General features: G+C 45.1%; 1 protein-coding gene across 1 annotated transcript; it reads right to left on the bottom strand.

Annotated features, from left to right (window-relative positions):
* Nucleotides 1–333,340: 333,340 nt before the first annotated feature.
* On the bottom strand, nucleotides 333,341–928,438 carry ACVR1C (activin A receptor type 1C). Its single transcript, XM_085646221.1, has 8 exons — nucleotides 928,144–928,438; nucleotides 640,779–641,018; nucleotides 618,670–618,900; nucleotides 579,127–579,294; nucleotides 489,898–490,054; nucleotides 374,988–375,112; nucleotides 365,390–365,520; nucleotides 333,341–333,636 (listed from the first exon to the last, which is right to left on the bottom strand). The coding sequence occupies exons 1-8, from the start codon at nucleotides 928,436–928,438 to the stop codon at nucleotides 333,511–333,513; spliced, it is 1,473 nt and encodes a 490-aa protein (XP_085502347.1). The 3' UTR covers nucleotides 333,341–333,510.
* Nucleotides 928,439–1,082,050: the final 153,612 nt, after the last annotated feature.

Genomic DNA, 1,082,050 nt, shown 5'->3' with positions numbered 1-1,082,050 from the left:
AAGAACTACATTCAAATGCAAAGGTGAATCATTAGTGCACATTTCATGAATCCATTGTCGTTTCCAATGTGGATACTTATCAATAGTGTGAGGATGGTTTATTCAATCACCTAAACAATAAACATTCATTTAATACAGTCAAGGCACACAATATATGTGAATTCTCTAGTTCTACAGTGAATGCACTTTAATAGTGATGTCAAGTGCAACACTATACATTAACATCGTTAGGACACTCGGAGAAAAAACATTTATGCTGTGTATTTGTGACATGTAATGGTGTATCCAGAATTACGCTTTTCCAATCCCCCCTCTGTTGGCGAATTTTGCCACTGCTTCTAGATAATTGTAAGGATTCCTGTCACAGCTCACCTCTCTTGACCATCACAATATACCAGCATGCCCCATATCATTCCTGCCAACACTCCTGAATGAACAAATGTCTTTTAACCTGACTTTTGACCATGTTAGATGCTATTTATAATAGCCAGCTGCAGCTGGTGTTCCATGGTTTGTTTAAAAAGGCTTAATAGCTTTTGCCAATGTTTTACCATGCATATGCAAGGTCAGGTTTCAGGCACCACAGAAACATCCGGAAAATCCACAAGAATAAGCATCCAGCAATAGGCATAGATTACCTCAAAGTGAACCTTCCCGAAGAAACCCCTCATCAAATTAATCCCTTGCACCTGTTCCTTGCTTTAAGCAATTAGAATGCGACCTTTGTGAACATTCTAAAAGACCTTCTAGAAGACAGCCTCATCAAATTATTAATCTGCACCTGTTCCTTGCTATAAGCAATTAGAATGCAACCTTTGTGAACATTTAAAGCACCTTCTAGAAGGCAGCCTCATTAAGTTAATTATCTGCACCTGTTCCTTGTTACAAACAATTAGAATGTGACCTTTATGAACGTTCTAAAACAGTCTTATTTAAAGACAGTGAACCCTCCTCTCTTTCGCTTAGCCTCTTCACCTGCCACTTACCTGCTTCCCGGCTTCCAGGACTCTGTCTTGCCAGCTCCCTTGATCCTCCCGATTAGACCTCACCCCAAAGAATGTCTCGCATTAGTCTTGCACCTGGATAGAAAAAAGAACAAGAAGAAAAGGAGAGGCGCATTAACATACTTGATTATACTATGCTCTGAGCTCAGCCACAACATCGTGCTGCAAATAAAGGTAACCACCATTTTAGTTCAACTAGTACATACTGTTGGCTGGGATCTGCCAGAGAGGACGTGGGTGAAGCTAACCCCGCCCAAATTTGCAGGTGGGTTTAATGCTGAAATAATACTCACTACAGTTTCAAAGATTTTGATAAAGGAGCCTCTACGGACAATCTAAATAAAAAGAAATCAACAAAACTAAAGGTTGGTTGAGATTTGAAAAGCTTTCGTGAGGTGATGCCTTAAGAGAAGAGCTAACACTAGACTAAAGCAATATTATTTGTTTGTTTATAGGTACCATATCTGCCGGTACCATTCATCAGACTGGCGTAAATGCATGCTGCAGTGTTGCTGTTGAGTAGATGAGCCACAACATCTTTGACTCTCTATACTCTCTCCATACCAACCCCCTTCCCCCTGGGATTTGCCACCGGAGCAGTGTCTCCTCTTGTAAACTGAGGGCAAGTCATGGGAGGATTTGGGAACTAGTGTTTCCACCTCATTGGAACCATCTGGGATCCAGGTAGGTGGCTTATGAAAATAATAATCTTGTGTCAGATGGACAAATCACAATCTAATTATTTTCATCGTCTTTCTGCTGGACTCCTCCAGTAACTTCATGTCATCATAGTATTTGCTCTGACTATTTTCTAATTCTATTTCTACTCTTTTATCTTCATTCCCCTTTTCACTTTTGCACATTTGTATCTCTCATAGATTACAAACAGAAATAATCCACAAATAGCAATAATCAGTAGGGGTTTCAAGAGGCTTCCACCAATTCCACTCCCTAAGTTTCCAAACAATCTATCTATGGCACAAAATCCAGTTAAGGCACGCAGTATATATGAATTCCCTAATCCTACAGTGAATGCACTTTAACAGTGATATCAAGTACAAAACTTTACATTAATATCATTAGGGTACATAGAGAACAATGTGCTAAGAGCACATTTATGTTGCGTATTTGTGACGTGTTGTGTTGGAACTAAAATGAGGCTGTTCCACTACCACTGCAGCAGAACAGACATAACATCAGGGTTACCATATGTTTAACAAAACTCTAACAAGACTAAATAGCAGGGCAGCTTGCTGTAACAGTACTGGACAGTACCACAAATGTTTAGCAGGGCTACTACACTATTATTGGGCAGCATGAACACTTCTCGGCAGAGCTTCTGAAGTAACAAAGGCTGGTGCCAATACTTCTCAACATGCCTCCAATTTTGGTGATATGCAATGCCAACTCGTATTAGCAGGGCTGGTATAATGGTAATGGACACTGCCAACACTTCTCGGCTACTGTAGTAGTACTGGGTAGTGCTAGGATTTCTCATTAGGGGCAGTCTGCTCTCAGTGAGCACCAGCACCTATCAGCAGAGATGTTATAATAGTAGCCCTGCTAGAGTCAAGGAGAATGTGGTGCCTGAAAAAGGAGCTATAACATGATCACATTACTCTAGTGACAGAAATACTGCACCTACATGTCCAGCCTATGGTCCAGTAGCTGACCTGCTCAGTATCATCAGTGCCAATGGCCCATTGCTCAAAACACATGTCCGATCAGACTGGTAATCTGACATTATCTGTTATACACCTAATGACAAGCTGCTATTATGAGGCTACCAGCATCTAGCCAAAACAGTTTAGCAGAAGTCACCAAACAGTATGCTGTTCTTTAATGGTTTACAGGGAAAGACTCCTTCAGGCAACACATCGCTATCAAAAGGTGGTGCCCATCAATGCCAATACAGCCTGGACATACTCCATTTTATCAGGATTTCAGGAACTAGAGAGTTTTGTACACAAACAGATGTGTGAGAAAAATGGGCAGTCTAAGCCCTAGTACACTCAGCAGACTCAACATATTTGATGCTATGCAACACAGACTGTTTTCTATGAGTATGTGGTATCCTACCACACCATCAACTGGCACAGCTTCTTTGTCACTGCTGTGTAATGCTTACCCCACTCTCCACCCCCCTACTGTTCTTATGTGACTTTCTAAAATGTATCCTAATCCTTCAGTTCAGTGCAGAGATGAGTCATTGGGTGGCTAACATATGTGCATACAGAGTGGCTAACATATGGGCATACAGACAAAAAACATAATGCAGATTTAGACATTCTCACATTTTTTCATGGTTTCAACCAACAGTGAATGGTGCAATACTCTCAGCATGTTACATTTTCTAAGGGGTGATAGCTTACTACTCTCCTTCATTTCTTTAGGTTTAAATCTTTTTTATTTGCATTTCGTAACAAAGGCCAACAATAAGCTGCACATGTGTTTACCAGCGCTAATCGAGTCATGTAATGGTACAATGCTGTTCAAGGGGGAAACCAATCGTATGATCACTGCTGATGGCCAAAAAAGGAAACTTACCCTACCCTCTCGACCCACCCCACACCCTGACCCCTGTCCACGAATCCAAAAAAACAACCCATTAAGATAGGCTTACTGCCCCGCAGTCCGTGTGGTTCCCTGAGATTCCCCTTCAGGCGGCGATGATAAACGCAATAAGCGTAGATTTCTCGGGCAAGTGAGCTCCCTAAACTCAGAGCCAAGGAGGTTGAGAAATGGCTGCCAGAGATCCATGAAGGTGGAGCCCTTCCCAGCCAGTGTAAGGGTCCTCAGGACCAGCCAGAGACATTGTAGCCAGCCAGTGAATGTGGGAGTGCGTGTAATCCACCAGTGAAGCAGAATGTTTTGTGTGGCTGAGCCCAACACAACCGCGATCTGGCAACCGCGTTGGGAACAAAGAGGATATGTGAGGGGGTTGGGGACGCCCAAGAGGATGTAGCTCAGGAAGCGTGGGAGCTGAGTATAGAAGTGTTTATCTATTTCGTCAATGACCTGCGTCCGGTAGTCATGCAGCTGCTCACAGTCCCATAGGAGATGCACCAGTGTGCCCTGTTGTCCACAACCCCGCCAGCAGTCAGCACTTTGTCGGGGTACCATCGAGTGGAGGCGAACAAGGGTGTAGTAACAGTATGTGGTTACCTTGGTCAGAGTCTCCGTCAGCCCCATACTTCGAGCTGAGTGTCGTGTTCTGTAGTAGATCCCCTCCCATTCTTTGTGGCTGAGAGCCCGACCCAGATCCCGCTCCCAGCACATGCGCCCTGTGTTATAAGTGTGTGAATGGCCAGCAAGCAGCGTCCTGTACAGATCTGAAATACGCTTTTTGTTGGATGAGCGCGTTAGCAGCCACCTCTCGAATGACGTAAGTAAGCGCTGTGCGTGTGGTTTTACAAGAGGATGGAGAGCCCAGTGTCGGAGCTGAAGATAGTGGAATCGCTCCGAATCCGGAATCCCATAGAGCAATCGGACCTGAGAAAATGAGAGAATCCCATCAAGATCAAACAAATGACCCAGCGACTGGCAACTAGTAGGGCGCCAGCTTACAAAGGAGGTCTTCCCCATCCCCAGTTGGAATTCAGGGTTGTTAAAGAGCGGTGTGAGGGGAGACGGGAAAGAAGTCAGGTTGTATTTCCAACAGGTCTGGTCCCAGGCCTCAAGGATTGTCCTGGTTATATGGGATGCATAGAGGTTGGCGGGTCTGTGAGCCTTGCGAAGGAAGTGGATCTTCTGTAGAGTCGTGGCTTCTACCGCCTGGTCTGGAAATAATCCATGTTTCTCGGGGGGCAGTCTCGCAATAGCACCCTTCATTCGGGGTCTGCGGCCTTGCCAAATTCATTGTGACAGTTCCGATTGAACCTGCTTAATCCACCCAACCAGGAGATCGGGAAGTACTTTCACCGCCGCAGCTCCACTTGGATCTGTGTCAGCAGTTTAGCGTAATTGATGGTGGCTATCTCTGGCAGCGTGGGCGCCAGCTGGATGCTAAGATAGGGGACCGGTCCATCTGCCCATTGGAGAGGATGAGCGGCGCCTAGGTGCGCCAGGGTAGAGGGTGGCATACAAAGGTTGAGAGCGACTGATTTTTCAACATTGACTTTGAAGCCCGACACCTGCATGAAATGATCCAGTTCTGCCATAAAAACTCCCAAGGCTCGAGAGGGATCAGAAAGAGACACCAGGACGTCATCAGCATAGAGGCTAATGGTGTGGACGTCACCCCCAAATTTAATCCTGGTGATGCAAGAGTTGTGCCGCCCCCTTTGGGCAAAGGGCTCCATATACAGCGCAAAAATCAAGGGAGAGAGAGGACATCCTTGACGGGTTCCCCTGGAGATAGGTAAGCGGGACGAAGTATGTCCATTAACTCGGACCGAGGCCATAGGGTGTTGGTAGCAGTTGAGAATTAAAGTACGGAATCTCTCCTCAACCCCACGTGGATCAGCACTTGTTCCAAAAATGGCCAGTGGACCCTGTCGAACGCCTTCTCTGCATCTATGGTAAAGAGCATGAATTCCCCGGGAATATGAGAGGCCTTCTCAATAAAGTGAAGTACAAGTTTAGTGTTATCACTCGTCAGGTGGTGAGGAATAAACCCTGCCTGGTCTTGGGAGCGAGATGGGGTGGTAGGCCCTACAGCTGGTCTTGTCCTTCCTGGCCTTCAGGATAACCACGATGGCCACTTCCAGCATGTCCTCCGGTATTGCACCCGTGTTTGCGACGGAATTAAAGAGGCGCGTCAAAAGGGGTGTTATTGTCGGGGAGAAGGTTTTGTAGAAAGCGGCTGTGTAGCCGTCTAGTCCGGGCGATTTATACAGCTTGAGGCACGAAATCGCCGCTATGACCTCTTCCATGCAAATCTCCCTCTCCAGGTGGTCTGCCTGAGCTTGCGTGAGTGAGGGAAGGTGTGCCGCAGCGATATATGTCTCACCACACGAGCAATCTAATTCTTGCGTCATGCACAGTTGAGCATAGAAGTCACGGAAGACATTTGCGATGCCCACATCGGTCATTGCTGCTCGCCCCATACCATCATGTATCTCTCGGCCTCCGTGATGCTGCCGGACCTCACGCAATTTATTAGCGAGTAAACAGCTGCAACGGTCGCCCCCATGTAAAAAGCCTGACGCAGCCGGAGACCAGCGTATTCCGCCCGGTCATTATCTATTGCCGCAAGTTGGGCCCGTACTGCGTGCAGCTGCCTCCAGATTCTAGGCACCCCGGTGCGTTGGTGCATCTGTTCCAGCTCCTTAGCTCTCTATGTAAGTTCGTCCCTTTTGCACTTGCGGTCGGCAATATCTGCTGTCGCAATAGCAATAATCTCTCCCCTTAAGACTGTCTTAATTGCCGCCCAGTGTGCAGAAAGTGGGGTGTCATTGTTGTCGTTGTGGGACAGAAAGTTGTCTATTGCACGTTGTACCTGTTGGACCACATCTGTGTGGTGTAAGAGGGTGTCGTGCAAGCGCCAATGATTAATTGGTCACTGTAGCGGAGGGAGCGTGAGAGTGACCATCACAGGTGCGTGATCAGAGAGAGAGGCAGTTAAGATCTCCGACCCCACCAGCAGGGCTTGGAGCGTCTCCGTGCCCAAAAAATATCTAGGCGGGCATAGGTCTTGTGGACACTCGAATAAAATGAATTTTTGCGGTCATTAGGGTGGGTAATGTGCCAAATATCCACCATCCCCAGGTCTGTCAAGCGATCTATTCCCCTCTGGGAGAGTGCCCCTGTCTGCCCCAAGTGCTGTGCCGATCTGTGCCGCGAGTTGTCAAACACCAGGTTTAAGTCCCCGCCAAGCAAAATTCTATGCTCAACCGTCACCGTGGCTTCAGTCAGAGCTTCATGCAAGAACCGTTCTTGCCCCTCATTAGGGGCGAAGATAGATCCTATCGTGAACGTCAATCCCCCAACGTCGAACTGGTATGTGAGAAGTCTCCTTCTGATTTCGGCCTCCCTCTGAAGAACCTTTCCCTGAAAAGAGGGGGAGACCAGAATGGCCACCCCTGCCATTTTGGTGGCAATAGAGGAGAAAAGTTGGGTGGGGAAGAGACAGGATTTAAGGCAATGACAGTCCCGAGACAACAGGTGTGTCTCCTGGAGGAGGCAGATGTCCGCCCCTGAGTGTTCTAGATAAGATAGGATTGCCCTCCATTTAATGGGGTTGTTCAATCCCCACACATTCAAAGTAAGAATAGGAGTGTAGGGGGTGTCATCTAATAGGTGAGAGTCCGGAGTACCTCTGAGTCCCACGACCTATCAGACAGGGATTATTAGTGGGCAAAGGCAGCCTACCGCTGCCAAATTTAAAGAACAGTGGACGAGGGGCCCCATAGAAAAAAAGAAAAGAGAAAAACAACCCCAACAAGAATCAAAACTGCAACTTTGTGTGTGAAACAGGAAAGTCCGTCATCCCAGGATGACCAGAAAAGGTTCGGTAAGGGGTCCATGGAGTGGTCAAGATTACCCCCTTCCCGCCTCCCACCACAAAATAATAAAGAACAGGCAGCCGCCTCTACTGTCATGAAGAATGGGTTTTCACCAGTTCCTCGGGGAGTGACTCCAAGGTTGCCTTCTGGCTCATCACAATTTCGGCAGGGTCCGGCTGCTTAAGACATCTATGGCATCGCTGTCTCTGCCAGCCCGGTGGAGAGGCGCTGGCCACCGGACTCGGGCCCTGGTTGCTTCCCTCCTCCTCCGGCAGCTCAATGTCAAGCAGTTTTCAAGCCTCCGCCAAAGATCGAAGCTGGTATTATTCCCTGTCCAAGATGAAAATCAAAAGGAAAGGGTGGCCCCATGAGTAAAAAATGTCCCGTTGGCGGAGATGAGCCGTGATGGGATGGAGGAGCCTACGTTTCTGCAGGGTGATCGCCGCAAGATCTTGGTAAAGGGTGGGAAGCTGATCCTGATAAACTATCGGTTGCATGGCCCTGGCCTTACGGAGAAACTCCTCCTTGGTGTGAAACTCCTGGACGCAGGCCAGGATGTCTGCTGGCACCGCCCTGTCCACTCTAGGAGGTCCCACCCAATTTTAATTTCGGAGGTGGGTGGGTTCCCCAGTAAGTGGTTAAAGAGCCCCTGCACATAAGCAATGATGTCCCACGTCTCCGAGTTCGTGACCACCCCCCGAATCCTTATGTTGTGCCTCCCAGAGCGATTTTTGAGATCTTCCAAGTGCACTTGGAGGTCGACCTGCTGCTCGTGTATGCGAATGACCTCTTGCTGAAGCGAGGAGAGTTCTGTGTCCCTATCATCACCTTTGTCCTCTAATGACGCAACCCGTTGCCCGATGCTGTCGACGTCCCTGCGGATGTCCTTGATCTTGGAGGTGAGATCGTGCTTTACAGTCTGTAGGTCCTCCCGGAGTGACGAAAGAGTGACTCAAGATAGGCCAGGGTCACCGGTTCATCCTGGGTGTCTCAAGGCCCTCTAAGCAGGTGGCCACCACCGGCTCCAAACTGGTCAACTGGAGCTGGGTGGCAGCGTGTCGAGTGGGGCCCACCTCTAGGGGGTGCCAGTCGTGGCAGCGAATTCCACCCCGCCAGGTGTAGGCGCGTCACAGTTGCTGGGCATGTGCCGTCACACACAGTCTGGGCGTCGAGTAGCCTGCAGTGGCAGGAGGTCACCCGCCCCAAAGCCTCGGATGATAGCCCCGGACCAGGTAAGCAGTCCTGTCATGCCACTCGGGTGCCGCTGGTTGATAGGCCTCGTTGAGCCTGCCAGGTCGTCCTCCTCCGCTCTCAGGTCGGCCCCCATCAGCTCCGGTCATGAATCTCTGGGGGGGAGGGGCACACAGCACTCCCACCGCGGCCCCCGTCCGAGCGATCTTCTTGCTCTGACCGCCGTTGGAGGAGGCAGCGTGCAAGAGAAAGTCTCCTCCGTGGCGCGGCCACAACGTGGAGGCAGGCCGCGCTACTGCTGTGTGGGCCCTGGGACCCGGCCTAGTCGGCTGGGTGCTTGCTGTGGCGTTGGCCAGATACCACTCCCCCAGCATCTGGCTGTGGCTCCCAGGCGAGCAGTCACCAGGTGCTATCCGTCGCAGGAGGAGGCGGCGTAATGGAGCGAGATCCCTACTCAGCGTGGCCCCATCATGACCATCAGACCATCAGACCACACCGGCGACGTGGAGACACCGGGACTCAGCGCGATCAGCTGGTTGGTGGCTCCGGCGCTGGCTAAACTTCACCCTTCAGGCGTCTCGGCTGCAAGGTTGCTGAAGGCAGCCTATACCCCCGGGAATGGTGCTGCGGGAGGCTGCAGGCTCTTGCTAGAAGTCAGTGGTCAGCGGAGTGACAGCGAGGTACATCTCACCTCACCGCCATCTTGACCACGCCCCTCCTTCATTTCTTTAAACAAGTTACAACATCTATACAACCACTGTAAGCAAAGGCACAAGAAATGCTATTTGGAAAATTCAAAATTATTAGCTCAGAAGTTTTGTGCTACACACTATAAGGAATTAGAATGACACTGTTTGCTTCCTCATTCACATGCACATTCAGATAGCTAAAGAACATATTCCTTTAGCAAATGTACAAGTGTGACACAAGGGCACATGAATTCAAACTGAATCCCATTGCTTCCTTAATTCAGCCCTAAAAGCATTAGTGCTATACATATGACAGAGCCATTGTCTTAATAAAAGCTGACATATACCATTATTATTATGCAATCTGTTCATGTGAGTGAACAAAAACTTGCTTTTGCCAAAAAAGTTAGCAAAACCTCTTTCTGTCCCTGCCCTGCCATTTCGTCTTTCAAATGTCGAAATGTCAAAGCAAACGTTGCGCTGAGCCCTGCTTCTAAATGTAGAACTTCGACCTTTAACCTATTCGCAGCTGTTCCATCTTGAGTGCAAGGTTTTCATGGGGGTGTCCCAATTCAAAGTGACCCTGGAAACGGAAAGAGCAACAGCAAAACCCACTTCATTCCTGTCTACCAGCAATTCAGAGGTAAGCTTAATAACTTCTGCCAGTTTTTTTTGTACATATTTATATTTGTAAGCATGTGCCGAGTGCTTGCTTAGCAGTATAGATGTCAGCTATTTATTCTATGCTTACATATGTGCATTTACTGTAGCCTGAGGCAGTTTAAGAGCTGCTCTGATTGGAATAACCTCATTTAAACAGTGAATTTTACTCAATTTCGACTTTGATGTTTGGGGCACTTAAAAATGAATATCCTACAATGTTTTTGTATAATAGTCATCCCCAGAATGTCCCCTACATATCCCAGAGATGTGGCATCAGAAATGTATAATGTATACCCTTATAAAAATGAGTTTTGTACGCCTGGGTAAAGTGACATTTCACATATAAGTGACCCCCTATTGCTGTATAGCATGGCTTAAATTCAATGTGGATGCCAGGAGGTCACAGCATCATTATTAGGCATTATAAATATTACAAAACGAATTTAATGCACCTATTTTTCTTAATAAATCCAATCATTTTGATGAGTCCACATATGAAAAGCGAGCTGCATCCCTTGCCTATCATATTTAAACGCATTCATTCATAGCCCTAAGAACAGAAACTTAACTTGAAAGTCTGCGCCACTTTTAAAAGACAGTCATTATTATTTAACATCAAAAACCACTCTTATCCTTATTTAAAAAGGCATTAAGAAAATAAATCCCTACTGTCAATCTGTCCTCTGTTTATCAAACAATCATGAAACTATATTTCTAACTTTTAAAACAGCAGTCTGAAATGCAGGATTTTACACCGTGTTTGACTTCAGCTGTTTTCTGTGGCCGGAGTCAGAAATACCCACGTGCTGACACAGCTGCTTGACACGTAAAGGCGTCGAATTCACACGCCTTTCAAGTCAGCCTTTCCAGCCAGCACAAATCTGTCGTTCTGTAATGTATTCAGGCCTGCAACAACCAACTCACTCAGATAATGTGAATGCCTGTTAATACCTAATACAGAAGGATAAATGCTGTGACATTTTGTATCTTAATTTATCTATTGCAAAACACACAATTTCGTTTTTTGAAGCTTTTTTATTCCTATTAAATGTGGATTCTAATTTTATCTTTAACATTGTGGCAATTTGCACACATGTATAGTGTCTTACTCTGTCAATTTAATGATAGCGTGCAGCTATTTAGCATATATTATATAATTCATTGCTGGATTCTTTTAAAATGTATTTCATTTTAATGATATTCGGCATAACAGAATGATGACAAAAAAAACATTGAGCTCATTCCAGACATTTTCAAAACGGTGTCATATACTCAGAACACATAATACAGGGCACTTAAGGCTAGCCATTCTTGCACCAAGAGCGCAATCGCTACTTACAAGTACCACTAATGACAAACCACAGACATTTAAACACACATTTAACCCACATATCAACACTTAGGACAGAAACAAAAGACAGCCCACAGACTGTACTTAAACCAAACCATTTGTAAATACTAGTTGTAAGTCATATTCACTAGATTTGGCTGGCAGAACAACAAGAAAAAAACGCTCTGCATATCACCACTTATGAATGTTACTAAGTGCACAGACCAGGATCCTTTCTATGTACATATGTAGTTCCTCGGGGTACTAGTCACCAAAGATGAAATACTTTTTTATACCTAAACCTAGTTAAATATCCCCTCTAGGGGAGCCGGCTAATTATATACAAGTTTAAAAATGGTACATCCAAGAAAGCAACACATTCATAAACTCACCTGGGGGAAAACAAAAAGACCATCACGCATGTGCTTACAATTAACTGCTTTGTTCTTCAGCTCTAATGATTTCACATAAATGTTCTTTCGCTGTTCTTTTTCAATCAAGGCTTGCTCTTGCTTCATTCGTTCACGCACTTCTTTCTCCCACATTCGTACACAATCAAACATCTCTTGCGTAGTCTTTCGCTTAAACATACATTGTTCTACATACTCAATCTTTCGTAAATCAAAGGACCCATACATAGGCCAACGCAACTCAGGATCCTTACGAGTGAATTTATTCCATAATGCGCTGTACATTATAGAAGAAAGACCATACTTAATATACATATCCCTATTAGGCGTCCCCTCCGGGGGGCCGGTTGTGCTTTATCTAGTCTCAAATTGGTACCACTACAAAAGCAACACCTCCTATGAAGTGTGCTAAAAACAGGCATGCCAAAAATAGTGCAGAATATGCAGTATTATAATCAAAGTAGCACTTAATGTAATGTAATGTAATGTAAAAAATTCTTGTAAAGCGCAGCTTACACCGGACGGTTTCTTGGCGCTGTTCACTTATTTGGGGAAGATGGCATAAAGGGAAGGTGATGAGTGCTTATGTGTAGATGCTGCGGAATCGGTGAGTTTTGAGGAGAGACCTAAAGTGAGGGTAGGAGAGAGAAAGTCTGAATTCCAACAGGAGTGAGTTCCAGAATGAGGGAGCCAGGAAAGAAAATCTGAGACCTCCGTGTTTTTTGCCGCTAAACCTAGGCGTCTGGAGGAGCGCATGGTGAGAGGATCGGAGGTGCCTGGAGGGGACGTAAGGATGCAGAAGAGAGGAGATGAAGGAAGGGCCAATGCCGGCCAGAGATTTGTGGGTCAAACAGCCTAGTTTGAACTTGCAGCGCTCCGATACAGGGAGTCAGTGAAGGGCTTTAAGCAGGGGGCGGACGTGGTGGTGTTTGGGTTGATGGTAGATCAGGCGGGCTGCCTGGTTCTGTACCAGCTGTAGTCTTTTGATTTGATATTGTGGAATGCCTGCATACAGGGCGTTGGCATAGTCAATCCGGGAGATGACTAATGCCAGCAGTGCCAAAGTGAGGGCTTCGGTGGTCAAGAAATGAGCTATTTTCCGGATCTTCCTTAGCTGGAAAAAACAGGAGGACACCGTGGCACTGACCTGATGCTTCATTGAGAGATCATGGGAGATGTAAACTCCCAAGCTTTTCACCTTGTCCGCGGGGCAGGGAGGGGGGCCAAGGGAAAGGGGCCAGAAGGTGGAGTTCCAGGGGTTGGATGGGCCTCCGACAAGAACAAGCTCAGTCTTGTCGGGGTTAAGTTTAAGATGGTGAGCACCCATCCAATTACTGATGTGGCAAAGGGTAGACTGAAAGTCTTGGGCCGCTTCGTCCGAGGAATCGAGGTTGAAGACAAGCTGAATGTCATCTGCATAGTTAAATGCAGTGGCATTCCTTCCCCGGAGGGAGCGGATCAGGGGGGTGAGGTACAAGTTGAATAGGAGTGGTGACAAGGACGAACCCTGCGGGACGCCGCAGGTGAGCTTCATCCTGTCAGCCGAGAACTGGGAGAGTCGGACAGATTGGTGGCGGTTCGTCAGGAAGGAGCAGACCCAGCTAAGGGCCGTCCCACTGATGCCCGCCTCCTTGACACGGTCGACTAAGATGGTGTGGTCGACCGTGTCAAAGGCCGCCGACAGATCCAGGAGGATCAGGGCTTGACTAATATTGGAGTCGGCACCTCTACGGAGTTCCTCCATGACAGAGAGGATGACCGCCTCCGTAGAATGGGCAGGTCTAAACCCTGCTTGCTGGGAGTCTAGGAAGTTGGAATCTTCAATAAAAGAACTGAGGACGCTGGTTACATGTGTTTCAAGTACCTTACTCAGGTAAGGGAGAAGGGAGATGGGACGGAAGTTACCCATAACCGCGGGGTCAGCGTTGTTTTTTTTTAGAATGGGAACCACCTCAGAGTTCTTAAACTGGCTGGGGACCTCACCGAGCAGGAGGGAATTGTTCAGGAGGGCCAGCGGAGGGGCAGGGCAAGCCGAAAAGGCAGCACGGAGAATCACAGGAGGGCAACAATCCGTGGGGGAGCCAGATGAGACTTTATTAAGCAAAGAGAGAAAATCTCCTTCTAGTATGGGGGGAAGCTGGGTCAGGGAGTGGAGGTTAAAAAAGGGAGTAACCTCTGTGAGGGACGTCACAGGGGATCCAGAGGAAATACTGTTTTTGATTTTGCTGATTTTATCTGTGAAGAATTGGTTAAGGGAATCACATAGTGCCTGAGATGGGAGGGGCTTGATGGTCACCCTGTCCGGGTGTGAGAGCTCCTCCACAATGGCAAAGATTTCTTTAGATTTTTGCGCGGAATTAAGAAATTTCGTAGAGAAGTAAGCAGTTTTGGCGACTGAGATTGCCTGTTTGTATTCTCCAGATAGTTTTAAGAATTGTAATTTTTCTGAGGGGTCATAGTTTCTACGCCAGCAACGCTCGGCTTGGCGGAGTCCCAGTTTTAAAGATTTAAGGCTATCTGAAAACCATCAGTGTGCTTCATGGGGATGCTTAGTTCTAATTAACTTAAGGGGGGCGACCTTGTCGCTAGCGGACTCTAGCCATTTGACAAGTGCAGCTTCCTGGGAGTCTATGGAACCGGGGCTGGGCAGAATCGAAGAAGTTAAAGAGGTGAGAAATAGATCGAGGTCTGCTTTGTTCCAGTTACGGGCCAGGAGGCTAGGGCCTCGGTTACGGGGGGGGCGGTGGAGGGACCAGGAGAAGAAAGGAGATTAAGAAGTGGTCCGACCAGTGGCAAGGTGAGATCGCAAGGGACTTGATTTCAAGATTGTAGGTCCAAACCTGGTCTAGGATGTGGCCCTTGGAATGAGTGGCCGTATGGATGTGTTGAAGGCCATTGAGCCCACTTAATAGGTCGGTAAAAGCCAAGGAGTGGGAGCTTTCGTGTTCGTCTGACGGCCAGTAGTTAAAGTCTCCCAAGACCAGGAGTTTGGAGTTATTGATTGCGAGCTGGGAAAGTAGGTCGCCAAAGAGCGAGGGGAAGTTGGGCATGGGTTGGGGAGGACGGTATACCAGGACACAGGTGAGGGGGGACACCGAGGATTCGAATCTGATTGCCAGGAAATCAACCTGGGGAATGGTGAGTAGGGAGAGGGAAGTGAACCTGAGGGAGAGTTTGATAATGGCGGCAACGCCACCACCAGGTTTCCCAGCTGGCCGGTTGGCTTGGAGAATATAATATCCAGGTGGAATGGCTGCCAAAATGTCAGGGAGGGAATCCTCAAGGTACTTAAGGTACCTTTAGTACGATGTGCCGTTCAAATGAATTCAAATAGAGAAACTTCTCCTCATTACCTAACTATATAGATTGCAATCCATATATAAATCTCATAACAAACCAAGTTGGCCAACACCAATTCCAAAATCCAAAAGCCACAGTAAGTGTTACTAAACTACCTTACCAATCCCAGGCATCAAAACCAACAGCAAGCGCCACAGAAGGACACTTACCAATCACTTGGTGTCCAGGTTCCAACTGCCAAGTTCTAAAATCGACCAAATGGTCACTGCACGGCGAATCAACAGAAGAGATCTCAGTCGAGGACCGGCACCACCTGGATGGTCAGATCAGAAAGAAAGGAAAAACGCCGTGGTTGCCAAGACTCGGGTCTCATCGGGCAGCGATTGCGTCCAAAGCGAGATTCCAATCCTTCGTCGCGACCAATCCTTTGGGCATCCGAGTCACCGATGAGCCCCAGTAGTTGGGCGCCAATTTGTTGATGGTGACCTCAGCTAGGCCTACCAGTGCAAGGGGTTCGCCCTTCTCTGCACAGAGTCCTCAGACCAATAGGAAGAAGTTGGCACATAAACTGGAATAGAAAATACAAAGTTTAATAAACCTCATGAGGTGGAACTACATTCACACAGCACCCTTCGGTGTTGAGTGAAGTAGCACACTGAACAGAAGAAGCATGGTCCTTTTATACCCACACAGGGGCTGAAAAAGGCGGAACAAGTACACATGAGAAGAGTTATGCACATAGATGGTCATACAGAAACTGCACAGTCAACAAGTAGGAGGAGTAATAAGTTGCTGACATCAGTTAGAACAGCCTGACAGTTCTATACTAGGAACAGGTGAATTCTACTAGCTAGGCCCATTTGAGCATGTGCAAGACTCTGGGAGAGGGAAACAGCAAATGGCCAGCACATAGCTAACTAAAATGGCTGCCAAGTACAAAATGGCTTTCAGCTCATGCAAAGAGATTAATGCAATCTTCAACAGTGTCAACTAACACTGTCCAACACAAGCAGATCCCACATGTGTAACTGTGTCCTGAGTCCTGAATGGCAGTGACCCCAAGTCCATGGCAGCCACCACAGCAGCAAACTCTCTATGATCAGTTAGACATATTTCCATATGCAGTGGCCCAAAACTTCATGGCAGCGACCACACCACCACACTCCCTTCGATTAGTGAGGAGTATTTTCATATTGAAGGTAGGCGACAAGTGGTGCCACTGAACCTGCACTACACAGGCCGGTACGCCACCAATGTATGCACGTGGCTGTGGGCCCTTGCTCACTGCTACCTCTGGCCTACACTACGATCAGCAGGCCTCACAATTCAGATAGAGTCGTGATTCTACATGACGCAGTCCTATAGCCAAGACACATTGCTCCCAGTTTGGCCCGTCCACACCAAGCATCATCCCAGGCTCATACACTCTCAATACCTCTGGTGCCACTAACCCTCTTTAACAGAAGCCGATCCCACATGTGTAACTGTGTCCTGAGTCCTGAATGGCAGTGACCCCAAGTCCGAGGCAGCAACCACACAACATACTCCCTTCGATTTGTGAGGCACATTTCGATATGCAAGGCTGGCGACACGTAGTCCCACTAACCCTCTTTAACACAAGCCGATCCCACATGTGTAACTGTGTCCTGAGTCCTGAATGTCAGTCACCCCAAGTCCATGGCAGCGACCACAGCACCAGACTCCCTCTGATCAGTGAGGCATATTTCCATACGCAAGGCCAACAGCACATGGTGCCACTAACCCTCTTTAACACAAACTGATCCCACATGTGTAACTGTGTCCTGAATCCTGAATGGCAGTCACCTCAACTTCGTGGCAGCGACCACAGCACCAGACTCCCTTCAGTCTTATTTGTTGTTCTTTTCTTTAAATATATTTTTTTATATGTAAATCTATACATGTCTAAGACTCTTCTTTGTCCAACTGCACAGGGACACTTCCGGGCCCAAGAAGGTTGTTGGGGGTATGACGGTAATGTGGAAAGAAGGTGCGTTACCTGCTGATGTGGGGAGAGGCAGCATCAAAGGGGTATCTATCACAGAAAGAACTCCGATATGTTTTCACAAATACCTCGGACAAATGCCTGCTGACGGACTGAATCACAAAATGATTTTTCAATACTTATGTAGTGTGAGTTATGAACAGTTCGCACCCAGGCTCGCAGAGGGACCGCTGCTGGCCCGTCCACTCCTCTCACAGACGCAGTACTACAAGCCATCAGCGTCATTGTAGCTATCCCTGCCCTGTTCTGTCATACGCCACGCCACTCAGATTACGTTCTGACGATGGTCCCACATAGCTACCTGTCACAGGCGTACTCGCTGTTGGTGTGCAGGTCAGTGGTCAAGTTCTCCACATCTCCCACCCACTCCCTAAGGGCAGGTTTGCACACACACCACACCCGTCCGGCACATGCGTCACCAGCCAAGTGACCACGCAAATATAATAGATCGACACCGTCACATCCTTTATTGCCGGTGCTGACTAGATGCCGGACGCTCCACGTGTCTCAGCCATAAAGAGTCTTTTTAAAACTTGCACAGAAGGTTACTCGCACCCTAATCTGTATAGCCCTCACGGGTCTACCAACCCCCTTGGCGTGGACTTCAGATGCACAGGGTTAGTCCCACCGAAGCTCATAGGGCCATCAGGGGCCTAGCACCACATGGCACAAACTTAACTTCCACAGGCTTAGCGGCCCCAAAAGCTGATGTGGTCTCATCCATTGATGACTCAGGACTCAGCGACATCTGTGCGATCCGCCAAACACCTGATGTGGTCTCCGCCATTCATTACTCAGGACTCAGAGACATATCTGGGATGAGTTTTGATGGGCATGTGGAGTGCCCACTGCTGCACACTCCGGTGGCACCAGGTAATTATTTGCTCATGGATGCGCAGGGGCGGCAGTGTCTCTCTCTCTCTCCCTCTCTCTTCCTTCTTTTCCCTCTATCTCTCTAACTCTCTCTCTTCCTTCTCCCTTTCTCACTCCCTTTCTTTCCTTCCCTTTCCACCTTTTTTTTTTCTTTCTCTTTTTCTCTATGTCTCTCTCCTTTGATATGCGCATTATACAAGTCCTTATTTTGTGCTTTATTTTCCAGGCTCTGTTGTCCACATCCATGGTCCCCACAGCAGTGTTCCACCTTGATAAATTGTGTTTATTACTTTATCGTTGATATATGTTAATAAAAAAATTAAGTGAAAAAAAAAAAATTAAGTTTCTGGTTGGTTTCTTAACTGCTGTGTAACTCTTTCTTGTTCTTATTACTGTTATTTGATGAAGTCCACCATGGTCTTAAATTTTGGAGGACTTATCGCGGGAATATTGGTGATGTCTGCAGTTTCCACCAACTTCTGAATAGTGTGTTTGATTTATCTCAACTTTACTTCCATTAAAGTGCTGATAATGAAATGCAGACCAGCCGTTCCCGTGCAAAAAGACACGAGGTGCACCTTTGCGATTCATTCTAAGTACTAAAATCCTGTATTGAATTGCACTGACGCAGTGGCTGCACTCACAGTGTACACACAAAATCATTTACAAAACCTCATTGTATTTATATTGATTGGGAATCAGGCGTCAGGTGCGGGATCTTGACAAGATACACTGCCCAGTTCGTACATTGTCCTGCACATGCACAAAATCACATCACAACTTTCACACCAACTGCAATGCCAAACATATTCCAGCGATAAGCCACGTTAGCACCAGGGATTTTACTCCTGCTTTCTGTGTTAAGCAGGACGACTACCTGCACTATGAAAGAGAACACAGCCAAGAGCCAAACCAGAACACCCACAGGTGCCATAGAATAAATGAGAATGATACAGGGATACCCATGAGGGCCACAAGACTCTTCGGAACAACTCTGGGACCGCCAACGCCCCCTAAACCCGCATCTGAGAAAGTGTGTCCCTCTAGTCATTGTGTTAGCATGATAGGCACCAGCCCTGCAACATCACAGTGTGCTATCACCTCAGCGTTGGCAGTGAGCCTGGACATGTAGCTACGCACTCATCCTCCTGCATGCACAAGCATTGGCAGTAAGCCTGAACATATAGCTACGCACTCATCCTCCTGCATGCACAACCGGCGTGTGCTGTTCCAGAGTACACAGGTCAGCGCACGGGAACGGGGTGTCTCTGACATCTCCGTGTACAGGAAGTGTGGTAAGTGTGTCTCTGTGTTCTGGTGTAGCCTGCCACAAGGGCCGCAGCAGTCGATGTTGTAAAGTGGCATGCACCACCTCCAAACGGCACTGTGATGGTGTAGTTGGAATGCAGCAGCACATGCACAAATAGGCATTACAATGGTGTGCCGTACGAGTGCACGGGATACAACAGCGCACCGTACAAAAGTGTGGGAGCTTGTGGGAGGGAGGAGCAGCTGTTTGCAATGTAACAGACAGTGAACTCGCCCATGTGCCACGTGCTGGGCATCTCATCCACGATGACCACGGTCGCAGACATCCCACAACACCAACGACCCGCCTTTGTACATATCCTCTTTGAATGCAGCATGGTTTTCACTTCTATGCTCGTTCACTGGTGTGATGTTGGCGAGTTGTGTGACTTGTGCTCCTTGTTGGTATGTTTCATTTTGGCCATCGATTGGCTATACTTGTGATATACTTAATTGTGCATGTCTGCCATTCCGCCCATCTCCCCCCGTCCCCCCACTCCCTGCTTCTTCCTCTTCCTGGTGCTGTTCTGTGTATAATTTTGTTGCTCCACACATAAATACATGTAAAGAACGAATTAGAATAGTTCCTTGATTCTTTTAGGTTTCAAAACTTCTCTCTCTTGGTTTCTTTTTAATTTTCCATATAGACAGTTTTTTTTATATTCAACAACACATATAATTCACAAGTGCAACGCATTCTATCAACACACTTTCTAGAACATTCTACAACACGTGCAGGTTAAAAGTTCATCAATCTTTTCAAACTTAACCATATTTCTTTGCAACATTTTCTTCAACATTTAGCGGCACATGCAGGTTAAAAGTTCACAATTGTTTTAAGTTCGAACTGTGCCTTCCAAATGCAAGCAGCAGGTGTGGTTGAGTTGACAACTTTTATCCTATGATATCTACTCCACGTTGAAAATGCTTTTCACAAAGATGCTTTTCCACAAAACGAATGTGCACCCTACTTTTAAAAAAGAATGCTTTTCGTCTCCCAATCACGTATCGTTTTGTATGGCAATAAAAAGTAGTTCCCCATCTTTAAATATATCTCTTATTCTACCAAGGAACTGCATGAGCTACAGACATCGTTCCATACCTTCCAGCCATACCTTCAAAATGCTAGTGTGGATCGTAGGACATAGCTATATTTTCTGGTGCAAGAGGTATGAAGAACAGAGATGTATTGACTTAGACCTAGGTTTACAAAATGGGGACATTAAATGGTTTGCACAGAGAGGATTGAAGTGGCACCAATTGTTGCCTTTGGTTAAAACCTGTTTGCATCTCCAACACCCTGACCTCATGATTGTGCACTGTGGCTGAAATGACCTAGCCACATTTCCTGGGGTAGGTTTGAAAATGCTTATGAAGGACACCTTTGGACAATTGATGTTACTTTTCCCTCAAACTGTCTTTGTATATTCCAATATATGCCAAAGACAGAAGTGGAAATGGTCAAAACAATTTTGTCCTCAGATTAAAAAATCTAGGAAGAAACTCAACAAACCTGTGTCTGCGTACCTCAGAGACCACAAAATGGGGTCCATCTACAACAACAACATACGTTTTGAAATGGCTGATATCTACAGAAGTGATGGAGTACACTTCACAGATCACAGAAATCGAGTTTTCCTGAATATCTTGAAGCTGTGCATTCGCACTTATATGTAGCTCCAACTAATCAACACAAAGGCTCCTTTTAGAACAACCCTATAACTGACAACTTAGGCCCGCTATTTTAGGGCCAGGTAACGGCAACTCTTGGACCCTCGCCAAAATTTATTCTCACACAGCTGTGACGCAGCGGCCAGACCATCAGACTTTGCAGCACAGAGCTCTCGCTTTGATCACCACCTCTACTCCCCCATAGGGATGAGGAGTTTGCGCTTTACAAATACCGTATTGATTTACCTTCGCACTCCCTGTACAACACCACCAAAGCACCATATACAAGTTGGACAAGTGTGGCACAGCGCCCAGAGCACATGACTTCACAGCAAAGCAAACACAGGCTCACAGTTTCATACCCGAGTCCAGCAGCAGCTCAATTTAGCAGCATGACACTCTCGGCAACACCTCACTTAATTTCCGTACCCAGCACTTTCAGACCAGTAGGGGTCAGTAGTTCACCGGCTTTACCCTGAGTCCATCAGCAGCTCAGCTAACGTCCCCAGAGCCATCAGACCCGTAGGGGTGAGTAGTTTGCACTTTACAAATACCGAATTGATTTACGCACAAATTTACCTTTGCACTCCCTGTATAACTCCCCCTAAGCACCATACACAAGTTACAATGTTCGAAACAAAAGTTCCTCCAAGTAGGTATAACTACATACTGACACTACTTGGACAGATGTGGCACAGCGGCCAGAGCACATGACTTCACAGCATATGACACACTGTTTGGACTCACGCTTTCATACCCGAGTCTGGCAGCAGCTCAGCAGCTCAGCCTAACACCATGAGAGTGTACACAATACCTCACATATTGTCCGTACCACAGGACTTTCAGAGAAGTACGGGTCAGTAGTTCATCCTAGTAGGTATAAACACATGCTGACACTACTTCCACAGGTATAGTGCAGCGGCCACGGCACATGACTTCACAGCATAAGAAACACAATTTGGGCTCACGCTTTAATCCCCGACTCTCGCACCAGCTCACCTTAGCAGCATCAGACTCTAGGCAATACCTCACTTAATTTCCGTAACCCAGCCCTTTTACACCGCTAGGGGTGAATACTTTGCTTCACACCCCATCTATAGCACACGCTAAACACCCCACAGAGGTTACAGTGCTCCTACCCTCCTCCTTCCCACTTTTTTTTCCCTTTTTTCCCTTTACTCACTTCGACGGAATCACAAAATGGTGGCCAACACTTCCTAGTTGCAACCACTTGCAGCGCTCACAACCAATAAGCAGTAAGCTCGTGCTTGTAACGCCTCAGCCAATCAGATGGCAGAATTCCCAAATATTGATATCTGTAAATTTCGATATTTCTCAAAAACTACTGAATGAATTTACACCAAATTAACAAAAGTGTGCTTTCTAGACCAAGACCCTTCTCCCTGCTAAACTTGGGGTAATTCCGTTCACCCGTTCACCCGTTCGACCTGTAGCCTTGTCTAAAGTTTCCTATGGAAATTACCATGGAGAAAACGCGTTTTGGGACCCCCTTTTTTCTCGCCCCCCCTTGGCGAAGCACCCCAAAATTTCATGAAGATTCATCGAACGACGCCAAAGTTATGAGCAAAACAAAAAATGCTCTTCCTTTTTTTTTTTTCTTTTTTTTTTTTTCCTTTTTTTAAATTTTTTCTTTTTTACTGGTGTCGTAAATAGGTTTATGCACATACATGGTCATAACAGTCCAGAAAAAAAAAATCATGAGCAAAGCACAAAATAAATTAAACCATAATACAGCCAAATAATTCAAAAACAAATATTGATATAAGCCTGACAGTAAGATTACATAATACATAATCAGAAAATAGAAACCTGCAGGGACTATGCGTTTGAACTTCTCCAACTAACGAGTGATTCCTGCCCATTTCCCTTACTTTTTTGCTTTTAAGTTCATATAAGCAGGACTCAATATTATGTATCCCAAGCAACCTTGCCAACCACAATTGAAAGGTGGGGGGGGAAGGATCTTTCCATCCTGCAGAAATAAGAATACGCAGCACAGCGACCGATACAAAGACCAAGGCCTCCGCAGTGCTGCACAGATCAACTTTCCTATCTACACCTACTAGCACCTGCGTAGGAGAGAGAACAATTCTACATTTTAACAGCCCCGCCAAAAAATTTGAGATTTCCCTAAGTATCGTGGATAACTTGTCGCAGTGATAAAACATATGTATTAGATCTGCTGGGCCTATCTGGCACCTAGGGCAATTATCATTCTCCACCACTCCCCACGCATACAACTTCGCCGGAGTAAAATACAAATTGAACAATGTTTTATAATGCTGAGCCCGTAAGTTAGATGAGCGGAATAGTTTCTTATTTAATATAAGAGCTAGATCAAGATCCACATCCGGATCATCTAATTTAATTGTTAATGCATGTTCTGTTTTCTCCAGATCATCCTGAATACCCGCCATAAGGTGATTATAAATGTATTTAATTTTATTTCCCCCGTTCCCTAGGTAATCCAGCAGGGGGAAACAAGTTGGTGCCATGATTCTTGGTCTAATTGCCCTCACCGATTGAGCTAGCTGACAATACAAGAGCCAGTGCGTAGGCGGATCCCGAATTTAAGCTGAATTGCTTCAAACCCAATAACCGCCTCTCCCTCCAGAACATCCCCTATAGTCCTAATTCCTTGTTCTTTCCAAAATACGCAATTCATATCCAAGCCCAGACATGAAAACAGGTTAGAGTTCCATAAAAACAGATATGCATTAAACTTGGGGATCTCCAACAACTTTTGAATTGCTTTCCACGTCCCCCAAACCCCGCCCAAAATCTTAAACCTAGCCTTCTTATAATATCTGCGATCCACCTCCCTCAAAAGTAACCCTATGGCCTCCTTCCCCAGTAAAAGCTCAAAAATAGTTGGGGGGTCCCGACTGTCTCCCTGGGCCGCTGTTAATCTTGCATCTTGTTGAAACAGTATTGACATTTGAGCCAGAAGGGATGAGAAATGGTATAATCGTAGGTTTGGGAGGGCCATACCCCCTCTTTCATACGGGAGTGACATAAGCATCATAGAACGCCTGGTTTTCCCATAATGCCAAATGAACCTGTTGAAGATTACGTCCAGATTTTTTAAAAGTTTTTCCTCCAACAAGAGGGGGATGGCACGAAACAAATAAAGAACCTTAGGAAAAATTAACATTTTAAGGACGTTTACCCTTCCAACCAAAGAAAGATGTAGAACGTCGAGTCTTTTTAGCTCTGCTTCAATCGAGCCAATAAGGGGGCCGTAATTTTCAGTATTGATCTTGTCCACTGCTGCATTAATCCTTACCCCTAAATAGACAGCTGAATCGACATATCTATTGTCTGGCTTGGCAATATTCTTAGTGCAGATGATCTGAGTCTTCCCCTCGTTTAACAAAGACCCAGATCTACTGCCGAAATGTTTTGCCAACTCTACAAGTGCGGACATCGCCTGCTGTGGATGGGTCGTGAGAATCGCCAAATCATCAGCGTAGGCCAGCAATTTATTACTGTGACCGTTAACAATCACTGGGCTGATTCTTGGACACTCCATAATTCTATGGATCAGGGGATCTATATATAGCGAGAAGAGTATCGGGGAACAAGGGCAGCCCTGACGCGTTCCTCTCTTAATCATAATCTTCTCGGAGCTCTCTCCCATTACCGACACCCTGGCAACCGGATCTTTATACATGGCTCTGAGGGCTTTGATGACTTTTGGACCGAATCCCCTTCCTGCAAGGATACCCCAGAGATATTCCCAGGATACACGGTCAAACGCTTTCTCTGCGTCAAGGAGGATCATGGCCATCTCGCCCCCCCTAGCAGCATGAGCATCGAACAAAGCAATAGCTCTACGAATGTGGTCCGTAGTGCCCCGCCAGGGCACAAACCCATGCTGCCAAGGGGAGACGAGGCCGCCAATGACCCTCCCCAACCGTTTGGCCTAAATTTTTGAATAGAGTTTTGTGTCCGCGTTAATAAGAGATATAGGCCTGTAAGAGCCTGGGTTCTCCTTAGGTTTACCCTTTTTATGAAAAATAATAATTTTTGTCTCTTTCCATGAATCTGGAATATCGCCTGTACACAAAATACCAATAAAAAGATCCAGCATAATAGGGACAATCGCAAGTTCGATACTTTTATAAACTTCTAGGGGAATTCCGTCAGGGCCCGCAGCCTTCCCTGCAGCAAGTTCACGCAGGGCATCCTTGATCTCGCTTTCCACGAAGTCTCTATGTAGCTCTTCTCTAAGTGGTCCATCAAGAACCTGACCACCATTATCATACTCCCACATTAGAAGGTCTTGCTGATCAATATGATGATTCTCGTAATCGTACAATTTTTGATAACATTTTTTAAAAACTTTTAGGATATCTTATGACTCTGAATAATTCTTACCATCCTCTTGTATAGTTGTAATAATGTTCCTTGTTCGATCTTGTCTAATGCGTAATGCGAGAACCCTACCTGCTTGCTCCCCCGTCTCATATCGCTTAGCCCTTGTGGCCTGATAATCACCTACCGCCTTCTGTGCAACTAATTTCTGTATATTAGCTTTGATAATCGCCAAGCTTTTTAAACTCGCCCACCCGTCCATTCCACTGCCAATATCCCTAATATGGAGCTCCTCTGCAGTCACTAGATCAACCATGAGGCAATCGATCTCTAACTTGTCAATCTTCCTTAAATTCGCTGAGCAACTAATAGATTCCCCCCTGAAAGCGGCCTTGAAAGCTTCCCAGACACCATTCCTTGAAGTACTATAGCGATTGGCATCAAAGAACTCCCCTGTCCATTTTTTTATGTATTGTATGAATCTATGATCCGATAGTAACCTTCTTTCAAAGGTCCAATTAGTACGACTTCTCCCAACAATGTCCAAACTGCAGGATAGGATCAGAGGATTATGGTCGGATAATGTTCTTGAGATCTTCTTAATACAGACCTTATTCAATTCTGACATTGAAATAAAAAAGTAGTCTAATCTAGAATACTTTTGGAATGGATTCAAAAAATATGTATAACCCGGGTTCTGTGGTTCCTTATTACCCCATACATCCTCTAACCCGTGAGACTTAATAAGAGAGGAGAGAGCCCAAAACACTCTTGGTTTCCGTCCGGAATATTTCTGTGCACTATGCCAGTCAGTGGAAATATTTAAATCGCCACATACTATCATTGGGGTTGGCCAATCCGCTAACTCTTCCTCAAGGAAGTCAAATATATCTGATTCATCACTGTTTGAGCCATATATCGAACAAATTGTATATCCAAAATTCATTTCTGCGATAGCCCACCTACCCGATCTATCGCATTTAACCCTCTTCGCCCCCCCCAATGAGGTTCTGCCCAAGATTGCCACCCCCCTTATAGTGGAAGTCTGTGTTGTACAAGCTATCAAATCGAATCCTTTTATACAAAGTAAATTACGACTGGCCCATGGCAGATGGGTCTCCTGTAGACAGATTATATCTAATCTATTGTACGTTGCAAAATAAGACAATTTTTGGTGCTTTTTCCAATCGTTCAGCCCACTAACATTAACAGTGCAGATATTAATATTCAGCATTCTCTGAGTTCCAAACCTTTTTTACCAAATGTAACCCAGCTGAGATTATCGTATTTTGTACCAGAAACCAAGACAAAAACCCTGCAGACAAGAAAAAAACCTTCTCCATATCAACATCTTCCAGACAACCTATCTCCCTACAACACCAGATTGTCTCTTTTTTTTGTTTTTCCCCCAACTCCCAACGCTCCCACCCCACTCCCCCCACCCTCCCCCAACTCCCCAACCCCCCCACACCCCCCCTGCATCCCCAAAATCGAGGCGCTCAGAACTAGTCTGAGCATGTGATGTGAGCCCGGTCGCAAGTGAGGAATAGATAAAACAAAACAGCCTAACAAACCAACCTAAAAAATCCTATGGAGCCTATAAGCCGGAAAGAAGAGACATGGAAAAAATGCTAGAGCATTTAAAGCAACACCAAACGTGTATGAGAGTCAGACTGTTTCTCTTGTCGTAAACATCAATTAAACCAAAGAGTCAAGAAACTCCTTTGCCTTTATCTCAGAGGAAAAATAAATGATCTTCCCATCATTAATAACCTTTAACTGTGCTGGGTTTATCAAATAAACTTGCAGTTTCTTTTCCTGAAAAGGTTTAATGAGCTGACGAAGTCTCCATCTCCTTTCTACCGTGACATGGCAGAAATCTGGGCGAACAAAGAAAGACAGCCCCTCACTAGACCTCCTCGCATCTGGCCTCGCCTTCTCCGCAATTAACTGCCTTAATACGAAGTTGCCCAAAAATATCAAAATAGCCCTAGGCTTGTCCCCCTCTCTTGCATTTCTCCGCATTTTAAAGGGGGTACGATGTGCCCTTTGAATTTCGCAGAGCCAGTTCCAACTAGATAGCTCGGGAAAAGCTTGGCTGAACAGTTTGATGACAAACGCTCTAGTATCAGAACCTTCAGCCCCCTCGGGAATCCCCAGAACCCTAAGATTATTCCGCCTCAGTCTGTTCTCCATGTCCTCGAGCTTCCATTGAATGTCTGACAACTGTGAGCTGTGGGCATCTACTTTAGTTACTGCTTCGGAAGCCTGGGCCTCTGTTGACACGACCCTCTCCTCCAGGTTCGAGACTCTGTCGCCCAATGACGTGCATGCCTTAGAGAGCTTCCTCACGGCCCCTTGCATTTTCCTCAGGGCAGCTTGGGACTTCCTGCTATCTTGGCGAGTCTCCTCTCGATGGGCAATAATTTCTTGATGTATTGCTTCCAATAATGATGCTTGTGATGCCTCTGAGCTGGGGCTACCCTGCAGTGGCATGGCCGATGAGTGGTCCCATCTAAGCTCCTGATTAACCTGGCTCTTAGTGCTCTTAGCCACGGGCCTTACCGCTGTGATGGGAAGCTCCTGTTCCAGATCGCTTCCTGTACCCTGCGTGCTGCCCTCCGGTAGGGAGCTATGCTCATCCTCGTCCTCATCTGACCATTCTGCATCCTCAGAGACCGAAAAGAAGCATTCGCTCGGGACCTTTTCCGCTGGCCCCCGCCACCCATCTTCTGGGACGGCCTCGCTAAGAACAGTCACGAGGTTTTCACAACCCCCCTGATTGTCGGTTACCAGGGCCACATTCCCTCCAGTTTGCTTATCGCTGAATCCAGGGGGGCACACATTGCTGTTATGCTGGCTTATTTTTGAGGTGGCTCCTTCCTTATTATTATTATCCGCGGCCCCCCCCCCTCCGATGTTCTTCCTGTAACAAGGCCAGCGACAGAGTCAGTCAGAGGGGCTGGGGCTATGATGGAGGTACCCCCTTGCGTGATCCCGCCTTTGACTTGAGGTGTGGCAGAGGCTTGTTGCTCACTTGCCCTGTCCGTGCTCTCTTCAATGATGACAGGCCCCGGGGTCCCCCCAGAGACCTCCAACAATAGGCTCCCCTTTACCCCTTTCTCCTTGCCAGATTTTTCAAACATGTCTGCAATCATAGCGGAAGCCTGGCGAGTCTTACCAGCCATCTGCTGTTTCCTAGCGGAGGGTGAATGGGTTCTTGCGGGATGAGCTGATTCCTCCTGTGCCACCGTGCCTCCTTCCGCCCCTCCTTTCTTTTTGGATGCTGCCGGCTTCGAGTTTACAAGTTTTGGGGCCATAACAACTGTACGGTCTCTTCTTCTGGTCATAGGGGGGCGCCGGCATAGACACAGACAGCCTGAATCCAGAGCCTGAATCCGGCTTCTCTCCCCGTCTCGTCGGCCCGTGAGCGTCGGCCTCGCACGGAGTTCCGCTCCGCTCTGCAGCCTCCGCCCACAGACCACAGCTGAACGCCAGCGACGGGAAGCCCGAGCAGAAAAAAATGCTCTTCCTATGGAAACTTGGTCCTAACTATAACTACCTACTGGCGACCGCTTCCCATTTAGCACTCTCCACCACCTGTAATTTTTCATTATGTCTCACCCAAAATAAAACATCCTTCACTGAGGCTGAGTGAGCAGTCATGGTGGATGAAATCATTAGAGTAGAGCCACAACATTTTGGTTACCAAGTCCAGCTTAGGAAAATAGAAGTGTGGGACAGGATAGTCAACAAAGTGAATAATGTTGGTACCACCCTGCGCATACAGAACAACATTAGAAGGAGGTGGACTGACCTCAGGTTAAGGTTGGGTACCCAGTACAACAACCACTACCTGGAGGCTCAGAGGACTGGTGGTGGCCCTCCCAGCACCCCATTACATTTATTTTGCTTGGAGGAAAAGGTCTTGGCCATCCTGCATTCTGAGGGCTTGACAGGAATAGATGGGAAGTGGACTCTGGTAAGTTACACTTCAATAACTAGCACAATATCACAATGTCCTGTTTGCTCTAAACTCTGCTTTTACTATTGTGTCCTTCATCTACTTTCCAAACATGTAGAACTCAAAGTATCTAAGATGTTGGTTTGTTTGTGTCAATGTGTATTGCACTTGAAGGGCACAGCTATCCAAATACATGACATGACATGTTGCAATGCTGTCTGTAAGTTGATATCTATAAAAATATAATTCCAGGACCCATGATATATGTTAAAATATAAATGTATGGTCCATCTCAAATGCATGTTTCCAACAGGTATTGTACACTAACCCTTTGTCAAGTGTTGATAAAGTGACATTGAAGTGACCACAACTACCATGAGGCTCTATGACTGCAGTTCCGACCAAGATCCTAGACTCCTTTGTTCCATCTCACATGTCTGCCATGTCACTACTGATCTTCACTCGTCATGCAGTTTACCATTTGTCAAGTGTTGGTAAAGTGAGATTGCAGTGACTTCAATTACCATGTGACTGCAACTTTAACCAAGATGCTATCCGCCTTTTGCCCCTTCTCACTTGCCTGCATGTCACTACTGATCTACATTCATCATGGATTGTGCAATGCATAGACAATGCTCTACTCAGATACGTCTGAATACTTTGCTATATGGGGTCCTGGTCTTTTCAACTGAAACAATTTATGGCATGAGTGACACTCTAACAGCTGTGTACCCCAATATATTTAAGCCATGATGGAAACTCAGCTGATTAGCAGGGCAAGGTGACCCTCGACTCTGCACTCCTCACACGATGAACAATGCTAAATATACAACCAAGCTGTGTGTTTGCCTGTATGATACACAACTAGGGCTTGGAATGGACAAATACTCGTTACGACCACACTGTGCTTGTTGAATTGTTTTGCGGATGTCATGTTTATCCCTAAAGCCAAAATCCATATATCTCACATATAATGAGGTGATGAAATCTACTACATGTATTGAATGTCTTCAAATATCTAGTAATCAACTTCAACTACATGCACATAGATGATAATAACAATCTCTACCTATTGTGTCTCGTTCTAGGTCCCTATTTACTATGATACAAACAACATGGATGTGTGCACCACACTTACACCAATAACAATGTTCTCTATTTCTCAACAGGTCCTACAGCCATAGCACCTGCACAGAGATTGGAAATCAAACAGACTTCCTCTCCACCCCAGGATGAAGCCCTCAGTGATGACAATGCTCCTGGAAATGTGGACGTAGATGATGGTCCTGTCTGATCTGGTCAGCCTGGGCAGACTACAACAGTGGGGCTCACTGTGCCCACAACAACACCTCCCATCACAGCTGCAACAACAAAGCCAACCACTGCACCCCCAAACAGTCAGTACCATCCTGTGCCCCCCAGTCCTGGACTCTGAGGCATCGATCACCACCCCAGTCACTGAGGAATCAGGACCCAGTGGGAGGGTGCAGTCTGTGCCAAGGGCACAGGTATGTGGGGGCAGGGTTCATTGAATGGTAACTGTGGCCCTGCAGTGTAAGCCCACTGGGGCCACAGATGCTCAGGCTGCCATCATTTACATCCTGGGAGTCTACCAGGACTCCCAAAGTGTGATGGGCCAGGTATTGATCAAACTCCAGGAAATAAAGCAGCTACAGAGGGACACACACCAGGAGGTTGCCAACATACACACCAAGGTGGCTGTCATCAACACCAAGATGGTCTCCTTGGTTGGGGTGCTGCAGGACATCAAGTCCACCCCCTGCAGGGATTTCTACCTGCATCTATCCCTTCCTGTGGTCAAAGTCCTTCCAGGCTGTTAATATCTGCCGCAGCCACAGGAAGGAATGCCCTGTCAGAGGAGGACACGCCTGCATGTGCCCTTGTCTGAGCAGCTGTGGATCCCCATCTGTCAGAATGAGGGGATATCCATGCAAGATTTCAGGAGGTGGGGATGGCACCCACCATCACCAGTAAGAAACCTTTCCCCTAATGTCCTCCTGTGTGTGCTACACATTCACTTTGTGGACTATTCCTGCCCACTTTTCCACTGATGGAAGTAAAATGTTGGACCTTGGACTCCGGACAATCTGGAATCTACTACGATGTTTTTATCCACCATGACTAAAGACTTCACTTTTGGTTTTCACTATGTCATGTTTAGTTAATATCTTGATCCTTGTTCACTTCATTAAAAAACACACATCACCAAATCATTGTCTCTTGTTGTAATTCTCACATATAATAATGTGAATGTACTAGCATATGAATTTTGCAATGTCAAAATCTAGGTAGTTCCGGAAGCATGGGGATGTTGTATGTAAACAATGTTCAACTCAGGATCACTATCAGATCACAACAACAAATACATACAAGAGTATGGGCTGATAACATCTTTATTCCACTGTTTTAATCATTGGTTGACATTAAGTCAGAAACATAGCAAATAAGACCTGACTCGGGTATTCTGTGTCAGTGATAACATAATCACTTGCAGACTTTCACAACATGGAAGTAGGGTGTACATCTGACAATATCCTAAACAATAGGCAACAATAAATTAGGTCTATATCATCAGCTTGAGCCATATTGCCTACCTCACAAAATAAATCTTACATCAAATAAACAAATAAACAGACACATGACATTACAATTGTTTCTGACAATAGGTTCATTCCAATCCAGTGATGCTTGCATTTGGTGGAATGTCACAAACAAATGTCAGTGATCTGCCACAAGCATGTGTTGGCCTACAATGAGGAGACACATGAACAGCTACATACAGTGTATACACAATGAGGAATTAGCCAATGTGAAGGCAGAATAGCACAAATTGGGTCCAACACAACATTGTGTTGGATCACATGACAGCACACATATTGCATTAGGACTAACACACCACAAGGAGCAAGTCCAATGGAAGCTGGGTAACTTCCATCCTATCGCTGTGCAAGCTGTCTTGATACCGGCTTTGCACACCCAAACTCGGTGACAGACATTCCAAGATCAATCTATGTCCACTTACTACATCTGAACAGCATCATGTACCTGCTAATTTCAAAAGTCTGAAAAGTCTGAAATGTTCAAATGAAGATGCCACGGTGAAGGAATCTAAAACAGATCAAGACAGAGAGGGATTAGCTACTAAACCAAAAAAATGACACAAATCACATTGTCAGCTCCTAGAGAACACAGTCCAAGAACAATTTGCTGCTGAACAAATCTACACAAAACAGACACCATTACTAGATTTTGCTCAACTCATATATTACTAGTATGTAGCATTACCATCCTCCTCACAACATCACTAAAAGAGCTGCAATAATAGTTAAAGTCATTATGTCTCACATCATACTTACACGCAGGAGAAGTAGATTCGAATGAGATCCTAACACAAGTCCATTCCTTCCTCTTCACCACCATAATCATCATCATGTGGCATTTCAGGTTCCTCACCCGGTGGCTCTCTATGGCCTGCAGCCTCTGTGATGTAAGGGATGTTCCGTCGCAGGGCGATGTTGTGGAGCATGCAGCAGGCCATGGTGATCTTACACACCTTCCCGGGTGAGTAGAGGAGGGATCCCCCAGTCTATTCCAGATATCTGAATCTGGGTTTCAGGAGCCCAAAGGCCCGCTCCACTGGCCGCCGTGTTTTTGCTTGGGCCTCATTGAAGTGAAATTCCCCTGGTGTTGTACGACCATGGATGTTTGGAATACGCTGTCTCCTAGATGGAAGAAGTACAATGAGTTACCCACTTTCAGATTTTACTACCTTACGTTACCCACACAAAGTTAAGACAGATCACACTTACCTACAAGCCGGGCCCTCTTCGGTAGTAGTTGTGACATCAGCTGGGGTATGGTGCTGTTCCACAGTATGAAGAAATCATGTGCAGATCCTGGAAACCGGGCACAGACATTTGGTATGTGCAAATCTGGTAAGCTGACAACTTGCACGCAGATAGAATGTAAGTGCTTTCTGTTACAGTACATTTGTTCCCTGGCTTGCAGTGGTACTAATGTAATATGGGTGCCATTAATGGACACAATCGCATGTGGGATATGACCAAAAGCATAGAAATCTGCCTTCAAAGTGGCTAAATCCTGACATCTGGGGACCTGGATGTTGCTGTCTATTGGTCTAAACAGCGTTGATAGCACCTCTAGGATACCCCACTGAACATAGGTTGTGACATTCCACCTGAAATAGTGACAGTGAATTTAAAGGAACTTGTGGCCAAAAAAAGCAATACAGACATGATTTTCACAAGTGGTGGGATTGATGTACGATAAGTGATGTGAGTTAGGAGGTCAGGTTTCAACTGATGACATAAGTCCATTATTGTTTGACATTTCAGTATGACATGTCTCTGTTCCATGGTTTGAAGGTCTGGAAATGGGTGGTATACTAGCATCTCCTCGCTCTACCAGGGTAACTATGTGAGGAGTAACACAAAAATGTAAATTGGTCACAGCGTGCAGAGTAACATATGTGAAGAGTAAGGCAAAAGTCATGTGTCGGAACATTAATGCTTAATGAAGCATTACACATTTCACATCATCATTGCCGAATGTTGAACATCTACCAATCATCCCCAAGGTGGCCTTCACAGGTCTGTAACATACCTGTGCACATCATCAAATCATAAATAGTAAATTGACACTATAGTGATGGTATCATTACATTTCATGTGAAATACCGGCAGCCGCGGTGAACAGTGCACCGCATACATTTTGCCTATGTGCACAGTAATGCACAACACAGATGATGTTTTGTACTGGGCATGGCATGGAATGGATTTTTTTAAAAGTAAACATATTTGCCCTCATTTGTAGTGGTGGTTCCCCCTTAACTGTCACCCATACTATTCTCCCAAACGCTAACATGACGGGTGCCTGACCTCGCTAATAGGACATTTCAAACTTCTGCCGCCGGCGGCAGTCGGCCTCGCCAGTGGGCGGTCACATGCACTGCAGAAACAGCCATAGGCTAACGTTGGTCATAGTGACGGTCGAGGTCCAATGGCTGTGTGAACCGGCGCTGAAGACCGTGTATATGGCATATATGTATGCCACAATTTGAAAAAATACTCACTTGCTTCCTGACACTGCTGCTATCAACACCTTCTCCCAGATATCTGCCACATCTGGGAGCAGTTAGGTCATACTATGCTGGTGACAGGGCCCTTCCCTTCACTCCAGAGGCGCTTGATACCATGGTAGATGAGGTACTTCCCCAGTATGGTCAGCTCTATGGCTCACCAGAGGAACATGTAAGTTTCTGAAATCCATATTTAACTCAATTTAACTGCTTTCTTCCTATCTGCATAGGCGACAATTTGCATCTGAGTGTCAAGTAGTAAGTATAATGCATATATTTTGTCTACATAGGACACACTTGTAATGAATTATGGGGCCCCATACTTTGTGGGGAGAAGACCACCATTGTAATATGTGATAAGGGTGATTTCTACTTGTGTTAGATGCATATATCTATGCAGGGCTCAAGTTCATAGTAGCTACAATGATTTCTCATGGTATATGTGCATAGTTATGTATAGGCTTTACACCATGGACCATATCTGTAAACTGTTATACACATTTGAGAATGATATTAGCCATGTGTACCATCCCACAGATCACACAGCCCACATCAGGCTTTGTAAAACAGTTGTCTGGGAGGAGCTATACCTCCCTGACCCCTTCAGAGTGCCACACAACCCTATGCTCACATATGAGATGGGCAGAATATTCACTTTTATATATTAAATTGGTAGAAATGTGAGGTTCATGTGGGGCCAGTAGACACAGCCTGCAGAGAGCAAGGTCTGACAAAGAGTTGTGTGCAGTCTGGACCATGGCCCAGCCTGGGCCGGAGTTGCTGTGGCAGGAGAAGTGATGCACAGAAAAATGTACCTGTAGATCTTTTGATCCATGGATGTTGCCAGGAAGAGTTGTCTATCTCAATAGTAACCCTGATATCTGTAACATGGATAATATAAGGATTGGTGACTGAGGTGATCCCATGACCTGATAATTCTTCACATTGATCCACAGTGTCAATGTGTGTCTGTCATTAATGACAGTCCCCTTACTCGCACAGGTCTATTGACACTTTCCCAATAGTGTTGCTTCCACTGTACAGGACAATAGCACATCTGAGACATGAACAGTGTAGATAGTGGGTTAATTTTGAATAGATTTAGAAATGTGAATCGTGTGCTTGGTTACAATATTTCCTATCACACAGCACATACATTGGGATGTTGATTGTCATCTCAGTTACAGTGCCACATATCGCTAAAGGTGTGTCCTGAGATAGCAGTACATACCACACACACCTATTTTGACTTACTAGGATATTCCAATAAGTAGTTCACATGTGCACACGTCCCCCAGAGAAGTAGCGTTCAATGTAACACTTACCAGCCCTTACAATGTGATCTTAGTCTTGGGATGTTGTGTATACTATATTACTCTCCTCTATGGAATATATGCATAAATCCAATGGTCCTGGCAGTAAAGGTGCCTGGAAAGTCATGCACAGGCAGTTTACCCTTTAGAAGGTCCAAAAGGTGTGCTGTGTGCCATGCTACCTCACATCACATTCCATATAGGATGACCCTGGCTAGGTGATGTTAGTGCGCTACATCAGTTAATGTAGGTCATGACCAGCGTTAAGGTTAGTCATCAGATGACCACAAAAGAGTGTATCCATGCCTTAGTTGTGCTTAGCCATGTGACATGGGCACATGTATTATTTTGACTCTCGAAGAATGCTTTTGCTAGATGTCAGCAAAATATGTATCAAGCTTACAGTTATCCCCAAACTTCCAGTTACAATCTGTTTCTACATCTGTTGCATCCATACAGGCCAATGCAGAAAGAGGTGGGAGGACCTGCAGAACTGGACCCAGATCATGGAGGTCCATCTGGGGAAGCCCTCCCAATGTGGAAGGGGCGCGCACCCGTCCCTGACTCCCCTGATGGCCCGCATACAGGCGGTAGCTTACCTAGAGCTTGGTGGGCATTTGAGGGCCCAACAGTAGCTACATGAGGGTGAGTCTTGGTCAGAGTCGTGAATGTTATTTTGCCAACTTTGAGTGTTACAGACAGGCATTTCACCAACTACATTGGTGGTTGCCAGTGTGCCACACACAAGATGAGTTTTGTTAGTGTAAATGTGGTAGTAGGTTCATGCTGCTGTACTATGCCTTTTGATTCTGACCTGGAACACAGCAGAGTACTATCCACATTCAATTTTCTCTTTTTGAACAGACACCAGGCTGGGTGAAATGAGTAATCATCTCATGTTGTCAGTTGTTCTAGGGGACAAGTGTACAACACAGGCAACTTGTCTTACTATGCGAAAAGTGATGTTTCTTCACTATTGTCTCTAATGTAATGGTGGCCCTATGAAATGTTGAGTGCACAGCACATGTAGTGACTGTACAACAGTTCCCATTGGTAAGTACTGGTTATACAGTGAAATGAGAGTGCATCATGAGATTGGTGTGATATGTGCCCTTCATCAATGTTTTCTGTGGATTTGTGATGTTCAGGTGTGGAAAAGCATTTATAATAACCCATGTTACATATCATTTCTGATACATCCAGGGAAGGCAAAGGAGAAGGGGCCAACGTTGTTGGGGACACAGCTGGTCACAGCAGTTCTGTACGTGAGATGTCGGAAACTGAGGGACCCATTGACCAGGAGGGTGTGAGGAGGGACGCGGAGGACAGCAATATAAGCCCTTCATCTTCATAGTCGTCCTCTGGTGGACACTCCTGAGAGGTGGCAGGCCACACAGGATCATTACCACCTTCATCCTTGTCCACCACCTCCAGTTCCATCGCCACCTTCCCTGTTGTCCCCCAACAAGTTGGCCGTTCCCGCTTCCCTAAGATGGGAGCAATCTCCTCCACTCCAGGCACCTTAGCACTGCCCCTGTTAGCCCCACTGCATTGAGCGAGGAGGCTATTGACCCCCTGAGGGCCATCTCTGTTGGTCAGAATGCAGTTCTGAATGCCATCCAGGGGCACGGCAACCAACTGACCCAGATGATGGCCTACCTGGAAGGCATTCACACTGCAATGCCTGGCCTACAGAGATCTTTTCAGGCTCTGGCCTCCTCACTCACAGTAGCCCTCAACCCATCCCAACGTTCCACCCCACCTCTTGCCCCGTCCCCATCCAAATTCCCTATTCCCATTCCTATCCCAAGCACACACACACCTAAACAAGCACACAGGTCAACCGACCCAACCACCGTGCACAAACACAAAACATTCCACACAAAAAAATGCACTCAGCAGACAATCACCCCCTCACCTTCCCACTACCCCCAGCATACCCACAGATAACACAGCAACACACACAGAGCCCTCCACAGACACAACCATACCTCAGACAACACAGCAACACACACAGATACCTCCACAGCATCCAGCACATCCACAGCACACACAGGCACAAAACACAAATGCTTACAGTCAACTGCACAACAGACACCAACACAACACACAGTTCAGACAGCTGACACAGCTCACACTTCCATTCCCTCTTACTCGCAACCCAGACTCCATCCTGAACATCATGCCTGTTTTCCCCGTGATTATGTCTTTTTTGCCCTAGCCCTTACCCCAGTGAAACTTGTCTCCCACCCTCCCAAAGTCTCAAAAAGATCTCCCACACCCAAACCCATCCCCTCCACTTCCCACTCCAACCCTGAGAAACAGCAGCCCCAACCCTGAACCCAGCCTAAAATCAATAAAGACCAAAGAAAAACCTGCCAAGGGCAAAGCCATCTCAAAAAGATCTCCCACACCCAAACCCATCCTCTCCACTTCCCACTCCAACCCTGAGAAACAGCAGCCCCAACCCTGAACCCAGCCCAAAATCAATAAAGACCAAAGAAAAACCTGCAACGGGCAAAGCCAACCCTTTCACTTCCAACCCCACCCCTGAGAAACAACATCCCAACACCCCTGAACCCAGACCAAAACCCCACAAACCCAGGGCCCCTCCCAAGTACAACTCCAACCCTCCTTAATCCTCAGCCCCCCCACAAGTACCGCCTTTGAGGTGCCTGATGTGCTCAATGGATGTCCCTTTGTAAGGAGGTTCCCTGGCAGCCATTGGCCTTTGCTTCCCTTGATGGGTTGCTCAATTAGTAATAAAACCTTTCATCCTTTGGAAGGCATTGGTCCTGCCATTACTATTCTAACTATTTTATGTTTTTGTAGTGTTAGTGATGTGTGACTACAGTTGTGTTTGTTTGAACCATAATTGCTGATCCATTTGAAGTGATTAGTTTGATGTGACCTTGGGCCCAGTGCTCGAGTTTAACAGGACAAGGAGTAATGCTGGATTGATGTATAAGTGGGATGAACCCCGATTGGTGCAGACAGTGGATTATATGTTATATGAAATGGTAATTATTTTGGCTTGTCCTGGCCACTGTCCACATAATTTTGTTTGCAGTTGTCCCTATGATGTATATATAGGATATGTGTGCTAGGCATGTTGAAGTTAGATATGTGTTTATCCCCACATAAAGGGAGTTAACTTGTCATACACTTGTGGAGTTATGCATGGACATGTGTCCATTTTCCGGTATGTACCTTATAGCTACTTTATCTAGATGTGTGACATATGCTGTTATTGCTGTTTGCTTTCATGAATTGCACTTATACATTTCCAACACATGCATAGCACTTGGTTATGCTATTGGTTGTCCCTGATATACTTCAATTCCCAGGTCCAGTGCACATTGAGGGTGTCAGGCATGAGCAAAATGTACTGTACCCCAGGGCCCCAGCCTTTCAGGGTTCCCCCTGAAAGAGCAATAGCTATCCTGCAGAGACTGTTTTCATTGTGCCATCAAAATGCGTCGGACACTGATTCTATGTAATCCCATTGACTGTCCTTGCCTTTTCAAGTTGGTGATGTGTAAGAGTCCAATACAGAGCTGCAGCAGAGAATGTGGGATTCACTTTAATTACACATCCATACAGATGTTTCTTTTACCTCAAAACAGGACCTGGGATGTGTGCAATGTGAGTGTGTCACATTCACTAGAGCATCTTGGTTTGAGGTGTGGTCACATGGCCTCATGGTAGTTGTAGTGGTTTCTATGTGGACTTAACAAGACTGGACAAATGATAAGGTGCCTGAACAGTGACTATCAGTAGTGCCATGGCAGACAAGTGAGAAAGTGCAAAAAGAGTCTGGCATTTGGTTAGAGTTCCTGTCACAGAGCCTCATGGTAGCTGTGGTGATTTTATGTAGACTTACTAAGACTTGATAAAATGTAACCTGCATGATACGTGGACATCAGTTGTGCCATGGCAGACAAGTGAGAAGGGGCAAAAGAAGTGTGTCACAGACATTAATAGATGTAATATTGTTGAGAAAGTGCTGTTGTGGAACACAAATGAATGCACACAATACTATCACTGAATAGGATTTGTATACACATGTTCATTTGAGTATAGTGTGCCTGCACAGTATGAGTGTTTTGGCCATGGAGAGCAAACAACAGATGTATTTTGGATATTCATAAGAAGCAATTCCAGACAGGGTCCCTGTAAATGTGTAAATTACTTAGGGACACTAACTCCCTTGCCTGGTCCATGGCCGGGTATTGTTTTGCTGAGGAGTCTATGAAAACTAGTAGTTGAATGACTTTCCACAGATTTTATCTGTGACGGAGTTGGTTTTGGACATGATCGAGCAAGCACAGCAGCTGCAAGATATGTGAGATGGGTTATACGGCAGCAGAAGATGTGTAGAGGTGAGATTCACCCATATATCCCTCCCTTTTCACTGACCAGATGTGGTAGTTGGACTGCCACAGTCACGCCGGCTGCTTAGCAACTCATAATTGGGCGAGCTGTTTCACTAGCAGTACGAGCCTCTCACAGCCTCATTGGCCTATTCACAGTCCGAGTTGGCCGGCAGTGACAGCGGGACCGTGACGGTGTTTCTTTCATATAACCCAGCTGGCTAACTATATTGAATCCAATGGGCTCCTCCACGAATCCCAACATGGTTTCAGGTCGGGCCACAGCACAGAGTCGGCCCTCATTGAAATGGCTGACTCGGTGAGGTGGACGCTTGACCAAGGGTCGAGGGCGGTGTTAGTGCTGCTGGATCTCTCAGCGGCATTCGACACCGTCTCTCACAGGACATTGCTGGGGAGGCTGGAGGACCTTGGCCTGGGCGGTGTCGTTTTGAAATGGTTTTCATCTTACCTCTCAGACCGCTCTCAGCAGGTATACACCCCTCCCTTCACATCCCCCTCTAGACCACTCAAATGGGGAGTACCACAGGGCTCCTCCTTGAGCCCGCTCCTCTTCAATGTCTATTTCACCCCCTTGGCCAAACTGATCGCACAGACTGGGATTAAATCCACCTCCTATGCTGATGATATTCAGCTACTTTTTACCTTCAACACCCCTTCCGCCTCTGTGTTTGACCCACTGAAATCATGCCTTCGAGACATCTCCAATTGGATGGATGCTAATTCCCTCCGACTCAATGCAGGTAAAACGGAGATTTTGTTTTTCAAATCTCCTTCTCCCCTGGACTCCAGCCTATGGTGGCCTGTCGATCTGAGCCAAGCCCCCATCCCTAAAGACTCGGTCAGAAACCTAGGAGTACGTTGGGACAGCCACCTCAGCTTCAACACCCAGGTCCAAACAGTAGCAGCTTCCTGCTTCGCAAAAATCAGGACCATTAAACGGCTCATTAATTATTTACCAATGGACTGCCGTAAGACAGTGATCCAGGCACTGATTACATCTCATCTCGATTACGCTAATGCCCTCTATCTTGGCATTACAGCAGGTCTCTGCCATAAACTTCAGACGGTTCAAAACGCCGCTGCACGGCTGGTGGAGAAAGTTCCTGCTAGACATCATATGTCCCCACTCCTTTGTAAACTACACTGGCTCCCCATAGCCAAAAGATGTGTTTTTAAAGCTATGACACTGGCCTTTCGAGCGTCCAAGGGCAATGGGTCGGTCCATCTGAAAAACACCTTGCGGCCGTATGTCAACCCCAGGACATTACGCTCCAATTCCTTATCCTTTCTGGTTTCCCCTCGATTTAAACGAGCTCGAGCAGGTGGAAAATCCTTTGAGGTTCTCGCCACTCAGTATTGGAACAAGCTTCCGCTTGCCTTACGCACCTACCAAACCGAATCAGTATTTCGCAAATCCCTGAAGACACATCTTTTCTCTTCTTAACCCTGGCTTGCTATTTCCTCTGCTCTCTGTTTCTTGAGTTGCTAGCGCCGGGACGCCCCGTCGGGGCAGCTGTGCGCTTTATAAAATACACAAATAAATAAATAAGTAAAAATAATAAATAACCTCGTAATATGGTGGTCAGACCTCCAAGGTCAAAGGCGGTCCGACCGCAACCGTGGGCATGGCGGTTCCCGGGCTGCCAAACTTGTAATCAGGCCCCAAGTGCAGATTGTTGGAGGTGTCTCCATTTGTTTTAATTGAAATAATAGTAACAGCCTTGTATGGCTGTGTGGAGATATATTTTTAAAATGGTTTGAATCATCACTTCCTCAAAATCTATGATAATTATTTGGTGTAGTAGTTCTTTGTAAGAGGTCATAGTAAGTGCTGCTTTATTTTTATGGTAGTAGGGCATAAATAAAAGGGATATATGTAATCTGGTATTCACCATGTATGGTATATATCTGAGTGAATGGTTTGGGACACATTTTGAAGGTACCATCCATCACCCATGTTTGATATTGGCTATGTTTTGGTAAATTATTTGTTGTAAAGAATATTAAGATTGTGTTCTCAATATTTAGGTTGTAATGTAAAAGGAAAGGTTCTTCATTGTTAAATGTTCAGGTATTTGTATGTCTTGGTATCTTTTAGAGGCAGGAGGAGAATCACTGGTGGCTTTTTTAGTTAGCGCAATTAAACATTTTAAAGTGGGTATAGGCATGTGATGTGTTAGGGGACGTTAGGCAGTATATCTTTAAGGATTTTGGTTGTGGGTCGCTTGGAGGTAATGTTTGCCTCTCTTATATCATACAACATCTCTCTTACTTCTATTTCTGTCACATTTGGGGGGTGAATGTACTCTCTTACATAAATTAGATCATCTTTTGTAGCTGCACTCCCATAGCATGGATTAGAACAATATTTGGTACATTTCCAATTGATATTTTCTGTTGCTGCACTTGGCTGTATATGATTTAGTAACTGCTTTCCTTTGTTTTTAGTTATGTACTTTGCCACCTCTGTCATTCTATCTGCAAGTAGTGTATCAGTATAAATATATACATTATTCCAACATTTGTACATTTCTTATATGCATGTAAAAGTATGCAGCTACTTCTGTTTTGCATAATTACATGTATGTTCTGTTTCACACGGTTTTGCAGCTTTTCTGTTTGGGTGTTGTAGTGTGGAGCAGGTGGTATATTTTCTGTTTTATGAAAATAAATGTCACTTTCATTTTAAATGTTAATTTGTTGGTAATTTGTGAGGGTGGGCGACAAATTCCGTTCCGCTCGCGGAACTTGCGAAATTTCGGCATTTTTGCGTTCCGCGCAGAATGTGAAAATGTCGAAACATCCGCGATCCGCGGCGGAACGGAATTCGGGGGGCATGAGGGTAGAGGTATTGTACAGGATTCATTCTGGCACGATGTTCCTGTCACAAAATTTAAACCTCAACAGGAAGCACTTACAAATATAAATAAAGCAGGTGCCCGAGTTGAAGCTCAAATTCAGGAACGCATTAATCAGCCAAAAAAATTTGTGAGCTAGGTCGAGGCTGGGCAGATGTGCTTTTCTCCCCATATCTACCGTCAAAAAGTACCTGTGATCCTTGATGGAGCTCTGTGCATCCATTACTTTCTCAAGCACAATCCCCGTTTAGTTCCTGTGACCAGGAGCTTCTTTCTCCTCATCTGCTGCTCTGATCGGTCTCTGACCCTTTATAAACAAGAGGCATGTGAACTCGCATAGAAGCCCCGCTCCACACACCCTACCGGTAAGCAACGTCTTCCCTCCCTTTCCCCACTATGATGGACAGCTCACTCAAGGGACCCCGGCACCTTTCAGCACGGTGGCAAAGTTACAGACACACATGTTCACGGGTGACAACTCTTCTGGCCCTTTACACAGCTGTGGTGTAGGAAAGCACTATACATTTACCCAACGAGGTAGCACACACATGGTCACGGGAGACAACTCTTCTGGCCCTTTACGCAGCTGTAGTGTAGGAAAAGCACTATACATTTACCCAACCAGGTAGCACACACATGGTCACGGGAGACAACTCTTCTGGCCCTTTACGCAGCTGTAGTGTAGGAAAAGCACTATACATTTACCCAACGAGGTAGCACTTACTGATTAGCCAGTAGAAAGTACTCCAGTTGAGTAGAGGTATTGCACAAAACGGTGGCATATTCATGGATCAATATGCAGGGCAGGATTCATTCTGGCACGATGCTCCTGTCACAAAAACTAAACCTCAACAGGAAACACTTACAGATATAAATAAAGCAGGTGCCCGAGTTGAAGCTCAAATTCAGTAATGCATTAATCAACCCAAAATCTCCGCGAGCACGCCAAATTTCGCGTGTTCGCTGAGATTTTTTGCCGTTTCGTGAAATTTTGCGAAAGGCAACTTCGCAAATTCCACTCACCCCTAGTAATTTGTAGAGGTTGAGCTCATTAGGTTTATTTTTACTAGTTATTTGGGTGAGTTTATAGTTTTTTAATAATTTATGTTAATTTACTTTCTTATATCCTTTTGCTGCTGTGTGCTAATTGTTTTTTCTGTCAGTTTACTTCTTTTTCAAGTCATAGTTTTGACTTTTAGAAAGTCTCTGTGAAGGGATAGAAGTGGCAGAGTGTCTAATTAATTATTTGTTATTTTAAATTATTTAAGTTTTTTAACAAGTACGTTTTAGTTTAAATATAAGTGTTTTTACTCGGTTAGGTAGTTGTGCAGATGTATATATTTTTTCTTTAATGGTTTGGTGAGAGAGTTCACCAGAGTTTCCTCATCTTGCAGCGTTTTCCATTTTTGAAGTATTTAGTTTTTAGGTTGAGCCTATACAGCGATTCCGCTTTTAGGCGATCTGTTGTTTGTGTTTTGTGGGGTCTGACTCCTCCCATGCTTTGGATATGCTTTTTTATGTACCATTAAAAAATCACAGCCTCCAAATGGCTAATGGTTGGTGCATGTCCCACCTTTTTTTTTAAGTTGACATCCCTGGAGTATTGCCTCGTGAACGAGCAGCAACACGCACACAATCAATGCCTTTCAATTTCCAGCCAGATGCATGTCTTCAGCATTGCTCTCATGTAGCGTTCACTTTACATTGCCCCTGGGGCACAAGCAGGGACCAACTGGAGTGCTCCTGTGTCACAAATCACTCTACGGCCTCCCCCGGGTCACACGCAGGCATCCACTGCAGCACGCCTTTCTTGATGGGAAAACCTATGTGCTGAAGGGTTTCCGAGAGACATGCGTCTTTTCCAAGGACTTGCACTGCACGGATAGTGCGTGCTGAGTCCTCCAAGTCGCCTCTTGACTTCACCACCCCATTGGGGAAAAGGTATTTTTTGTTTTAGTTCTCTGTGCTTTCACATTGAGCTGCATGTCTTGTTTTATAAGAGGTGGACAGCGAGCTGGAGGTGTATCTACTGATTTAATATTCTTCCGTTGGTGTCTAAACCCTGGGACCTGGCTCTCCGCATATTATCCCATCCCTACCACTAAACCCAACTCTCCCCGCTGCCTCCCGATGATTTCTCCTCATCTTCTATTTAACAATTTTTCCTCACCCTCAATCCAACATTCCTCCATTACACCCATCTGTACTGCTCAAGGTGAGTCAAAGCAGTCACAGATATGGAGCATGGCCTCATGTTGACATCACCAGAAGCAGGTAAAATGCACTTCAGAAGAAAGTAAAACAAAGCAGTGCCTCTGCTGTGAGATGTAAGTCTCAGCTACAATACCTTGCCCCCTCCAGCTGGCACTGGTCAATACTTGGTCTGGGTTTGGTTGGTGTAAGTAATGGCATTCTTATGAGGTGTGTTAAGGGAACATTGTGTGATCACATGATTTTTCTGAAGCTATCTGTGCCATTAAAGTGGTGCATTTCTCATATGCAAACAGAGCAAGCCTCAAAGCTCTATCTATCCCCATGGTATATCCTTATTTTCCAATTTGTTTATATTTTCAGATTGAATGCCATTAGCAACTACACAATCTTTCCCTGGTCTGCTGAGAATTTCTGTTATTAATTAATTAAATGTAAAAGCATTCTTAGGCATCCACTGATGCATTGCCAGTAGGCATTGGTTGAAGCTGCAGCTTATACATTTGTGGTTTTGTTAGTTTTAAGATGAACTTATCCAGGAATGGGTAGGTATTCATTAAAGAGGAAAAAAGTGATTCTTTTTTTAAGCCTTGGGGGCATCCACCCCAGAAGAGAATGGCAATGAGTGGAATTGTGTAAATGTATTGATGTGGGCTAGGTCAGGGAGGTAGGATTTTTTCCATTTGAAAACAGTCCTCTACATTTGTATTTCAGTTAGATTTTGTAGCAGCAGTTGGTAGTCTACCGTGCCAAATGCAGACAATAGGACAAGGCTTTCTGGTGCCGTGACCCCGATTCAAGCCAATGATATTCTTGAGGTCGTCCCAGATGGCGATAAACTCAGATTCCATGTTTCCTCCTGCTCTGAATCCTATCCATCAGAAAACGTTTGTTTTGCGAAGTGAAGTCACAGATCTCATTGAGAAGGCATCCTTATCTTTATTCCCTTATGAATGGTCCATAGGATATTGATCTGCATTTGCTAAGCCCAGCTGTTCAGTTTCTGCTCCTTTACTATGAGGGTTTAATTTAAGTTGTTTTCAGGTTGTTATAAAACTCTCCAGCGGATAGGGATGAGTTGATGATTGCTGTGACTGATATGACAGCAGAGGTTTCTTTAAGAAGGCTTTTATATGTTGTTAGAGGGCGATGATCTGCAGGTGATACTGATATGTCTAACGATTTGATTAGTCCATTTGTTTCTTTTTTGTTCAAAGTTTAAAAGAGCACAGTGTAGTTGGAGTTGACAAGATTTAGCAACGTCTTCAGTTGGGTCTATTATTTCCTGCTTTCAAGTAGAGGTGACATCTAGTTGTATGAAACTCCTGATTCATACAATCGATTCCTTTCTCTACCCTTGCTCTGTCATAGGCGACAGCTTTCTGAGTCACGGTCTGTCCCGCCTTGGCTCTCGCCAGCTTCTCCCCCCTCATCCGCCTCTGCTTGGCCTCTTTCTGCCAGGCGTTTAAGGCATCAAACATAGATTGCCTACTGCGCCTGGAGAATAGTTGCTCCTGCAGGAAGGCGACTTTCTTTTCGTCAAATGAACCAGTCTTCGGCCACTGCAACTCTTCATTACCTTTAGTATACTTATGCCACAGGGTGTTGAACAATATGGGGGCAATTCCGTGCTTCACATACATGAAATGGCTAGGGTTGCCCTCCGGTGGGGCAGGCTGACTCTCGGCCAACCGAGAGTCGCTGGTCCGACAACAACAACCAAAACAATTCAATTTGCTGAAACACGACATGTTGGTTAGTAGACAGACACAAATAACATATAACAGACTCTATGCCACAGATAACATGTATGTCGACATTACTCTGCAGTTTCAACCTATCCAAATTTGATGCATCCAAACCAACGAATGGAGCCCGTCGACTCCCGTTCGTGGAGAATTATTCAAAAAGGATCAACAAAATCACAACAGGCCGTCGTTCAACAGACTGGCAGGAGATGATCAGACAGGGGTAACCACGGACTGACTACGGGCCATCCCATGACCTCCCTGGTTCACCACTGAGACTATTCTGATGTAGACCTAGCCGTACCTCAGATATGTCTCATGGCTACCCAGTTATAGCCGCAGGTTCTTCCGAGTGCAATCCGGCCGTGCATCACTCACAAGTAACAACTAGGCATCTGATCGGTATCTCAAAAACGTCACATAAGATCCACGGAGTCTCTTCGGTCAGTCCCACCGAACCACCCTGCAAGACCTCCGTAATTCTCCTAGGGTACTCACGACCCCTCAAATCAAATACAGTTAACTGTTCCAGATGCACCGCTCAACAGCGCGTGCTTCAAACAAATGCACCGCTCAACAGCGCATGTTTCAAACAAACAAATTACTCACCGGGTGCACCCAGGTACGCCTAATGTTCGTTCTCCGCTGCCAACTTCTTACCACCAATACGGTCAGCTCCTGGGTCAAGCCCGTAGGACCCCGGTGAAGGGTCACTAGCAGCAGAGGGCACCTCGATCGGAAGCGCGGAGCGGACGTAGACTCCCCTCCGCCCACCCGGCCAAGACGCCCCCGATCCTCTCACCCGTTTACGGGGAGGGAGAAGACCCTAGCACGGGGTCCCTTCGTGGTCACCAACTGAAGTAATCTAATAGTAATCCCAAGGGCCACACTTACCAGTGGCCCGCAATCTCAAGTCAATAATAAGCAGTTGGCAACGTAGAAGGTTCAAGCGTTTATTGGCCACAACGGAACTCTACATAGAGGAGCCTCGTCGAACCTCACCCATCAGGTGCGCCGAAGAAGACTGCTGGCTCCTTGACAGAACAACACTTATATACATTACAGGTTCAGCATACAAAGCATTGCAAGTGGAAACGTACCAGTTAGTCCTAGAGCTCCTAAATGAGCTCATACCATCTGCCCATATAAGGTTACTATCTTGTTCAAGAAGGTCGGCCGGGTGACTCCCTTTCGTCTCGGGCACAGAGGAATTTAGCTTAGTACTCCCTACTGCAGATGTGACCTTGGGCCTCGGCCGTAAATACAATTCACCCTGTCTTTAGGCTGGTACGAGCTAAATCATACAGATGGTGTTCACAGAGAGCCACGTGACCTAGGCATAGTTAGTCATGATCCAATATGGCTGAACTGTGGCTTTTCGGCCCTTTCTATCCTGCAGGATACTATAAAGAATAAGCCATTTTATGAAGCAGTACTAGTGTACATAGAGGGAGACACAACCCTAGATACGTTATGCTAACTTTATATACTGGACCGAATCCCACAATTCTTTTGCTCACCTTGCCACCCCAGCTTAGACCTGGCCATATGCAAATCAGTCTTGACCCTGTGCCTCATGGGAACAGTCCATCCCGAACTGCCAAGCCAGGTCCTCCCTGGACCAGAAACAAGCATCCTAGGAACGGTTTCGGGGTTTCACCCGTCTACAGGCAGGATAGCTTGATTCCAGTGGCAAAGTGAACCCGGGACCTACGTCTAGGCATACCCGGCGCACTTAGGGCGAGAAAGCAAAAAACACACAATTGATGGACGGAATGCAGAAAAAATCAAAACATTCACCCCCAGTCAAGAGATCTGGGTTAAATCCATCATTCTTTTGCTCACCATGCCACCCCAGTTTAGACCTGGCCATATGAAAATCAGTCTTGACCCTGTGCCTCATGGAAACAGTCCGTCCCGAACTGCCAAGCCAGGTCCTCCCTGGACCGGAAACAAGCATCCTAGGACTGATTTCGGGGTTTCACCCCTCTTCAGCAGGGATAGCTTGATTCCAGTGGCACAGTGAGCCCGGGACCTACGTCTAGGCATACCCGGCACACTATGGGCGAGAAAGCAAAAGACACACAAATGATGGACGGAATGCAGAGCAAATCAAAACATTCACCCCCAGTCAAGAGATCTGGGTTAAACCCATCATTCTTTTGCTTAACATGCCACCCTAGTTTAGACCTGGCCATATGCAAATCAGTCTTGACCCTGTGCCTCATGGGAACAGTCCATCCCGAACTGCCAAGCCAGGTCCTCCCTGGACCGGAAACAAGCATCCTAGGACCGGTTTCGGGGTTTCACCCCTCTTCAGCCAGGATAGCTTGATTCCAGTGGCACAGTGAGCCCGGGACCTACGTCTAGGCATACCCGGCGCACTTAGGGCGAGAAAGCAAAAGACACACAATTGATGGACGGAATGCAGAACAAATCAAAACATTCACCCCCAGTCAAGAGATCTGGGTTAAATCCATCATTCTTTTGCTCACCATGCCTGGCCTGGCAGTTTGGGCTGGACTGTTCCCATTGTGCACAGTGTCAAGACTGATTTGCATATGGCTGGGTCCAAGCTGGAATGGCATGGTGAGCAAAAAAACGATGGATTTAGGCCCAGATCTCTGTACTAGGGTGAATGTATGACATTGTTCTGCATTCTGTCCATCAATAGTTCTTTTTGCATTTGTCACCCCGAGTGGGACGGGTATGCTCAGACGTGAGTCCCGTGCTCTCCATGCCACTGGAATCAAGCTATCCTGGCTGAAGAGGGGTGAAACCCCGAAACCGGTCCTAGGATGCTTGTCTCCAGTCCAGGGAGGACCTGGCCTGGCAGTTCGGACTGGACTGTTCCCATTGGGCACAGGGTCAAGACTGATTTGCATATGGTTGGGTCCAAGCTGGAATGGCATGGTGAGCAAAAAAACGATGGATTTAGGCCCAGATCTCTGTACTGGGGTGAATGTATGACATTGTTCCGCATTCTGTCCATCAATAGCCTGAACTGCCAGGCCAGGTCCTCCCTGGACTGGAAACAAGCATCCTAGGACCAGTTTCGGGGTTTCACCCCTCTTCAGCCAGGATAGCTTGATTCCAGTGGCATGGAGAGCACGGGACTCACATCTGAGCATACCCGTCCCACTCGGGGTGACAAATGCAAAAAGAACTATTGATGGACAGAATGCGGAACAATGTCATATGGGAACAGTCCAGCCCAAACTGCCAGGCCAGGCATGGTGAGCAAAAGAATGATGGATTTCACCCAGATCTCTTGACTGGGGGTGAATGATTTGATTTGTTCTGCATTCCGTCCATCAATTGTGTGTCGTTTGCTTTGTCGCCCTAAGTGCGCCGGGTATGCCTATACATAGGTCCCGGGCTCACTGTGCCACTGGAATCAAGCTATCCTGGCTGAAGAGGGGTGAACCCCCAAAACCAGTCCTAGGATGCTTGTTTCCGGTCCAGGGAGGACCTAGCTTGGCAGTTTGGGATGGACTGTTCCCATGAGCCACAGGGTCAAGACTGACTTGCATATGGCCAGGTCTAAACTGGGGTGGCATGGTGAGCAAAAGAATGATGGATTTAACCCATATCTCTTGACTGGGGGTGAATGTTTTGATTTGCTCTGCATTCCGTCCATCATTTGTGTGTCTTTTGCTTTCTCGCCCTTAGTGCGCCGGGTATGCCTAGACGTAGGTCCCGGGCTCACTGTGCCACTGGAATCAAGCTTTCCTGGCTGAAGAAGGGTGAAACCCCAAAACCGGTCCTAGGATGCTTGTTTCCGGTCCAGGGAGGACCTGGCTTGGCAGTTCGGGATGGACTGTTCCCATGAGGCACAGGGTCAAGACTGATTTGCATTGGCCAGGTCTAAACTGGGGTGGCATGGTGAGCAAAAGAATGATGGGTTTAACCCAGATCTCTTGACTGGGGGTGAATGTTTTGATTTGCTCTGCATTCCGTCCATCATTTGTGTGTCTTTTGCTTTCTCGCCCATAGTGCGCCGGGTATGCCTAGACGTAGGTCCCGGGCTCACTGTGCCACTGGAATCAAGCTATCCTGGCTGAAGAGGGGTGAAACCCCGAAATCGGTCCTAGGATGCTTGTTTCCGGTCCAGGGAGGACCTGGCTTGGCAGTTCGGGATGGACTGTTTCCATGAGGCACAGGGTCAAGACTGATTTTCATATGGCCAGGTCTAAACTGGGGTGGCATGGTGAGCAAAAGAATGATGGATTTAACCCAGATCTCTTGACTGGGGGTGAATGTTTTGATTTGTTCTGCATTCCGTCCATCAATTGTGTGTTTTTTGCTTTCTCGCCCTAAGTGCGCCGGTATGCCTAGACGTAGGTCCCGGGTTCACTTTGCCACTGGAATCAAGCTATCCTGCCTGGAGACGGGTGAAACCCCGAAACCGTTCCTAGCATGCTTGTTTCTGGTCCAGGGAGGACCTGGCTTGGCAGTTCGGGATGGACTGTTCCCATGAGGCACAGGGTCAAGACTGATTTGCATATGGCCAGGTCTAAGCTGGGGTGGCAAGGTGAGCAAAAGAATTGTGGGATTCGGGCCAGTATATAAAGTTAGCATAACGTATCTATGCTTGTGTCTCCCTCTATGTACACTAGTACTGCTTCATAAAATGGCTTATTCTTTATAGTATCCTGCAGGATAGAAAGGGCCGAAAAGCCACAGTTCAGCCATATTGGATCATGACTAACTATGCCTAGGTCACGTGGCTCTCTGTGAACACCATCTGTATGATTTAGCTCGTACCAGCCTAAAGACAGGGTGAATTGTATTTACGGCCGAGGCCCAAGGTCACATCTGCAGTAGGGAGTACTAAGCTAAATTCCTCTGTGCCCGAGACGAAAGGGAGTCACCCGGCCGACCTTCTTGAACAAGATAGTAACCTTATATGGGCAGATGGTATGAGCTCATTTAGGAGCTCTAGGACTAACTGGTACGTTTCCACTTGCAATGCTTTGTATGCTGAACCTGTAATGTATATAAGTGTTGTTCTGTCAAGGAGCCAGCAGTCTTCTTCGGCGCACCTGATGGGTGAGGTTCGACGAGGCTCCTCTATGTAGAGTTCCGTTGTGGCCAATAAACGCTTGAACCTTCTACGTTGCCAACTGCTTATTATTGACTTGAGATTGCGGGCCACTGGTAAGTGTGGCCCTTGGGATTACTATTAGATTACTTCAGTTGGCGACCACGAAGGGACCCCGTGCTAGGGTCTTCTCCCTCCCCGTAAACGGGTGAGAGGATCGGGGGCGTCTTGGCCGGGTGGGCGGAGGGCAGTCTACGTCCGCTCCGCGCTTCCGATCGAGGTCACCTCTGCTGCTAGTGACCCTTCACCGGGGTCCTACGGGCTTGACCCAGGAGCTGACCGTATTGGTGGTAAGAAGTTGGCAGCGGAGAACGAACATTAGGCGTACCTGGGTGCACCCGGTGAGTAATTTGTTTGTTTGAAACATGCGCTGTTGAGCAGTGCATTTGTTTGAAGCACGCGCTGTTGAGCGGTGCATCTGGAACAGTTAACTGTATTTGATTTGAGGGGTCGTGAGTACCCTAGGAGAATTATGGAGGTCTTGCAGGGTGGTCTGGTAGGGACTGACCGAAGAGACTCCGCGGATCTTTTGTGACGTTTTTGAGATACCGATCAGATGCCTAGTTGTTACTTGTGAGTGATGCACGGCCGGATTGCACTCGGAAGAACCTGCGGCTATAACTGGGTAGCCATGAGACATATCTGAGGTACGGCTAGGTCTACATCAGAATAGTCTCAGTGGTGAACCAGGGAGGTCATGGGATGGTCCGTAGTCCAGTCCGTTGTTACCCCTGTCTGATCATCTCCTGCCAGTCTGTTGAACGACGGCCTGTTGTGATTTTGTTGATCCTTTTTGAATAATTCTCCACGAACGGGAGTCGACGGGCTCCATTCGTTTGTTTGGATGCATCAAATTTGGATAGGTTGAAACTGCAGAGAGTAATGTCGACATACATGTTATCTGTGGCATAGAGTCTGTTATATGTTATTTGTGTCTGTCTACTAACCAACATGTCGTGTTTCAGCAAATTGAATTGTTTTGGTTGTTGTTGTCGGACCAGCGACTCTCGGTTGGCCGAGAGTCAGCCTGCCCCACCGGAGGGCAGCCCTAGCCATTTCATGTATGTGAAGCACGGAATTGCCCCCATATTGTTCAACACCCTTTGGCATAAGTATACTAAAGGTAATGAAGAGTTGCAGTGGCCGAAGACTGGTTCATTTGACGAAAAGAAAGTCGCCTTCCTGCAGGAGCAACTATTCTCCAGGCGCAGTAGGCAATCTATGTTTGATGCCTTAAACGCCTGGCAGAAAGAGGCCAAGCAGAGGCGGATGAGGGGGGAGAAGCTGGCGAGAGCCAAGGCGGGACAGACCGTGACTCCGAAAGCTGTCGCCTATGACAGAGCAAGGGTAGAGAAAGGAATCGATTGTATGAATCGGGAGTTTAGATTGAAAGTTGATAAAAGTTATGTGGCCCGACCCAATGCAGAGGATGAAATAGAAGACCTGCTGGACATGCAAACACCGCCCCGTATGTCCCGCAACGGTTGTACCCGGAGGTAACAGCTGGCGACTGTAGCGGCTGGAGCGAAGACCGTTGACCCCATGCCAGCGCCAGTTGCCTCTACAGCAACTTCAGTCGCATCGGCGCCTCAGCCCCCCTCCCTTGCACCTGTCATTGATAATTCTCAGCTGTCCTCCTCTGTCTCGGAAATTATGGCCTTATTGCCCCATTTGCGGTCGGCCTCGACAGCTGAAGCTCCACAGCTGTCACCGGGGACCATGTATTCCCCGTCCGCCCTGACCTCCTCCTCCGCAAGTTCAACTCCTTTCACAGCTGTTTCAACTCCAGTACATCCGACCGGTTCATTAGATGGCAGGAAGTTGTTCACTCGATCAGCCTTAGGAGCCGAGGAGAAGGAGGTCATTGCAGTCCAGGCATCCCAGTGGATGCAGCAACCTATTTATACCCTGACTGACATCTGGAACACCATGAGAGATTATGAACCAGTAATGCAGCAGCATGCGCTGGCCCATATGGCCCAACGCCTTATTTCATTATGGGAACAAGCCTATAAAGGGGAAAAAGCCCCGACCATACTATATGATATCCACACTCAGGCCCATAGATCTCAGCTAAGTCCGGAAGCGGTGTACAGGAATGTGAACACTCTGGTCAGTTATAGATTGCGCCTGCAAGCGGCTAGCCCTGCAGGGGTACAGCAGTTCCCAATGCGTGAGGTGCACCCTATTTATCACCCCGAAGTAACCGAGATAATAGACGCACAAGGGGCAGTTACCAGACCAAGAGTAGACGCCCGTTTCCAGGAACAATGGGTATATACCCCTGGAAACGTAGTGAGGTACTTTCATTGAAAACCCAGTTGCCTGACCCCAGAAAGAATCCTACCGCATACTATAAAGAACTTACAGAAGCCGCCTCCTCGGCGGTGATGACACTGGCTGACATCGAGCTATTCTTTGCCCTACTGGTGCCGGTGGACATATGGCGGCAGGTGCATGACCAGGATCATGTGGCCGAGTTTGGGGGAACATGGGAACAACTAAGAGACTGGGATAGGTATCGCAAGCCAGGAGATAAACCTAGAACTGAGATATTGACTTTGCCGGAGAAAATAATAACCTATTTGCATTCCCTAATCCCTCCTAGGAAGGTGGATTGGGACAAATTGACTGCGTGCAAGCAGAATAAGGACGAGAATGTGTCTGACTTCTTCACGAGGTTCGAAGGAGTTTTTATCGATTTTAGCGGGCAAGATCTGTCTAAGGAGGGTGGCATACGCCTGTTTGTTAATAGGTTTGTAACAAATCTGTTGCCCGAGATATCAGCCTGACTTCAGGCCGCGGAGAGTACCTGGACTACATCAACCCCCTCGACTATTCTAAGTATGGCTCAATACTATGAGCATCGGGAGAACGAGAGTAAGGAAAAGACGGAAAAGAGATCGAAGGACTTGAAAACTAGGGTCTTGTTACAGCAAGTTGAGAGGAGACGCGGTAGGGGTCGGGGAGCGCAGAACTTCGCCCCGCGAGGGGCGGGGCCCGGACAGGGTGTAGGACGAACGGATTTAGGAATAAATCAGTGTGCATTCTGTAAGCAGGAAGGTCACTGGCGAGCTCAGTGTCCGTTGTTGCAGGCACAGACCGGCGCTCCGAGGGGTCAAGGGAGAGGCCGTGCCAGTGGTCGTCGAGGTGGATATACGAGATGGGAAGGAGTTGGGCAAGGTGAGGATAGCCAGAATTGTTTCGACCATGTTCAAGGAAAGCAGTATTATAATGAAGGATGTGTAAGTCACGACTCGGCAGGCTATTCTGAGGCATAGGGGAGCCGAGGACAGAGTGGGGGACGCATGTCAATTCCGATCGATCAAAACGGACCTTATGTACATGCTCGTCTAATGGATGCATCGAGTAAGTTTTTAGTTGACACGGGGGCTATGAATAGTTCTGTTTCACACGCCCTTGTCCCTGGGGCTGCTTTGTCTGGCCAGAATAACGTGTCTGTAGGTTTCTCCGGAACTCCAGTGGTAAGCCCCATCTCCCAACCTTTCTCTTAACTTGGGGCCGATTTCAATTGACTCACCTTTCCTTCTGACTTCACAATGTGGTGAGAATCTTTTGGGAATGGATTTACTGAAGAGGCTGTATGCCCGCATCTATTGCTCTCCAGATGGTGTTTACCTGACTATTAGGAAACCTTTCCCTCTCTCCGCACAATGTTTCTCTAAAACTGACCCTCTCCCCCCTGAACTTGCAAAGATTCCACAGAGTCTCTGGGCTACTGGAGATACTGATGTTGGGTTGTTGAGCATACCACCCATTTCGATCACTCTGAAACAAAATGCTCGATTACCCAGAGTCCCGCAGTATAAGATTGCCCCCGCAGGGGAGCGGGCGTTACTGTCCATTGTTCACGACTTGATCCGCACGGGGGTGGTGGAAGAGACGGCTTCTAACACGTGCAACAGCCCTATTCTTCCTATTCTTAAACGGGCCCCGATATATCAGAGTCCTGAATATGCTGATACTTATCGTTTTGTGATTGACCTGCGTGAAATCAATAAGATTGTCGTACCCCAATACCCCGTAGTGCCTGACATCACTACCATCTTGACAATGATTCCCCCGACGGCTAGATTTTTCTCTGTCATTGATTTGAAAAACGCCTTTTTCAGTATTCCTATACATCAAGATAGCCATTATCTTTTCGGCTTCTCCTTAGGAGGTCGCAGCTTCAGATTTTGCCGCGCTCCCCAGGGCTATACAGAAAGTCCTAGTATTTACAGCCAAGCGCTTAAAACGTTGTTGGACACATTGACCTTGCCGCCCGGTAACGTTTTAGTGCAGTATGTAGACGATCTTCTTGTGGCCTCTGATATTGAGCATGGTTGCCGAATGGCGACGACTGCGTTGTTACAGTACTTGGCGGACCATGGTAATAAGGTTTTGTTGTCCAAATTTCAATATTGTCGACCGGAGGTGACCTATCTCGGTCATCTCCTGTCGAAGGAGGGACGACGGCTAACTCCTGATCGTATTCTAACCATATCTAACATGCCTGTTCCTTGCACGCAACGTGATGTCTGCGCTTTGCTTGGCATAACTTCTTACTGTCGCCAATGGTTCCCTAACTATTCCTTACTGACTAAACCTTTCCTGCATCTAACGACTAAAGATGTGCATGAACCTTTACCCTGGACAGCTGAATGTCAGAATGCTTTTGTTTCCCTGAAATCTGCTCTTTGCTCTGCCCCTGTGCTTGGCACCCCTGATTACCGGAAGCCTTGTGTGCTCTACGTGCATGAGGTGGACGGTTGCTCGCTTTTAGTGTTAACACAAGGATTTGGAGGTAAGCAAAGACCTTGTGCATACTTTTCGGCGGTATTGGATAATGTCGCCAGGGCACTTCCCAGTTGTCTGAGAGCCACGGCTGCGGTTGCTGTGGCGATCTGACAATCGGAAGGGCTCGTCCTGAATACGGACCTTACAGTGATGGTGCCCCATGCTGTGGACGTATTATTGAACAGGACACAGACTCAGCACTTAACTAGTGCGCGTCTTACGGGGTACGAATTGACCCTGTTTGCACCACATATCACTATCAAAAGATGTGTCACCTTGAACCCTGCTACATTACTACCCCTCCCTCCGGAGGATCACAGCCAAGATACACATGATTGCATATTTCGGACGGAAGAAGAAACGAAGGGGCGGATAGATTTGACAGATATTCCCTTATCTGACCCTCAAGGGGAATTGTATGTCGATGGCTCATGTTTTCGGTTACCCAATGGCACTACGACCGCTGCTTATGCGATCACCACGTTGCAAACAATAGTTTGAGACGGCCAAGGTACCTTATCGATCAGCCCAGGCTGCTGAGTTAGTCGCACTACTGAGGGCTTGTGAGTTGGGTGAAGGGTTGAGGATAAATGTCTACACTGATAGCCAGTATGCTTTCGGCGTAGCACATAGCTTTGGAAGATTGTGGGCAGAGAGAGGTTTCCTTACATCCCATGGTCAGAAGATACAGAATGGTCAGTTGGTTTTGAGGTTGTTAGCCGCCCTGACCCTGCCCCAAGCCATAGCTGTTGTTAAATGCAGCGCTCATAAAGCAGTAGTTGATGATGTAGGTAGGGGTAACTCCTTTGCGGACAGAATCGCTAAAGAGACTGCCCAATCCAATACCACTTCTATGTTCGTGATGAGTTCACATAAAGGGATGATAGAAGCAGAGGCATTCAGTAACACTATAGACAGCGTAAGAGAATTGCAATTAGAAGCAACCCCTGAAGAACTAAAATACTGGCAAGAGCAGATAGGAAAACTGGATGACAATGGATGCTGGATTGATTTATCAGAAAGATGTAGGTGGCTGCTGCCGAATGCATTTGTGAATGCGGTCGTGTCCATGGCACACGGTCCTGCACATGTGGGGATTCAAGGTATTTGCGCAATACTAGATCCTGTGTGGTATAATACCATCATCCACAGGACTGCGAAGCAACTAGTTCAGAATTGTATGATTTGTTTACAGCATAACCCAGGGGGTAGCATCCCCGTTTTGACTGGTAGCTTTGCGCCACCCACTCTACCTTTTGAGGTACTACAAATGGACTTCATTCAGTTTGAACGGGTTAACAATCTTAAATATGTTTTGGTGGTGGTTTGTACATTTAGCAAGTGGGTGGAGGCGTACCCTACCAAGGAAAACACTGCCCTAGCCACCGCGAAGGCCCTAGTCAAAGAGTTCTTTCCTCGCTATGGGGTGCCCCGGGTGATTTGGAGTGACAATGGGAAACATTTCAATGCTGACCTTGTTGAACACGTTTGCAAGGGTCTGGCAATACAGCAGAAGTTTCATGCGGCTCGCCACCCCCAATCAGCAGGATTGGTGGAAAAATATAATGGGATCTTGAAATTGAAATTGGCTAAGCTGCAGGACACCACAGGTCTAAAATGGCCTGATCTCTTACCTTTGGCTTTACTATCTGTAAGAACCACTCCCCACTCCCGCAGTGGAATATCGCCATATGAAGTGATATTTGGTAGGCCCACTAATGTATGGGGTGTGCCGCGACCAAAATCCCTTAGAGACATCGAGTACCCTATGTTGGTAGACTACCTTTATGCACTAACTAAAGATCTTCGTTCCATTCACCAACAGATAGCAGCAGTGCTGCAGCCTCTGCCGGAGGGTCCCGGACACGGCGTGGAGCCTGGACAGTGGGTCCTGGTTCGGAACTACCAACGGAAATCGAGTCTAGACCCACGCTGGACCAAGCCTTTCCAGGTGCTTCTGGCCACGAGGACGGCTGTGAAGGTTGAAGGGAAGCGGCATTGGATCCATGTGTCTCATCTGAAAAAGGTCCCGCTTCCCTTGCCGGATGACCAACGGGACCAAAGTGAGGTGTTGAGACACGAAAGCGACAAATCGACCGAAGAGTCACCTTCCCCGGAAGCCCAAGGAGAAACGGATGGGCGAGCGGAGGGTGTCGTAAGTTCGGCGACATCTGTAAAAGGTAACCAGGCATCTGGGGTTGCAACAGGTGACAGGGAAAGTCACACACTCAATCCTTTACCTGACCCCACTGTGCCTGTTCTTTTCATTAATCCTGAAACACCGGGTCATGTTCGCTATAACCTGCTGCCCCGGCCGAAAGCAAAGATCCCAGGCTCAGGCTAGAGAATGAAAGTGAGAGATCTGAGTAGCCTCTGGGAATAAGTAAAAACACTGGACTGAACCCATTGAGAGCCTGGAACTTTTTGATATTGCTCTGTTCAGAAAGAAGATAGAGACATTGGTTGATTGGTGGGGGCCCAGGTGGAGTTTTCCTTTCTACGAGAGTTGCGCCAAGTATAACTCCAACGCAAGAAGTTTTTGTGTTCATTTTCCTTTTTTGTGATTACATGGAACAATAGGAGTCTGCCTGTGAGGCTCTATAACGGACACAGGAAAGAAGCACCCTCCGGCAGGTTGGACTGCTTATAGATATTTTTATTGTCATAATAATTATTTCATTAATGTTATGCTTAGGAATGTTCATTTAGCTAGAGTTCCGCTATCCTGTGCATACCCTGGTAGCTACCACCCCCGTCCCCGAGGAGCACCATTTTCAGACTTTTGCCCCGCATAAAGAAAGACACCGCCAGACCTATGTAAATAATGCTTTCATTGAAATGTTGCATCAAACCCACAGTTCAGCGAATACCACAAACTGCTGGGTATGTGTGCTCCTCCCCTCAGTAATGCACAAACATGATCTGTTCATTTCAATGCCGTTGTCATATTTAGGCAGTTGTGAAGCATGGTTTAGATTATTGTCAATGATTTATGAACATTATGCAGTTGATGGGCACCGATTTTCAGAAAAGGATTATGAGTTGATTCTGGCCTATATAGAAAGACATCAGGGATTCACTCCAAATGCCGAGGGTACGGACGGTACCCTGGATCCTACAGCTTGTATGAATGTGTATACGGAACATGAGAATGACACCTGGTTAAGGGACGAAGTATCGGATTTTGTGTCCTTCAACTTTACCGAGTATTTTAGATATTTCCAGGAGCGAAATGTGTCAAATGAAAGAATCATCCCGGTCCCCGTGTTGAATAGCTCGTCCTCCTTTTGCATACATGGTACTGGCCATTTATTGGTTGGTTATAGTAAATGTAACTATACCTATAGATTACAAACCTTTAGCAGCCCACCTATACTCACTCTCCCGAATGTATATTTTGTGTGTGGAGAAAATGCTTACACTTGGCTTCCCAGAGGATGGTCAGGTAAATGCTACTTATCCTTCTTATACCCTCCTGTTTATATAGCGCCTTCTGATTATCACAGATACCACTCGCTGAATCGACGAAGTTTAGACTCAGTAAAAACTAATGGAGATGCCACTGACCAGACTGATACCCCTGTCCAACATTTTGTCGATATAATAAAGGGAGTTCTGCCTATGTGGGGACCCATTTTGACCAGTAAAGAAATTAGAAGACTGTCCAGGGTAGTAGAGGGAGTAGTAAATACCACTGCTGGGATACTGACCAATATCACAGTCGAGCTTCAAGCGACCAGACTCGTGATGCTTCAGAACCGTCTTGTTTTAGACGTCATCCTAGATGATCGCGGAGGAGCATGGAGAGTGATTGGCAGCTCCTGCTGTGTATATATACCTGACTCCGCCCCCTCAGTCCATCTGGCCATACAGAAGTTACATCGATTGGCATCCGAGATTCATACGGAGACCGGAACCTGGTCTATTTAAGACTGGTTCTGGGATCTCCTTACCACATGGGGTTGGAAAATCTTCATGGTCCTTCTAGGAATAGGAGGTTTCCTTTTCACTTGTTGTGTCTGCATTCAATGTGGCCCGGCTTGTTGCTCCTATTGTGCCACCCAAGTTCGCCTTGCCTTACCTACTCCTAAAGCAAACCCTGGTAAGGTAAATGCTCAATTAGTTCAGAAAGAGATACACAACATAATGCAAATAGACGAGGGAATTTTCGAAGAATAGTTCCATGGATAGCTACATTATGCTAAAAAGCGCCATTCTGTGGGATTCGGGCCAGTATATAAAGTTAGCATAACGTATCTAGGGTTGTGTCTCCCTCTATGTACACTAGAACTGCTTCATAAAATGGCTTATTCTTTATAGTATCCTGCATGATAGAAAGGGCCGAAAAGCCACAGTTCAGCCATATTGGATCATGACTAACTATGCCTAGGTCACGTGGCTCTCTGTGAACACCATCTGTATGATTTAGCTCGTACCAGCCTAAAGACAGGGTGAATTGTATTTACGGCCGAGGCCCAAGGTCACATCTGCAGTAGGGAGTACTAAGCTAAATTCCTCTGTGCCCGAGACGAAAGGGAGTCACCCGGCCGACCTTCTTGAACAAGATAATAACCTTATATGGACAGATGGTATGAGCTCATTTAGGAGCTCTAGGACTAACTGGTACTTTTCCACTTGCAATGCTTTGTATGCTGAACCTGTAATGTATATAAGTGTTGTTCTGTCAAGGAGCCAGCAGTCTTCTTCGGCGCACCTGATGGGTGAGGTACGACGAGGCTCCTCTATGTAGAGTTCCGTTGTGGCCAATAAACGCTTGAACCTTCTACGTTGCCAACTGCTTATTATTGACTTGAGATTGCGGGCCACTGGTAAGTGTGGCCCTTGGGATTACTATTAGATTACTTCAGAATGATGGATTTAACCCAGATCTCTTGACTGGGGGTGAATGTTTTGATTTGTTCTGCATTCCGTCCATCAATTGTGTGTCTTTTGCTTTCTCGCCCTAAGTGCGCCGGGTATGCCTAGACGTAGGTCCCGGGCTCACTGTGCCACTGGAATCAAGCTATCCTGGCAGAAGAGGGGTGAAATCCCGAAACCGGTCCTAGGATGCTTGTTTCCGGTCCAGGGAGGACCTGGCTTGGCAGTTCGGGATGGACTGTTCCCATGAGGCACAGGGTCAAGACTGATTTGCATATGGCCAGGTCTAAACTGGGTGGCATGGTGAGCAAAAGAATGATGTTTTTAACCCAGACCTCTTGACTGGGGGTGAATATTTTGATTTGGTCTGCATTCCGTCCATCAATTGTGTGCCTTTTGCTTTCTGGCCCTAAGTGCGCCGGGTATGCCTAGACGTAGGTCCCGGGCTCACTGTGCGACTGGAATCAAGCTATCCTGGCTGAAGAGGGGTGAAACCCCGAAACCGGTCCTAGAATGCTTGTTTCCGGTCCAGGGAGAACCTGGCTTGGCAGTTCGGGATGGACTGTTCCCATGAGCCACAGGGTCAAGACTGATTTGCATATGGCCAGGTCTAAACTGGGGTAGCATGGTGAGCAAAAGAATGATGGATTTAACCCAGATCTCTTGACTGGGGGTGAATGTTTCGATTTGTTCTGCATTCCGTCCATCAATTGTGTGTCTTTTGCTTTCTCGCCCTAAGTGCGCCGGGTATGCCTATACGTAGGTCCCGGGCTCACTGTGCCACTGGAATCAAGCTATCCTGGCTGAAGAGGGGTGAACCCCGAAACCGGTCCTGGGATGCTTGTTTCCGGTCCAGGGAGGACCTGGCTTGGCAGTTCGGGATGGACTGTTCCCATGAGGCACAGGGTCAAGACTGATTTGCATATGGCCAGGTCTAAAGTGGGGTGGCATGGTGAGCAAAAGAATGATGGATTTAACGCAGATCTCTTGACTGGGGGGTGAATGTTTTGATTTGTACTGCATTCTGTCCATCAATTGTGTGTCTTTTGCTTCAAGTAGAGGTGGGCTGCTTATTTGATGAAGTGGTCTACCAAAGCACGAAAGAAGTTCTGAACATGTTCTGTGCTACGCTAAGTGGATGCTGGAGTATGGATTAGAGAAAGTATTCTGATCATCATTTTGTAGTGCTTATGATGGCGCCACTGCACCAATTTCTTAATGGGTCTGCCATGGTTTGGAGCTTAAACAGAGCAATGAGGGTTGCTTGAAGAAGGTTTACGGGGAGAGTCTTTCTGGGGTCTAGCAATATACATATTATAGGCCCTATTGGTGGCAAGTGTGCCTTGGGAAGTTTAAGGTTAAAGTTGATTTTTCCTGGTAGTATTTGTTTTCTGTGATTGAGGTTAGTTCTTTTCAGAGGAGGTGGCATTGGGAATGCAGTCTGATTAGTCTGCTTGGTGATTCCTGTTGCCTTCCCCTCCTCCTAGGACTCCTATATGTGATCACTCTCGTTGGTATAGCAGTAGTGTTGTAATTGCTGATTTATTTTGCCTGTTTCGTCCTTATGAGTATGGTGTTGGCTATGTATTAGATTCAAGCCCCTTTATTAAACTGCCGTCGGTGGATCACTGTTGTGCTACTTCTGACATTAATTTGATTGATACAGCAGCTCTTTATTTTTGTGCGTGATTTGAATTTAAGTATAGACTGTTTATGGTCAAAGGTCACTTGGTATCTTTAGTGATCTGTTGGGTCATCAGGGGCACTCTGACACAACGTACCCCTGTTAAGTGATTAAACAACTTTGTGCAGTGCCAAGAAACTACTTTTAACTGCATTATGATGCCACAACATGAAAAGGAAACAAACCACAAAAGGAATCATATCAGTGCTGCCCAAGAGCAGTATACAACACTGCTCCAGATTTATTCAATTTCTAACGCATAGAACTTGAAAAGAATTTGAGCATCTGCATCAGTAAATAAACATGATTCACTGAACTGTGTTTACTATTTGTTCAGACATTTGTTTATCAACTTGAAAAACAAATGCTTTTTTGGGTAAAAGCGCCCCACAACTCGCTTTCACTTTAATGGCGGCCATGCACCTTTCTTTAGATGGAGCTCATCTAAAGAAAGAGGCGCGATCAACACTAAAGTGAAAGCACGGCATGGGGTGCTTTTACAAACAAACATTTGCAATGCAATAGGTCTCGCATTTGCGAGAGTTTAAACTATTTGTATTGTAAATGAAAATGCCTTTTATTTACCTGTTTTGAAAACCAACACATAAATAAAAGGCATTGTCATTTACAATGCCAATAGCTTAGACTCTCGCAAATGCTCTCGCAAATGCAAGACCTATTGCACTGTAAATACTTGTTTAAATCAGTGTGCCTTTTATATTGGTTATTTATTAAATTTTTTGTCTGATTTAATTGGTTAAAGTTGTTATTTTGAATTCTTCTTTATCAGTTATGTTCTTCCATGGTAAATGCTACTTTGGGTTTTAATTTCAATGTAAGATATATACTTTGATAGTTTAGAATATATATATCTATATATCTATATCTATCTATATATCTATATAGTCTTGAGCGAAGCGCAAATATCATTGCTCAGTAACGGACTGACATTTTGCCCCGATAAAGACATCAACACACCAAATTTACGCATCGACCTCTACATATTCTGTCGGAAAGATAAACTCAAAAAATACTTTGAAGAAAAATCACTCGTAACTAGACATCGAAGAAACTCGAGCCAGGACATATCATCCTTGAGCTTAAATGACATCCCCACCCTGAGAGCTGCAGTATCCTTACAAACTGGGTCAGAAACCACTATGGAACAAGATCAATCCTCTCAAGATACTGATCAAGAATGTTGAAACAAATAAAGGTGGCAACAGTGGCTTAAAAACAAAATCAACCTTTTGCCCACAACTCCCACCGGGCAATAAGATTGACTTATTCCATGAGATTATGGCGGAGGAAATCAATAAAATGTCAATCAACAACTCTGGCAATACCAACCAAAAGTAAAACACAAACAGAACGAAAAAGAAATCATGGAATCTAACATTAGAGGAACACAAAGCATTAAAAGAACTAAGAGAAGACCACAGCATAATAAAAAAGCCTCAGATAAAGGTGGAAACATCGTCATCCAAAATCGTGAGAGCTACATCAAAGAAGCCAATAGACAACTAGGCAATAAAGATCATTACGAAAAAATGAAAACAAATCCAATTATGACCTGGATGGAGGAATACCATCAGAAATTACTGGTATGGAAAGATAAGAATCTTATTCATCTGGAAGAATTCTTATATTTAAAAACTGACCATCCAATTACTGCAACAATTTACTTTCTCCCGGAAGTGCATAAATCAACTCAAAATCCACTGGGAAGACCGATAGTGAGCTCCATCGGTTCTCTGTTAGAATCAACATATCGATTTATTGACATCTTCCTCATGAGCTATGTTACATCACTTCCGTCCTATCTAAGGAATACGATGGACTTCTTGAACAAAATCTAGAAAATTTCATGGAAAGATAACTATATCATGGCTTCAATTGATGTCTCATCACTTTACACCTCCATCCTTCACTCTGATGGAATAGCAGCAGTGAGACACTTTCTACAAACAAGGTGCATAAGCCATCTCGAGCACTCGGATATGTTAATAGAAATGCTCACATATTGTTTAACACACAATGTTTTTTTATTTAAAGGTGACCTTTTACTCCAAAAACAGGGAACTGCTATGGGGGACATCTTTTGTGCCAACTTACGCTAACTTACTGATGGCTTATGGGAGACAGAAGTACTGAGGAATGAAGAATCTGGTCGAGATTCATAGACGACCTTTTCATTATTTGAGAAGGCAATCGTAATGACCTCCAGAACTTCCTAAACTCTCTCAGTACTAACAAGTATAATCTAACCTTCACATTCACAGTAAGCTCAATGAACATCATTTTTTGGTACGTAGAAGTCTTCATTCAAGGTCAAAGTATATGCACAAAAATGCACAGGAAACCCACCGCCTGCAACAGCATCTTGCATACAAACAGTGGGCACCCACAAAATCTCAAATGGAGCATTCCTTAGGGGGAAATGCTGTGAGCAAAAGGAACTGCTCTGAAACATCTGACCTGAACTTACAATTAAAAGAAATGAGTGATCACTTTTTACAACGAGGATATCCCCTGGATGTAATAACCACTGGTAGAAATAGAGTCACCTCGGCAACAAGAGCAGATCTATTACAAACAAATAAAGAGAATCCATAGGGATGCAGAAAAAAAACCGAGAGCACGACCTGACTAATCATTGACTTTAACAATCAAAGCAATGAACTGAAAGGTATCATTCGGAGGCACTGGAGCATTTTAATGTTAGATGAAACTGTCCAAGGGGTAGTGTCTCCCCAACCCAATATCACGTATAGAAAAACAGCATCTTTGGGAGACATACTCACATAGTTGAGTCCAAAAAAGACTTTACATCATCTTGGCTCAACACTCCGGGATTCTGGAAATGCTCCAAGTGCATAGCTTGTGATCACGGTCAAAATATGACCACATACCAGCTCCAAAATGGTCAAACTGAGAAAATTGTGGATCACATCACATGTGAATTCTACAACACCTATGAGCCATAAAAAACAAAGATTTCACGTATCCAATGGCCAAACACTTCAACGAATTCCATTCTAGTGATTGTAAACAACTGAAATACTCAGGGCTCAAGATCGTAAAACAAAAAGAAAGAGGAGGCAACAGGACTCTCGATCAGGGCGTGCTCTAGGGCGGTGCAATCGGTGCGACGGCACCGGGCGTTGACTTGGGGTGGGGGCGTCCTTTTTGAAAATGTGTATTAACATTTTAGAAGCACCTGCGGCCTCGTTCCTGGCCACCAGCAACTTCCAGACATCAATTAAAATTTCAAGAGAAGTCCCGTGATTAATCGGCTTCCTGCAAAAGAGACATGAGGTTTCTCTAGTGGAAATGTTGACTAAAAGACATAGGTTTCAGGGACGTTATAGTTAGTTGAACATTTGACTAATATAAAACCAGAGAAATTCGCCTGTTATAGTTAGTTGAGCTAACTATAACTCGCACGCCCGCAATGCACTGCTGATGATGTCACATATTACATTACTCATGACATGGTCAGTGACATCACTGATGACATCACTGATGATATCTCAAATGACATCACTCATGACATCACTCATGACATCATCCAGTGAATGTGTGTTTCTATCAAATGTAAATATGTTTTATATATACATGCCAAGGTGTATTGGAGAATGAATGCATTTACAAGTGCCTAAAGGAACTATTTTGTATGTATGTGACTGACTGTATAAGTGAGTGATTGAACGTGTCTTACTGAATGCATGGGTTACTGACTAAACTTTGTAAAAGTCTGAATTCGTCTCTCCATTGGTGTGTAATCAATTGCATGGGTTGCTGAATACCTACATGAGTGTCTATATAGGTTATTGATTTGTTGTCTGAGTATCTGTATGGGTCCCTGAGTATCTGTGTGGGTGGGTGTGTCTATGAGCATGTGCATAGATGTCTGAGTGGGTGATTCAGTGGTTGCATGGATTAAAAAGTGCATCTGGAAAGGGCTGTATGGGTGAGTTAGTGTGTCTATGTGTGTGTTGGTGAGTGAATAAATGTCTCAGTGGTATATCTGTGACTAACTACATATGTTTTAAGCCACTATATGTGAGTGTTGGAGTATATAAATGAGTATACGTGAGACTAAGTTATTTCAAGAGTGGGTGTACAAATAAGTGTCTGCTTCTATCAGTGATTGTATAAGACAGTAAATATGTGTTAGTATCTGTATAAATAAATGATGTGGTATGTCTAAAAATAACGAAATTGATATGTATAACTGTATACATGATTAAATGGGTATGTGATTCATTCTTTGTATTACTGACTAGGTGTGTGAGTAACTATGGATGAGTGGCAGCGTGCGACTGCATGTATAGATGTAGGAGTGCATATTATAGTCCTCTATTGATGAGTAACTATATCTATAAGTGACTGGATGTGTGTGTAGACCTAGGCAATAGTGAGTGCTATGTAGTATATGGCATTCTTCTGTGTATGGTTTCAAAAATAGTAGCCAGCATTTTAGAATGGGTGTATCAAAGTATTAGAGCATCAGTATGTGCATCAGATTGTCACGTGGGTGATGTCATCAGTGATGTCATTTGAGATGTCATCAGTGATGTCATCAGTGATGTCACTGACCATGTCATGAGTGATGTAATATGTGACATCATCAGCAGTGCATTGCGGGCGCGCGAGTTATAGTTAGCTTAACTAACTATAATAGGCGAATTTCTCTGGTTTTATATGAGTCAAATGTTCAACTAACTATAATGTCCCTGAAACCTATGTTTTTTTAGTGAATTTCAAAGGTTTTTTAAATGCTTATTCCTAACTATAATGTTTGTAAAACCTATGGTTTTTTCAGTGAATTTCAAAGGTTTTTAAAAATTAATTCATATTTTAATATTTATAAAACCTATATTTTTTTCTATTATATTTTTAAATATTTTGGAACTCTATTATACTTCTTGTTTTTAACTTTAAAAATCATGTAATGTTTTATATCTTCCCCAAAAAATATGTATATTTTTTTTTGGGGAGAAAATTGCACTCCCATACCGGTAGCGTACCAAGCGCCATCACCACATGAATGCTGTCCGCCATATTGCTAAATTCGTAAATGATGCGCATTTCGTATCCGACGAGTTCGTGGCACCGCGTCCCGCATAACATCATATACGCATGAAGTCACCCCAGGTATTACTTTGGTAGCCACATGTTATGTCATGTACGTATGGGGTCACGCCTGCTGCGTGTTGCATATTCGACGAGTACACGCTGCCAGGCCCTGTGTTATGTCACAGATGTATAGTATCGCAATGGGTATGCCATCCCCTTTTTTTGTCTCAAAAGTATATCTAAATAACTTTAAACAGTATATGAGAGCACGCGAAAATCTAAATTATTTTAAACATTTATATATTTCTAACTGTAATAAACTTGGTGCACGATTGCCATGTGACCTTAAAAAAAGCATTTGATTGGTTCATAACATTTCCCATTGTAACAGTTGTACGACCCCACCCATTTTACTTATTCTCTCTACAGTGTTGGATGAGAGACACCTCTTCTGCTTAGAAAGCTGTATACACATATCTTATACTGCACACAACATGCAACGATCATCTTGATCAATATCCATGCTCTGTACATTAGCCTTCCACGTGTGATTGCCATGCATCTCAAACGTTCCATCAAAAAACAAATATGTGTTACACGATGCCCCTGGTGTGTGTGTCTGCACATTATTGTGCTGCCTTTGGGCCTGGGTATTGCTGCCTCTAAGGAGCATCATCAGCCACGGGCAGACTGCACAGCCTAGATCACATGCCATCTCATTAACGATAGTTTCCGCCCTCCCGACACATGCAATACTAATCTAAATTGCACACTCTGCGAGGCCAAAACTACATAAGAAACACACATAAGTACACTTCCTGGTCAGGCAGGAACTGAACAACGCCCAAGTCCCCAGAATAATTATTCACACCCCTACGCTGGCCTGGCATACGCAAGCCCAGCCCACTTTGCGTACGTATAAATAGGATAACCATGACACCATACGTCCCTCTTCTTCCACACTACCTCAAATGATTTGCCGAATCCACCTCGCATATCACAATGCACAATAAAAAAAAGAAATGGATCCATGAGGTGTACTGCATCCTGGCAATAAACACGGGCTCTAAATTGTGAGCCCTACTGCCCGTCGTCTATGATACGGACCCATGAGGTGTACACTCTCCTGCAATCAACACTCCATCTGAATTGTGAGCACTGCTGCCCGTGGTGTTTGTTCACACAACAATGACAGCAGGTAAGCAGAGCGGCCTGGGTGCACAGGGCCTCTAATTGAGCACACTACGGTGAGTGGGGTGGGGTGCTTCAGCCTAGCTGCGCAGGTCCGAACAAACGATATTGCCATGTGTTATGATGTAAACTTTGACCTCATTCAGTCACGTCTCTGTCTCATTTTAAAGACCTGCTGGACTGTACTGTAGGCCTGAGCCAGCGGGCAGCGCTGCCCTACAGACACCTCTTCAGCGCGGTGCTGCGGGAGGGATGGGATCCATCAGCCAGACTGTGCACGTGTGAATAAGCGATATTGCCATGTGTTATGATGTGATCTTTGACCTCATTCAGTCACATCTCTGTCTCATTTTAAAGACCTGCTATACCAAAAGGTAGGCCTGAACCTACGGGCACCGCTGCCCTACAGACACCTGTTGAGGGCGGTTCTGCGGGAGGGGCGGGGTGCATCACCCTGAGTGTGCACGTGCGAAAAAGCGATGTTGCCGTGCGTAATGATGTGATCTCTGACCTCATTCAGTCACATCGGTCTAATTTTAAGGACCTGCTGGACCGTACTATAGACCTGAGCCAGCGGGCAGCGCTGTCCTACAGACACGTGGCGTTGGTTTTTAGGACACTGTAGTGAGCTCCTTACTAAGTGTACATGCACACAGGCTCCCGCCATTACATGCGCACATGATGCTTCTAGCATGCGCTCTGTTCCTTTGTATGTGAACGTTGGCATAACATATTATTATTTAACCTTGTGTATTCTCGTGCACTCCAACTCCTCTTTGAACCACGATTACCACTAACAGTTGGTAGATCGTACTTCAAAAACGAAGGATGCACTCAACTCCTATTTTCTATCAAGCTTGAAGTAAACCTTCATTTACCTACAAACGTTTCCACCATTAAATTATTTCTCCCTTTTCAGACATTCCGTTGATTGCCACAAGAAGGGCGGAGCGGGAGCTGACCCCGCAATGAGGCCCTGGCATTCTGACACCTTCCATTCTGGTATCAAGACACCGTCCCCGACCGGAGACCTGGTCTATCGGACAAACATACCCCGGACTAGGAGCTTGCACCAACACGTCGTGGGACACATCAGTGGTGGCAGGTGAGCAGTGAAGCTTCGGTGTGCAAGACCTACAATTGAGCACAGTGCGGGGGAAGGGGTTGGGGTGCAGCACCCTGGGTGCACAGGTGCATGCATGCGATTTTCCCGTACTAATAATGTAGGACTATATTATCAAACAACGGCGATAACATTATCACCACTTTAGCGACAGGAAACTGCCGCTAAAGCGACGATAAGGGGTTGATAATATGCCCTTGTAAATTCCCATAGAAGCCCAGGTTCACACCAGATCCTGGGCTTCTAAGGGAATTCACAAGGGCATATTATCAACCCCTTATCGCCACTTTAGCCGTAGTTTCCTGCCACAAAAGCGGCGATAATGTTATCGCCCTTCCTTCGTAATATGGCCCATAATCTCTGGCCTCATGTATTTAATTTTAAGGGCTTGCTGACCCACACTCTTTCTCGCAGACCCCAGCGTCCTAGATAAACAGGTGACGGAGGGTAAACACTAAGGGCTGGGTGCAATATGCCAACGCTCTGTCTCCTCCTCCCTCTCTTTTTTTGACTCTCCCTCCCCATCTCCCTTCCACCAACTCCCCCTCCCTTCCATTCTCACTATGGTCCTTTCATTCGGACTACCTTTCTTTACCTCTTCCACATAGAACACATACTTATGTTTCATTTTTGTCTTGCAGGTTTCCTATGCTGCTTCCACTGGAGTCCAACCCACGTTTTTTTTATTATAATGTTCTATTAAAGTTACATTTCTATTTATTTCTGTTTTAATAGAGGTTACTTATTTGTTCAAATAAATAACTGAGTGTATAGGTCTTATTTTTCTGACGACACTTGTCTATTGTTTATTGTGAAAATCATCTGTTTATAGGAGATTTTAAGGACAACATTATTTAATATTAGAGTGCACCTACCAAACATAATCTAACTGACTATTAGACAAATGAAGCCTGGGTAATTGTACAACTGCAAGAGTTCTATAAGTGTATCACTTTATAACACCATAAGTACTGCCCGTGTGATTACAGAACAAATAAAGCACTGCCTAGGACCTCCGAGGCTTCAGGGACTGCCGAGGCCCACCCTGCATATTTAAATAAAGACCCGGAGTGTGGCGATCCCCGGACTTCAGTTGGCCTCGAACCCCCTGAACAATTAGTAAACAATACCCGGGAAGGTGGCGCTCCCCTAGGCTGCAAAACGTCTCTGTGCCCTTCCGCGCCTAATTTACATGTGACATTAAGATCCCCAGTCCTACAGAGACCGCACAATATATTAATTGGATTGGCCACGTAACATTACCCACCCACCAGGGGCCTCATTTAAAAGAACGGGTGAGACCCCGCTTTTATTTTTTTTGTTCTTTTCTATCCATTTTTACCATCCGCATGCCCTCTACTACAGCGATACGAGGTTTTCCTCCTCTCGCTTCAAGTAGTCGAACAAGTATTTGCCATCACAGGGTGAAAGCCATGCACCACCCTCTAATAGCAAACACAAATGTCCAGCAAATGCACACCACAGGACATTGTATGAGCTGCACCTGAGAGATCGCCCTCCCTACTACCATGATGCATTTGTTAGTATAAACGCATACTAACACTACTTACACACGTGTAGTACAGCGACCAGAAAGTTCTGAAGAAGCAGAGGAAGCGCAAAATCTAAAAATATAAATCCTACCAGAAGTCGGATGACATAGTTCAATGAGCCAACGACCCTGGCATGAGTAGAGACAGCTACACAAACAAAGCGGGTCTTCAGCACAACGCAAGCAATTTTGAAATATTGCTGAATGGTGCCTTCTTTTTGCCTTCTCCCACTCGTCGCCAAATTTATGTAGTGAAGAGGCAGACAGCAGTGAATCCACTAAGTAGATTTATTACAAGAAAACAAGACACCTGAAACAACCACCAACAGGAGCAGACAGCAAAGCAACCGTTTAATCCAGCACCGTGAACAAACTCCGCAAGGTTCCCCTCGTGGCAGCCCTACATTCTAACATCACATACTGAGGGCCATATTATCAAGGAACGGCGTTAAAATTATCGCCGTTTTAGCGGCAGTTTCCTGATAATATGCCCCTTAGATTCTAGTAGAATTACATACTAACATTCTACTATGGCTTACAATGGAATACTACACAGAGCACATGACTTTACAGCAATGAGCTCATAGTTTCAACCATGTGTCTTGTCACCGGTAGGGGTAAGACTTTCGCTTCTGTTGGACCCGGCCTCGTGGCGTGGTCCTTAACCCCCCTGGACTGTGGCCGTTCCCCGCCCCGGCCTTCACGGGCCACCCGTCTGAACTGCTCCAAGGCCCTTCACCTGGAACTGCACGTGGTCGCATGCTCCTCATGGCTCCGCCATCTTGTTGGCATCTACGTCACCCCGTACACCAGCCGGCGCGACCCCGCTCAACCCGGCCTCGACCCCAGCGAAGCCCCGACCTCGAGGCACCACGGACTGGCCAGGGGGTGCCGCAGGAACCATTCATCGCCCCCGGCGGAGGACGGTATCGTTGGGACCCCCCACTGTCCTCCCCTCTCGAGGTGTGATCGCCCTGCAAACTCCCATGGGCCTGGCGCCTCTCCTGCTGGGCGTCTGGCCACCTCCACCCGGCCACTCCGCCCCCTCGGGCGCAAGGGTCCGGACATCAAAGGGCTCCAGACCTATATCTGGGGCGACCCCACCACAGCTCGGCAGTTGTATCCCGGAGTCGAGAGCCCTGCTGATCGAATCGCGGCTGACCCTACGGAGAAGAACTCTTGTCGGAACCATCACGAGCCCTGCTGACTGCGTCGCGGCTCCCTCTTGTGAACCTTTCCTGAACCACCTGGAACATCGGAGCCCTGCAGACGCCGTCGCGGCCCCACCTCGCTGAGACCTTCCTCGGAGCCCTGCTGACGACGTCGCGGCTCGAGCTGAGCAGAAACCATCTTGAGAGCCCTGCTGATTGAATCGCGGCTCTCCACGAACTGTACGCCAGAGCCCTGCTGACGCCGTCGCTGCTCGACCCCTCCGAGATCGGAGGTCCTCCAGCTCGAGGATAAGAACTGGGCCCCAGGTACCCTCGTACCACATTCCTGCCAAAGACTGTCCCGCTACCCCTACCCTTCCAAAGAGACATTGAGACTTTTGGTGGATCCCTCGATCCCTTCGTGTAAATATTGAACTCGTAACCTTTTATTGATGATAAAGAATTGCTTGTCTTGAGACAACCTCCTTGAGTCCGGTGTGGTGGTGTTACTGTGCTAGTACGTGATAGGAGAAGGATCTCTCAGGAGACTTCTCGGCAGCGCTCGGCTACTTCGTGCAGTGCGAGGGCCCCCCTTGGTGGTCTCACCGACTCCTCGGGGTCCGCCTTCCAACATTTGGTGGCCAGCGACGGGATCCGAGCCGAACGCAGTACGTACCAGCCAGTACCCACTAGCTACCCATCCAAACGAATAGCATCATGAGCAGCCAGGAAAACAACGCGACAATGGAGTTCCAGCCCGAACGGCTGGAAGAATATACGCACAAAGAATTAAAACAGTTCTGCAGAGACAAAGGCATTGCAACCACCAGCCTCGGTACCAAGGAAGAGATGCAGAAAGCTCTGAGGACATGGCTGGAGGCCAGGGCAGGCCCCTCCCAGGAAGAAGGGCCCTTGCCCCTGACGGAGACCACAGCAACCGCACTGACCCCGGCAACCGGAGGACGAAAGAGCCTAGAAACCGGCCTCTCCGAAGAAGAAATACGAGAGCGGGAAAAGGTCCGGAGCCACGAGCTAGAGCTCGCCCGACTGCGACTGGACGGCGAACTCCAGCTGGCAGAAAAGAAACTGGCCCTCGAGCAGCTACGCCTTCAAGAAGAGATAGAAGAGAAGAGACGACACCGGGAGTTGGAGGAAAAGAAGCTCACCCTTGAGCACGAGCGCAGCCTCAAGGAGCTCGAGATCAAGGCCAAGAACGGAGGGACCAACACCCCCAGTACGAGAGACACTCTACCGCCTGCCGAGGCCAAAGTACATATCCCGAAGGAGGTCGTCAAGGAGTATTACAAAAATGACGATATCCAACAATGGTTCAAGGCCTATGAGGTGGCCATGACCTCCCATCGAGTGCCCCGAAAAGACTGGGGCGCAGGCCTGTGGGGGCGATTCCTGAGTGAAGGGCGGGACACGCTGCTCCAGCTACCGGAGGAAGTGATGACCTCCTACGATCACATGAAGGAGGCCCTGCTCACCCGCTACGGGCTAACAGCGGAGATGTACCGCCAGCGGTTCCGAGACTGCAAGAAAATCCCGGGTACCACATGGGTGGACTATGTGGACTTTTTTAGTCGGGCCCTAGAAGGGTGGATCAAAGGCAGCAAAGTAACCACCTACGGGCAGCTGGTCGACCTCATCGTGTGGGAACATCTTTCCAACAATTGCTTCGTGGAGCTGAGACAGCACCTCCTCGACAGCAAAATGACCGACCCGCGGAAACTGGCCGTCGAGGCCGATCGATGGGTCAACTCCCGGGTCCCCCGGAGCTCAATGGGGGAGTACCAGAGGAACCCCAACGGACCCCCACGCCAGCGCGGTGGGGGGGGAGGGCCGAACAGGAACCGAGACGCTCCCGCTGGGGCCCCCAGGAGCCCCCCTCGAGGGCCAACGCAGCCACATCTCTCCCCGAGCCTAGCGCGAAGGGTGGGCCCGGCCCGACCCGGACCACGGCCACCAGTGACCTGCTATGGCTGCCAACAAACCGGACACTTTGCCAGCGACCCGGCCTGCCCTCTGAACCGAAGAAACGGGGCCGGCGGGCCCCCGCCCCGGCAGCTGACAGCCGCCGCCTTGGGGGGAGGAGAAGAGGAAGAAGAGGCCCTCGACCGAGAAAACACTGAGTGGGAGCCGGCAGCCATGTCCCTGGTCTGCCTGGGTAGCCGGGAGATGGTACCCTGCACCCCCATCCCAACCAACACCCAGAAGTACCGGCAGCAGGTCACGGTCAACGGACAACGGGCCGAAGCCCTTCGCGACACCGGCGCCAGTATCACCGCTGTCCGCTGCCACCTGGTGACCCCTGAACAGATTCTACCGAATGTGCTGTGCCCTGTCCGGACGGCCGACAACAGTGAAAGCCTATGCCAGATGGCCCTGGTCCCCTTCGAGTGGGGAGGGGTGACGGGCCTGCTGAAGGTGACAGTGCGCGACGACGCCCCGGTCGACTGCCTCCTGGGGAACAACTTGGAGAGTTCCCCCTGGGCTCAAGTAGAACGACGAGAGCACCTCCGAATGTTGGGACTGGCTGATTGGGCCTGCGCCATCACCCGGTCCATGACCGCCCAGGCCCCCCGCTCATCCACGACCTCCGGGACCGCCCGACCCGAGGGGCTCACACCCCCTCCCGCCAGCAGCGAGGAGGAGGCGGACACCGACCCTGGGTCCAGCGAATCCTCCCCCGAAGAGATGACTTCTCCGAGCGCCCTACCAGAGCTGACGCAATGGCAACACGAAGGGGGCCCCACCCGAGAGCAGTTCCAGCAAGAGCAACAGTCCTGTCCCTCTCTCGAAGGGGTCCGGCAGCAGGCGACCGCGCAAGCCAACGGTGACCAGACCGGCACCCACTGGATCTACTGGGCCGAGGGCCTGTTGTACAGTGAACAGAAAGTAGCAGAACTCGGGGCCAGCCGCGTGTTGGTAGTCCCCCTCCGCTTCCGGGAGTTTCTTCTCAACCTGGCCCATGATGTGCCCCTCGCCGGACACTTGGGGCAAGACAAAACGTACAGTCGTCTGGTGACCCACTTCTACTGGCCCCGGATGCGGAGAGATGTGGACAACCACTGCCGGTCCTGCCAGACCTGCCAAGCCAGCGGAAAGACGGGGGGTCGGGTCAAGGCCCCCCTCCAGCCCTTTCCCGCCGTCAGCACCCCGTTTGAACGGGTCGGAATCGACATTGTGGGACCCCTGGACCCCCAAACCGCCCTGGGCCACCGCTTCATCCTGGTCCTCGTGGACCACGCCACCAGGTACCCGGAGGCGGTCCCGCTCAGAACCATAACGGCCCCTGTGGTAGGCCGGGCCTTGATGGGGATCTTCTCCCGAGTGGGATTCCCCAGCGAAGTGGTGAGCGACCGCGGCACGAACTTTATCTCCAGGTACATGCGGTCCCTGTGGCAACAGTGCGGGGTCACATACAAGTTCACGACCCCATATCACCCTCAGGGGAACGGACTGGTTGAGCGATTCAACCGAACATTGCAAGGGATGATCCAGGGCCTGGAAGAACCACTCAGGCGGAAATGGGATGTCCTGCTGCCCTGCCTCCTGTTCGCCTATCGGGAGGTCCCGCAGAAGTCCCTGGGGTTCAGCCCGTTTGAGCTATTGTATGGACACCCGGTCCGCGGACCGCTCAGTCTGGTCAAGGAGGGCTGGGAGATGAAGCCCCGAGGCGCCCCTCCTGACGTCTACCGATACCTCCTGACCCTCCGAAACCAGACCCGCAAGTTCCGAGCCCTCGCCGAAGCCAACCTCGAGGCCAGCCAGGAGGACATGAAGCGGTGGTACGATCGCAACACTTCTACTGTAGAATTCGAGCCAGGTCAGAAAGTATGGGTCATGGCCCCGGTCGAACCCGGCGCCCTCCAGGACAAGTGGACCGGGCCCTTCAAGGTGGTGGAGAAGAAAAGTCCCGTCACCTACTTGGTCGATCTGGAGTCCCCCCGGAACCCCCTCCGGGTCCTACATGCTAACAGGCTAAAACCCCACTTCGCCCGGACCGAACTGAGCCTGCTGCTGGCGACCGACGAGGGGGGCGAGGACGACTCCGAGCCCCTGCCCGACCTCTTGCAAGCCGACATTCACGATGGATCGATCGAAGGGGTCCAACTCGCCTCGTCCCTGACCCCGGAACAGCGCAACGACTGCCAGCGATTACTGCGGGACTACGCAGCCCTCTTCTCTCTCACCCCGGGGATGACCCACTGGTGCGTCCACGACGTCGACACCGGGGAGAACCCCCCCATACGACACAGAGCCTACCGGGTGCCTGACCGAGTGCGGGCCTGCATCCAGGCCGAAGTAGCGAAGATGCTGGCCCTGGGGGTCATCGAGCCTTCCGACAGCCCGTGGGCCAGCCCTGTCGTCCTGGTGCCCAAGGCCGCAGCTCCCGGCCACCCCCCGGAGTTGCGATTCTGCGTGGACTACCGAGCCCTGAATGTAGTAACCAAGACGGACGCACACCCGATACCCCGGGCCGACGAACTCATCGACCGCCTAGGGGCCGCTCGCTACCTGAGCACGCTGGACCTCACCGCCGGGTACTGGCAAATCCAGCTCACCCCCGGCGCCCAAGAAAGATCCGCCTTTTCGACTCCGGATGGGCATTACCACTTTCGGGTGATGCCTTCGGAATGAAGAACGCCCCGGCCACCTTCCAGCGACTGGTGAACAAAGTTTTGGCCGGGCTTGAGGCCTTCAGCGCGGCCTACTTAGATGACATTGCCGTGTACAGCAACCACTGGGCCGAGCACCTCCTCCACCTAAAGGCCGTCCTGGCCGCCCTCCAGCGGGCCGGGCTCACAATCAAGGCCAGCAAATGCCAAATCGGCCACGGATCCGTGACCTACCTGGGCCATCAAGTGGGGAGCGGGCAGGTGGCCCCCCTCCAAGCAAAGATAGATGCCATCCAGACCTGGGAACCCCCCACTACCCAGACCGCTGTCCGGGCCTTCCTGGGCCTCACCGGATACTACCGACGGTTTATCCGGGACTATGGGAGCATTGTCGGCCCCCTCACAGAGTTAACGTCCAAAAAGCAGCCCAAGAAGGTACACTGGACACCCCGCTGCCAAACAGCCTTCGACACCCTCAAAACGGCCATGTGTACTGCTCCGGTGCTGCAGGCCCCGGACTACCAGAAGGAGTTCGTGGTACAGACGGACGCCTCCGAGTATGGGATCGGGGCCGTTCTCTCCCAAACTGACGAAAAGGGGCTCGACCGACCAGTGGCCTTCATCAGCCGGCGACTACTGCCCCGGGAGCAACGCTGGAGCACTATTGAGCGCGAGGCCTTCGCTGTGGTGTGGGCCCTCAAGAAGCTCCGGCCCTACCTCTTTGGCGCCCACTTCCGGGTCCAGACCGACCACCGGCCCTTGCAATGGTTAATGCGAATGCGGGGCGAGAACCCCAAACTGCTGCGATGGTCCATCTCGCTACAAGGGATGGACTTTGACGTCGAACACCGGCCCGGCAATGACCACGCCAACGCCGACGGCCTGTCCCGCTTCTTCCGCCTTGACGAGGAGAATCCCCAAGGAGATGGGTGACTCTCCATGCCTTCGGCTGGGGGGGACGCCTGTTGGACCCGGCCTCGTGGCGTGGTCCTTAACCCCCCTGGACTGTGGCCGTTCCCCGCCCCGGCCTTCACGGGCCACCCGTCTGAACTGCTCCAAGGCCCTTCACCTGGAACTGCACGTGGTCGCATGCTCCTCATGGCTCCGCCATCTTGTTGGCATCTACGTCACCCCGTACACCAGCCGGCGCGACCCCGCTCAACCCGGCCTCGACCCCAGCGAAGCCCCGACCTCGAGGCACCACGGACTGGCCAGGGGGTGCCGCAGGAACCATTCATCGCCCCCGGCGGAGGACGGTATCGTTGGGACCCCCCACTGTCCTCCCCTCTCGAGGTGTGATCGCCCTGCAAACTCCCATGGGCCTGGCGCCTCTCCTGCTGGGCGTCTGGCCACCTCCACCCGGCCACTCCGCCCCCTCGGGCGCAAGGGTCCGGACATCAAAGGGCTCCAGACCTATATCTGGGGCGACCCCACCACAGCTCGGCAGTTGTATCCCGGAGTCGAGAGCCCTGCTGATCGAATCGCGGCTGACCCTACGGAGAAGAACTCTTGTCGGAACCATCACGAGCCCTGCTGACTGCGTCGCGGCTCCCTCTTGTGAACCTTTCCTGAACCACCTGGAACATCGGAGCCCTGCAGACGCCGTCGCGGCCCCACCTCGCTGAGACCTTCCTCGGAGCCCTGCTGACGACGTCGCGGCTCGAGCTGAGCAGAAACCATCTTGAGAGCCCTGCTGATTGAATCGCGGCTCTCCACGAACTGTACGCCAGAGCCCTGCTGACGCCGTCGCGGCTCGACCCCTCCGAGATCGGAGGTCCTCCAGCTCGAGGATAAGAACTGGGCCCCAGGTACCCTCGTACCACATTCCTGCCAAAGACTGTCCCGCTACCCCTACCCTTCCAAAGAGACATTGAGACTTTTGGTGGATCCCTCGATCCCTTCGTGTAAATATTGAACTCGTAACCTTTTATTGATGATAAAGAATTGCTTGTCTTGAGACAACCTCCTTGAGTCCGGTGTGGTGGTGTTACTGTGCTAGTACGTGATAGGAGAAGGATCTCTCAGGAGACTTCTCGGCAGCGCTCGGCTACTTCGTGCAGTGCGAGGGCCCCCCTTGGTGGTCTCACCGACTCCTCGGGGTCCGCCTTCCAACAGCTTCCCACTCCCTATATTGTATAAACGTAAACTAACACTTCTTCCACATCTATGCTACAGCGCCCAGAGCACATCACTTTACAGCAATGAGCTCACAATTTAGGCTCACGGTTTAATCTCCGAGTCTTCACACTGGTAGGGATGAGTAGTTCGCTTCCCACTCCCTATATACTATAAACGCATACTAACACTAATTACACACTTAAACTACAGCGGCTAGTATCCTACACCGCACAGAGCCCATCACTTTACAGCAATCAGCTTGGTTTCATCCCCAAGTCTTCACACCGGTGTAACTACTTTGCTTCCTGCTTCCGGTATACTATCAACATACAGTAGCATCAGTAGTTCACTTCCCACTCCCTATATGGTGTAAACGCCTACTAACACTACTTGCACACGTATGCTACAAACACCAGACCACATCACTTTACAGCAATGACCTCACGGTTTAGACTTTCGGTTTCATACCTGAGTCTAGCACCATATCATATCACCACCATGCCACTCTGAGCAACACCGCACTTTCAGACCGTTAACAGTGATAACTACCTACTGTCGACCACCAGTAGGTAATCCAGAACAAATTACAATAGTTCCTTGATTCTTTTAGCTTTTAAAAATTCTCTCTATTACTGTCTTTCTACTTTTCCATATAAATAGTTTTTTTTAATATTAAAGTACACATCGAAGTCAGAAATGCAACGTATTCTATCAACACACTTTCTATAACATTCTACAACACGTGGAGGTTAAAAGTTCATCAATTTTTTTTTGCAACATGTTCTCGAACATTGAACGGCACGTGCAGGTTAAAAGTTCACGATTGTTTTAAGTTAGAACAGTGCCTTCCAAATGCAAGTACCAGGTGTGGTTGAGTTGAGCAAATTTTATCCTATAATATGTACTATAATATGTACGTGCAAACTGCTTTTTCTTAACCAATCACTGCTTTTCATCTCCCAATCAGGTACCGTTTTGTATGCGAAAATAAACTAGTTCTCCATCTTTAAACATATCTCTTATTCGACGAAGGAACTGCATGAGCTACAGACATCTTTCCATACCTTCCAGCCATACCTTCAAAATGCTAGTGTGGATCGTAGGACATAGCTATGTTTTCTGGTGCATGAGGTATGCAGAACAGAGACGTATTGACTTAGAACTAGGTTTACAAAATGTGGACATTAAATGGTTTGGACAGAGAGGATTGAAGTGGCACCAATTGTTGCCTTTGGTTAAAACCTGTTTGCATCTCCAACACCCTGACCTCATGATTGTGGACTGTGGTGGAAACGACCTAGGCACATTGACTGGGGTAGATTTGGAAATGCTTATGAAACCTTTGGACAATTGATGTTACTTTTGCCTCAAACTGTCTTTGTATATTCCAATATATGCCAAAGACAGAAGTGGAAATGGTCCAAACAATTTTGTCCTCAGATTGAAAAATCTCGGAAAAAAGTCAACAAAGCTGGCTCTGCATACCTCAGAGACCACAAAATGGGGTCCGTATACAACAACAACATACATTTTGATATGGCGGATATATACTAGGCCTGGGCGAAGCACTACGCTACGCTTGCGTAGTTTGCGAAGTTCGCGCTACTTCGCGCTACGCGAACTGCACGTAGCACAGTGCGAACACGCGTAGCGTAGTGTTGCGTAGTGCTGCGGTCATTTTTTGCTTGCTCGCGGTCCTCAACGTCAAGTTGGCGACCGCGAGCAAGCAAAATGACATCCTGGCGAGACTTTTTCCTTGTTCGCGATCGCGAGCATGGAAAATAAACCTCCCGGCGAGATCCCAACGCGAGAAGGTCAGGTTTCTCATTGCGAGGGGTCGCGTATGCTCGCGACCGCTCGCGATGAGAAACTACCAGTTCGCGTTGAGAAAGCTGCAGCTCGAGTAAAAATCTACTCGAGCAGCAGAAAACTACAGCTCGCACTGTGCAAGATGCCATTTTCAATGATTGCACAGTGCCGGTTGCTTGTCCGCACTGTGCAATCATTGAAAACAACATCTTGCACAGTGCGAACATGTTACTTCGCAGTTCGCGAAGTGCTACGCGTAGCTCGCGTAGTGCGAACTTCACTTTGCGTAGCTTCGCGAAGTGCTACTTCGCGAACTACGCCCACCCTTAATATATACAGAAGTGATGGAGTACACTTCACAGATCAGGGAAACTGAGTTTTCCTGAATAACTTGAAGCTGTGCATCCGCACTTATATGTAGGTGCAACTAATGAACACAAGGGCTCTTTTTAGAGCCACCCTATAATTTACAACTTAGGCCCGCTATTTTAGGGCCAGATAACGCCAACTCCCGCACCCTCGCCAAAATGTATTCTCCACACAGCTGTGGCGCAGCGGCCAGACCATCTCAATTTGAAGCACAGACCTCTCGCTTTGATCCCCAGCTCTACTCACCCATAGGGGTGAGTAGTTTGTGCTCTACAAATACCATATTGATTTACCTTCGCACTCCCTATACAACACCACCTAAGCACCATACGCAAGCTACAATGTTCTAAACAAAAGTTCATCCAAGTACCTATAACTACATGCTGACACTACTTGCACAGATGTGGCACAGCGGCCAGAGCACATGACTTCACAGCATATGACACACAGTTTGGGCTCATGCTTTAATCCCCGACTCCGGCAGCAGCTCAGCTTAGCAACATGAGACTCTAGACAATACCTCACATATATTCCGTACCCCAGGACTTTCATACCAGTATGGGTCAGTAGTTCGTCCTAGTAGTTATAAACACATCCGGACACCACTTCCACAACTGTAGTGCAGCGGCCACGGCACATGACGTCACAGCATACGACACACAATTTGGGCTCACGCTTCAATACCCGAGTTCCGGACCAGCTCACCTTACCCGCATCAGACTCTACCCAATACCTCACTTAATTTCCATAGCCCACCACTTACACACCGGTAGGGGTAAATACTTCACTTCGCACCCCCTCTATAGCACACCCTAAACACCCCACAGAGGTTACAGTGCTCCTACACTCCTATTTCCCACTTTCCCCCCTTTTTTCCCCCTTTTTTCACATTACTCACTTCAACTGAATCACAAAATGGCGGCCGAAACTTCCTAGTTGCAACCGCTCGCACTGCTCGCAGCCAATCAGCAACAAGCTTGTGCTCGTAACACCTCAGCCAATCAGATGGCAGAATTCCCAAATATCGATTACTGTAAATTTCAATATTTCACAAAAACTACTGAACGAATTTACACCAAATAAACAAAAGCATGCTTTCTAGACCAAGACCCTTCGCCCTGCGAAATTTGGGGTAATTCCGTTCACCCGTTCGACCTGTAGCCTTGTCTAAAGTTTCCTATGGAAATTAACATAGAGAAAACACGTTTTGGGACCCCCCTTTTTTCTTGGCCCCCCTTTGACAAATCACTCCCAACCTTTCAACTTAGGAGCTGATCTATTTGAGATGTCATCAGTGATGTCATCAGTGATGTCACTGACCATGTCATGAATGATGCAATATGTGACATCATCAGCAGTGCATTGCGGGCGCGTGAGTTATAGTTAGCAGAACTAACTATAACGGAGGAATTTCTATGGTTTTGTACGAGTGAAATGGGCAGCTAACTATAACACCCCTGAAACCTATGTTTTTTTCTGTGAATTTCTAAGGTTTTTTTAATGCTAATCTCTAACTATAATGTCTCTGAAACCTATGTTTTTTTTCAGTGAATTTCAAAGGTTTTTTAATGCTAACTTTTAAGTGTGATAGTAGTTAAATCTATTTTTTGTACTGATTTTCTACAGTTTTTTAACTGTTTATTTATAAATATTTTATTCATTAAATAACATTATATATTTTTCTGAAAATTGCAAAAAAACATTTTTTAATTAAAACTGAAATATTGATTAATTTTCTTGTTTTCATTTTTTATTTCAATATATTTATATCATTTTCTTTAAAAAGAAAATCCAATTTTTTTCGCAGTCGCGCACTCAAAGTGTACACATCACGGTGGGTGCGAGCATTCTAGCCACCATTTTAGAAAAGTCATGAAGGATCCGTGTATGGTGTGCGATGGCTGCGTGTTTTTCAGTTACATCATATACATTTAGGGGCCGATTCACAGAACTAACTTAAGACAAAATCCTAAACTTACTACTTTTGGTATTCACAGAAGTTAGGATTTTGTCTGAAGTTTGTCTTAAGACAAACTTAGGACAGACTTAAGACAAACTTAAGACAAACTTAAGACAAACTTAAGACAGACTTAAGACAGACTTAAGACAGACTTAAGACAATCTTAGGACAAACTTAAGACAAAATCCTAACTTAAGTCTGTCTTAAGTCTGTCTTAAGTCTGTCTTAAGTCAGTCTTAAGTTTGTATTAAGTCTGTCTTAAGTCAGTCTTAAGTCTGCCTTAAGTCTGTCTTAAGTTTGTCTTAAGACAAACTTAAGACAAAATCCTAACTTCTGTGAATACCAAAAGTAGTAAGTTTAGGATTTTGTCTTAAGTTAGTTCTGTGAATCGGGCCCTTAATATCACGTGATATGCGCGATTGGTATGCGACCAGTCTGCGACTCCTGCTCCTGCGCATTCGCGACACATGCGCATTACGTTACGAGATGTTTGCACACTTGCGGGTCCCGCGTGACATCATATATGTGCTGGGGCGCGCTGGGTGCACGACTCCCGCAAAAACAATTTATGTTCCAAAATGATATGTATGAGTCTTTAATATACATATTAAGGCAAGAGATTATGTAAGATATTCATCAAAATAATATATTTGTACTTATAAGAAACTTATACTATTTTTAAATATATTTTCGCGAAGTCGGGTGCGTGCGTCGTGAGTGCAGAAAACCAGGTCAGCAGAGCTGCTGTAGAGCCAGAGAACCAGGTCAGCAGAGCTGCTCTAGAGCCTAAGAACTAGGTCAGCAGAGCTGCTCTAGAGTCAGAGAACCAGGTCAGCAGAGCTGCTGTAGAGCCAGAGAAACCAGGTCAGCAGAGCTACTCTAGAGCCAGAGAACCAAATCAGCAGAGCTGCTTTAGAGCCATAGAACCAGGTCTGCAGAGCTGCTTTAGAGCCAGAGAACCAGGTCAGTAGAGCTGGTCTAGAGTCTAAGAACCAGGTCAGCAGAGCTGCTCTAGAGCCAGAGAACCAGGTCAGCAGAGCTGCTGCAGAGCCAGAGAAACCAGGTCAGTAGAGCTGCTTTAGAGGGAGAGAACCAGGTCAGCAGAGCTTCTATAGAGTCAGTGAACCATGTCAGCAGAACTGCTTCAGAGCCATAGAACTGGGTCAACGGAGCTGCTTTAGAGCCAGAAAACCAGGTCTGCAGAGCTGTTGTAGAGCCAGAGAACTAGATCAGCAGAGCTGCTCTGTAGCATAAGAACTAGGTCAGCAGAGCTGCTCTAGAGCCAGAGAACCAGGTCAGCAGACCTGCTGTAGAGCCAGAGAAACCAGGTCAGCAGAGCTGCTTTAGAGGGAGAAACCAGGTCAGCAGAGCTGCTTTAGAGCCAGAGAACCAGGTCAGCAGAGCTGCTCTAGCTGACACTAACTGACTGACACTGACTGACTGACACTGACTGATTGACACTGACTGACACTGATTGACACTGACTGACACTGACTGACTGACACTGATTGACTGACACTGACTGACTGACACTGATTGACTGACGCTGACTGACACTGATAGAGTGACACTGACTGACACTGACTGACATTGACTGACATTGACTGACACTGACTGACTACTCTCTACTACTCTACTACTGACTCTCTACTACTCTACTACTCTCTCTCTACTACTCACTCTCTACTACTCACTCTCTACTACTCTCTACTACTCACTCTCCACTACTCTACTACTCTCTACTACTCACTCTCTACTACTCACTCTCAACTACTCACTCTCTACTACTCTACTACTCACTCTCTACTACTCACTCACTACTACTCTCTACTACTCACTCTCTACTACTCACTCTCTACTACTCACGCTCTACTACTCTCTACTACTCACTCTCTACTACTCTCTACTATTCACTCTCTACTACTCACTCTCTACTACTCACTCTACTACTTTCTACTACTCTCTACCACTCACTCTCTGCTACTCTACTACTCACTCTCTACTACGATCTACTACTCACTCACTACTACTCTCTACTACTAACTCTCTACTACACTCTCTACTACTCTCTCTCTACTACTCACTCTCTACTATTCACTCTCTACTACTCACTCTACTACTCTCTGCTGCTCTCCAGCACTCACTCTCTACTACTCTACTACTCTCTCTCTACTACTCACTCTCTACTACTCGCTCTCTACTACTCTCTACTACTCTCTACTACTCACTCTCTACTACTCACTCTACTACTCTCTACTACTCACTCTCTACTACTCTCTCTCTACTACTCACTCTCTACTATTCACTCACTACTACTCACTCTCTACTACTCGCTCTCTACTACTCACTCTCCACTACTCACTCTCTACTACTCGCTCTCTACTACTCTCTACTACTCACTCTCTGCTACTCACTCTCTACTACTCTCTCTCTACTACTCTACTACTCTCTACTACTCGCTCTACTACTCACTCTCTACTATTCTCTACTACTCACTTTACTACTCTCTCCTACTCTCTACCACTCACTCTCTACTGCTCTACTACTCACTCTCTACTACTCTCTCTCTACTACTCACTCTCTACTACTCACTCTACTACTCTATACTACTCACTCTGTACTTCTCTCTACTACTCACTCTCTACTACTCACTCTCTACTACTCACTCTCTACTACTCTCTACTGCTCACTCTCCACTACTGATTCTCTACTACTCGCTCTCAACTCCTCTCTACTACTCACTCTACTACTCACTCTCTACTACTCTACTACTCTCTCTACTTCTCACTCTCTTCTACTCTCTCTACTACTCACTCTCAACTACTCACTCTCTACTACACACTCTCTACTACTTGCTCTCTACTACTCGCTCTCTACTACTCTCTAGTACTCACTCTAATACTCGCTCTCTACTACTCTCTACTACTCACTCTCTACTACTCCACTACTCTCTACTACTCACTCTCTACTACTCACGCTCTACTACTCTACTACTCTCTACTACTCTCTCTCTACTACTCACTCTCTACTACTCACTCTCTACTACTCTCTCTACCACTCTCTACTACTCACTCTCTACTACTCTCTCTCTACTACTCTCTACTACTCACTCTGCTACTCACTCTCTACTACTTTCTACTACTCACTCTCTAATACTCACTCTCTTCTAGTCTCTACTACTCACTCTCTACTACTCTCTACTACTTTCTACTACTCACTCTACTACTCACTCTCTACTACTCTCAACTACTCACTCTCTAATACTCACTCTCTACTACTCACTCTCTACTACTCGCTCTCTACTACTCACTCTCCACTACTCACTCTCTACTACTCGCTCTCTACTACTCTCTACTACTCTCTACTACTCACTCTCTGCTACTCACTCTCTACTACTCACTCTCTACTACTCTACTACTCTCTACTACTCGCTCTACTACTCACTCTCTACTATTCTCTACTACTCACTCTACTACTCTCTCCTACTCTCTACCACTCACTCTCTACTACTCTACTACTCACTCTCTACTACTCTCTCTCTACTACTCACTCTGTACTACTCACTCTACTACTCTATACTACTCACTCTGTACTACTCTCTACTACTCACTCTATACTACTCACTCTCTACTACTCCCTCTCTACTACTCTCAACTGCTCACTCTCCACTACTGATTCTCTACTACTCGCTCTCAACTACTCTCTACTACTCACTCTACTACTCACTCTCTACTACTCTACTACTCTCTCTACTTCTCACTCTCTACTACTCTCTCTACTACTCACTCTCTACTACTCACTCTCTACTACACACTCTCTACTACTTGCTCTCTGCTACTCGCTCTCTACTACTCTCTAGTACTCACTCTAATACTCACTCTCTACTACTGTCTACTACTCACTCTCTACTACTCCACTACTCTCTACTACTCACTCTCTACTACTCACGCTCTACTACTCTACTACTCTCTACTACTCGCTCTCTACTACTCACTCTCTACTACTCACTCTCTACTACTCTCTCTACCACTCTCTACTACTCACTCTCTACTACTCTCTCTCTACTACTCTCTACTACTCACTCTCTACTACTCACTCTCTACTACTCTCTACTACTCACTCTCTACTACTCTCTACTACTTTCTACTACTCACTCTACTACTCACTCTCTACTACTCTCAACTACTCACTCTCTAATACTCACTCTCTACTACTCACTCTCTATTACTCACTCTACTACTCTCTACTACTGACTCTCTGATACTTTCTCTACTACTCTCTTCTACTCACTCTCTACTCTCTATTACTCGCTCTCTACTCTCTACCTCTCTACCTCTCTCTCTACTACTCTCTACCTCTCTACCTCTACCTCTCTACCTCTACACCTCTACCTATACACCTCTACCTCTCTACCTCTCTGTACATGCACACATATGCACATATATATATGCATATATATGCATATGCATTTATATATATGTATGTGTATATATATATATACATATATAAACATATAAATATAATCTGCATATCTATATAAATATAAATTCATGCAAACATATACATATACATATATGCATACATATGCATGGTATCGGTATGTATATGAAAGTTTGAAAAACTCTAATACAAGCAAAGCTAAAAAGCCACCTAATTACAAACAGAATTGCTTTAACTTAAACGAGGGCGAGACCTATTGCATTTTCAATGCTTGTTTACTTTGATTCCATCAAGAAGGCATTCAGATGTGTTACACAATTTCCATAAATTCTGAATGGTAGCACTCTAGTTGCTCATTAGATCACTGTAGTAAAGCTACTGCTCACCAGGGAAGTCTGCTGCTGGTATTGAAAGTGCATGTTTCAGTCTGCATGGCAGAATTTGTCAATGAAATAGAAGAGGATTTGAGAAGTCACTCAAAATGTGCCCTAATTTTTCTTTTTGGCTCACTAATCATAATTTCTATGGCAAAAGGAACCTCCTCATTGTGTTCCTTTTAAATTAAACTGCTCACTCTCTACTACTCACTCGCTACTACTTTCTACTACTCACTCTCTACTACTCACTTTCTACTACTCTCTAGTACTCTACTACTCTCTACTACTACTCTCTACTACTCACTCTCTGCTACTCACTCTCTACTACTCTCTACTACTCTCTACCACTCCCTCTCTACTACTCACTCTACTACTCTCTACTACTCACTCTCTACTACTCACTCTCTACTACTCTACTACTCTCTACTACTCTCTACTACTCACTCTCTACTACTCACTCTCAACTACTCACTCTACTACTCTCTCTACTACTCACTCTCTACTACTGTCCACTACTCACTCTACTACTCTCTACCACTCACTCTCTACTACTCTCTCTCTCTACTACTCACTCTCTACTACTCACTCTCTACTACTCTCTCTGCTACTCACTCTCTACTACTCTCTACTACTCACTCTCTACTACTCTACTACTTTCTACTACTCTCTCTACTACTCACTCTCTACTACCCCCTACTACTCTCTCTCTACTACACACTCTCTACTACTTGCTCTCTACTACTCACTCTACTACTCACTCTACTACTCACTCTCTACTACTCCCTACTACTCACCGTAATACTCACTCTCTACTACTCTCTACTACTCGCTCTCTACTACTCCACTACTCTCTACTAATCACTCTCTACTACTCACTCTGTACTACTCTCTACTACTCACTCTCTACTACTCTCTCTCTACTACTCACTCTCTACTACTCACTCTCTACTACTCACTGTCTACTACTCTCTCTCTACTACTCTATACTACTCACTCTCTACTACTCTCTATTACTCACTCTCAACTACTCACTCTACTACTCTCTCTACTACTCACTCTCTACTACTGTCCACTACTCACTCTACTACTGTCTACCACTCACTCTCTACTACTCTCTCTCTCTACTACTCACTCTCTACTACTCTACTACTCACTCTCTACTACTCTCTACTACTCTCTCTCTACTACTCCCTCTCTACTACTCACTCTACTACTCTCTACTACTCACTCTCTACTACTCACTCTCTACTACTCTACTACTCTCTACTACTCTCTACTACTCACTCTCTACTACTAACTCTCAACTACTCACTCTACTACTCTCTCTACTACTCACTCTCTACTACTGTCCACTACTCACTCTACTACTCTCTACCACTCACTCTCTACTACTCTCTCTCTCTCTACTACTCACTCTCTACTACTCACTCTACTACTCTCTACTACTCTCTCTGCTACTCACTCTCTACTACTCTCTACTACTCACTCTCTACTACTCTACTACTCTCTACTACTCTCTCTACTACTCACTCTCTACTACCCCCTACTACTCTCTCTCTACTACACACTCTCTACTACTTGCTCTCTACTACTCACTCTACTACTCACTTTACTACTCACTCTCTACTACTCCCTACTACTCACTCTAATACTCACTCTCTACTACTTTCTACTACTCTCTACCACTCACTCTCTACTACTCTACTACTCACTCTCTACTACGATCTACTACTCACTCACTACTACTCTCTACTACTCACTCTCTACTACACTCTCTACTACTCTCTCTCTACTACTCACTCTCTACTATTCACTCTCTACTACTCACTCTACTACTCTCTGCTGCTCTCCAGCACTCACTCTCTACTACTCTACTACTCTCTCTCTACTACTCACTCTCTACTACTCGCTCTCTACTACTCTCTACTACTCTCTACTACTCACTCTCTACTACTCACTCTACTACTCTCTACTACTCACTCTCTACTACTCTCTCTCTACTACTCACTCTCTACTATTCACTCACTACTACTCACTCTCTACTACTCGCTCTCTACTACTCACTCTCCACTACTCACTCTCTACTACTCGCTCTCTACTACTCTCTACTACTCACTCTCTGCTACTCACTCTCTACTACTCTCTCTCTACTACTCTACTACTCTCTACTACTCGCTCTACTACTCACTCTCTACTATTCTCTACTACTCACTTTACTACTCTCTCCTACTCTCTACCACTCACTCTCTACTGCTCTACTACTCACTCTCTACTACTCTCTCTCTACTACTCACTCTCTACTACTCACTCTACTACTCTATACTACTCACTCTGTACTTCTCTCTACTACTCACTCTCTACTACTCACTCTCTACTACTCACTCTCTACTACTCTCTACTGCTCACTCTCCACTACTGATTCTCTACTACTCGCTCTCAACTCCTCTCTACTACTCACTCTACTACTCACTCTCTACTACTCTACTACTCTCTCTACTTCTCACTCTCTTCTACTCTCTCTACTACTCACTCTCAACTACTCACTCTCTACTACACACTCTCTACTACTTGCTCTCTACTACTCGCTCTCTACTACTCTCTAGTACTCACTCTAATACTCGCTCTCTACTACTCTCTACTACTCACTCTCTACTACTCCACTACTCTCTACTACTCACTCTCTACTACTCACGCTCTACTACTCTACTACTCTCTACTACTCTCTCTCTACTACTCACTCTCTACTACTCACTCTCTACTACTCTCTCTACCACTCTCTACTACTCACTCTCTACTACTCTCTCTCTACTACTCTCTACTACTCACTCTGCTACTCACTCTCTACTACTCTCTACTACTCACTCTCTAATACTCACTCTCTTCTAGTCTCTACTACTCACTCTCTACTACTCTCTACTACTTTCTACTACTCACTCTACTACTCACTCTCTACTACTCTCAACTACTCACTCTCTAATACTCACTCTCTACTACTCACTCTCTACTACTCGCTCTCTACTACTCACTCTCCACTACTCACTCTCTACTACTCGCTCTCTACTACTCTCTACTACTCTCTACTACTCACTCTCTGCTACTCACTCTCTACTACTCACTCTCTACTACTCTACTACTCTCTACTACTCGCTCTACTACTCACTCTCTACTATTCTCTACTACTCACTCTACTACTCTCTCCTACTCTCTACCACTCACTCTCTACTACTCTACTACTCACTCTCTACTACTCTCTCTCTACTACTCACTCTGTACTACTCACTCTACTACTCTATACTACTCACTCTGTACTACTCTCTACTACTCACTCTATACTACTCACTCTCTACTACTCACTCTCTACTACTCTCAACTGCTCACTCTCCACTACTGATTCTCTACTACTCGCTCTCAACTACTCTCTACTACTCACTCTACTACTCACTCTCTACTACTCTACTACTCTCTCTACTTCTCACTCTCTACTACTCTCTCTACTACTCACTCTCTACTACTCACTCTCTACTACACACTCTCTACTACTTGCTCTCTGCTACTCGCTCTCTACTACTCTCTTGTACTCACTCTAATACTCACTCTCTACTACTGTCTACTTCTCACTCTCTACTACTCTACTACTCTCTACTACTCACTCTCTACTACTCACGCTCTACTACTCTACTACTCTCTACTACTCTCTCTCTACTACTCACTCTCTACTACTCACTCTCTACTACTCTCTCTACCACTCTCTACTACTCACTCTCTACTACTCTCTCTCTACTACTCTCTACTACTCACTCTCTACTACTCACTCTCTACTACTCTCTACTACTCACTCTCTACTACTCTCTACTACTTTCTACTACTCACTCTACTACTCACTCTCTACTACTCTCAACTACTCACTCTCTAATACTCACTCTCTACTACTCACTCTCTATTACTCACTCTACTACTCTCTACTACTGACTCTCTGATACTTTCTCTACTACTCTCTTCTACTCACTCTCTACTCTCTATTACTCGCTCTCTACTCTCTACCTCTCTACCTCTCTCTCTACTACTCTCTACCTCTCTACCTCTACCTCTCTACCTCTACACCTCTACCTATACACCTCTACCTCTCTACCTCTCTGTACATGCACACATATGCACATATATATATGCATATATATGCATATGCATTTATATATATGTATGTGTATATATATATATACATATATAAACATATAAATATAATCTGCATATCTATATAAATAAAAATTCATGCAAACATATACATATACATATATGCATACATATGCATGGTATCGGTATGTATATGAAAGTTTGAAAAACTCTAATACAAGCAAAGCTAAAAAGCCACCTAATTACAAACAGAATTGCTTTAACTTAAACGAGGGCGAGACCTATTGCATTTTCAATGCTTGTTTACTTTGATTCCATCAAGAAGGCATTCAGATGTGTTACACAATTTCCATAAATTCTGAATGGTAGCACTCTAGTTGCTCATTAGATCACTGTAGTAAAGCTACTGCTCACCAGGGAAGTCTGCTGCTGGTATTGAAAGTGCATGTTTCAGTCTGCATGGCAGAATTTGTCAATGAAATAGAAGAGGATTTGAGAAGTCACTCAAAATGTGCCCTAATTTTTCTTTTTGGCTCACTAATCATAATATTTCTATGGCAAAAGGAACCTCCTCATTGTGTTCCTTTTAAATTAAACTGCTCACTCTCTACTACTCACTCACTACTACTTTCTACTACTCACTCTCTACTACTCACTTTCTACTACTCTCTAGTACTCTACTACTCTCTACTACTACTCTCTACTACTCACTCTCTGCTACTCACTCTCTACTACTCTCTACTACTCTCTACCACTCCCTCTCTACTACTCACTCTACTACTCTCTACTACTCACTCTCTACTACTCACTCTCTACTACTCTACTACTCTCTACTACTCTCTACTACTCACTCTCTACTACTCACTCTCAACTACTCACTCTACTACTCTCTCTACTACTCACTCTCTACTACTGTCCACTACTCACTCTACTACTCTCTCTACCACTCACTCTCTACTACTCTCTCTCTCTACTACTCACTCTCTACTACTCACTCTCTACTACTCTCTCTGCTACTCACTCTCTACTACTCTCTACTACTCACTCTCTACTACTCTACTACTTTCTACTACTCTCTCTACTACTCACTCTCTACTACCCCCTACTACTCTCTCTCTACTACACACTCTCTACTACTTGCTCTCTACTACTCACTCTACTACTCACTCTACTACTCACTCTCTACTACTCCCTACTACTCACCGTAATACTCACTCTCTACTACTCTCTACTACTCGCTCTCTACTACTCCACTACTCTCTACTAATCACTCTCTACTACTCACTCTGTACTACTCTCTACTACTCACTCTCTACTACTCTCTCTCTACTACTCACTCTCTACTACTCACTCTCTACTACTCACTGTCTACTACTCTCTCTCTACTACTCTATACTACTCTATACTACTCACTCTCTACTACTCTCTATTACTCACTCTCAACTACTCACTCTACTACTCTCTCTACTACTCACTCTCTACTACTGTCCACTACTCACTCTACTACTGTCTACCACTCACTCTCTACTACTCTCTCTCTCTACTACTCACTCTCTACTACTCTACTACTCACTCTCTACTACTCTCTACTACTCTCTCTCTACTACTCCCTCTCTACTACTCACTCTACTACTCTCTACTACTCACTCTCTACTACTCACTCTCTACTACTCTACTACTCTCTACTACTCTCTACTACTCACTCTCTACTACTAACTCTCAACTACTCACTCTACTACTCTCTCTACTACTCACTCTCTACTACTGTCCACTACTCACTCTACTACTCTCTACCACTCACTCTCTACTACTCTCTCTCTCTCTCTACTACTCACTCTCTACTACTCACTCTACTACTCTCTACTACTCTCTCTGCTACTCACTCTCTACTACTCTCTACTACTCACTCTCTACTACTCTACTACTCTCTACTACTCTCTCTACTACTCACTCTCTACTACCCCCTACTACTCTCTCTCTACTACACACTCTCTACTACTTGCTCTCTACTACTCACTCTACTACTCACTTTACTACTCACTCTCTACTACTCCCCACTCTAATACTCACTCTCTACTACTCTCTACTACTCTCTACTACTCGCTCTCTACTTCTCCACTACTCTCTACTAATCACTCTCTACTACTCACTCTGTACTACTCTCTACTACTCACTCTCTACTACTCACTCTCTACTACTCACTCTCTACTACTCACTCTCTACTACTCTCTCTCTACTACTCTCTACTACTCTATACTACTCACTCTCTACTACTCTCTATTACTCACTCTCTACTACTCACTCTCAACTACTCACTCTACTACTCTCTCTACTACTCACTCTCTACTACTGTCCACTACTCACACTACTACTCTGTACCACTCACTCTCTACTACTCTCTCTCTCTTCTACTCACTCTCTACTACTCACTCTACTACTCTCTACTACTCTCTCTGCTACTCACTCTCTACTACTCTCTACTACTCACTCTCTACTACTCTACTACTCTCTACTACTCTCTCTACTACTCACTCTCTACTACCCCTACTACTCTCTCTCTACTACACACTCTCTACTACTTGCTCTCTACTACTCACTCTACTACTCACTCTACTACTCACTCTCTACTACTCCCTACTACTCACTCTAATACTCACTCTCTACTACTCTCTACTACTCGCTCTCTTCTACTCCACTACTCTCTACTACTCACTCTACTACTCATTCTCTACTACACATTCTCTACTACTCTCTCTCTGCTACTCAGTCTCCACTACTCACTCTCTACTACTCTCTACTACTCACTCTCTACTACTCACTCTCTACTACTCACTCTCTACTACTCTCTACTACTCCCTCTACTACTCACTCTCTACTACTCTCTACTACTCTCTACTTCTCACTCTCTACTACTCTCTACTACTCACTCTCTACTACTCACTCTACTACTCTCTCCTACTTTCTCTCTACTCTCTATTACTCATCCTCTACTCTCTACCTCTCTACCTTTCTCTACCTCTCGCTCTACTACTCTCTAACTCTCTACCTCTACCTCTCTACCTCTACGTCTCTACCTCTACACCTCTACCTCTCTACCTCTCTCTACCTCTCTCTACACGCACACATATGCACATATGTGCATATGCATTTATATATATGTATGTATATATATATATATATATATACATACATATATAAACATATATATAATCTGCATATCTATATAAATACAAATATAAATGCATGCATACATATACATATATGCATGTTATGTACATGAAATTTAAAAAAACACTAATAAAAGCAAAGCTAAAAAGCCACCTAATTACAAACAAAATTGCCTTAACTTAAGCGAGGGCGAGACCTATTGCATTTTCAATGCTTGTTTACTTTGGTTCCATCAAGAAGGCATTCAGATGTGACACATTTGCCATAAATTCTGAATGGTAGCACTCTAGTTCCTCATTAGATCACTGTAGCAAAGCTACTGCTCACCAGGGAAGTCTGCTGCTGGTATTCAAAGTGCATGTTTCAGTCTGCATGTCAGAATTTTTTAATGAAATAGAAGAGGATTTGAGAAGTCAAAATGTGCCCTAAGTTTTCTTTCTGCAGCACTAATCATAATTTCTATGGCAAAATGAACCCCCTCATTTTGTTCCTTTGCAAATTAAATGTTTTAAATGTTACCACTTTATTCCAATCAAGATGGCTTCAGGTGTGCCATACCTTTGTCATAAGTAAGACTGTTAGCGCTCTAGTTGTTCTTTAAAACACTCTGGGATTTCTGTAATTGGGCTATACTTGGGCTACATCTCGGTGATATTTGTGCTACATTTGGGCTCTTTTGTCTCTGGTGGCCATCTTGGGAGACTTGTTATGAAGTTTCCTAATTTCCTCATTTACTGCAGTCTCCTCAGTAGGCATACTGTCAGTTTTTTACTTTGATTCAATGAAGAAGGCATTCAGATGTGTCACACATTTGCCATAAATTCAGAATGTTAGCACTCTAGTTGCTCATTAGATCACTGTAGTAAAGCTACTGCTCACCAGGGAAGTCTGCTGCTGGTATTGAAAGTGCATGTTTCAGTCTGCATGTCAGAATTCTTTAATGAAATAGAAGAGGATTTGAGAAGTCACTCAAAATGTGCGCTCATTTTTCTTTCTGCAGCACTAATCATACATTCTATGGCAAAATGAACCCTCTTATTTTGTTCCTTTTTAAATTAAATGTTTTAAATGTTACCACTTTATTCCAATCAAGATGGCTTCAGGTGTGCCATACCTTTGTCATAAGTAAGACTGTTAGCGCTCTAGCTGTTCTTTGGAACACTCTGGGAAGCTGCAGTAGAACACAAAGGAATCAACTGACAGTCTCTGCCCTTGTTGGATGTACATGTTTTACTGAGAATGTCAGACTTCATTCTCACATGACTGAGAAAGATAATGTGAATTTACAGAAAATATGCTCTCAGTTTAGCTTATAGATCACCTTCCAAACCTCTGTGGGAAAAGCATGTGAAAATAGTTTTCTCTCAAAGATGATTCATGATATCCCAGCAGAAGGCTTTTTCACATGGTAAAATCACATTAGAACATACCACAATTCCTAAAAGGAGTATGGTATCATCAACAAATGATTTATAATGTAACTAAAGTCTTAAAACCTTCTATTAACTGCAATGCTTTTTAATGAGGTGCTATCATGTATATTGGTCCCAAGATGGCTGCCAACACTACTTGGATGAGGTGCTGACAGCCAATCAGATCTCACAATGAGATGTGTGGTTAGGCTCCGCCCAGATATGTATATGATTTTACTTTTGATTTTCTCAGGAACTACTGAACGGATTTACACCATATATGCAAAAGGCACATGCCTGACCTGAGGACTACCTCTTTGCCAAATTTCAAGTAATTCTGTTCAGCCGTTCGGGCTGTACATTCGACTAAAGGTCCTATGGGAAAATGCATGGGGAAAACGCGTTTTGGGACCCCCCTTTTTTCTCAGCCCCCGCTTGACGAATCACCCCGAGACTTTCAGGGTAGGAGCTGAGCGGAGCGCCCCATTAGTTTTGAAAATTTCACGAACATAAGTCAACCGGCGCCAAAGTTATTCAAAATAGAATTTTCAGATTTCCTATGGGAACTCGGTCCTAACTATAACTATCTACTGGCGACCGCCAGTAGATAATATATATATATATATATATTATTGTAGTCGATATTGTGTAAATCGATATGTTTGACATATTATATGCTTATTTAAAGATAATTTTTGATTTTGATATTTCTGTTTTTGATATAGGTCAAAGTCTATGGGCCCGATTCACAAAGGTAAACTGAGACAAAAGTCTAACTTTACAACTTTCGGTATTCACAAAGGTCATTTAAGAGTAATAACGTTTTTTGCCTCAGTTTTGGTCTCAGTTAAACTTAAGACCAAACCTTAAGTTCAACTGAGACAAAAGTGTAACTTGACGACTTTCGGTATTCAGAAAGGGCATTTACGAGTAGTAAAGTTAGACTTTTGTCTCAGTTTTGGTCTCAGTTAAACTTAAGACCAAAACTTAAGTATAACTGAGACAAAAGTCTAACTTTACTACCGTAAATGCCCTTTGTGAATACCAAAAGTCGTAAAGTTAGACTTTTGTCTCAGTTTACCTTTGTGAATCGGGCCCATTATTTATAACAATGATATTTGTGTTCTTGATATTTGAGGTTTTACTAGTTGAGTATAGCAGCTCAATATTTTTGTTATCCATATTTAATTTCATATCTTTTTATGTTTCAATATTGTATGCATCCCAAGCAAATAGGTCTCTACAATATCTCACTAAAAATAGTCTGTCACATTCTTGGCATGCTTTATAAAATGCAAAACAAATAAGTTGTGAATATTCACAGAAATGCATGAGAAAATGGTACAAATGTGTATGAAAACAAATAAGACAAAAATAGTGCAAAATATTTTACAGACAATTCAGGAAAATCTCCAGAAAGAGCAGCATATCAGGGTTTAAATCATCTGGTCGAAATAAATGTCAATACCCATCACTTGCTAGGTTGTCCAGTTTAGATTGTGATCCTACAGATCAAACCAAAAAATCAAACCTGTTAAATCACCATTTGGGTAGCATGCCTGAAGGAGGCGTAGCATGTGTTGTCAGTACTATCTAGCTATACATCAAACCCTGAATAGAAGATTAAAGCTGTTTATGGATACAATTAAACAATTGTCTTTTTCTCTTTTACCATGCGTATATAGATGAGTTTTACATATTAAATTATTAAAAAGGTGTAGTCAATAATGTGTGGGGCAAGGGCTTTACCCACGGAATTTGAATGCTGCCTAACACCAACTAATAAATGCAGCTGTTCTTTGTCATCAATTTGTCTACACTTGAACTACTGGCAATAAGGTGACTAGTAAGGGTTCCAAGAGTCCCTTGTTCACTAACCAGCCCAACATCTGAGGCGGGTAGATCTGGATGCAGTAACCCAGGCTTGCAGGTGGTGGTAACTCTGATTTGATCATCAATTGGCAGGCGAGAAAAGGTAAAATTGTGAGATTGGCAGGGTAGGAAAATCACTGATTTACAGACACAATTGTGGTTCCCCTACTCTAGTCATGGAAAGTGCTGGATTTCTGATGGTGAAACAATATTGTTTTTTCAGGTAAAACTGTGGTATAGGTGTGCAGGGACACAGCAACAATGGGCTTTTCTTTGGCTTACTGTTGCTCGATTATGGATCAATAATCTATGCCTCAAAAGTAACACAAGCCAAATAGGTAGGTAAGCATTTGAGCGTTTCAGGCAAAATTTTATTTTGGATACCATTTTGTTGCGATTCACGTTTACTAATCCTGGAATCAAAATGAGAAGCAAATTCACATATGTTCAGAAGGGATGTCGGCCTGCGGCACAAGATGTCAAAGATTCAGCGAATAATGTAATTGAATAAGCAGGACAAACAGTGGAGATGACTTATCCTACATCACATTTCAAATAACTGGTCCCTCTGCAGCAATGATGTGCTGAGCAAAGACGAGTCGTTATAGTCTTGGGCACAAGCAAAGTGGAGAGTAGGGTCACACCACACCACTGAGTGACAACCAAACGGTCTATTGCCTTTAATGGGATGTGAAGGGGAGAACAGCACCTTGGTGCTGGGTTTTTACTGCTGCCTTCTGTCCTCTACCCTATTCCAACCAATGCTGCCTCTCTAGGGACATTTGTCCTCTTTCAGTTTATGGAAGTAGCGCATCCAATAGGAGGCAAAGAAACAGATGAGAATGGTATGTTTACCTATTTCTTTTGATATGGAATGTATTATTTGAATATATGGCCAACATAGCCCAAGTGAAAATTTTCAACGCCTTGCCTACTTTTCAGAGCAGCTGGAAATTATTTATCAGATGAGAGTGCATGGTTCCAGGGTACAGACTTGTGTCACTGTAAAAATTGTATTTATCTTGGCCACAGTGTTAGGTGACACCAATTGCTGATCTGTACCGTTGAAATCTCTCAGCTGCATTTATACAACCCCATCATAGAGCTAAAATGTCTGCTTACCTAGTGATTGTACTCTCTTCCAATTATAAATAACCTTACTGGGTACTGTAGTCTCAAAGTGTCTCATTCCTCTTCATATGATATAATTCTGAACTCAAATTGGCAGCAATATATAAAATGGCTTCAATACTTACACACAGAAACTCCCATTCAACAGAAACATACAGTTGTTTGCCACATAAATTTGCAGACCAGAGTGGTCTATACTCCGAATAGACCACTCTGGTCCGCAAATTTACATCTGGCTTCTGTCCCAACTATCTAGAAAATTGGAAGAGGTGGTCGCTTCTTCAGCTTAATGTAGCAAAGCTTTAAGGCACCTTACCACCAGCTATTTGTATGATAGAAAACGAGCTACGCTTCCAAAAAGCAATCAAAACCTGGCTCTTTATATAGCTTAGTCCTTGAGGAGCTCGGTCTGCTAGGTTGGGATGCTGCCTCTTACTTATGATTGGGATGCCTTCTTGTCGCCATGATCTTCTGGACCCTACTAAATGCACATCAATTGATTACAACCAATGCCAGAAAGTGGTGCATTAGCTTTCTGTGAGCACTTTAACATTGGCTCTAATGGCTTGCATACGTTAGGATTTGCTTTATGACTCTTCAGTACAAATTTCATGTGAGACTGTGCCTCATTAAAATTAAGTATGCATCACTGCGGTTTGGCGAGTAATAGCCAAAAACAGGTGTATTTTTTTCCTCTTCTCAGCTTGTTCTCCACCTTTTAGTCTCCTGTCATCTCTCCCACTGGCTTTCTGTGCTTTCTGGGGGAAGAGGATGCCCGTTTATTTAAGTTTGAAGGTCTGTTTTTGGGTAGACTCCAAAGTTGGTTTCCATAATATGTGTTGGGGCTGGTAGTCTTCAAGGGATATCTGCTGCCATGAGTATCACATTTGATAAATCCATTTAGGTGGTTGCCAGTGGGATCAGTGGAATGACTCCTTAGGGTGGCAGCAGCCAGTGACAATTTTGAAATGCTTTCACAGTTGCATACCCTTTTTCAAAGACTAGGTGCTATTCTGCTTGCATATATTTTTAAAATAAGGTTGTGATTGAAGGTTATATGTCAAATATGCATATCATATGATGGTTCGCTGGCTTTCCAATAGGCTCAGGTGCGGTTTGTGCCTGCTCACATCTCCATTATAATCCCTCCCCATGCCCACGATTTTTTGGGAACGTTTCAAACTGGTGCTGATGTGATCCCATTATACTTGGAGTGGTCTGACATCAGAGGTCTTTTTAAGAGAGTTTGTTCTCCTGAGAACCCCAGGTTACACAGCTTTCTTGAAGTTGGTTACATAATCCTTTTCAAATGATGACTCTACCATCTTGAGATCTCTTATTGGTGCCGCAAACCCTCATCACCACCATTTGGATTGTGATATGATCACTGAGTTTCCACGCACATGTATGTTGTATGGGGCATCATCCTTAAGCCTACTTGGGGTCCTATAGTCATAGGTGACCAATCTCTTTCATGAGGTGTGCTCTGTTAAGTGGCATATGTGTATATTTTAACCTAGTCCATCCCAGATGTTAGACAAAGCCAAAAGGGCTGTTTGAATGTGGTGAAGATTTTTTATGAAATGTTTGCACTAGCATGAAATTAACACATAGATATGTTGATTCTATTGGTAGAGACAAATCATGTGTAGTCACGTTTAGATTGACTTTAGATAATGTAGGCCTGAATTTCAAAATGTCCTAATGTTATTTTCCGTTTTGTTTTGTGACACGTGAACACTACATATGTAGACAAGTTGAACTTCTGACTGTTACACGTGATGGTCTTTTTTCCTTTTTTCCCATGTGAAGAAAATTTTATTTTCTTGGTGGTATTTGAAGAATGTTTTTGATTTAATGGATAGTGCAATCAAGATATGCCTGCAGTGTCCAGGCTAGTTCATGTATCTTATGTAACTACAGATAGTGTCAGTTTAAAGGATGGGGGTGTGGTTTGGACGCCGGCAGGAATGGTTCCTCATCTGTGAGCTCAGTGACAGCGGGGGATGTTTTAATCCTTCTCCTACAGAAGGAGCTCCTTAAACGTTGCGGAAAGGAACTGAAAAGAAGGATGAAGGCGGCTGCATCTGTTTTTCCTTGTTGAGACATTCTTTGTGGTAAGAGGGAAGCCGCAGTTTACAATTCTTCGGGCCGATACAAGTTCCTCAGGGCTCGCGTCTGTCATTTTGTTTTTGTGTTTTTCCTCAAAATACAGAACTGCAGGTACTCTTTATCATGTGGTACCAATGTTTTGTTGCTTTCCGAGATACTTTAGTGGCTGGTTGCATTTCTTGCACCAAAGAATATCAATTTTATACCTCCTCAGTGGTCTTGAGGTGAATACTATCAGTTAGGCTGTGTTATATTACACCCTGTCAGGCTCTCTTTTTACTTTGGCTGCTCGCTGGTTCTGTACTATCTTTGAATGGGGATAACAAAACCTGCTCATCGATCTGTCAACAATTCCTCTCCATCTATGGTTGACTTTAATCCTTATTGCGTTCTCCAAGTTAACATGGTGGATTCAGAGCAAGATGTAATAACAGGTGTACCGGAATAAAGTATACCACTTCCTACCTCCAATATTGCGCCCAAACTATCTGGCACATAGGAACTTTCATCTGGGAAAAGAGTCAAAAAACACCCATCTTCTCCAACTACATCTCCTCCTCCAATTTCTATGGAACTACTTCTTGAGGAAATTCGGGCACTTAAGCCAGACATCAAGGGAGACTAATATTCGCCTTCAACAGATGGATGCTAAATGGTCGCACATGGAGAGTAGGGTTGTTCATTAAGAGAATAAAGTGGAGTCTTTTCATTCTGTCACCAGTCAGGTTCCCTCTATGCAGTCTCGGATTTCACATCTTCAAAATCAGATTGAAAACCTTGAAAATCGTAACAGGCTCAATAATTTACGCATTTATGGCTTAGTAGAGGGACTTGAATGCTCCAATCATCTCTCCTTTTTTCAATCCTTTCTTCCAAAACTTCTTGACCTTCCTGAGACTCCTCCACTGAATATCCACAGGGCCCATCGCTTAGGTCATGTTCCACAGTCTGCGCCTTCATCAAGTAAACCAAGAGGAAATATTTTGTACTTTTTAGAATACACAGATCCGTTGAAAGTCTTACAGGCAGTCAGGGTCAAAGGTAGAATCTTCTGGCACGGCTCAACTCTTTTCTTTTCCCAGGACTATGCTAAGGCGACATGGGATAGAAGAAATACGTTTTTGGATATGAGGCCAGCATTACAGAATATCAATGCCAGATTTGGTCTTATACATCCCTGCCTTTTTAAGGTTACTCAAAAAAACAAGACCAATTCCAATGAGGATCCTTGTCTTTTTGTAGATTGGAGTATATGGAAATCACTAGACCTACTGTTTAAATATTTTAATAATTCTTGTCAGTATTTAATATTGTCCTGGTTATGTGTTTCCTAATATTTGTATGATTTATTTCTTTTATCAGGTATTATCTTTTTCATAAGTCATACATGTGATTCCTCGTACGTCTGATGGTATACCTTCTTCCTCCTGTACCCATTCCAAGAGCTCCAGTTGAAGTACCATTTCCCTTGAACCTTGAATTTTGTGTGTTCTTTCTGGTATGTCATTTTTTGTATCTTCTATATGGTTTTCGTCTTTTTCTTTCTTTTTTGCTGCTTTCCTACTCTCTCTCCTTTTTCTATTTCCATTCTTTGGAAGGTTTTTATCAGGATCTTATCATTCTTTATTGATTCTTTTCACTCTCCTTCTGTTTTTCAACTCTTATATCTCTATTTCTCTATCTTCTGATCTCCCTTCCTCTATTTCTTTCTTTCTGGCTTCAATGTGTACCTAAGTTGCAATATATTTTGATGAGTTATTACATTTTCAGGGTTATATTTTATTATATTCATATTGTCTTCACAGAATACTAGTTATCATTACCTGTTTTAATATTTCTGAATTTATTATTGCAATATAGATGGCATTAAGACTTATTTCATGGAATGTTAAAGGTTTAGGCTCTCCTATAAAACATCAAAGGGTTTTGTCTCATATTTCCAATTTAAAGGGTGATATTGTTTTATTGCAAGAAATACATATTTCAGACAAAGGAGCATCTAAACGTAAAAGACAATGTGTTGGTCATGTTGTTGCTTCTCCAGGCTCAGGAAAACGTAATGTGGTATCTATTTTATGTCATAAGTGCCTCATTATACATTTACTTGCCCAAGATGTTGATTGTGAAGGCAGATGGATCTCAGTCTCCTTACTTGTTGATAAAATTCCTCTAACTATAGTTAATCTTTATGCACCTACTAACCCAGATAGTTATTTTTGGCCAGGAGTACTGTCTAAATTGATGACCTATAATGACGATTCTTTTATTGTTGGCGGTGACTGAAACATGGTTTTTGATCCCATTGTAGACAGGTGTTCCAAAACTAGATTTATACCTTCACAAATACATTCCCAGTTTACATCAACATTATCCCAATGTCCTCTTGTTGGTGCATGGAGATTGTGCAGCCCAACACTTACTTCAAGAATACACTTTCTTTTCCTCTGTTCATTTTTCCCAGTCTCCAATCGATTATATTTTTATCTTTAAAGCTCTTGCTCAAGATGTTATATACTCTGATATAGGTTCCATATTGATTTCCAATCACGCACCAGTCACCTTGGATTTAGAGCTCCTTCCACTTATTCAGGGAACTAGATAGTGGAGATTTAATAATTCTCTTCTGTTAGATCTACAGTTTACACGCACCTTTGAACAATTTGCTAACACATTTTTTTATGAAAATGAATCTCCTGATCTTTCTCCTCAGACTGTTTGGGATGCTTCCAAGGCCACCTATAGAGATGTTTTTATCAACTTTGATTCCCAGAAATGGAAATCGGCTTACAATAAATTAAAAGTTCTTAACTCACATATCAAACATCTATAACACTTTTTTTATAATTCACACTCAAAACACTTCTGTAAGGATTTAGTGACTACTAAATTAGAATTTAATACGCTCTCTACAGAAAATGCCAACACTTATCTACTCAAAGCTAGTGCAAAATATTATGGGGGTCAAAATAAAGTGGGTAAACGTCTTGCCAATTATCTTAAAATCCAAAAAGAACATGCGAAAATTGATTGTATTTTAACCTTCACTAATCGGAATTGACATAAAAATGAGGATATACTTTTGGAATTTACAAAGTTTTATCAGACCTTTTATTCTGCAGAAGCTCAATCAGACCCCCAAGATCCTTTTCATTATTTGTCATCCATCCCCTTGCCTTCACATCCTGACATTGATTTTTCTATATTGGAAAAAGATATTCAGATACACAATATCTCTAATGCTATTCATTCCATTAAATGTGGCAAAGCTCCGGGACCTGATGGTTTCACCACTGACTTTTATTCACATTTTTCTTCTCTTCTCTTGCCCAAATTACACCAACTTTTTCTTTATTTCATATCCTCTCAAGTATCAGGTGGTTCTTTTCAAGAGACGTCGATATGTCTCCTTCCCAAAGACAATAAGGATCATAGATTGTGTAAGAATTATCACCCAATTTCTTTATTTAACTTAGATTTTAAAATGTTGGCAAAAATAGTAGCTCTTGGTTTGGATAATTTACTACCCCAGTTAATTGGGAGGGAACAATGTGGGTTTATTAAGGGTAGGCATCTTTTGGATAATATTCATTTATTTTTTAATGTTATTAGTAAATCCAAATCTTATACTTCTTCTTTGGCACCTGTTTCTTTAGACCCGGAAAAAGCGTTTGACAGTGTTAATCGGTCTTTTATTTTCCCTGTGCTTTCCTTGTTTGGTTTTGGTCCAATATGGCGGGCGCATCCTAATACCAACAGTGGGACCACCGCACCTATGGCGGGCGGTCCCTTTAGACGTTGCGGTGGTGGGCGGACTTTGTCTGCCCGCCATCGCAATAGACCCCTTTGTTTTTTATTGGTAACCGGCTTTTGATCACTCCTGTTAAATTATATAAAATAGATTCTGCTGTCCCCTTCAATTGCTGGTCTTGTTCTCAACCCTCAGCAAATCTGAAACACAAGTTATTTGAATGTCCTTTTATTTTTTAATTTTGGCTCGGAAAAATACTATTTTCAATACACATGTCCCATTTAATTTTATTAATGTTTTTCTAGGTAGTACTTCCTGCCATTGGTCATCTCAGTCCATTAATTTTTATATAGTAGATTTACTTCTGGCGGTTGCTTTTCAACAAATTACAACATCTTGGAAGGATACATCTCAAGTATCATTTTAAGCATGGTGGTTTGGAGTCTGTTACAATCACAGGTTTGATAGAGCATATGTTTATCCAGTTACACTTGCAATTAAAAGAGATACCTTATGGCTACCCATAACTACTTTTTTAAGTATGTTGGCCCTTGAATCACAAGTACACAATCCTCGAACTGAAGAAGTGCCTAAGCCTCCATGTATTGTTCTTTACTAATAATCTATTTGTTTTTTTGCCCTTAGATCTTTTTATATAATGTTCTGATATGGTTATATAATTATTAAACTTTTTCCTGATGTTGTTATGTATTTCACACCTGTGATTATGTGCTCAATGAATATTTTGTTTCTTTTTTATATTATAATTGTATATTTATTTCAATAAAATTCTATTTCCAAACTTTAAAAAAAGTTTGAAGAATGTAGAGGAAGCTTGTATTGTTAGAAATCTTAAGAACCTATTGAGTATGTTATTGAATCATTTATCTTTAACCTGATTAAACAGTCATATGAGAACTGCCTGTAGGTGTGTAAAATGATAGATCTTGTGTATCTTTAATTCAGATGGGAATAGCAGAGCAGAATAGAGCAGAGCAGAGTAGTAGATTTTAGAATACTTTCTCAGAGAGAGTACTGACTTTTCTTTGTTCTTCCCTTTTGAGGTGACCCCATGCTGGCTAATCCTCTGATTTATAGGATGTTCATTACATTTAAACTGCATTTTTTTGCTGCATGCGCATTTAGATGATTAATTGATACTAATCCGATTTTGGCCTTCTGTAAACCATTAAACTTAATAAACGTTCATAGTTTGATAACAAAGACTGTCTGTCCTCTTTGTGAAGCCCTGATGTGCTTCACATTTTATTGAAGGTATTGTATTATTGAACAGGCTCAGGGGAAGTACCAAAATTCTTAGGGGATTAGCACCACTCCTGATCCATATGATAGTGCTTTATGGTCTTCGAATTTGTCATCCGCAAAAGCACTAAGAATTGTTAGTTCCTATTTAACTTCTGGTGCTGATCCCAGCTTTAGCTGTTGCCCATGTTTTAAAGCTTTTTATGTGGATCGGAGGATGGGTCTTCCTTCTTGCATTTCAAGTTCTTCAAACTACAATCGGGAGGGGGGGGGGGGAGCGATAGAGTTTTAATTGGTATAGCTCTCTTTGACCACTGTCTTCTTATGTTTGTGGCTTATGGAGGAGCTAGGTCAGTGGTGAGCTCGACTTTTCGCTTCTGCAGCTGTACCCATTGCCTGGTTGTGACTACACATATACTCTCAGGGGTTTTGAGCCCAGTTGACCAGTCGCTTTCATCTTGGGAAGAGAGGTGACAGCCAGCTCTTTGTTTGAACGTGTCATGAGGCATTGTAGGCCTTCCCTCGCCTGGTTGTGTCTCTCTACATGATATCGATGGGGAATCCTGAAGCCGCACCAAAGGCATTGAGGATACAGCTGTGGATTATCCCTTGATCATCAGCTTGGAGGGAACACACTGCTGTGTCTTGGAGGCAGTGCCCTGTGTTTAACCTACAGCACCTTCCCTTTCTCTGTATTTGTTTTTTACCCTGAAAGGAGAAAGTGGATGAGCACAAACAACAAGTGGGATTTGCCCTTGCTGACGTATGATACCCACCTTTCATCATGTCATCAAGTCTCCATCCTCTTACTTACATTTCATCCTTCCTCTTACGAGGAGAGGTGATGAAGCAGAGCAATGAAACAGAAAGAAGGGGCTAAGGGTCATTTGGCAGCCTTTGCAGGCTGAGGCAAGGGATGTTACAGAAGCTGTAGAGGTACATAGGTACTTTAAAAGGATACAAGAGGGTGGGGCAGAAAAGGGTTGGCCAAAGAGGAAATACCATGTGTAGGCAGCATCAGTTTTCATGATTAAGGCAAATTACACAAAAATTTGACTTGTCATTGGCACCAAATACTGTCTCTGCTCTTAACGAGATGGATATGCTACATCAAAGTGTCACTGGAGGTGTGAACATTCAAGGATTTATAAGATCTGTAAGCCGATATTTTATAAATTGCATGAGTTTAGAATTAGAGGAGCATTGACCGGAAGATGAGAATCCTCTGAGTGTTTTCCTTTTGAAATTCAGTACATTCCCAAATCTAGTTACACAATCGAAAAAGTCAATTCCAAAAATAAGAACTTCTCCATCGGAAGAAAATAAAACATATTTATGAAAGAGGAAACATCAACTTGGGACTAAACAACCGCCCTTCATGTTTTTCAATTGTGAAGAGCATGACAAGCAACAGGGGGGATTCTAGCGTGCTTTTGATGCTAAAGGTGTTTGTCCATCAATTTAAGTCTAGAGTACTAGATTCCATGAAATAGACAATTTCTTTCAATTTCATGCACTGCGTGCATTCATGTTTGTATTCTGAACAGGACGTCACATCAATTTGTGTATTATCACGTTTAATTTATTTACAAAACTGCCTACATGTCGTGCACACTCCTTGCATATTTTTGCAAACCATTTATTTGGTTAGTCTTTGTTTATAAATTTCAGCATGGCCCTTCAAAACAATCATAAAATATTGAAAGTGCAAAACATTCTGCGGTTTCAGTCAGTCAGTCAAAATTACTTTATTCGGTTATTATTAAAAACCATAAAAATATGTTAAAAATACTCATCAACATTACAAGATTAAAAAGAATTATTACATTAAATCATTTATAAATATAAAATAGTCGCAGTTCCTAATATGCATATATCATTATAAAATGATGCCGTTTATTTTCTACAGAAGAATTGAAGCATGACACCTCAGTAAAATGAAATGAACAGAATTTATAATGCGCACAAAAGCCCACGGGCGTCTAGGCCCTGCAGTGTTCCAAAGCTGCATAGTGAACAGATAGATTATTTCAGATTATACTGCGTCTATTTTATAAAGTACACAGACAGGTTTTAATACTTTTCTAAAAGGGAGATGCAGTATGTTGTAGTCGACAGCATATGGAGGCCCCAATGCTCAAACGAAGACTCTTTAAAGTCACCTACCTTAATCTAAGCTCCATTGAAATGTTTGAAGGTCTTTTCAACAAAAAACATTTCAGAGAGAACTTCCCTAAACCAGGTGTTTTACAACCTGCCTGTGGCTGATAATCCTGGAAACCCGAGGTTCACCCCAGAGATCATGTAAAATTTATATTCCATGTCTCCCATAAAATAAACCTAATATTGATGATGGCTAGCTTCAAATGCTAACTGAAAGAGTTGGAAAAGAGACCTGTAAAATGAAATGCTAGATTATTACTTTGTAATAACATTTGGGAGCACTCAATCAACCATTCCGCCTGATAAATCTTGCCTTTCACATATAAATTCCCCCATAATCATTCATCTTCATATCCCTTTGCCTGCTCGCGCCACTTATCCATCAACCCCTTTCATTATGCAATCTTCTGCCTGGCTGAGCCGGCTTCTCCCTGGGAGTCCCATGGCAGCTCAGCATCATAAGTTGTTCAGATTGACTTTGATCATCTTTAACTTTCCAGTTTTTATGTGTGATCTTATGCACATTCTTTCCGTTGAGCCGACTGCTCTCTAATATGTTTCAATGTACTGTAAGCGTGGACCTGATTGGCAATTTGGACACTCAAAGTGATGATAAATCACATTGTGACAAGGAAATGCATAATACAGCTTCACAGAAAAAGACATTTTTATAATAAAAACGATTTTCCAAATAACTTCACAATAATTCATCATGATGCTGTTAAGTATAAGACACAGCACTGCATGGGAATGGTGTCCAGTGTGGAAATACTTGTAACTCTGTCTTAAGGGAATAGCAGACAGCGAAAAAACACTTAACGATTACACGGTGGTTTTGGATTGACTGCCTTAGTTTCACCTTTTTGTCTGTTTAAACCTTGACAATAATATTATTTCCATGTTTACGTAAGTCACTTGATTCAAGCTCTAAATAAAAATGTGTTTTAACTCGTCTCAGCGACACAGGCATTCTATGTATGATATTAACTTAAACATCAGTTCAATGTTTGAACGCCGGTATTTTTCTGAAAACCTGGCTCTATTATCTAACTAAATGCACAAGGGGAGGAGAAAAGGAGGAGTCCTTTTTGCATTGAATAGAAAATGTGATTGAAATGCTGAAGTCAGCACTTAGGAACCCGTAGGTGGCGCATTGCAACTCCTGTTGTCATATCTGTTGAGGATGAAACGGGACAGTCCACATGTACTATGGTGTCCCGGCTGCTTCCTCACTGTTACTTCCACAACCCATGATATACTCTGCTTCTACATAGTAGGCGCACAACGTGACATTCACTCTTCCCATTTGCCCAAGGACTCTCAGAAACAGAGCGTGTTGTTCATGGCGTAGCCTTTTATTCACGAACAGGTAATTCACCAGTGACCAACACGAGAGTAACATTATCTCTTTGGATATAGAATTATCAAAGCATCCACTTTAGTGGTATTAACTTGACGAAGGCTGCCGGGCAATTAGGCACAACATTACACTTGAACTTGAGCTTGGCCGTTACACTTGAACTTGAGCTTGGCCGTACACTTTAGTGGCCTTGGCCTGTCAAAGGCAGTAAAGAAGATATGCACCAGATTACATTTGAACTCTTGAACTTGGCCATACACTTGAACTTCGCCATCTCGGCCCACCAAGCCCCCACTCCGCTGTGCACATTGTGCCAGGAGGCCCCAACGCGCTACAGCGAACAGTTGCACTTCTTGTAAACCAGGGCCCCTCATGGCACACTGGCATGCCCACCGGGGTACCTGCACTCAGGCAGCCTCCCCAGGGTTCACCTCAGTCCATAGGTTGTGGGTTAGGGCAGAAGAGTCAGGGACCACCAGCAGGCCAATCCCCCCTTCCGCCTACCCTCTGCACATGTGGCTCCTACCCCTTTCTGGGGGCCATCCAGTTGTTTTACCGCCATTGTTGTGCTTGCTTGTTAGCTGTCACCGTTCCGCCCTCGCTCTCTTGCCGGGTGGGTGGGTGGTCGACGATGTGCCCCTGCAGCTTGCCGGAGGTTCGAAGGGACAAAGAGGCTGAGGATCGCAGGGCGCAGATTCAAATAAGCCTTCCAGCGCGCCCTGACGACGTCACTTCGTTCAGCCCCCTTTTCCTGCCCTGGGGGAAGGTCCAGTCCCGTGGCGCTACTAAGGGTGCCCCGCCTCTAGGCGCGGGGGGCGCCGGTCATAGTAGGCGCACAACGTGACATTCACTCTTCCCATTTGCCCAAGGACTCTCAGAAACAGAGCGTGTTGTTCATGGCGTAGCCTTTTATTCACGAACAGGTAATTCACCAGTGACCAACACGAGAGTAACATTATCTCTTTGGATATAGAATTATCAAAGCATCCACTTTAGTCGTATTAACTTGACGAAGGCTGCCGGGCAATTAGGCACAACATTACACTTGAACTTGAGCTTGGCCGTTACACTTGAACTTGAGCTTGGCCGTACACTTTAGTGGCCTTGGCCTGTCAAAGGCAGTAAAGTAGATATGCACCAGATTACATTTGAACTCTTGAACTTGGCCATACACTTGAACTTGGCCATCTCAGCCCACCAAGCCCCCACTCCGCTGTGCACATTGTGCCAGGAGGCCCCAACGCGCTACAGCGAACAGTTGCACTTCTTGTAAACCAGGGCCCCTCATGGCACACTGGCATGCCCACCGGGGTACCTGCACTCAGGACGCCTCCCCAGGGTTCACCTCAGTCCATAGGTTGTGGGTTAGGGCAGAAGAGTCAGGGACCACCAGCAGGCCAATCCCCCCTTCCGCCTACCCTCTGCACATGTGGCTCCTACCCCTTTCTGGGGGCCATCCAGTTGTTTTACCGCCACAGGGCGAGACGCTCCCTGGCGCGCTCGCCCTCCCCCCGCGCTAACTGTGCCCCCAAATGGCCCCTAGCATTGTTTGTATGAGCCACTGCCCGTCTACCGAAATTCTGACCTCCATCCTGATTCCACCTCTCTCTTTTGTTATCTGGGCCGTCCTGTGATACATTACCTGCCCCCTTTCAGTGACCCTCGAGTTGTGAATAGCCTAGTTTACACCCTCTCCTGTTTCCCCAGAATTAATCCATGACCCCCTGCGAGGAACCTGTCACCAGCTGTATTTCCACCACCGTTATCCTAAAGGGAACTACTATCCCAGGCCCTCCATCAAATTTCCGCCCGTACGGGTGGCTAGATGCTAGCGCAATCCAATTAGACTCCCCTTGTCTCCTGGGACAGCGGAGGAAGTGTTGGACCCGCTGCCTTCCTCTTACTGATCGCCCGTATCACTGTCCTCCCAAGCTTGTCCTTGACCTTAACCAGAGCCCCCTTAACTTAGACTGCCTGCGTTATCCTACCGATCCATATAGAAACTTCCCTTCAGACCATTGGTCATTGAGCGGTGGCGTAATAACGCCCCCTCTTACAGCCTTGTGATAATTTACCAGGCCCAATAATGCGTTCTATAAAGTATCTTGGCAACTAACCTCAGTAGCAGGCACATTGTCCAGAAACCTCACTTAATGCCCACCGAGCTGGGAAGGCCCAACACTATCTCCCGTTTTTACATTATGACATCCACCTCCCTCCCCAAGGAAACTAATCCCTTAGGGCCTCAAATAGCAAATCTGCCCACCGGGATGCCTGCAACCTTAGTGCAACCCTAAGTGTACTCTCCCGAGCCTCTCCGGTATGCTTCTTCGATATGCCCAAGAAGTCCAGGACCTCCAGGGGTCCGAAATCTGTCACCAGCCAGGTGACGTCCGGGACCACCAGCAGGTCAGTCCCGTTTGTCGCCAGCCAGCCAAAGAAGAACTACTGCCCCATACCGTTACCTGCTGACACCAGTCATAATTAACTTACCAACCAGGCACCTCCTTGTGCCTAGAAATCACTCAGCTATGCTACATATTTTGTGTCCATCAACAGACCTTCTTGAGCCGGACTTGCACTGGGCTGGACTCCTACACTGCCACCCTCTGAGCTATTGCTCCACCCACTGACCAAGGCTGCTCCCTTTGTGAGAAGTGTTGCTTTGCCCCTTACTGTTTAGGACCTGTGATTATAGGCCACCACAGGGGTATGAAAGGCTGGTTTTGCTTCGCCCCTTACTGTTAAGCCCTGTGGTTGCAGGCTGCAACAGGGGTATAAATGGCTGGGTTACCATGATAATGCAGCAACTGCCGGGTAATTACCCTGTGCCCGAGGTGAAATTTGTAAATTGTATTCCATAACCACCTTTACCAGGGAGCCTCCGGTTACCGTATCCTCTACTATGTGCCCCACCCCCTCATGGCCAACACTATGTGAAGATGGAGTTGCCTTTGGTCGAGGGAAGCAGCGTCTGGATGATTAAATTTATTGCCTGGTAACTAGCCAGACCCGGTAGCCCCCGCAACAATACTCACGGTTCAGCCCCTACACTGACTATTGGTTATTATGTCCCTCGCAAAAGGCCCCCTACGTGAACAGAATAAATACTGTTCCATATCGGCCCAAACTGGTGATTGTACACATGGGTTTTGTAAGGGGTCCTCCTGCAGCAAAGCTTTTTTTTTTTTTTCACTGTCTCCCCACACTTATTGGCATCACCGCGAAAACATTACAAGAAAGTACGTCCATGCCAGAATAGGCTCCCCGGCACTAGTGGCTCAAGGGTAATTGTGAGCAGACAAAAATGTCATCTGTTTCCTGACTTCATAGCAGCAGCATGAGCACCCGATGAGACGTTCTCCTTCAGGCTAAGGCCAAGGCCGATTCCCCCTATACTATCACTCCAGCCATGTGATTCTGTTGGCAAGACAGAGTTTATGTCCCTTATGCTGAAATAACCATAAAGTTTCACAGCTAACTGGAAGAAGGTATTTGGCTGTGTACCCTGGGGAGATTAACTGGTCTTTTGGCTACCCCTTACCCTTTTCCCTAGGAAGGGGAGGGCTGGGGTTTGTCCCCCTGCCACCGAAGTGACGCTACTAGCGTCCTGCGCAAACCTTGCCACTGCAGCAATAGATATGGTTTTGCGATGTTCTGTGATAGGGTATTAAAGCAGGGGTTCTGACCATCTGCTTGCTGCTATAGTGCTCAATATGCTGACAATTTAAGCAAGCGAGGGCAGCAGCCACTATCTTGTCTACTTTCCGTCATAAAGATTCCCAGTCATGTAGCTGGTAAGTGCAATTGCGAACCAAGCAAAACCGCTCCCTTAGTGACGCACACCTAACGGGGAGGCTCTTTTGCCACCAACCATTGTCTACCTCCGCACCCTAAGTAGCTGTAATCATAACATAAATAAGCCCACAGATGGCAAGTGCAACACAGTGCTAAGTATTTTTTAGTTGCTTAACATAGATAACCTTACACGACTCAGACGGTCACCAATCTGTAGACAAATGACATAAAACAGCGCTTTGGAAAGCAGAAGAAAAAGGGGGTGTGGACTGACACTAATCTGAAGGCCCATGACATATAATAGCGCCATAGGGAGCAGTCGCGAAGGGTGTAGATCACCACATTATTTCCCCATAGTCGCCTACATAATTGTGCCCACTCTAACCTGCCCATTGCTTACCAGCGAAATAGTTGTTTGTGATGGGAGGAAAACCTTGTCACCCCTTTGTAAGTCAATGAATCATACCAAACGGTCAATTTGTGGATGGGAACCCCTGAATATATCAGCAGGGAAATGTTGTGCCTCAAAGCTGTAACCACGTTCAAACCCCCAATCCCAAATAGCGCAGGGTTACTACCAGGATGCCGCAGCCTCTCAAATTTGACGTATGGCATGACTCTTATGTGCACTTCCACTCCCCAAAAGTAGGGTGCATCTTGGCGTTAAATCCCAGATTGAATGGTGTTTAATTTGTCTACCTCCCCCAAGATGCAAAGCTAAGTGTGTCACGCCGGGAACGGCGCATGGGACCTTAAACAATGCAAATTTACAGCATCCGTGGCTGGCCAGGGATGCAGGTGCAGCTAAAATTAACAAGTAACTCCCCATGTAAATTGAAATGTAAAGAATAACAACCTGACCCCTTAACTTCCTAATGATCGATGAAGCAGGTAATTTGACGCTGTAAGAGTGTGCTGAAGCCTACGTTGCAGAAATGGGATGAACTTCAAAGTGCAGCGCATGCCAACTGAGTGCGCATGATTGACCAGTGTTATTACGAATGGCACATTTAGAGTACCCAATCATCTAAGACGGGTGTAGCGTGCCAAATAACCGCTCGGAATAGTTGTAGGGCTCTCCCAATTCAATTACAGGTGAAACAGTTAATTCATGGACTTCGAGTGCGCAAAATGATAGTACCTGCGGCACTTCTACCAATTCAACCCCATAACCTGGATGTACAGCAAGTATAGGAAGCAGACGACATGATGCCCAGCAACGACTTCTGATACCCTGAGATACAACTACGATCATTATACATATTGCTATACTTGTTATGCTAATTATTCTGATATAAGCAAGTCACTGTAAATTCAACCACCGTTACAAAAGTTACAGTTCACCCGGAATATCATTACAGCCAATACAGGAAGCAGACAGCATGATGCGCAAGGACTTCTAATATCATGTGATAACACTACATCTACGACATATGTTGTAATACAAAAGCTTCGCCAGCCAGAATACAGATTGCAGGGGAAAAGAACAAATAACCGGTCTATGATGACTATGATTCTTGTATGAATCGCACTGGCAGATTTTAATGGTTCTTTAACATGCGGCGCATTGGGAGACCAAAATTCCCGATCCGAAATACTAAATATATCAAGATCCGGGCTAATAACCTTGAGCTGAAATGCATTAGATCCCTACCCGCCGTCCCAGCTCCAAAATAGCGAGAGCCGCCTTTCACCGCAAGCCGCCTCCCTCCGTACCTTTGAGCTAACGTCTGGCTGTTTTAGGCGAACCGCGCCGGAAGTGGGAGGACCCTAGATGTGGAGACAATAATGAGGGGGCTGGTGGACAGCGAGAAAAGACTGCGCCCCACATGCTATGACACGAGGTAAATCACCCTCGTGTACAACAAAAGACTGTTCCAAAGGTGTTTTTTACCTCGCCTCATCCGGTTTTAGTGAAAAATCCTGCCGCGAGCCGCTCCCAATGCCTGGCGGGGATATGCGAGGGAGTGATCAGTAGGTAAAATAATACGGCAAGCACCGTATGAAGAGATGTAAAGAGGTATAGCCGCCGTTTCAACAACAATTGCACCACCAACTGAGGTTTCGAACGGCCAAAATGTTCCAACCCACTGCACGAAACCCCTCGCAAATAATAAACATCACATTGCCTTAACAGCTAAGCAGTAACTCATTACATGTATAATTATTCCGCACCATCTAAGCTGAATCATCTAGAGATGCTAATAAATACATAGATACATGAACAATAATGCGTTATGCGAAAGAATGAAACACGATGAACCACAGAAAAGCTCTTGTAAATGTCTCTAGTCATAACCAAACGGGAACGTTCGTCCTCCGCAGAATAGCAATACGAAACCTCCAGAGCTTTGCAAATTTAAGACTATGGGATAAAACAGGATACAGCTACGAAAAAGCTGCACAGGAGATAACCCCTCATTGTTTTCTTTGTGGATTTGTAGAGTTTGAAGCTGAATACCCAACATAGATCACAAATAACAATGCAAATGAAATTCTTGAGAGACACATCTCAAAAATCATGAATTCCCTCTCACGTATGGTTCCTCACACAACGCGCTCTTTTATATGGAATTACACGCGAAACAACGGCGCTTCCCCCGCATGTAACACTCCATAATGTGCACACCGAAATATTATTCAAAACTTTTAGCGCGAATACCCTCAATAATAAACCACATTTGTAGAGCACGAACAATTACTACAACTAGGGAGGTGGATGTCCCCTCGCATATCGCAGCAAGACGCCTCCACTATGAACAGTATGATCCCTATCACAACGTGGCCTTCATAGGAAATACCCGCGAAACACTCAAAATGAAATTAGTTAATTAAAATATCCGATCGCAACAGACCCCATGTAGCTACGCCTAGGCCCCCTCAAACCTCCTGTGCCACACGCAACACTCCGCCGACTCGACTCCCTCGACGTCGACGATGTGCCCCTGCAGCTTGCCGGAGGTTCGAAGGGACAAAGAGGCTGAGGATCGCAGGGTGCAGATTCAAATAAGCCTTCCAGCGCGCCCTGACGACGTCACTTCGTTCAGCCCCCTTTTCCTGCCCTGGGGGAAGGTCCAGTCCCGTGGCGCTACTAAGGGCGCCCCGCCTCTAGGCGCGGGGGGCGCCGGTCATTGTTGGCTGCTAAATTCTAAGGGGCAGATTTATGTTCCCTGGCGCATCCCTGCAAATCAGCATGGATGCGCCAGGGAAGATGCGTCACGCAAGTTTGCCCTTGCGCCACCGCAGATGCGCCGCATTTACAATGCGGCGCATCGTGGCGCAAGGACAAGCAGATACGTGACGCATCTCCCGGCGTAAGGTTGCCGCAGTGCTGAAGTTGCACTGTTCCAACCTACCCTATCCCTAACATGGTGCGTCAAGCCTTACGCCTGCTTCAAGCAGGCGCAGGGTTTTGACGCATCAGCGTTGGGAAAGTGACTCAGTGAAATCTTATAGATTTCACTGAGTCACTTTTCAGGGGCGTTCCTGCGACGGAACGCCCCCCCTGAGTAGCAACGCCCACATGAAACCTGACGCAGGTTTCATGTGGCGCAGGGCTTTACACCGTGACGCATCTCCATAGATGCGTCACGATGTAAATGGGGCGCAACATGGCGCAGGGTTTACGCCGCCGCTGCGTCACAAAAGTGACGCAACGGCGGCGTAAAAGGGGCGCAAATCCCTCATAAATCTGCCCCTAAATTTTATCCTTTGATACTGCTGTTTCCTTATTGTTGGTTGCTAAATTCTAAATGTTATCCTTTAATACTGCTATATGTTGAAAAATGTTATATTCGGACCGCCTTGTCATTCTGTATTTTTACATGGTGCTATTGTATTATATGTATTAATTGGTATGTATCCTTTTAAGTGGACCTCATTGGAGTTCCAAAGCTTTAATAAACTGAAATGAATTGAATTGACAGTCCACTCGAATCAGGTTTGTTCGGTGTGTGTTGGATGCTACCGCACATTATTCACAAGATAAACTAAAGCGCTAAACGTGGATGAAAACCCTGCTCCTTTTTCATCTCAGAAAGGGGGAAGCGTGTTTTCCAGAAGTAGTAAAACTGCACCCGCGGTGAGGGGGGTGGGGTGATTTTATCACAGGGGGACGTGGAATCCTCTGGTATTGGTAATTTCCCAGAGCTCTTTTACCTCCCGCAATTCTCGCAGATTTCATGAACCACGAGGTGTGTTACCTTTATGCCTTTGCGGAAGCATTTGTTCTGTTTTTGCTAATCTATGCCATCCTAGAACAAATACGTCCCTAAAGGATGCGTTTGGCTGCAATGTTTCTGCAAGAGACGAGTGACCTCAGAAATATGTGGCCACCCCAATGATCAGTAACGTGACCCCATTGTGGCCTTGCCAGTGCCAGTATTTACACAATGTTTTCTTTAATGTCATTTACTTACTGTCTTTATTTATGTGGTGTTTTAAACAGAAGTGCCAACATATAATTTGAAAAACCCTACAGTAATAAGTGTTGGTAATGTGGCTTGTGGTAGTAAGTTCAGGAACAGCCAAAGAGAGCGAGTGTGCTTGAAGAAAACAATGAAAAATGGTCAGAGTGAGTTAAATACATATTAGAGAAGGGAGGGCATTCCATAGAATAGCTGACAGGAGAAAAAAATAATTCAATATTTATGAGAACAAGGGAACCATACTAAGACACAGTACCGGTACAGTCAATAACATCCAGACTGATAAACAGAAATTAGCTTAGAAAAGTAGGCGCTGCAAGCATATGAAGACATTTATAGACACATTCACGGAAAGCACAATTAAAAATGGAGAGCTATAAGAATCAGATCCTAATAGACAGGTATGCTTTAATATGAGGAAAATATGAGAGAAATTATGAGGAAAAACAAATGAATCGAAAAATTGGTATTGGCAGGAAACTGTCATAGACAAGAAAATCTACATTACAAAATTAGAGCAAAGCTCACATGCCATGCAGTATATTTGCTAATGAGGGGGGAAAGAGTGAAAAGTTGGGACTCCACAGGTCATCTACACATATAACTCATTACAACAGCTACCAATCACATTCCGGCTGACCATGTAAGAAATTGGCTCACACACCCAAAAACATTTTATGTTCACAATCTTGGTGAATTATTTGAGGAGAAGCGAAAGAGTTTATAGGCTAAGGGTCAGCATCTTTGGCATGTACAGGGAGGCAGTTATTGCCAGATACTCCTTTAAGCTTTGACATGTTTACAGACTGGAAGCAGGAGCTTGATTCGTCTATAGCCCACTCCCAGATCCTGGAATCTGGGTTTTCTGGTCTAGAAGGTCGTCATCTTGGATGGAATGCAGGATGTCATCAAGCCCATTGGAGCTTTCTACCTTCGGACCGTCAAAGTTTTTCTGGAGCTCGGATCCCACACAATGACAGTAGCCGAAGAGGGCTCCATGATGTCCTGCAGAAGAAAAATCACTGCTGCAGAGAAGAACATAGCAAGAGCTACTTCAAAATCAGACCAACCAGGGATGCACCTTTGGTGAACTGACTGGCAGGTAGGCCCTGGTCTCCCGTTGATTCTCAGAGTTCTTATTGATGAAAAATGTATCTAAGTGCAAGGTTTTGGATTCTGGTAGGAGGAGGCCACTCCAGCACAACACCAAGGGGGCAGGACATGGGGCACCTCTTGGGGTTTAGGCTCTCTCCAGCACAGGCCAGAAGCACGATTCAAGGCCTCTGGAGCTTGTTATGTCCCTGTAGCTCACACAGAAGGCCAGCCAACTATTGCTTGATCACTCTGCTGCCCTTCATTTCAAGGAGCAGGTGAGTCCTCATTTTTTCAGACAGCAGAACACCAATGCAGGCCTTTCAACAGCAGGGCAGTCCTTCTTCAAAATCTTCCATAGGACCTGAAGTATACTGAAGAAGGGTTCTGAGGATCCAATATTTATACTTGGTGACAGCCTTTGTGAGTGAGGGGACATCCTGTCCTCTCCATCATCCCTCTGGTTCTAGAAAGGTCCCCCATTCCCCTGGCAAGGATCCAAACTGTCTGGGGTGACAAAGGGCTGGTGTTAGGTTCCTTTGTGTGTGCTTTAGGCAAGTCATTTGAAGTGTAATTGGGCCAGTTTACAGCTCCACCAAAGCCATTATGCCAGGATGGCCCATCCTGCCCACATGCAGTCCGCTTCGTGTCACTATTTGGGAGAAATACACAAACCACAACAAAAGAGCCATTCACAGTCATGTGACCCACGATACCCTCAGAAGGCACAAATAGTTATAGCAAGAAAGTGCCATCTTTCTTAAATGTAAAAACACCAGTTGATGGACAGAATGCAGAACAATGTCATACATTCACCCCAGTACAGAGATCTGGGACTAAATTCATCGTTTTTTTGCTTACCATGCCATTCCAGTTTGAACCCAGCCATGTGCAAATCAGTCTTGACCCTGTGCCTCATGGGAACAGTCCAGCCCGAACTGCCAAGCCAGGTACTCCCTGGACTGGATCCAAGCATCCTAGGACCAGTTTCGGGGTTTCACCCCTCTTCAGCCAGGATAGCTTGATTCCAGTGGCATGGAGAGCACGGGACTCACGTCTGAGCATACCCGTCCCACTCGGGATGACAAATGCAATAACAACAGTTGATGGCCAGAATGCAGAACAATGTCATACATTCACCTCAGTACAGAGATCTGGGCCTAAATCCATCGTTTTTTTGCTCACCATGCCATTCCAGTTTGAACCCAGGCATATGCAAATCAGTCTTGACCCTGGTCCTCATGGGAACAGTCCAGCCTGAACTGCCAAGCCAGGTCCCCCCTGGACTGGAACCAAGCATCCTTTCTTAAATGTGGCATTTTCAGAATTGCGACAAAAAATCCGACTTTGGGGGTGTCCGGGACGATTCTGTGTTGGAGGCGGGATGCGGCGAACGTGACCCACGCACGTTGCCGTAGCGTCCCCTGGTCCGCTGATGCTCTGCCCACGGAGAGAACCGCTGCTTGATGGCCGCTGCTGTCTCCGCAACTGAACGTGTTTTGAAGGCAGAAAACCCATCGTCTGCTCTTCGTTTCCACCCGCCTGCCTGCTTGCCTATTCACCCGCTGATTTGTCCTGCTGCGGTGTTTCGGCAGTTTTCGGCTGCCATCAAAGCTGTTCCTGCGCACATCTCTACTTCCGTGAAGGTACTGATGGCGGAAAACTGTCGGAAACGGGCAGCTGTGGGACGCTGAACCCTTTTTGGATTTGATTGGGACCTGCCTGGATCTGCGTGGATGCCTTGTGCTGCGGAGTGCCGATAGGGTGCATGTTGCTGAGGTAAAGATCATTATTACAAATGGTATTACGTCCCCCCGCCCCTGCAGGAACAAATGAAATGGGTTTTTTTGGACTCTGAGCAGGGGGACAGAGGAGAGGATAGTATATTATTACACACACCGTTTGAGGGGGGTATTTATACTCCTCACTTGCATCGTCAATACACGCGAAGCAAAACTTTATGAAGTTCTAGAAGCGCTGTAGGTCTGCAAACCCTCATAATATAACGCACACAAAGGCTTCTAAAGGTTTTCCAAGGGCTGTCTCCTTCAGCTTTTCAGCTTTTCAACAGTGCCCTACGTTTTGTGCTCTCTGCTTTGGAGGGAGGAGGTCTAAGGAAGACTAAAGAAGACTAAAGAAGTGGGGGGGAAGATGTCGGTAGCAGCGGCAAAATTGCGTAATAAACAGCCTAAAGCTGAGACAGGAAAGGACTTTTTAAAATCTGGTCAATCACCACCACCAACACCAGTCTTAGCGTCCAAAAGTACAAGGAGAGGGAAAAGAAATGCCCAGCAAAGAATGGACTTAAAAGCTAAAGTGTTGGCATTAGCTGAGAAAAATAAACAGCTTGGTCAGAATGATTTTGACAAGACTCTGGAGGAAGAGGATGAGGAAGAAGAGACTCTATCTGAACTTTCAGCTGATTTAAGTATGTTGGCTGAGGGGGAAGCAGGAGGAGGGGAGGGAGATGGAGAGGGAGTAGGGGGTGTACTCAGCAGAGAGAACGACAGCTTGGCAAATGCTAAACAGTATCCTTTATTCGGCAAGCCCCTTGTGACACGGGGAAAACCTACTAGTACACCGAAGCAGAGCCAGGAGGAGCAACAGGCGGAAGGTGAAAAATGCCTACAGAACGCGCATGGACAGAAAATACTATCCACCCCTGCCCAGGCTCATGCCCATGTCCATGTCCATGCCCAAGCCCCCAACCCACAGCCCATACTGAAATCGCACCCAGGGCCAGAGCCTGACCCTGTAGAAGCAAGTACAGCTATACATGGGAAATCATCTATGACTAGTCAGCCATCGATCAAGGTAGCTCAAACACTTCTATAGACATTGCAAAAGACATCGCAGAAGGAAGTCGGGAAAGGGATACTGTCAGACGAGCTGGATGCTACGTCTGAATTAGAACTAGAGTCAGAGTCAGAGTCAGGAAAGGAAAAAGAAAAGGAGACACTCCTCACCTCAAGAGTCAACGAAACCCTGGGTAAGAAAAGATCTGAGCAAGACACCTCAATACAAGAATGCTTACAACGATTTTGCAGGAATTACGAGACTTGAGGACCTCGCAAGCATTTGAAATATCACAGCTGCATAATAGGTTAACAAAGATGGAGGAAAGCCTAGGCAATTTGCCAAGATGGGTTACTGAGGTGGAGGTTTGTGTCTCAGCCTTGCAAGATAATATTACCACCATGCAAAAAGATCTCCAGGTGATGAATAAGAAAAAGAGCCAGATGGAATCGAAGTTGCAAGATTTAGAGAATTATAACAGGAGATCCAATCTGCGCCTTGTGGGAATATCGGAGGGTTTGGAAAACACGGAAATGGTGAAATGGACTGAATCTCTGCTGAAAAAAGTAATACCTGAATTACAAGGAGATCTCACAATTACAAGAGCCCATAGGGTAACTGCACACAAACCCGCGAATCCTAAATACCCACGGACGATCCTAATAAACTTTTCTGATTACAGAATCAAAGAGCAAATCTTAAATGTGGCAATATCAAGGAGATCATTTACCACCGATGAAATCAAAAACTTTAAAATATTTTCTGACATGTCAGCAGCCTCTGCACATAAAAACAAGGATTGTGTCAAAATTATTTATTTTTTTAAAGCTAAAGGAGCACAGGCAATGATTGTGCAGCAATCTAAATTAAAAGTTATAGCTAAAGGATTTTTTTTTATTTTCACAGAGATACTGGAAGCTCAAAATCTTTTGGATGCTCACCCTGTTGTCTAAGGAAAAGAGACTTGGTGGTTATAAGGCTTTAAGACTGAGCTGTAAAGTAAAAAAAAACAAAAAAACAGGGGCGGATGTAAGGTAAATCAGGGGACGCAACAGGATGCAACAAGATGGCATCCAATAGAAAGGGGGAGGAAGAGGAAGGGACAGTGGGACAAGTTGGGGTCCTTCTTCTTTCAGGGAGGGTAGGGTGGGGGGATGGTGGGGGTGAAGCAGTTAGAAAAAGAGAGTTCGTAGACAGAAATATTTTTCTTCTTTTGAATAAGTTAAGGAAAAGGATACATAATGTTACTAAGGAAAGATACTGTCTTATATAATTGTCATATTGCACATATTGCATACATTGCACATCAAATATTGCACTTTAATATTTAAATTTTCATCTAGCATAATTGATACAATTTGTACTGTAGTATATTGCTTTGATAGCTTTGATTGGTCTAATAGACATCTGATTTGCACTTTAATAGCTTTTTGCACAATTGATACAAACTACTGTACTGTAATATGCTGTTCTAAATGCGTGATTTGCACTCTATTGTACGATTTGCACAATTGTCATATTAGGTATGGCAGACTTGCGAGGTTTGCACAACTTAATGGCTTGTAGTTTAGTGTATAACCTAGTCCGCTATTGTTCTATTGGGAGAAGATATTTAACAACTTAAGCATTTGTTTATTTATGCATTTTTGCACATTTGCACAAGTTGCACTTTAGGAACGCATTTTGCATACTGCATATAAAGCACAAATTGCACTTTAGACGAGATTGCTTGGATGGATAAAACAGGTTATATTTTTTCGTTTTCAATTGCATCATGAATAGGAACAAACTCTCAATTTTGTCTCTGAATGTTAATGGTTTAAACAATAGGCGTAAAACTAGTGCAATAGAAAGCTGGCTAAAAGGTTACAATCCGGATGTGATCTTTTTACAGGAGACATATTTCCTCACCTTAAAAGATGCTAGTAAAATGTTTAAAAACTGGGCGGGAAAATAAATTACACAAGCGTGATACTTGCTACAATTTACGCACCAGTCATGGATGACCCGCTCCCCATTTTGCAGTTAAAACAAGCAATATCAGGTATACCTGGTCAGGTTATATGGGGAGGGGACTTTAACTTCCTGCAAAATCCAGTGGTTGATTCTACAAAAAAAGATCGAAGGCAAAATAAACCACAAGTATGCACTGCACTGCTGAGTTGTAGGGCAGATTTAGATATTTTAGATAATTGGCGGCTAAACAACCCGACCAAACGTGAGTATTCTTGCTATGCGGCGAAATATGATTCGTCATCAAGGCTAGATTTTTTTCTAACCTCCCACAATTTAGAAGTTGGTAAATATGAACAAATAGTGAATGCCTTTTCAGATCATGCCCTCATTAAGATGGAAACCCTTCTGGGGAAGAAAGATGAACAAGCATCAAGAAGGTGGTACTTTAATAAACTTAATTTAGCAGATAAGCAATGGTGTGCAGATTTAGGGAAAGAGATTGGTTCCTTTTTTTTAATAAATAAGGAGTCTGTCCCAATTAATACTATATGGGACGCTTTTAAGGCTACACCGAGAGGCATAATCACCTCAAAAGAGATACCAAAACAAAAATCTAAGAAGGAGGAGAGAATGGTAATAGAAAATAGTTTAGCCCATGCAAATCAAGAATATTTTAGAAATAGGACTCCGAATAATAGACAAGAAGTACTGAACACAAAAACAAGAATGAGGGAATTTTATTATGATCTAGGGGATAGGGCAAGTAGATTATATCTTCAGACAAGCTATGAAGATAGCGAGTACACAGGAAGATTGCTAGCTTGGCAAGCAAAGGAAAAGCAAGTCCGAAACAGAGTTGAATGCATTCAGGACAAAGTAACTAAAACTTGTGTAAAAACTACGCCACTGATAGGTGAGTTTTTTTTTAAACATTATAAAGATATCTATCAGACATCTCATCAATTGCCAATCCCAACTCTGGAAAATAATTTTAAAGAGCTGCTGCTAGCCGAATTCACGAAGGAAGAATTAGATGCGGTTATCAGCTCTTTGCCCAACTGTAAAGCTACCGGAGAGGATGGCATTCCCGCAGAATTTTTAAAAACATTCTCTACTGTACTCTGCAGCAAATTTTTAAGACTCGCAAATCATATATTACGAGGGGGTGACCCACCCGCATCCTTCCGTACGGCAAAAGTGTTCAGTATTTTAAAAAAAGGTAAAGACAGTGAATATGTGAATTCTTATAGGCCAATAAGCCTTTTAAATACTGACTACAAGATGTTTACTAAACTCCTGGCCAACAGGTTAAATAAGATGGTGGGACCTCTTATTGGGACAGATCAGTGTGGTTTCGTAACAGGGAGACAGCTTTATACTAATACAAATTTTTTATTAGAGGCACTTGACTTTTTTAATATCAATAAAGTTGAGGCACAGATTTGGTTTTTAGACGCCGAAAAAGCATTTGATCTTGTTTCCTGGAACTGTCTTTTTACAATATTAGAAAACTTCGGCTTTTCAAATAAGTTTATCTTTTTATTGAAACAACTTTATATAAATTCACAGGCCCAAATCTTAATCAACTCTGTTAATATATGGACATGCCAAATAAACAGAGGAACCAGACAAGGTTGTCCCATCTCCCCGATCTTATTTGCTCTATTTATAGAACCATTAGCAATTGCAATTAGGGAAAAAAGAGCTCACATGGCTCCGGTCCAAGGAATGACGAACATAAAATTATATGCTGATGACATTGCTCTCTTCCTGAACCCAAAGATAGATAGTCAGACAGAAATTATGAGAATCTTTGCAGATTTTGAAAAAATAGGAGGTTATAAAATCAATAAATCAAAAACAGAAATTATATTGTGCAACTGCGGAGTGAATTCCCTTTTATTCGAATTTAGACAGAGATACAACACCCGTCCGAAAAGGTATTTAAGGATTCATGTAACTGATAGAGTAGAGGATCTTTTTTCCCTAAATTATATTCCTTTGTCGAAAAAGGTATACTCTCAGTTAAAACAATGGAATCAGCTGCTATTATCAATAATAGGACGAGTTGCGTTAATTATAATGTCTATTCTTCCGCTTTTTAATTTTCTTTTTAGTGCAGCTCCTTGTGCAATACAGACCTCTTTTTTAAAGAACTAGACAGTATGTTTTCCTCTTTTCTATGGACAAATAAAGTACCAAGATTAGCACTTAGCACTTTAAACTATCCTATCGCCGATGGAGGATTATCTCTTCCAAATATTAGAAATTATTATTATGCGACATTTGCACATCATCGCTTTAGATTTTTCTTTTTAGATCCCCAAGAGGTAGATAACTTCTTCATGAAAAGGATCCTAAGGGCGTGTAATATAATGGACCCCACAAGAGTGACTAAGTACCCTAAAAAAGTACGATATAAGACGCTACAATGGCTATTTAAACAAAAAACTCAGCTTTTAGCACACTACGATAGTCCCAGAATCAATATCTCAACTAGGCTTTCAAATATATATACGGGGGAAATAGGGTTATATTTAGAGGGGCAAACTTTAAACGAAGTGCAATTTTACGCGAAATGGTTGCTATATAGAACACCCTTTTTCCTTCATAAAATATACCCGCAAATTGAAGACAAATGTTTTCGTTGTGCAGAGAAAGGAATCTGGACGCATATCATATGGGAGTGCCCAAAAATCCAGAGTTTTTGGGAGGAGATCGAGAAATATCTTAAATTTATAATTGATCCCCTCATCTTACTTGATAAATCCACGGCAGTTTTTCGGATGCTCTCCTGTTACCTTTGTACATGAGGAAGGTTTGTTGATTGCAGCTTTAATAGCTTGATCTCTAATCTTGCAATTATGGAGAACAGAGAAGGTACCTACCTTTAATACATGGAGGGCAAAACTGTCTAGAATACAAGAATTGGAAAAGAGATATGCAATAAGATCAGGAGCAGTAAGAAAGTATGAGAAATATTTGAGTGTGTTTGAAATACAGGATAACATCTTGTAGAGGGTATAAAAGGAGAGAACATATATATAGGTATCTGCTTTGGATATAGCACTTTGCACCTTAGGCTAAGTTTTTATTTTATTTTATATTTGGTACAAGAAGATAGGGCACATATTTAGGTATGTATCCTGATTTAGCACTCTGCACTTTAATATTTAGGATCCTTTTCCGTATTATAGGAATATTGTGATTGCGCTATCAAGTATCTTGAAATGTATATTTATAATACTGTAATACTTTGCACTGTAGACTTAAATTAATTTATCTTTTTCTATTAATATCTTGAAATATGTATTTATATATGCTATTATTGTATGTCTTCAAGTCTATGAACTCTCAATAATTTTTTGTTCTAAAATCCGACTTTGGGGCCTATTAGGATGACGGGCGGATCACCCCCGCCGGGCTGGCGGTCACCACCACCGGCCCGGCAGGGGCCATCCGCCTGCCATCCTGCCATGAGAGACTGTCCACCACATTAGGATGGCTTGGGGGTCACGGCGGATGGGAAGACCGTCCGCCGCTTTTCCACCGGTCGACTTGTCTGCAAGACACAGCCATCCATATTGTGTTTCCAGCGGAGACTTGCCTTTCCGTGGCGGCGTTCCTGCCATGGAAAGGCATGCGGTTACTGCTTAAGGGGGCCCGTTGCGGGCCCCCAGAGTGGTGGGGTGGTGGGGGTACACATGGGTACACATGGGTACACATTGGCATGGGCAAGGAAGGTGGCAGGCACCACTTGTGCCTGTCACCTTGTGCATGCCAATGCACGATGTGCATCCACAGCATTTTGGCGGGCGGTGATATGAGCACCACCCGCCACAATGTTGTGGATTGGGGATGCCACTGCCACGATGGCGGTGGCATCCTAATGGCCACAGCGGGACCGCCGCACCTCTGGCGTACAGTTCCGTTCACCGTTACGGTGGCGGGCAGACAAAAATAGGCCCCTTTATGTTTAAAGAGGATTTTAAATTACAATTCATTTGAGTGTAAACATCATCTCTCTAACTGCTCCCAATCCAAACTTAGCACTTATTAAATTTAATAAGATAACCCAGTGTTGGTCAATGGGAGAAATAGGCCTTACCACAGTGTAAAACGACTTTAGGAGTTTTTTACTGGCAGGGCATGTAAGTACACATGTCCTACTTTTTAAATACTATGCACCCTTCCCCAGGAGCTTTTACGGCCTACCTTACGGGTGATTTATAAGTATGTTTAAGCCTTTCAAAAGATTTATTTGCCACGTGGAAAAGGCATTTTAAAACAGCACTACTGGCTTCCGTGGCAGGCCTGAGATAAGATTTAAAGTGTTACTTTGATGGGTGGCACACTGGGTGCTACAGGCCAACTAACAGCATTTCATTTACGGCCTTGGGTACATGTAGTACCATATGGTAAGAGTTTACATTAAATATGCCAATCAGGTGTAGATTAATTATACCATGTTTTAAGAGGGAAGCACTTTATCACTGGTTAGCCGTGGAAAAGTCCTAAAGCCAAAGAAAAGAAATTCAGCAAAAATAGAAAGGGGAAGGAAAAACGTTTGGGAGGATTACCCTGTACTTGTCAAAATACTGGCTATATCCCATTTGCTGGCTACTGGGTGTTTCAAGATCAATACTGGAAACTCTATTGGCATCTGACAGTCAAGTCAGTCTTGATACTTGGGTCAGGGATTGAGATGCATCACAAACCAGTGCGCCATTACCATTTTTTTCACAATACCACAGTGACTTTTGGAAAGGCAGTGGGTAGCAAGGTAATTCCAAGACATTGCTCATGGTTGTCAGGTTTTAGATGCCATTAATTAACCCTACTTGGCACTCTAGCACCCGAACACAGGGAACATAATTTTTTAAACAGACATCTCCATGTGAAAAAAAGAAGAAGATAAAATTCTAATGGGCCCAATTGCTCCTGTTCTCGGTGTCTTGCAATCTAGAAGTGAATTGTAATAAACACCTTAGGTGCCGATTCCGATCTGGGTCGGAAAGCACTCCGACCGAGCCGGATCCGTGGTGTTTTCCGACCGAGCCGGAGTCCTGCAGTTGGACCGAGCGAGTACGATGCGGCCGTATGCTGCCGGACTCGGTTCGGTCGGACTCCCATAGGAGTCAATGGGAGCCGGTCGTATGACGCGTACATGGGCTCCCATTGACTGAATGGGTACGTCTTGCGCAAAGGTGTCCCCTACAGTGGGTATGCGTTGGTGCCATCCGCACCATACATGCCTAAGTTGGGGGGACCCTTGGGTCTCCCCCTGTGTCCGAGTCGTATGGATGCGGGTGACAGGGGGTCCGACGCGGACCCCCAAAGGCAACCACCCGGACATTTTGCGAGCCGGACACTACTGCTCGCACAGGCTGTCCGACGCGTGCATCGTACTGGCTCGGTCGTAATCCGCATCCATTGCACGCCATGGTTAGCTTACGACCGAGACGTATGGAGCGGTTCGGACCCAGAAACGACAGAATTTCACGTAGCTCGCATCGTACTTGCTCGCTTGTACAGCTGTACAAGGCAGGTGGAAAACACGCGTACAGCTCATAGTTTTTCCGGCCGGATCGTGTTCGGTGCCCTTCTGACCCGGATCGGAATCGGCCCCTTAGTGTTTCAGTTACGACATGCAGTGAGCTGGCTCCCAAAGGGACATGACTCTGTGAAAGCCATGATGATGAGCACCTATGGCCACTGCGCCACTGGGTCCACCAACTCCTTGCCTTCTGTCCCAGTCAGGCTCTGTGGCTCCTCCTGGTCCGTGGAGCTGTCCCCTGCTGTGGCCGTGGGTGTATCTGGATAGAATTAGGAAACAAAGAACAACATCAGTCACCTGCACTGACCGCACACACCACAGTGAGTACAGCACATCACAGGGCAAGCCCTGGCATCATCAGCTGAACAATGCTCAAAGTGCTCACACTGTTTAGAATAAGCCAATTGTTGGTCTCAGCATATCCCTTCCTGGACTTGCACCCATATGTCTGTTGCATGTTGAATGCTAGACATGCACCACCTACACATTTGTTGGACATGCAAGTGGACATGTAGGAGTATGTCACTATACACACATCACATCTCTTGCCACTGACCCAGTACAGGTGTCAGGATGAAGGGATGGCCAGAGTCTCATTTCACATGCTTGTGATGCATACCAGCAACACACACTATGATGTTCTCATGTCCTGATAGTCAATGGCACAATGGGGTGCATGGAGCACATTTGACCCCAATGCAGGATCACTCATAGCAAGTTAAATGCCATGGCACTGGCATGCTTGGAAAGTCAGTCATCACTGTCTCCTGTCACAGGGGCAGGGCATCCAGACGACAACAGTATGCACTGTGTCACAATCATAATTCATGGGTAAAGCAAACTCTGCAGCTGACAATTGCACTTGTCCATCCCCTGCAAACAACATATCCCGGACCCAGATTACCCCACATCATATAAAACTGACATATGAGTCTCTTTGAACACAAATCCCTGTACATGAGCACATCACAGTCTGCTGTACATGAAACACAGCTGCCTGAAGTTCACAGTTGCATACACCATTGTGCACTGTCAAGTGATCACACACCTATATGTCACACAGGTCTTGTCTCTTATGGTCACATCTCAGATGTCCTGCTGACCCTCAAACTCATGAACACACCAGTTGTCCTGAAAAGGAAGCCACACTACAATGACACAAAGGCAGACACCTGAAGGCACATGTCACTAAGCACAACCTGTAAATTGATACACAGGAGTGGGAGTACAGAGTGTTTCTAAATGCCCTTGAGTAGGCATGACTGCCCAGGTCTAAGTGAAACAGTGTATAGCCCTGGACAGTAGTAGTGGCTAAGCAAGTGTGACACACTTGATATACATACTCCTGAGGCCCACAATTTGGAGTCCCCTGCGGCATGGGTGTGTTTGAAATACCCCAGGCACATGTGGCGAGTCAGACCAGCAATTGGAACACATAATAAGGGCACACACAGATCACATGTCAGATCTCAAGCATTGTGTAAACAATTGACCCACCCATGAAACCCACAACAGAGTCACGGTAATAGATGCTGTCCGGAACCTGAAGCATAGCTGACTGCAGGGACACAGTGCCCTAGTGACACAAGCCACAGACTGTAGGGTCCACACCTGTGGATCAGATGAGGAGGGTGCATCACAGAATTGAGGAACATGAGTCCTGGACTACAAGACGTACGTAATGTGGAAGTGTGACCAGGCCAAAAGACTGCAAATAGCATGTCAGACATAGTACACAGATTAGGAATGGACTTACCCCCTCCTTGCTGCTGTCTGGCCTTCAGCTGCCCATCCAGGTCCGGGAAGACCACCGCCAGAATCCTGAGCATGTGGGGGGTCAGGGTCCGTTGTCCGCCCCTCCTGGGCGGAGACAACAGCTTCAGCTGGACCCTTGCGATCCTCCGGGTCCAGCCCCGAAGGTCCTGCCACCTCTTCTGGCAGTTGCAGATCTGGCGCTTATAGACCCCCACTGATCGAACTGCCCGGGAGATGGTCAGCCAGATCTCCTGCTTCTGGTGGGCATCAACCTGTGAGGATGACAAAGTTAAAAGTCCATTAACACACATGCCCCATATTTGTGCTGCACACAGTTGGATATACATGTCGTCATCACAAATGAAAATGAGTTACACAGGTAGTGCACCCATGGAAATGGACAAATGCCCTGCATGTCTAACATGTTAACATTACCTGGGAAATTGAAGCTTGCACAAATGCACATTTGCTGCAGAACACCTGTTCATTACATGTACCTATACACTTTGGGGGATGACAGTACTCAGTGAGTATGCTTGCCACTAGTGTACACACTGCTAGTACTGCTAGTCAGACAACATGCACAATTAGGAAGGCAGTGGACTGTACACTCGCCTGCTCCCCTGGTTTCCCATACAGCTTGCTGTACTGTGGAAGGAGCCCGTCCAACAGGGCCTGGTTCTCCTCCTCAGTGAAGGCTGGGGCCCTCTCCAGAGTACCTGCCATAGCAGTAGCCAGAGGATGCAGAGACAGCAGCAGTGGTATCAGAGATGTGGTCCAGTAGCATGTAGTGCAGTCAAGTGAGCTCCCTGGGTGCCAGCCAGCCTTATATCTGTGCTGCAGAGGCAGAATGTGTGCCATGTGTCCCAAGTGATAGGTCCAACACGGTTGCATTCTATGAATCTGGCCAATCCATGGAATTGTACGACTCGTACACATCTTCCGCATCGTTCAAATCTTCACCTTCATAAAACCCTAGAAATTGCAACATTGTTGTAGGCATCCAACTGAATTTCCAGCGCACAACTCGTACAAGTTTTGAATCCGCATCTGTCTCCATGACAGTCCAGAGCCAATGGGTGCGCATGGCTCGGTCAACTGACTATACAACGCGTTGTTTAAAAATACACACGCACCCGTCTCCATACGATTCAATGGCCAAGGCGTACGCACGGCTCGGTCCATGCCTGTGCCGTGCGTATGCATGATAGTCACCCACATCGGTTCTCATTGCAATCAATGGCTAAGCGTACGCACGACTCAGTCCATGCCTGCACGACGCGTATGCATGATAGTCACCCGCATCAGTCCTCATCGCAGTCAATGGCTAAGCAGACGCACGGCTCGGTCCTGAACTGTGCAATGCGTACGCATGATAGTCATCTGCATCGGTCCTCATTGAAGTCAATGTCTAAGCGTATGCACGGCTCGGTCCTGAACTGTGCAATGCGTACGCATAATAGTCACCCGCATCGGTCCTCATTGAAGCCAATGTCTAAGCGTACGCACGACTCGGTCCTGAACTGTGCAATGCGTACGCATAATAGTCACCCGCATCGGTCCTCATTGAAGCCAATGTCTAAGCGTACGCACGACTCGGTCCTGAACTGTGCAATACGTATGCATGATAGTCACCCACATCGATCCCTATTGAAGTCAATGTCTAAGCATACGCACGGCTTGGTCCTGAACTGTGCAATGCGTCTCTGTAGAAGTCACCGCGTCGGTTGACATTGGTGTGACTTTTTGACGGCTTCCACACACAATGACTTGCCAGGGACTCAGGTGCATGCCTACCACACTACAGCATGTGCCACACTGTGTCCCATGGCATGTAAGGCTGCATTCCCTATGTGTTTGGGGGGGCAACCTTTCGTTTGTTGTGTGGCACTTTTGTGCAGCCACTCCCAGGCTGTGCACGTGTTCATGGGGACAGAATCATTTGTGTGTTGTGCACATTACCACTGTGATGTGCAACTGTACAGTTATGGGCATGAGTCATGGACATAGATTCAGGTTGGATATGTTTAGGACATGTTACATACACCCTGAGTCCTGGGGGTGATGGTATGTACATCACAGTGAGACCTATAGCCCCAATTCTGATGTACACCCACAGTCCGTGTGCATGTTGTGTCTCAGATGTAGCTGATCAAATGTGCCCAATGGGAGACAGTCTCCACATCTATGTGGTTTGTGCATCAACATTGATGTTGTGTGTGTGTCTACGAGATGTACATGTAGGGCCTGCAGAGACAACAGTGGCCACTACCTGTGGGACTCACGGTTGTCTTGTGGCGTGTACATGATTCGCCATGTCATGCCAGTGTCCATGTGGCAATACAGGACCCTGGGCATCTGCATGTCAAAGATCTGTGATGCCTGGGAGACATCAGGCCTCACTTGTCACTGTGGTGTGTATTTGTAACGTGACAGCAGTACATAGGTACTGTGACACAGCCCAATGATTGGCCATTGCACTACATTGGACTTATGTAGTCATGTGGACTTGAGATGTGAGGTGATGGGCATGTAGGTGACATATGTGTCCATACCCAACAGCACACACCTCAGTACATTGTGTATTGTCATGATGTATCGTGTGATATTTTGCTTGGTCATAGCCACATGGGTGGATGAATCGACAATCTTCCTTTGTTCATCTCTGTACTGCAGGGCACCAGCTGTCCATAGACCGTTCCCAGACCTTGAAACCATGAAGGAACGCGACTGCATCTGATGGTACTGCTTCACTTCACCAGGCCACTGATTGAGCAGTCGGCGGAGCAGTTGGCGCCACATCTGCTACCTGGCCGGACATACCCTACAGCACTGACCCCAGAGGTGAAGGTGATGGCAGCCCTGCACTTCTTTGCTACTGGTACCTTCCAGTACACTGTGGCTACTGCTGGTGGTATGTCGCAAACTATGTTCAGTCGTGTGCTACTCGATGTCTTGGAGGGGATGTTGGATTTCCTTGACCTGTACATCAGGTTTCCTAGCCCAGGTCAACTCACTGAAATAAAGGATGCTTTTTATACACTTGGGAGGATGCCGAATGTCATCGGATTTATTGAAGGTACACATGTGGCCCTGGTACCACCACAGGCACATGAGCAGGCATACTGGAACAGGAAACATTTCCACTCCATCAATGCTCTGGTGGTATGTCTTGCAGACATGTGTATCACACATGTGGGTGCACATTTCCCCGGTTCTGCGCACAATGCCTACATCATGAGAAGTAGTCACATTGCAACGCTGATGTCACAGGTGCCTGGCTTGTCGGTGTGTACTGACTGTTTACCATTGTGTGTGTTTGTCAATGTCATATTCCACCCTCTTTCAAAACTCAGCTAATTGTTCAATTGTTTGTATGTAGATGACTCCGGATACCCCAACATGCCGTGGTTGCTGACACCCCTCAGGATCCCTGAGACACCAGCCGAGATGCGCTACAATGAGGCACATGGTCGGAGCAGGAGGGTGATTGAGCGGACATTTGGTGTCCTGAAAAGCCGCTTCCACTGCCTTGACAAGACCGGAGGGGCCCTCCACTATGACCCTGCAAAGGTGTGCAAAATTATCCTTGTATGCTGCATGCTACACAACATGGCAGTGCGGAAGAAGTTGCCTCACATCCAGGATGATGATGACCTACCTCCGCCACCCGTGGAGGATCCAGGCCTGGGACACGATGCCAGTGAAGATGATGATGAGGGTGACGTCTGCACACAGCTCATAAACAACTTCTTCACCTGAATGTTAGTTTACAGGGTTATTATGTCAATGTATTGACTTAGCCTGAAATGTGTTGGGGCTGCTCTGTTGCTGTTTGAGTGTGTCTGTGTGCCACTTGACTGGATGCGTGCAGTGATGTGTCCTTTCAGGTGGTCTGTACTCCACAATAGTGTCGAACTGCTAACTTGTTTCTGTGTAGGTTTATTTTGACATGTTTTGTGCGTGTGCATTGCATTTCTCTCCTGTTCTGCTGTGCTTTTGACTGTGTCTTGTGTCTGTCCTTCCCAGGGTACTTTGTCTGTTGTTTGGTCAACACTGACCCCCAACACCCAGAATCCAACACCAGTGTGGAAGTTGTCAATTCAATCAATCAATCAATCAATCAATCAATCACGGCATTTGTAAAGCGCACTACTCACCCGGGAGGGTCTCAAGGCGCTGGGGGAGGCGGGTAAGTTACTGCTCGAACAGCCAGGTCTTGAGCTGCTTCCTGAAGGAGAGATGGTCTTGGGTTCGCCGAAGGTGGGTGGGGAGGGAGTTCCAAGTCTTGGCTGCCAGGTAGGAGAAGGATCTTCCTCCGGCGGTGGCTCTGCGGATGCGTGGTACGGTGACGAGGGCGTGGCTGGTCGATCGTAGCTGGCGGGTGGGCGTGTAGAAGGTCATGCGGTCATTAAGGTACTTGGGGCCCAGGTCGTGGAGAGCCTTGTGTGCGTGGGTGAGGAGTCTGAACGTGATTCTCTTGCTGACGGGGAGCCAGTGCAGGTCTCTCAGGTGTCCGGTGATGTGGCTGTGTCAGGGGATGTCCAGGATGAGTCGTCCGGAGGCGTTCTGGATGCGTTGGAGTCTTTTTTGAAGTTTGGCTGTGGTTCCGGCGTAGAGGGTGTTCCCGTAGTCCAGTCGGCTGGTGACGAGTGCCTGGGTAACGGTCTTCCTGGTTTCAGTGGGGATCCATCTGAAGATCTTGCGGAGCATACGCAGGGTGTTGAAGCATGAAGATGAGACGGCGTTGACTTGTCTGGTCATCGACAGGGAGGAGTCCAGGATAAAGCCCAGGTTGCGTGCGTGGTCCGTTGGCTTGGGAGCGGTGCCCAGGGACGGGGGCCACCAGGAGTCGTCCCAGGCGGAGGGTGATGATCCCAGGATGAGGACTTCCGTCTTGTCTGAGTTCAGTTTAAGGCGGCTGTTCTTCATCCAGTCGGCGACGTCTTTCAACACTTCGTGTAGGCTGGTTCTGGCGGTGGTGGGGTCGTTGGTGAGGGAGAGGATCAGCTGGGTGTCGTCGGCGTAGGAGATGATGTTGAGGTTGTGTTGGCGTCAAGTGATGTGCCACACACCCCTGAACTTCAATTCTCCGATACTTTGTGATTGTGTGTCCACTGTAACGTACAATTACCTTGCAACTATTGTGGAATAAACATGTTGATGATGTGTAATGAACCTGCGCTATGCTTTGTTAGGTGCGTTGTCTGTCTTCCCACATCTGACTGACATTTGCTTACCTCACCTGTGATCTTGTTACCACTGACTGCGGATTGGTGTGGTGTCTGTGCATTACAATGTATTTCAGGTCAACATCATTGTGTGGGATGAGTTACATGGACATGGTGAGTATGTGTTGTGGTGCCATAGTGGTGTGTCTCCCTCACATGTGTCACATCACCATGACTCACATAACGGTGGTCACATTGTTGTAGTATTTGGCAGGCACTGTGTTGTTTAGCAGATCAACATCTCCATGACACATGACAAGTTGGAATCACAACAGAGGGAAGTATAGTATACTGGTGAGTTTATTTACAATCATGTGTGAGGATAGTGCACAGGATGGTGGGTGCTGTACATTGGGTTTTGAATCCAAAGTTCACAGTAAAGTTGGAAGTGTTGGTAGCTGAAATGTCCAGAGTAAAGTCCACAGTCATCTGCTACATTGGACCAACATGAATCCTCCATGGCATGTAGGTGAGTAGATACGACAAGGTGAACGGGTTGCGCACAAAGAAAATTGTCCAGAACAGGTTTAGAGGCCCTGGAGGATGTGCATGGACATCTGCGTCTCACTTGTCCTTCTTCGGACGACCCCTCTTCTTCTTCGGGGGGAGATACTCAGGTGCAGGCGTCTGCGGTGCAGAGGACTCTCTGCCAGAGTCATCCTCCCTCCCTGTGGCACTGGCAGATGGTGCGGCAACAGATGTTGTGGCCACACAGGGAGGTGTGGAATGTTGATGCTTATCTGGCAGAGGCATTGGAGTATGTCCCGATGCACCGCAGTAAGTGCATCCCACTTTGCCTCCATGCGGGCATGATGGGCAGCCTGCTCCTGTTGAATGTCCTTGAGGATCCCCACTACCTGGCCGAATCCTCCTGTGCTATCCTGGTACGCATCTATGATGCGTGCCAGTTGGGGGTCATCATGCAGTCCAGACCCCTCTGCAAGGCACGCTCTCTGCCTACCACCCCTCCCAGCACCCCTATCCACACGGGCAGGACCTGCGGCGGCATGCACAGGTGACACTGGGCCCTCTTGGGTGTTGTTGCTGGTGGTGTTGTCCGTAGCTTCCTAGGGGTCCTGTGTCCCTGTGCTGTTGGTGTTCTGTGGCCTTGGTCTGTCCGTGTTGGCGGTGGTGCCCTGTCTGTTGCCAGATGCTGGAGGCGTGAGTACAGGGGGTGCAGATGTTGGTACTGCTGGTGCTGCATGATGACTCACACCGGAGGTGCCCAGGTTGTTCGTCGTCATTGGAAGAGGACAGAGACGGATCATCACCAGAGAGCTGAGGGTCCACCAGAGTCTGGGACAGGGACTCTTTTTCATTTGGTGCTGTGTCCCCAGCACCACCTGTGTTTGGTAGAGACACACAATGTAAGTTATGTTTCTACAGGCATCAATGGTTCGCATACATGACATTTTCTACTGTACGTCAGGAAGTGTGCCTGTACACTGCATTGTCCAAGATTGTCACGGACAAAGATTGATATTGTTGTGGCACATTGCCCAGCCAAAATGAACCATTTCAATGTGCATCTCAAAGTGTGTGCATGCCTAGCTCATGTATAGATTTGTCTGTACATGGCCATTACTACTCAAGGGCCATCACGTTGCTGACACAGGTGTGTCATCCCTGTAAACATTTGAGCTTTAACAAGGACATTCGTGTAACTCCACTGAGGAGATGTTGTAAGATTGGGGCATGTTTGGTAGCATATTTTGCTAGTGTTTGTGTGTCACATTGGTATATTGGTACAACATGGTCACAGTCCGGTATGCCTGTGATCTCTTTGGAGAAAGTGTTTTTTACAGTGTTCCTAGTTCCCATATCATTTCATACAAGTGATGATGTCACCATCGTTAATGAGTCTGATGGTGAGTTTTGCACGTGCATATGTGATTTGACTTGTCAATGTTCTCCATGGTGACATTGATTGGGCAAGGTAGCACTCTGGCTTTTCAATGCTCATGACAGTGAGAGCCGGTGGTGTGTGTGTTGCAGTTTGGCTGCTGTGAGTAGCAAGTCTCCTCCAATGCAGTCCAGGTTAGACCTTGTGTCTACAGTGTCTATGTCAGTGAGTGGTGTGTTGTGTGAAGAATGCATATATTGCAGCATGATGTAGGAGTGGAATGCAGCTCACAACAGCACCGAGTGTGAATGAGACCATCCTATGGTGTTGGCTATATTGGTGTGTCCATTCCATTCACTGTCAGATGTCCCCTGTCAATGATGTATATGTGAGTTCCTGTGTGTTTTGTGCAATATACTATATATGGCTCTCCACACTTGTCATCTGCAAGACACACCTCCCCAGACAGGCCAGGGGGCACCCCTGGACACTGTATCCCCAGACAGTGAGTTTGAACATATGGTTGCAATGGCTGTGTGTGCAACCGTGTTTGGTTTGGCCAGTGCATATGTGTGATTTTCAGCCACATCATTTCTCAGGCCCACGTGTCAGACATCTTGCCCGGGCATCATCTTTGTGAGTGACTGGTACCACGTGTGCAATGTGTTTTAGCATAGAAGGTGTGTCTATGGCCAGCATCGGTATTATTTGTTTTCAAGTCAGGACCTCCTTCTCCCCCAGGCCAGTTATCCCATCATGAAGCGTGCCACCATTGCAGTGGGTGCAGGTTATCTTTCAGGATGTCAGTCAGTGCAGTCCTGGTGTTTGTTGTTGCCCAGTTCCCAGAATGGCCTTGTGCTCCCCACAACAGAGCCCAGTGTCAGACATCTTGTCAGTCCATTCCCACTACCTGTGAGGTGAGCATGGTTCAGTGTGAGCTTGCTGTGCCATGTGGGTGGGTGGGGAATGTCTGTGACTGCAACTCCCATCATGCTCTTGGCTACACCCCCTTCCCAGCATGCCAATACTTCCTTCCTTTTGACACTGCTTCCCTGTGTGGGAGTGTGACAGCAATGGCTAGATGGCTGATTGTGCAGACCTGGTGTTTGTTGGTGCCCAGTTCCCAGCATGGCCTTGTGCTCCCCACAACAGAACCCAGTGTCAGACATCTTGTCAGTCCATTCCCACTCCCTGTGAAGTGAGCATGGTTCAGTGTGAGCTTGCTGGGCCATGTGGGTGGGTGGGAAATGTCTGTGACTGCAACTCCCATCATGCTCTTGGCTACACCCCTCTTCCCAGCATGCCCAAGCTTCCTTCCTTTTGACTCTGCTTCCCTGTGACAGCAATGGCAAGATGGCTGACTGTGAAGTTCTGGTGTTTGTTTGGCTACAAGTCCAAAGAGATCCCCTGTGCTTCACACAGCAGCACCCAGTGCGGTGTATCTTTAGGTGATATTTCACTACAGTGTAAGTCAATGCATTCTACCCGATGAGTTGTGTGGAGTTTGTGTTGAAGGGTGTGTGTGTCTCCACATGCTGGTAAGTATGGTCAGAGCTGTCAGTCCTCCTTCCCACCCGGCCAGACATCCCACCATAAAACGTGCTTCCATTGGAGGGCGTACAAGTTGTCTATCAGAATGTCAGGCAGCGGTGTCCTGCCTCTTATTTGCCTGCAACCCCTACCAGGGCCTTGTGATCGCCACAGCAGGACCCAGTGTCAGCCATCTTGTCAGTCATTTTCCACTCCCTGTGATGTGGGCATGGTTCAGAGAGGTCTTGATGGGCCAATTTTGAGGGGGGCATTATCTGTGACTACAAACCCCATCATGCTTTTGGATACACTCACTTCACCTGTATAACCACTATTCCTTCCTGTCAGTCAGCTGCACTGTGAGGTAGTGTGTTTGCGGTGGCAAACTGTCTGACAGTGTTTATTTGGCTTTGTGCCACTGCCTTGCTCTATTTGTTGGTAGGTTTGTACATGTCATGACAAAGTTACAAGTCATTATGAGATGACAGGTATTGTGTTTGTCTGACTAGCATACACATATTGGGATGATTATCTATGGGTTACTGTGGCTTTGCTAATGGTGCATGGTTTCACTGTCCCCTTGCCACACACTATTGAGTATGTTGTTTGTGTACTCACCAGGCTCTGGTATGTCTGCTAGACCATGGACGCTCTCTGGTGGTAGGATGTCCCACACCTTCTCCTCCCAGGACCTGAAGTATACTGGTTTGGCAGGAGGGCCACCACCAGTGCGCTGACTCAAGGCGTGATCTTTCTCAATGAGCTTCTTGACCCTCCTGTGAACATCATACCACCTGTTCTGGATATCATCCTTTGTGCCCAACGTTGGTACTTGTGCGTTCACCTTGTCCACAATCCTCGCCCACATCTTTGTTTTCTGTGACATGGGGGTCTTTGGACCAATGTACCAACCAAATGTGGCTCTACTCTGATGATCTCGTTTACCAGCACTTCTAACTCACTATCTGTGAACTTTGGATTCTTCTTTTGGGCATGGTGATGGGTGGTGGTGGTGAGTGATATGTGTGTGAGGGTGCAAGTGAGGGTAGGTGAGTGTCGGTTTTGCTAGCTGTATGTGTAGGTGCTTTTGGTGCGGTGCTAATGGTGTGAAAGTTGTGGGATGGGTGAGTTGTGAGTGTGTCTGTGGTTGCTCTGTGATGGTGTTTTCTGCTGGCTGTTGTATTCAATTTGCTAAGGATCATGGTAGTGATTGGTGTCCTTTATATAGGTGCAATTGTGGGTGTGTCTTTGTTCCAAGTTTTTTTTAAAAATATTTATTGACTTTGTCATTGCTTGTTTGGTCCTAATTTTGTATTTTTTCCTTTGGGTTTTCTAGGCATGAAGGAGACATTCTTCTGACCGAGACGGACGCTGATGTTGGCTCGTGCGGGCTTCCGCGGCTCTTTCACGCTGACTTTCTTCTTGGTTTCATACACGTCGGTCACGGAGAACTCTATTGCTTCAGGTCCCTGTTTTCTGTGCTTGTCGGTGATGCGGCTTGGGCTCCGTGCAAGTCGGTCTGGTTCGGATCGGACATCGCGGGTACGTGTCGGTCGGGTTCATTCCTGGTGCGTGTCGGTCGATGCGAATTGCGTCTGTTTTCTGGGCGAATCACTGTTTTCCCTACAGCTCGGTCGTATGGCTTGTATTCCATACATGTCGATTGTAATTCACACGCGTTGCATCGTACTGCACGGGTCGTACGGTGCCGGTCCATGTCGGTTGGTCTCCGTTCCGGATCCGTGTCGGTTGGTACGTTTTGCGGCCGGAATCGGACTCGGCCCCTAAATGCTCTATATCCTCCTTTGTCCACTTATGTTAATTCTTAACATTTTTTGTCTGTTTTTATCTCCTCCTGTTCTCAACCAAATGTAAAAGTTTCTTCTAAACCCCTGTTAGAAGGGAGGCCAAATTGTGTCTCTGAGCTTAAGCAGTGTCCATAGTCTTGATGGATTTAAAGAACCTTTTATTGTTTTCAGCAAACTTATCATTGGGGTCAATGCGATGACTTAGATGCTCAAGTATGAGAAGTTCTGAAAAAACCAATCATCATTAAAAAAATAATATTGAAAATGTTCCATTCCATACAGAAGGCTCATCAAAATCCTACAAGTGACACCATGGGGATCATTAGGATAAGTCTGCCCGCCACTCTGAAGGAAAACGGGACATCCCGCCATATATGCAGCGGTCCCGTGGGTGAGATTAGGATGCGCCCGCCACACTGGTGGGCGGATCCCACAATTTTTACATTGTGGCAGGCAGTGCTGCAAGCAGCACCTGACGCAAGGTAAAAAATGCATGTCGTGCATTTGCATGCACAAAGTGGCAGGCACCGCGCGGTGCCTGCCGCATTGTGCATGCAAATACTTGGGGGTACCATAGGTACCCCCCATGTGCACCCCCAACACCCTGGGGGCCCGCTATGGGCCCCCAACAGCAAAGACCGCGAACCTTTCCATGGCGGCAACGCCGCCATGGAAAGGCTCGTTTCCACACCTTTCATAATATGGATGGCGGTGTCTAACAGACACCGCCACCATGTTATGCTCGTTTTCCGCCCGGTCAACAAGTCGACTGCTGGAAAAGCGGCGGACGGTCTTTCCATCCGCCACGGACCCCCCAGCCATCATAATATGGCAGGGGGGTCTTTGATGTGTGCATGGTGGGCGGATCGCCCCGCTGGCCCGGCGGTGACTACCGCCGGCCCGGCAGTGGCAGTCCGCCCGCCATCCTAATGGGCCCCATAAGTCAAAGGAATATGGTGGCAACACCCTCTGCAGCTGATGCAGGCAACTGCGTACATATATAGCAATCCTTGGCATCTATTTTATCAATATACTCATAACATAATTTAAAATAAGCATTTGCAGAATAATCGCCTAAATATATCTATGTGCAATTCTGACTCATTAACGGATACAAGCAATTACCTCAAGGTGGTGAGAGTTGGGGGTTACTTGTCAATTAATGGCCTGATTGCAGGTTTGGCAGTGTGAGAACAGGCCGCCTCACCACCACCACCACCACCCCGAACTCAAGTCCATGCTGTGCAGGGACTGGGGGTGCATGCAGACAGCGGGGTATGGCATGTTTCTCCCTGCATGCATCCCCTTGCCCAGTTGCAACATTTCCTTACTGCCACAGTTTTCATTACAGGCTCACCACCATTAAAACTGTGGGGAAACTCATAATATGCTTAGTGGTGCCACAGTGGCATCATCACCATATTTCTGGGCCAGACCGCCACGCCACAGCCAAGGGATCATGGTTCCCCTGCGGATTGGGCGGTTGAACCACCATACACAGGCCAGCTGGGATGAAGCATCCTAATCTGGTGGACGGTGCCTGCTAGGCACCGCCACCATTAAAGTTATGATTTCCAGGTCCGAAAGACAATCGTAATGGTTGCCTGTGTCAGACCCATGGCGGACTGGCTTTCCATCCGCCAGCACTACGCCCGCCATCCTTATCTGGCGGGTGGAGAAAGGCCACAAGATTGCGGTGAATCCCCCACCAGCACGCTGCTGGTGGCAGATTCACCACAATCGTAATGACCCCCATAGTGATTTTTCATCCTAGAGTGTCCTCTCTTTTATATATAGTATAGTTATTCTAACTTTAGGACTCCTAAACTGAGAAAAATCCTAACTTTAAGACTTTCGGTATTCACAGAAGGCATTTAGGAGTTCTAAAGTTAGGACTACTAACTTTACTACTCATAAACTGAGAAAAATCCTAACTTTAAGACTTTCGGTATTCACAGAAGGCATTTAGGAGTCCTAAAGTTAGGACTACTAACTTCCGTGAATACCGAAATGAGTAAGTGCCTTCTGTGAATACCAAAATGAGTAAATGCCTTCTGTGAATATCAAAATGGTAGTAAGTTTAGGATTTTGTCTTAAGTTAGTTCTGTGAATCGGGCCCTATGGGCCTGATTACGATGTCAGTCAGAGTTGCCTCTGACCGACATCACCCTGTATGCAGGACCAACCGACCATAGGTCGGTGGGCCCCACTCTGCAATTACGCACATGGTATGGTCACAAGCTCCAATTTCTCCATGGAAGCTCATGCTTCGCACGGAAATGGGCCACAGCACAAGCTCCCATAGAGAATTAGGGGCCGATTCCGATCCTGGAAAAATGTCCCCCGTCCGAATTGAATCCGGATTTTTTTTCGTACGAATCATACAAGTAGCGTACAAACTGCCAAGTACGATTCGCATGTGAAAAACTCCATACGAATCACATCGGGAAAATTTCTCCACACGTCCTCGGGTCAGAAATTGTGTCCGACACATCCCCGGACGATTTACCGTACGAATCGGAAAAATGAAGTCCGACCGCGCAAGTGCGATCACTCCCGTCCTTTCGATTTCACAACTGTATGGAAAAAACACCGTACGGACCGAACTCCCATTGCAACCATGGAGACACGTGCCCGCATACGCGTCGAACACCCCACCACAGACCCCGCATGTACGTGCAAAACGCCCCCCGGCCGCGGATGTACGCACCGAACCCCCACCAGTGTATGCATGGAGCGTACCCCCACCCATGTATGCATGGAGCGTACTAACTCCCCACCCGTGTATGTACGGACCGTACCCACACCCCACCCGTGTACGTACGGCCCGTACCCACGTTCTTAAGGCCTGGGTACGGGCCGTACCAGCATTGTTGGGGTGATGTAGGGGTACGCGTGGTACGACCCGTACCCACGCTCTGAAGGGCTGGGTACGGTGCGTACCCCTACAGCACCTCATTGGGGGTCTGCACCGTACCCAGGCCTTCAGAGCATTGGTACGGGTCGTACCACGCCCACCCCTACGTCACCCCATCATTGGCGGTACGACCCGTACCCACGCTCTGAGGGGCTGGGTACGGTGCGTACCCCTACGGCACCCCATTGGGGGTCTGCACCGTACCCAGGCCTTCAGAGCGTGGGTACGGGTCGTACCACGCGTACCCCTACATCACCCCAACAATGCTGGTACGACCCGTACCCAAGCCTTTAGTACGTGGGTACGGGTCGTACCGCCATTGTTGGGGTGGCGTAGTGGTGGGCGTGGTACGGCCCATACCCACGCTCTTAAGGCGTGGGTACGGTACGTACCAGTATTGTTGTGTTGCCGGTTCACATCAACATCCACTTCCGTTGTGGCGGACGCTTGCGTTGCTGGACATGCCCCCACCCCTCGAGGTGACCAGGTCCTGCCGGTCAGGTATGTCCAGGGCATGTGTAATTTGTGACTTGGGTGGGGGTTATGTGTCCTGCCCCTGCCCCCCCCTTTGCCCCTGGGTGTTATTCTGACCTTCTGCGGCGTCTGCGTCGGTGCCTGTAGAGCAGGTGGACTGCTATGAGGGCTGGGATGACACGTAGGTTCGGGTCTATGGCTGTCCGTCGCGTACAGGTGCTCCTTGTGCGCGTTGTCCTGATTTCCCGGCAGTTTTTGGCACCCGGAAAATATAATCCGTGCGGGGTGACGTCGGTGCGGATCGTACTTCCTGGTTCGTGAACCGCAGCCTGAATGCGTCCCGACGTCACGTCGGAGCATTCCCGGATCACATTCGTATGTATATTTTCGTCGGTTGTTTCCATACGAATCATACTTGCATTTTTGTAATGTTTTTTCACCGGGTACGAGTCGGACGGAGAAAATGCTCCGTCCGACGGTTCGTACCCGGTTTCTCCAGGATCCGAATCGGCACCTATGTCTTTTTGTTAAACTCTGCACTTCATGGCAGACAACTGAAGGTGCCTGCCACGTTGTGGAGGGATTAACAGGGGGCATCTATGGTGTCATCTTGGCTCCCAACCTGGGGCTGCTGAGCTCTATGTCACTTTCTGACAGGCTTTCATGTCGGAATTTGTTTCTGCTTCTATCTAATGTTCTGCACTTGTGCCCCCCTTCTCATGCCCAACATTGTGTATGTTTCTCTTACTGCACTCCTGTCTGCATACATTTCTGTTTCTGTGCTTCTTCCGGTCTTACTGCTTCTCTCTGCCTTTGACTTACCCTTCCTGTTTTCTTTCTGCCTTCTCGCATTCTGGATCCCTCAGGAGCCCCTCTTTCTATTCCCATGTGTTTCTCTTATAGTCATTCCTCCTATTTTCTCTTCCTGTATACAGTGTGATTCTCTGGTTGTAATTTCTGTCTGATTCTGTTTCAAATTATTTCCCCATATCATGTTATCTGTTGTCCATCTCACCCATTTCACTCCTGTAGCTATAATGATCTGTTTCTGTTACTTCCTATTTTACTTTTATCTCCTCTCTTCTTTTTAGAATCCATAGCAGTCTTTCTGTCTGTTTCTATTCTCTAAATATGGGCTGACATAATTTACGAACAACTCATTTCCTAGACTCAGTAAGCACGATTTGAAGAAATATATCAACAATTATAAACAAGTTTATTAATGTTTCCATAATCATTTTCCTTTACTCAAGTTAAGATTCTTCAAAAAATATTTTTTTAATTCTTCAGAAAATCTTTGCTAATACAGAGACCACTCCTGTATTTCAAGAAAACAATATTTTCATTCACAAATAACAATGTGTTATTCACACATTTGTTATTTGTGAACCATGGTGCAAGGGTGCCTGCATTCTAAGGAGGATAGTTTTTGTGAAGGAAGCGTAACCTCAAAAACAATCCCATGAGGCATTTTCCTCGATCTATGTGTATTGTGGTATGCCGGTAAGCTTGCATGGCTTCATAAATCACATTTTGGGCTTGAGTCGCAAATGCATCATGTTGCATGGTGCAAGAACGATGCAGCCCCACTCATAAATAAGCCCCTAGATCTACTTCACTCACCATGGTTCACTCACACAACATCGATGTTATAAATATTGATGTAAAATGTATTGAGTAAAAAATGTAGATAACAAAAATATCGACCCCTATATTAAACAGGTACGTACAAAAATAGCGACTAAAAATATGGATGTAACATTTTTTTTATAATATCGACTTTTATAAAAATATAAATTAAAATAAAATATTTAAAATATTAAATGTATTATATATTTTAATAAAATATACCAAATATACTTGATAAAAAAGATAAACACACAAACATAATTATTTATACATATATATTTACTTTAAAACAATGAATAAACGATTATGTTGAATGTATGTTAAATGTTTGAAATTATATAAATATATATATATATCAATGATTTAAAATATAAAAACATCTATAATAAATAAAAACATCAACATTAAACTATTAAAAAATATTTTAACTTACATTTCAGAATACAGTCAGTGCAACAGAGGGGAAAGTGGAGGGGTAAAAAATACTATTCCAACTCCAGTAAGTGCAACAGTAAGGAAGGTGTTGGATAGCAGAGGGGAAAATGTACTATTCCCACTCCAGTGAGTGCAACAGTAGGGAAAGTGTTGGATAGCGGAGGGGTAACCAATTCTATTCCCGCACAAGGGAGTGCTACAATAAGAAAAGTGTAGGACAGCGGAGGAGTAAAAAATACTATTCCAACTCCAGTAAGTGCAACAGTAAGGAAAGTGTTGGTTAGCAGAGGGGAACATGTACTATTCCCACTCCAGTAAGTGTAACAGTAAGGAAAGTGTTGGTTAGCAGAGGGGAACATGAACTATTCCCACTCCAGTGAGTGCAACAGTGGGAAAAGTGTTGGATAGCGGAGGGGTAAAAATTACTATTCCCACTCCGGTGAGTGCAACTGTAGGGAAAGGGTTGGATAGCGGAGAGGCAAATATTACTAATCACACTCCAACAGTTAAAAAAAAGAAAAAGAAATTAAAAATTAAAAACAATTATAATTTTTTTTTTTTTTTTTAATTAAAAATCAAATATATTAATTATATAAAAGAAAACTTATTATAATATTAATTAATATAACATATACCTACAAATATTATATCAAATAAAATAATAAATAGGTTAAAAAAATCTTTTAAACTAGAAAATATTTACAAACAAAAACATTACTTAATACATAAATGTATTTATTTTATTTCCTACCCTATAACACCACACCAACAACACACTTCAGCATTTACCTCCATAATTAACATAAATAATGATCAATTACAAAATATTATTAATAAAAAAATGAATAAACATTAATTAACTACACACACTTGAACACTCTAATGTACACAATACACACCTAAATTAAACCATAAAATAATAAAACACAATTAACACTTATTTTTAAATGAAAATCTAATACTATTAATAACTGATTATAAAGGAAAAAAATGTATACCCACCCTTTACCCCTTTAAAAGTAAAAACAACACACACAAAATAAACTATTACCAAAAATAAATATAAAATAATTACCATTAATTAACAACCATATACTAATTTATTAAACACAAATTAATTCCCATCCATTAACCCTATAAACACCACAACACACACCTGACACAATTGCCATAATGCATTTTTAATTAATTTAATTATCAATTAACAAATAATTATTAATAAATAAATAAATAAACTACTTAACACCCATTACCCCTATAAACATCAAAACTCACACCTAAAATTAATTACACAATTACATAATTAATTACCAATTAATTACTTAAAATTAATTAGCAACCAATTATTAATTTGTCAATTAAAAATAAATTACTTCCCACCCTTTACACCTATAAACCCCAAAATATACACCTAAAATTAATTACACAATTACCATAATTAATCACAAACTAAATAATAATTATTTATTAACTACAAATTATTAATTAATTCATAATAAATTACTTTACACATTTAACACTAAACATCTCAAGTAAACAAATAATAATAAATACAAAATAATCAATTAATTTAATATAATTAAATTACTTCCACCCTATTCCCCTATAAACCCACAACCTGCTGTGGAACTAAAAATGAAAAATTAAAAAAATAATAATAAAAAATGTAACACATATATTAAAAATACAAACAATTCTTATATAAAAAACAGACATCATATACATTTAAAACATATACAAAAATACATAACATTAATTATAAAATCAACATTTTTAAGAACTATGAGGTCCATTACGATGGTGGACGGACTTTGTCTGCCTACCACTGCAATCGCAAACAGGACCGCCCGCAAGAGGTGCAGCGGTCCCGCCATAGCGGTCACATCCCGCATTATTAACGTTACAATGGGCAGTGCTGTAAGCAGCACCCGCCACAATGTCAATAATGCATGTTTTGCATTGGCATGCGCAACGGTGCCTGCCACCTTGCCCATGCCAATATTGGGGGGTAACATTGGTACCCCTCAAGTGCAGCCCTCACCCCCTGGGGGCCCGCAATAGGCCCCAAAAGCGAAATCCGAATGCCTTTCCATGGCGGAGTCTCCGCCATGGAAAGGCATTGTAAATGCCACATACTAATATGGATGATGGTGCCTGCAAGGCACCGCCACCATATTAAGGGCCTTTTCGGGATTTCCACCGGCGGAAAAGCGGCGGACGGTATTTCCATCCGCCGCGGTGCCCCTCGCCATTCTAATATGGCGGAGGGTGATACGGAGCAATCTGGCGGGTGGATCGCCAACGCCGGGCCGGCCGCCCACCACCCTAATGGGGGCCTATATTTTTGCAAACGTTATTAAACACTTCAATATTTTTAAAATCGATATTACTTACCTGAAGTTGATACTCTTGACCACAATATTTTTGCTGTTGATATTTCTGAACCACAATATTTCAGACTCGATATTTGTGCAACTCGATATTTTAAACTCAATATTCTGTCTGCACACCACTCACCATGTCTGATAGAAAACATTAAGGCAGTAATCATGATGTCGGGCGAAATCACTTCCGCCTGACACCGACTTGGTCATAGGACCAACCGACACCCAGTCATTAGGATGCGACCGCACACTGTTCAGTCTCATACCTATATTTCACTATGGGAGCATGCATTATGGCTGTAAACCGGCCGTAATGCATGCTCCCATAGTGAAATGGGAGGTGCAGTTCATCCCCGCTCCCGGTGGCAGGCACCTCATGGTGGGTGCCTGCCACAAGGTTCAGAGATCAGCAGGGGGGCACCATTGATGCCCCCTCGGCCTCCAAGAAGAGGCCTTGAACCAAAGGTGGCCCTGCTGGGGACCCCCTAAAATGCATTCTGGCATGGTTTCCATGTCAGACGGAAAGGTATGAACACCATGTCGGAAAGCGTGATCGTAATCTCAAGGGTGTAAAGAGCCATCCTTGAGATTACAGGCCTCATTCCAACTGGCAAACGGGCTCTCTGAGCCTGTCGGAAGCCCGCCGGAATGACCGGTTGGATTCCTTTCCGACCGCCTCCATCAAAATGATGCGGTCGGAAAGGAATCCAAACGGCCCGTGACAATGAGACCCTAAAGACTCCGACCGTAGGTCGGAGCCTTTACGAGCTGCATGGTAATCAGCCCCTTAGAATCTATTGAGAGTCTATGAAGTATTTCTCTGTACACGCAACCATATACAGCTACCAAATTGATGGTGTAACAATTCTGGTAATAAACAAAAGACCCATTATTTGACTTAGTGATACACAATGAAAAAAAATATTATCAGGCTATTTCAAAGCACACTCTACTACTGTGCTTACATAATGCTATGCCTCCACCAACATGTTTTCTCCTCTGTCCAAAGATATCAAACTTTGGGTGTTGTTTAGATGGGCTGCTGGTTCAACAGAGGGTGGAGACTATCTATCTATCTATCTATCTATCTATCTATCTATCTATCTATCTATCTATCTATCTATCTATCTATCTATCTATCTATCTATCTATCTATCTATCTATCTATCTATCTATCTATCTATCTATCTATCTATCTATCTATCTATCTATCTATCTATCTATCTATCTATCTATCTATCTATATTAAGACTATGGCGATCCATGGGAACGCTGTAGTTGTGGTGGCGGTCAGACCACGGCTACACTGCGCGACCGCCCACAGTATTATACGTGTGGCCATCGGACCGCCACTGAATCGCTGCTACCACCGTGGGTCAAGGATCCTGCAGCGGTCTGCAGTGGTTCAAGCCCAAAATATGCTGACGGTGCTGCAGCGGCACCGCCAAGCATATTTTGAGTTGCCTCTCTGCTGCCCTTTTCATGGCGGTCGCACCACCAAAAAAAGGGTGGTGGTGAGGCAACAAAGTGAGCCCTACAGGACCCCTTCTTGCCCCTATGCATGGGGGTGCATTAATGTGCCCCCCTGTAATTTTGCACCCCCATTTCTTGCATGGAACGAATGCACGACATGGTGTATTCCTTCCCATTGAGGAGCGTGCATTGGCGGTCCCATGGTGGTGCTGTTTATGGCTCACAATGAGCTTTGAAACAGCACCACCACGGGACCGCAACGCTGCCCGCCCATCCACCAGACCACTAAGTTACTTGTAATTATGTGGATGGGTGGAGGTGACTTGTGACTGTCCAGTAGCGACTGTACACCCACCCCAGCCCCGTACTTGGATGCACCGTACCCCAACACCGTACCCCAGCATCGCGTATGTACGAGTCGTACAACACCATTGCACATGTGAACACTGAACAACAACATAGCCATGGACGCACCTTACCTACGCGAAAAAGACTCGTACTGAACCAGGACACTGTAAAACAGCACAAGGACCGTCAATTCGACTCGTACAACACCACAAAACATGTCTACAGGACAAAAAACTACGAAAAGACTGACCTGGCACATCCAAACAGTCAAACAGAGGCCCAAAATCACAACCACCTCTTATAACACACCCACCAAAAGTCCAAACACAGCCACACCAACACCCACAAATGGACCAATAAAAAGGGCTCACAAACACAAACCATGAGCCTTTGCAACAGACTCACTGCTGACAGACATCACACACAAACAACTGCACCCATACACCTTAACTCACACACCTTCACACAACCTCCTTCACACAGACCCCTTCTACACATACACACACACCTACACCTACACTCCCACACACCCACAACCATCCACACCCACACCCCACACCATGCCCACAGACAAGAATCCAAAGTTCACAACGGCGGAGCTGGACATCCTTGTCAACGAAATCATCAGAGTCGAGTCACAGCTGTTTGGAACATTGGTCAGACAGACCAGCATATCCCAAAAAACTAGCCTGTGGCAGAGGATCGTCGATCGGGTGAATGCTGTTGCGCCCATCAGAAGGACCAGGAATGAATGTCAAGCCAGGTGGTACGATCTGCGCGGGGCAGTCAAGCGCAAAATGAACGAGGAATACGCCCGGAGTAACATCACAGGAGGTGGGCTGCCCCGCAGTCCGGTACATTACCATCCCTGGGAGGAGAAGGTGATGGCCCTGCTTCCGCCGGTGGGAGTACACGGAGTCGAAGGAGTCTGAGAGCCTGGTGAGTACACAAATAACCCACGTAACATGGGGGGAATGGCATCCACACCCCAACTACAACAAATGCCCTCACCTACCCCCAAGCCCTCACCTGACACAACCACACTCTAAACAACGCTCAGGCCACTAACATGAGTATGCCCCATTTACAAAGCAAGGCCATGCCATGTCTCAGCCTACACAAACCACAAACCCAAGACAGGATGTCCGGGATGCTGGGAGGGTGGGGATCACTAAACATATTGTACAACTCAGAAACAGACACCAATGCCCTCAGCCCATATGGCCCAGGTACATACCCATGCACCATGCGCAATGCACAGAGACTGCCAAAGTACTGACAAGGTAGCTGACACTTGGCCCTGCTGTAGGCAGCACAAGGTCCTCCTGTGACAACTGCAAAATCTAACACAAACACAACCAGCTCAGATAACTAGGACAGGAGCTCACACTCACTGACATGGCAGCATGCGCCATGGGGGACAGATACATCACCTAGGAGACCAACCGCAAAATCACACTACACCCACCAGCAGGCACCGTCAATCAATCAACAATCGATCTGGGTACTTGTAAGGCGCGCAACTTACCTGTGAGGGTCTCAAGGCGCTGAGGGGGGGGGGGGGTTACAATACTGCTCGAAGAGACAGGTCTTGAGGAGACATCAGAAGGCAAGTAGGTCTTGGGTCAGTCGTAGGTGGGTTGGGAGGGTGTTCAAGCTCCTTGCGGCAAGGTCGGAGAAGGATCTGCTGCAGGCGGGCGTACGTTGGATGCGGGGGACAGCTGCGAGGGCGAGGATGCCGGAGCAGAGCTTGCGGGTGGGGGTGTAGAAGCTGAGTCTGATGTGCAGGTAGGCATGTCCATGGGTGTGGAGTGCCTTGTGTGCGTGGCTGAGGAGCGTACAGGTGATCCTCTTGTTGATGTGGACCCAGTGCAGGTCTCTCATAAGGGGGTTGATGTGGCTGTGGCGGGGGGCGTTGACGATCACTTGTGCCGAGGCGTTGCAGAAGCATAGTATCCGCCGTTGGTGTGTGGATGGGAGTCCTGCGTAGAGTGCAGTGGCGTAGTCCAATCAGCTGCTGACGAGGGCCTGTGTCACTGTTCTACTTGTTTAAGTCGGGATCCACCAGTAGATCCGGCGGAGCGTGCGTAGGGTGTCGTAGCAAAAGGAGGAGACGCCGTTGACCTGCTTGGACATGGAGAGGGAGGATGCGAGGATCAATCCTAGGTTGCGTGCGTGTTTGGTGGGTGTCAGTGATGTCCCCAGAGCAATTGGCCACCAGGAGTCATCCCAGGCTGAGTGTGTGGTTCCCAGGATGAGGACCTCCGTCTTGTCCAAGTTCAGTGTCAGATGGCTACTCCGCATCCAGTCGTCTATGGCCCTCAGACCCTCGTGGATGTGTGTCTTGGCAGTGTGAGGGTGCTTGGTGAGGGAGAGGATGCGCTGGGTGTCGTCGGCGTAGGAGATGTCTTAGAGGTTGTGGTGGCAGGCCACTTGTGTCAGGGGGGCCATGTGGATGTTGAACAGTGTCGGGCTGAGTGATGATCACTCACCCCTCACACAAGCACACACCCCCGGGGCAGCCAAGGGAGTCACACACTCTCACAATTGACATGTGACACAACAAGATCAAGCCTCATCCAAAAAAGCATCCAAGGCCAAATGCGACATGTCAAAGACCATGGATAACCTTTCAATCTGTCCCCTGCAACATACTCATCCACAAGTGAATATTGATGTGAATGCTAGGCACATACAACTACCTGGAGGAACTGTGGCAACCTGAACATGAATGAAACATGGATGTCGCATGATAATGCATTAACATTGTCTCCCTCTTACACACAAGGCAACGTCATGGATCTCCCCCAAACACTGGGGGAGAACAATCACAGGCCCAGGCTCGGCAGAAAGATGATCCCACCGGCAGCGACGACTCTCAGCACTCTGTGGATGACCCCAACCAACCTGGACCCTCTGGTGTCCCAGCCCCTACAGCACCTGCGTCAGGTACATCTGTGCCAACCACCACCCCCATTCTTGCCACATCCCAGGAGACACCCAGGAGCCCTGCCCGCACAGAACAACTGAGCCAGTCTGACCTGGAGGGACAAGGTTCTCCGGCCACCCAGGAGGAGGCAGACAACCCTGCAAATGCCATCCCTCAGGGTTCCGGTAGACCTGATGTGCCCACAACGGCAGGCCAGGCTCGTGTGGGCAGGGGTGGTGGGAGTGGAGGAAGGCGGAGGCGCGAACCTGACCAGCCAGCTGAGGGAACCGGTATGTCACACATACGCAACATCTTGGAGACATACTGGCGTGACACCAGGGGCATCAGCCAGGTAGTGGGGACCCTCAACGAGATTAAGAACCAGCAGGCCGAGCAACACACCAGTCAACAACAACACCAAGGACGGATGGAGGCAAGATTGGCTGAGCTCCTGGCGGTGCAAACGGACATAAGCCGTTCACTCCGTCGGATCGCCGACAACATGGGCAACCCTCCCTGTGCCACCAGGCGAAGAACAGCACCAACCCCAGGGAGGGAGGAGGAGGAGGATTCATCCGATGGAGCGTCCCAAGCATCGTCAAGGCCTGCATCGGAGGATCCCCCGAGGAAGGTGGGTCGTCCACGGAAAAGACCGTGAGAGGCAGCGGACCATCCACATCTCCCACGTCACCTGGCCTGGCACCTGGCCCTCTGGCGCAACAGCAGCACCTCATCCAATGACATTCTCTGCCACATGGACTTGCTGGTCACAGTCTGACCAATGATGACCAACACTGTGGTCTGGACTCTGATGACTCCGACTTGCAAGGATGCCATCTCCCCCTGTGAACTTTGGATTCCATGCACACTGTATAGCACCTATTTGTCCACACTAAACACGCCCCCCACCGAGAATAAATCTCTTTTTCTACAATTACATGTTGCATTCATTTTGCATGAGTACACAACCTACGTGTGGGGAAATGTCAAAGTAGGCATGAGTGTTGAACTAACTCCAGCCATCCATACCCTGGAATCTGAGTCTGGGACAGGACACACATGGGTCACAATGTATCATACTATATAGACATGGAGCACAATACTCACCCGTGATGGCCTCAAGCTGCTGAGGGGGGGCATGCATTACTGTGCGGACAGACCAATTGGGAAGAGTATCCTGAAGGCATAGAGGTCATGGCTCATGTGGATGTTGCCGGGGAGGGAGTAGCAGGTATGTCTTGCCAGGTGGGAGAACTATGTCCAGCATGCTGGAGTACGGTGGATGTGAAGAATGGTGGCCAGGGCAAGGTTGGATGCACGGAGTTGGCACAACGGGGTCTCGGATGACAGACGGCCAAGGTTGGTGTGGGGTCTGGGGTTGTGGCCTGCCTCCTGAGTGTGTGTGAGGAGTCTGAAGGTCATCCTGCAGCACACAGTGATACATTGCAGCTATCTCTGGTGGACGATGAGGTGGCTGGGGCGCATGATGTTGAAGCTGAGGTGTGCACATGCAGCCTGGATGTGGACTGGTTTCCTGGGTGTTAGGATGTACTTGCTCCATAGAGGGCAGGGCAGTAGTTGACACGGCTGGTGTTGTGCTCCTGGGGCATGGTCTGTCTTTTCCTGGAGTGCATCTATCTGTGGATCATGTGCATCATGCAGAGGGTGTTGCACCCTGAGGTACAGATGCTGGTGATTAGCATGGTAAATGTGAGTGACAATTCCATGATGCACACCATCTTGTGTGTGTGGCCACTGGTTGCATGTGCAGGGCTCTTGCGGGTGGGACACAAGCAGTTGAGCCACCTGTAAGGGGACAATCCTCAGATGATTACCTCAGTCCTGTTCAAGTTCAGCCTCAGGTGGCTGATGTTCAGCCATCCATCAATGGATCTCATGCCTACTTTGATGTTGGAACTGTCAATGGCTGCGTCTTTGGTGTGGGTGAGGAGCACCTGGCTGTCAATGGCATACGAGCTGATGAAGAGGTGCTGTGTGCATGTGATGCCGGTGAGGGGGACCTGGACACATTGAGGATTGACATGCTGAGAGATGATACCTGGGCCATGTGCCAGATTATGCCACTATACTACATGCTGAAGCCATGAGTCCCACTCCCATGGCCTTGATGGTGTACGGAGCTGGTGGGGAGTAGGAGGGACATTACCTGGTTGCTGTGACAGGGCCTGGAAGGCGGGGCAGCGCTGTGTAGGCATTTGGAGTTGCACAATCATCATGCAACGGTGTTGTGTGTGCGTCTAGGGTATGGCTGAGAGCAGGCGGTTGCTCCTTGGATGGACAATGCTTGGAGGGTGGCTGCAACAACAGACTGTAGTGTGATGTGGGTCATGTAAGGACATGAGGTTCGTGCAATGTGCACGTTGCATGTGCTTAAGGTCCAGCCTTTGGCACCGCGTGGGCGCAACAGTGGCACAGACAAGCTGATGCCAGACAAATGAATGGGTGGAGGGAGGAAGGGAGGATCATCTTTGAGGTGTGTGTGTTGCCGAATCTGTAAACTCTCAGTGCCCTCGCTGTAGGGGTTACAGCAGCAGGCAGCATTACATGGAAGCTATGCCACTAGTTGCACACAAAGACAAGGACAAACAGAGTATACCCACCAACAAGACATGCTTGTTTGTTGTGCAGCCCCAGAATCATTTCTGGCACCCTGCTACGCCTCATGATGTAGGCATCGTGTGCTGACCCTGGAAAACGTACACAGACATGGGAAATCAGCATGTTAGCAAGACACACCACAAGGGCATTTATAGAGTGGTAATGTTTACGGTTGCGATAGGCCACCTCCTGTGCCTGTGGTGGTACCAAAGCCACATGTTTCCCATCAATAGACTCTATGACATGGGGCATCCCTCCCAGGGCATAGAACTCACCCTTGACACCTGTCAACTGCTCACAAGTTGGAAAATGGATGAATTCATCCAGGTGCTCCAACATGGCTTCTAAAAAATCATGCAGGACACAGCTGAACATGGTCTGTGACATGCCACCCACATCAGCTATGGTGAATTGAAACGTACCGGTGGCAAAAAAATGTAGGGCTGTCATCACCTTCATCTTGGGGGTCAGCGCAGTAGGATACCTGTGTCGCGGTTGGAGGTGTTGTTCAAGCTTTGGGGTCAAGTCCTCAATCAACTATTGCGAGAAGCGGTAACGTCTTATGCAGTCATGTTCCCTCATGGCAGCCAAGTCTGGCATTGGTCGGGGGAGAGGCGGTGCCCTGCAGATAATTGGAAGGTAGAACGAAGAGTGAGTACCTAACAACATCAATGTCAATGAACTGAGCACATGCTCAACTGCTACTACACATCAGCTAAATACAGAGTCAGGTCTGTGCTACACATCCAGGACACGTATGGCAGCCAGGTGATACTCCTACGACAAGCCACCTACACCCGTTGATAGTCACATTCTATATGACATGGCCCGGAACTAGCTGTGAGCCAGTGTAAGTGAACAGCCAGAGACATCACAGGAGTGACATACATCCACAAATCTGCATTGGAAGGATGTCATCTCATACAGACTGCTGGTGGCAAGCTAGACGCACAGGTCAGATGTCATTGGAAATGTACAGATCATACACATAGCGATGAAGGGGTACACGTGAAAAACAAAAACACAGACATGGATACGGCGCAGATATGTCCTCATGTCATAAAATCATCTTTGAAGCATCCAGACACACATAACGTGTGAATCCACATGTGGCATGGTGTGCGTATATGAGTGCCATGCCCATCTACACACAGACACATGTTGGATGCAGCAACAGCAGATGCAGTTGACGGAACAACAGCAGCAAGCTCATGGGAACACATGACACACACAGGACATGTTCACATCGGGGCACGCTGTTACTTAGATGTCAGGTGTTAGTGGCATCAGGGAACATTTGCGGGTGTTGGTGACTGTGCCATACCAGTGATGCAGTGCTTGACTACATGCACACATGTGCATTGTGGGAAGGGGAAGTGTGCCACATACTGCCCCACCACACATGACATGTGTACACAGGTCATCACACATCTATTGTGCTAGCACATGAGGAGACATGTGCCACATCACTGCCTGACACACCTAGGCCCTGCACATGTAGGACTGAAATGACTATGACTTGATGTACAGCCGTGCACGAGTCTGACACCTCCATTCCATTCGTGTGCGCCTCCTATCACCTGTGTAAGCTGTGAAGCGCACCGTACACATGCTCAGAGGGCGTGTGAACGGTCCGTATCATCACACTGTTGCTCCCGCCGGAGTACGGGTGTGTGTACAGACCGTACACACGTACGTGCATGACCAGTGTGTACACGTACGTGTATGACCAGTGTGCACACCTACGTGTACACACTGGTCGTACACCTACATGTACACACTGGTAGTCCACGTACGTGTACACACTGGTAGTCCACGTACGTGTACGCCCTGGTAGTCCACGTACGTGTACGCACTGGTTGTACATATACGTGTATGCCCTGGTAGTCCACGTACATGTATGCCTTGGTAGTCCACGTACATGTACGCCCTGGTAGTCCACATACATGTACACACTGGTAGTCCACGTACGTGTACGCCCTGGTAGTCCATGTACGTGTACGCACTGGTAGTCCACATACGTGTACGCCCTTGTAGTCCACGTACGTGTACACACTGGTAATCCACGTACGTGTACGCCCTGGTAGTCCACCTACATGTACGCACTGGTCATACACGTATGCCCTGGTAGTCCACATACGTGTACGCCCTGGTAGTCCACGTACGTGTACACACTGGTAGTCCTCGTACGCGTACGCCCTGGTAGTCCACGTACGTGTACGACCAGTGTGTACACGTACGTGGACTACCAGGGCATACACGTACGTGGACTAACAGTGTGTACACGTACGTGGACTACCAGTGTGTACACATATGTGGACTACCAGGGCGTACATGTACGTGGACTACCAGTGTGTACACGTACGTGGACTACCAGTGTGTACACGTACGTGGACTACCAGGGCGTACATGTACGTGGACTAACAGTGTGTACACATACGTGGACTAACAGTGTGTACACGTACGTGGACTACCAGAGTGTACATGCACGTGGACTACCAGGGCGTACACATACGTGGACTACCAGGGCGTACACGTACGTGGAATAACAGTGTGTACACGTACGTGGACTACCAGTGTGTACACGTACGTGGACTACCAGTGTGTACACATACGTGGACTACCAGTGTGAACACGTACGTGGACTACCAGGGCATACACGTACGTGGACTACCAGTGTGTACACGTACGTGGACTACCAGTGTGAACACGTACGTGGACTACCAGGGCGTACACGTATGTGGACTACCAGCGTGTACACGTACGTGTACGACCAGTGTGTACACCTATGTGTACACAATGGTCGTACACGTACGTGTATGCCCTGGTAGTCCACGTACGTGTACACACTGGTCGTACACATAGGTGTACACACTGGTCGTACACGTACGTGGCTAACGCAATGTGCAACTGGTGTGGTAGGAGTACGTGTGAAACGCACCGCACCTGTGTGTGGATAGCTAAATTACATAGGGACACATGAGGGACAAGTATTGGGGCCTAAATGCATGCTGGTTATTATTATTTATTATTATTATTATTATTATGTGTTCTTATATGGTGCTCAACTTACCCTTGGGCATCTTGGCGCTTGCATTGGGAACCCGTCCTGGTTTTTCCCTGTGAGATAACCTGTACTGGGCATCCCCAAGGTGAAAGCCAGGCATCCCGCCGCGGGGGGGCCGTTGTGGAGATTAAGCAAGCTTGTTGCCCAGAGCTGCATAGTGTGAACTCGTGCTTAGAGTGGGCACCGAAGCGAGAATTATCGAGTCCGTGGACAATTGGGCTCCGCTGGTTGTCATGGATACCGATTTTCAAGTTCAAATTTTCAATCATGTGGCCTGGAATAGGCAGTTGGCAACTAAATACAATGTTGCAAAGTGGTTGTTGACTTCACATCATGCTCAAATTTTGAACCATGCAAAGGCCCTCACTGGGGTATGTTTAAAGGGATTGGAGGAAACGTAGGATGCAAATGAGACTGACCAATCACTCTGTTCTCCTGTAAATGAAACAGCTCAGCAAGGCAGATATAAGTCAGCCAGAACCCATGAGAGGGCACTTGCCTGCACTACCTTACACTCGACACCACTGCTGCTGCTTGTGATTCCTCTGGCACCATGTCAGGGACTGTGGAGAGGGCCCAGCCTTTCAGCCATGAGGAGAATGAGGCATTGCTTGATGTAATCCTCCCACAGTACCCCAGCCTGTATGGGAGACCAGGGGAGCAGGTGAGTGCTGACTCCACTAGCTTTGACTGTGCCCCTTTTTTGTGACTGTCACTTCTGGCATTGTGTCCAGGTGTGACAGACATGCAATGTTGTTTAGCGTGGGTCCCAGGGGGGGGAATGGCTTATGTCTCCCATGCAGAGCATGATGTAGTTCCTGTGTGCACTCATCACTTGCATTGTGCTTACTGTGACATTCACTGCATAGTGCATGGCACATTCAGCCTGCCCAATCCTTATGCTGATTTTTGTCCTATTGTCCAGAGGTGATTCCCTGGCCCCCCCGGTGTGACAGGTGACTGTACCCACAGATGTGTGTGAGTTGAGTGGAGCTGTGGTGAGAGTGTCCAAATGATGTTTACGCCCCCTGGACATTGATGTGTGTGAATGTTCCTTGTCATGTGGGTGAGTGTCTATGTGGGGTGTTGCACCCCAGCTGCATGGAGGAGGCAACAGCTCCACCCATATGAGGGGTTTAAGTAAGCCCTGCAGAGTGTCTGACTTGCTGAGCTAGCACCACACCTGTGACACCCCACAGGCAAGTGGCACATGTGCAGAGTGAGGTTTGTATCCGCTGTTGCCAATGGCAGGTGATTGATCTGTGCCTGTGTGTGTCTGTGTACTCTGCTGAGGTTGCGTCAGTGGCCTGGGGCATGTGACTGCTTGGAGGTGCTGTCCGTCAGCCTGGTGTTGCATGTGATGCACAGCGTGTGCCATGATCATGGAGTGTGTTGCACCCCTCATGCCACCTGTGTACTTTTAATGCCATGTACTGCTTTGGGGCTTCCACATAGGCTAATGTCCCTATGAGAAAGGTGCAATTGGTTGCCAGCATAATATGCCCTGTTCTAAATATCAAAGATGTTCAAATGTGTGTCTCTGTGACATGGAGCAGGTGTAGTGATGTTGTCTCACTTTGTCATCCTCACAGGTAACCGCCTACACCAAGGGGGAGATATGGAATCAGGCCGTCAGGGCCGTGAGATCTGTGGAGGTTCGCAGCCGGCGCCTCGCCCAGGTGAGGAAACGCTGGCAGGACATCCGGTGCTGGACCCGGAGGATCGCCCGGTGGCAGCTCAAAGACTCACCTCTACACAAGCACAGTGGGGGCCGACGACTTACCCAACAGATGAAGCGTGTCCTGGCGGTGGTCTTCCCTGAGTTGGATAGGTGGTTACAGGAGATGCAGCAGCAGGAAGGGGGTAGGTACATGTGTGTTTGTTGTGTGTCACCAGCTTTTGGAAGTGCTCAGTTGCCTGGATACACAGCTAGGGTTAATTTGTGCAGTGCATATCATGTTCCCCAAAGTCTAACGGGGATGTTCCTCCTCCCTTCCCCTAATGACATGTGTTCCCTGGTCTGTGTGTAATCACTATTGCACATGGTCATCTAGGCTGCCAGTTAATCCAAGTGCACATTGCTTTCTGCATCATGTGGGGGGGGGGGTCTGAGACATGTGTTGTTACCTTGCCTGTGCCCTGTCCTGTACATTCATTTGAGTGTCCATGTTAGTTGGCACTGATGCTGAGTCTCAACATAGGAGTGTGAGTTTTCTGATGAACAGACTTGCAGCATGCATTAACAATGTTGTGGCCTCAGACATGATGTGCATGAGTGGGAGATATGCATAGGGACGGTAGCTCAGATTACAGTCAGATAATTCCAGGACAATGGAGCTGTGTTCCCACTACAGTCCCCTAAGACACTCTTGCCTCTGAATCATGTGTGTCATCCAACACTGTGCCCATTCTCTGTGTGTGCAGCATAGTTTGGCCTCTGTGGCATAGTTCCCTGCCCTCATTTGTATTTCTCTGAAGTGTGCTACATGTGCCCATTGTACATGCTGACCCCATTTAGCTTGTGCATCCTCACACTGGTTTGGACATGTGTGCCACTCCACATGACAGGCAGTGGGTCAGATGTATTGCCAACTGTGTCATCATGGTACGGATGGCCATGTGACAGGTGGCATGATTCAAGTTTTCAGTCAATAAGTATTGTACCTTGGCACTCACTACACTTGTCAACATGTCTCAATTTTTCCTGCTTATTTTTGCTAGTTGGTTGTGAAGGACAATAATGTGCCTGCATGACAGATGTCTCCCAGGGAAGTGCAAAACAAAGTACTTTTACACTTTCCGTGGACACGCAGGCACATTTCACTGGAAGGCACAGTTTGATTACCACTTGTCTTCTGAATATACCTATCCATGTTCACACAGTGTGTTTGCATGTGTTTAAGTCCTTGGTTGTTGCTGATACGAACTTACGAGTGTCGAGTCATCCAGACCACCGTGGTGCCATGTATATGTACTTACTGATACCCCATTTCTTATTTACAGTGGCTTTTCTTAATTCGGCTGCCAGCTCATACAATGACTGTTTAAAAGTATTTTTGTGTGCACATCATTGTGTGACTTCTGTCATGCAGGCAGATGTGTCTTCTGTTCACAAAGTGGCACATTCACACATTCTCAACATGTACATTGTGTAAAGTGTTGTGAGTCCCAAGGGATTGCAATGTTTTTGGCTATGGTTTCCTAAGTACTCACAGGTCTCAGAGTGTGGGGACACCTTCAGTATTGCGGTGTGTTATTTGGCCTTGGGTGCACCAATACTGTTTCGTTCACAGTGAACAAGAGGTGGCATGGATTCATATTCTTGCTGTGCTCAACTGTCCCCAGACACTAGCTTCTCAGTATAATTCGATATCAAGTTATTTGCTGTTGTGTCATGATCTCCATTGTTTCCAAGTGTCATGGTGGGTCAACCAACTGGGGAGTGCAGGGTTACATATGTGCGGACTATTCTAGATGTTACTCATGATGCATTTCCTGATATGCACTGTGACATTGTAATTGGGACTCATGTGTCTGTTGTATACAGGTGACTGATTATTTTCTGCCTCTTCACCTTGCCCACAGCATCATCGGAGGACACCGAGGGAGACACCTGCACGGACATGGAGGAGGGATCCAGCAACGCTGCCACCACTGCTGTGGAGTCTGCGGGAGCAAGTGGCACGGAGGGCGAGGGGAGTCAGGTGGAGGACCTGGCTAGTGACAACACTGACTACGACACAGACGGGTCCGATGCTGAACTCCTCCAGGGGGCGGAGGCTGCTACGACACCTGGCAGCAGCACTACATCTGTCACCGCCCCCTCCATTCCCATCACCGCCCTCCCAGTTGCTCCGGTCCCTTCTGTCCGTGCTAGGCATCACTGTGTCTCCTTCGTGCCAGGCACCGCACCCCCTGCCCCTGTCCCCCCTGCTGCCCTCACTGCAGAGTCTGTGGACATTCTGCGTCAGTTGCAGGTTGGACAGACATCGCTGCTGAATGTCCTCCATGGCCAGACCCGAATGATGACACAGATGGCTTCGTACATGGAGGGCATGTCATCAGCGATGTCTGACCAACAGATGTTTCTGAGGTCCATGGACTCTTCACTGATGGCAGCAGTGAGTCTCCTGCAGCGCTTCGTCCCACCCTACCCCTGCATCATCCACACTTCCCACTCCCATACCTGTCCCAAGCACACACAGACATTCACAAGCACGCACCCCACCAGACAGAGCCAGCACACCACCACATAAGGGCAAGCGCACTCCTCCTGGCACGCACACTCAGGGGGAAGAGGGCACACCCACTGGGTCTGGGGCACACAGGCATACATGCAGCCACAGTCCAAGGCCGCATGGCGCACTAACCAGTCCCTCCAAAGGCACTCCCCTCAGCTCCCCTACCACACATCCCGAGAAAGAGGCCTACTTGGCTGTGTTGGGCCTCAGCCCCTCTGTCTCTCCAACCCGCAAACGGGAACGGCACTCCACGTGTAGGTGAGTTGAGCCCCTCCCTGTCCTCCCCCTTCCCCAGTAGCGCTGCACCCCATCACTCCGACCCCCCCTCCTTTGAGGCTGTGTTGTCTTCGGGTGAAGGGGATGCGCTTGACGACCTGGCAGCAGTGTGCAGCGCTGAGCTGACCTCCACCTTTGGCGCTGCCCCACCCCCTTTGGTGGAGGCGTCCGTCCCTGCACCCACCACACCTACCCTTCCACCTCCTGTCCCTGTGGTGCCTGGTCCTTCCCCACATGATGCCCCCCCGCAGTCGAGGAACCTGAGGGTTCTAATGTGCAGGCAAGCTAGGGGAGACGCGTGGCCATGTGTCCCCCCCCCAAGGACTTCAGATCTAGACTGGCCATGTGCCTTTGTTAATAGTGTAGTTAACTACTTTTTCATTTAATGCTGAATAAAGCATTTTGTTTTCCGTTTGAACACATTTGCATTTCAGGTATTGATGTGGGTGCTGATGGTCCCGGAGTTGGGGTGGTGGTAATGTGTTATGTGTCAGGAGAAAGTTGTCGTCTGATGCTAATGGGGTGGACCATGGTATCTGCCTGCCATCACAATGTCTCTGTGTTGGACTTGGCCCTTCTGGCAGGTTCACCCCCGAGACTTTTTGCTTTTTATTGGTGACTTGGTGTAGTGCTTTTTGGTTTCTGCGCACTTTACCGCTGTGTCCCAGGGTAAAGTGCGTGCGTGTTGTGAGGTTGGCCTGCCCTCCCATAGGAATGCATGGGGGAATGTATGTGTCCTGGTAATTCCTGATGCGTGGGGTGTGCAGGCCCGAGTTTGGTATGTGCGGACTCGTGTGATTGAATGCTGCGCGATGATGTGTGCGGCGTGCGTGCATGTACCTAGTGTGGAAGTGCCACTTCTAGAAGTGGGCACTTCAGTGTGCAGTATGAAATGTGTGGCTTGTCTGGCGATTGGCTGGTGGAGGTCATGTGACGGACTAGGGAAATCCCCAGAGTCATGAGGAGTCACCCAGTGGTGAATGGGAGTTTAGCATACTGATGGCTGGGGAGGAGTACACCTGGGTCCTGAATAGGACAGGGCTTTCCCCACACAATGCTGGCTCCGGCCCCTGTGGTGCGTCTGATGACCCTGGCCTGCCAGTGAATAGGGAGAGGGGCTGAGCAAAACAAAGTGCTCAGGAACCTGTTGGAACTGGTTCGCCCCTTCCCTGCACCTTCAGACAAAGACTTTTTACTGTATAAAAAGGGGCGGTGTCCCCTTACAATTTGTTCTCTTGCAGGATCCACTTGAGGGGGGGCCTGCTGCTGCTGGGCGCCAGGAGAGACCGCCACTGGGGACTGCCTCCCTGCTGGAGGGCCCTGTGAGCTGGCTCTGGGCCCAGTCTTTGCCCCCCTGCTCTTTGGAGACTTTTTGGCTGGACTTGCTATCCCTAAGCGCCTGGGAGCGCTTGTATTTGCTTTATAGCGCCAGGAGCGCTTTGTTGGGACCCCAGCGTCAAGGAGCGTGATACTCGGCGCTCCACTACAGCCTCCAGCGCCTGGAAGCGCTGGACTTGCCCTCGGCGCCAGGAGCGCTTTGTTTGTGACAACGGGTGCCCACCCCGTGTGCTGCTGGTGACGGGAGCCTACCCCGTGTTTGGGTGCTTGTCGGCGGGTGCCCACCCCGCTTATTGGATTGTTCCGCAGCCCGGAGTCCCGGCCGCGTCATCCCCCTGCCGCGCTGTAATTGGTTCAGCGGGAGGGGGTGTGACCCACATGTTCCCGGCCCCAGAGACGTCGCGCTGAGGAAGGGAGCAGGCGGGAGCCCACCCCGCGCTCCGGCGACCAGGAAGTGCGGCCAAGAGGAGCGGAGTCCCCCGAGGACAGCCCGGTGAGTGGGGAAGGGCTTGGGGACTCCGCACGAGTATTGTGGGTGACGGTCCCAGACCGGCTGACTCCTCGAGCGGCCCCCGCCTATGGGGTCGCTCCAACATTGGGGGCATTATTTCTCGAGCCTGTGAGGCTCTAGGAGGCTGTCGTTGCAGTGTTTACGAGCCCCGTGAGGCTCCACCAGAGGGGGGCATTTCCGTAGTGTTCCGAGCCCCGAGAGGCTCCAGCGAGGGCCCGCATTGGTGGGTTCTCGAGCCTGTGAGGTTCCAACGTGCCCCTCATTGTTCAAATCCGAGCGCGAGTGCGCTCCAGTGGGAGAAGGTTTGTGTAGAGCCCCGAGGCTCCCACAAATGCCATATTTGTTTTCCCAGGCACAGTGGTGCCCACGCTCATTTCTACAGCTGCTCAGCACGTAGTGGGCAGCTGCAACGTTTAGGTTGGGATCTCTACGCTCTTGGCTTGCGCAGCTGGCGCAGCCTTATCTGGACAGGGCGTCCTAGCCTGGACAAGGCCAGTTGGCCTAGGGACTGCCACAGGTGGTGGCGTATGTGAGTTCTTGCGCTGTTGTTCCAACCTGCACCTCTGAATGTGTTTTCATGCGTCATGTGCCATTGCTTTACACCTCTGAATGTGTTTTCATGCATCATGTGGTTTCCTTCCCTACACCTCTGAATGTGATGCATCATGTGTAACGTTCTATTACCCCTACAGGTATTGTGATACGTAGGCGGTTGTTTGCTTTCTCCTAGTACAGGTGGTGCTAGTGAGGTTCTAGTTCCCTGCGTGACATTCTCCTAAGGTGGTTAGGGTTGCGTAGGTGGTACTTTCTTGTTACCAGTAGTTACTGGTTGTGTGCCATACATGTTATTTTTGTGCTACAGTAATTTTATATTTGTGTGCTAAGTTCTAAATGTGCTAATTCGTGACAGTGGTCCATGTGGCCCTGTCCCCTGTACATATAATCCCTTGTAAATTCTGCCCGTGCCTGTTGGCACATTGTAAAGTGTGTGTTTTCATCTAATGTGTTTTGTATAATACATAGGTTATTTTTATAGAATATCTTGTGTGGAGTTTCCTTTGTGGTGGGCCTTGGGTGTTGTTGCTGGGTGCGCGCGCAAACGCTTTACACATCGCCTCAGGGATAAGCCTGACCGCTCGTGCCAAGCTACCAAGGGGGTGAGCAGGGGTTATCTTTGGCGTGTAACTTCCTTGCCCTGACTAGAGTGGTGGTTTCTGCCTGGCTTTGGCGCACGCCTCAGCCAACCAGAAATCCCATTTCTAACACTCTGCAAAGTATATTTGGTCGTGTGTGCTATTTGTGTTTGGAGACATTGTCCCAAGGACTGTTCCTTCGTCTGTGGCACCTGACATCTACCCTGCAGGGAGTTGCACTTTTGTAGTGCTGACCTGTGTCTACATTTCCTTTGTTGGTGATGGATCCCTTCAACTATGGCCATGCCTGCTCAGCATTTTCTCCGGCTGCATCCTCTGTGCCATCCTTGCTAGTCACTATACTTGTGTATTGAGTATGTTGTCATGCCTTAATGGCGACAATCAGCATTTTCCACACTAGCACACATTTGGTACTTGTTCTGCAGGGTATTTGAGCACCTGACTGACAATTGTGGGCATTGTATCTGTGGGAAGTCCACCCTATTCGTTCCATGAGAGGCAACATCTTGGTGGCTGTCCCGGCACCTGTACATTCCTATCAGTCCTGGGATGTGCGTGACAGTGTGTGTTCCCTTTGGCTCTCTTAGTTTAGTGGGCATTGACATGAGTATACAGTCTTGTGGCATGATCTCTGTGTGTGTATTGTGCTGCATCCGCCAGGGGTGGGTATGCATGTGTCATTTGTCCTCACGCCCACATGTGTTGTGTCATGCAGTGGGGGAAGGACATCCATCCTCATGGGAGTGGGACACTGCTGTCAGTGATGTGTTGTTATGAAACTATCAACATAGTCGAACATTAGGGATGCATACATACACCCATGGAGTTGTGCTCATCTGATCATGATGTACACACCCCCATGTCTCTGTCCACTGCTGGGAGTCCTCTGCACCCACCCCTTACATGTCTCTGTCTACTGCTGGGAGTCATATACACCCACCCCTCACATGTCTCTGGCCACTGCTGGGAGTCCTCTGCACCCACCCCTCACATGTCTCTGTCCACTGCTGGGAGTGATAGGCACCCACCCCTCACATGTCTCTGTCCACTGCTGGGAGTGATAGGCACCCACCCCTCACATGTCTGTCCACTGCTGGGAGTGATAGGCACCCACCCCTCACTTGTCTGTCCACTGCTGGGAGTGATCTGCACCCACCCCTCACATGTCTCTGGCCACTGCTGGGAGTCCTCTGCACCCACCCCCATGTCTCTGGCCACTGCTGGGAGTGATAGGCACCCACCCCTCACATGTCTGTCCACTGCTGGGAGTGATAGGCACCCACCCCTCACTTGTCTGTCCACTGCTGGGAGTGATCTGCACCCACCCCTCACATGTCTCTGGCCACTGCTGGGAGTCCTCTGCACCCACCCCCATGTCTCTGGCCACTGCTGGGAGTCCTCTGCACCCACCCCTCACATGTCTCTGTCCACTGCTGGGAGTCATATACACCCACCCCTCACATGTCTCTGGCCACTGCTGGGAGTCCTCTGCACCCACCCCTCACATGTCTCTGTCCACTGCTGGGAGTCATATACACCCACCCCTCACATGTCTCTGTCCACTGCTGTCAGTCCTCTGCACCCACCCCTCACATGGCTTTGTCCACTGCTGGGAGTGATAGGCACCCACCCCTCACATGTCTCTGTCCACTGCTGGGAGTCCGCTGCACCCACCCCCATGTCTCTGTCCACTGCTGGGAGTCCTCTGCACCCACCCTTTACATGTCTCTGTCCACTGCTGGGAGTCTTCTGCACCCACCCCTCACATGTCTCTGTCCACTGCTGTCCTCTGCACCCACCCCTCACATGTCTCTGTCCACTACTGGGAGTGATAGGCACCCACCCCTCATATGTCTGTCCACTGCTGGGAGTCCTCTGCACCCACCCCTCACATGTCTCTGTCCACTGCTGGGAGTGATATGCACCCACCCCTCACATGTCTATGTCCACTGCTGGGAGTGATATGCACCCGCCCCTCACATGTCTATGTCCACTGCTGGGACTCCTCGGCAGACACACACCCACCCACCCGCACCCTTGGTGCTGTACACTGCTGTCCTGGCCATGTACACACCCCAATATACTGGTTATATGCTGCACCAGGCCCTAAGCCAACATTCGTGGCGTGTGTACGCCTTGTATCACTAATGTACTGGTGCCCTAGAGGTACGGGTGATGCGGTCCGTACCCCCGCTCTGAGGGTGTGGGTACGGCCCGTGCCACCATTGGAGTGGTGATGTAGGGGTACGCGTGGTACGGGCCGTACCCACGCTCTGAGTGCGTGGGTATGGCCCGTACCACCATTGTAGTGGTGATGTAGGGGTACACGTGGTACGAGCAGTACCCACGCTCTGAGGGCGTGGGTATGGCCCGTACCACCATTGGAGTGGTGATGTAGGGGTACGCTCAGTACGGGCCGTACACACGCTCTGAGGGTGTGGGTACGGCCCGTACCACCATTGTAGTGGTGATGTAGGGGTACGCGTGGTACGGGCCGTACACACGCTCTGAGGGCGTGGGTACGGCGCGTACCCCTACATCACCACTCTAATGGTGGTACGGGCCGTACCCACGCCCTCAGAGCGTGGGTACGGCCCGTACCATGCGTACCCCTACATCACCACTCCAATGGTGGTACGAGCCGTACCCACGCCCTCAGAGCATGGGTACGGGCCGTACCACGCGTACCCCTACATCACCACTCCAATGGTGGTACGGGCCGTACCCACGCCCTCAGAGCGTGGGTACGGTGCGTACCATGCGTACCCCTACATCACCACTCCAATGGTGGTACGGGCCGTACCCACGCTCTGAGGGCGTGGGTACGGCATGTACCACGCGTACCCCTACATCACCACTCCAATGGTGGTACGGGCCGTGTCCACGCCCTCAGAGCGTGGGTACGGCCTGTACCACCATTGTAGTGGTGATGTAGGGGTACACGTGGTACGGGCCGTACCCACGCTCTGAGGGCGTGGTTACGGCCCGTACCACCATTGGAGTGGTGACAGGTACGCGTACGTGGGGATTGGTGGACATGCCCCCCGAAGTGACCAGACCCTGGAGGTAATGTATATGGTATTTTACAAATTTGGTGGAGGGTATGTTTCCTGCCCCTCGCCCCCCCTTTGCCCCTGGGTGTTGTGCTGACCTTCTGCGGCGTGCGCGGCGGTTTTGGTGCACCAGGTCGTAGGCTAGGAGGGCCGGGATGACACGTAGGATGGGGTCCATGGCTGTCCATTGCGTCCTGCAGCTCCTTCTTCGCTTCGTCCTCAATTTCCCGGGAGTTTTTGGCTGCCGTAAAAAATTATCTGTGCGGAGTGACGTAGGCACGAATCGTACTTGCTGGTCCGTAGAACGCTGCCTGACTCCGTCCGGACGTCACGTACGCGATGTCCCGGATCGGAATTGTTGGTATTTTTTCGTCGCACGTAGTTTTTTACGAATCGTACAGAAATGGTATTTCTGTATGAATCATACTTGCTGGTTTGTAAGGTGCATTTCCCGGGTACGAGTCGTACGGAGAAAACGCTCCCTACGACCATTCGTACCCGGGTTTTACCGGATCGGAATCGGCACCTATGTTGCAACTTTCTATTGATTCAACAATATATTTGGAGTGTATGTTCTCTAAATCTTCCCACTCAACGCTCAAGCTCAGTGTGTGGAAATTCCAGCCTTCATGAAGCCATGGAGAAATCTGAAGGTAGAGAGATGCTGGCATCTCATCTTCTGCACATGTTTTCTTTGGCTCATCCTGTGATTTGTGGAGTTAGACATTTGGTTATGCAAGTCTGGGACTTAGAGTAGAAAGGAGATACAAAGGGACAGCTCTGCACAAGAAACAAGAAAATCAAAGCTCAGAAAGAACAGGCCATCAAGAGGAAATGTGGCATTCAGACTAATTAACACCCAGGATGGACGTGCAGTACATATACATAACAACATTAACAATAAAGGGAATGTGGGTAAAGCACTAAGAAGGTCCATACACTAAGATTGAAGCATAGTAAGTTCCTCACCCACAATTGCTGTTACAAATACTGCCTTTAAATACCCACATACAGGATACATATGCAAAGTTTGGGTCTGTGAGGCTGATACCTATGGTGATGTTATAAAAGACAATACTCACAGTGGACAAGAAACACCATCTAGGTTGACAGCTGTGCCCATGAATTCTGGAAATAAACTAGGAGAACTCAAGGGTCTACAACTGAAATACACAGTCATGATAGAAAAGAAGACAGCAAGGAGAAGTGCTTAACAAGAACAAAAGGGATAACAAGGCACACTTAGCAGAAAGCAAGAAACAAGCCACAAAAAGGAACTGGACGCTAAGACAACAGGAATGTAGCAAATTAGAAAATGGGTTAAGGTAAATAGAAAGAAAGGCAGGGAATGGGAAAAAGGTAACTACAGAAAGAGCGAAGGTGCAAGGATCAATGATGCACTAAAACATTAATGGCTCAGGAAGCAAGGTAGCACTGCAGACAGTGATAGATCAACGAAAAAGGAAACAGCTACAGCTCAGGTATAAGGAATCTTTAAGAATCTAGGAGAGCAAAAGCTCAGGAAACAAGGGGCAGCAAAACAGGAATGCAGCTACAATGACCAATGCAGGACTGAAGGGAACTGGGGCTTAAAAGAGCTCACTATGGTCACATGCATGCGGTGTGAGCAGGCCCTGCTAGCCACAGGTGTGCTGAATTCCTCCTCTCACCCTTGGCCTGTGCAGATAGAGATGAAGCACTGCAAAGGTAATTTGAGGAATTGGAATTTTTAGGATAAGCAGACTGGCTTCCACTAAAACTGGCATGCATCAGGAATGAACTGGAATTTCCGAATAAAGTCCAAAAAGATGGATGGCAGTATATGCATACAGTGGGAGTTGCTGAACTTATTAGAACACTGGAAAGTGGCACAGGTAGGATCTCTGGTGGTGGGCAAGAGATCGCAGGGACCAAATTGTGACAATGCATGGCTCCTTATAATCTTTTATGGATAATGAAGTGATTTTTCATCCAGATATGAATGACCTTCCTAAGGATCCCACACCATTCAAACAAGGACAAAAACTAGTCTTGCCAGTTTTCCTTCCCTGGGGTAGAATTGTCACATCTGTTCGATATTGGGAGAGTTCTTCTGGTTTATTTGGATAGGTCTCATTCTTCCAGGTGATCGTACGACGTTTTTCATATTTTTTGTGCTGTAGATCAGGGTTAATGGTGTCATTCTTGTAGGACAGGGGAAGTGGTGTGATATATATGTTGGACAATAGCCTTGGCCTATTCTATTTTTGACATTCCCCTTTCAGATGGCTACAATCGATGCCCACCAAGAGGTTGGCAGCTTCGCAAATTTATCTAAAAATATTTTCAATAAAGTCACTGAATGATTCATAGATCACAGCATGTGTTTTTTTTATTAATCTGGAGTTCAGTATTGCTTACATATTTCTCACATCTAATGGCTGGGACAAGGATGGCGATCAGAGAGGTAATGGCCCAATTATTTGCTGGTAATCTTCATTACTCTTAGTCCTAATCCCCTTTGTATTAATTATTATTTTGTCTTCCAGACTTTGTCTGGCTTAGGTATGAAAGGAGGATGCTAGGCATTTTTATCCAGTTCATATGGACAAGACTTACATTCATATAGTTTTAACTTAAAATATTTGCGTACTGAGGTGGATATTATAATGACTGCAAGGAGGATGATCAGTACTAAGTGTTAAGAAGATTTCTGGAAATGAATTAGGACATTTTGTATAATACCTATTTTGGCTCTTGCCTCTATGCGATTGATGAATGAATTACCGAGTATACTGCCCTGTAATATTTCCCCTTTCACATACATCTTGTGATGTTTGGCCTTGAGTAATCAAAGTGACTCAGTTATACAAATCCATCCCCTTAATATATTTGTTTCCATTTTCTGATATCTGAGAAAACTATATTGAAAGAGAGAGTGTGTGTGTGTGTGTATGTTTATGTGAAATTTCCAGCAATCAGCATCAATTAAACTTGTTTTTGGCCTTCAAAACCACCTCATTGCCAGTTCATATCGGCTGCATCAAATGGAGAGGGAAGGAATGTGCCATATTTGCAAACATATGTAGCATATCTAGCAAAATATGGAACATTCCTGCCCTCTCTCCGTGCTGGCGCACTTGTGGCTGCCAAGTGCCAAAGCAGGCACCCTGGTGCCATGGTGCACGGGTGCCTGATTTACACCCAGCATTGTTTTCGTGCTGAAAGGGGTACCTTCTTGAACAAAAACAATTCTTAGAGATATTTGCTTGTTTGTGTGTGCTGTATAATTCAGAACATTAAAAAAGAGGAAAAAATGAGGAGAAAGAAGGATGATTCTCCACGTTGCTTCTCTAGCAGGAAGTCATACAGTTTAGTTGCATTCCCAGGCATACTTGTCTTAGTAAATTTGGAAATTCGCCAAAATACATGGTAGATGCACGGGAACACCCATTCTCCATCCATGTAATGCCTTCCCAGCGCAGAGTAATGCAAGGCAGTGACTTGCACTGCCTTACGTTACTCCAGATTTACCAAGCCACGCAGGCCCATGCAAGGTGGGCATGCATAGCTTGGTAAATCTAATTTAAGGATTGCATCGTCCTTGTGTCACCCTGTGTGATTCAAGAGCAACACAATCGTTTGATAAATCTTGGCCCAAATCTTTAGTCATGCTTCCAAAGGCTAATTTATAAATGGAAATTTGTTCCACAGATTATATAACTCTGCTATTGCATTGCTATCCTTGGTAGGATGTGAAAAAGTGAAGAGTAATTGAAGCCATGCAGAATTATGTCATGGATAGATACACCAAACTTTAACCTTCTATATAACATTACAGTCTAATAACACTGGTGCAGTAACTTGAACTGTTATTTAACATCGTAGTCCATGCAGTGCTATTCACACATGGATATCATATAAACTAGGCAAACATAAGGAGATGATGGACGGAGCGCTGAAACTTTTCAGACACTCACCCCCAGTCACAGATCTGGGTTGCATTCATCATAGTTCTTTAGCTCAGGGGTGCGTGGCTTGGCGCGCGGCGACATGGCAGCACTGTAGTGCGGCTCCGCTGGTCACCACAATGATCCGCTGATTTATCCTTTCTGCTGGAGCCCCCCTGCGAGCTTGACGCGGCGAAACCACCTTCAAGTACCCAGGGACCGCCCCGGCTGAGATAGCGGCAGAGCGCAGCTGTCCTGTGGCCGCGACTCGGGCCGATCCCCGGAGCCTGCGTGCAAGCAAAATGGCGGCGGACTGTGGAGGAGAACGGCTCTAGAGGTGCGGCGGCAGCCGCGGGACATTGGCCGCGTTGTTACATTTACATTCTGCTGCCGCTGGGAGGCCCCCGTTGGGGTAACCGGGACTGTGTCGCCCCGTTGCTGAGCCGTTGCCAGGTGCGGAGGCTGGCGGCTGCTGCGGGCTCTTCTGCCAGGCGCGGGCAGTACGCGAGCACCTGGCTCGCGGGGACGCACTGGGCTGCGCAGTGTAGATCGACTGCCGGAGCCCGGCGGGGGACTGCCCGGGGGAATCAGTTGGTGGCGCTATTGAAGTAAGTGACCAGAGAGGGCATATCGGTGGTGCGATCCCTCCCCACAGCTATTTTTGTGAACGCTGGTGCTCGGGGGCTACATTACGTGCCTGGGACCTCGTGGGCAGCCTGGAGCCGGTCTCACTGTGTCTTTTGCTCATCAGTTGATCCCCGAATCTCTCTCCAACATGAAGTGCAGGACATTGATGGCGGCGTACTCTCCGTAGGTGGCTGGATGCTCCTCCAGAGACGGAGATACTGTGATTGGTTCGGCTGGTGCCATCTGAAGCTTCTGGAGGTGCGGCACTGGTCTTCCCGGTGGAGGTGTGGCTGATTACAGCGCGACTGGGGGAGCATTGGCCTCGAGACCATTGGGTGTGCACGCATGACTGTGGATTTAGTGGAGATAAGCGGACTCTGCTTGGCGACTGCCCGTCCTCAACCGCGACTTCTGGGTGCGCTACGGTGCTTCAGGCCCTGGCGGACTGGCTGTCGATCGCTCTGGGCCGGCAGGCTGTGCCCAGTGGGTGGACTACGTGCGCTGCCTCTCTGATCTGTAAATCTGTGGGCACTTCGTGAGTTTGCTGCTCTTGCGGACTGCCAGGCTGCGCAACACGACACAATACGACTGGTAAGGACTGACAACGCTTGCTACTTTAAAACAAAAACATGGGGAAACCTAACAAGCATCAACCTCGTCTAAACTTTGAATCGCGCAAGTCTAATAAGGTGGCACAGGGTGCACCATCGGATGCGGAGATGGACGCGACCGAGCAGATCCCTACAGCGCTGGAGAAGACTTTGGAGGCGATTCAGACTAGCTTGCAATCAATAGACAGCAAGATCAAGGCACTTAATGGCCGCATGGACAGTTTATCAGCTAAATTGGATAAGCAGGTTGCGCGGTTGGGGGCGGCAGAGCAAAGGATCTCGGATGCAGAAGATGGATTACAGCACGTGGCTGCCAAAACAACAGACATTGAAAAAATATTGGCGCTAATCAAAGATAAGAATGAGGATATCGAAGCATGCTCGAGGCGCAAAAGCATACGCATCCTAGGTTTGCCGGAATCAACAAATGTGGGCCGGCTAGATGAATACATTGAAACTCTCCTGCAGAAAGTATGTGGGCCGGAAACCCTCTCCAACATGCTGGTGGTTGAGCGAGCGCATAGATCTTTGGTGGCGCTCCCGCCTCCGGGTGCTCCGCCACGACCCATTGTAGCGCGGCTCCTCAACTATCGGGACAGGGATGCGGTGCTACGTGTGGCACGCCAGAAGGGGAAGCTACACTATCAAGGGAATGAACTCTCGTTCTATCCGGACTTTACAGCTTCGGTCCAGGCTGCGAGAAAAGAGTTCCAAGGAGTAAAGAAAATGCTGATGCAGGAACAAGTACCGTACGCAATGCTGTACCCTGCGCGTTTGCGAATTGGTGAGGATAGCGCGGCGAAGATTTTTCTAATCCGAAACTAGCCATGGACTAAGTACGGACTCTACGGCGCCAGAAACAGGCACCGGGACACACTTGTGATGTAGAGTAGTACTTATGTATTAAGTGTTCTGTTTGGTTTCTATCCTTCCCTGCTCTCCTGGCTTACGGACCTGTGGAGGTATGGACGATGGCATGTTTACTCAATGTTAACTGAAACACTCTAATTGCTCACTTTCTATCGCATGATAAGGATAATGTCGATGGGGGTGTTGGTAGCTGCGAGGTCTGTCTGCAGTGTGTGATTACAGGCGTGGGAGTGGCTTCCGGTGGGGTTGCATAGGAGGCCGCTGCGCTGGCACTCACTGTGGTACATTATGCGATGATGTGCGGGTGGGTGCTCCTCTGGTCCAATGTGCTGTGGCTGAGTGCAGATCGAGCGGGATCCCTGGGTATTCAGACAGTGTTAAGGTCAATATGTTCGTTGGAGGTTGCGGGAGGGTGTGCCAGTGGCGGTATACTAGTTGGCGGCCCTCTTCCACCAAAAGGGGAGAGAGAAGTGCGCCACTACGACTCCCCCCCACGGGAATACCCCAATTTGATTTGGAGATGCGAAGTTTTCTGCTTGTTGGGGCAGTTATAGTAGGGATTGTCTTTGGCGTATTGGGGTTGCCAAAGTGGGTGGGGGGAGGGGGAGGGCAGTGGCCTCTTGTTGGGGTTGTTATGTTGTTACACATGAATGAAACGGACACAGATCAGTCCAGGTTGCTGGGATGCATCTCAATGCCGGTGATCAGGTGCAGATGTGTACGGGGCAGCAGTGACAATGGGTGAGAGATACAACTGTGTAACATGGAATATTCGCGGACTAAACACTCCGAAAAAAGTTAGACAAGTATTAGCGCATCTAGACAGGCATAAAATTCATATTGCTCTGTTGCAGGAAACGCATTTGTCCACGCAGAGAGAGACCAATGTGGCACGCAAGTGGGCAGGGTACCGATTAGCGTCTTCATTTTCTACATACGCCAGGGGGGTACTCATATTGATAAAGAAGGGCATACCATTCTTCCCAATACGGTCACAGACTGACAGTGACGGGCGATGGGCCCTAGTGCAGGGCAAGTTGGGAAATACACTGATTACACTTATTAATGTATATGGTCCGGTGGTGGACGAGCCGCAACCTTATGTAAAACTGCTGGGAGTGCTCCGAACGTGGCCGGATACAGCGACACTATGTGGGGGTGATTTCAATATGCACCTCGACCCGCTCCTTGATAAGTCCAATCCACAAGGGGCGCGTCCAGTAAGAGTTGCGCAGTTGTGCGTAATGCTATGGTGGAAATGGGCTTCGTAGATATATGGAGGCTGCGGAACGCTGCTGAGAGAGTGGGTACACATGTGGCGCCGTCGCATCAAAGTTGGTCCAGATTAGACTATTGGTTACTGAACGAAGGTGCTAACGGTTGGGTTCTAAATGTGTACAACTTACCATGCACGCTTTCAGATCATAATCCAATACTGCTAGAAATCCACATACCAACTAACACGCACTTTCCATTTACCTGGAGATTCAGGGCTGAGGCATTACTAGATCCGATATATGACGACACCATACGACAGGCAATCACACAATATTTCGCACAGAATGTGGGGTCAGTAGATAGTCCCGCAATCTTGTGGGAGGCATTCAAGGTCACAATTCGGGGGGTCTGTATGAGCACCACTTTAGGGATTCTGAGGGACCTTAGAAGTCAGGTGTCGAAGATTGAGGCGCAGTTGAGTGAACTTGAGGCGCAATATACCGCAGACCCAGCGACCACCCCACTTGACAAGATTCATGCTTTGTTAAAAGAGTATGATGACATGGCGAGCACCGAGATATGCTACAAGTCGAAGCAACAGGTAGCCAGAGCTTATGGCGAGGCTGGGCGCCCAGGCAGGAGGCTTGCTGAGACCATCCGATTCCGAGCTAACTATCATCAAATTCATAAGATAGTAGATGGGAACGGGGTGGAACACTATCAACCCCAGGATATAGTGGAACAGTTCAGAACTTTTTATGGCGAACTATATGCCTCTAAGGGCACATGTGATGACGCGGCTCTGTCCGAATATTAGGGGTGGGCGGAATTTGCGAAATTCACTTTCGCAAATTATCGCGAAAATGTTAAAAATCTCCGCAAACACGCAGAAATATCGCGAAGATGCGGAAGTTTTTTTCCCGCCCGTTCGCGGTATTTTCTGCGTGGTTGCGGCTCACCAACTTACCCATGCGGTTGCTCGCGGGCGCGGCCATCTTGTTTTCACTTGTCTCGCGGTGCATGATCGCGAGAAGAAAGACGTGATCGTGCGACGCATGACGTTACTGCGAGCGCGAACTGTCGCGAGACAGCGCAAATGGCTACCAACAATCCAACATCTCGTGGAGAACGCGACCGGATCGGGAAAACTTGTCGGCGAATGCGGGGATTCAGGAAAGGCGATCGCGTGCACGCGAGAATGTATATATTTTACAGCGCGAGCAAGAAACAAATTATCGCTAAGCTACGGAATGCGGAAATTTTGACTTTTTCGCGCTTTCCGCGGAACGCGAAAATGCCAAATTATCGCAATTTCTGTGAACGGAACGGAATTTTGGCCCAGGCCTACCGAATATCGGGAGGGAGTCACGTGTGTGTGGCTTGCAGATGGACACCGTGAATACCTCGGACGGCCTATAGAGGAGTCGGATATAAAGTAGGCCATTAAATCCTTACCTAATAACAAGCCCCTGGCCCAGATGGGCTCACTTCGGAATTTTATAAACACTATATGGACATCGTCGTCCCATATCTCTTAGAGGTGTATGCGGAAGCGCACGAGTCCGGAATACTGCCACCCTCACTCCGACAGGCGCTTATTGTCACACTTTAAAAAAAAGATAAGGACCCGACTACGTGCGAATCGAATCGAGCCTTGTCATTAATAAACCTAGATGCTAACATTCTAGCGAAAATATTGGCTATTAGACTACAACCGTTGCTCCCGGTCATGGTGCTTCCGGATCAGGCTGGTTTTGTTCCGGGGCGCTCCACCTCCAATAACCTACACTCGATATTCGCCATGTATCACATTTTGAACCCTGATCTCCAGGCTGCTGCGGTCATGCTTGATGCCGCTAAGGCCTTCGATTCCATTGAATGGGGGTATATGTTTAATATACTGAGGAGAGTGGGTCTTCCAAATGTTTTCTTACGCTGGCTGCAAATCCTCTATACAGACACTTCGGCACGAGTGAGAGTTGGTGGCCTCACTTCAGACCCTCTCCGTATAGACCGGGGCACCAGACAGGGATGCCCATTGTCACCTCTCCTGTTTGCTCTTGTGCTCGAACCGCTTGCCTGTATATTACGTCAGCGTCACAGACAGACAGCGCTTAACTTTAATCAACGGCCGGTCGGGATATCTATGTACGTTGACGATAGGGTCCACTTTATACGGGAGACGCAGACCCACCTATCGCAGGTGCTGCGAGAGTACATTAAGTTTGGTCTGTTTTCTGGCCTCATGATCAATTGGGAAAAATCAGTGATCATTCCATTAACATTATGTACGCGTCCCCCCGTTAGAATATCCTTTGATCTGGACGACTGAACCAGTCAAATATTTAGGTATTTGGGTGCATCGAGACCCTGAGGGGGTTCTCAAGGAGAATTACGGCAGAGCGCTGCATCATTTGGAAGAGCTGGTTGAGAGGTGGGTGCATCTCCCCTTGTCTCTGGCAGATAGGGTCGCGGTGCTCAAAATGGTAGTCCTGCCTCGTTTTTTGTACTTGTTCTGTAATATTCCACTTCCCTTAATCAGACATTTTTTTGCTACGGTCAGGACACATCTTTTAAAATTAGTGTGGGGAGGGAAACAGGTGAGAATCAGCTGGGCCACGTTGACGCTCCCGTACGCCGGGGGGGTTCGGTGCACCCGATCTATATATTTATTATTTATGTGCCCAGGCTCAATACGCTTATTATTGGTATCGATCACATGACTTTACCCCTGACTTAGCGGTGGAGGATGGGGATGCACATCCCATACCACTGTCATGTAAAAAGGGGTACACCTAAGCAAGAAATTCTATAGATGCGACGGTGGGAGCATGGCAGGCGATCGTCCGGATGGCAGGAAAGCTCCCTATATATGCGCCGGCATTGCCGCTCGCAGGGCATGTGGCATTGTCTGGTATGCAGGAGACTGGTCTTATCAGGGCGTTGAAAGAAGTAGGAATAACGCATATGCGCGACGTATATTCAGAGGGCAAGTGCGTGCTAGATACTGAAGTGTGATTCATCAGCAATCCCACGCCGCTATTCATATACACTACACACCGCCTGAGGCGTGCCCTAAAAAGTCACTATCCGGAGTTCCCGTCCGAACCGCCGACTCTTCTCTCTCAGCAACTGCTGCTAGTAGCTCCCTCAAAGAAGAAATGAATCACAAAACTGTATAAATCGATACAGGAGGAGGCACTGAGGGGGGTGGATAGTAGCCTAGAGCGTTGGAACACCACTTTAGAAACCCCTCTAACAGTGAAAGACTGGGAACAAATATGCACCCTTACAGGGACACTCTCATCCAACGGCAATTTGCGAATTATACATCATACATCACCAGGTATACTATACTCCTCTTAAATTGTACAAAATGGGACTCCGAGACTCAGCGCAGTGTCGGAGATGTGGGCACAGCGACACAGACTTCTGCCATCTTACGTGGGATTGCATAGCGGTGTATACATATTGGAAAGAGATACTCAGTCATATACATAAGATGACGGGCACTGTGATACAGTGCACGCCGATGGCATGCTTTCTTTGCCACATACCACAGTTAAAGGGGGTGCTGGGCAGATTTGTACGTGTTGCTCTTTTGTTAGCCAAAAGGCGAGTTGCTATGACATGGGAAGGTCGCCTCAGTCCTCGGATACCAGACTGGATTAAAGATTTAATATATTGTAGGGAAACTCTTGCAATCTATACAGAGGAGCTGCCTGCTGCATCTAGGCCTAAGGATATTTGGGAGCCGCTTCGGCAATATTTGCCAGCTACTGTCACTACTGATGATACCGAATCTTAAAATGCTTATTGTTGGTTGCTCTGTACATGGTGCCTGTTACATCTGGTTGCACGACAATGCTTAGACTGTAGATGGAAGATCAGATGTGTACTGTCAAACATTTGCATTGGGTCTGCATCTATCACCTGGGATTGTTCCATTCTCTTTGGAATTATGCGTCCTGCGTGGCGCAAATGTGTGCTGTTTTCATTGACTTCTTTTGAAATTTAATAAAAATATATTTTTTTAAAATAGTTCTTTAGCTCACGTTGCCACCCCAGTTCTGACCCAGCCACATGCAAATCAGTCTTGACCCTGTTCCTTATGGTAACAGTCCAGCCCGAATTGCCAAGCCAGGTTTTCCCTGGAAAGGAAACAAGCATCCTGGGACCGGTTTTGGGGTAACACCCGTCATCAGCCAGGTTAGCTTGAATCCAGTGCTCTTTCTAAATATGCATCACAATACATGGCAGTGACTTACATTGACTTGAGTTACTCCAGATTTGCCAAGACAGGCCTTGCATAGCTTGGTATATCTCCTTCTAGGCTTTGGGTCACCCTGCATCCCCTTGCGTGATGCAATGGTGATGCAACTCCTTAATAATCTAGCCTAGATGTCTTAAAGCTCCATTGGTGTATGCACTTAGCTTGCCTATTACGATGTTAAAAAGTACTCAATATCCACCAAGGGAGTCAAAATAAAAGTTATGTCAGGTAAGACTCACATGTAGACCCCGGAGAGCATTGATCTAGTGGCCTATTGTTAATGGTAATTAGCACTCTTGTTCCATGTATTTTTTTCATCGCAGCGATGTGGCTGTCTCTTTCCTGTCAAACTGTTCACATCGTCAGAATACTTTGATGGTTCTTAAATGTTTGGGGTTGGTTTAGTTGGTTTAGGTGAGAGACAATTTCTAACTAGATCTCGGCTTCCATATACTTTATGTGTTTTATTTTAGTTACAAAAAGTAACCCTCAGACATGGCGATGTACTGATAGTAAATATGGCCTTTCAAAAACGTGCTTACTTGTGCATTGAAATGTAACCATCAAGTGTGTGCATGGGGGGGGTGTGGCCTGCAGCCAACCACGATGGCCGCGGATTAGAGAAGCTCCGAGAGCGGTGTAGGTTCCCCTAAACATCCGACGCTCCATCTGCATAATTATCCTGCCCCAAAGACTGCTAATACGAACGGAGGGCGAGAGGCATCGATGGATCCAGCCCTGAGTCCGTGACATGACTTGCGACACAGAGGAGACCGCGCGGGAGGAAGCGGCCTTGCTGAGCGCCTGAAGCCGGGGATTATATTTTACCAGCGACCCGAGGAACGGAGGTGAGGCCCGGCGGGGGACGAGAGCTGCGTTCCCAGAAAGGGACGAAGAGAGGCAGCAGCGGCGGAAAGCGCCTGCCTACGCCCAGTACCAGCGTCACAGAGATCCACACCTGAAGGGATCGCGGCAGCGGTGGTAGCGGAGCTTACATCGGGGGCGGTCTGCAGCGGCATCGGCGCTCGGTGTGCCCCGGAGCAAGGACACGAGGGGGCGGCCAAGTCGCGCAGTGCCGTGTAACGTGCTGCGAGGAACAGACGCGTGAATAGCATGCCTTGATGGTGAGAGGGACGTGAGAGGCCTGGTCCCCCTGCGGCCCTTCCTGGCTGCAGAGAACTGCCAAAGGCGAGCAAATTTAGGCCACGGAGCACCCTTCATAGAAATAGGGCCGGGAGGGCCTTAGATGTGCTGGGAACCCTGTAGCGATCTGGGATGCGCTACTACCGGCTTACAGTAACTTGGTGAAAGCTCCAGGAGAGCGGAGCCAGCAGACACTAGCATACACCGGCCCAGGGAGCAGAGTGGTCAGGGGACCCCACGCGCGTTGCAACGCCCAGGATCCCCGGCACAGTGGTGCTGGGACCCCGATAGGGCAAGAACTTCTTTTCACTGCATGCAGTGACCAACGGTGGCTTCGGACCCCACAAACCAGTTATTGCCAGAAAGACGGGGAAAACCGACAGGCCGCGCTTGGCAGCAGCTCCAGCGGCAGGTGGCGGGGATTACCGGTCAAAACTGAGTCCTCCAGAAGAAGATGGGGGGCAGGGGCCAACATGCGACTTCTCAGGCAAAACTCGACAAATACGCATTTGCGAAAGACTCTAATGGCCCGCCAGAGCGTAAAGGGATGTTGGACAGGGCCCCAGACTCGGAGGGAGCGACCAAAGTAACGTTAGAAGATATCATGTCAGCTCTTACCAACGCGCAATCTACGCTGGGTTCGATCTCCACGGGCGTTTCCTTCCTGCGAGCGGATTTTCAAAAGATGACCGCCAGGGTGACAGAAGTAGAGCAGGTGGCAAAGTCCCTCTCTAAAGACACCGCCTCAATGCTCCACAAGGTTGGTCGGTTTGAGGCTGAGAATAGACTCATGGCGGCAAAGTTGGACGATCAGGAGGGGCGCTCCCAGCGGAACAACGTTAGAATTACGGGAATCCCCGAAAGCGAGGGGAGCCCAGCCATGGACCTCTATGTAGAAGATCTCATACATTCCAAACTCCAACCTCGGGGGCTCTCCAATCTTTTTTCCGTGGAAAGGGCGCACAGAGTACCGGGGGGTAAGCCCAAGCCGGGGGCTCCCCCCAGACCAATATTGGCCCGCATTTTTAACTTCCGAGACAGGGATGTTATCTTACAAGCAACAAGGGTGGCGCCGCCATTGCGCATCCAGAACTCAACGATCTCCTTCTTTCCGGACTATACGGCGGCGGTTGGCAAACGTCGCAGAAGCTTCCTAGAGGTAAAAAAGTAACTTCGCCGCAAGGAACTTCCATACTCGATGCTGTTTCCGGCGAAACTGAGGGTGGTGGCGGATGGAAAGACGTGGTTCTTTGAAACGCCAGAGGAGGCCCACGACTGGCTTGAGGGATGGCAACGGGCGGAGGGTACTGGACGGTCAAGGAGATGACAACGACAAGATAGAGAAGAAGTGGACCCCAGGGAATCCAGACAGGAGCGAGAGGAGTCGTATCCCAAAAGTACAGACGCTGGGGAGTGATATGCCTGGAAGTTGTAGGGAGCCTCGAGACGTGGAAGTGAGCTGAGCCCACCTCGAGGTGTAAAATGTTTGAGCGATGGGGTTTCGGACATTGTGACCCTCCCTTTCAGGTGATGCTATCAACAGATAAGGGCAGCAGGATCTATCAGGGTGATGTACAGCTTCAATGGTTGCAAGACTGTCTTTGAGGTTGGGGAGATCTGCGACGGCTCTCAGACTTCTTCCCCCTACACGCAAGTACTGTTTATGGGATTGAAGCCCTCTGCTATGTTGGGGTGGCGGGTAGTTGGGGATCCGTCTGGCAGGGGAGCAGGGAGGGGGGTGGTTGAGGGGGGTTGTTTTTTATTTGTGGTTTTTTCGTTTTTTGTTGTTCATCAGTCACCTTGAGGTAAAAATGGGAGTACACTCACGCAAGACACGTGTGTCTACTAGAAATGTGAAGGAAATGTTAGGTACACCACGGGACTGGACCATGACACATGTTTGCTCACACACACATCGCAAGCAATACCATGACAACTGCACATTTGCAACTGGATGATCGCCATGCACCGGGCGCCCCATTGGCAGTAATATCGTGGAATGTGAACGGCCTGGGCAATAAAATTAAGAGGGGGTTGGTGTAACAACACCTTAAGAGACACACTCCGTCGGTGGCTCTCCTACAGGAGACCCATCTAATAGGCACGGCCATCAAGGCGCTAGATAGATGGGGTTTTAAAATGATAGCGCACTCGGAGTTCACTTCCGGTTCCAGGGGAGTTCAATCAATCAATCAATCAATCAAGCATTTGTATAGCGCGCTACTCACCCGGAGGGTCTCAAGGTGCTTGGGGGAGGGGGGTCCGTTACTGCTCGAACAGCCAGGTCTTGAGTTGCTTCCTGAAGGAGAGGTGGTCTTGGGTCAGGCGGAGGTGGATGGGGAGGGAGTTCCACGTCTTGGCAGCCAGGTAGGAGAAGGATCTTCCTCCTGTTGTGGCTCTTCGGATGCGGGCGACGGCGGCGAGGGCGTGGCTGGTTGATCGAAGCTGGCGGGTGGGAGTGTAGAAGGCCAAGCGGTCGTTTAGGTATCTTGGGCCTTGGTTGTGGAGAGCTTTGTGTGCGTGGGTGAGGAGTCGGAACGTGATTCTCTTGCTGACGGGGAGCCACTGCAGGTTTCTCAGGTGTACGGAGATGTGGCTGTGTCGGGGAATTTCCAGGATGAGGCGTGCTGAGGCATTCTGGATGCGCTGGAGTCGTTTCTGGAGTTTGGCTGTGGTTCCGGCATAGAGGGAGTTGCCGTAGTCCAGTCGGCTGGTGACGAGGGCCTGGGTGACCGTCTTCCTGGTTTCGGTGGGGATCCACCGGAAGATCTTACGTAGCATGCGTAGGATGTTGAAGCATGATGCGGAGACGGCGTTGACTTGTCTGGTCATGGAGAGGGAGGAGTCCAGGATGAAGCCCAGGTTGCGTGCATGGTCTGTTGGTTTGGGTGCGCTGCCAAGGGCAGGGAGCCACCAGGAGTCGTCCCAGGCAGAGGGTGATGATCCCAGGATGAGGACTTCCGTCTTATCTGAGTTCTGTTTCAGGCGGCTGTTCGTCATCCACTCGGCTACGTCTTTCATCCCTTCGTGTAGGTTGGTTCTGGCGGTGGCGGGGTCGTTGGTGAGGGAGAGGATCAGCTGGGTGTTGTCGGCGTAGGAGATGATGTTGAGGTTGTGTTGGCGTGCGATGGCTGCGAGGGGGCTCATGTAGATGTTGAAGAGGGTGGGGCTGAGTGATGATCCTTGTGGTACGCCGCAGATGACTTCGGTGGCCTCGGATCTGAACGGGGGTAGGCGGACTCTCTGTGTTCTTCCGGCGAGGAAGGAGATGATCCATTCCAGTGCCTTCTCCTGGATACCGATGTTGTTGAGGCGCTGCACTAGGGTGCGGTGGCAGACCGTGTCGAACGCCGCGGAGAGGTCCAGGAGGATGAGGGCCGTTGTTTCCCCGTTGTCGAGCAAAGCTCGGATGTCGTCGGTGGCTGCAATGAGGGCGGTCTCGGTGCTGTGGTTGGCCCGGAATCCGGACTGCGAGTGGTTCGAGGGATCCGTTCGTCTCGAGGAAGGCGGCCAGTTGTCTGTTGATGGTTTTCTCGATGACTTTGGCCGGAAAAGGAAGGAGCGAGATGGGGCGGTAGTTTTTGAGGTCGGTGGGGTCCGCTGATGGTTTCTTCAGTAGGGCGCTGAGTTCGGCGTGCTTCCAGCTCTCTGGGAAGGTGGCGGTGTCGAGAGGAGGCGTTGATGAAGTCCCGCAGGTGGGGTGCGATGACGGAGTCGGCCTTGTTGAAGATGTGGTGAGGGCAGGGGTCGGTTGAAGATCCTGAGTGGATGGAGTTCATCGTGCGGATGGTGTCTTCGGTGTTGACCGGGGTCCAGGCGCGGAGGGTGGTTGTGGGGGGCATTGTTCCAGTTGTAGGGTGCGTTGGCTGTGTGCTGAAACTGTTGTGTATGTCTGCGATCTTGCTGTGGAAGAACAAGGCGAGCGAGTTGCAGAGGTCTTGCGAGGGCGTGATGTCATTGTTTCCGGCGCTGGGGTTCGAGAGCTCTTTGACGATGTTGAAGAGTTCCTTGCTGTTGCGGGTGTTGTTGTCCAGTCGTTCCTTGAATGCGGATTTCTTGGTGGCATGGATCAGCTGGTGATGTCTTCGAGTGGCGAGCTTGAGGGTGGTCATGTTGTCTGTAGTTGGGTCTCTGCGCCAGGCTTTCTCGAGGGCCCGGCAGTTCTTCTTGGAGCTCTTGAGTTCGTCGGTAAACCAAGATGCTTTCTTGGTGCTGGGTCTGGCGGGGGGGTCTTCAGTGGAGCGAGGTCGTCTGCGCAGTTGCTGATCCATTTCGTGAGGTTGTTGGCGGCTTGGTTGGGGTTCGCTGATCTGGTGGGGGGGTTCTGGCTCAGGGATGTGGTGAGCTGGTTGGCAGTATTCTTGTTCCAGCTTCTGCGGGGGACCAGTTGCGGGTGGTGGTGAGTCGTGGTCCTTCTGAAGCTGAAGTGAACGCAGCTGTGGTCTGTCCAGTGGAGTCCGGTGGCGTGGCTGAAGGTGATGTCCTTGCTGGAGGAGAAGACGGGGTCGAGCGTGTGGCCGGCGTAGTGGGTGGGGGTGGTCACCAGTTGCTTGAGTCCGAGGTTGGCGAGGTTGTCCAGCAGGGTGGTGGTGTTGCGGTCGTTGTTGTTCTCCAGGTGGAAATTGAGGTCCCCGAGGAGGATGTAGTCAGCGGAGGGGAGGGTGTGCGGGCTGATGAAGTCGGCGATGTCTTCGCTGAATTGTGTGCGAGGTCCCGGGGGTCTGTAGATGAGGGTGCCTCTGAGGGTGGTCTTGGGGTCGGTGTGGATCTGGAAGTGCAGGTGTTCGGCGGCTGTGAGGGTGTCTTCGGAGTTGGTCGTGATGCAGATGGTGTTCTTGTGGACGATGGCGATGCCTCCTCCATTCTGGTTGGCGCGGTCCCTCCGGGTGATCTTGTATCCGTCCGGGATGGCGATGTCGGGTGCTGAGGAGGCGTTCATCCAGGTTTCCGTGAGGAAGGCGACGTCTGGGCATGTGGCGTCGAGCAGGTTCCAGAGTTCCACTGCGTGCCTGTGGACGGAGCGGGTGTTGAGCAGGATGCACTTCAGGTGCTTCAGGTGGTTGCTGTTGGTGCTTGGCTTTGCGGGTGCGGTATGGGTCCGGATGCAGGAGAACTTGCAGGATTGGCAGGTGAAGGGTCCGTGGGTGCGTCTTGGGGTGGCTCTGCAGCAGCCGGGGCTCCGGCCGGTGTTGAGTGCGATGAGAGTGGCGGCGTTGTAGGTCTTGCGGGTGGGCTGGCATCTGCGGGGGCCAGGGGGTCTGGTGCTGGGCACGGGCCAGGCGCGGACGGGCGCAGACGGGCTTGCCTTAGGCGCGCCTTCGGCGCGCCAATGGCGCGGCCGCTGCGCGGCCTCCATATGAGTGGGAGAGGGAGGGAGGAGCAGCTGGGAGGTGGGAGCGGGGCGGCCAATAGGGTGCGAGGGGGGCGGAGCTACAGGACGCGGCGGCCAATAGGGTGCGAGGGGGCAGAGCTACGGGACGCAGCGGCGGGAAACAGGCGGCAAGGGGGAGACGCAGGGAATGACAGAAGAAAAAAGGGACACAATCTGGGGAGTTGGGATCCTCCTCCGTAAGAGTTGTCCCTTGGTGGTGACCGGGAAGTGGGCAGACGACCAAGGACGTTTCCCTGTGATCTCCGGGCAGTGGGAAGGGTGCAGCTTCAATTTCGTCATGGTATACATCCCCCCAGCGTTGCACTCGCTTGCTTTTCCGGCCCTGGGGAGTTTCCTGCTGGGCTTACCCCCTGGAGACTTGATACTAGGGGGCGACTTCAACACCACATTAGACGATGAGTGGGATAGACATCCCCCGAGAGGACAGGGTGCAGTTTCATCGCCCTTACGAGACTTTATAGACGCAATGGGGCTACTTGAAAGTTGGCGCATGCGACACCCCACAGAACGTCAGTACACACATCACTCTGGCACGCACAACAGTCTCTCATGTATAGATTACTTCCTCACTTCCCCTACATGTACTGATAAAATACAGGAGACCAAACACCTTCCCAGGGGTATATCTGATCACTCGCCAATGTTATTAACTTACTCCTCATTCTTCTTGGGTAGGAGACGTACTTTCCCTATACATCCCGGATACCTGAAGGTCCCTGGCGTGCGAAAGGCCCTACATAAAACTTCGGAACATTACTTTCAAGAAAATATACAGTCTGTCTCTTCACCCATTGTCCTCTGGGAGGCCTATAAAACAGTGCTGCATGGACAGGCCATTGCAGTAATTACAGCCCACAAACGTGACACAGCACGCCAGGTATTGGAGCTAGAGGAAGCAGTGGTCAAGGCAGAAAGAGAGCATACCAGGGACCCCACCGACATAAACACCCACAAACTTGGCCTCGCTAAACAAGCCTATAGAGACCATCTATGGGAGGTTGCCCGGACACGCCTTATGAAAACACAGCATACGATATACGAGATGGGGGACAAAGCGGGCAAATTGCTAGCGTGGTTAGACAAAAAAGAGAGAGCCAACCGCTGGGTGGCACGGCTGAGTTTGGCCACAGGGTAGGTCGTGACAAACCCTGACGACATAGTGATGGCCTTTGCAAATCACTATGCAAAAGTGTACACTTTTGTTGCAAGGACTACCGTCGAGGACAACTTAGCATTCCTAAATGACATACAACTTCCACGACTGACTTCGGAAGACGCGCTGGCATTGGAGGCGGACCTCACAGTAGAGGAGGTTGCCTTGGCGGTTAAAAGCCTTCAGTCGGGGAAAGCATTGGGGCCGAATGGGATTCCAGTGGAGTTGTTCAAGCGGGAGACGGATACGGTGGTTCTGCACTTACTGAAAATGTATGAATCCAGTCTGAAAGAGGGCAAACTTCCCCGGGACCAAAGGGTCGCGACATTGGTAGCAATACTAAAACCCGGGAAACCCCCTCAAGAGTGTACCTCCTACTGACCTATTTCGCTCCTCAATGTGGAAGCCAAAATATTGGCAAAGGTACTAGCGACCCGTACACAGCCTCATTTGCAGGCACTCATTCATCCAGACCAATCAGGCTTTATGCCAGGGCGAAACACGGCAATGAACATCAGACGATTGCACGGCATACTGGCCAGTGGGCCGTACATCCACGAGGAAGCAGTCCCTTTTTTTTTTTTTGTAAAACTTTTTTATTATTTTCATTTTTACAATCATCATCTTAACATCCATATATGTTGCATACAGTGCATAGTTATTAATTGCTCTCTGCCCCTTATGTGCTCAGTTGTTACTCTTCTCAAACATAAGCGTACACTTTATTATCCAGGCAGCTATTTACGGTGCCCCGTAGTCTCCCAACAGTTATTACCTGCTAATAGCTGCATCCCTGAACCCCCCCAACAACAGAACTACTACCCCTTCCCACCCCTAGCCCTACCCCCCTCCAGTGTGCTCCTCCATAGCGCACCTTTCCCAATGTGATCTGTCCTATAGGTGTCTGCCTACAATGTGCCTTCGCTGCAGTGCAGCCTCCCTCCCTATGTTATCTGGCACTTTCTCTTCCTACTGCGCTTCTAGTCCCCGCGTTCCCTTCGGTGCTCCCCGTGATCCTCGGTCCAGTGATGGGTCAGGTTCATCGTCTAGGTCCCTGTCAGCCCTGCGCAGTGCTTCAACTAGCGCCTCCCATGCACGCGCCACTTCCAACATCGTCTCTTTCTGCTACCTATGCTCCAGCCGTAGCTTAATCACACTTTCACTCGCAGCCCACTTAAGGAATTCGTGTTTCCATCTCTGCACTCTAGGGCCCTGGCTATGCTTCCAATGGCTGGTTATCTCCCTTTTAGCTAATATCATTCCCAAGTCTATAAATTTGCTGGTCACTTTATTGCGTTTGGTATGCGGAAACCAATGTAACAAACTCACCCCCATGTCCTTGTTAAGTGTTTGCTCCGTTGCCAACTCCAGTGCCGTAATTACGTCTCCCCAATATAGAGTCATATTCAGGCAGGACCATAGCATATGGCGAAAGTCCGCCTCCTCCGTCCCACATCTAGGGCAGTCAGCATTTTCTACTCTAAAGAACTGTTTAATATGCTTCGGGGTCATATATGCCCTATGTAGCACATAAAATTGTATTAGCTGAAACCTAGCATTCCTCGTGCTTTTCCATGCTCTTTCCACTAGCTTGGGCCAAGTAGTGTCCGGAATGTCCCTCCCCAAGTCCTGCTCCCACTTCTCCTTTAGTCTATCCATCGGCTGCCTTCCTTCCTGTTCCATTCTCCTATTAAGGCACGTGACAGCCTTGAACGTGCCGGCCGCCATAGCTACATATTGGCAAATTAACGACGTCTTTGATTCTTATAGCCCCATCTTCCCCCTGTGCTGGTTCGCCGCTACCAGTGCCGCGTGCAATAAGTAGTGTCCCCGTGGCAGATCATATCTATCTCGTAAACTCGAGAACGGCACTAAGGCACCGTCGTCATAGAGGTCGCCCACCATAAATATTCCTTTCTCCTCCCAATCCCCCAATGCGGACCAGTCTCCCCCATGGGGTAATGCTGTACATACACGCCCCTATCGGAAGTTCAGGTCCGTAGGGGCACTCCACTCTAAGTTTTTTGTGACTCCTGATCCAGCAACGTTGCAATGTTCTCTCCTCATTCGTGATAGTATCTCCAACGAGGATGCAGTCATTATCTCGCTGGATGCAAGTATGGCTTTTGACCGAGTGGAGTGGCCCTTTCTCTTTGCAGTGCTTGCGCGTTTGGGTTTCGGGCCCAGATTTTGTGCATGGGTACGGTTGCTATATACAGGACCTCTGGCGCAGGTGGCGACTGTCTGGGGACTTTGCGCTGGGGTGGGGGACTAGACAAGGGTGCCCTCTCTCCCCACTGCTATTCGCCCTGGTGCTGGAACTGCTGGCGGCATGGATAAGACAGGATCCAGTGATAACAGGACTGAAGTGGACGGAGGGCTGGGACGACCATATCTCGCTATACGCGGACGATATCTTGGTATACCTGACATGACCGGAGCGGTCCATAGGTAGCCTACTTGACGTTTGTGAGACCTACGGCAGAGTCTCCGGTTACTCGATCAACTGGGCGAAATCAGTGCTCTATGTCTTACATGGGCCCACACCACAGTTGCCCAGAGGAGTGACGATATCAGTGGCGGAGGATGGTTTCTAATATCTTGGTATTAACATCACGCCTTATCCGGTACAATTCATTGAACGCAACCTACTTCTGCCCCTGAGGAGACTACGGAGTGATGTCAAGCATTGGCACTCCCTTCCACTGACGCTACTGGGGAGAGCAGCTTTGTTTAAAATGATGGCTCTCCCTCGGTTCCTCTACGCACTGCAAAACACGCCCATATCGGTCCCAGACTCCTACTTCCAGTCAGTCGAGGCAGAGGTGGGCTGTCTGCTGTTTGAGGGTAAACCTGACCGCATAGCTCTCTGTAAGCTTGTGCGGAGTTGGTATGATGGTGGAATCGCCCTGCCCAACATACGTCTATACTACTGGGCCTCCCAGCTCATTATAATTAATCAGTGGCTACACGCACCGCAGGACAACCCGGCTTTACGGATGGATAGGCACATGGTGGGATCGAAGGGAGTCCTCCGCGCCTTGTACGATAAATCCTGGAAAAATAAGCTAACAGGCCCCACAGCACACACCGTACAGATATGGTACATGGCGCAGCGTAGGCTGGGTTGGGAGGGGGTGATCACTTAGCAGACGCCGTTGTGAGTCTCCCCCAAGATAGGCATGTCACACCTAAGTAAAGGTTTTGCGGGGTGGGACCTCATTGGCATCTCCAGGGTCGGAGACCTCTGGAAGCGGGGTTGGGTGATCCCGTTTGAGCAGTTGCAGACAGAGTATCAGATGGAACGGACGGAGCAGTTCAGATTTCTGCAAATACAACATGCACTAAGGAAGGCCATATCTAAGGGGACCGTCCTACCCGAATACTCCCCACTTGAGGATCGATTGCTCATGGACCACCTAGCCAAGAAAGCTATATCGCTGACATATCGTAAACTGGTGAACCATCAAAAAGATCCCACAGGTATCCTTAAAAGAAACTGGAAGGCTGAGGTGGGGGAAATGGACGAACAAGAATGGCAGGAGGCGCTGGCGTCCCCGCGGGAGGTGGCGATCCCATCTAAAATAAAACTGGTGCAACTTGAAATACTACACCGGGTATACTACACTAGATCCACACTTCATAAAATAGGGAGGGCGGATACTCCGCTCTGCTTACGTGGGTGCGGCCTCCAGGGCACCTTCTATCATACCATATGGGACTGCCCTGACATCACTGTATACTGGAGGGAGCTTATGGCAACGGTCTCCCGGGTTACCGGTCACGATGTCCCCCCTGAGCCACGGATGTGTTTGCTGAATGTGTGGGACGCTACCGATCTTAACCACGCCGACCAAACCTGGGTAGCCATGGGACTGGCGTTAGCGAAGAGAAATATTGCACAACACTGGGGGGCGCAGTCAACCCCCTCCCACGCGTGGTGGTGTCGAGACCTGGACGGTGCCATGATTGCGGAAAGGGCGGTCTGTATTAACAGGGGTTGCCCCCGGAAATGGCAGCGGGTTTGGGGAAAATGGAATACGTTCAGGGGTAATATATGTGAACCCCCTCTGCCAGACTCGGAGTCGGAAATGAGTGAATAGAACACTGGCATCGTTACGCTATAAAGGACAGTGGCACCAGGGAATGGGAGAGGCTCTACGATGTAAAAGGAGGTGTGTGGAAATATAAGACCTAATTGTAAACTGGTACTATCAAGGGTGTTGTAATTTGAACTATGTGGTTACAGACTGTGTCTACGGGAGTGAAGCTTGTATTGACAAGAGGTGTACAATTAATGTTAATAGAAATTGTTTAAAAAACATTTTTTTTAAAAGTGTGTGCATGGGAGTGAAGTGTTATTGCCCTTAGGAATTTGAAATTGGGTTGTGGTGGCACATAGGACCTCATTACCACTCACTTCCTAATACCAGTTTCGGTGGAAATTGGAGTGTTCATCCAAATTTGTATTACGTGGCATTCAGTAATATTGCAGGTATTAGTACCACATGCTAATTTACTGGAGTAAATCTTCCAGATCAATCCTAGAGGAATTAGTCAAAAAAGCTTGTAACAATGGGAACCACGCAGAAACTATCACTTTATGCATGTTATTCCTTTTTACATATGGGGTATATAGGGGACTACTTATAATAACATAGACATTTTGCAACCTGGATTTAGCAATATCTTCAGTATGAGTGCAATATTACTGCAATGCGAGTACTCCGGTTTCTGTAAAGGACACCTAACAGTGACCCTCCTCATTGATTTATTAATAGAGAGATGTCTGGGGATGTAGTGGCATTGTTAAAAGTTGCACATTCGATAACCATGCTTTTCTATCTTTTTGACTTATTTTCCTCCATGCAAATTTTGGGCGTGTGCTCTTTTCCTGGTGACATTTGCAAAGGGAAAAATAATTAAGGAGTGCAGTAAATTCATTATCGATTCATGTGCCAAAACCCCGTTTGTACCATCAGGATTACTGCACTACTTTCACTGCAGCGGATCACTTTAGAAGTGGGGGAAGTCAGATCTGGTGTCTTGTGTTTTCTTTGATGCTTGTTTGTAGCTGAATAGTTTTCTGTCTTGCAAGTAGTTTGCATCCTTTAATTTAGGGCTGAGAGTTTTGTCAGATCATTTCCCCAAAATCCTTTAATCCCATTATTGTTTATAAGGACCTGATTATGATTGGGCTTGGACCTGGCATCCTTGGCGTGGTTTCCCCTGACTTTTTTGCCCATTGACCTCCTCTTTTGCTGACTATATTTTTGCTGGCCTTAGTTTTCTGGGCACTTTCCCACTGCTGACCAATGCTAAAGTGCATGTGCTCTTTCCCTAAAACATGGCAACATTGGCATATCCGCAAGTGGTATATTTAATTTACTTATAAATCCCTAGTAAAGTGCACTACATGTGACCAGGGCCTGTAAATTAAATGCTACTAGTGGCTCTGCAGCACTGATTGTGCCACCCACTCAAGTAGCTCGTTAAACATGTCTCAGGATTGCCATTGAAGAGTCTGTGTGTGCAGTTATAAACTGCCTTCTTGACCTGGCAAGTTAACCCTCTTACTAAGCCCAAACCTTCCTTTTAATTATATATAAGTCACCCCTAAGGTAGGCCCTGGATAGCCCCAAGAGCAGGTCCAGTGTATTTAAAATGTTGGACATTTACTTTTAAGTGTTACATGACCAGGTAGTGAAACACTCTTAAATTCTTTTTTTTCACTACTGCAAGGCCTATCACTACTATAGGTAAAGATTGGGATTACCTTATAACATTTTATAAGTGTCATTTCCAACTGGGAAAAAATTTATATTTTCAGTTTGGTGTCTCCGAACTCACAATTGAAAATCACAACTTAAGGTAAAGGGGCACATTAGGACGGTGGTCGGAAAACCACCCCGACCGCCATGGTAGCAGAAAACAACCGCCCGCCGGTACCACGGCAAAACCGGCGGTACAATTAGGATCAACCGCCCAAAAAAAATGACCGCGGCGGAACGAGGCAAAGAAAAAGCCGCCCGTAGTGGGTGGAGAAGGGCAAAATCTGCCCGTGACGGTCAGATTTGCAGCGGAAAATCACCAACCCGCCGCCACGACAACGAAGACACCACATTAAATATTAGGATATCCCCGATGTTACCGTGGTACGTTCCGCTGTTTCCAACCACCGCGGTCGCCAACAGTGATGAATGGGAGAGCCGGCGGAAGAGCTGTAGCATAGCCACCATGATAAATATGGCAGTCGACAGAAAAAACTCACAACAAGGCCACAACGTGCACACAGCAACCTAGCTCTGCACCCAAAAACACAGAACACACCCCAATGACACAACCACATGGCAACTACAAAAATACAAATCCCAGGACAACCCACACAACACACCTGACAGCACAAAGGAGAGGCAAATCAACACACCATCACTACTCACACCACACACAGCACCACTACCACTTCCACACCTGCACCTCTAACCCCTTTGCACATCACACACCATACACATCACCACCACCCCCACCACTCACACCCCTGCACCTATAACCCCTTTGCGCATCACACACCATGGCAACACAGAAAATGCCCAAATTCACAGAGAGTCAGTTGACAGTCATGGTAGATGAGATAATCAGAGTTGAACCACTAGTGTTTTTTTTTCTTGTCCAACAGACACCACTAGCCACAAGAGTACAAATGTTGGCAAGGATAGTCGATAAGGTCAATGCAGTAGGGACCACCTCAAGAACAAAAAAGGAAATCATGAAACGGTGGCATGACTTGAAGAGGGTTGTGAAAGAGAAGAGGAGCAAGAACCGAGAGCTGGCTCAGAGGACTGGCGGTGGCCCTCCCATTGCACCCAAAACATTCACTGCATGGGAGGAGAAGGGGCTTGCCATACTGCATCCAGAGAATCTCACAGGAATAGCCGGGGGAGTGCAGGCTGGTAAGTACAAACAAATGTAGACCATCACACAGCTATGTACTGTCCAGCTAAACTACAAAACTACATCTCAGAGGCCCAACTATAGCCATATGCACAACAATATCCAACACATGTTCCACAGAAGTGACATTCACTCCATCTGAATCACCCCAAACGTAGACAACATTTACAGGATTGTATATGTCCAGGCAAACAGCACTACAACTCCAACATTACCCCCTGTCACACCCCTGCGCAGGATGTAGCATTCCCCCCATCCAGGAGCAGTTGGAAGCCATTGTAAGGTTCACCCTCACCCAACAGATAGGTAGCCATCTTCCCAGGGAGGGCTGTTTCGGGGTGGGAGGCCTGCACTACGACTCATACCAGGTACCCTGACCCACCCCTGAGAAGGAAGGAGCACTCCCCCCACCCAGAAGCATTTGCCAGCCATTAAATGGTTCACACTCACTTAACAGGTAGGTACACCTCATCCCTGGGAAGGCTGTTTGGGCGTGGGAGGCATGCACAACAACTCCCACCAGGTACCCTGTCACACCCCTGAGCAGGATGGACCCCTGAATCATGTGGCAGAGATTACATTGCTCACATCAAACTAACAGGTAGGTAGCCATCTTAACAGGGAGGGGTGTTTGGGGGTGGGAAGACTGCACTACAGCTCCCACCAGCCCCCCTGTCCCACACCTGAGCAAGATGGAGCACTCCCCACCCAGAAGCAGTTGGAAGCCATTGTATCACTACAAACAAACTAACAGGTAGGTAGCCATCTTCACAGGGAGGGCTGTTTGATGTTGTGAGGCCTGCACTACAACTCACCCCAGGCACCCTGACCCACCACTGAGAAGAATGGAGCACTCCCCCCCCACCCAGACGTATTTGCCTGATATTGAATGATTCACACTCACCTAACAGGTAGGTACACCTCATCCCTGGGAAGGCTGTTTGGGGGTGGGAGGCATGCACAACAACTCCCACCAGGCACCCTGTCACACCCCTGAGCAGGATGGACCTCCTCCAGAAGCATGTGGCAGAGATTGCATTGCACACATCAAACTAACAAGTAGGTAGCCATCTTAACAGGGAGGGGTGTTTGGCGGTGGGAAGCCTGCACTACATATCCCACCAGGCCCCCTGTCCCACACCTGAGCAGGATGGAGCACTTCCCCACCCAGAAACAGTTGGAAGCCATTGTATCACTACAAACAAACTAGCAGGTAGATAGCCACCCTCGCAGGGAGGGCTGTTTGGAAATGGGAGGCCTGCACTACAACTCATACCAGGCACCCTTGTTCCCCAGCTCATCATAGTCCACTTCAAACTAATAGGTAGGTAGACATATCATGCTTCCTTGTCCCACTCCTGAGCAGGATGGAAGCCTACACCACACACACACACAGATGTGTCACAAATCCAACAAATGAGAAAACATAACAGGTAAGTAGCCAGTACATGCACAAAGCCATTCCTCTAAAAAAGCATGGTGCCATATGACAACACCAGCCCTCTCATTGCACAAATATACACACAAATACCATTGCCACTCACAGTGTGCAGACAGCAAAGCAAATTAAACTGTCACAGCAACCAAAGTGTGACACAACAATTAACATGCTGAAGAAAGTCTGTGCACAATCATGCACAGCACTGAATTCCATGTGTAAGTGCCATGTGGCCAGAGCAGCAAAGACCACATGAAAACAAATAAAGCATGGTTGTTGGTCCAAAATCAGATTTGCACATGACATGACAAAGGTACGCATGAGATAACAATGTCCAGTTCATGCTCAGATGTTACGTCAGCCAGGGCGGAGTTATCAACAAAGATGCGTCACAGAAAATATTGGTTGTGCTAGGCCCTAGATGGCAACATGTCCCTGTAATCACAAAACATGCATGTGGCGCATGGCAAGTTTTGACACCTCACACCACGGACAAGAAATGCATGTACCTCAACATCATCTCAGGAGGCACAGTAGTGCACATACAAACAATGTGATGATTAGTCAACTGTGTGGTACAGCTAACACAAAGCTTGTGGGGTGCACTACAATGACTAAGGGTGGGCGACAATTTCCATTCCGCTCGCGGAAATTGCGAAATGTCAAAATTTTCTCGTTCCGCTCGGAACGCGAAAATGTCAAAACTTCCGCGATCTGCAAGGGAACGGAAATTGTCGCCTGACTCGCCCACCCTTAGTTCAAACATGTGCCACCTCACAATGATCTCTCTGTTCTTTGAAAGAGTCACGAGGGACAAATCTCAAAAAGGAAGCGTTGTGGGAATGCGTTGCACGCGATTACCACCTTACAAGTTTTTGCCTGTACGGACCGGACCGGTGCCATCGTCCCTTCCCTCCGTCACGTGATGAGGAGTGGAGCTACGGTACTGAAGTTACATCACATATATCACAAAACTCTGTTTTATTTCAGTGTTTTATATAGTGATAAATTCGCCGATTTGTTATCGCTCCTTAAAACTATTTGTTTTGAATCTGTACCAACCTTAATTTAATGAGTTAATTAGGGTTACATAGACCGACTTCCGTTTCTAGTTTGTATCTCAGGAGACAGAGGCCTGGGCGAAAGAATGGCAAATGGGACACTCTGTTGGAACTCTTCTAATGCCATTTCTAAAAGGGAGCCTAGCTCCAAGAGGTAACTTTTTAAATTAAAGGTAAAAAAAACAAAAATAAACGGGCACTAATGAGGAAAGAGACAAACAGGCGAGCAGGCAGCAGGATAGATGGCACACAGACAATCAAGCAGACAGCGAGAAAGGCAGACAGGACAGCCAGACAAAAAGAGATAGACCGGCATCAGAGAGACAGGCACCAACCAGGTAGCCACTAGTCAGATAGTAAACAGATGCACACACAGTCACAAAGGCAGATGGGTAAAGAATACATACACAAGCATATACTAATGCACACACGTGTGTATACATTGTTCTACACTGCTAACACAAACTGGTAAGTCAAAAGAAAATGATTCATAGCTAATCCTTTAAAGTGACAATAACAACTAATATATGAATAATTATTACTCATCTTTGAAAATGTACACTGACTTTATTTTGCACGCTGTTGTGTTCTGCTCAAGTGCACCATTGCTGCACGGTTGCAGGAGCAGCATTCCACAAACAGGATTATAGTTAGATTATAAAATGCCTTCAATGCTGTCTTAAGCGCCATCTCCCCCCGTTGTCCGGGATAGACCGGGGGCTGCTGCGGAATGTCCTGTAAAAACATATTTGCATAAATAGATCTGAAAGGCCACCTCGAAGATGACATTACTCCAGGGCTGGTCTGTCATCGCCCAGCAGCCTGAGATGTTGGTCCCCAAGAGCTCACACTGAAGCTCTGGCTAGTTCTCCCAGAATTGGACCGAATGCCTGCACACAAAGTAAAACAATTTATTACCATTAATGTTGGCGCAGGAAGATGCCAAGCTGAAAGAAAACAGAGCTTGTATGCACTGGCAATCTGGTATATTGAAGTATGGCCATTATTTTTTATTCTCAGCATTTTGAGCCAAAGACGTGTCTGAGTAATTGATTCTCATAATGAGCTATCTGTCTTACAGATATAAATAAAGCAGGTGCCCGAGTTGAAGGTCAAATTCAGTAACACACAAAAATCTCCGCGATCACGCGAAATTTCGCGTGATCGCTGAGATTTTTTGACGTTTCGCGATATTTTGCGAAAGGCACTTTCGCAAATTCCGCCCACCCTTAACAATGACTATTTACCATCTGTCCCACAGATGACCAAGAACTGAATGCAGAGGACAACACCAGCAACCTGCAGAGCCAATCTACCCACCTGGAACATGGACTCTCGGATGTTGACTCCCGGGATTCAGAGGAACAGGAGCTCCGAGCCGGCCCATCTGGTGTGCCAGGGCGCAACCGGTACCAGGACCCCATTGCCCCCCACATCTGCAGCAACACCAACAGCTACTCAGACCCCTGCTGTTACAGCCTGTGCGTCCTCCACCACCACCACCACCAGTGGTGCCTACAACACGTCCCATCATAGAGGATGACCAACCCACACACCAACTGACAAGGGCAGGGAGAGGATGCGGGTGCCCACAGTGGTGAGGCAAAAGGTCGGTGGCTGCAGGGCAGGTGGGAGGGGCAGGGTCACTCAAGGACAACCAGAGCCTAGGACCAAAGCCTTGGACAACATGTCCTTGGGGCATATGAACGGGTCAAGGGATGAACGGGCCAGTCAGGAGAAGATTCCCACAAGCTCCTCCTGCTGCTGAGGTCCATGGACACCCGCATGGGACAAATTGTGGACCTCTTGGGCCAGCTAGTGGCGGTACTGAGGGACAGGCCTGCGCCACAAACAATACCTCCACCTCCCCACAGAGAGGGGTGAGTCCTCAGACCCCACTGGCCCTACAGCACAGGCCCCCCCTGCCAAGTGACGAAGGGGCCGTCCCAAGAAATCCCTGGGATTATCCCATGGCCAAGCACCTGCAAACATCAGACACAGAGCCAGCCATGATGGCAACCCTCTTTACTACTGCATTGACTTTTTGGACTGTCCTTCCCCACACTGCCTTGTAAATGGCATCTGTCTGTTGGACTGGGTCACCACATCAATGTGGTGACTACTCGATTCTCTCATTTACCATAACTGTCAACTCACTGCTTCACTAATCACCCCTATGTAAATGTCCCCCCCTCACATGTTACCATTGAAAATAAATATTCCTTACACACATGTGGTTGTTTCTGCTCCGTCTTTATTCCAGGATATGCACACGTCACCATGCGCACAACGTACTAGAAGTATGGAATGTATGTAGGCAAGGAGAGGCTGAAGGGACCTAGGAAAACACAACAGAACAACATTCACTAGTCTGGGTGTGGCATCACAGACATCACACAACACTTGTCATCAGGGTGCTCCAATCTGTACACATTACAATGAGCAACAGTACCGACGAACATCCTGTATCTGTGCCAAACTACCCTGTCCCAGAAACATTGGCAGCCAGTACTGAGCCGACAACAGGCTGCAGTCACAAAGCTCACATACACCTTCAAAACAACAGCAACATCATCAGACAATGGGTCCGTAGTACATTGCCACTCACCTTCAAGTTGATGAGTTGTTGACGAGGTCAACACCTTCCTCCTCTCCACTGTCCTCGTCACTGGACACGAGTTGGTTTGCAGACGGGGGCCTTTGCTGCTTATCAGCATCCAGGAGCAGGGGGATCTTCTTGTGAATGGCTAGGTTGTGGAGCATGCAGCATGCCACTACAATCTGACACACCTTCCCGGGCGAGTACATCAGTGCACCTCCAGTCTTGTCCATGCAGCAAAACCGTGACTTCAGGAGACCGAAAGTACGCTCCACCACACGACGTGTCCTCCCACGGGCATCATTGTAGTGGATTTCGGCTGGTTTCCTGGGATTCTGCAGTGGGCTCAGCAACCAAGGATGGTTGGGATATGCAGAGTCACCTGGGTGTGAGGAACACAGAGAAACCTTGTAATGACACTGTGTCGGAGGACTGCATGTCACACACACAGCACGCTATTTGACTCTGCATACTCCCCCCCCAATCCATGCACGCTCCGGAAGCAGATTAGCCATCAGCTGTGGTACAATGCTGTTATGCATGATGTATGAGTCATGGGCTGAGCCGGGAAATTTGGCACACACATGCGAGATGATCATATCCGCCTGGCACACCACTTGCACGTTGATGGAATGGAAATGTTTCCGATTCCTGTAGATGTGCTCACGTGCCTGTAGTGGAACTAGCCCAACATGCGTGCAATCAATGGCCCCAACAACATGGGGGATGTGTCCAAGGGAATAGAAATCTCCCTTCACAGCCACCAATTCAGGCCCCCTGGGGAAATGGATCTATCTGTCCTCGTAGATCATCATAGCAGACAGGACATCATGCAGCACCATGCTGAACATAGGTTGCAACATGCTAGTTGTGCTGGCCACCGTGTTCTGGAATGATCCAGTGGCAAAAAAATGCAGGGCTGCCATCACCTTAGACGTTGGGGTGAAAGCTGTTGGATATGTTCTGCGAGGCTGCAGGTGGGGCTCCAACATAGGACAAAGGTTCTGTAGGGTGGCTCTATCCAGACGGAATTTCCGGATGATCTCCTCATTCTCCATGTCTGCCAGCACTGTGAAGGGACGATGCAGATTTGGTCTCCTCCTAGTTGAGATGAAAGTGAACACATGTCAAAACAATACACTGTGAGATGTGCACAACCTCTTACGTTTTGATTGACACAATGCCAACAATGACTGTCATCACAATTGAGTTACAGATCAGCTTACATGCAGGGACACCTTCAGCTACACTACTCGTACACTTGTCCCCTTTCACACAGCAAGTACCTCCGAAACAACAACTGAGTATGAGAATGCACATAGGGATATGGCCACATCTAGCATGGTCATGCATGAGAGTATTTCCTCCATCATATGTGTAAAAATTTAACACTACTGTCTCATACCTAGCTGCTGTACCTGCCACACCTTTAGGCGTAAGTTGAACATGGCACACATCAACAACACAATTACCACAGGCTGAGGGTAAACAAAACGTGTGTGCATGATCCCATTAAAGTAGACATTCAAATATGTATATTATTCATTGAGACATACATCACTGGGATTGTCACAGCACTATCACACATTAACATGTGTACACATTGGAGAGTCCATAACAACACTGTTTGGTGTGCATGCCCATCAATATCACAAGTCACATGTGAGGGAGTACATGCCAATGTACTAAATCACATACACAACCATGCCATGTGTAGTCAGCAGTGGTTTAAATTTGACATTGGCATTGTGTGCACAATGATGTGCCATTGTTCAAGTGGCCACTGTGCACTGTTGAAACCTACCCATTGGCCATTGACACAGCATGATGTGTCCATAGGTGCTGTCAAAGTGCTCCGCCACCCAAACCCATATCATTGTATGGCACCCAAATCGCGGTAGCCACCGCCTGGCACCAACGATGTGTCACCGCCAATGCCCAAGACACAATCGTGGTAGTGATAGATATATATGAGTTGCCAAATTGTGGTTGGCATGCTCTGCCACCCAAATTACGGTCATAGGCACCAATTTATGGCATCCAAATCGTGGTAGCTACCGCCTGGCACCAGCGGTGGGTCACCGCCAATGCCCAAGACACAATCGCGGTAGTGATAGGCATATACACATGGTGAGATGGTGGTTGGCATGCTCCGCCATTCAAATCACGGTCCTAGGCACCAATGTATGGCACCCAAATCGTGGTAGCTACCGCCTGGCACCAGCGGAGGGTCACCACCATGGAGCATTCCCTTACAGCCAATGGGAACCGCAATCGCGATAGCGTAATGTATTTTTAAACATCGCGGTAGGCGTGCTACAAAACGGCAGAGCCGGTCATTGGATGCAATTGAAAGTTGCACCACTGCGGTAGCCCCCGCCTGGCCCCTGCGGTGTTTCACCGCCATGGACCATGCCCTTACAGCCCATGGGAACTGCAACCGCGGTAGCCTAAAGCATTTTTGAACATCACGGTAGGCGTACTCCCGGAGCCGTTCATTGGATGAATTTGAAAAAGGCAGACCTGGAACACGAATTGCAGCAGCTTAGAACCACTAAAACAACCCCAGGGGGCTATATATGTGTGGGAGAGAGTCTCACATTTCTACACCACCCACAGTCTGCTGCCTGGGACCCTTCATCTGTTGCTACCTCCAGGGACTGCTGCCTGAGACCCCTCACCTGCTGTTGCCTCCAGGGACTGCTGCCTGAATCCCCTAACCACCCACTGCTGCTGCTGCTGCCTCAATGGACAGCTGCCTGAGACCCCTCACCTGCTGCTCCCTCCAGGGACTGCTGTCTGAGACCCCTCACCACCCACTGCCACTGCTACTGTCACATGGCCACAGTGATGGCAAAGACTGAGAAAATCCAGGCCATTCCCTTCACCAGCGAAGAGCTGGAGGTCCTGGTCTATGAGGTGCTCACACAGTATCTAAGGCTATATAGTGACCCAAATGTTGTGGTAAGTCTTCAACACTGGGAGTGAGTGCAGGGGGGGCACACATGTAGTTGATCTGATGCAGTATGTGCCTGAGAGTGTGGGGTTGTGTCATGCACTGCCTAACATGCTGTCTCCAGGGGTAAGGGGTGTGTAGCCTATATCACACGTTTCCCTGCCTGCACATCAAGATTGGAGGGACATGTATTGTCTTGTCAGCCATACAGTGACGCAGCAAGTTGGTAATGCAGTAGTCAGGACAGTGATTGCTTATGTGAATGGCTGTGTGGGTCCCTGTTGTCCATCTCAGTGTGAGCCCACCTGGCCTGCACAGTCACTGCCCAAAATGACAAGGACACATCACTGAATGTACAGTGTTACATGTGTCTTTTTTCATAACTCTCCATCAATGAGCCATCTCAGCCCTGTAGATTGCACACGACAGGTCTTGTGAGAAGGGTGTGTGTCTTTGTGAGATCATGTCCCTGTGACCTCAATGACACAGTGAGCCATTCACAGGGCAAGGACATTGAGGCCTGTGCAGTGTTGGACACAGCGAGTCTACCCCCAAACATATGTTGATATGTAATGTATGTCTTGCTCTACCTCAAAAATGGACAGTAGATGTGGGTAGACTACACATGGCTTTCTGTGCTGGCATCCTGCATGTGTATGAGATGGGCCGGCACTGTGTCCACCCTCACACCTGCATGCATTTACGTGCAGTTCTCCCATGATGATGTACCATGTGAGATGCATTCTTGTCTCTGTTAGACATATCTGTGGATTTTGGATGAGTCAGTATCATGCTACTGTCCTGAGAGATTTTGGTACATACCACTGTGTTACTGATGTTTTCCCCCTCTTGTCTCCCATGCCTGCAGCTCAAAGTGCACCAGCATAAGGCCATGTGGAGGGCCATTGCAAGCAAGGTGCGGGCTCTGGGTGTCTCAAACTGACAGTGCACCCACTGCTACAAGAGATGGGATGACATCTTCCGGCTGAGCAAGAACATGGCGGAGATGACACTGGGGCTGCTCCCTCGGACTGGCAGATTGGAATGGCGCAGCATGACATCACTAATGGCCCGCATTTTGGCCGTGACACAGCCTGAGTTGGATGCACGATTGAAAGAGCATCAGCAGCAAACTAGGGGTGAGTATCCTGGGAAGGGTGACTTTGGCTGTGAGTGGCTGCATGTGTACACAATGTGGGCCTGCGCTGGGCTATGTGATGTTGGTAGTGTGATGCAGTGGCTTGTGAGTGTCCTCTGTGCTGGGTGCAGCTATCATGCATTTGCCCTACGTGTATTTCCTAATGTAATATGAGTACTGGGCATTTACATTGCATTCTGAGTCATGGTCTTCAGGTATCGTCTGCATTGGGGTAGTCTGGGAAATCACATGGAAGGGAACGGCAGTGTGCCCAATCTGAGTGTGCTTTCATCAATGCATGCATTGCCTGACCTCAGATTTGTGAGGCTTAGACATCTGACGCCAATGTGCAACAGTAGTTGTGCCCCAAAGTACAACATGGTTGATGGCATGAGCTCATGGCCATTGTGGAATGTCATGTTGGAGTCTGTATCTGTTATGTCCCCTTCTGCTCCATCCACATCTGACAGTGGCAACATGTTGTAGGGTTCATCCTTGCCCCCATCAGGGCCCTATGTCTGCTCTGACCTATTTATATGTGTGGTTGAATGGAGAGACGGCCAGGGTATTGTGTTGTGTGGTCATCACATGGCTCACTTATGCCTGGTTTTCTTGTTTACTTTTTTTTTTTTTTTTATTGGACAACTCCAAAGAAACCACAAACAATAGGGTCATCAATAGCAGAAGATACAAATTAAAAAAAAGGAAAATTCAAAAGCCGATGATACATTAATACCTGTAAAATCAAAATGAAAACATAAAAGTTCATATATAGTCCAAATAAACAGTAACAGCATTTGTAAAATAAGAAACATATTACCAAGGGTTTATGCATTAGTTTGAAACAGCTGCAGTGCTCCATGCAGTGACAGGGAACCAAATCTTATCACCTCTTCTTTTAGACTTAGGACCCCTAGTTGCATATATTGCAAGCTCATAGTTATATACAGATAGAAATCTGGAAAGCCACATTTGAAAACTAGGGGCATCACAGTGTTTCCATAATGCAGCAAGAATAATTCTATATATCGCAGTTCCAATAAAAAGAATAGCTTCCGCAGTAGGGTTCAACTTTAACGTACCATCGTATCCAAGCAAGCAGACAGTAAGTGACTCGGGCAATTTACGCCCAAAGATCTCCTCCCAGAATTCCCAAATCATTTTTTTTAATAGTGTCAACTTTTCACAATAGTAAAACATATGAGTTAGTGTTAGACGGACCGGGAGGGTCGGCCGAGGACAAGGGGAGAGGTCTCCGGGGAGAGCCGTCTCCAGCGATCGTACAGACAAGTAACTCCCCCCCCACAGATGTACACCACACAAGGATAGGCTTTAACGCTCTTTATAAGCAGTTTCTTAAGGTACGATGGAATGGTACAAGGAGGTCTGGACTCCGGGGTCCCCTCGATTTTAGTCTCTGGGTTTGGGAAAGGGGGTAGCGGGACAGTCTGGTTACCAATCTGGTAGATGCAATGATGGATAGCTCGCAATCCTCGAGCTTGGTGTTCTAGCTTGGACGGTCCGCGGCAGCGCCACCAGGTCCCGGTGAAGATGGTCGTTACACGGTCCGCGGCAGCGCCAGCAGGTCCCGATGAAGATGGTCGTTACACGGTCCGCGGCAGCGCCAGCAGGTCCCGATGAAGATGGTCGTTACACGGTCCGCGGCAGCGCCAGCAGGTCCCGATGAAGATGGTCGTTACAGCGGACCGCGGCAGCGCCAGCAGGTCCCGACGAGGATGGAGGATGTAGAAGGCCGCGGCAGCGCCAGCAGGCAGGACGATAGTTCACAAGGCAGGGCTACGGCAGTGCCGGTAGTCCGTCAAGGATGAGTTCTTCTCGGTGTCTCTCGACTCCAGGATACAACTGCCTCCCTGCTCTGGAGCTGCCCTAGTTATAGGTCTGGCGCCCTTTGATGTCCAGACCCTCGCACTTGGAGGTCGGGAGGTCCGGGATGAGGGAGTCCAGACACCCAGCAGGGGGTGGAGCCAGCGCCCGGGGGAGCTGGAGGGCGATCGGCACCTGGCGGGGGAGAGCCATCGACACTCCTTTCTCCCATCGACCTGCCAAGTGGTCCGTTCACCTCCTGGGTGGATGGTGGTGCCGGGATGGCGGGGCCTGGCCAGGCCCAGGGTTAGGGTCGAGCTGAGGCCACGCGGCCTCGTGGTGCAGTGTCCAAGATGGCGGCTGGTCCGGACGGGGGAGCCGGGAGTGGGTCGGCCCCATGATACACAGATGTCCGGGGGCAGGAGTTCCGTCTGGAGACGGGTTGCGGGCTGGTCCTGTGGGTCACACCTGGGGGGCCGGGGCTTGGGCCGTGTCATGCGGGGAGGGAGCAAGCCCTTCATGTGGCCTGTCCAACATGCGTCCCCCCCAGCTGAAGGCGGGGAGAGTCACCCATCCTCTTGGGGACTTTCTTCGTCGAGGTGGAAAAAGCGTGACAGGCCATCTGCGTTGGCGTGGTCTTGGCCCGGCCGATGTTCCACAGTGAAGTCCATCCCCTGCAGGGAGATGGACCAGCGCAATAGTTTGGGGTTCTCCCCCCGCATCTGCATTAGCCACTGCAGGGGTCGAAGATCTGTCTGCACCCGGAAGTGGGTGCCGAAGAGATAGGGCCGGAGCTTTTTGAGGGCCCACACCACTGCGAAGGCCTCCCTCTCGATTGTGCTCCAGCGTTGTTCTCGGGCCAGGAGGCGTCTGCTAATGAAGGCCACCGGGTGGTCCAGCCCCTCGGGGTTCAGCTGGGAGAGGACCGCCCCGATGCCATGGTCGGAGGCATCCGTTTGCACAATGAATTCCCGACTGTAATCGGGGGCCCGGAGCACAGGGGCAGTGCACATGGCGGCTTTCAGCTTCTCGAAGGCCGCTTGACAGTCGGGGGTCCAGTTAACCTTCTTCGGTTGGTTTTTGGAGGTGAGTCCCGTGAGGGGCCCCACAATGCTGCCATAGTCCTTCACGAACCGCCGGTAGTAGCCGGTGAGCCCCAAGAAGGCTCGGACCTCGGTCTGCGTGACTGGGGGCTGCCAGGACTGGATGGCAGCAATTTTGAGTTGCAGAGGGGCCACCAGACCGCTCCCCACCTGGTGTCCGAGGTAGGTCACGGATCCCTGACCAATTTGGCACTTGCCGGCCTTGATTGTGAGACCGGCCCGCTGGAGGGCCTGCAGGACCTCTCGGAGGTGGTGGAGGTGGTCGGACCAGTGGCGGCTGTACACAGCGATATCGTACAGGTAGGCGGCGCTGAACTCTTCGAGCCCCGCCAATACCTGGTCCACTAGTCGCTGAAAAGTAGCTGGGGCATTCTTCATGCCGAAGGGCATGACCTTGAAGTGGTAGTGGCCATCGGGGGTAGAGAAGGCGGAACGTTCTTGGGCCCGGGGTGTGAGGCCGATCTGCCAGTAGCCCGCTGTCAGGTCGAAGATGCTGAGGTAGCGGGCAGCCCCCATGCGGTCGATCAATTCATCCGCTCGGGGGATGGGATGGGCGTCGGTCCTGGTGACAGCATTCAAGCCCCGATAGTCGACGCAGAATCGGAGTTCAGGAGTGGTGCCGGGGGCAGCAGCTTTGGGGACTAGCATGACCGGGCTGGCCCAGGGGCTATCCGAGGGCTCGATGACCCCGAGCGTGAGCATCTTGGATACCTCTTCCTGGATGCAGGCCCGCACCCGATCTGGTACGCGGTAGGCCCGGTGTCTGACAGGGGGACTGTCCCCAGTGTCCACGTCGTGCAAGCACCAGGGGGTGACCCCTGGGGTAAGGGAAAACAAGGTAGAAAACTGCAGCAGGAGGTCCCGGCAGCCTTGGCGCTGTTCTGGGGTGAGGGCGTCGGAGAGCCGGACCCCGTCCACGGAACCATCCTTCTCCTGAGTCGTCAGGAGATCCGGGAGAGGCTCGGAGTCTTCTTCTGCTCCACTGTCTGTAGCCATCAGGAGGCTGAGCTCTGAGCGCACAAAGTGGGGCTTGAGTCTGTTGGCGTGGAGGACCCGGAGGGGGTTCCGGGGAGACTCCATATCGATGAGATAGGTGACGGGACTTTTGCGTTCGACCACTTTGAAGGGCCCTGTCCACTTGTCCTGCAAGGCACATGGTTCGGTGGGGCACATCACCCACACTTGCTGGCCTGGTTCAAATTTGATGGAGGAGGCATTGCGGTCGTACCATTTTTTCATGTCCTCCTGACTGGCCTCAAGGTTTGCTTTGGCCATCTCCCTGAACCGCCGGGTCTGGTTGCGTAGTGTCAGGAGGTACTTGAAGACGTCTGGAGGGGTCTTTAGGGGGGCCATCTCCCAACCTTCTTTGACTAGACTGAGGGGCCCTCGCACAGGGTGCCCGTACAAGAGTTCGAACGGGCTAAAGCCGAGGGACTTCTGGGGAACTTCCCGATAGGCGAAGAGGAGGCACGGAAGTAGCACATCCCACTGGCGACGGAGGGGCTCTTCCAACCCCCCAATCATTCCCTTGAGCGTGCGGTTGAACCGCTCGACTAGTCCGTTTCCTTGGGGGTGATAGGGGGTCGTGAATCGGTAGGTGACCCCGCACTGTTGCCAGAGGGACTTCATATATTTCGAGATAAAGTTCGTGCCTCTGTCGCTGACGACTTCGCGGGGGAAGCCCACCCGGGAGAAGATCCCCATTAAGGCCCGGCCGACCACCAGGGCTGTTACCGTTCGCAGGGGCACAGCCTCGGGGTAGCGGGTGGCGTGGTCCACCAGTACCAGGATGAACCGATGTCCTTGTGCTGTACGGGGGTCCAGGGGCCCCACAATGTCTATTCCCACCCTCTCGAACGGGGTGGTGACAACTGGGAAGGGTTGCAGAGGCGCTTTGAGTTTGCGGCCGCTCTTCCCGCTGGCCTGGCACGTGGGGCAGGACCGGCAGTGGTTGAGGACGTCGTTTCTCATCTTCGGCCAAAAAAAGTGTGTCACCAGGCGACTGTAGGTTTTGTCCTGGCCCAGGTGTCCCGCCAGAGGGACATCGTGGGCCAAATTTAGCAGGAAGTCTCTGAAACGGAGGGGCACGACCAACACTCGGCTGGCCCCTAACTCCGCGATTCTCTGTTCACTGTATAGTAGGTCGTTGTCCCAATAGATCCAATGGGCTCCGGTGGTGTCCCCTGCGCTTTGGGCGAGGGCTTGCTGGCGGAGTCCCTCGAGGGAGGGACAGGTCTTTTGCTCTTGACGGAACTTTTCCTGGGTGGGCCCCCCTTCTTGACGCCACTGAGCTAGGTCGGGAAGGTCCTGGGGCTGGCCGACCCCTTCGGGGGTTTGCTCTGGGGGGTCGGTATAGTCGGTGTCCTCTACTGGAGCGATCGGGGGAGGAGGTGCTGGCCACTCTGGTTCTTCTGGTCGGGGGATGGTACGGGCGGCCATGGACCGGGTGGTTACGCACGCCCAGTCCGGGAGGCCCAACATCCCCAAGTGCTCTCTCCTTTCGACGGCGGCCCACGGGGAACTCTCAAGATCATTCCCCAGGAGACAGTCCACGGGGGCATCATCTCGGACCGTCACCTTCAACATGCCGGAGACTCCTCCCCATTCGAAGGGGACGCAGGCCATCCGACATAGACTTTCGGAATTGTCGGCCGAACGGACGGGGCAGAGAATGTTCGGCAGGATCTGCTCTGGTTTTACCAGGTGACAGCGGACGGCCGTCACACTGGCCCCTGTGTCACGTAGTGCTTCGGCCCGGCGCCCATTAATGTTCACCCACTGGCTATATTTTCTGGTGTTGGTGGGTAGGGGAGCCCGCGGGACCATGTCTCTTCCCCCTAGGCACGCTAGAACCATGGCGGCCGGTTCCCACTCTTGTTGTGCCTGCTCATATTCTTCTTGTTCCTCGGAGATTTGTTCTCCCCCCAGGGCGGCGGCAGTTACCTGGCGGGGTTTTGGCGTTTGGTTCTGCGGGCAGTTCGGGTCATTCGCGTAGTGGCCGACTCGCTGGCATCGGTGACACGTGACGTTGGCTCGGAACCCCGGGCGCATCGGGGGGTTGCCCCGGCTGGCCGGGGGCGGGGTGCTGGCGGCGGGAGCGGCCGAGACGGTGTCTCTCCCTCGCCCCTGGCCTCCTCCTCCTCCTCCTCCTCGGGGACGGTGCTGACCTTGGTGGTTCCGGTTCTGCTCGTGTGGCCCTCTCCGGCCCACTCGGGTGCTTTCCCACCGGTCAGCTTCGGCAGCGAAATGCCGGGGGTCAGTCAATTTACTGTTGAGGAGGTGCTGCCTGAGCTCGACGAAGCAGTTGTTAGAGAGGTGCTCCCACACCATGAGATTAAAAAGTTGCTCGTAGGTCGTTACGTGGCTTCCCTTGATCCAACCCTCGAAGGCTCGGCTGAAATAGTTGACATATTCCACCCACGTTGTACCCGGGATCCGGGTGCAGTCCCGAAACCTCTGGCGGTACATTTCGGGTATGAGCCCATATCGGGTGAGGAGGGCAGCCTTCATGTGGTCATAGGATGACATCTGATGGTCTGGGAGCTGCAGTAGGGCATCGCGGCCTTCGTGGACGAACCTCCCCCATAGGCCGGCTCCCCAGTCACTTCGATCGATCCGGTGGGAGGTCATGGCGATCTCGTAGGCCTTGAACCACTGTTGTATGTCGTCCTCCCGGACATACTCTCGAACGACATTCTTGGGGATGTGGACTTTCTTTTCTGTTGCTCCCGGGGTGCGCGGTCGCTCGGGCACCTCCGGTTCCTTGTTCTGCTTCCGTAGGTCTATTTCTGCCAGTTTGCGCTCGTGTTCGTACGCTAGTCTTTTTTCTTCGAGCTCTCTCTGCCTCTGTTTTTCTTCCCGTTCTTCTCGGAGCCGCAGATGTTCCAGGTTCAGTTTTTGCTCGGCTAATTTTAGTTCACCGTCCATTTTGAGTCGTGCCATTTCTAACTCATGTAGTCTGTTTTTTTCTCTTTCTTGGATCTCTTCCTGTGAAAGGCCCGTTCCTCGCTCCTCGGGAGCCGTGGCGATCCTCTCTGACGCTGCACTGTTTCGGTCTGGGGATCTGGTGACCCCGGTTTCTGCCCATGACTCAATGGCGTGCTTGAAATCGTCTTTGGTACTCAGGCCGGTGGTAGCAATGCCTAGTTCCATGCAGAATTGTTTTAATTCACGATGGCTGTACTCTTCCAATTTATCCATCTGGAATTTCTCGGTAGATCCGCTCTCTTTGGTTGACATTGTGGTTTTGTCGTGGGGTGAGCTACTCTCTGTACGATTACGCGTTGATTCGGATCCCGCCGCTGGCCACCAATGTTAGACGGACCGGGAGGGTCGGCCGAGGACAAGGGGAGAGGTCTCCGGGAAGAGCCGTCTCCAGCGATCGTACAGACAAGTAACTTCCCCCCCACAGATGTACACCACACAAGGATAGGCTTTAACGCTCTTTATAAGCAGTTTCTTAAGGTACGATGGAATGGTACAAGGAGGTCTGGACTCCGGGGTCCCCTCGATTTTAGTCTCTGGGTTTGGGAAAGGGGGTAGCGGGACAGTCTGGTTACCAATCTGGTAGATGCAATGATGGATAGCTCACAATCCTCGAGCTTGGTGTTCTAGCTTGGACGGTCCGCGGCAGCGCCAGCAGGTCCCGGTGAAGATGGTCGTTACACGGTCCGCGGCAGCGCCAGCAGGTCCCGATGAAGATGGTCGTTACACGGTCCGCGGCAGCGCCAGCAGGTCCCGATGAAGATGGTCGTTACACGGTCCGCGGCAGCGCCAGCAGGTCCCGATGAAGATGGTCGTTACAGCGGACCGCGGCAGCGCCAGCAGGTCCCGACGAGGATGGAGGATGTAGAAGGCCGCGGCAGCGCCAGCAGGCAGGACGATAGTTCACAAGGCAGGGCTACGGCAGCGCCGGTAGTCCGTCAAGGATGAGTTCTTCTCGGTGTCTCTCGACTCCAGGATACAACTGCCTCCCTGCTCTGGAGCTGCCCTAGTTATAGGTCTGGCGCCCTTTGATGTCCGGACCCTCGCACTTGGAGGTCGGGAGGTCCGGGATGAGGGAGTCCAGACACCCAGCAGGGGGTGGTGCCAGCGCCCGGGGGAGCTGGAGGGCGATCGGCACCTGGCGGGGGAGAGCCATCGACACTCCTTTCTCCCATCGACCTGCCAAGTGGTCCGTTCACCTCCTGGGTGGATGGTGGTGCCGGGATGGCGGGGCCTGGCCAGGCCCAGGGTTAGGGTCGAGCTGAGGCCACGCGGCCTCGTGGTGCAGTGTCCAAGATGGCGGCTGGTCCAGACGGGGGAGCCGGGAGTGGGTCGGCCCCATGATACACAGATGTCCGGGGGCAGGAGTTCCGTCTGGAGACGGGTTGCGGGCTGGTCCTGTGGGTCACACCTGGGGGGCCGGGGCTTGGGCCGTGTCATGCGGGGAGGGAGCAAGCCCTTCATGTGGCCTGTCCAACAGTTAGTGTAGCGGGTCCACAATTGCACCTTGGACATTGATCGTTGCTTCTTCTACCCCATAAAAATAGCTTGGCTGGAGTGAAATAGAGGTTGTAAATAGTTTTGTACAGTTGAGATTTTAAATTAGTGGAAAGTAATAGTTGTGATGACATGGCAAGAACCTTATCAATGTCTATATCTGAATTATCGAGCCTATTTACCCATAATAGTTCTGTCTCTATTATATCATCTGGAGAGTTCTCGTGGAGGAACGTGTAAATTGTACCAATTCTAGAAGAAGGCCTAATGGTAGCTTCGATAAGAGAGCTTCTAATCCAGCTTATGTTAGGCAACTGAGAGTTTATGCTTGATCTAATTTGAAGAAATTTTAAATAATCCGTCGCAGGTATATTAAATTGACTTTGGAGAGTAGTAAAATTAGCCTTCATATCTATACCCAGAAAATCATAAAGGGAAATAATTCCCTGTCTCTCCCACCTGGCAGAGATAGCATCGTTCATGCTTTGCGGTAAGTGTAACGGCTTAGCCTAGGAATATTCATAAATTTTGTGATTCTTCGCCAAACTTTCCATGCCCCAGTGACAGTTTTGAACTTAACTTTCTTAAAATAACTGGGCTCAAGTTGTCTTAACAATAGTCCTCTAGTATTGTGTCCAAGGGCTAGTTCGTATATGGACGGAATATCAGGCTCTTCCCTGTTATCTACTGGGTTAACCATTGGGGCGAGTTGTTTCAGGAAGGAAGCTGTGGGATTGCCAGCCCCCCTCTATCAAGTGGAAGAGACAGATACTTAAGCGATCTTCTAATCTTGCCGTTTTGCCAAACAAATTTGGAGAACTTTGAATCCAAAATTTGAATAAATTTGTTTTCGACTAGCAAAGGGATAGCACAAAATAAATACAATATTTTAGGAAAAACAGTCATTTTGATAAAGTTCCCTCTCCCTATAATAGATAGCTGCAAGCTATTTACTCTTGTTAGATCTTGACTAATTGAATCAATCAGGGGTTCATAATTAGTTTTAATAATATTTTGTACTGTAGTGGATATATGGACCCCTAGATATGTTGCCAGTTCGGTCCGTCTCACATCCACAAACTGTGTATTTTCTGTACATAATATTATGGTTTTATTTTTATTCAGGGAGTATCCTGAATAGGCACCAAACTGCTGTGTAATTGCCTCTATCGCAGTTATGGCTGTCTCGGGGTCAGGTGTAACAACAGCAACGTCATCTGCGTACGCAAGAACTTTGGTTTCATACAGTCCTGTCACCACTGGTGTAATCCTACTATATTCTAAGCTTTTTTTTTTTTTTGTAATTCTCTTTATTAAACCAATTCGACAGTCATACCACAATGTTTAGCAACAGGTGAGAGCAAGGTACAAATGGCCACGTAATACACATTGCAAGACATTTTATCAGCAAATTTCCCTAGCGATCAGGGGGATGCCTGAGCCTCATCTACCATATGCCTGCTCGGTGGGGGACATAAATCACCTCTATAGTGGTTCCAGGCTCCCCATATTTTCTAAGATTTTAAGTATCAGAGGATTAATGTAAAGGGCAAATAATATCGGGGAGCACGGGCATCCCAGCCTTGTTCCTCTTCAGATTTTAATGGTATTAGATTCACACCCCATAACCTGGAGCTTAGCCCTTGGATCGATATACATAGCCTTAATTGATTTGATAAACCTATGCCCAAAGTTATATCGCTCTAGAATAGCCCACATAAATTCCCATGACACTCTGTCAAATGCCTTTTCGGCATCTAGGAGAATCATTGACATCTGGCCACCCGTTGTTGCAGTGATGTCAAATAGTGTTATTACTCTGCGAATGTGATCAGTAGTGCCCTTTCCTGGGATAAAACCGTGTTGCCATGACGTGACCAGATGTGCAATGACCCCCCTAAGCCGATTGGCAAGTATTTTTGAGTATAGTTTCGAGTCTGAGTTTATCAGTGAGATTGGGCGGTAAGAAGATGGAGAATCTGTAGGTTTACCTTTCTTGGCAAAGATGATAATGTTGGTATCCTGCCAAGATGCAGGCATGTTTCCATTCCACTGAATTCCAAGAAATAGATCTAATAGAAGTGGTAATATTATTTTACCTAGGACTCGGTATATCTCTAGCGGCAGTTTGTCGGGGCCCACTGCTTTCCCCGAAGCTAGTTCTGCGAGGGCGAGTTCAATCTCAGTTAACGATATTTCTTTCTCCAAATTATTCTTAATCACATTATCTAACCTACTATCTGAGCAAGTTACAAAGTTAGTCAAAAATGTGTTTATTTCATCGTTATTATAGGGAGTGTCGTTCTGATAGAGGCTCTGGTAGTAGTGTTGGAAAATATCAGCTATATCTTTTGTTTGCGTATAATCTTGACCGTTTGATTTAATTAAGGAGATTGTATTTTGAGATGCCCTTTGTCTTGTTCGTAAAGCCAATTTTCTACCAACTTTTTCTCCATTCTCATAGAGGTTTCTTTGCTGTGTTCTGAAAGTTTCCGCAGACTTCTTTGTTATTTCTTTATTTAGGTCGTTTTTTAAGATCACAATCTGCCGAAGCAGATCTGAGCCATCTGTTTTTTGTGCTAGCGATAAGGTATGCGCGGTTTCTAAACTAGCTAATTCACCCAATTTCTTAGTGAACTCAGTGGTCTGCTGTTTCTTGATCCTAGCTACATAGCTAAGGGTTTCCCCTCTGAGCGCAGCCTTAAAACAATCCCAAACTGTATTTCTAGGGGCGCTATAGCGGTTGATGTCAAAATAGCCCTGAGCCCAATTCCTGATAAAATTAACATACTCACTATTAGCCAATAATTTCCTATCAAACGTCCAGACTGAGGGTTTCCTAGCAGTACTTGTTAAATTAATGGTGAGAACTAGGGCGTTGTGATCAGAGATTAATTTAGGATATTTTGCGATCGTTGCTGAATTGGAGATACTTCTGGTGGAAAATATATAGTCGATTCTGCTGTATTTATTGTGTGGATTTGAAAAAAATGTAAACCCCGGGTCCCCTTGGTGTTTGAGGGACCAGATATCAGCTAAATTATGGCTCATAAGAAGTGAGTTAACAGCTTTAAATACCCTAGGTTTTCGACCATAATACCTATGCCTGCCTTGAGTATCATAAACTAAATCTAGTGTAATATTGAAGTCGCCGGCCAAGATTAGTGGGCCAGGCCATCCTGCCAGCTCCACTTCTAAGCTTTCGAACATAGATGGATCATTTAGGTTTGGCCCATATACAGCACAAATGGTTAGCCCTACGGCAAGTTCCACGATTACCCATCTACCATACTGATCCATTGCTTGGCGTATGGGCATTCCTAAGTACCTCTTGCCTAAAATCGCCACCCCAGAGTATTTGTTGTTTGAGTTGTGGTAGCCAAGACGTTATAACCCTGTATTTTTAGTAGGCTTCGCATTGCCCATGGTAGATGTGTTTCTTATAAACATACAATATGCAGGGAATTTCGCTTTACTATCTCAGACAGCCACCCTCGCTTACCTCTGTCATGTAGTCCTGCAATATTCCAGCTACAAATGCTTATCCTCCCCATAAAACTAAGTATTTTGATCCTTTACTGATACTGATACTTAAATCTAAATTTGCCCTATAATACCAAGATGTTTTATGATTTGTCATGATAGTTAGAATTATTTTATATGGAGTTGTCTGCATTTTATTAATTTTGCTCCCTTTCCCGCCCACCCCCCACCTTCTTGACCCCCCCCCCTGCTCCCAACATAAGGCAGCAAGACTCCATAAGAGTCTATTCGTGATGAAGGTGCATAACGCTGTCAGGTCCCCAAACGGTTAGCCGAGTGAGAGAATACAGAACCGTCATTCTTTTTTTTCCCTTTTTTTTCTTTTTATAGTCCCCTCTTCCCAATTTTTTTTTCCTCCCTTAGTGGTTGTATTTTTAACTGTCATACAAAGTTCCTACAAAGAGCCTACAGGATGTTGGCCCACACATTGCACTATTGCGCTATTCTTGAACAATGTTTCACGGACCACCGACCCCCCCACAATATGTTAGCATACTTTAGGTTACTTAGATTGCTCAAACAGACTCAGCCGTGCCCTGCCTCTATACAATTATTTTAAACTGTCCAGATATTCTTGCGCTGCTATCTCCGAGACAAAAAATTTCACCTGTCCCCCATAAATGACTTTCAGCCGCGCTGGGTTATTGAGGTACACTATTGCCTTCTTGTCTTGAAAGGGTTTTATAAGCTGGCGCAGCCTCCATCTTCTTTCAATGGTTGTGTGGCAAAAATCGGGACGTGAGAAGTATGTAATATCCTTGGAGGTGCGTTTAGCATCAGGCCTTGCCTTCTCAAACACTGCCTGTCTGAGCAAAAAATTGCCAAAGTAGACTAGAACAGCCCTCGGGTATGCTCCAGGTTTATCGGGTTTTTTTGAGTAAGAGGCATGCGGTGTGCTCGTTGGACTTCGATGTCCCAGTTCCAATTTGAGAGCTCCGGCAGAGAATCTCAGAGGATGTTAACCATAAATGAGCAGATGTCCTCCCCCTCCGATTTCTCGGGTATTCCTAATATGCGCAAGTTGTTTCTGCACTGACGATTTTCAAAGTCCTCCAATTTCCATCTGATGTCCCCTATCTGTAGCTCATTTGACTCCACCCGCTCTTGGATTGCGACAGCTTCGGTTTCATTAGCCAAGGTTCTGGACTCTATTTCGGTCAATCGATCGCCAAAAGAGCTACACGTTTTGACCAGCTTCCTCACCACACCTTGCACCTTGCGAAGTGCTGCTTGTGCCCTTCACCCATCCTGTGAAGTCTCTTCGCGGTGTGAGGCTACCGCCTGTAAAACAGTATCTATAGACGCAACCGCCGGGTTGTTTAGGGCAAGTGAATTTGTTGGATTTATTGGAGTTAGCTGCTCGGTATGCGTGTGATCCCAGTGTAGAGCCGTTCCATGTGATTTATTACCCCGCTTGTTGAGGACCTTTTGCTTTAGTTTGCCAGTAATTGGCTCTGCCCCCGCATCTGTTGCGCTATCGGATTCATCGGACAAATATGAAGCCGATGTATCGCCCCTCGCTGCCCCCAATTCTGCTTCATCAGAAAAAGAGTCACTAGCTTCTTTCTCGGGATCATTGCGGATTACACTGCCAGCGCCAAAGTGATCCAGAGCTGGTATAGCTCCCTTATTTTTGGGCATCTCCTGGACCTTACTTTCAGCCAAATTTGGGTTGGTGTTCATAATGGCTCTCAGTCCTGGCTGGTTTTGCGCTCTTGAGCTGAGACAATCCTGCTGCTGTGCTTGTTTACTGAGCGACCCGCACTTTATGCTTGTATCTATCTCGGCAGTCTTACTTAACACAGGGTCATCCTCCACTGTAAAAGATGATTCGTTATCAAGGGAGATCACTGTATCAGAGTGAATGTCAGGTATTATGCTCACCTCGGGGTTTGGATGTGGCTGTACCTGCTGCTGCTGAGATGGAAATGGGTTGCCTGAGTCACTTTTCCCAAGCTGAAGTCCTTCCGTAGCAGTAGTTTTGTCGCCCACTCTCGTCGTTAGGGAGGATGGGCCACTTGAGAGATCTGGAGCGGGGGCGCTCTTGCCTTCGGAATGCGAGACCTGTCGCTGCTTCTCCTGGCCTGGAAGCATACAGGAACCCTTCCGCATCAGATCCACCACTGAGGGTCCGACGACCTCCCTTCGCGTGTTTTTCTTCCGGGTCGTGGCTCCCGGCTTGGAGGAATCGACCATGGCCTCCGCCTCAGCTCTCAGAGTCTGTGCGTCAGCTTTCGCCTGTGCTGTTGCTTTGTCTGACCCCCGGTGCTCCAGTGCTTCCCGCTGGGCCTGCCTCGCTGCCCTTGCATGGGCGGCTGCCGACGAGGTAGTAGATGGAGCGGCAACTTTAGGAGCCATTTCTGCCGTAAGCGCAGCTTGCATCCCCACGTCCCGATATTGTTTCGTCTCGACTTGACAAGCACGAGCACAGCAGTCAGGTCTGTTTATGGAGGTAAGTGAATTGATAAGAATTCGATTTATGACTGACCAACCAATGCAAGAATAGCAAGTCCAGACTGCGTATCTCATTGAGGGGGTGAGATCCATATGCGGTAACTAATACCCGTTACTCCGGTATTATCATTATAATTATTAGGCAATCCATTAACTATTTTCTTTCCCATCCGCTAATCATCGTGAAGAGAATATCGCTTCAAGCAAGGCTATAGTGCGAGTATACGGTTGCTGATCCTCAGCTTTCATTCATGGTTAGGCTGGCGGGGTTCTCTCGGCATTGCTGGTCAGGAACCTGATGCGTGAGCACTGCGATCCACGTCAGATCGCCATCTTGCCTCGGATGGTTTTCTTGTTTACACGCACTGTTTGAGTTAAAAATTGAGGTTGCACAATGTTATTGCACAGGGTGGTGTGCAACATGTCGATTTCTTTATCTTCAGTAATGCTTTGCTTACATATGTTTGTTCTGTTGCTGCCACTGAACTGACCCTACATCTCTCTCTCTCATGCAGCATCTCCCGTGGGTATGGAGGGACAGGGGATGGACACCAGTGGTGAGGCATCAAGCACAACAGCTGCACAGGAGCACACTGACACAGATGTGACCAGCGCCTCAGAGGGGAAAGGAGTCTGATAGAGGAATCACAGCCAGAGACGCAAAGCTCAACGTCATCTGATGCCAGCGGTGACACATCCATGTTGGCGGGCAGAGGGAACGGGGACTCTGCCTCCTCTTCCACCACACAGCATACAGTGCCCACCCTCCCACCTACATCTACTTGTGCTGCCCGTGTTCGCACCAGTAAGAAGGGAATAGTGTCCTTCACCCCAGGCACCGCTGCCCCTGCCCCTGTCCCCCCTGCTGCCATCAGTGCTGAGTCTGTGGACCTTTTGCACCAGCTGTGTGTGGGCCAGACAGCTCTCCTCAATGCCTTCAAAGACCACGATAAAACGTTGGCACAGGTGGTTGCTTTCATGGAGGGCATACATTCAGACGTGGGTGGGCTACACCGGACTGTCCAGTCTTTGGCCTCCGCATTGATGGCAACCCTTCAACTGGCACAATCTCAGAGTCCAGCTCCAGTCCCTTTGTCCACCCCCCTGTCAGTGGCCGCATCTGACGATAGTGACCATGCACCACAGATATCAAGGGCAAGATACAGCACACACAGCACATAGCAGCAGCAGCCCAAGCTGTCCAGGGTGCAGACACCATCCCCACAGAAAACTAAAGCCACCCCAGAACGCAAAGACAAAAGCCCGTCAGGAGACACCAAGGGCCACAAAGCCAAGAATCAGCCCTCAGGTTCACATGCCTCAGAGGCATCCCAGCCAAGGACTCTTCTGTCCCAAAAGCGTCTCGCAAAGGCAAGCAGACAGTTTATGTGCCCACTGAGAAGGTTGTGCCTGCTAAGAGTGCACATAAGAAGAGCTCCAAGGCAGATTCACCCACAACCTCGACTCCCATCCAAAGCCCAGTGAAGCAGGGAAAGGAGGGCACTGTAGGGGGTACACCTGGTAAACAGGGGATGGAGGGGCAAAGGCAAGGGCAGGCCAAGCGTACCGCTGGATCCAGCACGTCCCCAGGGGGAGGGCCACCATCTGCACCTGATGCAGCTTTGGTGGTGAGTGTGCCTGTTGTGTCTACTCCACTTCCCATTAATCCCAAGACAGGGAAGCCATTTAGAGTCCCCAAGAAGTGGAAAGGCACCCCTCCACAATCTCCCACACACAGTGTCTCACGTCAGCATGACTCCACCTCCATGTGCCACTGCACCACCTGGTCCAAGCAGCCCTCTGGCTTCCCAAGCCACTGATGCCTCTTCCTTTGCTGGGCCTCTCTCTCCCCGGTCAAGTGTTCCAACTGTCCTCGACACACAGCCAGTTCCCAGTCCGACTGCTAACCAATTCTGAGTGGTAGTCCCCCTCACACACCTGTCTCTCCCACAGCGGTGCCTATACTCCCATTGTTTCCCCCTGACTGTGTTGCTGACCATGGCAGGCTACAGTCGCACACCTTCCTATTGCAGCTTCTCATGGACATACTCTGCACTTTGTGCTGGCCACTACCCTTGCTCTTGTCTAATATTGGTGCCTATCTGTGCAATATGTGACTAAAGACAGTTGCTCCTGTTGGCTGTTTTGTCAGTGTCTTGACTGAATAAAGTTTTGGCTGTGTATATATGGTTTACTGTGCCACATGCTCTGTATGCCACTTCAACATTGCCAATGGCTTGTATCACTTTTTCTAGTTTTTACAGGGGTGACAGGGACTTCAGTTCTTCCTGACTCTGATACTTGTGGGTGCAATGAGGGTGGTTTTAGATGAAATACCATTCTCATACCAAAGACAGCTCCTGAGGCGGAAGCCGGGAGCTTTGAGCGTTGTTGAGAGATTTTGTATTGCTGCCAAAATTGTTAGTGTGCCAAATTGTTTTATCTGTGAATTTTAACTGTGTGTAGCCTTACCTTGCGCACTCCCCTGAAAGCGAACTTGCCGTTCTCACAGCACTGCTGATTGGACGTTGCTGCGGGTGTAACCATCCCCGTGCCGCCAATCACGCAGACAGTGAGGCAACGCCCACCGCCACGAGGACACGCCCCCTCTAGTGGCATTTAAAATCGCGCCAGAATCCAAGCTCGCTAGATACCAAAGACAGCTCCTGAGGCGGAAGCCGGGAGCTTTGAGCGTTGTTGAGAGATTTTGTATTGCTGCCAAAATTGTTAGTGTGCCAAATTGTTTTATCTGTGAATTTTAACTGTGTGTAGCCTTACCTTGCGCACTCCCCTGAAAGCGAACTTGCCGTTCTCACAGCACTGCTGATTGGACGTTGCTGCGAGTGTAACCATCCCCGTGCCGCCAATCACGCAGACAGTGAGGCAACGCCCACCGCCACGAGGACACGCCCCCTCCCTCCCCTTATAAAACATGTGCCTGGGCCGGACGCGCAGCGGACGTGCGCAGTGGGCGCGCCGCTGGCGCGCCGAAGGCACGCCAAAGGCAAGCCCGTCTGCGCCCGTCCGCGACCGACCGGGACTAGGGGCTACCCCCCCTGCCGGTCCGGATTCAGCAGCGTCCATACCCACTCGCTACTCTCGTAGCGATTTGCTAGCCTTGCACGACAGTAGCAAGGGCATAAAATCACACCTATGCACTAAAATGGGGCCAGGACTTTCGTATGGACCATTTTCTTGCCACGCCTGTCGTTGGTCCAGCATGGGTCCAACTTCATCTAGAAACCACGCTAATCATGACGAAAACCATACGATTCTGAATTGTTTGTATTTTAACGCTAGATCTCTACCCAAGCATGCCCTGGATATCTGGGATCTACTTACAGCAAAAGCCCCGGACCTAGTTTTCATTACCGAGACCTGGTTATCCGAAGCTAATGTCCCAGATTTAGCAAATGCCCTCCCCCCCAATTATAAAATCATCTCACAAGACAGACTTGGGAAAAGAGGTGGGGGAGTTGCTGTGATATTCAGGGAACAACTAACTTGCCTAGCGGAACCCATAACTGCCCACATTGAACATCAGATCTTGCCCTTTAAAGTACTTCACGAGGGTTTTACTATCTTAGCTGGTGCCGTTATTTACAACCCTCCCGGACAACAAGCTACTCTCGGTGCCAAACTACTGAATCAATTATCGCCACTTTGTTTGACACACAAAAATTATTTAATAATTGGCGACTTCAACATCCATTACGAAAATACTGACTCCCCGATTGTCTCCCAGTTTGAATACGACATGGGTATTCTCAATCTTAAACAGTGGGTAGTGGGCCCCACTCACACAGCTGGCCATACGCTAGATTTACTTCTCACTAACTTTGAATCCACCAGCATAAGAGAGATTAAACCTCTGCCCTGGACAGATCATTTCCTCATCACCTTTTCACTGGGCCTTCTCGCTAAACCTCTGAAACCTAAGGCTGTTTCTTACATTTCCAAACGAGCCTGGAAGTTGATTAATGAATCCAGCTTTGAGAAACACTTCCAAGTGGCCAATGTCAAAACATCGGAAAATTCATCTGTTTGCGATGATGCTGCCCTACTGGAGGTCGAAATATTACAAACCTTAAATAAATTAGCCCCAATACGGGAATCCAGAAAAAAACCTTCAACAGAGAAATGGTATACCCCCTATTTAAAAAACCTCAAAAAGGAATGCCAAAAAACGGAACATTTATGGAGACAATCTAAAGATAATGAAACAAGACTAACCTACGTTCACAAACGAAAACAGTATATTCTTGCAATTAAAAACACAAAAAAGGATTACTTTACCAAGCGCATCCAAGAAAATAACAACTCAGCGAAAGAGTTGTTCAGGATAGTGAAGGAGCTTAGTAAACCACCTAGCACTTCACAAACCCTCGCTCCTTCGGCTGAGGTTTGTGAGCATATCAATATTTTCTTTTCTGAAAAAATTAAGAAAATATACTCTTCCTTTACCCCTCAAGATACCCATAACAATTCAGATAACTTATCCAAAATCATGATGTCTTCAGAAACATCTATAGTCTTACCAGACTCAGGAAACACACCTCGGCTAACCAGCTTTGCACCATTCTCAGAAGCTGAGGTTCTAGCTGTCCTAAACACGGTTAAATCTGGCTTCCCAAGCCACTGATGCCTCTTCCATTGCTGGGCCTCTCTCTCCCCGGTCAAGTGTTCCAACTGTCCTCGACACACAGCCAGTTCCCAGTCCGACTGCTAACCAATTCTGAGTGGTAGTCCCCCTCACACACCTGTCTCTCCCACAGCGGTGCCTATACTCCCATTGTTTCCCCCTGACTGTGTTGCTGACCATGGCAGGCTACAGTCGCACACCTTCCTATTGCAGCTTCTCATGGACATACTCTGCACTTTGTGCTGGCCACTGGCCTTGCTCTTGTCTAATATTGGTGCCTATCTGTGCAATATGTGACTAAAGACAGTTGCTCCTGTTGGCTGTTTTGTCAGTGTCTTGACTGAATAAAGTTTTGGCTGTGTATATATGGTTTACTGTGCCACATGCTCTGTATGCCACTTCAACATTGCCAATGGCTTGTATCACTTTTTCTAGTTTTTACAGGGGTGACAGGGACTTCAGTTCTTCCTGACTCTGATACTTGTGGGTGCAATGAGGGTGGTTTTAGATGAAATACCATTCTCATACCAAAGACAGCTCCTGAGGCGGAAGCCGGGAGCTTTGAGCGTTGTTGAGAGATTTTGTATTGCTGCCAAAATTGTTAGTGTGCCAAATTGTTTTATCTGTGAATTTTAACTGTGTGTAGCCTTACCTTGCGCACTCCCCTGAAAGCGAACTTGCCGTTCTCACAGCACTGCTGATTGGACGTTGCTGCGGGTGTAACCATCCCCGTGCCGCCAATCACGCAGACAGTGAGGCAACGCCCACCGCCACGAGGACACGCCCCCTCTAGTGGCATTTAAAATCGCGCCAGAATCCGAGCTCGCTAGATACCAAAGACAGCTCCTGAGGCGGAAGCCGGGAGCTTTGAGCGTTGTTGAGAGATTTTGTATAGCTGCCAAAATTGTTAGTGTGCCAAATTGTTTTATCTGTGAATTTTAACTGTGTGTAGCCTTACCTTGCGCACTCCCCTGAAAGCGAACTTGCCGTTCTCACAGTACTGCTGATTGGACGTTGCTGCGGGTGTAACCATCCCCGTGCCGCCAATCACGCAGACAGTGAGGCAACGCCCACCGCCACGAGGACACGCCCCCTCTAGTGGCATTTAAAATCGCGCCAGAATCCAAGCTCGCTAGATACCAAAGACAGCTCCTGAGGCGGAAGCCGGGAGCTTTGAGCGTTGTTGAGAGATTTTGTATTGCTGCCAAAATTGTTAGTGTGCCAAATTGTTTTATCTGTGAATTTTAACTGTGTGTAGCCTTACCTTGCGCACTCCCCTGAAAGCGAACTTGCCGTTCTCACAGCACTGCTGATTGGACGTTGCTGCGGGTGTAACCATCCCCGTGCCGCCAATCACGCAGACAGTGAGGCAACGCCCACCGCCACGAGGACACGCCCCCTCCCTCCCCTTATAAAACATGTGCCTGGGCCGGACGCGCAGCGGACATGCGCAGCGGGCGCGCCGCTGGCGCGCCGAAGGCACGCCAAAGGCAATCCCGTCTGCGCCCGTCCGCGACCGACCGGGACTAGGGGCTACCCCCCCTGCCGGTCCGGATTCAGCAGCGTCCATACCCACTCGCTACTCTCGTAGCGATTTGCTAGCCTTGCACGACAGTAGCAAGGGCATAAAATCACACCTATGCACTAAAATGGGGCCAGGACTTTCGTATGGACCATTTTCTTGCCGCGCCTGTCGTTGGTCCAGCATGGGTCCAACTTCATCTAGAAACCACACTAATCATGACGAAAACCATACGATTCTGAATTGTTTGTATTTTAACGCTAGATCTCTACCCAAGCATGCCCTGGATATCTGGGATCTACTTACAGCAAAAGCCCCGGACCTAGTTTTCATTACCGAGACCTGGTTATCCGAAGCTAATGTCCCAGATTTAGCAAATGCCCTCCCCCCCAATTATAAAATCATCTCACAAGACAGACTTGGGAAAAGAGGTGGGGGAGTTGCTGTGATATTCAGGGAACAACTAACTTGCCTAGCGGAACCCATAACTGCCCACATTGAACATCAGATCTTGCCCTTTAAAGTACTTCACGAGGGTTTTACTATCTTAGCTGGTGCCGTTATTTACAACCCTCCCGGACAACAAGCTACTCTCGGTGCCAAACTACTGAATCAATTATCGCCACTTTGTTTGACACACAAAAATTATTTAATAATTGGCGACTTCAACATCCATTACGAAAATACTGACTCCCCGATTGTCTCCCAGTTTGAATACGACATGGGTATTCTCAATCTTAAACAGTGGGTAGTGGGCCCCACTCACACAGCTGGCCATACGCTAGATTTACTTTTCACTAACTTTGAATCCACCAGCATAAGAGAGATTAAACCTCTGCCCTGGACAGATCATTTCCTCATCACCTTTTCACTGGGCCTTCTCCCTAAACCTCTGAAACCTAAGGCTGTTTCTTACATTTCCAAACGAGCCTGGAAGTTGATTAATGAATCCAGCTTTGAGAAACACTTCCAAGTGGCCAATGTCAAAACATCGGAAAATTCATCTGTTTGCGATGATGCTGCCCTACTGGAGGTCGAAATATTACAAACCTTAAATAAATTAGCCCCAATACGGGAATCCAGAAAAAAACCTTCAACAGAGAAATGGTATACCCCCTATTTAAAAAACCTCAAAAAGGAATGCCAAAAAACGGAACATTTATGGAGACAATCTAAAGATAATGAAACAAGACTAACCTACGTTCACAAACGAAAACAGTATATTCTTGCAATTAAAAACACAAAAAAGGATTACTTTACCAAGCGCATCCAAGAAAATAACAACTCAGCGAAAGAGTTGTTCAGGATAGTGAAGGAGCTTAGTAAACCACCTAGCACTTCACAAACCCTCGCTCCTTCGGCTGAGGTTTGTGAGCGTATCAATATTTTCTTTTCTGAAAAAATTAAGAAAATATACTCTTCCTTTACCCCTCAAGATACCCATAACAATTCAGATAACTTATCCAAAATCATGATGTCTTCAGAAACATCTATAGTCTTACCAGACTCAGGAAACACACCTCGGCTAACCAGCTTTGCACCATTCTCAGAAGCTGAGGTTCTAGCTGTCCTAAACACGGTTAAATCAGGTTCACCCTCAGATCATTGTCCTCACTTTGTGTTCGCAGAAATCGCGTCTACACTTTGTCCTGTGATCACTCGACTCTTTAATAAATCACTTACCACTGCCACTTTTCCCGCTGCCTGGAAGCACGCCTCCGTGACCCCACTATTGAAAAAAGCTGGGTCCGATATTTTCAATCCTGAAAACTACAGACCAATTTCCCAGCTCCCCTACCTCTCCAAGGCTTTGGAGAAATTGGTAAATAAACAACTGACTAAATACCTGGAAGACAATTCCCTTTTAGATATCTCCCAGACCGGCTTTAGAGCCAATAACAGTACCGAGACAACGCTGCTGGCAGTATCAGACAGTATCAGATCCTCCACCGATCAAGGTGGAGCAGTAGCACTGATACTGCTGGATCTGTCAGCGGCGTTTGACACGGTATCACACAAATGTCTGCTGAACATACTCGGGGAAAAAGGAGTTCAATCCACAGCGTTGAAATGGATACATTCTTTCCTGAGCAACCGCACCCAGGCAGTATACATGGGCCAATTCCACTCAAGGCCCAATCCCATCGACTGCGGGGTTCCTCAGGGCGCCTCACTAAGCCCCACCCTTTCCAATGTCTATATATCATCTCTTGCAGACATTGGAAGGAAGTGGGGTATTGGAATCTGCTCTTATGCGGATGACACGCAGTTGATGGTGACGATGGATGAGAGACCAGAAACCTGCAAAAGCAATCTACACGACTGTCTCTCTGAAATGGCACGATGGATGCACGATCACTGTTTAAAGCTGAATGCAGGCAAAACAGAGATTCTTTTGTTCGGAGGCGCTAAACGTATGTGGGATGATACCTGGTGGCCACCCTCACTGGGAGTGGCCCCCATTCCTAAACAACATGCCAGGAACCTAGGTATTATCATGGACGACACACTATCCATGAAAGACCACGTTCGATCCCTTTTTGGCAAGGGCTTTGCCATACTTAAACTCCTTGCTAGGATATTTCCCTGGATACCCCTAGATTGCAGACGTTCAGTGACACAGGCCCTATTGGTTAGTCGTCTGGACTATGGCAATGCGCTATTCGTAGGGATGAACGAATTTCTATTCTCCCGTCTACAGGTTCTGCAAAATCTGGCGGCTAAACTCATCTGCAATAAAGGCTATCGCGACTCTGCATCGGAATGCCTAACCAAACTTCATTGGCTTCCGATGCGTCAGCGGGCTGCTTTTAAACTGCTTAACCATGCCTATCGGACCTTACACAAGATCGGCCCCTCAATTCTCCATGGAAGAATTGAATTCTACGTACCCAACAGGAACCTACGCTCCTGTCAATTGGCCCTGGCGAAAACGAAACGTATCTACAAGGCCAGAACAGGAGGTCGTTCCTTTTCATATTTAGCGGCAAAAAGCTGGAATGAATTACCTTCTGACCTAAGACATACCACGAACTACCTCCAGTTTCGAAGAAAATTAAAAACCTATCTCTTCCCCAACCCTCAATGATCTCAGCACACGCCAGCGGTAGTTTCTTTGGTATATAGCGCCGTGATATCCCATGGGATGAGTGTTGCGCTCTATAAAAACCATAAATAAATAAAAAATAAATAAATTATCATTCTTTGTTCCTGTTAGCTATATTGTGCACATGTCAGGTTTGGGGGCACTGCCAGCACATAGTGGGATTCTATCCATAGGATTGCAGGCAAGCTGGCCAGGGTCATCATGTATGTGTGTTCTTACTTTATGTGTGCCCAGCTGTGTAGGTGTATAGCCATCTTGTGACGGTCAGTCATCCTAGTCACTTGGCTTGCTTTCAATGTGTGCACTTGGGTAGTCAAGAAGTGTTCAGTGTGAAGGGGGTGAATATGTATGGAGTGTTGATGTGTGTGTGCCCCTGCAATGTCAACTACACAGTTGTCACCCATGAGTGGAGTGCCTGTTTGTGTGATTGTTCAGCCCTGTGCTTGTGTGCCCATGTGTGTGTTGTATGTTGTGCACTGTGCGGTGTGTTGGTGTGTCCTTGCAGTTCTGGTTGACTCCTACTTGTTGTTTTTGGCAATTGTGAGTATGCAGAATATGTCACTGGCAAGTCAGTGTTGTGTTTTGTTGATCATCCATGTGTCTTGAAGCTGTTTGTGGTCACTGTGCATACCTGATCAACCACACTGACATTGTGGGTGTGATCTTCTCATGCATTGCTGTCACATGGGGCTTTATTGCCTCCAGTATGGCATGTGATGTGTGGTGTCATACCATCCCCTATCTGTGCTTCAGATGCCTACCCATTGTGAGTCTGCACTCCATCTATTTGTGTATGGTACACTGCTGCCATGTTTACTACTGACATACACAACACTTTACTTTCATGTCAGCTGTCCCCTTGTGTTGCCTGTGTGTGCGCCTCCCCATCACTTCATTTGTAACACTGTGCTTTGTGGTGTTGATCTTGGTACAGGAGCAACGTGCCACTCAGGAAATTTTCCCAATTGGTTATATGTGATATTCTTTTACTGTTCAGCAGTCATGGTTGCTCATATGCAGTTCAACTGTTTGTGCTGCACAGTCCTCTGGTCAGGTTGTTTCCACTTTGGTGTCCCAGACTTGTGCATCTGTGGGTGTTGGGTTAGGTGTATTTGCTAAGGTACTGCTTGACTTCCAAACTGTGATGTTGTCAGTGTGCTGTTTTGATTGTTGTTATGGGTGCTCATGGTGTGTCACTCAAATCTGTGTGGGACTGGTATGTTCTGTGTGCACACACTGCTTGTCGTGCATGCAGTGCTGTGAGTGTATGTTGCCTTGTCCTTGACTGGTGTGCATCCCCTGATTTGTTTGCTATGTGATTTATTGGCATGTGCATCTGTTGTGTGTTTGATGTGGCTGTGTGCAGTGTTTGGGCTGTGTTGTCTTTGCAAATGACAGATGCTCTGTGTGTGGTGTTCTATTTGCATGTCAGTGTGTGTGTTTTGTTGGTGTGGTGTGTTTCATTCAGATGTGTGTTTACAGTGTGGTGTGCCTTACTTGTGTGTTTGTCACATGAACTTAGGTCTATTCTAGTTCTTGTGCTTGTGTTAAATGCATCCTTGGTATTTTCTCCTCTCATATTTGAGCTGTCTCTTGTCATTCTTGTGCATGTGCAGGCATGTGGTTCAATGTGACATCATGTTGACTTGATGGGTGGGTGGTATGTCTGTCTGTGTGTCATTGTAGGCCCATTTCAACCAGTTTGTGTCCATAATTGTTTTGTGATGGTGCACTTCTTGTCTGTGTTGTGGTATGTTGTCTGTGCGTTGTTCCTGACCGATGGGGTTGTGCACTCCTGTTCTCTCTGTGCTCCCATTGCCTTTCCACAGTTTGGCTGCACAAGTCATGTCTGGTCTTGTTGTGCTTCTGTGTGTGTTTTGTTGAGGTATGTGTTAGTCTGAAGTTTTTGTGCAGACATTGGTTCTGGCATCCCTGTGTGTGTGTGTGATGTGTGTGGATACCCCCAGGGAGTGTGATTGTTTGTCTGTGTATTGACTGGACATTATTGACACCCTTCTGTGTGTCTGAAACTGGTGTTGTGTGCTGCAGGTGTGAAAGGGGTATGTGTGAAGATTCCTACTTGTGTTTGACAGTCATGGAGTGTGTCAGTGGTCCCTGTGTGTAGTGCTGCTGACATACTGTTAAACGATTGCAGGAATCTGTTAGCATGAGCTGAAAGCCATTTTGTACTTGGCAGCCATTTTAGTTAGCTATGTGCTGGCCATTTGCTGTTTCCCTCTCCCAGAGTCTTGCACATGCTCAGAAGGGCCTAGCTAGTAGAATGCACCTGCTCCTAGTATAGAACTGTCAGGCTGTTCTAACTGATGTCAGCAACTTATTACTCCTCCTACTTGTTGACTGTGCATTTTCTGTATGACCATCAATGTGTGTAACTCTTCTAATGTGTACTTGTACCACCTTCTTTTGAGCCCCTGTGTAGGTATATAAGGCCCCTGTTCTCTGTACTCCTTAGAGTGCCTCCTACAGTGATTTGAGATTACTGTGTGACGCAATTCTCCCTCTTCTGAGATTAAATAAAAAGATGTCTTTTATATTACAACCTCTGTGCCAATCTCTTCTTTGTTGGTTTAAAAGGACCAGGTGTATCAGTGAAGCCCCTGAGAAGGTTTTGATTTCTTCAATACTACTGTCAAGTAGCTGGATACATATGTGTGGCTGTTCACAGTTTGACTTCAGGGCCTCCCTTTCATCCCTGTGCCTTGCTGTCTCCCTGAGTTGTTGCACTGAGGAGACTGTGGTTTGACTTCACTCACAGTGCCAGCCATGTGTGATGTGATGGGTTGAGGGTGTTGTTATATGTTCCTTGTCTTGCATGTGATGTACACATGCTTGGTGGTTATCTCCTTGGCCTTCCATTTGTGTGCACCTCACTTTAGCTTTGCTATATGTTGTACTCCATTGCTGCTGGCATGTGGTCTGTGTATGTGACTGTGTGTCAGTGTGGGGTATGTCTGTGTGACTTGGCAGGCTGTGTGTCCAGTGGAGTGATTGTTCATTATCTGTGTGTGTTCATTTTGTGCTTGGAATCAGTTTTCTTGACATGTGTGTGTTGTTGTTGTGGTGTGTGGGTTGCCCTGGGCCTGTGCTTCTGTGCTGTGTGTTCATCTGCAGCCACTCCCGCTGTGGCTGTCTCCCTAGTTGTTTGGTGTGTGGTGCAGGGTGTGGGTTCCCTGGCTTGTTGCTGTGCATGGAGGAGCACAGGAGGGGCACATGGCATGTCCCTTCATATTGGTGGGGCCTGGTGTGTGGAGGGTGGAGGTGTGGCCATGTGGTCTTTGTGCACTGCCCATGCCTGGCCCTGCCTTCTGCATTGTGCGCATGTTTTACTGCGTCTCCACCGCTGCGGTGACGTGACCGGTACATTACTTCATGAACGCGATAGATGGAGCACGCCTCCGTGAACCCACTATTGAAAAAAGCTGGGTCCGATATTTTCAATCCTGAAAACTACAGACCAATTTCCCAGCTCCCCTACCTCTCCAAGGCTTTGGAGAAATTGGTAAATAAACAACTGACTAAATACCTGGAAGACAATTCCCTTTTAGATATCTCCCAGACCGGCTTTAGAGCCAATAACAGTACCGAGACAACGCTGCTGGCAGTATCAGACAGTATCAGATCCTCCACCGATCAAGGTGGAGCAGTAGCACTGATACTGCTGGATCTGTCAGCGGCGTTTGACACGGTATCACACAAATGTCTGCTGAACATACTCGGGGAAAAAGGAGTTCAATCCACAGCGTTGAAATGGATACATTCTTTCCTGAGCAACCGCACCCAGGCAGTACACATGGGCCAATTCCACTCAAGGCCCAATCCAATCGACTGCGGGGTTCCTCAGGGCGCCTCACTAAGCCCCACCCTTTCCAATGTCTATATATCATCTCTTGCGGACATTGGAAGGAAGTGGGGTATTGGAATCTGCTCTTATGCGGATGACACGCAGTTGATGGTGACGATGGATGAGAGACCAGAAACCTGCAAAAGCAATCTACACGACTGTCTCTCTGAAATGGCACGATGGATGCACGATCACTGTTTAAAGCTGAATGCAGGCAAAACAGAGATTCTTTTGTTCGGAGGCGCTAAACGTATGTGGGATGATACCTGGTGGCCACCCTCACTGGGAGTGGCCCCCATTCCTAAACAACATGCCAGGAACCTAGGTATTATCATGGACGACACACTATCCATGAAAGACCACGTTCGATCCCTTTTTGGCAAGGGCTTTGCCATACTTAAACTCCTTGCTAGGATATTTCCCTGGATACCCCTAGATTGCAGACGTTCAGTGACACAGGCCCTATTGGTTAGTCGTCTGGACTATGGCAATGCGCTATTCGTAGGGATGAACGAATTTCTATTCTCCCGTCTACAGGTTCTGCAAAATCTGGCGGCTAAACTCATCTGCAATAAAGGCTCTAGACTGCCACACACAATCAGAGCTTAGGTGAGACCTGATAGTCCTTAATGGGCCATTAACTGGATTGATGGGGGGGACGAGCTGAGCACAGCCCCACTTGTACCTGAATAGCCTGTGCTCTGTCTCCACAAAATAAGCCTAATGACTTTGTATTGTCACTTCAATCAGCTTGGAGGCAGGCCAGGGGATGAAGGGGATACCCTGCACTTCAAAACCATTGTCTAGAAGCTTCTCTCACCTTCCAGAACCAGGGCACCAAAGTATAAATAATGGACCTCAGACACCACCACTTCAGTACACTTCTCGACCTGTGGATACTCTGCCAGGAAGAAGGATTGCTGTGCTGCTAAAAGGACTGCCACTCTGCTGGACTGCTATTTTGATGAACTCCTGCTTTGCTGTGCTGACCTCTGCCTACTGCCCTCTTGTCTGGGAGTGTGGAGGACTGGACCTGCATCTCTACAACTCAGAACCTGAGTGGCTCAAAGGGAAAGCTGACTGCCTAATGTTTTCTGAAGTCTCAGGGACACAAAAGACTTCCAACCAAACTGCTCCTGCACCTGGGCTCTGCCATCTGTGAGTCTGCACTGCCAAAAGGTATCAACCCAGTTCTGGATCCTTGCAAGTGGACCTAAGGTGCTCTAACTTCTGCTGTCCTTATAGGAACTGCTGCAAAGCCTTGCAAAGAAAAGCCGGGCAGACTGCACACCAGGATTTAAGGTACTATGTTCAGCGAGTGGGGTCCCTGTGGCCAGCCGGTCCATCACAGTTAGCCTGACTTGTGACTTTGTCTCAGTCCAGGGCGACCAGATAACCTCAGTTGGTGCTTAGCGCTTGTATACACTATTTTTTCACCTACATCTATAAAATTGCATACCTCAGGATCTACTTACTGGATTTTTGTAGTTTTGGTGTTGTCTTATTTATTAAACTATTTTTCTAATCTGGTGTAGATTATTTTTGTGCAGTGTTTTCATTAATTTACTGTGCCTGCTCTGTGCCAAGCTACCAGAGGGTGAGCACGGATTAATTAAAAGTGTGTTTCTGTCTTACCCTGACTGGGATTGTGGTTCCTGCTTGGACAGGGTGAATACCTCTGCCAACCAGAAACTCAATTTCTAACAAGTGGGTTGCAGTTTTCTGACCCCTGTGCAAGCACCTGTTTGCCCTAGAATATAATTTCAAGGTGTGTGGAGATATTACTGATAATGTGCACACCCTTCATTAAATTTCAGCTAGTCAATCCTGCCAGAATTTTACAGGGGGACAACGAGTAAGGTATTTACAGTGATATGCATAATTTAGTTTGGAAAGCACCAAAATCAGCATGCTATTCGCCAAAACCCCAAAATAGGAGTAATTTGTCGCACCCTATCATTTAGGGACCGCAGGAGTCAGATTTGATCAGGTGTAATAAATATCACGTACCCCTCCAGGGCACGTGTAATCAGGGGCTAAGTATCTCCACACACTTAATGAATCGTTTCACTAATTTCATGAAAATTGTACAATTCGGCTCACAATACATGCAATAGGTGGTTATGAAAAGTTACATTTTAAGCCTCAGAAGTGACTCCCTCTTCTGTGCCTCCAACAGTCACAAAAGGAAACATAAATGCTTCCAGACACAGATTGCAAAGGATGCCATCTAATGCTGCACGAGTGTTGCAAAATATTTCCAGGCATCACTGCGTGCTCATTTAAGAGAAATGTAAATACTTGCGGTGAGAAAGTAGGGCGAATGATTTGTTTTAGTAACAGCATCAGCCACTACAGCAGAAACCCCCACACTTGTTATTTCCACGGTGCAACTGAAGGAAGTGGTAAGCACAAGCATTTCTGCCACATTTCTAACTCGAATCCGCCCTCAAGGTCACAGCAAAGTGACTTCTTTTTCAGGCTTTCTTATAACAACAAATACAGAAGTTGCAGTTGATATTTTATAACATGCTGTCTGCTTCACAAAACAGGGGCACTTGGGTTCATAAACTTAAACCTGAATTGGACTGATTCCAAAGTGTGCAGGGATGAGTGGGTGCTTGTTTGTGCACCTTTTAAAACTGCTATTGTCCAATGATAGCAATTTGAGAGGGATTTAATTCCTGCAAGCAAGCTGGTTTATGTTAATACGAGAGAGGGGGCAGACAGCGGCCATCTAGAGCAAGCAATTCCTCCTCATTTAAAGAAGGTGTCATTTGCAGCATGCTGCAGCCAACCTTGCTACAAGTTTGAAAACTCTTTGGTACTTTAAAAGGGGTTCTCATGTATTTCAACAAAGTAACTGATTGTTCTGTAGACTGAGTGGCTTATTGAAATCATCCCTGCTGTGGCCGAGTGTTTCCATTTCAAACAACAATCTAAACGCGTTACTGAGACCATTTGGGTGTCTTGGAATAATTTACTATTTTTGCGCTGCTTCCTTAGGTCCTATTTTTGAATGTGTAATATTTTTAAGTGTCGGTTTAACTGGAAGAATTCAATCATTATTAACAGATATGCATTCATACAAGGACTGGAGCAGGGAGGGTGGGTTTTGGGTCAGCCCCTTCAGACACTGGCTCACACTTACCTATAAAGTGCTACTCATTGGGTGGGCTGTCCTTCAAGCTTATAGCCTTTTGTTAAAGATTACATTCAAATTGTCCTTTCTCCTTATGTTTCCCTCTCCTGCTGCCCCTCCAGTCTTGAGGACTGATATACTGTGCCTATTCCCACTGGCGCAAGAGCAGGGGCACTCAAAGTATGCCCCAGGGCCGCATGCGGCCCGCCTGACCTATTCATGCGGTCCCCTGATTAACAGCAGCACTGGGATGCTTTTACCCGACTCAGAACAAACATTAAAAAGATGTGAATTAACTACACAATCCTTTATTTAAAGGTTGAATGAAGTTAAGGAAAGGATGTAACTAGGTTGTCCTGCACTACTTAACTGTAGCGACACCTTCGTTTTCAAAGCCATCTTGCAGCAAAAGTGCAAAAATATGAGGTCTCTTCAAAATTCATAAAGTGTTATCTCATTAACATGCAGAATCATTTCACCTCAGCACATCTAGTTTTATCAGTTTATTGTTTTAAAGTGATAGTTTTCAAATATGAATTTAGAAACATTCATGCTTACCCCCACACTGACCCCAATTCTAATAGTGGATTAAGAAGCCCGTCAGTTGTTATGCACGCTCCTAGAGTGTTTTAGGTTTCTATAATACATGAACAACATAATAATTTATTAAATCAAACACAGGACAAGGTTTGTACAGTAAACATCTTGAATTCATGTATTTCGAGGTCCTCCTATATGTGATAATGAGGAAAGAGGAGGAAAAGTGAAATACATCAATTACCTAGTCTCAGACAATTTGGATAAAGTAGGGAAGCTGGGATCACAGTTTACTGGTTTCACATTCTGCAATTCAGCCACTAGATCTATATGCTTTACTTCCCCTATACCCAACTTGCCACCCACTCCCCCACCGGACTACCGCCCTTCTGGCATCAATGCAGCCCTCGGTCACATCACAGACCAAACTTTGAGGCCCATGGAAAATTATTTGTGAGTATCCATGAGCTTATCAGTGCAACTGGCCCAGGCCGCCATCACTGCCCTGCCTGCAGAGCCCACACAATTTTAACACCACCGGCTCAAGCTACTGCTCCTCCAGAAGCCCCTGCTGTTTCTGTGCCAGCTATCAGTTCCGGCACACTTTTAGCCTCACTGTAAGAGGCCATGGCATACCTGGTTGCACAGCACTATAATGCTATATATGTAAATAGCACTCTGCACAGAGTAGTGCACAGAGTAGTGTGTAATACCTATTCTATTTTTGAGCAGCATCCAAACTATGCTTAAATCACTTTTAGCCCCCATGCCGTACACAGAGGCACTGCTGCAGATCAGTGTCACATTTGTGTTCCTTGTTCCTCTTATATGTGCTAATGTTCTTCACACCCCTCTAGTCTCCACAACAATGTCTGCATCAAATGTTTTCAATGTATCTTCTACGCCATAGAGAAGTGAATTTCAAACAGTAGGCTTACAATCCTTCACTGTCCCGCAAAGCCACTTTTGACAACCACATGGTTAAACTTATGCTAAACATGTTTGTACTAGCTCCCATTACAATTAAGGTTCAGGTTTTCACCCTCTCAGCATCATTGCTTCTGACATATGCTCTGCATATGCACTTGGACCCTCCCTTTCCCACATCGCTTAGTGCCCAACCACTGTTATTTCATACTTGTATTTTTGGATTTAGTGAGACCAGTTGACTTTGCCAGTGCTTTTTATTTTAACTTTTGACTCCATGATCCATTCATACAAATTAGGAGGTATTTTGTAGTTTTAACCAAACAGTGATTCATTTTTTTTCTCATCTTTATTGTTGTTTGGCTGTGATGCTACACTGTGCCATCTGCACTGTAGAATCATAAACGTTTTGGGGGATTTCCTTGCTTTTCTGGCAAACACTCTGAGAAGGTCTGGGAGCTGGTGATGAGAGTTCCTTTAACTAGCATATTAAATAGAGTAATGGGCAAAGCAAGTGTCATATTGAGAAACTAAGTTTACAGAAGGCAAAGTTATCAAAGTACAAGGCCTTTGGCCTGAATGGGTCACCAGCGGAATTCTATAAAGAGTATGTGCAGATATTATTACCAAGACTCATCGCCATGTACAAAGAGTCATACCAGAAAGGCAGTCTAACCCATCACTGAAAGAAGCTAAGATAATTGCATTACTAACACCTGCTATTCCCCTGAAAAATGTGACTTATACTCTAACATGAGATCCTTGCCAAACTTAAAGCATATCAGATTATGTTGCTGTTTCCCATAGCCCTGGCCCCTTGATATAACTTTGTAAAAAGATTGTTTTCCAGAGATTTTCATTTTTGATTTGTGTTTTTGTATCATTAGAGAAATGTTTAGCTTAGGTAGACATTGCTAATCCAGGCCAAATTTTTATGGACAATATTTAAAAAAATGCCCGATGTGTTGCAGTGATGATCTAATTAATATTTGAGGAACCATGAGACCTATATACTTCGTGTTGGTGTCAAAACATAGGTTTTGGGGTTCAAGTAGCCTTATAGAGACAGAAAAAGACTCATCAGAGCAACCCTTCTGCCATTTCCCAAATTGGAGGCTCGATAATGATGTGTTTTAGCCATCATATTGGTAATTTATTTTAATATTGTTTTTGCTTAATGTTTTCTGTTGGTTCAAATTCGTAAACATGAGCACAGCAGGTGGTAACAGAGGGTCTTTACCTCCAGATATTGTTGCTAACTACAAATTCTGAGGACTCCTCCAACATAGAAAAATATGTCATATGCCAAACTAATCCAAAAGAAAAACTAAAATCAATTGCAGCTGGACAGAAGAGAGTTGAAGATTCTGCAGAAATACAGCTAGATGTGGTTCACAAAAGATTGGAACTGATAGGGGAAGAGGATAAAATATTTTATCATTGTAACAACAAGTGCTACAAGTCATATGCAGCCTGGAAATAAACTGTCGAAAATAGCAGAAACCAGTAAATCACAACAAGAATCCGAGTCTTCTGTTAAAAGTGGTGACAAGCAATCTAGTGCCCATCCACTTAGAAGATTAATTGCTATCCCTCGTCCATCCCCAACAACTGACTAGAGAGAAGTGGATCTTCAATCTGTTCTCTTTGGTTTAGCCAGACCAAGGCCCAAAGGGATTGACGAAAGAACAAAGTGCAGGGTATGTGAGTCTCAAAGGGCAAGCATGTTTTATCTGCAGGTAGTTTCTTCTAAGATTAAGTTTTCAGCCAAGTAGCTGAACAGCAAGGTGAATGTATTTGCAGCCGGTTTGTATGCCCACCCGAGGTGCATGCATGAATACATTCGAAAATATGAATGTACAATGATCTCCCAGCAGCAATCTAACTGTCAGCCTTCAGTAACGTTTGCACTCTATGAAAAACCAAATTACGTTTTAAAGCCACGCTTGAGTGCAGAACACCGATTCACACTCAGTGAGATCAGAGAAATAAGGGTCAACATTGATGAAACTGTATTGATCCATAATAATGAAATTAAGATTTTACCGATGACAGGATTCGTTTTTGTCAAACTAACAAAAAAAATGAGCCACTTACGCTGTTCTCAGCTAATTTGACTCCTAACTTTCTTGCTGCCAAAATAAGATCACATGATTCAGTAAAATCAGCAGGAACTATTTTAAGAGACGTCCTGAAAGATTTAGATTTTTATCACAAATCTTGTTATGCCCCAGAGATTCACAAATTATTGAAGTCAACAAGAATGCCTGATGTTGTCTTAACCTTTTATTCAACATTGTTTAATATCAGCAAAGCAAAACGGTTACAAACTAAAGTTCTTGAGTTCGGAACAGAAATCGACAACATTGATGATGGCTTTGAGGATATAAGTGAAGAAGTGGAAGACAATAACATGAACAGAAAAGCTTACGCTGTGCAAATGTACTATCTTTTCCAAATCACATTTTATGAATTACATCACAGCAAAAAGAAAACTCAGCTACACATGATGACTGCCTACTCAATCTATGACACGTGCAAATGTACAGAGCTAATCACTTCAATTAATAGGATTGGTGTATCAACAAGTTATAATGACATAGTACGGAGCAGAAACGTGTTAGAAGCTCATACCGAGAAATCTTGTGAATTCGACAGCACACCACTTCCATGTCACTTTACCTTGTAAGGATTTACAATTGCTGATCTTAATAATTTTGATTATGAAGGCAGCTCTTATTTGTCTGGAACATCCAGCATACATGATACTGCCATGGTGCTTTTTCAAAATTGTACCAATGAAGTAGCTGATGAAAAACAAGCTGTGTCAGCTGTAGGCATAAACAAATGAAGCTGCAAACTTATAACCCATCTGCCTTGCCAACGTGTGCAAAATCACTACAAGCCATCAACACGTCCAAGTCTACCAGTAAGTTTCAAAGTAGCTAAGGACATGGACCTTCTACCTGATACTGTGTTCCGCAAAGCTGATTTAACTGAATTGATCATATCCCTCATTCAGTGCTGACTGAAGGATAAATAAAGGCCAGTTCCTCCATGGGGTGGAATTCATGCTCTTATCTTGCAAATCATCGTCCCACTGAAGAAGGTTGGGTTTTTGCCAGTAATATCATCTCCTGTCACAAACTGTGCAACAGTATACACATGTATGAGAGTAGGATCTGCACTTATGTTGCCCCCACTTTTTCTCTGATGTATACATTGGTTTCTGGCTATAGTCTGGCTGGGTCCCTGCTAATCAGGGCCCCAGTCTCTCTGTTCTATCTAAACAACTTTGAGTGCATACTAGATGCACTAGTGATTGGATACTGTGGTACCTTATGGGCCCCTAGTATATGGTACCCTAGGTACCAAGGGCATAGGTACTTCACGGGCCTACCAGGGGCTGAAGCATGTATTATTCCACCCCTGGGAAGCAGACTAAATCTGACACCACAGGCCTGCTACTGCAGCCTGGGTGAGGTAGTGTTAGCACTCCTCACAGAGGTATAGGTTCCTATATCTCACCATACACACACATATAAACCTATCACCCACCCCTATGGCAGGCCCTATAAATCCTGAGGGCAGGGTGCTTGGTTTACAATGTGAGGGGGAGCCTCTGCATGAGCAGGACCCCTCTGCAGCTGGCAGGGTCTATTCCTTGTGGCTGTTTGTGGATGTGGTTAAATCATATACTCTTAAGTGCATTATAACCTCCTGGTTAATGCTAACTTTGGAATGACTGCATCAAAACATGTCGTGTTTGGTGTCAAACAACTTGGAATCATACCCCCACACCAGTAACTCATGTGAGAGTATGAACCCACCCTTCTAGAGGGGATGACATGTACCTACTGTGGTAACACGCTAGAAATCTGAAAGTGCCCTGGCATCACAAAATGGATGCCACCAGCACAGACACTTGGCTGCCCTCCTGCTGCTGACTGAAACTCACAGTGGAGGAGGCCCAACAATAGGCATCCTGTCACAGGGAGGTGTCACTACCTTCCAGACAGGATTTAGTGTATTGGGGCTGAGTGGGTGCACTTCTAGAGTGCTTTGAAGTCCTGCACTGGGGGAGCAGTAGGCTCCTCTGTGCATATGCCAGCTCAAACCGGTTCAGGGGCTACCTGTCCCTGCTCTGGCATGAAACTGGACAAAGGGAAGTGGGTGTAACCACCCCCTACCCTGACCCTCCTAGAGGAGTGGTCATAGAGCTAGTCCCTCCCCTATCTTCAGTATAAGATAGCCAACCTTGCCATTGCAAAGTAGATAACCCTGGACGATGCTCCACAAAGAAGAATCCTGGCCCTTCGACATTCCACTACCTTTGGAAGACAGAAGAATCTCCCTTGGAGTCAAGGAGTGACTCCCCTGCTTGGCAGGCACCAAAAACTTGAATCAATGGTCGCAAACTTTCCCGCTCCCACCGGAGTCCAAAGTCCCTGCAGCCCCAGAAGTAGATTTCCTGACTTCTCGATGACCATTGTGAGGCGCCAGCAGAGCTGAGGTGAGTGGACCCCACGAGTGACGAGGAACAGCAATACCCGGGTACCTTGCACTATTGTCAAGTGCAACCCCTTCACGATGTGCAACGAACTTGTGCTTTGGACCACTTGTGGCCCTAGCCTCCAGCAGGTTTTGCAGCGAAAATCAGAGGCCTACCCCATCCCGAGTGACCATGGTTTCCTGTGAAGCATTTCCTCAAAAGGCATCTTTGTAATCCATTGCCTGTTGGCTTGCAGGTCCCCCAAAGACTTTCTTATCACCTAAAAGGGCTCTCCTGGTTGCTCCAGGCCTGCCCTCACTCACCCTTGCTGGGTGAGTCCCTCAGACCTTGCTGGTCTGCACCATCGACTTTCTTCATTCTACACAAGACTTGCAGCTGCCAAGGCTTGTTGGCTCCAATCCGGTTGCCAATACCGCCATCAGCTGCAGACCTTGTGGGACACTCCGAATCCAGCTGCTGGTCATCGTCGATCTCTCCTGGACCTCGTGAGCGAAGAGTCAAAACACCCTTGATCACCTGAAATCACCCGACATCCGTGGGCATCCATCTTCCTGGCAAGTGACTGTGAACACTGTCCATTTAATGTTCAGTTCTTCAGCATCCCGAATCCACCCTGGATTCCACCGGACACTTCTTCAGTCGCTGCAAGCAGCAAGTCTTCTTTGGTCTCCATAGAAAACAGCGGCCCGACACCAAAAGACACCTATGCACCCGGCTTCCCTGTGTGAGGTAACTCGTGCACTCCAGTGCCCTAGTGTGTGTTGGCCCTCGAATTACTTACCTTGTAAGTGGCTTGCTTGTAGACTTCCTCGAAGTACCCTAAAACTTTAAAAATCAAACCGCGACTTGCTCCATTATAATCAATAGGGAACCCGTGGCTGTGTTCACACACTGCATGCGTCTCCCGTGGGTCTGTTACTTACCTGCTTTCACTGCAGTAGTGAAGCCCCAGCGATTCTACAGGCCCTAGGCCTTGTCATTTTGCAAGTCGACTTTCCTAACCCATTTTTTTTGTATGTGGTCTGGTATGCCCCTAGGGCCCCAGCCATATTTGTGCTTAACTTATTAGGAAACGTTGATACTTGAATGTGTTCCTGGCTTCTAATCTCATAAATAGATTAGTAGAGTGTGTCTAGAAATAAATACATATATATTTGATATATATACCTGTGTGGTGTCCTTTCATTTGGCAATTCAAGAGATTATAAGGTAAAACAAGCTGCTTTACATTCCTCAGAGACTTAGCCTAAAGGCTGCTCTCCACAGCTACCACTAGGATAGCTTTCTTTAAAAGGTTGTCTTAAACCTATCTACCATAAGAGTCGAATTGGACTGGTGCAAGGTGGCCACTATAACTAGTGACCAGCATATGCCAGGCCAACTTCTCACAACACAGCTCTAAAAAAATTCCAAAACGTGCATGCTCAACATGAAGACCAGCCGATCCTGCCAATTTTTTGTGAAAAACATGTTTTCCGTATTGAAGCTGACAATTTCATGAGCAATCCAGCAGAATTTGATGATCTTTATCCAATGATGGGCGTTTTCCACATGACAAAAGTTGTATTGCAGTGTGCAGGAAGTTATATCAGTGGATGTGGCATTGAAGATGCACTTATTGAGGCAGAAATTGTTGGAAGTAAAACTGTCCAGTCAGTATTGAGCGGAACTCATATGTTTGTTCGTTATAAGGTATGCTCATCATATCTGAGACTATGGAAACATTACGTTGAAATGCTTTCTGGAACAAGAATGATCAACTAGGTTTTATAACTCTTATCTCAGAAGTGAAGAAGGCACAGGGTGCACTTCATTCAAAAGACCTACGGGCCGATTCACAGAACTAACTTAAGACAAAATCCTAAACTTACAACTTTTGGTATTCACAGAAGTTAGGATTTTGTCTTAAGTTTGTCTTAAGACAAACTTAAGACGAACTTAAGACAGACTTAAGACAGACTTAAGACAGACTTAAGACAAACTTAAGACAGACTTAAGACAGACTTAAGACAAACTTAAGACAAACTTAAGACAAAATCCTAACTTAAGTCTGTCTTAAGTCTGTCTTAAGTCTGTCTTAAGTTTGTCTTAAGTCTGTCTCAAGTCTGTCTTAAGTTTGTCCTAAGACAAACTTAAGACAAAATCCTAACTTCTGTGAATACCAAAAGTAGTAAGTTTAGGATTTTTTCTTAAGTTAGTTCTGTGAATCGGGCCCCTAATACAAAGCCAGGCATTGTTCAATACAAAATCAGAAAACCCGAAAACCAAGTTCGTAGAGTTTGTTAGAGTGTGAAGAAAAATCAGAACTTTGCAAGTAGTAAGGAAATGTTTTATACGTGATAACTCTTGTAAATAACTTGGTACGTGCTGATTAGAAAGGTGATTGGGAGCTGCACGTGAAGACTGTGGCGTCACTGATTGCTGTGTTTAGTGAATTTGATTGCATAAACTACCTGCGATGTGTGTCCTGGTATTTGGAAAGAGGGAAGAAGCTAGAGGTGGAAAAACCATACTGCTAAAGAAAATGTATCTAAAGACATTTTGTGGTGGAAGACAGAGAGGCAAAGTTCAATGCTGTAGCTCCAGATATGAAACTGGAACAGATCAATCAATCAATCAGGGAGTTTTAAGTGAGGTACTCACCCGCAAGGTTCTCAAGGCACTGGGGTGGGTAGAGCAGCTCTGGTCAGTTGAAGTCTTGAGGGTCTTCCTGAAGATGTGCAAGAAATATGAGCGTCTGATGTCGGTCGGCAGCTCATTCCAGGCTTTGGCCACGATGTAGGAGAAGGTTCTTCCACCTGTTCTTGCTCTTTAGCTGCGTGGGGGTTCGGCGAGGGCGAGGTCGGTGCATCAGAGGTTCCTCTTGGGTACGTGGAAGGAGATTCTGTTATTGAGGTACTGAGGTCTGATGTTGTGGAGGCATTTGTAGGCGTGGTTGAGTACCTTGAAGATTACTCATTTCTCAATGGGAAGCCAGTGGATGTCTCGTAGGTGTTGGGTGATGTGTTTGTGTTGAGGGATGCCGAGGACGAGCCTGGATGCGGGGTTCTCTATGGTCTGGAGTTTGCGGAGCAGAGACTTGTTGATTCTGGTGTGGAGGGTGTTTCCATAGTCCTGTCTGCTGGTTATGAGTGCATGGGTGACGGTCTTCCTTGATTCGGAGGGATCCATTAGAAAGACTTGCGGAGGGTGTTGTAAAAGGTGGAGGTGACCGCATTGACCTGTCGGGTCATGGAGAGGGAGGAGTCAAGTATGATGCTGAGGTATCGGGTGTGGTCCATGGGGGTGGGAGGGCTGCCAAGGGTCGTGGGCCACCAGGTGTTGTCCATGCAGAGCGGGAGGGTCCGAACACGAGGACCTCAGACTTCTCTGAGTTTAGCTTCAGGCAGCTGCTGCTCATCCAGGATGCAACATCTTTCATTCCTTCCTGGAAGTTGAGTCTGGTGGTGATGGGGTCCTTGGTGAGTGAGAGGATGAGCTGGGTGTTGTCGGCGTAGGATACCATGCTCAGTCTGTGCTGCCTGACGATGGCGGTGAAGGGGGGCATGTAGATGTTGAAGAGCGCAGAGATGAGTGATGATCCTTGGGGTACTCTGCAGTTGATCTCTGTGGTTTTGGGAAAGAAGGGTTGAAGTCTGATTCTTTGGGTTCTGCCGGTGAGGCAGGAGCGGAGCCAGTCAAAGGCGGTTCCCTGTATGCCTGAGTGGTGGAGTCTAACGGTAGGAGACGGTGTCGAATGCTGCTGAGAGGTCGAGTAGGATCAGGGCCACGGTGTATCCATGGTCGAGGAGGGTGCAGATATCATCTGTGGCGGCGAGTAGAGCTGTCTCGGTGCTGTGGTTGCTACAGAATCCTGATTGGGTGGGGTCGAGTATGGAGTTTCCATCGATGAATTTTGTTAGTTGAACATTGACGGTCTTCTCTGTGATTTTGACAGCGAAGGGGAGGAGGGAGATGGGCTGGTAGTCCTTGAGGGTCCATGGGATCTGCTGACGGCTTCTTGAGTAGGGGTCTGATCTCTGCGTGTTTCCAGTTGTCAGGAAATATGCCGGTTTCGAAGGTGGCGTTGATGGTGTGTCGCAGTTCTGGAGTGATGGTGACGGCAGCTCTGTGCAAGATGTGCGGGGGGCAAGGGTCCATGAGGGCTCATCAGTGGGAGCCTTTAATGGTTGATGCAGTGTCTTCGGTGGTGACTGGGTTCCAGTAGGAGATGGTGTGCTGGCTGATGTTGTTGGAGGACGGAGTGGCTACAGAGTCAGGTGTCTGGTCATTGAAGTTGTCGTAGATGCCCTTGATTTTCGGTTAATTACTCCAGGGTCATCTGCTTTACTTCCATGGATCGAGCATAGGGTGAAAGAGGCCTTAGATGATAGCCTACATTCTGCTAAAATCCATCTCCCATGAGGATCAGTTTTTGTTTGCATGGTCTGAAGCAGACAATTGTGCTGGGTCAAAATGGCTGCCCCTCTAACACGCGCACCCTGTGATGTCCCTCCAATCAGGGTATGTTCCATAGTATTTAGGAGTTTTGTCTGTGATCCTTCGATGTGTGTTTCCTGGAGGCAGACTAAGTCAGCCCCCAACAGGCGTAAGCCCTGTAAGACCTTCTGCCTCTTTCGTACATCGTTTAGACCACAGACATTCAAAGAAACAATTGCATTACATTCGCCACATTAGCTCTATACCGATTTCATCAATAAAGTAGCATCCGTAAAAAGCATAAGACAAGAGAATACCCAAAAAGGAGCCCCCGGCAACAAAAAAACATAAATCTAGAAATACAGCAATAACAAATTCTTGCACTTTCTGGATCGACAAGACAGAGATACGTTCTCCCAATAGCACCTAAACAAGAATCGTGATGGACCCAACAAAGCCCTACTCACCCTTTCCCCCTCCTACCACCCTCCCCCACAGCCCCCCTCGCCCCCACCCCCCCACGCAATAGAGCAATCAGGAAAAACCTGAATGATGGATGCCTGCCGCGTAATCTATCAAAGCTTTGAACCCTTTTAGGCCAAAAAAGAAGAAGCAGCAGGAGAAAGGAGAGAGAGAGAGAAAAAAAAAGAAGAAAAAGAAAACCCCCGAAACTCAACCATAACTAGAACCTGCTAATGACAGGACCTACTCTCCTTCCTCCTCTGAGCCCTCTTAAAAGCCCCCATTTAGACATTTCCTATAGAAAAAAAGGGATGAGAGGAGTCTGATACTGTCACACATTATACCATAAAAAAATTAGCACTGTCCTTTCCTAGCCTTGATTTCGTGGAGGTATTTGTTGAGGTATTCTTGGGCCTTTATATCTGACATAAAGGTCCAGGAAGAGCCATTCAGATTCATTTTCAGTTTGGCTGGGTTCATAAGAAATACTTGAGCGCCCAAATGCTAAAAAGGGGTAAATAGCTGGCAAAGGCGCCATCTATGTTCAACCGTAGCATGACAGAAATCAGGCTTAGCAAAGAAACCTTTCTGTAATTTCGGTCAAGCATGTTCGTAGACCAATTGTCTGAGTAAAAAGTTGCCAAAAAAACACCAAAAAAGCTCTGGGTATCTCTCCAATATCAAAGTGTTGTTACTTCAGGGTGAATGGGAAGCGGTGAACCCTCTGTATCTCATGTTCCCAGTTCCAATCTGAATAATCGGGGAAAGCACCTTTCAGAAGCTTCACAATGTGTCGGTGAGGATCTTCTCCTTCTACTCCTTTGGGAATCTCCAGCAGACTGAGGTTGTTTTGACGCTGCCTGTTCTCCTGGCCTTCCATTTTCCACATAACATCAGTCATGCAAGCGCCTTGGGTGGAGCTCAGTTCTTTCAGGGAGGTAATTTCAGCTTCCAAGCATTCGACGCAACTTTCCATCATAGTGACCCGCTCTACAATATCTGAACAGGTCTTATTCAGCTTTCTGAGTCCCTCTTGCAATTTTTCTGGCCACCCCTGTAGCTTGCCTGTTGTCCATCTGCACTTCCTCTTGGAATTGTTTGAAAGACAATAAGATAGCCATCAAGGAGGGTTGTTCGGTTGTAGCTCTAGTGCTTTCTGAGCCGGGGATCTTCCCGGAATCTTCGCCTTAGGGAAAGGTAAGTTGCGAGCCAGAATAGTCCCCTTTCAGCTGGCTATGTTTTTTATGTTGCCTCCCCTTTCGCTACTGGAAGTAGTTTTCTGGCATTGTAAGGTGCCAGTTTCCTTAACAAAATTACCACAATTGGAGTCTGATTGATCCTCATTACTTGAGGTGAGTGAGCTCCCCCCTGCTGTGGAGTCTGAACCATCTGAGACTGAGAAGAAGTGCTCCACTGCCAACTCTGGGGACAAAACAGTCTGAGACAGCTGTTCTCCAATGGCCCCTCCTTTCTCAAAATAGAACTGCAAACTTTCTGCTCATTCAGATCTAGGGGTGTCCCTACCTGGGCGTTAGAGTCCACTGCAGTAATAGCTGGAGAAGAAGTCGTGGAATTCAAGCCACCCTCCAAAGAGCTCATAATGCCAACGGGAGAGACCCCTTGCCTACAAGGCCCATTTGTTAGGGCCAGCTTCTGACAGCCAGTAGAATGGGGGTCAGACTGCTCCTCCAAGCCAGATAGCCCTGTGTTCTCAATAGCCAATTCAGGGGGCTCGGCGACTACCCCAGCTCTATCAGGGCTTGTAGTTCTCCTCCCTTTGGGACCCAAGGAGCTGGAAGCGTGAAACAGATTTGCAATAGAGGGCTGGGAGCCCGCACCCTCTCTTATCGCTCCCCCCTAGCAGCTTTCCTTATGGCTTTCTCGCTGCCCCCGGAGTTCTGTTTACTTTTCAAAGCGGAGTCTGGGTCTGAGGCCGTCAAACCAGTGCAGGCACCTCCAGTATTAGCAGGGGCAAACTTTGTTTAAGTCCCCCTCGCACCGCAGGCCGCCGTACTCTGCCTGATCACAGCCTGTCTCTTTCTGCGTGGCCAAAATAGTACGTGGGAGCCGCAAAACAAATCAGGAACAGAGCGGCATTAGACCAGAGGTAAAAGCAACCCTATGCACCAAAGTGAAAAATGCTTGTAGTGGCACCGGCACCAGTCCAGTGGAAAAAACAATGGTTGCTTTTTCCATGAAGGAGCAGGAGTTTGTGGAGCAGCATCCAAGATCCAGGAGGCATAGCCAACGGCCGAAAACTGCTTGCGGCTCAGGAGGCGGTGAAGGGGAGTTTTACTCAGGCTCCATCTTGCTACTCTGGCGCCATCTTGCAAGGCCCTTGATTTTCAAATGGAATTAGTGTTTAAGCTTGTTGCAGTGGTCCTGGGAGGGGTGATGTCCATGGATTCGCTGGTGGGTTTGGTGAATTCCTGGATGATGCTGAAGAGTTCCTTGGAGTTGCTAGAGTTGGCGAGAATTTTGTCCTGGATGAAGGTCCTTTTGGTGGATATGATACGCTAGTGGTATTCCGCCATTGCATTCTTGTAGGAGGTGAGATCTTCTGAGGTGTTGTTGTTTCTCCAGTTCATCTCGAGACATCTGCTGGTGCGTCTGGATTCTCGTAGGTCAGCAGTAAACTAGGCGGCCTTCTTGGGGCACTGTTTGCGGGGGTTGCGCAGGGGCGCAAGCTCGTCAGTGCAGTTGGTGATCCATGTGTTGAGTTCTTTGGCTGTGAGGTTGGCGTTGGTTGAGGTGTTGGGGACATCACGGTTGAGGGTGGACTTAAGATGCTCCTCAGTGACTTTGCTCCAGTTTCTTCATGGAGGGCAGGGTGCAGGTTTGGGCTGCGTGGGTTTGTCGACGAGGAAGTGTATGCAGTGGTGGTCTGTCGATGGTAGTTGCATGCTGTGGCTGAAGCGGATGTTGTTCCCACTTGAGAAAACAGGGTTGAGGGTGTATCCTGCTTTGTGGTTAGGGGTGGTGAAGAGTTGTTTCAGTCTGATGTTGGCAAGGTTGTCTAGGAGGGTGGTGGATTTGGGGTCACTGGGGTTGTCGAGGTGGAAGTTCAGGTCTCCGATGAGCATGTAGTCCAAGGAGGCGATGCTGTGGGGTGCGATGAGGTCGGCGATGGTCATGGCGAACATAGCGCGAGGTCCTGGGGGTCTGTATGTGAGGGTGCCGTGCAGCATGGTTCTAGGGGTGGTCTGGATGTGAAGGTGTTCTGTGGTGGAGGAGGGGTCGTTCGTGGTGGAGGTGGAGAGCCGGAGGGAGCTCTTGTGTGCGAAGGCGAGTCCTCCTCCTGGGCGGTTGGGGTGGTCAAGAGATTTTGTATCCATCAGGGATGGCAGTGCCAGGGGCGTAGGAGGCATTGGTCCAGGTTTCTGTGAAGAAGGCGATGTCTGGCGAAGCGGTGTCTTGGGGGATCCCAGATTTCTACGGCGTGTTTGTGCAGGGAGCTCATGTTGAGGAGGATGCACTTCAGGGCTTCAGTGGTGTTGGCCTCCAATGAGGGGGCGGTGACTGTGGGGGTGCGGAGGGTGGTGAACAGACGATCCAGAGATCACAGAAAAACTCCAAGGAAAATGTTGATCAGACACGTAAAAGTGAATAAGTTGCTCAAAGGCAGCTAGTTTACCATGAAGTCCCTTCTATTTGCAGTGTTTTCAGAGAGAGGACCACTGTGAAATTCTTCCTCACCATGAACTTGTGGGAAAGAGAGGGGAACATTTTAATAAACATGTAGGCAGCCTTCTTCATGTCATGTAGCAGCAAGGAAACCCCTTTAAAATGACTGAGCCTGTGCGACTACAAAACTTTGTGAACAAACAATATATGGATAAAGATATAAAGTCAACTAGATGTCCTGGAACATGGATCAAAACTAAATGCAGGACTGAAGCAGGAGAGATTTGCATTGAAAGGGAAAAACTTGTCTGGTGTAGTTACTAAAGCTAAACTTCAATGCTTTAATTGCCATAGTAAGTGATTCGTCCAACCAGCCACTACAAAACAGGTTCCAGAAAAACAACTTTCACAAGCACATAGAGAGATGGATGTAGGAAAAGAAAGGGGTGAGTTTTTCAAGGGCATTCTGTTGCATAAGCCTTCAACAAACGCATTATTTGATAGAGATGCTCCAACCAAACCAGTGAAGCCCAAACTCGTAGAGGAGCTTGAAAAAATCATTTCACCTGAAGTTCAATTAAAACAAGTTTCCTCATTGAAATCAGGCCAAAAGATTTCAGCCACGCAAAAGTCCAAAGGGGCAGTTCAGACTGTTCTACAGATATCAAAGTAAGTGTGCACCTTGCAAGAACTGCACATTGTCTTTGACAGTTATCTTGAACTATCTTTCAAAGATTGTGAGAGAATCAGATGAATGTCTACGAGTAGAACAACTGACCTTGCCTGCATCAAAAATGTGCACCTATACCTGTGCAACTTGATAAATTCTGGTCATCAACCTTGAGCAAGATGAACTTGGAGATGTTAACTCGCCAAAACATTGCTGATGCTTCAATGAACACTGAATTTCCAATTATTGCAAGTGGAATGATTGTCAATGAGGAGTTGGTGCGTGCAGAGATATATTCCAAAGATACAGGTCATATTGTTCAAGAACTTAACAGCAAATTGGAGGAAGCTGGCCTTCATGTTGTGTCACATGTTTAGTTGGCTGTTTGAAATGGTTCCAATTGAGTCACTGTACTGTCAAATGACACAATGTTATTATTGTGTTTCTTTGTTGCAATATTCATAAGCCAAGGATTGTCAGAGTTATGGATAATTTATAGAATAGGCGAGAAAAGACACTTTGTCCTGCTTCATATTCTATACAAGAAACTTGACCCAAGATGCCCAATGTTCTTATCAAGGCACATATTCTTATAGGTGCTGACACTATGAGTAAAATTGGAATAAATTGGAGCTTTAACTGCTGAACCTGTTAAGTTTCTAAAAGGATTTTCTGAGACAAAAGAAGAATACGACTTTCAAGACATAGAAAATTACCTTGTCCGTTTGTGGAAAATGAGTTCTGACTCTCGCACATTTGACAATCTTCGGTACAGTGAGTTCAATAGATCAGTCTCGCTAAGTGGCCTTCCACCAACATCATATTCTGTGCATGGTCACATTAAAAGAGCGTTTTACTTGATCAGAAGTAGGGTAAATGTTTTTTATCAAGCATTTTTAGAGAAGGATCCATGTGAATTTGGTTGACAAGATATTGATGGGGTGCTAAAACCTACAAATTCTCTAAAGCCTCTACACACAGAATCTACTCGCATATGTATTTGCAAAACCTGTGCTACAAAAAGATGTCCCTTCCAATATGCTTTTCTCAAATATTCAACATTCTACAAATGTACCGCAAGCAATTGCCAAAACAAATAAATAAAGTAAACAATGAAAATGGGTACAAAACAGGAGTCATAAACATTATTTATTTTCATATTCAGATCATAAACCTTGTTTGGTGTATACATCAAAGGATTATAAACCACCATTATTTGTTTCATTTCTATATATGTCTCTTCTTCCTCTATTATAGCTGCCATTTTGGAAAATGGCGGAAGTGTTGCTTGTAGAAGTTATTTTCTGTCTTTATAAAAATACTCAACCCTAAAACCTATGTTTTGACACCAAAATATAGTAGATAGGTCTCATGGTTCCTGAAATATTAGATCATCACTTCAACACATCTGCCATTTCTAAAAATGATGTCCAGAAAAATTCGACCCAGATCAGCAATGTCTGCCCAAGCTAATCTACTTCTCTAATGATCAAAAAAGGACAAATCAAAAATGAAACTCTCCGAACAACACTTTTTTACGGTGGTATATCAGGGGTCTGGGATCACCAGCCTAGCGAGACCGAATCAAGTAGGTTTTATACCTGGAAATCCACATTGCATTTACTCCAGACTTTATTTGCACTGCTCCATAAACTCAACCCTGAACTGTACTTAAATGCCTCAAAAGAATTATTTTCCCTCGAGTGTACCTACCTGTTTAGATTGCTGGAATGGATGGCATTCAGCGGCGTTTTTCTGCTCTGGATTAAATTACTCTACACTGCACCCTAAGCGGGGTAACATCCGCACCACTGTCCATACCCACAGGGCGTGACAGGGCTGCCCCCATCATCCATAGTATTTAACATAGCGATGGACCCATTAGAGACCAGACTCAGGTAACATGATGTTAGAAATGGGATTTCTGGTTGGCTAGGGCTTGCGCCAAAGCCAGGCAGAAACCACCACTCTAGTCAGGGCTGGGGAGTTACACGCCAAAGATAACCCCTGCTCACCCCCTTGGTAGCTTGGCACGAGCAGTCAGGCTTATCCCGGAGGCAATGTGTAAAGCGTTTGTGCGCGCACCCAGCAACAACACCCAAGGCCCACCACAAAAGAAACTCCACACAAGGTTGTATATAAAAATATGCTTTATGCTCTTATGGGTATATCTATATATTTTCTTTAGGTTGACGTACTATTTTTATTTTCTACATGGTGTTACACTTCCCACCCCTTCTTGGTCTTTTACTTCAGGCTACCTGACAGATTGCTTTATGTATTTTGTGTGTGATTCATTAGATTTTTTTATATTTTGTTTTCCTTGTTCCCACAGAATGTTTAAACAAGTATTAATTCGTTCTCCATAAGCCCTTGTTAAATATACCTCCCGTGAGACGAAATTATGGAACAAGTTGGGAATAAAATTGATACCCATTTAAACCATTAACCGCTTGAGTGCCCCGCCCTTTCCCCGCCCTGTGCCGGCCCTTTCATTAGCGGGCGGGGTTCATGACGAGATAGTCTCGTCATGGGCACAGCGCAACCGCGGCCCATGACGAGAGCATCTCGTCATGGGCACTCAAGAGGTTAAAGAACCCTTATCCCTGACGAAGGAACTGTGGGTCTCTTGATCCTACTCCGAAACGCGCGTCGGCGCTTTTGTCTACTGTTTGCTGTCTTTTGTGCTACATTTCTATTTTATTGTATATATCTATGAAATGTATTAGTGTATGTCTTTATATGCTAATCTATGTCACATAGGGTTCATGTATTGAATGTCTGTTTTTTTCAATTTGAATTTTGTCTTTGTTGTTTCCGTATTGTTCTGTTTCGGTCTCATGTTCAATTTAGATTCGAATGTTACTAATTTTATACATAACTATTTGTACTTGAAAATGTATGTTGTCTAAGATAAAATCACTAATATAAAAAAAGTAGATATATTTTGATAATAAAACTGTGAAGTACAAATCTTTTTCTGTGGTACATGGTGGTTGTTGTACATTTATTGTGGAGATATTCCCCATATTATAATTAAGGTTTGAGAAGAGGTCTATGTTCAATTGTTTTTTATATATAAAAATAGCCTTTGTATTATACCAAAACACATTAGATAATATTCACACAATTTACACTGTGCCAACTGGCACTGGGCAGAATTTTACAAGGGATATGTACAAGACAGGGCCACCTGGACCACTGTCAGGAATCAGCACTTTTAGAACTAGCACTTAGAATATCACTTAGAACATAGAATGTAAATCACTGTAGCACACAACCAGTAACTACTGGTAAATGTTAAGTACCACCTACGCAACCCTATTCACCATAGGAGAATATTGCGCAGGGAACCAGGACCTCACTAGCACCACTTGTACTAGGAGAAAAACAACCACCTAAGTATCACAATACCTGTAGGGGTATAAGCACATTACACATGATGCATCACAACATATTCAGAGGTGTAAACACAAGGCACATGACGCATAAAAACACTTGCAGAGGTGCAGGAAAACACAATTGCGCCAAACTCACATAAGTCACCAGGTACCCTAGGGGAGGGCACAACACAGGGAAACTGTCCCCAGGCCAACTTGGCCTCTTAGGGGCTCAAACGCCCTTTGTCCAGCAGAGTCAGGGCAAGGCTGCGCAAGCCAAAGCGTCAAGGCCACAACCTAAACGTTGCAGCTGCCCACTAAGTGCTGGGCAGCTGGAGAAATGCTTGGGCACCACTGTGCCTTCTCAAAACAATATACAGTACTGGGGCCACCGAGGCTCTAAGAGAAGAATGCCCCCAAAACGGCGTGGGAGCCTACTAGGCTCTTGAACACAGATATGTCCCAGTCACGTTGGAGCGCACTAGCGCTCTGAACCAACCAATGCTGGGGACGTTGGAGCCCTCTAAGCTCTTTAAACAATGGGGGCCCATCGTTGGAGCCTCACAGGCTCTTTAAACAATGGGGGCCCGTCGTTGGAGCGGCCCGCTGCCTTCCGGGGCAGCTCTAAGCACAAACAGAACTGCCCCCGTATGTTGGAGCCTTCTCGGGGCTCTTTAACAATTATGCCTCGTTGGAGCACACTCGCGCTCTGCAATCAACAAGCCTGCTTGTTGCCCCCTACAGGTAAGAGCCCCCACTCACCGGACTGACGCGGGGCCTCCTCGCGGCGGGGGACGCCTCCTCCGGTGGGTGCGCGGGACTCTTCTTCGTTGCCTGGCTTCACCCGGTCCCTCTTAGCGGGACCGGGACTTCGTCCGGGATACAGCGGGGCTGCCGGACTGCTTCCTGCCACTCTCTTCGTTGCAGGAACGCGGGGTAGGCTCCCGTCCGCTTCCTGTGCTGGGCCACGCTTCTCTCCCTTCCGCAGCTGCCTGACTTCTGGTTACGGACCGGGTCGCAGCGGTGATTTACCATCTCGGGAAGGCAGCGATACGGGGTAGGCTCCCGTTTAAAAAGCACATAATCGCGGGGTGGGCACCCGCTGGGTTCACGGCCACGGTAGTACCATAAGCGGGGTGGGCACCCGCCAACGAGCACCATAATGCGGGGTGGGCACCCGCTTTACCCGGCAAAAGCGGGGGAATCGCTAAGTCGGGGTTTCCTTGCAAAATGTCGTAGCGCCGCGCTGCTGGTCCCAACTGCAGGCGCTTCTCAGCAGTAAAGGTGCAGCGCTTCCCAGGCGCTGGTAGGCAAGGTTCAGGAAAAGTTCTTCTAGGAGGCAGGGGGGCAAGGGCTGGGCCCAGGGGCCAGCTCACAGGGCCCTCCAGGCAGGGAGGCAGTCCCCAGTGGCGGTCTCTCCTGGCGCCCAGCCGTAGCAGCAGGCCCCCCAGTTAGGATCAGCAGAGAACATTTTACATGGGGTCACAGCCCCTTTTTATACACAGGTTTACCTTTGTTTCAAGGTGCAGGGGAGGGGCGAACCAGTTACAACTGGTTCCTGAGCACTTTGTTTTGCTCAGCCCCTCTCCCTATTCAGAGAGCAGGCCAGGGTCATCAGTCGCACCACAGGGGGCGGAGCCAGCATTGTGTGGGGAAAGCCCAGCTTTATTCAGGTCCTAGGTGTACTCCTCTCACCCATCTGGCTGCTGATCTCCCCATTCACCACTGGGTGACTCCTCCTGAGACTGGGGATTCCCTAGCCCATCACATGACCTCAGCCAGCCAATCACGCGCCAGGCAATCACTGCACATTTATGCCAGCGTCTAGAAGTGGCACAACCCCACTAGCTACATAGACACCGCACACATCATCGCGCAGCATTTCATCACACGAGTCCGCACATACCAAACTCGGCCCTGCACTCCCCACGCATCAGGAACTAACATGGTCACTCAGATCCCCCATGCATTCCTATGGGAGGGCAGGCCAACCTCACTACACGCACGCACTTTACCCTGGGACACAGCGGTAAAGTGCGCAGAAACTAAAAATCACTACCACCAGGTCACCAGTAAAAGCAAAAAGTTTAGGGGTGAACCTGCCAGAAGGGCCAAGTCCAACACAACCCCCTTCCAGCCAAAACGCAGGGTAGACCAATCACCACCGTGATGGTTTTCCCTGCTTGGGGCGACAAAACACGGACGCAGGCCCGCAACGGCAGGGACACTCTCCGGTTTTACGCCACTCTGAATTCACGTGGTTCCCTCTGAAAAAACTCGGCGGACTAACTGGGCTACCCCACTGGTACTCCTCAGCTGTCTGCGGCCAGGACCAGGCCCTAGGCCACCCAGATACCACTGGTCCTTGCCTAACCCAAGAGTGGGGGGTAGTAACCCCTGGCACATAGCAACCATTCTCCACTCTACCCCTCATCAGGGCAGTTCTAAACTGCCACTGATCCTCCAGCCTAGGGTCTGTACCCTCAAGCTGACCAAAAGTCACGGGCGAGGCTCTCCTCCCCCTCCCTCTTCTTCTGGGGTTCCGCCCTCTCTTCCTCCGAGAGGCACCCTCATAACGCAATTCACCCACCAGCTCAGGACCTCTTCCTGAGAACTGGTCTCCCAACCTAGGGTTTAACACCTCAGGTTGCACCGGGGTCAGAGGCGAGGACTCCCTCCCTCTTCACCCCCTTCCAGAGTCCTGCTCCCTACCAACTGGGGCGGTACCTCTGGAAGACGAACCGGTCAGGACACTGGTTACAGTCCTCCTACCCTTCAGGTCAGGCTGATCCTGAACCTGGCCTCCCAACCTCTGGTCTAGAACCTATGGTGGAATAATTGCCTGGCACTCCAGGCCTTCTGGGGATTCACACGCCATCCCCCTGAGGCTGACACATGACCCATGTGTCGTGTGACTGTCTGTCTGGCGCAGATCTCCCGTCCCCTGTCCACCTGACAGTGCGTGAAGATCCCCCAGAAGTGGCGCCACCCAGGTCCCCCCAAGAAGATCTAGCCCAACTGGCTAGTCCCTGGTCCACTGGTGCATCCACTGGGAAACTCATCCCCCAATCACTCCTCACGCTGGACTCCTGTACCCTCCCTACCGGAGCTGTACTGCCAGACTCTAGAACCACAGGAGCTCTGTTTACAGGCGCTCCAGGTCCTCTACTCACTAGGAGATCTTCCTCAAATGGACTAACAGGACAGCCTAGGTCCCCAACCTGGTGTTCCCTCAAGAAACCATCCAAGTTCTGAGGCAGGGATTCGTGCGTCTGGGGACCCTCGGTCACCCTCTCACTCCTGCTCCACTGAGCCAGGCCGTGAGCCCCTACACCCTCCTCGCTATCCTGGGACCTAGCTGGGCTACACTGAGCCTCTTCCACCACGCTGGGCTGGAAGATACCTGAACCACTACTTTTGGAGTCACTCCCTAATGACTCTAGAGAACCTCTAGTACTTTCCCAGCGCTCTGCTTCATCCGCAAGCTCAAATGGCCCAGACAATCCATACCCCAACAGGTGTTGGCACAACCCCGGCACACAGCAACTGAGCAGGTGTTCTTTGAGAACCAGATCACACAGTTTATCAAAATCAGATTCTGCGGGAACTCTTATCCAATCAAACAGTGCATCCTCACATTCATCCACAAACTCCTCCCAAGACTGGTGAGACAGGTTCCTACTGCCCCTGAATTTCAACCTCAACTCCTCCTCCTGGGAAACAGGTACCAGACTGGGGGAACTGGGATTGGGATTTCCTACACTGAAATCTATATAGCTGCCACCACTGGACTCAACCCTCCCTGGGGAGCCCAGAAAACTAATACTGCGCGCAGGGGATAGTCTACACTCCAGAGCTGATTTCTCCCTGGTGAAGGCCCTCTCAGCCTCCTCTATCCTCTCCTGCGCTAAGACCCTCTCGGTCTCAAACTTTTTCTCCTCCACATTCAGCTGCGCTATCGCCTTGGCATGCTCTAACCTGAGCTTCTCCATGGCCAGCTGATGCTCCCTTTCTTCCCTCCTATCTACCCACTCCTCTGGGGGCAGGGAAAGGGATGGGATGCTGCTCCTGACACTGGACCCAGCAAGGGACTCCCTATCTATGGGGTCTTCACTATCTACTGGCGTCCCTGTCAGGTCACTTTCTTGCTCCTCTTCTGAATCTTCAGGGCTCCCCACAGACCCACCACCCTCCTGGTGTGAGGCCCGGGCCCTTATCCTACTGCGCTCAAGACCCCATTGACCCTTTTGCCATAGGATCAGGCTGCTTCTAAGTTCGGACTGAGTGTCTGACTCATCCACCCCTATGTCTCTCTCTTCACAGAACCTTACCAACTCCAACATACTGTACCCAAACAGATCACAGAAATCAAAAGCAGGCTCCATTTTGGCGGACGTTCTTGAGAAAAGATTACACAGGGAACCTAGGGGTCTGAGCTTAACACAGGAGTACACAATTCACAAAGGATTCAGCAAGCTCTCTATCCCAGAGAACTCACACTCACTTGTCTAGTGCCACACACCATTCATCCACACACAACCCCCCCCTCGGACTGGTAAGGCAGTTTCTACCACCCCTGATTCCTCAACCTGACTACACGTGACACAGGTACCAAACTCTGGGCGCAGGGCGGGGTACAAATGTACTGGACACAATTACACATTGATACCTTCAGGAGAAGAAATATTGGACTTCAAAAACAATAATCCCCAAAATGTGATTATCTAAAATGCAGAGTTTGGTAGTGCAGCCAGTTGCTGCTGCGGTACAGTGCAAACGCAAGTCCTATCCCACCGCTGATCACCAATGTTAGAAATGGGATATCTGGTTGGCTAGGGCTTGCGCCAAAGCCAGGCAGAAACCACCACTCTAGTCAGGGCTGGGGAGTTACAAGCCAAAGATAACCCCTGCTCACCCCCTTGGTAGCTTTGCACGAGCAGTCAGGCTTATCCCGGAGGCAATGTGTAAAGCGTTTGCGCGCGCACCCAGCAACAACACCCAAGGCCCACCACAAAAGAAACTCCACACAAGGTTATATATAAAAATAGCCTTTGTATTATACCAAAACACATTAGATAATATTCACACAATTTACACTGTGCCAACTGGCACTGGGCAGAATTCTACAAGGGATATGTACAAGACAGGGCCACCTGGACCACTGTCAGGAATCAGCACTTTTAGAACTGGCACTTAGAATATCACTTAGAACATAGAATGTAAATCACTGTAGCACACAACCAGTAACTACTGGTAAATGTTAAGTACCACCTACGCAACCCTAACCACCTTAGGAGAATATTGCGCAGGGAACCAGGACCTCACTAGCACCACTTGTACTAGGAGAAAAACAACCACCTAAGTATCACAATACCTGTAGGGGTATAAGCACATTACACATGATGCATCACAACACATTCAGAGGTGTAAACACAAGGCACATAACACATAAAAACACATTCAGAGGTGCAGGAAAACACAATTGCGCCAAACTCACATAAGTCACCAGGTACCCTAGGGGAGGGCACAACACAGAGAAACTGTCCCCAGGCCAAATTGGCCTCTCAGGGGCTCAAACGCCCTTTGTCCAGCAGAGTCAGGGCAAGGCTGCGCAAGCTGCGCAAGCCAAAGCGTAAAGGCCACAACCTAAACGTTGCAGCTGCCCACTAAGTGCTGGGCAGCTGGAGAAATGCTGGGGCACCACTGTGCCTTCTCAAAACAATATACAGTACTGGAGCCACCGAGGCTCTAAGAGAAGAATGCCCCCAAAACGGCGTGGGAGCCTACTAGGCTCTCAAACACAGATATGTCCCAGTCACGTTGGAGCGCACTAGAGCTCTGAACCAACCAATGCGGGGGACGTTGGAGCCCTCTAGGCTCTTTAAACAATGGGGGCCCGTCGTTGGAGCCTCACAGGCTCTTTAAACAATGGGGGCCCGCTGCATTCCGGGGCCGCTCTAAGCACAAACAGAACTGCCCCCGTATGTTGGAGCCTTCTCGGGGCTCTTTAACAATTATGCCTCGTTGGAGCGCACTCGCGCTCTGCAAATCAACAAGGCTGCTTCGTGCCCCTTACAGGTAAGAGCCCCCACTCACCGGACTGACGCGGGGCCTCCTCGCGGCGGGGGACGCCTCCTCTGGTGGGTGCGCGGGACTCTTCTTCGTTGCCTGGCTTCACCCAGTCCCTCTTAGCGGGACCGGGACTTCGTCCGGGATCCGGCAGGGCTGCTGGACTGCTTCCTGCCACTCTCTTCGTTGTAGGAGCGCGGGGTAGGCTTCCGTCCGCTTCCTGTGCTGGGCCACGCCCCTGTCTCTTCCGCAGCTGCATGACTTGCAGTTACGGACCGGGTCGCAGCGGTGATTTACCTTCTCGGGAAGGCAGCGATATGGGGTAGGCTCCCGTTTAAAAAGCACATAATCACGGGGTGGGCACCCGCTGGGTTCACGGCCATGGTAGTACCATAAGCGGGGTGGGCACCCGCCAACGAGCACCACAATGCGGGGTGGGCACCCGCTTTACCCGGCAAAAGCGGGGGAATCCCTACGTCGGGGTTCCCTTGCAAATTGTCATAGCGCCGCGCTGCTGGTCCCAACTGCAGGCGCTTCTCAGCAGTAGAGGTGCAGCGCTTCCCAGACGCTGGTAGGCAAGGTTCAGGAAAAGTTCTTCTAGGAGGCAGGGGGGCAAGGGCTGGGCCCAGGGGCCAGCTCACAGGGCCCTCCAGGCAGGGAGGCAGTCCCCAGTGGCGGTCTCTCCTGGCACCCAGCCGTAGCAGCAGGCCCCCCAGTTAGGATCAGCAGAGAACATTTTACATGGGGTCACAGCCCCTTTTTATACACAGGTTTACCTTTGTTTCAAGGTGCAGGGGAGGGGCGAACCAGTTACAACTGGTTCCTGAGCACTTTGTTTTGCTCAGCCCCTCTCCCTATTCAGAGAGCAGGCCAGGGTCATCAGTCACACCACAGGGGGCGGAGCCAGCATTGTGTGGGGAAAGCCCAGCCCTATTCAGGTCCTAGGTGTACTCCTCTCACCCATCTGGCTGCTGATCTCCACATTCACCACTGGGTGACTCCTCCTGAGACTGGGGATTCTCTAGCCCATCACATGACCTCAGCCAGCCAATCACGCGCCAGGCAGTCACTGCATATTTATGCCAGCGTCTAGAAGTGGCACTTCCCCACTAGCTACATAGACACCACACACATCATCGCGCAGCATTTCATCACACGAGTCCGCACATACCAAACTCGGCCCTGCACTCCCCACGCATCAGGAACTAACATGGTCACTCAGATCCCCCATGCATTCCTATGGGAGGGCAGGCCAGCCTCACTACACGCACGCACTTTACCCTGGGACACAGCGGTAAAGTGCGCAGAAACCAAAAATCACTACCACCAGGTCACCAGTAAAAGCAAAAAGTTTAGGGGTGAACCTGCCAGAAGGGCCAAGTCCAACACATGACGGAGAGAGAGGACTGCATTTCCGACTAGGAGGCCCATAGTCTCTCTATATGTGGACAATGCTACTTTATATGTCAGGCAGCCTGACACCAATGTAGCAGCACTAATAAGAGAATTCCGAAAGTTTTCTACCTTGTCAGTCATCACCATAAGCTGGGCTAAGTCATTGATTATCCCACTGACCACAGCCACAGGTAGTTGTGACACAGAATATACATTACAACCAGAAGGAAACACAATAAAGTGTCTAGGAATTAGTGTGAGTAGAAATGTCAATGATGCAGTACTCGAGTTCTATGGGGTGGCTCTGGTGAAAACAGAACACCAAATAGAGTAATGGATCAAACTACATTTGGTATTGGCCGGGTGCTTAGCACTGGCAAAAATGGCAAATATTTTGTTACTCCCTCATTATCTGTATCTGTTCAATTGCATATGCATGCCACTCGCTAAAGCATTCTTCATGAGGCTACAGGCAGGGTTGACATGCCTAGCATGGCAAGAACCCTCCCTAGAGTTAGGTGGGATACACTGACACTTCCCTACAAACAGGGCGTGATGGCAGTGTCAAGTTCAAACTGTTTTATCTTAGCACACAGTGCATACACTTCTGGCTCTACCCAGCACCATATCAACCTCATGTGGTAGTGTAAATGGACAACACTAGGCCTGAACATCCCAATCAATCAATGAGGGGAATTATAAGCGTGCTACTCACCCATGAGGGTCTCAGGGTGCTGGGGGGGGGGTAAGCAGCTCTGTTCAGTAGAAGAGCCAGGTCTTGAGCATGTTCCTGAAGATGTGCAGGGAGGGGGCATGCCTCATGTAGATCGGGAGCTCGTTCCAGGTCTTGGCCGTGATGTAGGAGAAGGTTCTTCCACCTGCTCTGGCTCTGAGGAGGCACGGGGTTTCGGCGAGGTTGGGGGATTAGAGGTTTCTCTTGGGTACGTGGAAGAAGATTCTCTTTGAGGTATTGAGGTTCAGTGTTGTGGAGGCTTTTGTAGGCATGGGTGAGTATCTTGAAAGTTACTTTCCGTAGGTGTTAGGTGGTGTGTTTGTGTCGAGGAAAGCCAAGGACAAGTCTGGCTGCGGTGTTCTGTATGGTCTGGAGCTTGCAGAGCAGAGATTTGTTGATCCATGTGTAGAGGACGTTTCCTTGATTTGGGGGATCCACTTAAAGGTCTTTCGGAGGATTCGGAGGGTGTTGAAGCAGCTGGAGGCAACGGCGTTGACCTGTCGTGTCGTGGAGAGGGAGGAGTTGACTATGATGCCAAGGTTTTTGGTGTGGTTCGTGGGGGTGGGAGGGCTGCCGAGGGCGGTGGGCCACCAGGTGTTGTCCCATGCCGAGGGGGAGGGTCTGAGGAGGAGGACTTCGGTCTCCTCTGAGTTGAGCCTCAGGCAGTTTCTGCTCATCCAGGATGCAATATCCTTCATTCCTTCATGGAAGTTGAGTCAGGTGGTGATTGGGTCCTTGGTGAGGGAGAGGATTAGCTGGGTGTCATCGGCGTAGGATACTATGCTGATTCCGTGCTGTTTGATGATGGCGGCGAGGGAGGCCATGTAGCAGTTGAAGAGCATGGGGCTGAGCGATGATCCTTAGGGCAGTCTGCAGTTGATTTCCGTGGGTTCGGAGAGGAAAGGTGGCAGTTTGATTCTTTTGGTTCTGCCGGTGAGGAATGAGAGGATCTAGTCAAAAGGGTTTCCTTGTATGCCAGCGTGGTGGAGTCTGGCTGTGAGTGTGCGGTGGGAGACGGTGTCGAATGCTGCAGAGAGGTCGAGTAGTATCAGGGCAGTGGTGTGTCCTTGATCAAGGAGGGTGCAGCTGTCGTCTTTGGCCATGAGTAGAGCGGTCTTGGTGCTGTAGTTGCTGCGGAATCCGGATTGGGAGGGGTGGAGGATAGAGTTTTCTTCAATGAATTTGGTTAGTTGTGCATTGACGGTCTTCTTGGTGATTTTGGCCGCGAAGGGGAGGAGGGAGATGGGTCAGTAGTTTTTGAGGTCAGTGGGGTCTGCTGAGGGCTTCTTGAGCAGGGGTCTGACTTCTGCGCGTTTTCAGTCATCAGGAAAGATGTTGGTCTCGAAGGTGGCATTGATGGTACTCGTAATTCGGGAGAGATGGTTGTAGCGGCTCTGTGGAAAATGTGCAGGGGTCCGTGGGGGCTCCTGAGTGGATTCCGTTTATGGTCGAAGTGGTGTCTTCGGTGGTGACTGGGGTCCAGGAGGAGATTGTGGGCTAGATGGCGTTGCTGGCGAAGGAAGTGGTTTCGGAGTTGGTTGTCTGGTCGTTGAAGTTGTCATAGAGTCCCTTGATTTTTAGTGCGAAGTAGGACCCGAACTTGTTGCGGAGGTCCTGGGAAGGGGTGATGTCCGTGGTTTCGCTGGGGGGCTTGCTGAATTCCTGGGTGACACTGAAGAGTTGCTTGGAGTTGCAGGTGTTGGCGAGTATCTTGCTTTGAATGAAGGTCCTTTTTGTGGATCTGATGTGTTGGTGGTATTCTCTCATGGCGTTTTTGTAGGTGGTGCGATTGACTGACGTTTTGCTGTTTCTCCAGTTCTTCTCGAGATGTCTGCAGGTGCGTCTGGATTCTTGGAGATCGGCGGTGAACCAGGTGGCTTTCCTGGGGGCTGTTGCACGGGTTTGCGTAGGGGTGCAAGCTTGTCTGCACATTTGGAGATCCATCTGTGGAGTGCTTTGGCTGCGAGGTTGGTGTTGGTCGAGGTGGTAGGGGCATCACGGTTGAGGGTGGAGTTTAGTTGTTCATCAGTGACTTTGCTCCAGTTCCTTTGTGGGAGGCACGATGCAGGTTTGGGCGACGTGGGTTCATCGACGTGGAAGTGTACGCAGTATTGGTCTGTCCATGCGGGTTGCGTCTTGTGGCTGAAGTAGAAGTTGTTACCTCCTGCGAAGATTGGGTTGAGGGTGTGTCCTGCCTTGTGGGTGGGCGTAGTGACGAGTTGTTTCAGTCTGATGTTGGCGAGGATGTCCAGAAGGATGGTGGAGTTGGGGTCACTGGGGTTGTCGAGGTCAGGTCGCGGACAGGCACAGGCGGGCTTGCCTTTGGCATGCCTTCAGCACACCAGTGGCTCAGCAGCTGCCATTAAGTAGGGGGGAGGGAAGCGCAGCTGGGAGGCGGGAACCGGCGGGGGGAGGGGCTGCAGCAGCGGCGAAAGGGCACAGAGAGCAACGGGGACAGAAAGGCAGAAAAACAGCAAAGTTAAACACAGGCATAGGTATAATAACAAGACAGGCACAATAACAAGACAGTGAAGAGGCTAGAAGGAAGACAGAAAAATCGGGCACAGAATGTCAGAAAAACGGCACAAACACAGGGACAGACAACAGTGGCCAGCAGAAGAGCAAGGCTCTACCACTGGACCACCAGGGTTGAGGCGCAGGCAGGAGCCTGCGGGTGGAGGAGGGGCTCAAACACCTACCTGCACAGGGGCATCGGCAGCAGCACAGCCACGTAGCTGCTGGGGGAGAGAGCAGGTCTCCCACCAGGAGGTCAGGGGTCTAACACACTATTATGCCCTATAGCACGCACCCAACAGCTGTAATAGACACCACACGATGCAAGGCATGGCCTGGTACTAACTCAAACACTGTGCAAAACTAGAAACACTATGCACACAATCCTACCACTAGCCTTTAACACTAGCGTACCACCAACATGCAATCAAGGAGCATGTATGCAGTAAATGTATCTAAGATGTATGGGAGATCTATACCAGGCAGGGTCCTTTATATAGCCAAATGTGGCAACCAAGCATAGTGAGCATATACAGCTAGACATTTTCCACTTATACAGAATTCGGTAATCATGCTGTAAAATAAATGCCCATTTCCCAGGCCCTACGCAAGAGTTTCATATGCTACATGGCATTGTAGCAATACCATCCCCAAGACCCCTGTGTACCACTTATATTTTAATTGAGATGAAAGGTCCAATATACCTTACCAAGGCTAGTCAAAAGTGGGTTGTTGAACTACAACCATCCCTCACAGATGTAGCGGCAGGGCTGCTGTGCTCACACAGGTGAGCTATCTCCTAACTACAGACTCAGATTGATGCATTTCAAATACTGATACAGAATATATCATACCCCACAAGTTAGGTTGCAAACAAGATGATTGATGCACAAGGTGGCAACCTGAAATACTGGGCTCCTGCATCTGGTCTGCACTGTTATCACATGTATAATATTGAACAAAGCTGGGCGAGACACTCGTTGATAGCCAGGGCTGGCCTTGGGAATGGGCATGCTGGGCCCAGGCATGCCAATATTCTGATGGGGCACAGCAGGGAGCTGCCTGACTCAATGTTATGCTAACAGCAGATAATCCATCCCAATTGGTCTCAATTGGGTCCCATTAAAGACTTTGTAATCAGCCCTTAATGTTCACTTGAGGACTCAGAGTCAATGCAGCTTCCACTGAGCCCCAAAGACCCTGTCAAATGTTCTAAAGTTGTTGATAAGCCAGACAGCAGTATTTTGCAAACTTCTGCAACACTTGAATAGAGGCAGTATGGAGGCCACAATAGCAAGTCTTGGCAAAGTGAACCCTAGAGACAATAATGACATTATCCAGAGCTGCTCTGAGATGTTCAAGAATCAAGAGCAGCATTTACTTTAGGATCCTCATTTGAAGATTACAAAGGAAATAATTGAGTTAATCTGAGGGGAGAGGTTATTGCCCTTGTCGATTCAGAAATCAAGGCATTTAACTTGTTAAAACGGGGTCACAACATCACCTATACAGGTTGGCCAAATGGCAGAGGACCAAGTAAAATTATCCAACTTGGGGAACAGGAGATAATATTTTGTGAAAGATTTAAGTGGAAAAAGTGCCAGGAACAAGTAAAGCACGATGATAGTCAAGCGTTGCAGTAGACCAGGACCCAGGTGCAATTTGCCGCTGGACCATGATGTAGCCTGCATCGGATATGAATTGGTCCCAGTGGAAGTTCTACTGGTCCAGAGGAAAAGTTTTCTAAAGTTTACAAACATTTTCTGGTGCCCAACCAACCACAGAAGTACACTTCTAAGGCACTCAGGAGACGCACTTAGAGACTCACCGCGTGTCAGGCAGAGGGATCAGCCAACTGACCATATGAGTCCACTTATTTGTCTTGGGTACAAGCGGCAGTAGGGGAAGCCCTTCTTGTTTCCTCACATGTCTCAACCAGCAGTTGCAGTCCTTCTTCTGTTCTTCCACAGGTCCAGAAAGCATTCAAAGGATGGTACCTTGAAGTGTCACATTTTATGGTTGGCACCAGCTAGCTAGTGGGGTAACTCCCTACCTACTGGGAAAAAAGTTCCTAAGGCAATCCTACCCGCTTATTCTGTACTGCAAACAGGCCCAAAATGCTGTATGCCAGGACATTTTCAAGATGGCAAAAGTCTTTGGCCATACTAAACATGTCTCTGAAGACTTGAGGGGTCTAGGGGAGTGGAATATGGAATTACAAGTGTCTACCCACAACTAATGCTAAAATCCAGTTTGAAGCAGACCCTGTACCCATAAAAATACAGGAGACAGAAGTATAGTAGGACAAAAGCAGGGTCCTTCAGCAACCAGACCGGAAACACAAGAATTGTCCTGGCATCCGGTTTGCTCCTCCTCAAGTACAGCAAAGTGTCCATGTGGATCAAACATATCTGTCAGACATTATTTTACTTTGTGACGCCAACAGGAAACCATAGGAAATATCCTGCCCATTATGAATGACCTGTTAAACACAGTGACCTATTATGTAACTCTTGCTAGGAATTTCACACCTTATTCAGCCAAGTACAGACTGGGAGAAACTTGAGAGTTAATGAATGGGGTGACATTCTAACATTTAAAAGGGGTTTGGGGTTAACTGTTAAAAAGGGTTAATTTAAGAGGTCTCACTGCAGGTTTTGCACTGCAGCAGTCAGGCCACAATGGTAGTCCCGAAGCCATGTTTTCCTTGTGACACTAGTGAATAGCGCAATAAGTTTTGAATTCCACAGATGACATTTGCATTTCATGCCATAGGTGCATTTCTGACCCATATAATATGGCTTTGTAGAAATGTAAATACACCAAACTGGGATTAGCCCATTTCTATGTGTTTTAAGTGTTAGATCACAAATACTAGGTGGGCAATGTAAAGCATTGCCCCAGAGTGGAGAGTCTAAACGTTAGCAATACAATTCAGAAGAAATGGAAGTCCCCATGCAAATACAGATCTTTTCTCACACTAGTGATACTGGCGATTAGTATGCCTGTTGAAAGAGTTATAGTTTCTGGGACACCACGGATGTTGGTTGTACTGTAATACAAAACATTTACTTGATATGTATTAAAATAAACTGTGTTGTTGATAATTATTTATTTATTTACAAATAAAGTTGAGTCAAGAAACCATTAGGGAACATTTTGCTTTGGAAAGGTGGAGTGTGGGACATAGCACAAGAGGCCAGTTCTAAATGCTAGGCTTTGCCAGAACAGGCACAAGATCTCAAAAAGTAAATGCTATTAATATTCTGTGCAGAGTTCTCAGAATTTAAGTCAGTCATTGAAATGTATGCATACAATCAATAAGATGTTTGGACTTATTCTAAAATGTTCGCAACCTCTCTGTTTGTATGTGGGATTACTGCTTGTAGAACATTAGCATCATAAAGCTATGCCGTAAATTATGAAGTTTCTACAGTGGATTGTAAAGCGGACTCCATGTGGATCAATATCTAACTGTGAGATTCATATCCAAAAGTTGTGACAAGCCTCATTACAGTCACAACCCGCATATTTCTACACTTGCATGTACACAAATCTAGAATTACAATTTCCTAATTGTGAATCTTCCTGAATTCCAATTAGGAAATCACAATTCCTGATGTAAGACAACATGCATCTTTCAAATAGCGATTCCTTGTGAGTCAGAAATCGACCTACCTCATGAATATTAATGAGATAGTTTGCAGTTTGTGATCTATTTGGAATGAGACAATGTCTGTGATTGTTTTTGTAATAAGGCAAGCTGTTTTAAAAAATGCAGTCTGTTTTCCATAAAGGAAAATTGGATGCGCTTAAAAAAAGAAAATTGAACTTCAAACTTTCATTTTTTAAGAGTAGTCAGTGTCTGTGGAGACTTTAATGAGGCCTCCATACTATCAATTTTATTTCTATAAGTGCATCTATATATTTATCAAGTTTCCAAACTCTTGAAATGGCTGCAAACTCTGCAACTCAATACAGACCTTAGTGGGTTTAAAAAATGTCTTCCTTGTAGTTCGGGAGGTTCTTTTTGGTTTTATTGGTGTGGGAGCAGGGCGGCATCATGGCGGCCACACTCCCACACTGCCAAAGACATAATGAGGCCCTAAGTCTTTTGTGCCAGAAGTATAGGAAATTGAATTCTAGAGGATAATCTAGTAAATGTATCAGTATGGAAATAGGAAAACCTCACTATTGTCCATTGGTAGCGATCCATTTTGGAGTTCTAACTGCAGCAAGCTATCATGATGTCTATAATTGAGCGGGTAGGCCATTACCAGATGTAATGGAGATCTTGGTATAGGTAGCATGTATGGAACTTTGTAGGCTCTTACAATGAATTCCATGTCCCATCTACATGGGAAACCTTCAACCTACTCCAAGTTCTTCTTACAGTACAAAAATGAAGTGGCAACCAGATCATGGGATCTCCCACAGGGCAAGATTAGTAGCTTAGCTGCATTTGCAATCTGTGCCAACCTGCCTCGTCTTCCTACTAGGATTTTAAGTGTACTTCACTGTTGATGACCTTATGTACCCTCCACCTGCAGACTTTCCAGCGATCTCTGTCTCCTCTCACACTGTCCTACAAAGCTACCAAATCTGAGGGCATCTCCTCTGCTTTAGCACTTTCGGCTGAACCACCAGTTTTACTCATCAAGGTTCATAGTCACACTATGAACCTTAGTCCACAACATCTGGTTGGGGGGTGCACCACTCTCTCACTCTGGCTATTATGGTGTTTATCCTTTAGATCACTTGATTTTCTGCAAACTCCTCAATTTAAGAGTCAATTCCCCCCTTTTCTGTTGCTGTTTCCATGTCAGGGGCAACCACTTCCACTCAGTATGACCAGTGGAAGGAATGGGTTAGTTCTCTGACCAGTGGTCAAGACAGCTGCTCCGTGGGCGACTGGTTGTTCCACACCACAGGAATTCATGTCCTCTGTTTCAAGTGGTCCACTAGACCTCATCACCAGTCCAAACATACTGGTATGTCCTGACTCCGCTGGGCCCAGGGAATATATATGCTAATGATTCTGCTTGTCTTCCAGTGATGCCAGAAAGAGCGTGAAATGTTGGATGTGGCTTGTGGAATCTGGATAGGGCAGGATATTAACAAAGTAACCTGTGTGTGGTATTCAAATGTGGAATCCAGAAAGCAGGAGGTGGGACACTCACAGTATTATGTTTGGTGAGAAGTTTGAATATGTATCTTTAGAAAAATAAGATCTGTTGAAGCATTACAAGTTGGTGTACGAGGCACTAAATCATAAATAAACTTAGGAACATTCAAAATACAACTCTGGTGTGTGAGTCATTTTGCAACAGTGATGATGAGCATGATTAGATAATACAAAGAAGCACCTAAACACTTGCTCATCAGTGGTAGTTTCCTACTGTTGGATGGCTAATTTTGAAGGGAGAACAATCAAGAAAGTAACTGATGTCCCTGGTGTTCCAGTGCTGCAAAAGGAAGAAGTATTGTGTGCAAGGAAGCAGCGAGTGCATAGATGTTGTCAAGTAGTGGTTACTCAAAAGATACGAACATTTGAGTGCTGGGAACCTCAGAATCCAACAGGAAATAAATTACTGTGAACAAATGTTGGTGTATTGTAGCTATTTTTGATGATACGAAAAACATTTGGTGAGGAATGATTTGAGATGTACGAGGTCGCACTGGGTGCCTTCTTTGGGAGATGGATTGCACATATGTTGCTCATGAACCCGAACACAGATCACAGGTATGCTTGTTGAGTGACAGATGATTAAAAGTAACCATAAGTAAGGAACATATTTATTGGTGGACAGATTTTAAAAAGAAGGATGTTTGTAAGTAATAACAAAGACAAAAAGAAGATGTACAGGCAAAGAAACTGTTTCATGGGCATTTGAGCTTGGAAGATTGTGAAAAAAACAAGAAACATGCATCATTGCATTTCGAAGGCATACAATTGAATTCTAGTGATAGTGTATTGCTGGGTTCAGATTTGTCTATATTGTAGTGTGTTAAGTGTAGATTAGCAAGAGAGCACAGTGCAAAATGTGACCCCTCCACCATGTTTTCTCACTTCACCAAAGATGGGAAAAATTGATGAAAGTCCTTTCCCAGTATGAGAGAGTATGTGGCAACAATTTAAGTTCTGTCAGTAAATTGTCATTGCTGATGCACTCTTTGGGATGTGAAGGACATTAAGTCTATGAACAGCTATGTAATTTGACAAATGAAGAAACTATCGGGTTAAAGAAGTAAGAAATAAGTGTGAAGATAGACGGACATTATTTGCCTATGATAAGCATAGTGCACAAATAGGGACTATGGAAGGATGGGGAAACAGTTTAACAATATGCAAGATAATTAAAACAACTTATGGCAGCATGTCAATTTGAAGCCATAGTCAAGGAAAGGATCAGGTCATTCTGAGGTGTAACAATAAAACGGTCAAATATAAGCAATGGATGAAAGATGATCCCTCAATCAAGTCATATTTCTAGCTACAAAACTGTAGCACAGAGGGTGTGCATAGAAGAGATAAAAGGAAACAATGGACAGAGAGATGCGGAACAGGAGACCGGTTCCTGACTGCGTATGCTGGGTGAAAATCCACAAAAAGGTACAAGTAAGTAAAGAAAAGATACTGCAAAAACATCAAGGAAGTGTGGCAGTTTAGGCAATGAGGCCAATAGTAAAGATTACCCTGCAATGTAAGTTACATTTAAAAATTGTCAGGGGTAAGGCCATTATTCAAAGTGTTATAGAGTATGAAAGCATGTTAAAAAGATGAATGAGGTACATTAAATAAGTTGTGAAAGTGAGGAGATGTTATAGGTGTTAGATGAAAAAGAAAAAGGTTCAGTGAAGCTTATCTATAGAAGAGAGACATACATTGTGTGATACAGGAGTTAAACTAACATTTATTTAGAAAGTATATGATCAAAAGATTAAGACAAAGTGAAACTGTTTAAATATCAAGCAAGACCCAGGGGTTATGGGGAAGAGCTGATTACAGTCCTGAGATACTTTAATGTATGCATGAAATGCAAATGTAGACATGTGACTGGCAAGCCCTGAAGGGGTGGGAGATCTATTATAAGGTGTTTCCTTGAGAGAGATATAAGAGAATTATTAGACCAAACCTCATATCCGCCAGTAGATATGAGAGAAGTGAGACTAGTGTATGAGGTGATTGGAGATAGATAGGACCATTTAAAAATGAATTCCCTGAGGTGTTTGTGAATCATTTATGGTTTCTAGAGGGATATGTGCATAGGATAAAAGTAATGAGAAGATGTACCTGTTAAAGAGAGCACACATATTCACAACACTAGATTTAGAATTAGTCTCATCAGGACAGGCTGGATGAAGAATATACGATTTGAACACATTTGTGGAACCAAATGAGATGTAAAGATTTGCCGGGTGCCTTTTGGGCTAATATAGGTGGCATGTGTACTTCAGAGGACAATACAATAATATATGGGGCTGATGAAAAAGACCATGGTACCAGGGTAAGGCAAGTGGTGAGTAAACAGAAAGAGAAATGTTTGATGGTAAAATTAGGCAAAGATAAATTCAGCAAAAGTGAAATAGATTGTTTGAGACACAAGTTAAAAAAGAAAATAGTGCTACAGTGTGTCAGACATCATCTCCCCAAAGTAAAGAAAATTTGAAGCATTTTTGGGAGATATCAGAATTTTGCAATAAATTTGTAACCAATTTTGAGAATAAAACACATAATATTCAGGCTCTATGGAAGAGAAATGTAAATGATGAGGATGAATGTCAATTGAGATGATAAAAATTCGTTTGGAGAGACACCAAGGGGTCCATTAGGATGTCGAGCGGTGGCACCGTGGTGCTGGCGGTGCAGAAAAAAGCTATTTTCCACCCGTGAGTAGCGGCCCACATGTACGCCATATTAGTATGGCCAAACATAGGCCATTTCCCGACTGCCATGGTGCGGCGCGCACCGCCATCAAAGTGTGCCCGCCACCGCGGCGGTGGGAGCCAATGGAGACTCTCCACCGTGCTGAATAACGTCCGCCCTGCTCCACAAATTAGGATGACTCAAACAAGTAGACGCACTGCAGCGGAGACACCGCCCAACCAGAGACGGCAGAAGCTCGAAACCAGAGTCCTGGTCTCGACCGCCATGGACCCAGCTCTACACGTCTTTCTGGAGCTGTACCTGCTACATCACCATGAACGCATGGGCCACCGTGGACGTTGCCGCAGGTACGCAACAACACAAACACAACACACAACACATGGGCTGACACAGGGTCCAAATCCACATCAGACACCCTAGGGGGGACAGGGACACATCCACAAGGGCACCCACACATCACCCACCTGCCACAAAGTCACCCCTCTGCATCCTGGACACACAGCTACTGCCACCATACAGCAATGTCCCGGTCACGTCATGAGGCGGCGAACACAAGGAAATACATGCGCATAATGCAGAAGGCAGGGCCAATGCCAGGCATGGGCAGGGCACAAAGACCACAGGGTCACACCCCCTCCCACCACACACTAGCACACCCTAGGAAGGCAAATGCCATGTGCCCCTCCTGTGCACCCCATGCACAACAACGAGCCAGGTCAATACACACTCTGCACCACACAACAAACAATCATGGAGACAGACACTGCAGGAGTGGCTGCACAGGAACACACAACACACAGCACTGTAGCACAGGGCCAGGGAAACACACACACCACCACACCACCACAACACCACACTCAGGGAAGTAAAAATGAGGAAAAGCAACAAATGAACACATACAAGGAATTAACATCCAAATGGACACACAGCTTGCACAGTCACACATACATACCACAGACTGACACACACACACATACACACCCCACATGCCAACAGCAATGGAGCACAACAAATAGGGAAACCAAAGGGGGCTGCACACAAATGGAAGGCCATGGAGACACACAACAAGCATGTGTACATCACATCAACACACGGAACAGAGAACTACACCCTCACACCATCAAAGCACACATGGTTGGCACAGTGAGTGAACTCAAACCACAGACAGCTTGGTGCAAGAACACAGGGAGACAACAAGGCAAACCACGTATAGGCACAAGGATGAAAGGAAGGCCCTGAAGTCAAACTGTGAACAGCCACACATCCATACAACTACTTCACAGGAGTACACCAGCAGCATTACACACAGGGCCAATCTACACACCTCAGGACTGACAAACACCAGTAAGAATCTACACACATATCCCCCTCACACCAGCAGCACACAACACCAGTGCCAAACACACTGAAGGCTGGCAATACTTGACAGTCAATACACACACAAACAACCACACACCCTGGGGTCAGCCACAAACATCACACACACACACAGGGATGCCACCACACATGTGGAAACAAATACAACAGACAAACACATAACCCAACAGAAACACACACAGAGCCACAACAACAACCACAGACATGCCCTGTGCAGCTAAACTGGGGAAAGGCAATGGGAGCACAGGCACAACAGGAGTGCACAACCTCATCACTCAGGAACAATGCACAGACAACATACCACAACACACACAAGAAGTGCACCATCACAGAACAACACAGCCACAGCAACCAAACAACAGATGCACAGGCAGAACAGTCACATAGCAAACACAGCAGGACATCAGGGGATGCACACCAGGCAATCACAAGGCAACATACACACACAACACTGCATGGACAACAAGCTGTGTGTGCACACCAAGCATACCAGCCACACACAGACATCAGTGACAGAACAGCAACCCACATAACCATACAGCACAGCACAAAGACAACAGCACACTCAGGAAGTGAAGCAAAAACACAAACAACACACATACATCCAACACAACACCCAATAGATGCGCAAGCCTGGGACACAAAGGTGGAAACAACTTGACCAGAGGACTGGGCAGCCCACACTGTTGAACTGCATAGGAGCAACCATGACTGACAAACAGCACCAGAACATCACACATGACCCATTGGGGAAATGCCTTGAGTGACACATTGACCCTGGCCAAAGAACTGCACCACAAAGCACAGTGTCACAAATGAAGTCATAGGGAGGCACACACACATATAAACCAAGGGGACAGCTGACACCAAAGTGAAGTGTACTGCATGTCAGTAGGGGACATGGCAGGAGTGTACCATACACAAAGAGAGGGAGTGCAGACCCACAATGGGTAGGCAGCTGAAGCACAGATAGGTGATGGAATGACAACACACACAACATGCCACACTGGAGGCAAGAAGGCACCATGGGACAGCAATGCATGAGAAAACACAACCACAATGACAGTGTGGAGCAGCAGCTCTGCACAGTCTCCACAAACAGCCACCAGACACATGGATGTGCAACAAAACACAACACTGACTTGCCAGTAACACTCTCTGCATACTCACAAGTGACAAAAACAACACGTAAGAGTCAGACAGAACTGCAAAGACACACTAGCACACTGCACAGTGCACAACATACAACTCACACATGGGCATGCAACCACATCCACAGGGATGAACAATCAAAACAACAGGCACACAACTCCTGGGTGACACATGTGTGTAGTTGACAGTGCAGCGGCATGTACACATCAACACTCCCCACAAATTCACCCCCTTCACACTGCACACTACCTGGCCATTCAAGAGCACAAATGGAAAGTAAGCCATGGGACTAGGATGACTGGCCATCACAAGATGACCACACACATACACCACTGGGCCCACATAAAGGAAGAACACATATACATGATGGCCCTGGCCAGCCTGCCTGCAATACTGTGTGCAGAAACCCACTCTGTGCTGGCAGTGCCCCCCAACCTGACATGTATACAGTATAGCCAACATGAACTAATTAAGTAAATGACTACTGCTAACCATTGTAAATTGACACCATTGCCCACACAAGTATCTGGGCCAAGAAGAACTGAAGACCCTGTCACCCCTGAAAAAAGAGAGTGAGTGAGCCCAAAAATCGACTATGTTTAAGTGTCACACAGACCATGTGGCACAGTAAACCATTTACACACAGCAAAATAACTTTATTCAGTAAGGACACTGACAAAATAGACAACAGGAGCAATTCACATATTGCACAGATAGGTACCATGAGAAGAGAACAGCAAGGCACAAGATGCAGAGCATGTCCATGAGAAGCTGCACAGGCACACAGCAGTGACTGACAAGGCCAGTGGGCAGGACAAAGTGCAGACTGAGTCCATGAGAAGCTGCACAGGCAAGGGCAAAACAGCAAGGCCAGTGGCCAGTGCAGGGTGCAGAGTATGTCCATGAGAAGCTGCACAGGGAATAGTTGAACACAGCAAAAAGCAACAAGGCCAGTGGCCAGTTCAGGGTTCAGAGTATGTCCATGAGAAGCTGCACAGGGAATAGCTCAACACAGCAAAGAGCAACAAGGACAGTGGCCAGTTCAGGGTGCAGAGTATGTCCACGAGAAGCTGCACAGGGAATAGTTCAACATAGCAAAGAGCAACAAGGCCAGTGGCCAAAACGAAGTGCAGAGTATGTCCATGAGAGGCTGTACAAGGAATAGTTCAACACAGCAAAGAGCAACAAGACCAGTGGCCAGTTCAGGGTGCAGAGTATGTCCATGAGAAGCTGCACATGGAATGGTTCAACACAGCAAAGAGCAACAAGGCCAGTGGCCATTTCAGGGTGCAGAGTATGTCCATGAAAAGCTGCACAGGGAATAGTTCAACACAGCAAAGAGCAACAAGGCCAGCGGCCAAAACGAAGTGCAGAGTATGTCTATGAGAAGCTGCACAGGGAATGTGTGCGACTGTACCTTTCCATGGTCAGCAACACAGTCAGGGGGCAACAATGTGCAGTACAGGCCCACCTATGTGAGAGACAGGTGTGTGAGGATGACTACCACTCAGACTTGGCTGTCAGGCAGACTGGGAGCTGGCTGTGTCTCGGGGACTGTCAGGGCACTTGACCGGGGAAAGAACGGAACAGCTGAGGTAGAGCTATCAGTGGCTTGGCAAGCTGGAGGGCTGCTTGGACCAGGTTGTGTAGTGGCACGTGGAGGTGGAGTCATGCAGACGGGAGACACGGTGTGGCTGGGAGATTGTGGAGGGGTGCCCTTCCACTTCTTGGGGATCCTAAATGGCTTGACTGACTGTGGATCAATGGGAAGAGGTGTGGGAACAACAGGCACACTCACCACCGCAGCTGCTGCAGATGCAGGCGCTGGCAGCCCCTCTGGTGATGTGCTGGACCCAGTGGAATGCTTTGCCTGGCTTTGCCTCTGCCCCCCCTTCCTCTGTTTACTAGGTGTAACCCCTACAGTGCCCTCCGGCCCCTGCTTCACTGGGCTTGGAATGGGAATCGAGTTGGTTGGTGATTCTGCCTTGGAGCCCTTCCTTGGTGTACCCTTGGCATGCACCACCTCCTTGGTGGGCACAGACACTGTATGCTTCTCTTTGCGCAATGCTTTAGGGGCAGGAGAGTCCTTGGATGGGGATGTCACTGAGACATGTGTGCCTGAGGTCTGCTGCTTTGTTTTTTATCCACTGGTGTCACCTGACGGGCTTTTCTCTCTGCGCTCTGGGGTGGCTTTGGTCTTCTGTGGGGATGGTGTCTGTGCCGGGGACCGCTTGGGTTGCTGCTGCTGTGTGCTTCGTGTGCTGTATCGTGACCTTGACATATGTAGACCATGGTCACTATCGTCCGACGTGCCCACTGCCAAGGGGATGGACAAAGGGACCGGAGCTGGACTGTGAGTATGTGCCTGTTGCAGGGCTGACGTCACTGTTGATGACTAAGCCTGGACTGTTTGGTGCAGCCCACCCACATCTGAATGTATGCCCTCCATGAAAGCAACCACCTGGGCCAATTTCTTGTCGTGGTCAATGAAGGCATCGAGGAGAGCTGTCTGGCCTACACACAGCTGGCGCAAAAGGTCCACAGACTCTGCACTGATGGCAGCAGGGGGGACAGGGGCAGCGGTGCCAGGGGTGAAGGACACTCTTCCTCTCTTACTGAGGCAGACACAGGCAGCACCAGAGGAAGCGGCTGGGAGGGTGGGCACTGGCCTCTGTGTGGTGGAAGTCGATGCAGGGTCCCCGTTTCCTGTGCCCTCCAACATGGATGCATCCCCGCTAGCATCAGATGATGTGGTGCTTTGCGTCTCAGGCTGGGATTCCTCCAGCAGACTCCTGTCCCCCTCTGAGGCGCTGGTGACATCTGTGTCAGTGGGCTCCTGGGCAGCTGTTGTGCTAGTTTCACCCCCACTGGTGTCCGTCTCCTGTCCCTCCGTGACCACAGGTGATGCTGCATGAGAGAGAGAGATGTAGGGTCAGGTCAGTGACAGCAACAGAACAAACATATTCAAGCAATGCATCACAAAAGAAGACCAAATCTACATGTTGCACACCACCCTGTGCAATCACATCATGCCAACTCTCTATATTGACTCAAGCAGTGCGTGGAAACTGGAAACTCAGGCATGAGTGAGCCATGTGATGACCACACAGCACAACACCCTGCTTGTGGCTCTGTTCAAACAGACACACAACTAGCTCTGAGCAAACCTAGGGACATGATGGGGGCACAGTACTTGTTGCCAATAATAGATCTGGATGGAACAGGAGGGAACAACACAGACCCAGACTACAACATGACAGTCCACAATGGACATTAGCCCATGCCACCCACCATGTCGTACCTTGGGGACAATAGAATGGTGCGCATTGCTGTCAGATGTGTAGGCCTCCCCAATCTGGGTGTAATGGACGCATTGATGTACGCACAGTCAGATCGGGCACACTGCCGTTCCCTCCCATGGGATTCCCAAGACTATCCCAATGCAGAAGAAACCTGAAGAGCACAACTCAGAATGTAATGTGAAGGCACATCATCCAAATCACCTTTGTAAGTACAGGTAGGGCAAATGCATGCCATCGGCACCCAGGCCAGCAGCCACTTACATGCCACAACATCACACTACCAACATCACATAGGACAGTGCTGGCACAGGCTCTGTACACATGCAGCCACTCCCAGCCAAAGTCAGACTCCCCAAATGCTCACCCCTGGCTTGTTGCTGATACTCCGTCAAATGTGCATGCAGCTCAGGCTGTATCACCGCCAAGATGCGCCCCATTAGTGGTGTCATGCTGCACCGTGCCAAACGCCCAGTGCGGGGAAGCAGCCCCAAGGTCATCTACGCCACATTCTTTGCCAGCCGGCTGATGTCGTCCCATCTCTTGTGGCAGTAGGTGCATCATTGGTTTGAGACCCCCAGAGCTCGCACCTTCACTGCATTGGCCCTCCACACGGCCTTACGCTGGTGTACCTTGAGCTGCAGGCATGGGAGACAAGAGGGGGAAATGATCAGTGACACAGTGTCATGTACCAACAGCAGCAAGATACAAAATCATCACATATCCAACGATAGGTCAATCAGAGACTATAGTACAGCTCACATGGGACACCTGCATGGGAAAAGCTGATGTTAAAGCATGCAGGTGTGAGGGGGAACACAGTCCCTGCACATCTCACGCACATGCAGGATACCAGCACTGAAACACCTATGTAGCCTGCCCACATCTCCAGTCCATTGTTGGCTTGAGCAATACATACATCACATGTCAACCTGTGTTTGGGGGTGGACTCACTGTGTCCAAGACTGCACAGCCATCAATGTCCCTGTCCTGTGAATAGATGAATGTGTCATGGTGGTCACATTGAGGGACATGATCTCACAAATACAAAATGCCATTCACAAGGGCAGTTTTGTGCAAAATACAGTGCTGAGATGGCCCATAGCTGGAGTGTAATGTGAAAAGACTGATGTCATACTCTGTAAGTTAAATGAGGTGTCCTTGTCTTTGTAGGTGGGGACTGTGCAGGCCAGCTGGGCTCACACTGAGAAGGACTACAGGGGCACACACAGCCATCCAGCCAAGCAATCACTGTCCTGACTACAGCATGAACAACCTTCTGTGTCACTGTATGGCTGACAACACAACACAGGTCACTCATACATACATGTGCAGGGAGGGAAATCTGTGGCATTGGGTACACACACTCTCCTACTGGAGACAGCATGTCAGTCAGTGCATGACACTACCCCACACTCCCAGGCACATACTGCATCAGTCCAACTACATGTGTGGCCCCCCTGCCCTATCCCACCACTGTCGAAGACTTACCACGACATTTGGGGAACGATATAGCCTTGGGTACTGTGTGAGCACCTCGTCCACTAGGACCTCCAGCTCCTCGCTCGTGAAGGGACTGGAATGGATCTTCTCTGTCCTTGCCATCACTGTGGCCATGAGACAACAGCAGCAGAATTGGGTGGTGTGGGGTCTCAAGCAGCAGTCCCTGGAGGCAGCAGCAGGTGAGGGGTCTCTGGCAGCAGTCCCTGGAGGCAGCAGCAGGTGAGGGGTCTCTGGCAGCAGTCCCTGGAGGCAGCAGCAGGTGAGGGGTCTCAGGCAGCAGTCCCTGGAGGCAGCAGCAGGTGAGGGGTCTCATGCAGCAGGCTCTGGGAGCGGTTGCAATGTGAGGCTCACTCCCACACATATATAGCCCCCTAGGGTCGTTTCAAAGGTGCCAAGCTGCAACAATTGGTGGTCCAGGTCTGCCTCTTTCAAATGCATCCAATAACCGCCTCCGCGGTGGCGGAGCACGCCTACCGCGATCTTCAAAATTGCATCATGTCAACGCACTCATGGCTCCCATTGGCTGTTCCGTACCTTTTACGACTTGTTTCTGCCGGACAGTTGGAGTTTTGAAGTATTGATGTAAATGAATAGTATTGTGACGACTAAAGGATACATTATTCTAATTTTTTCCATCTGAGGAGACTCAGGCATGATGCACGGATGATGAGCAACCCGACTCATTGAGAGCCCCAAAAGCCAAGAAAAAGATTAAATTGTGGGTTCCCCCCCAAAAAAAGCTGAATTGAGCGGTGACGAGGAACAGTTAAAATTAATTTTGGGATAAAGGAAAGCTGCATTTATAGCCAATTTTAAAAAAAAAGGACGGTCCATCTATTTACATCATAGACAGTAACTACTTTGACAGCAAGTATTCCCTGGGTATTGCTACTTTGATTGGTTATTTAGCGGGTCCTGATGAAGGTGGCTATTATCTTCTTCCTGTGCCACCGAAACGCGTCGACCACTGACCACTGATATTTAGATCCTGCTCATCGCAGTTGTCTTTCTGGTCAAAGGAGATTATTGTCATACTTATGTCTCCAACTTACCAGTTTTTTTGTGTTTATGAATGTAGTATGAATGTTGATTGAATCAGTATGAATGCATGAGAGAGTGTGTGAATTGTTTGCTTGTATTTATATTTACCTAGGGATCACATCATGTTAATATGTGAAATGTTATAGTTGAATGTGTAGAGTATATTTATTGTATGTGTATGAAATAGAAATTATAAATTGATAATTAATTTAGATATTTAAAGAAAAGTGTTTATACTTTCAAAAAAAGGAATAAATAAAAATATAAAGAATAATGTTGTATTTGTAGTACATTATAATTTCATATGACCCTTTTTTTAATTCAATTGAATCAAACAAAAAAGAAATATAGGTCACAAGGGAGTCTCTATAGTGTGGTTGTCTTTCCCATTGGCTGTAAGAGCATGCTACATGGCGGTGACACAATGCTGGGGCCCGGGGTGCGCTACCGCGATGGTGCATCTTTCAAATGCAGCCACTGACCGCCTCCGCAGTGGCGGAGCACGCCTACCGCGATCTACAAAATTGCATCATGTCACTGCAATCATGGCTCCCATTGGCTGTAAGGGCCTGCTCCATGGCGGTGACACAACGCAGGGGCCCAGGGTGCGCTACCACAATGGTGCATCTATCAAATGCAGCCAATGTCCGCCTCCACGGTGGCGGAGCACGCCTACCGTGATCTTCAGAATTGCATCATGCCACCACTATCGAGCTTCGTATAGACCCCAGAGGCAAACTCCATGGCGGTGACACACCGCAGGGGCCCAGTGTGCGCTACCGCAATTTTAGCGGCGGAGCATGCCAACCGCCATTTCCACATGTCTCCATGCCTATGACTACTGCACTTGAGTGAATGGGGGTGATGGTGACACACCACTGGGGCCAGGCAGTAGCTTCCGTGATTTGGGTGCTATACAATCGCAATGCCCATCTGTCAAACATCAACAGTACACAGTGCCAAGATGGTCAATGGAACATCATCGTGCACACAAGGCCAATGTTCCATTTACTCCACTGATGGCTACACATGCCATGTTTGTGTATATGTTTTGTAGATTGGCCTGTACCCATTCACATGTCACTTATGGATTTGATGTTGGTGTAAGCAGGACAGTGTTTTTCTGGACTCTACAATGTGTACACATGTCAATGTGTTGAGGTGCAGTGACAATCACAGTGATGCTCGTTTCAATGAATAATGAACTATGTTGCATTGCCTCTCATGTCTGCTCATGCACACATTCGTCATTCCAGCGCCGACTGTGGTCATTGTGTGGTGGATGTGTGCCAGGTTGTAATGACGCATTGAGGTGTGACAGGTACAGCAGCTAGGTATGAGACAGTGGGTTAGATTAGTTACACATAGGCTGGATGCTATACTCCCAGGCGTGCCCATTTGAAATATGGCCGTATCCCTATGTGCATTCGCATTGACCAAGGTGGTGTTTGAGGTACTTGTCTTGTGTAAGTTGACAGGTGTGGCCTTTGTGTACATGAAGGTGTCCCTATATGTGAGCTGGTCTGTTAGTCAAGATTGATGTCAGTCATTGTTGTCATTGTGTCATCCAGAACATGATGTGCACATCTCATGATGTATTGCATAAACATGTGTTCACTACCATCTCCAACAGGAGGAGGCCAAATTTGATTAGTCACTTGACGGTGCTGGAGGACATGGAGGATGTTGCGATCATATGGAAATGCCACCTGGACATCCATTTCCCCAGGGGTGCTGAATTGCCAGCTGTGAAGGGATACTTCTATCCCTTTGGACACATCCCCAATGTTGTTGGTGTCATTGATTGCACCCATGTCGGGCTTGTGCCACCACAGGCAAGTGAGCACATTTACAGCAATCGCAAGCATTACCACTCCATCAATGTGCAGGTGGTGTTCCTGGCAGATATGACCATCTCGCACGTGTGTGCCAAATTCCCAGGCTCGGCCCATGATTCCTACATCCTGCGGAACAGCATTGTGCCCCAGCTAATGGCTAATCTGCTTCCCGAGCGTGCATGGATTGTGGGTGAGTATGCCTAGTCGTGTGGCGTGCTGGGTGTGTGACCTGCTGCCCTCAACCTAAGGAATAAAGATGGAGCAGACACGACAACATGTGTGTAAGGATATTTAATTTGCAATGGTGAGATGCGAGGCGGTGTACAATTCCATTGGGGGTGGGGTGGAGCAGTGAGTTGACAGTTGTGGCAGATGAGATAATCGAGTAGTCACCACATTGATGTGGTGAACCAGTCCAACAGACAGATGCCATTCACAAGGCAGTGTGAGGAAGGACAGTCCAAAAAGTCAATGCAGTGGTGGAGAGGATTGCCATCATGGCTGACTCCGTGACTGGCGTCTGGCAGGTGCATTGCCTCCAGATACTCCAGGGTCATCTTGGGACAGCTCCTTCTTCGTTTGGCAGGGGGGGCCCTGCTGCAGTGCCAGTGGGGTCTGAGGACTCACCCCTCTCTGTGGGTGCAGGGGAGGATGGTGAACTGTCATCATGCAGCCCACCAGAGGGAGGTGGAGGTGTTGTCTGTGGCACATGCCTGTCCCTCAGTACCGCCACTTGCTGGCCCAAGAGGTCCACGATTTATCCCATGCGGGTGTCGATGGACCTCATCAGCAGGATGAGCTCATGAAATAGTTTGTCCGACCAGCCCGTTCGTCCCTGGGCCTGTTCGTATGCGCCCAGGACTCTGGCGATGTGCTCCAGGGATTGAGTCCCAGCCTCCTGGTGTCTGTGGGTGACCCTGCCCCTCCCACCTGCCCTGCTGCCACAGACCTGTTGCCTCACCACTGTGGGCACCCTCATACTCTCCCTGCCCTCCTCCGTCGGTGGTGTGTGCTGGTCATCCTCCAGGACAGGGAGGGTGTTGCAGGCAGCACTGGTGGTGGTGGTGGTGGCGGTGGCCGCACAGGCCGTGACAGCAGGGGTCTGCTGTGAAGTTGTTGTTGGCGCAGATGTCGTGGGGGGACGATGGGATCCTGGGACCTGTTGCTCCCTGGCACACCAGATGGACTGGCTTCGAGCGCATCGTCCATGGAATCCTGGGAGTCAACATCCGAGAGTCCATGTACCGGGGGAGGGAGACTGGCTCTGCAGGTTGCTGGTGTTGTCCTCTGCAGTGAGTTCTTGGTCACCTGTGGGTCAGATGGTAAATGGTCATTGTAGTGCACCCGGCAAGCTTTGTGTTAGCTGTGTGTCATTCACTTTTTGTACACTGCACAATTGACAGTTCATCACATTGTTTACTATGTGCACTACTGTGCCTCCTGACATGATGCAGTGGTACAGGCATTAGTTGTTCATGGTGTGAGGTGTCAAGGCATACCATGCGACCCGTGCACAATTAAGGATTACAGGGACTTGTTGCCATCTAGGGCCTGGCACAACATGTGTTTAATTGAGAACTCATTGTTTATTTGTCTGACATGGCAGACGTCACATCTGGCCATGGACTGGCCATTGTCATCTCAGATATACCTTTGTCCTGTCATATGCATATCTTGATTTGTACTACCACACATGCTTTTATATTTATCGAAAAGGTCCTTGTTGCACTTGCCCCATGGCGATGCACATGTAACTAGGTGCTGTGCATGATTGTGCCCTGACTTTCTTCTGCTGTGACAGTTTCCTTAGCTTACCTGTGTGCACACTGTGCTTGGCAATGGGGTAGGTATGCCTCTTTGTGCAATGAGAGGGCTGGTGCTGTCATATGGCACCATTTAATTTGTGACAAATGGATGGGTGCACGTACTGGCTACTTACCTGTAATGTGCCCACATTTGGGTTTGTTATGTCACACGTGCGTGGTGGCAGCTTACATCCTGCCCAGTGGGGTCACGGTCCAGAATCATCTGTCTACCTACCTGTAAGTTTGTTTGGTGTACTGCAATGGCTTCTAACTGCTTCTGGGTGGGGGAATGCTCCATCCTGCTCGGGTGTGGGACACAGGGCATGTTGGGAGTAGTAGTGCAGGCCTCCCACACCCAGACAACCTCACTGTGAAGATGGCTACCTACCTTTAAGTTTGATGAGGGCTGTGTAATGGCTTCCAACTGCTTCGGGGGAGGGCTCCATCCTGCTGAGGGGGGGCATGGTGCATGGTGTGAGTAGTGGTACAGACCTCCCACCCACAAACACCCTCACTGTGAAGATGGCTACCTGCCTGTACGTTTGTGTGGTGTACTGCATTGGTTTCCAACTGCTTCTGGGTGGGGGAGTGCTCCATCCTGCTCAGGTGTGGGTAATGTAATGGCTGACACATGCTTCTGGTGGGGGAGGGATCCATCTTCCTAGGCTGTAGGACAGGGGGGATGGTGAGAGTAGTGGTGCAGGCCCCCCACACCCAGACACCCTCCCAGGGAAGATGGCTACCTACCTGTGAGTTTGATGTGGGTTGTGTAATGACTGACACATGCTTATGGGTGGGGTGGGGAGAGGGATCCATATTGCTAGGCTGTGAGACAGGGGGCATGATGGGAGTAGTGGTGCAGGCCTCCAACACCCAGACACCCTCCCATGGAAGATGGCTTCCTACCTGTGAGTTTGATGTGGGTTGTGTAATGGCTGACACATGCTTCTGGGTGGGGTGGGGGGAGGGATCCATATTGCTAGGCTGTGGGACAGGGGGCATGGTGGGAATAGTGGTGCAGGACACCCACCCCCAGACACCCTCCCAGGGAAGATGGCTACCTACCTGTGAGTTTGACGTGGGTTGTGTGATGGCTGACACATGCTTCTGGGTGGGGTGGGGGAGGGATCCATCTTGCTGATGCTGTGGGACAGGGGGCCTGGTGGGAGTTGTAGTGCTGTCTGCCTGTACACATGCCCCATGGTAATGTTGGTAGCTATGTTTGGGGTGAATGGGAGTGGGTGAATGTTGGCACTGTTAGCCATGTTTTTGTGAGTGTGTGGTGCAGATGGATGGAATTTGTCCTAGGTGGTGTAGCTTTGTAGTTGTGCAAGACAGTACATAGCAGAGTGGCGGTAGTCATTTGTTTGTACTTACCAGCCTCCACTCCCCCGGATACTCCTGTGAGACTCTCTGGATGCAATATGGCAAGCACCTTCTCCTCCCATGGTGTGAATGGTTTTTGTGGAATATGAGGGCCACCGCCAGTCCTCTGAGCCAGCTCACGGTTCTTGCTCCTCCTCTCCTTGACCACCCTCTTCAGATCATGCCACCGCTTCATGATCTCCTTTTTTGATCTTGGGGTGGTCCCTACTGCATTGACCCCTTGGACTATCCTTGCCCACATTTGTGTCCTTGTGCCTAATGGTGTCTGTTGGACCAGGGTACCAAAAAGCTGTGGTTCCACTCTGATTATCTCATCTACCATGACTGTCAACTCACTCTCTGTGAATTAGGGCATTTTCTGTGCGGCCATGGTGTGTGGTGTGCAAAGTGGTTGTGGGTGCAGGAGTGTGAGTGGTGGTTGTGGTTGTGATGTGGTTGGTGTGTCTTGTATAGGGGGTTACTTGTGCAGGTGTGGAGGTGGTGGTGGTGCTGTGTGTGGTGTGGCTATTGATGTTGTGTCCTTTGCCTCTCCTGTCAGCTGGGGTATGTGTTACTTCTCTCATGGAGTATTGCAAAGGATTGTGGTCAGGGAAGGGGCTGGTTTTATATTCAGCTATGTGGGGGTGTCCAATTGGGGTGTTGCTGTCAGGTGTGTTGTCCTGAGATTTGAATGTTTCTTTTTGCCATGTGGTTGTGTCATTGGGGTCTGTTTTGTGTATTTGGGGGGGCATGGCTAGTTTTATGTGTGCACTTTTAGGCCTTCTTGTGGGTTATTTGCTTCGTCCGCCATATTTTTTATGCATTGTCCGCCGCAGTGGCTGTGCTTCAGCTCTTCCGCTGGCTCTCCCATTCATCCCACTGTGCAACCGCAGCGGTCTGAGACAGCGGTACGTACCGCGGGACCGTCGGGGATATCCTAATTTCCAGTGCGGTGTCTCCGCTATACTTGCAGCAGGTTGGGGGTTTTTTTGTGCCACAAATCCGACTGCCTCTGATGGATTTTGGCCACTACGGGCAGTTTTTCTTGGCCTCGTTCCGCTGCGGTTGGTGTTTTTTGGCGGTTGATCCTAATTTGGCAGCCGGTATTCCCACGGTGCCGGCGGGCGGTTTTTTTCCGCTTCCATGGCGGTCGGGGTGCTTTTCTGCCCACCATCCTAATAGACCCCCAAGTTTGGAAAGCTTTGATGTGGGGAACAGAACATAATTTTTATAGATTAATGCAGGGTAAAGACAACAATAAAAGGACAATCATGTTTGTTTCAAAGGCCCTGAGAAGGGAAAAAAACAGATAGTCAGTGATAGGAAATGTTTAAGAAACAAGTGCCCCATTTAGAGGGTCTAGTCCCCCAAAATCTCGTTCAACCCCAATTTTGAGTCCGGCAGACTGCAAAAAATGTCCCTCTGCCTGGCCTGAGGGAGTACAAGTTGGCAGAGGTAAGCCATCTGACCATCCACCCAATTTAGAATGGATAGTCAGATGACTTGTTTTTTAATGTCTGTCACTCCCAGGAACATCCTTGCAGTGAGGGAGAGTATAATTGACAAAATAACCTCCAACCCATGGGAGAAAATTCCATGGTGTTGGGGCCATTGGTTTTCAATTTCCCAAAACAAATTTTCCCTTTGGTAATTTTTATTTTAAAAGTACAAACTTTTAAATGTTTGGGTGCCAATTACGATCCGGTAAAAAAATTCCCCGTGCCACTCGTATCCGGTCTTTTTACCGTACGAATCGTACAAGTGCCGTACGAACTGGCAATCACGATTCGCATGGTAAAAAGTCCATACGAACCGCATCGGGAATGATTTCCCACACGTCCTCGGGTCGGAAAATGTGTCCGACACGTCCTCGGACGATTTACCGTACAAATGTGAAAGGTGAAGTCCGACCGAGGAATCACGATCCATCCCGTGCGTCCGATGTTACAACCGTATGGAAAAAACACCGTCCGCACCGAACTCCCATAGCAACCATGGAGACATGTGCCCGCATACGTGCCCAACACTCCCCCCGCCCCCGTACGTCCGAGACATACCCCCGTGTATGTACACCCCCACCCGTGTATGTACACCCCTGTACGTTCGAGTCGTACCCCCACCCCTGTACGTGTCGTACCACCGTCAATGTACACCCCAGTACGTTCCAGTCGTACCCCCACCCCTGTACGTGTCGTACCACTGTCAATGTACATCCCTGTACGTTCGAGTCGTACCCCCACCCCTGTACGTGTCCGACCCCCATGTATGTACACCCCAGTACGTTCGAGTCATACACCCACCCCTGTACGTGTCCGACCCCCATGTATGTACACCCCTCTACGTTCGAGCCGTATCCCCACCCCTGTACGTGTCCGACCCCCATGTATGTACACCCCAGTACATTCGAGTCGTACCCCCACCCCTGTACGTGTCGTACCACCGTCTATGTACACCCCAGTACGTTCGAGCCGTACCCCCACCCCTGTACGTGTCGTACCACCGTCAATGTACACCCCAGTACGTTCGAGTCGTACCCCCACCCCTGTACGTGTCGTACCACCGTCAATGTACACCCCAGTAAGTTCCAGTCGTACCCCCACCCCTGTACGTGTCGTACCACCGTCAATGTACACCCCTGTACGTTCGAGTCGTACCCCCACCCCTGTACGTGTCCGACACCCATGTATGTACACCCCAGTACATTCGAGTCGTACCCCCATCCCTGTACGTGTCGTACCACCGTCTATGTACACCCCAGTATGTTCGAGTCGTACCCCCACCCCTGTACGTGTCGTACCACCGTCAATGTACACCCCAGTACGTTCCAGTCGTACCCCCACCCCTGTACGTGTCGTACCACCGTCTATGTACACCCCAGTACGTTCGAGTCGTACCCCCACCCCTGTACGTGTCGTATCACCGTCAATGTACACCCCAGTACGTTTGAGTCGTACCCCCACCCCTGTATGTGTCGTACCACTGTCAATGTACACCCCAGTACGTTCCAGTCGTACCCCCACCCCTGTACGTGTCGTACCACCGTCAATGTACACCCCTGTACGTTCGAGTCGTACCCCCACCCCTGTACGTGTCCGACCCCCATGTATGTACACCCCAGTACATTCGAGTCGTACCCCCACCCCTGTACGTGTCGTACCACCGTCTATGTACACCCCAGTACGTTCGAGTCGTACCCCCACCCCTGTACGTGTCGTACCACCGTCAATGTACACCCCAGTACGTTCCAGTCGTACCCCCACCCCTGTACGTGTCGTACCACCGTCTTTGTACACCCCAGTACGTTCGAGTCGTACCCCCACCCCTGTACGTGTCGTACCACCGTCAATGTACACCCCAGTACGTTCGAGTCGTACCCCCACCCCTGTACGTGTCGTACCACCATCAATGTACACCCCAGTATGTTCCAGTCGTACCCCCACCCCTGTACGTGTTGTACCACCGTCAATGTACACCCCTGTACGTTCGAGTCGTACCCCCACCCCTGTACGTGTCTGACCCCCATGTATGTACACCCCAGTACATTTGAGTTGTACCCCCACCCCTGTACGTGTCGTACCACCGTCTATGTACACCCCAGTACGTTCGAGTCATACCCCCACCCCTGTACGTGTCATACCACCGTCAATGTACACCCCAGTACGTTCCAGTCGTACCCCCACCCCTGTACGTGTCGAGCCACCGTCAATGTACACTCCAGTACGTTCCAGTCGTACCCCCACCCCTGTACGTGTCCGACCCCCATGTATGTACACCCCAGTACGTTCGAGTCATACCCCCACCCCTGTACGTGTCGTACCACCGTCAATGTGCACCCCAGTACGTTCCAGTTGTACCCCCATCCCTGTACGTGTCGTACCACCGTCAATGTACACCCCAGTACGTTCGAGTCGTACCCCCACCCCTGTACATGTCGTACCACCGTCAATGTACACCCCAGTACGTTCCAGTTGTACCCCCACCCCTGTACGTGTCGTACCACCGTCAATGTACACCCCTGTACGTTCGAGTCGTACCCCCACCCCTGTACGTGTCCGACCCCTATGTATGTACACCCCAGTACATTCGAGTCGTACCCCCACCCCTGTACGTGTCGTACCACCGTCTATGTACACCCCAGTACGTTCGAGTCGTACCCCCACCCCTGTACGTGTCGTACCACCGTCAATGTACACCCCAGTACGTTCCAGTCGTACCCCCACCCCTGTACGTGTCGTACCACCGTCAATGTACACCCCAGTACGTTCCAGTCGTACCCCCACCCCTGTACGTGTCCGACCCCATGTATGTACACCCCAGTACGTTCCAGTCGTACCCCCACCCCTGTACATGTCATACCACCGTCAATGTACACCCCAGTACGTTCCAGTCGTACCCCCACCCCTGTACGTGTCGTACCACCGTCAATGTACACCCCAGTACGTTCGAGTCGTACCCCCACCCCTGTACGTGTCGTACCACCGTCAATGTACACCCCAGTACGTTCCAGTTGTACCCCCACCCCTGTACGTGTCGTACCACTGTCAATGTACACCCCTGTACGTTCGAGTCGTACCCCCACCCCTGTACGTGTCCGACCCCCATGTATGTACACCCCAGTACATCCGAGTCGTACCCCCACCCCTGTACGTGTCGTACCACCGTCTATGTACACCCTAGTACGTTCGAGTCGTACCCCCACCCCTGCACGTGTCGTACCACCGTCAATGTACACCCCAGTACGTTCCAGTCATACCCCCACCCCTGTACGTGTCGTACCACCGTCAATGTACACCCCAGTACGTTCCAGTCGTATCCCCACCCCTGTACGTGTCGTACCACCGTCAATGTACACCCCAGTACGTTCAAGTCGTACCCCCACCCCTGTACGTGTCGTGCCACCATCAATGTACACCCCAGTACGTTCCAGTCGTACCCCCACCCCTGTACGTGTCGTACCACCGTCAATGTACACCTTAGTACGTTCCAGTCGTACCCCCACCCCTGTACGTGTCGTACCACCGTCAATGTACACCCCAGTACGTTCAAGTCGTACCCCCACCCCTGTACGTGTCGTACCACCGTCAATGTACACCCTAGTACGTTCGAGTCGTACCCCCACCCCTGCACGTGTCGTACCACCGTCAATGTACACCCCAGTACGTTCCAGTCATACCCCCACCCCTGTACGTGTCGTACCACCGTCAATGTACACCCCAGTACGTTCCAGTCGTATCCCCACCCCTGTACGTGTCGTACCACCGTCAATGTACACCCCAGTACGTTCAAGTCGTACCCCCACCCCTGTACGTGTCGTACCACCATCAATGTACACCCCAGTACGTTCCAGTCGTACCCCCACCCCTGTACGTGTCGTACCACCGTCAATGTACACCTTAGTACGTTCCAGTCGTACCCCCACCCCTGTACGTGTCGTACCACCGTCAATGTACACCCCAGTACGTTCAAGTCGTACCCCCACCCCTGTACGTGTCGTACCACCGTCAATGTACAACCCAGTACGTTCGAGTCGTACCCCCACCCCTGTACGTGTCATACCACCGTCAATGTATACCCCAGTACGTTCGAGTCGTACCCCCACCCCTGTACATGTCGTACCACCGTCAATGTACACCCCAGTACGTTCCAGTCGCACCCCCAACACAACCTCCTAAGTACGGAGCGCACCCCAGGCCCCAACATCACAACCGCATGTACGAGTCGTACCAAGCCACACACAAGGAAAGCACCGTACAACCAAATGGCCCATGTACACACCGTACACACGCTAAAAACGCACGTACACAACCAGGACAAAACAAAACAACACAAGAATACACCATTCGAATGGCACAAAGCCACTAAACATGTCCAACAAACACTAAAAAAACACATTCACTGACCTGCAACTGCCAAAAACAAACAGAGGCCCAAAACACCACCACTCCTTATAACACACCCACCCAAACTTCAAACACAGCCACACCCACCCATGGACCAATAAAAAGGGCCCACACACAAAAACCATGAGCCTTTGCAACAGACTCACTGCTGCCAGACCCCTCAGACAACCTACAGCACCATACTACAAGCTTCACCACACCTTACACTTGCACACCTTCACACAACCACCTTCACAAACACACCCTCATCACATTCACACACACACACACCTGCACAACCACACCCACACACCCACAACCATCCACACCCCCCCCATCCACACCCACACCCCTCACCATGCCCACTAACAAGAATCCAAAGTTCAGTAACCGAGAGTTGGAGGTCCTTGTCGATGAAATCCTCAGAGTCGAGCCACAGCTCTTTGGAACATTGGTCAGACAGACCAGCATTGCAGCAAAAACAGCCATGTGGCAGACCATCGTCGATGCTGTGAATGCTGTTGCAGATACTAGAAGGACCAGGCATGAATGCCAAGCCAGGTGGTACGATCTGCGGAGGAGGGTCCGAGCCAAGATGCTGGAGAAACACAACCAGGCCAACGCCACTGGAGGAGGGCCCTCCCGCAGACCCGTACACTACCAGCCCTGGGAGGAGAGGGTGATGGCCATACAGCCGGTGGAGGCTGTCGAAGGATTAGGAGGACTCCGAGACCCGGGTGAGTACACAAACAACGCACCTCACATGGGGGGGAACGTCATCCAGAACCAAAATCACTAACAGGCACGCAACCACCCCAAGCTATCGCATGACTCAACCACACTCCATGAACACGCACATGCCACTGGCGCCACCATGCCCCATGCACCCAGCTGGACAATGTCAAGTCACAGGCCACAGAAGACACCAACACATGACACGGTAACCTGGATGGCGGGAGGGTGGGCCCCAAAATTCACATAGTGCAACTCAGAAGCAGACAACAATGCCCTCTGCCCATATGGCCTAGGTCACAGCCATACAAACACTGTGTCCCCACACAGGAAAGACTCGCCAGCAAATGGCGGACGCCTTGCATCAACACATGGGGGTGAAGGCACTGTTTTGCACATGACAGCAGCTAATTAACAGCCAACATTGTGAAAGAGTGGCAGCACACACCACCACAGCAGCAGCGCAGAGACAGACACTACACCCAATGGGTGCCTGGAGATCACAAACAAACTCACATCAACAAGCCAAGGGCCATTCAAAGATCTGCTAACAGTGTGTGCCCAGGAAGCTGGGCTGAGGTGACAGAGGGTGACACACAGAGGGAGGGAGAGGGGGTCACAGAGGGAGGGAGAGGGGGACAGAGAGGGAGGGAGACACAGGGAGACGGACAGAGGGAGGAGGCTGACACACGGAGGGAGGGAGAGGGGGACAGAGAGGGAGGGAGACACAGGGAGACGGACAGAGGGAGGAGGCTGACACACGGAGGGAGGGAGAGGGGGACAGAGAGGGAGGGAGACACAGGGACACGGACAGAGGGAGGAGGCTGACACACGGAGGGAGGGAGAGGGGGACAGAGAGGGAGGGAGAGGGGGACAGAGAGGGAGGGAGACACAGGGACATGGACAGAGGGAGGAGGCTGACACACAGAGTGAGGGAGAGGGGGACAGAGCGGGAGGGAGACACAGGGAGAGCAAATCAGCTGTGTGGTGTGTGGGAATGTCTGCTCGTCAGCAGGTAGACTGCGTGCATGTAGCCAAGGGTGGCCAGTGCCAGAACCCCCCCTCTTCCCCATGGCAAAACACAGGGCCATGTCACAACCTGTTCACGAGCACAACGACAGCTGCCTGCATTATATAAGTGTGTGGATCCACTCCATGTGCACATGTACAGTGCTACACGGAAGGCGCCAATGCATGGCTCGCCACACCTGCCCACTCCACTGCTGACTGCAGTCACACTTGACGCAGCAAGTAAGACTGTGCCACACATAGTGAAAGGGGCCAAAGTGGTGCCCAAGGGACACACCCATGCACAAGTGCACTGTGAGTGGAATGCAAGACAGATCCTAATTCCAAGAGAAAAGGTGTCAACGTTGAAACTGATGAAACATGGATGTTGCATGGACCAAAATTAACATTGTCTCTCTCAAACACAGGTCAACGTCGTGGTTCACCCCCCAACACTGGGGGGGAAGACTCACAGGACCCGAATCTGCGGGAGCCCGATCCCACCGGCAGCGACGACTCTCACCACTCTGTGGACGACCCCGACCAACCTGGCCCCTCTGGTGTCCAACCACCTGCAGCACCTGCGTCAGGTACAACGGGGCCAACCACCACCCCCACTCCTGCCACATCCCAGGAGACACCCAGGATCCCTGCCCCAACACCACAAAGCAGCCAGGCTGGCCAGGAGGGACACAGTGTCCCGGGCACCCAGGAGGAGGCAGGTGACAACGCCAATGCCACCCCTCAGGGGTCCTGGAGACCCGATGTGCCCACAAGGGCAGGCCAGGTGCAAGTGGGCAGGGGTGGTGGGAGTGGAGGACGGCGGAGGCGCCAGCCTGACCAGTTGGCTGGGGATCCGGTATATTCCCATGTCCGTAACATCCTGGACTCATACTGGCAGGACACCACGGGCATGGCCCAGGTTGTGTCCGTCCTCGAGGGGATCAAGACCCAGCAGGGCCAGCAACATGCAGAGCTACATGCCTGTCTACTGCAACACCAACGGAGGATGGAGGACAGACAGGCTGAGCAAGTGACGGTGTTCCAGGGGATTCACGATACACTCCGTCGGATGGCCGACAACATGGGCAACCCTCCCTGTGCCAGAAGGCGTAGAACATCACCACCCACAGGGAGGGATCAGGAGGAGGAGGAAACATCCGATGGAGCATCCCAAACATCGTCACGGCCTGCTTCTGAGGGTCCCCGCAGGAGGCCGGGTCGTCCACGGAAAGGACCGTGAGGGTCGGCACTACATCACCATCTCCCAGGACACCTGGCCTGGCACCTGGCCCACTGGAGCAACAGCATCACAGCATCAAGAGACATTCTCTGCCACATGGCCTTGCTGGTCACTGTCTGACCAATGTGGACAAAGACTGTGGCATGGACTCTGAGGATTTCCAATGGCAAGGACACCAACTCCCCCCACAAAAATAAAAATTCACACCATGAAGAGAAGATGCCTGCTGGTTGCATTATTACCTTACATGTGCCTAGTAAAGTCTAAACATGCCTGAGTTCTCTTTTGACTTCAACCATCCACACCCTGGGGCCTGAGTCTGGCACAGGACACACGGGCCACAGTGTATTAGGCAAGACAGACATGGAGCACCATACACACCCGTGATGGGCCCAACCAGCTGAGGGGGTGGCCTCACAACCGTGCTGACAGACACATTGAGTACAGCAACAGTCAGGCGCAGAGGTCAGGGATCCCGTCCAGTGTCCTGGGGGGCACCCAGGTATGTGTAGACAGGTGGCAGAACCATGTCCTGCAAGCATGAGTCTGGTGGATGCAGAGAATGGGGGCCTGGCGAACGTTGGATGCATGGGGATGGCACATGTCACAATACCCACACACTCATGGACATCATGCATAATACACAGTCTCAGCCCACACACACAGCTTGCATCTTGCTACTCGACACATAGACACATGGCCACTACCAGGGACAACCATGCCAGACATGCTGGATGCACCGTGGCAACACACCAGCATTGACTGAGAAGAGGCACCTTGGAGGCATAGGGACACCTTTATTAGTCATGTTTTCTGGATTGCAGAGGCAACTCGAAGTACACATGAACACGTCATGTGGAGTAACATGTGGGTCCAACACTGGCACCCCCCTTCTGCAGCACAAATGCGTGATAGCCATGGAACTGGCACACAAAAGTCGACCAACAGCTAAACACCCACAGCTGCTCACGGAGAGACAGCCATACACCATTTATCCGCTGATGTAGTAGTCCCACACCATGTCAAGCCAATGCAAACCGTATATGTCCGAGGGCAGTGTTACACACATTGATGCCATCATCACAATCCACTATCCCATCACTGATGACTGTCAACCAGTCAGACCATCTATTCAGGTGTACACAGCTGCATGTCGTGTCCCATGGTGATGCTACATGGCTGCAGAGGAACCAAACATCGACAGGGGCAGTGTGCATACATCGTGAACAACTGCCACACCCAATACACCCCTGATGCATCCCTTACCCTAAGGAGACTTCCAAACTTGTCCGTGCGTGTAACGCTCAGTCAGCACACGATGACGTGTCCATGAGGAATAGCAGGGCCACAACAATGCAACCAGCAGATGGCATGTGCAAATACCTGGGGATGAGAGACACACAAGAAGTCAGCCACTAAAAGCACAGCCACTTGCATGTGCATGTACTCGAAACATGTATGGATGACAACATGCTAGTTCACAATTATGAGTGGGGAAATACAACCATCACTGCCACCATCACTCCAGTGACACACCCACACACACCTCTGACTCACGTGCCATACATGCAGGTGGAGACACACATCACAACACATGCCACACGGGGACCAATGCGTGCACAATCAGACACTGGTACTCACCACTAAGCGAAGAAGTCGCGTATGAGCCGAGTCCGGATGTCCTCTTGCGGCTCCACATCCTCCACATCACTAGCCCCATTGCCAAGCCCTTCGTCCTCCACGGGTGGATGGTCCTCGTCATGTTGATCCAGGATGAGTGGCACAGCTTTCTCAACTGCCATGTTGTGCAGCATGCAGCAGACCATGAAGATTTTGCAGACCTTCGCAGGGGCATATGGGAGCGCGCCGCCGGTCTTGTGGAGGCACCGAAATCGGCTCTTCAGCAGGCCAAACGTCCTCTCTATCACTCGCCTTGTCTGGCCATGGGCATTGTTGTAGTGGAGCTGAGCCAGTGTGATGGGGTTGCGGAGAGGTGTGAGCAGCCATGGTATGTTGGGATAGCCAGCGTCCCCTACATGGGAAGCACATGGACATCGTTAGAACTGGTGAAGCGGTCGTGCTGGTAGGCAATGCAAAATACAGGACAGACAGACTGTACCCACCAACAACACATGCTCTTTCGTTGCGCAGCTGCATCATCATTTCAGGCATCCTGCTACGCCTCATGATGTAGGCATCGTGTGCTGATCCTGGAAAACGAGCACAGACATGTGAAATCACCATGTTGGACAGACACACCACAAGGGCATTGATGGAGTGGTAGTGCTTCCGATTGCGGTACGCTACCTCCCGTGCGTGTGGTGGTACCAAAGCTACATGTGTCCCATCTATGGACCCAATGACATGGGGCATCCCTCCCAGGGCATAGAATCCACGCTTGACCCCAGTCAACATTTCAGGGGTTGGGAACTTGATGAAGTCATCCAGGTGAATCAACATGGCCTCTAAGAAATCATGCAGCACACGGCAGAACATGATCTGGGACATGCCACCAACATGAGCTATGGTATATTGAAAGGTACCCGTGGCAAGAAAATGTAGGGCTGCCATTACCTTCAGCTGGGGTGTCAGTGCCGTAGGATACCTGTGCTGCGGTTGCAGGTGTGGTGCCAGTCTCGCCGTCAACTCCAGAATCAACGGTTGGGGGAAGCGGTAGCACTGGATACTGTCATTCTCCCGCATGGCAGCCAAGTCCGGAATTGGTCGGGCAAGAGGCGGCGCTCTGCAGTAATTTGGAAGTGACAAGGAAGAGTGAGTGCACTACGACAACAATTCATATGTACTGAGCACATGTTAATCTGTCAATACACATATGCTACATAGGGAGTCAGGTATGTGCTACATGCCCTGGACACGTATGGCTGCCAGGTGACACTCCTACCAAGACCCAGCTACACACGGAGATTGAGAACCTCCCCATGCCATGCCATGGGATTAGCTGTGTCCCAGTGCAAGTGAACAGCCAGACGCAAGACAGGAGTGACATATGCCCACACATCAGCAGAAGTAGGATGCCGATTGCAGAGACTGGTAGCGGAACACTAGAGCCACAGGTCACATGACATTACACTAGGACAGCCCACACACCTTGCCATGAAGGTGCACATGTCATGACTCACCACACATTCATTGAGAGGATGCAGACATGTCCTTGTCACGCTACTCCGTGTCCCATGCATACATGCGCACCTCACATCCGAAACCACATGTGGCATGGTGTGCGGAACAGTGTGCAATGTCAATCTACACACAGACACATGTTGGTTGCTGCAACAGCTGCAGCTTTTGAGGGTGCTCCAACATCAACCTGATGGGAAGCCCCCACACATACATGACATAGTCACATTGTGCACCGTGGGTAGTGACAAGTCAGGTGTGGTAACCCCTGTACCGGGCATCAGGGGATACTTCCGTGTGTTGGTGTCCGTGCCATGCCAGTGACACTCATCCCAAGTGTGCAGTACGACATGCACACATGTCAAAGGAGTCAAGGGCATGCCTGGCACACATTGCACCGTCACACAGTACATCTGTACACATCTCATCATACATCTGGTGCCTTCTCGACTCAGGAGTAATGTTCCACATCACAGCCTGTCACACCTGTGCCCCACACATGTAGTAATGCACAGACGATGCCTTGATGTCCATTCATGGACAAGTATGTCCATCCATGGACAAGTATGTCCGCCCTATTCCTACCTGTGTGCCGCCTGTCACCACTGTGATGTGTGAAAACCGCCATACTGCTGCTAAGAGGGCCTGTGTACGTTCCCATATCACTATGGGAGTGCTGCCGTATGTGTACCCATCGTGATGGCGAGCGTACAGGCATGTGTACGGTCCGTACCACTACGAGTACGCATACGCAAGAACACCCATAGTGGTAGGGCCGTACACACGCCTGTACGCTCCCTATCACTATGGGTGTCCTCGCGTATGCGTACTCGTAGTGGTACGGGCCGTACACACGCCTGTATGCTCCCTATCACTATGGGTGTCCTCGCGTATGCGTACTCGTAGTGGTACGGGCCGTACACACGCCTGTACGCTCCCTATCACTATGGGTGTCCTCGCGTATGCGTACTCCTAGTGGTACGGGCCGTACACACGCCTGTACGCTCCCTATCACTATGGGTGTCCTCGCGTATGCGTACTCGTAGTGGTACGGGCCGTACACACGCCTGTACGCTCCCTATCACTATGGGTGTCCTCGCGTATGCGTACTCGTAGTGGTACGGGCCGTACACACGCCTGTACGCTCCCTATCACTATGGGTGTCCTCGCGTATGCGTACACGTAGTGATAGTGAGCGTACAGGCGTGTGTACGGCCCGTACCACTATGAGTACGCATACGCAAGGACACCCATAGTGATAGTGAACGTAGGCACACGTGTACGGGCCGTTGCAATGCATTTGGGGTGCCCTAGGGCCCCGGAACGCACCGTACCTGTGTGTGAAGCTCCAAATTACATAGGGGACACATGAGGGACAAGTATTAAGGCCTACATGCATGCTGGTTGTCATGGAGACCAAGTTTAAATTTTGAATTTGTTCTGGAAGCTGCACAGCAGAAGTCAGTTGGAATGAATCTACTATTTTGCAATGTGTTTGTGGGGCTGACATCATGCAGGAGAAAAAAACCGATTGAGAACCCACAGACTGCTAGGTTTGAAGGGATTGGAGGAAACATAGGATGCAAATGTGAGTGACCAATCACTCTGTACTCCTGTGCATGAGATGGGCCAGCAAGGCAGATATAAGGCAGCCAGGTCCCATGAGGGAGCACTTGCCTGCACATCTCTGTATTCCACGACCCAGCTGCTGCTACTGATTCCCTGGAACCATGTCAAGGGCTGTGGAGAGGTCACAGCCATTCACCCTGGAGGAGAACATGGCTTTGGTGGAAGTGATCCTCCCACGGTACCCCATGCTGTATGGGCGACCAGGTTATCAGGTGAGTGCAGTGTCCACTGGCACAGACTGTGTCCCTTTTTTGTGACTGTGACTTCTGCCATTGTGTCCAGGTGTGACACACATGCTATGTACTGTAGGGGGGGTCCCAGGGGGGGGAATGCCTGATGTCTCCCAGCAGTGCCCTGAGACAGGAGGTGTGTGTGCCTATCACTCCCAGCAGTGCCCTGAGACAGGAGGGGTGTGTGCAGAGTCCTCCCAGCAGTGCCCTGAGACAGGAGGGGTGGGTGCAGAGTCCTCCCAGCAGTGCCCTGAGACAGGAGGGGTGGGTGCCTATCACTCCCAGCAGTGCCCTGAGACAGGAGGGGTGTGTGCAGAGTCCTCCCAGCAGTGCCCTGAGACAGGAGGGGTGGGTGCAGAGTCCTCCCAGCAGTGCCCTGAGACAGGAGGGGTGGGTGCAGAGTCCTCCCAGCAGTGCCCTGAGACAGGAGGGGTGGGTGCCTATCACTCCCAGCAGTGCCCTGAGACAGGAGGGGTGTGTGCAGAGTCCTCCCAGCAGTGCCCTGAGACAGGAGGGGTGTGTGCAGAGTCCTCCCAGCAGTGCCCTGAGACAGGAGGGGTGGGTGCAGAGTCCTCCCAGCAGTGCCCTGAGACAGGAGGGGTGGGTGCCTATCACTCCCAGCAGTGCCCTGAGACAGGAGGGGTGTGTGCAGAGTCCTCCCAGCAGTGCCCTGAGACAGGAGGGGTGGGTGCAGAGTCCTCCCAGCAGTGCCCTGAGACAGGAGGGGTGGGTGCCTATCACTCCCAGCAGTGCCCTGAGACAGGAGGGGTGTGTGCAGAGTCCTCCCAGCAGTGCCCTGAGACAGGAGGGGTGTGTGCAGAGTCCTCCCAGCAGTGCCCTGAGACAGGAGGGGTGGGTGCAGAGTCCTCCCAGCAGTGCCCTGAGACAGGAGGGGTGGGTGCCTATCACTCCCAGCAGTGCCCTGAGACAGGAGGGGTGTGTGCAGAGTCCTCCCAGCAGTGCCCTGAGACAGGAGGGGTGGGTGCAGAGTCCTCCCAGCAGTGCCCTGAGACAGGAGGGGTGGGTGCCTATCACTCCCAGCAGTGCCCTGAGACAGGAGGGGTGTGTGCAGAGTCCTCCCAGCAGTGCCCTGAGACAGGAGGGGTGGGTGCAGAGTCCTCCCAGCAGTGCCCTGAGACAGGAGGGGTGGGTGCCTATCACTCCCAGCAGTGCCCTGAGACAGGAGGGGTGTGTGCAGAGTCCTCCCAGCAGTGCCCTGAGACAGGAGGGGTGGGTGCCTATCACTCCCAGCAGTGCCCTGAGACAGGAGGGGTGTGTGCAGAGTCTTCCCAGAAGTGCCCTGAGACAGGAGGGGTGGGTGCAGAGTCCTCCCAGCAGTGCCCTGAGACCGGAGGGGTGGGTGCAGAGTCCTCCCAGCAGTGCCCTGAGACAGGAGGGGTGGGTGCCTATCACTCCCAGCAGTGCCCTGAGACAGGAGGGGTGTGTGCAGAGTCTTCCCAGAAGTGCCCTGAGACAGGAGGGGTGGGTGCAGAGTCCTCCCAGCAGTGCCCTGAGACCGGAGGGGTGGGTGCCTATCACTCCCAGCAGTGCCCTGAGACAGGAGGGGTGTGTGCAGAGTCCTCCCAGCAGTGCCCTGAGACAGGAGGGGTGGGTGCAGAGTCCTCCCAGCAGTGCCCTGAGACAGGAGGGGTGGGTGTGATGCACAGTGTGAGCCTGGATCATTGATTGTGTAGTTGCCCTCATTCCACCTGTGTCCTTTCAATGGCACGTACTGCTTTTGGCCTTCCCCCAGAGGATCATGTCCCTATGACAAAGGTGCAATGCGTTGGATGCACACTATGCCTTGTTGTAAACAGCAAATGTGTTCTAATCTGTGTCCCTATGACATGTGCAAGGTGTATTGATGTAGTGTCACTTGTTCATCCTCATAGGTAGACGCCTCTGCCAAGGAGCAGATATGGCTGGACGCCGTCAGCGCCGTGAGGAGTGCGGATGGTCGGAGGCGGCACCTGTCCCAGGTGAGGAAACGCTGGCAGGATATCCGGTGCTGGACGCGGAGGATCGCACGGGTCCTGCTGGGGGACTCACCTGAGAGCCACAAGAACCGCGGGCGCCGCCGTCTCTCCCACATCCAGAAACGTGTGCTGGCGGTGGTCTTTCCAGACTTGGACAGGCGTCTACAGGAGATGCAGCAGCCGGAAGGGGGTAGGTACATGTGTTTTTTTTTGTTGTATTTCACCAGCATTTGTAAGTGCACTGTTCCATGGATACACTTCCAGGGTTTATGGTGCTGTGCAGATCCTGTTCCCCACAGTATTGCAGTGCTCTCCTGCCTCCCTTCCCCTCCTTGCAATGTGTTCCCTGGTCTGTGTGTAGTCACTCCATCACAAGGTTATGTAGCCTGACACCTTCTACAAGTGTACAATGCCTGCAGCATCATGTGTGGGGGTGGTGTGTAACAGGGTTTGTGACCTTGCCTGTGCCCTGTCCAGTTCTGGACTCGTGGGTTCCATGTCAGTTGGCACTAATGCTGAGTCCAGACATGGGAGTTGATCTCTCGAGTGCCAGGCCTTCCAGCAGGCATGTCCCATGTGGTGGCCTGTGACATGATGTGCATGAGTGTGCGTTACGCATAGTGCAGGGATGTTAGCGTGTGTTGCAGTCATCTCCATTCAGGAGCATGGAGTTGTGTGGCCACTACTGTCCCCAGGGGCATATTTTCCTAGGTATCATGTGTGTAATCTGAGAATGTCGACAATCTCTGTGTCTACAGCATAGGTTGTGCTCTGTGCCATTGTCCCCTGGCACCATGTTTCTTGACGTGAGATGTATTACAAGTGTCCACTGTCCAGCCTGACCTGATTTTCAAAGTACATACTCACGGTGGCCATTGCCTGTGTGTCTTGTTGAAATCATCTGATGATGCCCATTTGTACATGATTATTTGGACAGGCGCACTTTGGGTATTTGGTGTGCAATCTTGAATTATTGCATCCCATGTGTATTTCACCCAGACTAAGAGATGTAGGTGCTTCCTGTGTCTCCACAGATTTGTCTCATGTAGGGGGTGGGTGGTGCGGGCATGTCCTACATGTCAAGACCTGTTATCTCCTTGCTAGGACTGGCCAGTGTGTGATGTTTGTCTGGACATACACTCAAGGTGCAGTGTGCCAGTCAGGGTGGGCATGTTATCAGTATTACCTATGCTGCATGTGCCGCTAGTTCCTGGATATGGTCCCTGCTCATCCCAATTTCCTGCCACGCTGTGTGGTGCAGATGCAGTGCTGTATTGTCCCCAGGGCCTTGCTCCTCAGTCAAAATTCCATGTCATCTCATTTGCTATTGTGTCATGCTCTCCATAGTTTTTCCATGGCATGGTGGGTCACACAACTGTGTCTTGCAGGGCCTACATATGTACCTTGTTTTGTAGTTCTAACTCTTCCTTTGTTTCAGGCTATGCACTGTAACCTAAGTAGATTTGACTCATGTGACATATGTATACAGGTGTATGATTAATTTCTGTCTCTTCACCCTGCCCACTGCATCGTCGGGGGACACGGAGGGAGACATGGACACAGACGGCGCGGAGGGACCGAGCACCAGTGCCAGCGGTGACATCGGGGCTGGCACTTCGAGTGGGACTGAGGCGGAGGAGAGTGAACCCGGGGACCTGTCGACTGGCACAACAGAGTATGAAGCTGATGGGTCCGAGGATGATCTCTCCGAGTGGGCGGTGGCTGCACCACCATCTGACAGCAGCCCTACATCTCGCACCGCCCCCTCCATTGGCATCAGCCGCCTCCCACGTGCTCGTGTCCCTTCCCAACGTGCCCGGTCACCACATGTCTCCTTCCTGCCAGGCACCGCACCCCCTGCCCCTGTCTCCACTGCTGCCGCCAATGCTGAGTCTGTGGACATCGAGCGGCAGTTGCAGATTGGTCAGACTGCGATCCTTAATGTCCTCCATGCCCACAGCCAGGTCCTCAACAACATGGAGGCATACTTGGAGGGCATTAATTCATCGCAGGCTGACCAACGCAACTTGTTGAGGTCCATAGACTCCACACTGACTGCAGCAGTGGGTCTCCTGCAGCGCTACGTCCCACCCCCTACCCCTGCCCCTTCCACACTTCCCACTCCCATGCCTGTCCCACATACACCCAGACGTAAGCATGCACCCACCACAACACACACAGGCACCACACCAGCAGGGAAGGTCCGCCGCACACCTCCTGACACGCACACACAGGGTGAAGTAGGCACACCCACTGGGTCGGGGGGCAAACGTGTGACACGCAGCCAGAGTGGGAGTCCGCATTCCACCCAATCCACTCCCTCCAAATCACCTCCCCTCAGCTCTCCTGGCCAGATCTCCCCCAAAGACTCCTTCATGGCCGCTCTGTCCCTGAGCCCCACAGTGACACCACCCCGCAAGCGGTCAAGGAAGTCCACGGTCAGGGTGCTTGAGTCCCCCCCCGTCCACACCCTCCCCCAGTGGCGCTGCGACCCATCCCTCTGACCCCCCCCCCTCCTTGGGGCCTGTGGTTCCTTCGGGTGCAGGGGAGTCCCTGGAGGACCTTGCCGAGGTGTGCAGCGCGCTCCTAGAATCCACCTTTGGCCCTGCCCCACCCCCTGTGGTGGAGTCCTCCATCCCTGCACCCACGTCGCCTACCCTTCGCCCTCCTGTCCCTGCGGTGCCTGTTCCTTCCCCCCAACATGATGCCCTCACCCCTGTGGAAGACAACGGCTTGTAACTGTGCAGGCAAGCTAGGGGACACGCATCCCACTGTGTCCCCCATCCAGCTGTGACTCCTGGACTGCCCTATGGGCTTTGTAATTATTGGACTTACTTCATACTAGTTTTTTGCTCATGCTGAATAAAGCTATTTATTTTTTGCCCTTGGAACACTCCTGCTTTGCTGGCATTGCTGTTGGTGGGGCTGCTACATGGTTGTGGGTGTTGGGTCATGTGTTGGGTGTGTGGGAAATGTAGTAGTGTGCTGGTCATAGGGGGGACCCTGGGATCTGTGTACCATCACACGGTGTTAGCTACCTTTCTCCATTCATGTAAGCAGTTGCTGCATGTTGCAATTGTCCCAAGGTGTATTCCTTCCTCTGTGTACCCTGACTTCTTCCCTGCAGGGTGTCCCCTGACTTTAGCGCAGAGCTGTGTGTACATTAGCTGGGTGTGTGACGTAGTCCTTCACCTTTGCACATGCATGCTGAGCCATTCTCCACCTGCATCATTCGTGGCATCCTTGGTAGTCATTGTACTTGTGTATGTGGACTATTGACATGACTTCATGTGGACATGTTTTCTTTTTGGCCCTATGCATGCGTATACTCCCAGCCTCGCACACATGTGGTACATGTACTGCAGGGTCTTTGTGCACCTGACTGACATTTGTGGGCATGGTATCTGTGGCTACTCCACCCTTTGCGTTCCATGGGCACTGCTGGGAGTGATGGGCACCCACCCCTCCTGTCTCAGGGCACTGCTGGGAGGACTCTGCACCCACCCCTCCTGTCTCAGGGCACTGCTGGGAGGACTCTGCACCCACCCCTCCTGTCTCTGGGCACTGCTGGGAGGACTCTGCACCCACCCCTCTCATGTCTGGGCACTGCTGGGAGTGTTAGGCACCCACCCCTCCTGTCTCAGGGCACTGCTGGGAGGACTCTGCACACACCCCTCCTGTCTCAGGGCACTGCTGGGAGGACTCTGCACCCACCCCTCCTGTGTCTGGGCACTGCTGGGAGTGATAGGCACCCACCCCTCCTGTCTCAGGGCACTGCTGGGAGGACTCTGCACCCACCCCTCCTGTCTCAGGGCACTGCTGGGAGGACTCTGCACACACCCCTCCTGTCTCAGGGCACTGCTGGGAGTGATAGGCACCCACCCCTCCTGTCTCAGGGCACTGCTGGGAGGACTCTGCACACACCCCTCCTGTCTCAGGGCACTGCTGAGAGGACTCTGCACCCACCCCTCTCATGTCTGGGCACTGCTGGGAGGACTCTGCACCCACCCCTCCTGTCTCAGGGCACTGCTGGGAGGACTCTGCACACACCCCTCCTGTCTCTGGGCACTGCTGGGAGTGATAGGAACCCACCCCTCCTGTCTCAGGGCACTGCTGGGAGGACTCTGCACCCACCCCTCCTGTCTCTGGGCACTGCTGGGAGGACTCTGCACCCACCCCTCCTGTCTCTGGGCACTGCTAGGAGTGATAGGCACCCACCCCTCCTGTCTCTGGGCACTGCTGGGAGGACTCTGCACACACCTCTCCCATTTCACAATATGTACGCTCATTACATACACGGATGTGGGCACGCTCCATGCATTCGAGGTGGGGGTACGTGTCGTACTTACACTGTTGGGGTGGGGGTATGCTCCATTCATTCGCGGGTGAGGCCACGGGTCGTACTAACACTGTTGGGGTGGGGGGTACGCTCCATGCATTCGAGGTGAGGGTACGTGTCGTACTTACACTGTTTGGGTGGGGGTACGCTCCATTCGTCCGCGGGTGAGGCCACGGGTCGTACTTACACTGTTGGGGTGGGGGGTACGCTCCATGCATTCGAGGTGAGGGTACGTGTCGTACTTACACTGTTGGGGTGGGGGTACGCTCCATTCATCCGCGGGTGAGGGTACGGGTCATACTTACACTGTTGGGGTGGGGGGTACGCTCCATGCATTCGAGGTGAGGGTACGTGTCGTACTTACACTGTTGGGGTGGGGGTACGCTCCATGCGTCCGCGGGTGAGGGTACGGGTCGTACTTACACTGTTGGGGTGGGGGGTACGCTCCATGCATTCGAGGTGAGGGTACGTGTCGTACTTACACTGTTGGGGTGGGGGTACGCTCCATACGTCCGCGGGTGGGGGTACGTGTCGTACTTACACTATTGGGGTGGGGGTACGCTCCATGCGTCCGCGGGTGAGGGTACATGTCGTACTTACACTGTTGGGGTGGGGGTACGCTCCATGCGTCCGCGGGTGAGGGTACGTGTCGTACTTACACTGTTGGGGTGGGGGGTATGCTCCATACGTCCGCGGGTGGGGGTACGTGTCGTACTTACACTGTTGGGGTGGGGGTACGCTCCATGCATCCACGGGTGAGGGTACGTGTCGTACTTACACTGTTGGGGTGGGGGTATGCTCCATGCGTCCGCGGGTGAGGGTACGTGTCGTACTTACACTGTTGGGGTGGGGGGTACGCTCCATACGTCCGCGGGTGGGGGTACGTGTCGTACTTGCACTGTTGGGGTTGGGGGTCCGCTCCATGCATACGGGGTGGGGGTACGGTCCGTACATATCCGTCCCCACGCTATGTGATGCTTGTGCGGGCCGTCCCCAGGCCTTTGCCACGTGGGTACGAGCCGTCCCACCATTGTTGGGGTGACGTAGGTGTGGGCGTGGTACGACTCGTACCCACGCTCTTAAGGCGTGGGTACGGGACGTACCTGTCTGGTTGTGTTGCAGGTTTGCGTCGTCAAGGACTTCCATTGTGGCGGTCGCTGGCTTGGCTGGACAAGGCCCCACCCCCTCGTAGTGACCAGGGCATGGGAGTCAGGTATGTCCAGGGCATGTGTGCTGTGTGACTATGGTGGGGGTTTTGTGGCCTGCCCCTGCTCCTGCCCCCCCCCTTTCCCCCCCTTTCCCCCCTCCCTTAGTTGTTCTGACCTTCTGCGGCATCTGCGTCGTAACCTGTAGAGGAGGTCGACTGCTATGAGGGCCGGGATGACACGTAGGTTCGGGTCCATGTCTGTCCGTCGCGTACTGGTACTCCTTTTTCGCGTCGTCCTGTCTGTCCGTCGCGTACTGGTACTCCTTGTTTGTGTCGTCCTGTCTGTCCGTCGCGTACTGGTACTCCTTGTTCGCGTCGTCCTGTCTGTCCATCGCGTACTGGTACTCCTTGTTCGCGTCGTCCTGATTTCCCGGCAGTTTTTGGCAGCCGGAAAATTTCACCGTGCGGGATGACGTCGGTGCGAATCGTAATTCCTGGTTCGTGAATGGCAGGCTGCGTGCGTCCCGACGTCAGGTCGGCGCTTTCCCGGATCGCATTTGTACGTTGATTTTAGTCGGTCGGTGTTTTGTACGATTCGTACGGAAAAGGTGTTTCCGTCCGAATCGTAATTCCATGTTTGTATATTTACACGACCGGGTACGCGTCGGACGGGGAATATGCTCCGTCCGACGGTTCGTACCCGGTTTTTGCCGGATCGTAATCGGCACCTTGGTGTAAGCAGCCATTGCCAATAATGGGTACATATAGCTTTAAATGAAGATTTTGGAGAAATAATGGAAAGAGGAAGAAGGAAACAACACATGTAGTGAGAAGGAAAACATTATTGATGGCTGAAGGATGAGTTAACACCAAGAAATTGTGAATAGGGTAGTAGAACAGGTTCCAACAAAAACAAGGTAAGCTTAAGATGTGATTGTTGGTGGATAGACCTGGATAAAACAATAGAGAGAACAGTTAGGCAATGTACTGCATGTAATCTGAGTGACAAGGCACACAAAGTAAAGTACAATCCATGGTCTGCAAAAATGTACCTAAGAAACCATTGGAATGAGATAGTTCTAGATTGAATTGAGTCATTGCAGGAAACAGTGAAAGGAAGATACTTAAATAATCTGGTATATATTCAAGAGGCCATAATATGTATTGGTGAATGACCAAGAAATAAATACATTGTTCAAGTTTCTTACTGAAAGCATTGGAAGACAGGATTTCCCTAAAGTTATTTGAAGGGTAATAATGGAGTCCATTTGATGGCCAGGACAATGGAAATATTTTTGAAAGAGAGGGGCATTAAGCATAAAAATACCTTCTATATCAATCCGAAGCAAAGTGATTGGTCGAAAGTCTTAATAAAACAAAAACAGAAGAGCTACATTTGGCTTGAAGTAGTGGAAGAAATTGGCAATGAAACAGACGGTGTTTAGTCAAAATATCGAGTTGGAAATGTCACAAAAATATTGACAAAAGACACACAATTGATGGACGGAATGCAGAACAAATCAAAACATTCTCCCCCAGTCAAGAGATCTGAGTTAAATACATTATTCTTTTGCTCACCATGCCACCCCAGTTTAGACCTGGCCATGTGCAAATCAGTCTTGACCCTGTGCCTCATGGGAACAGTCCAGCCCGAACTGCGAAGCCAGGTCCTCCCTGGACCGGACAAAAAGCATCTTAGGACCGGTTTCGGGGTTTCACCCCTCTTCAGCCAGGATAGCTTGAATCCGTGCCACTGGAATCAAGCTATCCTGGCTAAAGAGGGGTGAAACCCAGAAACCGGTCCTAGGATGCTTGTTTCCAGTCCAGGGAGGACCTGGCTTGGCAGTTCGGGCTGGACTGTTCCCATGAGGCACAGGGTCAAGACTGATTTGCATATGGCTGGGTTCAAACTGGAACGGCATGGTGAGCAAAAAAACGATGGATTTAGGCCCAGATCTCTGTACTGGGGGGAATGTATGACAGTGTTCTGCATTCTGTCCATCAACTGTTGTTTTTGCATTTGTCACCTAGTGGGAAGAGTATGCCCAGACGTGGGTCCCGTGCTCTCCATGCCACTGGAATCAAGCTATCCTGGCTGACGAGGGGTGAAACCCCGAAACCGGACCTAGGATGCTTGTTTCCAGTCTAGGGAGGACCTGGCTTGGCAGTTCGGGCTGGACTGTTCACATGAGGCAAAGGGTCAAGACTGATTTGCATATGGCTGGGTTCAAACTGGAACGGCATGGTGAGCAAAACAACGATGGATTTAGGCCCAGATCTCTGTACTGGGGTGAATGTATGACAGTGTTCTTCATTCTGTCCATCAACTGTTGTTTTTGCATTTGTCACCTCGAGTCGGTAGGGTATGCCTAGACCTGAGGATTCCGCTGCTCGTATCATGGTATGCCACCTCTAAAAATATTCCATTTTCCCCATAGTCGTTCCCATTTTTTGAAACATCCTCTGTGTATGTATACAGCCTTTTCGGCCACCATAGCCATATCCATGTTGTTGCGTCATTCTGGTATAGTGAGAGTGTTGCGTGCCCCCCAGTTTTGGGTGATATTTCTCTTAGCTATTTTCATACCCAGTGTCTCCCATCTTTGCGCAGTGCTATTGAGATCCGTTGCCTCCCAAATATTTAGAATACAGCACCGGGGTTCCGGTGGTTCGGGGGCCTCATACACTCTTGTTATTGTGGACATATCTGTCTCCCAGCATGTCTAATAGAGACACTGTCCCGCACTGTCACGAGCATAGTTGGTCATCAGTATTACCTATTTTGCATTATGTGACCCTAGTGTAGCAGATCCAGAGCAGATTATATCACCACCTCTTTTGGGGATTCTAATGTCTCCTGCCAGTCCGCATCATCTAATTCTCCCATATCTTTCTGCCATTTGTCCAACAGAGACTGCATTGGGTTGTTGGTTGTTGATAATTTTGTGGTTGGTCAGGGATATGGCATTTTTGTCCATATGCTCTGTCAGAGGTCTGTCTTCCAATTGAGAGGCTTCAGGGAGGATAGTGTCAGGTGGGATGGTCGCTTCTAATGCATGTTTGATCTGTAAGTAACAGAACATTTCCGTGGGTGCCAACTCATACTGCTCCTGAAGTTGAGTGAGAATGCGATTATTTTCCCCATGGTCCAGAGATCTCCCACTTTTGATATTCCTATGTTGTTCCATTGTTTGAACCCTTCGCTTTTGCGTAGCATGCCTAGCCTGCCGGTTTCCCAAAGGGGTGTTGCTAGTGTCCCTGCCTAGCTTCCTGAGTACCGTGTGCCATATATGGAGTGTCTGCTTTGTTGGTCCCAACAAGGTCATGTTCTGGTTCTTGTAGTATAGAGCCCAGTTTAGCCCTCCTGTTCGCAGCGCTAGCCTGTCTAGTCGATAAGTGGGCTCCGTATGAGGGACATGTAGCCAGTGATTAATTACTATCAGTTGGGACGCCCAATAATACCTTTGCATATTTGGGAGCGCAATGCCACCGTCATACCAAGTTCTGATTAGTTTAGTCATAGCTATTCGGGCCAGTTTACCATTCCAAAGACGTTTGGTGACTTCTGCCTCTATTGCCCGGAAATAGGATGGGGGAACCAGGAATGGGGTATTTTGCAGCGTGTAGAGGAATCTAGGAAGCGCCATCATTTTGAAAAGTGCTGCTTTTCCTAGTAGTGTTTACGGTAATGATTGCCAGTCTTAAGTGCCTCTGCATAACCTTTTGAGGGTCTCTAAAAGATTTAGTCATAAAGTCCCCTGGGTCCGAAGTCATATGGATCCCTAAATATTTGAAACTATCTTCCACTATCTTTACTTGGCATCCTTTAGGTAGCGTCGGTGGCGGCCCTCTCAGGACGTAAAGAAAGGATTTGCTCCAGTTAATAGTGTACCCTGAATGTTTCCAATATGTGTCACGTATATTCAGTAGTCTATGTAATGAGCGTTTGGGGGAGGCCATATATAAGAGCACATCACACGCATATAGATATATGCGATATCCCCTTCCTTCCGTCCAGTGGAGCCCACAGACAATCGGATATTGCCTTATCCAGGCCACCACTGGCTCCAGCACGAGGGCGAACAGGAGCGGTGACAGTGGACAGCCCTGTCTTGTGCCTCGGCTCAAGGGGAATTCTCTGGATATATGTCAGTTTGCCATTACATGTGGGAGTGGTTTCATATATAGCAATTTTACCCATGTGCAAAATGTAGGCCCGAATCCCATCCGTGTGAGAACAGCAAAGAGGAAAGTCCACTCAAATCTGTCAAAAGCCATGCATGCTTCAAGAGACAATATTACTGCCTCTTCTTGTATCGTATGTTTGCGTCCAAGGACATTGTGTAGGCGCCTAAGATTTAGGGCTGTATTTCTGTCTAAACCCTGATTGGTCCGGGTGTATTAGTTTAGCTAGGTGTGGTGTAAGTCTGTTGGCCAATGTTTTGGCTAAGATCTTGGCTTCCGCGTTGATCAAAGTGATAGGCCGATAAGAAGCACCTTCTTGGGCTGGCTTACCGGGTTTATGGATGGCCACTATCGTCGCTGTTCTCTGGTCCCTTGGGAGCGCTCCCATTTTTTAGCTGGCATTAAACATTTTCAATAGGTGTGGGGCGATTGCAGTTGCACTTCATTTTTATAATTCTATAGGGATGCCATTCGGCCCCAGAGCTTTCCCTGACTGTATATTTCCTATCGCAATTGTTAATTCTTCAGTTGAGAGTCTTGTTTCTAGCAATTGATTCTCTTCCTCTGTGAGTGTGGGGAGTTGGATGTCTCTGCTTCCTCTTGCTGTATTGTGATTGCAGGCGTATATACCTGCTCATGATGAAGTGCCAGCGTGTCAGTTATGGCTTGTGGATCAGTTACAATTTCTCCTGTGGCGAGTTGAAGTTCGACCACCCATCTGTCCGCTCATTCCCACTTATCAAGCAGGGCGAGGAGCCTGCCGGCTTTATTCCCCACTTCGTATATTGTATGTAAAGTAGTAGTCAGTTGGATTTTTGCATCCTCCCATAGGTATTCTTTGTATTCCTATTTTTTAAGTTGAAGTCAGTGTGTATTCGTGTTGGAGGGGTATTGCGTGTAAATTGATTCGAAGGTGCTCACCTCCTCTTCCAGTGTCAGTACCGTCTTTGTCTTTTCGTTTTTTGTGGTCTGTAATCAGGGAGATGGCCAGTCCATGAAGAACGGTTTTATATGCCTCCCACAAAGTGAGGGGTGAAGAGACCGAGGACTCATTTTCGCTGAAGTAGTGTTTCGTAGTGTCTGTCAATCCCTTCCAGATCTTGGTTTTTTTAAGGTAGCCTGGGTATATCAAAAAATGTGCGACATTGTGTTGCCGTGTGCCCTGTATATTTAGCAAAGACGGGGGAGTGGTCTCATATGCCCCTTGGCAAGTGAGTCATTTCATCGAATCTCCCCACATTGTCTGCTGGTGCCAGCATGCAATCTATTCTGGAGAGGCTGCTGTTTGCGCCTAAATGATATGTATATTGTTGTGCCTGCGGGAATTGTGAACGCCAGAGGTCTACTAATCCTATTGTCTCCAGGAAGTCTGCTAAGTTGCGGGCGATGTTGTTGTCAGGGGGGTGTTCGGTCTCAAGTGTCATCGAGAGTTAAAGTCGCCTTCTATGATTAGTTCTCCCACTGGAAGTCGGAGTAGAAATGTGCTGAGTGCCGGGAAAGCCAACGAGTGGAGTGCTGGAGGGATATACACTGTCACAAGGTTGAGCATATGTCCCTCCCATTGACATGAGAAAGCTGCAAACCTGCCCTGATCGTCTGTTTGTGTGTATTTGACAATGAGGGAAGTAGTATATTTTTGATTAACTAATAATTAGTTGTTGATTAATATTAATTAATTAATCGACAATTAAATAAGGAGATTGTGTAATTAATTGTAGCTGTGGGTTGTGGGGTTTTTGAGGGTAAAGTGTGGGAAATAATTAATTTTTATTTAATTAAAAAATAGTTATAATTAATATTAATTAATTAATTACTTGATAATCAATTAAGGTAATTGTTTAATTATATTTTTTGTGTGAGGGTTTGGGGTTTATAGGGGTGAAGGGTGGGGAGTAAATTAACTTTACTCACTTTATAATTAGTTGTTAAATACTATTAATTATTGAATTGCTTTTTCTTTTAATTGTGTATTTTTTTTTACAGTTTAATTTTAGGTGTGGTTTGTGGAGATTATAGGTGTAAAGGGTGGGAAGTTAATAACATTTTATGTTTTGATTTGTTTTTTATTTAATCATTTTTGTTTAATTGGTAATTAATTATGTTAACTATGCAAATACATATATTTTGTATTTTTGTTGTGAGTTGTGTGGTTTTATAGGGTGGGATGTGAATGGACTAAATTATGCATTAATGAATGTTTTTGTGAATAATTTCTGAATAAAAATAGTTGTTTGAAAATTCTTATTGTATTGGATATAATATTTGTATGATATGTATTTAACATTATAATATGAATTTATTTTTATTTTTAATATTGAATACATTTATATTTTATTTTTAACATATTTTTTAAAAATATTTTTATTTTGTTGATGATATTTTGTTCGTTTTTCATTTTGAACTGACTGGAGTGAGAACAGTAAATTTTACCCCTCAACAATCCAACATTTTCCCTATACATGCTCTGACTGGTGTGGGAACAGTAAATGTTATCCCTTCGCTATCCAACACTTTCCCTACTGTTGCACTCACTGGAGTGGGAATAGTAATTTTTACCCCTCCACTTTCCAACACTTTCCCTACTGTTGCACTCACTGGAGTGGGAATTGTACATGATATCCCTCTGCTATCCAACACTTTCCCTATTGTTGCACTCGCTGGAGTGGGAATAGTAAATTTTATCCCTTCGGTATCCAACACTTTCCCTACTGTTGCACTCACTGGAGTGGGAATAGTTATTTTTACCCCTCTGTTATCCAACACTTTCCCTACTGTTGCACTCATTGGAGTAATTTGTATCCCTCTGCTATCCAACATTTTTCGTACTGTTGCACTGACTGGAGTGGGAATAGTACATTTTATCCCTCCACTTTCGAACACTTTACCTAATATTGCACTCACTGGAGTGGGAGTAGTAAATTTTACCTCAACGCTATCCAACACTTTCCCTACTGTTGCACTTATTGGAGTGGGAATAGTAATTTTTACCTCTCTGTTATCTAACACTTTCCCTACTTTTGCACTCATTGAAGTGGGCATAGTAATTTTTACCCCTCCGCTATCCAACACTTTTACTACTGTTACACTGACTGGAGTGGGGTATTTAAGTTTAAAGATTTTTTAATAGTTTAATGTTTTAATTTATAATAGAAGTTGTTTTTAATATACATTTTATGTGATCGCTATTTATGTAGATATATATAATTTGTTAAATTTGTATATAATTTTAGAATTATAAAATACATTAAAATTATTAGTTTAATAATTGTTTAAAAGTAAATATACTTTTATATATTTATATATAAATTATTATATATGTGTGTTTACCTTTTTTAAATGAAGTTTATTTGTTATATTTGTTAAAATGCATATTAACTCTAATTTATGTTTTTTCAATACATTTTATTCTTTAATATATTCAATATTTATTAATTTATTTTATATATGTAAAAAACTATATTTTGTACAACTATATTTATTAAATCGATTTTTTCTCTCACTATTTTAGTACTTACCATTTAAATATAGGATGTCAATATTTTTGACATCGATATTTATGCTTCGATATTGATGTATGGGGATATTTTACCTGCCGATATTCTGTTAGTGAACCAAAACAGAGAAATAATGCATACAGGTTGTCTGTTCATGCCATTAATTGCAAGAGTACCTTTTGAACTTCTTTGATGTAGAAAATCAAATATGCTAGTATGACCAAAATGGGATGATAAAAGTAGAAGTATTAGTGAAGTAGCCATAAAAGGAAAGTGGAGGAGAAGGGAGGAAGATACGGTGAAGAAAAGGAAAAAATATTTTAATATAAAAAAAATCAAAGGGTGTTGTAAATATTAGTGTTGGAGGTGTGATAAAATAGGAGCACCAGTTGGAAACGGAAAGTGATGTAAATTCACTGATGTTTAAAGGGTTGACTAAAGAATTTAAAACAAAAATATTAATGAACATGGAATCTAAGCAGGGTAGTAAAGTTAAGGGGTGATCAAAAGGAAAGTGTGAGACAAGAGAGTGACATAAGAGGTGAAAATACCAACAAAGTTAGAAACAAAAGCGATAGAAACAAGCCTGGGAAATATAATGAATAATGGCCATATGTATCATATTTGGAAACAGCAATTACCTTATCGAGAATCTCTGCAACTTGCAACTAGGGGGCCGATTCCGATCCAGGTCGGAAAGCACTCAGACCGAGTCGGATCCGGAGTGTTTTCCGACCGAGCCGGAACCCTACAGTCTGACCGAGCGAGTACGATGCGCACGTATGCTGTTGGACTCGGTTCGGTCGGACTCCCATAGAAGTCAATGGGAGCCAGTCGTACGACGCGTACATGGGCTCCCATTGACTGAATGGGTACGTCTCGAACAAGTGCATCCCCTACAGTGGGTACGTGTCGGTGCCACCAGCACCGTACATGCCTGTGTTGGGGAGACCCATAGGTCACCCCTGTGTCTGAGTCGTAGGGCTGTGGGTGTCAGGGGGTCCGACGCGGACCACCAAAGTCTGACTCCGGGAGCTTTTGCCAGCCGGACACTCCGGCTCGCACAGGCTGTCCGACGCGTGCATCGTACTGGCTCGGTTGTAAATAGCATCCATTGCACGCCACGGTTAGCTTCCGACCGGGATGTACGGAGAGGTTCGGACCCGGAAACGACTCGGTCAGTGAATTTCATGTAGCTCGCATCGTACTTGCTCGCTCGTACAGCTTTACGAGTTGGCGGGAAAACACGCGTACGGCTCGTAGTTTTTCTGGCCGAACCCGATTCGGTGCCCTTCCGACCAAGATCGGAATCGGCCCCTAGGTAATCGCTATTCCTAATGCATGAAACGCCATGAGTTTCATTTAGCGATACCTAGTGGGTCGCAAATTGACCTACTTCATGAATATTAATGAGTTGGTTGCAATTTGCAACCCATTAGGAATCGCTAAAAATAAAGGGGACGTTGGCCTGCTGGAGTCAGCAGACCGCCATGTCCGTGATTGCTTTTATATAAACCAATTGCTTTTTTTAAATGCAGCCCATTTTCCTTGAAGGAAAATGGGTCACATTTAAAAAAGAAAAATGAAACATTTCCTCTTCATTTCTTAAGAGCAGGTAGTGGTCCGTGGTACCACAGCCTGCTCTGAAAAACCTTTTTCGCCACCATTACCAAAGTAGTTGGTGAAATGTGAATGCTTTGCAACTGCATTTCAGTTGCAAAACATGCTTACAGACAGCTGCGAATCAGTATTAGGAAGGGACGCCCTCAATACACCCCTTCCAAATACAGAATCGGTAATTATTCGCGATTCCAGTTTGGGATTCAGTAACGTTACCTAATCACAAATTGGAATTGATATATTCCAAAATGCATTTAACTAGTTGCAAGCAGCCCGATTCTACAAATCGAGTCATTTGCGACCGGTAAAATGCATGATACACATGGCCCAATATGAGATCGGCATAAAGTGTCAAAACGCAAAACCTAGTAAACATAACAAGTGTGGTGTATTCACAAAATATCTAAATAGAGGGCATTTTGTATGTTGTAATAAAAGCAAACTTTTAGAAGATGTGTATAGCTAGATGATAGATCAAATCTTCTTTTCTTCATTATTTTATTTGTTATTTTATATTTAAAGAGTAAGGGCCTGATTAAGATCTTGGCGGATGGAATACTCCATCACAAATGTGACGGATATCCCATCCGCCATATTGTAAGTGTCATAGAACATAATGGAATTGTAATTTGGTGGACGGGATATCTGTCATGTGTGTGATGGAGTAACCCTGTCCACCAAGTTCGTAATCAGACCCTACGTCAAAAATGATTTTTAATTGTATAAAGATGGAAGGGTGTAGTATTCTTCAAAAGTGGAATGTAGAATGTGAAATGTAGAAGGTGGACATCGCCCAGCACTCTGTGATATTTGAAGATAAAATGTGCATCTTTAAAACGCCAAGGTTTGCTGAAGCATTAGAAGGATGAGGATGTGGCCTAATGACCAAAACCATCGATCTTGAAGCTGGGGAACCGAGTTTGAGTCTTGGCAAGGACGCTCAACATCCTGTGATTCTGAGCAAATCACTTAATCTCCCCATGCCTCACAAAATGAATGTGTCCATCTGTAACGCATCTGGTGCTCATGGGAAGTGCTGTGATGCATTTGGGTCTAGCTCATGCTAAATAAAACTGAAAAAGAATGCTGGGAAAGATGCTCTAATTCATGAAGAAACGTACGAATAATTTGGACCTTATTTATGAAGGCCTGCTACACTTTTGCGCTGCCGTTGTGTCACTTTTAGTGATGCAGCGGCAGCGTAAATAGTGCACCATGTTGCACCATATTTACGAAGTGACGCATCTAGGCAGATGTGTCACTTCGTGAACTTCTCCCCTACATTATACCTGCATCAGGTATAATGTATGCAGGATGGGCGTTCCCTCGCAAAAAAGGGTCGTAGGAGTGGTGCAGTGAAATCTATGAGATTTTGCTACGCCACTTCTAGGACGCAAATGAGTCAAAACCTTACGCCTGCCTCATAGCAGGTGTAAGGGCAGTGGCGTAGCTAGGGTGGGGCGGTGGGGGCGGTCCGCCCCAGGCTGCACTATTTTGGGGGAGGACAAAGGCATTCAGATAAGGCTCGGCTTGCTTTCGTGGACATTCGGGGACGGGCAGAGAAGGAATAGGACTCGGGCAATATCCTCTTCTTTTTTGTGCTGGCAGCTGTCCCCCCTTCTCTTCCTATTATTCCCTCTCTTTCTCTCTTGCTCCTCACTTACTGAAAAACGTGACTTGAAGAAACGGTTCACAACCTCTCTTTCCTTCTTTCATTTAGTTGCTTCCCTGTGAAAAGGAGCCAAAAAAGAAAAACACTCTTGTGAGAAATGCCCTTTTTCTGACATTTTTCTATTCCTAAGTGCAGCTGGATGGAGAGAAATAGAAAGTTTTAAATATGAAAAATAAATACATAACTAAATAAAGCAAGACAGAGGGGTTGCAAAGTAGGCCAGATTGGTTTTATTTACATCCAAATACATCAGCATCACTTTACAGAGTTTGCCAGTGAAGCACTACTTTTGTTTTCTCGTCTTTCTTTGAATAGCATTGTTGTTCCCAGGTGGGAAAGTGTACCATTCCTGGAGGTACTGCAATACCTGGTTGATGGTTGGATTGGAAAACACAATGTGTACCATGGCTCTGTGTTTATGGATGTGGTCTTTTTAAACCATACTGCCTACGTTTTGTAAGGATTTAAGCAATGGACATTGAAACGGTTCCCTCAGGACCCTCTAGTCATGTCCTTAACTTTTCAGGTAAAACCACTCGCTGATTTCTGAATAGTGAGTGAGAGATTGTTAAGGTAACCATGTTGTTTCTGCTTACATTTCACATGCTTTACTTAATCTTGCATTCCCTATGAGTGGTTGCTTTTACTTTTTTTTTTTGGGCAGCATATTACTCTTATCAAGTGCATAATTTGAATTAAGCCACATCCAAGTGTTTATAGCGGGCACAATTAGGTTATAGCTGAAGGCAGTACGAGTTTCTCTCAGTGGGGAAGTATGGTGTTCAGTGGGGGAGAGGATGTGGCACTCTGGCCAGGGCTGTTGAATTTGGAACTGGGGAACCGGGTTCAGCCTTCATGACCAGTCCACCAGACCACTCTACTGAGGGAGCACATTCCCATGCTAGACCTTAGAAGGCCCCACTAGACCTTTGAAGGCTTGATGTCTTGGCACAAGCAGGTGTACCCTAGTGGTGTCAATTGTGGGTTAACCTTGACGGCCTGTCCACCACAATCCATACTGAAGTTCATCTCCAGTCTTGCGGGCAGGTCTACGAAGCAGCACACCCTAGAGGTCACATGAACCTTAAGCAGGTTAGGGCGATGCGAACGGTGTGACCGCACTGGGTACCTATTTCGGGTGGGTGCGTAGTGTTTGCAAGTATATTATGGTTTGAAAAAAACTTGCTGCCTCCTTCCTGACCTCCAGCAATTTTCAGAAACAATAGAAATGTCATGATAATTTTGGTGATTAATGTTCTTCCTAGAGAGAGATCAGAGTTTTGTCTATTGGAAGGGTTGACTCCTGGAAAGGTAGCACAGAGGGTTAATGTGCCTGCTGCAAAGAACATGTACCATGCAGATCACAAAGTGCACTGCTTTAATGGGGGGACCATGATGAATGGTCATTTAATGTCAGCTGTAGATGATGGATCCCTGAACAGTGTCATGTATGTGCATGTTTGCATTGTGCTGAGGGGATTACAGGTAATTATTCACGCAGCTCTCTGATGGATGTCACATGCGGTTTTTCTGAGTCCCCAGATAGATCATGCAGTCTGTGTGTTCTCTTTTGTACTGCCAGTCACTGCCAGTCACCGGTGTATTCAACTGTGCAGCCTTAGACCGTGTCATGTATGTGCATGTAACTTGCATGATCGAGGTAACTATTATTTTGTGCCAACAGATACGTCAGTAATACTGACCTATCTGTCATTCCTTGTGACATGATGCATCATACAGTAAATAGGGCGCACTGAGAAGTGTTACATCGCTGCTTTCATGCAGCAATGTGACATGTCTCCTAAATGAGGCCCTTAATGTACAACTCTTGTAAAGCGTGTCTAACTGGTCATCTTGCTAACTATGCCTTCATACAAGGCAACAACTTTGACCTCTCATTTTCTTTTGTTCACCTACCTCCTACCTGATTAGACAGATCACTTAGGGCTACCACAAATATGCCATTCAAACACATAGAGGCCCACATAGAGTCCGCCCGTCACCCGAGCGGTGCTGGGACCGGCCGCCAGTGGTGCAGCAGTCCTGCACCAGCGATTAGGATGTGACCGCCACCGTGGCGGTGGCATCCTCTATTCCCAGCATTGTGGCGGGTGGCGCTGTGAGCACCAGCCACCACAATGTTGGGAATGCACTGTGTGCATTGTCATGCACAAGGTGACAGGCACCGCGGGTTGCCTGCCACCATGTCCATGACAATTCAGGGGGGTACCGTAGGTACCCCCCTGTGCACCCCACACCCCTAATACCCTGGGGGCCCGTAACGGGCCCCTGGAAGAGAATTCCGCATGCCTTTCCGTGGCGGCGTTGGGCTTGTTTCGGCACCCATACTAATATGGATGGCGGTGTCTAGCAGACACCACCACCTTATTAAACCCTTTTCCTCCCGGTTGACTTGTCGACCAGGCGGAAAAGCGTTGAACGGTCTTCCCGTCCGCTGCGGTACCCCCCACCATACTAATATGGCAGGGGTAAATGGGTGGCAGGCGGGGAAGGATGTAGTGTGGATCGCCTCCGCCATGCGGGCTGAGGCGATCTGCCCTTCATCCTAATGGGCCTCATAATGTTAGCAAACTACAACCAGAGATTATCAATTGGCTACAGTAGAAGCAACTAAACTCACTCAACATTTCTTTCTTTTGTCCTTTTGTCAAATTCCTTGGCTTCTACATTTCCCCTCTCCTCTCTTTCAAAGACCATGTAAAAAAGAAATCCATTTAGGCTCTTAACAAACAAATCCCCTGCATGATCTGACCCTTTGCACAGCTACAAAAGCCCTTTTTTATAACAGATTTGACAGCCATGAAGACCTCCTCACTGGCCTCCATGACTCCATTCTCAACCCACTCAAAGCTGCACTGCATGTCACAGTTCGGAAAATCATAGTTGAATGGAAATGTGATCGCATTTCTGCCACACACAGACTCATCAATTGCTTTGATGCATCAACCACAAAATATTTCAGTATCACTAAGGACTACACAAACAAAAAAGTAACCACTTAACAGATGAACTCTGTTTCTCTGGCTGTGCCCATTTTATCTGCCTCACTACCCAGCTAATCATAGAAGTTTTTCAAATCACAAGAGGTAAATTCGTCCTTAGCTCCCCAAAACACAATTGCACCATTCCTTATAATTCTGTACAACTGTCCTTCAGTTCCATGAAATGCTCAGTGTAAAACATGTAGATTATTTTTATTTTGTACACCTTTTAATGTTTTCCATGCTAATATGAAATACCTTTAACCATGAACACCTAAAATAATTCAGAAACAAAATCACATATTACTATTTGAAGTGCCAGCCAATGCTTCTGCAACCCACAAGTTGTAATACACAGCAAAAGGCTCCCTCTAAAACATTACACAGCCCTTTGGGCCAGACCATGACTTAAAATACCCCCAAAAAAAGAAAAAAAGAAAAGAATGTCATTATTGATAAACAGAGCGAATACAGACACTCTGAACTGGACATTGAAGGAAACAGATATGGATATCAGGGTGGTTTCATTCAATTGACCAAATGGAGACAAATGTAAGATTTATGGTAAACTTCCAATTTTGTAAATTATTTTTCTTACGACATACATTTTTAGAGGTGATTTAAATATATGTATATATCCTACAAATAGCGGAATTTAATGCATGTCCCAGTTGAATACATACAGCAAAGCAGAGACAATGTTATGCGTCTTGATACAAATTCTGAACAGAGCACAGAGAAGGATAATCTCAAGGACAATGCCCCTTTTTCAAGGATTAGTGAAGTGTATTGTGTTCGGTTTCATTGTGTTATTATGTTGTGATTGTGCATTTATTTGTGCTTTGTTATGCCCTGTGTATGTTTTTGTTGTGCTCCTATTTTGGTTTCTATTATGTTACTGTAATGTGTTTTCCACTATGGCTACTTTAGAGACGTCATTTCCAGCCAAAAGATGCACATTCCTTTAAAGCTCCCATGACAAACAACCACTGTCTATGATAATAACATATAGCTACTTCGACTCTTCAATTATTTAAGGCACTAGGTAGTTAATAAGCCTGGCAGAGACCATGGCTTAAAACAATCACTTTCAATCCTCAAATCATGTAATCCGCACCCAGATTTGTTCAAGTATTGATTACCAAGAAGGAATAAGGAAAATTTGAGAGAAATTCATTTTCAAGCTCTTCTGTGACTTTATATTCATGCACTTTTAGGTTACAGAGACATAATAAGAAAGGCGTCAAAGTGGATTATTGACTTCCATCGAAAATATAAAAGCCACAGCATATGGCGGAAAACAAATGTAGAGGTATGAGACTGAAAAGAAGAACTAGATCTCCTGGCCAACAACATAACCTATTTTTACTTTTATTAACATGTCAAACCCTTACGGTTCCAGAGGTTTCTGTGAATGTCTTTGTATCCAATTACTTCCATCCAGATAATGTGGCTTTTTTATCAGGAGCTTTTTATGATTTTGTTGTCCTTTTTGATATTTTTACAACTATGCAATGCTCAAGAACAATATTACTTCCATCAATAGAGTGAACTACAGATTTCTGTACTTGTAAATATTTACAGAGGTAATATCTTGCTATGTACCATTTTTCCATGAGATGTTAAATTGCATCTAGTTATCTGTTCTCATGTACCATATTCAATGCTGTGTACACAGTTTGTGCATCCACAAATAAATAACTACGGAAACATATTTCATATTCATTTTATAAAATCACTATCTACAATCACGGATTACAAGTCATATATTATACCATAGTACAAAGGCAGAGAAAGGACATACATTGATGCAGATCCATTTACTTTTAAATGTTTCTTTTAATTAAAATATAATTTTATGCTTCACAGAAACCATTACGATGAGTGCATATTGGCACTTTACAAAACAATACATGGCCATTAACAGTAGGCATAGAAACATATTTCAACAATTATATACACCTAGAGGCAGCTTCCAAAATATGGAATGTAACAAAGCACATTTTAATATAATAAATATGCAGTATTTTGCTTTATAATATTGTAAATACACACTGTCTCTTAAATGTATGCTTTCATACTCAAAGCAGCAATAGCCCAAGCAGGGAGAAAAACTATAATGTTATGGGCAGGAATGTTTTAAGATGTATTTTATTAACACTCAGTAGGTTTACAAACTGAAGCCTGATTAAAGCAATGTCAAAAGCAAGATGATAATTTTCTCAAATGAAAAAATCATTAACAAGATATGCTGAAATGTCATTGTGTGTGCTGGAATTAGTCAGCAATCAAAAAAATATATAAATGCCTTTCAGTTGTGAACAATTATCATGGAAAGCAATGATTTCTGTCCAACATCACAATCCCACATTACATTCTGAACAAAGAGACAACTCCCTCTAAATCACAATGTAGAACTGCATACTTTTGTTTATAAATCAATTCTTTTTTAAACCCAGGTTAGCAGCATATTTAATAATTACAGAGACTATGCAGAATATATCACATAACTTGAAAAAATTCTATTTCACATTTCAAATTTCAAAATATACGTAATAAGCTAGATACTTTATATATATATAAATATTATTATAACATTATTGTGTGTATGTTTTATCTTAACTTTTTCCCTCTGCATATAATTCACAATCACAGATTCAACAATAAAAATCAAATGCTTCCTTTGGTAGTTCAGATAGGATGCAACTCTAAAACTGATGATTGCATATAACAGACATATTGAACATATTTTGCAATAGTACATTCTGCACATGGTAAATATCCAACATATAGTACCTATTTGTCACAGACATTATAAAGTTATTAAAAACTAGATTTACTGCTAAGCCTCAATTTTGGGACACACAGTCAATATAAAACAGGAAACATAATACATGATGGCATTCAATGGAATGTTGACAGGTTGACTGGTTGCTTGGAATACCAGTCTAGGCCATAATCTTAAACTCTTTTATAAGAACCTCATTGGAAGAGGGACAAAAGGAGAGAGCAGTGGCTATTATGGTTAAAGGATATTATCATTATACCCTTGATGCAGGACACTGAAACTTGTTTCTGCCCCTTAAACCCATGATGGGCCCTTGCTTGGCTCAGATTCATAACTTATGTGAAAGCTGGTAGCTAGCAGCTCTGTGTCACCGATTCTACAATCATATTGTTTAAAAGACAATAACCATGGCACACTTCTTTCATCAACATTTCAAAGGTGGCCTCATACTGCATTCAAGCGATTTGCAAGTGAGTTTTATAGTACCCTTTCACGAGACGAAAAAATAAATCTAATTCATCAATTTGATGTTCTAGCCAAATTTGATAGACAGTTCAATTTAAAAATGGGAGCTAATCTGAGATGTCCATCTAGCAGCGCCTGGCACATTTGGACAAGTAATTTGAACATTTACTAAATTACTTAGCAATTTACTAACACTTGGGGCTGGTGTGTGTGAATCAATGGAAAAGCAATTTGGAGAAAAACAAATCATGGAAAAACTATTTTGGGAAAGGCAAATTTTAAGGAAAAAAAACTGGAAAACAAAAGAAACATTTTAAAGTACAAATAATATTAAAGGAAAAAATCCAAATTTACATAAAAATTGGGTGGCTTTATGTAGTAGTGAGGGTTTTTTCAGTTCAGGGATGGGTGATGTGTAGGGTTGATGAGGGGCTTTTTGGGGTCTGGAATGGGTGGAGTTTAGTTGTAGAAAGGGGTTTATGGTTCCAGAATGGGTGTAGTTTAAGTGGGGTGAGGGATTTTAGTGATCAGACATGGGTGGAGCTTAACAGTGGTTTCATAGGATGAGTGGAGTTTATGAGTGGTGAGTGGTATTTAGGGTTCTTGGACAGGGTGCATGTAGGGCTGTTAAGGGATTTCTAGGGTTCACAGATGGGTGGAGTTTAGGGCCGTTGCGGGATTTTTACGGTTCAGTGATGAGTCGAGTTTTAGCATGGTGAAGCGTTGTAAGGGTTCAGCAATGAGTGGAGCAGGAGTCAGAGATTGGTGGAGGTTAAGGGCAGACATAATTTTACGGTTCAGAAAGTGGTGTTTAGGGTGGTGAGGGTTTTTAAAGGTTCATGAATAGATGGAGTTTAGATGTGGAAATTGGTGTTTAGGGTTCATGGATTGGTGAATTTTAGTTGTGGTGAAAGGTTTTTAAGGTTATTGGATGGCTGGCGTGTATGGGTAAAAGGGCTCTTAGGACTCCGGGAAGGGTTGAGTTTATGGCTGATGAGGATTTTTATAGGTATGGAAAGGATGGTGTTTATGGGTGGTGAGGGGATTTTAGGGTTTTGGAATGGGGATTATTTAGGGGTGGTGAGGGTTTTAAGGGTCAGTGATGGGTGGTGTTTAGCGGTGTTTAGGATTCTTTCAATATTCAAGGATGGATGGGGTTTATTCATAGAAAGGGAATTTTAGGGTTCAGGATGGGTGGAGGTTAGGAGTACTGAGGATTCTTTAGGGCTCAAAGATGGGTTTTATTCAGGGGTAGAAATTGCTTTTAGGGTTCAGGGATGGGTGGAGTTTGGGGAGATGAGGGTTTTTTTAGTCTGGGCTGAATGGTATTTAGGGATGGTGAGGTTTGTTTAGGAATCTGTGATGCGTGTTGTTTAAAGGGGGGTGAAGGGTTTTGAGGGGTCAGGAATGCATGGTGTTTATGGGTGGTGAAGTTTTTGGGGGGTCCCGGAATGGGTAAGGTTTAGGCATAGAAAACAGTATTAGGGTTCAAAATGGGTGCCATTTATGGGTAGAGAGGGGTTTTAGGATTTAGAGATAGGTTCTGTATAGGATAGAGAGGGGTTTTAGGGTTCAGGGATAGGTTGAGATTTGGAGTGAGACATGGGTGTAGTTTAGTTATGGTGAAGACATTTAGCATGCAAGATGGAAGGTGTTTAGTGGTTGTGCTGGGGTAAAGGATAGATTACGTTGAGGGGGTGACGAGTTAGCAAATTAAAAGCATACCAAGTAATTGTTTAACAGCGTAAAAGATACACATCTAAAGTAAAGTCCCCGGAAAGTAAAGCACTGAAGTAAATACCTCTGAAAGTAGGACTTGCAACCATTGCATTATGACTTTAAAAAATACCCATGCAAAAGCCAGTTTAAAATAAAGATAGTACATGAATTGGTTTCTATGCAATGGTACGTGCCATTCATCCTGCAAATTTCCATTAAATAGTTTCGATGAAATTGTTTCTCAGTAATGGTGGCCCATTAAATCATTGTTATTCCTATGAAATCACGGCCTCTTGAGAATGTGCATATTTATTTCACAGCAATACCTCCGTTAGATAACAGTATAATTCTCATTTAAGATCCTATAAGTTTTGGAAAGATAATATACACTTTGTTAAAATGGTATTCACATAAAAACTCTAACTTAAAACATGTTTTGTGTTTGGGAAAAGTTATCTGATTCTAATGGAATGCAGTGAGTTTAGTGTGGAAATTACATTATCAACTTGGGTTTACTGCTAAAAAACATCAGTGTGAGGGTGTGCAAGATTGTTTGGGGCCAATGTAGACGTTTCTAAACATATTAGGATTTAGAGGACAATGTTTAGAGGTGAGGGGGCATGGGTAATTCTTAGAAGGGATTATTGCAAAATTATTCTGGAAATGATGCATTTGTAGGCATACTAGGCCAGCAGCATAGGTCAAAAATCTACTATTATGCAGTTGACTACTTATAGGTACACTTGACAGCAAAGCTAGATTGAATTCATCGAAGTATTTACTGAAAAATGTAGTAGCAAATTGAGGATCTGAAAGAATATTCAACGAATGACATTTAACTATGACTTTGTATGAAGGCGAGGGTTCTGCTAAGGAATCTTTTGGTGACTTAAAAAACATATCCATTTCCAGAATTATCACATTTTATTTACAATAAAACCTAAAGGTTTCACAATATTCATAATTACTTGGAGGCTGGTGTCCATAACATTGATAGCCCTCCATCTGTACCATAACACGTAAAGTTTTCACTGTTTTCTTTCAATTAGGATAACCAAGAAAAAATACATAAAAAAGAAGGGGCAACCACGTGTCCCTAGGAACTTGGGAGTCATGTAAAAAACACAAAATGATTATTTAGACTTAATTAAAAGTGCTTTTGAAATGAGAGTTGCAATCTATGTAACCAAGCAACAAAAAATAAAAATCGATTATTAAGTGCATATAAGGCAGCTGCAGCTCTAAATGCCTTAAGGCTCACAGCGATCGTGCCGCATAGCCCCTGTGTATTATACAACTACAGCCACTGCAGGTAAGAGTGGTGGGGCCAGGTGAGGGGGATTCCGAGAGACAATCACTAGGGAAAATTAAAAAAATAATTAATTTTCCCTCGTGGTCGCCTCTCAAAATCCCCCCTCACCTTGCCCCACCGCTCTTACCTGCCACGGCTGATCCTATATCAACACTAGTTCCTCTACTCTACTCTAGTCTTTCCTGCCTTTAGAAATTCGGCAATATTGGCAACATATTTTGTTTGCAATGGCCCATCTAACTTTTTTCTTGTAGTTTTGTTGATTTTGTCATTTTTATATCTTAATCAGTATTTTTATTTTTCGACTGCATTCAGGAACGACACGTGAGGAAATGTGGCCACCACTCACAGCGCCAATACTTGTCTGTGATTCGATTTTTCACGTGTGCAGTGATTAGTGAACAGAGATATTGCAATCACTTAAAACTGCTTTTCTCACAATAACAGTGTGCATAAGCTCATCTGAAATGTTTTACTAAAAATTTTCCACACACGTTTATTTGTATTTTATAATGATGTGTATACTGCGTATGTCTTTATAAGTTATATATTTGTATGTATGTGCACACATGCTTATATTAGTCATAGAAAGTTACACTGTGATTATGTAAAGACTTAAGGGGCATATCAACAACAACCGGCGATAATTATCGCTCAGCGCTCTTAGCGTGAGGATAATTATCGCCGGCTAGCGTGAATTTTTATCGCTGAGATAGCGTGCTATTAGCAACGCTTGTCTCAATAGCGATAAAAATCCTCACGCTAAGTGGCTAACGTGAGATTATCGCTGGAAACCCAGCGATAATCACACGTTACCTTGTTGAAAGGGACAGATAAACTTAGCCATGATATCCTCCTTCCATAGGATATCATGGCTAAGTCTGAAAATTAGCAGACGTAAAAAAGCAGCGTTAACCGCGGTTAGCGCTGCTTTTTTTGTCTCTAACAGGGTTAGCGACATTCTTGATAATAGGAGAAATGTCGCTTAGCGACATTTCTCCTATTATTTTACTCTGGAACGCCCCCTTTGCATCTCATTAGAGATGCAAGGGGAAGCGTAGAGTAAAAGGGTGCTAACATGCACATTTGCGTGTTAGCACCCTGTTGTTGATAGGGCGCTAGTTTTATCTCTGCTTTTTTGGCTTTTAAAGCCAAAAAAGCAGAGATAAAGCCCTTGTTGATATGCCCCAAAGATGTTTATGTCTGTGTGGGCCTGTGTTATGGTGATTGTTCATGTATGCATGAGAGTATGTACAACTTTGATATGAAAAATGAAATACCTTTTTGATCTTGTTTTTAACTATTTGTATTAATATTAACCTCCTTTGTTTCTTGCCCTTTTTTAATTCAGATAGTCAGCTGTGTCTAATAGACAGAGATTTTAACACAGATACAAAGTTCATGTAGGCCAGAAAGATCAATGAATTACATCTTAGAAGGTTTACTATCCCCCATCGTACCTCAAACTGATAAACCATAATATTCGATTATAAACGCAACCTGTAATGCTGTCGGGATTATGGAGTAAGACAATACATACAAAGAAAGTAAAAACACGCATTAAATGCATTGCGTTTTGGGTCCATTTAAGAAAGTGCCACTGGTATTTTTTTATACCTGCTTTCCAGATACAGGGTAGAATGAAAAACATTTTGTTTTTGTTTATCCTGACTCTGGAGTGAAAAATATGTAATGTGTTGTTGGTTTATAGTATAAAAATGCTCATATTCTGAAACAATTTTTTGACTGTGTTGACAAAAGTAGTACAATGATTTCCTGCCACTTTATGTATTAACAGCTCAAACTTTTTCAAAGGAATACAATGCGCATAGCCATATTAAAGACAAACCTTTTTATTTACCAACTATATTGGGGCCCTGATTATGAGTGCAGGGCTAAATTCTGATTCCGATTCCTGTGCACATGTGTTTACACAGGGATTGGATTTATGAGTTGTGTGAGAATGATCCGACCCTTGCGGTTTCCCCTTATAAAATCCGGCAGGTCAAACATGCCTACATTTAACGATTTATCGAGGAAAATAGCCTATAAAAAAGGCAAAACAGGAGGAATTCGGTGTGCTAAATTCTGATTCCGCAGTGCCTCATTTGCAATATGAAACTTCGGAATGGAAGGTTTTTAGGACAATAAATACCTCACTCTGGAGTATGGTTCACCATTTGTGGTGAATACTTCACCTATCCGGCTATCTTGAAATGAGGCCTAAGACTCATTCACCTTATGTGAACCAACTGCAATGACCTATAGCAGTACTGATGGGGTCAATATCATTCTAAAGTCAAGGAGACAGGTGATGTCAGTATCAAAAGACCAAGTAACAGGAAATATGCTCATGCGTGTGATAAGAAGTGGTTAACACAACTTTGGTTTGATTATCGTTTAACATGCGTTTACCAAGTAACATCAGGTCTAAGTGGAGATGCTCCCATGCCTGCCAGAGCTTTTGCATCTCTTTAAAGGCTAGTTAGAGGCCTCAATACTAGTCCCCTGAAATTCCTGATGAGGCCGGTAATAGTGTCTTCAGCCAGGCCCATAGAAACAACACAGACCTGTTATGTTTGCCTGGGAGATTTCAGCTGCTGAAATAACAGCTGAAACTGCATGGGGGAATGTGAAGGTAATGCACAAGGTAGAATGAAAACAACTTTTGATATCTCATAAATGTAGCACAAAAGTGTTGCAATATTATCGTGAACGTGTATTTTGTATAATTTGTGTCAGAATTCATTCTGCAAAAATATCAAATGCTTCTGTAGAATTGAACTTATCCCAATGGAAAAAAACAGACCTATATTGATAGACAAACCAGTAGAAAAATAGATAGTGGAATATCTTTACAAATATCTATTCAAGAAAATTCTGCTTAGAGTGCTTGCGTTGGGGTATTGACTTATCCAAATCATTAGTCAAGTGTACAGGCACAAAGATGTGCCTTTCCAACGAATCTGTGTGCAGATATCAAGCCTTTTGGCAGCAAGACAGTATATTTCTTTTTTTTAAAAATTCCCCATATCACTTCAATAACTGAAAACTTTTAATGAAGGTAGTGTATCAGCTAAAATTTTCAAGGCTGTTTGGTAAGTTTGTTAACAATCGATTACCAGCCAATAGGTTTCCTAATGATGATCACACTGTTGAACATCTTTCAGGGTTATGAGTTGGGCACTTAAATGCTGAATATCTCTGAGGTAGTGCAAATAACAACAACAAACTAGGTCCAGCTAAGTTCTATCACCCTAGAAAACCACTTAGACTTTAAAATCTTCCTCGATACAGATCTGAGCAATAGTCTTCTTAATGCGAAGCGCTGTCAGACGAGCTGTGCTGTTGGCGTACCAGCATTCACGCATTATTCTTCCCATCACTCGAAGAGCCTGCACGGGAAGAAAAAAATATCAATTCTGTAAAAAATAATTTTTAAAAATTTAACACACTAACTGCACTTTGAAGTAAAGAGAATGCATAATACAATCGCAGTAAACTTACTGGTTTAACAAAATATTATCTTAAATAGTTTCCTTTATTTTCTTTAGGTTATAGTAACATTATTACTGATGGCCCCACCAAATACTCAGCACTTTCATTAACATTTAAAAGTAAAGGGCAATTGAGCAGTTTAGCGATGGTATGGGTTGGCCTTAGTGTTTAATTTGAGCCAGTGGTTGCATGTGGGGCCCACCGTGACTCATTGTTACCATATCATACTTTACCATATCAGATTTTAATCCAGAGCAAGAAAGGCAGAGGACGAGAGGACGATGGAAAAAACAGTGACAAAGGGAGAACGCAGAGAAGAAAAATAACCTGAAAGTGTGAGGTAAAGAGGTAGGGACTATCTGGTAGTGGGTTAAAGAGGCATGAGCTGTTGTAGTGTGGAGCAGACAGGGATATGTGAGAAGGTCTAGTGGAAGCAGGTAGCTGCCACTGCCACTGCCACTTTAATTTGAGCTTCATGCTCAATACTGTCAAGAGCTGTTGTGTTTTCTTATTTATATGGAAGGTGGACAGTAATCCACTCCTCTTCCTAAGAATGCTCAGTGTGTGATCTCATTTTAATCTCACCTACCAGTAAAAGAATCTCTCGCCTGTGGGATCGCAGTCACCACAGATGTAGGGGCAGGCATAAGACTGTGCATGGCAGCACTACAAGAAAACACTTTCTGCTTCTTCTTCCTCCAGGGAGGTGTCTTCCACTCATCTGCAAGCTCGTCAACAGAATAAACAAGCTACTTTGGATCCTCAGCTTCTAACTCTATATTCTTGGCCACCTCAGAATTTGCCCTTTTAATCTGTGATGCCCTGCTTCTACGTCTGCTGGTTAAATCTATTGTAAATGTGGTTCTTGACAAGCGAACCTAATGGAACGAACCAGTCCCAAGAAGGATAGGGAAATATGGCACCAGAATATAACTGAGTTAAGACTGAGGGAATATGAGGAATCTTTTGGAATACCTTTGGTGCCATCTACCTGAAGTAATGAGTGCAGATTCCAAACAGTCTGGGCTGATCGTGTAAGGAAACCAAAGCACCCTTTTTCAGGGGCCAAAGGGTTAAGTTAAACTCCTGGCGATGATTTTAGAGGTTGCATACCCCTCAACCGCAGTAAGTGGTATGCTTTATCAAAGTGGTGCTCCATTGCCCTGGTGCTCCATCCACCTGGTGCTGCTCAGTGGGCTTATCCAGAGCTCTTTATTGTGAGCAGTTTGTTTTTGGGACTATATGAAGGGATGCTAAAATGGAGTGGAGGAGTGACACTGTAACGGAGCAGTGTATCGCCTTACTCATACAAGGTGAAAAGTAATTGAAGACTTGGTGTAAGGTGACTTAGATCATCCCTCACCTTCCCATGGTCAAGGTCAACATGGTTCTGCTCTATCATCTTGTGTTGACAAATCGCAGGGTTTTCGCAAGGACCCAACAAGGGAAGCTATAACCCTTCAACTTGCCAATTTTCTTCTCTACCTAACCCTATTATGAGTATCCACAGGTGATACAGAGAAAATCTATTCCCTTATCCAAGTAGGCAAATGCCAAAAAGTCCTCATTGGTCCTGGCATATCAGAGGAATTGCTCAGGGGCTTTTTGACACTCTTCTCTGATGTGTATCTTCCAGAATAGTTAAACCAGTCAAACTGATATCCAGACCTTAACTTCTCTTAGGATGCAGGTCTCCTCATGCTTGTTGATAGCGCTAGTCTCAAAGGCATAACCATGACAGCATGTAATTTTAGTACCCTGGGCATTAATGCATATGAAACCTCTGAAGAAAGATTACAAATGATGGTTGGTTCACTACAACATGGACTGTGTTACAGATCTCCTTCAGTCAGATCCTGTGCTAGGCATGAGTTAACAAATCCAAATCTCCCCTTGAGGTGGCTCATTCCTGAAACTAAATCAAAGTTTCAGTCATCTGGAGGGATTTTTTGCTTGAATATAGTACTGTTTAAACTGATCTGTGGATTGTTTAGAATTTCCTGCATGCATATGTTTACCTCCTGGGACAATCAGCTCCTTTTCGTCTGTTTTTTAGAAGGGACAGCAACAGCATGGAGGGGGATGTCCAGCTTTTACCCGCCTCAGGGGAAAGTCTTTATTGCTTTCCCTTTCCTCCTAATTGTCAAAATTCTCCACAGGATGTGACACAAGGTGGTTTTCATTCTGATGAGAGCTTACATTTGATGCAAGAAATTCTGGTTTCTTCTTCTTCCTCTCATTCAGCTGGTGAAACAGTTGTCAATTTCATTTTATTTCCCGTAAAATTGTGGTCACATCTACTTTATTTCTCCCTTCTGGTAAGTCTTCCTTTTTCACTGGGTCTATTGCAGCATCTGAAACAGAGGGTTCAGAAGCTGACCACCGCCCCTCTTCCGCCAGAGTTTGCTCTGGAAGGTATCTCTGATACTTCAGCAGTCTTGTATGTCAGCTACACTTCGGTCCTTTGCACATAAATTGGAATCCTTTCATGAGTGCTTTATCAGAAACAACTTTGCGCATTGGGGGCTGCATCACACGTAGATTCTTGGGTGCAGAGCATGTGCACCGTTTTTGGCACCCCAGGTGTACTATGGTATTACATAGGGGGGTGAAGATGCTTTTGAGACCCCTTTCTGTAATATTGCTAATGTTGGTGCACATTTAGCACCAGCCCTATCTTCAGAGGGGGTTCCTTCATTTGCATGGAGGAATGAGGGAATAACTTTGCGTCTGCACCCACCCCGTATTACTGACACAGTCACAGAGGCAGACATGCCCTTAGGAGGTGCACTGAAAGTGTGCCACAAAAAGGTGGCACAATGTCAATGTGCTTCCTGAGGGTAGCCCTCTGGAGCGCAGAAAGGGGGTACCAAGGACTAATAACCGCACCTGCATCCAGGGGGACTCTAACCCCTCTTTAAATTGCAGAGGGGTTGCCGCCTGCATAAAAAACATAAATGGCAGCTTTGAAGCAGCTGCTTCATATTTCTGTGTATGCACTGCCTCCAGTGCAGGTTTAAGTGAGCAGCTTCCCTGGGGACAGCACAATCATTATAATATGATGCACTGTCCCTGTTTGCACCTGGTATGCCTGCTGAAATGAGCGTTGTGGCACAAACAAGGACAGTGCACCCTATATGTAATGTGGGCCTTGGTGTGCAAACATCTTAGGCTCTTTAATTCCTTAGAGAGTGCATCTTCCTATACACATTTGTTTCTACTCTAAAAGGGATTTAGTGGTCACATAATATTAAGAGATCTCAGAGAAAGTTTTAAGGAGACAATGACATGCTCCTATCAGCTTTTGAAAGGGAGGATCCTGAATAAGGCCTTTGGCAAGCCTGCCACAGTTCTTGTTAGGTTTGGTTTCCCCGTTCTTCAATCTGAAGGAAAATAATACTCAGAAAGTCCTCCCAGCTGAAGTGTTTTTTTCTGGTGGCCATTGCTTTTGCTTATCACAAGGGGAATTTGGTGAACTATCCTTTTTAAGGAATGCTACCTGAGGTTTCTACCAGAGACTTGTTCTTAGGTATTCTTGTTCTTGTCACAGTAAGGTGATGTGTGCATTATATAGCTCCTAGGACACTGTACTTTCGCATCTCCAAGAGTCTTCTTTGCACACATGTCTACTCACCAGGGAACACTCGATTTGAGATACAGAGTTAAGGTCCTAGGTTCCCTTTTGGCTGCTTTTGAGACAAGCCTTAAGGTTAGGAAACTATCCACTTTCACTCTGAGACAGGACCTTTCTATGACTACGAAATCATGAAGAGATAGATCAGAGGATGCATTTGATGGAAGTCCACAATTACCATGGCCTCTTCCTGGGTGGGATGCAGTGGGGTCCATTTGGCAGTTATCTGCAGAGCTGCAATGTTCACTATTTCCTACACCCTCAACAATCACTGAAAGTATCATTTGGCAAATAGGTTGCTGCATGCAGCTTTTCTGTCTGATACTATTTGTAGGATTTTATTTCAGTATTCGCTTATTGGAGTGCATTGACTCCTGAGTGCGTAACCAGCACCTTTTAGTATCTGACTGCTTTATTTTCTCTGGGTTCATTTCTACTTATCATGCTGAGGACCGGGACAAAGTCACTCTGTGGTCCCATTTGGAATTATTACAGAAAGTTTAAGGAAGACCCATCTTACATCAATTTATTTTGGAGAGGGGCTATAAAAAGATGTGTTTGGAGATGCATCTTACGATTGCATTATATGTGGCAGTCTGCACACAGTATTCTTAATTCTCCTGTGGGACGTTTGCACACTCACAAACACAGCAAAACCACTTTCGATGAAAATATAACACTGGGGCAAGCTACATTATCATTGCAATCCACTCTGTATTCTTTTAGTTTTCCAGAAACAAACTCCAGTGCAGAAGTCTCTTCCTGCGAAACAATAGAAATATTCCTGATGCACACTGAGTTTTCTCCCTGCACATCACAAACAGTCATGTAAACCATGACGATTTGAGACTACCATGGTTTACGTTGCAGTTGTGCACAGGAAAAAAGGCAGTACTGCAAAGCCTTTTCTAAAAAGGGCAGGCTCTGATTCACAACAATTCTGACTGGTTCTGTGTTAGATTGTTAGCTAGCTTAAGATTTCTGATGATGTAGACTAGTGGTTCTTTATCTTTTGACTTCTGTTGACACCCCCACATATGACCCGATTTCGATGCGGTTAGGAAGGCCACCTAACGGCATTTGCTCCATCCGAATTGGATCGAGAAAGTGTCTTTCCGACTGACTCGGAAAAGTTTCCGACCAACAGAGTACAATGCGAGTTAGGCGTCAGTAATATCCCAATCTGAACCTGACTGCATTCGGAATGACCGAGCCATACGGAGCAGAATCGTACGTCTCTAAGAGCTGTGTTTCTGAACAACCAAGTACGATGCTGGATTCGGACAGCCTTTCCGAATTGTGCTGTCGAATCGGCAGACGGAATCAGACTTTGGGGGCCCACAGCGGGCCCCCTTGCACTCAGAGCCTTCCCACTCAGACCAGTGGTGGTACCCATGGGTCCCCCCTTACCAGCCATGCACAGTGTGGCAGGCACCAGGGGGTGCCCGATTTTCCCTTACAACCCCTTTCTTCAATTCAATGGGAGCCTATACATTCAGTCTGAACATAGGCTCCCATTGATGTCAATGGGAGTCCACCCAAATCGTATCTGGAAGTATCCGGATGCATCGTGCTCGGTCGGACTCTCCCGATCCGAGTTGGTTGGAAACCATTACCAATCCCATTCGGCTGGGAAGACTTCCAAACTGCATCAGAATCGGGCCCTTCATCAATACTGATATCCTGGAACCCCCAGTGAAACATTATTGGAATCCGTGGATCCCCACTGGGTTATTGCTGGAAGCCAGGGACACTGACCAAGTATTCTCAATGGTTTGCCCAAATATAAAGACATAACTGTTCATCAAACAAATACACAATTGATGAAATGTTTTATTTAATGTACAAACAAAAATAAACTATCAAAGTTTTAATTTTAACCCCTTGTATTCCCATGACGAGTCCAGCTAGTCATGAGGCATACCCTGGGGAATCCCTTTCATGCAAAATAGCCTCGGGAGCTGGGGAAGAGCTTCCCCAGCTCCCGAGGCCCCCCCCCCCCTTTCACTGTAATGACGATCGGCGCGCACGTCGCGCCGACGTCATTACAGTGAAAGTGAAACTGAAATGAGCCAAGAGGCTCATTTCAGTTTCACTTTCTACGTGCTCAGGGGGCTATCTCAGCCCCCTGAGCACATAGAAAGACGGGAGAGGTATCGTTGGAAAGGGGAAAATCTCCCCTTTCCAATGGTACCCCTCCCCAGTGGATCCCTGCGTGGGGATCCCCACTAGACACCAGGGAGGGGGGAGCGGCCCCTTGGGCAAGAGCCTTTGCTCCCCCCAAATATTTTGGGCATTATCTAGTCTTTTTGCCCCCCCTGGGGGGCAGATGGGGGCAGTAGCCCCCAATCTGTGCCCCGGGGGGGGCAAAAAGCCCACTAGACACCAGGGAATTTTATAAAAAATACCAATAGGGGTGGGGGTTGCCCAAAATGGGCAGGCCCATGCCTCCACCCCACCCCTGATAATCACAGTCTTTCTGCCCCCCCCGGGGGGCAGATGGGGCATTGGCCCCTAATCTGCCCCTTCGGGGGGGGCAGAAAGCCCACTATGCATAAGGGATTTTTTTCAGGTTTTTTTAGGGTGGGGGCTGCCCGAAACGGGCACGCCAATGCCCCCACCCACCCACCACCATTACAGCCTTTCTGCCCCCCCCCCCGGGGGCAGTTGGGCATTGGCCCCCAATCTGCCCCCCCGGGGGGGGCAAAAAGACCACTAGACACCAGGGAATTTACAAAAAAAATAAAAATAGGGGTGGGGGCTGCCCAAAACGGGCAGGCCCATGCCCCCACCCCCCCAATTATTACAGTCTTTCTGCCCCCCCCGGGGGACAGATGGGGCAATGGCCCCTAATCTGCCCCTTCAGGGGGTGCAGAAAGCCCACTAAACACCAGGGATTTTTTTTAGCGCAATTGTTTTTAGGGTGTGGGCAGCCCGAAACGGTAACGCCAATGCCCCCACCCACCCGCCACCATTACAGCCTTTCTGCCCCCCCTCGGGGGCAGATGGGGCATTGGCCCCATCTGCCTCAAAAAGTGAGGCACCGTTTTTATCGGGAGACCCGGGGGAACGCTGGGTGGTAGGAAATTTGTGTCAGCCCGGTGATGCCACAACTTTCCCACACAAAAATGTGTGAAAAAGGTGATTTTTTCAGCTAAATTTGAGGGTTTCCAGGGCATTCTGGGTAAGGAAACATTGGGGGATCCACGCAAGCCATACCTCCCTGGAATCCCCCAGGTGTCTAGTTTTCAGAAATGTGTGGGTTTGGTAGGGTCCCCTAGGTGGCCGCCGAGCACCTGGCCAAAAACCCAGGTGACCCCCCTTGAAAAAAGGGGTCGTTTTGAGGCAGGCAATTTTCATGTTGCCTCAATACGTTGTGGGCCCTCGCCTGTCGCGGGTACTTGGGCCTCCCACACGAGTGAGGCACCATTTTTATCGGGAGACCCGGGGGAACGCTGAGTGGTAGGAAATTTGTGTCAGCCCGGTGATGCCACAACTTTCCCACACAAAAATGTGTGAAAAAGGTGATTTTTTCAGCTAAATTTGAGGTTTGCAGGGCATTCTGGGTAAAGAAACATTTGGGGATCCACGCAAGCCATACCTCCCTGGAATCCCCCAGGTGTTTAGTTTTCAGAAATGTGTGGGTTTGGTAGGTTTCCCTAGGTGCCGGCAGAGGCACTTTGCCAAAAAGGTTCATTTTTCACTGCGAAATTGAGGTGTGTCCACGATGCATTTTTTGCCGTTTCCTGCCGCGGGCACTAGGCCGACCCACACAAGTGAGGTACCATTTTTATCGGAAGACTTTGGGGAACACGGGGTGGGTGGAAATTTGTTGATCCACGCAGATTCCAGAACTTTCCACCACAGAAATGTGGGGAAAATGTGTTTTTATTGTCAATTGTTTAGGTTTACAAGGGATTCTGGGTAACAGAACCTGGTGGGAGGCAGTCAAGTCACCCCATCCTGGATTCCCCTGGGTGTCTAGTCTTCAAAAATTTATAGGTTTGCTAGGTTTCTTGAGGTGCCGGCAGAGCTATGGTTCAAAAACTACAGCTAGGCACTTTGCCAAAAAAGGGTCATTTTTCGCTGTGAAATTGAGGTGTGTCCACGTTACGTTTTGCGCTGTTTCCTGTTGCGGGCACTAGGCTGACCCACACAAGTGAGATTCCATTTTTATCGGAAGACTTTGGGGAACGCGGGGTGGGTGGAAATTTGTGGATCCACGCAGATTCCAGAACTTTCCACCAGAGAAATGTGGGGAAAATGCATTTTTTTGGCAATTTTTTAGGTTTGCAAGGGATTCTGGGTAACAGAACCTGGTGGGAGGCAGTCAAGTCACCCCATCCTGGATTCCCCTGGGTGTCTAGTTTTCAAAAATGTATAGGTTTGCTAGGTTTCGCTACGTTCCGGCAGAACTATGGTTCAAAAACTACAGCTAGGCACTTTGCCTAAAAAGGGTCATTTTTCGCTGTGAAATTGAGGTGTGTCCACGTTACGTTTTGCGCTGTTTCCTGTCGCGGGCACTAGGCCGACCCACACAAGGGAGGTACCATTTTTCTCGGAAGACTTTGAGGAATGCGGGTTGGGTGGAAATTTGTGGATCCACGCAGATTCCAGAACTTTCCACCAGAGAAATGTGGGGAAAATGTGTTTTTTTTGGCAATTTTTAAGGTTTGCAAGGGATTCTGGGTAACAGAACGTGGTGGGAGGCAGTCAAGTCACCCCATCCAGGATTCCCCTGGGTGTCTAGTTTTCAAAAATATATAGGTTTGCTAGGTTTCCCTAGGTGCCGGCAGAGCTATGGTTTAAAAACTACAGCTAGGCACTTTGCCTAAAAAGGGTCATTTTTTGCTACAAAATTGAGATGTGTCCACGTTACGCTTTGCGCCGTTTCCTGTCACGGGCACTAGGCTGACCCACACAAGTGAGATTCCATTTTTATTGGAAGACTTTGGGGAACGCGGGGTGGGTGGAAATTTGTGGATCCACGCAGATTCCAGAACTTTCCACCAGAGAAATGTGGGGAAAATGCGTTTTTTTGGCAATTGTTTAGGTTTGCAAGGGATTCTGGGTAACAGAACCTGGTGGGAGGCAGTCAAGTCACCCCATCCTGGATTCCCCCGGGTGTCTAGTTTTCAAAAATGTATAGGTTTGCTAGGTTTTGCTATGTTCCGGCAGAGCTATGGTTCAAAAACTACAGCTAGGCACTTTGCCTAAAAAGGGTCATTTTTCGCTACAAAATTGAGGTGTGTCCACGTTACGTTTTGCGCCGTTTCCTGTCGCGGGCACTAGGCCTACCCACACAAGTGAGGTACCATTTTTATCGGAAGACTTTGGGGAACACGGGGTGGGTGGAAATTTGGGGATCCACGCAGATTCCAGAACTTTCCACCACAGAAATATGGGGAAAATTTGTTTTTTGGGCAATTATTTAGGTTTGCAAGGGATTCTGGGTAGCAGAACCTGGTGGGAGCCAGTCAAGTCACCCTTTCCTGGATTCCCCTGGGTGTCTAGTTTTCAAAAATGTATAGTTTTGCTAGGTTTCCCTAGGTGCCGGCAGAGCTATGGTTCGAAAACTACAGCTAGGCACTTTGCTAAAAAAGGGTAATTTTGCATTGTGAAAATGTGGTGTGTTCACGTTGGGTTTTGAGCCACTTCCTGTCGTGGGCACTATGCCTACCCCTACAAGTGAGGTACCATTTGTATCGGGAGACTTAGGGCAATTCGGATTTGTAAAGGAACTGTTATTACCTATTGACTTTCGATGCATTTCTGCCTTCCAAATGAAAGACATTGTGTAAAAAAGAAGTCATTCTAAAAAATGACTGATAATTCTCATGCTAGTATGAGTATTCCCAATTTCGGAAATGTGCAAATATCTACTGTTTCTAAACTCTATATTTTGTTCCCATTTCAGAAATACATAGGTGTCTTTCATACCGATTTTTCCATGTACATATTTTTACAGAATAATTACTATATACCCGGTACATGATAAAAAACCATTGCAAGTTGCTGCTCAGTTTTTGGCTCTGGGTTCGTCGGGTTCTTGGTGAACCTACAAGTCCTATATATCCCCACAACCAGAAATGTCCAGCAGATGTAACGGTATATTGCTTTCAAAGAGCTGTCAAAAATAGAAGAAGTTGCAGGTGAAAACGTTGACACAAACGTTTTTCAACAAATTTTCAATTTATCCTATATTTAACTGTTAGTTTCTATAAAGAAACCTTGATGGATCTACACAAATGACCCCTTGCTGAATTCAGAATTTTGTCTACTTCTCCAAAATGTATAGCTTTCCAGATCCATTATTGCTTTTGTACCCATTTCTACCATTAACTGGAAGGAGGTCGAAAGCACAAAAAATAGCAAAAATAGGCTATGTCCCAGAAAAATGCCAAAACTGTGTAAAAATGTTGGGTTTCTGAAAAAAGTCTGGTATCCCCTAAAAGCTGGGAAAATGGTGATTTGAGCCCCACAAACCCTTTTTTGATAACACTTGCAGGGAAAAACCCAGATGCTTTAATTTGCAGCCCGTTTTTCCCATTTCCCCCCCAAAAACCTAAATTTTGCTGTATTTTGGCTCATTTCTGTGACCATCACCCCTGCCCATCACCCCTGCCACCCCCACCCATAGGGACTATGTTGCCCATCACCCCTGCCACCCCCACTCACAGGGCTTATGTTGCCCATCACCCCTGCCACCCCCATTCACAGGGGACCTGTTGCACTTAACCCCTGCCACCCCCACTCACAGGGGACCTGTTGCCCATCACCCCTGCCACCCACACCCCTAGTGCTTATGTTGCCCATCACCCCTGCCACCCCCACTCACAGGGCTTATGTTGCCCATCACCCCTGCCACACCCACTCACAGGGCTTATGTTGCCCATCACCCCTGCCACCCCCACCCGTAGGGACTATGTTGCCCATCACCCCTGCCACCCCCACTCACAGGGGACCTGTTGCCCATCAGCACTGCCACCCTCACCCATAGTATGGGTGATGTGCAACACATCCAGCATATGCAAACATCAGGTATGTCTGCAAAATACATCCCCCATGACATCATGACAACAGTGTGTAGTCTGTGACAAATGCCCACAACAGTGATTATGGCTATGAGCATAAAATGTAAGTAACAGCACATGTGTGACCAACACATGGGTGTGACATACACAAGGCAAGCATCACCATAGCACTGTGCCAATGAAAAAAGAACACCCCCTCACTGTGTAGAACAAAAGTTAAGTGTGGGCTTCCAAACTGCAGCAGATGTTGAGCATTGTGGTGATGGGGTCTAAACCCCCCTCATCACAGTGACCAAAAGGTAAGTGTCATCATGGTCAAAGCTGCAAATAACAAACAGCATGTATGAACCCTGCTCCCAACACATTAAACACTTCTGGGGTGAAGTAGTGTTTGTGTCCCATTCCCACCGAGATGAGGTGAGGCTCACAGTGCTGTGAAAACACACTCTCAGCCATGTGCAGACAGGCACCACACATGGGGGCTGACAATGCATACAGTGTACAATGACACAAGAGCAGAAGTGACCATCACAAAGCATACACACATCTCGAAAATAGACACACTAACCAAAACAACCTGTGTAGACTGTAGGTGTCAGCTCACAAACTCCCATTCCATGCCAGCAATGGCACCTAACAACCAAGATGAATGTGCACAATGATGTGATATGACTCACAGGGACAGCAGGCAAAATCACAGAAGCGGCAGCCAGACAATGGCCCACGACAGCAATACCAATGCACTGATGCAGATGCACAATCACAAACAGGCAACCTCACACTGCACATCTGACACAACATGTGTGTGTGTGTGTCTCAGTATCCCCAGGCAACTACACAACACATGAGGGGGGTTGAACCACAGTGACACAGATGTGGACACAGTGCCATACAAAAGTAAACCATCATTGGGGCACCCTCAGTGGGCAATCAGGCGTTGGGAGATGAGAGGAAGCACAACAGACACATGTGACACAAGCTGGAATGAACACCAACTAACACAGCAAGAGACTGACACACAACACCACTACCCCCAGGGAACAGACAGTGGGGTGACAAAAGCATGCATGACACCTCCACTGTGATGATAAAGGCAGATGTCGTACAAACTGGGAAACCCAGACATGTGTCCTGTGCCACAAATGTACATCACACATACACAAACACAAATCACTCAGCATGGCCCCTCATCCATGGACAAACAGGAGCTAGGGGACCATCCATGCAAACATTCACATCAGTCCACCATAAACACCACACACCTGAACTGCAACAATGTGTATCTGTGAAGTCCACATGGACAGGTGACATTGCACATGCACCCATGACAAACACAACGAATGTTGCCAGGAACTAAGGTGCACACACACATCACACGAGGACTGTTTACAACCCTGGGGGATGACAGACACACTGCACAGTATGCGGTACATGGCCATGACCTCAAAGGTCATGTAACCTTCAGAATCCCTGCCACAGTCCCAGGACTATGCAGATGCCAAGGAGGAACACAAGGCACACATGCTGACTCCTGCCAGCATCGCTGCCGTGAACCCGACAAGTGGGAGCAGTCACACACACATACAAATGTCTCAATCACTGAAAACTACCACCTAGGGACAACTACATGATATTGCGAACAAACAAGTGCCTTGAGGAACCCTGACTGTGTCCCATCTGTGTCTGACAACATCATCAACACTCAGAACTGACAAATCACAATGATGATACAACAATTAACAGTAGTGTGTCATGCACCCACACATCTGGTAGCCCATTGGAAAAGTAGTGGGATGAACCCAGTACCACTCAGCAAGCATCAACAACAGGAACATATCAAGGGAACCCTGTCTGTGTATGAACAGGGATGTGGACACACACACATGCACATACAACACACACCATGGGCCCAGGCCATGTCACTGGACAACACACTAACTTGAGGGGACACAACTCCTGTGGGAGCCCAGCTGTGCCAAACATATCCACTGCAAGTCCCACTCATGTCTGCAGAACACGTGGTCAGTCAGCCATCAGTTACCACACAATGAAGGCTCTGGACACAACAGCCTGGGTATGGGAGTCTCCCCTAAGTCATCTGCACATACCCAAAACATATGTCTAGCAAGTTGCACAGAGGACCCAGTTGCTCCCATTACAATGATGCACACACCTGTAGGGCCTGTAGTGATGAGCACGAAGTATGTGGAAGTGACAATTTGGACAATGGGAAGCACATCATATGTGCAGGGGTGCAAGCCACAGATGTGACCATGCCAATGAAATGCTCACAGAGAGATGTACACAAATAGTTGATCCTGACACACCCAGGTAGCTGCAAAGGATGACATGGATACCCACCAGAATAGGATACATATCTCATGGACCACAGGGAGTACCTCACATCAACACATCAGTATGCAACAGTGTAAACCAAGCATTACAGGTGCAAGGGCATGTAAAACAACATCAACATGATGTACAGCTAACTCAAGTTCACAGGGACAAAGTAAAAAGCTTTATTCAGCATATGAAAAGTGAAACGTCTGTTCCAACAAAAGGCCAATGGCCAGTCCATGTCCAAATGGCAAGGAGGGAACTAGAGTGACAAATTCAGTATATGAAATGCTAAATGTCTGTGCAACTAAAAGGCCAATGGCCAGTCCATGTCAAAATGCCAAGGAGTGAACTAGAGTGACAACTGTCACACCTTGCTTGCCTGCACTGCTGAGGACCAGGGTCATCCCCTCGGAGGGGCATACATGGGGGAAGGCCAGGCACTGCAGGGACAGGATCAGGGTGCAGCAGAAGGAGGCAGTGAAGAGGTGGGGGATGCAGGTGAGACACTTGCAACTGCAGTGGAGCTGACTGAAGTGGTGGGTGCTGTCACAACTGTGGGGCACAAGTCAGATGGGGTGGGTGCCGGCACAACTCCAGTGGGCAGGTCAGATGGAGTGGATTGGCTCACCACTGCAGTGCCCAAGTCAGACGGGGTGGTCGTGGACTCCAAAGCAGTGCCTACATCCATGGGAGCGGAATGGGGGACAGGTGAGGTCGGCAGGGCGGGGGGGGGACACGGTCCCCACATCAGTGGCACCAACCAGGTGTGGAGGAGCAAGTGCTAGGGGGATGGCCTTAGCATTTTGGGGATGGTGTATCTGTGTGTGGGGGAACCTCTGGAGTGGTGGCCTGGGGGATGGAGGATGGAGACTTTGCCTTGGAGCTGCTTGGTGGCGGGGGGGTTTTGCTCTTCTTGCACCGGGGGGACTTGCGGGTGGGTGTCTCGGTCTGACTGGGCCTGGGGGAGGGTGTCTGGGTGTGAGGGGCACTCCCTTCTGTGTGTGGGGACTTCCTCTTCCCCTTGTAATCAGGATCTGCAGGGGTCAGTGGGGAAGAGGCCAAGGTCACAGAGGAAGAGCTTCTGGGGGGTGGGGTTGCAGGTGAGGCAAGGGAAGGGGGCTGGGAGGGAAAGGTCTCGGAGGACTGTGGAGTGGTTGTGGATGACTGTGTGTGTGTCAGCAATCAAGCCCCTGTGAGTGTGGAAACAGTCCCCTGCGCTTGCTTGTGTGCACGTCTAGCCCTTGGTTTGGGGGTTTCTGTGCTTGGGACAGGTAGGGTGCCAGGAATCATGGGTGGTGCAGGGGTAGGTGGGGTGTGGGACTGTTGGAGGAGGGACACTGCTGCCATCAGGGAGGAGGCCACGGACTAGTTGGTCCTCTGTAGGGCAGATATGCCCGAGGAAATGCCCTCCATGAATGACACCAGTTGTGTCAGCAGACCTGTGTGTGCATGGAGGACCGTCAGCATCGACATCTGCCCTACATGGATCTGTCTAATTAAGTCCACAGACTCCTCACTCAGGGCAGCAGGGGACACAGGAGCAGGGGGAGCGGTGCCTGGCATAAAGGAGACATGCTCACAAACACTGGAGCCCACAGGGACCTCTGGGATGGAAGCCCATGGGAGGGGGGTGGTGGTGGTGGCGGAGACAGCCTCAGTAGCTGGTGTTTGGTGGCTGCTGACACCCGCCTCCACAGGGGACTCATCCTCAGAGCTGCTGTGGCCTTCAGCTGGGGGGGATGGTGCTGACGACTCCTTTGTGTGGCTCAACTCGCCCTTCGTGCCACTGGGTCCCCTGACTCCTCTACTTCTGTCCCTGTAAGGCTCTGTGGCTCCTCCTGGTCCGTGGAGCTGTCCCCTCCTGTGGCCGTGGATGTATCTGGATAGGAATAGGAAGTAAGAGAACAACATCAGTCACCTGCACCGACTGCACACACCACAGTGAGTACATCACATCACAGGGCAAACCCTGGCATCATCAGCTGAACACAGCTCAAAGTGCCAACACTGTTTAGGATGAGACAAATGTCATTCTCAACATCAACCATGGCACACATATCCCTCCTTGACTTTCACACATATGTCCATTGCATGTTGGATGCTAGCACACCAATGTGCCAACATGCACCACCCACACATTAGTTGTACATGCAAGTGAACATGTAGGAGTATGTCACTAGACACACAGCACATCTCTTGCGACTGACTCAGTACAGGTGTCCGGATGAAGGGATGAGCAGAGACTCATTTCACATGCTTGGGATGCATGCCAGCAACACACACTATGATGTACTCATGTCCTGATGGGCAAGGCCACAATGGGGTGCATGGTGCACACTTGAACACAATGCAGGCTCACTCATAGCAAGTTCAATGCCATGGCACTGGGATGCCCTGAAAGTCAGTCAACACTGTCTCAGGGGCAGGGCATCCAGACAACAACAATATGCACTGACTCACAATCCTAGCTCAGGGGTAAAGCTGATTCTGCAGATGACCAGCGCACTTGCCCATCCCATGCAAACAACATATCCAGGACCCAGAAGACCCCACATCATGCAAATCATTCATATGAGTCTCAGCAAACACAAATCCATGTACATTAACACATCACAGTCTGCCATGCATGTAACCCAGCTGCATGAGGGACACAGTTGCATACACCATTGTGCGCTGTCAGATGATCACACACCTATATGTCACACAGGTCTTGTCTCCCACAGTCACATTGCAGATGTCATGCTGACCCTCTGAATCATGGACACCCCAGTTGTACGTAGCAACAAGCCACACCCTAATGACACAGAGGCAGACACCTGAGGGCACATGTCACTAAGCACAACCTGCAATTTCATAAACAGGAGTGGGATTACAGAGTGTTTCTGAATGCCCTAGAGGGAGCATGACTGGGCAGGACTAAGTGAAACAGTGTTTTGCCCCGGACAGTAGTCAGGTGGCTAAGCAATTGTGACATACTTGATATACATACTCCTGATGCCCAAAAATTGGAGTCCCCTGCTGCATGGTTTTGTTTGAATACCCCAGAAACATGTTGCGAGTCAGACCAGCAATTGGTACAGATCTCAAGGGCACAAACACAGTTCACATGTCAGATCTCAGGCATTGTGTAAACAATTGACCCACCCATGAAACACACAACAGAGTCACGGGAACTGATGCTGACTGGTACCTGAAACATAGCTGACTGCAGGGACACAGTGCCCTAGTGACACAAGCAACAGACTGTAGGAGCCACACCTGTGGAACAGATGAGGAGGGTGCATAACACAGATGAGGGACCTGATTTTGGGACTACAAGACCTACGTAATGTGGAAGTGTGACCTGGACAAAAGACTGCAATTAGCATGTCAGACATAGTACAGATCAGGCATGGACTTACCCCCTTCCTGCTGCTGTCTGGCTTTCAGCTGCCTATCCAGGTCCGGGAAGACCACCACCAGTATCCGGAGCATGTGGGGAGTCAGGGTCCAGTGTCTGCCCCTCCTGCGTGGAGGTGACAGCTTCAGCTGGACTCTAGCTATCCTCCGGGTCGAGCCCCGCAGGTCCTGCCACCTCTTCTGGCAGTTGCGGATGCGGCGCTTTTAGACCCCCACAGACCGAACAGCCCGGACGATGGTCAGCCAGATCTCCTGCTTCTGGTGGGCATCAACCTGTGAGGATGACAAAGTGAAAAGTACATTAACACACATGCCCCACATTTGTGCAGCACACAATTGGATATACATGTCATGATCGCAAAGGGAAATAAATTACACAGGTAGTGCAACCAAGGGGAATGAAAACTGACATGCATGTCTGCCATGTTAACAATGCCTGGATAGTTTAAGCTTGCAACAATGCACTTCAGCAGCAGGAAAACTATTCATTACATGTACCTACACACTTTGGTGGATGAAAGTAGTCAGTGAGAATGCTTGCCACTGGTGTACACACTGCTACTACTGGTAGTCAGACAACATGCATAATTAAGAAGGCAGTGGACAGCACACTCACCTGCTCCCCTGGTGTCCTTTTCTGTACTCAGGAAGGAGCCCGTCCAGCAGGGCCTGGTTCTCCTCCTCAGTGAAGGCTGGGGCCCTCTCCAGTGTACATGCCATAGCAGGAGCCAGAGGATGCATAGACAGCAGCAGTGGTAGCAGGGATGTGGTCCAGTAGCATGTAGTGCAGGCAAGTGAGCTCCCTGGGGCCCAGCCAGCCTTATATATGCGCTGCAGAGGCAGACTCTCTGCCATGTGTCCCAAGTGATAGGTCCAACACGGTTGCATCCTATGAATCTGGCCAATCTATTTAAAAGTACGACTCGTACACGCCTTCCGCATCGTTCAAATCTTCACCTTCATGGAACACTTGAAATTGCAACATTGTTGTAGGCATCCAACTGAATTTCCAGTGCACATCTCGTACAAGTTTTGAATCCGCATCCGTCTCCATGACAGTCCTGAGCCAATGGGTACGCCCGGCTCGTTCAACTGACTGTACAACGCGTATTTTGAATATACACTGGCACCCGTCTCCATACGATTCAATGGCCAAGGCGTACGCCTGTCTCGGACCATGCCTGTCCGACGCGTATGCATGATAGCCATCCGCGTCGGACTTCATTGCATTCAATGACAAGGCGTATGCATGGCTCGATCATGACCCGGTCAATGAGTACGCATTGTCACCCGCGTCGGACCCCATTGCATTCAATGACAAGGCGTACGCACGGCTCGGTCATGACCCGTGCAATGCGTACGCATTATCACCCGCGTCAGACCCCATTGCATTCAATCACAAGGCGTACGCACGGCTCGGTCATGACCCGTGCAATGCGTACGCATTGTCACCCGCGTCGGACCTCATTAGTGTGACTATTATATGGATGCAACACACATATACTGGCCATGGACACCTGCACACACCTGCCACACTATAGCATTGGCCACACAGTGTCCCATGGCATGTGAGGCTTCATTCCCTGGGTGTTTGAGGGGGCCACAGCTGTTTTTTTGTATGGAACTTTGTGCAGCCACTCCCAGGCTGTTAGCTTGTACATGGGGGCAGAGTCCTTTGTGTGTTGTGCACATTAGCACTGTGATGTGCAATTGGACAGTAATGGGCATGAGTGAAGGCCACAGTGTCAGGTTGGATATGTTTAAGACATGTCAAATATACCCTGAGTCCTGGGGGTGATAGCATGTACGTCACAGTGAGACCTGTAGCCGCAATACTGATGTACACCCACAGTCTGTGTGCATGTTGTGTCTCAGATGTATCTGATCACATGTTACCAATGGGTGACAGTCTCCACATCCATGTGGTATATGCATCAACCTTGATGGGGTGTGTGTCTAAGAGATGTACATATAGGGCCGGCACCAGAAACAACAGTGGCCACTACCTGTGGGACTTACGCTTGCCTTGTGGTGTGTACGTGCTATGCCATGTCCATTGCTGGGTTGATGTGGCAATACAGGGACCCTGGGTTTCGGCATGGCAATGATCTGTGATGCCTTGGAGACATGAGTCCTCATTTGTCACTAAACGATGTTTAGTCGGGTGCTACGCGATGTCTTGGAGGGGATGTTGCAATTCCTCGACCTGTATATCAAGTTCCCGAGCCAAGATTAACTCCCTGAAATTAAGGATGCCTTTTATACACTGGGGAGGATGCCAAACGTCATCGGATCCATTGACGGGACACATGTTGCCCTGATACCACCACAGGCACATGAGCAGGCATACCAGAACAGGAAGCACTACCATTCGATCAATGCTCTGGTGGTCTGTCTTGCTGACATGGTGATCACACATGTGTGTGCACGGTTCCCTGGTTCTGTGCATGATGCCTACATTATGAGAAGTAGTCACATTGCAACGCTGATGTCACAGATGCCAGCTCAGCGTGCCTGGCTTGTCGGTGTTTACTGATTGTTTCTCATTGTGTGTGTTTGTCAGTGTTGTATTCCGCACTCCTACAAAACTTAGCTACTTGTTCATTTTTGTGTGTGTAGGTGACTCTGGATACCCCAACATGCCGTGGTTGCTGACACCCCTCAGGAACCCTGTGACACCAGCCGAGCTGTGCTACAATGAGGCACATGGTCAGAGCAGGACGGTGATTGAGCGGACATTCGGCCTCCTGAAAAGCCGCTTTCGCTGCCTGGACAAGACCGGAGGGGCCCTCCCCTATGAGCCTGCAAAGGTGTGCAAAATAATACTGATCTGCTGCATGCTACACAACATGGTGGTGCGGAAGGAGGTGCCTCTCATCCAGGATGAGGATGACGACGACCAACGTCCGGCAACTGTGGAGGAACCTGGCCTGGGCCAAGATGCCAGTGATGATGAGGATGATGGTGACGTCCGCTCCCAGCTCATCAACAACTTCTTCACCTGAATGTGGGTTTCCAGTGTTGTTATGTGAATGTATGGAGGTAGCATGGAATGTGTTGAGCCAGCTCTGTTGCTGTCTGAGTGTGTCTGTGTGCCACTTGACTGGATGCGTACTGTAATGTGTTCATTCAGGTGTACTGGTGAGTTTATTTACAAACATGTGTGAGTGAAGTGCACAGGATGGTGGGTGCTGTACAGTGGTTTGGGAATCCAAAGTTCACATTGGAGTTGGAAGTGCTGGTAGATGAAATGTCCAGAGTAAAGTCCACAGTCGTCTGCTACATTGGCCAAACATGAACCCTCCATGTAATGTGGGCGAGTTGTGTGCGATTGGACAAGGTGAACGGGTTACGCACAAAGAACATTGTCCAGAACAGGTTTGGAGGCCCTGTGGATGTGCTGGGACATCTGCCTCTCACATGTCCTTCTTCGGACGACCCTTCTTCTTCCGGGGGGATCCTCATTTGCAGGCCTCTGCGGTGCAAGGAAGTCTCCGCCAGACTCCTCCTCCCTCCCTGTGGCACTGGTAGATGGTGTTGCAACAGATGTTGTGGGTACATAGGGGGGTGGCGACAGGTTGGTGTTGATCTGGCGGAGGCATTGTAGTATGTCCCGATGCACCGCAGTTAGGGCATCCCACTTTGCCTCCATGCGGGCATGGTGGGGGACCTGCTCGTGTTGAATGTCCTTGAGGATCCCCACTACCTGGCCAAATCCTCCGGTGCTATCCTGGTACGCATCTAAGATGCGTGCCAGTTGGGGGTCATCATGCAGTCCAGACTCCTCTGCAAGGCATGCCCTGTGCCTCCCACCCCTCCCAGCACCCCTCTCCACACGGGCAGGACCAGCGGCAGTACACACAGGTGACACTGGGACCCCTTGGGTGGTGTTGCTGGTGGTGTTGGCTGTAGCTTCCGGGGGGTCCTGTGTCCCTGTGCTGTGGGTGTTGATTGTCCTTGGTCTGTCCGTGTTGGCGGGGGTGCCCTGTCAGTGTCCAGATGCTGGAGGCGTGTGTACAGGGGGGGGCAGATGTTGCTGCTGCTGGTGCTGCATGATGGCTCACACCGGAGGGGCCAGGTTGTTCGTCGTCATCCGAAGAGGAAAGTGAGAGAGTCAGACCAGAGAGCTCAGTGCCCACCAGAGTCTGGGACTGGGTATCCTCGTCATTTGGTGCTGGGTGCCCAGCACGACCTGTGTTTGGAAGAGACACACAATGTGATTTATGTTTCTACATGCATCGTTGGTTCACAAACATGACATTTTCTACTTTTCATACAGATGCCTGCCTGTACACTGCTTTTTCCCAGCTTGTCACACACAGGGTTTGATCTTGTTGTTAGCCATTTGCCAGCATTGCCTTGTGCTCCCCACAACAGAGCCCATTGTCAGACATCTTGTCAGTCCCTTCCCACTCCCTGTGAGGCGAGTATGGTTCAGTTTGATCTTGCAGGGCCATGTGGGTGGGTGTAGGTTGTCTGTGACTGCGAGTCCCATCATACTCTTGGATACACCCCCCTTCCCAGCATGCCCATGCTTCCTCCCTCTTGACTCTGCTTACCTGTGAGGGGGTGTGACATCAATGGCAAGATGGCTGACTGTGAAATCCTGGTGTTTGTTTGGCTACCAGTCCCAGCATGGCCTTGTGCTCCCCACAACAGAGCCCAGTGTCAGACATCTTGTCAGTCCCTTCCCACTCCCTGTGAGGCGAGTATGGTTCAGGTTGATCTTGCAGGGCCATGTGGGTGGGTGTAGGTTGTCTGTGACTGCGAGTCCCATCATACTCTTGGCTACACCCCCTTCCCAGCATGCCCATGCTTCCTCCCTCTTGACTCTGCTTCCCTGTGAGGGGGTGTGACATCAATGGCATGATGGCTGAATGTGAAATCCTGATGTTTGTTTGGCTACAAGTCCCAAGTGAGCCCCTGTGCTTCACACAGCAGCACCCAGTACGGGGTATCTTTTGCTGATATTTCAATGAGGTGTGTGTCAATGCATTGTACCCAGTGAGTTGTGTAGAGTTTGTGTTGGGGGGTGTCTCCCCATGCTGATTAGTATGGTCAGGGCTGTCAGTCCTCCTTTCCATCATGAAACGTGCTTCCATTGTAGGGCGTGAAAGTTGTCTTTCAGGATGTCAGTCAGTGGTGTCCTGATTCTGATTTGCACACAAGCCCTAGCAGGGCCTTGTGCTCCCCACAGCAGGAGCCAGTGTCAGCCATCTTGTCAGTCATTTTCCACTCCCTGTGATGTGGGCATGTTTCAGAGGGGTCTTGATGGGCCAATCAGGAGGGGGAGCATTATCTGTGACTACAGGCCCCATCATGCTTTTGTCTACACTCACTTCACCTGCATCCCCACTATTCCTTCCTGACAGTCAGCTGCACTGTTAGGTGGTGTGTTTGTGGTGGCAAACTGTCTGGCTGGGTGTATTTGGTATAGTGCCACTGGCTTGCTCTATTTGTTTGTAGGTTGGTGCATGTCATGACACAGTCCCCAGTCACTATGAGATGGCAGGTATTATGTTTGTGTGACTGGCATACACATCTTGCGTTGATTATCTATTGGTTAGTGTAGCTTTTGCTTGGGGTGCATGGTTTCACTGTCCCCTTGCCACACAATCTTGGGTATGTTGTTTGTGTACTCACCAGTCTCTGGGATGTCTGTTAGGCCATGGGCGCTCACTGGTGGTAAGATGTCCCGCACCTTCTCCTCACAGGTCCTGAAGTAGACTGGTGCCGGTGCGCTGACTCAAGGAATGATCTTTATCAATGAGTTTCTTGACCCTCCTGCGCATGTCATACCACCGGTTCTGGATATCGTCCTTTGTTCGCAACGTTGGTGCTTGTGCGTTCACCTTGTCCACAATCCTCGCCCACATCTTGGTTTTCTGTGAGATGGGGGTCCTTTGAACCAATGTACCAAACACATGTGGCTCTACTCTGATGATCTCATCTACCAGCACTTCTAACTCACTAGCTGTGAACTTTGAATTCTTCTTTGGAGGCATGGTGATGAGTGGTGGTGGTGGGGGATATGTGTGTGAGGGTGCAAGTGATGTTGGGTTGGTGTTGGTTTTGCTGTGTGTATGTGTGTGTGCTTTTGTATGAGGTGCTGATGGTGTGTGAGTTGTGTGATGGGTGAGTTGTGAGTGTGTCTGTGGTTGCTGTGTACTGGTGTTTGCTGCTGGCTGTGTCTCCTGTTTGCAAGGGATGATGGTAGTGATTGTAGTCCTTTATATAGTTGCAGTTGTGGGTGTGTCTTTGTCCAATACATTTTTTTAGGGTATTTATTGGCTTAGTCATTGCTTGTTTGGTCCTTTTTTTGTGTTTTTTCCTTTGTGTTTTGTAGGCATGAAGGAGACGTACATGTGATGGAAACGGATGCTGCTCGTGCGGGCTTCTCTGCCTCGTTCACGCTGCCTGTCTTCTGTGTTTGGTACGTGTCGTTCGGGGCGCTCTCTATTGCTTGTGTGCCCGGTTGTCACTCTGTGCGTGTCGGTCGTGCGGCTTGGTCTCTGTGCGAGTCGGTCTTGTTTTACACGCATTGCATCGTACTGCGCTAATTGTACATCGCGGGTACGGGTCGGTCGGGTTGATTCCGGGTTCATGTCGGTCGGTGAAAATCACGTCAGTTTTTCCGGCTGGATCACTATTTTCCCTCCGGCTCGGTCGTACGGCTTGTATTCCGTACTTGTCGGTTGTAATTCACTTGCGTTGCATCGTACTGCACGGGTCGTACGGCGCTGGTCCGTGTCAGTCGGTATTCGGTCCGGGTCCGTGTCGGTCGGTTCGTTTTGTGGCGGGAATCGGAATCGACCCCTTAATAGTGCCTGCGGTAGGCCTCTGAGCAGAGCTTTGGGCGCCAGCAATCATTCTTTTACCAATTTAGAGCTGACATTGAGCTACTTATACGTTGCCCACAGTACATTTAGCACCAGTAGAAAGGAACAACTCTAAACAATCAACAACATTAGAAAAAACTACAACTGGGTGTCCCTTTGGAGCAATGAACCAATAAATAAATAGCGCCCAAAGCTAATTGATCCAATCATTTAATTTCTGTATGAGTTAAATAGTTCAATCTGAACAGTAGACCCCACTTCCTATTTACATGTTCGAGGTGTAGGAGGAATCCCATATTGTGCTATCATCCCCCTTAACCTACTTTATGGTTGCAGTAATGCTTCCCAAGCCTGAACACTTTCCCCCTTCTCTTACCCCTGTCTGTTTCTTAGGTCTGGCAGTAGCCAAGACCTTTTTATTTTACTGAAATGATATGTATAATATACTTACTTAAAGAGGATTTCAGCCACATCTCTTCACCCATTGGTCTGTTGTTGTGTCATTCCCATTTTGCTTCCGCCCACTACAGAATACAACATGGTGCAGTGATTCAGCCTATATAAGCCTTTGTTAATGTAATTTTAAGTGACTGTATTTTGCTCTTTCAAAAGGTGTACATCCCCACACAAGATGTTTTATTGAGGGCCAGTATTGCCTGATGTGATAGGATGATACATTTGAAGTGAGCACAGGACGCACTCCTGCTATACCGGTTCCTGTCTTCTTCCAATTCTGTTTTAGATTCCTTTTGAAATGAACTGTTGCTATTTCACAGCATACAAGATTGTGTTCCTGGAATCAGTTTCACTAATGTTTCTTTGATAAACTTTGCCCAGGAAAAAAAAACTGCATGGTGTTTAATTTGCAGCACACATGTAAAGGTTTTCTTTAAAAACAGGTAAGTTGTAATTTGGGATTTAGTATTCAATATTCATTATTCTGAACACTCTTTCCTTCCTTCTTCCATCTACTTTCTTTCCCTCTTTTCTTTTCTCTTTCTTTCTTTTTTCTTTCTTTTTTCTTTTTTGACATTCCTTTTATCTTTCCTTCATTTTCGCCTTCTTCTTTTTTTCCTCCCTTCGTTTCATCTTTCTTTCCTTTGTTCTTTTCTTACTTTGTTGCCTTCTTCTGCCCCTTTTCTCTTTCTGTTATGCCTTTCCTTCTTCTTTGCTTCATTCTTTTGTTCTTTTTTACCTTCTTCCCTTTTTCTTTCCTTCTTTTCTTCTTTCTTTCCTTTCTTCTTTTCTCTCCTTTTCATCTTATTTTATTCTTTCTCTTTCTTTTACGCCTTCCTTCCTTTTTCTTTCCATTGTTCTTTCTTTCTGTCTTGTGTTCCTATTTTCTTTTTTCATTTTTTCTTTCTTTTTCCGTTCTTTCTTTCCCTAATTCTTTTTCCTACTTTCCTTTTGTCTTTTGTTCTTGCTTTCTTTTTTGGCTTCTTTACTTGTTCCTTCCTTCTTTTGTTTCCTTTTTTGCATCTTCATTTCTTTCCTTCTTTACTTTTTCCCTTTTTTCCCTACTGTCTTTTTTTATGCATTCTTTACTTCTTACTTTATTTCTTTTTGCCTTCATTCTTTTCTCCTATCTTCCTTATTTGCTCTTTCCTTTTTCCTGTTTGCCTTGTTTACTTTTTCTTTTCTTTTCTCTTTCTTTCTTTTTGCCTTCTATGCTTTGTTCCTTTTGTTTGCTTTCTTTCTCTACCTTCTTTCCTTTCTTTTCTGCTTCTTTATGTTTGCCTTTTTTCTTTCATTCTTTTCTTCATTTATTTTTTACTATTTTCTTTTTATTTTGCTTTTTTCTTTCCTTCTTTCTTTTTTGCCTTCTTTACTTTTTCTTCCTTCTTTTTTCCTTCTTTATTTCTATCTCTCTTTCCTTCTTCCTTTTTCCCTTCCTTCCCATTGTGTCATTCTCCCTTCGTTCCATCCTATTTGCCTCACTGCCTTCCGTTGTTGCCTTTCTCACTTCCTTTTGATCTGCCTTTCATCCTTTTTTGTGTGCCTTCCTTCATTTTTCCTTCCTTTCTCTCTTTCTTTCATTTTTGCTTTCTTTGTCAAATTCCAGACCAATTGGGTTTTAGGTCTGTCTTAAGGAAAACCTTATGATTTTACATATGTATAACATAGTTACCTTTAGGGATGATTTTCAGCCAGACTTCATCTATTGATCTATGATTGTGTTATTCATCGTTTTCTTCCACCCACTCCAGAATGCATTAAGGGGCAATGCTAGCCCACTTCAGCCATTGGCTGACTTTACTACGAGTTACAGCATGCTGCCCTTTCACAAGGAACACATCCACACTCAAGGTAGTTCCCTTCAGTGCTGAGTGTACCATGGTAATATATATCTTTTTGACACCAGAAAACACTTTTGCTTTTAGCAATTATTTACTTTTAGCTTCCCAAAAAATAACGTTTTCCCAAAACCAAGATAAAAACAAGAATTGGCAAAAGGCTGGCAGCCAATGCCAAACCTATTGGCTTTGCCAATGTTTGTTTTCAGTTTTGCAATCTCGACCTCAGTTAAATGTTCACCCGCTGCTTAATATCTGGGTCTTTTGATCCTCTCCAGCAATAGCAATGTATTTTCCAGACAGTACCAGTGCCAGTTCTATAAACAAATTGCTATATTTCCATTGTTTGGCGTCTGAATGAGTTCCAGCAGGCATAGCTCTCTTTTCATGTCAGTGAGGCATTCTATGCTGTTCCCTATTATTTCTTTAACCTTGTTCCAGTGCTCCATTGTGCCATGATAACACCAAGTCATATGTATATAATATGCTCCTCATTCCAGGCATCTTAAACTGTCAAATGTTACTGTTGATACATTTTTTAAAGTTGTTTCTGAGTGAGATAAGCTTTATGAGACACCTTGAGTGTATTCCTCATTAACTCTTCCCAGTCCTCTTTGGTAAAATTTGAGTTCAAGCCTTTCACCCAGCTCTCACACAACTTTTGCAGGTCACTCTTGGTGTCCACTGTGCAAGCTTTGTACAGTAAAGTCATTGTCCTCCATTTGTTTCCCTCCAACACTACTGTCTGCAGCACTGGGCATGTGAGAGGTTCCACTCCACTATTCACTCACCAGTGCATGATTCCTACCCACCTATATACATATACTAGGATTTGACCCCTGGAGGCCCCATAAGATGCATCAGGTCCTGAAAGATGTGCAGTCTCCCCATGTCATACAAGCACCCGATCTTTTCAATTTCCAGCTGTCATGCATGATTCAGCCTCATTTTCCCATGTGGTATGTAGGTTATGTACCAGGATGCTCCCAACATACAATTTTTGGTGGCAATTGTTCTCTGAAATTGGCACCGTCCGTACCATGTAAGCTCAATACATTTTGTGGTGTTCCTGGGGCACACACCCGAGGTCCCAACAGTTGAACCAACACTTCCTACTTTAGCGTAACCTGACAGTAAGTTTCTGGACTTCCCAAAATCGGTGTTTGAGAACTATTTTGCTACAGACAAGCTACATGGATAAGTAGTTGAGTTCTTATTTGGGCAACCACGAGTCCACCGCGTACCTGACAACCTTGGGTGGTAGTTACCCAAGCCTTTTACCTCACCCTCTGGTTTTGCTGAAATCATTTATCTTGGCTTTAGGACTCTGTGCACTTTACCACAATCAGTGCAGCATTATAATAATTTTTAAATATAGCTTGTAATTTCAAGTGATTTACCCTTTTTAATTTAATTGCTAAAAGTAATTTATTGTGTCATAGCAGGTTTCTAGTTTTTTAGGGGTGTAGGGTGGGAATTATAATTAATTAACAATTCATTAATAATTTCATAATAATTATTTGATTAATAATTATGTTAATTGTGTAATAACTAAAGGCACGGTTACGAGTTTAGCAGTCAGACCACCCAAGAACTGTGTCCGCGCCCACCAGTAGCCCACATCGATGGTGATCTATAGACCGCCATAATATGAGTGGACCACGGTGCCGGCTGTGTGGATGCGGAGATCTTGCAGTGGTGGTGAGTACTTTTTCCAAACATATCAATGCCTTTGTGTGCATTTTGACTGTATATGTGTCGGATGCAGACATATGCATGATACATGTGGAAAAATACCATCTACCCATTGCCAGAGTCCGGCACATATGTCCCCAGTCTTGGCAATGGGTATATGTTACAAAAAGGACTCACCTGTAGATCGTCGCAGACAGGGTTGCAATCCTTGACGTGAAGATCCTGCTGTGAAGGGGGGATCTGAATAAAGTGATCCATGTTGGAGTCTGCCTGGAAGAACAAAAAAGGGATGAGTAGGCACCTCAAATCCTTAGTTTTTGCCCCCTTGAAACAGGCATTAAGACTGCCGAGGTCAGCTTGTGGAAAAGGCAACTTATTAATACGGATGGTGGTTCAGCTCCCTTGTACCACCCTATGGCAGCTGCTTTTCACTGACTGGGAACCCAGCAGTCAGAGATCTACTGGCAGTCTCAGTAGTTCAGCCGCGGTCTTCACAAAGGCAATCCGCCCAACTCGTAATATGGCCGTCGGACTACCCAGGTCTTCACAGTCAGGCCGCCACTGCTGGTACGGCGGTCCACGCACCGCGAAACTTGTAATAGGCCATATCTTTTATGCTAAATATTAAAAGCAGGCTGCTGGGTTGTAGGAGTATAGTATGAGAAGCTAATTAAGCAATGAATAACAAGTATTAATTTATTGTTAATTATTTAAATGAATATTAAATATGTAGATTGTATAAGTAATATTTGTTAAGTTATATAGTAGGTGCAGGCTGCTGGGTTTGTATGGGTATTGGGTAGGATGTTAAGTAATAATTGATTCATTAATAATTATTACATTGATTATTAATTATGTAAATGTTGTAATAATTATATTTTTAGTTATATATTAGGTGCAGCCAGTTGGGTTTGTAGGGGTATAGGGTGGGAAGTTAATTAAGTAATAATTAATTAACAATTATTTATTAAATATTTTATTGATTAATAATTATGTAAATTGTGTAATTATTATTTTTAAGCTATATATTAATTGTTTATGAATTATGCCAATTGCATCATATTTATTTTAGTTATACTTTAAGTGTGATCTGCTAGGTTTATGGGAGTATAGTTTGGTAAGTTTATTAAGCAGTGAATACAGTATTTATTTAAATTGAAAATTAATTATTACATTGTTTAGTAATCATGTTAACTATTTAATTGTATATATATATATATATATATATATATATATATATATATATATATATATATATATATATATGTATGTATATATATATATATATTTGTTTGGGTTAATTAATAAGGTTCTTATTAAGAGTTTTATATTTGTTATACATTAATATGGTTATGTTATAAATAGGTTGTGTGTTTGAAGTGAACTACTTTCCCTACTGTTGCACAGACAGGACTGAGAATAGTTAATGCCACCCCTCTGAAGTCCGATGCTTTCCCTACTGTTGGACAGAATGGGGTGGGAATAGGACATTTAACCCCCCCTGAAGTCCAATGCTTGCCCTACTGTTGCACAGACTGGAGTTGGAATAATAAATGTTACCCCTCCGGAGTTCAATGCTTTCCCTACTGTTGCACAGAGGGGAGTGGGAATAGCCAATTTAACCGCTCTGAAGTCCAATGCTTTCCCTACTGTTGCACAAACTGGAGTGAAAATGGTCAATCTTACCCCTTCAAAGTCCAATACTCCGCCCCTCCAAAGTCCAATGCTTTTTCTATTATTCCCAGACTTCAATCATTTTTTTAATATTGTTTAACTATAAATAATATTATCATGTGTCTATTTGTTCAACTTTATAGTATTTTATTTAATGCTTTGCATTTGATTACATGTATATATATATATATATATATTATATAAATATATGCTTTTTATAGTAGTATATTAAAAAAATAATTTAATATAATATAAAATGTTACTATTACATGATATTACAATATAATAGTGTTTTATATATATGTACATATAAACATACACACACATATATGTATATGTGTATGTTTATATAAGTATATATTTACATATAGTATGTATTTATATATAGTGTTAAATATTACTTAAATATTACTTTCATTTATTTAATTTGCATATTGATGTTATATATTAAAATATTTTAGATTTACTATTTGAAACTATATATGTATTAAAAAATACTTTTCAAGTTTTTAACGATATTAGTATGAAACAATATGTTTTATTATATTTTTTTGCTTACCATTTTATGTATAGGCAAATAAAAATGTGTTAATTTATATTTTTGACACAATATTTCTGTATAACAATATTGTTGTGATTGATATTATATCAGTGATCCCCATCATACCAAGATGGGTGGGGGGTAGCATCGTTACCTACCCGACTAGCACTTCAATTAAGGCTGCCTTCAGCACTCACAAAGTACTTCACAATAGCCTTTTATCAATCCAGACATCCTGAGACGAGAGAGGTGAAGGAAGAAAATTTCAGAACCAGATGTCGGGAGAGGTCTAAAGGTTTCTCTCACTTCAAACCTGGCCACAGGTATAAATATTGGGCCCCTTGAACCGCTCCTTAGGTCACTTCTGAACCTGTGGAATACTCAGAAGAAGGATTGCTCTGCAGTCCTTCTTCTGAAAGGACTGCCCTGCTGCAAAAATAACTGCCCTGCTGCTTGAGTAAGGAAGAATGGACCTGCTTCTTGAACTTAGGACCACTGGAGTGACTCCAAGGGCTCACTGGCCTCCTGTTGTGAGCTTCAGGGAATAACAAGCTCCAAAGACCTGTCTTGCATATGCTGAGCTGACCAGATCCAATTGGAACTGCCTGTGCCCTGCTGCTGGCCTGTACTGGAGTGAGTCCTAATTCCCAAGAGGTGCCCCCCCAGGTCCTGAACCCTTGGCTAGCATCAGAGTGTACTCCTCCTGGCTCAACTGTGGGTACCCTCAGAACCATCCCACTGTGACGCAACTATGCAGTTCGACACGGGGCCTTACATCACAGAACTAGCAGCTTCTCACTTTTCACTTAAGACTTTGAAATTGCATATCTCCAGTTCTGCTCATTGGATTTCTATCATTCCGTTATCATTTTATTACGTTCATTCTATTTTTGTAGATTGGTGTTGGATGTTTCTTCTGTTATGTCTTCACTTTATTACTGCTTTTGTGCTGCATAAATAAGTTATTCATTAACTGTAAGTTAAAGCTGACTGCTTTAGTGGGTTAAGCGGAGGTTAACATAGGGATTTTCTGTCGTTCACCATAGTGGTGGTTTTACTCCCTTCAACCAATAACCCCATTTCTCACAGGTATCAAAGCAGTCACCTGAATAAGGGCATTGCCTTTAACAATTTTTGCCAGAATCCTTTTTGCGAGAAGCTGGTATTAGGATGGAGCATAACAGGAACAGTTAATGAATATGCTTGTGACAACAACGTGGAGGTACCTAATAAGGTTAATAAAGTATAAGCGCTTGTGTCTCCCTGTTGTGGAAGGTTGAATTCATTTTGTATCCTGATATTGATTTAGGAAGTTCATGCAAGGTATACAAAATCTACCAAGACCTTCACCATGCAAAGGAAGGCATAACATGCATGACAAATTTCTTTAGTATTTACAACAAATGAAGTTTGGTTGCCCGAGTACATGTATGATTCTTGGGAGCATGGACAGAAAGGCTTGTCTTTTATCTTCTTTCACGCCACCAATGGAGCAGTTGGGTGGTGATACCCACATACAACGGCTAGGAGTTTGAAAGAAAAAACAAAAATGCCGGAGATTTCCCATGGGACATCCATATTTGAAAAGAAGGCTGTAGGCTATCTGTGCTAGAAATATACTGCAGGGAGGAAGGTTTTCTTGAGTACTTCTAACGAGGTCTTGTAGGGCACCTTGCAGCAACCACGGATCACCAGGATAGACACGCTCCTGCTACCGAGGTGCCCTATTTACAAAGAAATAAGTCTAACTTACCTAAAGAAAAGCACTGATTGACTGGTCTATTGCAGGTAACTGACTCCAGGCTAAAGCCTGTGAACTTCATGGGGTAGCTATCATTAATGCAGAAAGTGCAGCTGCACCTGAGTCCAGGGATTTGAGGGCCTGTTGCACCTATAATATAGCTGCCTTTTAGTATCTAGACAAGTGGACGAGGGCACATTTTCCTTGCTTACATTAGGTCCCAGGGAACCCTGGCTATTGCACAGCTGAACTTGTCAGATCATGAGGCACTCATTTGGTGAAAGAATCTGATGTACCTTAGGGCAATGCACAAGTGTCAGGAGGGACGGCATGAATCGTAATATCAGTCACATATTCATAATTGAATCCAGAAAATATGCTTTTTTGTGCTATTAGGACCCTACTAATAAGAAAGTAAAGAATTGTATCATTTGCCTTATAACAGTGAAAATAAATTACCTCACAACTCTGCCACTGATTTGGGATGTTAGGTCGAAGTTTCTGGTCACACACAACTTTTCTCATGTCTTCTATTGAGGGATCAGAAGGCACCATGTCATAATAAGGCAACTGATGTTCGTCAATGACTCCTGCAGGACATTTGTGGAAGGGAAGCAAAATATAAATGGGAAGTTAGGTGTAACATATGATACTTTGCAAAGTAGTTACATTTATTATCCTCTGCAAAACATATACATTTTTGGGTCATATGCAGAAACAAGTCCTGCTAGTTATCAGCACCCAAAACCCAGTTGTTTTGGGGGTGGGTATGAAAGCTGCAGAATTTGAATTTCAGCATGACATATCTGTCAAATGGTGTCAAAGAGTGGTGAACAAATGCAGTGGTATGTTTAAGAGAAGATTACACTTCTCACTCCTGTTGCTAACGATGTGATTATTTCTGCTTCTGCCTGCCCAATTCTAACATTTGTTTTCCCATGGCGGGCTTTGTGGCTGAAATGCAGGATTGTTGGACAGCGCGTAGCTAGACCTTTGGCCTCTCATGGCGGTTCCTGCATTTGCCGCCCATCGGCGGCCACATGTAAGAGCGGGGGTGCTGGCAATTCCTGCATTTGCTGCCCAGAGATGGCCGCAAGTAAGAGCGGGGGGGGGGTGGGGGGGTTGACACTGCAACCAAAAGTTGTGCCACGCAGGTCGTACAACCCCCCAGCCCCCACCTCCGCCTTACTACACCACTGCTTCTGGAACAGCAGAAGCTTCACAGCCCATCAGTCCCCCTCCCTTTGACTGCCTCAGGTGTCACAGGCTGAAAATGTTGATGTCACACTTTCCTGAAACACAGGTTTAAATTACTGCTGTGTTGATTATGATGTCACCATGTGCCGACTTTGATTAACATCTTTGCTTAATTTTTACAAGTGCTCTTTACTCTTTTGGGGAAACACAGCAATCAATGATAAGATTCTTTGAGGCAGCACCATCTACTAAATAATTCGGTAAAAGGAAAAACAGCATGTACCAGACAACAGTGTTACTTGTAGGACAACTATACATTATTATTTTACAAGCTAATGAGCTTCGGAGCTCCTGCGTGCCTAGAGTGGTGTTGTTACCTGAGGAAAGTTTGTGGCAGCATGTCCACCAACCCCAGAATGATACTCCACTGATGACAGTATAATCCAGAAACACGTGTCAAGAGATACAAAAATGCCTGCACCAGCTTTCATTAATGTTTTGATGAACTCTGAAATGAGTGTGAAACTATGTAGTGCATTGACCAGGGTACAAAGGTGTAATGGCGCTGAGACCTGAGGCAGTGTGCTCCTACCCCCACTCCCTGTTGAAAAAGGCTCCAGTGAGCCTACAAGCTGACAATCTTCAGAGTTCCTGCTTGCAGTGGTATTGTTATCTGAGGGAATTTCGGGGCAGCACGCCCCGCAACCGCAGAATAATTCTCCACTTATGATGGAATAATCCAGAGACACGTGTCTAGAGAGGCAGAAATGGATGTACCAGCTTCGATTAATATTTTGACAAACTTTGAAATGAGCCTGAAACTATGTAGTGCATTGACCAGGATGCAAAGGGGTAATGGTGCTGAGGCAGTGTGCTCCTAACCCCATTTACTGCTTAAAAAGTCTCCCGTGAGCACCGAAGCAGATACATTTCGGTGCTTCTGCATGCCCAAGTGGCATGATTACCTGAGGAAAATTTGTGGCAGCATATCCAGCAACCCTAGAACAATTCTCTACTGATAATGGAACAGTCCAGAAACCCGTGTCTAGGTATACAGAAATGGGTGCTCCAGCTTTGATTAATATTTTGAGGAACTTTGAAATGAGCCTGAAACTATTTACCTACGTTGCCCAGATGCAAATGGGTTCTCTCTTTCTTATGCATTCAGTTTTATCTGTTTAAAGAGAATATATGTTTCTTTGTAATTGTATGTGCCGTGCTTTGTACAGTAATTGTTTCATCCAAATTGATCGAAATAAAGTCTTTCTGAACTGAACTAAATAAAAAAAAAATACCCCTTTTCCCTAGCTACGCCACTGACAGAGAGTGGATACCATCTGAAAGGATAATCCTGAAAAAGTACTTTCAGTTCATCAATGAAATTATAACTCATGCTACTCAGCTGCGCTGCAGGTGTTTCGGGGTTCAACCTACACCGTCCTGCTTTAATCATCGATTCATGCAATATTATGTCTGCTTAAAATGATCAAAGGCAGCCTCTACATCTGCACAAATCATGCTGACAGAACGAATTATTCAGACATGCTGACTGTGATGATCACAATGAAACAATGCTGCATCTTTTCTGCTTCTGCCCTGGGGTCAAGACAGAGCGACAAAGTTTCAGTAAACATATTTTTCTTATTAGCTAACAGAATGTCAAGATGCACAGAAGCATTAAAACATTGCTTAAACGCAGGGAACATATTAGGATTAAAGTAGGGCCAAAAGTTCCCAATTAACTTTGTTTGCTCTTGGATACCCAAAAAAAAGTGTCAGCCAGACACATCTTCTGATATGGCCAGATAAATCCCATCTTACAGAAAAACACCAAGAATCTAACAATCACACAGTAGTTTTTAAAACCTTTCTAACAAAGACTGATAGTTCAATGTAAATAATGAGAATTTGAGTGATGTCATTGGTGATGTACTTGGTTATGACGTATGTGTTGTTATCAGTGATGTCAATTGAGATGTCATCGCTGGTGTTGTTTGAGGTCATGAGTAAAGAATTGTGGGTTGTGAAGTATAGTTTTTGTACCATACCATAATTGGTGAATTTCTGGGTGTTTAATGTTTTTCTGTTGAAACATAGCATCACTTTAACTGTGGACATATATATATCCTCCCTTACATTATGGTGCCTTGATGTGCCAAGGCAACTTAAGTGCCTAGTGAAGCATGGAGCACTGATGTCAGGAGTTTAACTGTTGTCAGAGTCACCACTAGCCAGTAGATCCGAGCAGAGATGATAGACTAAACTCTCCATCTATACAATGGCATTGACGGCGGATGATCACTTCAGTGACAATGGCAAAGGCTTGAATTGGCACTGTGTGGAGGAAGCCAATACTAAACCACTTCTGTAACTTATCAAGAAAACTATATGCAGAGATAAGCCAGAATGATTATTGATAGAGTGCTAGAAGATGGACCCCTCAAGCTGGATATCGTTCAAAATGGTCCAAAGGCAGGGCAGAGCATTATTCTAAGTATTGCTGGTGATATCAGTAAATTAAAGTGAACCTAAACTGAACATTTTCAAATGATAGATCATGCAGTTTACTACTTAGGACATGGAAACCAGAAAAAATGGAGTTGCGCTCATAGTGAGAAAGGTCATTGTGGAGAATGTGATTGTCTATAATGCCACTCATGATAGACACATAGCAATCAGATTGACAACATGGCAATCATCCAAGTTTTTACACCAAAGACCGATGCAGACAAAGAATCATTAGATCAAGTTAACGATCAATTTGAGAGCGAATGTGACAGATAAATGCAAGCAGGATGTGTTTCTAGTGCTGGAAGCCTGGAATGTAAAAACAGGTAATGGAAAGGCAAACAATATAGGTGAAACACATGACCCATGAAGTAGAAATGATGCAGGAGAACATTATCTGTTTCTGTCAGTCCAATGACCACAACATTGACACGAATCATGTTTTAAGCAATCAAAGCAACACCTAAATACAAGCACTTTACTAGATGGAGTGCACTGGAATCAAAGAGATTCCATTCTCAGTGTCAGAAGGTGGAAGATGAAAGCGTTCAATTCTAGTCGCAAAATAATGGCCAGCAGCAGACTGTGAAACATATCACAAATTGCTAAGTTATAAAATCCAGGCCAAACTGAAGAATAACACGGCCATTTTCTTCCAAGTTAGATTTGCAAAACATACTTGCAACATATGAGCAAAAAGTCAAAAAACGATTTGAAATGCTGAATTTGATTAATAGGGAGCCAGAAGAAGTATGGACAGAAATAAACAAAACTGTCAAGGATGAATCTCAGAAAGTGTTACACAAGTAAAAAAAACTAAAAAAAAGAAATCCAAGTGGATGATAGAACAAATGATAGAAATTGCTTCTGAAAAAAGATATACGCATATGAATTTAAAATTACCAGCTTAAAAAACTGCATATTTAAGGGGGCATCTAGGACATAAAAAGACCAGTATTGCAACAACATCTACAGGGCAATCAAAACAAATACGGAAAATCAAGGATTGTATTTAAAGATTTGCGAAACCAAAAAAGAAGGACCAAATGCGAACTGGTATGCTAAAATACAACAATGGACAGATGATAGTTGATGCAATAAAGATCAATCAGACTTAGAAAGAATACCCACAAGATCCCTATAGTAGGGATTTGAACTTGCCAGATACCCTAGGGGACATTAACATCACAAGCAAACATTTAATAATGGAAGAACACGTCTAACAGCACTAACATCACGGCTAGGAAGGTAAGCTACAGACAGTAATGCAATTGCGACTGAAACATTAAAAGCGGCATAAGATCCAGTTATGTTACTTAACCAACTGTCAACAGATTCGAAAAATAACTGAGAATATTTCAAAGACCCACTGTGGAGTAGAAAGACATTAAGAAAGAGAGACAGTGAGCATCCTGAAGGTGGATGATAAGGACATTGCCACCAAGAATCCACCCTGATGTGCCTGTATTCCATTTTCCAATGGGACAGGTCCTAGTTCCAACTGACCTCTGTAATCAGAGGGGCAGATGCCTATGCCCAGTCCTCCTGGACTTATCTGTGACCAGTCCTCTGACCAGTCAAGGTCCTTTCTGACTCAGCTCATGTGCCTGTAGGCACCTGTCTGATTCTCTCACTCAACCTCTCATCCTCTTCTCACTCTCTCTCCCACACACTCCGGCTCTATCTCTAAGTATATCTCTCTTTGTGTTTTTTGCACCTCCAGTGCCATCTCTCTGTCACCTTTTGCACTTATAGTGCCTCTCACTGCCTCTTGTTTTCCCTTTCCACCATCTCTTCGGTCATATGTGTGCCATCTGTACCTTTACTGCCTCTTTCTTGTACCTCTAGTGCAATTTCTCTGTCACTCCTTACCTGTTTAGTGCCTCTTACTGCCTCTTGTTTCAACATGTGTCATCTCTTTGTGCTTCTTTCCTGTTTTGCCTCTTATGACTTATTGTGACATCTTGGTTAGTTTTTGTACCATCTCTTTGTGGCTCTTTCCCATTTGTACCCTCCCCACACTCCTTTCCTGCTTCCTGTGCCTCTTCTCTCCTCCCCATCTCCTTTTCTGCTCATTTTCGCACTTCCCGCTTCTTCCTGTGCTTCTCCTTAGCCCTTCATGTCACCCCTGGTGCTCCTTCTCCCTCCCAGAATCTATTTAGTGGTGGATTACGCTCAGCTCCACGAACCCTAGTCTAATTGTTCCCCAGTTGTATGCAGCAGTATTCCTCCAGTCTCTGAATACAGGAAGTCAGTCTCCACCCTGCTGCCATGCCACACAACACGGAAGGAGCTTTCTCCTGCACCCACTGCCATATTGCATGCAGTGACTCACCCACCACACAAGCACCACCAACACACACCACACCTACAGTCAGCCATGAGCCACCACCAGCATACACACACCCAAGACATACCATCATGCATGCTCCTCAACACTTGTTCGCTCAGAAATCATGCCACGGAAATCTGGGATCTAATGGACAACAAAATCCCACACTGCCTCTTCTTCAATGAGCCATGGATGACACCTGCATTAGCACCAGACATCACAATGGCGGTCCTGGCAGTACACAAGATAGCATGACAATGCTGCTAACAGAAACATGGAGGAATCACTATAATCTTCAAGGAAACTGTAAGCTGCACCACAGCCACAGAGAACGCAATAGCCTCCACATCTGCACTTCTAGCTATAAGCTTCAGCAATTTCACCCTGAATGGAACCCTAGTATACCGACTACCTGGACCATGAGCAAACTCCACCAATAATATTGCAGATTTTGTTCCCCCTCATCTGGAAGACTGGACTCACCCCGACTCAGCCGCACCCTTGAAAGCCTAAGAAACCTCAGACTGACACATGTCACCAGACCCACGTGCACTGCCAGGCACACACTAGACCCTTTCTTTGCCACCCTCATTGACAGCCCTAATCACAGCAACTGACAACATCAGGATGATCCTTGACCGAGGAGAAACACCAGCCCTCATCCTTTTCAACATTTGAGTAGCCTTCGACACAGTAGTCTCCCACTCCACCCTGATCAGAAAACTTCATGAAATAGGCATCCAGGGACTGCCCTCAAATGGATCTGTTCATTCCTCACCGGAAGGACAAAGGAAGTCATCATTCCACCCTACACTTTGAAAGAGAGGACCTTCATCTGTGGAGTCCCCCATGGATCATATTTCAGCCCGACTTTCAGCAACATCTACTCCACGACCCAACATTGTCAGGTTGCACACCATGAACATAGATGACACACAACTAATACTCTCCCTTATGGACAAGACACCCATGGAAAGAATCAACTTCACCACCTGCAGGATCAAAGTAGGCACTTTGATGAGATCCAACAGCCTCAAGCTCAACTCGTACAAGACCAACATTCAGATTTGTGGAAAATAGACCTCTCCATCGGTCTTCTCCTGGTGACCAGCTGACCTAAGACTCACACCTTCCCCCACCACCCATGCCAAAAACCTAGGAATCATCTTAGAAGACAAGCTCAACATGTCCGCTTAGATCAACTCAGTGACCTCTCCACCTGCTTCCACACCTTGAAGATACTGTGAACAATCTTCAAGTGGCTACCAGAGAAGGACAGGAAAAGAGTCATGCAAACACTCATAACGAGCAGACTCGATTACAGAAACACACCCCATGCTGGAATCACCAAACAGCTCCTGAACAGGCTCCAAGCCATCCAGAATGCAGTAGCATGACTCATCCTCAACCTACCTTGCTGCTCCCAGATCTCACCACATCTCAAAGAACTCCACTGACTCCCCATACACAAACTTGCTCAATTCAAACTCCTCATGCATACCTACATAGCACTACACAACATTGGCCCAGCATGCCTGAACAGCCGTATACGTTTCCAGCAACTCTCTAGACACCTATACTTGGCTGGACTCTTGCTTGCACACATACCCCACATCTACTATAGCGGAGCATGAAACGACCTTCCACAGCACAGAGCTCGCAAGAAGTTGAAGACCTGGCTTTTCGAATAACTGCAAGGCAATCCTCCACTCACACTCATGCTAAGCACCTCACCTGGATAACCTCACGTGTGATTAGTGCGCTATACAAATCGGCATACCATAATATAACGCAACAAACTATGATACAAACATTTCTTCTGCAATGACATGGAGGGGAAATCTTTTAAGACTGATGAACATGATCTCTGAAGTTAAGTTATAGAGCCACTTAGCTGCATTCTTCTTCAGCACCAATAACTGAAGACTATTTTAGAAAGGATACTGAGAAATGCATTTGTTCAAACCGAAAGTATGCATGCTCAGATTTAGCATTAATGACTGAATTTTTCAAAATCTATCACAATTCTAGATAAATACAAATCGTAATGTCACACATGTGCCCCTTGTACCAGGGCAGTTACGAATTGACAATCAATTCTAGATCTACTGTAGCATTAAATTGAGAAGGTGGCAAACTCAATGTCCACGCAGAACTGAACGTACTAGAATCAGCACAGACTCACAATGTTATAATCGCTGTATACAACCAGGTTGGAACAAAGGTTTGAGGCTACCTAGGAGTGTATGTGAGGGATGTAAGTTGAACAGATTGGACTCTAGCTAAGTACAGAATGTGGTTTTATCTCACGCATATATGTGCCAATGATATGGATTAAAAATACATTAGTCAGCAATTACCTACATTTAATTAGCAAGAGGAACAGAAGAGAGTAGTTCTGCTGGACAGCATTTGTCTCAGTATTAGCATTGGAGACCAAACTGGTTTAGTCGTTGAGACCCTCGTGGTAGGAAACCGTCTTGCATTTCTTTGTACTATTGTGTGCACTGATTTCAAATGTTGCCATCCTTTTTAACATATATGATGCATATAATAACGATTTTGCCACATTTCTAAAGAAAAGCATGATCACAAACCGAGAAAACTGGTGACTTTAAGATGTTCCTGTTTTACGCAGATGATATCATCTACGCCTGAATTTAAAATCTGACTAAAGTAGAAATTCACTAAGGTTTTCTGTGACATCTGCTGGAGTACTCCATGCTGATTGCTGGAATTGAGCAGTAAGGCAAAAGTACCACAAGAGTGAGTGAAAGCTACCCATAACAAAATCTTTGTGAATCTGGCCCAGTTTAAAACATATTTTTTGGTGATACAGTTGCAGTTGTGCTAGGACCAGGAGGTACAGGGGGAGCAGGAAGGGGGGTTAAAGTGATGGAAAAAGTACAACGCATTAAAATATTAGAGGAAAAGATAAACGCAATACTATCCCCTTAGGCTAGATAAGAGTGACAAAAGGAATGAGCAGCAGTTCAGTCAATAGTGGGTACCAGGGTCTTCCGATCATTAAAAGAGGAGCAAAAAGTGACCCAAATAGCTCATCCACCACCCAAACATAAGTTCGGTATTTACCATTTAGCTGAAAAACATTAATGGTTTGTATGTCAGTCTTTTTACCATTTTTATTATAACACAGGACTCTCAACACATATGCCCAGTTTTTTAAACGACTTAAGTTAATGAACATCTTAATTAATTATTAAGCATTTCTGCAAGCACCTGTGGGTCAGAGTGATACCTAACTACCCTCCCTGCAGTTAAGAGCCTGAGGTGTAGGCGTAGGGGCATCACAAGTTGGAGTAATTAACAATTGTTTTTGATCTACAGATACGTGCAATAAGGCTATTAAGACCCCTCCGCACCCAAACCCAGAATAAGACGCCTATGGGGAGCAGGAGTTTCCTCTAATCCGAAATATAGGGTGAAACAATTGCTGTGTTTTGCCAGGTGCCCTTCAGCCTCCGGCTCTGAAGAAGCCATTTCATACACCGCTGGACAAGCTCCTCCTCTTGCTTTGCTGAAAGGTAGTGCGAGAAACTTAAGCGCAGTAAGACAAAATATACTGAGTAGTCAGTTTATTGGGCTTCTCCCTAAGCTATGGAAAGGCTGGAGGCTGGCCAAACATTTTTTGAAATGTGCTAGAACAGAACAGGTGACTGAGGGAGAACTGCACATAAATGAAGCTGTGTTTTTTTTACTCTGCACGGCCCATTTTCCTCAGTGCTTACCCTAAGACTGGTAGAGGCCTATAACACACCAGAGGACAGAGAGCTGGCTGCACAAAAGGCCCCCTTTGCTGACCTATAACAGTAGCCACAACGCACAAATGGAGCATATTAATAGGCTGGCCAGCTCCCAATGTTCCTTTCACGCTGATGACATCTATCTCCCAATTGGTTTGATTTTCTTCAGTAATACACGAGTCCTAAACGAAAGTATGCCAAACACTGTTCAAACTGATATTTTATACAAAATATCTATATTTTTAACATGTGTTACCTCCAGCTGTACATCTTCGTGCTATCTCCCAATACACCAGTCCAAGAGAGTAAATGTCTGCACGTTTGAACGACTCAAAGATTTGCATGTTCATACTGTCATCCAGTATTTCAGGAGCCATGTATCTTTAAAACGAAAGAGCACGTTCTTTATTAGACACAGAATGTAGATGTTTTTCATGTGGAATAAAATTACATTAGCATTTCAAACTGCAAACTCGTGATATGTCTAAAACAACTAATTAATGATGTAGCTCTTACAGAATCTTACCTCTCTCAGTGCAAATCTGTAGTCAATCAAAAATGCAAAGTACAATCTTGTAACATGCAATCAATTTTGGAATGATACAATGTATGTGCTAAAGGATAAAAGGTGTAACCAAATTCAGCATTCTTAACTGTTATTGCCCTCATCTAGAGTGATGGGCTGCCGTACCCCGCAAGCGTAATTTACTTCCATTACTGAACAGGGAAGACATCTTATGTATATGTACTGGGCACTGGATTACATGTTCCCCAGCCACATGATGGCTTCACTGAAACCTATTGTGTTTGGACACCTTGTCTTAATAAATCCATACTGATTCCTGTATTGGATTTATTATGACATGAACCCATAGGGTACCTTAGAAGTGCGCCCTGAAACCTACTAGTCCTCTAGTGTGCTGACTGACTGGTATTGTCCAGCCTGCCACCACGTTTCTGACCCTTTGCAGGTGGGAGCCCATGCTCTCAGAGGCCAGAAACAATACCTGCTTCGTTGGAAGGTGTTCCCACCTCCTCCAGCAGAACAGCTAGTGATTTAGCATATCAAGGCCAGGGAAATCAAGATCCCTGCCACCTTTGATATGCAACTGTGGCTTCCCCCAGACCTGGGAGATGCCACCCCCTGACCTGACGCCAATTTCTCACCAGGACAGGTGGGAAATTAGCTATCCGGTAGTTGGGTTGCACCTCTCAGGTGGACTGCCTGATGTGCTCCATGAAAGTAGAAGCTCTGGGAAGTGGTCATATAGGGGGTGTAGTGGCCCCAAGGATAAGTAGTCCATTGGCTACTACCCTTTCCTCCTCTTAACGCCTCTATATTCAGTATTTAGGTGGGCCCCTGACACCAGGAACCAGTGGCGTAACAAAACTTGAGGGGGACTCCCTGCAAAGTACATAGAGGGCCCTCCCTCTGACCCCACCGAGAAGTGCTCGGGCCACTGTATTGTGCTGAAAGGGCCCCCTGGAGGTCAAGCCCCCTGCACAGTCAGGGCTGCGGGGGCATTTGTTATGCCACTTCCAGGAACTCAGATTTACCTGACCCAAGAAGAAGACAGACAAAGAAGAGCCAAAGGCTGCAAGAACTGTGCCTGCTTGTGTCTCAACAATTGCAAAGACCCAACTCATCCTGCAGCTGTGCATCCTCCAAAGCCTCCGAGCATCTCCCTTGAAGTGGAGAACCCACTTCTCTTCAGCCTTCAGGCACTGACCGCCATGTCCGGTTCAGCAAACTGATGACCACTGGGTCAACCATCACAGCAGCCACCCAGGAGGAAGTCACCCTCCTCTAGGAGGTCAGATCCATCACCCCACCAATATTTCAGACACCAAGACCCCAGGAGCCGCCCAGCAGCAATACCCCTGGTACGAGACCCCTTGCAGCAACCAAGCCTTATTTAGTGTCCAGCCCAGACACCAACACAGCTAAGATCGACCTACCAATGAGGAACGCCAGTTTCCTGAAGCCAGTACCAAGAGTGGCCATGCTGTCCTGTTATGTTCCCATCCCCAGGTCGACCCCAAAAGTGGAAGTCTCCAATGCAAGCAACCCACCGGACAAAACACCTCTGCACCCAAGCCCCACCCCCAGTTCAAGTCTGCCAAAGATGCACTGTTGCTCCAGAAACCCTCAAGAACTGAGCCCCCCCTTTGGGCTCCAACGGACTTGTCCCCAAGTCCCCACTTGCAGCCTTTTTATGCTTATAGGTTTTTCCATAGACCTCAGCGATTGCGTTCGAGGCTAACCTCACGACCAGCACCTCTGCACCCAGACACAGCAGGGCAGGTAACCCAAAATTGCTGGTGGTTCTAAGGACCTTGACCCCTACTTACCTTAAGTCAAGAACAACTACCCAGTAAGTCGATTGCAAGTGACCCTATGCAGTGTATGTTTCTCCCATAGGATAACATTACAGCATTCAAGGCCCATGCCGCAAATATGACAGCTGTATTTTTTGTGTTTGAAAATTGCCAACTCAAAAAGAACTTCCATAATCTCGTAGATGTTGATTACTATATAAATATACAAATATATGATTTTTACCTAAATTGGTGTAGGATTTCCTTATTGAGTGTGTGTTTCATTTATTGGCTCTGTGTGTGCAAAAAATGCCTAACACTCCACTCTGATGAGCCTAAAGCTGCTCGACCACACTACCACAAATAGAGGACATTAGTATTGCTAGAGCAAGCCCATGCCCACCAGTAAGGGATTCCCAGACTCTCTACACAGTGCATCTCATTTTGGTACACTATATAGAGAGTCAGCTTCCTACAATCCCGCCTACAGTATGCTAGAAAAGTATGTGCACAGCTAAAACTGGGATGCACTAAAAGGAACCTTTATGAGTGCAAAGCTACAGCTGAGACATACGAGCATGATTTTAGACTTGTAAATTGTTTAGTTCACATGTACAATTACACCCATAGGGAATATTTCTGAGTGTGAGTAAATCTTCCTATAGAGAGCAGCTGTGGGCATTTGATGGCTTAGACACAAGTGTAATTTTAGACTCGTATTTTGAAAAGGGGTGCATGCCATACTGATCTCCTTACATCAGGTTCCAACAAATTATTATCCATTTTAAGCTGACAGTTTATGATGGCCAGTCACTGGGGTGAAGATGCTAGCAGAACAGTTGAACTCAAGTCAGGTATATCATCCTGCAGTTACCTACCGGCTCAGATGGAAGAGGCGTAGTTTGAACTATCCAACCCAATTATTTTGAGCATAGAGATTAATAAGGGGCCTAGCAGCTCCTGGCACTGCTTACTTATAAACCCATCTAGCCACAATGAGCTTAGATGTGAAAAATAAGAATATGTGGGTCTTTACTCATAGTCTCATAATTGACTTAAATTGGTCTGTAAATTGGAATTTATGTACAGATGAAATATGTATGACTAAATATGTTATACATAGTTCAAGTTATAAATTGTAAAACTAATGACAAATTACACAGTGGCCTAGCGTTTATGAGCTGGGCCTATATAGCACAAAGCTGCCTTTATAGGCCATTATTTGGATGATCCAAATCCACACATCAGGCACAAATTTGGCAACATGTGCCAAATGTTGGTGCTCAAAGCTAGTTTTGTAATAACTTGCTTCAAGATTAAAGCCCCTGAGTGTAAGCTGAAACAAGTTTTGGTAAAGCCAATAAGTCTCAGTAATGCCCGAGCTATTGGCTTTGTCAATGTGAATGTCTTTGAACCATGTTGTCTAGCAGCACATCTGCTGTTCAGGAAGGCGGAAGGTCACTGAAAGCCCAGATTCACAGGATGTTGAGCCAACACCGAGTCTCTTCGCCTCCATGTTGAGTTATTTGTCCTGCCCCTCCTAACACAAAAAAAGCGCTATGACATGGCCTGTGCTGGCCACATCATATTTTTTTTTTTCAGTGACATTCAACCATGCTGAGAAGCAGATGTGCTTTTAGAAAACAGGGCTAAATACATTCACATAGGCAAGGCCAATAGCTCTGGCATTGCCGAGATCTATTGGCTTTGCCAATGCTTGTTCAGTGTTCACAGGGTCTTGCTGAACAAATGTGGAAGTGATAGTGAGAAACAGTTCAGGAGCCTTAAAGTGAAGTGAGGATGTGGCATAAAGGCCAGAGATGCTGACAAGGAAACTGGGGAACCAGGTTCGAATCTCTGAGTCAGCTGAACAGTTTTTGATTCTGGGCAAATCACTTACGTTTTTGCCCCTGCCGATAACAATGAACGTGTCATTGTGTAATATAACTGGTGGGCACCTGAAGTGCTCCAATGTCATTGGCTAGTGTTAGTACTATGGCAAGATGGAGGACGGAACGAGTGCTCCAATACCATCAGATCGTACAAAAATTGAATAAAAGCAGCAGCGATGAGGGAGGTAGTAGGAATACGTGTCAAGCAGGAGGGGATGGGATATGGGCAAGCAACAACAGGAGAGGACCGGGGGAAGCAACAATGAAGGGGGAAAAAAGTACCTTAACTGAAGCAGTATCAGCGAAAAAAATGAATGCGTCTTTGTGGAATGAATCTGGTGAGCACTGAAAGCTCTCCAATACCATTGGCGCATGTTCACGCTATGGGAAGAGGGTGCACAGAGCGAGTGTTCCAATACCATGCATAACTCAACTTCCAGAAAGGAATGCAAGACATCGCAGTCTGGATGACCAACAGCTGCCTGAAGCTCAACGCAGAGAAGACAGAAGTCCTCGTCCTCGGTTTCATCCCTTCTGCATGGGACAGCACCTGGTGGCCGACCGCCCTAGGAAGCCCACCTACCCCCTCAGACCACGCCAAGGACCTCTGCATCGTACTCGACTCATCACTCACCATGAACTGACAGGTCAATGCCGTCACCTCCAGCTGCTTCAACACCCTCCGCATCCTCCGTAAGACCTTCAAGTGGATCCCCCATGAGTCAAGGAAGACAGTCACCCACGCACTCATCACCAGCAGACTGGACTATGGAAACGCACTCCACGCCGGCATCAACAAGTCCCTCCTCCACAAACTCCAGACAATACAGAACACCGCTCCCAGACTCGTCCTTGGCATCCCCCCACACAAACACATCAGCCAACACCTAGAAAATCTCCACTGGCTCCCCGTGGAGAAAAGAGTCACTTTCAAAATCCTCACTCTCGCCTACAAATGCCTACACAACAGCGGACCCAAATACCTCAACGACAGAATCAACTTCCACATACCCAAAAGAAACCGCTGATCTTCCAACCTCGCACTGGCCGAAACCCCGTGCATCCACAGAGCCAGAGCAGGCGGAAGAGCCTTCTCTCACATTGCAGCCAAAACCTGGAATGAGCTACCAGCAGACATCAGACACGCCCCCTCCCTGAACACCTTCAGGAAGACCCTCAAGACCTGGTTCTTGAGCTAAACAAATCTGCAGACCCCCCTCCCCCTCAGTGCCTTGAGACCCCCACGGGTGAGTAGCGCGCTTACAATTCCCTGATTGATTGATTGACTGATAGTGCAAAAAAAGAGAAGAAGCAAGTGCTGTTTGTGTTTTAACAACGTTTTAAGAAATGCATTTGTTCTGTACATGCGCTTGCATTTTAGAAGTATGTGGGTAGGTGTACAAGGGAGATTACCTGAAAACAAAAGTACTCCTATGGAGTTCTTGAAAACAAAGAAAAAATAGCTCTGCAAACCGGGAGCAATGGAAGGAGACATGTACTTGGTCCAGGCACTATCGTAGGGCAAAACACAAGAAGAGGGCCTGATGCCCGCAAGCAATGACAAATGGCATCAAACAAAAGGAGAGCAATGCTGAAGTTTACCAATGGCAGAAGATGGGCAGCCTGTAAGCCCAATTATAGAACACAACATTTCTCTTTGAGACAGCGCATGCACTGTCTAACGGAATAGCGCATGCTCTGTCTAGCTGAGACCTACCAATAATAGATTTTGCACAGGTGAAACCTACTGGCTTTGCCAATGCTTGTTGTGCTTAGAAACGGAGAGATTAAGTGATTTGTCCATAATCACAAAATGTGGAACTGAGGACAAGGCAAGGGAGATGATATGGCGTCCTTTCAGGAGAGGATGTGCTGTAAGGGCCAGAGCTAGAACTATGGAGCTGGGAGACTGGGTTTGAGTTTCAGCATCAGCTTAACATCCTTGAGTTTGGGCAAATTACGTAATCCCCCCGTGTCTACAAAACTGAATGTGTCCTTGTGTAAAGTAACTGGAGCCAATGTAAAGTGCTCCAATACCTTTGGGTGGTTTTGGCGCTATATAAAACTGCAACAAAAAAACAAATGTGAAAAGCAGAGGAGGAGGGAATCTGGGGGAAGTGGGATTTGTGCAATGGGAGATCAGTGTGGGCAAGCAACTACGGGTGGGAGGTGGATAGGCAACAAACAGCAAATGCAGGCAGCCACGGGGAGATTAAGTAATTTGCCTACGTTTACGGCTTCCTCATGAAAAGTAACTGGTGTTAATGTAAAGCACTCCAATATTTTTGGGTGATGTTGCCACTATATAAAACTGCACACACAAAATGTGAAAAGCATAGGGAGGAGGGGATCTGTGCAACGGAGTTTAGTTGGGCAAACAGCGATGGGTGGGAGGTGAATGGGAAAGCAACAGCAAATGCTGACTGCCACGGGAAAATACAAAATGTGGAACTTAGGCTCAGGCTAGGGAGACAATGTGGCGTCCCATTGGGAGAAGATGTGGTGTAAGGGCCTCAGCTGCTGACTATGGAGCTGGGAAACCTAGGTCAAGTTTCGGCATCGGCTTAACAGCCTTGATTCTAGCGCAAATCACATTAGGCCTGATTACAATCTTAGCGGATGGGATACTCCATCACAAACGTGGCGGATATCCCATCTGCTGTATTACGAATTTCATAGCATATAATGGAATTGTAATATGGCGGACAGATATCCGTCACGTTTGTGGTGGAGTAACTCTGTCGGCCAAGATCATAATCGGGCCCTTAATTTCCCAGTGCCTTCAAAAATGATTGTGCCCTTGTGTAAAGGAACTGGTGCTAATGGAAAGAGCTCCAATATCTTTGGGTGGTGTTGGCGCTTTATAAAACTGCACAAAAAAACAGAAAGAATCACAGGGCTAGGCTGGTTTACAGTAGTGAACTTGAGGAAATACATTGCATCATCAACCACATTAAAAGAATTACTTTTGCCATGGACACTGAGAGGCAGGCAGACCTTGATGACATCAAGACTCAGCCTGGCTTCTTCTGAAGAGAATTCAAACTAAGCAACGATGATGCATGGAAACACTTCACTTCTTGCCTAGGCAAGACCTAAAAAACTGATCTGACAAAGAGATGTGCAATCAGAACAAGCCCTCACTAATTTGCGGATCAGACAACTATGGGAGAAAGATGTATTATATAACCATTTTAAAAAGATGGTGACCGTTAAGGCTCCGTCCATCTATTACAAAATATGAATAGCTAGAATTAGAGGCCAAATGCACATTTGGTCAAACAATGAATCTTATCCTATATCTTCCTGTCAACCTTTTCTCAGTTGACCCACTTTTTACTCACTAAAACACAGATTTGGGCGTCTTAGGTTGCACCTGTTTTGCACACTTCAGACAAGCTGGAAATGTAATAATGCCTGAATGTTATATTATACACTGTGCAGTTATACGGCCATCATGAAGAGTTGCGTAGGCTCAGTTTCAAGCTGAGCCCCAGTTTATTTTTATTTGCAGTGTCTAAACTTGATACATATAAGTGGAATTTCTCCAAGTTAATGCATGAAATGCAGACTACACAAGTTGGAAAGAGTGAGTAGGTATGGTCTCTCTCTGTTTCCAAATTGTGCAGTCTATAGTTAGTGTACAACCTCTGAGAATTTTAGAGCTACAAATGCACATTTAAAACTCTTTAAACACAACAAAAGCAGGTGGGTGGCTCTGGGAAAAGCCAGCAAGATTATTCATGATACTGCCAATTATCTAGATTTGCTTATTCACATCATCTGCCTTTTTAAACTGCTGTGCCTCAGCTTCTCTTGACGCCATTAGGCATTAGAAAATGGTACGAACCTTTAAATGGTGGTTTGAAAGGTGAGGTCCCCTCGGCAGAGAGGTAGGTTGCTTTCGAGGTATATGGATAATGTATTGAAACTGTTGCAGCAGCGTGGCTCCACCCTTTCATGCTTAATTCGGCCACATAAATGTGTATGTATGGCCTTATGTACTTGTTTGATGTAACTTTATTAATGTAATGAAATGCACTTCAACAGTTACAGAAAGTGCATCTACTGTGCAATCTTGACATTCATAAGAGTGTGTTTATTAACATTTGCTTTGCAGCAACAACGAGTTGGAATTCTCACATATATCTATATCTCTGTGGTTTGAGTAACATTTATCATATGTTTACATATTTCTATACATAATACTCTCTGTTTATTTTTATAACTGAAAATGTACCCATTCCAATAGTGCCCTATACCTATATTGTAACTGTATATGTATTGGTACTCATGCATTTAAAACGTGCACTGAAATTCTTGCTGTACTGACGTTGATCAAAGGCCTTAAGCTTTTGGATTTATCAATGTTTGGACAAGAAGATTTAACAAAGCAAGGGAGGACTACTGTCCGGGCAGAATATGGAAACGGGGGGGGGGCGTGGCTTCGACGCCGCAGCGACATGGCGGCTTCCCTGTGAGCTCCGTGTGAACGCGGAGCTTTCGTACGAATTCCTCACCCTCAGACGCCACCTCTTCCTGCTCGGAAGACTCCTCAAGGCACATGATGGGTCGGTGAGTCAGCTGGCTGCAAACGACGTCTCCTACTCTGCTCTACGACCCAGGAGCCGCGGCGGTGTATTTTTCCTCACACAACGCGAGCGTCCGCCATTTTGAATCGCGACGCTCGCGTTCCGTTTTTTCTGGCGTCTCCCGCCTCATTTGCTTGCTTCCCAGTGCCTGGTGCCCATGAACTTCCTACTTCTACATTTTTATGATGGGGTCGGTGCAGTATGATGTTTTTGTCTCCATTCCATCAGTTTTACACAGTTGATGCTGGCATTTACCTCTGGGTTGTGAATGACCGCCATTTTATATGTCTCCTTTGCAGTGCTCGTTTTCTTTTTTCTTTTTTCATCTTCTCACTATGTCCTCACCCATTATGAATATGGAAGTGTGACTCTTTTGTTTACAATGTTCCCACAAAAGGTCTGAAGTTCCTCGAAACTGCGGTATCCTTATTTAAATTTCTTGCTGATTGTGTGAGGCATTTTTTCTTTCTGATATCGCTGTGCCAACTCCATTCATAGTGAGATTTTATTGATCTGTGCTCCAGTATCCATACGGTCTAGCTGCTCCAGGATTATTGATTGCATAACAGCCCTTGTGGGCATATTCCTGCTTCTGCTGATTTTCCTACTATCCTGCGTTTCAGTGGGGCCAGCTTTGGTGCTTGTGGATTACTGTATCCTGGACTTTCTACTGTTCCAGGATGTCAAACGAGCCTAATGTCCCTAGAGCATCGTGCTCAGGTACAAAACCAAAGAGGCACAAAAATGACCCTCCTTCACCGATTTTATCTTCACAGAATCCTGTCCTGGACTCCATCTTAGATGAGGTTCGTGGCCTCCAGCCATTCATGTCCGCCACCAATGACAAACTTAAACAAATTGAGGAAAGATGGATCGTTATGGAGAGTAAGGTTCTGGATATCGAGCAGAGGGTTAGTGACTTGCAGGATATCTCTACAAAGATCCCTTTTCTTGAACAGGAAGTCCTTAAACTAAAGCTTCACACGGAGGATCTTGAAAATCGGAACCGCAGAAACAACCTTCGCCTTTTTGGCTTGCCGGAGAATGTTGAAGGGGCTGACCTAGTGTCATTCCTAAAGAAATTCCTCCCAGAGCTTCTTGACCTTCCATCACCTTCAAATCCTCTCAACATACAAAGAGCACACCGATTGGGTCGTCTTCTACCTTCTGCTAACAGACCGCGTGGAATCATAATGCTCTTCCTGGAGTTCACCGATCTTATGCAAGTCTTGAAAGCTGTCAGGCTCAAGCGCCGTCTCACTTGGTCAGGCCATAATATTTTTATATCTCAAGACATTTCCAACGCTACCAATGCCAGACGTAAAGTATTTCTTGCTCTTCGACCTCAGATGCGTCAACTCAACATTCAATACGGAATTCTTCACCCCTGCCTGTGCAAGTTTACGCATGAAGGTCGCACACGCTCCTTCGAGGATCCAGGAAAACTCAGACTTTTTCTTCAAAATCTTTCTGCACATGGCATGGACACTGGCTCCTGATTTCCTTCTGCCTTATTGTCGGAATGTTTTTTTCTATTTATTGTTATATTGATTCGTTTATCTGTTTTTCTTCATTGTTATATTGATATGCATGTCTTCCTTTCTCTTTCTGTTCTCTTTATTCTTGTGAGGTTCGGTTTCTTCTCATTATCTTTTTCAACTGTTTTCATGGTGGTCCGTGTCCTCCGGTGTCACTTTGCTCCCCGTTCGTAGACCTTCTCTCTTTTTTCAGATCTGGATGTTTTTCCTTGATCTGTCTACTTTTCTTCACTTACTTCTCCCATTATATTCTTCTCTCTCTTTAATCTATTTCTATTCTCCTTTTCCCCTTCGTTTCCCCTAATTTCTAGTCTTTGTATCTAGGTCTGGCTTATTTCATTTGATTTGTCTTCATGTTTTACTGAATATAATATGTCTTTCCTTTCTTCTTCTTGTCAATTCTGCAGTTTTATGGTCCTATGTTTGTACGTCCCCCTGGTCCCGAAAATATGGTTAACGTCGTGTCGTGGAATGTTCGTGGTCTGGGTCATCCCGTCAAGCTTCAAAAGGTATTGTCCCATCTTGCTAAACTTAACACCCAGGTTGCTTTTTTACAGGAAACTCACTGCAATGATAAAGAATCACTTAAACTTAAACGTCAATCAGGTTTTTTTCTCTCCGGCTAATGACAGACATGGCGGTGTGGCTATTTTATTTCATAAATCCATTAATGCTCAAATCCTGTCATCTGAGTGTGATTCGAATGGTCGCTGGATATTGGCTGAGGTTATCATTAATAAAAGACAACTGTTTTTTTTCAATATTTATGGTCCTGTTAAACCAGATATTGACTTTTGGAATTCTGTCAAATTGAAATTGTTATCAATTCCTAATGATAATATTGTAATTGGTGGTGATTTTAATAATTGGTTGGACCCGTTTACTGATAGGCAATCTAAATGCAAATTCAAACCTGACAAGTCCCACAAATCCTTTCAAACGGCCATTTCCTCTCGCCCGTTATTCGATTCTTGGAAAACTTGTAACCCTGATACCTCAGAATTTACTTTTTTTTCCCCTGTACATCATACTAGATCTCGTATTGATTATATTCTTGTTTCCAAATCACTGCTACCTTGTCTCCAGTCATCTGAAATTGGATCTATTTTTATTTCTGACCATGCTCCTGTCTCTACCCACATTGACTTATCCCTCTCCACTTGCAAACAAGGTAGATGGCGTTTCAATAACTTTCTTTTAGCAGATCGCACTTTTATTTCAGAAGCGACCTCTTTTATTAAGGAGTTTTTTTCTTTTAATAATTCTTCAGATACTTCTCCACACAACAATTGGGATGCTTTTAAAGCATCTTTCAGAGCTTTTACTATTGCTTATTCCTCGAAAAAGAAAAAGTTGTTACATGTTAGGTATAAAGAAACTTTAACCCACATAAAAGCGTTAGAGCACATGTATTACTCTTCCAAATCTCCATCATCTTTACAAGAATTAATCAAAGCTAAATCCACCCTGAATAAGATTGCCACAGCGGAGGCTTGTAATATCCTCCTCAAGGTTAAGTCTAAATATCATGGAGGCCAGAATAGGGCCGGGAAAATGCTAGCAAACTACTTAAGAATCAAATCAGAACGAAAAGCCATTGGCCCAATTCATTCAGAATTTAATGACTCTCTCCTCTCTTCTGACTTAGATATTATTGATACATTTCAATCATATTATAAACTCCTATACACAGAATCCACCAATCCCTCTGAAGATGATCTTGCTACGTTCTTCAAGGATATCCCTAAGCCTCAAATTCCCCAAGATAAATTTCAACCCCTTGAGGATGATGTGTCTTTGGAAGAATTAACTGAGGCACTTAAATCTATGAAGAAAGCAAAAGCTCCCGGCCCGGATGGTTTTTCTATTGAATTACTTTCTGCTTTCTCCTCAATTTTTGCACCCAAATTATTAGAACTTTTTAATTCTTTTATCTCTAATTCCCAAGCCTGTGGTTCTTTTTTGGAAGCTCTTATCATTGTGATCCCCAAACCAGATAAAGATCCCTCCTACTGTAAACATTTTCGTCCTATTTCATTAATTAATTGTGATTGTAAAATCTTTGCAAAAATGTTGGCTTCTCGCTTAGACAAAATTATTCCCCTTCTCATTAATCCTAATCAGGTTGGTTTTGTTAAAGGTCGTCTGGCGTCTGACAATGCCAGAATGTTTTCCAATATCCTTGCTCTCAGTACAAAATATCCCTCCCCGTTAGCGGCTCTATCCCTGGATGCTGAAAAAGCCTTCGATCGTGTTAACTGGGATTTTCTGATTCACACCTTAAGATGGTTTGGCTTTGGCCCAAAGTTTATTTCTTATGTTAAGTTGTTATACACCAATCCCAAAGCCTGTATTTTTGTCAATGGTCTTTTCTCCCCTTACTTTTCCCTTCAAAGAGGTACACGCCAGGGCTGCCCGCTCTCCCCATTACTTTTCTTGTTATGTCTAGAACCATTCCTAGAACGTATTAGAAATAATGTGCTTATTACTGGTTTTCATCTTAAATCTCAACATATCAAATTGTCCGCATATGCTGATGATGTGCTTATTTATATGTCTAACCCTGTATCCTCCCTGCCCCCTTTTTTGAACGAAATTGCATCATTCGCTAAGGTTTCAGGTTACAAATTGAACTTTTCTAAAACTGAGGTTTTGCCTTTAAATCCTTCATGCTACAGATATATGTTTGAATCGTCTAATTTCACTTGGTGTCCCCAAAAAATAAAATACCTTGGTACATGGTTTACCCCCACCATTCGTGATACACTCGCTCAGAATTTCTCTGCCTTAAAACTTAAAATTACTAATTTATTGAATCTTTGGTCTCCATTGTTCCTTTCTTGGTGGGGTAGACTTGATACAATTAAAATGATGATTGTTCCTCAAATTTTGTTTCTATTATCAATGTTACCCTTCAAAATCCCTAAATATTATTTTTCCCAGATTAACTCGATATGCTCAAAATTTTTATGGAATAACAAACATGCACGTATTGCTCTGGCTAAATTGATTCGTCCTAAAAATGAAGGTGGTGTAAGGTTTCCTTACTTTAATTTGTATCACAATGCCTTTTTGATTCGTCAATTTTTTGCTTTGTCTAGGGAATATCAAGACTTACCTAAACCCTCTTGGGTTAATGTTGAAAGTTCCTTGCTGAATGATTTTTCAATGCGAGATGTTGTATACATGTCTAACTGTACTTTTATTTCCAAGTATCCCATTTTGAAACACTCCCATATGCTGTTGCACACACTTTTCTTTAAGAACATGAATAACTATGAATCCTTTCTAGCTTCATCTCTGTGGTTTAAGTAGTACATTAAATTTCGCCACAAGTCATTCTATTACAAACAATGGAAAGAGAAGGGCCTTCTTTTTGTACATCAACTAATTGTCAACAATGTAATTCTCTCTTTCCATCAGTTACAAATTACTTTCAATCTCCCTGATTCCTGTATTCTGCAATATAATACACTAGCCCCAATTCTACTGGAGTGTCTACAGAAAGTCTCTTCTCCTCCAACTCCCCCTTCCTCTCCTTCTGATTCTTTATTTTGCCACTCTTTTGCCGATGCTACTCCTAGTGCCTCCTATATCTATAAACTTCTGTCTACTCCTGTCTGCACACGAGCTAAATCTAGGGTGGAACTAGAGTGGGAGTTTGACCTTTCCTTGACTTTGTCTGTGTCACATTGGGATAAGTTCTGGCAGAAATTATTCAAAACCTCCAAAGCTGCAAATCTCACACAATCCCTCTTTTTTATTTTTAATAGAGTCATCATTACTCCGCTTTTGTTACATAAACTCAATCACTCTGTCACATCCTCTTGCTGGTCTTGCTCGACAGCTGAGGGCTCTTTAATACATTTATTATTTTACTGTCCTAAGGTTTGTGCCTTTTGGAAGGAGATATGGTCAAAATGTACTCAGATCTTTTCTTATAATGTACAACTTAATATTCAAAATGTATTTTTAGGCACTGTTTCACCAGATTTTGTTTTAGATACTCCTGCTTCTCCATTATTTGATTTGTTCCTTGCTGTCGCTTTTAAAGTTATACTCACTTGCTGGAAAGACAATTCTAAATTATCCTTTCTCCATTGGTGGAATTATATATGTGACGAACATAGAATTGCATCTATTCCTCAATCCTCCATTCACGTACAGATTAAGTCCGACCTATTATGGTTACCCTTCACATCCTTCTTATCATCACCATCATAGTCTTTATTTTTTCTCATCATCTTAATCTTCTCTCTTTTCTCTTTGTCCTCTCTCTTTTCTGTATCCCTCTTTCCTCTCTCTTCCTATCCTTCCCTTCTCTTTCTCCCCTTTTTCTCCTTTTTTATAAAAATCTTAACTTTTCTATTCAAATAATATATTTGCACTGTTACACTTTTTAGGAGTTTTATATCCCTTATGGTATACTATGCCTTGACTTTTATTGCATACTCTTAGTCTACTGTTAAGTTGTATTGTTTATACTGCTTGAATTTTGTTTCATCTATTGGTAGTATTAACTTGTTGTTTTAGATAACTTCTGTACTAGCTTACATGTTTTATACTTTACTTGCTCCTACTAGCTTACTTTGTATCGCTTATCTTGTGCGCTTTTCTCTTTAATAAAAACTATTTAACACAAAAAAAAAGAATATGGAAACGGGAATAATGCAAGGACATTTTAATATGTGTAGACCAAAGTAAAGAAATCTCAAGTGTAATTGCCATTTGTTTTGTTTAAAGATGAGAAATTATTAGATATGTGACCTGAAATTCTAGAAGATTCTTTTTGCGGGTATAATTGGGCATTGCACTGTAGCTTTGTTCAGATTCCCTTTAAACTTTACAAGATACAGATCTCTGTGCGTCACCTCTGTTGTGTGGCTTTATGCTTTAGGACATACTTACCTTTGAGAACTGCTACAGAAGTTCTGCTATGCTGACACATTTCTCCATTTCCCTGACTTAATAGGGTTTCCCTGATCCCAAGCTAGAATAGGGTTTAATAATTATCCTTAGACAAACTCATGTATAGGCAGGAAGATCTAAACGTTCAATCTACTCACCAGACGTTATTTCATATTCTTTGTGTAGTAGCTACCGCTTTAGTAATTTGCTATTTGTTATTGAGTATCAATTTTATCTATCGCTTCGGTAATCTGTTAGTGAGTCTCCATTTTTATGCTATGTTTCTGCAACTGATTTATATCAGCTTGGCATTGAATTTATAATAAATCCATACTTAATCCCATCATCTGACTCTGAACTTTATTGTGTGATGAAATGGGTTACACTGGAATTTGCAAATTTTAGTTGATCCTAATTTCTTTTATTCCTCAGGCACCTAAAACCTTCCGTTGCAGGGGCCCAGGAAGAATAAGTCTGCGTTTTATGCGTTCTCACTGTTTACCTTTAAATGAAATATTTTTGATACTTGTATTTATCATGTTTACAATGTATAACATGTTCTTAAGGCTGCGGTATTTGACAAAGACTCAGTTTTCTTAATTTTTAATGGTTTTTGTTAACTTAGAAAAAAAATATTCACAGTTATAGTATTATTACTTTTGACAGCACTTTTAATTTTTAACTTCAATTCTTTAATCCACCTTATATTTTCTGTAGACATTGTTCAATAGTTTCATCAATAACATGCCCACAAGGGCAAGGTATTATGAGTTAAAATAGCTATTCTGTCAGTATGGTGGGTGATTACCTGGGAAGGTTAATGAATGTCTCATACATAGGATCAACTATCACTGCCCTACATTATAGGGATACATCAAGAGTCCAAGAGATTCTGTGACCACATAGACGGACAGGGTGAAAGCCCAAATTCCTTTATGAGACCAAGGAAATCTGAGTTGACTTGTAAAATCCCATAACGTACAGTGATGGTATTGTGGGCCTGATGTAAAAAGCACTTTTACTGTCTCAAACACTCTTATTCAGAGAAGTGTACCAATCTCATTTTAGGACTCAGTAACATGTTACTGACTCCTAAAATGGTATTGAGATCCCAAACTAATTCAGCATTCGGAAAATGCCCGTTGTAGGCGTCCCTTCCAAATACTGGATTGGTCTGAGATAGACATAGGCGCTGGAAGTAGGGGTGCTTGGTGTTCGGCAGCACTCCCATAAAAACCATGCTGTGGTACAGAATGTACATTAAATATAAAGATGCCTTTAAATTGTGTTTGTCTTGTCACAGAGGTCACATTATAGACTCTTATCTTCTGACATGGAGACTCTTGTTTACTTTTCTTTCTCTGACTGCAAATATGAGGACTTTGTAACGTGAACTCACAATCTTGCTGAGTGTGAAAGGAAAGTCTGTAGGATGTTACATTTTTTCTCACACAGCAAAGTTAAACTGGACAAATATTTCAAAATATATCAAAATATATTAAAAGTTAGAAAAGCACACATGAAGCAGTTCTTTCTTTTGTAATTCCGAAGTGCGATGCAAACAAATATTTTAATAGGATCATAGCAAATCAAAACACTTGGTGATGGGCCATTTATAACTACTCACTGAAACATATTTCCACACATTAATATTTGTTCTCTGCATAATTTCATCAATAAAATTAAATGTCTATGCAATTTTAGTGCACAACACAGCAAGGCACATGAAAGAAAGTAAGGCCACTGTTGGGAAATTCCCCAATTTCGGGAGCCCCCTTAGATTTTAACAGTTATTTTATGTAGTCAATGTCGAACCATCACAATTCAATATTCCTAATAACTATTGGAAGTCAATACCAAATATTAAATGATGTTGCATCCCACACCCCCTGGGTGTGATGCTTTATCATCTACCATCCTTACACGCCAAAGAATTCTCTAATGGTGTGTTGGCTAACAAATAAGTTTGCAGGGAGCCTATTCGGACCAGGATTGGGATGGGATCCACCAAATAGTAAAGGTTAAATATCTCAGGAACTTTCACTCAGGTAGTGCTTTTATTTAGTAGGCACAGACACAAAATACCCATTGGCATATATCTTCTCTCCTGCTAAGTAGGTCAACGTTTCATCAGCACATATTTTAGAGGGTCCTGCAATGACGTATAAACAGAAACAAAAATAGACATTAAAAGTGACAGAAAATAGACAAGAAAAATATCTGTTCCTTGAAATACACTGAATTCCAGCCCATCATGAAAAGTCAAGCTGCGCAAGTGGATAAGGCCTTCTGCACTCCACTGCATACTTGTGATAAAATGTAAAATAAGTTACTGTTCCGTAATGCACTGCACAACTGTGTCCAAAACATGGGAGTAGATCGCACACACACATGCAAATGCTGTAACACATTAACTTTTTCATGTACCCTAAACTAAACTAGGGAAAACTTATGGAGGAGGTAAAGAGGGCCGCCTTGTAGGTAAACACTGGAAAGAATAGAATTTTACATCTCAAATGACATCACTGATGACATCACTGATGACGTCATCCATGTGATAAATTAGTGCATCTTCTCACACCCTAATATAACCTTTGATACACCGACTCAAAATTTCAGACGGCCATTTTGAAAACCATAGATACTCCAATACCAATAACTACATACCCACTCATTGACTCTTAGGTCTACATACATCTCCACTCACTCACCTGTACCTGTACAGTTACTCATACTTACAGTCACTCCGTACAGGACTATCATATGCATTTATACACCTATATAGACACTCACACACCGCCAATCATCCATTGAGGTACTGACACACCTAGTCAGTTATGCAAATAATTAAACACAGTCGAATTTACTCACCTATACAGTTAAACACACTCAAGTTCACTTACTCATAAAAATACTAATTCTGATGCTCTTATACAATTACTGATATAAGCACACACTCATCCATACAGCCACTCCTGCAATCACACACTCTCACATATAGATAGTTATATACTCTTACACACATATACACTGCGTTTCACATATGTAGTTACATGTACAGCTGAGATATACATTCAATCACTAACACACCCATACATACACTCACCCAACCATACAGTTCATCACAGTTGCACTCTTAAAATCATGCACCCATAGAAACACCCACTCACACATCTATGCACAGAGTCACACACACCCTACCCACACAAACACTCAGGCACCCATACAGATACTCAGACAACCAATCAATAACCCATATAGACACTCATATAGCTATTCACAAAACCATGCAGCCACTTATACACCAACACACAGACACATACAGACATTCACACAGTTTAGTCACTAGTCTGCAGTAAGATACATTTAATGACTCACATATAGAGTCAGTTACGCACCTAGAAAATCATCCATTCACACATTTGTACACTCACTCATTCTTCAACAGGCCTTTCCCTATATATATTAAACGTATTAAAACTTTACAGAAACACAGACTCACTGGATGACGTCATCAGTGATGTCATCAGTGATGTCATTTGAGATGTCATCAGTGATGTCATCAGGGATGTCACTGACCATGTCATGAGTGATGTAATATGTGACGTCATCAGCAGTGCATTGCGTGGGCGCGAGTTATAGTTAGCTGAGCTAACTATAACGGGGGAATTTCCAGGGTTTTGTACGAGGGAAATGTCCAGCTAACTATAACGCCCCTGAAACCTATGGTTTTTTCAGTGAATTTCTAAGGTTTTTTAAATGCCAATTCCTAACTATAACGCCCCTGAAACCTATGGTTTTTTCAGTGAATTTCAAAGGTTTTTTAAATGCTAATTCCTAACTATATCAGGCCTGAAACCTATGGTTGTTTCAGTGAATTTCAAAGGTTTTGTAAATGACAATTTTTAATGTATTAATTGTTATACTGATTTTTTTGATACTGATTTACTACATTTTTAAAACTATTTAATTTTATATATTTTTTTTTAATTACATTATAATTACATTATACATTACAATACAAAATACTCTTTCTCAGAATGAATTACTTTAGTTTAAATACTTGTCAAATAGGCAACAGACTTTTAAGTACAGTAGTTTCAAACACAAAGCAACATTGAGCTCAATGTGAATTTATAATTAAATGCAATTAGTTACTTTATGGATTACTTTTCTAACCACAGGACTGGATCCTAGATTCAGTCCTTGGACATCTCTTGTAAACAGTTGAGTAAAAGCGCTTTGGTTACAGTAGTAATTTTTAAGGAATATTATTGTATTTTAAAAGTTGACACTTGGAAACTTTTTCCCATAGAATCACCAATGTTATCCTAAGGCAGAAAATTCACTTAGCAGGTAAGTAGTGTTATCGTTACTTTTTTTTACTCAGTGGTGGATCCTGGATCCAACACTGGCCAACCTCCTGTAAACAGTTGAAAGAATGTGTTTAAGTCATACAGACGATTTTTTAGGAATATTTTTACTTTGTGAAAATAGACACTTAGAAAATTTTCTGGTGAAAACCACACAAAGGATTCCTATGGAAGGAAATACAAGTTACTGGTAAGTACGCTTAGAATTACTTTTCAGGGTCAGTGCTGGACTAAAAGATGCAGCCCTGGGTTCTCTCCTGATAACAGGTGAGTAAATCGGAATTCGTAGTTCGGCTGGTTTTAGAGGAATATTTTTAGTTTGTGAAAATAGACAGAAACTTTTTGCTGAAAACCACACAATGGATTCCTATGGAAGGAAATACAAGTTACTGGTAAGTACGCTTAAAATTACTTTTCAGGGTCAGTGCTGGGCTAAAAGATGCAGCACTGGGTTCTCTCCTGATTACAGGTGAGTAAATCGGAATTCGTAGTTCGGCTGATTTTAGACGAATATTTGTACATTTCATAAATGGACACTTAGAAAATTTTCTGCTGAAAACCACACAATGGATTCCTATGGACGGAAATACAAGTTACTGGTAAATACGCTTAGATTTACTTTTCAGGGTCAGTGCTGGGCTATAAGATGCAGCACTGGGATCTCTCCTGATAACAGGTGAGTAAATCGGAATTCGTAGGTCGGCTGATTTTAGAGGAATATCTGTACGTTTCAAAAATGGACACTTTGAAAATGTTCTGGTGAAAACCACACAATGGATTCCTATGGAAGGAAATACAAGTTACTGGTAAGTACGCTTAGAATTACTTTTCAGGGTCAGTGCTGGGCTAAAAGATGCAGCCCAGGGTTCTCTCCTAATTACAGGTGAGTAAATCGGAATTCGTAGTTCGGCTGATTTTAGAGGAATATTTGTACAATGGAGAAGGAAGGGGGCGGGGCCTGAGGTGACGTGTGCAAACACGCCCTGTGGCGCATTTTAAGTTGGGGAATTAATTCCTCTTCAATCCTGAGGCCTCCTGGGGGCCAACTAGCCCACCAGGTACCTCCAGTATGCGCCAGGGGGCTGCATTGCAGAGAGGTGTTCAGAGGCCACGCCCCTTTTTACAATACTCTGCAACGCAGCTCCGTGGCGCTTACTGGAGGTATCTGGTGGGCTACTTGGTCCCCAGGGACCCTCAGGATTGAAGAGGAATTAATTCCCCAACTTAAAACGCGCCACAGGGCGTGTTTGCACACATTTCACCTCAGGCCCCGCCCCCTACCTTCACCACTGTGCAATCGCGCCCGGTGGGGTGATTTAAGTTGGGGGATTAAGTCCCCTTGAATCCTGAGGTCCCCTGGCATCCAACTAGCCCACCAGGTACCTCCAGTATGAGCCAGGGAGCTGTGTTGCAGAGAGGTGTTCAGAGGCCACACCCCTTTTTACAATACTCTGCAATACAGCTCCGTGGCGCCTAGTGGAGGTACCTGTTGGGCTAGTTGTGCCCTAGGGGACCTCTGGATTGAAGAGGAATGAATTCCTCAACTTAAAACGTGCCACAGGGCGTGTTTGCACAGTATCACCTCAGGCCCCGCCCCCTACCTTCACCACTGTGCAAACGCACCCCGTGGCGCGTTTTAAGTTGGGAGATTAAATACCCTTGAATCCTGAGGTCCCCCTGGCGGCCAACTAGCACACCAGGTACCTCCAGTAAGTGCCACGGAGCTGCGTTGCAGAGAGGTGTAAAAAGGGGCATGGCCTCTGAACACCTCTCTGCAACACAGCTCCCTGGCTCATACTGGAGGTTCCTGGTGGGCTAGTTGGCCCCCAGGGACCCCCAGTACTGAAGGGGAATTCGTTCCCCCTCTGCAAACGCGCCAGGGGGCGCGTTTGCAGAGTGATGAAAGGAGGGGGCGTGGCCTCCTCCTGATCCCGTTTTTTTTCTTTTTTTTTCCTTTTTAAGAAGGGGGGCTGTGTAGCTCCCCTGCTTTTTCTTATTTTTTGGCCCTGGGGACCCCATCCCCCAGGGCCTGCCCCCTATTTATTTATATATTTTTTAAACTGTGGAGGGGGGCCGCGTGGCCCCCATCCCGAGGCCTTAATTTGCCCCAGGGACCCCATCCCCCGGGGCATGGCCCTTTTTTGTTTTATTTTTTACTTTTTTGGAGGAGGGCTGCCTTGCCCCCCTCCTGTGGCCTCTTTTGGACCCGGGGACCCCATCCCCCGGGGTCGTTTTTAAAATGTTTTTATTTTTATTTTGGGGAGGCCTCCCGGGCCACTACTGGCCCCAGGGACCCCATCCCTGGGGCCTTGCCTCCGTTAGGGACCGTGGGGGGTCCCCAATCCCCCCACGGCCCGCCGGCTCCCCGCCTCCTGCGGGAGCCGGCATTGCTTTTCCACATGGGAAGCAGCTGACATGCTGCTCCCCATGTGGAAAAGCTCCCGCCCTGCCATTGCAAACAGCAGTGTCCCGGGGGTGGGCACCCCGGGACACTGCAGGAGCCGGCCCTGGGGGGTGGCGGTCCCCGGGGCCACGACAAGGCTCCAGGAGGGGGGCCGCGTGGCCCCCCATCCCACTTAAGTTAAAGCCCTGGGGGGTGGTGGTCCCCGGGGCTTGGGGGTCCGTAACGGACCCCCTACTTTTAATATGTAGTGCCCCGGGGAGGTGGCGGTCCCCAGGGCGTGTGGGGGGCTTGAGCCCCCCCACACAGGGTTTAAAAATAAAAAAAACAAGCCCCAGGGGTTGGCGGTCCCCGGGGCTGCGGGGGGGCCATGAGCCCCCCGCATACATTAAGATAAGCCCCGGGGCTGGCGGTCCCCGGGGCGCCCCTCTGGTCCCCCCATAATAATACCATATTGCCCCCGGGACTTGGCCCCCCCGGGGGCTAAATCAAAACGAAGCGCGGGAGTCTGCGCTTCGTTTTTTTTCGTTGGTGGGATGCGCATCCCGCGATTTAAAAAACAAAAAAATGGGGGTCCTTGGGGGTCCTTGTGGGACCTCCTGAGCAGGCCTAGGGGGTCAGGGTGTTTCTACCCTGCCCACTTGTCGCGTTTTGCGCCTTTTTTTCTGTTTTCTTGTGCTTCGGTTTTACCGAGGCACAAGATGGCTGCCAACACTTCCTGATTCAGAGTGTTGGCAGCCAATTAGCATTCAGCTCGTGCTCGGGAGGGTTCGGGGAGGGTGCGCGGATCCTCCCCGGCCATAGATATCACTAACTTTTAACTCTAATTTTCTCAGGAACTACTGAACGGATTTACACCATTTAAGCAAAAGGCAGAGTCTGAACTGAGGACTACCTCTTTGCCAAAATTGGTGTAATCCCGTTCAGCAGTTCGGGCTGTAGCTGCGACAACAGGTCCTATGGGAAATTGCATGGGGGAAAGGCGTTTTGGGACCCCCCTTTTTTCTTAGCCCCCGCTTGACGAATTACCACGAAACTTTCAGGGTAGGAGCGGAGCGGAACTGGCCAAAAGTTTGGAAAATTTCGCGAAGATTCGTCGATCGGTGCCAGACGTATTGGGAATAGAATGTTGCGGATTTCATATGGAAAATAGGTCCTAACTATAACTATCTACTGGCGACCGCCAGTAGATAATATATACATTTAAATACACACATATATATATATATATATAAATATTATCTACTGGCGGTCGCCAGTAGATAGTTATAGTTAGGACCGTGTTTCCATAGGAAATCAGCAACATTCTATTTGGAATAACTTTGGCGCCGGTTGACGAATCCTCGCGAAATTTTCAAAATAGGTGGGGCGCTCCGCTCCGCTCCTACCCTGAAAGTCTCGGGGGGATTCGTCAAGCGGGGGCTGAGAAAAAAGGGGGGTCCCAAAACGCGTTTTCCCCATGCAATTTTCCATAGGGACCTTTAGTCCAAGGTACAGCCCGAACGGCTGAACAGAATTACTTGAAATTTGGCAGAGAGGTAGTCCTCAGGTCAGGGATGTGCTTTTGCAGGTCTGGTGTCAATCTGTTCAGTAGTTCCTGAGAAAATCAAAAGTAAAATCATATATATATGTGGGCGGAGCCTAACCACACATCTCATCCTGAGATCTGATTGGCTGTCAGCACTTCATCCAAGAAGTGTTGGCAGCCATCTTGGGACCAATATACATGATAGCACCTCATTAAAAAGCATTGCAGTTAATAGAAGGTTTTAAGACTTTAGTTACATTATAAATCATTTGTTGATGGTACCATACTCATTTTAGGAATTGTGGTATGTTCTAAGGTGATTTCACCATGTGAAAAAGCCTTCTGCTGGGATATCATGATTGAGAGAAAAATATTTTCTCATGCTTTTCCCACAGAGGTTTGGAAGGTGATCTATAAGCTAAACTGAGAGCTTATTTTCTGTAAATTCACATTATCTTTCTCAGTCATGTGAGAATGAAGTCTGACATTCTAAGTAAAACATGTACATCCAACAAGGGCAGAGACTGTCAGTTGATTCCTTTGTGTTCTACTGCAGCTTCCCAGAGTGTTCCAAAGAACAACTAGAGCGCTAACAGTCCTACTTATGATAAACGTATGGCACACCTGAAGCCATCTTGCTTGGATTAAAGTGGTAACTCTTAAAACATTTAATTTAAAAAGGAACAAAATGAGGGGGTCATTTTTCCATAAAAAGTATGATTAGTGCTGCAGAAAGAAAAATTAGGGCACATTTTGAGTGACTTCTCAAATCCTTTTCTATTTCATTAAAAAATTCTGACATGCAGACTGAAACATGCACTTTCAATACCAGCAGCAGTTTTCCCTGGTGAGCAGTAGCTTTACTACAGTGATCTAATGAGCGAAAAGAGTGCTAACATTCTGAATTTATGGCAAATGTGTGACACATCTGAATGCCTTTGGAATCAAAGTAAAAAACTGAAAGTATTTCCTACTGAGGAGACTGCAGTAAATGAGGAAATTAGGAAACTTCATAACAAATAAGTCTGCCAAGATGGCCACCAGAGACAAAAGAGCCCAAATGTAGCCCAAATATCACCCAGATGTAGCCCAAGTATAGCCCAATGACAGAATGTCCCAGAGTGTTCTTAAAAACAACTAGAGCGCTTACTGTCTTCATTATGACAAAAGTATGGCACACCTGAAGCCATCTTGATTGGAATAAACTGGTAACACTTAAAACATTTAATTTAAAAAGGAACACAATGAGGGGGTTCATTTTGCCATAGAAATTATGATTAATGCTGAAGAAAGAAAATGAGGGCACTTTTTGAGTGACTTCTCAAATCCTCTTCTATTTCATTAAAAAATTCTGACATGCAGACTGAAACATGCACTTTTAATACCAGGAGCAGACTTCCATGGTGAACAGTAGTTTTACTACAGTGATCTAATGAGCAACTAGAGTGCTAACATTCAAAATTTATGGCAAATGTGTGACATATCTGAATACCTTCATGATGGAATCAAAGTAAAAAACTGATAAGCATTTCCTACTGAGGAGACTGCAGTACATGAGGAAATTAGGAAACTTCATAACAAATAAATCTCCCAAGATGGCCACCGGAGACAAAACAGCCCAAATGTAGCCCAAAATCACCCAGATGTAGCCCAAATATAGCCCAATGACAGAAGTGTGCAAAACACTTATTATTTTGTGTTTTTGCAGTGTTATATAGTGCAGACTTGTCATGTATTGGAGTGCTTTACATGAGCATTGGTTACATCACACAAGAACAAATTCATTTTGGTTGTAAACATGGGGAGACTAAGTGATTTGACCAGAATCACAGAATGTCGAGCTGAAGCAGAAACTCCAACCTGGTTCCCCAGCTGCAAAGTCTGCAGTTCTGGAAGTAACACCACATCCTCTCCCCTAAGTGCAACATTTAATCAAGTGGTCAACTGGATAAAAAAACATAAAGGTAACAAATAATTTAAAAGTGCTTTCTCGCTATTTGAAAACTCAGAAAATATGTCCTTATTTTAGTCTTTTAGAGCACTAACCATAATTTTGATGCCAATAAGACCCTCTCATATATGTAATTTCTAAAGGAAATGCTCTAGGTATTACAGTTTTGATTACATCAAGATGACGTCAGGCGTTCCACACTTTTGTAATAAATATAGAATGTTAGCAATCTAGTTGTTCATTAGGATACTGTTGAGAGGCAAAGGCCAGGGGCACGGACTCTAAAAATTGAAGGCAGGTAGGAGGGTGCAAAGGCAACAATTTAACCACACTGAGCAGGCAGGAAGGGCCGTGGCAGCACAACAGACTATGGAGGGCAGTGGAACGGGGGGCAGGGGCAACAAACCAACAATACAGGACTTGCAAGAGAGGCTGTGGCAATGTAATAGGCCATTGTGGGCAGAAGGAAGAGGTAATGGTAGTACAACCATAAATGCCAACAGACCCGATTCAGCCAGGAAACGTCCAATGTTTTTAAGCTCAAATGGGCTTTATTTTATCTGTCTCCTGTCTACAATCTCCTCTTTTTCAATGTAACTCAAAGGGGAAAATCAATACCCCAGTTTTTTTTCAAAATCTCCCTCTTACCAAGTTCAAAATGTTCGCAAGTATGGTAAATTGGATCATGGAAGGAAATGGGGTAGGGACATGGACTTGGATAACAGAGGACAGGAGGGACATGGAGAGGTGCACCAAACTGACCCTGCAGGGCAGGCATCAGGGTTTGCAGCAGCACAATACACCACACAGGGCATGCGGGACGGGAGTGCAGCACAACAATCCATAGAAAGCAAGAGGGAGGGGACAGGACCATGCACATGGACAACAGAGAACAGAGGGGCAAGAGGCAGGACCATAATGGACATACAGGAGAGAAAGCTGCAGCATAACAGACCATAAAGGGCAGGAGGGATGGATCAGGGGCATTACAATGGAACAGACAAGCCAGGAGGGAGGGAGTAGGGGTCTGCACATGTAAACAGAGGGCAGGGGGCAAGGGGGCACGGCAGGAGCAGCAAGATAGCCATGGAGGTCAGGCAGGATGGGCACTAGAAGCAAGACACACCATGAAGAGCAACAGTGAGACTGTGATGGCATACACACAGACCATGGAGGTGGGAGGGGTTCAGGGGCAGCTAACTGACCACACAGGGAAGGTGGGAGGGGCCATGGCAGCACAGAAGACCATGCATGGCAAGTGGGAGGGTTAGTGGTAGCACAATGGCTATGATGGGCAAGAAGGAGGGTGCAGGGGCATGCACAAAGGACGATGGAGGATAGAAGGGAGGGTCAGGACCTGTGCACAGACAAGAAAGTTCAGGGGAAGGGGCCTCACAACAGACTGCACGGGGCAGGCAGGAGGAGCAGTTGCAGCACAACAGACCAGGGAGGGCATAAGGGTGTGGCAGTACAATAGACCATGTAGGACAGGAGGAAGAGGATAGGGGCATGGCATGTGGACAGGCAGGGTGGAGGTGGCAGGGACAGGTTACAGTCATCTGACAATGCTAGGCAGGTGGGAGGGGAGTGGCAGCTCAACAGAACACTCAGAGTAGATAGGAGTGGCAGGTCCATGGAACATGGTGGGCAAAAAGGATGGAGCAGGGGCATACACAAAGACATCGGAGGGCAGGGGGAAGGAGAATAGGGGCAGCAAGCTAAGCACAGAGTTTAAGCAGGAGGTCAATGATGGGGCATAGAATTGGGCAATGGAGGGCAGGAGGAGTGGACTGGTACATCATACTAAATTGAGGGCAGTGGCAGCACATCAGACCATGCATGGCAGGAGGGAGGAGGCTAGTCCATGGATTCACACAACAGAGGATAGGGAGGAGGGGGATGGGGCAGCAAGCTAACTGTTCAGAGAAGGCGGGTATTAAGAACTTTATTGTTTTTAAAACGTGTGTCTGTGCGAACTACTTAAAATATGAACAAGTATGCAGCATAATCTCACTTTTATTCAGGAAGAAGAGGACGTTTGTGACTGTGACTCCGGGCTCACTTGGCAGAAACACCCCCTGACCCTCCACCCCCTATCGCAAAATGTAATGCCCGTGAAAAGGGTAGGTGAACACAGTGTTATATAGAACATAGTCCTGAGAGCACGATTGAAAATGAAAACTAGATATAGTGTATGGTATAAACTATGCACCAAAAAGTGTGATATAAGATGAACCGGGCGTGAAATATAATATGCAATACATTGTGCGCAATGACAGATTCATTGGAGAGCGCGAGATAGCACAGGCACTAGCGCGTGCTATGCGATATGCGCCTTGGAGTGTAATATGCACAGGGCAGTGTAACCTAACTAGTCTCTAAAGTTGTAATATAAAATATGTGCTGGGGAGTGTAAAGGTTGCATATGCACTGTGACAAAGATATGGATCCCAGATTGTAATATGTATGGCATAGCACTGTGCGTTATAACATAGGCATCGAGGAAGGCACGTTAGATGGGGCAATATAACCTGTGCGAAGACAAGTGTGGCATGACATATTCCCGGGGTGGTGTTACAGTGCACATGGGCTAGAGAGTGTCATAGCATATGCACTAGCTAGTGGAATACAACACAGAGGTGTGTGGCACTCAGCAGGCAATGGTGGGTGTAACACAGCATTGGGCTCTGCCAGGAGCGTGCTGTGACTCTCAAGTGATGTTCGTCCCCTTTCCAGAGAGTAAAATAAAAAGTATTACACATCCGGCAGTGGATGTGTGTTTTATTAACCGTGAGGGGGGTTTCTTGCATAGTTTTGGTCGAATTTTTGTCGAATCCCCTTTGAATGGCTTGGTGTGCATGTGTATTAAATGTGCCCGTCAATAGCTACCCATGTTTGTATAAATAAACGACAAGGGTATCTACCGGGATTAGGCACGGTAGGGCATCAGACATGTCAGAGCTTCACTAGTGGTGTAAATACATTCCACGTGGATTCATTGTATGCATAGTCGCCTTTTAATGAACATCACGCAAATCGTCATGGTGATAGGTACGTACGGTTTGTCCAGCATGTCCTAGGTGTGTCTATAAATATATATTTTTTTAAAATAATAAAAAACAGTGGCCGGCCCTGGGGATTGGGGTCGAAAAAATATAATTAGGAGACAGGCCCTGGGGGATGGGGTCATCAGGGCCAATAAATTAGAATAAGAAGGGGAACCACACAGCCCCCCTTCTTAAAAAATTAAAATAAATAAAAGACTGGCATCGTGCTGGAGGCCACGCCCCCTCCTTGCAGCACTCTGCAAACGCGCCCCCTGGCGAGTTGTAAGTTGGGGAATTAATTCCTCTTCAATACTGAGGGTCCCTGAGGGCCAACTAGCCCAACAGGCATCTCCAGTATGCACCAGGGAGCTGCGCGGCAGACAGGTGTTCTGAGGCCAAGCCCTTTTTTACACCTCTCTGCAACGCAGCTCTGTGGCGCTTACTGAAGGTACCTAGTGGTCTAGTTTGACCGTAGGGACCCTTAGGATTCAAGGGGACTTAATCTCTCAACTTAGAACAGCCGCAGGGCGCGTTTACACAGTGGTGAAGGGAGGGGACGGAGCCTGAGGTGACGTGTGCAAACACGCACTATGGCACGTTTTAAATTGGGGATATAATTTTCCTTCAATACTGAGGGCCCCTGGGGGCTAACTAGCCCACCAAGTGCTTCCAGTAAGCGCCACTGAGCTGCATTGCAGAGAGGTGGTCCAGGCCGTGCCACTTTTTACACCTCTCTGCAACGCAGCTCTGTGGCTCTTACTGGAGGTACCTAGTGGGCTAGTTGGACCCTAGGGACCCTCAGGATTCAAATGAACTTAATCTCCTAACGAAAAACGGACACAGGGCGTGTTTACACAGTGGTGAAGGGAGGGGACGGGGCCTGAGTTAACATGTGCAAAAACGCCCTGTGGCCTGTTTTAAGAGGTAGTTTTAACCCCCCTGCCCTATTATATACTAGGGGCTTACAGAGGAGGTCATGCTAATCACAGGGGGACCCCAACGCATAATGTTCCCTAGTGTATGTAGGTGTTTTCACTGTATTCTAAGTGTCTTTTAACAAAGCACTGGCTCTAGGACTGGTTAGTCAGACTCAGTTACCACCAGTATCCGTCTGAAAAAGTTGAGGGTACAGGATGATTTTGCAACAAGGCTTCTTTCTGCTCTTCTTTTTGTTCTTTCTGCACATTATCCTTCTTCCTGCACTTTTCTTCGTCTTTGAGGACTTCTGTTGCTTCTTTCTGCACTTCTTTTTTTTCTTTCTGTGCATTTTTTCTTCTTTCTTCACATGTCCTATCTCTGTAGGCATAGTTAGAAATTAGCATTTAAAAAAACTTTGAAATTCACAGAAAAAACCATAGGTTTCAGGCACGTTATAGTTAGGAATTAGCATTTAAAAAACCTCAGAAATTCACTGAAAAAACCATACGTTTCAGGGGTGTTATAGTTAGCTGGACTTTTCACTTGTACAAAACCATTGAAATTCCCCCGTTATAGTTAGTTCAGCTAACTATAACTCGCGCGCCCGCAATGCACTGCTGATGACGTCACATATTACATCACTCATGACATGGTCAGTGACATCACTCATGACATCACTGATGACATCTCAAATGACATCACTGATGACATCACTGATGACATCATCCTTGTGATAGAGTGACAGACCTCCTCTCACCCTAATATAACCTTTGATACACACATTCAAAAATAGAGACTAAACTTTTCAAAACAATGGACATACCAATACCAGTTACAACAACCTCTTCAGTAATTCTAAGATGCACATACACATCCACTCATTCACCAACAGTCCTATACAGTCACTCATACATGTATTCACTCATCATATGTACTCATACACCTATACATCCTGTTACACAATGCCACTCATCCATAGAGTTACTCACACACATAGTCACTCATGCTAATAAAGAATCAAACATACATTTATTTGCATATACAGTTATACACACACCACCACACTTACTTCTACGGAAACTTACACATACTTAGTCTTTTAAACAATCACTTATAGAAACACATACTTATTCATACAGGAACTCTTTCAATCTCTCACTCTCACATGTACTCACTTATATACACCAATAGTCACATATACTAGTTTAAAACATATGTAGTTACTCATAAAGACACTATTGAGACAGTCATTCACTCACTAACACACCCATACACACACTCATCCACCCATACAGTCCTGCACACATGCTGTCTTCAACACATACAAAGAGTGAGTCACTCATTCATGCACCTATGCACTACGTAATACCCCCACCGAACCATGCAGACACTCAGACTGATACTAAAAAAAACAACTAATAACCTATATAGACACCCATGTAGCTACTCACCAACCCATGCAGCCACTTATACACAAAGTGAGAGACTGATACAGATATTTACATATTTAAACATTACTCACTAAGCCATGTATTCACTATGATACACTTAATCAGTCAGTTACACAATCGATTTTTCAAAAACAAATCATCCATTTAGACACTTATATACCCATTTATTCTTCCATCGACCTTGAGATATACATATATAAAACATATTTAATTTTCAGAAAAACACACATTCACTGGATGATGTCATCAGTGATGTCATTTGAGATGTCATCAGTGATGTCATGAGTGATGTCACTGACCATGTCATGAGTGATGTAATATGTGACGTCATCAGCAGTGCATTGCGGGCGCGCGAGTTATAGTTAGCTGAACTAACTATAACGGGGGAATTTCAATGGTTTTGTACAAGTGAAAAGTCCAGCTAACTATAACACCCCTGAAACCTATGGTTTTTTCAGTGAATTTATATATATATATATATATATATATATATATATATATATATATATATATATATATATGTGCAAACAGGATCAGCTCTTCCTGGGGATCTCGCCCGTGGTTGGGTGGCGCGTTAAGCCGGTAGAGCTACCGCCGGCTTATTTGCAGATACTTTGGATTGATATATATATATATTCACTGAAAAAACCATAGGTTTCACACATGTTATAGTTAGCTGGACATTTTACTGATAAAAAACCAATGAAATTCCCCCGTTATAGTTACTGTAGGCAACTATAACTCACGCGACCGTAATCCTCTGCTGATGCTAATACTGTATTTAGACACTTATTTGCCCATGTCTTCTTCCATTAAATTTTAGCTATACATATATTACAAATATTCTTTTTTCATAAAGACACATATGTCATCAGCAGAGGATTACGGTCGCGTGAGTTATAGTTGCCTACAGTAACTATAACGGGGGAATTTCATTGGTTTTTTATCAGTAAAATGTCCAGCTAACTATAACATGTGTGAAACCTATGGTTTTTTCAGTGAATTAGCAAGGTTTTTTAAATGCTAATTCCTAACTATAACGTGTGTGAAACCTATGGTTTTTTCAGTGAATTTGTACGGTTTTTTAAATGCTAATTTATTTATGTATTATTTTTTATATATTTATTTTACAATAAACTACGTATTAAAAATTATTATTATTTTTTTTTTTGGTTTTCACCCTGCGAATTTTTATTTTTTTTTTGCAAAAAAAAAAATTTTTTTTTTTGTGTTTTTCAGTGTGCGCGCACTGTGCGCGCACCCCCGCGATTTTAAAAAAAAAAAATTTTTTTTTTTGCCTTCGGGGTCCTTCAGGGACCCCCTGACAAAGGCTAGGGGGTCAGGAACTCTCTACCCTGCCCCCTTTTCACGTTCGCCACCTTCCTTTTTCACTCTCGCACTGAAAACAAACAAAATGGCGGCCGACACTTCCTGATTTCGACCGATTCGAACGTTGACTAACATGTAACCACCAATCAGAATTACGCTCGCGCACGTTAGGGTGCTCGCACGGTGCTCGCACGGTGCGCGCACCCTGCGCGCATATATATATATATATGCTTTTAAATGCTATTTTCTCCGGCAATACTGAACAGATTTACACCAGACCTACAAAAGGCACTTCCTTGACCTAGGGACTACCTCTCTGCCAAATTTTGAGTAATTCTGTTCAGCCATTCGGGCTGTAGCTCGTTCTAAAGGTCCTATGGAAAAATGCATGGGAAAAACGCGTTTTGGGACCCCCCTTTTATCTCAGCCCCCGCTTGACGGATCCCCCCGAGACTTTCAGGGTAGGAGCGGAGCGTAGCGCCCCACCTATTTTGAGAAATTCGCGAGGATTCGTCGACCGGCGCCAAAGTTATTCAAAATAGAATGTTGAGGTTTTCCTATGGAAACGTGGTCCTAACTATAACTACCTACTGGCGACCGCCAGTAGGTAATGTATATATATATATATATATATATATATATATACATATATGCCAGAACCCTTCCACAATGCGGAAGGAAGCGACCACACGAGGAATCCAGGTAACACCTTTAATAGACAGCAGTTAGGGCATAATGCATTTCGGCTGAATAGCCTTCATCGGATGCCTGCTGCTCACCATAGTCACAAACACGCCTCCGCTTTTGAATATTCCTGCAGTGCCCTCGTGATCAAAGGCAGACACCTCCCCCATCCATGTGATCATCCACCAGCGGCAGCACAGTAAGTACTGCAACTCCCAGGATGCAACATACCCGGGTGGGTGGTACGTGGAGGAATCGGAAAAATGCAGTCCATGTGACGGTGTCATGCAGGGCAAGGCGCGTTGTACCAGGCAAATAAAGTCTTTAGGCTTCCCTGGGTCCTCGCATTCGTTACTGCCTTCAAGAAAACAAGTCCCGCATGCCAAGAGTTGAATGCAATGAAACAACGTCTGTCGTGAAGTCACGATCTGCCACAGCAGCGGCCATTGCCAGACTGATTCTTTCAGGTGGGCTGGTGTAGATCCACAACCATGGAGAAAAAAGAAACTGCAACCGAAGATGCCAGAATTACTGCCAGCCAGCTTGTGTAACGGGGCCGCTTAACACGCCTCTGGTAGACGTGACAATATGCCAGAACCCCTCCACAATGCGGAAGGAAGCGACCACACGAGGAATCCAGGTAACACCTTTAATAGACAGCAGTTAGGGCATAATGCATTTCGGCTGAATAGACTTCATCGGATGCCTGCTGCTCACCATAGTCACAAACACGCCTCCGCTTTTGAATATTCCTGCAGTGCCCTCGTGATCAAAGGCAGACACCTCCCCCATCCATGTGATCATCCACCAGCGGCAGCACGGTAAGTACTGCAACTCCCAGGATGCAACATACCCGGGTGGGTGGTACGTGGAGGAATCGGAAAAATGCAGTCCATGTGACGGTGTCATGCAGGGCAAGGCGCGTTGTACCAGGCAAATAAAGTCTTTAGGCTTCCCTGGGTCCTCGCATTAGTTACTGCCTTCACGAAAACAAGTCCCGCATGCCAAGAGTTGAATGCAATGAAACAACGTCTGTCGTGAAGTCACGATCTGCCACAGCAGCGGCCATTGCCAGACTGATTCTTTCAGGTGGGCTGGTGTAGATCCACAACCATGGAGAAAAAAGAAACTGCAACCGCAGATGCCAGAATTACCGCCAGCCAGCTTGTGTAACGGGGCCGCTTAACACGCCTCTGGTAGACGTGACAATATGCCAGAACCCCTCCACAATGCGGAAGGAAGCGACCACACGAGAAATCCAGGTAACACCTTTAATAGACAGCAGTTAGGGCATAATGCATTTCGGCTGAATAGCCTTCATCGGATGCCTGCTGCTCACCATAGTCAAAAACACGCCTCCGCTTTTGAATATTCCTGCAGTGCCCTCGTGATCAAAGGCAGACACCTCCCCCATCCATGTGATCATCCACCAGCGGCAGCACGGTAAGTACTGCAACTCCCAGGATGCAACATACCCGGGTGGGTGGTACGTGGAGGAATCAGAAAAATGCAGTCCATGTGACGGTGCCATGCAGGGCAAGGCGCGTTGTACCAGGCAAATAAAGTCTTTAGGCTTCCCTGGGTCCTCGCATTCGTTACTGCCTTCAAGAAAACAAGTCCCGCATGCCAAGAGTTGAATGCAATGTAACAACGTCTGTCGTGAAGTCACGATCTGCCACAGCAGCGGCCATTGCCAGACTGATTCTTTCAGGTGGGCTGGTGTAGATCCACAACCATGGAGAAAAAAGAAACTGCAACCGCAGATGCCAGAATTACCGCCAGCCAGCTTGTGTAACGGGGCTGCTTAACACGCCTCTGGTAGACGTGACAATATGCCAGAACCCCTCCACAATGCGGAAGGAAGCGACCACACGAGGAATCCAGGTAACACCTTTAATAGACAGCAGTTAGGGCATAATGCATTTCGGCTGAATAGCCTTCATCGGATGCCTGCTGCTCACCATAGTCACAAACACGCCTCCGCTTTTGAATATTCCTGCAGTGCCCTCGTGATCAAAGGCAGACACCTCCCCCATCCATGTGATCATCCACCAGCGGCAGCACGGTAAGTACTGCAACTCCCAGGATGCAACATACCTGGGTGGGTGGTACGTGGAGGAATCGGAAAAATGCAGTCCATGTGACGGTGTCATGCAGGGCAAGGCGCGTTGTACCAGGCAAATAAAGTCTTTAGGCTTCCCTGGGTCCTCGCATTCGTTATTGCCTTCAAGAAAACAAGTCCCGCATGCCAAGAGTTGAATGCAATGAAACAACGTCTGTCGTGAAGTCACGATCTGCCACAGCTGCGGCCATTGCCAGACTGATTCTTTCAGGTGGCTGGTGTAGATCCACAACCATGGAGAAAAAAGAAACTGCAACCGCAGATGCCAGAATTACCGCCAGCCAGCTTGTGTAACGGGGCCACTTAACACGCCTCTGGTAGACGTGACAATATGCCAGAACCCCTCCACAATGCGGAAGGAAGCGACCACACGAGGAATCCAGGTAACACCTTTAATAGACAGCAGTTAGGGCATAATGCATTTCGGCTGAATAGCCTTCATCGGATGCCTGCTGCTCACCATAGTCACAAACACGCCTCCGCTTTTGAATATTCCTGCAGTGCCCTCGTAATCAAAGGCAGACACCTCCCCCATCCATGTGATCATCCACCAGCGACAGCACGGTAAGTACTGCAACTCCCAGGATGCAACATACCCGGGTGGGTGGTACGTGGAGGAATCGGAAAAATGCAGTCCATGTGACGGTGTCATGCAGGGCAAGGCGCGTTGTACCAGGCAAATAAAGTCTTTAGGCTTCCCTGGGTCCTCGCATTCGTTACTGCCTTCAAGAAAACAAGTCCCGCATGCCAAGAGTTGAATGCAATGAAACAACGTCTGTCGTGAAGTCACGATCTGCCACAGCAGCGGCCATTGCCAGACTGATTCTTTCAGGTGGGCTGGTGTAGATCCACAACCATGGAGAAAAAAGAAACTGCAACCGCAGATGCCAGAAATACCGCCAGCCAGCTTGTGTAACGGGGCCGCTTAACACGCCTCTGGTAGACGTGACAATATGCCAGAACCCCTCCACAATGCGGAAGGAAGCGACCACACGAGGAATCCAGGTAACACCTTTAATAGACAGCAGTTAGGGCATAATGCATTTCGGCTGAATAGCCTTCATCGGATGCCTGCTGCTCACCATAGTCACAAACACGCCTCCGCTTTTGAATATTCCTGCAGTGCCCTCGTGATCAAAGGCAGACACCTCCCCCATCCATGTGATCATCCACCAGCGGCAGCACGGTAAGTACTGCAACTCCCAGGATGCAACATACCCGGGTGGGTGGTACGTGGAGGAATCGGAAAAATGCAGTCCATGTGACGGTGTCATGCAGGGCAAGGCGCGTTCTACCAGGCAAATAAAGTCTTTAGGCTTCCCTGGGTCCTCGCATTCGTTACTGCCTTCAAGAAAACAAGTCCCGCATGCCAAGAGTTGAATGCAATGAAACAACGTCTGTCGTGAAGTCACGATCTGCCACAGCAGCGGCCATTGCCAGACTGATTCTTTCAGGTGGGCGGGTGTAGATCCACAACCACGGAGAAAAAAGAAACTGCAACCGCAGATGCCAGAATTACCGCCAGCCAGCTTGTGTAACGGGGCCGCTTAACACGCCTCTGGTAGACGTGACAATATGCCAGAACCCCTCCACAATGCGGAAGGAAGCGACCACACGAGGAATCCAGGTAACACCTTTAATAGACAGCAGTTAGGGCATAATGCATTTCGGCTGAATAGCCTTCATCGGATGCCTGCTGCTCACCATAGTCACAAACACGCCTCCGCTTTTGAATATTCCTGCAGTGCCCTCGTGATCAAAGGCAGACACCTCCCCCTTCCATGTGATCATCCATCAGCGGCAGAACGGTAAGTACTGCAACTCCCAGGATGCAACATACCAGGGTGGGTGGTACGTGGAGGAATCGGAAAAATGCTGTCCATGTGACGGTGTCATGCAGGGCAAGGCGCGTTGTACCAGGCAAATAAAGTCTTTAGGCTTCCCTGGGTCCTCGCATTCGTTACTGCCTTCAAGAAAACAAGTCCCGCATGCCAAGAGTTGAATGCAATGAAACAACGTCTGTCGTGAAGTCACGATCTGCCACAGCAGCGGCCATTGCCAGACTGATTCTTTCAGGTGGGCTGGTGTAGATCCACAACCATGGAGAAAAAAGAAACTGCAACCGCAGATGCCAGAATTACCGCCAGCCAGCTTGTGTAACGGGGCCGCTTAACACGCCTCTGGTAGACGTGACAATATGCCAGAACCCCTCCACAATGCGGAAGGAAGCGACCACACGAGGAATCCAGGTAACACCTTTAATAGACAGCAGTTAGGGCATAATGCATTTCGGCTGAATAGCCTTCATCGGATGCCTGCTGCTCACCATAGTCACAAACACGCCTACGCTTTTGAATATTCCTGCAGTGCCCTCGTGATCAAAGGCAGACACCTCCCCCATCCATGTGATCATCCACCAGCGGCAGCACGGTAAGTACTGCAACTCCCAGGATGCAACATACCTGGGTGGGTAGTACGTGGAGGAATCGTAAAAATGCAGTCCATGTGACGGTGTCATGCAGGGCAAGGCGCGTTGTACCAGGCAAATAAAGTCTTTAGGCTTCCCTGGGTCCTCGCATTCGTTACTGCCTTCAAGAAAACAAGTCCCGCATGCCAAGAGTTGAATGCAATGAAACAACATCTGTCGTGAAGTCACGATCTGCCACAGCAGCGGCCATTGCCAGACTGATTCTTTCAGGTGGCTGGTGTAGATCCACAACCATGGAGAAAAAAGAAACTGCAACCGCAGATGCCAGAATTACCGCCAGCCAGCTTCTGTAACGGGGCCACTTAACACGCCTCTGGTAGACGTGACAATATGCCAGAACCCCTCCACAATGCGGAAGGAAGCGACCACACGAGGAATCCAGGTAACACCTTTAATAGACAGCAGTTAGGGCATAATGCATTTCGGCTGAATAGCCTTCATCGGATGCCTGCTGCTCACCATAGTCACAAACACGCCTCCGCTTTTGAATATTCCTGCAGTGCCCTCGTGATCAAAGGCAGACACCTCCCCCATCCATGTGATCATCCACCAGCGACAGCACGGTAAGTACTGCAACTCCCAGGATGCAACATACCCGGGTGGGTGGTACGTGGAGGAATCGGAAAAATGCAGTCCATGTGACGGTGTCATGCAGGGCAAGGCGCGTTGTACCAGGCAAATAAAGTCTTTAGGCTTCCCTGGGTCCTCGCATTCGTTACTGCCTTCAAGAAAACAAGTCCCGCATGCCAAGAGTTGAATGCAATGAAACAACGTCTGTCGTGAAGTCACGATCTGCCACAGCAGCGGCCATTGCCAGACTGATTCTTTCAGGTGGGCTGGTGTAGATCCACAACCATGGAGAAAAAAGAAACTGCAACCGCAGATGCCAGAATTACCGCCAGCCAGCTTGTGTAACGGGGCCGCTTAACACGCCTCTGGTAGACGTGACAATATGCCAGAACCCCTCCACAATGCGGAAGGAAGCGACCACACGAGGAATCCAGGTAACACCTTTAATAGACAGCAGTTAGGGCATAATGCATTTCGGCTGAATAGCCTTCATCGGATGTCTGCTGCTCACCATAGTCACAAACACGCCTCCGCTTTTGAATATTCCTGCAGTGCCCTCGTGATCAAAGGCAGACACCTCCCCCATCCATGTGATCATCCACCAGCGGCAGCACGGTAAGTACTGCAACTCCCAGGATGCAACATACCCGGGTGGGTGGTACGTGGAGGAATCGGAAAAATGCAGTCCATGTGACGGTGTCATGCAGGGCAAGGCGCGTTGTACCAGGCAAATAAAGTCTTTAGGCTTCCCTGGGTCCTCGCATTCGTTACTGCCTTCAAGAAAACAAGTCCCGCATGCCAAGAGTTGAATGCAATGAAACAACGTCTGTCGTGAAGTCACGATCTGCCAGAGCAGCGGCCATTGCCAGACTGATTCTTTCAGGTGGGCTGGTGTAGATCCACAACCATGGAGAAAAAAGAAACTGCAACCGAAGATGCCAGAATTACTGCCAGCCAGCTTGTGTAACGGGGCCGCTTAACACGCCTCTGGTAGACGTGACAATATGCCAGAACCCCTCCACAATGCGGAAGGAAGCGACCACACGAGGAATCCAGGTAACACCTTTAATAGACAGCAGTTAGGGCATAATGCATTTCGGCTGAATAGCCTTCATCGGATGCCTGCTGCTCACCATAGTCACAAACACGCCTCCGCTTTTGAATATTCCTGCAGTGCCCTCGTGATCAAAGGCAGACACCTCCCCCATCCATGTGATCATCCACCAGCGGCAGCACGGTAAGTACTGCAACTCCCAGGATGCAACATACCCGGGTGGGTGGTACGTGGAGGAATCAGAAAAATGCAGTCCATGTGACGGTGCCATGCAGGGCAAGGCGCGTTGTACCAGGCAAATAAAGTCATTAGGCTTCCCTGGGTCCTCGCATTCGTTACTGCCTTCAAGAAAACAAGTCCCGCATGCCAAGAGTTGAATGCAATGTAACAACGTCTGTCGTGAAGTCACGATATGCCACAGCAGCGGCCATTGCCAGACTGATTCTTTCAGGTGGGCTGTGTTCTTTGTGTTTACACCTGAGGCGGAAAGCCGGGTGTTAGGCCACTCGCAGCATTCTCTTTTTAATACAAATCCGAAAGTTCCCGTTATTTCTGTTTAGCGCCGTATTTTAATAGCCAACCTAGCATCTCTGCACTCCCCTGACCCTCGGATACATTGCCATAGACCCTGACGCTATACTAGATCAGTGGCGGCCATATTGGAGTAAGTAGCCAGTCCCAGCGCTCTAGTCCCCAGCGCCGAGACTACAAAAGGAGGCATCGCGAGCACTCGCGAGACTTGTGTTCTTTGTGTTTACACCTGAGGCGGAAAGCCGGGTGTTAGGCCACTCGCAGCATTCTCTTTTTAATACAAATCCGAAAGTTCCCGTTATTTCTGTTTAGCGCCGTATTTTAATAGCCAACCTAGCATCTCTGCACTCCCCTGACCCTCGGATACATTGCCATAGACCCTGACGCTATACTAGATCAGTGGCGGCCATATTGGAGTAAGTAGCCAGTCCCAGCGCTCTAGTCCCCAGCGCCGAGACTACAAAAGGAGGCATCGCGAGCACTCGCGAGACTTGTGTTCTTTGTGTTTACACCTGAGGCGGAAAGCCGGGTGTTAGGCCACTCGCAGCATTCTCTTTTTAATACAAATCCGAAAGTTCCCGTTATTTCTGTTTAGCGCCGTATTTTAATAGCCAACCTAGCATCTCTGCACTCCCCTGACCCTCGGATACATTGCCATAGACCCTGACGCTATACTAGATCAGTGGCGGCCATATTGGAGTAAGTAGCCAGTCCCAGCGCTCTAGTCCCCAGCGCCGAGACTACAAAAGGAGGCATCGCGAGCACTCGCGAGACTTGTGTTCTTTGTGTTTACACCTGAGGCGGAAAGCCGGGTGTTAGGCCACTCGCAGCATTCTCTTTTTAATACAAATCCGAAAGTTCCCGTTATTTCTGTTTAGCGCCGTATTTTAATAGCCAACCTAGCATCTCTGCACTCCCCTGACCCTCGGATACATTGCCATAGACCCTGACGCTATACTAGATCAGTGGCGGCCATATTGGAGTAAGTAGCCAGTCCCAGCGCTCTAGTCCCCAGCGCCGAGACTACAAAAGGAGATAGGCACACCTCCGCGCAGCAGACGCGAACAGCGGCGCCGGAGTGGCGCCGAAGTCAAGCCAAAGTCCTGCCCGTCTGCGCCCGTCCGCGCTAAGTCCGGGCCTAGGGCCATAAATTACGTCCCATTTACCCCTATGTCACCCACTAAAGATTACTTATTATCATTGAACATCCATTCTTTGAACTGTCCCCAAACCATCGTGGTAGAAAAATGGACTGAACCCTTTTCTTGCCCACAATGCAAGCAACACATATTACCCTCCACGACACAACGCCTTAAAAACACTGGGAGGACCCTTAAGGGAGCACTTATAAATGCACGCTCCATGTGCAAGAACGCTCAACATATATATGACCTCATTACTGAAATGGATCTCGACTGCCTAATGGTAACTGAGACGTGGCTCAAAGACTGGACCAATCCCGATATAGTTAATGCCCTCCCCTCGGGCTTTCTAATTCAGAGATTGGACCGACCTCATCAACGTGGAGGAGGATTAGCCATAATTTATCGTGACTCCTTTAAATGCACCACTGTGGAAATATCTGAAATAAAAGAAGCTGAATGCCTCAGTTTCAGTCTGCAAACCCATGACTCTTTCACCTTTTCTGGTCTATTAATATATCGACCCCCCGGACAAGCTACCCGCTTCTTGGACAGCTTTGGGGAAGCTCTCGCTAACCTAATTCTACGCTCGGCCAATTTCACTCTACTAGGAGATATAAATATACATTTGGATAACCCCAACGACCCCAACACGGTTTACTTTAAAGACATATTGATCATACTAGGCTTGACGATTCCAACTCAGGAGCCTACTCATAATGCCGGGCATATATTAGATTGCATATGCTCGAATATCAATACACTAACTGTTGATCCTCCTCTGACCCAAACATGGTCAGACCATAAACTTATGAGTTTTAATCTAAAAATAGACAACAATAAAGAAACTAAGTCAATTCCCACCACCACAAATCCCACCCCCTGCTGGAAAAAAATCATCGAGCACCCGGAATTAATGAACTGGGTACAGACAGCAAAACCAACACCAGTGGGAAATGTGTGCACTGATTACGCAAACTATAACAACTGGGTGAAATCCATTGGGGAAAAACTGACAACAGGAGGAGCCAAATCTAACAAAATACAAAGGAAAAAATCCGCTCCCTGGTACACTAAATCCCTAAAAGCCACGCTAAGAGAAGTGAAACTCCTTGAAAGAAAATGGCGTCGCCATTATAAAAAGGAAGATAGGGAAATCTATAAGAATGTTAGGAGGAATTACCATACCTCCATCAAGTTGGCAAAAACTAACTATTACACCAACTTGATAGAATCGACCAACAACAATCAAAAAGAAATATTCCAAATAGTCAATGGCTTCAGAAAACCCAAAATACTATCACAGGAAATTCCACCGTCCCAAGCCCTCTGCGACAAAATAGCGGAATATTTCGAACAGAAAATTACAAACTTTACAAAAGAGTTTCCACAGATCAGTCAACCAGCATTAAATACAGCTGACCCTACCATCCAAATAGACTCACCTTGTACTACCACATGGGATAATTTTACTTTGATTAATTCTACCGAGTCTGCTCAAGCTATCTCTAAATTGAACTCAGGCTCCCCTCTTGACCCCTGCCCACCCCTACTGCTCAAGGCTATAAAAGATGAGGTCAACCCAATTATAAACTCAATCCTGAACTCCTCCCTACAAACAGGAGATATCCCCGCATGCTGGAAGGTCGCGGTAGTCAAACCCCTTCAGAAAAAAACTATTCAGGACCCTACGACACTGTCAAACCTCCGACCCATATCACTTCTTCCAGCACTATGCAAACTCACAGAGACATGTGTAAACAAACAACTCACAGCATATCTCGAGAACAACAATTTGTTACATCCCAATCAAGCAGGTTTCCGCTCTCACCACTCAACTGAATCTGCCCTTATTTTCTCAACGGAAACTATCAGGGCCGCTTTGGATCAGGGCAAAAGAGCCGTCCTGATCCTACTGGATCTCTCTGCGGCGTTCGACACGGTGTCCCATGATATTCTACTTCATCGCCTGAGTAGTGCAGGCATAGGGGGCACCGTGTTGAAATGGTTTACCAACTTCCTCAGACAAAGAAAACAGACTATTCTCCTAGGTCCACATCACTCTGAGGCAAGAGAAGTTCAATCTGGGGTACCTCAGGGCTCTAGCTTAAGCCCCATATTGTTTAACCTATATATGGTCCCCCTAATGAAACTTATCTCTTCTTTTGCTATCAGCTCAATAGCCTACGCCGATGATACTCAACTAGTTGTAATCCTAGATGAGGACGCGGCAATTGCTGAACGTTCCCTCAGAGATTGTCTGAAGGCCACTTTCGAGTGGATGAACACAAACCACCTGAGATGCAACACTGCAAAGACGGAAATTTTACCCTTTGGGAAAAATAATCTGTTTTCTCCCCAAACCTGCTGGCCACCTAATGCTGAAGCCCCGCCGAGTACCATAAAGAGTGCCCGAAATTTAGGAATTAAAATTGATGAGGCACTATCCTTCAAGAAACAGACCAGTGAAGTGGCTGGTTCCTGTTTCAATATCATCAAAAGCCTTCGGAAATTCTTTGACTTCCTCCCCCTACCAGCAAGGAAAACGGTAGCGGTGGCATTGATTACATCTAGGTTGGATTATTGTAACGGACTGTATGTGGGTGCCAACAAGGCCCTCCTACATAAGCTGCAGATGGTGCAAAATACTGCAGCAAGGCTGGTGCTAAAAATGCCAAGAAAATCCTCAGCATCCGCAGCACTTGACACCCTCCATTGGCTCCCTATCCAAAAGAGAATCCTATTCAAACTACTGATCATCTCTTTCAGAGCATTCCATAAAAGAGGCCCTACCTACCTGACTAACAAATTTAATCGCTACCACCCCGGACGTCATCTAAGATCTGCTACGGCCAACCTAATGACCATTCCAAAGTTTCGATTGGCCACTAGAGGGGGAAAGTCCCTGGCGGTCAAAGGCTCTAGAGCCTGGAACACACTTCCACCTCAAATTCGTGAAATCTCCTGTGAGAGCAAATTGAGGAAAGCCATTAAAACCTGGATTTATAACCTAACTGCCTCCGCCTGCAAAACCCTGGTCTAATATCTACTTTAGGGTCTATTACATCTCCCTTCTGCCTTCGAACCACACAAATTGAACCTAGCGCCAAGATGCTCCTCGGAGCGATAGAGCGCTATATAAAATCCCCCCAAACATAAACATAAACATAAACATAGATCCACAACCATGGAGAAAAAAGAAACTGCAACCGCAGATGCCAGAATTACCGCCAGCCAGCTTGTGTAACGGGGCCGCTTAACACGCCTCTGGTAGACGTGACAATATGCCAGAACCCCTCCACAATGCGGAAGGAAGCGACCACACGAGGAATCCAGGTAACACCTTTAATAGACAGCAGTTAGGGCATAATGCATTTCGGCTGAATAGCCTTCATCGGATGCCTGCTGCTCACCATAGTCACAAACACGCCTCCGCTTTTGAATATTCCTGCAGTGCCCTCGTGATCAAAGGCAGACACCTCCCCCATCCATGTGATCATCCACCAGCGGCAGCACGGTAAGTACTGCAACTCCCAGGATGCAACATACCCGGGTGGGTGGTACGTGGAGGAATCGGAAAAATGCAGTCCATGTGGCGGTGTCATGCAGGGCAAGGCGCGTTGTACCAGGCAAATAAAGTCTTTAGGCTTCCCTGGGTCCTCGCATTCGTTACTGCCTTCAAGAAAACAAGTCCCGCATGCCAAGAGTTGAATGCAATGAAACAACGTCTGTCGTGAAGTCACGATCTGCCACAGCAGCGGCCATTGCCAGACTGATTCTTTCAGGTGGGCTGGTGTAGATCCACAACCATGGAGAAAAAAGAAACTGCAACCGCAGATGCCAGAATTACCGCCAGCCAGCTTGTGTAACGGGGCCGCTTAACACGCCTCTGGTAGACGTGACAATATGCCAGAACCCCTCCACAATGCGGAAGGAAGCGACCACATGAGGAATCCAGGTAACACCTTTAATAGACAGCAGTTAGGGCATAATGCATTTCGGCTGAATAGCCTTCATCGGATGCCTGCTGCTCACCATAGTCACAAACACGCCTCCGCTTTTGAATATTCCTGCAGTGCCCTCGTGATCAAAGGCAGACACCTCCCCCATCCATGTGATCATCCACCAGCGGCAGCACGGTAAGTACTGCAACTCCCAGGATGCAACATACCTGGGTGGGTGGTACGTGGAGGAATCGGAAAAATGCAGTCCATGTGACGGTGTCATGCAGGGCAAGGCGCGTTGTACCAGGCAAATAAAGTCTTTAGGCTTCCCTGGGTCCTCGCATTCGTTACTGCCTTCAAGAAAACAAGTCCCGCATGCCAAGAGTTGAATGCAATGAAACAACGTCTGTCGTGAAGTCACGATCTGCCACAGCAGCGGCCATTGCCAGACTGATTCTTTCAGGTGGCTGGTGAAGATCCACAACCATGGAGAAAAAAGAAACTGCAACCGCAGATGGCAGAATTACTGCCAGCCAGCTTGTGTAACGGGGCCACTTAACACGCCTCTGGTAGACGTGACAATATGCCAGAACCCCTCCACAATGCGGAAGGAAGCGACCACACGAGGAATCCAGGTAACACCTTTAACCCCTTCGGCGCTCATGACGGAACGGTTCCGTCATGAGCGTCGGTTGAGCTGTGCTCATGACGGAACCGTTCCGTCATGACCACGCCCGCGCAAGCAGCGCTCAGCACAGCGGGGGAATCCGCCCCGCATGGAAGGGGTTAATAGACAGCAGTTAGGGCATAATGCATTTCGGCTGAATAGCCTTCATCGGATGCCTGCTGCTCACCATAGTCACAAACACGCCTCCGCTTTTGAATATTCCTGCAGTGCCCTCGTGATCAAAGGCAGACACCTCCCCCATCCATGTGATCATCCACCAGCGACAGCACGGTAAGTACTGCAACTCCCAGGATGCAACATACCCGGGTGGGTGGTACGTGGAGGAATCGGAAAAATGCAGTCCATGTGACGGTGTCATGCAGGGCAAGGCGCGTTGTACCAGGCAAATAAAGTCTTTAGGCTTCCCTGGGTCCTCGCATTCGTTACTGCCTTCAAGAAAACAAGTCCCGCATGCCAAGAGTTGAATGCAATGAAACAACATCTGTCGTGAAGTCACGATCTGCCACAGCAGCGGCCATTGCCAGACTGATTCTTTCAGGTGGGCTGGTGTAGATCCACAACCATGGAGAAAAAAGAAACTGCAACCGCAGATGCCAGAATTACCGCCAGCCAGCTTGTGTAACGGGGCCGCTTAACACGCCTCTGGTAGACGTGACAATATGCCAGAACCCCACCACAATGCGGAAGGAAGCGACCACACGAGGAATCCAGGTAACACCTTTAATAGACAGCAGTTAGGGCATAATGCATTTCGTCTGAATAGCCTTCATCGGATGTCTGCTGCTCACCATAGTCACAAACACGCCTCCGCTTTTGAATATTCCTGCAGTGCCCTCGTGATCAAAGGCAGACACCTCCCCCATCCATGTGATCATCCACCAGCGGCAGCACGGTAAGTACTGCAACTCCCAGGATGCAACATACCCGGGTGGGTGGTACGTGGAGGAATCGGAAAAATGCAGTCCATGTGACGGTGTCATGCAGGGCAAGGCGCGTTGTACCAGGCAAATAAAGTCTTTAGGCTTCCCTGGGTCCTCGCATTCGTTACTGCCTTCAAGAAAACAAGTCCCGCATGCCAAGAGTTGAATGCAATGAAACAACGTCTGTCGTGAAGTCACGATCTGCCAGAGCAGCGGCCATTGCCAGACTGATTCTTTCAGGTGGGCTGGTGTAGATCCACAACCATGGAGAAAAAAGAAACTGCAACCGAAGATGCCAGAATTACTGCCAGCCAGCTTGTGTAACGGGGCCGCTTAACACGCCTCTGGTAGACGTGACAATATGCCAGAACCCCTCCACAATGCGGAAGGAAGCGACCACACGAGGAATCCAGGTAACACCTTTAATAGACAGCAGTTAGGGCATAATGCATTTCGGCTGAATAGCCTTCATCGGATGCCTGCTGCTCACCATAGTCACAAACACGCCTCCGCTTTTGAATATTCCTGCAGTGCCCTCGTGATCAAAGGCAGACACCTCCCCCATCCATGTGATCATCCACCAGCGGCAGCACGGTAAGTACTGCAACTCCCAGGATGCAACATACCCGGGTGGGTGGTACGTGGAGGAATCAGAAAAATGCAGTCCATGTGACGGTGCCATGCAGGGCAAGGCGCGTTGTACCAGGCAAATAAAGTCTTTAGGCTTCCCTGGGTCCTCGCATTCGTTACTGCCTTCAAGAAAACAAGTCCCGCATGCCAAGAGTTGAATGCAATGTAACAACGTCTGTCGTGAAGTCACGATCTGCCACAGCAGCGGCCATTGCCAGACTGATTCTTTCAGGTGGGCTGGTGTAGATCCACAACCATGGAGAAAAAAGAAACTGCAACCGCAGATGCCAGAATTACCGCCAGCCAGCTTGTGTAACGGGGCCGCTTAACACGCCTCTGGTAGACGTGACAATATGCCAGAACCCCTCCACAATGCGGAAGGAAGCGACCACACGAGGAATCCAGGTAACACCTTTAATAGACAGCAGTTAGGGCATAATGCATTTCGGCTGAATAGCCTTCATCGGATGCCTGCTGCTCACCATAGTCACAAACACGCCTCCGCTTTTGAATATTCCTGCAGTGCCCTCGTGATCAAAGGCAGACACCTCCCCCATCCATGTGATCATCCACCAGCGGCAGCACGGTAAGTACTGCAACTCCCAGGATGCAACATACCCGGATGGGTGGTACGTGGAGGAATCGGAAAAATGCAGTCCATGTGACGGAGTCATGCAGGGCAAGGCGCGTTCTACCAGGCAAATAAAGTCTTTAGGCTTCCCTGGGTCCTCGCATTCGTTACTGCCTTCAAGAAAACAAGTCCCGCATGCCAAGAGTTGAATGCAATGAAACAACGTCTGTCGTGAAGTCACGATCTGCCACAGCAGCGGCCATTGCCAGACTGATTCTTTCAGGTGGGCGGGTGTAGATCCACAACCATGGAGAAAAAAGAAACTGCAACCGCAGATGCCAGAATTACCGCCAGCCAGCTTGTGTAACGGGGCCGCTTAACACGCCTCTGGTAGACGTGACAATATGCCAGAACCCCTCCACAATGCGGAAGGAAGCGACCACACGAGGAATCCAGGTAACACCTTTAATAGACAGCAGTTAGGGCATAATGCATTTCGGCTGAATAGCCTTCATCGGATGCCTGCTGCTCACCATAGTCACAAACACGCCTCCGCTTTTGAATATTCCTGCAGTGCCCTCGTGATCAAAGGCAGACACCTCCCCCATCCATGTGATCATCCACCAGCGGCAGCACGGTAAGTACTGCAACTCCCAGGATGCAACATACCCGGGTGGGTGGTACGTGGAGGAATCGGAAAAATGCAGTCCATGTGGCGGTGTCATGCAGGGCAAGGCGCGTTGTACCAGGCAAATAAAGTCTTTAGGCTTCCCTGGGTCCTCGCATTCGTTACTGCCTTCAAGAAAACAAGTCCCGCATGCCAAGAGTTGAATGCAATGAAACAACGTCTGTCGTGAAGTCACGATCTGCCACAGCAGCGGCCATTGCCAGACTGATTCTTTCAGGTGGGCTGGTGTAGATCCACAACCATGGAGAAAAAAGAAACTGCAACCGCAGATGCCAGAATTACCGCCAGCCAGCTTGTGTAACGGGGCCGCTTAACACGCCTCTGGTAGACGTGACAATATGCCAGAACCCCTCCACAATGCGGAAGGAAGCGACCACATGAGGAATCCAGGTAACACCTTTAATAGACAGCAGTTAGGGCATAATGCATTTCGGCTGAATAGCCTTCATCGGATGCCTGCTGCTCACCATAGTCACAAACACGCCTCCGCTTTTGAATATTCCTGCAGTGCCCTCATGATCAAAGGCAGACACCTCCCCCATCCATGTGATCATCCACCAGCGGCAGCACGGTAAGTACTGCAACTCCCAGGATGCAACATACCTGGGTGGGTGGTACGTGGAGGAATCGGAAAAATGCAGTCCATGTGACGGTGTCATGCAGGGCAAGGCGCGTTGTACCAGGCAAATAAAGTCTTTAGGCTTCCCTGGGTCCTCGCATTCGTTACTGCCTTCAAGAAAACAAGTCCCGCATGCCAAGAGTTGAATGCAATGAAACAACGTCTGTCGTGAAGTCACGATCTGCCACAGCAGCGGCCATTGCCAGTCTGATTCTTTCAGGTGGCTGGTGTAGATCCACAACCATGGAGAAAAAAGAAACTGCAACCGCAGATGCCAGAATTACTGCCAGCCAGCTTGTGTAACGGGGCCACTTAACACGCCTCTGGTAGACGTGACAATATGCCAGAACCCCTCCACAATGCGGAAGGAAGCGACCACACGAGGAATCCAGGTAACACCTTTAACCCCTTCGGCGCTCATGACGGAACGGTTCCGTCATGAGCGTCGGTTGAGCTGTGCTCATGACGGAACCGTTCCGTCATGACCACGCCCGCGCAAGCAGCGCTCAGCACAGCGGGGGAATCCGCCCCGCATGGAAGGGGTTAATAGACAGCAGTTAGGGCATAATGCATTTCGGCTGAATAGCCTTCATCGGATGCCTGCTGCTCACCATAGTCACAAACACGCCTCCGCTTTTGAATATTCCTGCAGTGCCCTCGTGATCAAAGGCAGACACCTCCCCCATCCATGTGATCATCCACCAGCGACAGCACGGTAAGTACTGCAACTCCCAGGATGCAACATACCCGGGTGGGTGGTACGTGGAGGAATCGGAAAAATGCAGTCCATGTGACGGTGTCATGCAGGGCAAGGCGCGTTGTACCAGGCAAATAAAGTCTTTAGGCTTCCCTGGGTCCTCGCATTCGTTACTGCCTTCAAGAAAACAAGTCCCGCATGCCAAGAGTTGAATGCAATGAAACAACATCTGTCGTGAAGTCACGATCTGCCACAGCAGCGGCCATTGCCAGACTGATTCTTTCAGGTGGGCTGGTGTAGATCCACAACCATGGAGAAAAAAGAAACTGCAACCGCAGATGCCAGAATTACCGCCAGCCAGCTTGTGTAACGGGGCCGCTTAACACGCCTCTGGTAGACGTGACAATATGCCAGAACCCCTCCACAATGCGGAAGGAAGCGACCACACGAGGAATCCAGGTAACACCTTTAATAGACAGCAGTTAGGGCATAATGCATTTCGTCTGAATAGCCTTCATCGGATGTCTGCTGCTCACCATAGTCACAAACACGCCTCCGCTTTTGAATATTCCTGCAGTGCCCTCGTGATCAAAGGCAGACACCTCCCCCATCCATGTGATCATCCACCAGCGGCAGCACGGTAAGTACTGCAACTCCCAGGATGCAACATACCCGGGTGGGTGGTACGTGGAGGAATCGGAAAAATGCAGTCCATGTGACGGTGTCATGCAGGGCAAGGCGCGTTGTACCAGGCAAATAAAGTCTTTAGGCTTCCCTGGGTCCTCGCATTCGTTACTGCCTTCAAGAAAACAAGTCCCGCATGCCAAGAGTTGAATGCAATGAAACAACGTCTGTCGTGAAGTCACGATCTGCCAGAGCAGCGGCCATTGCCAGACTGATTCTTTCAGGTGGGCTGGTGTAGATCCACAACCATGGAGAAAAAAGAAACTGCAACCGAAGATGCCAGAATTACTGCCAGCCAGCTTGTGTAACGGGGCCGCTTAACACGCCTCTGGTAGACGTGACAATATGCCAGAACCCCTCCACAATGCGGAAGGAAGCGACCACACGAGGAATCCAGGTAACACCTTTAATAGACAGCAGTTAGGGCATAATGCATTTCGGCTGAATAGCCTTCATCGGATGCCTGCTGCTCACCATAGTCACAAACACGCCTCCGCTTTTGAATATTCCTGCAGTGCCCTCGTGATCAAAGGCAGACACCTCCCCCATCCATGTGATCATCCACCAGCGGCAGCACGGTAAGTACTGCAACTCCCAGGATGCAACATACCTGGGTGGGTGGTACGTGGAGGAATCGGAAAAATGCAGTCCATGTGACGGTGTCATGCAGGGCAAGGCGCGTTGTACCAGGCAAATAAAGTCTTTAGGCTTCCCTGGGTCCTCGCATTCGTTATTGCCTTCAAGAAAACAAGTCCCGCATGCCAAGAGTTGAATGCAATGAAACAACGTCTGTCGTGAAGTCACGATCTGCCACAGCAGCGGCCATTGCCAGACTGATTCTTTCAGGTGGCTGGTGTAGATCCACAACCATGGAGAAAAAAGAAACTGCAACCGCAGATGCCAGAATTACCGCCAGCCAGCTTGTGTAACGGGGCCACTTAACACGCCTCTGGTAGACGTGACAATATGCCAGAACCCCTCCACAATGCGGAAGGAAGCGACCACACGAGGAATCCAGGTAACACCTTTAATAGACAGCAGTTAGGGCATAATGCATTTCGGCTGAATAGCCTTCATCGGATGCCTGCTGCTCACCATAGTCACAAACACGCCTCCGCTTTTGAATATTCCTGCAGTGCCCTCGTAATCAAAGGCAGACACCTCCCCCATCCATGTGATCATCCACCAGCGACAGCACGGTAAGTACTGCAACTCCCAGGATGCAACATACCCGGGTGGGTGGTACGTGGAGGAATCGGAAAAATGCAGTCCATGTGACGGTGTCATGCAGGGCAAGGCGCGTTGTACCAGGCAAATAAAGTCTTTAGGCTTCCCTGGGTCCTCGCATTCGTTACTGCCTTCAAGAAAACAAGTCCCGCATGCCAAGAGTTGAATGCAATGAAACAACGTCTGTCGTGAAGTCACGATCTGCCACAGCAGCGGCCATTGCCAGACTGATTCTTTCAGGTGGGCTGGTGTAGATCCACAACCATGGAGAAAAAAGAAACTGCAACCGCAGATGCCAGAAATACCGCCAGCCAGCTTGTGTAACGGGGCCGCTTAACACGCCTCTGGTAGACGTGACAATATGCCAGAACCCCTCCACAATGCGGAAGGAAGCGACCACACGAGGAATCCAGGTAACACCTTTAATAGACAGCAGTTAGGGCATAATGCATTTCGGCTGAATAGCCTTCATCGGATGCCTGCTGCTCACCATAGTCACAAACACGCCTCCGCTTTTGAATATTCCTGCAGTGCCCTCGTGGTCAAAGGCAGACACCTCCCCCATCCATGTGATCATCCACCAGCGGCAGCACGGTAAGTACTGCAACTCCCAGGATGCAACATACCCGGGTGGGTGGTACGTGGAGGAATCGGAAAAATGCAGTCCATGTGACGGTGTCATGCAGGGCAAGGCGCGTTCTACCAGGCAAATAAAGTCTTTAGGCTTCCCTGGGTCCTCGCATTCGTTACTGCCTTCAAGAAAACAAGTCCCGCATGCCAAGAGTTGAATGCAATGAAACAACGTCTGTCGTGAAGTCACGATCTGCCACAGCAGCGGCCATTGCCAGACTGATTCTTTCAGGTGGGCGGGTGTAGATCCACAACCACGGAGAAAAAAGAAACTGCAACCGCAGATGCCAGAATTACCGCCAGCCAGCTTGTGTAACGGGGCCGCTTAACACGCCTCTGGTAGACGTGACAATATGCCAGAACCCCTCCACAATGCGGAAGGAAGCGACCACACAAGGAATCCAGGTAACACCTTTAATAGACAGCAGTTAGGGCATAATGCATTTCGGCTGAATAGCCTTCATCGGATGCCTGCTGCTCACCATAGTCACAAACACGCCTCCGCTTTTGAATATTCCTGCAGTGCCCTCGTGATCAAAGGCAGACACCTCCCCCATCCATGTGATCATCCACCAGCGGCAGAACGGTAAGTACTGCAACTCCCAGGATGCAACATACCAGGGTGGGTGGTACGTGGAGGAATCGGAAAAATGCTGTCCATGTGACGGTGTCATGCAGGGCAAGGCGCGTTGTACCAGGCAAATAAAGTCTTTAGGCTTCCCTGGGTCCTCGCATTCGTTACTGCCTTCAAGAAAACAAGTCCCGCATGCCAAGAGTTGAATGCAATGAAACAACGTCTGTCGTGAAGTCACGATCTGCCACAGCAGCGGCCATTGCCAGACTGATTCTTTCAGGTGGGCTGGTGTAGATCCACAACCATGGAGAAAAAAGAAACTGCAACCGCAGATGCCAGAATTACCGCCAGCCAGCTTGTGTAACGGGGCCGCTTAACACGCCTCTGGTAGACGTGACAATATGCCAGAACCCCTCCACAATGCGGAAGGAAGCGACCACACGAGGAATCCAGGTAACACCTTTAATAGACAGCAGTTAGGGCATAATGCATTTCGGCTGAATAGCCTTCATCGGATGCCTGCTGCTCACCATAGTCACAAACACGCCTACGCTTTTGAATATTCCTGCAGTGCCCTCGTGATCAAAGGCAGACACCTCCCCCATCCATGTGATCATCCACCAGCGGCAGCACGGTAAGTACTGCAACTCCCAGGATGCAACATACCTGGGTGGGTAGTACGTGGAGGAATCGTAAAAATGCAGTCCATGTGACGGTGTCATGCAGGGCAAGGCACGTTGTACCAGGCAAATAAAGTCTTTAGGCTTCCCTGGGTCCTCGCATTCGTTACTGCCTTCAAGAAAACAAGTCCCGCATGCCAAGAGTTGAATGCAATGAAACAACATCTGTCGTGAAGTCACGATCTGCCACAGCAGCGGCCATTGCCAGACTGATTCTTTCAGGTGGCTGGTGTAGATCCACAACCATGGAGAAAAAAGAAACTGCAACCGCAGATGCCAGAATTACCGCCAGCCAGCTTGTGTAACAGGGCCGCTTAACACGCCTCTGGTAGACGTGACAATATGCCAGAACCCCTCCACAATGCGGAAGGAAGCGACCACACGAGGAATCCAGGTAACACCTTTAATAGACAGCAGTTAGGGCATAATGCATTTCGGCTGAATAGCCTTCATCGGATGCCTGCTGCTCACCATAGTCACAAACACGCCTCCGCTTTTGAATATTCCTGCAGTGCCCTCGTGATCAAAGGCAGACACCTCCCCCATCCATGTGATCATCCACCAGCGGCAGCACGGTAAGTACTGCAACTCCCAGGATGCAACATACCTGGGTGGGTGGTACGTGGAGGAATCGGAAAAATGCAGTCCATGTGACGGTGTCATGCAGGGCAAGGCGCGTTGTACCAGGCAAATAAAGTCTTTAGGCTTCCCTGGGTCCTCGCATTCGTTACTGCCTTCAAGAAAACAAGTCCCGCATGCCTAGAGTTGAATGCAATGAAACAACGTCTGTCGTGAAGTCACGATCTGCCACAGCAGTGGCCATTGCCAGACTGATTCTTTCAGGTGGCTGGTGTAGATCCACAACCATGGAGAAAAAAGAAACTGCAACCGCAGATGCCAGAATTACCGCCAGCCAGCTTGTGTAACGGGGCCACTTAACACGCCTCTGGTGGACGTGACAATATGCCAGAACCCCTCCACAATGCGGAAGGAAGCGACCACACGAGGAATCCAGGTAACACCTTTAATAGACAGCAGTTAGGGCATAATGCATTTCGGCTGAATAGCCTTCATCGGATGCCTGCTGCTCACCATAGTCACAAACACGCCTCCGCTTTTGAATATTCCTGCAGTGCCCTCGTGATCAAAGGCAGACACCTCCCCCATCCATGTGATCATCCACCAGCGACAGCACGGTAAGTACTGCAACTCCCAGGATGCAACATACCCGGGTGGGTGGTACGTGGAGGAATCGGAAAAATGCAGTCCATGTGACGGTGTCATGCAGGGCAAGGCGCGTTGTACCAGGCAAATAAAGTCTTTAGGCTTCCCTGGGTCCTCGCATTCGTTACTGCCTTCAAGAAAACAAGTCCCGCATGCCAAGAGTTGAATGCAATGAAACAACGTCTGTCGTGAAGTCACGATCTGCCACAGCAGCGGCCATTGCCAGACTGATTCTTTCAGGTGGGCTGGTGTAGATCCACAACCATGGAGAAAAAAGAAACTGCAACCGCAGATGCCAGAATTACCGCCAGCCAGCTTGTGTAACAGGGCCGCTTAACACGCCTCTGGTAGACGTGACAATATGCCAGAACCCCTCCACAATGCGGAAGGAAGCGACCACACGAGGAATCCAGGTAACACCTTTAATAGACAGCAGTTAGGGCATAATGCATTTCGGCTGAATAGCCTTCATCGGATGTCTGCTGCTCACCATAGTCACAAACACGCCTCCGCTTTTGAATATTCCTGCAGTGCCCTCGTGATCAAAGGCAGACACCTCCCCCATCCATATGATCATCCACCAGCGGCAGCACGGTAAGTACTGCAACTCCCAGGATGCAACATACCCGGGTGGGTGGTACGTGGAGGAATCGGAAAAATGCAGTCCATGTGACGGTGTCAAGCAGGGCAAGGCGCGTTGTACCAGGCAAATAAAGTCTTTAGGCTTCCCTGGGTCCTCGCATTCGTTACTGCCTTCAAGAAAACAAGTCCCGCATGCCAAGAGTTGAATGCAATGAAACAACGTCTGTCGTGAAGTCACGATCTGCCAGAGCAGCGGCCATTGCCAGACTGATTCTTTCAGGTGGGCTGGTGTAGATCCACAACCATGGAGAAAAAAGAAACTGCAACCGCAGATGCCAGAATTACCGCCAGCCAGCTTGTGTAACGGGGCCGCTTAACACGCCTCTGGTAGACGTGACAATATGCCAGAACCCCTCCCAATGCGGAAGGAAGCGACCACACGAGGAATCCAGGTAACACCTTTAATAGACAGCAGTTAGGGCATAATGCATTTCGGCTGAATAGCCTTCATCGGATGCCTGCTGCTCACCATAGTCACAAACACGCCTCCGCTTTTGAATATTCCTGCAGTGCCCTCGTGATCAAAGGCAGACACCTCCCCCATCCATGTGATCATCCACCAGCGGCAGCACGGTAAGTACTGCAACTCCCAGGATGCAACATACCCGGGTGGGTGGTACGTGGAGGAATCGGAAAAATGCAGTCCATGTGACGGTGTCATGCAGGGCAAGGCACGTTGTACCAGGCAAATAAAGTCTTTAGGCTTCCCTGGGTCCTCGCATTCGTTACTGCCTTCAAGAAAACAAGTCCCGCATGCCAAGAGTTGAATGCAATGAAACAACGTCTGTCGTGAAGTCACGATCTGCCACAGCAGCGGCCATTGCCAGACTGATTCTTTCAGGTGGGCTGGTGTAGATCCACAACCATGGAGAAAAAAGAAACTGCAACCGCAGATGCCAGAATTACCGCCAGCCAGCTTGTGTAACGGGGCCGCTTAACACGCCTCTGGTAGACGTGACAATATGCCAGAACCCCTCCACAATGCGGAAGGAAGCGACCACATGAGGAATCCAGGTAACACCTTTAATAGACAGCAGTTAGGGCATAATGCATTTCGGCTGAATAGCCTTCATCGGATGCCTGCTGCTCACCATAGTCACAAACACGCCTCCGCTTTTGAATATTCCTGCAGTGCCCTCATGATCAAAGGCAGACACCTCCCCCATCCATGTGATCATCCACCAGCGGCAGCACGGTAAGTACTGCAACTCCCAGGATGCAACATACCTGGGTGGGTGGTACGTGGAGGAATCGGAAAAATGCAGTCCATGTGACGGTGTCATGCAGGGCAAGGCGCGTTGTACCAGGCAAATAAAGTCTTTAGGCTTCCCTGGGTCCTCGGATTCGTTACTGCCTTCAAGAAAACAAGTCCCGCATGCCAAGAGTTGAATGCAATGAAACAACGTCTGTCGTGAAGTCACGATCTGCCACAGCAGCGGCCATTGCCAGTCTGATTCTTTCAGGTGGCTGGTGTAGATCCACAACCATGGAGAAAAAAGAAACTGCAACCGCAGATGCCAGAATTACTGCCAGCCAGCTTGTGTAACGGGGCCACTTAACACGCCTCTGGTAGACGTGACAATATGCCAGAACCCCTCCACAATGCGGAAGGAAGCGACCACACGAGGAATCCAGGTAACACCTTTAACCCCTTCGGCGCTCATGACGGAACGGTTCCGTCATGAGCGTCGGTTGAGCTGTGCTCATGACGGAACCGTTCCGTCATGACCACGCCCGCGCAAGCAGCGCTCAGCACAGCGGGGGAATCCGCCCCGCATGGAAGGGGTTAATAGACAGCAGTTAGGGCATAATGCATTTCGGCTGAATAGCCTTCATCGGATGCCTGCTGCTCACCATAGTCACAAACACGCCTCCGCTTTTGAATATTCCTGCAGTGCCCTCGTGATCAAAGGCAGACACCTCCCCCATCCATGTGATCATCCACCAGCGACAGCACGGTAAGTACTGCAACTCCCAGGATGCAACATACCCGGGTGGGTGGTACGTGGAGGAATCGGAAAAATGCAGTCCATGTGACGGTGTCATGCAGGGCAAGGCGCGTTGTACCAGGCAAATAAAGTCTTTAGGCTTCCCTGGGTCCTCGCATTCGTTACTGCCTTCAAGAAAACAAGTCCCGCATGCCAAGAGTTGAATGCAATGAAACAACATCTGTCGTGAAGTCACGATCTGCCACAGCAGCGGCCATTGCCAGACTGATTCTTTCAGGTGGGCTGGTGTAGATCCACAACCATGGAGAAAAAAGAAACTGCAACCGCAGATGCCAGAATTACCGCCAGCCAGCTTGTGTAACGGGGCCGCTTAACACGCCTCTGGTAGACGTGACAATATGCCAGAACCCCTCCACAATGCGGAAGGAAGCGACCACACGAGGAATCCAGGTAACACCTTTAATAGACAGCAGTTAGGGCATAATGCATTTCGTCTGAATAGCCTTCATCGGATGTCTGCTGCTCACCATAGTCACAAACACGCCTCCGCTTTTGAATATTCCTGCAGTGCCCTCGTGATCAAAGGCAGACACCTCCCCCATCCATGTGATCATCCACCAGCGGCAGCACGGTAAGTACTGCAACTCCCAGGATGCAACATACCCGGGTGGGTGGTACGTGGAGGAATCGGAAAAATGCAGTCCATGTGACGGTGTCATGCAGGGCAAGGCGCGTTGTACCAGGCAAATAAAGTCTTTAGGCTTCCCTGGGTCCTCGCATTCGTTACTGCCTTCAAGAAAACAAGTCCCGCATGCCAAGAGTTGAATGCAATGAAACAACGTCTGTCGTGAAGTCACGATCTGCCAGAGCAGCGGCCATTGCCAGACTGATTCTTTCAGGTGGGCTGGTGTAGATCCACAACCATGGAGAAAAAAGAAACTGCAACCGAAGATGCCAGAATTACTGCCAGCCAGCTTGTGTAACGGGGCCGCTTAACACGCCTCTGGTAGACGTGACAATATGCCAGAACCCCTCCACAATGCGGAAGGAAGCGACCACACGAGGAATCCAGGTAACACCTTTAATAGACAGCAGTTAGGGCATAATGCATTTCGGCTGAATAGCCGTCATCGGATGCCTGCTGCTCACCATAGTCACAAACACGCCTCCGCTTTTGAATATTCCTGCAGTGCCCTCGTGATCAAAGGCAGACACCTCCCCCATCCATGTGATCATCCACCAGCGGCAGCACGGTAAGTACTGCAACTCCCAGGATGCAACATACCTGGGTGGGTGGTACGTGGAGGAATCGGAAAAATGCAGTCCATGTGACGGTGTCATGCAGGGCAAGGCGCGTTGTACCAGGCAAATAAAGTCTTTAGGCTTCCCTGGGTCCTCGCATTCGTTATTGCCTTCAAGAAAACAAGTCCCGCATGCCAAGAGTTGAATGCAATGAAACAACGTCTGTCGTGAAGTCACGATCTGCCACAGCAGCAGCCATTGCCAGACTGATTCTTTCAGGTGGCTGGTGTAGATCCACAACCATGGAGAAAAAAGAAACTGCAACCGCAGATGCCAGAATTACCGCCAGCCAGCTTGTGTAACGGGGCCACTTAACACGCCTCTGGTAGACGTGACAATATGCCAGAACCCCTCCACAATGCGGAAGGAAGCGACCACACGAGGAATCCAGGTAACACCTTTAATAGACAGCAGTTAGGGCATAATGCATTTCGGCTGAATAGCCTTCATCGGATGCCTGCTGCTCACCATAGTCACAAACACGCCTCCGCTTTTGAATATTCCTGCAGTGCCCTCGTAATCAAAGGCAGACACCTCCCCCATCCATGTGATCATCCACCAGCGACAGCACGGTAAGTACTGCAACTCCCAGGATGCAACATACCCGGGTGGGTGGTACGTGGAGGAATCGGAAAAATGCAGTCCATGTGACGGTGTCATGCAGGGCAAGGCGCGTTGTACCAGGCAAATAAAGTCTTTAGGCTTCCCTGGGTCCTCGCATTCGTTACTGCCTTCAAGAAAACAAGTCCCGCATGCCAAGAGTTGAATGCAATGAAACAACGTCTGTCGTGAAGTCACGATCTGCCACAGCAGCGGCCATTGCCAGACTGATTCTTTCAGGTGGGCTGGTGTAGATCCACAACCATGGAGAAAAAAGAAACTGCAACCGCAGATGCCAGAAATACCGCCAGCCAGCTTGTGTAACGGGGCCGCTTAACACGCCTCTGGTAGACGTGACAATATGCCAGAACCCCTCCACAATGCGGAAGGAAGCGACCACACGAGGAATCCAGGTAACACCTTTAATAGACAGCAGTTAGGGCATAATGCATTTCGGCTGAATAGCCTTCATCGGATGCCTGCTGCTCACCATAGTCACAAACACGCCTCCGCTTTTGAATATTCCTGCAGTGCCCTCGTGGTCAAAGGCAGACACCTCCCCCATCCATGTGATCATCCACCAGCGGCAGCACGGTAAGTACTGCAACTCCCAGGATGCAACATACCCGGGTGGGTGGTACGTGGAGGAATCGGAAAAATGCAGTCCATGTGACGGTGTCATGCAGGGCAAGGCGCGTTCTACCAGGCAAATAAAGTCTTTAGGCTTCCCTGGGTCCTCGCATTCGTTACTGCCTTCAAGAAAACAAGTCCCGCATGCCAAGAGTTGAATGCAATGAAACAACGTCTGTCGTGAAGTCACGATCTGCCACAGCAGCGGCCATTGCCAGACTGATTCTTTCAGGTGGGCGGGTGTAGATCCACAACCACGGAGAAAAAAGAAACTGCAACCGCAGATGCCAGAATTACCGCCAGCCAGCTTGTGTAACGGGGCCGCTTAACACGCCTCTGGTAGACGTGACAATATGCCAGAACCCCTCCACAATGCGGAAGGAAGCGACCACACAAGGAATCCAGGTAACACCTTTAATAGACAGCAGTTAGGGCATAATGCATTTCGGCTGAATAGCCTTCATCGGATGCCTGCTGCTCACCATAGTCACAAACACGCCTCCGCTTTTGAATATTCCTGCAGTGCCCTCGTGATCAAAGGCAGACACCTCCCCCATCCATGTGATCATCCACCAGCGGCAGAACGGTAAGTACTGCAACTCCCAGGATGCAACATACCAGGGTGGGTGGTACGTGGAGGAATCGGAAAAATGCTGTCCATGTGACGGTGTCATGCAGGGCAAGGCGCGTTGTACCAGGCAAATAAAGTCTTTAGGCTTCCCTGGGTCCTCGCATTCGTTACTGCCTTCAAGAAAACAAGTCCCGCATGCCAAGAGTTGAATGCAATGAAACAACGTCTGTCGTGAAGTCACGATCTGCCACAGCAGCGGCCATTGCCAGACTGATTCTTTCAGGTGGGCTGGTGTAGATCCACAACCATGGAGAAAAAAGAAACTGCAACCGCAGATGCCAGAATTACCGCCAGCCAGCTTGTGTAACGGGGCCGCTTAACACGCCTCTGGTAGACGTGACAATATGCCAGAACCCCTCCACAATGCGGAAGGAAGCGACCACACGAGGAATCCAGGTAACACCTTTAATAGACAGCAGTTAGGGCATAATGCATTTCGGCTGAATAGCCTTCATCGGATGCCTGCTGCTCACCATAGTCACAAACACGCCTACGCTTTTGAATATTCCTGCAGTGCCCTCGTGATCAAAGGCAGACACCTCCCCCATCCATGTGATCATCCACCAGCGGCAGCACGGTAAGTACTGCAACTCCCAGGATGCAACATACCTGGGTGGGTAGTACGTGGAGGAATCGTAAAAATGCAGTCCATGTGACGGTGTCATGCAGGGCAAGGCACGTTGTACCAGGCAAATAAAGTCTTTAGGCTTCCCTGGGTCCTCGCATTCGTTACTGCCTTCAAGAAAACAAGTCCCGCATGCCAAGAGTTGAATGCAATGAAACAACATCTGTCGTGAAGTCACGATCTGCCACAGCAGCGGCCATTGCCAGACTGATTCTTTCAGGTGGCTGGTGTAGATCCACAACCATGGAGAAAAAAGAAACTGCAACCGCAGATGCCAGAATTACCGCCAGCCAGCTTCTGTAACGGGGCCACTTAACACGCCTCTGGTAGACGTGACAATATGCCAGAACCCCTCCACAATGCGGAAGGAAGCGACCACACGAGGAATCCAGGTAACACCTTTAATAGACAGCAGTTAGGGCATAATGCATTTTGGCTGAATAGCCTTCATCGGATGCCTGCTGCTCACCATAGTCACAAACACGCCTCCGCTTTTGAATATTCCTGCAGTGCCCTCGTGATCAAAGGCAGACACCTCCCCCATCCATGTGATCATCCACCAGCGACAGCACGGTAAGTACTGCAACTCCCAGGATGCAACATACCCGGGTGGGTGGTACGTGGAGGAATCGGAAAAATGCAGTCCATGTGACGGTGTCATGCAGGGCAAGGCGCGTTGTACCAGGCAAATAAAGTCTTTAGGCTTCCCTGGGTCCTCGCATTCGTTACTGCCTTCAAGAAAACAAGTCCCGCATGCCAAGAGTTGAATGCAATGAAACAACGTCTGTCGTGAAGTCACGATCTGCCACAGCAGCGGCCATTGCCAGACTGATTCTTTCAGGTGGGCTGGTGTAGATCCACAACCATGGAGAAAAAAGAAACTGCAACCGCAGATGCCAGAATTACCGCCAGCCAGCTTGTGTAACGGGGCCGCTTAACACGCCTCTGGTAGACGTGACAATATGCCAGAACCCCTCCACAATGCGGAAGGAAGCGACCACACGAGGAATCCAGGTAACACCTTTAATAGACAGCAGTTAGGGCATAATGCATTTCGGCTGAATAGCCTTCATCGGATGTCTGCTGCTCACCATAGTCACAAACACGCCTCCGCTTTTGAATATTCCTGCAGTGCCCTCGTGATCAAAGGCAGACACCTCCCCCATCCATGTGATCATCCACCAGCGGCAGCACGGTAAGTACTGCAACTCCCAGGATGCAACATACCCGGGTGGGTGGTACGTGGAGGAATCGGAAAAATACAGTCCATGTGACGGTGTCATGCAGGGCAAGGCGCGTTGTACCAGGCAAATAAAGTCTTTAGGCTTCCCTGGGTCCTCGCATTCGTTACTGCCTTCAAGAAAACAAGTCCCGCATGCCAAGAGTTGAATGCAATGAAACAACGTCTGTCGTGAAGTCACGATCTGCCAGAGCAGCGGCCATTGCCAGACTGATTCTTTCAGGTGGGCTGGTGTAGATCCACAACCATGGACAAAAAAGAAACTGCAACCGAAGATGCCAGAATTACTGCCAGCCAGCTTGTGTAACGGGGCCGCTTAACACGCCTCTGGTAGACGTGACAATATGCCAGAACCCCTCCACAATGCGGAAGGAAGCGACCACACGAGGAATCCAGGTAACACCTTTAATAGACAGCAGTTAGGGCATAATGCATTTCGGCTGAATAGCCTTCATCCGATGCCTGCTGCTCACCATAGTCACAAACACGCCTCCGCTTTTGAATATTCCTGCAGTGCCCTCGTGATCAAAGGCAGACACCTCCCCCATCCATGTGATCATCCACCAGCGGCAGCACGGTAAGTACTGCAACTCCCAGGATGCAACATACCTGGGTGGGTGGTACGTGGAGGAATCGGAAAAATGCAGTCCATGTGACGGTGTCATGCAGGGCAAGGCGCGTTGTACCAGGCAAATAAAGTCTTTAGGCTTCCCTGGGTCCTCGCATTCGTTACTGCCTTCAAGAAAACAAGTCCCGCATGCCTAGAGTTGAATGCAATGAAACAACGTCTGTCGTGAAGTCACGATCTGCCACAGCAGCGGCCATTGCCAGACTGATTCTTTCAGGTGGCTGGTGTAGATCCACAACCATGGAGAAAAAAGAAACTGCAACCGCAGATGCCAGAATTACCGCCAGCCAGCTTGTGTAACGGGGCCACTTAACACGCCTCTGGTGGACGTGACAATATGCCAGAACCCCTCCACAATGCGGAAGGAAGCGACCACACGAGGAATCCAGGTAACACCTTTAATAGACAGCAGTTAGGGCATAATGCATTTCGGCTGAATAGCCTTCATCGGATGCCTGCTGCTCACCATAGTCACAAACACGCCTCCGCTTTTGAATATTCCTGCAGTGCCCTCGTGATCAAAGGCAGACACCTCCCCCATCCATGTGATCATCCACCAGCGACAGCACGGTAAGTACTGCAACTCCCAGGATGCAACATACCCGGGTGGGTGGTACGTGGAGGAATCGGAAAAATGCAGTCCATGTGACGGTGTCATGCAGGGCAAGGCGCGTTGTACCAGGCAAATAAAGTCTTTAGGCTTCCCTGGGTCCTCGCATTCGTTACTGCCTTCAAGAAAACAAGTCCCGCATGCCAAGAGTTGAATGCAATGAAACAACGTCTGTCGTGAAGTCACGATCTGCCACAGCAGCGGCCATTGCCAGACTGATTCTTTCAGGTGGGCTGGTGTAGATCCACAACCATGGAGAAAAAAGAAACTGCAACCGCAGATGCCAGAATTACCGCCAGCCAGCTTGTGTAACAGGGCCGCTTAACACGCCTCTGGTAGACGTGACAATATGCCAGAACCCCTCCACAATGCGGAAGGAAGCGACCACACGAGGAATCCAGGTAACACCTTTAATAGACAGCAGTTAGGGCATAATGCATTTCGGCTGAATAGCCTTCATCGGATGTCTGCTGCTCACCATAGTCACAAACACGCCTCCGCTTTTGAATATTCCTGCAGTGCCCTCGTGATCAAAGGCAGACACCTCCCCCATCCATATGATCATCCACCAGCGGCAGCACGGTAAGTACTGCAACTCCCAGGATGCAACATACCCGGGTGGGTGGTACGTGGAGGAATCGGAAAAATGCAGTCCATGTGACGGTGTCAAGCAGGGCAAGGCGCGTTGTACCAGGCAAATAAAGTCTTTAGGCTTCCCTGGGTCCTCGCATTCGTTACTGCCTTCAAGAAAACAAGTCCCGCATGCCAAGAGTTGAATGCAATGAAACAACGTCTGTCGTGAAGTCACGATCTGCCAGAGCAGCGGCCATTGCCAGACTGATTCTTTCAGGTGGGCTGGTGTAGATCCACAACCATGGAGAAAAAAGAAACTGCAACCGCAGATGCCAGAATTACCGCCAGCCAGCTTGTGTAACGGGGCCGCTTAACACGCCTCTGGTAGACGTGACAATATGCCAGAACCCCTCCCAATGCGGAAGGAAGCGACCACACGAGGAATCCAGGTAACACCTTTAATAGACAGCAGTTAGGGCATAATGCATTTCGGCTGAATAGCCTTCATCGGATGCCTGCTGCTCACCATAGTCACAAACACGCCTCCGCTTTTGAATATTCCTGCAGTGCCCTCGTGATCAAAGGCAGACACCTCCCCCATCCATGTGATCATCCACCAGCGGCAGCACGGTAAGTACTGCAACTCCCAGGATGCAACATACCCGGGTGGGTGGTACGTGGAGGAATCGGAAAAATGCAGTCCATGTGACGGTGTCATGCAGGGCAAGGCGCGTTGTACCAGGCAAATAAAGTCTTTAGGCTTCCCTGGGTCCTCGCATTCGTTACTGCCTTCAAGAAAACAAGTCCCGCATGCCAAGAGTTGAATGCAATGAAACAACGTCTGTCGTGAAGTCACGATCTGCCACAGCAGCGGCCATTGCCAGACTGATTCTTTCAGGTGGGCTGGTGTAGATCCACAACCATGGAGAAAAAAGAATCTGCAACCGCAGATGCCAGAATTACCGCCAGCCAGCTTGTGTAACGGGGCCGCTTAACACACCTCTGGTAGACGTGACAATATGCCAGAACCCCTCCACAATGCGGAAGGAAGCGACCACACGAGGAATCCAGGTAACACCTTTAATAGACAGCAGTTAGGGCATAATGCATTTCGGCTGAATAGCCTTCATCGGATGCCTGCTGCTCACCATAGTCACAAACACGCCTCCGCTTTTGAATATTCCTGCAGTGCCCTCGTGATCAAAGGCAGACACCTCCCCCATCCATGTGATCATCCACCAGCGACAGCACGGTAAGTACTGCAACTCCCAGGATGCAACATACCCGGGTGGGTGGTACGTGGAGGAATCGGAAAAATGCAGTCCATGTGACGGTGTCATGCAGGGCAAGGCGCGTTGTACCAGGCAAATAAAGTCTTTAGGCTTCCCTGGGTCCTCGCATTCGTTACTGCCTTCAAGAAAACAAGTCGCGCATGCCAAGAGTTGAATGTAATGAAACAACGTCTGTTGTGAAGTCACGATCTGCCACAGCAGCGGCCATTGCCAGACTGATTCTTTCAGGTGGGCTGGTGTAGATCCACAACCATGGAGAAAAAATAAACTGCAACCGCAGATGCCAGAATTACCGCCAGCCAGCTTGTGTAACGGGGCCGCTTAACACGCCTCTGGTAGACGTGACAATATGCCAGAACCCCTCCACAATGCGGAAGGAAGCGACCACACGAGGAATCCAGGTAACACCTTTAATAGACAGCAGTTAGGGCATAATGCATTTCGGCTGAATAGCCTTCATCGGATGCCTGCTGCTCACCATAGTCACAAACACGCCTCCGCTTTTGAATATTCCTGCAGTGCCCTCGAGATCAAAGGCAGACACCTCTCCCATCCATGTGATCATCCACCAGCGGCTGCAACTCCCAGGATGCAACATACCCGGGAATACATATATATATATATATATATATATATATATATATATATATATATATATATATATATATATATATATATATATATATATATATATATATGTCATGCACTCACAATAATTGTGGAGATGCCCATGGTAATAAGTCTCACTTATTGCTCCCTTCATCAAAGGTTGCACCCTACAGTGCCACCTGTTTCGCCATTTTCTCCTTTCGGCAATGCAAGTGGAAGCGAAAAGCCGGTATATAAAGGGCAGTCAGTGGCTACTTGAGATCAGGTTAGCGTGCGACTTTGCATGATCATGAGATACGCTGGTGCGCTCAGTTGCACGCAATCACAAGACACGCAGGGCTAATATGGGGATTGAAGTCATGCATACTAGTTGTTGACTCTGCTGGGGAACCACATAGGGCATCGTAATCTGACTGCTACCCGCGGTCATGTACAGTGCGGGGCTCATGAAAATAAGAGTCCGTTGCATGAATTTCTGATTTTGCTCAATAACTATTTGATCAGATCCTACAAAAAGTCAATGATTATGCTAAGGATGCATGTAATGGAAAAACTCAATCATAGTTTTCATCGAGGTATACGAGAATAATTATAGGGTCACGCCTCAATGATGAAGTGGATAAACCTGCACAAAAAATAAAATACTTTTTAAAGTTCTATAGCTCCAAAAGGGAGACACCCCTGGAACATTTTGGTGACTATGTTTTGAATACGGCGTATCACGTTAGTTTTACCCAAATCATGTCTTGACTTTGATGATATTCTATTTTGGAATAAAGTTACTCTGGTGTTAGTGCAAAATAGTGTAATTGGTACCTCCAAAACTATGTGTAGTGGTACCTGACTTAATATTAATAGATGTGTGTTATTCGTCACATATTTATCAAAGGATACTTAGAACACAACAAAACGGAGAACTAAATTGTATGCAGCAGACCTGAGATACCTAAGGACCTTATAATAGAAACATATTTTATGTGACCAGTAACCACAAATTCTCAATATTTAATCCCTTGATGTGTCTCTTGAGACAGAATACCCAATGTTGTTCCTTACTGAGCAATAATTTGACTACATTCCCCCTCTGTGGTACATGATCTTTCTCCAGCACATCCCAGTTGGTCTCCTCCTCACTGTGTTTGGCTTCCAAAAAATGGGTTGTTGTCTTCATAGTGCCTTATTGCACCTTATGTTACTTTTGTGTTTGTTAATCCTAATACGGACTTTACATGAGGTTATACTCAGATAGCTCAGACCACATGAACTTGTGATCATATATACCACATTTTCTGAGTTACAGTTGGTATGAGATTTGATCATCCAAGGGCGGCCAGTGCCAATGTCAATTTCCTTATAAGTCATGATGAATTTACAGGCTTAAAATCTACCACAGTGATAGTGGCCTGTAACGGAGGAGATCCCGTAGTGTAATTTTGGTACGGTCCTATTTACTGTGTTAAGTGTGCACTAGATGGTCCTTAATACTGGTAATCTATTTGAAGGAGAACAAGGGGGGCCCAGTCATTGCATGTACTGGTTAAGACTCTCCATTTTTTTTTCAATAATCTTTTGAACTCTATTCGAGAGAATGGTAGAGTAGTTACACAAGTGAGTCTGTACGTTGAGGATTTGCAAAGGTTTCAGGTTGGTAATTCCCATATTGTTATTGCGTGCACGTTTCCTTCTCTTCTTTAGTTTCTCTGACCTGTACCTAATTGATTTACACCGCTGGCCTTGACCAGTCATCTCAATTCTTCTTGCTCACAAATGTCCTGATGGTGATCTCTACTCAGTGAAATCGAAACGCCGTTGACCCACTACAACAAGAGATTAACTGTATTGTAAGAAAATTGTTTTTTGAGTTTCTCTGCCTTATGTTGTCAATGCGTTGTATTTTTAAATTCAACCTCACCCACCACATTACTCTTGCTGCCACTTTTTTGTAAGCACCTGAACTATTTTTATATTTCAAAAAATATTTACTAAAACATGTGTTACATAACTCCTTTTTGTCCCTACTAGTAACTAGCTGACTGCTCCTTCTGGTATTAGTTACCCCATATGCCTACTTAACTACAGGCATACTGTTTAACGCCTTTCTAATGCAACTGTAAATGTCTGTTTGGACCTTATTGGCCACTTGGTAACCTTTGTTTTCTTAAACATATTACATACCCTGGTTCTAGTTTTGGGGTCCCCTTGCCTTTCATACAACTAGATAGCAATACAGCATCGTCTGCATATAGCAGCACTGCGATTTGGCTCCCAGAGGTTTGTGGGACACCAGCTTGTACCAGTAGCAGAACCTTGTCCATCTCATTATCAAACAATGAGAACAGGAGTTTTGCGAGGACACAGGCCTGACAAATGCCTCTTTTCACATCAAAATTTAACGTGCATTCGCTTTGCTGCCCAGATAGTACCTTACTCAATAGCATCTCATAGAGCCTCGCAAGAAAAAAAATAATTGGTTTGGGTGTACCAAGGCTAATCAAGGTTGGACAAAGGATTGAATGGTCAACGAGGTCAAATGCGCTGCTAAGGTCTGCGAAGCATAAGTACAAACTCCCTTCTTTGGAACATGTGTATTTGCCTATTAGTAACTCCAGATGTATACACTACTCTATGGTCCCTATTGAAGCAGGAGCAGGATCTATGGGTCCCCTATTTGACCATTTTAGCTAATGCCCTGGCTGGTGGAGCAACGGTTCCGGATTCTTGGTTCGGGGCAGAGATATTGCCGATCTATAAGAAAGGTGATCGCTCTGCCCCGGCCAACTATCGCCCAATTAGCCTTATAGACACTGCTCAAAAAATTATAGCTTGTCTGTTATTGGGTCGTATCCAGAGTTGGATTTCCGAAACTGACATTTTAACACCTTTACAGGCGGGCTTTCGGACTCATGTCGGAACCATTGACCAAGCTTTCAGGTTTACCCTATTATATTGGAAGGAAGTACATCTTGGGGGTGGCATGCTTTTTGCAGCCTTTGTGGACCTAAGGTCTGCATTCGATTTTGTCCCAAGGCGCAAACTGTGGGAAGTCCTCCGGGAGATGGCTATGCCACCAGAACTACTGAGGCTGTTGATTATTTTACATGAACACACATATGCCCAGGTCCGTTGGGGGAAACCAGGGGAGGTGACAGCAAGATTTGAGGTGTCTAAGGGGGTACGACAAGGATGTGTACTGGCCCCCACCCTGTTTTCCTTGTTTATTAATGGGGTTATTAATTATTTTTCAAACTTTTCGACAGACGCACCCTCTTTAGCTGGAATGAAGGTCCCCCTGCTCATGTTCACGGATGACACTCTCTTAATATCCAAGATGCGACAGGGGCTACAGTTAGCTCTGTCCCGTTTTGAGTTGTTTTGCCGCAAACATGAGCTTGAGGTAAATGTGGGGAAGACCAAGTTAATGGTCCTTCGTGGTGCTAGACCAGTAAAGGCTAGGGTCGAAATGGGAGGAGCCACTCTGGAACAGACATCTACTTTTACCTACTTGGGGGTCACTTTTTGTGACAACCTAAGTTGGAAGTCCCAGATTGATCTCTACACCCTTAAGCACATTCAATTAGGTGGAGCACTACTTAAAGAACATAGGCATTCCATAACCAAACCTATGGCTCCACTGATCAAAATATATGGGTCTAAAATTCTTCCAGCGGTAATGTATGGTGCTGAATTATGGGGGTTTAGCAAATTGGATTCCCTGAGGGTGGCACAAAATAAATTTCTTAGGTCTGCAGTAGGGTTGCCACAATCATCTCCACGTCTACCCCTCCTATATGACCTAGGCTGTCAGCCTGTTGAGGATATGGTGCGGTATAGGCCGCTGGCGCTATGGCGACACCTGTGGACCACCCCAGAATTGTCCATATATGCCAAGGCACTGTTAGAAGTCAAAGCCCTTGGGGGTTCTCATAGAATCAGCTGGCTGTCTGAATTCAAAATTACCCTGACTGATATGGGAATGGGAGAGTTGTGGACCAACCCTGAGACGGCTGTTTTCCCCCCGAAAAAGATCTTCAGGGATACTTATTGGCAATGGGTTAAAGTTAAGCGCTTTGCCTCTTTGTCTGGTGGTTCCTTGACCATAACATATTTGGCTACTAAGGATGATTCCTTTTTTGAAGTGTATTGGGACATAATAACAAACATGCAGGACCGAAAACTCTATCATCAGTTTAGACTTGGCACCCTTCCGTTACGCTGTTTTACAAAAAGTTGGAATACATCGGGTAATGATAAATGTCCCCAATGTGAGGATATGATAGAATCTGTTGACCACTTTCTCTTTGTTTGCCCAGAGTATATCCATCCAAGACGGCTGTGGTTACGCCCTGTATGCCGCAAACTGGGAGTTAGATCAGCGCAGACTGCCAGCAGAATATTGAAGTCTGACACATCAACTTTTGTGGTTACTGGTGTGGCTAAATTTATTAGCTGGGCATGGCTCTTACGGAACTGGAGGATTAGTCCTTAATTATTTGGCCCCAACTATGCTGAGACTTTCACGGTACAGGTTTTAAATTGCAACATTTAATAACTTTTTATTATTGTTGTTTTTAATTGTGAAACTTATTTATCTGGTTTTTATGCTTATTGTGTCAATTTATATCTGTATTATTTTTAAATTGTATATGATGAAATGTTAGTATGTCTTTTATGATGAAATATTCGCAATAAAGACTTTTTTGACTTGACTTGATATTAACCTTCTATGTCCATGGTAATGAGGAGAGTGTCAATCAAGTCAACTGTAAAGCCTTTGAGAAGGACTAGAACATCCTTGGTGTCCTTAAGATATGAAGGCATTTTAGTAACCTAGAGTTGGCGAAACCAATCACCAAAGTATGAAAGAGGTTCTAAAATAGAGCCAGTCCCAGATACTATTGGTCTAGTAGAAGGAAGACATGTATTATTGTGTATCTTCGGGAGGATGCAAAATTGGCTGTGCATGGTTCGCTGGAAACAAAGAACTCGGCCTCCTGTTTTGTAATGCACCAAGAGGATAATGCTTCCTCAGTCATGTTAAAAATCACTTTCCTGAGTCTCTTATTCAGGTCATAGCGTGGGACTTTGTTACTTTTACTGTGGGAGAGTTGGTGCATTTATTTGGCTTCATAGTTTACACATCTCTCTATCTGTACCTACAATGGCTCCCCCGTTATTCACAGTCTTTCTTAATATTGCCTGGTTGTCTTTCAAGCTTTTAAGAGTGTTCCTTTTTTTAGAAGTTCTCAAAGAATTCTTCTCCCCGATATTGATGGATTCTATTTCCTGAGTAACTGCCTGCTCAAACGTGAGTACCTCTATTGGTACACATTCAGTAGAGGCTCGTGCAGGTAAGCGCGGTGTGGCTGGGGGGCGGCGAGGGTGGGGGAGGGGAAAGTGACAAACCACGGGATAGGGATTGTAATATAAATAAATAAATAAAACCACTTACCTTTCGCTTGCCGCATTTCGATGTGGTGAGCACAAAGTGAGTGGTTTTATATATTTATTTATTTATTTATGTTACATTCCCTATCCCGTCGTTTGTCACTTTCACCCCCTTGAACCCCGCCCAACCCCCGCCTCGGCCCACCATCCCACCACGCTTACCTGCCCGGGCCGCTACTGTACACATGAGAGATGTGGTTGGAAGATAGACTTAGCTCTCAATCCTGTGTTTGTGTCAGAATATGTGGTGAGTGACTGTGTTGTTTTGAAACTATGCTTTCAAGCAAATCTTTCTAATGAAAAGTGCCAATTCTCATCTCATTTAAAAAATGTCTGGTTGAGGGGTGGGTACAAAGCCTAGCCCTTTGTTTAGCACTTGTAGTTCAATTTCTGTCGAACAGTCTCTGCGTTGGCGTCAAAAGGCGATGTGTCGGTTCTCATCAGCGAAGTGGTGACGATGTGTTCGTTTTATAGAGAAACAGCTGCAGAACCCCCTTTGAAGGCCCAGAAATTGGAGAGGGCACCTCAGGCAAGGGTAGGACTCACAGAAGATAGAGTCCAGCCGCATCAGCAGAATTGCAGGAAGTCTTTTGTTTCCCTGAGACTTTAAAAAACGGGAGGCTAGCCAGCAAGTCCTTGCAGATCACTTGGAGGTAAGGCAGAGTCCATTTCTCCTTCAGCACAGTCAGGGAGCAGCAGACAGCAGGGAGACAAGCAGAAAAGCAGTCCTTCCAGAAAAGCAGTCCAGTTGAGCCCTTTAAACAACACAGCAGTCTTTCTGAAAGAGGTTCAGTTCAAGATCCAGAAGTGTCTGATTTTAGGGGGTCAGGAACCCAGTACTTACATCTAAAAGTGCCTTTGATGTAGGGGGTGACTTCAAAGCAGCTCTCTGAAGTGTACAAGGATCCCTTTCAACCCAGTCATGTCTGCCAGGCTATGTGGGGGTAAATCTGTGTATTGTGTGTAGACAGGACACTACGTATTGAAGTATGTGTCAGCCCCTCCCATTCCTCCCTGCCCAGGGAGACCTATCAACATGCAGATGAATGCAGATGAGTGCTCAGAATGCAGATGAGTCTCACCTTCTTGTGTATGTGGCTGTCTAGAGGAAATGCACAAAGAGTAGCTGTCACCCAATGCAGTCATGTATTAAAGGCAGGCTGTCAGGCACATAGAGCAGAAAGTGCAGAGAAATGTTGATGTTCTAAAAGTGGCATTTCTAAAACAGTAATGTAAAATCCAACTTCACCAGTAAAGAGGATTTATCATTACCATTCCAAAGATATGAAAAATGAAGAAGCTAGCCCTCTCTGATCAGGGATTACAGCGTGAAATGTATTAAGGAATTCCCAATGCTGGCCTATGAGAGGGGCAGGCTTCACAGTAGTAAAAGATTAAATAGGCTGCTTGTCACTGCCAGGGCATGCAAAACATAAAAGTGCATGTCCTACCTTTTGATTGATTGATTGATTGATAGGCTTTATTTCGATATATGAATATCATAAAAGGTTTACAACAAGTAAAAATAGGCACAGTTATTACAATATATACAAAAGAGAAATAAAAACAGTGACATGATCCAATAAAATACAGTTAAAAATAGAATTAAATTGAGACTGACAGCCTTTTTACACGAATCAACCAAGACCACTTTAGAAATTTTGACATCCCACAAACCACCAAGGTGGATGTGTCGGACAATAAGATGCGTAGGGCCACAATGTGCTGGCGAGTACCTAAAAGTCTACACAGTGGTTTGAGCCAGCGCCTCCTAGGTGTACAATAATCTGGGCATTCAAAAAGAATATGTGCCACCGTCTCAACCCGCGTGGGACAAAGGGCACAGAAGGGGGAGGACTGGAGGGATGATTTCCACCGGGCTGTTAGGTCGCCTACAGGTAAAGTCCCCACTCTAAACTTGAAGTACAAGGCCCGGTCAAAGGGAATGCGAATCATGTCGCGATATGGTTCATAGGCCACCACGTCTTTAATCCTCAAAAAGGCTGCGGTGGAATTGCAATGACGTGGATCGACAGTGAGCTTATAGGAGACCCATTTCCAATACAATTTCTTTATCGTGGCTTTAGGTGGGGCAGATCGAGTGACCCAAGCTTCACCAAGACCCAGCTCCCCTAAGAGGCATTTAACGTCCCTTAACTATTTGATCCTATGCCAGCCCCCCATTGCCATAACCTCGGACAGTGCCTCAGAGTAAGAGAATAATTCGGGCACCCTCCACAACCGGGCCCACAGGAGCAAGGGACAAAGTCGTGCTTGGTCTGCAATCGATCTGCAGCCTAGATCCAACAGCACAGGAACTGTGGGCGTGCTCAAAGGGAGAGCCATCAGGTCTTTCAGAAATTTGCTCTCAGATTTTTCTAGTACTTCCAGGTTACATGTACCCCACAACTCCGCCCCGTATAAAGCAGCGCTAGCCCCTCTGGCTTTATAAATCTCCACAACTGGGGCAATAGGTTTAATTGTGGAAGAACGTTGTTTCCTAAGCAAAACACCACCCACCCTTTTGTGGGTGAGGAGCATCTTATGGATGTGCGGGGTCCAGTTCAGTGAATCGCTAAGGCGGATTCCCAGGTAGTCAAACTCTGATACCCTTTCTAAAGGAACAGAGTTCAAGGCCGGGGGACTCCCTAGTTTCTTAGGAGGATTCATGATCAAGAATTTGGTCTTGTCGACATTGATCACCAACCCCCTAAGGGAACAAAACTCCTGGAAGCGGTTTAAAAGCTTTTGAAGGCCCTGGGGGGTCTTTGAAATGAGGAGGGTATCATCTGCAAAGAGCAGTGTTGGAATCCGTTTGCCCGCCAGGGAAGGTGCGTCTGCGGGTTCTTTTAGCAGATACTCAACCACCCCATTCACATAAAGGGAGAATAGGGTGGGAGCTAGCACACATCCCTGGCGGACACCCCTCCTCACTGGAATCCTGTCAGTTTTCTCCCCATTCATACACCATCGCACCTGCGCATAGTTGCCTGCGTGTAATTTCATCAGGAGCGATAGGATATAAGGGGGCAACCCCAGGCCCTGCAAGACCCTCCACAGTTCCTCCCTAGGTACCAGGTCAAAGGCAGTCTTAAGGTCAATAAAGGCCAAGTAAAGACTGCCCTTGCCCAGCACGACCACCTTCCAATACAGGAGGGCCAATCTGAAGGCCTGCTCAGTGGTCCCAGTTCCAGAGCGGAATCCAGCCTGGAGATCTGACAGAATGTTGTTGTCATCCAGCCATTGGAGCACCCTCCCCAGAATCAACTTCCCTACCACCTTTTGGGATGAGTCAATAAGGCTTATGGGCCGATAGTTGGCGGGGTTGTCTCGACATCCCTTCTTAAATATAGGGACAACCTCCGCTCCCTTCCATGATTCAGGTACAGGGGCCCCCCCCAAAATAGCGTTAAGTAGGGGGGAAACCAGCTTCCCCCATTCCTTAGGCTTGGCACGTAGCAAATCACCGGGTATCCCATCAGGCCCAGCAGCTTTTAGGGGTACCAGGGACTTGATTACGACCTCCGCTTCTCTGGCGGTAAAAGCATCACCCTCGCTGACCCTTGTGTAGTCGGCCAGAGGAAAGGAGTCGATAAAAATACCCTCAGGAGGAGTATAGAGGGACAGGAAATGGTTGAACCAGTTCTGGGCTGGGATGTTGCGCGTCAGCAAAGTGCCGACAGGCCTGTCCCTAGATCTTACCAGACTCCAAAATCCCCTAGCATCCCTGCCCAAACTTGCCTCCAAAAGGTCCGCCCAGAACTTTTGTTCCCACTCTCTTTTTGCTACTTTTATAGTCTGGGAGTAGTCTTTCCTTGCGAGCCTAATTGCAGCTTAAGATTTAGCTTTAACAGCACCTACCAATACTTTTTTCTTTTCCCTGCATTTTTTGGTAAACCATCCCTGCACTTTAGGCGGCTTCTTCCTATTACCAGCGCAGGGAGCCATGCTTGGGACAATGAAGAGATTGCTCAGTGCCCTGGTTAAGTTGCAAAAAGTCATAGTGACTTCCTCAGGCAAATGGGTCAGCGAGTCCAGCTTACACTGTGCCGCAGCTAGGAGCACCCCTATAGCTGCCACTTTCTTTTCTGCCATAGTGAGATTAGTTAGCCCACTTCAATTGTCTGCCGCAGTTAGATGGATAAACTTCGTGGGTGTTTGGTGCTATGCGGGATAGATTTCCCCCCTGATCATTAAGCCACTGGGGAGAGAGGGCAAGTGAGAGGAGATTGTGATCACTCTCAGTTGTCGGTACAACCTCCATATCCCTCAGGATACTCCATGAACTGGCGTCAAGAAGAATATAATCTATTCTTGACGTGTGGTTCGGCCTGTTATAGGTATGGGCTCCTACTGAGTCAGACTTTGTCCTCCCATTGACAGCCCTAAGGTCAAGTTCCAAGTTTAATGGAAGTAATCTGTACCGCCACTTGGGTCCACCTCCTAATGGGGGGCAAGGCTAGGGCAGGAATCCCTCTCCTGGAGTCCTCCTCATCAATACCCAATATGTCGTCCAGGCCCAAGGGCTCAAACGTACAATTCAGGTCTCCCGCCACCAGGACGCGAGATTTGTTGGGACGCTGCCTAAGCGAGCCTTCTAATAGAGCTATTATGGGAGATTGTAAACCTCCCTTCGTGCCTCTAGCATAGATATTAAAGATGTCCAAAATCAGGCCACCCCGTGCACCCTTTATTGAGATGTTAAGAAGATCGGGTGAGTTGATACGATGCTGAACCACCTGACAATCAAGTGAGACAGCAACCCATATGAGAAGACCTCCCGAGGGGCGTCCCTTCCCTGAAGAGGGGGCTACAGCGGGAACAAAATAAGATGAATAACCTACCTTGTGGCAGGGCTCCCTACACCATGTTTCTTGGAAAATGCAAATAGAGTAACCCTCCACAAGGGCATTCCAGTCAGGTAGGCCCAGCTTCCTCGAGATGCCCGCAACGTTCCAGCTCAAAATCCTAAGGTCTGAATCCACCGCAGCCGGCTCCCTGCGGGGCTCGGGGCTAGGTGTCCCCTCCGTCTGATCTATTAGCCCAAGTCCACTGCCCCCACATTGGCCCCCTACAGGCAGGTCAATAACCTGCGCTAGGTAGGTGGCTTCATCTGGTGGTGAAGGAGGGATGGTATTACTTTTACCCAACTCGTATGACTCAGGGGCGTAACCTAGGCTTAGGAACCCGGTGGCCACCCCAGGACAGGTATCGGTTCAATATCCAGGCAACCTCCCATGATATCCAGGCCAGGCTACTGGTTGGTAGAATGGGGGGGAGAAAGGGTTCTCAAAGTAAGAAAAATTGTTACTCCAGCCCCCACTTAAATGAGTACCATTATAGTTTGCTACAGGCCTTGGGTAGAAATAGGTTAAATCTACCACACCGATGCCAGCTCCCCCAGTACCATGCTTCTGGTTGCAGATCATTTGGGCGACCCTACTGTCTTTGAAATTTACCACCACGCAGTCTCCATCTAGGTGCTTATGTCCATAACCTACCCACCCTACCCTTCTCACTCCTAGGATCAGCCCATCTAGATCCCTAGGTAGAGGTCTGTTAATCTTTAACCAGTGCAGGGTTTTGTTTTCTAGTGCCTGATGGGATTCATAATGATCATCCTTCAGACAGGGTACGTTTGTGAGTATGACGACATACGGGTGGCACTCTGGGGGCAAATTCACAGGTGGAATTTTTAGGGCCGCTTTGGGGGGCGGTGCTTCTAGCTGGGACGCTTTTGGGAGATTAATACTATTTCTACTCGGATGGGCTTGTTCAGCGCCATTGCCATTCGCAGTTCCGTTCGGTTTTACAGGACCCTTCGTTCCGGGTAACTCAGCCCGAGTAGGCTTCTTGACCGGGGCAGTACGAGGCTTGGGTACATTCAGTTGTGCTAAGACAACTGGAGCAGCCAGCCCTGCTTGACTAGCACTACCTAAAGGAACCGCAACATGGACAGCAGGGGCATTTGCCACTGCCATCACATTTACAGTACGTGCCGTATTAGAAGCAGTAGGAGTGGCCTGTGGGGATGCGGGAATCACCCGAGCGCCAGTTTCCCCTCCCTGTTCATCCTCCCTGATTCTGGAATGCAATTTAATGAGGGATTTTAGAGAAAAAAAATTGTCCAGAGTTGCCTGCTCAAACCTATCCAGCCTCTCTCCCAACCCTTTAACTCTCTCTACAACCGGGGACAGCAGTGATATCATTAGTTCCTCTATTTGTACAATTGTAAGAGGATCATTACATGGAGCTACAAGGCAGTCTGATGTTAAATCTACACATATTTTCTCCACTATATTGCCAGAATGCTCATGAAAATAAGAGTCCGTTGCATGAATTTCTGATTTTGCTCAATAACTATTTGATCAGATCCTACAAAAAGTCAATGATTATGCTAAGGATGCATGTAATGGAAAAACTCAATCATAGTTTTCATCGAGGTATACGAGAATAATTATAGGGTCACGCCTCAATGATGAAGTGGATAAACCTGCACAAAAAATAAAATACTTTTTAAAGTTCTATAGCTCCAAAAGGGAGACACCCCTGGAACATTTTGGTGACTATGTTTTGAATAAGGCGTATCACGTTAGTTTTACCCAAATCATGTCTTGACTTTGATGATATTCTATTTTGGAATAAAGTTACTCTGGTGTTAGTGCAAAATAGTGTAATTGGTACCTCCAAAACTATGTGTAGTGGTACCTGACTTAATATTAATAGATGTGTGTTATTCGTCACATATTTATCAAAGGATACTTAGAACACAACTAAACGGAGAACTAAATTGTATGCAGCAGACCTGAGATACCTAAGGACCTTATAATAGAAACATATTTTATGTGACCAGTAACCACAAATTCTCAATATTTAATCCCTTGATGTGTCTCTTGAGACAGAATACCCAATGTTGTTCCTTACTGAGCAATAATTTGACTACATTCCCCCTCTGTGGTACATGATCTTTCTCCAGCACATCCCAGTTGGTCTCCTCCTCACTGTGTTTGGCTTCCAAAAAATGGGTTGTTGTCTTCATAGTGCCTTATTGCACCTTATGTTACTTTTGTGTTTGTTAATCCTAATACGGACTTTACATGAGGTTATACTCAGATAGCTCAGACCACATGAACTTGTGATCATATATACCACATTTTCTGAGTTACAGTTGGTATGAGATTTGATCATCCAAGGGCGGCCAGTGCCAATGTCAATTTCCTTATAAGTCATGATGAATTTACAGGCTTAAAATCTACCACAGTGATAGTGGCCTGTAACGGAGGAGATCCCGTAGTGTAATTTTGGTACGGTCCTATTTACTGTGTTAAGTGTGCACTAGATGGTCCTTAATACTGGTAATCTATTTGAAGGAGAACAAGGGGGGCCCAGTCATTGCATGTACTGGTTAAGACTCTCCATTTTTTTTTCAATAATCTTTTGAACTCTATTCGAGAGAATGGTAGAGTAGTTACACAAGTGAGTCTGTACGTTGAGGATTTGCAAAGGTTTCAGGTTGGTAATTCCCATATTGTTATTGCGTGCACGTTTCCTTCTCTTCTTTAGTTTCTCTGACCTGTACCTAATTGATTTACACCGCTGGCCTTGACCAGTCATCTCAATTCTTCTTGCTCACAAATGTCCTGATGGTGATCTCTACTCAGTGAAATCGAAACGCCGTTGACCCCCTACAACAAGAGATTAACTGTATTGTAAGAAAATTGTTTTTTGAGTTTCTCTGCCTTATGTTGTCAATGCGTTGTATTTTTAAATTCAACCTCACCCACCACATTACTCTTGCTGCCACTTTTTTGTAAGCACCTGAACTATTTTTATATTTCAAAAAATATTTACTAAAACATGTGTTACATAACTCCTTTTTGTCCCTACTAGTAACTAGCTGACTCCTCCTTCTGGTATTAGTTACCCCATATGCCTACTTAACTACAGGCATACTGTTTAACGCCTTTCTAATGCAACTGTAAATGTCTGTTTGGACCTTATTGGCCACTTGGTAACCTTTGTTTTCTTACACATATTACATACCCTGGTTCTAGTTTTGGGGTCCCCTTGCCTTTCATACAACTAGATAGCAATACAGCATCGTCTGCATATAGCAGCACTGCGATTTGGCTCCCAGAGGTTTGTGGGACACCAGCTTGTACCAGTAGCAGAACCTTGTCCATCTCATTATCAAACAATGAGAACAGGAGTTTTGCGAGGACACAGGCCTGACAAATGCCTCTTTTCACATCAAAATTTAACGTGCATTCGCTTTGCTGCCCAGATAGTACCTTACTCAATAGCATCTCATAGAGCCTCGCAAGAAAAAAAATAATTGGTTTGGGTGTACCAAGGCTAATCAAGGTTGGACAAAGGATTGAATGGTCAACGAGGTCAAATGCGCTGCTAAGGTCTGCGAAGCATAAGTACAAACTCCCTTCTTTGGAACATGTGTATTTGCCTATTAGTAACTCCAGATGTATACACTACTCTATGGTCCCTATTGAAGCAGGAGCAGGATCTATGGGTCCCCTATTTGACCATTTTAGCTAATGCCCTGGCTGGTGGAGCAACGGTTCCGGATTCTTGGTTCGGGGCAGAGATATTGCCGATCTATAAGAAAGGTGATCGCTCTGCCCCGGCCAACTATCGCCCAATTAGCCTTATAGACACTGCTCAAAAAATTATAGCTTGTCTGTTATTGGGTCGTATCCAGAGTTGGATTTCCGAAACTGACATTTTAACACCTTTACAGGCGGGCTTTCGGACTCATGTCGGAACCATTGACCAAGCTTTCAGGTTTACCCTATTATATTGGAAGGAAGTACATCTTGGGGGTGGCATGCTTTTTGCAGCCTTTGTGGACCTAAGGTCTGCATTCGATTTTGTCCCAAGGCGCAAACTGTGGGAAGTCCTCCGGGAGATGGCTATGCCACCAGAACTACTGAGGCTGTTGATTATTTTACATGAACACACATATGCCCAGGTCCGTTGGGGGAAACCAGGGGAGGTGACAGCAAGATTTGAGGTGTCTAAGGGGGTACGACAAGGATGTGTACTGGCCCCCACCCTGTTTTCCTTGTTTATTAATGGGGTTATTAATTATTTTTCAAACTTTTCGACAGACGCACCCTCTTTAGCTGGAATGAAGGTCCCCCTGCTCATGTTCACGGATGACACTCTCTTAATATCCAAGATGCGACAGGGGCTACAGTTAGCTCTGTCCCGTTTTGAGTTGTTTTGCCGCAAACATGAGCTTGAGGTAAATGTGGGGAAGACCAAGTTAATGGTCCTTCGTGGTGCTAGACCAGTAAAGGCTAGGGTCGAAATGGGAGGAGCCACTCTGGAACAGACATCTACTTTTACCTACTTGGGGGTCACTTTTTGTGACAACCTAAGTTGGAAGTCCCAGATTGATCTCTACACCCTTAAGCACATTCAATTAGGTGGAGCACTACTTAAAGAACATAGGCATTCCATAACCAAACCTATGGCTCCACTGATCAAAATATATGGGTCTAAAATTCTTCCAGCGGTAATGTATGGTGCTGAATTATGGGGGTTTAGCAAATTGGATTCCCTGAGGGTGGCACAAAATAAATTTCTTAGGTCTGCAGTAGGGTTGCCACAATCATCTCCACGTCTACCCCTCCTATATGACCTAGGCTGTCAGCCTGTTGAGGATATGGTGCGGTATAGGCCGCTGGCGCTATGGCGACACCTGTGGACCACCCCAGAATTGTCCATATATGCCAAGGCACTGTTAGAAGTCAAAGCCCTTGGGGGTTCTCATAGAATCAGCTGGCTGTCTGAAATCAAAATTACCCTGACTGATATGGGAATGGGAGAGTTGTGGACCAACCCTGAGACGGCTGTTTTCCCCCCGAAAAAGATCTTCAGGGATACTTATTGGCAATGGGTTAAAGTTAAGCGCTTTGCCTCTTTGTCTGGTGGTTCCTTGACCATAACATATTTGGCTACTAAGGATGATTCCTTTTTTGAAGTGTATTGGGACATAATAACAAACATGCAGGACCGAAAACTCTATCATCAGTTTAGACTTGGCACCCTTCCGTTACGCTGTTTTACAAAAAGTTGGAATACATCGGGTAATGATAAATGTCCCCAATGTGAGGATATGATAGAATCTGTTGACCACTTTCTCTTTGTTTGCCCAGAGTATATCCATCCAAGACGGCTGTGGTTACGCCCTGTATGCCGCAAACTGGGAGTTAGATCAGCGCAGACTGCCAGCAGAATATTGAAGTCTGACACATCAACTTTTGTGGTTACTGGTGTGGCTAAATTTATTAGCTGGGCATGGCTCTTACGGAACTGGAGGATTAGTCCTTAATTATTTGGCCCCAACTATGCTGAGACTTTCACGGTACAGGTTTTAAATTGCAACATTTAATAACTTTTTATTATTGTTGTTTTTAATTGTGAAACTTATTTATCTGGTTTTTATGCTTATTGTGTCAATTTATATCTGTATTATTTTTAAATTGTATATGATGAAATGTTAGTATGTCTTTTATGATGAAATATTCGCAATAAAGACTTTTTTGACTTGACTTGATATTAACCTTCTATGTCCATGGTAATGAGGAGAGTGTCAATCAAGTCAACTGTAAAGCCTTTGAGAAGGACTAGAACATCCTTGGTGTCCTTAAGATATGAAGGCATTTTAGTAACCTAGAGTTGGCGAAACCAATCACCAAAGTATGAAAGAGGTTCTAAAATAGAGCCAGTCCCAGATACTATTGGTCTAGTAGAAGGAAGACATGTATTATTGTGTATCTTCGGGAGGATGCAAAATTGGCTGTGCATGGTTCGCTGGAAACAAAGAACTCGGCCTCCTGTTTTGTAATGCACCAAGAGGATAATGCTTCCTCAGTCATGTTAAAAATCACTTTCCTGAGTCTCTTATTCAGGTCATAGCGTGGGACTTTGTTACTTTTACTGTGGGAGAGTTGGTGCATTTATTTGGCTTCATAGTTTACACATCTCTCTATCTGTACCTACAATGGCTCCCCCGTTATTCACAGTCTTTCTTAGTATTGCCTGGTTGTCTTTCAAGCTTTTAAGAGTGTTCCTTTTTTTAGAAGTTCTCAAAGAATTCTTCTCCCCGATATTGATGGATTCTATTTCCTGAGTAACTGCCTGCTCAAACGTGAGTACCTCTATTGGTACACATTCAGTAGAGGCTCGTGCAGGTAAGCGTGGTGTGGCTGGGGGGCGGCGAGGGTGGGGGAGGGGAAAGTGACAAACCACGGGATAGGGATTGTAATATAAATAAATAAATAAAACCACTTACCTTTCGCTTGCCGCATTTCGATGTGGTGAGCACAAAGTGAGTGGTTTTATATATTTATTTATTTATTTATGTTACATTCCCTATCCCGTCGTTTGTCACTTTCACCCCCTTGAACCCCGCCCAACCCCCGCCTCGGCCCACCATCCCACCACGCTTACCTGCCCGGGCCGCTACTGTACACATGAGAGATGTGGTTGGAAGAGTTGGAAGATAGACTTAGCTCTCAATCCTGTGTTTGTGTCAGAATATGTGGTGAGTGACTGTGTTGTTTTGAAACTATGCTTTCAAGCAAATCTTTCTAATGAAAAGTGCCAATTCTCATCTCATTTAAAAAATGTCTGGTTGAGGGGTGGGTACAAAGCCTAGCCCTTTGTTTAGCACTTGTAGTTCAATTTCTGTCGAACAGTCTCTGCGTTGGCGTCAAAAGGCGATGTGTCGGTTCTCATCAGCGAAGTGGTGACGATGTGTTCGTTTTATAGAGAAACAGCTGCAGAACCCCCTTTGAAGGCCCAGAAATTGGAGAGGGCACCTCAGGCAAGGGTAGGACTCACAGAAGATAGAGTCCAGCCGCATCAGCAGAATTGCAGGAAGTCTTTTGTTTCCCTGAGACTTTAAAAAACGGGAGGCTAGCCAGCAAGTCCTTGCAGATCACTTGGAGGTAAGGCAGAGTCCATTTCTCCTTCAGCACAGTCAGGGAGCAGCAGACAGCAGGGAGACAAGCAGAAAAGCAGTCCTTCCAGAAAAGCAGTCCAGTTGAGCCCTTTAAACAACACAGCAGTCTTTCTGAAAGAGGTTCAGTTCAAGATCCAGAAGTGTCTGATTTTAGGGGGTCAGGAACCCAGTACTTACATCTAAAAGTGCCTTTGATGTAGGGGGTGACTTCAAAGCAGCTCTCTGAAGTGTACAAGGATCCCTTTCAACCCAGTCATGTCTGCCAGGCTATGTGGGGGTAAATCTGTGTATTGTGTGTAGACAGGACACTACGTATTGAAGTATGTGTCAGCCCCTCCCATTCCTCCCTGCCCAGGGAGACCTATCAACATGCAGATGAATGCAGATGAGTGCTCAGAATGCAGATGAGTCTCACCTTCTTGTGTATGTGGCTGTCTAGAGGAAATGCACAAAGAGTAGCTGTCACCCAATGCAGTCATGTATTAAAGGCAGGCTGTCAGGCACATAGAGCAGAAAGTGCAGAGAAATGTTGATGTTCTAAAAGTGGCATTTCTAAAACAGTAATGTAAAATCCAACTTCACCAGTAAAGAGGATTTATCATTACCATTCCAAAGATATGAAAAATGAAGAAGCTAGCCCTCTCTGATCAGGGATTACAGCGTGAAATGTATTAAGGAATTCCCAATGCTGGCCTATGAGAGGGGCAGGCTTCACAGTAGTAAAAGATTAAATAGGCTGCTTGTCACTGCCAGGGCATGCAAAACATAAAAGTGCATGTCCTACCTTTTGATTGATTGATTGATTGATTGATAGGCTTTATTTCGATATATGAATATCATAAAAGGTTTACAACAAGTAAAAATAGGCACAGTTATTACAATATATACAAAAGAGAAATAAAAACAGTGACATGATCCAATAAAATACAGTTAAAAATAGAATTAAATTGAGACTGACAGCCTTTTTACACGAATCAACCAAGACCACTTTAGAAATTTTGACATCCCACAAACCACCAAGGTGGATGTGTCGGACAATAAGATGCGTAGGGCCACAATGTGCTGGCGAGTACCTAAAAGTCTACACAGTGGTTTGAGCCAGCGCCTCCTAGGTGTACAATAATCTGGGCATTCAAAAAGAATATGTGCCACCGTCTCAACCCGCGTGGGACAAAGGGCACAGAAGGGGGAGGACTGGAGGGATGATTTCCACCGGGCTGTTAGGTCGCCTACAGGTAAAGTCCACACTCTAAACTTGAAGTACAAGGCCCGGTCAAAGGGAATGCGAATCATGTCGCGATATGGTTCATAGGCCACCACGTCTTTAATCCTCAAAAAGGCTGCGGTGGAATTGCAATGACGTGGATCGACAGTGAGCTTATAGGAGACCCATTCCCAATACAATTTCTTTACGTGGCAGATCGAGTGACCCAAGCTTCACCAAGACCCAGCTCCCCTAAGAGGCATTTAACGTCCCTTAACTATTTGATCCTATGCCAGCCCCCCATTGCCATAACCTCGGACAGTGCCTCAGAGTAAGAGAATAATTCGGGCACCCTCCACAACCGGGCCCACAGGAGCAAGGGACAAAGTCGTGCTTGGTCTGCAATCGATCTGCAGCCTAGATCCAACAGCACAGGAACTGTGGGCGTGCTCAAAGGGAGAGCCATCAGGTCTTTCAGAAATTTGCTCTCAGATTTTTCTAGTACTTCCAGGTTACATGTACCCCACAACTCCGCCCCGTATAAAGCAGCGCTAGCCCCTCTGGCTTTATAAATCTCCACAACTGGGGCAATAGGTTTAATTGTGGAAGAACGTTGTTTCCTAAGCAAAACACCACCCACCCTTTTGTGGGTGAGGAGCATCTTATGGATGTGCGGGGTCCAGTTCAGTGAATCGCTAAGGCGGATTCCCAGGTAGTCAAACTCTGATACCCTTTCTAAAGGAACAGAGTTCAAGGCCGGGGGACTCCCTAGTTTCTTAGGAGGATTCATGATCAAGAATTTGGTCTTGTCGACATTGATCACCAACCCCCTAAGGGAACAAAACTCCTGGAAGCGGTTTAAAAGCTTTTGAAGGCCCTGGGGGGTCTTTGAAATGAGGAGGGTATCATCTGCAAAGAGCAGTGTTGGAATCCGTTTGCCCGCCAGGGAAGGTGCGTCTGCGGGTTCTTTTAGCAGATACTCAACCACCCCATTCACATAAAGGGAGAATAGGGTGGGAGCTAGCACACATCCCTGGCGGACACCCCTCCTCACTGGAATCCTGTCAGTTTTCTCCCCATTCATACACCATCGCACCTGCGCATAGTTGCCTGCTTGTAATTTCATCAGGAGCGATAGGATATAAGGGGGCAACCCCAGGCCCTGCAAGACCCTCCACAGTTCCTCCCTAGGTACCAGGTCAAAGGCAGTCTTAAGGTCAATAAAGGCCAAGTAAAGACTGCCCTTGCCCAGCACGACCACCTTCCAATACAGGAGGGCCAATCTGAAGGCCTGCTCAGTGGTCCCAGTTCCAGAGCGGAATCCAGCCTGGAGATCTGACAGAATGTTGTTGTCATCCAGCCATTGGAGCACCCTCCCCAGAATCAACTTCCCTACCACCTTTTGGGATGAGTCAATAAGGCTTATGGGCCGATAGTTGGCGGGGTTGTCTCGACATCCCTTCTTAAATATAGGGACAACCTCCGCTCCCTTCCATGATTCAGGTACAGGGGCCCCCCCCAAAATAGCGTTAAGTAGGGGGGAAACCAGCTTCCCCCATTCCTTAGGCTTGGCACGTAGCAAATCACCGGGTATCCCATCAGGCCCAGCAGCTTTTAGGGGTACCAGGGACTTGATTACGACCTCCGCTTCTCTGGCGGTAAAAGCATCACCCTCGCTGACCCTTGTGTAGTCGGCCAGTGGAAAGGAGTCGATAAAAATACCCTCAGGAGGAGTATAGAGGGACAGGAAATGGTTGAACCAGTTCTGGGCTGGGATGTTGCGCGTCAGCAAAGTGCCGACAGGCCTGTCCCTAGATCTTACCAGACTCCAAAATCCCCTAGCATCCCTGCCCAAACTTGCCTCCAAAAGGTCCGCCCAGAACTTTTGTTCCCACTCTCTTTTTGCTACTTTTATAGTCTGGGAGTAGTCTTTCCTTGCGAGCCTAATTGCAGCTTAAGATTTAGCTTTAACAGCACCTACCAATACTTTTTTCTTTTCCCTGCATTTTTTGGTAAACCATCCCTGCACTTTAGGCGGCTTCTTCCTATTACCAGCGCAGGGAGCCATGCTTGGGACAATGAAGAGATTGCTCAGTGCCCTGGTTAAGTTGCAAAAAGTCATAGTGACTTCCTCAGGCAAATGGGTCAGCGAGTCCAGCTTACACTGTGCCGCAGCTAGGAGCACCCCTATAGCTGCCACTTTCTCTTCTGCCATAGTGAGATTAGTTAGCCCACTTCAATTGTCTGCCGCAGTTAGATGGATAAACTTCGTGGGTGTTTGGTGCTATGCGGGATAGATTTCCCCCCTGATCATTAAGCCACTGGGGAGAGAGGGCAAGTGAGAGGAGATTGTGATCACTCTCAGTTGTCGGTACAACCTCCATATCCCTCAGGATACTCCATGAACTGGCGTCAAGAAGAATATAATCTATTCTTGACGTGTGGTTCGGCCTGTTATAGGTATGGGCTCCTACTGAGTCAGACTTTGTCCTCCCATTGACAGCCCTAAGGTCAAGTTCCAAGTTTAATGGAAGTAATCTGTACCGCCACTTGGGTCCACCTCCTAATGGGGGGCAAGGCTAGGGCAGGAATCCCTCTCCTGGAGTCCTCCTCATCAATACCCAATATGTCGTCCAGGCCCAAGGGCTCAAACGTACAATTCAGGTCTCCCGCCACCAGGACGCGAGATTTGTTGGGACGCTGCCTAAGCGAGCCTTCTAATAGAGCTATTATGGGAGATTGTAAACCTCCCTTCGTGCCTCTAGCATAGATATTAAAGATGTCCAAAATCAGGCCACCCCGTGCACCCTTTATTGAGATGTTAAGAAGATCGGGTGAGTTGATACGATGCTGAACCACCTGACAATCAAGTGAGACAGCAACCCATATGAGAAGACCTCCCGAGGGGCGTCCCTTCCCTGAAGAGGGGGCTACAGCGGGAACAAAATAAGATGAATAACCTACCTTGTGGCAGGGCTCCCTACACCATGTTTCTTGGAAAATGCAAATAGAGTAACCCTCCACAAGGGCATTCCAGTCAGGTAGGCCCAGCTTCCTCGAGATGCCCGCAACGTTCCAGCTCAAAATCCTAAGGTCTGGATCCACCGCAGCCGGCTCCCTGCGGGGCTCGGGGCTAGGTGTCCCCTCCGTCTGATCTATTAGCCCAAGTCCACTGCCCCCACATTGGCCCCCTACAGGCAGGTCAATAACCTGCGCTAGGTAGGTGGCTTCATCTGGTGGTGAAGGAGGGATGGTATTACTTTTACCCAACTCGTATGACTCAGGGGCGTAACCTAGGCTTAGGAACCCGGTGGCCACCCCAGGACAGGTATCGGTTCAATATCCAGGCAACCTCCCATGATATCCAGGCCAGGCTACTGGTTGGTAGAATGGGGGGGAGAAAGGGTTCTCAAAGTAAGAAAAATTGTTACTCCAGCCCCCACTTAAATGAGTACCATTATAGTTTGCTACAGGCCTTGGGTAGAAATAGGTTAAATCTACCACACCGATGCCAGCTCCCCCAGTACCATGCTTCTGGTTGCAGATCATTTGGGCGACCCTACTGTCTTTGAAATTTACCACCACGCAGTCTCCATCTAGGTGCTTATGTCCATAACCTACCCACCCTACCCTTCTCACTCCTAGGATCAGCCCATCTAGATCCCTAGGTAGAGGTCTGTTAATCTTTAACCAGTGCAGGGTTTTGTTTTCTAGTGCCTGATGGGATTCATAATGATCATCCTTCAGACAGGGTACGTTTGTGAGTATGACGACATACGGGTGGCACTCTGGGGGCAAATTCACAGGTGGAATTTTTAGGGCCGCTTTGGGGGGCGGTGCTTCTAGCTGGGACGCTTTTGGGAGATTAATACTATTTCTACTCGGATGGGCTTGTTCAGCGCCATTGCCATTCGCAGTTCCGTTCGGTTTTACAGGACCCTTCCTTCCGGGTAACTCAGCCCGAGTAGGCTTCTTGACCGGGGCAGTACGAGGCTTGGGTACATTCAGTTGTGCTAAGACAACTGGAGCAGCCAGCCCTGCTTGACTAGCACTACCTAAAGGAACCGCAACATGGACAGCAGGGGCATTTGCCACTGCCATCACATTTACAGTACGTGCCGTATTAGAAGCAGTAGGAGTGGCCTGTGGGGATGCGGGAATCACCCGAGCGCCAGTTTCCCCTCCCTGTTCATCCTCCCTGATTCTGGAATGCAATTTAATGAGGGATTTTAGAGAAAAAAAATTGTCCAGAGTTGCCTGCTCAAACCTATCCAGCCTCTCTCCCAACCCTTTAACTCTCTCTACAACCGGGGACAGCAGTGATATCATTAGTTCCTCTATTTGTACAATTGTAAGAGGATCATTAGATGGAGCTACAAGGCAGTCTGATGTTAAATCTACACATATTTTCTCCACTATATTGCCAGAATGCTCTCCCCCCTTACCCCTACCGGGGTTTTTCGTGCCCAGCCCCTCGCCCGCACCCGCTTTAGTTCCACCTGCCCTGATACCCTGCTTCCTCGGTCTCTTATAGAGTTTTGGAAAGCTGCCTTTCCTCGGGCTAGGAATCCTTTTCATTTTGGTATGAGCTGAACTCTTAGAGGACGACGGAGGCAAGTCAGGTGGCTCGGAGATACTGTTTCGAGTAATAAGAGTAATAGGGCAGGGTGTAGGGACAATAAACTCGCAGGGCCGTAAGTCGGAACTGATACCATCAGTAGGAGTAGATATGGATATGGCAGCCAGGCTCTCCAGCCTATCTACACTAGCCCTCAGAGATGCAACCCGTGAATGCTCTAGTTGGGAGGAGATAGTTAACAGGGGGCCAGGGTTACATACAGGTGAGGGAACAAGCGCCAAGGAGCCCAGTGAGGACCTTTTGGACGGAGGGTGTTCATGGGAAAGGCGCCGCTCTGTCATTTCAATTTCCTTCTCTATGACAGTAGCTACCCGTGTTATGAACTGGTCCATAGTGCCTATGATACGACTGGTTCCCCTGTCCCCCCCCCTCTCAGGCTCCTCCCTGAACGGGTAGACATTAACACGAGCTACACAAGAGGCCAGATGTTAACAATAATAATATGCCCCTCTGTACCTACAAAAGCAAACAATGATGTCAGGGGGGAGGCCCAGCCCAGCCTTGGCCAGCCCCGGACGGCTACAGACGGTCCCGCCCTTGTCCCGGGCTTCTCCCGGGACGCTCCCGCGCGCTCCCGCGCAGCGGCTGACTGGTACTGCTAAACACACGCGGGGGCGTGGCAAGCAGGGAGAGCGGGCCAGGTGTAGCAGGTTGGCCAGGCATGGACTCCTGGGAAACGGAGTCCCTGCAGCTCCACTCGCAGCCCTGCTACTGTCCCTCAGCAAGCCCCAACAGACCTCCAGATGACAGCACAAAGTCCGGGACCCCCACTTGCAGGTTTCCTCAACGAAGCGGGACCCGTGAAGCGGGTACGGCGAGGTGTAGCGTGGCGTGCAGAGCTGCAGAAGGGTCCAGGAGAAACAACCACCAGGCGAGGTCAGTTCACAAAGGTCCTACCTTTTAATTACATAGCACCCTGCCCATAGGCCTGTTTAGGGCTACCTTAGGGGTGACTTATATGTAATAAAAGTGGAATATAAAGCCTAGCAAGTAGTTTTAAATGCCAAGTCGATGTGGCAGTAAAATGCATACACAGGTATTGAAGTGGTAGGCCTGAGGCAGGTTTGAAAGGCTACTTCTGTGGGTGGCACCATCAGTGCTGCATCCCACTAGTAGCATTTGAGGTACAGGTCCTGGGTTTAAAGTATACCACTTTACAAGGGAGTAACCAGTACAGGAAACATGCCAATCAGGTATACACCAATGTCATCATGTTTAGGGGAGACTCACATGCACTTTAGCACTTGTTAGAAGAATTAAAGTGCTCAGAGTCCTAAGGCCAACAAAAAGCATCAACAAAAATGGGAGGTAAAAAGGCAAAATGGCTGGCAAAAGACCACCCTGATGATGATAGGACTAACATCGCCTAAAAATCATGTTTCAGGAAAAAGTGCACTTGTGCAATGACGGAACAGCTGCAAGTTGCTGCATTCCCAAAGAACTGTTAAGGAAGATGTCTAATGAAACATTCAGTTGGGTCAGCAAGAGGCCCCTCACATTTTAGTTATACTGACTAATTGTCCTGCACAGCTCCAGCATTGAGGCACTGACTTCACTAATACCACCATTCAAGTTTGCTTGGCATATATGGTGTACAATAATAATATTGTTGCCAAAATATAATTGAGCACAAATATCATCGAAAAAATATTGTGATGAAAAGAATATTGTGGGACAGAATATCTCAGATGAGAATATTGTTTAGGAGTTTTGATTTACTATTGTTGTGTAGAATATTGATTTTAATTATTAATGTTTTATTAATTTGGGTGGTAAAAGATATTAATATTTTATTGTTAATCATTTGATTCAGTAAAGGCATTTTTGTTGCTTTGGTAATATATGTAAAGAATTGTTTCAATGTCAGTGTAATTTTTATATTCATTACTTGGGTGTTGGATTTGAAGGGAAAGTGGAAGGGAAGTGTTTTTAAAATATACAGTATATTTTTGTATATTTTCTTTTAAATTTGTACACTTTATTTTATTAATTAGATTATTATTAGGTAAAATATTTAACTGTTTGACCTAATTGACTTAAATCATTTTAATGTATTATGTTTTACTTTGTAAATATATTCTATCGTTATTGTAATTCCTTTTGTTGCACATTTATTTTAGTATTATTTTTACATTTTTTGTCGGTTGTTGGGTTTGTAGGGGTGTCGGTTAGGAAGTATTTTAAATGTATGTAAATATGTATATGTGCATGTTTATCTACAATATATATTTATATGTATATATATAGATATATTTGTGTGTTTGTTGTTTTTTTACTAATTACTTTTTTAAATTAATTGTTTAAGTACTGTTTATGAATACTTTGTTTTCTATTATGAAGTAATCATTATTTGTATAACCTATAATAATTAATATCTGTTAATTGGTTAGATATTTCATTATTATTGCATATTATGTATTTAAGCATGTTTGAGTTATTTCTATATTACTTCTTTGTATTTTAGTTAATATTTAAATATTACTGTTTTATGTTCTCATGCCATTTTTAAAAAAATATATAATATTTTATATATTTTCTGAATGTATTTATATTTTAAATGAAACTAATTTGATCTACTTTCTTTTTCTATTAATTTAGGTTTTTTGAGTGCTTGTACTTTTTCTAATAAGTATTGATATTAGTAAGTATGAACCCACCAATGACCAACACTTTCCTTACTGTTGCTTAGGGTACAATGGAAATAGTAATTTGGAGCCTTCCAAAGTCCAACACTTTCCTGGCTGTTGCTTAGATTGGAGTGGGAATAGTAATTCTGACTGCATCAAAGTCCAACACTTTCCCTACTGTTGCTTAGGTTTGAATGGATATAGTAAATCTGACCCCTCCAAACACTAACCCATTCCCTACTGTTACTCATGTTGAGGTGGGAATAATAAATCATATTTCTTCAAATTTTATATGCAAATATTTTATTTATGTTGAAGATGTCACATAAAGAAAATCAAACAATGCATTTGGTCAGAAAAGGCATTAGTACAGACCAAACAGTATACAAGAATACATTAATCACTCTAGTCCATAGTATGTTCGCCATCGACCCCAGTTCTTTTTCTACTTATGGGGGCATCCTTTGGATGCATATATCAGTTTTTCAAATTTTGCGCACCTGTCCATTTCTTTATGTCATGTTAGTATCGAGGGCAAATCAGTCACGCTACAGGTTTGGGCGATGTCCCATTTAACTATGAGGGTACCAAGTCCCACCAGCAACCTTTCCTGTCGGGCCCCAAACCTCTTCAAGTACGCCCAGAAGCCCCACATGCGGGAACCTTTGTATGGGTCACTCCAAGATCCATGACAGTGTGCGTAATATCTCTCCCCATTATCAGACAATCACCAGGCAGAACCATACAATATGGAGAAAATCGGCTCCTTTCTCATTGCACCTAATGCATGCGGAGAATGGGCATAGGTGGAGTTTCCACAGTCATACTCGTTTCAGGTATGTAATGTGAAGACATTTTAATTGAATCAATCTAAGCCGGGAGGATATTGCCAGCTCTCTTGGGGCCATTTATGCCTCCCTCCATTCATCATCCTCAAGTGTCCCCACCCATCCTTCCCATCTGGCTTTCAAAGATATGCAAAGGATGTGTAAATGCATGATATTCCCCATTTACCTAGGGCCCCATCAGTGTTTGTGCTTCCAGTGGACAAAATTTGGGGATCTCCTCCAGAGAATCCCTATGAAACTCAAGGGCATTTCAGAATTGTAGGAATCTATAAAGTTGCGAATGGTGCAGCCTGAAGTCGGCCTCTAACTCATGGAAGGATTTCACATGGGAACTGCTCCATACATCCCCCAACTTTGAGATTCCGATTTAGCCCCATTTACCAAATCTTGCCTAGCTAGCTACCTGTCGCAGTCAGCTGGCCCTCCAGAGGGTTTTTTTTTTTTATTTAGTTTTTTGTCTCTTCCTGTCCAGCATAGTGATGATCTGCAGACCATGAGGACTACCCTTGATAGATCTGGGAGAGAGCGGTGAATCTAGCCCCCATACACCATGCCTACAATGGATTCCCATCCCATGACAAGTACTTCTGTCCTGACTGCTGGGTCTGCCCAAACCTCTGTGTATCCAATCATTGAAGAACACTAGTTGTGAAGTCCAGTAATATAGATGCACATCAGCTATGGCCATGCATCCATTATAAGTAGACTGATTGCTTTTGCTAAAGGCTATGTACCATGTTTTACCTGCCCAGAGGAAAGACCTTATCACGCCTGAATATCCAGAAACCATTTTTGTGGAATCAAGTGTGGGAAGTTTTGAAGAGTATATAGGAATTTCAGCAAGACCATCATCTTAAAGAGGGCAGATCTCCCCAGTACACTAAGCTGCAGGTGGGTCCACGTGTACTAGTACCTCTTCATGTTAACTACCAGGGGCGTTAAGTTCAGAGGCCAAGCTAATTTCAGCAGTAGAGAGATGAAAATCCCCAAATATTGACAGCTTAACCACTGAATAGACACCCAGGTATGCCAGTCCCCTATTCCAACTTTGTAGGTGATCAGAAACAGCAGAGATTTGGACCACTTAACCAGGAGTCCTGATGCCTGACCATATATGTCAAGCATCTGAAGGAGCCTGGATCCAGTGGTCTCAGGCTGAGATAGAAAGTTAAGAGCGTCATCTGTGTAGAAGTAGATGCGGTTTTCCGGCCCTTACCCCATCCCATTCCCCATATCTGTGCATTATATCTGGGCCACATAACTAGTGGCTACATTGCTTAAGCAAGGGGCAGAGGCGATAGGGGGCACCCCTGCCTGGTGCCTCACTGGATCTGGAAATCTTGAAACAGTGCTCCATTCACACGAACCCGAGCTGTGGAGTTGACATACAATATCCGCACATATGTTATAAATTGGGGTCCCAAGCCCATACACCGGAGCACATCCCACAGGAATTCCCAGTCAAATGTCATGTCAAAATTGATAAGGAGAAATGCACCAGGCTCAGCTGTGTGGGTCTGCTTGCACTATTATATACAGTGTCTGGTGCTTCAGTGAGGCACAAAGTTGCATTGGTCTGGATGGTCCAGGGCTGGCAGTACTGCAAGGAGCCGAATGGCGAGCATTTTTGCTTGAAGCTTAAGCTGACTATTTATCAATAATATGGGCCGGTAGGAGGGACATTCCTGCGGTAGTGTCCTTCCCTATAGAGGACTATAATAGTAGCCACATCTAAGCGTTTCAGAAATTGGCTTTTTTCAATGGCCTTGTTGTACATAGTCAGCAGTGGTGATAGGAGCCCCAACCTGAACCTTTGACAACATTCCACTTTGAAACCGCCCGTTTCTTGGGTCTTCCCTGTGTTCATGTCTTTAAGTGCTACTTCGAGCTCCTCTAGTGTAATGGGTTATTCAATCTCAGCACATTTTAGCGCTGATATAGATTTCAGTAAGACAATAAAGACAATCAGATAGGACTCCAATCTAGGTAATATACTTTCATCTGGTATATGTAAAGAATTCTATATAACAATTATAGAAATGTAGTCTTCGATCCTGGATACTTCAGTTGTGTAACACGTATGTTATTGTAATTACGATGGCTCTTCACATTAGCCTTCACTGTAACCGTAACCAAGGGACAATCCTGGCATGCATGTAGGGCCTGGTAGAAGTCTGTGAAGGCATTGGCGTTCATCACTGCCTCTGTGATTATTAAGGGGGGGGTCCTCTGATCCCTGGAAACACCCAAGTAGCCACTTCGGGAGTTGTCAGCCAATAAAGCAATTTCATTTGTTAGACTTGTCTCTAAGATGTGTCCAGGAGATTCCCTGCATATAGGATTTTTCTACCCCCCACATTATTCCCAGACTCTGCATCAACCCTTCGTTCTGCTCCAGAAATCCCTTCAATTCTTTTGATATGCAATGGAAAACCTTTCTGTCAGCAAGGAACCAGGCATTCAGTTACCATATGGGGAGGGATCCACCACTCAAGCCTCCCACCTGTGCACCACTGGGGAGCGGTCCGAGATGCCTCTGGTCAGAATGTCTGCTTCTGTGCCATGTACCATGTGCCACCTCGGTGTCTGTGTATATTCTAAAGTCGACGGGTACCACACCTGCCATGCGTCACAGAGGCCAAGGCTGGTGGCCCATGTCACAAACCCAAACTCTCTCCTTAGTCCTGCCTCTATGCTGCCGAGGGGCCCGTTTGTGGGTCCATCACAGTGTGGAATTCACCTCCCAGAATTGTACGATCATTGGGGAGATGTAGTACTTACTCCTTTACCTTGTCTAGTGTTGGACCTGCCAGCTCTGGAGGGATATATACACAGTGGGCCCAATTCACAAAGGTAAACTTAGAACTGAAGTCTAAATTTAGATCTGAAGTCTAAGTATACCTTTGTGAATTGGGTCCTTAGATTTCTGGTCTGAACTTAGACCTCTGGTCTAAAGTGACTGAATTGAGCCTTAAGAAAGTTATAGACCTGGCCTGCTACCATCCCCTCAACCACCAAATATCTGCCCTGATTATCTGACCTAACCTGGGACACTAAGGGGAAGTGTGAGTGTAGGAGAACAACCACTCCTCATTGATCCTCTGGAGTGCTCTGAGTGACACACCCTGTCATACTCATAGCAGGCAAGGAAATGACACCTCATCTCAGGCAAATGTGTGTCCTGGAGCATCAAGACCTCTTGTATGCTCTGTCAGCAAAGCCCAGGGCGCACACTCTCTTTATTCTGTCAAATAAACTGTTGACATTCTATGTCATGACTGCAAATCCTGTCATAGTGGGTCAATGAATAAAAGATTTATCTTGCCGCCGGGGCCCACTGGATTCCCTGGATAGTTACGCATCATGCTTTGCATGCACTGAGGTGCAGGATAGTGAGCCATGATCCTACAATCTGACCATTTTCTTGGGACACTTGTAACTGGGCCAACAGGGCAGAGTGACCCCCTTAAAAACACCCCACCTCACACATCCACTCCAGAAGCATCTGTCAGCCCAATACAATTACAATTAAGATACAGCAGATGAAAAAGTTTCAGTTTGGTGGTGCCTGAGCTGACTCTTCTGGGGCCAATAAAATAATTAGGACATTTTGTTGCTGGCTGAACAAATACTGTGGAATACTCCATGAGCTCACAGGCAGCAAACGGGTAGCGTCACTCTGCAGCAATTGTCTGAATCCATCGATCCCAGGTTTCTTCTGCATACCCAAAATGTTCAGAGGGACGAGAATGCCTGTCTATGTCCAATGTCTGTGATCAAGGTGTCCGGACTCTGGATCGTCTTTTGCTCCTGGTGTTCCTGAACCTACTCTGACTTCCACGCCCGTCCTGTGTTGGTCTGTTGGGTGCTGTTTGTCGCGCTCCCACAGGTGGTGGAAAGTGTAATGTCAAGGGTTGCTGTTCTTTGTCTAGTTCCCAGCCTGCTGCTGGGTTGTCAAAGAAGAGGATATAGGTACCTTCATTGCTCTCAATTTTTGGTTTACTGCTTCAAACCATTTGAGTCACTCTTGCGCTTTCCGGGGATGGTAGGTTAGTTCACTTTTTACCCTCGCTGCCCTAAGAATCACATCCCAATTTCTGTAGTTGAGTACTTTAGCGATCCTGGGGTGCGGGGGCGACCCCATCAGGAGTTTTGCTATGAGAGACCTGTACACTGTTTTGAGCACAAAGCAAGACAAACGATTATCTGACAGGACCCAGGAGATGAGTCACTGCTCCAGAATGGCCTCATGGTCAGACCCTTTCTCAGCCCTCAAGGAATCCAATAAAGTGTAAGTTGCTCTTCAGTGTGTGGTTCTCTGCATCGCCGCCACTTCGGTCTTAAGTGCAGAGATGGAATTCTCCAGGTCTGAGATACAAGCCTCTGCACTAGCAACCCTATCTACTGTATTACACAGTTCCTGCCTTGGTAGGTCCACATCCAATCCTACTCACTGATCCTGCTCGTCAGCGCCCATCGTAGCGCATGTATAGCTTGCAGCAGCATTACGCTATTGGGTGGTTCTCACCACCGCTGGGATACCTCTGCCTTGCCAGATGGTTTGGGGGCCTTTGAGAAGGGCATAGTGGAGCTATCAGTCATCGTCTTTGCCTGGCTTACGGGGGCATCCCACTCACCTGCGGTCTCCACAACCCCAGCCAGCTCGAGCTGCCAGATTGTGCCTCTAAGCAGGCCCCACCCCACTGCATTTTTAAACAGCAGTCTTCCAGGTATGGTGCGGTGGATGCACCACTCACCCCTCTATCTTGCTTCATCTGGGACTGGATGCAGCCCCTGTTGCTGCATTCATGGTCAAGACCTTCCTCTAGGCAATTACTGGCCCAGGCTTTGTTGCAGTGTCAGGTCTCCACTCTGTTACCCCACCTGGGGGGGCCAGGACCCATTCACATCTCCTGGACCACAGTCAGGCACACTGCAGACCACTGTTGACACGAGCAAGGCCTCCAATAGGCCCGCTCAGCTCGGGTCGCTGTTCAAATATGGCCTGCCATCTTGGTAGGAGCTGCATGGCATCTGCAGCGGCCCAGTTCTTGGCTCTCTTGGGTCGTTGAAGCACCAAAATTGTTCTGGGCGGTGCTTGTGCTTAATCTCTTGTCTGCATGCACTGTGAAGGAACCGTCAGACTTGGCCATCAACAGGATTTCAGCAATCTATTGGATCCGTTTGCCAGGAGCTCAGCAAAGAGCACCCACCATCTTGGCTGCCTTGCCACACCCGCTTTCTTCAAATTTTAACACGTTTTCTAAACTTTTTAATGTTCAAGTTGGTATGTTATCTTTTTATGTATGCGTTTCTCAATTTTACTTTTAATGTAGACTTGTATATAGGTTTCTTTTTTATACCGTTATATCTATTTATATTGATGATGTAGAATTTTGCAATTGCTGAACTGTCGTTATCTATTTTTACATTTTGGTTTATAGTTTAGTTTTGGTAGATATATTTTTGTCATTGTTTTATACAGTATATTAGTATTTGTATTTTTTATTTTGTACTTGATTTTCAAACATATGTTGAATTTTCATTGCATATACATATTGTGTGTCTAAATAAATGTAATTATTATTATTTTAATTTTTTTTTTTATTATTTCATCTATGTATATTTCATAGTATTATATCTATATTTCTTTGTTAAAATGAATTAGGCACAGGGTCGTTTTAAGAGCAGTGCGACTGGTGCGGCTGCGCTGAGCGCTGACCTGTGGAGGGGGGCGCTGACCTCAGGGAGGGGGTGCTGTGTTTAACAATATCATATGATTGGAGAGATGAGGGGCACTTTTGCCCTGTGGTAGTGAGAGAATCCGATGAGGCGGTCATTGGGCACCAAAAGTGATTTTCGCATCAGGCGCCACCAGCACTAAAACCGGCCCTGATTGGGTCATATATATGTTTTACCATATTTAAAATTATTACAGCTTTTTTTAAATGTTTATATTACATATACATATTTTTATGCATATTTTTTAAGTTAAATAATAAATGTATGATTTGTGAAGTTATTATGATGTGAAATACTTTTAAATATATAGTCAAAATGACAGCATCAGTACTAGTTGCAATTCTTGAAACCCTCAGTACCAAAGACGATCCTAAAGTTCTTCAGTGATCAGCAATACTGGATGCTTAAGAGACACAATTCAATAGATGAGCCACAGACACCACCTACATTATCATTCCAGCCATCTGCACCTACCAGTGGTTGTTTTAGCCTTGACCTTGATGTGCCCATCAACATAGCCTTCTCTGTACATGTTCATTCCTCTGTATGGTTCAATTAGGTTATTGGGGGGATAGCGATCACTGATAATTAGGGGGTAGCGTGGGAGGTTAGGGGGAGGCAATGTTGTTTTGAGTTTCAGTCAATTTATCTTTAATTACGTGGAGTTACTTAGAACTATCCTCGCTAATCAACTGAATCTTGGAGTCCCAAATGTATGATCATAAAGCAAAACAGGTGTTCCACTTCAAATACTGCAATACGGCCTAGTATAAGAATATCTACATAGACATAAGACTGATACTGTGATTCTTCATGAAGTTCACCTAAAAAAGTACAGCAATTCTCACATTGATGAAGTGTTCCTAGATTATTTGCATCATATTCTGCCTTTTCCAGAGGTGTCTCCCTTCTTATTAAGCATAACGTGTCTCTGTGCCTCCCCTGATGTAGTAGCTGATACTGAATGCTGATTTCTGATACTACAAGGGATATTGGACCAATCCCAAGTCACCATCTTATAGTTCAAGAACTAACTGTCTCCTTGTTCGAAGAAGTAATGGAAATGTGCATCCACTATTCACTTGTACTCTACTATGGGGGGTGACTTAAACATGGCCAATACAAGGATAGACATGCACAGTACAGAAGGAAGGCCTCAGTTATCAGCAGTGTTCTCTCTTTTGTGGCTACTGGAGCTTTAGGGGCTCTTGAATGATTGGGGAAGCAGATATCCAGAGGCCCAATAATACACCCTCTATATATCTTTGCATCAGAACAGATTAATGGATTTGCATGAGAGAAATTGGACATAAATGGAAATTAGCACCTAGCCAGAACAATTTGATCATTCCACATCAGGTCAGTCTGTTGCCTTCCCATCCCTCTCCCCGTGCCTCAATGGGTGCTTCTGTGCTCTGGCTCTCTGTAATTCCCTGTTTCAATCAGGGCTTAAAGAGGCACAATACTGAATTACTTCAAATTGAAGTCCTCAATCATGTCTTTGATTGGAAGAAACACTCCATATTTTAGCAGCTCAATGCACTTCACTTTCGAACCCTGCTATTCTTGGTGAACTCAATGCCTACTTTGGAACTGGGGAACCAGGTTCAAGTCTCATCATCGGCTCAACATCCTGTTATTCTGGGCAAATCACTTAATCTCCTCTTGCCTACAAAACATAAATGTATCCTTGTGTAATATGACTGGTGCTCATGTAAAGCGCTCCAATACCTCTGGGTCGAGTTTGCACTATATAAAACTGCAACAAAAAAAAAAGAAAAATGAGGATCTGCGGGGGAAAGAGAAGGCAGATCTAGGGGTAGAATTCTGGGTACGAATGATTGGACTTGCTGGGAGGTTAAGCATGCAGAAAAGATTTTAGTCTGCCTGATTCGTCGTACCTGGTTACCAATTAGATATAAAACAATAAAGAGGAAAAAGTATTTGACCACTCAAGAATTTGTGACCCATTCACTAAACTATCTGGCCAGCAGATGCCCCCTCCAAAAGATTACATGATTGCTTTCCTAAACAGCATTGTCTATCCGGATTGGAAGCTGTGCCTAGGGAACCACTGGTCGAGCTTCTCTCCATGACCAACAAGCATTTGCAATGCAATCGGTCTCGGCTTTGGGACCTTATATGTATTTAGCTATGCAGAACATTAGCCTGGGTGCTGAAACATCTACTGTTCTTTAAAATGGAGGGAAAGTAAGCACCAAACTGCATGACATGCTAAGTATGGGAACACCTGGAGAGAAATATTTCCTTTCAGCAGGAAATGGTATAGTCCAAAGCTCTGTTTTTAATATAAAAATCAGGGCCTTTGGTGGTGATATCACTGAAAATACAAGATTTGAAAAAAATATTATTGTCTACGGGTGCTCGTGGATGACAATTTCTATTGACTTGAATATAGAGAATGCTAAAGTGATTCTGGTATTTTACTGACCTCTGCTGGTCGTTTTCTATCAAGACAGATAAATAGAGGCAGTTGAACAGAAAACAAAGTCCGTAAGCAGAAGCAGACAAGTCCTAGGGCTGATCTCCAAAGCCCACAAATTACATACACATATAAGTATATACTAAAGTATATACAAGAGGTCTCGAATGCTCGACCTAAAAACCACATTTGCAATTTAGGGCATGCATACCAGAAGGGCCTCTGGTACTGACGGGATGACAGTTGACTTTTGTAAAATATACACAGACATCCTGGCTACTCATCTTTTACCAATGTATGAACAAGAATGCTCACGGGGTTCCCTCAACCCCCCCACCCCCACTGCACAAAAACATACTAATGACACTCCTCAAGCAAGATAACCCCTCTGACAATGCAAATACCATAGACCTCTGTTCCCTATTAACACGAACAATAAGATGGCAGCTAATATCACAGCAAATTGCTTTTGCCCACTCCTGCCAAGCTTAGTCCTTCCAGATTAATCTGGTTTATTGTGGTTGGTCTTCATCATATAATTCATGCACAATGTTTTACATTATTGACTACTAACTTAAGTCTTCTTAATGCCACCAAGACGTTCGAATCTCTAGAGGGGAAGTTCTCATTCAAAGTACTCGAAGAATGGGACTGCATCAATCCTCAAACTTCCAAACATACAACCAACTTCTCACATCAATGTAAATGCTGCAGTGTCCTTACAAGTAGCAATTTTCAGAGGTGCAAGACAAGGATGTCCCTTGTCGCAGAAATTTCTTTCAAATGCTGTTGACCCGCTGGAGTGTTTACTCCGTCAATACTACTAAGCTAGAGACTTCCACTTTATAATGCAGAAGCTATTATTGTCAATGTGCACAGATGCCATTCTGTACTTCATCAGAAACCTGTCTTACAACTTAGTCCCTGTCATCAGTGCCTAATTTGTGCCGGTGCTTTCCGGTGCTTAGCACCGGCACTTATTTATCAGGGCCGGGTCTAAACCAGATTGCCACTGCCAACTCACATCAACAGCCTGCATCGAAAAATGAATGAATTAGAATGTTCAGTGTTCATAAGATCCGCATTCGTCTCTCACTCTGTCTCACTCCACTTATAAATCCATGCCTATTCATTTTGTGTTGCCGGTGGTGGGGGGAGGGGGGCTCTGATTGGGCTGGATTTGGTCATGTGTGCCTGCGACAGGCGGGGCGGCAGCGTGAGTGCGTAACCTTTTTTAAATTCCACGCCGCCAGCCCGCCTTATCATCAGGAAGCACACACGCACCGGTAACGGCAGTCCGGCACTATTATTTGAAGCAGGATCGTGTTGGAAATTGTGCAGCACCAGGTCTCGGGTAGGTATCACTCGGAGCTCTAAGAAGTGTGTTTATTTTGTTTCCATTCAAGGACATTGCAAGGGGGGAAAAGGTTAAGTTACGATACTCTGCAATCAGTGTAAAATTTTAAATCCAACAACAAAAAGAAGTGGGCACTTGGACAGGTGAGCACTCGGGGCTCTGCCAACCAGTGGTCGAAGTGGGCGGGATCAGCAGGGCACGGAGTTCCCCTACTTCTTTCATTCCAAGCATTCCCTTCCCCCAAAACCGCCATAACCTATAAATAAAACTCTCTTTTCCTTCTTGCCCAGAGAAGACAAAGACAGTGTCCTCTCTTTCTGTCCAGCAGTTCTTCTCTTTAAAAAAACTGTGACTTCAAGACGGGGGTTCTCACTCTCTTCCCTCTCCTTCTTTTATTTGCTCCCCTGTGAAATGGATCCAAAAAAGAAAAACATTTTTGCAGGAAATGTCGTATATTTCTGACATTTTAATTCCAAAGTGCAGCATCTGTAATAACAGGTTAAAAATATGAAAAATAACTAAATAAAGTAAGACAGAGTGGTAGTAAACTGGCTAGATTGATTTTATTCACACCCAAACACATTAGCGCCACTTTTACTGAGTTTGTCAGTGAAGCGCTATTTTTGTTTTCTTGTCTTTGTTTTCCCTGGGCTTGCAACTAGTGCACCAATCCTGGAGGTACTGCAATGTGTGAATTGGAAAACAAAATGTGTACTGCGGCTCTGCGTCCAGGGATGTGGTCTTTTTACCATGCTGCTTACGTTTTGTAAGGATGTAAGCAATGGACATTGAAATGGGTACATTCAGGGCCCTGTAGTCATGTCCTTAATCTTTCAGGTAAAAGAACTCACTGATTTCTGAATAGTGAGTGTAAAAGCGATAAGCTAACCATGTGGTTCCTGCTTGCATTTCACATGGTTTGCTAAATTTTGCCTTCCCTATGCGTGTTTGCTTTTTCCAGGATCTTGTTACTTTTTTTTGTAGGCCGCTTATTGCTCTTCTCTAGTGTGTCATTTAAACTGAGCCGCAGCCAGGTGTTTATAGCCGGCAGCAATTAGGTTGTAGCTGAAGGCAATGCGAGTTTCTCTCAGTGGGGCAGTATGGTGTTCAGTGGGGGAGAGAATGTGGCCCTTGGGCAGAGCTGCTGAATTTGGAACTGGGGAACCAGGTTCAGCCTTAATAACCAGTCCACCAGACCACTCTCATAAGGGAGCACAATCCCATGCTAGACCTTAGAAGGCTTCGCAAGAACGTAGAAGCCCTGGTGTCTTAGCACCAGCAGGTGGGCCCTAGCATGACAAGTGTAGGTTAACCTTCAAGGTTTGTCCACCACATCCATACTGAAGTTCACCTCCAGTCTTGCAGGCAGACCTATGAAGCAGCACACCCTAGAGCAGCAGTGACTCTGTCACTGAGGTCACAGGACCCTTGAGAAGGGTCAGCTCTAGGGCGGGGCAACCGGTGTGACCGCACTGGGTGCTGACTTTGGGTGGAGGCATTATGTTCACAAGTATATTATGGTTTTAAAAGTGTTTGCTGCCTCCTTCCTGGCCTCCAGCAATTTTCGGCAACAATAAAAATATGATGACTCTGGTGTTTAATGTTCTTCCTAGAGAGAGATCGGAATTTTGTCTAGTGGACGTTTTGACTCATGGAAAGGTAGCTCAGAGGGTTAATGTGCATGCTGCAAAGAACATATACCATGCAGATCACAAAGTGCACATAATGTAAATAGGTCAGTGGGCTACTGCTTTTGTCAGAAAGATTCTTTTGATACTTGCAGTTTATAAGTTAAAATCCTAACATAGAACAGTGAGCTATTAACTGTCATTTAAGAGCCACATACTGCAAGGTATAAATTAGAGAGTTATGTTTTTTCCCCAGTCTTTGATTATGCTAATGTTGCAAAAAGTGTTCTATCAATTCTGATTATTAATGAGAACCCCCAACCAGGGTATTACGTTTTAAATTCTGAGTTTGGGTTTCTCCAGACCAATCACTATTAAACTATATGGCCTACTAGTATGGTTGTCATGTGACTCCTACATCTTGTAGTCCTTAATTTTATGTAACATTTTCTATACAGTGATTTACACACATATTGATTGTCTCTGTGTAATGTGTGTGATGTAAAGTGCTCTGACACCCTACAATGGTATGAGTGGCGCTGTAAATCAAATTAAATGCATCTGAGAGAGAGTGTGGTTATGGAGACTTTAGAGGCACTGTTAAAGGGTAGTAGTCAGGGAATCCATGGCAGAGGTGGTCATTGGGGGGCACTAACAAACATTAATACACAGGGTGCCACCAGTGCTAAGGCCGGCCCTGCCCTTGAGGCCAGTCTGCCTCACCTATAGGTACCTCAATTGGCCTTGTTTCAGCAGTAGTAGCTGCAACTCACCAGGGATTGGCAATGCAGGATTTGCACGCACACCATACTAAGTTCGCAAACTTCACAGTCTCTCTGCTTCATTCACAAGCACTTTTAACATGTGCTGCCTGCTGTGGGTCCACCGGAATTAATTATGCAGCAATGGAGGACATAATTATGCAGCAGTGTTGACTAAATTATGCATTAAAAAAAAAAGGCTGCAGCGTAATGCAGTATATTTTCTGATATTGTATTATTTTGACATGTGTACACATGCTAACAGTCTCTGGAAAGATTTTGCCTTATTAGTAACAGTGTAACATACAAATGCAGCAGTGAGAAAGGTGATCAGTCAACCTTTGCAATAGGCCATCCACTCCGCAGCAATACAAGTCACATTTTTTATTAACTTTTGATATGTTTGAGCTACAAACAATTTATTAGTTTAAATGGTCAGATCATGCAGCAGATCTTGCATTATGAGGCAAATATGGCAGAGCCATAATTATATAGAAAACATTTGCTAACTAGGATATTTAGCCATTCATGTTTGAACTGCTGTTGTGCAAAAAGGGAGAAGTGCTGATGACAGAAATTCCATGGCTCGGAGACAAATGGCTTGTGCTTCCACATTTTATCGTATTTGGGACAGTCTGGGATTAGAAGCATATCCCACTTTGTGAATTTATTGATATTTAATATCAATAACTCATTATAACCGTAAATAATCATGTGTATCCATTGGTTGATTAAACTGGGCAGTGAAATGCCAAACAGATACTAACAATTGGGATGTTTGCGCATTCTGGCCACACCTCTGGCTCCGCCCACTGATCCAATCCTTGGGCTATTCCCGCCCTCTGATTCTCCACCCACAGTTCCCCTACTTTTTTTCCCCACTTCGACCACTGCTGCCAACAGATGACAATCTGCACTTTAGGGATCATGCCAGCACTGCAATGCGTTCAGGGTTCTGTAGTGGTAATGTTGCAGTGCTACAAGGACAGAAATTGCCTGCCTGCATGGCTCGGGAGACCCTGCACCGTGACCTGCCCTCGTTCTTCAGGTGGAGATCTTTGATTTTTGGCATCAATTATGCCTGAATGCTCAGTGCCCGATGCACTATGGGATGTGACTCGGAGGTGGACTCTGTGACCTGGAAGGGAACACCACGTGAACCCTTCTTTACTGAATGTGACTGCTTCAGCTCAGGGAGCCAGGGGGACCAGCAGTGGTCGCAGCCACAGATTATAGTAGCAGGAAAGGCCTTTTCATTTGTGCTCCCCGGGAAAGTGCGCTCCTGTTTTCAATTAGTCTGTCAGGTGGCTCAGGCCCCTTCAGATGGGTCCTACTCTCCGTCCATGCAGACATGCATGGCCCAGGTGTGATTGCACATGTATGTGCAGTAGCATATGCTGGGAGTGAATGTGGTGTGACTGCGGCAGCCCTCAAACTGTTTTTATTCCCTGTTAACGAGTGGACCCTAAAATGGTTGAGCAAAGCCTGCAGGGCTCCTCCAAAGCATTCCCGATATTGATGTCTGCAGTACCTCTGTTGTGTTCTGCAGTATCTCTGTGGGGTGTCTCCAGTACCTTTGTTGGGTGTCTCCAGTACCTCTGTTGGGTGTCTCCAGGACCTCTGTTGGGTGCCTCCGGTATCTGTTGGGGTCTACAGTATCTCTGTTGGGTGTTTGCAGTATCTGTTGGGTGTTTGCAGTATCTGTTGGGTGTCTCCAGTATCTGTTAGGTGTCTGCAGAATCTCTGTATCTGTTAGGTGTCTGCAGTACCTCTGTTGGGTGACTACAGTATCTGTTAGGTGTCTGCAGAATCTCTGTTGGGGTCTACAGTATCTGATAGGTGTCTGCAGTACCTCTGTTGGGGGTTTGCAGTATCTGTGCTTTGGTGTCTGTAGAAGGTCCACTATGTGTCTTTAGTTTTGCTGTAATTCTGCAGGAGCTCAGTTGGCTGCAGTAGCTCCATTGGGTGTCTGTATGATTGCCACTGGATGTCTGCTGTATCGCCACTGGATGTCTGCAGGAGCTCTGTTGGGGGACTGCAGGTGTTCAGGCACCTGCACCAGCTCTGTTGGCTGTCCACAGGAACGCCAAGGCTGTCTGCTGGTGCTACTTTGGGTGTTTGCAAGAGCTCAGTGGGGTGTGTACAGAGGTTCTGTTCGGGGTCTGCATTGGCCCTGCTCGTTGCCTGTAGGAGCTCCATTGGATAATCTGCAGTTGCTTCTCTGCTGAGTGCATGTAGTTTCTTGAGTGTCTGCAGGAGCTCCTTTGGATGTCTCCAGTGGCTTCTGTCGGTGTCAAAAGGAGCTCCGTCGGATGCCTGAAGCAGCTGTACCTCCTTTGGTTTGCTTCCGGAGTCCATGTGCCTGCAGTAGCTCAATTTGTGTGTCTGCTGGAGCTCCGTTGGTTTGGGTGTCTGTAGTAGCTCCGTGTGTTTTCAGAAACTCTGGTGGGTGTTTGCAGGAGTTTCTGCAGTAGCTTGTAGTAACAAGCATTAACTATAATGTTAAAGCAACACATTATTTCTGTGCGAGCTGGAGGTAACTTGTGGTACAATCAGTGCTGAATCTGCTCATATGATAGTAGGTGGTGGTGGACTCAGGCACTCAATTTCGCCGACCAGGCCCAGTAATATGTACCGAGTACACTGCGCTGTGGTACACCTTTGGGTAATATAGGTGACAATGTGCAAAATATAATCCCTCAAGGGAAGTAAGCATGCCTTAGGCCTAGATGTGGTGAAACAGGATGTTTGTAAACATTCATCACTGGATGATGCTGTGATAGAATTCATGACTATCAGGGCAGCGGAATTTGGCCAGAGAAACATATTTTGATTTGTGTACCTACCTGACTCGCAGTTATTTTAGAGGGACAAACGGTTTGCTGAGACTCTAGATTTGTATGTGGCAGTGTTTAGTGCTTTGAAAGTTTACCACTGCGTTTAAAACTGTTGCTATGCAACATACAAAGGGTGGGATTGATGTATTATATAGTATATATTTATATCATATTGTTTGTTAACATGCATGAATCTGCCACTCCAGAAAATATTTGCTATTTCAAAGAGCATACATTACCAGAGAGAAAAGGCTGTGAAGACATTTTTATCTAATGTGGCATGATACGAAATGTCCAGTTTGGAAGGCATTTTGCATGCTCTGTGGCATGTTGGAACATTTCGAATATGCGTCCTAGAGTGGTAGTATGTGTGCAGGTTTAAATTCCATGTGTGAGAAATAAGCCAAAAAGCAGTTGGATAATTGGTGCTGATGGTGCTTTGTCACGAGGCCCCTTAAACTGAGGTTATGAATTCTGGAATGCATCTTGATTTCAGATGCAGGATTCGAATCACCATTCATTTAAGGAAAATATTCAAAGACGAGCTGGATAATCTAGAAATGAAACCCCCGGACGTCTAACATTTGGAACATCGAGGTTCAAAAATGTTTTCTCCAGTATTTTGATGACCAAGTGAATTTTAAGAAACACAGTGCATATCGAAAATATGTGCCTCTTTTGTAATCTCTGTCTTGTCTGAGATACAGAACTACATTTGGAAACGCCAGTTAAGTTCTATGTTTTTACTATTTTGAATTTTAATAAATGCACATATATTGCTCCGGGAGTGAGTAACAAGCACAATTGGTAAATTAATTGATTTCACAGACCACTCAACTATTTATGATCTAAACCCCTTTGGCCACTGGAAGTGATAAATGGCTCATTCAAGTGTACTATATGTTTTTTTTTTTTCGCAGGGCGGGGGATACTCCTATCAAACCCTTACTTGAGCAAGGCTCTCTTGCTGAAATTCAGATCCAGTATTACATCTGGCTTTCAGTAATGCCAGTTGAGTTTGTGGGTGGAGCCAATAGAAGAAGTGGGTGGAGTCAGGAAAGTGGATGTGGTCTCCGAAAAACATTTGAGCACCTGCACTTCATTTTTTACAAATTAAGCACTGCCTGTCATCCACATAATAATTTTGCTGTGGCAGCCTATCAGGCATCTCCATGGTCTGGGGGAAATCACAGTCTTTTTTCTAACTCATGGTGCCACAAAAAAGTGTCATCGCGTTCCCCCTGCTCTGTGCAAATTCTCAGTCAAATTCCTAGGTAACAGGTGGAACTGCGGATTACCTCACCATTAGCACTTGCAGGCCACATTACTGTGATGAAAATGGTAGTGCTCCTTAACTTCTTTACCTTTGTTTAACATGCTCCATCATTTCATGCAACATTTTTTACACCATTAAAGTCCTCCGTAATTAGACCTGCATGGTCAGGTAAATTACCTTACATTGAATGAGATGCATTACTATTACTGCACACTCTAAGTTGATTCATGGCACCAGAACTGGGATTTTATTGCCTTTGTGCATAAGCCTACTTTGCCCATTATTAGCTATATCCTCCACACCCCTCCCATATTCTGGTGGATGAGATGAATTCAATATATTCTCTCCTAACTATGATTCTGGGCCTGTCTCGAGTGGAGGAATTGAAATGATTCTAACCAGTAGCCCGCAAATTCTAGGTCTCAAATGGGTGGCTCCTCCATTTGCGCGGAGGAGCATCGCACCACGAGCCCCAGAGCTGTCAAGCAAAACTGTAATAAAGTTAACTTATTACCGTTTTATTTTTCAGCAACCCATTCAGAATTAAGTGTCAGGACGGGCGGGACCAGAGCTGCCGAGTGGCAGCAGAGAGCTAAAATGCGCATGTGTCTTTGCCCACCGTCTTGGGATGGCCAGACAGACATGCTCATTTTAAAGTTCTCTCTTAGACAGCTGGGCTAGAGAAAGTGCAGGCCTCCAGAACTCTTAGGAGCGCTGGGAGAGGCCACCCTATCTAATACTTGTCCTGCTTTCATGCTGTGAAAGCAGCGCCAGGATTGGGTAGTGCAATTTCCTGCATCGGGACCTTCCATGTGGAGAGAAGACACCTGAGGGAGGAGGACATCGCACTGCAAGATAAGGTGAGTTAATTTTAATTAATATTTTTCTTTTGTGACCACTCCCCCGCCCTACCACCCTCGGTACAAGCCAACCACCATTTGACTAATAGGCAATATGTAATATGCTCTCCTGCTCTGCCAATGCTCTGCTGACACTAGAACCTAAAGCTAAAACTCAACTATCCAGCCTCGGATTGAGCTCCCTATTTGACACATTTCCAGATGCAATTTCTGACATTACAAGCACTCTACCTTAAACCACAAAGTATCCTGTTGTCCTCATCTTTTATTACTGCCTTCAAGTCCCATGTCAAACCATATACACTTAACTACCGCAACAACTGTCCCATCTGCACATGCTTTCCTGGTTGATAGGAAACCCTGATGGGTGACATTTAAGGTTCAGACTCTAGTAATAACTAATATATACATAAAGAGCTAGTGTGAGGAGATATATTAATAAAAGACAAGAGAGAAAACCTTGATCTGCAGATCACTAAAGAAAAATAGGCATACTCCAGCACCCAAATTTGAGGTATACCGCAACAAAATGCATAGATCACTTCACTTCAAATATCACATCACCGATGGATTTGCTGAAAAAGGTCTTTGGGAGGACTTACAATGAAGGCCATTTTTTACTCCTGGTCTCTTATGATGGGGGAGAATCTACGTCTAGACCAATTAGTGGCACCCCTGTGTCATATTTGTGAAATACCTTCTGGCAGTACAGGTACACAGCACTTGCGGTAGTACTACCAAAGAGGTGTATGACTTTTAATAGGGGCACGGGCCATTTCCGAAGGTACAAGATTGGTTAAGAGATCTAACTTATTGCAATAATGTAGTTGAAACATTCCTCTCTTCTTCAACACTCTATGCCCCTCACGATAGTTGGACCCCAACTATACTTCATTATCTCACACATATAATGCCCTGGGACACGCAGATGCTGGAGCAATTCCAAATCACTACACCACAAGCACTGCACCCAGGAGAAGTGGCTGACAACATATTATTGCATCCAGAAGGTGATGGTTAGAATGATTGAATTAAGCTCAGTTACTGGTAATTGCTCAGGGGCGCATTCCAAACCATTGTTTTTCACCCAACATGCCACCTCAATTTGGACCTAGCTATATGCAAATCAGTTTTGACCCTGCTCAAATGGGAAAAATCCAGTCCAAAACTGCCAAACCAGGTGCTCCCTGAACCAGAATACAAGAAGCCTAGGACCAGTTTAGCCCTGATAAGGGCTCATCAGGCAGGTATAGCCTGATTTCAATGGCACCATGAGCACAGGACCCCTGTCTGGGCATACCTGTTATCACCTACAACAACAATGTGACAAATGGAAGTTATTTTTTTAAAGCAGCCTACTTTTTCCTCTAAGGAAGCAGCCTACTTCCTTAAAGGAAAAAAAGGAAAAAGGGCTGCTTTAAAAAAAAAAAGGTTCTCTGTTTTGAAAAACTTCATTGAGAGTCGGCAGTGGTCCCTTGGGCCACTGCCTACTCCGTTAACATCAAAAGGGGGGACAAGAGAAGTGTGCTGACCATGATTGCTTTTTCCTGGTTATGTACTAAATAATCATAACAGACAATCAAGACATGAGGGTACTACCAATGGATATACCTAAATTGGTGGGTTCCTAATGTGTTGTGTGGGTTTTTCATAAAACTTTAAGACAAACCAACACCCACCAATCTAGGTGGCACGCTTCATCATTAGGGTTGCCTCATCCATCTGAAATTCATAGGGTTATGGGTGGGTTATTTAGTTCTCTAGGGAGTGCTATATTTTGGAACTGCATGTGCTACATATTGTTTTAGTTAGGATCCAACAAGTGAAGGAAAAATCACTATTGATGGTCCAAAATAATTTTTTATTATTAGATTCTAAGAGGGTATTAAAGGGGATTGTTAGATCTATCATCCTTAGGGTGGTCTTGTCTCAAACCTTTTTTCCTCCTTAGCTCTTCTTTTTGCTGTATCTTTTTGTTGGCCTTAGGACCTTGAGCACTTTACCACTGCCGACCAGTGCTAAAGTTCATGTGTTTCTCCCCTAATCATGGTGGCCTTGTTGTATACCCAATTGAGATATTTAGTTTACTTGTAAGTCCCCTGAAAAGTGGTGAACCATACACCCAGGGCCTGTAACCTAAATGGTACTTGTGGGCCTGCAGCACTGATTGTGCCACCCACACAAGTAGCCTTTCAAACCTTTCTCAGGCCTGCCATAGCAAGCCCTGTGTATTTAGTTTACTGCCACTTCGACATGTCATTTAAAACTACTTGCCAAGCCTTAAATTACACTTTTATTACACATATGTCACCCTTTATGTAGGTCCTAGGTTGCCCTCAGGGCAGGGTGCATTGTAAAGAAAAGGGAGGACATGTACTTATAATTTTTAGATGTCCTGGCAGTGACAAACAGCTACATTTGTTTTTCACTATTGTGAAGTCAACTCCTCTCAGGCTAGCATTGAGAATTCCTTAATACACTTTAAAGCAGTAATTCCTGATCAGAAGGAATGTCTGCATCGCGTTTTATATCTTTGGAATAGTGATGTTAAATCCTCTTTAAAGGTAAAGTTGGATTTAACATTACTATTTTAGAAATGTCACATTTAGAAAGTGCCCATTTATCTGCTCTGTGTGTCTTCAATACACGCCTGGGGTGGTTGACAGCTACACTTTTTCCATTCCCTCTAGACAGCCACAAACACAGGAAGGGTGAGTGTGACAAAGAACACATCTGCTTTAATCTGCATTTTGAAAGCTCTTCCTGGGCAGAAAGGGGGAACTGACACTTACATCTAAATAGGCAGTGTACTGTTTCCCACACAAGGGCTGATTACCCACTGCTAATAGTTTGAAGCCTGAGCTGGGAAGAAAGGACATGTGTGCACTTCAAAGACCCTTCTTGGAAGTCGCCCCCTTTTCATAGGCACAACTAGGGCTCTGACCCTACCAAGACTGTAACCTACTGGACCTGTGCTGAACTCTGCTAGGAGTATAGATTGTTCTGCTAGAAGGATTGCCACTCTGCTTGACTGCTGCTCTGGAAGAACTGTTTTTTTGCTTTGTTGTGCTGCCCTGCTGCCTGCTGATCTCTGCCCTGCTGAGGACAAGGACTGGACCCATCTCACTTGAACACAGAGTTTCTCAAAGAGCTTGCCGGCTTGCCGCCTGTCTGAAGTCTCAGCGCCATCACAGACATCCTTTAACCGTGCAACAGCACCTAGACTCTGCCATGATGAATCCTGCCCTGCCAAATGCTGCCAACCAAGTCCTGGACAGCATGTGCCTGCATCGTAAAGGTGTTCGTCGACGAAGCCTTCATCGTCAGCAGGACCTGCTTGAGTCCTGTAGTCAGCCTGCTCTCTCCATCGCAGTTGGGCTGAACTTTGGATTCACCCCCTTCTAAGCACTACTTTTTAATGTAGTCTTTAAAAATTCATAGCTCTAGTTCTACTTACTGGGTTTTAGCTGTTTTGGTCTTGTTTTACTCATAAAAATATAATTTATTTTTCTAACTCTTTGTGGAGTGTTTTTGTAAAGTTTTCATTATGTTACTTTGTGTGTGTATTTACACATTGCTTCTTTAGATAGGCCTGACTGCTCTGTGCCAAGCTACCAGAGGGTGAGCACATGTTATCTTTTAGTGTGTATCTAGCTTACCCTGATTAATGTGGTAGTTCCGGCTTGGACAGAGTGCATATCTCTGAATTGTAGTAACAAAATAAACATAACTGACAGTGAAGAATATACTTCTCAAATTTGTCTACACCAGAGAGTAGTCAATATACAGAACACAATCTGTTTCATCAAATGAAGTAAAGGAGGCTTTTGACTGCAAAAGGCAGGGAAGTCATTCACAGTTGATGTACTTTTCCCAGATTCCTCCTTTAATTGCTAAGGATCCCACCCTCATGACACGCTTAGGGTAAGACCAAACTAGTTGAAAGGGATCATAATACTATTGGGCACCTGAGACTGTAGGGCTGGGTCTTCGTAATTTGTGCTAGTCTAACAATGGATGTTGGGAATGACTAATAATCCCATATCTCACAGGTCGACATGTTTAAGCCATGTTACTGGCTTTGTTTGTGATCCCTGCCTTACTTCAGGACCTAGATCCCAATTTATATACCAGAATGTGAAGGTCCTATATTCATTCTGTAGTGATCAAGATAAGTACTGACTTATGCACACAACACTATCACACACATTCATGAGCTATACACATAATATTTGTGTCACTGGTTGGGTCATCCTTGAGTAGATCTTTAATTAAAGTGACTGCATGCCCCCATGGAGGGATGTACATAGGGAGCCCTCATGCCACACAGTCATCAAGGGAACAGCTCGCCAGATAGCCTAATGCCTGCACTTCTTCCAAATGTCCAAAGCACTGTCCACTTCCAAATACCGGATTGGTAACTATTTCTAAACACATTTTAATTAAGAAAAAGTTAATTGAGTCAAAAAAATCCTTTGTATATTTTAAAAAGATTTTTACCAGTCACAAGGACTCAGATTTGCTGAATTGGAGGGTTTACGACCAGTAAAAGGTTTCGTACACCTGGCCCAAAATACTGTATTAGTCATAAAGTGTATTTAGTACATTTAAAAACGTTTTTTACAAGTTGACTGATTTAACAAATTGGAGCATTTGCGACCTGTAAATTGTTTAGTACATCTGGCCTAAAATACTGTACAATTCTGAGTGCAAATTATAAGTGACTGCATATTATTTGTTGTATTTTTTAAAAAAACTGCATATAAAAAAAATAACACTCAAAAAAATGATGCATGTGGTTTTACATAAATGTGATCAGTGCAGAAATAGTTTGTGTTCAATTATAGATGCCTTTAGGATGATGTGTACTATGAATGTCTATAAGTAGACAATGAACATTTTCTTTTGGTATAGTATGGACTATCAAGTGACAGCCCACTTACATACACTTTCACTGGCCTGCCAAAGGGATGCATGTAAACACAGGCAGACAAATGATCTAAATGCTTTTTCCTCAAATGATTCAGTTTCAAATTTACCCCTTCCTTTATTTCTACTTAATTTTTATGAGACAAGGACATTATAAATTAGAATACAATGATTTAATACCAACATATTTTTAATCTTTGTCATGACAATACTTAAAGCTTGAAGAGTAGTATTTTAACCTCTTCAGTGCCCATGACGAGCTGGACTCGTCATGGGCCGCGGTAGCGCTGTGCCCATGACGAGTCCAGCTCGTCATAGACCCCGCCCGCTAATGCAACGGCCGGCACAGGGCGGGGAAAGGGGCGGGCACTGAAGGGGTTAAAAATGTAACATATTTCCCCGAGAAGATCCCATTTACTGAGCTCTAAACCTACCTACAGTACCACGCCAAGTAAGTCTTTCAAAAGTGTATATCAATAGATAAGTTTGACTCATAACTTTAACATGCCTCATCATGTGAAAAAAATGTATATTTAAATAAAGAATCATAAAGCTGTCCCGATACACATTGTGCACCCTATTACATATTGACATAGAAAGCATAACAAATGTACCAATAGAAAACGTTGCTCTTACCTTTTTGTTCCGACTCTTGGATTCAGAGGTATGTCTATCGTATTCTGTTTCGAGTCATGTGTCACTGCCAGGCCTAGATCTGCAATGGCACAAGTCTCATTTTTCTTCACTAAAATATTTTTGGATTTTATGTCTCTGTGTGCTATGGCAGGTTTACCTGTTAAATGCAAGAAAACAAAACATTTAATTGAAATGTAGTGATAAAATAAACATAATTGACAGAGAAGAATATACTTCTCACATTTGCTTACACCAGAGAGTAGTCAGTCAGTCAGTCAAACCACTTTATTCGATTATTTAGAATAATAAAAGTACAATACACAATATACAATAAACAAAATCATGTTATCAATAAAAACGTATGAGCGATATAAAAAAAAGAATAAAAACAACAGGATCAATTATATAATACATCAAGGCTTAAAAAGAGAGAGTAGTCAATATACAGAACAAAATCCCTTGCATCATATGAAGTAAAAAAGGCTTTTGAAGACAAGATGCAGGCAAGTCATACACAGTTGATGTACTTTTCCCAGATTCCTCCTTTAATTGCTAAGGCTCCCACTCTCATGACATGCTTACGGAAGGACCAAACTAGCTAAAAGGGATCATAATAATATTGGTTACCTATGACTGCTAAGGGGAAGGTTTGAACTGGAGAATTGGAGTCCCGTAACGCTGTTTGCTGGGTCCCTGCTGGCGCACTCAATATCACCTGCCCTGCTGTTGCCGCTTCTGGGCTTTCTGCATATCGGGTCTCCCGCGCTGCCGCTACTCTACTCTGCGGCCGGAGAGCGGGGAGACTACACCTCCCAGGCGCCCTAGCGCCCGTCTGACGCCACTCACGTGCCCGGAGGCGCACTAAAAACCCGCGGCTCCCTCGGGGGAGCGGGAAGGTTTGAACTGGAGAATTGGAGTCCCGTAACGCTGTTTGCTGGGTCCCTGCTGGCGCACTCAATATCACCTGCCCTGCTGTTGCCGCTTCTGGGCTTTCTGCATATCGGGTCTCCCGCGCTGCCGCTACTCTACTCTGCGGCCGGAGAGCGGGGAGACTACACCTCCCAGGCGCCCTAGCGCCCGTCTGACGCCACTCACGCGCCCGGAGGCGCACTAAAAACCCGCGGCTCCCTTGGGGGAGCGGGAAGGTTTGAACTGGAGAATTGGAGTCCCGTAACGCTGTTTGCTGGGTCCCTGCTGGCGCACTCAATATCACCTGCCCTGCTGTTGCCGCTTCTGGGCTTTCTGCATATCGGGTCTCCCGCGCTGCCGCTACTCTACTCTGCGGCCGGAGAGCGGGGAGACTACACCTCCCAGGCGCCCTAGCGCCTGTCTGATGCCACTCACGCGCCCGGAGGCGCATTAAAAACCCGCGGCTCCCTCCGCGTCGCGGGACGCGCGCGGGCGGTGCCGGGCTAAGCCCGGGCAAAGGGCGGGCCCTCTGTGGCCCTCAGAGGACCGATTGAGGCCGGGACGGGCCACCTCACTAACGTGTAAGACTATTTAAGTAATCACACGGCGTGGGCGATCTGCCTATCCCATGGTATATCGCATGTGTTGTATTGGTTTTAACCTGTTCATTTTTGGCTATTAGGTATCATCATATGTGTTGGTGCTGCCACATTGTGCGATAGTTTAATTTAAGTTTTACGAATTCCCAGGGGTTTGCCCATTATGGCCAAAGCTTTAGCAAGCAGTAAATCCTTGACTACGTCAACATTAGATAACTACTTAGTTAAAGTAGTCACCAAAATCAATAGCGATAGGCGCAAATCCTTAGGCCAGGGTTCAAACTCAACGACTACTAGCCCTCTCTTAAATAACACAGTCACCATATCCTCTCCCCCATCTCATGCTATGAACTGTTCAAATGAGAATAATGATTTGGTAACCTTGGGTGATCAACTCCCTATTGAACAAGAATCACCTGAAGTAAATAGGGATTTAGTAATTGATGTCAATGAGGCTTTAGAAGACTCTCCGGACCTGTCTACCCAGAGAGTGCTAAGATCTCGTAAACGCACTCAATTGAAACAGGGTTGCACACGAAGTACTCACAAAAAGACGGGTTCTGCTTCATCAAATCGGGTTACCAAGGACTTAGCCATTCCAAATAACCCCATGGCCAAGATAGATTCTCATCAATTTGATTCCTTGGTAGGTCTTTTAGAGTCCAAAATCTTGAAAATTGTTGAACCCTTAGTAACCAAGATTGACGAACTATCTGCTGAGATTGAAGGCCTACGTAATCTTCTGGCACGTAACAATAATTCCTCTGGGAATATGTGCAGAGTAGCTGAGGGTCTATCTGTATCTGCCGATACCTCTAAGTCCCCAAAGGTTACCCCAAACTGTGCAGATCCACTGGCTGTTGAACCCACGACAAATGTGAACAACATTTTACCTCCCGAAAGTTGTTCAAGTAGTAATAATGTAATGGCAAGCACACATTCAGGAGGAGCAAAACCAGATTTACCCCCTGATTGCGCCCCATTTGTTGTAGTGTTAACAAACGTACCCCCCTTGAAGGATGTTGCCCAGAAAATTAACCCAGAAACCCACAAATCCCTTAAAAATAAATCAGTCTCGTGGTTAAATAAGCACTATGGTTTTCCAGTACATTTAGCCCACCTGATAATAACAACGAGAAGAGTTTCCTGGGTAGGGCGCTCTCGTAAGACCATAAAGGGGGACTGTGTTGTAATAAATTTTAGAAATCCCTTCATAGTGAATAACATCTTATCAAAAGCTACTTTGCTCCCTCACATTGATGAGGGTATTACCCTTCGCTCACTGGGTTATTTCTACAAACAACAGACAAATTTACCCCATAGTGCTCCGTTGGAGGGCAGAGTACGTTATCCTGAAGGTCAGTTTCCTCAAGGTCTTGTTATTTCCAATCGTTTTCAGGCTTTGAGTAACTTAGATTCTAATGACTGACTGCACCATGTTGGGGCTACTTCTAGACTTACTAGGGAAAGTTTATTCTCTACAGGGGAAGAGGACATGGTTTCTAGTGGAACTGTGCCAGGCACAAGCATAGAGGGTACCCAAAATGCTATGATTGCGATGGGGAATGTTATTGATGAAAGAGTGGATGATATTGTCGTTGCCCCTCGGATGCCCTCAGGTACAAGTGTCCTTAGTTGGAATATAGCTGGCCTCAACAGCAAAGCACATGATCCCACATGGAGGGACTGTTTATCAGGCCACGAAATTATTGGTTTACAAGAAACTTGGGACACTGAAAATACCTTTTTGCTGGATGGGTTTTCTGCTTTTTGGTCACCTGCGGTGGCCTCTTGTAGGGGGAGGGCTAAAGGCGGACTTCTAACTCTCATCTCATTGACTATTGAGGGTAAATACAGTAAAGTGGAGACAGGCTCGCCTTATTGTCTAGCAGTAGAAATTCAATCCAACTCTAATGGGATTTGGCTCATTGTAAATTTTTACAATTCATTTATCAAGAGCACGCCAAATGAACACCTACTCAGTCTATATGATTTTTTGCAAATGTATAATGAATCTTGCAAAAATCCTTATTCGGTTATTGTGCTTGGTGATTTTAATGTTCATTGCTGTTTTAACAATTGTCTTATATGGGACAGTTTAGGTCCTCCTAATCAAGGAAATATACATTTCGATCACACACCACAGGGGATGTTTCTAGATGAGCTCCTTGTTGGGAATTCCCTGGTTCATCCCGTCAATTACATTAATGACATCCCGACCTACAAAAGAAGTGGCTTAGGTTCCACCATTGACTACATTTTTGTCACCTCTAATTTAGCAGATAATGTAAGTCAATACAAGGTAAAATGGTCTGTCTATAGTGATCATAATCCTGTCCAGTTAATTCTGACTGATGATCTTAAGAAAAGAGAATCTGATAATCCTACTGTCAGAACACTGGACATAAGGCCAACTGACCAAACACGTCGCCTGAAATGGTGTCAGCTGGTCCCAAAGGATTTTATTGAAAACTTGTGGGGAACGGTTGGGGATGAAATACACTTGTGTCTGCAAGACGGGATCCTTAGTGATGCAGTCCTGACAGCTTATGATAAAATCTGCTGTCAGGTTAATAGTGATCTTAAAAAAGTATGTAAGGTTAAACCCATAATTGGGGAGAAATGGTTTGATCACAGCTGCTCATCTGCCCAACGGAAGTTAATGACAGCTCTGAAAGCGGTACATGTGAGTATCAAGGACCCCCTGTGGAATAGTCTGATTCCTGGGACAGGGTATAGACACACTGGAGAGTATAGTTCCCAGGCAAACATACACAATAATGGTACAGATTGATGAGCACAGAAGTAGTAAGACAAACAAATGATGTAGTTCACAAATTTAATTAAAAAAGGGAATAAAAAATCACAAAAAGTGAATTGACAATATACAATAAGATTAAAAATTACAATAGTACAATTCAATAATATCAATTACGAGTAGTGGCAGAACATAAAATATCTTCACGACGCGCGTTTCGACACAGAGTGCCTTCGTCAGGAGTAGCCACAATAGATTTGTGTATTTAATTAACGGAGGATAAATTACATATGTTTATGGGGGCAAAATCGACCAGAATTATGGATTCTTCCTGTTCTTTATGTGGTTCCTTTTGTTTTTCTTTGTGCGATGATTCTTTAATAAGGAAGGGGATGATGTTATTCGATTTTAATCCCGTAGAGTGGTCATCATAATGTTTCTTCCAGGAATGTAATAAAAGAGTGGAAAATGAAACCTGTAATTCTTAGATTACTGATTGTTGCAGAGGATATTCTGTCAACTACTTGAATACGGAAAAACGTGTAGGTAGTGGATATACAAATAGGATGGCGGCGGAAATTAGAGACACACATATAATGATGCGGGATACGTCTCATTAATCGGATATTTAGGATTCTCGATTTTAAAGTTGATTCCGCTTGTCAAAAGAGTTGTAGATAAGATCAGCGGTCCCACTAGATAGAGCAGAAATTGCCAGTTGTAGGAAGGCCTATAAAATGGCTCAGAATAAGCGCAAAAATGAAATCAGGGATGAGGCATGGAATGAACTCCTGTCCATTGATGTTATCAAAAACAGTGCTAAATTTTGGTTTATCGTAAACAAGCCTTTTTTTAACGGTAAAAGTAACAATGAGCTTGAATGCGGTATCCAAGAGGACAAATGGTATACCCATTTTAAACAGGTGTATGATGGAGATGGTCCGAGGGTGGGGTCCTCATTTAACCCTGAGAGTTATACCTTGTCTTTCACAGAACTAGAGGTCACAAATGCAATCTTGCAAATGATAAGTAACAAGGCGCCGGGACCTGATGGAGTCCCAGCTGATCTTTTTAAATCAGATATAAAACTCTGGTCCAAAATCTTATTCAATGTTTTCACAAATGCTTGTCAACTGGGCCTTCCATCGACGTGGGCGAAATCTGTCATCATTCCTATTTTTAAAAAGGGGGATAGAGGCGACCCGAGCTGCTACCGTCCAATCTCCCTCATAGATTCTTCTGTGAAAGTATTGGGGAGGGTGGTCCTTGCCCAACTGAATGGTTGGTTAGAGGAATCGGGAAAACTCTCTAAGGTCCAGTATGGATTTAGAAAAGGGATGGGTACCATAGACCAATGTTTAAATCTACAACTATTAATTGGTAAATACACAGTGGCCAAGAAGGGAACCTTGTTGGTTGCCTTCATGGATTTGTCATCGGCCTTTGACCGGGTAAATAGTTCAAAACTGTGGCCCCTGCTCCTAGCACTTGGAGTAGACAAAGACAAGGTCCACTTCTTAGCGGATCTACATAGAGAGTTAATAGCAACAGTTCGTTACGATCAAAGGGGTAATTGCACAAAAGATATACCCATATCAAATGGGGTTAGGCAGGGGTGCATTTTGGCACCTCTCCTTTTTACACTGTATATTAATGAATTAAACAATACCCTAATCGCCTCATGTAATGATATCCCTCATGCAGGGAAATGTTTAATTCCTGCTCTTTTATATGCTGATGACGCCGCCCTAATTGCTAGAACGGGAGTGGGCCTTCAGCTACTGCTTAATTCATTTGCTGATTTTATGAAGGCTTTGGACTTATCTGTTAACTTTGCTAAATCACATGTCATGGTTATCGGCCCTAAATCCGCTAAATCTAAAACCTTTTTATGTGGGGGTCATCAATTATCCAGGGTATCTTCTTTTCCTTATTTGGGTGTTCTTTTTGATGATCGAGATTCTTGGGTAACCCAAATTACGGCAAAAAAGATTGTGTTTTCAAGAGCAACTTTGGGTGTTCTGGGTTTCGCCAGAAAGCTAGGTGCCAGACCAATGAAGGCCCTTATCCAGGTTTATAAAGCTAAGTGTCTCTCCATAGCTTTGTACGGAGCTGAGATTTGGGGCATTAAAAATGCCAAAAGCATTCAGATTGTTGAGGATAGATTCTTAAAAAACCTCCTCTCAGTCCCGATCTCAACTGCTAACTATAATGTTCATCAGGAACTTGGAATCGGTTTTCTAGAAGACAGTATTGCCCTGGCCCCGATGCTGAAATGGATCAGCATTTGGCTTAACCCGGATTTACACCTGAATCACATAATTTTGAGAGACTGTATGTTGCTAGATCATGGGCTACATATACCCTGGTTGAAATATATTCGGAACCTGGCTATTAAGCTTGGTAGACCTGAATTGTTTCATTCTCCTGAGACCCTGGTAAAAGGTGACATTAAATGGTGCAAAGAAACTCATATGTACATATCTACCTCGGTAAGGGAAGAGAAGGAGCTGGTTAAGGGCACCGTTAGGGCCCACCAGCTCTGTAAAACAACATCCTCCATGGAACCTTATCTAGGATTTGTTACAAATGCAAATCACCGTTTCCTTCTAACTAGATTTAGATTGAATCAATTACATCTACTGATTGGAGCAAAGAAAGGTTGGAAAAGGGCGTTGGACCTTGGCCCTTGTTCTTGTGATAATTTTTCCCCTCAGGATATGATACACTTTTTCTTCTTCTGTGAGCACTTTATTGATATTAGGAAACGTTTTTTAATCCCTATATTAAGAAACAAAGGCTTTGTTCAAGTGAGACCTGCTTTCTTATATCTTCAGTTGTTAAACAATGTATGGGAAACTTTTAATATTGCGAATTTTTTAACTGTGGTAATTCGCTCCTTGAAGAAATGAACTGTACCCTTTTAATGTTTTTTAATTTGGACACGTTGCCCTGTTAAATTTATTTGTGTCAATGTGTTTTTTAGGTAGAGTAATCCACTATAATGAACTTTGTATTTTTAAAATGTATTTATTGTAGTATGCTTTTATGGTTTGCACTTAAACCGAATAAAGACTTTATGACTGACTGACTGCTAAAGGCAAGTAGAAGAGAGGCATGAGAACTAGGTCTTAGTAATTTGTACTATTCAAACGAAGAATAATTGCGTATGTGTCGTTGGACTTCATGTTCTAGATGCCCAGTGGGCTCCTATGTCCTGAGTTTCTGTATCTGTTGAATATATGTATTGAAGATGTGGAGGAATTTGAAGCCATTCTTGGTACACAAAACTAGAAACTTTAATCTGGGACTCCTCACGCATCTTTTTTTGTTATGGTGCCCTTGTAGAGGAAAGTCATTATGCAAAAAGTAATTGAATGTACAAAAAAAGTATCCACTTGATTTTTCACTGCATAAGCCCAGGGCCTAATAGTTGTGACTTTTGGATGATTTGACAATTTTTATATAACAGTCTTGTAAAATTTGAAACTTATGTTGGGTTGGGAGTTGAGAAGTTACATTTTCAATATTGTAGTACCCATGTGTTTTATTTCCTCATAATTCATGAGAGCCTGCAATCCCTCTATAAAACCCTGTCTCTATTTTCCTTATTACAGGTGACTTTTGATGTCTCTAGTCACCTGCAATAAAGAAATTACATAGCTGCTCAACTGATGTGCAGTATTACAGTTGAATTATGACATCAAAATGCCAGCAGCCAAGAGGAATGGCAGGACACAGAGCATTGTTAAAGTTGCAGTATCAACAACAAAAGTGAAACCTGTCAGTTTTTTCTTCTTCTGATCTGTTTTTTTTGTTTGTAAATGAACAGTGATCAGTAGAAAGGAGATATTTGAGACAATATGTATATTTTTTGCATGCTTTAGGTAATGCTTCTACACATTCTGAGCTGAAGCGATTATCTAAATCTGTCTTACAGAAAACTGATTCTAATATATTTTTGCAATAAATATCTAACTATTTACTGATGTGTTTAATTTTGCAGTGCAGATTCTTCATGTCTGCAAACATCTTGTCTCTTTCATATGAAGGAGCATGGCACTAACGACTTAAGCAATTTGTGAGAAGGGTGGTAATGTAAACATGTATTATACAGAATAAAGTACCCCACCATACATTACAAGGACATTGCAAGTCACGTCAGAGTTCCATGAGCTTATAAAGCAGCTCGGCCATCAGCCTCATTCCTATATGGAGAAAGAGCTCCTCAGTGACTTGCAATTTCCTTAAAATGTATGGCTGGGTACTTTATCCCATTGCTGATTTTCACTATAGAATCAGAAAAATATTAGAACTGTCCACACCTCATCAGAGACCCAGGGTGATTGCGCCTACATAAATGGCTAGCCCATTAAGGGTGAAGCATATTTATTCCTCCTATGAGGTTACCTTTATTTTGAATCCTAAAATACTACTGTCAGATTGGCTTCACTCCCCTTTTAACCCCTTCCCTGCTCATGACGGAACCACTCCGTCATGAGCCAAGGGCGCCGTGTGCTCATGACGGAGTGGTTCCGTCATGCTGCGCCCGTTGGCGGCCGCTCCGCCCACGTGGCACTGATTCCCCGCCTGTGCGGGCGATCAATGCAAGTGGGCGGAGTCGTGACGGAACCACTTCGTCATGAGCACAGCGCGCCCGTGGCTCATGACGGAGTGGTTCCGTCACGAGCATGGCGGCGCCGCGCTGCCCCCGAACCCCCCCAGCGCCGCGGTGAAGGGGTTCATATGTGTTAAGGAACAGTACTCTACCTGACAGAATTGGGCATGGTATCTGACATGCACACTCTAAGCTATCGTGGAGACATTGTCAATAACTACACTGAACCACTGCAGTTACCACAATGTGGGTGATGTGATTGTATGAGGTTAAAACAAGGTTGTAATAATATGCATTGGCCCTTGAGCTACATTGTCAACTTTGTTTGAAGCTAGAAGTCTGTAGTTTCTAGCTTCATGTCACCTCCTCTCAGTTAACTGTTATTGTTGCCTCCTCTGAGTTTTGTGTCTTCCGATCCATATCTAGTGGGAGAACTACATCTGCCATCAGAATAAGGTGAGCATGTTGGAAGAAATCAGTTGTTAAATTTTACCTATGAAATGTTTTATACCTGAAGTCACACTTGGTATTCTCTATTTTTTATTTAGAGCTAGCGATGCCCACAGAAATTGTTGCTATTGCTGAACTACGGCAGTTCGAGGGGTGTTCGCTGATAAGAAAAGGAAGAAAATGTAGGCATTGTTTATGTCAAGCTCCTGCACAACCCTTTAAAAGAACCCTGGCTGTGATGAGTAAGGAGCTAATATAAAATGTTTTACACTTATGGGATGGGGATGTGAAGACGGCTTCTCAGAGTATAGAACCATTCTTTGAAGTTCCTATTCTTAGCTGAACATATTCAAATTTATAATGGCTACAAGGGGGTTCATAAGTGAGGTGGCCTATTAAGTCAACCCTTGTTGTCCTAGACATACACATATTGCATGAACATCAGTTTGAATATGTCATTAGTATACAAAAACAAACACTTGTAACGGGTCAAAACATGTAAGTGTTTGGGACTTTTTTTGCAGTTGAATATCTAATGCATATCTGTTGTCTCCAGTGGATTTTCTGGTTAGACAAATGTGGTTATTTTCAGATAAATTATCTGCTGTCTGTTGGTAATTTATGAGCCAATGTAGCACCTAACTTGGCATAAGGCCTTTTTCATCAAAAGTATAGGCCTTTATAGGCATAAGGGTATAGAACCAGAGTCAGGTCAGATGACTAGTCCATAATGATATGAAATGGGATATTCACTCTGGATGGGGAATTATAGGATATTTAGGTAGATAAGTCAAGTAGTTTGTATGTGAGAGTCCCCTCAAAGCAGGGGCTCCTATTGTCTTAACAAGCATATGTAAACAGATACTAGTCTGTATGTAGTATCTGATGTCTCAAATTAATTGGCTACATCACTGGCTTCACTTATAGATGCCCCATAGTTTGATCACATGGGTTGTTAACTTGTCAGCTGTGGCACCAATAGTAACAGAGGATGGTTTGGGAGACGCTGATCCTATGTTTAGACCTGTTCAAGTAGAAATGACTAGAGACCATTTTAGCACTTTAATGGTAGCTATGGGCTTCCATACTCTATGTGGCAAGTTTCTAGTATATACTCCTGCTATTTATACTTATTCTGTAGGCACCAGTAGCATGATAATTAATTATTATGGTATTAATTTTTATGACTGACAAAGATTTCAGGAGTTGTGCATGTTAACAAAATGGTATTGAAGGATTATGCTTTGCTGAGCCTCTCTGAATTTTGATCTGCATGCTTGTGGGCAGGGATTGAAGCTGATTAAGTAAGAGCTAGCAAGGCAAATATTATCCTAACAAGTCTCAAGTGTTCTTGAGGAGGTATAGGATATTTTAAACCAAACTTTATTGATAGTATTTAGTTCTGGTGTTGTGTGGGTGATAAGGGATTGGACACTTAATGGATACAGCTTTACAAAATTAGATTGTGGCAGGTCACCTCCATTTCTGTCTACTAAAAGGCAGATCATTGTAAACTTCATATAGTTAGCCAGGAGTATGCTGTTTTTTCATGGTTATGGCTGTGCTTACACATTATCAGAAGAGTTAAATTGGTAGTCCTAAATTAATTGACTGGTTTATGCTGGGAAATCTTGACTGCCATGAAGTCAGGAGCTGAAAAGTAAAGTACTTGATTAACAATATTGAAACCCTTGAATCTCACTCATTTACATTACAGAAACGCTGCCAATTAAACGAATACTGCATCTGACAAATGGGACCCCAATTCTTTAAGCCTGTTAATTGACTTGCTGCAACATTTTGAAAAAGCTTTAAATAAGCTAGAATAGTTTTGAATGCCTCCATATACATATTATTCCCATAGTGATTGGCTGATTCGATGAAGGCAATAACTGGTCATTGTTAGGTCCAAGTCCACATATGTTATATGTATTGGTAAAGCGCACTATTACCCGCAAGGGTATCCTGGTGCTGAGCATGTGTGTGTGCCCGGGCCTGCCTATGGTAGGTTGGTTAATTGAAAAGCCAGGTTTTTAGTTTCTTGCAAAATTCAAGAATGATGATGATGAAGGCAGTTTATAGCATGCACAGCTACTCCATGGAGTGCACTGATGCAAAAATCTTAAGTCGGAAGGTGAACCACAAAAGTTAGTCCTGCACACTGCAACATCACTCACTGCGTGCAACTCAAGAGGTAGCTGATTCCTTGCAACTGAGCCCAGATAAGTGACAGACGTTCCACCTGCACTTGCGCGCTGAATTCTGGGGATTGCTGCCAAAGCTTTGTTAGCAGATCTAAACTTTCTGAGAGGATTATAAAATCTAAATGTGCCACAGTTTGATACACGGCACCATGCAATGGAACAAGAGCCTTAAATCTGACTCTTTTCCTGATAGGCAGCCAGTGTAAGGTCCACAAATAGAGCGACATCCATGTTCTGGCTGGCACATTTACAGAAGTTGGGCAGACGCATTTTGGACAACTTGGAGCCTATCCAGCAGATGTTCTGGTAGTCCAAAGTATAAGGCATTGCCATAATCTAATATAAGGGTTATCAGAGCCTGAATGACCCATTTTTCTGCTGGAAAGGACAAAAAGGGAAAACATTTTTTAAGGTCCACATGATGCAGAAACAGGTGCCTGTCAAAGCTTTAACTTGAGGCTTAAAGGACAAGCTTTTAGCAAATGTAATTCCTAGATTTCTAACTATGCCACTCTGGGATCCTAGGGGGGAGGCATTGTTGGGCCAGAAATTCTACCAGAAGGCTGGTGGTATGTTACCAAAGAAGAGAATTTCCATTTTTTCTTCATTACATTTGAGTTGATAAGTTGCTGACCAGTAAAAAACTGCTGTTAAACAGGTTTTAATCTGTATGCCAATCAACTCTTCTCCACTGCCCCATGACAATAGAATAGCAGCTGCGTATTGTCTGTATAGGAGATCACTTTGGCTCCCAGTTCTTCTGCTAGTTGGACCAGAGGTGTAAGGTCAATGTTAAAAAAGATATGGTATTTAGGGCGTGGATTGGCGGAATATGGGAGGGAACCCAAACTTGCTGACTCCTATTTGCCAGAAAGGATGTTAGCCAGTTCAAGTTACCTGCCCTGTTACCCAAACGGCCTGGAGACAATCCAGCACGTTGGAATGGGGAACCATGCTGATAACATAATTAGTACAACATTTCCCCCAGTATCAAGAATGCCTTTAATATACTTTGAGACCTCCAACAATGATGTCTCAGGACTATAATGGGGTCTGAAACCTGAATGGCTATGATGTAGCAGATTTTTTACTTTCAAATAGCTGGAGAGCTGTTTATTCACATATATTTCTAGTATTTTAGATAAAGCTGGCAGCAAGGAGATTGGCCTGTAGTTAGATGGAATGCTAGGACCCGCCGATGGTTTTTTCACTGAAGGTAGAATCTTTGCCTGCTTCCAAGGGCTGGGAATCATGGCAGTTGCTATTGAGGCCTTAAGTATCACATTTGCCACAGGGTTAATAATAGTAGGCCCTGAAGCAAATAGATTAGGGGGCAATCATCTACCGGAAAGCCAGATGTAATGGCTTTCAGAGCTATCAATGAGCATTCCATTGAAATAGGCTCAAAATTATTCAGTTTTCCCTTAGAAACAGTAACCATACTGGCTTGTAGTTTATTCCATAGATCTTCATTCAACCTTGTGCAGGACGACAAGCTGGCTTGGAAGCTTGAAATCTTAGTATGAAAAACACTGGCTAGTTGATCGCACCGCTCCGCCGAGGCCTGATGGGAACTAACACATGCTAATGGTGACATAAATTTCTTGACAATTGAGAAGATTTCTCTAGCCTTATTCCCGCCTTTTCAATCTCCTCTTCATAGTAGACTTGTTTGGCTGTTCTTATTGCAACATGGTATTGCCTTAATGCTAATTTGTAGGATTCTCTGTCCTGTAGGTTATAGTCTTTCCTCCATTTTTGTTCTAGCACCTTGCAACATATTTTACCTGCCCTAAGGCCATCAGAGAACCATGGGCTGGAAGGCTTCCTTCTACTCATTCTATGCGGGAGAGATGGTGCTAATTTCTCCATAGCAGTTCCATTCCAGTTGTCAAACTTTGTGACATCTTTCTCCATCACACCTTACATGGCCGGGATATTTTCTTACAGTGAGCACATAAACTCCAAGGGCCTTATCTTATGAAAGGCTCTCGAACTGCCTGGCATTCTGGCTGAGGAAGGGTATAATTTTACTAAGACCTGCCATGAGAATCTGATTAAATAATGGTCTGACTTCACCAGGAGCAAAAGGTCCTCTGATTGTATAGTAATACTGGAGTCCAGCACACAACCATCTTGATGAGTCGGTTTAACTACATATTTATTAAAGCCTATAGAAGCCATTATTTCTTTAAGCTCTGTGGTCTCTCTGTCATATACCTTGTTATGGTGTAAATTAAGGTCATCTAGAAGCAAAAAATGCAAGTACCTCAGTCCTGAATGGGCAATCGCCTAATCTAAGGAATTCAAAAAAGTGTCCGCCAATCCCGACGGCCTATAGATTAAAGCCCCAGCCACCGAGTGCTGATGTCATAAAGAAATACAAAAGCCCATGCCTTCTGCCCCATCAAGTCTTTAACTTCTAAGGACTGACAACTCCACTTCTCCCTGAGAATCAGGGCAACACCACCTCCCCTCCCCCCAGCGATCTTTCTTGAGCATCTTAAATCCATTGGGGACGCCAATGCCAATGGAGGGATTTGACACGTCGGAAAGTCATGTTTCAGTCACAAATAATAGGTCTAATGTGTCCTCATTTAATAAGTGAAACTTATTATTAGCATATTTTTGCATGTAGCAGGCAGTAACCAGCGAAGGGGAACTTTTCCTATCTCTATCTCAAATGGTAAACAAAAAAGTCTCACGAGGAACAGGTGAAATTAAGCTTAGACAAGGGTGTGAATGGCTGAGTCATGCATTTATTGGCAGGAGCGAGGCTCTTAAGAAAATCCCTACTATGGTAAGTGTGAGCCTTACCTTTGGAAAGCCACCAGGCAGCATGGCTGGTGCTGGCCACTTCTGGGACACTTATGAGAGCATATGGCTTGCCTTTGGTAAGCCTTTGGCATACAAGAGGCGTGCCAGGTGCACACGTCCGTGCAGCTTGTCTGCTTTTGAGCATGAGCCCTGGCATCATCTATTCAATTTTAAAACCACCCAGTCTTAAAATGTTTAAATTATAGTGCAAAATTGCAAAAGGTTTGTTCAGGTAACAAGACAACCTACTGCTGTCACATCCACGCAGCATGTCTGCTTTTGAGCATGAGCCCTGGAAACTACCAGAACGCACACAGACCAAAAACATGTAAAAAGCTCCTTTCCTTTCCCCCTAGGAGGGGTAAGGAACTAGGCTGACAGCTTGTATTCTATCCATTAAGAAGGAACAGACCAAGAGGACAGCGAGTCCTTCAATGTCAATCTCGTTGAAGTGACAGATGCGGATGGGGTGTGAGACCATGTCAATTGCTGCAGAGAAGTCCAGGAGAATGAGGGCTGCTTTGTCTTTTCAATCAAGGATCATGCATGTCATCTGTGGCAGCAATGAGTGCTGCTTCTGCACTGTGGTTGTGTGTGAATCTGCACTGCGTGGCATCGAGGAGCTGGTGATTGGTGAAGTGGTTGGCGAGGCATCGGTTGATTAGTTTCTCTAAGACCTTTGCCGGATATGGTAGGAGAGAGATGGTTCTATAGTTGAAAAGCGACGCTAGGGCATGATGGTCCCTGGTTTCCATGTGTCCAGAAATGTGGCTGAGTCGATGGAGGCATTGAGGATGGGTACTGGTGCTTTGCTGATCGGTAGGAGTCCTTTGGTGAAGGCGTGGTGGGGATAGGGTCAGATGGGGTCCCAGAGTGGCTGGTCTTCATGGAAGCAGCCACTTGGACAGTGGTGATGACAGGCAACAAGGTTAGGGTTTGTTCTTTGGCTGTGAAGGGAGGTTAAGTTGTGACAGTGGCATAGTCCAGTTTAGGATCGAAGTCGCTGTATCTGTAGGTGATTTTGTTGCAGACAAATTACAAGAGCTTATTGCAAAGGTTTTTTGAGAAGGAGATATTGCTGGAGGTGGAGGAGGCACAGTAAAATCTGTGTTGATGCGATTTGCAAGACCTGTGCACTTGGGCCCTCATTTATGGGATGTTGGCGTAAAGCATTGCAGCAAGGTGCTACTCTGCCATATCCCAAAGTGAAAGGGCAGGAAAGCACCACATTTATGCAATATGGTGCTTTCCTATCCTTTGTCCCTGGGATGGCGCCATTTTGGCATCTTAGTGCCAACATAGAGACCCTTGCACCATGGTGCAAGGGTGCTTCCATTGCATACAGGATTGTTTTTTTGTGCAGGAAGGGGCACCTTCCTGCACAGAAACAATCCTAAGAGGTGTTTTCCTCTTTCTACGTGTGCTGCAAAAGGGTTTTGTAAATCTGAGGCAACATCAATATCAATGGGTGTTGCATGGAAACACTGACAGCAATTCCCATGGAACCCCTCCCTAGAGCAGCGTAAGGTGACACAGCGATTTGCGTTGCATCGCCTTACTCAAGATTTATGAGGCCCTTCAAATCAATGCAGGGTGGCTTTGCGTGGCTACATAAATCTGATTCTGAGCCCTGTGTCTCACATGTACCACTTTAAGTGGTGCAAAAGTGACATAAGGCTCTCATAAATAACCCCTTTTGTGTTCCGTATCTACTGGTGGTAGTTTCTAAAGCCGATTTGCAGATGTCTTTAGACGTTGTGTCTTGACTTGTTCCCCTATTGCACTCCAGTTGCTTGCAGTGGCGATGGGCGCATTCCAGGCACAGACAGGCTTGTTTCCTCGCTGCAGCCACCATTAAGTACGCCGTGGGGAGGATTGCAGGGTGCAATGGGTGGGAAACCAGTGATGTCACTTCGTGTGCAGATGGATGATGGGAAATCCCGTGATGCCACTTCCTGTGCAGATGGGTGATGGGAAATGAAGTCTTCTTTCATGACTTTTCTTCTTTTAAAGATAGTTTAGGCAGGACGCCAGAGATGTCACTTCATCTGGAGATGGATGATGGAAATCCAGTGATGTCACTTGTTGTCCAGATGAGTAATAGGAAAAATGGCAAAAGAGAAAAAAGCAACAATTGTTACCGGCTCCATTCGTAGTAGGAGTAGGAGGGTAAAGTGCCATCTCAAGAAGTGTTGAGGACTGCTTTGTAACTTACAGCTTCCTTCTCAATGTTAGAAGAGTGAAACTTACAATTGCTAAATCCACCGCTCAGTGGAGTGAGTTGCTATTCAAGGTTACGATTTCTAGCTACTGAAATATTATACATGATGTGCAAACAAATAGTATGTTATCTTTACAGTGAGTCATTTACATAGACATGCATTAACAATTAATTAATTACGTAGGCTTACATTTATAATGCATTACATTTACATCACATTTTTAACAATGTGTTATAGGAACAGGTTAGAAAAGTGCATAGAGACGAAAAGTGGGAAGTAATTTAGGGCCTGATTATGATGGCAGTGGGACCACCACCGACAGCCTTTCTGTCTGACGGCTGCATTACAATGCTGGCAGTAGGACCCTTGTCTGTGGGGGACGGACAGCCCCCTCCGCCAGGATCAGTGGTTCTGGTGGGGTGGCAGTCAGAATTGTTATTTTAACATTGGGATCACGGTGCCCCTTTATGACAGCCGTTTCATGGTGGTACAACTGCCAAGAAAAGGCTGTCAGAAGGGACTTTGAGGGCCCCAAACAGGGACCCCATCCCTTGTGGGCCACATGTAGTGCCCCCACGCACCTCCATGCACCGTGTGCCATGCATGGATGTGCACAAAGGTGCTACTTTACATTGCGGCTTGTGCTGCGGTCATTTTCTTGTAAGTTTGTACACACTTGTAGCAACATATTTGAGGGTAGGTGCACTGCTGAAGATGAGACCGCCACAGTAGCAGTGGTTGCATCATAATACAGTGGGGGGGAACTTTCTGGGCCTCAGTGGTCGGAACCTGATTGTGGCCATGGCGATCAGACGTTCAGTCTGTCCAGCATCGTAAAGAGGCCCTTAGTTTGTAAAACGTACTTACAAATAAAACTTAATCTTTTGTCAGATTACATTCTATTCTATTCTATTATATTTTAAATAGTTTTAGAATGGGTCTTTATAGTGATATTGGGCAATGGATGAGAACTATTTAGAAAAAAACTAATTTTTTAAAATCCATATTTGGAATTCAGTCATGTCTGCATTCCTCATTTTATGAATGGTCAACAAAGTAATGTAGGGGCAAAGTGAAGAGACTTTGCATGCAAAAAGTTCTTAAATATAGAACGTTATCTTTATTCAGATTACATTCTATTTCAGAACAGGTTTTTTAAGTTATTTAGGAGCAAAGGGTGGGATTTATTTATATTAGAATATTTTACAAATTTACAATACTAACAAATTAATAAACACATTGAAGCAGGAAATGTTAAAGAGAATCCAAAAACTGGAAATATATATATATTTTTAAAAATGTGAATTCTTTGTAAGAATTAAACATATTATGTAAAGATGTTTTACAAATTACAACAAGCACATTAAAAGCAATTGTGTAAAATTAAACAAATTACAAGAAAGAAACATACAAATAGTTTTTTTAATTATTAAAATATTATGTATTATACTTACATTTTTAAGAAGCTTAAAAACAAATTATAGTTATTTATATTAAGTAATATCAATTTACAAATTAAAAAATATGCAGAAACAAATTAATAAAATATAATTATTCCAAGAAAAAGTTATGTCAATATTTCAATACATTTTAATATAGAAAATATTCAAAATGTATCTTCAAGTAAATTCAAGAAAAAGCTCATGCCGCCATATTAGAGCAATGAAGTAATATATATATATATATATATTCACTGAAAAAACCATAGGTTTCACACATGTTATAGTTAGCGGAAATTTTACTGATAAAAAACCAATGAAATTCCCCCGTTATAGTTAGTGCAGGCAACTATAACTCACGCGACCGCAATCCTCTGCTGATGCTAATACTGTATTTACACACTTATTTGCCCATGTCTTCTTCCATACATTTTTAGCTATACATATATTACAAATATTTTTTTTTCATAAAGACACATATGTCATCAGCAGAAGATTGCGGTCGCGTGAGTTATAGTTGCCTGCACTAACTATAACGGGGGAATTTCATTGGTTTTTTATCAGTAAAATTTCCGCTAACTATAACATGTGTGAAACCTATGGTTTTTTCAGTGAATTTGCAAGGTTTTTTAAATGCTAATTCCTAACTATAACGTGTGTGAAACCTATGGTTTTTTCAGTGAATTTGTACGTTTTTTTAAATGCTAAGTTACTTTACGCCATTCGTGGCGTGCGCGCCCACTTAACGCAGTTCGTTCCGTGCGCGCACGGTGCGCTTCGCGCACCGTGCGCGCACAGTGATCACGCGGTGCGCTTCGCGCACCGCGCGCCCACTTTACGCAGTTAGTGCCGTGCACGCACGGTGGGCACGCGGTGCGCTACGCGCACCGCGTGCCCACGTTACGCTAGATGGGCCATGTACGCACGATGCGCTTCGCGCACCGTGCGCACATGGAGGACATATGATGCACTTCGTTTTGAAAGGTAATATTTTAATTTTTCGTATAGGTTATAAGCCATGCACAAATGGTGCCCTTCGGGCACCATTTGCACACGGGGTGGAGAGAGTGTGGATAATTTTTTTTTTTATTATTTTTTTTTTAAATATTTTAGTTTAACTCATCTATATTAAGCCATGCACAATTGGTGACCTTCGGGCACCAATTGCACACGGGGTGGGGAGAGTGTGGATAATTTTTTTTTTTTTATAATTTTTTACCGTACGCGTACGGTAAGCGTAATCGGCGAAATTAGCGAAAAAATAAAAATTCCGTTTTTGGCCTTGGGGGATCTTTGGGGACTCCCTCAACATTGCTATGTGTGTGGGAGCAGTCTAAACAGCCCCTTTACATGCTTTTGTACTTTATATTTTAAACATCACACTCAGTGCGAGAGAGAAAATGGCGGCCGCCGCTTCCTGGTTTCGGCCGATTCGAATGTTTACTAAGATCTAAGAGCCAATCAGAATCGCGCTCGCGCACGCCACCGTACGCGTACGGTAAGCATACCGTAAGCGCACCGTAAGCTGGCTCAGATATATATATTGATTTAAAGGCTATTTTCTCAGAATCTACTGAACAGATTTACACCAAACCTACAAAAGGCACTTCCTTGACCTGAGGACTACCTCTCTGCCAAATTTCTAGTAATTCTGTTCAGCCGTTCGGGCTGTAGCCCTGTCTAAAGGTCCTATGGAAAAATGCATGGGAAAAACGCGTTTGGGGACCCCCCTTTTATCTCAGCCCCCGCTTGACGAATCCCCCCGAGACTTTCAGGGTAGGAGCGGAGCGTAGCGCCCCACCTATTTTGAAAAATTCGCGAGGATTCGTCGACCGGCGCCAAAGTTATTCAAAATAGAATGTTGCTGATTTCCTATGGAAACGTGGTCCTAACTATAACTACCTACTGGCGACCGCCAGTAGGTAATATAAGAGATCACAATATCATATTATGAACATATGAAGAGGTACTTTCATTTTCATAAGATATAGTACTTAATGTAAAACGAAAATAGACAACTTAGCCTTCTGATTACGAATGCAATAACAATGCCAACATAGAATGTTGTCGGGAGAGGCGGCACAGATCCTGTAACATTCTTACATAAAGCAGCCAGCTCTGTGAAATATTCAGACTTTTCCAAAGTGTAAGTTGCTTGTGTTTTTATATGTGCCACCATTTGGATAAAAATCAAGATTACATTAAGTAAGATGTTAACTTATTTAACAATGTGAATTTGGGGATTTTAAAGGCAGGAGAGTATCGTAAATTAATGATTGGTAATTTTAATATTAGTAGGTTTTTTGCAGATAACTTTGCTCTTTTTGTAGCGTTTCCACGAATATTATAACAATGAGGATGTGCTTTACGTATGCTATTTGCAAATACATTATGCCAGCTCTCAACTGAATTATTACTTTTTGGCTCACCCCCTAAACAGCTACAATAACAATTCCACCATTTTATTAAAAATCAAAGTTCTCTACTGTTACCTGATATGTTTTGATTTTCTACACATGACACCTCAAAATAGTTTAGAAAAGAGCCAATGTATTTTTATTTAGAGTAAAGTATTCCGATTGCATAATTTCGGAGTAGTATTCATCAGCACAATTGCAGGCGACTGTCAGTTATACATTCACTTGCAAGGGCTGGTTTTTTCCACATGCTGCTTGTAAAATTGGAAATAAAACAGTCTTGCACTCGTGTGTTTGGATAAAACTTAGAAATGTAATTAGCAATTCATAATTCAAAATCAATAACTATTTCTTATGTTGTTTGTAATTCATTTTTTTCTCCGATAACATTTAAGACTTCCGTATACATTTGTGAATATTTATCTGGCAGCAGGCAGTTGATTAGTGGAATACTGTTGGTAATGTTTAAAGCATGTATGGTATATATTCGGTAAAATGAATGGGGAGTACTTTTGAATCTCCCATCCATCAACCAAGTGTCATATTTAATTAAAGTTAATAAATTAGTATTTGTGAAAAATAATTCCGGACCTACTTACCTCAACAACCGACTCAGCTTCCACACCCCCACCCGAAACCTGCGCTCAGCCAACCTCGCCCTCGCCACAGTCCCTCGCATCCGGAAAACCACCGCCAGCGGCAGATCCTTCTCCTACCTCGCAGCCAAGACCTGGAACACTCTCCCTACCATCCTACGACAGACCCAGGACGTGCTGGCCTTCAGAAGAATCCTCAAGACCTGGCTCTTCGATCAGTAGCGCCCCCCCCCAGCGCCTTAAGACCCTCTCGGGTATGTAGCGCGCTTTACAAATGCAGTGATTGATTGATTGATTGATGGATTTTCATTATCATATAGAAGAATGCTTTTATTTTTGCAAGTCATTGTTAGTTCTCTGGTGATATCTGAAAACCTTTGAGCGCAGTTTCGACAGTACTCTCCTGTCTTTCCCTGGTTATGAGCCTTTTCAAATTATTAATTGAAGGAGTAATACTTGCAACATGGGTAGGGATGGTTGATAAAGCATCTCTCAAGGTAGACCCTGTGCTTTCCAATGAAGAAGTAGCTAGTGCCTTAAAATAGTCTACTTTGTCTCTGGCTTCTGTTTCCATCGCTGATGCTGAACGGTTATCCTCAGTTACCTTGAGCACATATATCCAGTGGCCTCTTGTTTCGGACAGCCATTCTTTGAAATATATACACCATTATATTTGAGTAGGCGATTCCCTGTCTTTGAAGAAAATTATCAGCTTTAGCTTTAACTTCCATTCTGTTTTTAATTTAAAATATAATCAGTCAGTAGCCAAATTTGATTTAATACAATTTTGAAAAATCAAAGTTAAATTCCAACTGTAAAAATATATCATTAGTAAATCATGCAAAGTTTTGTAAAATTTCTCACAAATATTTCTGTAAAAAGAATTGGATAATTTATGACAATATATTTTTCTAAAAGTGTACCTTATTTCAAAGTAAATTCAGTTTTGTTGCGCTCATTTTTTGTAAAATGTGAGACATTTAATGCGAATATTGAAAGATATAAATATATATAGCAATTCATTTGAAAAATGTGTTGATGACTATTCAAATGTAATTTATGGATTTATTTAAAAAAGCACGAATTAATAAGCGTGCATATAGTATATTATAGCTAAAATACTGGTCTAAAATAATATAGGTTTTTAAAGTGTTGAGAATGTTGCTTTTAGTTGGCTCATTTTTTTAAACTGTAATTATTTTAACATAATCCTTCAAAAATAATTCTTAATTTTAATAAATGACAAGACTTTAAAAAAAAGGAAAACAATTTATAAATGAATTGATAGTTTTTACAAGTTCAAAATGTAAGAAGATTTAGTTTTGAAACATAATTTCAAAAATTGGTTAATTCCCATATATCAAAATCATATCTTGGCATGGAATTAAAGTTCATTAACTGTAACCCATACTTTTTAAAATAATAATTAATAAATTAAACAACAAGTTCCAGATTAATAACAAATATATAAACTGTTCGAGAAACAGCTATTTAAAAAGAACTGTGCCTTTACCAAGAAATCCAGTAGATGGCAGTGCTGATTACTGAATACGCCTGACACTGGTCAGCTTTCTGAATGAGAAAGCAGCCACCAAAGGTGTACATAGAATGTTGCCAGCAGTGACGGAGCAGGACTGGCGACATTCTTTTGAAAATCAACTCTGCTATATAATTCAAATGTATACAGATTCTCATTCTAAAAAAAGATGGCATGCAAGAATGTTCTTAAAAGCTGTGTTTTTATTGTATGCGATGTAAATTTTAAATACAGTGAAATGTATTAAAAGTTAATGTGAATGCATGTGTTGTAAAAAAACATCAATGTACCTGTTTTAATTGTTTGTGTTTCCGTCGAAATGATGATATCCATCAGTAATTGTCAGAAGGGCAGAAGATGAATGGAGCCCCAGGGATGCTCATGGCTCTCCCAATGAGTACATCATGGGCACTCAAACTTGCCTTCTGACTCGAGGCGATTCTCATGTTCAATAAGACTAAAAGAAGAGCATCTGGCCATTTCAATGACGTTGAGGAGTACACCTTGGCTAATGTTGCATTCATCGTACAGTTGGCACTCTCAACAACTCCAGATGCTTCTAGAATCTCTGGAAATTGCAGTGATCAGTATGGGCTATATTAAGCATGCCCAGCCTGTTGATTCCTCACTTACCACACACAAAGGATTGGCGGAATGCAGAGCAGATCAAATATGCACCCCAGTCAAGTGATCTGGGTTGCGTCAATGGTTCATATGCTCACCACGCCACCCCAGTTTAGACGCAGCCATATGCGAATCAGTCTTGACCCAGCTCCTCATGGGAACAGTCTAGCTCGAACTGCCAAGCCAAATCCTCCTGGACCAGAAACAAGCATCCTGGGACCGGTTTCGGGGTGTCACCCCTCATCAGCCTGGCTAGCTTGAATCCAGTGACACAGTGAGCAAGGGACCCACGTCTTTTTAGAAAATACAACAGAGTTTGACTTGGTATGGGGTAGAAGGAAAGTCTGACTGTCCTTCTACACCAAGTTCTGTCTTGGTTTAGAAGGAAAGTCAGACTTTGGTCTCATTTCTAGGTGTTTTGTATATGGAGTGGATAACCACCAAATATGAATCCCAGTTGTCCAGATGTGATTTTCTTTTTATTTATAGTAGAAACAAAATCCATTAAAGAAATTTAAGAAATGTATGTTTTTTCTTTTTTTGTTGTTCACATTTCTTTATTAAAATTGTTGGTCTCAAAAGTACAAAAACAGTGAATACCATTTACCAGTCCGAAAACAGAGAGGCATGTTGTCATACAAATATGCTTTTTCAATTACCTAGGAAAATTAAACAAATGAATTCTCCTTTTGACCTAGTGGTTTTCTTTCATTACAACGAGATGCAAGAGTACAAAGATGAAATAAAGCTGATAAATACACTACAGGAAAAACTGACTGTGATGCTAAATAATGAGATGAAATCAGGATCATTATGCAAATTGCTTACTGATGCCCGTTTAAAACACATTTTTACAAAGATTTACGTTGGAAAGCAAAGAGTTCCTTGTCGAAAAGCAGAAAGAGAAAACTTTGGGAATTAGGCATTGAGAAGTACGTTTTTTCCATTTCCTCTACAGACCTGTTAACACTGTGTGCAAACAGGGGGGAGAATAGGCTGACCATGTCTTTATTCTTGTTTTGACCAAATCTTGGAAAGTATTGATGAAATAGATTTGGCTGATTCACACTTAGGGCCTCATTTGGATGTTGGGCGGAATGCCTCAGACCACAGGTCAGAGCCTTTCCGACCAACATCCAAGGTTTATCTTCCGGCCATCTAATAACAATGTATGCAGTCGGAAGTCAAACTGGCCAGTCATTACGGCTGGCTTCCGACGGGCTTCCGGAACCGGCACGTAATCCCTTAAGGACAGTGCTTCCGCCGTCGGGATTATGATGTTGGTTTCCCACAGGCTTTTCATGTCGATCTTTACAACATGAAAAGCCTGTTGGAAAGCAACTTTGGGGGCCCCTAGCAGGGCCCCAAGGCTCCACGGCCTCCGGTTAGGGGTCTAGGGGGACCTCTGGTGCCCCACTGTAAATCCCTGCACCGTGTGGCAGACACCGTGTCACACGGTACAGGGATTTACACAACTCCCATTTCTCTATGGGAGCTTGTGCTGTGGGTGGAAACCGCCCGGAGCGCAAGGTCCCAAAGAGAAATGGGAGTTTGTGACTGCACCATGTGCAGTTGCATTGAAAGTAGTTGGTCGGAATCGCCAACCTATCGTTGGTCGGTTCCAACACTAAAAGGGCATCCACCCGACATCATAATAAGACCCTGCAGTTCTCTCCATTACTTATATTAAAAGGTCTTGAAACTAAATAATGAGTATCTTGAGGATACGGAAAATAGAGATAAATCTGTGTTGTGTGCGTGCTCGATTAGCCCTCGCAGGATAGGTCTCTAGAACTGTTAGAATCCCTAGCAAGAAAGGTTCAAATTCCTGGCTTGCATCAAGACAATTCCCTACTGACATGCAATATTATCTATCCTTCAATTTCTGTTCCATAATTGCTGGCTCATTACACACACCAACCAGTGGTTTAATGAACCAATGAAGATGTGAGAAATCATAACAAAAATATGCTAAGCTGCAAAGAGCGAATCACCAGGAGCTTGCACTTCTATCACTTCTTGTCTTTCCATGTCTACGATAAACAGGCTTCAATCTCTCATCTGAGTAATGCAATTTCATTTGCCGGAAAGGAGGTCACTGTGCTGAATTCTTTTTACTGGTTGCATCAATATGTTATCAAGTTAACTATTTGTGGGAAATCTTATTGCACTGACTTACTGTTTGACTACCTACTTCTAATGAATACGATTTTTGTGTGGAAGTATAAGTCAGTAAAGCAATCTAAATTTATAACAAATTATTTTGCAGTGAAAATGCCAATGCACCATTAACATCCAAGTCCCAGAGGAGAATAACATAGTTAGAATACCTATAGAAAGTCCATCAATTAACGTCTAAGACCATTTTGCAAGACTATTAAGTAGGCTTAATTTCAGACATTAATGGTGACTAATCCATTGACAGCACAAATCTAATGTTACAGAAAGTCAGCTGAATGAAGTGGTGGTACATTACAGAGAAATATTACAAAATAAATTTGAGACACATGGAATCACTGGGATATCTCTACCTCACACTGTAGTACATTACTACTCATATCTAAAGGACTTTCATAGGGCAAAGTTATAGCATCATGATTGATACATATCACATAAGAAAGTTGTTCTTTGCTGCAGTGGTGCTTTGTGCTACAGTTTTTCTGTAACTCTAACTGAGTTAATTCTGGACCTGTGGGTGGTAACTGTGGCCTTCTTGCCTGTCTACCCACTCACCTTCGAATTGCTGTACACAAACAGTGCTTTAGCATAGAACATTAGCACTCAAAGCACACTAAGGGCCTTATTATGACTTTGGTGGTTTCTAAGCGGGGCCGCCACGCCACTCTGATACCGCCAAAGCCATAAAAAATACCTGCCAACATACAACTTTTAAAGTGTCTGACAGGTAGTTTTTTGGCGGTCCAACAACAGTGCCTTTGAAAAAAGTACCACAATGGGGAGCGTCAAAGACAGTTACTGCAGGGTATGGGCATGTCAAGTCCATGCCCTGCAAGAATTGGAGGTGCATGCAGACAGGGGGACACAACATGTGACCCCCTGCATACACCCTTTGTTTCCTCACTGCCACACTTTTCATGGCAGTCGCACCACCATGAAAAGTGTGGTGGTGAGGAAACTCACAGTATGATTGGCGGGGCCACAGCGGCCCGCCAAACATATTGTGGCCTCAAGACTGCCACGCTACCGCCAGAGATATCTGGTCCCTGGCTGTTGCGGCGACCCTAAGCCTTTCCCTATTGTGCCTTCAGGTTGAAGGATCGCAGATTTAGGGCAAGGAATGACATCGTTTTCGAAATTGGAATAGCACGATATGTGCAAATACTAAATGATAATACTATAGGTTCATGAATTCCCCTAGGCCACTGGAAGGCAAAGGGTATTAAAGGACTGCTGAGACATTAAATTGTGAAATTCATTGAACAAAACGTAATTAGGGTGAGGGTATAGCGCAGGTTGTAAAATGAATGCATGTGTGGAACTGGGTCATGAGGAGAGATTAGGCATAATGTCCATGTAACAAAGAAAATGTTTAAGTGCAACCACTGTCTTTGGTGGTGAGCTAAGGCAGCACTTGCTCTAAAAAAATGTACCACTAAATTATGAAAACAGAATTCTGGGGGGTGTTGGACCTGGCCCTTTTTGCAGGGTTATTCCCAAACTTTTTGCTTTCCTCCTGTTTTTTTTCTGACCTGTTTTTGTTGGCTTTAGGACTCTGGGCACTTTACCACTGCTATTCAGTGCTAAAATGCACCGGCTCTCTCCTTTAAACTTGATATGATTGGCTTGCACCTGTTTGGCCTATGTTAATTTACCTGTAAGTCTCTTGTACAGTGGTATCCCATATACCCAGGGCCTGTAAATTAAATACTACTAGTGGGCCTGCAGCACTGCTTTTACCACCCATAGAAGTAGCCTTTCAAACCTGTCTCAGGTCTCTGCCACAGCAGGCCCTGCATGCGCATTTTACTGCCACATTGAAGTGCCATTAAAAGTTACTTGCCAAGCCTGAAACTCAGGGGCGGCTCCTCACCCCACTGCTTTCTTGCAAAAGCAGAAACAAAATGGTAGGGTTCAGTGGCGGCTGGTGACTTATGAAAGTGGTAGGGCGTAAAAGTTAGAGGTAAGCGAGCGAGCGAGCCTGACTGTCATCATGAGAGTTCAAAGGGGTTCTCACCACAGGAAGATTTTTAAAAAGAGGGGGCAAATGGTGTAATTTAATGCTTATTTGAGAATATAAGAAGATTTATAAAGCAATTGTGAAGGTGCAGACTTGAAATATTTAAACACAAAAAATTGATACATATGTTAGAATTAAAATTGTTCAATAGTTACTATAGTGTGTAAATTGTACAGTGCAACAAGCAAGGTTTTCAATCATCTTACCTGCACAAAGGGTTGTCTCTGAACGGCATCAGGTTGCTAAAGCTGAAAATCTTCATGAAAAACCACTGTGTGGTTAGTGTACCTCGTTATTTTATTAACCTCTGATTCTGACTTATGAGAGGGAATTTTGCAGGGCCAGCTGCAATCAAAGTAAGTGGGGGGCCCACAGCCAGGCTCTCGAGCTTGTTGTTGGCTGCTAATGTAGCCCACCGAGTAAGCCATCTCCCATTGGAGTAAGTAAGACTCATCGTCTGCTAAGGGGGCGCAAAACCTGCGCAGCGCCAAGAGACCCTTGACACCTTAGAGCGCACTGCCTGCGCAGCCTCTTTCAAAGCATTACTGTAAGCAGTGAAGCTGTATGGAGATGAGTGTAACGCAGACCCTTGCAGGCCTTGCGGTGCCCCAACACTTAAAGGGACCCCCCCCCCCCCACGTCTTGTGACACACTGTCTCAGGAAGGATCCTGCCGTTGTTAAACAGTTCGCTTCCTGCCACTGCTATCAACCTCTTGTCTTCAGGCAGGGACAGTGTGCTTCTCTTGATTGGATTTAGAGGCAGAATTCCGTCAAAATCAGGAAATACATGCAATAATACATGCAGAAACAACAATACATTTTGTTTTTAGTATGCACATTCCGGTGTTCAAATCACATTCCCTACTCTTGAATGGCAGGCGTGACTGACTGTGAAAGGCCCTAACGGACAATAATAAATGCTAATTGTGTTTTCCACAGTCACCAAACTCAGGAATTATGAAACTTCTGTGTGGGAACAGCCGAGCAGGAAGCTCTTTTCAAATCAATGAGTGAAGTACTAGCGATGAACGCTGCGGCCTGAGCTAGAGACACAGACACCTGACTGTTCCCTTTGATTCCCCATCTCCTAGTCTCTCTGCTTTGATCCTCTCCCTCGCTTTCACCCTGTTGATACCCATAAGGCCACATCATCGGGTCGCCTGCTTTCTGTCATCTATCCTGCCTGCTTCCTTACAGTTATACAGAAATGTATAGCTGGCTTTTTGAGATGCAAATTTGAACAAAAAACAATTAAGACACAAGACCACTTTACACATAAATGCAGTATTACAACCAAGAAGTGCAGGGTTTTACTGCACAGCAACTCTAGCATGCGTCCTAACAGCGGCAAGTGCAGTGCACGCTCTACTTCAAGGCACTAGTATTTTTTCCAGAACTTAGTTCAACCACTGCTAATAACACAGGCATGGCAACAGCCGCACACCCCATAGTAGAAGTAGCGAGCAGGTTCAATGTACACCAGCCCTTCCCACACACCTGAAAACTACTTGAGGGACACCTCTCTAGCGCCTCGAGGGATGCATTATTCATTGGTGCTGCGCATTGCCACCAGCATACCTCCTGTTAAGCGCTACATCTACCTCTCCCAGGAGGATAGTGGATACTCAGCGCGAACAGCGGGATAGCACCATCAATACGAGGCAGTGACCACGTGCAGATTTAATTCCCACAATCGGCTCCCGTGTAGAAAATAGGTAGGCGGGAAAATACTCCACCGGCCGGATCGGAGTGTGCCATTTCAAGCCAGAATTCTATAACTTGAAAATAAACTGATTGGACATTGTCGAGAGAAAACAAGAGTTATGATTTAACCCACCTGTTGTCCCTCCTTGCCAACCAGGAGCTGATGCCTCAGGATGGCAGGCATGCAGTGTACCTCATACTGGCTACAGGGGTGAGTGTGACACAGCTCCGTTGCCGTTGGACAGAATAATAAAATTAGGCCAGCGGCTTTGATCGATGACGGTGGCAGGAAACAGGGCTTTCGGAAAGTTCCAGATTTTTGAATAGCTGCCTAGGCTGGCTGTAACAACTTGTGGAGGTTGAGAGGGCAAGTTAACCAAAACCGTTTCCCACAGCGTCATGGGGTGGAGTCCGTGATGCGTACGGAGCCCACCCCTCCTCTATGACGACTTTAGGATGGGTGAGGTGGGGAGGCAATTATGATTGACATGCAGCCACACCCTGAGCTGATGCTCATGCCGCTCGGGGATGCTGCAAAAAGTGACGCTACTGCGCGTCATCTAGGGGAGGAAAATCAAGGTCCTAGATAATGGCAGGCCCGGGCGGTACTGGTTTAAGCCCTTGGACCGTCACGATGGCACATGCGCACTAGCATGTCAGTGAAAGTGCCTGCCTGCCTGATCCTAACGTTATGATGGCAGCCAGCATTGTGAGCACTCTGCAGTCACTGGCAATATGACATCGGCGCGTCGGGCGTCTGCAAGGTAAGTTTTCCTGTTTTATATGACATCCACACTAATATTTAAATAATCACAATACATAGTGTGATTATTATTTTAGCAACGTGGATGGCACATAAAGCAGGGAAAATTAGTGGGGCGCAGCCCCTCAGCCCAAAGGGAGCAGCCGCCCCTGGTAGGGTTTGGTTGGGGTCGTGGAGTCCTGCTCCAGACAAGGGAGGAGTGACGTGCCCACTGTTGTGGGCACTGACTGTTTGGTTGGCCCTAGGGCCCACCAAATCAGTCATGCACACTCTGCATTTTCTCTATGTAGGCTGCATGCAGCCTACATAGAGAAAATGGCCTCCCCATAGACGCCTGTGGGGTTGGCGTCCTAGCCAATCACAACGCTGTCATTGCAGCCCTGTGACTGGTTTAGGAGAGGGGAGGGAGGCTGCATGCTTCTTGTATGGAGAAGAGAGAGGAGAGAGGAGACGCGAAGTGGAACCGGAGGAGATGGTAAGTATAATAAATGACCCCACCCTTCATGCGCGACCCATCCACCCACCCACCTGCGAGTCATGCTGACCGTGACTGCTAAAACACCCTTTTTACTACATTTAGGTCACCTCTAAGGTAGGCCCTAGGTAGCCCTATGGGCAGGGTGCTGTGTCGGTAGAAGGCAGGACATTTGCCTTCATTGTGTGTCATGCCCTGGTAGTGACAAACAGCGTATTTGGTTTCTCACTGCTGTGAGTGCTGCTCCTCTCATAGGGTAGCATTGAGAATTCCCTTAAACTCTGAAAGTGGTAATTTCTGATCCGTAAGGAGTTGCATTACTATGTTTGCTATGTTTGGAATAGTGGTGATACATCCTGCTTATTGGTGTAGGTGGATTTTTTATTACTATTTTAGAAATGCCATTTTTAGAAAGTGGGCATTTCTATGTGCTTATGACTCTTTGTGCTTTAGAGTCTTACTCCAATCCACGTCTAGGGAAGAGTGACAGCTGGGCTTTGTGCATACTATCCAGACAGCCATCACACATGTAGAGATGATTGTAACAGGGTTGCATCTTCATTACTCTGCATACTGAATGGTCTTCCTGGGCTGGGAGAGAGGGAGTTGAGGCACACTTGCATTTGTATAGGCTGGGCTCTGCCCTCGCACAAAGGGCTTGTTTACCCCCTACTGATGTCTGCAGCCAGGGCTGGAATTGAATAGGGACTTTGTGCACTTCTAAAGTTACCTCCACATTTTGAGAATAAATACAGGGGCTTTGATCCTGTGGGCCCGATTCACAGAGCTAACTTAAGCCAGAATCCTAAACTTACTACCATTTTGGTATTCACAGAAGGCACTTACTCATTTTGGTATTCACAGAAGGCACTTACTCATTTCAGTATTCACAGAAGTTAGTAGTCCTAATTTTAGGACTCCTAAATGCCTTCTGTGAATACCGAAAGTCTTAAAGTTAGGATTTTTCTCAGTTTAGGGGTAGTAACGTTAGGACACCTTACTTTAGGACTTCTAAATGCCTTCTGTGAATACCTAAAGTCTTAAAGTTAGGATTTTTCTCAGTTTAGGAGTAGTAAAGTTAGGAGTAACTTTACTACTCCTAAACTGAGAAAAATCAACCAAACGATTAATGTAAGCATGAATATAAGAATTAACCATTTATGAGATATAGGGCTAGTATTGGGATTTTGATTCTTATCTATTCTATTTCCTGTTTCACATCTTATTAAGATACTCCTTTGAACATGCCTTTTTGAAAAATGTTTCGTTAAAGTGAAGGCACATAAAAGATCTTTGAAAAAATGTATGATTAAGTATCGCAGTGTAAATGTCTTATAGTTACAAGATAAAATTGTTTTGCTATAATATGTATCAATGTTTCTAAGTATATCACTTTCAGATAACTTTTGTGGCAATTCCTGACGAAGGCACACATCGCGCCGAAACTCGCGTCGAAGACTTAATTTCTGCCACTTTTTGGGTTTTTGAATGTAATTTAATGAATATCAATTATGTATTGATTTATTACAAAAATAGTGTTTTTAATGTTACCATACATGTATTTTAAAACGATGAATGTTTTCATATGCATATTGAATTTGATAATTAGAGATTAAATTATTTCATTCAAATATATCTGTGCATTTTTTATGTTTTACACTGAGTTTACTACTATTGTTCAATATATCAATCTGTGATGTCTTATTATATGTAAATTGCTTAGGAAGTTATTTTCCAATGTGTATTTACCCTGTCCTAGGAATTGTTTTACCAATTTATCAGGGGGTCCTTGCTACTCACATTCAACCATAACTTACAGCCCAGTAACACACTGCTTATGAGCTTACGTACTACATCACTCATGACGTGGTCAGTGACATCCCTCATTACATCACAGATGACATCTCAAACGACATTACTGATGACATTAATGATGGCAACATCCACACAACCACCCATACACCCACTCGCATACCCATACAACCACTCACACACCCACTCACTTATCCATAGTCAGTCACATCCCTATTCACTCACCCATATAGCAACTCATACAGCTACTTACTTTCCCATACACCTACTCATACAGCCAGTCATTCACCCATACAGTCACTCACTTACCTATACAGCTACTCACACACCCACTCACATGTTCACTCACTCACCCATACAGCTACTCACACAGACCCTCACTGTTAGAAATGGGATCTCTGGTTGGCTAGTGCTTGTGCCAAAGCCAGGCAGAGACCACCACTCTAGTCAGGGCAAGGGAGTTACACGCCAAGATAACCCCTGCTCACCCCCTTGGTAGCTTGGCACGAGCAGTCAGGCTTATCCCGGAGACAATGTGTTAAGTGTTTGCGCAACACACACACAGCAGCAACACACTAGGCACATCGCAAAAGGAACTCCACACAAGGTTATATCAAAAATAGCCTTTGTACTATCATAAAACACATTAGATGGTAATCACACAATATACACTGTGCCAACTGGCACTGGGCAACCTTTACAGGGGATTATATACACATGACAGGGCCACATGGACCACTGTCAGAATCATCACTTATTAGAAATAGTAAAAGTAAGATTTCTCATAGCCATTAATTGTAGCACAAATAGTAAATGTAGAGCACAACCAGTAACTACTGGCACAATAATGACCTCATTATCACATTAGGCATAAAACATATTAAGAGAACACATTGCACAATAGGCATCACAGTCGGCATCACAAGCATAAATACATTAGGCAATACCTGTAAGCATGAGCATCATCACATAAACACCTGGGGCATCACCTTAGGGCCTGGTGCTCTATCAATACTCAACTGACCCCCTGGCCGCCTGGCCTGCACTGGGGCTCCAATACCCTCTGTCCCAAAGTGTCAGGGCTGGAGGCTGCCAATGCAGCAATCTCGCAAAAGGTGCACAAATGATCAGGCCTAAACGTAGCAGCTGCCGACTACTTGCTGGGCAGCTGTGCAGGCAACAATGTGGGTTCTGGCACCCTCTGTCCCCCACTGGGACTCTAACAAAATAGATGTACCCAAACGTTGCAGCTGCCAGCACGCTCACAGGGCAGCTGGGGAATGAACCCTGGCACCACTGTGCCACTGAAGCCCCACTGGAATATCTAATAACAAAGAGAATTGCCCAAGTCCCACTCCGGGACTTCTAGAACACGAAGGGCCCCCTCGGTGCCAAAGTGGAGCCCCACTGGGACTCCTAGCTACAATCCCTCCCATGTTGCAGCTGCCCGCTCTCTCTCACGGAGCAGCTGTGTCCTCAACTTGGCACCACTGTGCCTTGGAAGCCCCCACTCACCGGGGCGTTTCGGGAGTCCTTCAGCAGTAGCTTTCCTCTCTGGGGGCAAGTTGGTCATCTGCAACACGGAGCCCGGAGGCTCCGTCTCCAATCCAGCTCCCCTCCGGTCTCCTCTGGTGCAGCAGGAGAAGGCACCGACAATGTGCCTCGGGCCCCCCTTCACCGTAGACACTGATTCCGCAGCTGGTCAAGGGGCTCTCCCTTCCACATGGGAGCCCCGTGAAGCACTCGCCGCGACTTCCACTCAAGGTGCATGACTCCACCCCCAACCAGGTGGCTCATGCCTAGCTTCCGGGTCACGTTGGAAGTGGCCCGGCAACTTTCTCTTCTCGGCGGCGATGCGGGGTGGGCACCCGCTGGTAATATAAATTCAGTGGTGGCATAAACAGCGGGGTGGGCACCCCCTCGAGCAATGTTCTTCTCCCCGGGCTGCGGCAGTGATTCCTTTATTCTTGGCGGCAATGAGGGGTGGGCTCCCACTTAATCTAAAGTTTAAAGCGGGGGGGCTCCAGCTAAAGTCGATAAGAACACGTGGTGGACACCCGCGAATTAAGACCCACACACGGCAGGATTGTGGGGTAGGCTCCCGCTCCCCAGCAGCACGGGGGGAGTCCCTATGCCAGGGATTCCCTCTTGATGAAGCGCAGCTCGACGCTACGGAGCCCACACGGTCCCATCCTGGCGCAAGATATAAAGCGCTCCTTAAAATGGAAAAAAATGGAGCGCTCACAGGTGCTGAAGTCCAAGAATCTAGGGGGGCAAAGGCTGGGCTCAGGCAGGCCAGCACACAGGGCCCTCCAGCAGGGAGGCAGTCCCTAGTGGTGGCTACTCCTGGAGCCCAGCAGCAGCAGGCCCCCCTTTCAAGTCAGAAACAGCACAACAGACCATTTTCATGGGGTCACAGCCCCTATATTTATATTACAACTCCCTTGGTGTCACAGCACAGGGCTTGGCGATACCAGTCAGAACTGGTTCAGTGGGGATTTGAAGCACTTTGTTTTGCCCAGCTCCTCTCCCCTTTGTCAGATGGGGGCTAAGTGATCAGACGCACCACAGGGGGCAGAGTCAGCATTGTGGAGGGAAGACACAGCCCTATGCAACTCCTCACTCCCATCTAGATGCAGATCTTTCTATTCACCACTGGGCTGACTCACCCTGTCTCCTGGAGCCACCCACACCATCCAGCCCCTGTCACTCACAAGCCAGACATGCAATCCACATCAGGCAGGCAGACACAAAGCACACAGAAATGCCAACTTCTAAAAGTCACCATAAATCTGCGCACACCATTGCGCAGCATTTATTCTCACGAGTTCATACATACTAAACTCACCCCTGCACTCCTCTCATACCAGGAATTACCATGGACACACATATCCCCCATGCATTCCTATGGGAGGGCATGCCAATCTTTCAAATGTAACACAGAGAGCGCACGCACTTTACACTGGGCCACAGTGCTAAAGTGCAAAGAGGCCTAAAACCACCAACACTACACAGGGAAAAGGCTAAGAGACAGGCAAAAAGTTTAGGGGTGAACCTGCCAAAAGGGCCAAGTCCAACACTCACTCTCCGATACAGGCACTCTTACATACCTAATCAGTTAACGAAACACTCACTAAACAGCCACTCACACACACATACTGCCATACAGCCACATACATACCCAATCCCTCACTCATACAGCCACCCAGTCATCCATAGAGCCACTCACACACCCACTCACCAAACCCATACAACCACTTACATATCCACTCACTAACCCATACAGCCCCTCACACTCCCACCCACACACCATTATAGCCACTCACACAGCCAATTACTCACCCATACAGCTATTCACACAACCACTTATTCACCCATACAGCCACTCACACAGCTGCTCACACACCCATCCAGCCATTCAGATACCCACTTACATACAGATATACACAGTCACACAGACACTTACATAATATGGTAGAAATAGTAGCACTCATTAGAAGTACACAAAGTATACTAATTTAACTTTTCTAGTGCCTCTGTATATATGTTTAAGAAACCTTAAGAAAAGACTCACAACCACTGAATGATGTCATGAGTGATGTCATTTGAGATGTCATCAGTGATGTAATCAGTGTTGTTACTGACCATGTCATGAGTGATGTAATATGTAAGTCATAAGCAATGCATCACGGGGGCATAAGTTATAGTTAGCTCAGATAACTATAACTGCTGAATTTCTATGGTTATGTGTGTGTACAATATGTGCTGAACTATAACGTCACTGTAACCTTTGTTTTATTCAATGAGTTTGTAAGGGTTTTTTTATTCTAATTCTAACTCTAACATCCTTGTAACCTTTGTTTCTTGCTGTGAATTTCTAAGGTTTTGTAATGTTATTTCCTAACTATAACATCCCTGTAACCTTTAAGTTTTTTTAGATAATTGCTAAGGCTTTTTTATTCCATTTCATATCTATAATATCCCTGTAACCTTTGTTCTTGAGTGAATTTTGATTTTTTAAAAAATGTTATTGTTGTAACTATAACGTGCAGCCTTAGAGGATCGGTGTGTGTATGGCTGTATGTGCATTGAGTGGGTGGGTTGCTATATGAGTGAATGAGTGGGTGTGTAATTGGTGTTATGGGTCTATGAGTGGGTGTGTAGTGGTTTTGTGAGTGTGTGACTGGCTGCATGAGTAGCTCTATTGGTGAATGTAAATGGGTATGTGAGTGACTGTATGGGTCTGTGGGTGGGTTAACAGGTGGTTTTGTGAGTGTCTGAGTGGGTATGCAAGTGGCATAATGGGCTTGTGAGTGGGTGTTTGAGTGATCAATTGCTGTTAAAGTGAGTGTGTGAGTGGCATTATGGGTCTGTGAGTGGTTGTATGAATGTCTGAGTGGGCCTGTGAGTTGGTGTGTGCATGTCTGTGTGGTAGGTGAATGTGTGTATGTTAGATGGACTGTGTGTGGGTGTGTGAGTGATGCTAAGGGTCTGTGAGTATGTGTGTGAATGGCATTATGGGTCTGTGAGTGTCTGAGTGGGTCTTTGAGTAGATGTGAGAGTATCTGTGTGGGTCTGTGAGTGGGTATATTGGTGGGTCTGTGAGTGAGTGTGTGAGTGAGTCTGTGAGTGGATGTGTGAGTGTCTGAGGGGGTCTGTGAGTGGATCTGTGAGTCTGTGAGTGGGTCTTTGAATGGGTGGGTGAGTGTCTGTGGGTCAGTGAGTAGCTATTTGTGTGGGTCTGTGACTGAGTGTGTCAGTGTCTGAGTGGGTCTGTGAGTGCATGTGAGAGAGTCTGAGTAGGTCTGTAAGTGGGTGTATGAGTGTCTCAGTGTGTCTGTGAGTGGGTGTGTGAGTGAATCTGTGAAAGTATATGTAAGTATCTGAGTGAGTCTGTCAGTGGGTGTGAGAGTGAATGCGTTGACTGGTTATAAGAGTGTATGAGTGGTTCTCTCAGTGAGTGTGAACATATCTGAGTAAGTCTGTCATTGGGTGTGTGAGTGTTTGAGTAGGTCTGTGAGTGTGTGTGTGAGTGTTTGAGTGGGTATGTCAGTGTCTCAATTGGTCTGTGAGTGGGTCCATGAATGCCTGTGTTGATCTCTGAATGGGTGTATGAGTGTCTCAGTGTGTGTGTCAGTGAGTGTGTGAGGGTCTGAGTAGGTGGGTCAGTGTCTGGGCTGGTCTATGAGTACCTATGTTGGTCTCTGAATGGGTATGTCAGTGCCTGCATGGCTGTATAAGTGGTTGTGTGAATGACTGTGTGGGTCTTTGAGTAGGTGTGAGACTGCCTGTGTGGGTCTATAAGAGGGTTTGTGAGTGGCTGTGTGGGTCTGTGTGATTGGGTGTTTGAGTGCCTGTATGGATCTGTGAGTGGGTCTAAGATAAGGTGTATGGGTCTGTGAATAGGTGTTTGGTTGACTGTGTGGGACTCTGAGTGGGTGAGAAAGTGCCAGCATAGAACTATGAGTGGGTGTGTGAGTATATGTGTGGGTCTGTGGGTAGGTGGGTGTAAGAGTACCTGTGTGGGTCTGTGAGTGGGTATGTGGGTGGCTGTGTGGGTCTGTGTAACTAGGTGTTTGAGTGTCTGTATGGGTCTGTGAGTGGGTCTAAGAGAGGATGCATGGGTCTGTGAATAGGTATATGACAGTCTGTGTGGGACTCTGAGTGGGTGTGGACTCTGAGTGGGTGTGAAAATGTCTTCATAAAACTGTGGGCAGGTGTATGAGTGTCTATGTTGGTCTGTGAGTGGGTATGTGAGTACCTATGCAGGTATGTCACTAAGTCTGTGAGTGCCTGCATGGGTCTATAAGTGGGTGTTTCAATGCCTGCATTGTTCTGTGAGTGGGTAAATGAGTGCCTGAGTAGCTCTGTGAGTAGGTGTGTGAGTGTTAGTGTGAGGCTGTGAGTGGGTATTTGAGTGTCTGTGTGAGTCTGTGAGTGGCTGTGTGGATCTGTGAGTGGGTCAGTGAGCATGTGATTGGGTCTGTAGGTAGGTGTGAGAGTGTCTGTGTGGACTTGTGAGTAGGTGTCTGAGTATCTCTGTGGGTATACAAGTGGGTCACAGAGTATCTGTGTGGGCCTGTTAGTGGGTGTATGAGTGTCTGAGTGAGTCTATGAGTAGGTGTCTGTGTAGGTCTGAGTATGTGTGAGTGCCTGTGAGGCTCTGTGAGGGGGTGTGTTAGTGCCTATGTGGGCATGTGAATGTCTGTATGGGTCTGTGAGGGGTGTGTCAATGTCTACATAGGTCTGAGAGTGAGTGGGTGAGTGCCTATGTGGGTCTGAGAGTGACTGCATGGCTCTGCAAGCCGGGTATATGAATGCCTGTGTAGGTCTGTGAGTGGATATGTTTCTGCCTGTGCAGATCTGTAAATGGGTGTGAGTACCTGTTTGGCTGTTTGGGTGTCTGAGTGTGTCTGTTTCTTTTAAAGTGTGTCAAGATTTTCAGATCCATCAAAAATTTACACAGCCTCTCAGGGGATCCGCAGATTCCCGAAGTGGATAAAAACTGATGTAGCTCAATTTCGTACCCAACATTGGTCCTCTGACACTCCTCTAACACACTCATGGGGCCTGGGTACCTCTAGCATGACCCCTTTAATCATTTTACAGATACATTTTAAAAACCTGGGACCGTTCCCGATACTTAAATGTCAGCAGCAACCTCCCTGTGGTCAGCCAATTATGGTGTTGCTGGTAACGTGTGACTTCGCTGATACACTGCAGGGAATCTGTGGAGAGTCTGCTTACCTAGATATACAATTTTGTTTTTCCTTTAATATCTCTGCAACTATGGAACAGCTGTACACCAAATGACAAAAAGGGCTCTTTCTGGGCCAAGAGCTACCTCTCTGCCAAATTTGGTGTAATTCCGTCTAGCAGTTCGGGCTGCTGTCTCGTTAATAATTTGTTAATAATCCCTTTGAGAAATTGCATGGGAAACACACATTTTTTATCCCCTTTATTGTCAGCCCTCGCTTGACTGATCACTCCGATATTTTCCATGCAGAACTAGACAAGCCGGGCCACTTTTTTTGGATGTATTTCATGAAGATATTCATCGAACGGCACAAAGTTATAAGTAAGTCAAAAAACACTTTTCATATGGAGACAAGGTCATTTGAGATGTAATCAGTTAAGTCACTGACCATGTCATGAATGATGTAATGTGTGACATCATCAGCAGTGCATTGCAGGGGCGCGAGTTATAGTTAGCTCAACTAACTATAACGGCCGCATTTATTTTGTTTTGTTCGAGTGAAATGTCCAACTATAACTTACCTGAAACCTCTGTTTTTTTCAGTGAATTTCTAAGGTTTTTTTAAATGCTAATTTCTAACTATAACGTCCGTGAAACCTATGGTTTTTTCAGTGAATTTCTAAGGTTTTTTTAAAGCTAATTCCTAACTATATAGTCCCTGAAACCTATGTTTTTTTCAGTGACTTTCTAAGGTTTTTTAAATGCTAATTTCTAACTATGCCTACAGAGGTAGGACATGTGCAGAAAGGGGAAGAAAAGTGCAGAAAGAAGCAAGAGATATGCAGAAAGAACCAACAGGGGTGCAGAAAGAGGCCTTGCTGCAAAGTCATCCTGTGCCCCCAACTTTTTGCAGACTGGTACTTGTAATAACTGGCTCTGACTAACCAGGCCCGGAGCCAGTGCTAAGCCAAAAGACACTTAGAATGAAGTGAAAACACCTACATGCACTAGGGTACACTATGGGTTGGGGTACCCCTGTGATTGGCTTGACCTCCCCTGTAAGGCCCTAGTACATAATAGCGCTGGGGTATTAAAACTATCTCTAACTCAGAGGTGCAAAAAGAGGTAAGAGAAGCACAGAAAGAAGCAACAGAGGTACAGAAAGAGGCAAGAGTCGTACACAAAGAGGGAAGAGAGGTGTAGAAAGAGGCAAGAAAGTTGCACAAAGAGGGAAGAGGGGTGCAGAAAGAGGCAGGAGAGGTGCAGAAAGAAGCAACAGAGGTGCTGAAAGAGGCAAGAGTGGTGCAGAAAGAAGCAAGTGAAGTGCAGAAAGAGGCAACAGAGGTGCAGAAAGAGGCAAGAGAGGTGCAGAAACAAGCAGGAGAAGTGCAGAAAGAGGCAAGAGAATTGCTGAAAGAAGCAACAGAGGTTTAGAAAGAACCAACAGAGGTGCAAAAAGAGGCAAGAGGGGTGTAAAAAGAGGTAGGAGAGGTGCACAAAGAGGCAAGAGAGGTACAGATAGAGGCAGGAGGGGTGCAGAAAGAAGCAAGTGAGGTGCAGAAAGAGGCAAGAGAGGTGCAGAACGAGGCAAGAAAGGTGCAGAAACAGGCAAGAGAAGTGTAGAAAGGGGCAAGAGAATTGCTGAAAGAAGCAAAAGAGATGTAGAAAGAAGCAAGAAAAGTACAGAAAGAGGCATGTGAGATGCAGAAACAGGCAAGAAAGGTACAGAAAGAGGGAAGACGAGTGTAGAAAGGCAACAAGGGTACAGAAAGAAGCAAGACAGGTGCAGAAAGAAGCATGAAAAGTGCAGAATGAAGCAACAGGGGTGCAGAAAGAGGCAAGAGAAGTGCAGAAAGAAGCAACAAAGGTGCAGAAGGAGGCAAGAGAACTGCAGAAAGAGGCAAGAGTGTTGCAGAAAAAGGCAAAGGAAGCACAGAAAGAGGGAACAGAGGTGCAGACAGAGGCGAAAGCGGTACAGAAACAGGTTAAAGGGATGAAGAAAGAGGCAAGAGGGTGCAGAAATGGGCAAGAGAGGTGCAGAAAGAAGCAAGAGCAGTGCAAAAGAACCAACAAAGGTTAAAAAGAGGCAAGTAAGGTGCAGAAGGAGGCAAGAGAACTGCAGAAAGAGGCAAGAGAGTTGCAGAAACAGGCAAAAGAGGTGCAAAAAGAGGAAACAGGTGGGCAGACTGAGGCAAGAAGCCAGAGCAGTGCAGAAAGAACCAACAGAGGTGCAGAAAGGGGCAAGAGGGGTACAGAAAGAGACAAGTGGAGTGCAGAACGAAGCAAAAGAGGTACAGAAAGAACCAACAGAGGTGGAAAAAGAGGCAAGAGGGGTGAGGCACGGGGTAGTAGAGGTACACAAAGAGGCAAGAGTGATACAGAAAGAGGCAGGAGGGGTGCGGAAAGAGGAAGAGAACTGCAGAAAGAAGCAACAGAGGTGTTGAAAGAGACACGAAGGGTGCAGAAAGAGACAAGACAGGTGAAGAAAGAAGGAACAGAGGTACAGAAAGTGGCAAGACTGGTGCAGAAAGAGGCAATAGAGTTGCACAATGAGGGAAGAGGGGTGCAGAAACAGGCAAAAGGGCTGCAGAAAGCAGCAAGTGTGGTGCAGAAAGATGCAAGAGAGGTGCAGAATTAAGCAAGAGAGTTATAGAAAGAGGTAAGTGAAGTGCAGAAGGAGGCAAGAGAACTGCAGTAAGAGGCAATAGAGGTGCAGAAAGAGGCAAGTGAGGCGCAGAAAGAAGAAAGATAAGTGCAGAAAAAAGCAACAGGAGTGCAGAAAGATGGAAGAGGGGTGGAGAGAGAGGCAAGAGGGATGCAGAAAAAAGAAAGACAGGTGCAGAAAGAAACAAAATAAGTGCAGAAAGAAGGAACAGAGGTGCATAAAGAGGCAAAAAGGGTGCAGAAAGACATAAGAGGGGTTCAGAAAAAGGCAGGAGAGGTGCAGAAAGAGGGAAGAAGGGTTCAGAAAGAGGCAAGAGAGGTAAAGAAAGAAGCAAATGAGGTGCAGAAAGAGGCAACAGACGTTCAGAAAGAGGGTAGAGATGTGCAGAAAGTAGAAAAGATTTGCATAAAGAGGCAAGAGAAGTGCAGAAAAAGAAAGAAATGTGCAGAAAGAAGCAATAGAAATGCAGAAAGAGGCAAGAGAGATGCAGAAGGAAGCACGAGTAGCTTGCACACCATTAGTACCAATTTAACACCCATATTCAGCAACAGGTGACCATTCTAGGTTTGCAAAGGGCCTTCCACCACGCTGTAACACTTGTTGCTGCATTTTTGGTAACGTTTAAGTCGTTTGAGGTAGAAACAAGGTTTTTTTTATGTTCAAATCTGGAGATTAGGGAGCAGATGATGAATTATGTGGCTAAAGCAGAAAATGTATAATTGTGCGAAAACCGGGGAGTTCATAGTTGAGCTTCTATGGAAACGAGGAAGACTAAACCTGACGTTACCACTCCACAACACAGACTACTATACCACATAATTACACTCCATAACACATAATCCCACTCTACATAATTCCTATACACTAAATACCACATACTTTCTATCCACATATTTTCACTGCACAACATACCAAATAATTCCACTACACACAACGTACATCCACTCCACTCCAAACGCAAAACCTATTACATTGCAAACCCTTCTAAAACTAGTAGTCGCATTTGAAGAGTGGTTGAGAAAGGGTGCTGGGCTTCCGGCCAACGCATAGGAATTCCACTGCGTAGGACTTACAGGAGGTACCAGGAGGGCTTCTTGGCCCTCAAAGTCCCTCAGGAGTAAATTGGACTTCATCCCCATCCCGTAGTCTGCCAGGAGATGCGTTTGCAGAGTGGTGGAGAAAGGGGGGCATGGCCTCCGAAGACGTCTTAGCAATACCACTGTGTGGAACTTACTGGAGGTATCAAGAGGGGCAGTTGGCCCCCAAGGGCATCCATGGGGGCCACCTACCCCTCCTATTACCTCCAGTAAGTCCTTGTGGGACCCATCTGAGCAGGCCTAGGGGTCAGGGTGTTTAGTTTTGAAAATTTCGCAAAGATTCGTCAACCAGCGCCAAAGATATTGGCAAATCAAAAAACACTTTTTCTATGGATAATAGGTCCTAACTATAACTACCTACTAGCGACTGCCAGTAGGTAATATATATATATATCCTTCATCCAGACACTTATATAATCTAGTTATTCTTCAATACACCTTGGCATATATATATAAAACATATTTAAACTTTACAGAAATACACATTCACTGGATGATGTCATCAGTGATGTCATTTGAGATGTCATCAGTGATGTCACTGACCATGTCATAAATGATGTAATATGTGACGTAATCAGCAGTGCATTGCGGGGGGCGAGTTATAGTTAGCTCAACTAACTATAACGGGGAAATTTATATGGTTTTGTATTAGTAAAATGTCCAACTAACTATAACGTCCCTGAAACCTATGGTTTTTTCAGTGAATTTCTAAGGTTTTTTAAATGATAATTTCTAACTATACGGTCCCTGCAACCTATGGTTTTTTCAGTGAATTTCAATTCTGTTTTTAAATTATCATCCCATTCTCAACCTGGTGAAAACTGCAAATCTCACCACTTTTCCATCGATACCCTCCGTCAAAAAAATCGCCACAAATGAGAGCCACAACTAACATTAATGATATACAGAGTAGGCGTTCCCGTGCAAAAAAAAGACGAAAACACCACTTCCCCATATAACGACCTGCCAAATATGCGATGCGATCCAAAAATCAGGCGATAAGCCGAGTTAGCAGTAAGAATTTAACATCAGCCTTTAACTGGTGTAAAGCAGGATAACTATCTACAGTGTGAATTGGAGCCCAACTCAGAGACACATGTAAAGACCAACATGTCATAGAGCTACTGATCATGCAGCTCCGGCACCCAAGAAGGCCACAACACCCACCGCCACCACCCCCAGGACCTCCCCCCTGACCGCACCCCCCTGACTACCACCGAGGCAGCGCAGAACAGGACAACGGACCTTCCCAAAACACCATGGCCCCTTAGTCGCACAATAACTGAATGTTGGGAGAGGTGGGAACCAAGTATGTGTGAATGACGCAAGTCCCCCATCAATAATATGCACACAATACCAAGTGTAGCGGTGATGTGCTGGACAGACCTCACTATGCAAAGAACAAACCTCTCCATGTCGACATATACTACTGATACGTTTAGTGTTGTACACAGTGGACGCAACCATGTTACCTCAGGCAGAGGGGAAGATCTCGGTCATGTAGCTGTGCTGTCCCCCCCTCGAAGCGGAAGCGGAGTGTGCTGGTCCAACGTATGCCATTCCAGTGTAGGAGTATGAATAAATAAGCTGGGTCTCAGGGCGTGGTTCACTTGTGGGAATGCTAACACGTGTGCCAAAGCGGCGGGCCTCACCCTGCCATGTGGCTGCCGCCATGAACACAGGCCTCCTCGACACAGGCCCCCTGCGAACCCAGCGGCACAACACTGCAGACTTATGTCAGTACTGACTACTGCCTTCCATCTACAGTGCGCACAGCAGGGCTCACAATTCAGATGCAGTGCCGATTGCAGATGACGCAGTCCATTATGCAAGACACATTGCTCCCACTGTGACCTGCCCAGACCCCGTATGATCGCAGGCTGTGTACACGCTGAGCGCCAGGGGTACCACTAACTCAGTGCACCACAAATCAACGCCACGTGGCCTTAATGAGGCAGAATTCATTAGACAAAAGACTTTGCTACCAGTGCGGCCTGCTGGGACCACGTATCATCGCAGTGTGCGCACACGCTGAGGGCTTCAGGTGCCACTAACTGTGCAGCTTAAGTCGACACCATGTGGCTGTGGGCCCATCCTGACCTCTGCCTTCACTACACTGGGGTTAGCACGGTTCACAATTCAAGATTAGTAGCGATGCAAATTGTGTAAGAGACTATAATGGGTTAAGAATTGTGGAAATATGGATTTTTATGGTCGGTTATGTCCCCTATCTTGGACCCCAACGGTTTCATGTATAAATCAGAAGTACATGTATGTTCCCTCCAGTTCCAGTTATGAAGACGCAAACACATGTGCGTCCACCGTCAACATGTCCTCTTTCAGATCCGCCATGAATGGGCCGGATATTCTATTCCTAAGTATGAAAGGCCACCGGCTTTATATGGTTCACTTATCCCATTTTACAGTCCAGGCGAGTAGGCCCTGATTCTGCCATTAAGCTTTTTCCTGCCTTCTGCCTCTGAAAGCTCCAGTCTGAGCTCGCATCTGTATCCATGAACTTTGTCCTACTCCCTGCGCGGCTAACGGTGCCTGACTCGGCCTGTCGGCCTATCTGCCTGCCAAAAACTGTATGTCACCTTCAAGATTATCTGCTCTGCTCCGCTCCTCATCCGATGCTTTCCTGTCTGGTAGTTTAGGTAAACATTCCTCCAGCTACCGTGCAAAGGACCAGGCCTCGCTGCCCTCATGCAAGTAATTCATAGCCCTGTTACCATGGAATATTCCTACCCCCTCGCATCTAGTGTAGACACTTAGACGCTTGTACACGCACTAACAGTCAGTATAGTCAGTATAGAATAAGATTCTATCCTAAGAGACCTCTCTTTTTGGATAACACAGTTCTTTAAACATAGGATATTAGATATGATTTGGGATTAGGTTGACATAACCCCAGACTTTTGTCTCCACATGTAGAGCTAAATGTCAAGTCCCTTTCACCCTCTAGTTACACGTCAATCACACGTCATGCGGCTGCGCGCGCATCTCTGCCAAGTATTTTTGCTGACATTGCGAAATTCTTTCATGGAACCACCCATTTATGACATCACATCTAATGACGTTCTTTAGTTACGCCTAGTTACACCCATTTTAGTTACGTATGTATGCTTTTATCTCTGATATCAACTGTTACGCCTCCTGCATCTGTTTCACTGTAATGCCTTTTCTATAAAAATGATTACCTGGCAATAATGTATTGTTCCTTCCTTCCTGAACTCTCGTGGTGATGGAATAGAAGGCCCATAATTCGAATTATGTTCCTTTGTATAGGAATAAAACCTGTTCTGAACCTCTAATACCACGGATTCTGCCTCTTATTTTACTGAGCTATTATTATAGATTTTCCGCATCAAATTAAGTCCCGGTAATTAAATTATTTACCACATAAATGGCGCCCGAACAGGGACACTTTCTCATCTCACGCGCCGGAGGTGCGTTGCAGGCCCGGCCTCCTGTCACAGCTGGACGGACAACAACGCGTACCCACAGGATTTCCTGTATCTCCCTCCTGCCGAGCGGGGGTAACTGAGGCTGCGATCAACACCCAGACGAGGCGGTGAGAAGTGCGAAGTATCCCGACCAGAGCCTAGCTGAGAGAGCAAGATCCGAGGTATACAGAGGCCCACCAGGTTCCGAAGTTCCGAAGTTTCGAGTCGAGTCCAGTCCGGTCCGAGTCCAGTTCAGTTCAGTTCCGAGGCCTTCCGTTCCGAGCTACCCGGTGAGTACCATTATCGGGGAGGCGTTCTGACGTGCACATAGGTTGTGCCGGTCAAGACGGGTTTGGGTACACAAATCCGGTCTGCACTGTTTCAGCAGTGTATCTGTACTGTTCAGCAGTATATCAAGTATGTCTAGTATATAATTCAGAATTACCTAGTTAGTGTCGAGTATTATGCTTAGTGACTAGATCCCTAAATGGCCATCATTGTTGTTCATTAAATATTAAATGTTAAATGTTTTAAATACGTTCTGCATATTGTGGTGTGAATGACTGTTCATTATTGTGTTTTGTTGTATTAAACGTGTTCAAAATTAGGTATCAGATCAGTTCTCAATATGCCGCTCTTTTCGAAATTAAGACAGATCAAAACTAGAAAAGGGGTACTCGAAGAAGCTGTTCCCATTCCTCCTAGGGACACTCCAGGGTACTTCATGTATCATAAACATGGCCTAGACGCCATATTATTTCTTGATTTATGGGTAGACTACACCAAGGAATTACCAGAAAGTCAGAGGTGGCCCGCAATTGGGACCTGGGATGCAGATTGCATCATGAAAGTAGAGGAAGAATTATGGAAAAAGAAAGCTAGACAATCACAGAAAGATGCCATTGAATTATGGCGTAAAGAATCGTATAGACGTACAGAAAAAGCACGTAGACAGGAAGAGAAGAGTAAGGAGAATTCAGATAAAATGCGAGAAAATCTACTAATTGAAGAAGGTACCCGAGCAAAAGCAGAACAAGTAGACAGACAAAGAAATGCCCTTATGAATGGTATGTATCCTCTTCTGGCCGAAGGGTTACCTAAGGCTACTCTGGAGATACCCAAAGACTTGCCACCCCCATTGTTTCCGATAAAAGCACATCCCAAAGGGCATCCCAGAACCGCAGAAGATGTTTTCCTTTCCTCTTATTTAGACGACGCAGCTCCCGAGTATGCTAATACTGCACCACATAGACCGCCTACCGAGGGGGTTCAACGCCAAGACCCTCCGTCTGTACCTCCGCAACAACAAATTCCGACACAAGTTCCGGCAAGCACATCTGTTTCCACAGCTGTACCCACACCTATGGTTGCTATATCACGTTCAACGAATCCTTTCACACCCAGCACCCCAGGCGGTGCTACAGGAAGTACAACAAACATTTTCTCCACGCCACCCAGAGTAAATAAACTTTCCTTTCAAGAATTAGCCCACCAACGTACGCCCAAACTAGTAACTCCCGACACGCTTAAGGAACTTCTAATAGATTGTAGATATGATCCTGTGCCCGGCAAAAAGGATGAAATGCTGCTGGCATCATTACGTATCCGACGAGCTGCAATATATTTAGGGAGGCTACCAGGAATGACTACACATTTAGAAAATATATATCATTTTGTCCAGTCAGGGCGAGATTCTGAAAGTATTAATAGAGCCATGGAGTACCAGAAAGTGGAGATACAGGGAGAACTGTTACGTTTCCTCATAAATTGTGTGGTCAGAAATCAAGACCGACCAGGGGTAAATCCGGAAGAAATGCAAATTCTTACCACATGGAGTCGGAATATATCAGAAGGGAGACATGATAAACGATTAAGTATAATAGCTATGTGCCGAAAAATCCGCAAAGAAGTAGAACGAATACACGAAGAAAGATTAGCAGTAGACCAGCATGAACAAACCGAAGAGGAGGAAGAATTAGAACTGCCCACAGGACAGTTAGAAACAATGGCCTATGTAGGTAGAGGAAGATCTTGCAATAATACTAGATGCTTTACTGATCCGATACGTCCGATACGTCCAGATAATAACAGAAATTTCCAAACACCTATAATAAATATAAGGTCCCCCGAACATTCGTTCCAAGCCGCTGACAAATTACTCCGAGAACGAAGGGGTTATCATATACTCGATTCTATGGACGAACAAGAATTAGCCAGGTCAGCCGTTCACTGGGTTGACAGTCCCGGAAAATATAGTGATGATACACTAGCACACACGTTTTTGAACCTCAACCCAGATGAACAGCGTTTAGCTGGTATCTACATGATTCAACAACTCCTTACATTATATAAAAGCCAACACTCCGATCCTGGTCCCTTACCTGATATATTGACTGAATTACTCACGAATAAATGGAGAGGTTCAGGTACTGAGTTAATTAGAGAAATACTAGAATCCAGAAAGCAGTACATTCTTTTTGTATGCCCCGAACATGTCTCACTGCCCATCAAGGAAAGAACGACGTATTATATGGATAGACAGAATCCCTTACGCGAAGTGCACCCGATAAAAGGTGATGACAACCAGTTTAAACGTGTGTTTGTATACACACCCATATCTAAAATGGAACTATTAGAAATGAAGAAAGTGGTACCCAGTCATGACAAAGACCCAGCGGGTTTCCACCGTGAAATTAAAGACATGTTGCTCATGGGAGAGTATACCTATCCCGACATTATGAAAATATTAAAGGTATTAATGCCTGCGGGCATTTATGAAAAACTGAAAGAAAAGGATTGGGAGGTGGGAGACCAAAAGATAGATTGGACAGCATTAGAAAACGAAGAAACAGCTCGAGGTCCAGGTCTAGGGCTTGGGGACAAGACCAAAATACTACCAGGTTTACTAGTACAGGTACTACCACGTTTATTAACTACGAAAAAGGAAGACTGGGGTGCAATCTCAGCCTGTAAACAAAAGCAAGATGAAGACACTAGTGACTTTTATGCCCGATTCGAAAAATGTTTTGGTATAAATAGTGGAATAAAAGCAAGTAGCGAATCGTATCCACATCTGTTTGTGACAAAATTAGTTGAAAATGCCCTGCCCCAAGTTAAGAATAGAGTATTGAAATTCGAGAGTACCTGGCAAGGTAACACTCCGTCACAAATGTTACAAATGCTACAGTACCATCACAATAGAATTAGAGAGGAACAAGAACATGAACAAAGACGCATGAAAGACACGAAAATGAAAATGCTAGTTTCCCAGACAGTTCCAGCTGACGGTCATAAAAAGGGTATGACACAGTCCAGTGTTTCAGCAGGTTCTGTAAAGGGGACATGCAACTATTGTAAACAGCCAGGTCATTATGTACACGATTGTCCAGTTTTAAAACATAATATCGCCATAGGTAATACAAAAGAAAGACCACGACCACTTAGACAGGATCAGAACCAACAAGGAGCTCCGCAGCATGCACAGGCCATGCCAGCTCCGCAACAGTCTATGCCAGCTCCACCACCGCAGCCTATTGCTGCTACACCAACAACGACACGACAGATGTACCAGACTGCACAGTATGACTATCCTGATTATCAACGATACTCATGAAACAGCCTAGAGAGGGAACTTGGCTTACCCCTTATCGAGGTCCCTGTAGATCAAGAAGGACCTTATGTATACAGTGAACTATTAGGCCAGGATAGAAAATTTTTACTTGATACAGGGGCAAGCCGAACAACCATAAAACGTAGTGAAGTTCCAGGGGCACCCCTCTCAGGCTCACAGAATATTTCCCTTGGTTTTTCAGGAAAACCCATCATTAACGAAGTATCACAGCCTCTTCCCCTTACGATTGGTCCTTTGACACGAACTACAGATTTATTGCTTACTAAATCATGTCCAGAAAACTTGTTAGGTATAAAAACATTGAAAGCTCTAGGAGCTATAATATGTTGTTCTCCGGAAGGAGTAAGATTGTTTTTACGTGATTTCAAAGGGCACTATGTGTCCCGAGACATGGATTACCGACTGCAGACTTTACCCACACACTTATGGGCACAAGGCCCTACAGATGTTGGTTGCATGAACATTACACCATATCGAGTCACACTAAAGACAGGAGTGGTACTACCACGAATACGACAATACAAGTTACCCCCAGATGCTGTAGTGGCTTTACTACAAATCATTGACGAGCTTATTACCCAAGGAGTGGTTGTGGAAACCGACTCCAATGTATGTAATTCCCCGATAATTCCGATTCTTAAACGAACTGATCCAAAAGCCCCGCCAGTATATCGATTGGTTATTGATCTGCGCGAATTAAATAAATGTATTGTACCACAATACCCCGTAGTTCCAGACATTTCTTCATTACTGACAGCCATTGATTCCGAAGCAACATTCTTTACTGTAATTGATCTCAAGAATGCCTTTTTTAGCGTCCCAATAGATCCGGAAAGTCAATACTTGTTCGGATTTAGTTTAAATGGACGAAGCTTTAAATTCACACGCGCACCTCAAGGATTCACAGAAAGCCCCAGCATCTATAGCCAAGCACTGAAACGAGAACTTGACAGTATCCACATGCCAGTCAACACTGCCCTGCTTCAATATGTCGATGATCTGCTGATCACCGCTAGAAGCGAACCTGAATGTGAAAAAGCCTCACTGACGGTTTTACATTTTTTGGCCGAAAAGGGGCACAAGGTGTCCCCTTCTAAGCTGCAATTCTGTGTCCAGCGAGTTGTTTACCTTGGTCACTCGCTGTCCAAGGAGGGAAGGCAGCTTACACCCGACCGCATACAGTTAATTGATAGCAGTCAGTACCCAAGACACAAAAGGAGGTGCGGGCTTTTATAGGCCTCACTTCATATTGTAGGCAGTGGATCCCTCAGTATGCATTTCTAGCAAAACCACTCATTCAGTTGACAACACAGGAGGCAGCCACATCGACTGTCCTCCCTTGGACTCAAGAACATACACACGCCTTTGAAAGTTTAAAGAAAGCTTTATGTCAAGCACCTGTCCTAGCAACACCATGTTACAGTAAACAGTTTACACTCTTTGTTACAGAACGCGAAGGTACTGCTTTGTCAGTACTCACACAGGAACAAGCAGGATCACATAAACCATGTGCTTATTTTTCTAGTACACTAGATCCCGTAGCTCAGGCTCTGCCTGCGTGCCTGAAGTCAGTGGCAGCGACAGCTTTAGCAATCAGACAAAGCGATGCCATAGTGTTAGGACATCCATTGACAGTACAAGTACCACACGCAGTGGAGGTTCTCTTGAACCGCACGCAAACACAACACTTGACTATAGCAAGACTCACCGGTTACGAACTGACATTGTTTCAGCCACACATAGAAATCAGACGTTGTAGTACATTGAATCCTGCCACACTTTTGCCAGTAAACGGAACAGACCCACTAGCACATGATTGTATTGAAGTTATTACTATCACGACGAAACCCAGACAAGACTTGACAGACGTCCCATTGACAGATCCAGACCTGACGTTGAATGTAGATGGTTCATGTATGAGAACAAGTACAGGAGAGCTAGTGGCCGCGTATGCAGTCACAACAGACACTGAAATTATTGAAACAAATTGTATTGATACCTTGTCAGCTCAAGCAGCAGAGCTCATCGCTCTGACACAAGCCTGTATTCAAGCCACAAATAAGAAAGTCAACATATACACAGATTCACGTTATGCATTCGGAGTTGTACATGACTTCGGCGTACTGTGGCGAGAGAGAGGTTATTTAACTTCTCACGGTGCCCACATTCAGCACGGACCCCTCATTCATGCCTTATTAGATGCAATACATCTACCCACTGCAATATCAATTATGAAATGTAAAGCTCATACGAAAGTTACTGATATCATTTCCCAAGGCAATGACCTAGCTGACAGAACAGCTAAACAGACTGCTCAAACTCACACATCTGACATGACAAAGACAACAGTTCTGACGCCAACACATTGCATGACGGTTAAGGATCCCGCTCTTGACATAATTGACATACAGACACATGCTGCACCAGAAGAAATAAAGAAATGGACTGAATTAGGAGGGATCCAAACTGATCAGGGATGGATGACGAAGGAAAAATCTATATGGTTTCTTCCCGACTCAATGGTCCAAGTTATCATTAATACAATACATAGTCCAGCGCACCTAGGAGAAAAGGCTATGCTAGACAGCATTCAACACATTTGGTTCAACAAACATTTACGAGCAGCAGCTAAACAAAAGGTTCGTACCTGTATGATCTGTTGTCAGTTTAACCCAGGTAAAAGCATTCCCGTAGAACAGGGTGGATTTCAGCCTCCTGATCACCCTTTTGAAGTCCTCCAGATGGATTATATCCAGATGGAACGATGTCGAGGATTCAAATATGTTCTTGTAGTTGTTTGTGCTCTTTCCCGTTGGACAGAGGCATACCCGGTTTCAGATTACACTGCCCCGACTACTGCCAAACAGTTAGTTCGAGAATTCTTCCCACGGTACGGTTTACCACGTGCTGTCTACTCAGATAACGGCCAGCCGTTCTCATCCGAACTAATGAAACACGTTTCACTTTTGTTAGGTTATCAATGGAGATTTCACTGTGTCCGACACCCCGAGGCAGCAGGTCTCGTGGAACGACATAATCAAACTCTGAAAATTAGATTGTCCAAAATATGTAGACAGAAAGGTGTCGATTGGGTAGTAGCCTTACCAGTTGCACTCTTTTACATGAGAATGGTAGCACATTCTCGAACAGGGCTATCCCCGTATGAGGTGATCTTCGGTAGACCACCAAATATGTGGGGGACGCCTATACCTCGTAAAATCACTGACGTTGACTGTAATATGCTGACAGATTACCTGGCTTCCTTGATGTCTGCACTACAATCTTGTCGTTCACAGGTAGCTGCAGCCTTTCCCGACAATACCGAGGTGAAACCCCACGACGTAGTTCCCGGGGACTTGGTGTTGGTGCGGAATTTTGACCGGAAGACTCAGCTGGATCCGAGGTGGAAATCGCCTCAACTTGTTCTGCTCACCACGAGGACAGCCGTGAAGATCGAAGGTCGCAAAGGTTGGATACATTCGAGTCATATCAAGAAATTTCATGGACTACCATCCGATATAGAGACTAAACCCTGTGTTTCTTCAAAGACAGACTCAAAGCTCCCTTTGGTTGAGCAAACAAACTCAGAACTATACAGACTAAAATTGAGGTCCAGTCAGTCAGACAATTTGATTGTTTAAGTCCTCTCCAAGGTGAATCGGTTGAATTTGTCTCTGACATGTATCCTCTGGACCGGAATAGAGAAAGAAATAATCAAATGAAGTTGAAAAAACATGCGTACTGTAAATCACTGCGTAGTCATTGCACAGTGACGTTATTAATTTTATTTTTCTTATGTCTTTTAATAATCGCTGCAAGTATATTGTTGCACATATATTATCCTATTTCTAAACATGTTTATAATGTTACTGCTGAACATTCTTTTAGTGAATTACCCCCGCATGAGTTGTCATATAGATTTGCGCTGCGCAACAACACTTTTATTAGTATGTTACATCATTCCCATCAGACTAGCAATGCTACAAATTGTTGGATATGTGGCCGACTCCCTCCCTATCAGAACTATAAGGGAGTTTTGCCCCTCTTTCCATATCCGTTCACACACAATGGCTCCTGTGGAGCATGGTTTAGTTTAATTAATTCCTTAGATACAAACTCAGCAGTTTATCAAGACAACTGGGTATGGGGAAACCTGAACTTAGTTTTGCTTAAAGTCTGCTACCCTAACAAGGAGGGACTTCCCAAAAGAACAGGAACTGATCTAGAAAATGAAGTATATGGATTAGGTAATTTTACACTTAACCTCATGATCCTGAACGTTGAATCTGAAGCTACACCAATTTTGCCCGCCATGTCCGTATTCCCAGTTAAAGGGGAACTATGCATAAGAAAGAATGGCTCCATACACATGAGCCATAGTAAATGCACCACTGTGATAAAATTCAGTGATCAAGGCAAGTCTACATTTAGAGCTTCTCGTCATTCCTACTTTATATGTGGACAGACCGCATATATACGCCTACCTTTAGATTGGGATGGTACCTGTTACATAGCATTCCTTCTACCACCTGTTTTCCTAGCTCCTCCTGATTATCATAGAAATACTCATTTAGTACACAATAGACAGCAGAGAGATCTCCCAATAGTCGATTACACTGAAACAGCATGGGAGAAATACACAGATTTCAATAAAGGCTTCTTTCCTTATATAGGTACCGTCACTAATAGTAAGTTGATACGTAGATTAACCAGAACCCTTGAAGCAGTAGTGAACGAAACTATTTCCGCCTTAGGCAATTTAACAGAAGAACAGTCTGCTATGCGGATTGTTGTGCTTCAAAATCGTCTTGTCCTTGACGTCATCCTGGCCGATAGGGGCGGAGCTTGTAGGGTCATCGGATCAAGTTGTTGCATTTTCATACCAGAAAATTCACCGTCAGTATATAAAGCCATAACCCGCCTTCATAAGATTGTAAGCCAGATACACCAGAATCCAGGCACCTGGACTTGGTCCGGTTGGTTCTGGGGCGTGTTGTCAGCCTGGGGATGGAGAATACTATCCTTCCTAGGTATTGGCTTTCTCATACTATTCAGTTGCTGCTTATGTCTACAATGTGGGCCAGCGATTTGTGGTCTATGTGCCACCTCGTGTATCCCACATCCAAGTTTTCGTTCAAGATCCCGGAAGAAGAAAGAAGAACAAATGATGTTATATGAACAGATCGATGGATTGATGAAGATTGATATCTCCTAAGGGCAAGTAGGGGACAAGGAGGGAATGTGGAAATATGGATTTTTATGGTCGGTTATGTCCCCTATCTTGGACCCCAACGGTTTCATGTATAAATCGCAAGTACATGTATGTTCCCTCCAGTTCCAGTTATGAAGACGCAAACACATGTGCGTCCACCGTCAACATGTCCTCTTTCAGATCCGCCATGAATGGGCCGGATATTCTATTCCTAAGTATGAAAGGCCACCGGCTTTATATGGTTCACTTATCCCATTTTACAGTCCAGGCGAGTAGGCCCTGATTCTGCCATTAAGCTTTTTCCTGCCTTCTGCCTCTGAAAGCTCCAGTCTGAGCTCGCATCTGTATCCCTGAACTTTGTCCTACTCCCTGCGCGGCTAACGGTGCCTGACTCGGCCTGTCGGCCTATCTGCCTGCCAAAAACTGTATGTCACCTTCAAGATTATCTGCTCTGCTCCGCTCCTCATCCGATGCATTCCTGTCTGGTAGTTTAGGTAAACATTCCTCCAGCTACCGTGCAAAGGACCAGGCCTCGCTGCCCTCATGCAAGTAATTCATAGCCCTGTTACCATGGAATATTCCTACCCCCTCGCATCTAGTGTAGACACTTAGACGCTTGTACACGCACTAACAGTCAGTATAGTCAGTATAGAATAAGATTCTATCCTAAGAGACCTCTCTTTTTGGATAACACAGTTCTTTAAACATAGGATATTAGATATGATTTGGGATTAGGTTGACATAACTTTTGTCTCCACATGTAGAGCTAAATGTCAAGTCCCTTTCACCCTCTAGTTACACGTCAATCACACGTCATGCGGCTGCGCGCGCATCTCTGCCAAGTATTTTTGCTGACATTGCGAAATTCTTTCATGGAACCACCCATTTATGACATCACATCTAATGACGTTCTTTAGTTACGCCTAGTTACACCCATTTTAGTTACGTATGTATGCTTTTATCTCTGATATCAACTGTTACGCCTCCTGCATCTGTTTCACTGTAATGCCTTTTCTATAAAAATGATTACCTGGCAATAATGTATTGTTCCTTCCTTCCTGAACTCTCGTGGTGATGGAATAGAAGGCCCATAATTCGAATTATGTTCCTTTGTATAGGAATAAAACCCGTTCTGAACCTCTAATACCACGGATTCTGCCTCTTATTTTACTGAGCTATTATTATAGATTTTCCGCATCAAATTAAGTCCCGGTAATTAAATTATTTACCACAGAATACTAAATGCTCCCAATCTGTGCAGCTCAATTCAATGCCACATGGTTGTGGGCCCTTGCAGACCGCTGCCTCCTGCCTACACTGCGGACAGCAGGGCTCACAATTCTGGTGGAGTGGCTATTCCAGATGATGCAGTCCAGTAGCCAAGACACATTGCTCCCTGTGCCGCCCCACAGACCACTCATCATCGCAGAGTGTGCACACGCTGAGCGCCAGAGGTACCACTAACTCAGTGCACCACAAGTCAACGCCACGTGGACTTAATAAGGCAGAATTTATTAGACAAAAGGCATTGCTACCAGTGCGGCCCCCTCGGACCACGCATCATCGCAGAGTTTGCACATGCTGAGCGCCAGAGGTACCACCAACTCAGTGCACCACAACTCAATGCCAGGTGGACTTAATAAGGCAGAATTCATTAGACAAAAGACAATGCTACCAGTGTGGCCCCCTCGGACGACGCATCATTGCAGAGTCTGCACAAGCAGAGCGCCAGAGGTACCACTAACTCAGTGCACCATCAGTCATCACCACGTGGACTTAATAAGGCAGAATTCAGTAGGCAAAAGACATTGCTATCAGTGCGGCCCGATCACACCACGCATCATTGCAGGCTCCACACAAGCTGGTTCCTTCACATGCCACTAACTCAGTGCACCACTTATCATCGCTGGCTGCACACACACTGAATTGCCAATGCCTGTGCACCTGTATTCAACACCATATGGCTGTGGGCCCTTGCTGGCCGCTGCCTCCTGCCTACACTGCGGTCATCAGAGCTCATAATTAAATTGACTCTTCATTCATTAATTAAAAGTGCAGTACGCAACTAAGTATAATGTCCCTCAAAACCTACACAATATCCTTTTAGTATCCTTGCTTCAAGAACTTGTTTTATATCAGTTATAGCTTTAGTACAATAACCAAATTCATCTTGCAAGTCCAAACGAACACTGAATGGCACTCTACACTGTGGACAGCACAGCTCACAATTTGAACTATATCTTCCCTGAAACCTACATGTTTCGATAATGGATTCCATAAATGTTTCATCTCTTGTTCGAGTCGGGATTGCAGATGACGCAGTCCAGTACGCAAAATACATTGCTCCGAGTGCGGCCAGCCCGGACCATGTATCATCGCTGGCTCCGCACACGCTCATTGCTTCTGATGCCCCTACCTCAATGCACCACAACTCATGGACCCTTTATGATACTATCTTTTGTGCATTATTTCACATGTAGTGCTCCAACCTTAGTCATAGACCCTTTATGATTGAATCTCTGTGTATGAGCCAATAATTACTTTTGTATTTGTTACCACCACCAACCATTCCCGGAGCACTGGCTTACACTCACCCCACATGCACCTGTGGTACTTTAAAGTTTGGGACCGCGTAGGAGGCAGGGCCCTACCCCTGTCTCTACCGGTATTAGCAAACCGCAAATGGCCAATGCGGTATGTACAAGTGCTTTATATAACGTTTCATTGATAAATGCACTATGTATACGATATTATACATCACTACGTGGGTTCCATCTTAGCGCGGTGGCCATCCTATGGTTGCCCTCACATAGGCTACATATTATGAAGCAAATACGAGCCTTTAGAGCACATGTGCCTTCCTTTGACTTCTCTATGACCTGGGCAGCTTGGCTCTGCTGCCCCAGCTCAGTCCGGTCTCAAGAGCTCCCCGTCCTCTGGCCACCTGTGATTAGCATCAGGGCTTGACACACCATAAAGCCTTTACATTAAACACGAGCCTCCAGCTAATCTCTTTCACACCTGACTGTTCCTGCTTTATGGCTTGTTTCCCAAACAGGAGATGCTCATGTTTATTGGTGCCTATCGATATCTGATGTGGGATCTGAGCCTCGCTGGGTAAATAATTGTGGGCTGGTTGAACAGGAATGTGGGATTGTCACCATGACTCTGCCTTTTCTTTGAAGCCAAAATATGTGAATGACCACTTGTAAAACAGGGGCGGTGTTGCCCAAAGCGTAATATTCTGTATAAAATAGAAGACTGGTTTTTGTTCTGCAGACTGCCTCATTCAGTTGCTAAGGCTTCTGTGCGATGTAGTCTCACTCATTTGAGTTTAATAAAGATGTCTTTTTCATATTTCAGCTTCTTCTGCCAAGTTCTTTGTTACATTACCATGAGAGCGTCTTTTATAATACTACAGCAACAGGATAACCCGAAGTCATAGGGTGCTATCCCTGGCACCGCTGGGGTCCTAAAATTCCCGGTACTTCACACCCAGCACACACGTCACTAGACATGTTACCATGGTAATGAAAAGGAGTCGAGCGCACATGCCCGTACCCAGTTCAACTATCTATCTGTGTCCGTGTGTTCATTATGTATGCAAGATGTTGCCCATGGGCCCTACCACATTACATTGTGCTGTAGACAGCGTATGCAACCATGTTACCTCTAGCAGTGGGGAAAACTTTGCTTATGTAACTTTGTCTTGCTCATTGTACAAGTACGTATGTAGAGACTGGATCATTAGAGTACTGCAAGGAGAGTGTATAGTCAATTTATAAGTGCGTGGGGATTGGCAGAGTTTTTTTCTTTTTTTGTTGCATAGTTATATAGCGCAAACTCCACCCGAAGGTATTGGAGCGCTATACATGAGCACCGTATTTACATTACACATTGAAGCATGCAGAGAATAAGTGATTTGCCTATAATCACAGGATGTGTACGCGACCCCGAGGCTCCAACGCTGGTTTCCACCACCAAGGTCGGCAGCCTAGCTGACGGACCACATGAGTACATATGTTGGCGCAGCCTAACTCCAAACAGAGCTTCCCTCTAATTGGCTGCCCTCCATATCGTAAAATCTGCAACCCTAACTTTCCATGGCCCTGTATTGCTACAGCTACAACACTGCAGTGAATGTGCAATAAACATTCATATCCACCGAAATGCGTCATGTCCACCATCTTTCATGTGTGTAACTACGGATGAATGTAGGGTCAGTGATTCCCCGTACCTTCCATGTTGGCCATGTTGGGAGACTTTACTCACAGAATGACACATTTGCGCTTACGACCCAGGTGACGGCAGCACTACAACACGGACACCCGCATCAGTCAATTCTTCATATACCTCATGACGGAGCCACGCACATAGCTCTGCAGTCATTCTTCACAGTCTCACGCAGCACTGACATACGCCACGCCAGCCCACTCCGCTTACGCTTACAAAAAAGGACAACAACACTACATGGCCCACATATTTGCTTTATAGTGATCTGCTGGTCACAGGTCTAGTTCTCAGCACGCCACAGCCACTCCCTCACGGCTGCAATACACCCACACCACACCCATCCAGCAAAGGCATCACAGGACACGTCACCCTGCCAATAAAAAAGACCGGGCACACGTGCTTGATGCCATTTTTGAGTTGCTCGCAGTAGATGCACTGGGGCCGGCACAGGCACACAGCCACGAAACTGTGAATTTCGGTTCACTGAGGTAAGGGCACTGTAAGTGCTGAGCGGGTGTGGAGCCTGCAGTGATGGCCTGTCCCGGTGGTCCGTACACCTCATCTATTGTGTGACCTGCTTGACCGCAGTGTAGGCCTGAGTCATGCACCAGGGGGGCGTACCGCCACGTGTGTGCCCTAACTAGTCACTGAGTTAGTGGCACCGCAAGCACTGAGCGGGTGAGCAACCTGCGATGATGATGGGTGCACGAGTATGTCCTCTGTCATCGTGATATCAAGACTCAGCACCAATTGTGAGACTTCTGGCTTGCAGAGTAGGGCTGCATGATGTGGAGGGTGCCCTGTCCATGAAAAGGTGAGCAGTGAGGACTGGGTGCACAACGGCGGGCAGATACCTCTGGGCGGCGGGAGTGGATGGGGTGCAGCAGCTTGGATACAAAAACGCGTCACAGCGATTTAGGTGTACACAGTCGTATATACCCTGGCTTTACCCTGTCTTATTGCATTTTGATTTAAAAAAATCAATAGCAGGACAGTTTTTAGAGTCGGTCAACTATCCATCGCTCCCACATCTGTAGCAAACTAGTTGACTATATATATTTTCATACTTTGTACCCTTAAATTTACCATGAAATTTTGACAACCTTTCCTTTCTTTCTTTTTTATAAGGAGGTATGGTGTGTTATGAGCATTGAAGCATGCAGACACGAGGGTGAAATTCCTCTCACAGCTCGTGGCTGCCTTGCGTCGCTTTGAGAATGTTATGGTTTAAATGTGAGAAGGTTGGGACATAGAAGTTAACGGGGTTCACTCATTCTTCCTTTATACTTGATGCTTAAAAGACATGTTCTGTCTTTTCATTCCTGCATACTGGACTTTCCTACAATTACTAATTCTCTACTATCTTTCAGATGTGGACCTTAAGGGTGCACTATGTCCCTGCACGTGCTTGGAGACATACCGGTGACAGAAAGGTTAGCTGCGAAGATTTTCTCCAGTGTCATTCTCACTCTTTCTCTCTCTCTCTTCCTCTATCCTTTGATGAACGCATGACGCACAATCTTATCTTCCATTTTATCTAACATGCTGTGTTTCACTAATTGGCGCCCCCCCTCAACACCACCAGAGCTGAATGCCTGATGAACCTGCGATGATGCGTGGCCATCCTCAACGCCTGAGAAGGTTGCTTTGGCATGTGGTGGACCCTCTTACGCAGATGCCAGTGGCGGAAGGTGAGCAGAGAGGCTTCTTTCCGCAGCAGCGAGCAGTCACCTCTAGGCCCTGGGAGTGGATAGTGTGCAACAGCCTGGCGGCACAAGAGAGGGCAAACACTTCTGGGCAGTGGGAGTGGATGGGGTACAACAGTCTGGGTGCGCAGGAATGGGAAGTCACCTCTGGGCAGTGGGAGTGGATGGGGTACAGTCCCCTGAGCGCAAAAGAGCACACAGACACCTTCTTGCAGTGGGAGTGGATGGGGTGCAGCAGCCTGCGTGCACACACGGGACACAGAGAATTACGCGTGTGCAGTTGTATGTACTCTACAATTACTAACTCTATACTATCTTTCAGATCACTAAACTTGCGGGTACACTATGACTCGGCACCTCGTTGGACACACACTGATGGCGCAAAGGTGAGCTGTGAAGATTTTCTCCAGTGTCAACACTCACTCTCCATCTCTTCCTTTTTCTGTCTCACACTTTCTCTCTCTCTCTGGGGCATATTATCAAGCCCCTTATCACTGCGTTATCGGCACTTTTCTGCCAATAACGCAGCAATATGTGCATCGCTCTATTATCACGTTAATTGCCTTAGCGCAACACCCATTCACTTGGAGGAGTGTGGCTCAATGGTTAGAGCGGCAGACCCTGAAGCAGAGTTCTGGCCCAGGACCAGGGTTCGATTCCTGCCTCGGTGGGGCTCGGGCTCAATTTCCTCGGACCAGTCTATTCTCACCTCGGTGCCTATTCTAATCACAGGCCCCACGCTGCAACTCTGGGCAATAGCTTGCTTAGCCTCCACACCGGCCCCAACAGCGCTAAGGATGCCTGGCTTCACTCTGGGGGTGCCCAGGAGTGGACACTTCACAGGGAAAGCCAGGAGGGGTTCCACAGCGGTATGAGTATCAGCGCCAGGAAACTGCAAAGGCGACACCGCAAGGTGACCGTCTGGTGACAGTGCGCTCTATAAGTACCTTCACATTTACATTTACATTTACTTCGACGCTGCCACCTATTATCAAGCTTGGCGATAATAGGTGGCAGCGCTGTACTTAAGACCAGAAAAATCCTGATCTTAAGGTGGCGAAACGAGGAGAAATGCTTCATTTCTCCTCGTTTTTGCTTTTTCCATGTGTGCTGCCTTATTCAGCACACATGGAAAACGCAAAATCCCAAGGGGTCTTTATGTACGGGAAAGTGTCCCTTCCTATACATAAACAAACCTCTTTTTAAAAATGCCAATTTGTAACTTACATGTGTACTGCATGAAGCAGCACACATGTAAGTTACAAAATGGCATTTAAGGTTTGTTTATGTGCAGGAAGAAACTCCTTCTTCTACATAAACAAACCTTCCCTCCTCGCAGACACCTGTGCTGGCGGGAACTTGTAAAACGTATTGCCATCGCAAGGGGAAACGATAGCCTGCACCATATCCTTGGTAATATGGTGCAGCCTAGCGTTTCCGAAGTGGCGAAGAGAGGCGTTAAGCCAAGACGGCTAACGCCTCTCTTCACCACTTTGTTGATAATATGCCCCTCTCTTCCTCTCTCTCTCATTCTTTTTCTCTCACTTGCTCTCTCTCTCACATTGTTTCTCTCTCTTTTGCTCTCTCACACTTCTCTCTTCCTTGTATCTCACTCTTTCTTTCTTTCTCTCACTTTCTCTAACTCTTTCTCCCTTCCTCTCTCTCTTCCTCTCTCCCACTCTTTCTCTCTCTCTCTTCTCTCTCACACTCTTTCTCTCTTCCTTGTATCTCTCTTCCATGTATCTCTCTCACTCTTTTGCTGTCTTACTCTTTCTTTCTATACTCCTCCTCTCTCACACTGTTTTTCTCTATCTTTCTTGTATCTCACTCTTCCTTTCTTTCCCTCTTTTTCTCTCTCCTTTGCTGGACACATGACGCACCATCTTATCTTTCTTTTTGTCTTGCAGGCTGTAATTCTCAAATTGTCGAGGGATGACACGCCATCGCTGTACATAGTTTTATTTGTTGTTGTTTTGTTTTAATAAAATGTTTTACACACAGTTTTATTTGTAGTTTTTTTTTTTTAATAAAATATTTTATATGTAAATCCATACATCACATAGGGCCATATGTAGGAAGCCAAATAGCGATCGCAGATGCTGAAATTCGCCGAATTTCAGCGTTTGCGATCGCAATTTGGGCAGTGTGCTATGTAGCACACAAAAACCCACATGCAAAATAAGGAATCGCAAAATTTGCGATTCCTTATTTTGCTAATGCATTTAAGGAATCCCAAATTGCGATTCCTTAAATGCAATGTAGGAAGCACCCAAGTTGTGCGAATTTGGCTTAAGGAATCGCATATTACCACCAACTTCAGGTTGGTGGTAATTTGCGATATCTTTGAAAAATGCACTTTTTTGCATTTTTCAAAGTGCCATGTGGCACACATACATGCCCTTAGCGCATGTATGTGCGCCACATGTGCACACATGTTTATTTCAGGGGTGCAAAAGGGTGTCCTATTGACACCCTTGCAACCTTGAAATTGCATTCTCCATTTGCGATTCTCTAATTGAGAATCGCAAATTGAGAATGTCTTCCTATTCATTCCTATGGGCCTTCTAGCCGATAGGAATGAATGGCAAGGTATTCCTTATTTGCGAATCTCAATTTGGGATTCGCAAATAAGGAATAGGTGGGAATCGCAAAATATTTTGCTAATCCTACCTACATTGCGTTTTGCAATTCTCTAATTGCGATTCCCTAAAAATTGCAATTACCTACATATGGCCCTAAGATTCTTATTTGTCCAACCTCACAAGTATCTTTTTTAATAAACTACAACACCAGCTGATGTGTTAGGCTCAAGATTTAAAAACGTTCCTTTCACATTTGTTTGTGGGGGGTGATAGGAGATGGCGGACAAGGAGCTGCTTCACAGAGGGAGACTTGCTGGCCCAAGAAAGTTGTTGAGGGTATGCTAGTGATGTGGGAAGAGAGTGCGTTACCTGCTGATGTGGGGAGAAGCAGCGTGAAAGGAATATCTCTCACAGACAGACCTACGGTATGTTTTCAGAATTGCCTAGGACAGATGCGAGCTGACCGACTCAATCCAAAATGGCTTTTCAATGTTCATACAGTGTGACTTATCAACAGTTCGTACCCAGGCTCGCAGAGGAACAGCTGTGGCCCCTGGGCTCGACTCGCAGAGGGAGAACTACGGGCCGTCCGCTCCCAAAGGAACAGCAGCGTAGTAGCTCGAAGACTAAGAGGCACAGCTGCGGCCTAGCTAGCAAAGGTAGAGAGCTTCGAGCCGATGCAGTGGCTTCTAAAAGCATAGCAGCGAAGTGGTCATGTTGGGCAGAGGGAGCGTGAAGGGGGTATCTCACAGAGAGAGACCTGCTGTATATTTCCAGTCTTGGCTTCACAGATACAACTGTAGCCCTGAGAAGTCCCACCGGAACAGCTGCGAGCCCACCAGTGGTTCGCAAAGGGAGACTTGCGGGCCCAATAAGGTTGTTGGGGGTATACTGGTGATATAGGAACAGGGTGCATTATCTGCTGATGTGGAAAGAAGCAGCATGAAAGGGGTATCTCACACAGACAGACCTCCGGTTTGTTTTCAGAGTTGCCTCGGACAGATGTGAGCTGACGGACTCAATCACAAAATGGCTTTTCAATGCTCATATTATCAACAGTTCAGCAGCATACTAGCTTGCAAACGTACAGAGGTGGGAGCCGACGAACAGGCTTCTAAAGCCATAGCCGCAACCTAGTGAAATAAGGAGAGGCAACTTGAAAGGCATATCTCACACAGATGCCAGTGTTGCCTCGCAGAGGTAAAACTGCAGACCCGATGGCTTCTACACGGAGACATGCGAGCTGATGGAGTAAATCACAAAATGGCTTCCAACTCTTCCAGGTTTCAACAGTTCACAGCTAATGAGCCGCACGCTCGTGCTTGTAACCCCTCTGCCATTCACATGTCAGAATTCTAAAATATCGATATCTGTAAAATTTGATTCTTCTCAAAAACTACTGAACAGATTTACACCATTTAAACAAAAGCGTACTTTCTGCACCATCACCTTTCTCCCTGCCAAATATGCCGTAATTCCATTCAGCAGTTTCACCTATAGTCTTTTGTAAAGTTTCCTACATGGAGAAAACACGTTTTGGGACCCCCTTTTTTCACAGCCTCTCCTACACCATTCACCCCCAAACTTTCAATATAAGAGCCAATCAAAGAAAGAGAAACTTTTTGGATAGTTTCATAAAGATTCGTCAAACTACGCCAACGTTACAAGCTCATAGAAGGCTCAAGAAGGGGGGCCGCGCAACCCCCCTCCCAACATGAGTGAAGCCCCGGGGCTGCACAGACCCCAGCACACCCCCGCGACCCCTGCCAGCCCCTGCTATTATTTTTTAAGACATACCCTCGGAACCTAGCCCACCCAAGTGCCTCATTAAAATGAAACACTAGAACCAGCGACCCCAGCGTGAATTTTTGCAGATTTTTTTATTTTTTTTAAATGATTTTTTGGGCCCTGGGGTCCTTCTGGGACCCCCTGAGCAGGCCTAGGGGGTCACGGTTTTCCTACCCTGCCCCCTTCTCTTGTTTTATACCTTTGTTTCTCTGTTTTCGGGTGACTCGCTTCTACCGAGCCACAAGATGGCTGCCAACAATTCCTGGTTTGAACTACTAGCAGCCAATCACAGAGGAGCTCCGTCCAGATATCGAAACTTTTATTTTTCTAATTTCTCAGCAACTACTGAACGGATTTACACCATTTTTAAAAAGGTCGCTTTCTCACCCAAGCACTACCTTTCTACCAAATTTGGGGTAATTCCGTTCAGTAGTTTCGGCTGTAGCCTTGCACAAAGTTTCCTATGGAAGGTTAATTTTTTGACTCTTATTTTTTGAATTTCACAAAAACTACTGAACAGATTTACACCATTTAAAAAAAAAGGTCGCTTTCTGAACCAAGCACTACCTTTTTGCCATATTTGGGGTAATTCCGTTCAGCAGTTCGGGCTGTAGCTCGTCGCAAAATTTCCTATGGAAATTAACATAGAGAAACAAGTTTTGGGACCCCCCCTTTTTTCTCAGCCCTCGCTTGACGAATCACCTCCAAACCTTCAGGATGGGAGCTGACCTGGATAGACTTTTGTTTTGGAGAATTTCAGGAAGATTTGTCAAACAACGCCAAAGTTATTAGCAAATGAAAAAGGCTTTTCCTATGGAAACTAGGTTGTAACAATAGCTAGCAACTGGCGACCACCAGTAGGTGATATATATATAAATATATATATATATATACAAACGTTTACGGCATGGTAGTATTTTGTCTATGCCTATGGCAAGCATTTATGCACTGGCACTTTAAAAACGGGACAAATGCAAGGGGCACGTCATGTGATCAAGGGCTGCAGAGCTCGAAATGCGTCATGGCGGCAGAGCGCACAAATTCAAAAAAATAAATTAATTTGGGTAAAACAAAAGTGGAGTCCGTTCCCTTCTTGATCCGGAGTGCAGAGGATCATCTAAAGAGAGGTTCATTACCAGGAAACGGCTTCCCTGGTTTTCGAGACGGACCCCCTCCCAAGTGCGGTACTTCGACGAGAAGCTGAGTTTCCGGGTCTCGGCCCGGAAGTGAATTGATTCTCCAGGAGGAGAGAGTCGGAGTTACCCCCGGTCACAACGGGCACTGAAGCTGAAACCAGACGTGGATAGCAGCGGATAGCTTCCGAGTCGGAGGACGAGGTGAGCGACTGCAGCAATCTACAAGGTACGAGCGGCCATAACTGACTGGTGGGAGGTATACCCTAAATGTATGCGGATTATCTGCTACTAACATACACGTACACAAGATCAAGCGCTAAGAATGTCAGCCGACGTGTTAAGAGGGAGAGAGGAGATTGCGGAGGGCATTTTTGTGGAAAGCATGTCTACACAAGTTCCAAAAACAACCAACAATGAAGGGACTAATAAAGGCAGGAACAGTCTCAAAGATTTATACAAAACGCTGGAAAAAAAGATGAAGGCGGTACAAGCCAAATGGTGGGAGCACAAATCCCTTACCAGTTATTTGGAGGTCAACAGAGTTCCACGAGGGCTTCGAATCTTTTTGGCTCCGAGCTATGAAAAACCAAATCCAGCCATGCTAAAAGAGTGGGCAGAATGTAATTTAGCAGCATCAAGCGAACTAATGAAGGTACTAATCAAATATGCCCATATTGACAGGTTGGAGCTAGTAACTGAAATCGAACAACTAAATGTACAAATTGCAGCTCTTAAAATTGGGGAAGCAACAAATAAATGGCGAGATGAAATGATGGTCAGACTAAAAAAGGAAGAGGACATTATCATACAAAGAAAAAGTTTTACATTTCAGAGGGATAAACAAGATTACGACTGCGGGCAGATCTTCACCTTGCCCGCAAATACGATGCAATAAAAGCTTCATCTAGAACTAATAAGCCTTCTACTTCTGCTACAGCGGGACCCAGCTATACACAACAAGAACTGTCCACAGTTTCCGACCTCAGTTCAGCCATTGATAGCGAGTCTGATGTTGAATCCAATAGAGGAGCAACGGGTGGGACCATCAATACCAAGGCGAAACATACGCTAGTTGATTAACTACATTTTTTAAGGGACGAGCGGCGCCAAACTCTGCGCCCAAGAAACCCACAATTGACAGGAACCAAAAAAGAAACATCAAAAGAAACGAAAGAAGGAAACGACGAAGGAAAAAACAAAGGGAGATACAACCAAACACAGAAACGGAACTGGCGACGATAAACAATCTAGAACCCCAGTCATCCAATACCATCGTCAATTTGGCAAATGTCAATTTAGACAAGGCAGAACAACAACTCCTAGCGTTAGGACTTTCATATTGTCCTGAAACCAACTTCGATTATGTACAAACAAGAGCGGATGAATATCATTTCATACGCAAGTTAAAATTACGAAGATTTCATGCACAAACATCAAATAAGGAACCTGATCCCTCTACCTGTGAGAACTCATCAGGCGAGGCTATCCAGTTGGCAATTTCTGATGTCAATTTATTAGGGGTACTACAATATTGATGTATTCAACGAAACAGTGGTTGCAGAAATCAAAAAACTGAATTACAAGATAACAGGAATAAAAAAGAAATATTCCTATCAACAACAAAAATAGCATCAACTGATGAAAAGATTGAAAGAACAAGACAAAGTGGTCATTCGCAATTCAGACAAGGGCGGAAATGTTGTGTTATGGCACTTTCAACAATACACAGAAGAAGCATTGTCTCAACTTAATGATCGGTCATGCTATAAAATAAGCAATAAACAAGCAACAGTACAGGCACAAAATGAAGTGTTCACTAAATTATTGGCATGGAAAAGCATTGGCCTCTTAAACCAAGATGAGTATAAATTTATGAAAAAAGATCCTCCTATCACGCCGGTAATATACTTTATACTGAAAATCCATAAAGATATCAAACATCCACCAGGACGGCCAATAATATCGGCCAAACAAAGCTTACTTGAGAACATTTCAATCTATATAGACTCTTTCCTACAAGATCTTGTGAAAGGATTACCATCTTACGTCCAAGATACATCTGACTTTCTGAGACAAATATACAACTATCGGTGGAAAGAGGATTACCTCTTAATAACATTGGACGTATCTAACCTCTATACTTCAATCAACCACAAAGATGGACTGAGAGCGGTAGAATATTTCTTGGCTAGTAGACTGGTCCAATTCCACCAACATAATAAAATGCTGATCAGTCTAATCCAATTTTGTTTAAACACAATTTTTTCATGTTTAACCAACAAATCTACCAGCAACTAAGAGGAGTAGCTATGGGGGCTAGCTTTTCACAAAGCTATGCCTGCCTCCACATGGGATTCTGGGAGGAGACCATCTTGAAAGTAAAGCATGCCACAATAATGAACAAACATGTGAGGAACTGGATGCGTTACATAGACGATCTTTTTATAATTTGGCAAGGCAGTGAGTTGGAGGCACGTAATTTCATAGATAGTATCAATGATAACAATCTTAATTTACAGTTCACAAGCACCATTGATAAAAAAGAAGTCTGTTTCCTTGATGTTCAGGCATATGTTGTTAATAATCAGCTCCATACTAAACTCTATCGCAAACCGACATCAGGTAACACCACCTTGCATTCCTCAAGTTTCCACCCTAAACACACGATCCACAGCATCCCATATGGGGAGATGCTGCGGATCCGAAGAATATGTAGTACAGATACTGACTGCAATTGCCCAACAAGAAAGCAAAAACAGATTCTTAGAGAGGGGTTATAGCAACGAAGTCATCAATGAGGCTATACAAAAAACTAAGTCCATGAGACGAGAGGATTTACTGTTTAAACCATCAAACAGCAAAATTAAATCAAACAAAAGTGGTGATCGCACTAATAAGATCGAGGAGATAAGACTGATTTTAACATACAACAAACAAAGAGACAGTCTTAGTAAAATCATAAAAGATAATTGGTATTTATTACATCTTGATACACAACTCAATGAGATTATTCCATCTAATCTCACTATCACTTTTAGAAGAGCACCATCAACTAGTGATTTTCTAGTTAACAGCAGCCCAGAAACAAGATCAGGAACCAATTGGCTGACCAAACATAAGGGCTTTTTTAAGTGCTCCACATGTAAGGCTTGTCGACACGCCATAAATAAAACATCCTTTTCAACATCCTTTGAGGAGAAACCAAACACGATCACGAAAAACATGACATGCAAAACAGAATTCGCAATTTACGTGCTGGAGTGCTCTTGTGGACTGCAGTACGTGGGAAGCACAAAACTGCAGGTCCACAAGAGAATTCTCCAGCACCTACGGGCCATCACCAATTTAGATACATCATATCCGGTGGCCCGGCATTTTAGGGAATTTCATGAAAGCAACACACAATTCCTTAAATACTTTGTCATTGACTGTATTCCTGCTCTTAGAAGGGGCGGAGATCGTGAGGCTCTCCTCAGGAAATTAGAGACTAAGTATATCCTAGAATTGGACAGCAAAAGCCCACATGGGTTAAACACCACAGAAGATCTGTATACGTGGCTTTAGGGAGTTTATGAAAAACTGGGTAACCGGTACTCCTTAACAAAAATCAATGATACAGACCTATTCCTCAAAGGCCCTCAAAAATGAAAATTACAAAAAATATATATTTATATATATATTCTTAATCTGTTTCTCCTCTCTTCTTTCTTTTTCCCCTTTCTTTTCCCCTTGAATTTCCTTCCATTCTTATGAATCTTAAATTTATAGATGAATGTGTATGATTAACCAATTCGGTTCTAGACTGGATTGCGCATAGGTGATATCTAAACACAATTTTGCACTTTATTTGCCAATTTTGCACAGTCAGAAAACCATGCTGCTAATATTTGATCAATACTTGTATGCTAATGTTAATCATGTTTAGGTATTTTAAACATGTTTTTACCATTTGTATTTCTCTGATTTTATAAGTGCTGTCTATTCATGTATTTATATGTACACAAGTGCACTTTATGATAAGTGAGCCAACAGCTCAAAAGTCATGAATCATGAGATATGTGACAATTTTTGTAATGTATTTTACAGTTACAACATGTAATAATGGAACGAATATTTGAGATACAAACGTTTACGGCATGGTAGTATTTTGTCTATGCCTATGGCAAGCATTTATGCACTGGCACTTTAAAAACGGGACAAATGCAAGGGGCACGACATGTGATCAAGGGCTGCAGAGCCCGAAACGCGTCATGGCGGCAGAGCGCACTAATTCAAAAAAATAAATTGATTTGGGTAAAACAAAAGTGGAGTCCGTTCCCTTCTTGATCCGAAGTGCAGAGGATCGTCTAAAGAAAGGTTCCTTGCCATATATATATATATATGTATCTATATATATATTCACTGAAAAAACCATAGGTTTCACACATGTTATAGTTAGCTGGACATTTTACTGATAAAAAACCTATGAAATTCCCCCGTTATAGTTAGTGCAGGCAACTATAACTCACGCGACCGCAATCCTCTGCTGATGCTAATACTGTATTTAGACACTTATTTGCCCATGTCTTCTTCCATTAAATTTTAGCTATACATATACTACAAAAAATTTTTTTTTCATAAAGACACATATGTCATCAGCAGAGGATTGCGGTCGCGTGAGTTATAGTTGCCTGCACTAACTATAACGGGGGAATTTCATAGGTTTTTTATCAGTAAAATGTCCAGCTAACTATAACATGTGTGAAACCTATGGTTTTTTCAGTGAATATGCAAGGTTTTTTAAATGCTAATTCCTAACTATAACGTGTGTGAAACCTATGGTTTTTTCAGTGAATTTGTACGGTTTTTTAAATGCTCAGTTACTTTACGCCATTTGTGGCGTGCGCGCCCACTTAACGCAGTCCGTTCCGTGCGCGCACGGTGCGCTTCGCGCACCGTGCGCCCACTTTACGCAGTTAGTGCCGTGCACGCACGGTGGGCACGCGGTGCACGTTACGCTGGATGGGCCATGTACGCACGATGCGCTTCGCGCACCGTGCGCACATGGAGGGCATATTACGCACTTCGTTGTGCAAGGTAAACTTTTACATTTTCATTGCCTGGATATGCCATGCACAAATGGTGCCCTTCGGTCACCTTTTGCACACGGGGTGGGGAGAGTATGGTTAATTTTAGTTTTTTAAACATTTACATTTCCGTTGAAAGTGTAGACCATGCACTGATGGTGCCCTTCGGGCACCGTTTGCACACGGGGTGGGGAGAGTATTGTTATTTGTTTTTTTTAAAAAAAATTTAACCGTACGCGTACGGTAAGCGTAATCGCCGATTTTTCGAAAAAAACAAATATTGACTTTTTGGGATTGGGGGTTCTTTGGGGACACCTACATCAAGTCTAGGTGGTTAGGAGCAGTCTATACAGCTCCTTTATATGTTTTTTCCCTTTGTTTTTACTCCCCCCCTCAGAGTGCGAGAGAGAAAATGGCGGACGCCGCTTCCTGGTTTCGACCGATTCGAATGTTTACTAAGATCTAACAGCCAATCAGAATCGCGCTCGCGCATGTCACCGTACGCGTACGGTAAGCTTACCGTAAGCGCACGGTAAGCGCACCGTAAGCTGCCACAGATATATATATTGATTTAAATGCTATTTTCTCAGGAACTACTTAACAGATTTACACCAGACCTACAAAAGGCACTTCCTTGACCTGAGGACTACCTCTCTGCCAAATTTCATGTAACTCTGTTCAGCCGTTCGGGCTGTAGCTGTGTCTAAAGGTCCTATGGAAAAATGCATGGGAAAAACGCGTTTTGGGACCCCCCTTTTTTCTCAGCCCCCGCTTGACGAATCCCCCCGAGACTTTCAGGGTAGGAGCGGAGCGTAGCGCCCCACCTATTTTGAAAATTTTGCGAGGATTCGTCGACCGGCGCCAAAGTTATTCCAAATAGAATGTTGCTGATTTCCTATGGAAACAGGGTCCTAACTATAACTACCTACTGGCGACCGCCAGTAGGTAATATATATATATATATATATATATATATATATATATTACTGTGCATATAGCTGTGGCATATTCATAAGTAAATAGAGTGCCAAAGCAGCAAAATGATTGTTGTGGATGTAAGGTGTTAAAGTAGCAGTTGAAACTGGTGAGTGACGGTTGGGTTAGATGTGGATATGAGACAATGCCTCTTTGCCTTATTTGTACATTTTTCCCCAGAATTAAGAATGATATTTTGCCTACATTACCTTTTAATGTGTTGGAGGCATTCATCCTAAGATGGTACACATACAACAGGCTTCTCCAATGAGGAGCTCGTGAGCTACTGGTAGCTGTATGTATAAGTATGGTAGCTGTATGTATAAGTAGCTCTCTTGTGTGCTGCGCAGCCTACGGAATTAGAAGCTTCTGCTTTGTTCGATTAATATATCTATACCAAAATTGAAAAGCAAATACTTGAGAAGAAAACACTTGCATTCACGGAGATTATAAGATGATGTTTGGAGAAAAATACTTGAATTTCAATTCATATATATTTAAAGCTGATATTTGTGTGATAAAGCATGTGGTGTTGGTTTGTATTACCCATGTAGAGGCATTCTACATTGATAAAGCCATTTTATACATTACTGCTGGGAACCATGTCTGATGAAATGAGGTGAATGCTGCTCGTATCTTGCATTTGGTGTCTGTTGTGTATGATATGGTTATTTTTACAACACTAATAATATTAGTAGTTGTGGATGACTTTCATTCAACATAAGTAGCTCCCTTCACAGAAAATGTTTGAGACCCCTGACATACAATCTCTGATCTGGAAATTGTATCTTTCACATTATCTTAAAGCCTGATGCTGATCTGAGAGTATGTAATGCTTCACAGTGCCAAACCCAGTGCAAAGATCCAGAATGCCCTAGGCTGTGATGCTCTTATAGTCCAAGCATCCACAAACACCATGCCAGACTGTGACCAGCACCGACTCTGTGTGCTAGTAGCAAGGTGAAAGTACACCTGGCCTGGGTCCAAAGCTTAAGGACATTCTAAAAAATGGGAGAGGTGGGTACTTATACCTTTTTCCATGATTGATGCTGGTGTGAGGCGAGATATAGAACAAAATCTGAAAGAAATTATGGCCCGAGGAAGAGCATTTTAGAAAATGCTAATACAATGGCTCATTTGATTGCGCAGTAGAAAAAAAAGAATTATTAAAGTGCCGACAGAGTTGGGACCCGCTCACCTGTCTCTTGCTGTTGGACACAGTGAGGGGGCTGTTTGCTGTCCTTTGATCCTGCCGTGAGGGGAACGGCTGAACCTGGTCACCACAGACGCCGTGAGGGAAACAGCTTGAACTTTCCTCCGGACTTCAAGTCCCAGCTGCCCCGGCCACGGCGTACTCCTCCTGGCGTCATTGATTGGTGCCAGGTGTCTTTAAGAGCACTCTTCATCTCCCGCTGCGCGGCTGCGTACGGGCCAAGGGAGGGCCCGTCCTTGCCCGTCCGTGACTGTCAGAGGCTGGACTGGGCCATTTCTCTTTCATTTTCGACCTTATCTGGCCACAAGGTAGGTGCTCCTTAGACATATTTATTTCAAATCTAAAAGGAGGACCTCTATTTGATGACCAATGGGCAGGCGTGTAATTATTGATTAGCCCCAAGAGGCTCCGGCCCCCGTTCCGCCACTGGTTCAACCAACAGCAATTGATAAAATGCTTCAAAGAGCTATTGGTGCTGTCGCTAATGAGATTGAACTAACTGAAAGACGGCTTTCACTTACCCCTATCCTTGCTCCAACAACGACTTTATTCTCTGTTACTGCAAATTCTATTCCTCTAAATTTGGATTCTTCAACTCTACCACCAGGCTGTATAGCTGAAACCTCGGAGGAGATGGCAACTAGAGGCGCCCTTCCCAAAACTAGGAAAGTGGCACCCCGGACAAAATCAAAGACCAAGATCACCAAACAACCAAAATCCACAATAGACTTAAGTGATCTGGAACAATCTTCCCCCACCCACGTAGCCCAGGATCGACCATTGTGGGTTACAGAGGTCATATTGGACATACAAATTCATGTGAGGTCTATTCTTAGGGAAGAACTTAAAAATACCTGGGATCGGGTGGACAAGTTAACTAAAATGGTAGAACAATGGGTCGATAGAGATAACCTCTGTAGAGGGGATAGAGAAAGAAATCCTGCAAGGGGGACTACTAATGATCTACCTATCAGTTTAGCTATCTCTGCAGAGCAGGAAATAATTCAGGGTGCCCTAGCTGAGGCAAATATGGTCCCTCTGAGCAAAAACGATACTCAATGCTCACAGATAAGAGCTAACGAAAATAGACCAACTATAGTATGTATTGAAGTTAACAATCCAGCTGATTCTAGACAAAAGTTTGTGTCTCATAAGGGTGCCTCTGAACCATCCCCCCAATTGCCCTGTTTAGATCCTCCACCAGCCTCAGCTTCCCTTGCTCTAATTTTGACAGGCGTCCCGGAGCTAAAAAAAGGGCACAGAGAATCTTTTTCTGAACTAAGAAATAAAGCCCTATATTGGCTAATGCTAAATAAACAATATCAAATTAGGGACATCAGGGAAATTATTATGGTACGCAGGGTGGGCCAAAGACGTAAAGACATCAATGGAGAGTGCATCGTGATTAATTTTAGAAATGAGTACACGGCCTACTCACTAATTAATAGCAGTAACATCAAAGGAGGGGGCAGTATTAGCCTTCTCCCACTTGATTATTTTTATCCCCCAAATATTCCACAGTTTACAGAAAGCAGAAATAGGTGCTTCCGGGACAGAGAGAACTGGTCCCAGAGGAATTTTTATCACTAAGCGCAGCAGAATCCTCTGTGTACAACACCCTTCAATAATGTTTCAGTTTTTAATAGATTCGACCCCCTGGATGCTGTAGATTGACTTAACCCCAGGGTGTCGCTGCAAATAGATTTGGTCAATCATGAAGAGTCCCCTCTTAGGGCGTGGGCTGATGTATCATATCAATGGCATATGCATAAAAAGAATGCAAAGATTTGAAAGTAGATAACTTGGGCGATGCTTCTAGGTCTGTGATTAAGAACTTGGTAAATGAGGGGTTGAGCCCTGAACCACGCCCCCCTTCTCCTGTAGTGTGTTTGCCTTTAGGCAGGAGGGTGCAATTAGTTGATTCTATGGTTTTAGATTCTTGTGCTCTTAATATACCTCTAGGAATAGGTGCTGCGCCCTTCCGGCTCCTCTCCTGGAATGTCGCAGGGATTGCACCCAAGATGGATATTCCAGAATGGATTGAATTAGTCGAATCATTTGACCTGTGTTTGTTCCAGGAAACTTGGGCCCGGTTAGCACAGCCGAGGAGGGGTAGACCATCTGGAGGGTTGTGTACTTGGGAGGGAACTCATTTAGGATGCGAGGTAAAGCAGGTGGAAACACATTCCCAGGATATTTTATGTATTTTTTTAAATTTTGATAAAGGGACAACATTTATTAAGAATTATTAAAGTGCCGACAGAGTTGGGACCCGCTCACCTGTCTCTTGCTGTTGGACACAGTGAGGGGGCTGTTTGCTGTCCTTTGATCCTGCCGTGAGGGGAACGGCTGAACCTGGTCACCACAGACGCCGTGAGGGAAACGGCTTGAACTTTCCTCCGGACTTCAAGACCCAGCAGCCACGGCGTACTCCTCCTGGCGTCATTGATTGGTGCCAGGTGTCTTTAAGAGCATCCCTTCAACTCCCGCTGCGCGGGTTGCTAGCGGGCCAAGGGCGGGCCCGTCCTTGCCCGTCCGTGACTGGCAGAGGCTGGACTGGGCCATTTCTCTTTAATTTTCTACCTTATCTGGCCACAAGGTAGGTGCTCCTTAGACATATTTATTTCAAATCTAAAAGGAGGACCTCTATTTGATGAACAATGGGCAGGCGTGTAATTATTGATAAGCCCCAAGAGGCTCCGGCCCCCGTTCCGCCACTGGTTCAACCAGCAGCAATTGATAAAATGCTTCAAAGAGCTATTGGTGCCGTCGCTAATGAGATTGAACTAATGAGAAAGACGGCTTTCACTTACCCCTATCCTTGCTCCAACAACGACTTTATTCTCTGTTACTGCAAATTCTATTCCTCTAAATTTGGATTCTTCAACTCCACCACCAGGCTGTATAGCTGAAACCTCGGAGGAGATGGCAACAAGAGGCGCCCTTCCCAAAACTAGGAAAGTGGCACCCCTGACAAAATCAAAGACCAAGATAACAACCAAAATCCACAATAGACTTAAGTGATCTGGAACAATCTTCCCCCACCCATGTAGCCCAGGATCGACCATTGTGGGTTACAGAGGTCATATTGGACATACAAATTCATGTGAGGTCTATTCTTAGGGAAGAACTTAAAAATACCTGGGATCGGGTGGACAAGTTAGCTAAAATGGTAGAACAATGGGTCGATAGAGATAACCTCTTTAGAAGGGATAGAGAAACAGACCCTTCAAGGGGGACTACTAATGATCTACCTATCAGTTTAGCTATCTCTGCAGAGCAGGAAATAATTCAGGGTGCCCTAGCTGAGGCAGATATGGTCCCTCTGAGCAAAAATGATACTCAATGCTCACAGATAAGAGCTAACGAAAATAGACCAACTATAGTATGTATTGAAGCCCACAATCCAGTTGATTCTAGACAATAGTTTGTGTCTCATAAGGGTGCCTCTGAACCATCCCCCCAATTACCCTGTTTAGATCCTCCACCAGCCTCAGCTTCCCTTGCTCTAATTTTGGCAGGCGTCCCGGAGCTAAAAAAAGGGCGCAGAGAATCTTTTGCTGAACTAAGAAATAAAGCCCTATATTGGCTAATGCTAAATAAACAATATAAAATTAGGGACGTCAGGGAAATTATTATGGTACGCAGGGTGAACAGGGTGGGCCAAAGACGTAAAGACATCAATGGAGAGTGCATTGTGATTAATTTTAGAAATGAGTACACGGCCTACTCACTAATTAATAGCAGTAACATCAAAGGAGGGGGCAGTATTAGCCTTCTCCCACTTGATGATTTTTACCCCCCAAATATTCCACAGTTTAGAGAAAGCAGAAATAGGCGCTTCCGGGACAGAGAGAACTGGTCCCAGAGGAATTTTTAAAACCAAGCGCAGCAGAATCCTCTGTGTACAACACCCTTCTATAATGTTTCGGTTTTTAATAGATTCGACCCCCTGGATGCTGTAGATTGACTTAACCCCAGGGTGTCGCTGCAAATAGATTTGGTCAATCATGAATTGTCCCCTCTTAGGGGGTGGGCTGATGTATCATATCAATGTCATATGCATAAAAAAGAATGCAAAGATTTGAAAGTAGATAACTTGGGCGATGCTTCTAGGTCTGTGATTAAGAACTTGGTAAATGAGGGGTTGAGCCCTGAACCACGCCCCCCTTCTCCTGTAGTGTGTTTGCCTTTAGGCAGGAGGGTGCAATTAGTTGATTCTATGGTTTTAGATTCTTGTGCTCTTAATATACCTCTAGGAATAGGTGCTGCGCCCTTCCGGCTCCTCTCCTGGAATGTCGCAGGGATTACCCCCAAGATGGATATTCCAGAATGGATCGAATTAGTCGAATCATTTGACCTGTGTTTGTTCCAGGAAACTTGGGCCCGGTTAGCACAGCCGGGGAGGGGTAGACCATCTGAAGGGTTGTGTACTTGGGTGGGAACTCATTTAGGATGCGAGGTAAAGCAGGTGGATACACATTCCCAGGATATTTTATGTATTTTTTTTATTTTTGATAAAGGGACAACATTTGCCTATTCTCGACCAGATCGTGGGGGACATATTTCTCCCACCATAGAAGATCTGACCTCTTTCCTTTTATCCATACCTGGTGATATTGAGGTGATTGTGGGAGGTGATATGAATTGCCATTTTGAACCCCTAAATGGAATTGACATTGGCACATTTGAAGAAGAGGACCGGTATTGGTCCATTCCTGAGTCAAGTTTGCCATCTGTTGACATTTGGACCCCATTAGCCTTGCAACTAACCACCCTTATTTTAAATTTTTCCTTAAGAGCATGCAATAGTAGGACCAAATCAGACAACCCAGGGGTTTGCACATTTAACAGACCTGGGCATACTTCTTTTATTGATTATATAATGGTCTCTACAAGCTCTTGGAATAGAGTGTGTGATTTTAAAATTATCCCTCGCATTGATAGTGATCATAATGCCCTTTCTTTAGAACTTTTATTGCCTTCTGTAAAGAGTGCGCAGAAAAATAGCTTACATAATGACCAGGGACTGATACAGGTTAATGGGGACGCGACACATTTGAATACTCACCTGAGTTTGAAAGACGGAAACGCCGTGAGGGGAACGGCCGGCGACCTTTCTTCTTGTTGTGGGCTCCTGCTGTGGGCTCTTACTCCTTGTGGCCATCTGACAGCGTGAGCGCCGTGAGGGAAACGGCCTCCCTAGCGTCTGCCTACACTACCCAGAGGGCATTGCGAGGGCTTTGCGAGGCGCACGGAGAGCGTCAGTACTATGCGCCAGGACCCATAAAATCGAGGAGCGCCTCCCGCAGGGCGGGACGCGACACATTTGAATACTCACCTGAACTTGAAAGACGGAAACGCCGTGAGGGGAACGGCCGGCGACCTTTCTTCTTGTTGTGGGCTCCTGCTGTGGGCTCTTACTCCTTGTGGCCATCTGACAGCGCGAGCGCCGTGAGGGAAACGGCCTCCCTAGCGTCTGCCTACACTACCCAGAGGGCATTGCGAGGGCATTGCGAGGCACACGGAGAGCGTCAGTACTATGCGCCAGGACCCATAAAATCAAGGAGCGCCTCCCGCAGCGCGGGACGCGCGCGGGCTAGCCCGGGCGAAGCCCGGGCCATGGGCGGGCCCGTCCTTGCCCGTCAAAGGCCGAAGGAGGCCGGGCTGGGCCACAACTCTTGGATGCTGACACTGGGTTAGTTTGGACTCTCATTCTCTGTTGGTTATCCGATTGCAAACTATTGTTGTTATATGTAGCATTCAGCCATAAGCTGTGCATAGAGTGTTCTATTTTTTACAAGTTTTGTTTAGATATTAGCTATTTTCTCGCAGAGGGGTAACCCTCTTGTATTATACCTGCCTGTTAGTACTGTTGCCTGAACTATGGGGAAACACTCTAAACCTTCAACGAGCCGCCCTATGACTAGACAACTTGCTAACTCAAATCCGCCGCTTCCAAGCCTCACAGCTATAGATAAAATGCTCCAGAAAACAATTGGGGTGGTTGCTACAGCCATTGAAAACACGGAAAGACGGCTGTCCATTACCCCCGCATTTACTATAGCACCCCCTTATGACGGGTTGGCCGATTCTTCTTTAAACCAGGTGAATATGGAAGCTATGTCCTCTATGTTGCCCTCCTTTACCCACCTACCTTGTGCTCAGGTGATACCAGATGAGTCTGAGCAAGTGGAAGTTGGTCCTCTATCATCCTCCTTGATATCCATAGTGGCGCCCAAGAAGCAGGAAAAGTCAAGGAAAAAAAAACAGAAAACAAAAAAAAGGAGCATCCATCGGCCCCCTCTGCAGCCAGGCCTGTCCTTCCAGATTTGGCCCAACACCCTCCTATTTCAAGCCCACCGGTCTGGGCCACTGATCTATTAATAGATTTACAGTCGCATATAGACCACTCCCTAAACCTTCTTTTAAAAACCCTGTCGTCCAAGATCGACAGGTTGGTATCTTTAATCAATACCAAAGGTATTGGGAAGAAGCAGCCAAATCATCATCTACTGCATGACTCTGGTAGCGTGGAGGGTGTTGGTACTCAAGCCACGATTAGCAATCCCACTCCACAGGGTCACTTTATTTCCCCCTCCCACCCTACTCCTTCTGTTTTAGTTCAGTCATCCTCGGCGCTGCCAGTTCCCCCTCCTCCTTCTGGCGGTCCTCCTATGCCCTCGATCATCCCCCGAGCTCCTATTGCTCCAGCAGCATGTGATCAGTATCATAGTAATAGGGATCGCATTTCACGGACCCCTGGTGGAGGTAGGCTTCTTTCTAATTTGGGTGGGAATTCAGACCCATTGAGCCTGGATAATTCCTCTCCCCTTTTACAGCTCCCCCCCCGAGGCAGCACCCTGTGTGATCGTGCTTACAGGAGTTCCTCCATTAACAAATGATAAGGCGGAAACATATTACGAACTAAAAAATAAAGTCATTCACTGGTTGTCTAAAAATAGACCATTGAATGGAGTAGGTCGAGGGGAGATCCTTTTTGTTCGCAGGGTTTGCTGGTTGGGGACCCGACCAAAGGACATCTGTGGGGATTGTGTCCTAATTAATTTTAGGGACCCAAGAGTAGTCGGCCATATATTGGATTTGGGCGGGAAGTTCAAACTAGGTTCCATTGATACTTGCCATTTGGGGTATTTCTACACTCACTTCAATGTACTGAACCCCGTGGAACTACCCTACTTCCACCAAGCCACTCATAATTCCCACTTCAATATCCCGGTTGCCAACCGTTTTGATGCGCTTAGTTCCGTGGATTGACCATTATTTTTGAGGCATAACAAGGGAAGGCGTATGCATACGAGGGGGAGTTTGGGCAGGGATGGTCATGGTGTGGAGATGGATTTCTCCAAGGTTGTACTTGGTACCGGGACAGGACTCACTTCCACCTCTTTTCCGTTTCTGAACTTTAGCGCCACTGAAGGGCGCTCTGAGTTGCGTCCTTTTGACCAAACTGTTTCTCACTGCTCTACCATCTCTGTCCCCTTAGTGGTCAGTCCCCTCCATACACCTACACGTAGACCTTTAGTAGGGTCCTGGAATGTGGCCGGACTGGAGTCCAAACTCTCTGACCCAGAGTGGGGAGAGTTAATGGACAATTATGATATTTGCCTATTTCAAGAAACATGGCTACGGCACATTCCAGCGAGGGTGGGCTATGCATCTTTTTTTGTTCCTGCGGTCCAAGGTGGCAGGGGCAGACCTTCGGGGGGCTTAGTTGTTTGGGTTGCAACCCACTTAGGTTGCTCTGTAAAGCCCATAGATTCACAGTCCCCTGATATTTTGTGTTTGCTACTCACTTTTCCTGCCGGATACTCGCTGGTAGTACTTAATGTCTACCTGCGTCCCTTTACGGTACAGCTGGGTCTGTCGATTCTGGGTGCTCTAGACGATATCTTACATTCTCTTCCCCCTGCGTCCCATAAACTAATAGGTGCTGATTTTAATTGCCACTTTGAACCCCTTTTTGGGATTCCCTCCCCCACCTGTGATGAGGATGAAAATTATAAAATTCCAGACCCTACCATCTACCCAGCAAAACGTCTTCTCCCATTGGCCCTCGAGATTAACAAGCTTGCCATCGCGCATTCCTTGAGGGCTTGTAATGGCAGACTAAAAAATAAAGTCATTCACTGGTTGTCTAAAAATAGACCATTGAATGGAGTAGGTCGAGGGGAGATCCTTTTTGTTCGCAGGGTTTGCTGGTTGGGGACCCGACCAAAGGACATCTGTGGGGATTGTGTCCTAATTAATTTTAGGGACCCAAGAGTAGTCGGCCATATATTGGATTTGGGCGGGAAGTTCAAACTAGGTTCGATTGATACTTGCCATTTGGGGTATTTCTACACTCACTTCAATGTACTGAACCCCGTGGAACTACCCTACTTCCACCAAGCCACTCATAATTCCCACTTCAATATCCCGGTTGCCAACCGTTTTGATGCGCTTAGTTCCGTGGATTGACCATTATTTTTGAGGCATAACAAGGGAAGGCGTATGCATACGAGGGGGAGTTTGGGCAGGGATGGTCATGGTGTGGAGATGGATTTCTCCAAGGTTGTACTTGGTACCGGGACAGGACTCACTTCCACCTCTTTTCCGTTTCTGAACTTTAGCGCCACTGAAGGGCACTCTGAGTTGCGTCCTTTTGACCAAACTGTTTCTCACTGCTCTACCATCTCTGTCCCCTTAGTGGTCAGTCCCCTCCATACACCTACACGTAGACCTTTAGTAGGGTCCTGGAATGTGGCCGGACTGGAGCCCAAACTCTCTGACCCAGAGTGGGGAGAGTTAATGGACAATTATGATATTTGCCTATTTCAAGAAACATGGCTACGGCACATTCCAGCGAGGGTGGGCTATGCATCTTTTTTTGTTCCTGCTGTCCAAGGTGGCAGGGGCAGACCTTCGGGGGGGTTAGTTGTTTGGGTTGCAACCCACTTAGGTTGCTCTGTAAAGCCCATAGATTCACAGTCCCCTGATATTTTGTGTTTGCTACTCACTTTTCCTGCCGGATACTCGCTGGTAGTACTTAATGTCTACCTGCGTCCCTTTACGGTACAGCTGGGTCTGTCGATTCTGGGTGCTCTAGACGATATCTTACATTCTCTTCCCCCTGCGTCCCATAAACTAATAGGTGCTGATTTTAATTGCCACTTTGAACCCCTTTTTGGGATTCCCTCCCCCACCTGTGATGAGGATGAAAATTATAAAATTCCAGACCCTACCATCTACCCAGCAAAACGTCTTCTCCCATTGGCCCTCGAGATTAACAAGCTTGCCATCGCGCATTCCTTGAGGGCTTGTAATGGCAGACTTTTTCCCGATGTCCCGGGTTTATACACTTTTAATAGACACGGGAATTGTTCGACAATCGACTACATCCTGGTGAATGTGGAATTTTGGTTTTTTTTATCAGCTTTCTCTGTTATACCTAGGGTCGATAGCGACCACAATTTATTGTCATTGGAATTGGCAAATAATATTGGTGGTAACTTAGCCCCCCAGGGCCCAGCACTACCAAATAGAGAGAACTTGGTGTTAGCTGCAGGAGGTAGACGCATTAGGTGGGCAAGGGTCGTGACCGATGAGACAAAGCTTGCAGCATTATATAGTAGTGTCACTCGCTCTTTGGAGGTGGTTTCCCACCTTTTGAGCCCCAATGGTGATATTCTGCAGAATCATTTCCCAGATTTCCAGGATGTTCACAAGGAACTCCTCGGTGGCCTGGTTGGCTTTTTCTACAGTTCTAGTGTGCCAAGGCCAAGGATTTCAAGGCCTGAGCATTGGTATAACAGAACCTGTAGGCTGGCCAAGACTGCCCTGATTAAAGAAGTAAAAGAGGGTGCACAGTCAAGTATCAAAGCTGCAAGGGTCTTCTATAAAAATCTGATTAAGGAGGCAAAATCTGAGTGGGAGGATCTAAGGTGGCAAAATATGAAGCAAGCATTAGTAGATCGTGATTCGAGGGCTTTCTGGAACATTGTACGAATAGGTACGGCAGCAAGCTGCCCTGCTATTATGCCCAATCTTAGTGAGGAGATTTGGCTTGCATATTTTAAACCTCTTTATTCACTCAGTAACTTTAGTGGTAGATTTGACCCGGTAATCCAGCCTAATGCCACTGTAACGGATCAAACCGAGTCCTCTTAACAAGACTGCAGACCTGGATGGAGGACCACCAAATATTAACCTCCCTCCAAGCGAGGTTTCGAGCAAAGGTTTCCACCATTGATCAATTGTTTAGGTTACAGTTAATCCATTGGAAGACAGTTTGTATGGGTGCCGGTAATCTTTACTTGATTTTCGTGGACCTTCGGTCCGCATTTGATATGGTCCAAAGGGAAAAACTATGGGCTTTATTATTAGAGATGGGTGCTCCCCCTTACCTTTGCTATTTATTTAAACGTTTGCATGAAGGCACTTATGCAAGGGTGAGATTTGGGAGACGTGGGGAAATTTCAGGCCCATTCCCGGTTGAAAAGGGTGTGAGGCAGGGTTGCGTCCTGGCCCCCACACTTTTCTCCCTTTTTATTAATGGGTTGATTGAGCACCTTTTGTGTGCCGCTAATCTGGATTCCCCAATCCTAGCGGGGCGTAAGATACAGGCCCTAATGTTCGCGGATGATACGCTCATGTTGTCTAAATCTTACATGGGCATCCAGCGTTCATTAGAGGCTTTCTGCTCCTTCTGTAAAAAAAGGGATCTGGAATTGAACCTATCTAAAACAAAATTTATGGTTTTCAGTTCCAATTCAACCAATTGCCCTCACCCCAAGATGGGAGATGAAGAGCTGGATAGGGTTTCTATTTTCGATTATTTGGGGGTAACCCTTAATGACAAAATGAAATGGGGGTCCCACATGGCGAAGGCAAATTTGAAGCTAACGCAATCAGTGGGGGGTATCCTGAAGGTTTTTAATAACACTTCTTCTAAACCTCTGGGCCCCCCCATGGAAATTTACAAATCCCAATCAAGAGGGGGTGCGCTCTATGGCGCTGAACTCTGGGGATATTGTACTTCCGCTTCTTCATCGTCAATTGAGAATTCTTTTATTAGGCGACTGCTGAAACTACCCATGAGCACCCCTTTAATTCCCTTAAGATGGGATTTAGGTTTAGTTCCCATTAAAGAGATCGCCCTGAACCGCCCTCTCCTGTACTGGAGACGACTCTGGTCAACGCCCGAGCTTGCAAGTTATAGGCATGATCTCGACGATATACTGTCAAGGGGGAAATTGGGAAAAATACCTTGGTTAACATACGTAAAGAACCTTTGTTATCTCATAGGGATGGGGGACCTATGGTCCGCACCGGAAGTGACAAGCCGCTCGTTAACTAAGAAATCACTGCGTGAGGCTTTATAGCTGTACCGGAAGGAAATTTTATTGCATTCGTCTCTGGGAAGGCTTACTAACACCTTTCAGGATATTAAGATTAGTCCCCAGTTTGAAGTTTTTTTGGATGTTATCCAACCCCCTCTGGCAAAGAAACTTTACATTCAGTTTAGACACGGCTCGTTACCACTGAGGGCCTTCACATATAGATGGTCTAATGCATCTGACCCCTTAAGCTCGTGTCCCGAATGTATTGACGTCTGTGAAACAGAGTTGCATGCTGTTCTTTTTTGTCCTTTATATACCAAGGCAAGGAAGAAGTGGATCATTCAACTCTGCAAGTCCAGGGGTTTTAGGGACTATCAGGAGGTGTTTAGAATCCTGAAGTACGACACTACCCCACTGATAGTGTTTGTGATGGCTAAATTCCTCCTTTCTATGTGGTTTACCAGGTCCAAAAAAATTCTATCTGCCACATAACTTTCCTGCTTCTAGTATTGTCATTATTGTTACTATAGAAGCATGTGGTGTTGTGAGACTACTTTGGACCACGGATATCGTTTTAACAATATGTTTTTATGTGAAAAAATTCTTTTTAACTGTCCTTGTAATTTTTTATCACAAAAACTATTAATGTTTTGATGGATTACACTCTATGCAATGTCTATTTAATCATGTTTTATTGTAAATAATTATTTATGTCTTTTTATGGTATTTTACCGAAATAAAAGCTTTGACAGACTGACTGACTGGTTAATGGGGGTAGAAGAGTCCGGTGGTGTGAATTTGTTAAATCCCAAGATATCTTGGCAGCACTATATCAGAAAATAATCCCGTATTTGAAGGTTGGCGGCCAAGCTGGTGACACTAAGGAGTTTCTTGAAGTCCTGGAAAACAACCACCAAGATCTAACCAACTCTGTGGCAGTATTTTTCCACAGAGAAAGGAATGTAAAGGGTGTGACTAAGCCACGGCACGGCTGGTATAATTCAAATTGTCGTAAAGCCAGAACTAACCTCCTTTATTCCATCAAACAAAGTGAGGTCAAAGATCAGAGAAGAAAGGGTTAAATATAAACTAGAGTTGACAAAGGCCAAAAGTGAGTGGGCATCCCAAATGTGGGATGAAATTAGAACTGCCCTAAAGACGCGTGATATGCGCACCTTTTGGAACCATATCAATCAGGGCTCTAAAGAAGTTAAACCAGCCCTTGAACCCAATATCAGTGAGGGAGCCTGGAAGGCCCATTTTGAAGCCCTATATGTAGGAATTAGAGAGGGCGAAGCTACCTATACATACGATCAATTGCAAAGGACCTCCAGTGTTCCGGACAATCCCCTTATAACTTTGAAAGAGGTTATATTGGCATTAGGGAAGATAGTGCCGGCTAAGGCCCCAGGCCTAGACAAGATTCCAGGCGTTCTCTTTCGCTCCGAACCGTCTATATGGGCTCCTTACTTGCTAGTCTTGTTTAACGCAATTCTACAAGGGATGTCAATTCGTGGGCTGGGGCAGAAATAATACCTATTTTTAAGAAAGGCTCACCCCTTTTGCCTGTTAATTATTGCCCCATTAGTTTAATAGATGTGTCCCCAAAAATATTTGCTTGTGTTCTTCTAGCGCGCCTACAGGCCTGGATGGAAGATTTTAATGTTGTCACCCCTCTCCGAGTTGGTTTCAGGGAACGAATTTCGACAATCGATCAGATCTTCAGGCTACAAATGATTTACTGGAAAACAGTAAAAATAGAACGAGGCAGCTTATACCTCATTTTTGTAGACCTGAAGTCTGCGTTCGACCTTGTACCGCGGGATAAGCTCTGGAAAACTCTCCTAGATATGGGAGCTCCATAATATCTTTGCCAGTTGATCCAACCCAACGTTTGCATTTAAACAACTTTGCACAAATCCGTTATGGCAAAGTGGGTGGACTAACATCTCCTATGCCGGTGGAGAGGGGTGTGCGCCAGGGCTGTGTCCTGGCGATTACTCTTTTCTCCTTATATATCAATGGCCTGGTGGACGCCCTTAATGCGTGGAAGAATATTGATATAATACCGGCCCTGATGTTTGCGGACGACACTTTATTGCTTGCCAAGTCCCCTATGGGGATACAGAGGACGTTGGACAACTTTGGTGTCTTCTGCAAGCATCAGGGCCATGAGATTAATCTCCCAAAAACTAAATATATGGCCTTTAACATAGGCAGTACCACTCGCTTAAATCCCAGCCTAAATGGGCAAGTTTTAGAAAAGGTTAATACCTTTGATTACTTGGGCATTACACTTACCGAAAGAATGGATTGGGGCGTACAATTTATTAAAGCCAGTCTAAAACTGACTCAGGTAGCAGGAGGTATACAAAAATGTTACAGACAAGGAGTGCTACTTTGTACGGGGCGGAGCTATGGGGCCACTGTGTATTAAATAGGCTAACTTGTATTGAAAATAGTTTCATCAGACAACTCATTATCTTACCATCTAGTAGTCCTCTAAACCCATTATGTATGGATCTAGGTCTAAGACCCATTGCGGAGGAAGCCTCCCTAAGACCAATACTATACTGGCGGCGCCTATGGAGCACCCCAGAATTAATACATTTTAAGGAGGAACTGCAAGAATTGATGGGGCTACCGGGGGCCCAAAAAATTTTCTGGCTCAGATTTGTAAAAGATACATGTAAGACCTTTGGCAGATCTACTCTTTGGAGTGCTCCAGAAGAATGCTCCATGTCAATTACTAAGAAGGAATTGGCAATGAGTTATAGAGAATACAAGCGTGTGGCTCTTTTTAGGAGCCCTACTCTGGGCCGATTGACTTCTGAGTTTCTAGCTGCAAAGGAAAGCTATTCCATCGAACTGGTTCTGGATTATATACAACCCGTTTTAGCTAAGAAACTCTATTTATAGTTTAGACATAGGGGTTCTTCCGTTACGCACTTTCACGAAGAAATGGGAAAACTCTGGTATAGAGATCTGTCCTGCGTGCAATATCGCAATAGAAACAGTTCCCCATGTTCTATTTTTTTGCCAAGAATACATACGAGCCAGATCCCGTTGGTTAAAGCAACTTATCAAAAATCTGGGCTCTGGGAGGTGCAATGAGGTTTATAGAATTCTTAAATATGATACTCAATTACCCATTGTTTTCTCTGTAGCCCGCTTTTTGTTCTCTATATGGTGCACTCGCAATGCGATCCTTAAAAAGGCTCTCTTAATACTCTGAGCTGTTTTGTAATGAACTATAGCCTATTGATCAAACTCCTGTTACTCCTGTCCAATCAATTTTAACACGATGTGCCTGTACTTTTAGAAAGGCTGGGACCTTCTTTTTCTTTTTTTCTTTTTGGAATGCTTTTATCGTTACTTTTTTGTACTTTGCATTTTGAGATGATGCACCTATGATGCACTTTTGCATGTTGAGATGATGGCCAAACTGAGTCTTCTGGTTTTTTTTTAATGATCTTATCTGTGGGCGTTGTGATGAAGATTCCGCTTTTTGTAAAATGTGATGATTGTTTTTACATATGTTTTTATATTTTTATTGTGCTTTTATGGCAGTATGCCGAAATAAAGGTTTCAAATGGCAAAAAAAAAAAAATTGTGTCACTGTGTCAGCATCTGAAATTTTTTAAAGATAACTGACAGGACAAGGGTGCTGGGCATGGGTCCATAGTAGAGTATGGAACAGATTTAGAGTTATCACACAGAGCACAATCACAGTAACCATTCCCATCTTTCTGTAGACCTATTCTCATATTTTGGTAGTACATCCAAGCGTATAATGCAATGCCTTGTAAAGATATCCTATTTATACCCAAGCATGGTTCAAAGCTACCATTTTCATTAGAAGCAAGATATTACACTCCAAGGCCCACACTATGCCCTTGACTTACTAGCTCCAATTATAAAAAGTGCTACAACATGAAGTGGCAGTATGAACAAGGATGATAACTTTGATGAACCATCTGTCACAAATGTAAAAAAAAGGTAATGTATTTTTTTACATATAAGTCATTGACGTTAAGTTTTTTCCCTGGGGTTTTCTAACTCTGATGCTGCAAGACACATTTGAACACCAGGTGAAATACCTAAATCAACATCCTTATCTATATGGTTTAGGTTTTGCTGTCATTCATTCTACATCCATTGAGAGGAATTTAAATAATCGCAACACAATTTACAGGAAAGGGACTAGGTGGAAAACACTTTATGTAGACACATTTTGCACATTTTAAAGAATTTAGAGGAACAGCTTTGACAATTTGTGTTAATCATTGATAAATACCTTTTGTTCCTACGATCTCCATATGAAGATGCACAAGTCCATTGACCAGTGAAAGACACAGTTTCAGCATGCCAGCCACGGTTACTGAATTTCTGTTCAAGTAATCGAACAGTGAGCCCTGCTCATGATATTCTGAAACCAGCCAGAGCTGAGTCCATGTTCCATTATCTAAAGCACACAAAACAGTTAAAAAAGCATTCCAAAGTGTATGCATCATTAAATAATTATTAGTTAATAGCATATGCATTGTTATAACACATGAATGAAAAAAATGTCTAAGGCATTTTATCTTACCTGCATTAGTAACTAAATAATGTTTTTAATGTGTCACGGTTAACGGAAGATACATAGGTGCCATACAATTCCAAGTGGTTAGAATGCTTAAGCTTTTTAGCACAGAAATCCATATGGCTCATTATGAGTCCCATGTGAAAACAGATGTGAAAATACCGCACCAGGAATTACTGATACTGCAGTATACAGTAGTTATCAGGTCCATCATTACAACACCATTAGCAGTATTGTCCCTGTGAATGGGGAGTAACGATGACAAAGGTTTTTCGCACCCATTTCAACATGTTTCACTCATTCCGACTGCTTGTCCCCAAATATATTTTGCATCTTTTTCAATGGCTAAAAGCGTCCACACAAAACAGTGGTGTAACAAAACTTGAGGCGCCCCCCCTGCAAAGTACATGGAGGGGCCACCTTCGACCACCCTCAGGAGCTCTCAGGCCAGGGTACTGTGCTGAGGGGGCCCATGGGGCCCCCTGGAGCTCAGGGCCCCCCACATCATGGGGGCTGTCGGGGCCTTTGTTATGCCAATGACATAAAAACTCAAAGGTGAGGTTGTTTCCAGAAATGCATAATTCTGATTTGGATGGTCCCCCACTTATCAGCCAAATCAGGGTTTCAGGAGCATAAGAGGCCATTAAGGTATAAATTGAGAAGTATTAAGTGTTGTAATAAAATGTAATATTTTCACTGCTGGTATGGTTGCATACCTGTGTGCCTGAGGGTTTGTTTTTTTAATGAACATTAGGTTTTCCAAGCAAATATACCTCATTGGTCATTTTGCAAGGGGAGAGATGTGGCCTAAGGGCTAGAGTGTCAACCTCTGAGCTGCGGGACTGGGTTCGAGTTTCGGCAGGACCGCTCAGCATCCTGTGATTCTGGACAAATCACTTAATCTCCCTGTGCCTAACAAACATGAATGTGTCTGTCTGTAACACAACTGGTGCTCATATAAAGTGCTCTTATACCTTCTGGTCTAGTTTGTGCTATATAAAACTCATTAATGAAAGTCCAAATGCAGAATGGAACTTTGTCACTTTTTGCAAAGAAAAATCCTCCCCGAGCGGGTCACTTCTGAAACTGTATCCTTTGTCATGGAGCAAAAGAGCAGATACTTGAAGCAGGTTGATCACGCCGGAGGTCAGGAGCTTTAGAAATTTCTTGCTGAAAACTTTTTAAGGCCCATAATAGAAGGGGACTTAGTCTTTTTTTGGTAGTTTGGGGATCCGTGAGCAGAACAAAGCTGAATTTTAATCTCACACTGTCTGCTATTCTTATTGTTGATGCTCCCAAGTACACATTTTCAAAAGTTTTGAAGGAGAATTCTCCTCCCCATATGCCATCAAAAATACCATCCAGCCCTCCCAGTCCCTCTGCAAATCACTTGCTGACTTCTACCATACCAAGATTGCCAACATCTACAAGAACATCAAACCCCAACAATCGCAACTGGACCTCCCGGATCCTCCCACCATCCTCCCACTCCACTGCCTGACCAACTGGACACCTCTTGACACAAAACCGCAATGCCCATTATGTCCTCCATCCATTCCAGAACTCCCACTGACCCCTGCCCTCACCACACCTTCAACCTCAGACACAAAGAAATTGGACCCCCGCTCACCAGCATCATCAACTCAGCGGTCAGATCTGCCACATTCCCCGAATCATGGAAGTAAATCCACTTTTGAAAAAACCCACAGCGGACCTTTCCAACCTTAAGAACTTCTGGCCCGTCTCGCTCCTTCCATTCCTAACCAAGGTGCTGGAGAAAGCCGTCAACCACCAACTCATGGACTACTTGGAATCCAACCACCTGCTTTGCCCTTCTAATCTGGATTCTGCTCCAACCACAGCACAGAAACCTCCCTTATAGCTGCCACGGACGACATAAGATCCATCACTGACTGCGGCGAATCAGCAGCCCTTATCCTCCTCGACCTGCCAGCGGCCTTCAACACAGTCTCCCACCACCTCCTCATCCAAAGACTTCACCACATCGGCATCTCCAGCAACACCCTCTTTTTTCACTGGCCACGCCCAGAGAGTCTACCTCCCACCGTACAGCTCCGATCCAGAAAGCATCTACCCTATGGTTCCTCTCTCAGCCCCACACTGCTCAACGTCTACATGACGCTACTAGCACCCATCGTTTGGAGCCACAATCTCAACACTATCTCATACACCAATGACACCCAGCTCATACTCTTCCTCACCAAAGACACAGACGCCACAAGAGTGAACTTCCATAATGCCATAACTGACATCGCTGACTGGATGAGAATTAACTACCTCAAACTCAACACCAAAAAGACCAAAGTTCTCCTCTTCAGAGGACCTTGCTCACTGTGGGACGACTCCTGGTGGCCCTCCACTCTCAGAACAGCACCCAACCCCACCACCCACACCAGCAACCTTGGCATCATCCTCGACAGTCAACTCTGTTGCCACCACCTGCTTCAACACCCTCAGAATGCTCCGGAAGATCTTCAGATGAATCCCAACAGTCACACATGCCCTAATCACTAGTCGACTTGACTTCGGGAATGCCCTGTATGATGGAACCACCACCCTCCCCCACAAGCGCTTCCACATCATCCAGAATGCTGCAGCACAAATATTCCTGGAGCTGCCAAGGTGAGCCAACCTCACCCCCACCTCCACAAGCAGCACTGGCTCCCATCAAGAAGATATGTCACTTCAAACTGCTCACGTACACCTACTAAGCCCTCCACAACATGGGACCTGAATATCTGAACAACCGCCTGACTTTCCACCACCCCACCGGACACCTGTGATCTGTCTCCGTGGCCTTTGACACCGTCCCCCGAATCCATTGTATTCAAGCCGGAGGACACGCCTTCTCCCACCTTGCTGCCAAGGTCTGAAATGATCTCCCCATCCACCTCTGAAACCTCCTCCTCCCTCAACAAATTCAGGAGCAGCCTCAAGACCAGGATAGCTTTTAATAGATTCCCCTACACACACACAGTGCCTGGACACCCCTGTGGTGATTACTGCACTTTACAAATACTAATTAATTGATTAATTGAAGTTTGCAAATTTTATTCTGGTGCCCCAACAATCACAGGTGTACACTTCTAAGGTCCTCAAGGGAGGACATTTAGAGATTAGCTAGATAAAACTGCCATTGCTTGGCTGGGGGATAATCACAGGGAATTTATAGCACAGCTGCTCACCACTGAGGAGGTCACTTTAGTAATCAAGAGTTAGTTGGGTGGTAAATTGCCTAGTCCCGATGGCTGGCCTGGTGAATTCTGCAAGGAATATATCTCTAAATTAGCTCCTTACCTGCTGTCTGTGTTTGAGAAGCCACATGGATGTTTCAACCATATGAGAGGTGCTTCTTATCACAATACTGAGACAAGGTAAAGACCCGAGACTGTTTGAGTCATACTAGTCACTATCACTGAGCAGTACAAATACTAAAATAATAGCTAAAGTAATTACCACTAGACTGCTCCCTATTCTTTCTGACCTCAACCTATATAAACACCATGTCGTCTTCAGAAAAGACCCTCAGGTAAATCTGTCACCCATCATAAGAGATTATATACAATTTGGCTACCTATTGGGCCTCAACATTTATTGGAGAGAGTAAAATTGTTCCCATTACCTTTAACATGGAAAAATTCACCATTGAGAACCTGCTCAATGGTATGCATATGCAGTGAAATATTTCGGCATATGGGTCAGCAGGGAAATGGACATATTCTTCCATGAAAACTATGGAGTAGCTACAACCAACCTACCACATTAATAGCTGGATATCCCTCCCCATTTCACTGCAGGTCAGATAGCCCTCATGAAGATGATTGCCCTTCCTAGGTTCTTTTAGCTTTTCGAAAAACATGCCACTATTTATTCCCAACAGCATATTCCCTAGTATTTGATCATTAATGATTAAATTAGCGTAGGTAGGCAAGAGTTCTCCATTGAAATGGGAGACCCTTACACATCTGCAAGAGTAGGCGGGTTTTGTAGCACTAGATTGCGAGCTATGCTATCGTTGTGCTCAGGTTCATTACACATACTTCTTGTGCACCCGCTGGCATGTCTTCCTCACTTAGGCATTGAAGAAGGCAATGCAGTACACATCCCACTTCAAACTACGACCCATCAGCTTATGCCATGTTTCCACACAGAAATTGACACAATAGCTTGCACTGTGGTTGGCTGGGGATGATTGGGTGATATAGACTATTTAACATTCCTTTGCTCTCCAGAAATGCCTCTCACAATTCTCTGGATATGTCTCTCACACACCACCCAAAGATATACCAAACATGTGAGAGAAAAGCGCTAGGCTACAACAATCAGTTAGACTACAAAATGCAGCAGTATTTTCCACATGTGTAATTTATTCAGCTGATATTGCCAGTAGTGCAATCCCAACTATGCTAGAGGTAGTCATTCACTATCACATGCAATTCTGCTCTCCCTACATTCCCACATAAATCTCCACAACTCAGGACACTCACAATGTTATGGACTAACCAAAACCACTAAGCATCTTGTTATGGGGCCGATTCACAGAACTAATCTGAGATAAAATCCTAAACTTACTACTTTTGGTATTCACAGAAGTCATTTAGTAGTAGTAAAGTAAGGACTCCTTCACAGGAAGGTGAGGCTCATCTGCGTTCTGATCACTAACCTGCATTCATCTGCATTCTGATGGGTCTTCCTAGGAAGGAAGGAATGGTAGGGACTGACGCTCACACGTTAATAGGTAGTGTCCTGTTCTCACACAAAGCACTGATTTACCCCACACAGGTAGACTGGGTTGAAAAGGATCCTTGTGTACTTCAGAGAGTTGCTCTGAAGTCACCCCTCCATCAAAGACACTTTAGGGTATAAGTACTAGGTCTCTGACCTTCTAAAATCAGACACTTCTGGAGCTTGAACTGAACCTCTGTTAGAAGGGCTGTTGTGCTACTTAAAGGACTTAACAGGATTGCTTTTCTGGAAGGACTGCCTTTCTGCTTGTTGCCCTGCTGCCTGCTGTTCGCTGAACCTGCTGAAGGTGAGCTGGACTCTGCTTTACCTCCAAGTGATCTCCAAGGACTCGCCGGCTTGCCTCCTGTTTTCTGAAGTATCAGGGACACAAAAGGCTGCCTGCAACCCTGCTCGTGGTGCTGGACTCTGCCTTCTGTGAGTCCTACTTTACTAGAGGTGCCCACTACAAGTTTTGAGTCTCAGAAGTGGGTTCTGCAACTATTTTCTACAAAACTGACGCATCATCACCACTGCACCGGTGCGAACCGACATATCTCCTTAGACACTGATACAGAGGCTGTTTGACGAGAGCAGTTCTACATCCTGTGCGGCCCAACGACAACACTCTGTGCGGCTCGGTGATGACACATTGTCTTCACTTCAGAAAAGTTTGACGACGATGCAGCAACCCAACTTCCTGGAAAAGATCGATGCATCCAGCTCTCCAAGGTACTTTCTCAGTGGGCCATGCATGGGTCTTATAGCCAGTTTGCCTTCCATCGCGGTCAGCCTGAACTTTGGATTTGCACCAGTCACTTGTTTCGTCAAGTAACTTTTTGACCGCTAGTGACTTCTAAGTACTGTTTTTGCATTTAATCTCTAAAAAATCATATCTCAACTTCTACTGATTGGATTTTTGTCGTTTTGGTCTTGTTTAACTCAGATAAATATTGTCTAGTTTTCTAAACATGTGTATGGAAGTGCTATTCACTTAGCCGGGAGGATCTGGGAACTGGGAGCTGGTGAATTTACAGTGGTCCTCCTGGAGCTAGGCAGAACAAAAGAGACACACTTCACTTTATAGATCTCTAATGGAGTGCTGAGTGCAGCAGTAGTGGGTATAGCCTGTGAGCGAGCCACAAACCGATGGTGCAAGGAGGTGGCAGCAGCGTTTTGTACATGGCTAAAGGTCTCACAGCTTCAGGCTGTGGAAGCCTTTAGAAGCTGGGAGCAGAAGTCAACTGTCCTGGAGGTCCAGCTGAATCAACCAATCAATCAATACATTTATAGAGCGCGCTACTCACCCGTGAGGGTCTCAAGGTGCTGAAGGGAGGAGGGTGCTGCTACTGCTCGAATAGCCAGGTCTTGTTGTTGCCTGAAGGTGAGATGGTCCTGGGTCAGTCGTATGCGTGCGGGGAGGGAGTTCCATGTCTTTGCGGCCAGGTGGGAGAAAGATCTTCCTCCGGTGGTGGTTCTGCGAATCCGTGGGACAATGGCGAGGGCGAGGCTGGCAGAGCGGAGCTGGCGGGTAGGAGTGTAGAAGGAGAGGCGGTTGTTGAGGTATTCGGGGCCCATGTTGTGGAGTGCTTTGTGTGCGTGGGTGAGGAGCCTGAAAGTGATCCTTTTGCTGACGGGGAGCCAGTGCAGGTTTCTCAGGTGTGCAGATATGTGGCTGTGGCGAGGGATGTAGAGGATGAGTCGTGCGGAGGCGTTCTGTATGCGTTGAAGTTGTTTCTGAAGTTTGGCTGTGGTTCCTGCGTACAGAGCGTTCCCGTAGTCCAGTCGGCTGGTGACGAGGGCCTGGGTGACCGTCTTTCTGGTTTCGGTGGGGATCCACCGGAAGATTTTTCAGAGCATGCGCAGGGTGTTGAAGAATGAGGATGAGATGGCGTTGACTTGTTTGGTCATCGTGAGGGAGGAGTCCAGGATGAATCCCAGGTTGCGTGCGTGGTCCGTGGGTGTCGATGCCCAGCGCTGTGGGCCACCAGGAGTCGTCCCAGGCGGATGGGGATTGTCCGAGGATGAGGACCTCCGTCTTGTCTGAGTTCAGTTTCAGACGACTGAGTTTCATCCATTCCGCGACGTCTTTCATTCCTTCCTGGAGGTTGGTTTTGGCGGTGGCTGGGTCTTTGGTGAGGGAGAGTATCAGCTGGGTGTCGTCGGCGTAGGAGATGATGTTGAGGTTGTGTTTGCGTGCGATGGTGGCGAGGGGGCTCATGTAGATATTGAAGAGGGTTGGGCTGAGCGAGGAGCCTTGGGGTACGCCACAGATGATCTCGGTGGCCGCGGAGCGGAAGAGAGGGAGACGGACTCTCTGGGTTCTGTTGGAGAGGAATGAGGTGATCCAGTCCAGGGCTTTTCCTTGGATCCCAGTGTTGTGGAGGCGGGTTATTAGGGTGCGGTGGCAGACGGTATCAAAGGCGGCTGAGAGGTCTAGGAGGATGGGAGCGGTTGTTTCCCCGTTGTCCAGAAGGGTCCTGATGTCGTCGGTGGCCGCGATGAGGGTGGTCTCGGTGCTGTGGTTGGCTCGAAATCTAGACTGGGATGGGTCGAGCAAGTTGTTTGCCTTGAGGAATGCAGTCAGCTGTTTATTGACGGTCTTCTCGATGACTTTTGCTGCGAAGGGAAGAAGAGAGATGGGGCGGACGTTCTTGAGGTCTTTAGGGTCTGCTGTGGGTTTCTTCAGAAGGGCGTTGATCTCTGCGTGCTTCCAGCTCTCTGGGAAGGTGGCTGACACGAAGGAGTTGTTTATGATGTTCCGGAGGTGGGGTGCGATGATGGTGTCGGCTTTGTTGAAGATGTGGTGAGGGCATGGGTCAGAGGGAGATCCAGAGTGGATGGTGTTCATGACGTGGGTGGTGTCTTCAGTGCTGATGGGGGTCCAGGTGCTGAGGGTGGTGGTGGGGGGCATTGGTTTGGTGATTGGAGGCGGAGTCTGGGCGCCGAAGCTGTCATGTATATCGGCGATCTTGCGGTAGAAGAACGTGGCGAGGGAGTTGCAGAGGTCTTGAGACAGTGTGATGTCGTTGTTACTGGTGCTGGGGTTGGAGAGCTCTTTTACGATGCTGAAGAGTTCCTTGCTGTTGTGGGTTTTGTTGTCCAGCCGCTCTTTGAACGATGTCCTTATGGTGGTGCGGATCAGCTGGTGGTGTTCGCGAGTGGCGTTCTTGAGGGCAGTCATGTTTTCTGTCGTCCGTTCGTGGCGCCAGGTTTTCTCGAGAGTTTGGCAGGATTTCTTTGAGGGCATTGGTAAACCATGTGGTTTTCCTATTGCCGGTCTTGCCTGCGGGGTTCTTCAGTGGAGCAAGAACGTCGGCGCAGTTGGTGATCCATTGTGTGAGATTGTGGGCTGTGTCGTTGGTGTCGGAGGTGTCAGTTGGTGGGTTCTGGCTCAGAGATGTGGTTAGCTGGTCTGTGGTGACTTTGCTCCAGCATCTGCGGGGGATCTGTTGCGTTTGGTGGTGGGATGTAGTCTTCTTGAAGGAGAAATGATGCATCTGTGGTCGGTCCAGTGTAGTCCGGTGGAGTAGCTGAAGGAGATGTGGTTGCTGGCTGAGAAAATGGGGTCGAGCGTGTGGCCGGCGTGGTGGGTGGGGGTGTTCACCAGTTGCTTGAGTCTGAGTTTGGCGAGGTTGTCGAGCAGGGTGGTGGTGTTGTTGTCGTTGTTGTTCTCTAGGTGGAAGTTCAGGTCCCCTAGGAGGATGTATTTTGATGTGGCGAGGGCATGCGGGCTGGTGAAGTCGGCAATGGTTTCACTGAATTGTGTGCGCGGGCCCGGGCCCGGGGGTCTGTAGATGAGGGTTCCTCTAAGGGTGGTCTTGGGGTCGGTGTGGATCTGGAAGTGTAGGTGTCCGGCGGCGGTGAGGGTGTCTTCGGTGTTGGTCGTGATGCTGATGGTGTTCCTGTGGATGATGGCGATTCCTCCTCCGGTTTGGTTGGCACGGTCCTTACGGGTGATCTTGTAGCCATCCGGGATGGCTATGGCGATGTCGGGGGCCGAGGAGGCGTTCATCCAGGTTTCCAAGAGGAAGGCGACATCCGGTGCTGTTGGATCGAGGAGGTCCCAGAGTTCGATGGCGTGCTTGTGGACGGAGCGGGTGTTTAGTAGGATGCACTTGAGGTGGTTGTTGTTGTTGCTTGGTCTGGGGGGCGGGGTGCAGGTTTGGAGGCAGCTGAATTTGCAGGCTTGGCAGGTGAAGGGTCCGTGGGTGCGTTTCGGGGTGGCTCCGGTGTTGAGTGCGTTGAGGGCGGCGGTGTCGTATTTCAGTCGGGTTTCCTGGCTTTGGCGGGGACCAGGGGTTCTGGCGCTGGGCGCGGTCCAGGCACGGACGGGCGCAGACGGGCTTGCTTTTGGCGTGCCTGCGGCGCGCCCGCTGCGCGCGCCCACTGCTCGCCCGCTACACGGCCTCCATATGAGGGGTTGTGGTATATGAGGGGTTGTGGGAGGGAGGAGCAGCTGGGAGGCGGGAGTGGGGCGGCGAATGGGACAGCGGGGGGCGGGGCCACAGGGACGCAGCAGCGGGAATGCGCGGAGGGTGATACAGAAGGGAAACGGGGACAGGGGGGAAAGGGCACAAAGGGCACAACAGCGGGCACAACGGTAAAAGGCAAAGGCAGTAAATCAAAGTATAACAAGGGCAGCAGTCAAAGTGAAAAAGGAGGCAACAAGTCAGGGAGTAACAATGACGGAGACAGCAGCAGTTCAATACCAATTAAGCAGCACAGGGACAGCGTCACAAGGAGGACTGTGTGGCGGCTGAGGGGGGCGACCTACCTGGTGACAGGGTCGAGGGTCGCTCCCCTCACCACCGTGTGGCCTCCAATTGAGGGGTTGTGGGAGGGGGGAGCAGCTGGGAGGCGGGAGTGGGGCGGCGAATGGGACAGCAGGGGGCGGGGCCGCAGGGACGCAGCGGCGGGAATGCGCGGGAGGGTGATACAGAAGGCAAGAGGGGGACAGGAGGTAAAGGGCACAAAGGGCACAACAGCGGGCACAATGGTGAAAGGCAAAGGCAGTAGATCAAAGTAAAACAAGGGCAACAGTCAAAGTGAAAAAGGAGGCAACAAGTCAGGGAGAAACAATGACGGAGACAGGAGAAGTTCAATACCAATCAAGCAGCACAGGGACAGCGCCAGAAGGAGGACCATGTGGCGGCTGAGGGGGGCGACCTACCTGGTGACAGGGTCGACAGGCTGCTGAATGGAGTTGAGCCCGCAGAAGCGGCTCGGTGTGCATGCTGCAGCCAGTGTAGTGTCTTGACAGTAGGTGCAGCCCTAATCTATGCTCTCCCCACATGCAAGTCTGTTGGTGGCACCCTCTTTTCTCGTTGCATAGGCAAGTGAATTGGGGCGTCCTTGAGGTGTGGGGTGTAATAGCGGTTTAGCCAGTTTAGCTGGGTGGGCTAGCCGTCAGTTGACTAGGCTTGGCTGTGAGAGGTTCACTACTGGGTGGGGGTTGAGTTCTGCCATGGCTGGCTGGTGGCCTTGGTGCGGCTTGTGGGCAGGGAGCGGGTCCTCTAATAGGAGTGAGTCAGGTCACTGGGGTATCAGGAGGTGGCAAAGGTGACGTGAGTAGGCGCATAGGCACACAGTAGATTGGCGCTGCATTGCAACAGTACTCATTGACAGTACGGGAATAGTATTAGAAGACCTCATAAACTGGCAGAGTGTTGGAGATCATACCTGGGATGCCACTGTAACAGCCAATTCCAAATAAGAGCTGAATGTGCCCTTTTGATTTTTGTCTCCCTTTGGTTTGACAGTCTTGGTCAGTCCGGCTGTTAGTCAAGGACTTTTTTCCTCCAGGATTGCCTATTTAAGGAGGAAGAGGTGGCTTAAGATCCCCTTGAGTGGCTTGTAACACCAGTTCAATCCAGTCTTTACCTCATGAAGCCCAAACAACTGGTCCTTACCATCAGGTGCCCTCAACAGAAGTAAAGATGATGGCTAAAAAACTCAGATCAGGTCGTACACTGACCACCAGACCGTGCCAAAAGATAATGCAAATCCGCTGAGGAATATAGCTCCCCATTTAGGTATTTTTAAAGGCAGGGCAAAATACCAGCCTTTTCCCAAAAACTGTCTGTTGATAAAGCCACATGATAAAAGCTGTAGAGTCAATTACATAGGGGGAGTCAAAGGAGTAAGTCACCCTCCCTAAGGATCAGTTGATACAGGTGGCAGATCAGTCGGCTGTTTTTAACTTGCCATACTCGCAAACTGAAGTGTCACCTTTGGTTAGATCGGTCCGTTTTCTGTCAGGGGGACAGACCTCATGATGCTCATTGACAAGTGGAAATGATATGGGGCCCTCACTAAGTTTGGACTACACCTTGCCTGAGATCTTGCCATTTAAACCAGTGTCTCGGGTTTCCACTAGGAGGGGGGAGCTACAGCCTGAAACTTCAAAGCAGCAGAAATATGCTATGGCTCTGTTCTCATATATACCTAGTCTTACAATCTCAGAACAGGGGAATATTTCTGTTATCTCAGACCTAATGTTGAACCCACTAGTGAACACTTCAGCAGCTTATGTATGTTTCTCTAGGTCTTTGCAGGGTTGTGAACGTATTTTGTCATCCATCTTGTCCTTCTTGGAAAAGAATACTAACAGGTCAGACCACATGTTAGACATTCTATTAGTCATACTGAAGGAACTGACTGTTTTTCCCAACAGGGAAGAGAATTAACTCAATGCAAAATGTTTCACAACCAGTACAGCAGATATGAGCACCCAGGCGGGTGATCCTAGGGCCACAAATAATAGGCTATTCTCCTTAGGCTCTATCCAGGCCTTGGGCTCAGCAGGTTAAGTTTTCTCTATTTATAATAAAGTCAACAGGATCAGGCCGAATCTCATTATCCAAGAGACAGGCCATCAGCCAGGAAGGGGAACACCCCATAATAAACAAAAAAATCCAAACAAAAGGCAAAAAGGCAATTGAGAAGAATAACTATGATAAAGCCAAGAAAGGTTACATTTCTGGCTGGGGCTAAAACACCCAAGAAACCGTTAGTGTTTCATATTGATATTTCTGAAACTGACTCTGTTTCCCTGGGCTCCCTGGTTCTCGCATCTCTTGATGTGGCAGTAATTCCATTTGATCACGTGGAGTCAGATATAAGGGTGGTTCTTAAACACAGCAGGCTAAGCATGTGGTTCTCTTTGCTCCCAAGGTAGAGGAGTCCCCACCCATGGGAGTAAGAGGGGGGAGTACTGAATATGAGGAGGACGTATGCAGGGGGCGAAAACCCCCAGCCAATTTTTACACTGACATAATTTGGGTTCTACAATTTGTGGACATTTTTGTCGACTCTGAGGCAGATGGGATGCTCAGCAGATCACGTATATTATCTCTTCTTCAATCAATCTCACATCTGGCAAAGATCTCCTCTAAAGATATCGCTTTAGATGTCCAGCTGCATACTAGTGTGTTATCTGCGGCCTGGCCACACGTATGGGTTCAGTTCTACTCCAGGGTAGTGGCAGAGGAAGTCCTGAAATAACTGGACAATCTTAAGCAGTCAGGTTTTGATGTTTATGCTAGACTGATACATCAGCAGGATCTCCAGATAAACCATCCATTAAAGGCAACAAGTCATGGGGTCAGAACGGATATTCATCCTTCGTTAACCAATTCCTTGCCCACACCTTGGGCGTGGGAGGCCATTGGGGATTAGGACTGGATCAGCTCCTTTCAGTAAAGACAGACCAGGGCAGATACATTTTTACCAACCAGGTGGAGCCGGCAGACAAGATAGAAATGAAATGGAATTGGATTGCAGGGTCAATTAATTCAAAAAAGGAGTTGTCTAAGCCCCTCTTTGACAGATCCTGAAGCCTCTGGGGTTAATCTTTTGTCCTGGTGCATATTTGGGCTGAAAAGGAACTTTGAGTCACTGTAATCGGTTATTAAGGATAATAAAGTTGTGATCGCTGCCTTGCAAGAAACCTGGGAAACAGGAGAATGGGGATTGCCCGAGTATGGTGTATTTAGCCTAAAGGCAGTGAAGGGGCAATTTAGGTGACTAGCGGGGGATTTATCAGTTTTGCTAGCAGTTAAGTATGATATAGTTGTGCCTGTCCTCTTTAGGGATATCGCAAATTTTCTTGTATTATCAATGTCCAGTCTACCTTCAATCATGATGATTAGTTGGGTCCATAAGGGGGGTCCTGATGCTAATAAATACACACCTCCCGCCGAACCTTTGCAAAGATAAACAGCTTAAGGAGTTGGCACTTCTACTGGATAAGATTCAATCAGTATTTCCCTATGTACCTATTCTTTTGAAGATTTAAACGTAAAAACCCCATCTAGATAGCCGTCAAGATGTTATTCAAAGTAACAATTAAAGTGTACTGAATATCCCCTGTCAGGTCTTGGGGAGTCAGGTAGACAACTGGGGATCCTGCTCAATAGCCTTAATATTGCGACAATAAATAGTAAGTGTCCGGAGAATCAGCCTGTCCAGACAGCGTTTGATAATGGGAGGGTAACGTCTCTGATCAATTATGCAATTATCTCCTTGGAGCACTTTGGGATGGTAAAGGATAGGGGTTCTTGCTGGTAGTGACCATAAGCCTCTTATTCTCTCATGGCTTAGATCGTTTAAGCACCTGTGGCCCAATAGTTTGCTCCTGTACTGTAAAAATGATTTTAGAATATAATGGTCTGCCAAACTAGAATGTCATATTATAAACAGCATGAAGGAGTTGATAAACATGCAATCCAGCTCACCCTTATACCACACATTTCAGGCTTTTGAAAAATGTATTTCTTCCATAAAGGATATGGCAGCCATAGGGCTGGCTAGAGTTCGTAAGGACCCACTAAGTTTTGAGAAATCAATGGCCAAAGCAACGCTTAAAAAGAAAATACAAGAGGCATTCAGAGTTGGCGGGGACCAAAGGGAAGAATTGGTAAGACAGCATAGGAAAGCCTTTAGGAAAGACATGCAGCAATCAAATGGAGGGAAGGAAAGAGCCTATGGACAAAGTGAAACTTTTCCCTGGGCACTGGACTAGCTCCCTTTGACCCAAATGGACTTTAGAAAAGGGTACTCAATTATGGCAGCTGTGCGATATTAAGGTTGTTGGCAGAAGATTATGCCCTCAAAAGAAAGTAGCTCCTTTATGTGTCCTACATCGACCTGGCAACTTTGTTTGACACCATAAATAGATCTCTGCTATGGGAGAAGATGGCAAGACGGAAGTGACCACCGGGTCATTTGAAATTGGTAATCCAACTGCATGAGGGCTCATGGACTGTGGAACTGAGGTGTAATGGGGCCTTGTCCAAAAAGACCAGTACCCCTAATGGGTTGAGGCAAGGATGCATTCTGACTGCACCGGTGTTTTAAATATGCATATCGGATGCCTTGGGAGCCCTAAATCAGGTCAGGTGTTTTCCTCCTAAGTTGGGGATGGAGCTTATATCCGTGTTGTTTTACGTGGATGATGTGGTGTTTTTAGATCTAACACTGGTGGGTTTGCAGAGGCAACACAATGTTTTCTCACATTATTGCAAGGGAAACAATTTCAAGATAAATATCCCAAAACAAAGATCATTTTTTTTCCAAAAGGTAAGAGGTGGCCCCGGTGTTTAGGTGGTGGCTGGATGGTGTTCAATTAGAAGTGGTTAAGGAATGTAGGGCCAGATGTACGACCATTGATGTTTGCGACTCACAAATTGCATTAAATTGCGAGTCGCAATTTGCGAGTCGCAAACATCAATGTACAACAGTGTCAGAGATTCCTAATGGGGTTGCAAATTGCATGCCTCATGCACATTAATGAGGCACTCACAATTTGCGACCCCATTATGAATGGCTGGCCCTCCAAGGTATGGTGGACTGCTGGGCTCAGCAGACCTCCATGTCTGGGAGTGCTTTTAAATAAAGCAGTTTTTTTTTTTAATGCAGCCCGTTTCCCCTAAAGGAAAACGGGATACATTTGGAAAAAAAAGAAGAAACATTTTTGTTTCATTTTTTAAGGACAGGTAGTGGTCCCTGGAAACAGTGCCTGCCCCTAAAAAAATATACTTCCCCTGCATTCACAAAGGGGAAGGGGTTACTTTCCCAAGTTGCAGATCACCCATGCGCCATTAGGCTTCCCTTTTGAATTGGTGTCTCCCAAAGACAATTACCTCGGTCTTCCCCTGGTTAACCGTGAAGTAGTTGGTCTTGTTAAAATGGTCCAGTGCATGCAGAGCTTTTTGGAAGCCCACCTTAGAGTGATCCATTATAATTGTGTCATCTGCATATTGTAGAACCAGCATCCTCACACCTCCCAGCCTTGGTGCTACTAGCTTGGCGCCTTGCAAGGTGGCCCCCAAGTCCACGGTGTACAGATTGAACCAAAGAGGGGACAGCACACAACCCTGTTTGAGCCCGTTATATGTAGGGATTTTTGGGGTCACTGTGTTGTTTTGACCCGAACCCAAGTATTTTAATGCAGGGATCTTATTGCCTTCAATAATTTAGATGAAATTCCCCAACTGTCTAATTTCCACCATACTGGTAGGCGATCCACTTTGTCAAAGGCTGTACTATAGTCAATGAAGCAGCAAAACAGTGGGAGGCTCTTCTTCTTCTCCGTCTGTGATGATAAATGGGGTAATGCTATGATGTTATCCAAAGTTGATGACTGTGCCCTAACACCTGAAGGGGATGATGCCCTTGTCTTGAACCCAATACTCCAGATACTTCAGAAGAAGTTGAGCATAGGCCTGTGCTTCAAGATCAAGAAGGGCTATCAGCTTGTAATCTGATGGCTTCCATCGATTGCCTTTCAGTTTTATTTTATTTTAATTCTTTTTATTGATAACATCTTAATTTCATTGCAGATACAGGTCAAGACATTACCTGGACTCCTCTCTCTCCATGACCAGGCAAGTCAACACCGTCTCCTCGGCGTGCTTCAACATCCTACGCATGCTACGGAAGATCTTCTGGTGGATCCCCACCGAGACCAGGAAGACCGTCACCCAGGCCCTCGTCACCAGTCGACTGGACTACGGCAACGCCCTCTACGCCGGCACCACCGCCAAGCTCCAGAAGAGACTCCAGCGGATCCAGAACGCCTCAGCCAGACTCATCCTCGACATCCCGCGAACCAGCCACATCTCCGGACATCTCAGAGACCTGCATTGGCTCCCCGTCAACAAAAGAATCACCTTCCGCCTCCTCACCCACGCACACAAAGCCCTACACGACCAAGGCCCGAGCTACCTCAACAACCGAATCAACTTCTACGCTCCCAAACGCCACCTCCGCTCAGCCAACCACGCCCTCGCCGCCGTCCCCTGCATCCGAAGAGCGACAACAGGAGGAAGGTCCTTCTCCTACCTGGCCGCCAAGACCTGGAACTCCCTCCCGACCGACCTGCGCCTGACCCAAGACCACCTCTCCTTCAGGAAGAAGCTGAAGACCTGGCTGTTCGAGCAGTAACGGCACCCCCCTCCCCCCAGCGCCTTGAGACCCTATGGGTAGGTAGTGCGCTCTATAAATGTCCTTGATTGATTGATTGATTGACTGTACATTACAATTTTCACATCACATTCATCTGTGTCTTATCTAGTTACACAATTCCATTATAATTCTACTTCTAGTGCAGGGTGAATTGGTGCCTGAGGGGCTCACTAATATTCCCTCTATATGTGTTCCATTTGCCCCATACAGTGGACCATTTTTTGGGACAACCTTGTGATTCATATACCGTTCTTTCCATAACCGGGTACCAATCCATATTGTTTTTCCAGGCACTCAGCGTGGGTGTTTCAAGTGCTCCCCACAACTTAGCTATATACCTCTTGGTCACCATCATTCCTAAGGCAACCCAGGTTTTTTCCTTTCCTAACAGATCAGTGGGTTCCGATAAATTCAAAAGACACCGTTTTATCGTGGGCTGTATTTGTTTAGCTAGTATATATGCCATACACTGGGTGACCTTTTCCCAATATCGCTGAATATATATACAATCCGATATATGATGGAGGTCGCCTTTCTTAAAGATGGGGACAGGTATGGAGCCCCTCCAGGAGTCTGGTGTGCTTGCTGTAGAGAATATATTAGTAAACAGTGGGTATAAGCTTGCTGCTCAAAAGTCCGGTGCTGTTTTGAATACAGGTGCCGGTAGCCCATTTGGCCCTGGAGCTCCATCGTTCCTCAATTTTTTGAAGGTCAGAATAAGGGAATCCGTGCCAATTTAGCTTAGCGAGTTGTAGAAGCCCTCTTCCCAGCTGGACTTATCTGTGAAATGTTTGTCTTGGGCGGCGCTCCCATCATGTTGGTTTATGTTGTTGGTGTTGGGGCAAAGCTCCTGAGGTGGCGGCCGGTACAAGAACTGCACTGCCAGCAGCATGAGATGGCCGGGTGCAGGAGGTAAAGTGTACATCGCAGTCCCTGGGCTTATCAGTGGAGACCATCCGTTTCCGAAAGTTTCAGGCTCGGTTGGGAGTATTTCTTGAAGATGACCAATGACTGGAAAGGTGCCTGGGGATCTGGGAGGATGCTTGAACCCCGTCGGTTGGGCCACCCAAGGCCGGGAAGGTGTCGAGGGCTAGGGTGTCTTCGGCATCCATTTTTTTAGGCTGTGATCGTTCGCAGTTGGTGTCAGTCAGACAGACACGGGCGGACTTCCTGGACCGCTTCTGTCAAGGGAGCCGTTATCTTATCACCTTCAGTCTCAGTCGGGGGGAACACTTCAAGTAAAGGCTGTAACTTTGGCTTTGGAGCTTGTGGGAGGTCAGGGGGCCCCGGATCCCAACTTAGGATCACTGGGGGGACCTCTTTGGGGTATGGGGCCACATGACTTCTGGCTGGGTGCAGAGTGGTGCAGAATCGCAGAGTCCAGACTCTGGTGGTTGGTCTTTGGTTTGAGCAAATCTGGTGCTCCCGGGAGAAAGAGCCTGTTAGTTGAGTGCAGGGAGGTTCTCTGGGCTCTGGGGGCCTGCTGCTTTGGGACATGCTGATTTCTTTGCTGTAGGCAGGTCTTGGTTGGGACAGGCCGGTAGGGCTGGGGCCAAGTCAGTTGGTGTCCTTTGTTTCTTCCAGAGTCAGCATGGCTCTTCAGGTCCTTCTTCTTTCCTCGAATCTGAGGAGGCAAGGTTTGGAGTCACCCCTAAATATTCCATTTTGGGGCGTTAAAGGGGTGTGCAGGTCGTGACAAATGGGTCTCTTCCTTGGGGTGGGTACACCCCCTATTAATCCACCTCCCATTGGGAGGGGTCATGACCCTCTTCTTAAGTGGCTAAGTCCCCTCATATTCAAGATGAAGGGGACTAAGATGTGTGCTTCACCTCGCCTCTATCACCTGAGATTGGGGTTGGCAGCTGTGGGCAAACCTCTCTTTCTACCTTGGGTTTCCTGCCAATTCTCCCTTCCAAGTGGGGGTCAGAACCAGTGGGAGACAATTGCTGGGGGCAGAAAAAGGCAGGGACAGCGTCCAAAGGCGGCAGGCCTTTGAAGCTTCCCCTTTCATGGGCACAGCCCATCCTGGTGGAGGAGGTGGAGGAGGAATGACAACTCTACCCAGGATGGGCTTTGTTTCTGGATCCAGAGAGCACAGGCTCTCTACCCAGGGGTCCAGAAACCTGCCTGGCGGTGGCAATGGTGGGCAGCCATTTAGGAACCACACCAGGGATGGTTGGTTTTCAGGGGGCATCTCTAAGATGCTCTCTGAGTGCATTTTACATTAAATCCTACACTGGCATCAGTGTGGATTTAATGGGCTGAGAAGTTTGCAACTAAACTTCCCAGCCATTGTGGAGCTGTGGAGTTCGTAGTGACCAACTCCCAGACCATATACTCTTTTTGGCTTTAATACACTTACAATGTCTATGAATAGACCGAGACACTGTAGGGGTACAGGGCTCATGCCTCTATACCCTCATCTCAAGACTAGTGCACCGTGCTAGAGGGGTGACTTACCTAGGCCTTAGGCAGTGGATTGCAGGCATGGAACGCAGGGGTGTGTGCAATGTTGACTCCTCACTTTTCAATGCACCAAAACACGCAGCCTGCTGTGGCAGAGTGTGTACATTAAGGTGCAGTGCCTCTAAGGGTGACACAATAGGTGCTGCAGCACTCAGAGTCCTTCCTTGGTCACCGTGCCTTTGGTACCCATGGTACCTTTTTCAAGGGGCTTGCCTGTGGCCAGGGATGTGCCAATTGTGGATACAAAGGTACAATTTTGGGAAAGAATACAGGCCTTGGAACCCTGATTGGCAGGAACCCAGGGCACATCAAGTCAGGTTGAATGAGATGTCAGGCAAAAATGGGAGTAATTATGCAAAGAAGGGGCACTTTCTTACAAGGGGTCTAATCCAGCCCTACTTGAGGGATACTAAGAGCAGATCTGTTAGGCAGTGGGCCTTGAAGGTCTGGATGGCTCAGGTCCCCTCTTTTGTTAGTTGGAGGGGGATTAGTCAGGCAGGGTTGTATAGGGATACCTGTCATTTTTTAAAGCTTGATGCATTGTCATTTTTGCACATTATTGTCTTTTGTGGCTCCTTTTGCCACAATAAGACGTAGCCTGTTATTACTGGTTTCTAGAGAGCTGCAGGTACACCGTATTAGAGATCTGGTGAGGATAATTTTGAAATGCAATAATATGGTGGTATACTAGGCTCTGGCAACATTTTTGTCCGTTGTATCAGAAAAGCTAGCTACTATGTCCTTGTTTACAAAATAATGTTATCTGCTCTTTTCACAACACTGCTGTTCATAGGTATGTAAGCACCCATTTTTAGAGCTATGATTGTGAATTTTTTAGTAGATTTGCATACTTTGACTTTTTTGCCCAATTTATTTTTATAAGTCAAATGTTTATAATTGCCAAGTTTGTCAATATAGTAAACAACCAGTATCTCTTGGGTTCTGGTCGGGGTGGCTAAAATAGCGATGTAGTCGATATTGGGGATGGGGTTGGTATAGCAACTACATTTTGAAGTTTTATGTGTGCATTTTACTTTAATTAGAGTACTGGTTAGCAGCTCCATTATTGGAGGTATAGATCTGTATGTGAATATTAGCTGTTTTATTACTGTTTAATTAATTTTCTGGACTATTTTATTTTTATTGGTATGTTAAGAGATGTGTGGTTTGTATTGCCTAATTGGCATGTTATCAAACTAATAAAATATACTGCTGCTAAGCCTGTGTGGAGTATTTTCGTGGTGTATTCTTTATGTTATTGTGTGTGTTGCACAAAAACATTTCACATTGCCTCTTTAAATAAGCCTGATGCTCTGTGCTAAGCTACCAGAGGTAGAGCAGAGAATATCTTTTAGTGTGTATCTAGCTCACCTTGACTAGAGTGGTGGTTTCTGCCTGGCATGGGTGTATACTTCAGCCCACAAGGAATCCCATTTCTAACATTGGTGATCATCAGTGAGGTTAGGACTTTTGTTTGTGCAATACCATATGGTAACTCATTGTTCGCTACAACTCTATACTTAGACCAATTCAAACTTTTTATAAATCTCCCTGTTCTGACATCTTTTGATTTTCCAAAAGTTCTTTTGCCCAAGTTCCATTTTATCTACAATGTCTGTGGATCTACCTGCCAATATAGAATTTGAGCTGGCAAACCTGGAGGCATACTTAGTGTCCCAGCTCAAGGGGTTCTGCCAGGAGAGAGTGGAGTTCCACGAGGGAAGTGCCAAGAAGGCAAAGCTTTAGAAAGCTATGAGAGATTGGCCATAGGCCCACCCAAAAGGAGAAATGGATGAGGAGGATGGATCTATGTCTGAGGAATGACCAGAGACGGACCTAAGAGAGGGGGGTTGCAATTTCATCCCAGAACTGGCAGTCCACTCTATACAGGCAGCAGTGTGTCTTCAAAGAGCCTGTCCCTAGAGTAGCTGGCAAACCGGAGGGAGGAGAAGTAACTAAAACTAGAGTTTGCGAAGATTGACAAGGAACACGCTCTTACTAAGCTTGAGAAGGAGCAAGCTCTGGAGGAGAAAAGGATAGCTATGGAGGAAAAGAAGATGGAACATGAGCTAAGTCTCAGAGAGCTAGATATACGAGACCTCTAAGAAGGGTCCAGCAATGGCAATATTGGTAGCAGAGCATGCCTGCAGTGCCTGCACATGAGGTCAGATTTCATATCCCCAAAAATATTATGTAAAACTATGTAGTGCGAGATGACATAGATAAACGGTTGGCAGCCTATGAAGTGGCTTTGAAAGGGCACAGAGTCCCAGAAGAGCTCTAGGGGGGTAGTCTTTGGAGATACATGTGCACTGTGGGGAGGGACACACTCCTTACACTAGAGGTGACCAGACCAACTACACTGCCATGAAGACCATTTTAGTCAGTAAGTTTTGGTTGACACCTAGGAAGTGCAGGCAACTGTCCAGGGCCAGTCTCAAACTCTCTACGCAAAAATGGGTGGATTTTCTGGACTATGCTGGTAAGGCACTGAAGGGCTGGGTGAAGGGCAGCACAGCTAATGATTATGAAGGGTTGTATAACTTGTTTTTAAAGGAGCACATTCTTGACACTTGTTCTTCAGAGCTGTGCCAACACCTGGTTGATAGCAAGCTTACTGACTCCTGGAAGCTTGCTGAGGAGGGGGTCCTCTGGGTCAGCATGAGAGTATCCTCAAAGGTATCCGGGGGACTCCCAAAAAGGTGGTCAGGGTTTTCACCATAAGAATGAGGGGGCAATAAAAAGACTGAGTTCTGTAAAGGCCCCCAAAACAACTCACAGTGGAAAGCACCCGGTTCACATTTCCAATCTAGCCACCAGAAGAAAACTTACCCTGACAAACATCAGCAGCCCAATCCCATCAAGCGCTGTGAGTGCTACAAGTATGGTCACTACAAGGGGGATCTGAAGTGTACAAAAAGAGCACTGCGTCCCACTGGAGGAAAGATTCCAGGGGTGCCAAGTGTAGTGCTGGTGGAGGAGTTTCTCCCAGTTAAATGGGGGAGGGGGAGTTTGCAGGGATTACCTTAGTGTCCTTGGGTAACTGTGAGATGGTTCCTAAGATCCATGTGCCCATGAATACTACGAAGTACAGGCAATGGGTCACCATCAAAGGGCAATGTGTGGAGGCTCTGAGTAATACAGAAACCAGAATGACTATGGTAAGGACTCAGCTGGTTTCCCAAGAGCAGGAAATTCCTAATGCATTCCACCAGCTTGTGGTAGCTGACAGCAGAGAGTGTTGCTATCCTCTGGCCCTTGTTCCATTTGAGTGGGGGGGTGGGGTTTCAGGTCTTCTGAAAGTTTCAGTGAGCACTGCCATGCCTGTGGACTGTTTGCTAGGTAACGACCTGGAGAACTCTACCTAGAAAGAAGTGGAACTGAAAGTTCATGTGGAGATATTAGGATAACCCTACTGGAGGTGTGCCATGACAAGGTCCATGGCTGCCCCGGAAAAGATTCAAGAAGGGTTGGGGCCTTAATCAATGGCCCAGCCAGCTGCCAGGAAGGGGCAGAGGGCATGGTAAACCAGCCTCTGAATGTACCTCCAGTGAGATGGATGGTGCTCCTGCAGTGGCCTCCCCGGAGTACAGAGGAAGACATTGCTTCCCTTGCTGGATGCCATGTGGAAGGAGGATCCACCAAGGAGGAGTTCTGTAGGGCACAAAGGGAGTGCCCTACCCTTGTGGGTATGAAGCTACAGGCAGAATCACAAGCAGTAGGTGGGGCCTCTGGTAGTCATCACATTTGCTGGGAGGACAACCTCCTGTACAGTGAGCCTAAGGCTCTTGGGCATGGAACATCTAGGGCCCTGGTGGTCCCCAAATGCTACAGGGACTTCCTACTGGAACTGGCTCACGAGATTTCCCTCTGCAGGACACCTTGGCCAAGACAAGACATTAGCAAGGTTTGTCCCCCACTTCTATTGGCCTAGGATCAATAATTCCTCAGGTGCGTTCTATAGGACTTGTGTGACCTGCCAGGGCAGCAGGACGACAGGGCAGAGGCTCAAAGCCCCCTTAATCCCATGCATGCCATAAGCACCCCCTTTCAGAGGGCGGATTTCAACATTGTAATACCTATGGATCCCCAGACTGCATCAGGCACCAGGTTCATCCTGGTTCTGGTGGATCGTGGTTACTAGCTACCCAGAGAAACCCCCTCTGAGGACTCCTACTGCACATGCTGTGGCAAAGGCTTTGATGGGGATTTTTACCCGACAGGGTTTCCCAAGGAACCTGTGTCTAGCAGTGTCACAATTGTCACGTCTGCTTATATGCAGTCAATGTGGAAGAAAAGTGGGGTAATTTACAGGTTCTCTACCCCTTACCATCCACAAATAAATGGCATGATCAAAAGCCTGCCTGGGGACCTGAGGAAAAAGTGGTATATCCACTTACCATGCCAGTGGTTCACTTACAGAGAAGTGCCATGGAGAGGTGGGGTTTCAGCCTCTTTGAACTGTTGCATGGGCACCCAGTCAGAGGACCTCTAAGTCTGATGAGAGAAGGGTGACAGCAAGCTCTCAGGAAGGTACCCCAGGATGTAGTGAGCTAGCACCCTTTCCTTAGGGTTACTTAAGGCCTAGCATAGGGGTGATTTATAGATAATAAAAAGGGAGTTTGAAGCTTGGCAAGTAGGTTTAAATTCCAAGTCAAAGTGGCAGTAAACTGCACACAAAGGCACTACAGTGACATGTCTGAGACAAGTTTGAAAGGCTATTTCAGCGGGTGGCACAATCAGTGCTGCAGTCCACTAGCAGCATTTGAAGTTCAGGCCCTGGATATATGGTATATCACTTTACAAGGAACTTAGTAGTACAACAAATATGCCAATCAGGTATACACCAATGTCATTACGTTTAGGAGAGAAGCACAAGTACTTTAGCATTGGTTAGCAGTGGTAAAGAGCTCAGAGTCCTAAGGCCAACAAAAAGAATCTGCAAAAATAGGAGGTAAAAGGCAAGAAGTCTAGGGGAAGACCACCCCAAGGATGACCAGTCTACGATGTGTCCTCCCAGCTGAAAGTAGGGAGGGGTAACCAACCTCTGGGGAGTTCTCATCACTAAGGCAGAAGAACCTGGACAGACAGTCAGCACTGCCGTGGTCTACTCCTGATCTATGTTCCATCCTGAAGTCCATCCCCTATTAAAGAAATGGATGACCTCAACAATTCTGGATTCTCACCATTCATTTGCATGAGCCACCTGAGAGGCCCATGGTCATTCTGAATCAGGAAGTGAGTGCCAAACAGGTATGTCCTCAACTTCTTTAGTCCCCAAACCACAGCAAAAGCTTTTCTTCGATTGCATTCATCCTCTGATCCCTGTGGAGTAACCTCTTGGAGATGAACTCATGTGAGTAGTCAGGGGCCCTGAGCGCTGAGACTGTGCACATGGCTTGCTTCAGGGAATCACATGCTTTTTGGTATGTCACACATTTCTGGGCTGCTTCTTTAAAGTCATCTCAGTCAAGGGACAACAATGGGGGCAAATCCATTGTTCTTTTGCTCACCTTGACACACCGATATACAGATCATAGTGAGCAAAAGGACGATGGATTAAACCCAGATCTCTTGACTGGAGGTGAGTGGTTGAAAGATTTCAGCACTCCGTCCATCATCTTGTGTTTGCTATGTTTGCCCTAAGTTGCCAAGGGCATGCCCAGACATGGTTCACTTGCTTGCTGTGCCACTGGATTCAAGCTAGCCTGGCTAATGAGGGTTGATACCCGAAACCGGTCCCAGGATGCTTGTTTCCGGTCCAGGAAGGACCTGGCTTGGCAGTGCGTGATGAATTGGTCCCATGAGGCACAGGGTCAAGACAGGTTTGAAAGGATACTAGTGTGGTTGGCACAACCAGTGCTGCAGGCCCACTAGTAGTATTTAGATTACAGGTCCTGGATATATGGTATACCACTTTACAAGGGACTTAGAGGTATAGTAAATTTGCCAATCATGTGTACACCAATCTTGCCATGTTTAGGGGGAAAGCACATGCACTTTACCAATGATCAGCAGTGGTAAAGTGGTCAGAGTCCAAAGGCCAACAAAAAGATACAGCAAAGAATGGAGGAAATAAGCCAAAACGTTGGGGGAAGACCACTCTAAGGATGACTGGTCTAACACATAGCTTTTTCATGTTTCATATGTTTGGAATGGTAATGATAAATGCTCCTTACTGGTGAAGTTGGATATAACATCACTGTTTTAGAAATGCCACTTTTAGAGAGTGCAATTACAGCACCAATTGTCAGTCACATCCTATCAATAGGACACACTGAACAATATTTTAATTGGACAGTCCTAATGGTAGTCCAGCCCAAGAGGGGTAGATGTAGAGGCAGTTCTCCAACAAAACGAAACATATTTAATCTTGAAGTGTAATTTTACAGCTATGAGATTAAACGTGATGTCTGAACTTCACCAAATGTAAAACTGACTAAAAGGAAAATATACAATTCTAAAGGTGGCTGAAAATTGAATATTCTAAGAACTGTCATACTTTGACAGAAATATCTAAGCATCAGCTAGTATTCGAAACACCAATGTAAATGATGGCAAAACAGACTTTGAGTGTTAGGGGGTGAAAGCCCTAATAGAAACTGGAATGTAACTGCCAGAATAGGTCTCCTGCTAAACCAAGTTAAGTTAAAAGTGACACACTGCACAAGCTAGTTGCTTGAGGAAATACGGAATACAACTCGCACTGTGCACCACAAAGACCAGAATGCAACTGATACAATCATGGATTCAACTAGTCAGATCTACCCAAACGACCAACATTTTAAATGCAATCAAAGACCACGAGGTTAAGAACACTACACCTAAGCAGTCCAACCGGAGAGCAGATGGAAAACTTTTAATTGAATGAAAAGTAAGAACAATTATGCAAGGTGAATTTATGTTAGAAAAAGCATTTCCATTTTAACTTCGTAAGCTGACTTGCACTAAAGTGGATCATGACTCGCAGCACTGTAACAATGGAACAGGATTTCTTGACTGCTAATTTACAGAGTTCAAGTTACAACTGCTCGCAGCCCACATAAGGAAACTTTCCCATTAAGAGAAGAGCAAACAAATATAGAGAATATGTTCTACTATTCAAGTGCAAAGCATTGGATGAAAAGTAGGAAAAAGCATTATGTAAATAGAGAGGAAGCAGAATGAAAGAAGCGCTCAGCTAATACATTGAATTTTACTTATAAAGATTAGAAGTAAACAAATGTCGGGAAAAGCTGCATATAAGAGGCAACTGAGTTCAAGCTAAAAATAAACAATACACACTGACACAGCACTGCAAAGTTCGAAGTAAGCTCATTCTAACAATTGAAAACTTGCAAAAAACTGAACATCTCAAACATTAAATAAGTGAATCTAGACTAAGATCGTACTCCAATGTTATCTCTTTTTCTTCATGAAAATGACAGTGGCTGCTAACTAAAATGTGAAAATAAGGCGAGAGGCGAATGAAAAATCCCATGTCGTGCTTGAAGTGCTTGAAGACATTTTGAGAAAAAAGGAGCGGTAAATGCCAGATAATAAATAAAAAATAAGACACAGCCTTTGGCACAGTTTGCGGTGTGGGAGAGGGGCAGCACGCCACCGCCCTGCCAAACTCTACTGCAGACCACCTGCTGGATTACAAGTTGTAATCTGAGCGGGCGGTCCTGTAGCGGGTGGCCCATGGCGCTGCCTTTCAAAAGCGAGCCTTAGAAAGACAGCATTGTGGAACCGCCACAGCGCATTCCAGCATGGCATGGACTGTAAAGTCCATGCCATGAGGGAACTGGGGTGCAGGAAGACAGGGGGCAAACCATGTGCCCCCCTCCATGCACTCCATGCACCAAGGCACCTGGGGGCCCTGTAGGGTCCCCTTAGTTCCTCACCACCAACCTTTTAATGACGGGCTCACCGTCTTGGAAAGGAGGACAGTGAGGAAACTCATTATATGCTTGGCGGTGCAGCAGCTACAACACCAGCATTTTGGCCTCAGACTACTGCAAAACCACCAGAGATTGAGGATTCCTAGCGGTAGCAGCGGTCCTACGGTGCTCTGACTGCCAAAGTCGTAATACGGCGATTGCCACACCGCCAATGTGGGTTTGACCACCAAACTCATAATCAGGCCCATAGTTTACAAAAATGTTCTCATTTATACTTTTTATAGTTTTATCCCACATTGGTCCAGAAACCAGTCTCGGTCCTGAGGATAACCCATCATAAGGGGAATTTGAAACACATTGACCTTGTTGCACAAGGGAGTTGGTGATAATTCATAACCACACACAGGCAATCCTAAAAGGAACTTCGGAGGCCATGCTCTTTCTAAATAAAATGGTGATACAACCCTTCAAATTGCCATAAAATAATAAGTTCTCATTTTGGGGAATAGACTAGAATAGAACAACTCCATCTATTTTTTTAATTGATGACAGGTATAACGAAATTTTATGTAATGTATTGTGTTTTGGTATTAGTTTTATGCATGATTTATGTCCCTTGGTACTGTAAGTATGTGGGCATAAAACATTGTCAAAAGTGTGGTGTTGTTGTCCAAAGAAAAAGGAAATTGTACATGTTTATTGTTTGAATAACAAAAGGTTTATGGAAATAACTATGAGGCCAAGAAAATTAAAAATGTGAGCATTGTCAAAAACTTTGTGAACAAAATAATTATCAACAAGGGCATTCATTGTTGTATGATTTATAAGTGGCCCAACCTAGCAAGTAAATTGGTCCAACTCTCCAATTCAGCACTTTTAGAAAGTGGACATTTCTTTGTACTTACTGCTCTTTGTGCCTGACAGCCTATCTCCAATACATATCTGGGTTCGGTGACAGCTACACTTTGTACATTCCCCCTAAACAGACACAACCACAGGAAGGTGAGGCAGATCTGCATTCTGAGCACTCATCAGCATTCATCTGCATTCTGATGGGTCTTTCTGGGCAGGGAGGAATGGAAGGGTCTGACACTTACACTTCAATAGGTAGTCCACATACAAATCACTGATTCCCCCTCAACATGTAGCCTGGGAGACAGTACTGGGTTGAAAGGGATACTTGTGCACCTCAGAACATTGCTTTGGAGTCACCCCCTACATCAAAGGCACTTTTGGGCATAAGTACTGGGTTTCTGACACCCTAAAATCAGACACTTCTGGAGCTTGAACTGAACCTCTGTCAGAAGGACTGCTTTGCTGCTTAAAGGACTCAACTGGACTGCTTTTCTGGAAGGACTGCTTTTCTGCTTGTTACCATGCTGCCTGCGCCTGCATTGCTGAAGGAGAATTGGACTCTGCCTTCTCTCCAAGTGATCTCCAAGGGCTTGCTGGCTTGCCTCCTGTTTTCTCAAGTCTCAGGTACACAAAAAACTTTGTGCAATCCTGCTGGTGCTGCTGGACTCTGCCTTCTGTGAGTCCTACCCTTGCCTGAGTTCTGGGCCTCAGAAGTGGGTTTTTCAGCTGTTTTCTACAAAACTGATGCATCATCACCACTGCACCAGTTGGAACCGATGCATCACCTTCATCGCCGCTGCTGTTCGACGACAGCAGATGCACTCCCTGCATGGCCCGATGATGATGCTCTGGAAAAGATCAATGCATCCAGCCCTCAGCAGTCATTGATGCTTTGCTCCATCCAAGGTACTTTCTTGGTGGGTCCTGCATCGGTCCTGTAGTTGCCTTGCCCTGAACTTTGGATTTTCACCGGTCCCTAGCAACCTCAAGTAACCTTTTGACTGCTAGTGACTTCTAAGCACTGTTTTGGATTTAATCTTTAAAAATTCATATCTCGACTTCTACTGATTGGGTTTTTGTCATTTTGGTCTTGCTTTTCCCAGATAAATATTCTCTATTTTATTTTTCTAAACCTGTGTGGAGTCTTTTTGTGGTGTATTAATTGTGTCACTGTGTGTGTGTTGCACAAATACTTTACACATTTCCTCTTTAAATAAGCCTGACTGCTCTGTGCCAAACTACCAGAGGGTGAGCACAGGTTATCTTTTAGTGTGTATCTAGCTTACCCTGACTAGAGTGGGGGTTCCTGTCTGGCCTATCTGCATACCTCAGCCAATCAGGAATCACATTTCTAATAGTAATCTTGCCACAACAGAAATATACTATTGCCCTCATCCCTGCCCTTCAGTAGGCATCAAAGTCTGGATGAACAATTAACGTGTGAATTTAGTGAACTATTTAATTCATCTGTCAAACATGTAATTGTCCTTAAATCATCTAGTGAGTCAGTGATCAGATCTGTAAGAGACACTCAAATTGGCAGATATCAGTAAACAACTATTAACTCCCTCAGGATGAGAACTTCCAGTGCTTAATTTGTAATAAGCATAAGTGCCAGGGCCCTTGCCAGGAGGCCACCGCAGCTAGAACCACCCATTACCACTGCCAGTGCTGGCAGTGGCAGTACCGCAACAACTAAATATCACACTCCTAGAAGTGCGACAGTTCAGACTATTCTAGGCCCCCGAAGCTATAAAAATGGCTTGGTTAGGAGGTTTTAGTGGTTTTTAATGTATATTGAATTGAATAACAAAAAAAAATGTTGTTCTGCTCATTTCTAAATTACACAAACAGTGCCACCATGTGACAGCTCTCGTACCTGCCAGTGATGAAAACGTGTTCACTTTAACAAGTTGTCAGTAAATCTTCTAGGTGCTTGACGGCCGAAATTGGAAAGCTGTCCTATGATGGTTCACATGCCATTAGCCTCGCAGAAGCATATATCGACCTGATTTCCAAAGCAATTTGTGCATGTAAGTCTGGCAAAAAGATTTTTTTAGAAATGCACAATTTCTTTTATAATTAATTCCATACACTGATGCACCCCCACACAATAGGTATCAGTAGTGGAAGCGTGTTAGAAATTGGTTATTTGTTAAGGGAGGCAAGAAACATGTAACAAACAGAATTCCTGTCAGGGTGAACCACAAAAGTCAGCAAATAAACCCATGATTAGCCCTCTGGTAGTTGGTACAAAGATGTCAGGCTTACCTAACAGGCAGTGTGTAAAGTATGTATGTAACACTCAACCAGTAATAAAGTGAAAACACAACACAAGAAGAATCCCAAACCAATTACAAAAAATGAATATTTGAATACATAAAACGACACCAAAATGACACAAATCCAATCAGTAGAACAGCGTTATTATTTTTAAAGTTTCAGGGTAAAATAGTGAGCCACTCGCGGGTATTTGGTCATGCTGGACTGAGTCAAAGCCACAAGTTCAGGCTGAGCATGATGGACCATGGGTCAGGAACGGGGATCAGGTTCGTCCCGGTGAAGAGTTTACCTTCTCACAGTCCCATTACATGTGAGGAGCCTCAGCCGGAGCTTTGCATTGGCAGGAACCAGAAGAAGATCTTTGTCAGAGTGAAGACCAGATTGCAGCTGGAGCTTCACATTGTCAGGAAACGCCAGTGGTTGCTGTTGGTGAGAAGGGCAGGTCACCATTTTAACTTTCTGCTGGCAGAAAATGCACTGGTCATTGCTGACTCAAAGAGTCCACTTGCAGTTGTGTAGAGTCCAAAACATCAGTATTTTCACCTATAGTTCAGTCTTGGCAGTCTTGAAGTAGGAGTGCACTCTAATGCCAGCCACCGGTCCAGGACCTAGTATGGAACCGCTTGAGGAGCAGGACTCACTCCAACATAGGACAGTAGCAAGGCTAAGGCAGGTCCAGTTGGGGCTGGACAGCTTGGAGTTGCAGAGAAGGCATCTGGAAGCTTGCTGTGTCCCTGTAGCTCAAACAGAAGGTCAGCCAGCTGATCTTTGGAGTCACTTCTGGGTATCCTGTGTTCAAGGAAAGAAGGTCCAGTCTTCCTTCTTCAGACAGCAGAGCAGTGTTTCTTCTGAAATTTCCCACAGGTACAGGAGATTCTAAGTTGCCACTTTTATAACCTGTGGCAGTTTGTTTGTGGTTGTCTCTCTCTTTGTCTACCCCTAAACTGATTCTGGTTAGTAATGCCCCATCCCCTGGGATTTGCTCCAAACTGTCTAGGGTAACAAATGGCAGGCACATCCATGAATCCCTATCGTCCACGCGCACAACACCGGGATACAGCGGACGGACATTGGCTGCTACAGCACCCATCGCAGCACTTATCAGGGCTTATTGGCCCTATTTCCTTGTACCCCATTTGGGTGTCATTCTTGCAGCACATATTCACCTTTGATTAGAAAGACAATGGTTAATAATGCTTGCGATGTACAAGTCAGAATATTACCGAAGTATATTACTGTGGTTTCATTCTGAAACGGTACCATGATGCTTCTGCTTGGCTGAACTTCGTGAGTGTTTACACTTACCCTGCAGAAGTCCATCTAATGGACAAAACGCACTGGCTGTCTTCACTGCAAATATGTGAAATTGTTTCAAATTCAAACCCCCCCCCCAAAAATGCACATCCCTGTTCTTGCTTTTGGTTTATTGCTGTTGTCCATCTCTGCACTTTATACAAGTCCAGGTATCAGCCACCGCCCTGCCAAACTCTACTGCAGACCACCTGCTGGATTACAAGTTGTAATCTGAGCGGGCAGTCCTGTAGCAGGTGGCCCATGGCGCTGCCTTTCAAAAGCGAGCCTTAGAAAGGCAGCGCTGTGGAACCACCACAGCGCATTCCAGCATGGCATGGACTGTAAAGTCCATGCCATGAGGGAACTGGGGTGCAGAAAGACAGGGGGCAAACCATGTGCCCCCTCCATGCACTCTGTGCACCGAGGCACCAGGGGGCCCTGTAGGTCCCCTTAGTTCCTTACCGCCAACCTTTTAATGACGGGCTCACCGCCTTGGAAAGGAGGACAGTGATGAAACTCATCATATGCTTGGCGGTGCAGCAGCTACAACACCAGCATTTTGGCATCAGACTAGTGCAAAACCGCCAGAGATTGCGGATTCCTAGCGGTAGCAGCAGTCCTACAGTGCTCTGACTGCCAAAGTCATAATACGGCGATTGCCACACTGCCAATGTGGGTTTGACCACCAAACTCATAATCAGGCCCATAGTTTACAAAAATGTTCTCATTTATTCTTTTTATAGTTTTATCCCACAGGGGTCCAGAAACCAGTCTCGGTCCTGAGGATAACCCATAATAAGGGGAATTTGAAACACATTGACCTTGTTGCACAAGGGAGTTGGTGATAATTCATAACCAGACACTGGCAATCCTAAAAGGAACTTCAGATGCCATACTCTTTCTAAATAAAATGGTGGTACAACCCTTCAAATTGCCATAAAATGAGAAGTTCTCATTTTGGGGGATAGACTAGAATAGAACAACTCCATCTAATTTTTGAATTGATGACTGGTATAACGAAATTTTATTTAATGTATTGTGTTTTGATAATAATTTTATGCATGATTTATGTCCCTTGGTACTGTAAGTATGTGGGCATAAAACATTGTCAAAAGTGTGGTGTTCTCCAAAGAAAAAGGAAATTGTACATGTTTATTGTTTGAATAACAAAAGGTTTATGGAAATAACTATGAGGCCAAGAAAATTAAAAACGTGAGCATTGTCAAAACCTTTGTGAACAAAATAATTATCAACAAGGGAATTTATTATTGTATGATTTATAAGTGGCCCAACCTAGCAAGTAAATTGGTCCAACTCTCCAATTCAGCACTTTTAGAAAGTGGACATTTCTTTGTACTTACTGCTCTTTGTGCCTGACAGCCTATCTCCAATACATATCTGGGTTCGGTGACAGCTACACTTTGTACATTCCCCCTAAACAGACACAACCACAGGAAGGTGAGGCAGATCTGCATTCTGAGCACTCATCAGCATTCATCTGTATTCTGATGGGTCTTCCTGGGCAGGGAGGAATGGAAGGGTCTGACACTTACACTTCAATAGGTAGTCCACATACAAAGCACTGATTCCCCCTCAACATGCAGCCTGGAAGACAGTACTGGGTTGAAAGGGATCCTTGTGCACCTCAGAGCGTTGCTTTGGAGTCACCCCCTACATCAAAGGCACTTTTGGGCATAAGTACTGGGTTTCTGACCCCCTAAAATCAGAAACTTCTGGAGCTTGAACTGAACCTCTGTCAGAAGGACTGCTGTGCTGCTTAAAGGAATCAACTTGACTGCTTTTCTGGAAGGACTGCTTTTCTGCTTGTTACCATGCTGCCTGCGCCTGCATTGCTGAAGGAGAATTGGACTCTGCCTTCTCTCCAAGTGATCTCCAAGGGCTTGCTGGCTTGCCTCCTGTTTTCTCAAGTCTCAGGTACACAAAAAACGTTGTGCAATCCTGCTGGTGCTGCTGGACTCTGCCTTCTGTGAGTCCTACCCTTGCCTGAGTTCTGGGCCTCAGAAGTGGGTTTTTCAGCTGTTTTCTACAAAACTGATGCATCATCACCACTGCACCAGTTGGAACCGATGCATCACGTTCATCGCCGCTGCTGTTCGACGACAGCAGATGCACTCCCTGCATGGCCTGATGACGATGCTCTGGAAAAGATCAATGCATCCAGCCCTCAGCAGTCATTGATGCTTTGCTCCATCCAAGGTACTTTCTTGGTGGGTCCTGCATGGGTCCTTTAGTTGCTTTGCCCTGAACTTTGGATTTTCACCGGTCCCTAGCAACCTCAAGTAACCTTTTGACTGCTAGTGACTTCTAAGCACTGTTTTGGATTTAATCTTTAAAAATATATATCTCGACTTCTACTGATTGGGTTTTTGTCATTTTGGTCTTGCTTTTCTCAGATAAATATTCTCTATTTTATTTTTCTAAACCTGTGTGGAGTCTTTTTGTGGTGTATTAATTGTGTCACTGTGTGTGTGTGTTGCACAAATACTTTACACATTTCCTCTTTAAATAAGCCTGACTGCTCTGTGCCAAACTACCAGAGGGTGAGCACAGGTTATCTTTTAGTGTGTATCTAGCTTACCCTGACTAGAGTGGGGGTTCCTGTCTGGCCTAGCTGCATACCTCAGCCAATCAGGAATCACATTTCTAATAGTAATTTTGCCACAACAGAAATATACTATTGCCCTCATCCCAGCCCTTCAGTAGGCATCAAAGTCTGGATGAACAATTAACTTGTGACTTTAGTGAACTATTTAATTCATCTGTCAAACATGTAATTGTCCTTAAATCATCTAGTGAGTCAGTGATCAGATCTGTAAGAGACACTCAAATTGGCAGATATCAGTAAACAACTATCAACTCCCTCAGGATGAGAACTTCCAGTGCTTAATTTGTAATAAGCATAAGTGCCAGGGCCCTTGCTAGGAGGCCACCGCAGCTAGAATCACCCATTACCACTGCCAGTGCTGGCAGTGGCAGTACCGCAACAACTAAATATCACACTCCTAGAAGTGCGACAGTTCAGACTATTCTAGGCCCCCGAAGCTATAAAAATGGCTTGGTTAGGAGGTGTTAGTTGTTTTTAATTTAGATTGAATTGAATAACAAAAAAAACTGTTGTTCTGCTCATTTCTAAATTACACAAACAGTGCCACCATGTGACAGCTCTCGTACCTGCCAGTGATGAAAACGTGTTCACTTTAACAAGTTGTCAGTAAATCTTCTAGGTGCTTGACGGCCGAAATTGGAAAGCTGTCCTATGATGGTTCACATGCCTTTAGCCTTGCAGAAGCATATATCGACCTGATTTACAAAGCAATTTGTGCATGTAAGTCTGGCAAAAAGATTGTTTTAGAAATGCACAATTTCTTTTATAATTAATTCCATACACTGATGCACCCCCACACAATAGGTATCAGTAGTGGAAGCGTGTTAGAAATTGGTTATTTGTTAAGGGAGTCAAGAAACAGGTAACAAACAGAATTCCTGTCAGGGTGAACCACAAAAGTCAGCAAATAAACCCATGATTAGCCCTCTGGTAGTTTGGTACAAAGATGTCAGGCTTACCTAACAGGCAATGTGTAAAGTATGTATGTAACACTCAAGCAGTAATAAAGTGTAAACACAACACAAGAAGAATCCCAAACCAATTTAAAAAAATGAATATTTGAATACATAAAACGACACCAAAATGACACAAATCCAATTAGTAGAACAGCGTTATTATTTTTAAAGTTTCAGGGTAAAATAGTGTGCCACTCGCGGGTATTTGGTCATGCTGGACTGAGTCAAAGCCACAAGTTCAGGCTGAGCATGATGGACCATGGGTCAAGAAAGGGGACCAGGTTCGTCCCGGTGAAGAGTTTACTTCTCACAGTCCCATTACATGTGAGGAGCCTCAGTCGGAGCTTTGCATTGGCAGGAACCAGAAGAAGATCTTTGTCAGAGTGAAGACCAGATTGCAGCTGGAGCTTCACATTGGCAGGAAACGCCAGTGGTTGCTGTTGGTGAGAAGGGAAGGTCACCATTTTAACTTTCTGCTGGCAGAAAATGCACTGGTCATTGCTGACTCAAAGAGTCCACTTGCAGTTGTGTAGAGTCCAAAACATCTGTATTTTCACCTATAGTTCAGTCTTGGCAGTCTTGAAGTAGAAGGAGTGCACTCTAATGCCAGCCATTGGTCCAGGACCTAGTATGGAACCGCTTGAGGAGCAGGACTCACTCCAACATACGACAGTAGCAAGGCTAAGGCAGGTCCAGTTGGGGCTGTACAGCTTGGAGATGCAGAGAAGGCATCTGGAAGCTTTCTGTGTCCCTGTAGCTCAAACAGAAGGTCAGCCAGCTGATCTTTGGAGGCACTTCTGGGGATCCTGGGTTCAAGGAAAGAAGGTCCAGTCTTCCTTCTTCAGACAGCAGAGCAGTGTTTCTTCTGAATTTTCCACAGGTACAGGAGATTCTAAGATGCCACTTTTATAACCTGTGGCAGTTTGTTTGTGGTTGTCTCTCTCTTTGTCTACCCCTAAACTGATTCTGGTTAGTAATGCCCCATCCCCTGGGATTTGCTCCAAACTGTCTAGGGTAACAAATGGCAGGCACATCCATGAATCCCTTTCGTCCACGCGCACAACACCGGGATACAGCGGACCGACATTGGCTGTTACAGAACCCATCGCAGCACTTATCAGGGCTTATTGGCCCTATTTCCTTATAACTATCATTATGACCCCATTTGGGTATCATTCTTGCAGCACATATTCACCTTTGATTAGAACGACAATGGTTAATAATGCTTGCGATGTACAAGTCAGAATATTACCGAAGTATATTACTGTGGTTTCATTCTGAAACGGTACCATGATGCTTCTGCTTGGCTGAACTTCGTGTGTATTTACACTTGCCCTGCAGAAGTCCATCTAATGGACAAAACGCACTGGCTGTCTTCACTGCAAACATGTGAAATTTTTTCAAATTCAAAACCAAATAAAAAAATTAAAAAAACATCCCTGTTCTTGCTTTTGGTTTATTGCTGTTGTCCATCTCTGCACTTTATACAAGTCCATGTATCAGTTGCATTTGCCAGTAACAGTGCAGGCAGCTTCAAAGGTCAGAATGGGGATGGGCACAGCTCTCACGCTACCCATTAAAGCTCAGGAAGGGCTATGTACAGCCCCCAAGGCCATCCTGTCTAGGAGAGGAACACCCTTCCCCGCTGTTTTGTTCTGGAAGTAATACACATCACATCACAGGAGAGCCTTTACAGCAATGTGACCCTGGACACTGGCAGAAAGGCACATTTGGATTTGGCAGAAAAATGACAACTTTCTAAAAGTGGCATTTTCATAATAGTAAGGTAAAATCCTATTTTACCATTAAAGAGGATCATCAAATTACAATTCAAATGAATGAAACAAGTATTTCTCTAACTGTTTCCTAATGGAAGTTATCACTTATAATTTGTAATAAGTATTAGTGTTAGGCTATGGGAGGGGTAGTCTTGCTACAGAGAAAAATTACTTTAGGAAGTTTTCACTGTCATGACATGTAAAACTTAAGTACACAAGTCCTACTTTTTAAATACCATGCAACCTGTCCTATGAGCCTATTAGGGCTCAACTTTGGTGTGACTTAAGTATTAAGAAGGAAGGTAGGCCTGACAAAAGGTTTATTTGCAAGGTCGGAATTTCAGTTTAAAACTGCCCTGCAGGCTGCAGTGGCACGCCTACTGCATTTTTAACAGTGCTACTTTAGTGATTGGCACAATGAGTGCTGCAGTCACTAGTAGGATTCAATTTACAGGCCCTGGATACATGTAGCATCATATATTTGTGTGTATAGGTTGATTAACGGTCACTTTCTGCAGGTGGTATATGTATATTAAACAGTCCAGTGTGAAATTTAAATGACACCAACATAATTGCTGTAATTTCGTGAATTTCTCTTTACGTTTGTTATGTGAAATTCCAAATTTACACCATTACATTACGTCGCATGGATGTATATGTGGATGGATGTGTGTAAATGAACCTGATGTTTCTATGTTTGGAGCTGCTACCCTTGTACACATGCTGAAAAAAAGGACTAGTGACTTTGAAGGGCATGTCTATCACCTGCTAGGCAATGACCCACAAACAATCTGTGTGATGGGGAACAATATTATCAAATTGCATCAAGAATCCTAGTACTACCCAGTGACTGGGGGTTGAGGTATGCGCACTTTGAAGTTAATAGCCAGGAATTGAAGAATCTACAATGAAAATCGTGGTATCTTTAATATGACATTGTGACTTAACCAATCCTGGAGAAGCTCATAATAGAAAGAATAACGGAGAGCTATTTTCCCAAGGCAGCACCAAGACATCTTTGGGTATTCGAGTGCTATACAAAACATAATAACATAACATAAAGTATGCAATTACATTTTGTTAACTATAACATTAATAATGTTTTTAACCTGTTATAATTCATAACACAAGTATTTTTTGCAACATTACTTGGCCTATAGTCTAGTTAAGAGGGTAGAATTGTGGTGTAACACAATACCAAATATACAGCATAGTTAGCTGAATCCTCCAGCAATATGGCAATGGATATGACATACATGTGGCGTGCCGAGCAAGTAGTTTATAAATAAACATACTGAATTAACTGTGATGATATTAAAATGCTTGGGTCGATTCACAAAAGCTATTTTGGAGGACATAAAGTAGTTATCTACTACGTTATCTACTACAAAATAAAATTCTTAAACCTCCAGCAAGAGACATTTGCTTCTGTCGCTAATATCTTTTTCTGTAAGGAAATCTCCACCCTAATAATTAGTAGTAAATGTGGTAGAAACAAGAAGGAGTGGTTGGAAAATATGGACTAATTTCTGTAACGTGTAGGGGTAAGGAAAAATGAATGGGTAATTTAGGGAGTGATGTGTTAATGCATAACACACCCACATAAGAGTAAGGCAACTGCTCTTCACAAAATACATATTTATTTTAAATCTACTATAGTAGTACTATTGACAAAACATGCTGAGCATACTCCAGCCTAGACTTGGAGCAGGTCAAGCACCATACATGGCCAGCTACTGGCACTGCAACACGCTCCCACAGTAATCAATGGAGGTAGGTACTAACATTAACACATAGGGGAATATATAAAATAAATTGAATAAAATAAACCTTTGAGTTAAACTTTATTTAAATAATTTTTAACTGTATTATTATTTTTTAAATAAAACATTTTAAACAGCATTTTTTTAAATATAATAACAGTTTAATAAAATGTATTGCAAAGGAGATTTTTGTTTAAATAAATCATAAAATAACACATAATTTGCATTAAAAATGTTGACGCATTCAATAAAAAGGATAATTTATCTGTTGGGGAGGGGAAACTAACATTTAATTTAACATAACTTAACCCCTTCGATGCGAGTGACGGAGCGGTTCCGTCATGCGCGTCGGTTGCGCTGTGCGCATGACGGAACCACTCCGTCATGGCCCCGCCCGCGCACGGAACCTTCAGCACGGCGTGGTAATCCGCGCCGCGCTGAAGGGGTTAATTAAAAGAAAATTGAATTAAAGAAAATATTAATATCAAGTGTATTAACATGTTAAGTTTAAGTGCAGCATAAAGGAATCTGATAGTCCCAGGTGAAAGAGAGTTAGGGAAATCTGCTTAATGTATTTTTAATTAAAAGCAATAAAGCAAATTAAAATGTTATTTCTTTAAAATGTATTTTCTTTAAATACCCTATTACTTTTTATCAGAAGCTATCCAACCAGTGCCAAAGATCTCCACAAACAGGTTGAAAGTTACTAATAGTGACTTTAAACTATTAAATTCCTCCCTCTAACTTGTGGGTGTGGAGACTCAGAAGTATATTTAGGTGTAAATCTACACAAGGAAATGGTGAATTCTATTTACAATGATAATTCCACATAGGTGTAGGGATAGATCTACATGTGAGGAGGTCTACACATGTAAACTTAGGGCCTGATTTACAACAGTGATGGATATCCCATCCACTGAAATATAAATCCCCAAAAATATAATGGGATTCATATTTCGGTGGATGGGATATCCGTTGCAACGGTGATGGACTAACCCATCCGCCGAGATCTAAATCAGGCCCTGAATCTTCTTCGTGAATAGGGTCCAATGTGTACATTTTTCTAATTGTAGATAAAACTGCATTTTCAAAGTAATTAAAAAAAAAAATTGAATAAAAGATGAATGGAACTCAAATTACCTTTATTGTCAGCAGCTATAAAACCTAAGATATTTTCATGCCTCAGCATTACTGTCTGATAGACTTCAGCCTCGCGAAACCAGGATCTTTCGTCTCTTGAAGAAAAGATTTTGACAGCTACATCTTCACCGCACCATTTTCCATGCCATACTTCACCAAAGCGTCCTTTTCCTACTAGTTTCTGTATAACAATAGTCCTCGCAATTGTTCTTTGTACAAGCAGAGGCAAACCTATAAATGATATCAATATTGAGACATGCAATTGACAGTGGTCAACACCAAAGAAAATAACATCACAATATAAAAAGAAACCAAGCTTTGACAATTCTAATTGGTCTGACTTTTCCAAAAGTGAAAGTGCTTCTTCTTTGGCAAGAAAAATCAACCATTGGATGGATGAATTAGTGCATGAATAAATGGGCAAATAGATAAATATGCGGTTGTATTGATGGGTGGAAAAATGGGTGAATGCATTATTAGATTAAATTGAGCGTTCTTGCCTTGGTAGATGTAGAGAGGTTGCACCAATTATATATTATCAGACCTCAAACAGCATCAGTGATAATGTTTTAAAATGCAAAACGTTGCCAATATCATACTACTCCAAGGATTACAGCTGGGCACCATTGTCCACAGGATGCCCAAATGATGTCCATAGTTACCAAAATTATGCAAGCATTAGATAATAGGTACCACCATTATGTCAGTTCAAGGATTACACATGATTGCGCACCATTGTGAAAAGAATGCTCTGGGTATATCATAATTCACCAATCATATATATCTTGAAATTTAGCTCATGGCTCAGTGATCCTTACTACATGTCAGACTCGTACCATCATTTAATAATCATGAATATATGTTCTAATGTTTACTAAGAAATCGTTAGTGTCATCCTAGATTTGCACCATGATTTACAGGTCTTGTCTGCCTGGCCATATTTGCACCATCACTCATTTATGGTTAGTAGGTACTCGGTTTTGCACAGTTACTCAGTAATCATTAGTGCTTGTTCACAGATTTACAATCACTCGTTACTCACAAGTGCATGCTTGAATTGTCACATCACACAGCAATACTTAGGAAATTATGACTGCAGTACCAGATTTGCAACATAATCATGTTGCTTTAAACCAGTAGTCTCTTGCTTTTTCCCTCAAGAATCACAGCAAGTAGGTGAAGGTTGTACTACACACTGCATACAGATTGCATTTCTCTGACCCACTCTAGAGTCAGAGCTGGAAGTTCACATTGGTCATCTTAAAAATCCTTACCCTTCACCGCGCTCTGCTCTTTGCAGCCAAAAGGCCAACTGAGAACCCCAAGTGAGAAATCATATCAAACAAATAAACTGCTGATTTGTCCTGTAAGTGGAAATCACTTCCTTCTCACTTTGTATATGAGTTGAAAAAGAAGGGATGAAAGTTGAGTAGATGGTGTGAATCACTAGACTGGCTAGTCTATAAAGTACTTTTTCGCAATAAGTAATGATAGCGACTTTTCAAGTGAGGATACAATTCAGCTTTACTGCCCAACTCTATTGCTTTCTCCTGCTCCAGGGCCTGTCCTTGGTCCAGCATTACCTGGATCCTAGGGAAGTGTCACTGCCTATTATGAGCCCCAGAAACTGCAAGGTGTGTCTGTTTTTTAGTGTGACTGAACAGCCTCCTTGGCTGTTGAAAAAGTGTGGGCCACCTTCCTACTAGTTGAGGTCCAGAAAGCGGGAGAGCACACCATACATAGTTAGCTCAGTATAGCGAGTGCAGATGCTGATCATATGCCTGTGTTGAAAATGGGCAGCATTTCATGGTGTGAGAATATCAATGTGGTTAAATTCAGTGTTACTGCAGCCTATGTGCCTCACCCCACAAACATCCTACAGGACTGTCCCCAAAGACAATTTATCACACAGAGTGACAGTAGCATTTCAAGTTGCTGAGACATTGACATGGGTCTTTAATATGAACACTTTAGCAGGTGGGTTGCATGGACCAATGAAATGTTCTCCAAATCTGCCAAGGCATAATCCACCGGTCACCTCGAAACAGTGGATGAGAAGTAAGGAGCCAGGATTTCACTCAAGATTCCACCGAAAACATGTCACCTCATAAGAAGGAGCCCCTCATTATTACTACTTACCCAAGGAGTGCATAGAGCTCTGTTGTAAAGCTTACTAAGACTTCAATGGCTGTCATATCTGCCTAAGCCTAATGCAGCAACTTCTCCTGAATGTGAAAGCCATCTTGAAATACTAATGTCCCCTAGTGAATGACAATCATGAAAAGTTCTCATAAAAGGTTATATATATATTTACATTGTGCTCTTTACATGAAAGGTTATTAGGTACACTAGGTACATTACCATAGCATGGTGGTCAACACATTCAGGACTAGACAATGCATTGAGCCTCTGCAGTTGCTATGATGGCAGCAACAACTGCAAGGGGCTCTGCTCCCAATGCTATGGGACAGAATGTTGCACTTATGTGACCAGAGGGGAAGTGGCAGCCAAGCCATAGTTTTGCCCAAGTTAAATCATTTACCCACATTAGCTGTGATCAATGGCATGTACACATTCTCAGACCAGGACTGGCCTATCCTAATGCAACTTAACACGACTGAAGATACATAAGGATTACAATGGATCGCCTACCTCCAGGTCTAAGACAGAGTCATAATAAGGACTAGACTTGCTATGCATTCTTAGCTTGCCAACACTGTGAAATGCAAGGGCTTTCAATACTTAAGTAGTTTGCACCTGTCGGGGTTTGGCTACAGGGACAGGCCTATGGCAAGGCCATGCATCTGACCTTGTGCAATGTGCAGTGAGGGATGCCCAAATGGCCTGGCCTTTGGCCAAACTCTGTACCCATCCCACCAGTGGGAGCCAAGTAGGGCCCAAGAATGAATAGGGCCTACCTTTTTCATGTTAATATTGGTGGTTCTCAAAATACCCTTTTTTGTTTGTTTTTGAGGGGTTGTGTTTTTAATGATGTTTTAACTTTTTTTAACAACTGTTGAGGCAAACAGCTACTTTTAAATGTTTCGTTTGTTACAGATGGAACTTCCTAAAATGTTCCTCCATCTTTTGCTCATCAATTCTTTTCTTTTCTTCACCACAACATTTATGAGCTTTGCCCTCCATTCAGTAGAGCAAATAGACGTTGAAGTGTAGATTGGTTGCCTCCTCTTCCTGTTCTCAAACCTCTGCAGGAACTCTTTTCCTCACCGAACATGAGAATTCCTTTTCCTGCTCCAACTTTAGGTGTAGGGACATGGTTGATCTACAAAAGGAGTAGTGTCCTCTTGTCACCATGCTAGGTTTTTCATCACATAATTTGGAGGTGACCCTTATTGAATTCAGCTTGTTTCCCTGCCTTACTCCCTCTCCAACTTGACACCCTTCCCTAGGCAGTGGACTTGATCTTCCTACTCCTATGGTGTAGCAGACATAATCTTATTCTAGGTTTTGCCTCACCCTGCGTCCCCTTGCGTGGCGCAAGAGCGACACAAAACCTTTGATAAAAATGCCCAAGGTTCAGCCATCTTTGCTACGCACACTGGGTATGGGGTCTAGCAAGGGAGACCAAGGGCTTGGCTCACTAAAAAAAAGCTTACTTTAGTACGAATTACCTCTTAATAGTTGAATGTGATGCCAAGGTACATCAAAGTGGGTCATTGTATAAGGGAAATGTTGGGATTTTTCATTATATGCAACCCCCAAATGTGTATGTCATCCACAGATTATTTTTCAAGGCCACACACATGCCACACTCAACCAAGCTCACAGTCTATAGTCTGCAATCCCAATACTGAGACCTGTAGGCCATATAGTCCATGATCTAGTCATCAAGTCTGTGGACACAGAACATTCAGAACATTCAAAATGGCAGCCGTAGTTGCCAGTCTTGGTGGCACGTCTGCGGACTGTGAAACTTGTGGACCCATTTAGGGTCCCCCTTCAGTAGCTCGAAGTCTGAGTACCAAGGTTCCAGTTCTATGAGCCGTGCACTTCAGTGGGACTATGAGTATTGGGGTAAACAGATCCCATGGCACAAATAATTTGGTTTTATTTTATGATGTATGGAGACCCTTTGGGAAGCCACTCATTTGAGCCAGGGTGTCAGGTTGTGCTCCCTCTGCCCCTTATGTGGCCCAAAATATTTTTCAGGACTTGGGGACCATGCCACACATCCTGTAATGGTGTTCGCAATAGTAAGTTTTCTCTTGTAGTCAATCAATCACAACATTTGGGCCCACAACACTTTTTTGTGAAAAATCTCTATTGTCCAGTCAGAATTTCTTTTTTTTAGTTTTAAAGCTTGAGTCTTGCAGATGGTCTGCAAATCCAGGTTTGCAGACCATCAACAAACTAATGGTCTGGATATCTCTATCTTGAAAGGCAGATTCACTAAATTTGACATCTACAAAAATCACTTTGCTATCGATCATTTTCCACAAAGTACTGAACAGATTTACACCAAACCAAATAAAGTTGCTTCCATGAGTAAGTTCACTTTCATTCCAAGTTTTGCTTAAATCCGTTCAGCCATTTTTTGGTCTTGGGACTCCTCGCAGACAGGAAAAGAAGCTTTAGTTTGGTCAAAATCTGTTCAGTCATTTTTCCATATCAGACAGCAAAGGACCGGGAGTTTAAATGCAAATGTCACTATTTTATTCTCTCTGCTCTATCTTTTGCTCCCCACTTGACAGATCTGCATGAAACCTGCCAGGCTGAACCCAAATTGGCTAAATATTTTTGGGAAAGTTATGACCAGGTTCACATGCATCTTAAACAGCACTGTTCATGTATTCATGTGTAAGAAGTGATTCAACAACAGTGTGTTGTACCAGGGAAACATACCTAGAATTGCATAAGTGAATGATTCAGCACTGCCCAATCTCTATCATCTTCTATGATATAATGATTGTGCTGCTCAAAACCAACTTTTTATCTTATCTTATCTTAGAGGCACTTATAGAGTGCATTCCATCGCTAAGTGTGCATCTAGCTGACCAAGACAATAATGGTGGGAGCAGTCAAACAACCATTTTTTCAGGAGGTTGTGAAAAGGATGTACAAAGTTGGTTGTCCGTAGGATGGGGGTAAGGAGTTTCATAACTTGACAACATTGTATCAAAAGGACTGACCTCCACTTCTTGCATTTTTAATAAAGGGGACTATGGCAAGTCGGAAATCAGTAGACTGCAGATTTCTGGGGTGGAGGGGGGGGGTATAGGGAGAAATCATAGATTTGGAGATCAAAGGGCCTTTGTCCAAAAATGCCCTATGAGCTATAGAGCCGGATTTGAATTTACTCTTTGAGCCACCCAGAGCCAATGAAGGGACAGAAGAGCTTGTCGGACTGACTCATGTTTAGGAATAATATAGAGCAGCCAAATTCTGTACAACCTGCAATTTCCTTACTATAGATTGTGGGGCTCCTAAATGCATGGAATTTGTGTGGACTCAATGCCTGGACTACCATACTTTTAGAAGATGGAGGGAGCAGATGGAGAATTTTCCTGAGAGTTCTAAGGATGTCATAACATGTTGCAGTTAGTTTTGAAGCTTGTTTTTCCATGGTCAATAATTTATCTAAACAGAAGCCTGGACTTTTCATGGCTGACATGGGAGAAGGAGGCGTGCCCAGAAGACTCGACCATCTCAGGTCCAACTGAGAGTTGGGGGAGTTCCCAAGAAAACTGGAATGGCATGGTGAGCAAAAAAATGATGGATTTAGGCCCAGATCTCTGTACTGGGGTGAATGTATGACATTGTTCTGCATTCTGTCCATCAATTGTTGTTTTTGCATTTGTCACCCCGGGTGGGAAGGGTATGCTCAGACGTGAGTCCCGTGTTCTCCATGCCACTGGAATCAAGCTATCCTGGGTGACGAGGGCTGAAAGCCCGAAACCGGTCCTAGGATGCTTGTTTCCAGTTCAGGGAGGACCTGGCTTGGCAGTTCAGGCTGGACTGTTCCCATGGGGCACAGGGTCAAGACTGATTTGCATATGGCTGGGTTCAAACTGGAATGGCATGGTGAGCAAAAAAATGATGGATTTAGGCCCAGATCTCTGTACTGGAGTGAATGTATGACATTGTTCTGCATTCTGTCCATCAATTGTTGTTTTTGCATTTGTCACCCCGAGTGGGAAGGGTATGCTCAGACGTGAGTCCCGTGCTCTCCATGCCACTGGAATCAAGCTATCCTGGGTGACGAGGGCTGAAAGCCTGAAACCGGTCCTAGGATGCTTGTTTCCAGTCCAGAGAGGACCTGGCTTGGCAGTTCGGGCTGGACTGTTCCCATGGGGCACAGGGTCAAGACTGATTTGCATATGGCTGGGTTCAAACTGGAATGGCATGGTGAGCAAAAAAATGATGGATTTAGGCCCAGATCTCTGTACTGGGGTGAATGTATGACATTGTTCTGCATTCTGTCCATCAATTGTTGTTTTTGCATTTATCACCCCGAGTGGGAAGGGTATGCTCAGACGTGAGTCCCGTGCTCTCCATGCCACTGGAATCAAGCTATCCTGTCTGACGAGGGCTGAAAGCCCGAAACTGGTCCTAGGATGCTTGTTTCCAGTCCAGGGAGGACCTGGCTTGGCAGTTCGGGCTGGACTGTTCCCATGGGGCACAGGGTCAAGACTGATTTGCATATGGGTGGGTTCCAACTGGAATGGCATGGTGAGCAAAAAAAAAAAAATGATAGATTTAGGCCCAGATCTCTGTACTGGGGTGAATGTATGACATTGTTCTGCATTCTGTCCATCAATTGTTGTTTTTGCAACTGCTACCCAACAGGCATCCTGGCACTGGAAGTCTTATGACCAAACCTCAGAGTTTTGTATGCTGGAATAAACAGGTTTTCAGATTTCTTTTAAACAGACTGTGAATGACTTTCCCATTACTGTGCAATGGAAGTGTATAACATTATTTCACAGGAATTAAGGAAAAGATCTGCCTCCCCGTCTACACAATCTGATTGTTGAGAAAGAGATTTGATGAAGAGTGGATGAGTGGAGCGGATGTGTAGGCAGTAACATATACAATACTTCGTAATATGGACAGGTCCTGTAATATTCAGAGCTTTATGCATAAAACAGAAGTTTAAGTATGGCACGTTTACACACTGGGGGCCAATGTAAGGCTTATAAACATGCTGTGATGAAAGTACACCGAGAAATATTGACTATGAGTCAGGAAGCAGGGTTATGCACTACTTGAACATGCTGAATAAGATATAATGGAGTACCTAAATAGAGTGAGTTCCCATACTCAGGATGGGAAAAAAACAGGTTCTGCACCACACTTCTACAAGAAAATATTTGAAGCAGTGAAAAGGTCTTACAGAGCATATGAAATATGTGCAATTAGGTAGCAGCCATTCCTGAGCTAAAAGATAAAGCTTATTGTTGAAGATGAAACACAGATTATTTTGCAGAGCAGGAGGAAATTCCAATACCTCAGGCCACCAAGATGGTTTACCAAACAAGAGGACCTCTATCTTGTGTCTGCTAAATGTCAGACTATTTTGACTCATCCATGTAGTAACAGCAAATAAGCTTTGTCAGAATTTTGGTTGAGAAATAGTGTTGGACACGATGTTTAAATGCCATCTGTTAAACAAACAACACTCAATACAAAATATCTGACCACAGCACATAAATCAAATATGTACACATTAAACTGAGTCAGACCCGTGGTCGAACTCTGATCTACTCAGCAATGTTAAGTAAATGGTAAAGAAAGGAGGGAAATGTGGGCAAGTGGCAGTCTGGATTCTTTCAGATAAAAAGGAGCAAAGCCAGCGGAGAGGCTCAACTTCTGTGTGTTGATGTCAGTTGCTCTCAAGAATGTCTGCACCTCCAGATGCAGAGCCCAAATGAAAATTGGTGTGACCAGTTTACAGATTCTTAGGTTGAGGACTTTATTAATGGACAGAGTTCAGTCACAGAATGGGGAGGATAGGAGCGTCATTGACGAATAGATACAATACCACTAACTATTAGGATGCGGATCCAGCAGACCAGAGCAGGCAAAGTTCCTCTCTTATCTACCAGGCAATAGTGAGTTGTGAACGTATGGAGGGATGACCAGAAAGTCACCAGTAAAATGTTTAGGACAGGGGTTTGACATGCTAAGGAAAAGGTAGCAAGCTCTGGGCTGGTAGAAAGAGTATGCAGCCCTCCCCGAGGCTGCTTTTTAGCTAAAGTGAAGCAGATCTCAAAGCCAAGTATGATACAGGAGGTGATGTTTCTCTTCTGCACAGCCTTGCCTTTTTTCACTCCCAAAAACCACACAAAGAGGTTATCATCCACCCGGTGGTCTCTGGAATGATCTTTGTAGAAGCTCATCACTCTCTTAGGGTCCAAAGATGGAGTCTTTCCTCCTCCTTCGAGGGATAGGGCAGATCATAGAATATCAGCAGGGTGATGGATTGACCAACATGGATTGGAGTCAAAATATTTGGCAGAAAGGATGGACGAATCCTCAGAACCATTTTGTCTGGAAAGAAGGTGGTGTACAGGGGGTGACACAAAGAGTGTATTTAGGAACACTGTCATGAGGGTGAGAAGCCACAAGGAACAGCTAAAAAGCAGTTTAAATGGGGTGCACATTAGAAATGTGAGGATGAAGTTAAGGTCCCACTGAGACATAACAAAGCGAAATGGAGGAAACAAGTATTATAACCCTTTTAAAAATAGCATAACAACAGAGCGTTTGCACAAAAAGAGCTGAGTCAGCAGCTACATAAAGGCAGAAAGGTATCCTTTAATTGTGCTCAGGGCAAGACCTTGCTGGGCTATGGGCAACAAACAATAACATATCCAAGAGTTAGGCCTAAAGGGAGTCAATCTGTCGAGAACTGCCCCAAGCCACTAATTTGTCCCAATGACATGTGTATAAAGTTTTAGTCTAGGGATGCCTGGCTGCCAAGATTGCATCAACCACCTCTAGAGAAAGATCAGAGTTTACACCCTGGAAACCCCAATGTGCAGAAATGCTGACATTGCACGTCCTTGTGGTGGCAAACAGATCCAGTTATGGTTTTCCCTATTCACAGAAAAAACATGTGCCACCTTAGGGTGTAAGTGCTACTTGTGATACGCCATATGCCGATGCCTGAGTTTGTCCGCCCTGGCATTCAATGATCCTGCTAGGTGGCTCACCACCAGGAAAATTCAGTGGAGGTCCATCCGCTTCTAGATGTGCAAGGTCTCCTGGGGCATGGTCCGTGACCTCACCATGTCCTGTTTTTGCAGAACCACATGGCAGTGGTGTTGTCCATGAGCACCTGAACCAGCCTCCACTTGATAGATAGAAGAAAGTCTTTCAGCAACAATCGGATTTTCCTCAGCTCCAGAAGGTTTATATGGAGCAAGGACTTTTCTGGAGATGAGACCTCTGATTTCCTTGTATCACAGTCTGCCCTCTCATCCCTGCATCAGATAAGACCAGCAGAAGTAAGCTTCCATGGAAGATCTCAAGCCTCCATCATCCTAAACCAACCTCCTGTGCCAGCATTACAGCTACTGACATATTTACCGCATCCTGAGCAGCCAAGCAGGTGAGCCTCTACAAATCATCTTCAAATCATTTTAAGAATGGAAATACCAGGAAAGCACTCTTAGGAAGCATGCTAGTGCCTCTTCCCTATCCTCATCATCCCCCTGCCGGGCATGTCCATTGACTGAGAGGTAAGGCGATGCTACCCACACCCCTCCACGTAATTATTAGCCAGTCTCCACTGAACAGAATTCCTAACACTCCAAACACTATTAGGATTCAACTACTAAAGGCCAAGAAAGGTCTGGCATCATGACCAAAAGGAAAGCCGTGCCCCAGAAAAAAGTAAACAAACTCACAGTAGACTCCCCTTTGCCACCCTCGGTCCCCCTCTTCAGGAGTTTGAGTTTGACTCTAGCCCAATTAACAAGCTAAATAAAGGAGGGGCAGAGAAGCACAGTCAAGAAGGCACACCAACGGCTCTACAAAACCTCACATCGTCAGACTCAAAGATCCACAACGGGTTGTCTAGCATGATCACTAAGAGAATCCAGGTCCAAGGAGCCCAATCATCAACACCAGAGCGTATAAATGAATTCTTTTCAAAGGTCTCCCTTAAACAACCTTACTCACTGACCTCACTAGGCTCAAGGGAGGTCGACAAGTCATCAACGCTCTCACATAGTAAAGGAAAAGTGGGGCAGATGGATACTGGGATAAAATCTCCCTGGTCAACTTCCTGCTCAGGGCCACAAAGGGACTTCCAGTGCAGTGAGGAGACTCTTACATCTGACCCTTCACTAGGAACATTGAGAATTGCGCTGGAGAGAGCAGCAACGTATGGAGATAACTACTTCCCAAATCAGCCTGGCACAGACAACCGGGGACTATAAAGATAAGATCCGCCTAGCAGACGATGTCTGTGCAAGATAACAGTGATTGCGCAAGTGCATAATAGTGCAACTACCTCTCTATCCATTTCGTTGTCGCAGACAATGCCCCCAGAAACAGAGTTACTAAGAAACACTCCTGAGCCAACTCCAATCAATCTTCCTCAAATGAGACTAGGAAGGAAAGCAAATCTGATCAGGAACTGTGAAATCTATTGGACTACTTTCTTGCCACACTGGAAGCCCAAATTGATGCCCAAATTGAAGCTTTGCTGGCTCAAACTCCAGCATCCTGACCTGAGCATAGAAACAGATCCATTAGTCAAAAAAAATTAGGCGCACCAAGTTCCCCTTCACAAGGTCTTCCCCACCCGGCCTCCCTGTCCTCTAACAGCATTAAACAAGACACGATAGCCAGGTCTCTTCTATGGCAATCGCAGAAGATGGTGCTGCAGATTGACTTAATTCTATCTATTGCCTCAAGTTTAGTGGACCTGGGACTCCGACTGACCACTCTGGAAAATTCTCACGAGCAGGAGCCGACCGACCCTGCTCGTGTACCCCACTGACCGGTAAACTAAACTCCCTCCCTGACATACTATGCACACTAGTGGATAACATCAGGAAAGCGACCCCTGGCCCTGACAAACAGCCAACCGCATTGCAGCTGATTAGAACCACCACAGCTAAGTTAGTGGGTTCCAATAACAAACCTTACCTGGCTGTTCCAACATCGGTTCCATCAGGGATTGAGCAGGAGCCACATTGTTCAAAAAACAGCCCACTTGCACCTCTATCATCACAGTGGACTCGCTCTTCCCTGTTCTGACTGAAGAGAGTGGAGCATATAAAGCAGTAGCTGTTCTGACCTCCATAAATGGTACTGAATACAAACAACCAATAATAGACCAAGGGTAGAATATGGCTCAGCAAACAAAATTCAGTACCTACGCATCAGGGGCCATGTTAACATGCAGACCGGTCCACATGTCAACAATGGAACATGAGAAGACCCAGATAGAGACACATGTACCCTGAGATGCGCATCAGAGACAAAGGACAACATTGCTCCGCACGATACAGTAGGGGAAGGACTGCGAACTGACATCACTCCCAAGTGCTCAAATGAAATCACAGGGGTCCATAGGACACTGTGACAATTGCCTAACGGTCAGGAGCCTTGGGCTCCAACATCAATACCTGGAGCGAGGGCAGAAATGGTTGAAACTAGGATTAATACAATCTTTAGTCTCACCGACCCAGTTAACAAACCACCCCTCATTAATGGCCCCCTGGGTCTTGAAAGTAACAGCCTAAATATCCATCATGCCCATGCCCCCTCACCCAGTGACCCAGTTAAAATGGACATACGACATGAGTCGAAAGGCATCACAGAACACCTCCACTTAATCAGTTGACCTACCCACACCCGACGAGGTCAGAATGTATGACAACCAGCCACAATCAACATCAAAACTCTATGTCCAATGACTGAAGGAAAAGAAGGAGGATAATCAGCTGTAATCAACACCAAGACCAATTGTCAAGCTACTGGGGTCAAAGTGCTCCAACAAGCAAGTACTTATCAGACACTCAAGCCACCTCCAAGGTGCACACAGACTGCCTTTCTTCCAACACCAACAGGCATTGAAGCCCCTTTTTCTCTGACAAGGGGAAGGTACACATGCAGAGACCATAGACTACTATGAGTTTGGCCAAACGAATCACTGTAAAGTTCAACTCAGATTCCAGGAAAAAGAACCTCGGATGCCACAATAACCTCATGGAAAAGAGATGTTCTCAAAGAAGCTATTCTGAGGGAATCAAGGACCTTTGAGGAGTGGGATATTGAGCCCACTAGGCTGCACAAAAGCATCCTGAGAGAGGGGTGTGGGGTGTCACACACGATAGGCTCCCAAGTGCTTCTAATGCTGCAGACTCAATAGAAGTATCATGCACCCACAGCTGAAGAAATGTTAGATGAAAGACAAGAATCAGTGACAACGATGAGAGGAATCAGTTGGGGAACTTCCCCCCAAGAGAATTATTTCTAGCCACCAACATCCAGGCCTTCCTCAATCCCAGAAGTTCACGACAGAGCCAAAGATCATAATCAAGTTGTGGAACGTGGCAGGCCTGAGGTCGATTCTGATTCTGACAAGCAAACCAGCAGTGGCTTTCCTGAATAAAAGCGATATCATTTGCTTACAGGAAGCCTGGGCACTCACTCCAACAATTCTACATAGCTGTTACGAGTTCTTTGGGTCAGCAAAGTGCACCAACTTAATAGGCCGGCCCTCTGGGGTCTCTCAATCTTCATCAAGCAAACCGGCAACATCGGAGTCGTGCCCCTCAACCAATATCCTCCAGCTTTCCAAGCGGCAACAATCTCAGGGTTTACAGATTGTCATACAATGACTCCCCTGCTGCTGATAAACTGCTACTATAATGTGCAGAAAGCATCAAAACAGTGAACAACTGATGACCTCTGCAGATGCCTTGAAGCTATTCTTCTGGACCACGCCTCACATGAAGTCCTGCTTATAGGTGACTTCAACATCAGGGACTTGGGAAATGCCAGCATCTTCACCCGTGAAGCAAAGGAAGGGGGAAAATAAACAATCTGCTGAAAACCTTAAAATAAATCTCTGCTGAACGAGCTCTAGAGTCTCAAGCTCCCTACCTTCAGTTCACATCCCCCATTTTCAAAGAAATTTCAACAATAGACAACACCTTTCTGTCCGAATCTCTAGCGAACGATCTCATCAACTTTGAGATTCTCAGCAGGTGAGAAAGTAATCATAATCCCCTGACTTTACCCATGAACCTAGAAGCTCCCATGGCACCCAAATACTGAGCAGCGGGCTCCTTTACATGGGTTGAAGCAACAAAACTAGTCAGGCGGATTAAATGGAGGCCTGCAGACATCTCAATGGTGTTTAAGTGGCTTCACAAGGTGACTACTGTCTACACCAACAGCATTCAGGGTGTCACTCAAAACACATTGAGCAGACTGACCTCTGAGCTTATGAATTCTCTACAAGCTAATGGGGGCTGCAAGAATCCCCCAATAGCAACAGGAAAGGAGCAGACCAATCAACAGTGCAGCAATGTTATTATTACTTCACAAAGAATATTAAGACGGTCCTTGCACATCCACAAGTCGAATCCTACCATCAAAACTGCAATGGTGATCATTAAACTGCACAAAGAATATAAAAACCAGTGTGGGAAATACAAATACCCTTAGAAGAAAAGGAATGATGAAAGATGCATTAAATGCTTCAGCAAAGAAGCCTCGCCCACTTCTTGAATTACATTCACAGATTAAAAGCTTCAAATTCAACTAAGGAAAATGGAGTCCAGGAAAGAGTCTGGGTGATTCTTATCACAATGCTGTACACTAACAATCCAACTGGGTCCGGGTACATGGATGAACAGGGGGCCACTGAGCAGCCCACAAGAGACCTGCAGGTTTTAACCACACTGGCCAAGTTTTGCAAAATCATCAAGGCACTGAAAAATGGTGTAGTGCCAGGACCCAACAGTCTTCCTGCCAGGAAACAGTAAATACCACGACCGCCGAATAACACGTAGCCTCTGCAACGCGGGTGGAACAACGTATGCATCTGAACCACGCATTCCATTTACAACGCATGTCGTTACGACCTATATTCAAGAAGGGAGACCTAACAAAGCCATCTAACTACCGTCTGATAGCCTTGTTGGATGTAGAAGCTAAAGTATACGCCAGACTGTTACTTAAACATCTAGAGGCCTGGGTTCTGGACAAGGATGTTCTTCCATTTGTTCAGACACACTTTTGAGCAGCAGCATCAACCACAGATAACATCACCACACTTGCTGTCCTAAGTCACCAAGCAGCCCAAAGAAAAAAGCTACCGCACCTCTGCTGTTTTATCGATGACAGTACTGCCTTTGACAAGGTTGATCCTCCCACACTCAAAAAGGAAATTAACCATGTGGGGTACTCCCCTCAAATCTCCACGGGACATAGTCTCTCTTTACTTAGAAACATGGGTCCGCAAGAGTAAAGGACTACACACTGTCACCTCCAAAATTTCCATCCAAGGTGGAATGAAGCAAGGCTGAGTCCTCGCTCCACTGCTCTTCAATCTATCTGTACAGCAGACCCGGACAGAGCCTTGGCAAACAGCGGTCTGTCCCATGCACGACAAGGCCAGTCAACTCTACACATCCTCCAATATGCAGACAATATCGTAATAATAGGCCACACCAAAGTGGGCATACAGTGAGCACTGAGTAGCCGCCACAAATATAATGAAAAGAACTATCTCACAATCAACCAGGACAATACCAAAGTTGTGGCCTTCCGCCGCCACAAGAAACTACTTTCCTGGCATATGGGGGCCATGACCATTAAAACAGCAGTTGGGGGCTTGGTTTTCAGAGACCTCCACTTAGACTCGCTAAAAAAGAAAGCAGCAGCCATTGCATATGGGCTCGCCTGCTTCAGTAAGAAATAAAAAAGAGTTTCTGTTGCTCCATTTTTAAAAGTCATAAAAGCTTGCCTCCTCCCAGCACTACACTATGGGTACCAGGCTTTTCCTGGGGCCTGTGCTCTGAGTCGAGAACATGTGCAGTGTGCAGGTCTGAAAAAAGCACTTCACATGCCCAGGCAACTTTGTAGGTCCAGAACCCGCCTTGAATTCAGCCCAAAAAACCAAATTCTAACCTGTGAGGCTGACATCCTGAAATACTATATACGTATGCTGAAAGTGCCAGAAAATTCACTTAAGACCTGTCTGAAAGTCATCTCCGATGGCTTAGGGAATCCATGGCATCATAACTACAGAAAGCAATTACATCTTTCCAAATCGAATCACCTTCATTAACGTCCAGCACCATCTCTTTCCCGACCTGGAAGAAGGCAATAAAGAGGCAGCTATGCTCAGCCTCATTTCAGCAAAACATTGCAACCTTAAACTACTCAGACATTCTAGTCCCTCCGAATAGCTCCTATCTGGCTGGGAGACCCCAGCCATACCTCTCAAAAGCCACCAATTTCCGAGTGTTAAGAGACATTATGTGTATGCGACTCCTTGATCTTCCAATAGCAGACTTCAATCCACCATGGGTCGAACCAGGAAAGAAGGGGGCATGCAGGCTATGTAATTTTAAGCGAGAATCATGGCTACATCTCCTGTGCTGCCGCCCCTCTCTTAATGCCGCTAGAAGGTCCTTGCTGAAACCAATGACTCTCAACCCATCAATTACACTCAAAAGTTCACAACTTACTCCTGTAATTAGAAACACAGAAAAGTCGAATCACTCGGCAAATGGTATACGGGCTATTTTAAACAGCTTGTCTTTTCTTGCTAGCTACACTGAGACCACTATCCTCACCGCTGCACTTTAATCATTTTTGCCACTGGGGTTACGTCTCTGTTTGTAGATAATGACAAGATCATTAGTTTGCCCACACACATCAGCCACTTTTTTCATTACTGTTTTAGCAGGCTAAAACTATGGTAAAAATTATTCGGCCCTGGCATCTACTGTCCATAGCAATTCTTTGTACATGATGCATTACATTTAACACTAGGCCAAATCCATAAAATCTTTCTGCCACCAAAGTAACGGATTAGAAGTCCCCTATTAATATACACTTTAGCATATATGCAATCTCTCCCCAAAAGATTTTCACATGTTTTGTCGATAAGAAATGTATGGTTGCAAGTTAGCGCTTTTAGATTGCCATCTGTATTAATGCTGTTGTTAAATGAATGTTAATTTACCTGCTCAGCAATAGGCACACTGCAGTTTCGAGAGATTCCCTTTATCAAATCCTTCTCTTCTGGGGTGAGCTACTGGATAAGAATTACTGTGCTTTTTAAAACATTGTATTTCAGCCTATAGTCTTTTATGATATTGTCTATTTATTATGTTTCAAACGATTGTAATGATTTTAATTAATCAAACAATAAAATTAACGCAGACTCGGGTGGCCACCACAGCCCAGAAGAGACACATTGGCCAGTAATGTCATCTCTGGGTGTGGAAGAAAGAGTGATCTGCCACTGACACAATTGCAGTCCAACAACCACTATTGCAGATCCTTTGCAGTCTGCTCCAAAATCTGAACATTGTCGGAGAAGTTTCTTTGATGTCGGGCCACTGAGACTTCAGATCCCACCAGAGAGTCTGCATATGCCACGTGGCATCCTCGACCAGCAGGATGCAGGAAGCCATTAGTCCTAGTAAACTCAGACTCGACCTCACTAAAATCCAGGTTAGAGGCTGAAAGATCAGAATTCTTGCCTTATTGTCCTGGACTCTCTTTCCCAGAGGAAAGGCATGAAAATAACCCCAAAGATGACCGGAGGTTTGCCATAGTCTGGAGGTGGTTGATGATTGCCTGCCTTCAACAGCCAGTCATTGAGGTAGAGGAAGACTGGCAAGCCTGAGCTCCGAAGATGTTCTGCCATCACCATCTTAACATTTTTAAGAACACTTTAGGGGCAATGGTGAGATTAAAGGGGAGAACAGAAAACTGAAAATGTTCCTATCTAACCACAAACCACAGATAATGTCTATGGTTGGCAGGACAGGTATTTGGAAATAGGTGTCCTGAAGGTCCAACACTATCATCTAGTCTCTACGATCTAAGACAGACAAGACCTGGGCCAATTTCTTCCATTTTTAATTTTTCCTTCCGAAGGAAGGTGTTTAGAGGGCACAACTCTAAACTACATTGGAGACTTCAGTCCTTTTTTAGCATTAGGGTGTAGCAGGAATACATCCTACTTCTGGTGCAGGCACCCTCTCAATAGCCCCTTTCCTGCTGAAAAACAGAAAGATGGTCCTTTGTCAGTCATTGGGGAGAAGGCAGAAGGAATTATTGTGTGGAAAGATAGGGGGAGCATAGCCCTTCGAAACTATTTCCAGGACCCAACTATCTGATGTTATGGCTACCAACATGGCAAAAATCATCGGATCCTGCCTCAACCCGATCACCGTGCTCCACTGAGGGCATGATAAAGGTGTTTGCGGATGGGATTGCAGGGAGGTAGTGGACTGAGCTGTGGGTGCAGAGGGCATCACTGCCATGAACATGCTGAGCATCATTCTGGGGTTGGATTGGCTGGTGGTATGGGGTACCTCTGCAGAAACAGTGAGAGATACGGTAGGGCTGATGATGATAGTGAGATGGAGCAGATAAGTCCAAGGAGACTACCTTAGCCCTGCTCTCCTTGAGCTGCTTGAGAGCAGAGTGTGCCTTGTCCCTAAACAAGGGAGTCCCATCGAATGACTTGTCCATAGTGGATGACTGGACATCACCTGATAAAACGGTAGACCGAAGCCAGGTCTGGCAGCGAATGCCAACACTGGTACCGATGGCCAGCATGATGGAATCGGTGGTGTCCAAGCCACAAAGAATCATGAACTTGGCTGCATACCGGCCATTCTGAATGGCTTGGGGAAGGAAAGGTTGGAGATCTTCAGAGGCATCTAGGAGGAGTTGAGCCTCCAATCCCAAAGGGTATAGGAATAGGGCCCAAGCAGTCAGCTGGCATGCACAGACCTAGGCATCAAGCTGGTAGATGAAGCTACTCGTTTACAAAAGGTTTCAGCAAGTTTGGACTCTTTGTCTGGGGTGGTAGATGGGAAAGCTTTGGGATTGTTTCTACTTGCAGACACTTGATCACCAAAGTCTCAGGGAAGGGGTACTGAGATAGGAAGACAGAATCACCAGGTCCAGGGCAATGGTATCATGCAATCCAGTGGTTGGCAGGGTGTGCAGAGCAGGTTTAGCCTTTGACCCTGATAAGGTGTCTGATAAGGCCTTGTTAAATGGCAGGATAAGCTTGGAAAATGTTTGCTCCAGCTGAAAAACTTTCGTGAATACATTAGTGTTGACCTCAAAGTTGGTGAGCTGGAGCTCAACACATTCAGCCACCCTATCCATTACTATGGCGTTGTAAGCAGATCCTCTGTGACTAGATCAGATGGTACGAGGAGGTCTGTTTCAGAAGAGCTATTGAGATCAGTAGCCTCCTGCATGTCAGCATACCAATTGGGGTTCATGATAGGGCTTTAGCAAACTCATCGCCAGCATATTATTCATCGTCCGAGTCTGTACAAAAAAGAGAATATAAGGTGTGTTGTTGTCATTGTGACGGTGGTTCAGCAAACGGAGGAAGCGGCACCTCAACTGCTATTGGATGCGGTGCTGCGCAAGGTCAGACCTGTACCATTTCTGAGTCAGACAGGACTATTGGAATGTTCTTGCCCAGCATAGATCAAATCGGTATCGGTGTCTTGGGGACCGGTGTGGACCGCAGTGCTGGAGACTCTCAGGACTGGGGCTAGAGGCTTGAGGATGGAGTCAGGAGAGTCCAATTAGCTCTGGGGGTGAATCCGCTGGTGGTACTGCAAGGTGAAGGGCCTGTCAGGCCCATGGGGCCAAACACACACCAGAAGGAGTTGCTAAGGCACCAAAGAGCCAGAGCAATGTTGCATGGAACTCTTCGATCTGTTGTGGGGTGGCTGACGGCCCCAGAAACTCAATTTGTGCCAGAACCAGTTGTGGGATCTTACTCCAGGAGCGTGAACTAGATACATGGTGCTGCCCCCATGCCTGCTCAGGTGAATGCAAGCACAGAGCTGGGTCCAAATCCTGCCTAGATGTTAATGCTTATTTTAGCCTTACTGGTCAATTTAGATGCGATGAAGCCTGGACTCATGAGCAGCTTCAGCAACTCCTTGACAGGGAACGGGACCAGAACCAAATGTTGGACTTGGACAGCGACTTAAGAGTGGTCTTGGCAAGGAGTCTTCTTATGCTTGGCAATTTAAAGTTTCACCTCACAGTCTCGGATGGCTTTCTGATTCATCGACGCACAGTCATTGCAGGCCATGGAGCCGCTGCTTAACCCAAGGCACCACAGGTACACCTGATGGAGATCTGTCACAGACATTTGCTTTCAACAGTCCCTTCAGGGCCTAAAACCTGTCTTTTTTAGGAAAAGACATCACCTACACACTGTAGAATTTAGATACTAGAGGAACCTCAGAATCCACATCAGGAGGTGGTGAAAGAAAGGAACTGGCATCAGCATGTGTGAGTGGCACCCATATGGCCTCTGCGTGTCATTTCCAGAGTAGAATGGCATTGGAACAGAACCACATGGCACCACTGTCCGGCACGCAGAGGTGCTGCTGAAAAATTTCCGGATCCAATCTGACACCTGGGAAATATTTAAAAGTTGAGGGGTCTGTGGCTAAAAGATGACTTTTGTATTTTTCATTGTACTAGAACTAGAGACACACAATAATGAGTTTTGCATCTTAATGCCATCTGCATGGCGCTACTCTTTGTTTATTTAATACAAACGCACTAAATAGCATACTCAATATCAGTAAGAATTCTGTTTTTACATGATTAGTTTTTTTATGTTTACACACATGGGGGATCACGCCGCAATAAGAAGAGTTATTACAAGTGATTTAGCGCTGATATCTATTCTACACGTTCACACTGTTCATTTGAGCAGCTTTCATTTTCCATTGCAACAAACGTGTTCAGATGATGTTTTACATTAACTTGTTTGGGGTAAAACTTGTGTTATGAGTACTTTTTTGTTATTATGATTTATGATGTATGCCTTGTAAAGCATGCGGTTACCACTTTGGGGTACAGACAATGCACATAAGTCTTTGTTGTTTGTCTTGGGTTATTCAGTGAGATTATTTGTTTAATGCAGGAGATTTCAAATGAGCACAACCAAGTTCAATCAATCAATCAGGGGTTTATACAGCGCAGTACTCACCCGTGAGGGTCTTAAAGCACTGGGGGGATGGGGTTTCAGGCAGCTCCGAGGTCATTCGAAGAGCCAAGCCTGGTGGTCTTTTCTGAAGGTTTGCAGTGTAGGTCTTCGTCTGATGCTGAGGGGGAGCTCATTCTATGTCTAGGCTGCGATATAGGAGAAGGATCTGCCTCCCGTTCTGGCTCTGTGGATGCAGGGGATTTCGGCCAGGGCTAGGTCAGCGGAGCAGAGGTTCCTCTTGGTGGCATGGAAGGAGATTCTTTCATTGAGGTATTGAGGTCTGGTGGTGTGGAGGGCTTTGTAAGCTTGTGTGAGCAGCTGGTAGGTCACTCATTTTTTGACGGAGAGCCAGTGGAGGTCTCGGAGGTGGTGGGTGATGTGGTCATGTCGAGGGACGCTGAGGACAAGTCTGGCTGCGGCGTTCTGGATGGTCTGGAGTTTGTGAAGGAGAGAGTTGTTGATTCCGGCGTAGAGGGCCTTTCCGTAGTCCAGTCTGCTGGTGATGAGTGCTTGGCTGACGGTCTTCCTGGATTCAAGTGGGATCCTTTTGAAGGTCTTGTGGAGTACGCAGAGGGTGTGAGGGTGTTGAACTATGTGGAGGATACAGCGTTGATCTGTCTTTTAATGGTGAGAGAGGAGTCAGGTATGATCTCGAGACATGGTCTGTTTGTATTGGTGTCATCCCACGCAGTGGGGGTGGATTCGTGGATGAGGACTTCTGTTTTCTCAGAGTTGAGCTTCAAGCAGCTGCTGCTCATCCAGTGTGCAACGTCCTTCATTCCTTCCTGAAAACTGTGCCTAGTGATGTTGAGTTCCTTGGTGAGGGAGAGGACGAGCTGGGTGTTGTTGGCATAGGATACTATGCTGAGTCCATGTTTTCTGACGATGGTTGCGAGGGGGGCAATGTAGATATTGAAGAGCGTGGGGCTGAGGGAGGATCCTTGGGGTACTCTGCATCTGATCTTTGAGTTCTGTTGGAGAGGAAGGAGCAGATCCAGTTGAGTTAGGTTAACTTATCCATCATACAGGATTAGATCACGATATTTAATGGTGTCAATATTGAGATATATATTATTAATTGATTATGTTTGAACAATTTTTTCATTCATTCTGTAGCATAAATTTACCTCTTGATGAAGGACAATTATGTCTGAAATGCATTGAGGATTTGATCAAATTAATGGATTGTCTACATTTAATTCATTATGAAGAATCAATAATTAAAGAAACATTACTGTGAATACTTGACTGAAAGTCATTCATAATATCGTTTGATTTTCTGATTAATAAAATTGGTGAATTGATCAAATTCAACCCCAAAGGAGTGCCAGGGGGACACTGTATCAGTTCAGGTCAATGCATCATTGGGAACCATTCTACATTTTCCTGTGCAGCGCATGGCAGACAGGGGCAAGGAAAGCAAATGATGGTTGCCCTGCCCTGCCCTAAATAGGATATAATGACCGGCAGTGAGACCTTGAAGACCTTTGGCAGATAGACCACTGTGTCAGAGGTGTACACTTGCGGAGCTAGCAGAGTCTCTGCCAGGGTAAACCAGGAGTGTCCTCCAACTCATGATTGGGCAGAGGAGCCGCAAGCTTAATGGGCAGAAGGGCCCGCAATTTACAGTCTTCCTCCCACTTGGCCAAAATCTAAATCAAAATCTAAATCAGGCCCTTAGAAATTTCCACTAGTATGCTGATGATATTCAGCTCATTTTGAATACCTAGTTGCTGTATCTCACTATCAGTGTTGTTCACAGATGAAGCATCTACTAAAAACTCAAACTATACAGTTTTGGTACTTGTTTACTGGTGCATTTCATGAGGAATCCTATGCATTATAATTTAACAAGCATATAGAAATATTTTTATTTACATAACTTCATACATACCGGATCCAGATCCAGATGCAGACATATCACAGAAGAGCTCTTTTAGAGCTTTCCCTGTATTAGATATGTTGTACTCGGATAGCAGCTCTTCAGAATGTTGTTGATTTGCCTTTTTGTACTTGGAGTGGCGTCCATGGCAAACACAAATCATTAGCATTGATGCTACAGATGCAACACAAATTAGCACAGTCAATACAACTGTCAGCTCAACAGGTCCCCAATGTATTGTGTTTGGAGAAGCTGCAGATTAAAAGATAATAAATGAGTTAATACAAAGCTTTAATTCTGTGCATTTTATCAATATGTACATGCATATATAATTGTATTAGTTTTACAGTTCTTGAGCTTTTCTGCATACATATGTCCCAGAAACAATGTATGAATGTGGAAGTGGGTGTAGGTGGTATAAACACTCATGTGAGTGATGGTAAAGCAGTGAATGAGTTGAGAAGCCAAGGGCATCTTCCCACTTCGGGTAGTATCCTGGAGGTTTTAATGGAGACACATGTCCTTAGGTCGAGGTTAACAAGGTAAATGTTTGAATGAACAAATCTGGATGGCCATATGGGATGGTGGTGATATGTAGTGATATTTAGTGCAAGTGCTTCAGAGTAGGATAGTGAGCCGTGGAGAAGAAGATGCAATATGCATGGTGGTAGCAGCAGGGGGTCCTAAGCTGAAGTGGAATTGTGACATAGGAATCTTAAAAGGATTCTACTTTGAATTACTGCCCAGCTTGACTTTTATCAAAAAATGTCACTGTTAATACTTTAGTATAGCTAAAAGGTTTAGAGGGGATCTAAGAGAAGACTACAGCGGTGTTCAAACTTTATGATGGTGAGTTGTAAATACAACCTTGTCGTAAATACAGAGTGATATGTCTTATACAAGCCGAGTCAGATTTAAGGGGAAGATATATTATGATTTCAAGGAAAATCATATAAAGTAGATCACAAAACGTTTTGGCTGAGATGTCTGTGATGCTCCTAGGGTAATCTAGAGCCAGGTAGCTATGCTTTGGTAGTCCTCAGCATGGAGATGATAAAGTATAACTATGTATTTCCCACAGTAAAATGAAGTGAAAAAAGAGGGAGGCTTCTGGGAAGCCCACGGGGTGAAAGGTGAAAAGAGAGGCTACATAACATCACAATATGACAATAACATAAGTGACACCCGATTGAATGCTATAATAAAATCCTAATCGTGAAAAATGTCTTTTTTTGAAAATCACTCATACTAATGGATGATTTCAGCATGTTGCTTTCTCTTGTGAATGAATGAATACATGATTGAATGAATGTATCGAATAGTTATAAACAACCATCTCAGTACAACAATATTCGAACAAAGCAAATAACCATCCAAAAATAAAACTTAGTTAGAATTTCGTGATATTCGAAAATAACAAATTAAATAGATAAATCTTGCCATACAAAAACAAATGGCTGGCATCTCATGAACTGGCATGAAGGGCATATTTATTAGAAGTAACAGCTCGAGGCTTCCATACAGAAAGTAAAAGAATGTTAATCACGGAAAAGAATGTTAATCAATAGCAAGAGTTAATAACAACAATGTGCCTCGTTCAAGCAGTTCAAACAAACAGCAGTTCAGTAAGAGTGGACAATTAATTACTTGATTAGAGATCCTTCCTATTATAAATAAGTAATATTTTTAGTAACATGTTTTTATGAATCCTCTTAATAGCGGAGTGTCACTGCAATTAAAGCAAATCATTTTAGCACTGAGGGAGCTGGTAATGCACAACCTCAGGAATAAGGGTCTTAAATTCGTTAAAAAAAACTTGGGCAACAATAAGGAACAGGGACAATATTCTCTCGTTTATATTTCCAGAATATATGAGCAGCCTTTAGATGTGAAAGCTTCCATTAAGGCTGGAGCTTCACTGTCGAAAAATGAATAATCTTCGAGCCTGGTATTCAGTCGGGGTGGCGGAAGACAATGTCTCCACCATCCAGTGGGACCTCGGCCCACCAAAGTTAGAGCTGTCCGCCAGTCCTGTAGACAACTCCACGCTATATACTGTATTTGGTACCCCATCTCTTGGTTAGTGGGGCCACTCCCTTCTTGTTTTGGACAACTCCTCACTGACAGGGACTGCAGTCATGTAGGAAACGTTTGACGGTTGGTACAGTTAGCCATGACTGACACCCATCAAACTTTTCAAATGTTTTTTCTTTTTCAATAATATACTCCCAAAGCTGGAGTTTGTTTAAAAAAAAAAAACACTAATGACCCCCCCACCCTCAGAGCTTTCTTCCAGGGTGTGGGGGTCATTATTGTTTTTAGGTCTCGCTGAGCCAAAGGCTCGAAGAGACATTTTGTATGTGGGATTTTCAAAGTGCTACCCACAGTCTTTTGGCTGGCCTAAACCTTGAGTGCACGATCACATGCACGTGCACAGCTGCTCCCACTCCCCCCTCCCTTCTCTATAGCTTTCTTTCACTTTAGCCGCTTTGACCCTTGCATTCCCCCCTCCCTTCTCACCCAGCCCTTTGATGCTCTGCTCGATTACTTTCACTTTCGCCGCTTTGATGTTTGATTTTTATTGCCTTTGTTTATGTGACGGAGATCCATTGCATTTGGCAGAACATTTCTGGGGCCGTATTGCATGAAATACACCAGGTGGCGCTAACGTGTTTTACAGAGCACCATACAGCATTTTGTTCTGCGTTAAAAAAAAGACGCTTTAGGAGCGGAAAGGAGCTATCCCTTTTACTTGTATTAAAATGTATTTTTAAAGGTGTCTCAAAGGATCCTGAACATAGTTTATACTAGCATGCTCCAATACTGTCCGTATTTCACTCCTGATTGCACTGGCCTTCCAGGTCCTAAGACTCAGACTCATGATTTTACTGTTATTTCAAAACCAATCTAACATTTGTTTTGTTTTAGGTATTGCCTTAGTAAAGCATACCTATGTGATCTTACTCTCCTTGGTCAGTGTTTTATTATGGATGACAAGATATTTTCTCATTAGGACTCGCACCATAAGCCTCTTTCATTCCAAACATCTGGAAACGCATTCGTCTCTGTAACTATATAGTAATGGCTTTCAGTTACAGCTGGCGGAAATTATGCTACACACCTATTTATTGCCTTCACCAAACAATTCTGCTTTCACTGGTGTGACCATAGCGTGCCAAAATATTTTACTGATGCTTTCGGCAGTGTCTCCACTTCTGTCTGATCACTCCTCAAATGACACCTTCCTTAATCCCACCCACAAGCAAGGTAAGCCACTCAATTTTATGCTAATTTCAAACACTTTATCCAAATCTAAACCCATCATCGCTCCATCTGACATCACACATTTCACATGCAAATCAGTTCGCCTCCTTGTAGATCGCTCTCTCATGTACCCATCTGCTGTAGAAAACAGGACCCCACTGCTCTCACTGCTTTCCACGTGATCTTCATAAAGACCTCACTTCAGTCTTGCACTACAGCTCATACAACTGCTTCATTATCCACCTTGTACCAAAGATAGGCCTCAGCCATGAATTACAGTTGAAATAAGAGCGCATAACAGTAAATGAGTGCAGCAGTACATAAATGGCGAAAGCACATATTCACTGCTAACTTCTTGGTTAATAAGCAAGCCCTTCATACACTGCATAATGATCTAGGAGGTGTCAAATCTATCTATTTCCAGGACCTCATTACCTCACCATCCACAAGCGCTCTGTGCAAACCTTCAGCTCTTTACTCTCTCCATCATCTTCAATTATCAGTATTCTATTGTTCATCCTTACCTGCTCATGACTTCACCCTGCTACATCTGCTCCAAGATTAACACTATAATTAGTCCACAGTGCTCAAGTCCTCACTCGCCTCAACCCTGCGTAGTTACATTATTACGATTTAACACAACATCCTCCTAACAAACGTTTCCTCTTATGAAAGTAGCTAATCCACCCTGTGCCCCCCCTGTAACCATTTCATCCTCCCTTCATCAAATCTTTGCCTCTTTCATCCAACAGTTTCCCCTGCGTTTCCATTCGCACTGACTGCCTGTCCTGTAACCGACTACTCAACCCTCTCCTGTGTTTGGGACCCTTCATTCCACTATCCTATCCTCTCCTCTGTTCTTGTCTATGCTCATACTCTTAGATCGTTCTGCCTCTCCTTTGATATTGCTGGTCACCCCACACTTTTCTCAATGAGCGCACGGGGCATTAGCTGGGTACCAGCCCTTATGCTCCTCAATAAGCAGCAGCAAACGTTGCAGTTTCACCAAGGTGAGTTCAGTAAAAGTTTATTTTACTACTTTCGATAACTGGTGCCTTTCGCAAACAGAAAAGGTAATGACAATGTATGGCACATTACAAGATGGTATGTTTTAATACTAGGGCTTCTGATTATATGCATAACGTTTGATCTAGCAGACATGATTGAACATATGGTGAGACCCTTAAATGAAGGCTTAGGGCTCAAATCACAAAGGGACTAATATGCAATAAAGTTACATGTCTCTTCACTCATGGCAGAATCTCCGCACTGCACTCACTGCAGTGCGCTGGACAGAGAGGCTGCCCAGAGTGCAGAGACTCCACACTTGTACCTTTACTACACGTAAATCCCTTTGCAAATCAGACCCTTAACCTCTACTTCTTTGTGATTTTTTAAATAAAGAGAGGGAAGCATTTATAGTAAAAATGGAAAACTCGTGTCTCTATTTACAATGCAGTTATTGGTTGTTTTTAACTTTCAAGAAAATAACACATTTGTTCTTAAACGACATCCATATCTTAAATCACACATTTTATGATTTTGACATTTGGAATTTCATGTCATACCCTTCACTTGTGCCCATTCCCGACTTCTTATACCCTTGTTATCTAGCAGTGCTTTCAACACCACAGGCCATCAAATTCTGGACGGAACGGCCCTAAACGGTTTTGCCCATACCTCTATAATCACACTCAAATGCTAACAAGCATTGGCATAGCCAATAGGTCTCGCCTTTGGGACCATTTAAGTGTTTAGTTATCCAGCACAATATCCTTGGTGCAGTAACATTAACTGTTGCATGGCTAAACATTTATAAGGTCCCAAAGGCGAGACCTATTGGCTATGCCAATGCTTGTTTTTACTGTCCCTTGCCACTGGCGGTGACGGACACGGAAAAAGAAGACTCTACACTGTTCACCATTAATTATATAGAAGGTGTATAGTCCTTTCTCTGACAGTCACTACTCCATAGGGTCATCAGAGGAAGTATTCCATCTACAAGCCAACGTGGAGTCAGTTGATGGGATTCTATTGCTTGTCTGGCACTAAATTAGTTGGGGAAACTCTAAATCAGGACCTTATCCTAAAGTAATGTAATTTGCAAAACAGAGATAATCTGGAAGATATTTTTGTAGCTTATTTTCTTTATATGCATCGAGCAGAAAGTTTTCATGTTTCCTACCTGTTGGGCCTAGCCCTTTCTACACCGTTATCCCCAAACCTTTTGACTCTCTGAGCCTATTTTTCTGACCCTCTCTTTGTTGGCTTTAGGACTCTGGGCACCTAAACACTGTTAATCAGTGCTAAAGTTCATTTGCTCTCTCCTCTAAATAATGTATGATTGGCTTACACCAGTTTGGAATATTTGATTTACTTGTAAGTCCCTTGTAAAGTGGTATCCCATATACCCAGGACCTGAAAATTAAATGCTAGTAGAGGGCCTGCAGCACTGCTTGTGCCATCCACAGAAGTAGCCTTTAAAACCTATATCAGGCCAGCCACCCCAGGGCCTACGTGCGCAGTTTACTGCCACAATAACTTGGAATTTAAAACTGCTTGCCAAGCCTTAAACTCCCTTTTTACTACACATAGGTCGCCCCTATGGTAGCCCCTAGGAAGTCCTATGGGCAGGATGCTGCATAAGTAAAATATTGGACATGTGCCTTTATGTGTGGCTTATCCTGGTGGTGACAAACAGCCTATTTAGTTTTTCACTGCTGTGAGGCCTACTTCTCTTCTAGGCTAGCATTGGGAATGCCCTTATATATTTTTAAGTGGTAATTTCTGGTCAGAATGGAGTGGCTTTATTATGATTGGTACGTTTAGAATTGTGGTGGTAAATTCTACTAACAGGTGTAGTTGGATTTCACATTACTATTTTAGAAATGTTGCTTTTAGAAAGTCTCAAGGCAGGGATTAACATATCGACGTTCAAATCTCGCCTGGCGGAGATCAATACTGAGATGAACGACCATTGCGACTACCTCCTCCAGCAGAAAGTATCTAAACTGCAAAAAGATGTGAAAAAATGTGATAGGGAGAAAATCTACCCCTACATTAAAGACGACTACCAGACCACTGACATGGATGCCTTGTCGGATGACGGATCATTGTCTTCAAACAACTGAGGGCGGTCAGCCTACAGTAATTCGAGTGACAGGAGCTGGGGCAAAAACCAGAATAAACCTGGACTACTTCCCCCTCCACCACACATACCACCTTCCATGTATGGATTCCACCATACACCATACCCACCCCAGGGCCCCATGTGGTACCCTGGTTTTCAAGGACCACCACCAGGCTACCCACAACCGGGCTACCCACAGCCTTTCTTTCCTAACCCACCACCTCCTTTTCAGTACAGAGGCAGGGGGCGAGGTAGAGGAAAGAGGTCAGAAGAAAGTTCAATGGCATGACGCCGGACAACAACAGACGAACCAGGAGCATGACAAACTCAAGACCATAGTGGTTAATTTGTCGAAGAAAATTCTGAGCGAAGAGGAGATCTCAGCCCTGGAACTGAGACTAGGCTTCGTTCCCACGTCTAAAGAGGCCAAATTCAGAATGAATCAAGAACTTCGCCAACTGTTCAGGAAGATACAACTACAGGCGTACTTCCAAGGAAGACCCGCCCCGGAACATCAAGATTCTGGATTGGTACATCCATCTAAGTTCACACCGACAACATCAATGGTCCCCAGCGAGGTCATAACTTTTGAGAAAGCTGTACTGAAAGAGGCCAACCGATTGGAACAGGGCGCGACTTTCAACAACTTACCGAATCGACGACGCTGGGCACTGGACTCATTGAAGGAGGATGGAACCATCATCATCAAACCGGCGGACAAAGGGGGTGCCACTGTCCTCCTGGATGATGAAGACTATGAGGCAGAGTGCGACAAACAACTGAATAACACCAGATACTATAGGAGACTTAGCAAAGACCCAATGGAACGACTCTCAAAATAGATCCGTATCCTGGTGAACGAAGCTAACACAGAGGGCTGGATTTCCTTGCAAGAAGCGGCCTTTCTTGTGAACGACAATCCAAGGATGCCGTACTGCTACGTACTCCCGAAGATACACAAAGGGGTGAATCCCCACCCTGGATGACCGATAGTCTCCGGGATCAGCTCCCTTCTGGAACCACAGAGCCAGTTCAGTGACCATTTTCTGCCCCCCCTGGTCCAGGCCACCACGGCGTAACTCAAGGACACACAAGACGTACTTAACCTAATAGAAGTCATCAATGAGGAGAACATCGAACCCATTGACCTTCTGCTCACCCTGGATGTGGAGGCACTCTATACTAATATCCCCCAGGACGCCACCATTGAGGATGTGGAACATCTTCTGAAGGAAACAGATCTACAATCCGACACCCCAGCGGATTTAATTATCGACCTGATCACCATAGCCCTTAAGAACAACTTTTTTATTAACAAAACGTCGGTCTTTCATCAGGTACAGGGCACCAGCATGGGCAGCACTTTTGCGCCGAGCTTGGCAGGCCTGTACATGTCATCCTTCGAGGCCAGTAATATATTCTCCGATGACAACCCATACAAGAACAACCTTATAACATGGAAAAGGTATATAGACGACGTCTTGGTGCTGTGGAGAGGACTCAGGACCACATGCGACTCCTTCTTGGAGTGGATCAATGGACTCAATCAACACCTCCGGTTCACCTATACCATAAGTGAGTCCACCATCCCATTCTTGTACCTCAAGATCATCCTTGATGAGGGCATACTCAGGAAAACACTGCACAGGAAAAACACTGATTGTAACAGTCTGCTAGACTTCTGGAGCCATCATCCCAAGGCCTTACGTGAAAATCTCCAGTATGGCCAGTTCCTATGGATACGACGTTACTGCACCACCACCTGGGACTTCGAAACAGAGGCTGACCATCTTGAGGAGAATCTCCTGGACAGGCATTACCCGACGAAAGTGGTAGAAAAAGTGAGGAAACGGGCAAGAAATAACAACAGACAGGCCCTTCTCGAAACCAAAGAGAAAGAATCAAGCAATATCCTCACATGTGTCAACACCTTCACACCTTTGTCCAACAGAGTGAAGAACATTATCAGACGGAACTGGAAAACCTTGAATACCGATGCACTGAGTCTTGAAAAACCACGCTTGGCGTTCAAGAGGACGTCCAACCTTCGGGATACCCTGGTCAATACACGCCCACTGAACAAAAGGAGGAACGCTCAGAACACCACTCTCTGGAACCTACCACCAGCTTCAGGGCACTACCCGTGTGGCAACTGTCATGCTTGCCCTACCACAACCCAGACGAAGACTCTAGCTCTGGGTAATTTCACGTGGGAACAACGGGGGCACACCAATTGCAACACCAAGAACTGCGTATACCTCATCACCTGCCCCTGTGGGCTGAGATACGTCGGCATGACGTCACGCCCAGTCAGGATACGCATATACGAGCACAAGAGCACCATACAATGGGGAAGAACAGCCAATAAATTGACCAACCACTATCTCGAGATGGGTCATAACTGTGACCAACTGACATGGACAGTCCTGGAAGCAAGACCCACTTGGGATACACAAGCCCTATTAAGTCAAGAACAACGGTGGGTGTTTCGCTTACAGACACATATTCATGGACTAAACAATGAAATACCATGGATAGAACTATAGACTTGGGCTCGAGACTGGGGACACCGGTAATGAACAATATGACACCTGCCACTTGCCTGGCACTATGACCAGGGGCAGATCAACCATTTGTACACCCCGCTCAGTCCCACACGATACTCCAATTGATTATACCAACGGTTCCCTCATCTCTCGTGGGGTTGGGGCACCATCGAGACACGAGCACACAGTTCTCTATATTCTGTGACTTTATGCACACTCCCCACACTGGGGTGACCAGGAATAGGCCACCCAGGAATTCTATGCTGCAGAGTAGCAAACACTGGAACAATATCATGAGACACCTCTTCTGAGACAGACTATTCACACGCTATAAATCTTTTTTATTATTGGGTAGCTCAATGGCCACAGTGGGGCTTATCTGACCATCATACTTGTGCCACTACTTTGTTAACTCTTGCACAGCAGCGGCCCCTTCTCAGCGCATGCGCACCTCTGCCCTCGGACACTTTCCCTTGCACATGCGCGAAAAGCCTACACGGTTGACTAGGCTTTACACGTACGCCAGAGAGGAAGTAGGAGACGCCTTCCTCCACAACCCAGCTTCCTATGAATAGTAGGCTGAGTCTCCCAATACCCTCACTCCAGGCAGCCGCTGGTAGAGGGTAGGTGCACAGGAACCAAACCCGATGTAACCGTGAGAAACAACCACCGTCATGGTGGGGACCTGCGCTTACCATGTTGTGTGCTTTAGACTGAAGACAGCGGCCCCACATAGCCGGAGCCGGTGTTCATTATAACTCTGCCTGCTTTTTGCTTCCTTTCCCCCAAATACAGCCAATAGGGTGCGAGAAACCAGCGGTAACTAGCTGTGGGACCTCTCTCCCCTGCTTTGTGAGGGTAAGCAGAGCAAAGCCCATACTTGCGATTCCATCAGTGATGCTTTATGTATGTACTTATATCTCGCCAACACCTCCCGGGTAGTCTGGGTTGAACACTTGATGTAGTGGTGTTGCCGCAGGGCCAGTGCGGCCCGCCTTGTGATGGGGCTCAACACCGGCCACCTCTCCAGGCGGGTTGCGCACCAGGCGGTGGACGTCACTTATCTTTCTGAACCCCTGATTGCCAGGAGGGTGCACGCCCACAGCGACAACCACCGGTGGGCGGGCAGGGTACCCAGGGTGCCGCAGTCACGTTCCATAACGCCTATATTTGACACGGCGCCACCTGGTCTCCCTGCCGATACCACTTGAAGTTGAGTGCAACTCTGTGCAAGCTCCTTTGTCCTTTTCAATGTTCGCCTGTTTTTGGTCTGGTCATGCTGTCAGTGATGCGACCTCACAATCTGTGCAAATGCACATGTTGGCCTAGAGGCGCCTGACACATGAATTTTTATTCTCCTTCTTCCCTCCCTCTTTTTCATCGCATGTAGGTACCTTCTCAGGCTTGGGCTAGACCTACTTACTGAGATTGCAGACCACTGTAGGGATACTTACCCCACTGTCCACCTCAAGCTACACCTCACACCAATGCGGGTTACCACTCTGGAACCTCTCCCTTCTTTGTCGTGCACATTCACCACTCTTAGCTAGGTCCTGAAGAAACGCTACTGATCATTAGGACAATTAAAGCATGAAACATGTTGATCTTGTGTTAAATCACACTGGCACATTAGGCCTTGTTGTAACTCACCAACCTTCGGGTTTTTTAACCTACCAGGGGTACCACACTATTAAAGAGCCCACCAGTGGAAACCCCTAGGTAATTTTATCTATTTTTGCACGCACCTCACCATTATTCTCACTGGATCCACCCCACACACCCGCACTCACCTAACGGCTTTTCTCTTAAAAGATCTCCATCAAAGAGATCCTTTGGGGGCCCGTCGGGCATTGCAGTGCCGGCCCGACAAGGAGCAAAACGCCCAATGATGAAGCATGACATCCTTCAGTGTGTGTGAGGGCAACTAAGAGGCAAGACTTGGCCCTCCCCTTCGGGATTGGATCCTTGATACTGGGGATGAACCTTTGCCTCTCTCTTTTTCACTCTCCCCTTCTAGATCTTTCCTACTCAACACTTTTCTTCTTCTTTCAGACGGGGCGACACTTCGCACCCTCTACATCGAACAGTGTCCCTTATGATTTAGCTTTTAGAAAGTGGCAACACAAAAAGATGATAGATGGAATACTGAACATTGTCAAACATTCACCCCCAGTATAGAGATCTGGTCCTAAATCCATCTTTTTTTTTTGCTTACCATGCCAGTCCAGTTTGGACCCAGCCATATGCAAATCAGTCTTGACCTTGCTCTGCATGGGAACAGTCTAAACCCAACTGCCTGTCCAGTTCCTCCTTGGACCAGAAACAAGCATCCTGGGACCGGTTTCAGGGGATCACAACCCCATCAGCCAAGCTAGCTTCAAATCAATGGCATAGTGAGCCAGAGACCCACGTCTGGGCATACCCTTCCCACTTAAGGGCGGCTATAGCAACAAAAAAAGATGATGGACGGAACGCTGAACATTGTGAAACATTCAACCCAGGTACAGAGATCTGGGCCTAAATCCATAGATTTTTTGCTCACCGTGCGATTCCAGTTGGGCCCTGCCATATGCAAATCAGTCTGGACCCCACTTCCCATGTGAACAGTCCAGTCTGAACTGCCAGGCTAGGTCTTCCCTGGACCGTAAACAAGCATCCTAGCGCTGATTTCAGGGTTTCACCCCTAATTAGCCAGGCAAGCTTGAATCCAATGGCATAGTGAGCAGGGGACCCATGTCTGGGCATACCCTTTTTCACATTTGGCTTGTTTTATTGTAGTTATATTGTTATATTGGTATCATACATCATACTGCTGTGTGAAATATAACTGACCATCATCACTTGTTGTAGAAACCATTTCTAAACCACAAACATATCACCCAATTAGTTGAAGATAGATACAAGAATAGCCAACATGAAAACAAACAAGAACCTTCCATAAAGTTAGAATCCAACCCTTTCTGTCTATAGCCCAGACTTACACACCAATACAGGGTTATGCAAGTGCTCACAAAAAATCATTCAGGTCAACCTTATGTGGTGAGGAGGAAAGATGAAAACTAGGTAATTGTAAATTGAAGTTCCATTAAATCCATATTAGACAACTGATAGTGAACCTGTACCTCACGTAGAACGTTTTGAAGCTTCTATAAATGCAAAAGCTGTTGATTAGCACTTTTAGAAAACTTGCAAGTTGCAAAAAATATAACTTGTAAATGAACATTAAAGATAGAAGGCCTGTTGTAATGTGCTACTACAGAACTTTCTGCAGGAGTAAGAGGGCAAACTAAATTTTCCTCATAAATCAATGTATGCCGCCTAACAGTCATACATACTGATAGAGCGAATTTCCTTGTTTGCCAAACAAAACAAATTTGACTGGAAAGTGCAAAATTGTATTCTAAATAACTCGTAGAATAAATGCAATTTTTGTAGTAGTCAATCATACTTAGGCATTGTAAGCATAAAGGATGTAACATGATATATTGACTGACGTTAGCCTGACCACTGATGTCATATTAATGTTGATTTTACATGCTAGGTTTAAAAGTTAACTAGCACAAGATGTTTTTCTCTTCCACTGCAGATGTAATTTTCCAGAAGCCTTTGATTACTGAAGACCCATTTATTATGTATTAGGCACTGATAGTGAGGTTCTCACCGGGAGAAGAAGAGATGGCAGGAAGTGAGCAACAAGATGTGGACAATTTATCTTTTCAAGGATATGAATCTGGATCCTATGTATAGACATGATAATCCAGGCAGTTCACCTGCTCTCATGGTTTGCTCAGACCTTATTGGACATTAGGTACGGGGAAAGTATCAATTGTTGGAATTATATTTTTACAGATTTACATCAGTGTGTGCTCCTAGAGCAGAGAGGATTCTTTCAGGAGAGACCCCCACTAAACCTTTCTCATCTTCCACTTAGAGGATATGTATGTCTGCCAATTTACAGCTAAGAATGCTTTCCCACTTTAAAAATTCTCTAATGCTTAAGTGCAAAGGCTCCATACCTATGCATTTCCATTCTCTCATAAGAACTCTTCATTTGAGTTTCTGAACTGATACCTTTCTTTGCTTATTGAAGTAACTACCATTCTTATGCCTAAACTCTATTAATCTAGATTGGAGAATTCCTTTATGGAACATACTTTCTGTATTTTCACTATTTTATTTGTAATACTCAGTAATGTGGAATTTTTAATCTTGTATTGAAATACCGTCTAATGGATTATTTGAATCTGTAATTGTGATGACTAAAACTGAATACCGACTGAATAAATAACCTGAGCTCAATTAATTTGTTAAGAAAAACATTTAACTCACACCATTTCTCTCTAGTTATGTTGGTGAGGCCCCAAATGAACTTCACTGCTCATGGTGTTTGATGTAATGATTGCTCCTTCGCAATTCTTGTCCTGAAGATCATCCCAACCAAGCCAGATCAACAAATAAGATACAGAACAAACCAGGCTCAATCTCATTACCTTTGATGGCATCTAACCAAACCTTCACCAAATGTGAAATTACTTGGATTCACCCTGGACAACATCTCATCCGCAAGGAACACATTGCCAAAAATATAAAAACGACCTGGTACCAGCAATCGCTTTCAAAGAAAGTCTAAAGAAAGTCTACATATTTCTTCCAGAAAGCTACTGCAGAAATGCTGTTGAAACCCTTATTCTCTCACATCTTTTTGTTGATAATACCTTATTCAATGGCCCCTAAGAAAGCACACTGGCACCCCTTATGGACATCCTACACGCTACAGTATGGCTTATCCAGTGCCTGAAGAAATATGTGGGGTGGCAGTGATTGTGAATTAAAACATTCTCAGGGATATCAAATCACTCTTTAGTATGAAGACTCCCCTGACAGATCTGAAAACCAGAGATGGTTAAGGCTACTATGAGGGTATGATGTACCTCAGTGGCCCAATATGTTTAGGTGAGGTAAAATTGGGCAAAGCAATTTGCACCCCTGTGGTCTGAAAATGATCCATGGTGCTTCTTCAGGACCAGAAAGGGAATGGGCATACCCCCCATCTATAATATGTTACAAGATGGCCCCCTCTTCTAGAGGGAGTTACCTACTTTTTCAAAATTAACATGATCGTCCAAACCCGTAAATCAATCAATTAATGCCCCAAAAGTCAAGGGCTAGCACACAGCTGTTACGTTGCTTGCACACGAAGAGTGCGGAACACCTGCCCTCCTCTGCTTGCCCAGGTCAAAAGCAAGCAGTCAATTACTGCCCCCCCCACTTATCAGACGCATTAACAACAAAAAGATCTCCACCAAAGTGACCCGTTGGGGGAACCTGTAGGGCATTGCAGCACCGGCCCAACTAGGAGCGCCCGCCCGATGATGAAGCATGACATCCCTAGGGGTGTGTGAGGACAACAAGAGACAATCTTGAGGATTTCCCTCAGCGCCCTGTCCATAACCTAGTCTTCTTTTTCTATAGACACAGTACCTCCCTTGTTGAACTGACCACATTCATCTGCTCCTATTCCTCCCTTATTCTCTTTATTACCCTGAAGAAGTATGACCACATCACCCTAATGGATCTCCATTGGATCTCCTTGCCTGCCCACACCATGTTCAAAACCAGCTGCATAATTTACAAAGCTATTATGACCAGCAGCCCTGCCTATTTTGCTGACATGCTCACCATCTCTCGTGGTTCTTGGCATACCCACAGCCAGAAAACTATCAGACAACAGATTGAGTGTAAGAAAAAAAACTGTTGGCCTTTTCTATCTATGCATCTAGGGTCTGGAACAACATCCCCTCCCTGTATCTATCAGGGCCGCCCAAATGCTGATCCAATTAAAAAAGAGTTGAAAACTCACCTCTCTAAAGAAAACTACATCACAATGCATTAAACATCACAAACCAGCTTCCTCTAGTACTTGTTGAGTCTATGCTTTTCTTCGGCCATGTACAACACATCCTTTTGGCTAGGTTAATGCTATAAAAATACCATATATATATATATATGTATGGGTATATATGTATATATATATATATTCACTAAAAAAACCATAGGTTTCACACATGTTACAGTTAGCTGGACATTTCACTCGTACAAAACCATTGAAATTCCCCCGTTATAGTTAGTTCAGCTAACTATAACCCGAGCGCCCGCAATCCACTACTGATGACGTCACATATTACATCACTCATGACATGGTCAGTGACATCACTCATGACATCACTGATGACATCATCCATTGAGTATGTGTTTCTGAACAATTTTAATATGTTTAATATATATAGGGAAAGGCCTGTTGAAGAATAAGTGCGTGTACAAGTGTGTAAATGGATGATTTTCTGTGGTGCGTAACTTATTCTATAAGTGAGTCATTAAATGTATCTTACTGCAGACTAGTGACTAAACTGTGTAAATGTCTGTATGTGTCTGTATGTTGGTGTATAAGTGGCTGCATGGTTTTGTGAATAGCTATGAATGTCTATATGAGTTATTGATTGCTTGTCTCAGTATCTGTATGGGTTCCTGAGTGTTTGTGTGGGTAGGGTGTGTGTGACTCTATGCATAGATGTGTGAGTGGGTGATTCTATGGGTGCATGGTTTTAAGAGTGCATCTGTGATGGACTGTATGGTTGAGTGAGTGTATGTATGGGTGTGTTAGGGATTGAATGTATATCTCAGTGGTACATTTGTGACTAACTACATATGTGAAAGGCAGTATATATGCGTGTAAGAGTATATAAGTGGGTAGATGTGAGAGTGTGTGATTGTGAGAGTGACTGTATGGATGAGTGTGTGCTTGTATCAATGATTCTATAAGAGCGTAAGAATGTGGTACTATTTTTATGAGTAAGTGAACTTGAGTGTGTATAACCGCATAGGTGAGTAAATGGGAGTGTGATTATTTGCATGACTGACTAGGTGTAAGAGTACCTCTATGGATGCTTGGTGGTGTGTGAGTGTCTATATAGGTGTATAAATGCATATGATAGTCTTGTATGGAGTGACTGTAAGTATGAGTGACTGTACAGGTGAATGAGTGGAGGTGTATGTAGACCTAAGAGTTAATAAGTGGGTATGTAGTTATTGGTATTGGAGTATGTATGGTTTTGAGAATGGAACTCTGAAATTTTGAGTCGGTGTATCAAAGGTTATATTAGGGTGTGAGAAGATGTGGTAATTTATCACATGGATGACGTCATCAGTGATGTCATCAGTGATGTCATTTGAGATGTCATCAGTGATGCTCATGAGTGATGTCACTGACCATGTCATGAGTGATGTAATATGTGACGTCATCAGTAAGTGGATTGCGGGCGTGCGAGTTATAGTTAGCTGAACTAACTATAACGGGGGAATTTCAATGGTTTTGTACGAGTGAAATGTCCAGCTAACTATAACATGTGTGAAACCTATGGTTTTTTCAGTGAATTTGCAAGGTTTTTTAAATGCTAATTCCTAACTATAACGTGTGTGAAACCTATGGTTTTTTCAGTGAATTTGCAAGGTTTTTTAAATGCCAATTCCTAACTATAACGTGTGTGAAACCTATGGTTTTTTCAGTGAATTTGCAAGGATTTTAAATGCTAATTCCTAACTATAACGTGTGTGAAACCTATGGTTTTTTAAGTGAATTTGCAACGTTTTTTAAATGCTAATTTATGAATATATTATTATAGTTTTTAAATATTTATTTTACAATAAGCTACCTATGTATATAGTTATAGATTGACTTTATCCTGTAATATGGAATGGCTCAGCTCTTTTTTTTTTTATTTGGATAAAGTTGAACAGCATAGTTAATATCTTCTATAAACGTATAAACACTTGAAAAAAATAAATATTTTTTTTAAGGGTTTTTGACCGTGCGCGCACGGTGCGCCCACGGTGCATGCATGCGTACGTGCTCCATGTGCGCATGCGTACGTGCTCCACGTGCGCATGCGTACATCGTGCGTGCTCCGTACGAGTTTGCTCCGTACGCGCATGCGTGCATGCTCCGTACGCGCGTGCTCCATACGCGCATGCGCGCGAGCTCCGTACGCGCGTGCACGCGTGCTCCGTACGCGTGTGCTCCGTACGCACATGTGCGCGTGCTCCGTGCAAGTCATGTGATTTAGAAACAACACTTTTCATTGGTTTATAGTAGTTTCAGGTCATGTGATTAAGAAACAACACTTTTCATTGGTTTATAGTAGTTTCAGTTCCAGAAACTTTCAACACCACACCCACTCCCCTCATTATTTCTTCTGATTCCCTGGGAGAAGGAGCTGAGCAGCTTTACCAGTACTCCAGTACTTGAGAATGGCAGAGCAGCAGTCATCTTCTGGGAGTGAGCAGGAGATCCTTGTAAGACAGAGACAGAGGAAACAGAAAGACTCTTTTATATGGCAATTTTTTACATTTCCACAGGGGCAGAAGAAGGCGAATGCTCCAAAAGTCACCTGCACTATTTGTGGTGTTGTCTTATCAAGAGGAGATCCTAAAAAGAAATACCCTTTTAGTATTCTCACTATGATCAGGCACGTTAAAGGAGTACATCCTGTGGCTTTTGCTCGAGCTGCTAGAGACAACCCTCCAGCAGCTCAGCCGAGCACATCCACAGCAGCTCAGCCGAGCACATCATCGGCAGCTCAGCCGAGCACTTCATCTGCGGCGGCAGCTTCCCCTGCTTCTGTTCCTCTGGATATACACCCTCTGTTCAAGAGGGTGCATATACGGTGCAATGCGTGCAATGCTCTTCTCTCTTATGGTGACACCAGCATTCCCCTAATAGAGAGCAAGATACAGCAGCTCACATGCGGCACCCCATAATTTTTTTCATTTTTTTGTTCCTCTGTTCCTCAATTAACACAACGGCTCTTTTTAGAGCCACCTAAATTCTAAACACTTAAATTTGATTTTTAATTCTATTTTTTTATGATATTTTTTCGCCGTGCGCGCACCTCGCGACGGTGCGCGCACCTCGCGATATTTTGGAAAAAAATTAAAAAAAATGTCACCCTTCGGGGCCTTCAGGGACCCCCTGACAAAAGCTAGGGGGTCAGTACCCTGCCCCCTTTTCACGTTCTCCACCTTTCTTTTTCACTGTCACACACAAAAGGGCGGACAACACTTCCTGATTTCGACCGATTCGAATGTTGACTGACATGTAACCACCAATCACAATTACGCTTGCGCACGTTAAGGTGCGCGCACGGTGCGCGCACGGTGCGCGCATATAGATATTTATGTACTTTTAACTGCAATTTTCTCAGGAACTACTGAACAGATTGACACCATACATGCATAAGGCACATCCCTGACCTGAGGACTACCTCTTTGCCAAATTTCAAGTAATTCTGTTCAGCCGTTCGAGCTGTACCTTCGACTAAAGGTCCTATGGGAAAATGCATGGGGAAAACGTGTTTTGGGACCCCCCCTTTTTTCTCAGCCCCCGCTTGACGAATCACCCCAAGACTTCCAGGGTAGGAGCTGAGCGGAGCGCCCCATTAGTTTCGAAAATTTCGCAAAGATCCGTCAACACGGTCCTAACTATAACTATCTACTGAATTATATATATATAAATATTTATATATATATATATATATATATATATATACATATATATATATATAAAGGGGAAAACTGCAATACATGGGACTGTATAGAGAGTGAGACGATTCTGCCTGTCAAAACGATCTGTGGCCATATGCTTGTGCTACTGGCATCTAACCACGTCTTTGAGGATTTGCACACCTGTGAGAAGATGGGACAAAGGTTAATGTCAGTGGAGAGCTGAAAAGAAATTAGACACACACACTGAGAAGTTATGCTTACAGCACTGTTTCATTTTAATTCAATTTAATGTAATTTTATTTTTGTGTGATGGGGCACTAAATAGAATGTAGATTCTAATGTCCCTTGTTTGGTATGATCAACAATTAGTAAAACAAAAATGTAAACTTAGGAAATGGTATAGCAAGAAAAACGGGAAAAACGGGAGAAAGAAACAATGAAGAAAAATATCAATTCTAAAAAAGATTAATTTAATTATTTATGTTCAAATGAAATGTAATTAAGTATTGACAAAGGGAAACGTAATTTATGTGAGGCATTTTCTTGAGAGATATATTTCCAAAACGATATGATAATGTATAAACTGCAGTCTCCAAGTATGTTGTCTGTGTCTATTATGCCATGTGACCTGTGACTCCCAACAAAGGGAGGAGGGCAATGGAGCTCTTTGTGTGAGCAACACAGGGGATCCTGTTGAAACGAGTAACGGTACAACAACTTAGCAAATAAATGTTGGAAAATTAAACTGAATCCGCGGTGTCGGTGTCCGGTTTCTTAAAGAGAACTGGTGTTTGTTTTAGATATATATATATATATATACATTTCACTGGAAAAAACGATATATATGTATATATATTCACTGAAAAAGAACAAAGGTTACAGGAACATTATAGTTAGGCTGAGGTTTCACTCAGTTATAGTTAATCAGCAGTTATAGTTGGCATGGTGGTTATGGTGATAATTGTCCTTGGTGAATAAATCCCTGTTGGATATACTACCTTCCTGGAGTGTGGCATTTTTGCATTTTGTTGTATATATATGTGTTTGCTTTCACCCATGGTACGCCGAAGAGAAGGGGGAACTCCAGACAGCGTGTCTTGATTCATTTATATTTTATTAGCAGCAAATTTCGAACACTGACAGGTTTCAGCTTTCACACGCCTTTCTCAAAGTGTACAAGCCCCACAACCTCACGAGCCACATATACAACGCTCCTCATGGATATGGAAAACATACTCTCATGGACCCTAACTTTTGAATAATGTCAGAAGGCAGATCCTCAAAAGACTCCCCCAGTGCTATATAACAATTTAAAAAACGTGTCTTACACATACTACATGAGACGATTTTTGTAGCTGACATTGCCTGTTAATCAAAGCATAACTATTAAATACTCCTACATATAAAAAAGGCTAAATTTTTAATTCCACTATAGTTAATGTCTACAGCCATGTCAGAAACAGGTCATCTTTCTGTTGATTATTGCTATATTTTGGTGTTGAACTGGTTTTAATGAGGTGCAACCTATTGCCAAAAAATTGTTAAAATTAGAAAATAATGAAGCAGTACTATCACAAAATGTGACTCATTGCAGCGCATTATTAGCCTTTCCTTGGCACTCAATTTAGTCAACCTTGCCGCATGATTTGGCACTCCCCGATCACATAATTTCACTTGCCCTTCCTATAGTTGCATGCTATTGCTAACAAGAAGTATAGACAATGAGTAAAGGCAGTACAACTTTCCAAAGAAAATATGTTTTGAATGTTTCTCTTTATTCTAGGTTGTAACACGAGTCTTTGATGCATTATTGAAAGGATGTGAATTATTAAACTTGATAAACAGTTTCCTTGACATCAAAGAGTGATAAAACGGCAGATGTACCAGAACATGTTTTGAAAGTTCAAAGCTTAATGGCTACTTACAATGTTTTTGGACTAGGAGCATTTAAATTTTACGTTAAAAACAAAATTACCCTTTAACGTTTGACACCATTAAAAGTTTGTATGTAAATCGGGTCAACACCACCCTCTGCAGGAAAGCGTGGGAGCTGTAGGTCAGGATATGTGTGAGTTAACAAAATACATGCCGTCGGATAGCAACAGGGACATGTGAATTCGCTGATGGTTTTTGTTACCACGAACATCAATTTAGCATCTAATAAAGAGCAGGAAGCTGGATGTGCTATTCAAGGGGTATTAGAGTGATCTAGAGCTCAAGGACAAAATAATGTTCTCAAACACATCTTCTCTGCACAAATTCTAGCGAATCACAGAGAGCGTGTATGTAGCTCTATGCAGGAAAAATTGGCATATATCTGATTAGACTGAAATTGTGCTTTTACCACCTACAAAGACAAGGTACAAACATTTTTTACAATTTACAATTTTCACCTGCACCTCGATTGAAGTGTAATGTTTGGAACACATTAGCAGGACTGTGTATGTGTTGTATCTCGGAGATATTGTTTATTTTTTGCCAGATTGGGGGTGAAAATGAAAAATAAGGGTGTTGTGGAGAAGAGAAAGGATTGATCAAAGTGATGCAGAGGTCTTCGAGGTAATATGGTACTGAAATATCGAGTTTTAAATTATCAATGACAAAAGTTAATGATAAGTTTACTACAATTAACTTCTCATATATGTACCAAGATGTGTTTTATGTATATTTTTTTTATTTATTTTACCTACTGGAGTTCTGTAGCAGGTAGTTATAGTTAGGACTCACTTTCCGTAGGAAAATTATTTTTGACTTGCCTATATCTTTGGTGCCGGTTGACGAAGCTGATTCTAGTTGTGCATGGAAAGTTTCTGGCTGATCTGCCAAGTGGGGGCTGAGAAATGGGCGGGGGTCACAAAAAGTGTGTTTTCCATGTTAATTCCTATAGGTGTTTTGAACACAACTACAGCCTGAACCGCAGGACGAAATTACAGCAAATTTGGCAGAAAGGTAACTCTTGGTCCAGAGAGCACCCTTTTTGTTATTTGATGTAAATCCTTTCAGCAGTTTTAGAGTTATTAACAGAAAAACAAATGTATATATCTAGGAATGCGACCTGTCCACGAATCCTCCAGATCTCGTGCAGAGATCTGATTGGCTGCCAGGAAGTGTTGGCATCCATCTTGTGACTTGGACTAAGCTGCGTCCTAAAGAAAAATGTAAAAAAGGAGAAAAGGGCAGGTTACAAATACCCTGAACACCTAGGCCTGATACTGGGGTCCCACAGGAACCCTGCCAACGCCATAAAGCATTTTTCTTTCAAATTTATGTGGCAAACATCATGAAGATCTGTGAATGTGTGCCAATAAACAAAAAACAAGCGTGGGCTCCCACGCTTGTTTTCAAAACAGCCCGGATGGGCCAGGTCCAAGGGGCATGCACATAGACTAAGAAAAAAGGAGGGGGCTCACAGGGCCCCCCGAGGCTCTTATGACCCCTGGAGACCACCACCTCCCCGGGGCTTTACTGAAATTAAGGAGGGGACCTCAGGGACCCCCTCCATTGTGCGCCATCACCCCAGAGCTTCATTTAAAACAAAGGAAGGGGGCAGCCTGCACCCCTCGCCTCTTTCCTAGGGCCTTTTTTAGGTCTCGCGTTTGGCAGCGCATGCACTGCATGCACTGTCTCAGCGAGACTTAAAGTAATCTCTATGTTGGCTTCAAGTTCGTGTAATTTCTCCTGCCCCTTGCGATTGGTTTAAATCTGGCATTGCTGTTGTTTTCTTGCTTTCTGTTAGCTGATGCTCCTATGGTAACTTTCTTGTAGTCCCGAGGCAGCGGCGCCTAACTACAGTTTTCCTTCGCTTCCTGGCACTTAATTGCCTGCAGTGTGCCATCTGTTGTTTACCCCTCCCTGACTGACGTGTGAGAGACCCTGCCGACAAATGTAAGCTCCGGTTGTGGTTGGGGGCGTGGCCCCCCTCTTCTCCCTTCTCACCTTGTTTTCACTGCTACAGGACTGTGCTCAGCAGAGCGAAAAACTTTTCCACTGGCATTTTCCATCCGCTGCCCGCACCCCAAACTAAAGGGTTCCAGGGATGTAGGCGACTGACAGGCACGAGGCGCAGTATGAACAGGCATTTTCATTAGCTTTGCACGTTACTTCTAGCGTCATGAACTTTGTGGTGGGTGGCTGCTGCTTGCCCTTTCTTCCCCATAGCCTACCAGCCCAGGCACGCAATGCCCATTGACCGCCCCTCTCTCCCTCCCTCCCTCCCTCCTTTGTGTCACCCCAGGATGAGACAGCTTCCTGGGTACACACACAGCCGCACTCAAGTACTTCACGGGTCTTTAAAAGACCATCTGCGTGTTAGCAAGTCTTTTTTGTTTTTTCACGCCTCCTTAGAGCCCCTGCATATCCACTGACTATCGCTGGAAGAAGAATTTGCCACCCCGAAATTTTTAGTAGCCCTCCCCCCCGAAAAGTGGCTCTAGGTGCGCTGTTTATTATATTTATGTTTATTTATTCATCATGCTAATCACGGCACCCGCTTCACGCTGCACGCACAGCATATATGGACACCAGCGCATGTTCCAAACTATGGGTCCCTTTGTAGTACCTTGTGCCTTTTATTTTCATTTGTGCATTTATTAATTCATCACGGGCCCACTTCATGAACCGCCGCACGCACAGCTTTTATGTACTAAGGCGCGGCGTCCCCTTTTATGCATTTTCGTCTATTTTTAGCTGCCGGTGATGTGTCCATGAGGCCGAACGCTTTCCATGCTGCACAGATAGCAGCGCCGCGGACATATTGAGCATTTGGCTCATAAAAGGGAGTGCCACGCATTACTACATAAAAGCTGTGCATGCGGCGAAGTCAGCAGATTGTGCCCTCGGGCGGCGGCTGCTTCAGGGATCGAAGGAGGCGGCAGCAGGGAAAGTAGCAGTGAGACCTGGCCAACCTTAATACTGTAATGTGACAGTTTACTGGTTAGCTCTGCCTGAGAATATCTGATCGGCTCCAGTGCGCCACCAGCAAACACTGTTTGTGAGCTTGACATCCGGTGGGTTCGGCGCTGTTTACAACCAAGAGGCTGATTGGGGGGAAAACAAAGCACTCTTGTGAAGTGAATACGTCACTCAGGTAAGGATTAATTTACTTTATTAAGTTCCAAAGGTACTAGCACCCTCAGCTTGCTGGCAATGAGACTCTAAGGTGAAGGCAGCCTGTCAACATTCCAAAGCTGCCTTCACTACAACATTCTAAGCCATACCAGTGCGGAGGGTAGGGGAGGGGTGTGCGGAACATACCAAGTGGCAAATTATAACACATCTTCCCCCCTAAATAAGTACAACCACGAAAACAGCAACATGTGTGTTCCAACCTAAGGCCGGGGCAAAAACAGAAAAGACAAGAGAGTTATACACAATGTTCATACCACTCTGAAATCCTTGTGCCAACTAGGGGGATTGCGTAGTCTAAGCCCCCTTCCCTCTTGGTTCGGCCCTTGCTCTGGGCCTTTGTTCCTGATTTCCCCTTTGCCCCTCTTGGTCCGTCTCCCTCGGACCTGTGGCCACCCGATCCATGCTCCACCTTCTCCCATCTTCCAAGATGACAACATTTCTCTTCACCTCTCTTATTTTTTCTGGGGCATAGAACTTGTCACCTTTGCCTCCCAAACTCACAGGTTTCCGAATATACACACTTTGCCCTTTGCTAAAGGGTCTTTCCTTGGCACCCCATTTGCTGTCATATCTCTCTTTGTACATCTTCTGCCTTGTATCAACTTTCCTACTGAACTCTTCCGGATTGATCCTCACAGGATCCTTAGGCTTCATCCAATTTGGTGACAATTTAGAACCCGCCTTTCTACCTCTCAACAGTTCAAAGGGTGTATGACCCGTGGATAGGCTTGGTGTTGTGTGGTAGGACCAGAGCATGTCTCTCAGAGCCGCTTCAATGTCCCCCCCGGAGTTGACTGCTAGTTGGATACACTCCTTCAACATCCGGTTAGCCCTCTCCACTTTGCCATTGGCTCTAGGGCAGTACAATAGGGTACGTATGTGCTTTATGGACATATCCCTTAGAAACTCTCTCATCTCCTCCGACACCAATTGTACCCCGTTGTCCGTGATCAATGTGGAAGGTATGCCCTCCTTTGAGAGTATGTCACTCATGAATTCTACTATAGTTTTGGTGTTGATGTTGTTCACAAATTTGTGGGTGACCCAATTAGAGTAATAGTCAATGAGCACCAAAATGTACCATTGCTGTGGTCCCTTAGCCTTAATTGGGCCGGTGATGTCAAATCCTAACTTGTCCCACGGGGACCTTGGAATCTCCACTGGACTAAGTGGGGGTCGCCTGATACATTTGGATTTATCGCTTACCCCACACGCGTAACACTCTTTCACTTTCTCTTCCATGCTCGAATCCATGCCAGGAAACCAATATTCTGATCTCAATCTTGCCTTGCATAGACTCCTACCCAGGTGTCCCTCATGGGTTAGGTCAATGATTTTTCTCCTTAACCCCTCAGGGGGGACTATTCTGCCAGCCTTGAGGAAATACTCTCCTGCTATTGACAGCTCGTTGCGTACGTTCCAAAATGGTTGTATGTACTCAGGTAGGACTCCGCATTTGTTTGGCCACCCTTTTACTACCCATGTTTTCACCTCCCGGAGGGTATTGTCCTGTTCCATGTGTTCGTCCCACTGTTCTTTAGACATGGCCGGTAGGTTTAATTTCCAGGACACTCTCCCTGCCACTGAGTTCCTCCTCCTGTCTCTCCACTGGGGCTCTGGATAAAAAGTCTGCCACTTTATTCAGTTGGCCCGGTACATATGTTGTTCTGAAATTGTAGCCTTGCAACCCTAGAACCCATTTCGCTATGCGGGGAGTCATATTTTCTAAGACCTTGTTACCAAACAAGTTGACCAAAGGTTTATGGTCCGTGCATACTTCGAATGGCAAACCCCAAACATAGAAACTGAAATGTTTAATTGCCCAATACACCGCCATAGCCTCTTTCTCGATGGTGGAGTAGTTGGACTCTGCCCCAGACAAGGATCTTGATGCAAAAGCTACTACTTTCACCGTATCGTCCACCCTTTGCGAAAGCATGGCTCCCACTCCTTTGCCGCTTGCATCAGTTGTGATTATAGTGTCCTTGTTTATATCAAAATTGCCTATAAATGGTGCTGACACTATTGACTCCTTTATGTTTTCGAATGCCTGTTCTTGTTCCTTCTCCCACAAGAATGGCGTGTTTTTTTTCAAGATTTCCCTTAGGGGATGTGCTATCATTGCAAAGTTCTTAATGAACTTAGCCATGTATTCGGCTAAGCCCAAAAACGACAGAACTTCTTCCTTACAAGATGGAGTGGGTGCCTTCCTTACTGCTTCCACCAGATCTATTTTGGGCTTTATCCCCTCCTCCGAGATGGTGTGCCCTAAGTAATCCACAGAGGTTACTCCCACTTTGCATTTGCTTTCTTTTGTGGGGAATCCTATCTCCCTTAACCTTTTGAGTACTCTTTCGGCATTCTCATTATGCTCAATGTCACTCGACCCATAAATCAATATATCGTCCTGAAAGCACATGGACTTTGGACAATCTTTCAACACATGTTGCATGGCTCTTTGAAACGCTGATGCCGCAGACGCCAGCCCAAACGGCATCCTCAGGAATTTAAAGTTGCCGAATGGAGTGGTGAAAGCAGTCAATGGTTGGGAATCAGGATGCAGCGTGATTTGGTGGTAGGCCGATGAGAGGTCAAGCACGCTAAAAAACTTAGCTCCCTGCAATGTACTCAACATCTCGTGTATTCTTGGTAGTGGATGCCTGTTCACCACAATGTTGGCATTCAACGCCCTCAAGTCCACACAAAGCCTAATGCTTTTACCTCCATCCTTACTCGTTATTACAATGGGTGCCAACCATGCTGAGCATTCTATCTCTTGTATGACCCCTTGTTCAACCAATTTCTCCAGTTCCATTCTTAAAGGTTCCCTCATCTATAACGGAATGGAGCGTGTTTTGTGCACGACAGGTGTTGCCCCTTCCTTGAGCTCTATTTTATGCACATAGTTTTTGAGTACCCCCAGCTTTTCATTAAACACTTCTGGGAATTCTTTAACCAGATTGGACCCTACGCCTGGGGGATCTATGAGTAGTACCTGCTCCTGGTTGTTGGGGTCGAGCTTTATTCCCAATTCCTTCTGGTGTTTCCACCCTAATAGACTTGAGCCCTCCCTGGTTACATATACCTTCCCCACAGTGTGCCTGTCTTTGAAGGATATTCTCATTCTCACCATTCCTTCCAACGGGATGGGCACTCTATTATAACCTGAGGGAGCTATATCAGCTGTCTCTAATTTGATGTTGTGCTTAGCAAATTTTTCATGGAACACATTCTTGTCTACTAGAGTAAACGGAGAACACGAGTCAGCATACACTTTGAACTTTTCTCCATCCAGACTTATCTCACATGTAGGGTACTGTGTATTATCCTCCTTGCTCTCATCCTCTATCTGACAAATATAATTTTTATCCTGCACCACCTCTTCTTCTACTTTGTGTTCAATCATATGCACCTTTGTACTACTAACATTGCACACTTTGGCAAAATGAACCTTTCTGTTACACCTCCTGCATGTGACATTCCTTGCTGGGCATCGCCAATTGTTGGCTAAGTGATTGTGGTTCCCACACCTATAACATTTCAGCCCTTCCATCTTATTGCTCGCACCCTCTTTGTACCTGTTTTCCACTTTCCAAACTGCTTCCCCATTCAACGCATCTTTAGACGTAGCTTTCTCTTTACTTTCCTCTGACACTTTCATTTCTCTCATACATAGTGCTGTGTGTTCCAGACCTTTTGCTATACTTATCGCTTCCTCTAGATCAGGATTCCTTGTGAGCAATTCCTCCTGTACCTTCTCCTCGTTGGTGCATCTTACTAACTAGTCTCTGATAAGAGAATCAGTAAGCGCCCCAAACTCACATGTAGCCGCCATTCCTCTCAACACTGCAATATAAGAGGACACTTTCTCCTCTTTCCTTTGAACTCTTTTGAAAAATTTGTGCCTTTCCAGAACCACATTGATTTTATCTTTAAAATGCGCCTCTATCTTCCGTAATGTGTATTCATACACATCACCCCCTTCATCTTCGTCCTGAGCCTCATCATCCACCAATCTTCCAGTTATGTCCTCATACATTTTTCTACCATGTATTCCTAAATTATGTAACAGTATATGCTGCTTCCTTATGTTAGAGAAGTTCCCCCCCCCGATGGCTATCAGGTAAGATTTAAAAATACTTTCCCATCTTTTCCAAGGGATCTCTGGTTCCCCTAACTCATTCAGGAATGGTGGTGGTTGACTCATTCCTGCCCCAGCCATACTGCGAAGGGTGCACACACCTTACCACTGTGCAATGACCACCTGAACCTCTGCTACCCTCTGCAGGTGTAAGGACCTTTCACCAAAATTGCGTGTTCTGTGCAAACATACTCCACTTTCCAAGCTGACCCTCAAATAACCCTCTAAGGATTATGAACACAAAACACTAGTTAGCTGGATGAGGGGCTGTCAGGGTACTATAGTGTAGTAAAACAAGTTTTCTCCACCCTCAACACACCTTATATATGTCCTGACCAAAATACAGCTACCTTAAGCTCTTTGTCCAACTATGTTTGAAGGTTTACCACTCCTCCTACTATATTTCACCCTCAATGTACAGTCCTATTTCTATGTTCCTTGTGGTGAGCTCCCAGAGTTCCCTCAGTGAGGCTATGACGCTCCTTCCTGTTGCAATTCCTGTCAGGCCGTGAGGGAACGATCGTGCCTCTGAGGAAACTTCGATTGGTACCATGAGGGGAGCCAGTCTTGGAGAACCTGCAGTCTTTCTCGACGACCGTGCAGTCCCAGAGGCAGCACACAGCGTGATCCCTCGACGACGTTTCAGCGGCGGCCCCCCCTCTGCTCTGCGCACTCGCCGGCGCTCCGATGGAATGCGCCGCCTCTCCGCCGCTCGCTGGCACGTGCCTGGACCTCCCCCTCGACGCTGCACGCCAACTCCCCTGCAAGCAGCCGGAGGGATTTCCTATCCGCACCACAAGCCAGGTACGAGGGTGGGACCTCCCCCGTCAGCACTCTGGGGAAGGCGATTGACCAACACCGCCTCCCAACGACTGGCCTCGTCGCAGCACTCTGTCGGCAGATCGAATACTCCGGTGGCAGCAGACGCGGTCACCGTGGCAAGGGGCGCGAGGACACCACACCCCCAGAGGACAGATGGGCACCTTACGCTGACTCGACAGTGCTTCCTTAGATTCTTGTGGGCTCCCGTGAACTCTCCGCCCTCATCAGCTGTCGTAGAGCCGTTACTATGTTCACGCTGGAAATACTTCGATTCTCCGATCATACACCAGCCCCTCCAGCCTCAATCCTCTCACCTTCGGAGATGTCAATGCCAACGCGTGACTGAGAAGTCAGTCGATCAAATATCTCCCGGCAGGAGGATCACGTTGTTACGCCAGCAAGCATAAATCTTCGCAGGGAAGGGTGCCACGCTGTCCCTGCCACAGCTGCAGTTATCCTCGTCGCCAAAATGAAGTGAATACGTCACTCAGGTAAGGATTAATTTACTTTATTAAGTTCCAAAGGTACTAGCACCCTCAGCTTGCTGGCAATGAGACTCTAAGGTGAAGGCAGCCTGTCATCATTCCAAAGCTGCCTTCACTACAACATTCTAAGCCATACTAGTGCGGAGGGTAGGGGAGGGGTGTGCGGAACATACCAAGTGGCAAATTATAACACACTGATTGGGGGGAAAACAAAGCACTCTTGCATACACGACTGCATATGCATGTTTTAAAACAATAAAAACAGTTCTGCAGTCTTCTTTTATAAAGTCTTACTGCCGGCACATGAAGTCCTATTACAAAAATAAACAATATGCACTAACTACATATAGTTAGTAAAAGTGCAGGAGTGCATGCGTTCTCTTCCTCCTGTGGACATGTTTTTTTCTGTCCCTGCAGCGTAGATAGACTCATGTCCAAATGGTGAGTATTTGTACTGGAGTAGATGTGTGCTGGGCAAGCTCTTGCAGGAGCTGCACACTTACCATCGCACCAACGTCAGTGGCAGAAGCAGAACGAGCTCAGCGAGCCAGAGACTGAGCGCGATGCACAGTACGGCGACCCCCTGGGCGAGCAGTTTATTTATTTATTTATTTTATGTGTTTTTATATAGCGCGGACTTTATCCGAAGGTGTCAGAGCGCTTCACAATAGGAACGCCTTAAATAGAGGTGCCAATCTCTGGTGCAACTTGTGAACGCTTTACTAATGGTTCACATGCACATAAAATTACTCGAAATATCTTTGAATTTATATAGCGGTTAGACGCCTGCAGCTTCCAAGCACTGTACATCACGCATGCAGTTATTAGAGATGTAAACGCCCACTTTCAATATTATATTTGTTTCATCCCATATCTCAGTACATCTGCGTTTTTTCAAACTTACCTAAATATATACTTCATTAGACTAAAAGTTTCATTATTAACATAATAGTAAAATGCATAAAAAAGTGAAAATTATTTTCGTTATTATACAACAGGCTCAACCATTAAATTTAGCAAAGTCATACAAGAATGTTCCACCTGCCAAATGCAATCGAGTGATGATGTATAGGGAATAATACACAACACTTTAATTCAACTCTCTTGAGATGCAATTTTCTCAGTTTGTGATAAAAAGGACATATTCGTAAGCAATATGCCAGCGTATCATTCCTACAAAGATGTACTGCACAAAGTATCACATCCTCGGCTTCCGGGTAGTCACTTAGGTCTTCCTTCAGTATCAAGCCCAATAATTTTTCAACAAACAAAACTAGAGCACAAAAGTTTAACTTGAGGGGTTTGTTTGCCCAGGATTACCCCTGTGTGGTCGAGTGGCGAGCGCCGGGATTTAGGTGACATCAATCTTACTCAGATCAGTAAACTCCAAACTGAATCAGAAATGCCATAATTAGAACTAGGTCGCAAGCAATCGTAGTTGGGATGCTTTGTGTGTAATTCTTGGAGAATAAGATTAGAGCATAGGTAACAGGGGAGAACAATAAGCAGGGAGTGTCTTTCCCTCTTTCCACATCCCAGGTATCTCCCTCTCCTCTCGGAATTCAGTGTCTCTCGGTCTTCCTTTCAGAAACCAGCGCCCCGTGTCCTCACGTAATCTTGTGTCTCTGCCTCTATCTTTCATAAATCAGTGCCCCGTGTTCTCACTAATCTTGTGTCTCTGCCTCTATCTTTCAGAAATCAGCGCCCCGTGTTCTCACGTAATCTTGTGTCTCTGCCTCTATCTTTCAGAAATCAGCGCCCCGTGTTCTCACGTAATCTTGTGTCTCTGCCTCTATCTTTCAGAAATCAGCGCCCGTGTCCTCACGTAATCTAGTGTCTCTGCCTCTATCTTTCAGAAATCAGTGCCCCGTGTTCTCACTAATCTTGTGTCTCTGCCTCTATCTTTCATAAATCAGTGCCCCGTGTTCTCACTAATCTTGTGTCTCTGCCTCTATCTTTCAGAAATCAGCGCCCCGTGTTCTCACGTAATCTTGTGTCTCTGCCTCTATCTTTCAGAAATCAGCGCCCCGTGTTCTCACGTAATCTTGTGTCTCTGCCTCTATCTTTCAGAAATCAGCGGCCCGTGTTCTCACGTAATCTTGTGTCTCAGCCTCTATCTTTCAGAAATCAGTGCCCCGTGTTCTCACGTAATCTAGTGTCTCTGCCTCTATCTTTCAGAAATCAGTGCCCTCATAAAAGTTTACTTTCCATTCCGTCTGTAATGCAACTGGTGCTCATGTAAAGCACTCTGATACCTTTGGGTCGAGTTCGCGCTATATAAAACAGCAAAAAAAGCAAGCATTTGCAATGCAATAGGTCTCGCATTACTGAATGTTTGAGCTATTGGTGTTGCATTATTATTAGCAATGCCAATAGCTCAAACTTTCATAATGCGAGACCTATTGCATTGCAAATGCTTGTTTTTCTTTTGCCATGAATTTGTGGACCTGCTGCAAATTTGCGGTACCATTTTAAAAATAAAATATTCTTTTTTTTTTGCCATGGCAGAGTCCCAGCACCAAGGCTAGGGGGTCAGGCTATTTCTACCCTGCCCCCTTTTCTTTTCTTTGGCAAGCCCGTAAGTGGTGTTTTAATGACTGTTGAATGGGGTGTTAACTGCAGGGCCTGGCAGCAGGCCAAGTCCTGTGGCCAACCCCCGCCACACACAGCCAAAGGCCATGCAGGATTGGGTGTGTATAGGGAGTAGGTGGCAAGGCCTGGCCGCAAGCTAGGCCCTGCGGCCAACCCTTGTTGTACACAGTCGAATGGGTTGAGTGCTTATAGGGGGTTTGCCGCAGGCCCTATAACCAACACCCCACTGTGCACAGCCAAAAGCTTGGATTAACATAAACTCATAAATAAAAAAATAAAAATAAAAAAATATATATATATATATTACAGTTGTTCTGTAGTCAATATACTGTCATACTGTGGACCCTAAAATGTTCTTTTTGATTTTATAACTCAATTATCGACCAGCAAACTGGACTCTCTAAATATTTGGCTGCGCACAATCAGGTAATTCTGCACTTTCCACCCTCAGGAAACTCCCAATCCAAGGTGGCCATAAAGTGATCAGAAAGTCTCAGAAATGTCCAGAAATGTAGGTGTCATGCAGTGTCCAGAACGTTCTTATTCTCAAATATTCAGACATGGGGTGGAGACCATATATATTTTAAACACACAGTGGAAGATTAGCACAGTAAAATAGATAGTATGTAGATAAGACTGCAAACTCCTGAAAGATAATATGAATCGTAGATGGTGCCCACTTAACAATGTGTGAAAACATCACTGACTTTGCATGTGCGCAGGAATAAAGAGAACATTGACTGTACGTGCAAGTCATGTACAGTGCCAAACATGTCACACTTATCCACACTCGTGGGATGGGCAAAAAAAACTTTTTATTTTCCAACCCATCATGTAAATAGTGACGAAAGTGATGGATAGTTACTTGGTAATGTATCTTAGCCAGTACTGGTGGTGGTTCGTTTGCAAGACATTTGTACATGTTACTGATATCTCTTTCCATGACAGTAGACAGTGGCTGTTGTGTATATTCAAGGGCATTGGACACTTGAGATACTTGCAAATCAGGTGAGGCACGTTTGTTCCATCCTGTCATATGTAATAAAATGGAAGCAACACATGCTGTGCTGCATAGTATAGCCAGCCACCCCAGCCAATGGCGAGGAGAGATGTGTTGCCACACAAGGGAGGACCAACAGCCTCGAAGCTCAGGGTAACTTTTTTTTAGGCGAGTGCCAAACACTTGCACACGGGAATTACATATGTAGGTAATTCATTAATATCTCAAGGACTTATTTAGAGTTTGGCGGATGGGAGCATCTGTCACAAACATGGCGTATATCCTGTGTGCTGTATTACATGTTCATTATAGCCTATGTCACGCGTGATGCTGTGCACGGATATCACAAAACTAAAAAAAAAAGCCCTTAATGTGTCACTGATATGTTCCGCAATTTGTTTTATAATTGGACATTCAAAAATAAAACACTCATCATTTGCTTCGAGGACTTGTTAATGATTTAAATTCTGATATACTCTGTACTCTGAATACAATATTTTTTGAAGCATTCTCATTCTGGTCAGGTAGGTAATGGGAAGCGTTACTGCACTAACACGAGGTGTACTGGCATCAAGCTGTCCTAGTTGTCTAATGCATGTACAATTTCTGAGAACCTTTGAAATTGAAGGTGTTTCTTACCAAGAGGGATGTTGGTGTGTGTCTAGTGTGTTGCTATTTTTGATATAGCTGGGTCCAAACTGGGGTAGCGTAGTGAGCAAAAGAGCAATGGATTTAACCCAGATCTCTTGACTGGGGGTGAATGTTTGATTTATTCAACATACTGTCCATCATGTGTTTCCGAAGCACCTTTCAACCTAATTGGAATGGGTGTACCAAGACGTGGGTCCCTTGCTCGCTGAGACGGTGAATTCAACCTAGCCTGAAGGTTGAGGGGTGATACCCCAGGATGCTTGTTTCTGGTCTAGGGAGGACCTGACTTGGTAGCTTGGGCTGGACTGTTCCCATGAGGAGCAGGGTCAAGACTGATTTCCACATGAATGGGTCCAAACTGGGATGGCATAGAGAGCAAAATAATGATGGATTCAACCCAGATCTCCTGACTGGTGGTGAATGTTTGATTTATTCAGCATTCTGTCCGTTATTTGTTGCCATAGCGCTCTTCTTGATATAACACCCGTACCATGTGTCAGTCCTCATTTATGTCTACTGGTTCAAACCCCATGTTTTCATGAAGCTACATTTTGCCTTGCATTGGGAGGGTGGTGGTTATAGCAAATCATGCTTCCAAGCACAGTACTGAATTAGACTGTTTTGCATTTGGTGTATATGTGAGGTCTTAATATATACATTTTGCTATGAACTACATAAATAAACCCACCAGCTGTACTGCCTCCAAAGACTAGACAGATACTTCCATGTCCCTTTTAAGGTACTGCACTGTGTTTTCTGTTTCCATTTGGCTGCTTAGTTGCTGGCGGTACCTGAAGAATTCTATGTTTCTTCCTCTGTCAGTTGCACTGATTGTCCACTTCTTTCTCTCCTAATTTGTGGAGAGGATGTATGCAACAAAGGTTGCATACTTGCTGCAAAGGTGTGACGTTCTAGAGGATAAAAGAGGGTGATTCCCATGTCAGTCGGTATGTCTTCAACCGCTCATCGGAGGTTTACCGACCAATATGGTAGGTTTACAGTCCGACCGCTGAATTATGATGTAGGTGGTAGGGGTGTAAACTGCCGGTCATTCCGACTGGCTTCCAACAGGCTTAAGGAGCCGATCAGCCAGTCTGAAACCTTTCATAATCCCCTGTGGACAGCGTTTTTCCCTTCTGAATTATGATGTCAGTTTCCGACAGGCTTTTTATGTCGGGCTTTCTGACATGAAAAGTCTGTTGGAAAGTGACATTGCGGGCCCCTAGCTTGGGCCTCATTTCTCTGTGGCTTCCAGTCAGTGGCTGGGGGGCACTGTTAATCCCTACACTGTGTGGCAGGTACCGTGAAGTGCCTGCCACACGGTGCAGGGATTAACAGAACTCCCATTTCTCCATGGGAACTTTTACTGCAGCCGGTTTCCGACCGCAGCACAAGCTCCCATAGAGAAATGGGAGCTTATGATGCACCATGTGCAGTCGCGTTGTAATTGCGGTGTCGGGACCGCTGACCAGAGAACGGTCGTTCCTGAGACCGCGATGGTGTCTGCCCAAAATTGTAATGATGCCTATAGTTTCCTTAGGCTTTACCTCGGTCAGCTCTGTAAGGGCGATAATAATGCTTGTACGTGAATCATGTCACAATTTTTGTGTTAATGTTCTTATGCAGTTTGTATCTCTGGGAATTAAGAGAAAATAACCATTTGATTCATGTTAATATGTATTTATATAATGCATGCTCACCCCTTGGGGCATACTGGTTTGTTGTAACCCAACAAGATGATACTCATTTTATCGACTTGGAAATGAGAAAACACTCAGTAGACCTGCCATACTTGAACTAGTGACCATGAGGTCAAACCCAGTGAATGCATTAGTCCATTGCACCACCCGACCAGGTAGTCTGGTAAATTAGTGGTAAGCTACATCCTGCTTTTCTCTGGGTGTTGTCAAATGTGTCAATGCCAGCCAAGACCACTCCAGCTTCTGATACACCTGCACCCAAAAGGATTTTATATGGTGTCAGGGATGCTGGCTCTGTGGTCTGTCTCCTGGTATTCCTCAGCTGGGTATTTTCTGCAGTCTTACATTTTACATGTCTCTTGGCTTCTACCACAATGTTTCTCCTTATTTAGTCAAGACGTGCTTTTTGGCCCCTCCTCCACCTCCACCCAGTCCCCAGTGAGGAAGCCTTATTTTCCAGCTCTGAAACATTTTAGTTGCCTTCCCCAAAAAATCTTTGCATTCTTGGTGACATTTTTCTTTAAGACACTTAGTTCTGCATTAGCAATATTTTTGCTAGACTCTTGTGCAGCAGGATCTTATAGGCCTCTGTGGCTACCTCCTGCTTTGGGCTTCGGCCCCAGGATACTATTCTGGCAGAATGGAGCGATGAGTGGATTGTGTCTCATCAGATGCCTTTAGGTAACTCAGCAGCCTGGTCGAAGGATGGCTTTGGCAGTACTTCTGGTTCCACAGCTTTGTGGCAGCAGACCTCTTGTCAGAATTCTACAGGAGTAATTAGTGTCAATGACAAATCTTTTTTGGGGGACACATGAATCACTACGGGTCTGATTTAGAATTTGCAAGACAGTGTAAGCCATCATTTACGTGATGGAGTACCTACCAAACCCCCGGTCTACTCGCTTCATTTAGAGATAGGTGCACCATTAGCTTTCCATGGTGGAGAGGCCAACATTAGCTCTCTTCATGGACAGCTTCCTCCGACACTTTGACGGAATACAGGTCAACCGAAGAAGGCATTACACTGCTTACTTAATTTATGGGTTAATTTCACTTTTTTTCTTTTCGTTACTGCCAGGAAAAAAATATTGATGTGAGAGACAGAAAAAAAATCATGATCCCCAGCACCATGGAAGAAATCTCCCAGGTGTGGGCTTCAGTAGTATTTTTGTTCCCCAAGCTATCTCGAACTTTGGAGGTTTGCTTTTCAAAAACAATAAATGTTAATAGTTTGGTGAGCAGCTGTCAAAACTGACAGCTGACGCCCACCTCTCTTTTTGCACCTTGAAGGGAAACACCATGACAGCTGTTCCGTTTAGCATACAGAAATGACCGATAAGCAGGGCCGGCTTTAGGGCAGTGCGACCGGTGCGGCTGCACTGGGCGCTGCTCTGTAAGGGGGGAGGGGGGGCAGCAACACAAATGTCATAATACCTCTTGTGATTAAAGTTCCTATTAGTGAGAGTGGGATCGGACACTCGAGTGGCAGTTTTGACTCCCCACAAAGTAGCTCAGAGGGTTAATATGCCTGATGCACTGAACAGATCTGTTTTATGAGGATAGCTGAGTGGATTAGTAAAGCCATCATTTACCAGCGCTTTAAAACAAGTTAAATGTATTTCAGAGAGGGGTGATGGAGAGATGAGGGTGCCAAAGAAGATCGTTGCACCGGGCGCCACCAGCTCTAAAGCCGGCCCTGCCTATGAGCCGGTAGTCAAATTCGGCAGATGGTAGTCCATCAATTTCTAAATCGCCCCCTATGTCATTTTCAGCACATGCGTATGCGCTGCACGAGCTTTTAGCACAACTGTAGAAGCGTGCTTAAGAACGTTGCTTTGTGTTTACAGAAATTAAAACTTCATATTTTCCTACAGGAAATGGAATGCACAGCCATGCCATGCAACGCAAAATAGCAAACCCTTTGTCACACAGGGGAGGGTTTTCAAACCCATGCAGCATGAATGCAACAAGCCAAGAGTGTGCTTAAATACACAAAACCCTTTAAAAAGTGCCAGTTCAATGTTGCTTTTGTGTTTTGGCATTTGGGATTTGCTCCAGGATGGACACGAAGAAGACGCTCTGGCTGACCGCTTGTGGCATCAGCGGGTAGCCTACGCTGCCTCTTTTCTGCACAATAATAAACAAGAAATGTACAAAGTGTGAAGTATTTAAGAAACAACATCACTCTAAAGAGTGTAGGGAAGGGTTGGTTCATATAAGGTTAATTTAGGGTCATTAAAGTCAATAATGACCTTTATAAACGTCCAAGCCTTCATTAAGGTTTCCTCATATAGAGGAGAAATTCAGCTGTAATACTAACAAGGCACCCTACAAGCTGTATAATGGTGAGCATTTTAAAATACATTTCTTTCATACAATACACGTTTTGCACGAAACAGTACAATACATCAAAAGATTAAAATGAACAGAAACCAATATGAAGAGTTTTTAGAATAATTAGTGTGTTTTGGACTTTGCTCGAGAATGAAAAATGAGGTGACGTGGCGGTCTGCATGGGGAAGAGCGTGGGTCCTTTGTTGAGCAAAAATAAATAGGAACCGTCTCAAAGGTGGAACCACTCAAGAAAAAGATATTTCATCTCGGGAGAATGACAAACAACCAAGGGTACATGGGGTTACCACAGGGTGACTTTAGGCCATACATTCCTTTGATTCCGCATAAGGCCATTGGAATACGCCCATTCTGCAGCCTTAAGGCCCGATTCACAAACGACATTTGCGCTCCTGGCGGAGGACCTGCAGTCATGGCAAGGTGCCCGCACTTGTAGCGGGACCGCAGAAATGAAAATAGCAATGTGGAGTTCCATCCAGGAGTGCGGACCCCCACCACAACTGCGGTGCCTCCACCACGATTGCCGGGGCTACACCATGGGTACAGGGCCCCCAGCAGGAGTGCGGGCCCCCTACCTCGACTGCAGGACTCTGCCAAGAGTGCAGACCACCCCCACGACTGCAGGGCCTCAACCACGACTGCAGGCCCCCCACCACAACTGCAGGGCACACCACAACTGCAGACCCCCCCACCATGACTGTGGGGGCTCTGTCACGACTGGGGACCCCCCACCACGACTGCGGGGGCTCCGTCATGAGTACGGGCCATCCACCAGGAGTGCGGGCCCCCCACCTCGACTGCGGGACTCTGCCAAGAGTGCAGACCCCCACCACGACTGCAGGGCCTCAACCACGACTGCAGGCCCCCACCACAACTGCAGGGCCTCCACCACAACTTCAGACCCCCCCGCCATGACTGCAGGGGTTCTGTCACGACTGCAGACCCCCCACCATGACTGCGGGGGCTCCGTCATGAGTATGGGGCATTCACCAGGAGTGCGGGCCCCCCACCTCGACTGCGGGACTCTACCAAGAGTGCAGACCCCACCACGTCTGCAGGGCCCCCCATGACAACTGCTGGGCATCCACCGTGACTGCGGACCCCCCACCACGACTGCGGGGCCTCCACCACAGACTGCAGACCCCCTACCACGACTGCAAGGGCTCCATCCCGAGTATGGACCCCCCACCACGACTGAATGGCCCCAACCACAACTGTGGGCCCCTCACCATGGCTTCGGGGGCTCCGTCACAGGTACGGGGCCTTGACCAACCAGGAGTAGGGAGTTTGTGAATCGGGCCCCAAGTGTCAGGCAAACAATTATTGGTTCACTCTACTAGCTGCATAGTTCAGCAAATGTACCATAATTTGCAGGTTTGAACAATAACTTGTTTCTAGCTTAAATGGATCAAAATTTCCTGAAACATGTTTACTGGTTACCTTTCAGTTATTGATTGCTGTGTTCAGGTGAGTGTGAATGTAGTTGTAATGAAGCGAAACGTCTACCCAGCCATGACATGTATTAGACTGACAGAGGAGAGAAATAAAACTGCCACAGAATTTCCCTGGTCTTGCCACATACTTTAGTCAATGTTGCTGCATCAATCGGCCTTCCTTTACCAGATAATTTCTGTGTACCTGCGCTTAATGAATGTTTTTGTCATTCGGCAGTATATTCTAAAGTCGTAAACCAAGGTATATAATACAGGATTTGAATACAACTTTTTGCACGGTAAAACATTTCATGAAACGTAATACAAAATATTAAAAAAAACTTTTTAAAAAGTAAGAGGAATTTCAAAAACATATTCAAGTTGAAAAAAAATCACACAAGGTAAAAAGCTTATAAAAATATTTAAGAATCAAACCAAGCTGAATGCTGAAGGTTACGAGATAAAAAGAAGAGGAGAGAAAATACAACAATACTTTTAAACTGTGTGTCGTGCACCAGACAGAGCTCAAACAATGAATGGGATTCCGAAATTGTATGACATTTGACGCCTCACATATTCCTCAAAGGTTGTTCCTGGATCTCTACTGCTCAAAAGAAGCCTGGATGGGACCACTCGATGGGTTTATTCAAGAACAGACCGTCTATGAAGACTGTCCAAATTGTGAATTACTGCAAGGTTTCACGGAGTTATTCCTGTTCAGTCTAGGCTTGATGAGCACAGAGGTATACATTTACTCAAGGGCAGCCCAGGGCTAGCACCATATTGGGGTTCTACCCGTTGAACTTTTGGCATTGCAAAATGTCCTGATCATACACTTTGCTCAAACTACTTATGCAGGGAGGTTTGTCCTCAGTCATCTATTCAATAGGCAGCTGTGCTACATTTTTGAGGGCCTCACTGTGACGACCAAATTATTTAGGGAGAAAATACGTCACCCACCATGTACGACTAGGTCTGGGTCTGGTATGTAAATATGAACTCCCCATTCTGAGTTTCAGACCTCGCAATGTGGGTTATTCGGTAATAACAATGGTGTTTCACCATTCTGGCTGAAAACCTAGCACTATTTTCCATTCCATGCAATAATTCCACCCAGTTTCAGGGCGGAAACATGTGGACCCAGAGCACAAGTTGAAATCGTGATTGGGGTGCAAAATCCAGTTTGGACCCGAATCAGGATTACTGGCCCAAATGAAATGAGGGCTAATGGGCTTCATTAAGAGTGCCATGGTATTTTGGGAGGTGATACCCCACACAATCAATAGCAATAGAGCCAGTGCCATGGTATACAATCTTTAAAACACAGGCGTTACCATCCGTTACATTTACAACACGGCCATTATCATGCAGGTAAGTACCAGGCATCCCTTTTTATGGCACTTTAGAACGCAGGATTTTACTACGCATGTAGATGCTTATTAAATTACATTTTGGGGTGTAAAGCTTTTTTTGTGTTTACAGATAGGTAAGGGCATGGGATAGTAAAGGGTTTCTAGAGTTCAGGGATGGTAAGACGTAGTAAGGGTTCAGGGATGGATAAGGATATGACGTTATTCGGGTTTTTAGGGTTTAGGGATGGGTAAGAGTACATGATTGAAAGAGTTTTTAGAGTTCAACGATGGTTAATGGTACAGGATAGTAAAGTGTTATAGGGTTTCCTGAATTAAGAAATAGGTAAGAGTATCGTGTAGCAAGGTTGTTTAGGGTTAAGGCAAGGGTGATGATATTGGTTAGTAAAGGGTTATTAGGGTATTAAGGGTACAGGGTAGTAAGGGATTGTGAGGTTCCCCTCTGCAAAAAAAAAAACCCAATGTAGATAGATGATGTTGAGATAGATATACAGATAGATAGCTAGATAGATAGATAGATAGATAGATAGAGAGATAGAGTAGATAGATAGATAGATAGATAGATAGATAGATAAATAGATAGATAGATAGATAGATAGATAGATAGATAGATAGATAGATAGATAGATAGATAGATAGATAGATAGATAGATAGATAGATAGATAGATAGATAGATAGATAGATAGATAGATAGATAGATAGATAGATAGATAGATAGATAGATAGATCTTGCCCTTTATGCCAGTCAGTGCTTCTCTACCACCTACGGTGACAGTGCAGAAGAGAAACAGCCGCGTTCCAGCGCTCTAATGGCATCCAAGTTTATTAGCGAAGCCGCATTTCTTTGATATCCACCGTTATCAGATCCAGAGGTGGAGTGACAGCTGTTTTTCTTCTGAATCTGAAGATCTGATATTTAAATATAAACACGGTTGGAAATGGTCCTTTTGCAGGGTTATCCCCAAACTTTTTGCTTTTTCCTCCTATTTTTCCCTGACTTGTTTGTATTGGTTTTAGGACTTAGGGCACTTTACCACTGCTAATCAGTGCTAAAGTGCATATGCTCTCTGTGTAAATTGTGTTATGGATTGGTGTTTCCATGATTGGATATTTGATTTACTTGTTAGTCCCTAGTAAAGTGCACTGAGTGTGCCAGGGCCTGTAAATCAGATGCTATTAGTGGGCCTGCAGCACGGATTGTGCCACCTACTTGAGTAGCCTTAAAAAGGGAACCCAGACCTGCCATTGCAGAGTCTGCGCGCAGTTGGTAACTGCCATGTTGACTTGGCCAGTGCACACGCTTGCCAGTCCCTAACCTTCCCTTTTCTTACATGTCAGGCACCCCTAAGGTAAGCCCAAGGTACCCCTGTGGGCAGGGTGCAGTGTATGTGAAAGCTAGGACATGCCCTGGTGTGTGTGTGGCATGCCCTGATAGTGAATTACAGCCAATTTCGTTTTTCACTTTTGCAAGGCTACCTGTTCCCCATAGGACAGAATGGGAAGTTTGTCTATAACATCTTATAAACATAACTGGACCTGAGAACTAGGTAGGACAATAAATTTAGTAGGCCTGAACTCAGAATCTAAAGATGCATCTTTTAGTGAAGGTGATTTTTACGTTCTGTGTTTGAAAGTACCACTTTTAGAAAGTAAGTATTTTCTTGCTCAGTCATCCCGTGTGCCTCTGCTGGAATGTGGATTGCCTGTCTGGGTTTTGGATGACAGAAGGTGGGGGAGCAGGAGGGGCTCCAGATAGTCTAGGTGGGTCAGGAAAGGGCTTAAAAGACCTGGGCTGCGATGGGGGAAGAGGGAGGAGATTTTCTTGCACCTCAAAGGGCCTGGTCTGTCTCTGACAATGCCGTCTCCACCCCCTGCCAGGAAATCACACCAGAGAAGGCAGAACTGGTTCTGGCTGGGCACAGACACCCTCTGCCTAGAAGATGAAAGGATTTCTGTATACAAATACTTGGGCCCAGGCCCCTGAACTTTAGAACTCTTTTGGATCAAGAACACTGCCAGAGCTGGAGAAGCTGTGAGGAGGGACTACCACTGTCTGTTTCTGTCTTGAGCAGTGAAAGGACTGGACTGAACTTTCTGCAATCTGCTTTTGTGAGTTTATCCAAGGACGTGAGGTAGAGCTTGCCCCCTGTTCAAGAAGTCTCAGGAACAGCAAAGACTTCAAGCTCTTCTGCCCTCAGCACTGGGGATTGTGTGTGTTGTGCTGCGACAGAAGAAAAGCAACTCGATGACGTCTACAACGCTGCTGCCGACTCCGTGTCCTGAAGGCACCGCAGAGGGCATCGCCGCACCGCGACCCTGTTCTCACCGATGACGACTGCTGATGCTGCCAACGAGCCGCTGCTCACACACGATCTGTGGGCACCGCACTCCGCCCCACCTCGCTTCACGCCGAAGCCTGGGCACAGCAGAGAGCACCGCCGCAATGCCGCACCGCGACCCTGGTCTCACCGACGACGCCTGCTGATGCCGCCACCGAGCCGTTGCTCGCACCACGACTTGTGGATACCACACTCCGCACCGCCTCGCTTCATGACGACGCCTTGGAAATTGTGTGGACTAATTTCTGACAACAACGTCGACGTTTCAACCCTTGACAGATGTGCAATAGATAATACATCAGAAGCGGGTCTTCTTCATCAGGAAAGGGGGGAATGACAGCCAATAACTGTGGGTCCTAGTGTGTGAGCGTTCAACTTGCATCCATTTCCAGGGAGGTGTCAGCCGACACCTCCGGTGTACTTCAAGGGATTGAAATCTGTATATATCAAAACTTTCGTCTTCACCAGCCGGTGGAAATACTTAAGGGAGACGCTGAAGCAATCAAATAATTGTGATAGGAGAGTCAGGATCAGCTCAGTGTTGTACCGCTCGTATAGTTACACGACGCACCACCCTCATCCTGCACCGCAGCCTTGGCCTACCGATGCCGGCACCATCGACTCCCGTTCGTCAGCCGACGACAGCGCTTCAGCAACGACTACGCCGCTGCTTACCTTATGATCTGCCAGCACCGTGACGAGCACCGCCTTCACCTTGCACCACGACCCTGGTCTCACGACGACGCCATCTGACGCCGCCACTGAGCCGCTGCTCACACCGCGACCTGAGGGCACCGCACTTTGCACCGCTGCACTTTGCAACGCAGCACCCGACGCCAGCGCTCCTGATCCCAACCGAAAGGAGCTCGACCTACGCGAGGGGCCCTGCATCTCCAACAGGTACGGTTTGTGGGTCTTCCCGACACTGTAGCTGGTCCGCGACGCCACGACCAGTCTGAACTGTTTGGATTTGTTTGCTGTGATAGCCCTGGACGGAGCTATCGACATCAAGGAACTATTTTTAAAGCATATTTTGATAAGTGAAGATTTTGAAGTACTGTATTGTGGATTTTTATCGTTTTTGGTCTTGTCTTAAGTATATAAAAATATTGGATATTTTTCGAAACTGCTGTGGTGTCCTTTTGTAGTGCTTACACTGTATTACTGTTGGTTATGTGCAAATGCTTTACACACTGCCTCTAAGATAAGCCTGACTGCTCGTGCCATGCTACCAAGGGGGTGAGCAGGGGTTATTTTAGGAGTGTAACTCCCGTATCCTGACTAGAGTGGTGGTTTCTGCCTGGCTTTGGCACATGCCCTAGCTTGCCAAAAATCCAATTTCTTACAAACACACGTACATGTGGGAAAGTGTAAAGTGGATTATTAGTAGGGGTGGATGGTAGTCAACCATAAGTAATAATAATGTCACTATCATGGTTAGGTCCCGTAAAGGTTTCAGTCACTTAAACCTGAACTCAACCCTTGATTGCTATGGCACAGAGCAGACTGGCTTAATTTAAGTACCAAAACAGTTTAAAAGTCTAACACACAACACAATAAAAACCGCACTATGATTTAAAACAATGAGAATATTTTAATGAACAAAATGACACAAAAACAACAAAAATCCAGAGTTATGATTTTTAAAAAGTTTTTATGTGGTTGCGTGCAATTTACTGGGACCTAGGCACAATTTAAGTCCGACCGCGCTACAGTGTGGGTCGAATAAAGAAACCAGGTTCGTCCCGATCACAAGTTTTACCATCTGACTGAGTCTCTGAAATGGAAGCCACTGACTTAGCCTCTGAAATGAAAAGTAAAAATCCTCTGTGGATCAACCCAAGCATTTTGTGGGAGTGTCTCAGAGGGACCCACCTTGGGGTAAACATTTAAAATAAATGTTTTCATTTGGTGTTCCGTAGAGTCACAGCTATGCTCAGCTCAACACCTCTAGAGAATCACAGCAGATTCACGGATCTGTAGTGCACCAAGAAAAAGGGGTTTGGGCACCCAACCCCATGCACACTGCTGAAGGCAAACTGGTATTTGCAATTTTGCACTTTCAGGTAAAATAACCGGAGTGCAAGTACCATAAAGCAAAGTGAAAGGTAATTGATGTGCTGCTCAAAAGAAACATAGGGCAATTCAAAATATCTGAGGGAAGAGGAAGTGACAAAAAGGGATGAGAGGGAAGGGGAAGAAGAGGAAGGGCATTATTACGAGCTCATCAGAGGAGCATATGGAATTTATCACACCTGAGGAAATCAGATACTGCTAGTATCAGAATTACTCAGGTGCGATAAATTCTGACTGTCATAAGTTTTGCCCAGATAATTAATGAATGAGTGAAAGCTATTTATAGAGTGGAGCAGCTTACAAAAGGTATCCTGGCACTAGATGTAGTCTGTTGGCAGTGGGATAAGGCTACACTTGTGTGGAGAGAAATGTTTTAGGGAGCTTGCAAAATGAGTCGTGATTAGCTGTAGCCCTTAGTTTAAAAGGAGAGAAATTACATTTTTTAAGGGTTGATCGGAGAAGATTCTGCTGACCTTTCTGGCTAAATTGATTTTTGGAATGATAGGCTTGTGCTTCAGAGACAGATCTTACATGAGAAGTGTGGCTCAATGGTTAGAGTGGCAGACCCTGAAGCAGAGGTCTGGCCCGGAACAGGGTTCAATTCCCGCCTCGGCGGGTCTTGGGCTCAATTTCCACGGACCCGATAATTCTCGCCTCGGTGCCTATTCTAATCATGGGTCCCACTCTGCAACTCTGGGCAATAGCTTACTTAATCTCCACAATGGCCCCAAAAGCTCTAGGATGCCTGGCTTCACCTTGGGGGTACACAGGAGTGGGCACTTCACAGGGAAAGGCCAGGAAGGGTTCCACAGTGGTATGTGCACAGCGCCTGAGAGACCCTTTCGGGGGTGTGCGGAGCGCTATATAAATGCACTACATTTACATGACGGCAGGGGTGATATCACTTGTTTTCTATGTGATAAAGGTGGGTCCTTGTCATAAAAGGCTTTCTGAGCACAGCAAAGGGCTTTAAAAATGATCCTCTTATGAACAGTAAGCGAATGGAGAGGTTTGAGGTAAGGGTTTGCATGAGTGTGCTTGTGTAGATTAAGGATAAATGTGGCTGGAGAATGTTGGAGAATCTGTAGTCCTTTAAGGATGTTGGCTAGAGTCCCTTGTAAAAGGTGGTTGCAGGGCCGAACTGGGAACCTAAACCTGCCCTGGCAAGCACAGCTTGGCCTGCCCACGAGGGGAGGGTGCTTGACTAGTGGAAAAGCACCACTTTGTTACATTGGACCGATATTGCAGCTATTCGACAAATCCGGCCCCAGGTAACAAAGTTGCACCCCCAGGGGTCCAAAACTGGCCCCCACCCTGGCAGCCCACAGGGGAAATGCCCAGTACCTGCTATGGCCAGTCGTGCCCTGGGTGGTTGCCATAATTGATTCTGGATGATATCAAGTCTGTATAATGACTTTTCTGTGGGTGGTAGGAAGCAAAGGAAGAACGTTATGAGGCGTGGTTAAAATGAAAAAGCATATGGCATTAACTTTCAAATGCACATGGAAAAGTTTAGAGACATGTCAAAGATTATACTAAGTTCCTTGAAGTGATAACTGAAATGGGAGGGGAACCAAGATCTGTTGGCCACCAGTTCTGAGTCCACATATCTGCCTGCTTAATGAAGATAAGAATCTCAGTTTTGTCTCTGTTCAACTCGAGACAGTTCCTGTTCATCTATTTTGATGTGGCCCTAGTGCTTTGGAATCTGAATCTGACTTCTGCTGGACTAGAGGAGATTGTTAGCATTTGGGTGTTGTTCACCCACGAAAATATACCTAAACTAAAGGATTGAATTAGAGCTGCCAGGGGGGTCATGTAGATGTTGAATAGGTCGGGCTGAGTGAGGAGCCTTGTGGTAGTCTGCAACGAATGAGAAGGAGCAGAGCCAAAATGTTTGAGCGATAGTATTTCAATTTTGTTGATGAGAAAAGAGCATATCCACCCCAATACCTTGTCTTGAAAACCTACGTTTTTTTAATAGGGTAAAACGTGGATTTTGTGGCTTACCACAAAAATATTTGCATGTCCCGGTATTTATGGAGCATTTTTCTTCAGTTAAATTCTGGCAGGTTTACCCTGCCAGAATTTATTTGTGGGTGCAAACTATATCACTCCAAATAACTACAAGGTGTGATAAATAATGCCCTATTTATAAGTGTGATCCCTCTGCAAACAGGTGTTTGCGCATGGATCCCAATTTACTCGGGCATTCATAATCAGGTCGTGCAAAGTGGTCAGAGAAAAGAGAGAAGCAAAGGAGTTGATGTTGTAATGGAAGAAAGAGAGAAGCGGGGGAGGGAGTGTAAATGTGGTTGGTGCAATAGACATATTGCGAAGTAACTTCCATAAGGCCTTGTTCCTGGTACCAGTATAAAGACCTCATTTCCTGCCCCCAAATAATTTCTAGTTCCACTAGGACCATGACAATGGCATACCACTATTAGTTCCCCATTTCCAAGTATGAATCCCTAAATTTTAGCTTCAATGGTCCCAGATCACCCCCTAACCAGTCTCACATCAGCATCATTCACCCACTTAACGGCCATCTTCCGAATATGTATGCCTAAGTTAGACACGCACATCTTTAAGCTGGACGGGGCACCACCTCCCCAGTGAATCAGCCGAGTTACACGTAATGGTTTTTGTTAGCTGAGTATAGGCAATTTATTTACCTAAAGACACCTTGTGTCGGTGAATGGGGGACAATCTTGCTGGGCCTTTAAGGCATATGGTGTAAGGTGTATTATGTTCAAGAGTAAGGGCAGTGACCATACGGAAAGTTGGGAAATTTCGCAGTTGGGCAGAAAGTGGCATTTTCTGACCCAGTCTCTAGGGCTTGCCTTCCTCATTGGCTGATTCGTTCAAAGCCTTTACCAGAGGAACGGAGGCAGGATCTTAAGCTTGAGCTAGAAAAGGCAGATAAGAGCCACTGTCATACCTGCCTCATTCTGTCCCAATGGTGTTCAACGTTCTGCCACCTGTGCATCAGCAAGCAACATCCTGCCGCACACTGCTGGCCATAATGCTGAATACAGTTGCCATCATAGATTTCCACCAGTCCCAGAAGGTGCTGTAAACTAATGAGAAGTTCAGGGTAACAGCAACAGAATAAGGAAATATTTTGGAGGTATGTGCAGTAGTGAGTCAAATGTATGTGCTTGCTCTTGCATACATGCCCACATGTCTGTACGCATGTGTCTGCATATGTAAGTAGGTAATCAATGAATAGCTGTTTGGGTCATCATAAAATGGCTTAACATATTAATGTGCCTGCTGCATGCCACATGCAGGTCAGAGGTTTGTAGCCCAGTAAGGTACCTTAGTACATTAGCGTGGTTGCTGCACGGATACTTATGTAACCTGGAGGTCATGTTCCAATTCTGGTAAAATGGGTCAGTAGGTTATGTGTTCAATGTAAACACCTGTATGTTACCTGGAAAGGATTTACATGAATTCTTGCAAGTATTAACTCACTATTTTATTCTTCTAGGGTTCACTAAATGAGCATAAATTGAGGTGGCTGGAAATCTACACCAATTAAATGTAATAAAAATAATTCAATCTGAATATTGTACTATATAAATATTCATTAATAATGCAATTAGAAAAATAGACCTACTAGTCTATCACAAGTACAGAGCGTGGGAAAGTTCATACCTATGTTTAGCTCTTGATAAGTTTGTAAAGCGGCATGCACAGTGTATCTTTGTTACCCCTTATGGTTTGATAATTCAAGAGGCAAGGGGCGGCAGAGTACCCAGTTGTTTTTCTCTTAACTTCAGCACCCTGCCAGCATGCATCTTAGAAGGCAGAAATTACTGAGTGTGTTAGCTGCAGGTACGCTGGTGGAAGAAAACAGATCTTATAATTTCCGCATATCCCTGTAGGTTACAAGCATCTGTTCCACACATCACAGTGTACATTGAGTGCTCACAGATAAGCTTCCTGTATCCCCATGTCAACACAATACACGAGGACATAGAATGTTTTACAAAGGCCAGACAGAAATATCCTTCAAGCACACATCGATGTGAATGAAACCGAACTCCATTAGATTCCTTCCCTCTCCACTGCCCTCTTCTATCTGTTTTAAGCGAAGATCACCGCCTAAGTACCAGAAATCCATGCACACAAAAGCCTACACTTTAAGTACAAACATAGGAAAGACAAGGGGGAGCGGCTGGAAAATGGAGAAGGGGCTTAAGGAAGGATAAGGAGTGGTTTAAGAAGGTGCATACTAATACAAACAACAGCCCATAAAAAAGTTAAGCCATTGTTTGTCGCAAACGACGCTTATAAAGTTATTACAGCATAAACGGTCTCAAAACAGTAGTAAGTGTACTTCAGCCTAGGGTTGAGTCAGTCTAGCATCACACATGCTCACATACAGGTATTGCAACTACTCCCATAGAAAATAATGGAGGCAGACACTTAACATACTACCCCATAGGCAATATGATCTAAATTAAAATATGTTGTCTTTTAAACTGCAAATAAATACAGATAGATAGATAGATAGATAGATAGATAGATAGATAGATAGATAGATAGATAGATAGATAGATAGATAGATAGATAGATAGATAGATAGATTTGCTCTTAGTGTTAACATTTAGATTAATTAAAACATTAAATATGCTTGCATTGTAGACTCATTTATTGATTTAAAAAAAACTAATTTTACTTTTAAGCTTAAAATTATTTGTAGTTAAAACAAAACATGTGACTTTTAATTAAATGTACAAAAAATTAACTAAGCATTAAAATGTTAGGCAGCAGATGAGCACCCTGGCTGGTGCACAGAACATGGTTCCATTTCACACACACACTCAACCTCCATGATGCTACCTTATTTTCCATTGTTGACTTGCAATGTCAGTTGCCTCCTCTGTAAGGTTGATCCAGTGACAGTGTTCCACTACCTAAAATGACAGGTTCTGCAAGTGCTTCTGATCCAGGAGGCTCACCTCATGGGATCCAACTGTGCATTCCTGAGTAGAATTGGCTTCACAAGAATATACTACTCTAGCTAAAAGCGCAGCCGTACTTATCCACCGTGATCTGCCAATGGTGGTTGATTGCCTGCTCAAGGATGCCCTGGTTCGATACATAGTGGTTGAGGGATTCACAGATGGTTCTGTTTGGATCATAGTTAGCATTTGTGTCCCGCCTACATTGATTAATGCCAAATTATCCAAAGTCGCTGGTGTTATTCTCCGGGCCCAGAATGGAACTCTGATTCTGGGAGGAGACTTTAACGTCACAATGAAACAGGAATGGGATATGTTAGCCCATATCAGATGTACCTTGGCTCTCCATACTTGGATGACCTCCCTGGGCGTAGTGGATATATGGCGTAGATGGCATCCACACATGAAGACCTATACTCACTGCTCCAGAGCCCACAACTGCTCTTCCAAATAGGACTACTGTAGGAAGGAAGGGCAGATGTATAGACGAGGAGGCTGGGTTTTCTTATCAATGGTGTCTTTTATTGAAATTGTGATATAAGAAGAAAAACAAATGATGATGTGGATGGTTCCTGGTTGGTGGATTTGAATTGCCTCCTCTTCCTTTTTCCCCCTTGCAGGACTTCCATGAGAGGGGAGTGACCTGGAATCTTGGAGAAAGCAACAGCAGTAAGTATATGGTATAGTATGGATAGGAATAACCCGTTCACCACACCCAATTGTGATCAAGGTTGGGGTTTGAAAAGAAATTAAAGGAAAAATAAAAATAGAGGAAGGAGGAATACTCTCCTTGCAAGTAGTAACCCCTTTTGAGCGTCTGCGAGATATAGGCTTGTGTTGTGGGTTACTATTTCTTCTTCTCCTTTTCCTTTTGGTCCTACCTTGCTTTCCCCTCTTGTGTCTGGAATGTATGTGTACATTCCGGGCCTCATGGGGTGGAATTGTGTGGGGAGGTTCTGGAAGGGTGGGAGCTTGGGCAGTTGAAGCTGGGACTGTTGGATGCTGTGCCACTTTGTATCAGTGGTCCTATTTATTGGAACTTAATTAAATCTACAAGAAGACTATCACGCCTCCTTCGTCTTCTTTACACTGGCAACGAGGGTGGGGTGGATGGAGGGGTTGATTGAATTCAATTTTGTGATTGAATACGTGCAAGGTTCAAAGAATGCAATTGCGGACTGTCTTTCGAGGTTACCCTTGCAGCAATCAGGTGTGGAAGTGGAAAATTCCTTGGTGGCATGGGTGCATGAATCTGCTGTTGGTTCTGATGAGTGGTCTTTCAATTCTCATGAGGATAAAGATTTGGAGATGCTCAAGGAGTATTCTATCAAGGGTTGGCCTGCGGACAGTGAGGTACCAGAGCCCTTGAAGCCTTTTCTTAAAGTTAAGGATGAATTGAGTGTTTTTGATGAAAAATTGTTGAGGGGTAATCGGGTGATACCTCCTCAAGGGCTTAGGGGGAAGATTATCAATTTGGCACATGAAGGGCATTTGGGGAGGAATCTGACCAAGGCCAGAGTACGTGAATGGTACTGGTGGCCAACAATGGATCGTCAGGTGGAAGGTGCTGTAAAGGACTGCTGGGAATGTGCCAACAGTGACAAAAGCAAAAAAACTCGGGTGGCACCTCTTTCTCCAGTAGATGTTCCTTCTGAGCCATGGTCCAAGTTGGGTTTGGATATTGCTGGGCCTTTTGAGCTATTTCCTCCTGATGAGCGTTATGTGTTGTTATTGGTGGACTACACCTCTAAATGGGTGGTCACTAAATGTGTGTGTAGTAATTGACTCAGGAACAGTTGAATTAGAGTAGATTTATTTGATAACTCTACACAGCTCTTGAACTGCCAACCACCTTCATCTTCAGCCAGTCTGCTAAGCTGCACATCACATTCCACCTGTGACATCAGCTGATGACATCACATACACATTCAGCTGGCAGGAGATGAATGTTAAAACATTTCATTACATAGAATACAACATACCTCCTTTTCTCCTAAGAAAAGAAACAATAACATAACAACAACTTCCTACCTTACAAAATAAACCTATAGAACAAAATGTACACAAACCTAATATAAACATTTCAATGCATATAACAATATCAAGACAAATAATATCACATACCTCCTTTTCTCCAAAGCACATATTAAAAAACAAAATATATAGTGTCATGCATAGTAACATACCATCAGTCACGAAACCTGTGGGGAACAACACGAACCCTCGAACTTGTCCTACTCTGACCCACAGAAGGCTCGAAAGAACTGTCCTTTCTACTTGTAAAATTAGCACTCTCTGATGTTGGACGATATCTTGTTTTAATCAATCTGGATAAATTCCACCAACAACCCCCTTCAACCTGGGCAGCATTATTATAAATGCGAGTAACTCTAACAGGATTACCAAATTTACAATGCCCCTTCTTAGTATGCCCAGGATTCTTGATGCGTACAAAATCGCCCACAGACAAAGCAACAAATTTAACACCCCTTTTTTTGTCAAACCATGATTTCTCTTTACTCTGAGCCATATCAGAGTTGACTTTGACCCTTTCCATGATGCCCTCCACATTACACAAAGATTCTACCCATTTACTCATCCAACCTGGTCTGAAACTGGTATTAGCCTTCCTACCCCTAAGTATCTCAAAAGGAGACACTTTTGTCGAGGAATGAGGCGTGGTCCTATAGAACCATAACATACTCTCAAGAGACTTATATACATCGTGATTCCCGCTCACTGCCCATTTGATACACTCACCCACAACCCTGTTCATTCTCTCAACAAGACCATTCGTTTGCGGGTGATAAAGAGAACTCTTGAGGTGTTTAATAGAACTGAGTTTTAGAAAAGACTGAAATTCATCACTCAGAAATTGCGTCCCATTATCAGACACCAGATACTGTGGTAACCCTTCCCTTAAAAATGTTTCTTTTAGGAACTTGACAACACTCGAAGACGTAGCATCTCTGACTACTTTGATTTCTGGCCACTTAGACGTATAGTCCATGGCTACCAAAATGTACTTCAACCCTAATGGAAGTATCTCATAAGGACCCATAATGTCAATCCCTATTTTAACCCAAGGGCCAGACGGACACTCAATAGGGTGCAAAGGAGGTGTAATGACTTTCATAGTTTTCTCCGATGTGCGACACACCAAACAGCTTTCAACCAATGTTGAAATTTCAACATCCATACTAGGCCACCAAAAATCCTGACGTATTCGTCTTTTGGTGAGAGTGATTCCTAGATGTCCCTCATGTGCCTCTTTGATAATCTTGGGCCGCAAGGAATGTGGTGGAATAAGTTTGTCACCTCTCATCAACAAGCCATCTTCCACAGATAACTCAGATTCAACCTTCCAATAAGCTTGAAGATTTGTGGGCAAAGATCTTTCCTTGGGCCACCCAACTCTAGAAAGTCTGCATACCTCTTGCAGCAGAGGATCCTCTAACAATGCACTCCTCCAGTCAGATTCAGAACCAACTGCCAGAACCGGAATATCTAATGAAGCTACAAAACAGTCTTCCTTATCTTCATCATTCAAATCTTGAAAACTAGTTCCCTCACTATGTCCACTACTCTGAGGAAAGCGAGACAAAAAGTCTGCTCTGGTATTTTTTCCCCCAGCAATGTGGAAAACTTCAAATTGATACTGCAGAAGTTTGCTGACCATTCTAGTAATTCTAGGAGTACAACACTTACTCGGACCTGAAGACAAAATAGAGACTAAAGACTTGTGATCCGTAAATAAGTAAAACCGTCTTCCCCAGACATAAGGTAGAAATTTGTCTATAGCCCACAAACAGGCCAACAATTCCTTCTCAATAACAGAATACTGTGTCTCAGCACTCCTGAGCACTCTAGAAGCAAACGCCACGGTATTTTCCACACTACCATCCTGTTGAGTAAGTATTGCTCCTAACCCTGCCAGACTAGCATCTACAGTTATGCAACTAGGAAGATTTGGGTCAAAAGGAGTAAGAGCCTCACTGTCTTTCAAAATACTCTTAACTTCCTTAAACGCCTGGTCACATCCTGTACACCACAGAAACTTCCTCGAACCCATAAGTAGACTGCTAATAGGCCTTACTATAGACGCGTAGTTCGGAATGAATCTCGAATAGTACTCTAAAAGCCCTAATAAGGACTTAACTCCAGTTTTGTCCTTTGGCACTGGGGCTTCCAAAATTGCATCAATCAAACCTTGTCTGGGCCTAACACCTTCATGAGATAACATATGTCCCAGATATTCTATTTCCCTACACGAAAATGTACACTTCTCAGACTTCAATACAACACCACGCTCCTTGAATATTTCAAGGACCCGTCTGACAATGACATCATGTGATTCATTGTCCTTGGCATAAATAAGAACATCGTCCTGGAAAACAATGACTCCTTCGACATCTTTTAACATATTCTGCATAACCCTCTGGAAAACTGAGGCCGCGGAGGCCAGACCAAATGGCATCCTTCGATACTGAAACGTACCCAGAGGGGACACAAAAGCTGTTAGGGCACAAGAATCCGGATGCAACTCTATCTGATGATAGGCGCTAGCCAAGTCTAATTTCGAGAATACAGCAGCCCCTTTGATGGATGTGAACAAATCTGATATTCTAGGCAGAGGATGGGAGTCAACCCAGATCTCTTTGTTGAGAGACCTGAGGTCCACACACACACGCAACTGTCCATCCCTTTTCCTGGCAACCACCAAAGGCGACAACCAGAGAGAAGACTCTGTGGGTTCGATGATTCCTTTATCACATAAAGATTGAAGTTCTTTGTTCAGATCTTCTCGTATACTAAACGGAACACCTCTGAGCTTGTGTTTGATTGGAATGGCTCCATCCTTTACAATTATTTTGTGTTTGAATCCAGTGATTTTACCCAGATCGTTACAGAACACAGAAGGGAAATCATTTTTCCATTTAGAGCATTCCTCTTCACAGGTGACTAGCATGACCTGTTCTTTTGTTCCAGGTCTCAGAATCATACCAAACAGACCCTGGTGGAACCACCCCAAAATGTTCAAACCCTTGACCGCTACATAGATTTTCCCTCTGATCTTCCTTCCCTCGAAACTTAAAAAATCTTCCATAAAGCCTAACAATTCGATTTTCCGTCCTTCGTAAGAAACTGGAGAACGATCAGGTGGAAACAATTCTCTACTACCCCAGGTCTCATGAAATAACTTCTGAGTTATCATGGTGATTCTGGCACCCGAATCCACAAGGAGATTGATTTTCTTGTCTCCTACAACTATTTCCACCACTGGATCGACACAACATGAGGGATCACCAGTGAGGGGAATAGATGTTTCCTCACCAGAAACTGCCTGATGAACAACAGACACAACTTCTCCTTCAGATTCATCAGCAGATTCTACCACACAAGCTACAGGTTTCTTTTGAAATTTTTTCTTTAGACACACAGTCGCAAAATGTCCCACTTTCTTACAAAAATTACAAACTGAATTGACAGCTGGACAATTTCCCCCTTTGGCATGTGACGCATAACCACAACGCAAACAGACATTGCTTGGTATAGGTACATTAGGTTTGCTATTTGAAGATTTCTTGTTGAAACTTTTACTAAATTTGCTCTTGTCCTTCTTCACACCCCCTACAAAGTTAATAGCATCAGGAGGTTTGTCTTCAAGTTCCTTTAACGAAACTTGAGAAGTCTCAATACTCTTCGCAACCTTTATCGTTTCATCTAGAGTAGGATTGTCCATTGACAGTAATTTTTGTCTAATCTGTTTGTCTTTCCCATGGCACACAAATTGATCACGAATGAGTTGTTCAGTAAAATTCTCAAATACACATACTGCAGCTAACTTTCTAAGAACAGAAATGTATGCATCAACATCCTCATTTTCCGCTTGCTTTCTCTTGAAAAATTTGTGCCTAATTACAATCAAACTGGGTTGTTTGTCGAAGCGAATTTTAAGTTTTGATACAGTTATTTGATACTCATCTAATTCTACCCCATTATCTGCTAAATCAGGTAGATGCTTAAATATTGACCTGCCCTCGAACCCAAGAGAATGTAATAGGAGATATTTTTTCCTTTCTGGACGATATCTAAGTGCCCCAATCGCACCCAAATAGGTTTCGAAAGCGTCGAACCAAACATCCCACTTAACCGGAGGATCCCCTGGGCTTTCTAAAAATGCAGGAGGTGCATTAATTGACTGCATAGTTGACATGACTAGAAACAGGTAGAAACAGTCAAGAATAGAAATATGGAACAATTACAGTATTATATACCCCTTGAAAACAGAATTAAAAGTGACAGAAATATATGACCCTTGAAAACAACAGTAAAATAGAATAAATCCTGAAGCTGCAAAAAATAAGACCATAAACATAGAATAGCATAGGCTGTAAAATGCTCCACAAGAATATCTCTATAGTAATATCCTCCTTTGAACAAGAATGTTAATAGAAAGAGAAAAACAAAAAAAACAAAAAAAACAAAAATATATATAAATAATGGTAGCTGATTCTCTGGTTCATAAACCTCTTCGAAAATAAACTTTTGATAGAAAAAACAAAAATTGTCCATAACTAGCACTTCCAAAGCCAAAATCGATATTCTCCAAAATGCCAAAATGTTACTGGCAACCACAGTCTGTAGGTTGGCAAAAGAAGAAAAATACGTGGTTGGCAAAACTCTTCCTGCTTGACGGAGCTTAACAAACGAAGTCAGACAATAATGGTTTCCACGGAAACAGAACACTCGTTGAGCAGGGAAATCCTTTTGATAAATGCAGATGACGTAGATGCTGTGACAATAGAAACCCGTGCTCACACTCCCTGCGGAGACGCTACCAGACGTAGATTTGCATTCACGCGCATGCGCGAATGTTAGAACACGCGTGCACATGCGCGAGTGCTGGATGCGGGTGCACTACAGAATGGCGATCCTCGAGGAGACAACTGCAAGTTTAAATCCAAATATCAGCGCGAGGACTGCGCGTTCCGCGAACAGGTAATTGATGAAAAAAAAATACATTCTTCCTCAACGATAGTCAATGGGCTCACTAACCTTGGCACAAGTAGGGCGAAAATCCCAAAAGTGTTACGTAGACTCACGGAGACAAAAAATAGAACTAACACCAAAAAAAAAAACTAGACTCACGGGTAGAAACTCCAACGAAGTCTCCCGAAACCGGACACCAGGGCAAAAGCTTCTCAATTAAAGTGAGTCGCCTCTTCAGCTTGCTTGATCCAAGTCTTTAAATAGAAACGAGTATAGTAGGACACAGCAACATCACCTTTTCCGCTAGGGCAAGTACCAAGTGTTAGTATAGGAGCGAGAGTAGCAAAACACAGCAGCTCCTAAAATCGATTTGAAGAAGACAAGATCCACACAAAAGTTCTTGAAAGCAGAAACTTTGAATCCAGGCCGGGTAGCTTGATACTTGATAAAACCTTTACTTGATTTTTTGAAGAAAGTTCTTGCTTGAGTTGAAAGGCAAATGGTGGGTTCAGCTGTGTAGAAAACTCGTCGCCAAAAATCTGTAGTAATTGACTCAGGAACAGTTGAATTAGAGTAGATTTATTTGATAACTCTACACGGCTCTTGAACTGCCAACCACCTTCATCTTCAGCCAGTCTGCTAAGCTGCACATCACATTCCACCTGTGACATCAGCTGATGACATCACATACACATTCAGCTGGCAGGAGATGAATGTTAAAACATTTCATTACATAGAATACAACAGTGTGTCTGTTGTCAATACTAGAACTGTTATTGAATTCCTTTCAGAGGAATTTTCAAGAGAAGGCATTCCCAAATGGCTTATTACAGATAATGGGGTGCAATTTGTCTCGCATGAGATGAGCAGATTTTTAAAAGAGTTGTCCATCATTCATTTCAAGACAGCGTTGTACTCACCGCAAGCCAATGGTCTTGCGGAAAGCATGAATAAATTGGTTAAAAATTGTGCCCAGAGGGCTCTGCAAACTAGGTCTTCTCTTAAGAAGATGCTCAGGGAGACGTGGTGGGCTCATCGCACCACTCCAAATTGGCTGACTTCTGTTTCTCCTTTTTCTATTTTAAGAGGAAGGAAGGCTCATGACAAGCTGAGTCCTGCTTGGTTGAAGTTGGATGTGAATGATTTCAAAATGAATGAGCAGGTAGACTCGAGGAGAAGTGTCTATCAGAGAGAGTATAAGCGCAGATTTTTTTTTTTTTTTTTTTTTTGAAACCGTTTATTGCAGTTCGTAAAAGTTACAGGTATGGGCCTACAACCATCCGGCCGGCCGCTAGAATGACAAAAACATATTGCACACATACAGTAAAAGTCTCTAGGCAGTGTAGAGCAGTGAAACAGGAGTAATCAATGGTGCAGGCCACACAGCTCCAAGGCCACAGTACGGTTCCCTTTTCTTGAAACAAAACAACACCAAAAAACCACACCCGCAAGGCAACCCGCGATCCAAAATAACAGCACGTGCTCCATAAGTGGGGGATCCAAACCAGCAGCAGAACTCTGGAGAGGGGAATGGGAATAGATCAGGGACTGGGGGACCGCGCGCCCGCGGCTGAGGGAGGGGGGCCGTCTAGGGAGACGGAGCAGGCGAGGCAGCCGGTAGCAGTGGTGGCTCACAAATACCCCCGCGGTAGGCGTTCCAGGGGCCCCAGATTTTCACCCACGCCCCAGGCTTACCTCTCGCCACATACACCACCTTTTCACGAAACATACACCAATCCATATGCTCTTTCCAGGCCGACACCGCAGGGGGCCTCTGGGATCCCCACAATTGAGCAATGTCGCGCTTGGCTATCATGTATCCCAGAGTCACCCACCGCGTCTGCGGGACCGAATAGTCATTCGGTCCCATACATTCAGCAAGCATCTCCTCGCTTCAGGCAGCAGCGCAACACGCGTCACCACACGGAGGACCTCATGCACACCACGCCAGAATCGCTCCACCTTCGGGCACTCCCACAGTATATGCATGAAAGTCGCCAACGCACCACAGCCACGCTTACACATTCCGTCACCAGCAAAACCCATACGCAGAAGCCTTGGCCCCGTCACGTAAACCCGGTGAAGGATCTTGAGCTGGACGAAACGAAGGCGAGCCGGGATGGCCACCTCTTTCGGAGAGGCCACCGCGGAAATCCAATCCTCATCGTCCAGCTCCAGCCCGTCGGCAACCCAAGCCTCGCGGAGACTAATCAGCAGGCACGATCTATCGTTGATCAGTTTTTTGTATATGAGGGAGATCGTGCTGTCCGGGACATGGCCATCTAGGACTCTGTCCTCCAGGGGGGAAGACTCCGGAATGGATGCGGCATCCGGGAAGACGGAGCCCAGCGCATGGCGGACCTGTAGGTACCGAAAGTACTCACTGCCCTGCAGCTGGAACTCCGCCTGCAGCGTCTCAAAAGTTTTGAATCCCCCCCTCGTCCAGAGATCTCCCACCGTGCTGATTCCGATCGTGTCCCACTTCTCGAAGCCCTTCGACGTCCACAGGGAGCCCAACCTCTCAGACGCATACAGCGGTGACGCCCGGGTCAAACGGTCCTTCCACCCCATAGCTGCATTAGCCGCGTGCCAGACACGCACCATGACACGCGTCGGTCCCGTCAAACGGGAGTCGGGCGCGCCAGCGTAGAGCGCTCGATTGTAATCGCCACCGGGCAGGAGCATCTTATCCATCTCGAATGCCGGGTTCAAGGCGGGCCCGTAAAGGCCATGATTAATTGCAGCTAGTTGGGAGGCCCAGTAATACCGTTTAATGTCAGGGAGGGCGACCCCCCCATCGTACCACGGGAGCGTCAATTTAGCCAGAGCAATGCGCGGCCTCCCGTCCCAGAACAGGCGCCGCTGGAGGCCCTCCACCTCACGGAAATAGCGTGCCGGGACCAAGTCCATAGTATTCTGGAGGGCGTAGAGGAAGCGTGGCAGGGACATCATTTTAAACAAGACCGCTCGGCCGAGCGGCGAGAGCGGCAGACGCCGCCAGCGCACCACGTCCTCCCTCAAACGCCGGAGGGGGGGTAACAAGTTCCGCTCGTAGCGGGCCTCCGGGTCAAGAGTGATATAGATACCCAGGTACCGAAAACCTTGGGAGGCAATCTGGATCGGACAGTCCCGTGGTAGGGCCGGAGCCTCCCCGGAAAGCACATATACACAGGATTTCGCCCAGTTGATGACCAGGCCTGAGTTGCGACCGAATGAACGCAAAACATCAACCAGGACGATCAGTGATTTACGCGGGGAGGCGAGATACAGAAGGATATCGTCAGCATAGAGGGACACACGGTCCTCATGCTCGGGGGTCCAGCGGAGACCACGGATAGAAGGGTGCCACCGCAGCCACTCCGCCAGGGGCTCCAGGGCCAGGGCAAACAGGAGAGGCGACAGGGGGCAGCCCTGTCGCGTACCCCTCCCCAGCGCGAATGGGGCCGAGACTCGCCCATTCACTACCACCTGCGCCAATGGGCCCGAATATAGCAATTTGACCCAGCTAATGAAACCCGGACCAAACCCGAATTTTGCCAGCATCGCCCAGATGTATGGCCATTCAAGCGTATCAAACGCCATGGTGGCGTCCAAGGACGCCAAGATGGCCGGCTCCCGCACAAATGGGACACGCGCGAGCACCCCGTGCAAGCGCCGCAGATTGAGCGCCGTGTTGCGGTGCGGTATAAAGCCAGATTGGTCTTGGTGGACCAAATCGCCCACCACGCCAACCAACCTGTTGGCCAACACCTTGGCGAGGATTTTGGGCTCCGCGTTCAAAAGCGAAATCGGCCTATAGGATGTGACCCGTTCACGGGGCCTCCCCTCCTTGTGGATCACCACAATTGTGGCTAGACGCTGGTCCGGCGGGAGGGAACCCTGCGAGTGGGCCGCCAGGAACATCGCGCGCAGGTGGGGCGCCAACACATCCGGGCGTAGCTTGTAGAGCTCGATGGGAATACCATTGGGGCCCATGGCCTTGCCGGATGCAACCGAGCGAATAGCCAAGGCAATTTCGTCCGAGGTGGGAGGGGCGTCCAGCGAATCCCTGTCCTCCACCGTTAGGGAGGGCAGTGCGATGTCCCGAAGCAGGGCATGGGAGTCTGCCTCCGAGCAGGGGGAAACCGGGGAGTAGACTTCGCGGAAATAATCCGCGAAGCAGGAGACAATGGCTTCCGGCTCAGTGACACACGCACCATCAACACTCTCAATCAAAGGCACCACACGGCTCGCTCTCTCCCTCTTATCCAACCACGCAATCAATTTGCCAGCCTTATCACCCACATCATACAATCGCCCCTGCTGCTCTCTACTGAGGCCCCTGGCCGCCTCCGTGACGAGGGCCCGATAGGCCGCCTGCTTTAGGTGTAGAACATGCAACTTGTCGTCTGTTACCCCGCTTCCCAGGTCACCCTCCAGTTCTGCAATCTCGGCCTCTACCCGGGTCACCTCCTCCCGCTCGCGCCGCCGGGCATGGGAGATAAAGGAGAGGGCCTCCCCTCTAAGGACTACCTTGAAAGCCTCCCACAGGGAGATGGCCGAAGAGACCGACCCCACATTCTCATCGAAATATCGCTGTAGGGATTTGATCAAATCAGCACGAATGGTGGGGTCGCGCAAATACCATGCATTGATTGGGGCCACCCTGCCATCCCCCCTCGGGAAGACATCGAGATGCAACAACAATGGGGAGTGGTCTGAGATACCCCGCGCCAGATGGCGCACCTCCCCCACCCTCCCTGCGTGGGCCGCCGGGACAAGGATGTAATCAAGCCGCGAGAGGCTACCATGGGCACCCGAGTGGAAGGTGTACTGTCGCAATGCAGGATGCTTTAATCGCCAGCAATCCACCAGGCCCAGCGTGTCCAGAAGGCCGGGCAGCCACGCCTGTGCCCGGGGGAGGTCCCTAGGGGGATGGCGATCCATAGACCCAGAGGCTACCGCATTAAAATCCCCTCCAACCACCAGCAGGCCACTCGGAAGGTCCAGAAGGAGGCGCCCCAGGTCCGCAAATGTGGTGGCTTGTAACCCAGGCGGGACGTACACTGATATAAAGATAAACACTCTACCCTCCATTCTTCCCACCAGAACCGTGTAACGTCCCCTCTCATCATGGCGCACCTCATCAATCTCCAACGGGAGCGAGTTCTTGATCATAATACCCACCCCCCGCGAGCCCGAGGTGAAGCCAGAATGGGCCGCCAAACGATATCCCCGCCGGTTCATTGCATGAAAGGAGTTACCTATAAGGTGCGTCTCCTGCAGGAGGACAACATCTGGTGAAATACGTTTTAAGTACTGCAGGACCACACCACGCTTAATCCTATCCCCCAGGCCGTTAACATTCCATGACAACACAGCCAAATCCCTACCCCCCATCATACGTCGAAACAATCGGTCGTCCCCCATCGAGCATCCTAAAAACAACAACATAGTAGCGGGTTTGCCCTGCGGTGCTAACAAACAACACACCCCCCCCACCCCCCGGTCCCAACAAAACTCCCCCCTCCCTGCACCCCTGCATGAGCCCAGACAGCCCCCCCAAAGTGCAGTGTGCCTGTCGCCCCATAGCTAAAATACTAACTAGTCCCCCAGAGGAGGAGGGAAGCCCCCAACAGACCCCGCACGACCTCCATAGGAGGGGAAAATACGCAATCAATAAATGGTGAAGGAACAACGTCCAGAGCACGGCCTATGCAGTCACCCCTCAATTCTGCTCCGGCGGGCCCTCCTCGCCAGCCGCGCCCCCCCCGCCCCCCCGGCCCCGATCTCCAGGCAGAGTGTCCAGCCAGTCCCCAGCCGCCTCGGGCCGGTCGAAGAAGTGCGTGCGACCATCCACCTCTACCCTCAGCTTAGCTGGAAAGAGCATTGAGTACTTGAGGTTCAGGTCCCTTAGGCGACGTTTAACACCAAGAAAGCTCTGCCGCTGCTTCTGGACCGCCGGGGTAAAGTCTGGGTAGAAATGTACCTCCATGTTGTCAAGCTTGACCGGTCCCTGTTGTCTGGAGGTCTGGAGGATAGCATCTCTGTCCCGGAAATTAAAGATCCGGGCAATGAGAGGCCGCGGCGGGGCACCAGTCTTAGGTCTGCCCCCGGGGACCCGGTGAGCACGCTCCACCGCAAAAAGCTTACTCAGCCCCCGGGGCTGGAGATGGGTCAGGATCAACTCTTCCACGAAAAGATCCGCCGCCTCCGCCTCTCGTCCCTCCGGCACCCCCACAATACGGACATTATTCCTCCGGGCCCGACCCTCGGAGTCCTCCAGTCGCCGGTCCATCAGGGCGCTCGCCTGGCCAAGCCGGCGCACCTCCTTCTGGAGGGCCACCACATCTGTCGTGAGGCTCGTTGTGGTGTGGGCCAGGGAGTCGACTCGGTCGTTTGTTTTGGACAAGTCTGCCCTCACAAGGCTCACATCCACCAGGACCGAGTCTATTTTTTGCGCTAAGGTGTCGAAACGCTGGTCCACCGAGGCCTTCATCTCTGCGATGGCGCCCATGACGTCCCGGAGGGTCAGATCCACCGGATGAGCGGATGCCTCCGTCGGGCCCACCGGGGATGCACGCGATGTCTCCGGAGAACCCTTCTGGAGCGTGTAGCGGTCCATACTGTTGGCCTGGTGTGCCGTGCCACGGCGGGTCGTCTTCACCTTCGCCCGGTCGCCATCTTGTTTGGTGGACATGCTGGCTCTTCCACCGTCGTGCCAAGCACCCCAAACGGGCCGCTATACCAAGTCACGGGTGCCAGGGGGGGGGCAGGGGCGACCACCGAACCGCGGGTCAACCCACCGCCGGCGGGTCAGCCGGGCTCCTGGACAAGGCCACAGCACCACACCCCGCTCCGCAGTCCGACCCCACTTGAGAGCTAGGAGGGCGCAAAAGTGAAAGTGAAAGTGCGGGGTACGCCAGTCGCCCAGCCCCGTTCGCCGCTGTTATTCACTTTGTCCCCGGATCGCCCCACTACTCCAATCCGGGGGGCCGGCGAGGAGAAGGCCACAACCTTCGATCGATGCTCCCACCGGCGTCCGGGGTCCGATTCGAGCCCAAAAAACGGGTGGCGCCTCAGCTCCGGTTCCCCAACACAGTCCCCTCAACAAGGACAGGATATCGCCAGGATTAATTCAGGAGGTCGCGGAGGTCCTCGGGAGCCTCGCACCTACGCGGCCATCTTGGTTGCGCGCTAGGCTCCTCCTCCATAAGCGCAGATTTGATCAGAGAAACTCCACATCTTTTAGACACTGGTGTGTGGGGGATGAAGTATTGATCAGAAATCCTGGTTTGTTGAAAAAGGGGCGGCCGCGGTTTATGGGGCCCTTTGTCATTAAGGAGGTCAGGAAGAATGTGGTTGTTTTGGACTCTGGTGAAGTGTGGAGCATGTCCAGGTTGGTCAAGTGGGAACCTGGGGTTGATGTTCGTGAATCTGACCCGACATGTGAATCTGTTTCCAAACCAGCCCACAGCAATGCCACTTCCCGGGTTCCAGGTTTTGGCACTTGTAGAAGGTTGAGATGTAGGCCAAATTGGCATAAAGATTATCAGATGTATTGAGATGTCTATTTTGTTCTTACCTCATTTTCTTGCATTGTTGTGTAATGTTTTTTTGACTTCATGTATTCTGTTTCTTGCATCTCTGTCCCTTGCAATGTAATCATCCTTTATTGTAAGGGTGGGGGATGTGTTGTGGGTTACTATTTCTTCTTCCCCTTTTCCTTTTGGTCCTACCTTGCTTTCCCCTCTTGTGTCTGGAATGTATGTGTACATTCCGGGCCTCATGGGGTGGAATTGTGTGGGGAGGTTCTGGAAGGGTGGGAGCTTGGGCAGTTGAAGCTGGGACTGTTGGATGCTGTGCCACTTTGTATCAGTGGTCCTATTTATTGGAACTTAATTAAATCTACAAGAAGACTATCACGCCTCCTTCGTCTTCTTTACAGCTTGTTTGGCCCGTCTCCCGGGTTTTATCACCAATCATCTTGCTTTGCCAGGTTTAATAGAAACACAAAAGATATACACGGTTTGGAGTGTTTTTTCCGGCACCGAATAGTAGGTAAGGCGCAGAGTTAAAGACAACTATATTGTATAGTTTTGCACATAAAAATAACAAAGCACACAGTGGTTTCTGGGAGACATAGTGTAGAAGAAATAAACATACATTTTGAGGTTCGTACCACCAAAGAAACAACTAACCCCGTGAAACACTCCACCCAACACCCATAAAATCTCTGGATTCACCCGCCATGCCCCAACTCTCCAGAGTTGCGGCAGCTCTACAGCGTCCTCCGGGGCCGTTCACCAGTCCTCACACCAGATTTTGGGGCTCTTCTCTTTCAGAGCCGGAGCATCTTGGCCAACATCCTCGCGACCGAAGTCTTCTCCTCCGGGAAGGCATCCTTGTGCTTCGGTCTCCTCCGTAGGCCTCTCCTCTCACTCAACCATGTCCTGGCTGGAGTTTTTGACCAAGCATCTTCCTCCTTCTTCTGGGCCTGCATTTTCTTCGTTCCACCCAGTAGCCTCCTTTTCGTTCCCCTTAGTCTTCTCTGATTGGTTCCCCTCTCTGGATGCTCCACCTCCCTGCTGTGAAAAACACCCATCCTTTGTTAGTTTCTTTTCTGTGTTGGCTCCAGTGTTTTAACTATTTCCATTATTTTTTTACAGGATTCCTGGAAGTATTGGTGTTCGTGTAGGTGGCGGCAAGGTCTTCTTGAGGTAAGGAGGGGGTCTATGGGGCCAGATATCTCACAACTACCTATTCATGACAAAGAGCTCACTCCATGTAGTCTATGTGGTACAGATTCTCCCTAGGGCCTTGTCAGATCATGCTCCCATAGAGATTAGACTTAGCCACACTACTGCCAAAGTAATGAGCTGATGACGCCAAAATGCTTGGTGGTTAAAAATCAACACTTTGGTAAATCTTAAACACATTGCTATAGGGAAATATTTTGAAATTAATATCCACTCAGTCGACTCCCCAACTTCCCAGAGAAGTGTTTAAAACTGTAATCTGGGGGTCAACCTTTGCTGTGGTGATAGGCAGGGAGGGACTTAGAGAAAAAGACATAGCCTCGCTCGAAGACCAGATACTGATGCAGGAAAAATCGATGGAGCTTATGCCCCCCGACAACAACTGCAAGAGAAAGCCTTAGATGGAAATTCCTTGACTCTTCTAGGATGGCAGGGGCCTTCTCCTGATACAGAGTCTACAAACAGTAAAATAAGGTAGGAAAACTGTTGGACTGGCTGTCACAACAACTAGAGGATCCATAGTGGCTTTGATCCGTGACAGAGGGCTACTCGCAGGGCATTTTTTTATTAATACTGCAGTCTTTACTCAAGGCGAACCTCCCTTAGTTAGTACCCAGTTGAAAGAACTAGATGCCCCCATCACTACAGAAGAGTTGCAGGCAGCAATCGCTGCCTCTCCCAGGGGACGACGACAAGCCCAAATGGCTTTCCATTAGAATTTTTAAAGAATTTCTTGGGCTCCTTTCCCCATACTTGCTACAATTGTTTCATGAGTTGGGTCAGACAGACCACCTCTCTCCAGACTTGCATATGGCAAATTTTGTCACTATTTTAAAACTGGACAAGCCTCCCAGCCCATGCTCATCCTCTCAGCCTATTTCACTGCTTAACATTGAATGCAAGATGCTGGCCAAGATTCTTGCAACCGTTTGAATGCTGTGATCACCTCCCTGGTACATGAGGACCAAAATGGATTCATGCCAGGGACAGGCATGCAACACAAAAAGGGGCATGCGCCACTGCCTCCACAGAATGCATGCAGTACTGGCCAATTTACACTTTATACAACATACTCCCATGACAGCTCAGCTTTTGGTAAATGTTAGACCTGGCACCTTTGGTGTGTTTTGTCCCTGTATGTTTTGCTTCTGACCTCCTGTTTTTCACTGTGTCCCTCATATTATTTTTGCTGGTGTTAAAACTCTGGGAAGTTTACCGCTGCTGATCAGTGCTAAAGTGGAAGTGCACTCTGTGTAAATTGTGTTTAGGATTAGTTATCCATTATTGATATATTTAATTTACTTGTAAGACCCTAGTAAAGTGCACTGTGTGTGCCCAGGGCTTGTAAATCAAATGATACTAGTGGGACTGCAGCACTGATTGTGCACCCATATGAGTAGCCCTGCAAACATGTCTCAGGCCTGCTACTGTAGTGTCTGTGGGTGCAGTTTAAACTACCATGTCAACCTGGCAAGCGCACCCACTTACTAGGCCCAAACCTTCCCTTTTACTACATGTAAGGCACCCCGAAGTTAGGCCCAAGGCAGCCCCATGGGCAGGGTGCAATTTATTTAAAAGGTAGGATATGTACTGGTGTGTTTTACATGTCCTGGAAGTGAAATACTGCTAAATTTGTTTTTCACTGTTGCAAGGACTATCTCTCCTATAGGTTATCATTGGCTCTGCCTTGTAACCTCTTTCAAGTGTAACTTCCAATAGTGAAGAGATAGAGATTTAGAGTTTGGGGTTCCTGAACTCCCAATTTAAAAAATCATCTTTTAGTGAAGTTGGCTTTTAAATTACGTGTTTGAAAATGCCACTTTTGGAAAGTACCATCCTTCACCATATAAGTGCTCATCCTGGGAGCTTGAAAGAAAATCTTCCGTATGGACAACTATTAAGAATACGTCGCAATTGTTCATCAAATTCAGATTTTGAACATCATGCGGCGTTATTTAAAGAACAGATGATACTTCGTGGGTACCCAAAAAAGCTCTTGAAGCATTCAATAAAGAGAGTGAGGTACACACCTCGGGAAGATCTTTTACAAAAGAAGGAGAAACCATCATTGGAACGTATGATTTGTGCGACCACTTTTGGTCCAGATACAGACAGATTCAGGCAAGTTATAAAGAAAAATTGGCACTTGCTTGAAAAATTAGAATGCAGTTATCCAAAACCCCTGTACGCAATGAGAAAAAACAAGAGTATTGGTCAACAACTAGTACGAGCAGACATCTTTCCCATTCAAAATAAACAGTCTTTAAGATCGCAATGGCAATTGAAACCAGTTGAGGGCCATCATAAATGTGGAACGTGTGCAGCTTGCGATTCAACCATTGAAGGTGTTGAATTTTCCCATAATGGTACCAAATGGCGCCATTCAGAATTCACTAATTGTAAATAAAAAAACATAATGTATGCAATTGTCTGCCCGTGTGCCTTATTATATATTGGCAAAACAAATCAACAAATAAATCAAAGGATCATGCAGCACCGTTCTAGGATTAAAAAGAAAGTGTTGACTGCCCCTCTGGTGCAACACTTTATTGACAATTCCCATACTGAGAAGGATTTTAAATGGACGGCTTTGTCAAGCTTTGAAACAACCAAACGCTATTTTGATATTGATGCTGCATTATTGAGAAAGGAAGCTTATCTTATTTTAAAATTTGACAGTGCTTCCACTGGATTGAATGGTATGACTGAATTATCTAGAGTGTAGTGTGTATACTACAAATCCCATAATGCAATTCATGAGCATTTGCAAAAAGAGGGACTTTAGAGTGTTTTGATTAGGCAAATTTCCTTTTCCCGTGAATCATAGCTTTCCAAACAGGAAGTGCTCTGGTTTGAGATGCCGAGTTGAGTTACAACCAGCATGGTGCACAAGTTGAATATTCCTTCTCGTTTTTGAGTGAAAAGTGAGTCACTGTTTTGCCCCTGTGTTTGTTTGGTTAAAAATTACAATACTAAAAAACATACGACCGTATGCTTAAATGTGCTTACGTTTGTACTTCTTATAGATAATACCCGTGAGGGAAAGCACGCCCGTATTTGAGCAAAAGGAAAGTCCATTACATTCAGAGTTTTGAATTGGTGAAGATGCGGTAAAGTAAGTCCGCTTGTTAATAGTGTTTTAAAGTGCTTCATGCATTTTGCCTGTTTGGATACATTGTTAAATGAGGACAATATCGTTTTTTCATTTGTAGAATAAAGAGTCTTCAAGGAACTCAGTCCTGCCCATACTCTGCAGTAAAGGTACATATCTTTTTGGTGCTTCCCTCTGGGGGTGGAAGTCGAGAGTAGCAGTAGATATATTCAATACTTTGGTTCTTTCATTTCAGAAATTCATACTGGCAAAGTGTTAAGGGAGCCTCATAGGCAGTAACATAAACGAGTCCAGTGGCAGAAAAGCCAAAAACTCTTGGAGCAAACGAGCTGGAGCGGCTGCTCCATCTCTAGAAAACAGGTACTCACTAAGTTAGTTACATGTACAAGAGAGAGAGTTAGTTCGGGTTGACGCTGTTTTTGCATCATTTATTTATTTTGTTTTTTGTAGAATATCCGGTCCATTTATATGAAGCCCTGATGATAGTCCCAGGACTATTCGCCTGGGTCTTGAAACACATTGGCATTTTGGGAGGCATTTAGTTAATTCTGAATGCGGCGAGAGTTGAAGGAAATTATTGGATAAGGGATTGATATACTATTCAGACACTCTTTTGACGCTGGAGTTGGAATAACACATTTGGTTCATAGCATTGGATATTTTCATGTTTATTACTACATTTTGTATATGATGTAAATTTTCCTAAAAATGTGTTTTGCATCAGATTAATGTATTAATTCATTTGCTCCTTTTGTCATGTTGCAAGCTGTTGCCAATAATTTTTTCACAGTGTCTAAGTCCATTTTTGTCTTTAAGTGTATGTTAATGTGAATTGTATATACGTGTAAGTTCATGTGTGAATTTGATAAGTCTGTGTTTCTTTTTCAGTCCAAAAAATTGTTTTGATCAATTTTTAAATTAATAAGAAACAGGAATGGTCTAATCAAAATTCCATTGGGACAGATAAAAGAGTTGACTGTTCGTTACTCCATGAGTAGTAGGAGTGTACGGTAGTACGGAGCCGGGTTCATTGTTTTGTGTTCTGAATTTTGAATAGCCCTACCTGGCCCCGGTCCGTTGGGCTTAACCCCTATAGGTTTTTGCACTTTTAGAAAGTGGGCATTTTCTTGCTTTACCATTCTGTGTCTCTGCCTGCCTGTGGAATCCACATCTGGTTTAGACTTACAGTTGGGCTGTTTGTGCATTCACTCTAGACAATTACACAAAATGGAGCTGAGGTGTGTCCTGCATATCCTGATGGCCCATCACCAGGCTGATGGGCCTTCCTAAACTAGAGTGGTGGGAGGGGTTGTCACTGACACATGAAAAGGGCTATGCCTGTCCTCGCAAAGGTGTCTCCATCACCCTGTAATGTGCCTGGAGCCACGTCAGAGGAAGGCAGTGTCTTGTGCACTACAAAAACGTTCATTTAAACTTTGCCTGCTTCAAAGGCAGAAACTGTTGTAAGTACCGGAGCTGTGACAGCATAACTACAGAACACTTCTTGATTAAGAGGACATCCTGCCAAGAAGAAGAGCTGGAGAAGCTGTCAGGAAGGACTACCACTTAGCTGTGTGCTTTGCTGTGTTGGCCTGCTGCTTGCTGTTTCTGTCTTGGGCAGTGAAAGGACTGGACTTTGCTTCCTACATCCTGCTTGTCAAGGTTCTCTAAGTGCTTGTGTGTGCTTTCCTCTTGTTAAGAAGTCTCAGGGCCATCAAAGACTTCATCTGCAGGTCCTAAACTCCTATGATACGAGTTCTGACCTGCCAAGTGGTGCCAAATTCAGTTCTGGGCCCTTGGAGGTGGCTGTTGCTGCAAAGAAGCCCAAAGATCCACGCATTGACCTCCAACACCAGTTTTCCTGGTGTAACTCCGCCATGCGGTTGAAAAACCAACGCATCACCGCGGTGCAGCTGAAGAATCAAAGCAGCGCCTGCCATTCGGCTGAAAGATCAACGCAGCCCAAGTCCTGAGCACCATGTCTCTGACATCCAAGGCACCCGCTCCGATACCTATGCAGGCTCTGCTGTGTGGCTGAAGAAATCAATGCATCACCTGCTTTGCGGCTGGAAAATCGACGCAGCACCTGTTTTGGTGCTGCATTGACCCAGAGCATCCAGTTTATTCAACACATCGCATCTATGCACCAAGTTCTTCATCAACAAAGCCCAGCAGGAAGGAACCGAGGCCACGTATCTGGAAATGACGCATCACCTCCTCTCGAAGTAAGGAACCAACGCATCACCTCCCCTGTCAGTAAGGAATAGACACATCACCTCCCCTACACTGCAGTAAGGAATCAATGCATCACCTCCCCTGGCAGTAAGGAATTGACGCAACACCTCCCCTGGGAGTGAGGAATCGGTGCATCGCTTTGCTTTTCTGGTGCCTCATCTCCCCTGCGCCTATTGTGTCTTGGATTTTGACGCATCCCAGGTACTTTGTGATAAAAGTGACACGTCCATAGTTTCCTATGGACTGAACTATTTTGAACCTTTTAAAAGTGATATCTATATTTGTGGTTGCTGGATTTTTGTTGGTTTGGTCTTGTTTTTTCAGATAAATATTCGTTATTGTCCTAAACTGGTGTGGTGTCCTTTTGTGGTATTTTCACTGTGTTACTGTGTGTGTATATACAAATGCTTTACACATTGCCTCTGAGATAAGCCTGAATGCTTGTGCCAAGCTACCAAGGGGGTGAGCATGGGTTATCTTAGCTGTGTAATCCCCTTCCCTACTTTTACATGGTACTAACCACTGCCAACTAGAGACCTTCATTTCTAGCAGTAGACTATAAGAAACCTTTTGATTCAGTGCACTGTCCCTTTCTTTTCAGCATACTATCACGTATGAACTTTGGTGCCCAGTTTCTCACATACATCAAGGCCCTTTATTATGCACCCAAGCATGGGTTAGAGTAAACAGAGTTCTCTCCTCTCCCTTCCCCATATGGCGAGGCACCCTCCAGGGTTGTTCCCTTCTCCCCTTGGTTATCAAGCCCACTGCAGCATCTATACGGATAGATGCCCACCTTCAGGTTATACAATGGCCCAGAGGACAAGAGGATTGAATAGCATTCCGAGCAGATGACATGCTGATATATATGTAATGCCCTCACATGGCCCTCCCCCGTTTGATAGAAATGATGAACATACATGGCGACCCCTCAGGATTGAAAGCTAACTGGGAGAAACCCTGTTACATCCCACTGCTCAGCCCACCACTCTTTTCCATGCCAGAGCCTTGGTTCTAAATTGCCACTGGGCCATTAAATACCAATGTAACCACATAACCACCAACCCGCAGCTTGCCTGGGACTTAAATATTGCACCTATTAAAGCTAAAGCCTGATTGAACTTGGATAGTTGGTCATCTCTACCCCTAAAAATGATGGGCTGAGTCGCTCTTTAAAACATGAGTGTCTTCCCACGCTTCCTATATATGCTCCAAAACCACCCATTCCTGGTCCCCCATGCCTTTTTCTCAGACCTTTAATCACAAGCCACTCATTTTTATTGGGAAGAGAAGGTGCCACCACTATCATATACCAAATGATCTGCTCCCATTTATATGGGCAGCCTAGGAGCCCCAGCCAATATGCTGAATTATCTGGTAGCACAGGTGGTCCCAGTAGCAGACAGTACTCGCTCAAACTCCTTCTGGGTCTGGAACTATCCCTCCTTGCAAAATGGGGGGTAATGGTTCTATTATATGGTGGGAAACCCCAGTAGCAATTCCAGCTGTTTGGAGTGTCCCCATAGTCTGCTGGCATAGGGCATTGACATATATTAGATAGCTGGGTAAAGCAATGGAGCAATTCCCCTAGTGGCTGGGAAGCTGGTTGCCCCAGTTCTTCCGGGTGCTGGCTTCAGGGGATGGGAGTTAGTTGGCATATCCTGGCTGGAGATGTTTGGCACACCTATGGCAGGTTACCTTCTCACATCTCCAAACAGAATTTGCAATGCACAAGTTACAATTTTACAAATATCTACAGCTATACCATGCATTGTCCACTCGCATGCAACTTTTATAAGACCTTTCTGAACACAGCTCCCTTGAATACAAGCTTGTGATGAATCCCCTGGGTTGTACAGGCATCTCCTCTCTATACAGAGCTCTCCTCCTCAATGCAATAGACCCTCTAACTCCCATGAAAACAGAATTGGAGAAGGATGTTGGTGAGATAAACAATGATGATTGGAGAGGACACAGGTGGTATCCCAACTCCTCACCGTTCCATCTCCAACCTCCATTTAATTCAGTTAAAAAACTTCCATCGATCATACTACAGCCCAAAACGCCTCTGGAGAATGGGATGCTCCTCCTCACCTAACTGCATGAGATACAGAGACCTAGATGGCTCGTTTTCCATTTAATATGGTTATGCCCTGGCGTATTCTACATAATAAAATGTCTAGAATACTTTATATCTCCATAGAGTAAGACCCAAACAAAGTGGTACTGGAGATTGTGAAGGGTTGTCCTTACTCCATAGCACAACGGTCCTTCTTGGCATTAAAATATACTGGTGCCAAAAGAGACGTTGCTGGAGACTGGAGATCAGCTAGTGCACCCAAATTCTTCGACTGGATAAGGAGAATGGACTTTTGCTGTGACGTTGAGAAAAAGAAATCTACAAGTGGAGTGGTTGTGCTAAAAAACATGGAGCAATATATTGTATCTATAATGAGAATGTGTGCTAAAGTGTGGCATATGCCACTTTACATAATGAAGATAACAGATGTTCAGGCCTGTACCCCTCCTGTACTGCTATGCCTGCTTTGGTGTCATTCTCTATATAAAACAATAAAAACAAACATTAAAATGCTAGTGCTGGTGCTTAATTTAGATTTAAATATATATACATAATAATATATTTTAATTATTTAATGAGCATTTAGTTTGATGAGTGCTGTAACATTGTATTTTATTAGTTCTAGATTATTAATAACTATTTTAAATTAATTAATATTTTTATTTTACATTTAATATTAAGCTCTCCCCCACATCTGCAAGGTTACTAATAGTAAGTAACTTTACACTTGTAAATTCTGAATTAGATGTTTTCAAACCCTGAATTCAAGGTGTTGAAATATGTATGTCTACATTCAGATGTAAATATACACTCAAACCAGGTGAATAATTAAAATGTGTAGATTTACACCAAGATGCTGGAGTTGATTTTCACATGAATAAATCTGCCAGTCTAAATTTATCTTTGCAAATCGGGCCCTATATCTGCAATTATTTGCTGTTGTAGTGTATTTCTGCTTTGTGTGCTTTTCCATACAGTGTCTCTCTGGCACTAATTTCAATTGCAAGTGAGTGTTCATTTGTCCATCTCCCACCACATGCTCATCCCCGGACTACACATAGAGGGAATAGAAGGAACAGCACTCAAATGGATACCTCCCATCCTCTCCAGAAGAACTCAGCGAGTCAGGCTCTGGCTGTTCAAATCAGAACCCAAGGCCCTTATCTGCCGAGTCTCACATAGATCATCACTCAGCCACACAAATTCTTTCAACATGTACATGACTCCTCTGGCAAACATCATAAGATCAGTGGTTGGGAATCAACATCATCTCCTTTGCTGACAACACACAGCTAATTTGTTCTCTCTCAGATGATACCGTCACCACCAAGACAAACCTCAAATAATGCATGACCAGCGTGGCCAATTGGATGAAAGAAAACTGCCTCAAGCTCAACATGGACAAAACTGCTGATCTTCGGGAGTAACAGCTCATCATGGGATTTCACCTTATGGCTTGCCAACCTTGCACCCACAATGACCCCAAGTCTTCCCTCTCTTTCTGTCTCGCTCCTCAGTTAGTGAAAACCGAGACTTCAAGAAACAGGTATTACCCTCTCTTTCCTCCTTTCGTTTATCTCCTCCCCTGTGAAATGGATCCAAAAAAGAAAAACATTTTTGCTGGAAACGTTGTCTTTTTCTGACACAAGTGCAGCCTTGGGGTGGAGAGAAATAAAACAATCCAAATGTGAAAAATAAATAACTAATTAAAGCAAGACAGAGTGGTTGCAAGGAGGCCAGATTGATCTATTTACACCTAAACACATTGCGCCACTTTACAGTGTTTGCCAGTGAAGTGATACTTTTGTTTTCTCCTCTCTCTTTGAACAACATTGTTTTCCCTGTGTGGGAAAGTGCACCTTGCCTCTAAGTACTGAAATACCTGCTTGATGGGTGAATTCGAAAACACAATGTGTACAGCGACTGTGTGTTTACGAATGTGGTCTTTTTAAATCATACTGCCTATGTTTTGAAAGGATATAAGCAATGGGCACTGAAACAGGTCCCTTCCGGGCCCTGTAGTCATGGCCTTACCTTTTCATGCAAAAGCACTCACTAATTTCAGAATAATGAGTGTAAAAGGAAAAAGGTAACAATGTTGTTCCTGCTTACATTTCACATGCTTCACTTAATCTTGCATTCCCTATGAGTGTTTGCTTTTTCTAGGATGTTGTTAATTTTTCTAGGCAGCATATTGCTCTTGTCTAGTGCGTAATTAGAATTGAGTCACATCTAGGTGTTTATAGCGAGACAGTGCAGTGCAAGTTTCTCTAAGTGGGGCAGTATGGTGTTCATTGGGGGAGAGGATGTTGCGCTATGGTCAGAGCTGCTGAAGCGGAACTGGTGAACCAGGTTCAGCCTTAATGACCAGGCTCCCCGGGTGGAGCACATTGCTGTGCTACACCTTGGAAGGTGCCGCAAGATCTTAAAAGCCCTGGTGTCTTAGCACCAGCAGGTGGACCCTACCTGTGGCAAGTGTGGATTAACCTTGAAGGCCTGTCCATCACTATCCATGAAGTTCACCTCCAGTCTTGGGGACAGACCTATGAAGCAGCACACCATAGAGTGGCAGTGACTCTGTCACTGAGGTCACAGGACCCTTGAGCAGGGTGGCTCTAGGGCAGTGCGACCGCACCGGGCGCTAACTTCAGGTGGGGGCATCGTGTTTGTAAGTTTAATATGGTTTTAAAAGCACTTGCTGCCTCCTTCTTGGCCTCCAAGATTTTTGGCCAACAATAAAAATGTCTTCATAACCCCAGTGATTAATGTTCTTAGTAGAGAGAGATGGTGTTTTGTCTAGTGGAAGGTTTGACTCATGAAAAGGAATGGCAGCGGTGTAATGTGCATGCTGCTAAGACCATGTGCCATGCAGATCACAAAGTGCACATAATGTGAATAGGTCAGTGGGTTACTGCTTTTGTCAGAGAGACCCTATTGTTACTTGCAGTTAATAAGTTAAAATCCTAACATAGAACAGTGAGCTATTAACTTTCATGTAAGAGCTGCATGCAAACTCCAAGGTATAAATTAGAGTGTTATGTTTTTTCCCCTGTCTTCGATTATACTAATGTTGAAAAAAAAAAGTTCATTTGGGTAGAAATAAATTCTGATTATTAAAGAGAACCCCCAACCATGTTATTATGTTTTTAATTCTGAGTTTGTGTTTCTGCAGACCAATCACTATTAAACTATGCTGCCTACTAGTATGGTTGTCATGTGACTACTACACCTTGTAGTCCTTTGTCTTATGTAACATTTCCTACACAGTGATTTACACACATATGAATGATTGTCTCTGTGTAATATGTGTGATGTAAAGTGCTCTAACACCCTACACTGGTATTAGTGGTGCTGTAAATGTTCTGATACTTTATTATTTTGACATTTTTACACATGCTAACAGTCTCTGCAAATATTTTTCCTTATTAGTACTAGTGGAACATACAACTGCAGCAATGAGAAAGGTGACCAGTCAACCTTTGCAAAGGGCCCTCCACTTCACAGCAGCACAAGTCACATTTTTAGTAACTTTTGATGTGTTTGAGCTATAAACAATTTATTAGTTAAAATCGTCAGATTCTGCAGCAGATGGTGTATTATGTGGTAGATATGGCAAAGCCATAGTTATGTGGAAAGCATTTGCAAACTAGGATATTTTGCCATTCATGTTTGAACTGCTCTTGTGGAAAAAGGGAGGAGAAGTGCTGATGACAGATATTCCATGGTTGGGAGACAAATGGCTTGCAATTCCACTTTTAAGGATATTCGGGACATTCTCTGATTGGAAATGTATCCCACTAATAAATTAAATAATGTAATAAGCTGTAACCGGTTAGTGAAATGGGAAACGAATACTAAAAATTGGGATATTCTGCTCTTTCTGCCACACCTCTCACTCCGCCCACTGACCCAATCCATTGGTTATTCCCGCCCTCTGATTCTCCTCCCACAGTTCCCCTACTTTTTTCCCCCCACTTCGACCACTGCCTGGCACTAACATGCATTAGAGACAACTGTGAGCTTTTACCACTGGGTCTCTTAGAGAATGACACCTCAGGTCCATAGACGGGGGCTAAACACAGCACATTGCTGGGTTCTTCGCACAACGTGTTTGCTATTTGACGCCAGACTTCTTCAGCTTGTGTTGAGGAAATTAAACATCCCCTTGTGCTTGTATAAAACATACCTGCCAAGTGTCATATACAACATGTTGTGTCCATTCGTAGCTTTTATCCAACAACACTTTGCATGCTGGAATGTTTAACCCCTTACTTAGATGGTCACAGCACAACTCCCAGAATGCAAGGCGCTGTTGGCTTAAAATCCAGGCCTGGCTGGCGGTGTCACACGTGACGATAGAGCTATTTGGAGGCAATGGTGAATCTATAATTTAGCAGGCGTGTCTCCACTCTTAGTAAATTGTAAATACCGCCAGTGTTGACAGACTGAGGTCTGAGGCCTCTGTTTGTTATGAAGTAAAGCCCTGTCTGGTGAGTCAGGTCCGTCCTTGTGAGGGAAGCTGCTGGACTTGTTTTTACCATGCATGTTGAAAGTATTTTCACCTTGATGCAAGAAGAAAGTTGGATTGTTTTACAAAACATGCTTGATTTTTGATTATTGCTGGACTGGTGATTGCTTTATTTTGCACTTTAAAAGTATTTGCACTTTTTCTTTTGCTTTACCAACTACAGTTTGTATAGATTGTCATTAGGTGCTTGCTGATATGGTTTGTTTTTATTCTACATGCAGTGTTATTTATGGTGTTGCTTGCACTTGTCTGTAATATGTGTACCTTAAATCTTGTATTTAGCATTGTTTACACTACAGAAATGATAAATTAAAACAGATAGACATCTGCATCAATGTTCTGAAGCATCCAAACAGTTTTTTTCCTCAGCCTTGATTGCCTGCCTGTTTTGCAGTGCTTACTAATAAAAACATTATGATTGAAATTGCTTCCTTGGTTCACGTTATTATCATGCACAACCCTTGACAGTCGCTAGTGTGTGGCATGCAGATAACTCACCAGTTTATTTCTCTTGACTTTGGCAGGATACTGAGTTATACCTTGTGTACTTCTCATGTATATTGTCAGTCGAGTTTTTATGGAATCGCAGGTTTGAGTTGGTCTTTCAAAGTTTCAAGGTATTGTCAATTCTATTTCAGACCTTTCATAGTTGTTCTTTGTTCTTCAGCCATAGGCAGTTCCTGAGACAATAGGCTCACTCCTTGGCATTGTTCTGATTGCTGCCTCAGTTAAATAATCTGCTTTTGACAGTATTGTTACAAATGGCATAGCTTGTATGTTAAGAGTGTTTCCCACTTTCTCATTAGAACTTAGAGAAAGACAATATAGAGGAATTTCATTTAAATGTTGAAGGTTTCAAATTAAAATATGCTAGATTTCTGGGTGGTAGGACAAAGTGGTAGATGATGGGCTGTGCCGCCGGGGAGGGGGGCCCCCTCCATGTGCTTTGCAGGGGCCCCCCCTCAAGTTTCCTTACGACACTGTGCATCATGAAACTTTAATGGGGGTTTGTTGATTGTACGATGTATGGAGCTACTGTGGTTTTCCTATCTGAGCTTTCTAAGATTATCTAAACTACATAAAACTATTTACAAGTCATGGTTTTGCTCTAAACTTACTTGTAACATTGGTCTCTCAAAGCCACAGCATATGTACCAATGCATTTTGCGTGAAGTGCAACAGACTAGTCATCGGCAATAGCACTTTTTCTTACTTCTAAATCAGCTCATGTTGATCTTGTCTGCTGACCTTATTTCGTGTATGAAATTTCAAAAAGCGTATATACCCCACACCTACCCTAGGCAGGGCTGGGCACACACATCTGCTTAGTGCCAGAATACCCTTGCGGGTGATACTGCGCCTTACAAATACACTTAACGTATATCACATAACATAGAATGGATATGACAAATCTCTGGGGAGCTGATGTCACTCTCAGAATGTAGCTGTAGTTTGTGTTTTACTTACCTACAGGTCTGTTTGTGTACAGATTAGACAGGTTTTACCATGTACAAGAAATTATAGAATTTATTTTTCCTTGATTTTTCTCTTGCCAACCTTTCTTGGATGCGTGCACCTTACACATAAATGAATGCATAATCCGTGGTCTATCTTGTGACTCTTTGCATTTTATTTATAAAAATAGATAAACTGGTAGCTATATGTACAGATTGAAGAGTACTTATGGGATTAGGCTAACTGTAAACTAAAATGACAAGGGCAATTTTATAATGTGTACAATGCTACTTTGAACTAATTCCAGAGGACATTTAGGATTATCATTAGACCAAATAAAAATTGAATTTAAAGAGCAATTTAATAATGCATACATTGGTGTATATGCATAGTGGAATCTTGTCTACCATGCCTAATATATAAAAGTATACTTTGCAGAAGGGAACTTCATATGCCATAGCTTTTCAAAAGCATAGGTTCAGATTTGCCTACGTCAATCTAGCGTCATGTGACAGATAATAGATGGCTCACTGCATCCGATGTAGTAGATTAAATGGCAGATGTGCTACTTGCACTGTATTCGCTAAGGCCCTGATTCCGTGTTCGTGTGTATTTTCACTTAGAAATACTGCCTGGGGAAATACTCATAAGTCAGGGTGGAGTGCAGCGTTTCCTACCAATTGCTAAATAGTGAAAGGGGTATTTATCTACACGTACCGCCTTCGTTGCAAGCTGCAGCCTCCAAGCACTAGCGGCTGGCAGTCAATGTGAAATTGCCCTGCCAAACACTGGTAATACACCCTTGTGAGCTGCTAAAGCAACAGAATAAACTGAATGGACTAAAGTCCACAGTAATTCTGGCTTCTTGCCAACGCCGAGATATCCTTTCGGGGGTCATTCGCTTCGCTTTACTAAGTGTATATTACAAGGAATTACATAAGAACATGTATTTGTTTTTATTATAAACAATTTACACGCTTCAGGGTTTTAAAACTGCTGTCGCTTGACAAGATGTAGTGTGACGTTTCTGGGTCAAATGTGGCATAAACATAACCTTAATTTTCAAAAAGTGATCAAAACACGCACTATCATATCACAGAAATATATTAACAAGCATTTGCAATACCAATAGGTCTGGTTAATGAATGAAAGTGCCTCTTGTGTTACTGATGGAAAGAGTTGATGCTTCTTTTGAGGGTTCACTGACACAACATCGATGTCATAAATATCCATGTACAAAATATCGATTAAAAAATATAGACAACACAAATATCGACTCCTATACTTAAACAGATAAGTACAAAAATATTGACTAAAAAATATCGATGTAAAAAATATAGATGTATAAAATATCTACTTTTATATAAATATAAAATAAAATAATATATATTAGATATATTAAATATTAAATTTAATTTTAGCAATATAAAATTCATGCAATATACATTTTAATAACATATAACAAATAAACTTAATAAAAAAGATAAACACACAAACATAATTATTTATACATATATATTTACTTTAAAACAATGAATACACTATTATTTTTAATTTATGTTAAAAGTTTAAAATTATATAAAAAATAAAAATATGTAAGCAAAATTCTATAATAAATTAAAATATTAAACTATTAAAAATTATTTAAACTTAAATTTCACAATACAGTCAGTGCAACAGTAGGGAAAGTGTTGGATAGCAGAGGGGTAAAAAGTAATATTCCCACTCCAGTGAGTGCAACAGTAGGGTAAGTGTTGGATGGCGGAGTAATTAAAGTTACTATTCCAACTCCAGTGAGTGCAACAATAGGGAAAGTGTTAAATAGCGGAGGGGTAAAAATTACTATTTCCACTTCAGTGAGAGCAACAGTAGGGAAAGTGCTGAATAGCAGAGGGGTAAAAATTACTATTCCCACTCCACTGAGTGCAACAGTTGGATAACTGTTGGATAGCGGAGGGGTAAAAATTACTATTCCCATTCCAGTGAGTGCAACAGCAGGGAAAGTGTTGGATAGCAGAGAGGCAACAATTACTATTCCCACTCCAGTGGGTGCAACAGTAGGGAAAGTGTTGGATAGCGGAGAGGCAACAATTACTATTCACACACCAACAGTTAAAATACATATATATTAAAAATGTGAAAAAATATAAAAATAAATAAACAATCTTTAAAATAATTAAAAATCAAATATATAAAAAGAAAACACATTATAATATAAATTACTTATAATAAATACCTACAAATATTATATAAAATAAAATAATCTCAAACCTCGATATGGGAAGAAAGTCAATCTTAGATAAAGCAAGGTTAAGACCATTACCTTTTCTGGAGGAGATTAAGAACTACCCCTAAAATAACAACCTATCAGGAAGCTTAAACATGTTATAACATTACCGGTGCAGTAACTGTAACATCTCTCCCATTCTGTTATTTTTTTATTTTTTTTTAATCCTCATATGATCTCCATAGCTATAGCAACCTCTCGGCCTGATCCACCCCTGCTGCTTATAACTTGGGGTACCAGTCTCAGCTGATGGTCTTACGGGGACCACCCGCAGCACACAACCTGAGCTGACCAAGAGGTATAATCATTGGAGCTTATCCTGTAAACTAGCAAGTCTAATCAGAGAGTAAATCATCTATCAGGTTCCAAAGTAACCCAGAGTCAGATCTGTCTCTATATGCATTAACTTTCTGGTCTAAATCTCTATAGTATCTTACTAAGTTCCACCATACACTCCACGTTGGGGGTACCACCTGATGCCATAATTTACAGATCTCTCTCCCAGCCAACAGGATCAAATAAAACACCAATTTGTTCTGTAACCCCATAGATCCTAAGGCCCCTTCAGGCGTTAATACCTTGCCAAACAAAATAGGAGTAGGGCTTACCTCAACCTCGGTACCCAGGGCCTTGGAGAGAGTCTTACCCACATTTCCTCAGAATTCTTGGATCTTGGGACAGGAAGCAAACACATGGATTCCGTCCGCCTTCTGGGCACCACATCTCATACATCTGGCTTCTCCACTGCCCTTTATTCTGGATATTTTGAGTGGGGACCAGTATATCCTATGGAGCGTAAAAAAGTGGTTTCCTGAGTGAAGCAGATTTAATCAATGGGTAAAGAATGTCTACAGATACTTGCCAAAGATCTTTCAGCTCCTCGCTCGGCAAGCACTTCTCTCAGACCACATATGGATGTTCCAACTTCCTGTCGACTGCAGCAAGGAGATGATTATACCACTATCCAATTCTTTCTTTTTTGGAGTCAGGTCTTGTAGCTCATTTTCCATAGAATTTTTCTCCAGGGATGACCAATGTTGGCTCTTACATCATGATGAAATTTGGTAAAACTTAAACCTGGAGAGAGTTTCGCTGGTAAGATTACTCCAAAAGTCCCAGGAAAGACAGTTGTTCCCCACCACAATGTCCTTCCAGTGTGTGACTCCCACCTCTTTTAGTGGCTGAACTAAGGAGTCCAAAAGACATTCTGGTGTTCCAGGGGAGTCCCACACTGGGGCCCAGTCACTATAGTAGGAAAGACCCAAACAAACATGACAGTCCGACCAAAGCTTGGCTGCCATAAACAAAGCCTTCAACCGAACTTTTAAAAAGAAATTGGGAGTGCCAAATTATACATAAATCCTACCTCCTCTATGTTGGATAGCATGGCTTTAAAAATACTACCAATCAGCGAACTATCTGGAGTAAGAAGTAGCAACCTACAATTTTTTAGTTGGTAGGCCCAGCAGTACAACTGAAGATCTGGTAAGTCCATACCCCCATGTGAGAATTTGCATCTTAATTTCTTCCAAGACAGCCTGATCCCTTTACCTGCCCAAATAAAGGAGGAAATCTTGCCCTGTATTTTAAGCACATCACCTTTGCCAAACTCGAGGGGAATGTTATTAAACAAATAGGCATACTTTGGGTGCACACACATTTTAATCAGATTCATCCGCCCATAGTGGGAAAGCGGGATATTCTGACATCTTTTTAATAAAACGTCCACCTCCTTAGAAACTCTTTCCAAGTTAATTTTTGGGATTTCTCTGAGATATTGGGTTATTGTAACTCCAAGGTATCTAAGCTCCTTAGCAAACTTCACCCCTTGATCTATGATGTTCCATGCCATGACCTCAGTTTTATCGCTGTTGACTTCACAGCCAGAAAGTTTCCCAAAAATCTGGACTTCAGTGAGAAGCTCCGGTAATGTAATATTAACATTTGAGGATAGTAAAATTAAATTATCAGCATATAATGCTAGTTTCCTCGTGTACTCATTTCTTACAAAGGGAGTGATTTTTTCATTCTGCCTTAAACTCTGGGCCAGGGGCTAGATATATAAGTCGAAAAACATAGGACAAAGTGGGCATCCCTGCCTAGTACCACACTCTATTGTGACCACAGGGGAAAGGTTGCCATTAACCAAAATCTGAGCCAGAGGAGCTTTATATATTTTCTCAAGGACCTTCCTAAAACCGTCGCCAAAACCAGAAGCCTTCAAGGTCCTACTCAAATAGTGCCAGTTCACTCGATCGAAAGCTTTAGCTGCATTGACGGTGGTGATTGAAAGGGGGAGGTCCCGTGCAGTTGCCAGATCAACTGCACCAATTAAGGTGTACACCAAATCTGACATTTGCCTGCCCGTGAGAAAGCCCTTTTGATCTTCATGAATTATTGGCCCTACCATCTTACAGAGCCGGGCATTCAGAATCCCTGCGAAGATCTTGTAATCGGAGTTTAATAATGAAATTGGCCTGTAAGGCTGGCACTGGGTTGAGGCCTTCCCGGGCTTCAGAATCAGTGTAATGACAGCCTCACTCCATGAGTCGGGCATAGCGGAATTTCCTCCTAGGATTTGGTTAAACAGTTTCAACCAAACAGGGATGATTTCTTCCACCATTAGAACATAAACATCAGTTGGGATTGTGTCGGGTCCTGCCGTTTTCCCTTTCTTAGCTTCATTTAGGACAGATAGTAACTCACTCCCTGTTATTTCTTGGGAGATAATTTTTTGGCTATCCAAATTTAATTTTGGGAGCTGTTTCTCGTTAAGCCACCAATCAATGTCCTCTTCCTCAACCAGAAGATCTTCACGATATGGCCCCTGAAAGAATTCCGTCAAAGGCCTGCTCAATATCCTCATTATCCTCTGAAATTTGAGGGCTCACTTTAATCTTACTAATATAATTGCAAAATCTATCAACTCTACTCTTCATGGCGAGAAGTTTGCCACAGTAATCACCCTGATCAAAATCCCTCATTTTGTTTACCTCCCACTTTTGAAGTAATACCTCTTCAAGCTTGAGTCTAAACTTCAGCTGGAGATCTTCTGCTTTCATTCCCTACTCCAGATGGCCGCCTAGCCTTTAGATCTACCTCAGCCTCTACTAGCTGCATCTCTAAGTCAGCCATCTCTTTTTTCTCAGTTCTAGCCCAACCCACAGCTGCCCCCTTTAACGTCCCTCTCAACCAGGCCTTAAAAGCATCCCACACTATATGTATGGGGACTGACCCTAGATTATGCTGGAAGAAGATGCCTGCTTCCTTCTTTATCAAGCCCGGGATAGAGGGTTGAAGGAGAAGTCTCCTATTCAAAGTCCATCTCCTTAGTGAGCGCTCTGGGGGAAGTTCCAGATTCAAGGCTATAGCTTCATGATCGGAGAGGTGAATAGGAAGATATTTGATTAGAGTTACTTTAGCAAGCTCAGGATGTTCGAAAAATATATAATTGATTCTAGAGTAATGTGAATTATTTTTACTATAAAAGGAATACTCCAGAATATCCCCCATTTTTTTTTCGCCAGACGTCACATAGATTAAGATTTTTTAATATTGTCAGAAGATGGGCTTTGACATGCGGAGCTGCTATCTGGGTTCGAGGGGAAGATCTACCCATCTTATTTTTCAGGTTCACATTAAAGTCCCCACCTAGTATCAGTGGAGCCTCAAAATTTGCTAAAGCAAGACAGAGATTATTCAGATGAGTAATGTCATCCTCTTTGGGACCATAGTAACTAACTAAAGTATATTTAGCATCTTGACATTTAAATTGAGCTATTGCCCAACATCCTCTGTCGTCTACCTGGGTCCTAATAAGCTCAACCCCTGAATTCACTTTAAGAATTATGGCGACCCCCTTCGAGAAGCATTGTTGGTTGGAAACTACAATCTTGGCAACTCAGCTTTGTTTATCAAACAATGTTTTACTTTCTGATTGAAGCAGGTGGGTCTCTTGAATCATAGGAATCCCAGCTGGACTACCTTTGAGATACTGCAAGATCATGCGGTCTTCTTCTGACTCTTAAACCATTCACATTACAGCATATAACTTCAAGATGTCTACTTCCTCCACGGGTAGGTCTATCCCCCAGCATTGTCCTGGTTCCACCCCGGCTATGTCTGCAGAAAGTTATTACGTCACATGAGGTCCCTATTACATTTTATTTTTTATTTTTTCCCAATGTTCCCCACCAGCACACGTGCAACACTCCCCAAACCTCCCAGCCCTCCCATACCACCCAAGGGAACCCTCCCTGACCACTCATTGGCAATTAATGATAATTGCCTTTTCGAGCTGGAACCCACTAACCTCTTGAAAAGAAAACACAACAACAACACCACAGATCTGAACTCACTTCAACTTTAAACTAAGGTTTGTTTTGTGCCAAAAAACTATCCACTTCCTCTGGAAACCTGAAATTATACATCTTGTTTGCCCAGACTACTTTTAGAAAGGCAGGGAACCTTAACTGTACTTGAGCTCCAAGCTTTCTCAATGCATCCATCCGCTTACCCAGCTTCCACCTCTTATCCTCTGTAACCCGCGAGATGTCCGACCTTAGTCTGAAAGATGCATCTTGTACCTGTATAGTCTTAAGTTTAAGAGCAGCCCCAAGTTGTTGTTCCTTAAGAAGGCAGGATTGAATATATAGATTAAATGAACAATGATGGCCAGGGAAGTGTACCAAAGCATCGACTTGTGTAGTTATGAGTGTGGAGACACAATCAAACTAGTTTACATATGCTCACCTCAGAGTATGGTTTGCCACCACTAAACCACAAATATTAAATTATACACAATAGGAATCTGAGAGGCAATGTAAGCATTTAAACAAGGGACATGGCATGAATGCCTAGCAATGACGATATTAAGCGAGAGGAGGTCTTGAATTTTCTTTATCCTTTATTTCAATAGTTTAAGATTCCAAGGGACAAGTGCAGTCAAAAAGATACAGCCAACGCATTTCACCAGTTGCGGGCTTCTTCAGGACATCCAAGCCTGTGGAATTCTTCCAAGAAGTGAATAGGTCCTATTCTTGTGGAAATTCCAGAGGCAAGAGGAAGTGCTCACTGTATATTAAGGCAAAAGAGATTTTCCTTATTAAGAACCAGTCCAGTTCTGGACAAAATTAAAGCGTGTTGGAGTAGTTGAACGTTGCAAGGAAGAGCACAATTATGTAAACGTGCTAGTTTTCAAAATAGAACCTGTCCCGGCTATTGGTACGACCTGGACAGCAAAGGTGAGTGTGAAGCTATCCGCCATATCTCATTAATTACCCATCAAGTCTTCGGGTGTTCCATGTACAGCATCCACAAATTCAAGTAAAGTAGTCGATTAGGATTGAATATATACCAGGATTTTCCTGGGTTTTTCCCGTCCAGGGTTTAACTTAAAAGGGTCCCTGAGGACTCGCTGGATCTCAGTTTTCCAGACTGATGCCGCAGCGACCTGTGGAAAGGCTTTAATCAAGATGTCAATGACATAGGTTTTAATATTATCTCCTTCCAGCCCTTCTCTCAAGTCCAGAATCCTGATATTATTCCTTCTGGAATTGTTTTCAAGCCTCTCCAGTCTTTCCGCAAGGTCCCTTTCTCTTTCCTTCAGCCTGGCCACATCCTGAGTGTTATCCTTCACCTCCAGCCCCAGCTCCCCCACTTTAGTTTCAAGGGCCTCCATCCTATTTGCCAATGCAGACCGATTTTCCTCTAAACTGGTACAAGTGTCCTGGCTCTTCTTTCTGTTTGTTTCTGAAGTGGAGAAACGTTCTTTGATCTCCACACATAGCTGGCTCAACATCCCTTGTAGTGTGTCCGAGCTCTGCGCTGCTGCCCCCGGGATGCATCTCCTAACTGATCTCCTTCGTTTTGACTGCTCCCCCCGGAGTTGCAGCATACTCACTACTCACTTAGAGGGGAAAATCTGTTACACAGAGAGATGGCATGGTTTGATGGCAGGGGGTCCCCTGGTACTGATAAAACCTGTTTAGGTATTCTATACTAGTTTCTATACCATGTAGCCCAAAGGCGGCAAACCCGAAAGACAAATGTTTGTATGTATAAAAAAAAAACGTATAAAACTAAAAGGAAAAAAAAAAGAAATAGGATCTGAGTGAGGGAGTCACTTTTGGGGTTACTTGATTCTTATTTTTCTTCCTCTACTTTACCGGGCGGCCTTCCCAGCTTTGACTGAAGGCTTCCTATGCTTATGCTTATTCACTGAGGCCTCTATAGCTTGGAAGGGCTGTGTGGCGTGTTGAACAGGAGGCTCTTCACCCAAAAACGTGCAAGATCTTAGTTTATATCTTTTGTCCAATAATGCTTCACTATCCGTAATGCGGCAGGTAGGGGGAACAGATAAAGGCTTATGTAGCGTTGGAAGACCCCCCCTTAGAGAGCTGTTTCTTTTTTTTCCCCAGCCTGCTGTATAGCTGACTCCATAGATTTAGGGGCCATACCATACCTTACTTTTTCCTTTTTTAACTGGCTAATATCTATAGAAGGGCTAACTGCTAAGAGGCTCCTTTCCGGAATACCCAGAGGCAAAGTGCACGGCTCTGAGTGGGACCTACAAGTGTTCTGAATCCTTCCTACGGAGCAGCATATCTCGCAGGTACTGCTTTTGCCAAAATCAAGAAAATGGCACCGGGCACGACGGCACTCAGCAAGTGCCCCGGCTGACCTCAGTAACACAAATACAGAGCGACCGCACATCCAGAGTCCATTCTGTTTTTAACCATACAGCAAACATTCCTCTATTGCAATGTCCAGCAATGGCTGAGGTGCAGTGGCGGTCCATCCGCCCTCTGACTCCTATTTTCCCACGCCACATTAGGATGGCTGGGGTAATCCCTTTGTGACTGCGGCGGTCGCAAAGACGCCCTCCACGCTTCTGCCACAGGCCTGGCGGAGCAGTCAGCATGGGTAAAGTGGTGGCGGTGGCTAGCAGGCACCACCAGCCAGATTACAATGCTGGCATCAGCCAGCCTTTCCATGGAAAGGCTGGTGGAGGGTGGGTTTTGGGGTCCATTGCGGGCCCCCTCTGTGTGGGGGTGAGGGTGTAAGTGCACTAGGGGGTACCCATGGTATCCCCTACATTTCCATGCACAAGGTGGCAGGCACTTCATGGTGCCTGCCACGTTGTGCAGGGAAATGCACAACATGCGATTTCCAACACCGCGTTGGTGCTGCGGCCAGCAGCACTATCCCCAATGTGAAACCGCTGGATGCAGCCGCCACGGTGGCATTCACATCGAGTTTTGGAGTGTGGGACCGCCACCTTACAGGTGGGCGGTCCTGTACCCGCTACAATGCTGGGCGGACTTAAGCCCGCCTGCCATCGTAATTGGCCCCTTTAGAACCAGGTCAGGATGATTGGGATTCAAGGTTATCATCAGATCCCTTTTCTGTGGCCATCCTAGTAGACACAAACCCTCTTTGACTACAGATATCTTTCTGTCAATTAATTTTCCTCTAAAACTTTATGTTGATACAAAATAACCTAACACTTCAATAGTTTATTCCCATAACCTACCAACTTTATTTCAGGCGGCTACAAATTTACATTAGGGAACTTTGTCAGTGTGTGTGTAGCATCTGAATCAGCCATTACTTTTATGCATACATTGCCAATCATTACCTCACAAAATGGGGCATCCTTCCTTTCCGTGCCAATCGCATACACCCCATAATAAAATTTTCATCAACATCACCGTCATACTCATTACAGACCACCCCAACTTGATTCTTTTCCCCCACATCTGTTCTACTTTGTCTACTCTCTCCCATTGTTGTCCTGTTTTCATTTACATCTCTACTCTTACCCATTCTCGCAAAATGCTATTTGCCTCTGCATACTCTGCACCACTGACTTAAAGCAGGACAGGTTTTGTCATTTGCTAGATGGTCTCTCAAACTGCATGTAAGCAACAGTATTCTCTTTTATTCAAACCCACTCTGTTGTGATTAACTCCTCTGGTATACTCTACTGAACCTCTCTTATGATTTGCCTACTCTTATTTCTTCACCATTTGTATTGCATCGCCAGACTTGAGAGCTAACTATTTCATGCCTATATTCATCCTTTCAAATTGATGTGCAATATCTATGTTTTTTTCTAATGTCATCTACTAAAAGTAGCTTCACCTGTAATTTGGGATCTGAAGTCGTATGTACCATTTGGTCTTGAATCATTTGATCACAAAATGAATCATAACTACACTTATTGGCCAAAACTCTTAAATGATTCACAAAAGCATATGTAGATTAATTAAAAATATGTGCTGGGCTACAACCTTATTTACTCTTTTCTTGTTGTGGAAATCTAGTTGTTTTATAGCTATATACATCCAGTTCATCTTCATTTTCTCATCTAACTCTAAAGGCGGTAGGTTGCCTCAGGACCAAGGCAATGTTTTAACACCACAAATGTGCGCTTGTCTGTATACACATCCCCTCCAATTGCCTCCATATAGGACTCAAAACCATCTTTCCACTGGCACCATTCTAAAGTCGGTTTGTCACCTTCCACAAAAATGCTCGAGGAGTGGATATACCATCCATCTTGCTTTTCATTAACACACCTTAGCAATGTTCTAATACAATGTTATACCGTCTTATCCACTGAGCAGTTATTTTTAAATTTGTTCGAACGCCAGAAGATTTCCGCACCTCACAGGTGTGCAAATCACCGTACCAACACTGCTTATACGCTGCCTAAAAACACCAGAAACACCTGGATACCTTCGCCACATATCTATGGCATGCGAATCACTGGCAGTTTTTCGCACTGCAATGATGTGCAAATCATCTGTGCACTGTCGAAACACCTTGACCCAATATTTATGGTGACGAATCACCAACAGGTTTTTTGGCACTGTAAAGGTGTGCGCATCACCAACATGTGAATCACCGGTGAATTGCATGCAACACCGTACCTTTAAGTCACTTTTCTTTGCTGTCTTCTAATTGGGCTGCGCTTGCCAGGAATCACTTCCTTTTCTTTCTGTGGTGCATGGACCAAGCACAGATTGATTCATGTTAATTAGTGTCCGTCCACTCCTAGTGCTGTGATTCAGATACTATTTCTTGTAGCAGTGCTGCGCCGCCTAGGCTAACACGAGACGGAAGGTTGAATCATTCTTTCCAGGAATCAGACTCACAACCTGTCTGAAACGGCGTACTTCAGTGATGATGAATAGGTTACTGACCCATCCTGCTGCGTCTGGTAATTAGCTCACTGTGTCATTCTGATGTGTGCAAGAAATGTCACTGGTGCAAGCAGGGATGTATGACGTTACAACGCACACTTTTACAACGCATGCACTTACAACGCATTTTTTACAACGCATAATCCATTACAACGCACTACACTTACAACGCATGACACTACAACGCATTTTTAAAAACTACCTTTACAACGCATACCATTACAACGCATAATATTACATTGCATTTAAGATAAGTATTAGATAGTATAGGGGTAAAAATTACTTTTCTAACTCCAGGGGGTGCAACAGTAGGGTAAGTGTTGGATAGTGTAGGGGTAAAAATTACTATTCTAACTCCAGGGGGTGCAACAGTAGGGTAAGTGTTGGATAGTATAGGGGTAAAAATTGCTATTCTAACTCCAGGGGGTGCAACAGTAGGGTAAGTGTTGGATAGTATAGGGGTAAAAATTACTATTCTAACTCCAGGGGGTGCAACAGTAGGGTAAGTGTTGGATAGTATAGGGGTAAAAATTGCTATTCTAACTCCAGGGGGTGCAACAGTAGGGTAAGTGTTGGATAGTATAGGGGTAAAAATTGCTATTCTAACTCCAGGGGGTGCAACAGTAGGGTAAGTGTTGGATAGTATAGGGGTAAAAATTACTATTCTAACTCCAGGGGGTGCAACAGTAGGGTAAGTGTTGGATAGTATAGGGGTAAAAATTACTATTCTAACTCCAGGGGGTGCAACAGTAGGGTAAGTGTTGGATACGATAGGGGTAAAAATTACTATTCTAACTCCAGGGGGTGCAACAGTAGGGTAAGTGTTGGATAGTATAGGGGTAAAAATTGCTATTCTAACTCCAGGGGGTGCAACAGTAGGGTAAGTGTTGGATAGTATAGGGGTAAAAATTGCTATTCTAACTCCAGGGGGTGCAACAGTAGGGTAAGTGTTGGATAGTATAGGGGTAAAAATTGCTATTCTAACTCCAGGGGGTGCAACAGTAGGGTAAGTGTTGGATAGTATAGGGGTAAAAATTACTATTCTAACTCCAGGGGGTGCAACAGTAGGGTAAGTGTTGGATAGTATAGGGGTAAAACTTACTATTCTAACTCCAGGGGGTGCAACAGTAGGGTAAGTGTTGGAAAGTATAGGGGTAAAAATTACTATTCTAACTCCAGGGGGTGCAACAGTAGGGTAAGTGTTGGATAGTATAGGGGTAAAAATTGCTATTCTAACTCCAGGGGGTGCAACAGTAGGGTAAGTGTTGGATAGTGTAGTGTAATATTATGCGTTGTAATGGTAGGCGTTGTAATGGAATGCGTTGTAAAGGTAGTTTTTAAAAATGCGTTGTAGTGTCATGCGTTGTAAGTGTAGTGCGTTGTAATGGATTATGGGTTGTAAAAAATGCGTTGTAAGTGTAGTGCGTTGTAACAGTTGCGTTGTAAAGGTTGTTCCCCTGCAAGCAGTGATGGGACAACTTGCACTCTATTCCCTCGGACCTTTCACTCATTAGTATGGTAACAGTACCATGCATGAACATTTTGTTTTGTTCAGTAAGCTTGATGTATGTGCAAGGCATATAGTTGGCCAGAAGTTCAGAAATAACTCCTGCCCATGGTCCTGGTTGTAGTGGATGAGTCTGATTTCTGCAAGTTCCGCTAGATGAGTGGCTAGCTGCTGCACAAAAAGCAGTAAACAGAAGCAGTCTCATGCACACTTGTAGTGAATACACTTAGTCGTTGAATTAATTAATAAAGAATTTATTGAAGTGCTCAACCGGACATCTTCAATGCGTTATGTCCGGATCAAACAACCAATTCGCTCTGCTCCTAATGTACATTTCTTTGAACGCTAACAACCAGTTCATAACTGTAATAGACTCGTGAGAGAACCCACGAGCGTGTACATTTCAAAGATACACATGTAAACTATTGGACGAGTGCACGGGCTTGCGCATTTTAAAGATAAACATGTTCTCGCTCTGCTTTGTTCTCGTGATGACCAAAGCAAGAGGCACGCGAACAAAGCAGAACGAGACATGAGTCACTACACATCTCTTCCTTTACACAAAACAGAAAATAATTTAATCCCATACATAGTCACCCAAAGAGACAGGGCGTTTGATAATTCTTGTAGCTCTAGCATTGACATTCACATTTTGAGACAAAATCTGTTGACTATTCGTTTTTTTAACGACAAGGCGTTGACGTGGAACATCAACTGAGTTATCTATCATACTGGATTGAGTAGTAATAGAAATGTTAAGCTTGGGAGGGTTACATAATGCAACTCTCTTCAAGCTCCAACACTTCCCATCATCCAAAACAACTGCATTTTTCCTTAAAGCCACTATGCGCGAGAGATTGACATCTTTTGTACAATGTTTGGTATCATATACTTTTTTACACTTATCATGTTTGATGTATAAGTTATTTTTAACCTCAACAGAAGACCAATATACTTCACCAGAATTTTTAATCCACCCAGGGTACACTTTTGCCCTCGGTTTCCTTCCACTCATGAGCTCAAATGGGGAAAACTTTGTTGAATCAGCAATGGCAACTCTGTATGCCCATAAGGTTTTAAAGATTTGAATTTCCCAGGGAACATTATTTTGACATGCTAACTGAATAGCGCCCTATAAAACCCTGTTGTACCTCTCAACTAAACCACTGCCACTTGGATTATATAAAGAAGTGGTCTTGTGTGCTATACCACACTTAGATAAATAATTAGTCATGGTTTCTGAAGTGAATTGTACGCCATTATGGCTAATAATGTTAGCTGGAATACCTTCTGATGTGAAAACATCATCAAAAAATGTGATAACAGTTTTGAAAAAATATCCATCATGGAGATGATATATTTTTCTGAATCACCCATGATATCTACCGCAACACTTTCCCAAGGTGAACTGGGACATAAAAAATCACTCATGGGAGGTCTGAGGGTTTTGAGGGTTTTGTCAGCAGTAGAACATACATTACAATCTCTTACTAGCCTTTCTACAGAAATATCCAAACCAGGCCACCGGAATCTACTTTTAACTATGCATTTTGTTTTTGAGATGCCCAAATGTCCCTCATGGCACAAAGTGAGGATCTTTTCTCTCAATGCTGATGGAGGCACGATCTTATCACCTCTCATTAAAATACCATCTAAACAGGACAATTCGTTCCTGACCTCCCAAAAAGGTTTAATGTCACTTACATCATGTTTACGAAGCCAACTACTAGTGACAAATTCCAAAACCCTCTTTAAGCAATCATCTATAGAAAGGGCCTCATCCCACTCATTTTTTTTAACGCTTCCATACCATGATCCCACAGTAGTGCAACTTGCACACTGTCCATAAGATCATCCTGGTTCTCTACCATTTGGACTGGCAATCGTGACAGAAAATCAGCCACAGCATTTTTTCTTCCAGGAAGGTATTCAACTTTGTATAAAAAAATCTATAAGTCTCATAGAGATGCAAGCTAACCTAGAAGACACATTTATCATTCCGACACTTTTTAAAACTTTAACCAGTGGTTTGTGCCCACACTTGATCGTGACTTCATTTCCCCATATGAAAGTGCGAAAATGTTCTAGTGCCCAAGCACAAGCAAGTGCTTCACGCTTGATTACTGCATATTGAGTTTCAGCGGGAGACAAGGATCTTGAAGCGTAAGCTACAATGTACTCTGCACCACTTTTGTCTACCTGTGACAAAACAGAGCCAAACCCTGTACCACTTGCGTCCGTGGTGATTATATTTTTTCCCAGAGGGTCAAAGCCTTGAAGTTCAGGAGCTGAAACTATTGCATTTTTGATATCAGTAAACTCTTCTTGGCATTGACCGCACCAAGAAAATTTACTCTTTGATTTTAGAAGTTCTCTAATATGAAAGGTTCTACTAGAAAAGTTTTCTACAAATTTGGAAAAGAACTCTACTAACCCTAAAAAGGATTTGACCTCATCTTTGTTTTTTGGACTAGGGGCATCAGTTATTGCAGAGACCAATTTGGCCTTGGGGTGGATCCCTGAGGCGCTAATTCCGTGGCCTAGGTAAGTTACAACATTTGCAGCAAACTCACACTTAGTAGGTTCAATAGTTAGACCGTACTTCTTTAACAAGGACATAACATAAAATAATTTTTCTTTGTGATCATGAATATCTTTTCCCATTATCAGAATATCATCCTGAAATATAAGTACATAGTTTATATGCCCAAATATCTTGAACATTAAGCGTTGAAATACAGCTGCCGCGTAAGCTAGCCCAAACGGCATCCTTGTGTACTGGAAACATCTAATGTGAGAAATAAACGCTGTTAAATGTTTACATGAATCGACTAAAGGAATCTGATGGTAAGCCTGAGACAAATCATTTGTAGAAAAAACTTTCATCCCTTTACATTTTGTGATCATTTCATTGATTTTAGGCAGTGGAAACTGGTCAACTTAAATGTTGTCATTCAAATGTTTTATAATCTGAGTTTTCCATTGGATTTCCTGGCTGCGACCAATGGAGAAACCCACTGTGAGGCTTCAACTGGTTCAATAACACCTTTAGCTACTAAGCATCCAAGTTCCTTTTCAACTTCTTCTCTAATTGAAAAAGGTATATTACAGATTTTATGAACCTTTGGACATGCATCAGGTTTGAGACTAATTAGATGTTCAAAACCTTCAATTTTCCCTAGCTTGCCAGAACACACTTCCGGAAACTTTTTGTATAATACTTTCTTTAGGGAATCCCCTTCATTTACTACAAGAACTTGTTCAATTCCATTAGGGTCTAAAATAATATCAAGTTTTCTCTGGTCTTTCCACCGTAACACAGAAGGCCCTTTTTTAGATACATAGAGTTTACACAAGACGCTTCTGTTCTTAAATCTGAAAACCAACTCTCTGTAACCCAACATGTCAATTGGCTCACCATTGTAACTTAGAGGTGCGATATCAGGTTGAGACAATTCAGATCCCAACTTCGTGACAAATTTTTCTGATCACACTGAAACCTGAATCTGCAGCGATGTAGATGCTTACACCACCTAAAGAGATATGACACATGGGTTTACTGGAATCACTATCTTGGAAAATGTTGAGTACCACATTACTCAAAGGGTCAGGAGAATCATCTTCACTGTCCTCGTTGTTGGAAGAAGCATAACTTTCCTCAATGCACTTAACTTGTTCTCTTCTAGGGTTTCTAGCATGACAAACTTTGCGGAAGTGGCCTATCTTTTTACAAATAGAACATCTCTGCTTAAAAGCAAGGCAATTTTTGTCATTTGTCAAATGGTTCTTACTATCACATCGATAACATTTGAAAATGTTGTCCTTCTTGGTCATCCCTGCTTTTTTTTTTACCAAAGATTTAGATATCTTGTCTTTACTGCGATTGGAGACAATTCTGGCTACAGTGTCTTGTTGAGAATCATTTTCTTTTTTAAGCGCTTTTGCACACCTCCCTGACAGTTCTGCCTTTCTGGCAATTGCTAATACATCTTTGAGTGCATTGTCACCGTTTACCCACAGTCTATCTTGAATGGAGGAATCATAAGCATGCATTACTACTTGGTCTCTAATTAATTCTTCTTCAATAGCACAAAATCTGCAATCGATGGCTAACTCTTGAAGAGCTGTTACAAAATCATCAAAAGATTCATCCTTAAGTTGTTTCCTCTTAAAAAATGTAAAACGAGTGACACCAATACAAACTTTAGGTAAGAAGTAATTATCCAGTTGTCTAATAGCTTGGTTGAAAAGGTTATCATCTCCAGCAACCGTTTCTTTATTTAACCTATTATATACCCTTAAGCCTTCTGAGCCTAGACTGTGCATCAATAAACCCTTTTTTCTGTCTGCAGATAATTTATTAGCATGGTCAATGGTGAATAAGTAATTAATAAAATATTCTTTCCACTGTAACCATGGAACAGGAGGATCTCCTGGGACACATAGAAGCTCTTTTGGTGGGTTAACTGTAATATTGGTGACTGGAGTAGCCTTGACGAAAGGTTTGTGATTTTAACCAGAAACCTGCAAAAAAAACTGTAATGTTAAACCTGTAAGAAAATGTTAAGTTGATATAAGAACATCCAAAATTACAGTTGTTGTGTAAATGTTAGGAAAACTGCAAATTATTGACTCTAGAATGAGTAACAAGAAACAGGTATTGATATGAAAGTCCTGTTAAAATATTCGATGGTAGGATTCTCTGCAAACTTCTTGGAAGAGATTAGTCAAATTTCTTTAAGATTTGCAGATAAAACTATTGATTAACTTAAATCTTCTGATTGTGGTAGACAGGAAACTAGCCATTGAATGGTATGAAATTGCCCATTTAAACGTCAACCAAAAGAGAATCCTGTAGTAAGTGCATCTCATGTACAGAGGATTAGGCTCTCACAACCAATTAGTCTCAATAGAAGAATGAATAAAAAGTAACTTCCAGCTTGTCAACCACCAAAAAGTAAATGTGCACTGTGCTCTTTTTTTTTTTTTAAAACAAAGTCACTCACACTTAAAGTTGATTGCGCTTTGCACCGCTTAGTAAGTCATTAAGAGCACTGAAAACGAAGGAGCTGAAATCAGAACCTTTCATAAGCTCGCTCGATTCCCCAATGAACAATGACTCTTACCGCTACCTCCTTCGAGAAAGTTGAATCATAAATCACCGCCGATCAGCTGCTTCATGACAGTGACTCCGTCATGAAGGAGGAACGTTAGAGAGATGCTCATTACAAGATTATTAATAATCGGGAAACGCTTTACCTTCACTTCCGAGGTAAACACAGTGTGCAGTGAAATCGGATGCCCAATAAAAGGGTGTGAAGGCGGAGCGTATGGAAATTGGCCATTTAAATGAAAAACTCCGGAGTGAATATTGAAGAGGCGGGCCAAATAACAAGAAACCAATCCAATTGAGGCTCATAGATGACACCGCTACGTGAAGACAGGAAGCAAATACTCCATCGTATATGATGCCAAAATGAAGTGAAAACAAAAAAATCTACGTGGATCCGCTCCGGTTGAGCTCCAAGTCACCAAAATGTAAGTGTAGTGAATACACTTAGTCGTTGAATTAATTAATAAAGAATTTATTGAAGTGTTCAACCAGACATCTTCAATGCATCCTGTCCGGATCAAACAACCAATTCGCTCTGCTACTAACGTACATTTCTTTGAACGCTAACAACCAGTTCATAACTGTAATAGACTCGTGAGAGAACCCACGAGCGTGTACATTTCAAAGATACACATGTAAACTATTGGACGAGTGCACGGGCTTGCGCATTTTAAAGATAAACATGTTCTCGCTCTGCTTTGTTCTCGTGATGACCAAAGCAAGAGACACGCAAACAAAGCAGAACGAGACATGAGACACTACAACACTGTCACAGACCCACAGTACAGTTGCCTTCTCCTGCTTGCTTGTGAGCCCTGATGCCATGTTGGCTTTATCAGCTTTGCTCCTTAGTGGGATTTTCAGTGCTGGTCTTGGTGCTGTAGAGTCTTGGGCCCTAGGCCCACATACAAGACAAATGACTACACAACACATACACATACAATAGGGTACTGGAACAGGCCCAGAGCACATGCCACATCACTCGTGACACCTGTGCTGGATATGCGTGGGGTGTGTGAGGGCCAGCCCTCAAACAAGTGACGGGTAAACTAGTCAACGCTGGGACACTACACCATGTCCAGCAGGACACTACAGGTGCAAGTAGAAGCGATCAATATGACAGTGGTGACATCTGGGCAGTTTTGTTTACATGACTTTCAGCCAGGCTCAACATCAGCCCTGCTGCTGTTCAGCATGGCTAACAGACATTGGCATTGACTATGCCAATAGCTGAGACCTATTGGCTTTGCCAATGCTTCATTTCACTGCAGCCAGAGGTGTACACCAGCAGGCAGTGCAAGAGTTGATAACTATAGCCTAGGGCTTTTGTAGAAAGAAGATCTATGTAATGCTTCAAGGCACTCAGCCAAGGCTCATCACACCCTTTCTCTCTAATCAGAAGGTGAGATGGGATCAATAAGATGAGGAAGGGCGTAGTTCAGAAAGAAGTCTTGTCTCTGACTGGCCAATTCTTACCAGGCTCCCGCTCCTTGAGATGGAGAGGAAGATCAAGCAGCGAGTGTGATTGTAGTGGGTTATACACCAAAGAGACAGTGGATATAAGGCATATACGCTTATTCGTGCTTCATACAACATCACCAGGAGGCAACTGCAAACCTATAGCAGAACATTCCATGAGCCAAACATGGAACACTGAACATCAAGTGTTCCACAGCGGGCTCACAGACACTAGCAGATTACTACAACATTTCTATTTTTCCCAACCAAAACAGAAGAAAAAGAAACATTATTTAGCATAGAAACATGGCATGTTCCAAAGGAATGAACACAACACCACGTCTCCCTTTTTCCCAAACCACAACAAACTAGCAGATTATTTACTACAATGATATTTTGTTGAAAACAAAAACGTACATGCTGCAGAACCGATAATGGGACTCCTGCTGAAGTTACAGGCACAGTGCCATCATTTCTTTGACGCCGACAGTACAAAGTCAGGAATTTATCCACACTGACTTTCACCACCTGTACCTTCGAGACTGAACTGTAAAATAGGAGTTTGTCAGGTATGGAAAATCATATACCATCCACTGCTTTTACTTTAGGGGTATACAAAATGTTTTGTAGAGCCTTCTGCACTAATTGTATGTTTCAGCCACGTTCCCACCATGGAATTGTTTCTGCTGGGTTGTGTATTATCTGCTGTTTCACCTCTTCCATACTTGTGCCACTCTAAGCTCTTCTCCTCCTGTCTTTCCGGCGCCATATTTCCCTGATTCGACATGTTACGCACAGCTACTTTATTTGGGGCGTTGGTGTTTTTTACTGGGTCCATGTACACAGAATTGTTAAAATGATGAATGTGAATTCTATAAGTGGGGCTGTGAAGTGGTATAGAGGTTGGACTGGCCGCCTGGTCCCTCTTCACTGAGATGAAATATAGCAAAACAAACAATTACGTTACAGATGAAGCTCCGAGTTTAATTCTAAACTTCACTTCATCATGATAATGTGCTTGCAGTGAGAGAATTAATGAACGCTGCCAACAGAGAAGTGTTTTGACTGGCTAGCTGTCTGCCTTATATGACGCATGTTACTTCCTTTGTCCCCTTGTGCAGAATGAGGTACAAGAAAAATAGATTCCAATCGGGTCAGCCTTTCTAAAATGTTCTGTTACTATTAGTGTTCTCAGCACGGCAAACATGTCAGAGGTAGAACAGAAGTAACTTTTTTTCAGGTCTGAGGCCTTTATGGTAGTATCACAAAGGTGGGATAGGCCCTTATGGTCGAGTAACAGAAGACACGTGGCTCCTCTCCACTAGATCCTGGTGTCGTAGCACCTGCTGCACCATTGACTGCTAAGCCCTTGGTCCTTTTGGATATTTAAAGTATGTTTTGCTGTGCAGCCTCTAATTACCACCCTATTTAACAGTCAAAGACAACATACATAATCTGAAAGCCTGAGGGTCTTAGTAGATACACCAATTTACATAGCACAGACAGTTGCCAGCTGGTGTAATATTGTGTATAAAAGCTCAATGAGTACACATTACTCAGGATTTGGTGATATTACACCAGCTGGCATGATTGAAATATGCATTTATACTTCACAATATTTAAGTACATGACTTATGGCTGGTGAAATTTTATCTGATTATATTTTTTTATTTGATTTTTATTCGATTATAATCAAGATTACTTTCAATGAGTATACATTGGTTAGATAATCATGGGTGCATATACCGTCTGCTGAATAATCACACTGTAAATTGTTAATTTATTTTGATGCGTAGCGCAATGTATTATTGCTATAACAATTTCTTGCAAAACAAACATGTAAATATTTGCAATATTGCCGTCATTCTTAAATGATGATTAATTGTGGAATCGTAACATGTGACATGATAATCCAGCATATTTTTTACCTGAACCATTGAGTTCTCTGGGATTGTGTCTTTGAATGAACTTTATTGAGACGTGGACAATGTCTGTGATTATAACAATCGATCTTATAGATATATTTTTTGGACGCTGTCAAACAATCATGTTTCAGATCCTGCGAAAAAAAATTCTATTCTGAATTAAGAAAATTAATTATTCTTATTTTCAATTGTTTGTTTTGTAAATACGATAAGTCTGAGCATGTTTAGAATTTCTTCCATGTTCATGAACCTTTCCCCTTATTTTGCAAGGAAATTCATGGCACAAATCACTCAATAAAGGCTATGCGCCGAAACGCGTCCTATTTGTGCACAATAAAGATATTGTGCAGGCTCCTGGTGTGCCGCTTCCTTACTTTCCTCATTTAGGGGCTTGGAATTTGGATATATATATATATATATATATATATATATATATATATATATATATATATATATTCACAGAAAAAACCATAGGTTTCAGGGGTGTTATAGTTAGCTGCCCATTTCACTCGTACAAAACCATAGAAATTCCTCCGTTATAGTTAGTTCTGCTAACTATAACTCACGCGCCCGCAATGCACTGCTGATGATGTCACATATTGCATCATTCATGACATGGTCAGTGACATCACTGATGACATCACTGATGACATCTGAAATGACATCACTGATGACATCACTGATGACATCATCCACTGAATGTGGTTTAGTTTGAAATTTAAATATGTATTATATATATACCAATCTGTATTGAAGATTGAGTGGATATATAACTGTCTGGATGGAGGATTTAGTATCTATCTGACTGTCTTTTTAAGTGAGTAATTAAAAGTGTCTCACTTAATACATGGATTAGTGACTAAACTATGTGAATGTGTGCAGCACTGTCTCTGTTGTTGTATAACATGCTGCCTCAGTTGGTCACTAACTACATGAGTGTGTATATTAGTTATTGATTAGTTGGGTGAGTATTTGTATGGGACACTGAGTTTGTGTGTGGTTGGATGAGGTGTGTGTAACTCTATGCATAGATGTGTGAATGGTTGATTGACTAGGTGTATGGGTTTAAGAGTGCATGTGGAAACAGTTGTTTGGGTGACTGAGTGTATTTATTTGTGTGTTGGTGAGCGAATATATGTTTTAGTTGTACATCTTCAACAAAGTTAAAAAATAAAAGGCATTGTATGTGAGAGTTGGTGTATATAAATAAGTTTGTGTAAGAGTCAGTGATTGTGAGAGTAAATATATGAATGAGTGTATAATTGTAATGGTGCTTTTTTAACTTATTAACGATGAGTTACTATGTGTTTGAATAAATGAGGTTTTGTTGGATAATTGTGTAAGTGAGTAAATTTAAGTGCGATACATTTTTTTCATGAGTGAGTAGGATGACTGCATAACCGACTAAGATGACTGCTGATGTGTCAATGTCTATATATGTGTATAAGTGCATTTGATAGTGTTCTATTAATGAATGATTGCATGTATAGATGATTCTGTTGTTGAATGGGTAGTTGTGTGTGTAGACTTAGGAATCAGTGAGTGGGTATGTAGTAACTGGTATTGGTGTGTCAATGGTTTCAAATATGGTACTCTGTATTTTACAGTGAGTGATGAAAGGTTATACTAGTGTATGATGTGGTGTATCGGATTGTCAAGTGGATGATGTTATCAGTGATGTCTTTTGAGATGTCATCAGTGATGTCATCAGTGATGTCACTGACCATGTCATGAATGATGCAATATGTGACATCATCAGCAGTGCATTGCGGGCGCGTGAGTTATAGTTAGCAGAACTAACTATAACGGAGTAATTTCTATGGTTTTGTACGAGTGAAATGGGCAGCTAACTATAACACCCCTGAAACCTATGTTTTTTTCTGTGAATTTCTAAGGTTTTTTAAATGCTAATTTCTAACTATAACGTCTCTGAAACCTATGTTTTTTTTCAGTGAATTTCAAAGGTTTTTTAAATGCTAACTTTTAAGTGTGATAGTAGTGATATCTATTTTTTGTACTGATTTTCTACAGTTTTTCAACTGTTTATTTATACATATTTTATTCATAAAATAACATTATATATTTTTCTGAAAATTGCAAAAAAACATTTTTTTATTAAAACTGAAATATTGATTAATTTTCTTGTTTTCATTTTTTATTTTAATATATTTATATCATTTTCTTTAAAAAAAAATAATCCGATTTTTTTCGCAGTCGCGCACTCAAAGTGTACACATCACGGTGGGTGCGCGCATTCTAGCCGCCATTTTAGAAAAGTCATGAAGGATCCGTGTATGGTGTGTGACGGCTGCGTGTTTTTCAGTTACATCATATACATTTAATATCACGTGATATGCGCGATTGGTATGCGACCAGTCTGAGACTCCTGCTCCCGCGCATTCGCGACACATGCGCATTTCGGTACGAGATGTTTGCACGCTTGCGGGTCCCGCGTGACATCATATATGTGCTGGGGCACGCTGGGTGCGCGACTCCCGCCAAAAAAATGTATGTTCCAAAATGATATGTATGTGTCTTTAATATGCATATTAAGGCAAGAGATTATGTAAGATATTCATCAAAATAATATATTTGTACTTATAAGAAACTTATATTATTTTTAAATATATTTTCGCGAAGTCGGGTGCGTGCGTCATGAGTGCAGAAAACCAGGTCAGCAGAGCTGCTGTAGAGCCAGAGAACCAGGTCAGCAGAGCTGCTCTAGAGCCTAAGAACTAGGTCAGCAGAGCTGCTCTAGAGTCAGAGAACCAGGTCAGCAGAGCTGCTGTAGAGCCAGAGAAACCAGGTCAGCAGAGCTGCTGTAGAGCCAGAGAACCAGGTCAGCAGAGCTGCTCTAGAGCCTAAGAACTAGGTCAGCAGAGCTGCTCTAGAGTCAGAGAACCAGGTCAGCAGAGCTGCTGTAGAGCCAGAGAAACCAGGTCAGCAGAGCTGCTTTAGGGGGAGAGAACCAGGTCAGCAGAGCTGCTTTAGAGCCAGAGAACCAGGCCAGCAGAGCTGCTTTAGAGCCAGAGAACCAGGTTAGCAGAGCTGCTTTAGAGCCAGAGAACCAGGTCAGCAGAGCTACTCTAGAGCCAGAGAACCAAATCAGCAGAGCTGCTTTAGAGCCATAGAACCAGGTCAGCAGAGCTGCTTTAGAGCCAGAGAACCAGGTCAGTAGAGCTGGTCTAGAGCCTAAGAACCAGGTCAACAGAGCTGCTCTAGAGCCAGAGAACCAGGTCAGCAGAGCTGCTGCAGAGCCAGAGAAACCAGGTCAGTAGAGCTGCTTTAGAGGGAGAGAACCAGGTCAGCAGAGATTCTATAGAGCCAGTGAACCATGTCAGGAGAACTGCTTCAGAGCCATAGAACTGGGTCAACGGAGTTGCTTTAGAGCCAGAGAACCAGGTCTGCACAGCTGTTGTAGAGCCAGAGAACTAGATCAGCAGAGCTGCTCTGTAGCATAAGAACTAGGTCAGCAGAGCTGCTCTAGAGCCAGAGAACCAGGTCAGCAGACCTGCTGTAGAGCCAGAGAAACCAGGTCAGCAGAGCTGCTTTAGAGAGAGAGAACCAGGTCAGCAGAGCTGCTTTAGAGCCAGAGAACCAGGTCAGCAGAGCTGCTCTAGCTGACACTGACTGACTGACACTGACTGACTGACACTGACTGATTGACACTGACTGACACTGATTGACACTGACTGACACTGACTGACTGACACTGATTGACTGACACTGACTGACTGACACTGATTGACTGACACTGACTGACACTGATTGACTGACACTGACAGACTGACTGACACTGACTGACTGACATTGACTGACATTGACTGACACTGACTGACTACTCTCTACTACTCTACTACTGACTCTCTACTACTCTACAACTCTCTCTCTACTACTCACTCTCTACTACTCACTCTCTACTACTCTCTACTACTCACTCTCTACTACTCACTCTCTACTACTCACTCTCAATTACTCACTCTCTACTACTCTCCTACTCACTCTCTACTACTCACTCGCTACTACTCTCTACTACTCGCTCTCTACTACTCACGCTCTACTACTCACGCTCTACTACTCTCTACTACTCACTCTCTACTACTCTCTACTATTCACTCTCTACTACTCACTCTCTACTACTCACTCTACTACTTTCTACTACTCTCTACCACTCACTCTCTACTACTCTACTACTCACTCTCTACTATTCTCTACTACTCACTCGCTACTACGCTCTACTACTCACTCTCTACTACACTCTCTACTACTCTCTCTCTACTACTCACTCTCTACTATTCACTCTCTACTACTCACTCTCTACTACTCTCTACTACTCACTCTACTACTCTCTGCTGCTCTCTAGCACTCACTCTCTACTACTCTACTACTCTCTCTCTACTACTCACTCTCTACTACTCTCTCTCTACTACTCTCTACTACTCTCTACTACTCACTCTCTACTACTCACTCTACTACTCTCTACTACTCACTCTCTACTACTCTCTCTCTACTACTCACTCTCTACTACTCTCTACTACTCACTCTCTACTACTCACTCTACTACTCTCTACTACTCACTCTCTACTACTCTCTCTCTACTACTCACTCTCTACTATTCACTCTCTACTACTCACTCTCTACTACTCGCTCTCTACTACTCACTCTCCACTACTCACTCTCTACTACTCGCTCTCTACTACTCTCTAATACTCACTCTCTACTACTCACTCTCTACTACTCTCTACTACTCTCTCTGCTACTCACTCTCTACTACTCACTCTCTACTACTCTACTACTCTCTACTACTCTCTCTACTACTCACTCTCTACTATTCTCTACTACTCACTCCAACTCTCTACCACTCACTCTCTACTACTCTACTACTCACTCTCTACTACTCTCTCTCTACTACTCACTTTCTACTACTCACTCTACTACTCTATACTACTCACTCTGTACTACTCTCTACTACTCACTCTGTACTACTCACTCTCTACTACTCACTCTCTACTACTCTCTACTGCTCACTCTCCACTACTGATTCTCTACTACTCGCTCTCAACTACTCTCTACTACTCACTCTACTAATCACTCTCTACTACTCTACTACTCTCTACTACTCTCTACTACTCACTCTCTACTACTCACTCTCAACTACTCACTCTACTACTCTCTCTACTACTCACTCTCTACTACTCTCCACTACTCACTCTACTACTCTCTGCCACTCACTCTCTACTACTCTCTCTCTCTACTACTCACTCTCTACTACTCACTCTACTACTCTCTACTACTCTCTCTGCTACTCACCATCTACTGCTCTCTACTACTCACTCTCTACTACTCACTCTCTACTACTCTACTACTCTCTACTACTCTCTCTACTACTCACTCTCTACTACTCACTCTCTACTACTCTCTACTACTCTCTCTCTACTACACACTCTCTACTACTTGCTCTCTACTACTCACTCTACTACTCACTCTACTACTCACTCTCTACTACTCCCTACTACTCACTCTAATACTCACTCTCTACTACTCTCTACTACTCACTCTCTACTACTCCACTACTCTCTACTACTAATCACTCTCTACTACTCACTCTCTACTACTCTCTACTACTCACTCTCTACTACTCTCTCTCTACTACTCACTCTCTACGACTCACTCTCTACTACTCACTCTCTCCTACTCTCTCTCTACTACTCTGTACTACTCACTCTCTACTACTCTCTATTACTCACTCTCTACTACTCTCCCTACTACTCTCTACTACTCACTCTACTACTCATTCTCTACTACACATTCTCTACTACTCTCTCTCTGCTACTCAGTCTCCACTACTCACTCTCTACTACTCTCTACTACTCCCTCTACTACTCACTCTCTACTACTCTCTACTACTCTCTACTTCTCACTCTCTACTACTCTCTACTACTCACTCTCTACTACTCACTCTACTACTCTCTCCTACTCACTCTCTGCTACTCTCTCTACTACTCTCTATTACTCTCTCTCTACTCTCTATTACTCATCCTCTACTCTCTACCTCTCTACCTTTCTCTACCTCTCTCTCTACTACTCTCTACCTCTCTACCTCTACCTCTCTACCTCTACGTCTCTACCTCTACACCTCTACCTCTCTACCTCTCTCTACACGCACACATATGCACATATATGCATATGCATTTATATATATGTATGTGTATATATATATACATACATATATAAACATATATATAATCTGCATATCTATATAAATACAAATATAAATGCATGCATACATATACATATATGCATGTTATGTACATGAAATTTTGAAAAACACTAATAAAAGCAAAGCTAAAAAGCCACCTAATTACAAACAGAATTGCTTTAACTTAAACGAGGGCGAGACCTATTGCATTTTCAATGCTTGTTTACTTTGGTTCCATCAAGAAGGCATTCAGATGTGACACACTTGCCATAAATTCTGAATGGTAGCACTCTAGTTCCTCATTAGATCACTGTAGCAAAGCTACTGCTCACCAGGGAAGTCTGCTGCTGGTATTCAAAGTGCATGTTTCAGTCTGCATGTCAGAACTTTTCAATGAAATAGAAGAGGATTTGAGAAGTTAAAATGTGCCCTAAGTTTTCTTTCTGCAGCACTAACCATAATTTCTATGGCAAAATGAACCCCCTCATTTTGTTCCTTTGCAAATTAAATGTTTTAAATGTTACCACTTTATTCCAATCAAGATGGCTTCAGGTGTGCCATACCTTTGTCATAAGTAAGACTGTTAGCGCTCTAGTTGTTCTTTAAAACACTCTGGGATTTCTGTCACTGGGCTATACTTGGGCTACATCTCGGTGATATTTGTGCTACATTTGGGCTCTTTTGTCTCTGGTGGCCATCTTGGGAGACTTGTTATGAAGTTTCCTAATTTCCTCATTTACTGCAGTCTCCTCAGTAGGCATACTGTCAGTTTTTTACTTTGATTCAATGAAGAAGGCATTCAGATGTGTCACACATTTGCCATACATTCAGAATGTTAGCACTCTAGTTGCTCATTAGATCACTGTAGTAAAGCTACTGCTCACCAGGGAAGTCTGCTGCTGGTATTGAAAGTGCATGTTTCAGTCTGCATGTCAGAATTCTTTAAAGAAATAGAAGAGGATTTGAGAAGTCACTCAAAATGAGCCCTAATTTTTCTTTCTGCAGCACTAATCATACATTCTATGGCAAAATGAACCCTCTCATTTTGTTCCTTTTTAAATTAAATGTTTTAAATGTTACCACTTTATTCCAATCAAGAGGGCTTCAGGTGTGCAATACGTTTGTCATAAGTAGGACTGTTAGCGCTCTAGTTGTTCTTTAGAACACTCTGGGAAGCTACAGTAGAACACAAAGTAATCAACTGACAGTCTCTGCCCTTGTTGTATGTACATGTTTTACTGAGAATGTCAGACTTCATTCTCACATGACTGAGAAAGATAATGCGAATTTACAGAAAATATGCTCTCAGTTTAGCTTATAGATCACCTTCCAAACCTCTGTGGGAAAAGCATGAGAAAATAGTTTTCTCTCAAACATGATTCATGATATCACAGCAGAAGGCTTTTTCACATGGTAAAATCACCTTCGAACACACCACAATTCCTAAAATGAGTATGGTACCATCAACAAATGATTTATAACGTAACTAAAGTCTTAAAACCTTCTATTAACTGCAATGCTTTTTAATGAGGTGCTGTCATGTATATTGGTCCCAAGATGGCTGCCAACACTTCTTGGATGAAGTGCTGACAGCCAATCAGATCTCACAATGAGATGTGTGGTTAGGCTCCGCCCAGATATGTATATGATTTTACTTTTGATTTTCTCAGGAACTACTGAACAGATTTACACCATATATGCAAAAGGCACATGCCTGACCTGAGGACTACCTCTTTGCCAAATTTCAAGTAATTCTGTTCAGCCGTTCGGGCTGTACCTTCGACTAAAGGTCCTATGAGAAAATGCATGGGGAAAACACGTTTTGGGACCCCCTTTTTTCTCAGCCCCCGCTTGACGAATCACCCCGAGACTTTCAGGGTAGGAGCTGAACGGAGCGCCCCATTAGTTTTGAAAATTTCACGAACAGAAGTCAACCGGCGCCAAAGTTATTCAAAATAGAATTTTCAGATTTCCTATGGGAACTCGGTCCTAACTATAACTATCTACTGGCGACCGCCAGTAGATAATATATATATATATATTCACTGAAAAAACAATAGGTTTCAAGGACGTTATAGTTAGCTGGACATTTCACTCTTAAAAAAACCATAGAAATTCCACCGTTATATTTAGTTCAGCTTACTATAACTCACGCACCCACAATGCACTCCTCATGACATCACATCTTACATCATTCATGACATGGTCAGTGACATCACTGATGACATCTCAAATGACATCACTGATGACATCATCCAGTGACTGTGTGTTTCTGTAAAGTTTAAATATGTTTTATATATATTCCAAGGTGTATTGAAGAATGAGTGGGTGTATAAGTGTCTGGATGGAGGATTTAGTAGGTGCATGACTGACTGTATAAGTGAGTCATTCAATGTGTCTTACTGGTTAGTGACTAAACTGTGTGAATGTCTCTATCAGTCTGTCTGTTGTTGTGTAAGCTGCTGCATGGGTTGGTCAGTAGCTACATGAGTGTCTATATGGGTTATTGATTGGTTGTCTGAGTATTTGTATGGGAGACTGAGTGTGTGTGTGGGTGGGTGGAAGGTGTGTGACTGTGCATAGATGTGTGAGTGGTTGATTCACTGGGTGTATGGGTTCAAGAGTGCATGTGGAAACAGCTGTATGGGTGGGTGAGTGTGTGTATGGGTGTGTTGGTGAGTGAATGGATGTCTCAGTGGTACACGTCCAAGTAACTACATATGTAAAAGGCAGTGTATGTGAGAGTTGAAGTATATAAATGACTATACATGAGAGTCAGTGATTGTGAGACTGTCTGTATGGATGAGTGTGTACTTGTATCAGTGATTATATAAGAGAGTAAGTATGTGTTAGTATCTGTATGAATAAGTGAGGTGGTGTGTGTAGAATTGTATAGGTGAGTAAATGGGAGTGTGATTGATTCTTTGCATGACTGACTAGGTGTGTGAGTAACTGCTTGGATGAGTGGTGGTGTGTGAGTGTCTGTATAGGTGTATGAGTGCATATGATAGTGTTGTATTGATGAGTGACTGCATGTATGAGTGATTCTATGGGGTGAATGCGTGGATGTGTGTGGAGACCTAGGAATCAGTGAGTATGTATGTAGTAACTGGTATGGGTGTATCAAAGGCTATATTAGAGTGTGAGGAGGTGCATCATATTTTCATGGGGATGATGTCATCAGTGATGTCATTTGAGAAGTCATCACTGATGTCATCAGTGATGTCACTGACCATGTCATGAATGATGTAATATGTGACGTCATGAGGAGTGCATTGCGGGTGCACGAGTTATAGTTAGCTGAACTAAATATAACTGTGGAATGTTTATGGTTTAGTAAGAGTGAAATGTCCAGCTAACTATAAGGTCCCTGAAACCTATGGTTTTTTCAGTGAATTTCTAAGGATTTTTAAATGCTAATTTCTAACTATAACGTACCTGAAACCTATGGTTTGTTCAGTGATTTTCAATGGTTTTTTAAATGCTAATTTCTAACTATAACATCCCTATTAAGTCCCCTTGAATCCTGAAGGTCCCTGGTGGCCAAGTAGCCCACCAGGTACATCCAGTAAGCACCACAGAGCTGCGTTGCCGAGAGGTGTTCTGAGGCCATGCCCCTTTTTACACCATGCTGCAAACGCGGCTTCTGGCGCACTGCTGCTCAGAGGATAAAGTCCACTTGTGTCTTGAGGTCCTCAGAACACAAGAGGACCTCATCGCCCCACCAACAGTGCACCAGAAGCACGATTTGCAGAGAGGTGTAAAAAGGGGCGTGGCCTCGGAGCACCTCTCTGCAACGCAGCCCTGTGGCATTTACAGGAGGTACCTAGTGGACTAGTTGGCCCCCAGGGACCCTCAGGATTGAAGGGGAATTATTTCCCCAACTTAAAATGCACCACAGGGCGCGTTTGCACTGTGGTGCAGTGAGGGGCGGGGCCTGATGTAACAAGTGTGCAAACATGCCCTGTGGTGCATTTTAAGTTGGGGATTAAGTCCCCTTGAATCCTGAGGGTACCTGAGGGCCAACTAGCCCACCAGTTACCTCCAGTAAGCGCCACAGAGCTGCGTTGCTGAATGGTGTAAAAAGGGTGTGTGGCCTTGGACCACCACTCTGCAACGCAGCTCCCTGGTGCTTACTGGAGGTACCTGGTGCACTAGTTGGCCCCCAGGGACCCTTAGGATTCAAGGGGACTTAATCCCCCAACTTAAAATGCGCCACAGGGCGCGTGTGCACACTTGTCAAATCAGACCACTCCCCCTCCCTGCACCACTGTGCAAACGCGGACCCCTGGTGCATTGTTAATTGGGGGATTAAATCCCCTTGAGTCCTGAGGGCCCCTGGGGTCCAACTAGCCCACCAGCTACCTCCACTAAGCGCCACAGAGCTGCGTTGCAGAGAGGTGTAAAAAGGGGCATGGGGGGCTTGAGCCACCTCACACAGGTTTATTTTTATTAAAAAAACAAGCCCCGGGGTAGCAGTCCACGGGGCTGTGGAGGGCCGTGTGCCCCCACGAATATTTGAGAAAACCCCTGGGGTGGTGGTCCCCAGGATTTGGGGGGCTTGGAGGCCCCCACAAATTAAAGAACAAGCCCCGGCGGTGGCGGTCCCCGGGGCTGTGGGAGGGCCGCATGCCCTCCCGCAAATCATTACAGGGGAGGTGTCAGTCCCTGGGGCTGTGGGGGCTCCCACGGGCCCCCGCAATTACAAATTAAGAATTGGTCAATGCCCCGGGACTGGGCCCACCCGGGGGCTTATAGAAAACGAAGCGCGGGCTTTTTGTTTAATCATTTCGGTGGGATTCGCGACCCCAATGCGATTTCCGCCAAATTCTTTTTCTTTAAATGCATTTTTTGGCCCTGGGGGTCCTTGTGGGACCCCCTGAGGAGGCTAGGGGGTCAGGGTGTTTCTACCTTGCCCCTTTTTACTTGTTTCTTCAACTTTGTTTCACTGTTTTCTTATGACTCTGTTCTACCGAGTCATAAGATAGCTGCCAACACTTCCTGGTTTGACAGCCAATCACAGTGAAGCTCGTGGTCGGGGCAGCCAATCACAGTGAAGCTCGTGGTCGGAAGGGGTCATGAACCCACCGCGGCCGTAGATATCGATATTTTTATTTTTTTATTTTATCAGCAACTACTGAACAAATTTACACCGTTTAAAAAAAAAAGGTCGCTTTCTTAACCAAGAACTACCTTTTTGCAACTTTTGGTGTAATTCTGTTCAGCAGTTCGGACTGTAGCCTTGGCTAAAGTTTCCTATTGGAAATTGATTTTCAGACTTTTATTCTTTGAATTTCTCAACAACTACTGAACAGATTTACACCATTTAAAAAAAAGGTTGCTTTCTGAACCATGGCTGTAACCTTGGCTAAATTTTCCTATGGCAATTAACATGAAGAAAACACTTTTTGGGACCCCCCTTTTTTCTCAGCCCCCGCTTGACGAATCACTCCCAAACTTTCAGGATAGGAGCTGGCCTGGCTAGACCTTTTTTGGAGAATTTCGCGAAGATTCGTCAAACGACGCCAGTTATTAGCAAATCAAAAAATGCTTTTCCTATGGAAACTAGGTTCTAACTATAACTACCACCAGTAGGTAATAAATATATATATATATATATATATATATATATATATATATATATATATATATATATATATATATATATATATATATATTTATTTATTTATTTATTTTTTCCAACAAAGGACGCCGCACTCTGGAACTTGGAATGTTTAAAATAGATTTTCTGGATATCTCAGTCTATATAGATCAAGGTCAACTCCAAACAACTCTATATAGAAAGAAAACTGCTACAAATAGTATTCTCCATGCTAAAAGTTTCCACCCAAAAGCACTCATAAGAAGCATCCCTTTCGGTGAATTCGTGAGGATGAAAAGAAATTGTTCAAAAAATGAAGATGCACAAAATGAAATTGATAAGAGTGCATGCAGACTCAGCAATAGAGGATACAAAGAACGAGACCTCAACATCAGCAAAAGAAAGATAACTGAGTTAACACGAACTGAAATCTTGGTTAACAAACCAAAAGATAACTCCAAGGACAAACAAACAAATCCCAGATTAATTCTAACGTACAGCAAAGATGCACACAAAATTAGACAAAGTGTCCAAAAATATTGGCCTTTGCTCCAACAGGATCGAGATTTGGCCAAACTCATCGGAACGAGACCCCAAATCACCTTCAGAAAGGCCCCCTCCATCAAGGATGCAATAGTTCAAAGCCATTTTCAATCAAAAAATAAAACTAGAAATTGGCTTGAACAACAACAAACTGGTTTCAACAAATGCAACAACTGCAAAGCTTGCAAAATAGGATCAAACAAGAAAAACATAAGAGATCCGGAGGGGAGGAAGATTGAAATTACCCAGAGGATAACATGTACTACCAAGTTTGTAGTATATTGCATTCAATGTAACTGTGGGATGCGATACATTGGTAGCACCATCTGCATGCTAAAAAAGGGGATTCTCGAGCATATTAGAGCAGTAAAAAATCAAGATCTAACATATGCCACTGCTAAACATTTTCTGTCATGTCAACATGGGGACTGGCGCAACATGAGCTTCTTTGCCATTGACTCAGTAGAAGAAAGTGAACGAATGGGTCAAAATACATTATCCGACCACGCACTAAAAATCCGAAGGGGATGAACGTCGATGAAGAATTTTACGTTCATCTTTAATACAGATTGAGATTTGAATTTCCTGCCTGTTACATGTGTGATAAACGTGAACTTGTCAACAAAAAATCTATGCACCTCCATGAAACCATTATAGCCAAAGAACAATCGATAAAATGGGCACTGGACCCTTTACTGAACAATTGTATTAGTATCCCATAAACCCAAATACACATACACTACAATGTATCCTCAAGTTATCATGTGTACTACACAATGTGATATGACCTGATGAATACGAGACAAAATTGTCAATGCTTGTGAATAACAACAATCATCACTTGACCTTCTATGACTACTGAATTCATAGTACTAATCTGTTTGGGTTTTGGGATATTTACAATTACGACTTCATTGGTAACCGTGAAACAGTATTAACAATGTGTAAAAAACATCGTATCTGTCATAAGGTGATTTGTAAATAATTGAAACTACAACTCCCAGAAGTCAATGGGAGTAGTTAATTAACAGGAAATGACATATAGCAGTAGCAAAGAGTAGTGCCACCTACCGTGAGAAAGGCCGTTGTGGCCGAAACGCGTCGGTATGACAGACTGGGCTCTGTTTAAATAAAACTTTAAACATTACAAGTTCCAGAGTGCGGCGTCCTTTGTTGGAAAATTGACCTTGGCCTTGGTTTAGCCCAACGTCTGCACCCGCTGTTGTGCGATCCGGCAACAAACCACATTGCAGGAAAAAGAAAATATATATATCTATATATATATATTAGCTACTGGTGGTCGCCAGTAGGTAGTCATAGTTAGGACCAAGCTTCCCTAGAAAGAGCATTTTTTGTTTTCCTTATAACTTTCGCGTCGTTTTATGAATCTTCATGAAATTTTCCAAACTAATTCTTTGTTCATATCAGCTCCTATGTTTAAGTTTGGGGTTCCTTCGTCAGGGGGGGCCAAGAAAAAAGGGGGGTCCCAAAACGTGTTTTCTCCATGCAATTTCCATAGGAAACTTTAGACAAGGCTACAGGTCGAACGGGTAAACGGAATTACCCCAAATTTGGCAGGGAGAAGGGTCTTTGTCTAGAAAGCACACTTTTGTTTATTTGGTGTAAATCCGTTCAGTAGTTTTGGAGAAATATCGAAATTTACAGATATCGATATTTTGCAAATTCTGTCATCTGATTGGCTGAGGAGTTACGAGCACGAGCTTGCAGGTTATTGGCTGCGAACGGTTGCAACTAGGAAGTGTTGGCAGCCATTTTGTGATTCTGTTGAAGCGAGTAAAGGGAAAAAAGGGCAAAAAAAGTAGGAAAGAGGAGGGTAGGAGCGCTGTGAGCTCTGTGGGGTGGTTAGGGTGTGCTATACAGGGAGTGTGAAGCGAAGTGTTCACCCCTACCGGTGTGAAAGTGCTGTTTTGCCCAGAGTGAGATGGTGCTGAGGTGAGGTGCCGGTACACTCAGAGATGATATCATGCACCTAAACCGTGAGCTGATTTCTGTAAAGTGATGTGCTCTGGGCGCTGTAGCATAGCTGTGCAAGTGGTGTTAGTGTGCGTTTAGACTATAGCGGGAGTGGGAAGCAAACTACTCACTCCTACCGGTCTGAAGACTCGGGGATCAAACCGTGATCCTAAGCCATGAGCTGATTGCTGTAAAGTGATGTGCTGTGGGCGCTGTAGGATACTGGCCGCTGTAGCATACCTGTGTAAGTAGTGTTAGTATGCGTGTATACTATACAGGGAGTGGGAAGCAAACTACTCACTCCTACTGGTGTGAAGTCTCAAATGCAGTGTTTTAGCAAGCAGGAATAAAGAAATAATCACGAAGAACATAATGCAAAATGTGGCAATGCCTTGGAAGACAAATGGTGAAATCAGGTGTGTCTAAGAAAGTGGCTGTGTTTAATAAAGTGATGGAGTCTGCAAGTTATATAAAAAGTGTTTTTATTTAAGTGCCATAAATGGACCCACTGGTGCAAGAGCTAAGGCATCCAGCTGAGGCAAACTCCAACCGCTTCTGCTGTATTCAAACCTAAGCTCCTGCATCAGTGAATTCCACATTACATGTTACAGTTCCATGTGACAAACAATACCTATTAGACATAAATGACTCTAAATTCTATAATGAAAATAAAGGTAGGATACAATTACCACATTTATCCTTGAAGAAAACAAAAAAAAGTGTAATAATCAAACTTCTTAGGTACTCTGGTACTCCTTTTTTGTAACACAAAATTATCAACAGCAGAGCAGTCAGCAATCTCTTCTACAGTAGATTCAATCTGGTGCGTGTCTGAATTGATAATAATTCTACTCACATCAGAACTTTGAGGAGGAACACAAACATTGTGCTTCTCAGAAGCACATTCGGTACCCTTCTCGTCAAACCATACATTATTGTCTTCAGCCCTTTCAAAAAAACATTCTTCTGCAAGAGCTAAGGCATCGAGCTGAGGCAAACTCCAACCTCTTCTGCTGTATTCAAACCTAAGCTGCTGCATCAGTGAATTGCACATTACATGTTACAGTTCCATGTGACATAAACAATAGCTATTAGACATGAATGAGTAAATTCTATAATGAAAATAAAGGTCGGATACGATTACCAGACTATGCCAACTAATTCCTAAACAATGTTGTGTTTTTGATCTTGATCGCCAGCTTGTGAGCAGAGGCTGAGGATGAGCTAATTTGTGTGAAAGGGCTTTGTGGATAACAGACAGGCAAAGAGACGTGTGCACAAAGAATAGACATGGTTTTAAAATGGATGTCGGGTTTAGGCTAATTTAGCAAGTAAATAGCGTATTTGCATAGGCCATACATCACCCATCCCTGGTTAGGCTGCAGACGTAAGGGGCAATAATGAAAACAGAGTTTAAATGCCTGAGTATACTTAGAAAGTTATTATATGAAAATAGTTCAATTGAAGTGTATTATAAAAATGTATAGGAAAATGTCAAAAAAGTTGGAAAAAATCAACCCAAGGATAACATGAATTTCTTACAAGTCTTGGAGATTGCAGTCCGGAAGTTATTCAGCGGCTTGAGATGCGTAATGTTCCAAGAGGCGATTGTTGCCATCTTGTGAGAAAAGCGAAGCGATCCAATTCATATCCTTGAAGGGACAGTAATGTTCCTCGAATGCTGGAGCGGCAATTTGAATTGGCATGCAATCTGCGTTGTTGTCAAAGGTCGCACGTTGCAGGTGATCTTTCACAGCTGCGCAGAAATCCCATTCCACCAGGATACCTTTTTGCATCCGCCATTGCTCCACTGCCCGAACAATCAAGTTCATGGTTTTCAAGATACTCCATTACCTGCTGGATATCGGGATTGATTGTTGGGATGTTGGCAAGGCATAGATCCATTCGCCAGTCGAATGGGCAAGTTTTACAATAAAAAGATGGTTGCATGCAGATTGCATCTGTGTAAATAAATGTCATGTTGTAGCTGGCTCCGATAATAGATAGAGGCAGGCAGTTGAAAAGTTGTCCCATTTTTTCACGGTATTGATGTAGCTTCACGTAGAGGCGTAGTCTGTCGGACATGATTGTAACCACAGGGAGCGCAGCCATTTTTTTACAAGCAAAACAAAAATAATTGTAGGATGGCCGCAAACAGAGCAAGAATTATGGGCACTGTTCCTGTTATTCCAGAGACGATCGAATTAATGAAGTCTGGTATTATACCAAAAACAGTTTGAAAGCCTGTGACAAGGCCGGCGGAGACAGTGTTAAAAAAATGTGCCAGACCTTGAGTGTCAGATGTGTTGAAAATTGTGTAACAATTCACAAAGTGTAATGGGAGGTTCGTATTTAAAAGGGACTGTATTTTACTTGAAGTTTGTGCTATCTGCAGTCGATACATTTCTTTTGCAGAAGTGAGGAACACTTCTGTTTGAAACAAAAGTGCATTCAGTTTGCTCAGTTTAATGAAATCTGTTTTCAAAACAGGTATTGAAGGCCAAGTTGAACTGTGGGAGTTACTTTGTGTGGGTGGGAATAGACATTGCCACAGGAAGTTACTCGGTTTGAAAAAGTAAGGACATACGGTATGCCAGCTCACATTCCGTAGCAGTCCATGTTATTAGGAACCAGATAACTGCTGTTAGAAAGCTGTGTAAATGTTGGTCTGATTGTGGGAGTTGGCGTGCTTTTAAGAAAGCACGCAAGATTGGGGGCAGTAAGCTTAGAAGCGTCCTGCAGTTGGACATTCTTGCATAGTAATGAATGACTGCCATTGTGGTCGCACTTTTCACCTGTGAGAAAAACGTCTGTATCCTCTTTAAGACAGCGATATGTAAATGGGAGAAACCACTGCTCGTGAATAAACGCGCTATCTTATATAATCACATACAACATGACAATCAACATGTACACCTAGCAGACACAACAACACTACGTACTGTGGGAACCGTGGCTAGCCATGGTCACAAACCAAACAGGGCATGGCTCCTCTGCCACACAATGCAGAATGCAGGGAAAGATGGGACCAAAGTATGTGCAAAGGTGGCAAGTCATTTTCGATTATAACAGTATACAATGCAAAGTGTTGAGGGGATATGCCGGAGAGACTTGAGTATGCTGAGCACAGACATGTACATGTCAACATACACTGATGGTCTATTGAGTGAAGTGGACAGTGAACGCAACCATGATAGTACAGTCAGTAGGGAAGATTACAAAAACATAGCGCGTATGTGCCCCCTCCCCCCCATATCTTTAGCTTAGTGGGCTGGCTCGGCATACGCAAGGACAGCGTAGGGGTATGAATAAAAAACACGTTTCTCTGGGTGTGGTTCTCTTCCGGAATGGGGAACGTGTCTGCCAGGTCTGCGCAGCTTACACCGCCACAAGGCTGATGCCGTGAGCGAAGGTGGGTGCGTGAATGATACTCTCAGCCTGCTGGTACCCAGAAACCGTCATGGCCGCTGCGATGCACGTATGCCCCACAGTTCACCTTTCGACACCGTCATATGTGAAAGAGGGCCCACCGCGTGCCAGCGGAAGCTCCTGGGTCGAGGTCTGCGAGCTGGGAAGGCTTCTGAGATGAACGCTGGCTACCGCGACACAGGCACACAGCGCCCAGCCTGAGGCCCTGCACCGTGGAGTGCTCTGTATACTACTAACACAATAGTCCAACAGGTACCAACAGTGGAACGGTGTCTTGATCCCACAATGGACGATGTTAGAACTGCATCTGAGAGTGGAGATGAAGGTACTCCCTTCGACCAGGTGCAACCAACTCTAGGTCCCAACAGTGGAACGGTGTCTTGATCCCACAATGGACGATGTCCGATATTACCTGCTGCTTGATTTTCACAGAACTCCCTCCATTGAGGTGCATCACACTCTGTGCTTCCGTAGCTAACTGTTGCACATGATTATTGGGCTTGGTTGACTGTAGTCGGTGGACTACACCGCGGTACAGCAGGTCCGAACAGTGAAACGGGGTCTTGATTCTATGATTGAGGATGTCAGAAGTTAAAGTCTGTGATGATTTCTGTGTACCCCCTCTGATCAGGTGCAACCAACTCCGTGCTTCTGAATCCAACGGCATGTGGCTGTGAGGCGTTAATGACCACTGCCTCTGGCCTAGAGTGCGGTCAGCAGGGCTCACAATTCAGATCGACTGGTGATTGTTAAATTACTAAATCCAGTAGGCAACTAACTACAACGTCTATTGAAATATACACAATATCCTTTTCGTATACTTGCTTGAAGAACTTTTTTTAGATGAATTATAGGTTTAGTACAATCACCAAATTCTTCTTGGTAGTGGAAAAGAACACTGAATAACAGTCTACACTGTGGACAGCAGAGATCGCAATTCAAATTGTTTTGATTATTTATTGCAGTGTTTTTTGTAAGCTATGTTGTTGTATTTTGTGAAGAGGAAGTGAGAAAAAGTATTCATGGATGTCTGTGCTGACTACTGCCATCACTTTACACTGCAGACAGCAGTATTCACAAGTCAGATTGAGTCGCTATTGTAGATGACGCAGTCCTGTAGGCAAAAGACATTGCTCCAGTGCGCTCTGTCCGCACTTATCATACGCATCATTGCAGGCTCCGTATACGCTTTTTGTTGCTTCGTGTACTGCAAACAGGATAGCTCAAGTCAATGCCACGTGGCTGTGGGCCCTTGATGACCGCTCTCTCTGCCCTACACTGTAGACAGCAGTGTTCACAATTCAGATTGAGTTGCTATTGCAGATGAAGCAGTCCTGTAGGCAACAGACATTGCTCCTAGTATGGCCCACCCGCAGCACGGATCATCGCTGGCTGTGCACATGCTGAATGCTTTTGATGTGGCTATCTGAGTGCACTAGAACTGATGGACCCTTTATGATACTGTATTATTTCAGATCTACTGCCTGTATCTAAGTATACAACAAGTTATGGTTCTTTTACGATAGAATCTATTGTGTATTATTTCACATCTAATGTCCCTACCTTACTGCAGCACAAACTATTGACCCTGTTATTATTGAATCTCTGTGTGTGATCCAATGATTACTGTTGTAGTTGATGCTAGCAGCAACCATTCCCTGAGGGCTGGTTTACACTCACCCCACACGCATTCAGCACAGACGTCACTGGATATGTGAACCTGGTAATAAAAAGGAGTCAAGCGCATTTGCCCGTACCCACTTCCACTATCTATCTGTGTCCGTGTGTTCATTATCTATGCATGATACTGCCCCTGGGCTGTACCACATTACATTGTGCTGTGAACAGCGTATGCAACCATGTTACCTCTGGCAGTGGGGAAAACTTTGGTTATGTAACTTTTAGGTGCATGGCTATCACAGGTGGAAGGCTACTTTACAGACCATGAATATTGATGAAGATCATGGTTGTATGTTGTGTGTAGTGTAAGATATGTGTACATAGCAAAACGTTTTCAAAAAAGCTCTCTAAGCAGAAGAGGTGTGTCTCATCAAATGCTGTAGAGAGAATGACTAAAATGTGTGTCGTTCTCCAACAGCTACAATGGGAAATGTTATGAACTAATCAAATGCTTTTTTTTTAATGTCACATGGCAATTGCGCACCCAGCGAGCAAGGAGACCGCACCTGATGTGATTTTAAGAAAATATATTTACCATAATATAAGTTTATTACAGTTAGAAATATATAAATGTTTAAAATATTTTAGATTATCGCTTGCTCTCATATACACTTCAAAGTTATTTAGATATAGTTTTGAGACATAAAGAAACTAGCACACTGTCAACGTTTAGGACATATTTCTTAAAAGAAAGGCAAAACTGATTTCAACTGCATTAGGAGCGTGTTTACAGCAATCAATAAATGGTTGACTGCCCGTGTTTAAGAATGCGTCGTACTGCGCTATGAAGCCCCGCTGGGTGGAGTCGATGCTACATAAGATATTACATAAATAAATATAAGGGGGCTGTTAACTTTGTTATTCTGTTCTGAGGTGGGGGTCTGTCCTTTAACTGAAGACCCAATAAGAGATGGCAGCTAACACTTGTTTGAAGAGGCGACCCCTTTCACTGGACCTATTTACCTCTCTTATCACAAGAGCAGGGCCCCGCTCTCCCAAAACTAACCCCTCCAGCCACCTTTTCAGATCTCTTATCCGTCACCAGCGGCCTCCGCCCATGCGAGAGCCATTAAACCTCTGTTTGCACAGTCGGGCCGAGTGTCTGGTGTCAAAAGACGGCTGGTTATACAGGGACTCGTTCACGGGGCCTCGGCACCCGCTTTGAAGAGAAGTGAGGCAAACACGCCTGCATCCTGCAGCCAGCCAGCCGAGTGGGGTTCGAGTCACTGCGTGCCGAGCTGGAGGCAGCCGCTGCACTACAGAGTAACACTTTTGGCACACATGCGCACGATGTAAAGCATTGCGTGCATGCGAGAGTCTGGACAGGCCAGGCAAAAAAAAGTGCGAATGCAGGAAGCCAATCATGAAAAAAAGCATTTGCAAATGCAAAAGAACTCGTATTTACGCGAGTCCTATTGCATCGTAAACAGAAATGCGGGCGCCGAAGAAAGCAGGAACGGGAGTGGGTGGGGGGGTGATGGTGGTCAGAGAAGTCACGGGCTTCGGGAGGGAACAGGGGAAGGCAGGGTAACAAAAGAGTTGCTGAAGTAAAGGGGCTGATAGTCATGAAAGGATAAAATCAACGTCATGGCAGTAAAGAGGCGGGACTAATACGCCGACAACCAATGAGAATGCAGCATTTCAGATTTGAGCCAATCAAAAGCATGGGCAGAAAGTGAGCGGCGCTTTCCCCACAATACGGTATACAGCATCTCTCGCCTAAACAGCGCATGCGCTGACTAGGTGAAACCTAAAAATGAGGGAATGGCGTACCTGGAGTAACACCACACGTCTATGACGTAACACAGGGTCTGGCAGCATGCACTCGTCGCATATGGAACGCGCAGCCGGCGCGACCCCATACGTATATGACGTAACGCGCAGCTTGGTACCGCGCACCTGTCGCATACCAAACTAGCAGCTGGCGCGACCTCATACGTATATGATGTTAGGCGGTCGCCGGTGCCACGAACCCGTCGGATACAAAATGCGCATCCTTTATGAGTTTAGCAATATGGTGGATTGCATTTGCGTGCTGATGGAGCTTGGTACACTACCGGAATGGGACTCCAGTTTTCTAAAAAAAAAACAAAGATATACATACTTTTTTTTGAAGATATAAAACATTACGTAATTTTTAAAATGACTAAAAAAGGGTAATAGAGTTCCAAAATATTACAAAAAAAATTGAAAAAATATAGGTTTTTATAAATATTAAAATATGAAATTAACATTTAGAAAACCTTCGAAATTCACTGAAAAAACCATAGGTTTTACAGACGTTATAGTTAGGAATTAGCATTGAAAAAACCTTTGAAATTCACTAAAAAACCATAGGTTTCAGGGACAGAAATTCGCCCGTTATAGTTAGTTGAGCTAACTATAACTCGCACGCCCGCAATGCACTGGTGATGACGTCACATATTACATCACTCATGACATGGTCAGTGATATCACTGATGACATCACTGATGACATCTCAAATGACATCACTGATGACATCACTGATGACATCATCCATGTAATAATCTGATGCACATACTGATGCCCTAATATAAAGTTTGATAAACGCACTCTAAAATACAGACTACTATTTTTGAAACCATACACACAACAATGCCAGATACTACATACCACTCACTATTTCCTAGGCCTACACACACATCCAGTCACTTATACATGCAGTTACTTCATCATCATTACAGTACAATAATATGCACTCATACACCTATACATACAGTCATACTCCACCACTCTTCCATAGAGTTACTCACACATAGTCATTCATGCAAAGAATCAATCGCATACCTATTTACTCATGTATATAGTTATACACACCAACTCCGTTATTTATACACACACCACATCACTTATTTATACAGATACTAACACATACTTACTTTGTTATACAATCACTGATACAAGCAGACACTCATTTATACACCCACTCTTCAAATAACTTACTCTCACGTATAGTCATTCTTATACTCCAACACTCACATATACTGCCTTAAAACATATGTAGTTACTCACACATATACCACTGAGACATTCATTCACTCACCAACACACCCATACACACATTAACTCAACCATACAGCCCTTCCCAGATGCACTTTTGAATCCATACAACCAGTGAATCACCCACTCAGACATCTATGCACAGAGTCACAACCCCCCACCCACCCACACAGACACTCAGGCACCCATACAGATACTCAGACAACAAATCAATAACCTATATAGACACTCATGTAGCTACTCACCAACCCATGCAGCTGCTTACACACCAACTGAGAGACTAATACAGACTTTCACACAGTTTAGTCACTGTGAGAAAGTGCCATCTTTCTTGCATGGTATGCCCCCACTTTTTGCTAAATTGCTGAATGTACTTCGATTGAGTGTACCCTGGGCTCCTGCCAATCAGGTGCCCAGGGCCTATGTTCCTTCCTTAAACCACACAAACTCCAAATTGGCAAACCCTAGCCACATGTCAGCCCCTAGTAAATGGTACCCTAGGTACCCAGGGCCTTGTGACCAGGGAAGGCCTCTAAGGGCTGCAGCACTCATTGTGCCATCCTCAGAGGCCCTGTACCCTTACACACACACTGCCCTTGCAGGCTGAGTGTCTGGGTGCAGGACAAAACAAAGAGTCGACATGGCACACATTACTGTGTACCATGCCCATCACCTACACTGCCAAGGCATATGTCAGCCACCCCTCTAGCTGGGTGCATTACGCCCATGGTGTGGGCACAGGAGCAGGAGCCCTGTGCCCCTACAGTACCCGGGTCCATTCCTGGGCACTGTAAGTGCAGTGCTGTCATTTAAGAATACATGGTGCTGAGAGCTTGTCAAACACGAGCTCCACAGCACCATATTGGCAACACTGAAGCCTGGGAAGTTTGGTATCAAACTTCTCAGCACATTGAACCCACACTGATGCCAGTGTAGGATTTAATGTACTAAGCACCCCAGAGGGCATCTTAGAAGATGCCCCCTTACAGCTAACTTACAATCCACGTCTGCTCTGAGGCTGCCCAGGCTGCCACACAGCAGACACGTTGCTGGACCCCTGGGTGGGAGAGCCCCTGCTCTCCCGGGCCTGCAACAATGCACATCCTGGGTGAGGTGAGAAATCTCCTCCCCCAGGATGAGCAAAGGGAAGCTTCAAAGGCATGCCGCCATTTGGAGTTTCCCCAGGCCACTGCAACCCCCCACTCTGGTGGGAAGCTTGGCCGGAAACCCCATACAAGGACAGGGGATGTGCCAGCCTGCCCACCCCACCCCTCAGGTGGGGGAGGCGAGGTGAAGCACATCTCCGGGCTCTCGCAATCTTGAAGATGGGAGGCCCTACCCTATCAGGATTAGGCTACTGCCCCCCTCCCACAGGAGAGAGGCAGGATAGGGGGTGTACCCACCCCAGGACAAGGACCCATTGGTCCCTGGCCTTCACCTACCTGTAACGCCCCTAAATCTAGTATTTAGGGGCACCCTGAACCTTCCTTCCTCAGATTCCAGATAGAAAACGACAAGAAGAGCAAGAAGAACAAAGACCTGCCCTGCAGCTGCTAAAAAGAGAAGAAGACACCAACTGCTTTGGCCCCAGCCCTCCCGGCCTGTCGACTCTCGAACCTGCACCAGCGCGGCATCCCTCGTGGCCAGCAACCTCACCAACCCCGGAGGACCTGGCTACCTTTTAGCTCTAAGCCCCTGGGACTCCCACGAGTAGAGGCTCTACTCAAGAAACCTATTTGCTATCCCTGGCACCAGCCCAGGACCGCGGACCCAACACACTCTGCACCAGCCAAGCCTGGCCAGTGCCGGAGTGGACAAAGACCCAGAGGACGACCCCACGGCGACTGTGACCCAGAGTCCGGCACCCAAGGACCCCCCTCGACATCCCGGAAGAAGCCTGCAGCCTCAGAACCAAGTGCCACCCCAGCCGCGATCAACCAGAGGGTAAGATTCCCGACGTCAAAAGGCACCCCTGCACCCAGCGCCCTGCGACCCCCTGTGCCCAATCCCGGGGTACCCACCTAACCTACAACTACCCAACTTACCTCTCGAAGTGGTGGTGGCACCTGAAACATCCTCGTCCCCGAGCCTGCAGCCTCTTTCCAAACCGGAACATTCCCATTGATTTCCATTGAGCGCCCTAAGGCTCAAAAGCACCCTGCACCCAGCCGCCCGAGTGGCCCTGGCAGTGCCCTCTCTACACTAACCTACTTCCCCACTTGCCCTGAGTAAGTGACCAGAAGCCCAGCTCCCACAGCCGCGTGGCTTGCCAGACAGCAGCCACCAACCAAGGCCCCCCTATCCCTCATAGGATAACATTGGGCCCAACTCTCTCTGCACCCGGCCGTCCTGAAACCGCTGAGGGTGAACCAACTGTACCTACCTGACACTGGGGGACCCCTGAGTCCATGCCCGGAATTTCAACACTACCAGTCGAGTACTTACCCTTAAACCGCTAACTTCATTTTCCTCATAGGGTAACATTGACTGGCTTTTTCTTCAAAAATCTTCTAAGTGTGAACTTTTCAAAACTGCAAAAATTCACCAAAAATCAGCCAAGTGACAAAAACGAATTTACTCACCTGCTCCTAGGTGAGCTCCCAGTGCTGGATCTTGGTGCCCAGCCCTGACTCTGAAAAGTGTTCACAACTATACTTACCTCTAACTCATTTTTCTCCCATAGGAAACCATTGTCTGCTTTTCTGTGAAATTTCTAAGTGTCTACTTTTGCAAATTTGAAATATTCTTTTAAAATCGTACCATTTCTGCAAACGAAATTACTTACCTGCTTTTGATAAGGACCCCAGTCCTGGGTCTAGGCACCCAGTCCTGGATTACTAAAGTAACGATAAAGTACTCTACCTGCAATTTGAATTTCTTGCCATAGAGATCCATTGAATGTTTTCTGTGAAATATTTTCTAAGTGCTAACTTTTGAAATAGCTAAATATTATTTAAAAATCATTACAGTTATTAAGTCGACTTTCATCACTTGATTCTGAATACTGACCCCCGGCTGGTTCTAGGAGCCAGACCTGGAATTCCATAAGTAATCTGAAAAGTAATTTATTACAAATAACCTGAATTTACCATTGAGCTCAATGCATTGTTATGTTTAGGAAATAGGATTGTTTATTGCAACCAACTGTGACTGTTTACACAAATTTATTGCTTAAAACAAAAGTATTTATATTCAACCTCTCATTCTGAGAAAGTATATTTTTACCCCCTTTGTGGTTCTAAAAATAAAACAAGCATATATTTTATATATACAAATCATTGGCCTAGAGTTCAGTTATTGAGTGTGTGAAACCATTTGCTGACTGAGTGTGTACAATAAATGCTTTACACTGTCCTCTGGTACTGCCTTACTGCTCGACCAAGCTACCACTTTTGAGAGTAAGGTCATACCTAACTTTGACCTCTATCAGCCTCTGGGGGACTGTGGACTCTGTACACCCTGTACCTATTAGGGAACAGTATATACAGAGCCACTTTCTCACAGTCACTAACCCATGCATTCAGTAAGACACATTCAATCACTCACTTATACAGTCAGTCATGCACCTACTAAATAATCCATTCAGGCACTTGTAAATCCACTCATTCTCCAATACACCTTGGCATAGTATCTATGAAAAATATTTAAACATTACAGAAACACACATTCACTGGATGATGTCATCAGTGATGTCATCAGTGATGTCATTTGAGATGTCATCAGTGATGTCACTGACCATATCATGATTGATGTAATATGTGACGTCATCACCAGTGCATTGCGGGCGCGCGAGTTATAGTTAGCTCAACTAACCATAACGGGCAAATTTCTCTGGTTTTATATGAGTCAAATGTCCAACTAACTATAACGTGCCTGAAACCTATGGTTATTTTGTGAGAAAAAAAAAAAAAATATATATATATATATATATCTATATATCACCTACTGGCAGTCTCCAGTAGGTAGTCATAGTTAGGACCTATTTTCCATAGGAAATCCGCAACATTCTATTTGGAGTAACGTTGGCGCCGATTGACGAATCTTCACGAAATTTCCCAAACTTTCGGCCAGCTCTGGTCCGCTCCTATCCTGAAAAGTTCATGGTGATTCGTCAAGCGAGGGCCGAGAAAAAAGCGGGTCCTAAAACGCGTTTTCCCAATGCATTTTCCCATAGGACATGTTGACGCAGCTACAGCCCGAACTGCTGAACGGAATTACACCAAATTTGGCAAAGAGGTAGTCCACAGTTCAGACTCATGCCGTTTGCTTAAATGGTGTAAATCGGTTCAGTAGTTCCTGAGAAAATTAGAGTTAAAAAGATAGATATATCTGGGCGGAGCCTAACCACACATCTCATCGTGAGATCTGATTGGCTGTCAGTACTTCATCCAAGAAGTGTTGGCAGCCATCTTGGGACCTATATACATGATAGCACCTCATTAAAAAGCATTGCAGTTAATAGAAGGTTTTAAGACTTTAGTTACATTATAAATCATTTGATGATGGTACATACTCATTTTAGGAATTGTGGTGTGTTCCAAGGTGATTTTACCATGTGAAAAGCCTTCTGCTGTGATATCATGAATCATGTTTGAGAGAAAACTATTTTCTCATGCTTTTCCCACAGAGGTTTAGAAGGTCATGTGAGAATGAAGTCTGACATTCTCAGTAAAACATGTATATCTAACAAGGGCAGAGACTGTCAATGTATTCCTTTGTGTTCTACTGCAGCTTCCCAGAGTGTTCTAAAGAACAACTAGAGCGCTAACAGTCCTACTTATGACAAACGTATTGCACACCTGAAGCCATCTTGATTGGAATAAAGTGGTAACTCTTAAAACATTTAATTTACAAAGGAACAACATGAGGGGGTTCATTTTGCCATATAAAGTATGATTAGTGCTGCAGAAAGAAAAATTAGGGCACATTTTGAGTGACTTCTCAAATCCTCTTCTGTTTCCTTAAAAAATTCTGACATGCAGACTAAAACATGCACTTTCAATACCAGCAGCAGACTTCCCTGGTGAGCAGTAGCTTTACTACAGTGATCTAATAAGCAACTAGAGGGCTAACATTCTGAATTTATGGCAAATGTGTGACACATCTGAATGCCTTCTTGATGGAATCAACGTAAAAAACTGAAAGTATTTCCTACTGAGGAGACTGTAGTAAATGAGGAAATTAGGAAACTTCATAACAAATAAGTCTCCCAAAATGGCCACCAGAGACAAAAGAGCCCAAATGTAGCCCAGATATCACCCAGATGTAGCCCAAGTATAGCCCAATGACAGAATGTCCCAGAGTGTTCTAAAGAACAACTAGAGCGCTAACAGTCTTACTTATGACAAAAGTATGGCACACCTGAAGCCATCTTGATTGGAATAATGTGGTAACACTTAAAACATTTAATTTACAAAGGAACAAAATGAGGGGGTTCATTTTTGCCATAGAAATTATGATTAGTGCTGCAGAAAGTAAAATTAGGGCACATTTTGACTTCTCAAATCCTCTTCTATTTCATAAACCAATTCTGACATGCAGTCTGAAACATGCACTTTGAATACCAGCAGCAGACTTCCCTGGTGAGCAGTAGCTTTACTACAGTGATCTAATGAGCAACTAGAGTGCTAACATTCAGAATTTATGGCAAATGTGTGACACATCTGAATGCCTTCTTGATGGAACCAAAGTAAAAAACTGAAAGTATTCCCTACTGAGGAGACTGCAGTAAATGAGGAAATTAGGAAACTTCATAACAAATAAATCTCTCAGGATGGCCACCAGAGACAAAAGAGCCCAAGTGTAGCCCAGATATCACCCAGATGTATCCCAAGTATAGCCCAATGACAGAATGTCCCAGAGTGTTCTAACGAACAACTAGAGCGCTAACAGTCTTACTTATGACAAAAGTATGGCACACCTGAAGCCATCTTGATTGGAATAATGTGGTAACTCTTAAAACATTTAATTTACAAAGGAACAACATGAGGGGGTTCATTTGGTCATATAAAGTATGATTAGTGCTGCAGAAAGAAAAATTAGGGCACATTTTGAGTGACTTCTCAAATCCTCTTCTGTTTCCTTAAAAAATTCTGACATGCGGACTAAAACATGCACTTTCAATACCAGCAGCAGACTTCCCTGGTGAGCAGTAGCTTTACTACAGTGATCTAATAAGCAACTAGAGGGCTAACATTCTGAATTTATGGCAAATGTGTGACACATCTGAATGCCTTCTTGATGGAATCAAAGTAAAAAACTGAAAGTATTTCCTACTGAGGAGACTGTAGTAAATGAGGAAATTAGGAAACTTCATAACAAATAAGTCTCCCAAAATGGCCACCAGAGACAAAAGAGCCCAAATGTAGCCCAGATATCACCCAGATGTAGCCCAAGTATAGCCCAATGACAGAATGTCCCAGAGTGTTCTAACGAACAACTAGAGCGCTAACAGTCTTACTTATGACAAAAGTATGGCACACCTGAAGCCATCTAGATTGGAATAATGTGGTAACACTTAAAACATTTAATTTACAAAGGAACAAAATGAGGGGGTTCATTTTGCCATAGAAAGTATGATTAGTGCTGCAGAAAGTAAAATTAGGGCACGTTTTGACTTCTCAAATCAAAACAATTCTGACATGCAGTCTGAAACATGCAATTTGAATACCAGCAGCAGACTTCCCTGGTGAGCAGTAGCTTTACTACAGTGATCTAATGAGCAACTAGAGTGCTAACATTCAGAATTTATGGCAAATGTGTGACACATCTGAATGCCTTCTTGATGGAACCAAAGTAAAAAACTGAAAGTATTCCCTACTGAGGAGACTGCAGTAAATGAGGAAATTAGGAAACTTCATAACAAATAAATCTCTCAAGATGGCCACCAGAGACAAAAGAGCCCAAATGTAGCCCACATATCACCCAGATGTAGCCCAAGTATAGCCCAATGACAGAATGTCCCAGAGTGTTCTAACGAACAACTAGAGCGCTAACAGTCTTACTTATGACAAAAGTATGGCACACCTGAAGCCATCTTGATTGGAATAATGTGGTAACACTTAAAACATTTAATTTACAAAGGAACAAAATGAGGGGGTTCATTTTACCATAGAAATTATGATTAGTGCTGCAGAAAGTAAAATTAGGGCACATTTTGACTTCTCAAATCCTCTTCTATTTCATAAAACAATTCTGACATGCAGTCTGAAACATGCACTTTGAATACCAGCAGCAGACTTCCCTGGTGAGCAGTAGCTTTACTACAGTGATCTAATGAGCAACTAGAGTGCTAACATTCAGAATTTATGGCAAATGTGTGACACATCTGAATGCCTTCTTGATGGAACCAAAGTAAAAAACTGAAAGTATTCCCTACTGAGGAGACTGCAGTAAATGAGGAAATTAGGAAACTTCATAACAAATAAATCTCTCAAGATGGCCACCAGAGACAAAAGACCCCAAATGTAGCCCAAATATCACCCAGATGTAGCCCAAGTATAGCCCAATGACAGAATGTCCCAGATTGTTCTTAAGAACAACTAGAGCGCTTACTGTCTTACTTATGACAAAAGTATGACACACCTGAAGCCATCTTGATTGGAATAAACTGGTAACACTTAAAACATTTAATTTAAAAAGGAACACAATGAGGGGGTTCATTTTGCCATAGAAATTATGATTAGTGCTGAAGAAAGAAAAATTAGGGCACATTTTGAGTGACTTCTCAAATCCTCTTCTATTTCATTAAAAAATTCTGATATGTAGACTTAAACATGCGCTTTAAATACCAGCAGCAGACTTCCGTGGTGAGCAGTAGCTTTACTACAATGATCTAATGAGCAACTAGAGTGATAACATTCAGAATTTATGGCAAATGTGTGACATATCTGAATACCTTCTTGATGGAATCAAAGTAAAAACCTGAAAGCATTTCCTACTGAGGAGACTGCAGTAAATGAGGAAATTAGGAAACTTCATAACAAATAAATCTCCCAAGATGGCCACCAGAGACAAAAGAGCCCAAATGCAGCACAAATATCACCCAGATGTAGCCCACATATAGCCCGATGACAGAAGTGTGCAAAACACTTATTGTTTGTGTGTTTGCAGTTTTATATAGTGCAGACTTGTCAGGTATTGGAGTGCTTTATATGAGCATTGGTTACATCACACAAGATCAAATTCATTTTGGTTGTAGACATGGGGAGATTAAGTGATTTGACCAGAATCATAGAATGATTGCCTTACCCCCTGGCCCATGTAAACCAGCTAGGCAATCTAATTTTCACACCTACACCAGTAGACAATTACTAAATATAGCTATTACCTCCAGGGATGCACAATTATGCCCCTGCTTTACCTCAGCAATAACACAAACTCACGTTTTAATACCTTGCAAAAAATGTCGACACATATCCACCTCTAGTAAACATCCTGCTTCTATCAATGCTCATTCACCAATTCTTAAAAACAATACCATCGTTGCTGCACTCATTAATGTCCGCTCCTTACCTAAGCATAAATATGAAATACTCTCTTTTCTTGAAAATCACAATCTCGACCTCCTATTTGTAACTGAGACTTGGGCTGATCCCTCCTCAGGGCCTGACTTTGCCACAGCAACCCCGGATGATTACTCTGTTAAGAGATTAGATAGAACCAATAAAAAAGGCGGTGGTCTAGCACTTATTCACCGTAACTACTACATAGTTAAAACAGAAACAATCCCCAACAAAGACTGCAAAGCTTTCTCCTTTGCTATATCACTTACCAAATCATACACATTTAAAGGTATCCTACTATATCGCCCTCCCGGCACTCGTACAGAATTTCTTTCTTCTCTAGATCTCTCAGAACCATCAGCAGGAGAAGCCAATTTCACCATCTTGGGCGATTTTAATTTCCATCTCGAATCTAACAACGATGACAACACCTCAGTTTTACTCTCAGAATTCGAGTCTATAGGACTCTCCCAACTGGTAACCAAACCCACCCATCTAGCTGGCCATACTCTCGACGGATTATTTACCAATAACAAACATATATCACTAAAAAATGTTCTTCCTTTAACATGGACAGACCACTCCGCGGTCCTCTTTAACATCAATACTGAACATAATACACACAATCGTGTCAACTTCCCTCCCCCCTCCCATTTTAAAGCCTGGAACAGCATCTCCCCCGAAGACATAAAATCACACCTTAAATCTACCCACCAAAACCTTCCAGACAATCCCGATCACGCAGCCATGCACGTCACACAATGGCTCCACTCAGCATTTGACATCCTGGTACCAATAAAAAATGCCTCAAAAAACAGAAAGACTCCATCTTCCCCTTGGTTCTCAGAGGAATTAAGACTGGAAAGGCAGAACTGCAGAAACTTAGAACGTCACTGGCACCGAAATTACGATAACACAATGAAAACACGTTATAAGGAAGCACTATCCAAATATAAAAACCTCCTAATAACTGAAAAAAGCAAATTCTACCTGAATCAAATTGAAACTTCCCAGGACTCTATGAAACAACTATATAGAGTTGTCACCAAACTCTCAGGACTCGATACTACCCCCTCGATAACACCCACACAAACTCTCTGTGATGATCTCGCTAGATTTTTTCAAGATAAAGTCATTCACATTTACTCCAACTTTTCAGCTCTCGTCACCACAAATATACAATCTATTACTACCAGCATAGACTCCACATCAAGCAATCTCTCAACATCACAAATCACCAACCACGACCCCTCCCCCTCCTTTCCAGAATTTAAAAAGATCACAACAGAATACATTATTGATCTCATCTCCACTTCCAAATCTGGATCCCCTAATGACCCCTGCCCTCCTAACATAATAAAACTTATACCAGAAATCATAGGTCCTAAACTAGCCAACATCTGCAACTCTATGTTTTCAACAGGAATATATCCTTCCATCTGGAAAGAGACAGTGATCAAACCTTTACTCAAAAAACACAATCTCAATCCTACAGACTGTAAGAACTATAGACCTATTGCAGGTCTTCCTCTCCCTGCAAAGATTATAGAAAAAGTGATGAACACTCAGCTAGCCGACTATATTCAAAACAACAATTTCTTAGACGACACCCAATTTGGTTTCAGGAAAGGTCACAGGACGGAAGCAGCTCTCATTAAAACAGCTGACAAAATACGGACAACCATGGACAAGGGAGGCACCGCGGTCTTGGTGCTGATGGATCTCTCAGCAGCATTTGACACGGTCGACCATTCCATCTTAATCGATCGTGTCTCAGCCATAGGTATCAAAGACAAAGCCAAGGCCCTACTAACATCTTTCCTGGCCAACCGTACCCCACATGTAAAACTTGGTAGCTACGACTCCCCTTCTTTTTCGCTACCATTTGGAGTCCCTCAGGGATCCTCATTAAGTCCCACTCTGTTCAACCTATATGTCTCAGACCTTGCCAAAATCATCAAGACTCACGATCTGCGGCTCACATCCTACGCCGAAGACACCCAGATTGTGCTAGAAATACATGAGAATGGCAAGTTAGTCGCAGATAACTTTAAGAAGGGAATGTCTACCATTAGTACCTGGATGACAAATAATTGTTTGAAGCTGAATTCCGAGAAAACGGAAGTGATGATTTTTGGAAACCTATTCCCTAGCTGGTCTCCTTCTTGGTGTCCAGAGGAATTGGCCCCCCCCCGGTCCCTGTCACCAAGGTCAGAAACCTGGGAATCTTATTCGACGACAAGTTATCATTCATTCCTCAGGTCAACTCTGTCATCTCATCTTGCTTTTTCACGATCAGGATGATAAAAAACTTCTACCCTTCCTTCCTTCTAGTTCAGGCAAAACTCTCATCAGCACTCTCGTTATGTCTAAAATAGATTATTGTAATGGCCTACTCATCAACGCACAAGAAAGAGTCTTACACAAACTACAGATGGTACAAAATGCCGCAGCTAGGATTCTCTCAGGCACACCCAGGTTCAAATCCATCTCAGGAGTCATTCGACAATTACACTGGCTACCCATTAAAAGCAGAACAAAATTCAAAGCATTGTGTATAGCCTACAAAGCAATTCACAACTCAGGTCCCGAATTTTTTTAAAAAAACATATGCCTCTACAGACCAAACAGGACCTTACGATCCTCCTCAGATCATCTGTTAACTGTTCCCAGAACTAAGAAAGTCACTTGGGGAGACAGAAGATTTATTGTAGCCACGGCCAAACTCTGGAACATGCTCCCTCTACACATCAAAAATACCCCTACCTTGTTGTCCTTCCACAAAAAAATAAAAACATGGCTATTTCAGTAAATAACTCCCTCCTCTCCCTTTTTGCTTAACCAAGCTATCCACAGAGCCGAGACACCTCAGGGTATTTGCGCGCTTTATAAATTGCTTAAAATAAAAAATAAATAAATGTTGAGCTGAAGCAGAAACTCCAACCTGGTTCCCCAGTTGCAATGTCTGCAGCTCTGGAAGTAACACCACATCCTCTCCCCTAGGTGCAACATTTAATCAAGTGGTCAACTGGATAAAAAAACATAAAGATTACAAATAATTTAAAAGTTCTTTGTCACTATTTGAAAACTCAGAAAATATGTCCTCATTTTAGTTTTTTAGAGCACTAACCATAATTTTGATGCAAATAAGACCCTCTCATATATGTCATTTCTAAAGGAAATGCACTAGGTATTACAGTTTTGATTACATCAAGATGACATCAGGCGTTCCACACTTTTGTAATAAATATAGAATGTTAGCAATCTAGTTATTCATTGGGGTACTGTTGAGAAGCAGAGGCCAGGGGCACGGACTCTGAAAATTGAAGGCAGGTAGGAGAGTGCAGAGGCAACAATTTGACCACACTGGGCAGGCAGGAAGGGCAGTGGCAGCTCAACAGACTATGGAGGACAGAGGAAAGGGGGGCAGGGGCAACAAACCAACAATACAAGACTGGCAAGAGAGGCTGTGGCAATATAATAGACCATTGAGGGCAGAAGGAAGAGGCAGTGGTAGTACAACCATACATGCCAACAGACCTGTTTCAGCCAGGAAACGTCCAATGTTTTTAAGCTCAAATGGGCTTTATTTGATCTGTCTCCTGTCTACAATCTCCTCTTTTTCAATGTAACTCAAAGGGGAAAATCAATACCCCAGTTTTTTTTCAAAATCTCCCTCTTACCAAGTTCAAAATGTTCGCAAGTATGGTACATTGGATCATAGTAGGCAGGAGGAATTGGGGTAGGGACATGGACTTGGATAACAGGGGACAGGAGGGAGATGGAGAGGTGCACCAAACTGACCCTACAGGGCAGACATCAGGGTTTGCAGCAGCACAATACACCACACAGGGCATGCGGGACGGGAGTGCAGCACAACAATCCATAGAAAGCAATAGGGAGGGGACAGGACCATGCACATAGACAACAGAGAACAGAGGGGAAAGAGGCAATGGTAACTAGCTGACCATAATGGACAGACAGGAGAGAAAGCTGCAGCATAACAGACCATAAAGGGCAGGAGGGACGGATCAGGGGCATTACAATGGAACAGACAAGCCAGGAGGGAGGGAATAGGGGTCTGCACATGGAAACAGAGGGCTGGGGGCAAGGGGGCAGGGCAGGAGCAGCAAGATGACCATGGAGGTCAGGCAGGATGGGCACTAGAAACAAGACACACCATGGAAAGCAACAATGATACTATGATGGCATACACACAGACCATGGAGGGAAGGTGGGAGGGGGTCAGGGGCAGCTAGCTGACCACACAGGGAAGGTGGGAGGGGCCATGGCAGCACAGAAGACCATGCATGGCAAGCGGGAGGGTTAATGGCAGCACAATGGCTATGATGGGCAAGAAGGAGGGTGCAGGGGCATGCACAAAGGACCATGGAGGATAGAGGGGAGGGTCAGGACCTGGACACAAACAAGAGAGTTCAGGAGAAGGGGCCTCACACCAGACCGCGCGGGGCAGGCAGGAGGAGCAGTTGCAGCACAACAGACCAGGGAGGGCAGAAGGGTGTGGCAGTAAAATGGACCATGGACGACAGAAGGAAGGGGATAGGGGCATGGCATGTGGACAGGCAGGGTGGAGGTGGCAGGGACAGGTTACAGTCATCTGACAATGCTAGGCAGATGGGAGGGAGTGGCAGCTCAACAGAACACTCAGAGTAGATAGGAGTGGCAGGTCCATGGATCATGGTGGGCAAAAAGGGTGGAGCAGGGGCATGCACAAAGACATCGGAGGGCAGGGGGAAAGAGAATAGGGGCAGCAAGCTAAGCACAGAGGCTAAGCAGGAAGTCAATGATGGGCCATACCATTAGGCAATGGAGGGCAGGAGGAGTGGACTGGTACATCATGCTAAATGGAGGGCAGTGGCAGCACATCAGACCATGCATGGCAGGAGTGAGGAGGCTAGTCCATGGATTCTGACAACAGAGGATAGGGAGGAGGTGGATGGGGCAGCAAGCTAACTGTTCAGAGAAGGCGGGTATTAGGAACTTTATTGTTTTTAAAATGTGTGTCTGTGCAAACTACTTAAAATATGAACAAGTATGCAGCATAATCTCACTTTTATTCAGGAAGAAGAGGATGTTTGTGACTGTGACTCCGGGCTCACTTGGCATAAACACCCCCTGACCACCCACCCCCCATCACAAAATGTAATGCCTGTGAAAAGGGTAGGTGGACGCAGTGTTATATAGAACATAGTCCTGAGAGCACGATTGAAAATTAAAACTAGATATAGCATATGGTATAAACTATGCACCAAAAGTGCGATATAAGATGAACCGGGGCGTGAAATATAATATGCAAGACATTGTACGCAATGACAGATTCATTGGAGAGTGCGAGATAGCACAGGCACTGGGGCGTGCTATGCGATATGCGCCTTGGAGGGTAATATGCACAGGGCAGTGTTGTGTAACCTAACTAGTCTCTAAAGTTGTAATATAAAATATGTGCTGGGGAGAGTAACGTTGCATATGCACTGTGACAAAGATATGGATCCCAGAATGTAATATGTATGGCATAGCGCTGTGCGTTATAACATAGGCATCGAGGAAGGCACGTTAGATGGGGCAATATAACCCGTGCGAAGGCAAGTGTAGCATGACATATTCACGGGGTGGTGTTACAGTACACATGGGCTAGAGAGTGTCATAGCATATGCACTAGCTGGTGGAATACAACACAGAGGTGTGTGGCACTCGGCGGGCACTAGTGGGTGTAACACAGCATTGGGCTCAGCCAGGAGCACGCTGTGACGCACAAGTGAGGTTCGTCTCCTTTCCAGAGAGTAAAATAAAAAGTATTACACATCCGGCGTGGATGTGTGTTTTACTAACCTTGAGGGGGGTTTCTTGCATAGTTTGGTCGAATTTTTGTCGAATCCCCTTTGAATGGCTTGGTGTGCGTGTGTATTAAATGTGCCCGTCAATAGCTACCCATGTTTGTATAAATAAACGACAAGGGTGTCTACTTGGAGAGTACCCACCGGCGGGGGCGCCGGGATTAGGCACGGTAGGGCGTCAGACACGTCAGAGCTTCACTAGCGGTGTAAATTTCAACAAAAAAAATTAGGGTGCAGGCCCTGGGGGATGGGGTCCCCAGGCCAATAAATTAGAAAAAGGGGGGCCACACAGCCCTCCTTCTTAAAAAAATAAAATAAATAAAAGACCGGCATCGCTCCGGAGGCCATGCCCCCTCCTTGCAGCACTCTGCAAACACGCCCCCTGGCCAGTTGTAAGTTGGGTAATTAATTCCCCTTCAATACTGAAGATCCCTGAGGGCCAATTAGCCCAACAGGTATCTCCAGTATGCGCCAGGGTGCTGTGTTGCAGACAGGTGTTCTGAGGCCACGCCCCATTTTACACCTTTATGCAACGCAGCTCTGTGGCGCTTACTGGAGGTACCTAGTGGGCTAGTTTGACCCTAGGGACCCTTAGAATTCAAGGGGATTTAATCTCTCAACTTAGAAAGGCCACAGGGCGCGTTTATACAGTGGTGAAGGGAGGGGACGGGGCCTGAGGTGACGTGTGCAAACACGCCCTGTGGCGCGTTTTAAGTTGGGGAAATAATTCCCTTTCAATCCTGAGGGACCCTGGGGGCTAACTATCCCACCAGGTGCTTCCAGTAAGAGCCACTGAGCTGCGTTGCAGAGAGGTGGTCCAGTCCGTGCCACTTTTTACACCTCTCTGCAACGCAGTTCTGTGGCGCTTACAGGAGGTACCTTGTGGGCTAGTTGGACCCTAGGGACCCTCAGGATTTAAATGAACTTAATCTCCCAACTAAAAACGGTCAGAGGGCGTGTTTACATAGTGGTGAAGGGAGGGGACAGGGCCTGAGTTAACGTGTGTAAACAAGCCCTGTGGCACATTTTAAGTTGGGGAAATAATTCCCCTTCAATCCTGAGGGATCCTGGGGGCCAACTAGCCCACCAGGTGCTTCCAGTAAGCGGCGCTGCGTTGCAGAGAGGTGGTCTAGGCCATGCCTCTTTTTACATCTCTCTGCAACGCAGCTCTGTGGCGCTTACTGGAGACACCTAGTGGTCTAGTTGGACCCTAGGGACCCTCACGATTCAAGGGGACTTAATCTCCCAACTTAAAACAGCCACATTGCGTGTTTACACAGTGGGGAAGGGAGGGGACGGGGCCTGAGGTGATGTGTGCAAACACGCCCAGTGGCCCGTTTTAAGAGGTAGTTTTAAGACCCTGCCCTATTATATACTAGGGGCTTACAGAGGAGGTCATGCTAATCACATGGTGACCCCAACGCATAGTGTTCCCTAGTGTATGTAGGTGTTTTCACTGTATTCTGAGTATTCTGAGTGTCCTTTAACATAGCACTGGCTCTAGGACTGGCTAGTCAGACTCAGGTACCACCAGTATCCGTCTGAAAAAGTTGAGGATACAGGATGAGTTTGCAACAAGGTTTCTTTCTACTCTTCTGTTTGTTCTTTCTGCACGTTATCCTTCTTCCTGCACTTTTCTTCGTCTTTGAGGACTTCTGTTGCTTCTTTCTGCATTTCTTTTTTTTCTTTCTGTGCATTTTTTCTTCTTTCTTCACATGTCCTATCTCAGTAGGCATAGTTAGAAATTAGCATTTAAAAACCTTTGAAATTCACTGAAAAAACAATAGGTTTCAGGCACGTTATAGTTAGGAATTAGCATTTAAAAAACCTTAGAAATTCAATGAAAAAACCCATAGGTTTCAGGGGCGTTATAGTTAGCTGGACTTTTCACTCGTACAAAACCATTGAAATTCCCCCGTTATAGTTAGTTCAGCTAACTATAACTGGCGCGCCCGCAATGCACTGCTGATGACGTCACATATTACATCACTCATGACATGGTCAGTGACATCACTCATGACATCACTGATGACATCTCAAATGACATCACTGATGACATGGGCCATAAACCCTCTCCTTCTGCGCGACCCTGCCATGGAACCACATCCCGCGCCTGACCAACACCTCCTTTCATCCCATACATGGTCATACATCCTTTTGATAACCCCCTTCCTCTGCGCCCGATTGTCCGAACCGATCCCAGGCCATCACCTAGCCCTGCGGATGCAGTTTATTGCCCCTACTGTAAGGGAAACACCTCACATCAAAGGGATTACAGTAGATCAAGGTCCCCACCCCCTGAGACCCTACCAGTCGCACACACCCCCGGGAATTGCCGGAATGTCCAGCTGTGTGATAGCCATCTCCTACTGTGAGTGGGGTGGGGACTTCCACTGTAGTTATGTGTGGGAGCGGATCCGAGCCGGGGATTCCGAGGATGTTCTTTCATGTATCAAAGCAATCTCAAGAATGTGCCATGTACAATAAACCGGTAATAAAGCAATAAACCTGTGTATAAGAGGCCAGGCCTCAGAGATGTGGTTAGAGCACCTCGAGACGATACCTTGCTGTCCGATCTGATGTGTTCTGCTCCGACGGAATAACACTTTTTTTCCTGCCTTCCAGTCTCCGGCGCCTGCCTCTTTTGTTGGTTAATTATCGAATGGTATAAGGCGATTACCGCCGGGCAATACTTGAAAGGTTATCGACTGTAACTGCCGCTACCATTTAACAATTGGCGTCCCAAACGTGGGGCCCATCAGCGACACGTGGATCCAACGGGAGAGGTCCCGACGACAGAGTGAACGACTGCAACGATCGGGAAGAGTTCCTGCCCGATAGACCCTCGTCTGGCAGCCGATCATCCGAACTTCACTGGTTCCGAGCAGACCTCTCTCAAGTGATCTACGGTCCTGTCTGGGAACCATCAGGAGTGCCGCGGCAAATGCGGAGAGTAGAGGACGATCGGGCACTGGAGGCGGAAGACGAGAAACTGTCCATGCGGTCTGGGTAAGGTCGTGTAACACGACAAATTGCGAAACGATTGATTGATTGATTGAAAATACTAGTATTGCTTATTTGATTGTTCTTTTTGAGATATTCGCTGCCTACAAACGGGCAAGAGTAGAAATACACTCTCTCCCTTTGCAGATAGTGAAGGGTAGGTAACGCGGACTTTTGTCCCCCTTTGTAACCTGTCGTGCCTATTATTCTCCCCACTGATTGATTGTCCGAACATTGATTGTTTTTGACGAATAGTGCTTTTTGAGATATTCTCTGTTTGCAAATAACGTAGAATAGAAATATTCTGTCTAGTCTTTGCAGATAGTGAAGGATAGGTAACGCAGACTTTTGTCCCCGTTGTAACCCGTCGTGCCTATCTCTATCTCACCATTGATTGTTTGATTGTCCGAACATTGGTTGTTCGATATTGGTTCTTTGGAGGTATTCTCTGCTTACAAATAACGTGGAATAGAGATATTCTGTCTAGTCTTTGCAAGCAGTGAAAAGATAGGTAGTGCAGACTTTTGTCCCCGTTGTAACCCGTCATGCCTATCTTCTCCCCACTGAGTAGTAGTTGGTTCTGCCCGGACCGCTTATTAGAGATGAACCATCCGGCTCCACTGGAAGGCACCCCTAATAAGGACATGTTTACTAAATATGGACTAGTCGCTGTAGCTTATAGCAAACTATGGCATAAATATACAAAGAAGGACTCCGAAAGTCAGTGGCCACTGATGGGATCCTTTGATGACCATAAAATAGAAACGCTAGAAATAGCTCTACGTAGCAATAAAACGACGCCCACTATGCACGACAGTATCGGCATGTGGCGCAAAGAAACAACGCAACGGAAAAAGAGAGAAGAAGTAAAGGCAGAAAAAGAACTACGAAAGGCAGCTCACCTTGCCGCTAGAAAGTTAGAGGAAGAAATAAAGGAGAGAAAGGAAGCTTCTGAAACGTCAGGCCAGTGCCCTGTTAGGACCCCCTCTACGCTCTACCCTGAGTTGCCTTCCAAGCAACGGGCGAACGATGAATTACTATTAGGTCCTCCGATCATCTACATGCCCCCTCCATACGCTCCCTCCCAACCTATAGTGCAGCACCCACAACCCCCGAACGCAAGCGAAAGCAGTACCAGGGCCTCGGTCCTCACGGCCTCGCGCCGGCCGAGCCTCTTGTACTGAACACCACGTTAGCAATAACGTTAGATGACCCCGAGACGAGAAACAAAGATTCCGCCAGAATGAATCGGCTAACAAAGGGTGAACGAGCCGGAATCGATAAGGTAGTGAGAACACTAGTAGAACGGAAGGAAAGTGAGGAATATGTGACAGATATGTATAACTCGTATGCCGACAACCACAGACGACACTTTGTCGTACGACTTTGTTATCACACTCTGAATGCCTATGAGGATAGGTACCAGGATAGAGGTCCCGAAGGCTTAGCAACCTTGTATAGAAAGGTTGATATTGGGGAAGAGGGAGAGGGCGATGTGACGGACCTCTTCACACGTACACTCGAAGTCTTCCGACATCTTAAAGAACACAGGCAGACGACCAAGACAGAAACCCCTATAGCGACTGAACCCCAGGCAGGAAAAGCTGATACCATGATGCCCATCAAGGAAGCCACTCCTTACTGGGTCCCCCCACGAGGTCAGGGAACACACGATGACATCAACCACCAAGATGCGAAGGGAAGGGTTGTATATAACTGGGTCTATCAGCCATGGGACCGACAAGACATCCTGATCTTTAGAAAAACCCTACCCGACTTAAGAAAGAACCCGACTGCCTTTTACACAGAACTAGGTACGGCCTTAGGTTCAACTATAATGACCTTGGCGGATATCGATTTGTTCTTCGGGTTATGTCTGCCGGCTGATGTGTGGAAGCAAATCCGGAAAGTCGACCACGCTGAGCCGTTCGGATATACCTGGGTACAACTCGATACCATAGACAAGCAGCGAGAACCTGGACAGAAACCTCTAAAGGCCATATTGGAACTCCCAGACAAGATTGTTCAGAAATTAAAGACCCTAATCCCAGAAAGGAAGGTAGACTGGTCGATAGTGACGGCTTGCCGCCAGAAACCCCAGGAGGATGTATCTGAATACTTCTCTCGATTCGAGACAGTGTTTTCCGATTATAGTGGCCAGGACATGACCACTGCAACCGGACATCACCTCTTTGTCCAGAATTATGTGAAGGGTCTGTCACAGGAAGTGTCCCAGAAGTTACAGACCAGCGAGAGTAGTTGGGCAGCCTCCAAACCCGCGGCTATCCTCCAGATGGCCCAGTACTACGAACACCAAAAGAATGAGAATGATAGGGCGTCCGAGAGAAAGAAAAAGGAGCTGAAGGAAAGGGTAATGATCGCACAGTTGCAAGGGGTGACCATAGGAAGAAAACCTCCCAAGGGAAACTACCAACCGACTGCTCCTAGAAAACTACCCCCTAGAGACCATGCACCCACACCCTACATTGGACGCAGGGACTTAGACGAGAATCAGTGTGCGTTCTGTAAAGGGTTCGGATACTGGAAATCCCAGTGCCCGGTCCTTCTGGATATGAACAAGAATAGGGACACAAGAGACATAGCAAACAGCCCCAGAAATAGAGGACGGGGACGAGGGTACACGAACGACACCACCAACGACAGGCCAGACAGACCAAACACCTTCGACCACCCCCGACAGAACCAGTGCCTGCAGTCCGACTACGAAAACGCCCATGACTTTGCATAGGACCGCCAGGGGCAAGGGAGGGATCCAGTCGAACTCCGTGTTGACCAGCAAGGTCCTTACGTCACTGCTAAGGTCCTGAGCACAAAGTCTCCATTTTTGGTAGATACTGGGGCGACACGTAGTGCGCTATCTAAACGGCTGATCCCAAGGGCACCCTTGTCTGGCTCACATGTAACCTCAATAGGCTTTGATGGAACGCCCTCCACTAATCCCTTGTCCGCACCAATCTCCTTTGACTTGGAAAATAACACTACTGACACGACATTTCTGCTCTCCTCCAACACCCCCAACGCCATTATGGGTCTTGATTTACTAAAACATTTCCGGGCTACCATCAGATGTTCCCCAGACGGAGTTCGAGTCATACTGCACGATAACCCAGACCTGTTCAGGCCTTGTCTCGCACGACGTATGTTCTCCATAACCGATGCTGACCTGTCCCTACTTGACACGTTACCCACACATCTATGGGCTAAAACCGACTCAGACGTAGGACGCATGGTGATCGACCCTGTACACATAACTGTCCGACCGGACGCAGTACTCCCAAAGCTTCCACAGTATCGGATATCGCCCGAAGGCGAGAAGGCGTTGGTGGAAATCATCCAGTCCCTAGTCGATGCAGGAGTGGTAGAAGAAGTAGTTAGTAATGTTTGCAACAGCCCTATCCTACCCATTGTTAAGAAGCAAGGCGAGGGAGATGAGAAAGCATACCGCTTCATTGTCGACTTACGAGAGGTTAACAAAGTAGTCATACCTCAGTACCCCATAGTCTCAGATATCACCACCATCCTCACCCTGATTCCGTCCACTGCCACTACCTTTACCGTTATTGATCTCAAGAACGCATTCTTTTCCATCCCCATCCACCCAGACAGCCGCTACCTTTTCGGCTTCAACTTAAAAGCCCGTTCGTACAGATTTTGTAGGGCACCACAAGGCTACACTGAGAGTCCCAGCATATATAGCCAAGCCCTCAAGAGACAACTGGATGCAGTTCAACTACCGGACGGAGTGGTGTTAATACAGTACGTCAATGATATTCTTTTGGCGGCCGACACCACTCCGCTTGCAGTCACAGCCACCATCCACTTCCTCCACTTCCTCGCGGAGAACGGTCACAAGGTCTCCAGGAAGAAGTTGCAATTCTGCCAACCCCAAGTGACATACCTAGGCCACCTCCTATCCAAAGATGGGAGGAAGCTTACACCTGACCGAATTCAGACCATCCTAGAAACCCCTGTTCCCAAAACTCAGAAGCAAGTGCGGTCTCTGGTAGGCCTCACCCCCTTCTGTCGACAGTGGTTGCCAAACTTCAGTCTTATTGTAAAACCTCTGCTTTCCCTGTTGGCTAAAGATGTCCCCTTCCCCCTCCCCTGGACACCCGAATGCCAATCCTCCTTCAAAGAATTACGAGATGCCCTTTGCTCAGCACCAGTCCTAGGAACCCCAGACTACACTAAACCTTTCTCCCTCTTCACCCACGAAAGAGAGGGATGCGCGTTGTCTGTTCTAACCCAGTCCATAGGTCCCAAGCAACGCCCTTGTGCCTACTTCTCTGCCACTCTTGACCCTGTAGCCAGAGCTTTGCCCGCCTGCCTTCGAGCGGTAGCCGCCGCTGCTGTCTCTATCCGACAAAGTGAGGGGATCGTGCTTTCAAACCCCCTCACCGTGCTAGTACCCCATGCAGTTGACACCCTCCTGAACCAGACTAAGACTCAACACCTGACTAGCGCACGACTGACTGGTTATGAACTGACTTTGCTTGCACCCCACATCACGTTGAAACGATGCACCACTCTGAACCCAGCCACTCTGCTACCTCTCCCTAACAATGACCCCAATGCGTCCCCTATACATGACTGTGTGACCCTCATCGACGAACAGACCAAGAGTAGGGTTGACCTCCGAGATACTGCCTTCCCAGATCCTGACGGAGAGCTGTGGGTAGATGGCTCATGCATCAAGCTCCCCGACGGCACCACTTCAGCCGCCTATGCAGTCACCACGGCCCGAACAGTTGTTGAGACAGCCCGCATCACACAGCGATCCGCACAGGAGGCTGAACTGATTGCTCTCAAACGAGCATGCATCCTAGCAGCGGGGACAACCGAAACATTTACACCGACAGCCAGTACGCCTTCGGGGTGGTTCACCACTTTGGGCTCCTATGGAGGGAGAGGGGATTCCTGACTTCCCATGGCACACCCATCCTACATGGAGATCTAGTCTCCGCTCTGACCGAAGCAGTCCTCCTCCCCACACGGCTAGCTGTGATCAAATGCCAGGCACACAAAAAGGTGACGGACATTATAGGACAGGGAAATGCGCTGGCTGACATCACTGCCCGAACCACAGCCGAGAATAGGTCAACAACACGCATGTACGTGACCAGGTCACAAACTGAGAAATGGAAGGATGCTAGGGAAACCATTAGAGACATACAATTGGCCAGCTCACCACACGAATTGACTGAATGGGCACGGGTGGGATTGAAAGACGATGAAGGCTGCTGGCGAACTAGAGACACGAACAAATGGTTGCTACCTGACTCATACCTGATTCCCATGCTGACCATGACACACTCCCCCGCACACATAGGGTCTGCCACCATGATTGAACTCATCTCCAAAGTCTGGCACAACGACAAAATCCCAGACTCAGCTAAACGCCTAGTCCAACAATGTCTGATATGCCTCCAACACAACCCTGGTAAAGGAACTGCTGTACCCCGGGGAGGGTTTGGGGTTCCTAGTCACCCCTTTGAGGTCCTACAGATGGACTACATTCAGTTAGAAAGGTGCCAAACCCGGAAGTACGTGCTTGTCGTTGTGTGCGCCTTCAGCAAATGGGTGGAAGCCTACCCAACCCGCGACAACACTGCTATGACTACCGCAAAAGTACTACTGAAAGAATTCTTCCCCCGTTACGGCCTTTGTCGAATTTTGTGGAGCGACAACGGCCCCCACTTCGTAGCCGAAGTTATCCAACTCATCTTAAAAGGGTTGGGTGTAAAACAGAAGTTTCATGCGGTCTTCCACCCCCAATCTGCAGGCTTGGTTGAGCGACATAATGCCACATTGAAACTCAAACTAGCCAAAATAGTTGCCACCACAGGACTGAAATGGCCAGACGCCCTCCCACTAGCATTGCTATCAATGCGTTCCACTCCTACCAAACACCACTTAACCCCCTACGAGGTCGTCTTCGGGCAACCCATGAACCTTTGGACTGCACCAAAACCAGCATCCATTCACGACGTCCCGGACGTCCTCATGTCTGACTATCTGTACAATCTAACTAAAACGTTGTCTGTTATCCATCAGCAGGTGCTGCAAGCCATTCCCGATGCTTCCAGGGGCCCCGGACACGACATCCAACTTGGTGACTTTGTCCTAGTGCGCAACTTCCAGCGCACCAAGAGTCTGGAGCCCCGGTGGACGGGCCCCCTGCAAGTCCTGATCACCACCCGAACAGCTCTTCGAGTGGAGGGGAAACGTAATTGGCTGCATGCACACCACTGCAAGAAGGTATCATCGACCCTGACGACCACCGACAACATCACCGCCCAAGAGGAACTTCTGGACAAAGACCGACCATCCCTGAGCTGCTACCCGAATACAGAGACACTTGAATTGACTGAATATCCCGATCCCACTGTGCCATCCAAAGAAGGGTATAACCTACGACGAAAGGAGGGAACTTCGGCTAAGCAGACCACAAACTAAAGTTGTAATCTCAGAGCGGTAGCCTAGTCACCTCAAAGGCCTCCAGGAGAGAAACTAAACAAAGTCTGTGGTTCTGCCCGCTACCGAGTCCCTTGAAGGTGATGGAAGCGCCCGACATGAAGATGATGGAAGCAACCGGACGTCCGAAGATCCACTACAAAAACCCAAAGACTGACAAAATGCACAGCTCAAAGACTATTGCACTTTTTATTACCCTTCTCCTTTGCCTCCTTCTCATGGTCACTTTCTGGATCATGGAAGAAAACGCACCCGCTCATAAGACATTGCTGACCACTGCTCAACCCACCACCATGAAAGAACACCATCTGATTTCTCTTTCACCCCAACTCCGAGAAAGACGTAAGGAGTTCTGGAATAACTCTTTTGTGCAACTGCTCCACCAACACAATCTTGCCACCAATGCCACTAACCGCTGGATCTGTGGATTGCTACCACATGCCACTGGACATTCTATCCCTTTCATCCCTTCGCCCTTCTCTGTCCATGGCTCCTGCCTCGCCTGGCTAATCCTCCTGCAAGAAAGTTACAAGGACAATGCCATTCCCGGCAAAACTGTGTCGCACTTCTATCATGGGTTCTGGCTGAACCAAACTGGAAAAACCTCTGCCCCCTTTTGTCCTCTGAGATCAAACACCTCTTTCCATATGGACATCCCTGCCAAGGAGCGAGTTGAAATGCAGGTGTTCAACAACCCAGCCAAACTCACCGTCTCTTACCTCCGGAAACGAACGGCCGCCACCCTAACAGTGGCCCTATCCGTCATCAACGTCACAGGTCTGGTGTGCCTCGAAGGCCTAGGAACAGCCGGTAGGCCACAGTTCCGGTCTCATCACCCGAACATTGGACTCAGTTGACCCACCCTCCTTTGTTACCTCCCCAAATATGTACTTCGTCTGTGGTACTAAGGCCTACACCTGGCTTCCGAAAGGTTGGGGAGGCACCTGCTACATCGCTTTTATCCTTCCTCCAACATATGTGGCTCCAGCAAACCATCACCGGCAGAAACGTGCAAAGGACATTGTACAAGCCGACTCCACTGGAGCACAGTTCATGGATGCAGTAAAGGGGCTTGTTCCACTGTGGGGTCCAATGGCAAACAACCGTGCCATCCGGCACCTAACCCAGGCAGTCGAAACCACAATGAACATTACAGCCGGCATCCTCACCAACAACACCGCTGAGCTTCAGGCCGTCCGCCTGGTAGCTCTTCAGAACCGCCTCGTTCTAGACGTGGTTCTGGCTGATCGTGGAGGAGCATGCCGCATCATTGGGTCCAGCTGTTGTACCTACGTACCGGATAACTCACCCTCAGTCTACAAGGCGATTGAACACCTCCACAGACTTTCCGCAGAGGTTTATCAGAAGCAAGAAGGATGGTCGCTTGGGAGTTGGTTTTGGGACACTATTAAAAGTTGGGGGTGGAGGTTGTTTACATTTATCATGATACCAATTGTGATACTGTGTGGGTGTTGTCTGGGGATTCAGTGCTTGCCACCTTTATGTTCACTTTTCACGAACTACATCTGCCCTAAGACTCTGAACTTTGAAGCAGAATGAATGAAAGCCCTGTACGAAGTAGAAGTACGTGGTATTATGGGGATAGATCCGAACTAAACAAGCTGGCGAGATATGTTAAAAGGGAGGACTGTGGAAATTTAGTTCGTATCTGAACATTATCTGCGCCATCTTGTCTCTCCCCAAGCGCCACACGCAGAAAACGCGCGACGGCCATTTTAGGCACCATGGTCTCATTGCCGATCGCCAGCGCGTCCCTCAGGCGCTGCAAACATCCCCCGCGCGCCGGCCACCCCCGCTCTCTCATACATGGGCCATAAACCCTCTCCCTCTGCGTGACCCTGCCATGGAACCACATCCCGCGCCTGACCAACACCTCCTTTCATCCCATACATGGTCATACATCCTTTTGATAACCCCCTTCCTCTGCGCCCGATTGTCCGAACCGATCTCAGGCCATCACCTAGCCCTGCGGATGCAGTTTATTGCCCCTACTGTAAGGGAAACACCTCACATCAAAGGGATTACAGTAGATCAAGGTCCCCACCCCCTGAGACCCGACCAGTCGCACACACACCCGGGAATTGGCGGAATGTCCAGTTGTGTGATAGGCATCTCCTACTGTGAGTGGGGTGGGGACTTCCACTGTAGTTATGTGTGGGAGCGGATCCGAGCCGGGGATTCCGAGGATGTTCTTTCATGTATCAAAGCAATCTCAAGAATGTGCCATGTACAATAAACCGGTAATAAAGCAATAAACCTGTGTATAAGAGGCCAGGCCTCAGAGATGTGGTTAGAGCACCTCGAGACGATACCTTGCTGTCCGATCTGATGTGTTCTGCTCCGACGGAATAAAACTTTGTTTCCTGCCTTCCAGTCTCCGGCGCCTGCCTCTTTTGTTGGTTAATTATCGAATGGTATAAGAGGCGATTACCGCCGGGCAATACTTGAAAGGTTATCTACTGAAACTGCCGCTACCATTTAACAGATAGATTGATGCTTTTCATTCATCAACTCTCAATCAGGGAAACTTGGACTCTTTCTGATCCTCTGTAGTTTATTTTTTGAATGAATTGTTGTGTTTATTCTACATCATCTCAATTGGATACGCAGCTTTGGCTTTATGCTGATTCCGATGTATTTTTACTCTCTCGTCTTGAGGTGTGTTTATGTTCAGTTATTTTTGGCCTTGTAATAAATTAACTAACCTTAAGTAGTTGTCTGTGGTTACTATGTTCCCAAGAGAATTCTTGTCAATTGATTGGCTTAATAACACATTTTCTCCCCTCTACACTTCCATGCTGCTAAAAAGAATCATCTGATTGTGATTCTAGAATAGGTCCAAAACCTATGGGCCTGGCCCTTTCACAATGATCAAGTTTTAAATCGTAAAGGTTTCTCGGACCAACCACTTTAAAAAAAATGATTTGTGTGTCAGTTACATAGTTGTAGGAGGTGAGGTTGAACGATTAAATCAGGTATGGTAAGGGGGTTAGGTAGATGTTGAGCAATAGCAGGGATATGATGGACTCCTGACGGAGGCCATAGAGTTGTGCATGAGGAGCTAATATAAAAGTTGGTACCAACACTAGCTCCCTGTCACACCTGAGAGGCTAATAATTCAAAGAGCATTAGCTGAACTCCCTTCCCACCTTTCACGTATAGTATGTCAAGCAAGAATTTGCTATGTGAAGAGATTGCACAACTATGCAGGACATTCAGTCATGTTGTTCTTAAGCCAGCAATTTTAATGACAATTCCTAATCCTGATAAGTAAAAGGAGTATGTAAATTTGGTGTGTTCTTTATTTGCATTCTTTTTTCCTTTGTGTATTTCATGTATATATATTTCTAACTATAAGTTGGGTTTGTTTGTTGTTAATTAAAGAAGGGGTATGTGTGGGATTTAAGATGCTTGTATATATTGAATCTTGTTATGTGTAGGCAACCATGGTAGTAGAATGTAGAGGAACTGTGAAGTTAAGATATCCTGAGAGCAGTTGATGACGATGGCTGGATGAGAACCTTTATGAGGAATAAACCTACACTTGAAACTACCTCCAGACTTCTGGATTTTGTGTATTAAGGCCTGCTTGTCACATAAGGTTTATTCTTTCAACCTGTGATGATTTCCTGATGCAGAATGTCTCAGGGAGGACATCCTCCAGCAAAATAGTTTGAGTGTAAAGGCATGCCATTTACCAACTGAGGTAAGAGGTGTGGGAGGGAGGGCTCCGAGCTAAAGCTAGCTTTTTATATATTTTTTTAAAAGAACTTGATAAGTTTTGCATTGAACTAAGCTTGAACAGTTTGAAAAATACAAAAAGTTGTGATTAAGCCTAGTTTACAACTTTACAGCCTTCTGATTGATAGAATTTAATGGTGGATTGTGAAAAGTTGATTGTGCTTTAATATGTACTTTTCAAAATCCACATATTACTTCCTATAGAATCACATTGTGTGCATCTGACTATTGAAACCAGAATATTATTGGCAAAGGATATTGAAGCTAGAATATTGAATCCAAAATATCGACAGGTAAGTAAGTATAGTTTTTCTACACCTTACTCCATATATATGTAGCTATGCAATATATTTTTCTTTAAGGTATATAGATGTGGAGTAACGAATAGTAAATCATTGCAGACAAAGCAGTAATTCCAACTGACTTACTGCTACATTTCATTACACTAACAGTATAAGGCCAGCCCCAGGTCAATATCTAGCCCTGCAGAGCACCCTCTGTACCAGGCTACCTGTGCACAGTTACCAGGCTGTGCATTGCAGTAGTCTCACACACACAGGCAGCACTCACATGTGTGCACATGTGTGTGCATATGTGTTCACATGTAACCATCCTGGTGTCCCTTACCTTTGCTGCATCACAGTGGCCTTATCCTAAAAGGTGGACACTGGCGGTAAACATGCACAGCGCATTTGACATGTGGTTACCGTGGGTGAGACACATGTAGTGAACTTACCCACAGTAAAACGTTCAAAACCGGATGAGCCAGAAAGGAAAAAAATTCAGGGTTACTGAATGGGCGGAGCACAACTGCAACAGCCAGACTGTTTTAAAGAAAGGACATTAGTTTAGGATTTTGGGGGATTTTTATGAACACAAATGTAACTTTTTGTTACTTAAACATATAACTCATGATTTCAAAGATTGAGGATACTCAAAAACACAGGGCCTGATTTAGATCTTGGCAGGCAGGTTACTCCATCACAGCGGTGAGAGATATCCTGCCAACAAACTATAAATCCCATTATATCCTAAGGGATTTATATTTTGGTGGACGGGACATCCATCACTGTTGTGACGGGATAACCCATCAGCCAAAATCTAAACCAGGCCCTTAATCTCTATCAATAACATATCAGTTATAAAGAAAAATGGAGTTCGGTGGAAATATAGTAGACACAGTTTAAAACTGCTAATTTTCCAGGCTTTTTTGAATTGCCTGAATTACTGAACCATGACTTAGGGCAATCTTCCGCTAGTTGGAAGTCACTCATTTTCCTGAAACAATTTGTGTCATTAGAAAACACAACTGCACAAGTCGTTCTCTTTACTATGTATCCATATAAAAGAAATACCAATAGGTTTCTGATGGCCCTTAACATTTAAAAACATTTTTCTTCTGTGGGATGCTTTCTCTTTAGTATGTAAGCATATAAAATAAGTTACAACAGGTTTCCAATGGTTCTTCCATTTTAAAAACATTTTGAATAAGCCATATGTACAGTAGCTGATCTGATAATACAGGAACAGAAGACACAGCCCCTCACCTGAAATTGCTTTATCAGACCCTGCTTCAGAATACCACTTGTTTACTGTATACAGTATACATTCCTTCAACAACCACTCTGCAAAACTGTTCAAGGAGGTAACAGTTTGAATTTTGGTTGTATTACATTACAGTTGCCAGAATGACTCTTGCTTGATACTATTGTATATGTTTTCCCACAGTTTATAAAAGTTACCATTACGAAAACAAGTTAAAAAGCATCTGTGTATGCTAACCGTTCTTTACATCACCTCCTATCATCCCCGTGAGTAAGGTGCTTTAAAATCTGCTTAAATATCATTGCTACAGTCTATGTCTCACTTCACGTTTTGTCCAAGTACTGAAATAACTTATTTGTGTTCAAAATTAGGTCCTTTTCTATACTTTATAATGCATGCTTTAATATTATTGGTACCATATTAAAGGGTTATAAAAGTGTAGACCAGGCATTTCCAACAAGAAGCTAATGAGCTACTGCTAGCTCTCAAGATACCTGTAAGTAGCTCTCCTGTGTGCAGCCAAAACTAATAAATTAGAAGCTTTTGTTTGGTTGGATTAGTACATGTATTCCAACCTTGTAAAGTGTGCATTCAGGATTACATTGTGTGCATTTTCAGGACTCATGACCTGATGTTTGGAGAAAAAGTGTTGGATTTCCAAAATATATTCAATATTTAAAGCTGGTATTTAAATGATAAGTCATGGGGCATTGGGGAGACTTATTACCAATAATAAAACCTTGATAGCCAGGGTCATTGCAGCTATATCTGCCATGTATTACCCTTGTCGAAGCCGTCCAAACTGATAAAGCCCTTTTCACATTACTGATGGCAACCCTCCCTGATGTACTGAAGTGATCGCTGTGGGTAATCCGTATGGTTTTCATTGAACATAAGCAGGTCTTATTATAGAAAACATGGATGATCGCAACATGGATGAAAGAGAACTGCCTGAAACTGAACACGGACAAAACAGAAGTTCTGATCTTCGGCAGACACATCACCCTCAGGACCGACTCATGGTGGCCAAGGGAGCTCGGACCCAACTCTACGCTGAAACCTCTGCATCATACTGGACAGCAAACTCTCCAAGGATCATCAGGTCAATGCCGTCTCCTCAGCCTGCTTCCACACAATCCACATGCTCTGCAAAATCTTCAGATGGTCCCCATCAGCACAAGAAAAACCATTATACAGGCTCTCATCACCAGCAGTCTCAACTACGGCAAACCATTCTATGCCGGCACCTCCACCGAACTCTTGCAAAAACTCCAGACAATCCAGAACGCAGCATCCAGACTGACACTCAACCGGCCCCAGGGGACATACATCACCCAGCACCTGAAAGACCTACACTGGCTCCAGAAGTGATACCAGTTCAAGCTCCTGACCCACGATTACAAAGCCCTCCACAACCAAGGACCAGACTACATGAAGCACCGCCTGATCTTCCACTAGTGCTCCAGAAACCTCTGATCCGCACACATTGCCCTCGTTCAGACACAATGTATCTCCCACCGACTCTCCAGAAGAAGCTCCTTCTCCCACCTCGCTGCCAAAGCCTGGAACAGCCTCCCCCTCCACCGCTGCACTTTTTCCTCCCTGTACCACTTAAGGAAGGGACTCAAGACCTGGCTTTTCAACTGATACCTGTAGCACAGTGCCTAGATACACCCCAGATAGATACACCCCAGATGATTAGCCATGCAAATAAAAACTTGATTGATTGATTGAGACACCTGGGATATAGACAATCGAAATGCTTTCATGTTTGCTTCCCATATCAATGTAACCTGATCAGCTTTGCAACATATTTTAGAAGGCAGGTGAACATAATCTCATTGAGAGTGTGAGAAATACTGCATTTTATAACCTTCATAGAATTTAAACCTTTGGCTGTGTAAAGAATAAATCAAACTATGCCTGACTTCCATGTTGCAAGGCCTAGATGACTTTACTAGCACAGTTTCTCCATTGTGGGATCTGTGCAGTCTGCCTGAACATCACTGTAGTAAAGAATGTTTTAAGATGCCGGAAGAATGCACCTGGCTACGTCACTCATATGTGCATGATCACTATCAAAAAAGCCCTCCACCATGAGGGCAAACTTCCAGAGGTGCATGACGAACATCGCCAACTGAACGAATGATAGCTGTCTGAAACTCAACACAGATAAAACAGAAGTATGGATCTTTGGGAACAACTCCTCCCCGTAGAACGATTCCAGGTGGCCTTCCAAACTAGGACCCTCACCTACGCCGACAGACCATGCCCCCAACCTCAGCATCATATTGGACAGCAAGTTCCCCTTGAAAAACCAGATTAACACAGACTCCTCAACCTGTTTCTTCACACTATGCATGCTCTGTGAGAACTTCAAATTGCTCCCAGTCAACACCAGATGCACCGTCAACGAAGTATGGTCACCAGCGGGCTGGACTACGGCAACAAACTATACTCAGGAATTACCCCTCACCTACTGAACTTGGCAACCAGATTCATCCTTAACCTCTCCAAGTGGGCCCACACCCTCCCCACCTCAGGTAGCTCCACTGGCTCCCCATTCAGAAGAGATGTCACTTAAGATGCTGATCCACACATACAAAGCCCTGCACAACCAAGGGCCAGCATACGTCAACCACCGACTGAACTTCCACCAACCCTCCAGACACATATGCTCTGCCTCCCTTCACCTCCCTCACACCCCACGCATATGTAGAAGCTACAGCAGAGGTAATTCCTTCTCCTACCTTCCAGCCAAGTCCTGGAAGAACCTCCCCCTTCACCTCCAACCTCACCCTCTCTGCTTGAATTCAAGAAGAGACTCAAGACCTGACTGTTCGACTGAGCCCCACTGCAGCAGGATTCTCAGTAAGCGGAAACCCTCACAGGTGATTAGCCATGGTGTAAAAGTCCTATTTCTTTGATTGATTGTCACCTTATTGACACAAGCAATCTCTGCAAGCAATCTGCAAGGTTTGATTTAACATCCCTAGAGTCAACCTGCTCAAAATATTAGCAAAAACAGGAAAAATTACATTCAAACTTTCTTTCACCCCCAAAACTCCATCAAATTTGGGCTGGTCCAAAATGTATTAGACAGGCTACCTGAAGAATGAATACCCCTGTGTGAGAAACTGATCTGGCTGTGTCACTTGTATTTTGTATGGCTCATGTGACCCCTATTGGTGCAACTTTGCCATGCAGGAGTCGTGAGAGTTATTGGTTGTTTCTAGTGTCAAGAATTGTATTAGACTGTAGTAAGGAAGCACATTTCTTTGTTATTCATTTGCTGTCTGCGATATGTGTCTATTTGTTTTGCTACTTTCCATGTTGACAAATGTTTGAAATCTGTTGGAACACTTTTGTCAACCTTTTCAAAAGGAGTACTGTGAGGATTGTGGAGTATTATATGGTATGGTTGTGTGACCCTACTATGTAATACACTAGCAAAACTCTCTGTGGCCCAGTCAGGCTCATTGTTCAGCCTTTAGCTCAACCCTGTGTAGCTGTGGTTTCGATCAGCAAGGCTTATTCATAGGAACTAGTGTAAAGCACTTGGAAGCACCAAAACTAAAGAAATCCAACACCAATTTATTCAAATAAATCATATTTCTATGAATTTTTAGACAACAATATTAGCAAAATTCACCAGAGGATACCAGGGATGTAGATTTTTAAGAAAAGCGTAAATCTCATCATTGTAGTCCAAAGAGAGGATTGTAGAGTTTAGAAACTTGAAATGTTTGAAAGAGTCATGTTTGGCTACTCTTGTTCGAATGGGGAGATCAAATCCGGCAGGGAGATGGTCATGGGGGCCACTAAGGAGGAGATGGGCAGTAATCTGGTCACCAAAGCAGCTTCAAGTCTAGTTGCACATTACATCAAGACAGCCATAGACTTCAATGGAGTGGTGCAGCTGGGATGCAGGATTCTGAGGATATTGAGAGATGCTCTGGGTTCTGTGTGGTCGATGGGGGTATCCTTGCAGTTGGTATTTGGTCCATGGGTAAGATGGAGCGACTTTGGCCACAGGGTTCGATGTCCCTCAAAGTCCTCTTCAAGCCAGTAGAAGGCCACCTGCGACCGGGCTACCGATATCCATACACAGCCGATCCAGCTGTATGCTTTGGTGATGGCTGATGTCCCTCTTTGGTGATGAGCCTGGACTCAGGTGACACATGCTGGGTTGCGTAAACTCAGGTACAACATTTACCTATTTAGGATCAGTCTATTAGGTCTCCCCAGCAGCCGCCAGCGGGGATTCGCAGAGTGTAGCTACTGACTTGCTAGTGTGGGCTTCTTCAGTTTTTATGGTCCTGGTGCTAATTCTAAGGGGTCAGCCGTCTGACCGTTGGAGTCACTTCTTTGGTCTGGGGCTCGGGAGTAACTTTTCCATGAGCCTGGAGACACAGAAACAGTCCTCTGTTTGCCATCCAAAGGTGCGGCAGGTGCAGTCCAGCAGATGGTGCAGGATCACATGCCAGGTCCAGAGGTCAGCAGGGCAGTCCCTTTTCAGTTCTTTCTCCAGTTCTGTCATTTTCTAAGGGTACCAGGGATGTCATATTTAAACCTGTGGCCTGGGGGAGATGCGGTCACTAGCCAATGGTCTACCAGGATCCTTCCTGCCCTGTGTTGACTTCCGGCTATGTGTGGCATGTAGCAATTACAGAGTGCACTATTCTTCCCACTGCCATGATGTCTGAACCCTTCCTTGGATGTTAGGAGCTTGGTAGCCCACCCTAGAGTTGTGGCTACCTGTGGGCTATATGCCGACAGGAAAACCAGTTTGGGCACTTGTTTCCCCTCTCTGATCCCACTACCAGCCTCTCTACATGAACAAAGGAGCAGTCCTTCAAGAGTCTGATCACCTTTTACCCACCAAAGGCGACTTTGCCTTTGAAGCTCGTCTTTTGGGCCAACGCCCTGAGTGGCTTCCTGCAAGAGGGAGGTAACACCTCTCCCTGTAGCAGGCTTCTATTGTTCTTGAGCATCGGAATCGCTCAGGAGGGCAAAAGGCTGACTGATGACTAGCAATTATGTGAGGCCAATAGACATTAAATTCCACTTGGGCACCATGTCAGATTTAATCAAATAACATGATTAATTTGATACCCTGAAGTACCCATTTTAGCCGTCCCAGTCAGAGGTTAGGAGGACTGAGAGGTCATCCAGTAACTCTGTGTTAGCCAATGGGGCTACTCACCTTACCATACCAAAAACTACTTAATAAAATACAGCTCCCTGAATTAGGGCTCCATAGACCTTCTTTAGAGGATACTTATATATTGTTAAAGGAAGCAGAGACTTTGTCGTTGGTTTAAATAGCAAAGTCCAACTAGCAGTTTAAAAACTGCTCTTCCATGCAGTAGTGGCAGACTGGGAGCCATTGTGTATTTGGAACACACAGAGTGGAACAATCGTTGCTACAGACCTGGAGGGACACTCTGTCCTACATGCCCTGGGTACCTTTGGTATCAAATACTAGGGACTCAAAAGTAAATCAGCTAATGCCAGTTTGGGGTAGCCAATTCAACATACATTTTGTAATTGGCTAAAACACTGGTTAGGTTGGTCAGCAGGCCTCAGAGCACTCTCAGAGTTGAACAACCAGCAGCATCTGTCCAAAACTTTGGGAGTGATCATGCAAAAAGAGGAATTTCCTTACAGGTACTTACATGAAATATATTTTAAAGATGTCAGTATTTACCCACTGCCATATGTTTTAATAGATTGGACCAGTCGGACGTATATTAGTACATTTGGCTACCACGATCCCATTAGCTGTAAGACAAATGTTTAATTTTAATATATTTTTCATACAGTTTTAAATCGACGTCCATATGAAAATACATTCTGATATGTGAAGAACAAAAAGCAAAATAAGAAAAATCATCACCTGAAAACTTGAAGCACTTTTTTCTTACCAAAACTGAAAAAGGAGGAAGGGGCACTTACATACCTTCAATCGGTTACAAATTGAGGTAAATAAGGTCCAATAACTTGAGATAGCATCCTCCTAACAAAAGATAAAAGGCAATAACACCTTGGAGGAGAACCCTTGGACCTCTCTTCTGAAACAAAATTCTGATATGTGAAGAACGTATGCTGCAGAGGCACAAGAACATTGAAGGCTTCAACAGTGCACAATAAAGGGGTAAATCCTGGTTAGTACGCTAATGGAAGATTAAGCAGGTAAAATGAAAATACCTTTTAACTGGAAGTTAATTGACAATAGTGCAAGAAGAATATGTGGAAAATAGTAGTATTGGAGGTGAAACATTTATCTATTGTGCTGTTTAATGTCTAGCTGTGATCGGAACAAAGATTTTGGGACAACCAGTGAAAGGCATGGAATGGCTAGAGACATTTGCTTGCATGCTCCTTTGTTGGCATGATGATCTCCTTAGTACAACACAAGCAAAATCATAAAGCCTGTGACTTTGAGACTCAAATCATTTATTAGCAACGTCTCCCATTCCCCTTGCAGATGTGTGGTGAATACACAACAGCAGGCGATTTTCACGGACTTAAACTCAGAGAGAAACATATCCCTCCTGAACAACTATAGCCGTTAGTACAGCTAGGGGGCCCCAAGTGATGGTATTAAAGTTGGATTCCGCAGACCATCATCAGAGGTTTAGCAAGAAATTGTGGAATGATACATGATAAAGTGTGTAATAATAAATAAATATTAGCTATGTTATGAGAGAAAATTTTGAAATACTATACAGAGTTACAGAGGCCTGGAACCAACCACACTTTGTTACTGCACTTACCGGGCACAGGAGTGGCACTGTAATCGGAATACTTCCTGGATTCTTTTCAAAACTATGCAGGCAGCTCGGAGTGCTGAAAGCCATCTTCTTACCATGTGTGCCACACACTACTGACGCTACCAAGGAAGCCTAGAGAAACTGTTTTCCCAGTGTGTTCACTACTGGACTGCATCAATTGTCTTGTATATTTGAGTTCTTGTTTTATTATATTTTTTCGACCTATTGTTCAGATATTTTCATTCTATCCAACCTTTCTTTCCCCAAGATTATTGGCTTTCTCTCTAGTACTTATAACCTGTGGCCACTAGACTGGATTTAGGGAGTCATGAGTTGCATGCTATTTCTTTTAAGGTTTATGCAGGTATGGCATGACAGGAAAGCTTTCCATTGCAAATATAGTAGTTCTGTTGAAACATAATTAGCTTCTGGGAAGATGTAACAAAAGTAACTAGAAATATTATTGGCGTGATGATTCCAGGGGACACACTGGAAATCAAATTGGGCTCTCCAGGTAAAATATGTAGCGCCTGTGATTGTCTCTTAGGTGTCCTCATTATATGTCTGCTCTTGTGGCCAATCAGAAATGTATCCCAAAAAGCGCTAGGCTGATTCTCTGTCCAGACAATGTTGTATAACAGTGTTTGGAATGTGTCTGCTATTTTACAAATAGCACACTGTATTCCATTAATATTCAGACACTCTTCTTCATGAAGGCCAATTCTATTTTATGTATGTCTGTTCAATCAGAAGACTAGCATGCTTGTTATATTTGAGATGTAAAACATCTCTTACAATAACATTATTTCCTTGGAATCAGGCTTTACACAACTTTGGGTGTGCTCCAAGACTCTTTGGAACACCATTCTCCAGAGGGAACAATAAGTACAAATTGTATTTTTATAGACTTCGTATTCAGAGAAAACTATACCTATGGCCTAGTTAGGCTACAGTTTTCAAGTCAGTAAAAAATGCCACATAAAAACGCCAAATATTTTATATCACATCTTTGAATGGCCACAAAAAACTAACTTATTGTGTGTGTTTTTTAAATTATGGTCCAGCTGTATGCATAGCTGATCGCAAAATACTGGTCAGAATCTGTGACCAGTATTTTTGCTGCCTGTAAACATTTTTAAGAGCTAATCTGTGTACAGAGGTAGTTGGTCTAAATCCAACCTACCTCATGAATATTAATGGAGTAGGTCAAACATTGGGACTCACCACAATTGGAGGAAACAGCAAATCACAATGTCTGTGATTGCTTTTTAATAAAGCAAACTTTTGAAATTATGTTTTAACTGGAGCCCATTCCTTAAAAAGAAACATTGACTTTTTCTGTTTACGAGTTAGCAGTGGTCCATTTGACATGTTGGTAAATAAATTAATGTTTTGCAGCCAGATTTCTGTTGTGATACCAATGTAATATTTAGAAGGGTTACTGACAACATGCCCCATTCAGATAAAAAAAATCAATGTCCATTCAAAATCCCACTTTAGAAGTCGAAAAAATCTTTTCCAACTCCTAAAAGGGATTAGTACATAGGAAAATGCATTTTAAAGAGTCTCAAATGCTAAATCGGAGTGTTTGTGACACAGTTAAAATGCTTTGTACACCTGGCCCTTTTTTGGGAAAAAGCACTGACACTAATCACTCTTTACCTTGGAAACCCCACTTATCACCCACTAAGATGTATATTCATGTTTTAGAAAATTGGTTAAAATCAGTAGGTCAGTCACTAAAAAAGATAGCTTTATCGTTAACTTCAATAAACATTTAATAGATACAATTAGCAGATAATAAAATATAAAATTACGAACATCCACTTTAAACATTAGAATATTATCAGTTAAATAACTGAATGATTGCAATACATTTTCTGCAATTTGTTCAAATCAAGATTTTGCCCATACCGCACACATTCTTCTGTCCTTTCATCAAAGTACAGAGCCAGTATTCCACATTCAAAGTATAGAGCCAGTATTCCACATTGTTCACCTCCATCAGTTCAGTATAGTGAGTTATGCATTTCCACATACGACTTGGGACGCTCAAAGATTAGTAAGCACCTTCTATAGACTAATGACACAGTCATCACCTTCTATCCTCCTAAGAAACCTAAGCCTATAGATATTAAAATTTCTTGTTAGAAATTTGCAAAGTTCAAATTTTCATTAATTCCCTTTACAAGTGGGCCACGGAGAGGCAATTTAAATACACGGTTTGCATGTAAATATAGTTCTAGTTCTTATACCAAGATCTACAGGGGATGCGAAGCTTTATCAGCAGAATGTTCTAAGATATCATTAGCTGTTCTTATCCCTTTATGTGAATCTATTAATATAGTATTTCTGATCTTCTGTAAATAATTTGTAAAATAATATTTATGGGTGTCATTGAGTGAAAACTGAATGAGCGAGATTTTGTACACCCTTCTTGTTCCGTCAGGTGCTGTTCTCATTGCTGATATTGCTTGTGAGTGACGGTAAAGTACATACAAGCATACATACAGAATTACCTCAAGCTTCTGCTACTCTTAAACTCAAACCAACACATACCCAGCTATTAATCTGTTACCTTATTCATCAATGCTTGTTAGACTTTATAATCTTGAACTCTGGAATTATATTACTGTCAGGGGGAAAAGAGGTATGGTACGCTCTGTCCCAAAAAGTTAATCTAAGCTAAAGTAAGAGATAGTCAGCAATCCAAAATACAGTCACAGAACATCAGTAAAAGTCTTCACTTAACTGATCTTATTTTTTATTTTCTCAAGAACTATTTGTGACATTTATGTTTGTTTGAAATGTCTTTTCTCCATATTGGACGGTTTACCATAGCTGGGGAAAGGATCACAACCTGCACGAGCAGGTTTAGGAAAGTCTTTTAAATGTTAAGAAACATACTATTCGCAATTCGAAAATGATACGAGTGTCCCACGGCCAAAATCCTCCTAAACGGCTCCCTGACAAGGTGTTTTAATATTCATAGAGGGACGAGACAGGGCTGTCCCTTGTCTCCCCTTCTTTTCGATATATATATCGAACCCCTGGTTCATATTCTAAGAAATGACGATCAGATTATCCATGTACACCAGCTTCCTTATCGCAGTAAAATAGCCTTACACGCTGACGACCTGATAATTTACCCCTCTGACCCGGCTCAAACATTAACTAGGATGGAACAACTGACAACTGAGTATGGGGTGTTCTCTGGGTACTTAGGGGCAGATTTATGTTGCACTTGCGCCACTTTTGCGCCGCCGTTGCGTCACTTTTGTGACGCAGCAGCGGCGCAAATCCTGCGCCATGGTGCGGGGTATTTACAACGTGACGCATCTGGGAGATGCTTCACGTTGTAAAGCCTTGCGCCACATGTAGGCATTCCAGGGCAGGTGGGGGCGTTCCGGCGCATCCATGGTGGCGCAGCTGTGGCGCATAATAACTGGCGCATCCCTGCTGATATGCAGGGATGCGCCAGTTATCATAAATCTGCCCCTTAGTACTTTTATCAAAAGACAGAAGTAATGTGTTGGAATATGGAGGAGTGGGGTGGTAGAGTGTGCACAGAGAGGAAATATTTGGGGATAGTTATTTCCGATAAAATCGAGGAGATACCTACCCGTAATCTGAAGAGAGTGGTAAAGGAGGTAGACAGCCTACTAGCCAGGTGGAAGAACTTACCTCTGACTATTTACTGGAGGGTTAATTTGGTAAAAATATCAGTTCTCCAGAAGCTAACATACCTCTTCAATTGTATTCCACTTAACTTCCCTAAGGATTAAATTAATAAAATACAGGGGAAAATATTGAGTTTTATCTGGGCCTCCCGGGGGGTTTGTCTCTCTTGGAAAAAACTAAGAAGTAGCCTTAAGAAGGGCGGCTTAGCATTGCCAGATCTCAGACTGTATTGTATGGCTTTTCAATTAAAAAATATTTGTATGTTGCCAGGGGAGCCCATTAGTTCTATCTGGGGTTTAATATTGGGAGAAATGATCAAAGACGTGGGTGTAGAAGCTTTTCTATATAAATTTGGAACTCAAAAAATCTTTAAAAAAGTGAGGTTAAAGGTTTTAAAATCTGCATTGAAACTTTGGCTTGCAGTAAGACCGTTACTAAAGATCGGTTATTTCTCAGAATTTTCCCCAATCAAGGAATCCCCGGAGACGCCGAAGTGTTTGAAAGATGCTCTAAGTCTGCCCTTAAAACAGGCAGGGATAACTAAATGGGGAGACATGATAACAACAGGAGGAGTGACACCCTGGGAGGCATTGAACGTCAGGACGGGTAATAGACTCTCCAGGTTTAAGTACTTGCAGCTTACTTCATGGTTTTCAACTGTCACAGAGGAAGTAGGGGGTACATGGTATTTTGAGGCCTCACTCCAGGACGCTAGCCCAAGAGCTAAAGAAGTGGCAAAATGGTATGGACTATTTCTAGAGGCAGAGGAAGAGAAATGGAAGGCTCCCTTTGAGATCTGGGTGGTCACACTGCAGGAAGAAAACATACAATCTCTGTGGACAGACTCTCTGAAATTACTTTATGCTACAGTAACACCTGCCAACCTTAAACGTCATCACTTCTTTGTCATCCACAGGTTGTATTGGACTCCGCAAAGATTGGCCATGTTTGTGCAACAGCTGGTCCCCAGTTGTAAGAGATGCAATCATTTAAGGGCGAATGATGTTCATGTCTTTTTCACATGTCCAGTGATAAAAGAATTCTGGAAGACTGTGGAAGCCACCATAAGCGACATTCTAGAAGAGTATGTAGCTTTGACGGAAACTCTGGTACTTTTTGGGGTGGATAGCGTTTTACAACACTCCTTAAATAGTAAGCAAAGGGGCTTAGTATTTTACTTACTGCTCTTGGCAAGTCGGGAGATCTGTAAACATTGGTTGGACCCCCTTCCCCCACACACCACAACATGGTTATGTGTAGTTAAGTGGACATGTAGCATAGACATCAAATGCAATATATGGCGATCAGAAGAAATCTGGGGGGACTTTCTGAAGTCAGGTTAGGGCCCAAGATAAGATAAGCGCCAGGTTGTTCGTAAACATCGATATATGGTCCAATGATTACACCAGGCCATGGATTTGGGGGTAGTTTTTTTTGCCCCCCCATAAAAAGACCAGTGCGTGGAGGTTAAGGGTCTGAAACTGCCTGGAACACAGACGGACCGAGGGTGTTTACAAACGGCCCAGAGTGTGTAGTGTAGTTCCAATAGTACCCTTCATGCAGGACCTACGCATTTGCGGATAACATAAACTGTGGGTCTGGTGGCAGACTGACTCTGTACACCCCCGCCAAATATGTTAGCCTGTTTTCGCATTAGCTAGCTCATAGTGCTACTAGAATCCCCTGTTATCAGAGAGATTAGTTTTTGCAACCTCAGAACACAATAACCTCAGACTTGTGGAAACAATATACTACTTTTCACCCAGTCACTTGTGCTTGCTTGTTTTGCTCTCAGAGAGATACACAGAAGAAACAGTCGGACATGTTTACAATAAGAATTTATTGTACCGTTGTTCTTCTCATGTAAAACAAATGTGCTGTTACAACACAGTAGCAGAGATATAGAACCAGCAGTACAGTGAATAAAAAGGAATAGTATTGTTCTACCAATTTGCAATGGTCATGAACATATACATGAATATAAAATGCATTTATAAAATAAAGTGCGTACTCCTAAGATGTCTGTCTAGATGTACCTGAGTGTACCTAGCATGTAAGTAGGTGCGAAAGAGCTACTAAGCCTAAAAGCCTAATATCTAAGATCTATGAGCCAAGAATCCCGCTAGGATTTAGTCGAACCTCCATACCTGAATAGTGAGAGTGTGGGACTTCGTCCTGGACTTGAGTTGGACACCCCGTCAGGGATAGTTAGTCTACTGTCAGCTGGAGCGATGGCATGCCGGAGCTGCAGTGTCTCTGGTCAGTGTGTCGGCCTTGAAGTCTCTGTTCCCTCTTGACTTCTGATAGCAAGAGGTGCTGTATGTATACAGTCTATGTGCGTATGTTACCCATTGTTCAGTATGAGGATGACGTTGGGGATTCAACCTTTGTGCGTAGATAGGAGAGGTGAAGTTTTTCCCCCCTGGAGAGTGTACTCATAAATTATTCATATGTGCTAAGGATAACGTCTTAGCAATATCGATCGGGCAGAACCCACCCTCGTCATAGAACTAGGTGAAAGGTTTAGTCCTTAAAAGGTGTCAATCCTTATAAGGCGTTCACTCCCTATAAGGCATTCTGTCCTTATTTGGAGTTATGTCCTTATAAGGCTCGTTCATATGAATGAAGGGGAGATGATGTAGGGAAAGAGTACAATGATCTCTAAACCTATATTAGGGTACCGATATGGAATATAACAAGTGCAGTAGCCATGGTGAAATGAGGACAAAGAAAAAAAAAGAAACATTCTATTCAACTTGATGAACCTTGTTTATGATAAGTCACAAAACTATTTTATTCCAATTTTACCTTACCTTGTAGTAATGCAGCCTTTCTCTATATGTTTTCTTTGTCACATACCTCCAGCTGCATTATGGTTGTACCTACTGTCTCTCCTACTAGCTAGCAAGTAAACTTTATCATTTGAATGGTCCACCAAGTCCAGCCGTTCTCATTCATTGAGTTAGAAAATGGCTCATGAATTCTTTTCCTTCTTCAATGGTGACACAGTTGTGTCTCAAAATTGTTAACAGAGACAGTTAAATGGACAATATTGTGCATGCGTGAGAACATATACACAGTCCAGGTACAATCTCTTAACTGAGTGTACCATCTCAACAGTTACCTCTTTGAGGATAGAGGAATTATATATCAACAAAGGGGGAGGGACTGAGGGTGTTTTAGTGGTCCAGCATACGTGCCCCAGGTGAGACAATTGTATTGAATAGAGTATGCAGTTCCTGAATGAAGGAGGCGGTACAAGGAGGAGGCTTGGAAGGTTGGTGCCCTGATCCTCAGGTGGAGACAGGGTGTCTCCCAATTTGGAAAATGGGGCCCTCACACACCCAGGCTGGGTGTCATGCTTCATCACAGGGCATGCACCTCGTCAGGCCGGCACTGAAATGCCTGACGGGTACCCTATGAGGGGCTCTTATTTGGAGATCTTTTGTCCCAAGTTGTTTGGTGCAGTGCAGGTAAGGGGCCTTGAGGTGTAGATGTGTGAGTGCCACTTCAGGAATAATGTCCAATAGTGGCTATGGATTTAAAGTCATAGTGGAATTATTTCAGGGGTATATGGGAGAATGTTGGAATAAGGAGAGAGCCTAAAACCTAAGACAAATGGATTCACCATTATCCCAATGGAAGTGTGTGTACGCCCAGGGGTGACAATGTTGGGAAATGTAGAAATGACGAGCACATTCAATTTGTTAAGCTAGAATGTGGCCGGTCTCAGATCCAAGATTATAATACCTGTTTGGTTGAACTTTATCAAGGGTTTTGATATTATTTTATTTCAGGAAAAATGGAATATACTTCCTTTATCTGTAGATGAGTAGCAATGCTATAGCATCCATGCTACCCCCTCACATAGTGGGCGTGCTTCGAGGGAGTGGCCATTTGGCTGACAACTGCTGTAGAGGGGCATGTTAAAGTTATACAAACTAGTAACAGCAGATTCCAGGCCTTAGTTGTCAAAACTGTGCTGAGTTTTCATATTGTTAACTTTTCTACTAATGATTTTTGTTGGTTCCCAAAATACAAAATTTCCACCCTTATTTAAATTAATTTCTGAAATTGCAGAAAAATTGGAAGCCTCGCGACAGACAATATATCTTTGCCTGGTTGGGGACTCTAACATGCGGCTCCCCATTAATTTGGAGGATCCTAATCTAGCAGCCTGTCCATCCAATATTACTAATAATGTTGATTCACATACTGCAGAACTACTATCATACCTTGCCCCACTTGATCTGGGTAACGTTTGGGTGTCTAGTAGTCTGTCCAGCTGCAAGATTCCCATTTGGTTTCTCATGGAGCGATTATTCCCTCTAGTTTTAGCGCTCATAATTCCATCAAAGTCACGCTATTATTATAGCCCACGCGAAATTTTGGGGCTCTTAATCCACAACCTTCCACCGACAACTTGAGGCTGGTCTGGAAATTGAAGGATACTACTCTATTTTTTCACACGTTGATAAGGGAAAACCTGGAGTTGGTCATTCTGTGTCTGTCCAAGGAGGTCTGTGATCATCCGGTGGTAGAAGCCTTCAAAGCTCTCTGTTCTGAGATCACAAAAGCCCTCCTGAAACCCTCATGGTATTCGCTAAGCACTCCTAGATAGTTTACTGCTGAGTGCTGAGTAGCTAATAGGGCCTTGCGCCAAGCCCTAGTGTCCAAACCCAGGAACCGAGCTTTAGTGGCTCTTTTACGTAAGAAATACAAAAACGTCACTATTGATCACTGGCAAGAGGTTATTGTTACTCAATGGGAAATGCTAGTTCAAGCCTTACAACTTTAAAAAACTCAGTTGCTTTGGTCCACCATATCAGAGTTAAAGCAACATGACAGGCCCTCTAGTTCCATCTCTTGTCATATCATCAGTAATGCTTGGGAGGAGCACTTTAGTAAAATATATGAAGCACCCTCATTCTCTGTCCCTTTTGACATTGATCCCGGTTTAGTTGCTTGTATTCAGATGACCTTCCCGGAACTTGAGGATGCTATTAGGCAAAGCATAGGGGGCAAGGCCCCAGGCCCTGACAGGGTCCCTTAAGACGTACTAAAAGATAATGCAACTGTTTGGGCACCTCTTCTCACTAATAGTCCTGCCTAGTCCCATCTCCCCGGCACATGAGGCACCTCTATAACAGTGCCGAACTATAAAAAAGGGATCGCTTATTGCCTGGCTGCTATCAGCCGATCTCTCTTATCAACACCACTGTAAACATCATGGGCAGAATAATCTATAACAGGATCATTGACTGGGTGCAAGAGAAATCAGTGCTACACTGGTGTCAATATGGGTTCAGGAGTAAAATTGGAACTATCGATTAGTGTCTTAACCTGAATTTGATCCTAGTAAAATATATGGTGGCCAAGCATTCCCCTGCCTATCTAGCATTCATGGACTTACCGTCTGCTTTTGACTGTGTGAACTGGCTTAAGCTGTGGCACTTGCTTATTGCCTGGGGCTTGGATCCAGTGTTGGTCCATTTTCTTGCCTACCTGCATGGTGATATGAAGGCCCAGGTACGCATTAAGTCTCAAGTGTAAGTTTCAGGAGACATAGACATCCAGTGTGGAATGAGGCAGGGGCATGTGTTGGCCCTCCTTTTATTTATCTTTTATGTTAATGATCTTTATACTTCTCTCATAAGTGTTACCCCTGATGTTCCAATAATTAAAGGAAAACCACTACCCACACTACCGTATACGAATGACTCATGGCATGTACTCCAAGAGCACTGCGTCTCCTAGTTCATGCCTTGTTGATCTCATGGCATCTCTCGATTTACAGACCAATTTTGCCAAGTTCCATATTATGTCTGTTGGACCCAAGTGCAGACCCCTCTGGAACATGGTAATTGGGACCCAGGGTCTGAGTAGTATTAATACGTTTCCCTATGTTGGTGTTTTATTTTCTCTGCCCAAGGGTCATGGTCCGCTAATATTACACACCGCTCCAACAGATTTTCCATGGCTAATGGGTCATTGGGCAGTATTCCACATACAGTGGGGCACTTCCCTAGCCCACCTGTTACAGGTATACAAATGTCAATGCATACCAATTGCTTTGAATAGGGCTGAAATGAGGGGGACTTCAAACTGCTGTGCCATCCAGAGCACAGAAAGTAGATTTTGCAGAAAGCTTTTATCGGTACCTATATCCGCATCGCATTTTGTTTGCCATAAAGAGTTCGGTCTTCATTACATCACTGACCCGATCAGGAAACAGCCAGCCTTAAAGTGCTCTCAATTTGGAGAAACGATGAGGCCACCCTAACCAGGGATATTATAAGTGAATATTTGCCCCTAGATAGAGGGTTATCAATTCCCTGGCTAGCGTATGTGAAGGCTGAGTGTCAGAAAACTAGGATGATTTCTGTTTTTGTGGATCCATAGTTAGGTGCCAGTGTGAACAAGAAACTGTGGCAGATTCATTTTTTAACTGGGTAGAATCTGAGAGTGTAAGGACCACGGCAGGGAAGACGAGCATGACCAAATATCTTGTCTTGGTTGAAACTTCCTGCACCGCTGATTATATCTAGTGTGCACATACACACTGGGAGTGCTCTCTGCTCTTTTGCTTCAGATATGTTACCATCAAATATATGCTTCCCGTTCCGCTGGGCTTCGCTCATAGTCTTGATGCTAATTTATGCCCCTGCGACAATTTAGCTGGCCAATCCATGCTTCATTTGATGTTTTTTTGTAAACATTTTGCTAGGTACACCAGGCACTATTTAATCCTGTTCTTAAAGAAACACTGCTCCGATATTGGCCACTGCAGACCCTCTTAAAGATTTCTATTATTACTACACGATGAGGAAGCTGTCTTGCACATTGGGGCCTTTCTAAAATCTGTTGTACATGCATGTAGGTCTATGTTGTCATAAAACTTTGTTGCTAATCACATTGTAATCTGTTTTATGTACATATCTTATTCTATCTTATTTTATGAACTGTATATTTTATGCTTATTTTGTACTGTGCGATACTTTTATGGAGTCTCATTGCTTCCGAATAAAGTTTATTGAATTGAATTGAATTCACCTTTAAGGTGACTATCATTCTTCTACATCCTAGTTCTCTCTCTCCTATTCCCAAATTGCATAGCGAAAGTATTGAGGAGAGGAGTACAAAGGCAGAATCAGAAAGCTAACAACTTAATCAACTGAGTTACTTTGATCAGTTAGGCCAGTCAGTAAATCACATTGTGTAAACACATCAATAGTGTAGTACTTACAGAATGAAGCCAAAGTATGTAAAAAAAAGAACTGGTAAGAAAAACCATAGGCCTGGATCCGCCTAGACAGAAATGCAGAGCTTGACTTACATCAATGTTTTTCATGGACTGTTTGAGATCCATTTTCATCAACAGCCTTTTCCAGCTAAACCTCCTTCACACACTTAAGGAATAAGGTGTAGTATTTCTTGACAGGTTTAGGAAGACTAGCTTTCAAATGTGTGCCAGATATATTGGCATTAGCGTATCTAAGCCAGAGATCAGAAAATTCATAGAATTTATTTCCATCATTCTTGAGAGATTTAATCTCCTTGACCATGGGGCTGCATTACCAGTGCCGAAGAATATTTACAGCAGGGGTCGCCAACCTTTTCTTTAACGAGAGCTTCTTTTGACCAATTAAAACAATACTGAGTTACTAATGACTTTGGCAATTGTGGCAGTAGGGACAGCATCAAAAACAATCATAATAGCTACAGAACCTTACTGGATTGCTAATAGTAACCACCCAGGTGTATGTCACAATATTGAGTGATACTAAAATATCAAATTTTCAAGAGAAATAGACTTGGAGCTGTTGCAGGGATTCTGCTCATGCACAGAACTATGCACAGGAAACTAGGACCTCGGTGTATTGTTGTGTACCAAAAAAGCCACCTCAGTGCCCAGAACCCCAATCCGACTAGCAATAGTGTCTCATTCATTCTCCGTACTAAAGCGAAGCTACCAATGATTAGAAAACCTAGAACATGAGACTTAGTAAACTCTCAGGAATAGTGGGAAACAAGAACACTCTTTCGTTCACACTCATACTTGTCCACAACGTGAGTAATCAGAGACACTGTATAGTTTAAACTGTTTATTTTTAACTAATGTGCTCTAAGGTGCAGTACTCTAGCCAATACGAGCAGCATAATGCATAAGAACAATATAATCAGCATTGTTACAATTCCATAAAGCACAAAAGGAGAAATCATGTTATAATGACAGTGGAAACAGGACTATAGCGCCTTCTACCACCCTCCCCGTGCTCATGAGCTAGTTTAGAATAATTATAGAAGACCTCTGGGCTTTGTCAGCGAGACCCCATACCTACGAGATCAGATGCAATGAATTACATCCCAGGAGTTCTTCTATGTTTGAAAGGTGTTCTCCAAGTGCCTTCTCATGCATGTAATGCCATATTAAAAAGCACCCGAGTTTTAGTTGGGCTGCTGTGCTTCAAGTTATGTCTATGTGCGTGGGACTGACCAAAGGGAATCAACAGCATACATTGTTATTCGACCTTGAACACGCTGTGCCGACAGAGAGTGTGGTGCCCAGCTGGATCTGTGAAAGGTAGACAGTTCTAATGTGAAGCAGCGCCAGCAAATTATTTCACGAGAACAGAGCCATGTAGTGTCGTGTGCAAAAGCGGGGGAATGGCAGCCAAGCATATACTACTTATGCCAACTTAGCAATGTCTGCAGTTAACCCCATTTCCTCCCTACACCCTCCCCTTGGTCAGCCCAACGGACAGTGGACTCAATAGAACACAGAGTTCAACTCAGAGTGAGCAAGAACTAAGAGCAGCAGTCATATTTGGACAAAGAGTCAAATGGTGCGCTAATTTGTGTGTAAAAACTCGATTAGAGAGAAAAAAGTGAAAAAGAAAAACCATTACAAAAAATACCCGCAGATGATGGAAGTCATCCAGGTTAATCCATTAAGGTGTATGAGCAGTATGTTGCAACAGCCTCCAAGAGAAAGTCATTGATATTGTCAGAAAAGAGAGTAGCCATCCATTCCAGCAAAGAGAATGAACATACATGTTCATCAACAATGGGAGCTTCTAGCACCATCAGTGGACAACTTGCGTCTTTCTCAAGAAAACTTTGTTGTAGGAAATCATGTGCAGCTGCACAGACATCCCATTCCGCTAAAGGTCCAAGCGCAGCCGCGCAGGTTATAATCCCAACACCAGAACATTCCAGCTCATGCGCCACTAGAGGACTCATTAGCAGGTCATAATCCGGGGCAGGAGACACCGTATTGGAGAGGCAAAGATCCAATGCCCATTCAAACGAACATTCCAGGCAGTGGAAGACTGGTTGCACGCAAGTGAAATAACCAAAACGAAAGGATAATCCATAAGCCACGCTCAGAGTGGCCAGTGGTAAAGTACCGTAGCACTCAAGCATACGACTACGAAGCAGCAGCGGCCGGTCTCGGCTGTTTGGTGCCAAAGGAAGAGCATCCATTTTGGAGCAAGCAAATTAACAGCAGAATCCCAGCGGTTAGGGCAAGTAATAGTGGCAAGCCACAGAAGACGCTGGAAAAAATGTAATGGATAAATGCTGGTATCACACCAAATATAGTTTGAAAAGAGGTCACAAGGCCAGAGCCCACAGCTTTAAAAAAAATGGGCAATGCCTGTAGGGTTAGAAGCATTAAAGATAGTGTGAATCAATGCACCGAAATGTAGTGGGAAATCGGTATTAAGAAGCGCATGTACCTCTGTACAGGTATTAGGCACGTGAAGGACGAATGTCTCACGGGCAGATGTGAGAGCAACTTCTTTTTGGGACAATAATGCTCTTTATTCTGCTCAATTTTTTTAACTCTGCCTTCAAGGTCGTAATGGAAGGCCAAATCGAGATGTCAAGCCTCCCATGGGGGGGGGGGTGGAAAAATCACATTTTTACAGCAAACCACACATTGTGAGACTGTTACAATGTAAGGGATGACAGCAAGCATGCCGCAGCAATCTTCATTATTTAAAAGCAAATAGCTACCATTTGCTAGCAGGGTAAACGTAGGTTTGATAGCTGGTACTGGATGACCCTTCAAAACACACGCCAAATTCGGTGCTGTTAAGGTACATGTGCCATGCAATTGTATATTCTTACACACAAGAGAATGATCAGGCGAGGAATCACATGATTCCCCAGTGAGGTACACCTCTTTGTCATCCCGTAAGCATCTGTATGTGAATGGTAAAGACCACACCTCGTGAAGAAATGCACTACCTAAAGGTTCATAGCGGCCCAAAGGATAATGTTTCATACATGAACTAAATTTAAACAAGGAAAATGGCAGAGTTATTACCCCATGGATGAGCAACACTGCTGAATTAGTTTCAGCACCAGAAAAAGGCAAAGGTTCTCATTTTTCAATATGTAACAGAGTGTATGTGGACTCTTTCATGGACATAAACTGTTGTTTATCTGTCAAGTTAAATGGCGTAAATAACAATGACGTGTTCATGTAATTTATTAACAAATAGAGGGGGGACTAAGGGCTATATTTATCCAGGTCCAGCATACATGACCTAAAGTACTACAAAGAAGAAAGGTATGCAGTGCGGTTAGTGTGTAGTGGAGTACACACTAGGGGCAAGTCACATTTGTACACTTCGGCTGAACTGCGTTTTTCAACAGTTGAAAAAGTATTGAACGCAGTCCAGATGGCGATCCTGACAGAACGTAAACTGGCGCAAAGAAAATGCAGGATGGTTGTAACACCATTTCCTGCTCTGGAAGCTGTGACAAAAGCCAGTGTACCAAACTCAAAAGCTTTACATCTGCGTTGGATACAATGGGCTACTTCGTTGACAACATCTGATGTAACCTATCTTTGACTCCTCATTACAAACTCAGGAGTTCTTACAGTATGAATTTGTTCATCCTGCTCCTCTGTCAATGCGCCCGCTTGAGGACTTCCATTATATAATTTATACCGACGGTTCTGCGCAACCGAAGACCGGATCAAAACATTCTTACTCGGCAGCATGTGCTATAGTGGCAGCTACCATAGTGAACGATGAGTTCAAGTCCAGTGTCGTGCACACACAGGCACTAGGGGACTTTACCACCCACTTAGCTGAGCTTTGTGCTCTGGTGCTAGCTCTGGAGTTTGCTGATCCTAATGTGACTAGCTTGATTGTGAGTGACTCTTGCTACTGTGTACATTCTTTTAATGACAACTTATTCTTTTGGTCACAGAATGACTATCGTGATTCTAAAGGCAGCGCAATTAAGCATAAAATGCTTTGGGTTTGAGTCGCAGAGCTTAAAGAACGTCTGCCTCTCACACAAGTAATTCGTACTCTTAGCCACCAGCGCATAGGAGTACACGCGGTTGGTAACAGTTTGGCTGATGAAGCACAGATTGTGGCTAAAAAAGCCATTGGAAATGTCAAGTGTAGTTTAATATTTTTTACGCACAAGACTGTCTATAAGACCTGAGCTATGGCTATTATGAACCGCACAATTACGACAATGAGAGTTCAAATGTCGGTAATCCAAAACTAAGAGGTATAACCCATCTGGTTTGGTTACTCTAATTGTTCAAGAATTTCAGAAACTGGAGCTTTTGCTTCCCGCCGGAGGGGATATTGGGGTTGTGGCTGTGGCATAGACCGCAATGGAATCTCATGAGGCGGAGAGGTTTTATCCCAGCCCACCTGAGTACGGTACAGTGCCGGTGCAAGCACCAAAGCCCACTCTTTCGCAAAAGCCATTGCTTGCTCCTTGGCTTCGTTGTGTGAAAAACTAGGGAGGATCACCTCCTCCCCCCGTGGAGTGGCTAAAACAAACAAGATGTCATACGAAGAAGTCAGATTTTCCTAAACAATCCCTTTAATAACACGTTGTATATCACCTTCAAATAAAAATACAATTTCATATTATCTATCAGGGGGAGCCTCTCGGGTGTCAGCAGTTTCTACTGTGATGAAAGTGTCAATTGCTGTTGCCTCCAGTAATGGACGCAGTGCTTGCTGCACTATTTTAACCTCCGCTGCGCTGTCTAGCAGCGTTAGTGCCCAAGTTAGATTCCGAAGGCGGGTTCTCACCGTCTGTGGCATATCTTGCTGTTAAAGCAGCAACTTTCTTTTTCTGAAACGGAGGGCGCTGACAAGGAAAATCGTCCTGCTTTCCTTTACCGTCAGTCTGACTAGGTTGCTCGCATCCCTGTGGGGCACCTCGACCTCTGCCCCGATCCTGGCGATCTCCTCCACCGGCTTGTGAGCCTGATGTTTCCTGTGAAGAACGAGGAGAACGCTGGTCAGGGCCCTGAATCCTGTCAGGAGACCTAATTTCCGCACGGTCGCGCAAATCATAAGTGCGCTCAGAGGGCTTGGGTACCGGTGCACGTGACCCTTGTTTCTGTTGTTTCTTCCCCTGTTCTTTATTTTTCCAATTCTTTTTAGGAAAAATATGATGGTCGTCTTTATTAGACTGCGCCGTCTGAGTTTGCTGTTGTGCCGGTTAAAACCCAAACTATTGCGTCCAATGGTCTTATAGGCATCTGCAATAATTTTTGGTAACACTTGGGGTTTCTCTTCCTCTGGGACAAGGCGCAAAGCATTAGACACCTGAAAGTTAACCGCATCCCCCTTGACATTCGCAAGTATGAGATCAGCAACTACGTCAAACACTCCGACAAACCTCATCCCCAACTCCACTGCCGCCTCCGGGCCGTGCTCATCCTGAAAACGCTTAATCACGGAGGGCAGCACAGTCATAGAAGGTGTGCCAAAACACTTCGCATACACTGCTGCAAACACTTTAACCCAATTCTCACAATCAGTTATCTCCGGTATTAGGTCTTTCTGTAAACTTATTGTCAAGATCCTGTGTTTCTCCACAGGAGAGGTATTAGGAAATACCGCTTCCAGCTGGTCAAATTTCTCAGCAAGCCAGTAAGGTAAATCATCCTTATTCTGTGGTCTCTTGCCCATAGTCGAATTAACCATGACGGGACTAATAGACATCCCAGCCCGGCCAGCTGCTTATGCCGCAACCCCAGGTGCTCCCATCTGGAGATTGAGGGAAACGTATTGTACTAGAGCCCTATGCACCTCAATCAAGGAGGTGTACAAGACATGTAATCCGTCTATAGTGGCTGCTAGATAACTCGCCACGTGGCCCCTGGAATCGACAAAGCGCCTAAATGGACTGGAGTCACTGTGTGGGGGAGGGCACCATTAACCAAATACGGTGTTGCCATGCTGAAATTAGAACCTCAAGAGTCGTATATGGTCGATACGCTACAGGTATTGTAGTTGGAGTGTATGTATGGAACAAATCGCCGTTCACTTCCGGAAACGTTACCCAAGAGTAAAATACCTCAAAGTGGAAAGCCGGATTGAGTCCAACCATGAAAATTAGTGCAATGCCAGCGTCTGGCACTCCATATGCCGCCAAATGATAACGGACTGGCGTGAGGCTATGCGCTGCAATATCGACTTCACCCATAAGGACTAAGAAAAGGAATACGACTTAGAAAGCGAGGCAGCGCAACAGGTTCGTAATTCATATGAATGAGAAAAACATTTTATAATATCAAGTTTGAAAAGACCTCTAAAGTATCAATACAGGTAGGTTATGCCGTCACCACTGTTTACCGGAAAACAGGAGTGAGGGTATTGTGGACAAGTAGAAGCACTACTAAAGCGTCTCGTAAATAAGCACCAGACCAAACGTTATGGGTGCCATGTTGCAGGGATTCTGCTCATGCACAGAACTATGTGCAGGAAACCAGGACCTTGGTGTATTGTTGTGTACCAAAAAAGCCACCTCAGTGCCCAGAACCCTAATGCGACTAGCAATAGTGTCTCATTCGTTCTCCGTACTACAGCGAAGCTACCAATGATTAGACAACCTAGAACATGTGACTTAGTAAACTCTTAGGAATAGTGGGAAACAAGAACACTCTTTTGTTCACACTCATATTTGTCCACAACGTGAGTAATCAGAGACACTGTATAGTTTAAAATGTTTATTTTTAACTAACGTGGTCTAAGGTGCAGTACTCTAGCCAATACGAGCAGCATAATGCATAAGAACAGTATAATCAGCATTGTTACAATTCCATAAAGCACAAAAGGAGAAATCATGTTATAATGACAGTGGAAACAGGACTATAGCGCCTTCTACCACCCTCCCCGTGCTCATGAGCTAGTTTAGAATAATTATAGAAGACCTCTGGGCTTTGTCAGCGGGACCCCATACCTACGAGATCAGATGCAATGAATTACATCCCAGGATCAGCACAGCTCTTCTATGTTTGAAAGGTTTTCTCCAAGTGCCTTTTCATTCATTTAATGCCAAATTAAAAAACACCCGAGTTTCAGTTGGGCTGCTGTGCTTCATGTTATGTCTATGTGCGTGGGACTGACCAAAGTGAATCAACAGCATACATTGTTATTCGACCTTGAACATGCTGTGCAGACAGAGAGTGCGGTGCCCAGCTGGATATGTGAAAGGTAGACAGTTCCCATGTGAAGCAGCACAAGCAAAGTATTTCACGAGAACAGAGCCATGTAGTGTTGTGTGCAAAAGCGGCAGAATGGCAGCCAGGCATATTCTACTTATGCCAACTTAGCAATGTCTGCAGTTAACCCCATTTCCTCAAAACAGAGTTAAGATTAAATAAAACTACACTTACGGATGTATATTTACTTTCTTAATATTGTCATAGTCTATATTTTGGATACAATATTTTGGCTGATCAAAATATAAAATTTGATATTGGAAAAGAACAGCATCGAAGTGAATGCATAAGACAGGGTTAAATCGAAGTCAGATAAACCTTTAACATAACACCATGCCTTCCCATGACTCATGAAATAAAAGCCACAGCATCAAGTGCCCAATGGCACAAAGAAATACTACAAATTATACATCTTTCCAAACCGGTATGAACTATCATTCAAAGTGCTGCTGAAATTGTTTTGAATTTTTACTCATTTTGTTTTCAGACATCAGCATATTAGCTTCTTAAATTATATATATAGGTATTTTTTAATCAAATAGGCTCTTTCCATTTTGGGTGAATACTCTCAAATATTGTCTTATGGTTTAAAAATATTTTTCCCTCAAAAATCAGATTTCATGCATGGCCTCTAAACCTCAGCTTGTGATTTCTCTTGTACAAAATGCATCACATAGACAAATTCTGCACTACCTTCCAGTTTTTGCTAAAACATGTCAGAAATGCCCACTGTATTGCAAACAAACACAAATATGCCGTTGCTGCCCGCTATAATGCCAATAATTCCCCATCTTGTAAGCCATGGGTATTATTATTCCAATAGCCACGATTATGACCTAGATGGCCACAATTATTCCAAGCATGATCTCAATATGGCAAGGATAGCTGCCTGTATGCATACGTCTATTCTATATCAATAACATACTGTCCTGGGATGCACTTCAGAGAGCTACTTCTAGAGTACTGGTCAGCTACCAGTAACTCCTGAGCTACCTCTTGGAGCCTCTTGATTTATAGTCTCGAGACAAAGATATAGCTGGCTCAGACTTCAACCTGTACTGGAGTTACTGTGCTTGCTGATGACCTGGGGCTCGAAATAGTGTGCTGGATATGGTGTAGAAAACAAAGTGACCACCAGTACACAAATGCCCTACTTTCCTAGCGGGAGGAATAGTCTTAATTTTGAGCACCTGAAATGATTGAAAAGTATGTCATGAAAAGATGCGCGTCTTGTAGCTGGGAAAGAACCATTACAATGCAGTCATTACAACGCACTACCTTTACAACGCAGCTGTTACAACGCAACTGCCTTTACATCGCATGCCATTACAATGTAGTCATTACAATGCATGTCACTACAGCGCATACCATTACAACGCATACCATTACAACACATGCCATTACAACGCATTATAAGGTAAATAATGGAGGGTTTTTTAGGGTGGGTATGGGTTTTGGGGTACGTGGGAATTGTAATTTTCACTCCTATACTATCCAACACTTTCCCTACTGTTGCACTCACTGGAGTAGGAATAGTAATTTTTACCTCTACACTATCCAACACGTACCCTACTGTTGCAGTCACTGGAGTGGTAATAGTAATTTTTTCCCCTACACTATCCAACACTTACCCCACTGTTACCCTAAACGTATTACGCATTGTAAATGGTATGCATTGTAATGGTATGCGTTGTAATGGTATGCGTTGTAATGGTAGTTTCTAAAAATGCGTTGTAATGGCATGCATTGTAAAATCATGCGATGTAATGGTAGTTGTGATGTAAAAAACGCATTGTAAAGGCATGCGTTATAATTGTTTGCATTGTAACGTCATATATTCCTTGTAGCTCATCAGTACCTGAGTCAACAGATTCTGAGTCTGTGTCCAGGTCTTTCAGTCTCACCTCGGTAATTCCCATGGACGTTATTTTGGGTTTGCCAGAGATTGCAGCTTTGACCCCTGGCTTGTCCCTTGTGACCCCAATCACAGTCTTTGCAACTCCTGGTCTCAGAGGTGGCAAAATCAGTTCCAGGAACACAGGGGCAGCTCATTCTTATGGATGTTGCTTGGGCATCCACTCTCCTTGTTGTCTGTCGAATTTTTTATTATACTAAGAGTGAATAATCTAACTCACTATTAGTGTAATAAAAATGGAGTACATATAACTGGAATATGAGGTAGTAAAAAAATGATTTTAAATATATGTTAGATGCATGCTTGCGAATGAGTGTTTTCATGTGAGAGAGCATGTATGTGTCAATGTGTGTGTACGTGTAAGTGCGTGTGAATGAAAGTGTAGATCAAAGGGTGTCTGATGTCACTTCCACTACCCCAGGCATTTTAAGGAATTGACATCCATGGTGATTCCAGTGGTAAGCTGATGACTGATGATCTGGAGAGTGTCGCAGGAAGCAGTTATGCTAGGATCAACTAGACTGGAACAAGGCCCATCAATGTGGTTATGAGTACAAGTTCCAAAACACCCTGGAGAGGATCCAGAGCCATTTCTGATGGGAAATATGGTGCCAAAATAACATTTAGATATGGAGTTTGGCTTTACAGATGTTCAAGAAGGTATGTAACACCAGGGGAGATGGCACCAATTTGTCAAAGCCAGGTGTAGGCCCGTAAGAGGAAGAACATCTGGATCAGCAGTTTCTGTTCTAGTTGAGTCAGGTGTGCGTGATCAGAAAAATCTGAACTACCCCATGTGAGAAGCGGGCCTGGTATATGATGTCCACTAATGTAAGTGGGCATCTTGCAACAGTCCAGACAACCCTTATGGTGGTTTACGAGGTCTGAGGCAACCTTAGAAAGCTATCCAAGTGGTAGCTGTGAAGAGCAGCTTTAAGGCTTAGTCTTGAAGGAGTGTAAAGCAGCTTGTTTTACCAGAATGCAATCTTATAGTATAGATTAAATGAAAAGAGAACCACACAGTAGTTATAAAAATATGTATTTATTATATAACACTAACTAGTACATTACAGTATCTCCCACACGGAGATAGACACAAAGCACACAATACTTTAGCAAAGAAATCATAGTAAATAGCACTAATACACAGTGGGCCTCAGGGATGGACCAAACCATATACTAAGAAAGTGGTATAAGAACCACGACTCGAGTCAGGACAATGTCGAGAGGACGTAAAATTGCTGGGGACCCACAGAACCACCCAAGGTAAGTAGATAGCGACCCCACGGATAGCGTGTGCAGTGTGTGAACAGGACCGCGTGCTTCTTACAAGTTTATGTGCAAGTCCCGGTTGGATCTTTAAAGATTAGGGACCTTTCTCAGTGGACCCTGAAGAAACCCCTTGGAAGACAGAAGGTTGGAGAGCTACCCCACCCTTGTATACTGAGGCATCCAAGTTACCTATCCCAGGGGAGCTGTTAAACCCAATGGAGGACTTCAGGAAAGTGCCACAGCTGGAAAAGGAGAAAGTGTCCGTGGGAATCCAAACATGGATTCTTGAAGAGTAGTACCTGAAAGCAAGCAGAGGGGACAGTGTTTGTGTCACTTAGGAGTGACCAGGAGACTTGGAAGACGAATGCCCTCCAATGTGCGGGTGCTTCAGGATAGATGACGGTGACGTTGACTCTCCAGCTGCGGGGACCAGGCGATGTTGAGGATGACCAGGAGCCAGATACCAGCTGTCCCACAAAGGATGTCGAGTGCTGAGGGGTCGGTGTCCGGCGGGAGCACCAACAAGCCTTGGAAAATGCAGCCCACACAGGAAGTCAAGAAGGTGCACGTTTGGGACCAGCAAAGTCCAGGAGACTCACCATAAGCAGGAAAGTCAGGGCAGGCATCAAGCAATGAGGGGAGCCCAAGTAAGACAAAGATCACCCTCAATTGGACCCACAGGCCGGAGGCAGAGGAGTCGCAAGAGGACGTCCAGCAGGTCACCAAAAGGAGCAGGCCACGAGGCGATGTGGCAGAACATCTTGGTGGAAGAAGTTGCTGGAGGTTGGAGCTACATGAAGCCCAATGTACTTGTCGCAGAGTTGTCAACAAGCATATGTACTTGCAAAAGTATGCAGTGCACAAGGGTTCTGTTAATGCAGCCCCCACAAGAGATTCTGACCTCAAACTTAGTGAGAGGGCAGCTCGGGCCTCGGGGGATATAGAAAACCACCACCTGTGTTGTTGAACCCTTCAGAGTCTGCAGGAGCTCAGGATCAGCAGACCGGTCAGCAGTATTGAGGTGCCTACGAATGTAGGGGAGTGACTCCTTCACTCCAAGGGAGATTACTTCGGTTGTACTTGATGCGTCACTGGACTTGGAAGGTTCCTGTATGATGCACAGGCACAGACAATGTAGCAGACTGGAAGGGAGATTAAGTCAGGCCCAAACGAATTCCTGCAAAGTACGGAGTGCCCAGACGGTAGAAGTGCAGTGGTTTCAGCTCTGAATCTTATCCCACGACGAATCTAGAGACCTACACCCAGGTAAGCCCTTAAGTACCCTGAAGTGAGGGTTGGGAAGGTTTAGGGGAGCCTCCCAGGGGAGGGTCTGGACAGTAGGGAGGTTACTCCCATGTCCTTTGTCCAGTTTTGTGCCAGAGCGGGAGCCAACAGCTCTCAGGACTGGTTTGAACTGTACTATGCACAGGGACGCCAAATGTGCCCCAAATGTTCAGGCACTGGAAAGCGCACCCACCCAGCCCAAATACACTAAATCCTGTCTGGGAGGTGGTCACACCTCCCTCTGACAGGATGCCTATTGTTATGCCTTCCCCTGCTTGAGCTTGGTAAGCAGCAGGAAGACAGAAATGTGTCTCTGGTCAGCAGCAACCATTTTGTGCTTTCCGGGACTAGAAAGCTGGTACTGGCAACACCGAGAGCCTAACGGAGGGCTCTTGCAATGCTTGGAATCCTACCTCCCACACTGTTTACGGTGTGGGGGTCTGATTCCAACATGGTTGATACCAAACATGATGGGATTTGTTGCAGCCGTTTTCTAGACGGTCATAGTGCAGTCACGCGATGCCCCTCTATATAGTATATGGCTGCTTCATTGACAACCCGGGAGAAGGGACTCCATAGGCTACAAGAGTGTCCTGCTCACTTAGAACCAAGCACCCTGCCCTCAGGATTGTAAAGGCCTGCTGTAGGGGTGACTTATAGGTTTTAAGTGCAGTGACCCTTAGATATAGTAAACCTATATCTTTAGTATGTGGTGCATGCACCAACTTATACAGGCTGCAATGGCAGGCCTGTGGTTTCATTTTGCATGGTCTCTCATGGGTGGATAATGCATGCTTCAGCCCATATGAGACATGTGGGGTACCTATGCCCTGGGTACATGGGTATCATATACTAGGGACTTATAAGGGTACCCCATTATCTGAAATATACCTAAGCACTGAACAAAACAATTTAGGGAGAAAGCAGATAGGCTGAGGTCCTGATTAGCAGGATCCCAGTGAGACAAGTCAAAAACAGCATTACATCCAGCAAAAAGTGGGGGGAGCCATAAGAAGCAGATTGTACTTTCCTACACCCCACATGAAGCTATTCACTCATATCAAGGTCAGATAATCTGATATACCCCACATGAAGCTATTCGCTCGTTGCAAGGTACATATAAAGGAGTCCACAGTCACAGATGGAGTGCTGGCATGGTTCTGTACCGGGAAACAGGGTGGACACTTAAGGACCAGAGAGACAGGAATGTAATGTGGTATACTCCAAAGACTGCAAAAGCATATCAAGACAGGTGACAACTACCAAATGGATGAATGCTCACCAATTGGTTATGGTGAAGTGTGCATCCTCATGCATGCACACCACCGACAGTGCACATCTTTACGTTAATAACTTGTGGGTGTACCAGTCACTAGGTGAAAGGGTTTCCACAGGTTTGGATATGGAGAGCCAGGTTATATGAGTAATTCCATTATGCGACTCTATGCCAGTTTTCTGTGAGAGTCTATTTCTCAATAAACGCACCAGCACCTCATAGTCGCATTAAATGTCTGAGCGAGCATTTTTGCCTTTTGACTCTGTCAGCATTAGGGTACTCAGAATTGACTATGAGGTTGCATCAGCCGTCAGATGAGTGATTTCTTTGGGTTGTGAAATTGCTGCACAGTAGAATACACTGTAAAAAGTGTTGTCTGGGGGAAAGTGCACTGGAACACAGAGCTGCAAACATTTGAAACATGACCTAATTGGCTTGGGCTTCGACTGTAAATAGATACAAGCTAAAAATTGTAGAAACAGGATTCCTGCTTCTTTGGTCAAAGGCACTTAGAACACTTTATTCCAAAGAAAACTGACAAACGGTTCTGGTGTGATTAGTATTTGTGCGATTGCACTGAGATTAAGAAGAATTTGGGTTGCACCAAAATAAATCCCTTCCAAATCCTTGGTATTCAGTTACAAAAATCTGCATCACATATTTGTTCTTCTTGGTTATTTTTATCAAAACTTAAAAAAATCATATCTGGCCTTCTAATGATCGGATTATTCTAGTGTAGATGTAATTGTGTTTATTAAACCTAAATATATGTTGCTAATTGGTTTGGGATATTTATTGTGTTGTTCTTGTTTCACTTTACTACTGTTTCAGTGCTGTATACACAGTTTACATATTGACTGCTACCCGAAGGTTAAGCACAGGTTTATTTAGCATCTTCTGTGGTTCACCTGTCAAGGATTGTGTCCATTACTAGAGTGGAGCTCTCAAACCTAGCAACTAAAAAGCCGATTTCTTTCAATTGCTCTGTGCAGCGACCTATAAATGGTTGAGCAATTAGCAAAACTAAAAAGAAAGGCAGCATTTCTGCAAATCATATACAACTGAGAAATAATGTAGTATATTAGTAAGGCAAGCAATGACACATACAGAACACAGCCACGAGAAACCAGGCTTCCATGTGGATAACATCAGAGAAATACTTTTTCCCTTTAGCTTAGTTTTTTGGCTTGAGGTTTATTAATGTTCTTTTAAAAAAATGTTTTATTGGATTTTACATCAAAATATGCTATGTACAGGTTTTCAGTCGAATATAATAAGAAACCACAAAGTCAATCCGTATCAATCAGACCATATATCTGAATTTAAATAAATATTATCACAGGAAAACACAGCCTACCGTCCTCATCAAAGTGGAACATTTGGGCTATATTACAAGGATATGATTCATATCATAGTTCAGTCTAGCCTTTAGCAATCCGCATTCTTTAAGTTAGTAGTACAATAATAAACTTCCATCTCCAGATTATATAACACAACTATTCACCCCAGCCCACTAAATTCACGCAGGCCCACAGTTAATATAAAATGTCTAAGAGCACCCCCTGTTGGCATACATTGTCTTCTCAGGTATGATGCACTGATCCATGCTACCACTCCAGTGCTCGGTGGTCAGAGGCGTGCTCCTCTCTATGACAAGTCCTTCATTTTGAAAACTTTTTTTTAATATAGCTGTGTGGTATTGCCTTTTTCTCATCCTACTGTCTAGCAGCCTATTTATTTACTTCCTTCTTTTTATAGGGTCTCAATGCATTTCTAAGTTTCAATTATTTGATTGTGAGTCATGTAATGCGTGTTGAGATTTTAATTGTGAGAATGATAATACGCCCATGAGGTTCCACACATATCTGCCTTTTTAAACCCCATCAGTATGGATCGCATACATAGTGGTGTTCATGGTGTTGAATCCCTTTCCAAACCATCTTCTTGTTAAGGTTGGCCCAAGCATCAAACCCAGTTTTAGGATTGGCATCATGTAACATGCTGGTTGCCGCCATTCAACATATTTGTATATTTTTTCTTCCCAAATACACACCCATCAACCCAGAAGGCGGGTTCATTTTGCATCTATTTATGTGAATTACATGCTCAGCCTCAAGGTCATTTTTAATAATAGGGATTGGTAGACCGTTTCAAATGTGCTCTTTTAAGACAGTGCTATGAGAGTGTTACCATAGTTCGACAACCTATCTCAATAGTTAATCTAGTTTCTGAAAGGACGAGTCTAGTACAAAATAAGGTGCATTGTGTAATCCATAGAGAATTTTCAGGAGCATAATCATGTTGCTGCTCAACATAATAATAAAAGGGACAATTTCAATACTGAATTTCAACACTGAGGCTCTGCAACAACCTGCCAGGTTATCTGCATCAAACACCGGAGGGTCCATCGAAATCCAACTTCCCAAATATTTAAAGAGCAAATTAACCACCCAAAGAGGCAGGGGAAGGTTCAATCCTAGTATCCATGCATCTCTCAGTGGGAACAACAGTTTCTTCAACCAATTAACAAGAATCTCAGTGGGACAACAGGTATGTCAAGCAATTAATAAGAAACACTGCACATCTTCCACAGGTATGACATATATCTAGTGTGTTATACACATCTGCTAAATACAGCAGTAAGTTGTCTGCATATAGGGATACATTCATCCCAACTCGAACTTCTTCTATCCCCTCCACTTGAGGATAGACTCCTACTTGATCCAATGATAGATAGGGCGGTATCCCTCATGTATAAAAAGTTAATAAATAATACCTCTGACTGTATGGGACCACTACGGGCGGCCTGGGAGTCGGACGTGGGTTTCCTGGACGATGGTGACTGGGCGGAAGCCCTGCAGAGCCCCAGAGAAATAGCTGTACAAGCGAGATTCAGGCTAACTCAGAACTGTGCACAGGTCATTTGCCTCTAGAACAGTGCAGTACCGCATTGGTCATTGTGCATCGGCGTAGTGTGCTAGGGGATGTCGTGAGATGGGAAGATTCTTCCACATACTGTGGGCCTGCCCCAAGATTCAAAGATACTGGAGGGGCCTGGCTCGGGTGATGACAATGTTAGTGGGGGACCAAGTTCCGGTAGAGGCGAGATGGCATATTCTAGGGGTGACAGGTGAGATAGTCTGGCCCAAGTGGGCCAAAACCTGGCTTGCCTTGGCAGGAGTGGTGGCTAAAAGAAACATTGCCCGAGCATGGGGTGCTGGTGAAGCCCCAACCATGGAGTCCTGGAAAAATGATCTGGATTGGTGTCAACGGGCTGAGCAGGCAGTATACCAGAGCAGAGGCTGCCCACGCCAATGGGAAAATATATGGGGGGTCTGGGTGAACTATAGGAAGCAGTACAATGGGGGAGTTCAGACACTACAGGGGAAAAGGCGGGCTACTGGGAGGTTTGAAATATGGACACCGCTATGTAACTGTGCATGCCAAACAACATACTATGTATACCGTACTGTTCTCTACTGAAGCATGTGTTTAATTGTTAATGTAAAGAATTTAAAAAATATATATTTCTTTCCGTCCCCTAATTATGGTATTGATCCTCACTCATTCCAACAGGGGTTCAAGCACTAAGGCAAACAACACAGGGGACAGATGTAAACCTGTCTGACTCCCCTTCTTATTAGAAAAGGCACAGACTGTGTGCCATTAATTTTGACTTTCCTGGCCTATGATAAAGGTGTGGCGCAGTGGGCAGATCATCTGCCTCCGGAGCGCGGGGCTCACGGTTCGATCCTGAGCACTGGCAGCAGCCCAGCTCAGCATCATGTGACTGGGCAATAGCTCACTTAATCTCCCTGGCGGCCCCTAGCACCTTGAGACCCTGAGGGGCGATTAGTTTGTGCTTTACAAATACAGGGTTATTTATTATTATTATTTCATTACTTTTATCCATTCTGTCAAGTTATAATAGCCTTACTTTATTCATGAACAGAAAAAAGGTCCAAACTCCATCCTTTCTGTTCATGTTAAAAGCTTTATCGGGGGGCGTGGCTATGGGCGCGATGGAGTGGACGTACTTCTGAGAGGCTCCGTCTCCCCGGGGCTTGCTATGCTGAATTAATATACTTTGGAGCAGCAGCGGCAGACTGGGATGCTTGTCTCGGCTCCTGAAACCAGTGGGGCTTTATCTGCAGGTGACTCGTGCCCTGATCGACCAGATCCCTCGCACAGTGTGGGAGAGAAGTCCCACAGCAGAAGGCTGTGATCACTGACCGCCATTTTGTCACTGATTGCTGGGAGCCCGCGAACGAGCCTGTTGAGGTGACGGCTGCGCCTGGACACCCTGAGAGCTCCCTGAACTTTGCTGTGGCATCCCCTGGGATGGTCTGCACCCGCGACTGCTCTGCCAAGTGCTCACGGCTGGCTGAAAGTGAGACCCTATCGGAGGACATGGCGGCCACCATCTTACGACCTGCCTTGGCTGCTTGCAGGAGACCGGGACCCCGGTGCAGCACAGTGGCGAGGCCCCCTGCGAAGCAGAAAGGTGACCGATGACTGCCAGTGTAGAGACGAGACTCGGAGCACAGAGGGCAGGCCTAGGGGAGACTCGGTAGTGCAGGAGCGCTTAGAGGACCTGCCGGGCCCTACTGTGGGGCTGGAGCTCGGGTGTGCCGTCGTCCCCTGGAGGCTAATGGCGGACATCGGACACCAATAGCTTCCCTAGGATCTTGTTGCCCACCGCCTGATGCGTATATACCTGCTTACGCGCGTGGATGTGCCACCTTGCTCCACTGAGCCCTGCATAGCTGCAGAGAAGTTTGGCGGCTGGTGCCCTTGGGTGGACACCTGTGGCGGGCCTGCTTCCTTTCCCCCTGGAAGGCTCTGAGACCTGTTTGATTAGTGCACCAGGGGGGGAACGGACATTTGTCTTAGTGCACCCCCTGGTGGCAGTGCTGGGAGATAGTCGAGTCGAGTCGAGTCGAATGGTCTTTATTCGGATAAAAAATATCCACAAAAGTACAAATCATCACCACCAATAAGATAAAAATACAAGCATAGAACAAGAATAAAACAAGATCAATTTCATAATAATACTGTTAAAATATGGGCAGAAGGTGCAGGGTAGGAATAAAGTGCAAAATAAATTCGCTTATATAGTCAAGGCATTTTGTCAATATCATAAAGTTGTGCAAACTAGCAATAAGGTGCTCACAATTTCAGTGTACACACTATGCATACAACAGTCTGACTATGACCATGTGCAAATGAGCAATCTGTAAGCAATAAAATGAATAACAGGAATAGCAGATGTAATACAAACTATAAGATGTCCATAGTTTTTCGTGAGCGAACCGCAGAACTGGGAGATAGTCAGTTGAACGGGCCTGGACGGTGACACTTTCTTTCTTCTGACCATGGACGATATCTGGGTGGTAGACCCTGGGAGCGAACTCCCCCACACGGTGGCTGTGAATTGGGTGGTCGTGGACTGGAGCTATTGCGTAGGGAGGAGCGCTGGAGCATACGGCGTGGGAAGTGCTGAACCTACCACCTACACGCAGTGCGTTGGATAGACGAGCTACATTGCAGGGGCAGCCTCCTGAACGAGACTGTGTAGCTCGGCACCTCTGGACCCTAGCTATGCCACGCTCTAAGGCCCGTAAGGAGACCCCGGTGACAACTCTGTGGAGCAAGATCACCCAGCCAGACGTGGTGATGCAGTCCACGACCCCAGCAGCCACCCAGATGGGTGGAGAAGCCGCGGCGCCGGTCACACAGGGCTATATGGACCGGTTTTTGCAGGAGATACACACCAATATATCTTCTCTCAAAGAGGAATTTAGGTCTAGTCTCCGCGATATTCGAAAGGAAGTGAAGGAGGTTGGAGACCAAGTGGATCGCCTAGAGCAGACTGTAGAGCAGACTGTAGACGCTCGGTCTGAAGACCACGAGATGCTGCTGCGGCGCATTCATACCCTAGAGTATCAGCACATTGAACTCCAGACCAAGCAGGAGGACCTTGAAAATAGGAGCCGGGGCAACAATATACGCAAACGGGGGGTACCGGCTGGTGCTGAAGGCGCAGACATAATGGCATACACTGCTGAGCTCCTACAGACGGTGCAAGGGGATGACAATGCTTCTCCACCTGCCCTTCATCGGGCCCACAGAGTCCGCGATAGGGTGCCTCGTAAGGACAGTGGCCCAGATATACTCACCAGAGTGCACTTCTACACAGAGAAGGAAGCAATCATGCAGACGGCCCGCAACAAGACAGAGATCAAATTCCAGAGGCATGTAATCCAACTCTATCAGGACCTCTCCGCCGTCACCCTCCATAAACGGCATGACTTTAAACCTGTCACAAACTCCGAACGCAGGGCGTCCACTACCAGTGGGGTCACCCCTTCGTGCTCCTGTTCCAGTGGGAGGGCAAGCGCTGATCACTGCACTCGTTGTCGGAGGCCAAGGCCTTACTGGATATTCCCGATGACCACCAGGCAGATGGCAGCTCTTCTTCCTCGAGCCGTGATCTTAAGCCCCGGTGTGCCGCGGTTCATCCACGACGCTCAAACAAACAACACGCAGGCCTATCATCCCAGGAGGCAAGAAAGGATGTTATAGACCACTTGCGTAGCCTCAGCGGAGGCCCCTCCCCAGCGCACTCCACCACTGGTTCTATATAATTGTGAAACATTCCCTAAGGCTGAGACTCTCTGAGGCGACTAACTGCAATCTATGCCATATGCCCGCAGAACCCTGGCACAGCTCTGCTTCCTAGCGTACAAACCACTGGGCTCGGGGGCGGTACTGGATGATGGCCCTCCTGCCCACACCTGCTAGAGAGGTAACTGTTGGACCCCGGGGATGTGCGGAGCACGCCATGAAAATGCTCTGCTACTCTACCTGTGCCCTGGATGGCCCGCCTTCCCAAACCTACTCCTACAGAGGATGACTCCTCCAACGGGACCCGAGTACCTCAATGCCGGTCTCCGCATCGGTAAAAAGACTTGTTGGGCTCAGCTGGCCCTTTGTTGATTGTTATATTTTCATTGCTGTCTCCACAGTTTGACGGTGATGGCACTTGTAACATTGATAGTGAGGCACATGTGGTCTTGAACGAGGGAGGGGAATCACGGGTTCGCTGGCGCTCCTCCTCCTATGGGCGAGTGGACTACATCGGTGACAGTGCACTGGGAGGGAGCACATGTATCCCTGGAGAGGTGGGAGGGCGGGTGCTTGGGGGGCGTGGTTTATTGCTTGCAGTGCTGCCTCTGTTACCTTAGCATAGTTAATCCCTCTATGACGGATGGGGTTGCCCCTCAAGATCACCCCCTGCCTCGAGGGGGCACCAAATTGCTCTCACTAAATGTCCGAGGCTTGAACTCTCCGAACAAGCGTAAGCAAATATGGCGGTACATTCTGCACAACGACCCTGACAATGTGTTGTTGCAGGAGACCCACCTGATGAAGGCAGACGTGCACCGCATGGTGCATCCGAAGTATCCCCCTTACTATCAGGCTTATGCAGGCTCCAAGACTTTGGGGGTGGAAGTCCTTTGCCAGACCGGCTATTGCACCTCTGTAACGAATGTGACCAGGGATGGGGAGGGCCGCAACTTGAGAGTACAGCTATTGCGGGGGCAGCGGCAATTGACACTCCTTAATGTTTATGCCCCAAACACCACCCAGAACACCTACATCCGGCGCATACTCTCTGAACAACTCAAAGGGGTAGATGGAGACGTGGTGGTATGTGGGGACTTCAACCTAGTTTGGGATCCCACCATGGATAGGTGTAATGCAACATATCAAAATGTAGGGGCAATGTCGTCACATCTTAAGAGGGACATTGAGAGCTGGGGCTTGGTTGACGCCTGCCGGTATAAACTCACATGTGCACACTTTCTACTCGCGCATTGATTACGCTTTCGTCACACCTTCTCTCCTCACATGCTTACACACTGTGGAGCTTTCTGACATCTCTATTTCTGACCATGCGCACTTGGAGCTCACATGGGAGGACCAAATCACGCACCTGGCCGGCCCACTCTGCTGGCACTTGCTCTCACATCTGTTGCGAGACCCGATGGATGTGGAGGTGATATGGAAGGGTATCAAGGAATACTTTCAACTTAACGCTTCCTCGAGATCTCTCTACACACCTTGTGGGATGGATTCGGGGTATCATAACGTCCATTGCCATTGCTAGAGGGCGAGAAGCGAAGCTCGTAGAATCTAAACTCACCGCAGAGATTAAACTGTTAGAGCGTGCGGACAAAGAGGCCCCACTCGCCGCATTAAACGGCAACTAGCCCTGCTGCATGGCCAGCTGACCACACATCGCGTGGGCAAGGCAGAGCGGATCTTGATGTCTCTGCGGCAAAAGTATTATGAAGGGGGTGACAAAGTGGGCAGGCTTCTAGCTGGTAAATTGCGGCAGTGTCAGGCGAAGGCCCACATTGCCGAGATTCGGACGGGCGGTGCCACGTGGTCAACAGCTGTAAAGGACAAAGTGGAGGCATTCTGTGCTTATTACCAGCAGCTGTACTCTTGGGAAGACCCTTCTCCCACAAGACTCCACTCCTCCCTAGCTGCTTGTGAATGGGACCCTCTATCCAAACATCACACATCCCTCCTAGATAGCCCCATTTCCATGGAGGAACTAGGTGCAGTCATCAAGAATCTCCACATTCGGTAAAACCCCAGGGCAGGATGGGCTGCCTGTACATTTTTACTGTGTCCTTCTCCCACAGCTACAGGACCACCTCCTGAAAGTGTAGAAATTTCTGCATGGGTGATACGGGCCTCACCCCCACCATGGCTATGGCAGAGATCACCCTTATGCTTAAGGCGGGTAAGGACCTGGCGCAGTGCTCTTCTTATCGCCCAATAGCGTTGCTCTACACTGATGCCAAGATCTTCATTAAAATATTGTCGTCGCCCCTTGAGCCTCATCTGCCGGGCCTCATTGACCCTGACCAGGTGGGGTTTATCCATCACCGGCAGGGTGTGGACAATGTCCGTCGCATAGCGCACCTTGTTGAAAAAGCTTGACGCTTGAATATCCCTACATGCCTTCTCGTGCTTGGTGCAGAGAAGGCATTCAACCGTGTAGACTGGTTCTATCTCTGCGCTGTGTTGAGTAATATAGGCCTGTGACGGGAGTTCATCATGAAGATCATGGCCTCATATGTGACCCCCACAGCCTGCATCCGAATCAATGGACATGCCACGGGGCAATATCACTGCATTGGGGCACAAAGCAGGGGTGCCCACTCTCGCCCCTTCTCTTTGCTCTGGCGGTAGAGCCTTTAGCCATACGGATGAGGGAGCTAGAGGGGATCAAGGGCTTAACCTTTGGAGGCCAAATCCATAAGATTAACCTCTTTGCAGATGACCTTTTGCTCACACTGACTGAACCTCAAGTGTCGCTTCCATGAGTGGTTGACACTCTGCAGTCCTTTGAAGCTGTCTCTGGCTTAACCTCTCTAAATCGTTCACCCTAAGCATCAATATCTCAGCCCCCAAGGCCAGCATACTGCAGGGGTTGACTCCCTTCCAGTGGACCTCCATTATGTACTTGGGGCTCCAGCTTACCCCCGCACTCACTTCCTGGTCGTGTGTAAACTGGGCGATACTACACCGATCTGTACTGGCTGACCTTCAGAGATGGAAGCCCCTTCATATTTCATGGCTGGGACGCATTAACATCATTAAGATGAGTTTTCTGCTGCGGGTTCTTTATCTGTTTCAGACGCTGCAGACCACATTCCCGTAGGCGGATATTCAGCTTCTCCAGGGAGACTTATTTGCTTTTGTGTGGAACAGGAGGCGACCGCAGGTAGCTCATTCACTTCTGATGTGTCCATCTATAGGGGAGGTCTGGCATGCCCGAACCTACAGGAAAATTATTGGGCAGCGCATCTGAGGTACATCTCTGAGTGGATTGTGCCGGACAGTGAGAAGCATTGGTTCCACATGGACCGCGCGGTAGCATGCTGAACACTGTGGGACCTTGCTTGGCCACCTAAACATGCCTGACTCCGGAGTGCATATGTCGCGGCACCAACCAAAACAGTCCTTGACATATTGGACAAAATAGCGCTCAAAAAGGGACTCACCACGTTTCTGTCCCCACATACTCCTATCGCGCGCAACCCGGAATACAGTCCGGGCTTGCCAAAGCAGGTGTTTAGTGGATGGATCGATGGGGAGTACCATATGATTAGGGACTTATTTGCAGGGGGAGTTCTCAAGTCCTTTGGCGAATGCAGGTCTGACTTTGCGCTATCAATACAAGGAACTGGGACATCCGCTGTCCGTCCCTGAGGTCCAGGCAGCGGCGATGCGCCCCTTCACTCCGTTCAAAAAACTGGTGTGGGCCTTTGAGGGCTCAAAAGGACTTATATCTAAGACCTATCAGGTGCTACAACACTCGACTCCGATGCGCCCACATGGATATCAGACTGCATGGCAGGCCGTGACCCCGGGACGACTCTCGCCCAAGCAGTGGGAGAAACTATGGCAAGCTATCCCCAAAACATACCTCAGCCTTGCCTCCTGTTAAACCGGTTACAAATTAATGCTACAATGGTACTATACGCCCTCCCGGCTGGCCACCATGTACTGCATAGTTTACAATCTTTTTTGTCGCTGTGGGATGGAGGAAGGCTCACTCTACCATATATGGTGGTCAGGTCTCGTGATAGCTACTTTTTGGAAGGAGGTCCTGGGCCACATTAAGGGCGTGGTGGGATACCCAATTCCGTCGCTGCAACATGTGGTGGTCCTGGGCATGCGCCCCTCTACTCTAGCAGCAATGACTGGGGTGGAGTAGGCCCTTATAAATCATTTACTATTAGCAGCGCGACAACTCATAGCATGCACATGGAAACAGACCACGGCCCCTTCCATAGCTCAGTGGTTCGTCCGGGTGTCGCATATACTGTCTATAGAGAGACTCTCTCATAACATAGCGAAAACTGAAAAGATATTCCAGCGTATTTGGCAGCCATTGATATCCTATCTAATGCGCATTGAATTCCCTTGCTTTAGCCCCCGAAGCTGAGGGCCCTGCAAATCTTCCCAAGTGATTGGGTGGGTGGACTTGAGCTACGCGATTTTTGACCGACCCCTCCCCCGTCGACCCCTCGTTTGAAATGCGTGAGACGCCTAACGTCACATGACACGTCACGACCTGTACAGTTACTGTTACTTTATTGTTACTGGTCTCTTCCTCTTACTAAAGCCGTCCTGGTCGCGTTCTTTACTACGCACACGTACACATAGGTCATTGTTCGCAGTGGGGAATCAGAGACTATATGAGTCGACTGGCGATCGACGCCCCTGCGGGAGAACCACTGCACACCCTGATCCCATACACTAGCTATATCCCTTTGGGGCCCTGGGTCATTGATCTAGTAAGCACCTGATTCCACTAGGCTATCAGACACTTCACATGGCCAGTAGGCCTCTTCACAATTTGATCAGTCTCTGGTGCAATGTTTAGCTTAATGCGGCCGGCCCGAAGTGGTTGTAGGCGGTTTGCTGTGTACTTATACATTGGTAATACTGCTGTACCTGTCGTTTATTATGCTGCCGGACCCAACCAAGGTTGAAGGCACCATGCCGTGTCTAACAGTGCTTGCTTTCAATAAAGGTTGCTGAAAATGAAAAAAAAAAGCTTTATCTGCATAGTTTTTCTACGGTATCAGTAACAGACCGTTTACTCTAGAGACTTTAGATGTGAAGTCCTGTCGATTGTGTAAGCATAAATCCCAGACTAGATGAATTAGACTATGGACAATCAGCGATAATCTATTACCAAGATTTTCGCTAATGCCTCGGTGTCACTTTTCAAAAGGTAAATCAGTCTAAATGAGAGTATACTTTCTTAAACTGTCCTGCTTTATAAATCAGAGTAAAATAAATGGTTCTTAAATCCTTTCATCATACATCTTCTCTGGATTCCATGTTTTACGCTCTGTCTCTAAACCTGACAGTCCGAGATTAATTTAGTCAAGTCATTAATCCCATCAATTAAATCTGATTTTTAAAATTTGTAAGAATATGGAACAAAGACATCTGCCACTCGCTTGTCACATGTTACACAAACACCTTTATATGTTTTTTTGTTAGTTTTAAGTCTTGATGCATAATCTTGCTTATTGAGCCAAAGTGTCAACTTACCTTCCTTGTTTCCCAATCCATCAAACACTTTTTGTGTACAAAGATATGAGCCATTGTTTTTATTCTTTTCTTTCTCTAGGCAGTTATCTTGCAATGTCAAAAGTAGAGTTTTGTATGCTTGCCTTTTCAAGTTCTATGAATCTGACGTAAGGGCCTCAGATTTATTATTCAATCCTTTATGCAGCCTGTCAGAAAAGGAATTATTATATAGGGTGGGTGAATATCCACCTTAAGGAATAATCACAACTCTTGTCAGTTAGCTCACAAAGTCACTAAATTAACCTGGGCTCAACCCCTCTGTAGTTAGAGCAATGTGTAAAATATTTAGGCAGTACCATATAATGAGATTAGAATTTAATAAACAAAATAACACCAAAATGCTAAAAATCCATTAAGGAGATCCTAGACCTAGCCTATTGTAAATACATTTCATAGTGTGAGGAAGGGGCTGGATTTCAGAAGGGTGAAACCTCATGCCAAGAGCTACCTTAGAAGCACTCTACCCTACACCCTCCGTCAACGTCAAGCTCACTACAATCTCCCTGCCAAAAAAAACAAAGGGTCGCTAAAGCTTTCATCGTTGTTCTGGAGTGTTTTCACATATCTTAATAGAAATTGCTAAATACTGCCTCCAAAAACAAGCTGGAAAGTCACTTTGTGTAGTGGTTTCCAGCTTGTCTTTCCTGCCACTTTATGATTTCTGCTCCTCACCGGGTAACCATGTGAAGGTAGCTGAAATTGTGTGACACACAGTGGTCCTGTGTGAGCTGGCGAGTCTGGTAACTGTAATTAGTTTTTATATTTTTATAGATAATCTGGCCAAGAAGCACAAAGTGGCAATGACAGTCAATGGTCACAGTGGATTGGGACCTAGATACTATTTTATGCTAACTGTGATTGAGCGAGGGTTGCATATACCAGCCAGGTTAATCCTGATCGAAGATTGTATCCTCTTACTTTAGTCCTTTAAGTTCCAATTCGCCACAGGAGTTCACTTCTAAAGCCCTTAGGACCTCAGGGGAACCCCTTCAAGACTCACAGGGTGTCCAGCAGAGACCAACAACAGGGTCCCCTCCAGGTCCAGTTACTACTGGTCAGCTGGCCAGTTGTAGGAAAGGCCCCTGTAACTTCAACAGAAGGCCAGAGTTATGATATTTGAAGTTCACTTATTTATATACCGTACAAGAGCTAGCAAGTCCAGACCTTGATGTCTTTTCTCAAGTCACACAGGTTCAGTCCTCTTCTGATCTTCCTCAAATCCAGGAGTTTTCTGATGTGGGTGTCTCGAGGTGCCAAATCTGTGCTTACCACGAGCTTGTGGGTGGGAATGACTCCTGGGCACATCCTAACCAATGGGGTAAAAGTTCCTGGGGCCAAGCCTACCATCCTTGGGCATATTCAAGATGGTGAAAGTCTTTGGCCACACTAAACTTGGGCTCTGATGGTGTAGGGAGCATAGTGTGTATTATGGTAATCCCAATGCCCTCCCACATCTAACACTAAAACCAGTTTGAGGCAGTCACTGTGCCCACACTAAAACCAAAAGGTAGACGTCTGGTAGAATAGGGTTTTCCAGCAAATAGGCAGTTTATTCCCAGGAATTGTTTTGGAATTCTGTTTACCTTCCTTTCAAGTGCACCCCCAGTGTTTTATGTAAAGTCCCTGAGAAAGTAGTCTGGTGGGACGAACCAGGTACTTCAGCAACCAGAAAGGGGGTGTACAAGAATTATCTTAGCATCCTGTGCTCTGCCTTGTAAGTGTTCCCCAAAGTGTTATATGTAATCAGAGAAGACCTGTCAAGAAGGTTTTGACAATCAAGCAGTATTTGACACTGTAATGTAGAAAAGGATACTTACAGCCCCCACCCTGCACACTTGGTGAGGTTCAGATGAGTCATCTCTGCCCAATCAGATCAGCATATTGTTTGCTCCCGGTAAGTATGTCACATCATTTTCTCACCTATTCAAATGCTAGTCACTAGCTATAAGAATTGGAGAGCCAATGCAAAATAGCTTCCAGGAACTTCAGACAGTAAAAAGGTAGCTTTCAAAAAGTTGTGTTTCCTTACTATTTATTAAAATTCTGACTTCACCATTAAATTAGATTTTTTTAAATAACTATTACAAATAGTTGTTTAGTGTTTTTTCTAGCTAGTCCTATTCCAAAGATACAGTACTGATCCTCAGAATTTAAACTATTGTATCTTGGTACATGCTACAGATGTAAACAAATGAATGGTATAATGATTTGAAGGTCTTCCCCCATTAGACTTCATCCAGCATGGTCTAAGCAAAGGGCTAGCAATAAATAAATTGATGTTTGATTGTTTTGCTAGCTAGTCACATTCACGAGATTCAGTATTAGGATTGCGAATCTGTACTCTGGTTTCCTACATATGGCAGCCAGGACTGCCACAGTGAAAAATAGCTTTTGGCTGCTAGAAACTCTATGGACATGTTAATATTACATTTCTATATGTCCTACTTTTAAATACCATCACCCTGCCTTGTGGGTGACAAAGCCTACATAGGGGCGACAACTTATCGATATACAAAGGAGGCTTTCACCTGTCAAAAGAATTAATTTTGACAGGTCAAATTGCAACTTGTACAGTGATTTGGTCAGGCTACACTGGTAAGCCGAAGCCATGTTTTTACTGGCGCTATAGGGGAGAGCAGAATAGGTGCTGCAGGCGGCTGCTGGCATTTATCATTCATGCCCTGGACATACTTTGTACCATATATAAGGGACACATAGGTAAGTTAAATATGCGAGTAGGGTACATACCAAATTGCCATGTTAAACAGGGGAGCACAGGCAATTTGCAGCATGGGTAAACTCATAATTTACTACAGCCCAATTAGGCAAAAGTCTAGGGTGCACCATGCAAACGATTGCAACTTCCTACACTTCCCTGCCTTAATGGATGTAATAGTGTCACTGTGGTGAAAATGTAATATAGCCTTGAGTACCTCTTATGTGCCCCAGAAAAGAACAAGTTCACTTTACAGCTCCATGCATAATTTTCTTGTTCAATTTACCCAAGTTTCCATGTTCAGCACTCCCCTGATGCTGTGCATGAGTTGTGGCAGAATAATCTTGCCATCCACTAAATCATTTCTTATCTAAGGGCCAGATGTACTACCGTTTTTTGCGGTCGCAAATGGATAATCGGCCTGTTTGCGACCGCAAAATAGATTTGCCTTATTTACAAACCATATTTTGCGAGTCAGTAACCTATTACCGCCTCGAAAAATAGGGTCTGCGACTTTCTATTAGAAAGGGACTTGCTAAGGGCGTCTCTTCTTAATAGTGACTCGCACTTTAATGTAAGATTGTTTTGTGGCAACACTTGCAGTTCACCACCCATTTCAAATGGGTGGTAAGCCACTCACAATTGGGAAGGGAGCCCCAAGGGACCCCTTCCTCTTTATGACTGGCATTGAAAATATTTTTTAAGAGCAGGACCACCAGGCAGTGGTCCCAGGGACCACTGCCTACTCCTAAAAAATGAAACAGTAGCATTTTCTTTTTTTAATGCATCCTGTTTTCCATTGAGGAAACCGGGCTGCATTTCAAAAACAACCTACTTTATTTAAAAAACAGTCACAGACGGTGGTCTGCTGACCCTAGCACGCCACCATCCCTGGGAGTGCTGGCCAATCCCAATGGGGTCGCAAATTGCACCTGCCTCATGAATATTAATGAGGTAGGCAATTGTCGATCACATTCTGAGACACTGTTTTAAATTCCAATTTGCGAGTCACAAATTGCGAGTTACTAAATGACTCAATTTGCGATTCGCAAATTGGAAGGATCTGACATCTGGCCCTTAATCTGCTGCATGGATTACCCCAGCATACTGTTCAGTTCCCTGATCAAATAGGAGTGCTGAGCCACCCTCTGTACTCCGTCTATTTATAATCCAGGTCAAATATTTAAGAGATCTTACCATGGACCCTAGGAGTACCTTCATCATTGTACAATGTGCTTATCTACATTGCTCCAGCTCAGTGAATTGTAGACTGTGAGCACATGATAATGATTATAATGTTTTTAATTAGAACTCCCCAATTCTCCCCCATTTGAAACAGTCCCACTGTGAGACTAAAACTGCTCACCACCTCAAAGCATGTTGTGCATGTTGCCCCAACATCTCCCTATAAGGGATATACATTTTCTTGATTATTCTTAGCTGCGACCCTTCCCTGGGGTTATGTCATGGTATCAATCTTTTTTCTCATCTGTGACTTACTCATATTATCAGTGCTCACACAAGTATCTTTGGTTTTGTCAAAACTGTATTCTATTTTTCAGCATTGTAGTATTTTGCCTAATTGTTTTTGCTTTTTGTGTATCCTACTATAGACAATCTTATATGGGCACATGAAAACACGATGATGTCAATTTACTAATGGCTATGTCCTTGTGATATGGGTGCCAAATCTGATTTCGTTCCCACTTTTATATGTCACCTATCCACAATTGTTGATTTGAATGGGGTTCAAATTCAGTATGATTAAACATGTTAAAGATCTCCCTGCTTAATTTAAAATGAATGTGGCACCATGTTAAGTTGTTTTCTTGCGGTTTGCCATATCAAAATTGGTGTTTTCACTAAACACAAGCTGGGCTCCTCATAGTTCCTCCATGACCCATCCTTGGCCTTTTAAAATGGGCTTTTGGTGCTAAGGTACAAGATGTGTCTTATTTGCTTATAATTCTTAGAGATTCACTTTTACAGAGACCCACCACGAGATGTTTGCATTCGCGCACCTTCACATGAATTTAGAAACTTGCTAACCTACAATATTTCTTGGGAAATAATAGCCAACTACCTTTAGAACTTTTCAGCAGTTTTATCTTCAGAAGATCCCATCCTATGCACCCAATTCTCCCAGTCCAGCTGTACTAAGCTGAAACATTACATTTATTGCACACCATCTGTGTTATGATGCCACCCAAATTTTAAGTGTCCCTCTCATATGATAGAGAGAAATTATCTTTATTCAGCTCCATTCTAATGCTCAGTAAATTATACATTCCCTCTCTCTTATGATAGTTTCTGTACATTTGCCAAAGCAACACATAGGCCAATAAAAGAGAACACATACCTTCAGAGTCTCCTACAAAATGGCAAGTGCTTTCAATTACAGCACCAAGTCAGAGGCTTGAAGAGCTTCGGTGGTTCTCTGAATCTCTAAAAACTCAGTGAAGTTACAAATTAATAGAGAGTAATGATTTTTCAGACTTTCATGTGGCACATCACAGTATTTTGTGATTGGAGTTATGTCCACAAATAATGTATCTCCTAAGCATTGTAAAGGGCTATGGAGCCAACATTACTTGCAGGCAGCCTTTTTGTTTCTAACACGCAACTTCCCACTAGATATTCTAAACCCTCATGTTCAGCTATTTAAGCAATGTCACAGCCAGCAAAGGAATCTTCAAATCAGTGAAAATACAGACACAATTACCCCCAACATATTACAAATGGACACAACTAATTTGATCTATCAGTTAAACAATTACAATCAGGATAGGATAGGATAGGATGAAAATTTATAAAGCGCACTAAAACAAAACGGTATCAAGGCGCTGGGCAAGACGAGAGAGAGACTAGCACCAAACAGCTAAGTGACAAAGAGCCAGGTCTTTAAAATCTTCCTAAGGGACTCGAGTGAATCTGCCGTGGTGATAGAGGGGGGGAAGAATTCCAGAGTTTAGCGGCCGCCACAGAAAATGAGCGGCCACGCCATTTGTACCTACGAAATCTAGGAGAGACAAGTTTTTTCTGAGTAGAGGATCTCAAGGTTCTGCATAGAGTGTACCAAGGTTTTGAGATGTGATGAGCCTGTACAATGCATAGCTTTGTACACCAAGTTCAGAGCCTTGAAGGTGATGCGCTTCCTGATCGGAAGCCAATGCAAGGCACGGATTCCTTCCCTGGTGGACTGGTGTTAAGAATAAGCCTTGACGCAGTGTTTTGCACCACCTGAAGCTTATTCAGAGAGCCTATGCTGACATTGAGGTATAATGCATTGCAGTAGTCTAACTAAGAGGTAACTAGTGCAATGATGGTGGACCGATGTAGCTCCAAGGGAATGTACAGCAGCCCTTTCTTCAGAGTGTTTAGATTTTAGAAGCAGGTACTAACTGTGCGGTTCACCTGGGAATCAAAAGACAGACTCTCATCAAAAAGGACTCCCAGATTTTTGACCATTGTCACTGGAATGGGAAGGGGACCTCAGATTTTAGGCCACCAGGCAGCAGACCAAATTGGGGTTTGAGGGCCGAAAACCAGCACTTAGATTTAATCCATGTTGATTTTAAGAGAGTTGTCCTTCATCCATCGTATTATGCTGGCCATACATTGATTGAACTTTTGGGCATCCAGCTGCAAATCATTGGAGATGGAAATTATAATTTGCGTATCATCCGCATAAGAGAGGACCTGAAAGCCGAAAGATCTCACCAACGAAGCCAGGTGGGTCACATAAGGATTAAAAAGGGTAGGGCTGAGCGAGGTGCCCTGGGGGACCCCACACGGAAGGCTGAAGGCCTTGGCTTTGAATCCGCCATAACTGGCGACATTGGTTCTGCCGTGCATAAAAGAGTGGAGAAGCTGCAGGGCCCTGCCTGTGACTCCTGCTTCCCACAGTCACTGAAGCATGCGAACTGGTGAGATGATGTCAAATGCCGCAGCGAGGTTGAGCAGAATCAACACCTCTGATCCGCCCTGGTTGACCTGCATGCGGATACAGTCCGAAGCTGCTACCAAGGCGGATTCCGTGCTATGACCTGCCCAAAAACCGTTCTGAGAGCTGTCCAGGATGTCCTGAGCTTCAATATATTTCATAAGCTCGACGTTGATAAATTTTTCCAGCATTTTGTCAGGGGCGGGGAGGAGGGAGATAGGCCTATAGTTCTTCAACTCTGAAGGGTTGGCATTGGGCTTCTTAAGGAGAGGTGAGACAGTGGCTTCCTTCCAGATGTTCGGATATTTCGCAGATAAAAGAATATTATTAAAGACTTTGCACATGAAATCAGCTGCAAGTCTGAGTGTGGACACCCTGCAAGAAACCGTGGGAGCACCAGATTTGAGGCCAAGTAAGAGTTCCTTTATGCAAAGAACTGTAATAGAAGAGAAGGATGTCAAAGTAGGCATAGGAGGTAAGGATGCCAGAGATACCTCTGCAGCAGGGTCAGTTTCCTCTGAAGGGGAGAGCTTGTGGAAGATTTTCAAGACTTTCTACTAGAAGTAGAGGGCTATATCATCACAGAAGTCTTGGGTAGGATTCAGGAGCGGTGCTCCTGGAGGTTCAGCAATTTCTTTGATGACTTTAAATAGCATGCTGGATGAATTATCAGCTGACTCAATCTTGTCAGTGAAATACTGGGATTTTGCCTGGAAAGTGGCACGCTTATAGTTCCGCAGCAAGGATCTCTGCTTCACTTTTTCCCGAAGGCAGGGGTCCGTCTGCCATCTCCGTTCTTGCCTGCGACAAAGCCATCTAAGAGTCATAAGTTCATCTGGGAACCACAGAGCTGAGGGTTTGGCTGTTTTAATGGCACAGCTTTTGACTGGAGCAACTGTGTCCAGTGCGTTGGTAATCCAATTACGGAAGCCCTCTGCCGTGGGGGTTAAGCAGTGGGGCTACCGGTCGAGGCTGAAATCAAGGCAGCCTTCCAGTCCGTGGCCGTGACCTTATTCATTCTTCTACATAATATATTTTTAGAGGGTAAACTTGAGGTGGCCTTAGTAGGGGGAGGAAAAGTAACATCAAACTCAACCTGCCAGTGGTCAGCCCAGCTGAGAGGCTGAACTGCCTTAATCTTAAGACTACTATGGTTGGCAAAGATGCCGTCCAGAGTATGGCCGGCTCTGTGGGTGGGAGAGTGAATAAGTTGTTCTAAGCACATCGAGGTCATAAAGTCAAGAAGGTGAACAAAGTCAATATCCTGGTTGCATTCAAGATGGAAATTAAAATCACCAAGAATAGTGTAGTATGCCATGGTGGGAAAGGGTTCAAGAGTCTGGCCCCAAGTCTCAAGAAAGGTGGCCCTAGACCCAGGCGGACGATAAACCAAGAGGCCAGAGAAATTGCGGTTTTCAACAGATTTGATTAGAAAAATGGGTGCTTCCAGAGGCGCGCCGGGTGCACCCTCCAGAGGGGTAAGAGTGCAGTTGAGAGAGTCCCTAGCCACCAAGGCTATGCCACCACCTCTTCTGCTGAAGCGGTCACATCTGAGGATAGTGTAGCCCGGAGGGACGGCATCCGTCAAGTCAAGCCCCGAATGTTCCTTTGCCCAGGTCTCAGTGATAAAAAGGCAGTCCAAATTAAGCGTCGTGATAGTAAGGGCGATTTCAGTCTTATGCCTACTCATGGAGCGAGCGTTAATGAGTGCTCCCTTGAAAGAGGTAGGTCCACTGGTTATAGGAGATTTGTGTGTGTGCATCTTAGCTCCTCCAGGCTCCTGGGGCCAATCCGAAGGACCCAAAATGGAGGCCATACCAATCAGAAGCCTGATTCAAATATTAGAACAAGTAAACAAGTATAATGCCAAAAAGTTATAGAGAGGACCTTTAACAGATGGATGTATAGTGGTGTGTGGATTGTCCTCTCGGGCAAATATACATTTGTTGCTTGAACGGTCTTAGTACAGATGACCGAGGGAAAAACCTAACAATTCTAACATTGTTATGCTTGGTCTCATAATTTGTTAGCTCAAATTGCTTGTTATTCCCTAGAAATCATGATTTACATAATCAAAGTGACAAAAGATCTCAATACTTAATTGAAAATTACCCATGCTAATTAAATATTTCAAGTATTTTTGCGAGATCGAGCCGATAAACTGTAAGGCGATGATGGCAGTGCTCTAGTTTCAGGTGGAGGTACTAGGCATTTGCAACCTGATTCCAGTCTCCTGACTCAACTGATGTCTCAGATCACCTTTTCGATTGCAAAGGTTTCTTATTCTATACGCATAGTTCTAATTTACTTGGTCCAGTGAGTCCACTCTATCATATTTTATTTCTGGTCACATCTCTTGCAAATGCATGCTACAACTTCGCTGTTCAGACTCTACACTCCTCACTTTGTCATGGTGATTTTAATCTCTGGACTCTCAAACTGCCACCGAAACCTAACTGCATGCTTCTGTCACATTCTCTCCCAATCATAGTTGGAAACCTGCCTGTTTTAAGTCACAATGTCCCTACAAAACATGTTTTCCTGTTTGCTACATGATTTCAACAGTCCATTGCAGCTCCCACATTTAAAACCATAAACTGATGTTTGCCAATCAAAGATTATTATCCTATCATCTGCAAAGCAGTCTCTGATAGTTTCCCTTGACAAAACACATAATAATAGAAATTTTCATAGCATTTGCAAACAAGATTTTCCAATCCAATTAAGGGCATGGAGGTGAAGGTTATACATTCTCCTCATTTCTGTTTTTTTATTTTAACAGGAGCTTTCGATTCTATGTCAAGATTATGCAAGTTTAAAGCTTATCAACTAGCATTGAAAAAAGATCACTTACTGGCTTATGATAGAATTATTTAAACATGGGATATGATGACCAATCCGCCAGGCAGATATTTTATCCCAATCGTGCTCCAACAGCAAAAGATTTTGAAGCCATGTCTTCCTGGACCTAATGAGTTCCAAAAATAGAAGTGTTTGTACCTGCTTCTGAAAGAAGCCATTTAATCCAGCATGCAAATGTAGAGCAAGACACAGCCTCATGAGGTTGTACCAAGGAAATTGGTAATGGACCAGAGGAGGATCTTCGCATAGGGGTGTTAACCTTCTCATATTCTTTTAAACATTGAACAACACAACGTTTCTTGTCAGTTGGAAGAGCCAGAAATACCACCCGTCTGGTTACTGATTTGGTCCGGCTGAAAATCAGGAATGTAAGAGCGTCAATTTTGCAGAAAGCTGTTTTTTGGAAAGGATAGAATTGTCATTACATAATTTCAGAATCTTAAGGAGTACTGAGCCATCTCAGAGGCAGGAATACTTTGCTTGAGGTGAAACTGAAAAACAGACCCATCTGAGAACCTTAGAAACAATCAGATGTTCACCCACAGGTTTGTTAGCAGATCATCTTTTAATTGCTTTAATCTTTGGGTCGGAAGAACCAAAGCGTCGGAGACAAAATCAGTGGCAAATCCCAGACAGGTCATCTGTTGGGCAGTAAGAAAGTTGGGCTTGTCATGGTTATTGATGAACCCTAGAGATTCTAACAGGGTTACTGTGAGATTCAACTTGTTCTGGAGAAGACTGAGATCATGTGACATCAAGAGAAAGTTGTCTAAGTATGCAAACAACTAGATCCCCCTCGCTCTCAAATATTCCACAACCAGTTTCAGAAGTTTGGTAAGCACCAAGGGACTGAGTACAGTCCAAAGGGTGTAGCCAAACATTTGTAGGTAAGATTTCGCCATTTAAACTGCAAGAAGTGATAATGGGGAAAAAAATGGATACCGTCAAGTAGACACCCTTCAGGTTCAAACGGACAATGTAGTCGCCCTCTCGCAGGAGATATCGCAACAAATGAATCTCTTTTCTTTTTTTAAATGGAAGCAAAGGATCCAATAATTGGCATCTTTTAGGTTTATTACCAGAGGGAATCCACTGGATTCTTTGTCCACAAAAAGATATATGCATGGAGTAATGGCCTGTTTCTATAGGAGAGGCGATATTTCATGGTCTATGAACTACATTTTGTGAAATTGAAAGAGAATTTGCTGGTAAATAACCATCTGAACTAGAATCCCATAGAATTCCAGTTGAAAACCTTGAATTGTCTGAAGAACCCACTTATCGTGGGTAATAGAGCTCCAATTGTGTAGGAAAAAACAAATCCTGCCCTAAACCTATTTGGGAAATGGACAAGACTCACCTTGGAAAGAGGAGTTGGAAGCTGTTCCATGGGCATTTACACGGTTGATTCATCCTCTTGAGACTCTGGCATGAGAAGTATAGAAAGGAGTTCCTCTTTGAGAGTCATTCCATGCCAAGAATCTCCTTCTGTTTTGTCCTCTAAAGGAACCTTGTTATTGAAATCGGCTAGCGGAATAGCCCCAGCCTCGACCAGCCTGGAGAAAAAGGTGGGATTGGAAAACCTTTTTTAAAGATGCCTGGGCCATATCAAAAGAGGTGAAGGTGTTCACAAATGTTTCTACCTCCTTAATAGGGTCGCCAAACAGTAGGCTGTTGGCAGAAGATCTGGCTCTATTTGTAGCTAACTTGCATAGTTTGGGGTCTATTCTTAGAAGGAAAGAGCAGTGGCACTTTGATGACAAAGTGCAATTAGTGTTCCCCAATAACAAAATCATGCCAATTGGCCCAAACAGCTGGGATGTCCTGGTCAATAGTTGTGCCAAGAAGGCTATGTCCAAAGGTTTAGTCAAGGTGCAAGAAATGTTTAAGAGCTTGTCCTAGCAAACTTTCCAGGTTCAGTCCCACCCCTTTTTTGGATCCTTAAAGCATTTCCCCAGGAATGTGGAGAGTTTGGGATCACTGTTTGGAGTCAGAGCCACCTTGCTTTCAAGCTAAGTCAGCTTCCAACCTCCTCGGGAAATGATTTGCAAAGCCTGCTTTGCATTGAAGCTACTGTCGTGGGGGACGGTGTCCAATTTGTGGAATGCGGGTGTACAATGTCTTCAGGATCAAAGGTATCCTGCAATAATGGGGTCTGAGTAGAAGCAGAAGGGCCTTCGCCAGAGTCTGAATGATCTTAACATCTCTTCTTACGAGTAGGTAACCAAAATCTATTGTCATCCTCATCAGAGGTGTCTGTATCCCCATTAGGGTGTTTCTAATTTTGAATGGAGACTATACAGACTTGGGTCTCATCTTCTAAATCATCCTTGGGAATGGAGGACATTAAAGTTATGTAGTCTGATTTCAATTGATCGAAGGCATCCATCTTGGACATCGCTTTTGTGGAGTAGGTTTCTGACCTGGGGAAACAGGGGCGGCATGAGATAATAAATAAGGCATCCCTTCAATGAGGCTTGAAGTTTTCGGCTGATGGAGCTAAAGACTTCCTAATGGTCCTGTGGACATAATTTTGCATGGCTTGGGATACTGCCTCCTTATCTGGTTGCTAAAATGAATTAATTCACGTTCTCCTGCATAGCGATCTATAGGTAATTTAACAGGATTGGACTGAGAAAAGATGTTACACCACAACAAGGAGAATCAATTTATGTCCCCACTAATCACTCGTCATATTATACAGGGCAACCTCGCTTCTGCTGCAGGCAAGCCTGATTGTAAGGGGGGAGTAAGCCCTGGTGAGGTGGCAACAAACTCTTATTTTGAATGTTAAACAATATCTAAACAATATATGGATGCACAGGCACTAATAATCAACTATACTGCTATATACTTGTGAACAAAAAGAAACAAGAGGGCTGGGTGGAGCACTAGTGTGAAATAAGGGAGGGCAATGAATACCCACTGTCCTAAAAATAATTATTACAGCCTGAGTGGGTGTCCAAGGGATAAAGAATTGTTACACCCCTTGAGGGCATCGCACCGTAACACTGGGAGCCACCTCCATCAGAGGATTGGCCCAGAAGGAGGGCTGCATGTCCGCCAGACTAGTGAGGAGGATCGCTGATGAGTGCTATCACTGAGTGCTCCAAAGTAGGGGGCGGCCACAGAACAAGGAATGGCAAGTTTGAGTTTTTTGATAGCTGCCTTCTCCACGTGACCGATTCAGAGACCAGGGCACAAAGAAGTGTGCTGCGCACTGCTCGCATCCACCGCAGAGAGAGGAAGAAGCGCTAAAATAGTGCCAGTGTGGGCGGAAAGGTGCTCACCAGCCAGCGAAAATTAGAGAAATGGGCACAATGGCTGACCAAGGTCCGCGTAGTAAGGAAAACATAGTAAGGGGAACATTATATAGTGAAAGGCTTGACACAAAAATCATTTACAACAATAAACATGCTCTACATAGGAGAAAAACAAAAATGAGTAAAATACCTTTACATGGCTGCCAAGCAGCAATTAAGAGGTGGAATTAGTAATGTTCAACCGGTTTACAGACTGAAATAGATGCTGATTGGTTATTGGACATTCAACTATGACATGTATTCATATTGGACTTCTGGGATTTGTTTTTCTTTTACACCTTTCTGATGACTGGGTTTGTTTGCATGGTTGCTGTTCATAATGAAGCATAGAGGTGAATACAAAATCTGAAGCATCCGGTCTTCTCTCAAAATCACATTCTCATAAAGTGGAAAAAGCCCAATCAAAAATACCTCAAAGAACTTTGAAAGTCTTTGCCTTAATTACAGGACCCATCGAACCACACCTTACTCTCTAACTCCCACTCTATATTCCCATTATAACTGTTCATCCTTCAATGATCAACAATGCCGCATAATTACCAAAGTCTTGGCACCGACCAGTCCCTCAAGGAAACTATCCCTGAAAAGATAAGCTTGTTGGACCCATTATTAACAACCCTAAAATGAACTGTAAGAAGCGAACATTGAGAAAAGAGAGAACTAGCGTCGACTTCATCAGATCAAGCAAAGAAAAACACATTCTAACCACAAAGAACTTCTTATGCACAAACAATAGGTAATTGATAAACCTTCCAACACAAACCATTAGCACATTGATCTACTTCACCTCTCACCAATGACTCAATGCTATTTTCCTGTCAACCTGGTTTCTAAGTAACAAAGAGAAGTTTTTCCTAAACATGTTTTTCTTGCAGAAAAAGACCAACATTTTGCTTATGTAGAATTTTAAAACCATTTCTATCTCATATTCACAAAGGTAACTCAATTACAAAATACCTTCATCTTCAGATCATTAAGGCACAAAATAAACTCCTAAGGTTGACATTAACAAAGTTAATTACAGATAAATAGGACATACTGACGAACCTTCAATGAATCTAGCATTGGAAACATGCCACACATCAAACTTCTTTTTAAAGAGTGGCTCTTCAGGAGCAGGGCCATAAAGACTCCAAGACAGCCACATCCTTTAAAGGCTCCGGTCGGGATTCCTGTTGCCTGACCATCCTGCCTGCCAGGGAGAGATAAGTCCTTGCTGTTGCTGACCTAGAAGTGCAGAAACAACTTTGGTACCTGCTTGGTGTACTGTCACCATGCGGCCATGACAGGTTCTACTGTTTTGAGGAGCAGACACTGTTGCCTTGACTTATTGCTGTAACCCATCGGCAAGGAAACAGCAGAGTCTGGTGCAATATTCTCTGGGGTCTGCTCCTCGAGATAGAGGGAGGTGGGGGGCACCATTGGACTCCCAGAGAGTCTGCACATACTGGATAACTGAGCAAACCAGCCTCTCATAGAAATCATGTGGCTAACTTGAGTTTGGCAGGAGGATTGACACATTTACAGAAGCCCACTGGTCTGGCAGTGAGCTGGAAAGGATTGGAATTTCCTTGCAGGTTGACATTTCTCAGCCCACGCATCATCTTGGCTTTAATGTTGCTGGTGACAGTGTATCGAGGGTTGAAACCCAGCTGACGGCCTCTAGTGGCCCAACTTTTAAGAGGGTACGCTATACTGCCTGGGTCACAAACATTGAAGAAGGCCCATCAGTAGAACACTGTTTGGTTCCTTCTTTTCTTTTTTCCATTGAGGGTAATGGTTGAGTCTCCCCATGCACAATATGGCGGCCCGGAAAAAACAGGAAGGGACGACTTCTTCACTCCCAGAGCTACATCATCCAGAATTACCAAAGAAAACCCATCTCCCCAAAATCTGAAGATATGTCAATGATGCAAGGTGAGAGAGTATTACTATGCTTGATAACTGAGGTAAACAGTGATTTAAAGGAGCACTCAGGCACAATTGACCCACTCTGAGGGACATGGAGAAAGGCGACAGAGCAGGGTCTTAGTTTCAGTTCAAATGACAAATACCATTAGGCAAAATGTGCAGGAAGTGCAAAGGTGTCCTTCCGAGGCTAAAGCTCAGTTAAAGCAGGCGATGACGTTTGAGACAGATGCAGTGAAAACTCTCACAATGAATGCTTCATGAACAAATAGACACACTGTACAATCTGAGAAGGGGAATTCACATTAGGCTTCTAGAAATCCCTTCAGCTTTAGGAGAATAACTAAAGGGGAGGATCAAAACATTTCTGATCAAGTTAGTGAAGGGACAACCAAACACAGATAAGGAAATTGTGTTAAAGACCTCCAGACTTCCCTTGAAGCAGAGGAAAACAAGTGAGGAAAGGAAAAAAGATTCTTGCGGTTTCCTGATCTGAGCTTGCAAACCATTGCCAGGAAGAAAATTCTAATGGCGGCCATGAGATGAAAACTAACAAAAAGAGGCCTTACTGCAACAGTGAGCTTTCTAGCCTACCTGAGAGTTGAACTTCAAGGAAAGAGATACCTGTTTTACCAGGCATAAATACTGAAGACTTTCCTGAACAGTCTAGGACCACCATGAGGCTGAATGTCCTTGGGTGTATGGATTATTATTAACTGATTTCTTCAGATAAGGGGTGTTGGCATTCATTCTGGATGGAGTGACCTGGAGAACGTCTCTCGAAAGGAAATCATGGTCTGCGTAATTTTAGTTACTTCTATTAATCCTTTTGTCTCCTAGCTATCTCTTTCCACTGAATTCTCTTCGGAGGCACTGAGGTAAGGAGAAAATAATACTATGGGGAATGTATATATAGCAATGCAGAGATATAGCAAAGGTTTGATACTTACTTCAGCATGAGCCAATTTTATTCTGTGTACTGGGCATGGTGTGATATTCTAACCATTAGTGTCTGCTTTGTTTGATGTTAATAAACAGTTTTAAACATAAACAAGTGCGAAAAATTAAAAAAGGGAGTGTTCCTTACCTCTGTAAGACCAGATCATGTAAGACAAGGAATACATTAAACCCTCAATACCAACAACATGCCGAACTATAAAGTCACTGTCAACCTCAACAACAATGCAAAGTAATATTCATCTTGGGTAGAAGTTTAACCACACAAAAGAAATCCCTCAATGCCCGAGTAATTTCTATGAACGTTGCTGCATTAAGTGCTGGGTTTCGCTCTTGGTTGCTACAATCAACCTACAAATTAATGCCTCTTTTATTGTTACTGAGTACCCTGTAGTGTTATAAAATGCAACGATCTCCGCTTTGAGAAAATAATTAATATAGACTCTGCTGAGCCAGGCAGCCACACGTCATTCCCCAACATCTATCTATTTATTTTTTATTGATTTGTCCTTTTACACCACCATATAGCAAAAGGAATATGGACACAGTTTCCACATGACAAATAACAATTAGGTTGATCTAATACTTACATTGACATAGCCTTATAGTCATAATCAACACAATAAATTAGTCAAACTATACAAAAGATGTAAGTGAACAGAGGGAAACAGACATTGGCAAATACAATAATCACAATGACAAGCAAAACATGGATACTTTCAAAAATCTCATGAAAAGATCCGTATACCAATGTGTTAACATGGGTAATTTTACTTCACAATAAGCCAGAGTATGTTTCCGGAAATGATGACAAAATACTATAACATTTTGAAACCCCCTCCCTTCTTTCTTCAGGATTTTTAAAGGCTGCTTAGGGAATCCAGCTCTTATATTCAGTCAATAGCAATCATGCCTATTGTTATATTCCATAATCTCAAAATACTTCTTTTGCTTTTAAACGTGCTGTTTGTGCACCCAAATTTCAATGTTAGAAAAGGAAGATAATTTTTTTGTCAAAACTCAATATGAATCATTTATTGGAACCTGGTTCCATCTTTTTTTCTCCCAACTATGTGAATTTCATCTCAGAGTCCAAACCAAGCTTGGTGCCTGTCTCTAATATGGCCATCTGCCTAGAATTCAATTCAAATTTGTATTTTTTTGCTTCTGGAGTCCGGTGGCACTGTGCCACGCCCAAATCTTTGCTGTGGCTGAGTGTGCACGTGTCTTCTTGTCCTTATTCCACTGATTATGTTCGTGCCGACTGGAACCTGCTTCAATTGCGGTTGCACCTTTGTTCTCTGTGCTGCATCACCTTGTGAGTCACTTGTCTCAGCTTTGCTGGGTGTTCTTGGCTTATACCACCGTTGTCGCCAGTGTAATGTATCACTTGAGACAGACTGGCCAGGGATTGGTAGGGAATCTTCAAACACTAGAATACCGCCATTGGGAATATGCTTAATTCCTTTTTTTTTAAGCCTTGGTGGAGTTTGCGGAGTTCAGCAACGAGCAAAAAAACACTCTCCCTCGCAACGCAGAGCTCCGTAAGCGGCGGAGTGTGTTAGGTAAATGCCGTTCGCTGTGATTTTTTTTATGGCGCCGGGTGTTTGTCCACACTGTGCAAACATCTAGAATGGCACCATGCACAGCGCAAGTGGGCGCTGCTTCCTTTCTGCCGCTCGAGTAGAGTTTTTTACTTGAGCAGCAGCTTTCTTAACGTAAACGGACGATTTCTCAATGCGAGCGGTCGCGAGCATAAGTGACTGCTCGCAATGAAAGACCTGCGTTGAGAATTCTCATCGGGAGGTTGATTTTCCGCGCTCACCAACTTGACATTGAGGATCGCGAACCAGGAAAAATCTCGCCTGCAGGTCGATTTTCCCAGCTCGCACTCGCCAACTTGACGTTAACGAGCGCGAGCAAAGAAAAAAAGTCCACGGAGCAGAGATTTTCAGAACTCTGCAAGCTCCTCAATAACACAGAGTGTGGAAAACTCCACGAGCGGAGCGGAGTTCAGTACCCAGGGTTACTTTTATTCTGGTCCCTCGCTTGTTACACGGGTTTAATCCTAAAAAGCTAGGCTCCACCTGACTGATTTCCTCTCTATCCATCCCAATGACTCCTTCCTGTCACTGTGTGGCTCCCCAGAAAGTTCAAGGCAGTGAGAAGCCAGCTTGCTAACCTTCCCCGCAGCCATCCAAGGAGTACATTACATAGGTGGTAACCCATGCACACAGGAAATGAAAAAAAAAGTTTGTTGAAGAGTGGGCAGTGGTCAGGAGACACTAAAAAAAGCCTATTTTTACTTCTGACCCTAAATTCCAATATCGTTTTGTCTTGCAAACAAAATTAAGGACTCAAGTGGCAGCTTTGATCCATGTCTTTCATGTGAGTTTGAGCTATACACACTGAAAGGCCGAATTATTTCATAACAAAAGCGATTCCTGAAAGTAGGACGCCCTTCCTAAGCAACTGTATTTCCAATAAAAGTAAAAAACTGATTTTTCTTTAAGCCGATGTTGCATTATTTTTTTTCACTTGGCAGGCAATTTACACCTGTAGCTACTTCTATGACTAAACATAATGATATGATGATCGAAAAATATGTTGACAGATGTCCTTCAGAGATTACTGTAGACATCCCATGCAATGGCGGCTGGTGGAATTTGAAAGTGGTGAGGCGTATGGAGACCGAATGAGCATATGCGAGCAAGCGCAGCGAGCGACCGCAAAGGCAATAAAGGAGGTTCGGGGGGTTCTCCCCCCGTGAAGACATTTTTTACAAATTGGCATCTTTTTGGTGCGATTTTCAGATCTATTTCTGTGACAAATTGACTAAAAATTCAGTTCTTCTAGGCATTCATAAAAGAAAACTCAGACATTATTTCAGAGAATTTCTGGGTTGCCAAGCAAGTCTGACTTCTGAAGATAGTTAGGGTCCTAAGCAAGACTGCTTTGGCTCCACCCTTTCCAATAGAAAACACTAGTTAGCGATGTGAACAAGTTCAAGGGAAAAATCTGGGGTCTAGGGAGAGTCCCTCTCCCGAGAATTTTTTTAAAAAAAGATTGGCAAATGGTGCATTTTAAAGCAAACGAATGCAGCGATAAAGCACGGCTTATTAAGCAGTGGAAACATATAGTCTTTAAATATTAAACACATTAAAAACTGCCCCATATCTTCTTGCATTAATTTGTTCAACAGTTACTGTAATATGTAAATTGCTCCCCAAGATTACACATGAAAATTCCCCATGAAGCTCGAATGAATGCCTTCTGCAAAAATCTGTGTAAATGTTACAGGTTTTCCATCCTTCTGGGATTAATAAAGTCTGAACTGCTTATGTTGGGTGACATAAACACATTGTATTGTTCACGCGCCATCACTGCTGCAAACGGCTTGGATACATAACTTATGACAGGGGTGCAGAATAAAAGAGCTATAATGACTTGGATGCATCGCATATGACAGAAATGCACAATTCTTTACCAGAAAGCGCTGTAAATGACTTGGATACAAAAGTTATGACAGGGGTGCAGTCAGAATCAAAACGCTGTAAGTATCTTGAATGCATAGAGTACGACAGGGTTGCAGAATACTTTAAGGGCAAAGAAAGCTTCGTACGTGGTTTGAATGCACCGAAGATAACTGGGATGCATAAAACATTACTACGAATTACTTATGAACATTTAAATCATCAAATGCTGTAACATGCTTTCATTCTATAAATATTTGTATAATTCCTATCAAAAATATACTAGAGAGGAGAAATACAATGTCACTTAAAGGCCTGGGTAAATGACTTGCTAATTATCGGGCACGCTTCAAGAATCAGCCTCTTGTAATACACAGTCCCTCATGTATTCACCACATCCTCGGTCATAAAAATAAAATCCAGTTTACATTTCTGCTGCTCAACGGTGTGCCTTTTATGACGGACACACACAAGACCAAGTACTTCGATGGTTACACAATACACAGCCTACATTATCCACACGAGGTCTTTGAAAGCTTACTTTGAAAATAAAGAATTTCCATTACCATCTCTTTGTAATATTACTGAGCAACGCAACCATTGTAAAGATAGATACCGGAGTGACATGAGGTATGCAACACCTTTTCCAATACCCCAAGAGAACGTCATGACAAAAACGGTTTCGTAGCACCCTGAGGCTTGATCCGACATTCGTCCCTAAAAAGTATTTCCCCCAGAAAGACATCAGAAAGTGCGAGGCTGACGCCCAAGAATAGCAAATCCTGAGAAATGCTTCCAGAAGAACGAGCACAAAAGGCAGAGCAGCTCTTGTGAGGGAATTCGTGCTCTTACTGCGTGCGATAATAGAAAGAGCCTAGAGATTTGAGCGGTTTCAGTAACAGAAAGCAGACTTTGAATGCGTACCTTCAATACATGTTCAACATTTCTAAAGCGCGCGCGCTCGAGAGGCGCCATGAGTCACCCGACAGATGTTCGCTGCAGAAGGCTCATTTACTGTTGTGCTACCGTAATACATTACCTATTCACCCCAAATACACAATTACGTTCAAAGCAACCATGTGACTGACTATTAACTCAATGGAGTAAATAAAGACATGTAACGCAGACCCACAATGACACACCCTGTGAGTAGTGCCTGTATGCCTCTCTTGTGCTGTCATTGCTATCTTATTGGCCTGTTTTCTCCTCACCCCACCACATTTTATTCAGTCCTCTTCCTTCATGTCGTTTTCTCCCTCTTTCAACTGAGTATCTATGCTCTAATTCTCTCTCCCCATCTCTGTACCCCCTTTCTTATTTTCCCTCCCTCTCATCTCTGTACCCCCTTTCTTCTTTTCCCTCCCTCTTATCTATGTACCACATCTCTATTTTGCCCTCCATCCAATACCTTCATAATACATATGCCTCTCCCCTCTTTGTAGCCTCTCTCTTCTGTCTTCACTCTTCTTCTCCCACCTCATTACTTTCTGCTCTATTCCCTCTCCTGCCCCCTCTGCTTTCTACCCTGTGTTCTCTCTGTTGCCCTTCTATGCCTCCTTTCTGTGTCCTCCTTATAGCGGTCATCTTCTCTCTCCTCTCTTTGCACTTTCTTTCTCTCCTCTTTTTCCTATTCCCCTTCCTCCGTCTGTTCTCTATCTCTCTGGACTCACTCTCCTGTGCTTTTTCTGTCCTCCATTCACTTCTTTCTATGCTGCCTTTATTGGTGTTTTCCCTCTCTCTGTCCTCGTGCAGTCTTTCTTACGTGCCACCGCTGTCCTCATCTCTCTACATCGAACTATGGCCTTCTCTCTTTTTACTAATCTGTTAGGCCATTTCCCAGTCGTCACAGGCACTGTGGTGTGGCAGCTAAGCACAGGGAGAGATGGCGTTCCTGCTGACCAGGACACTGCACCGTGACCAAGCAGGATAGCGTGCGGGAGGTGCTGAGGGGGCACCCTTGTTCGTCCTTGACAAACTCGACCCACAGATGCCTTGAGTGACTGCAGCCGAGTCACTCTTTCAAGCTATGCTCAATGAATGGCCATTGGTTGGCACCTTGAAACATCCAATGCATGTCCGCAGCCTTGAGCGCTCACAGCCACGTTCCTCGTGTGCACGGACCCTGCTGTCCAGGCCCCCCTCTGTCCATCTCCTGGTGTCCAGACCCCTCTGTCCATCCCCTGGTGTCCAGAGTCAGGTGAACTGATGCTCAGGGCCTACAGCCGTTGGCTTGTTTTGAGGCCCCTCTGCTCCTTGCGGTCTCCCACAGTCGGCGGCCTCCACTGGCCCAGAGAGTCCCATGACTTATAAACAGTTGCGGCTCGCAGTACTCATGGGGGAGGTCGCGTGAGGGTGCAGGCCGAGGGAGAATAAAATTTAGAAAACGAAAACTTACCTGACCGCCTCTGCTCCTGGTCCGCGTTGGCAATGGCGCCTCTTCAAACAGGAACAGCACTGGAGTGGTAACCCCTCTGCCAATCCTGGCGCTGCTACAGGGCCAGGATTGGCTTAGGGCATGGTTACTCTTTGCCCGCCACCTGCCCATTAGGAGACCAAGGGGCTCCTAATGGGCATGCACAAGCTAGTGGAAACACAAGTGCGCATGACTGGCATGGGCGAACAATTCGCTCACATTCCCCACTCATGCGCACTTGTGCTGCTGCCTGTCCCTGGCTGGTCTGCCAATGCATGTCAGTCAACATGACGCCGGACCGCCCACCCCCTTCAGACTCTGAAGGGGGTGGGCGGTCCGACGTCATGCTGACTGACATGATTGTCAGTTCTCCCTCGGCGTCTCTGAACTTTAGTAAACTAAGATCAGAGATGCCAAGGGAGCTGCGGCGGGGGGGCAACGCCCCAACGCCCCAATGGACGCACCACGCCTGATCCCATGCCAATGAAAGAAAAAATCAAGCTCAAGCAACCCACGAAAGACTCCAACAAACATGCAAACAAAAACTGAAGTAAACCAGTTAGTTTTAGGAGTATAAAATGACATCATAAAATAAGTCACCTCTACAGAATGTCAATGCTACATATAAAAGTCCAGAAGGGAGCCTGTTTCCTGTCAGATGTCAGGCAGATGATCAAGGTGGTACCAGCAGGCATATTTGCCTTCTCTCATTTCGGTTCAGGTACAACCAACACACCGTAAAGTATGCTGTGTTCTCTACACAGCTTTCGCTATTCTCTTCACTCAATGAATAGCCTATCACCCTATTCCATACCAGCTACTAGCCTTTCTTCTCTGAATTAAAAAAAACCGATAATGAAATGAAACCTTCACCATAAAACAGACATATGGATTACAAATCCAAAGAAACAATAAAGAAGAAATTACATGTTTACTCAAACTTTCTTGTTGTATTTCAAGATACCATCATTTAGTGACTCAATTAACTTCACCAACATTACCGTCACAATTTATTACAAATAATTAATTACCTTTTTATGTAGTCAAAAACTAACATCAAAACAAAATTAGTAGTTTGGAAAGCTGAATGTGGGTTGAACATGTTTTCTCCCTTAAGCTGACACAGATGATCCTTCTGCACAGCAATAATCCCACCACCACCTTTACCACCTCCATAGCAGCTGCCAACACCATCCCTAATGCCACCAATACCACTACCAGTGCCACCAACACAACCACCACTACTTCCACTATTACCACCTTCATCAACATTTCCACCACTACCATTACCATGACTAAAGCCATTGCAACCAACACCAATACGAACATTACCATTACAAATATCGCTACTGCCACCACCATTATCACCACCCCGATTTTCACCACTACTATCACCATCACCACTCCATTGCCACAACTAATAACATTACCACAAACAACATTATTTCTTGATCTTTACGAGAACCTTTTCCATTACCACCATTACCAATATTTACAAGACTAATACCATTACTGTCACCACTATAATTACTACCACTACTACCACGTTTAGCATCAAATTCATTATAACTGACACCATTATCCCCACTACAACCACCATTACAATCACTGCCATTACTATCATTACCCTGACATTTATTTCTACCACTCCATTATCTGAACGAACATTATCATCACCCTCATCATCACCACCACCAACCATCCCACCACCATTACCACCATCACTACCACCACCATCATTAACATTACCACCCCATTGCTACTACCACCATTTACCACCTCTAGCATCGCTACCACCACAACAAAGAAATATCAAACTCCTGTGTTTGTGTCTGTAAGACCAATGTGCATTTGTCAACATTCTGTGCTTTTATGTGCTTGTATGTGAGGGGAAGAAGCATGTGTGTGAAAAACATTGTGCTTATTATACCTATAATAAACAAAGTGTTAAACCTGACATCCTTGGCAAGATATTCCCCCAAACCGTTTGATTTTACTCTTCCTGTTTTCTGAATTTGTTTTTGTTGGCTTTAGGACTCAGCGCACTTTACCAGTGCTAACTACATCTAAAATGATTGTGGTCTCTCCCTAAAGCATAGTAGAATTGGCCTACACCTACTTGGCACATTTAATGTACTTGTAGTAAATATAGTAGTGTGTCCCCCTACAAACAAAGGCTGGCCCCAGGCATAAACACTGGACCCCCTGAACCACTCTTCAGATCACTTTTGGACCTGTTGAAGACTCAGAAGAAGTGCTACTCTGCTGCCCTGATGTTGGAAGGACTGCCCTGCAGCCCTGCAGCTGGAAAGAATGCCTTGATGCCCTGCTGGATGAGGCTAGAATACTGGACCTGCTCCTTCAACCCAAGACCACCAGAGTGACTCCAAGGGCTAAATGGCTGACCTACTATGTGAGCCACAGGGACACAGAAGCTCCAGAGTCCACTGAGTTTACCTGCCTGCTGAACCCAGCTGGAGTGAGACCTAGTCCAAAAGTGGTGCCCCCCCCCCAGGTCCTGGACCCTGGTAGTGACGCTAAAGTGGCCTTCTCCTATCACAATCCAAAACCTGGGACTTAAAAAGGTTTCAGCAAAAACTTCTCTGAGAACCAACAGACGTCCAGGACCTACCTGCAAGCTAATCTGATGAAGGTGCATAGCCGGTGGGATTGACTTCTCCGCATATACCAGTATGCTCTTCTCCAGAGAAGAAAATACTCTTCAGCTGGACTGGCCTTACGGAGCCCTCTTCAGCTACAGCCAGCAGTCTTATCCCGCTGAGTGGATCCTAGCTCCAGAAGTCCGAAGCTAGAAATATTCACGAGCTCATCATACACTGGCACCCCATCGACAATGACAATTTCCTCGGCCTGACTCGTCGTTGGATACAGCCTGCTGCCTTTCCTCACAATGGGCCTCATGTAGGAAGCCAAATACCGGTCGGTAACGGCCGAAATTCGGTAAATATCAAGTTACCGACCGGTATTTAGGCATTTGCGATGTAGGGGGCTGATTTCTGGATTCGGTATTTACCGAATCGGAAATTAAGAAATCGGTAAAATACCGATTCGGTAAATACTGAATCCTGAAATCAGATGTAGGGAGCACTCTAAAGAGTGAAAATTAGTATTAGAAATTCGTTATTTACCACCAAATACAGGTTGGTGATAAATAACGAATACCTTGCAAAAAGCAATATTTTGCTGATTTAAGAGTGCCATGTGGCAGACATACTTGCCCTTAGGGCATGTATGTGCGCCACATGTGCACACATGCAAGATTCAGGGGTGCAACAGGGTGTTAATGTGACACCCTGCCACCCTTGTATATGCTCCCCCCATTACCGAATCGGTATTTACCGATTCGGTAATGAGGCATACCTTCCCATTGATTCCTATCGGCCTCCAGGCCCATAGGAATCAATGGGAAGGTATGCCTCATTACCGAATCGGTAAATACCGATTCATAATTACCGAATTTTTCCGATTCGGTAAACTTTACCGAATCATTACCTACATCACATTTACCGATTCATAAATACCGAATCAGTAAAATTCGGTATTTATGAATCGGTAAATGTGAGGCTACCTACATATGGCCCTGAGACTCTACCTTCTCAAGAACTTTTTCAAATATTTATTTTCTAAGGTCGAAGGTAAGCTGAGCCTTGGCCCAACCCACTCCTTGTATCCGACCTGTGCTCCATCTCAGTCAGTCTTACCTTACCAAAGGGTTAAGTACACAATAATTTAGTGACATTTAGTTGTTCATTTGAGTGCGGTTTCCACTCCAACTAAAAACCCAATGTTTTACACTCACCTTTGAGAGTGAGTTGAGAAAAAAAGCATTGTAACCATCTGTCAATCAGTTGTTTGAAAGAATTAAAGCTACATTAATAGCATACTTATGAAATAATTACCAGCCCACAAATATGTAATATCAAAAGCAGTCACTGTATCTCTTTCATTGACTACAAGTCAGGTTTGACTATGTAGATCACCCTAACCTGTGGCAAAAAAACTGAATTTGGGAGTGCCAAATAGTGTCTTGGTCCTGATAGCTGAAATCTCAACAGATATCTAGACAAATGTACTTATGGGTGTAGAGCATAGTCCCTTGCAAAGACAATTGTCAGAAAATGGCTTGTGCCAATGATGTGTATAGGCCCCGATGCTGTTTCATTTTATGTATCAGGTTTGCCAGAAGTATTAAAAGCCTGTCGCCTGCCCCCCACACATTGTAGGCTTTATAAATCGCCCCCATTCACATTTACTGACAATATTGTTTTAATTGATTTCACGCCTACTGACTTCAAGAAACTCAGACTGTATTTCTTAATATTCAAATTCCATCTTCATGCCCTTCAACTACAACAAAACACTAAAGCATTTTCCTATCTGTTTGTCTGAGCCTCTTTGTCTACCTGATATCTAAATAAAACACAGCCAAGCAGAGGGATTAAGCAGACATTTCTAGGTAATCTACATGTGAAGAGTAAAACATTTAAATCATTATCAATATCAAAGATCTTGGGCAAGTGCATGTGGAAGTAACTAACATGTTTTTGTACAACCACTAATCTCCTGTATGGGATTGATATAATGGATTACTCAAACTTTCAAAAAAGGATCACATGACGGTTCTCTTCAGAAAACAATGTCTTTCTATTAGAGAGTCAATAAATATAGCTGATTATACTTGACTTGTGACAAATAGAATTCAAACAGAAGTCAAATTAAAAAAACAACGGTATTGATTGTCCTAAATAACAAAGAGAACTGCATCAATGCTATTTAGAGTTTATCATGCTGATTTGAGAAAGGCAATTTCAAAATTGCCTTTTATGAATCCTAATAACACTAGCTATGGCTGAAGATACAATTTTAGAGAGACCAAGGGTTTTAAATAGGTTTTTAGATTGGAAGCAACAAATACATAGTTTTAAAGAAGTCTGGTATTAGTAATACAATAAATATGGTCAGGTTAACTCAGAACATCCCATTTCTGAAAATAAAATGCACTTAGTTTGAGAAATTCAACAATCTGGAATTTAAAAGCTTTTTCCAAAATGTATACATGGGATTATTCCTCTAGAAGAAAATTATGCTCATAAAGCAAAATCCAACCATATAGCATGGATGTATAATGCTACAACGAAGGCTTTAACACCAAAGGCTTAGATAACGAAAGCAAAAGAACAAGGATGGCATTACCAGACCAGTTTCTACGTTGAAAGCCAATATCACACCATCACAAAGGGAAGCATTTCAACTACAGCAACAACGAACGTCCTTTAAACACATACATTTACTTTGATTACATTTACAATGGCAAGTTGTAATAAACAGCAAAAAAATGCTCAAAAGGCATCTATAAACAAATTAATTTTTCATCGTAACCACATTTGGGAAAGAAAATGTTCATACCCCGGGGGCATTAAAGAGCGCAGTGCTGTATCAGAGTTTGGGAAATCGGCTCAGTTTACAAACTTGTGAATATTCACAGTGAAGGCAGCAAGTATTGCCACAGCTGTGTGCCACTCAATTGAGACGTAAAGGCAGCCGCAGCCCATACAGGTAAGAGCGGTGGGGTGGGGGGCCGGGTGAGGGGGGATATCGATGGACAATGACAAGGGTATATTAAATAAATAGTTAATTTGCCCTGGTCATCGTCCGTCAAAATCCCCCCTTACCCGGCCCAACCCCTCTTACCGGTACGGGCCGCGGCTGCGTAAAGGATGTGTGGTCGTGTTACCTTCTTATGTCATGTTATTCTCAACCAAAATAACAGTGGTCCTATGAGCTGTCCATTCACTTCCTGGGAAGAGCCTAAAGGGCTGGGAGAAAAGAACGTAACTTGAATGAACTGCAGTGTCCTCCAGGGCAGTCTTTTTACACATCAATAGAGTGGCACTCTTCTGTGGCAATACTTGATGCCATAACCGCAAATATTCACAAGTTTGTAAAGAAAGCCAATTTCCCAACCTCTGATAAAGACACTGCACTCTTTAAAGCCCCTGGGGTATGAACATTTTCTTTTCACAACTGCTAGCTGTCTAGCGCTGAGCATTGTGTGAGAACGACAGGTCCGTCTCAATATCGGTATTACAAAATATAGTGGGGCAGATTTATGTTTCCTGGCGCATCCCTGCAAATCAGCAGGGATGCGCCAGGAAAGATGCATCACGAAAGTTTGCCCTTGCGCCACAATAGATGCGCCGCATTTACAATGCAGCGCATCGTGGCGCAAGGATAAACAGATGCGTGACGCATCTGATGGCGGAAGGGCGGCGCATTGCTGGAGTTGCGTCGCAAGCGCGACGCAGCTCCAGCAAGGCTCGAGGGTGCCCTATTGGTACAATGCTGCGTCAATCCTTACGCCTGCCTCAAGCAGGCGCAGGGATTTGACGCAGCATGGCCGGAAAAGTGACTGAGTGAAATCTTGTAGATTTCACTCAGCCACTTTTCGGAGGCGTTCCTGCGCCGGAACGCCCCCCCCCTGTGAAGGTACGCCCACATGTGGCGGAAGCTTTACAACGTGACGCATCTCCCTAGATGCGTCACGTTGTAAATCTGCCGCAGCATGGCGCTGGCTTTGCGCCGCGTCACAAAAGTGACGCAACGGCGGCGCAAAAGTGACGCACAGGGCTTATAAATCTGCCCCAGTATATCTATTATAAAATATCCTGCATGAAATATAAACCGACTTCTGATGGCATACTCTGCTTGCTAGATTCAGCCATGACCTCATAGTGTTTCTACACTCAGAAAGTGAAGCTGTGCAGATATTTCATGGTAAAGGCTAGCGCCGTCAACTACAACAATACATTTTGTCATAGTAACATGAGTTGTGCTGCCTTTTGTAGTAGTAAAGTTGGAGTAAAGACAAGCATAGTAATCACTCCGTCGTGGTGCCGGTTTTGCATTTAAGGCTTTTAGTTGGAAAGCCTTTGTTAAAAAGGATGTTTCAATCAATTTTAGTGGGTTTTTCAGACATGTATAAAACATTTAGTTGAGCATATCTACCTGAAACATCCCCACATTTCTAACCCCTTCCTCAAACCCCCAACCCTAGACTCTGGTCCAATTCATATCCCACCGACTCTCACCCCTAAACAACCACCAGGGGCTATAACCTACAGGCTTTATCTTGTGTCCGCCAATCATAAAAAACATAGGTGCCTAAAACCAATAAGTCCAGCATCCTCAGTCTTTCAGACATTTCAGCCACCTGTGGTCTTTTTTTAGATAAGTAAGTACTGGGCCCCATATTTTATAGAATTTATGCTCCAGGTCTAAGGTGCCACCTCACAGTTTCTCACGGCTTAAAAGATCCCACAATATCTGTACTCACCGATACATCCTTGGGACCAGAGCTTTACCCCTTGCTAGTATTGTCTGCATAGCCACTTTTATTAGGAACTTAGGGGCTCATTACGATGCCGGTCGGGTGATCGTCCAACCAACATGGCAGTGGGAGTGGAACCGCACAACTAGTAATTGGCGGTTCCACTCCCGTATTACAATGCGACTGGCAGCACGGCAGTCCAAAGTATGCCTTTTTCAATTGCAGCTTGTGCTACGGCCAGAAAAGAGCTGCAGCACAAGCGGTATTGAAAACGGCTTATTCTTAAACATCCATCCACCATGTGCCAGGCACCACAAGGTGCCTGGCACATGTGCATGGATGTTTGAGGGGCACCACATGTGCCCCCTAGGAATGAATGCCCAGGGGGGACGGGTCTCGCTAGAAGCACCCAAAGTCCCTTTCTGTCTGCCTGTACATGGTGGCTGGACCGCCATGTACAGGCCGACGGAAACAGGCATAGTAATCCCTACGGCGGTGCCTGAGCAGGTACCGCAACTATTGTAGGGATTACGGTCCCACAACTGCCCCTACAGGCTCCATGAGCCAGTCAAAAAAGCAGCGGTCGGTCCCTACGCCCAATACCTCAGACCGCCACATCATAATCTGGTGGTCGGACCGCTTCTGTAGATGTCGGTGGGCCTGCCACCAATGGCCTGTTTGCCAGGTATATGGGAATAAGGCCCATAGTGTTCCTTTCTGCAATGTGTAGAGTAACATCGCCAGAGAAGGGCAGTCATGGAAAATTACTTCAGGAAATGTTTCTGTTTCCCGTGCTGTTACCAGATGGATGCCTTCTACTATCACATCCCAAAACCCAGTGGGTTGCAGGCAACTCCATTAAAGTTGTGTGATCGTACTTTTGCCACCAAATGCTCTTGAGACCTCCTATGGTCCATTGTGTAACACAACAGATGTATATAGTTCCATCTTTTAAACATTTTTATCTTTTCCTTCCCCTGGCATGCCTAGAAATGTTATTTCTTAACAGTACCTATTCCCATTGTTTCATGCGAAAGGATATCCGTAGTTATTTCTCCTACTGTGTTTGAAATGGGAATTGGCTAAGTGGTGGGTGTAAGTTGAGAAGCTTGTAGTTTAGAAACCAGCTCCCTTGTGGATATCACTGATTTTAGTAATCTCTCAAATGGTGTGAGCTCCCTTACTACTGCCATTTTGATCTTGGGTTGAAACGCACACAATGCCATAATTTGTAAATAATGAAACATGTCTATTTCAAAGAAAGAAAAACTAATTTCTAAGGTTCTCAAATGACTTAATTGCACCTTCATTGAAAAGACAGTGCAGCCTGCAGCAATCACCCTCATTCCAGTTTAAAAATCTCCCTTTGTCCAATCCTGGTGTAAAATCTGCATTCCCAACCAATGCGGTGTATGGAGAAGAGTAGGAGGTGAATCCTTTGTGTTCACATACTTGGTCCCAGACTCACATGGTGGAACATGTGATTTAGGAGATATATATATTGTTTCTTTGATATGCCCTCATTACCCATGAAACCTCACTCAGGGCACTCGTAACTAAATGGTGTCCTCCTCAATCGTGTACCACAACTGGGATGCATGCTAATAATGGAGCACATGTGAAACATCTAGCCCCATCGTGTTTGACCCATGGTTTACCACTGATCCCCAGGGGCTTAACCCTCACAACAATGCATTACATATGGCTTGTATGTGTTTGATGCCACTAGGGAGATGAAAGATCTAAAACATTTATAAAATTCTCACGAGTACCATCATTTTCAAGACAGCTATGTGGTCCGCCTACAGCAGCAACTACGGTAGCCAGGATGCCAGGTTTGCTGTAACCAGCCTAAGCAGTGATGCAAAGGTTCTCGTCAATATATTTATGCAAGTTGGGGGTCAACTCAATCCCCAGAGAGTTTAGATTCAACATCAACCACGAGAAGGGTGTAGATACCCGAAATGCCCTCAGAATCTGATTACTGCCAGTAAATGGGCTCCCCTCTGATTTACTTGGATTTATTAGCCAAAAATAACCAGAAAGCACTTCAACTCATAAGATCCCCCAGTGATATCTCTGGTTTCACTAAAGTAAGCAAAATAACAGCAGCAAATGTGGTAATCATATATCAGACTTGCCTCAATTTGACCCGCTCCATTACTTTATTCTGCATTATCTTCTGAAGTAGCAGTGCTACAAAACAGCCAAAAAGAGGCAGGAGAGGACACATCCCTGGCCCATATATGTTCTCTGCACATTGCCCAATTAGTTGGCTCTTTGCTCTGGGCCTTTGATAATTAGCCAACATCCAACCTACTAAATGCAGTCCAAAAGCAAATGTCTACAAGACACCCAATAACACGCCCCATTTACCCCCTCCCCGTCAAATCAGTTCTTTTGGCTTAAGAGTCACAACCATCTCACCTTCCTTCTGCCTATATCAATAATGTGGAGTGCCTTCTTTGTGTTGTCACTGCAGGTTTGGGATCTAATGCCTAGAGTCAACAAGTTCTATGGCCTCCAGCTCAGAGGTTGTCTTTGGGTGATAAAGACAGGGTTCCTCTTGTTATTTTATTTGTGTGAGAAACCCATCCTTCTTTCCCTGTTCACCCCCATTGTATGACTGATTCTGGTGGTAACTGCCTCTTACTGAGCCCTGGGTTCTGCTAACCAGGCCCAGGTCCTGTGCTCTGATTAAAAAGGTATATGGTAATGATGTATAATTAAAATTGGCAATGACAGACCCCTGTGAGTGTCTAGTATGTAATAAGGAAAAGGCTAATTCAAACTGCCTCCAAGTCCCTACTATATAATAGGGCAGGGAGGTTTAGAGGCCCAGTAGATTTCCTGCACTGGAGTGCACTGCTGTGTTCCCTGCTGTCATTTTTTAAAGGCAGTCATACTTTGCTGACTGTCTTTAAAAGTAAATTATAAACAAATTTGACTTTGGAATTAAAAGTACTTCCAAAGTGCTAATCTACCTTATTTTTACATATAAGTCACCCCCAAGTTCTCCCCTGGGTGCCCTAGGAGTGGGGTGTCATGTAGCAATAAGTAGGAACATTATAAAAGATGTCTTATATGCCCAGGTGAGGGAAAAACTGACAATTTTGTGTTTCCCCATTGTAGATAGTTAGCTCAATAGGCTAACAATGGAATATTTCATGTAAGTATAAGCTAAAAAAGGTCATTCAAGGACCTAAAATATTGGTAATGATAAATTCAACAACATGTCACTTTTGAATTTATCATAACTTTTACAAAAGAGAAGTTATAGTACTTTCTTTTCTGTAAGTCAAAATCCAGCCTCCTAGCAGCCTCTCCTGATTGGTCAGCCTTAACAGGCGTAGCCAACCTGCTTTGATGATGTGATAAGTGACCTGCATAAAGCAGAGTTTATCTAATGGGGGAGCTGTGCAGCTGCAGAGAACAGGCTCGGACGGGGGCTGGGAAAATCACGATGGGCTTCGAATAGAGCACAACAGTAAGGAATGCCAGCCAGACCTACCACCCTCTTCATATAGTCCTAGTGAGATGGCAAGTCCATAAATGGAATTTACAGAAGATCTAGAACGGGGTGTTAATGTAAATAAGCCACACCAGTAGGTTGGTTTAGCCAGGTCTTACTCTCCTGGAGAGGAATTCTCAATCTTGAATTTTAAAGTGCAGTGCTTTGTGGGACACGTATATGCCACACTTTGAAGGAAGCTGTCATTCTTTGGGGAGCCCCCTGCTTGTCACCCTAGATCATTGAATATGTATGTGAGAGCTGCAGAGCAACTCAAATTTGATGCCTGAAACCACAAGAAGAAGGACTACTCTGCTGGACCCCTGGTCTGCACCAAAAGGATTGCAATCTGAAGGACTGCTCCGGCTACACACTTGGAACTACAGCCTGATGACTTTGCCTTGGTTAAAAAAGGATTGAGGACTGGACTACCTGAAAGCAATAGGTAAACAGAGCTTCCACGCTCCACCTTCCTCAACAAGTTCCCAGCCTATTGGGCGTCCAGAGGGCTTTTAAGGTTTTGGACAGGTGCATTGTGGGAATTGTGATTCCAAACTTCCAAGGACCATCTCCGAGCTTCTAGACCCTTGTATTTGTGTTTTGGCCACTTTGAACTCTCAAGAGGAACTTCAGGAAGAAGTTCCAGAAGATTGGAGCAACTTATGGAAAAAGCTCCATAAGCAGACCGACTCGAAGTCAAGAGTCAAGCCGACTACCTTCAATTGCGACCCGGCCTCGAATTCAGGTTCATCCCGCTGAATGCTTAGGAGCTCCAGACTTTCAGGATTTGATCGGGGCCTCACGGAGACACAATCAGATGACCTCACATCGAAATAGACCTAGTGTAGGGGACCTCACAGCATTGAGAGAATCTTCCGGAAACAAACGTTTCTAGAGGCCTTATTGACTTTGGCGGTCCGATGGACTGCCAAACCCACGGTGGTCCGACTGTCCTATTACAAGTTTGGCGGTCGGATCCGCCATAGGACTGCGGCTGCCACCAGGGATCTGCAAATCATGGCAGTCTTGTAGTGGTCTGAGGCCCCTAATATGCTGGTAGTGCAGCAGCAGCACAGTTTTCCTGGCGTTGAGCCAGCTATGAAAAGTGTAGTGGTGAGGAAACCTGCTGCCTCTATGCCGGGGGATGCATGGAGGGGGGCACATGATGAACCCCCCTGTATGCATGCACACCAGTTCCTGCTGGGCATGGACCTGACAGTCCATGCCTTGCAGGAATGTGCAATGGCATTTTCCTTGCAGTGCCTTGCTAAGGTTCACGTTTGAGACTTAGCACTGCACCACCACGGGCCGCCTAACCTGGATTCCAGTCAGAATCTGGAGGGTGGTCTTAATATGGCCAGTGGGGTGTTGGTGTGGCAGCCCCCTGCCACACCGACAAAGTCATAATAAGGCCCTAAGTCCGAAGGTAATAGTTTGACCAGGGCCTTCGCTTAGTGTATCTGACCAGGGCTCCATTGCGGTCGGCCTCAAACTTTGACTTTGTTCCAGTCGAACATGACCAGATGTCTCAGGTTGGTGCTGTATGTTTTTAAGCACTAGAAAGTGTTTAATCGTTAAAAATGTATGTTTCGGTACCCTATATTAGATTTTTGTTGTTTTGGTGTCATTTTAAAGATACAATTATTTCCTATTTTTAGAAACTGGTGTGGAATTTTTATTGTATGCTGTGCCTTACTAATTTAATGAATTGGTGTTTTCAAATGCTTTACATACCTGTCTCCTGAGTTAAGCCTGCCTGATCGCAGCTAGCTACCAAGGGTTGAGCCTGCGGCGAATGTACTGAGACCTTCACTGGACCTTATATTGTGTTAGTGGCCTTATTGCTAGTGGTAGGTGCATTCTTACCCCTACTAATAAACCACCTTCCAACATTTTGGTGTTCCGCGGTGTGGATACGCACTTGTGTTTAACTTACATCATAAAGTAAAGTAAGTTAAGGTCTTTAAAAATCCGCTAAATTGACTTAGACAAAAAGTTTTTTTGAATTTTTTAATTTGGACTAAAACATATTTTTAATCAATCGATTTGATTTTTCTAAATATGTTTTATATCTGATTTGCAAAGTGTGTGTGCCCCAAAACTAGGAATACCATGGAGCTAGATCTGGCTAAACTGAACACACTTACAGAGGCTGAGCTTACGGTTCAGTTTCAGTCCAGTAGGCTACCTAATAGCAACAAGATCAGGAATGCAGAATTGATTAGATCCCTTAAGAGAAGGAAGGGGAGAGTGACCACCCCAATGACCTCCAGGAGGTGGATGATGACATCTCATCTATTTTATCTCATAATCGGTTTATTCTTCCAGCTAATAGTGGGAGGAGATGCTCCTCCACAGAAGACCCAGATAGAGCCCACAGAAAGCAAGAGCTTGGGGCTCAGTTTGTGTTACAGCTCTTGAAGATATGAAGTTAAAACTAGCTGGAGAGAAGTGATAGGAGGCAGCGACACTAAAGAAGATCCCAAGGGGTGTTGGGTTTAATCCCAGGCTTCCCAAGGGAATAGTTTCCATGCACACTGAGGAGGTGGATATTGACAAATGGCTGACTGCATTTGAAAGGGCCCTTGAAGTGAGAGGGGCCCACTCTAAGTATTGTGGTTCACTCCTTTGGAAACTGATTCCAGCAGCTGGGAGGGATAGGCTCCTGACCCTACAGGAGGAGGAGGCAAAATCTTACTCCCACATGAGGCAATGTTTAGAAATTTGGTCTGGCACCAGAGCATTAAAGGGTGATGCTCAGGGACACACAGAAAGTTTACACACAGTCCTGGATAGACCTTGTGGCCATCTCAGTGAAGGCACTAGAGGGCTGGATCAGTTGTAACCAAGTGAACACATGATGGGCTGTACAATTTATTGTTGAAAGTGCACATCCTGACTCATTGTGCACAAGATAAGTTATACCAGTACCTAATGAACTCTAGGCTGACTAGCCCTAGAGAGCAGGTATAGCTATCTGATGAGTGGTTGAGAATCTGGGTTTCCTCTCAGTACCAGGAGGGTGATCAGAAGAAGGTAGAACAGGTTGCCCACAGGGGAAAGTGCAGGGAAAAGAAGGTTAAAAGCAGAAAGAGTCCTTTCTAGACCCATAAAAACCTGTGCAGGGGTGAGGGACCCACAGCCATGCTACTTTCAAGAAGAAGGGGCATCAGGGGAAGATATTTGACCCTGCAAAGGCAGGAAAGTTTCATGACCTGATGAAGGCAGGTCAGTGTTTTGAATGTTATCAGCCAGGACACAAGAGAGGAGATGCTGTCTGCACGAAGAAGCCCCCACTGCTGGGCAGTTCCAGGGGATTGCCAGCATAGGGGTTGGGTTGGGTATTGTTCTAGAGATGGGAAAAGGGTTGACAGAGGTAACCTTGGTGTCCTTAAGTTTGGTGGAAATTGCAACCTGGCTGTCTTACCTCCCAGCATGGAGAGGTATAGGCAGAGGTCTAAGATCAATGGAACTGAAGTTCAGGCTCTGAGAGATACAAATATACTGGAAGTAGATGGTATAGTCGACGTTTCGGTCTTGGGTGGTGTCAATCCGTCAGACCATCTTCAGGACAATAATTGCATAAACAAGACTCTTTTTGAATCTTTTTAGCGTTCTCACGAAACTTTGTTTAAAATCGTGAACTAAATATTTTCAGTGGTGCAGGTAGTCTTTGACTCGGACGGACCCCTATGCGTACTTTGATACAGACGTCATATATCTGCGAAACTACAGGAGGATTAACTCCCATTTTTAAACAAATTGGCAGTCAAAATTGTCAAAGACTACCTGCACCACTGAAAATATTTAGTTCACGATTTTAAACAAAGTTTCGTGAGAACGCTAAAAAGATTCAAAAAGAGTCTTGTTTATGCAATTATTGTCCTGAAGATGGTCTGACGGATTGACACCACCCAAGACCGAAACGTCGACTATACCATCTACTTCCAGTATATTTGTTATTTACAGTAGACTATCTTCTCAACAATGAGTTTTGTCTCTGTTCAAACTAAGTTGGAATAGATGTTTTCTTGATGAAATGTGGACTCAATATCGCTCCCTGCTTTCATGAAATATTGCTCAAATCTTTGTTCCATCTGTACTCCTTTTTATCTCTGATGAATATATAAAGATCATTGTGTTTAAATCACAGAACAAAATCCCCGTGTGTGTTGTTGTTAATAACTGATGATTAGATCAGTCGATTGATTTCACTGTGGTGTTAATTCATTTCAACACATACTTTAGAGGAAGCTTTTGGGTAGCACCCTGCACCTCATTGGGCAGGGGTGCCATCCTGCTTATTGCCCCAGATCATTGAATAAATATGTGAGAGCTGCATATCAACTTGGATGTACTGCCCACAACTTCAAGGACAAGGACTGCCCTGCTGTAACCCTGGTCCACACCCCAAATTATTGCAAGCTGAGTGACTGATTCTGTTGCCAACTTTCAAGGACCATCTTAGAGCTTCTAGACACTTCAATATGTGCTTTAGACACTTCGAGCGCTCAAGGGTAACTTCTGGAAAACGTTTTAGAAGTTTGGGGCAACTTTTGGAAAAATAAGGTGACCGACTTGACGTCAAGAGTCAAGCTGACTGCCTTCAACCATGACCTGGCCTGGATTTCAGGTTAGCTATGCTCCAGAGCTTCAGACTTCTGGGATTTGACTGGGGCTGTGTATGCTCCAGAGCTCCAGACTTCTGGGATTTGACTGGGGCTGTTCCCCTGCACTCTGTATGCTGGACTCTGATACTCAGGATGGATTATTGTTAAGGATAATCTGTTTTTGTATCTCCATCCCACTTTCAAAAAGGCCCCAGTGCTTTGACTGGTTCAGAGTCCTTTTCCATTCCACCTCCTACTTGCCTTGCAGTCATGAATAGCATGCTGGAGAGGACCGCATGATGGTAAGAGAAAATCCTCCAGAAACGTTTCTATGTCTGAAGGTAATTTTGGCCAGAGCTTCCTGCTTAGTGTGTCCGACCAGGGCTCCATTGCCATTGGACTCAAGCTTTGACTTTGTCATGGTGAAGTGGGACCAGATGTCCCAGATTGTCGCTATATTTTTTTAATCACTAGAACATGTTTAATCTTTAAAAAATTCATATTGATGGTTCCCTATATTAGAAATGTATAATTTTGTTGTCATTTGAAAGATAAACATATTTTGTATTTTTATAAATTGGTGAGAGATTTTTATTATGTGTTGTGTCTTACCTATTTAATGTATTGGTGTTTTTAAATGTGTTACATACCTAACTCCTCTATTCAGCAGCGGTCCATGCGGGTGACGCGTAGGGCGGTGGGGCGGGGCCCGGAATGGGTGGATGTCGACATGTGAAGCAATAGGAATTATTTATTCATTTTATTTTCCCTATTCCGTTGTCCGTCGACTTCCCCCTCTCCGGCCCGGCCCCACCGCACTGACCTGCATGGACCACTGCTGCCAGTGTTAAGCCTGCCTGCTCACAGCCAGATACCAAGTGTTGAGCCAGGGGCTTATGTATTGAGACCTTAACTGGACCTTATATTGCTTTGGTGACCTTATTGCTAGTGGTAGGTGCCTACTTACTCCTACTAATAATGTACCTTCCAACAGTTGGATTTATCATGTGGCCCATTAGGCACCAAATGGTTTTCCTTCCTCTTTTTCTGTTTTTCCCTCCCCGGAACGTGCCCTCTTTACCATCCTATTGAATGGATGACTTATATCTTTCCATTGCTTTTATGCAGGGAAACACCTTCTTCTTTTATTTTAATTTTAGCAGTGTATTGGAGTGCATATGTTTGCTCATCCTACCCCATATATGTTGCTTCCCATCTTACATTCCCATCCTCATGCTCTGTGTGTTGATGTTCTCCTTCCTTCTTCTCCAGCTGATTTGTTGAATTTAGCCGTGGACCTGAACACCTCCTTTTTGTGCTCCTATGAGTGAGGTTCACTAGATATTTTAATTGCAAACTTGAGACCATAGGACTACTTACTTTAACATAACATAACATAACAGGTGTGTTTTTAAAGTGCACGATTACCCGTAGGTGTCTTGGCGCTGAATAACAGATGTTTATTGTTACCCAACTCAATGGTACTCATTTTATCGACCTCAGATTTAGCCTTGGATCTGATTAAACGTAAGGGATAGCAATGGAATCTCCATTTTAATACACATTACTCCAATGCAGTTACAATAAATGTGAATATTCATAAAGTTCCTATAACAATGGAAAATGCAAGGTCAACCAAAGCAGCTTGAAATCAGCCTAGAGATTATTTGCAATTATAAATCCAGATATCCAGGGGTTTGCATCACCAATAGTGCACAAAGGGAAAGTTAAATCCATCAGGAAACCAACTGACTCTTTACCTGAGACATCACAAATAAGTAAAAAAATATGTAATGTCAGTTGAGCAAAAAAGATTTGCAAAAAATTTATGAAGATATAATTCTGATTAGAAATCTGATTTTTCTTCCTCTTGATTACACAATGCTGGTTAATCCACTGATTCACATCCCTTGCTTTAAGGACTCTAGAAATGTTGAAGACAATGAGCAGGGCAAGCTATACAGAGAGGTGGCCTTCTGATCATATATCTGACATTGCTAGATACTAAGACCTTGTTCTCTTCCCCAAAGGTGATAGAGTTGTTCAGCTGGGAAGAATCAACTTCAATAAAGGAAATTACTATTCCATGTCCCCAAGACCCTCGCCGTCCTATATACTTGGTATATAATACAGTTTTGCTAGCAATATTAAAGTTGTTAGAAATACAGGCTGGTACGCAAAATTCTAGCTTAGACAGCTTGACTGTGTTTTAAAAATATTCCTAATAGGAGAAAAAAGAATGAAAGCTATAGAATACATGACTCAAGCCATGTTACAGAACAACAAAGAGGTGAGCAGGGATTTCAAATTAAAAACGGGCACTTAGGTTGGGAAACTAGGCCTTATAGAAACAATAAACCCCCAGAATGGTTTTTAGAAATACCCATGCGTAACCAAACTCCTGTTATGGTGAAAACAAGACAATAACTAAAAATACAGACAGAGTTCCATTGATTCAAGAACCATCTTCCCCAGTTACAAAAATTAATAGAAAATATACAAAAGGTGTAAAAAGGGACTCAAAAAAGAAAACAAATGTACATGCAAATGTTTAATAATCCACTAGGTCCCTAATACGAGAGGAAAAGTCAATGGAATTAAAAGTCAGAAAGAAAAGGGAAACAGAAGGATTATCTTGAGTGGGTCCCGTAAAGCCAACATTGCAGTGTCTGAAATAAATGCAGAAATTCCTACCGCTGAAAAGTGGGAAATGTGCCTGAAAATGAAATGAACAGGTTCTACATTAGGAAAGAAGATATCAAAGAATAAAGCCAAAAACCAAAATGTCCAGCTACTTTTCTAAGGGTTCTAGGGCTTTGTGTTCAGCAATAGTTCAGAAATAGCATTCCCCAAATGCATATGCTCTAATACTATGTGATCTATTTCCTAACAAAGTTAATCTGTTACTTTAAATGGATATAGGTTTTCACAAGCTATCAACAAAACTCTGCCATTACTAGTTTTGAAATCCCATGATATCTCTGTTGCAATTAATTGAATGGCCCTGTAGCCAACTCCCCTATGGGTGCCCAACAACCTGTTGCACAAAGCTTTTAACTGTGTGTGGCATGGGGCCCTGCACCCAATCCCCCATGGTCTCGCTACCCCTTGCAGGCTTTTGGCCGCATGCTGTATGGAGTTTAGCACAAGCCCTGGCCTACTGCCTGGTCCTGCGCCCAACCCCAGAGGGTTGCATGACTGCCTGTGTAACTGTGTGATGTAACAATATAAACGGTGTCATTTTAAGTAAGGCAGACCTATTGGCTTTGTCAAAGGGTCAGCGGACTTATTGGCTTTGTCATGGGGTCAGCACAGCAACATATATTAAGCATAAGTATTGTTTTTGTCAAAAAGCAACAAATAGTTATAATTAAATGTATATTTTATCAATCCAGACATTGCAATATTTGACAAAAGTGTTACTCTTAAAAAGTTTTTAATCAAACTTTATTAACAAAAAACATCAACATGTTTTTTTAAGCCCACAAAGTGAAGCCAAAGAACTCACCATAAGGGGGCTCAGCAATCCAGCGGAAAAAAATAACGTCAGATGAGAAATTACTAGTACTACAGGTGGTAAGACTCTGTTCTGGCCAGGAGGCAAGATGTGAATATAGCTATATTTATCTTTATTTCCCCCATCCTAGTGAGGAAGAAATTAAGGTATTCAGCAAAGGGTGTTCTTTTTTCCTTTTGATATCAATCTAGAAATATATCTTTTTTAGAACCATCTGTTTAAAAATGTCTCCGCCAGAATTAAAATTACAAATTACTCTGATACAATGAGACCACGATTACCTCTTACCTCTTTTCCAACTAGCCAACAAGTAACTAAGGAGAGCCCTCTATTCAAAAGTGTAATTCAAAAGAGTTATTCCGGCAAAAGAATGGGTTAGAGAGCATGAGTATGGTATCTTGCAAAACCCTTCTGGTGCCCTCTAGTGGCAGGATACCAGTCTGCACTGAAACCTCTGTCCAAACATGTTGATTTGTTTTTTTTTAATAATTGGTAACTTGTGCAAAATGTTATAGGAGAATGTTCAATAGCAATCCAAATGAACTCTGATTATGACCATGACCTTTTGGTCACCATAGATATGCCAGTTTGTACTACACTATAGGAACATGCCCTAAAGATTATTGATTGACTAAATGTTTCCTGGTTGTGAATTGTTGTTAAAAACAAATTAACAGGACTGCTATTGGGCTACTTGTGCCTTGAATGTAGAGATCCTATATGTGGTCATTTTGAGGAGAACAAAGTCTACCATGAGACCAACTCTTAAAAAGAATTCATAGTAAAGTCAATAAGGTATATCAGAGATATTCTTGATTTCGAAAGTTTTGGTAGCACATTTATTGCTGTTTTACAAAAGGCTAAACTATAGATGTGACAATCTCAAGTTTACCATAAACTATAATAATTTTAAAGTTAGTTTTCTGGATATATTAATAGCAGCAGAAGATGGTGAACTCTATTCGAGCCTTTGCCTGAAAATCCACAGACAGAAATATATTATTGCACCATAACAGTGCTTACAATGAATTTTACAAAGAGCAGTGACTATTTCATAGAAGTTAATAGTCTAGACGAATAATTAGTAGCCAGAAGTACCCAAAATGATTAGTACACAGAGCATTAAAAAGAACCTGCTACAGTGATAGAAATGTGCTGTGAACGAGCAAATGTAAAGCTCCTGTATCAGTAATAGTGTCCCTAACTACCTGAGCAATGAGCTGAAAAGAGTTATAAAAATCACTGGCAACAAGGATAATATATAAGAATTTGGTTCAAACCAAGGTCATCTAAAGATGACTCACTTGATCATTTAATCTGGACAGAAAATATGAGCTCAAACAAAAAAAAGCCTGCTTTCAATAATACCTGGACGAATCTTTAAATAATTTACAAATAAGAAAGCTCTGGGCAGCCTTTGTCACTTTAAATTAATTTAAAAAGCACATTAAAAAGAAATCTTGATGTTATTGTGCATTTAAGATAAAAACGAGCCAGTAAAGCATTGTCATGCTTGGTGATCATTAACAACTACTCCTCAACATTTAGACAATTGTATCATAGTATATGCTACTCATTGAAATAAAAAAATATTCATGGTATAAATATTTGGAGATCTTCCGGCGTTAGACTTTATCCAACATAGTCTAAGCAAAGGGCTAGCCATAAACAGTTGTTTAATTGTTTGTCTAGCTAGTCCCCTTCACGAGATACAGTTTTAGGATTTTAATCTGTACTCTGGTTTTCTACATAGGACAGATAGGCCTTCCACAGTGAAAAATAGGTTTTTAGGTGGTAGTCACTATAGGAATGTTACATAAAATTTCGGCATGACCTACTTTTAAGTACCATGCAACCCTTCTGGTGAGCTATACGGCCTACAAAGGGGTGGCTCAAAAATATTCATAAGGGAGGTTTTCAAAAGTTTATTTTGACATGTGGAATTACTGTTTTTACTCTGCTACAGTCAGACTGCAATAGTAGACCTGAAGCTATGTTTGCACTGGCTCAAAATATGTGGCAGTCCACCAGTGACATTTAATTTCCTGGCCCTGGGTACATTTTATACAATATACTAGGGCCTTATAGGTAAGTTAAATATATCTATTGGGGAAAAAGCCAATTCCACCATGTTTGAAGGAGGAGCATAGGCACTTTACTGCTGGCTAGCAGAGGTAAACTGCATAGACTTCTAAAGCGTGCAAAATTATAGTGTCCAGCAAAAGGTGAAAAGTCCAGGGTGACCAAATAGAAGAAAAATATTTCTGACACCCATTTAACATCAGGTATGCCCATTGGATCACTGACATAATATTCCATGCATATAATATCAAAACAAAAAAATATTGGAAAATAAATATTGATAACAAAAATATCAACTTTCAATACTTAACTAGTAAAACCACAAATACTAAGAACACAAATATCGTTGTTACAAATATCGATATTTACCTATATCGAGGACAGAAATATTGAAAACTAAAATATCATTACCTTTAATTAAAAACATAATAGATCAAAAATATTGATTCACGCAATATTTACTACAATAACATCTCCAAAATAATTAAATAATCATTGATAAATATTTGTAAAAATCACATTTTACTTAACGGAAAGAAACCTAAACCATTTTATACACATGTTTAATTTAAATATTTGTCATCAACAACATTTTTACCATTCGCTCCATCAAATCATAAGAATACAACCCAAAAAGAAATTCCCATTAACTACAAACATTTAAAGACAAACCTGAATAATAATTATAATTATATGTAAGTAAATAAATGTATAATCTAAAACATCAAAGTATTTACCAAAGATTAAAAATAAAACCTAACTTAGCTTTTACCATAGAAGGACACTGATAAAAACATCTAACAAAAACTTTACCAACCAACAAAAAAAGTGAAGACGACTTTAACCAATAAATTTCAACAAACAATTAAATCAACGATCTAAAAGGCACACTAAGTACTTCACAAACAACAAACTCAGTAAGATGAGGAAACTTCGCTGGATTCTCCCACTAGAGCATTAAAGATGGGAAATATACATCGAAACAACTGCCTAACAAAGTAAGTGAAACATATTTAAACTAAAATGTACTAGTTAATAAACTAAGCAAGGTAAATTAACAAATAATTGATAAAACTCTTTCAAACTTCTATCTCTTGCAAAGACATCCTAAAAGACAAAGTAGAACTTGAGAAAGCGATAAAGTGCAAGAGTAATAAAATTACCACAAACAAACAAAAAGATTTAAGAAGGTAAGTATACATAAATTATTTAAAAACTATAAACTCACCAAAATAGCTCATACTTACTTCAACCACTACAAACTACCAACAAATTAACATTTAAGATGAAATTAACATTTTTTTACAGCCAACAGAAAATAAACCACCTACATCACATTAGAACACCCAAAACATATAAGCTGCAAAACCATGTGAAACATATAACGAGAACATACATGTAAGTATACAAAATAGAAGGAATTGTAATCTAATTTACAAAGAATAAACATTAAACTATTGTGTATATATTTATACTATTACACTACCTTCATATACAATGACAGAGGCAGCAAAGTCCTTCACTTCAAAGAAAAGAAAGCTGTTACTAAATCATATGGGCTACATCTATAAGCAAGAAAGTGCATCAACAGAAAATATAAATTGAAAATGTACCAAATAATATTCTAATGTATGCTATGGGACGGCAAATACAAAAGACGATGTTGCAATTCATATAAGAGAGCGCAATCACCACCCAAATGTGACAGAAAGAGAAGCTATGGAAATATTGCAGGATATAAGAGACAAGCACTAGCTCAAAGGAACCCACAACCAAATCCGTAAATATATACTGCCTAAAGTCCCCAAACACATCACTGGCCAACTACCACCAATACCCTCTTAAAAATGTTTAATTAGATAAACTAAAAAAAAGCCACTAGCGATTCTCCTCCTGCCCCTAGAAGAAACCAAGACATACAAATATTTGAACATTTAAGAATAAAACATAATGAAGAACCATTCCTTTTACATGACAATGTAAATAGTGAGAAACTAATCCTAATATTCTATATAGTAAATATATTACTAATACATAGCCAAACACAAACGTAGATGATGGATGGTACCTTCAAAATGTGTCCAAAACTATTCACTCGGACCTACACCATACATGATGAATATCAAAATACAAATATCCCTTTTATATATGTCCTACTACCAAATAAACAAAGCAGCACTTACTATGACCTCTTAAACCACATTAAACATAAAAAAATGGCAACTACCCCCAAAAAATAATGATAGACTTTCAACAAGCTATGATTCAACCCATTTTAAAAATGTATCCCCACAGAGCCATACAAAGGCTGGTATTATCATTTCACTCAAAGCGTACTGAGACACCTCCAACAATCTGCACTAAGATCCTGATTACGAGTTCGGCAGTCCAGGAACCACCGTGCCCGCGGTGGCGGTCCAACCGCAGCAAGCTCGGCAGCCTGACTGCCGTATTACGTGACATGCAGTTACATGAAAAAAACACTGTTGCGGTCCCGCTGACACCGCCAGCCAAATCTGACCACAGCGAACACGGAATAGGCCAATGAGCCTGTCAGAGAGTCAGACCGTCAGTGAAACCGCCAGCCCAATTACGAGTTGCTTAACAGCTGGCATGACCGTGGCGGTATAACCACCACATCTCACCACATCTGAGCAGGCAGAATGGGAGAGATATAAGGGCGAATCTCACCTCTCTTCACCTCTACACTTTTTGTGCTGCTATGGAGCTGATCGTACATGTCCTGCTGCTGCTGTACCTGCTTGATCACGTCCCAAACCCACTCGTTCATGGACATAATTGGTGGTAAGTGATATAACTACCAGTTTCCATAGACTCCTCAGCAAAATGATGCCCCACCATGAACCAGACAAGGGAGTTGGCGTCCCTAAGTAAAACATATTTACTCGGACCCTGTCTGGGATTTTTTCATATATATATATATATCAAAAATAGTCCCAATGAGTCCCAATGAGCAGGCACATCACATCACTCTTTGGTATTGCATATTCTGATTGGCTTGTAAGGATCAGTGAAGACACTCACATATGATCCCTGGAATTCTAGATCTCACTCCCTCATGCATGTTACCAGACACTGAATGAGTGTTTTGAAACACTATTGTAGATGAACCATCAAGTGGCAAATGCACACTGGCCATCAAGTAGGCGATAATGCTAATGGGCACCAGTGATGTCTAGACTCGAATGTCTAAGTATAACCAGTACTTACCAATGGGAACTGTTGTGCAGTCACTGCATGTACTGTGCAACTTGTCACGTCACATGATTGACAGTGGTGAAGGAACATCATTCACACAAGCAAGACAAGTTGCCTGTGTGGTACAACTGTCACCCAGATTTACTAAGAACATGAGATGAATACCCACTTCACTCAGCCAGGTGTCTGCTCAAAAGGAGAAATTTGGATGTGGACAGGAGTCTGCTATGTTGAAAGACAGAAGAACAATAGTCCCAGAACAACAGTATGCTTCTACTATCAGACTAACAATGACTCATCTTGTGTGTGGCACATGGGCCACCACCAATATTGTTGGTGAGATGCCTGTCTGTAACATTCAAAGATGTTAATATAACATGTATGACTCAGGTCCCATGTAGCTGCTGTTAGACCCTCAACTGCCCATCAACCTCTGGGTAGGCCACCACCAGTATGCAGGCTATCAGGAGAGCCAGGGTCCAGCACGCCCCCTTTCCACATTGGGTAAACTTCCCCAGCTGGACCTCCACAATCTTCCGAGTCCAGTATGGTGTGCCATCAGGGAGGTATCATGACAAACAGCACACCATTTGGACCTTCTGAAGGGTAAACAACCTGTGCACGACTGCCCAGACACCTTTCCTGCCAGGCCCATTGCATTGATGTTTTGTGGTCTATGGAGGTGAGTATCATAATATACACAACATCCTAAGACTGAGGTCACAATGTAAGGGTTGGTATGTGTGTCACTGAGAGCTACCTCTCTGAGGGATGTGTGTTCTTGTTGAATACATATTGGGATATCATGGTACATCAGAACATGTTTGCGTGGTATGCACTGCCATCACATGACACAACTTTGCCATATGTGGCACGGTAACAGGGATGACAACATACCACTGTATGTGTTGTGTGATAGGAAATATTGTATCCTAGCAGATGTTTCACATTTCGAAATCTATTCAGAAGTAACATACAAGCTACACTGTGCATGTCTCAGATGTGCAATAAGCCTTTATAGTGGAAGCATAACTCTTGGGAAAGTGTCAGCAGACCCGTGTGAGTAAGGGGACTGTCATTAGTGACAGAAACACATTAACACTGTGGGTCAATAGAAAGAAGTCTCGGGTCAGGGAGTCACCTCAGTCACCTGTCCTAATATTATCCATGTACAGCTATCAAGGCTACTAGTGATACAGATAACTCTTTCTGGGAACATCCATGGATCAGCATGGCTACAGGGACATTACTCTGTGCATCTGCTCACCTGTCACAGTAACTGTGGCCCAGACTGCCCACAAAACATTGTCAGACCTTGCTCTCTGCAGGCTGAGGCTACTTATCCCACATGAACTTCACATTTCCTGGAATAAAATCAGAGCTGATGACCTGGTCTCGGTCCTTAGCAAATACACCCCCCTGAATGTAACTCAGAGAGACCCTGACGCACAAAGCACCACCCTTGGGTCTAGGCTGAACAACGCTATTGATATGCTAGCACCAGCACAAAGGGAAAAAATAAGGGATAAACGGAAAGGGGCGCCCTGGTTCAATGATACCCTACGTAGCATGAAACAAACGCTCCGCCAATGTGAGAGAGCCTGGCAAAAAGCTTATGATCCAGGCGCCCGATTAGAATACCACGCAAGTTCGCAGCCTACAAAAAAGCATTCCAACAAGAAAAGCAGAATTTTATGACGTTAAGATTGCGTCTGCTAACAACACACAGAAAGAGACTTTCAAGATCCTGAAAGAGTTAAGACAAGTGAAGGAGCAGAAGCCCTCTTTCTGTAGGGAAGATAGTAATAAATTCCAAGTTTTTTTACATCAAAAGAGAAGGATCTTCTGATGGAAATCCAGCTCACCCCTACGCTCCCCTGTCTTCCAGAACCTGTACCCTCGCCCCCCTTCTTTGTCAAACCCCTCACCACTTTCCCCTTGCTCACACATGATTCCCTGGCTACACTAATAGGGTGAGTGAAATCAGGGTCGCCTGCTGACCCCTGGACATCAAGGATCTTTAAGATGGCTTTCCCTGGGATAAAAGCCGAGATTCTATCACTCCTCAACCAATCCCTGCAAGCAGGGCAAGTTTCCAAGAACTTCAAGGAGGCACGTGTCATTCCTCTCCTAAACAAATCTGAGGCTGACACAAAGAATTTGAAAAATGTTCGACCAATTTCACAACTCCCATTCCTTTCAAAAGTACTGGAACAACATGGACTACTCTCATAGTCACATCATCTGGAGGACAACCATCTCTTACAATTAAACCAGGCGGGATTCAGGGTCCACCTACCATGGACTTGGTTATGCTGTCGGTACTAGACGAACTAAGACTGAGGGCAGATTGAAAAAAAAACATGTGCCCTGATCCTGCTGGATTTATCCGCGGCATTCGACACAGTCAATCATGAACAACTTGTGTTGTGGATCTCAGATCTGGGCATCCAGGGTACGGCCCTAGCATGGCTTAAATCGTTCTTGAAGGGCCGCTCCCAGAGAGTACAGCTAACAGACTATGTGTCCAACCCAGGCACACTCCCCTGTGGGGTTCCACAGGGCTCGGCACTGTCACCCCTCCTTTTCAATGCCTATCTTCAACCCTTGATAGCTGCGCTGAATCAGATGGAGTGCCAGATCTACAAATATACCGTCGATACCCAAATTGTCATTCAGAGAGATAACTCCCCAACTGCCCATTCAAGAGTTCAAAATATTCTAAAATTAACGGTCAATTGGATGACGGCCAATTCCCTCAAAATTAACCTAGATAAGACAGAGGTTATGACCGTCACTACTGACGCCAACCCCTGGAACAATCTCTTCTGGCCACAAGAGCTAGGCAAATATCCAGAGCCAGCCTCGGCCGTAAAAAGCTTGAGTATCAAAATCGATGCCAAGCTGTCCATGACCCAGCAGGTGTTGGCAATAGTGGGCACATGTGTCGGCTTGCTGAGACAGCTACGTAAACTCGCCCCCCTTCTCACCTTTGACACCCTCAGACTGGCCGTATCAGCATTGATTATTTCAAGATTAGATAATGGCAACTCCCTGTACATTGGCCTTCCCGGAAAGCTGCTGGCCAGATTACAGGTTATCATGAACGATGCCGCCTGACTAATTTTCAGATTGCCTAGACAAACTCATGCCACCCCCCTTTTACGCCAGCTTCATTGGCTTACGATTAGGCAGAGAACAAAGTTTAAAGGCCTCTGCATTGCACATAAAGCCATTTATGGCCAAGCCCCAAGGTATATTAAAGACAGCCTAACCAAATACAATCCGAGTAGAACGCTACGTTCATCAGAGGCCAGCCTGTTGGCCTGCCCTCGCTTTTGCCTGTCCTATATTGGAGGAAGAGCCTTTTCTACTTGCAGCCCTCAAATCTGGAACAAGCTGCCAGAGAATGTACGTAAGGAGCATTCTGTGCTCCCCTTTAGGAAGAAGCTCAAGACAGTACTCTTTTCAGAGGCATGGGGCTCACTTTAACATATTCCATCTCCACCCGGGCTAGGGCAGTGCCCTCTCACAGCGCCTAGAGACCTGATGGTGATAACGCGCTTTACAAATAACAATTACAATTACAATTTCCACAAATTCTATACATAGAAGTGAATCTTCTGCCCATTTCATATGTGAGCAGACGGTTGTGTGGCACTCTGAAGTGGTCTGTGAGTTATAGCTACCTTCCAGACAACTGCTTTATAAAGTCTGATGTGGGCTTAGTGATTTGAGGGATGGTACATATGGCTAACATCATCCTCAAATGCTTTTAACAGTATACAGACATGGCTCATGGTGCTAAGCCTATACATAACTATGTGCATATACCATGATGTGATTTGAGAACTCATTGTAGCTACTATGAACCTGAGCCCTGCATAGATACATGCACGTAACTCAAGAAGAAATCACCCTTATCACACATTACAATGGCGGTCTCCTCTCCACAGAGTACAGGGCCCCATAATCCACTGCATGTGTGTCCTATGTAGATACCACACATTATATGCAATCTATATAATGCCTACACTCTGACAATCAGAGGCACATTGAAGCCTATGGGAATAGAAAGGAAGCAGTTACATATAGTTAAATATGTATTTGAGATAATTACCTGTTCCATAGAACCATATACCTGTTCCATAAAACCATAGAGCTGACCATACAGGGGAGGGACCTCATCAACCAGGATATCCAGCACCTCTGGAGTGAAAGGACAGGCCATCTCACCTGCATGGAATGCCATGATTGCTCCCAGAGGTGGCAAACACCAGCTCAAATGGAGGAGGTGATGATTAGGGGTGGGCGTAATTTGCGTAATCGCGTTACGCAAATCTCCGCGAAACGGTAAAAAATCTCCGCGAACACGCAGAAATTCCGCGAACACGCGGAATTGCGTGTTCGCGATACTTTTTGCCTGTTCGCGATCGCTGTTTGCGTGCTCGGGGTGAAATATCTCGCGAACACGCATATTGAGAACGCGAACAAGCAAAAAATTTCGCGAAGTCGCGGAACGCAGATTTTTGGGCAATTTCGCGTTCTCCGCGGAACGCGAAATTACCCAAATTCCGCAAATTCCGCGAACGGAACGGAATTTACCGCCCAGGCCTAGTGATGATAGCTGCAGTGTCAGGCTGCAAGAGAGTTATTTTTCAAACCACGGCATACATGTACACGGTCATTAGCATAGGTACACACATTCATTGGATCGCGACCATCACTATCACCAGCGTTAGCCTATTGCTGTGTTTGCCGCACATGCGACCGCCCATTGCATTTTTGACATCCGCTGGCGGCCGAAGCTCGAAATGTCCTTTAAGGGAGGCAGTAATCCGCAATGCTAGTGGTTGTGAAAACAGTATTGGTGACAGGTAAGTGCGCCACCACCACTACAAACTAGGGCAAACATGTTTACATTCGAAAAACTCTGTTCCCATGTCATGTCTAAAACATCATCTGTGTAGTGCATTACTGTGCACATAGGCAACGTGTGAGTGGTGCACTGTACACCGTGGTTGACAGTATTTCACATGAAATGTAATGATACCCACACTAAAATGCAAATTTACAATTTCTGATTTGATGATGTGCACAGTTCTGTTACAGACATATGAAGGCCACATTGGGGATGACTGATGGACGTTCAACATTTGACAATGATTTTGAGAAATGTGTAATGCTTCATGATGCATTTATCTTCAGTCACATGACTTTTGCTTTAATCTTAATCTATGTTACTTTGGACACTGTGACCTAAGAGAGGGCAGAGACACCTGCATCCAGTGTACCTCCCATTTCCAAACCTTCAGACCATGGAAGAGAGACATTTGATACAGAAATGTAATTTGAATCACCAGACATTACTAGACTTATGTCATCAGATGAAGACTGACCTCCTACCTCACATCAGTTATCCTACAACAATCCCACCACATGTCTGTATTGCATTTTTTGGCAACAGGCTCGTTTCAATTCACTGTCCCTATTTCAGGTACAATGTCAAGAAAGTGAGATCGCCAACTTTTTGGCAGATCTCGCAGCCTGCCAACTAATTCAATGCGTCCCTAGCATTACACACTCTGCAGGACACCTCTTAGACCCTGTGTTCAAGGACATACCATCTTAAAAAAGTGGTCAACTCTCCCAATTGCCTGTACAGGCCACTTTCTTATTTCTATGACGTTACAGGGTGAAGGCCCATCATCGTGCATCCACCCCATGCCTATTCTGAAACACCCCTGGCACAAGCTAGATGCCAATCATTTTCGAGATCTCCTACTTAGATGCCTCATTTGCTGGCTGATACAGAAGTAGCAAACAGCCTTCTTCATGAATAGTTTGTGCATACTCTTGACAAATGCATTCCCACCAAATATAAATATAGCCGTAGATCACAGGCCAGTCCCTGGTTCAATGAGACTCTGACTCAGATGAGGAATAACTGCAAGGTATTGGAACGCACTTGGAGATGCTTCTATGACCCTGCCCTCAAGATACAATACCGTTCAGCCATTAAGGCCTATCATAAACATATATAAATGGTCTTAGAAACACCTCTTCGGCAGGTGACCCTACCATTACCTTGAACGTTCAGTGCAAGGCTCTAGCCACCTTTTTTCTTAAGAAGGTCTTGGGCATCTATAAAACCTCCCCCCCCCCTCAATAGTCAATGTAGGTCCTGAGGCTCTGACTAGTCCTTCGGATCCCTTATGCCTCTCCTTCCCGGCACTATCCCATGAAGAACTGATTGCCCTCTGCAATAAAATGAAATCAGGATTGCCTGCTGACCCACTTAAACCAGACCGATTCCAGAAATGTCTACTCCAGCTTCTACCTACATTCTGTGAACTGATAAATATGTCCCTGTCATCTGCAGTAGTAACCGCTTCACGGAAACAAGGTTAACCCATTGTTAAAAAAAACGACCCTTGATGACTCCTAGCCAGACATTTTTCGATCTATATAATTTTTTTCCTTTTTGGGTAAAATCATCGAGTCCTACATTAACTCTACTCTAACTGAATTTGTGGAGTCCAATGAAATTTTAGACTCCTTGCAGAATGGCTTTAGACTCCTGCCACTGCACCGAATCCACCCTGTTGGCAGTCACCGAACACCTGCATAGCACCCTGGATGAGGGCAATACTTTGGCTCTAATGCTCCTTGACCTTTGCGCTGCTTTCAACACTTTATCACAGATTTTGCTGCGACGTCCACAGCAGATAGGTATTTGAGGTGCCGCTCTAAAGTGGTTCACATCATTCTTGTCCAGAAAGATCCTTCCAAGTGGTTTCCCCCCTACAGCTCTCAGGTACATATCATACGCCATGGGGTGCCGCAGGGATCAGCTATGAGTCCTACGTTATTTAATATATACATACAACCCCTAGCGGTGGTAGCAAAAAGTAGGGGCCTCTCCCTTGTTTCTTATGCTGATGATACTCAGCTTGTGATCTCTTTGTCAGACAACTCGGACCAAAACATGGTCAAGTTCCAGGACGACATGGTGGCCATCACGGACTGGATGGCGGCCAATTGCTTGCAGTTGAATGTTAATAAATCAGAGATCCTTCTCCTGGGAAGCGACACCCATTTATGAAGCGATTGTTGGTCCTCTGCTGTGTTGGGGGTACCCCCACGACCTAAGGGGACCGTAAAAAATCTGGAAGTCTGGGTTGCTCTTACTCTGACCTTTCAGGCACAGACAAAATCAGTGGCTGGTGTCGGTTTCAGACTTTTACATGTACTTAAGCCTCTGCTCGGGTTCTTTGATGCCCAAACACCCCAGATCATTATCCAGTCTACCATACTCTCTAGATTGGATTACTGTAACTTCCTGTACTTGGGCGCCAACAAAGCAGGGCTCAACCGCCTTCAGAGGGCACAAAATGCCGCGGAACTGACTTTGTTTGCCCTCCCTAAATCCTGCTCAGTCTCCAACACCATGGGGTTGATTCCGATCCGGGTCGAACTGTCCGTAGCCTTACCGTGCGACCGACACATACCCGTAGCCGGTCCGTCCTGTAGATGAAGTACGATGTGCATAACTGCCAAAAACCTGACCGACACTTAGGCTGTGATTCAAGCTTCATTCTCTGTCCGAGCCGTAACTCCGGACGCCAAACCGAGTCACCCGGAGGCAGTATCCATAGCAGTTTCCGCCCTGACAAGTACTTCCTATGCGCCGGACAGGTCGCCACGTACGGCACATCCCAGCATCCGGAAAAGAAGCATATCAGCTACGATTCGCGCCACAACTCAATCCACGGCTACGACACGGACCAGCTTGCAATGGGTTTGAGACGGAGCAACAAGCAGCATGTACGAGACGAACACATCATGAATCCCATCGCGCAGGTCATACCAGTGCTCTACATCTATGACCGGATCAGGAACCGATGCCGACGGCGTAGACGGTAAGTCAGACACCTACCACACAAACAAACAACACGTACCTGCAAAATGGCACACACAAACAGGGGATCCACATCCTGGCCACTAACAACAGGCCACCATAGGGGTTGTATGACCAGCACCACTACCACCCCCACTCATAGGGCTTATGTTGCCCATCACCCCTGCCACCCCCACTCATAGGGGACCTGTTGCCCATCACCCATGCCACCCCCACTCATAGGGGACCTGTTGCCCATCACCCATGCCACCCCCACTCATAGGGCTTATATTGCCCATCACCCCTGCCACCCCCACTCATAGGGCTCATGTTGCCCATCACTACTGCCACCCCCACACATAGGGGACCTGTTGCCCATCACTACTGCCACCCCCACTCATAGGGGACCTGTTGCCCATCACCCCTGCCACCCCCACTCATAGGGCTTATGTTGCACATCACCCCTGCCACCGCCATTCATATGGCTTATGTTGCCCAGCACTACTGCCCCCCCACTCATAGGGGACCTGTTTCCCATCACTACTGCCACCCCCACTCATAGGGGACCTGTTGCCCATCAGTACTGCCACCCCCACCCATAGGGCTCATGTTGCCCATCACTACTGCCACCCCCACACATAGGGGACCTGTTGCCCAGCACTACTGCCACCCCCACCCATAGGGGACCTGTTGCCCATCACCCCTGCCACCCCCACTCATAGGGCTTATGGTGCACATCACCCCTGCCACCCCCATTCATAGGGCTTATTTTGCCCAGCACTACTGCCACCCCCACCCATAGGGCTCATGTTGCCCATCACTACTGCCACCCCCACTCATAGGGGACCTGTTGCCCATCACTACTGCCACCCCCACTCATAGGGGACCTGGTGCCCATCACTACTGCCACCCCCACTCATAGGGAACCCGTTGCCCATCAGCCCTGCCACCCCCACTCATAGGGCTTATGTTGCACATCACCCCTGCCACCCCCACTGATAGGGCTCATGTTGCCCATCACTACTGCCACCTCCACTCATAGGGGACCTGTTGCCCAGCACTACTGCCACCCCCACCCATAGGGGACCTGTTGCCCATCACCCCTGCCACCCCCACTCATAGGGGACCTGTTGCCCATCACCCCTGCCACCCCCACCCATAGGGCTTATGTTGCCCATCACCCCTGCCACCCCCACCCATAGGATGGGTGATGCGCCACACATCCATCATACTCCAACATTAGGTATGTCAGCAAAATACACCCCCCTAACATCATGACAACAGTGGGTAGTCTGTGACAAATGCCCACAACAGTGATTATGACTTTGAACATACAATGTAACTAACAGCACATGTGTGACCAACAAATGAGTGTGCCCTACACAAGACAAGCATCACTATAGCACTGTGTCAATGTAAAACTAACACCCCCTCACTGTGTAGAACTAAAGTTAAGTGTGGGGTTCCAAACTGCAGCAAATGTAGAGCATTGTGGTGATGGGGTCTAAACACCCCCTCATCACAGTGACCAAAAGGTAAGTGTCACCATGGTCAAAGCTGCAAATGCCAAACAGCATGTATGATCCCTGCTCCCAATACATTAAACACTTCTGGGGCAAACTAGTGGTTGTGTCCCATACCCACAGAGATGTGGTGAGGCTAACAGCGCAGTGAAAACAAAACATACTCTCCGCCATGTGCAGACAAGCACCACACATGGGGGCTGACAATGCATACAGTGTACAATGACACAAGAGCAGAAGTGACCATCACAAAGCATACACACATCTCGAAAATAGACACACTAATCAAAACAACCTGTGTAGACTGTAGGTGTCAGCTCACAAACTCCCATTCCGTGCCAGCAATGGCACCTAACAACAAGGATGAATGTGCAGAATGATGTGATATGACTCCTCACAGGGACAGCAGGGAAAATCACAGAAACAGCATCCAGACAATGGCCCACAACAGCAATACCAATGCACTGATGCAGATGCACAAACACACACAGGCATCCTCACACTGCACATCTGACACACCATGTGTGTGTGTGTGTGTGTCTCAGTATCCCCAGGCAACTACACAACACATGAGGGGGGCTGAACCACAGTGACACAGATGTGGACACAGTGCCATACAAAAGTAAACCATCATTGGGACACCCTTAGTGGGCAATCAGGCATTGTGAGATGAGAGGGAGCACAACAGACACATGTGACACAAGCTGGAATGAAGACCAACTAACACAGCAAGAGACTGACACACAACAGCACTACCCCCAGGGACCATACATTGGGGTGACACAAGCATGCATGACACCTCCACTGTGAATACAAAGGTAGATGTCGTACAAAGTGGGAAACCCAGACATGTGTCCTGTGCCACAAACGTACATCACACCTACACAAACACAAATCACTCAGCATGGCCCGTCATCCATGGACAAACGGGAGCTAGGGGCCCATCCATGCAAATATTTACATCAGTTCAGGGTGTGTGTTGTTGTGGGTGAACACCACACACCCTGAACTGCAACAATGTGCATCTGTGAAGCCCACATGGACAGGTGACATTGCACATGCACCCATGACAAACACAGGAATGTTGGGAGGAACTAAGGTGCACAGACTCATCACAAAAGGACAGTTTACAACCCTGGTGAATGACAGACATACTGTACAGTATGGGGTACATGGCCATGACGTCAAAGCTCCCGTAAGCTTTGGAATACCTGCCACAGTCCCAGGGCAATGCAGAACCCATGGAGAACCACAAGGCACACATGCTGACACCTGCAAACATTGCAGCCCTGAACCGGACAAGTTGGAGCAGTCACACACACATACATATGTCTCAATCACTGAAAGGTACCACCTAGGGACAACTACATGATATTGAGAACAAACAAGTGCCTTGGGGACCCCTGACGGTGTCCCATCTGTGTCTGACCACATCATCACCACTCAGAACAGACAAATCCCAATGATGAACCACCAATTAACCGTAGTGTGACATGCACCCACACATCTGGTAGCCCATGGCAAAGTTGTGGGATGAACACAGTACCACTCAGCAAGCATCAACAACAGGAACATATCAAGGGAACACTGCCTGTGTATGAAAAGGGATGTGGACACACACATACATGCTCACACAACACACACCATGGGCCCAGGCTATGTCACGGGACAACACATCCGTGACATAGTGTGAGGGGACCCAACTCCTGTGTAAGTCCAGCTGTGCCAAACATAGTCACAGCATGTCCCACTCATGTCAGGAGACCACTTGGTCAGTCAGTCATCAGTTACCACGCAATGAAGGCTCTGGTCAGAACAGCCTGGGTACGTGAGTCTCCCCTAAGTCATCTGCACAGACTCAACACATATGTACAGCAAGTTGCACAGAGGACCCAGTTGCCCCTATACCAATGATGCCCACACCTGTAGGTCCAGTGGAGATGCAATCAAAGTCAGGGAAATAGACAAATTGGACAATGGGAAGCACATCATATGTGCATGGGTGCAAGCCAAAGATGTGACCATGCAAATGAAATGTTCACAGAGATGTCCACAAATTGTTGATCATGACACACCCAGTTAGCTGCAGAGGATGACATGGATATCGACCAGAATAGGATACATATCTCATGGACCACATGGAGTACCTCACATCAACACCTCAGTATTCAACATTGGAAACCAAGCATTACAGGTGCAAGGGCATGCTAAACATCATCAACCTAATGTACAGCTAAATCAAGTTCACAAGGATAAAGATAAAAGCTTTATTCAGCAGATGAAAATTGAAACGTCCGTTCAAACAAAAGGCCAATGGCCAGTCCATTACCAAATTACAAGGAGTGAACTTGAGTGACAACTGTCACACGTTGCTTGCCTGCACTGGAAGGACAGGGGACATCACCTCGGAGAGGCATACATGGGGGCAGGCCAGGCACCGCAGGGACAGGATCAGGGCGCAGCAGGAGGCAGTGAAGGGGTGGTGGATGCAGGAGAGTCACTTGCAATTGCAGTGGAGCTGACTGAAGTGGTGGGTGCAGTCACAAATGTGGGGCACAAGTCAGATGGGGTGGGTGCCGGCACAACTTCAGTGGGCAGGTCAGATGGAGTGGATTGGGTCCCCACTGCAGTGCCCAAGTCAGACGGGGTGGTCGTGGACTCCACTGCAATGCCTAATTCCATGTGAGCAGAATCGGGTGCAGGTGAGGTCGGCAGGACAGAAGGGGGGACACCGTCCCCACATCAGTGGCACTAACCATCTGACCGGGTGTGGAGGAGCAAGTGGTAGGGGCTGAGGGCCTCAGCATTTTGGGGATGTTGTATCTGTGGGTGGGGGAACCCGGGGCAGGGTGTGGCTGGGGAACCTCTGGACTGGTGGCCTGGGGGATGGAGGACGGAGACTTTGCCTTGGAGCTGCATGGCGGCAGTGGGGTCTTGCTCTTCTGGCTCCCGGGGGACTTGCGGGTTGGGGCCTCAGTCTGACTGCGCCTACGGGAGGGTGTCCGGGTGTGAGGGGCACTCCCATCTGTGTGTAATCTGGATCTGCTGGGTCAGTGGGGAAGAGGCCAAGGTCACAGAGGAAGAGTTTCTGTGGAGATGGGGTTGCAGGTGAGGCAAGGGAAGGGGGCTGGGAGGGAGAGGTTTTGGAGGACTGCGGAGTGGTTGTGGATGACTATGTGTGTGTCTGCAAACCATCCCCTGTGAGTGTGGTATCAGTTCCCTGCATTTGCTTGTGTGCACGTCTAGCCCTTGGTTTGGGTGTTTGGGTGCTGCTCGTGTCTGTGGCTTTGTGAGAATGTGCAGGTGTGTGTGTGTGCTTGGGACAGGTAGGCTGCTAGGAATCGTGGGTGGTGCAGGGATAGGAGGGGTGCGGGACTGTTGGAGGAGGGACACTACTGCCATCAGGGAGGAGGCCATAGACTGATTGGTCCTCTGTAGAGCAGACATACCCGATGAAATGCCCTCCATGAACGACACCAGTTGCGTCATCAGAATGGTGTGTGCATGGAGGACACTCAGCATTGATGTCTGCCCTACATGGATCTGTCTACGTAAGTCCACAGACTCCTCATTCAGGGCAGCAGGGGACACAGGGGCAGGGGGTGCGGTGCCTGGCACAAAGGAGACATGTTCCCGAACACGGGAGCCTCCACGGACCTCTAGGATGGGAGCCGATGGGAGGGTGGTGATGGTGGTGGTGGGGGCGGTGGCGGGGACAGCCTCACTAGCTGGGGTTTGGTGGCTGCTGACACCTGCCTCCACAAGGGAGTCATCCTCAGAGCTGCTGTGGCCCTCAGCTGGGGGGGGGGGATGGTGCTGTCGACTCCTCGGTGTGGCTCCACTCGTCCTCCGTGCCACTGGGTCCCCCGACTCCTCTCCTTCTGTCCCTGTCAGGCTCTGTGGCTCCTCCTGGTCCGTGGAGCTGTCCTCTCCTGTGGCCGTGGATGTATCTGGATAGGAATAGGAAGAAAGAGAACAACATCAGTCACCTGCACTGACTGCACACATCACAGTGAGTACATCACATCACAGGGCAAGGCCTGGCATCATCAGCTGAACACTGCTCAAAGTGCCAACACTGTTTATAATAAGCCAATTGTCATTCTCAACATCAACCATGGCACAGATATCCCTCCTTGACTGGCACCCATATGTCTGTTGCATGTTGGATGCTAGTACCCCAATGTCCCGACATGCCCCACCCACACATCAGTTGGACATGCAAGTGAACATGTAGGAGTATGTCACTATACACACAGCACATCTCTTGCCACTGACTCAGTACAGGTGTCTGGAAGAAGGGATGGGCAGAGACTAATTTCACATGCTTGTGATGCATTCCAGCAACACACACTATGATGTTCTCATGTCCTGATAGCCAATGCCACAATGGGGTGCATGGTGTACACTTGAACACAATGCAGGATCTCTCATAGCAAATTAAATGCCATGGCACTGGCATGCCTGGAAAGTCAGTCAACACTGTCTCCTGTCACAGGGGCAGGGCATCCAGACAACAACAGTATGCACTGTGTCACAATCATAGCTCAGGGGTAAAGCTAACTCTGCAGATGACAAGTGCACTTGCCCATCCCCTGCAAACAACATATCCAGGACCCAGAACACCACACATCATGCAAATCAGACATATGAGTCTCTGCAAACACAACTTCATGTACATTAGCACATCACAGTCTGCCGTGCATGTAACCCAGCTGTCTGAAGTACACAGTTGCATACACCATTGTGCGCTGTCAGATGATCACACACCTATATGTCACACAGGTCTTGTCTCTCACAGTCACATCTCAGATGTCCTGCTGACCCTCAAAATCATGGACACCCAGTTGTACGTAACAGGAAGCCACACCATAATGACACAGAGGCAGACACCTGAAGGAACATGTCACTAAGCACAACCTGTAAGTTGATACACAGGAGTGGGATTACAGAGTGTTTCTAAATGCCCTTGAGGAGGCATGACTGCCCAGGTCTACGTGAAACAGTGTTTGGCCCTGGACAGTAGTCAGGTGGCTAAGAAAGTGTGACATACTTGATATACATACTCCTGAGGCCCACAAATTGGAGTCCCACTGCTGCATGGGTTTGTTTGAAATACCCCAGCCACATGTGGCGAGTCAGACCAGCAACTGGAACACATATCAAGGGCACACACAGATCACATGTCAGATCCCAGGCATTGGGCAAACAATTGAACCACCTATGAAACACATAACAGAGTCACGGGAACAGATACTGTCCGGTAGCTGAAGCATAGCTGACTGCAGGGACACAGTGCCCTAGTAACACAAGCAACAGACTGTAGGGGCCACACCTGTGGAACAGATGAGGAGGGTGCATCAGACAATTGAGGGACCTGAGTATAGGACTACAAGACCTACGTAATGTGGAAGTGTGACAAGGCCAAAAGACTGCAATTAGCATGACAGACATAGTATACAGATTAGGCATGGACTTACCCCCTTCTTGCTGCTGTCTGGCCTTCAGCTGCCTATCCAGGTCCGGGAAGACCACCGCCAGGATCTGGAGCACGTGGGGGGTCAGGGTCCGGTGTCCGCCCCTCCTGCGTGAAGGTGATAGCTTCAGCTGGACTCTAGCTATCCTCCGGGTCCAACCCCGAAGGTCCTGCCACCTCTTCTGGCAGTTGCGGATCTGGCGCTTGTAGACCCCCACCGAACGAACTGCCGGGGCGATGGTCAGCCATATCTCCTGCTTCTGGTGGGCATCAACCTGTGAGGATGACAAGGTTAAAAGTTCATTAACACACATGCCCCATATTTGTGCTGCACACATTTGGATATACATGTCATCATCACAAAGGGAAATGAGTTACACAGGTAGTGCAACCATGGGGAAGGACAAATCACCTGCATGTCTGACATGTTAACAATGCCTGGGAAGTTTAAGCTTGCGCAAATGCACTTTAGCAGCAGAGCACTTGTTCATTACATGTACCTACACACTTTGGGTGATGCAAGTAGTCGGTGAGAATGCTTGCCACTGGTGTACACACTGCTAGTACTGCTAGTCAGACAACAGGCACAATTAGGAAGGCAGTGGACTGCACACTCACCTGCTCCCCTGGTTTCCCATACAGTTTGCTGTACTGTGGAAGGAGCCCATCCAGCAGGGCCTGGTTCTCCTCCTCAGTGAAGGCTGGGGCCCTCTCCAGAGTATGTGCCATAGCAGGAGCCAGAGGATGCAGAGCCAACAGCAGTGGTATCAGGGATGTGGTCCTGGAGCATGTGGTGCAGGCAAGTGAGCTCCCTGGGGGCCAGCCAGCCTTATATATGTGCTGCAGAGGCAGAATCTGTGCCATGTGTCCCAAGTGATAGGTCCAACACGTTGCATTCTATGAATCTGGCCAATCCATGGAAATGTATGACTCGTACACGCCTTCCGCATCGTTTAAATCTTCACCTTCATGAAACACTAAGAATTGCAACATTGTTGTAGGCATCCAACTGAATTTACAGCGCACAACTCGTACAAGTTTTGAATCCACATCCGTCTCCATGACAGTCCAGAGCCAATGGGTGCGTCTGGCTCGGTCAACTGACTGTACAACGTGTATTTTGAAAATGCACATGCACCCGTCACCATACAATTCAATGGCCAAGGCGAACGCCTGTCTCGGACCATGCCTGCCCGACGGGCATGCATGATAGTCACCCGCGTCGGACCTCATTGCAGTCAATGGCAAAGCGTACACGCGGCTCGGTCATGAACCATGCAATGCGTACGCATTGTCACCCGCGTCGGACCTCATTGCAGTCAATGGCAAAGCGTACGCACGGCTCGGTCATGAACCGTGCAATGCGTACGCATTGTCACCCGCGTCGGACCTCATTGCAGTCAATGGCAAAGCGTACGCACGGCTCGGTTATGAACCGTGCAATGCGAACGCATTGTCACCCGCGTCGGACCTCATTGCAGTCAATGGCAAAGCATATGCACAGCTCTGTCATGAACCGTGCAATGCGTACGCATTGTCACCCGCGTCGTATCTCATTGGTGTGACTATTCGACTGATTCAACACACAATTACTTGCCAGGGACACCTGCGCACACCTACCACACTACAGTATTGGTCACACAGTGTCCCATGGCATGTAAGGCTGCATTCCCTGTGTGTTGGGGGGGCCACATTTGGTTTGTTGGGTGGCACTTTTGTTCAGCCACTCCCAGGTTGTGCACGTATACATGGGGGCAGTATCCTTTGTGTGTCGTGCACATTACCGCTGTGATGTGCAAATGTACAGTAAAGGGCATGAGTCACGGACACAGTTTCATATTGGATATGTTAAGGACATGTCACATACACCCTGAGTCCTGGGGGTGATGGCATGTACGTCACAGTGAGACCTGTAGCCACAATTCTGATGTGCACCCACACTCTGTGTGCATGTTGTGTCTCAGATGTGTCTGATCAAATGTGCCCAATGGGAGACAGTCTCCACATCCATGTGGTATATGCATCAACCTTGATGGTGTGTGTGTGTCTAAGAGACGTACATGTAGGGCCTGCAGGGACAACAGTGGCCACTACCTGTGGGACTCATGCTTGCCTTGTGGTGTGTACGTGATATGCCATGTCCATGCCAGTGTCGATGCGGCAATACAGGGACCCTGGGTATCTACATGGCAAAGATCTGTGATGCCTGGGAGACATCAGTCCTCACTTGTCACTGTGGTGTGTGTTTGTAACGTCACAGCAGTACATAGGTCGGGTGACACAGCCAGATGATTGGCCATTGCACTACATGGGACTCATGTGGACATGTGGAATTTAGATGTGAGGTGATGGTCATGTAGGTGACATATGTGTCCATGCCCAACAGCACACACCTCAGTACATTGTGTAATGTCATGATGTATCATGTGATATTGAGCCTGGTCATGGCCACATGGGTGGATGAACCGACAATCTTCCTTTGTTCATCTCTGTTCTGCAGGGCACCAGCTGTCCATCGACAGTTCCCAGACCTTGCAACCATGCAGGAACATGACTGCATCCGACGGTACAGCTTCACCATGCCACTGATTGAGGAGTTGGCGGAGCAGTTGGCGCCACATCTGCTACCTGGCCAGACATACCCTACAGCACTGACCCCAGAGGTGAAGGTGATGGCAGTCCTGCACTTCTTTGCTACTGGTACCTTCCAGTACACTATGGCTACAGCAGGTGGGATGTCACAAACTATGTTTAGTTGTGTGCTACGCAATGTCTTGGAGGGGATGTTGCATTTCCTTGACCTGTACATCAAGTTCCCTAGCCCAGCTGAACTCCCTGAAATAAAGGATGCCTTTTATACACTGGGGAGAATGCCGAACGTCATCGGATCTATTGATGGGACACATGTGGTCCTGATACCACCACAGGCACATGAGCAGGCATACCGTAACAGGAAACATTTCCACTTGATCAATGCTCTGGTGGTATGTCTTGCAGACATGTGTATCACACATGTGTGTGCACGGTTCCCTGGTTCTGCGCACAATGCCTACATAATGAGGAGTAATCGCATTGCATCGCTGATGTCACAGATGCCAGCACAGCATGCCTGGCTTGTCGGTGTGTACTAACTGTTTATCATTGTGTGTGTTTGTCAATGTTGTATTCCGCACTCCTACAAAACTCAGCTACTTGTTCATTTTTGTGTGCGTTGGTTACTCCGGATACCCCAACGTGCCGTGGTTGCTGACACCCCTCAGGAACCCTGTGACTTAGCCGAGATGTGCTACAATGAGGCACATGGTCAGAGCAGGAGGGTGATTGAGCGGACATTCGGCCTCCCGAAAAGCCACTTTCGCTGCCTGGACAAGACCGGAGGGGCCCTCCCATATGAACCTGCAAAGTTGTGCAAAATAATCCTTGTATGCTGCATGCTACACAACATGGCAGTGCGGATGAAGGTGCCTCTTATCCAGGATGACGGTGACCAACCTCCGGTACCTGTGGAGGATCCCGGCCTGGGCCAAGATGCCAGTGATGATGAGGATGAAGGTGACGTCCGATCACAGCTCATCAACAACTTCTTCACCTGAATGTGAGTTTCCAGGGTTGTTATGTCAATGTATGGAGTTAGCTTGGAATGTGTTGTGGCTGCTCTGTTGCTGTCTGAGTGTGTCTGTGTGCCACTTGACTGGATGCATGCAGTGATATGTCCATTCAGGTGGTGTGTACTCCACAATAGGGTAGTACTGCTAACTTGTTTTTGTGTAGGTTTATTGTGACATGTTTTGTGCAAGGGTATTGCATTTCTCTCCTGTTCTGCTGTGCTTTTGACCGTGGCTTGTGTCTGTCCTTCACAGGGTAATTTGCCTGTTGTTTGTTCAACACTGACCCCCAACACCCAGAATCCGACACCAGTGTGGGAGTAGTCAATTGACATCAAGTGATGTGCCACACACCCCTGGACTACAATTCTCAGACACTCTGTGACCGTGTGTCCACTGTAACATACAATTGCCTTGCAACTATTTTTGAATAAACATGTTGCTGATGTGTAATGAACCTGTGCTATGCTTTGTTAGGTGCGTTGTCTGTCTTCCCACTTCTGAGTGACATTTGCTTACCTCACCAGTGGACTTGTTACCACTGACTGTGGATAGGTGTTGTGTTTGTGCATACCTATGTGTTTCAGGTCAACCTCATTGTGTGGGATGAGTAACATGGCCATGGTGAGTATGTGTTGTGTTGCCATAGTGGTGTGTCTCCCTCACATGTGTCACATCACCATGACTCACCTAACGTTGGTCACTTTGTTGCAGTATTTGGCATGCACTGTGTTGTGTAGCAGATCGACATCTCCATGACACATGACAATTTGGAATCACAACAGAGGCAAGTATGGTGTACTGGTGAGTTTATTTTCGAACATGTGTGAGGAAAGTGCACAGGATGGTGGGTGCTGTACATTGATTTTGGAATCCAAAGTTCACATTAGAGTTGTAAGTGCTAGTAGATGAAATGTCCAGAGTAAAGTCCACAGTCATCTGCTACATTGTCCCAACATGAACCCTCCATGTCATTTGGGCGAGTTGTGTGCAATTGAACAAGGTGAACGGGTTGCGCACAAAGAACATTGTCCAGAACAGGTTTAGAGGCCCTGGGGGATGTGCTGGGACATCTGCCTCTCACATATCCTTCTTCGGACGACCCCTCTTCTTCTTGGGGGGGGATCCTCAGGTGCAGGCCTCTGCGGTGCAGGGGACTCTCCGCCAGAGTCCTCCTCCCTCCCTATGGCGCTGGCAGATGGTGTTGCAACAGATGTTGTGCCCCACAGGGAGGTGTGGACAGGTTTGTGTTGATCTGGCGGAGGCATTGGAGAATGGCCCGATGCACCACAGTAAGGGCATCACACTTTGCCTCCATGCGGGCATGATGGGCAGCCTGCTCCTGTTGCATGTCCTTGAGGATCCCCACTACCTGGCCAAATCCTCCGGTGCTATCCTGGTACGCATCTTTGATGCGTGCCAGTTGGAGGTCATCATGCAGTCCAGACCCCTCTGCAAGGTGCGCCCTCTGCCTCCCACCCCTCTCAGCACCCCTATCCACACAGGCAGGACCAGCGACGGGACGCACAGGTGACACTGGGACCCCTTGGGTGGTGTTTCTGGTGGTGTTTGCTGTAGCTTCCGGGGGTCCTGTGTCCCTGTGCTGTGGGTGTTCAGTAGCTTTGGTCTGTCCGTGTTGGCAGGGGTGCCCTGTCGGTTTCCAGATGCTGGAGGTGTGGGTACAAGGGGTGCAGATGTTGATGCTGCTGGTGCTGCATGATGACTCACACCGGAGGGGCCAGGTTGGTCGTCGTCATCCAAAGAGGACAGAGACAGAGTCAAACCAGAGAGCTCAGTGTCCACCAGAGTCTGGGACTGGAAATCCTCTTCATTTGGTGCTGGGTCCCCAGCACCACCTGTGTTTGGAAGAGACACACAATGTGAGTTATGTTTCTACAGGCATCAATGGTTCACAAACATGACATTTTCTACTGTATGAACAGATGCCTGCCTGTACACTGCTTTTTTCCAGCTTGTCATGGACAGAGTTTGATATTGTTGTTGCCCATTTCTCAGCAGGACCTTGTGCTCCCCACAACAGAGCCCAGTGTCAGACATCTTGTCAGTCCCTTCCCACTCCCTGTGAGGCGAGCATGTTTCAGTGTATGCTTGCTGGGCCATGTGGGTGGGTGTAGATTGTCTGTGACTGTGACTCCCATCATACTCTTGGCTATACCCGCCTTCCCAGCATGCCCATGCTTCCTCCCTCTTGACTCTGCTTCCCTGTGAGGGGGTGTGACAGCAATGGCAAGATAGCTGACTGTGAAGTCCTGGTGTTTGTTGTTGCCCAGTTCCCAGCAGGGCATTGTGCTCCCCACAACAGAGCACAGTGTCAGACATCTTGGCAGTCCCTTCCCACTCCCTGTGAGGCGAGCATGGTTCAGTGTATGCTTGCTGGGCCATGTGGGTGGGTGTAGATTGTCTGTGACTGCGACTCCCATCATACTCTTGGCTATACCCCCCTTCCCAGCATGCCCATACTTCCTCCCTCTTGACTCTGCTTCCCTGTGAGGGGGTGTGACAGCAATGGCAAGATGGCTGACTGTGAAATCCTGGTGTTTGTTTGGCTACAAGTCCAAAGAGAGCCCCTGTGCTTCACACAGCAGCACCCAGTATGGGGTATCTTTTGATGATACTTCACAGAGGTGTGGGTCAATGCATTCTACCTGGTGAGTTGTGTGGAGTTTGTGTTGGGGGGGTGTCTCCACATGCTGGTAAGTATGGTCACATCTGTCAGTCCTCCTTCCCACCCGGACAGACATCCCACCATGAAACGTGCTTCCATTGGCGGGCGTGCAAGTTGTCTTTCAGGATGTCAGTCAGTGGTGTCCTGCTTCTGATTTGCGCACATGCCCTACCAGGGCCTTGTGCTCCCCACAGCAGGACCCAGTGTCAGCCATCTTGTCAGTCATTTTCCACTCCCTGTGATGTGGGCATGTTTCAGAGAGGTCTTGATAGGCCAATTTTGAGGGGGAGCATTATCTGTGACTACAAACCCCATCATGCTTCTGGATACACTCACTTCACCTGCATCCCCACTATTCCTTCCTGTCAGTCAGCTGCACTGTGAGGTAGTGTGTTTGTGGTGGCAAACTGTCTGGCAGTGTCTATTTAGCTTTGTGCCACTGCCTTGCTCTATTTGTTTGTAGGTTGGTGCATGTCATGACACAGTTCTAAGTTACTATGAGATGGCAGGTATTGTGTTTGTCTGACTGGCATACACATCTTGGGATGATTATCTATTGGTTACTGTAGCTTTGCTTGCGGTGCATGGTTTCACTGTCCCCTTGCCACACAATCTTGGGTATGTTGTTTGTGTACTCACCAGGCTCTGGTATGTCTGTTAGACCATGGACGCTCTCTGGTGGTAGGATATCCCGCACCTACTCCTCCCAGGTCTTGAAGTAGACTGGTTTGGCAGGAGGGCAACAGCCGGTGCACTGACTCAGGACGTGATCTTTTCCAAATAGTTTCTTGACCCTCCTGCGCACATCATACACCTGTTCTGGATATCGTCCTTTGTGCGCCTTGCTGGTGCTTGAGCGTTCACCTTGTCCACAATCCTCACCCACATCTTGGTTTTCTGTGACATGGGGGTCCTTTGGACCAATGTACCAAACAAATGTGGCTCTACTCTGATGATCTCGTCTACCAGCACTTCTAACTCACTATCTGTGAACTTTGGATTCTTCTTTGGGGGCATGGTGATGGGTGGTGGTGGTGAGGGATGTGTGTGTGAGGGTGCAAGTGAGGGTGGGTTGGTGTTGGTTTTGCTGGGTGTATGTGTGTGTGAGTTTGGATGAGGTGCTGATGGTGTGTGAGTTGTGTGATGGGTGAGTTGTGAGTGTGTCTGTGGTTGCTGTGTAATGGTGTTTGCTGCTGGCTGTGTCTCCTGTTTGCAAGGGATCATGGTAGTGATTGTAGTTCTTTATATAGTTGGAGTTGTGGGTGTGTCTTTGTCACAGGTTTTTTTATTTGATATTTATTGGCTTTGTCATTGCTTGTTTGGTCCTTTTTTTGACTTTTTTTCTTTGGGTTTTGTAGGCATGAAGGAGACGTTCATCTGATGGAAACGGACGCTGATGTTGGCTCGTGCGGGCTTCTCCGCATCGTTCACGCTGCCTATCTTCTGTGTTTCGTAGTTACGCGTCGGTCACGGAGATCTCTATTACTTGTGGGCCCGGTTTTCTGTGCGTGTCAGTCGTGCGGCTTGGTCTCCGTGCGAGTCGGTCTGGGTTTACACACATTGCATTGTACTGCGCAGGTCAGACACCGCGGGTATGGGTCGGTTGGGTTTGTGTCGGTCCGTGAAAATCGCATCGGTTTTCCGACCGGTTCACTATTTTCCCTACGGCTCCGTCGTACGGCTTGTATTCCGTACGTGTTGGTTGTAATTCACACACGTTGCATCGTACTGCACGGGTCGTACAGCGCTGGTCCATGTCGGTCGGTATCCGGTCTGGGTCCGTGTCGGTCGGTACGATTTGCGACCGGAATCAGAATTGGCCCCTATATGTAAACTGCATTGGCTTCAGGTGGAGAAGAGAATCCACTTCAAGAGTGTGTACATCTCAAATAGAGTTCTTTATGCTCAAGCTCTGCCTATTCTATCTAATTTTCTTATCCCTTATGTCCCTAGTCATTCGCTGTGCTCTTCAGGTCAACCTCTGGCATGCGTCCCCATGCCGGAAGAGTACGGGCAGGCAGGTGCCATCAGGAGCATTCAGAAACATGGGGCATTCAGAAAGGCAGTAAAGACCTGGCTATTCCCGGAATAATCCACCAGCCCCGGACTCCTCCCTCGTTATGTCAGTCTGGAAGCAGCGCTGGGATGCCCGGTTGCTGGGGCAGTTGTGACAGTTATTGAAGTGTAACTTACCAGAGTCCAGTCCCTCAGGTATTTCTGTCAAGCCCTCAACATGCAGGATGGCTAAGACTGTTGCCTCCCAGGGAAAGAATTGTAATGGGGTGCTGGGAGGGCCACCACCAGTCCTCTGGGCCTCTAAGTGGTGGTTGTTGTCCCGGGCACACACCCTCACCCTGAGGTCGGCCAACCTCCTCCCAATTTCGCTCTGTTTGTGCAGGGTGGTACCAGCAGCATTCACTCTTTCAAATATCCTGTCCCTCATTTCAGTTTTCCTTCTGAGAGGAGTATATTGTATTTGGGAACCAAAAAGTTGGGTTTCTACTCTAAAGGTTTCATCCAACATGACTGTTAACTCAGCCTCAGCGAACCAAGGGATTTTTTGGCCAGGCATGATAAAAAAGAAATATAAGTGACTATATAAAAGGAAAAACAAACAAGTGATACAGGTAAAATTGTGCAAAACTAAAATTTGAGTGGGTGGTGGAGCGTGCTAAGTGGTGAGATTAAAGAAATAAGGGGGCTGCCTTCGGTCAGAACAGTGTCTCCTATCTTTTATGCTGCAAGTGAGAAGCAAAGGATCCTGGTCAGGGATAGAGTGTGTTTTATAGTGTGATTTGCAGACGTTTCAAACAGCAAACCTGTAATATGGTGGGCAGTAGACTGCCAGCGCTGTGGTGTCCTAGAGGCCGCGGATGCAGCAGTCAGGCAGTTGAACCGTCAAACTCATAATCAGGCCCTAAGTGTAGAATATTCTACAAACAGCCAATTTCCCACTGAAGTAAAAAATATTATAGCACTAGAAGATGTCCCTATCACTGAGGTAGCCAACCACTACAATATACTAATAGAAATGCCTTTCTACCAACAAAATGAGGACAAACTAAGCCACTAATGGATTATTTCAAAGGCAATTAGGTTGGTGGACTGCATCGCTCCGGACACAGATGTCAACCCATATTCCAAATACAATGGTGGAATGTCTATGAAGGCACCTTGGCAGAGGAAGCAAAAACAAACAACGCAATGGAAGGATGACATAGTACTTTCCAATCCAAACTAGGCAGAACCTACACTCTAAAAACATTTAGAAGCATTAAAAGAAAGCGCTAAAAAATCTACTAACAAAACTGAATGGAGCAATCTGTTAACCAAATTGTCCCTATACTTAGCAAACAAACCAAAAGAATGTACAAAATGCTACAATTTAAATTCAAACTCTTTATAAGTAACAGAAGAGTACATTACTTAGAAATAATGGCCAAAAGCATATTATATATTAAATATTAACCTACCAACATCCTAAAAATCACAAAATCTAAACAAACAAAAACAATTCATTTTCATATCAATAATAAATAAAATATTTTATGACATGGGTCAAAAATTTAATAAACTTCCAATATTAATGAAGACTGAAATAATAAAATTATATACATATATTTATTATTTAAATATAAAATATACCCGTCACCAACCAAGAAAATAAAAACAGACTCAATCTATCACATAAATCAATTACGACACATAAACCCCACAACTACAAATAATAATCACATAATATTTACACAAAAATAAAATATCACATTTCCAACCAAACGAAATAAAATAAATAAAACGTACTGTTAGCTGCACATCTTCCACTGTATCCACATAGTCAAAAAAAGTAATCTACCCAAAATTAGAAAAATATCAAACAACATCCACCAAAAATGCAAAAATAAAACAAATCCAATAGATTTAAAAAAAAAAAACTCCTAATGCTCAAAGAAGACGTTCGTAGACAAAAAACTGCAAAGTAATTTACAAAAACACATTACATTTCCCAAAATACATATACATTACACTTCACCATCTAAATATACGTAACATAAAACAATTTAACATAACATAACAAGACATTACTAAAGTACTGTAGGAAAACTCATCACTACAAAGGGGCCGATTCCGATCTCGCTCGGAATAGCTCCGAACGCAATCCGGCCGGGAAAAGTATGAGCCGGACGCATGTTTTCCGACCGACTCGTACAACTGTTCGAGCAAGCAAGTACGATGCGGGAAACGTGAAATCGCCGGCCGAGACGTTTCTGGATCCGAATCACTCCGTACGTGTCGGCCGTAATCGAACCGTGTCGTGCAATAGAGGCAATTCCCAACCGAGCCAGTACGATGCACGATTCGGACAGCCGGCTCAAGAAGGAGTTTCCGACTCGTAAAAGCTCCGGAAGCAAAGTTTGGGGGTCCGCGCCGGACCCCTCTTCCCCCGTAGCTTTACAAGTCGGTCACAGGGAGGGACCCAAGGGTCACCCCAACACGTGCATGTACGGTGCAGGTGGCATAGATGCGTCCCCACTACAGGGGGCACCCTTATGTGCAGCGTTCCTTTCCGTCAACAGGCTCCCATTGACTTCAAAGGGGCTCCGAGTGACCCATGTCTGAAAGCGCGTATTCGCATCGTACTCGGGCGTTGAGAGCCCCAGAGTGTGAGTCGGTCGGAAAGTACTCCAGATCTGACTCGGTTGGAGGACTTTCCCAATGAGATCGGAATCGGCCCCAAAGTAGTGTAAAACACTACTGTTAAACATCTAAGTAAGCAAAAAAGCCATAAACAACATTATAACTAACTTGTAGACCTCCCCCTAGACATCCTATTATCCTCACAGCCCTTAAAAAAAATCCTTAAAAACGCACTTACCTGTTCTGATGAAGAGCAGCATCTTACAGCTACCCGATTTCGGGAATAATAAATATAAGATAGCGGTAAAATAAAAAGGCCGCTAAATGAAACTAAAAAAAAAACTATCTCCCCATAGAAATTAATGGGAAATAATGTAAAAATGTTGAATACATGTATGAAAAAAAGTTAAAAATGATTAAACATGTAAAACATGTCAAAATATCTTGTTAAAAAAGGTAAAAAAATTGTAAAGTATAAATTAAATTATAGTATAAAATGAATACAATTATTTATTATATACTGAAAAAGCAAATATTAGGGTGACGATGAAATATGTATATAAATATAGAAAATGGTAAAAATAAGTTAAGAAATGGAAAATGAAAGTGGAAAATATACAACATACAATAGTAATTGAATATGATTAACTTTTTTCGTAATATAAAATTATAAACTTTTTTATTTACTTGACTTTCAAGAAATGTTTATGTTCAGGTTGAAATCTAGATGTTTAAAAAGGTAGAATTATACAATAAACAAAGTTTGAAAAAATAAATAAAATGAGAAAAATATGTTACATGTCTTTTTTCTATAACAAAAAGTAATTGATGATGTTATTGCCTACAAACATACAACTATTTTTTTATTATATTTCTAAACACCAACAATACTAATACAATATAACAAACTATTTCTACTACATACAAATACGATTAAGATACAATATTTCAGATGGAAATTGTAAAATTAAATTCTCACACTTCAACATAAACCATTTTTAAAAAGGTGGTAGACACTAATGCCTTGAGTAAGAGTCTGGCAGTTCTGACATCGCTGCACCAGCAGTCCGACCGCCCTATGAGGACTTTGGCAGTCGGATGCCAAATGCTTATGCAACCATCAGGGAACCACGTTCCTTGTCGATACTGTAGGGGTCTGAGTGCTGCAATGTTTAGTGGTACCCTGAGGCACTGCTAAACATATTACAACTTTCCTCATCACCAGCAGTGTTATGGAGGTTCTACATGGGGTGGCATTCTGGGGGAATGGAGATTTGCACCCCCAGTTCCTGCATAGAAAGGAATGCACAACATGGTGTATTACCTACCATGGCAGTCCCATGGTGGTGCTGTTTAAGGCTCACAATGAACCTTTAAACAGCACCGCTGCAGGACCGCCACTCCACCCACCCGCCCACCAGACCACAAAATTACTTGACGGGTAGGCAGCGATGAGTTTCAGTGGTCCTCGAGCGGGCGGTGGCATGCTGTCCACTCCAGGACTGCCAAAACTCATAATCAGGCCCTTAAAGGGAGACATCTACTATTCCCACTGCAGTCTAACTCAAAATGATGTCATTTACTATTGCAACTCCAATCTAACCATATTGGGAGAAAGTATTTGAGAATAAAAGGGTGACACTTACTATTCCCACTCCAATTTAACAATATTGGGTTAAGGTTGGAAGGTAGAGGATGTGGCCTAACGGCTAGAGAGGTCTACCTCGAAGCTGGGGTACCCAATTCGAATCTCGACAGGAATGCTCAATATCCTGTGATTTTGGGCAAATAACGTAATCTCTCTATGCCTATCAAAATGACTGTGTCCATCTGTAATGCAGCTGGTGCTCTTGTAAAGTGCTCTGATACATTTGGGTCAAGTTTGTGCTATATAAAGCTTAACCTCTTCTGTGCCCGCGTAGGCCAACAGCCGTCGCGAGCACTACCTCGCTAGTGCTGCGCACGTCTGTCGGCTGACGCAGCCCTGCCCACTCATTAGAACTCCCGCACCGCGGCGGAATTTGAGCTGCGGTTAAGGAGTTAAAAAAAAGTGCACAACACTAAGCGGTGACTTTTACTATTCCCACTTCAATCTAAACCTATTTGGGAGAAGGTTTGGACAGTAAAGGAGTGACATTTACTATTCCCATTCCAATCTAACCATATTGAGGGAAAGTGTTGGAAACTAAAGTGGTGACATAGTGGTGACATTTACTATTCACAGTCTATTTGATGACGGTGCTGGATTCTAAAGAGGTGAAATTTACTATATAGATTTTTATCTCAAACATTTTAATGAAGATAATACAAATTAAATATTTTGTATACACAATCATTACTTCATAGTCACATATCATTTTCGAATTATAAAATACAATAAAAAGTAAAACGCACTATACCAAACTACAAACCTCTATATGCCTATTTAAAAAAAAAACAAAAAACATTCAATTACAATTATCAATATACTTGTATAAATATTTACTACAATTTCTAAACTTTACACCATAAAAATATAAAATCATAAACCACATTTAACAATCATAAAATCAAAAATTAATTAAAAGCTGTTTTTTCTTTTAAAAAAAAAAAATACAATTGTAATATAAAATTATTAATCCTATAAAATGTAAAATATTTGTATTATTTAAAATTATCTTTCAAAAAAAGATTTATATAAAAATCATTTCTTATGATTTTACTTTATTAAAAGATTTTTAAATATGTTTAATAATTTACATGTTTTATATATGTAGAGATTTTTTTAAATGTAATGCCGTTAATATATATTTGACTTTTTATTACATTATTATTTATTACAAATATTACATTCACAAGATTAAATTAAAATATTTGTATAATGATAAATTGTTTTCCAGAAAATGTTTAAAGTTTTGAATAAAATAATTAATATTTTTTTACTTTATTAAAATAATAATTTAAATATTATTTGTTTCAAATTATTTTAATATTCCTTGAATATTTAAAACATAATTTACATTTAATACCAGTAAAATATATATGTATATAGATATATCCATATATATATGCATATACACATTAATTTAAAATGTATTAACACCATTATTGTAACAAAATACATTTTAAAATTGTAAAATATTAATTTGCATATCATTAAAATTATTACCATATATTTTTTACTTCAAAATGTGATTTTTTTTAAGATCTCCCCACCCTTTATCCCCTAAAGACACAATACACTTTTACCAAAATAAGTATAAACCCATTATTTATATACATTAAGGTGAAGCCCCGTCCGAACTGGCCAAGATGAACCGGCGCGGTCGGGGCCGGGGAAATGGCCGGCGCCATCGCGCAAGGCCAAAAATCAACTGCTTATTAGGCCTACAAGGGCCGCAGGGTGAAGGAGCGAAGCTGGGCCCAGGTACGGAGGCAATTGAGAGTGAGATGCTGGGATTGAGACACCCTGCCCAGCCCCCAGAGGAGGGATCAATCAGCCATCTAACGCTGCGGTGCTAGTTTTATACCCAGACCAAGGCATTCAGGCAATGCCCTAAGTGCAAGCAGGCTGTGATCAGACCACGGGCAAGAGTCAACGCGAAGCACCGGCGTAGGAGGTGCAGCCACAGCGTCCAGTAACCACAGTCACAAGAGAGGGGTACACGTCTGGGGGGAGTGAGCTTGTGAAAACCGACAGGCTGACCTGGGCCTTTTTACATGTGCAGGCAGCAGTGAATAACTGGCGGACTCCGGGTCGCCACTAGATACCCCTTTGCAGGGTCCCAGGGCGCAGCAATGGCGGGAGGAAAAGGAGGGCGCACCTCGCTACAAACAAAGTTAGACAAGTACGCATGGCAACAGGGAAATAGCGACCAAGCAAAAGGCACCGGGGACACACCAAAATGAAGGGACACCATCACCGCGAGAGGGGAAGCAAGACGACCTGACACTACAAGACATTATGTCTGCAATCACTACGGTGTGCACCTCTCTAGAATCCAGGATAGATTCGGTCTCCTCCGAAATTTCCCTAATCAGGGTGGACATTACGTAACACAAATGCCAGAATCAAAGAAGTAGAGACCCCCACTAAGTCCCTAGAGTTGGACACATCCCTACTAAAAATGGAAGTCAGTGAGTTGCAAAGAATGTCGGAAAGAATGGAAAATCGATTGGAGGACTACGAGAGGAGAGCTAGGTGCAATAATGTCCGAATCCTAGGTGTACCAGAAAAAGCAGAGAGGCCAGCAGCTGATCTCTTCATGGAAGATCTAGTCATGAACCATCTAAAGGCCACAGCCTTTCCAAGCACTTCTCGATAGAAAGAGCACGCAGGGTGCTGGAAGAAGGCCAAGGCTGGCGCACCCCAGCGACCCATTCTGGTGAGAGTATTTAATTTCCGCGACAGGGATGCCATTTTCGAAGCGGCACGCAAGAACCCAATGACCAGTTTTGAAAACAGTACAATAACCTTCTTTCCTGATTTCACGTTGAAAGTCCAGAGACAATGCCGCAGTTTAATGGATATCAAAAAGGCCCTACAGGAAATAGGACTAAAATATACTATGTTGTTCCCTGCCAAGTAGAGAGTCGAAGCGGATGGTAAGGTGTGGTTCTTCGCTGGTCCAGAGAAGGCATGGGACTGGCTAGAGGGCTGGCGCCCTGTTGGAAAGCACACACAGACTGGTGGGCATGTACAAACATCCCAGGCCCACAAGCAGAATGCGGCATCAGAAGACCCGGGCTCAAGCTGGACGGCACGGATTCATAATGGAGACACTAATGACTGAACTGTAATAAGTTCGGCAGACTTACTCTGTGAACTCCTCAAATTAGGAGACAGTCAATACCAAGTTAATATGTAACAGAAGTACAAATGAGAGGTGGGAGATGGGATGTAGAGACAGCCATCCTCCACCGTATTATTAATAAGCTCAAACTAAATGTACAGATGCCCTGGTGAGGCTCAGAACCTCGCACCTAAGAAGTTCAAGGGTGGGCAACAGGCACTCTGCAAAGTTGGGGAGGTGGGTGGTTACAGTTCCGCCATGCAGGGAGGGGAGTTGGGTCAATCTTTGTTGGGGAAGGGGGGGGTTCTTAAGTTATGTTTCAGCTCGGCTATTGCAGCGGAAGGGGGAAAATCCAATGATCCTTGGGCTCACGCGGGGCAGCGAAGGAGACTCTTGGTCCTGGACTCCCCAGGAAAAAGAGAGCTACACAAATAATCCAAGATGTCGCCATCAACACCACATACACATACCTCCATGAATAGCAAGATGGAAAGGAAGTTACAGTTCCTCACCGGTAATGTCAACGGTTTAGGAGACAAACTCAAACGGGCTATTGTTCTCCAATACCTAAAACATCAGATGCCCGAAATAGTCCTATTGCAGGAGACCCATCTGGTTGGCAACACCTGCAAGGCACAAAATCGATGGGGATACCAACTCATAGCGCACGCAGGGTTCACTTCGGGCTCCCGAGGGACAGGTATCCTTATCCACAAGGCCTGTCAATTCATGGTTTACAAAACATGGATGGATACTCAAGGTAGATTCGCAGCTGCAACGGGTACATGGGAAAGAAAACCCCTGAACGTAATGTCAATATATGTTCCCCCTACACTACAACAATCCACATTGGGAGACCTGAGCAAATTTGTCCTAGACCACCCAGTGGCACGTTGGTAATTGGGGCGACTTTACCCTAACATAGAACGGAATGATCAACAGACGACCCCCAGACAAGACCCTCGCACTGGATCAAAACAAGCAGACTTCCTCTCAGCCCTTGGCCTTGTTGACATTTGGATGCAACTCAATCCAACAGCCCACCAATACACCTTCCACTCGGAAGCACATGACAGTCAATCATGCATTGATTACCTACTTACACACATGATGAGCGCCCCTAGCTCTGTTGAAGCAAGGTGTCTGGCGAGGCGTATCTCCGACCACTCACCAGTCCTGGCCCAGATGGTGTTGTACTCCCAACCCACATGCACAACCCTCACTATAAACCCATGGTCACTAAAGATCCCCCATATTAAAAAAGAATTGCTCAAGGATACTGATCTATACTTCAGCGAGAATCTCGGGTCTGTAACTTCACCAGGATCCCTTTGGGGTACGTTCGGAACTATAATAAAAGGCAGAGCACTCGCTCTGATGGTGGGGCATTAAAGAAACTAACGAGGCGCATAAAAACGCTTGAGGAGGATATTCTGAAGGGCAAAAAGAAACTTACCCACACTAACGACGACTCAATTAAACAAGCTTAAGACGCCAAGAAACAAGACTATAGACAGCTTCTGATAGAGGCTATAAGGACTTAACAAAACACTGTATATCATAAGATATATGAGCACGGGAGAGGACGGGTAAGCTACTAGCTTAGCTTGACAAGAGAGATCAGGCAACCTGCTGGGTCCACAGCTTAAGGGGGATACGGGGGAAGCAGTTATAGACCCTCAGGAAATAGTGGAGGTGTTTGCCACTTATTTTAAAACAATTTACACATCCACTATCGCAACCTCTGTTCCTGATGTGTGAAACCTCCTAGCCACAATCCCGGTCGCCTGCCTCTCTCCCAAAGAGCGAGAGACACTGGAGGACGACTTAACGGAGGAGGAGTTACAAGCTGCAATCTGAGAAATACACTCTGGTAAACCCATGGGATCCAATGGGCTACCAATTAACTTCTTTAAACTAACGGCCACTAAGTTGACACCCCACCTTCGGGACATGTACCTAGATAACTACCAGAAAGGTATCCTACCAGGTGAGATTAGACTTGCCTTGATAGTTGTGATACATAAACAGGGCAAACCAACGGAAGAGTGCAGTTCATACTGACCCATCTCACTGTTCACTGCAGAGACAAAAACACTCTCCAAAGCGTTGGCAAACAGGCTCATCCCTATAATCAAAAAACGAGTCCATCCCTATCAATCGGGCTTCATGCCAGGTCATAGTACTGCCCCCAATCTCCGTCGCTTGCATGGAATGCTGGGCAGGGCGCGTACGAAAAGGGAAGAGGCATCACTGCTGTCGCTCGACGCCAAGATGGCATTCAACACTATCGAATGGCCCGTCCTATTTGCAGTGTTAGAGTGAATGGGTTTCCGACCTAAGTACCTGAAAAGGATTACGCTCCTCTATACTAACCCCAGGGTGCAAATAGTGGTTAACCGACATACGTCCCGACATATTTAATTGAGATGGGGAAATCACCACTTATATTTGCTCTGGTTTTAGAACTATTGGCGTAGTGTGTGAGGGGGGACCCCCTGATATGAGGACTAAAATGGACGGAACATCATGAGGACATAATCTTCCTCTATGCGGACGATATTCTACTATATATAGCAGTGCCGACAGCATCAATTCACCACATCCTTCACATATTCCGGATCTTCGGCAACCACTCAGGTTATACCATAAATTAGGCCAAATCTGTACTATTCATGATCCATGGTCCGATACCAAGACTCCCCAGAGATTGCGAGGTCTCCGTGGTTACTGAGGGATTTCGCTACTTGGGGATTTATGTGACCCCTGACCCATCGCTCTTTTACGATGTTAATTTACAATGGCCTCTAACTCACTTGCATGCCAATGTCTGACATTGGCAAACCCTCCCCCTTACTCTCCTGGGAATGGCAGCTCTTTTTAAAATGCTAGCATTGCCTTGCTTTTTATACGTATTGCAAAATACCCCCTTCAAAGTTCCGGACTTCTATTTTGTTAATATTGAGAGCGCAATGCAGTCCCTGCTATGGGATGGGAGGTCACCGTGCATCGCGCTGCAGAAACTGACCCGAGGGTGGTAAGATGGGGAATTGCCCTACCTATCCTTAAACTATACTATTGGGCATCCCAACTGACGGTAATGAATAGATGGATACACAGCCCGCAACCTGATCCAAGCCACCAGATAGATATATGGTTAATGGGACAGGGTGGACACCACAAAGCTCTATACTTGAATCCCAAGCACCAACACCTCACAGGCCCCACAGCCCGCACTGTAGAAATCTGGCACATGGTTAATAAAAAACTAGGGTAGCACAAGAATATTTCTCAAGTAACACCACTCTGGGAGCCCAAATGGCTGGGGGGACTGGGCGCCTGCCATGGGTTTGACAAGTGGGATCTAATTAGCATCTCATTGGTGGGAGATTTGTGGAATAAAAACGGACTCATCTCTTTTGCCAACCTACAGAAGAAATATCAATTAGCGTAGTCTGAAACGTTCAGATACCTGCAAATCAGCCACACACTAAACGCCACAATCCCGAGTGGAGAGGGTCTCCCAGAGGCATTCCCACTAGAAGACAGATTGCCACTCAACCCTATGCCCCAGAAAGTCATATCCCTAACCTACCAAACTTTGATCAATAATCGACCTGACTTATTAACACGCCTCAGGCAGCAATGGGAAGTAGATGTGGGGGACCTAGAAGACAAAGACTGGAGGGACGTGCTGGCCTCCCCTGGGAAATAGCTATCCCAGGAAATGAGGAGGAGAACAGACATACTTTGTCTCCGACACTGTTCCCGGGAAGGGACCTTCTTCCACATGCTATGGGACTGTCCACCTACTCAGCCCTTCTGGAAGGGAGTCACATCCAAACTGACAAGGGTGGGGGGAAATACCTCACCGCTTCCCCAAAGCTCCGTTTACTGAACATATTGGAGGCTACAGATCTAACTCACACTGAGCAATCCTGGGTCACCTTGGGGCTGGCCCTTGCAAAACAAAAATATTGCTCCGAAATGGGGGGGTTGCAGAGCTACCGACAATGGGAAGATGGGAGGCAGACATGGACAGATCCATGATAGTGGCAAAAGATGTCTTCAAAAATAGAGAATGCCCTAGAAAGTGGGACCATGAGTGGGCAGCATGGAATACATATCGGGGTGAGATCTGTCTCCTACAGTTGAAATGTGCAGAAAAGAAGGGGGGTTAGATACATCTAATCTGGGAGAGTCTGGTATGGAGATACCCAAGGTATTGAACATCTGTGATATACCCGAGTACTGTCATATCCCTTGCTGTAATGCTGAGAATTAGTTTTTTGTTGTTTATCTAATAAAAAGAATATATAAAAAAAATTACATAATAATTAATGCTTACAAACAATATTTTATACTAGAATATTTTATACATCGATATTTTTACGATACTAAAAACAACACTAGAAACAATATTTTTACCTTCGATAATCCTGTCGACAATATTTCTGACATCCTGATATTCTTGACATGATTTTTTGTATCATACTATTTTTTTCTGATATCCAAACACCATGCCCATTTGGAGTATTTGGACACGCCCTTCAGTGTATGGAAGGCTACAGACACTTTCCAACACTTGGTATATGCCATTGTCAAGAGAATCTTTGACTAATATGTAGTGATTTATCTGGTCAACACGGTAGTTTTATCTAATTCTTTATAAGAACACTGGGACATGTTAAAGAAGTCTTGTCTCAACTCAGGAAGCATTCACTATATGCTAAATTAGAGGAATGTGAAATGTAAACATCTCAAGTTAGTTTTGGGGGTTTTCTCTCTCTGAACAAGGCATTCAAATGGATCCCAGCAAGGTCAAGGCTGTATTGGAGTGGCCTCCATCTAACAGTGTAGAAGAGATCCAAACATTAATGAGCTATAGGAAGTTCACCCCTAATTGTTTCAAAAACTCTATTGCTTATTACTTATCTCACTAAACTGTTCAATCAGGCATCTGAACAATGAAAGCCATCTTAGACATTAAAGAAACTATTTACATCAGCACCAGTACTACAGTATCCAGATAGTGAATTACCTTTCATTCTGGATACTGATGTTTCAGCTTATGACATAAGAGCCATTCTGTCACAGAGACATCTAGTGAAGGAAGAGTTACATCCTTTATATCCTTTAGCTTATTCTCAAGAACACTCTCTCCCACCAAATAAAACAAATCTTTCTAAGACAGAGAGTTACCGGCAATTATGGAAGCATTCAGTCAACCAACTATTATGTAGGAGGGGCTGAACATAACAGGCCTTACTCAAACTATGGTTGTCTGCCTCAGGGACTGCCACTGGGATGGTCCCAGGAAGACCACCAAGCCTGTGGTGAACTCACCTGCCAGGAGTTAAATCCATGGTGGGCATGTGGTGCAGCGGCAGTGTCAAGGCAGCAGGTATGTTAGGCTCCGAGGGGAGCCTATTCGGCATACCACCGCTGCAGCATGTGCATGCATGGTGTGGCATGCACCATGTCATTCATGCTACACAGTGCATGCACAAAGGTGCAATTGTAAGGTGGCACAACATGGGCCACTCCACACGCACCCCCAAGGTCAGATTCACCCCTACATTTCGGCCACCTTGAAATGGGCGGTGGAAATACAGGTTGTAATATGCTTGGCAGTGCCAGCATTGGCACCACCAGCATGTTCAGCCCCTTTTCAGACCACCACCTCAGCAGGATCCTGAATCCCAGCAGAGGCGGTGGCACTGCCACCATCGTAATATGGCAGTCAGACCGCTAAGGGTGGTGGCGGTCGGACTGGCACCGCAAGTACTAAAATCCCAGAACTGCCAGACTCATAATAAGGCCCAAAGTAAGGATCTGGACAGGACATAAGAACCTGGGGTTCGTGAAATCCCTGAGGTGCAGTAAGGCTAGGCATACCAAGTGATCTCTCTTTTTCTCCTGGTTTCATTATGAGATCTCTTATCATTCATGAAAAAAAGCATGGAAAACGTATACGTGTTTTCATCTAGCAGCTGCCGATGGAGGACTGAAATCAAGATTACTACCTATGATTTGAGCAGTGCAGACTCGTTGCATTAGTGAAGAAAAATCTCCTCAACAGATTAAGAAAGCACAGACCAAGTTTAGTTTAAAGCAATTGTTACAAAAGGCCCCAAAACAGAGAATCATAAGATAAGACTTGTTCAAAGAGATCTACTAACATTTGGTGTTCTACCTCTTTTTGGGTGCAGCCATGATGCAAAATGTTAATAGAGATTCAAACAGCCACGCAAAATAGATTTGCATGGCTATGCGTGGGACTTTCCTAAAAAAGTAACGCAAGGCAACCCTGCCTTGCATTACGTTGCACCGAAGAGGCATTCCATGGGTGGAGCATGGGCATTCCCATTTATCCACCTATGGATTTTGACACAATCCCAGATTTACTAAGGTGAGTAAACCAGGTGCACCAAACAGAAATCTTGCCTCGTTACTTCCCCTTTTTTTTTTATATGTGCTGCATTTGGCAGCACAAATAGAAATAGGAAAATGCCTCTGAGGATTGTTTTGGTGCAGGAAGATATCCCTTGCATGAAATATTAGGAAATCTGTCCTGAGGTTTTTTGTTCCTTATAAGACATTGCAAAATCACTTTCTCTTCTCTTCTGGACCCATGATTCTACAGCATTAGGGCCTTTGAGAATCACCAAGACTTTGGATTTGGTAGAATGTCATTTTTGATGGCCATTGATGCTTAAGGGAATTATGAAGGATGTCCACTTGCACCAGAGCCAAGATTGAACACCGGAACCTGGTGGGAGTATTGAGATCTGTGATCTCTTCTTGCTGACTCTGGGCAAACATTTCTATGGACTTCATTGTCTGTATCTTAAGGTTTACTATAGTTTTGGCAGTAGTGGATTATTTTACGAAGCCTGGCCATTGCATTCCCTTAATTTAGTTACTTCCACCCCAGAAATGGCTCAACATTTCTTGATTCAGATAGTTCTATTATATGGACTACCAGAAGTTGTTATATAGATATGGGATCACAGTTGATAGCTTTGTTTTGGAATACTTTCTACAGACTTTAGGAATAGTAGTAAATTACAAATTCACCAGTTACCACCCACAGACAGATGGTCATAGAGACTAATAATCCTTACAGCAGTATTTACAATGCTTTATTATGGAACATCCAGAAGCTTAGCCACATGGGTACCCATTGCTGACATTGTATATACCTACTCCTTACATAGCACTTTGAGTCATTTGTTTGTTGTTTGGCTCCCACTTGGTTCGTCACCTCATGTCCTTCCTCAACATCAAAAATCTCATCTTTTAGCTCTTTGAACGTTTTGAATGCTTAAACTTAAAAGCTCTTCATGATGGTTCTTTCAAAGTGTGTCCCAACTCTCCAGCATCTTCAAAGCTGCCTGCTATAGCATGTCCATATTGTTTGTCTCCTTTTATTTCTGCCCTTACGTAACTAAATAAATGAACTTGGTAAAGTGACGGCTGGTGAGGCAGGTAAGAGGGGTGTGCTTTACTGTGTTGGAAATGCAAATACAAATTTCTTTATAGAAAATCTAAATAAATAAATGCATGTGGTGTGCTGCCCTAGACATTTTGCCTAAGGAATATCTACTGCAATGTCACCATAAAGAACACCCTCAAATATGCCATACATTCCAGACTTAAGTCCCCTTTTAACTGGCACACAAAGCAGTGTAGGACTTGCTTAGCAATAGTCCAGAACCTCCCTTCAAGGGTCAGCAGAATGTCTGCCCATGTAAAATGAGGGTTCACAGTAATGAATTTCCTCACTAGATGAAGTATCACTCTTTGAAAGGGGGCACCATAGGGGAAGAGCAAAACTGACTAGCTAATCTTGTCATGCACTTGTGATCTGGGGCTGCACTACAACCTCTATGATAGACACTACACACACCACAGCTAGAACCAACACAGCAGTCTGCAAAACACCTTCTGGGGCTGTACCACATCCTCTCAGATAGACACCACACATGCCTCAGCCAGAATCACCACAGCGGTCTGCAGAACACATTCTGTGTGCTCCTTTCATATGGTGGGCCCGTGGTGGATGTTGGATTCTATTGGAATTGGAATGGGTTCGGTTAGAATTGGAATGCCAGCATGTGCGTAATGTATTAATTGAATGTGGACAGTTGAAGGTCTCTGCCTGAAGATGCCATTCATATTTCAAGATGCTGAAATAAATTTGAATCTTACACCACTATTTTGTGCACTAGCATCTTTTCATTGGCGAGAATTGACCAGCAGCAACCCGTTCCTGCGTGTGCTGGATCCCGATCTCTTCCAACCTTGTCGGATCATTGAGGCTGTCAGTAATTTTCTTGGGCAGCTGCCTTCACAACAGTAAGCAGGGTTATTGGGAGTTCAAGGGCCCTTGCCGACATACCTTTGGGCAGATTGGCTTGTCTGGTGCCCACCGAGTCCCCAACTTTGCACTTGGCAGGGGAACTTGCTTTTATCCAATTTGACCTTGCTTGTGCTTCTTCGTATGTTGTGTTCTGTGAGTGCACGGAGTTTCACTTCAATTAGTCCCAACGTCTACATCCTGGTGCAAATGACGCAGACACGTATACACTTGCTGGATGCCAGGCAATGTTCTGAGTTATGGCCTTGCTGATTCATGAATTTTGATCTGTGAACTTTAAAATCTAAAAGGAATTCTACAATTGCTTTCACCCCATTGTCATTGGTTTATCTGCGAGTCACATTGATTATCACACCTCTTGACTACATGTAGTCATTACAGTGAAATTGATTTTTCGGGGATCTGCACTCCATTTGTTTATGTCTAGCCCATCCATTGTAGGCATTAAAACACAGCAGTATTACTTTGCGGATTGTGGTGATTCGCACACCTATTGTTCGCAGCGGCAATTTGTATACATTGTGCTCTCATAGTTACCTATTTACAATGTGCAGTCGTTGCAGTCATTGCAGTGGAAGTGTTCAGTGTTCTGCACACTATTTGTGCAGTCTTTACAATGCAGTTAGGGTACTAATTATTCACAGTTTGCTGTCATTGTAGTGAAAGTGTTCGGTGATCTGCACACCATTCAAGTGGTTATATCAGTGACCTGCTTCCATTGGTGGTGTTGTTTTATTTTTTTATATGCTCTTCATATATTATAGGTGGATTTAACAGTGTGTGACCATGTTTTAAAGTATAGTGCCTTCACCATCCTTTACCCCAAGCACAACTAATTTGTGCTAGGAGTGGGAGCAGTGGAAGGAAAGCTTTGAAGCGTACATGGCAGCTATAGATGGTGAAGACTTTACACACAAGAAGATGTATGCGTTGTTGCAACATTTTCTAGGTCCTGAAAGCAGAAAGGTTTTGAAACACTTACCTCAGCCATGTATATTAGGGGAGGGTGATGTAATTGATGAGTATGTTTCTGAATAGTTGATGTAAGACACAATGTTCAAGCCGCACAAAAATGTTGTGTTAGAAAGACATCAATTTCATAGGTTGCATCGACTTCCTGGGAAGTCTATTGAGAGTTATGTAGGAGCATTAAGAATATTAGTCTTGAAATGCAAGTATTAAGAATTCAAAGAGGAATTAATAAGAGATCAAATAGTGGAACATACTAACAACAGAAAAATTAAGGAAGTTCTGTTGACCGCACCTAATCTCTCATTGAATAAGGCTGTAGCTCTGGCTGCCGGTATTGAAAGTACTGCATTGTTAATGTCTCAAATGTCTCTGGCTGGGGAATCTGTGTTGACTATGGAGCTGGTGGCTGATATACGCAACAGTGACAAAAAGAAAAAATAGACCATAGAGGCAAAGAATTAGTTTTAAAAAAAAAAGGAAAAGTATTGTTGTGTTATCGGTGTGGAAGTCCTAACCATTTAGGAAATTCACCATTGTGCTCGGCTAGAAACAAAGTATGCACGGTTTTTAAAAAAAGGACATTTTGGTAAATTATGCCATTCTAGAATGAAAATTGTCAAACCAAAAGTAGTAAGCAGTGTGAGTGAACATGATGCAGAGCTCGGGTCTTCTGAGTAAAGTGATGAGAGTGTTGTGTTGTGAGTTGAAACGTCACAGGACCAACATCTTAGAGTTGCTGAAATCATGCAGGTTGAAGCTGGTTATTTCAAAAGACCTCATTGCCAGATAACTGCTGGTGAGATTAAAGTCAACATAATGGCAGATTCTGGATCTCCATTTACATAAATTGGTTTGGTGGATTGGAAAAACTTTATTAACATGGATTTTTAGAAATCTGTTAATAGGCCTCTGGTGTATGGGGGAAAACCTATTGAAGTTATAGGTGAATTTGAACCCACCCTTTTTTTTTAAGGGCAATTCTACTACTGCTGTGGTGTATGTGGCAAAGCATGGTTCATCATTGTAGGGGTGGCTTGAGCAAAGACATTTGGAGATCCTATTAAATCCAAATATCCCTGCACAAGTTTTGCTTAATAGAGAATATTTGGAAGTTTGTGCGCTCCGATGGTCTGAGTGGGAGGTGAAGTTCCCTAGTGTATTTACTGATGATCTTGGTAAGTTAGTAGGATTTAAACATAAAATTCAACTTATAACTGGAGCAACTCCTGTTGTTCATAAAGTGAGAAGAGTTCCCCTTGCTGTAAGGGCAGAATGATGCACAGAATTAGACAAGTTGCAAAGTAAGGACATCATAGAACCTATTGAGAATTTTGAGTAGCTGTCTGCCGTAGTTTTAGCAAGGAAGCACAATGGGAATTTGAGAATGTGTGTCGACATCAAGGATTTGAATTCTAAGATCTGGGTCTTCATCCCCTTCCTAACATAAAGGAGATGTTGTAACTTGTTAAGGGAGCAAAATGGGTTTCCACCCTTGATATGACAATTTGATCACCAAATAGTTTTGCATGAAGAATTGCGTCACCTTACTTCTTTTGTTACTCCGGAGGGAGCTTTCCATTTTGAAAGAATACCATTTGGATTGGCTTCTGCGTCAGCTGTTTTTCAACCGCTCATGGAGGTTTTATTCAAAGACGTTGATGGAGTTCCATGCTTTCAAGATGATGTGCAAGTTTTTGGCAATTATAAAAGTAGTCATGACAGAAAATTAGGATTGGTGCTGAGCAGTTTAAATCAGAAAGGAGTCACGATTAGCGTGGATAAATGTAAATTTGGTGTTACTGAAGTTAATTATTTGGGCCATAAATTGTCTGCTCTTGGAATAGAGTAAAAATAATGTCTAGTCAAGGAAATTGTTGATGCTCCTGTTCCCCAAGGGAAGGATTAGTAATGGATTAATGGAATTTTACACTCATTTCATTCCCCATTGTGCTGAAAGAACTTATGCCATGCGTCAGTTGTTCAAAAAAACAGAAAATGTGTGTGGAATGATGCATGCAAGCAAGAGTTTGAAGATGTCAAAAGAGAGATAGCTAATTTGATTCCTCTCAAACCGTTCAATAAAAAAGATCTTAGCATAGTCATCAGCAATGCCTTTCAATATGGTTTGGGCACATGTTACTACAAAAACGGAATGGGAGAGATGAGGTAGTAGCATTTGCATTGTTGCAGCCTTAGAGGTGCGGAGGCGTCTTATTCAGTTGTAGAACAGGAAGCTTTAGCTTGCTGGTGGGGTGTGAACCATTTCCGTTAATATTTATGAGGTACTGAGTTGAGAGTTGATCATAAACCCCTAATCGACATGTTTGCCTCAAAAGGTGCTGGTAAAGCAACCCCCAGAGTTGCCAAATGGCAATACAGGATGCAGGAATTCTGCTACAACATAGAATATATTCCAGGTATTAAGAATGTCATGGCACACTGTTTGTGGAGGTTACCGGTCGAGTCAAATGACAAGAGTGTAGACAAAAATGTGTTGGACGAGGAAGACATAGTGGTCAGTAAATTAACATGCATAACGAACAATGCCATTTCAGAATCAGAATGGGTCGTGGCTTTAAGTCGAGGTGATACTATAAGAGAAGTTATGAAGTACGTCAGTGAGGGCTGGCCCAAGAGCAAATTGGACAATGAAGTTGTTGATGCCTTTAGAAAAACTAAATCTGAATTGTCAGTTGTGGGAGGTCTCCTGCATAGATCAGACTTGTTGGTGTTCCCGTATCTTTAAGGGGAAAAATTGTGGAGTTTGTACCAGATAAGATTGTGACTGATAATGGTACCCAGTTCACATATCATGAGTTTGAATTGTTTTTGTCCAATTTTTCAAGTTAAGCATGTCACCACTTCCTTATATGATCCAAGAAGCAATGGAATAGTTGAGTGCTGTAACAGAATAATAAACGAGAACATACAGTTGTCTATTGTGAGTGAGGTGGATTGGATTCAGGAAGTAAGAAATGTAATTTGTGCTATTTGCACTACACCAAATGCAGATACTAATGTGTCTCTATTTGTTCTTCTGAAAGGGTGATTGCTTGGATCAAAAATGAATAAGTTATGGATGAAAAGAAAACAGATTCCTAAGGATGTATTAGTAGAGGTACACGAGAAATAGAAAGAAGCTCAAAACAAGTACATTACAAATGAAAAGAGGGCACTGAATGTGAAGGAAGGTGATTATATTAGGGTAAAAATTCCTATTAGGGAGGACAAAAGAGTTACCGTTTTTCTGTACCAAGAAGGGTTGTGTGTGTTAATAAATATTCTGTAAGATTGGACGATGGTAAGTGTTAGAAAAAGAATAAGTTATCTCTGGTGCGAGTGCAACATAACCCAGCAACTGTGGAGAGGGAAGCCGATATGACTGTCAGTCATATTACATGATGCTGAAATAAACTTGAATCTTACTCCGCTATTTTGTGCATTAGTATCTTTTCAGCAGAGTACATCACATGCATGTGCTGCAGCATGCTCATCTTTTCCAGTTTGTGGCAGCCCCCACCTGGACCACCAATTTTCAGGACCCACCATAGTCAGTTACAGACAATCACAGTCAGCCAACCCAAAGAGACTCACCAGCTACTCATCTGCCGGATGGTTAAGTTTGCTTCAACCCATTTTCTGCTTTCTCATTTGGCTGGGTTTCAGCTGCCATTTAGTCCTGTGGCTCAGCATCAGTCTGTGCAAACTGCTATGCTGAGCCTCCGTCCTCACTCATGGGCCTATCTCTAATCCTCTGACCTCTCACCACATCCAGTAACTATCAAGAAGCTCCAGTCACTACTATCCTCACCAGGGATGGTGTCTCATTTTGATGTGGGGAAAGAGTCAATATCCCAAAATGTAGGGGTTCAAAGAACTTTATGGCCCCTGAAGGGTAGAGCGGTCAAACTGATTGAGGATGAAGGGATGCGCTCTCCCTGTGCAAATACTACTAACCAAAGAGTATCCCTTCTGGAGTTCAAGCACCTCCACAAGGAAGAAGAAGGGGGGGAGAATCTGCTATGTGCAGCACCTATTCACCACTCCTACTGGAGTGGGAAGGGAAAACAACTTTTTTTATATAAAACCCCCACCCACTATAATAGTGGCATGCTTCATCATCGGGTTCACCCTGACTCCTAAAGATCAGGGTGGGCTTGGCCATATTTCAGGCAGAACTTATGAAGATGGTTGGATAGGGAGTGTAACTTTAAAAATAAAAATTCCTACCCACTCCCATGGTTTCTATTTATTAGTGGAGTGGAAATAAACACTATGTAGGGGTATGAGGATTCAATGGTCCTATGACCCTAAATCACCAATATGTTTCAGCCCTACTATACTCACAGCCTAAAAAGGTCATGGGCTTTCATCAGGCTGGGTTTGTAACTATGTCACTCCCTCAATGATGTGTCTTACATGTTTTTGTATGGCATGTAAAATAATTTAAGCATGCACATAACATGTAATATGTGCCAATCAGGGATATACCCAGAGTGCTGGAGAGTAATGTCCCCACTGGGACATGAGTGGGTGGCCTTGTAGTCAGACTTTCTTCAAGGGTCGCAACCCATTCCAACACCTACTTGGCCCTGTTCCTCTAGGCCATAAGACACGTCATTGGGGGGGGTGAGATATTTGCGAATCCACCAAGACAAAAGCTCAGGACCTTTCTTAGGCCTTGAGTATAGGGCTAAAGCATGTTGGTGATTTAGAGTAATAGGAGTGGTACATAGGTGTGGCACATAGCAGATTCTCTCCCCCTTTATTCTTGATTGTGGAGGAGCTTGAACTCCAGAAGAGATACTCTTTGGTTAGTAGGAAAAGAGTCAATGTCTGCACAATTTAGCACAGATGTTGAGAAGGCAGGGTAGATGCTTAGCTTTCACACATCTCCACGTGCTTGGTCATAACTACTCAAAATGTGTATTTACATAATATATACTTAAAATATGTCTGGCTTCAATGAAGCATCTGAGGCACTAAGTGCGATCTTTTTACCATGGTGTAGCTGAGTTACAGGGTCAGCTAAGCCACTGTTTTAGCATTTTGGAATAGATGTTTAGATGTAGGGCCTTAGTACAAGTTTGGCGGTCCATGAAGTTCCATACCAGTGGCCACAGTGAGCTCAGCAGCCCAAGTGCCCTATTAGGAGATAGGTGGATTTCGTTTAAAAAAAACGCGGCTAAACCGCCGACACCGTCAGCACACCGCCGATCACTGGAGTTGTGGTTTGGGCAAAGGCAGATGCCATAGGGCGGTACTAAGAGGCTCCACCACCGACCATATTACTAGTTGGTTCCTCGATGAGCCGACCATGACAGTCTGACTGCCGGTAATGAACGATTTGGGGTGCATACTCACCTCGCTCCTGTTCTTCCAAGCTGAGTTCAATGTGGATCCCTTTCTCTAGGTCCCTCTTCACAGCGCCATCTTCACCACCAAGAATATGACCCTGTTTGTGCAGATCTACAGGTGAGTCATTTTTGTACCTATACCCATTGCTGGACTGTCCACATATGGGCCAGACCCCACAATGGGTAGTTGGTATTTTTCCACATGTATCACACATATGTGTACATTCAACATGTGCAGTCGAAATGTACACACATGCATTGATAGATACAGAAAACTATTGCCCACTGCCGCAAGACCACCGCAGCCACACCACGGGCCCTACTGTCAAATCGTAATACAGCAGTCTAAAGACCACCATCTCTGTGGGCTACTGTCTGATGCAGTTTTCTGGCGGTTGGACAGTCAAGCTTGTACTCAAGCATTTAGTAGTTGTATTTTTGAGCATATTATTAATACATTTTTGTAACCTATTTTAAAAAGGATATACATGTATGTTTTAACTGCTTGTATTTAAAGCTAATAACAAACCCAAATACAATATAGTTTTGAATGTCAGTGAAACAAGACCACTGTGACAACATCTTCCCAATAATATCCTCTTCCCATAATAGCTACTACTTTTTTGCTATCTCCTGTCCTTCCAAGTGCTCAGTTAATGACACTACCCTATGTCTGGTACCTGCGTTATTTCAACAGAGCCATTCAACTGTTAGGGCCAAATATTATAAGCATGCATCTTCTTCATTAAAATCAGGTACTTCCATAATGCCAACATGATTGACAAGTGACATAATGGAACATATTCCTCCTAATTAAAGACAAACCCTCAAGTATTAGTTCAGATACAATAGTATAGCTTCACCAGGAGAATCTTAAAGTGAAGAGTGTTTGCTGTTCAACAGGAAAACCCAATTCGAAAGTTAAAAGCAGCAGAGAGCAATTGAGTTTACTAATGCTTTATTCTTGATGCAAGCAAAATGGAACCGACTGATATTGGTCATTGAATTGTTTACATAGATAAATCAGTTTTCCTCAGAAACTGTATTTGTACTTTTAGGGTTACTAGTTCCTTAGACTTTTGCCACACAGTGCAAACAAAACCTCATGTTTCTCCTCTCAAACGTTTCGTAATTATACAGCATACAAAATGCTCTTGCCACATATTTTTGTTTCCTAGTTTTATTTGTTTAAGACGTGTTTCGATATATTAATTTATTTTACCACTCGTCTAATATATTTCCATCCCTGCAATATCCTAGACAATATTCTCAGAGCTCCTTCAGGGGTTTCTTTAAGTCTGTGTGCACAAATAGAATTACAAAATAAAACCTGCCTTTTCATTGAAAACACAATCAAAATAATAAGTATAGTGAAGTACAGTTGCGCAACAGGGACGTGCTTTTCCTTAGTAACGGGCATTTTGCATTTACAATATAAGCATTTTCTACATTTATAGAAAAGCAATTTTCCGCACCTGTAGGTAATTGGAGTGTTCTGTTGTTACAGAAATCCGAGAAGCAACATTCTCTCTTTGTTATGTTGTTGGAGCCATGGCAGAAGACTTGGGCATTTAACTCTGGCAGCGAAATGCATGACTGGACCACCTCCTCCTTTCCATTGGTCAGCATGACCGCGGCCCAACATGCACCCTCGGTTTGGCAGGTGAAGTTCGTATTTTCGCACAGCAAGCATACGCATTTCAAACCTGAAAGATAAACAACAAAAAGAATGCAAACTTGTAATCTACCATAAATTATAAAGATTTGCATCTGTTAAATGTTACCATATATCTAATTAGAAGAGCAAAGAACTGCGCAGGCCTGAGCCTTAAAATTGTATCCAGGATTTCGGAGCCACCACTAACCAAATTCCAAACATTTGTCATGCAATTATCCAACAGCAGTTTACAAAAACTCACAAATCCTTGAGCCTAATCCAAATACAACTTAAAGTATTTTTTACAATAATGATTGGAGATAATAGTCTGAAAGTGGTTAGGTGTAAGAGATGGTGGGAATGGAAGAATGTGCTCGTCAGCAGCAGACTTGACTACGGCAACGCACTGTACGCCGGCACTGCCCAGAAACTGCTAAAGGAACTGCACAACATCCAGAACGCCTCTGTCAGACTCATTCTGAACACCCAACACTGCAGCCACATCACCGGCCACCTGAGAGACCTTCACTAGCTACCTAGCAACAAAAGAATTACCTTCAAGCTCCTCATACATGCCTACAAAGTTCTCCACAACGCCGGACCTGCATACCTGACCCACCGCCTTTCCCTCTACACTCCCACCACACATCTCTGCTCGGCCCAACTGGCCCTGGCCACCAACCCACGGATCTGTGAGACCACAGCTGGAGGAAGATCCTTCGCCTACCTTGCTGCAAAGACCTGGAACACCTTGCCTCTGCACCTCAGGTAATAAACATCGCTGCCACAATTCGAGAAGAATCTCAGGACCTGGCTCTTCGGCTGAACCGCAGAACAGCTCCCTTCGCCCCCCCACTCAACTCAGTGCCTTGAGACCGTCACGGGTGAGTACTTGCATGTTATAAGAAACTTGATAGATTGTTGATTGAATGATTGATTGATTGAAGAATGCATTCATGGCCCTCTGGGCAGGTGCAATCATGGATAATGCACAGATGCAGGACTAAAATACAGAAATAACAGAACATGCACTGGTAGTTGCTTCTGCCCCAGGATACATCCTTTCTTGTGTCTTTTATCTACAATACCAGTCGTCACGCCATGCAAACATGCTGGAAGCAGGACAAGACCACTCTAGAGAGAAAACCCTCTCTTTACCCCAAGCCTGAAAACCTGCCCCAACTCAGTTGTTTGCGATTACGACCTCATGGGTTGACTGCTAAGGACTGTGAATATAATATTGAGTTCCATTTCACCATCTACATTGACATCAGATCTGTGTAGACTTCATCGCAGTGTTTCATGGACAATAAAACCGGCAGCACGGACTGAGCCTGCTAAACCTCTCCTGAACTTTTACGCTTGTTTTTTTCTGACTCTTCTACTTGAAATGTAGCTCAGTGAGCTAACACCTGCCATTTATATTTGCTGTAATCTGCAGGTCATGAATTTGAACAACCCAACCCAGTCTTCTACCCTTCAAGGCCAGTTAGTATCATTAAAATGGGTAGGAGTAACACCTGTTATTTATAGTGCTTAGAAAGGCAGATGAACTATAAGATAATAATTATTTGATCCTTCAGTGGAAGAACCAGCCTACCCAAAGAGTACTGAGGATCTCACCAAAGAACCCAAAATGTCCTCCTTTACCCTTACCAGAGACCAAATTAGACTAGCAAAAAGTGCAGGTGAGCACCTGGAGTGATGCACTCCCCTGCATCAAAAACCCTGTTTGTTAAACTTGTGAGCCCTGCGCATTCATTTCCCTGGTCATACTAACCGCAATAAGACGTGGACGCCTATAACCCCTGTCGTGACCTGGGTGTCCTAAGTCTCCTTCAGTAAGACTTGGGGGTCCCCTGAACCTGCAAGGCAGTGCATACTTCAAACACCCTGTTTACCTCTGCACTAGATAGATCCTTAGCTGCAGAATGACCATGTGAGGTCCTTTGTATCATTAACTCTGTGTCAATAACCCAACTAACCCCACAGTTTCATGTTTGCCAAGGACCATAGCCCTAGTGCAGGAGGATTTTCTGGGCCCCGGTCAAACTCTATTGGATTTTCATGACCGTGACAAAAGGTTGAATAGATCTATACTATACATTTACCATTGGAGCTTGCAAAAGCCACTTGTCAGCCATAAAACAATGATCCTGAAGATTGAGAGCCAAGATAAACATGTTTTCAGTTTTTATTAGGGTTGTACTTTTTCAAATGTGTATTTACTACTGAATGTATTTGCAGATGTTGCCATGTAAGTTTTTGGTTTTAGCGGGAGGATCTGTATGTAAAAAGATACCCTCACAGGAGAAAATGTTACTTCCTTCCAGCATATGAAAGAGGAGCATGTTCCTAACGTATGAGTAGGGGTCTGCGGACAGTAAGCTATCATGAAAGGCATAGTGGCTGCAAAGAGTGGATATTTGAGTATAAATCAACAGGGTTTGGTTCTGTGGGATTTGTGGTTCACCTTTTCTTACTATTTGTCAAACTTTTTACTTTGTTATAACGTCATGCTCTTATCACAGCCCCAAGGACATTGGAATGCTCTACATGAGCACCAGTTACATTACCCCCTCATAGGTCCTCCTCGTCCCAGTTATTACAATTTTAGGCGGTACCACCTCATATTGTAATGACTGGGTCGAGGAGGTCCTTAATCGGGCTAATGAAGATTACCGGTAAGTAATGGGACATTACACAAGGTCAGATTCATATTCAGGGAGATTAAGTGATTTGTCCAGAAATACATTAAACATCATGTATTTCTGGGCAAATCACTTAATCTCCTTGCACCTAAAATATGAATCTTTTTTGATGCCATACCTGACACAGTTTCTGAGACCTGCCAACTAAATAAAAAATCACAGCTGTGAGAAGGGGGAGGGGCTTGAGCTGAGAAGCATCTGAGAAGCACTAGTGCCCAAAACCCGCCCCACACCCTATCCTCAAAAGAACAATAGAAATAAGCTTGCTGAGGCTGCTGCCGATGTTCTCGGGTGGTTACACACCCATTAATGGATGTTGGCAGTTTAAAGCCTCTCGAAACCAGCTGAAAACCACTGTTTGCAGTGGTTTTCAGCTTGTCTTCCCCACTACCGTGTGATATCGGCTCCTCATCAGGTGGCCGTGTGGAGGGAGTCAATATCGTGTGTCTTACGGTGGCATCATGTGAGTTGGCAGGTCTGGTTTTCGAGTTCTAAAGTTGGTAGCTCTGGCTACTGCATTCTCTCTTTCACACTCCCTTACATGAACTAGGTTTAAACTGCTTAATCTAACTAACTCAGGGAGTCAAGCATGCTTTGGGAGCCCATCTTTCCATCACACTGGAATTATTGGTACCCTGGGTAGTAGGGAGCACATGCCGTTGCACCTTAAAATATTGCAATGTGGACTAGAAAGAGAATAATATAGTAAAGGGTGGTTAATGTCGAGAGCTGGTTGCAGCAGGTATTTGTTGATGCAGAAAGGGGCAAATCTTTTCTGCAGCCATTGTACTGACTGATGGACGTAGCATCAGCCTGCAAGTGTTTTTAGAAAGAAGCCACCGCTGAGGGAGGAAAATACACATTGCATAAAACACCACCAGATAGAAGCAGCAGTGAGACTAATGAGGAGGGTCAAAATGAGAAGCAGCTGAAAAGAAGATATGCTGTGGACAAAATACATAAGTTAACCTGTGAAGACTAGTGGAAAAAATAACCAAAATAGCCACCTCAACTAGGAATTAGCTGGATCACTGCGACACATGCTACACAGACTCACCACTGATTATATAGCAACAAATGCATTAATAGTGAAAATAGAACAGGAAACCCGTTCACCCACCATCTTGGATTGGAAAGAGCTCACCAACGCACCTGGAAAGAGGTACCATCTTTCATTGGGCAACTTTATCAAATGTCTCCAAGATGGTTGATGCGCTGATCTGCCTGACTGCCCTTTATGGGCACCCCTGCCTGTTTCAGGAATACTGCTATCCCTGCATGTGGCCCTACTGGAAGACATCACCACGTAGTGCCTCATACAGCAGTGACAGGTAAGCAGTCGCCCCGTTCTGCAACCCAAACACTGCTCTGTTTCCAACCCCAGGACCTGCGACTAGTAGGCCTAATGACAATTAAAGGCTGATGCAAATTAAGCCAAACTAATTATTTTTTCAAAGGACATGATCAAAAGAGTCTTTCAGGAAAGTTGACCTGTGCAGGGTAGCATTGCACGAAGAATATTACCCAGGAAACTTCAGCTGAGAAGCCTCAAGTATGGTTGGTGGAAGGTTGTCACTTAGGTGCTGCAGCCTGCCTCTATATGCAGCAAATGTTGATTACTTGATGTGGAAGCTAGCACACCAGCAGTAGTAGCTTCTATTTATTTTGGCTAACTACACAAAATTGTTTCTTCTTCCCACAAGTACATCAGTTATACTTGGTCAGTATGCTACCCTGGCTCTGGACCCTCTCAATCCTGCACGCCTCAATCTCTCCAGGGAAAAGTTCCAATGAAAAGCATCTTTCCTAGAGGGCCAATTCAAACATCTCTTAGTGCAAGGGCTCCCAGTTCTATATTGGGCCTGGGCGAAATTTAAATTATGGGCACTTAATTCAAGTAATTTCACATTGTGCTTGTTATGCAAAATTGCCAGAATCAAGCCATTACGTTACTTTGCGTAAATATCAATCATTCACAGGCAAAATTTACCACAAATGCACGGGTACAATGTAATGGTAGTAGCTGCCTTGTTTTAATGTATTCTCATGCCAAAAGCTGACACAAGGACACATATTGCTTTACAATATAGCACACAATGACAGATATACATTTCACAGAATAATACACAATTTAATGTAATTTTGCCAACATTTCAAATAATTATGCAAAAGCAAATTACATGAATTTTGACCACCCCACACCTCACAACATTTAGTGCTCGTTTCCAATGCAATCGGCATTGCTATAACTCATGCAGTCGTTGTTCAGCATTTTTAATAGATGCTTCACTCGAGCGGCTAGAAAATCGACTGAAAATGTATTTATTTATTTTTAAACAGGAAGGAAGTGAAGTAGAGACTTGAAGGCTGCTGTACACACAGTAGTAATTTCCTCTTCCTGTCCTTAGGACTCCTCCCTCTGATTTTTGCAGCCCTTGCTAACTTTGGATTTGGATTTTGGAGGGAAAGCAGCTCTCTCTCTCTCTCTCTCTCTCTTTGTCTGCAATCTCTGCTGTATCACCACCTTCAGAATCGTGACTTTTTTAGATAAATCAAATAAGGTCAATGCAGCACCTTGGAAAAAGTTTGTTGTTTGACGGAGGACATGCACCAGTAATTTTTGTTCCTATTTGTTTTTTTAAATTTGTTTCTTTGTTGTTGGGTACGCCTGGAGTTTTGGCTGGAGTAGGGGGGCCCATATGGGATTAACTTTTCAGGGAAAATGTTTGAACTTTTTTGATGGTGGAGGCCTCCATGCATAAACTAGTTCACTGCTTCACTTCTATGGGTACACTATAAGCATTTGGATGATGATGATCAGTTCACTTGTGTTACATTGACTAGATTCTGCTGATTGCCAATGTTTCACTTTCTTTTTTTGGTGCTTTGCTTGCCGGTGCTGCAGAAGACATCTAACATAGTACTGATACAGAGAGAAGTCTGTGAAGGAATCACCTGACAGTGATACCTGAGTTCTCCACTGCTAAGAGTGCCTGGCCTTAGTGCTAAGTGCTAACTCCTAGTGCTAAGAAGATGGTTCCACCAAAAGATATTCCTGTCAAGATAAGTGTCCAGTGGAGAGGAGAAAAAAAACAGTTGCCACCACTGACATGAAGCTCTCATCCGTTTTCAGGAAACATGACTTAACTGCTGCCCCCTCCTCTTGGTATAAAGAAGCTGAGACTAAAGCATCGATGGGACCACTAACACTAGAACCTACAGTCATGCCTTTCAGTGCTGGAGTGACTGCAGTCATGGAGAGCAGTGAATCTGAAATACAATTTTCTCAGCCACAAACCAAATCATCCCAGGAAAGTCGACAACAGGAGTTGCAGTCAGCAACAGATCTTCTGGAAGTAGGAGCAGAAGAGGAGGTTGAGGTTCTTGCTGAGCAAAATGTTGCTGAGAAGACTACTACTATGCCATCGTATTAACAATCTCTTGCAAGGTAAAGAAAGAGTACTGCCCTATCTATTCCAAACCTCCCTTTTGCTGATCTGGATATAGACTGGGCACCAGCTGCGTCTGATAGACAAGGGAAAAGGAAGGGTCCTGAAAGCCTTACAAGTGAGAAAAGTGATGATGATGACGAGCATCAGTGTGGAGAGTGCACACAGGAGGTATGCATCCCCTCTATCCAACCTGTTCAGTGGCATGTGGGTCCAACAACACCACCAGGTCCCATATTTGCAAGACACTAGAAACCTGTAGCCACCATCACAACACCCCAACCAAAGTCGCAGCACTACAGAAATCCAAACAACCACACAATCAGCTAGCTTTACCACTAGTTCTTCAGGCTCTGCCACAATAAGAGTACTCTCCTCCCCGGTTTGGGTCTTCTTAAGGCATAGTCTGCTTGATGATAACATCTCAATATGCTGTATTTACCACAAGAACGTTTGTTGTGGTAAGCCAGGTGGGCACTATGGTACCAGAAGTCAGCTGTCCCATTTGAAAAAACAACATACAATCATGTGGGAAGCCCACATTAAAAGCACAGCTAATGGTGGTGAGATAGAACTAGCAGCTGAAGTGATAGATGACAGCAGTCCGGAGGCAGCAGAAGAGGATGCTGGTAGGAGCATCACACAAAGCATCCCTGAAAGCCTCCCCCATAAAATACAATCCTTACCTTCAGGAGAAATCTGCATAACACAAGGTTCAGTGGCATACAGCAGCTTCCACCCCAACATGCCTAGACAGCCTACCTACTGCTGGTAACCGTAGGTCACTTTTGGCACTAGTACAAGAAAAACAGCCTGCTGTCAAGGCTATGTTTACCAAGGGGTCACCGTATCACCAGAATCACACACAAAACCTGTTTCTATAATGGTAAGCTTTCTAGAATGTTAGTATTTGTCCCTCTCCCTTTTTCCTTTGTGGAAGCAGTGGCCTTTCTGGAATTCATGGAAGCCCTCTGCCCAAAATGGGAAGTTCCTAGCCAGAGCTAGTTTTGCCAGAGAAGGTGTGGCAGTGCTGCATCATGAAGTGCTGCAATTGGATGGCCATGCTATGAAGCAGAGAGCTTTTCAGTCCATCCATCTCACCCAAGACATGTGGACCAGATATCAAGCAACAGATTACATGTGTATCACTGAACACTGGATTTCTTTCCCGGGAGGTAGGCAAAAGCTAGCTGCTGATTATACTGCGAAGGCGTTTTTTAAGGGCACTTGGCACAATGCACCAGTTCTGATGTTTGCATGAAGAAATCGCATACAGCTACCAGCATTTTGAAATATATGAATACCCATATCTATGAATGGCTTAACCCCTTCGACGCTTGTGACGGAACGGTTCCGTCATGCACGTCGGTTGGGCTGTGCTTATGACGGAACCGTTCCGTCATGGCCTCGCCCGCGCTCAGATCCTTCAGCACTGCGCGGGAATCCGCGCAGCGCTGAAGGGGTTAAACACAGAGGTCTTACAATTAGATTTGTTGCCCCTGGCAATGGCAGTAATATAGAGAAAGTTATGACTGACGGAGAATATTAATGTGTGGCATCAATCAATTGTGTGAGACGTTCCAAAACAAAAAGGTACTACGCAACATACTGGTCACCTGCAGAAGATTATACACTCATTTCAGTCATTTATCTAAAGCCCAGAAGCAGTTGAGTATCCTTCAGTGTGCTGATAAACGACCTCTAAAAGCCCTCTTATAGGAGGTGCTAACAAGTTAGAACTCAACCTACTACCTGCTGCAACACCTGTTTGAGCAATACAAGTCTGTCAATAATTATGTAATTCAAAGGAGAGGGTATGGAACTGCCAAACCATATCAATGGAAGTGGGCGAATGGGGGCTTTTCAAGTACCTGATACAGATACTACTTCCTTTTGAAATTATGACACAGGAAGTCTCTGAAGAAGACAGTGCCATGAGGAAAGCAATTCTGTTGATGCATCTGCTACTGGATCAGTTGCAAAAGGTGGAACACATTTTCACCAGTGTCACTGAAGCAGCTTCTTCGTTGGATAGCTTAATCCTTTGCTTTAACACTAACCAGGTGTGCCACAATCCTGGATCCTTGATACAACAAGCATTGGCATAGCCAATAGGTCTCGCCTTTGGGACATATTGGTGATGACAAGGAAAGAGGCAAAAAATGACGTAGGGCAACAAAAGTTGATGGAATAAAGAGGCAGCAACGAAGACGGAGCAGGGCAAAGGGGATAGGAAAGACAAGGTGAGGGAAAATCACAATGGGAGGCCTTAGAAGAGACCACGGTTGAAAGCATGGGGCAAATACATTGGAGGCCGTGAGGAGAGTGGGAAGAAACATCAGCAACAAGACAAAGCCAAAAAACACAAGCACTAGCAATGCCAATAGTTCTGGCTTTAGTATAATGTTGTATGGCAACATGAAGCATTTAAAGTAAATATCATGGGAATGAATATGTATTTGTGTGGGAGCAAAGAACTGTAGAAATATACTGGTTTAGGTTAAAAGGGCAGGTGACAGTTGCACTGCCAAGCTAGACCTAAAAATCCATGTAGGTAAGTGACTGCTCTACTCCCATCTGTGCTGCTGCCCGAGAAAAACAACATAAATTATATTGTTATTTAAGAAATGTTAGCAGCATTCCAATGGCATGCGTGTGCCCCTGAAAGTTCAAGCTCATGCAGCTGAATAAATAAAAAAATTATCACAGCTGTGTGAAAGGCAAGCACTTTTATTGTGGAACCACACAACTTCTGCCCCATCAAACCTGACTCCCAACATGAGGGCGGAGTCAAAGCCCCTCTCTAGGAATGCACACACAACTGTCTGATAACAGCTGCACATTCTACTCAGACAATTAATGCAATGCAATAGGTCTCGCATTTTCGTAACATTGACCTATTAGTATTGTAAATGACAATGCCTTTTATTATTGCAGGTTTTTTAAACAGATAAATAAAAGGCATTGTCATTTACAATGTAAAAAGCCAAAATCTCGCAAATGTGAGACCTATTGCATTGCAAATGCTTGTTTATTTTGGGAGGGAGACTGCAGGCACTTCTCAAGAGAGATACTATGCTTTAAATTTCAGAGTATCGGCACTCCTCAGAAACAAGCAGGTACTCTTCTACACCTAGTACCTGTACTTCTATTTTTCCATTTCAAGCACTGCTCTTCCCAACCTCAATCATATCTTATATACTCATGACAACTCTGACCAGGAAATGAGAGAACAGCTAGCTCCTGACATTGTTCACCAGTGGAGAATATCTCTCTCATTGTATCTCATAGCCATTTGTGATGTTTCTCATAAGATCTTAGCATCTTTCACCAGCTCGCGATATCTCTCCTCATCTCACTGTATCACAACGCAGCTTGTAACTTTTCTCATAAAATCTTGACCTCTTTCACCAACTCACGACACCACTCACCAGCGCATAACATTTCTTGCCATCTCATGGTGTGCTTTTCCAGCTCATAGCTTCTTGCATCAATCTGTGGTACTACCACGAAACCATAACATCCCTCACCAGCTTCAGGCATTCTTCTTCTCCCCATCACATCACTGACCATCACTCAACATCCTCACATTTAACAACTTCCAGTGACAGTTCATGGCATCTCTATCTAGACTTCTCCTATTTAAGAAATCCATACTCACTCAGCTCATGACTTCCCTTGGCAGCTTACAACATGCTTTACCATCTCTCATGGCCTCTCAGAATCTCAAGAAATTTCCCTGAGTGCCTGATGTGCCCATCAGCTGATGCCACCCTCAGTACCTGCACGTCACTCGAAGAGCTCACGAAAGTCCCCGGCACCACCAGCCAAGGTCAAAAGATGTCTATACGTACCACCTCACCGGGCAGAGTTGTATATCCTCGAACATGCTCAACACTTATAAGGCACATAAAACAAGACACAGACAAGTTCCTATACCGTAACACTTTCAGATAAACTGCGGGCCCGATTCACAGAACTAACTTAAGACAAAATCCTAAACTTACTACCATTTTGGCATTCACAGAAGGCACTTACTCATTTTGGTATTCACAGAAGGCACTAACTCATTTTGGTATTCACAAAAGTTAGGAGTCCTAAGTTTAGGACTCCTAAATACCTTCTGTGAATACCGAAAGTCTTAAAATTAGGATTTTTCGCAGTTTAGTAGTAGTATAGTTAGGACTCCTAACTTTAGGACTCCTAAATGCCTTCTGTGAAAACCGAAAGTCTTAAAATTAGGATTTTTCTCAATTTAGTAGTAGTAAAGTTAGGACTCCTAACTTTAGGACTAATAAATGCCTTCTGTGAATACCGAAAGCCTTAAAATTAGGATTTTTCTCAGTTTAGTAGTAGTATAGTTAGGACTCCTAACTTTAGGACTCCTAAATGCCTTCTCTGAATACCGAAAGTCTTACAATTAGGATTTTTCTCAATTTAGTAGTAGTAAACTTAGGACTCCTAACTTTAGGACTCCTAAATGCCTTCTGTGAATACCGAAAGCCTTAAAATTAGGATTTTTCTGAGTTTAGTAGTAGTAAAGTTAGGAGTCCTAACTTTAAGACTCCTAAACTGAGAAAAATCCTAATTTTAAGACTTTCGGTATTCACTGAAGGCATTTAGGAGTCCTAAAGTTAGGACTCCTAACTTCTGTGAATACCGAAGTGAGTAAGTGTCTTCTGTGAATACCAAAATGAGTAAGTGCCTTCTGTGAATACGAAAATGGTAGTAAGTTTAGGATTTTGTCTTAAGTTAGTTCTGTGAATCGGGCCCAGCGTGCTTTGCCAGCAAGGTTACTAATTCCCAGACACACAAATGTCAACGGTACATCCTCCCTGGAATGCAGCGGAGACACCTCATTCACCGGTGATGGAAAGATTCACGCGAGGCGATGAGACTGCCGCTGTCCAACCCCTCCTTCCACAGTGCCCCAAGGATAGGACAGGAGAGCGTGAGCTGACACTGAGAACTGGAAAAAAAAGATGAAAACCGCCACCTTCCACTGAAGGTGGGGTGCTTCAGTCTTCGTCCCCGCCCCGTGTCTTCTTGTTTCTTCTCAGCGAGCAACACGTTTATTCCTGCTATTTTATACCTTCTATTGGCCCATTTAAATTCTCACTTCCCGGGCCCCTACCCCCTTCCACCATGACCTTCGTCCTATTCCACCTTAGCTCTCCTCAGATTTATCAGTGTGTTCAATGCGTCCTGCTGCCCTGCGTTCGCCCCACGGACCGAGAAAGTCTGCTGGACTGTGGCTGGGGTGCCGTCGCGGTGACTGTGGTGGAGAGGCAGGCAGCGGAGACAGAGGGATCAGATAAAATGAGGCACGTGACCCCTACAGCGCACCGTCCTCCCGGCCCCTCACCTTTATTGCGGCGCTGCCTTTCTGCGCATCAGACTCTCGCGGACAGCTTCAGGGAACAGCACAGAGGAATTCACCCTTGACCTTGGAGCAAGGTCAGCGGGCGCTGACCATCTCACTCCAACCACATGAGACACCAGCAGTTTCCGTATCACCACCTGGATTGCCCAAATAATACAGACAGACAGACAGACGGATGGACGAACGGAACTCTAAGTACCCCAGCCCTCCTGCGTCACACATCTAGAGATGGCCAAGACCCCATGCAACAGACGAGCCCAGAAAGTATTTGTCATGTAAATCTTGCTAAAGGCATCATCTAACAAGCACGGTCTGCTTTCACTTTCATCTGTCGGGAAAGCTTTCTTGTCTTTATGGGGCCATGTGTTTGAAACACATGGCCCCATAAAGATAAGAAAGCTTTCACGGCAGAAGGAAGGTAGACGAGCCCGTCCAAATGGGATGGTTCAGAAAGCCAGACGAAAACGTCACAAACACCTCTTTTCCAAAGGCTGGCCACCGTTTAGCATAAACGGTGACGCCTGCCAATGGAAAGAGGGGCGGGTTCTTAATGCCCTTTACACAAAATACCTCAAAACATTAAATCTTGCCAGCGAAACTGCGCATGTGCGCAGCCCACGCAGGCGAGACCTAAAAAAAGTGCTGGCTACTTTCATTCCGTTTACTGAATTGGTTCACAGCTACCCTCTGCTGCTCCAATGACACTTTCAAAGGTGGTCCACGACTATCTGGGTGACCCAACAGAGGTGTACATAGATCAAGACCCTTTCATCTATTGGTAGGGCACGAGGGCACAGTGGCCAGAACTCAACAGGCTTGCAAAGAGGTATCTTCTATGTCCAGTATCCAGTGCTTCTTCGGAGAGTGTTTTCAGTGCAGCTGGCACAGTTAACACAGTCAGTAGGACCAGCCTCTCACCTCAAAATACAGAGAGACTGGTGGTGATTAAAATGAACAAACACTTAATTCCAAAGGATTATAGTACTCACTGAAACAGTCAAGGCTGGTGAGGACAAATTGTCTGATATTTCAAATGTGGTCAGTGATTATACTCCTGGTGACTAGTTTGAGCACAAACTCTTATTTCCAGACTAACATAGCGGAAGATACCTGTAGGAGGCCTGCTTAATATATATATATATATATATATATATATATATATATATATATATATATATATATATATATATATGTGTGAATATATATATATATATATATATATTTATATATATATATTATCTACTGGCGGTCGCCAGTAGATAGTTATAGTTAGGACCTATTTTCCATAGGAAATCCACAACATTCTATTGGGAATATCTTTGGCGCCGATTGACGAATCTTCGCGAAATTTTCCAAACTTTTGGCCAGCTCCGCTCCGCTCCTACCCAGAAAGATTTGTGGTGATCCGTGAAGCGGGGGCCGAGAAAAAAGGGGGTCCCAAAACGCGTTTTTCCCATGCAATTTCCCTTAGGATCTGTTGTTGCAGCTACAGCCCGAACCGCTGAACGGAATGACACCAAATTTGGCAAAGAGGTAGTCCTCAGTTCGGACTCGTGCCTTTTGCATATTTGGTGTGAATCTGTTCAGTAGTTCCTGAGAAAATTAGGGTAAAAAAGTTAGTGATATCTATGGCCACGGAGGATCCGCGGACCGTACCCGTACCATAAGCGCACCCTCCCCGAACGGAGCGTGCACCCTCCCGATCGCACGCTGAATGCTAATTGGCTGTCGAGCGTCTCTCTACATTCGAAACCAGGAACTGTTGGCGGCCATTTTCTGCCTCGGTAGAAGCGAGGCTGAAGATGGAAGGGGAATAAGTGTGTAAAAGATATAAAGGGGGCAGAGTGGAAATACTCTGACCCTCTAGAGGTGATTAGGGGTCCCAGAAGGACCCCCTGTGGCCCCCCTTTTAAAAAAAAAAAGCGGCAAAATGCGCGCACGGTGCGCGCATCTTATCGCGTTGGATGCACGGATTCTCTCGCGGTGGGTGCGCAGATCCACGGCAACTTTTTTTGAAAAACTACAAGAAATCATTGGTTGTATAACAACTTTCTACACTGAAAGGTAGGGTGTATATTTTAGTTTTTTAAAGGTATGATTGTTATTGGTTAACAATAACAGATTGTAAGGAACATTATATATGATAAGCTGATATGTTGAAAAGTCAAGCACACTTCCTGCCGTGTGTAGGAACATTGTGTGCTGAACTTGTGACCTGTGAGCTCAGTGTAGTGTTCCATGAGCTGTTTCTATGGTAACAGGCAGAAGGCAGATTGGGGGAAGGGTTGAAATGTATTTCAGTTGGAAAGGGTTGAAATGTTTAACCAATAGAAATGTGTGTTTGCTTTTGAGTTTATGTGCGAAGGATTGTGATTTGATGTTTACATGTATATGTGTGGAAAATGAAAGGGAATCTTTTCTATTCTTTGCTTTTGCTGAGAGGTGCACAGTGCAGAGATTCTGTAAAAGAAAATATGGTGAGTGATTGATATCCTCCTTAATCTACAAAAGAACTTGAAAGATGAGTTATTTAATTGTGAGGGGATGTATGTAGACTATTTTGATTTTAATCAGACTAATGTATTTTTCCTGCTAAAGTGTAGGGAGTACTTTTTTTCTCTACAATGTGTGTGCATGTAGAAACCATTCTGTGATAGGCATTTGTGTTTTTCATGTGTTTGTAGACAGATAACTGTGCAGTTTTTATATTTTGGTAGAATTAGAAACCAGTCATTGTTTATGAATTTGTGAAATGAGTTATGTTATGTTTCTATACTAAAATGTAGTACTACTTCTAGATGAAGAAATGTGTTTTGATATAGTGCAAGGGATAGTGTTGGTTGTCAAGAATTACACAGTGAGAGAAGCATTTGGTAACATCGTGTATTTGCTGACAGATAACTGTTTTAAAACCAGTCAGGTTGTCAAGTTTTAGTAGCATTAGAAGACAGTTATGGCTTATGCTTTCATTATATGAGTCAGGCATTGACAGTAAATTGCAGTTGTGAAATAATATGTAGATTGTGTGCAGTTCCCTTACCACTTGCACTGTAGTGCTTGTCTAGAATCACACTGTGAGTTAGTGTGTATTTGGGATCACTGTGAGAGAAGCATTTGGTAACATCATGTATTTGCTGACAGATAACTGTTATAAAACCTGTCATGTTGTGAAGTTTTAGTAGGATTAGAATCCAGTTTTTGCTTATGCGTTGATTAAATGAGTCATGCTTTGACACTGATGTGGTGTACTTAAATATGTAGATTGTGTGCAGTACCATTAACTCTTCCAGAGTAGTGAATGAGTTTTGGTAAACTCCTAGGATAGTGTTGCTTGTCTAAAATCACACTGTGAGTCTGTGTGTATTTGGGTAAGGATTGTGAGAGAAGCATTTGGTAACATTGTGTATTTGCTGACACATACCTGTTTTAAAACCGGTTTTAAAAGTTTTAGTAGCATTAGAAGCCAGTCTTTGCTTATGCTTTGATTAAATGAGTCAGGCTTTGACACAAAAGTGCAGTCCTGAAATATGAAGATTGTGTGCAGTTCGCTTACCACTTCCACAGTAGTGAATGATTTTTGGTAAACTCCTAGGTATAGTGGTTGTCTAGAATTACACTGTGAGTCTGTGTGCATTTGAGAACCACTGTGAGAGAAGCATTTGGTAACATCGTGTATTTGCTGACAGATAACTAATTTAAAACCTCTCATATTGTCAAGTTTTAGTAGCATTAGAAGCTAGTCTTTGCTTATGCATTGATGAAATGAGTCAGGGTTTGACACTAAGGTGCAGTACCATGTACTATTCTGTTCACTGTGGCAGAACTGAAAATTTAAAAGTTTTACCTAAGCACTGTCCTAGAAGTAGTCTGATTATTTAGTCAGTTTCTAAGTACCAAATAGACTGCTTCAAATGTCTATGCAGTATGCATGTAGTGTTCTAACATACTATAGACTTGTCTTTTACACCTTCAATTCCCTAGTCAGTATCCATACACTTCCAGGAAACATCCTGTCACTTCCTTTGCAGTCCTCTAGAGACCCATTCAACAGTATGTACTAATCCATTCACTGTGCCAAAACCCAAACACTTATAAATTCACCAAGACACTCTCTTTCCAGTACTCCTCTGATTCAGTCACTGCCTAAGTATTCATGCACTGAGCCAGGCCTTAGCACATGGACTTCTTCAAACCCCTATCCACTATGCATGCAGTCCTCTAACGACCTACACACTTGTCTTCCACACCTTCAATTCCCCAGTCAGTATCCGTTCACTTCCAGCAAACACCCGGTCACTCCATTTGCACTCCTCTAGTGACCCATTCAGCATCATGTACTAATCCATTCACTGCGCCAAACCCTAATAAATACACCCAGGCACTCTCCTTGCAGTACTCTAATCATTCAGTCAGTACCCAAGTACTCATCCAGTGACCCAGGCCTTAGTATAGGGACTGCTTCAAACCCTTATCCACTATGCATGCAGTCCTCTAACCACCTACACAATTGTCTTTCTCACCTTCAATTCCCTAGTCAGAATCCATACACTTCCAGGAAATACCCTGTCACTCCCTTTGCAGTCCTCTAGTGACCCATTCAGCACCATGTACTAATCCATTCACTGTGGTAAAACCCAAACACTTATAAATTCACCAAGATACTATATTTGCAGTACTCTAATCATTCAGTCACTGCCTTTGTATTCATACACTGAGCCAGGCCTTAGCACATGGACTGTTTCAAACCCCTATGCACTATGCATGCAGTCTTCTAACCACCTAGACACTTGTCTTTCACACTTTAAATTTCCTAGTCAGTATCCATACAGTCCAGCACTAGTGACTGCTTTTGCACTCCTCTAGTGACCCATTCAGTACCAAGTACTAATCCATTCCCTGTGCGAAAAGCCTAGCACTTATAAATTCACCTAGGCACTCTCCTTGCTGTACTCTAATCATTCAGTCAGTACCCAAGTAGTCATGCAGTGAGCCAGGCCTTAGCACATGGACTGCTTTAAATGCCTATGCAGTATGGATGCAGTCCTCTAATCACCTACACAGTTGTGTTTCACACCTTCAATTCCCTAGTTAGTATTCATACTCTTCTAGCAAACACCCTGTCACTCACCCAGTGTGTCTCCTTATAGTACTGTAATCATTTAGTCAGTTAGCATGTAGTCTTTTAGTGAGGTAGGCTTTAGGGCATGAACTGCTTCAAAGTAGTATGCACTATGCATGTAGTGTTTTAACGATCGTCACACTTGTGGTTCAGGGCTATAGTTTCTTAGTCAGTTTTTATATAAAATGTGTTTGTACAGTAATGGAATAGTATAAATTTGAAAGTTATTAATATACGTTTATTTGTGATTCTTTTTTACAGATACAGAACAGGAGTGTTTCTCATCTGTTTGCACTCTTCTTGTGCAAGATTGTTTGGATGAAGGGCCTTTAGGTGTTTCATCATACTTGCTGTGCCGCACGATTATTTTTTGTTAGGATCCCCTCATAACAGAACTCTTTGGCAAATCTTGTGAATGAAGAAGGTGGCATTGGTCTTTGTTTGCCCCTTGGAAAAAGTAAAAAATTTCTTCACCACTGAAGAAAAACGTTGTGGGCGTTGTGCCTTCTGCAAAAAAAATTCCTCAGATTCGGTAAATATTTTAAAGCGGCAACATTTACAGTTTTTGTAAGTTAAACTTATAAAATTTTGTTAGCTGTATACATTTTATATATCTGTTATTTTTTTTCTTGTGGTATTTTGTTGAGAATACCATGTTGGTTTTTTTTTAACAATCTTTCTGATTTTCCAGGTCTGTCGTCGACATCCGTGGTTCCCACAGGAGTGTTCCGCCTTGTTGTTTTGTATTATTGTTGTTACATTTTGTTTATTAGTTTATTGTTTTTATTTATGTTAATAAAAAAATAAAGTTTGAAAATAGTTTATCGTTTATATATTTATTATTATAAAAAATAAAGTTTGAAAAAAAAATTAATAATGTTTTTGGTTGTTCTCTTAACTGCTGTGTGACTCTTTCTTGTTCTTATTACTGTTATTTGATGGAGTCCACCATGGTGTTAAATTTTGGGGCACTTATCGCTGGAATACTGGTGATATCTGCAGTTTGCACCAACTTCTGAATAGTGTGTTAGATTTATCTCAACTTTACTTCCGTTAAAGTGCTGATAATGAAATGGAGAGTAGCCGTTCCCATGCAAAAAGACACAAGGTGCACTTTTGCGATTTAGTCTAAATACTAAAATCCTGTATTGTATTGCACTGAGGTATTGGCTGCACTTACAGTGTACACAAAAAATCTATTAAGAAATCTCATTGTATTTATATTGATTGGGAATAGTGCATCAGGTGCTGGATCTTGACGAGATACACTGCTCAGTTCGCATATTGTTGTGCACACGAAAAAAATTACATCACAACTTTCACACCAATTGCAATGCGAAACAAATTCCGGCGATAAGACACGTTAGCACCAGGGATTTTACACCTGCAACTACCTGCACCATGAAAAGGAACACAGCCAAGAGCCACACCAGAACACCCACAGGTGCCATAGAGTCAATGAGCATGATACAGGGATACCCATGAGGGCCAGAAGACTCATCTCAAAAACTGCAGGACCGCCAATGCCCCCCAAACCCACATCTTAGTAAGTGTGTCCCTGTGGTCATTGTCTTAGCATGATAAGCACGAGCCCTGCAACATCACAGTGTGCTGTCACCTCAGCGTTGGCAGTGAGCCTGGATGTGCTGCTAAGTACGCATCCTCCTGCATGCACAACTGGCGTGTGCTGGTCTGTCGTTCACAGGTCAGTGCAGGGGTGTGCCTATCCGGCAAGGGGAACGGGGTGTCTCGGACATGTCCGTGTACAGGAAGTGCAGTAAGTGTGTCTCTGTGTTCTGGTGTGGTCTGTTACAAGAGCCGCAGCAGTCGATGTTGTAAAGTGGCATGCACCACCTCCAAACGGCACTGTGATGTTGTAGTTGGAATGTAGCAGGAGATGCGCAAATAGGCATTACATTGGCGTGCCGTACGAGTGCACGAGATACAACAGCTCACTGTACAAAAGTGTGGGGGCTTGTGGGAGGGAGGAGCAGCCATTTGGCAACATAACACACAGTGAACTCGACCATGTGCCACATGCTGGGCATCTCATCCATGATGACCACGGTCGCAGACATCCCACAACACCAACGACTGGCCTTTGTACACATCCTCTATGAATGTAGCGTGGTTTTCACTTCTATGCTCGTTCAGTGGTGTGATGTTGGCAGGTTGTGTGACTTGTGCTCCTTGTTGGTGTGTTTCATTTTGGCCATTGTTAGTATATATGTGTGTTGAACTTAATTGTGCATGTCTGCCCATCTCCCCCCCTCCCCCCACTCCCTGCTTCTTCCTCTTCCTAGTGCTGTTGTGTCTATAATGTTGTTGCTGCACGCATAAATACATGTAAAGAATAAATTAGAATAGTTGCTTGATTCTTTTAGGTTTCAAAACTTCTCTATTGGTTTCTTTTTAATTTTCCATATGAACCGTTTTTTTTAATATTCAACAACACATAGAAGTCAGAAGTGCAACGTATTCTATCAACACACTTTCTAGAACATTCTACAATATGTGCAGGTTAAAAGTTCATCAATTTTTTAAAACTTTACGATATTTTTTTGTAACATTTTCTTGAACATTTAACGACACGTGCAGGTTAAAAGTTGACGATTGTTTTAAGTTTGAACAGTGCCTTCCAAATGCAAGTAGCAGGTGTGGTTGAGCTGAGCAAATTTTATCCTATGTTATGTACTCCATGTTGAAACTGCTTTTTCTTAACCAATCACAAAGATGCTTTTCCACAAAACTAATGTGCACCCTACTTTTAAAAAAGAATGCTTTTCATGATATCTTCAGAGATAAGTTATAGATAGGTATTAGCATTTAAAAAACCTTTGAAATTTACCGAAAAAACCAAAGGTTTCAGGGGCGTTATAGTTAGGAATTGGCATTTAAAAAACCTTAGAAATTCACTGAAAAACCATAGGTTTCAGGGGTGTTATAGTTAGCTGGACATTTCCCTCGTACAAAACCCTAGAAATTCCCCTGTTATAGTTAGTTCAGCTAACTATAACTCGCGCCCTCGCAATGCACTGCTGATGACGTCACATATTACATCACTCATGACATGGTTAGTGACATCACTGATGACATCACTGATGACGTCATCCATTGAGTATGTGTTTCTGAACAGTTTCAACATGTTTAATATATATATAGGGAAAGGCCTGTTGAAGAATAAGTGGGTGTACAAGTGTGTGAATGGGTGATTTTCTAGGTGCGTAACTGACTCTATAAGTGAGTCATTAAATGTATCTTACTGCAGACTAGTGACTAAACTGTGTGAATGTCTGTATCTGTCTGTCTGTTGGTGTATAAGCGGCTGCATGGTTTTGTGAATAGCAATATGAGTGTCTCTATGGGTTATTGATTGGTTGTCTGAGTATCTGTATGGGTGCCTGAGTGTATGTGTGGGTGGGGTGTGTGTGACTGTGCATAGATGTGTGAGTGGGTGATTCTATTGGTGCATGGTTTTAAGAGTGCAACTGTGATGGACTGTATGGTTGGGTGAGTGTATGTAAGGGTGTGTTAGTGATTGAATGTATATCTCAGTTGTACATGTGACAGTAACTACATATGTGAAACACAGTGTATATGTGTATAAGAGTAAATACCTATTTATATGTGAGAGTGTGTGATTGCGGGACTGGCTGTATGGATGAGTCTGAGCTTGTACTAGTAATTGAATAAGAGTGTCAACATTTTTTAGTATTTTTATGAGTAAGTGATCTTGAGTGTGTTTAACTGTATAGGTGAGTCAATTGGACTGTGTTTAATTATTTGCACAACTGACTAGGTGTGTCAGTACCTCAATGGATGATTGGCAGTGTGTGAGTGTCTATATATGTGTATAAATGCATATGATAGTCTTGTACGGAGTGACTGTAAGTATGAGTGACTGTACAGGTGAGTGAGTGGAGGTGCATGTAGACCTAAGAGTCAATGAGTGGGTATGTAGTTATTGGTATTGGAGTATCTATGGTTTTCAAAATGGCCGTCTGAAATTTTGAGTTGGTGTATCAAAAGTTATATTAGGGTGTGAGACGGTGTACTAATTTATCACATAGATGATGTCATCAGTGATGTAATTTGAGATGTCATCAGTGATGTCACTGACCATGTCATGAGTAATGTAATATGTGACGTCATCAGCAGTGCATTGCGGGGGCGCGAGTTATAGTTAGCTGAACTAACTATAACAGGGGAATTTCTAGGGTTTTGTACGAGAGAAATGTCCAGCTAACTACAACACCCCTGAAACCTATGGTTTTTTCAGTGAATTTATATATATATATAGATATATATAGATATATATATATATATATATATATATATATATATATATATATATATATATATATATATATATATATATTAACGTGTTAACGTGAGATCAAGGGCACTTGTTGCTCGAAACGCGTCACGTATGAGGTCTTTGGAAAAATAAAAAATCTCTGCCACCATTTCTGAGGGTTCGTGTGCTTTCCTCTCGCCGGACAGGAGGTTTGGAATAGCGGTTTTCTGAAATATATATAGGGGCTTCGAGACTGCAACCTTAAATCAGGTTATGAAAAAAGTTGAAATCTTGCAAAGAGAAGAACTCCTTACAACACCCAGTGAACAAGATGTTAAAATTAAACGAGACAAGGGTGATGCAACAAGACTAATTATTGGTTTTTCAGCATATCAAACTGATGTTAGACATAGTCTCACACATTGGCATCTACTCAAAGGAGACCCAATATTGAATGACCTTATTCCCAATAGACCATTATTAACGTTCAGAAAAGCTAAATCGATGAGAGACGAGCTGGTGGTAACCAGCCCAGAACTAAAAGCTAAACAGACCTGGCTTAAGCCCAGTCCAGGCTTTCATCAATGCTTTAAATGTAGAGCCTGCAAATTTGGGAAGAACGAAACACAGGTCACATCGACATTGATAAAAAATCCATGGAAAATCAGATGTTCGCTCAACTGCAGAAGTGAGTTTGTAGTTTACATTTTAAAGTGTTCCTGCCCCAAGCTATATGTCGGTAACACAATTCATATGGTGCACATTCGAATCTTGAAACATCTCAGGGCAATAAATAACAAAGACCCGAATTATGCAGTTGCCCGACACATTCATGAGATCCATCACGGCAATGCAAATGAACTATGTTATTTTGTCATAGATCAGGCTCCTAAATCCCGGAGGGGAGGAAACAGGGAGCGTAAATTGAGGCAAATGGAATCAAGATATATTATGTTATTCAATACAAAGATGCCGCATGGTTTAAATTCTGAGGAAGATCTATATGTTCATTTATAACTCATTTTCATTTAAATTGATCCTTTTAGTATTCGTGTTTTAACTGAATTTTTAAATAATAAAATCCTTTAAGGTCATTTTTTGGTATTATGTGAGACTATTCCATTTTTTGTTTCCACAGTATGTGCATAAATATTGCCAGTCTGGTCGAAAACATGGGTTTGAGGCTTGGGGAATCAGTAACAAATTATGTGTCTGTTACCTAGTCATGAAGGAATACTACCACAGAGAAGGGTTTACAGATCAACATTAAAAAGATCTTGTATATAGAAGCACTTGCACTTTTTTGTACATAGTAGATTATTTAGTTCAGCATCTTTGCGGTAGCCCTTTCTGATACAACAAAGAATCACGACTTATTTGAGTAGGAATTTTTTAATATCTGTGTGTATATATGAGTAATATACACTGTTTTAGTTTAACTGATACCTACTATGTTGCTTTTTGTCATTCTAATTCCCTAAATTGGTTTACTTTTAGATACCATTTATAATAAGAAAGAATCAAAGAAATAAAATTTAGCAATGGTGAATTATCTGGAAGGAAGCAACAAACAGACACACATCAACAAAGCCTAAACTATGAGCTTCAATTGAGAATATCATTAAGATGACAAGAGTAATGGAGCAAATTAGTTGATGCCCAAAAGATGCCAGATGTCTGAAAGATTTAATGTTCAAGCGGGCAATTAGTGGCTGCCTGGCAATTATTGTTATAAGACGACACTGTGTTAATATTGTATCACTGGCAAATGAGAAATGATGAACTAGTTTTTGTGATTTGAAAGGTATATGATAAAGTTACCTTCCAGGATAAACATTTTGGGCACTTGCTCAGGACTTTTTATCTAAAATCTATTGGGCTGTTTTTGATAGTATGCGATACGTGAAATGGTTTTTGCACTTTTTTGCACTTGCACTTTATTCAAACGTTGGTTTACGCACTATGCACTCTATCATTGTAAAATAAATGTTTACATTAAAGATGGGTTTTGGAATAAATTTTTAGAAAAGTAACTTTTGATGTAATTTTACTTTTTTTTAAAAAGATGCCCTTATTTTCACGTGCATATATGTAACATATTTTTATTTATATATGTTTACATTGGCTCAATAGTATCCAGATAGCCTAGAGAAAGTACGTATATCAAATATGAAGTAATATTTGGTATTGGATATTACCTGTTTAAATAAAGTTTTGTTTCAGACAAAAAAATGAAAACACAACTGTCAAGAATGTATTCAGAGAATCCACTTATGTTTAACAGCCAGTGATTGGTGTAAAATACCATGTGACCTTAATTGTATTTTTACGTTTATGTATTTTAACCCATACACTGAACTCGTTTCTCATTGCATGAGTAAGGCAGGTGATGCCGAAACGCGTAGCAATGGAATTAAATCATTAAAACCTGTGAATCCAGTGAAGTCGTTTGTGTCGGTGTCCTTTCTTTTGTGGAAGATTGGAGTTGGTGGTTGATATATATATATATATACATATATATATTTGGTGTGCAGCTTACCTGCACCACCTATTGAAAATAATAAACTGAAATACAGTAGACCAGTGTGTATGGCACAGAGAGCCAAACAAAAAGGACACAGCAATTATTTGACCTGGGAGGGCTGAGTGCTGAGAGCTGAGAAAGACTAATTTAAGCTTAGATTCAACTTTGACTTTGAACTGAGTAAATAGGGAAAGTCTGCAATAATGGAAATAATCTGTAGCCTAAAAATAAGTTAAATAACAATTAGTCTCCTAACCCTATTCTTGATTTCATTCCCTTGCTTGCCCACCAGTGAAGATTTAAAACTAAGACTGGTCGATTTTGTGCCACAAAGTCTTACCAAATAAATGATTCATAAAGGTGTGGTGGCCGGGAGGGTGTGGTAAGCTACACTTCATAATGTAATATTTGGGGGATCTTTCTGTAACAATGTGTGCTTTTCACACAATTGGATATATATACTTTCTTTTTGCTTCCATTAATTTTAGTCCATCATGTCTAGGTTCTTTTTTTGTAACTGTGTGGGTCCTCCCTATTTTACATTTTGCAAGCGTTAGGTAACAAATCAATTAGATAACTCGGGTGTTTGGGGGCTGAAGGACTGTTGGTAACTGAACTGTCATTTTCCTTTCACATATTTGTGATGGGCCCATGTACTTGATGAATGTAGTGTTTGTCTATTTCTTAATTTTCTCTAATTCACCCTTGTAGGAAAGTGTGTTTTTTGTATGGTCACTGCCCCCTTCAACTTTTGCTCCAATGCTGATGGTTATAACTCTGAAAGTGCACTGCAGCCTGCTGCCCAGGAGCCAGTGCTCTCTCCCTAAAAATGATAATGTGATTTGGCAATCTCAATTGGCAAGGGCTTTGACCCCCTTATAAGTACCTAGTATATGGTACCAGTGGTACCCAGGGCATGGGCGTTAAAGGGCCTGAAGCACTGTTTATGCCACCCTTAGTGACTCAAGGAAACAAATGATAGCAGGTCTGCCTTTGCAGATTGCAGGCGCAGTGCAAACTGCTCAAACTCGACTTTGCACGCACCATGTTTGGAAAAGTCAATGCACTATCTTTAATATATGTCAGACACCCCTAATGAATCCTTCCTGAGCCCAGAAAGCAGGGTGCATTATATTAAAGGTGTTGACATGTAACTGCAAGTTTATATGTCCCTACAGTGGACTTTACCATTAAAATCTACCATAAGTGATAGGTGGTCCATCAGATAACATGGGCTGGCACCCTGGGAAACTCGAGGTCACCAGCTCCAGTATGGTACCGCGGACATATGTCATGTTTGGTATCAAACAACTTGCCACATCATCGCTGACACAAATCTTGTTGTCAAGGAAGATGTGACATGCACCCAGGTGGCTACCTTAGAGGTTGCCCACCTGGTTGTCCCAGCCTTTTCTGTGTTCTGGCTTCAGCTCGCAGCTGCCGCCACCAAGACAAGAAGCTGGCCCCCCTGCCAGGAGGTGTGAACTCTCCTAGGAGTCAGAAACAATGGCCTGGATGGAAAGGGAGTCACACATCCCTCCCTGACAGGAAGGCTAGTGAAGTGGCACATCAAGGTGGTGAGCTTCAAAGTCTTCACCGCTTGTGATATACATCCAGGCTGCCACCCAAAGGAGGAAACAGCCTTCCCCCTAACCCCAAGCACATTTACACCAGAACAGGTAAAAAAATAGGTATTTGAGAGGTGTACACCCCATAAGAAAAATCACACCTTTAGGGTGGGCTACCTGGTCTTTACAGTTGAGGAAGACTTCTGTCATTTAAAAAAAAGTGGTAGAATTGAGGGTTCTGTGTAGAAAAGGTGACCCCCCCCTCGGATGAGGTCACTTCAGGGGTGGGTTAGCCACTGGGGCTAGTAGGGCATTGGCCACTTGCACCCACACCTCTAACTGCTCTAAATATAGGATTTAAGGGCTACCGCTGACACCAGAATCTCAGTTGTCATCTGACTGGCAACAAAGGACACAAGAAAAGACCAGAGTCTGTGACAACAGGAGCTGCACAAACCAAAGGCATGATACTCTGCACCTATGGCAACCTTCCTGGAAATACACAACTGCAACTCATCCTAGACCAAAGACCGGTTCTTCCAGACAGAGTGACCCCTTTGAGACCCAAAGGCAGCTCGAGAATCCCCTGGACTAGTGGCAATAGTCCCCTGTGCACCGCAGGTATAAACAATGTATCAGAATCAAAGAGCCGCTGGCCAACGGGCCGTCTGAGAAATTGCCTAAAAGTACATGGTCCAGTGCCTTGTCGGGAACATAATCCTGACCTCTGGCAAGTCTCAGAAGGCTACCATTTTCCCCTAGCTCTCTGGCAGTCGAAATAACTTTCTCCTAACCTTACCGCTGCCAAGGCTTGTTGATTGCCAGTCCGGCAACCACCACCTTTACTCGATGTTACACCTCAAAATCTTCATCCAATGTCAGTAGTGGCTATGTTGTCGACTTTTTACACCTGGTTTCCCACGAGCACTGTGTAAGCCGTAAAAACAGCTGCCCCGCGTCTCCTGCTTCAGCTCAAAGGACAGCTCTGCACTTGTGCTTCTCAAACCAGGTAAAATCAAACTGACTGGTATCGCTTGGTCCTGGGACCTGCATTACCTTAACCTTCCTTGCATTCCACTTCACTTAACTTGCAAGTGATCGATTGTCACTAGTGCTTTTTCACATGGACCGCAATGATAACGTTTTCAAGTACTGTTTTTCAGTTATTTAACTTTGCATCCAAAATCAATACTTCCGGTTACACTTAGCAGATTGATTTCATTTGGTTTTCTATATTTATATAAACGTGAAGCCTAACTGTTCTTTGTCACGCTGAAAGGACAGAGCTAAGGATTTATTATTATGAATCGAAGTACCATCTTTGGGGTATTGTAAGAGTATTACATAGTGAAGCCTAACCAGCATCACCACATAATACTCTATCTTCCTACATTGGTGTTACAGCAATGGGATCCTGAACATGTGTTTCGCAGTACCACTTGGTTATAAGTGATTTTTGCACGAGAAATCCACTATTGACTTTATCAATTTTTTTTTATTGGAATTTTAGGGCCCTGTGTAGACCTCCAATTCCAATAGTAAATCAAAAGATTTAGGGCCAGATTACGAGTCTGGTTGTCTTGTAACCACCAGAGTCGCGGTGACACAGGAGTGTTGGTCCACTGTTTTGCTGATTACCACTTTGTAAATCATATCAGCGGTGGACTACTGGCTGCACTAGGGAACCGTCATTCCCTGGCGGTGGCACAGGAGTGCCACAACACATTATGCTGAGCAGGTACTGGTGCAGTCCCGCTCAGCATATTCTGAGTTCCTGGACCACCAGCCTTCTCATGGCGGAGTTCCGCCATGAAAAGGCTTGCGGTGCAGGAACAAAAGGGGCCCTACAGGGCCCCCATGCACCTGCCAAGGTGATATATAAAGGGGGCACAGCATGTGCCTCCCTGTTTGCATTCCCCCGAGTCCCTGCTCTGCTGGAACTTTCTGGCCGTTCCCATTGAGGTGCCTTTTTCAAGGCACCACCATGGGAAAGGCCAAAGAACCTTCAACCGCATTACGAGTTGTAATTTTACAACTCATAATACGGGGACGGTCAATGCACGGGTTTGGCTCAGCGAAGCCGCCGTTGAGCCGATGCAGCTGCGTCAAAATAATAATCAGGCCCATTGTAGGTTAGGAAAAAGTCTAAAAGTTTTTAAAAGGTCCCAACTTCCAAGTTAAATGTTAGGCACAATGGAGGCCGGTAAGTCTTGCCTCTAAGCCTGGAGAAGTCTAAACAAAGGCTTAATATCAATGGGACTGCTCTGCGGGATATAGATGCCAATGTCAGTGGCTGCTAGACTGGTTTCCCCTGACCAAATGATACCTGGTGCTAAGTCACCAGGTTACCAATGCTGGCGAGACTAAACTTCTTTGAATGCCTTTGGTAAGCTTAGACTGGGGAGGGTTACTGGCCCAAAGAAGGTGCTTGTATCCCCTGCCATCCCAGTGGAATGTCTGTCAGAAAATGATCTGGAGACTTCCACTTGGGCAGAAGTTGAAAGGAAGGCTCATGCAGAAATGCTGAATCTCCCTCCCTAAGAGGGTGTGTTTTACCACAAGAACAAAAGCAGAACACCAGGAAAGCCATGGGAGCTTGGATCCTGGAACAGTGGAAAGGAGAAGACATCTTAAAGAGGTCACCGGACCAGGAGAGAGTTCTTCTGAGACAGACGCCCTGGTGCCTGAGGAGGGAACTGCAGCTGAGGAAGTTTGGCCTGACTTGGCAGAGCTCCTAAGTGCAGGGAGACTCTACAGAGAGGACCTATGTCTAGGGCAAAAGACATGCCCAGCTCTAATAGGCCTTAGGCAGCAATCTGCCAGGCAAGAAGAAGGAGATGTCAGTGGCACCCACAGGGTCTACTAGAAAGATGGGCTTCTGTACACTGAGGCAAGGGGCCCCAAACCACGGGCAGCCAGGAGAGTGCTCGTCCTCCAAGTATACAAAGAGTTTATTCTGACCTTAGCGCATTACACCCCCCTAGCTGGACATCTGAGACAAACCAAAACCTGGGACAAGTTGGTTGCTCGTTTTTTTTGGCCCCAGATGTCTGAAAAATTGAAGGAGCTTTGTAGTTCCTGTGTCACCTGTCAAGCCAATGGCAAGACAGGAGCACAACCAAAGGCTTACTTAATTCCACTTCCAGTGGTTGTGACTCCTTTTGAGATGGTAGGGATTGACTGTGTTGGTCCCCTTAACCCTCAAACTGCATCTAGTGGTAGTGGACCATGCCACCTGGTACCCAGAGGCAATGCCCCTCAGTACCTTCACCTCCCCTGCAGTTGCAACGGCCATCCTTGGTATCTTCACCAGGGTAGGGTTACAGAAAGAGGTGGCCTCTGATAGAGGAACAACTTTCATGTCTGCTTACCTAAAAGCTTAGTGGGATGAATGTGGTGTGAGCTACATGTTTACAACCCCATCACCTTCAGACAAATGGTTTAGTTAAAAGGTTCAACAAAACCATGAAAGGTATGGTAATGGACCTTCCTGAAAATCTCAGAAGGCGATGGGATGTCCTATTACCGTGCCTCTTGTTTACCTACAGAGAGGTGCCACAAAAGGGGTTTGGATTCAGTCCTTTTAAACATTTGTTTGGCCATCCTGTAAGGGGTCTTTTAAGTCTGGTGAGGAAAGGGTGGGAGAAACATCTCAAAGAGCCCAAACAGGACATAGTGGACTATGTACGAGGCCTGCGTTCATGCATGGTTAAGTACATAAAGAGAGCAAACAAACATTTGGAGGTCAGCCAGGAGCTTATCAATCACTAGCATGGCCAAAAGTCACCACTGGTTGAGTACCAACCAGGTCAGTTGATGTGGGTGTTGGAGCCTGTGGCTCCCGGGGCCCTCCAGGACAAGTGGACTAGACCCAATCCCATTTTGGAGAAGAAAGGGGAAGGGACCTACTTGTTAGACTTAGACACCACTGGGAGTCCTCAAAGAGTACTCAATTTAAATTCCCAAAAGCCACACCAGGAAAGAGCTGACATTACCATGCTCATTGTCATTGATAGATACCAGGAGGAGGAAATAGAACCCCTCCCGGATTTACTGTCAAATAACCCACAAGATAGTTCAGTAGAGGGTGTTGGTTTATAAGACTGTGCAACAGCAATTTGACTGCAGGAGAGTCCTAGGCCATTTTGCTGAGCTCTTCTCTTTGGCCCTAGGTAGACATCATGGTGTACCCATGATGTGGACACTGCTGAGAGCCTACCTGTCAACAACAAAATATACAGACTGTCTGATCATGTCAAAGTTTGCATCAAAGCTGAAGGAAGGAACATGTTAGAGCCTGGGATGATTGAACCCTCTCATAGTCCCTGGGCTATCCCAATGATACTGCCCCCCAAACCTCACTCAAAAGGTGGAAAACCAGAGAAGAGGTGTTGTGTGGATTAAAAGGTTTCAAATGCAGTCACTAAAACCGATGCTCACCCCATTCTAAGAACATATGAGCTTACTGACAGGCTGGCCGCAGCCAAAACCTTGAGAACTTTTAATTTACTATCAAGGTACTGGTAGATTGGGCTCACCCAGGGAGCAAAGGAGAGGTCAGCATTCCCAACCACAGAAAGCCACTCTTAATTCAAGGAGATAACTTTAGGTCTGATAACTGCACCTGTCACTTTCCAAAGGTTGTTGATTCGAATTCTTTCAAGCCTAGACAACTTCAGTGCAGCATATCTAGATGATTTCGCTATCTTTTGTTACAGCTGGGAGGATCACCCGGTTCACCTGAGGGATGTTTTACAGGCCCTGCATTAGGCAGGCCTAACTATAAAGGCCAGTAAGTGTCAAATAGGGCAGAGTTCTGCTTTGCACCTGGGTCACCTTGTCAGTGGATGCTAAGTCCATCCTCACCAACCCAAGATACAGACTATTCTGGAGCGGTAGATTCCCAAAACCCAAAGCCACGTCAGGGCGTTCCTTGGCTTGCCTGGGTAGTACAGGAGATTTGTGAAGGAGAATAGGACAATTGTTACCCCACTCACTGAACCTACCTCCCAAAAGCAGCCTAAGAAGGTCATCTGGATCGATGCACAAAAGGGTTTTGACGCCCTGGCAAAGGCTATGTGTTCAGCACCTGTCATGAAGGCACCAGACTATGGAAAGGAGTTTATTGTCCAAACACACTCTCTCTTCTTAGCATGGGATTGTGGCAAGCAACTCCTCCCTAGAGAGGGTTGGTGGAGGGCCATTGAGAGGGAAGCTTTTGCTGTGGTTTTGTCCCTGAAAAAGCTGAGACCATTCTTGTTTGGAACTCACTTCAAGATTTAAACTCTCCACAGGCCTCTCAGATAGCTGATGGAGATGAGGTGAGAGGACTAAAGACTTTTCAGTGGAACACAGACCAGGGACTGAGCATGCCAATGCAGATCGTCTTTCCAGGTTTGGATGAGAACTACCAGGGGATACGTTAGTTGCTCACCACCTTTCGTCTGGGGGGGCATGTAGGAAAGTGTCCTGTGTGTATGGTCACCCCCCCCAAATTTCTCTCCACTGCTGATTGTTATGTACGCTGGAGCCTGCTTCCCAGTGCCAGTTCTCCCTCCCTAAAACTGATACACATGAATTGGCAACACAAATTGACAAGGACTTTGACCCTCTCATGAGTCCCTAGTATATAGTACCAGTGGTACCCAGGACATGGGTATTAAAGGGGTCCCCAGGACCTGAAGTACTGTTTGTGTCACCCTTTGTGACCCCAGGAAACTAATGACAGCAGGTCTGCCATTGCAGACTGCAGGAGCAGTGCAAACTGCTCAAAATCGACTATGCCTTCACCATGTGTGGCAAAGTCAATACATTGTTTTTAATATATGCCAGGCACCCCTGAGGAAGGCCTCCAGACCACAGGAGGCAGGGTGCATTATATTAAAGATGTGGACATATAAGGGTAAGTTTATATGTCCCTATAGTGGCCTTTACCATTAAAGGCAACAATACATGATTGACAGTCCATAGGATAACATGGGCTTGCACAATGTGCCTCATCACCCCTGACATGAATCTCATATCGAGTTTGTTGTGGCATGCACCCAGGTGGCTACCTTAGAAGGTGCCCCAGCCTTTCCAGTGCTCTGGCTGCCAGCTTGCAGCTGCAGACACAAAGGAAGGAATTTGACCCCCTGCAGGATGTGTGAACTCTCCCAGGAGTCTGAAACAATGGCGTGGATGGGAAGGATTTCACACATCTCTCCCTGGCAGGATGGCTAGTAAAGTGTCACTTCAAGGTGGCGGGCTTCAAAGCCTTCACAGCTTGTAATATGCAGTCGGGCTCCCTCCCAAAGGAAGAAACAGCCTTCCCTCCATCCCCAGGCACATTTGCACCCAGGCAGGTAGTAATATTAGATATTCAGGAGTTGTACCCTCCCAGAAGGCATACAACACCTCAAGGTGGGCTACCTGGTCTGTACAAGTGAGGAAGACTTCTGCCATTTATAAAAGTGGGAAAATAGAGGGTTCTGAGTAGAAAAGGTGACACACACACCCCCGGATGTGTTCACCTGAGGACAGATTAGATTAGCTGCTGGGGCTAGTAGACCATTGGCCACTTGCACCCACACTCTAAAATCCCTTAAATCTAGGATATAAGTGCTACCCCTGACACCAGAACCTTAGTTCTGATCTGACTTGCAACAAAGAACACAAAAAGAGACCCATGTCTGCATCAACAGGAGCTGCACAAACCAAAGGCGTGATACTCTGCACCTTCAGCAACCTTCCTGGAACTGCACAACAGCGACTCGTCCTTGAGCGAAGACCGGTTCCCTCAGACAGAGGGATAACTTTTAGAGCCAAGGCAACTGCAGACTCCCCTGGACTAGTGGCACTGGTCCCCTCCACACCGCAGCTAAAAACAAACTGGAACCAAAGAATCACTGACCATTGGGCCCTCCAAGGGACTGGAAAAAGCAGATGGTAAAGTGCATTGTTAGGAATGTAGTGCTGATCTCCAGCAAGTCTGAGGTAGCTACCATTTTGCTCCAGGCCTCCAGACATCGAAATAACTTTCTGCTAAGCTTACTGCAGCCAAAGCGTGTTGGTCGCCCATACGGCGATACCCACCTTCACTTAAAATTGCACCTTGAGAGAACTCCACAAAATCTTAATCCGACATCAGTAGTGGCTTCCTTGTTAAATATTTATATCTGGCTCCCCACCAGAAAAGTGTAAGTGGTAAAACCAGCTCCCCCATGGCTCTTGCCACAGCACCAAGGAGAGCCACGACAACTCTACACCCGGGCTTCTTGAGCAGGATAAAACCCAACTGACCTCGTTGGGTTCTGTGCAACTCGACCTCTAAGTGACCAGTTGTCGCAAGTGCTTTTTCCCATTGACCACAATGATAACGTTTTGCAGTATTATTTTGCACAGATTTATTTTTGTTTCTAAAAGCCATACCTCTGGTTATATGTATCCGATTTACTTAATTTTGGTGTCTAAATTTATATATTGATCTTTATTTTTATAAGTTGGTGTCTGATTTCTTTCGAGTTGTGTCAATTGCTTATTGTCCAAATTGGTACTCTGAAATGTTTAACACATGTCCCTCTAGTAATGCCTGACTGCTCTTTGCCACTCCACTAGGACTGAGCTAAGCATTTATTGTTGTGAACACAAGGACCATCTTTGGGGTATTCTGAGAGTATTGCATGGTGAATCCTGACCAGCATCACCACATAATACTACACTTTCCATCACCCCTACCCATCCACTCATATAACTCCTAACCCTCTTCCCCCAGTTAAGTTGTGTGATATTTTCCACCATCAACAGATCTCACACTTGGTGGGGCGGATGTGATTAAAGTGACGCCAACTGTTAAAGGAGGTGTTAGTACTAAAATTGTCAATGGGCGCATTACCCCTCCTAGCAAGGCACGAATGGGACATCCTAGTGCAGAGAGTTAATTACAACAATATGTGTCCTATGTGTTCAATATACACCGCATGTATTCTCCTGTGTAACCTTCTACTGAGCTCTCCTGCCTCCTCCTGTGATTTGAGGGGTTCATTATGTTTACTTTAATATGTAATTCAACACTAAGGCCCTAATTACAAGTCTGCCCAACACAGTTTCAGTCCGTAGGTCGGCGGTTCCCCAAACTGCATTATGATGGAACTGCACATGGTGCGGTCGCAAACTCCCATTTCTCTATTGGAGCATGTGCTGTGTGCAGTTTCCACCTGCAGCGCAAGCTCCCATAGAGAAATAGGAGTTTGTGCAAATCCCTGCACCGTGTGGCAGGCACCACAAGATGCAGGGATTTACAGGGAGGCACAATAGGTGCCTCCTCAGCCCCCAACTGAAGGCTGCAGGAAGAAGGGGGTCCTGCTAAGGGCCCACAAAGTCACTTTCTGACAGGCTTTCCATGTCAAAAAGCCCGACATGGAAAGCCTGTCTGAAATCGACATCATAATCCCAACGGCGGAAACGCTGTCCTTAGGGATTATGTTGTGGGTTCTGGCTGGCCGATGGGCTCCTTGAGCCCATTGAAAGGCAGCTGGAATGACCAGCTGGTTTGACTTCTGATGGCCTACATTATAATTAGGCAGTCAGAAGTCAAACCAGAGTTGTCGGTTGGAAAGCCTCCAACGTGTAGTTGGAGGCTTTCCAACAGACAACTTAATGAGGCCCTAAATTCTAATTGTTGTTTCAGCATGGTGGTCTCAGTCTTGGATTTTCCACTCATTCTGATTTCTTTAAGTCTAATTGCTGGCTGTGATGCACTTGTTCACCTCACAAGACTCATTCATTTCATAAGGCTTTATTCGGAGCAAAGAAAAATGTCCATATAAGCACATACATAACAAAATAACATAACAAATTGCCACAATGGTCAACATATGGTTAAAAACAAGAGAGTATTACAAACAGGGGAGAATAAAGTATTTAAAAGCACATACTTTTCCTGATATTAATTGCTTTAAGTAAGAAAGTTGCAGTAAAAAAGCAGATATCAGGGTGATGCAAGTTAAAAAGCAATTTAAAAGAATCATGTACTGTTCTAACACCGAATTTTATAAAAATAGGTTTTAAAAAAGCTACACGAAGATTCCCATACAGTGGGCACATCAAAAGAAAGTGCATCGTGCTTTGTGCAGATGAATTGTCACAAGGACAAAAACCAATGGGCTGCTTGTTTACAGATGGGAAAGCAATCAATTTATGCACAATCCCCATTCTGAGTCTGGTTAAAACAAACTTGTGGGAAACTCTGTTCACCATGGTGAGATATGGCTGATATCCTTTCAGTTCATTCAAGGTGTTATATTGCACACAGGTAGAGAGAGATTCACATTTACCATTCCGACACTCGGATTTACACAGCAGGAAGATATACTTCATTTCAGCCTTAGAAATTGCTGCAGCCCCATATCTATCAGATTTAATGTTAACCCCATAGAATTCTTGGAAACAATATACTTAATCCATGGTATCTTTAAATGATTATCAGCAGAGAGACAGTCATCAATAATGGCTCTATTTAGTGACGTCTCTTCTTTAAGCCAAATTGACCGCCACAACAAAAGTGGCCTTAAGAGTATCAAATCATTTAAAAAAGGGATACCAAGTTCGCTATGGACTAAGTCATTAGAGGCAGATTTGGGTAAATTCAACAATTTTTTTAAAAAGACGTTCTCCTCCACCTGTAAACCCCCTGCCTGGGTAAAGCCCCAGATCCCAGCTCAATAAAGCGCAGTTGAAAGGCAACGTGACTGGAAGATCTTGAGCATATCACTTATTCGCTTATCACCTAGTTTGGTGGCAAAGGTGAGCACCCCATTAGAGCTTCTGACCATCTTGGCTCTAACACTTGTAAGTTCGCTAGCCCATGTACAGTTCTTAGAGAAGTTAATTCCGAGATAACAGAAGTTATCAACCACTTTGACCCTATGTTGATCAATATAATAAGAGTGAGGCTTATTCTTTCCGGTGCCGCATTCCATGGTATAGGTTTTGGTTTTGTTGATCACAAGCTTTCTCGATGTAATAAACTGTGAAAACCTGTCCATCAGACGTTGGAGGCCTATCGGGGTCCTAGACAATAATACGGCATCGTCCGCATAGAGTAGAACCGGGACAGTGATGTTATTGACTCTAGGGGCGTCGGCCACGACTGACTGTAGCACAGTGTCCACTTCATTAATAAAAAGGGTGAAAAGCAGGGGGGCTAAAACACACCCCTGCCTTATTCCCCGCCCAATCCTAAATTTAGTGGTGCACTCCCCATTAGAACCATATCTAACACTAGTTCGAAGTTTTTCATACAGTCTGGCCAAAAAGAAAATGATGCCCTCTGGAGCCCCCATATCGATCAGCTTGACCCAAAGAATAGCGTGATCCACCAGATCAAAGGCACTACTTAAATCTGCGAAGCAGAGATAAATAGAGCCCTTTCTGGCCAGGGTATATTTCCCTATCAAAAGTTCGAGATTCAGGCATTGCTCGATCGTCCCACGGCCCTTTCTGAACCCATACTGGCAGTTAGCCAAAATGCCATTGGTCTCTGCCCATTCTTCCAACCTAACCAGGAGAATCCTACTCATAATTTTGACTGAGGAGTCCAACAGGGAAATGGGGCGATAATTCTTCACATCCCCCTTGTCTCCTTTCTTATGAATAGGTATAATGATAGATTCCTCCCAGGTTGGGGGTATCCCATAACTGACTGCTGCATTAAATACTTTAACCAGAACAGGACCCCAGATCTCCGGGGCTACCTTGTAGACATCAATGGGTACTCCATCAGGGCCCTGGGCCTTACCACCTTTACTTGTGGCAATGCTACCCAAGACCTCCGAGAGACTAATATTCAGGGGCACTATTGGCCAGCGATCACTTAAGTTTAGCAATGAGTTAGCTGAATCAAAAATAATAGAAAAATGGGAAATCCAGGTATCCATGCCAACCACAGAGGTGAGCTCCGGAGTCTTCTCATCTTTTAAGAAAGGGCAGTTAACCGTGGCCCAGAAAAGCGAACAATCTTTCAGTTCGGCGGCCTGTGTCAATTTGTCCCAAGCCTCGTGTTGTAATTCTGTCTTCCTGCGCTTAACTATATTCTTATAGTTAGATCTGAGCTGACACACCTGCTTCTTATCTCTAGGTTTGGTTGCCAAAGCATCTTTAAGCTCTTTTAGTGCGCAGGTACAGGCACGATCAAACCATCCTCTTTGCTGTTTTGGCTTGCCATCACTTAATTTAGTAAATTTTTGGTCAATAATGGTATTGATTCGGACAAAATGTTGGACAAGATCGGCATTGACGTCATCCTGCTCAAGGATCTCGGTAATTTCAGGTAGACAGCTATTAATAATACTATCAGACGTCATTACTGATTTGTCACCTTTCCATCTCAACCTAGTACCATTGGGTCTATGTGGTTCAATACTATCAATAATCCCAGATGGGACTACAGATATTTTGTTCCAGAAAACAACCTCTAAAACTAAACAATTATGATCGCTAAGCGCGATGTCCACGACCTTAGGAGCCAAACTCCATGGGACAAGGCTTGAAGACAAGCATATAAAATCAATGACAGTGTTAGCCCCCCTCCCTGTAAATGTCGGGATACTTTCTGCAGGGTTATTATTTTTGGTATCCAATATTTCCATGTCGAAAGCCGCTAAAAGATGGTTCAAAGAGTCCCCATATTTATTATGAGGAAAATGGAGATCCACATCCCCAAAGCGGTTAGTAATTCCGCACGGACAATGACTAGAGAGGGGGAAAACTATAGTATTAAAATCCCCAGCGAAAATAAATTCAAAAACAATTTTAGAACCATTAATAATGTCTTCTAGAGCACTGAACAATGAATCTACCACCGCATACCTGGTACTGTCAAAAATATTATTATAGAAATTAATTAAAAGAATATTTCTACCATCCTTCTCGTACAGCCACAAGATTTGTGCATGGGTCCCCACTAAAACATGCTTCTTAACAATAATGGGGATTTTGATAGAAATCAGGATCAAAAGCCCTCCCTTGGCTCTACCAGAAATGGATGCAGTTGCAGGTAGCTGGTAAGAGACATAACCATTGTACCCCGAAAATTTTTTACACCAAGTTTCCTGAAAACAGCAGATATCAAAAAGATTAATAAACTCTGGCCAACCCAAGCTCGCTTCTTTTGAAGTTAAGCCAGCAATATTCCAACTAACAAAATGGCTTCTGGTGGATATTTCAGTGCCTTCGTCTGGGGGGAAAACACTTGAACACTTGCTGTGGTTATTGGTTATATGAGATACTCCTTTAGCCCCCTCAAAAACAGTACCAGAATCGATTAACGGGCAGTGATCATGGGGGGAACTAACGTTTCTTAACAACCCCGGAGTAACTCTTACTGGTGCTGCGTCACAGTGTACAACCCCGTCTTCACGGTGTGCTACATCAGAGATCAGTCAGTCATTACAATCTAAACCGCTCAAGCACTGGAACCGATTGGAGTTAACTAGCTCAAACCTGTTAGGCACATTTGAGGCACTGCCCCCACCCCTACTAGGAACATTAAGGGGTCTGCTGATAACGTGTTGGTAGAAAAACCCAAGTGGTCTAAGAGAAATACCCTGTTCATTTGTAAGTCGTGAGGTGGCTCTAAGCAAAGTTGTAGTAGCTAATTGTGGGTCGCTAAAGTTAACGATCACACAATCGCCACTAATACTTTTGGGTGAATTCCCAATCCAATTGGCTCTGGTAGTAGTTAAAATTTCGTGAGACAGAGCCACTGGGTAGCCACACTCTCGATTTAACCAAGCCACTGTTTTGTTCTTAAGAGACTCGTGGCTTTCAAGATTGCCCTGAGACCCGTTGTCCAGAAGTGGGGGAACGTTAGTTAAAACTGCCACGTATGGTGCACATTCCGGGGGTAAATTAGGACAGGAATAACGATAATTTTTAGGCTTATTGGCGATCTTCCAAGGATTATCCACTACCTTAGATAAAGGTGGAATATTAGAACCAGCCACTAATTTCGATTCAACTGTGGGGTTAGGACAAAGGTTCTCATTAGGGATGTTAAGAGTTTCCGGTTCTGATACCATAACTGTTACAGAATCTAGTGGATCTAGTGGATCTACTCGATTAACCTTAGTCCCTGAATGGGAGTCTAGAAGCGCCCCCAGTCTCTTAATTTCTTCTGATAGAATATCAAGTTTGTCCATTAGAGGCAAGATAATTTTGTCAAACTTAGTATCTATCAGACTAACTAGAAACTCTAATTGCTTGGGGTCTAATGTTACTTGAGTGTTTTCGACAACAGTAGGTGGGTTACTCACTGCACACTTAGATGGGGGGTCCAATCTTTTTTTATTATGGTTCCCTCCTCGTTTTGGAATAGTTGACCTAACAACACCCTTCCCTGATCTTAACACTCTCTGCACTCTCGGAGCCGGAGAGCATAAAGCTAATGACGGGTCTGACGGTTCTGGCATGATCAGGGTAGGATCAGAATCAGGTACGGAGATCACTATGGGGCGTTGCGAGCATTCTGTATTGACACCACCGTCTACTGATGATATTGGTGAAACAATAGGTAGATCTGGAGTATTAGGTAAGGAATCCAAAGGGCACCCACGGCCTAAAGAAAGTCGTCGCTCTTTGTTGATTTTATCAACGACTTTCACAAGATAACTATCAAGGGTGGCACAATTAGAACGAACAGTCTCCTTGTTAAGTGTAGACATAGTAACTTGCTAAATAATGAAGCCACAAATATGAAACTAAACTAAACACTCTGAACAGCCTTAATCAGAAATAATCAATTTGTTATATCAGTTAATCACTTAAGATATTACAATATAAACTAGAAATATCCAGTAAAATCCAGGTGGAAATGTATATTATGGCCTGGGTACACACAGATGCAAATGCAGTCCTTTTAAAAAATCACTTGCACAGCGTCAGGCCCAGCCCAGCCGCGGCCAGCCCCGGACGGCCACAGACGGCCCGCCCTTTGCCCGGGCTTAGCCCGCGCGCGAGCCCGCGTCGCGGGGTGTAGGGCGGATTTAATAGCGCCTCCGGGCGCGTAGGGGGTGACGTCGGTTCCGGCGTCCGGGGAGCCTGGGAGGTGAAGTCCGCCTCTTGCCCCACCTCCACGCTGCGGCCACGGAAGATTCGCGGCGGCGGGAGGGAGAGGACAGGCCACAACAGCAGCAACAGTTGCCCCGCAAGGGAGGACCACGAGGTAGGTGTGGGGTCCAGCCGGGGCAGTCAAAGGGCAAAGAGAGTCATTTATGAATAACAATGATATACTATTGCAATCCCTGTGATGCTGTCCCTGTTAGAGCTGTTGGTCCACAACTACTAACCTTAAGAAGGCCCTTTGCAAAACCCTGCAGTGAGGTTTGGAGGGGTTGCTTTAGTCACCTAGGAAAGAAAAGAAGCTCTCGGGAAGGAGGGATTGTTTTTACTGCATGTTGACTAGCCCCATTAGTAGTCACTAGTTACAGAGGATAGGGCATGGGAAGTAAGTAATATATAACATAACTAATACTTATGAGAGTTTTGGTGCTACTCAGCCAGGGTGGGAGGGCTGTGTATGCTCATGTTCTGTTTTATAACACTTTGCATGGGGGTTCTGAACTGAATGAGTTAAGGTAGTTAACAACACATGAAAAGGGAGATGGGGTAGGGAAATATTAACATCTTGAAGGGGGAAGGAAATGGACATATTGGGGCAATTGTTTGCAATGCAACAGCTGCAAAGTACAGCCTCCGTTGTCACTGCATTGGTAGGGCTCCCTCTTTGACTCCATGCGATGCTATTTTAACCAATAATGCAAAGACAGACATATATGATGATAAACAAACCCATTTATTGAATTTAACAAAAATGTACAAAAGTCCCACACTCTCCTCCCAAAATAGGCCCCACTCGTCAACAAAACTCAACATACGTCTAAAACACCCTCTCCCCAACTGTTCTTTCCTCCAAATCCTCCCACAACACTCTCACCACCTCACCCAGACCCAAAGTACCCCGAGAACCCCCTGTCCCAAACTGTCCTTCCCACCCTCACCTTCCACAAGTTCCACACCTCTTTAAAAAAGTAGGTCATCACAGCTTTTACACAATGTAAAAGGCCCTACTCTGTACACTTTATCTCTTCCAGGCCCTGGGCGATTGGCTGCACAAGAGCTTATTTTGTGGTGGTTGTGGTTGGGGGTGGGGTGGCTTGGGTGGCTGGGGACTTTGTCTGCCTGTGGCGGTGTTGATGTCATTGTCGGTGTCCCTCCGTCTGGTGGCCCGAGGCAGTGGTAGCTGCCTCCTTCTCCTCAAGCAAAACCAGCAGGCAATACTCCATCTTTATTGCCTCTATTTTCAAGAGTTGCAGCTGAGCGGCTGTGTCCTGCCGGGAGTGGCCCCCTGGGGCAGGTCCTCCTGCAGCAGCAGCTAGTTGATCCAAAGAAAAAAGAAACAAACATGAATTGTAGTAGTCAACGAATTGTACAGTAGCCACAACCCTGCTGTTCCCTTAGGGCCATTGGACATGTTTTTGTGGGATTAATGTTCAGAGGATACATTTTCCCAAACATACTTCCCACAATGCATTTGCAGTGCATTGTATAAATTAATTTATGATCACCACCATTATCAAAAATAGATATTTTTACAAAAAAGGATAAAAAGTTTAAATAATTTCATGGGGTGGCACCTGTCACATTTAGTTAATGTGTGTTAAATAATGAATGAGCTGCCAAATATAAATATATATTGCCAATAGATTGTGGCACAAGTAATTAGAGCTGCACAATTTACTTGACTATAACGTGCTACATTATAGACATCCTGAAGTGGCAACATATTTTTAGGAACAGTGGTGTGTCATAAGAAATTCCAATGACCCTGCTATTATTCTTCCTACTCCCACCGGAGTCCACCCTGAGTATGCCTCTAGACTGAATTCCACACAACACCCTCCACCCAAAATAATGACTTACAGCTATGTTTTTCCTTGGCTATGGGGCATGTAAGTGACAGTGTAGGCTTAGATAAGTTAAACAGCAGGCCTTGGGCTAGGTTTATATTGAGTTATGTACTGGTTGTGTGTCATGTAAGCAATTTATCAGTTGGGTAGGAGAGGAAGAATGGGGTAAGTTATAGGTGAGTGGACAGTGGGCACAACTCTTTTTTTTCCAAGAGCTGAATGGTGGGGAAAATGAGGAAATATAGGTGGTCAAATATTTAAAAAAAGGATTCTAAGTGGTCTTGGAAGAAACTGAAGAATACCTTAACAAATGCAGTAGTTGTCAATTAGAAAGGAAAGTGAATTACCACTTGTCCCAGAATCAACTCCTTCCCCCTCCAGTGTATCATGGTCTCTGTCAGTAGTTCACAGACAAAAATATAACACAAATATTTATATACCTGTGCCAATCATATTATTTTGCACAAGTTACAAAATCAAAACATCAATAATATTGGGTTATCTACAATCCAAAGTATCACTTTGAAAGGTTTAATGGAACAAGTATGTAGTCAACCATTCAACGCAAAAAATATTTTTTTCATAATGTAGGGATATGGCTCCACAAAAAATTGTAAAACAATGAAAGGGTGGAAGACAATGGAAAGGACACAAAGTGGTATCCCGCCATGCTACGCTGTCATTACATGAAATCTTATATGACATGGCATCCTGTTGGGGTCCAAAATAAAGCCTTCTATTGACCTACATGTTGAGAATGCTTAGGCCTGCATCCCTCTATACGTTACAAATATTCTTCTGTTAGCACAAGATTAGGGGCCTGGTTTGGATTTTGGCGGGTGGATTACTTTGTCACAACGGTGACGGATATCCTGCCTGCCGCAATCGAAATCCCAATTTTTCCTGTGGGATTTAGATTTCGGCAGACAGGATATCTGTCATCATTATAAATTAGTAACCTGTCCCCTGAAATCTAAATCAGGCTCTAAGCCTGTAAAAGAGTTGTGAGGAAATGTTAGTAAAAAAGCCAGGGAAGAAAAATTATAGACAGGAGGAAGTAATATGTGGAAAGAGCAAGGAATAAGAAAGAAAACACAAGGAGGCTAGTATGCATGGTTAAAGCAAACATACAACTTAACTTTTAAAATTATATTTGCAATTACCAACAATGCTACTAAAATAGCCCAATGTATTTCTATTACGTACAAATAAAAGTAAAATAAAATATTGCAGAATTAAAATTTAAACTTAAAGAATCACACTTCAGCATAAAACATTTTTAAAAAAGTGTTACAAATTAAAGATGTGACATTCACAATTCCTATTCCAATCTAACCCAATTGGAGGAAGGTGCTGGACACTAAAGTGTGACATTTACTATTCCCACTCCAATCTAAACCAATTTGGGGAAGGTGGTGGCCACTAAAGGGTCGACATTTACCATCCCTCCTCCAATTTAACCCAATTTGGGGATGACGTTGGACAGTAAATGAGTGACTGTCCACTCCATTCTTTACCAATTTAGAGAACGTGTTGGACACTAAAGGGATGACATTCACTATTCCCAGTACAATCAAAACCAATTTAAGGAAGGTGTTGGGCACTAAAAGGGTAACATTTACTATTCCCATTTCAATTTAAACCAATTTTGGGAAGTCATGGGGCACTAAGGCCTTGATTACGATGTCGGATGGACTTGCATCCGCCCGACAATGTTGCGGGAAAGGAACCGCCCTACTATGGGTCATAGATTTCGCAATCCCAATTAGAATGCGACCACACATAGGGGCTCATTAGGATGGCGGACAGACTCAGGTCCGTCCGCCATCGTGGTGTAAACCGGGACCATCTGCCACGTATGCGGCGGTCCCTCACACCCAATCAGGATGCGACCGCCACCATGGTGGTCGGATCTTGACCTTTAACATTGCGGCGGGTGCTGCTAACAGCAGCACCCGCCGCAATGCTAAAACAGCATATCATGAATTTCACAGCACTACCTGGCAGGCACGATGCGATGCCTGCCACGTTGTGCTGTGAAATGCTTGGTGGTATCATGGGTACCCCCCAAGTACACCCTCACCTCCCCCAATATGAGGAGGACCCACAACGTGCCCCCAAAATCCTAACCCCACCAGCCTTTCCAGAAAGGCTGCTTACAGCCATCATCGTAATTTGGCAGACGGTGCCTGCTAGGCACCACCGCCATTTTACTGCTGAAGACTGCTCCGCCAGGCAATGCAGTTCTGTGGCGGACGGACTTTGTGACCACCACGGTTGCAGTAAGATTCCCCACCATCCTAATTTGGTGGGGGGAAATCACGGTCGAATCACAGAAGGACTGCCACCGCATGGCTGGTGGTGGCGGTCCTTCTGCCATCCTAATGAGCCCTTTTGTACAGTCAGAAACTTCCATTATTCAATGGGAGCTTATGCAGCAGGCTTTAAACGTCTGCAGCACAAGCTCCCATTGAAGAATGTACGTTTGTAAACATCCCCGCACCTCACGGTGCCTGCCACACGGTGCTGGGATGTTGAGGGGGGCACCATAGGTGCCGGTGCTCCCCAGTGCAGTATGCAGAGAGCCAAGGGGGATAAGGCCGACATGGAATGGCTGTCGGAAACCGACATATCATAACATGATGTCGGAAACTGACATCATGGGGAGAGGAGTTGGCCTAACGATTAGGGCGGTCGACCTTGAATCTCGGGAACTGGGTTCGAGTCTCAGCAATGACACTGAACATCCTGTGATTCTGGGCCAATAACTTAAACTCCCAAAAATGAATGTGTCCTCATGTAATGCAACTGGTGCTATGTAAAGCGCTCTGATACCCGATTCGGGTCAAGTTGGTGCTATATAAAACTCTGCAACAAAAATAAACAATCCAGACGGCAGAAACGCCATCCTTCAGGAATTATGCTGCCTTTCTGACTCTGAACCACGTCGCATTCCCCAAACTCTGACAGCTGACGTCCTATTAAGATGGTCGGACTTTCAAACTACCATGTCGAGCCCTAAAGTGGTGACATTTACTATTCCCACTTCAATCTAAACCAATTTAAGTAAGGTGTTGGACACTAAGAGGGCAACATTTAGTATTCCCAATCCAATTTAAACCAACCAATTTCAAAAGGCGTTGGACACTAAAGGGGTTACATTTACTATTCCCACTTCAATCAAAACCAAATTTAGGAAGGTTTTGGAAACAAAAGGGGTGACATTTACCATTCCCATTCCAATCTAAACTAATTCAAGGAAGGTGTTGGACACTAAAGTGGAGACATTTACTATTCCCACTCCAATCTAAGCCAAATTCAGGAAGGTGTTAGACACTGAAGGGGTGACATCCACTATTCCCACTCCAATCTAAACCAATATAAGGAATGTAATTGGGCACTAAAATGATAACATTTACTATTCCTACTCCAATTTAAACCAATATGTGGAAAGCTGTGGGTATTATAGGGTTGACATGTAATATTTGGATTCCAATCTAAGGCTAGGTTCAGAAGGTGTTGGACGCTAAAGAGGTGACATTTACAATATCCACTTCAAAATATAACAATTTACACAAGGAAATAAAAATGAATCATTTTAAATACACAATCAATACTTCATATTCACACACTTTTTTTGCTACAAAATGAATGAAAGAAATATTTTATCTAAACACTAACCTAAAAAAATGCTACAAACGTATTTATACATATTTAAATATTACAAAAAGTAATTACTAATAATAATTAATATTCATTTGCAAAATATTTACTACCATTCATAGTTTAAACCATTAAATGACAAATAAAATCGTAATACATAATTAACAATCATAACAAAAATGTAAATACTTAAAAAAATATTTTAAAAATAAAATCAATTTTTTAAAATATTTAGAAATTAAAAAATGTGCATAACAATATTTCTTAACATTTAACTTTATTAAAAGTGTTGTTATATATTTTTATATTTTATACTAATATTCATGTAATAGCATTAATTTATATCATCTTTATTATAATACAAAATTCAAATATATTAAAAATATGAATGTAACAAAATAAATTAAAACATTCTAAATTATTCATTTTAATATCTTTAAAATGTTTACCTTAAAATGTAAGTCAAACTATATACTTATTAAAAATCTCCTTACCATTATCTCCTAAACACCAAATATCAAGCTACTAAAAAAAATGTAAAATTATTTATATATATGTATACATCTAAAAGTACAAAGTTCAACAATTTCATAACTAAAAAATGTTTACTACGTAAAACAAAAAAAATTAAAACAGTAAACAAATACATTCAAACACACTACAATACACTATATACCAAGTAACATTGACAAACAATTTTACATACAAGTTTATTTTCTGCATCAATAATTATTATGACATTATTAAAAACAACACTAAGAACAATATTTTTCCCCTCAAATATTTCTACCAACCATATTTCTGATTTCCCAAAATTCTTGACATGATTTTTTGTCTCACTATTTTTTGCCGTAATCTTGGTCAGATACCGCAGCACAGTAGGAGATCAGCTGCATATTTCCAGCAGAGGGGAGACAAAGTGGGTGGTGGAGGAGAGTTTGGGGCCCAGGATTGTGGTCCATTTAAAAATCACCGGTGTGCACATGCTGGAGCAGAGTTTTCTGTTGAAAATTTATCGGGTTTTAAGCTCCAGTTTTGTTTATATGTTTTGATTAAAATTACTAGATTATAATTACTAATTAATAGTTTGTCTTGTTGTGGTCAGCTTAATCAACACTACTAATGAGAGAAACTACACGTGGGAATGCATATATGTTGCTTAATAATAATGTGCGGTTCTAATTAAAAGAATGCTGCAAAGTGCTATTTGTGTAAAGCACAAACGCTTTCTAAATAACGTGTGCTAATGCTTTATTGCGTTGCAGAAGGCTAGGTAATTACATACACATATGGGTGTTAGTGGGGATTGACACTGTTTAATCATTATGCTGAGGTAACGTTGTTTTGTGTTTCTTTTAATTAAGATGGTCCGTTTGGCCTAAAACAAGATGGCTGCCTTTTACAGCCTGCACTCGAGTGATTGAATTTTGACGGAAGGCCTTACTGAATATGGTCGAGAGTCACCTGACCACAGCCTTTGCCTGGTTAGAAAATCTTCCGTGAGGACAGCAGCTCTGGGAACGGTTCCAGCTGGCCTTGGACAAGGATAAAGTACAATGAACATTGTCCAGTCTGCGGTGACTTTGCTAAGATATCAAGGAAGAACATTTACGAAAGATACATTTGCAAACTCGAGTTTCCTTCTTCCGTCTTTTTATTTTTTTAGTTTCCTGGTAGCAGTATGATGGTTTGATTATTGTCTTGATCTGATTAGATTGCTTGTACATTGGCTTTTGATTTATTGATTATTGATTGATGTTGGTATATGTACTAACACTATATGTTGGAGTCGTCGTGTTGAGTTTTATGTAGTGCTTCTGGAACTTGGGAGCTGGTAATGGTTCCGTAGTAGGGCAGAGGGAAGTGTGTGCTGCTCTCGGGAAAGACGGGATTGTTGGAATTACCTGTACGTATGCAGGAAAAACGTGTGACAATTGAAGTTGCGCGTCACATTGTCTGGGTTCGGAATTACTGACATCGTCGTGTGTTACTATTAGATATATTTTTCGGTATAAAAGGAGTGTGTATGGTAGCGAAGGTTATCTGTGAAACTCTGGTCTTAAGTCCCAGGGATCCGTAAGGTTTGCCGTTAAAGCTTATCGCGGGAGGAGTAATAGGTATTCTCTGAGCTTGTCTGAAGGACTGGGCAGAGGTAAGCGCTGCTTGGTTAACATGTGTTATAATTCTGTAGTGGGACAGACTGTTCGCTGTTCTCGGGAAAGGCAGAATTCTGTGTGGATGTGCTACATTTTCTGGTGTGAAAGTGCGTGAATGTATGAGCATTTAGTTGATTGTAAGACTCTTTGGAGCAGTCCTAGAGGAAACGGTTAATAGATGCATGTCAGAAGGGCAGAGTAGAGGGATGTGCTACTGTGTCAACGAGAGTGATTATTCCGTAGTGGAGCAGAGGTAAGCGCTGTTTTAGAGAAAAGCGGGATTCTTGTGAAAGAGATTTTCTTTACAATTCTGTGGTTAGCGAAACAGACAATGGAGATGTTTATATGTTGTAACTAATAGATTTTGTGGAATCTGAAACGAAGTCTACTGAGAAAGCTTTGTAAAGGAGGGGTAGACGATTGACAGGAGACAGAGCAGAAGCTGCAGTCAGCGACTGTTGACGTCATACAGACCGCGCTCTGATTGGATAGTGAATCAAAACAGTGCTCGCGCTAGGATTGGTGCGTTAGTGTGAGCTGCGCAGGGATTGGAAGGAGTCACTCTATACTCTTGTGACGTAGACGCTCCAGGATTGGTGCGTTGGTGTGAGTCGCGCTGTTATTGAACAAAAGATCGTAACTGTACGGAAGGGACTAGAGGATATTGGTAAACATTAAAATGTATTACCAACCGGAGGAAAAGAAGAAGAAATCCTTGTTCGGTAAAATAAAGAGGTGGTTCGACAAGGATAAGAACATAATAACCAGAGAGAGTGAATTGTTACCTCCGACTAGAACTCCTGCATCCTTCATGGTTGCGAAATATGGGTATCATACCTGTATTTGGTTAGATAACTGGGCTAAGTATACTAAGGAAGATGGTGTCTTAGCGTTCCCGGAACATGGTTCATTTAATTTGGCCGTGTTGAGAAATTTACGGGAAAAGATGATGTGTCTAGAGCCTAGACCATAGGCCGACACAATTTGAGGCGTTGGTGGAATGGGAAGATGAGGTGCATGAGCAAGAAAAGCAGAGGAGTGGAGGCAATTATAGGTACTTTTTTGGGAGGAAATATGATCGTGAAACTCATCATGATCGAATGAGGAGATGGCGAGATGTTAGTATGTCAGAGGGACTATATCCTATGAGGACAGTTGAAGAAGCGGAAGGGAGGAAAGGTGCAGCGAAGGTGCCTGATGCTGAAGTGAGAAGGGATGGGGTTAATGATTATGAGGATGAGGTCTTGGATGACATGATTTACAAGAGACCACCTCCATATAGACCGGAACCAGAAGAGAGTACGCCAGTTGCTACTCCAATAAGAGATACTTTGCGGATTATTAAAACTGAAGCTGTGACACCGCCTGATCTGAAAAGTGGTAGCTCTTTCACGGAAAGGGAGAGAGAGAGAGAGAGCGAGAGAGAGAGAGAATCAGATCAGTGATGTGAAAACAAGAGAATTAGCCAGAACAACATCTGAGCTGACTGAGAAAATCCGAGAGCTGACGAAAAATCTTGAAGCAGTCACGGTGCCTGTAACTATTGGTCCGGTTGTGCCTATTTTTGATTAGCAAAGAATGGGTGAAAATGGTTTGACAGTTCCTTATGTTGGAAATGGTTTGGTTGGCACTTGTTCTTTGGAGGAATCAGGAATGAGAACGGGAGGAAATAATTTGAGTCAGTTGAGACATGACACCTGTGGTGGAGGATTAGATGTGCAGCCTAATTCAATATTGAATACTGGTTGTTTGGGAGGAACAATTCTGGAACCACAGAGGGTGACAGAACAAGTGGGTGTAGTGAAAAAGTCTACTGAAATAACAGCTGAAGATTTGAATGATTGGTTGAAAGTTCTTCAAAAGAAGGATAAAGATTCACAGGCAATTGATGTAGCCAGGTTGCGCATAGAACTGGAGGAGCTTATTGCAGGAACAATTCCTACAGATATACTCAAAAATCATCATGATGGGGAGTTGTTATTCATGTGTAAGAGCATCACCTGGAGGGCTAAAAGTACTCATGAGAGGTTAAGGGCAATAGCGAGTGAACAAGGAGTTGACATGGATAAGGTGAAGGTTTTGCAGAAGTCTTACAGGATGGATTTCACGGACAAGGATATTGAAAATCTAAATGGTGTTGGCAGAACAGGACAGATTAAGGAAATGATTGCCTTATTGCGAAAATGGGGTGATGTAGAAAAATGGAAGGATAGGTGGTACAAGAAAAGGGAAGATTCAGTGGACAGGACTTATTCAGCTTTTCCTGTGAGAGAAAAAGAGAAAACAGTGGATGCTTATCCTATGAGAGAAATTCCTGGAGGTGGATATGTACATGTTCCATGGACTAGACAGGATATTTGATCATTTACGAATGATTTTCCTCGACTAAGAGAAAAGCCCGTTGAGTGGTATAGGCAGGTAGACAGGTTTGTGAAATTGTCAAAAGTGCTGTGGATTGATCTGAATAGTCTGTTTGATATAATTTTTCCAGCAGACTTGTGGGCTGAGTGTAAGATAGTTATAGATTGGCCTGCAAAAGAGTATCCAAGAGATCCGAAGACAGGAGCACCAGATCCAGAGGTTATGAAAAAGTATGATCAGGTTATTGTGTTCCTGAAAAATAAAGTACCCCCGAAAGAGACAGACTGGGTTAAGATAGATCGAACACATCAAGAAGCGAAAGAATCAGTTTATGCTTTTTATGAAAGGCTGATACTGGCTTTTAAACAGTTCAGTGGAGATGAACACCTGGGTGACAAGGATTTGAGTCATTTTGTATACAGATTTGTATATGGTTTGAGACCTGAAATAAGTGAGAGGATACGTGAACATACAGTTGATTGGCAGAGTAAAAAGATTGATGAAATCTTGAGACATGCGAAGTACTTCAGTGATGAGATTGAAGCAAAACAGAGAAAACTGAAAGAGAAAGCAATGTGGGCACAGGTGAAAGTTGCTGAGAGACAAGATGCACAGTTGATGGAACAGGCAAATAATCCAGGGATTAGACCCAGATATGCGGGAAAAGGGAAAGGGAATTTAGATGAGGCAAAGAAGAAGTTCCCTTGTCACAACTGTGGACAATTGGGGCATTGGAGATCCGAGTGTACCAATCCACCATTAGTGAGTAATGAAAATAAACCCTTAAATCAACAGGTGCAGAACGAGGGGTGTAATCAACAGCAGCAACAGCAGAAGGTTGTAAGACAGCAGAGCCAAGAGCCAAAACCGCCTTTGCCGCAGAATAGAGGGTCCCAAAAGTATAACCAGGACTCAGGATTCTACAATGATGAGCAGGTAAACAAACCGAGACGTTCTAACCTGGTACAGCAGTACTGGTTAAAGAATGAGGGGAGTGAGTCTGAAGGGGACTATTGACGGTGCCGAAGAGAGGAGGAAGAGTGCATACTTGGTGCAACTCTAGATATAGACCAGGCAGGACCATTTGTAGATGGGAAAATAAATGGGGAGAGTGTTACTTTTTTGGTAGACACAGGAGCGACAAGATCAACTGTCAGGTCAGCAGATATTAGAAATCTTCCTCTCTCGGACGAAGCAATCCAAGTATTTGGTGTAGCTAATACACAGATTAAGACTCGTTTTACTGAACCAGTAAGGGTGAGAATAGGGAAATTTTCAGACATGCACAGATTTGTTGTCTGTGACACTAGTCCAGTGAACTTGTTAGGTAGGGATCTATTGTGCAATATGAATTGTACAATTTTCTGTACTCCAGATGGAATAGCTTTTGAGACACCAGATGAGGATGTTTTGTACCGGATGACTCTAGACAATAGAGAGAGTGAGATTGTGGGTACATATGCAGTGTTTAATCCAGATGATTTGCCTCAGGAGTTGAGACACACAGTGAAAACAACAGTTTGGGATTTTACTGGAGAAGATGTGGGATTGATGAATAATGTTGATCCAGTAAAAATTTCAGTGAGAGAAGGGATTGTTTATCCTAATATTCCTCAGTATAGATTGACACCAGAGATAATTGAGGGAATAACTCCTATAATTGACAAGTTGATTCAACAGGGTGTTTTGAGAGAAATACTGAGTAGCCCGTGTAATTCACCAATAATGGGGTTGAAGAAACCTAATGGTAAATTCAGGATTGTACAGGATTTGAGAAAAATTTACAAAATTGTGGTAGCATGTTGTCCCATTGTGCCAAATCCTTCAGTGATTTTGTATCAGATTCCTCATGATGCTAAGTGGTATACAGTGATTGATTTGTGTCATGCTTTCTTTTCAATTCCATTGCATCATGACAGCCAGCCGATTTTTGCATTTCGGTTTGGCCAGCGTATTTTAGCATGGTGTCGTATCCCACAGGGGTATACAGAGAGTCCATCGATATTCAATCAGTTATTGAAGAAATCATTGGAGAGTTTGATCATGCCTGAAAGCTCAGTGCTAGTGCAATATATCGATGACTTACTTGTGGCATCGAAGACACGTGAAGCTTGTGAAGTTGATACCATAGCTTTACTGAATCATCTGGCAGATGGAGGGATAAAGGTATCTCCAGCCAAATTGCAATTTTGCAAGAAAGAGGTGCATTATCTTGGACACAATATTGAAAAAGGTCTGAGAAAGGTGACCGATGACAGGATCAAAATTATCAGAGGAATGAGAGCCCCAATGACCCAGAGAGAAGTGAGGATGTTTCTGGGAATGGTGGGTTATTGTCGTCAGTGGATAAGTCATTTTTCCCTGATAGCAAAGCCACTGATTAAGTTGACAAAAAGTGAGGTGAGAGCCATTGGAACTGGATGGGGAACAAATGGCAGCATTTGAAGAGTTGAAGAACAGAATGTGTGAAGCACCTGCTTTGGGAATGCCAGACTATGAGAAAGAGTTTGAGTTGTATTGCAGTGAGAGAAATGGGTGTGCACTTTCAGTGTTAATCCAGAAGCATGGACAACTGAGAAGGCCGATTGCATACTTCTCATCGACACTTGACCCCGTAGCTGTGGGTTTGCCAGGTTGTCTGAAAGCAGTAGCTGCTACATGCAGAAGCTTGGAACAGAGTGAGGGTATAATAATGGGATATCCTGTAAGGGTATTCGTACCTCATGATGTGGCTATTCTTTTGACAAGAAGCAGGACTCAGTACATGTCACATAGTCGGCTGACTAAATATGAAAAAATCATTCTGGGAGCATCAAATGTGACTCTTGAGAGATGTGTGAATGTGAATCCAGCAACGTTGTTACCAGATGCTGATAATGTGAATGTTGGAGATGATGTTGATCATGATTGTTTGGATGTGCTTGATTACTGCACAAAACCAAGACCAGACATAAGAGATTTACCGTTGCCTGAGAGTGATCATGTGTTGTTTGTGGATGGATCATGTCTGAGGACTGATGATGGTGTGCTTAGTGCAGCATATGCAGTGTGCAAGGTTTCAGAAGTTATCGAAGCTTCGCCTTTGAAAGGAGTGAGATCTGCTCAAGTGGCTGAATTGGTGGCATTGACGAAAGCTTGTAAAATTGGAAAGAATCTGAGAGTGACTGTGATGACTGATAGTCAGTATGGATTTGGAGTCGTTCATGACTTTGGCCAGCTTTGGCTACAGAGAGGTTTCTTGACGTCGAGTGGAACTCCAATAAAGAATGCTGAGGTGATTGGGAAATTGCTTGAGGCGATACAGCTGCCTAAAGAGTTAGCAGTTGTGAAGTGTGCTGCTCATGGACAAGGAGATGATTTTGTTACTCTTGGTAATAGATTTGCCAATGACATAGCGCAGTATTGTGCGAAAAATAATCATTCGATTAATATGGCACGAGAAAGGGAAATGTCTTTTTGTTCTGTGATGTTTACTAATGTCCTAGAAACGTGGGATGAAGTGAAACAGTTGCAGGATGAGGCGGGAAATGAGGAAATGAGAGATTGGATCAAGGCAGGTTGTGCCCCAAGAGAGACAGATCATGTTTGGATCTACAGAGATGGTAGACCAGTCATGCCAAACTCCATGCTGTCGACAATGGCAAGAATGTATCATGGCCAGGGACATCTGGGGAGGGACGCAATGATCAGGTCATTCAAGCAAACCTGGTATAATGCAAAGTTCAGGTTGATTGCAGAGAGCATCTGTCAGAGATGTTTGATTTGTCAGCAGTTCAATACTGGAAAGAAAACTGTGGTGAGTCTAGGAACAATAGGCAGAGAAGGAGGTCCTTTTACCAGAATGCAAATAGATTTCATTGAGATGCCCCAAGTGAACAAATTGAGGTATGTTCTAGTGGTAGTCTGTTTGTTCTCAAGATGGGTGGAGGCCTATCCGACTAGGAGAAATGATGGAATAACAGTTGCAAAATTACTGTTGAGAGAGTTGATTCCTAGGTACGGGTTCCCAGTGACAATTGAGTCTGATAGAGGTGGACACTTCTATAATGAGCTCATGGGTTTAATTTGTGAAGCATTGAGCATACAGCAGAAGCTACATTGTGCATACAGACCAGAGGCTTCTGGAGTCGTTGAACAGATAAATGGCACAATAAAAAACAGAATTGGTAAGATGTGTTTAGCCACTGGAATGAAATGGCCTGATGTCTTGCCTCTAGTGCTGATGACTATTAGGTCTACTCCAGATAGAACCACAGGTTTGAGTCCGCACGAAATCTTAATGGGACGTGCAATGAGACATGCATTTGTGCCTGTCATGATTTTGGATTACTGTAAAGGCCTGGCTGACGCAGTTCATTCTGTGTTTCACCAGGTTGGAGAAGACGCTACCACACTTGAGAAGAAGCAAGCCCATGATCTAAGTCCAGGAGACTGGGTGAGGATTAAGGTACACAGAAGAAGAAATTGCTTGGTTCCAAGGTGGGGAAGGCCAAGACAAGTTATTCTAACTACGACAACTGCAGTAAAGTGTGCCGGTGTGAAAAACTGGGTGCATGCGAGTCATACTCTGAGAGTTCCAAATCCAAAAGAAGGGACTGGTAAAGAGTATTTTGAAGAGTCAGATTCGAGTGATGATGAAGAAACTGAGCCAGTGAAAAGAAAGAAGAATCCTGAAAGAGCTGAAGAAGAAAGAGAGTCAGGTGATTCTTTCCTTCCAAAAGAGGCTTCAAGGGAAACATTAAGAGTATCAGAAGAGAGATCAGATTCTGTAAGAGTGCCTGAAGTTCCGACGAGCAGTGGAGAAGAAAGGAGAGAAAATAGCAATTCCACAGGGACTACTCCTGAATCAGATGAGGAGGTTGAAATTCCACTTGAGATTACACCTGAAGAAGCAGGGTCAGTAGAAGATAGAGAGGGACAGATTGCGGAAGACCCCCGAGGAGGTGTAGGGAACACTTCTGATAAGCTAGGTGAAGGGACAAGTAGACAGCAAGAAGATTGCGTGTCGGAGACCCGAGGAAGGACAGAAATAGGGAAATCTCAATCAGTAGTGGTAAAGACTGTGGAACGAAAGAAAACTGCGGAAGAACAAAGGGCAAATGAAACAGAATCAGATGAAAGTGAGAAAGAGAAATCAGAGGGTCGAGTTCTAAAAAAGAGAACTTGGATCAGAGAAAGAAATAATAAAGAAGTGAGACCAAAAAGGAGTGTAAGAGGAGATCTTTGGCCTAACAGGATAAAGAGGCTGAGGTATCGACAGACACGAGTGGATTCATCAAAAGCTGAACAAGTGAACGAGGTGTCGAGTCAAAATCAAGCGAAGGAAGAGGAGCAAAAGAAATCAAAAGAACCAGAGGAGATCAAAAGAATTAGAAAACCCAACCAAAAGTACAGATCACCGGAATGGTCTTATGTGGCACTGTCTGAAGGAGAAGAAGAAGAGGCAGAGAGTCAAGACAATCCGGAAGGGATCTTGAGAAAAGTGGTTGAGGGAGAGGGAAAATCTGTTGGAATCCTGAAAGTTATCTTGACTGGCATTGGAGAAGAGTCAGATGCACAGGATGTTGTTGATGATCTGATACAATTTGATGTTGCTGAAGAAGAAGTAAAAAGTGATGAAAATCCAAATTGAGTAAACTAAAGGAATCACTTGGAAAAGTGAAAGAGAAAAATCTGAAATTAACTGTGTGAGATAATCAAGAGTTCCAAAACTCAGTAGTGGAGTAAAAGAGGCTAAGTCAAAAGACACTGCCGAAGTAGTAAAATGGCTAACACAGAAAATAATCAAAGTAGATGTGCCTTTTTGAAAAGGTGGTGTAGAATGTGCTGCTGCTGTACTGGTTTATTAATGCTATTATGGGTTGTACTAGCTTTACTAGTTACTTTTAGAATTACAATAGATACTTTTGGAATACATACTGAGAATGTGACAAATGTAGAGAAGAGTTCACAAAAAATAGTTCCGACTAGAATTAGTAACATTTACATACATAAAGACAGGTCAATTAATGATTTTTCTAGCAATGTTTTTTCAAAGTTATTGTACGAATACGTAAAGACAATGGAAGTTAGGGATTGTTACGTTTGTATGCAATTACCTGCATCCGTTTCAGAAGGTGTTTATTATCACCATTTACCAGCTACGTATGGAATTTCATGTAGTGTGTTAAGTAGTGTTTTTTATTTGTTACCTATGAACCAAAAGCTGAATCCAGCTAAAGAAGCTAACATTTTTGGTGAGATTTTTATTGAAAAAGAAGAATTAACATTAGATTACATTTTTAAGAACAATTTAACTTGCAGTTTGAAAGAACAGGAGAAGGCTTTCCTAAATATGGTAGAGGAAAGGAGAATGAGCATGCATGAGAAGGCAGGGAAATATAAAGTGAGTGAGACAATTTGGGACATTGAAATGGGAAAGGAGTTGAGGAATGGAGCTAGTCCAACTTTAGCTTTAGATGCACCACAGAGGGGTAAACTATGTATTACCAGAAAGAAGTCTCAATATGATACATATTTTGTTGGGACTAGTGAGTGTTATGATACATACTTCATTGCAACCGGATGGGGTTTTAAAGGTGGAGAAGATCCAGTTTTCCCAGGAGTATATTATGTATGTGGGAATAAGGCTTATTACAAGTTGCCTGACCATTGGTATGGCACGTGTTATGTGGGCCTGGTTTTTCCCAAGATTTTCCATATAGATAGGATAGAAGATGTAGAACACATTAATTTACTAACACGTTTTAAGAGAGAAACCTGGTCAGAAATAGTGGGTGATATTTTTGGTGCTTTAATTCCAGCAGTGGGAATTTCTTTAAATGCATATGGGATTCGGAAACTGTCAACAGTGGTGGATCGCTTATCGACAAGTACCGCTGGAGGGTTTCTTTTGGTGAATACGGAGATGATTGCCGTACGTGCCATGTCTATGCAAAATCGACTTGCCCTTGATATTCTATTGGCCAAGGAGGGTGGAGTCTGTGGAATGCTGAAAGTTCAACATTGTTGCACTTACATTCCTGACGAAAGCAAAGACCTAAAGGTCTATATCAAAAATATTACTGATTTGCATGAAGAATTGGTACCACTGGAAGCTGAAAGTATCTGGACTAAAATAGCTAATAAGATAGTTGCTGTTAAGAGTTTTATTGCTAAGATAGGTAGTACCTTTATTGGTAAAATATTATTTCCTTTGACATGTGTAATTATTGTTTTACTGATACTAAGATTGGGGTGTTTGTGTTGTAAAAACAGGGGAGGGAAAAAGAGAATGATTAGAAGAAATACTGAAAAGAAACAAAAGAGGTCAAAGAGAGACCCACAAGAAATAGAATTAGAAGAATTGAGGGAGAGTGTTTACTTGGAGTCAAAGAGGGATGATGTGAGAGAGTCTGGTGTTTAATATTGTGTTATATGTTGTGTTATAAAAGACATTTCCGATTTCTCCTAAAATTGGGACTAACATTTTTTTTTTTGGGTTGGTTTTTGTGGTGATAAGATATCACCAAAGGGGGGATTGCTGGAGCAGAGTTTTCTGTTGAAAATTTATCGGGTTTTAAGCTCCAGTTTTGTTTATATGTTTTGATTAAAATTACTATATTATAATTACTAATTAATAGTTTGTCTTGTTGTGGTCAGCTTAATCAACACTACTAATGAGAGAAACTACACGTGGGAATGCATATATGTTGCTTAATAATAATGTGCGGTTCTAATTAAAAGAATGCTGCAAAGTGCTATTTGTGTAAAGCACAAACGCTTTCTAAATAACGTCTGCTAATGCTTTATTGCGTTGCAGAAGGCTAGGTAATTACATACACATATGGGTGTTAGTGGGGATTGACACTGTTTAATCATTATGCTGAGGTAACGTTGCTTTGTGTTTCTTTTAATTAAGATGGTCCGTTTGGCCTAAAACAAGATGGCTGCCTTTTACAGCCTGCACTCGAGTGATTGAATTTTGACGGAAGGCCTTACTGAATATGGTTGAGAGTCACCTGACCACAGCCTTTGCCTGGTTAGAAAATCTTCCGTGAGGACAGCAGCTCTGGGAACGGTTCCAGCTGGCCTTGGACAAGGATAAAGTACAATGAACATTTTCCAGTCTGCGGTGACTTTGCTAAGATATCAAGGAAGAACATTTACGAAAGATACATTTGCAAACTCGAGTTTCCTTCTTCCGTCTTTTTATTTTTGGTGATTTTTCCTGAGCGGAGGTTTTCTAAATGTAACCGAGAGACTTCCTTTCCTGCTCGCTCTGCTCAGTGGCTCAATGGATATCTAATTCTTGTTTGTAACTTTTGTTCGCAACATTCTCTATAAATATGTTAGACTAGAGAGGGTCCAGTTTTGTGTTTGTTCGTTCGTTTTCCCATTGCGTTCATTGCGTTCATTTGCGTTTGGACTTCTTCCTGAACCTATGCTGAGGACGGCAGCTCGAGAGACTTTACCGAGAGACCTGTCCTGACCCATTTAGCTAGAATAGGTAACTATGAGAATAATGACTTTGCTAATAACTGACTTTCATTTGAATTAATTTAGATAAATAAGCATTTGATTGAATTACAGAGTTGGGTGTTTATTACTTGTCATTTATTGAGTTTTGAAATGTATTTCCTATGTTTAAAATCATGACTCAGGGCAATATCATTTAGGTCGCATTGACCTCATTGTAGATGCAGATTGGTTTAGGTTTTCTCTCCTATATTCAGTGTGGATAGAGTAATAGTGTGAAATTAGTGTGATGGGCCCTAGCGTATGATGTATGTATGTGCGTGTGACTGTAGATTTACTCTGTCCGTGGAAGCAGGGAGATTTTATATGCGCCGATCTGCACCACACACACTGTATATGCCTATAGGCACACACACACAAACATACATTTATTACTATCAGTAACCAGTAGGTACTTATAGTTAGGATCATACTTTCAAAGAAAAAGTATTTTTTGACTTGCCTATATCTTTAGTACCATTTGACGATTCTTCATGAAAATTTCCCAAAAAGTGTCATAGTGAGTCATGTTGCTCATGGAAAGTTTCAGGGTGATTTGTCAAGCAGGGGCAAAGAAAAAGGGGGGTGAAAAAGGTGCGTTTCCCATGTTAAATCCTGTAGACACAATAGACCCGCCTGCAGACCGAACAGCTGGACGGAATTACACCCAAATTTGGCAGAGAGGTAGATTTGGTTACGAGATTACACTTTCAGTGTTTGGTGTGAATCCATTTAGTAGTTATTGAGAAATTTAAGAGGATCAAGCTAGTGATATATGTGGCTGTGGCAAATTCATGAATAATAAAAAGCCCATGCAAGGAAATGCAGAGCTCTGAATGGCAGCCAACACTTTAACCAGGCAGTGATGGCACCCATCTTGAGACTCAGTTTCAGAAAAAGAAAAAAAGGAGAAGGGAACAGGGAAGGAATACCCTGACCCTTAAACTTGGTAATGGCATCCCAGAGGGCCCACACGAGGCCCCAGAAACATTTTTCAAATGTTGCTGCAAATTTGCAATATTCTTGAATTTGTGGCAAAAATTTAAAAAAGTGCAGGCTCCTTCACTTGTTTTGCAAAGGGCCTCGGGTGGCTCTAGTCCCAGGGCATTTTATAAAAAAAAGAGGGGGCGTACAGGGCCCCCCTCCTGAAGCTCTTTGAGCCCCGGGGTCCACCATCTACACAGAGCTTTATTTAATTTTTGGAGAGGGGCGCATGGATCGCCTCTATATGCACAAATTAGCCCTGGGGACCACTGCATCCCCAGGGATAATTTCATGAAGAGGCTGGTAACCACGCTGACCCTCCAGGGGCCCCAGGGATCCCCAACTGCCTGGGGCAACACATTAAATGCTTGGGGGGCCTGGTGGACCTCACTGAACCCCAGAGACCACCACCTACCTGGGGCTCAAAATAAAATACTTGGGGGCAGTGCAAACCCCCTAGCCCAGGGGATTACCACCTCCCCAATGCTCACTTAAATATGGAGCGGGGGCCACATAGATTCCTCCGCAACCCAGGGGTCACCGCCTCCCGGGACTTTCTTTTTATTTAAAGAAGGAGGAGGTACACTCTCCCCCCTCCCGGCTGTTCTTGGCACTGACCGGGGCAGGCCCATGAAAGTAAAAGAACGGGGCCACACAGCCCCACTCCTGCAGCCAACAATTGCTCTGGGGACCGCTACCCCCACAGGGACATAGCTGTTTGCTGGCACTTGGCAGGAGCTTTGACAGCTCCCGGAAAGTCAGAGAAAAAACTCCACTTTCAGTGAGCGAGAGGTGACAAAATGGTCTTGCTTGCTAGAAGTGGAGATTTCATCTGTTACCCTGCCCGCTGTCAAGTGGGCAAGGAAATAGACGAACAAATGCTCCCACCGAGAGGGAGCTGCATGTTTAGCAGCTCCCTGTCTATGAGAGCAATGCGGTCTCCGGCAGGAGGCGGGGAGCTAGCTGGGATCGCTGGGCCTTGAGGCTCCCCTGTGGTCCTGAGAAAAAGAGGCTACAGAGGCAAAATAAGGGTGAAAATGAGTAGACAGAGGCAGAATAAAGGTCATAAGGGAGCAGAAAGAGGCAGAATAAAGGTCAGAAAGAGGCAAAATAGAGATCAGAAATGAGCAGTAAGAGGCAAAATAAAGGTGAGAAACAAGCAGAAATAGGCAAAATAAAGTCTACAGCAAGCAGAAAGAGGCAAAATAAAGGTCTGATCAAGGAACGATAAAGATCTGATAAAGGTGAGAAACAAGCAAAAAAAGGCAAAATAAAGTTCCGGAACGAGCAGAGAGAGGCAAAATAAAAGAAAGGTGAGGAGCAAACATAAAGAGACAGAATAAAGTTCAGCAACAAACAAAATGAGGCACAATAAAGGTCAGAAGTGAGCAGAAAAAAGCAGAAAATGAGCAAAGGAGGGCAAAACAGAGAGCACTCAGACACTCAGACCCACTTACAGACCCACTCACACCGACTTTCAGACCTGCTCAGAGACTCGCAAATCGATTCACAGACTAACTGATACACTCATACACACAGTTACACACTCACATTCAAAGGCTAGTGAATACATTTAGGGAAATAATTTTTAAAAAACCTTAGAAATTCACTTAAAATACGAAAGGTATTACAAAGTAACGTAACTGCTAGGAAGTAACATTAAAAAACCATAGAAGTTCACCCAAAAAAATCTAAAGTTTACAGAGACATTATAGTTAGGAATAGAATTTAAAAAACTAAGAAATTCACTGAAACAGCCAAAGGTTACAAGGACGTTATAGTTAGGCAATAGAATTACAAAATCCTTATAAGCTCACTGAAAAAAGCAAAGGTTACAGGGACATTACATTTTGGCTTATATTTCCCTCATACAAATCCATTGAAATTCAGCAGTTATAGTTACCTAGGCTAACTATAAATTACACCCCTGCAATGCACTGCTTATGATGTCACATATTGCATCACTCATGATGTGGTCAGTGACATCTCTGATGACATCATTGATGACATCTCAAATTACATCACTGATGACATCCACAGAACCACTCACAAACCATACAACATCTCATATACCCTCTCACACACCCACACAAAAACACTCACATACCCAGTCACAGACACATACAACTACTGACACATATACTCACTCATTCTATAGCCACTTACACAACCACTCACTCTCCCATACAGTCACTCACATACACATAAAGCCATTCACACACTCACTCACACACCAGTACAGCCACCCACATACCCATTCACACATCCACACAGCCACCCACACAACCACTCACTCACCCACAGAGACGCTCAGTTACCCATACAGCTACTAACAGAGCTACTCACTCATCCATAAAGCCACTCAAGCTCTGATAGGGAAATGAGAGATTGTGTTCATCGCTGAACTGCATGGAAGGTTCCTCAGGGCGTCTGGCACAAGGTTCAGGGATCAACAGGGTGGCTCCATCGGTGCCCTCTCAGCCCCCAACCGGAGGCCACAAGGAGAAGGGGGCCCTGCTAGGTGCCCCCAAACTAACACTTTCTGACAGGCTTTCCACGTCAGAAAAGGCCAGCATGGGAAGCCTGTCAGAAACTGAGCATTGTAATCCCAACAGCAGAAACACCTTCCATTGGGATTACAGGCCGGTCTCTGACTGGCCGACGGGCTCATTGAGCCTATCAGAATCCAGCCAGAAAGACTGCCCGGTTTTGAATCTGACCATCTACATTGAAATCAGGCGGTCAGAATTGAAACCGTCAATGTCTGTCAGAAAGCCTCCAACCACAGACCAACAGCGAAATAGGCCTTTTACTGTGCAAAAAAGTCACTCACCCACCCATACACCCAGTCAAACAGCCACTTACTTATGAGGCATCCACTTACACACCCAATCATTCACCCACAGAGTCATTCACATAGCCACTCAGCTACCCATACAGCCACTCACACACTCATTCACCCATAGTCACTCACACAGCCACCGCAGTTTCCAATGCAGACACTCACACACACACTCACCTACCTATACAGCCACTCACACAGTCACTCACTCACCCATACAGCTACTCACACACTCATGTACTCACCCATGCAGTCACTCAAACACCTACTCACAAACCCATACAGCCACTGAAATACCCACTTCCACACTGAGACAGACAGACATAGAGCCCCTTCCTGGAATAGTGCACCCCTCCTGCAGCCATAGATGGCCTTGGGGACTGCTACCTCCCAGGGCTTGCTCCTGCTATGTCCTGAGGTGCCTACCCCCGGGACATAGCTGTTTGGTGTAGCATGGTGGGAGCTTTACTGTTCCTGACAAGTCACATCAAACGCTCTGCTTCCAGCAAGGGACAGCATTAAAAATTATCTTCCTTGCTGGAAGCAGAGCAAAAGTGCTGCCACATAGAGGAAGCTGCATTTTTAGCAGATCCCTTTTTATGAAATCAATGCCATCTCCTGCAGGAGGAGGGGAGCCACCATGGACCAAGTGGACCTTGAACCCTCTTCGGTCCCCAACAGTTGTGAGTCGGTGCCCTGGGTGGGACCAGGGAACCCAGAATAGAGGCCAGGCCCCAGGGAATGGGGTCCCCAGTGCCAAATAGGAGCGGGAGGGGGCCACATGGGCCCCCTCTCCTTAATGAAAAAATAAATAAAATGAAACGGCCAGGTCGTGGGAGATGGGTTCCCCGGGGCTCAGGGGAATGGGCTCACTGGAGGCACAAACATTCCAGGAGGGGGCCACTTGGCTCTCCTCCCCTTAATGAAAAAATAAATAAAATGAAAAGGCTAGGTCCTGGGAGATGGGTTCCCCGGGACTAAAATCTACCCAGGGACAGGGGTCCATGCAGCCCCCCCTTCCCTAATTTATCAAAATTGTTAAAAAGAACAAAAAGCCAGAATGGCCAGTCCGGGAGGCCCCGCCCCCTTTTACCACAACTCTACAAGTTATCTCCAGTAAGTACCACACAGCACTGCTGTCTCAGAATCTGTTGGCCACGTATTCTTTGCCTGCTGGATATGACTGCATTTGCTGTTGGGGACTCGCTGTAGCCAAACTGCCCTCAGGATACTTAGATCAGACCCGAACCAGGCATCCGTATGTGTTATTGCCAGGTTTTTGGGTAAAATATGGATTATTCGCTCAAAGGCATTAATCAGGGCTGGTTGATTACACTAACATCCTTTGTACTGCTTAAGGAGTCATCAAACCATTTGTCCATGTGTACTTATTGTGAATACATGAATGGTGATCACCCATACAACTCCACATATGCCCCTTGAACTGTAAAATAACTTGTTTATTCTGTTGTATTTCTTCCATTCTCTGTATTTAAATAGAGGGTCAGGCTGCTAAATCGACCTCTTAACAGATTTTTATTTATTTATTGATTATATTTTTTAATGCATGGTTTTATTCTATTTTATACAGTTTTATTATACTCTATATAAGGTTGCATTTGTATGAGTACTCATGTATTTAATATATGCTTTTATGACTGGTATTGTCGAATAAAGCAGTGATTGATTGATCAATTGGATGGGGTACCTGGGGTGCCAAAATCAGCCCGTGAAGGAGGCCCATGTCTGCCCCACTCAAAAGAATTCCAGGCTCCGGGGTTTGGGGTCCCTGGGGCTGAAATCAGCCCAGGGAGTGGGGCTGTGTCTAGTGGGATAGGGTCCCCGGGGCTAAAATCAGCCAGGGGTGGGGAGCCACATGCACCATCGCCTCTTTATTTAAAAGAGTGGGCCTGGGTATGTCCCCATGGCTTACCAATGCTGGGGGAGAGAGGCCTTTCGGCATCCCTCTCCTTTAATTTAAAAATGAATGGTCCTGGGGAATCGGGTCTAGAGGGCCAGGCCATACGGCCAATCCTGTACTGCACACAGCTTGTGTGGTTGGTTTATGGATTGGGGTTGGCTGCAGGCCCTGCAGCCTATCCCCTGCCACACACGGCCTTTGGCAGCAGGTTGCATATATGTTAAAAAAAGGTCAAAGTAACGTTATAGTTAGATGTGAAATAAAGATGTTTTCTTTTAAAGAAACTTTAGAAATTCACTAAAAAACACCAAAACACCAACGAGTAAAGTAACGTTATAGTTTGGTGAATTTGACAATCACAACTTTAATGGGTCGAACTAAAAAAACACAGAAATTCACCAACTATGGAAAGCAGGGCTTACTATAACTTGGTACCCCGCCGATCACTGATTATGACTTCACATATGACATCACTCATGACATGTTCTATGGCATAATTTATGACAGCAATTATGACATTTCAAATTATATAATTGATAACATTAAAAGATTACTTTAACCTTTGTTTTTTTCAGTGAATATATATACATTTAACAATCATTAAAGTGATGTTATAGTTATAGTAAATAGGGTGCTAAGATTTTAGCTTACATTAAAAAAAAACACTGCAATTTACCAATTAAGGTTTACTGAGCTAACTATAATGCTCCTCCACCATGCACTGCTTAGGACCTCACATATTACATCATTCATGATATGTTAATGACATTATTGATCACACCGGTAACAACATATTTGATAACATTATAGTCGTACACAGCATAGATTTACTGAGTGTGCCTGTGTCGGTCCATAGCATGGAAATAGCATAAGCCCTTAAGACAAATATAATTGTGCATGTTATATGTTATGTGGCACACCTCTTATAAATCATAAAAATTTGGGGTGCAAGTATTACTCCCTGTTAAACAAGATGAAGGTTTAGTGAACCTAATTTGGGTTGCAAAAGAATGTTTGAATGTAGGTAGAAGCTTGAAGACAAAGACTATTCCAAAAATGTGTGAAGGCCAAACCTGCTGTTCACAATAGACTTTCCACCTCTGGCTATTTGGGTCCCTGGCCATATTAAATAGCTGTAATACACTGCAATAGATAAATTCTATTCAGCAAGGCAAGGGCATTTATAAAACACAGATGGTTATTTCAAGAACTTCGCTAAAGATTTTGAGGCATTACAGATTAGTGAATAATGTAGAATGGAAGGATGTCCATCTTAGAGGTGATTTATATTACAATGGTGTTGTAACTATGTCTGTAGGGAGGTATGCCATTATACCCATCTCAGAAATGTGCATAGTATATTTTTCTAAACTACAGAGCGTTTTCCATAGGGCCTGCAAGAAAGTGTCTGTAGAGTGGAAAATGTATACCTGTCAACCTCTTGACTTAAATCCCATTAGGGTGAGTAGAAAAGTGTTCACACCAGCAGTGTGCTGAAATACTTCAAGGACATAAACCCGAAAGGATGGTGTCACAGTTATTGTATGATGTCATCAGTGATGTCATTAATCATGTACATTGAGATGTCATCAGATATATCATCAGTGATGTCATTTAACATGTCATGAGTGGTGAAATTAGTGAGGTCATAAGGATTGCATTAGCTCAATAAACTGTATCTGGTGAATTTCAGCCTTTTTGTGTTTCAAAGGCCTGATTATAACGTCACTTCATATTATGTTTTTTGAGTGCATTTCCTGACTTTTTAATGCTGGAAGTAGTTCGCCAGGTGTGAGAAATCAGGACTTTTTTGCAGTGTCCCCCCACTTTTTGCCCCCATTTGGACTACTAGGTGTTGGTTTTCGGACTCTGATTGTGCTAACGAGACCCAGGGGCTGTGTTCTGAGTAAAAGCAAATGGATAGGTATAATTATAATTGGCAATGAGAGACCCCTGTAAGTCCCTAGTTTATAATAAAGCAAGGGGAATTCAAACTACCTATAAGTCCCTAGTATATAATAGGGCAGTAGATTTTCTGCACTAGACAGTGTACAACTGTGTTGCCTGCTGTCATTTTTAAAGCCGGCTCTGCCTTGCAGGCTGCTTTTAAATTGCAATCATATGCAAATTGGACTTTGGAATTAAACATACTTCCAAAGTAGTAATCTACCTTTTCTTGCACATATAAGTCACCTGACAGGTCTCCCCTAGGTGCCCCAGGGGCAGGGTGTCATGTAACTAAAAGCAGGGACATTATAAAATATGTTTTATAAGCTCTGGTGAGATATTTCATTTAAGTATGAATATTGACAGGAACAACTTAAAAATATACTTAAAGTTATCTAATTAATAGTTAAGATGAATTCAAAAACTTGCCAATCTTAGATTATAATAACTATGACAGAAAATAAATTATTTAACTTTATTTTCTGTAAGCCTTTCATCTGTTCTCTCCCGATTGGCCAGCCGCTGCCCAGCCTGGTCAAGCTGCTCTAATGAGGTGTGAAAATCCCTGCTAGAGAGACAATGGGTTTCCTGTGGGTAGAGAAGTACAAGCTGCAGAGCAAATGGAAGGAAGAGGGTGAGAGGTAGCCAAACTGGTCTTCAAAGGGAGAATGACACTTTAGGACAGCACATGCTGACCCCCCCATCCTGTCACTCCAGCCACACAGGAGCACCTCTGATCAAATTAGGTAGAGGGCTGGAAGGGGAGTGTTTAGGAAAATTAGCCACACCAGTACAGAGACGTTTTAAGGCATGGGCAAAGTAGGCTTTGGCCCAGGGGCCTCAGTCTTTTATGGGTGCCCCCCGAGAGTGTCTTGCCCTTATGACCTTAAATAATTCTTAAACAGATTGATTTAAATTGTGTTTTCCTTTAATTTATTTTTAATGTGGGGAATGTATGAAAGTCTATTACAGACATTTTTTAGAGAAATATATTTATGTTTCATACAATATCAATTAAAAAGGTTTTTGGGATCAAAACAGGACCTCACATATTAGAAATGGGAGGGGGCACAGAGATTCTTTGTAGTAATATTAGTGAGCTGCTGCTGTGTTACAGTAATGAGAACACACATCACTATCCCTGACTATTAGATGTAAACACATTTAGAATTTGGACCAGTGTGCCTGTGCACTGTCAGTGAACTGGACAAAGAGGTCATGAAAGAGCTGTAACTGGATCATAAATTCAAAGCTGTTCCCAACAGGGGCCCCCCAAATACCTTTGGCCCAGGGATCCCAAAATCCTTAAGATGTTCCTGCACTAGTAGGTTGGGTTAACCTGTTCCAACTCCTATGGAGAGACTTTCTACATTTTGGATTTTGATAGAATGGTTTTTTTTGGGACAAGAATATGCCACACTTTATAGAGAAAGGTCATAACCCTGGGCGGCACCCTGCATCCCTTTGGTCAAGGGTGCCCCCTGCTTGACTCCCAGGAACACTGTATAAGTATGGAAGAGCTGCATAGCTCTTCAGATCTGATGACTGAAACTACAAGGAGAAGAGAGACTGCCCTGCTGGAATCTGGATCTGCACCCACAGACTCCACTCTCAAGGGCTGCACCTGCTGCACACTATGGTACTACAGCACTAAGGACTTTGCCTTGCTTCAAGAAGGATTAAGGAGTGAACTCCCTGCAAGCTACAGGGCCCGCCTGCATCATCTCCACCAAGAGACCCATCCTGGAGTGCATCCAGTGGACCTTTAAGGATTTGGACAGGTTCATTGCGGAAATTGTAGTCCAGGCATCCCAAGGATTATCCAGGAGATTCCAGACCCTTGGATTTGTGTTTTGGACACTTTGAACCCTCAATGGGAACTTCAGGAAGTAGTTCCAGAAGTTTTGAAACGTTTGGAGCAACTTTTGGAAAAAGCTCCATAAGATGACTGTTTCAACGCGGCGGTATACATCTTAGACTAATGCCTTCAATTAAGAGGTTAAAAAGCAAAATAGAGAAAAGGGCATCAAACAAAACATGTGCAAAATAGACCGGTGTTTACAGAAACTGATTACAGAAATTAAATTCCTTGATTACATACTTGCATGATGACTGCTCCTATTTGATTTCCAGTGTTTTGCAATCTTTTCATTGACTCCCTTTTACTTGACGAATGAATTATGCTAAATTTCTATACCATGCTGGGAGTGGCCTTTATGTGTGAATGCCTTCTTTCTGTTTTGATTTTGGTCACTGTTGGGACCCTTCTCCATGTAATCAGACCCACATCAGAACTGGAAGCTTTTTGCTGCTGGCATTAGCTTACGTCAAAAAATTGTGACATTTTCTTCCTTGGTTATAAATTGTCAGTCAGTGATATATGCTTTCCATGCCGGCATGATTTAAACCCTGATGACTGAGCATGTGACATGTTTGAATAAATGCGTTATATTTAGCCTCGCCGGGTGTTGCAACTACATAATGTTAACCGAACTCCTCAAATTGAATTGATGTAAAAAATAAATAAATCATAGTACCAGACAGAACACGAACGGTGTGAAAGGGAAAGACCGGTTTAGGGGCAAATTTACAATTTAGTGACGTTGTGGTGGCGATAGGGGCTTCACATTATTTACAAGGCAATGTATAGCCATTTAACGTGAAGTAACACTGCCTTGTAAATAAAGCAGCCTTGCAGGCTGTACTTATCTTGAAAGGAGAGGGCAATGGGTGTTGTGGTGGGTGTTCCAACACCGATTGATTTTGATGCAGCCCCCTATTTACAAGGGTGACGTTAACAGGAGGCAGCACCAAAAACCTGGTCTTAAAAAGGCAAAACGAGGAGAAATGCTTTATTTCTCCTCGTTTTTGCTGTTTCCATACGTGCTGCGTTGTGCAGCACACATAGAAACAGCTAATTGCCTATGATTGTTTATGTGCACGAAGGTGACCCTTCCTGAACATAAACAATCAAAAACAAAAAAAGATGTTTTGCAACTTCTATGTATGCTGCCTTAAGCAGAACACATAGAAGTTTAAAAACGCCATTAATGATGGTTTATGTGCAGGAAGGGAGACCTTCCCGCACATAAACAATCATTTCCTTCAAACCAGACATTCTTGCACCATGGTGCAAGGGTGCATTTGTTGGTGCTAGTCTGTTGAACTCAGTGCCAGGGCTAGGGGAAATGCAGGGGTGCACCGCATTCTTGTGAATACGGCACATCCCTCCATTTTCAGAATGAAGAAACGTGGCATTAGCAATGTTTACTTAACGCCAAGGCCGGACTGGGAACCAAAACCGGCCCAGGCAAAGTGCTCTGCCGCTCCCACCTCCTGAGCTATTCGGCCGATTTTGTTACAGGAGCGATATTGCAGCTATGCTGCAAAAACGGCCTTATAACAAAAACCGCCCCCTAGGGGACCACCCTGGCGGTCCACCGGGAAATGCCCAGTGCCCGCTACAGCCAGTCCGGCCCGGCTTAACGCCATGCTTCTCCATTCTGTTGCAAATATGCCCAGTAGTGTTTAAAACTGAGCAGAGTGAATAACAATTGGGTAGAGAAGGGTTAAGTTATGTCGCTCCTTCCCTGTGTCCCTCTCAATCGCAGAAATTAAACAACGTTATTGAATAAAAACGTAAAATGCTTGGCAGCACGTTTTAAAGAGAAATGTCCAGTACTCTTCTTGCTTAAGGTCCTCTTGTCTCAAGCCTTGTACAGAGAAACCAACGCATATTTTTCGACAACGAGAAAAACGCCGAGCTCGTTGTCTTGTCAAATTGACTGGTTCAGCCTTCAGTGACAGGACGTACAAGGCGATGCCATCGAAGTCACATGGCTGCACGGAAACAAACAAGCAGTCATTCTGGGTACGCATTACTGGTATTAAAGAAAGCAACAGCACAGCATGGCTGATAACACACTATTTAACACATCGCTGTTCACGTTTGTATATTTAATTAACAGATGTTATGTTCTGCACTGCCTACCCATCACCAATGGCAGAAATCAATCGAGCAACCATAGATACAACCATAGGTGTGAGCTGTTTATATTCGAATCCTTCCGTGCATGGGCCATGCTGCAACTTACATTGATATAAAAAAAAATGGAATTCATAAAACTCTATATTTAAACTTACGGGCAGTACAGGGGTGCTGCTATCAATGGTGCAGCAGGTGCAGCGGCACCGGGGGCCAGAGATCTGTGAAACCCCCTGAATTCAGCATTTGGCAGGAGGGAAATAATCCTTGTTATTTAGTTAGTTTAGTTTCCATCGCACCAATTCTACGTCACCCACAAAATAGCCCATGACAAACACTACATACCACTTTAGGATGTCTTCATTTAGACTATATGCCCCTGGTGGCTTTTGTAAAATTATTAGTTCTAAGCTTTCCGTTTCTTGTATATACACACCCTAAGGGGCAGATTTATGTTCCCTGGCGCATCCCTGCAAATCAGCAGGGATGCGCCAGAGAAGATGCGTCACGCAAGTTTGCCCTTGCGCCACCGCAGATGCGCCGCATTTACAATGCGGTGCATCGTGGCGCAAGGACAAGTAGATGCGTGACGCATCTGCCGGCGTAAGGTTGGCGCAGTGCTGAAGTTGTGTTGCAAGTGCGACGAAACTCCAGCACTGTTCCAACCTACCCTATCCCTAACATGGTGCGTCACGCCTTACGCCTGCTTGAAGAAGGCGTAAGGACTTGACGCATCAGCGTCGGGAAAGTGACTGCGTGAAATCTTGTAGATTTCACTGCGTCACTTTTCCGAGGCTTTTTCTGATGGAACGCCCACCCTGCATACATTAAACCTGACGCAGGTTTAATGTGGCGCAGGGCTTTACAACGTGACGCATCTCACTAGATGCGTCACGTTGTAAATCTGGCGCAGCATGGCGCTTGCTTTGCTTCGCCGCTGCATCACAAAAGTGACGCAACAGCGGCGCAAACGTGGCGCACAGGGCTTGTAAATCTGCCCCAAAGCACTTTAACTCTTTAATCTCACTATCTCGCGATAAGTACCTAAACTATTTTATTAACGTATCTGTTCTTTGCTAATTATGGATTATAAATTGTTCACTAATGAATGTTGAGGGCACAGATAAAAGTACTTTCTTTGAATTTCATTCATTGTTTTCAGTAACTGAGTTGACTGATTGAAAAGAACGCTGTTCATTATTGAGTCCTTTGGTAACCACTTTTGTTTTACATTTTAAATAGTATTCCATCACATCAGAATAATTTTTTGGGTAGAAAAACCCTTTAAGATGCACACATGGGAATATCCAAGGAGTTGGAGACAAAAAGCAAGAGTGTCTCATCTAAAATGGGTGTGGCAAAGGGAAACTTGTAAGTAGGGCTTTTCCAATCCACTGGCACACCTACAAAACTGTAAGCCCGTTTACATGATGGCACATTTACAAAAGGAAACATCCATAGCGACTTTAGTACTACTGCAAGCCATGATACGCCACACACTGGTAAGGGGAAAGGCAGTGGGGGAGTGAAGAGAGAGACGCAGCAGCACTCAGAGTCGGAAGAAGGGTAAAAAGATGACTAGACTGAGGGAGAGAAAAACACAGATTTTAGGCGCGAGGGAAAGAGTGTGGGTACACCCCCGATCAGGGACGAAGGGTAAGAGACAGAGGGAGAAATGGAGAAGACGGAAGTGCTAAATCACCTGCTGGCAAAAAAATGAAATAATAGTTCATTAATGTCACCAGTGGAAGGATATAGCAACCAATGAACAACCTGGTTGGGATCTGAATATTTCAGAGATGGGGCAAGTAGAAAAATGGGGAGGCAACCCATCGAATAATGAGCAGCAAATGGACATAGACAAAGAAGCCATTAAATTATGAGCAGATATGAATCCCACTTGTGGATGTATGGATTAGAATGCTGTCTGCAGCAAGACCTAAAAAAAAAAGCTTTACTGTGTCAAAGAAAATCCCAAATACAGCAATACAAATGCCAAATGGACAGACTAATAGGAAAGTAAACATTTCAAATGTCCATTCCCAGTCCGAATCAATCAAGATTAGCATACACACCCACTAAACACAGCACAATTCTTAACTATTGTTGATAAATCCAAGCCCTGCTCCAAGCTACAAAACAAATATGTAAAAAAGTGGGCATTTAATTTGAGAAAGGGGGACCCTTACCAACTTATTAAGTACAACCTGGCGAGGTCTCAATGCAGGTCTCAATAAAACTCCATATTGTCCCTGGTAGCCATGACACAAGCAACATGCAATTCCCCAGAGAAATGTGTGTAAAGTTCAAACAGTGCAGGCAAATTTAAGGTAAATACAAATGCAATAACATTCCAAGTGAGAATATGTTAATGAACAAAATGATTCCAAAACAAATAAAATCAGGTAAGGGGAAATGGAAATAAGAATTGTTAAACTTTCACGGAAAAAAGTGCCTAGATAAAGTAAAGAGTCATTGAAAACCATCAGTTCACAGATTCAGGCTGACATGTTGATGTTTAGTTGTGGGATAGGACTATCTCCAGCAGCAACCATTTAGTTTAAAACATCATATTCCAGATTTAGAAGGAAAAATTGTTTTTTGTATGTTTAATTGGCAAGTGTTTTGATTCATTGTTGATTCAGTCAGATTTTAATTTTTCAGTTTTAATCAGATTGTTGCACCTTGATTTGTGGGTCATAGTTTTGTGGATCTAAAGGCCAGTACAAGGATGGGAAACTGAATCTAAGATGGAGTATTATGAGAAGAATCGTAGTTCCTGGCAAGAGGGTCATCAAGAACAGATCATCTCTGAGGAAGAAATTGAAGAGGAACCAGTGCCACCTGCAGTGGGAGGACCAGTGCACCAGGGGGAACAGTCGGAACACCGTGGTCTGAACCAAAAGCCCTACCACGCATGCCTTAACCAAGCATATGCCTCAACCATGCATGTGTGTGGTTAAGGCAATGCACAGTCGGACTTGCAAATGGACTGAAGCAGGAAGCAGGGAGACATCTGCTTGAAGTAAGTGGGTCTGGGGTGTGGGTCGGGGTACTTTTGAGGGGTTGGGGTTGTTTGTTTTGTGGGCTAGAGGTTGGGCCAGAGTTATTTTAAGTGGGGCCGGGGGGAGAGTCAGGGTACTTTTGTGGACTGGGGGGGGGGGGTCCGGGGCAGTTTTGTGGGCTGGGAGGAGGGTCAGGAAGGTTTGTGGGCTGGGGGGTGAGTCGGGGTAGGTTTGTGGGCTGGGCCAGGGGCAGGGGCAGTCTACCTTTGGACAGACAGAAGCAGGGAGAGATTTGCTGTGAGGTAAGTGGGGTTGGGGGTGGGTAGGGTACTTTTGTGGGCTGGGGGTTGGAGTTGATTTGTGAGCTGGGGGTGGGTTGAGGTTGTTTTAAGTGGGGCTGGGCGTTGGTCAGGGGTAGTTTTGTAGCCTGGGGGTGGGCCAGGTTTAGTTTTGTGAGCTGGGGTGGGCTGAGGGCAGTTTGGTGGGCTGGGGGTTGGTTATGGGTAGTTTTGTGTGCTTGTTGGTTGGTCAGGGTAGTTTTGTGGGCTGGGGTGGGTCAGTGTAGTTTGGTGGGCTGGGGAGGGAGTCGGGGTCATTTTCTAGGCGGGTGTGGTCGGGGTAGTTTTGTGGGCTGGGGTGGTCGGGTAGTTATCTGGGATGGGTGTGGGTCGGGTAGTTTTCTGGGCTGGGGTGGGTCAGGGGTAGTTTTCTGGGCTGAGGGTTTGGGCTGGCTAGTCTTCGGGTCTGAGGGGTTGGAGGTAGTTTTCAGGGCTGGAGGATTGGGGCTAGTTTTCAGGTCTGAGGTGGGGCAAGTTTTCAGGGCTGGGGGGTCAGGGGTAGTTTTTTTAATTAGGGGTTAGGGTATTAGGCCTATGGGCAGGGGAAGAATAATGGGTAGTCAGGGTAGTTTTTAGGGCTTAGGGGAGGGCAAGCAGTTCTTCGGGCTGGGCAGGGTCAGGTTAAGGGACAGGTTTTTAGGCATCAGTGGAGGGCACAGTGTGGGGGTTGGGAGGTGGTAGGGTTTTTGCACCTCAGGGGAGGGGGGACTTTATACCTTAGGACAGTGGGGAGGTGGGTGGCGATGTTAGCCACGCATACCCCTTTACCATGCATGCCTTTACCACGAAAATTCATGGTAATGGCAGGTGTAAAGCAATGCGCGGTTAAGATGCCGTCGTTATTCAGACCCTGTTGTGTAGCCATGCGGAGTTAGTGATATTGTTGTTCTATCATACAACCCAGCACCAGAGGAGACCTCCCTGACAGGAGAGGACCCTGAGCGTGGTAGTAGTGCGACCATTTTTGTCCTGGAGTTGCTGCCTGCAAAGCCAGAGAGACAAGACATGTGAGGTCTTGACCAGACCCCCTGTACAGCACAGAGAGTGGCACACTTGATTCGGTCGGTCTGTATGCATAGAAAGCCCTGGACTGACAGGGGAGTGCAGATTCAGGGTACAGGCCTGGGGAGTTTTACTGTATTTCCAAAAGAGTTGTGCAAGTTAAGGGTGGCCTGTTTCGTGTTCCACTATATCATTATCCATCTTTATTTGCCATCAATATCAATGTGCCATTATGTATACAACCATTACCACATTTGCTAAATAAAAAATAAGATTTATAAAAGATAACTGCAATTTTGCAGGCCTCAAAAGGTGCAAAAAGTAAATGCTGGGTACTGACTGCACAATGCACCTTGTATATTCGAAATTAGTATAGTTCAGATCCAAGAATTTGACAATGTTATAATAATGGTATTAGAAGATCTCCATATACAAAATTCAAAAAACATCATGAGCAGTTCATTTAAAATTTGCATTAAAAAGTATTTTCAAAAACATCATAGCCAAGGCTCAACCACGTCACAGCAAGCCCTAAGTCGAGACGGCCTGCCGTGGCACCCCCCACATACACAACGCTGCATCGTTTAGTGAAAATACAACAAGACGCACAATAGATTTCACCGACACACATTCCAGCCGCTCCCCAATACCTTCTCCAGTTCATCCCCAAAGTTGCTAGTTCTTATTCTTCATCTGCAGTTCCGAAACCGATGAAGAATAAGAAACGCATTTATCAAATATCACATGTCATAACACAAAAATGCAAATGTGGGGATAAAACATCAACCCACAACCATGGAAAACTCACCCAGCCATGTTCTTGCAAGAGTATTAACACAGAAATGGAACCGGGCAAGAGGGTAACACCCAGAATATTCCACTGTGCCATGTTTTATGTGTTTAATATGTAGTACTGTTGTAAATTTTACTATCTATAGTAATTTTTCAAATTCCTGCAAACGCATGTCAATATATTATAACTGTATTATATCAACTTGTAAAAAGAAATGCTAAAACCCAATAAACACATTTCAACAAAAAAAAAACCTGCAAACATTTCTGGCATTTAAGTGCATAAAACTGAAAAAAATATACAATGGAATTTTGAGCCATGGCAAATTGTATGATGCGCCAAATTTCAGTTTCCTTAAATGCACCTTTGCAAAGTCAGGGAAGACGATCAATCAATCAATCAATCATCGCATTTATATAGCGCACTACTCACCCAGAGGGTCTCAAGGCGCTGGGGGGTCTGTTACTGCTCGAACAGCCAAGTCTTGAGTTGCTTCCTGAAGGCGAAGTGGTCCTGGGTCTGGCGGAGGTGGGTGGGGAGGGAGTTCCATGTCTTGGTGGCGAGGTAGGAGAAGGATCGTCCCCCTGTGGTGGCTCTTCGGATGCGGGGGACGGCGACGAGGGCGTGGCTGGTCGATCGAAGCTGGTGTTTGGGAGCGTAGAAGTTGAGGCGGCTGTTGAGGTATCCTGGGCCTTGGTTGTGTAGGGCTTTGTGTGCGTGGGTAAGGAGACGGAAGGTCTTGTTGACCGGGAGCCAGTGCAGGTCTCTCAAGTGTCTGGAGATGTGGCTGCGACGGGGGATGTCCAGGATGAGTCGTGCTGAGGCGTTCTGGATCCGCTGGAGTCTCTTCTGGAGTTTGGCGGTGGTTCCAGCGTAGAGGGAGTTGCCGTAGTCCAGACGGCTGGTGACGAGGGCCTGGGTGACCGTCTTCCTGGTCTCGGTGGGGATCCACCGGAAGATCTTGCGTAGCATGCGCAGGATGTTGAAGCACGACGAGGAGACAGCGTTGACTTGTCTGGTCATGGAGAGGGAGGAGTCCAGGATGAAGCCCAGGTTGCGTGTGTGGTCTGTTGGTTTGGGTGCGCTGCCTAGGGCGGGGGGCCACCAGGAGTCGTCCCAAGCGGCGGGTGAGGATCCCAGGATGAGGACTTCCGTCTTGTCCGAGTTCAGTTTCAGGCGGCTGTTCTTCATCCATTCGGCTACCTCTTTCATCCCTTCGTGAAGGTTGGCTCTGGCGGTGGCGGGGTCGTTGGTGAGGGAGAGGATCAACTGGGTGTCGTCGGCGTAGGAGATGATGTTGAGGTTGTGCTGGCGTGCGATGTCTGCGAGGGGGCTCATGTAGACGTTGAAGAGAGTAGGACTGAGCGAGGAGCCTTGAGGAACGCCGCAGATGACTTCGGTGGCTTCAGATCTGAACGGAGGGAGGCGGACTCTCTGTGTCCTTCCGGCGAGGAAGGAGATGATCCACTCCAGTGCCTTTTCTTGGACTCCGACGTTGCTGAGGCGTTGTACTAGGGTACGGTGGCAGACAGTGTCGAAGGCCGCGGAGAGGTCGAGGAGGATGAGGGCCGCTGTTTCTCCGTTGTCGAGTAGCGCTCGGATGTCATCAGTGGCTGCGATCAGGGCGGTCTCGGTGCTGTGGTTGGCCCGGAAGCCAGACTGCGAGGGGTCGAGGGATCCGTTCGTCTCGAGGAAGGCGGCCAGCTGCTTGTTGATGGTCTTCTCGATGACTTTTGCGGGAAATGGGAGCAGCGAGATGGGGCGGTAGTTCTTGAGGTCGGTGGGGTCGGCCGATGGCTTCTTGAGTAGGGCGCTGAGTTCGGCGTGCTTCCAGCTCTCCGGGAAGGTAGCGGTGTCGAAGGAGGTGTTGATGATGTTCCGCAGGTGGGGTGCGATGACAGCGTCGGCCTTGTTGAAAACGTGGTGAGGGCAGGGATCGGTCGGTGATCCGGAGTGGATGGAGTTTATCGTGCGGACGGTGTCTTCGGTGCTGATCGGGGTCCAGGCGCGGAGGGTGGTGGTGGGGGGCGGTGGTTCGGTCGTGGCGTTCGTCGCTTGAGTGCTGAAGCTGTTGTGTATGTCCGCGATCTTGTTGTGGAAGTAGGAGTCGAGGGAGTTGCAGAGGTCTTGCGAAGGGTGATGTCGTTGTTTCCGGCGTTGACGGGCCTCAAGAAGCAGCTGTATCCATTTTTTTCAGGGCTGAAAACCATGCAGTATATTCACAAAAAATGGTGCTCCGCTGTTTTGCTACAGCGGAGCGTCAAAAATGTTACTGCTGCAGTACGACAGTTTCTAACGCCATGTTAGCGTTGTATTTACAATACGGTGCTTGATTGTGTTAGGACAAGATCGGCATCGGAACAACAAATGCTGATCTCTGCATCAAGTAGCTAAAAAAATGCATGCTAACATAGAAAAAGTGACCTTTGGCCTATTAGCAGCCAGAAATACAAACGCTAGCCATCCTAGTGTCCCTTTTGTGCGTCTAGCAGGAAACAAAATACAAAAATGGCTCTAAGAGAAAAATAATTACAATTACCTAAAAGCAGCTATGGAATAGCCAGGAGGGAGCACTGCACATGACAACAACCCCATATCAAGCCAGGATGACCAGGCAGAATCTCAGGGGAAGAGGAAGTGCATGTTCAGTCAGGAGGAGAAAGAGGTCTTGATCACAATGGTGATGGAGCACCAACACCAGCTCTTTGTCATCTCCAAAATGTCTTTGGGGAGGAAAAAGACCATATGGCAGTCCATAGTGGACAAGGTGAACAGCTTTGCTGAAGTCAAGAGGACAGTGATGGACTGTAAGAAGCGCTGGCACAATGCTAAGTGCAAAACTGAGGAGAAACTGGCAACAAATCTACAGGCAGCATTGAAGACCGGAGGTGGTTGCCCAGTGCCCCAGGATGAGCCAGATCCCTCGGAGGAGATCTCCAAGCGATCTCTGAGGAGTTGGTGGTTGGAGTTGTGGGACAGAACAGTGCTGACTATGACGAACTATATCAGCCACAGGGTAAGTCCCAATAAGGGCCAATGTCTATGTAATGTTGTGCAGCCCTGGTAGCTATGTCTCAATGCTCTGCAGCACTGTATGCAAGCCAAATGGTAGGCACCGGGCTCATCTGTGGTTAGTAATGACATCAATGGAAGGCTCATGGGCTTTTTCATCATCTGTTGGTGTAGGGCAGCATCGCAAGCCTTCTAGCTGTGCTATCCTACGCCAAAATGAAAGTGCAGCAATGTGCCCATTCCTGTCTTAACTGTCTCCACTGACTTATAAACAGCAAACGTTCACCAAATCAGGCACCCCTACACCATTGTTCAAGGATACCTGTGTTGGTCCTTGCCAGCTAAATATGCACCAGCATAAAGGAAAGCAGAAGGATGCGTTTTATTGATGTAACCAAAGGGTAAGCCTGCACTTTCAAACAGCTTGATGCAGCAAGATGGTGTGTTGTGATGGGCTGCACCACATGTCTATGAAAGATGCCCATCTTTCTCACCTAGGCCCATGCACATTAACCAATCCTCAAAACCCTAGCATACAATTGGTATCTCACAGAAGAAACAACACACCTGAGGGGTGGGGGATATGTGGGCAATGGGTATTATCTACAGAAAGGGACATTTCAACAGTCATATTCATACTTCCATAGATTAAACTACATGGCACGCAGCTGTGCTGGCATGCAAGCTCAGACCACACAGCTGTCAGGTGCTAGAAACCACCTGACCTCCTCTCATCTACATATATATGACTGGGTTTGAGGGTGAATGCAAGTTATGTAAACAAGCGGACCAGTGTCCATATTTAAAGTGAAAAGGGTCAGGTTGTTGAGCTGCATCATTTCACAAATGCATGGGGGACCCCTATGCTCACCCCTGCACCACTGCAAAAAGAACAGTCTGGGTCCAATGCACGCACCTTTCGCATGGGTGTCTGTTTTGGCTGTTTTTATCGGTGCCAGAGCAAGGGAAAACAAATGTGGCGCGCCGTATCCTTGTGAATGCAGTGCCTTCATGTGTTTGAGGAATGACACAAGGGGGTGCAGCTAAAGTGCTTGCACCTCTGTGTTGTGCCATTTCCATGTGAACATACCCCTATGTAGGTACGTCACCATTCCCAACCACTACCATTTGGTCGGCTGCCTGAAACATGTCACTCTATAATAGCCTGCCATGTCAATCCATTGGAGATTGTCATCCATCATGCAGGTGTCGTAGGCCTTTAAAAGTCAATGTATGAGCACAGTGCCATCACTGTGTGGCAGTAAGTTGGCTGTGAGGGCCAAATTTGGAACAGCCAGAGGAGACATGTACACATACAAGTGCATGGGTCTGATCAAAAAGATGTGTGACACCCGGAAGATTACCAACTCTGGTCATGATGAAATGGCATGAACGTCAGTAATTGGAATCTGACTACTATCACAGGGCCCATCCACTCGAGGTAGGCACACAGTGGTAGTGACAACAGTACTGAGATCCAGTCATCAGAAAAGGAAAAGGAAATACAGTGCTATTTCCAATACATACACTTGCATAACAGCTGTCCTATGCATCAATGTATAACTGAAAGTGTAATGTATTGCACTTCATTTGTTAACTGCTTTTCCCATATCAGTATGTAGAAGACAAAACCATTACACATCAATGGGGTGACCCAGTAACCCGTTGGACCTGGGTAGAAAATAGTACAAAGCACAGTAGTCACAAGGGGACCAATTTAAATACAATACTGATATGTACCTGATATCAATAATAAAAATTATCACAAGATGATTTATATTCTTTATATAGTCAGATTCATGAAACCCATTAAGGGCCAGATGTACAACCTTTTTTTTGCAGCCGCAAACGGGAGATCGGATCGTTAGCAAACTCAAAAAACGTTCCAGGCATGTACAAATGCTATTTTGCGAGTCACTGAATTCCCCTTTGGAAATGGATGCGTAAATATTTATTAAGAGCAGGCAGTGGTCCCAGGGACCACTGCCTGCCCTCAAGAAATGAAACTGAAAATGTCCATTTTAATTTTTTAATTAATGTTTTTTTTTCTTTGTCCTCATTTGTGCAATAATCTACTAGGAAGAATATGAGAGGGTTTTCGTGTTTCCCATTGTGGCTGTTACTTGTCGAAACATGCTTACCCAAACTTCCTATCCCTTGAAATCCAATCAGGTATGGGGTTGAGGGGAAGGGCATCGGAGGCTCCAAACCCATTCCATGGATCCGGTAATTATTGCAGAATTGCTTAATCATTGGACATTTTTGAGACCGATCATGCACAAATTAAATATCTAGCCACCCGTGAAAGTTAACTAAACTAAACTACCAGATCCCATATGTACCAAAAATCAAGCTTCTTTAGTCCCTCCCTGTTCTTATCCAGCTTTCGCACCCTTCGTATCGAATCCAACCATTCACTCTTGGATGGGGGAAGTGGAGTTATCCATTTGATACAGATCTCACGCCTAGCTAACAGTATCAACATAAATAATAAATGTTTCTGTTTCCTTTCCAAGCTGTCCCTTACCTCCTCCTCCTCATTCAATACCACAAAAATACATAAAGACATGCTCACCTCCAGATTTATGCCCATAGTTGTTGTGAGGATCAGACTTACATCATGCCAGAATACCTGGAGGCTGGGACAGCGGAATAACATATGGGGATAGTCTGCTTCTTCCTCCCCGCACTTGGGACAAAATTTGATCACCTGCCTGTACATCCTTGTCAGCTTTTTTGAAAACCAGTAGGCCTTATGTATTGCAAACAGATTATATTTTATAAAGGGGGCAGCACTAACAACGTGCCATAGCATAGACATTGACACATGCCAGAGGGTCTGCATGTAAAAGTCTGTCCTCCAGATTTCCTTAGGAAGAACAAACCTCTCCTCTCCATCTAGGACGAACAGCCAATGCCACTCTGACACCTCCTTCTTATGTCCAGGATTCTGTAAGAATCTCCTCTCCAGGTCTGTACTTCCTACCTCTCCCTCTGGCAGCAAATTTGACCAGCTAGTCAATTGATAAAACTTGAATCTGGAGATTTTCCAGTTTTAAAACGGAGCTGATATTTGTTCCCAGTCCACTAAAGTTTGCCCATCAAGTAGTTGATTCCATCCTGTTACCCCTGCTTCTTCCAGTGGGGTTGAGAATGTATCCCTTAGGCACTCGGGGGTCCCTGGTTAGGCCCAAATTGGAGCTTAGCTGCTATAGTTCGGGATCCACTCTGCCCTTCTAATTTGAAACCATAGCTTACTAGGTGCGCGGAGCATCTTTCATTTTATTTTTTTTAAAATATTTCGGGTGACCGAATTTAAAGAGAAATACATCCCCCTCTGCCTTAGACATGGCTTGTAGATATTTGGGGTACTTCCAATGGCCCCGCATTAAAATTCTTATTGCTTTAAATTGAAAGGCCCTACAGTACTGAAGCATATCCGGGCTAACAATTCCCCCCTGATGTTTCTCCCTACGAAGTTTCTTCCATGCAATTCTAGAGGCCTTAGAGGGCCAGATAAAGCTAGTCAGTGCCCCCTGTAGTTTATCGAACCAAGGCTTCTCGAATTCTAGGGGTATTGATGCAAAAAGGAAGGCAAACTTGGGTAATATTGACATCTTCAGGATGTTTGACCTACCTAAGAAGGAGAGCGGAAGTCCTGCCCAAGATCTTAATAGCTTCTTGGTCTCACCCACTGCCTTCTCGAAATTCAGACGTGGTACATCTTCGAGGTTGTTGTACACCATAATGCCTAAGTATCTCATTGAGTTTTTTTACCAAGGGATTATTACTCCGAGAGTTCCACTCCATCACCTCAGTTTTCTGCCAATTAATCTGATAGCCAGAGATCTCAACAAATTTACCCATGATCTCCGAAATTGTTGGTAAAATGAGAGCGCCAAATTAGTTGTGAATACCATTAAGTCATCCGCATATAGAGCTACCCTCTTCTCCCATCCCCGAAACAGTAAAGGGAAAATTCCTTGGCTAGCTCTAAGTTTATTTGTAAGAGGCTCAATGTATATGTTGAAAAGGAGAGGGGAGAGAGGACACCCCTACCTTGTTCCTCTTGATATAGCTATCTTTTGACTGAGGTTCCCATTCACCAATATCCTGGCAGAAGGATTCTTGTGAATCGTCTCCAGAACCTTACAGATAGTTCTACCCAACCCACTCCTCTCTGTAGCTCTATGCAGGAAGGACCACCTAACCCTATCAAACGCCTTTGCAGCGTCAAAGGTTATAATAGCCAGAGGGAGATCATTCTGAGTAGCCACATCTATAGCACAGAATAGTTTATGTGTTAACTCCTGCAGCTGCCTGCCACTAATGAAACCCTTCTGATCTAGATGAATTAAATCTCCTATGACCTCCCCTAATCTCGTTGCCAAAATCTGTGTAAAAATGTTGTAGTCTGTGTTCAATAATGAGATAGGTCTATAAGACTCGCATAGCTCGGGTCTTTTCCTTTTTTATGCAATAGGTAGATGGTGGCTTCCTCCCAGGATGTTAGAATATTCTCGCCCCCAAGGAAAATCAAATTAAACAGACCTGTCAAGAAGAGTGAAATCTCTTCACTAAGGGACAGGTAAATCTCATTTGAGAGAGAATCTGGGCTAGCTGCCTTCCCCCTTTTCAACTTTCCTATTTACTTTGCTACCTCTTCCGTTGTTATTTCTGCGTTTAACCATTCCCTTTGCTCCTCTGACAGTGTAGGTATATGCATGTCTTCTAGATAACTCTCTGCTTGCTCTTTTGACACATCAACCTCCTCTGTGTATAATGTCTGGAAAAACTCTGTGAAGGCTTTCTCATTCTCCTTTTCCTCATATCTGAGTGCCCCTTGACCCTCCACCCTGAGAGCCGTAATTTTGTTTTTGATCTGTTCTGTTTGTAGTTTCCAAGCCAGAAGTTTGCCGCAACCCTGGCTGTATTCTTAGAGCACCAACTTACTTGTCTCCCACCTTCTTCTAACTATCTCCTCCACAAGGCAAGACAACTCCTCCTTTTTCACCTTCATTTCCTCTTCCAGCAAGTTTAATCCCTGGGCCCCTTGCCCCTGACTCCGCCTCTTGACCAGCTCTTCCAATTGTGCCAGACTATCCTCCAAGGACCCTATTTTACTCCTGGTATTTTTATGTCTAAAGGCTGCCATGCTGATTAATCTCCCCCTTATGACGGCCTTATACGCATCCCAGACCATGTGTGGTGCAGAGCTCCTGTCATTAATATGGAAATATTCCCTTGTTATGTCCTTCAGCTGTAACCTCACTTGGGGATCTAATAAGGTTCTATCCAATGTCCATCTTGGGGTGGGGTTGCTGGTTCCTACTTTAAATTCCAGACAGCCCGCAGAGTGATCTGACAAGTGTGATGGCAGATGTTCCACCTTACTAACCATCCTACTTTCTCCTTTTTCTACCAAAAAGTAATCGATCCGTGAGGCATGGCCCTGCCTCCTGTTCTGAAACGTGTACTTTTGGCGACCCACCCCCTTCTCTCTCCACACATCTTGTAACCCAAGATCCTGCATACAGCATCTGAGTATTGATCTCATGTGGGGCAGGTTTGACTCCCTAGAAGGTTTTATACATGGCCACCTATCCTTGTCAGGGTCTAAAAGTACATTAAAATCTCCTGCCGAGATAATGGGAGCCGTAGAGTCCAACAGATGATTATAGAAAGATTTTAACGGTAAAGGGTCATCCATATTCGGGCCGTAATACCCAGCAATAACATGTCTTCCCCTGAATCTTAACTTTAACAGCAACCCATCTTCCCCCAATGTCTGAAAAGGCTTCCAGTATTACCGCTTTCTCTGCCTTCTTAAAAATGATAGCTACTCCCTTAACTCCACAGTTTTGATTGGTACATATTGTGGCCTCCTCCCATCTCAACTTCCTTATCGCCTCTTCCCATTCCACCTTTACCAAGTGTGTCTCTTGCAAAATAATGATCTCGCTATGTACCACTCGCAGATACTCCAATTTTGTCTCCTCTTCCTGACCCACAGCCCGTTGACATTCCAAGATAATTTTTTAACCATCTTTAAAATTTAGAATTAGTTTGTTAACATATTCGCAGTTCCTGCAAACTCCCTCTGTCTTTAATCGTACTAAGCCACAAACTTGGACAATTTTTTTTTTTTTTCCCTATCTCCTCCCAACAACCCTGTGAAAAATATGTATTAAATACTATGCACGCCCCCCCCAAAAAACCCCTTGAAGAACCCTCCCATCTCTCCTTGGGTGAAACATGTTCGCCATTCGAGACCCTGCCTGCTCTGGATTTAACTCCGGTTTACGTCAGCTACTTTGTTTTAATCTGCTTTCTAAAGAGTTCCACATCTTCCGGCTTTCTAAAGTTGTGCATCTTATTTTGCCATATGACTCTTAAGGATGCAGGGAAGCGTATTTGCGCTGTTGCTCCCATTGATTGGATAAACTTGCCCAACTCCCACTGATGATCTTGCATAGCTCTAGAAATGTCGAAGCGGATCATAAATGACCAGTCATCTCTTTTGTAGCTGCCCGCTTTTAGCACCTCTGCTAGGATCCTCTCCTTCAGGGAATATGATTGAAAATTAATAAGATTCTTTCTTGGGTTCTTCCTCACCCCAGAATTCCTGAAGGGGTCCCTATATGATCTTTGGATATATTTTTCTAACCCTGCTGGGTCTAGACCTGGGATAGAGTCACAGAGTAGTTTTACTAAGAAACTTTTGATATTCTCACCTTCCTACCCCTCTGGAATATTTAGTAGTCTCAAATTGTTTCTCCGTGCATTGTTCTCCAAGGATTCCATCTTATCCCTGAGTTCCTTCTCCCTTGATTTCAGTGATTTTATTCCCTCTTAATTTTCCTCTACCTCTTCGCCAAGATCTGACAATGAAACCTCAACTGTAGCCACCCGGTTCATCAAATGAGTCATTTTCTCTTCCCACATCTCGCAGACCTGAATTTTACCCTGAATTCTCTCTGAAATGGCGAATTTTTCTCTCATTTCTAAAAACATGGCCTCCAACAGCTTCTCCATCATGGAATTCACTTCAACCTCTTCAACCTCTTCGGATGTCTGTTGACTAGGCCTCATGCTAACTAATGTCCTAGCATTGTTTTGATCTGGGGTTAAAAGTATCTCCCCATTCTTAGCTTGTGCACAGTCTTGATTCTGTACCTCCGGGGTCACAGACTCTGTCTGGTTCATTTCTTGAGACATTTCCTGATCGCTTGTCGCTAAGACCTGGAATCTGTTTGTAAGCATGATATCACCTCCCACAGAGCCCCTGATATTCTCTTCCAATACAGGCCACTTTTCTAAGGGTAACAGTGCCCCAATGTCAGGTTCTGGGAGAGGAGAGGGTAACCTTGCTTGTACCTTATAAAAGGAACATAGAGGATGGGGTAATTTTAGGTATAAAGGCTTTACCCTTTTCCCTAGATGAAACTGATAACGGGGGGACCAAGGTATTAATATGTCCCCTCTTTTTTCTCTGCGTGGTGTGTGCTGGTTTAGGTGCTGCGCTATTGGTTTGGGAAATAATGGGGGGATACCTAATTTCCTTGTCCTAAGGCAGTAACTTATTCCGCGCTTAAGGCTACCCTCCCCCTGTTGAAGAGGCTGTGCAGCTTCCCCCTTGTCTCTATCCTGATACCTCTGATCCCCTCATTCCTTCCCTCTATTTGGAGCCTGCAATACTTTTTTGCCCCCCCCCCAAGTACCTGCTGATGACATGCACGCTGGTCTGATTTTCCTTTGTGGTAAGGTTGGCTGAGAGTTCCCCGTAGGGTGTGTATCTTCCTTCGACCGATTCTTGTGCTGACTCTGCTGCTGTACACCTCCGGAGAGACTACTCTCTCCCCGGAAGCAAAATCTTCCTGCAACGCATCTAAACCGCCTTGCATTCGCGGCAGCTGCCCCCCAGCGAAACGAGCCCTGAGGTAGTACGAAATCCACAACCCCCGCCTCTGATCTATCATCTGGTCTCGTCTTCGGCGATAAAGCCCGCAACAGTGAGTATTTTTCACCGGGAGATTCCCTTTCCTTTTTGTAATTGTAAGTATCCCCGCGTTGTTTGCTGAGTCAATTCAAACCCCCGTAGAGGAACCCGCTAATGTATACGCGTGTTCCGCTTTTATACTCCAGAGCAGGCAGAGAGCTCCCGACCGGACCTCCTAGCCGGCCACCATGTTCTTCCTCCTGTCTCCGCCTTCATTTTCATTTTTATTTTTTAAATGCAGCCTGTTTTTCTTTTAAGGAAAACGGGCTGCATTTTTTTTTTAAACGCTTTATTTAAAAGCAGTCCCAGACATGGTGGTTGCTGACCCCAGCAGGCCACCATCCCTGGGAGTGGTAGCCATTCCCAATGGGGTCGCAAATTGTGACAGGCTCATCAATATTCATGAGGAATGCAATTTGCGACCCTATTGGGGATTGCAAACAGTGTCTGAGACACTGTTGTACATTAAAATTAAGTCTAGGGAGTCGCAAATGGCAATTTTGTGCAATTTGTGACTCGCTAAACTTAATGGTTGTACATCTGGCCCTAAGTCATGTAAAACAGTTGCTCCAAAGTGATTAAAGAAGGTGAGTGGGAGTTCTAGTGGGTGGATCAGGAAGGAATGGGAAACTCAAGTGAATTTATATACAGTGCATATATACAAATTCAAATATCTTCTGTCTGGAAACAATTATCGTCATTTAGTTTTCCACCATAGGAAGATACAACATATACATTCTGTATTATAAGGGTGGAAAATAAGCACAGGCCAAGTGGATGAGAGGAATTGTCCCAGAGCACTCATACTCACCTTCTTTAATCACGTTGGACAACTGTTTTACATGATTTAATGTGTTTCATGAATCTGACTAAATAAAGACTATAAATCATCTTTTGATAATTGTTATTATTGATATTGGGTACATATCTGTATTGTATTTAAATTGTTCCCGTTGTGACCACTGTGCTTTGTACCAATATGTAGAAGACATCAGCAATAGAATTTCCCCATCTCATTGCAGAGGATGAACCCTCACCTCCTAGCCATCACCCTGTCCCGGACATCAGTGATGATAGGGATGATGACAACCTGCCAACCATTGACCAGGACACCCGCTAAGAATTCCTGGACAACATTAGGACACCATCTTTGTACACAGGGAGGGTCAGCAGCGTCATGGCGTCTCCACATAACCCACCTGACAACCAATAGGCACCCCCTACCACCGCACCCAAAACCCTGAACTCCGAGGACTCACAGATCAGCTTCCAATGTACTGCAGTAGGAGTCCAGTTGGAGTTGGCAGAGCAGGTGCAGGTGGGGATGGAGATAGTGGCAGCCACACTAGAGAGAATCAGTGGGTGCCTCATTCCCAATAGGGACAACACTGCCACCATCAGAGAGACCTACTCTCCATGGCCTCCAGCAGTCCCTGGCTGACATCACTGGTGCCATGAGGCATCAACAACTGCCATGCCAAAGTTGAACCAGCGAGGTGACCAACCTGCTGGGGGCAATACGAACCATCTTGGAGTCCATGGACCGGAAGCGGGACTCCCACTTTGCTGCTATGGCTGCCTACCACCGTGACATTGCTGCTGTGTTGCAAAACTAGCAGATCCTCCTTGCTGCTGTGCTGCCTCATGTGTTGGCACAGAGGAATGCTGCTGATGACACAGGATCCAAATCTTCTGCCCCAGATGTGTGTTTGCCTCCTTCAGCTGCTGCATCTACAACACCACCCTCACAGGAGACACCAAACACATCAGAGGAGGAAGATGTGAACGGTACCTCTTTTCAATGAAGAAGTCTACCGTAATATGCATCTGTGCCACATACCAAGTTTCCCTTTGCCCTGTGCTAATTAACATGCCACGGAACATCTGCTGTCACTGTTCTCTTTTTGCCTTTGCACTGTTCATCTACACCATTTGTTGACTGTCAATTTGGCCTATCCTCCCTAATGACATTGTGGTCATCCTCCTGACTGAAGCACTCCTCTGCTCAACATGCCTCATGACATGTTCCTCACATGGACATGTATGGCAGGGGGACTTTATTTATTATAATACATGGTCACACCTTCATCTTTCCCACAATACTCTTAAATCCTAGTTGCAAAGTTCGTTCATATGAAAGAGGGAGCATGTTTGCAAACATGAAGAATAAACATAGAACCTCTAGTGCAAAATTCAATGCATCCCAAAATCTGTTAAAGATCTGTTGCAAAGAGATATTAGTCACTTTGATATGTCAGTTAAAAAGACAAAAAGTGCTGTAACTTAGAATGGGTGAAACATGCAGAAAGATTCTAATGTTACTATATTAACCTGAGGAATGCAAAAAATAAACATGCAGCCATAAATATCTCCTTTCTCTGCCACTGTACATCTAGAAAAACAGAACAGAAGAAAGAAAAGTAACATCTCGTTTTGTTCCTAAAAAAGCTGTTTTAATTATGCTCCTACCTCGGTTGCTGGCTGCAGCACTGTGACTTCAGAACTCATCTGTAATAAGTTATTACAGTTGAGTTCTAAGGTCATTCTTTAAAGGCCTTAATAGGCATCATAAATTGCCTATTATAAAGAAATTAGAGACAAGTTTTTTTTACAGGTATTATAGAATCCCATGTATTATAAAGAAATTTGAACTGGAATTTTAGACAGGGATTGCAGAATCCCATGAATCCTAAGCTGCTAAAACACACAGGAATCACTGCACTTGGACCAAGAAAGACAGAACATGCAACCAAGACGGCAAGACTTAAAAAATGTTTTTCCAAGTTACTCTTGAACAGGGTCAAATGGTGTTTTTTCATAGATCTTAGGGGAGCCCATTCCACGTCTTAGCATTGGTAACCTTTAGGTGTTTGCCTCACAAGTTAGTTTGCTTTGCAGTGGCGGCCAGCACTAATCGGGGGTGGTGGAGCAGGGACAGGGATCGGGGGGAAGGGAATGTAAAAAAATAATTAAAAAAAAAAAATCTTACCTTATTTCCGCATCTTTCCTGCACGGTGACTGGGGCTACAAGAAGCACCCAGGAAACACCCAGGCTCCCCTGACCAATCACAATGTCGCAATGCAGCATTGTGATTGGTCGAGCTCAGACGAGGACTGGGGACCTGGGCATGTTCTTCACCCTGGCTGTAATGCACCCTGTGTGGAGAACATGCAAAGTGTGGAAGACTGTTTGGCCTGCCGAAGAGGGACGGCCAAACATTCATGCACACTTGGAGTGGGCAAACCACTCCTCTCCTGTCCTGCTAAGAGAGCAGAGCAGCCCCCCGCCCTAGCCGCAAAGCAGCACAAACAAATAAAATGATATTAAAATTGAGTTATCATTTTATTTTTCCTTTAGTTACACTGCAGTGTAACTAAGTGGAGGAGCCGCCACTGATGCTTTGCCTTGGAACCCCTCGCCATTCTCTGACCTCTCAGATCAAAAGAATCAACCTGCCATATACAGTTTGAATCTCATTTTACAAAGTAGAATGTCTAAAAGGCTACCTATATTATTAATACTTTATTTTGTAAACAGGGCTCCGATCACATACTGAAATAGACCACTGGTGCCTAACTAGTAAATGTTTCTTGAAAATACACAACTTTTAAGTTCATGTTGAAACAGCTACAATGTTGTAGAATAATGTTATATTCTTTTTAAACTAAAATTAAACAGGACTGGTTTGCTTTAAGGATTTGTTCTTGATATTTTGCTGAGAGACGTAGAAATATTTTGATATGTACTAGCTAATCACTTCGGCATGATTCGACTGACTCATATATTTTGGGATTTGTTTTTCTGCTTACCTCTTATATTCATTTACACTAAAAGCTTTTGATCAAAGAATGTTTTATTTATCTAAGTATTTCTGAACTATATGGCCTAAGCTAGTATTGTTTCATTTAATAAGCATGTAAAATCCGCGCAGCCAAAGACTTTTAAAATATCAAGAAAAGGCCAGTGAGATTACAATCATCATGAAATCTGCGTTGGAACATTTGAGAACTTTTTGTTCAATTTCTTTTGTAAACATCAGCTAATAAACCATTCTATTATAGAGGATGACTCAAATAGTAGCCTTAATTGAAGCTCTTTTGAAAGTTGACTAAAAATATAACCCAGTATTGCACCTGGCAATGTTGTCAAAGCCAATAAAATAGAAGGCGGGCCATAATGAATCCTATTTTGTAAACCTCAATAAATTATTTTCTTGGGATGCAGAGGAGGGTACCTGCGGAGAATGGTGCACTTTATTGCTCGCCTCTTCTTTTTGATGTTTTTCAGGTCCTCAATTAAATGCTCCAAATTGGTTGCTGAGGTTTTGTGAATATCAACATATTTACAATTTGTAGGCTTATTATGAGTAACATGGCAGTTTCTGCCCAAATCAGGATATCAAGATGCGTCAACATTACAGCTCCATCAGGTCCTTTAAGGTAGAATTTTCACTCGGAAACACCTGGTAAAACTAGTGCAAGGGAAACATGCTGCGTTCTAACTTTTGTTGCACTTTGGAGCAGGCGAAAAACCTGGGGTATTAGTTACTGACCATGGAATGATGAATTGTTAACACACCCAGTGAATACTGTGGGCCTGATTCACAAACTACAGTTTGTGCATTTTTTGTAGTACTACAAATCTTACTACAAAGTGCTATTCACAAACTGAACGTTTGCAGTAACGTACATTGTCTAGCAAGTTTACTACTTGTCCGTACTCACAAACTGCACTTTTGTAGTAACTTACACTTTTGTAGTAAGTCCCTACCTCCATTATCTTCAATGGGAGGGTGCTGCAGTACCAGTGGTTGGCCATTTGCCATGCTGGACTTACTAAAAAAGTGTAAGTTACTACAAAAGTTTGTGTTACTTTAAGACATTGAGTGACTGGTTGAGGGAGGTGAATCCCTACTCAAACAACAATCATAATTCCTGTCAGGAAGACGTTCCAAAACAACCCCACATGAACCTGTGCTCGACTCTCTGGTAGCTTGCCACAAAAGCAGCCAGGCTTAACTTAGAGGCAAGGTGTAATGTATTAATGCAGCACACAAACAGTAATAATGAGAAAAGACAACACAAGAAATATACCAAACCAGGCTAGAAAAATGAAAAAATGATTTGCGACCAAAACTAGGAAAACCCAATTAGTAGAACAGGAGATAATGCAAAAAGTGGTAAATGGGGTTATCTAGTTGTGGTAGACGGGCACCAACTAAAAAATTCAGGCCGACCACGATGAAGTGCTCACTGGATACACGACTTAGTACAGCCCTCTGAGAAAGTAGTTGTGGGCCTGGGTGTCAAGATGCACAGTTCTTGCTTCGTGCTGCATGGGCTAGCGCTGAGGAGACATCGATGAGAAAGCTGTGATGCAAGGTCCGGTGTCGAGATGCGTCGCAGAGTGGTGAGTCGATGAGCTGTTGTCAAGGAGATGGTCACACAGCGACAGGTCAAGGAGCTGTCGACAAGGAAATGCAATGAGATGTCCTGCATTGCCGTTGAGTTAGCTGCCAGGGTTTGCAAGGACTTGCATTGAGATGTGTTAGCGTTTAGAACGAAATGAAAGAGTCGATGGTGAGCTGGGCTGCGTAACAATGTGGAAAGATGCGTCCACATCGAAGAAGCCTGTTCTATCCCTGAGGCAGCCAACTGACCCTTGGAGATTTACTGGAATTCTTGATCCACACAGGCAGACTGGATTCCGCAGGGCATTTGCACAGCAGCAGATGAGTCCTGGTGCAGCAACAGCAGGCCTTCGGCAGCAGAGTAGTCTTTAGTCAGCAAGCAGGTGAGCAGGGCAGACTTCACAGCTGGGGCAGTCTTTCTTCCTGGCAGAGTCCACAAATCCAGAAATAACCTGAAGAGTTGGGTCTCAGGGTCCACTATTTATACCTGGTGCCAGCTTTGAAGTCAGAGAAGGTCCTGGAGGTTTCCACCTCCAGCGGTGTCTAGAATTCCCTTCCTCCCTTCCTTGGCACCAGCTTGTCTGGGGGCACAAAAATGAGTGGCAAACCCTTTGTGAGTGTGCTCAAGAAGAGGCTTTGAGATGTGCAAATGTGGTAGGTGACAGCTCCGCCCCATATCATGTCAGGGATGGCTTATCCTGCCAACCCTTATTCCCCCTTTGTCTCACTGCCTGGAAGCAATACAAAAAGACCAACTGCCAGCTACACAGAATCATGAGAAACAGGATACAGTTGGGATAAGAAAATGCCAATTTTGTAAGAGTGGCAGTTTCAGAATTGAGACTTAAACTTTACCGTTAGAGAGGCTTTTAAAGTACAACATTTTAGACAGCAAACTCAACATTCCTACTTGCTCCCAGTTGAAAGATAATACTTATTAAATGCAATACGGTAATCCTGTGTTATCCTATGGGAAAGGTAAGCCTTGGAGTAGTGAAAAACGTATTTAAGAGGTTTTCACTACCAGGACATTTAAAAGTCAAAAGTGCATAGCCAACTTTTAAAAATACTGCACCATGCCCTGTGGGCTGTTTAGAGTCTTCCCTAGGAGTGGTATATGTATTAAAACGGAAGGTTAGGCCTGCAAAAGGTTTATTTTGCCAGGTTGAAATGGCAACTTAAACTGAAAACACAGGCTGCAATGGCAGGCCTGAGATTTGTTTGAAAATGCTACTGAAGTGGGGGGCACAATAAGTGCTGCAGGCCCGCTTGTAGCATTTAATTTTCTGACCTTGGGTACATGAAGTTCCACTGTACTAGGGATTTAAAGTTAATTAAATGTGCCAATTTGGTGTAAGCCAATGTTACCATGTTCTAGGGATTAAGCACTCACACTTTAGCACTGTTTAGCAGTGGTAAAGTGCACAGAGTCCTTAGGCCAACAAAAATATTTGCACAATCTGTCTAAACTTGCCAGCTAAGTGTGAGCAACTGGCCTTAGGTCGTTATCAATTTGACCACCATTCACAGTGGCTCTTACGTTCAGGTCATTTTAATATTAGGCATACTCTTAGGACATAACTGCCATATTTGCTTGGTTTGTCAAGATTCACATGGCAATGCATGCTGTGCACTTTATTACCAACCTACTGCTGTTGATATCTCCGTAGGCACCCTTGTATCAGGTAACCAGAGTACCTGAGTGGAAACTAAGGGGACTAGAACAGTAAGAAGAAATTTGGGTTTACCTTGCAGTATCCACATTCTCATTGGTGTGATATGCAAAAGGTTTGCCCTCATTTTCCCAGCCCCTAATTATTTACCAACAGAATTTTGGCCATGTACATATTTTAAGAGGAAAAGAAGGAGTACCGTGTTTGTAACATAATCCTAGTAACTAATTTGAAAGGCACTATCTTTGCTCCAAATAGGAGGTGCATTATAACTAGGCAACAAGTTAAGACAGGGAGAAACTGAAAGATTTTGAAGACCATCTGGCTTTGTACTTTGAAATATGGAAGAAAGAAAAATATTTCTCTTGGGAAGGTACACAGTATTGCCCTTACCTATGATGACGATTTACTACTTGCAGGAAAGCCTGTGACAATGAAGCAGGATGAGGAGATGAAGAACGCAAAATGGCAAATTCCTGGTGGTTTGTCTGTGTGACAACCTAATCTTCATTTTGGAATTCTGTAGACAAGTATGTTTTGCTGTGCAGGAGACCAGTATCTTGAGTCTCCAGACAAATGATATACATGACTATGATTTGCTGCTCGCCCACAAAGTTCTAGACACTTTTGAGTGATTGGGAACCACACAAGATTGTACTCCTTTTAATATGGGTGGTTACTGAATGCAGGACCAAAATGGGACACTACTAATATCTAGTGGCAGAACATTATAGTAGCAGGGAAAAGCTATTTTACCTGAACAACAATTGGAAGAGAGCCTAGTATCCAACCCTGGCACATATGTGCCATATTACACGTTAGCACATAAAAGGATCCACCTTTAATGACAAGCATCTAGGTTCAAAACACTATTATTTTATATAATGCAACCCTAAACAATAATAAAATTGTATTTTTGTGTCATCTCTTTAACAATTCGTACTCTCTGATCTTTATCGACTTAATAGTTTTCCTTAACAATTGGAACATACAGTTTATATGTCAATGCACTTTTTCTATTATTCAAAATAAAATATATTAATTAATACAACGGAGATACATCAACTTTGATTCAGAGAGTAGACTTAATTATTATAAACTTCATAAAACATTACAGAAAAGCGTATTACCTTTGCAACTATAATACTATCCTAATAATACAGACATACTTTCATTCAAACAATAACTAGAAATATCCAATTCGTTGTAAATTACCATTGTTGGACATGGCCCTTTCTGCATGGTCAACCTCAAACGTTTTTCCTTCTCCCCTCCACTTTTGCTCAATTTGGGTTTGTTGGCTGTAGGACTCTGTCCCTTTACCACTGCTAACCAGTGCTGAAGTGCTTGTGCTCCCTTCCTAAAACATGGTAAAATTGGCTTACACTTTAGTGGTATATTTAATTTACTTATAGGTCACTAGTAAAGCTGTATACCATTTACCCAGGTAAATTAAATGCTGCTAGTGGACCTGCAGCACTTATTGTACCACCCACTTACATAGCCCCTAAAGCATGTCCCAGGCCTGCCATTGCAGCCTATGGACAATTCTAAACTGCCAATTCTGCGTGCAATAATTCCCTTTTTATAGCATATATGTGACCCTCACGGTAAGCCTTAAACAGATATTTATATTTGGAGGTTTTATAAAGTGCATAGCTGACCAGAGGCTTCCCTGTGGTGAGCGGAGAAAGGTGTTGGCGACGGAACCTGAGAGTAATCATCATGGGAACAACCACGCCCTAAGTTTTTTCCTAAAGCTGGGTTTATCTTTCAGCAACCTCAGTTCCATGATCATGGAATTCCACAACTTCGGGACCATGAATGAGAAGGATCTATCTCCCCATCTTGCTCTGCTGATCCTTTGCGTCTATTTGAGGCAGTCATAAGACAACCTGAGGGACCTCTTTGGTACATATGTAGAGATGAGTTCCCTGAGAATGGTTGGACCCCTCCATACATTGCTTTATGATCCAGGCAGAGGTAATTGAATTTGATCCTGGATTCGATGGACAGCCAATGAAGCTGTTTCCAATAAGCTTTCACTGATGCCTGTATAGGTATCTTTAAGAGTAGCCTGGCCACCACATTCTGCATAACCTGCAGTCTGTTAATAACATATTTTGGTGATGTCAGGTACAGGGAGTTGCCATAATCAAGACGTGAGATCACAAGGGCCTGAACCACGATTCTTTGTGCCTGTTCTGAGATACGTCCTATGATCTTACTGATCATTCGGAGTATACCAAAGCAGTGTGCTGCTGGTTTTTTGTACTTGAATTTCCATAGAAAGAGTATTGTCCAGCCACATGCCCAGATTCTTTATTGATGGTTTGGAGATGGGAGGTGATCCCTAGTCTTCTGGACAGTTATTCATGGACATGGGCCAATATTTGTTCCCCAAGGCCATCAGTTCTGTTTTATCGCCGTTTAGTGTTAGGCTACAACTGGCCATCCAATTAGCCACCATTTCCATACAGAGTTATAGTTGGGGGTGGTATGAGTCCGAACCATCCGCCACTGATACCACCAGTTGTGTATCACCTGTATACAACACGATCGACAGCCCAAACTCCTAAACAATTTTCACCAATGGGCTCATATATATGTTAAACATCGTGGGGCTGAGAGACGGACCCTGTGGGACTCTGCATGGGACTAGCAGTGTATCCGATAGACAGGTGGATTCCATAATCTGAAATGATCTATCACTCATAAAGGAAATACGCCATAGAAGGGCTTTGTCCTGGATGCCGACCTCCCTCATCCTATGTATCAGGGTGTAGTGGTCTATGGTATCAAAAGCTGCACTTAAATGCAGAAGCACGGTTGCAGCTGAGCCCACTTGATCTAATATCCCTTGGAGCTCCTCAATGACCACTAGAAGAGCTGATCTGATTCTCGACTGTGTTGTGGTCGGAAACCCATCTGTGTCTTGTGTAGAATGTTATTCTCTCCCAAACCTGGGAGAGGATGTGATTAACATGTTTTTCCACTAATTTTCCCAAGATCGGTTACAACGAGGTAGGGCGAAAGTTCCCCAAGACTGCTGGCCCTAGGTGGGGCTTTTTCGGCAAGTGCCTGATAATTGCATGTTTCCACTTCTTTGGTACAATGCCAGTTTTGAGGGATAATGTGAGGAGCTCTGCTGTGGTGGAAAGAACTGAGTCCCCGCCCTGAAGTAAAATATGGGGGGTGCAGGATCTTGGGGAGAGCCTGATTTAATTTTGCACAAAAGGAGTCTAGTATTTTCCATATTCAGAGCTGTAAAGTGATCTAAAACAGGTGCAGCTGCTAACCCTATGTGTTCAGCTCCTTGATTCTGGTCCAAAAAAGTAAAATTATCCAGTCGTGTATCATGTCTGCCAGAAGAGTTCTCTTGTAATGAGTTGTAGATGTTATCTACTTTATTTTTTTTAAAGCAGATAGTGTATGATGGCACTTCTGTACTGGATGTTGTGGATCGAGCATAGGACTTTCTCCAGTTCCTTTCCAGTTTCTTGCAGTCCTTTTTTCAGGGTGGCCAAATGACCATTAAACCAAGGAGCTCTTTGGGTATTAAGTTGGGCCCTTGGTCTAGATTTCTGAATACATTGGTCCAATGCTTGGTTGATCCAGTGTACCCAGAGCGTATCAGCCTCATCTGAGATGTCTGTTAGGATAGGAATGGAGGGCTCTTTGGTTTTAGCCTATCTTTCTGATGTAAGCTTGGGCCAGCTTCTGTCTGGGTTAAAGTTGTTATTAGATGACATTCATATAGATGGTTCCGCAAATGAGAAAGGGATAAAATAATGGTCTCACCAGGGAACTGGAATATGTGTATTCACCTGAATATTTGGGTCATTAGAAAAGATGGGATCAAGATGATGCCCTTTCTCATGTGTGGCGGAGCCAACTAATTGGGTAAGTTCCAAAGATTCTAAATCTATATGTATGTTAAAATCGCCAAGCGTGGTGATGAAACTTTTTCTCACAATTAGACTGGCTAGGGAGGCAGAAAGGATATCTACAAATGTATTACAAGGCCTTGGAGGCCTGTCGATAAGAATTCCCAAAACAGAACATGTGGGGGACAATGTGATTCTAGATTGCAGAATGTCACAGTTAGTCATAGTGAGGGGTGTAGTGGAGCATCTAAACTCGTCTTTATAGATAATCGTGATACCACCTCCTATTTCCCATACGATCCTGTTTACAGATACAAAATCCCGGGGGAGGGCCATGACGACATGTGGGGTCAAACTCTCTTTGAGCAAGGTCTCAGTGATAAACAGTGCATCTAGTTGTTCTTCCTCTACTAAGAGCCCAATCTCTATTTTATACCCTGGGAGAGACCTGCTGTTAATTAGCCCCATTCTCAATCGTTCATTCTTCCTTAGGGTGCCCTGCGTTATATTACTACTGCTTAAGTGCTTTTTTAAAACAAAGTTGCACTGGACACAGCCCCCATTGTCTCCCCTTAGACTGTCAGGTTTGAGGGAGTGGGTGCACTGTGGGTCATGTGCCGACCTGAACTACAGTAGTTTGGGTGCGGACGGGTGCAGACGGGCTTGCCTTCACCACACCAGCGGCACGTCCGCTGTGCAAGTTCACTGCACACCTGCACTGCTGCCCTCATAAGTAGGCAAGCATGAATGACCTCTAGTGTGCCAACCTTTCCTGAAACTATGATAACTTGAGGACAGTGGTCCTCTCTATGGTTCTTGCCATTTTCTGGTTGCCCTAGTCAGAAACAGGTTCCCCCGCCCTGTATCAGTGATCCTACCACCCAGTCAACCAGGCAAATTAGCACATCAAATGGTAGAGTGCGATATTAAAATAAAATGCGTCCGATTCAAATTCAAAACAGTTGCGTTATTAAACAGGAAATTTCCCTCACTTTTGGCGTGCGATAAAAGTCTCTCAGCACCACATTCCAATGTGTGCACCCGCGCTGCTGCCATCATAAGTACAAAAACAACAGTTGATGGACAGAATGCAGAACAATGTCATACATTCACCCCAGTACAGACATCTGGGCCTAAATCCATCGTTTTTTTGCTCACCATGCCATACCAGTTTGAACTCAGCCATATGCGAATCAGTCTTGACCCTGTGCCTCATGGGAACAGTCCAGCCTGAACTGCCACGCCAGGTCCTCCCTGGACTGGAAACAAGCATCCCAGGATCAGTTCCGGGGTTTCAGCCCTCTTTAGCCAGGGTAGCTTGATTCCAGTGGCATGGAGAGCACGGGACCCATGTCTGGGCATACCCGTCCGACTCGGGGTGACAAATGCAAAAACAACAGTTGAGGGACAGAATGCAGAACAATGTCATACATTCACCCCAGTACAGAGATCTGGGCCTAAATCCATCGTTTTTTTGCTCACCATGCCATTCCAGTTTGAACCCAGCCATATGCAAATCAGTCCTGACCCTGTGCCTCATGGGAACAGTCCAGCCCGAACTGCCAAGCCATGTCCTCGCTGGACTGGAAACAAGCATCCTAGGACCAGTTTCGGGGTTTTCACCCCTCTTCAGCCAAGATAGCTTGATTCCAGTGGCATGGGCTGGACTGTTCCCATGAGGCACAGGGTCAAGACTGATTTGCATATGGCCAGGTCTACACTGGGATGACATGGTGATCAGGAGAATGATGGATTTAACCCAGATCTCTTGACTGGGGGGTGAATGTTTTGATTTGTTCTGCATTCCGTCCATCAATTGTGTGTCTTTTGCCATCATAAGTAGGCGAGCCTAAATGACCCCTAGAGCACCAACCTTCCCTGACTATATGGTAACTGGAGGACTCTCCATGGTTCTTGCCATTTTCTTGCTGCCCCAGTCAGAAACAGGTTCCCTCGCCCTGTATCAGCTATCCTACCACCCGGACAACCAGGTAGTTTAGCACATTAAATGGTAGAATGCAGTATTAACATAAAATGCATCAGCTTCAAATTTAAAACAGTTGTGTTATTTAAAAAGGAAATTTCCCTCACTTTTGGCGTGCAATAAAAGTCTCTCAGCGCCATAGGGCAGGGTGCATTGTATTCTAAACGTTGGACATGTAAGTTTTACATGCACTGGAGTGAAACCCCCTAAATCCATTTTTCACTACTGTGAGGCATACCTCTCCCATAGAATAACATTGGGTTACCTAATTACATTTAATAAGTGAAGACCTTGGTTTGGAAGCAGAGAGAATGTCATGTTTTAGAAAGCTGGCATCTTCTTGTCCTTGCTGTTTGGTGCCTGCAGCCTGTTTCCTGGGTCACATAACTAAGTGCAATTGGCTGTTGATCTTTGTGTATTCCTTCCAGACAGCCACACAATAGAGGAGCTGGGTGTTGGCAGGTTAAGCCATCCAAAGCAGAATGAGGGTCAGAGCTGTGCATAGCCCTACTTGCCCTACAAAGACACTGCCTCAGTTTCCGCAAAAAGAACTTCACATTGGTATATTGGGCAGACAGAGACCAGGGCAGGGAGGCATTAAATTACAGCCACTTCTGCAGAAAGAAAACTCCAGAAGTTTCTTCCACTCCAAAGTGGGCATCAGGACCCTCACACCCACTCTTCAGTTCACTTCGGGACCTGAGAAAGGACTTTCAGAGGATTGCTGTGTTTACTGTGGCCTTCTGTGTACTTCAGAGTATTACCCTAATGCATCAAGGGGACTGCCCTGCTTCCTGAAGCCTGTCCTATGCCCGCAGATGACTGTCCTGCTGCATGAAACCTGCTTTTAGGCTTAAACCTAGGAATTCCAGACTAACTCCAAGTACTCGTTGGCTGGCCTCCTGATCAGAGCTTCAGGGACAGAAAAGGCCTCAACTATTTTGAAATCTCACCAGGACCTAGCCTGAGTGAGTCCTGACCCTCTAAGTGGTCACCCTCCAGTCCTAGACACTTGGACGTGGTGCTGTAGGTACCCAGATAGCCCAAATCCAACAATTGGGACTTAACATTTCTGCCGAAAGGTGCTCTGAGAACTGAGAGGAGACCAGTACCTATCTGCTCACCCATTGACCCAAAGGGCATCTCTGGTGGTCCTGACTTTGTGGTTGCTCCCACTACATTCTTCTCTGCAGCAACACACCCTGTTCAACAGCTCTTTGCACAAGGGATATCAGGCCTCATTGAGCCCGCTCCTGTTACAGCCTAAAGCTTTCTCCCACTGGAGATCTTCAGCTTCCAAAACAGTCCGAACATAAACATCTTCACCACAACTTCGTCGAGTGGCTCCCTGACGACGACAACTCCGCCTCAGACACCACTAGCTGTCTTGCCCTGCTGAACTTTAACTTCTCAGACACTTGACCTGGAAAATTCTTCTAAGTCCAAAGCTAAGCAGAGACCGGGTCCAATCCACTTTATGTGTTCTTCAAACATGATCAGCCATAACTTTCGACTTTGCCCGGTCTCATGCAACTTTATGTCAGCTGTTGGTGCTTTGATCTTTAGGTGCTATTTTTCACTCTAAACTTTAAAAAAAATCATACCTCTGTGTCTACTGATTGGAGTTTTGTCATTTTTTTTGTCAAACAATGTATTAAAATTGACTATATATTTCTAGATTTGTGCGTGATTTTTCCTGCGATGTGTTTTCACTCTATCACCGTTTAAGTGCGGCATAATTTCTTTAAACATTGCGTCTGCGAATGCTTTTGTACCAAGCTGCCATAGGGTTAAGCACATGTTAATTTAGTGACTTTTTGTACTTTACCCTAACAAGAATTGCGGCTGTTGTTTGAGTAGGGTTTCACCCTCTCAACTATCAACCCAATTTCTGACAAACATAATTTGTCTGGTCTTTAAACAGATTTGCGCCTACTTTTACTAAACCTGTGTTTATTGGCAAGAGAACTCTGCATACTTTACCCCTGCTAGCCAATGGTAAAATGCTTGTGCTCTCCCAGTCAAACATTTTAAAATTGGTATACACATGGCACATTTAATGTACTTGTATATCCCAAATGTATGGTACTAATGTATCAAGTACCTGTAAATTAAATACTACCTGTAGGCTGCAACACTTATTGTGCCACCCACTAAGGTAGCTCCGTAAAAGCCTATCTCGAGGCCTGCTACTGCAGCCTGGGTGTACCATTTTAAACTGCCATTTTCAGCTGTCAAATTAACCCTATAGGCCACTCCTAAGGTAGGCCTTTAATGCCCATAGAACAGGGTGTATGTTTTGGGATTCCAGAATGTGTTGGAATGTGGTATGTTTGGGGAGAATTTTGAGTGCGGGGATTTCGGGTTGTGGCGGGTGGAGGGTGATATATTAATGGCCGCTTCATGTTGGCTGGGCTACCAATTAATATCAACTTACCTGGTAAACCCTCAGCATGGCATCTTTTTTTCAGCATGTTATTTAACAGTAAGACATATATGTTTAATCTTTCACTTGTATTGGCAGCAGTGCTTAAGTCATGGAAAAAGATTTTTTCAGGATGTCACTGCAGCTTTCACAATCCCTTCTTCCAGCCACTGTTGTCAAATGTGAGTACCAATGCTATATGGTTACCACCAAACTCTGGCAAATGTGACAATATGGACTATTCCTGGCCACCCATTGCTGTAATAATGGCCTGGAAGTGCAGGTATGATGGTTTTTTTTGTATTTTGCAGTATTAGATCAAGGTTTGACGTTTAAAACTATACAGATAGTGCCACCACCAGTGGTGGACCGTCATAAATATGTGCTGGTGTCAAGAAATAAGTGTCGGTGCCAAGCACTGGAAAACACTGACACAAATTAAGCACTGCGGGGTAAAAACCTCCAAAGTCGATTTTCACTGTGGCAGGCTGGCTCTCCCATAGGGATGCACTGGGTTACCTTATAACACCTTTTGACGCTTATTATCAGTTTGGGAGCAGCTGGAAAAATGGTCCAAGGACAAATTTTGATGGCAATTTAAAATCCAACTCAATGGTAAAATCTGATTTTACATTACTCTTAAGGAAAATGCCCTTTTAGAAAGTTGCCCCTTTTCTGCCTGGAAGCAAAAGGCCTTTTTTCCCAGTTCCCAGCTGTCACCTCAGTACCGATGGCTCTCCTGTGATACGATGTGCATTGCTCCCAGTGGACAAAAAATCCTGAAAAAGGGGAGGGAGTTTCCCTCCTTGATAGCAGGCCTGGGGGGCTGGGTCCAGCCCTTTCCTCAGCTTCAAAGGATGCCTACCCAATCACTGCAGATGAAGCTCACAACTTAGGCCTACCTACCTTTTGTCTATTTGTCAAATTGGCTCGAAACCCTATGGTAGGAGGGAGCGCCCAGAACTGGTTTGGAAGATGGAGAAAGGATTGTCCCGCAGCGACAGGCTGGCACTAGGCATAAAAGTGGCATCCCCAGAATTTTCTTAGGAAACTCCTGGACCTTTAAATAATCAGAAGAAGAAAGGTCCTGCTGTCTGAACTCAGAAACCTAGAAGAGACTCCAAGAGTCAGCATACTGACCTCCTGCTTGTTCTACACGGACACAACAAGCTTCCGGAGGCCTTTTTCTGCTTTCAATTGGCTATGACCTGGTCCCCTCTGCTGGCTTCTGTGGGAGTGAGCCTTGACCCCCAAGTACCATGGCTCAAGGATCGACAGATGCTTCAGACATTCTGACGCATCTGTTGGCACAAAAGTCACGCATTGATGGAGTTGTGTCACAAGCACGACGCAACTCCAGCAATGCATGGGGAAGCCTATACTTATTGTGCTGCTTCACTCCTTATGCCTGCTCCAAACAGGCGTAAGGTTTTGATGCAGTGGCGTCCTAGAAGTGGTGCAGTGAAATCTCCATCTCAATCAGCTGGAGATGAGGGCTTGGGTGTCTTGAGTTTTGGGATATCCATTTGAATATCTAACGAAGCGTATGGAGAACGAAGAAGCAAGAGGAGGAGATGGAGTTGACCTGAGTCGTCATGGTTACCTTGTTGTCCAGAATAATTCCTAGGTTCCTAGCATGGTCAGTGGGGGTAGGAGTAGGTCCAAGTTCTGAGGACCACCATGATGCTTTCCATAGGGAGTTTTCGTTTCTGAAAATCAGTACCTTTGTCTAGTCTGTGTTGAGCTTCAGGCAGTTGTCCTTCCAGTTTGTGACGTCTGTCATGCACTTATAGAAGTTGTTCTTGGTGTTGGTGGTGTCTTCAGCGAGAAAGAGGATGAGTTGTGTGTCAGTGGCATAGGATATAATGTTGAGTACATGGGTGTTGGTGATGCTGGTCAGAATGTCATAAAAGTGTTGAAGAGGGTAGGGCTGAGCGATGATCCTTGGGGTACTCCACAGATGATTTCCTTTGGTTCAGAGGTGAATGGGGTGGCATACTTTTTGTGTTCTTTCAGTGAGGAAAGAAGCAAACCATCTGAGAGCAGCTCATTTGATGCCTATGTTGTGCAGTCTTGTGATGAGTGTGTGTTGGGAAACCATGTTGAAGGCTGCTGAGAGGTCTAGGAGGATCAGAGCCGAAGTCTCTCCTTGGTTGAGTAGGGCTCAGATGTCGCCAGTAGCCGTGATGAGGGCTGTCTCAGTGATGTGGTTGCCGCTGAATCCAGATTGGGAGGAGGTGAGTAGGATGTTCCATTCCAGATGTGAGGATAGTTGTTGGTTGATGGCTTTTTCTAATACTTTGGCCGTGAAAAGGAGCAGGGAGAGCAGTCTGTAGTTATTGAGTTAGCTGGAGTCTGTCGGTTTCTTTAGTACTGAAGTGTTGAACAAGGTGGTGAGCATGTGGCTGATTCTGGCTTCATCTAGGTTGAAGATGTGGTAAGAGCATGGGTCAGGTGGGACCCCTGTGAGTGGACCTAGTTCATGATGGCAGCTGTGTCATGAGGGGGGAGCTGGCTCCATTCAGTTAGTCAGATGTCTGTGGTGGTCATGGGTTATTGTGTTGCTTGAAGAAATTGGGGGCCTGAGGCGGGGTTTGAATTTCTGTATATGTTGGCAATCTTGTCATGAAAGATGGCTGCAAGGTTGTTACAGAGTTCCTGTGAGGGGGTAATGATGTTTGTTGACGATGTTGAAGAGTTCCTTGTTATTGGAGCTTGATTCGATGTGTGAGGCAATTGCCTTTTTCTTTGATTCGCATAAATATCTATAGTTGAGGTTGAGTTGAGGGGTAGAGTAGAGGTTGAGGGCTGTCTTGACGGCAGTCTTGTCGGTTGTGTCCATCTACTTTCCAGTTGTTAACAGTGTTGTTTAGCGTTTCTAAGGTCCTCAGTGTACCAGTTAGCCTGCTTGGTGTACCTTCTGTGGGTGTTGTTGCCTATGGGAGCGACGCTGTTGGTGCAGTTGGTGATCATATTGCTGAAGTTTCTGACATTCTAGTCTAAGTTGTTGGAGAAGATGGGGTGGGTGGTGTTGAAGGTGTTGATCCATGTCTCCTTTGAGATTTTGCTCCAGCTGCAGTGGGGGGCATTAGGCAGACTAGGGGAGGAGATCCGTCAGGTGGTGATGTTGAAGTGAACAATGGAGAGGTCAGTCCAGCTGAATTCAGTGGTGTGGTGCATGGTGTCAGGGAAGAGTAGGGTGAGTCCTATTTTTTTCATGCTGTTGAGGAGGTTGGTAGTGTTGATGTCATTGTGGTCTTCCAGATGGAAGTTGAGGTCTCTGAGAAAAATGTAGTGGTTGGAGTCTATGGTGGGGGGGCATTGCTTGACTTAGTTTAATGAGGGTCCCAATACCAGTAAAAACTCATTTGAAATAGAAAAAAAAACATTTAGCTTCCCTCAGCAGCTGGCCATGATCTCCAAATATGTGTCTCAGTTTTTTTCTGTGATTTCTTTGTGACGCACTGTTTGGCAATGATGTCTTGTGGTGTTAAGCATCAGCTTAGAGAGAGACTATTCAATAAGAGCTTGGCAAAGTCCCTTAAATGCCCCCCAAATTAATGTATAAAACTTTGGGGAGGCTGTGAGTTGCAGACTATGCTATCCGAGTATCTTGCAGAGGCAATCTAATAGCTGGAGGTATTGTTGAGTTTTATAATGAAAATTCAGTTTCTACAATTTCTAAAGGCTTAAGAACTACCACGATCTTCCCCCCTCCAGTCTTCTCAGAGAAATTGTGCATATGAAAATTAATGCAAAAAAGAATGTGACACTAATCTAAGCCTCAAGTTCCAAATCTGGACATTAATCAAATCCTTCTTCCACCACCTTAAAATTCCTCGAATAGCTTTACCATTCAGACCCTAAGAAAACCACCACTTTATAGTCGGAATCTAGGAAACTCCGTATTAGACTATTGCAACTCCATATTCAATTAACGATGGTGAATGGCTAAAATACTGTTGTACCCCTTAACAATGGCCAGATGCAAATATAAAATACTACCCTGAATTGCAAAAACCTTTAGTGGCTGAGATAGAGGAAATGGTCACTCTCAATAGACTCAGCCTCACATTGAGATGCCTTGATGGCTCAGTGCGTAAATACATACAGAACAAAATCAGAAAATCAAGAAATACACTCAGCCAAGGCCACTCTGCACTAACAACCTCACAGAATTTTATGGTGTGATACACCTCTCGCTGTCTTGCTAGTACCTAAAAGCAAATCAGTTTTAAAATGTGCACTATACAAAGTGTCTAAATAATTAAAGAAATACATGCTTTGAGGTGCCCTCATTGACAGCTATTTTGCTATTTATAATGTCCATATATCAACATTGATAACAATGTTACAGCTCAGCCAAGGCCAAGAAGTCTTTCTCATTAGTGTTTCTATTCTTCATTTGGTAGGTAAGCAACATTTGTTTATTTGTTAATTGTGAATTATTTTTGTAAATGTTGAGGTTAAAAAACATTTAATTCTTTATTTTATTTGCAATGCTCTTATTAGGTGTTAAATATTGCCTCAATGCAATATTATTTTGGCTAATATTTTTTCCCAGGATTTTAATTTCATAGGTTCATCAAACTTTCTTTCAGCTAATTGTCATCCCCTTGAAGATTGAATTTTTAGCATAATTGCTCTCTTTTAGTTGGTAAGACATTGTACTCCAAAGTGGTCCCAGAGATTTTATTTAAGTTTTCTTGATTACGGAACATATAATGTTAAACTGTTTTTTTTAATTATCTCTTTCAGGCAGCTGTATAGAATGATTTGCATGGGCTAACATTTCTGCAGAAAAATAATATCATCCAAAATAAACCCCTAGATCCAGTTCATAAAGGCATTTGTGATGGTAAATAGGGTTCATGAGCACAAATGGCAGGCTTTACAGATGCTGGGCTTTCATAAAAGGTGACCTAGCAGCTGTAAACTCATTTACTACTGCGTTATTGTACAACATAAGTGCATACAGTCATAAAAGGAGTAAGCGCCACACAAGGAGGTGTGAGGCTCAAGATGTAGTTTGCCTTGTGACTTTGTAAATGTCCACAAAGTCATGAGTTTGGGAGCCATCCCAAACTCCTCTACAATCATTTCCCACCCTGGATATGGTTGGAGATTTGCTCTTCTAAAAAGGGAAGGGGAATGGGATGCCCCCAAAATCGGTGAGAGTACAGGGGTCCAAATATGCCACAAGGAAGAATGTTTGCCTATGGAGAAAAAAGCTAAAAAATGTGCAATTGCACATTGGACTTCCTTTCCCCATTGTGGAATTGTACTCTTTTCACAACCCTGTAATGAGTAAATAGCAGCGCCAAAAATGTTCTCCTGACATTTGCAGTAGTATGCCTCGTAAGTTGTGAAAAGGGCAGGTATTACCCTTAAGGTGTACTACTAGGAATATGTGAAGAAACAAACTCATGACATGGTAAGTGACATCACTGATGACATCGCTAATGACATCTCAAGTGACATCACTGATCAGACCAATGATGGCATCATCCACAGATTCTGTGACATACCCACTCACACCCCCATGTAATCTTTCATATACCCACTGCAACTTCCTCACCATTAACACACCGATACCAGTACTTACATTCCCACTCATTGATTAAAAGGTCTACACACACTTCCACTCAGTCACCCATGCAGACAGTCATACACACACTCACTCACTAATACAGCCACTGACATATCCACTCCTAGATCCATACAGCTACTCAAACACTATCAGTCACTCATAGAGCTACTCTCATACCTACTAACTCACCTATAGATTCAATCAGACAGCCATTTACTCACCTATAAAGTTATACTCCAACACTTACATTTACTGCCTTTCACATATCCACTTACTCACTCCTATACCACTGACACATCCATTCATTTACCGACACAGCCATAGGCACACTCAGTCACCTATACAACCCTTCTCTTATACTCACTAACCAATACAACCACTGACTCATGCAGTCACTTATCTATGGAGGCAGTCACACACCCTCTCGCCCACCCACACAGACACTCATACACCCATACAGATACTCAGACAACCGATAAATTACCATACAACAACAAATGTACACACTCACCAATCCATAAAGCCACTTCAACACCAACTGACAGACTGATACAGACAATCAGACAACCTAATCAGTGACCCATATATTCAGTGAGATACCTAATCTCTCACATATACAGTCAGTCACACTCCGACTGAATCATCGATAAAGGCACTCATACACCCACTGATTGATCAGTACACTTTGGTATTAAATTTAGCACACATTAACTTTTCAGAAACACTCACTGTTACTGGATGATGTCATCAGCGATGTCATTTGAGATGTAATCAGTGATGTCATCAGTGATGTCACTGACCATCTCATAAGTGATGTAATATTTGAGGTGATAAGCAGTGCATAGCGGGAGCAAACAGCTCCTGCCAAGCAAAACCGAATTCTCCAGTTCTAGTGGGTGGGAGTTGTAAAAGTGCTCCTGCTTGCTGGAAGCAAAGATTTCATCTCTTTACCTGCCTGCTGTCATGTCATGCTGTCACTGCTTTTGCACACAGCGAGCTGCAGTTTCCAGTAGCTCCCTGTGTGCAATAGCAATTCTGCCTCCAGGAGGTGGCGGGGAGCCAGATGGGACTGCAGGGGCATTGAAGCTCTCCCTGAGGTCCCCAAGATGCACATTGTGTGCCTTAGGTAGGCTTCAGGGCACCCAGAAAGTACTGGCCAATCCCCGGGGATGGGCTCCCAGGGGTCAAAATCGGCCAACAGTAAGCACTTACACATGTAAAAATAGCAGGTGATCCCCCGTTGAAGCTCCACTTCGGTAAAAGACATATGATCCTAACTCCTAGCTTGGCAAAGGCAAAGCAAGGGTGTTTTCTATGCTAGTCTATATTGAACAATGATATGAAATGCTTTGTGGAGGTGAATGCATCATTGGTCTATTGGAGCACAATCTTTATGTGACGTGATGAGTGGGTTCTTTCTTGGACTGTCCTGGTGAGAGCAGAGTCCATGGTTCTCCCTTTAAATGACTACAAGTATGGATTTATGCAAATCACTTGGAAGATTCACCCATTTTGCCCTGTACACCTTAGTAGTATGCATCATCATAGTGATGTCATTGACCATGTTGTGAGTGATATAATATGTGAGGTCATAAGCAATGCATTGCGGGGTCATATGTTATAGCAGCCCAAGTAACTATAGCTGCTGAATTTCTATGGTTTTGTATGAGTGAAATCTGAGCCTAACTATAATTTCAATGTAACCTTTTTTTTCTTCAGTGAATTTCTAAGGTTTTTTTAAATTGTATTTCCTAACTATCACATTGTGCAACATTTGGTTGTTTCAGTGCAGTTCTGGGGTTTCGCAATGGTATTTCTTAACTGTAACCTTTGAGAGTGAATAAGTGCATGAGTGTCTCAATGGGTGTGTGCGTGTCTGAGTTTTTCTGTGAGTGGGTGAATGAGAGCCTGAGTGAATTCTCCTCATTTTCTGCTTGTTTTCTGCCTTTTCTTATAAACTTTATTTTGCCTCTTTCAGCTCGTTGCTAACCGTTATTTTTCCTCTTTCTGCTAGGCCTGAGCCGAGCTGACAGAGTTTCACTCTGTGGAATTCAAAGAAGTTACTGAAAAACTCTGCCAGAGTTCAGTGAGCGAGCAGGAGCATTGCTCCGTCATCCCTAATTTAGTCCCCTTGGATGCTGAGAGTAGTTAGGGACCAAGAACTCCTCCTGTTACCACCAGTAAGCCACCCATGGTGAGATTGCTGAGACCACCCCCTTTCTCAACCACTCTGCAAACGTGCCTCCTGGTGCACTAATGGTTGGGGGTTGAAGTGCCATTGGCCACTGAGGGTCCTTGGGGGCCAAGAACTCCTATTGTTGCCATCAGTAAGTCCCCCACAGTGGGATTGCTGAGACCTAATCAGAGGCCCTGTCCCCTTTCTCCACCACTCTGCAAACATGCCTCCTTGCACACTGCAGGTTGGGGATGAAGTCCCCTTGACTGATGAGGGTTCATGGGGGCCAAGAACTCCATTGTTGCCACCAGTAAGTCCCCAAAAGTGAGATTTATGAGACCTCGTTGGAGGCCCAGCCCCCTTTCTCAACAACTCTGCAAACACGCCTCCTGACGCACTACTGGTTGGGGGGTAGGAAGTCCCCTTTGCTGCTGAGGGTCCTTGAGGGTCGAGAACTCCTATTGTTGTCACCAGTAAGTACCCCACAGTGGGATAGCTGGGACTTCATCAGAGGCCAAGCCCCATCTCTCAACCACTGTGCAAACTTACCTCCTGTTGAACTACTGGTTGGGGGATGAAGTCACCTTTGTTGTCCTTGGGAGTCAAGAACCCTTATTGTCGCCACAAATAAGTCCCCTACAGTAAAATTGCTGAGACCTGGTTGAAGGCCCCGCCCCCTTTCTCACCCACTCTGCAAACACACCTCCTGGCCACTACTGGTTGGGGAATGAAGTCCTCTTTGGTGCTGACGGTCATTGGCAGCCTCTTTCTTCTCATTTCTGATCCCTATTTTGCCTCTTTCTGCTCGCTTGTGACCTTTATTTGGCCTTTCTGCTCATTTCTGATCTCTATTTTTCCTCTTTCTGCTTTTTTCTGACCTTTATGTTGCGTCTTTCTGCTCATTTCTGATCTCTATTTTGCCTTTTTCTGCTAGTTTCCGATATTTTTTTGTCTCTTTATACTTGTATTTGATCTCTATTTTGCCTCTTTCTGCTAATTTCTGACCTTTATTGTGCCTTTTTCTGCTCATTGGTGATTTCAATATTTTTCTTTCTGCTCATTTCTGGCCTTTATTTTGCATTTTGCTGCTTGTTTCAGTCCTTTATTTTGTCACTTTCTGCTCGTTCTGATCTCTATTCTGCCTCTTGCTGTTCTTTTCTGTCCTTTATTTTGTCTCTTTCTACTCGTTACTGAAATTTATTTTGCCTCTTTTTGCTTGTTTCTGATCTTTATTTTGCCTCTTTCTGCTCCTCTCTGACCTCTAGTCTGCTTATTTCTACTAGTTTCTCAACTTAATCATGCCTTTTAAGCTCAGTGCTGACCTCAATTCTTCCGCTTTCTGCTTGTTTCTCCCTTTTATTTTGCCTCTTTCTGCTCATTTCTGACCTTTATTCTGCCTTTTTCTGCTCGTTTCTGACCTCTATTGTGCCTCTTTCTGCTTGGTTCACACCTTTATTTTGCCTGTTTCTGCTCGTTGCTGACATTTATTCTGCCTCTTTCTGCTTGTTTCTGACCTCCATTGTGCCTCTTTCTGCTCGTTTCTCAGCTTTAGCTTGCCTCTTTCTGTTCATTGCTGACGTTCATTCTGCCTCTTTCTGCTTGTTTCTGACTTTTGTTTTGTCTCTTTCTGCTTGTTTCTGACCTTTATCTTGCCTCTTTCTGAGGATTCTGACTCTTCCTGCTAGTTTTTGACCTTTATTTTGCCTCTTTCTCCTCCTTTCCCCGGAACTGTGGTGGGAGCCTCAAGGCCCCAGTGATCCCAGGTGGCTGCCTGCCTCCTGCAGCAGCAGGCATTGCTTTCACAGATAGGGAGCTGCTAAACATGCAGCTCCCTGTCTGTGAGAGCAATCGTTTTTGTCTGTTTCCCTGCCCACTTTACAGCGGGCAAGGAAAGAGACGAAAACTCCGCTCTCAGCAAGTGGGAGCAGTTTAACAGCTCTTGCTTGCTAAAAGCAGAGATTGTGTTTGTTCTGACTTGGGGGAGCTGATAAAGCTCCTGCCAAGTAAGAGCAAACAGCTACTTCCTGGGGGTGGCCACCACGGGACATAGGAGGAGGGGGCCTGGGGGGAGGCAGTCAGCAGGGCCATATATGTCCCAAAAGGACAGCCATACAGCTCCCCCTCTCAGTTTTCCAAGTGATTTGGCCCCAGGGTGGTCGTGGTCCCTGGGGCCCAATGGAGTCCACGTGTCCCTCCATGCCTTCTGGTATTTAGCCCAGGGGAAGTGGCGGTCCCCGGGGCTTCTGCAAAGCCCAGGAGAGGGTTTCATGTGGTCCTCCTCGTTCTTTAAAAATAAAACCCTGTGGTGGTACCAGGGGTTTCAATGACGCCTGGGCAGGCCGTCTGCCTGGCCCCCATCAATTTATAAAGATAAAGCCCCAGAAAGTGATGGTCCCGGGGAACAACCTTTACAACGCAACTTTTACAACGCACTACCTTTACAACGCATTTTTTACAACGCATAATCCAATACAACGCATGACATTACAACGCATGACACTACAACGCATTTTTAAAAACTACCTTTACAACGCATTCCATTTTTTAAATGCCAATTCCTAACTATAACGTGCATGAAACCTATGGTTTTTTCAGTGAATTTCAAAGGTTTTTTAAATGCTAATTCCTATCTATAACTTATCTCTAAAGATATCATGAAAAGCATTCTTTTTTAAAAGTAGGGTGCACATTAGTTTTGTGGAAAAGCATCTTTGTGATTGGTTAAGAAAAAGCAGTTTCAACGTGGAGTACATATCATAGGATAACATTTGCTCAGCTCAACCACACCTGCTACTTGCATTTGGAAGGCACTGTTCGAACTGGTCAACTTTTAACCTGCACGTGTCGTTGAATGTTCAAGAAAATGTTACAAAAAAATATCGTAAAGTTTTAAAAAATTGATGAACTTTTAACCTGCACGTATTGTAGAATGTTCTAGAGAGTGTGTTGATAGAATACGTTGCACTTCTGACTTCTATGTGTTGTTGAATATTTAAAAAAACGGTTCATATGGAAAATTAAAAAGAAACCAATAGAGAAGTTTTGAAACCTAAAAGAATCAAGGAACTATTATCATTTATTCTTTACATGTATTTATGTGTGCAGCAACAAAATTATAGACACAACAGCACTAGGAAGAGGAAGAAGCAGGGAGTGGGGGGACGGGGGGAGATGGGCAGAATGGCACACATGCAAAATTAAGTACAGCACAAGTATAGACAAACAATGGCCAAAATGAAACACACTAACAAGGAGCACAAGTCACACAACCCGCCAACATCACACCACTGAACGAGCATAGAAGTGAAAACCACGCTGTATTCATACAGGATGTGTACAAAGGCCAGTCGTTGGTGTTGTGGGATGTCTGTGACCGTGGTCATCATGGATGAGATGCCCAGCATGTGGCACATGGTCGAGTTCACTGTGTGTTATGCTGCCAAACGGCTGCTCCTCCCTCCCACGAGCCCCCACACTTTTGTACAGTGCACTGTTGTATCTCATGTACTCGTAAGGCACACCATTGTAATACCTATTTGCGCATGTCCTGCTACATTCCAACTACAACATCACAGTGCCGTTTGGAGGTGGTGCATGCCACTTTACAACATTGACTGCTGCGGCTCTTGTAACAGGCCACACCAGAACACAGAGACACACTTACCGCACTTCCTGTACACGGACATGTCCGAGACACCCCAGAACCCCAGACCAGCACACGCCAGTTGTGCATGCAGGAGGATGCATGCGTAGCTACACATCCAGGCTCACTGCCAACGCTGAGGTGACAGCACACTGTGATGTTGCAGGGCTCGTGCCTATCATGCTAAGACAATGACCACAGGGACACACTTACTAAGATGTGGGTTTGGGGGGCATTGGCAGTCCTGGAGTTGTTGAGATAAGTCTTCTGGTCCTCATGGGTATCCCTGTATCATGCTCATTGACTCTATGGCACCTGTGGGTGTTCTGGTGTGGCTCTTGGCTGTGTTCCCTTTCATGGTGCAGGTAGTTGTCCTGCTTAACACCAGCAGAAAGCAGGTGTAAAATCCCTGGTGCTAACGTGTCTTATCGCCGGAATTTGTTTTGCATTGCAATTGGTGTGAAAGTTGTGATGTGATTTTTTTAGTGTGCACAACAATATACGAACTGAGCAGTGTATCTCGTCAAGATCCAGCACCTGACGCACTATTCCCAATCAATATAAATACAATGAGATTTCTTAATAGATTGTGTGTGTACACTGTAAGTGCAGCCAATACCTCAGTGCAATACAATACAGGATTTTAGTCTTTAGAATAAATCGGAAAGATGCACCTCGTGTCTTTTTGCACGGTAACGGCTACTCTCCATTTCATTATCAGCACTTTAACGGAAGTAAAGTTGAGATAAATCTAACACACTATTCAGAAGTTGGTGCAAACTGCAGATATCACCAGCATTCCAGCGATAAGTGCCCCAAAATATAACACCATGGTGGACTCCATCAAATAACAGTAATAAGAACAAGAAAGAGTCACACAGCAGTTAAGAGAACAACCAAGAATATTATTAATTTTTTTTTCAAACTTTATTTTTTATAATAATAAATATATAAACGATCAACTATTTTCAAACTTTATTTTTTTATTAACATAAATATAAACAATAAACTAATAAACAAAATGTAACAACAATAATACAAAACAAATGGGGGATGGGAGCACACTGCCTCACCTCCCAGCACAGTTCACCCCTTAGCATTGTGGTAAATGCAGTTCACAGTGATTTCTTAATTGAATTTTAGCTGTAGTGGTTCACCAAAGTTGGTGCAGGTTAGTGCTGTGAATCTCTAGACACATGTGTTTCTGGATATTATCCGTCTTCAGTAGAGATAAAAAACGAAAATTCCTTCTGGGGTTGCTGGAAAGGCTGCCATAGTCTCTCAGGTCTCAGTACCTCTCTCTGGCGCACAGGTGCATCGCCAAGAGCTCGTCAGCTCAGTGGCTCAAGGGAGCCTTTTCAAACAATGGGGGATGGAAGCACACTGCCTCACCTCCCAGCACAGTTCGCCCCTTAGCATTGTGGTAAATGCAGTTCACAGTGATTTCTTACTTGAATTTTACCCGTAGTGGTTCACCAAAGTTGGTGCAGGTAAGTGCTGTGAATCTCTAGACACATGTGTTTCTGGATATTATCCATCTTCAGTAGAGATAAAAAACGAAAATTCCTTCTGGGGTTGCTGGAAAGGCTGCCATAGTCTGTCAGGTCTCAGTACCTCTCTCTGGCGCACAGGTGCATCGCCAAGAGCTCGTCAGCTCAGTGGCTCAAGGGAGCCTTTTCAAACAAATTGGCGATGGGAGCACACTGCCTCACCTCCCAGCACAGTTCGCCCCTTAGCATTGTGGTAAATGCAGTTCACAGTGAGTTCTTACTTGAATTTTAGCTGTAGTGGTTCACCAAAGTTGGTGCAGGTTAGTGCTGTGAATCTCTAGACACATGTGTTTCTGGATATTATCCGTCTTCAGTAGAGATAAAAAATGAAAATTCCTTCTGGGGTTGCTGGAAAGGCTGCCATAGTCTCTCAGGTCTCAGTACCTCTCTCTGGCGCACAGGTGCATCGCCAAGAGCTCGTCAGCTCAGTGGCTCAAGGGAGCCTTTTCAAACAAATGGGGGATGGGAGCACACTGCCTCACCTCCCAGCACAGTTCGCCCCTTAGCATTGTGGTAAATGCAGTTCACAGTGATTTCTTACTTGAATTTTAGCTGTAGTGGTTCACCAAAGTTGGTGCAGGTTAGTGCTGTGAATCTCTAGACACATGTGTTTCTGGATATTATCGGTCTTCAGTAGAGATAAAAAACGAAAATTCCTTCTGGGGTTGCTGGAAAGCCTGCCATAGTCTCTCAGGTCTCAGTACCTCTCTCTGGCGCACAGGTGCATCGCCAAGAGCTCGTCAGCTCAGTGGCTCAAGAGAGCCTTTTCAAACAAATGGGGGATGGGAGCACACTGTCTCACCTCCCAGAACAGTTCGCCCCTTAGCATTGTGGTAAATGCAGTTCACAGTGATTTCTTACTTGAATTTTAGCTGTAGTGGTTCACCAAAGTTGGTGCAGGTTAGTGCTGTGAATCTCTAGACACATGTGTTTCTGGATATTATCCGTCTTCAGTAGAGATAAAAAATGAAAATTCCTTCTGGGGTTGCTGGAAAGGCTGCCATAGCCTCTCAGGTCTCAGTACCTTTCTCTGGCCCTTAGGTGCATCGCCAAGAGCTCGTCAGCTCAGTGGCTCAAGGGAGCCTTTTCAATAAAATGGGGGATGGGAGCACACTGCCTCACCTCCCAGCACAGTTCGCCCCTTAGCATAGTGGTAAATGCAGTTCACAGTGATTTCTTACTTGAATTTTAGCTGTAGTGGTTCACCAAAGTTGGTGCAGGTTAGTGCTGTGAATCTCTAGACACATGTGTTTCTGGATATTATCCGTCTTCAGTAGAGATAAAAAACGAAAATTCCTTCTGGGGTTGCTGGAAAGGCTGCCATAGTCTCTCAGGTCTCAGTACCTCTCTCTGGCGCACAGGTGCATCTCCAAGAGCTCGTCAGCTCAGTGGCTCAAGGGAGCCTTTTCAAACAAATGGGGGATGGGAGCACACTGCCTCACCTCCCAGCACAGTTCGCCCCTTAGCATTGTGGTAAATGCAGTTCACAGTGATTTCTTACTTGAATTTTAGCTGTAGTGGTTCACCAAAGTTGGTGCAGGTTAGTGCTGTGAATCTCTAGACACATGTGTTTCTGGATATTATCCGTCTTCAGTAGAGATAAAAAAAGAAAATTCCTTCTGGGGTTGCTGGAAAGGCTGCCATAGTCTCTCAGGTCTCAGTACCTCTCTCTGGCGCACAGGTGCATCGCCAAGAGCTCGTCAGCTCAGTGGCTCAAGGGAGCCTTTTCAAACAAATGGGGGATGGGAGCACACTGCCTCACCTCCCAGCACAGTTCGCCCCTTAGCATTGTGGTAAATGCAGTTCACAGTGATTTCTTACTTGAATTTTAGCTGTAGTGGTTCACCAAAATTGGTGCAGGTTAGTGCTGTGAATCTCTAGACACATGTGTTTCTGGATATTATCCGTCTTCAGTAGAGATAAAAAACAAAAATTCCTTCTGGGTTTGCTGGAAAGGCTGCCATAGTCTCTCAGGTCTCACTACATCTCTCTGGCGCACAGGTGCATCGCCAAGAGCTCGTCAGCTCAGTGGCTCAAGGGAGCCTTTTCAAACAAATGGGGGATGGGAGCACACTGCCTCACCTCCCAGCACAGTTCGCCCCTTAGCATTGTGGTAAATGCAGTTTACAGTGATTTCTTACTTGAATTTTAGCTGTAGTGGTTCACCAAAGTTGGTGCAGGTTAGTGCTGTGAATCTCTAGACACATGTGTTTCTGGATATTATCCGTCTTCAGTAGAGATAAAAAACGAAAATTCCTTCTGGGGTTGCTGGAAAGGCTGCCATAGTCTCTCAGGTCTCAGTACCTCTCTCTGGCGCACAGGTGCATCGCCAAGAGCTCGTCAGCTCAGTGGCTCAAGGGAGCCTTTTCAAACAATGGGGGATGGAAGCACACTGCCTCACCTCCCAGCACAGTTCGCCCCTTAGCATTGTGGTAAATGCAGTTCACAGTGATTTCTTACTTGAATTTTACCCGTAGTGGTTCACCAAAGTTGGTGCAGGTAAGTGCTGTGAATCTCTAGACACATGTGTTTCTGGATATTATCCATCTTCAGTAGAGATAAAAAACGAAAATTCCTTCTGGGGTTGCTGGAAAGGCTGCCATAGTCTGTCAGGTCTCAGTACCTCTCTCTGGCGCACAGGTGCATCGCCAAGAGCTCGTCAGCTCAGTGGCTCAAGGGAGCCTTTTCAAACAAATTGGCGATGGGAGCACACTGCCTCACCTCCCAGCACAGTTCGCCCCTTAGCATTGTGGTAAATGCAGTTCACAGTGAGTTCTTACTTGAATTTTAGCTGTAGTGGTTCACCAAAGTTGGTGCAGGTTAGTGCTGTGAATCTCTAGACACATGTGTTTCTGGATATTATCCGTCTTCAGTAGAGATAAAAAATGAAAATTCCTTCTGGGGTTGCTGGAAAGGCTGCCATAGTCTCTCAGGTCTCAGTACCTCTCTCTGGCGCACAGGTGCATCGCCAAGAGCTCGTCAGCTCAGTGGCTCAAGGGAGCCTTTTCAAACAAATGGGGGATGGGAGCACACTGCCTCACCTCCCAGCACAGTTCGCCCCTTAGCATTGTGGTAAATGCAGTTCACAGTGATTTCTTACTTGAATTTTAGCTGTAGTGGTTCACCAAAGTTGGTGCAGGTTAGTGCTGTGAATCTCTAGACACATGTGTTTCTGGATATTATCGGTCTTCAGTAGAGATAAAAAACGAAAATTCCTTCTGGGGTTGCTGGAAAGCCTGCCATAGTCTCTCAGGTCTCAGTACCTCTCTCTGGCGCACAGGTGCATCGCCAAGAGCTCGTCAGCTCAGTGGCTCAAGAGAGCCTTTTCAAACAAATGGGGGATGGGAGCACACTGTCTCACCTCCCAGAACAGTTCGCCCCTTAGCATTGTGGTAAATGCAGTTCACAGTGATTTCTTACTTGAATTTTAGCTGTAGTGGTTCACCAAAGTTGGTGCAGGTTAGTGCTGTGAATCTCTAGACACATGTGTTTCTGGATATTATCCGTCTTCAGTAGAGATAAAAAATGAAAATTCCTTCTGGGGTTGCTGGAAAGGCTGCCATAGCCTCTCAGGTCTCAGTACCTTTCTCTGGCCCTTAGGTGCATCGCCAAGAGCTCGTCAGCTCAGTGGCTCAAGGGAGCCTTTTCAATAAAATGGGGGATGGGAGCACACTGCCTCACCTCCCAGCACAGTTCGCCCCTTAGCATAGTGGTAAATGCAGTTCACAGTGATTTCTTACTTGAATTTTAGCTGTAGTGGTTCACCAAAGTTGGTGCAGGTTAGTGCTGTGAATCTCTAGACACATGTGTTTCTGGATATTATCCGTCTTCAGTAGAGATAAAAAACGAAAATTCCTTCTGGGGTTGCTGGAAAGGCTGCCATAGTCTCTCAGGTCTCAGTACCTCTCTCTGGCGCACAGGTGCATCTCCAAGAGCTCGTCAGCTCAGTGGCTCAAGGGAGCCTTTTCAAACAAATGGGGGATGGGAGCACACTGCCTCACCTCCCAGCACAGTTCGCCCCTTAGCATTGTGGTAAATGCAGTTCACAGTGATTTCTTACTTGAATTTTAGCTGTAGTGGTTCACCAAAGTTGGTGCAGGTTAGTGCTGTGAATCTCTAGACACATGTGTTTCTGGATATTATCCGTCTTCAGTAGAGATAAAAAAAGAAAATTCCTTCTGGGGTTGCTGGAAAGGCTGCCATAGTCTCTCAGGTCTCAGTACCTCTCTCTGGCGCACAGGTGCATCGCCAAGAGCTCGTCAGCTCAGTGGCTCAAGGGAGCCTTTTCAAACAAATGGGGGATGGGAGCACACTGCCTCACCTCCCAGCACAGTTCGCCCCTTAGCATTGTGGTAAATGCAGTTCACAGTGATTTCTTACTTGAATTTTAGCTGTAGTGGTTCACCAAAATTGGTGCAGGTTAGTGCTGTGAATCTCTAGACACATGTGTTTCTTGATATTATCCGTCTTCAGTAGAGATAAAAAACAAAAATTCCTTCTGGGTTTGCTGGAAAGGCTGCCATAGTCTCTCAGGTCTCACTACATCTCTCTGGCGCACAGGTGCATCGCCAAGAGCTCGTCAGCTCAGTGGCTCAAGGGAGCCTTTTCAAACAAATGGGGGATGGGAGCACACTGCCTCACCTCCCAGCACAGTTCGCCCCTTAGCATTGTGGTAAATGCAGTTTACAGTGATTTCTTACTTGAATTTTAGCTGTAGTGGTTCACCAAAGTTGGTGCAGGTTAGTGCTGTGAATCTCTAGACACATGTGTTTGTGGATATTATCCGTCTTCAGTAGAGATAAAAAACGAAAATTCCTTCTGGGGTTGCTGGAAAGGCTGCCATAGTCTCTCAGGTCTCAGTACCTCTCTCTGGCGCACAGGTGCATCGCCAAGAGCTCGTCAGCTCAGTGGCTCAAGGGAGCCTTTTCAAACAAATGGGGGATGGGAGCACACTGCCTCACCTCCCAGCACAGTTCGCCCCTTAGCATTGTGGTAAATGCAGTTCACAGTGATTTCTTACTTGAATTTTAACTTTAGTGGTTCACCAAAGTAATACAAAACAACAAGGCGGAACACTCCTGTGGGAACCACGGATGTCGACGACAGACCTGGAAAATCAGAAAGATTGTTAAAAAAAAAACAACATGGTATTCTCAACAAAATACCACAAGAAACAAATCACAGATATATAAAATGCATACAGGTAACAAAATGTTAGAAGTTTAACTTACAAAAACTGTAAATGTTGCCGCTTTAAAATATTTACAGAATCTGAGGAAATTTTTTTGCAGAAGGCACCACGCCCACAACGTTTTTCTTCAGTGGTGAGGACATTTTTTACTTTTTCCAAGGGGCAAACAAAGACCAATGCCACCTTCGTCACTCGCAAGATTTGCCAAAGAGTTCTGTTACGAGGGGATCCTAACAAAAAATACTCGTGCGGCACAGCAAGTATTATGAATCACCTAAGGACCCTTCATCCAAACAATCTTGCACGAGAAGAGTGCAAACAGATGAGAAACACTCCTGTTCTGTATCTGTAAAAAAGAATCACAAATAAATGTATATTAATAACTTGCAAATTTATACTATTCCATTACTGTACAAACACATTTTATATAAAAATTGACTAAGAAACTATAGCCCCGAACCACAAGTGCGACGATCATTAAAACACTACATGCATAGTGCATACTACTTTGACGCAGTTCATGCCCTAAAGCCTACCTAACTAAAAGACTACATGCTAACTGACTAAATGATTACAGTACTATAAGGAGACACACTGGGTGAGTGACAGGGTGTTTGCTAGAAGAGTATGAATACTAACTAGGGAATTGAAGGTGTGAAACAGAACTGTGTAGGTGATTAGAGGACTACATCCATACTGCATAGGCATTTAAAGCAGTCCATGTGCTAAGGCCTGGCTCACTGCATGCCTACTTGGGTACTGACTGAATGATTAGAGTACAGCAATTCACCTAGGCAGAGAGTGCCTAGGTGAATTTATAAGTGCTAGGCTTTTCGCACAGGGAATGGATTAGTACTTGTTACTGAATGGGTCACTAGAGGAGTGCAAAGGCAGTGACAAGTGCTGGACTGTATGGATACTGACTAGGAAATTGAAAGTGTGAAAAACAAGTGTCTAGGTGGTTAGAAGACTGCATGCATAGTTCCTAGGGGTTTGAAGCAGTCCATGTGCTAAGGCCTGGCTCAGTGTATGAATACTTAGGCACTGACTGAATGATTAGAGTACTGCAAAGATAGTATCTTGGTGAATTTATAAGTGTTTGGGTTTTAGCACAGTGAATGGATTAGTACATGGTGCTGAATGGGTCACTAGAGGACTGCAAAGGGATTGACAGGGTATTTCCTGGAAGTGTATGGATACTGACTAGGGAATTGAAGGTGAGAAAGACAATTGTGTAGGTGGTTAGAGGACTGCATGCATAGTGGAAAATGGTTTGAAGCAGTCCATATACTAAGGCCTGGGTCACTGGATGAGTACTTGGGTACTGACTGAATGATTAGAGTACTGCAAGGAGAGTGCCTGGGTGAATTTATTAGGGTTTGGCGCAGTGAATGGATTAGTACATGATGCTGAATGGGTCACTAGAGGAGTGCAAGGGGAGTGACAGGGTGTTTGCTAGAAGTGAACGGATACTGACTGGGTAATTGAAGGTGTGAAAGACAATAGTGTAGATGGATAGAGGACTGCATGCATAGTGGATAGGGGTTTGAAGAAGTCCACGTGCTAAGACCTGGCTCAGTGCATAAATACTTAGGCAGTGACTGAATCATTAGAGTACTGGAAAGAGAGTGTCTTGGTGAATTTATAAGTGTTTGGCTTTTAGCACAGTGAATGGATTAGTACATGCTGTTGAATGGGTCTCTAGAGAACTGCAAAGGAAGTGACAGGATGTTTCCTGGAAGTGTATGGATACTGACTAGGGAATTGAAGGTGTAAAAGACAAGTGTATAGTATGTTAGAACACTACATGCATACTGCATAGACATTTGAAGCAATCTATTTGGTACTTAGAAACTGACTAAATAATCAGACTACTTCTAGGACAGTGCTTAGGTAAAACTTTTAAATTTTCAGTTCTGCCACAGTGAACAGAATAGTACATGGTACTGCACCTTAGTGTCAAACCCTGACTCATTTTATCAATGCATAAGCAAAGACTAGCATGAGAGGTTTTAATTTGTTATCTGTCAGCAAATACACGATGTTACCAAATGCTTCTCTCACAGTGGTTCTCAAATGCACACAGACTCACAGTGTGACTCTACACAACAACCACTATACCTAGGAGTTTACCAAAAATCATTCACTACTGTGGAAGTGGTAAGCGAACTGCACACAATCTTCATTTTTCAGGACTGCACTTTTATGTCAAAGCCTGACTCATATAATCAAAGCATAAGCAAAGACTGGCTTCTAATGCTACTAAAACTTCACAACATGACCGGTTTTAAAACAGGTATATGTCAGCAAATACACGATCTTACCAAATGCTTCTCTCACAATCCTTACCCAAATGCAAACAGACTCACAGTGTGATTTTAGACAAGCAACACTATCCTAGGAGTTTACCAAAACTCATTCACTACTCTGGAAGAGTTAATGGTACTGCACACAATCTACATATTTAAGTACACCACATCAGTGTCAAAGCATGACTCATTTAATCAACGCATAAGCAAAGACTGGATTCTAATCCTTCTAAAACTTCACAACATGACAGGTTTTAAAACAGTTATCTGTCAGCAAATACATGATGTTACCAAATGCTTCTCTCACAGTGAACACACTAACTCACAGTGTGATTCTAGACAAGCACCACTATCCCTATGAGTTTACCAAAACTCATTCACTACAGTGCAAGTGGTAAGGGAACTGCACACAATCTACATATTTCACAACTGCAATTTACTGTCAATGCCTGACTCATATAATGAAAGCATAAGCCATAACTGTCTTCTAATGCTACTAAAACTTGACAACATGACATGTTTTACAATACTTATCTGTCAGCAAATACACAATGTTACCAAACACTTCTCTCACAGTGGTTCCCAAATGCACACAGACTCACAGTGTGATTCTAGACAAACAACACTATCCCTAGGAGTTTACCAAAACTCATTCACTACAGTGCAAGTGGTAAGGGAACTGCACACAATCTACATATTTCACAACTGCAATTTACTGTCAATGCCTGACTCATATAATGAAAGCATAAGCCATAACTGTCTTCTAATGCTACTAAAACTTGACAACATGACATGTTTTACAACACTTATCTGTCAGCAAATACACGATGTTACCAAACACTTCTCTCACAGTGGTTCCAAAATGCACACAGACTCACAGTGTGATTCTAGACAAACAACACTATCCCTAGGAGTTTACCAAAACTCATTCACTACTGTGAAAGGGGTAAGGGGACTGCACACAATCTACATATTTAAGTACAGCACATCAGTGTCAAAGCATGACTCATTTAATCAAAATATAAGCAAAGACTGGATTCTAATGCTACTAAAACTTCACAACATGACAGATTTTAAAACAGTTATCTGTCAGCAAATACATGATGTTACCAAATGATTCTCTCACACTGATCCCAAATACACACTAACTCACAGTGTGAGTCTAGACAAGCACCACTATCCCTATGAGTTTACCAAAACTCATTCACTACAGTGCAAGTGGTAAGGGAACAGCACACAATCTACATATTTCACGACTGCAATTTACTGTCAATGCCTGACTCATTTAATGAAAGCATAAGCCATAACTGTCTTCTAATGCTACTAAAACTTGACAACATGACTGGTTTTAAAACAGTTATCTGTCAGCAAATACACGATGTTACCAAATGCTTCTCTCACAATCCTTACCCAAATGCACACAGACTCACAATGTGATTTTAGACAATCAACACTATCCTAGGAGTTTACCAAAACTCATTCACTAGTCTGGAAGAGTTAATGGTACTGAACACAATCTACATATTTAAGTACAGCACATCAGTGTCAAAGCATGACTCATTTAATCAACGCATATGCAAAGACTGGATTCTAATGCTACTAAAACTTCACAACATGACAAGTTTACAAAAAGTTATCTGTAATACATGATATCACCAAATGCTTCTCTCACACTGATCCCAAATACACACTAACTCACACTGTGATTCTAGACATGCACCACTATCCCTAGGAGTTTACCAAAACTCATTCACTACAGTGCAACTGGTAAGGGAACTGCACACAATCTACATATTTCAGGACTGCACTTTTTTGTCAAAGCCTGACTCATTTAATCAAATCATAAGCCATAACTGTCTTCTAATGCTACTAAAACTTCACAACATGACAAGTTAAAACAGTTATCTATCAGCAAATACAAAATGTTACCAAATGCTTCTCTCACAGTGGTTTCCAAATGCACACAGACTCACTGTGTGATTCTAGACAAACAACACTATCCCTTTGCACTATACCAAAACACATTTCTTCATCTAGAAGTAGTACTACATTTTAGTATAGAAACATAACATAACTCATTTCACAAGTTCATAAACAATGACTGGTTTCTAATTCTACCAAAATATAAAAACAGCACAGTTATGTATCTACAAACACATGAAAAACACAAATGCTTATCACAGAATGGTTTCTACATGCACACACATTGTAGAGAAAAAAAGTACTCCCTACACTTTAGCAGGAAAAATACATTAGTCTGATTAAAATCAAAATAGTCTACATACATCCCCACACAATTAAATAACTCATCTTTCAAGTTCTTTTGTAGATTAAGAAGTATATCAATCACTCACCATATTTTCTTTTACAGAATCTCTGCACTGTGCACCTCTCAGCAAAAGCAAAGAATGGAAAAGTTTCCCTTTCATTTTCCACACATATACATGTAAACATCAAATCACAATCCTTCGCACATAAACTCAAAAGCAAACACACATTTCTATTGGTTAAACATTTCAACCCTTTCCAACTGAAATACATTTCAACCCTTCCCCCAATCTGCCTTCTGCCTGTTACCATAGAAACAGGTCATGGAACACTGCACTGAGCTCACAGGTCACAAGTTCAGCACACAATGTTCCTACACAAAACAGGAAGTGTGCTTGACTTTTCAACATATCAGCTTATCATATATAATGTTCCTTACAATCTGTTTTTGTTAACCAATAACAATCATACCTTTTAAAAACTGAAATATACACCCTACCTTTCAGTGTAGAAAGTTGTCATACAACCAATAATTTCTTGTTGTTTTTCAAAAAACGTTGCTGTGGATCCGCGCACCCACCGCAAGAGAATCCGTGCATCCAACGCAGTAGGATGCGCGCACCGTGCGCGCATTTCCCCGTTTTTTTTTTCAAAAGGGGGGGCCCCAGGAGGTCCTTCTGGGACCCCCTAAGCACCTCTAGAGGGTCAGAGTATTTCCACTCTGCCCCCTTTATATGTTTTACACACTTATTCCCCTTGCATCTTCAGCCTCGCTTCTACCGAGGCAGAAAATGGCCGCCAACAGTTCCTGCTTTCGAATGTAGAGAGACACTCGACAGCCAATTAGCATTAAGTGCGTGATCGGGAGGGTGCGTGCTCGGTTCGGGGAGAGTGCGCATACGGTGCGCATAGGATGCGCGGATCCTCCGCGGCCATAGATATCACTAACATTTTTACCCTAATTTTCTCAGGAACTACTGAACAGATTCACACCATATATGCAAAAGGCACGAGTCCGAACTGAGGACTACCTCTTTGCCAAATTTGGTGTCATTCCGTTCAGCGGTTCGGGCTGTAGCTGCAACAACAGATCCTATGGGAAATTGCATGGGGAAAACGCGTTTTGGGACCCCCCTTTTTTCTCGGCCCCCACTTGACGGATCACCGCAAAACTTTCATTGTAGGAGCGGAGCGGAGCTGGCCAAAAGTTTGGAAAATTTCGCGAGGATTCGTCAAGTGGCGCCAACGTTATTCCAAATAGAATGTTGCGGATTTCCTATGGAAAATAGGTCCTAACTATAACTATCTACTGGCGACCGCCAGTAGATAATATATTATATATATATATATATATATATATATATATATATATATATATATATATATATATTACCTACTGGCGGTCGCCAGTAGGTAGTTATAGTTAGGACCACGTTTCCATAGGAAAACCTCAACATTCTATTTTGAATAACTTTGGCGCCGGTCGACGAATCCTCGCGAATTTCTCAAAATAGGTGGGGCGCTACGCTCCGCTCCTACCCTGAAAGTCTCGGGGGGATCCGTCAAGCGGGGGCTGAGATAAAAGGGGGGTCCCAAAACGCGTTTTTCCCATGCATTTTTCCATAGGACCTTTAGAACGAGCTACAGCCCGAACGGCTGAACAGAATTACTCAAAATTTGGCAGAGAGGTAGTCCCTAGGTCAAGGAAGTGCCTTTTGTAGGTTTGGTGTAAATCTGTTCAGTAGATTCTGAGAAAATAGCCTTTAAATCAATATATATATCTGAGCCCGCTTACGGTACGCTTACCGTACGCTTACGGTAAGCGTACGGTGGCGTGCGCGAGCGCGATTCTGATTGGCTCTTAGATCTTAGTAAACATTCGAATCGGCCGAAACCAGGAAGCGGCGGCCGCCATTTTGTGTATTTCACTCTGAAAAAAAAGAGTGAAAACAAGGAAAGGGGGCAATGAGGAGAGTTACAGACCCCCTAACATTTGTAAGGGGGTCAAAGAAGGACAGAAAAGTACAAAAAAAACATTTATTGATTTTAAAAAAAATCACGGGGTACGCGTACGGTAAGCTTACGGTAAGCGTACGGTAGAAAAAAAAAAAAAAAAAAATGAAAATCAGATTTAAGTGTTTAGATATTAGGGGGCTCTAAAACGCAAGTTGTTGTGGTAAATGGCACCCATACCATAGTCACGGAGGAAAGCAGAAACAGATTTGTTGACGTGCTTTCTTGCTTTGTCATCGCACCGCGTGCCCACCGTGCGTGCACGGCACTAACTGCGTAAAGTGGGCGCGCGGTGGTAAATGGCACCCATACCATAGTCACGGAGGAAAGCAGAAACAGATTTGTTGACGTGCTTTCTTGCTTTGTCATCGCACCGCGTGCCCACCGTGCGTGCACGGCACTAACTGCGTAAAGTGGGCGCGCGGTGCGCGAAGCGCACCGCGTGCTCACTGTGCGCGCACGGTGCACGAAGCGCACCGTGCGCGCACGGAACGAACTGCGTTAAGTGGGCGCGCACGCCACGAATGGCGTAAAGTAACTTAGCATTTAAAAAACCGTACAAATTCACTGAAAAAACCATAGGTTTCACACACGTTATAGTTAGGAATTAGCATTTAAAAAACCTTGCAAATTCACTGAAAAAACCATAGGTTTCACACATGTTATAGTTAGCGGAAATTTTACTGATAAAAAACCAATGAAATTCCCCCGTTATAGTTAGTGCAGGCAACTATAACTCACGCGACCGCAATCTTCTGCTGATGACATATGTGTCTTTATGAAAAAAAAAAATTTGTAATATATGTATAGCTAAAAATGTATGGAAGAAGACATGGGCAAATAAGTGTCTAAATACAGTATTAGCATCAGCAGAGGATTGCGGTCGCGTGAGTTATAGTTGCCTGCACTAACTATAACGGGGGAATTTCATTGGTTTTTTATCAGTAAAATTTCCGCTAACTATAACATGTGTGAAACCTATGGTTTTTTCAGTGAATATATATACATATATATACATATATATATATATATTATCTACTGGCGGTCGCCAGTAGATTTTTATAGTTAGGACCGAGTTTCCATAGGAAATCTCAAAATTCTATTTTGAATAACTTTGGCGCCGGTTGACGAATCCTCGCAAAATTTTCAAAACTAATGGGGTGCTCCGCTCCGCTCCTTCCCTGAAAGTCTCGGGGGGATTCGTCAAGCGGGGGCCGAGAAAAAGGGGGGGTCCCAAAACGCATTTTCCCCATGGATTTTTCCATAGGGAATTTAGTCGCAGCTACAGCCCGAACGGCTGAACAGAATTACGTGAAATTTGGCAGAGAGGTAAGTGCCTTTTGCAGGTCTGGTGTAAATCTGTTCAGTATTTCCTGAGAAAATAGCATTTAAAAGCATATATATATCTATACGCGCGCACAGTGCGCGCTGGGTGCGCGCACCCTGCTGCGCGCGTGCGCAATTCTGATTGGTTGTTAGATCTTAGTAAACATTCGAATCGGTCGAAACCAGGAAGTGTCGGCCGCCATTTTGTCTCTCGCACTCTGAGGGGGTGAAAAACAAAGGTTGAGAACGTGAAAAGGGGGCAGGCTGGACAGTTCCTGGCCCCCTAGCATTTGTCAGGGGGTCCTAGAATTACCCCCAAGGGCCTAAAAATGTTTTTATTTTTTTCACGAAAAATCGCGGAGTGCTCGCAACGTGCGCGCACGGTGGAAACGGAAAAAATACCACGAACGTTGCGCACCGTGCACGCACGGTCCGAACTGCGTAACGTGGGCGCGCGGTGCGCGAAGCGCACCGCGTGCACACCGCGCGCGCACGGTGCGCGAACGGTAACATTTTTTTTTTTTTTTTTTTAAATATATTAATAACTTAGCATTTAAAAAAATGTACAAATTCACTGAAAAAACCATAGGTTTCACACACGTTATAGTTAGGAATTAGCATTTTAAAAACCTTGCAAATTCACTTAAAAAACCATAGGTTTCACACATGTTTTAGTTAGCTGGACATTTCACTCGTGAAAAACCAATGAAATTCCCCCGTTATAGTTAGTGCAGGCAACTATAACTCACGCGACCGCAATGCTCTGCTGATGACATATGTGTCTTTCTGAAAAATAAATATTTGTAATATATGTATAGCTAAAGATTAATGGAAGAAGACATGGGTGAATAAGTGACTAAATACAGTGATGTAATATCATCAGCAGAACTCCATACTAGGTCTTTAATTTTGTTCAGAAAATCACTAGTGTCTTGTATATATGAATCTAGATTTTTCATGTGGGTCTGTAGAAAGTAATCTATATATTGTGAAAGATTTTCAAGGGGTCCGTTGCAAGCTGCAATGATAGGTCTCCCCGGAGGGGCTATTAGGCTTTTGTGAACTTTGGGTATGAAGTAGATATATGGTACAAGTGGATATTCCTTTTTGATAAACCTGTACTCATCCCAGCTCAACAGTCCTAAGCCCTTCCAGGCCAAAAGGCTTTGAAATAATTTATCTTGCATAGCTTTAAATTTCACTAGATTACTCTTCCTATAGCATTGGATGTCATTTAGCTGTCTATATGCTTCCTTTAAATAGTCCGTTACTGGCCATAGAACAATGTTTCCGCCTTTATCCGAGTTTCTTATTATTAAGTCCCCTTTCTGTAACTTCTCCATCAGCTGTTGATATTTTTTTTCATCGTTAGAATATTTTTTCTTTTGTCTGTTGATAGCAAGGGTCAATCTCTTGATTTGCCCAACCACATGTTCATTGAATGCATCCAAACCGTCACTTGATGATATGGGGATGAATTTGGATTTAGGTTTAAAGTGTGTTTCCAATTTTTTCTGGCCTATAAAGGCTGATGCTTCCTGTGTGTTACTGCTTTCCCCTGAGGCGAGTTGACACATTTCCTGCAGAAGACCTAGATCTGAGATTATCAACCCAGAGGGCTCAAATTCATTTGTTGATTTCAATACTTGATCCGTATTCGCTCTTTGTAGGTGATATTTTTTGAGTTTGAGTTTGAATTGATATACATCCGCTCTTGTTTTGGTGTATTGAAAATTTGATTCAGGACAAAAACTGAGCCCTAGACATAACAGTTGTTTTTCTGCTACCGACAGTTCCATTGTACTTAAGTTGATGATGGATTTGATTTTGTCCTCTTCTGATATCATGCCGGTGCATAATGCCTGTTTGTCTTTAGTCTCTAATATCTCCGGCCTCTGCCTCGCCCCCGCTTCCTTTGCTCTACATTGTTTGCGGGCCTTGCGTCTCCCCCTTCTCCTCTGGCTGCTTGTTTGGCCTGTGTTTCTTGCGGGCGAGGCCTCAGGGTGTCCCTCCTGCTTTGCTTCAGGACGTCCAATTCTTCCCCCAACGTCAATTTTACTCCAGTTGTTCTGTTGGCGCATTCATTATCAGATTCACTTTCTGGTGCTGAGCTAGAAACCGATGACATCTCATTTTGCTGTTGTTGATGAGGCACCCCTTTGCTTACTTGAGCGCGTTTTTTTGCTGTTGCTGCTCTAAGTGAATCATATCGGCGCGCAAAGGTAAAGATTTGGCCATGTAAATAGTCATCTCGGTCTCTTTTAAATTTATCCGTTTTACGTGTTTTAATTTTGTCCTCTTCTTTGGTTAGTCTTGTGATCATGTCTTTCCTCAGTTTTGTAATCTGGTCTTGGTGGGACTCGTCGCTCTGCTGTTGGATCTTTGTTTCCAGGGCATCGATTTTGGCCTGTAAATCTGCCCCGTCTATCTCTGCATATTTGACCAAGATCTGTATGAGACGTTTCGATGACTCAAGATTGCATTCCCCCCATTCCGCCATCATCAGGGGGTTAGGCGTCTCATAGCTGGGGGCCAGCATAATACGGAGCCCTCTAGGGACTCGTCCCACATCCAAATATCTTTTGAGTGAGCGCGCTTCCCACCATTTGGCCTGCTCTTGCTTTTTATACTTTTCCAAGAGCCTAAAGGATTCCTTTAAGCCAGAGGGCTCTGTCCCGGCATTTATGCAAGTATCATTATTGTCTGTTACAGCCTCATTTTCTAAGGCGTCCGAAAATATATCATCCGCGGCAAGCTCACGGGCTCTTCGTGCGTCATTAGACATTGTATATATATATATATTCCATCAGCCCTAGAAGAAGAAGTAGTGAACTTCGAAACAAGTCGGCGATTTGATGGAATACCCGTGAATGAATTCAGTGAGAGAGATGCGGTTCGTACCATTAAAGGTTTGATACCTACACTGTGTCCAGAGTGCTTCTCACATGTCAGGGGACATGTAGAGCAGACATTTTAGGCTGCTACCCGGGTGCCGAGAAGCACCAACCCAGCGATCATAGGGGGCCATGTGGCAGGTATATACCGAGCCAACAATGTGGAAACACAGCGCTTGGATTTAGGACTGGCTCTTCTACTGAGACCCATCTGTGGGTTCGTACAGTGATTATCCAGCAGATTTATTAGCGCACCCATACAGGGTTTTGAATTGTCCAGAACTACCTATTGCAGAATACTTTGCACTGGACTAATTAGGTAGCCAATCAGAGGCATGCAATCATGGAACATATTAGGAACAGGAAGTACCTAGGACTGCGCATTTGTTGTTTCCATCAGCCATGGAAGAAGAAGAAGTGAACTTCGACACGATTCGGCGATTTGATGGAATACCTGTGCATGAATTCAGTGGGAGAGATGCGGTTCGTACCATTAAAGGTTTGATACCTACACTGTGTCCAGAGTGCTTCTCACACGTCAGGGGACATGTGGAGCAGACATATATATATATATATTATATATATATATATATATATAATATATATTCACTGAAAAAACCAAAGGTTTCAGGGGCGTTATAGTTAGGAATTGGCATTTAAAAAACCTTAGAAATTCACTGAAAAAACCATTGGTTTCAGGGGTGTCATAGTTAGCTGGACATTTCCCTCATACAAAACCCTAGAAATTCCCCTGTTATAGTTAGTTCAGCTAACTATAACTCGCGCCCCCGCAATGCACTGCTGATGACGTCACATATTAAATCACTCATGACATGGTCAGTGACATCACTGATGACATCACTGATGACATCTCAAATGACATAACTATAACGCCCCTGAAACCTTTGGTTTTTTCAGTGAATTTCAAAGGTGTTTTAAATGCCAATTGCTAACTATAACGTGCATGAAACCTATGGTTTTTTCAGTGAATTTCAAAGGTTTTTTAAATGATAATTCCTATCTATAACTTATCTCTGAAGATATCATGAAAAGCATTCTCTTTAAAAGTAGGGTGCACATTAGTTTTGTGGAAAAGCATCTTTGTGATTGGTTAAGAAAAAGCAGTTTCAACGTGGAGTACATATCATAGGATAAAATTTGCTCAGCTCAACCACACCTGCTACTTGCATTTGGAAGGCACTGTTCGAACTTAAAACAATCGTCAACTTTTAACCTGCATGTGTCGTTAAATGTTCAAGAAAATGTTACAAAAAATATCGTAAAGTTTTAAAAAATTGATGAACTTTTAACCTGCACGTATTGTAGAATGTTCTAGAGAGTGTGTTGATAGAATACGTTGCACTTCTGACTTCTATGTGTTGTTGAATATTTAAAAAAACGGTTCATATGGAAAATTAAAAAGAGACCAATAGAGAAGTTTTGAAACCTAAAAGAATCAAGGAACTATTCTAATTTATTCTTTACATGTATTTATGTGTGCAGCAACAAAATTATAGACACAACAGCACTAGGAAGAGGAAGAAGCAGGGAGTGGGGGGACGGGGGGAGATGGGCAGAATGGCACACATGCACAATTAAGTACAACACACATATAGACTAACAATGGCCAAAATGAAACACACCAACAAGGAGCACAAGTCACACAACCTGCCAACATCACTACACTGAGCGAGCATAGAAGTGAAAACCACGCTGCATTCATACAGGATGTGTACAAAGGCCAGTCGTTGGTGTTGTGGGATGTCTGCGACCGTGGTCATCATGGATGAGATGCCCAGCATGTGGCACATGGTCGAGTTCACTGTGTGTTATGTTGCCAAACGGCTGCTCCTCCCTCCCACGAGCCCCCACACTTTTGTACGGTAAGCTGTTGTATCTCGTGCACTCGTACGGCACACCATTGTAATGCCTATTTGCGCATGTCCTGCTACAATCCAACAACAACATCACAGTGCCGTTTGGAGGTGGTGCATACCACTTTACACCATCGACTGCTGCGGCTCTTGTAACAGGCCACACCAGAACACAGAGACACACTTACCGCACTTCCTGTACACGGACATGTCCGAGACACCCCGTTCTCCGTGCCGGATAGGCACACCCCTGCACTGACCTGTGAACAACAGACCAGCACATGCCAGTTGCGCATGCAGGAGGATGCGTACGTAGCTACACATCCAGGCTCACTGCCAACGCTGAGTTGACAGCACACTGTGATGTTGCAGGGCTCCTGCCTATCATGCTAAGACAATGACCACAGGGACACACTTACTAAGATGTGGGTTTGGGGGGCATTGGCTGTCCTGGAGTTGTTGAGATGAGTCTTCTGGCCCTCATGGGTATCCCTGTATCATGCTCATTGACTCTATGGCACCTGTGGGTGTTCTGGTGTGGCACTTGGCTGTGTTCCCTTTCATGGTGCAGGTAGTTTTCCTGCTTAACACCAGCAGAAAGCAGGTGTAAAATCCCTGGTGCTACCGTGTCTTATCGCCGGAATTTGTTTCGCATTGCAATTGGTGTGAAAGTTGTGATGTGATTTTTTTCGTGTGCACAACAATATACGAACTGAGCAGTGTATCTCGTCAAGATCCAGCACCTGACGCACTATTCCCAATCAATATAAATACAATGAGATTTCTTAATAGATTTTGTGTGTACACTGTAAGTGCAGCCAATACCTCAGTGCAATACAATACAGGATTTTAGTATTTAGAATAAATCGCAAAGGTGCACCTCATGTCTTTTTGCACGGGAACGGCTACTCTCCATTTAATTATCAGCACTTTAACGGAAGTAAAGTTGAGATAAATCTAACACACTATTCAGAAGTTGGTGCAAACTGCAGATATCACTAGTATTCCAGCGATAAGTGCCCCAAAATGTAACACCATGGTGTACTCCATCAAATAACAGTTATAAGAACAAGAAAGAGTCACACAGCAGTTAAGAGAACAACCAAAAACATTATTAATTTTTTTTTCAAACTTTATTTTTTATAATAATAAATATATAAACGATAAACTATTTTCAAACTTAATTTTTTTATTAACATAAATATAAACAATAAACTAATAAACAAAATGTAACAACAATAATACAAAACAACAAGGCGGAACACTCCTGTGGGAACCACGGATGTCGATGACAGACCTGGAAAATCAAAAAGATTGTTAAAAAAACAACAACATGGTATTCTCAACAAAATACCACAAGAAACAAATCACAGATATATAAAATGTATACAGCTAACAAAATTTTATAAGTTTAACTTACAAAAACTGTAAATATTACCGCTTTAAAATATTTACAGAATCTGAGGAATTTTTTTTGCAGAAGGCACCACGCCCACAACGTTTTTCTTCAGTGGTGAAGACATTTTTAAATTTTTCCAAGGGGCAAACAAAGACCAATGCCACCTTCTTCATTCGCAAGATTTTCCAAAGAGTTCTGTTACGAGGGGATCCTAACAAATAATACTCGTGCGGCACAGCAAGTATGATGAAACACCTAAGGACCCTTCATCCAAACAATCTTGCACGAGAAGAGTGCAAACAGATGAGAAACACTCCTGTTCTGTATCTGTAAAAAATAAATGTATATTAATAACTTTCAAATTTATACTATTCCATTACTGTACAAACACATTTTATATAAAAACTGACTAAGAAACTATAGCCCTGAACCACAAGTGTGACGATCGTTAAAACACTAAATGCATAGTGCATACTACTTTGAAGCAGTTCATGCCCTAAAGCCTACCTCACTAAAAGACTACATGCTAACTGACTAAATGATTACAGTACTATAAGGAGACACACTGGGTGAGTGACAGGGTGTTTGCTAGAAGAGTATGAATACTAACTAGGGAATTGAAGGTGTGAAACACAACTGTGTAGGTGATTAGAGGACTGCATCCATACTGCATAGGCATTTAAAGCAGTCCATGTGCTAAGGCCTGGCTCACTGCATGACTACTTGGGTACTGACTGAATGATTAGAGTACAGCAAGGAGAGTGCCTAGGTGAATTTATAAGTGCTAGGCTTTTCGCACAGGGAATGGATTAGTACTTGGTACTGAATGGGTCACTAGAGGAGTGCAAAGGCAGTCACACGTGCTGGACTGTATGGATACTGACTAGGAAATTGAAAGTGTGAAAGACAAGTGTCTAGGTGATTAGAAGACTGCATGCATAGTGCCTAGGGGTTTGAAGCAGTCCATGTGCTAAGGCCTGGCTCAGTGTATGAATACTTAGGCACTGACTGAATGATTAGAGTACTGCAAAGATAGTATCTTGGTCAATTTATAAGTGTTTGGGTTTTAGCACAGTGAATGGATTAGTACATGGTGCTGAATGGGTCACTAGAGGACTGCAAAGGGAGTGACAGGGTATTTCCTGGAAGTGTATGGATACTGACTAGGGAATTGAAGGTGAGAAAGACAATTGTGTAGGTGGTTAGAGGACTGCATGCATAGTGGATAAGGGTTTGAAGCAGTCCATATACTAAGGCCTGGGTCACTGGATGAGTACTTGGGCACTGACTGAATGATTAGAGTTCTGCAAGGAGACTGCCTGGGTGAATTTATTGGGGTTTGGCGCAGTGAATGGATTAGTACATGATGATGAATGGGTCACTAGAGGAGTGCAAATGGAGTGACAGGGTGTTTGCTGGAAGTGAACGGATATTGACTGGGGAATTGAAGGTGTGAAAGACAAGTGTGTAGGTGCTTAGAGGACTGCATGCATAGTGGATGGGGGTTTGAAGAAGTCCATATGCTAAGACCTGGCTCTGTGCATGAATACTTAGGCAGTGACTGAATCATTAGAGTACTGGACAGAGAGTGTCTTGGTGAATTTATAAGTGTTTGGGTTTTGGCACAGTGAATGGATTAGTACATGCTGTTGAATGGGTCTCTAGAGGACTGCAAAGGAAGTGACAGGATATTTCCTGGAAGTGTATGGATACTGACTAGGGAATTGAAGGTGTAAAAGACAAGTGTATAGTATGTTATAACACTACTACATGCATACTGCATAGACATTTGAAGCAGTCTATTTGGTACTTAGAAACTGACTAAATATTCAGACTACTTCTAGGACAGTGCTTAGGTAAAACTTTTAAATTTTCAGTTCTGCCACAGTGAACAGAATAGTACATTGTACTGCACCTTAGTGTCAAACCCTGACTCATGTTATCAGTGCATAAGCAAAGACTAGCTTCTAATGCTACTAAAACTTGACAACATGAGAGGTTTTAAATTAGTTATCTGTCAGCAAATACACGAAGTTACCAAATGATTCTCTCACAGTGGTTCTCAAATGCACACAGACTCACAGTGTGATTCTAGACAACAACCACTATACCTAGGAGTTTACCAAAAATCATTCACTACTGTGGAAGTGGTAAGCGAACTGCACACAATCTTCATATTTCAGGACTGCACTTTTATGTCAAAGTCTGACTCATATAATCAAAGCATAAGCAAAGACTGGCTTCTAATGCTCCTAAAACTTCACAACACGACCGGTTTTAAAACAGGTATATGTCAGCAAATACACGATGTTACCAAATGCTTCTCTCACAATCCTTACCCAAATGCACACAGACTCACGGTGTGATTTTAGACAAGCAACACTCTCCTAGGAGTTTACCAAAACTAATTCACTACTCTGGAAGAGTTAATGGAACTGCACACAATCTACATATTTAAGTACACCACATCAGTGTCAAAGCATGACTCATTTAATCAACGCATAAGCAAAGACTGGGTCTAATCCTACTAAAACTTCACAACATGACAGGTTTTAAAACAGTTATCTGTCAGCAAATACATGATGTTACCAAATGCTTCTTTCACAGTGATCCCAAATACACACTAACTCACAGTGTGATTCTAGACAAGCACCACTATCCCTATGAGTTTACCAAAACTCATTCACTACAGTGCAAGTGGTAAGGGAACTGCACACAATCTACATATTTCACAACTGCAATTCACTGTCAATGCTTGACTCATATAATGAAAGCATAGGCCATAACTGTCTTCTAATGCTACTAAAACTTGACAACATGACATGTTTTACAACACTTATCTATCAGCAAATACACAATGTTACCAAACACTTCTCTCACAGTGGTTCCCAAATGCACACAGACTCACAGTGTGATTCTAGACAAACAACACTATCCCTAGGAGTTTACCAAAACTCATTCACTACAGTGGAAGTGGTAAAGGAACTGCACACAATCTACATATTTCACGACTACACTTTAATGTCAATGCCTGACTAATTTAATCAACGCAAAAGCAAAGACTGGCTTCTAATGCTAATAAAACTTGACAACATGACAGGTTTTAAAACAGTTACCTGTCAGTAAATACACGATGTTACCAAATGCTTCTCTCACAATCCTTACCCAAATGCACACAGACTCACAGTGTGATTTTAGACAACCAACACTATCCTAGGACTTTACCAAAACTCATTCACTACTGTGGAAGGGGTAAGGGGACTGCACACAATCTACATATTTAAGTACAGCACATCAGTGTCAAAGCATGACTCATTTAATCAACATATAAGCAAAGACTGGATTCTAATGCTACTACAAGTTCACAACATGACAGATTTTAAAACAATTATCTGTCAGCAAATACATGATGTTACCAAATGATTCTCTCACACTGATCCCAAATACACACTAACTCACAGTGTGATTCTAGACAAGCACCACCATCCCTATGAGTTTACCAAAACTCATTCACTACAGTGCAAGTGGTAAGGGAACTGCACACAATCTACTTTTTTCAGGACTGCACTTTTGTGTCAAAGCCTGACTCATTTAATCAAAGCATAAGCAAAGACTGGCTTCTAATGCTACTAAAACTTCACACCATGACCGGTTTTAAAACAGGTATATGTCAGCAAATACACGATGTTACCAAATGCTTCTCTCACAATCCTTACCCAAATGCACACAGACTCACAGTGTGATTTTAGACAAGCAACACTATCCTAGGAGTTTACCAAAACTCATTCACTACTCTGGAAGAGTTAATGGTACTGCACACAATCTACATATTTAAGTACACCACATCAGTGTCAAAGCATGACTCATTTAATCAACGCATAAGCAAAGACTGGATTCTAATCCTACTAAAACTTCACAAAATGACAGGTTTTAAAACAGTTATCTGTCAGCAAATACATGATGTTAACAAATGCTTCTCTCACAGTGATCCCAAATACACACTAACTCACAGTGTGATTCTAGTCAAGCACCACTATCCCGATGAGTTTACCAAAACTCATTCACAACAGTGCAAGTGGTAAGGGAACTGCACACAATCTACATATTTCACAACAGCAATTTACTGTCAATGCCTGACTCATATAATGAAAGCATAAGCCATAACTGTCTTCTAATGCTACTAAAACTTGACAACATGACAAGTTTTAAAACAGTTATTTGTCAGCAAATACACGATATTACCAAATGCTTCTCTCACAATCCTTACCCAAATGCACACAGACTCACAGTGTGATTTTAGACAATCAACACTATCCTAGGAGTTTACCAAAACTCATTCACTAATGTGGAAGGGGTAAGGGGACTGCACACAACCTACATATTTAAGTACAGCACATCAGTGTCAAAGCATGACTCATTTAATCAACATATAAGCAAAGACTGGATTCTAATGCTACTACAACTTCACAACATGACAGGTTTTAAAAAAGTTATCTGTAAGCAAATACATGATATCACCAAAGGCTTCTCTCACACTGATCCCAAATACACACTAACTCACACTGTGATTCTAGACATGCACCACTATCCCTAGGTAGTTTACCAAAACTCATTCTCTACAGTGCAACTGGTAAGGGAGCTGCACACAATCTACATATTTCAGGACTGCACTTTTCTGTCAAAGCCTGACTCATTTAATCAAATCATAAGCCATAACTGTCTTCTAATGTTACTAAAACTTCACAACATGACAAGTTAAAACAGTTATCTGTCTGCAAATACACGATGTTACCAAATGCTTCTCTCACAGGGGTTCCCAAATGCACACAGACTCACTGTGTGATTCTAGACAAACAACACTATCCCTTGCACTATACCAAAACACATTTCTTCATCTAGAAGTAGTACTACATTTTAGTATAGAAACATAACATAACTCATTTCACAAATCCATAAACAATGACTGGTTTCAAATTCTACCAAAATATAAAAACTGCACAGCTATCTGTTTACAAACACATGAAAAACACAAATGCTTATCACAGAATGGTTTCTACATGCACACACATTGTAGAGAAAAAAAGTACTCCCTACACTTTAGCAGGAAAAATACATTAGTCTGATTAAAATCAAAATAGTCTACATACATCCCCTTACAATTAAATAACTCATCTTTCAAGTTCTTTTGTAGATTAAGAAGTATATCAATCACTCACCATATTTTCTTTTACAGAATCTCTGCACTGTGCACCTCTCAGCAAAAGCAAAGAATGAAAAAGATTCCCTTTCATTTTCCACACATATACATGTAAACATCAAATCACAATCCTTCGCACATAAACTCAAAAGCAAACACACATTTCTATTGGTTAAACATTTCAACCCTTTCCAACTGAAATACATTTCAACCCTTCCCCCAATCTGCCTCTGCCTGTCACCATAGAAACAGGTCATGGAACACTGCACTGAGCTCACAGGTCACAAGTTCAGCACACAATGTTCCTACACAAGACAGGAAGTGTGCTTGACTTTTCAACATATCAGCTTATCATATATAATGTTCCTTACAATCTGTTTTTGTTAACCAATAACAATCATACCTTTAAAAAACAGAAATATACACCCTACCTTTCAGTGTAGAAAGTTGTCATACAACCAATGATTTCTTGTTGTTTTTCAAAAAACGTTGCCGTGGATCCGCGCATCAGTGATGTCATTTGAGATGTCATCAGTGATGTCACTGACCATGTCATGAATGATGCAATATGTTACATCATCAGCAGTGCATTGCGGGCGTGTGAGTTATAGTTAGCAGAACTAACTATAACGGAGGAATTTCTATGGTTTTGTACGAGTTTAATGGCCAGCTAAGTATAATACCCCTGAAACCTATGGTTTTTTCAGTGAATTTCAAAGCTTTTTTAAATGCTAATTTCTAACTATAACGTCTCTGAAACCTATGGTTTTTTTCAGTGAATATATATATGTATTTGATCAGATACTATTTTATAAAAAACGGACATTTTTGCGGGTATTTATCCAATCAGTAAATGTGTTTTTGTATATATAACAAGAATTACAACGCAAATGTCAGTTTGGTTTGTATTAGCACACCAAACACAAGTCTGTCTTCCTTTTCCATGCTCTAAAGATATCACGTGCTATGCAAGGTTCTTCCTATTTAAGGAAGTGATGTATTTTCACTTGTTGTCATGTGATCAAGGCTCAGGGAGAGCCGAAACGTTATGACGACATCGAGCAGTTGAGCAAATAGAACTCTTTGCACTACAGAAGGTGGTCCGTGTTTGTGTTGTTGCACGGGGGCTATGAGGAGGCTGCCCTGCCAGGGATGCAACTGAACATATATTATCTACTGGCGTTCGACAGTAGATAGTTATAGTTAGGACCGAGTTTCCATAGGAAATCTGAAAATTCTATTTTGAATAACTTTGGCGCCGGTTGACGAATCCTCGCGAAATTTCCAAAACTAATGGGGCGCTCTGCTCAGCTCCTACCCTGAAAGTCTCAGGGTGATTCGTCAAGCGGGGGCCGAGAAAAAGGGGGGGTCCCAAAACGCGTTTTCCCCATGCATTTTTCCATAGGACCTTTAGTCGCAGCTACAGCCCGAACGGCTGAATAGAATTACGTGATATTTGGCAGAGAGGTAGCCATAAGGTCAAGGAAGTGCCTTTTGCAGGTCTGGTGTAAATCTGTTCAGTATTGCCTGAGAAAATAGCAATTAAATCCATATCAATATCTATACGCGCGCACTGTGCGCGCACCCTGCCATGCGCGAGCGCAATTCTGATTGGTTGTTAGATGTCGGTAAACATTCGAATCGGTCAAAACCAGGAAGTGTCGGCTGCCATTTTGCGTGAAGCGCACGGTGCGCGCACGGTGTAAACCCTAAAAAAAAAAAAAATTTATAAATACATAGCTTAGCATTTAAAAAAACGTACAAATTCACTTAAAAAACCATAGGTTTCACACACGTTATAGTTACGAATTAGCATTTAAAAAACCTTGCAAATTCACTTAAAAAACCATAGGTTTCACACATGTTATAGTTAGCTGGACATTTCACTCGTAAAAAACCAATGAAATTCCCCCGTTATAGTTAGTGCAGGCAACTATAACTCACGCGACCGCAATCCTCTGCTGATGACGTCAGATATTACATCACTGATGACATATGTGTCTTTCTGAAAAATAAATATTTGTAATATATGTATAGCTAAAGAATAATGGAAGAAGACATGGGTAAATAAGTGTCTAAATACAGTGATGTAATATCTGACGTCATCAGCAGAGGATTGCGGTCGTATGAGTTATAGTTGCCTGCACTAACTATAACGGGGGAATTTCATTGGTTTTTTACGAGTGAAATGTCCAGCTAACTATAACATGTGTGAAACCTATGGTTTTTTAAGTGAATTATATATATATATATATATACATATATATATTATCTACTGGCAGTCGCCAGTAGATAGTTATAGTTAGGACCTATTTTCCATAGGAAATCCGCAACATTCTATTGGGAATATCTTTGGCGCCGATTGACGAATCTTCGCAAAATTTTCCAAACTTTTGACCAGCTCCGCTCCGCTCCTACCCTGAAAGTTTTGCGGTGCTTCGTCAAGCAGGGGCAGAGAAAAAAGGGGGGTCCCAAAACACGTTTTCCCCATGCAATTTCCCATAGGATCTGTTGTCGCAGCTCCAGCCCGAACCGCTGAAGGGAATGACACCAAATTTGGTAAAGAGATAGTCCTCAGTTCGGAATCGTGCCATATATGGCGTGAATCTGTTCAGTAGTTCCTGAGAAAATTAGGGTAAAAAAGTTAGTGATATCTATGGCCGCGGAGGATCCGCGGACTGTACACGCACCGTACGCGCACCCTCCCCGATCCGAGCGCGCACCCTCCCGATCGCGCGCTGAATGCTAATTGGCTGTCGAGTGTCTCTCTACATTCGAAACTAGGAACTGTTGGTGGTCATTTTCTGCCTCGGTAGAAGCGAGGCTGAAGAAGCAAGGGGAAAAAGTGTGTAAAACATATAAAGGGGGCAGAGTGGAAATACTCTGACCCTCTAGAGGTGCTTAGGGGTTCCTAGAAGGACCCCCTGGGTCCCCCCTTTTTTTATAAAAAAAAACAGCGAAATGCGCGCACGGTGCGCGCATCCTATCGCGTTGGGTGCACGGATTCTCTCGCGTTGGGTGAGCGGTTCCTAACGCGTTGGGTGCGCGGATCCAAAAAACATGAAAAAAATATATAAAATAAAGTTTTGAACATATAGTTAAAAAAATATTTTGAAAAATATGTTTGAAAAACCCATTAAGTTCAATTAATATTTTTTTATTTTTAAAAGAATTAATTGAAAAAATAAGTTTAAAAAATGGTGATAAAAAAGTATTTAAAAAAAATGTAATTAATGAAATTGACACACTGAATTTGAAAAATATAGAAATCCAATCAAAATCATTAAACATGATATCTTCAGAGACACGTTATAGATAGGAACTAGCATTTAAAAAACCTTTGAAATTCACTGAAAAAACCATAGGTTTCATGCAGGTTATAGTTAGGAATTGGCATTTAAAAAACCTTTGAAATTCACTGAAAAAAACATAGGTTTCTGGCACGTTATAGTTAGGAATTAGCATTTAAAATACCTTAAAAATTCACTGAAAAAACCATAGGTTTCAGGGGCGTTATAGTTAGATGGACGTTTCCCTCGTACAAAACCCTAGAAATTCCCCTGTTATAGTTAGTTCAGCTAACTATAACTCGAGCCCCCGCAATGCACTGCTGATGACGTCACATATTACATGAGTCATGACATCAACCATGTGATAAATTAGTGCATCTTCTCACACCCTAATATAACCTTTGATACACCGACTCAAATTTTCAAATGGCCATTTTGACAACCATAGATACTCCAATACCAATAACTACACACCCACTCATTGACTTTTAGGTCTACATACATGTCCACTTACTCACCTGTACAGTCACTCATACTTACAGTCACTCTGTGCATTTATACACCTATATAGACACTCACACACCACCAATCATCCATTGAGGTACTGACACATCTAGTCAGTCATGCAAATAATGAATCACAGTTAAACACACTCAAGTTCACTTACTCATAAAAATACTAACACATTCTGTGTCTTACTGCAGAAAAGCCAAACAGCACTTGACACAGATATCCTTGCACTATGGTGCATACAGCCACTCCCAAAATCACACACTCTCACATATAGATAGTTATATACTCTTACACACATATACACTGAGTTTCACATATGTAGTTACTGACACATGTACAACTGAGATATACATTCAATCACTAACACACCCATACATACACTCACCCAACCATACAGTCCATCACAGATGCACTCTTAAAACCATGCACCCACTGAATCACCCACTCACACATCTAGTCACAGAGTCACACACACCCTACCCACAGAAACACTCAGGCACCCATACAGATACTCAGACAACCAATCAATATAACCCACATAGACACTCATATAGCTATTCATAAAACCATGCAGCCACTTATAAACCAACACACAGACACACACAGACATTCACACAGTTTAGTCACTAGTCTGCAGTAAGATACATTTAATGACTCACTTGTAGAGTCAGTTACGCACCTAGAAAATCATCCATTCACACACTTGTACACCCACTTATTTTTCAACAGGCCTTTCCCTATATATATTAAACATATTAAAACTGTTCAGAAACACATACTCAATGGATGATGTCATCAGTGATGTTATCAGTGATGTCATTTGAGATATCATCAGTGATGTCATCAGTGATGTCACTGACCATGTCATGAGTGATGTAATATGTGACGTCATCAGCAGTGCATTGCAGGGGCTCGAGTTATAGTTAGCTGAACTAACTATAACAGGGGAATTTCTAGGGTTTTGTACGAGGGAAATGTCCAGCTAACTATAACGCCCCTGAAACCTATGGTTTTTTCAGTGAATATATATATACATATATATATATATATTCACTGAAAAAACCATGGGTTTCACACACGTTATAGTTAGGAATTAGCATTTAAAAAACCTTAGAAATTCAATGAAAAAACCAAAGGTTTCACATATGTTATAGTTAGCTGGACATTTCACTCGTAAAAAAACCAATGAAATTCCCCCGTTATAGTTAGTTCAGCTAACTATAACTCGCGCGCCCGCAATGCACTGCTGATGACGTCACATATTACATCACTCATGACATGGTCAGTGACATCACTCATGACATCACTGATGACATCTCAAATGACATCACTGATGACATCACTGATGACGTCATCCAGTGAATGTGTGTTTTTCTGACAATTAAGTATGTTTTATATATGTATATCTCAAGGTCGATGGAAGAATAAATGGGTATATAAGTGTCTAAATGGATGATTTGTTTTTGAAAAATTGATTGTGTAACTGACTGATTAAGTGTATCATAGTGAATACATGGCTTAGTGAGTAATGTTTTAATATGTAAATATCTGTATCAGTCTCTCACTTTGTGTATAAGTGGCTGCATGGGTTGGAGAGTAGCTACATGGGTGTCTATATAGGTTATTAGTTGGTTTTATGAGTATCAGTCTGAGTGTCTGCATGGTTCAGTGGGGGTATTACGTAGTGCATAGGTGCATGAATGAGTGACTCACTCTCTGTATGTGTTGAAGACAGCATGTGTGCAGGACTCCATGGGTGGATGAGTGAGTGTATGGGTGTGTTAGTGAGTGAATGACTGTCTCAATAGTGTCTTTATGAGTGACTACATATGTTTTAAACTAGTATATGTGACTATTGGTGTATATAAGCGAGTATATGTGAGAGTGAGAGATTGAAAGAGTCCCTCTATGAATAAGTATGTGTTTCTATAAGTGATTGTTTAAAAGACTAAGTATGTGTAAGTTTCCGTAGAAGTAAGTGTGGTGGTGTGTGTATAACTGTATATGCAAGTAAATGTATGTTTGATTCTTTATTAGCATGAGTGACTATGTGTGTGAGTAACTCTATGGATGAGTGGCATAGTGTAACAGGATGTATAGGTGTATGAGTACATATGATGAGTGAGTACATGTATGAGTGACCGTATAGGACTGTTGGTGAATGAGTGGATATGTATGTGGTTCTTAGAATTACTGAAGAGGTTGTTGTAACTGGTATTGGTATGTCCATTGTTTTGAAAATTTTTGTCTCTATTTTTGAATGTGTGTATCAAAGGTTATATTAGGGTGAGAGGAGGTCTGCCACTCTATCACATGGATGACGTCATCAGTGATGTCATCAGTGATGTCATTTGAGATGTCATCAGTGACGTCATGAGTGATGTCACTGACCATGTCATGAGTGATGTAATATGTGACGTCATCAGCAGTGCATTGCGGGCGCGCGAGTTATAGTTAGCTGAACTAACTATAACGGGGGAATTTCATTGGTTTTTTACGAGTGAAATGTCCAGCTAACTATAACATGTGTGAAACCTTTGGTTTTTTCATTGAATTTCTAAGGTTTTTTAAATGCTAATTCCTAACTATAACGTGTGTGAAACCCATGGTTTTTTCAGTGAATTTGCAAGGTTTTTTAAATGCTAATTCTTTTTTTTTTTTTTGCAATGTTTTTTACATATTTTTATTTTAAATTTATATCCTCTTTAAAAGACTATGTTTAAATTTGAAAAATTCTACAATTTATTTTTTATTTTTACCTTTTTTTTAAACTAAACAGGTAAGATTTAGTAGTATAACATAGTGAATCTTTTTTTTTTTTTTTTAGTATTTTTTTAACGTGCGCTTACCGTACGCGCACGTCTTGCTTTTATTACGTTAGATTTCTACGCTGTTTGCGTACAGTTACGCAATTTGCGTAGACGTGCGTCACGCGCACGCGGAGCGGAACGCGTACGCTGCACGCGCATGTTACGCGGAAGTGAAGGGGCGTGCCTGTTTTGCGCATGCGCGCGTGCGCGTGTCTTTTTTACGCGCATGCGTACTTTTACCGTAAGCGCTCCGTAAGCGCACCGTAAGCGTAACGTACACGCACGTTGGGTCATGTGATCAAGAAACAACATTTTTGATTGGTTTAAACTACTTTCAGTTCTAGAACTCTCCTACACCACACCCATTCCCCTCATTTCTGCTTGTGATCCCTTTGGAGAAGGAGCTGAGTTGTCTTTGTGATACGATGGCAGAACAGCAGACCTCTTCAGAGAGTGATGCTAGCAGCACTACCTTGAGGCAGAGAAGGAGGAAACAAAAGAGCTCTTTCATATGGGAGTATTTTTCTTTTCCAGAGGGAAAGAAAAAGGTAAATGCACCTTTAGTGACTTGTAAGCTTTGTGACCGTGTACTTTCAAGAGGGAATCCTAACAAGAAGTATTCCTTCGGGAATCACACTATGTTGAGACACCTTCATGATGTACACGGTAGGACATATGCTCGACATACTGGAGGAAACCCTTCAGTAAGTCAACCAAGCACATCCACAGCAGCTCAGCCTGGTCCATCATCTGCAGGGCCGAGTCCATCTTTGGCAGGTCAGCTGAGCCCTTCATCTGTGGGGGGAGCATCTCCTTTTTCTGGTCCTCTTGAAACCAACCATCGGTTTGCGAGGGTTACAATGCGGTGTGCCACTTGTTATGGTCTAATTTGTCATAGGGAGACCAGTGTTGCCCTAGTTAACAATAAAATAGACCAGCACATTTGTCCTACCGACTAATATTCCCATTCTTTCTTTCCTGTCCCTGTACGAACACAACGGCTCTTTTAAGAGCCAACCTTACCTTTCAACTTTTTTTTATATATTTTTTTAAACTTTTTTTTGATTTCTTTTTTTACCGTACGTGTACGGTGCGCGTAATTTTTTTTTTTTTTTTTAAAAAACACTAAAAATCAATTATCACATTACAAGGTCCTTGAGAGACTGCAATGAAAATCTGAAAATGTGATTGTGGAGAAGTGGAAAAAAGGGACAATGAAATTTCTGACTTACCATACCCACTCAAAAAATTATTTATTAATTAAAATATAATTTTAATTGCTATAAAAACGGTTCAAGTTTTCGAAAATGTTCTTTCTCAATCTGAAAAAAAAGAAAAAAGTATTAATATTTAATAAAACATTTTATAATACAGTACACATATTTACATATTTTCCCCCAAAAAATGTTTGCCTTTTTTTTGCTGTTTTCAGAATATATTGCATTTCACTATAAATCGTGAAAGCAATTGCATTCATCACTTAACAGCGGGCAAAAAAAAAATGACAATCTCAAAGATTGTTTAAAAAAAACCCAGAATCTCTTCTCAGTTAAACATAACATTATTGAAATGCAAAATATTATTCATTAAAAATATCATCTAATAACAAAAACTATTTCTAAAAAATACCGTTTGACAATTTTCTTACAGAAGCATAATCTCAAAAAAAATATATCTCAAATAAATCCACAATACATCTAGTTTCCTTTCTTTTAGGCCAAATGTTAATTTTTTAAATTATTTTTTGATTAAATTTCCAACGATAATCCAATAAAATTTCAAAATTTAAATTGTACAGATGTTACCGATTCTCTCTAAAATTTTGGTTTCTGAATGATTAATTAGGATTTAATTAAGTCCACAATACAATTGGATACCTTTCCTTTAGGCCAAATGGTAATTTTAAAAATCTTTTTTGATTAAATTTCCAACGGTAATCCAATAAAATACAAAAATTTAAATTGTACAGATGTTACCGATTCTCTGTAAAATGTTGTTTTCTGAAACATTAATTAAGAATTATATAAGTCCATAATACAATTGGTTACCTTTCCTTTAGGCCAAATGATAATTTTAAAAATCTTTAAATTTGAAAATTCCAATGGTAATCCAAAAAAATGGTAAAATTGTTTTGTACAGATCTTGCCAAGTCTCTCTAAAATTTAGGTTTCAGAAAGATTAGATAGGAATTTGCTAAATCAAAAGGCAAACGTTGCTTTAAAATCAATTGGGAATCATTACACAATGTCCAGCCTTTTTCACATTTAAGATAAACTGTGTAATGTCCAGAAGTAACAGTAGGTCCTTCATGGAAAATTATTGCAACTGTTACAAAAGTTTTTCCTGAAATTGATAATTGCTGTCCTGTAAACTTCTTTATTAAAGTATCCAATTTTGAACCATCAGCTCTACATCGTTGCATCATTAAAATTACATACTGTCCGTATTCCTTTAAAATTAACGTTGAAAACATGTCAGATTTACACTCACCGCATTGCATGCTATGATTAGCATCTTTAACTAATTTAGCAAAAGTGACTGTTTTACTCTCTGGCAATGTTAAATAAATAAACCTTTCAGAATCAACATTAGAGCCACATGTATTGAAACAGTTTTCACAACTATGTTCCCATTTATAAGACAGACCAAACAAATTTTCAATGTGTACACCTTCTTCTTCCAGTACCTGAAGAAAATACAACAAGAATTCCTGTGCGTCTTGCTGTACATTTTGAGAAAACTGTGTACATCCTGAACATACATCTAAAAGTTTTCTAATTTCAGTAGCACTTTCTATTTGAGTTTTATCATTACTCAGCTTTTGAAAAAGGAGACTCAACTCAGAACAGAATCTTTTTCTCTGATTTACTATTATCTGCTCTTGCAAACTTTCCAGATAAAATGCAACATTCAGCACTACATTAGCGTAGCAGTTGACACCAGAGCTATTTTCAAAATGACAACCTACAACCTCTTCAACATTTTCCTTTTTCTTTTTGCTTGCAATTTCTTCACTCCTCTTTTTTTTCCTCCTCTCTACATCCTCATTACAGATATTCTCAATTCTCCTTTTTCGAGAAACTACACGTTTCTCCAACACAGGATACTGACCTAAATGAGGAGCATAGGTTCTTCTTAATCTATTATACTCCTTTACACAGTTTGTATCAGCACTAACTTTTGAGTCATCAAAGTCTATCATAAATAATCCAGATAATGTTTTCACTTGTGACAAAGCTACATAAGCCATACCTTCTTTGAACACAGATCAACCAATGTTTACAAATGCACAATCTACAGTCAATCCTTGAGACTTGTGAATAGTTACAGCATATGCTAGAGAAAACGGAAACTGTTTCCTTTGTACATATAAGTCTTTCACAAGCATAAAACGAACTGTACAACGACAAATGTCTATAACTTCTTCTATCTCATCAAATTTTATTTTTAAACATTCAATTCTATCTTTTTTCTGATAATTAATAAAACCCACAACTCTTCCCATAGCTCCATTAACTAAACCTTTTTCAACGTCCAAATTTCTCCTTAAAAATACTCTACAGTTCATGCAAACATATAGATTTTTTTCTAATCCAGCAGTTTTGGAAATGTTGTTCTCTAGTGAATCCAATTTATTTTTCAGTTTACCTGTTAATGTGATAGTAATTCTTCCATCCTGAATTTTGTCCACTGCTTCCAATTTCCTGATATCTTCCTTTTCCAATTTCAAAAGCTCCTCATTGAATATTGAGCATTCACGTAGAGTTGGCATTAAGCAGATGACACTTTTCTTTTCTGCAATGTTATTGTATATCTTCTCTGCAACTATTTCTTCCTTTGGAAATAAATTATGTAGCAACCGACTCTGTAATGCTTTTGTGCCAGCTTCAGTGAGTAGTCCAATTCTGATATCTTTCAGAATACTTCCATATTCTTAATCGTTTGCTTGTCTCATATTAGTAGTAAGTTCCTTGTACTCAAAGAAGGACCAAATATTTGCATTACCGATGCTTCCCAATGACTTCTTTGTATCTTCATGTGTCACAGTATTAAACACTGGTTGTCCTTTAACTGGAGTAAGCTGTGGAAGATCCCCAAAAACTATGACATGTTTTCCACCAAATAACACGTCATAGTCTGTCCTTAGAGTTTGCTGCATTCTTAAATGCACAAAGGCAAGCATTAAGTTTGATACCATGCTCACCTCATCAATAATGAGAACTTGCATCTTCTTCAATACTCTTGAAACTTCCAAGCATGCTTCTCCAGTTAGCTTGTGGTATTGTATTTTGTTCTCATGCTCCACTGGTAACATTAGCAAACGATGTAAGGTGATTCCTTTTATGTTATATGCTGCTAACCCAGTTGGAGCAGTAACCACACAAGACAAAGTAGAATCCGTTTTTTGCTGTAGGTAGCTTCTGATGAATTTTATTAGGAAACTTTTTCCAGTTCCAGCTTGTCCGCTTACATACATCCTGATTGGATGAAATGATGTGCATGAGCACTCTTTTTTTTCATGTAGTAATCCGTGATCAATTTTGTTTCTGATTTCTTCATAAATTTGTTGCTGCTCTTCATTCAGTTGTCTTTCCAAATTTGGTAAGTCTATAAATTCATCTTGAGCTTGATTCATAGCCGTTTCCACTTCATTCATGGCTATTGCAGCTTCATTTTCAACGATTGGTTGTCCTAGGGGATCTTGACTGAGTGTTCCTGAACTTTGGCTGTCTTGAGAACTGTCTCTAGCTACTTCAGCTGCAATTGTAGTTTCCTGTTCAATTTCTTCATTTAACATTTCCACATAAGTTGTGAATGTACTGCATTGTATGCTGTCTTTGCAAGCATTAAATGAATCTTCATAGCTTTGAAATTCTCCCAGTAGTTCATCCTCTGTACGCCATGGTTTAAATAGCTGTAAAAGAGCCAAGTAGTAAAATTCCTTTTTGTCAGTAGTGTCACAACTCAGCTTCCTGTGATATATCAAACTTCCTTTTGTTTGCTTCACCAAACATCCTTCCTCACCAATGACTTTATATTTTCCATTGTTGATGTCTTCTGCAGCTTTCCGTGAATAAATGTAGTTCTGCAGCACTTCATAGAGACACATGTTCTCCAGATGATGACTTCTCTTGGGATAATATGTGTCCAACATGTTTGATTTCAAAATATCTGTACTTTCTGGGTCATTCTCGGCCAAATATTCAATTTCTCCAACAGATTTCAGTACCCGATTTCTCATTGCTGCAAGGCCTAAACTTGCCCAAATTATTCTTCTTGATTTCGAGTAGAGACTTGCAGAAGATAACCTATCTGAACATTCGTAGGATCCAATTTCTCGATGCGATAACATCTTTAAACTGAAACTGTACAGCTTCTTACTGACAGTCTTCTCGTGAGAAATCTCTTCCCACATTTCCTTCAATTCAGTTTTTTCTGATTTAGTAATGTAAGACGTTACATATCGAGCAACAGCAATGGAATTGTCAGCTACATACTGTATATCCATGTTAGCATTCCACATGGATAAAATGACTGGGTTGTAGTCCTTTATATTTTTTGATTCTTCTTTTCTTTTAAGGTTGTAGGTATTCTTAGGTGATTTTCTTGTGATAGTATGTCTCACAGATGACATAAAACTGTTTACTCTTCCATTTGAAAGAACAGGTCTAGGAAATCCAAATCGACATTTAATGTAGTATTTATCTTTGCTCTTGTATTTCCGTCGACAGTATTTTCCACACCGATGACTTTGGAAACGTAAAACTTGCTCCTTTAGCTTTTTCTCTTCTGTGCTTTTTGGTATAGCACATGTTGCATATTCTTCAATGAAAGATAACACTGCTTCATCAGTATCTGTTCCAAACTTTGGGGCATCCTTGATCCACAACAGCATATGAATATGAGGAGCACCTCTTGTTGCCTGGTACTCTTTTCTCCAAAAGAAATCCTCTACTTCTCCAAGAGGTGGATTTTTTTTATTGCCGATGAAGGACATCATAGCCTCAAATCTATGATTGAAATATCTGCAAACATTAACCGGATCCAATGAGCACAGTTCTCCTGCTGTCTTGTATTCGATGTTTTTAATGTTTGAATTTGCCTCTCGTAGAAAATCCAGTAAATCATCCCAAGCGTACTCAGCACAGCTTAGGGTAAGGAACCATGTTGGTGTTCCTAAATTTCGTAACATGCATTTTAATTCACCATGGCGTCGGTACCAATAATTATTTGTCCCACGCTGACAAGCCATCAGATTGATGAGTTGTGTTTCCAAATGATCATCTCGGTGCTGCACTTTCTCCATAAAATCCTTAGCAGACACATTTTGTAAATGTACTCCACTTTTTAAAATGTGATTTACTGCATATGATAATGCAGACAAGTCGCTTTCAAATAAAAGATGGAATAAATAAGGAATACTTTGTCGAAATCTTGGATTTTCTGCATATAGTCTTGTAGTCCGATACTCAGAAGCTGGAATCTGTTCTGGATGTTCATCGTATCGTCCTCCTTTTCCTGTAGGAAACAGCTGGGGAAAACATCGAGCTTCCAAGCTCTCCTCCCATACACTCACGGGAGTTCCTTTTGCTTTCCTCATCTGAAACAGATCAATATTGTCTCCCATAACTTCTTTTGAATGAAGAGGATGTATGCTAAAATGTTCATAAATTTCTTCTTCCTTTGACTTGTCCACTTTTTCAATTTGTCCAGTTGGTGTTTCTGTGTCTTCTTGTAAATCTTCTTCTTCTTCTTCTATATAAATTGATTCATACCATTTGTTATTCCTTTTCAAATACAAATTTGCTCTTTGAACTTTCCGTACATCTACCAGCTCCTGCCAAATCTTTTTATTCTTTGTAGGTACACCATTAACCAGAATAACTAATGGTTCAGTTTCCAAAGTATCTGCATCAATAGTTTCCATATTTTTTTTCAAATCCAAGGGCAAATACACCACTCTACCTTTTAAGCCTCTCAGTAAATCAGAAGGAGGTAATTTACCAGTTTTGGGCTCCATACGTACTATGGTCTGGAACGGATGAACACATTGAATGAGTATAGACTCATATGTATTTAATTCAGAAAGTTCGGCAGGAATAACATCCAATTCTAAATTATTATGTACAGCTCTGGTCGGCATTCTATTTTCTTCTAACTTGTTGTAACAGTATTTACAAATACGCTGATCTTCACCAAATTGAAAACAATTTTCAAGAAATATATATGTGGCAAAATCCTTCCACTTATAATTATCTTCATTTTCACTTTTTCTGTAGAGATCAACATTCCTGGTTTGTTTTCTATAATGAGTTCTGCGGCAACAAATACAAGTAATATTTGGTCTTTCATTAGAGATTATTGCAAATTTTGTTATGTGATCATTAAATGTCTTACTTACAGAGGGTTCTACATTCTCTTCCACTTCTTCCTCATTTACTGTGTCCTTTTCTGCACTTTCTTGTTCTGGACCAAAGTAACAAAACTGAATTTCATCAATAACCTTCTCTACATCTGATACCGTTCCACGGAACAGAGCTCTATTCAATTCATCTAACTTTATTGCTGGACTTTTAGCAAAATACAACCGTCTTACAAACTTTCTCATTTCAGTATGATGAACAGCCAGCTTCCTAAAATGATGAAAAACACTTTTACACACTTTTCTAGATAGACAAGCCAGAGAATGACCCTGCAAACCAGTATTCTCTCTCACTCTGCATGGATCTAGACTTTGAAGCACCTTAATCTTCTGTTTTACACTTTTTTTACTATATTCTCTTAGAAACTCACGAAATTTATCAATAGATTCCTGACGCACAGTGCAAATACTACTACAATTCCAAGTGTACACTGGGGCTTTAGGACGTCTCCCCATAGCCTCATCTGCCATCACTTGTACCTCATCTCTTGGAACCATTTTCTCCTTCTCCATTATACAACCATTTTTCACTTCGTAAGCACGACCTCTGGTGTCAACTGCATGCAGCAAAGTATTACTTTGAAAATAACTCTCTTCATTAAAAAAAGGTTCACTACTTGAACTATGCATCCATTCTCCTAAAAACACTTTGCAAAAGTTTGTTCTTTTTACTTCTCTTTTCCTTTTGGTTTGTGATTTCAGTACATTAACCATTTTATCTAATGTACGCATCCTATTCAAAATTAAAATGAATAGTTTCCTTTTTAATTATAATGCCTTAGCTGCAATGGCTTCAATTTCTTTTTTTCTCTTATAAAATTTAGCCTTTTGCTTATATTTCTTCACATCCTTTATCAAATTGGACATAACTCTTCTCTGAAACATTTTTCTACGTATCTCTTTAAACGCTGTTTTTCTGTTTAAATTAATCTTTATTGTTTCTGAAGGTATATTTGCATTAACTAAATGCTCAATTTTTTCCTGTTCTTTTCTATTTAAAACATTCTTTCCAGTACAGACATTTTGTACATTTTTCCATTTTTTGAAGATGTTCTTTAAAAAATCTTTTGTCTGCTTACCAGAAGACTTTCTCTTTTTCCCAACATGAGCATCTCCAGCTAACTTAGGTCCTCCAGTTGTCTTCAAATATAGGTTTTTTTTTGGTGGTTTTTCCTTTGTCTGGATTTTGTAGGCATCTTAAATTTTGTTCACTGCTCTTCAGCAATACCTGAAAAAAACTAAAAAAAAATTCCTTTATTTTATTTAAATATATTACGAAATTTTTTATGATCTTTTCAAATCTTAAAATACTATGTACCCCTTTCCTACAAGTGAAAATCACAATAACACCTTCACAAATTAAATATCTAAAAACTATTC

This window comes from Triturus cristatus, chromosome 3_1 (genome assembly GCF_964204655.1).
Source record: "Triturus cristatus chromosome 3_1, aTriCri1.1, whole genome shotgun sequence".
Taxonomy (NCBI): Eukaryota; Metazoa; Chordata; class Amphibia; order Caudata; family Salamandridae; genus Triturus; species Triturus cristatus.
This window is presented reverse-complemented; position numbering and strand designations above follow the sequence as displayed.

Excerpts from the sequence above, each read along its gene's own strand:
- ACVR1C (XM_085646221.1), bottom strand. The coding sequence starts at position 928,438 with ATGCAAATCTTTATAATTTATGGTAGATTACAAGTTTGCATTCTTTTT. Across the intron at positions 579,295-618,669 it reads TATAGCTGCTGACAATAAAG|ATAATGGAACATGGACTCAG; the intron begins GTAATTTGAGTT and ends TGTGTGCTTTAG. Across the intron at positions 375,113-489,897 it reads CCAAGAGTCGGAACAAAAAG|ATACATGGCTCCTGAAATAC; the intron begins GTAAGAGCAACG and ends TTCGTTTTAAAG.